At 40.1% G+C, this 1073425-nt stretch overlaps 29 protein-coding genes, 3 non-coding genes and 2 pseudogenes across 52 annotated transcripts; 21 read left to right on the top strand and 13 right to left on the bottom strand.

Moving 5' to 3' along the window:
• Positions 1–2864: 2864 nt before the first annotated feature.
• Positions 2865–5301, bottom strand: itpa (inosine triphosphatase (nucleoside triphosphate pyrophosphatase)). Its single transcript, XM_088349599.1, has 8 exons — positions 5023–5301; positions 4781–4838; positions 4456–4520; positions 3806–3879; positions 3689–3720; positions 3507–3619; positions 3349–3425; positions 2865–3069 (listed from the first exon to the last, which is right to left on the bottom strand). The coding sequence occupies exons 1-8, from the start codon at positions 5083–5085 to the stop codon at positions 2958–2960; spliced, it is 594 nt and encodes a 197-aa protein (XP_088205725.1). The 5' UTR covers positions 5086–5301; the 3' UTR covers positions 2865–2957.
• A 138-nt stretch (positions 5302–5439) lies between these two features.
• mettl13 (methyltransferase 13, eEF1A lysine and N-terminal methyltransferase) lies at positions 5440–23299 on the top strand. Its single transcript, XM_088350450.1, has 9 exons — positions 5440–5670; positions 7959–8231; positions 9519–9993; positions 11752–11951; positions 12027–12216; positions 13593–13742; positions 13830–14042; positions 15302–15433; positions 18960–23299. Exons 1-9 carry the CDS (start codon positions 5518–5520, stop codon positions 19223–19225), a joined length of 2052 nt encoding a protein of 683 aa, XP_088206576.1. The 5' UTR covers positions 5440–5517; the 3' UTR covers positions 19226–23299.
• Positions 23300–24041: 742 nt separating this feature from the next.
• Positions 24042–50239, top strand: dnm3a (dynamin 3a). Of its 6 annotated transcripts, none has more exons than XM_088350447.1 (21): positions 24042–24495; positions 25811–25884; positions 26744–26896; positions 26967–27170; positions 29180–29278; positions 30232–30392; positions 30461–30603; positions 30722–30857; positions 31392–31459; positions 31864–32002; positions 32071–32157; positions 32256–32326; positions 32397–32457; positions 32693–32719; positions 33723–33827; positions 38230–38339; positions 41928–42039; positions 44595–44756; positions 46802–47019; positions 47086–47199; positions 49958–50239. In XM_088350447.1, the coding sequence occupies exons 1-21, from the start codon at positions 24359–24361 to the stop codon at positions 49989–49991; spliced, it is 2415 nt and encodes an 804-aa protein (XP_088206573.1). In that variant the 5' UTR covers positions 24042–24358; the 3' UTR covers positions 49992–50239. The 6 variants fall into 6 exon arrangements, with proteins under 6 accessions (XP_088206573.1, XP_088206571.1, XP_088206572.1 ...); XM_088350445.1 differs by having other exon boundaries at positions 47083–47199; XM_088350446.1 differs by having other exon boundaries at positions 24046–24495; positions 41928–42043; positions 44599–44756.
• A 1907-nt stretch (positions 50240–52146) lies between these two features.
• pigc (phosphatidylinositol glycan anchor biosynthesis, class C) lies at positions 52147–55687 on the bottom strand. The gene is made up of 3 exons (XM_088350034.1): positions 55627–55687; positions 54415–54646; positions 52147–54337 (listed from the first exon to the last, which is right to left on the bottom strand). The coding sequence occupies exons 2-3, from the start codon at positions 54640–54642 to the stop codon at positions 53678–53680; spliced, it is 888 nt and encodes a 295-aa protein (XP_088206160.1). The 5' UTR covers positions 54643–54646; positions 55627–55687; the 3' UTR covers positions 52147–53677.
• On the top strand, positions 55592–60110 carry LOC148355656 (uncharacterized). The gene is made up of 3 exons (XM_088350033.1): positions 55592–56007; positions 56510–56839; positions 58579–60110. Exons 2-3 carry the CDS (start codon positions 56534–56536, stop codon positions 60049–60051), a joined length of 1779 nt encoding a protein of 592 aa, XP_088206159.1. The 5' UTR covers positions 55592–56007; positions 56510–56533; the 3' UTR covers positions 60052–60110.
• A 4404-nt stretch (positions 60111–64514) lies between these two features.
• tmed5 (transmembrane p24 trafficking protein 5) lies at positions 64515–72723 on the bottom strand. The gene is made up of 4 exons (XM_088349289.1): positions 72416–72723; positions 71913–72010; positions 71649–71829; positions 64515–66287 (listed from the first exon to the last, which is right to left on the bottom strand). Exons 1-4 carry the CDS (start codon positions 72608–72610, stop codon positions 66069–66071), a joined length of 693 nt encoding a protein of 230 aa, XP_088205415.1. The 5' UTR covers positions 72611–72723; the 3' UTR covers positions 64515–66068.
• A 4615-nt stretch (positions 72724–77338) lies between these two features.
• suco (SUN domain containing ossification factor) lies at positions 77339–111295 on the top strand. Its single transcript, XM_088350239.1, has 23 exons — positions 77339–77457; positions 90875–91001; positions 94763–94843; positions 95449–95801; positions 96137–96277; positions 96489–96666; positions 97328–97439; positions 97626–97753; positions 97841–97908; positions 97994–98101; positions 98794–98899; positions 99695–99715; positions 100125–100180; positions 100423–100514; positions 100578–100643; positions 101712–101795; positions 102497–102584; positions 104261–105481; positions 105557–105644; positions 105724–105828; positions 107081–107339; positions 107625–107677; positions 109269–111295. The coding sequence occupies exons 1-23, from the start codon at positions 77339–77341 to the stop codon at positions 109770–109772; spliced, it is 4158 nt and encodes a 1385-aa protein (XP_088206365.1). The 3' UTR covers positions 109773–111295.
• Positions 111296–114034: 2739 nt separating this feature from the next.
• mysm1 (Myb-like, SWIRM and MPN domains 1) lies at positions 114035–123277 on the top strand. Its single transcript, XM_088349803.1, has 19 exons — positions 114035–114137; positions 114522–114579; positions 114656–114726; positions 114815–114889; positions 115033–115105; positions 115188–115286; positions 115387–115859; positions 115932–116062; positions 116148–116251; positions 117071–117148; positions 117232–117296; positions 117380–117434; positions 117547–117597; positions 118544–118618; positions 118691–118879; positions 118944–119076; positions 120837–120942; positions 122229–122286; positions 122377–123277. The coding sequence occupies exons 1-19, from the start codon at positions 114082–114084 to the stop codon at positions 122650–122652; spliced, it is 2226 nt and encodes a 741-aa protein (XP_088205929.1). The 5' UTR covers positions 114035–114081; the 3' UTR covers positions 122653–123277.
• A 693-nt stretch (positions 123278–123970) lies between these two features.
• oma1 (OMA1 zinc metallopeptidase) lies at positions 123971–147084 on the top strand. The gene is made up of 8 exons (XM_088349804.1): positions 123971–124480; positions 129656–129884; positions 131709–131882; positions 131954–132061; positions 134366–134494; positions 134639–134713; positions 139598–139747; positions 143948–147084. The coding sequence occupies exons 1-8, from the start codon at positions 124170–124172 to the stop codon at positions 144224–144226; spliced, it is 1455 nt and encodes a 484-aa protein (XP_088205930.1). The 5' UTR covers positions 123971–124169; the 3' UTR covers positions 144227–147084.
• A 24629-nt stretch (positions 147085–171713) lies between these two features.
• Positions 171714–171785, top strand: trnap-cgg (transfer RNA proline (anticodon CGG)). Its single transcript has one exon. It is a non-coding gene; the product is annotated as a tRNA-Pro (tRNA).
• Positions 171786–172530: 745 nt separating this feature from the next.
• On the top strand, positions 172531–172602 carry trnap-agg (transfer RNA proline (anticodon AGG)). The gene has a single exon. It is a non-coding gene; the product is annotated as a tRNA-Pro (tRNA).
• Positions 172603–174405: 1803 nt separating this feature from the next.
• trnap-cgg (transfer RNA proline (anticodon CGG)) lies at positions 174406–174477 on the top strand. Its single transcript has one exon. It is a non-coding gene; the product is annotated as a tRNA-Pro (tRNA).
• Positions 174478–195548: 21071 nt separating this feature from the next.
• Positions 195549–607228, top strand: dab1a (DAB adaptor protein 1a). 5 transcript variants are annotated; one of them, XM_088350331.1, is made up of 19 exons: positions 195549–195786; positions 249681–249789; positions 408986–409045; positions 490182–490423; positions 517275–517414; positions 525571–525669; positions 535403–535534; positions 543480–543599; positions 546730–546768; positions 547031–547093; positions 555489–555542; positions 569213–569335; positions 573939–574001; positions 574081–574177; positions 582176–582567; positions 582630–582828; positions 585400–585548; positions 590938–591034; positions 604557–607228. In XM_088350331.1, exons 4-18 carry the CDS (start codon positions 490354–490356, stop codon positions 591016–591018), a joined length of 1821 nt encoding a protein of 606 aa, XP_088206457.1. In that variant the 5' UTR covers positions 195549–195786; positions 249681–249789; positions 408986–409045; positions 490182–490353; the 3' UTR covers positions 591019–591034; positions 604557–607228. The 5 variants fall into 5 exon arrangements, with proteins under 5 accessions (XP_088206457.1, XP_088206460.1, XP_088206459.1 ...); XM_088350334.1 differs by lacking the exons at positions 195549–195786; positions 249681–249789; positions 408986–409045; positions 569213–569335 and adding an exon at positions 423487–423733; XM_088350333.1 differs by lacking the exons at positions 195549–195786; positions 249681–249789; positions 408986–409045; positions 547031–547093; positions 555489–555542 and adding an exon at positions 423487–423733.
• LOC148355648 (U2 spliceosomal RNA) lies at positions 196983–197120 on the top strand (annotated as a pseudogene).
• On the top strand, positions 197349–197526 carry LOC148355647 (U2 spliceosomal RNA; annotated as a pseudogene).
• Positions 566754–848414, bottom strand: bloc1s2 (biogenesis of lysosomal organelles complex 1 subunit 2). 2 transcript variants are annotated; one of them, XR_015852283.1, is made up of 6 exons: positions 848209–848414; positions 844873–844989; positions 844645–844764; positions 844459–844563; positions 842462–842595; positions 566754–566816 (listed from the first exon to the last, which is right to left on the bottom strand). XR_015852283.1 is itself a non-coding variant. In XM_088350337.1 (5 exons), the coding sequence occupies exons 1-5, from the start codon at positions 848372–848374 to the stop codon at positions 842564–842566; spliced, it is 540 nt and encodes a 179-aa protein (XP_088206463.1). In that variant the 5' UTR covers positions 848375–848414; the 3' UTR covers positions 842139–842563. The 2 variants fall into 2 exon arrangements, 1 of the variants encoding a protein (XP_088206463.1); XM_088350337.1 differs by lacking the exon at positions 566754–566816 and having other exon boundaries at positions 842139–842595.
• On the top strand, positions 611929–630532 carry LOC148355645 (uncharacterized). Of its 2 annotated transcripts, XM_088348814.1 has the most exons (20): positions 611929–612169; positions 616164–617242; positions 617320–617447; positions 618599–618772; positions 618847–619132; positions 619198–619304; positions 619458–619486; positions 619573–619607; positions 619812–619986; positions 621428–621587; positions 621669–621792; positions 622141–622175; positions 622287–622371; positions 622442–622476; positions 623771–623840; positions 623925–623996; positions 624429–624448; positions 626924–626957; positions 627982–628067; positions 628174–630532. In XM_088348814.1, the coding sequence occupies exons 1-19, from the start codon at positions 612161–612163 to the stop codon at positions 628058–628060; spliced, it is 2736 nt and encodes a 911-aa protein (XP_088204940.1). In that variant the 5' UTR covers positions 611929–612160; the 3' UTR covers positions 628061–628067; positions 628174–630532. The 2 variants fall into 2 exon arrangements, with proteins under 2 accessions (XP_088204940.1, XP_088204939.1); XM_088348813.1 differs by having other exon boundaries at positions 627982–630532.
• On the bottom strand, positions 629979–641889 carry prkaa2 (protein kinase, AMP-activated, alpha 2 catalytic subunit). Its single transcript, XM_088348815.1, has 10 exons — positions 641680–641889; positions 639139–639280; positions 638281–638374; positions 637946–638090; positions 635679–635766; positions 635238–635462; positions 634898–635060; positions 634384–634722; positions 634180–634306; positions 629979–633450 (listed from the first exon to the last, which is right to left on the bottom strand). Exons 1-10 carry the CDS (start codon positions 641777–641779, stop codon positions 633200–633202), a joined length of 1674 nt encoding a protein of 557 aa, XP_088204941.1. The 5' UTR covers positions 641780–641889; the 3' UTR covers positions 629979–633199.
• plpp3 (phospholipid phosphatase 3) lies at positions 648743–702599 on the top strand. 2 transcript variants are annotated; one of them, XM_088349700.1, is made up of 7 exons: positions 648743–649115; positions 673458–673615; positions 678938–679030; positions 679097–679284; positions 680591–680648; positions 691193–691369; positions 700675–702599. In XM_088349700.1, exons 1-7 carry the CDS (start codon positions 648974–648976, stop codon positions 700801–700803), a joined length of 945 nt encoding a protein of 314 aa, XP_088205826.1. In that variant the 5' UTR covers positions 648743–648973; the 3' UTR covers positions 700804–702599. The 2 variants fall into 2 exon arrangements, with proteins under 2 accessions (XP_088205826.1, XP_088205827.1); XM_088349701.1 differs by lacking the exon at positions 673458–673615 and adding an exon at positions 673055–673209 and having other exon boundaries at positions 648744–649115.
• A 2796-nt stretch (positions 848415–851210) lies between the features above and the next one.
• On the top strand, positions 851211–895943 carry usp24 (ubiquitin specific peptidase 24). 2 transcript variants are annotated; one of them, XM_088350329.1, is made up of 66 exons: positions 851211–851596; positions 857563–857731; positions 859296–859363; positions 859449–859592; positions 860257–860382; positions 860959–860994; positions 861354–861419; positions 862420–862485; positions 862899–862973; positions 863054–863212; positions 863280–863394; positions 863550–863653; positions 863741–863848; positions 863927–864022; positions 866455–866616; positions 868132–868215; positions 868701–868808; positions 869794–869943; positions 870020–870151; positions 871920–872031; positions 872107–872183; positions 872261–872401; positions 872520–872573; positions 872682–872797; positions 872877–872943; positions 874286–874396; positions 874486–874584; positions 874856–875029; positions 875122–875207; positions 875913–876021; positions 876208–876363; positions 876585–876682; positions 877118–877213; positions 877295–877517; positions 877614–877776; positions 878381–878542; positions 878628–878698; positions 880928–881088; positions 881163–881224; positions 881325–881516; positions 882086–882200; positions 882390–882534; positions 882607–882726; positions 882804–882929; positions 883078–883176; positions 883249–883331; positions 883545–883686; positions 883764–883883; positions 883955–884169; positions 885129–885253; positions 885342–885483; positions 886494–886740; positions 886837–886940; positions 887017–887130; positions 888189–888396; positions 888494–888583; positions 888688–888790; positions 888856–888974; positions 890067–890180; positions 890243–890308; positions 890375–890441; positions 890886–890964; positions 891056–891131; positions 891210–891296; positions 892674–892784; positions 894318–895943. In XM_088350329.1, exons 1-66 carry the CDS (start codon positions 851318–851320, stop codon positions 894378–894380), a joined length of 7857 nt encoding a protein of 2618 aa, XP_088206455.1. In that variant the 5' UTR covers positions 851211–851317; the 3' UTR covers positions 894381–895943. The 2 variants fall into 2 exon arrangements, with proteins under 2 accessions (XP_088206455.1, XP_088206456.1); XM_088350330.1 differs by lacking the exon at positions 868132–868215.
• A 3036-nt stretch (positions 895944–898979) lies between these two features.
• Positions 898980–907239, bottom strand: LOC148355640 (uncharacterized). The gene is made up of 2 exons (XM_088349566.1): positions 906764–907239; positions 898980–900995 (listed from the first exon to the last, which is right to left on the bottom strand). The coding sequence occupies exons 1-2, from the start codon at positions 907021–907023 to the stop codon at positions 900806–900808; spliced, it is 450 nt and encodes a 149-aa protein (XP_088205692.1). The 5' UTR covers positions 907024–907239; the 3' UTR covers positions 898980–900805.
• Positions 907240–915618: 8379 nt separating this feature from the next.
• Positions 915619–919767, bottom strand: LOC148355639 (uncharacterized). The gene is made up of 2 exons (XM_088350421.1): positions 919451–919767; positions 915619–915955 (listed from the first exon to the last, which is right to left on the bottom strand). The coding sequence occupies exons 1-2, from the start codon at positions 919765–919767 to the stop codon at positions 915718–915720; spliced, it is 555 nt and encodes a 184-aa protein (XP_088206547.1). The 3' UTR covers positions 915619–915717.
• Positions 919768–923205: 3438 nt separating this feature from the next.
• Positions 923206–942228, top strand: dhcr24 (24-dehydrocholesterol reductase). Its single transcript, XM_088350294.1, has 9 exons — positions 923206–923620; positions 926049–926204; positions 926284–926389; positions 926751–926869; positions 929066–929329; positions 932212–932355; positions 934945–935142; positions 938452–938630; positions 939816–942228. Exons 1-9 carry the CDS (start codon positions 923387–923389, stop codon positions 939967–939969), a joined length of 1554 nt encoding a protein of 517 aa, XP_088206420.1. The 5' UTR covers positions 923206–923386; the 3' UTR covers positions 939970–942228.
• A 6207-nt stretch (positions 942229–948435) lies between these two features.
• Positions 948436–951692, top strand: LOC148355637 (transcription factor 7-like 2). Its single transcript, XM_088349009.1, has 6 exons — positions 948436–948518; positions 948583–948702; positions 948787–948943; positions 949017–949124; positions 949211–949286; positions 950419–951692. The coding sequence occupies exons 3-6, from the start codon at positions 948854–948856 to the stop codon at positions 950622–950624; spliced, it is 480 nt and encodes a 159-aa protein (XP_088205135.1). The 5' UTR covers positions 948436–948518; positions 948583–948702; positions 948787–948853; the 3' UTR covers positions 950625–951692.
• A 1739-nt stretch (positions 951693–953431) lies between these two features.
• Positions 953432–962052, top strand: LOC148355636 (transmembrane protein 205). 4 transcript variants are annotated; one of them, XM_088349006.1, is made up of 4 exons: positions 953432–953578; positions 955279–955450; positions 958804–958967; positions 961141–962052. In XM_088349006.1, exons 2-4 carry the CDS (start codon positions 955351–955353, stop codon positions 961441–961443), a joined length of 567 nt encoding a protein of 188 aa, XP_088205132.1. In that variant the 5' UTR covers positions 953432–953578; positions 955279–955350; the 3' UTR covers positions 961444–962052. The 4 variants fall into 4 exon arrangements, with proteins under 4 accessions (XP_088205132.1, XP_088205131.1, XP_088205134.1 ...); XM_088349005.1 differs by having other exon boundaries at positions 955214–955450; XM_088349007.1 differs by lacking the exon at positions 953432–953578 and adding an exon at positions 954834–954986 and having other exon boundaries at positions 955214–955450.
• A 1131-nt stretch (positions 962053–963183) lies between these two features.
• slc35d1a (solute carrier family 35 member D1a) lies at positions 963184–978005 on the bottom strand. The gene is made up of 12 exons (XM_088349004.1): positions 977681–978005; positions 977475–977508; positions 977314–977400; positions 977187–977254; positions 977043–977114; positions 976903–976971; positions 973591–973693; positions 971302–971394; positions 967994–968061; positions 966665–966743; positions 966175–966257; positions 963184–964106 (listed from the first exon to the last, which is right to left on the bottom strand). The coding sequence occupies exons 1-12, from the start codon at positions 977788–977790 to the stop codon at positions 964004–964006; spliced, it is 969 nt and encodes a 322-aa protein (XP_088205130.1). The 5' UTR covers positions 977791–978005; the 3' UTR covers positions 963184–964003.
• A 4167-nt stretch (positions 978006–982172) lies between these two features.
• aqp12 (aquaporin 12) lies at positions 982173–985654 on the top strand. The gene is made up of 3 exons (XM_088349941.1): positions 982173–982843; positions 985039–985155; positions 985252–985654. Exons 1-3 carry the CDS (start codon positions 982249–982251, stop codon positions 985371–985373), a joined length of 834 nt encoding a protein of 277 aa, XP_088206067.1. The 5' UTR covers positions 982173–982248; the 3' UTR covers positions 985374–985654.
• Positions 985564–991699, bottom strand: rpp21 (ribonuclease P subunit p21). Of its 2 annotated transcripts, XM_088349942.1 has the most exons (6): positions 991520–991699; positions 991328–991428; positions 990421–990500; positions 989748–989882; positions 988522–988593; positions 985564–985782 (listed from the first exon to the last, which is right to left on the bottom strand). In XM_088349942.1, the coding sequence occupies exons 1-6, from the start codon at positions 991574–991576 to the stop codon at positions 985652–985654; spliced, it is 576 nt and encodes a 191-aa protein (XP_088206068.1). In that variant the 5' UTR covers positions 991577–991699; the 3' UTR covers positions 985564–985651. The 2 variants fall into 2 exon arrangements, with proteins under 2 accessions (XP_088206068.1, XP_088206069.1); XM_088349943.1 differs by lacking the exon at positions 988522–988593.
• A 3406-nt stretch (positions 991700–995105) lies between these two features.
• pak2b (p21 protein (Cdc42/Rac)-activated kinase 2b) lies at positions 995106–1009935 on the bottom strand. Of its 2 annotated transcripts, XM_088349437.1 has the most exons (15): positions 1009687–1009935; positions 1007395–1007771; positions 1007219–1007325; positions 1006675–1006825; positions 1006544–1006575; positions 1005502–1005612; positions 1005293–1005425; positions 1004528–1004591; positions 1002543–1002591; positions 1002349–1002461; positions 1000090–1000207; positions 999912–1000011; positions 999638–999834; positions 999137–999274; positions 995106–996708 (listed from the first exon to the last, which is right to left on the bottom strand). In XM_088349437.1, the coding sequence occupies exons 2-15, from the start codon at positions 1007582–1007584 to the stop codon at positions 996622–996624; spliced, it is 1590 nt and encodes a 529-aa protein (XP_088205563.1). In that variant the 5' UTR covers positions 1007585–1007771; positions 1009687–1009935; the 3' UTR covers positions 995106–996621. The 2 variants fall into 2 exon arrangements, with proteins under 2 accessions (XP_088205563.1, XP_088205562.1); XM_088349436.1 differs by having other exon boundaries at positions 1006544–1006825.
• A 608-nt stretch (positions 1009936–1010543) lies between these two features.
• On the bottom strand, positions 1010544–1014901 carry pigx (phosphatidylinositol glycan anchor biosynthesis, class X). The gene is made up of 5 exons (XM_088349443.1): positions 1014737–1014901; positions 1014549–1014630; positions 1014323–1014458; positions 1012419–1012805; positions 1010544–1010689 (listed from the first exon to the last, which is right to left on the bottom strand). Exons 1-4 carry the CDS (start codon positions 1014804–1014806, stop codon positions 1012569–1012571), a joined length of 525 nt encoding a protein of 174 aa, XP_088205569.1. The 5' UTR covers positions 1014807–1014901; the 3' UTR covers positions 1010544–1010689; positions 1012419–1012568.
• A 217-nt stretch (positions 1014902–1015118) lies between these two features.
• On the top strand, positions 1015119–1017114 carry cep19 (centrosomal protein 19). The gene is made up of 2 exons (XM_088349444.1): positions 1015119–1015364; positions 1016437–1017114. Exons 1-2 carry the CDS (start codon positions 1015235–1015237, stop codon positions 1016778–1016780), a joined length of 474 nt encoding a protein of 157 aa, XP_088205570.1. The 5' UTR covers positions 1015119–1015234; the 3' UTR covers positions 1016781–1017114.
• Positions 1017046–1021671, bottom strand: ing5a (inhibitor of growth family, member 5a). The gene is made up of 8 exons (XM_088349442.1): positions 1021519–1021671; positions 1020902–1020973; positions 1019450–1019616; positions 1019081–1019192; positions 1018893–1018992; positions 1018332–1018467; positions 1018166–1018227; positions 1017046–1018096 (listed from the first exon to the last, which is right to left on the bottom strand). Exons 1-8 carry the CDS (start codon positions 1021553–1021555, stop codon positions 1018057–1018059), a joined length of 726 nt encoding a protein of 241 aa, XP_088205568.1. The 5' UTR covers positions 1021556–1021671; the 3' UTR covers positions 1017046–1018056.
• plekhb2 (pleckstrin homology domain containing B2) lies at positions 1020988–1027598 on the top strand. Of its 3 annotated transcripts, none has more exons than XM_088349440.1 (9): positions 1021168–1021213; positions 1022103–1022151; positions 1022717–1022764; positions 1023203–1023355; positions 1023430–1023532; positions 1023647–1023686; positions 1023791–1023877; positions 1026250–1026364; positions 1026433–1027598. In XM_088349440.1, exons 1-9 carry the CDS (start codon positions 1021211–1021213, stop codon positions 1026567–1026569), a joined length of 735 nt encoding a protein of 244 aa, XP_088205566.1. In that variant the 5' UTR covers positions 1021168–1021210; the 3' UTR covers positions 1026570–1027598. The 3 variants fall into 3 exon arrangements, with proteins under 3 accessions (XP_088205565.1, XP_088205566.1, XP_088205567.1); XM_088349441.1 differs by lacking the exon at positions 1021168–1021213 and adding an exon at positions 1021908–1022017 and having other exon boundaries at positions 1022104–1022151; XM_088349439.1 differs by lacking the exon at positions 1022103–1022151 and having other exon boundaries at positions 1020988–1021213.
• ankrd29 (ankyrin repeat domain 29) lies at positions 1027592–1040928 on the bottom strand. Its single transcript, XM_088349438.1, has 10 exons — positions 1040754–1040928; positions 1040462–1040572; positions 1037501–1037599; positions 1032970–1033068; positions 1032796–1032894; positions 1031501–1031599; positions 1031329–1031427; positions 1028146–1028241; positions 1027904–1028002; positions 1027592–1027837 (listed from the first exon to the last, which is right to left on the bottom strand). Exons 1-10 carry the CDS (start codon positions 1040763–1040765, stop codon positions 1027715–1027717), a joined length of 936 nt encoding a protein of 311 aa, XP_088205564.1. The 5' UTR covers positions 1040766–1040928; the 3' UTR covers positions 1027592–1027714.
• Between the last annotated feature and the right edge of the window lie 32497 nt (positions 1040929–1073425).

The following is a 1073425-nucleotide window of genomic DNA, read 5'->3' as shown; positions in this document are numbered from 1 at the left end:
GAAGAAATGACTTTTTTTCAAGAAAATAATTCAGAGAACTATCATATGAAGAACTACCATACTTACAGATTCAGGAACACACAAAAAATACATTAAAAAAGATCTGTTTGGGACATGCTATGGGACCCGTGTCACTATTTCGACATGACTGAAAACAAGAAAAATTACACCTGGCATGAGGAAAAGCAGTAACATCATCAAGTTCTCTTTTTAAAGGCACAGAATGTTTAAGAGCAAGAAAATCGGCACAGTGCTCGCAAGGGCTTTACCTCCCTGACAGTTGCCATGGTAATGAAACCCTGACTTGTCATTGGACCACTGACTTTAGTGGTACAACTTATTAGGAATATAGGTTGTAAAGAGTTGCATACCTACGGTAAGTATAGCTTGTTAAGGTATTTTGACACAAGAATTCAACACGGATTTTTGACAATTTAACATAAACCTTAAAAGCGGGGAGCCCGATTTGAAAGCTTAAGGCTGCAATCATGACTTTAAGCCTGGGAAGGCGGCAGAATAACACATGAAATGCGTGCAAATACATGGCATTTCTTAGACGTGCCAGAATAAACTCTTCTTTTATCATCTTAAGGGGGTTTGTTCTGCCCTGAACAGGCCTGATAAAAGTAAGATATAAGCAAACAGGCACAATAGAAAATAAAGCTGCTGGGCTCTTTGAACTCAGGTGGGCATTGTTAACACTTACTTAATGAAGAAAGTATTTAATTTTAAACTTTTTAAAGACACCTAAAACTACGCACCTCCCCTTTAAAGGTTCTCTAACACATTGTGTTTCCCCCCCATGAATAGTAACAGGGAAAAAATGGTTACCTTAAAGGACCTGACTGTTTTGGACTTTAGCGGTTGCAGTAAATGTGAAAGCACATGATTTTGTATTTGAGCCACACGTGCAGTGCTGCACATGAAGCGAATCAGTCAGTCGCATATGAATATCCTACACCGGGACTTGTGACTCCACGGTCCATTGAACATCCAAATGCTTATGATATTCAAGTTGTTTTTAGGCTGCAGTCCCTTTGGCTCCCCTCCCTCACTGCACCATCCAGCCTGAACAATCATCATCTTTGCTCGGGTATAATCTGCTGCTCTCATTAGGATCGTCTCGTGTTTGATTTATGATCTTTAAGAGCAAGTCTTTTATGCTTGGTTGCTACACTGCAACAAGAAAGTATTTACAGCGTCTGGCTTTTTCACCATTACGGGAAAGTTGGAAAGAGAGTACAGTACATATGTAGTAACATGTTTTTCTTGCTGTGAATACTGGAAAGTGTATGTATTTCCTCCCTTTATTCCATACTAGAATACATGATAATTTCCCATTCACAATTATATACCATATTTTCCACACTATAAGGCGCACCTAAAAGCCTTTATTTTTTTCAAAAGCTGACCATGCGCCTTATAATACAGTGCGCCTTATATATGGATCAATATTAGGTCGCAAAGTCTTGCAACTAAGGCAAGCATCCGCCGACTAGATTTTCCCCCGAAGGCGAAGTAGTCCGCGGTGTATGCTGCGATTTATATACCGGCGTTTCATTTCCTAACCAATGTGTCAATCATCATTTGAATCGGTCACTATTGGCTAAAGTTATTCGGATGTAAAGGGGGCGGATCCTTTTTATCATTTACAGGCCCGCATAGGCTAAAGGGGTGAAACAAAGCCTGCAATTGGCCGAAAAAGATGAATGTGAATCACACGTTGGGTTGCACTATGGCATAGAGAAAACATTTTTTACTATTCTGTATTTGTAAATATTTTACTCTCCTGGTTTTACTACACACACGGTTGTAAGAAGACCATGGTTACGTATCATTATTGAACGTGATGGCTGCAAGAGAACTTAGGTGAGCTATGCGGCTTTATATTTTCCCGGTATCTTGATGTTTCTGTGATGAGTCTATTTTTAAACTAAATTCAATTAAAAGTGTTTATTGTCATATGCACAATAAAGAACCCCGTTTCCCTGCACAATAAAATTCTTACTTTGCTGTCCACACAGTTGCCAGCAAAAAATAAAATGGAAACTAAGAAATGTTTGGCATTTCTTGAATCCCAAGACTTTAACCTTCCGAATGATATTTGGAACGATGCATTTGAGTAACACCGTACGGACACCGCACCCGCACGTGTCTACGACACATATTTGCTTCTTTGCAAGCTTTCGGAATGTTAAGGGGGTAATAAGTTTGACTGAACTATCTGACTGTTTTGTCGACGTTCCCATTGTAGCGCCTTATAATCCGGTGCGCCTTATGTATGGAAAATATAGGACCAAAAACTATTTTTTGGGGGTGCGCCCTATAACCCGGTGCGTCTTAAAGTGCGGAAAATACGGTATATTGTACACAACCTTTGCAGAGAACATACCGTAAAGTTGCCTAAATTAATCAAATGGACGTGGAAAATATAGGGAGAGCGTGAACCCTTCCACTTCAGAAATAAATGTGATTTACAATTTTCCTCAACTTTTTGTTACCCTATGAAGTACTACGTCAAATTCTATGTCAAACATTATGCTGTGATCAATGACAATTAAGACAAGTTTAGTTAGTTCTATTTTAATGACAAAGCCTGTAAATACTTATAATGCTACAATATTCATCACGTTTATATTAAATAATCAATAATATTATTTTTACTTTGTCATCACAACGCCGTGTGAATGTTTTTTGGGGGCCTGTGGAGTAATGTATTGTCTTTTAGAATTGGATACACCCTAATTCTTGCCATGTTATGGAATGATGAGACACTAAGGAACAATAAACCAGGTCTAGATATACTCACTGAAATGTTTGCATAGTTTCTACATGATTGTCCCCAACCTCAAAATAACACATGCTGAAAGAAATGAGTAAAACATTTATTAACGGAAGCACACATGGAGCTTAATTGTTCTTTGTATTTACTCAACTGCAACCACATGGCCACTCAATCATTTGTCCTTCTTCCCCTTGACATGTGGTGAGAAGCTCTCCGACATGGCAGCTAGCGCTCTGTATCGATGAGAAATGGAGTTCTTTACTGCTTTAGGCAGTTCTGCATACCTGGAAAAGATGAATAGGGAATTCTTAAAAGAGAGGACAAAGTGGAAAACCGACTCTTATAATGGCTTGTCTGGAGGGCCCAAAAAAATCTTTCAAGTCATCATTACGGGTTGTTGTAAGTAGAATTTAGGAGTAAAAACTGTTTCCAACACATTTGGCAAAATAAATTGGGGAACACGTCCCCTTTAAAAACTCTCATACATACAAACGTCTAAGTGAAAGAAGTTCTAGACGACAATTGATCTCTGGCTCCCCTATGTGGAATGAATGAGAACCTACGTTTTGTCAAAACTTTCTGGCTGGAAACAGGGGTCCCATCCAAAGTCTCGAGGTCCCCTTGGTTCCACAATTTTTCCCTGGAGATAATACCCGTGGTACCACGTAAAACAAGGAATTTAAAAATTGTATGTGTGGCATCAAAGGTGGATGAGGCAGACCTTTGTTATTCCTCTGAATAACTGAACCGGCTCGTCTTTTCCGGTCGTAAAGGCAAATGTACAGAGGGCCCATGCTGATTTATCTTCAAAGCCAGCAAGGAGTTTGTACAAACCTTTTAAACAAAAAAGAATTAAAGTGTTTTCATCAGAAGGTAAGGTAATAACAGCAGTATTTTTCTCACCTTCCGGCTTAAGTTTATCTAGGAACCACTTTCTGCAAAAATGAATAAATAAAACTATTATTGCCTCTGAACGTTAATGATTGCATGAAGTTTCTTTATTGTAGTTACAAGACTAACATGTAAGGTCCTGGCAAGCCACCCAGCGCATTGAAGCAGAGACAGGTGTCCTCCACTATAACTGGGCCATCGATCTAAAAAACAAACAAAAAAAACACACACTTGAAAACAGTTTTCACTAATATAAGGAGACCAAAGACTGCAGAGTATCCAAGCCAGAACCAGCAAGCTAAAGGACACCACTATTTAGATTCTGACTTACCGGTATACTTTTTATTCTGAACCTCATATATTTTTATATGCTTACTTTTATTTAAACATACTGCGGAGTCTCCAAGACAGACCCAGCAGGCTAAAGGACAACTTCTTTTCTCAGGCTGTTAAGACTGAAATCCGAACAAATCGATGCACTACTGCACTATTTAGATTCCGTCTTACCGGTGTACTTTGCACATTTTTTACTTTGAACCTTATAAATTTCATATGCTTACTTTTTTTTTAACCAAGTTGTTATTTGTATTTTGTGTCTTATTTATTGGATGGTCGCATGTGGGATCAGAGGAATGAATTTAATATGTGCTGTATGTTATGCATAAAGTTTATTTGACAATAAAGTTGACAATGGCAATGAGATAATTCACCAATCTGAGAAAAATGTTTCCATCAGACTTAAACCTCAAACTACATGACAATAATACAAGTGACTATACCTGTTTAGCAGCCTCTTTGCACTTCTGTATGGATATGTCATCTGGTTCTCCTTGGTATTCAGGCACTACACGATCATGACACAAGATGTGTTATTTACCCCTAAGGCAGGTTAACCCGTCACAGAAGCAACATTTACTAATAAACACTTGCATTTACTTGTATCAGTAGTAGTCAACAAGAAAAAAAAAACATTTGTTAACAATGTGCACTACGTTGTCATCATTGGCAATAAAGACAATTATAGTTCTAATTGTAATGAATAAGCAGCGCAAGAGTTCTATATTTTTAGATTTATGAGAAATGTGTTGGAAGCATCATACTTACAGTCAATTTTTTTCGAGATGAGATTGTATGGAAACGTGTCACCAAGTATCTGAACTACCTGTGAAAACAATTGAATTCGATAATCGATTATTATGCCTGGCTGTACTGCCACCGATACCCAGCAGGTGACCCTAGTGAGCAAGGAAAAGCAAACATCTAAACGAGTCAAATAAATTGTTTTTACGCGTCGCTCTTAAAAGCACCAAGATTAAATCGTCCTGTCGCAATAACCTTCTTTTTACCTCTTCCAGTTTCTTGGCGTTTCCTGTAACAAACACCACAGAACGTCCGGCCGGCAAAGTCATGCTTGGTCGTCGTCAATTTACTTTTCTTCTTCGACAGATTGATGGCTAGGATTAGGGTGTTCACATCAAAATTATTCGGCAAATATTTAACATTTAAAATTCACGCTAATGTAGAAAGATGAAAAACGTAATTTCTTGTTTTATCGTAATTCTCTAGATGAACGTTTAACCAGAAACAAATAGCGGACGGTTTTGTTTTCACACGGAGTACTTACGCCAAGCACTCAACAACAACCAATATAAATGAGCTCTTTAAGTTTTAACCAATCAAAAAACGTATTTGAAACTGAATAGCCAATCTGATAACTGTTCGTCTTGTAGTGAATTTCAGGCTAAAACTTTGCCATGAGGACAGCAAGAGTCCAATGCAAGTCCTCATAATTCGGCAGGTGTACAAATAAAAAACAACAACAACAAATCGTAAAAACTAAAATGTCTTTGTTACCACGAACTGCAAAGGAATTCAGCTCAGCTGAGTACTGGGAAAGTTTTTTTAAGAAGCGCGGAGAGAAATCATTCGAGTGGTATGGGGACTACAACAAACTATGCGGCGTGCTGCACAAGTACATCAAAATACTGGACAAGGTAAACAAATCCTTGGCGTATACTGCAAGAGAATCCTATGATAAGTTTTATTTTGATTGTAACAAAATTTAATAAACACGAGCTGCTCAGTCTTAACAGCTTCCATGTCCAAATCATCTCATCTCATTAGCTGCACCGCTTATCCTCAGTAGGGTCGCGGGGGTGCTGGAGCCCATTCCAGCAATCATCGGGCAGTGGGGCAGGGGACACCCTGAACTGGTTGCCAGCCAATCGCAGGGCACACAGGGACAGACAACTCGCTCGCTCATTCACACCGAGGGACAATTTGGACCGGCCAATACACCTGAAATGCATGTGGGAGGAAACCGGGAGTGCCCGGAGGAAACCCACGCAAGCACGGGGAGAACATACAAATTCCGCACAGGAAGTCCGGTAGCTGGATTTGAACCCACACAGGAGGTTCCCAAGACCTTAGAACTGTGCCGCACACGCGCTAACCACTGCGCCACCGTGCTGCTGTCCAAAACATGTACAAAAATAATTGATTTTGTTCGAGCACTTTTCTCAAAGGTGACTTGTGTTGGGAATTAAATATTAAAATGTACCGTTTACCAAATCGTTCGAATTAGTTATCTGACTCCATTACCCAAACACAACCTACATTCACCCAACAATTTATGCGCGCCTGTTTGTTGATGGAAAAGATGAACAAGAAAGCCGACATTTTCACACGGGGGTTCGTTCTGTGTGCATTGTTACATAGAATGACAATACAAGGAAATTATTATTATTATTATTATTTAATTTCATTAGCAATTTAACTAAGTGTACTCCATCGAAAATGGCCGAATTAGTGTCGTTGGAATCTCTGGGAAGCCTTCTCTCAAGTCCTCTCGCTTCTCCTCTCGGCCCACGTCTTTTCGCGAGATGGTGTGCCGGCTCCTCCCATGGGCGTGTCAATAAAGCCCCACGTGGGCTCCACCACCTCGCCGCGATGTCTGGAATGTTCAAAACAACACTGAGTGTTTCTATGTCATCAGGGCCCCTCTGCGTCTGGATGTGCTGATTATCTTATCAGCCCTTTGTCCCATTCCCGCCGTTCCTGTAAACATCATTCTCCACTAGGTTGCACTGACCTCGCACCACAGCCCAGCCAGCATTAAATGTACCAGTAATTTGTATTCCATCGTACAAAATCCTTTATAGTCAAATGTATAAAATCCTTCACTTGTAAAGTGCTATCCCCCAAGTTTTTTTTTTCTTTTGGAATATAGTTGACGATTAACATCCATCCATCGTTTTTCTGCACGCATATCCTGAGTAGTGTAGCTAGAGCCAATGATCCCAGTCTTTGACGGGCAGTGGGCAGGGGAGACCCTAAACTGGTTTCCAACCAGTTGCAGGGCACACAGAAACAGACAACCATTCACACGCTCATTCATACCTAAGGACAATTTGGACCTGCCAAGCATGTTTTGGGAATGTGGGAGGAAACCGGAGCACTTGGAGGAAACCCACAAAGGCACAGGGAGAGCATGCAAACCCGACACTTGAAGTAGATGCAATTGAACCCTGGACCTCTGCCCCGCGTTTACCACTCGCCGTGCTGACGGTTAACACATGTATCAAAATTCACGTTGACTAGAAAAAGGGGTTTTCTAACAGGAGTGACTGGGAGCAGGATTAAGCTATGGGATCTAGAAATAAGCCTGGGTTGAAATAAAACAATAATAGTCAGAATTTGAGTTTGTCTATTTTTGACTGCTTAAAACAGTTTAAGAGAGAATTGTAATTCTATAGACATAACTGTAGGTTACAAACAATTGGGCTAAACATTTTGTTGTAGCGGCAGCACGGCAGTGGTTAGCGCGTGTGCGGCACAGTTCAAAGGTCTTGGGGACCTCCTGTGTGGGTTCAAATCCAGCTACCAGACTTCCTGTGCGGAGTTTGTATGTTCTCCCCATGCTTGCGTGGGTTTCCTCCGGGCACTCCGGTTTCCTCCCACATTCCAAAGACATGCATTTCTGGTGTATTGGCCGGTCCAAATTGTCCCTAGGTGTGAATGAGCGAGCGAGTTGTCTGTCCCTGTGTGCCCTGCGATTGGCTGGCAACCAGTTCAGGGTGTCCCCTGCCCACTGCCCGATGATTGCTGGGATGGGCTCCAGCCCCCCCGCGACCCCACTGAGGATAAGCGGTGCAGCTAATGAGATGAGATGAGATTTTGTTGTAGTTCACAATGTGATAATTGTGTCTTAAACCTTGCAATCTATTTGCAGTTTTTGCATCTGAACTTTACTGTTTCAAGTAAAAACAATTTTAAACCCAAGGTGCTGGTGGTGGGCTGCGGGAACTCTGAGTTGAGCGAACAGCTTCACGACGTTGGCTACAAAAACCTGACCAACATTGACATCAGCCGGACTGTGGTGTCTCACATGAACCAGCGCAATGTGGAGCGTCGGCCTGAGTTGAAGTTCGAGCAGGTGGATGCCACCCAGATGCCATACCAGGATGCTTGCTACCAGGTGGCTCTGGACAAAGGCACCCTGGATGCAATGGCCTCAGAGGAAGGAGGACAGCTAGCGAGGAATATGCTTACTGAGGTACACAAAACGTCTGCCGACTTTTAGCTTTCATTAAAGTAGTTTTCCTAATACTGTAGATTCCGGACTATAGAGCGCACCTGATCAAAAGCCGCACCCACCACATTTTAAGAGGAAAACCGATTTTGTACTTAGACAAGCCGCACCTGTATATAAGCCCCATGCGAACCCAAACCCGACTTTAAGTCCCGCGATTGAAACTAAACGTCCTTCATTAAAGTACACAGTCCAAAAATCACAGCTGGCAAAATGAACGGAAAATTATACCGGTACTTAAGGTTTGATGCAGACCTGCAGAGTCCGGGTCCCATTGAAAGTAATCCAAGGTAATAAGTGTATATTTCCAAAGGTAAGGGTGGGAAAAATATATATCCACTATTGTCCGCCGCGTGCACAAACAGGTCTCTCTATTCCTCACCTTTACCCCACTTCCTCCCCCACGTTTGTTCCGCCCCTCCTTTTTCATTCGCCCGTGCAAAACATATCAGAATAAGTGTCTAAAATAAATACAACTAAATACATTACAAAAATATACAGTTGCAAAAACATATTATACATGGGTTACACATATTTACAAAGAAAGACAGTACACCGAGAGTGTTTTCAAAGCTTTAATGACAATTATATAACTTTCATCCCAAACGGTGCCTGTGACAGGGCAGTTAATGGTAGCAACACGCTAGCAACACGCTCGCAACACAGTAAACGGGTCTGGTAAAAAAAAACATGCCGTACTTGTAAAAATCACGGTAAACCGTCCTCATCTTCCTCCTTAGAACTGAAGCCATCAAAGTCGTCTTCCTCAGTGTCGGAAAGAAACTTTGTCATATAGATGTCGTCCCACGCTCCCTTATTCCAAAACACGCTCGCAACTTAGTAAACGGGTCTGGTAAAAAAAACATACCGTACTTGTAAAAATCACGGTAAACCGTCCTGACTGCTCGATTGCTTTTAACTTGAAAGCTGCGTCATGTGCCTTTCTTTTTGCATTTTGCATGATGAGGGTATGTTTACGCTAATTTAATTTATGCACAAGCCAAGAAGTTGCAGTCTTCCTCGGCGCATATATTCCACCGGTCTAAATCTTACCTTTTGTACTCGAGCGCCGTTGGCGGCCGTTAGAAAAATTACATAAATTGGCCGCATCACTGAATAAGCCGGAGGGTTGAAAGTTTGGGAAAAAAGTAGCGGCTTATAGTCCGGAATTTACGGTATATATAAAGATGGTTTTAGGATTCCAAGTGTTAATCAACATTCACTAAGTGCATTGCATGTGTTTTTTCGTAGGTGGGTCGGGTCCTTAGCATTGGCGGAAGGTATGTTTGTATCACATTGGCTCAGGAGAGCGTGATCCACCTGGCTGTGGAGCACTTTGTCCAGCTTGGTTGGGCTGTGAGACTTCACTGCCTTCAGGAAGAAACCAGTCCGGAGGAGAACGATGACTCCTTTGCCCTGCCGGTTTTTGTCCTGGTCTGCACCAAATTCCGCCAGCCCATGCCGATGCCCATTCTGGAGTTTTGCCTCGGTGAAGACGGAGTCCCGAACCGTCTTACACTGGTGGCTGATTTGCTGACCACAGTGCGGGAACGCCAGGCCTATTCTATCTTGAGGAAGAGGCTGCGCACCCGTACGGATGCCGATGCCGACTCTTCGCTAACTCTTTGCCATGCAGAGACAGGCTTGCCCCGATACACTCTCACAATACAGGACTCTTCTCTATCGACCAAAGTGCCAAAGTTCAACCAATTTGCCATCTTCATTGGTGAGCTATTTTTTCATGTTGTGTGTTTTTATTGTGTGCACCATAGAATAACTAGTGAGAGTAGTTCATTTTTTAGACATTGATAAGTGGTTATTTGTATTCATTTATTTGTGTTTATATTTAATCGCCACACCCCCAAGGCCACCGAGCTGGTTATAATATAATATATTTAATCTTGTTTCTTTTCTGTCTGTGTATTAATTACTTACTTTATAAATTTGTATTTATCTTTTTGTTCATTTTTAAAGATGTTTTATATTTTTACTATTTATAGATTTGGTTCATTTGTTTTTTAAAGGTGTGTATTGAGTGCATGCAATCGGTAAAAAAATGTGATTCATTAAAATAATATATATTGATTTGAATATTGAGCAAAAATACATCAAACATCAAAAAAAGTGCACTTTTTCTTACATAACATGAGGCTCTCCTAGAGGGAGGTGACCTGATAATCCACCGTTTTGCTACAATGGGCACCCAAAAAGAAAACCTTGTGAAAAGCGAAAATAATGACCAGAAAGGTTGTGCTATTTGGTCATTTTAAGACACTTTAGTTTTTACTCTTCTTTTCAATTTGTAGCTCTTTTAAACATGTTTTTTCCCAAAAGCATTCTTTTATAGTCAAATCCTGCTCTCTCGCTTCAAATTAGACGCACAAGATTTTTGCTTCAATTATATTTGTGTGACCACTAGTTGGAGTTTACTGTCAATGTTAAATACTGATTATTGTTTTTTATTTAAGATGTAATAAAGATTACAGTAATCCCTGGGTTATCGCGGTTAATGGGGACCGAGACCACCCGCGAAAACTGAAAATGCGCAAAGTAGCGGCGCCCCTTAAAAAATGCTTAAAAAAACGTATACAGGTATACAGTATACCCCCCCGCCATTAAACCGAAGTGATCGCTAGCATAATGGCAAGGAGTTATTGGGTGACTCATCCAGAACTCTTCACACTGGAACTGAATCTACCAAAACATGACCCACAAGTGTAGCCATGTCTTACATAATCAATTTACACGGAATAGAACTGCGGCAAAACCACTACGAACCATTCAGTATGATTGTATTAACCGCTCTCAACCACATGCAGCCATCGCAGCTTATTTCGCTTGTTAATACTACCGGTTACATATTGTAAATGAAAACAGTGAAAATGTGATATTTGATGAGTGTTTGTGAAGCATTTTGGGAAACAACAGTTAAAAAAATGGTCTGTGTTCATTTTAATGAAAGTGAAAGAGCTACCTTCTGACAACAACAACATACTTTAGCTAGCGGCATCGAACGTCTTTTACAACAAATACACGAAACCACACACAATTAGCCGTGTTTAGGTAGTACAAACAACCGCTCGCTTTTGGTATAAAAAAGTCAAACTTGAGATGAAATGTGACTGAAGAGAATATACTTACATCGCGTTGCCGAGTTCCTCCATGATAAACTCTGCCACAGGAGAAAGGGGTGAGGTGGGAGGAGTTGAAGGAGGGGGCGGGGGATGAGCGAAGCGGTAACTCACCATTACTAAGCATTGTATCAGGGCCTCCCCCTCCCCTTCACAATAAGAGTGTCCACACCGTGTCCTCACTTGACATAAGCTCGCGCTTGCTCAAGTCAATAAATGATTTTATTGAGAAGGTAATGTATATTTTTTAGACCCGCAAAGCTTTGAAACTGCAAAGGTGGAACCGCGAACTAGCGAGGTTCCACTGTACATGTCAGAGTGATCTCTTTCTCTAACCTTCTTGCCTGGTGCAGTGCCGCAAGGTAGCGAGACAGCCTGGCTCTACAGCTCCAGCGAGGGCCGTCGACAACTCGCTGGTAGTGCCAACTTCCGCCGCCTTGTCATCGTGGCCATGCACAGGAATCAAGTGTATGCTGACATGCAGGCCGTCCAATCCGAACTCTCGCCCATGGTCATGGAACTGGCGCCGCCGGGAATGCCGGAGAATAGACAAGTGGGTGTCATCAAATTGGCACACATAGAGTAAATGTTGATCTTAACCATATATCTTTAAAATGATATGATTCAGGTCCCATTTCTGTCAGTGGGTGGAGACTTAGGTTGGCGCAAAGAAGTGAGCAGGAAAGTAAGCGAGCACAGTGGTGAAATTTGTGTGGAGAATGTCAGAGGGGAGGACGGCGAGCTATATCGGAGATTGGTGTTCCTGTCCAACGCAGCATTGGTGCAGTCTGAGAGTCGTCTCGTCTCCTCCAGTAGCAGTCAGTTATGGTTTTTTTTTGCTTTTTTTTTTTTTTTTTTTTAATAACCAACCAACTCAAACCAACTTCTGTCACTCATAGGAGGGTCTTCGAGAGATTTTATAGCAGGGGTGTCAAACTCATTTTAACTTGGGGGCCACACGATATAACTAACATTCTCTTGGGGGAAGACTAGTAGATTAGAGAGAAAGAAAGAAAGAAATAAGAGAACAAGAGGGAGAGAAAAGTAGAGAGGGTGGGACAAGGAGAAAGAGAGAGAGAGAGAGAGAGAGTGAGAAACAAAAGAGATAAAGATAAATAGTGAGAGAAGGGGAAATAAAGAGAGAAAGAATGAAATCCAAAGTGAAATAGAGAGGAGAGAAAAGAGAAGGGGAGAAAGAGAGAAGGCAGAAAGTAAGATTGAAAGAGAAAGGAGAAAATGAAAAAAGGAAGAGAGACAGAAAAAAAAGAGCATGAGAAACAAGAGATTAAAAGAGAAATCATGAAAGAGGGAGAAGGAAAGGGAGAGAAAAAACGAAGTCCAAAGAGAAATAAAGAGAGAAGAAGATAAAAGAGAAGTAGAGAATGAGAGAAGGGGAGAAAGAGAAGAAGGAATCAAGAGAGAGAGAGAGAAAAAAGGAAGAGAGGGCAAAAGAAGATAAAAAGACAGAAAGAGAAAAAGAGACAGAGAGAGTGAAAGGGAGAGCGATAAAGAGTGAGAGAAAAAGGGAGTCAGAGAGAGAGGGGGGGAGAGAAATACAAGTACAGCATTTGTGATAGGCACCCGGCTTTGGCAACATCAAGTGGATATATTTCAACCTGCAGCTCGTTTTTCTCTTGCGCTTCCTTGAGCGTTGTCTCACGGGCCGGATTCAATCCCTTTGCAGGCCTGCTCCGTCCCACGGGCCGCCTGTCTGACACCCCTGTTTAATAGCATCTAATTACAAGAATCACCAATTGTGCCGATTAATCAAACTTGTGTTTGGGACATAGTTTTTGAGCAATATCTGTTTGTTTTAACCCCAAAACCCAATTATGGGCAAAACTCTTGAGGACCTTTCTAAGTTTGCATTTACAGTCCAATTGTCCACCGGATTTTGCATGGACTTATTAAACCCAAGTTTTAGTTGAAATTATTGCGAAAATAATGTAGTTAAATTTTTTCAAATGTTTTGTCATAGAATCTATTATGTATTGCATTTGTAATTTTAGAATTTAGAATCAGCAAAATGAACGATCCTTTTTAGCTTCAAAGGTCTAGAATGTCCACGTTCTTTTCGATTTGAGTCCGAGGTCCTTGTGTCTTTTTCATGTTTTGCATTTTCAGAAAGACCCTATAATATTTCACCATGATCGTTTTCTGGATTTTCTGTTATTTGTTTCTCTTGACCTACCAGGATCAAGTCAAAAGCAGAAGAACAAAAAGAAACCCAAACAGCCCTCTTCGTCCGCCCTGTCAGTGGATAGTGGCTTCCTTTGCTGTGCCCACCATGAAGTCATGGTGGCTGGTCTTGCTTTGCTGGGGATTGGCAAAGAAAAGCAGAAAGGTAATATATAGCTTCTATTTCGTATTATTATACATGAGAAAGCTTTTTCCATTTTCCCCCTTAACCTTTCCCTCCTTCCCCTGTTAGTTATCCCTATATCAGTACTAGTAATTGGACTTGGAGGAGGATCCCTAGCCCAGTTTCTCCGAGACTTTGTGCCCGGTGTGTCAGTGGAAGTGGCAGAGCTGGATCCCATGGTGCTAGAGGTAGCCAAAGAGTGGTTCAACTTCCGGCCGGATGATCGCCTAACCACCACTCTCGGGGATGGCCTTAAACTCATTTGTTCTTTGGAGGAAGCAGGTATGTGATGCAGCTACTGCTAACTTCAGCTAGTGTGTAAAAGGCTTTGGCCCAATCCCATTCCTCTCACTTGGCCCTAAGAACCCTCCAGTGAGGTCCCTCCATAGGGAAGTCCCCTCGGTGAGTGGAGTGCAAAATGAAGATTGTCCCCTAAGAAATTGGACAGGACTTGCAAGGTTCCACCCCAGTCCAGTAGATGGCCGTAATACGAATTGGCTGTAAGAGCCTTCTATTGGCCAGCATCACATATGCTTTAGAATTGTCTCCACATTTGGACAACATTTTGAGAAGGTAATTAGTTTTTTAATATGTGTTTACAGAGAAGGCAGTGGACTATGTGATAGTTATTAGTTTCATCTGTATTTCCATGTGAAATTCGGAGACATTACTCATGATGCATGATGAAAGCTAATGCATTCTGATCTCACATGAAAGAATCATATTGTAAATAAAACACGACACCCAAATTGTGTGCAGTAAACAAGCGCATAATCCAGAATGTTATTGTGACTGCTGCTTTAGCGACTGGCCATGTAGAAAAAAGCACGACTCAATTAAGATAAAAACAGGGCTAGGCTGAACCGTGATTTTCTGCAGTTATCCAACTCTACGGTTTGTAGTGTGAAGATTTTTTTTGCGGCTCCCTCAGTAGATTTATGCACTGTATAAAGTAGCGATTTTGCAATGTTCATGTTTTAACGCGAAAATACGATTTTCTATTGCATTTACATCTAACTAAGATATCTCAATATATTTGGTTGCAAATACATGCGTAGTTGTGGAAAACTACTTACATTTGTGCGGTTTCTTCCCAGCCATGTTTGTTGATATTGAGAATTCGCAAAGCCTTCTGGGTAGTCACTTCGCTCCAAGTGAGGTACCGACCTCCTTCGATCTGAAGTGGTTATGTCATGGGTTAAGGGGAACTTCTCCCTCGGTCTTGAGAGTATTGGGACGCATCCCATTTTCACGTGAACGCGCAAAACCGAGTGACTAGGGCAAAAAGCGAGTGAAAGTGAGAAGAATGGGACGCAGCCTTTGTCTAGCAGATGAATCTTAACTTGCAGTTTACGTCACTGACTCCATGTTTGGCTTTTAGGCAGCAGAGTGTAAAGCTTTGCGGAGGCTAATTAGAGAATCTCAAATTGTAGCCGGTGGTTTCACTTGGTGCTCTTCCATTCACCATGGTTCTGGACCATCTCTTCAAAAATGGTGGTCAAAACCAACACAAGAAGTGACCGTATACATTCTGTCCTCAGGAACTCGTTTATTTGATGCCATCATGTTCGACGTGGATAACAAAGACAGGATATTGGGAATGAGCTGTCCGCCAGCTGCCTTTGTCGAATCTTCTATCTTGAACAAAGTCCGCAACATTTTGACCCCTAATGGTAAAGTACACTTTTCATATGATAAAGATAAATAGATAGATACTTTATTCATCCCCGCAGGGAAATTCACATTTCCAGCAGCATCCCTTCGCTGAGAACAATACAATATACAAATACCCAATGTGACGTGCTAATACCTACTGTAGCGTGTTGTGTAGAGTATTTAAATAGTGCTACATAAAATACACACTGCAATAAAAGTATGGTAATATGCAATGTAGGGGGTGTGGTTTAATGTGGGCCTTTACTCCGCCGGGTGGAGTTAAAGAGCCTCATGGCATCTTTAAAGCAGGGGTCCATGGGCAATAGGTAGCCCCCTTAGTTCTACTGAGTGGATACTGACTGGTTCTGAAAATAGCTCACTCGTGATGAATGATTTTCATTTTCTAGGAAATGTGATTCTAACTGGCATGTTGTTTTTGTGGTTAAGCCTGTTTTAACCCTACTTCTTATTATTCATCCATCCATCCATTTTCTGCACCGCTTATCTTCAGTAGGGTCGTGCGGGTGCTGGAGCCCATCCCAGATATCTTCGGGCAGCGGGCAGGGGACACCCTGAACCGGTTGCCAGCCAGTCGCAGGGCACACACAGATAGAAAACACACTCGCTCATTCACACCTAGGGACAATTTGGACCGGCCAGGAAACCCATACAAGTACAGGGAGAACATGCAAACTTTGCCCAGGAAGGCTGGTAGCTGGTTTTGAAACCATGACCTCAGAACTGTGCTAATCACTCATCTGCCTGGAAATAAGAATTTAGAATTTTTTGTCATTGTAAAATGCAAAATTTACAACGGAATTCAAATTACTATCCTAGTGGTGCAAGAATATTTACAAGATATAATATCACAGTTTAAAATATTAAGTTTGAGGTAATTGTATTAAAAATAAGTACTATTAAATAAATAAAGAACTAAATCATCCCTTGTCATTGCGTATTCCCACGCAACCCTGGTAATGTGCAATAATGACAAAGGATGATTTCGTTTTTTTTTTTCTTTCGTTTTTTAAATTAAAATTTCTTATTTTGTATACTATTACCCATAACTCCAATCCATAATAACGTTGTCACAAAATAACAAGTTGTTATTTTAGAAATGCATATCCAACTGTTGGCCTATTGTGTGACCTGTGTTAAAGGGAAAAAATATTGAAATCATATAAGGCAGCCCAAGTATGTTTCTTTAAACTGACATTCATGCGTATACATTCCGTTTTTTCATTTTTTGTCAAATATGATTTAAGCATTTTCCCACAGAACACTTTTATCTATCTCACTCGACGACCACTTTGACAATTACTGGAGGGTAAAAATGACAACAAAATTAGTCGGATAAGCCCTGCGATTGGCTGGCAACCAGTTGAGGGTGTCCCCTGCCCACTGCCCAAAGATAGCTGGGATGGGCTCCAGCACCCCTGCGACCCTACTGAGGATAAGCGGTGCAGATAATGGATGGATGGATGGATATTTATACAGTGGCTGGCGAAATTATCTGGCCCCCTGAAATTTGTGACCTTCTGCCACATTTCAGACTTCAAACATAAAGATATAAAACTGTAATTTTTTTTTAAGCGGAGCAGATAATGGATAGATGGATTAGTCAGATAAGGACCAATCACAGCTCTGCTTCATAAAGCAATTGAATCACATTTGGTCGCTACCTGGGCCCATGGTAAATTTAATGTGATTTTGCTTCTGCAGAAAGCAGAATTGCTGCCTCTTTAGGTTGATAAATAGGTGGATATTTATTTGTAACTTATATTTTACAAACAACATTAATCACTGTGCAGTATTCAGACCATGGGTCCCCAAACCTTTTCCTGTAAGTGCCACATAACTTTTCCCTTCTCTGATGAGGGGTCGTCAGTTTGTAACAGAAAAAGTAAGACATTTATTGTTATCCAAAAGGCAACAATCAAATAGCCCTTCTGAATTATTCACAGAACAAAAGTAGGAAAATTAACAACACTATTTATAAAACAGGTCAGAACTAATAACACTCCATAAAACAAACGTTTTGTTGTGCCATGCAGTCTCAATAGGTCAAAGATCAGCTTAACAGTGGTATAGATGACTTGCAAAAAGGCAGTAAATTTTACTTCATTTTCATACTATTTTTAGTTACGGTACAAGAGACGAATGTTTATTGCATTGTACGTTTCACAAGTCAAGTCATGTTTTTTTGTATAGCCCTTCATCACAAGAAGTCTCAAAGGGCTAGACCAGAGAATATTGCAAACCATAGACTATTGTTACGCAATCATTATTAAAATAATATTGAGTTTACAATTCAAAGTAGACACTTTAAGCAGATTTGAAAAGTAACAGTGTGCAAGAAATTACCTTTAAAGCTCAATATTAGAATGGAACTGAAGCATGTGTATTGGAAGAAGACACATGATGCAAGCCTGAAAGATACTACTTAGTAAAATTGCATAGCCAGGAGCCATAGCTTGCAGCCAAGTGGCTAGAGAGGGAAACGGTGGGGGAAAAAAAACTTGAAATGACTAAGTCACAATCAGGTCTCAGCTGTGAAAGGCAAGTGGCCATTAAGATGTAGACGCAGCAGTAGGGCAAGCTACCTTAACATGTTACCATGACAATAAATTAGTCACTTCGAATAGAACAACGGAATAGAATTTATGGTCATTGTAACCACGTGAAATGCACAACGAAGATATTTAACTCATGAACAGTGACAAAATGTAGGGTGATAATGAAATAAAAAAAACAATGCCTTTTCATATACCAATGTTATCAATGTTAGTCCAGTGGTAAAAGTTCAGCACTCTAACTGTTGTGACCTCGGTTTAAAATCCCATTTGAGTTCTTTTTTTAGTTAGAAACAAAATGTGCTTCAAATTACTCTGGTGTTTTTCAGGGGGCTAGACCAAATTTGGAGGCAAGTCATATCCAACCCACTAGCCTTAGTTTCGAGACCACCGGTTTAGACTAATGAAAGGGGATAAAATATGATACTCCGGACAGACTGAGGAGATCATCTCTTCCTATGCCTTGAGGCTCTTTAACTCCACCCGGGGGAGTAAAAGCCCACATTAAACCCCACATTTGCATATTACCCTATTTTATTACAGTGTGTATTTTATGTAGCAGTATTTAAATACTCAAGATCAACACGTTACATTGGGTATTTATGTATTATATTCCTTTTACTTTATTATTATTTTATTTTCAACACAAGGATACTGCTGGAAGTATGAATTTCCCTACGGGATGAATAAATTATCTGTCTGTCTGTCTGTCTGTCTGTCTGTCTGTCTGTCTGTCTGTCTGTCTGTCTGTCTGTCTGTCTGTCTGTCTGTCTAGCTATCTAGCTCTCTATCTATCTATCTATCTATCTATCTATCTATCTATCTATCTATCTATCTATCTATCTATCTATCTATCTATCTATCTATCTATCTTTTGGAAATCTTTTAGGTTGACCTCTATCTAAAAATGTGCTGTTTCAAAAAGTCAGTTTTGCTTGAATTCTCCTTATTGATTTAACTTGCCTCCTAGGTATTTTCCTGCTCAATCTTGTGTGTCGCGACACCGCCTTGAGGAAAGACGTGCTGGAGCGTGTTGGTGCTGTGTTTCCAGCGATGTATTCGCGAAAGATCGAAGGGGAGGTGAACGAGGTGCTGGTCTGTCGGCGCGGGGATTCAGACGTCGCGCCGTCGCTGAAGCAAGCGGGACACGATCTGCAGAGGGCCCTGCTCTCTAGTGCGACCTGCAGCCCCAAAATAGACATTGCCGAGTTGTTGAAAGACATGAAAGTAGTGTGAGGGTGCACCGACTCAAAGGGGAGTTAGAAAACAAGACAAAATCATCTTGCTGCAAAGTAGTCCTCTACATCAGTGGTTCTCAACTGGTCTGACTTCAGGACCCACCATCCAACCTTAATTACAAGAAAAAGTTTCCAAATACTGTACCTTTAAATCTCGGCCAATTGATCGCCTTATTAACTAATTCAGTGCCCAAAACGGATTTTAACGGCATTTACGTTTTTCCCACCTGCACTCAAAACAAGTTACAAAATGTTAGAACAGATAAATTTGCCTATCTGAAAGTACAATCTGGATAAAAATTGAAGTCGAAATATTAAAATAAGCAACATATCATTTTAATCTTATCAAAAAAAATTCTACCCCCAAAAAACCTTAAATGAGCAAAAGATCAAAATGTTTAAAAAAAAAAAAAAATCGTTTTCAAGTATAGACTTATAAATGTGGGCAAAAATAAAGTACTTTTTTTAAGCAACATTTTCTAATAATGCAGTAAAAAAATTTTCCTCCAAAAAGAGTATAATTTAGTTATAAATGTAAGTAAAAACATACGATTAGGAAAAAAAACTTTGTGAAGACAGGTCTATTTTTGTGAGTGTATTGTAATGAATGTCTGTACAATCATATTAAGAAAAAAACTCAGACAATGAGGGCAAGAATATTAATATTTTCCTATGTCAGTGTCATTTTATTATAAATTGAAGTAAAAATATTGTAAAATTACAACAAAAAATACAGCCAATACAGTGGCTTGGGAAACTATTTGGCCCCCTTGAACTGTGACCTTTTGCCACATTTCAGACGTCAAACATCAAGATGTGAAACTGTAATTTCCTGTGAAGCATCAAAAATAAGCGGGACACAATCATGAAGTGGAACACACTTTATTGGATATTTCAAACTTTTTTAACATATAAAAAAATGGTGTGGTGTGCAAAATTATTCAATTATTTCAGTGCAGTAAACTCTGTTCTGAAGTTCAGTGAGGATCTCTGAATGATTCAATGTTGATCTAAATGACTAACGATGATACATGGAATCCACCTGTGTGTAATCAAGTCTCTGTATAAATGCACCTGCACTGTGATAGTCTCAGAGGTCTGTTTAAAGCGGAGAGAGCATCCTGAAGAACGAGGAACACACTAGGCAGGCCCGAGATACTGTTGTAGAGAAGTTTAAAGCTGGATTTGGATACAAAAGGATTTCCAAAGCTTTAAACATCCCAAGAAGCACTGTGCAAGCAATAATAAAATGGAAGGAATATCAGACCATTGCAAATCTACCAAGATCGGGCGGTCCCCTTAAACTTTCAGCTTATACAAGGAGAAAACTGATCAGAGATGCAGCTAAGAGGCCCATGATCACTTTGGATGAACCGCAGTGGTCTATAGCTGAGGTGGGAGAATCTGTCCATAGGACAACAAACAGTTGTATACTGCACAAATCTGACATTTATGGAAGAGTGGCAAGAAGGAAGCCATTTATTAAAGATATCCATAAAAAGTGTTGTTTAAGGTTTGCCACAAGCCACCTGGCAGACACACCAAACATGTGGAAGAAGGTGCTCTGGTCAGATGAGACCAAAATCAAACTTTTTGGCAACAATGCAAGACGTTAAAGCAGAACAGCTCATTACCCTCAACAACACACCATCCCCACACTCAAACATGGTGGTGGCAGCATCATGGTTTGAGCTGGCTTTTCTTCAGCAGGGACAGGGAAGATGGTTAAAATTGATGGGCAGATGGATGGAGCCAAATACAGGACCATCCTGGAAGCAAACCTGATGGAGTCTGCAAAAGACCTGAGACTGGGACGGAGATTTGTCTTCCAAAAAGACAATGATCCAAAACATAAAGCAAAAGCTACAATGGAATGGTTCATCAAAAATACATATCAAGGTGTTAGAATGGCCAAGTTTAAGTCCAGACCTCAATCCAATTGAGAATCTGTGGAAAGAACTGAAAACTGCTGTTCACAAACACTTTCCATTCAACCTCACTGAGCTCGAGCTGTTTTGCAAGGAGGAATGGGCAAAAATATCAGTTTCTCGATCTGCAAAACTGATGGAGACATACCCCAAGCGACTTGCAGCTGTAATCGCAGCAAAAATTGGCGCTACAAAGTATTCAATGGGGCTGTATAATTTTGCACACTCACTTTTTCGTTTTTATTTGTTAAAAAAGTTTAAAATATCCAATGAAGTGTGTTCCACTTCATGATTGTGTCCTACTTATTGTTCATTCTTCACAAGAAATTACAGTTTTATATCTTTGTTTGAAGTCTGAAATGTGGCAAACGGTCACAAAATTCAAGGGGGCCAAATAGTTTCGCAAGCCACTGTATCTGAAAATGAGATACGAATATGAATTATTTTTGCAATGTGAGTGAAATATTGTTATAAATTTAACTAAAAATACCATAAAATTAGGAGAAAAAATGTGACATTTTCTGACAATGTGGTGAAATGATTATTTTTGTAATGAGAGTATAATTTAGCTGTAAATTTTAGGAAAATATCTTATAATAATAAAAAAAAATACAATAAATTACATTTTTGACACGGGTGTAGAATTTTCACCCACAATGCGAAAAAACGTAAATGACGTGAAAATACGTCTATGGCACTGAATGAGTTATTGATTGCAATTCCCCTTATTAAGTCATTTTAAAAAACTTACCAACACAAGTAATTTCACATGCGTGCTGGTTGTTTTCTTTAATTGTAGTATGAAAATCATGAAATAAAATTAATGTTTCAAATCTGTACAGTCCAAATGCCAACCTTAACCCCAGAAGAGATGAAGACTTAATTTGAGTGTACCTAAGAGAGACGTATGTACACATGGCACAAAAGCAGCTTGACAGAGGCTGCAATTAAGATTTCAGCTAGAAGGCATCGGGAATTAGAGTATTTTAAACTTACGGACACCACCTCCAAGAAGTTTAACCCTGGAGCACACACGAGTCATAATTTTTCAAAGGATTGGTTCATGGGTGCTCCAGGGTGAAATTACCCTCAGTTATTTTTGTTCTTCTTAGATTTATTTTTCCAAAGCAAAAGGCTGCGACCTACCGGAAACGGGTCGGTGACCCACTTTTGGGTCACAACCAGGGTTGGGTAGGGTTACTTTAACTTGATTACTTTCAATTACTTTTGGATTACCTCAATACCAAATATGCTAATAAAAGAAAAAAGAAACTAAATATGAATAAAATGATGACTCACAACACGTGGTAAGCTTTCTCCTGGCTTTGATCTCTTTGAACTCCGGCAAAACAAACATAAAATGGGACAGAAACAAAATGAAAATAAATCCAAACAGCTTGCCAACATCATTTTTGCCGTTCCATGTATTCCGTTACTCCCCAAGCCTGCACAATATTTAGTAATTGTATTCATATTTAGTTTCTTTTGACTTTTATTAGCATATTTGGTATTGGAGTAATCCAAAAGCAATTCAAAGTAATCAAGTTAAAGTAACCCTACCCAACCCTGTCTGTGTAGCACTATCTAGATACTCTATATAACACGCTACATTGGGTATTAACACGTCACATTGGGTATTTGTGTATTGTATTCTTTTTGCTTTATTATTGTTTTGTTCACCAGCGCAGGGATGCTGCTGGAAATGTGAATTTCCCTGCGGGGATGTATAAAGTATATATCTATTTATCTATCTAATTTTTCAAAGGATTGGTTCATGGGTGCTGCAGGGTGAAATTACCCCGAGTTATTTTTGCTCTTAGATTTTTTTTTTCCAAAGCAAAGGCCTGAGACCCACCGGAAACGGGTCGGTGACCCACTTATGGGTCACAGCCCACAAGTTGAGAAATAGTGCTCTACATCACTTGCTTGGTATCATGTAACACCTTATTTTAAGAAGGAATACTGGTGTAACCATGTCTGTATTTAAGAACTTCCCCAAAAATCTGAAGACAATTTTGGGAGTTATATTTTAAAGGGGAAAACATAAAATCACTTTTGCAATAATGCTTCTGTATCGAGATTATTTCGGGATTTTGTATTGCATGTATTTATTGCAAAGTAAAGCAGCAGTGCATTTTATACCATCTTAAATGTTTCTTATCTTATTTACACTCTGCATCATTTCACTCTTAATTTTAGCACCAGGGATTCCATTTCACCCCCTTAAGGGTACACTTTGGCGTGCATGCACTTCACTCCTTTGGAATGAGGAAGCGCTAGTGACTGTGGAATGGAGATCGCACTATAACGTTTAATTCCATCATTTAAAATCCCTACACTAGAGAATGGGGTTAATTTGTACTGTATTAATAGGTATATAAAGAAAACATTAATTGACTTGTTTGGCATTGAAATAAAATGTCTGCATGAGGGAACTTTTGTTGAACGGGGCATGGTGCGCATGCGCAGACGCTTCCCTCCCGTTAGCTGTCAAAAAAAGTTGGGTGGTTTTTGTTTTTTCCAGACTCCAACCCCTCCACGTTCTCCCTGTTCAAGCTAACAATGAAGCCCCCAGCCTCGCAGCTAACTTCCTAAATGTCTACACGGAGGTAAGGAGCAGCGAAAATGCGTGAAAAGTGAGCCTTTGTCGACAAAATAAAAAAGGAGTGTGGTTAACGGCTGATTATTTGCCACAAATCTGGACGCTTTTCTCGTGGACCAACAGGTTAGCAAACACGCCCCTAACTCCAATCCATTCAAGGAAAGGAACGTGTGTTTATTATTTTGAAGTAATTAAATCACCAACTCCTATCGTCGTAAATGAGTTTAAAAAAAAGTAAGAATTAGATTGCACCGTTGCTATGGGCAACAACCGGATGGGTCGTCGCGTGTCGCTGAACGTCGCACGAAGGAGGCTCATGAACGCATCATGTGACGATAATAGCATTGTGTGGTCCTCATGTGCCAACACGTGCACATTTCTGTCGTCTTTGTGTATTTACGGGAGTAAAGTGTGATTATCCTTGTCACTTTGTCACCTTTAGCCCCAATTTTCGCTTGATAAGTGGCGGGGCAGCCCTCTTCAAAGTTGAAGGGGACTTCAAGGGGGCGTTCCGCGGCTCAGGAATTCTGTCTTCACACCAACAATTCTACCTCCCCTTCCATCACCACCACCACCACCACCATCATCGCGTTCATGCAGTATGATTTCCATGATCAATCGCCTTCAAGACGCCCTTGGAACCGCGGGCCTGAGTTACAACCTTCTGCTGCCGCAGATCGCCGTGGTGGGCGGCCAAAGTTCCGGGAAGAGCTCTGTGCTGGAGAACTTTGTGGGAAGGTAAATTCTATTGCATTTTGCTTGCAGGAACTAATAACTTCCACTTTTATAAATCTGCTACTCATTTCACATAGAAAACACATTTTCCTTCACTAGTTTTGGTGCTATGTATTCCTTTGTGCACTATTATCCTCTGTGCAGAAGCACAATTTAGTGGAAATAATCTCAAATATTCCCACATTTGGAGTAAATCTAAGACTCAAATAGGATGCGTGTTCATAATGCACCTTGTGAGTGGATGCCGATTAGCCGAAGTAGGTGTACCTGGCCAGGGTTGGGTAGGGTTACTTTAACTAGAATACTTTCAATTACTTTTGGATTACTCCAATACCAAATATGCTAATAAAAGACAAAATAAAGTAAATATGAATAAAATGACTAAATTTTGTGCAGGCTTGGGGAGTAACGGAATACATGGAACAAAAATGCAAAAATGATGTTGGCAAGCTGTTTGGATTTATTTTCATTTTGTTTCTGTCGCATTTTATGCTAGTTTTGCCGGAGATCAAGCTTACCACGTGTTGTGAGTCATCATTGTATTCATATTTAGTTTCTTTTGTCTTTTATTAGCATATTTGGTATTGGAGTAATCCAAAAGTAATTGAAAGTAATCACGTTAAAGTAACCCTACCCAACCCTGTACCTGGCTCTGGATGGTTTGTAAACTGGCTGGCTCAAATTATCTAGTTGTGAGTAAGGCTGATTTTTTTTGGCCACTTGACTCAAAACATTTGAGGACTGTGGCTGAGCCTGGAACTAATTGATATATTTCCTATGGGATAACAGTGTTTTGTATTTTGTCATAGAGTGGATTTTTAGGACGAAATCAACACATCTTTTGTGTTTCAGCGTGATAAGACTCAAATCTTAAGTTAAGCAATGGGCCAAGTTGATTAATTTAATTAATTCTTTAACGAGCTCATTGAATTCTGACAAAGTATATTTCAAGAAGTGTCAACAATATTTTTCACGGAAATGTTGCTTGGTGATGAAGAGACCAGTCAAAATCCCTGCAGTCCGATTGGGGATGGTTTACAAGTACTGCCTTAAGGCCTATTTGTACTCACCTTCCTGATTGCCCATTGCATTTTTTTAACTTCCTTTGTTTGACTGCATGCTATGACACCCTCAAGTCGAATTCTCTGCCAGTAATGTGAGCAGGATGTGTCGAAAACAAACACCCCAAACCAACAGTAATATGGGAACTAGAATATATTTATTTTTAAATGTCCCAGACAAATAGAAGTGTTTGCAAAGGCCTTCTGTGTGCATTTCCTTCTTCTTTTCACTGTGTTTTTGTTTTGTTTTCCGACAGGGACTTCCTTCCCCGCGGAACTGGAATTGTCACTCGCAGACCTTTGGTCCTGCAGCTGCATCACTCTGAAGACGGTGAGCGATGTTTAGACTTCTTATAATTCTTAGTGGGTGCCGAGGTGCCTAACTTGTTTGGGTGTTTGGGCAATTGGGTTGGCCATAGTCCAAAAAATGTGGTGTGTTTTTTGTTGTTGTTATTTATTTCCCTTTTATTTTCTTTGTTATTGTATGTTTGTGTCTTGCTGTCGGTCACCCCTCTTGAGGGATATGACCAAGGTAGATTAATAGATAGATAGATAATTCTTAGTGATTGTTGAGAGTTGTTTTCCTCTGTTTGCTTGGGCTACCACTAGATGGAGACTTATTTCTGACCTGGGCCTCTGTAAATTCAGGCTAAAAAACGCACTTCTTCAGGATGGGTTTTAATACTCGGTAATATGACGACACTTTTAATTTTCTCCTACTTGATGCTTTCGTATTTTATTGTCTCCGTTGCCCTTCATGTTTTTTATTTTTTATTTCGGTGTTACTTATTGTTTCTATGCTATGACTGTAACGCACTTTGGTACACTAAAAGTGTTGTTTGAAAGGGCTGTAAGAATAAATCTCATTTACATGGAGTGATGGAAAAATATGCCAATTTTTGGGCCTTTGTGTAGAGTTCCTTATATTTTGACTGTAGGAATGCAGATCTGTTCCTTGGTTAGTTAACCCTGATTGGTAAGTTAACCCTTAATTGCTCCTATAAAGGCGATCAAATTAGAGAATGTATTTTTCACTCTTAGAGGCAGCACTTCATCCCAAACTGGACAGACATTTTCTAATTAAGAGTGAGGATTCCAGCATGTGTTACATGCAGGGGAATTATAAATGCATTTAATTATTCAAATTGTTTTTTGTCTGATTTTAGACTGTTCTTTTTGTGTCTCTCCAGAAGAGTATGGAGAATTTTTGCATTGCAGGGGAAAGCGGTTTAAGGATTTCGATGAGATCCGCCAAGAAATCGAGGTCGAAACCCGCAGGCTAACAGGAAACAACAAAATGATCTCTCCCATACCTATTAACCTCCGCATTTTCTCTCCCAATGGTAATATCCCATCATTCTCTTTTTGAAATCACATATTCACTCAAAACCTATAAACAAATGTTATGTGCAGTTCTCAACTTGACCCTTGTGGACTTGCCGGGCATCACCAAGGTCCCTGTTGGCGACCAGCCACCAGACATCGAGTACCAAGTACGAGACATGATCATGCAGTACATCTGCAAGGAAAACTGCCTTATCCTTGCTGTGACCCCTGCCAACATGGACCTGGCCAACTCGGATGCACTTAAACTTGCCAAAGATGTTGACCCACAGGGTGAGTTGCTGAATCTTTTAGACGTTCTCATTTCATACTTTATTGGGTTGGTGTCAAAAATTAAGTTGTCAATGTCCACAGTCGTGCATGTTTTAGAGCATGTGTCACCATTGTGGTAGTGCAACAGGACCCAGGTGGACGGGCTAGCTCCAGCTGGTGTTACACATTTGTTTGATATATATATATATATATATATATATATATATATATTTATTTTTGTTTTTTGTTTTTTTGTTTGTTTAACCTCATCTGCACAATAGATGATAAATGTCAGTCTCACACAACACAATTTAATTGTTGGCATTAAGGTTCATTTATTCAGCAAGTCTCACTAAATCACTTGAGATCCCTTTAACATCTAAATATAAAATAATATTGCCATCAATTGGTACTTTTCAAGAATAAATTAACAAATCACCATAACTGTACCTTCCAAAACAACTGGCCTCATGTTAATTGGTATCAAAATATACAAATTAACAGCACAGTACACTCTTAACCCAGCCCAGCATAACATAGTATACTTCACCCAAGGCCCTATTTGTTGCTTATGCTAATGGATGACTCACTCTTACTATTTCACTTTTTGTAAAGTTTACAGACATCACAAACAACCTTTACACACATATTTCTACATATCATCATCCCCACAGTAAGTGTGTTCCCAGTATATGAATCTCACCTGCAAAATAGATGATCAATTTCCATACCTATCAACCGCCACAGCTCCATGCCCGTACAAACTGTCCTATTTTCTCTTACAAAATAATCTTACACCATATTTTTTTTCGGAATGATGCATGATGGGAAATCCCCAGGCGGCAGACGCATGTGCACAGTAGCATCAAACCGCTCACTTCGTTTGCAACAAAAAAAAAACGATACCAATATAGAGGCTACTGCGGCGAACTCGTTAAACTTGATTGATTTGCTGTTTCGTGTTAGTCTGTGTTTACCGAATGGTACCCGTAATTGACAAATTTGCATTTTTCGGTACTGATTTTCTTGTACGTCGTACACGTCTTAAAATGCATAATAAACATACTTTGTACGGCAAAAACGTACAGGTTGACAGGTATGAATTTCAGTCCCACACGAGACAATTTAATTGTTGGCATTAAGGTTCATTTATTGAGCAAGTCTCACTAAATCATGTGAGCTCCTGCGAGACTTGGCCCAAGCACCCTTCTCTTACCTGTGAGACTTTGTCATCTACTGGTGATACACTGGTACTTCTCATACCCTTTCTGCTATCCAAAACTCAATACCCTAAAAAATAATAAACTTCCCCCAACAGTCAAATACGGATTACACAACATGAATCTCAAAATAGAACATTTTAACCATAATATTTCAAAGATCATCGCCATCTTTTATTTGCATGATACAGCATCATCAATATACGTCTCACTATTAACAAATAAGAGCACATCTAGGGTGTTGCTACTTGTTGAGCCTAAACAATTCCGCACAAAGACAACTTTTTTTTGGGATGATGTACTTAAACACCAAGCCATTAAATTAATTTTGTCAGTTGAACTGCAGACCTGTCATATACACAGTATAACAAAAAAGATCCCCGTCCCTTATTTGACAACATAATTATTTTCCCATTACAGTAAGTTTGAAAATTTAGCACAACACAACTAAAATCAGCACTTACCTTTGATTTTGAAATAGTGTTTTAGACTATTGTTTGGCACAAATTATGGATCCTCAAACACCCTTATTGCCAAATAAAGAGTGGAGAAACAATGTTTTTGGCATGTGTATATATCTTCCAAATTGCATTACTTACAGTACATTCCAGATGTCTGATCAGAGGTGTTTTCAGAAATTGTCAAATATTTACTCAGTTGTTGAAATTAGTAACTCAAATATGGACATAGGCAAAAAACAAGTCATTTTTACTGTTAAACAAATCAATTTCCCATTTTTTTTCATAAGGTGTTAATCAGAAATGTGAAAAATTTGTCAAATTGATTTTCAATCTCTGCAATCTTTGGTAGGTCAGCGCACGATAGGTGTGATCACCATGCTGGACCTAATGGATAAAGGAACAGATGCTCGAGAAATACTAGAGAATAGATTACTTCCACTGAGAAGAGGTGAGCCACAGTTGTTGTGTATCTTGAGATAAGGATTTACAGTGAAGCAATACTAGGTGCAAGATTACGTCATAACTCTTTCAAAAATGCTTTAATGCTTAATCCACGGAAAAGACCCTGAAGGCAGCATCGCAGAGATGCAGCATCATTCATGGAGCCTCAATGTGTAACATCTACAATGAAATGTACAGCAACTGGTACACTTGGACCTTTAAAAACAACTTTTATTCAATCATTTCCTTTCTAGAAAATCTTCACTAAGTTTAAGACTCTATCGACAGCCGTTTTCATTTGTTGTATCTTATTTAAATGCCTCATAAATTATCATAATGTATTATGAGACATTATCAGGTGACCTAGAGTGGATTATGGGTAACTGACAGCTGTTATTTTAAATATCTATTAGGTTTACCACGTCTTTACTTGTTTTTTTCAAGACGGATATTATAAGATAATTCCAAATATTGTGAGCATCAAGCCTTCCAAAATTATCCTTTGAAGCTTCTTTTTTTAAATCGTAAAGCAGCATTTTTTTGTGAAACCTTGTACTGTAAATCAACAGAAACAAGACACTGGGTAAAATAAACAATCCTTAATTTCAATGGTGCCCAGCGACTGGCTGGCAACCAGTTCAGAGTGTCGCCTGCACCCCCGCGACTCTTACTGAGGATAAGCGATGCATATAATGGTTGGATAGATGGATAATTTCAATGGTAAATAACCAAATGGCCAGAATATGTCTCTTTACTTAGCCTTTCTTAGACTTTGCTCAATTTTCACTATGTGTGTACTGTACTATCATATTTACATGTGTTGTTTTTGATTAATTTTGAACACAACAGTAATAGATAAGGTCCCAGCTCATCTCTTAGTGGAAACTGATAATTGGGCCTTTTTTGGTTTGTGTTGTTTAGCCCTTTGTAGGTGGCACATTTTTTCTTTTTCCTTCCCAGGTTACATTGGGGTAGTGAATCGCAGTCAAAAGGACATTGACGGGAAAAAGGATATTAAAACAGCCTTGCAAGCAGAGAAAAAGTTCTTCCTGTCCCACCCAGCTTACAGGCACATGTGTGACAAAATGGGAACGCCGTACTTACAGAAGTCCCTCCACCAGGTTAGACCGGCAGATAAGTCAATCACACACACTGCGCAAGTTGTTTCTCAAAAATTCTTTGTTTGCAGCAACTGACAAGCCACATCAGGGACAGTCTGCCGGCTCTCTACAGTCACCTGCAGTACCTTCTTGTCTCGATAAATAAAGAAGTTGATGCTTACAAATTATATAATCCAGATGACCCAATTAGTAGGACCAAGACCCTCATAAAGTCAGTCCTAACTCGAACCCTTAAAAAATGAACAGTAACCCCCTTTGTAGACATGTAAAAATTAGCACATTCTACTCTGAATATAGATTGGGTTTTGTTATCTTCCCTTTATTTCCAGGCTTGTACAACAACTGGCTGGTGACTTTGAGAAGTTGATAGAGGGTTCAGCTGATGAAGTGAACACTGTACATCTGTCAGGAGGTGCGAGGATCAACCAGATCTTCCATGAACGCTTCCCGTATCAACTGCACAAAGTGCGTGTATCTTATTTTGTTTTTGGGGCAAATTAAAGGGTTTTTCAATATAAGCCCCAATTGCAAGCAAGTATCCAATTCAGATGGGTTGCTTATTGCAAAACATTTTAGTTTATTGGAGCATGTTTCTTTAAGTGTACGCAAGGACATGTCTAGTTTGTGTCCATCAGCGACACCAAGAAAATACTGTTGTAAAAATGTAATCATCTCGACTTAAATAGGTTGTCTTTTGCAGGACAGATATTTTTGTCTAAACATGTGGGCTTGCATTTTCTTAAAATAAGGCAAGGACTACACAAATAGACCGCTACATTGTTATTTTTTTATGCTTGTACCATTAAATGTAGGGGGACAATGACAAAAAAACAGATACCATTGGTTACTAACTGACGATGAGTGGTCGTTTTGACAAATTAGAATGCATTTCAATTTGTGAAGAATGCAATACTAAATTTCACAAGATAACTATATACAAATGTTACTTTTCATTATTTGCAAATTTTACATTTATATGTTGCTTCTTTTGTGTCATAGATGAAGTGTGACGAAAGGAAACTGCGGGTGGAGATTGCCTATGCCATCAGAAACATCCACGGTGTCAGGTTTAATTATTGATTGAAATTTTTATTTTACACTCAACAGAAAAAGGTAAACTAAAAAAAAAAGAAATACAATAGCCCAAAAAGAAGAGTTTCTACTGCTATAAATTGAATTAATATTTTATTTGCATAATTACCATAACATAATTAACGTGTCAGACATAAAATTTCCCATTTAATTTATTTATTTTTAATAAATACAGCAAAACAATCCCTACTCTTTCTGGACTGTTAAATATCAATATGTACTTCTCACCTGTATTCAAAACTTGTGAAATACTGGACATTATAGACATTACAATGAAAAGGGGAGGGCTCTTGCCTTGCTTTTCCTGTTGATCAGTTTTGCTGTTTACTTTTTATCGTCTACTAATTTTTTTGTAACTTTTTTCTCCCTTGACCTTCAGAACGGGCCTATTCACCCCTGACATGGCTTTTCAGGCCATTGTGAAAAAGCAGATCTCCAAACTCAAAATTCCATGTTTTGGATTTGTGGATATGGTCTGCAAAGAACTGGTCTCCACCATATATGAGTGTTTTAATAAGGTCTGAATCCACTGATCCATACACCTGTTTCACTGTGCCACATCTAAAGCAATTTCTTCTCCATAAAGCTTAGTTCATTTCCCAAGTTACGGGAAGAAACGGAGCGGCTTGTCACCACCGAAATCCGAGAACAAGAGAGCACATGCCGAGATCAAGTCAGTCACGCAAATTTTGACCAGTGCATTTGTTTTGCATTACCAGATCGCTCAACTTCCTGTTTTGCTTCCAATTCACTTATGTTTTCTTTTCTCAGATCTCTCTGCTCATTGATATGCAGCTTGCGTACATTAACACCAAACATGAAGACTTTATTGGCTTCACTCAGTGAGTAACGTTCGCAAATGTGCTTTCAAGTGAACCGGGGGAATTACTTTAAAAAAATTGTGTCTATCAGTGTTCAATCTCAGTGCAACCGCAGTGATAACAAGATGGTTGCTGTCAGTGGAGCACAACAGGTGAGAATTTTTGCTTGTTTAACACATTTTCTCAAGAATTTCCATCATTGTTCTTGATTAACTAGTTTTGACAGACACAAATAAGTCATAGAATGCTTTTGTGGATCCAAAGCCATCAACCTGGGTGATATGAATGACACTGTCATTTTTGCAATAGGTGTCATAGGCCAAAACGATGAATAGAAGTTGAAACGGTATTCCATCTTCATTCTTTGTGGTCTCCCCCCTTCTCTAGGGTGTGGTCCCTCCGTCAAGCCTAATAGTAGGATACCTATCTCTTTAAGCCTCTGCTGGACATATGTGTGCACAGGACTCTGTGTCGGCATGAATCTTGCAATAGCAAACAGTGACAAACAGGCGTTGTGCCGCTTCATTAGTTGTGCTTTTATGATCTGATGTATGTGCGCAACTAATGTCAATCTTTCTTCCCACTATAGTTTCCCTTTATTTCATCACAAGTATTTCTGTCAGTCTCCTCTCGCCTGTTCTGACCTCTTTTTGACTGTGCCTTTTGTGTTTAGCGCCACAATCTCCTGGGAATAGTCTGCTCTCCTCTGTGAACTCGTATAACTTTAACTCCAATAAATGTTCACAGCTTTTGCTCTATGGTCACCATTCAGGTCTTTTATCACCTAACTATACTCTGGGGGTCCTCACATACAAACCTTCGTAATTAAAAAAAATATTCTAGTTTTTTTTTAAATATACCTAGTACAAACAAATTCAAAGAACTTAGAATAAAAACATTAGTTTTAAAAGAATATATAAAAGAATTTGGGTCAGTGGAAGACACGCTCATCTATCAAGTATGAAACTAGAAAAATCATATATTGCTTATTTGCTGAAATGTATCAATCACACACACAAAAGAAAAACGGTAGTAGAAGAAGTAGTAGGTAATGAAATGATGCCTCCACGACTGAAAAAAAAATGGATGCAATAAATTTCCAATAAGACTTGCTATACTTTGGTCTTGTTTTATCTCTTAACAATAGTAAACCTCCTCTCACCCCATAAGGAAGCTGATTTCAGAAAGGCATCTAGTAAAAAGTATGATAGTTATTTATTTGCATTGGTTAAACATTTCAAAATTATTTCAAAGCTCCTTTCTGGACACCCAAAATTGTTTTACATTGAGGAACAACTTTTTTCTTTCACTTGTAATTGAGGACCCCTGCTGTCATCTGTCAATCTGTTTTCATATAATTAGTTCTGCACTTAATCTTTTGTAGCTCTAAAAGCTTTATTTGTAATACCAATTGCAGGTCATACGAAAAGGATGGCTCACTGTCAACAACGTCAGCATCATTGCCAAGGAATACTGGTTCATTCTCACCGCAGAAAGCTTGTCATGGTTTAGGGACAGTGAGGTGAGGCCTTTGAGTTTTAACATCCAAAAAAAAAACACTGCAGTACATCTAGGATTCAGATTTTATTAGAACTTAGAAACAAACGATGAATGGGATGGCAGGGGATAACTGAAGCAGGAAAGAACAGAGCGTGGTATTTGGACCGAGGTGGGCGCTCCTGGTGTCAGTGGGGCTGCCATCTGTCTGCCTGTCTGTGCCTGCTGTACAGGAGCAGAAGGTCTGCACAGCAAGTGTAGACAGGCAGACACACCACAACAGTCAGGTCAGCGGCTGCGGTCATGTCGGGAGATGAGCAGGAAGTGAAGTCATAGCTGATAAATGCCGGGGTGAAAATCATCAAAAATAAGTGGACTTGATGGTAGAAATATTTAAATACACAATCTGTAACTCGCAAACGATTATAATATTACAGGCAATGCCAAAATGTGCATCCTTGACCTTAGTGTTTGTTCTACACCTAGATCTGTCACTGAGGTCCAACATGACCCTCTCAACCCCGCCCTTTCCATTGCCCTCCCATTGGTCTCGCCTTCCATTCACTCTTCCCCTCGCACCCCCTCTTCCTCCTCTGGGATTTCAGGCATTTGGAAGGGCTCACTTTGACACAGCTGGAGTTGCCCCAATCCAAACAAAGACCAGCAAACACACACATGGACACACTCATTGCGCACACACACAGACAAGCTTTTATATACAGTGTACTGTACACATGCAGAGCATGATATAAACACACTGGCATGCAAATGGCGCAGAAAAATATACACTCGTTTGGACGCACACATGTTCAATCTGGAGATAAACATACACCGTCGCTTTCCCAGATAAAGCAGCCCCAGGCATGCTTTTTTAAACACAAACACAATTGCAGTGCTTTTTTGTATATCTTTCTCACAAGCCTTGAACCCCCCTCCCCCATGGTATCCACAGGACAGCTTAACTCTAGTTTAAGTGTGTGTGACCCTTCACTGCTTTTTTCAATCATCCACACAATTGCGCAAGTCAGCTATGATATGACATTCCCAAATGTGTGTGTGTGTGTGTTTGCATGCTTCGAAGCCAAGCGTCTGCTTCCTCTTTTGCAGTTCCTGCTCTCACATTCCCGCCCACACTACATCCACAGACATTTTTCCTTCACTCTCTCTTTCTTTTTTCTTCCTTTACCTCCCTTTTTCCTTTTCTCCGCCTCTATATCTTCTCTCTCTCCTCCCTTCTGCGGTTGGCAGTTTCCCTGGGACTATGCGCATTCCTGGACTGAAAATTTAAACATTTGTCTAAACACCAACTTCCAAAATCTTCTTGCCTGGAGAAATCCCACATGGCTGTCTCTACATCGCAGACCCCCCTCCTCCCTTTTGCTCATAAACACGCCCTTTTCTACCTCTCCATCTCGATTTGTAACAGTCCTCCGTACTCCTTTCCTTTTTATCTGGATTTCAAATTCAAAATCCCCTGTTGGATTGAATGTACTTATTACCGCAATGCACTAAGCAGAAATACATTCCTTCACCCCTGCCTCAGATGTCCCATGGGCCTCATGAGGATAAACAGGAGGTTAACTAATGCATGCACTTAATCTACAAACTGTCCTATGTATGTGGATGTGTGCGTGAGGCCTGTTCCTTGTCTTGCATCCATTCAACGTCGCTTCAGACACAGCAGCCTTGATCCATGACACCTTGCTCCGACAGATTTTAGAGCGAACATGCACACGCCCTCATTTTGTTGCCAGGCACAAGCACCTAATTCGGGACTAAAGTGAAACATGAACTAACAGTCAAACGACAACTTATCAAAACACATTTCCTGTAAAAGCATCAATATGCACTTTGTAGGGGTTGCACGAATATTTTTTTCAAAAATATTTCCCAACCGAAGCTTTTCCATGCACAGTCTAACCAATGTGCAGACTACTGTACACCACCAAAATCCTGAACAGGTAGTCTGAACACTGGGATGACCGAGCAGGATCCTGGACATTAATTGTGTCTTGGCTCTCATTACGCAGTGATAAAAGTTTAGGTCCATCTCATCTCGTCTTGGTTAGCTGTCTCCCGATGTCCATCAGTCCGTCAATCACTCCTTCAGGGTGTTCCTTCTCATTTCTGGGACATTAGCATAACCTGCATCGTCCCAGGATAGTATCCAGTTCTTGACGTGGCAGTTTGACTCATTTGGAGTACTGCCTGTTGAGCTCGGGAAAGCAAAAGGAAATGGAGAGGAGAGTTAGGGAGGAAGCCCGCAGCCATATATGGCTTGACGGGAATCAACTTCGGGATCGTCGGCACTCTCTCTGCGCTTTTCCAGCCCAGCTCTCAAGTGCTCCTCGAAACCTTTCCGCATATCCCACGAAATTAACCTCTCTCATTCCTTCCTCTTCCTCATGTCTACTTTCTGCCTCTGGAGCACCCTATACTCCATCCAGTCTCCTCCCCCGTCCCATGTAAAACGTTCCCAGATGTTGCTGTACTAGCGCCAATCGCTTTCTGTCATTTTTTTTCCTCTCCCTCGGCCTTTGTTACAGGAAGTGGGCCTCTTTTGGGGGAGAAAAAAAGGAAAGTCGACAGAGGAAGAGAGTCCTAGGGTTCAGGGGAACACTGGGAGGGAGAGGAAAGTCCAAAATGCTCTACCAGTGCATCTTTAAAATAAAAAATAAATTGATAAAAAAATCCAGATGCATGCACACATGCATAGCCAATGAGGATATTAAACACATTGCAGTAAAACAAATGCTTGCTCTGTGTGATAGTCACATGTCCTCCAGCTTCCTTCCAAGACGACCTCATCAACAGCTGTACCAACGACCAAAGCAGTCTTTTGGGAGCCCCCCTCTTAAAAGAAAAGGGGGTGGGCTTTCGGTCTTGGAGAAATGTTGTGTGTCAGAGCCAACATTTGAGTAATGGCTTTCACATGTGCTACCAGTGTCTTTATTTCCTAACGTTCTCTTTCACTGCCAGGTTGCGCTCTTGTATTCTTTGCATTCCACAACTTCTACATCTCTTCACGTCTCAGAACGGGCCTCGGTCATTAGCATTTTTTCCGCAGAGAGACAGTGCAAATTCTAGCATCAGAATTGTAATAGCAGATCTTATACATTTTCTGGAGTATTGGTGCAGTTAAGTGCTTTCCCAATTAAATACATGTTTGGAATTTTTATAGGAAGCAATTAGGTGGGAGAAAATAATGTCTGAGTGCGTTCTGTGCTGTCATACATTTAGAAAAACAGTATTTCTTCAATTATGGAACAGTATTTCTTCAATTATGGATATGTTTTCAGGGAAATCTTTTTATTGAAAAAACATGAAAGCTTTTTAAAAAAAAAAATATACCATCCAGGGTTGTTCTACTTTTTTAAGGCAGCTTTTCTGTGTAACAGAATAAAATAACGCTATGCTTTTTACCCCAAACATGGACTAACATCTTACAACCAATGTTTTCTGTTATCCCTAGGAGATGGTCTCGTATGACATCTTCATCATCTAAATATAACCCATCAGGAACTATCCCCTAAGTTATAAACAGACTCAGTCTAATGAATTATTGGTCTGTGTCATATAATGGTGGAAATAAATGCACCAATCTATCGGTGCATTTTCAAATACTAGAAGTATTTTTAATAATTTACAACACAATAGAACTACCTGTGCATTTGCTAAGTCTTGGTGCACAAATTACATTCATATCTTTAAAATACATGGAGAATACCGTAGAACAGTCAAAACATAAAAGACTTGTTTGAACTGCCAACCAAGATCTGATTTTATTTTTTCCACACGTAAACTGGTTTGCTTTGCAAACCATGTCAAAATGTGAGACAGACTCAAAGGAGGTAATTTCTTATAGTGTAGCGTTTGGACCATTTACTGCTTAATAGTTGTATTGCAACTTAAACTTATATAGGGACTTGGCTCAGAAATAGCAGAAATTAGTCTGATGAAAAACGAATTCCCAATATTTATGCTAAAAGGAAAATGGAGTACACTACTGTACGTATGTTTAAAAACCTACCCCAATCTTTCCTTGAGCCATGGGCCACGAATTGCTCATCCCATTTCTGACACTTTATGTAAAATAATTTAACCACATTCATGAGATTTTATGAAGTATTTTATGTGCTGAAAACCAGTGATTTTACAGAAAGGACGACCCCACCCCACAGTGACAGGTTGAATCTATTGTTACCATCCTCTTCTACAGTCTCACCCCTGCCCAAGTTCCTCCATTCGGATGCAGCCTGAAAAAAGTTTATTACCAGACATGTGACTGCAGGAGGCCCCAAAAGCACAAAAACTAAAAAAAACCCACCTGTGTTGTATTTTACTACGCATACCGGTGTCAAGTTCAATCTTACCTTATTGTTTGTGTGTGTGTGTGTGTGTGTGTGTGTCCGACTCCTTACTTCTAGGAGACCGAGAAGAGGTACATGCTCCCTCTAGACAACCTCAAAGTCCGTGATGTGGAGAAGGGCTTCATGTCCAGCAAATTTGCCTTCGCCCTTTTCAATTCAGAGTCAAGGTCTGTGCATGTCAAATAAGTTTGAGTCCTCATTCCCTGCTCATTGAAGTTTGTTGAAGATGTTTTTGCCCTCCCTGTGAGATTGACAGTTGTGCCTACAGGCTCTAGTACTAGTGGTATGGGGAGTGTGGTTGGGTTGTCTCCCCGTTTCACAAGACTTGGGGAGTTCACGGATATGTTGGCTTAAAGTATGTGAACCAGATGGAGAGAACATAACAGAGATGGAGAAAGAAAGAGTGTAATAGGAGCTGATTGGACCAGCGCATATTTGCTGTATTTATTATTCTGCTGTATTCACACACACTCGCACACACACACACTTGCACAACATGCATTTATGCACAATCGTGTGGAGCGCAGCATTCCGACGGCAGGCTCATTAAGCAACTAATCAAAGCCAGAGTGCTTGGATCAGTGATGAGGCCACTCTCGTTTGGAAAGAATTGGTCGACACACCACATTGAAAGACAAGAACGAGAAAAGAGGTTGAGGGGAGGACGAAAGCATAGCGGTTCCATCAGCCAGGAATGTGTCAAAATCTGTCCTCTGCCTCCAACCCTAGCTAACCAACACCAACATCTCCCCCTCCTCCTTTTCCTGTGCTTCTCCTCTGTTCATATTTTCACTGATCTTAAAAAAATGTCTTGAAATCAAACGCAGCCCTTCTCAGAGCCGGAATTTCTTCACAAAAGATGTATACAGGATGTGTGAGGAATCTACATTTGGAATACATTTACGTATTGTGTTCATGTACTGTAACATAGACCAGGGGCACCTATGTTTTTTCACATTGGGGCAATTTCAGTTTTATAACATAACCATCATAAATGGCCCAGTAAATGAAAGTTGCAAGCAGCGATGTACTGTGGAATTTGGTTAACACGAAGAACTTCAAGGATGAAGGTCCAAGATGAAAATTTATTTTGGCGTTCATCATTTTGAGAACCATGGATTGACAGATGGGTGGATTGGTAGATGGATAAATAGATTTGTAGATGGGTGGATGAATGGATGGATGGATGGATAGATAGATGGATGGAAAGGTTGACGGACAGGTAGATGGATGAATGGGTAGATTGATGGGTAGACTGGTAGGTGGATGGATCGATCTGTGGGTAGATTTGTTCAACAAGACACACTAAAAGTTTCAAGGACTCAGGCTTGGAATAAACGAAGTCTGCAGCTTGGTCATTTGTACTTTGAAGTGCTCTCATGTTCAATCAAGTCCAAATAAACCACGCTTTTGAACGTAGCTATTTCATAGAGTATTTATGCTTCCAACATTATAAATGTATGTCACATGACATTCAAGTTTGATCAGAATGTAAGGCTGTTGTGAAAAAGTGGCACGAGGGACTGTCTGTTGACTTAATTGTGTTAAGAATTGCATGTGATGCTTTTGGTGGACTGTTTCTGGCCAGCACACAAGAGGTTCTTCTGACCTGTTGTAGAGTAACAGTGTTCTAGTACTGTCATTGTTGGCGGAGCGCCCTGACGGCCTTCCACCACACCCTGAAATATTAGCCTCACCAAGTGTAGCTCTGGCTCATTTGTCGATCTCTCGCTCTCTCTCTCTCTCACACACACACATATTTGTGGCTGTGAGTGTAAGGCGGGAACAGCGAGAAGAGGGAAGAAACAACCAAGCGATTAAAGAAAAATGTCTTACAGATGGGATGCAGATTGTCCTCTTTTTTTTTTTGGGTGGGGGGTGGAGTGGACTGCATGGATTTATGACATAGATGATGTTGGAGGCAAGGACATGCAATGCAAATAAAAGAGAAAGATACAAGTACAGTAGATGAAGACCAAAAAATAACTGGGCCAACAACATTACGGAATGAACTGGTGCCAACTTTGCTACGATCCAAAAACAGGCCAGGAACCGTCAACAGTGGAGAAATCAGTCCACAGTTGCGTCCTCGTTTCTCCGGCGCCGTCACGAATGGCAGCCACTCCAGCAGCTCCCGTGTTATTTTCGATTGTTCTCAGCTCAGGGATGCTGCTGGAAAAGTGAATTTCCCTTCGGGGATGAATAAAGTATCTATCTATCTATCTATCTATCTATCATTGGTGCCTCGACGTCCCATGCCGTTAAGGAAACTTTAAACCGTGAATAGTAGATGAGTTGGAGAGAGGGCTTGTCAGTAACTGCTGAGACTATGGATTCCTTTTACTTTGAATGCGGTATCGTTCCAAATCAACAGGGTTCCTACCACAATGCTCCGATCTTCAGTTGGGGAATTGTTTTGCTCTCTGAAGAAGGCACTGGGGTCACAATAAACCCAAACCAAACATTCTGGAGTCTTGGCACTTTTCATGCAGACAAATGCGTGTTATATTCCATCTTACACAGTATTTGTTTATAAATGGACCCTTTCATCTTTTTAGCACCAAAGTTTCATCGAATACTCATTACGCAATAGGGCTAGCTGAAAAGTGTTTTTTATTTTGCTTAAAGTTTGATAAATATCTTTGAGCAGATGATAAAAAATAGCATGCACATAAAAATTTAACTGGCTATTTGCACATCGGACTTGAGTGCAGTCCACAACAAGTGGCACAACATTTTGATTAGTCATAATTCTCTGACCATCATATATTTATTATCATATTTTTACCATTTTTTTGGGGTGGCCGGATTTAGAAGCCTGATGTCCTGCATGTGGGCTGCGAGGCATAGTTTGGCCACCCCTGCTCTGAAAACAGTTAGTTTAAAATAACCCAAGTTTGGGTTAAAATTAAACCAATCCAACACTTGCGTTGATCTGACCCAAAGTCTTTTGTAGAACTTAGAAATAACCCCCACAAAAAAGGAATTGCTTTTTATGGACAAAAAAAATCTGGGTGGAAAAATGGTTACTGTTTAAAATTCATTTTTACCAAAAAGACAAATGGTTAATTTTGTACTTAACAGTCTGAATCATTTTTTTGTGAATAATGCAAAAATTGGGTCCTTTTGTGGAAAACATCTCAGAAAAATAAATCAAGTATTGGGTTGTTATATTTTTGACCCAAACTTGGGTAATATTCAACCCAACTGTTTTACAGTGCAATTGGCTTCCATTTAATATGGTTGCATATGCAGTTTTAAATGAATTTCCATTTGATTGTTTTATAACACAACCACATCATAAGCCTCACCGAGAGGGAGCTGACATAATTCTCCGCCATCTCTTTGACACTGATCCCCTAAAACTCTGCAAAAGGTTTGGAAAAACATGAGATGAAACATGGTGCAGTCTGGTCACTTTGAGTTCTTTGGTGTGCCACATAATGCAACGGCCTATATTGGTCTAATAATAACACTGTCCCTTCAAGATGCAAGAGACCCGATTTACGGATTTTGCGAGATTTAAGCTCAAATTTGACGTATTCAGACTGTTTGGTGCAGGCAAAAGCATACATTTACAAAAAGCATTACACAGTTTATTACTCTCATAGTTACGGTTTGCTATCAAGCAACTACTAATACAGATCTCATATTATGTGTTCTCTACCAATGTTTGGTTGAACTTTTGAGGCATTGTGTATTCTACTGCGCTGAATGTTTAATTCCTGAGTGAGTACTGTATGATTCATCTGAAGGAACGTGTACAAGGACTACAAGTTCCTGGAGCTTGTCTGCAACTCTCAGGAAGAGCTGGACATCTGGAAGTCCTCTCTACTCCGGGCTGGCGTGTACCCCGAAGAGGTCACAGTGAGTGCTGACCCCCTTTGTAAAACTCCGTTGTGTTTGAGACACCCCCCACCGACACTACCATCTTTCCCCTTGTGACCCACTCGGTCAGGGCTCATACCAGCTTTCACCATGCTTGTCGCCCACATTTGATGTTCAAAAAGAACAGATGGCCTGAGTCGTTTGTAGATGATGCAAGTGATGTGTATGTAACTTGCTCCTATTCAAATAATAATTTTTCCTTTCATGATATTGTTATTTAACTGATAATTGTTATTTAATAAGATAGGTCAGTGGTTTTTAACCAGTATGCAGGGGCACACGAGTGTGCCATGAGACCTTGTCTAGTGTGCTGCAGGACATTTCCCAATATTATCTTGGCAAAAAAAACATGCCATTGTTTAGTATGTTCTTTCGTCCAGTGATCAGTGGAGTCACTGTAACATTCATCCATATCAGTAGGTGGCAGCAGTTCAATTTTTTTTTTTACTTTTTGTTTACTAATTATTCATGAGATAGAACAGAAATATACTTAACTTATTCAGTATAATTAAACTGTTATAGATTGCAGTAAATCAAATCAAAATTGATTATTTTAATAAATGTTTTCTTATTTTCCTCAAAAAAAGGAAACAAGTTGTAATGAATAGAAATAAAATATTTTGATGTATTAAAATGAAATATTGACTGACAGACTTCTTTTTTGCTTCAGAGCCTAATTGATCACAAATGATAAAAAAACGCGATACTGTAATGTCAATTTGGGCAGTATGATGATTTTAGCTTTTTAAAAAAACATGAAACTGGTGATGGGCAGCACGGCGGTGCAGTGGTTAGTGCGTGTGTGGCACAGTTCTAAAATCCAGCTAACAGACTTCCTGTGCGGAGTTTGTATGTTCTCCCCGTGCTTGGGTGGGTTTCCTTCAGGCACTCCGGTTTCCTCCCACATTCCAAAGATATGCGTTTCAGGTGGATTGGCCAGTCCAAATTGTCCCTAGGTGTGAATGAGCGAGCGAGTTGTCTGTCCCTGTGTGCCCTGCGATTGGCTGGCAACCAGTTCAGGGTGTCCACTGCCCGATGATTGCTGGGATGGGCTCCAGCACCCCCGCAACCCTACTGAGGATAAGCGGTGCAGCTAATGAGATGAAACTGGTGCTGGCAATTCATTTCCCAAAAATTTCCGATGGATAGTGTACCTCTAATGAAAAACAAGTGTGCCTTGGCTCAAAAAAGGTTGAAAAACACTGAAATAGGTAATCCCATATTTCTCTTGACTGCCACTTCTGTCCTAAATTCTAACTGCAACTCCTGTGACAGGCAAAAAAAAGAAAAGAAAACTAGATTTGAATTATGGAAACCTAGTGAATAAAAGTGTCGTGAATAAGTATGTATGGCCCGCATGTGTCCCACAGGCCATGCTTTGCCCAACTCTGCTGTAAGTCCTTTTCACCCGCTCTTCCCATGTGAACCCCCCTTAGCTCTGTCGTTAGCTCTTCAGCGCAACATTCTCGGCCAGTGATATCACTACAATGTGTGTGTGTGTTCCAGTCTGGTTCTAATCAGCAGATCCCGTCTTTTCAGACCCCTTTTTTTCTTCCTTCTACCCACTCCTCATTCATTTTGCTGTATAAATCCCCTTTAATGGCGTTTGAATCAGAAGTAGGATCTTAAGCCCAACTCTACCCGGATTTCGGCCCGGGTCGGGCCTAAAATGTCAAACGTTACGCTCTGGTCGAGCCGGACTTCTCTCTCGCTGACTTTTTAAAAAAAAATACATTAGTATAAAACAAATGTGTGGAAACTATCCATCGCTTTTATGCACCGCTTATCCAGACTAGGGTGGCGGGGGTTTGGATACTAAAAGATCCTCCCATATTAGAAAAATACATATTTTTTAAAAATACCGGTACTTCAATATATTCTTTGGGTCTTGCCGACCATACATTGTTCTTCTTTAGCTCTCGGCCCTTCTTTCTCTCTGACAGTGCAGCACTATTAAGGACTTACTGCTGCTGTTGTTACGGCGGAATTTTCAACCCTCGAAATGACAGACGATCTTAAAAATGTCCCTTCAGCTCTTTAAAAAAATCCGTTAATGACCCTCCCCTCACCCTGCATCCTTTATCCAGCCTAATGTGTCGCAGCTAAAAACCATTTGGTAAAAGTAAGATAAAAGCAGATAGGCGCAATAGGAAAAAATATTAGGTCTCTTTGAATTCAGTTAGGCATTTTTAACTCGTGCTCAATTTAGAAAATATTTTACCTTTAAATTTTTAAGGAAATGACACCCCCCACCTTTTAACTTTGATTTCGCTACAAAAGACCACCTTTTTCATAACCTTTGTTATCATAAATCACCTCTCCTCCCGAGTCCTCACGAATAAACTACGATATTTCGGGTATGTTTCGGGCTCTGTCCTGCAAATGAAATGTATTGGTTAGGCTCGGACTTGGTCAGGCTTTAATACCCGTGGGCCTTGGTCGAGCTGGAATTTTAAAGCTCCATCTTACTTCTAGTTCGAATCCCTCTCGCAACTCAAAGGGCCTGCTAATATTTTTGTGTTTGTGTTGCTTAGGTAGATATCCATGGCAACGGGGTGTCTGAAAACCTCACCGACCCCCAACTGGAGCGCCAGGTGGAGACTATCCGCAATCTGGTGGACTCCTACATGGGCATCATTCACAAGACCGTCAAAGACTTAATGCCAAAGGCCATCATGCACCTCATGATCAACAGTGTATGCTCAACTTTGCTTGTTTTGATATCTGTTGAATGTATAGCCACTTGCCTAGGATGACAAACGTTTACTTGGCTGCAGAGTTGCCTCCTTAAAAATCAAAGTCCAACCCATTTTTCAATTTTCTTTCACTCTTTTTCTCAGGGGGATAAGTTGGCCTCTTTGGGCAACATGTTGCACATTCAAACCTGCGTGTAGCCAATAAGTAGTCACAGTTACGTTTCCTCTGAAGGGATTATAATCATTCTTATAAACCCCATTTTGGGGACTGCCTGGCTTTATCAGATATTTTAAATTTATTAGTTATTGAAAGTAGGTGGCGCCAGTTTGACTGTGTACTATAGTTTTATGTCTTTTGGGTGGAATTCTTGTAAATTCCACAAAATTATGAGGTTGACTAGTAGACTGCAATGGACAGATTTCAACCTTAAAGCAGTGTTTTTCAACCAGTGTGCCTTGAGACCTTGTCTAGTGTGCCACGGGAAAATGCCCAATTTTATCTCTGCAAAAAAGCAAGACATTGTTCGGTATATTTGCTTTCTTTCTTTGGTCGGTTGAGTAGCTGTTACATTCATCCATATTAGTAGGTGCCAGAAGATTGCCATTTTTCTTAATCTTATATGCTAGTTATCTGCTCATGAAGGCGGAAAATATATAAAATTTTATTTTATTAAGCTTTTATAGATTGCACTGTAGTAAACAAATTAAGATCAAATAAAGTACATAATTTTTAATTTCACAAAAAAAACATGAAAAGTTAGGACCTAGTGAAACTAATTTCTTCCTCTGGCAGTTCATTTTTACTCATTTTAAAGGGACATTTTGTATTATTTAACGCTTCCTGGTGGTACAAAAAAACATTAAAATATTGACTTAAAGAATAAGGGGAAAAATGAACTATCATGGGAACATGCATTTATTTAAATACTCTCAAGTCGAGAAATTAGCATTTATTTTACATTACATGAGCTCCACCCAATGGAGCTGACATGACCGTCAGCCATCTTGCTGCTACGGTTACTCCCAAAAAACCTTGTGAAAGGCTGGGCAAAAAAAGTCTCTGTAGTCTGTACTCTTCCTTGTACTTTTGAGCACTTTTTTCCAGTTGTACTACACAATACAGTGGCATCAAATATTAGAAAAAAACCTAATGAAAATATAGTAAACCCACAAATCACATGAAAATTATCAACTAGATAACCTGTGATACCTCTTGAGCCACGGTGTCATAAAAATTATGCTGTCAATTTTGGCAACATTTTTGCTTAAAAACAACATTAATATTTTTTAATGATTTTCGAAGGACGGTGTGGCTTGAAGTTTTTTATTAAAAAAGGGACGTTGGCTCAAAAAACGTTGGGAAGCACTGCCTTAGAGGCTCCACCACATTGAATTATTTACAAATGCCTTAGAACACCTATGTAAAAGTCAAGAACATTTTCTGCAGCCCCTGAAATTGTTTTGATTCACAATTGTTTTTTTTTTGGCTTTGACTGATCCTTGGAGAACGTTTTGTTCTTAGTTATTAGATGTTTGCACTTTGTATTTCAATGTAATTTTATTTAAAAAAAAAATTCCATTGATTGTATAATGGAAAATAGCTATTCTTTGCGCTTTTGAAGTATATTTAGCCCACTTTTGCTAAAATAGAAACTAAAGGCTACTAATGGTCGCTAAATGATACTGTTTTTTTTTCATTTAATTTTCATGTTATGTCATTTATTTGCCTGTTGAAAATTTGAGGATACAGACATGAGTCATGAGAAAAATTTGCTTGCCTGATATACCGGAATACATTTTTTTTTAGGTTTTTGGTAGGTACAATTTGTTTCACTCGATCATATGCTTCATTTAAAAACATCAACATGCTTTATTTGAAAAAAAAAAAAATCAACAATTGGCCCTCTATCCATTTCACTTTCACACCCCTGCCTTAGAAGTAAAATATAATGTCACTACCCGCTTCTAAGAAATGCCACAAAGCCCTGTGAAATAGCACCTATCGCATTTGACTTGTGGCATCTGTTTATAATCCATCTGGCAAGGTGAAAGAGTTCATTAGCTCGGAGCTGCTGGCCCAGCTCTACGCTCTGGGAGACTGTTCGGCGCTGATGGATGAGTCACCCGATCAGCGGCAGCATCGGGAGCAAGTGCTCGGCAAGCACGCCGCCCTGCAGGCCGCGCTCGGCATCATCAGCGAGATTTCCACCTCCGGCCACACCGCCCCATACGACTCCTCTCGCTGCGTCACCCGGCAATCCAGGTAGATCCAAACCTGACTTGTGCATAAATCTTCCTATTGCGAATTCTCATTCTCCACATGAAGCAGTGCCACGCTCCCTGAAAAGTTTTCGACCGCTGGCAAGTCTCAGGCACGCGGCCGTGCCCCGCCCGTGCCCACCCACGCGGATAAGAAGTTACCCGTCCAGGCTTGCGTGCCCAGGTAGAAAGCCTGCACGGTTAGGGTGCATGAATGCACGGCGCTGTCATCTGAGCTGGGCGCAGCTATGCTGCTCAATGTGTTTCTCATATCGACGGGCAGAGCATGCTTTCCAAGCTGGCAAACGTTTTCAAACTACCTTTCCCTCACACCCCCGGTTTTCTTTTTGCCCCGTTTTCTCCTCGCATGTTTTATTGCTGTCATAGATTTCCCTCATGAAATGGTCATTTTCTCCCCTCCCTCCCGCCAAATTTTATTGTCTTTTTTTACTCGGGTTCCTCCCCAACTTCTTGGCCTGTACCTCCCTTTTCTCCCTGGCTCATTTCCTTTGAGCTCTCCAAGGTTCCTTAGGTTCTTTCCCACTCGCAGTCCACCTCTTCTCCTTTCGTGAGTTTTCATCCTACCATATCTAGCAGTCTCTCCTCCTATAGCGAGAAGTTTGTGAAAGTACTCAAAATCAGACATGGGGCAGAGTCAGATTTCCAAATAAATGACACTACATCTTATTCATCATTTGTTTGGCAGAGCAAGAAGGCAATATATAAACTGTAGCATATGGGGAAAAAAACGTTTTATTGTCTTACCTCAACTTTTGATTTAAGTCTATGCGCTGAATTGCTCATAGTTCTCATAGCTAGCACTAATTCTATTCTTTTGGAGTTGCGATGTTCACCAAATCAGAATCCTTGGTCTCACTATCATCCCCTGCCATGGGGGCAAGAGAATTGTGTGCCTCACTCTGCAGCTGAAGATGCTCAGCACAGTAATGTTACATACTCATCATAGACACTCTGAGCTAGTTGCCAGCCAGTCCCAGGGCACACGGTAACGGACAGCCATTCATATCTTCACTGATAAATAGGGACAATTTTGGGTCACCAACTGACTGGTTTTCGTAATGTGCAGGCCCGGGTAGAACATGCAAACTTTGCACAGGAAGGTTGGTAGCCAGAGTGGAACCCATGACAAAATGCCACCCACAAAAATAACTTTATATTTCCATGATGCCTTTCCTGACTGCATGTCAGTGATTCAGCCGTCTTACCGCTCATAGGGAGGGAAGGCAACTTACTCATAACTTACACAAGTAGAAGTACTTGGATAAAAATAGCTTTTGAAATAGAAAAAAGTTACATTTAGACAGTATTGTGGCAGAAGACAACACCTGTTTGGATATCATTAAATTCTGAAAATGTTAAAATCAAGGGCGTAGGTTTGGTCTTGCATTGGTGGTGACATAACACATTTTTAAAAGTTATCACATAATATTGGTGGGGACGTCCCCTCCTTCCATGCCAAAACAAGGCCATGGCTAATATTAATCTTAGGGTAACTAAAAGTAACTCCTCTATATTTCATTCTCCATTTATTTCCGTGTAGTGATAGAAAGTACTTATTAAGTAAAACAATACTAAATCAAATCAAATCAGATTTTTTGAGTCTAATCAAGACAACAACCATATTCATGACTTGGCAGAAAAACAGGAAAAATAATATGCACATGCAAAAATTAATAATGTTGTGTTACAGTAGCTGATTCAACGGTATTTTACGTGTATGGACAAATTAAGCAATGTTTTGTTGTTGTTTTAAATGGAGAAAGTCCATTGGAATTTTTCAGAAGAAGAATCTTTCGGTTTACTAACCAGAAAAAAAAATCGAAGGCAGTCACAACTCAAGATCTCATGTTAAGATGGATTTTGTGGGGAGTGAGCTGGAAGGATCAAATGTGCAAGTTATCTACGAATGATCAACAAGTTTCCTCTCCTCACTTCCCCCATATCTCAAATAACCCAAATTGCTCCTTTTTTATGCACTCAAAAGATTCATCTGATTGATGGTAAAACCTTCCTTTTTCCAAGCTTTAATTCCAATGACTAAACTTGATTCCGTCTTGAACAAATATGCTAAATGTTGCTGTAATGTCAAGATTTAAATAGAGTAGATATACCGTATCTGATAAAGAACATCACTGATTTATATAGAGTTCGTACACCTTTTTCATGGCCAAATTCAAGCACTTTTTAAGGACTTTCAAAGCCAAACTTCTAATTTCTCAAGTACCATTAAAAGAACAAATCTGGCGCAAATCATGTATTTGAAGTGCCACAAATGTATCTGAATTTTACATATGCAATTTTAATCTTGCGTGTGAATTAATCTAGACAGATGATTTTTAGACCTTGAGTAAATCATAAATATTTTTGTTTTAAGAAGAATCTCTCCTCATGTAGCGGTTTGGTAAAAATGACAGTAATGTGTCCTTTTCATTTTCAGTTACAGGAAGTTCTTCCCATTTTAATTTACCACTGGGAAACGCTACCTTCATTATTGCATGGCCCTTGCACTAATACACAATTCATAGTGCCCTGTTTAGGTGTAGCATGCATCTGTCCACTTGTGCGTGACTCATAGGGGGCGATATCACTTCATAAGACAATGCCAGTTAAACGAATGCCAGCTGCCTTTAATCATGAGGGAAAAGAATGCAATGGCAAAGTTTAACCACCAGAGAATAGTATAGGCGTCATTTTTAAGCCGACTTGTTGATAAACATGGTAACAATTTTAAGCATTTACAAGCACTTCACCCAAAATGGAATCACTTTTCAATCCTTGAAAACACAACAAAGAATTTAAGTATTTTCAAGGATTTCAAGTACCAGTAAGAACAATATTTATATTTACTACAACAAACAGACGTGGCACGCCAACTACTAATGCTGAATTTAAACAAACAATGGTCTGATACTTTATTCCAGGAGGCCTGCTCCAGCAGCCCCAAATGCCAAATAGGAGCTTTGGCCCCCAATTCTGCCCAACCCTGGTGGACCCCATCCAGCGATCCGTCCTGTGAGCCACCGCCTGCACACTTCCGCAACTTGTGAGACTGTTTTGTACATTCACTAGCCTTGACGACTGACTGTTCTTCAAATGCCTCAATTTTGTGTAAATAACAGTAATTCTATGAATGGGAGAATTATAAAGCATGCTATTTTATCAACATTTTCTTTTTAATAAAGAGCGGTTTTATTTTTCAATTACATTTGTCTTCAATTTGCAATGACAGCCAGGCATGCTTGTATGCAATATTCCCTTTAATTTTCCACAGGTCTGAGCGTACACAAAGTAGGTGAGCAACGCTTGAAATAACAGTGAGCAACCATAATCCCAAGTGTGGCAACTAAGTCATTATCAAACATGTCCAAAACTTGACATCAAGTTACATTTTGCAGAGTTTCTGGCAATACAAAATTATTTTTCTCTTTTGAATGAATTGACTCATGTACTATTGCAAAGGTTGTACGGCCTATAAACGTCGTTTGTTCTTAAAATTCTTTCACAAGATATCCATTTCTTTTTATTTCCTGATATATTTTGTGGCATAATATTAACATTTTTGGGGGCTTATTTAGTCTGTTGTAAGATACAGATTTTTTAGTGGAAGTACAATGTTGGCAACAAGATTCACTTTATATAATAGGAAATTATTTGAATGTAACACAAACTTTTTCTTCCTTCTTCTGTGTTTTTTTCTACTTTTTTAAAAATTCCTTTAAAATAAATCTCATTGTGTTCATTTTTTCCGAGCTGTTACTTTTTGTTCTCTATTTACTTTTTCCTACATTTTTCGAAATTTGTCTTTCTTTTGTTCTCTTCCCTGTTTTTTTCCCAGCTTTTCACTACTTTTTCATTTTGGTATTTTTTTCTTTTTTGTTCTCTTCCACCCTTCCTTTAAGTCATTTTGTGCATAATTTTACATAATATTTGGTCACATAGGGATGAAAAAAGCAAAAACAACCTGAAGAGCCGTTTAGGACCCGAAAGAGCCGGTTCCTTTTAGTGAGCCGAGCCATAGAAGCCGGTTCTCAACAAACTCTACTAACTTTACTCAACCTCGTTCTACTTCGACTCGATTTCAAAATACCGCATTTAGGACACAACGTCAGTGGAACCCGTGTATTTTTACCTTCATGCACTGTAACTTTGACTTAAGTCGCTTCTTAATTAGTAATTTTGAGCCCTGATTTTTGTGCGCTGGCTAGATTTTCTTGTGCGCTGAGAATGTGCGAGCAGTGCGCAATTGTGCACTCGCGCAGCTTAGAGGGAACACTGCTTGTATGATAACCAATTATTGAACACATCTTCCTTTTAATCTTGAATATGATTAGCCAAATTTATGAGATTCATAAGTGTAAGTGTTAGTTTACAGTAATAAATACAAATATTAAAGGCCCAAAAGTAAACCAGTAGGTACTGCTTAAACTTCTTGTGTCTTAACCCTGAAAAGAAGCGTAAACTGTGGAAGGACTGCGCTGTCGTCTTGAGGTAAAGTATTTAAATGCTGCAAGTAGGAAACAAGTTTGCCCTCGGTTGCAGTTAAAATTGAAAAATATCTCAAAGCAAGTTACAATCGATATTGTGATTTTATTTAAAAAAAAACAAAAACAAAAAAACTTAGCAGTAAACACATCATTCGAATTTTTCACTTAAAATTAAAGGCATGTGTAATATTAGACCACTAGATGGCACTGCATTGTCTAATGCGAACGAAAATTAGACCCAAATGCAGCAGGTACCAGACAAACATGCTGGCGACTTCTAGGTAGAGATTCCATCATGTAAAAGAAAAAAATTTCTCAACCTATTGTTACTTATAAACATTAACATTGATATGATAGTGCAGGTATTTTGCAAATAAATGTATTTATTTGCACTGAATGTTTTTTCGTACCACTAGGAGGAACTTAATATTACACACTGTCCCTTTAATGACACTTCATTCTGACATATCCAAGGGAAAACCTCTGTAAAAACTTTGCAGATGCACTTTATCAAGATCAACAGTGTCAGTAACCCGAAGAAAGCAAATCATTTTTGAAATGGCAGCTTTATCTATAAAAATGTAAATAAATAAAATGCTCAAGGTTATTACATAATATTACTTATTGAATCCAATAAACGAAGAAATAAGGCACTGTAGGTGTGCTACTTGCGATTTGTTTGTTGTGCTCTTTCTAGTTTTGAGTCAAAATAATCTCTGCATAGACGGTTTCAGACAAGGGTCACCAACTTTTGTTATAATCTGACAGCTACTTTTTTAATACTGATTAGCATTAAGGGATACCAGTTTGAGACACATTCAGAAACGAATTATTACTGTGAAGTTAATGTTTAGGAGCTGAATTATACTGTCTATAAATATTTTAAATTATCGTATTTCATGGATTATATGGCACACATGAAACCTCCCATTATCCAGAAACACAAAAATTCGATTTATAATCTGGTGTGCCTAATAAACCTGAAAATACGCTAAATAAATTGGAAATGCATAACTACAATGAAATGCAGTGACCGTTTATGAATTAATAATTTTAGTGGTTAAATTGAATTTCATAATGTTAGATTACCACTCCCATAAAAGACGTTCATGAGCAAAATGCATATTCAGTATGTGCAATTGTTCGGTACCACTGTATTAAAAATCATATATAATGTATTGTTTTTTAAAATATATCTTCTTACACAATTCTTATCATTTAATTTGTCTTACTTTGCACTGAAAGGAGAAACCCATCAATCTCGTTCTACTACTGCATAATGACAATGGCCATTCATGTTCTAAAAGGTTGTGTTCTATGAAATACCTTTTTTCTTTATGACGTCTTTTTTGGGAGGATGCAACTCCTAGCTCCAACAGTAGTTTTAATTTCACGGGCCTTATAGTCCAGTACGCCTTATATAGGCGGAGGGGGGTGTCGTACAAGGTGCACCGTATAGTCCGGAAAATACGGCACAATGACCCATCACTGGGGAGATTTTTTCAGAACCGGTTCGCAGGCGACTCAGGTGTTCTTTGGAGGCTACCTGGTGCCTTTGGACACCACCACGGTGACCCTTGGTTAAAGACCTAATGTATACTGTTTGATGTAAATGTTAACAATACATTCCTACTTAAACTTAAAAGAGTTTTTTCCCCAGTGATCTGGTATCAGTATTGTCACACCCGTACCAGAAGGCTTTGAGGGCAAAGCGCGCCTTGATAAGATGCAGCAGGGGTCCGGCTAATTTCTGAAGAGCAAGAAGCTAATTTCTGAAGAGCAAGAGGACGCTTTACACCAATGACAATGATGATCAAAGTTGCCATATCCGAGTCAGATCAGGAGGCTTCTCCAGCTATTGGTAATTATGGAAACTGGTACAATCTTTCATGTGGGGGAGCAAACAACCTACCCTCAAAAAACGGCCTGGTGAGTGATGAGTTCCAACAAGATGTTTTTGCAGACGACCCAGGTGGTTAAGGGATCCGTGACAATGTAACCCAAAGTCTTACCATACATACCGTACCTTTTGAATATTATGTGCAGCTTTCATTGTTTTTGTCAAAGATGATTTTTTTCTCTTCTTTAATTACATTTGATATCAAAAGATCATGTACCTAACAAGGCCTCCAGCCAATGTCTGTTCCAACCAGACCTTCAATGGAGAAAGCGGCTGAGGTCCTCACGTATCTCTGCCTCATCCCAAGGTCCGTGGATGTTGTCTTTGTGCCTCTGCAGCCGGATCAGCAGCCAGGGGCAAAGCACAATCACACTGGCCAGGGCTAGCGCCAAGATGACAGCCCCACCAGGCCAACGTGACGCCAGCCCTGCCACGCCCGACACACACACACCCGTGCACACTGTGGCAAAATGATGCGGGGCCCCGTCTTTCACCCGTCTCAGAAGACACGGCCACAGAGCGAAGACCATGAGCGCACAACTGAGCATGGTGAAGGTATGCAAGGCACCCGGGAGGCGGGAAGCCAAACACACGGAGGCAAACAACGCTGCGTTGAGGGACAGGCTACCAGGGGGCGAAGGATGTGCGTAAGGGAAAGACACCAGGTGAGCTAACAGCATGACGGCGGACATGGCGTACACCGTGTCTGTGCTCACAGATTCTGTCAGAGTTTTTAGCACGGGTGAAAATCCAAATATGAAGGACAGGAAAATCGTGACGCTCTGTAAATCGGCCAAACGGGTCCGGGTTTCGAGATGGTTGGGTTCCGCTGGAGATCCAAGGGCTTGGTACAATTCATAGCCGAGCAGGGAGATCACTAGACTGGTAACAAGTAGGGTCTCTGGGGACAGGAGGCCCTAAAAAGAGGGACGAACACCACAAAAGGCAGTAGTAATCGAGCACTTGTGAAATATTCCCTCATAATTTTCTTTACCTGCTCCATGTAGAGCCACAGAGTGATAAAAACTGCCACACACGCGAGCTGCTGCCCCACCAGACCAGCTTCTCGCACCACAGCCCAGTATTGATACTGGCGAAGACCCTCGTTCCTGCGCAGCTCTTCCAAGAAGCGTCGGTCCACATAATTGTCTGGGTATGGCTGGCGCTCCCACAGCACCTTCCGCCAGGGCACGGTTGGGCCCGGGCCGTCATCTGGCCCCATTACCCTAAAAGTGAAAGGCAGAGTTAGGCTCAGTCCCATTAGTACCCTTTCCTTGTAATCTTGTTCTGTACTCTAGCAAAGCGTAGATGGAGATGGAAGAATCAAGCCCCGTTTAAAAAAATTCACTGGTCAGCTGGAAGCAATTTTACAGGGGATGAACCATATTTATGTTGTGTTGCATTATAGATCGTAAGTCCCTACAGGGCGGCAGTGGAGATCGCAGTTTGAATCCCGGCTCCTCCGTGTTACATGTCGAAGTGTCCTTGGTTAAGACACTGAACCCCTAATACCCCCAATAAGCAGGTTAGCGCCCTACATGGCTGCACGAAATGTGAAGCACACTGTAAAGCGCTTTGGGAAGTCTTGACTTGAAAAGCGCTATATAAATGCAGATCATTTCATTTACAGAGGGCGCTGCGAGACGAAGAAAATCACAGAAGGTGGTTTGAAGAAACGAAGATAAACACGAGTGAAGTGCAGAACTCCTGCAACAAAAATATTTCTTACCAATTTCAATCTTACTTTTGTGGGCGAAAAAACACGGAAACACAAAAATTAGAATTCAAAGAAAAGTTACTGCATATGGCATGTCATAACAAACGCAATGTAAACCAATGACGTGATAAACAGGAAGTACATTCTTAATTTTGTCTCTAAATTACACATTACTTTTAAGCAATAGGTTTTCAAACATGCACTTGTGGTGCTTGCACAATTCAAAGCAAACAGGTGCTAAAATTTGAATTATGGAACAGAGAAAAATCACTGATGAATGAAGACCTTATAACAGATTTACTTCCCCTTATTCGTATTTATATACGCGAGACTTTTAGTGTAAATGCGCCAGCGAGAGATTGGCACTGTCAACTCGCAGATTTGACCCTCTCAGCGGAAATTTAATGTATACTGCTCTTGTGTTTTTTACTTTTCGATTGTACACAAGTGATCACACAAACACAATTTAGTACATTTTAAATCTCTTACCCCAAACGAATGTTTAGCTTGGTATCGGAAGCCACACGACTGCGGTCTTGTCAATGTCCCGGAACTGGAAAGAGGGTAAATAGCGCCCTCTGTTGTCAGAAAACGGGATTGCAAAACACTTCCTGCTGTTAGCAGGAGCAAACAATTGTATTGGTTATTTATTTATTCCCTCAAACAAGTTTCAGGAACACTTTTCCCCATAATGAAAAATAAAAACACAATCTAAATTAACCGTGCATGTATTTATTTGACCACTACATCCGTCTGTAGTGCTGTTGACACGTGAGAGGCGAAAATAAACCGGAAGTGGTCTATATGTAAAGTAAAAACATGGATCGATTTTAGTACACTTAAATCGTTGTTTTTCAAATAACTTTTTTGGTAAGTATTGCTGTCTCAAATGTTTATCGAGTTTTGTCGTATCTGAGATATTTTGACTATATTAATGTCAGAAAAAACGCCATATATATATCAGCGTTCTTTTAATTGCTTATATTATTTGTGTCCTAGATCATAATTGATTGAAGTTGCCTCGAATTTTAATCATTTTGTATATTATTGACTTTGCAACAAGCGTTCTGAATTACATTGAGAGTTTTGTGATTAAATTTGAATTCCCGATGGGGACCCCTTGTCTATCAAAACGTAGCCGAGATGAGGTAATCGGAAACAATAATAGCACATCAGTTAACACAATTAAATTGGAATGCATCACATTTTTTACTACAACTTATGAACCACTATGGAATTGATGCCTTTACTTTGAAACTGTACACCCTGCTTAAGAATACACAAATATATATGATCACGTGCTAAATAAATTTAACAAAAACAAGTCATTATTTATTGGACCATAATCTTGTAGTCCTAATTTTCTCGCCAGAATTCTGTTAATAGATCTTCAATCATGGACACCAATACAGAAGAAGATCTAAACTGGGTTTGCTCTCAGCATCAAAAGATGTGGATGAAAAAAGAAATGCAACAGTTGGGGCTTTGGCCAGGATGTAGCCCGGTGCAGAGACCGGGCAACGCCATCTCTTTATGGCGTTTCCCACCGCAACCAGAAATTCTCGACCCCGGGAAAAGCGTTTCATCCCCAAATGCTTTCCAACTTCATCCTTTTTTCGTCTGGAAGCCGGAGCACGAGATCATGGCCAGATTGAGGAGCGTGTACCAGCTACCGTGTCTCTACAACTGTCCACAGACGCAGGTTTGTGTTGCACATTTGAAAGGTAATTGTGAAGTTTCTGGACACGGTGTTCATTTAAAGACATGACCGGACAATATTTTTTTCAATTAGATTCAGAATGTGTAGTGTTCCTCCCTGCACATATGTAGCAAAATATTCTACCCATCTGGGGACTGGAGGAATCTCATCTCAAAATATACCCATCGATTTTTTTTTGCTGTGAACGTCATTGAAGGAAGACAACACTTTAAAAATGACAAATCCCATTAACACAACATGCGAGGCCAGCTCCAAAACAGCAATTGTAGTGAACAAAAGTTTCTCTGACCCCAATTTTATTGTCGATTTTGACTAAAGAATTTCCCTGACTGATACATCTAGAGTAAAAAACAGTCATGGTGCCAGAGAATTAGATGTATAGCCGTATCAATTCTAACAAATGGTTGAGGTGAGTGGCGAGGATAAACTTGACATTTCCGTTAAAGAAAAGGGGGGGATCCTTTCCTGAACACAGATTGGTAAGTTGTGTTTAAGCCACTTCTTCTGAGATCGTGTTTGATCTAATTACCAGTTTAAATCCGTTTTGTCAGACGTACTTTTTGATTTTTTTTGTCAGGAAGCGCAGTCGGGAATTGGCCATTCTAAAGACCAAAGGAGTGCATATATTTACTGTTGTAAAGTATAGACTTTGTACTGTAAATATCACAAACATTGTCGATGTATTATTTATTCCTATTGAACTGCATTCTTCAGTTGTTAGTGTATTTGTGGTTCACTTTAGCACAAAATTTGGGTTTTAGTGACAATGCAGGCATTGACTTTGTTATAAGCCTTTGGTTTCAATATGTAATCCCTTTTTACTTTTGAAGTCATTTGTTCATTTTTTGGTGTGGTGTCTGTTGCAACATGATTGAAGAGAAAAAAACTATCTATCTATCTACCTTGGTCATATCCCTCAAGAGGGGTGACCGACAGCAAGACAAACACATACAATAACAAATAAAATAAAAGGGAAAAAAATAGCAAAAAAAAACACACACAAAATTTTTGGGACCATGGCCAACCCAATTGCCCAAACACCCAAACAAGTTAGGCACCTCGGCACCTAAGTTGGTCATGCTTTGTCCCTCCAGATTAAATGGGACACCAGAAAGCGGCTACGTCACTCGAGTCAGGGTGACACAACACACTCTTTGGTTCAACAGCAGGGCCCGACAGCTGTCACTGGTTTACCCCTGCCGCATCATACGGGTGCCCAGCCCATCCTTAAGAACGCCTCTACAATCCCACTATCCTTTCACAACACCTCTCCACTCCTTTCTATCACTAACAAGAGCTCTAGCTTCCATTATATTTAGACCTAAGAGAAAAGACATAAGAGAAAAAATATGAACGAGAAAATACAAAATACAAACTTCTTCTTTCACCAATTTTGCCCAATTTCTCGCAACATTTCCGCCTTTCGGCCAGCAAAAAAGCCCAACACTATGATCAGTACCCGGACTCTCTCAAACTGCAGCACAAGGCCTAATCATTTTCCACTTAACGACCAAAACATTGCTTAAAACACTCGCTTTTCAAATCATTAACACGTAAAACAATATGGCAAATGGCTTGCAAGGGTGCTAGTGTTCCTCACAGCTCATGATGTCAAATGCATTATTTCAGAAAAAAATTGGAATATACAGATTAAATATATAGATATTTTATACAGAAACCATGTACTTTGCATTTTTACAGAATTTGCATACTTTCGACAGGTCGTTTCCATTGGTGTGGGGCGCCCATGTGCTGTTGCTGGCACAGGAGGGCAGTACTACATCCTGTCTTCTGAGCTCTGCTGTAAGGTCTGCCACAAACGCTGGTACGCAGACAGTCCGCGGTGGCTGGAGAAACTGCCCAAGCGTTTCATGAGCATCTTGCCAGCTTTCATGACCTTTAAAAAAGCCATATGCAAGACTGTTATGGATGAACTACTTTGCACGGGCAAGTTCACGTCGGTCATGGCGGACCAGCTGAACAGGGTTCTGCGGCTTAGGTATTACCGCGCTTTTTTAGCTTACGTCCACTCTTTGGAGAATGCATGTGAAGCCGAGGCAGGTGAGGACGTCCTTTCGTGTCCGCTCTTGTTCGGCTCATACGAGAAGTTTGAAGGTTGGTGTGGCGTGACTGTGACTGAGGACTACCTAAAAGACTGCTCACTTGATAAGTACAAGCGTCTAGTGATGTGTTCTTCTGTGGAACAGATGAATGTCATGGATTTTCTTCCAAACCTGGCAGCGACTGAGTTGACGCCGCCACGTGTGATTAACATTTTGCCTGAGGATGCGAAACATGCTATGGAGATGCTGGGCAGTGACCATGGCAGAGAGGCAGGTGTGCAGGAGCACTTGAGCAGAACAGCACCATTTAAAGTCACCCATGACAACCCGTTGGTCAAATACCGTGAACATGAGGCAATGTTGTCACTAGTGGTGAAACATGTACTTGACCAATCAGTCACCAGGCCGAACAGCTTACCACACCCTGGCAATGCAAACGATCACTTTTCTAAGAACCCCAAGGAGGAACGCATTCTTTATAAGCAGCGCTCTCCGACCAAGCATTGCCAAACGGGAATAGTTCTGGTGGCAAAGGTGGATCCTAAAAGCCCTCCAGTGTTGCCAATAGAGCCGGAAGACAATCCAGCGACAAAGGTAAAGCTGGAACCAGAAAGCTTTCCAGTGGTGGCGATGAAACGGGATAGCGACCCAATCGTGAAGACGGAGCCTGAAAGCGTTCCAGTAGTGAAAATGGAGTGTGAAAGTTTTCCACTAACTGAAATGGAGCGCACTAGTGGCTCAACGATGGCGATAGAGCCGGAAAGCATCCCAGTCATGAAGTTGGAGCCGAAAAGCTTCCCTATCGTGAAAATTGCGCCAGTTTGCACTCCACAAGTGAATATCATGCTAACCCGCAGCAGAGTCAGAAAGCTGAGAAGTGGCAGTGATCTTCCAGCAAAGACTGGGAAGAACAGCAATGTTCTCCCCCAGCGCCCCCTTCCCTTGTCAGGAGACTCATTTTCTAAAGTCATAGCAGAGGTCTTAAACAAGCAGATAAGGGAGAAATTACAAAGATCCAAGTACAACTCAACTGGCCAATATTTCTACCAGTATGGATCAAAAAAATACCTTCAGGTAGCAAAACGGTTCATGCCAAGTGTGCCGATGAGGGGCAAATCGAAATGTTCGTGAAATCGGAGTTTTTCAAGAATGAAATGGAGATCGACATGAATAAAAGGGAAGATAATCCACCAGCGGCTAAGATGTGTCGTTTCTGCCAAAATGAGATAAAAACGGAGCCTAACTCTCCTCATGTTCACAATTACTTCCCAGAGTACAATGGGAAGTATGTTTACTGCCCTGGCAAAGTTTTCGATTTGTACGGATATCCTGGAATGATGCGGCCGACAGGGTTGGGTAGGGTTACTTTAACTGGATTACTTTCAATTACTTTTGGATTACTCCAACACCAAATATGCTAATAAAAGACAAAATAAACTAAATATGAATAAATTTATGACTCACCACACGCGGTAAGCTTTCTCTCCTGGCTTTGATCTCTTTGATCTCCGGCAAAACTAACATAACATGCGACAGAAACAAAACGAAAATAAATCCAAACAGCTTGCCAACATCATTTTTGCCGTTCCATGTATTCCGTTACTCCCCAAGCCTGCACAAAATTTAGTCATTTTATTCATATTTAGTTTCTTTTGTCTTTTATTAGCATAGTTGGTATTGGAGTAATCCAAAAGTAATTGAAAGTAATCAAGTTAAAGTAACCCTACCCAACCCTGGCGGCCGATGACCTGTAGAGAATTTATTGCATCGCTCTATTATGACTTAGAGCGAAAGCGATCGATCAAGAGTTGTAAATAACTTTGTTTATATGTATTGTACGACATTTTGTATCGTACTGTAAATCCTATATGCACGGTTAATAATAATTGTATTCCTGTTCATCTGAATCCAATGCACATTCAAAAGTGGATTTGGTTTTTGGAAGATTACTTGACTTACTTAGCAGAGCTGAATAAACATTGGTGTTATGAAGCATATACTTTCAAGTGTTCATTTGTATTCAGGGAGAGATTATTGTGATTGTAAAAGGGATGTACTCCAATTTTTAAAATGCCAAATACATAAAGGGTAGTACTTGGAATATAACTTTATTGAAAGGTAACAATTCTTCGGACCCAGGTTAATAAATTATTCATCCATACTTTTCAAGTTTGCATACAGTGTCGGGAAAACGTATTTGCCCCCTTTCAGATTTGTGTGTTTTTTTGCACATTTATCACCGTTAGGGAATTAAATACATTAAGAATGAAGCGTTTACCAAATTATTCAAATTAGTTATCTGTCTCCATTAACCAAACATAACCTCCATTCACCCAACAATGCATGCTCTTTTCTTTTATGGGAAAATATGGGCAAGAGACCGGCATTTCCACATGGGGGAGATTTTTCTTTTTAAGTATTTAACTAAGTGAATCCCATCGAATTAGCCAAATTATTGTCGCTCGAAGCTTCCTCGAGCCTCCTTTTCGATTGTCCCTCTCATTCTCCTGTCTCCTGAAGTTCTGTCTTCTGAAGTTCTTTTCACAAGCTGGGGTGTCGGCTCCTCCCATGGGGCGTGCGGACTCTTCCCATGGGGCGTGCCGACTCCTCCCATGGGGCGGGTCAGGTGCCAGCTTCACCACCTCTTCGCCGAAAGGTGTCGCAATGTTTAAAGAAAACTCATATCAGCAAAGCGCTTAGCAAAACACTGCCCGACATCCTTGTGCGTCTGGCTTTCTCCATCAGATTCCTGTTATCAACAGAACTAAACAAAACATTCGCATTTGGAACGGCGCAACCTGTTATAGACCTTAAGCCTCCTCTGTGAAAAATCTTCATTGCATTCAATGAATGTAACTTGTATAGAATTTTATAAAATCCCTTATAGTTGAATAAATAAAATATAAAATCCTTCATCACTCACAAATGTTTTAGATCATCAAACCAATTTTAATATAACACAGAGATGACCCAAGGAAATAGTAATAGAGTGGAACCCCGGTTTTCGAACGCCTCTCAGTTCGAACAAATCGGTTCTCGACCAAAAATTTCGAGAAATTCTTGCTTCGCTTTTCGTTCAAAAAAATCGGAGTTCGAACGCCGGTACGCTAGGGGCGATGCTGAGCGGCGTACGGGTGTAGATTGCCCCCACCCCTCGTTAAGAACTGTTGTCACGTGACTGCGCACTTCTTTATGCTTTCGTTTTTAACATCGGTGAACGGAGTGTTTTAACCCCTAATGCCTCGGAAGAAGGTCGGTGCAAGCAGCAAAGTTGCTACAGGTGAAAAAGAAGAGTAGTGCGTACAAATATTGCATTTAAGAAAGAAATAATAGCAAAATATGGAGAAGATGTGCGAGTTTCCCTTCTTTCGAGGGAATAGACCATGGCTTCTGCAGACCACCACAAAGGTAAGAAATCCTATTCATAAATCTTTTCTTTATCCTTTAACCGCTCACCACTTGTTGTGGAGACCCCGGTGCTAAATGACGTGTAAACGACCTGATATTTTTATTTTTACACGTTCATGTTAGCGTAATCTTTCGTACGGAAGATTACGCTAACGCGAACGTACGATTAGCCTGGGTTAGCTTCATGTTTACGTTCATGGTAAGCCTTCAAGGATTTGGAACGGATTAAAATGATTTTACATTACTTTTAATGGCAAAAACGATTTTCGGTGATCGACCAAATCGGTTTTCGAATAGGGTTCTGGAACGGATTATGGTCGAGAACCGAGGTTCCACTGTATATGGAAAAGTATTTGTCCCTTGAACTTAAGAGCGATTTGGGCCATCTGCATTTACAGAAAGCAAACTTTGACGAAAATTGGTAATGACTGTTTCACAACACTGCGGAGGAGTTTTAGCCCACTTTTCTTTGCAAAATTGTTTGAAATACGCCATATTGGTGGGTTTTCTAGCATGGTCGACCCTTGAAGGTCACACCACTTCATCTCAATTGGATTTAGATCCAGACTTTGACTCGGCCACTCAGGAACCCTTTTTTTAAAAAAAATTTTAGCCATTCGAAGTTGGACTGGTGTTTTTTTGATTATTGTCCTGCTGCATGATCCAAGAGCGCTTGAGTTTGAAGACACAAACTGAGGCTTGACATTTCTTTTCAGAGTATTCTGGTCAACATCAGACTTTATTATTCAGTCAACCACAGCAAGTCCCAGCAGCCCCAGATCATGAAACTGCCACTGTTGGGATCAAGTTGTTTTTGTGAAATGCTGCACCGTTTTTATGCCAGATGTAATGGTATGCACACCTTCCAAAAAGTTTATTTTTTTATTTCATCAGTCCACAGAGTGTTTTTCCTTCAGTCTTGATTATCAAGATGCTATTTGGCAAATGTGAGATGATGATTTGTCTTAGGATGTTTTTCAAGGTTCTTCTGTCACCTGTATGAGGCGTCGTTGCACACTTTAGTAACCTCAGTTGGTTTCTCACTCCTGGGAAGTTTTGCCACTTTCCAGTTTTCTCCATTTGTGGATAATGGCTCTGATAGTGGTTTACTGGAGCTCTACAGCCATGGAAATGGCGTTGTAGCCTTTTTCGGACTGATAGATTTCAATATTTTTTTTCCAATTTCTTACGGAATCATGGTGTGACCTTAACTGGGCAGTTTACTAGAAAACCTTCCATTATGGCAGATTTGAAACCATTTTGCAAAAAAAGAGTAGGGCAAAATTCCTCCACAGCTTTGTGACTCATTACCATTTATTGTAAACGCTAGATTTCTCTTATCGCTGCTAAAGGTGGCTCAACAAGAGGGGTTGGGTAGTATTACTTTAACTGGATTACTTTCAATTACTTTTGGATTACTCCAATATCAAATGTGCTAATAAAAGACAAAAGAAACTAAATATGAATACAATTATGACTCACAACACGTGGTAAGCTTTCTCTCCTGGCTTTGATCTCCGGCAAAACTAACATAAAATGCGACAGAAACAAAATGAAAATGAATCCAAACAGCTTGCCAACATCATTTTTGCCGTTCCATGTGTTCCGTTACTCCCCAAGCCTGCACAAAATGTAGTAATTTTATTCATATTTAGGTTCTTTTGTCTTTTATTAGCATAATCGGTATTGGAGTAATCCAAAAGTAATTGAAAGTAATCCAGTTAAAGTAACCCTGCCAACAAGCCATTAGATTCAGGGGGCAATTCATTTTTTTGTACAGGTTTTGATTTATTGGCTACATAATGAAATCATTACCTCAAATCTGCTTTTTGCATTTCCTTGAGTTGTCTGTGATATTAAAATTGTTTTGATGATCTAAAACCTTTTGTGAATGATAGAAATGCAAAACAACAAATACATAGAAATCAGGAAGGGGGCAAATATTTTTTCACAGCACTGTAATTTTGATCGCGAATATGACCAGGTGGGCAAATACAGTATTCTTGAATAACAATATCACGCAATCTGGTTTGGCAATATTTTTAGTTGCTAAAACGTAACAAAATAGCAATTTATCTCATTTTAACCCCATAGTAGAACTCAAATTCGAATGTTAAAACAAAGATTCTGTATGTAATGATGGTTAAGATGTTTGCGCAAGGAAGAAAGCAAGCATTACTCGGCAATACAGTTGTATAGTCAAAATCATTTTAATTTACACAAGTACATTAATAAATACCACAACCTGTGACTCGACCAGGTTCAGCTCTATAATCAATAAATCTTATCCTGATTGTAACAGTCAATAAGAGATTACTCTCATGGTACAATTGAATTCACAACACTGGACAGTGAAGGATGGATATGAATGATGTGTTCTGAAATAATCATTTATGAAAGAAAGACCAAGTAAATCACTTAAAAGTTGACTTTAAAAGGACAGTGCAATATTTAGTTCCTCCCAGTGGTATACATTTATTTTTTAATCCAGTCAAAAAAAAACATTTGTATACTAGGCATAAATACATGAACTATCATACCAATGTTGATTTTTGTGAAAAAAAAACCCCGTATTTTCCGCACTATAAGGCGCACCTAAAATTTCCTAACCAATGTGTCAATCATCATTTGAATCAGTCACTATTGGCTAAAGTTATTCGGGGGTAAAGGAGGCTGATCCTTTTTATCATTTACAGGCTCGCATAGGTTAAAGGGGCGAAACAAAGCCTGCAATTGGCCGAAAAAGATGAATGTGAATCGCACGTTGGGTTGCACTACGGCATAGAGAAAACATTTTTTACTATTCTGTATTTGTAAATATTTTACTCTCCTGGATTTACTACACTCACGGTTGTAAGAAGACCATGGTTACGTATCATTATTGAACGTGATGGCTGCAAGAGAACTTAGGTGAGCTATGCGGCTTTATATTTTCCCGGTTATCTTGTTTTAGAACGATCTTGATGTTTCTGTGATGAGTCTATTTCTAAACTAAATTCAATTCAAAGTGTTTATTGTCATAGGCACAATAAAGAACCCCGTTTCCCTGCACAATAAAATTCTTACTTTGCTGTCCACACAGTTGTCAGCAAAAAATAAAATGGAAACTAAGAAATGTTTGCCATTTCTTGAATCCCAAGACTTTAACCTTTCGAATGATATTTGGAACGATGCATTTGAGTGATTGGTGACATCGTACAGACACTGTTTCCGTACATGTCTGAGACACGTATTTGCTTCTTTGCAAGCTTTCGGAGTGGTAAGGGGGTAATCCGTTTGACTGAACTATCTGACTGTTTTGTCGACGTTCCCATTGTAGCGCCTTATAATCCGGTGCGCCTTATGTATGGAAAATATAGGACCAAAAACTATTTTTTGGGGGTGCGCCCTATAACCCGGTGCGCCTTATAGTGCGGAAAACACGGTAGGTTAAGAAATTTGTATTTTTTCCACCGTGAAATCCCCACTTAAGTCAGCGCCATGTTTGTCCGGCGGGATGCCCGCCATTCTGGTGTGTTTCACTGGCCCTTACTCGTACCAGATAACACTGCCATCTAGTGGTCAAATATTACACATTGGTACTTTTTAATTCATTAAGAGTCAGATCAGTGATAAACTAAAGCAATAAAGTATGCAAACAGAATGCTTTAATATCCAGTGGTCTGAAGAGCAGAAATTTTTCAGAGCCGTATATGCTGAATATCTGTAATGTCCAAAACTGTTCACCCCCCCAAACCCTGTTACGTGCGAGTCTTCCTCTTGTCCTCAAAGAGCGACCGCACTAAATAGACCTGCACTGCCGACACTAGCATCATGACCACCATGTTGAAAAGTGACCAGAAGTTGACCCGGTCAAAGTTGCTCTCCTGCAGGTTGCGGTCACGAGCCTCGAAGGCGCGCAGCATTGTTTGGATCTGAGCGCTCTTACCCAGCCTTGACTTAACGCTGTTGATGGTGTCCTGGCAGAAGAAAGGATGTACAAAATTAGAATTGTCCTTATTGTCCGTGATAACAATGTACCGTAAATTCGGGACTATAAGCCGCTACTTTTTTCCCAAATTTTCAACCCTGCGGCTTATTCAGAGATGCGGCCAATTTATGTAATTTTTTTAACGCTCGAGTATGAGAGGAACGATTTAGACCGGTGGAATATATGAGCCGAAGAAGATCACAATTTATGAGCGTAAACATACCCTCATCGTGCAAATTGCACAAAATAAGGCTCATGGCGCAGCTTCCATGTTAGGAGCGAATGGGCATATTGCTGGGGTGTATAAGTAAGGGAGCGTAGATCTACGTCATCATGATAAAGTTATTTCCGACATTGAGAAAGACAGCTTAGATGTCATTTTCAAGGAGGAAGAAGCAGTTGGTCTGCCGTGATTCTAACGATTGCCGCATTTATTTCCTTAACAGACTAATTTGCAGGTATGCGAGCGTCTTGTTAGTAGCGTGAGGCTACTTCCCAAAGGCACGGTTTAGAATGAAAGTTATATTATTATTATTAAAGCTTTGAAAACTCTCGATGTACCGTCTTTCTTTGTAAATATGTAATATGTATTTCCAACTGTATATTTTTGTAATGTATTTATTTGTATTTATTTGAGACACTTATTCTGCACGAGCAAATTAAAAAGAGGGGCGGAGCAAACGCAGGCTGATGGGAAAGTGGGGACCGGTAAAGGTGAGTTTTTGTGGACACGGCGAACAATAATGGATACGTATTTTTCCCACCCTTATCTTTGGAAATATACACTTTTTTTCCTTGGATTACTATCAACGGGCACCCAGAATCTGCAGGTCTGCAACAAATTTTAAGTACCTATATCATTTGACATTCATTTTGGCGGCTGTGATTTTTGGACTGTGTGTTTCAATGAAGGAAATTTAGTTTCAATCGTGGGACTTGAAGTTTGGCTTGGATTAATTTTGTGTCTATTTGATGTGGGTGCATGCGGCTTATATACAGGTGCGGCTTGTGTATGGACAAAATCGGTTTTCCCCTTAAAATGTGATGTGTGCGGCTTATAATCAGGTGCGCTCTATAGTCCGGAATTTACGGTAGTACTGTATATTTTGTTTGCAATGAGATTACATTTGCCATTCGAAGATAAAGATATACTTATCACAGAAAGACCCCCATCAGTCTGAAACAAGATACCCGAAAACGAAAAAGCTGGCATAACTAAACAATTACGTCCCCTGGCCATCATCAAATTTGTTGAATGTTCGCAAAAATGGCTTCATTACATCCGAGAGAATCCAACCGTGTAAAACATTTACTCATGATAATGTGGACAGTTAAAAAAAAATCCGCCTAAAAGCACATCTGCTTCACTTGGCATTCCCTGGAGTTATGCATTTATTTAGCTCCAAAACTCTCCTTTAAAAATAAACAGGCTCGTCAAATTATTTCCAGTATGGTAGTTATCATCTGACCTTTTGACTGACAGCACTCGGCCAATAGCAGGCTTTTTTTTACAGTCTACACCCACATGGACCTATACTGGCCTGTTTCGTAAAATGAAGATCGCCTCCTGTAGGTTTCAAATGTCAATAGTAACCAAAGTGAATGATAATTGACACTGGTTAGCCAATAATTTTGCCCTTTTCCAGGTATGTATTCAGATCCAAGCCGAAAATAAACGTGCGCAACTCAATTTGTGATTAATTTTTACACACCCTTATTAGGCGCAAATACCCTTAGAGAAATGGGTTAAATACAATGTTTAGTTTTTCAGTTTTTCGATGACTGTAATGCACTACTCTCCGGTCTCCCGAAGTCCAAAATAAAGAGCCTTAAGCTAGTACAAAATGCTGCAGCAAGGCTTTTAACTAAGACAAGAAAGTTTGATCACATTACCCTGATTTTAGCTAACCTGCATTGACTCCCTGTCAGCCTTAGATGTAATTTTAAGGTTCTGTTGTTATTATACAAAATTATGCATGGACTTGCTCCCTCATATCTTTCGGACTTAATTTCCCCCTATGTTCTGGTCCGGAGCCTTCGCTCTGAAAACGCTGGTCTACTCGTGATCCCAAAAGCCAAGAAGAGATCCGCAGGTTCGAGAGCGTTTTCCATTCTTCCCCCTGAGATTCGATCTGCAACCTCAGTGGAAATGTTTAAATCTAAGCTTAAAACACACTTCTATTCTATAGCATATGAATAACCTATATTTTATGTCGATAATATGTGTACCAGCTCAGTAGCCTAGATGGTAGTGTGCCCGCTTTGAGACTGGGAGGTCGCTGGTTCGCGCCTCGGCCGAGTCATACCTAATTGGTAAAATGGCGGCGCCCTCTGTTGGCTGCGGCTGCATCGTCTCGCTACAACGGGTCAGGTGTATCGACATTTCGTTCTGTGTACATTGTTACAAAGAATGACAATACAAAGGAAATTATTATTATTATTATTATTATTATTTGCCCTCATGTAGGTTTTATATGAGGAGATGGTGTCATAACAGTCCGTAGTTTGCAATAATCTTTGATCTGTGCAGCCCTTTGAGACTCTTTGTGATCAAGGGCTATACAAATAAACATGACTTGACTTCAGATTGTGAAAATTTCACAAAGTATTAGTTCAGGCTTCAAGCTATTGTCTCACCTGTTTTTCAGCTAAGATCCCTAAGCTACCCTAATCAGCAGGCATTTAATTGCAAAAATAAAAATCAGGCTCGAATAAAAACCTTCTATATCTGTGTGTCCTGACTCAGATTACTGGATGTTAGGAGCACTTGCAGTGATTATTTCGAATTGGGAAAATTGGGATTGTTACCTTTCAAAAGAGACCAAAACTGTCCATATGCTTCAAATGGTTCAAGCATTCAGTTTATTTAGGTACCTCTTCAAATGGTATCTTAGGCGAATTTGACAGGAACGTTAGGAAAAGGGTGTCTAAGTCCAATAAACGCAGTGTCTTTTTTTTCTATAAGCAGACACATCGAATATTCATTGTATTAATATATACCACAGCCATATCCCCCTAGTGGGGGGTGGCTAGCTAGAGTCATTTCTGACCCTTTTTGGGAGATTGATTTAGAGGAGGGGGTTCCCAGCCCCCTCGCTCAACCCAACTGAGGTGTTGGGAGTCATTAGGTGACCAAACCCCCCAATTCCAACCCTTAATGCTGAACGCCAAGCAGGGAGGCAACGGGTACCAATGTTTAAGTCTTAGGTATGACTCGGCCGAGGCTTGAACCACAACCTCCCAGTCTCGGGGCGGGCGTCATACCCCCAAGGCCACCGAACTGAATATTCATTGTAAAATATTTAAAATTACGCATATAGCCAGTGAACCTTATGTGAAATATATTCCATTGTTATCCGATGAATAAAGCTATCGTTTTTATAACAAAAGGGACTTAATATGTATATGCAGATTCCTTTTACCAACAAGATTCTATGCAACCTAAAATCTGATGTAATTGTTGGGGGAAAATTATAGTCCTATTACATGTACGCACAGCAGGAAGTAGCTCGCTAATCATATTGAGATATGTAAATCGAATTCATGTTTTTTCTCCCTGTCTTTCTTTCGTACATAAGCACATGTGTGTCTCCAGTTGCATTGTGGGAAATGTAGTATATGTGCATGTAAAACATCTGTGGGCTGTTAGCTAGTTTTAATAATGATAGAACGGCAAAAAAGATGCCAGGCCTGAAAAACACTTGCAGCAATACAAAATCAGGGGTAATAGATCACTGCCATTTTGTTTTTGGTGGACAGGAGGGACGATATGCTTTGGTCATGATTCAATTTTATCACGATACTAAGGTGCCAATTTGATTTAGATCACGATTCTCAATAATTGCAATTGTACAAGTATTGTTATTTGATAAAATTGATGGTCTTTCCCTAAAAACAAGCAACTTAAACCATACACTCCTCTGACAATAAACCACAAATAATGTTCAAACAATGCACATTAGTCTGTCAGTCAGTCTGGAAGCTGACATTTATTCAACGGAGACAATGAGATCATAACATGTACGCTGTGCAACAGGTTTCAAGCCACAAAATGTCATTAACTGAAATGTCAACGTGACACATGTCGTCTTTAAATGATCCTATTTACAGTTAACACTGTAGGAGAAGTAAAATAGAGCCTCTGAAAGAAATAACAGCACTGGTGTAAGGTATCAAATTTAAATTGAGTTCCTTCAAATTAAACAGTTTTTGTATGTGTGCATACTTGGGATTTTAAATTTATGGGCGCCGGATTTATTTCTCATTACTTGCTTTCTTCCTCCCTTTTCCACTTCTGTGTGCTTTCCCGCATTTTTACTTACTGGATATAACGTCACAAAAATCAATTCCTGGGAGATACTTAGATTTTAAAAATCACCAAAACTGAAATCATGATCAAGGGCGGCATTAGCACAGGAGCGCTCGTCTTGGGATCAAGAGACCGCAGGTTCGTTTCCCGACTCCTCCGTGTTATATGTCAAAGTGTCCTTGGGCAAGACATTGAATCCCTAACGCCCCCAATAAGCAGGTAGGCGCCTTGCATGGCTGCTCTTGCTGTGTGAGTGTGTGTGTGAATGGGTAAGTGTGAAGCACATTGTAAAGCGCTTTGGGAGGTCTTCATTGACTTAAAAAGTGCTATATAAATGCAGACCATTTACCGTTACCATTAAAAACTCTATAAACATGAATCGATTTCTTGTCCCACCCCTAGTGGACAGTACAGCAAAAACGAAAAAAGAGCGGGGATCACTCTTTGGTGGATCGAACAGCAAAAAAGAGCTACCAGACCCCCCAAAAATGTTTTTCTGCAACATTATGCAACGAGGGATAATGGATCGCAATTTTTTTTTAATGCTGCGATAAACTGTGGGCGCAAAGTACAAAGTAGCGAGATTACAGTACATGAATCATACTTGAGTAATAGAAGTACTACAAGAATCCCCCCCCTTCAACAAAAGCCAGCTGCAAGATGCATTTCCTATCACTCAGCCAAGCAACGCATGTGCGCCCTTTGTCACAATTCAGCAGGGTGGATCTTGCAATGTGTCTGAAACAATTGGCCCAGCCTCAAAGAGCAAATGGGTGAGAGTTCAGAACAGTAGCTGACCATCCAAACTATTTTGCCACCTGGGTCACGCTGCACCCGACGTGGCAAATACAACACGGGACAAAGTCTAGAAGAGAGCCTTGTTCAATACAAAAACTACAATGTAGTTTTGTTCCGGCCAGCCAATCACAAGATAGAAAAATACTGAAAAGAAGCACTTTGTGAGGATGAATTTAATGTCAGCTTTGGTAAACATCTAAACAAATATAGTAAACGTGACAATAAAACATGTCGTCCACTCACCATAATGTCCTCCAACTTCATGTCCAACATGTCAGTGCCCTGCACATACTCCTTCCAGTCCTCGGTCTCCTCGTCAGTGTCCATGTTGTCCAGTATCAGCTCGAAGAAGACGAGCTTCTCTGAAATGCTGCTGAAGGTGTTGTCAAAGCAGAACATGTAGTCGCCGTCCTCAGTCTCTACGCTACGGGACGCCAGTACTGCATTTTATGTTGGTTGTATACAAATCGATTTGAACATACAAAATCTTATTGTGCCTGAGCTTACGTGTGCATCCCATCAGACTTGTGATGGTCACTGTAGAGAACCTGGCCGGACGGCGAGGAGATGTAGAAATCCACATCCAAGCTTGCGCCGTCAAGAACCTATAATTGGAAATGAGGACGATAATAAGTTCAATCAGCCTTTTTTTTCTCAAATTCAAACAGAGGTTTGAGCTTTTCTTGCTCAATGTGTTCCTCTATTGCTCATCAGTTTATTCATTTAGCATCATTCGTATACTGTACTACTCCCCTCTTACAATCACAGTTCCAGTCTTTCCTACTTTTCCTTTACATTACATTTCTTTTTTATCCCCTACATTTGTTTCATCAAGATACAGAAATAGCACATTACCGAACCGCATTATCTACTTTTGTAAAAAGATTATGGGTACCAAAATCACTACCTTGATATCGTCAAAATATAAAATAATCAGAAACAAACGCTTTCTTACTATTCCTGAGTTAAATATTAAATATATTCTTTGCATATATTAAATATATTCTGACCTGATATTCTATTTCCAGAGATGCGTCCTTCTTCATAGTCTGGAAGAAGCATTCCTTGCGACCAGCGGGCAGAGTGAAGGTAAAGTCGCTGTCCAGAGATTGCGAGAAGGCAGCCAGTGCAGAGAACTTTTCGGAAAACGCAACGAGTAACACAGACACAATGCAAGTAAACAAACGCACAGTGGCCATCATCATTAAAACTAAAACTAGTGATAAACTCTTCGTCTGCTGTTTGCTCCGTGTGGGGAACTTCGGAGCAACTTCGTTCCAAGCTGTGACCCGAATGGGCACACGAAGTTCAGGACCTCGCCTGATTAAAATTCTTCATTTATACTTGACCATTATACGTGCTCGTCGCACACACGTTAACTCATTAAAGTTGATAAAAATAATGATGTAAAGTCATATTAGTATTAATTTTCCAGATATATTTCATCAAGGCCATCTTTTAGACACCTTGTGAACTGCATTGTGGGAAGTGTTGTTTTTAAATGGTGGAAGTGACGGAAATTATTTTCTTTGTTTTAGGGAGGGAAACAATATTGTGCAAATTTTAAGGAAAGTAATATAAGCTTTTAAAAATGTAGGTAGTCCAAACTGACGACTTTTTGGTTGAGTCACGCAATCTTGGATGAAAAAAAAATACATTCCTGATATTAAACAAGTACATAGTTTATTTTGGGTATTTTGCAAACTTCTAAATGTACGCAAAATCATTTGTTAAAAGGACCAGAGTTGCGTCCCCATTGGTGCCCGACGACCTATGCACTTAAGGGTTTCGTGAACAGTGTGAACCAAATGTTTAACTTTCCACACAATTTGAGATCCGCCGAATTAGGCCATATAATATACAGTATATCCAGCCCGTTATGGGGGTTGCTCAAGCACTCCTGAATTCAACTCAAGCAAAGTATTTTAAAAACTCTCTTCTCCTCAATGAAGGGACAGGATAGCATACCTGTCAAGCTCCAGGGCTCCATGCCTTTACAAACTGGCGTATTTTCCCTTACAAAATACAAAATAATCTTACACCATGTTTTTTTTTTTCAAGCGTGTTTATTTATGTAGTTCAGCATGTTATATTGTACATGTGTTTCATTATATCATATATAATAATAATAATAATAATAATAATTTCCTTTGTATTGTCATTCTTTGTAACAATGTACACAGAACGAAATGTCGATACACCTGACCCGTTGTAGCGAGCCGATGCAGCCGCAGCCAACAGAGGGCGCCGCCATTTTACCAATGTTATAAGTCTTAGGTATGACTCGGCCGAGGCGCGAACCAGCGACCTCCCATTGTTAATTAACATTTTGTTATGAGATCCTGAGTTGCTCGACATGAATGAGGTTTATTATTAAAAAAAGTTCAAAAATTAAGTAGCTTGGACGTTCACCGTAGAAGGAAAAAATACATGCAAATATAATTAAGTAGAATAATACATTTTCTTATTCAAATTATGAATTCATTTTCTGCATTAAATTATTGTTGGAAATATACTGGTTAAGGGATAACCACAAACTTGTCTTTTTTCATTTTCTGATTTTCCACTTCCTTTTTTCTTAACTTCTTTATACAACATAATATTCGTAATATAATGCATCAAAGCAAGTGAGCCGTTTGAGAGCCTACTCTCTTCAATGAGTTGAGTCGAAAAAGCCGGTTCTCTAAAAACCGCTCGCTTCGTTTGCAACGAAAAAAAAAAACGATACCGAGATAGAGGCTTCCGCAGCGAACTCGTTTGACTTGATTGATTTGCCGTTTCGTGATAGTCGGTGTATACCGGATGGTACCCATAATTGACCAATTTGCATTTTTCCGTACAGATTTCCTTGTACGTCGTACACGTCTTAAAATGCATAATAAACGTACTTTGTACGGCAAAACTGTTTAGGTTGACGGGTATGGGATAGGCTTAAATATGATAAAAAACGACAAGCATTTTTTAAGAGGTAAAACAAAACAACAATGTGAACAACACAGCATCATAAAAACTCACTACCTTGAAATGGTTTAGTAAATTTGATTCCTAGCATGCCTTTTGTCCCCCGCCCCCAATTCCTCTTTCGCTTGGCTACTGTCACTTGTGGCATAGCGGCAGAGTCTGTAGAGCCTCATGTGTATTTATTTGTTATTGAGTACCATACCTGTCAAACTGTACGTTTTTGCCGTACAAAGTACTTTCATTATGCATTTTAAGACGTGTAAGACGTACAAGAAAATCTGTACGTAAAAACGCAAAATTGTCAATTATGGGTACCATCTGGTATACACCGACTATCACGAAACGGCAAATCAATTAAGTCAAACGAGTTCGCCGCGGTAGCCTCTATCTCGGTATCGTTTTTTTGTTTTTTTTTTGCAAACGAAGCGAGCGGTTTAATGCTACTGTGCGCATGCATCTGCCGCCTTGGATTTCATGTGATAGTTATGTAGTGAAAGGAAGTCTGTCTCTTTTTAGAGAACCGGCTTTTTCGGCTCAACTCATTAAAGAGAGCCGGCTCTCAAACGGCTCGCTTGTTTTGATGCATTATATTATGAATCATTATTGTTGTATAAAGAAGTTAAGAACAAAAGGAAGTATAAAAGGAGAAAATGAAAAAAGACAGGTTTGTGGTTATTCCTTTAATCAGTATATTACCAACAATAATTTCATCAAGAAAATGAATTCATGATTTGAATAAGAAAATGTATTATTCTATTTAATTATATTTGCATGTATTTTTTCCTTCTACAGTGAACGTCCAAGCTACTTAATTTTTGAACTTTTTTTTATAATAAACCTCATTCATGTCGAGCAACTCAGTATCTCACAACAAAATGTTAATTAACTATATATATGATACAACGAAACACATGTAAAATATAACATGTTAAACTACATAAATAAACACGTTCGAAAAAAATGGTGTAAGATTATTTTGTATTTTGCAAGGGAAAATACGACAGTTTGTAAGGGCATGGAGCCGTGGAGCTTGACAGGTATGGAGTACACACTGTATACTGTGTACTCTCTTAGAAATAAACAAGTAAAAAAACAACAACTAAATTTTACATTTCCCACATTTCCAGGTTACAACCTTATTGCAACATTAAACGAATCAATTTGTTATCAGGGCAGAAAAGATGACGCGTCCTGTTCTACAGTGTCCAACTCAGTCCAGTGGGCGGTGCTGTTTGCAGCAGTTGTTGCATGGTCTACTACGATTGGCCGTCGAATCAGAATGTCTCTCCCAATTGGTCACGTTCCCCATTAAGGGAGGGGTTGATATTCGTTTAGCTCTCCGTCAACAGCAGCCTTAACCACAATGAGGTTTAGCACACGTAAAATCGCTCCAACGGAAAATAAGACAGCTGCTTCAAAGTCTTAAGACGCGAAACACAACAAACTATTAATCTGTTTTATCTATTAAACTCGGTTGTAGCTCCAAAGAGCGAGAATGGTGGTCCCTGTGGGAAGATAATGAAGAGGCTGTGTTTTCTGTTGGTGTGCCTCGTTTTAGCTCTCCTGTGCCGGTAAGAAACATTTTTGCTCATTTGAACTCAAAACAGGGCTGAAAATTGAATTTCTTATTTGATTATCAGTGGGATGTGCATTCCTTTTAGCTCTTTAGTCCTTTTAAGTTCTCCATCTGTCACCAACATACGTCGCTGATGTCGGCGAAGATTGAAGAGTAATTCGAGAATAATTAAATTCATTAGACACTTTTTTGAAATAAAAAAATGTTTTAGTAAGTTGTGTGTCTTTAGTAAATATTTAAGTCTGTTAAATACATGTTGACTTTGTTAGCTTGGCGAGCGTCATTTTATTGCTAGCTTTTCTTACCTGTACGGTGGCCCATAAAAGCCAATTTTATGAAAAAATATTTAAAAATAAAAATTAAAACAAGCTGTGTGATAAAGGGAAATGTATTGGCCTGTTAGTACATTTTGTATTCAAAGGTTAATTTAATTTGCTAGAACACTTTAAATCCACTTATTTATCCCTTCCAATACCCGCAAAAGTACAGTATATTTTTAATACATGATAAAAGAGCATCAGAACATAAAAAAATACGTGTTGAAATTAGATTGCCGCACAATAAACAAAACAAGAGGCATGTAATGTAGAAAAACAAAGAATAAAGGCAAAAATAAAAATTTGAATTTACCTTTTGCCTTGTGTTTCTTGAAAAACTGATCAAATGATGTCTGCTTTTGCTTACTTTTGACAATCCGATAGCCTGACTTTTCCAGGTGATTCCTTTCTACAAATTCAGATACTTCTTTGATTTTTTTTTTTACCTTAATGTCTTTAATTTGGGCAGATTTGATGATGTCTGCATCTTCATCCTCGCTATCTTGCTGGAATCCCTCTTCATCGTCGTCTCTGAACTTTGAACTGTGACAATGACACATAGATCATGCTGGAAGCATGCATGCGCACTGGGTTGCCAGATTTTAAGAGATACGTTTGGGGAACTCTCTGAACGGCTAATGTATTTTTTACTTCGGATCCTGAAACTTTTTTGTAACTAAAGGCAACATTTTCCTGTCAGGTACTTCGTAACCTGAAAGTTTTTTATTTTGAGACATTCGTATGTAGTGGTACCACTGTACATGTAGAATTATCATTATCATTTTCATTGATTACAACATAGTGTACATTGTTTGCTACAAGATAGATTTGACACTCAGTATGAATCTGTATTGGAAGACTTTAAAGAATAAAACAAATAGGATTAAAAACAGAATACAGAGATCCCTCAGCCTTTGCAATTAATGGGGACCAGACCCACCCGCAAAAAGTGAAAATCTGTAGAGTTAAAAGACTAACACACAACAAGTAAAGATCAAGAAATAATAACACACTACTCATATTTACAGTTGAATGAATGGTTTTATCATGATATAAAATGAACCTTGACTTAATTCAACATGCACGCCCTGTCCACGACTCTGTGGTCCAGGCTTTATCAGCCTCCGAGCCCCACGAGGAAATCAGAACACTTGGACTCTCCCTACACTGTCTTGGGCGATGGGGCCCCCTGCCTGGGGTACGGCACCGAGTGGCTGGCTGGTTGCACACTAGCATCGGGTGTTAGCTTAGCCATAGCATTAAGCTGCACCTGCAGCCAGGTTGTTGCTTGCTTTCCGATGCCACCTGAGTCGATTCCCCGGACGCAATATCAATCCACGCAGCACCCGCTGGTGATCAGCATTTATCTACTTTTGGTCATTCTGACTTTCTTTAGAATTCGATTTAATTGATTAATTTATTTTCATTGTGACCAGCCACTATCTTTCCTGGTTCGTTTTGATTCGGAGACGTTGACTGAGCATGGCTCGGCTGTTTGACTCGCCGCATACAGAAACTATCAATGTTGTCCACACATAGTCACATCCCCCCAACTCAGAGTACCCTCTCTATTCTCTCCCTCGCTGTGTCCAGTCACTTAAAAACACAATGCACATTGATATCAATTACATTAAAGACAATTCAATTAAAAATCCGTGAAGGAGTGAACCAGCAAAAACCGAAACGTGAAGTAGCGAGGGTTCTCTGTATTATGATTGCTAGGCAATCTGTACTAGTTAGTGTTTTTAGACTTGCGTTGGGTGGATCATTACAGTGTTGCAATGAAACAAAAGCGATGGCTTTTACCAGCAAGTTTGTGCAAAAATAAGAATAATTAAGACATAAGTGTGAATTTTTCTTTACATGTACTAGATATTTTTTTACCTTTACTATATGTATACTATTTTTGTCTCCAAAAATGTTATGCCCGAAAAGGTTATACCTGTAATGCAAAGCTTTTGCTTATTAGTGAGGGAATCCCATCCCCTGGCACAAATGGTGATTCAACAATGAATGCTAGCCTCTGCTTAAGATATTTTAATCACATAACTATGTTAAAATTGTAAGTTTTAGTCTTTTCCAAATATAACCTTTTGGAGAAAACCAATATTCCTTTTTAATTTTCCAATAATTAAATACTATGTAGTTTTTTTACATTAAACCTATTAAGTTGCATCTTGTTTTAGGCAATTTCCTGTATTTGCACTTAAAATTCTGTAAGTGTATCACTTTAACTTTTGCCATGTCAAACTCCTAAAATAAAAATACAGAATGATTTTAGATAATTATTTTGTTAATCTTCTAATTGGATATTTAAAATGATGCAATGGTTTCACACTACCTGACTCGACCTCGGTAAATATTTTAGAATATTTGGAAATATGTACAAAATCCCATCAAGTCAACATTTTTTCAGGTTCTTTCACTTTTTTCTTTGATGTGTCCTTTTATGACTCAACTGTGAGGGCAGGGTGTGTGTGGATTTAGACGATATTTATTCTTTTAGTGGTTTCTTTTTCATAGTTTTGTAGAAACGCATAAATATTAGTAATCTTTGAATTGGTTGCGTGACAGATCTAACCGGTTATTGTATCCGGGAATCTTTGCCTCAACCCATACTAGTTTAAATCATAGGTTCTGTTCCAAGAAATATTTTTTCTCATACCAGCAGAAGACAAAGTCTTTTGTGCATTGTTCATCACCTTTTCTCCATTTGTTTCAAAGACTCTGCTCAAAAGAACAGGCTCCAACCATGATTTAACATCAGCAACCTGGTGTTCAGAACAGTTTTGAAACCCTCTTTCCCAACTTTAAACCTTGCAAAGAACCCCGACCAAACCAAATCTGTGACCCCTAAACTTCTGGTGATATTACTAAATCTTAATATCACCAGAAAAAAAAAAGATTAACCCTGCTTTTATTGAAGTTGTTACTGATGTAAAACACAAGGGACAAGATAAATTATTTGGTATAGACACCCCCCTCCCAGTTTTGCAATTAGCAGCTAATGTCTAAATAACTTTACTGGTGCAAATGAAACCTGCCTCTCCATTCCTTCCAAGGATTCAGTCTGATGTTGGCGTCATTGTGATTCACTAATTTGTTGTATGAATGCCTTTTGCTGCCTCTGCATTTTAAGACCTTTCCAAATGGTTTGATTAGTATGCATGCTCAGGCCTGCAGTAGCAGCGTCACTTAAGAACAAGTATGCTGCTTGGTCCGGCTGGATAGTGTTGTAATTATCTCAGTCATAGTGGAAAATTGAAGGTTTTCATAGGCATTATTTTCCACCTTTCTTCTCACTCTCTAGCAACTATACAATGTGTAAAACCTGAGACAAATGGGCATTTTCTCAAGATTTTTTTTTTTTTAAATCTTAAAGTCTGCGATCTTCAAACATAAATGTAACAACAAAGAGGAATAATCAAACAAGGGATGTGTGTTGAATTGTTTATAAATTGGTCCAAGTCCTCAATTTCCTTATTTAGATGTGTTCATGCACTATGCGAGTGAAGAAGGGAACATTCACAGAGCAAGTGTGAGGCCTGAGTCCCCATGAGACTCAGGACAATGACGTTTTTGAGAGGACTTGAATTTATTGCAGGAGTTTTTAATACAACGAAGATAAATAATTTCTTCTACAAACATGCGTTTTATACCAGAGGCATGATTTTAAGTCTGAGCCGAACTTAAATTTCAAGCTGGGTCGGGCCTAATATGTCAATTATTGCATTTGGGTCTCACTGACTTTTAAAAACAATAAATAAATGTTTAAAAATATGTATATTAAAGAAATGTGTGGATACAACCAAAAAACAAATGCGGTTAACTGGCCGTCATTGTTCTTCTTTGTCTCCCTGCCTCTCTCTCTCTCTCTCTCTCTTTGTTTTGAAGTGCTACGCTAGATTCTTAAGGAGGTACTGCTGTGGTTTATGACCTAATCTTCAACGCTTCACAATTACAGATGGCCTTAAAATTTTTCGTCAATTCTTAAGAAAAAAAAAAGTACCCACACGTTAAATATGAAATTTCAATTTTGCTTCGGCCTTAGTCCTGAAAATCAAGTTGGTTAATTGCTCAGGGTTGGGTTTACGGGCCTGGGTCAGGACGGTCTGGATTTTTTAGGCCCAGTCTTGCCTCTATTTTATACCCACATGTGAGGAAGGCCATATTATCGATTTTTGTCCCTGCGTCACAATTGGATTAGAATTATGCAACACCGTTGACCCAATGAGATAATAACTGCTGTTAATTGATTTTCCGGGTATAATAATTTACCAAACTGCCGATAAATTCCAATCCCCCGACGGTGACAAGTTGATTGTTAACCATTGTATGTAACCAGATATACTAACTATGATAAAAAGTAATGAATTTTTTGAAAAGTCGCATTCAATGACATTTGTAAAAACTGCAAATTTTTACGAGCATCATTTCCTTTTTTCATAGCGACGAAAGCAAGCTCGTTAAAACAGCAACGCTGTCTGTCAGCGCTGTAAAAAGTCTTGCTGGCCTGTAACTCAAGAAGTTGTTCTGGCATGTCGAGGGAGCCCTCAGTGACACCTTTTAATTAGACACTGAAAGTGAACGGCAGTGAAAGAAGAGAAGGAACTCTGAGCGCTCTGTGGGCGAGGGCAAGAGGCGGAGAGGGGATACGACCAGTGTCCTTTTATTTTTTCTGAACCAAGGCACTTTTTTCAATTTTTATTAGAAGATCTTGAGTTGTTCTGTCTGAGAATCATTTAAAAATGATTTCCTGGCACAGGTCTCCTGTCCCCCCCTCGCCGTCTTATTTTAAGCTTAAATCATCACATTGTAAATTGACAGCCTGAAGTTATAATTTGTGGTCACCCTGGCTCAGGTGGTATAGCAGGTTATTTATTTTGGTTATTTCTTTCCCCTATAGTTTAACCTATTTTTTCAAGTTTAACTAAAACATTTTTCTTAAATGACCAAAATAAACATCTGCCTGTGCAATACTTTTTTCAGTTTTGTACTTTCGTATTAAATTAGCAATTAAAATCAGCATTCTTTGCAAGAATTAGGATTTTTTATTTTACTTTATTGCAGTAAAATCTTCAACGGCTTCATAAAACAAGTTGTTAAATACATACAGACGCTGCCCTACTTACAAACGAGATTTCTAGACGATCGTTCGTAAGTTCCTAAGTTACGTTTGTTCGTAATTTGCTTCAGTGCTATATTTTGTTTGGAGTATGGAATCTATGTTTAAGGTTTATATAAGTATGTTTAAGGCTTGTATAAGTAGCCTGCATTGTTGTGAAACAGAAAAATAAATGTTTGATAAAATAATATGCTCTATAACGTTACAAAACAGGCTGAAAGATAAAGCATTGCACTGAAAAACAAAGCTACACATTAGGCGTTGAAATTCTGTGGTCTGTTAAGCCTTTTTAAGCCTCCTTGTGATTAAGGGCTATACAAATAAACATGACTTGACTATAAAGTTAGGTTTAACTTACTTTTGGAAGAGATCGGCGACTTCCTCCTCCGTGGTAAAAAGTGGACGAAAAAAAAAGCGATCCAACCATTTTCTCAACCAAATCAAGCTTTCTTATTCCACTTCCATTTCAAAAGAAACGGCTCGCCTCTTTACATTTTACACCCACCATATCAAATGGATGCATGAGATATTAAACAATAAAAAATGTCAAAGTTCTGGAGATGCAGTATAGTATGTTTACACACGAATTAGGAAGAGGAAGCAGATTTCTTCTTCCGGGTGGATGCCGGGTGACCTCTACAGTACTGTCCTCTACTCGGAACAAGGTGCACACAATACAAAGTCTAACTTAAAGCAATGTCCGGATATTTTTCAACATCCCGAAAAAAATGTTCGTGTCTACTGTTTTGCGTAAGTCAGTTGGTCGTAAGTAGGGGAGCGTCTGTATCTCTGTACTATAGCGCATGAGTGGATAATTAGTATATAACAACTGCTGCCAACTACTGATATGGATGAATGTGACTTAGTCGTCTGATCACTGAAATAAAGCAAAGACGCAGAACAATGGCATGCTTTTTTTTTCTTCAAAGAAAAAGTTGGGCAATTTCCTGCAGCACACTAGACAAAGCCTCTTTGCTCACTAGCATGCACACAGTTGAAAAACACTCCGTTAGACTGTGACTAAATTACATGAATGCGTCCATAAAACTCTTAAATTCTTTCCTTCAATTTTATGACTTGGCGCATTTTAAATTTATTTTTGAAAAGGAACGATTAATTACATTTAATTATTAATCTTGTATAATTTCCCTGTTGGGTTATCTTTTTTTGTGTACATCACTAGCCGGCCAGATCCAGTTTTGTGTGTGCTCGGAGGCTGAGCTGGACCGGCACCCGATTGTTCCTGCCCACTGGCCATGGAGACTATTAAGCTCTCTTGGCTCCCCATAGGAAAATAAACTTTACAGTTTTGCTTTTGGTTTTAACATCACTTTTACATTAGTTAATTGTGTTACATTTTGAGTGCTCCCGGGCAAGTTACTTAAGGACTAAGCTTTATTTGCCTGTTGTCATTGAACAAACTTGTCAAGCAAGTTGATGATGGCAGTGTATTTTTGAGATCTTGCAACGTTCATAGTCGTTAAACATTGCAGGACATGTTTGCAGAGGGAAATTTGATGGATTTAGAGGTAGATGTTTTGCGTCACAGTGCTTATACTTTAATTTGTATAAAAGTGGGGGTAAGTGAAGGGAGGTGTATGTTTGACTTCACTATATTCATTTAATCAAGCATTCAAAAGAGGGGCAGATATATTACGCATGACCTCCTCAAAATTAATAATCAATTACCAAGTTCAAGACCTTTCAAAGCTTTGAAATCGTGAAGTTGCCATATGTCAATTGAAAATGGTCTTTCAGTCAGTGCTTTGCTTTACTTTCTAGAACATGCTCAGCTTCCCCTCCTCCTCGCTTACTCTCAGTTTTTCTTTATTTACCTTTGGCTGCAAGCGCCAATTTCTCCTGACTCCTTTTCCGACTTGCGGGTGCTTCGAGGGCCTTTCCACACCCCCAGCTGAGGGTCATTATCACAAAGGGGCCCTGTCCATACTAGTGCTGCATGAGAACATTGTGTTCCTTAGCTCGCATGTCTTTTTATGCAGGACATTTAGCTTGCCAAGCCGTGTTCACATGCTTCCTCTTTTTTTTTTAAGAATTATGGATCACTATACTGTATCAGATTGCTGTGCATTAAGATCTTGGATGCATCATTCACTTGCTTGCCTAAACACAGTCTGTAAATTAAAAGTTCATAGTGTAAATATTTATCTCAGTCAATAAATAATTCATGCACAAAGGTCAATAGCAAGTCTATTTGAACTTCTGCTATTTTATTAACGAAATAACAACGAAATAACATCTTTCGTGCAAGTCTTTTTATCCCCCAGTTGAATTAGAATGTGATAAAACTTCCAGAATTATTCTTGCATTATGCCGAAATTGAAATTTGTTATTGTATTTGGATGTTTATGTAAGTTTTACTTCTCAAATCTTGATAACGTTGGTGTGTAGCTTGCAGACTTCAGTCCAAACACAGCAGAATGAGTACGCAATGTACAGTGGTAAAAATTGAATGAGGTTTCTCTGCCTCACCCCCTCCAGAATTCCAACTCTGAAATGCCCGCCTACCGGTGTAGTGGTTCTTCACATCATATAGTATTAAATCGCATGACTGCTTTCCTGATTTATCTCAACTGGAATTTTGTCAGGGGAATATGGTTCTATACAGAAACTGTTGTCAGTAACTTCTAGAAAACTGTTGCCACAGCATTTTGGCACCATCAGTGTTTGTGATCCTACTACATATTGAAAGATTGACTTCAGTGTAGAATTTTTTTTTTTGCTAACTTTAAAACCCTGACATGGTCCAAAAGTCTTGATAAAAACTCATATTGTTATGATCTGATATAATGAAATTGTGTGTTCAATTCCTGTTAAAAATGTCGGAAAAAATTGTTAAAACGTCACGAAATTGTGAATATGCTTAATTGCTGTTGAGATTGTCGAGAAAAATTGTTCAAACCTCACATTGTTTATTTGCTAAAAACCCAAAAAACAAACCAAGAAGTATTTAATTGCTGTTAAAAGTGTCGATAAAAACTCATATTGTTGGGATATGATATAATGAAATTGTGTGTTTAATTGCTGTTAAAAAAATTGTTAAAATGTCATATTGTCAGATATAAAGAAATTGTGAATAACGAAATCGTGAACATGCTTAATTGATGTTAAGATTGTCAAGAAAAATTGTTTAAACCTCACATTGTTTATTTGATGTTAATAGGTTCAATAAAATTGTTCAAACCAATATATAAAAAAGATACACTTTAATTTCTATAGCATTATAGTTTCCACACGCGCTGAATCTCATGCCAGTGATAAGGAAAATGTTTTTGATAAGAATAAGCCGCACAGGGGCTTGTGATTAGGTTCGATGTAATGTCAAAGTTCGAGTCATTCTTAAAATATTTTCAAGTATGCATTTTTTTCTGCTCTAAACAAGGCTGATAATGTAAAATGTGTCTAGTATTCAAAGGACAATGCCACATTTCTTCAAATATCTTGGTAAGATTATGATGATTTTGTCATGCAAGTAAAGTTTTAATGCGCATCGATTCTTTATACAGTATGTTCTTTCCACTCAAAGGCATGCAGAGTCCTGGTTCATATTGCCTATGGGGAGTACTGTCACAACGCTGTGCTCTGTGTGTTTTGTCATCCATATGAACAAAATGGCAAAATTCTAAACCTCTTGCCACAGACTTATTTGAAGGCGTATTGTAATTACGAGTGTCAGAAATGAAAGTACGTCATTTGTAAGAGTGGGCGGTTAATGCGATTTGTCTTTTATGGGATCCAGCATGTCAGATCTCATGCAAGCTCTTTTAGAGACAACATTGCCACGCTAAAGTTGTCCTCAATCAGAGACCAGATCAGTCAAGGCTATTTTTGGATTCTTTGGATGTCATAGTTGAAATGGCTCTACAAGAAAATGCATGTGATACATTCAGATCTGGATCACCTTTTGGCTGCACCTCTGTTGGGTTTAATTAAACACAACAAATTAAAATAGTTTTGAGTTTCCATAGCTATATGGGCTTATTGTGCCATGTCTGGACTTTAGGCTATTGGTCTTCAGACCCTTTATTAAATGTTTTGATAAGACTGATGGAATTAAAAATGAAGGTAAAAACATCAAAACTGACAGGTGTTTTCTGCTCAACGTCTGGGCCCTGCTGCCTGCAATGAGAATACGAAAGTGGAGGGGAATTATGGAGGGATCATCCTTGGCTTTACAGCTAACCGCTGTTTCACAGAGCTCTGTGCTTTAGCATCTAGGAAGAATTTGAGTAATCATGCAAACTTTAACCCACATATTTGACTGGCCTACATCTACTCTTAAATTATTGGCGTACTGCCTTGTCCCATAATACACTTCTGCAAAAAAAATTATAGTTGATGTTAAATTTGTCATGTTTGAATATTTAATGGAAATTATTAGGACTTTGGGACTGCTTCATCATTGAACTGTTTTCTCTATCCCGTCTAGCAATTCGTCTATAGTCGCCATAACATGCAGATGACTTTGCACATATATAAACCTTAACTATTTGGTCTATGTCTAGCCTTGAACCTCAGAAAACATGACTTGCTAACTGAACATTTACTGTTTGGCCCTGGACGGATCTATTGACACTAACAAAGATGTTATATAATGAAATTGTGAGTATGCTTGATTGCTATTAAGATTTTCGAGAAGGGTTGTTCAAACCTCACATTGTGTTTGCTGTTAAAAACGTCATATTGAAATATAATATTGTGAATGTGCTTAATTGCTGTTGAGATTGTCATGATTGTTTTCTGTTATTGGTGTCAATAAATTTGTTCCCAAAAAAAAAAAATTACTGTTTTTCCCGCAGTCGTGAAAGGTATTCTCAAACAGAATTCATTTTATTCAATTAGCCACAGAAAGCGTAGTGTTTCTCCTCACAATTATGCAAATACAGCGACCTCTCACTACTCGCACTTCAGTTATTGCTGGTTCATTACTTTTGCTAAAAGAAAAAATATTGAATTAAAAAAAGTTGAAATATAAAAGAATCCAATAAGGAACGTTTTGGACAGCCAAGATTTAAGCCGATTGGCCAGCACCCTTTAATGAGATTTCTGATGCTGATTGGCCAATTCATATCATAGCATCTTTCATACTGTACTGTGATCATTCACCTGCTCTATGTTCCTCAATGCATCTTGCTGAGGAAAGTTTGTGTCCTTCCTCTTGCTGTCTAAACGATGGATATGCCTGACCCTTTGTTCTTACTTTCTGCAAGTCGGCTTTAAGGAAGGTGCACCCGCTCCAAAAGAATTGTGTTACTACTTTGCTGATTTTCACTTTTCACGGGAGGTTCTGGTCCCCATTAACCCTAGAACCTGAGGGATCTCTGTATGTTGCAAAATGTTCCGCGCCCCGAGAGACTCCCCGGAAGTTGACCGATTTGGCTCGTATTTTCTAGAGCAGAGACGTCATTGAAGGAACACATCACAGGTTCCTTGTTTGACTCCGCCTCCTTTAAGGTAGGTAGGTAGTGGCTCTTTGTTTGTATTTTTTAATGTTTGTGCATCCCATTTGGCATAATATTGTCCGGCTGGCTGCCAAGGGCTTTCCTGTTTTGTTGGCGCTTGTTGGCTTTCCAACATGTGTTGTTTAGCCGGCTAGCCTGGTATTGGCAACATTCTGCCGTGTCCTTTGGTTCATTCACAGGCGTCTTCACGTTTGTCGCTGTAGCCGCTCTTCATTGTTGGTTCCCAGTTAGCCTGGCTGCTAACTGCATGTTTTTTGGTCATCAAGTCCCGCGCTTTTCTGCCAAGGGTGCGGCCGCCTTTTGTTGATTGTTTCTGATTAGCCCAGTTAGCCTTTTTTTGTCTGCCTGCCCTATGGTGTACCATTAATGCATCCACCTGTAACACCTAGGCATTTTCCACAATAACTAAAACTGTGCTTAAAACACTCATAACCTCTTTGACTGATTAGCATGTAAAACAACATTGCGACAGGCTTGCTTGAGTGACATTGTCACAGCTCAGTATATACATATGTGTATGTGTATTTATATTTATATAAAATATGAAGGAGGGGGGGGGGATTTTATGCAAAAAGATTTAGTATTCCCACTCATTTTGCATGTCTCAAAAATATGGGAATACCTTTTTTTAAATTCATCACTGTAACAAAGATCCAAAGTGTCCAGTTTTTTAATTTCTACAGGTGTCAAAACATCATATGACACTACACATTTTTTAGGCAGCAACAAAAGCACTGGCTTAGCTTCAGTGTCAAAATTTCAATTGAAAGCTGATCCAACTTCAAGGCTAGAAGAGCAGGAGGACAAAATAGTTTGAGGGCAGGTGGTGTAGCACTAGGTCGGAAGTTGCTCCTGATCTATAAGACTGCTTTCCACATTCCAATGTGAGCTACTGCAGCAGTGGGAACGTCTTCTTCTGACTCAACCAAGCCCTTTCCCTTGCGAGGGCCAGTGGCAACGTTTGTCCCAAGTCAGCAATATTGGACTGCACGGAATGCATGTCAGTTTTAAAAAGCTTCTCTGCTAGAGAGTGAAGGCGCAGGAGGGCTTGAGGCTCCATAGAGCCAGATTTACTCTTTTGTGCAGTCACGCTCAACACCGCACAACACTTGTAATCACCATTTCAGCGCTCTGGTTGAGAAGAGATCAAGGCACAGATGGCAAGTCATGCAGCTGTCTGGACTATTTGACCAAGCGGATGTAAATATCTTCAGACGACTGTTTTTTTTTTCTCGTTCTGTCACCAGTCAAATACTGCAAGTACACGTCTGACATTTTAATGGGCTTAGCTGTTAATTTGGTCCCAACACCAACGGGAATTAAAGCTCCCCTGCAATTCCTTGATCAGCCTTTGACACCATGCGCTGCCAATATTAGATGGCTTAGGCAGTAAAGCTGGGCAATTTACTACCGCTCCTGTCGAGCTACTTTGTTATCTTTTGTAGTAATGTACTCTGGACAATTTTCATTTCCAATTTTGGTGTAGTACTTTGGATTTTGCATATCATGTCAAATCATGTTTATTTGTATAGCCCTTAATCATAAAGAGTCTCAAAGGGCTGCACAGACCACAGATTATTGCTATCTACAGAACATCCCGTGATCTAAAACCTACACGAGGGCAAGGAAAAACTCAAACTTCAACATGAGGAAAATATACCTAGAGAAGGGACTGCACATGAGGTAATTAATCCCCCTTCCGGGATGAACAGGCTGCAACGGATGTTGCAATAACAAACTACAAAGATATTGTCAACATGAAATATAGGTCATTCAATATCATCTATTTTTTATTATACTAAAATATTCTCATTGTCAGGTACATATTGGGTGTCTACCAAAGTAAATACTAGGTTTTTGTAGGTTTGCAGTAGTTTTATGCTCTCTTCATTTTTTTTGTCACTCGCTGCGTGCTCCAGGAGATGTATAAATGTTGTGAAATCATCTTACTTTCAACTTTTCCATGACTTTCATCCCAGACCTGTCTTATGTGTTCTTTCATTATACTGCCTGCATTGACTCTGACCAGGCACTGTCTATAAGCAAAACTGCTGCTGTTTTATTTTGTATTTGTTATTTGAGACAATTCTCAGACAGGTAGACACCCTAAAAATCCTACGCACTATACCAAAATGGCTTTTCCAAACAAATGTTCCATATCTGGTGTGGATCTTTCATTCGTGGACTTGGGTTGTGTTGAGTGGTAAATTGGTGGTTTACATGTTGCAGTGTGAGATTTTGGGAATGTGTGTTTGGTTGAGAACCCCAGAAATATCAACAATTTCACTTTGTTTTACAGAAATTCAAAATTGGGATTAATTGTTTCAAATTGTGAAATATTAAGGTGTAATTCCAAGGTATGAAAGCGGAGGTTTTTAGTTGCTTTGCATTGCTATAAACTTGTAAACACCTAAATTGCCAAAGGTGAAAAGTCAAGTCATGTTTATTTGCATAGCCCTTAATCACAAAGAGTCTCAAAGGGCTGCACAGACTGTTATTACACCATCCCCTGATATAAGACCTACATGAGGGCAAGGAAAAACTCAAAAACCTCAACATGAGGAAAATGAAGAAAGCTTGAGAAGGGACCGCACATGAGGTAAACTATATCACAAGTCAGCATTTACTCAACCTTTCACCAGTTCTCAGATCCCTTAACTGCCTGCACACATCTGCAATTTATAAAACATTTTTTTTTCCAAAAAGGTGTAATTTTTCACTACAAACCCATTCTGTTACATTTTCTTGAGAAACATGAGCATACGGTGCAGATTAAGAGAAATTGAACTGGACTAGTAAGAGTTACTCAAGATGACTGGTTTGTATGCTGTTGCTGACCTCCTTAGATTTACCCAAGGCGGTTACCCACTTGTATGTGTGTTGCAAACTATTCTGCACTTAAGCAATACCCTACTCTACTTGGTGTCCTATATGTATCCTAGCCATTAGAGGGATGTGATTCTTTTCTCCTCCTCCTTCTGCTGTTGCATAAGCAAAAAGTAGGTCACTCTACTGCTACGCCCCCTCCTCTCCAAAAGAAGCAACCCGCCAACCCCAGTTTTTCACCTGTTTTCATTCACAAGGAATGTTGAAATCCTGTCTTTTCCCTGTTTGTGGTGTCAAATCTAAGCAAGAACTGTATGCCAGTACCATTGATCTGTTCTTCAGGCTGAGAGTTCTGCCTAGTCCTATTAATTTGTTTAATCTCTTTGTTCTTGTTATGAATGACTGTCTGGATTTTTATTGAGCCAATTTGCAGTTGCCAAGAGGGCCATCTGCATTATGGCAGAAGTTTGTACCGGATTATTTACTAAAGGATGTATTTGCTCGGGGAAAATTATGCAATGCCATTCAGACACTTGTTCATTTAAACAAGTGATCTTTACCATTTATATGGATGGCCTCTTCCAGGTTGCCAGCATTAATGTTGATATCGGTTAAAATGTGTCCCACAAAAAATGTAACTCTATCACTTATTGTGTCATTACAATTTTCTTCCAGCAAACATTTTCTGACATTATGGAAAATATGTTGGAAAACATTTTTGGGGGAGAAATGGTACATTCAGTTTGTTTTATAGGACAAGAAAGGAAGATGTTTACCTGGTCTTACTTAGTTTTGTAATCTTTAGAAGTTAAGAAATTAAAACTGTTAAACTTGATTTTACTACTTGAAATTTGCCATTTCGTAGTTAAAAATAAACCAATTTTTATTTGGTGGTGATTTTGGGCTTTTACTGATCACTTGCAAAATGGCTGACCAACTATCTTTAGAAGAATTGTATTGTGTCATGCTGACCACCAGATTTATTAAAGCATCACCCCTGATGGGGGTTCGGCGTGCATAAATCCCTTAAGTAAATAACACAGGAAATTAGTTGGGCCCTCTTTTAAATTGAGAAATAATGCCATGTTTCATTTTTCAGACACGACTTGACTCTTTAAACGCAAATGCACTTTTTTAATTGTATTTTTGTAGTCAGGATTTACTGTTTTTTTTTTTTTTTTCAGATACCCCAATCATGATGCGTGTTGTTCAGAGCACAGCTCATCTGTCCTTGGCCAGTCTGCTGGGGACCAGGATTACGACAACAAACCTGATGTCTGTAAGCAGGAGCAGGACTTGGTGCAACTCCAGGTTTGATGGCCTTTTCCCCCCAATTTGAATGACTATGAACCAATTATTTAATGTAAACACTGCTGTCTCGTCATGCTGCCTGGCCTTCTGCTGGTATTAAGAGTCCATACAGAACCAAGATAGTCAAGCAGGGAGCAGGGTCAAGTTATTATTGACCTGTTGAAAGAATATGGCAGATATGGTAATATGGACAGGTGGATGTGTATTTCATGAGAGCCAAGTCCTGCAAACAGATAACACTTATTTCAACTTACCTCATCCATTTTACAACTGATTATCTTGAAAAATAATCAATTATAAGATAGCCCTCTCATAAAAAGAAGCTTGGTTCCACGTTGACAGGAACCTTCAGCTAGTGGGTCATAACACAAGGGGTACAACTATTCTTCATAGTTTCTAGTAAAGCCCTGTACATTGAGTTTAAAGTTCAGGGCCAAACACCTTGTGCATACATGGCTTGGGTTAAATAATAACTCATTTGTCTTATTTGATAGGAAATGAAAAACATTTTTCCCTGTAGAAGGTACTTTGTGTTCAAGCCACAGCGGGACACATGCAGGCCCATCTGAGCATCACTGGCCTCGTAATACACACATCTGAACTACAGGAATTTGTTTTTTGTGAGTAACCCAGCTGGTAAATTTAGCAGCCCCTGGGTAAACACTCATTCAATATAAGCCAGCCTTCATTTTTATTATCATCAGTCTTATCAAACATTAGCTGATTTGAAAAGGAAATCTTAACAATGGACAAATTAGAATGGCTGTACGGCAGCTGAGTGTTTAGCAAGCCTTCCCCACTTTTCAGACCTAGAATAGAATCCAGCTTTTGGTCTCTCTCTATCCGGAGATTGCATGTTCACCCCATGACTGTGTGAGCTTCCCCCCCACGTTCCAAAAACACGCATGGAAGGTCCCATTTCATGGATCCGACACAGGGCGCTAAGCCACGTCCACCATAGTTGCGGTATCCAAAAATGACAAGCAGAGCAAATATGGCAGCTGACAACAGCGAGCGACTCATAAGTTGCTATTCCTGATGGCATAGTTGTATTATTCCTTCCTTGTTATACAAACATATCTCATAGATCATTAGAAAAGGGTCTCAATTATTGTATTCAGAGTTATATTCATGGAATCAAGGTGCCAAAAGATGCTTACCTCGTAAGGGTGGATGCAAAATGTTTGCAATCTGAGGAAGTCGTCAGACCCCTAACAACGACTCATAGAAAAAGATTCAGATTTGTGAGAGATAATGGTATGTATAGAAGATATAAAAATGAATAACCCAGCATATCAAATTCATGGAGTTGTGCCATCCTCACCCGTTCAGAGTCTCCGGCGAGGAACTGTATTACGAGCCTCACAAACCTGATACACCGGATCACAAACTGCAAATCCTATCTATCCCATAATTATCAAGTTTTACTATAATTAAAAAACCTCACCTTCACTTGTGTTTGTTTTTGTTATATGCTAAAGAGGTATGCTAACGAGGGCGCAGTGATATACCTCAGAGAAAGTGCAAGTAAAGCAGCTGCAGTCACTTACAAACTTCTCACTGACGACTAACCGACCCAACAGCAGCGTAATAAAACACGTATTGTAGAACAAATAACTTGGTTTCATCGATCTTATGCACGTTGAGTTGGTTGAAATGATAAAAGCTGCAACCATGCCATGCATGTAATAGAAAAAGGGGCATAGCTGTCGTCTGCCTCGCGTTCTGATTGTTTGAAAACAGCGCTGTCTGATCTAATAATCAATCTGGGTATGTGTGAGCATTTAAGTGGTTGTCTGTCTCTGTGTGCCCTGCAACTGGCTGGCAACCAGTTCAGGGTGTCCCCTGCCCACTGTGCGAAAATGTCTGGGATAGGCTCCAGCGCCCCCGGTGTGAATAAGCAGGTGCAGAAGATTGATGGATGGATCGATGCATTGGTTTGTGCTGTGAAAGTTTTTTTTTTTCCTCAAATGATTGAGTTAAGCAAGTACAGCAACGACAAAGCTATGTTAAAACAGTAATGATAATAATAATAATGCATTGTATTTTGAAGTGCCTTTCAGAGCACCCAAGGTCGCTGTACAATGAGTAGGACACAACAATAAACAAAGCGTAAAACAAGCAAGTAATGACTAGCCAATAAAATACATTGTAGTTAAAAGGGGCGGTGTGTGAGGCATATGGTCAAGAATAGGCAAGTCTTATTAGAAGAGTTTTGAGTCCGGATTTGAAATTGGACAGGGTCGCAGAATTTCGGAGGTCAGGTGGGAGCTGTGCTCCCCATTGAGCTGAGGCGGGCAGGGGGTATAGTGAGATGGAGGGTAGAAGATGACCTGAGGGTGCGGGATGGCGTGGCAATGTGAAGGAGGTCGGAGAGGTATGGAGGGGCAAGGTTGTGAATGGCCATGTAGGTAGGTGTAGAGCAGGATTTTGTAGTTGATTCTATGGTTGATTGGGAGCCAGTGGAGTTGCTGAAGGACAGTGGTTATGTGATGGCGAGTGGGGGTTTTGGTGATGATGCGTGCAGCAGAGTTATGGACCAGCTTAAGTTTATGGAGGGACTTTTGAGGTAAGCCGTAGAGGAGGGAATTGCAGTAATCGAGACGTGAGGTGACAAGGCTATGAACGATGATGGCTGTTGTGTGTGGGCTAAGGAAGGGGCGGAGACGGTTGATGGAGCGCAGGTGGAAGTAGGCTGACCGGTTGATGTTATTTATATGAGAGTTAAAGGAGAGTGTTCTATCGAGGATGACACCCAGACTCTTGACCAGAGGGGAGGGAAAAACTGAGGAATTGTCAACAGAAAAGAGAGAAGTAGTCAGAAGGTAGGTAGGTTATAAAGAGGAGGGGCCCCAGGACAGCACCCTGGGGCACTCCTAAGGGGACTGGAGAGGGGTCAGAGGAGAAGGACTTGAGTTGAATGAATTGAATGCGGCCAGAGAGGTACGAGTGAAACCATTGAAGGGGGTTGTGGGATAGACCAAGTGAAGAGAGTCTGCTCAGAAGGGTGGAATGGCAAATGGTGTCAAAGGCGGCACTTGGTTCGAGGAGGATGAGAACGGAAAGTAATCCAGAATCATTGGCAAGGAGGAGGTCGTTTTTTATCTTGATAAGTGCAGTTTCAGTGCTGTGGCGCAGACTGAAACCAGGCTGAAAGGGTTCAAATAAACTGTTTGTAGAGAGATGAGCATGAAATTGGGAGGAGACTGCCTTTTTGAGGATTTCGGATATGAACGGTAGGTTGGAAATAAGGCGGATATGTTTGAAATTATTAGGGTTCCAATTTTAGTATATACGAATATTATACCTGTGTAATATTTAACCTTCCCATTTCATTGATGTCTTACTAACATAATTGGTAAATATTACCTGCTATTTTATTCTAATGATGAATGTTGGTGCTTTTTTTTTTTACTCATAATTGCCACCTTTGACCTCTAATAGAACCACAGCCAAAGCCTAGAGCCTCTTCACCCTTACCGTGCCCCCAAAAAAGTCAAGTTTTAGACCCGGAATGTTTTATATTGAAGGGGGAATGGAGAATATCAGCTACTCTTAAGTCAGAGCACCTTGTGCTACTCTAGGTAATAGTAAAGCATGCTAGAAATAATTTTGGTTAAAGATCTCTTTAAAATCCCAATGCATCTTTTTAAACCTTATTACAATGTAAGCATTTCACATGTTTTATTGAGGAAGGGAAAAGACTGTGGAGACTATACCAAAGGTATAAAATTAAACACAAATTTCATTTTATTCCATAGGAGGTGGAAGAATGGAAGACACACACCTCCTACGATATGGGACTAGAGGCTGAAAGAGCAGAACATGAACATAAAGAACAGGTACAACAACTTTGAGGTTGGCATTAAGGCATTCTTTTTTTTTTTTTTAAATCCACAATTTTTATTCAGTTTTTAACTGTTTTCCATAAAAATAAAAATGAATCCCTCCCTGAACAAACCCAAAGACCAAATGAACAGTTCAGTATTATATGGATAAAAGAAAAAAACAGTTCACTTAACGAAATGTGTGATGCTATGCACTATGAGGTGTTATAGATAGTGATTATGGATAAAAAGTTCCCAAAGTCATCCTGTCACACCTTGGTCCCATTCAACCTGTTCAATATCCCCAGTAATTTCCACAATAAATTTTGTTCATCAATATTTTTTTTTCCAAAATATTTAGGCATGAAACTTTTCTTCTTGGATAGATAAACATTGAAACAAAAATTTAAAAATATTATTAATGAACACTGGTATCTAATGTGAAATTAACCAAAATAGCAGTAGCTACAAAAAAAACTAGTTTTGCAGCTACGTTTCAATAAAGTTTACCTAATGGTAAAAAAATGCAGCAAATTTCCAAGGCAAGTCATTTAAAAATTTGATTATTTTGCCTTTTGCAAAAAATATTTTGGTCTATATTATTTCTTATTGTCTTTTAGACTGTGATTCTACAAATAGTTGAAGAAGAAACTCATCCACATCCAGAGTCCCATCCTATAACTGCTACTGCTGAGCCTGAACCCTCGTCAGAACCCACGATTGAGTCAGCCCCGCCAACTGACGTACAAAGCCAAGTCCCGAACCGAGACGATGAAAAAGAGGCCACAGTCTCCTCTAACCCCTCAGAGACTGTTTCAACACAGGACCACAAACCCAGTGACTCGTCAACACTCGTAACAATCCTCAGTGAAGAGGCTTCCACCCACCAGCTTCCTGACTTGGACCCAGTTGCAACTGCATATAAAGCAGAAGATACACCTACCTCACTGGGTGACAGTCCCTCACCAATCAGGTAAGAGTCAGACTTTGCAACATTTTATTCTTTTCAAATGTACGTTTTCATTCAGCCAATTTACTGGATATGATGCCCTAAACATCATTTAAGGATACCATTCTGTCAGTGAAATGGAATAAAACATGGTAGGAGTGTTACCCACAGAGACCAGAACATTTCTACCTGGAAAAAGTGGAAACTCGGATTCTAGAAAGAGTGGATTGTTTCAAGCGATACCTACTCCGACCATTTTCTAATCGCCATCGGCATACCTTCATTTCCGTCCATTTCCCCTTTTCAACGTCCCCATTGTAAGGAGATGTGGTAAACACCATGTCCTTTCTTTCCCATAGTGCAACGCAGGTTGCCAGTGCCGGAGACGAGCCCCCAGTAGACAACTTTGTCGTTGCTGAGCGCTCTGACTTGCAGTGCAAGCTCAACCCCCCCGAACTGGCAACCTGTGAAAACTCCCCTTTTGGCAGCCCCCTACTCAGGTGAGTTTACAAGCCTCTCCCCTGTGCTTCTCCTCTTGTCCCCAAAGGGATGTGATAATCACAGGTAATGACGGCGCAAGCTCAATCAGTTTTGCTGTGCACTGAATCCATCTCATTTTTGTTCCTAAACTCATTTCAATAATTTGCTTTATAATAAGGTCACATACATGGCATTCTTTCTCATTTGTGCCTCATTTCATTTCTGATCTAGAGAGGGTGATACAGAGGACCAGCAGCATGATGAGAGCCAAAATTCCGGTACTGAAGCTGAAGTGGTTGAGTCTAGTTCAGGCCAAAAGGCACAGCAACAGGAGGAGGACCACGCACAGCAGGAGAAGAGACACGTGGACAAGCAGCAGGACAACAATACCTCCTTGCCCGAGCAGCAGGTTGTTCACATTTAAAATTCTGAGCGAAAAATTCAAAATTACTTTTTATTTTACAATGAAAATTTTATATTTTTTAAATATTTGTGTCACAAATAAAGTACTATTTTTTCCAGTATTAAAAAAGTTAAATTTGTGAAATTAGAACTTTTTTTTTTTTAAAGGCCTGTATTGTTGAGGGATAAGTGTATTTATGGGATTATTATTATTTATTTTTTTATTTTATTTAACAAAAAGGCAATAGACTTCAACTGTGTGTGGGTGGCCCTTGTTTTACCTACCATGCCCCACGGCTCACATTAGCCAAAAGATTGCAAGGCCCCGTTGCCATTCACCCCCCTTCAACTTGTAATTTTCAAAAATTCTTCATTCTCATATTGTTACATCTGAGTAAGTTGATGTGCAGCTGAGCTATTTAAAGAGGTTAGGGGTTCATAAATGTTTCAGAAGGGACATAGCACATCACATGACTCTCATCCTACCATTGTATTTCGCTCATGGATGATAAAGGCAGTCTTATTGCTTCTTCTAAGGACAGTAAAGTCTTATTTTGATTATTATTTTTTTTGTTTTAATGAATCCTATATTTTATTGATGTTTGTATATGTTCATGGTAAAATATTTCAAATTTTAAACAAATGTGTCCATTGTATCTGTGTTCCAGGCAGGTGAGACTGGTACTGTCAGAGAATCCGATCCCTCCGTCCCCAGCAAAGATGACATCCCAACCTTTGATGAGTGGAAGAAACAAGTCATGGAGGTGGAGATGGAGAAAAGTAAGAGTCTTAAACATTCGCCTGGCACAGTGGTCACCAACCTTTTTGAAACTTAGAGCTTGTTACTGACTTGTACAAAAGGGTACCAGTTTCATATATTTTTTTTATTATTGCCATGTTGTAATTACCCTCTCAAACCCTTTGTTTGGAACTTAACTATTTATTTTTTGGTCTCTCTCTGGATAGGTCAAAATCTCCATACAGCTACTAGCGGTATTGCCCTGCCAGTAAAGAAGGTCCAGAAAAACTTCAAAAATAACTATGCCTCAGTAGAATGCGGTGCTAAAATACTTTCTGCAAACAATGAGGCTAAGGTATGTAGGGTTTGGAAAGTGAAAACATTTAAAACTTCTTCTGTTATAAAAAAAACTGGTTTAATTTCAAAATCTCTAATTCTCCAGAGCACGTCGGCTATTCTCATGGAGAATATGGATCTTTACATGCTGAATCCCTGCAGCAACAAAATCTGGTAATTTCAGATATAAGCACGCTATGACTCCCTCACGTTTTGTTGGCTGGATATGAGTTTGTTAATCACTTTTCGACCCCTGTAGGTTTGTGATCGAGCTCTGTGAGCCCATTCAAGTAAAACAACTGGATATCGCTAATTTTGAACTGTTTTCTTCAACGCCTAAAGATTTCCTTGTATCTTTAAGTGACAGGTAGGTGATAAATAATCCGAAAAATGGTCGCATGAATCCCTAGTGGCAACATCGCTTAACAAAACACATTTCAGAAATGTCTTTTTCTTTTTTTCTGTCTTTTTTTTTTTTTTTTAACCAAAATTCATGTTCGCGAAACATGAACATTTCACTAAGAAAAGAGGATTATTTTTTCTTCTATATTTCCATAACCGAACTTTTTACAGTTTAAATAATAAATAGAAATAAACTTGCTTGTTCCTAAATATAAAAAAATGGATTGAGGGCAAATAGAAAAAAGCACACAACAACCTTTTATACAAGGCTATTCCATTTGCAAAATTAATACCAATGATATGGAATCAAATGTTGTTGTGAATCGTATCTAGAAACGACTACTGAGCAGAAAAAAATTACTAGGCTCCAACTTTTAAATTCAAGTTTTCTAATTATTTGTCATGTTTAAAGACGTTACATGGAGTTCCCTTTCATAAGTTCACATGCGCAGCCAATCAATATTGGTTCGACAAACAGCATTGTAGCACACATTTTTTGGCTTATCTTCAGCGTTGACCTTCAGAACTCATTTCCCTTCATAAGTTATGGTATGCGACAACAGCCATTTCTCGACCTTGGCTGCGTTCTGCTCACGCTTCAGTGTTGGCATTGGTAGATTTTCCAGGCGTCTTATTCGGCTGTGCTTTCCTTCGCAGATACCCCACCAACAAGTGGGTGAAGCTGGGGACGTTCCACGCCCATGACCAGCGCATTGTGCAGAGCTTTCCACTGGATGAACAGCTTTATGCTAAATATGTTAAGGTAATTTGCTTTTTGTCCTGCCCACCCCTCAGGGAAAAAACACAAATTCTTCAGGGACAGTGGAGTTTGGTTCTCTTAAAAAAACTTTACATAGTTATCAGTTTTAGTTAATACTGCGGCACTCATGGCAGCAAGCTCAGGGTACTTTCTTATGACTTATCGGTAATTCAACCTGGCAGCTTAACTCTATCCTGGAAAGAGTGAAAGGCGAAATATGACTCTTATTAATGGCCGTCACAGTGTCTCTGCCTGTACAGTGTCAACTAAAGGTTAGATGTGCTTTATATCTTTCTGGAAAATGTTCCATTCAACATTAGGTTATCTAAAAAAAGGAACGCAAAGAAAATGTCCATAACACAGCCAGAGGTTATGAGTTGTAACATCCCCTGACTAAATATACTAAAAGAAAAAACAGGCCATCAGTTTGCTATAATTAGTTAATTGCTGAGGTTTTTTATGGTTTAAAGTAATAAATTGTGTAATGTTTTTATATTACTTTATAATTCTAGGGTTGCTTGTCTTCAGTAATGATTATAAATAATATGGAACATGTTGTTATGCACTGATGTTTTTCACCTTTCAAGTTTTCTGGTGGCCTCCTTTTTTTTTAAACGCCTTTTAGAAATTCTCTATTAGTATCACGTGGAAACATCAAGAAAAACAACAGACTTTTTGTGTGTGTGGATCTCTGTGGTTGTCAACTTTATAGAAATTGCTTGCAACTCTTCTTTTTTTAACTCATTTTCCTGTTCTATTTCTCCTGCATTCTGTCACGCTGTGTTGCTCTGGCCTCAGATGTTCATCAAGTACATCAAGGTTAGCATTGTCTGTCTGTCTCTCTCTCAAGGACTGTCTAACTATCGTAATATGTGTCTTTTATCTGGTGGGTAAACACTTGATGCAAATTGTACTAACACCCGCACTGATCACTGATGACAATGTATCTGCTTAACATTGGTTGTGGTTTGGTGTTTTGAAGGTTTGGTGGATGCTGCCCAAACAATTTTCATTAGAAAACATTTTGATTGAATGTCAGGATTAAGCAAAAGTGCATGTTTCATTTGCAGATTACCTTACCCAAACTTTTCGATGCACCTGTCTAACTATGACATTATTCTGCAAGTTTTTGCAATTTCTAAAGCCACATTGTTTCCTTTTTTTGGTGGATGGTGTAAATGTTATATTTGCAAAACTGGCGTGACCTTTTTCTTCTGTCCTTTTGCAGGTTGAGCTGCTTTCGCATTTTGGCTCTGAGCACTTTTGTCCCCTCAGTCTCTTCAGGTAAGATTGTTGGTAATTACCGATAATTACTGATCTGCCTGCACTGCTGGAGTTTGGCATTGGGATGACATGTTTATGACAAGATTTACCCAGAATACAACACGGTTATAATCTTGTTGCAGGACTTATGTCATATTCAGCTACTTTACCTCTGAAAAGATCAGATCTTTTTTTTTTTTTGTAACAACGAACCTTAACCTTTTTGGTAGATAATGGAGCATTTGTCTTTTTGTTTTGCATAGGGTATTTGGTACCAGTATGGTGGAGGAATATGAGGAGATATCAGATTCCCAGTATTCCTCTGACAGGCTTGAGTACCTAGATGAAGATTATGGTAAGAATTTATAGGAATATACTTAATGTTTTTGCATGTGTTAATTGGAGATTATCTTCTCAGACTATCCGCCAGGGTATCAGCCATCAGAAAATAAGGATTCTAAAAACCTGCTTGGCTCTGCAACAAGTACGTAGACAAACACCAAAGCATTTGTGGAAAAAATATGTATTTGGTAGTACTCAAAAAACGTTTTGTGGGCTTGAAAGCAAAATGAGCACAGAATTTCTTTCTCAGGAATTACTCACCATTTGCCACACTATTTTGTGAATGACTTGCTAAAAAATAAAATGGATTATTCAGGCAAATGTAAAATAGCCCAGCGGTGGTAAATATTTAGAACATCATTCTGTTTTCTTTCTCTATCAAGGCTGAAAGCTTCCTCAGTGCTCCAAAATAGCAAAATGCAAAGACAAGAAAAGCCCCAGGCGAGCAAACATCAGCTGTTGTTCACACCCAATCAGCTAGTCATGTTGATCTTCGTCAATTTTTAGTTACCTGCTTGATATAAGTCATTTTGTTAACAAATTTCACAGATCCCCTAACTGCCAGGGTCATTGGGGCACCACTATCTGTGGTGTGTCTTGGGCAACCACAGCCTGGTGATGCCCATCCCTTTCTAGGCCGTTTTTTTGGGGGTTGGGGTTTTCTCCTGCCACATGAAATGGAAACCACTGTTTTCCATGGTTACCAGGAGGCTTCTCCTGATCTGAATCGGATACAGAACCTTTATCATCTTGTCGCCTTTGTTTTTCGGTGAATAAAATTATCCTGGTCTTAGTGGATGAGCCGGACTGCGGCATTGACGGGCAGCAGTACCTCATATGGCTAAATCTCTTGGGTAAAGCTTTTGTTTCAAAATTCGTACAATATGCAATGCATCAAATGTGGCTCTCACATTTTCGTTGGAAAACAACCGTTCTGGCGATGACATTATGTCCTTTTCCTACAATTTCTAAAGAATCTTTGTCCAGTTAAGAACTTTGTATATACTTCTGCATCTATACTCTAATTCTCTATGTATTAAAATTATTAAATGACTAGGTAGATTTAAAGAAATGAAATTCCTTTATAATTTTCAAATGATTTTAAATCAAACTAAGAAACATTTTTTTTAACCTTATTGTCATAAATGTGGAAAACTGTGAAAATACACTGAACATGAATAAGTTTGATGTCCATAATGTGTGTTTTTAGATGCCATCTTAAACATGGTCAACAACATTGCTGCTAATGTACTTGGTGGACAATCAGAGCTTGAGGGCCAAGCAGGGATTGAAGGTACACCTTGTTTTTAATTGTATTTATTTATTTATTTTAAAAAACACTTACACATGGTGATTAGTCACTGGCCCCTTACTTATTGAAGTGACTATGCATATGTAAACATCCAGTCAGGATTCAAGCAGCCTGTTGAGTAATGGCGTTTGTTCTTTTTCCATGATGCTTTATTGAATGAATGGAATGGATTAAAGAAATGATGCAATGAAAGTGTTGTTAGGTTGATGGTAATGGAGTAATGATTTAAAAGGCAATGCATAGTTACAACCCGTTTTGTACAGAACTGTTTGTGTATAAATTATACATTTTTCCCCGTTCGCTAATGGTGGAGTAATTATGGCACATTAGTCTTTGTTTTGACCCAAAAAAACATTTTAAAGGGGGTGTGTAGACTTTATTTTAATATAGACTTGACAGCTGCGTACACACATTATTAGCTAAAAGAGCAACAGTACTGTCTCTGCTCCTGGCTATTTAGTTTGTGTGGATGTGTGTTTGTGGAGGCGAGCTTAGTTTTAACTGGATCAGACTAGTTCTATTCTCTGACTTCCCCAAACATGGGCTTGAGGGCCAAGCTGTCAGGGAAAGCGTTTCTGTCCCATGCACTCCTTCCTAAAGTTCTGTGCAGGATGAGCTGTAACTTATGTATGTGGTGATGTAACTTAAACAAATGTCTTGAAGTGCCGTTTATCCAATTTCAGGTAACACAACAGAAGATTTGAACAATACGGAAAATAGGGTGGATGTTGTTGCTCCTGCACCACTGGAAATTCCTCACAGCTCTACTGAGTAAGGCCCTTGACACACCATAAAATAGGTTTCGTCAAAGTATGGCATGTGGCCCACATTAAAATTTGCCAGCCAACTAACATTTAACTTGATGAATGCTAACAGTGTGGCCAAATGCGGCTTCTTTGTTTTTTTTTTTTTAAATTAATAGTTAATTTAATCTCCCTGCAAATGAGATTCCAGTCAAATGTGTGTTAGCAACACTCAAAGCTTGTTCAAATAAAGCTACAATTTACTAAAGGGTGTCCTTTACAAAAATGGATCGAGGCCATGTCAAACATACGTCATTTAATCTGGCCTGCCCTAGATTTCTGTGTACATATGTCAAAAAAAGAAGCGAGTCTCTAGGTCATTTTTATAAAATTCTGATTTATTCAATAAATGCAAACAAATGCTACCTCTGCTAGGATATACTCTCAGCTTTGGTAGGGCCAGCCTAGAAGTTTGATCTGATGTAGACTAATCTTATTGCCTATCACTGCTAAAACTTGTATTTTGTATTTATTTCAAACCAGTAAAAACAAGGCAAAGTTATATTTTATTTCGTAGCTCCCACTTAATTTTTATAGCGTGGTCAAATAAACCATTTACAGACGCTCCCCGAACTACGAACGAGTTAGGTTCCGGATGATCGTTCGTAAGTTCAATTTGTTCTTAAGTTGCTTCAGTGCTATATTTTGTATGTTTATGGTTTATATAAGTAGGTTTAAGGCTTGTATAAGTAACCTCTGTTGTTATGTACTAAAATAATAAACATTTAATGAACTAATATGGTCGATAAGGATAGATAACGTGAGGTTTTACTTACTTTTTTACTTGCGCTTCAAAAGGTAAAAAGTGGCCGAAAAAAAGGTGTCCGACCATTTTCTCAAATGCATCAAGCTTTCTTATTCGCCTTTTGTTTCAAAAGAAACGGCTCGCCTTTTCCTTACACTTTACACCAACCATATTGAATGGATGCACGAGATATTAAACAATAAAAACGTCAAAGTACTTGGCGCGCGAACGATACAGTACACGTTGTTATGATTACACACGAACCAGGAAGTAGAAGCCGGATTTCTTGTTAGTGTGGATGCTGGATGACCTCTTACAGCGCCACACGGTGAGAAGAAGCACTACAGTACGGTCCTCTACTCGGAAAAAGGTGCACACAATACAAAATATAACATACAGCAATGTCCGGATATTTTTCGACGTCCTGAAAAAAATGATCGTATCTGCCGGAATCTGTATGTCGAATGTTAGTCCTGGAGGTGTCTGTAATGTATTTGATCCAAAATGCTTCTTTCTTTTTGTTAATAAATGTGTTATGCTTAGAAAACAACTGTTGTCATCCATGATTATAATATGTAGGGAAGGCTTCTAAAGTAAGCTGAATTTAAAACCATATTACTGTAAAATTTCTGGTAAGCTAAAATGTTAAGTTTACATTCTTTTACTGATCCCGCCCGCCTGAAAACAGGAAGTCTGGATCCGACCCCAGAGCCAAAGAGTTTGACATCCCTGAGTTAATCATGAAAAATTGCAAAACAAAATGGCCTTTTCCCAAACCCACAATTACAACAGTAGTTGCACACACTGGGCTAATTAAAACCCAACTTCCACTGTTAATGTTGCTCAATAAATTTGACTTCATAAAACATTTATTTTTAATTGGATTTTCTTTCTACTAGTGGGAGAACTGTTGAGCCAGAATGCCAGACGACTCCAGAGGACGCTGGCGTCCCTTCCAAGTCACCATCCGCCCTCGAACCCCAAACAGACCAGCAGATCGTCACTCTTGTGGAGGAGGAAGATGAGGAAGAGCCTCGGCAATCCACAGTCATCCTATTGGATGATGAGGAAGAAGAGAAAAGCGAGCCAGAGCAAGATGCGGCAGCAGCGAGGGACAGTTTGGTGTATTGTCCTTTCTTGTCCCCTTCCACACTGTCTTGCTTGGCCACACTACCTGAGCTGCTGCAACGCTGGTGCTCAGCCATTTTGGCCAAGGAGCGACTACGCAAACTTTACACTGAGAGGCACCCTGTTGTGAAGGACCCCATCCTCATATCTTCACGGATCATCGTCCCCACACCTTCACAGGAAGCCTTTTCTGTTACTCAAAAAACTCCACACCCTGAAGAGAAAATCACAAGCCAAATTGAGGCCCACTCCCAGAATGATGCCCACCTTTTGCTGCCTTTGGACACTCACACACCACTGCCTGACATCCAATTAGAGCCTAGTAGAACCTCCAACCTCCCCCTGAACGGCTTTTCGGACATCCACAGTTCTTTGACCCCCACCCACCAGGATATGCAGCATCTTCCTATCAAAGACCCCGCCCTGAACCCCATCACCACAACGCCCCTGCAGGTCTTCAACGTCCCCACCGTGCAGCAAATAGGTGCCACGTCACCTACCTTTGCAGCAAGTTCCCCACCACAGCTTCCAACGCCAGAAACAGACACTCCTGATGCTGCCCTTCCCACTCCTATGGAACAGGACCTTCGCAAGGCATCACACATCGAACACCTTGTCCCGCCTGCCACAGAGCAGCTGACAGTTCCCTCATTAACAACCTCTGCAGATCTTGATCTGCAGAAACCTAAACCTGCACCAGAGGAGCACGAGGTCCCTCGGGGAGGAGAAACCCAAAGGACGGGTGAGATGCCGATCGACGACCTGTTAAACGGAAACACGCACCAGGCCGCCACAGATTTCTACGCCGAGTTGCAGAACGGCGGGGACTATAACGTCGGAGTGGCGGGAAGCAATGGTGGGATGCAAAATGGAGGGACGGTACACGGGTCCAGCCAGAAAGAGAGCGTCTTCATGAGGCTCAACAACAGAATCAAAGCCCTTGAGATGAACATGAGTTTGTCTGGAAGATACCTGGAAGAGTTGAGCCAAAGGTATAGTTTAATATCGTTTTTGTTTGTTTTGTTTTTTTGTCGAGTCTTGTTTTTATTTATTTTCTGCTGTTTAAGGTACCGCAAACAGATGGAGGAGATGCAGAGGGCATTCAACAAGACCATCATCAAGCTGCAGAACACTTCGCGCATGGCTGAGGAGCAGGTGAACGTTGACACATGGCTATGTTTTCATTTTGAGGTTGGCATGAATTGACCTGTTGGGGCTCTGCTTGATGACTCAGGACCAGAAGCAGCAGGACTCCATCCTTGTTCTGCAGAGTCAGCTGGAGGATGTCACAAAACTGATGCTTAATCTTACTGATACAGTCATGAAACTTCAGAAGGAGGTACAATTTTACTCCCCCTCTCTTTTAATTTTTTTAATGAAATTGGTTTTGTGCAACTGTTAAGAGAGCATACTGCTTGGAAACAAGTGCTTCAAAAATTATATTTCAAACCAAAACTTTTCCCCCAGAAAATTTTTTTTTTTTTTTTACATAATTGCTACTTTTTGTTTACCTAAGAAATATTTTTTTTACATAAGCAAACCTTATTTCACATACACACAAACAAAACCCAAAATTTATTGTTTTTAAATGCAAAGCATTTTATTCCCAAATACTCAAATCCTTAAAGCTGCTCACCTGTGACGTCTCCTGGGACTCAGTTCATGATGCTATTCCCCACAAATAAGGTGTGGTTACATTTCTGAAAGTCTAGTGAATTCGACCGTGTAAAATACATACTCCAAAGCACACGATAATGCTGACAGATTAAAAAAAAACAATCCACTGAGAAGCATTTCTGCAATGTTTGACGTGCTTCATTGTATCAGTCTGCTTGGCTTCATTACTCCACTTAAAAATAGTCACCAGATTATATTCAATACTTCCTTTGGCCCCTGACCTTTAGATTGATGCCGCTCTTGGCCAATCGCAAGCTTTTTTTGATTCAGGCAAGAATGAAAACCCTCTATTTCTGTGTGTTCCAACTTAAATTACTCAATGTTAGTGGCACTTAGAGTGATTATTTCAGTTTGGGACAAAACTTCAGAGTGTTATCCCTCAAAAGAAACAAACTGTCCACATCACTGTGAATGTGTGATACTGGAGTGTCATGCGCAATTTTGTTGTCACAATATGTTAACCCATTTCGTAACAATGACAATAAAGGTATATTCTATTCTATTCTTCAAACGGTATATCGAGCCCGCTAAGTTTAAAAAAAAAATGCCAAACTGAAATTGGCAAAGACAACAATACTGAGTCATTTCGTTTTGGCACCAGCAATTCATTTTTACTTTAGGAAATAACAATAAAACATATTTTTGCATATTTCTTTTTTTGAATATTACGGTCCAAACAAACTACTATCTTTAATTCATTTTAATACCATATTTAATTGAAATGGTATTTTGTTCTAAGGTACAGGGAATTGAATTGGAATAGCTCTATTTTGTTACAAAACTAAAATAATGTTAACTGTTGTTCCTTCTCTTAAAAGCGGCACGTCTTGACGCAGCAACAAACTGGTTTAACTTTCTCCCTCTTCCTGCAGACGCAGCAACAAACTGGTTTAACTTTCTCCTTCTTCCTGCAGATATCCGACCGTCAGAACTATCTGGTGGCATCACTTGTTTTGTGCGTGTCGCTCGGCCTGCTGGTGTGCCTGCAATGCTGCCGCAGCTCCTGCGCTGGCCCTAAGCCAGACGCTGTGCCTGCCGATGTGGCGGCAATCGAAGCCAAACACTACCCCAGCCCCAAAAGATGCTTCTCCTCCTACGACGATATGAGCCTCAAACGCAGGCTAATGTGTCCGCTCGTGCGTTCAAAGTCCTTCCACTTGCCCTCCACGGAAGGTAAACAAACTTTAAATCGGCTCCGATAGGATTCATCTGACTCAACCTGCTGTTAATTCTCCTGCCTTATGAATGTTTGCTCTTTTGGCTGAAAGCTGTCAGTGGCAGCTTGTGTGCACATGCAAGATTAAGTAGCATAAGAATAGTGTGTGAAGCGTTGCTGGTTCGTAGAGACATTTGCCAGCTAGGCTCTAATAGGAAACCTTAAGTGACGCATACTTGATAAGTTTACTGTATAGTGTCATTTTTGTGTTATTAATCTAACCTTTTTTATTCTCTCAGTAGGTCCAGATGATTTGTACATTGTAGAGCCTCTAAGATTTACTCCGGAGAAAAAGGTACAGTATTCGTCATTGCTGTTTTTCTCTTTTTCATGTCGGAACAATTTAAAATGAGAGCACATTTGGAAAAATGAAAGGACAATTTAAAGGCTTTATAATAAAACAAAGAACACCATCTAGAAATAATGCAGGTGCTTCATGCTGATTCATTTTTCCATTACTACTGGCAGCTTTTTTTTTATTTAAAACATGTTTTAAAAGAATATCTTTGCCAAATTGAGAACTTATGCAAATAACTTAAATGAAATATATAACCTGCCATTTGTCTTCATTAGATTGATTTGCAAATGACTCGAAAAAAGAAATAGTTTGGAGAAATTAGCAAAGTAAAAACTCCCAGTCTGGATAATACCTAATATTCAGAAATAAGCTAATTTATAAACACTATCTTGATTAAGAAAAAATATATATACCAAACATTTTGTTTTAAAGGTGATATTTAATTCTTGAAATAATTGCAATTCTGAAGCGTGTGTGTATATATATATATATATATATATATATATATATATATATATACATATACACTTTTCATCAGTACAAATTTGACTGTCACCCCCAATTAAAAAAGAAAATTAACTTTATAGTCTATTAATATTGAGGCCAAACAAAAACAAATATTGTTAAATATTTTTTCCACCTTGAAAGTATTATTCTTTGCATCAAGATACTTATTGTACGGCAATCTATTTTTATATTTTATTTTTCTGTGTAAAATGATTTTCTCCAAAAACATGTTCTCAAGTGCCTGTTTTATATTGTGACATATTGAGAATTTTTAAGAGACATTGTGTATTATTTAGTGCCTCTTAGTGGTAAAAATACTTCATTAAGAAAAACTATATTTATTTGAATAATGTGCAAAAACACATGAACTACCACACAAACATGCATTTTAAAAACACTTGTAGGTTGAGAAATGTGTATTTATTTTACATAACTGGGGGCTTAACTACAGGAAGCTGATACAATTTTCTGCCATCCTACAAGTACACCCAAAAACCAAAATCTTTGTGCTAGGTTGAGGAAGAAAATGAGAAAAGGAATGGTGCGAGTTGCTCTCTTTTGAGTCTCTTGGTAGATCATATTCTTCCTGTGCCTTTTAGCACTCGTTTTCAGTTGCACAACACAATACACCATGTAGCGTTCAAATATTAGACCGTATCCCTGTAATATCTCAATAAATGGGTCTGGTTTGCATGTTCTCCCCGTGCTTGCGTGGGTTTCCTCCGGGCACTCCGATTTGCTCCCACATTCCAAAAACATGCATGTCAGGTTAATTGGCCGGTCCAAATTGTCCCTAGGTGTGACTGAGCGAGCGAATTTCCTGTCCCTGTGTGCCCTGCCACTGGCTGGCAACCAGTTCAGGGTGTCCCCTGCCCACTGCCCAAAGATAGCTGGGATGGGCTCCAGCACCCCCCGCGACCCTACTGAGGATAAGCGGTGCAGATAATGGATGGATGGATGGATAAATGGGTCCGTGGCGTTTTATGTAGTGTGTTAGCATTAAGCTAGTCCTTTTAATATGCTCACAAATTTTCATTGTGACAATGTATATCTTGTTAAGTATCTTCTCATTTTCTTCCAGAAAAAGCGATGCAAAATGAAACCTTTGGACAAAGTGGAAACTCTGAAGCCTTCGGTTCCCCCAGCCCATCCGCTCACCAACGGCAACATCAAATGCAACGGCTACAACCCTAGCGTTCCCCTTCCGCTACGCACTCTTCCGCTTGCACTGCCACCACCCCCTGTACCTGCTCCTCCACCCATGGAAACCCCACATTTATCCCCTTACTCCACAAAGGAGTCCCCATCAGAGACTAGTAGCGCTGACTCCACCACCCACTCCGAGTCTTTCGCCGGGCGCCTCTCGCCCATCTTCTCCTGCCCCCAGCTGCCCCTGGTGTTGCCCCCCCAGCCGCCCGCCCAGCTCAGGCAGGAGCGGCGCTCTGCCAAACGGCGGAAATCACGGCAGGTGGAACTGGTAGAAGACCGTGTGGCCTCACTGCCTGGACTCCGGCAGCTAATGAAGCGCACCAAGGAGCTCAGCATGGGGACCATCAGGGTGACGGCGGTCAGTGGAAAGGTCTGAAATGCTTCATCCAAAGGAACCACATTTGCCCCCTCAAAAGGACCCTGTGATGGTTACGTGCCTTTATGATCCGTTTTAATAGGTGTTGAAAACACCAAAGTATATCCGTGAGGACACGTCCGTTGAAGCGAACATCCCTAAAGTATTCAAAGCATGTATCATAGTGAGAGAGTTACAAAACAATATTTTCTTTATTTTCCACTTATTTCACGGCTTGCCATTATGACTCCTGGGACCACATTTTTTGATCACTGCTTTTTTTGTGATTGTCAGTAAAGCATCATGAAGCACTTGTGATATTTTCGGATTCCACTGATTGTAAAATTCAGTAAAAATTGAAAACATATCCAGAGCCATAGGTTTTATAATAAAACAGAGATCATCATCTAGAACCTATTGCAAGTGCTTCGCGATGCTTCGTTTTTCCATTACTGATTTCCTTCCAGCTCCTGTCAGCTCATTCCCTCAGCAGCCTGATGAAGAAAAACACTAACATTTAAGATTTTTTTTTTCGACTTTAAATGTTGAAGCAGCAGCAGTTTACGCCATCATTTACAGACGCACCAATCTATAACCAGAAGACTACATTTGTTTTTGACAATATACAATACACTTTTTCACATTTTCGGATACATGTTTGTCCTATCTGTAACCGAGCCAACTTGGCAGCTTACACGGTGGTATGAAAAATGGTTATTTATTTATTAACATACTGGCTGGCCAGTCTCCGTAGTAAAAACAACCATGCGAAAAGGTAAATAACACTTGCACATGCAGAGGCACCCAACGGTACTGACACACAGCGGATTTCTTGTTCATTCTGTTTATGCTACCAGTCACTTGACCTGACAAAACACCCAATCTTTAATCTGCTGCTGCAGCTGCATTCTGTTTGGTAGAAAGCATCCTGCTCCTAATGCTCTTTGATGTCAAGGGTTTGTTTGCATACAATCAAAAAGTGTTTACTGATGGGCTCTGAGTGTTTATCATGACATAGCGGGAACCATTAATACCCCTCCCACCTCTTTTTGCACAATTTTTCCAAATGTGAAAAAGGATTTGAGCATTTTCTCAATGAAATGATCTGTCTGCCTTTTTGTGCGCATGTGTCTTTCACTGAAAGTTAGCATGGAGTTTGTAAGGGAAAAGTAGGCAAAAATGATTGAATGGAACTCTATTCGTGTTATACTAGTTGTCTTTTCAACTTTTTTTTAATGTCTGTATGAGATTATTTAAAATTCTCTTGCAGTGTGTGTGTTAATGGAGACTACTTCGAACCTACTTAACGCAGTGAAACAGGCTGCGTAGTGACATTTGTGTGCACTTTTTAAATGACTCCTTATGCCTTTATTTTCTACTTTTCAAAGTATCCTATTTTCTTTCATTTTCCTTAACGTTCTCTGAGATTCCTCTGATAAGCTGCACAGTATTTTGTTGTTTTTGAGCAGAAGTGTGTTACTACGAAGCTGTAGTGTCGCCAGAAACTGTGAATTCCTAAATAAAACCTTTTATTTTGTCTTTCACTTGGTCTTTGCTTCTTTTTTTCAGGGGGCACAGCAGTGCTTCACATGTGAAAGAAGAGGTTGGCAATTAAATGTTTCCTGTTTTTTTAAATTCTGTTAGACCAGGACATTTCATCTAGGTTGTGGTCACATTTCGCCCTCTAGCGCCGTCCTAGTAGCTCCCAGGGGCTTTTTCAGACGTTTTGAAAAAGGAAAGGTTGGAGGTAGTTGTTATTGTTCCTTTGTGATGACTTCTGTCAGAGAACAATTAGGCCACAAACATTCTAAATGTTTTCCAATGCTTTAGAATTAAAATAAAATTATGCTGCCTGTCCAAATTGTCCCTAGGTGTGAATGAGCGAGTGAGTTGTCTGTCCCTGTGTACCCTGCAATTGGCTGGCAACCAGTTCAGCGTGTCCCCTGCCCACTGCCCGATTATTGCTGGGATGGGCTCCAGCACCCCCGCGACCCTCCTGAGGATAAGCGGTGCAGCTAATGAGATAATAATAATAATAATAATAATAATAATTTCCTTTGTATTGTCATTCTTTGTTAGAACGAAATGTCGATACACCTGACCCGTTGTAGCGAGCCGATGCAGCCGCAGCCAACAGAGGGCGCCGCCATTTTTTACCAATGTTATAAGTCTTAGGTATGACTCGGCCGAGGCGCGAACCAGCGACCTCCCAGTCTGAGATGATATATAAATATATATATATAAAATCTTTAGAGGTTTATATAAGGAATTATTTTTTTGTGAGGTGGACATTTATTTTTTTGGGGTTGTCCGTTTCGGCCCTTCCAACATTTTGGGTTTTCGTACCGTGATCTAGGTGAAAGGAAGTACAGGTACTGTACATAATGTTTCAAAGCAATCTATGTGAGAGAGAGCCGAGTAAAACAATCAGGCTCTTTGAAAAGGAGCTTGTCTCTACTACCGTTAAATGGTAATGCTTAATAATCAAGAGCCTGCAGCTGGTACAAAATGCTGCGGTTCGGCTTTTACCTAAGACAAAAAAAGTTCACATTGCTCCGATTTTAGCTAACAAGCATAGGCTCCCTGTCAGCTTACGATGTGATTTTAAGGTTCTGTTTGTATCATTAATCATACCTGTCAACCTCCAAGGCTCCATGCCCTTACAAACTGTCATATTTTCCCTTACTAAATACAAACTAATCTTACACCATATTTTTTTTTTAAACATGTTTATTTATGTAGTTTAACATGTTTTATTGTACATGTGTTTCGTTGTATCATACATATTGTTAATTAACATTTTGTTGTGAGATACTGAGTTGCTCGACATGAATGAGGTTTATTATAAAAAGTTCAAAAAAGAAGTAGCTTGGACGTTCACTGTAGAAGGGAAAATACATGCAAATATAATTAAGTAAAATAATACATTTTCTTATTCAGAAAATGAATTCATTTTCTGCATTACATTATTGTTGGTAATATACTGATTAAAGGGATAACCACAAACCTGTCTTTTTTCATTTTCTCCTTTTATACTTCCTTTAATACATTTTCTTATTCAAATTATGAATTCATTTTCTGCATTAAATTATTGTTGGTAATAAACTGATTAAAGGGATAACCACAAACCTTTCTATTTTCATTTTCTCCATTTATACTTCCTTTTTTTCTTAACTTCTTTATACAACATAATAATTTGTAATACATGCATCAAAGCAAGTGAGCCGTTTGAGAGCTGTCTCTTTAATGAGTTGAGCTGAAAAAGGCGTTTCTCTAAAAAGAGATGGACTTCCTTTCACTACACAACTCGAACTCCTTTGACTTGATTGATTTGCCGTTTCGTGATAGTCTGTGTATGGTACCCATATTTGACAAATTTGCGTTTTTCCGTACAGATTATCTTGTACGTCGTACAAGTCTTAAAATGCATAATATTTTGTTCGGCAAAAACGTACAGGTTGTCAGGTACGTATTCCCCAGGACTTACTTTTTCGTTTTTTGCATTTTGGTACTCTTTTACTTCCATCGTCCAGAAGGCAAAACAATAATTTTTAAGAAAGATTAAAAACACAAAAACCTGACATGGGATATATTTGTGTTTAACTTATATTCACTGTATATGTTTTTTTATATTTTTACAAGCCTTTTAACGGTGACACTAATTCTTTAAGAAAGTTTGAAAAGATCAAATCCCTTAAGGGTTTTAGTTTTGAAATCATATGGTCTTGTAGCCTGACAGGGTTGGGTAGGGTTACTTTAACTGGATTACTCTCAATTAATTTTGGATTATTCCAATACCAAATATGCTAGTAAAAGACAAACTTAATATGAAAAAAATTACTAAATTGTGTGCAGGGTTGGGGAGTAACGGAATACATGGAACGGCAAAAAGGATTTTGGCAAGCTGTTTGGATTTATTTTCATTTTGTTTCTGTCGCATTTTATGTTAGTTTTGCGGGAGAACAAAGCCAGGAGATAAAGCTTACCATGTGTTGTGAGTCATAATTTTATTCATATTTAGTTTATTTTGTCTTTTATTAGCATGTTTGGTATTGGAGTAATCCAAAAGTAATTGAAAGTAATCCATTTAAAGTAACCCTACCCAACCCTGTGTAGCCACGTGATGTCGCTCTCACGTAATGATTAGCTAATTGAGTTTTAAAATAATTGTTGGTGTGGTCAGAATTGTTTATTTTCAGATTACAGTCAGTAAAAATTCTCAGAAAACTTAAAACATTTATCAATTTCAAGGCAAACTGAATGCCTCCAGCCACAGGGTGTCACTGTCACTTCCGGTTCTCCTGGTTGTTGTTTAACTTCATCCTTCAAGATGGAGGAAGAAGTGGATGTTGACATCGAGGGAGACGAGTTTGACGCTAATATCGGGTAATTTGGTGTTTATTTCTAATAGTTGTGACTTATTACGGTCTAGATTTTAAACAATTTTCCTCAAATTTAAATTTCCGGTGTTTTTATTGTGTATTTTCTGTCAGATGTGCAAAGCTAAAACTGGGCTTAATTATGTTGATGTAGTGTAAGCGGTTCTGCCATATACTCGATTGTCACATTTTTGTTTTGTTTACTCAGCAAAAACAGTGAATTACAACACGTGGGACGAAATTAACCTGAACGGTGTCTTTTTCTTCTAACATAGCGTCACTTTTTGCCTGGCGTGTCTGCCGTTCCAGTCTCCACAAAAGTTATTTTTTTTAGACTAATTATGAACTTACACATAGCTTATTGTACTTTTTTCCTTCTTTTTCTTTGCAGTTATCGAGATGAACTAGTTCAGGAGCAGTCTGCATGGAAGAGCAACGTGGGAATCCTGGTAAATACCAACTGAGCTGTTGTTCAATGCATTCAGAAACTTCTCATGTTGATAATTTATTTGTATTGCCATTCAGCCCTGGGAGATGGACACCTCCATCAGCAACGAAAACCGAGAAGCCATCCACAAAATGCTACTAGAGGAGCAGTATCCTTTTGTTCCCGCATGCCCATGAACACAACCTTCATTATGAGAGAGCTCTTGTTCAACTTTTGGGAACCTTGACTTCTTCTAGATTTTACCTGAAAGGCCAGGCGATTCCCAACCATATTTGGATCAGCAATGCTGACAGCACGCGTAAAGTGAAGAAGTAAGATCATTCAAAAACAGAAAAAGTAGTAGGCAACAAAAGATAGACTTGCTGCTTCGATTCAACCCTCCCTCGTGGAAAAAAGTGACATAAATACAGTCAATACCGTTGCACTTCTTGTTTAACGCACTGTCTCTGTTTAGGTCTCAAGCAAAGACCTCATCTTCCTCCGCCCGATGGTCAAAGCAGGAGAAAAAGTTATTCGAAGAGGGACTGGTGTGTTTTACAAAATGAAGCATGATTATCATAGTCATTACCCTCTACACATTTTAAAGTGAAATTATGGCACACTGCGTAGGCTCAGTTTGGGAGAAGGTGGACAAAAATTGCCAAGTTGGTGGGCAGCCGCAGTGTCATTCAGGTCAAGAGCTACGCCCGACAGTACTTGAAACAAAATGTGAGTCTTCTTTATCTGTGACATACCTACTGTATATTTGCGATTTGTCTCCTTAAACTGAAACAAAACACACAGAGATTTGGCCTTTCTACCCCTACAGGGCAGCCTAGCACAGAACGTGCCAGGTCTTTCTACAGGCACACCGTTGTCTGTTCAGCCGAGTCTTGCCAATGCAGTGCGCATGGAGAGACTGGATGAAGACGAGGATGAGGAAGTGGACATCACAGACGACCTTGGCGGCGAGTACAAGGCCGAGCGTCAGCCAGGACCTCCGCCCGAGTCCTCGCTTGATGTTTTCGAGGAGCCTGCAAAGGAACAGGAGGCTGAAATTGAAGAGTCAACAGGCTCTGAGCAGGGAGAGGAGGAGGATGAGGAAGTTGCAGAAGCTGACGGACGGGGAGATGATCAAGATGAGGAGGAGGAGGAGCTAAAAGTACCAGACCAGGAAGTTAAGTTGGACATGGTGAGCATCAGTGGGGATGAAAAGCAAGCCATCCCTGAGTTCTTCGAGGGGCGGCCTTCAAAGACGCCTGAGAGATACCTGAAAATCCGCAACTACATCCTGGACCAGTGGTTAAGTCAAACAATATGATAACTATTGCAGGATCACATCACAGTTCTAACTCAATTGCGATGATGTCGCAGGCTGAAGAGCAAACCCAAGTACCTTAACAAGACTTCTGTGAGGCCCGGCTTGAAGAACTGCGGCGACGTCAACTGCATTGGGAGAATACACACATACCTAGAGCTCATCGGCGCTATCAACTTCAACTGTGGTGGGAACCAATTGAATTAATTCACTGACTCTCACTCTTGCTGTTTTTTATCTATTGTTTGTAAATAGATCTATTCATTTCTTAGAACAAGCAGTATATAACAGAACCCGGGTGGTTGACCGCACAAAGCATAAAGACGGCAAAGATGTTGGGGAGGATTACCAACTGGCTCAAAGGCTGCAAAGTATGGTAAGTCGTCCATATTTGTAGTCTTTGGTTAGGTTGTCAGCCATGCGACACGACTTTAAACATTTTTAACACTTACCAAATTATTCTTTTTAATGAACCATGTTTTTTTTTCTAAACTTATATTTAAATAATTTTTTGCAGGTGGTGGCTAATTAACAAGACTATCGTGAATATTATTTTCTTTTTACCCTTTTTCTTCTCTGGAAAGTGATTGATCTGTGATCCTTCATCATGTCAGCATTGCGCAGCATGAATTTTGTTTTCGATTTTACAGGATTACAGGGTTAAATATGCACCATAAAAAGATGTTCACGTTTTACATGAATCAATGTATAAAATTACATAAAATTATTGTTACAGGTGATTTGGATGATAATTTGTTATTTTTAGGTATATTTGTATTTTTCATTTAGTATAATTTTTACATATTTATTGCACATTCAGATAGCAGAAAGTTTTACACATTTGGAAAAATATTTTACTATTGTACTAAATATATTCTTAAAACAAAAATCAAAACGCCAGATGATTTTGCTCATCTTAAGTAAAGATTTTTAATTTAAAAAATAATTGAAATAGATCATAAAAGAAAGAAAAAGTTTATAATTTTTACAATTATCCGTGTAGCACCAAAAAAAAAAAATTTTTTAAGAGATTATTTTTTCTCCTTTGATATTTTTCTCTCTCTCGTTTGATATTGCGCAGTGTCTGTGACTACATTGAAATACATTTAAAATTCTCAAGAGAAAACTTTGAACAAACCAATGACAAAAATCCAAAAGACAGTCAGAAATTTCCCATCTCTTCTATTGTTGTTAGCGTACGAGAAAGCGACGGGTGAGAGACACTTGGGGAAACTGGTGTGACGCCAAAGACTTGGAAGGACAAACCTACGAGGTGTGTGCTCACACAACCACATTAAATGATGTACATACTTCATTCTATCCACTTGTAAACATATTCATCCTTGTTGTCGTCAGCATCTTACTGCTGAGGAGCTGGCTATGCGTAGAAATCGTCCCAAAGCCTGTAAAAGACACAGAGAGTGAGTGACATGTTCATCATGCACACACACGTGCACACACTTCCAATTCTTAACACTATAACAATACTTGCAACTTCTTTCAGGTCTTTTGATCCCTTCCAGCTGATTCCTTGTCGATGCTTTGGAGAGGATGCACAGGTTAGTACATGCTCTTTATACGGGCTTATTATAATAATATACAATTTTATTATGCTCTTCTTACTATGTAATTTCTTTTTGGGTGCAATTTTCAAATATTTTAATTCTTCAGGAACCTTTCAGAGTCATTGTGTGTGCTGAGACACTGCTTATCATGGACTTGGTAAGTGCATATTGACACAAACTACATATTTGGTATGAATACAAATGAGTAGAGGAAACTACCGTAAATTCCGGACTATAAGCCGCTCCCTTTTTTCCCTAACTTTCAACCCTGCGGATTATTCAGTGATGCGGCCAATTGATATAATTTTTCTAACGGCTGCTAGCGGCGCTCGAGTGTTGCCACCATTAACTGCCCTGTCAAAGCTATATTATTATTATTAAAGCTTTGAAAAGTCTCTCGGTGTACCGTCTTTCTTTGTAAAAATGTGTAACCCATGTATAATATGTATTTGCAGCTGTTTATTTTTGTAATGTATTTATTTGTATTTATTTTAGACAATTATTCTGATATGTTTTGCACGAGTGAACGAAAAATGAGGGGTGGAACAAACGCGGGGTGCCAAGTTTAAGTGGGGACCGCTAAAGGTGAGGGACAGACAAGGAAAGAAGAGGGGGTAAAAAGTTGGTTAAAGAAAAAGGAGTTGCGTGGGTAAATGTGTTCATCTTATATATTTTTCCCACCCTTACTTTTGGAAATATACACTTTTTCCCTTGGATTACTTTCAACGGGACCTGGACTCTGCAGGTCTGCATCAAACCTTAAGTACCGGTATCATTTTCTGTTCATTTTGCCGGCTGTGATTTTTGGACTGTGGACTTTAATGAAGGACATTTAGTTTCAATCGCGGGACTTGAAGTCGGGTTTGGGTTAATATTTTGTTTGTGTTACATGTTAAAATGTGGGCGCATGCGGCTTATATACAGGTGCGGCTTGTGTATGTACAAAATCGGTTTTCCTCTTAAAATGTGGTAGGTGCGGCTTATAATCAGGTGCGCTCTATAGTCCGGAATTTACGGTAATACTGTATAAAGAATGAATTCAATCAAAGCAAATTAAATTATTATTATTAAGCTATTTTACTGTTATTTATATTTCTGGTCAGCATGCTCACGTGTCTCGAGGCGAAGTGATTGGTCTGCTAGGGGGAACCTTCAACGAGGAAGACAAGGTGTTGAAGGTGGGACCTCATCTTTTAATGTGACCACACACAACATGGCATCTTCACGGACTTCTGCATGTGCTTGTGTAGATCTGCGTAGCAGAGCCGTGCAACAGTGTGAGTACCGGCCTCCAGTGCGAGATGGACCCTCTATCTCAGACCCAGGCCTGTGAAGTTCTCTCCTCTCTGGGTTTGAGTGTGGTAGGTTGGTACCACTCCCATCCGTCCTTCCAACCCAACCCGTCCATGAGAGACATCAACACGCAGGACCAATTCCAGGTGATATACAAAAAAAAAAAACACTTCCTAGAATCCTTGTGTTATTATTCATTTTCTTTCGTAGAGTTACTTTTCCCGCGGCGGTGCTCCTTTCATCGGTATGATAGTGAGCCCGTATGACCCTGCGAATCTTTCCCCGCATTCTCAGACAACCTGCTTGCTGGTGAAGGAGAGCCAAGAGACACAAGCACTGCAAAGTACGTTGGGAAAAAAGTGTTTTATGAAAAATAAAATGCACTGTACTACAATGTTTAAACAAGTACAGTGGCACCTCTTTATATGAGCAACTCCAAGGAAAACCAAGTTCTCGAGCATTCAAAGAAGGTATCACGAGAGACTTCTTACCACTTGTGACTGCGTACCACCAGCATAAGCTTGTCCAGTTTGCGCATACAAACTACTACAGGAAAAACAAACAAAATTGAAAGTGCTGTACAAATCTTTTGTGTGTATGTTCATTTAAAGTTACATTAACTTTAAGTGTACAGTAAGTGCTTACATATCATCAACAGCCTCTCCATCTCATACCTGTCAACCTCCGCCAATTGCTTCCCTTATTATTGATTGAAAATCCACCTTTTGAGGCTATAATAAGCCTCAAACACAACAGCGCCCATAGTAAACTCGTATTTTATCCTATTGATATAATCTTAATTATCCTATAACTGTATTTTTATTGTTAAATTACTGTTTGAATGAGTCTCGAGTGATCAGGAATATGTGTTTTACAGCTGTTCACTTGTAAGGTTTTAGGAGGACAGGGGCGAACCAATTCATGTTTAATTATTTTTTATTGGGAAAATGTGCTTGTTACACGAGGAATTCGAGCTACGAGCACAATCCTGGAGCGAATTAAGCTTGTAAGAAGAGGAACCACTGTACATTAATAAATATGGAAGATAATTATAATTTTAGGGGAACTTTTTTTTAAGTTTAACCGTTATCTTGATTGCTAAACAAAAGTACTCTTATTGTTTGAGTTTTGAAGTTGTTAGTGGGAGTGAATGAGTCTATTCCAAGAGTTTGCAGCCTACGGGACACATTTCTAATATGGCGTACTAAACAAAAAGAAAAAAATACCACCCAAAAAAAAAAACTTGTTTTGGTGCTACTCTTGTCCAGTCCCACTGACCTTTTGTGGCCCATCCTTGATAAAAAAAAATATATAAATATTATATATATATTTATGTGTGTATATATTTATATATATATATATATATATAGTACTTTTCTTAAAACATACAGTGCATCCGGAAAGTATTCACAGCGCTTCACTTTTTCCACATTTTGTTATGTTACAGCGTCATTCCAAATTGTAATAATTTAATCTCTGATCTCAAAATTCTACACAAAATACTCCATTATGACAATGTAAAAAAGTTTTTTTTAACTTTTTTTGAATTTATTAAAAATAGAAAACTAAGAAATCACATTTACATAAGTATGTAAATATTATGTATTTACTGCATTTTCTCAATTTGCAAATATTTGTATTTTATTTTTCAAGATATTAATGTATCTTATGTATTCCTTCTTTTTCCTCTGGCCATTTTGCCAAATTCTTTGACTCATTGCTGCCCGCACCTGTAAAAGCCCCACCCTGGGTCTATCCTGATTAGCAGCTTGTGTGACATTGAGGCTGAATTATTGAAAAAGTATAGAAGAAGCTCATGTTTTTACATAAAAATTAGGACATTCGTTCTAATCGTAGATGGTGTAATTTGTTTTTGCTGTAGAAGAGTTGCAAAGAAAGACTAGCTTCCCGTGTAGAAGAACGAGCTAGTTTTTAGCTTAGAAGAAGATTGAAATTTCTGGCTTATGAAAGTACGACGCAGGCATTTTGCACGGAAGATGAAGCTTGTTTCAGTGCAGAGGAATAAGCTAGTTGTCAGCGGAAACCAATGTACAGTATAATCTTTATTTAAAGTGTACATCATGTGTTTTTTTTTTTCTCCAGAGCTTCCGTACAAATTTGACTTCCTGCCATCACAGGAGATTCCAAACTGGGATCAGACCTTAAGACGAGCCATGTGGATCATCCACAAGTACTCTCAATCACCCGGGTAAGAAATACCATCAATATTTCCCTTTATGAGTTAAAGTAGCGCTTTATGAGCTGAATTAATCTCACAAAATCGACTTGAATTCTAAATGTCAAAATAAACTGCCTTGAAACCTACCACAACCCATGTAATTTAGATACATATTACCGTAAATTCCGGACTATAAGCCGCTACTTTTTTCCCAAACTTTCAACCCTGCGGCTTATTCAGTGATGCGGCCAATTTATGTAATTTTTCTAACGGCCGCCAGCGGCGCTCGAGTACAAAAGGTAAGATTTAGACTGCAACTTCTTAGCTTGTGCACAAATTAGATTAGCGTAGACATATCCTCATCATGCAAATTGCAAAAAGAAAGGCACATGACGCAACTTTCAAGCTAAACGCAGTCGAGCAGTCTGATATAGGACTTACTTTGCGAGCGTGATGCTAGCGTGCTTTTGAATAAGGGAGTGTGGGACGACGCCTATACGACAAAGTCTCTTTCCCATACTGAAGGAAAACGACTGTGATGAGGTCAGTTATAAGGAGGAAGATGAGGACGGTTTACCGTGCTTACTATAAGTACGGTATGTTTTTTTAACAGAGCTGTTTACTGTGCTGCGAGCGTGTTGCTAGTAGCGTTTTGCTACCCTTCACAGGCACGGTTTGGGATGAAAGTTATAATATTATTATTAAAGCTTTGAAAACTCTCTCGGTGTACCGTCTTTCTTTGTAAATACGTGTAACCATGTATAATATGTATTTGCAACTGTATATTTTTGTTATGTATTTATTTTAGAAATTTATTCTGATATGTTTTGTACGAGCAAATGAGAAAGAAGGGGCGGGGCAAACGCTGGCTGACGGGAAGTGGAGTAAAGGTGAGACGTGTTTGAGGATGCGGCCGACAATAGTGGATATATATTTTTCCCACCCTTACCTTTGGAAATATACACTTTTTTCCTTGGATTACTTTCAACGGGCACCCGGACTCTGCAGGTCTGCTTTAAATCTTAAGTACCGGTATCAGTTCCGTTCATTTTGCCGGCTGTTTTTTTAGGCCTGTATCGGGTATGGGTTGATTTCGTGTTTGTAATGCGTTTTTTCAATGTGGGCACATGCGGCTAATATACAGGTGCGGCTTGTGTATGTACAAAATCGGCTTTCCTCCCAAAATGTAGTGGGTGCGGCTTATAATCAGGTGCGCTCTATAGTCCGGAATTTACGGTACATCCAAAAAACCCCCGCCCACCAAAAAAATCCACTTATATGCACACTTCTAAATCGTTTTTCAAATGTTCTCCTAGGAGTGTGCGCATGGACCGATTTTTCCGGAGGGACTCACACCTCACCTGTCTAGAAAAGGTAACAGCACACGCTTCCATGATCTTAACATTGCTATTAAGAAGCTAGTGTACAATTTTCCTCCTCTATCATTTTCTGCCCAATATTCAGATGCTGTCGTCGCTTGCCAAGTACCTGGAGCCGCTCCCAGAAGGCGAAGAGGAAGGAGAAGCTTTCCTCACTCAAATCCACGCCCTCTTCCTTTCCGACTTTATTGTTCGGCAGCAACAACAGTCTGGTGACGGCGAGCACAGGGAGATCTCGCCAAGTAACTCACCCGCAGCCGTGGGAGATGCCGAAGAGGATTCAGGAGGTGATGAAAAGCAACAGAGCACTGTACTGCACCTTGGCTCTGTGCTGACCACCGAACATGATTATCTACTTTGACCTGATTGGATTTAGAATTTGTTTATACTTTTCAACAATTGTATTACACTAGCCTTATTCCATTAGTTTTAAATAATCTACATATATACATGAAGGAAATGTGCATATGTGCAAATTATTCTAAGTCCCAGTAGAGGTTCACTCTAAAAAGTGTTCATTATTTTGTCTTCTTTTACTGTGCACAGTTGCTTGGTTTTTTTTTTTTGGCTCAATGTTTTTTAGTATATTGCAATTATTTAACTTCAATTTGGGCTACTGCCCCTGTGCTCCTTGCAAGTACATATCCACCTATGTCTTCTCTCCTTTTTTTTGAATGTTTACTCAAGTTTAAACTTGACAGAAAACTTTGTATTTCAATATTTTGTATGTAGTACAAAACACCATGAAAGGGCTATTGGTAAATATATAGTAGTGTTATATCGTGTTAAGAAACAGCTGATTGCAGCAACGCCTGTATAATTAATTTGAAAATTTTTTATCTTGTATGCATGTGAAAAAATTCACGACGTTGTTTAAACCCCCCTGATTTGACATAAGAATGCTTCAAGATGATGCATACACTTTTTATATTCTATTCCTTTAATTATGTTGTGGATGTATTTTTTAAAATAAATTATTAATTGATTGTCTTTATTTTTTAATTTAAAAAAACGTACGAAAGTTTAAAATCCATTTTAAAAGAATATTTGATTAGACTTGTGTTTCTGAACTGGTGTGTCGAGACCCAAAAGTGATTTCAGACCCGTTTTTAGTGGGTTGCATGGGTTTCTTTAGGCAAAATAATGCCAAGAAAGAAATAACAGTCAATGACTCTCTTTAACAATTGATCGTGACAATAACCAGCTATTGACAGTTGACTTATGCTTTTTCACACCACAGAAAATGGCCGGTAAATTTTGTTTATACTTTTTGAGCCTGTCCGAATGCAGAAACAACTGACAATATATTAAACATGGATCTTATCGTATTAAAGAACGCTACAGAATGAATCATTTTGGATTTCATTAAAAATGTAGGTGTGGATTATTTGACCACTAGATGTCACTGTATTACATAGTTAAACTGATGTCTGTCCAGCTGGAATAGTCACCGGACCTTTCAATAATGACATTTTGTTGCTACTCGGAACCTCTAGTACGAATGTATTTCCGGGAGGGAGATTATTTATGTTATCTGTTTTATTTTTCATACATATTTTTTTCACTTTAGTATTAATGATGATAACAGACAACATGACTTAAAATAATTTTGTTTGATATCACCGTAAACGCTTCGTTTGGACCTGTTTCCGGGGGACATATTTACATGACGGAACAAATTCCCCGACAGGGCAAAGTTTTCGAGCAACGTAGTAAATGACTTTTGATTAAATTCTCTAAAATTTAACGTCATTTTGATTCAAGTAAACGTGTATTTGTTTAAATGTAACCAAGGTTGAGAAAAACGAGTGAAACTCAAATGACAACCAACGTAAGTGTGATAAAATGTCATGCAGTTGACTTCTACTGAAGACCTCCATGATGTTTCCCTTCTTGAGGGGGGCTCGCTTGTCTCACCTGGCGCGGGACCTCCGAGGGTGCTCGCGCTCCTTTTGTATTCTATCATCGCGAGCTTCTTACCGGCTTCCATGTGGAGTTTCTTGCGCCGGCGGACGAGCTCCAGCCCCACAAGGCAATACAGGGACACTCCTTTCTAAGACTCGCTACCTTCAGCCTCCTCAGTGCAGGGCACAGTTCCGAACCACGACGCGACTGAAGGCTATACCCGCACCCATAATCTGGATCGTACTCAAACCAGTCCAAAAGCTCATGGCCATCATACTGGGAAGGTAGGAGAGCCACTCTTATGTCAACTGAAGGATTTTATACATTTTACTATAAAGGATTTTATACGATTAAATACAAGTTACATTCATCGAGTGCAATGAAGATTTTCACCGGGTAGGCTGAAGTTCAATGACAGGTTACGCTGATCCGAATGCGGAATGTTTTGGCTGGGGGATTTTGATAACAGGACTCCGACGGGGGACGGCAGGCGATATTTTGAGAACAAGGCCCTGATGAGGTGGTGAGCCCACGTGGGGGCTTCATTGGCACGCCCATGGGAGGAGCCGGCACACCAGCTTGTGGAAAAACCGTGGGCCGAGAAGAGAAGCGAGACATCGAGCGAGGAGGCTTGACAGTGTCGGTCGAATCTCTAATTCGGCCATATTCGATGGAGTTCACTTAGTTAAATTGCTAATGAAGTCAAAACTGCCCCCGTGTGGAAATGCCGGTCTCTTGTCCATATTTTCCACCAAGAAACGAGCGTGCATTGTTAGGTGAATGTAGGTTGTGTTTGGTTAATGGAGTCAGATAACTAATTCGAACAATTTGGTAAACGGTACATTTTAATATTTGATTCCCAACACAACACATGTTTCTGTATAAAGCTCTTAATCACAAAAAGTCTCAAAGGACTGCACAGGCCACTATAACATCCCCTGATCTGTAACCTACATGAGGGCATGAAAAACTAAAAAACCTCAAAACGAGGAAAGTGAAGAAACCATGGAGAGGGCTGCACATGAGGTAATCCCTCAAGGACTTGGGGTATGAGGTCAACGTTACTCAAAAGCTATGGAATAAAAATGTGTCTTAAGCATAGATTTAAACACTTCTACTTAGGTTGCAGATCTCGAACCTTGTGTGTACACTCAAAAATACTTCTACAGAAATACAACAAAAATACTATACAAAAACGACAAAACTAAATATCAAATATAGTGCTTAAAAAAGGGACATCATATCTCTTTTTGCTTTCGTTCTGAAAATAAAAAATACGATAGAATTACTACAAAAGTATTACTACAGTAATACTTTATTACAAAATATTACTACAGATTTATTTACTCCAAAAATACTACAAAAAGACAACTACAGTAATATCACAAAAATACCACTATGGAAATATGACAAAAATTCTACAAAAATACAACTAAGATACTGCTTTGGAAATACATCAATTATACTTCTACCGAAATATACAAAAATATAAATACATAATACTAAAATGTAAAAAATAACTACAGAAATATTACACAAAAATATTACTATGAGAGGTGTACTACAGAAATACTGCAAATTACACCTTTAGCGATATTACAAAAATTTTCCAATGGGAATATTATTAAAACACTGTAGTTTCATTTTTGCCGTAACAGTGTACTACAAAAATAACACAGATACACAACAAACATTCTTATATGGAAATACTACATAATACAACACAGATGGTACAAAAATACAAAAATAATACCACAGTAGGACTAAAATTATACTATAATCATAATACTACTGTAATAATATAAAAACACAACCAAAATACTACCGATCTACAACAAGAAAAACTTTCAAAATGCAACAAAAGTGCTACAGAAATACTAAAAACATACTACAATGTAAGTACTACATAAAAAACACTTCAGAAATACTACAAAACAGCACAAAAATATAACTAAAGCAACACTACAAAAAACAACGGAACTTTAATAAAAATCAGACTTCAGAAATACTTAAAAAAAAAAAAAAAGAAAACTACAGTAAAAATTCAAAACTAAAAAAAAAAAAGTGCCGAAAACTGGTACCCAATATACGATTTTGCTCTAATTGTGGTCGTTTCAAAACCAATTTGATGAAACTAATCTATTTAAAAAGAATTATAACATGTCACATGCGGCCCCTGACTCCAAATAGATGCCCAGCACTGGAGTAGAACATGGAATGGGTTCTACTATGCATACAAATCAAGTAATAGGGGGTCCCAAATCTAATTTTCCTTAGGGTCCGATGAAGGCTTGGGCCGGTCCTGCCGGAAATGAGTACCGTATTTTCCGCACTATAGGGCGCACCGGGTTATAGGGCGCACCCCCAAAAAAATAGTTTTCGGTCCTATATCTTCCATACATAAGACGCACCGGATTATAAGGCGCTACAATGGGAACGTCGACAAAACAGTCAGATAGTTCAGTCAAACTTATTACCCGCTTAACATTCCGAAAGCTTGCAAAGAAGCAAAAACGTGTCGTAGATGCGGTGTCCGTACGATGTCACTCAAATGCATCATTTCAAATATCACTCGGAAGGTTAAAGTCTTGGGATTCAAGAAATGCCAACCATTCCTTAGTTTCTATTTTCTTTTTCGCTCGCAACTTTACTGTGCATATGACAATAAACACTTGGAATTGAGTTTAATTTAATAAAAGACCCTTTACAGAAACATCGATATCACCCTGAGACAAGATAATGGGAAAATATATAGCCGGAGTAGCTCACCGAAGTCGTTGCGTTCAATAATAATGTGCAACCATGGTCCTCTTAGATCCGTGAGTGTAGTAAATCCAGGAGAGTAAAATATTTACAAATACAGTACAGAAAAGTGCAATACTGTTTTCTCTATGCCGTCAACCCAACATGCTATTCACATTCATCTTTTTCGGCCAATTGCAGGCTTTGTTTTGCCCCTTTAGCCTAGGCCAGCCTGTAAATGATAAAAAGGATTCGCCCCCTTTACCTCCGAATAACTTTAGCCAATAGTGATCGATTCAACTGATGATTGACACATCTTTTTCGGCCAATTGCAGGGTTCGTTTTGACCCTTTAGCCTATGCGAGCCTGTAAATGATAAAAAGGATCCGCCCCCTTTACCTCCGAATAACTTTAGCCAATAGTGATCGATTCAAATGATGATTGACACATTGGTTAGCCAATGAAACGCTGGTATATAAATCCCAGCATACACCGCGGACTACTTTGCGTTCGGGGGAAAATCTAGTCGGCGGCTGCTTTCATGAGTTGCAAGACTTTGCGACTTAATATTGATCCATATATAAGGCGCACTGTATTATAAGGCGCATGGTCAGCTTTTGAAAAAAAATAAGACTTTTAGGTGCGCCTTATAGTGCGGAAAATACGGTACATTACAGTAACCATGCAATCACACGTTATGTTTTATATTGAATGAATGAAAACTTTATTTCGAACATTACAATAAGTCAACAACAAAATAATGTTACGTAACATGTTCAAAAAGGGGCAGTCAGAAGCAGATGCTTATTTTCCCAACCCCTTTATCTTCCCTATTAAATACAATTCTTTTCTCCTCTTAATAATAATAATAATAATAATTTCCTTTGTATTGTCATTCTTTGTAACAATGTACACAGAACGAAATGTCGATACACCTGACCCGTTGTAGCGAGCCGATGCAGCCGCAGCCAACAGAGGGCGCCGCCATTTTTACCAATGTTATAAGTCTTAGGTATGACTCGGCCGAGGCGCGAACCAGCGACCTCTTGTGCCTAATATAACAAAATCTCATGGATATACTTATTATATAGGTCAGATATCAATAATTATAATAATTACAATAATCACATTTTATACACTAATCTTCTTAATACCCATCCCTCAACGTCATAATGCCACTAGTTACCAAACATCACTGCGGCACCAATGATAATAACAACAATAAAAATAAAAATAATATTTATAATAACAGTTATGATATAATAATAGCAACAATAACTACAAAGTTAACCATAGTTTTTAACGCAGTATTTTCAATCTCACTCATATCCCATTTTCTTCATCCCTGTATTTCGCCAGTAATGTTTTTTTGTATTTAAATTTGAACACGAATAGTTGTACGTTGTTTGATGTCATCTTGTAAATTATTCCAAAGTTTGACTCCACACACAGACACACACATACTTTTCCTGGTTGTTCTCACCTTTGGGATTTTGAATTTACTACAGCCCCTCAAGTTATAATTTCCCCCTTTCCGAATGAATAATTTTTGGATGTTTTCTTTGTTGACCTTAAATAACAGTTGTGAAGTGAAAATTTTATCAAATCATCCAATTTTAATAATTTGGACTGCATGAATAAAATATTTGTATGATCCCACTATCCTACCCTGTGTATGGTTCTAATTTTTGGAGGATAAAAAGGGGCTGTAGTGAACTTTTGTAATTTTTGCCCCAGACTTCTGCACAATATGTTAAGTACGGCAGAACTAGAGAACAATAAAATAAATACAATGCATTATAGTTTAAAAGGAATTTGGCTTTATTAATTATTGAAATGCTTTTAAATACCTTAGTTTGTATGCGTCTGATGTGCGTTTTACAACTTAATTTATTGTCTATTATGACCCCTAAAAATGTAATTTCTGATACAATGTCTATTGCAGCACCATCCATTTTTACTTCTAAATCTTGATTTGCCTTGCGATTACCAAAGAATATTACTTTGGTTTTATTTCAATTTAAAGATAATTTATTTATATCCATATTCTTAATAGAGGTAGATTAATATCATAGTGAAGAGCAACAAATACAAATGCCTAGAACAGGGGTGTCAAACTCATTTTAACTCGGGGGGCCACACGACAGAACAAACATTCTGTCGGGGGCCGAACTAGTAGATTAGAGTGAAAGAAATAAGAAAAAGAGGGAGGGAAATGGAGAGAGGGCGAGACAAAGAAAGCGAGAGGGAGAGAGCGTGAGAAACAAAAGAGATAAAAAGTTGTGAGAGAGGGGGAAAAGAAAGGGAGAGGAGTAAAGAAATCCAAAGAGAAATGGAAAGACAGAAGGAGAGAAGAGGAAAAAAAAGCGCGAAGGGTAGGAAGAGAGAAAGAGAAAAGGAAAAAATGAAGTTAGAGCAAAAGAAGTTACAGAGAGTGAAAGAGACAGAGACAGAGAGTGGGAGAAAAGGGGTGGAAAAGAGAGCGAGAAAGAGAAAGAAATACAAGTACTGTGTCTTTGTTCAAGGCACCTGGCTTTGGCAACATCAAGTTGACATATTTCAACCTGCAGCTCATTTTTCTCCTGCGCTTCTTTGAGAGTTGTCTCGCGGGCCTGATGTGGCCCCCTGTGGCCTAGAACACGAGTCACCCAATTTGTGATTGTGAGCACCAGTACCAGCCCTCTAAGAGCACCCACTACCTGAATTCTTTATTGCAGGAGTGTAAGGAAGTGGTGGGTGGCGCTTCCGGACAACCGGCGTGAGCTCTTCCGCCAGTGGGCGTGGCAACGGCGCTGGCGGTTAGCAGTGGCGGTGGGCATCGCTGCTGCTATTCTGGCCCTTATTCTTCTTACGCACATGGATCAAGCTCCGGTGACGGGACGCACGCGCCTCCTAGTGTTCAGCAAGCAGAGTTACTTGGAGCTGGCGGCCATCACTTCAGAAGTGGTGAGAGAACGCCATGCTCCCTACTTAACATAAACTTTTCTTAAATCATACCTGTAAACCTCCACGGCTCCATGCCCTTGCAAACTGTCGTATTTTCCCTTACAAAACAATCTTACACCATATATTTTTTTCAAACGTGTTTATTTATGTAGTTTAACATGTTATATTCTACATGTGTTTCGTTATATCATATATATTGTTATTTAGCATTTTGTTGTGAGATACTGAGTGGAACGACATGAATGAGGTTTATTATAAAAAACAAGTTCAAAAAATGAAGTAGCTTGGACGTTCACTGTCGAAGGAAAAAATACATGCAAATATAATTTAGTACAATAATACATTTACTTATTCAAATTATGAATTCATTTTCTGCATTAAATTATTGTTGGTAATATACTGATTAAAGGGATCACCACAGACCTGTCTTTTTTCATTTTCTCCTTTTATACTTCCTTTTCTTTTTAACTTCTTTATACAACATAATAATTCGTAATATAATGCATCACAGCAAGTGAGCCGTTTGAGAGCCAGCTCTCTTTAATAAGTTGAGCTTGAAAAGCCGGTTCTCTAAAAAAAGACGAACTTCCTTTCACTAAATCAAACCGCTCACTTCGTTTGCAACAACAAAAAAAATACCGAGATAGAGGATTCCGCGGCGAACTCGTTTGACTTGATTGGTTTGCCGTTTCGTGATAGGATGGTACCCATAATTGACAAATTTGCGTTTTTCTGTTCAGATTTTCACGTACGTCGTACACGTCTTAAAATGCATAATAAACGTACTTTGTATGGCAAAAACGTACAGGTTGACAGGTATGTTAACATCTACTTTTCTTAAATATATATTTCTAAAAATAAAAATCCTTTAAAAATATTTTAGGAATATAGAAATATTCTAAAAATAGTAATGTTTTAAAAATTTCAGCAGTAAAAATGTTGAAATCAATTGTTACTGTAATTAAAAAGTAGGACTAAGTTGAAAAATTTTTTTGTTTGACATTGTGGAGAAAACGAAAAAAAACCCACTTTATTAAAACACATTATTAAAACCCCTTTATAAAGGGGCATTGTCTATTATTTAGTGGATCTTAATGTCGAGTCAAGTCATGTTTATTTGTATAGCCCTTAATCACAAGAGGTCTCAAAGGGCTGTTAAAAACTTAATTTATTTAAAAGAAAAAATGGTCGAGATAATAAACAAAACAATTTAAACCATGATGTTAACATACATTTAAAAAAAGATACTCATAGGTCAAGAAATTTGTATTTATTTTACACAAAATGAGGCTCACCAAGAAAAATCTGACGTTATTGTCTGCAATCTTGCTGCAAATTTCACCTTAAAACACAAAATCTTTGTAAAAGTTGTGCAAAAAAAATGGAATTAAAAACAATGCGGTTTGGTGACTTTGAGTCTCCGATGTTTGCATCCTTTTTTGTGCTTTCTAGCACTTGTTTTCGCTTGTACTACATTGGAGCTACTTTTTGATACAATTTTGATATACATCTCTAAAATGACATGTAATGCTATTACTATGTTGTTACTATGTTTTTACCATGTTGTAATTATTAGAATTTAGGTCAACCTCTAAAGCGGGATCCACTTTGGAGACCACTACACTATGCCGCGACATCTAGTGGTCAAATATTAGACAGCGTCAATCTCTCTTTAAAAATGTATTTGTATTAAAGAAATGTACACTAAGAAAAATACAGGTTAGAAATTTGTAATACTAAAAATAACACAACCCTCTCTACTTTAAGATAGCTTCTTGACCCAAGTGTAAATGTATTTGATAATGCCCAACTTTTTCTGTACAGTACATGGAGGAGTTTGACAAGCTACTGCTTCCTGAGAGCGACCCTCGTCACGAGGTAGTAGACGCTCTGGTACAGTACCTAGCCCAGCGGAACCATGACATCCCCCAGATGGCCGAGGTGGACTGGACCATCCACGTGGTGCAGAGCAATATCCCCAACGCCTTTGTGCTCCCAGTTAGCATCAATTTATCACGTTCTCATTCCACAGCATCCGGCTTAAACTCACTTTTTATGTTTTGGTGCAGAATGGCAAAGTGTTTATGTTCACCGGCATGCTGGATGCCGTGGCGGATGTCCATCAGCTCGCCATTGTTCTTGGACACGAAATGGCTCACGCCGTACTGGGACACGCTGTAAGTGCTTTAGAACAGTGTTTTCAACTGGTAGGTTAGTGACCCAAAAGTGAGGCGCAGACCTGTTTTTAGTAGGTTGCAGGCCTTTGCCTTGGCAAAATAATGCTAAGGGGAAAAAAAGGGTCAATTGCACTCCCGAACAGTAGAGGGCAATAATGCCTTGCATGTGCGATATGACCAGGGTTGGGTAGGGTTACTTTAACTGGATTACTTTCAATTACTTTTGGATTACTCCAATACCAAATATGCTAATAAAAGACAAAATAAACTAAATATAAATAAAATGATGACTCACAACACGTGGTAGGCTTTCTCTCCTGGCTTTGATCTCTTTGATCTCCGGCAAAACTAACATCAAATGCGACAGAAACAAAATAAAAATAAATCCAAACATCATTTTTGCCGTTCCGTGTATTCCGTTACAAAATTTAGTAATTTTATTCATATTTAGTTTCTTTTGTCTTTTATCAGCATATTTGGCATTGGAGTAATCCAAAAGTAATTGTAAGTAATCAAGTTAAAGTAACCCTACCCAACCCTGGATATGACACCTGTCATTTCACCAAAAAAGAATGGTAAAGTTGGTTTCTAATGTTGAGCATGGTGAAATGCAAATGCAGCGAGGAATATAAGGAATGGATTTTATTATCTTCAAAACAAAGAAGGACAGAAAACAGTATGTTTTGTGCAGCAAGGAGCTGGCACATGAAAGCATGAAGCTGTCTAAACTGGGGCAAAAAAGGAGCAAAAACCATGCCGGTTTCTCTCATTAATTCCCCCTGACTCTGTGTTACTGTACAGCTAATGTGGAAATAAGTGCTACATAATTTTTTAAGTTTTTACTCTCTACGATTTACCTATTGATAAGATAATCAGAAGAAAAGTTCATTTTGTGTACTTGATAATTTTGAATTCCAATTTTTGTTTAACTTATTTTTGAGTGGTAGATGAAAACTGCAAAGAAAAGTCCCCCCCAAATTGCAGTATTCAAGTATTGCACTTTTTCATTTCGTTTGTATGTTGAATATCTTAAAATGGCTGAAGCTACTGAAGTGAAGTGTTATGGATTTCAAAAAAGCGAAAAATTACAAGTGAAACAATTCTTTGGTGTAACCGTTACACCAGATACACTGTAACTGATGACCAGGGTTTGGTAGGGTTACTTTAACTGGATTACTTTCAATTACTTTTGGATTACTCCAATACCAAATATGCTAATAAAAGACAAAAGAAACTAAATATGAATAAAATGACTAAATTTTGTGCAGGCTTGGGGAGTAACAGAATACATGGAACGGCAAAAATGATGTTGGCAAGCTGTTTGGATTTATTTTCATTTCGCTTCTGTCGCATTTTATGTTAGTTTTGCCGGAGATCAAAGAGATCAAAGCCAGGAGAGAAAGCTTACCACGTGTTGTGAGTCATCATTTTATTCATATTTAGTTTATTTTGTCTTTTATTAGCATATTTGTTATTGGAGTAATCCAAAAGTAATTGAAAGTAATCCAGTTAAAGTAACCCTACCCAACCCTGCTGATGACAAATCGCCTCTATTCATGTCTTTCAGGCCGACTTTCAGTTTTTCTCAATTTTCTGACATTCGTTTCTGGCATTATTAGTACAAATAATCAGATAAAACTGAATGTCTTCTCATGTCATCTGTATCACTGGTGGTCCAGATGTTAAGTTGGTGCTCTCACTGCTGGGACCCGGGTTCGATTCCCATTGCATGTTTTGCAATTCCAGTCATCGATGTTTTTCGATCAATAATTGCATGGATACGATAGTGTACTATAAAACCTCTTTTAGTTATGCACACGCATAAATACTGTATACATTTCCAATCTTATCAACCACATTTTGCGGTATATAAAGGCACACTTTAAAATTTCTGGCCAAATTGGGGTTTGCAGGTGCGCCTGATAGTATAAGCTTCCATAAACTAATTGAATTTGTATTACAAATATTTAGACTGGTCAATGAAGTCCCAATTGTAATCCAATTCCACCTTATGACACAAAAAGCTATTCAAAAGGGAGTAATCATTCCATTCATGTTGTTTTAGCGGCAGGAGAGTTTACTGCCTCATTAAAAGTCCATTCTTCCTGCGGTGTGAAAGGAAGCACCATCAGCGCTTGCCGTTTGAGACTTTCAAGCTGGGTGGATTGTAATTAGATGAAGCCAACGATTGGCCACGGGACGCCCAATTAGCCTACCGTAAAACGCGATGCCTCTTCCTCCTGTTTCCCCATTCCTGAGCTTCACCTTGACCTCCCTTTTGTCCGTCTCCTTGTCCTCCCGCAGGCAGAGCAGGCCAGCCTGTCTCACGTGGTGGACCTCCTGTCCGTGGTCTTGCTCGCCGCCATCTGGGCCGTGTGTCCCCGTGACAGCCTGGCACTGCTGGGTCAGTGGGTGCAGAACAAGCTTACGCAGGTGGCTAAAGAACGTTGCGACTCAGAAACTTTTCTCCCTTTTGGCAGTAAAGATTATGAAAAAAAGCGGGGCTCATTTCATACCAAACATTACCGACAAATAGCACCTCTTCTTACATGATCTTCGGTTTGTCGCCCCCTCCAGTTGATGTTCAATCGTCCATACAGCAGGAAGCTTGAGGCTGAGGCGGATCAGGTCGGCTTGGAGTTTGCAGCAAAGGTAACCTTTTGAGCTGTATGCAGCTATTTGTATTTATTTTAGACAATTCTTCTGATATGTTTTGCACGGGTGAACAAAAAATGAGGGGCGGAACAAACGCGGGGTGCCCAGTTTAAGTGGGCACCGCTAAAGGTGAGGGACAAACAAGGAAAGAAGAGTGGGTTAAAAGTTGGCTAAAGAAAAAGGAGTTGCGTGAGTAAATGTGTTCATCTGATATATTTTTCCCACCCTTACCTTTGGAAATATACAGTTTTTTCCATGGATTACTTTCAACGGGCCCCGGACTCTGCATGTCTGCATCAAACCTTAAGTACCGGTATCATTTTCTGTTCATTTTGCCGGCTGTGTTTTTTGGACTGTGGACTATAATGAAGGACATTTAGTTTCAATCGCGGGACTTGAAGTCGGGTTTGGCATAATTTTGTGTTTGTGTTATATGTTTAAATGTGGGCGCATGCTGCTTATATACAGGTGCGGCTTGTGTATGTACAAAATCGGTTTTCCTCTTAAAATGTGGTGGGTGCGGCTTATAATCAGGTGCGCTCTATAGTCCGGAATTTACGGTACTTAGTAATATTAAAATGACACAGGTATTAAAATATGCTTAACTGAGATTTTTAGATTACTGAATTGCTTACTTGTCAATTCATACGATTTCTGTGTATTTTATGTTTTTTGATCATTACAAATTGTGTCAAGGTATAACAATTTTTATTTCCCCAAAGGTACAGTGTGTAATGATTATTCCCCCCTAGTGGTACAAAAAAAACCCTTTGTTCGGAATAAAAAAACATCGATTTGAAAAGGCAGAATACGTGAACTATCATGCCAATAGTAATTTTTATAAATATCCCCTGGTCGAGAAATTTGTATTTCTTTTACATAGCGGAATCTATACCTGGCAGTTGCTACCATGTTTGTCTGGTATCTTGCTGGTACGTTGTGCTAATTTTCAGTGGTTTTGGTTCACATTAGACAATACAGTGCCATCGAGTGGTCAAATATTACTCAATGTATGTAGTGCAGTGCTTAGCACATTCGCCTAACACGCGAAAGGTCCTCGTTTCGAGGCAGGGTGGATACATATGTTGGCCTGGAGAGGAATGAGTGCCATTAGGCTGTATTTGCCCAAGACACTCCATAGGAAATGGTGCCCCTGCAACAACGTGTTGGTTAAGGGATCCACCAGCCAACCTTAAAAAAAATAGTGTTTTTATTTGACCAATCTCATCTTGCTTGTTTTGGCTGTAATCCAGATTGTTTCCATCACTTGTACCAGATGATAACGTTATTATATATTGTTGATATTTTTGTGGTATACTAGCAAATGTTATCCTCCATCAATAATTTATTTTTTGCGCATATTTTAGATAGGTCCTGCGTTGTGTTTGTAAGGTTTTATTATCACCCAATAAGGGGAATTGCAATAATTATTAAGCGGAGCAATAGGCTGAGGTTGTCAGGTATAGAAGTGGGCAGGGTAGCACAACTTAACAACCTCTTAACCTTCATTCACTGACTATCCAGTTTCTAACGCTAGAGGGCATTATTGTCAAACAAGAAAAAAGTCACGTTACAGACCACCTGCCTGGTAGTTCTCGTGTAAAATGAATCATTTATGATAATGTAAAAACATTTGAAGTGGTGCAAACAAATAACCAAATTTAGCAGAAGAGTGGACTCACCCACAACTTAATATTGCCAGATATTGTATCTGCGGTTGTAAAATGGTTCATTATTTTTACAAGCATAACCCATATATTGTTCATACCAGAGGTCACAAACGTGATGCCCAGGGGCACCAGGTAGCCCCTCAGAACACCTGAGTGACCCGAGACTGTTTCTGAAAATAGCAAACCAGTGATGGGTAATTGCGATTTTCTAGGACATTTGATTTCTAACTGGAATGGTGTTTTAGTAGTTGATGGAGCCTGTTTGAATCCTACCTCTCATGATTGTATCTGAATAAGAAGGTCATTAAAATTGTAACGTAGGAACATCATAGTAATAACACAAATTATTTTCAAAATGCATATAAAACTGGTAAGCCTCTGCGCTATTAAATAACAAAAAAGAGCTCATAGCTTCAAAAAGGATGGCGGCCCTGGTCTTTATTTTCACAATACATGTATAAAGAGTGCGTTTTGCTTGAAACAATCCTCATGGATAGACAGGGTTCCTATGGGTGCCTGAAATCCTTGAAAATGCTTGAATTTAGTGTTGTGTTCTCAAGGTCAGGCAAATGCTTGTATTTTGGGTGAACTGCTTGAAAATGCTTGAAATTGTTGCCCTTGCCCTGTTTTTTGGCAGTCTGACTCTATAAACCACGCAATAAATTAAGAAAAAGAATAGCAAGTGCACCAAAGAGGACTGCACTATTTAAAGAAACTGCTGTTTTGGCTCGCATCACAGAGAAGAGCTGACTCTTTCGGCTTCCTAATGGCTCCTCAGATTTTTCTCGTTTTTTTAATGATACCAACGCCTCCCGACTTACAAACATTCGACTTCCGTATTCCGCCAGATACAATAATTTTTTTCGGGATGTCAAAAATTATCCGGACATTGCTTTTGTGTGCACCTTTTTCCGAGTAGAGGACAGCACTGTAGTGCTTCTTCTCGCCGCGTGGCGCTGTAAGTGGTCACCCAGCATCCACACTGAAGAAGAAATCCGGCTTCTACTTCCTGGTTTGTGTATAATCATAATAACGTGTACTTTGACGTTTTTATTGTTTAATATCTCGTGCATCCATTCAATATGGTTGGTGTAAAGTGTAAGGAAGAGGCGAGCTGTTTCTTTTGAAACGAAGTTGGAATAAGAAAGCTTGATGCGTTTGAGAAAATGGTCGGAATGCTTTTTTTCGGCCACTTTTTACCACGGAGGAGGACCTCTTGAAACGCAAGTGAAAAAGAAAGTAAAACCTCACTTCATTCATCCTTATAGAGCATATTGTTTTATTAAAGGTCTATTTTTTAGTACAAAACGATACAGGTTACTTATACAAGCTTTAAACATACTTTTATGAACTGTAAACATATAAAATATAACACTGAAGCAACTTACGAACAAATTCAACTTACGAACGATCGTCCGAAACCTAACTTGTTCGTAGGTCGGGCAGCGCCTGTATACTATCAATAATAATAAAACATGATGCAACAAATTATTTAGTAGCTAGTTAATTCATATGATATGCAGGACATCACTGCAAAACACATGAAATATATATTAAAATATTCACAGACCCGCATAGAAATATTTTATAAGATCCAAAAATTTTTAGCTTTTTACACACTAAACAGATTTCAAGTCGAACAACACAAAATCCCTGAAATGGCAAAATAATAAGAAAAGAATTAAAAATATTAACTGTGCTATAAATAAATTATAAAATGCAATAAAATATAACTATATATTATTCTATTTTAACCAATTTAGACACCTGAGTTCTCTGAAAAAAATGCAAAAAAAATATCAATCTTAATAGGTAAAACAAAAATCAAAAGATCAGCAGTCTCTACGGTTGAAAGATTGAATTCTCTCTGCAATCAATAAAATTCAAATGAGTCCAAATTTGGCTTGTTTTTCTGCTTTTTATACATAAAGTACTTTCTTTATTTTTTTGTCCTCTGTATTGAACTCCATTATTACCCGACACCTATGGAGCCCTTTCAGTGTTTGTAACCAAGTGTGAACAGCCAAGCTGTGCGTGCTTTGTTGAAGCGGAATGGCAGAATTCATGTCTGTTTATAGCAGCCCATTGACACAAAAAGATCGTAGGTCATAGATAGGAACAGTTTTAAAAAGCACAAAGTTTCTGCTATCAGTAAGATAGCGACTTCATTTTAGTCATCTAAGTCAACAACAAAAAAACCTACTTTTGATCGGGGCAGGATTTCTTCCTTTGGAGTTATTGGAAAAATTGAAAAATTGGTCTTGAAAGTGCTTGAATTAGGACCATGAAAAAGGTGTACGAACCCTGATTATTTGGTCATTTTGATTGAAAATACAACATTCGTGTCATTAGCAGATAAGTCTTTCTAATCAAAGGGATTATTTTTTTATTGATTAATTTATTGTATAAAACAACACAGAAAGTCTGAAGGAATTTATGTAAGGAGTCAACTGGTTCATTATTGAATCAAATTGGGCTGCTTTTACCCAGGGGGAGTGTTTTTAGATTGTAGTTGATGATAAATACTCATATTTCTTACCAAAATTGCTCGTTAAAGGTTTCACTTGAGGTGTTCTTAAAACATTTTAAGAGTTAAATATGTGTTAACAATGCCCAGCTATGCTTTATTTTCCACAGCACTAATCAGCTTTTATAATACCATTTGCAAAGCTGTTCGGGAAAAACACATTAGGTAGGAGGAATGGGCGCGTTGTGAAGTTAAGAAAAGAGTCAAGTCCAATTGACAACCCGAACATGAAAAAAAGAGTTTACTCGAGCGCGTCTAAGAAATGCATGTTTTTGTACAGTACATGCATCATCGTATAGCTGACAGAGACTGCAATAATAAAACAAGCCAGGAAATTCTGTACAGCTCCTTTAAGGTTACATGCTGAAGAAAAAATCCACTCTTAAAAAATGTATGAGGATCAGTACATAGATAGATAGATAGATAGATAGATAGATACTTTGTTCATCCCCGAAGGGAAATTCACATTTCCAGCAGCATCCCTGAGCTGAGAACAATCGAGAACAATCGAAAATAACACGGGAGCTGCTGGAGTGGCTGCCATTCGTGACGGCGCCGGAAGAAAAGATTCAATTTGAATCATGTACATGAGCCAACAACTACAATTTATAAACTCAGTGATTTAAAAATAAATAAATAAATCTGCCAGACTATATAACAAAATGTTGGTGTTTTTCTGTTCAGGCTTGCGTGGATGTGCGTGTGGGTCCCGTCTTCTGGCAGCAAATGGAGATCAGGGATCAAATGAGTGGGGAGCCAGGCCTGCCTGAGTGGCTGTCCACGCATCCGTCCCACAAGAACCGTGTGGCGCAGCTTGATCGTCTCGTGCCACAAGTACAAAAACAAATACAGTCACACATTTTCTTTTGCTTTCCCAGTGTAGACAGTCTACTGGTATAATGTCATTTTTTTAACCTGAAGCAAACCCAAAGGCAAATTCTTAACCAATTCTTCATTTTAAAAAACGGTTCTGATTCGATAAGGTTAGCATACCTGCCAAGTACTCGGTGTTACGGTTGGGTCACATAAACTACGGTTTTCCCTTTTTAAAAAAATAAAATCGTAAAAACATTCCACCGCAAGATGGAGACAAAGTACCATTTCAAACAACTGCTATATCAGCACTGCAAGTCGTCTGGCAGTGCCGATATATCACTGCGCGAGGTTTATTTTTAGCTCAATTGGAGCACCGTAATTGGCAGCGGGAATAGAGGTCATGAAGTCTACCAGAGAAGTGCAGAAAATTGTGAAACCGAAACGAAAATTACAGTGCTTTCGTGAAGAATATTCCAAAGCTTTCCCTGGAGTAATTATCAGATCGAGAAATGGTGAAAATTACGCCAACTGCACACTGTGTAGACGAGACTTTTCTGTGGGTCATGGAGGAATTAGCGACGTAAAAGACCACGTGGAAACGAAAGAAAAACACAAATCAAATGCAAATGACAGTAAGTCTAGCAGCAAAATCTCCACTTTTTTCGTCACCCCAACCAATTCTTTGGACGTCATAAATGCTGAAGTGTTATTTACTGAAGCGATCATTGAACTTGGTGTTCCAATCGCTATGGCCGACCACATGGGGCTGCTATTCAGGAGAATGTTTCCCGATTCCTAGATCGCTAAAAAATATGCTTGTGGGAGAACTAAACTGCTTTTCAGCGAATAAAAATGTAGTTTATTTGTTGCTTTAATATGTGCTGAAGTCAGTTAAGTGAAATGGAGAATTTCTAAGATGAACCTAAATCCTAAATCAGATACATATCTGATCATTTGTAATGTGACTTCTGTGTGAACGATGGAACCGCATTCATGTGACCTGCACGTCATCGATAGACGGCATACGTCAACCAAGGAAGAGGAAGCGGAGAAATAAACAACCAAGGCGGACAAAACCACAGTTTCCTAAATTCACAAATCCAAATCCACTTGTTTAGTTTGTAACTCACGGAACAACCAATACTTCCGCTTAGCGTTGTATAATCCACTGCACTTTAGAGTCCAGAATTTTTGTTGTTTGTTTTTGTTTTTTTTCTTAGGCATTTCAGCCAACCGCTACACATATACACCTTTTTGGTTTCAGCCCCAGATTTTCATTGAAGTACATCATTAGTAAAAACCCAGAAAATGGGCCTAAGAAGGCAACGTAACTCCTTAAACACAGACAAAGCGCATTTGCAAAAGACCCCCATGCAGGACAAAGTTTTTCAAGGATTTAATGAAGCGTCTGGAGAGCTATACGTTTCCTCGCTGAAGGACGGCAAAGGTGCACTGGGTTATTTTTCTTTTTATTTTGTGTTTTTCCTCCTCCCTGTTCTGGGGAATAAAAATCTAGGATATCTGCTTAAGTTTACATCCCGGAGGCGAGCAAGCTGTGTGGCTTAGCGACACAATCAGACGTATCTGCAGGCTAGACCCAAGCTCCCGTGGAAAGGAAAGCAGCACCATCCGCACTCATTATTTTCGGGTGTATGTGTGAGAGAGCTAGTGTGTGCTTTAAAAGGGAGTGTGTTAGATGGTTTTAACCTTGAGTCGCCTAACCAAGCGGCCAACAATTTTTTACATTACATTAACCGTATAAATTATTACAAATTTTAGATACAAACAAAAAATGGCAAGAGTCAAGTAAAGTCATGTTTATTTGTATAGCCCTTAATCACAAGGAGTCTCAAAGGGCTGCACAGACCACAGATTTTTGCAAACTACAGACTATCATTACACCATCCCCTGATCTAAAACATACCCGAGGGCAAGGAAAAACTCAAAAACCTCAACATCCGGAAAATGAATAAACCTTGAGAAGGGACAACACATGAGGTAATGCTCCTTCCAGGATGACCACTTTCGTTTCAAAAGAAACGGCTCGTCTCTTCCTTACACTTTACACCAACCATATTGAATGGATGCACGAGATATTAAGCAAGTTCTTGGCACGCTAGCGATACAGTACACCTTGTTATGATTACACACGAACCAGGAAGTACAGTAGAAGCCATATTTCTTCGGTGTGGATGCTGGGTGACCTTTCACAGCGCCACACAGCGTAAAGAAGGACTACAGTGCTGTCTTCTAATCTGAAAAAGGTGCTCACTATACAAAATATAACTTACAGCAATGTCCGGATATTTTTCGACATCCCGAAAAAAAGATTCGTATCTGGCGGAATCCGTAAGTCGAATGTATGCAAGTCGGGGAGTGTTTGTACAGCTACAGTTGCCTTAGGAGTGTCGACTAAATTACTTTGGTGGGAACATGGCAAGACCACAATAACTGAATTATCAAAACGGTGTTGTGGTTTCAGTTGGACGCAGGTCTTGGGTCTACCCATAATCCACATAGCAACTTGGGACAGAGACGTTTAAATTGGACCATAAGGCGAATTTTCCATTTAATGAGAAGTGGCTTATACGATGAATGTTTTTGGCAATGGCTAAAAGCTGTGCCTGGTCAGGTGTACAAGGCACCATGTATTCTGTGCAATATATATTTGTGGGTTGTTGTTTTGTTTGTTTCAGTTGTGGTTTTTTTTTTGTCAACTTGGTCTTGAATTTGGTTTCAAAACGCATTAAAAAGTTTTAAAAAGGCGGCGCAGTGGTTAGCGCGTGTGCGGCACAGTTCTGAGGTCCTGAGATCAAACCTCCTGTGTGGAGTTTACATGTTCTCCCCGTGCTTGCGTGGGTTTCCTATGGGCACTCCGGCTTCCTCCCACTTTCCAAAAACATTCATGTCAGGCAATGTTCACTCTAATTTTCCACGGGTCTGAGCGTTCACACAATGTTGGTGAGCAACGCTTGAAACAACAGTGAGCAACCATAATCCCAAGTGTGGCAAGATAATTAATTATCAAACATGTCCAAAACTTGCCATCAAGTTACATTTTGCTGAGTTTCCGGCATTGCAAAATTATTTTTCTCTTTTGAATGAATTGACTCATGTACTATCGCAAAGGTTGTAAGGCCTACAAACGTCGTTTGTTCTTACAATTCTTTCACAAGATATCCATTTCTTTTTATTTCCTGATATATTTTGTCGCATAATATTAACATTTTTGGGGGCTTATTTAGTCGGTTGTAAGATACAGAACTGTACTTAATCACATTTTTTAGTGGAAGTACAATGTTGGCAACAAGATTCACTTGGTTTAATTGGAAATTATTTGAATGCAACACAAACTTTTTATTCGTTTTTCGGTGGTTTTTTTCTACTTTTTAAAAAAATTCCTGTTTATTTTTTCCGAGCTGTTACTTTTTTCTTTTTGTTCTCTATTTACTTTTTTCCTACATTTCTTTCTTTTCTTTTTTTCTGGCTTTTTTCTTAATTTTTCCTTCTTTTTTACTCTTTCTTTTGTTTCTTTTTTTCTCAGGTTTTCACTACTTTTTCATTTTGGTATTTTTTTCTTTTTTGTTCTATTCCCCCCTTCCTTTAAGTCATTTTGTGCATAAGTTTACTTAATATTTGGTCATGTTGGGATTAAAGAAGGAAAAACAACCTGAAGAGCCGTTTAGGACCCGAAAGAGCCGGTTCCTTTTAATGAGCCGAGCCGAAGAAGCCGGTTCTCGACATACTCTACTAACTTTACTCAACTTCGTTCAACTTCAAAATACCGCATTTAAGACACAACGTCAGGGAAACCCGTGTATTTTTACCTTCATGCACTGTAACTTTGACTTAAGTCGCTTCTTAATAAGTAATTTTGAGCCCTCATTTTTGTGCGCCGGCTAGATTTTCCTGTGCGCCGAGAATTTGCGAGCAGTGCGCAATTGCGCACGCGCGCAGCTTAGAGGGAACACTGATGTCAGGTTGATTGGCCACCAAATTGTCCCTACGTGTGAACGAGCGAGTGAATTGTCTGTCTCTGTCTGCCCTGCGACTGGCTGGCAACCAGTTCAGGGTGTCCCCTGCCCACTGCCCGAGGATAGCTGGGATGGGCTCCAGCACCCCAGGGACCCTACTGAGGATAAGCGGTGCAGATAATGGATAAATTGAACTGGCCTTAAGCTGTATAAACCCTGTAAAACTGTGTTCTTGTTTGCGTAGGCACTGGAGTTGAGAGACAGCTGCGTGTGTCCCGACCTGCCGCCTACCGACCCTCGCGCAGTATTCTCAAAGAGCGTGCGTGCCCTGCTAAAGGACGGCAAAACCGACCTAGGACCGAGCGCGGGCGACATACCGTCACCTCAATACGGCGCCGTTGTTGCGCCGGCAGCTCTGCTTGCCGGATCCCCGAAGATTTTTCCACCCGGATTGAGGCAGGGACAAGTGAACACTTCGGATGGAGCTGCCACACCTCAAAACATTACTGATGCTGCTCATTGATACCAGGTATCACCGAGCAGCATCAGTACTGGGCCCTTGTTTTATACTTAGGGTAAAGCTTTTCTGCCGTTAAAATGTCTTGTACTACTGAATACAATTGTACGTACTTTACTTTGATGCGTAGTAGGGTTGAATTCAGTCACTGCAAATAAAGGCTGCAGACATTGAATACAGGGTGTCTCACTCTTAGAATGACAAGAAAACCTTTATTTATGAACATAGAGTGAAGTGAAATAGCATCGAATACATGAGAGAAACGTAATTGAAGAATCATGTTCACAAATGTTCAAAGTGATGACCATTATTGTCCAGAAAACGCTTATAACGCGCAAACGTCGCGAAACATGTCATTAGGAATATCACACCATTGTCTTTCAATTTTCAATTTCAATGCATCAATTGTCCTTGGTTTGTTGCCATAAACGTGGTATTCTGTACGCGTCCGTCTACTTCAAATTCACTTGTGAACCGGCGTTGCACTTCAGTGGCGTTTTCGGTCTTCCAATAGCTTTTCAGGACAAACGTTCTCTCTTCGAAACGAAGTTGATTTCCTGCCATGGCTTCGGTAATTCAGGATATCTGCAACACATAAAAAGAGTGAGTACATTTTTTTGAGACACCCTGTATTGAATATTTTTAGTGGACTGGCAGTATGTTTAATGGATAACCACTAAATTGAGGATTGTGTCTAAAATAAGTGTTCATTTTTATAATACAGAGTATGTTATTACTCTGTTTTAAGTACATGATAAGTATTATATTAGGTTGATTTATAGAAGACCCACGGAATACGGCGTTATTCCACTCTGAGTTGGGTTTTGCAAAGTGAAATAGTTGTTTATTGGGGTATAGAAACCTTTGGGGATTAGCTAATGCATTTATGTGTAATATATATAATGCTGTTCCAAATAATAGCAGTGCAATGTGACTGACTAGAATATCCCTGGTTTTGAGTATATTTTTTCTTGTTACATGCCACTCAAGTTACTCAGCTGATTCTCAGAAAACAAACAAACACCAGCATTCATAATAGGCATGCTCCGAAGGCTGTGCAATTGGGAAAATAGTTCAAAGGGGTGTGTTCCAAAAAATAGCAGTGTGCCAACCGATCTCTGGATCGTGTGTGAGACGACCCGTAAACTCTGAATTCAAACCTCAGTACACATTGAAGACAGTGGAGCATGGTGGTGCAAGTATAATTGTCTCCTACTCTGGTGTTTGGTCCATTTCTCGCATACCAGATATCATCAATCAGTTTGTGTATGTCAAGATACTTGAAGATTATGTTGCCATATGCTGAAAAAGACAATGACCCCAAACACACAAGCGGATGAGCGAACTTGTAGGGTGATATCAAAAAGGCTGTTTTTGAAGGAAAACCAAGAAATGTAAATGGATTGTGCAATGTATTTATTCAATCATGCTGTGAAATAACAAATGGGGCGGCAGTAGCTCAGGAGGTAGAGCGCTCGTCTTGGGATCAAGGGATCCCAGTTCGAATCCCGGCTCATCTGTGTTACATGTCAAAGTGTCCTTGGGTAAGACACTGAACCCCTAATACCCCCAATAAGCAGGTTAGCGGCTGCAAGGCCGCTATTGGGAAATGTGGAGCACATTGTAAAGCGCTTTGGGAAGTCATTGACTTGAAAAGCGCTATATAAATGCAGATCATTTCATTTCAAGGTGCCACACAGATGTGAAGCAGTTATATAAAACTGGTCATGCAACTAAATATTAGGATTGCCAAATCCTACTTTTTTGGGGCAAACACAAAATAGTTTTAAGTTTGTACAGTCAACAGCAGACACTGCTGTTTTTTTTAACAAATCCCTTTGAAATATTTGCCCAATTGCACAACCTGAAATATTCTGGTTAGTCCCATTGCACTGCTTATATTCTGAACCGCCATGTATGCATATGAAATATGTACACACAAATCCAATTTGATTTACCTCTGGTTTGACCTGAGCTGGTCAAGTAGAGTTCGCAGGTGGATGCAGAGGGTGAGCAGACAGCGGAATACAATTAAAACTCATTTTAAAACTTCCACTTGCAAGAATTGTCCTTCCCTTAGAAGATTTTTTTGCCTTAATCGTCTCTTAATTTAAAAATAGTTCTGATCGTCAATTGCTTACAGACTTCCAATTTAGCGAGTGTAGTTTTTACAAAACACACAAGATTCTGAACTTAGATATGAGTTAAGCATTGTGGGAGGAATTTTAGGCATAGTTGTCATTCTATGATGGCGTGATACAAACCAATAGCAGACCAGCATTTTAGACATATAATTTATAGGCAACAACACTCCAAAGTTTGAATTTTGTACATTTTTCGGCACAAAAATCATTCGTCGTTGTCGTTGTAGAGTGGAAAATGCTGCAAAGAGGGGCCGAAAAAATGTCTTCTTCCGCACCGTAATGCGGGGACACCGTATTCCAGGGCTCTACTGTATATATATATTTTTTTATGAAATAAATTGGAAAATTGACAAGTCAAAATCTATGCCAGAGAAAAAGTATACATTCAGATCCAAATCATGTAATTTTTTTTATGGAAGGCTCAGTATCCTCTGATTCATGCGCATATGTAATCTAAAAATCCATGTAATCCTAATCCCTTTAATCCATTATTTAAATAATGGTTGTCAGTTGTGCTCAATCCACTCGGGGATCATCTTATTTTGACTGAAACTGAAGGGAAATCTCTTTTTAAAAAAACAGAATTTATCACCGGATCTACCATTATTTTATTTTTTTTAATTGCTTTTATTTTTTTTTGTCTTATTTCTATCCCTCCTTTAGTGATATGTTTGTATTATATTGAAGATTAGGGAATAAAGTTTATTTTTCACAAAAATATTCTTCATTGTGTTTTTTTCTTATACTCGTAAAGATTTGGTGTATTATGTTAAATTAAAATTTTAGACAATAGATTGTTTTTTTGGTTTGAAAAATATGATTTTATCATTTCTGGTTTTGACTTTTTATGCAATAACTTTCATACAATTAACCTGCGTTTGTTCTTTTGAGGTTTCACAGAGATTTTTTAGGAATCAAATATTGTATTTGTCAGGATTTCATGTCAACAATCCCCGCAGGCAGTATTTCTCAACCTATGTGGCATTGCCAAGTTTCCGATTTAAAAACTGCACATTTTTTTCTTATTTTAAAAGAAGCAAGTTAGAATGAGGGCAGCACGGCGGCGCAGTGGTTAGCGCTTGTGCGGCACAGTTCTAAGGTCTTGGGAACCTCCTGTGTGGGTTCAAATCCAGCTACTGGACTTACTGTGCGGAGTTTGTATGTTTCCTCCGGGCACTCTGGTTTCCTCCCACATTCCAAAGACATGCATGTCAGGTCCAGATTGTCCCTAGGTGTGAATGAGCGAGCGAGTTGTCTGTCCCTGTGTGCCCTGCGATTGGCTGGCAACCAGTTCAGGGTGTCCCCTGCCCACTGCCTGATGTTTGCTGGGATGGGCTCCAGCACCCCCGCGACCCCACTGAGGATAAGCGGTGCAGCTAATGAGATGAGATGAGAAGTTAAAATGACATTTAGACAAGTGTGTTCAAATGATAGACAATTTGGCATTTTTAAAAGGTTTTTATACAGTACTAGAAAAGAAGTTACAACAGAATCCAAATTTAAAAAATAATTCTTACCACAATTATTAAAGAGACAGTGTGTATTACTTCACCGTTAGATGTTGCTGGTGTGTGACATGCAACCGAAAATGATTGCTAAAAAATGAATGAATGAATACAAAATGCGGCGAGTCAAAGTGATCGAACTTTTTTTTCAATTGTATTTTGCCCTCCCTTTCATAGGGTTCATAGTTTTTGAGGGGTACCGGTAGCAGCACGATGGTGGACAATAAGGTCAGTTCTTTTTAGGTGAGACCCATGTATGTAAAAAAATACAAATTTCTTGACCTGAAATTATTTTAAAAAAGCACATTTGTATAATAGTACGTTTTATTTTCTTATTTTTCTTTTTAATGAATTAATTTTTTTTTTACTACTAGGAGGCTCTAAATCAAGGGTCGGGAACCTTTGGCTCGCGAGCCATATATGGCTCTTTCTATGAGTACCTGTGGCTCAGAGACAAATTTGATTGCATGCAAATTTTCTCCATCTGGTTCAAAACATGAGCTATTAATCCTGTTCAGACACACGCAAAGCCAAACCAGATTATATAGGTCACGTTTTTTCACTACAATTTACAGTCAAAGTGTCACACCACAAAAAAAAACTTGTTTTGGCTGTACAACGCTAAAGAATACTTTATATAAAAGCTCACTATATAATCTGTGTTCAGTGTTCAGATACCTAATGGTGAAATCCACAGAACAAACTGTAAATACGCCAAAACACCGGAAAGAGGACTTAAAGTTATTTGATTGGGTGAGTGGGAGGGATGGGTGGAGCTATGCAAATAGTGCAAGCACTCCCTCCCATCTCTCGCCCTACGCCGTCTGCGCCAAAGGTAAGCACATCAGGCTCCCTGTTTGCAGAATGTTGTGACGTTTTTACTGCTTGCATCTGGTTTTGAAACCAATATGTATGAAAAAAAAGGGTCAAAACTAGTTTAACCGATCTTGAGTAATTGCAAAAAAGAGACAAATTTAAAGTGGCATGTTTGTTGATTTTGGGACACGGGCTCTGGTATGATTCTCTTTTCATAATTTTTTAAATCATCAAAAATAAATGTGCTGAAGACTAAGCTTTTGTCTGGGGCGCGGGTTTAGCAATTTAGTCAATTTGTCTCATAATATATGGTGTGGCTCTTTCCCAAAATAAAATTAATATATTTTGCTTTTATGGCTCTTTGAGTCAAAAAGGTTCCCGACCCCTGCTTTAAATAGTCCACACTGTCCCTTTAAACCTGTACTACCGGGTAAGCTATACCACAAATAACCAATTTCCTCCAAAACCTTTTGATAAGAGAAGCTTTATGTTTTAACTGAGGCTTAATTTTGACCTATATTGGACATTTTAAATATAAGAACAATGAATCGAGCCAATGATTCCCTTTTAAAAAATTAACACTTTTACTTTGATTTTCCTCATTTTCTAGCAGATGGGTGTTTTCTTTTTCTTTATGTACTCCAACCAGGGTTGGGTAGGGTTACTTTAACTGGATTACTTTAAATTACTTTTGGATTACTCCAATACTAAATATGCTAATAAAAGACAAAAGAAACTAAATATGAACAAAATGACTACATTTTGTGCAGGCTTGGGGAGTAACGGAATACATGGAACGGCAAAAATGATGTTGGCAAGCTGTTTGGATTTATTTTAATTTTGTTTCTGTCGCATTTTATGTTAGTTTTGCCGGAGATCAAAGAGATCAAAGCCAGGAGAGAAAGCTTACCACGTGTTGTGAGTCATCATTTTATTCATATTTAGTTTCTTTTGTCTTTTATTAGCATATTTGGTATTGGAGTAATCCAAAAGTAATTCAAAGTAATCCAGTACAATAGAACAATGAGTTGAAGTTTGAATTATGGCCACTTGATGTCGCCATAGTTTATTGTGTGTTAATAAGCGGAACAATTGGCTGAGGTTAACTGGTAAGTTTTTGCGTTCTGTTTGTCATGGTTGCCATGGCGCTCAATTGGTCCCCGCCGTGTGGCGCCAGGTTCTGTCACGGTTGCCACGGCACCCAAATTGGCCCCGCCCACTGACACAAGCTGAAACACATTGACAGATTGCAGCCGGACACTTAAACGCGGTCTCGCAAGTTGCCTGGTTGTCAGAGTGTCTGCAAGACTCCTGTTGAACTGTGAATATGCCTGTGTTTGATCCTGTCTTATTTTTGGCCTGATCTGTTTGATTTTGACAACTCTTTTGTTCGGATTTAAATCCACTTCCGCGACCATCGATCCCCGGATCGAGTGTACGCACATTCCTCCTCTCCCTAATGAACTGTGAGTATGTTACGCCATTGGGTTCTTCATTCCTGTTCCCTGTCCTGGTTCGTGACACTGTTTTTCTTTGTAAATAGCTCTTGTTTCAACGTAGCCACATGCGGCTTACAAGTGCAGGGTGCGGCCTATAGTCAGGAGCAGTGTTCCCTTTAAGCTACGCGCGTGCGCAATTGCGCACTGCTCGCACATTCTCAGCGCACAAAAAAATCTAGCAGGCGCACAAAAATGAGGGCTCAGAATTACTTATTAAGAAGCGACTTAAGTCAAAGTTACAGTGTATGAAGGTAAAAATACACGGGTTCCCCCGACGTTGTGTCCCAAATGCGGTATTTTGAAGTCAAGTCGAAGTAGAACTTAGTTTAGTAAAGTTAGTAGAGTATGACGAGAATCGGCTTCTTCGGCTCGGCTCACTAAAAGGAACCGGCTCTTTCGGGTCCTAAACGGCTCTTCAGGTTGTTTTTGCTTCTTTAATCCCAACATGACCAAATATTATGTAAAACCATGCACAAAATAACTTAAAATAAGGGGGGAATAGAACAAAAAAGAAAAAAATACCAAAATGAAAAAGTAGTGAAAAGCCGAGAAAAAAAGAAACAAAGGGAAGAAAAAAAAAGAAGGAAAAATTTAGAAAAAAAGCCAGAAAAAAGAAAAAAAAGAAATGTAGGAAAAAAGTAAACAGAGAACAAAAAGAAAAAAGTAACAGCTCAGATTTTTTTTAAAGGAATTAAAAAAAAAAGTAACCGAAAAAAGATGAAAAAGTTTGTCTCATCTCATTAGCTACACCGCTTATCCTCAGTAGGGTCGCGGGGGTGCTGGAGCCCATCCCAGCAATCATCGGGCAGTGGGCAGGGGACAATCATATCAAGTGAATCTTGTTGCCAACATTGTACTTCCACTAAAAAATGTGATTAAGTTCAGTTCTGTATCTTACAACCGACTAAATAAGCCCCCAAAAATGGTAATGTTGCGCGACAAAATATATCAGGAAATAAAAAGAAATGGATATCTTTTAAAAGAATTGTAAGAACAAACGACGTTTGTAGGCCGTACAACCTTTGCAATCGTTTATGAGTCAATTCATTCAAAAGAGCAAAATAATTTTGCATTGTCGGAAACTCAGCAAAATGTAACTTGATGTCAAGTTTTGGACATGTTTGATAATTAATTATCTTGCCACACTTGGGATTATGGTTGCTCACTGTTGTTTTAAGCGTTGCTCACCGACTTTGTGTGAACGCTCAGACCCGTGGAAAATTACAGGGAACATTGGTCAGGAGCGAAATTTACAGTAGTGTATTTTGAGTTGTTTTACATGTTGTTGTTCTTTTGGCGTGAATGCAATTTTCCTCCATGTGAAAATCAAGGTGTGCTAATACAAAACTAAGACACAATGAGTGCCGCTTATCCAGTCTGTTGTCACGCCGGTGTTAATATGATAGCGAGCGAATGCGCTTACACGGACTTAGTGTGGGACGGATGAGGGATTAAACCGGGAATACACGAAAAGGCATTCACACAATAATCCCGACGTGCTCGGGAAGGCTTCCCTCACCTTTTGCGCTTTTGTTTTTCTCCGACAGGATCGAACACCTGCTGGGCGCCGCCTCCATCACGCTTGATGGCGTAACGTGCTTGCCTCCCGTTGTCATGGTTTCCTGCTCAGCTCGCTTTGAAGGACAAGACAACAGTGCAGAAAACAAGTTATGGAAATACGCCGATGTCTTTTCTCACCTCAAGCTGATCAGGTTTCCAAGATAGTGACTCTAACAAACTTCCAAAAGAAAAGAAAAAAAACATTTTTCTCTTGCCAGTAGCATAATCACAGCACTGGCAACACGATTAAGTATTATATTTTACTGCAGTTTGACATAAGCTATTAAGAAGAAGTCACATGGAGGCCAAGCTCTTCTTATTTTTTACTAGAGCAGACACTTTCAGTGTTTTCCCTGCGTCCTAGACAGGGTTGGGTAGGGTTACTTTAACTTGATTACTTTCAATTACTTTTGGATTACTGCAATACCAAATATGCTAATAAAAGACAAAAGAAACTAAATATGATTAAAATGACTAAATTTTGTGCAGGCTTGGGGACTGAGACGGCATAGGACGAATTTTAGCGATGTTGTGAAGATGGAAGAAAGCGGTTATAGTAATTTTCTTCACGTGTGTTTGCAAAGTAGCGAGGGTTCTCTGTTGTTCCTATAGTCCAGGGGTCGGGAACCTATGGCTCGCGAGCCATATATGGCTCTTTCTATGAGTATCTGTGGCTCAGAGACCAATTTGATTGCATGCAAAATTTCTCCATCTTGTTCAAAACCGGAATTATCTGTCCTATTCAGGTACACGTAAAGCCAAACCAATGCTATATTCGAAAGTAACACTTCGCAGTATATATAGGGCACGTTTTTCACTACAATTTACAGTCAAGGTGTCACACAAAAAAAGGGGGAAAAAAAACTCGTTTTGGCTGTACAACGCTAAAGAATCCTTTATTTAAAAGTTCACTATATAATCTGTGCTCAGTGTTCAGATACTTTATGATGAATCCACAGAACTGTAAATACGCCAAAACACCGGAAGAGAACTTAGTCATTTGATTGGGTGAGTGGGAGGGATGGGTGGAGCTATGCAAAAAGTACAAGCATTCCCTCCCATCTCTCGCCAAAGGTAAGCACATAAGGCTCCCTATTCTCAGAATGTTGTGACGTTTTTACAAAATAAATGCTTGCATCTGGTTTTGAAACCAATATGTATGAAAAAAAGGGTCAAAAGGAGTTTATCCGATCTTGAGTAATTGCAAGAAAGAGACAAGTTTAAAGTGGTCTGTTTGTTGAATTTGGGACAGGGGCTCTGGCATTATTCTCTTTTCATAATTTTTATCAAATCATCAAAAATAAATGTGCTGAAGACTAATCTTTTGTCTGGGGCGCCGGTTTAGCAATTTAGTAAATTTGTCTCATAATATATGGTGTGGCTCTTTCCCAAAATAAAATTAATATTTTTTGCTTTTATGGCTCTTTGAGTCAAAAAGGTTCCCGACCCCTGCTATAGTCTGTCATCTTTTTTTCCCAGTGTGTTGTGTATGTGTGAAGAAGAACACTTTGCGCCTCTTTGGCCTACTTAGTGGCGTAAGTAGCACATCTAGTGCTACGATGCTCCTCCCTTCTCCCCGGTGGACTCCAGCTGAATAATTGAGTGGCTCCGAGGCCAAGTAATAAGCTAGCTGCCGCTTCAATAACTTGATGGACACCCACAGTGTGTTACGTGTACATTATGGGTGCGTTTTGCACCGTTACCTTAGACACTTAGACATTATGCTGTCTGAAGAACAACACGGTCAACTGCTGCTATGTTTCGTCCATGTGTTTCCCTCGAGCGCCATGTCGACTGATAGGCTACACTCATTTTTAAAAGGCTAACTGATGGATTGAAGTGCTGCCTCCATGAGGAAAATACAGACTGAGCTGAATTTCCTCAGACAAAAATGTCTCAACAATTTTAAACAAATATTTTTTTAGACTAAGTCCTACTTTTTAATTACGGTAACAATTGATTTCAACATTTTTACTGCTGAAATTTTTAAAACATTAAATTTTTTTGAATATTTCTATATTCCTAAAACATTTTTAAAGGATTTGTATTTTTAGATATATATTTAAGAAAAGTATGTTAACATACCTGTCAACCTGTACGTTTTTGCCGTACAAAGTACGTTTATTATGCATTTTAAGATGTGCAAGATGTACAAGAAAATCCATATGGAAAAACGCAAATTTGTCAATTATGGGTACCATCCGGTATACACCGACTATCACGAAAGGGCAAATCAATCAAGTCAAACGTGTTCGCCGCGGTAGCCTCTATCTCTGTATCTTTTTTTCGTTGCATACCAAGCGAGCGGTTTGATGCTACCGTGCGCATGCTTCTGCCGCCTGGGGATTTCCCATCATGGATCATTCCGTGGTAGTTGTATAGTGAAAGGAAGTCCGTCTCTTTTTAGAGAACCGGCTTATTCGGCTCAACTCATTAAAGGGAGCTGGCTCTAAAACGGCTCACTTGTTTTGATGCATTATCTTACGAATTATTATGTTGTATAAAGAAGTTAAGAAAAAAAGGAAGTATGAAAGGAGAAAATGAAAAAAGACAGGTTTGTGGTTATCCCTTTAATCAGTATATTACCAACAATAATTTAATACAGAAAATGAATTAATAATTTGAATAGGAAAATACTACTTAATTATATTTGCATGTATTACTTAATTTTTTAACTTTTTTTATAATATACCTCATTCATGTCGAGCAACTCAGTATCTCACAACAAAATGTTAATTAACAATATGTATGATATAACGAAACACATGTACAATATAACATGTTAAACTACATTAATAAACACGTTTGAAAAAAAATATGGTGTCATATTTTTTTGTATTTCGTAAGGGAAAATAAGTATGCATTTTTTTGGGGTGGGACTAGGCCCTCCCAATAAGCAGCCACATTCCAGATCCATCATCTGTCATCAGGTCAGCGAAAGTTTAGTACATTAATCACTTACTGAATTGAGGTTTACTTATCACTGTTTTGCTACGTTGCAGATTTTCTGCGTGTATTGTGTTCAGCATTCCGTGCCTTTTCTGCCTGTATCTGCCTTTGTGTAAATGACACTGTGGTTCGATTTGTACACGTATGTAAAACAGTTTTACCAACCTTTTCAATTTTAAGGTTTTCTAAAAGTCATCATGCCAACAAAATGCTCTGGATCGACATAGGTATTGCAGCCTGGGCTCAAAGGCAGTGGAAGAAAGGTAAAAGCAGTTTTTAGTGTAGACGTACATATTGGCGACAAATGATGTGAAGTAAAAACTCTATCTATTTATCTATCGAGTATTGAAATTCATTTTACAAAGATACCTTTTGAGTACTAGTTCTGACTTGATTCCCGTTTTACACCCGAATATGGTATATCTATCTATCTATCTATCTATCTATCTATCTATATACAAATTGTTAGGAATTAAAATGTACCGTTTACCAAATTGTTCGAATTAGTTATCTGACTCCATTAACCAAACACGACCTGCATTCTCCAAACAATGCGTGCTCATTTCTTGATGTGAAAAGATGGACAAGAGACTGGCATTTCCACACAGGGGCAGATTTAATTTCATAAATTATTTAACTAAGTGAACTCCATCGAATTAGCCGAATTAGTGTTGCTCGTGTCTCCTACAAGCCTTCTCTCTCGATCTTCCCTTTCGATTTTCTGCCTTTCTTTCCTCGACCCACGTCTCCTTACGCAAGTTGGCGCGCCAGCTCCTCCCATGGGCGTGCCAGGAAAGCTCCCTCGCCTCGATGTCTGAAATGGTCAAAACATCAGAGCGCTTATTAGAACAACTTCTCCAAACAATGCTTGCCTTCTGCATCGGAGTTCTGTTATCAAAAATCGCCAGCCAAAACATACCTCATTAGGAACGGCGTGACATGAAGCTCACTCAGTGAAAATCTTCATTGCTCTCGATAAATGTAACTTGTATTTCATCGTATAAAATCCTTCAATGTACACCCCATTATTCAAAAACCATTAATATTCTACAGTAAACTCAAGAAGGTTTCAAAGTTAATGCACACGTATTACAAAAAAAATAACAATGCAGCCTGATACTGGCTGTTAAAGAGCCTTTTGATTCTGGCAAAAGCCAAGCCTCATTAATGCCTCCAGTGTGTTTGTGTTAGAGGGAGGAAAAATCGTCAGTTCTTATCAACAACAACAGGCACACAAACGTGCACACACACACACAATTTGTGCCTAGGTTGGTGCAGATATTCCCCCTTTTTAGGACAATGATAGGAAACACATCGGGGGTGCTTGTGTGTATTTTAAGAGGTCAATGTCATACCTGTCAACCTCCAGGGCTCCATGCCTTTACAAACTGTTGTATATTCCCTTACAAAATACAAAATAATCGTACACCATATTTTTTTTTTCAAACTCGTTTACTTATGTTGTTTAACTGTCACAGACCAAACTCTATTGCATGCGTTCCTCAGATTCTATTGAAAGAGAGTGAGAGTAAGGCTTGTTGATTGCTTGATCCGAAGACTGGCGGAGAGCGGGAGAAGACAGGCGGGAATGGCAAGTCGTTTGACCAGGGCTGGAGATCAGAGGCGATGTCAAATTCGTAATAGTGGTCGTAGGCAGGCGGCGGGTAAAACAGGTGTAGTCAGGTTCGGAAATGGGTCGAAAAACGGAAATCAGGCAGGAAACAGGCTTTAACAGGGACGAAGTCGGACGAGAAGGCTCACTGAGTGAAACACAACAGCTCGCAACGATCTGACAAAGTTTGAACTGAAGTTGGGGCTTAAGAAGGGTGTGGCCACCAATCAGCTTGTCTGGGCTGTTGGCGCCAATCAAGCTGCTACAGAAGTTCCAAATAGGGCAATCATGACATTAACATGTTATTTTTTACATTTATTTCGTTATATCATTCTGTATATATTCTTAATAAAGTTTTTGGCGTGGCTCTTTGTATCAAAATGCGTCTTTAAATCATAGAAACCGGAGGCAGCTACTTTCACATCTTTTTTGCAAGCAACACATAACGGCGGCGCAGTGGTTAGCGTGTGTGCGGCACAATTCTAAGGTCTTGGGAACCTCCTGTGTGGGTTCAAATCCAGCTACCGGACTTCCTGTGCGGAGTTTGTATGTTCTCTCCGTGCTTGCGTGGGTTTCCTCCGGGCTCTCCGGTTTCCTCCCACATTCCAAAGACATGCATTTCAGGTGGATTGGCCAGTCCAAATTGTCCCTAGGTACGAGTTGTCTGTCCCTGTGTGCCCTGCGATTGGCTGGCAACCAGTTCAGGGTGTCCCCTGCCCACTGCCCGATGATTGCTGGGTTGTGCTCCAGCACCCCCGCGACCCTACTGAGGATAAGCGGTGCAGCTAATGAGATGAGAGACGAGACAAAACGAATATTCCACACTTTTCTTTGAAGCTTGTATGAATTCCTCGTATCGTCCTGACATTTGCTCCCACTCTTTGTGATGCTTGCCTTTTCCATTTAACCTACGGCGTTTTAATTCAGGTTCGGCCATTGCGACTTGATGATTGTATCAAAAGAAAATTCAAAACTATGTTGTAACTGCTCTGCTTTCGCTTTGTTCAAGTGTGATCAGAATGATGCATGATGGGAAATCACCAGGCGGCAGACGCATGGGCACAGTAGCATCAAACCGCTCGCCTCGTTTGCAACGAAAAAAAACCATACCGAGATAGAGACTACCGCGGTGAACTCGTTAGACCTGATTGATTTGCAGTTTCATGATAGTCGGTGTATACCGGGTGGTACCCATAATTGACAAATTTGCGTTTTTCCGTACGGATTTTCTTGTACGTCGCACACGTCTTAAAATGCATAAGAAATGTACTTTGTACGGCAAAACATACAGGTTGACAGGTATGCAATGTAGTTGTCTAGATAACAGAAATACTAATTTGAACAACATTTTGTTGTGACAAAACACATTATAAAAATAACGGCGACTGAATGAAAAGACAAAAGGAATAAAAAATGCAAAAATATATGGACTTTATTTTAATATTATTTATTCTAATATTTATTTAATTAAATCTATAATGTATTGAATGCATTTATGTGATTGATTTAGGTGTTTTGTGATGTATCTGTTCATTTATTTATATAACATATGCTCGTAGGCAGGGTTGGGTAGGGTTACTTTAACTTGATTACTTTCAATTACTTTTGGATTACTCCAATACCAAATATGCTAATAAAAGACAAAAGAAACTAAATATGAATAAAATGATGACTCACAACACGTGGTAAGCTTTCTCTCCTGGCTTTGATCTCTTTGATCTCCGGCAAAACTCACATAAAATGCGACAGAAACAAAATGAAAAGAAATCCAAACAGCGTGCCAACATCATTTTTGCCGTTCCATGTATTCCGTTACTCCCCAAGCCTGCACAAAATTGAGTAATTTTATTCATATTTAGTTTCTTTTGTCTTTTATTAGCATATTTTGTATTGGAGTAATCCAAAAGTAATTGAAAGTAATCAAGTTAAAGTAACCCTGTCACGGAACGGACCGGGAGGCAGGAAGTGTGAACTCATTTTGCGTGTACGATCTGTCACTTTAATTAGAGAAAATAAAAGTTGTCCAACACGCAGGGACCAAAGACAAAACAAAACAGGCTTAAAGGCAATCAAAAATTCAAACTAGGTAATACTCACAAAACAGGCTTAAAGGCAATCAAAATTACAAACTAGGTATACTCAGGTCAAACGGGCATGAACAGGTCTTTCCTCAAGTTAAGCAATGCAGTCCCAAAAGGAGCTCTTAAGTATCCCACACGTAATCAAGTCAATGTGTCTCAGCCGGTGTCAAGGGGCGGGACCAGCTGGGTGCCATGACGACCGTGCAGGACATGACAAACCCTACCCAACCCTGCTCATAGGTAAGTATTTATTCATAAATATGGCAGGATCTGTCCTCCATACTATGGTAGATTTGCCAAGACGTGCAGATGATTTATCTAGTATATCACCCTGTGTAATTCTCTCACTTTTTGCAGGCTGTAGTGTGTACAAATAGTTTTTGTGAGCGTGTTCGAGTGAATGTGTGAGATTTTTGGCCAGTGGCTGCCCGTTCACTCAATATGACGTATGAATATTGCACAAGTCATACTCTCCTCTCCTGCCCTGTTTAATTATTCATGCGAGGCTACGAGTTGGGGATTTTTTTCTAACTCCAGGCTTTTTTTTAAATAAATAAGGACTGTATTTTCTTGGAAAGCAAGGGTTGTAATTACCCAGAAAGCAATCAATATGTAAACACAAACGGTGAAGTAGCAAAATTTGGGATACTAAATCAACACACTGTCACAAGCCAGAAATGGAGACAGGACCCAATAGCGTTCGTTTAACTCAGTTTTATTGAAAAAGAAAGCAGCGCTTGCTTCCACGATTCTGATGATCGTCGGACACGGGTAGCTGATGGCCGGAACGGGGAAGTGGCACTTCCGTGTCGAGCAGGAATAGTCGTGGGTGGCAGGAAAGCTGGTCGGTAGCCAGGACAGGGGAGCAAGGGCGGTAATCGAGTCCGGAAAAAAGGTCGGCAACAAGTATCAGGCAGGAAACAGGGCAAAACAGGTCGATGGCCGGGACGGAGGAGCAGGGCAGAAACAAGTCCAGGAACAGGTCGGCAACAGGTAATCAGGCAGGAGAAAACAGAGCAGGAGATTGTCGGAGGGTACGGTGCTTGCCTAGCAAAAGCGTAGGTTCGCAGGACGGTCTGACGGCTTCCTCTTTGAAGCCAGGGGTTTAAAAAGAGTCAGGGAACCAATCAGCGACCAGGGCTGTTGGCAGAAATCAGCAATCATGACACACACATAGGTATGCATGTATTATACCAACGGTATTACGATAACACTGTATGTAACATCCCACATGCCGACATTTCTTGTGTAAATACCATGTAAATTATAACTATAGCCTTATCCCCCTTGTTTCATAACCTTATCTTCTCTGTTTCTTTATCTTCTTGGCTCATAGCTCACTGTGAATGTGTAAAACTGGAGTGTCATGCCCAATTTTGTTGTCACAATATGTTAACCCATTTTGTAACAATGACAATAAAGGTATATTCTATTCTATTCTATTCTATTATTTATCCTATGCGAAGAACACTTAGTGATCTTCTAACTGAGTCTCTTGTGAAATAATGCTCAAAATTATCTTGATTTTTTTGAAAGGGAAGATTTTATTTGAGATAAGGCCTTCATGCACTAAGACTGCATTATTTTATTTTCAAGTTTTTAAATATATTATAAATAATAAATGTTTTGAGTATAACAATGTTTATTTTATAAAATATTGTGGTAGTATTCCTATCAAATGCTCAACCAAATATTTAATAACTCAATATTCAGCTTTGTAATGTGTTTTCATGATAATATTATCACTGAGTTTTAGAAAACAATTTAATAAAGAAGGCAATTTCAAACACTCGTCAAAAACAGTACTACACAAAATGTAGCTTGATATTTTTGGGGGTGGGGGGGTGTTGATATTTGATGCGAGATGAGGCCTTTATGTAATAATAATCTGCAATTAAAACAATGCATTATTTGAAAAACATACAAAAAATGAGAGAATAACGTTTATTTTACTGAATATTTTAGCGTGCCGTCTTTTTATTAAATGTTTAACCAAATATTTAATAATTAAATTTTGGCTGTTACTACCAGTTTTGTTGAACTACACATTCAAAAAGACAATGTGTATTATTTAGTGCCTCTTAGTGGTGTGAATAATTCATTTATGAAAAATATTTGTCACAAACCAGAACAGGAAACAGGAAGGAGAACCCAATCGCGTAACGTTACTCACATTTTATTGGGGAAAAGACGAATGAGTGCACACTCGATCCGGAGATCGTTGGTCGCGGAAGTAGATTGATCGGAACGAGGAAGAGGTCAAAATCAAACAGATCAGGCGTGAAAAGGGACGGGGCCAAACCGGGTACACGTGCTATGTTGAAAACTATAAAGACCCACGCATAACTGTGATTCGCTGAGGTTCTTGTTGAAATTGTGTATCAATAAAAAAGAACTCCCTCTTACGTTATTTGATTCCTGCATCTTCTTTGAACGCGAATGGGACGATTCAACAAATTGGTCTTATCAAACTTTGAGACTCTTTGTGATTAAGGGCTATACAAATAAACATGATTTGACTTGACATAACCTGACATTTAGCCGGAGGGACCGTTTCACTTTATCTACTTGGGCGTTTCTTACTATCTGAAAAAGGAGGCGAAGCTTCCTTTGCACTTGAAAGCGCAAAAGCATATTGGAGGACATCAGCGAGATGAAAGAATGCAGCAGAGATTCCATCAATAGAATCTTTGAGTGGAGCCGATGACAATCTCAAGGTTGTGGGAACAGAAAGTGGACTTTTTCTTTTTCATCTTTTTATCTCAGAATTTTTTGATGGCCGCATCACTCTGGACAGTTATTTTAATGTTTGATCAAACTGTTGTATTATGTTGTCCTTTAATCGGACAGAGTAGGAATGGAAAACAAAATTAATTTAAGATAATTTGATCATAATAATGTGTGTAGTTTGACCCATACCATGCTGGAAGATTAGCAGAAATACAAGACCAATATTTATTTGTGGTGTGGGTGGACTTAAATTCAAGGAGCTGTATGGAATTCAGAACTTTATACTGATGAAGATAAGACCAATTTGTTGAATCGTCTCATACGTGTTCAAAGAATGCAGAAATCAAATTACGTAAGAGGGAGTTCTTTTTTATTGATACACAATTTCAACAAGAAACTCAGCGAATCTCAGATATGCGTGGGTCTTTATAGTTTTCGACATAGCACGTGTACCGGTCTAGCCCCGCCCCCTTTCACGCTACACCCTTTCACGTGTACATGCCCAGGGTTCCGTCCTTATTTGGAAGTATTTTTAAGTTTATGCCAGTTTATGTCACCTTGCCCTTTGCCGTTATCTGTTGTCCTCCCCTAAGGAGGATTGTTTATACTAATTCGTCCGCTGAGAACTTCCCGAGATGTAAGCAACATTTCTCCCAACTGTAAGCAAGTCTTTCTACATTTCTTTCTAAATGTATGCAAATCTATTCTACAAATGCAAGTTTATTTTCTACAACAATACTCGCTGCCGCCATCTCCTGGCTTGTCATTATTAGTCTCTGTCAGCTTATTCAAGATCCCCCTGAAAATACATGTATTTCTTTAACACGCTAGAAAAAATTCTTCTCTTTTCCTCTTTCTTTGGGTTTGGGCTTGCCTTTGGACTCTTCTTTCTTTCACCATTTTCATGCTACATAAACAACTAACCCCCCGCCCCAAAAAATTTAAAAAAAATTAGCGGGGACAAGCATGATGTCACTCTTCAGCACTTCCTGTAGCTCCCATTCTTCCGGAACAACTTTGTTAAAAGCAAGACAAAAGCAGATCGGCGGGGTGGAAAAAAAAGTACAAGGACTCTTTGAACTCAGTTGGGGATTGTTAACACATACTGTACATATCAGAGAAATATTTAGCTTTTTAAAGGACACCTCAAATGACACCTTTATGGATTATGAACCTATGATTTTAGGTCCGAAAATCAGCAAAATATTTGACTGTGATCAATGTCTGTTTATTTAGTTAACTGTTAAGAATTTAAAAACCATTTGATACATTTTTGTGCATAATCATTTCCCCCCAAAAAGTACAGTGGGACCTCGCTACTTCGCGGTTACTTCCCGTCTCGACTACTGTAATGCACTACTCTCCGGTCTCCCAAAGTCCAAAATCAAGAGTCTTCAGCTAGTACAAAATGCTGCAGCGAGGCTTTTAACTAAGACAAGAAAGTCTGATCACATTACGCCGATGTTAGCTAACCTGCATTGGCTCCCTGTTAGCTTAAGATGTGATTTCAAGGATCTCTTGGTATTACACAAAATCATACATGGACTTGCTCCCTCATATCTTTCAGATTTGATTTCCTCCTAGTGCACAAAAATGCGTTTATTCAAGGAATCAACTCCTTGCCCTGAAGAATTCTCGTGCCGGCGTGATGAAGGGGCCTATCGTGGAAGAAGAGCCGGAGCTAGCGAAGCGGCTAGCGGCGTTATAAGTCTTCGGTACCATCCGTAATCATGGTAAATGCGAACTCACTACCAAATAAGATTATCGAGTGCTGGTGGAAAACATCGAAGCGCACAGGGAGCGCAGTTGCTGTTTTTTGTGGAAACGTGGCTCACGTTTAGCATTCCGGACGCTAACGTGTAGCCACCTGGAGCTACCCGGAGCTATCCGGCTTCTGCGCTGCTATACAGATACACGAAAGCCGGGGGGAATCGGAGAGGAGGCGGACTTGCTAACACGAGGGGGTGTATCCCTGGATTTTCACAAAGAAAAGATTTCCATCTGCCGCAGGGATGTCGAACTTTTGGACTAGCGTGACGTCATGCACATCGCTACAAGCACCCCTAGGGCATCATGTGAATCTGTTAATAAACAATGGGGTAGACTGCTGGAAGTGTGAATTTTCCTACGGGGATGAATAAAGTATCTATCTATCTAACCTATATTTTTTGTTGACAATATCTGTGTATTATTTGTAATTGCAACATCCATTGCAGCCTGCTCATCCTGAAAGGGGGATTACCACATGTGCGGTCCTTTCACAAGGTTTTTTCATTTTCCTCATGTTGAGGTTTTTGAGTTTTTCCTTGCCCTCATGTTGGTTACAGATCAGGGGATGGTGTAATAATAGTCTGTGCAATAACCTGTGCAGCCTTTTGAGACTCTTTGTGATTAAGGGCTATACAAATAAAAATGACTTGACTTGACTTGAATTCTCTATATTGGATTATTTTGGTTCCCTTGATCACAGTATTGAGGTGCTTAAGGGCTTAAAAACTGGTTAATCAAAAAGCTAGCTAGCAATCTTTAGGACCACTCTGGTTGACGTTCTATTGACTGTAAACATGCACTGGGATTACAACAGTAACTTAAAGCCACAAATGTCAGGATGTCATTAGCCAGGCTTGGTTGACCGCTCGTACGAGTTCGAGAGCGGTGATTGACGAGTCGCTGCAAGCGCGCAGTTGCCGTTTGACTGATCTGTAAATATTCTCCCCTGCTGCTGCCTCAGCAAGTCCCGGCGCATGGATCACATTGGCAGGCGGTGCAAGCCGGCGGGCGGCAGGGAGTGGAAAAAAAAATACCAACTCAAGAGAGTGAAAGAGGCCGTGAAAGGCTTGGAGAGCTCAAGCACACCATCAACCACTCAGGCCTTTGATTTATGGGGTCTCGTGGTCTGGACTCAGGTGGCCGAGTCCGCCGGAAGGGTTGCAAGTTCACGGGACAGGGGAGAATGCTAAGGTCTGGTTCATCTTATTTTGAGCAGAGCAATATTTTTTTAGGAAAACAAAAATTTTGCTTGAAAATATATAACTGAACACATTCAGGACCATTCATGGCAATACACATCAAATTTTTAGCTCTCCTCAGCAGGGTTGGGTAGGGTTACTTTAACTTGATTACTTTCAATTACTTTTGGATTACTCCAATACCAAATATGCTAATAAAAGACAAAAGAAACTAAATATGAATACAATGACTAAATTTTGTGCAGGCTTGGGGAGTAACAGAATACATGGAACGGCAAAAATGATGTTGGCAAGCTGTTTGGATTTATTTTCATTTTGTTTCTGTCGCATTTCATGTTAGTTTTTATGTTAGGTTAATTGGCCGGTCCAAATTGTCCCTAGGTGTGAATGAGCGATTGAGTTGTCTGTCCCCGTGTGCCCTGCAGTGGCTCAGGAGGTAGAGCGCTCATCTTGGGATCAAGAGATCGCTTTTCGAACCCAGCCCCTCTGTATTACATGTCGAAGTGTCCTTGGGTAAGACGTTGAACCCTTAATGCCCCCAATAAGCAGGTTAGCGCCTTACATGGCTGCACGGCCGCTATTGGGAAATGTGTAGCACACTGTAAAGCGCTTTGGGAAGACTTGACTTGAAAAGCGCTATATAAATGCAAATCATTTCATTTCATTTTGCCGGAGATCAAAGAGATCAAAGCCAGGAGAGAAAGCTTACCACGTGTTGTGAGTCATCATTTTATTCATATTTAGTTTCTTTTGTCTTTTATTAGCATATTTGGTATTGGAGTAATCCAAATGTAATTGAAAGTAATCAAGTTAAAGTAACCCTACCCAACCCTGCTCCTTAGTTAAGTGCTGTCAGGGGAAACAGGTGAGGCTGTGCCTGTCTATGCCTGACGTCATGGAAATTTAAAATATATTAAATGGTTCTTTATTCAGTGTTGAAGTTCATTTGACTTCACAATTATATGATTTCCTTTTCAAAATCGCTGAATTTTAAAATTATTTTATGAATATCGTTAATACAATTAGTGTGTTACGAATTACTGTGCCGGACATCATCAGAGTGAGGAACGCAATTCTCTTATCTCATGGGAGAGGGCGATAGTGAGACTAAGGATTCTGATTTGGCGCATATTTCAGCTCCAATGAGTTAATTAATCTCTACCATGAGACGTACTTAAAAGTTAGGGCTGGCATTGGCGCAATACTTTGGTATTGGTGCGCAATAATTTCAACTTTTGAATTTCCTGGTAAAAAACAAACATTTTGGCTCAAATATTTTTTTTTATGTATGAAATTTCTTTTTCATCACTTTAAAAAGCTGACTTGGTTCTGAAAATATTACAAATGAGGAAAATATTTTTTTTCATTTTGAAGTATAGTCCAAAAGCTTACTTTTAAATAAAGCCTATAATTCACTCAGTATCCATCACCGGTATCAGTAATTATTAATTTCTGATTAAAAAAATATGAATTATTTAAAAACATATATAACTATTTTTTCTATTTTTAGAATATAAGTATCCAAATTAAAATTAAAATAGTATTCAATAATAAATGGAGCATTATATCCCCCAACTTTTTTGTCAAATCAATTCTGTTTGCTATGCATACAAAATAAAATCTAAATGTCATCTTTAAAATCTTAGATTTCCCTTTCAGATTTTGCTTATGTTGCCCCAAAATGTCATACATCAAATCCCTAACATATATATTTTTCTCAGATAGTTGACATTTAATTATCATTTAAATGAAATAGATCACTTTCTCACCCAAAAATAATTCAAAAACACTCAAATATTTTCAGCAAAAACCTTTTCAGCCAAAGGTCGTCACATTTTTCGGAGGGAGAAAACCTAAGCGTTTTGTGCTGCTTTGTTAAAAAAAGCAACACCTTTTAAATGATCAATCATTGAATTGGACACATCCATCACCTTATAGTGTTAGTCCAACCATGGCAATTTTCCTTGCATTTTTCTCTCCACTTAGTCACTGTTTATTAAAGATTTGATTTCATTCGAAATGATGTTTTGCCCAATCAGAAACATTTATTTTTAAATGCTGCTTTGTCTTTCGGCAGTGTGATGGGCTAGTACACTAAAATTGCTTCCTCATGCCCTGAGGTGATGACATTGAGGTGGCGGAGCCAGAAGAAGTGGGTCTCCTCCCCACTGAGTGGCTATTCTACTCCAAGTCAATAATAAAAATGCTGCTTCCACCAGGAGCACATTTTGCCCTTTATTGATTTGGAGGTGATGCCGGGACATCATTGTCACATTGGTTTCCTGTCTGTATCAGAGGTCGGTGACATATTTTGAACATCTGTAGAGGGGAAAAAAAACACAGCGAGCAACCAAAATCTTTTGATGACTAAAGTGAGCAAATCACTCTAGTGAACTGCACATTGGGCTGAATTTCATTACCTGAGATTTTTTAATACTTTGTTAATACCAAATAAAAATGAACTGTAAAATATTGCATATTAGATAACGAAAGCATTTTGATTATTTTTCAGAATATTTGAACTCAAGTAGTGCTGGTCAGCTCAAAAATCTTGACCGGTGATGAAAACAACTTGGTGAAAGACAAAAATTTTGTTTTTTCCAAATTATATTTTTTTGTCATTCTGTTAGCCATTGATTCAGCTCATTTTAGATACGTATATACAGTATACATCTTTTTCCACTACAGTATACTATTTTAAAATCATAAATGTGTTTATTTTCCTGTTATACAAAATGCGGAAAAAAAAATGTAAAAAATTAAATATTTGAAAGTTTTGTAAAAATAAACTTTTTATAGTAAAATTTTCTTTGTATTTTCTCATCTCATCTCATTAGCCGTACCGCTTATCCTCAGTAGGGTCGCGGGGGGGCTAAAGCCCATCCCAGCAATCATCGGGCAGTGGGCAGGGGACACCCTCAACTGGTTGCCAGGCAATCGCAGGGCACACAGGGACAGACAACTCACTCGCTCATTCACACCTAGGGACAATTTGGACCGGCCAATTCACCTGAAATGCATGTCTTTGGAATGTGGGAGGAAACCGGAGTGCCCGGAGGAAACCCACGCAAGCACGGGGAGAACATACAAACTCCGCACAGAAAGTCTGGAGCTGGATTTGAACCCACGACAGGTTCCCATGACATGAACTGTGCCGCACAAGCGCTAACCACTGCGCTGCCGTGCTGCCCTTTGTATTTTCTATTTACCAATATTTTAAATTTGCTTATTTGACCTGGTAAAATAAATATATAAATTTATAAATGAATACAATAATTACAACATATTAAACAAAATCGCTTTAAGTTTTGGATAAATTTAGTTGGAATATGGCTCGATTTATCTTTCATATTTTAACCCTCAAAAGACAAATGATACTCATAAATATATACATATATAATAAAAACAAAAACTTTTTTTCAATTCAATTAATTTAATTTAATTTGTTAAATTATGACATATTAAAATAATGAATATTGTAAAAATATTTTTTATACGAACAAGCAAAATGATCCCCGTAAAAGAATGAGAAATTTCTTTTTCATTGTAATTTTTTATTTTTCTTATTTTCAACAGGATTTTTCACGGGTATGTTTATGGGCTCAGCTTCCTTTACAACTTTTGAAAAACAAATTGTAAGATGGCCTTTAAAGGGTCAGTGTGTACCATTTAGCTCCTCCTGGTGGTAAATAAACCCGTAATTTATTTAAATAATCTCATCTCATCTCATTAGCTGCACCGCTTATCCACAGTAGGGTCGCGGGGGTGCTGGAGCCCATTCCAGCTGTCTTCGGGCAGTGGGCAGGGGACACCCTGAACTGGTTGCCAGCCAATCGCAGGGCACACAGGGACAGACAACTCACTCGCTCATTCACACCTAGGGACAATTTGGACCGTACCAATTGACCTAACATAAACAAAAACACATAAACTCCTCATATTATCCTTCTAATACATTATTGAAATAATCATCTGACATTTTTCTCTTACGGGCACCGAAAAACTTCAAAAACGCGTGGCAAAAAAACAAAAAATAAAAGTGAAATAGTGCGTCTCAGTCTTTTTGAGTCTTTGTCACTTGTATTCTCCATTGTGTGTTTTTGCACTCATTTTCAGTTGCTCTCCAACTTGGTGCCTCCTAAAGACAGCTGAGGTGCCAGCGGACCTATTCTGAAAATAGCTGATCAGTGCTGGGTCATTGTTATTTTCCAGTGCAGTGTTTTTCAACCTTTTTTGAGCCAGGGCACGTTTTTTACATTGGAAAAATTTTGCGACACACCACTAACCAAAAATGACACTTAACAGTATGTTTAATTACAATATAATTGAAAAATACCCCCAGTTTTTACAGCAAAGACACTTGACAATGACATAATATTTGCAGAAAATTATTCATAAATGTTTTATACAATTTCACATTTTAAAAAGTGATGCGGCACAGTGGTTGAAAATCACTTTTCTAGTGAAATGATTTATTTGAATAGTTGACTCATTCTATTTAACCCTACTTCCAATAATCAAACTGGTAATCAACTACTGTAGTAACAACCTGGTAATAACATAAGTTGTGAATTTAGAAATGCATATCTAACTGAGTGCCCTGTGCGCCAATTAAAAAAAAAAATTGCTTTTGACTTGAAAAAGTTTTTAGACCCTTGCACTACACCATACAGCGACATCTAGTGGTCAAATAATACACATTGTCCTTTTTGACTCATTCAGTGCCAAAGATGATTTTTACGTGATTTACTTTCTCCCCGCCTACATTAAAAATGCAATTAAAAGCTAAAATTAACAAATTTGCCCATTTTAAAGTACAAGTTAGTTATAAAATAAAGTAACAATATTTTTAAATGAGGAAAAATAAATGCTTAAAATAAGCAACATGATATTTTGCACATGTCGTGTCCAGCATGGTCGCCGTGGCAACCGACTGGCCCCGCCCCCTGGGCAACAGCTGAAGCAGATCGCCTGATTTGCGCGTTTGCTTCTCAAGGGGGGTTTTGGGTTTTGCGGGGGCTGGCTCATTGCATTTTCTGTCTGTATTTTCCGTTCTGTTTTGCTCTGTCCTGTTTTGTTTGATTCGGAGGAAACCTGTGTTTTCAAGTTTCGAGTAAAAGCCTGTTTTTGTTCTGTTTTGTCTCGGAGTTTTGGACGACTTTTATTTTGCTAAATAAAAGTTTTGATCGTCAACGCAGTTGAGTTCTCCCTTGCTGCCTCCTGCCTCCGTTCTGGTCCGGTCCCCCGTGACAGCTCATCTTAATTTTTTGTTTTTACCAAAATAAAAAAGGTAAACGTTAAATGAGGACAATAAGTAATTGAGTTAAACAGGTCAGTAAAAATATCGTAAAATTGAAAGAAAATAAACAATATTTTCTGACAATATAGCATTCTGCCCCCCAAAGTAATATCATTTTGTTATAGAACTAAGTTAAAATATCATAAAATTAGACAAACAAAACAAAAATAAATGACAGTTTTTGTCATTTGGTTAAGGTTATTATATATGTTTTCCAATGACAGTATCATTTTGTTATGAATTTTACTAAAAATACATAAAAATTTGAAAAAAAAACAGAATAAGCTGCATTTTCTGACAATGGGTTGAAATTAATAACTTTTGTAATGTTAATGTAATGTATTTATAAATTGAAGTAAAAATATTGTATGATTACAGAAAAATACTATTAAGTGACATTTTCTGACAATGGGGTAAGAATATGAATGATTATTTTTGCTATGTGAGTATAATCTTGTTAAAAATTGAAGGAAAAATATGATATAATTACGCCCCCCAATGGTAAAAGAACGTCAATGACATTCCTCTCCCACCAAAGATCTACATTCACGCTGGACTGGATGATGAGGTTTTTATTACAGTTTCTGCAGATGAAATGAGTCACAACATTAGCTTCTCTGCTGGCTTTGATTTCTTTGATCTCGTTGGCAGCTCTCTCTGTAGACTGCCCAAAGCATATCAAAGAGCTTTCTTTTCAATTTATATAAAATACATTTTAGAATATCACAATACATTTTTACATCCATTTTAACAAGATACTTTTAACAAGAGATCGTATAGTGTTTTTTTAAAGTTTACAATGAATTCAACATATTTTTCTTTGGTCTGAATTTTAACCAAAATCATCCTTTTTATATATATATATGAGAAAATAGAAATAATAACAATAATGAGTAAAAAAACGGATACAATTTACCTGCAGATGAAATGAGTCACAACATTAGCTTCTCTGCTGGATTTGATCTCTTTGATCTCTACAAGGGGAATTAACATTTTAGCACAACAAAAACAAAACAAAAATAAATCCAAACAGCTTGACAACATCAATCACATTACTGTGCATGTTGAAAGATTTGTCAGCTGTGGTTAGAATGTTTAAAATTAACTTTTTTTTGTGGAGCACCAAAAGATGTGTCTTACCGTTGGCAGCTCTCTCTGTAGACTGCCAACAAACCCCGCCTTAATCGGCATGTTTAAGGACTGTACTTCCCAAATCTATTCAACACGTGGACTGAGCAATTAGGGAAAAAACACTGGACCGTGTGTACAGAAAGATCAAACATCTAGTTGGATCCGCCCATCTCTGTCTGTCCCTCACCCCCTCATACACCCACCCTCCGGAGGAAAACAAAGCCTATACAACAAAGACAGTTAAAACACCTTCTTTGTTCCTTTATCTCTTTGTTTTCCTTTTCCTCACTGTAAAACATGGAACTGGAGTGCCACGTCCTATTTCGTTGTCACAATATATCCCATGTTGTAACAATGACAATAAAGTTAAATTCTATTCTATCCTATTCAAAAACACGTTTATGGCATTGGAAGAGTTAAGCAACATGACATCTTTGTACAAAAAACAAGCATTGTGAACTACAGCCCCCCCGTTTTCACATCTTTAACTCCTTGTTATGATGAGGGTATAACCTTTGATGAATGACCCCTTGACTTTATTTTCTGAATGCTAAATAAAGCGAGACATTAGCGCCAAAATATGCAAAAGTCGCACATTTGCGCGTTTCGACAGTGTCAAGTGTTAAAAGTGTTGTGCCCTAAATGTCACCTGACGGCACGACGGGGAAAGATCAAGCTGTCGCTAAGCGTTTCAGCCGCCCGTTGACGAGCAAAACCCCCAAGGACCCCCGAGGACCACCAAAACATGTACTGCAATCTGTGGGCAGATGTAATTAAACGCATTTGTCATCCATGCCGCTGATTGCCGACTATCACAACATTTTTTCAACCCCCCCATTGGAAAATGTCAAAGCTATTTTAGAACGAGGCATGAAAAAGAAGGACTCTAAAGGTATTGCCAGATTCTTAAACCTGCAGAATGTGAGGAAATAGTACATCGTTTTAACATAAAATCAGTCTACAGTATAGGTTTATTAAGACTATTTTCCGAGATACTGAGACCCCTTGTTACTTCACGATTCATTCTGGTTCCCTGCTTTGCGTATTTTGAACTGAATTGTGTTCAATGTCATTGATGGATCAAAAAATGTGCATTGTGTTCTGAGCAGACAGCACTAAGGATCGACGGATAGATTTTTGACTTTATCAATGTGTCCACGGTTTGATCAAAAAAGGGGTCATATTTTCATTCGAAAGTGGCTTGTTGGTCTAGGAGTATGATTCTCGCTTCGGGTGTGAGAGGTCCTGGGTTCAATTCCCAGACAAGCCCTATTTTAAGATGCAAGTATGCACTGCTCATAATTTTTGACCAAGTCATTCGGTCCACTGTTGAAGGGAAATAGTGGTCATAACTTAAGTGATTAATCAGTGTAGGAGTGTCATCCTCACTCAGTTTGTCAGATATTCCAGGTTTAACTCCTGGAAGAGCTTTTCTTTAAGTCGTGCTTGAGTACTGCGCTAGTTTTTTGACCTTATAACTGGGTCCACAGTTGGATCAAAAAGGGGGTCATATATTTATTCCAAAGTGGCTTGTTGGGCTAGGGATATGATTCTCGCTTCGGGTGTGAGAGGTCCTGGATTCAATTATCAGACAAGCCCTTCTGTGAGATGTAAGTATGCACTGCTCAAGATTTTTAACCAAGTCATTTGGTCCACTTTTGAAGGGAAATGGTGGTCATGACTTCAGTGTTTTGTCTCTGTAGAAATGTGATCCTCACTCAGTGTGTCAGAGATTTTGGGTTTAACTCCGGGAAGAGCTTTTCTTTAAGTCGTCTTTGGGTACTGCTCAAGGTTTTTGACCAAGCCTCTCGGTCCACTGTTAAAGGGAAAAGGGGGTCTTGACTTAAGTGGTGTGTCTCTGTCGGAGTGCGATTCTCAATGAGTGTGGAAGAAGTACCAAGTTTAACTCCTGAAAGAGCCTTTCTTTAAATTGTACCTGTGCACTGCTCAAGATTTCAAACCTAGGCTCTGGGTCCACGGTATCCTCAAAAGGGGATACAAAGATCTATAAAAGTGGCTCGTTGGTCTAGGCGTATGATTCTCGCTTAGGGTGCGAGAGGTCCTGGGTTCAATTCCCAGACGAGTCTATCATTAAGTTATAATAATGCACTGCTCAAGATATTTGACAAAGTCCCTTGGTTTACTGTTGAGGGCAAAAGGGATCATAACATAAATGGTTTGTCTGGGTAGATGTGTGATTCTTAATGAGTGTGTGAGAGGTACCAAGTTTAACTCCTGGAAGAGCATTTCTTCAAGTCGCACTTGTGCACTGCTCAGAAGTTTCGACCAAATCACTGGGCCTACCTTCGATTGAAAGCAGCGTCATAAATATGGCTCGTTCGTTTCGGGTTATGATTCTTGCTTTAGGTGTCCGATGTCCTGGGTTCAACTGCTAGACAAGCTCACCTTTAAGGCGTAAGTATGCACTGCTCATGGTTTTTGACCAAGTCACTTGGTCCACTGTTGAAGGGAAAAGGTGGTCATACCTTAAGTGGTTTGTCAGTGTCGGAGTGTGATCCTAACTCAGTGTGTCAGATATTCCAGGTTTAACTCTTGGAAGAGCTTTTCTTTATGTCGTGTTTGAGTACTGGTCCACGGTTGGATCAAAAAGGGGTTCATCTATTGATTCAAAAGCCGCTTGTTTGTTTAGGGGTATGATTCTTGCTTTGGGTGTGAGAGGTCCTGGGTCCAATTCCCAGACAAGCCCTTCTGTGAGATGTAAGTATGCATTGCTCAAGATTTTTGACCAGGTCATGTGGTCCACTTTTGAAGGAAAATGGTGGTCATAACTTAAATGTTTTATCTCTGTAGAAGTGTGATCCTCACTCAGTGTATCAGAGACTCCAGGTCTAACTTCCGGAAGAGCCCTTTTTCAAGTCGTGCTCGTGCACTGCTCAAGGTTTTTGACCAAGCCTCTCGGTAAACTGTTAAAGGGAAAACCGGGTCTTGACTTAAGTGATGTGTCTGTGTAGGATTTTTGACCAAGTCATTTGGTCCACTTTTGAAGGGGGAAAGGTGGTCACAACTTAGGTGGTTTGTCGGTGTAAAAGTGTGATCCGCACTCAATGTGTCAGTGGTTCCAAGTCTAACTCCTGGAAGAGCCTTTCTTCAAGTCGTGCTTGTGCTTTGCTCAAGATTTTTGACCAAGCCACTTAGTCTACTGTTAAAGGGAAAAGGGGGCCTTGACTTAAGTGTTTTTTCTGTGTAGGAGTACGATTCTCAATGAGTGTAAGAGGTACCAAGTTTAACTCCTGGAAAACCCTTATTCAAGTCACACTTGTGCACTGCTCAGAATTTTTGACCAAGTCACTGGGCCTCCCTTCCATAAAAAACGGCATTATACTTCCAGGTTTAACTCCTTGAAGTTGAAGGGAAAAGGTGGTCATACTGCATGGAATGATTGATGTGCCTTTTGATCAATTTTTTGAGTTCTGTCGTGTTGATGGTTTACCTGGTCACAGATGTAAGTTACAGGTGCCTAGACCTACCAGCAACTTGCATGGAAACTTTATTTCTTTCAGGATACCAAAAATTTGGAATTTTTTGCCTGACCGGGTTATTAGTGAAAATACGGTGCAAACCTTTAAGCAAAGGTTGGCAGAAATAGATTTGTCAAATTTTCTTAGGGGAGGGGGCATTTCAGTTTTTTTTGTGTCATGTTTTGATTAATGTATCCAACAATACCTTCAATAAAAATTCATTATTATTTATTTACCTTAAGTGGTTAGTCAGTGTAAGATGGATATCCTCACTCAGTGTGTCAGAGATTCAAGGTTTAACTCCTGGAAGAGCTTTTCTTTAAGTCGTGTTTGTGTACTGCTCATGATTTTTGACCTTATCACTGTGTCCACGGTTTGATCAAAAAAGGGGTCATATTTTCATTCCAAAGTGGCTTGTTGGTCTAGGGGTATGATTCTCGCTTCGGGTGTGAGAGGTCCTGGGTTCAATTCCCAGACAAGCCCTTTTTTAAGATGTAAGTATTCACTGTTCAAGGTTTTAAACCAAGTCACTTGGTCCAATGTTGAAGGGAAAAGGTGGTCATACCTTAAGTGGTTAGTCAGTGTAGGATGGATATCCTCACTCAGTGTGTCAGAGATTTTAGGTTTAACTCCTGGAAGAGCTTTTCTTTAAGTCGTGCTTGAGTACTGCTCAAGAAACATAGTGATCCTGATCATGTTTTTTCGCCCTGGATTCCCTAGATTTTAACTGAAAATTTTCATAACAAAATCATTTTTCAAATCTTTCATATATAACACTAAACAATGATGTCTCATCTCATCTCATCTCATCAGCCATACCGCTTATCCTCATTAGGGTCGCAGGGGGGGGCTGGAGCCCATCCCAGCCATCTCCGGGCAGTGGGCAGGGGACACCCTGAACTGGTTGCCGGCCAATCGCAGGGCACACAGGGACAGACAACTCATTCGCTCATTCACACCTATGGACAATTTGGACCGGCCAATTCACCTGAAATGCATGTTTTTGGAACGTGGGAGGAAACCGGAGTGCCCGGAGGAAACCCACGCAAGCACGGGGAGAACATACAAACTCCGCACAGGAAGTCTGGAGCTGGATTTGAACCCACGACAGGTTCCCATGACATGAACTGTGCTGCACAAGCGCTAACCACTGCGCCGCCGTGCTGCCTAAACAATGATGTGTGGCTTTTAATTTCAATAACAACATTTTGAATCTTGTCCCCAAAATACCCCCCCAAATCAAATAAATTCTATTTCTGTGTATTTTGTTTTAACAAAATGATTGAAAGTCTTATTTATTCCCTCTGGATTTTAGTGGCAACGTTTTTCTTTCATCTCATTTATTCTAAATAATATAATAGGCCCTATTAATACCTTAAATATTAACAAATTAACATAATCTGTCTAATTTATCTGATACAACATTTAAAAATTGCTGTGAAATGAAATGAAATGAAAATGAGAATCCTTTTTTTTATCCTGTGTATGGTTTTTTTTCTATTTAAATTTATTTACTCGCAAAATTGCATTATAAAACCGTCCTCTTCCATCCATCAGCTCGCACTTGTTGCTCAATATTTTCCATTCTCGTGCCTCAAAACCAATGGACCGAACCCCGGAGTGTCCACCAATGGGCTCGAGGCACGGAAATAATATGCTGATATATGAAAATTCCCATGAATATTAACCATCCAAATCTACCGCTGCCTCCCGACATGCTAGGATGAATTGAAAGGAGGGATGGAATAATTATTGTATGATAATGCCTTTATGGTTCCTAATAAAATGCATGCATAAATACACATTAATGCCTTTTATTTAAGTGAGGGTTGGTGCATTTGTCCATGCATCGGATTGGCACGCCGGTTTAGCGTCTATCCCGTCTTGAATCGGTTTGGATGTCATGCAGTCATCTCTCATCAAGCTGAGAGCATTGGAATGCTGAAATGTACAGCAGTCGACACGCGTGCTTGCATGTATGCTCCATCCGCGTCACACCCGGCTGCTCCTCAACACTGTGAAGCTGTGCCATGACTACAAATACAAGAATTACTAAACAATGTCGTTTTTTTTCAGCTAGGGACACAAATATTTCAGTAGTGGGAAATTACTTACGGATGGGTCTTTTCAATACCGATCGCCAGGGTTGGGTAGGGTTACTTTAACTGGATTACTTTCAATTACTTTTGGATTACTCCAATACCAAATATGCTAATAAAATTCAAAATAAACTAAATATGAATAAAATGATGACTCACAACACGTGGTAAGCTTTCTCTCCTGGCTTTGATCTCTTGGTTTCTCCGGCAAAAGTAACATAAAATGCGACAGAAACAAAATGAAAATAAATCCAAACAGCTTGCCAACATCATATTTGCCGTTCCATTTATTCCATTACTCTCCAAGCCTGCAAAAAATTTAGTAATTCTATTCATATTTAGTTTTGTCTTTTATTAGCATATTTGGTATTGGAGTAATCCAAAAGTAATTGAAAGCAATAATCCAGTTAAAGTAACTCTACACAACCCTGCCCATCGCAAGTGTGACTGTGTACACTCAACTTAGGCTTTTTTCATAGTTGCTCTAAAGCAGTGTTTTTCAACTGGTGGGTCTAATTTTCCACGGGTCTGAGCGTTCACACAAAGTCGGTGAGCAGCGCTTGAAACAACAGTGAGCAACCATAATCCCAAGTGTGGCAAGATAATTAATTATCAAACATGTCCAAAACTTGACGTCGAGTTACATTTTGCTGAGTTTCCGGCAATGCAAAATTATTTTTCTCTTTTGAATGAATTGACTCATGTACAATTGCAAAGGTTGCAAGGCCTACAAACGTTCTCTGTTCTTACAATTCTTTCACAAGATATCCATTTCTTTTTATTTCCTGATATATTTTGTCGCATAATGTAACATTTTTGGGAGCTTATTTAGTCGGTTGTAAGATACAGAACTGTACTTAATCAAATTTTTTAGTGGAAGTACAATGTTGGCAACAAGATTCACTTGATATAATTGGAAATTATTTGAATGCAACACAAATTTTTTCCTCTTTTTTCCGTGTTTTTTTTCTACTTTTTTTTAAATTCCTTTAAAATAAATCTCATTGTGTTTCCGAGCTGTTACTTTTTTCTTTTTGTTCTCTATTTACTTTTTTTCCTACATTTCTTTCTTTTCTTTTTTTCTGGCTTTTTTCTAAATTTTTCCTTCTTTTTTCTCTTCCTCTTGTTTCTTTTTTTCTCAGCTTTTCACAACTTTTTCATTTTGGTATTTTTTCTTTTTTGTTCTCTTCCCCCCTTCCTTTAAGTCATTTTGTGCATAATTTGACATAATATTTGGTCATGTTGGGATTAAAGAAGCAAAAACAACCCGAAGAGCCGTTTAGGACCCGAAAGAGCCGGTTCCTTTTAGTGAGCTGAGCCGAAGAAGCCGGTTCCCCGACAAATTCTACTAACTTTACTCAACTTCGTTCTCCTTCGACTCGACTTCAAAATACCGCATTTAGGACACAACGTCAGGGGAACCCATATATTTTTACCTTCATGCACTGTAACTTTGACTTGAGTCGCTTCTTAATTAGTAATTTTGAGCCCTCATTTTTGTGCGCTGGCTAGTTTTTCTCTTGTGCGCTGAGAATGTGCGAGCAGTGCGCAATTGCTTAGAGGGAACACTGGTTAGGACCCAAAAGTGGGTCACGTTCCCTGGCAAAAAATCTCTGAAGAAAAAACGGAGGGTCAATTACTATTATGGGTTCGTGCCTACAGTGGCAGCTTTACCCCCATTTTCCAAATCCCCTATACTTTTCCTGTCCCCTGCCATCTCTGCTATAAATAACCCGGGCTCCCTCCTCACTTTGCTTAACCGTTTCGATTCCTGAAGCCTCTCGCTCATCAAAACGACAAGCCTTTGCCTCCTATCGCCTCCTCCTTCAATTCCCTCCACAGACACACCGCACCATTTCCTTCTCCAGTTCCCTCCTTGTCCAACGATTGTCCACCCATTGCATCTTCCTTAAAGTTAGTCCCAAACCTTCGCTTCAAGATTTTTCTTCACCCCAGGAACCTCCTCTCTAGTTTACCTTGAAAGCCTCCTTCTTTAATTCTCCTCCTTTGCTATCCCGGTCCCACACCGCCCTCTTGTCGGTAATGTCTTTTGTTGTTGCTGTTTAAATAAACGTTCCCCCTAGTGGGGATGGATCACACCCCTTGTGTCCCGCGTTTGAGCTTTTCTGGCACCTCGTGACAATTACACTCCTTAACACTAGATGGCAATAATGCCCTGGTTGATCTTTTCTTCCTATTCACTCATTTGGCATGGTCCCAATTGTGTTTGAGCGACCACATCTCATTTCTTAATTTCCTTCTTCCCATAGCAATTACTCTCAAGAAAGTTAGTGATAAAGGGAAGGGAAAGCGGAAACGTTGTCAACAACGATCAAGTTGAAGAAGGAAATGATTGCGAATTAGAAAAAATATTGTATAAGTGTCTGCCATTAAAGCACTGCTTGAAGGTACAGTAAATCGTTTAAAATTCTTATATCGCTAGCTTTTCTAATCTTTATTGTCTGCACGATTGATTAATTATCATTCATGTACGCCACATTTTGGTATTTTAGGTTCGAACTTCTTTTATTTGTCATTGCAACAACCTTTGCTGTCTGGTAATCCTGAAAGGGGGATGCCACATGTGCGGTCCCTACTCAAGGTTTCTTCATTTTCCTCATGTTGAGGTTTTTGAGTTTTTCCTTGCCCTCATGTTGGTTCCAGATCAGGGGATGGTGTAATAATAGTCTGAAAAAATAGTCTGTGTAATAACCTGTGAAGCCCTTTGAGACTCTTTGTGATTAAGGCTATACAAATAAAAATGACCTGACTTGACTTGACTTTTATTACGTGGCTTTTCAAGCAGTTATGAGGGGTCGCTTATACGCTACGTAGGCTTTTATGCGAGAATATACGGTACTGGAAGTCGTTTTGGGCTCGATTTTGTTTTTTGAAAGGTGAATTTATTCTACTATCTCTGCTTTAAACCGCACAATCCTTTCTTGAGGGCAGCAGCCTTAGCAGGGAAGCCTAGACCTACTTATTCCCAGCCACTTCATCCAGCTCATCTAACCTTAGGCGTTCCCATAATAGTGTTAATGAAGAAAGAAAGGATAAAATGGGTATGAAAAAAATAATTTCATTCATTATTATCATGTGAACTCATTTTCATTTATTTTTACTATCAAAATATTATTACTGCAATGTGTAGATTCAAGATTGTCTTTTTTTGTCATTAGAATAAAATGCCGATTTTCTTTGCTTACCCAAAACGTTCAAAATGCTCATCCATTATCTCCACGGCTTATCCTTGGTAGGATCACAGGGGTGCTGGAGCCCATCCCACTGACAGTAGAACAATCTAATCTCAGTTTTACTGCTGTACTGTTCACAATCTATAGCAGGGTTCAGAAAACCTTTTGACCCAAAGAGCCATAAACACAAAAATATTTGGATTTTTTTTTGAGAGGGCCACACCAAACATTTCAAGATAAAATTCAACAAAACTGCTAAACTCGCTTTACGGACGAAAACAAATTCTATTTTACTGTGTGATGTTTTGATGATTTGATAAGATCTTTGAAATGATAATAATCATAATGCCTGAGCCTGTGTCCCATATCAATATATACCACTTAAAAATCATCTCCCTCTCATAGTTACTTAGTATTTGACCGTAATTTATGTCCTAAACAATGGTTCAAAACAGTGTGCGAGCTAAGTTATTTTGCCGTGTTTATACCTCTGCCCATTCCTACTCCTCACCAATGTTCCCTCTAATTTTCCAGGGGTCTGAGCGTTCACACAAAGTTGGTGAGCAACGCTTGAAACAACAGTGAGCAACGGCAATCCCAAGTGTGGCAACTAAGTCATTATCAAACATGTCCAAAACTTGACATCACGTTACATTTTGGGGAGTTTCCGACAATGCAAAATTATTTTTCACTTTTGAATGAATTGACTAATGTACGATTGCAAAGGTTGCAGGGCCTACAAACGTCATTTGTTTTTACAGCAATTCTTTCACAAGATTTTCATTTCTTTTTTTTCCTGGTATCTTTTGTCGCATAATACTAACATTTTTGGGGGCTTATTTAGTCGGTTGCACGATACAAAACTGTATTACTGTATCACATTTTTTAGTGGAAGTACAATGTTGGCAACAAGATTGACTTGGTATAATTGGAAATGATTTGAATGCAACACAAATTGTTTCTTCTTTTTCCCTGTTTTTTTAATTCTTTTTAAAAAATCTCATTGTGTTTATTTTTTCCTAGCTGTTACTTTTGTCTTTTTGTTCTCTATTTACTTTTTTTACTTTGTTTCTTTCTTTTCTTTTTTTCTGGCTTTTTCTGAATTTTCCTTCTTTTTTCTCTTCCTATTGTTTATTTTTCCTCAGCTTTTCACTACTTTTTCATTTTGGTATTTTTTTCTTTTTTGTTCTGTTTCCCCCCTTCCTTTAAGCCATTTTTTGCACAATTTTACACAATATTTGGTCGTGTAGGGATTAAAGAAGCAAAAACAACCTGAAGAGCCGTTTGGAACCCAAAAGAGCCGGTTCTCTTTAGTGAGCCGAGCCGAAGAAGCCGGTTCTCGAAAAACTCTACCGACTTTACTCAACTTCGTTTGACTTCGAGATTGACTTCAAAATATCGCATTTAGAACACAGCGTCAGTGGAACCCGTGTATTTTTACCTTCATGCACTGTAACTTTGTCTTAATTTGCTTCTTAATTAGCAATTTCGAGCCCTGATTTTTGTGCGCTGGCTAGATTTTCTTGTGCGCTGAGAATGTGTGGGATTGCGCACGCTCGCAGTTCAGAGGGAACATTGCTCCTCACCCAATCAAATTGCTCTAGTTGCCTCGCGAGACCCTTGGGTATTTAAAGTATGTTTTGTGGCTTTTCGTCATAAAGTGTCTTAACATTGAACATTGATGTTTTAAAGAGCTTCCATATAATGGAATATTTAGTGATTTACCGTCAAAACACGGCCTGTTGGTATGACACCTTGATTGTAAACTTAAAATTGAGACCTACATACCGAACCCATTGATCAGTCAGTATTGTCACTTCTGCGCACGTGCAACAACCAGCTCTGCATTTAACAAAACATTATATAATCGTGCAAGTTCGATTTTATCTCCGAGCTATATGAACTCATGAAAAGAGCCATTTATGGCTCCTCACTCCTGGTCAATAGGATAAAATGAGTCTCTTAGTGGGCTAAAAGGCTAGATTTCTTTTTCCCGCTATAAAAATGTTAAAAGTTAAACGCTTATTTCACAATGGTCTATATATGCCAGCTCGGTGGCCTTGGGGGTATGGCGCCCGCCCCGAGACTGGGAGGTTGTGGTTCAAGCCTCGGCCGAGTCATACCTAAGACTTAAACATTGGTCCCAGTTGCCTCCCTGCTTGGCGTTCAGCATTAGGGGTTGGAATTGGGGGGTTTGGTCACCAAATGACTCCAAACACCTCAGTTGGGTTGAGCGATGGGGCTGGGAATCCCCTCCTCTGAATTATTCTCCCAAAAAGAGTCAGAAATGACTCTAGCCACCTCCCACTAGGGGGATATGGCTGTGGTATATATACATATATATATATACTATATATATGCCTTGCAGTGCTTGAACGTGTATGTGCACTAAAGATTTGTGTGTGTACTTGAGCTTACCACATATTTGAGTGCGACTAAATCAAAGTGTCCTGTACTCCCTTAACATAGTGTGTCTGGGAGCAAAAGTGAATTATTAAGGCATCCTGATGCACCGCTCAAAGAGATCCGGTGAACTACTGAAAAGCCATTACACACCAAAAACGCACACACAGTATTACGCTTGGTATTATTCAAAAGTCTCCATGCTAACAAATTCGTCCCTGTGTAGAATGTTTGTGAGCATTGCTGAGCTAAGAGTCCAGATGTCCAACTGCATGTATCGTGCATTGTGCATTATAAGTCTACCTTTGAGTTAAACAAGATTTATGAAGAGCTGCAACCTGGTGCTCCAACCTGTTTAAAGATGCATTTTACTGCAGTTCTGTTCTTCTTAGATAAACACAAGGCAGACAAATAATGTGGGACCGCAGCGCGGCAAACCAGGTTGTTTTTGTTATAAATTTAAAAGTGACGCCGAGCGCTGCAAAAATAATTGCGTTAGCAGGCAGTGATGAACGGGGGTCCTCACATCCTGTTTTTCATGATGAAACTTAAAAATTATGGTTAAAGTTTGATTTTATGGCTGCCTTACCATATATAACACAGGTCAGTTATTCGTCCTAACATTTTTTTTTTAAATCTTACTTTTGTTGAAGTCTTTCATTCCATTTTCATCCCACATCTAATCTCGTAAACAGCGTTTACTACGTTGTTATCAATGAGAATAAAAACGATTATAATTCTATTCTGATGCTAGTAGAAATGGGCAAGTAAAAATACGAGCCTATAGGAATGTATCTTTAGCTGATACCAGTATCAACTGACTTCTATTGGCCATTTTAACAAACAACAATTGAAATATAAGGAATTTTACATTCCAAACAGATAAGATAGATAGATAGATAGATAGATAGATAGATAGATAGATAGATAGATAGATAGATACTTTATTCATCCCCGAAGGGAAATTCACATTTCCAGCAGCATCCCTGAGCTGAGAACAGTACAATAATAAAGCCAAAAGAATACAATATACAAATACCCAGTGTGACGTGCAAATGCCCACTGTAGTGTGTTATATAGAGTAACTAAATAGTGCTTCACAGAATACATATTGCAGTAAGATTCGGTAATATCCAATGTAGGTGGTGTGGTTTAATGTGGGCCTTTACTCTGCCGGGTGGAGTTAAAGAGCCTCATGGCATGAGGAAGAAAAGATCTCTTCAGTCTGTCCGTAGTACAAGACAGTGACAGCAGTCTGTCGCTGAAACTGCTCTTCTGTCTGGAGATAATGCTGTGTAGTGGATGCGATGGATTGTCCATGATTGACCTCAGCTTTTTCAGTGCTCGTCTCTCAGCTACTGTTGTTAGGCTGTCCAGCTCTTTGCCCACAACAGAGCTCGCTTTCCTAGCCAGTTTATCGAGACGAGAGGCATCCTTATTCTTGACGCTGCCTCCCCAACACGCTGCCGCATAGAAGAGGGCGCTTGCCACTACTGTCTTATAGAATATTTTCAGGAGCTTTTTGCAGATGTTGAAGGAGGCCAGCCTTCTGAGGAAGTAAAGTCGGCTTTGCCCTTTCCTACATAGAGCTTCTGTGTTGGCAGTCCAGTCCAGTTTGTTGTCCAGCTGCACACCCAGGTATTTGTAGGTCTGGACAAATTCTACACATTCTCCCTTGATGGTTACAGGAACCGGGTGAGTTCTGGTTCTCCTGAAGTCCACCACCATCTCTCTGGTCTTGGTGGTGTTTAGGTGCAGGTGATTTTTTGTTTTGTTTAAAGACATTTTTTGCAGAGGGGATGAATTGTTATGTAGTAATAGTATATGTATTGGTGACTACCCAAGTTTTTGTCTCAAATATGTGTTGTTGTACATCCCTCAGAGTGGAACTTTGTCTTCTTACGTGCACAGGTACAACAAACCGACGAAACATCATAAAAAAACCTATCTATCTACCCTGGTCATATCCCTCGAGAGGGGTAACCGACAGCAAGACAACACTTACAAGATAAAATAAAATAAAAAAATAAAAGGATAAAAAGGGAAAAAATAGCAAAAAAAAAACACACAAATATTTTTGGACCATGGCCAACGCAAATGCCCAAACACTCAAACAAGTTAAGCACCTCGGCATCCAAGTTTGTCATGCTTTCGTCCCTCCAGATGAAACAGGACACAAGAAAGCGACCATGTCACTCGGGTCAGGGTGACACAACACACTCTTCTGTTCAACAGCAGGGCCCGACAGCTTTCACTGGTTTACCCCTGCCGCATCATACGAGTGCCCTGCCTATCCCTTAGAACGCGTCCAAAGATCCCACTATCCTTTCACAACACCTCTCCACTCATTCCTATCACCAACAAGAGCTCTAGCTTCCATTATATTTAGACATCTTTCATGCAGAGTACTCATAACACTATCCATCCACGTCAATCGCGGCCTTCCTCTAGGTCTCCTTCCATTTACTTCTGCTCTGTAGATCCTCTTTAACACTCGCTCCTCATCCATCCTCTCCACGTGTCCAAACCAACCGAGTACTCTCTTATCCACAGGCTTGCTCAGTTCCACTACTACTCCAGTTCTGTCTCTCACAATTACATTTCTCAATCCATCCAATCTTGTCACACCTAACATACTCCTCAAACACTTCATCTCAAATCATTCGATTTCCTTCTCAAATCTGCATTCAGGCTCCAAGTCTCTGCATCATACAACACAGTCGGCACAATCTCCCCAGAGCACCCAAAACCTTGCTTCCTTGGTTCACTCTCTGCAATACCTCGCACTCCATTACACCAACTGCAGCCACATCACAACCCAAGTACCTAAAGCTTTCAATTCTTCCAGCACCTGTCCATGCAACCTTATTTCTAACGCCATGCCCACTCCATCACGTGAACACTTCATCACCTTACTCTTCCCAACATTCACACTTAACTTATGCCTCTCACGAACTCTTCCAAACTCCGTTACCAACCTTCTCAATGTTTCCTCGTAATCAGCCACAAGCGCTGTGTCATCTGCAAACAACAACTGACTTACCTGCCACACCGTTCCACTGTTATGCATCATCTCTAAACCTCTACCAAATACTCTTGCATTCACCTCTCTCACCACACCATCCATGTACAGATTAAGCAGCCATGTTGACATCACACACACTTGTCTCACACCAGTCTACACAGGGAACCACTCACTTGTCTCACTCCCTACTCTTTCACATGCTCTGCTGTTCACATAAAAACTCTTCAATGCTTCCAACAACTTTCCACCCAATCCATACATTACCATCACCTGCCACAACGCCTCTCTATCAACTGTCATATGCCTTTTCCAAGTCCATGAAAGCCAAATAAACATCTTTACCTTTGCAAAATATTTCTCACACACCTGCCGTAATGCACCTGATCCACACATCCTCTTCCTTTCCTGAAACGACTCTGCTCCTCCATCACCACCTCATCCGTTCTTCCTCTCACTCTCTTAATCAAGACTCTTCCATACAGCTTACACTTAAAAAACAAGCGTTCTAACCAGTCAGTCATAGCCGTGCCACCTTTTTTCAAGCATTCTGCAGTACAACCATCCAACCCAGGCGCCTTCCCCCCTCTCATTTCTTTCACTGCCTCTTGCACCTCCCATGTTTCCACAGGCTTCACATTTAAATCACCCAACACGGGCATTCTCCCCATACTACCGATCGCCTCGACTCTCACTTCTCTCCCATCTTCCACATTTAGCAACTCCTCAAAATACTCTGCCCAGCTCGTCCTGACTGCATAACCGCTAACCAGCAATCTACCGTCCTTATCTTTCACTTTCTCTTCCTTTCCAGACTCGCTCTTTCTTACTGTTTCAACTTCTTTCCAGAACACTTTTCTCCTTTCCTCGAAGCTTACTCCTATTTTTTGACACCATTCATCATTTGCTTTCCTTTTTGCTGCTTCCACTTCCACTTTTACCAACCTTTTCTTCACTTAATACCTTTCATACGCATCATCACTCTTAACTTGCAGCAACTCCTCAAAGGCACGCCTCTTCTCTGTCACAGCCTCTGAGACCTCATCATTCCACCATTCACTTCCTTTCCTAATACCTCGACCAACTTTTCTCATTCCACACACTTATTTGGCACTCCTCAACACTGCCTCTTTAAACCACTTCTATTCCATCTCCACACTCTCCTACTAATCCGTTCATACTCTTCCCCTATCCTCTCTTTAAACTCTCGTTCCTTTTCTGCCTTTTTCAACTCTGACATTTTCCCCTCTTCCCTCACACTCTTCTTATGACTAGCCCTCCACGATCCATCTATTCTCAGTTTTCCTTCCACATAAGAGAAAAAATGAAGCCTCATAAAGAGTCCTGTTAGAATTACCAGCGCTCGGAGAACTTGGGCAAGAAAAGCAGATGGTAGTTATAAATTGGTGAGGTGTCATGCATCACCTCAACATGTTGCAACACAGTGTTGATGTTCTGTTCCTAAATACTGACTCCTGCTGGACTTTACATGCAAGCTCTAACACTAATTCGATGACAGAGAATCGACAAAGCATAACCAATGTCATATTTTTTTTTCTTCTTGTCATTAAAGACAAGTATAATTCATTCTATAGGTACAAAATTTTAAAAATACCGTAAATTCCGGACTATAGAGCGCACCTGATTATAAGCCCCACCCACCACATTTCAAGAGGAAAACCGATTTCGTACATACCCAAGCCGCACCTGTATATAAGCCGCATGCGCCCACATTAAAAAATTGTAACACAAAATTGATCCAAACCCGACTTCAAGTCCCGCGGTTGAAACTAAATGTCCTTCATTGAAGTACACAGTCCAGAAATCACAGCCGGCAAAATGAACGGAAAATGATACGGGTACTTAAGGTTTGATGCAGACCTGCAGAGTCCGGGTACCCGTTGAAAGTAATCCAAGGAAAAAAAGTCTATAAAGGTAAGGGTGGGAAAAATATATATCCACTATTGTCCGCCGCGACAACAAACAGAACTCACTCACCTTTACCCCACTTCCTGTCAGCCCGCGTTTGCTCCGCCCCTCTTTTTTAATTCACAAAACATATCAGAATAAGTGTCTCAAATAAATACAAATAATAATAATTAATAATAGTAATAATATAACTTTCATCCCAAAACGGTGCTCGTTAATGGTAGCAACACGCTAGTAACACGCTAGCAACACGCTAGGAACACACTTGCAACACTTTAAACGGGTCTGTTAAAAAAAACATACCGTACTTGTAAAAATCACGGTAAACGGTCCTCTTTTTCCTCCTTACAACTGAAGCCATCAAAGTCGTCTTCCTCAGTGTCGGAAAGAAACAGTGTCATATAGACGTCGTCCCACGCTCCCATCCACTTCTGATTCTGTGCCCTCCTCTCCGTCACGCAGCAGACCGGCTTTTCGGAACCCGTTGGTGATGGTGGATTTTTTTGATGCTGCTCCACGCTGTCAGGATCCACTGGCAGACTTGCGAAAAAGTTTCCTTTCGCATGCGGCCAGTTTTAGTGAAGTTGCAGTCTTCCTCGGCGCATATATTCCACGGGTCTAAATCTTACCTTTTGTACTCGAGCGCCGCTGGCGGCCGTTAGAAAAATTACATAAACTGGCTGCATCACTGACTAAGCCGCAGGGTTGAAAGTTTGGGGAAAAAGTAACGGCTTATAGTCCGAAATTTACGGTAAGTGATTTGGATTGAATTTTTCTGAGCGTCCAGAGTAAAATTGAGACGGTGGATTGTACTGCAATAGACACTGGCTATGCTAACAATAGCACAATTTCCACTGCATGTCTTTGCATAAAAAAAGCTACAAATCTTTTATAGCCAGCCAGTGGCAGCTTGCAGTATTATTTGCGGCATGTGTGTATGCTACATACGTGTGTCGGCCACTATTGAATGCAGCTAGCCAAGCTGGCATTCATTATCAAGCAGGTAATAACACAGAGCACTGGCTCTAACTCAAGCGATCGAGGACTCATTAATATAAACAGGCCCCTAAACCCAAACTCAATTTACTTGAAAGCCTCTTTGGAGACGCTGCTTGAGTAAGTAAAGAGTGTTTTTTTCCCTTTCCCCCCTCTCTTCTCCGCTAACCCAGTGGACCAAATGTATTCGTCTATATTCTGTATTAGATTGCGCTGTCCTGTAGTTTATAATCCGGAATATAGAGAGTTTGGGGCAGCACGGCGGCGCAGTGGTTAGCGCTTGTGCGGCACAGTTCATGTCATGGGAACCTGTCGTGGGTTCAAATCCAGCTCCAGACTTCCTGTGCGGAGTTTGTATGTTCTCCCCGTGCTTGCGTTCTAAAAACGTGCATTTCAGGTGAATTGGCCGGTCCAAATTGTCCCTAGGTGTGAATGAGTGAACGAGTTGTCTGTCCCTGTGTGCCCTGCGATTGGCTGGCAACCAGTTCAGGGTGTCCCCTGCCCACTGCCCGGAGATGGCTGGGATGGGCTCCAGACCCCCCGCGACCCTAATGAGGATAAGCGATACGGCTAATGAGATGAGATAGAGAGTTTGGGTCTGGTTACACTAAGGTAGGGGGAGGAAACAAACACGGTTCATGGATGTAAATGCACTGATACCACTGACATAAGCATGTGTCAGTGCTATGATGGATGGCACGAGATTCAAAATGGCCATGGTGATTGTGGGGTGTTTTACATCATCGGGCCAAAACGTTACATAATGCCTGCGTAGAACTGCAGATAAAAGGTAATGTCCGTAACTTCAAAATATTCTACTTGCTGGCGCCATATTCTGTCTGGAATCTTCATTGCAGCTCCTTTTGTTGTGCGTGCAAAATTGTAAATTTTTATATGCGCTCGGATAAACTGTCATTCTTTCTCATTTTGGGGGTTGGCGTTTGGACTGTACAGTGGAACCTTGGTTTTCGAACGCCTCTCAGTTCGAACAAATCGGAGTCCGACCAAAAATTTCGAGAAATTCTTGCTTCGCTGTTCGGTCAAAAAATCGGAGTTCGAACGCCGGTAATGCGTGAGTGCGTACGCTAGGGTGCGATGCTGAGCAGCGTATGGGTGTTTTAGCCCCTAGTTATGCCTCCGAAGAAAGTCAGTTCAAGCAGCAAAGTTGCTACAGGTAAAAAAAAAACAAAGTAGTGCGTACAACTATTGCATTTAAGAAAAAAATAATGGCAAAATATGAATGAGGTGTGCGAGTGTCTGATCTTGCTAAAGAATACAGCATGGCTAAATCTACGATCAGTACGATACTAAAGAATAAGAGGCTGTGAAATCTAGTGATGTGGCTAAGGGAGTGAGTGCTATAAGCAAGCAACGGCCGCAAGTTTTGGAAGAGGTTGAAAAACTTTTGATAATTTTCCTCTCCCTACCGTCCAACTGCGCCTTCTTCTGACCACCACAAAGGTAAGAAATCCTATTCATAATTCTTTTCTTTATCCTTTTTTTTATTTTTACACGTTCATGTTAGCGTAATCTTTCGTACGGAAGATTACGATAACGCAAACGTACGATTAGCCTGGGTTAGCTTTACGTTAAACATTCAAGGTAAACATTCAGGGTGTTGGAACGGATTAAAATGATTTACATTATTTTTAATGGGAAAAATGATTTCGGTGATCAAACAAATCGGTTTTCGAACAGGGTTCTGGAACGGATTATGGTCGAGAACTGAGGTTCCACTGTATTTGAAACAGTCCTTTTTCTTTTTCATTCTGTAATAAAAAAAGAAAACTATGACCATGCGTGTGATATAACTCTTCTAGCCCTATTCCCCTGCCTCTGTTCCTCCTACGTAATGTACTCATGACACTGATAATAAAAACAGGTGAAAAACAGATAGGCGCAATGGGAAACAATAAAGGCTCTTTGAACGTAATAAAGAAAATATTTAATTTTTCGTTTTAAATGTTCGTGTGATCTGTCTTTTTTTGTTGACTACAAATTTATTCACAAATCATATCTTCGACTAAATTGTGTTTATCGGAAAGGTATTTGTTTACTAATTGTAGGTGCATAGTATGGAGATACAATATCACAATATATTTTCCCTCTCGCGAAATTTTTTAAGCTTAGAAACCCACACATTTTTATATATGATGATTAGAGCGGTGTTTTTTTTTTTTTATACATATTACAGGGCTAGATGACTGCAAATACAAAGGAAAGTAGGATCGCTTTCACATTTACACAGTCATTAAATTGACCCTCTCTGACACGGGCCTCCTCACCCCCCTCTCCACCTTCAGTTGGCAATTAACAAGCTTTAACAGTTCGATCTGTTCCTCCCGAGGTTGGAGAAGTCCAACCCAACACAAGCTGTCTCTTTGACACTGCCGGGAAAAGCTGGAATGATGAAAAACATATTTAATTTCCCTCAAGAGATGAATAAAATGAATGCCTCTATCACTACAACTAGTTGATAGAATAACTGGAGAGATATAGGATATCTATTCATTTAACCCTTCAACCCAACTCTTTAGCCTATTAGTACAGTGTGTCTTTGTTGTTTAAACTCACTAGTTAGCATACTTATCACCGTAAATTCCGGACTATAAGCCGCTACTTCTTTCCCAAACGTTCAACCCTGCGGCTTATTCAGTGATACGGCCAATTTATGTAATTTTTCTAACGGCCGCCAGCGGCGCTCGAGTACTAAAGGTAAGATTTAGACCGGTGGAATATATGCGCCGAGGAAGACTGACTCTTCTTGGTTTGTGCATAAATCAAATTAGACACTAAAGACACACGCCAGGTGATGTTAGGGAAAAAACTATATTACAAATTTAGCATTTACCAAATTGTTCGAATTAGTTATCTGACTCCATTAGCCAAACACAAACTTTATTCCCCTAACAATGCATGCTCTTTTCTTAATTTTAAGGAAAAAATATTGACCCGAGACAGGCATTTTCACACGAGGGCTGATTTATTTTTAAAAATTATTTCTTAAGTGAATTCCATCATATTTTGCCGAATTATTGTCGAAGTAGTCTAATTAGTCTTCTTTGCGCCTCCCATCTCTCATCTCTGCTCCTGTCTGTCTCTCCTCCCATCTGTCTCTTCTTTCGTCTTCCGTCCTCCATCTTTTTGACACGTCGGGGCATCGGCCACCCCCCATGGGGCGTGCTGACTCCTCCCATGGGCATCTCCTCACGTGGCTTCCACCTAGTCGCCACCTCCTCGCCGAAAGACACCGCCATGTCTGAAGGACTCACAACAAGAAAGCTTATCAGAAACCTTGTCTCCTTTTCCCGCGTCAACCCTTGTCCTCGTTCTTGTTTTTCTGTAAACATCATTCTTGTCCAGGCCACACTGACCCCAAGCTTACCCTGTGAAAAATCCCAACTGCATTCAGCAAATGTAATTTGTATTATATTTAAACCCCTTATAGTCAAATAAATAAAATAAAAAATCCCTCAGTGATTATCAGGAAACTGCGTTGTCAAGAGTTCATCCCCCTGGTAAATTTGTGTGGCCACCCATTTAACTTGGAAAGGGTTTTTCGCCGGGTAGTAGAGTTGAGTCGGAAGTCATTTGGCAGTGTTAATGATGTTTTAAATGCGGCTTGCTGCAGTGTGCTCTGAAGAGCGAGCGTGTGTTTCCTTGCTTATGACGTCTTACAACCGGCACTCATTTAGCCAAGCGCTGCTGTCAGTGTTTATTGCAGTGGTCATAGCAACAGCATTGGAGTGGAGAGGAAAATACGTTTTTTTTTCTTGTGGTAATGCAGTGTCCGTGTGTGAATGGGAAAAGCATTTTTTTCTGTTATTTTAAACAAGCTTTAATTACCACCGTTCTATGTATCATTCTTGTCTTGGCTGAGCTAGACGCTAGCCTAGTTAATTTTGTGCTGGCCACATATTGACAAATGAGATTTCTCATTGAAACCAATGGGCAATTTAGATTCTTCAATTTCGGGTTGTCAGTATTCCACTTCCTGAATCACTATGGCATTTTCTCTATTCAGTTCTCTGAAATGCCAACCAGACATGAGCTTTTTAAGTCTCTCGAAACTTTGGTCAAAAGATGTGTAAAGTAAGGTATGTATGTATGTATATATATATATGTATATACATATATATATATATATATATATATATATATATATATATATATACATTGTGATGGTAAATGGGCTGCATTTGTATAGAGGGCTCCGCGCTTTGTGCTAAAAATAGTAACACGGCTTCGTGCCGCCATCTTGGAAGTCTGTCGATTAAAAGCGGTGATAGCGAGAGGAGCAAATATTTACTCAGTTTGTCTATTTATTTACTCAACTAGCTTCGTTTGTGTACGGATTTTGTCCATCAACACTATGGAAAACTACGTGGAGAGTTTAGACAAGCAAGCACGCGAGCGGTACGCTGCGAAGTTGCATTTTATTGGAAAATTGGATCCCTACAAAATTAAAAACAAGGACTGGAAGTCTGATCCCGATTTGTTGCCGTGTGTGACTTACATCGAACTTGTTAACTATCTTATTTTCCACCCAAGTCCCTTTTGTGAACTGAAGGATTTTCAAAATTACAAAAGTATGGAAGCCTACGACAGATTTGTGTCTGGTTGGGTTCGGGATGTGTCTGTGCACACAGGCGAAGGTGATGAAAACAAGATTGTGAAAGGGAAAGTTCTACATTCTCAGAGTTTGCCTCAGCCAAGTTTACAACCATGGATCATTGTTGACAAGTCATCATCGATTCTGTGTGCCCATTGCAACTGTGTTGCAGGTTTAGGGGAATGTTGTTCTCATGTTTCTTCCCTTTTGTTCTATGTTGAACAACCCGGGAAAGGCAACGCTTCTCCGAACGGCGCACCGGTGGATAAGTTAGCTTAGCTTTCGGGGGCTTTAAATCCTCTATTGACGCGAGTTGACTGAGGAAAGGAGACTCTTTCCCTGAAACCGCGTTGAATTTCTCCACCAAAATAGAAAGTTTAAATGTCGTTTTCGGCGAAATACCTCACATATATGTTATAAAAGTAGTTTGGGGTCGTCGAGCTTTTGTCATGAAGTACACATGTCCCATAACCTTTTTAAAATTTGTTTCTACATCATAAATAATTCAATTTACCTGTCAGAAAGTGGTCAGAACAAACACGAACACAGTCAAGCTTTGGCAAATTCGACCGGTTGATAGCTGCCAGCCACATTCGTCTTCGCCGTTCACTTTTCTCCTGAGCTTCAATCCCCTAAACACACTTCGGAAGTCTAAAGAAGCCCTTCCCACCCTTTTCCCCTCGGCTACAACAGCCAACAATAACGCACGTATTAGGCATTACAATGTAGAATCTAACTGGTTCGCTGAACAATAACAATGAAGTGAAAAGCTTTGTGGACTTCCAAAATGGGCGCCAGCAATGCATTGTGGGTAATCTTAGGACCTCGAAGCACTCTATTGCGCTTTTCAAAACACTGAAGACTTTTTACAATTGACATGTTATTGTACGGATATTGCAGCATTGAGTGTTGTTTTATATTAATTTGACCAGATTTGATACCAGTAGAAATTGAACATTGCTGTTATTTAATTTTTTTTTTTTTTTAGATCATTTAATTGAGTCCATTCAGGTTAACATTATCATAGTCCTGTTCAAATTTGATGTAATACAAAGATGAACAATTGCTTTGCTCACATAATATACACTTTTCCTTCAGAAGGGAGATTAGCCAAACACAAACTTTATTCCCCTAACAATGCATGCTCTTTTCTTAATTTTAGGAAACAAATATTGACAAGAGACAGGCATTTTCACACAGAGGCAGATTAGATAGATTAATTGGAGTTTAAGGCTGCATAATTACAATATGTAAGTAAGCATTGTCAGTCAAAATGAGCCTCAACAATCTTAATTGACTGCGAGAAGGACACAGTTTTAAGTGGTCTACTTTTGACGAGCTCGGGCATTATTACAATTTCATATATTTTATCAAATCAAACGTTAAATCACAGTTCAATAAAATGCGCAGAAAAGTTGATTTTGGTCTGCATAGGAGTTTTGGCAGTTTTGTTGAATTTTGTATTAAAGCATATGGTGTGGCTCTCCCTAAATTTTGTTGTTTTTATGGCTTTTTGGGTCAAAAAGTTTCCGACTCCTGCCATACACCTTCCACTTTCATTTGAACAGCCAAAAATGTAACAGTGTAGACCCATGATATAATCAAACTGTGTCTGTTGGACCCATCCAATATGGCCAACTGTCTACAACCTGTGAATTCACACAAAAACTATCAATAAATGATGTTGACATCAGGAATCTGTCAACCTGACATTCTGTTATTACCTGTATTTTGTGTTGATGTCTGTATATCGCCTGCCGATGCCCTTGCATCATCCATTGCAGCCTGGTCACCGTGGAAGGGGATTACCTCATATGTGGCCCAATGTTCCCTCTAAGCTGCGCACGTGCGCAATCGCGCACTGCCTGCACATTCTCAGCGCACAAGAAAATCTAGCCAGCGCACAAAAATCAGGGCTCGAAATTGCTAATTAAGAAGCGAATTAAGACAAAGTTACAGTGCATGAAGGTAAAAATACACGGGTTCCCCTGACGCTGTTTTCTAAATGCGGTATTTGGAAGTCAATGTCGAACGAAGTTGAAAAGTAAAGTCAGTAGAGTTTTTCGAGAACCGCCTTCTTCGGCTCGGCTTACTAAAGAGAACCGGCTCTTTCGGGTCCCAAACGGCTCTTCAGTTTTTTTTTGCTTCTTTAATCCCTACACAACCAAATATTATGTAAAATTGTACACAAAATGACTTAAAGAAAGGGGGAAATAGAACAAAAAAGAAAAAAATACCAAAATGAAAAAGTAGTGAAAAGCTGAGAAAAAAGAAACAAAATGAAGAGAAAAAAGAAGGAAAAATTCAGAAAAAAGAATTAAAAAAAAGAAACTAACAAAGGAAAAACAGTAAATAGAGAAAGAAAAGAAAAAAAGTAACAGCTGGGAAAAAATAAACACAATGAGATTTTTTTTAAAGGAATTAAAAAAAAATAGAAAAAAAAACGGAAAAAGAAGAAAAAGTTTAAGTTGCATTCAAAAAATTTCCAATTATATCAAGGGAATCTTGTTGCCAACATTGTACTTCCACAAAAAAAATGTGGTTAACTACAGTTCTGTATCTTGCAACCGACTAAATAAGCCCCCAAAAATGTTAGTATTATGCGTCAAGAGATACCAGGAAAAAGAAATCTTGTGAAAGAATTGTTGTAAAAACAAATGACGTTTGTTGGCCGTAAAACCTTTGCAATACTGTAATACATGAGTCAATTCATTCAAAAGTGAAACATTTTTTTTGCACTGCCGGAAACTCAGCAAAATGTAACGTGATGTCAAGTTTTGGACATGTTTGATCATGATTTAGTTGCCACACTTGGGATTGCCGTTGCTCACTGTTGTTTCAAGCGTTGCTCACCGACTTTGTGCCCAGAACCGTGAAAAATTAGAGGGAACATTGGTGTGGCCCCTTCTCAAGGTTTCTTCCTTTTCGTAAGGCTGAGGTTTTTCTTGTCCTCATGTAGGTTTTGGATCAAGGTACGGTGTAATAGTAAGCTTTAGTTTGTGCAGCTCTTTGAGACTTCTTTTGATGAAGTGCTATACAAATAAACATGACATCCATTAAGAATACTGCAGTAGATGGCCTTTAAGCAATAAACTTTCCGATACATATGCAAGAACTCTCATCAGATATGTGCGCAGTATCTTGCGACTGTGCCACTTTCGGTAGGAGCAGATGCAGCTATTAGGTGGAATGTGGTAAGTGTGCACAAGTTGGGAGGGGGTGAGCATCAGGGTGGTGTGAGATGCAGAGCTCTGCAGCGGCGAGCTAACCACTTGTGAGCTTCCCCCCTAAGACCGCATGCCAGTGTATTCGTCCCGCCTAAGCACCCTCCCTCCTGCAGCGGCCCGTCTTGAACTGCACTCGTTTTCCACAGGTTTCTACCTGGGCGGCTGTGGATTTCCAGCCTTCTCAAGAATTCACCAATTCCTGGATAGAAAGGTGAAAAAGGAGGAGAAACAGAAGAAGAGGAGTTGTGGAAGAGGAGCGCCAGGGTGGTGGCCAAGAGGGGGATCTTGGAGTTACCCTGCCAACCATCAGGTGTGTGGCATTTTAATTTAGTATATGAATACATACATGTGTATAAAAGAGACTCCACCTGACTACATGTTATTATCTATTTATATAAATGTTGCTTGATATATTTGTATTTCATATGCAGGGTTGGGTAGGGTTACTTTAACTTGATTACTTTCAATTACTTTTGGATTACTCCAATATCAAATATGCTGATAAAAGACAAAAGAAACTAAATATGAATAATTTACTAAATTTTGTGCAGGCTTCAGGAGTAACGGAACACATGGAATGGCAAAAATGATGTTGGCAAGCTGTTTGGATTTATTTCCATTTTGTTTCTGTCGCATTTTATGTTAGTTTTGCCGGAGATCAAAGAGATCAAAGCCAGGAGAGAAAGCTTAACACGTGTTGTGAGTCATCATTTTATTCATATTTAGAAAAATATATACCGGTATCGGGGCAGCACGGCGGCGCAGTGGTTAGCGCTTGTGCGGCACAGTTCATGTCATGGGAACCTGTCGTGGGTTCAAATCCAGCTCCAGACTTCCTGTGCGGAGTTTGTATGTTCTCCCCGTGCTTGCGTGGGTTTCCTCCGGGCACTCCGGTTTCCTCCCACGTTCCAAAAACATGCATTTCAGGTGGATTGGCCAGTCCAAATTGTCCTTAGGTGTGACTGAGCGAGTGAGTTGTCTGTCCCTGTGTGCCCTGCGATTGGCTGGCAACCAGTTCAGGGTCACCCCTGCCCGCTGCCCGGATATGGCTGGGATGGGCTCCAGCCCCCCCGCTACCCTAATGAGGATAAGCGGTACGGCTAATGAGATGAGATGAGATATACCGGTATCCACTATTGTCCGCTGCAACAACAAAGAGATCTAACTCAGCTTCACCCCACTTCCCAGCGTTTGCTCCGCCCCTTCTTTTTGATTCGCTCGTAGAAAACATGTCACAATATGTCTCTAAAATAAATACATTACAAAAATATACAGTTGCAAATACATATTATACATGGTTACACATATTTACAAAGAAAGACAGTGCACCGAGAGAGTTTTCAAAGCTTTAATAATAATAATAATATAACTTTCATCCCAAACCGTGCCTGTGAAAGGTACCAACGCGCTACTAATAATACGCTTGCAACGCATCATGCGTATCTGTTGAAAGATGCCATACCGCAAATGCGAATAGCCTTTTGGTGACTTTGATGTGCTAGGTCCTTAGCTTGGCCCTTTTGTGTACTTTCTATGAAGTCACCATCTTTGATTTTTGCATTTCGGAGATGGAATATGAGCTTGCTCTGTCCACTCCACGCATCGGCCCGGTATTGCAGTACCTCCGGGAACGGTGCATTCGCAATGATCGCAGCATGGCTTTAGGACTATTAGCTTGGCCTTTTGGCTGAGAGTAAGTGTCCCGGCTCCTAGGCTTTGTAGCGTATTATGAACTGACCGATAACGGATAATGGATAATGAATAACGAAGATAGATCAATAACCCTTAAAAACCCCAAAACCCCCATCTACGCCGTCCCGTAACTATGAAATTCATAGGCGCAGTATTGCAGTACCACCGGGTACGGCGCATTTAGCTTGCTTGGCCTCAAGGCTTTGATGCTAGGTCCTTAGCTTGGCTTAGCTTGGCCTTTTGTGTACTTTCTATGAAGTCACTATCTTTGATTTTTGCATTTCGGAGATGGAGCTTGCTCTGTCTACTCCACGCATCGGCCCGGTATTGCAGTACCTCCGGGAACGGTGCATTCGCAATGATCGCAGCAAGGCTTTAGGGCTAGGACCTTAGCTTGGCCTTTTGGCTGAGAGTAAGTGTCCCGGCTCCTAGGCTTTGTAGCGTATTATGAACTGACCGATAACGGATAATGGATAATGAATAACGAAGATAGATCAATAACCCTTAAAAACCCCAAAACCCCCTCTACGATTAATCGTCCTCATCTTCCTCCTTATAACTGCCACCATCAAGGGCCACTTCCTCATTATCGGAAAGAACCTTTGTCAGACCGACAATTCGTACGCAAACTAAGAGGATGCCGAGGTCTAAATCTTACCTTTTGTACTCGAGTGCCTTTTGTACTCGAGTGCCGCTGGTGGCAGTTAGAAAAATTACATAAATTGGCCGCTTCACTGAATAAGCCGCAGGGCTGAACATTTTGGAAAAAAGTAGCGGTTTATAGTCCGGAATTTACGGTAATCAAGTTAAAGTAATCCTACCCAACCCTGTTTATATGTCATTTATATTTAAAAATATGAAATCTACCAAATTATGGCTTCCGAAGTTATATAGTATGGCATGGGTCGAAAACGTATGGCTCGTGAGCCAGATGTTGCTATTTTCATCTGGCTTGGAGATAGAATTCACCTGTTTAATGGATTTGAACTTGTTGCTACCACTAGCGGCAGAACTGTTGGTGTTTTTCTAACTTTAAGGCTGGCAAAAAAATTCCCCATGTTTTTTTATGGGTGTCAAGTCATGTTTATTTGTATAGCACTCAATCACAAGAAGTCTCAAAACAACAAATAATGGTTGCAAGGCTGGAAATGCAGCCACATCACGTATCTGAAGGTAATTACAGCATTATCCTCATTTGCAGTATTTCGTGACATTTTCACAAAAGAACTCTTCGAAACCTTTATTCACAACAAAAGTAACAGTCAAAATGTACTTTGACCATTATAGGTAACTGCAGGAGGGAGAAAAATTATGATTTTTACACATTATTAAAAAAAACGGTACGGAACGTTTACCTTGAATGTTTAACGTAATCATGAAGCTAACCCAGGCTAATCGTTCGTCCGCGTTATCTTAATCTTCCGTACGGAAGATTACACTAACATGAACGTGTAAAAATTAAAAAATCAGGTCGTTTACAAGTCATTTAGCACCCGGGTCCCCACAACAAGTGGTGAGCGGTTCATTGGAAAGGAGGCTCTGTTCCAACACCCTGAAAGTTGGGCTCTGTTCCAACACCCACATAAAGCTAACCCAGGCTAATGGTACGTTTGCGTTATCTTAATCTTCCGTACGAAAGATTACGCTAACATGAACGTGTAAGAAATGAAAAAAAAAAAGGATAAAAAAAAGAATTATGGATAGGATTTCTTACCTTTGTGGTGGTCAGCAGAAGGCGCAGGTGAACTGCCGTTGCTTGCTTATAGCACTCACTCCTTTAGCCACTTCACTAGATTTCACAGCCTCCTTATTCTTTAGTATCGTACTGATCGTAGATTTAGCCATGCTGTATTCTTTAGCAAGATCAGACACTTGCACACCTCCATCATAATTTGCAATTATTTCTTTGCTAAAATGCAATAGTTGTACGCACTACTTTTCTTTTTTCACCTGTAGCAACTTTGCTGCTTGCACTGGCTTTCTTCGGAGGCATAATAAGGGGCTAAAACACCCGTACGCCGCTCAGCATCGCACCCTAGCGTACGCACTCACGCATTACCGGCGTTCGAACTCCGATTTTTTGACCGAACAGCGAAGCGAGAATTACTCGAAATTTTTGGTCGGACTCCGATTTTTTCGAACTGAGAGGCGTTCGAAAACCGAGGTTCCACTGTTTTTATTAAAAACATTTTTAGTGGTTGTTCTTTTACAATACTTTTATATTTTTTAACAAATTTATCCATGCGGTATATAGGCACAACTTTGGTGCATTTTTGGATCTTATCTTAACGTATCGCCATGTGAATATAAAATTTATTTTATGTTCAATCTTACTGACATTTTTAATAATCACTTTGCATTTTCTATGGATGTTCCTTAAAAAACTATTTTGAATCTCAGGTACCCTGTGTCTTGTTTACATGTACCCCTATTTTATAACCATTGTATAACTAAATATGAATACAATTATGACTCACAACACGTGGTAAGCTTTCTCTCCTGGCTTTGATCTCTTTAAATCTCCGGCAAAACTAACATAAAATGCGACAGAAACAAAATGAAAATAAATCCAAACAGCTTGCCAACATCATTTTTGCCGTTCCATGTATTCCGTTACTCCCCAAGCCTGCACAAAATTTCGTAATTTTATTCACATTTAGTTTATTTTGTGTTTTATTAGCATATTTGGTATTGGAGTAATCCAAAAGTAATTGAAAGTAATCCAGTTAAAGTAACCCTACCCAACTCTGTTTATAACCACTGTTCTATTTTATCTTGCCTACGAGTAGATCGAGAATAGAGATGTGTGCAGTAGAATGAAAATGTGAAAGAAAGTGAAAAAGGTTTTTATGACTCATGCCGACCGACCTTATTGTGTGTTCATTCTTAAAGGTTTGTTGAATGCTTGGCTGTGGCGAACTTCGGTATCAATCACAGAGTGACTTGGTGCTGACTTACCAATCCCCCGGCAGTTTTTGTGTGTGAACGTGTGTGTGTATGTCTGTGGTAAAGTACTTCACAGCACAGAACATAATGTCAGACTGGACCTGTAAAAAGTCAGTGTTTTTTTTTGTATTGCCCGTCTAAATCGAGACTGCCCTGACATAGCCTGCAGGCTACCCAGTCTGTGTTTCTCATTCTCTATTTGCAGTAGGATATAGTGAACCAAGCAAGGATCTATCACCAATCTTAAATACCGTAAATTCCGGACTATAAGGCGCACCTGATTATAAGCTGCACCCTCTGCATTTCGGGAGGAAAACCGACTTAGTACATACACAAGCCGCACCGGTATATTAGCTGCATGCACCTACATTAAATAATGGATGTTTTTTGAATGAACTATTCTGTTGACGGGGGAATTTTGTATAAGTTTATTCATATATATTCTTTATCAATCGTCCACTATCTATTATTAGTCAATTCATGATACATTTAAAAGCCAATAGGCCGAGACACTGGCTCCCAGTCTCAAAGTCCTAGCCAAAGGGCCAAGAAACTATCAGTTCTATTGTATCGTTCCCGGTGGTACTGCACTACTGGGCCGATACAAGGAGTGAACAGAGCAAGCTACTTATCATTTGATGCAGACCTGCAGAGTCGGGGTACCCGTTGAAAGTAATCCAAGGAAAAAAAAGTGTATATTTCCAAAGGTAAGGGTGGGAAAAATATATATCCACTATTGTCTCCTGCGTTCACAAACACTCACCTGCTGGGGGGCGTTGAGGAAGAAGGGGCTGGTAGGGGGGGCGGCAGTCCGAAGTCAGAAGTTTAAATTTTGAATGTAGTGCGGTTGTGAAACCGCAAAACACTGCGTTATTTTCAAGGTTTTATAGTGAGTGATGGAGTTTTGGCCAACCACAATTGTTACTGTTCGAGTTTTCAAAGCACCGACCAATCAGAGACAAATTTTGACAAGCCAATAAATGTGATTCAAAGTTTGCAAGCACCACACTATGCCACAACCACCGTGTGAGTTCATTGAGTGCCATAGTGGACTCCGTAAACATAGTCCCAGAGTCAACAAACGAGAAGGAAACGAAGCTTGCACCGAAAAAGGGCGTTACATCACTTGCTTGGGCCTATTTTGGTTTTGACGAAGCGGACATGGAACAGAAGAAAACGGCCATTGCAGAATTTAAATTCACATAGTCGCTAGGTCCAGATGAAACACAAGTAATTTGTACCAGCACCTTAAACATGATCACAAATTACAATACACGGCATGTGAAAAAGGATTACAAGTAAAAGACAAAGAAGGTGTATCTACAAGTGGACTGAAAGGTAAATAAACCTGGGGTGGTCTGTCACTAGGAATCCACTAGGGAGCAGCCTGTAAAAGTTTGGGAACCATTGATGTAAACTTTTTGGCTCTTTAACCTATGACCTTCATTTATAATAGCCGGTGGAATTTGATAGCAGAGGTTAACAAGGTCTTTATTTACTGTTAGGTTGAAATTTCTATTCCCCTGTTGAGCCACTGTTTCAATATTTTGGTTTGGGTTGGTATTTCTTGTGAGCGCGGCTCAACCTTTAGGCCTGTAATAATTAGATCATTGAGATGAGCACATTGTTAAAAAAATCTGCCTTACGTTGTTGTATTTTAATCTTCTCTTCTATTTCTTTGTGTAGTTGTTGATTTTATTTGATACTCTGTCAATATGGCTCGATTACCTATTTATTCTCAGGTTTGTTTTCCATTTTCACCGCGTTGTTCTTAAGTCCATGAAGTCTTTTCTAGATTTCTGTCATTTTCTTCCTTACATGCTTTAGCTATTTTTTATTTCCATTAGTTTGTTCAGCATTTTCTCTTTTATGTAATCTTTCATATCAAAGCGATCTTGGCTCTTTCCAAATCCCTGTTTTATAGCTGAATTTACAGAGTACATGTTGTCTGCTTACCTTGTTTTGGACAGTTTTTGTATTTGTTGAATGTAGGTGCGTAAGAAAGAAGGAAGAAAAAAACTGCAGTAGCAGGGAAAAAAACGAAAATTCCAAAGAAAAACGTCCAGAATAGTTTTTGAGGAAGCTACAGTTCTCGTGAGAGTCTGGAAGAAGACATACATCCAATGGCAGTTTCAGTCAATAGCCAGTGAACGATAATAAGAGAGAACAAGCTTAACGCTATTGCTAAAACTGACCTGTATGAGTCAGCTCGGTACCTTAGCATCTAAACATAAAAAAGTAAAGGTAGCTTTAAAATATGGCAAGCTAACTATTCTAACCTAGTGGCTGCATAACTAAATATTAATTTTGCATTTTTATATCCTGGTATATTTTCTATTTTTAATCTTGTTGCAGGGCAGCACAGCGGCGCAGTGGTTAGCGCTTGTGCGGCACAGTTCATATCTCGGGAACCTGTCGTGGGTTCAAATCCAGCTCCAGACTTCCTGTGCGGAGTTTGTATGTTCTCCCCGTGCTTGCGTGGGTTTCCTCCGGGCACTCCGGTTTCCTCCCACGTTCCAAAAACATGCATTTCAGGTGAATTGGCCGGTCTAAATTGTCCCTAGGTGTGAATGAGCGAATGAGCTGTCTGTCCCTGTGTGCCTTGCGACTGGCTGGCAACCAGTTCAGGGTGTGCCCTGCCCACTGCCCGGAAAGGGCTGGGATGGGCTCTAGCCCCCCCGCGACCCTAATGAGGATAAGCGGTACGGCTAATGAGATGAGAATCTTGTTGCAACAAACAGCATCGCAAAATGAACAGATCCCTATAAAGGAAAAAATAGGGATGAAAGCTTGAAGCCAAAGGCTTATAAGAGACCCATCCCCAAAATAACTTTAAACGCTTCTTTTATCATACAAACAAATCATTATATTTTACATCGTTATAACAATAATTGAGAAATTATCACACTGTTTAAATCACTATAAATATTTTACAGTATTTGTTTTTTTTTCTTGTCCCATCTTTCTGCACCTTACTCTCTAACACAGGGGTCTCTAACCTTTTTCAAGCTCAGAGATTCAGATTCAGATTCAGATTCAGATCTACTTTATTGTCATTCTAGTACACGTGTATACAGAACGAAATGTTGATACATCTGACCCGCACAGTTTCCTTGAATGTACAGATATAAATAGAATGTTGTATTGAGTTGGAGTATTGAGTACTAATAATATACTAAATAATTATGGCTATGTATAGTATTTTACAGTAGTGCAAAGAGTGCAAGAGGAGCTACCTTTTGTTACATGTTTCATATTAAATAACAACTTATCATATCATTACTATGTCGTACTATGTTATTAACAGGTTAATTATTCGAAGTAAGGTTAAATAGAGTTAGTCAACCACTAGAAAAAAGTAATTTTCCTAGAAAATCACAATGAAATGAAATGATCTGCATTTATATAGCGCTTTTCAAGTCAAGACTTCCCAAAGCGCTTTACAGTGTGCTTCACATTTCCTAATAGCGGCCATGCAGCCATGAAAGGCGCTAACCTGCTTATTGGGGGAATTAGGGATTCAGTGTCTTACCCAAGGACACTTCGACATGTGACACGGAGGAGCCGGGATCCGAAAAGCGATCTCTTGATCCCCGGACGAGCGCTCTACCTCCTGAGCCACTTGTTGTTGTGGATGAACAGATTAAGTTGTTGTGCCTTTTGTTGTGTTAGCACTTAGCTTTCATCATTTCCTGTATTGTATATTGTTCCATTTGTAATCACTCCTGATATCTCTAACCGGCCTTGTTCCAAAAAAAATCACCTGGCGTTGCGTTATGATTGTGGTTCATTCACAATTAGGAGTATGGTTTATCGCTAGAGTGCTGTATATTCTCTATTATTACTGTACACTGCTGATCTTAAATGTCCACCACTCGGCGTAAGGCGATGTTGGCGGGTGCCATGTCCGCATGGGTTCTCCGCCTCCCTTTCTCCAGTGTTACTGTCATCTGTTAAACCCAGAATGGAAAATCCAATTACCCCGGTCTCGCACTGTCTGCCTCCCGACGAAGTAGCATTTTGATAACTTTGATTGCTGAAATCTGCTTCAATCATGGGACGCAGTGACAGTGGCGTTGAGTACATCCTGATGGAAAATCACATTATCTATTTTTTCCATATGTATCTGCTGTGTCGCCTTTGTGGATGGGCCTTTGAAGACGGCCATGTATGAATGAGCAATTTAAATGCACATATTTCTTTTGTTGTACTGCATGTTTTTTGGTGTTGTTACATTAATGCACATGTTTATTGTGTGTCCTCTTTTTGTGTCCTTTTAAGAATCCTTGAGTGTGGTAAATAACACTACAAAGTCAATGAAAATGGAGAAAGCTGTTTTTTTTTTTCTTCCTTTGCGGCTATAATGAGAGCTCATTTATCTCCATCTTGCTGCAATCTCATCATTCAAGATTGCAATGGGATGAGGATGATTGCGAATTATATTTAGGCCACGGTCATGTAATGTGCTCTGTTGTGCATGATACAAAGTTTCTTTTGTGTGCTTGTTTTGCAATGAATGAGCATTCTCTGACCAGAATCATTTAATACTGATAGCTTAGACTATAGATAAGGCTAAAGAGCTGTTTGGGATACATTAAAAAGTTTAATTAGGCTAGCCTGTGATAAAGTGTTGCTTCTTCTTTTGAATATGGAAGGCACACGTTTACATTTTTTTCACCATTATGCAGTCTAGATACTTGTATTCTTGCAACCTCCCAACCCTAAGCCCCTGTTATTTATGTAAACAATTGGATTGGCAATTACTGCAACCGGGAGAGCTGGACGACTTCGTACGGACACCGCATCCGCACGTGTTCTCGACACGTATTTGCTTCTTTGCAAGCTTTCGGAATGTTAAGGGGGTAATAAGTTTGACTGAACTATCTGACTGTTTTGTCGACGTTCCCATTGTAGCGCCTTATAATCCGGTGCGTCTTATGTATGGAAAATATAGGACCAAAAACTATTTTTTGGGGGTGCGCCTATAACCCGGTGCGCCTTATAGTGCGGAAAATACGGTACTAATAAAATACTAAATAATTATAGCTATGTATTATACATATTACATACATACATACATGTATTATACATGTATATTATACAGTAGTGCAAAGAGTGCAAGAGGAGCAGCTAACCAGATGTGCAAAATGGGCAGTCAGGTAAACAAGTCACTATACAATAACAAAATTGTATAAACAGTAAAGTTATTTGTAAAACTGGTTAATTTCAGGCCACTGTAAGTGTTCAAGTGGTTTTAATTTTCATTTTCATTGCATTATACTGAATGTATCAGTCTGCGTGTCTGTAAATCTTTTTCCGCACGAACATCCCAATGTGCTTAGAGATGTTTTGCAGGTGATTGTCAGCCGGTGATATTAGCGCAAGTGTAATATCGCTGATGTTTTGCCTTCAGAGAGTCACTCCTCTGCAATCACTTTTAGTCAACACAATCACTATCCCGCCTGCCACACGGCGGGACACCAGACACACGCACCATTTTTCATTTCCTTCCGAGCATCAGAAGTACGCTATTTGCCGCCGCGATGAATCCATCTGCCGTGTAGCTGAGGCTTCTTACAGTGAAGGGAATGATTGCACCGCTTTATATTGTTGTTGTTGTAACCACTGCAGCGACCCTGTTTTCTTTGTGTCTAAGATGCTATAGTCAAGTAATGAAATGATGTGTCCTTGTCTGGAGCTAAGTTTTTATTTTTTTTCATCTTCTTACCTAGACTAAATGCCGAGCTTTGACTTTTACTTAAATCATACATAAAGCTTGATCTAAATAAATTTGCTATGTTTTTAACATAAGGATTTATACACATGTTCATTTGAACTCATTTTTTATTTTGTGTTGTGTTGAAAATAATTGAGGCAGTAACAGAGTATCGGAGAAATTGAGCAAGTTTGGCATTTATGATTACCGTATTTTCCGCACTCTAAGGCGCACCTAGAAGCCTTTATTTTTTTTCAAAAGCTGACCATGCGGCTTATAATACAGTGCGCCTTATATATGGATCAATATTAAGTCGCAAAGCCTTGCAACTCAGGAAAGCAGGCGCCGACTAGATTTTCCCCGAAGACGAAGTAGTCCGCGGTGTATGCTGGGGTTTATATACCGGCGTTTCATTTCCTAACCAATGTGTCAATCATCATTTAAATCAATAACTATTGGCTAAAGTTATTCGGAGGTAAATGGGCCGGATCCTTTTGATCATTTACAGGCTCGCATAGGCTAAAGGGGCGAAACAAAGCCTGCAATTGGCCGAAAAAAATGAATGTGAATCATACGTTGGGTTGCACTACGGCATAGAGAAAACATTTTTTACTACTCTGTATTTGTAAATATATTACTCTCCTGTATTTACTACACTCACGGTTGTATGAAGACCGTGGTTGCGTATCATTATTGAACGTGAGAACTTAGGTGAGCTATGCAGCTTTATAATTTCCCAGTATCTTGTTTTAGAACGATCTTGATGTTTCTGTGATGAGTCTATTTTTAAATTAAATTAAATTCAAAGTGTTTATTTTCATATGCACAGCAAAAAACCCCGTTTCCCTGCACAATAAAATTCTTACTTTGCTTTCTACACAGTTGCCAGCAAAAAATAAAATGGAAACTAAGAAATGTTTGGCATTTCTTGAATCCCGAGACTTTAACCTTCCGAATGATATTTGGAACGATGCATTTGAGTGATTGGTGACATCGTACAGACACTGTTTCCGTACATGTCTGAGACACGTATTTGCTTCTTTGCAAGCTTTCCGAATGTTAAGGGGGTAATAAGTTTGACTGAACTATCTGACTGTTTTGTCGACGTTCCCATTGTAGCGCCTTATAATCCGGTGCGCCTTATGTATGGAAAATATAGGACCAAAAACTATTCTTTGGGGGTGCCCCCTATATCCCGGTGCGCCTTACAGTGCGGAAAATACGGTATATTTGTTTTCAAGACCACATTAGATGGCATTCGTCCTTTATAATAAAGACAATCTGCAGAAATGATCACCAGTTCTTTGTTTAGTTTGCGTGAAAAATGTGTCCTGATTATCAGTATTTTTGCATCTACATTGAGCTGTAAGGATTTTGACTGGCACAAGTCAGGAACAGAACCCTTTTGCTCGTATTTGAACCCTAAACCTTAACACATCCAGTATCAGATAAAAAATAAAAATAATGTATTTTTTACTTCAGCTTAATGGTTTTACGTTTGAAGATTTGTATCGGTAAAAATAGAACCACTTTCTCTAGCATCCTGGCTCAAACAGAATCAAAGAAATCAATAGTGTTCCATGTATGGGATGGAGCAGAGAAGATTGACTAGAAAACGATTACTTGTATAAAGCGCTGACGAAAACCCAAGAATCCTTGACCCTGATCAGTTTCAGTGGCCCCCTGTTGTTAAACTGCATGAGCAAGTGCTAGCCTGACATTGACTACTTGTCATTGAGAGTTTGATGAAAATGGACTGACAATCAATATGATGTTTATAAAATGAGTCATATGAGTCTTCAGCCAAAAAATACAAAGTACAGTGGAACCTCGGTTATCGAACGCCTCTCAATTCGAACAAATCGGAGTCCGACCAAAATTTTCGAGAAATTCTTGCTTCGCTGTTCGGTCAAAAAAATCGGAGTTCGAACGCCGGTAATGCATGAGTGCGTACGCTAGGGTGCGATGCTGAGCGGCGTACGGGTGGAGATCGCTCTTTTCGTGACCAACTGTTATCACGTGCGAACGTGCTTTGTTTTGCTTTCGCTTTTAATATAGGTGTACCAAGTGTTTTAGCCCCTAATTATGCCTCCGAAGAAAGTCAGTGCAAGCGGCAAAGTTGCTACAGGTTAAAAAAGAAAAGTAGTGCGTACAACTATTGCATTTAAGAAAGAAATCATAGCAAAATATGAAGGAGGTGTGCGAGTGTCTGATCCTCTCCCCGCCGTCCACCTGCGCCCTCTGCTGACCACCACAAAGGTAAGAAATCCAATGCATACCTCATTTCTTTATCCTTTTTTTATTTTTACACGTTCATGTTAGCGTAATCTTTCGTACGGAAGATTACGATAACGCGAACGTACGATTAGCCTGGGTTAGCTTCATGTTTACGTTAAACATTCAAGGTAAACATTCAGGGTGTTGGAACGGAGCCCAACATTCAGGGTGTTGGGACGCAGCCCCCTTTCCAATGAACCGCGCACCACTTGTTGTGGAGACCCGGGTGCTAAATGACTTGTAAACGACCTGATATTTTTATTTTTACACGTTCATGTTAGCGTAATCTTCCGTACGGAAGATTACGTACGATTAGCCTGGGTTAGCTTTATGCTTACGTTAAGCATTCAAGGTAAACATTCAGGGTGTTGGAACGGATTAAAACGATTTACATTATTTTTAATGGGAAAAATGATTTCGGTGATTGAACAAATCGGTTTTCGAACAGGGTTCTGGAACGGATTATGGTCGAGAACCGAGGTTCCGCTGTATTAGAAGCTTGTCCTTAAGTTGCTTAAGTGACTGCGATTGAATGAATTCTCACATTTGTATCGATATAACATTTTTTAATACGTTATTGGTTTGTGTGTTGCCCAAATTCACACCAATACTGCACTTTAGTGTAGTCGTCATCTGGGTTGACATACTGCCTCCAATGTCTTACATTTTGCCCCTTGAGGTAAACTCGTACTCTATTACGTTTCATTGTTGTACTGGCAGGGTCAAGCAATGACACCGCACACAGGTTGAATAAAGTTTTCGTCAAATGTCCGCTGTGCCAACATTCCCAATAAAGCCACAGAGCTAATGCAGCAGCATCCTTGGTGGAAGCTGTTTGGGAAAAAAATGAAAAATGAAGTCTGTGAGGGAAATGGAGCGAGGGGACTATATAGCTGAGGTGGCGGATCGATAATATGCCCTCTGATCCATAACATTAACGGGGGGGAATACGTTATTACTGTTAAAAGGTGTTAGGTAGACCGTGCACACACGTACACACATTCAGTCACAGGGCAATACATCTCATCTGGGCAGCTTGCCAGAGAATTTCATTCTGTTTTAACCTTGGAAAAGTCTGCAGAGCTCATTTACCTTTTTCTTCCACCCACTCTGTCTATTTCATCTTCCGTCCTAATATCCTGATTGAAATGTTCGCCTCTCATTTAGAGAGACAGTGGCTGAGACTTGGGGACACTCTTATTTTTCATACAAGAAGCTCTCTGCAAAATATTGATGTGTAGTTAGCAGGGTTGGGTAGGGTTACTTTAACTTGATTACTTTCAATTACTTTTGGATTACTCCAATACCTAATATGCTAATAAAAGACAAAATAAACTAAATATGAATACAATTACTAAATTTTGTGCAGGCTTGGGGAGTAACGGAATACATGGAACGGCAAAAATGATGTTGGCAAGCTGTTTGGATTTATTTTCTATTTGTTTCCGTTGCATTTTATGTTAGTTTTGCCGGAGATCAAAGAGATCAAAGCCAGGAGAGAAAGCTTACCACTTGTTGTGACTCATAATTGTATTCATATTTAGTTTCTTCTGTCTTTTATTAGCATATTTGGTATTGGAGTAATCCAAAAGTAATTGAAAGTAATCAAGTTAAAGTAAGCCTACCCAACCCTGGTAGTTAGGACTGCAGACGTTTCATGTCTAAGGCACACATCTTTTCTTTTTGGTATATATAAAGCCCCATACATATGTTAAATGGCAAGTTGTCCCTTGAAGTGTTTACTGCCCCATTCATGTTGGCAGCAGACAGAGAATCTGCTCTTAAGGCTATACAGATAAACGGGACTCATGACTTACATTTATGAGATGGTTCTTCCAGTGTATGGTTCCTCTATTTCTTGGTGCTGGAGTAAAGGAGAAAAAAAGACTGTAATCAGATCAGTATCGATCAATATTGGAAAACACTTTCTTGAGAATATCTCAGAAGCCATAAAATGTCTTCTCGGAATAAAAAAAAAATACTAAGATGGAAAGGCACACTAACATTGATCAATGAAGCAAAATACAGCATTATTTTTGAGGGGAATAAAGTAGTTGAATTTGTGGAAGTGAAGCAAAATAACAGCATACTTTTTGATGAGGTAAACATAGTTGTTGTGTCTGTATTCTGTGATGATATCGAGGTTGAATCTTTTCTACCTCAAAGTCTCAGTCTTCGTCTCGGTCCTTTATATGCTCTAGTCTTAATGTGTTCACGGTTGGTGTGGTTTTGGTGTGTGGCAATTACTGGGTGCTTTGGTTTGGAGTAAATGTTGAGTTGTATTTTGTACTTTGATCTGTATTTTTGGTTTTACACTTGTAGATGTTTTACTGAATAATAAGATCAGATTATGAACTCATTGCGAATGACTTCTGAAGATGGCTATGACAATGACTGATTTCCCCCTATGTTTCGGTCCGAAGCTTTCGTTCTGAGAGCGCCGGTCTTCTGGTAAACCCAAGAGCCAAGAAGTGTTCCGCTGGTTCGAGAGCGTTCTCCATCCGGGCACCGGTGCTGTGGAATGCTCTTCCCCCTGAGATCCGTTCTGCAACCTCAATGGAAATGTTTAAATCTAAACTTAAAACACACTTCTACTCTATAGCATATGAATAACCTATACTTTTCTTGGACAATATCTCTGTATTATTTGTGATTGCAACATCCTTTGCTGTCTGGTAATCCTGAAAGGAGGATTCCACATGTGTGGTCCCTTCTCAAGGTTTCTTCATTTTCCTCATGTTGAGTTTTTTGAGTTTTTCCTTGCCCTCATGTTGGTTCCAGATCAGGGGATGGTGTAATAAAAGTCTGAAAAAATAGTCTGTGTAATAACCTGTGAAGTCCTTTGAGACTCTTTGTGATTAAGGGCTATTCAAATAAAAATGACTTGACTTGACTTGACATCAGTCAATGGGTTAAGAAGTTTTATGCTGTTGATTATGACAAGTAATAAAGTTTGGCATATCAAAGTTGTTAGAAATGAATGATTGTGGTACTTCTTTTTCAAAGCGATAACTCATAAAGTTTTTGAGTTTTTAATCACTGAGTCACTTCAATGACTCAGGCCAAAACATTTGAATGTGTGCCTCATCAATACTGAGCACCAATCCGAAGTTGCATCACTGCAGTTTCTATATGCGTCACAGCGGTAGCAACAGTGTACACTGTGAATATAAATATGGAAGATGCATGTTTGTGCAGCTGTGTGTACAGGCGTCATGTTGTAGCGTCGTTCATTGTCATGCAGGGCAGCTCTCTGAATATGAGACGACCTCTGCCTGACGTTCTCTATGCTGTAAACTGCATCGGCAAACGTCCTCTGTGTCATTTCTCCCACAATGGTTTTCAATCACCGCAACCTGGCTGTGCAGAGAGGCCAGACATGCAGTAGGAGTGTCTGAAACACATTTTCAGACTCTTATTAAAGTGAATAAAATACATACTAGGATTTGATCTATAAAATACATCACAGTCCAAGTCAAAACCTCAATTTCTGACCCGGCGCATGTGTTGGATCTTATTGGCCTGCACTGGTCAGCAGAGCTTCTGTTGCCCGCCATAAATAGTGCAGATCTATCACCGTCACATGGGCCCTTGGGTGCTGGCTTGTCATGTTGAGCCTGGTTTACAGCGAGAAAGATGGGCTGCATTTTGTGTCTCTTGCCAACCCTTTGCCTTTATCTGTAACCCACAGCTGAACAAAAAATTGGACCAAAATGAAAAAAATTGAAAAAAAGAGATGGCTCTCTGAAGTGTATGCCAGATGATGGTCTTGGCTAAAAAGACAGTTGGTATGATAACAATATTATATGTCATATTTCATTGTATTTTTTTGCTTGCGAGGGATTTCACAGCATTGTGTTTCCCAAAAATGCATCATTATTGTCAACAATGAAAACACTGAACATTTAATTTAATGAAAACATATTTTTCAATAGCAGACTTTTTTTTCCCATTTACAGGAATTTACAGCATTTCACTTTAAATCCCTCCATCCATCCATTATCTGCACCACTTATCCTCAGTAGGGTCGCGGGGGGTGCTGGAACCCATTTCAGTTATCTTCGGGCAGTGGGCAGGGGAAACCCTGAACTGGTTAAGATAAGATAAGTTAATCCTTTATTCGTCCCACAATGGGGAATTTTCTTTTGTTACAGCAGTAAGACAAAAATAATGACGCAGTGGTTAGAGCGTGTGCGGCACAGTTCTAAGGTCTTGGGAACCTCCTGTGTGGGTTCAAATCCAGCTACAAGACTTACTGTGCGGAGTTTGTATGTTCTCCCCGTGCCTGCGTGGGTTTCTACCGGGCACTCCGGTTTCCACATTCCAAAGACATGCATTTCAGGTGGATTGGCCGGTCTAAATTGTCCCTAGGTGTGAATGAGCGAGCGAGTTGTCTGTCCCTGTGTGCCCTGCGATTGGCTGGCAACCAGTTCAGGGTGTCCCCTGCCCACTGCCCGATGATTGCTGGGATGGGCTCGCGCACCCCCGCGACCCTACTGAGGATAAGCGGTGCAGCTGATGAGATGAGATGAGACAGTTACTCAGAACATGAGTATTTTTTTTCAAAAAGTACTTTTTTACTTTTACTTAAGTAAGTATTCAGATGACTACTTTTACTTCTATTTGAGTAATATTATTCTGAAGTAACAATACTTGGCTACTCCACCCACCTCTGCCTGCATTACATTCTTCCACATTATCTCATTCTGAGTCTTAGTGAGGTAGTTGTGATTGCATTATTCTCCTGTAAAAAGATGTTTTTTTTTAAAGAAAAAAAGCCTCCCATCCAGGCGGCCGTTCTTGTCAGCCTTTCCTGACTTCTCATCAGCCTCTTTTGCTATCTGGGCCGCTCTGCCTCATATCTGCAGCCGCTCTTCGGACAGATGGAGTGTTTTTATTTTCCCACTTTCTCTGCGCGAGCGGCGATACCGAAAGTCCTATTCTACTGCCCGCGTTCAAGATAAATCAACAAGGTTTTTCCACAGTCGCCATTAATGCTTGGGACTGCTTCCCCCCCCGCTTTCACCGGGAGCACTCGGACAAATACACAGAATAGAAGTGAATCTTTACCTCCTCAAGCTCCTTTTTAAAGCCTCTTTCTAGTGGTCCACTCTTGCGGGAGGGATTTGCATCTGATTTGCATCTCATTACAGATTTAATGGCATGAACCCTGTGCCCTGAATAGCAGCAAAGAGTGCCTGGCGCTAGTGGTTACTGTGCATCTTTTCTTGCACACATTGTGCGACGGGTATGTTAATATTGTAAATTTGCGGCACTTGCACTTGCTTGACCTCACTGTTTTGTTTCACAACTCCCTCACTTTCTCGGTCTATTTGTCATCTGTTAATAGACATTTAATGCCGTCCCAATTTTTAGCTTCATTTAGTAAATATAGAAAAGAGTTGTTCATCTACATAGATTTTACTTTACCCCATCTAATCCCTGATTTAAACTCTTACCTTGAAGGTATTGCTTATCTTCCTCTTTTATATATATATATATATATATATATATATATATATATATATATATATATATATATATATATATATATATATATATACAGTTCAGTATATATATACGGCACAGTTCTGAGGTCATGAGATCCCCCTGTGTAGAGTTTGCATGTTCTCCCCGTGTTGGCCTGGGTTTCCTCCGGACATTCCGGTTTCCTCCCACATTCCAAAAAAACATGCATGTTAGGTTAATTGGCCTTTCCAAATTGCCCCTAGGTGTGAATGAGCGAGCAAATTGGCTGTCCCTGTGTGCCCTGCGACAGGCTGGCAACCAGTTCGGGGTGTCTCCTGCCCACTGCCCGAAAATAGCCGGGATGGGCTTCAGCACCCTTGCGACCCGACTGGGCGGTAAAGATAATGGATTAATGGATGGATGGAAGGAGATATATATATATATATATATATATATATATATATATATATATATATATATATATATATATATATATATATATATATATATATACATCATATCCTTTGTGTCATTGCTTTAGTAGAGAACGTGATTTCAGCCCTGCTGATTGATCGATATATATATTTTTGAATTGTTTGATATTTGTGTGAACAAGTCACCTATGTCCATGGTAAATCTCTACCATTTGCCATGTTTCCACACTATTTGAACACCACTGATATAATGTAACTAAGAGCCATTTACGGATATACACATCAAAAAATAAATTGATTGTGCTTAGGGGTTTAATTTCAACCAAAAGCTGGTCAATTTTTAAAATTACCTGTTTTAATTTGCAAAAAAAAACAACTTAATTCAGTTAATATAATTCATTGCCATTTTAAATCATGACAATTTAAAAATAACCTGTCATGTCCTGCACGGTTGTCATGGTGGGCAACTGGCCCCGCCCTTTGACACCGGCTGACCTGCATTTTCCTGATTACTCCTATGGGCACTTAAACGTGTCTTTTGGAACTACACTTTGCCAGATCATTGTTTACACTTGTTGTAAACTTGTTGATACCTGTTTATTCTTGTTGTGCTTGTTGGACTTTGTTGCACTTCGGTGTAACATTCTGAGAGATTCCTGCAAGTTATGTTTAATCCCATTAAATGCCTAGTCTGTAGTTTTGCCTGCATTTGAGCCTGCTTTGTTTAGTTTTTTCTTTCTCAATTAAAGTGACAGATCGTCTACACAAATGAGTTCCAACTTCCTGCTTCCTGACCCGCTTTGTGACATAACCTAAAGCTTAAAAACAAGGAAAGTGATTTAGGAAATTACTTGAAGCTGTTGCTGAAATTGATTATAAATGTAGTCACAGCATAATTAGGGTTAGAAATAGCCATGATTGGCTTTTTTAAAATCAGTAATGGTTTTCTGAACTTTTTACAGCTTGATTTCTTTTTTAACTGTAGGAAATAAAATTTTCTTTATGGTTATTGAAAACAATTAGACGTGGAACTCCAGTTAAAACATGTAAAAAACACTTACAAGAGGAAAACAAGATAAAAAAAATCTTAGGATATATAGGCAAGTTTATTGTTTAGAGTTAATTAATATCATAATGGCCTAAAATCATTGATAAAATCGAGCTTTAAATTATCTGGCATTTGACCCTGGCCTTAAAATTCATCATAGTTACGATATAAAAAATACTATTCATGACAGATTAAACAAAATAGAGGCTTCAGAAAGAGGCAGGCTGACTATTTCATTGTTGTTGTTCCCTCGAAGCATAATTAAAAAGTCAATGGGCAAATTGTGGCCATTGCAGCAGGGGTTAAACATACTTGTTCTTGGAGTTTTGATAATTCTGCCCGCGAGAATTCACTCAAATTCCTTTTATTATTTTTTGGGGGAAGTGTCTCTTTGTGCTGTATCTCCAAAGGAGCATGATCCTTGTGAAAGGACATTTTTTCAATTAGGGCACTGCTATTGCAACATGTGAGTGCTCTTCGACAACACACACATTGCGATTGTGTATTGCATGTGTGTGAGGATAATTTAAAATCCGTTCTAATTTCACACTTGTTAAGTTTGCATGTAAAAGGAAACATTTTAGAAGGGCGCCTGCGGGATAAGTGTGCATGTACGCCTGTGTGTATATCTGTGTGTCGCTAACCCAACGTCATAAAAAAAGGCTATTGAGACTTGCTGCGAATGTAACAATATTTATATAACGGTATGTTTAAAAATTTATCTATTACAATTGTTATAACATGACATGTTGTGATCTCATAATATGATCATTCTATACAGATATTACATTGCCCATGAAACAAATTCAGAACAAATTCCCCAAGTTTCAGCTTCCTGCAAATACTTCATGTCTCTTAAGAACCCAGGCTAACCTTACAGTAGTCAAGTCAAGTCAAGTCATTTTTATTTGTATAGCCCTTAATCACAAAGAGTCTCAAAGGGCTCATCTACACATATTAGTACACAATTACTACAACTTAATTCCTGCACAAAAACATAGGTGTTTGATGACATATCTTGGGATAGGTTCCACACTAAAGTACCATTACCAGATGATTTTAAATCATCTTGTCGTGATTGCCCAAGTGAAGTCACCTGGGGCAACCCGTTTGGCGCGCTGGAGCGCACTTCCTGATTGGCTGACGTTCTCCACTTAAGCGGTCTGCGTCCAGAGAGGATCGTCCGAGTGTACTCTTTGTATCTGAGTGTTTCTCCAGACTACAAGATACCCACGACTCCTCTTGCCTGATTCATGCCTGACTTCCATTTTTGACCTGTTTCCGTTCCACGTTTTGCGACCTACTCTCCCGCCCCGGCCATCGACTTACCTGCTAAGCTGCACCTTCCTTCTACCCGTCAAGGAACTGCCATTCCGCCCGAAGAGGCTGACGACCAACAAGCGCCGACGTCCCAAGCCAGCTCCAACAACTCTTTCAAATAAAAAGTCTTCTGAAACTAACGCAATTGGATCTGAGAGTCTGTTCTGGTTCATGACACATCTTTTGGATTTTTGTATTATCCATAGCCATATATCACAGTAAAGAGTGTATTTAGTTCTTTTCTACTTGTACTGCACCATTGTTTGTTTTCAAACAAGTTTTCATGAGGGGCGAGGTGAGAGTTAGAAGCGTAATAGTAAAACTTTTGAAATGTTTTGAGCTTCCAATCCAAAGTGCTTTTTTGAGTGCAGGGGGGTTGAGACATATGTTAAAGAAAATATTTTTTACATTGTGGGGAATGAAGACCTAACCAAAGGGAAATTTGCATGGAAACCACAGCAACCTTGCCTTGCCCAAGCCAACCAGATCATATTGTCACTGAGTTGCACCAGATCCATCTTTTTTACTTTTAAATTAAACTTGAAGCATTATAGCACCTCACATATCAAGTCAAGTCATATTTATTTTTATAGCCCTTGATCACAAAGTGTCTCAAACGGCTGCACAGACCTCCACGACAACATCCCCTGACCCAAAACCTACATGAGGGCAAGGAAAAAGTTAAAAAAACAAGACAAAAAACCTCAGCATGATGTCAAAGATCATTTACCGTAAATTCCGGACTATAGAGCGCACCTGATTATAAGCCGCACCCACCACATTTCAGGACGAAAACCGATTTTTTCCATACACAACCCGCACCTGTATATTAGCCGCATGCGCCCACATTGAAAAACCGCAATACAAACATGAAATTAACCCATACCCGATGTAGTCTAATAAACACAGCCGGCAAAATGAACGGAAAATGATACCGGTAGTTAATATTTAATGCAGACCTGCAGAGTCCGGGTGCCCGTTGAAAGTAATCCAAGGAAAGAAGTGTATATTTCCAAACGTAAGGGTGGGGAAAATATATATCCACTATTGTCGGCCACGTCCACAAACACGTCTCACCTTTACTCCACTTCCCGTCAGCCCGCGTTTGCCCCGCCCCTTCTTTCTCATTTGCTCGTACAAAACACATCAGAATAAGTTTCTAAAATAAATACATTACAAAAATATACCGTTTCAAATACATATTATACATGGTTACACATATTTACAAAGAAAAACAGTACACCGAGAGAGTTTACAAAGTTTTAATATTAATATTATAACTTTCATCCCAAACCGTGCCTGTGAAGGGTAGCAAAACGCTACTAGGAACACGCTCGCAACACACTAAACTGCTCTGTTGAAAAAAACTTACCGTTCTTGCAGCAAGCGCGGTAAAACGTCCTCATCTTCCTCCTTGTAACTGACGTCATCAAAGTCGTCTTCCTTCAGTATGGGAAAGAGTCTTTGTCATATAGACGTCGTCCAACGCTCCCTCATTCAAACACACGCTAGCATCACGCTCGCAAAGTAAAGTTTGCGTGTGGTTGCTCTGTTTCCTTCTATATAGAACTGCTCGATTGCGTTTAGCTTGAAAGTTGCGTCATGCGCCTTTCTTTTTGCAATTTGCATGATGAGGATATGTCTACGCTAATTTAATTTGTGCACAAGCTAAGAAGTTGCAGTCTAAATCTTACCTTTTGTACTCGAGCTCCGCTGGCAGCCGTTAGAAAAATTACATAAATTGGCCGCATCACTGAATAAGCCGCAGGGTTGAACGTTTGGGAAAAAAAGTAGCGGCTTATAGTCCCGAATTAACGGTATTATGGTAAATTTATTTGTGAAACAAATAGACCTCTGTGTGTGTTTGATTGTACTTTAAATCAAACCAAGGGCACACAAGCCGAATATATCACAATCTAATTGTTGCTTTGTTTCATATAATAGGGTCATCAGCCGCTTGTTATTGTTTATGATCTTGGGACTCCACGTTGCCTCGCTCTTGATTGTGCTCTTATTTTTGTATTGTTTTTTTTTTCTGAACTCCGCATTCTCGTTGTTGTCTTGCGCTAATTTATGTGTTGTTGTTGGATTTGAAACGCTGATAGGCCCAGAGATGGCATTTAGCTAAAGAGCAGAAAGGCCGTTAGCTTCAACATTCATCTAATCAATCTTGCTAATGAAAGCAGTGTCCTCACCGCAGCCTCTGTTTCCCCTCGCTACTCTCACCCTGCCCTCTAGCCCATCATTTGCTCTTCTTTTTTCCCTTTTAACCTCAACAGTGCCTGTTTTTCATTGGGAGTCACAAACCATGTTTCTATATCTGGGTACAAGGATGCCAATTTAAGAATGAGAGATGTGGGGATGTTTAAATCGGCATTTGTGTTTTTGACTTCTGGAGGTTTTGGTGTCCTTCTCATGAACCTGCCTGCCATGGTACCAGGACTGACCTGAGAGAAACAGAATGGTGCCATGGGGCATCCAGATTTCATGCCATTATGTGAAAGTACAGAGGTACCTCTTTACACGAGCGCCTCTAAACATGACCATTTCCATATACAGTGGAACCTCGGTTTTCGAACGCCTCTCAGTTCGAACAAATCGGAGTCCGACCAAAAATTTCGAGAAATTCTTGCTTCGCTGTTCGGTCGAAAAATCGGAGTTCGAATGCCGGTAATGCGTGAGTGCGTACGCTAGGGTGCGATGCTGAGCGGCGTACGGGTGTAGATCGCTCTTTTCGTGACCAACTGTTATCGCGTGCGGACGTGCTTCGTTTTGCTTTCGCGTTTAATATAGGTGTAGGAAGTGTTTTAAAAGTCAGTGAAACAGCAAAGTTGCTACAGGTGAAAAAAGAAAAGTAGTGCGTACAACTATTGCATTTAAGAAAGAAATAATAGCAAAATATGAAGGAGGTGAGTGTCTGATCTTACTAGGGAATACCCCACTGTCCACCTGCGCCTTCTGCTGACCACCACAAAGGTAAGAAATCCTATTCATAATTCTTTTTTTTATCCTTTTTATTTTTTATTTTTACACGTTCATGTTAGTGTAATCTTTCGTACGGATGATTACGATAATGTGAACGAACGATTAGCCTGGGTTAGCATTGTTTACGTTGAACATTCAAGGTAAACATTCAGGGTGTTGGAACGGAGCCCAACTCTCAGGGTGTTGGAACGGAGCCCCCTCACCACTTGTGGAGACCCGGGTGCTAAATGACTCGTAAACGACCTGATTTTTTTATTTTTACACGTTCATGTTAGCGATTAGCCTGGGTTAGCTTTTGTCATGGTCGCCGTGGCGACCGGTCTGCCCCGCCCCCTGGGCACCAGCTGAAGCAGATCAGCTAATTGCGTGGCTGCTATTTAAGGTTGGGTTGTGGGTATTGCGGGTGTTGGCTCATTATACCTTTTCTGTTCTGTTATGCCTTGTCCTGTTTAATTTAAGTCGGAGGAAACCTGTACCTGACCATTCTGAGTGTGAGAATGTTTTTGTTCTGTTTTGTCCCAGAGTTTGTGGACAACTTTTATTTTGGTAAATAAAAGCTTTGATCGTACGCAATTGAGTTCTCCCTTCCCGCCTCCTGCCTCCGTTCTGGTCCGGTCACTCCCCTTCCACCTCGTGACAGCTTTATGTTTCCGTCAAACATTCAAGGTAAACATTCAGGGTGTTGGAACGGATTAAAACGATTTACATTATTTTTAATGGGAAAAATGATTTCGGTGATCGAACAAATCGGTTTTCGAATAGGGTTCTGGAACGGATTATGGTCGAGAACCGAGGTTCCACTGTACTGTGAAATATTTATAGTGATTCAAACAGTGTGATATATTCTCAATTATTATTGATATATTCTCAGTTTTATTTGGAATTACTATTTACTGCTAGAGACTGCTCACAGCTCGTGACTGCTCACAGCCAGCATCAGCTTGTCGGGTTTGTGCTTGCAAACTACTGCAGGCTGTAAAAAAACGGTGTGTACGTTCTTTAAAGTCACAGTTACTTAAGTTTAAAGTATACAGTGAGTCCTTACGTATCAAGAGTCTCTCGATCTAATATCCGTCAACTCTGCCAATTGCCCCCCTTATTAATGTTTAAAATCTTCTTTATTAGGTGATGATAAACCTGATAAACACAACGCTGCACATGTTTACTCACAGCAAGACAAGCTATGTAGTATAGATATCTTGTGTAAACAAGTTTATTTTATTTATCAAACACAAACACAACACAAACAGGTATTTCTTTATCGTCCTTAGTTCTTTCCCAAGGTGCAGGAAATCTAATGTTGCCTATTATACTTAGCTGTGCAGGATGTCGCACACTTGTTTATGAGTAATCTAAGATGACGTTGTCGTCTGCTAAAAATGACCGAAACCATCTGTTTTTGAGGCAAAATGTGCAAAAAAAAACATTCGAAAATTGTTATACAGCGTATACCATTTCAAAATTTTAAAAAACGAATGAGATGAACTTTATTTTGAGAGGTAGGCCATCTTCGTCACTCCTGAGTGGTTTGCTGGTGTTTTTTCCTCTTTACAGTTTGTTTTTGGGCATTCATCAAGTATCTCAACAGTGAACATACACAGTTTAATGTGAACTACTGCCAAAACGGAGTAAGTTAGTGTGACTCCCTGAGTTTAAACTGTATTAGAAAAGGTGCCCTATGTATACTGGACTGAACCACTACATTCTTAGTGTCGGCGCTGCTTCGCATGTACCAAAAACTGGATCCGACCCACCGACTTGGGAACACCACAATGTGCCGTGTTCAAATTTGATCTACAAACCATAAGCACTCATTTAAAGAGCCATATATGACTCTTGAGCCATAGGTTCCCGACCCCTGTACTAATGTATCGGATTGATTGATGGCTCAGAGAGATTATCACGACTTAAATTTTGACAGATGTAAGTATCAGCCTTTTAGAAAAATATGTCTTTTTCAATTCCACTTTAGATAGAAGTTGTCCCACATCATTAATAGATACTCTCAATGAGTGAAAAATTGTGGATGATTAGGTTGCTTATCTCATACCAGTCAGCCTGTACGTTTTTGTGCATTTTAAGACGTGTACGACGTACAAGAAAATCTGAACGGAAAAACGCAAATTTGTCAATTATGGGTACCATCCGGAAAACACCGACCATCACGAAACGGCAAATCAATCAAGTCAAACGAGTTCGCCGCGGTAGCCTCTATCTCGGTATCGTTTTTTTTCCCGTGGCAAACAAAGCGAGCGGTTTGATGCTACTGTGCGCATGCATCTGCCACCTCGGATTTCACGTGGTAGTTCTGTAGTGAAAGGAAGTCCGTCTCTTTTTAGAGAACCGGCTTTTTCGGCTTAACTCATCAAACGGCTCACTTGCCATGATGCATTATATTACGAATGATTATGTTGTATAAAGAAGTTAAGAAAAAAAGGAAGTATAAAGGGAGAAAATGAAAAAAGACAGGTTTGAGGTTATCCCATTAATCAGTATATTACCAACAATAATTTAATACAGAAAATGAATTCCTAATTTGAATAAGAAAATGTATTATTCTACTTAATTATATTTGCATGTATTTCCTTCTACGGTGAACGTCCAAGCTACTTCATTTTTGAACCTTTTTTATAATAAACCTCATTCATGTCGAGCAACTCAGTATCTCACAACAAAATGTGAATTAACAATATATATAATATAACAAAACACATGTACAATACAACATGTTAAACTACATAAATAAACACGTTTGAAAAAAAATATGGTGTAAGATTATTTTGTATTTTGTAAGGGAAAATACAACATTTTGTAAGGGCATGGAGCCCTGCAGCTTGACAGGTAATATCTGCATCAGTATGCAACCCTAATATAATTGCATAGGATGAAATATGTTTCTAGTATGGACACTGGTGTTGAGCAGTTGTTTCCATATTTAGACTTTAATGCGAAACAGAGCAATACTGTGGAATTTTTTTTTTATTAATGCTGAGCCTTTGTGCGGATGCCTTCCCTGCAGCAAGGTTGCCGCTTGCCTCCATCAGGAAATATCTGTCCTTGTGCGGAGCTCTGAGCTTTTTGTTTATCTCGCTCGCACACGCGCACTCATACACATCGACACACATACAGAAAAAAAGACATTTGAGGAATAAACTTTGTGAGGGCAGTTCTCTGGTGAGGTCAGTAGATGTGACTTGAGAATATTAAGCAGATGGATAGATGTAATGTTAGTGTTGTCACAAAGCGGAGCGGGAAGCAGGAAGTAAGAACTCAACATGGGGCGGCAGTAGCTCAGGAGGTAGAGCGCTCGTCTTGGGATCAAGGGATCCCAGTTCGAATCCCGGCTCGTCCGTGTTACATGTCGAAGTGTGGGTAAGACACTGAACCCCTAATACCCCCAATAAGCAGGTTAGCGCCTTACACGCTATTGGGAAATGTGGAGCACATTGTAAAGCGCTTTGGGAAGTCATTGACTTGAAAAGCGCTATATAAATGCAGATCATTTCATTTCATTTGCATAGACTTACTCACACAATTTATTGGGGAAGGATGAGGAGGGTGCGCACACTCGATCCGGGGATCGATGGTCGCAGAGTGGATTAGAAATCTAAACAAAAGAAAAGTTGTCCAAAACACAAACGCACCAGACCAAAAACAAAGCAGGGTCAAACACAGGCAAAATTACAAACTTGGCACTTCTCAGGATAAAACACAACTTGCAGGAATCTCACCAAAGTTTAACAGGTATAACAAAGTCTAACAAACGATCTGGCAAAGCACATTTCAAAAGAGCAAGTTTAAGTACCCACAGAAGTAATCAGTCAATGCGAGTCAGCCGGTGTCAATGGGCGGGGCCAGCTGGGCGCCATGGCAACCATGCAAGACATGACAAGTGTGTATCTACCGCGTGTCTCTGGGACGAGAAACGTGACCCGCATTTGCATCTCATGGATACACTTAGTGATTATGAGCTATGTGAAAAAGAAAAACTGCTCTACATTGTTACCAATACAATGCATTAAAAGAACTATTCAAAGATATTTCAATGGAAGCTTCTTATACGGAGGGTTGATTGTCATTTCAGTCATGAACTGCTTTGGGTAAATCTTGAGAGACTGGAGTGTAAAAAGGACTTCTGCCACAGGATTTGTTCATGAGATGTTGTGGCTGCGTAAGAGAAATAGAGAGAGTGTGCATCCCACCAGGAGTTCCATAAAAGGGGCTACATCACATTAATGCAGATTTCCCTTTTCCCTCCTCTATAATTCAAAACACCATCAATTACATTTTTGTTAAAACACATTTGACCGTTAGGAATGAAGCAATTTTCATTGTAATTCCCTTTTTTCCTCCTGCAGCTATTATGTGACATGGAGCCTTTTTGTACCTGACACTTTAAATTGAGCGACTTTTTGAAGCATAACAATCATTTGAGTGCATCACACTGTTTAACGCTGCAACATTGTAAACTAAATGTGGCACATGGGAGGCTTGTGTTTCATGATCACTAAGTCGCTTCTTTTATGTATATATATATATATATATATATATATATATATATATATATATATATATATATATATATATATATATATATATATATATATATATATATATTTTAAGCATTTTTGGCGTCGCTACTTCGCAGATTTTCACTTTTCGCGGGTGGTTTTGGTCCCCATTAACCGGGTCTAAAAAATAATTATAATAAAATAAAATTAAAACATAAATAAATAAATAAATAAAAAATTTTATAATTTTTTTCTTAAAGCATTTTTGAAGGGGCATCGCTACAGATTTTCACTTTTCGCGGGTGGTTTTGGTCCCTATTAACCGCGATAACCTAGGGATTACTGTATTTACCTTAATAGTGATGCCATTTGCACTCTATAGGTGGAAAAGTTGCTGACACCTGATATTACTTAAATGTGGTTCATTTTGCAAATTAATTCATATTCTAAAGCTGCAATATTAATCAAAATATCATACACTGTTTCTTTCCGACACTGAGGAAGACGACTTTGATGGCTTCACTTGTAAAGAGGAAGATGAGGACGGTTTAGCATGATTTTTACAAGTACGGTATGTTTTTTTAAGAGACCCGTTTACTGTGTTGCGAGCGTGTTGCGAGCGTGTTGCTAGAGTGTTGCTACCATTAACTGCCCGGATGAAAGTTATATTATTATTATTAAAGCTTTGAAAACTCTCTCGGTGTACCGTCTTTCTTTGTAAATATGTGTAACCATGTATAATATGTATTTGCAACTGTATATTTTTGTAATGTATTCATTTGTATTTATTTTGGACACTTATTCTGATATGTTTTGGACGAAAAGAAGGGGCGTAACAAACGCGGGCTGATGGGAAGTGGGGACCGGTAAAGATGAGTGTTTGTGGACACGGCGGACAATAGTAGATATATATTTTTCCCACCCTTACCTTTGGAAATATACACTTTTTTCTTTGGACTACTTTCAACGGTACCCGGACTCTGCCGGTCTGCATCAAACCTTAAGTACCGATATCATTTTCCGTTCATTTTGCCGGCTGTGATTTTTGGATTGTGTACTTTAATGAAGGATATTCAGTCACAATCGCGGGACTTAAAGTCGGGTGTGGGCTAATTTTGTGTTTATGTTACATTTTTTTAATGTGGGGGCATGCGACTTATATACAGGTGCGGCTTGTGTAAGTACCAAATCGGTTTTCCTCTTAAAATGTGGTGGGTGCGGCTTATAATCAGGTGCGCTCTATAGTACGGAATTTGCGGTAGTTTATTTTGTCACCATTATTGAGATTATATCAAACCTTGTCTAATTTTCTTGTACATAGAAGACAACATTTGATTTTTTTTTTTTTGCACGCCTATGAGTGCTTGTGAGTTTTAGCGCCTGCGTGTCAATGAGAGAGTCCTGGTGTCCACATGTCAAGAAGCTGCATAAACATTTGCAGTGCTGCATACTGATCAGGGACAATAAAACCTACATTAAAGATTTATTCAGGAGAGGAGAGGAGAGGAAGGGTGATGATGGTGGCGGTGGGGGGTACTCTGGTTTATGTCACAGAGTGGATTACGCCAAAGACACCTCTCCCCCATCACGCACTCAGTCACGGAGGGTGGCTGGCTGAGTGGTCCGCTCGAGTCGGGGAATGCTGCATTTTAATAACCCCATCACCTCCAGCTATGATAACAGACAGCGGCTCCTCGAGCACACGCCATTGCCTGCAAGTACCCCGTCCGCGGCTAACTGGACTATCCGCCGCTACAATTACAGATCCCCATCTGTGTTGTTGCACGGCAGGCTCGAGGCCCACTCTGTCAAAATGTCACCTGAACCTGGGCGAGAGGCAGCCTGGCGCCTTTTAGTTAAAATCTAAAATAAGATGGCAGCATATAATAGAAAGAAGGCAGAGTTTGGTGGAGGGAGGGGGGTATTCACCCCTGTCCCTCTTGTCCCGTGAAGAGTGCTGTCAGCTTTATCGCAAGAGCGGCACCCAACAGCCTCCTTCCCCCTGCCTTGCTACGCTTGTTCTTAGCCTTCATCCTGTTTGAGATGATTGAGATTCCGACTTGACGCTGATGACATTTGAGCGGCCGTTTTGCTTTTCCCCCTACTTGCTCGCCACACGTTAAATGGCGAGGACGACTGCTGCCGCTTGGATATAGGATTTAGAATGGTGGTGTGGGTTTATGGACGGCAATAGTAGTGAGGGCTCACAGGGCTAAATAAAACACAATCAATGTCTGAGACGTAGAGGAGAGAACATACCGAATGGATTGAAATGGGTATTGATGATGCAGGAGGGAAGCAGGTGGTGCATTTGAAACCGCTGGGAAATATCCAAATTTGAATCATTGGAGTTAAACAGGACAGACAATCTCTTTATGCTATTTTAGAGTTACACTAAATGGTCGGAGTTGCAGAGTTGTCACGCGGGTTTTATTAAGAGAGTAGAATGCAGTTTTCGAGAAAATGTAAAACTATTTTATAACTTTTTTAAATTTCAGGCTGAAACTTCAGAACCGAATTTCTTATTCTGTACATTTGAGACAAGGGGTGGGAATGTATGGCTCGTAAGCCAGCTATGGCTTCGTTCATGAGAAGATACAATAACAGCCATAGTGTAATCTTTGTGACTTTCAATTCTAATAACATTTGAAGCCGAAGCAACACAGTTAGTTGTCTGTTCGGTCCAAAATACAGGTACATGGGTCAAAATTTCAACTTCAGTTTACACTTACTGTGTTTCACCAACAGACCATGTTTTGTCTGTATGTCTCTAAGAATGTCGTAATATGGAAGCTCATTAAGCAGTCTGCTCATTGTTGAGACACTGTATGGTATAAACACACAGAACAAACTATGAATACCTAAAAATGCCAGTCAAGCACCCATAGTAATTTGATTAGGTGAACAGTAAGGGTAGGTGGATCTCCGCACACAGTGTACTCTCCTGAATACTTCAGTATCCTTCTTGTTTGCAATATTTTGTGACATTTTTACATAAGAACTCTGATTGCACCTGGTTTCGAAACCATTATTTATGACAAACATGAAGGTCAAAATAAACCTCAACAATCTTAAATAACGGCTGGAGAGGGACACATTTTGAGTTGTATATTTGTTAATCTGGCGCACAGGCTTTGGCATTATTATTTCATGAATGTTATCAAATCATTACATGCAACACAGTGAGATAAAATGTGCTTGAGAAGTAGCTTTTGTCTGGAGAGCGGGTATGTTGATTTTTTTTTAATTTTGTCTTAAAAAACACACACCTTACCACCACGACTGAACACCCCTGCACAGCTCAAACCTTCTTGTCAAATTTGCTGATAACATGACTGTAGCATCATCAATGATGATGAGGCCAACTACAGTGAGCCTCCTGGCCTTGTGGAGTGAGCACAACAATCTCTCCCTGAACGCAGAGAAGACAAAGGAGATTGTTGTGGATTTCAGGTGAACACGCCCTCAGCACGCACCCCTGATGGTCCTGTGGTCAAGAGGGTGAACAGCACTAAGTTCCTGGGTGTGCACGTCACTGAAGACATCTCCTGGACTTCAAATAGCACATCACTGGCCAAGAAAGCCAATCAGCACGGAAACTGAGGAAAGCCAACAGAGGCACCATTGAGAGCATCCTGACCTTTGGCGGTACGGAGTCTGCATGTGTTCCTGTAGGAAGACCCTCCAGTACATGGTAAGAGCCGTGCTAAAGATCATCACTGCCTTTCTCCCCTCCCTTCAGGACCTGTACACCTCTCGCGTCACCAGTAAAGCTCCTTGCATTTCGAGAGACCCCACACACTCAGCCCGCAGCTTCTTCAGCCATTTGCCACAAGGCAGGAGAGTGCGGAGCCCTGTGAGCCTGGACCAGCAGACTGCGGGACAGCTCCATCCACCAGGCTGTTAGGATGCTGAACTCACTCCTTGCTCTGCCATTCATCCTCACAGCCACTCTCTTCCTGTTGCATGCTTCACCTAGAGCCTGACTCTCCCTTCAGGAAATGTCAGCTGAAGAACTTTCTGAAGGTCTGTTGACAGCCCCAATGCAACATCAGGAAGGCGCCCATGTCTGAGTTGCTGCCAGCCCTCGCCACCATTTGGGACCTCGATTTTGCACGCGAGCTCCTAGATGGAAACACCCAAACTGAAAACATCAGCAGCAGTTCCATATTTCCCCTGCAGGAGCTCAGGAGCCATGTACCTGGGATCTCCACCGGGGTCACCTTCTTTCACTTTCTCTAAGCTACTCTCTGTGAGCTCCAACAGGAGACCAAAGTCACCCAGTTTGAGTCGGCCAGAGGCCGTAACCATCACGTTGCTGTCACTTTAACACTTTAAAACTTAAGTACCAAATTAAGCTAACCTTGCTCATTGCACAATCATGTACATTTGCACGACTTAGAACTTTTTTTTTTTACAAAAGTACCATATGCACTGTATGACTTATGTGTCCTCACTGTCCATGTGTCGTACTGCCTATTAGTGTGTTTTAGTATAATGTGTCCTAGCATAGTTATTTTAATCTTTCACAATAAAGCTGACTTTGACATTGACTTCTATGTATTGCCCATATTTTAAGATTTTGATCATTTGAACACTTTTTCAGTGGGGGTTTTTTTTTGTTTTGTTTTTTTTAAACTTGTCTTTCTTGTTAGACTAATCCTGTCACGGTCGCCATGACGACCAGTATGCCACGCCCCCGAACTCAAGCTGAAGCAGATCAGCTGATTGCTGTTCTGCAATTTAAGGCTGGATTTTGGGTTTGGCGGGTGCTGGTTCATTACTCATTATTCACAATCCCGGTCTGTTATGCCTTGTCCTGTTTTAGTCTGTTATGCCTTGTCCTTTTGAGTTCGTGCCGGAGGAACTCTGTATTGTTCTGTTTTGCCCCGGAGTATTGGGCGACTTTTATTTTATTAAATAAAACCTATGGATCGTCAACGCATTTGAGTTCTCCCTTCATGCCTCCTGCCTCCGTTCTGGTCCGGTCACCTTCCACGCCAACACGTCATTCCGTGACAGAATGAACCAGCCAACAAATAGAACTCAGCGAACGATCCCAGCGCGACTTGGGGAGCTGGAGAGCGCAGTTCGGCAGGCGCCTACTGAGTTGGCCTTCCCTGCCCGTTCGAACCACGGCCCCGCCCGTCGTGGCCCTTGCTGTGCCTCGAATGGGGTCCCAGGAAGAATTGACGCCTGCCTGCCCGACTCCCGTGCCGATTGCCTGCTATTCCCGCTCCCCTGCGTGCCAGCCCGACTCCGACTCCCAAGCCTGCCTGTTCGACTCCCAAGCCTGCCTGTTCGACTCCCATGCCTGCCTGTTCGACTCCCATGCCTGCCTGTTCGACTCCCATGCCTGCCTGTTCGACTCCCATGCCTGCCTTGACTCTCCCTGTACTGATTTTGTTCAGTCTTTCCTGTCCTGTCTTGTCTGTTCTGAATCTGTTCCCCCCTGAGTCTGACTCTTCTGAATCTGTTCCCCCCTGAGTCTGACTCTTCTGAATCTGTTCCCCCCTGAGTCTGACTCTTCTGAATCTGTTCCCCCCTGAGTCTGACTCTTCTGAATCTGTTCCCCCCTGAGTCTGACTCTTCTGAATCTGTTCCCCCCTGAGTCTGACTCTTCTGAATCTGATCCCCCCTGAGTCTGACTCTTCTGAATCTGATCCCCCCTGAGTCTGACTCTTCTGAATCTGATCCCCCCTGAGTCTGACTCTTCTGAATCTGATCCCCCCCTGAGTCTGACTCTTCTGAATCTGACCCCCCTGAGTGCGACTCTTCTGAATCTGATCCCCCCTGAGTGCGACTCTTCTGAATCTGATCCCCCCTGAGTGCGACTCTTCTGCATCGGCCTGACCTGAGTGCGACTCTTCTGCATCGGCCTGACCTGAGTGCGACTCTTCTGCATCGGCCTGACCTGAGTGCGACTCTTCTGCATCGGCCTGACCTGAGTGCGACTCTTCTGCATCGGCCTGACCTGAGTGCGACTCTTCTGCATCGGCCTGTCCTGAGTGCGACTCTTCTGCATCGGCCTGTCCTGTTTACCTGTTCTGATTTTGCCTGTCCTGTTTATCTGTCCTGTTTTTGCCTGTCCTGTTTATGTCCTGTTCTCGTCGGTTCTGCCTGTCTGTCATCCCCTGTCCAGTTGGCCACCAGACCCCCCCTGCCGAGCGCCGATTCCGATCCGCCCGACGCAGATGGCGCCTGCCTCTCCCCGTTCCTGCGTCTTCGGAGGAGGGAGCAGGGTTGCCCCAATCGCGATCGTCAACATTCCGGGGCGCGAGGTAGTAATTTTTTCTTTTTTGGGACCTCGGGAGCTGTCCCTTAAGAGGGGGGCTCTGTCACGGTCGCCATGACGACCAGTATGCCACGCCCCCGAACTCAAGCTGAAGCAGATCAGCTGATTGCTGTTCTGCAATTTAAGGCTGGATTTTGGGTTTGGCGGGTGCTGGTTCATTACTCATTATTCACAATCCCGGTCTGTTATGCCTTGTCCTGTTTTAGTCTGTTATGCCTTGTCCTTTTGAGTTCGTGCCGGAGGAACTCTGTATTGTTCTGTTTTGCCCCGGAGTATTGGGCGACTTTTATTTTATTAAATAAAACCTATGGATCGTCAACGCATTTGAGTTCTCCCTTCATGCCTCCTGCCTCCGTTCTGGTCCGGTCACCTTCCACGCCAACACGTCATTCCGTGACAAATCCAGCCTTGACCATTTGACTCTAATCCTGATAGTGTCTGTCACTGGTAAAAGGTGACATTGTCATCTTAGATTGCTAATATTGTCCCAGTACACGAACAAATGTCCTCGACTACATTTGCACAAATTATTTTGTTTTTTTATTCTACATAGTCTGTCATGCTGTGAGTAAATAGGTGCTGGGCTGTATTTGTAAGTTTATTATGGCTTGAGAAAGGGAATTGCAATTGTTAATAAGTGGAGCAATTGGCTAAGGTTGACGGGTATTGATAAGGTGTGGCTATCCCCAAAAGAAGTAAATCACAATAGTTTGCTTTCATGGCTCTTTGAGGCAAAAATGTTCCCAACCACTGATTTAGAGCAACCGCATATTGTTGGCTTTGTAACGCTATTTAGCACAGGGTAATAAATACAAGTGATGTTGGACTTAGTTAGACCCTTACCACAACCACTTAACAAAGACATAGCAAAATATGTCAATGTATATCTACAAAAACCAGGGTTGGGTAGGGTTACTTTAACTTGATTACTTTCAATTAATTTTGGATTACTCCAATACCAAATATGCTAATAAAAGACAAAAGAAATAAATATGAATAAAATGACTAAATTTTGTGCAGGCTTGGGGAGTAACGGAATACATGGAACGGCAAAAATGATGCTGGCAAGCTGTTTGGATTTATTTTCATTTTGTTTCTGTCGCATTTTATGTTAGTTTTGCCAAAGATCAAAGAGATCAAAGCCAGGAGAGAAATCTTACCACGAGTTGTGAGTCATAATTTTATTCATATTTAGTTTCGGGCCGGGGGAGTAGGAAGTCAGAACTCATTTGCGTAGACGATCTGTCACTTTAATTGAGAAAGTAAAGTTGTCCAACACACAAACGGACCAAAAACAAAACAAAGCAAGTTCAAAGGCAGGCAAAATTACAAACTAGGCATTACTCAGATCAAACAGGCATGAACAGGGTTTCAACGAGGGTTAAACAATGATCTGGCAACGGGCAGTCCCAAAAGGAGCCATTAAGTACTCCAAAAGCAATCAGTCCAATGCGTCTCAGCCAGTGTCAAGGGGCGGGGCCAGCTGGGCGCCATGGCAAAAAGAAGTGAACTGTTGAAGAGACAATTTTCATAACACCAATACGAATTCTTCAATCATATTAACAAGAACGAATTCTGAAAAGGCAATGTGCGACTTTTACAAACGCAGAGGCAATCCTTTTGAGTAAATCCCACATATCCAAAGTGTTCATCTTCATCGATTCACACTCACTAAATGGTCGTAATTTCATGAAGATTCATGTTTTATTCACCAGGAAATTAAATAGAAGTACCCCATTTTACAATCATTATTCATCGTGAGCCCATGGCAAGAATGGCCCTATAACATCTCAAGACGTTACCCTAGACTGCCGAATCACACATGCAGGAAATGTGAAGGCAATTTCAAACAAAAATAATCAAATCTGGCAACAAAAATAATGGATTTTGAGTGTACTCCTGCTAACCAACGAAACCCGCTGGGATAATCAAACTGTGGCATCGCTTACCCATGAAAGTGATTGGGACAATTTTGTTATAATTATGTGTGATTACTAAAGACCCCCTCAGTGGTTATCTGCTAGTGTGCTCCATGTTTTTTTTTTTTTTAAACCAGACTCACTTTGTGTTGTTCCAAGAAGCCTTTTCCCCCTGTATCCTCCGCCTTGTAATTATAAAGTTAACTTAGGTGACTTCAAGGAGGATTTTCTTTGCCGCTGCACCGAGCAAGATTAGCCTGCTCAGGCAATAATAAATACTAATTGAATAATTAACATTTTATAGTGTTTACAAATTGCTCCGCCGAACACGAGTGGAGAAAAAAAAACGTGCCAATGAAGAGCTCGCGTAAGGTAGATTGCATTAAAGAAACCAACAAAAGGCAACAACGGGTCTATTAAAAGAGTTATTTCGCATCAGCTTCTTTTTTTATAACACTTTTGTTTGGCTCGTAAGGGCCTAAAAATATATTTCAGCGTAAATTTTTAATTCAATTGGATTCACTGCTACTGCAGGAAAGATGCTTTTTTTAATATTTTTGAATCCTACAATGTAAACTGTCACGGTTGCCATGGCGCCCAATTGGTCCCTGCCGTGTGGCGCCAGGTTCTGTAACGGTTGCCACGGCGCCCGACTGGCCCCGCCCATGGACACCAGCTAAAACACGTTGACAGATTGCTGCCGGACTTAAACGCTGTCTTGTGAGTCGCCTGGTGTCAAAGCGTCTGCGAAACTCCTGCTAGACTCTGTTGTGTTATGCCAAGTCCTGTGAATCCCCGTTTTTGCCTGTGTTTTGATCCTGTTTCATTTTCGGCCCGATCTGTTGGATTTTGACCACCTCTTAGTTCTGATTTCAATCTACTTCCGCGACCATAGATCCCTGGATTGAGTGTGCGCTCATTCCTCCTCTTCCCCAATAAACTGTGAGTAACGTTACGCAATTGGGTTCTCATTCCTGTTTCCTGTCCTTGTTCGTGACAGTAAACATATACAGTATAATTGTAGAACTACATTATATTCTAAGCCATTTATAAATGGTGGATTTCCTTATTTACCAGCAAATTAACAAAATACCTTTATTAATATGAACTGTTTTAAAACAAACATTGGTAGAAATACGTTTATTATGGTTTTAAGATTGGACACCTCTAAAGGAGATAGCATTGGAATCCTCCTGGTTATTTTGTCTGTTATTGCACACTGTTGTATATTGTTTTGACTATTATGAACTGTTTACACTGTTGTCAATGTCGGCCAATCAGGTTGCTGCTCTTCGATGTCTATACACTTTAGGGATCTGCTTTTGTAAAATTTGATAAAAAGAAATGGCTCAGGGGAGGGCCTTGAGAACAGTTTGGAATCTCTTATCTGAGGTTCATGCTCTCTCCTTGTTCTCTTGCAACTTCAAAATCTGATGCTCGCCCTATTTTGAGTGTGAGGTTGGTTGGTTGGATCCCTCAAGCACTAGGGTTGTAGCCATTTCGTGTGGTGTGTCTTGGGCAAGTACAGCTTGGTGGCGCCCATCACCCTCCAGGCCAACATACTGTATGTTTCCACCCGGTCTCGAACCCGGGACCTTTCACGTGATATGCTGATGTGCTAACCACTGCACTACTGAACATAAAACTTAGCAAATAGGCAAATCATACCGCAAATTGATTCTTTAACCCAAGAAGGCGAAAGGTTATTTTTTTCAAATTTCCATAAATTTTTGTGAAAAAAAAAAAAAAGCATAAATGAGTTCGCATACCAATGACAGATATTACATTAAAAAACTAACAATGTCAAACACTATAAAAAATATGATCCACATTAATTTGTGCGATTTCAAGGAAAATACAATATTATGATTCACAGGTAGGGCGGCACGGCAGCGCAGTGGTTAGCGCGTGTGCGGCACAATTCTGAGGTCTTTGGTTCAAATCCAGCTACCGGACTTCCTGTGCGGAGTTTGTATGTTCTCCCCGTGCTTGCGCGGGTTTCCTCGGGGCACTCAGGTTTCCTCCCACATTCCAAAGACATGCACTTCAGGTGAATTGACCGGTCCAAATTGTCCCTAGGTGTGAATGAGCGTGCGAGTTGTCTGTCCCTGTGTGCCCTGCGATTGGCTGGCAACCAGTTCAGGGTGTCCCCACTGCCCTCGCGACCCTACTGAGGATAAGCGGTGCAGCTAACGAGATGAGATGATTTTTTCACGACCCAGAGTGGAATCTTGGACCCAATTGCCTTAGTTTTAAAGGAATCTTTATTGGATTGAGCTGACAGAGCTGGCTTTGGAAGCCGATGGTTGTCGGTCGCTAGCAGCGTTGGACAGAACGGCAGTTCCGTGACAGGTAGGCAGAATCAATACGTCTTAGCGGGCAGATCGATGGCCAGGGCAGGAGAGTAGATCGTAAACGCGGGGCAGAGACAGGTCGGAACAGAAGGCAAGAATCAAACAGAAGAGTAGTCTTTGGTACTTGGTAATCTGGCGAAACACACAGAGAGACGCAAGTACGGTCTGACGTCCTTCTCTGGATGCTGACCTCTTAAGAAGAGAACGTCAGCCAATCAGAGAGCGTGCTCTAGCACGCCAAACGATTGCCACAGGTGTATTCACTTTGGCAATCATGACAGATTTACAGGTATTTCATCAAAATACTCTGTAAAAGTTTAGATTAAGAAATTGTTGTTAGTGCAAAGTTTTGTGGTTGGTAATCTGTGAAGCAGTACACATGCTCGTACTGGTATGAATCTGAAAAAAAAGCACAACTTTCATGGTGAACATACTCTTCATTTTGAACATGTTCCTAATGTTCCCTTCCTTGCGGCATCCAAATCTTGAGACTTCACGATCATCTTGTCCTTTTGCTTTTGAGACTCGATGCCGATTGACTGAGGTGACTGCCCGTGCCAGCAGCAGCTGACTCTGGGAACTGTAACCCAGCTTTGCCACTTCTCTTATCTTGAGTGATTAGTTTATCGCCATTACTATCTGGTTTTGGCAGTGATATCATGGTACTGCCAAGAAAGATAACGCGGTTTCGCTCACTTCTAATTGAATTGATGCCAATGCCCTGCCTTGGAATCCGAAATTCTACTGACCTGCTGGTCTTTTTGCCCTGTCAAATTGTCTTGTTGTTTTCGTTTCAGTTTTTCATTAATGCGTCCCCAGGTAAATATTTTTTTCAGTCAAGTACCCCCTCACCAGTGTTTTGACACATGACACATTTTTTACGTATTGTTCACTGCAAAAAAACAATGTTTGTATACAGTTGGGTGTATAAATGTGTATTCATTTTCATAATAATTTAGACTTGTCCATTATGTACGATATAATAAAAATAGTACTTTATCTTACAAAAATATAGTGAAATAGAAAATACCTAAAACTAGTTAACTCTTAGATAATATTGAACATGTTAAATAGTGTTTCTTATTTTACCAGTAAACTTACCACAATACAATTACTCTAGTTAAACATTTTGTAAAATATTTAAAGAATACTTCAAATAAGGTGAAATATTTTTATCGTTTTTTTTTCTAAAATAGAGTGAAATTAGAAAATAGAAAAAATGAATGATTAATATAAAAATACAACAATATTTTTCAATGTATACTATATTCAATTGACATAATTCATATAAACAAAAATAAATTGTATTTAAATTACAAAAAAAAAAACATCTGGTAATTTTAACAACCAATAGGATTTGTCTCTCATTTTCTCTTCCAAAAAGCTGAAATTTTAACAAGATTAATGCGATGTAAAGAACATTTTTTCTTTTGATCCGTAAAGGTCATGAGCGTTTTGATTTTGTTAATGCTACTTTTAAAGATATCGGAGTATTTGAAAATTTCAAGTACCTCATAAACCGCCATCGGGTACCCCGAGTGGTACTACTAGTAGAGCTTAGGGGTAATATCTTAAGCCTGAATCCCAAAATGTCAATGATAACATTAGGGTCAGGCTGGGCTTCTCTCCTTTTCTACGCAAGATTCTTAAAGAGATACTGCCACTGCAAATCAAGTCAATTGGCCTCAGTGTTGGGCACGTGTCTAAAAAGTTATTCGTGATAGTTACTACTTTTTCCAAAAAGTAACTGAGGTAGTAACTGATTTACTCTATCGTAAAAGTAACTGGTTACCTGGAAAGTAACTTTTTTGTTACTTTAAAAATAAGTTGTTATATGTCAAAGAATTTGACATTTTCTGAGGTATTACAAAACACTGCGTTTACTTGTAAATATGGGAATTCTGACTATTTTTAGAAAACAGGCTTTTTTGGCTCAGCTCACTAAAAAGAACTCCAAATAGATCTTCAAATTATTTTTGTTGCTTTAATATTTAAATTCCTCATTATTTTCTAACAATATGCATGGAATGATTTCAAAAGGAGGGGAAATATAATGGAAATAAGGCAAAAATGGAAAAAAAACAAAAGGAAAAATACAACAGCAAAAGGAAAAAGAGAGAAAAAAACAAAATAAACTTTATAGCTTTATCTGAGCACATTAACATAGAAAAACACAGGAAATATAAATAGAATATTTATTAAAAAAAAAAAAAAAAAAAAATCCGAAACATTTTTAACCTTTTTATGCTCAACATATTTTAAGCCAACAATAAAATTCCCTTCCAAAAATTAATATTGACCAATTACAAGAGAAAAAAAGGCGTCTCAGAGGGAACTGGCTGTTGATTGGTGGAAAACCGGATCCCTTTCACTTCCAAGAGTCGGCTCATTGAGCTGCTTTTTTCAACAGGACTGATGGCTTACATTTTACCGCGTCTCAGTCTTTATTTGCCTTTTTTTTTCATTAGTAAATACTACATTCATAATTGCTCTCTATTTATATCGCAGTCGCTATTCTGAATGGTGACATAATCCCAAAATACGTCACAAGACGTAAGCAACTTGGAGGAGAGCAGAACACCGTACCACGTCAGGTGTGCGGGGACATGCCGCCATTGGCATTATGCAGTCAACGTACACACCGCTTTTGTAACAGTGACGGCATTGTAACAGAGAAAAAAATAATTACTCCGATAACTCCGTTACTGAAAAAAAGCGCTGTTACGTAACGTCATTTCTAACTGCGTTATTCCCAACACTGTTGGTCAGGCTTGGGCACCTGCGTACCTGGTTTGTGCTGGATTTTATTAGGCCCGATCTTTTTTCAGTTCAATTTTGAGTGGCAGTAACATCAAACTAAAAAAATGCCATTGGATGACAATTGTAATATAGTTTGGCTAATTTTATGTACTGTCTATTAATAGGTCCAACCACAGTCGAAGTGTGTGTTGGGGGGTATATGGGGGATTGGGGTCCCAACATTTGTGTTGCATTGGGAGCTGCAGGGTCAGGTGTAAATTTAATGGCTGGACTGAGGCTAAATGAGCTGAATTAATGAGGTCTGTTCCTAGCACTTACACGCCTCCTGAACATACATTGTGTGCCTCCCTCAATGTGCGCGTGAGTCTCATTATTAATTGGGTCACACTTAAGACACTCCATCCCCCTCATAAGCGCGTATGTAGGTTTGTGGGACGCTGAAATCGTGTCATTTTATCTCTTAACATGACTCGGAATTAGCCTTGGGAAGAAAATGTTGATTTTAGTGAACCCCACTTCCCTTGACGCCTTTCTATTCCTTTTGTGTGTTTATCACGTTTTTTGCAGACACTAGCAGAATATCAATGACATGCTTGTCCCAAGGAGATGGTTTATGTGTGTGTGTGTGAGCGTAGCAGGCTAAATGTTGGCTTGGATTTAAAGGGCAATTCTCTCGTGTCTTCATTGAAGAAGCCTGGTGAGGAAAAAGCATGCGCTAAGACCCACACCCATTCTAACACACAACTTGGTTTTATCCATACCACCAAACCCCCACTCCCAAGCCTTAGCTCATTAACCCCCACTGTCGCTGTTGACTACCTCCTGACAAACTGGTGTCGACACACGTCTATCCTGTCATGTAATTGCCCTCCTGCTTCCTCTCAATACACACACAATCCTGCTCCGGACTAGACACCGTCAGCAGCATGGTTCTGGCTCCCCGCGAATAAGGTCAATCCTCCCGACATGACCGGCCACAAACGTAGCCAGAACAAAGACATGCCTGTGTGGATGTGTCCACTGTCTCTCATTAAGCGTCTTTCAGAGTTCCCACAGTGGAAGCTGTCAGGTCAAACATTATCCGATCAGGGATGCTGTTTCATTTCCAAATCGGTTTTCAGGTTTGCTGTTGTGGAACTTTTATTGAATTTACACATGTAAGGGTAAAAAAAAATAACAACTAACATTTTAATACATGTTAAGAAGGGTTTACATCTGGTCTTGTGCTGTAATAGCATACCTGTCAACCTGTACGATTTTGCTGTACGAAGTACGTTTAAAATGCATTTTAAGACGTGTACAACGTACAAGAAAATCTGTACGGAAAAACGCAAATTTGTCAATTATGGGTGCCATCCGGTATATGTATCACGAAACGGCAAATCAAACAAGTCAAACGAGTTCGCCGCTATCTCGGTATCGTTTTTTTCCGTTGCAAACGAAGCGAGCGGTTTGATGCTACTGTGCGCATGCGTTTGCGGCCTCGGATTTCATGTGGTAGTTATGTAGTGAAAGGAAGTCCGTCTCTTTTTAGAGAACCGGCTTTTTCGGCTCAACACATTAAAGAGAGCCGGCTCTCAAACGGCTCACTTGCTTTGATGCATTATCTTACGAATTATTATGTTGTATAAAGAAGTTAAGGAAAAAAGGAAGTTTAAAAGGAGAAAATGAAAAAAGACAGGTTTGTGGTGATCCCTTTAATCAGTATATTACCAACAATGATTTAATGTAGAAAATGAGTTAATAATTTGAATAAGAAAATGTATTATTCTACTTCATTATATTTGCATGTATTTTTTCCTTCTACGATGAACGTCCAGGCTACTTAATTTTTTAACCCTTTTTATAATAAACCTCATTCATGTCGAGAAACTCAGTATTTCACAACAAAATGTTAATTAACAATATATAAGATATCACGAAACACATGTACAATGTAACATGTTAAACTACATAAGTAAACACGTTTGGAAAAAAATATGGTGTAAGATTATTTTGTATTTTGTAAGGGAAAATACAACATTTTGTAAGGGCATGGAGCCCTGGAGCTTGACAGGTATTTAATAGTGATGTTGTAATGATAAGGTATTTGGACAGTTGAATTCACAAAGTTAAGCTTTTCATGATCTCCAATTGAACTGTTTGGCGGTCGTTGTTATTAAGTTCGACTCAAAATGACGGTGTGATATGCTGGGTGCAAGGCAGCAGACAGGTGAACCTTAGAGAGTCACCAACACAGCCTAGAAAAATAATCAGGTATTCCCTGCCCAGTCTTGAGGACATTTTCATCTTTCGATACCACAGCAGTCAACAACATTATGAAGGACTTCTGTCCGTCTTTGAACTGCTGTGCTCGAGCAGATGCCTGATGGATTAGATGGTAAATATTACCTATCTATCCGGATATTCTTTTCTTATCGTATTTTTACAATTGAATTGTTTTATTACAGGTTTTTTTTTCTGGATTACCATGTTTAATCTCATTATAAACAATGTACACTATGATGTTATCACTGACGAAGACAAATCTGTTATGTCGAAGATCATATAACATTTCTGATTACATCAAATACATTTTTAGTTATTTTTTTGTTTTAATTCAGCAAATAGACTTAAGCATATGAGTCATTTGTCTTTTCAGAATAAACATGAGCTCTAATACCCATTCATTCATTCGATATTAAAGAACAACTTATGAAAAACATAACCATTTTGAAATAATACCATCTTCACTGTTCCACAGTTAAATGTTATTTAATTGTGTCTATATCTTGGTACTACAACACTTTTTTCACAAAATGACTCAAGAGATTTTACTCTAAAAAAAATTCTCAGAAAGCACAGTGATCAAAATTAAACAGCAACAATGACTTACGCATGGAAAACATCTAAGGGTTTAAACAGTCATTATTTAGTATGAAGTGTACAGGCCTTTGCTGTGAATAACTTCAACATATCTGCGGCCACAGGATAGCACTAGTCTCTCACACTGCTCTGGTGTGATTTTGCTCCATTCCTCTTCCAGCCTCCTGCACAGTTCGGTAATTGTAATGGCTTTCCTGGCTATAAATTTGTTCCCAAGAGTTTTCCAGTGGGTCTCTATTTGGGTTGAGATCAGGACTCCTGGCAGGCCATGCCATTGATTCAATCTTTTCAGCTTCAAATTCTTTACTCGTTTTGGGCATTGTCCTGCTTCAGGCTAATTGGGTGATGAACGCCAGTAAGGAACGATGTGCTGTGGAAAAAGGTTTCAGATACACATTTGCATTCTGTACAAGAGTCCCAACTTCTGCTGCAGAAAACAAGCCTTAAACCATGACACTTCCTCCTCCACTCTTCACGGACTTTTTAGATCCTTTAGGTTTTAGGTTTAGTTTTTAGGTTTAGTTTTTCTCCAATGTGTCGCTAAACGATCACCACGTCTTGCTGTGGCTGTTAGGGTTATCCATTTCGTTTTAATCTGGACAATCTGCTGCCGGAGGCTTTCAGTGACTTTAAAACAGCCCACCATCTTGCAAAGTCAGTGAAAAAGGCAATTAGAATGTCAGTTAAATGGGGATTGACAGATGATCGAGGAAACTAGCACCATGTGCTTGTTCAGCACCATTAAGTGGGAGGAAAAATATATTTTTTTGTTGAAATGCTCTATCCGTTTTTGTGAAAAGGTGTTGTAGTAGCATGGCATAGACACGGCAAAATGTCTTTAAACTGTTGAGGAGTGAAGATGGCATATTCTCAGAACTATTTGATTGTTTGTAAATTGTTCTCTAATTTTGATCTCCAGTGTATATACAGTACACTCTTGTTGTAACACGGTTCATCTTTCAAATCCTTGCTACTTCATTGATTTTCATCATAGATTGTGTTCTGCATTATGATTGGCTAAACAATCACTACAGATTCAGATTCAGATTCAGATTCAGATCTACTTTATTGTCATTCTAGTACACGTGTATACAGAACGAAATGTCGATGCATCTGACCCCCACAGTTTCCTTGAATGTACAAATATAAATAAAGTTGTATTGTATTTTGGCTACGTATAGTATTTTACCATAGTGCCGATAGTGCAAGAAGAGTAGCTAACCAGATTTGCAAAATGGGCAGTCAGGTTAACAAGTCAGGTACACAGTAACATTAACACTGTAACAATAACGCTGTAATTACAATAGTGCAGAGAGCAATGTGCAAGGAGTGGCAAGCTATAAAAAAACTGCCAGTAGTGCAAAACGTCAGATTAGCAGCCGTTTAGATTTAAGTTAACTATATGTTAGATTGACCATTTAACAGTCTAATGGCCAGGGGGACTAGACTATTCCGGAGCCTGGTGGTCCTGCACCGCACACTGCAGTACCTCTTCCCAGAGGCTAGCAGAGTGAACAGTCCATGATGGGGGTGAGAGGGGTCCCCGGTAATGTTCTTAGCATGGGATAGGCAGCGCTTCTGGCCAATGTCCTGAATGGAGGGAAGTGTAGTCCCGACTATTTTCTCTGCTGTCCTCGTTACCCTCCTCACAAGGAAATAAATACATGTTTACAAGAACAGTGTTTTGCGGATAAATGTCCTCCCATGTTAAATGTTCCGAAGTATGAGTCACTTTCGCAAATGTCAGTAAAATGACTTTGTATCTCATTTTTCAGAGTAATGTGAAAACACTCTACCTTTTCTTACCAATCCCGACACGTACGTTCAGAAGACAAGGGGTCAAAGTAAACATTTTTAACTCACTGAAAATTATTTTTATACAAGTTAGAAATGCTTTGGTTACTACTGTTCTAATACATTCCCCAAAAATGAGATATAAAATCATTTTAGTAACGTTTGCACGAGTGATGTATGCTAGAGGGTAGTTCAAGCTGAAGTATATATTTTTTTTAATTTTCATTTTAAATGGTCTTCATAGTTGGCATGTATGGTTTTGCTGGATTCTATCGAACAATTTTCCCCCAAAAAGCGACTCCAGTTCCAGGCTCCAGGTGTGACTTATACATGTTTTTTTCCTTCTTAATTATGCATTAATTCTTGTTGGTGCACTTAATATTCCGGAGCGACTTAAATACCCGAAAATACTGTACTTTTATGGTAAAAAAAAGTTGTACTTCATGGATTTCTCCAATTTTGTGTTCTTTTTGGAATGTAAGCCCCAGGGAACAAGTATTCACTGTAAAGAAAAAATATTCATCCATCCATCCATTATCTGCACCGCTTATCCTCAGTAGGGTCGCGGGGGCGCTGGAGCCCATCCCAGCCATCTTCGGGCAGTGGGCAAGGGACTCCCTGAACTGGTTTCCAGCCAATCGCAGGGCACACATGGACAGACAATTCTCTCGCTCATTCACATAGTTACTTCAATTGCAGCAACCAGCCTAGAGTTTGTATTTTCTGTTGTACGTCTTCTCTTTCAGGTATTCCGGTCTTCCCTCACATTCCAATAAACATGCATGCAAAATGATTGGCGGGTCAAAATTGTCCCTGCGTTTGAATAAGTATCCTAATGGAATACCTGTCTCTCTGTTCCATGCGAACGACTGACAACCAGTTACGGGTGTCCTCTTTTCACGATGTTGGCTGGGATGGGCTCAGGCACTCTCGCAACTCTGCTTCAGGAACAGTGGCTGGATAATGAATGAAAGAATGAATGTTCACAGTTAAAATTACTGTTTGCACTACATTAACGATGAAATGTAGGCCCTTTTTAGTTTTTAGGACAGCATTTGCTTAGGCAGTGATCTTTTCCTCAAACACCTGACACCAAGGCAAACAAAAGGATGAGCTCTAATATACATTCATTGCAGTTGAAGTTGTACACTAATTTGTATTTTTGTAGCATGCTGTTCTGTGAGGGGGAATGGTGTGTGTGCGTGGACACAGGCGCATGTGTGTTGGGGGGAAACGATTTATAACTCACTGCTGGCCTACATATGTCAGTTGGCAGCAGGAGAATCCAGCATCACACTGTCTGCTTTTCTTAGACACCCCAGGTCCCGGCAGACGGCCTAGTGAATGTTTGAATTTTTAAATCTGAGCGTGACTCATATGATCCCTGAGTGATTTAGTGCCCATATTATGTTTTTTGTGAGTGACGTAGAGATTCAGATTCAGATTCAGATAAACTTTATTGTCAATCGTGTACACGTGTATACAGAACAAAATGTCGATACATCTGACCCGCACAGTTTCCTTGAGCGTCAGCCGGGATAGATAAGTTTAACCATGTCTTCGTCAGAATTTTAGCGCAGTAGTTTCTCATCTCGCGGTTCGATGTTAGTTCCAGTTGTAAATAGTCCAGTTTATTGTCCAGAGAGCGAACGTTGGAGAGGAAAATGGATGGGAGAGGCGTTTTGAAGGGTTTAGCCTTTAGCCTAGCGGTTAGCCTGGCCCGACACCCTCGCTTCCTCCTCCGGTCACACCGCTCTCTTGCCACTCTGCTTCGCTGCTTTGTAGGCCGCTGGGTCTTGTTGACATAGCAGTCCGTGTCTAAATAAACACTCCCGAGTGGTCGTAGCACCGAGCGCTTGATTTCTGGATGATCGCATATCCAGCAAAAAAACTGCGATCGTATATTAATCTGCAGTTTGAGTTGACTTTGTGCGCCGTCAAAACTGAGTCGAAGACTGGGTTTTATGACCGAAGTGTAAAAAACTGTAGCGAGCCGATGTAGCCGCAGCCGAACAGAGGCGCCGCCATCTTGGAGTATAAAGGTATTGAAAATTTGGGGCTTAAGATAAAACCATCTCAAAAGGTCTATTACCTGTACATTCTTCATGGTCAGATGAGGGTAAAAATCAAGCCATTCTGCTTGGTATTCTGGTTGTGGACCATGAAAAAAAGCAGCATAATCCACCTGTTTTCATCCATCGCCATGGGAAGCTGTCAAGCTACTTGCTGTCGTTTTAAAATGATGCACAGCCAAATTTAATCTAGAACAGGCTCCATTTCACCCACAACCTGAATGGTTTCTTCCCCCCCAAAAATATGAATCAGTCTAATTTAAGCCCATACAACATTTAAGTCAGTGGTGTCCAAACTTTTCATAAAGCGATCCAGATTTGGTAAACTGAAAATGTGTGAGGGCCGATTGTTCACCCTGGCATTCATTGAACAGTCTTGAATAAATTTACCCTCAGTGAAAGGTTTGCAGTTCTTGGCGACCCCGTTAGCTCGCCTTTGTAGCATTTTCATTCAACTTGTAGGGTCTCGTGACAAAGCACTCCTGTTCAGTAAAAATTCTTCTGGTTGCTTCACCTTTTCACAGCATTCAATTCCAGTTAGCCTTGATTCGTCAGCATGTTTCTTCTGGCAGTGCCTATTCATCTCATCTCATCTCATTAGCTGCACCGCTTATCCTCAGTAGGGTCGCAGGGGTGCTGGAGCCCATCCCAGCAATAATCGGGCAGTGGGCAGGGGACACCCTGAACTGGTTACCAGACAATCGCAGGGCACACAGGGACAGACAACTCGCTCGCTCATTCACACCTAGGGACAATTTGGACCGGCCAATCCACCTGAAATGCATGTCTTTGGAATGTGGGAGGAAACTGGAGTGCCCGGAGGAAACCCACGCAAGCACGGGGAGAACATACAAACTCCATACAGGAAGTCCGGTAGCTGGATTTGAACCCACACAGGAGGGTCCCAAGACCTTAGAACTGTGCTGCACACGCGCTAACCACTACGCCGCCGTGCTGCCCGTGCCTATTCATATTATATTATTTAAAAACAGCCATAGTCTCTTGGCAAATTAGGCGGACACAGTTGTTTCAGATTTCAGTCAATAAGGACTCCATTTGTTCTGGAAGCGGTGTCACTCACATTCAGCTTTCGTTTTTTCATTTACAGTCGCCATTTCATAAATGGGGTTACAGATATCCAAGGGCAAGGTGGCCAAAAGGCTACTGCGGTCATCTGGTGGAATTGGGATTTTTTTTTTGTGGGTACAAATTGATTTTACACTGTGGTCAACATTTCTGGCGGGCCACATATTTTTAATTTTAGGACAGAGGCCGCGGACCAGTAACAATTTGATCACGGGCCAAAAATGGCCCCCAGGCCAGACTTTGGATATTTCTGATTTTAGTCCTGAATGTACTTAATTTTTTTATCGGGCATACTTATATCCAGTGTGTTTTCCTTTAACAAATGACAATGGGAGCTTTTCTTCTGTTAGCGAGTTGCATCTGCCTCACAAAATGGATCAAATTACTCTTGATTTTTTTTAAACCTAATTTTTGGTCCACCCAATCAAAGCTGGCAGCTGGCACTTTCTCCACGGAGTTTGCAGTAAAAGCTTTGGATTAAAAAAGACGGTCCCTAATTAAGGACCCTGCACTTCAGGCTGCATTAAGCAACGAGGGGTTTGGTATTAAAATCCGAAAAAAAGAAAGAGGAAAATTGTCTTAAATTGCATGAATAACACATCAACCTCAATCTTTATGGGAGTATAACTGTCAAGATACAAAGTGAGTGTATGGATTTCTTTTCAAACTAGTTTTTTTGTTTAGTTTGTCATCAATTATGTCTATATAAATGTAACTGTTTTATGGATGTATAAATCAAGGACCATATTCTTTATACTTAAATGTAACTTCTTTTCTCTCTATCTGTCTCTCTGTCTCCCTCTGTCTCTCTCTGTCTCTGTCTCTCTCTGTCTCCCTCTGTCTCTCTCCGTCTCTCTTTCTCTCTGTGTCTCTGTGTCTCTGTCTCTCTGTCTCTGAGTCTCTGTCTCTCTCTGTCTGTCTGTCTCTCTCTGTCTGTCTCTCTCTCTATCTGTCTCTCTCTCTCTCTGTCTCTCTCTCTATCTGTGTCTCTCTCTCGGGGCCTTGTCAGCACAACAGACATGATTGTGATTTTTTTTTAATTGTTTAATAATGAGGCCATAGGAACTTTTAGGCTCACTTTAGCAGAGATCGGAGTCTTAAAAGCAATTCACCAACCCTCCTGTACCTTTGATATGACAATGAAGTGTACACCCTAAAAAATCCTGTCATCGTTTTTTCTTCATGGAACATAAACTTGGCTATCATCTTCATGTGTTAACAGTATTTTCTTCTGTTTAAACTGCATGGAAAAAACATTGTGTGCTGATGAAAATGAATTTTAATTGACAGAAAAGCTCAAGAGATTACGCTTCTACCTAATCAGATTGTGTTTATCCTATCTCACTATAGCGGCATCACTTATTATAGCCTAGTGAGCGTCTTCACACCTGCCGTCTTTTTCATGTTTCTACTGAGACTATTTGCAAAGTAGGGATGTGCATTTCCTTTCATTCATAAATCGGGACCTTCGCCCTTTGAAATTTCATCGTACAAATGTCAAGTTAGCAGGAAGGATAACTTAAAGGAGAAAAACTATACTCTGAGTATGTTTCAGGGTTACCGTGAATTCCGGACTATAGAGCGCACCTGATTAAAAGCCGCACCCACCACATTTTAAGAGGAAAACCAATTTTGTACATACACAAGCCGCACCTGTATATAAGCCGCATGCGCCCACATTTAAACATGTAACACAAACACAAAATTAACCCAAACTCGACTTCGAGTCCCGCGATTGAAACTAAATGTCCTTCATTAAAGTTCACAGTCCAAATATCACAGCCGGCAAAATGAACGGAAAATGATACCGGTACTTAAGGTTTGATGCAGACCGGCAGAGTCCGGGTACCGTTGAAAGTAATTCAAGGAAAAAAGTGTATATTTCCAAAGGTAAGGGTGGGAAAAATATATCAGATGAACACATTTACTCACGCAACTCCTTTTTCTTTAACCAACTTTTTCCTTGTCTGTCCCTCACCTTTAGCGGCCCCCACTTAAACTCGGCACCCCGCGTTTGTTCTGCCCCTCATTTTTTGTTCCCACGTGCAAAACATATCAGAATAAGTGTCTAGAATAAATACAAATAAATACATTACAAAAATATACAATTGCAAATACATATTATACATGGGTTACACATATTTACAAAGAAAGACGGTACACCGAGAGAGTTTTCAAAGCTTTAATAATAATAATATAGCTTTGACAGGGCAGTTAATGGTAGCAACACTCGAGCGCCGCTAGCGGCCGTTAGAAAAATTACATAAATTGGCCGCATCACTGAATAAGCCGCAGGGTTAAAAGTTAGGGAAAAAAGTAGCGGCTTATAGTCCTGAATTTACGGTATTTAATCTTGACTGACATAAGAAGTTAACTGTTATCTATAACACAGCAAAACAACTATACACAATGTGTTTACACAGGAGATGTTGAAAATCCCCAGCTGTAATGAGTGCTCTACGCAGAGGATAGATATACGCTTGTAAACGTTATGAGTGGCTGTTAGGGTTTGTATTATGATTGTGTCTAAATGTCTGCATAGTTTTCTGATTTATTTGAGTAATACGCAGCTCGTAGTCTATTGCAATTCTAATTCCATCGTCTAAAACCGATGTCTGATGTAAAATGATTAAACTGCCACCATGCCATGCAGTGAAAACCAATACATTTCGAAAAGGCTAACAGAGAAACTACGGACCTGCTATATTTACATCTGAAGGAATTGTTATTTTACAGTCGAATGACTCCACATCAAACCAAAACGCTTTGTCGACTGTTCTTTCATGATTGTATTCTGTGTATCTGTTTTTTGTTGCCTTGTGCATACTGTTTGTGCCACAAACACAATGAGACGTTAGTTTGAGATATTTGCTGCATACAAATGCATGTTCATTAATGTGCTTTCCTGCACTGCGAGCATCGATCTGCATCAGACTCAGCGTGCCGGCGTGTGTGCTTTAGACAGTGTGGCTATTGATCTGTGGAGGCTCCCACTAGTGTTTATTTCTGCAGCCTGTGTTAAGTAATCCCTCTCCGCCTCTACTCTGGCATCCCTCTTGGACAATTTGTCTCGGTTAGGAGCAAAGGCGCTCGTAAACGGGCAGCCCTGGTCATTGCACATCCACCGGCCGGCTAGACGCACTTCGCTATTGACTGCTTAAGTCTCTTTATGCGCTGGAAAACTTTCGATTGCCGATATTTGGAGTCGTTTTAGTTTGAGAGGATGCTGTTGCTTTACAGCTCTGATAGAAGAGTTGTATAAGGTGTGATAAGCCAATCCTATTTCATCTGAAATTACAATGCAAACTACTGTGCAGACCTTAAGTACATTCTTTATGTCACAGAAGTAAGTATGATCACTTCTTAATTTTCCTCATGTGTTTTTTGAGTGTGCGTGTTTTTGCGTTTGTCCTTGCTCTCATTCAGGTTTCAGATCAAGGGATGCTGCAATGGTGGTCTGTACAGCCCTTTGAGACTTTTTGTGATCAAGAGCAATACAAATAAATGTGACTTGACTTGAAAACAAAACTATCAATACAGTCCTACAAGCAGGGTTGGGTAGGGTTACTTTAACTGGATTACTTTCAATTACTTTTGGATTACTCCGATACCAAATATGCTAATAAAAGACAAAAGAAACTAAATATGAATACAATTATGATTCACAACACGTGGTAAGCTTTCTCTCCTGGCTTTGATCTCTTTGATCTCCGGCAAAACTAACATAAAATGCGACAGAAACAAAATGAAAATAAATCCAAACAGCTTGCCAACATCATTTTTGCCGTTCCATGTATTGCGTTACTCCCCAAGCCTGCACAAAACTTAGTAATTTTATTCATATTTGGTTTCTTTTGTCTTTTATTAGCATATTTGGTATTGGAGTAATCCAAAAGTAATTGAAAGTGATCCAGTTAAAGTAACCCTACCCAACCCTGCCTACAAACAGACCATTATAATTATTTCAATGGAATCTCTCAATTGGCATGACATGCATAAGTACAGAGCGACAATATTTGTATTTTATTTCATTTCTGATGTAATACTAAAAAAAATAATACAATGTTCCACTATCAGATCATTTTCTTCCATTTTTAAATATGTATATTTTTATTTTAGTAGTAAGACAACTAAAATTTCACCTAAAATAAGAAGGGTATCTAGTAAAACTAACGGTAGGTAATTTTGTTCATTTTAAGTACCAGTAATTGTTTCCTTATTTTATGAAAACGTTTCTCAAAAATGAATCTGCTTTTAATCATAAAATATTAAGAAAAAACATTGAACAATGAAAGTTATCTGCCAGAGAGAGTGAGATATTCTTAATGAAAAATATTTGTTTAAAATTATTTTAGTGGTAATACATTCAGGTTTTTATGCAATTTAAAGAATACTCTTTTATGGGAAAAAGATCAGTTCATGTACATTATTATTGTAATTCATACAGTATTTATTTAAGGTAAAGTTACAAAGAAAGTTGTAATGGTCCTTCATTTTGCAAACATGTTTTTTTTCAGGAAAAAAAGAAGAGAAAATGTCCTGTAACTCTTTAAAAATACCATTAATATTACACATGCAAATCATTTTTTCAAATAATGACATTTTTAACATGACATTTCAGGAAGTTATTTCAACCTATTATCATTGTGTCTTTTTTAAAGATTCTTGCTCCTGTTGGTGATGGGTCAAAAATCTCCAGCAGAAGAACCCAGGAAAAGATAGTCCTGTCCAATCCATGAAACAAGTCTCCTGTTTGCAGCATTTGATCAGGTAAATGAAAGAATAACCACCACAATTCCAGAATTTATTAAAATGTCTCATGTTGTGTGTGGAGACTGACTCAAATGTAGACATTTTCTGAATTATGTCAATGTGCATAGTTTCCCTGGTGACTGGGTCTTTAAAGAGCAACATTTGTATTTGAATTGACGCAATTCTGCAAAGTCCAAACAAGGATCCAAGACATGTATTGGGTGTGAGAAGGGTTGGGTAGTGTTACTTTAACTTGATTACTTTTAATTACTTTTGGATTACTCCAATACCAAATATGCTAATAAAAGACAAAATAAACTAAATATGAATAAAATGATGACTCACAACACGTGGTAAGCTTTCTCTCCTGGCTTTGATTTATTTGATCTTCGGCAAAACTAACATAAAATGCGACAGAAACAAAATGACATCATTTTTGCCGTTCCATGTCTTCCTTTACTCCCCAAGCCTGCACAAAATTGAGTAATTTTATTCATATTTAGTTTCTTTTGTCTTTTATTAGCATATTTGATCAAATTGATCAAAGCGGCGCTGCCTTTTCCAGCAGCTGCCCTATTGTTTTATTGTCTGCTCCTATCTTCGGTGTTTTTTCTTCCCGTTTTGACAACTACACTATGGATTACTTCTATCCTATGGACATCGGTTTTAACGCACAATAATTGCGTGTATTCAAGGAATTTCAACTCCTTGCCCTGAAAAATTCTCGTGCCGGCGTGATGAAGGGGCCTATCGTGGAAGAAAAGCCGGAGCTAGCGAAGCGGCTAGCGGCGTTATAAGTCTTCGGTACCATCCGTAATCATGGTAAATGCGAACTCACGACCAAATAAGATCATCGAGTGCTGGTGGAAAACATCAAAGCGCACAGGGAGCGCAGTTGCTGTGTTTTGCGGAAACGTGGCTCACGTTTAGCATTCCGGACGCTAACGTGTAGCCACCCGGAGCTACCCGGAGCAATCCGGCTTCAACGCCGCTAAACAGAGACACAAAAGCCGGGGGAATCGGAGAGGAGGCGGACTTGCTAACACGAGGTGGTGTATCCCTGGATTTTCACAAAGAAAAGTTTTCCATCTGCCGCAGGGATGTCGAATTTTTGGACTGGCGTGACGTCATCCACTTCGCTACAAGCACCCCTAGGGCATCATGTTCATCTGTTAATAAACAACGGGGTAGACTGCTGGAAGTGTGAATTTCCCTACGGGGATGAATAAAGTATCTATCTATCTATCTATCTATCTATCTATCTATCTATCTATCTATCTATCTATCTATCTATCTATCTATCTATCTATCTATCTATCTATCTATCTATCTATCTATCTATCTATCTATCTATCTATCTATCTATCTATCTATCTATCTATCTATCTATCTATCTATCTATCTATCTATCTATCTATCTATCTATTTGGTATTGGAGTAATCCAAAAGTAATTGAAAGTAATCAAGTTAATGTAACCCTACCCAACCCTGGGTGTGAGTGTATCCACTGAGCTTGCCACAGCAAGCATCGAACAATTAATTTATAACCATATTCCACACAAAAGCAAAGGTCATAGACTTTTTGTTTTACTCGTTTGACCTCGTAACATATTAATCCTATTATTTTATTGGGAGGCAGTCAGAAGTCTTCATGATTGGCTGCGCCCTTAGCACAGGGCGAGCGAAGACTTATCAAAAGCTCTGCAGAGGGTGGGCGATGAGGAACGTGGCGTAATGGGACTCTTAATACCAAGTAGCCTCGGACCGCATGACGAGAGGGATGTAGCGTGGCGGGAGACAGACGGATGCGGGGAGTGACTTTGAGGCGACTGGAGGACACTGGAGACTTAGGTCTCATGCATGCTTGCACACACACACACCATGAAAAGCACCTTAACTCCAACTCTCTTCTAATTTTTTCTATCCAATCTTATTATGAGTATCATGCCAGTCTTTCCAAGTATAACCAAGGGGGCTCTAAAGGATGAGTACGCACTGGGGAAGAATCCTTTAAAAATTATTAGAAGTGGGACTAAAATAGGGCGGCACGGCGGATGGGTGGTTATAGCGAAGTCCCACGTTGTGGAGGTTCAGGGTTCAAGTCCAGCTACCGGAGCCTCCCTGTGTGGATTTTCCATGTTTCCGGGCCCTTTAGTTTCCTTCCACATTCCTAAAACATGCATGTCAAGTTAATTGTCAGATCCAAATTGTCCCTAGGTGTGAGTTGTCTGTTTCTGTGTGCCCAGCGACTGACTGGTAACCAGTTCAGGGCGTCCCCTGCCCAGCACCCCGCGACCCTACTGAGGATAATCGGTGCAGATATTGGATGGATGAATGAATGGGACTAAAATAGAAAACATTAGAACCCAGTAGAATTTTCTGTTCTGTTTACAAATCTGTAGCGAGTCTCTGGCATTTTTTTCAGTAAAACCAAGGACGTGTATTATTTTTTCATCTCATCTCATCTCATTAGCTGCACCGCTTATCCTCAGTAGGGTCGCGGGGGTGCTGGAGCCCATCCCAGCAATCATCAGGCAGTGGGCAGGGGACACCCTGAACTGGTTGCCAGCCAATTGCAGGGCACACAGAGACGGACATTCACACCTAGTGAAAATTTGGACTGGCCAATCCACCTGAAATGCATGTCTTTGGAATGTAGGAGGAACCCGGAGTGCCCGGAGGAAACCCACGCAAGCACGGGGAGAAAAAATAATAAATATGAATAGAATTACTAAATTTTGTGCAGGCTTGTGGAGTAACGGAATACATGGAACAGCAAAAATGATGTTGGCAAGCTGTTCATTTTGTTTCTGTCGCATTTTATGTTAGTTTTGCCAGAGATCAAAGAGATCAAAGCCAGGAGAGAAAGCTTACCACATGTTGTGAGTCATCATTTTATATATATTTAGTTTCTTCTGTCTTTTATTAGTATATTTGGTATTGGAGTAATCCAAAAGTAATTGAAAGTAATCAAGTTAAAGTAACCCTACCCAACCATGCAGCTCATTAATAATAAAAATGAGTTCACTATTGTTTAGAGTTACAGGCAGTTGCCGGCTTGGATTCAGTACATCTTGGTCAATACAGTACTATCCGCTAATGCTAGCTTTGCAGGCGCTAGATACATTTACTAGTGTCATGTTTGCTAGCCGCTAATACAAGTGGCATGAATGCTACCCACTAATGGTTGTGTTTCATGATGATCATGTTACCAGCTTATACTGCTAAGTATAAGAAAATTGTGATACAATCGTGATTGTTATTTTATTTAAAACAACATTGTATAATTTTGCGATACCCTCAACCCCTCATGCTTTCTATATTTATAACTATAACCTTTTCCTCCTTGTTTTTATAACCTTATCCTCTCTGTTCTTTTATCTTCTTGGTTTCCTTTATCCTCACTGTGAATACGTGAAACTGGAGTGCCATGTCCAATTTCGTTGTCACAATATGTTAACCCATTTTGTAACAATGACAATAAAGGTATATTCTATTCTATTCCATTCTCATCTCATCAGCTGCACCGCTTATCCTCAGTAGGGTCGCGGGGGTGCTGGAGCCCATCCCAGCAATCATCGGGCAGTGGGCAGGGGACACCCTGGACTGATTGCCAGCCAATTGCAGGGCACACGGGGAAAGACAACTCACTCGCTCAGTCACACCTAGGGACAATTTGGACCGGCCAATTCACCTGAAATGCATGGTTTTTTTGGAATGTGGAAGGAAACCGGAGTGCCCGGAGGAAACCCACGCAAGCACGGGGAGAACATACAAACTCCGCACAGGAAGTCTGGAGCTGGATTTGAACCCACGACAGGTTCCCATGACATGAACTGTGCCGCACACGCGCTAACCACTGCGCCGCCGTGCTGCCCTCTATTCCACTCTGTTCTATTTTACTTTATATTCATTTTGGCAAAAATGTTTTCTTTGAATTTACATTTCATGTAATTAAACGTAAAAATCCCAATCATTGTGGCCTTCAACCCCTTTCAACTCTTTTTGAACTCCTTACATTTCGAAGTGCTTCTCTCACCTTATTTGACTGCAGCAAAGCTCCCGGTAACGCTTTTCTTTCATGCGATCGTCTCAGCGTGCTGAAAGTATGTCGACCGTTTGGCACATGTGATCAGACACGTGTGTGTGTTGTCTTTTCTTCCCTCCTTTTGTGTGCCGGCCTGGGGATTGTGCTTGATTTCTAAATTTATCCTCAAAGTGTGCCACCTCTCCTGCGAGCTGCTGCTGGGACTCCGCAGTGCAGGTTGGGGTGGTAAAGTATTGGGATAGGAAGGCTAAAGGATTGCGCGGATTGGTGAAAAGTAGGGGGAAAAACACTTGGGGAAGAGCATGGGGCGGATTTGATTATAGTGGAGAACGAGGGGTGAGATGATGAATATGTGGGGCACGTGCCTCATTTCTTCCTCTCCCTTTTGTTTTCATCATTTTCTTTATACAGTGGAACCTCGGTTCTCGACCATAATCCGTTCCAGAACCCTGTTCGAAAACCGATTTGTTCAATCACCGAAATCGTTTTTCCCATTAAAAGTAATGTAAAATTGTTTTAATCCGTTCCAACACCCTCAATGTTTACCACAAACGTAAACATGAAGCTAACCCAGGCTAATCGTACGTTCGCGTTAGCGTAATCTTCCGTACGAAAGATTACGCTAACATGAACGTGTAAAAATAAAAAAATCAGGTCATTTAGCACCCGGGTCTCCACAACAAGTGGTGTTAAAGTTAAAACTTATATCAACTCTATGTTGGCAGAATTACTCAAATAAAAACAAGCATTAAGGTAAATAAAATTCCCAAGCGGGAGAGCACTGTCTGGTGGCCCATCCGGGCCAGGACCTCGGCAGCACTGCCCCCTCCCGTGTGTGTAGTTAACTTTATTCACACAGGAAACAGAAAAATACACCGGAAATGCGACTTCAAAATAAAAGAGTACAAGACTGATAAACGTACAAGAGATGCAATTAGACTGATTATTGAAACGTTACTTCATGTGTGTGTGTGTGTGAAAGATTGTTTTTATATTTAGGAATCTAAAAACAAGTTATATTCACACAGTGAATTCTGAGAAATATTACAACCAAAACGACCAACCTATCATTGGTGAGCGGTTAAAGGATAAAGAAAAGATTTATGAATAGGATTTCTTACCTTTGTGGTGGTCTGCAGAAGCCATGCTCTATTCCCTCGAAAGAAACTCGCACATCTTCTTCATATTTTGCTATTATTTCTTTCTTAAATGCAATAGTTGTACGCACTACTCTTCTTTTTTCACCTGTAGCAACTTTGCTGCTTGCACTGACCTTCTTCCGAGGCATAATTAGGGGTTAAAACACTCCGTTCACCGATATTAATAACGAAAGCAAAAAGGAGTGAGCGCTCACGTGACAACGGTTCTTCACGAGGGGTGGGGGCAATCTACACCCGTACGCCGCTCAGCATCGCCCCTAGCGTACCGGCGTTCGAACTCCGATTTTTTGAACGAAAAGCGAAGCAAGAATTTCTCGAAATTTTTGGTCGAGAACCGATATGTTCGAACTGAGAGGCGTTCAAAAACCGAGGTTCCACTGTACTGGCATTCTATTAGCAACAAACAATATAGACGTCCCAGTGTGTGTCGGTGTGTGTGGACAAATCATTGGAGGAAAGACTCTTATCTAGATCCCCCGGGTAGAGATCATTTCACATGCTGAGGATTACACCTGTGGTACCAGCACAGTGTTTTCAGATGTTGATAAGGTCTTGGGACATCTCTCACTTGTGTATCATTGATCAATAACTTTGGTTGGATTGATTCGTAGATGCACACTGGGGTAGGTGTTACGGTTATAAAGTATGCTGCTTTTCGGCATGAAATTTCTTCGGAAATACTTCGTAAAAAGTACAGTATATTGTTTCACAAAGAGGATGGCTGTCTCAGAGGGCAATTGTTAGAAAATGTTGATTGAATAAACTCAGGTAAGCCTGGGTTATTTTGCTATGTGTTTTTTCATGTTTTTTCAAGGGCACTATTCGGCAAATTTTGCTGTATTGTGTAGTGCAACCAAAAACAAGTTTTAAAAAGACTAAGTGACCAAACTGCACCATTTTTCTTCTCATTATTTTAGGGACAGCCTTTCGTGAGGTTTTTGTTTTTTTGGGTTCCCTTGACAGCAAGATTGCAAACTATAATGTCCACTCCCTATTTGTGCTTGTTTTTTTTCAAATATTTTTTGTTTTACTACTATCTATGTATTTTTGCCTTTTTATGACAGTCATGCTTTAATATGCTGGATCTAGAACTGCTGACATAGGTTTATTTTTTAAGATCAATTCATACTTTGCCCTACTTATGTGCTATTTATTAACGTTTATTTACATTCGAATATTAGGTTATTCATAATGAATGAATAATCCAACACCAGTTTCCTATTTTGGAGGAAAAATGGGTTAAAAAAATTATGAATTAAAAAAAAATTCGTGTTGGAGAGTAATGGCAAGCTTGTTCCCACAAGTTTTTTTTTTTTTTTTTTATATGCTACTGTCGCATTAAAATTGTTAAAGTAAGAAAAGGCCTGATTCAAGTAGAGTCCAAACGCCCAACCCAAACCCCAAGTAAGATAAAACAAGTCCCTCTAAGAAATACACACACTTGCACGCACATCATGAACTACTTCAAATGTTGTTTGAAAATGTACGTGAAATTATATACAGTGGAACCTCGGTTCTCGACCATAATCCGTTCCAGAACCCTGTTCGAAAACCGATTTGTTCGATCACCGAAATCATTTTTCCCTTTAAAAATAATGTAAATCGTTTTAATCCGTTCCAACACCCTGAATGTTTACCTTGAATGTTTAACGTAAACTAAAGCTAACCCAGGCTAATCGTACGTTCGCGTTGTCGTAATCTTCCGTACGAAAGATTATGCTAACATGAATGTGTAAAAATAAAAAAATCAGGTCGTTTACAAGTCATTTAGCACCTGGGTCTCCAAAACAAGTGGTGAGTGGTTCATTGGAAAGGGGGCTCCATTCCAACACCCTGAAAGTTGGGCTCCGTTCCAACACCCTGAATGTTTACCTTGAATGTTTAAAGTAAACAAAGCTAACCCAGGCTAATCGTACGTTCACGTTATCCTAATCTTCGATACGAAAAATTACGCTAACATGAACGTGTAAAAACAAAAAAAAGGATAAAGAAAAGAATTATGAATAGGGTTTCTTACCTTTGTGGTGGTCAGCAGAAGGCGCAGGTGGACGGTGGGGTATTTCCTAGCAAGATCAGACACTGGCACACCTCCTTCATATTTTGCTATTATTTCTTTCTTAAATGCAATAGTTGTACGCACTACTTTTCTTTTTTCACCTGTAGCAACTTTGCTGCTTGCACTGACTTTTTTCGGAGGCATAATTAGGGGCTAAAACACTTCGTCAACCTATATTAAAAGCGAAGCACGTCCGCACGCAATAACAGTTGGTCACGCACCCTAGCGTACGCACTCACGCATTACCGGCGTTCAAACTCGAAATTTTTGGTCGTACTCCGATTTTTTCGAACTGAGAGGCGTTCGCAAACCGAGGTTCCACTGTATCTAATAGCAGGATGGCTGATTTCTCCTTCACCACACGGATATGCCGCAGGCATAGTAGTTAGGAATCACCAGAAAACATGACCCTCATTTCTGTCCAGGTGTTTGTGCTTATACGTGTGTGTATGCATCCTGCACAAAAACTGTCATTTACGGTTAATCCCTCTAACAATGGGCTCCCTCAAGCTGCTTGCTCTCAGGCCCACAGGCCCACAGGGGTAGGAGGAGGAGGGAATGCCAGGATGGAAGTCACCCAGGCAGGACTCCAGAGACTGGACTTAGGCGGCCTCCAGGCCACCACACACCCTTCCACGAGGAGCGATGATGGAGGAGGTTGCAAGGACGCGGGGTTTGGCGTGGGGGGGAGATAATGGGAGTGGAGTGGAACAGATGGGAGCGGAGGAGAGGCTGACATGTAGTTATGGCAGCTAAACGCAGTATTCCTGTGTGGCTTGTCGAGCGGCGGCAAACCAAAGCAATACCTGACGCCGTATGTTTGACTCTTTGATGCCACCAATCCTCGCAGGATGTGTTTGAATGTCCTTCGGGTGCCGGCGAGATTGAATTTGAGTTTCGCTGTACGCAATGTGCATTCGGATGATCAAAAGATAGCATAGAAAGGTGTCAGGGAGAGTACTTACCTTGATAAAACCTCTTCAAATACATTTTCTGGAGCATATATCCTTGTCGTTTTAATGCTTTCCCCCCAGAGAATCCCACACATAGAAGTTGTTCCGTTCCAGCGCTAACTAGAACACTGGAAGTATCACAATAACCAATAATTCCACAAATGCTTGTTGAAGTTGTCTTTGATTCTTGATGGAATAGTATATGAATGTAAATACCGTAAATTCCGGACTATAGAGCGCACATCATTATAAGCCGCACCCACCACATTTTAAGAGGAAAAACGATTTTGTACTTACACAAGCCGCACCTGTATATAAGCCGCATGCGCCCACATTAAAAAAATGTAACACAAACACAAAATTAATCCAAACCCGACTTTAAGTCCCACGATTAAAACTGAATGTCCTTCATTGAAGTACACAGTCCAAACATCACAGCTGGCAAAATGAATGGAAAATGATACCGGTGCTTAAGGTTTGATGCAGACCTGCAGAGTCCGGGTCCCGTTAGAAGTGATCCAAGGAGAAAAGTGTATATTTCCAAAGGTAAGGGTGGGAAAAATATATATCAAATATTGTCCGCTGCATCCACAAAAAAGGTCTCACCTTTACCCCACTTCCTGTCACCCCCCGTTTGTTTGTTCCGCCCTTTCTTTTTCATTCGCCTGTGCAAGACATATCAGAATAAGTCTCTAAAATAAATACATTACAAAAATATACAGTTGCAAATTCATATTATACATGGTTACACATATTTACAAAGAAAGACGGTACACCGAGAGAGTTTTCAAAGCTTAAATAATCATCCCAATCGGTGCCTGTGACAGGGCAGTTAATGGTAGCAACACGCTAGCAACACAGTAAACGGGTCTGGTAAAAAAACTGTACTTGTAAAAATAACGGTAAACTGTCCTCATCTTCCTCCTTAGAACTGAAGCCATCAAAGTCGTCTTCCTCAGTGTCGGAAAGAAATTTTGTCATATAGACGTTGTCCCACGCTTCTTTATTCCAAAACACGCTAGCAACACGCTCGCAAAACAGTAAACGGGTCTGGTAAAAAAAACATTCCGTACTTGTAAAAATCACGGTAAATCATCCGGACCGCTTGATTGCCTTTAACTTGAAAGCTGCGTCATGTGCCTTTCTTTTTGCATTTTGCATGATGAGGGCATGTTTACGCTAATTGAATTTATGCACAAGCCAAAAGTTGCAGTCCTCTTCGGTGCATATATTCCACCGGTCTAAATCTTACCTTTTGTACTCGAGCGCCGCCGCCGGCCGTTAGAAAAATTACAAAAATTGGCCGCATCACTGAATAAGCCGCAGGGTTGAACGTTTGGGAAAAAAAGTAACGGCTTATAGTTCGGAATTTATGGTAGTTTGCATTTATATAGCGCTTTTCAAGTCACTGAAGACCTCCCAAAGCGCTTATAAATGTGCTTCACACTTACCCAGTCACACACCTATAGCAGCATCAGTCATGCAAGGCAACTACCTGTAAAGAGTACTTACTTGATTGACATAATCAAACCACGATTCTTAAGGCTAAGTATAATTTTTACAGCATTGCTTCGGTTTTTATTTTCCCAATTTCCCCACTGACTCAGCTAATTTGATGAGAAGGATAAGAAATAATACATTTAAAGTTCACATCTATAGCTTGAGGCGTGGCACTTGCAAGGGACGATGATTTATAATCTTGGAGAAACGCCAATCTTAAGATTAATCACCTTTCCCGCATGTTGCTGCGGTGACCGGGCGACTGATTGTAATTCCAGGCGTTAATTAGAAAAATGTCATGTCCTAAGGTAAGGGACGGATTCATCTAATGAGTTTGTTTCAAGCAATCTGGCCATGGTTTGGACTAACACAGGAGAGAGAAAAGACATATTGACAGATAATTCCCATGGTTCATGACCGACTAGATCAACGGTGATCTGTAAACCTTGACCTTTTCTTGTTAGCTGGCGCTACGGGACGTCGTTGTGACTCCCGCAAATCTCAAGAATGTTGTTTTCTCCCCCCCCATTTTACACAAAGTGTATTGAATAAGTGGATACATTAAGCAGATTGTGCCATTGAAAATTGTAATATGAATCCACTCCGTAAATTAAATTTTGAGGGTGTAATTCAGTCAATGCTGACGGAGCTGTTTCATGCAAAACAATTCAAGGAAGGTTCGATTGGAAAAAGGAGATTGTCAATCTGATTTGAATCAGTGGGATTCTGATTCTATTCTATATGTTACCACTCAGTCCTCAAGGCATGACACATTGATAGATAATAGCTTTTTTTTCGAAATTATTTTTCTGGCGGACGTGCGTCATCCGTCTTTGACAAGACAATGACATATTTTTTGAAAGGAACAAGCTCTGTTGAGGATTTAACTGCCTATTACTATTTGTGCAATATCTCACTACTGTCACCACACTGCTTCACTATGGCTTCGATATGGGGGCGCTTACACACACTCATTCACAGAAAATAGGAAGTGGGGGCTTCCACGATGTGTCAACAAATACATGATCAAAGCCACTACTGCCATTTAATGGTGATTGATACTTACTAATGAGCAGCGCTAGATGCTTCATATATCTGTCTACCTATCTACCCTGGTCTTATCCCTTGAGAAGGGTGGCCGACAGCAAGACAAACACATACACAAAAACAGAGAAAGGAAAAAATGAAAGAGTAGCAAAAAACAATAATAACAATAACAATAATAAATATACATGCTTTCGTCCCTCCAGATGAAATGGGACACCAGAAAGCGGCCATGTCACTCGGGTCAGGGTGACACAACACACTCTTTTGTTCAATAGCAGGGACCAACAGCTTTCACTGGTTTACCCCTGCCGCATCATTCAGGTGCCCTGCCCATCCCTTAGAACAAGTCCAAACATCCCACTATCCTTCCCCAACACCTCTTCACTCATTCCTATCACCAAAAAGAGCTCTAGCTTCTACTACATTTAGACCTCTTTCCTCCAGTGCACTCATAATACCATCCATCCACGTCAATCGCAGCCTTCCTCTTGGTCTCCTTCCATTTACTTCTGCTCTGTAGATCCTCTTCAACATTTGCTCCTCATCCATCCTATCCATGTGTTCAAACCAACCGAGTACTTTCTTATCCACACACTTGCTCAGTTCCACTACTACTCCAGTTCTGTCTCTCACAATTTAATATCTCAATACATCCGATCTCGTCACTCCTAAAATACCCCATACACTTCATCTGAAAAACAATTAATTTCCTTCTCAAATCTTCATTCAGGCTCCAAGTCTCTGCACCATACAACACAGTCGGCACAATCACACTCTCATACAGTCCATTCTTAACATCCATACTCATATTCTTGTTACTCATCACTCTCCTCAGAGCACCCAAAACTTTGCTCCCTTGATTCACTCTGTGCAATACCTCGCACTCCATTCCACCAACTGCAGCCACATCACAACCCAAGTACCTAAAGCTTTCAACTTCTTCCAACACTTGTCAATTCAACCTTATTTCCAACGCCATGCCCACTCCATCACGTGAACACTTCATCACCTTACTCTTGCCAACATTAACACATAACTTACGCCCAATGTTCCCTCTAAGCTGCGCGCGTGCGCAATCGCGCACTGCCCGCACATTTTCAGCGCACAAGAAAATGTAGCCAGCTCACAAAAATCAGGGCTCGAAATTGCTAATCAAGAAGGGAATTAAGTTACAGTGCATGAAGGTAAAAATACACTAAGTTAAGTAAAGTTAGTAGAGTTTGTTGAGAACCGGCTTCTTCGGCTCGGCTCACTAAAAGGAACCGGCTCTTTCGGGTCCTAAACGGCTCTTCAGGTTGTTTTTGCTTCTTTAATCCCAACATGACCAAATATTATGTAAAATTATGCACAAAATGACTTAAAGGAAGGGGGGAATAGAACAAAAAATAAAAAAATACCAAAATGAAAAAGTAGTGAAAAGCTGCGGAAAAAAGAAACAAGAGGAAGAGAAAAAAGAAGGAAAATTTAGAAAAAGACAGAAAAAAAGAAAAGCAAGAAACAAAGGAAAAATGTAACTAGAGAACAAAAAGAAAAAAGTAACAGCTAGGAAAAAATTAACACAATGATATTTTTTAAAGGAATTTAAAAAAAGTGGAAAAAAACACGGAAAAAGAGGAAAAAGTTTGTCTCATCTCATCTCATCAGCCGTACCGCTTATCCTCATTAGGGTCGCGGGGGGCTGGAGCCCATCCCAGCCATCTCCGGGCAGTGGGCAGGGGACACCCTGAACTGGTTGCCAGCCAATCGCAGGGCACACAGGGACAGACAACTCATTCGCTCATTCACACCTAGGGACAATTTGGACCGGCCAATTCACCTGAAATGCATGTTTTTGGAACGTGGGAGGAAACCGGAGTGCCCGGAGGAAACCCACGCTAGCACGGGGAGAACATACAAACTCCGCACAGGAAGTCTGGAGCTGGATTTGAACCCACTACAGGTTCCCATGACATGAACTGTGCCGCACAAGCGCTAACCACTGCGCCGCCGTGCTGCTGGAAAAAGTTTGTGTTGCATTCAAATAATTTCCAATTATACCAAGTCAATCTTGTTGCCAACATTGTACTTCCACTACAAAAATGTGATTAAATACAGTTCTGTATCGTGCAACAGACTAAATAACCCCCCAAAAATGTTAGTATTATGCGACAAAAGATACCAGGAAAAAAAAAAAATGAAAATCTTGTGAAATAATTGTTGTAAAAACAAATGACGTTTGTAGGCCGTACAACCTTTGCAATAGTACATTAGTCAATTCATTCAAGAGTTAAAAAATGTTTTGCATTGCCGGAAACTCAGCAAAATGTAACTCAATGTTTTGGACATGTTTGATAATGACTCAGTTGCCACACTTGGGATTGCTGTTGCTCACTGTTGTTTCAAGCGTTGCTCACAAACTTTGTGTGAATGCTCCGACTCATGGAAAATTAGAGGGAACATTGCGTACGCCTATCACACACTCCATTACCAACCGTCTCAATTTTTCCTCAGAATTAGCCACAAGCGCTGTGTCATTTGCAGACAACAACTGACTTACCTGCCACATTGTTCCGCTGTTATCCATCATCTCTACACTTCTGCCAAACAATTCATCATTTTTTTTAACTAAAAAAGAAAAACACATTTTTACATTATGGCAATTGGGAACAATGCTTCTGATAATGTATTTATACGTTATGGCAGCACGGCGGCGCAGTGGTTAGCGCGTGTGCGGCACAGTTCTAAGGTCTCGGGAACCTCCTGTGTGGGTTCAAATCCAGCTACCGGACTTCCTGTGCGGAGTTTGTATGTTCTCCCCGTGCTTGCGTGGGTTTCCTCCGGGCACTCCTGTTTCCTCCCACTTTCCAAAGACATGCATTTCAGGTGAATTGGCCGGTCCAAATTGTCCCTAGGTGTGAATGAGCGAGCGAGTTGTCTGTCCCTGCGTGCCCTGCGATTGGCTGGCAACCAGTTCAGGGTGTCTCCTGGCCACTGCCCGTTGATTGCTTGGATGGGCTCCAGCACCCCCGCGACCCTACTGAGGATAAGCGGTGCAGCTGATGAGATGAGCTGTTATGGCATTAAATGAGTTAAATGTTTGGCAGCTCTGCTCTGCTGTAGCAGTTAGTCAAGTCAAGGTCAAATTGTATTCGTTAATTTTGTGTTTTCAAATGATGTTTTTTTTGGGGTTTGCTCACAAATGTTCTGTGAACGCTTTGCTATAGCAGTGAGAGTAGAGCAACACTGGTTAAATGTTTACATTGCACAGACAATGATAATTAACATTCAGGTCAAAGAGTACACCTCGAGAGAGCCCGGAAGTAGCACGTACTTCTTGTTTATACATACGGCGCACAAACGGCAAGCGCCCGTCACGAGTGCGTTTTCCTCGACGAGCGCGAGATCCCCTCGTACAAAGACATGTACAAAAGAGCTATTTTCCCTCCGAGGAAATATCTGCGAAAGGGCCTGGTGTCTATAGCTGTGTCACAGATAACGAATGGTAAATGAGCTTGCAGAGCGCCAGTCGGCGGGGGAAATAAGTATATCGGTTGTAGTGGCGCATGCATTTTTCATGTATCTGCTCGCTCGTCATTCATCAATATGCATTTGTACAGTTGGCCCCGTGCTCGCCGCTGTTGCGACATATCCATCTTGTCATTTCTTTCTCCGTTCATGGAGGCGCTGGGGCGAGGGTTGTCGCTTCCCCCACGGTCGGCTCTCCGTGGGTGTTTGTGACTGTTACGGTCATGCACGGCCGCCATATCATCGGCCCCGGCATAAATCATCATTAGTGATGGCAGGTTTTTTGTGTGTGTGTGTTGTGTCTTTTGTCAAGCTGACTGCATCAACTACCCATGTGCAACAGGCTGCTACAATCTCTAAACACACAACAGCACAGAAATGCAACGCTTCAATGTGTGTACTTTATGCGTAAATGAAATACAAATTTGAAGGTCCAGTTTTAGGCTGCAGCAAACAATCTGTAGCATTGGCTCCTCCCCCATGGGCGGGCCAGGAACTCCCCACCTCGTCTGACCGGTGCGTTACGAAGCCCCCCCCATGGGGCGGGTCAGGTGCCAGCTTCACCTCCTCCTCTGGCAGACGCCTCACATGGCCTGCACCTAGTCGCCACCTCCTCGCCGAAAGGCGCCGCCATGTCTAAAGGACTCACAACAAGAAAGCTTATCAGAACACTTGTCTCCTTTTTCCGCGTCAGCCCTTGTCCCCGTTCTTGTTGTTTTTTCTGTAAACATCATTCTTGTCTAGGCCACACTGACCCCAAGCCTTCCCTGTGAAAAATCCCCACTGCATTCAGCAAATGTAATTTGTATTATATTAAATCCCTTATAGTCAAATAAATAAAATAAAAAAATCCTTCAAACAGTAAACATTTGCACCGTGTATTGCGCAAGGGGGAACGCTACATGCAAGCCGAGGGCGGCTGCGCTCCCAGTGGTATTAAATTCTGAATTAAAACCAACTACGGGAACTGTGCCCTTTAACACGGTGCGCCCTGTGGGCATGAAAATACGGTAGTTGGCATTCAAGCGAGAAATCTCAAAAGTGATGACTGTACTTTAAATCACCGTGAGCAATGTTCCCTCTAATTTTCCACGGGTCTGAGCGTTCACACAAAGTCGGTGAGCAACGCTTGAAACAACAATGAGCAACCATAATCCCAAGTGTGGCAAGATAATTAATTATCAAACATGTCCAAAACTTGACATCAAGTTACATTTTGCTGAGTTTCCGGCAATGCAAAATCATTTTTCTCTTTTGAATAAATTGACTCATGTACTATTGCAAAGGTTGTACGGCCTACAAACGTTGTTTGGTCTTACAATTCTTTCACAAGATTTCCATTTCTTTTCATTTCCTGATATATTTTGTCGCATAATATTAACATTTTTGGGGGCTTATTTAGTCAGTTGTAAGATACAGAACTGTATTTAATTACATTTCTTAGTGGAAGTACAAAAGTCAATTCCATTGAAGTTGGGAAAAAGTTTAAAATGTCAGTAAAATTAGAATAGAATGACTTGCAAACCTTTTCTAACCCATATTTAAATGAATACACCACAAAGACAAGATTATCCATGTTCAAACTCATAAACTTTATTTCCATAAGCAAATAATGATAAACTTAGAATTTTATAATTGCAACAAGTGCCAAAGTAGTTGGGAAAGGGGCTTCTTCACCATTGTGTTACATCACCTTTCCTTTTAATAACACTCAATAAACGTTTAGGAAGTGAGGAGACTAGTTGTTGAATCGTTGATAGTGGAATCCTTTCCCATTCTTGCTTTATGTACAGCTTCAGCTGTTCAACAGTCCGGGGTCTCCTTTGTCTTATTCTGCGCTTTATAATGCGCCACACATTTTCAATGGGAGACAGGTCAGGACTGCAGGCAGGCCAGTCAAGCACCCGCACCCTCTTACTACGAAGCCACGCTGTCGTGAGACGTGCAGTGTGTGGCTTGGCATTATCCTGCTGGAAGAAGCAAGGGCGCCCATGGTAAAGATTCTGTTTGGATGGCAACATACTTTGTTCCAAAACCTGAATGTACTTTTCTGCATTAATGGTGCCTTCACAGATGTGCAGGTTACCCATTCCTTGGCCACTCATGCACCCCCATACCATCACAGATGCTGGCTTTTGCACTTTGCGTGCATAACAGTCTGGGTGGTTCTGTTCTTCTTTGGACCGGAGGACACGACGTCCACAATTTCCAAACACAATTTGGAAAACTGACTCATCAGACCACAGAACACTTTTCCACTTTGTATCAGTCCATTTTAGATGGGCTCGGGCCCAGAGAACCCTGCGGCGTTTCTGGATGTTGTTGATGAATGGCTTACGCTTTGCAACATAAAGTTTTAACCCACACTTACGGATATAGCGTCGAACTGTATTGACTGACAGTGGTTTTCCAAAGTGTTCCTGAGCCCATGTGGTGATGTCCTTTACACATTGATGTCGGTTCTTAATGCAGTACCGCTTGAGGGCTCGGAGGTCACGGGCATTCAATAATGGTTTACGGCCATGCCGTTTACGCACAGTGATTTCTCCAGATTCCCTGAACCTTTTCACAATATTATGGACTGTAGATGATGATATCCCTAAATTCCTTGCAATTGTACTTTGAGGAATGTTGTTTTTAAACTGTTCAACAATTTGCTCACGCAGTTGTTCACAAAGAGGTGAACCTCGCCCCATCCTTGCATGTGAATGACTTAGCTTGTTCGGGTCTCCCTTTTTTATACCCAGTAACAACTCTCACCTGTTGCTAATTCATCTGTTCACCTGCAAATAGTTGGTTGATTTCCATTCATCCACTTTCTGAGTAGTTATTGACACCTGTCCCAACTATTTTGGCACGTGTTGCTGTCATCAAATTACAGAGTTGATGATTTTCTCCCAAAACAATAAAGTTTATGAGTGAAGACAATAAATATGTTGTCTTTGCTGTGCATTCATTTAAATATGGGTTGAAAAGAATTTGCAATTTACTTGGATCAATTTTTATTTGCAATTAACACACTTTCCCAACTTCATTGGAATTGAGTTTTGTACAATGTTTGCAACAAGATTCACTTGATATAATTGGAAATTATTTAAATGCAACACAAACTTTTTCTTCTTTTTTCTGTGTTTTTTTCTACTTTTTTTAAAAATTCCTTTTAAAAAATCTCATTGTGTTTATTTTTTCAGAGCTGTTACTTTTTTCTTTTTGTTCTCTGTTTACCTTTTTCCTACATTTCTTTCTTTTCTTTTTTCTGTCTTTTTTCTAAATGTTTTCCTTCTTTTTTTCTCTTCCTTTTGTTTCCTTTTTCTCAGCTTTTCACTACTCTTTCATTTTGGTATTTTTTTTCTTTTTTGTTCTATTCCCCCCTTCTTTTAAGTCATTGTGTGCAAAATTTTACATTGTATTTGATCTTGTTGGGATTAAAGAAGCAAAAACAACCTGAAGAGCTGTTTAGGAACCAAAAGAGCCGGTTGCTTTTAGTGAGCCGAGCCGAAGAACCCGGTTCTCGACAAACTCTACTAACTTTACTCAACTTCGTTCTACTCTGACTCGACTTCAAAATACCGCATTTAGGACACAACGTCAGGGGAACCCTTGTATTTTTACCTTCATGCACTGTAACTTTGACTTAAGTCGCTTCTTAATTAGTAATTTTGAGCCCTCATTTTTGTGCGCTGGCTAGATTTTCTCGTGCGCAGTGAATATGCGAGCAGTGCGCGCAGCTTAGAGGGAACACTGACCGTGAGTCATCAAGAGTTAATTCACTTTGAGTCTATCATATTCATATCTGTCTTCAAAAGTTTATGTATATTTGCCGTGTGAGAATTAAACTATGTAAAAAAAATAAGACTGGGGAGAAAAATCGATCGAATTCATTTGTGAAGGCAGTGGTGTGAGCTGAGACAATCTGCTGTGCACTAGGAGCTACCATTTGCTGATGATTTAACACAGAGAATCCGACAGACGGAATGACACTCGCACGCACAACATCATTAATCCCAGCGTCCCAAATGACTCTTTCCTTTTACTCTGCATCCTGAGATATCGCTTTACAGTTTATGAGACAAGCTGGAGCGTTAGGCGTCACATCCTCATTCTCACACAGGCAAAAACTCATGCACCCAAGCTCACTGTCTTTATCAGAGAGCAAGTAATTAAAAGGCAGTCTGCTCAGTGCTGACTGCTTGGCTGGAAGCGAAGCAGACATACCAGATATTTTTTTCATACAAAATGGGAGCCACTTAGCACAGATAGTGTAGCACTGATGATGCAATGCAAGATGGAGAATCATTCTTTGAGCTTCAACGTAACCCAGAATCACATAGGTCAAAGCCAAATTTTCTTATGCATACCATATATTACGGACTATAAGCCGCTAGTTTTTTCCCAAACGTTCAGCCCTGCGGCTTATTCAGTGATGCGGCTAATTTATGTAATATTTCTAACGGCCAGTGGCGCTCGAGTACAAAAGGAAAGATTTAGACCGGTGGAATATATGCGCCGAGGAAGACTGCAACTTCTTAGCTTGTGCGCGAATTAAATTAGCGTAGAAATATCCTCAACATGCAAATTGCAACAAGAAAGGCACACGACGCAGCTTTCAAGCTAAATGCAATCGAGCAGTCCGATAAAGAAGGAAACAGAGCTACTGCACGTAAACTTTACTTTGCGAGCGTGTCGCTAGCGTGTTTATGAATAAGGGAGCGTGGGACGACGTCTATATGACATAGTCTTTTTCCCATACTGGGGAAGACGACTTTGACGAAGTCAGTTATAAGGAGGAAGATGTGGACGGTTTACCGTGATTACCACGAGTACGGTATGTTTTTTTAACAGAGCCGTTTCCTGTGTTGCGAGCGTGTTCCTAGTAGCGTTTTGCTACCTTTCACAGGCACGGTTTGGGATGAAAGTTATAACATTATTATTAAAGCTTTGAAAACTCTCTGGGTGTACCGTCTTTCTTTGTAAATATGTGTAACCATGTATAATATGTATTTGCAACTGTATATTTTTGTAATGTATTCATTTTAGAGACTTATTCTGATATGTTTTCCACGGGCGAATCAAAAAGAAGGGGCTGATGGGAAGTGGAGTAAAGGTGAGACGTGTTTGTGGACGCAGCAGGCAATAGTGGATATATATTTCTCCCACCCTTACCTTTGGAAATATACATTTTTTTTCCTTGGATTGCTTTCAATGGGACCTGGACTCTGCAGGTCTGCATCAAACCTTAAGTACCGGTATCATTTTCCGTTCATTTTGCCGGCTGTGGTTTTTAGACTGTGTATTTTATCACGCATCGGCCCGGTATTGCAGTACCTCCGGGAATGGTGCATTTGCAATGATCGCAGCAAGGCTTTAAGGCTTGGACCTTAGCTTGGCCATTTGGCTGAGAGTAAGAGTCCCGGCTCCTAGGCTTTGTAGCGTATTATGAACTGACCGATAACAGATAATGGATAATGAATAAAGAAGATAGATCCATAACCCTTAAAAAAATCCCCCCCCCCCCCCCCCCCCCCAGTTACAATCGCGGGACTTAAAGTCGGGTTTGGGCTAAATTTGTGATTGTGTCAAATGTTTTAATGTGGGTGCATGCGGCTTATATACAGGTGCGCCTTGTGTAAGTACAAAAGCAGTTATCTTCTTGGAATGTGGTGTGTGCGGCCTATAATCAGGTGCGCTCTATAGTCCGGAATTTACGGTATTTACTTGCTTGGTGGATATCGAAACATTTTCATTTTTTACCTGAATTGCCTCTTAACTCATTAGACAGATTCTTTGGTTTAAACACCCTTTGACTAATGACTAAAGAGGAAAGACCACAAGAACTGTATATTAATGAAGATGGTGAATTATTCCTGACTAATCAGTGTGCTCTTAAAAGTCACATTTCAATAAGTGCTTAATTGCACTGTAGTTTGCTGAGGTGAAAAGGGTTGATTATATTTACATTTTTTACTCACATTAAAAGAAAGTGATCACAAACTTTATTAGGTAGATTTCTTCTTTTTAGATTTACAGTAGATTGTTTAATTCCAGCAGGGGTGATTTTTTTGGGACAATTCCAATTCTTGAGTATTTGTGAATACTGACAAACCAAATCTACTCAAATTTAAAAGGTAATCAGCAGTGTTCCCTCTAAACTGCGTGTGTGAGTTTTTAGAGTTTTTCGAGAACCGGCTTCTTTGGCTCGGCTCACTAAAAGGAACCGGCTCTTTCGGGTCCTAAACGGCTCTTCAGGTTGTTTTTGCTTTTTTCATCCCTATGTGACCAAATATTATGTAAAATTATGCAAAAAATGACTTAAAGGAAGGGGGAATAGAACAAAAAAGAACAAAATACCAAAATGAAAAAGAAGTGAAAAGCTGAGAAAAAAAGAGACAAAAGGAAGAAAAAAAAAAGAAGGAATAATTCAGAAAAAAGAAAAGAAATAGATAAAGGGAAAAAAAAGTAAATAGAGAACAAAAAGAAAAAAAGTAACAGCTTGGAAAAAATAAACACAATGAGATTTTTTAAAAAGGGATTAAAAAAATAGAAAGAAACAGGGAATAAGAAAAAAAAGTTTGTTGTCAATCTTGTTGCCAACATTGTACTTCCACTAAAAAATGTGATTAAATACAGTTGTGTATCGTGCAACCGACTAAATGTTAGTATTATGCGACAAAAGATACCAGGAAAAAAAGAAATGAAAATCTTGTGAAAGAATTGTAAAAACAAATGACGTTTGTAGGCCCTGCAACCTTTGCAATCGTACATTAGTCAATTCATTCAAAAGTGAAAAATAATTTTGCATTGCTGGAAACTCAAGCAAAATGTAACGTGATGTCATGTTTTGGACATGTTTGATGATGACTTAGTTGCCACACTTGGGATTATGGTTGCTCACTGTTGTTTCAAGCGTTGCTCACCAACTTTGTGTGAACGCTCAGACCCGTGGAAAATTAGAGGGAACATTGGTAGTTAGTGACAGAGAACTCATTTCATGTTTTTTTTCCTGCCTTTATGAGTATTGTATATTACTTGCCAGTGACATTGAAAAATGGGTACTCATATTCAACTTTTAGACTCATTTGAGAAATGTTGTTGCTAAACGTTATTGCACTACTTTTCATTGCACTATTGTTATGAAGCACAATATTTCATTTCACTATTATAACGACTGCGTCCAGTCTCTGCCTTGTGAATATTTGTGCCAATTTATCCTGACATACTTTTATCTGCTGTCTGGTAATCCTGAGAGGGGGATGCCACATGTGCGGTCCCTTCTCAAGGTTTCTTCATTTTCCTCATGTTGAGGTTTTTGAGTTTTTCCTTGCCCTCATGTTGGTTCCAGATCAGGGGATGGTGTAATGATAGTCTGAAAAAATAGTCTGTGTAATAACCTGTGAAGCCCTTTGAGGCTCCTTGTGATTAAGTGCTATACAAATAAAAATGACTTGACTTATCTTATTTTCTCTTTTATTTTTTTTTAAAGTCTTTTTCCTGAAGAGCCATGTCTAATCTTGTTGCAAACAATGTTCACAACGTTCACACTTAAGGCAATTCAATGGATACTTACAAATAAGACCAAATATTGTTCTGTTACAAAGTGGGAGTGTTATTCTTCTACAGAGTACTTATTAACCCTCTTATATATTGAGCCCCCCAGGAACCATTTTTTTTTCTGTCTGTAATTGTTTCGATGAATAGTTTCCCATCACTGTGTATGGCAGTCATAATAATGTACAATGATGCCGAGCCAACATCACTCACTGAATAAACAACAGCAATTAGCAGCAATTGTCAGTAAGGCGGCTCTGAATTGCCACATTTATCGTCAAAACGAGCTGCTCTAATGTATCACATGAGCTTATAGGTAGACGTGTTATGATTCAAAAAGTTATTTAAATCAAAGTGACTTCAAAATTCTTTTCCGCATCAGTGTTCATTTTACCTCTGAAAAGTGATGAGTCCCGGGGACTCGCATGCTAGAAAATCTATGGGTCCCAACAGAGATCTATGGGTCCCCAAAATTTTGTGTTATCGCGGTTGAAATTGTAAATCGGTGACAAATATATAATAAAAATCTATATTTTCAATCAAATTATTAATTCATTTTCTGCATCAAATTATTGTTGGTAATATACCGATTAAAGGGATAACCACAAACCTGTCTTTTTTCATTTTCTCCTTTTATACTTCCTTTTTTTCTTAACTTCTTTATACAACATAATAATTCGTAATATAATGCATCAAAGCAAGTGAGCCGTATGAGAGCCGGCTCTCTTGAATGAGGTGAGCCGAAAAAGCCGGGTCTCTAATAAGAGACGGACTTTTCACCACACAACCCGAGATCGGCGTGCAGACGAAAACTCGAACCGCGAGACCAAAACAACATCTGGACCAAAATGTAATCGGGTAATAATGACAATTTTGTGTCAAAAAAGTTGCGTTGTTTGAGCATTACTTCTGTTTACTTTTTTGTCATATCACAAATTGGAATAAAAGTAGTTGTAAGTATATTTATATTGATAGTTGGCTATCAGTGCATGCATTTGCAACCCACGTTAAACATAATGTCCCCGTCATGACTAAAATCCATTTATTCTTCCAAAGGGGGAAGGGGCGGGGCTGTTGGGGGCGGCCACGCTAAAAAATAATTCAGAATCACTGCATTAATGGAATGTTTACAATGAAAAACAAGCAAAACCATAGAAGTTCCTGTTTTTTTCACATGACAGTTAAGTTGTGTTTAACCTAAGAGGTACGGTCAGAAGTTGTGAAATTTGTCCCAAAATATGTTTCTGTATATTATATAAGGGTTTTTATGTAAGGCAGCACGGCATCGCAGTGGTTAGCGCGTGCGCGGCACAGTTCTGAGGTCATGAGATCGAACCTCCTGTGTGGAGTTTGCATGTTCTCCCCGGTGCTTGCGTGGGGATTTACAAATATATTCGCCATTTAATTAAAATCGAAAAATCTTGTCTTGATAAATGCACAAGCAAGATTACCAAAGCATATATAAATCACTGATTTGTTTGTGGCTATGCCAAGTACATGATGCACACTGAAATTATTTTTTTAATGGAACTGGATGAATTGAAAATTTGGATTTGAAAGTCCTTAAAAAGGTTTGAATTTATTCATTGTAAGGTTTATAATTATTTCAGTTTATTAAGATTGAGTTTATGTTAAAGTGCTTGATGATATAATATTGTCATATGGACCACATTAATGGATTTCATTTTTTTTTTACCAATTTTGACACGATGAACACATTTTTATTCACTCAAGTCACCATAAGGCTCTTTGAGTACCGTAAATTCCGGACTATAGAGCGCACCTGATTATAAGCCGCAGCCACCACATTTTAAGAGGAAAACCGATTTTGTACTTACACAAGCCGCACCTGTATATAAGCCGCATGCGCCCACATTGAAAAAATAAACACAAAATTAACCCAGACCCGAATTTAAGTCCCACGATTGTAACTAAATATCTTTCATTAAAGTACACAGTCCAAAAATCACAGCCGGCAAAATGAACGGAAAATTATACCGGTACTTAAGGTTTGATGCAGACCTGCAGAGTCCGGGTCCCGTTGAAAGTAATCCAAGGAAAAAATTGTATATTTCCAAAGGTAAGGGTGGGAAAAATATATATCCACTATTGTCCGCCGCGTCCACAAACAGGTCTCTCTGTTCCTCACCTCACCCCGCGTTTATTCCGCCCCTTCTTTTTCTTTCGCTCGTGCAAAACATATCAGAATAAGTGTCTAAAATAAATACAAATAAATACAGTACAAAAATATACAGTTGCATATACATATTATACATGGTTACACATATTTACAAAGAAAGACGGTACACCGAAAGAGTTTTCAAAGCTTTAATAATGATAATATAACTTTCATCCGGGCAGTTAATGGTAGCAACACGCTAGCAACACGCTCGCAACACAATAAACGCGTCTGTTAAAAAAACATACCGTACTTGTAAAAATCACGGTAAACCGTCCTCATCTTCTTCCTTAGAACTGAAGCCATCAAAGTCGTCTTCCTCAGTGTCGGAAAGAAACAGTGTCATAGACGTCGTCCCAAGCTCCCGCAGCCTCACAGATGGGTGCAGTGTAGCCGGCTTTTCGGAACCTGTTGGTGATGGTGGATGTTTTTATGCTGCCCCACGCTGTCAGGATCCACTGGCAGACTTGCGAAAAAGTTGCCTTTCGCATGCGGACAGTTTTAGTTGAAAGATTTCTTGCCGCTAGTCAAGCCAAGAAGTTGCAGTCTTCCTCGGCGCATATATTCCACCGGTCTAAATCTTATCTTTTGTACTCGAGCGCCTTTTGTACATAAATTGGCCGCATCACTGAATAAGCCGCAGGGTTGAAGGTTTGGGAAAAAAGTAGCGGCTTATAGTCCGGAATTTACGGTATATTCCAAGAAGAACTTTGTCAGTCTGTCAGTCTTTCTGAAACACGTGGCATGGAGTCAGCAGCCTTTTAAGCCGCGTTGAGCGATCTGGTATCATTATTGTCGCTGCCGACTCAGGCGGAGTGCCGCAAGGAGAAACGGCAGGTTTCAACCAGGCCTCATTTATCTCCGGAGAAGCCTCTTGTTATGAATAGCGGCACAACGCCCGTGCGGACAAATGGTCCAATTGTGCTTTAACTTTGCGCATTCGCATTTAAATGGAAGACAGAAAGAAAGATGAGGCCAGGGCTTCGGGAACAGCCCGCTTTGCAGGCTGCATAAGCTTATATGTTGTAGAAGATGAGGACTGAAGATTAGAGATGAGAAAAGACTCGCCCCTCTTTAATTCTTTCTGTTGGAGTTGTACCACCTCAGGGGATACCATCTGATTCACTTTAGCAGCGTGGCAAACAACCACGGCCTATGTTCAATTACACACTCGCGTTTGTGCGAGTTTTTATTTTTCCAAAAAACGTTTCAAGTTTTGGGCCATCCTCGTGAGGATGGTTTTCTTTATCAGAGATGCTACTCCATCGAGAAAACGGTTTTCTCTTTTTATCATTTCGAAGCTATAAAGTACTTCTAAGGATTCTTAAGGATTCCGAAGAGTTTCGAATGATTCTAAAGTTCTCTTGTTCAAGAATTTGATAGGTGGAGTATGTGTACCAATGTTCCCTGTAATTTTCCCCGGGTCTGAGCGTTCACACAAAGTCGGTGAGCAACGCTTGAAACAACAGTGAGCAACCATAATCCCAAGTGTGGCAAGATAATTAATTATCAAACATGTCCAAAACTTGACATCAAGTTACATTTTGCTGAGTTTCCGGCAATGCGAAATTATTTTTCTCTTTTGAATGAATTGACTTATGAACTATTGCAAAGGTTGTACAGCCTACAAATGTTTCAATTCTTTCACAAGATATCCATTTCTTTTTATTTCCTGATATATTTTGTCGCATAATATTAACCATTTGTGGGGCTTATTTAGGCGGTTGTAAGATACAGAACTGTACTTAATCACATTTTTAGTGGAAGTACAATGTTTGCAACAAGATTCACTTAATATAATTGGAAATTATTTGAATGCAACACAGACTTTTTCTTCCTTTTTCTGTGTTTTTTTTCTACTTTTTAAAAAATTCCTTTAAAAACAATCTCATTGTGTTTATTTTTTCCGAAGGGTTACTTTTTTCTTTTTGTTCTCTATTTACTTTTTTCCTACATTTCTTTTCTTTTTTTTCTGGCTTTTTAAAAAAATTTTCCTTCTTTTTTTCTCTTCCTTTTGTTTCTTTTTTTCTCAGCTTTTCACTACTTTTTCATTTTGGTATTTTTTTCTTTTTTGTTCTATTCCCCCCTTCCTTTAAGTCATTGTGTGCATAATTCTACATAATATTTGGTCATGTTGGGATTAAAGAAGCAAAAACAACCTGAAGAGCCGTTTAGGACCCGAAAGAGCCGGTTCCTTTTAGTGAGCCGAGCCGAAGAAGCCGATTCTCGTCATACTCTACTAACTACTAAACTAAGTTCTACTTCGACTTGACTTCAAAATACCGCATTTGGGACACAACGTCGGGGGAACCCGTGTATTTTTACCTTCATGCACTGTAACTTTGACTTAAGTCGCTTCTTAGTTAGTAATTTTGAGCCCTCATTTTTGTGCGCTGGCTAGATTTTCTTGTGCGCTGAGAACGTGCGAGCAGTGTGCAATTGCGCACGCGCGTAGCTTAGAGGGAACACTGACGTGTACGTCATAGCTGGCTGATGTTTCTTCCCTTATTTCTCACACCTCCGTGTGTGAGTTATACACAAGGTTTTACGCTTGTTTATTACCTTGTTTGTATGATGGTTGATCGGTCGAAAAATATAGCTGATTACAACAGCAAAACTTTAGATGCAACAGAAATCAAACCTGGGTCGCGGCGGTAAGACTGCTCAAACCTATCCACTAGACCACAAGTGATACAGATGACATACGATGAGGCATTAAATTTTGGCTTATTATCACACTATTTTTATTCACAGCAACAGAAACAAATGTTACTGAATGGAGAAAACAGGAAGTCGTCCTGAAAGATTTTAATGAAGGCAAAAAAAGCAAACAAGGGAAAAGACACTTTGGTGCATCGCATAATAAAATGTACTTTGAAGGACATTAAATAAATACTTTGTAAATTTAATGTTGGTATTTGTTAGCAGAAATATGATTCTCATTTGCTAAATTATCTACCATCTTCCATACATAGAAGAGAAAACTTTGCTTATTTAAAGGGATTCGTTGTGATATTTGACCACTAAATGTCGCTGTATTGTGTAGTGCATCCAATATTGAGTGCTACAATACACAAGGAAGAATAAAAAATACGCACTTTTTTTGCCTATCTCTTTTGGTCTTTTTTCTGTCAGCTATCTGTGGGTGTGGCTAATGTTGTGAACAATAAGCAGGGTTGGGTAGGGTTACTTTAACTTGATTACTTTCAATTAATACTAAGTATGCTAATAAAAGACAAAATAAACTAAATATGAATAAAATTACAAACTTTTGTGCAGGCTTGGGGAGTAAAGGAATACATGGAACGGCAAAAATGATGTTGGCAAGCTGTTTGGATTTATTTTCATTTTGTTTCTGTCGCACTTTATGTTACTTTTGCCGGAGATCAAAGAGATCAAAGCCAGGAGAGAAAGCTTACCACGTGTTGTGAGTCACAATTTTATTCATATTTAGTTTCTTTTGTCTTTTATTAGCATATTTGGTATTGGAGTAATCCAAAAGTAATTGAAAGTAATCATGTTAAAGTAACCTTACCCACAATAAGTGCACGTTTCTCAACCTACAGGTAAAAAATGTGATTTAGTTCATAGTTGATAGTCCATTTTTTTGATTATTACTCAAATCAAAATTGTTTATCAAATTATGTTTTTTTTCACCACTAAAAGACACAAAATAATACACAATGGTTCAAAATGTTCCAAACGTTATACTTTCTCATTTCATCAGACAACTTAAACAAAAATACAAGATAGACAACCAACAAGTAACAATATAAAAAAAATCCAGTCAAAATGTGGAGTCTAAAAATTATACTTCCAATTCTTTATGGACATTTCAATTTCCCACAAACGCGTAAAGTGTAAATCTGCAGTGACATAACTTGAGGGTGTGAACGGTTGTCGCAGGCAAAAGCAAGAAGAAGTAGAAGTCAAGAGCAGTGTTCCCTCTAAGCTGCGCGTGTGTGCAATTGCGCACTGCTCGCACATTCTCAGCGCACAAGAAAATCTAGCCAGCGCACAAAAATGAGGGCTCAAAATGACTAATTAAGAAGCGACTTAAGTCAAAGTTACAGTGCATGAAGGTAAAAATACACGGGTTCCCCTAACGTTGTGTCCTAAATGCGGTATTTTGAAGTCGAGTCGAAGTAGAACGAAGTTAAGTAAAGTTAGTAGAGTTTGTCGAGAACCGGCTTCTTCGGCTCGACTCACTTAAAGGAACCGGCTTTCGGGTCCTAAACGGTTGTTTTTGCCTCTTTAATCCCAACATGACCAAATATTATGTAAAATTATGCACAAAATGACTTAAAGGAATGGGGGAATAGAACAAAAAAGAAAAAAATACCAAAATGAAAAAGTAGTGAAAAGCTGAGAAAAAAAGAAACAAAAGGAAGAGAAAAAGAAGGAACAATTTAGAATAAAACAGAAAAAAAAAGAAAAGAAAGAAACAAAGGAAAAATGTAAATAGAGAACAAAAAGAAAAAAGTAATAGCTAGGAAAAAAATTAACACAATGAGATTTTTTTTTTAAAAAAAGTAGAAAAAAACACGGAAAAAAGAAGAAAAAGTTTGTGTTGCATTCAAATAATTTCCAATTATATCAAGTGAATCTTGTTGCCAACATTGTACTTCCATTAAAAAATGTGATTAAATACAGTTGTGTATCGTGCAACCGACTAAATAAGGCCCCCAAAATGTTAGTATTATGCGACTAAAGATACCAGGAAAAAAAAGAAATGGGAATCTTGTGAAAGAATTGTTGTAAAAACAAATGACGTTTGTAGGCCGTACAGTCAATTCATTCAAAAGTGAATTTTTTTTTGCATTGCCGGAAATTCAGCAAAATGTAACGTGATGTCAAGTTTTGGACATGTTTGATAATGGATTAGTTGCCCAACTTGGGGTTGCCGTTGCTCACTGCTGTTTCAAGTGTCGCTCACCGACTTTGTGTGAACGCTCAGACCCGTGGAAAATCACAGGGAACATTGGTCAAGAGTCCAAAGCCCAGAAGAAATGAAGGATTTGCCCTGCACGGTGAAATGGTGATTGCCCCGTGTGTCCTAAAACTAGCAATAATTTAAAGCCTCGCCCCCTCTCAAGCCTCGCAACCACATTGACCGGTCATCTTAAATCAAATCAGGCCGCTGCGTTCTGTATACAGTGTGTGTGTATACACATGTTTGCTTGTGCACACAGAAGCCCCTGGTCTACTCTGAATTATTGACAAGGAAGAATAATTGATTAGTTCACCTTCAGGCCTATCAGACCAGATCTTAGGGCTTGCACATCCTATCAGTGCATCTCCTTTGTTGCCTGCTTTCTTTCGCTGATGCTTTTTCCAGCCTGTTGGACTTTTTTGCGCTTCTCGGACGAATCAATGTGATTAGGACTTGTGTTCCGCAGCGTCTCTAATAGCTTTGCTTCCATTCAGGCAGGATTTAGTATGTGTTGCAAAATGACAGTTCACTGTGCCCTCGCATTGTATTTGTCACGAAACGAAGCGGGAAACAGGAAAAAAGGACCCATTCGTGTTAACGTACTCACAATTTTTTGGGGGAAGGATGTGGAGGGTGCGCACACTCGATCCGGGGATCGATGGTCGCGGAGTGGATTAGAAATCCAAACAAAAGAAAAGTTGTCAAAAACAAACAAACGGATCAGACCAAAAACAAAACAGGATCAAAAACGGGCAGATTCACAGAACTAGGCATTTAAGAGGTTTTAACAGAAGTCTCACAGAAGGTTTAACAAACGTTCCAAACGTTCCAGCAACGCACAGTACAAAGGAGCGCGATTAAGTACTCCGAGAGCAATCAGTCCAATGCGTCTCAGCCGGTGTCAAGGGGCGGGGCCAGCTGGGCGCCATCACAACAGTGCAGGACATGACAGTATTTTAGTTTTTTTTTTATTCTACCCTTTCGGGGATCACATGGCACATTGTGTTCAACCTGTTTTGACTGATGTAAATTATAATTTTTTATTTTTTTTTTGTTTGTCCTTCCCATCAACAAGTTCCAATTCTAATATTGGCGCATTTGTTTTCTTAAATTACTGTTTTCAAATGCTCTCCCATAAATTGATTATGTTCTCCTTTTGTAAAACATACTCTTTTAGTAAGATGTTTTTCTTTAATGAAATGTATTCAAACTTGTTTTTCGAGTAAAATAATAAAAATAAACTTAGAATGAGTGTTTAATTGAATGTCAAGCCAAGTCGCGTTTCTTTTTAATAACAGAAATAACTGATTAAGAAATATAGTAATGTACCACTTATTGTCTTAAGTTATTTTTGAATAATCATGAAAAATTATTTTCAACTCGTTTTCAGGTGAATAAGTAAGAGAAATAATTTTAAATCCTTATAATTAGTATTCAATTTAAATACAAAAATTTTAAAAAGTCAGATTTTGGTGCTCATTTTAAAGGTTATCTAAGTAAAATATAAAAAAGGGATAAAATAAAATATACAATTCCTGTAATGAAACATCTCATCTCATCTCATTAGCCGTACCGCTTATCCTCATTAGGGTCGCGGGGGGGCTGGAGCCCATCCCAGCCATCTCCGGGGAGTGGGCAGGGAACACCCTGAACTGGTTGCCAGCCAATCACAGGGCACACAGGGACACATTCGCTCATTCACACCTAGGGACAATTTGGACCGGCCAATTCACCTGAAATGCATGTTTTTGGAATGTGGGAGGAAACCGGAGTGCCCGGAGGAAACCCACGCAAGCACGGGGAGAACATACAAACTCCGCACAGAAAGTCTGGAGCTGGATTTGAACCCACGACAGGTTCCCATGACATGAACTGTGCCGCACAAGCGCTAACCACTGCGCCGCCGTGCTGCCCGTAATGAAACATATTTCTATTATTTTTATATTGATCTAATTTTTGAGCAACAATTTACTTTTTGAAGTTCTATTTAAACCCCCATGGTTACTTGTAACCCCATTTGAGAAAACTGGCATAGTAGATTATTAATCAATGTTAAAGGACGAGTTGAGTGTGCGAAATGGATTCACTTTGACTGTATAAACGATTTTCGACAGCAGTCTGAAGCTTTTTATTATCTCCCAGAGCTATATAGGCATCTGTTTTCCAAAAATATATCCTTCCATTAATGTGCCAAACACGTACTTCCATATCTCTAATTACTACAAATTCTACGGGCTGTCAATACTGCAGCAGAGCCAACATTATAAAGTAATCTTTCCCCCACAGCAACCACCTCTTAGACCTGTTGCCCTCTGGTAGGCGCTACAGGTACCTTAAAATAAGGTCAAACGGGCTCATAGTCGGTTAATTCCCTAGGGCCGTTACAACCCTAAACAAGACGCACAAAACTATGAAAATGCGCATAATACTGTGACAATATATATCTTGCGACTTATTCGGGAAATTCTGTTGCTGCTAAATATTTACTGCACTGCTTTTCTTTGCACCATTGTAACAATACCCTATTCTTTCATTGCACAATTCCGGACTATAAGCCGCTACTTTTTCCCCAAACTTTCAACCCTGCGGCTTATTCAGTGACGCTTCCAATTTATGTAATTTTTCTAATGGCCGCCAGTGGCGCTCGAGTACAAGAGGTAAGATTTAGACCGGTGGAATATATGCGCCGAGGAAGACTGCAACTTCTTGGCTTGACTAGCGGCGAGAAATCTTTCACTAAAACTGGCCGCATGCGAAAGGCAACCTTTTCGCAAGTCTGCCAGTGGATCCTGACAGCGTGGGGCAGCATCAAAAAATCCACCATCACCAACGGGTTCCGAAAAGCCGGTCTGCTGCGTGACGGAGAGGAGGGCACAGAATCAGGAGTGGATGGGAGCGTGGGACGACGTCTATATGACAGTTTCTTTCCGACATTGAGGAAGATGACTTTAATGGCTTCAGCTCTAAGGAGGAAGATGAGGATTTACCGTGATTTTTACAAGTACGGTATGTTTTTTTAACAGACCCGTTTACTGTGTTGCGAGCGTGTTGCTAGCGTGTTGCTACCATTGACTGCCCGGATGAAAGTTATATTATTATTATGAAAGCTTTGAAAACTATTTTTTTGTGATGTATTTATTTGTATTTATTTTGGACACTTATTCTGATATGTTTTGGACGGGCGAATTAAAAAGAAGGGGCGTGACAAACGCGGGCTGACGGGAAGTGGGGACCGGTAAAGGTGAGTGTTTGTGGACATGGCGGACAATAGTGGATATATATTTTTCCCACCCTTACCTTTGGAAATATACACTTTTTTCTTTGGATTACTTTCAACGGGACCCGGACTCTGCCGGTCTGCATCAAACCTTAAGTACCGGTATCATTTCCCGTTCATTTTGCCGGCTGTGATTTTTGGACTGTGTACTTTAATGAAGGATATTCAGTTACAATCGCGGGACTTGAAGTCAGGTCTTGGTTATTTTTGTTTGTGTTACATTTTAACAATGCTTATATATAGGTGCGGCTTGTGTAAGTACAAAATCGGTTTTCCTCTTAAAATGTGGTGGGTGCGGCTTATAATCAGATGCGCTCTATAGTCCGGAATTTTCGGTAACTTAGGCCAGTCTCTATCACTACGTTGTAAATATTTTTGTCTTTTATCTTTTTTTTTCTTTCAAGTCTTTATCTCGTGTTTGTCCTGGAATGTCTTGTCTAATCTTGTTGCATACAGTGTTTCACAACGTTGATATCAATGACAATAAAGACAATTCAATTCAATACGATGCTGCAATTAAAGTATCTCGTGTTTCTTGGGTCCATGAAAATCCTAACTAGCCAAATAGACAATTCTGGTCATGATCCTGGAAATAGTTCATGAGGATATTACTCTGTTCTTCTAATATCTCTTCCATCTTGTTTAGCTGTCCTCCTCCCGCATGAGGAAATATGCGGTCACGAGCAGCTGTAGGACAGCCAGTGACGTCCATTCCAAATCGATAACAGCGTTCAGTGGGCCGGGAAACGGCCATGACGTACAACCTCTGCCCCTCTCAGGCATGGCGCTGTGATGGCGTCCCGCGTCGCTTTGACAGGTTCGGAGATGAGTTGAGGATGAATGGATGGCAGAGTGAATGAGTGGATGGATGAAGGTAATAGAAGAATGGGATTGGGCACATGCTGCAGCTGGATAACCGTCACGGATGACGTAGTGTGATCAAAAAGATAATTCATAAAGATCTGAACGGGGTTGCATTAACAATAGCGATTTTTGGGGTGGGAAATTGATTACAATCTTTATATTAGATATCAGATCATGAATTTTTAAAATGAAATGAAATGAAATAATCTGCATTTATATAGCGCTTTTCAAGTCGAAACTTCCCAAAGCGCTTTACAATGTGCTTCACATTTCCCAATAGCGGCCGTGCAGCCATGTAAGGCTCTAACCTGCTTATTGGGGGCATTAGGGGTTCAGTGTCTTACCCAAGGACACTTTGACATGTAACACGGAGGAGCTGGGTTTCAAACTGCGACCCCTTGATCACAAGACGAGCCCTCTACCTCCTGAGCCACTGCTGCCCCCATGTTTTCTATTTGTCGGTCAAGCCAGTGGTGATCATTCCTTTTTTTACAGCCGATGGAAAGGGCAAAGAACGTAGACCGGCCAACCCGTCCACATACCAAGGTTGCGCCAGTTCTCATGGCCAAGGAGACAAGGCTGTGGATCCAGGTCTCCCTTCGAGCGTGTGTAGAAAAAGAGGGTGTGAGCCGTTTGAGCCAAAGATTGTTGATATTACTCCTTGGGAGTTCCTTTTGATGTTTTTCAAAATAAAATTCACCAGTTGGTGGTTGGAGTAAAATATATAGGGAAAAATTCATTCAGACATACGATGAAATAAATCCTCTGGCAAGAAACAGCCACATACATTGATATCAATGAAATACCGTAAATTCCGGACTATAGAGCGCACCTGATTATAAGCCGCACCCACCACATTTTAAGAGGATAACCGCTTTTGTACTTACACAAGCCGCACCTGTATATAAGCCGCATGCGCCCACATTAAAACATGTAACACAATCACAAAAGTAACCCAAACCCAACTTTAAGTCCCGCGATTGTAACTGAATATAAAGTACGCAGTCCAAAATCCACAGCCGGCAAAATGAAAGGAAAATTATACCAGTACTTAAAGTTTGATGCAGACCTGCAGAGTCCCGGTCCCGTTGAAAGTAATCCAAGGAAAAAATTCTATATTTCCAAAGGTAAGGGTGAGAAAATTATATATCCACTATTGTCCGCTGCGTCCAAATCACGTCTCACCTTTACTCCACTTCACGTCAGCCCCCGTTGTTTTTGCCCCTTCTTTTTGATTTGCCCATGGAAAACATATCAGAATACGTCTCTAAAATAAATACATTACAAAAATATACAGTTGCAAATACGTATTATACATGGTTACACATATTTACAAAGAAAGACGGTACACCGAGAGAGTCTTCAAAGCTTTAATAATATCAATATAACTTTCATCCCAAATCGTGACTGTGACAGGTAGCAACACGCTACTAGCAACACACTTGCAAAACAGTAAACGGGTTTGTTAAAAAATATACCGTACTTGTAAAAATCACAGTAAACCATCCTCATCTTCCTCCTTATAACTGACGCTATCAAAGTCGTCTTCCTCGGTATCGGAAAGAAACTTTGTCATGTAGACGTCGTCCCACGCTTCCTTATTCAAAAACACGCTAGCAACACGCTCGCAAAGTAAAGTTTACGTGCAATAGCTCTGTTTCCTTCTTCATCGGATTGCTCGATTGCCTTAAGCTTGAAAGCTGTGTCATGTTCCTTTCTTTTTGCAATTTGCATGGTGAGGGTAAGTTTACGCTAATTTAATTTGTGCACAAGCTAAGAAGTTGCAGTCTTCCTCGGCGCATATATTTCAGCGGTATAACTCTTACTTTTTGTACTTGAGCGCCGCTGGTGGCCGTTAGAAAAATTACATAAATTGGCCGCATCACTGAAAAAGCCGCAGGGTTGAACGTTTGGGAAAAAAGTAGCGGCTTGTAGTCCAAAATTTAATTTATATTTATAAATTGAACTTCTAAGTATGGTTGCTAAAGTGACCTGCTGCAAAACAAAATGCCATTTAAATAAGCTAACATCTATATATGAAAATAACTCCAGGCACACAGGTTATTTTTTACCGAACATATTTTTAGCTTAGCAGCTTTAAAACTTTTATCTCATGACCTGCTTTGCTCACACTTGGTGCTCCACTGGTCCGTGAGCTCTTATTCTGGGCGGGTCACAGTCTATAGTTAGAATCTCATACTCATGGTTACGCTACATGAGTTCCAGTAGCATTGCGGACAGTATCACCTGCACGTTTGCGCTTGAGATATGGAAACTCAACGAGATGCAATTGACGCTACGCGCTTCGGCCGAGGCATTATCAGCAGGGTACTAGGAAGGAGCCGGCGGCAGGACTCTAATCCTCTCCTGTGTACACTTCATCATCTAGTTCGTGCCGCACAACAGCGAGGCTTCGACCCGACTAGTAATCCGATATTTTTTTGTTTTTTAAAATCAGATATCACCAGGGTTGGGTTACTTTAACTGGATCACTTTCAATTACTTTTGGATTACTCCAATACCAAATATGCTAATAAAAGACAAAAGAAACTAAATATGAATAAAATGACTAAATTTTGTGCAGGCTTGGGGAGTAACGGAATACATGGAACGGCAATAATGATGTTGGCAAGCTGTTTGGATTTATTTTCATTTTGTTTCTGTCGCATTTTATGTTCGTTTTGCCAGAGATCAAAGAGATCAAAGCCAGGAGAGAAAGCTTACCACGTGTTGTGAGTCATGATTTTATTCATATTTAGTTTCTTTTGTCTTTTATTAGCATATTTGGTATTGGTGTAATCCAAAAGTAATTGAAAGTAATCCAGTTAAAGTAACCCTACCCAACCCTGTGTATAACCATAGCCCATTTCATACAATCCACAGTACATATTAGTGCAATGATTGACCAAACATAGTATGCAACGGGAATCGTACTTAATTTGCAGGGCTGAAATCGCTGAAATTTAACCACTAGACAGATGACACATGAAAAGGCATTTGATTTTATTTAAACTTCACATTATTTTAACTAGGCAGCATGGCGGGGCAGTGGTTAGTGCATGTGCGGCACAGTTTAAGTCTTGGGAACCTGCTGCGTGGGTTCAAATCCAGCTCCAGACTTCCTGTGCAGAGTTTGTATGTTCTCCCCGTGCTTGCGTGGGTTTCCTCCGGGCACTCCTGTTTCCTCCCACATTCCAAAAAACATGCATTTCAGGTGAATTGGCCGGTCCAAATTGTCCCTAGGTGTGAATGAGCGAGTGAGTTGTCTGTCCCCGTGTGCCCTGCGATTGGCTGGCAACCAGTTCAGGTTGTCCCCTGCCCACTGCCCGATGATTGCTGGGATGGGCTCCGGCACCCCCACGACCCTACTGAGGATAAGTGGTGTAGCTGATGAGATAAGATTATTTTAACTCGTGGTGCTGAAAAAGAATGTTAGAGAATGGCAAAAAAAAGGAGTTGTCCTGAAATATATAAAAAGCAAAAAAGCAGGGAAACAACTCTTTCTCTTGCCCACACGTGGTGCTCCGGATGACCAAAATACGCAATGGCGTTTTCATCGTGCTGACTCCTGGCCATGTATTGTATTTTGAGACGACATTAACGAGTTCCTCCTTTTTAGTCTGGTCATTAACCAAGAGCCACATTTATTAAAACCTTCTCAAAGGAAATCAATTGACCTTCCTTCCTGTTTTTTTCACTTCAGCGCACTCATTGCTTAAACAGGCAAGTCAATAGGCCATCACTTTTCAATTCATGCTAAAGATTTGAAACAGTCTTTGGAAATGAGTTTTTTTGGGGGTGGGCTGAACTAATGGAGTCGCTTCAACTCATCTTACAATTCTTTTATTTTTTATTCGTTTATTTCATTCACATTGGTTTTTCTTCATCACCATAAACACCCTAATGCAAAACTGCGCAAGAAGTACTCGGTGTAAGCTTGGGTCATTAAAGGTATTTCTTTTCAGTGCAAAATATTTGTTATTCCAGTGACAATACTTCATTTACCGTATTTTCCGCACTGTAAGGTGCACCTAAAAGCCTTTATTTTTTTCAAAAGCTGACCATGCGCCTTATAATACACTGCGCCTTATATATGGATCAATATTAAGTCGCAAAGTCTTGCAACTAAGGCAAGCAGCCGCCGACTAGATTTCCCCCCGAAGGCGAAGTAGTCCGTGGTGTATGCTGGGATTTATATACCGGCGTTTCATTTCCTAACCAATGTGTCAATCATCATTTGAATCAGTCACTATTGGCTAAAGTTATTTGGAGGTAAAGGGGGCGGATCCTTTTTATCATTTACAGGCTCGCAAAGGCTAAAGGGGCGAAACAAAGCCTGCAATTGGCCGAAAAAAAATGAATGTGAATCACACGTTGGGTTGCGCTACGGCATAGACAAAACTTTTTTTACTATTCTGTATTTGTAAATATTTTACTCTCCTGGATTTACTACACTCACTGTTGTAAGAAGACCATGGTTACGTATCATTATTGATCGTGATGGCTGCAAGAGAACTTAGGTGAGCTATGCGGCTTTGTATTTTCCCGGTTATCTTGTTTTAGAACGATCTTGATGTTTCTGTGATAAGTCTATTTTTAAACTAAATTCAATTCAAAGTGTTTATTGTCATATGCACAGTAAAGAACCCCGTTTCCCCGCACAATAAAAATCTTACTTTGCTGTCTACACAGTTGCCAGCAAAAAATAGAATGGAAACTAAGAAATGTTTGGCATTTCTTGAATCCCAAGACTTTAACCTTCCGAATGATGTTTGGAACGATGCATTTGAGTGATTGGTGACATTGTACAGACATTGTTTCCGTACATGTCTGAGACACGTATTTGCTTCTTTGCAAGCTTTCGGAATGTTAAGGGGGTAATAAGTTTGACTGAACTATCTGACTGTTTTGTCGACGTTCCCATTGTAGCGCCTTATTTATGGAAAATATAGGACCAAAAACTATTTTTGGGGGGTGCGCTCTATAACCCGGTGCGCCTTATAGTGCGGAAAATACGGTAATTATTTTGCTGTTGCTGTGCCACTGTCTCAACTTGGGTCATTTTTCAACCAAAACACTTGGGTCGGGGTTGAGGCTATTTATTCAGTACAAATCTCAGTTTCATGTATTGAACGTTTTATCGGCGTATTACAGTGCTTCCTCACCATATCATCTTTCGACTTTCAGGGAATTGCAGATTGTTTTATGTTCATTTGTTTTGTGGATTTCTAAGTTCATCGCAGAACTTTGGTGTCTCTTTCAGAGTGTCAGTAAACTCAACCCAATCTGACAACTGCTTTTTCTTTTCTGAGCTCTCATAGGATCAATCCGAATTAGCCTTAAACACTCTGTTTGCGGGCATTTCGATTAAGGATGCGAGCATGAGCGAGATTATGCAAAAATACAGTATTTTGATTATAAATTTAACTTTTTACATTAAATTAAGGATGATACTGTTCTTATTTGTTTTCACTCCAATAATGGGCTTCATTGCTGATTCCTGTTCGTTTTCAATGTGTCTGTATTTGGCTTTCCAGAAGCATGTAATTACACTACACATGGATGGATTCAATTGCATCTACTATATATTTAGCATTTTCGTCATGGCAGACACCAAAACAGAAACATTTTAGAGAAATTAACCATTACACTTAGGGCTTTTTTTAGGAGAGTAAGCCAGAGTTTGTGTATATCATTGGTCTCTGTACTGGACAACCCACAGTGCTTTGCGGCATACAAATGTCCTGAATGAGGTCATTCTTTGTGTTATGTTATGGTGGACATACATATGGTTCATACTTCACGGAAATTAACTCGATAGGGACGATTGTGGAATGGATTATCAGCAAAAATGCAGAGAGTTCTGTATTTATCTTAAAATCTTCCAGAAAAATTGTAAATTTAAAAAAATGTACAGCTATGGTTGAAGGTCACGTTTCTTTTCTGCACTCAACCAATATTTTTTTTATTTTATAGCACATTCACATTTATCTTTTCTCTCATATAAACTACTCATTTGTTGAATTAAACAAAAAAACACTTATTGTTAAGTGCCATATTTTCCGCACTATAAGGCGCACCTTCAATGAATGATATATTTTAAAACTTTTTCCATACATAAGGCGCACCACATTATAAGGCGCTACAGTAGAGGCTGTAGTTACGTTATGCAACCATTAGATGGTGCCGCGCTAAAGGGAATGTCAACAAAACAGTCAGATAGGTCAGTCAAACTTTATTAATAGATAACAAACAAGCTTTCCACAACTCCATTCACTCCCAAAATGAATAAACAGCTGTTTTATTATTTTCTCTGAGGTAAAGCATTTTCGTGACACATCTTTAACATCTTTGAACAACAGCAAGGCATAACATTTGACTTTTCCTCCATTTAGTCAACACGCAAAAAAACGTCTGATACTGTTATGGTAAATTAAACGTTAGTGCAATCGCAATATAGTGACACTCGTAATGTGCAAAAACAATAACAAGAGCAAAACAATAACAATAAAGCAATAACATAATAACTGTAAAATGTAAAACGTAAACACACAAAAGAAAATCATAAAGCTCTATCAGCTCCTCATCTACGAATCCCTCGAATTCCTCTTCTGCAGTGTTCGAATTGACAATCTCAGTGAATGGGCCATCCAACACGTCCGGCTCCGTCTCATCAAAGTCGTCATTAATCGACTCAGTGTCGCTGTTGTTGTCTGCAACCATGGTCTTCTTACAACCGTGAGTGTAGTAAATCCAGGAGAGTAAAATATTTACAAATACAGAATGGTAAAAAATGTTTTCTCTATGCCGTAGTGCAACCCAACGTGTGATTCACATGCATCTTTTCGGCCAATTGCAGGCTTTGTTTTGCCCCGCTTCAGCCTATGCGAACCTGTAAATGATGAAAAGGATCAGCCTCCTTTACCCCCAAATAACTTTAGCCAATAGTGACTGATTTAAATGATGATTGACACATTGGTGAGGAGGGCAGCACGGCGCCACAGTGGTTAGCGCATGTGCGGCACAGTTCATGTCTTGGGAACCTCCCGCGTGGGTTCAAATCCAACTCCAGACTTCCTGTGTGGAGTTTGTATGTTCTCCCCGTGCTTGCGTGGGTTTCCTCCAGGCACTCCGGTTTCCTCCCACATTCCAAAAACATGCATTTCAGGTGAATTGGCCGGTCCAAATTGTCCCTAGGTGTGAATGAGCGAGTGAGTTGTCTGTCCCCGTGTGCCCTGCGATTGGTTGGCAACCAGTTCAGGGTGTCCCCTGCCCACTGGCCGATGATTGCTGGGATGGGCTCCAGCACCCCCGCGACCCTACTGAGGATAAGCGGTGTAGCTTATGAGATAATGAGAGACATTGGTTAGGAAATGAAACGCCGGTATATACATCCCAACATACACCGCGGACTACTTCGCCTTCGGGGGAAAATCTAGTTGGCGGCTGCTTGCCTTAGTTGCAAGACTTTGCGACTTAATATTGATCCATATATAAGGCGCACTGTATTATAAGGCGCATGGTCAGCCTTTGAAAAAAAAAAAAGATTTTAGGTGGGCTTTATAGTGCGGAAAATACGATAAGTCCCTTTTTTCTTTTCAGCTCAAGCAGAACGCATGATTGGCAGATGTTGTGATGCAATTGATTAGTGCCACGCGATAGATAAGTAATAAAGTAATATTTCACAAGAAGAAATAATTCAGGCTGAGTATATTCCTTTGACAATTTTACCGTCACAGTCTATGCCTGTATCATTTATGCGATGACACAGTGAGCGCTGGCTGGAATCCGTCACTTGGGAACACAAATTGGATCCCGTCATTATTAAGCGCTGGCAGACATTTTTATACACTGTAATAAGTTACAATTGAGCTGGCGCACGACTCGAACGCAGCCAGCCCGATCCGCGGACATCCAAGTGTTCAGGAACAAATACATTTACGCCCAACGTCGACATCCGTCTCCATCTATCTCCCACTTTTGCTGAAACCTTGTTACTTTAAGCCGCGTGCCAGCCTTCTGACGTGTCGCTTGCCTCTTGTGTGTGCCGGGATGACTGTTTAGAAACAACAACAACAACAAAAACACTTTGAATCCATTTTCTGTCACGATTGAGCAATAGAGCTGTTAAGGGTAAAAAAATAAATAAAAAATCGTTTTCTGCAGGAGCAGAAATGTGCTCCATGCCTCATTAATAACAATAGCAGCGGTGCATTTTTCTATTTAGTTATTGCTGTTGTGTTGAAATTTACTTCAGCGACTCTGAAACACTTATCAGATATTATTTATTTGACTGTGTCGGATGCAAAGGCTAATTAGCGTGTGGCCTCATTAGTTTGTGTAAACAAGCAGAGCAGGGCTTCCTTTGAAGCTTAAAAACAGCGTTCGTTTTTTTAAATTCTTTTGTGTTTCCAAGGTTTGAAAGGTGCTGACATTTTAGGTGAAGTGCTTGTAAATGCATGCAATTGTTGCCATGATTCTCGGCAGTTTGATTCAATAGAGCGCACACAAAATGGAAAAAATAAGACAAGGCTGCTTAAAAATGGCGCTCACATGCTAGCTCTGGTGGCTTCGTTTTACCATTGCATTTTTTCTTGCTTCGTGTTTGGCTAGAACACGGAAAACACAAACAATGTCTAAAAAATGGAATCCATCCACACACAGCATGCTATTAAGAAAAAGCAAGATCTAACTCTTCACAACGGGAGTCAGCTCCCTCCAGTCCAATGAAAGGTAATTCACGGAGATGACTAGCTTATCTATGGTTTTTTTTTCTGATAACTGTTTGCTACATGCTACAGCGAAACAAGGCACATTCGTGAAAGGATTACGCCTGAATTATGGGCCATGTACACACTGTAATTAAGGTAGCAGTTTCCCATTGGTAAACTCTTATAGGAAAAACTTCTCGCAAACTTAAAATGTGTCAGAACCAGAACAGATACAGGACCCAATCGCGTGACGTCCTCACACAAGCCTTTATTTTACTGGACATGGGGAGTCATGCACGCTAGGAAGCCAGTCTGGCGTGGAAGGACAGGAAGCCAGAGACCGACGAGACCGATTCCAATTGCCCGAGTTGATATCGGACAGATGGGGTCGATACCGGACAGGAAGTGACAGACAGGATAGATAACGGATCAGGATATCGAAAATAACCTGGAGAAACTAGAAGGGAACGAAAACTGGAGAAAATAATAAACAGAACAAAAACAGACGGAAACAAAACTGCAACCTGAAATTAAACAGTACAAAAATAAACGGGAACAATACCAGACTGGACATATCACAGGAAAACAGGACCGAGTCAGAACCCCCGTCTTGTGGGGCAGAAGTTCATGGGGCTGACCCTGAAGCAACAGAGCGCTGAGCTTCATATAAACAGAAAGTCAATCTTTCAACGAACCGCAGCTGGCACCACACGGGCAGGGCCAATTGGGCACCACGACAACCGTGACACACACGGGCGGGGCCAATTGGGCGCCATGGCAACCATGACAAAATGTAAGCTACATATTACCGTCATTTTTATTCAACATTTACTCAAGATCTAAGATAATATGTCTTGACACATGCACATGAAAGATTAAAAAGCGCTCATGGTGAATTGCATATTTATTCGTGATCCTGAAAAACACATCAGAATATCGCTGACATATTTTCGGATCTGCAAAATACATGATTCGCACTGGATTTCTTCTTTTAATTGTACTGGAGAAATTGCTTAAATTGGCTTTGAAAGTCCTCTAAAAGTGCTCGAATTTGGCCATGAACAAGTTATACGAGAACCCTGTTTATAAGCTTTGTAGACGACTAGGCATTCTTTTCTCCCCTCACTAGGCTATAAAACAATACTGCCCGACAGCCTTATAAACTACCTTCCGTGGACAACCATGGCCCCTTGAACCTGACGTTGTGTGTGTATTTCATCAAAAATATCAGATTGTTATGAGCCTACCAAGCATCAGCTAAGGGTGTACTGTTCCCAGGGTTGGGTAGGGTTACTTTAACTGGATTACTTTCAATTACTTTTGGATTACTCTAATACCAAATATGCTAATAAAAGACAAAAGAAACTAAATATGAATAAAATTACTAAATTTTGTGCAGGCTTAGGGAGTAACAGAATACATGGATAGGCAAAAATGATGTTGGCAAGCTGTTTGGATTTATTTTCATTTTGTTCCTGTCTCATTTTAGGTTAGTTTTGCCGGAGATCAAAGAGATCAAAGCCAGGAGAGAAAGCTTACCACGTGTTGTGAGTCATAATTGTATTCATATTTAGTTTCTTTTGTCTTTTATTAGCATATTTGGAATTGGAGTAATCCAAAAGTAATTGAAAGTAATCCAGTTAAAGTAACACTACCGTCTATGCTACTTGATTCATCCTGAAGGCAACACTACCAGGAAGTAGATGTTTTTTTTATATACTTTAATACAACTCAAGTAAATAGAATTAAAGCACTTCATTAAATCAACATAAAATGTACGATATCCAAAATACTCACACCCAAAAATCAATAAGTAAAATAAATAAACCTGACTGTTTGGAATAAAAATTAAACAACCTGGAAGTAAACGTGTCCTAGCAGCAGCCCCACGTTGACACCAACACTATGTTACAGGTATGGTTTCTTTTTTCTTTTTTATAATAATTATTAGTCTGTTCCTGACTATGAGGTGTGCCAAGTATAGAATTACAGATCTGTAGAATCTTCCGCAGTTTACTATGCCACTTTATCGTAATATCTGAAATGCACATTTTCTAATAAAACTACAAAAATACAAAATGCATTGCTCATTTTTGTATCTACAATGTTGATTGGATATTTATGGTGCATTAAGGCCTTCTGAGGTAAAAGAGGCGTTCTTGAATGCTACTGCAAAATCATTTTTAAGATCTGAAAATATTATGTATCCATTCTGAAAAATCCTGTTTAAAGTTTCGCAGCTCTGGAAATATTTGTTTAGGAAGAAACATGCTCCACATGGGCTGCAACTGTCATGTCCTGCACGGTTGCCATGGCGCCCAGCTGGCCCCGCCCCTTGACACCGGCTGACCTGCATTTTCCTGATTACTCCCATGGGTACTTAAACGCACCTTTTGGAACTGTCCTTTGCAAGATCATTGTTTACCCTTGTTGAAAACCTGTTCATACCTGTTCGATACCTGTTTATTCTTGTTGTGCTTGTTGGACTTTGTTGCACTTTGGTGTAACATTCTGAGAGATTCCTGCAAGTTCTGTTTAATCTCGTTAAATACTTAGTCTGTAGTTTTAGGGCGGCAGTAGCTCAGGAGGTAGAGTGCTCGTCTTGGGATCAAGGGATCCCAGTTCGAATCCCGGCTCGTCCGTGTTACATGTCGAAGTGTCCTTGGGTAAGACACTGAACCCCTAACACCCCCAATAAGCAGGTTAGCGCCTTAGATGGCTTCAAGGCCGCTATTGGGAAATGTGGAGCACATTGTAAAGCGCTTTGGGAAGTCATTGACTTGAAAAGCGCTATATAAAATGCAGATCATTTCATTTCATTTTGCCTGCTTTGTTTTGTTTTTGGTCCGTTTGTGTGTTGGACAACTTTTCTTTCTCAATTAAAGTGACAGATCGTCTACGCAAATGAGTTCCAACTTCCTGCTTTCCGACCCCCTTCGGGACAGCAACAATTACCGTATTTTCTGCACTATAAGGCGCACCTAAAAGCCTTTATTTTTTTTTCAAAAGCTGACCATGCGCCTTATAATACAGTGCGCCTTATTTATGGATCGATATTAAGTGGTAAAGTCTTACAACTAATCCAAGCAGCTGCCAACTACATTTTCCCCCGAACGCGAGTAGTCCGCGGTGTATGCTGGGATTTATATACCGGCGTTTCATTGGCTAACCAATGTGTCAATCATCATCTGAATTGATCACTATTGGCTAAAGTTATTCGGAGGTAAAGGGGGCGGATCCTTTTTATCATTTACAGGCTTGTATAGGCTAAAGGGGCAAAACAAAGCCTGCAATTGGCCGAAAAAGATGAATGTGAATAGCATGTTAGGTCGAACTACGGCGGGGGAGGAAACAGTATTTTACTATTTTGTACTGTATTTGTAAATATTTTACTCTCCTGGATTTCCTACACTCACGGATATAAGAGGACCACGGTTGCACAATATTATTGAACACAACGACTTCGGTGAGCTACTCCGGCTATATATTTTCCCAGTATCTTGTTTCAGACTGAACTCGATGTTTCTGTGATAAGCGGTGCAGATAATGGATGGAATGGAGTGTCTATTTTTAAATTAAACTCAATTCCAAGTGTTTATTGTCACATGCCCAGTAAAGTTGCGAGCGAAAAAGAAAATAGAAACTAAGGAATGGTTGGCGTTTCTTGAATCCCAAGACTTTAACCTTCCGAATGATATTTGGAACGATGCATTTGAGTGACATCGTACGGACACCGCATCCGCACGCGTCTACGACACGTATTTGCTTCTTTGCAAGCTTTGGGAATGTTAAGGGGGTAATAAGTTTGACTGAACTATCTGACTGTTTTGTCGACGTTCCCATTGTAGCGGCTTATAATCCGGTGCGCCTTATCTATGTCAAATATAGGACCAAAAACTATTTTTTCGGGGTGCGCCCTAAAACCCGGTGCGCCTTATAGTGCGGAAAATACGGTACTTTTAAATGTGGTTAATCTATTGTTTTTTTTTTTTTTTTTCAAAAGTAGCGTTAGTCATTACAGGTGTCCTCAATAAAAGTGTATCTGCTTTTATTTTAGTTTTATTAGAGCTTCTTTAATGAACCTCATCAAGTAAAGTGCCAGCATTTTGAAATGGCAATAATTTAAATTCCTCCATCCTTGTTTGGCTGAGTTTTTGACCTACGTTTTAAGTGTTAAAGCAAGCTAGCTGTTAATTACTCCCTGTTTAATTTGGCTTCATTTTAGAGGACAAAACCTATAAATACAAAATTATTTTTCATTAAATCCTCTTTTTTTTATTGTTTATTTTTCAAAATTGCAAAGGAAATTAATTGCTTGTTTTGTTAGAAAATAAACAAGAACAGGACCTTAAAAAGATTTCATTAGGGAGACATTGAATATTGAATCATAGAGATCTATCAAGTATTTATATTAGCAACAGTTGAAGTCACCTTTAGACATCTGCTGAGGTCATTCTTTAAATTAAAATAAAGGTTGCTGCAAGAAGCCTTTGGACCTGCAGTCATCGTCATAAATATACAAGAGCATCTGTTACAGGTTCGCACGCTAACTCGGAAGAGCGGCCGGAAGGGCGGTTGTGGATAGTTTTTTTCCCTCTCCCATGGTACTTTTGACACCCTGTCGACAGGGGTTGGAGGGCCACGCTTGATGGCGAGCGAGACAGTTGGATTTGCATATTCATTAGTACTTATCAGCACCCGAGAATATGAGAATTGTTGCTTTTTTTAACCCTGTTTTATGGCCATATGTTGGACAGCTCCCAGGGTGATAGTCAAGTCCGCTTAGTTTGTTTATGCATGCTGTTAATGAACAATGAAGGGAAGTCACTTTGCAAAACGACTGTTAAAGAACCCTTAGGGAGTCCTTAACTTTCACAATCCAAACTAGGTCTCAGGTTTTTTTTTTTATAATCAGATGAGTTATAGTGCACCCATCCCTATGTTTGGGTTTTGTTACCATGACAGCTAGGGTTTGGCACTTCAGTGAGTTAGTTCAGTGTTTCCTTACCTTTTCACCTGTTTTACTATACAGTGGAACCTCGGTTCTCGACCATAATCCGTTCCAGAACCCTGTTCGAGAACCGATTTGTTCAATCACCGAAATCATTTTTCCCATTAAAAATAATGTAAATCGATTTAATCCGTTCCAACACCCTGAATGTTTACCATGAATGTTTAACGTAAAGATGAAGCTAACCCAGGCTAATCGTAGGTTCGCATTATCGTAATCTTCCGTACGAAAGATTAGGCTAACATGAACGTGTAAAAATAAAAAAAATCAGGTCGTTTACAAGTCGTTTAGCACCACAAGTGGCTAGCGCTTCATTGGAAAGGGGGCTCCGTTCCAACACCCTGAATTTTTTGCTCAGTTCCAACACCCTGAATGTTTACCTCGAATCATAAAGCTAACCCAGGCTAATCGTACGTTCGCGTTATCGTAATCTCCCGTACGAAGATTACGCTAACACGAACGTGTAAAAAAAAAATAGTCCTGCTTGCACCGACCTTCTTTGGAGGCATAGTTAGGGGCTAAAACACTCCGTTCACCGATATTAAAAGCGAAAGCCAAAAGAGGCAGGTGCGCACGTGATAACAGTTGGTCACGAGGGGTGGGAGCGATCTACACGATCTACACCCGTACGCCGCTCAGCATCGGACTGTATCGTACGCACTCAGGCATTACCGGTGTTCGAACTCTGAATTTTTGACCGAACAGCGAAGAAGAACAGCGAAGAAGAAGTTTTCGGTCGAACTCCGATCTGTTCAAACTGAGAGGCGTTCAAAAACTGAGGTTCCACTGTATGTGTTACCATCTTTCAGAAAAATAGCAAAAACAATAGTTAAAATGACTAACTTTTTTTGTTGTTGGTCATATTTATTTGTATGGCCTATAGTCACAACAGGTCTCACAGATCAACATACTCTTACAAAATACCCTGATCTGAAACCTACGTGAAGAAAAACTAAAAAAAAAAAAACCTAAGCATGAGAAAAATCTAATTACAATAAAATAATTAAAATCATCAAAATTATTTGCAAGAATTTTATTTCAATTGATTTTTTTGTACTACTTTCGAAGAGCAATCTTAAACATTTGTCACAGACCAGAACGGACACAGGACTCAATGGCGTACGTTTCTCAGTTTTTATTTGAAAAGAGAGGGAGAGTAAGGCATGCTTGATTGATCTGAGGACAGACGGAAAACAGGAGCGAGCGAGGCGGGAGTGACACTTCTGTGTCGGACGAAGACAGGTGGGAGTAGCAAGTCGTTTGGTCGGGGCTGGAGATTAAAGGCGAGGTCGAGTTCGTAATCGGGGTCGTAGGCAGGAGGCAGGCAGGTAACAAGGCAAGACAGGTCAGGTAACAGGAGGCAGGCAGAACGGGCGTAATCAGGTCCAGAAACGTGTCACTAACGAAGATCAGACAGGAAAAAAGTTTAGCAGAAACGGAGTCGGACGCGAATGCTCACTGAGTGGAATACAACAGTTCGCAACGATCTGACAATCACTAAAAGCAAGCCGGGGGTTTAAAAAGGGAGTGTCCACCAATCAGCTGTCTGGGCTGTTGGCCCCAATCAAGCCGCCGCAGGTGCTCCAGATTGGCAATCACGACAACATTGTTATTAGATCTCCCTGTACTACTTCATGACCATATGATTAGTATAATAAAAGAAAAATAAATAATAGTATACTGCCACCTACTGATATGGAAGAATGCAAGACACTAGAAGAAAAGCATAAATACTGAACATGGCAAGCCTTTTTGCAAAGATATTTCCTGCGCCACACTAAACAAGCTGTTACGGCACACTGGTTGAAAAACGGTGAGTTAGTTCACTCCAGAGTGAAAGCAAACAGGTTTTCACTTGAAAAAGCAGCACTTTACTGCAATCTGGGTTCACCCTCCACCCTTCCCTATCATGATTGTGCAGTTGTCCTTCAAAGCTCTACTTTGTCTCAACAAGACTGACTTGGGCACAGGGTTGGGTAGGGTTACTTTAACTTGATTACTTTCAATTACTTTTGGATTACTCCAATACCAAATATGCTAATAAAAGACAAAAGAAACTAAATATGAATAAAATTACTAAATTTTGTGCAGGCTTGGGGAGTAACGGAATACATGGAACGGCAAAAATGACGTTGGCAAGCTGTTTGGATTTATTTTCATTTTGTTTCTGTCGCACTTTATGTTAGTTTTGCCGGAGATCAAAGAGATCAAAGCCAGGAGAAAAAGCTTACCACGTGTTGTGAGTCATAACTTTATTCATATTTAGTTTCTTTTGTTTCTTATTAGCATATTTGGTATTGGAGTAATCCAAAAGTAATTGAAAGTAATCAAGTTAAAGTAACCCTACCCAACCCTGCTTGGGCAGCACGACAGCACAGTGGTTAGCGAATGTGCGGCACAGTTCTGAGGTCATGAGATCGAACCTCCTGTGTGGGGTTTGCATGTTCTCCCACTCCGGTTTCCTCCCACATTAAAAAAAACATGAGTGTCAGGTTAATTGGCCAGTTCCAATTGTCCCTAAGTGTGAATGAGCGAGCAAATTGTCTGTCCCTGTGTGCCCTGCAACTGGATGGCAACCAGTTCAGGGTGTCCCCTGCCCACTGCCCGAAGACAGCTGGAATGGGCTCCACCACCCCCGCGACCCTACTGAGGATAAGCGGAGCAGATCATGGAAGACTGACTGATGCTTTTAAAATTGTCGTTTAGTACCTGTACAAGCACATAAATTTCAGTCGCCTTCTTCTCAAACTGAACAGAGGAGACAAGAGCAAATGAGAGAAAGAGAAAGAAAATTCCCTGTAGAGAGGCGCTGCTCAAACAGGTGTCATTTACAAGCGTTCCATATCGGCAATTCTCAGCGTTGAGTGGGAAGGTGAGCACGGGTTAAGATGCATGAGATCACTGTGACAACGCATGCAAATTCGCCCACAATGCTGCTTGTCAATCACTGTCCGGGCGTACGTGTGGGCTCTAATCATAGCACTGCTCTCTGCTTTTTGACGCCTTTTTAGATTTTTTTTTCTAATTTACTTTTTCTGCATCCCCCATGTGTGTACATTTCTTAGGCGTATTTGCTTGTTCAAAAGAACAATGGTCCTTTTCCCCCTCTGAGCTCATTACTAATGTTAGATAGATAGATAGATAGATAGATAGATAGATAGATAGATAGATAGATAGATAGATAGATAGATAGATAGATAGATAGATAGATAGATAGATAGATAGATAGATAGATAGATAGATAGATAGATAGATAGATAGATAGATAGATAGATAGATAGATAGATAGATACTTTATTCATCCCCGTAGGGAAATTCACACTTCCAGCAGTCTACCCTGTTGTTTATTAACAGATTAAAATGATGCCCTAGGGGGGCTTGTAGCGGAGTGGACGACGTCACACGCCAGTCCAAAAGTTCAACATCCCTGCGGCAGATGGAAATCTTTCTCTTTGTGTCCAGGGATACACCACCTCGTGTTAGCGAGTCCGTCTCCTCTCGATTCCCGTAGGCTTTCGTGTCTCTGTATAGCGGCGCTGAAGCCGGATAGCTCCGGGTACCTCCGGTGGCTACACTTAAGCGTCCGGGGTGCTAAACGTGAGCCACATTTCCGCAAAACACAGCAACTGCGCTCCCTGTGCGCTAGTGAGTTCACATTTACCATGATTGCGGATGGCACCGAAGACTTATAACGCCGCTAGCCGCTTAGCTAGCTCCGGCTCTTCTTCCGCCATAGGTCCCCTCATCACGCCGGCACGAGAATTCTTCAGGGCAGGGAGTTGATTCCTCGAATTAACGCATTTTTGTGCGCTAAAACCTATGTCCATAGGATAGAAAGTCATCCAAAGTGTAGTTGTCAAACGGGAAGAAAAACACCGAAGATAGGAGCAGACAATAAAACAATAAATCACAAAAAGTGAGAAATAACAGGGGAGCTGCTGGAAAGGCAGCCGCTCGATGTTATTCCCCTTGCTGGATTTGCGCCGCGATGCTTAACTGATAATTATACAATATATGTTGACAATGTCATTCATTTGTTTACGTTTTAGCAAATAAAAGAAGAAAACATTTTGAATCATCTTTTATTGGAAAGATATCTTAACAGGTGATTTTCTATTTAAGGATGAGTTCATTCTACAACAGTAAATGTACCATATCAATAAGAAGTGAGTGTCATGTCTATGCAAACCAAGTCGTACTGTGTTGAGTCAAACCGAATCAATCGCTTAGCCAATTAAACCGTCTGTTGTTCGTTTCAGACCTCATGTTTTGAAAGGTCAGCAATCCTTAACAGGTATACATTTTTGTTGAATACTAATTACCGTAAATTCCGGACTATAAGCCGCTACTTTTTTCTCAAACATTCAACCCTGCGGCTTATTCAGTGATGCGGCCAATTTATGTAATTTTTCTAACAGCCGCCAGCGGCGCTCGAGTACAAAAGGTAAGATTTAGACCGGTGGAATATATGCACAGAGGAAGACTGCAACAACATACCCTCATCATGCAAATTGGAAAAAGAAAGGCACATGACGCAGCTGTCAAGCTAAAAGCAATCGAGCTGTCCGATAAAGAAGGAAACAGATAATGCACGTACATTTTATTCTGCGAGCGTGTTGATAGCGTGTTTTTGAATAAGGTAGAGCGGGATGACGTATAAATGACATGCTGTTAATAGTGTCAATAAAATTGTTTAAACCAAAAAAAAGTCTCTTTCCCCTACTGGGGAAGGCGATTGTGGAGACGTCATAATGAGGAAGAAGATGAGGACGATTAACCGTGATTTCTACATGTACGGTATGTTTTCTTTATCAGATCCGTTTACAGTGTTGCAAGCGTGTTGCTAGTAGCGTTTTGCTACCCTTCACAGGCACGGTTTGGGATGAAAGTTATAATATTATTATTAAAGCTTTGATAACTCTCTCGGTGTACCGTCTTTCTTTGTAAATATGTGTAACCATGTATAATATGTATTTGCAACTGTATATTTTTGTAATGTATTTATTTTAGAGACTTATTCTGATATGTTTTGTACGGGCGAATCAAAAAGAAGGGACGAAAACCACGGGGGCTGACGGGTAGTGGAGTAAACGTGAGACGTCTTTGTGGACGTGGAGGACAATAGTCGATATATATTTTTCCCTCCCTTACCTTTGGAAATATACACTTTTTTCTCTTGGATTACTTTCAACGGGACCCGGACTCTGCAGGTCTGCATCAAACATTAAGTACCGGTATCATTTTCCGTTCAATTTGCCGGCTGTGTACTTTAAAGAAGGACATTTGGTTTCAATCGCGAGACTTAAAGTCGGGTTTGGGTTAATTTTGTGTTTGTGTTACATCTTTTAACGTGGGCGTGTACGGCTAATATACAAGTGCGGCTTGTGTAAATACAAAATCGGTTTTCCTCTTGAAATGTGGTGGGTGCGGCTTATAATCAGGTGCGCTCTATAGTCCGGAATTTACGGTATATAAATTACTTAATATCAGTGTGTAAGAACTGATGCAGTGCTGAAGAAAAAAATCCAGTTTGAGACATCCCCATTAGATGTACAGAGAGAAGCCATATGTAAAAGGACTCAGGGAGCCATGCAATTTTAAAGCCACACAGTGGACTTATTACAAGGGATTAATGTGTTTCCCGGGAGATGGGCACGGATGAAGGCGGTTTGGACCTTGGTGCGCAAGTGTGATGTTACACCTATGATCACAAACTGTTCCAGGACTCCAACACAACTCAATCATCTGATCTTTCTCACAACAAACAAGCTCTGAGTTCTTATTGGTGTTTGTGAGCTCGTATGTGCTATGTCTCCGTCTTCCGAATCTCGTTTCAAGTCATTCCAGCCCGTTAGTATCGTCCCTGTTGATGAATGTAGATTATTCAAGTCGAGTCCTTGCGGCAGTGGGTGTAGTTGTAGGTGTAGCGCAGGTTTGCATATTGGACATGAATAATTATGTGTTGCACAAGGAAAAAAACGATTGAATGTTGTGTTGTTCTACACGTGTGATTAAGTTGCAAGAAAGGGAGAAATGTTTAATATTTTTTTTGGGTCATTATAAATTATTTACTGAATTGATTTGTGTGTAACGCGCATTCTTGTAGAATTTTTTATTAAAACCTGTACAAAATCCTGTATTTTTTTCTGAACACAAACTAAGCTTGGAAAGTGACACATGTTGGATACGTGCGGCAACGATTAAAATAATTTATTGACAAGGTGAACTGAACACATCAGCGACTCTGGTTTGATTCATGTTGCATTCAATGTTTTGTGATTGTGGTCAGCGATATTTTTTGACCAATCAATGCTCAAGTGCGGTACCATAAATCCTTGTGTATAATGCTTGCCAAATTCTATTTGAGTTCTATTTTAGGTTAAAAGAAAGCGCGTTATACACTAACAATACGGTGTTTTTTCAATACCTACAAACAGGGTTGGGTAGGGTTACTTTAACTTGATTACTTTCAATTACTTTTGGATTACTCCTTCTACCTTCTACTTTTTGTCCTAGAAAAATTGAAAGTACAATTTTTTGTTCTCTCTTAAGTATGTGTTAACAATGCCCAACTGGGTTCTAAGAACCCTTATAATAATTTTTTTGCACAACACATATCTGCTTTTATTTTACCTTTTAGCAAAGTTGTTTAGGGCGCAGCACATTAGGTAGGAACGAATAAGGCGAGCGGGGGTAGGGTAGAGAGTAACTTCGTGCTTGTCGTAACGTGTTTTTTTTTTTTTGGCTGTTTCAATTTGTTAGTGTACCATGAAAAAAGGATCAAAAAAGAAAATGCCTATTTCATGTACAGTCCTCGCGCCAACCCAATCCCAAACAAAGATAAAAAAAGAAGAGTTTTTTCCAACACATCTAAGTAATTAATGCACATACTTGCACGAGCGACGTAAAGAGCTCGACAGAGGCTGCAATAATGACAAAAGCTAGAGGATGGCGACAGTGAGTAAAAAAATTGTATTTCAGCAAACAATCTGTCTTCTAATATGAAAATCATGAAAAGTAATGATTGCTAGTTAATAAGAAACAAAAATCCTTTAGAAATTCTGATCCCAAAGAAATGATTTTAGGGATTAATTGATTATATTAAAAATTGTTGGATATTCAATAATAGTTTCATTGGCAATAAATCAAGAAGTTGTTGCACCAGTATTTGATCCAAAATTATGCTTTAAATGTGTCACTGTCCAATTGAAGTTGCATGTTTGTAGGCAAGGTTGGGTGGGGTTACTTTAACTTGATTACTTTCAATTACTTTTGGATTACACCAATACCAAATATGCTAATAAAAGACAAAAGAAACTAAATATGAATACAATGACTAAATTTTGTGCAGGCTTGGGGGGTAACGGAATACATGGAACGGCAAAAATGATGTTGGCAAGCTGTTTGGATTTATTTTCATTTTGTTTCTGTCGCATTTTATGTTAGTTTTGCCGGAGATCAAAGAGATCAAAGCCAGGAGAGAAAGCTTACCACGTGTTGTGAGTCATAATTTTATTCATATTTAGTTTATTTTGTCTTTTATTGGCATATTTTGTATTGGAGTAATCCAAAAGTAATTGAAAGTAATCATGTTAAAGTAACCCTACCCAACCCTATTTGTAGGTATTGAAAAAATACCGTATTGCTAGTGTTTTATTTTAACCCAAAATAGAACTCAAATAGAATTTGGGAAGCATTATACACAAGGATTTATGGTACCGCACTTGAGCATTGATTAGTCAAAAAATATCGCTGACCACTATCACAAAACATTGAATGCAACATGAATCAAACCAGAGTCGCTGATGTGTTCAGTTTACCTTGTCAATAAATTATTTTAATCGTTGCCGCACGTATTCAACATGTGTCACTTTCCAAGCTTATTTTGTGTTCAGAAAAAAATTACAGGATTTTGTACAGGTTTTAATAAAAAATTATACAAGAATGCGCGTTACACACAAATCAATTCAGTAAATAATTTATAATGACCCAAAAAAATATATTAAACATTTCTTCCTTTCTTGCAACTTAATCACATGTGTAGAACAACACAACATTCAATCGTTTTTTCCTTGTGCAACACATAATTATTCATTTCCAATATGCAAACCTGCGCTACACCTACAACTACACCCACTGCCGCAAGGATTCGACTTGAATAGTCTACATTCATCAACAGGGAAGATACTAACTGGCTGGAATTTTCCATACATAATCTGCACCGTTTATTCTCACTAGGGTTGCGGGGTACATTTTTTTTATGATAAACACATGGGTTTTCAAAACATTGAGCAATTGATTCTGTAATGATAATTTTGTGTTGTAGAGTGGCCAAATTTAGACACCAGCAACTGGGAATAAGTGCTGTACCTGCATTCTAATCATACCTTTCAAAAATGTTTCTTTAAAATGACGTCGTTCAAGCATAACCATTTTTTTGTCAAAATAATTCAACAATCAACAGATCTTAAAAGTCTTAAAAGCCATCAAATTCCTTATTCTCAAATCAAGGCCTTAAGTGGGGTTAAAATGTCTTATCTCAAATTTTTAAAAGTCTTAAAAAAGTGAAAACATTTCATAATCTTAATATTTTTCAAATGTCTTTTTTAATAATTCAACGATTTCATTTTGTGGCGACATCGCATCACCACAATAACGGACCTAACTATCAAAACGGTGATGAGGTTTCAGTCGGCCCTTTCAGAGCAGATGCATGTCTTAGGTCTATCCACAATACATATAGAAACAGATAATGTGGGTAGGGTTACTTTAACTTGATTACTTTCAATTACTTTTGGATTACTCCAATACCAAATATGCTAATAAAAGACAAAAGAAACTAAATATGAATAAAATGACTAAATTTTGTGCAGGCATGGGGAGTAACGGAACACATGGAACGGCAAAAATGATGTTGGCAAGCTGTTTGGATTTATTTTCATTTTGTTTCTGTCGCATTTTATGTTAGTTTTGCCGGAGATCAAAGAGATCAAAGCCAGGAGAGAAAGCTTACCACGTGTTGTGAGTCATCATTTTATTCATATTTTGTTTTTTGGTCTTTTATTAGCATATTTGGTGTTGGAGTAATCCAAAAGTAATTGAAAGTAATCAAGTTAAAGTAACCCTACCCAACCCTGTGTGCATGAGGCACGATGTATTGTGTTTTTGTGTTTTGCATGTTTGAATTGTTTTTTTGTCGACTTGATCTTAAATTGAATACCAAAAGGCACTAAAACAGTCTTAAAAATCTTGAATTTAACTTGCCTTAAGCTGTAAGAATCCTGTACTAGGTTTTTGGGGCGGTTTCAGTTAAATTAGAAGAAACTTAACGTGTTGATAAAATAAATAGCCTTTTGTAAATAAAGGCTCTAATTATTGAAAAAGAACTACTGGTAAGAGTAATCTCAAGGCTGACATCTGTTTTGAAAATACAATCTAATTCCTCTGCAAGGAATTCTCCAAATGTTTCACAAAGTAGCTACTTTTTGTTTCCAAGCAACATGCAGCAAAGTACTGTTGTCAGGCGTCCAGAGGTAGCCCCTGAACGCCACGCTGACAAAGCAAATCAGGATACAAAGTCCTGTATGTTGACATAAACTTGACTTGATGTGGCCACTTTATCCTCCTAGGCGTACAGTATGTGCCTGCCTCTTCGGTCTGCGTACATTTTGAAGTGACCAAATTTAATTATTTATTGCTTCTGAGCCAGCGAGTCTTTCTAGCCTCTAGAAACTACAAACGACTTCCTTCCTGCCTCAAACACGAGCTCTGTGGCTCAAAAAGTAGTCATGATATCCCAGAAAGTAAATATGCTCTTTGTGTAGTTGTGTCCATTGGGATTGTGCCCTCTGTCAAATTGTGAAATCATGGTAGTTGAAAATAGCCTGACTTAAATATTTTATTTACTATAGTATCATTCTATTACTGATGCCCCAAAATAGAAGCTGATGCTTTAATTGGATTTTTATCTATCCATCCATCCATTATCTGCGCCGCTTATCGTCATTAGGGTCGCGGGCGTGCAGGAGCCCATCCCAGCAATCATTGGGCAGTGGGCAGGGGACACCCTGAACTGGTTGCCAGCTAATCGCAGGGCACACAGGGACAGACAACTCGCTCCTAGGGACAATTTGGACCGGCCAATCCACCTGAAATGCATGTCTTTGGAATGTGGGAGGAAACCGGAGTGCCCGGAGGAAACCCACGCAAGCACGGGGAGAACATACAAGCTTCGCACAGGAAGTCCGGTAGCTGGATTTGAACCCACACAGGAGGTTCCCAAGACCTTAGAACTGTGCCGCACAGCTTTTTATTTATAAGTTAACCTTAATTGACATGCCATTTCCATTACTTATCGGATCTAAAAAGGACACACCTGATTGCACTTTTCTTTGGGATGAGAATTTCTAAAGGATTTTAGTTTCTTATTAACTAGCAGCCATTAATTTTTATGTTTTTCATATTAGAAGACAGCTAAAATATAACTTTTTTACCCACTGTCACCATCTTCTAGCTTTTGTCATTATTGCAACCTCTGTCGAGCTCTTTACGTCGCTCGTGCAAGTATGTGCATTAGTTACTTAGATGTGCTGGAAAAAAACTTCTTTTTTCATCTTTGTTTGGGATTGGGTTGGCGCAAGGGCTGTACATGAAATATGCTTTTTCTTTGTTTCTCCTTTTTTCATGGTACACTAACAAATTGAAAAAGACAAAAAAAAAAACGTTACGACAAGCACGAAGTTACTCTATACCCTACCCCTGCTTGCCTTATTCCTCCTATCTACTTCCTTCCTGCCTCAAACACGAGCTCTGTGGCTCAAAAAGTAGTCATGATATCCCAGAAAATAAACATCCTCTTTGTGGAGTTGCGTCCATTGGGATTGTGCCCTCTGTCGGATTGTGAAATCATGGTAGTTGAGTATCAGTCGATTACTGATGCCCCAAAATGGAGGCTGATGCTTTTATTGGATTTTCATTTTTTTACATTTTTTTTCAGCTTTTTATTTTTAAGTTAACCTAACTTGACATGCCATTTCCATAAATTATCGGCTCTAAAAAGGACACACCTGATTTCACTTTTTATTTTTTACATTACCTCACTCTTGACAATTGCAAGTCAAAAACAAATTTACTAAACAGGAATGTTTTATTATATACAATTAATATATAGAACAAATACAGAAAAGTTTGAGGTAAACCCTTGCTACCCACACTAAAAAAAACATAGTTGTTCTATTATGCTGTGGGGCTTTGTGGCCAGTGCAGGTACTGGCAATCTGGTCCAAGTAAAAAGCAACATGGATTTCATTCTGTATCAGCAGATACTTATGAACTATGTTCAAAAATCAGTGAAGTTGCGCTGGATATGATTTAACAGCAATCTTGAACACTGCTCAAATTCAATTAAGGCATTCATTCGGAGGAACAAGTACAGTACATTGTTCTGCAATTTACACCTCAGACCCAAATATAATTGAAACTCTGAAGTGTTAAAGTACGTTTTCCATGGCCTGAAACACTCACACCTGACTGAACTGCATATTTTTGTAAAGAATTAAAGTAAAAAATATCTTCAACCAAAATCTAAACCCTAAAAGGCTATGCAAAAAGAAAAAAAGAAATAAAAGCGACTAAATATTTCTCTGTTGGGCTGGCCAGATTCATACAACTACCTACTTTTGTTTAAGCTTTGATGGCATATTTTCTCTAAATCATATAAACTTAATTTCACTATCTGCTTTATCAGGGGGTGGAATACTATGGCTCGCAAGCCAGAAATGGCTCTTTTCATAGGTACTTATAGCTTAAAGATAAAATAATCACGCAAATTCCATGTATAGCGTTCCAATTCTGATAAGTGCTGAGTAGACTATATTGTGCACTTAGCTGACGTAGCGCTATTGGATAGAATGCTTTCGTCTAGTATATATAAAGCATACTCCCCACTACCTTAACAGTCAAGGTGTCACACCAACAGACCCCGTTTTGGCTGTACATTGCTAAGCAATCCTTTTAATGGAAGCTCATTAAGCAATTTAGATTCACTGTTGAGACATTATGATGAAAACCCACAGAAGAAACAGTAAACCTCCAGATACACCAGCCAAGCACACAGAGCAATTTGATTGGGTAAAAGGTGGGGATGAGCAGCTCTGTACACGGCACACTTCTCTCTGCCTTTTGCCTTGAAGGTAAATACATCAGTATCCTCGTTTGCAGTATTTTGTGACATCTTAACAAAATAACTAAAATTAAGTTTAAAACAAGTAATTGTTGGAGGGAGACAAATTTAAAGTAGTATATTTGTTGATATGGAACAAAGGCTCTGGCATTATTATGTCATAAACTTTTTCAAACCATCTAATAATAAAATGCGCTGACAAATTCGATTTTGTCTTGAGACCGAATTTGGCGGTTTTGCAAAATTTTCTCTCGAAATAAAAAATATCTAAATATTTTGTAATTATGGCTCTTTGGGTCAAAAATGTTGCTGACCCCTGTTCTATATCATATATCCAACTGAAATTGCTCATCCGGATTTATGAAGGAAAAATGATTAGGGGTGCCCAACTGTTTTTCTTTAAGTGGCTATGGGAAATTTGGTATGGGTTTAGATAATTAATCCATTAGCAAGCTCGGTAAGCAAAGCATCGTGTCAGTGGTAGTATCCCCGTGTATGCCTGAGTGTGAGCGCGCCGAAGAAAATTGACAACTCTTGCAAATTGAACATGGATGTCAGCCTTGTAATCCAATCACGGGTGTCCGCAAAATCAAATTACGGCAAGCCTCAAAGAGATGGGTGTGTCTATGAAGTTCCTGTGCCAAACGAGAAACTGTCACGGAGGGGAAAAGTCGCAGAGCTGCCTCACGTACACAAACGTTACAGTCAGCGCATTTTGCAATTGACGTTTGCACTCGATAAGTCAGCCTTTAGTGTTCGACTGTAAGATAATTAACATTCAGCCAAGTCACAATTTTGTTGACGACACTGGTTGCTAATTTGAACACAGATGATTTGTATTGAGAGTGAGGAAGAATGTACTGGGTGTTTACCAGTTTACCAGCTCGGTAGGCTAGATGTTAGGGCGCCCGCTCCGAGACTGAGAGGTCGCTGGTTCAAGCCTCGGCCGAGTCATACCAGTGACAACTATCAATGACAACAACACAGAAGAAACATGTCTGTGTTGCAATCTGGCATTATTCTCCACAGTTTATACTGGGCTTGCATTTTTTGCAATACAGTTTGCCTCTCTGCTTGGTGCTCGGCATTAAGGGTTGGAATTGGGGGGTTTCATCACCTAATGACTCCCAACACAGCAGTTGGGTCTAAAATGGAGGCGCCCTGTTTGGCTGCAGCTGCATCGGCTCGCTACAGTTTAACTGTTCGGGTCAGGTGTATCGACATTTCGTTTTGTGTGCATGGTTACAAAGAATGACAATAAAAGTACATTCTATTCTATCTATACAATGAATGAATAATTGAATGAAACTTTTATTTCAGACGTGACAAAACGAAAAGAAAACAATAAATCGAAATACGAAACAAAAACAAAACACAATTTTATATTAGTATGAAGAGGCATATGCTTATTAAATCCTAACCCTTTGACTTCATTAACAATTGTTTCTCTTCTGTGTATTTACAAACAACCAGGGTTGGGTAGGGTTACTTTAAGTTGATTACTTTCAATTACTTTTGGATTACTCCAATACCAAATATGCTAATAAAAGACAAAAGAAACTGAATATGAATAAAATTACTAAATTTTGTGCAGGCTTGGGAAGTAACGGAATACATGAAACGGCATAAATGATGGTGACAAGCTGTTTGGATTTATTTTCATTTTGTTTCTGTCGCATTTTATGTTAGTTTTGCCCGAGATCAAATAGATCAAAGCCAGGAGAGAGAGCTTACCATGTGTTGTGAGTCATAATTTTATTCATATTTAGTTTCTTGTGTCTTCTATTAGCATATTTGGTATTGGAGTAATCTAAAAGTAATTGAAAGTAATCCAGTTAAAGTAACCCTACCCAACCCTGCAAACAACAAACACCTCTTGAATTTACATATTTACATTGGCTCTGTGGATACACAGTCTCTTCGTTATCATCATCATCACCCTCACTACTTCCATCACCGTATCTATAATACCAGATTAATTTAGTTTTACCCATCTATTAACTTTATAATAATACAATACTTTGCCTTTAAAAAAAGAAACTAAAATATAACCCTTTATTTATTGATAGACACATTTTTGTACCATATTAAAAATCCTTAAATATATAAAGAAACTGCTGCACTTAACACTAGAACCTACAAGCAGGAAACAAATACAAATTGGTTATACAGTAATCATTCAGTGATCGCGGACCCAGTTTTGGTGAGTTTTCATAGAGTAGGAAATTGCATTTTTCTTTAAAAAAAGGTTGAATTTTAATTAAGCTAAGCTAAAAGTAAACTACGTTCACAGCAACAAAGACGCACCTCGCTCAAATCTGCCAGCAAAATTACTGTTCTGAGCATGGGTGAGTACGGATTGTCCAGTTGTCGGTATCGGTGAAGACACGAGCCTTACATTGAGCAGTGTTCTTGTTTGCCCGCGTCCCTGCGTCCTAGAGGCATCATTTTTGCTGGGGACGCATTGTGTCAAATCAACGTGCGTCCCCGGGGCGCAGCTTTTTCGACACAAAATTGTCATTATTACCCAGTTACTTTTTTTTTTTTTTGTTTGTTTTTTTTTAACAAAGATTTACCGCACTCCAAACTTTTCGTCAGGTAGATCCGCCATCCGCCATTGTTGTTTTGGTCTCGCGCCGATCTCGGCAAACAAGATTTTGTTGCTTCGAGACAACGTCATTGTTGTGGCGGTTGTCGAGTGAAAGAGAAGTATGCCTCAGAAAAAACAGTTGGTATTAGGTGCAAATCGACAAAAAAATTGGTAATTTCTTCAGTGTCGGTGATAAGTCGAAACATAACAAAGAAAGTGGTAACAACGGCAATAATTCCGGCACGAAAAAACCGCGGAGAAATTTTTCAGAAGACCGCGAAGGCAAGGAAAACATGTGTTTTGAAGCGAACGATTCGACGAAAGAAAATAAACAAAAGAATACTCCGAGCAAGAAAAGGACTTTTCTGCCAAAATGAACTGTAATTATATTCCTGGTTATGCTATGAGGAGGATGATAATGGATTGGACCTTGAGAAGGCATTACAAACAAAGAATATATGAACTGAAACATTTGAAGTGATAACTGCTTTGTAGTACCAATTAACTGTGATGATTAAAACTGCAAGAATATATAAATATTTCAGCAATATTATTTTGTATAGTGTACAATATTGTAAACTGAAAAATCTGAAATGATAACTGATTTGTATTACCAATTAACTGTGATGATTAAAACTGAATGAATATATAGATTAATATAATTATATCAGCAATAATATTTTGTATAATGTACAATATTGTTGTGAACTAAAAAATCTTGAAGTAAAAACTGATTTGTATTACCAATAAACTGTGATGATTAAAACTGAATGAATATATAGATTTATATTATATATTTGTCGCCGATTTACAATTTCAACCGCGATAACACAAAATTTTGGGGACCCATAGATCTCTGTTGGGACCCATAGATTTTTGAGCATGCGAGTCCCCGGGACCCATCACTTTTCAGAGGTAAAATGAACACTGATTAAGGTATCGGTTCCCGGAAGAAACCCCTTTTTCAATCTGGAAAATTAAGGAAATAACGCATCGTCAAAAGATGAATCAAATTATAAGAAAAAATGTTGGGATTTAAAAATGTTTATATGTTTTCAATATCGGTTTGAAAAGCGATATCGAACATCCCTAAGAATTACCAACGTTTAGTCTAACCTGCCTCTGCTTCTTCTGCATCTTAAAAAAATGTAAGCTGTTTTTTTTCTTTTATTTTTCCCTATCCCTTTCTCCCCGATTCCATCAACTCCCATCTATCCCTTGAGGGGTAACTTAATTTGGGCGCTCTGCTAAGTCAAACAGTCTGTGTAAGTCTGGCAAATTCTCCCAGCAACCATTTAGTTCTGAATATGAAAACAAGAGCGGTGATTAAGCCAATGGAGAGTATAATCAGGAAATGAAAATCTTTCACTGGTAAATGAATACACACCCCCTGATATGGGACTTTTTTATTGTATTTTGTCAGCTGTGCTTTGGTTCTAAGCAAACAGGTGCATGTTTCACAAATTGTCACAAAGTATAAAAAGACACCTTTCCCCATCACTACACGCCTGCAATTCAAAAGCCCCCTCGAGTACAATTAGCCGGCGGAAATAAAAGCCCCTCTTTGACTAAGCGTTTGTGAATAAAGTTAAAGCCGCCCATGTGCGTCTTAAATAGGCTGAGCGAATGCGCCGCCGAGCTTCGCTAATCACAACTTTTGTCTTGGGCTGAATGCTAACACCGATGCTAACCCCCTTTCATCAGAGGCTAAGGGCGTCGCCCAATTAAATTAATTCACACGGTGACGCGCACAATTGAACGCTATTGGGCGCATTTTGACAGATGACACCTCAAAGGATTCTTTATTTACTCTATTTTTTCACTTTCAAGCAACTGCGCCTTTTTTTCCAATTTGTCTGCGCAATCTACTGCCTTTTCAACCCAAGTATATTGAACTCATGGGGTAAAAATAAGAACAGATCTCTGAAGGGTAGGTAAAATACTGGGGCAGACTACCCGGTCAGAGCCACTTTATTGATGTGCGTTCACTGAATGTCTGTTTATAGTTAGTTTCTTAGAACAACTATTTTATGTTTTTAATCTTAACATACAAATTGTTAGGGAAAAAACTATATTACAAATGTATTGTTTGCCAAATTGTTCGAATTAGTTATCTGACTCCATTAACCAAACACAAACTTCATTCTCCTAACAATGCATGCTCGTTTCTTAATTTAGGGAAAATATTGACAAGAGCCGGCATTTCCACACGGGGGCAGATTATTTTCTTAAAGTATTTAACGAAGTGAATTCCATCGAATTTAGCCGAATTATTGTCGAATTAGACTAATTAGTCGAGCCTCCCTCTCATGATCTCCCATCTCTCCTCCTGTCTTTTGATCAAAGCCAGGAGAGAAAGCTAACCACGTGTTGTCTCATCTCTCATCTCATCAGCCGTACCGTTTATCCTTATTAGGGTCGCGGGGATGCTGGAGCCCATCCCAGCCATCTCCGGGCAGTGGGCAGGGGACACCCTGAACTGGTTGCCAGCCAATCGCAGGGCACACAGGGACAGACAACTCATTCGCTCATTCACACCTAGGGACAATTTGGACCGGCCAATTCACCTGAAATGCATGTTTTTTTGGAACGTGGGAGGAAACCGGAGTGCCCGGAGGAAACCCACGCAAGCACGGGGAGAACATACAAACTCCACACAGTCAAGTTGAAGTAACCCTACCCAACCCTGCCGTTAACTACTAGCAACACTAACATAATTGCACTGCATGTGAATTATACAGCACAAATCTTCTGCATAAACATTGACTCCACACCAGATTCAAGATTTTAAACTGTTTATTGTGATATGCACAGTAAAGAACCACAATTCCCCGCACAATGAAATTCTTACTTTGCTGTCCACACAGTTGCTAGTTAAAAAAACAGCTCAAAAAAATCCTTCAAAAGCAATATAGGAAGTCGACTTTGAGAGGTTTTATTGCATCTCTTTAACTAGACAGATTTCAGTTGTGTTTTGAAGTCAGCTCTTATCAAGTCAATGCAACTGCTTTAGACTTAATTGAAGGGGAAGCACAAGGACTCTTCTGAAGTTGTAGGAGACGACTAGAATGTGTTATTAACACTGGTATTGATCCGTGTTGCTCGCTCAATTGAGCGAAGACAATGTCTTGACAAATATCAACATTTTTATTTGGACCATGAATTTAAATTCAGATTCATTGATTTGATTTACAGTAATCCCTCAATTTTCGCAGTTAATGGGGACTAAATGTGAAAATCTGCAAAGAAGCGTTGCAGCTTCATAAGAGCCCGCATGAGATGATGTCCTTACCAACTGAGAGTATTTGACTGCAACAAAATAACTATTATGGAGCTACAAATAAAAACACAGAACCAGAATTGCAGTTAAATAAATGGTCTTTATTGTCCTTATATAAAAGTACAACCTAATTGGAGGGCTTTCCATTGCTGGGAAAGCGATTTAGAGAGCGGCTACATGCTAGCGTTTGGTATCCTCGAATTAAGCTAGGTCTTAGTGATAATTAAAGTACAACCATCCTGAATGTAGCGGTTTCCCAAGAGGTGTAGCTCCAGGTTTCATGGGTAATGGATCTGGCATTGCTGAGATGCAGACTGAGCAACGGTAGCTTAAGAGGGTTGTTAGCCTAGCTGTAACCATTGGCTGGACCTGCAGTCTTGTTTTTCTTCTTCTATCCCGCCTTAGTTGCTTCACGAACCTGATGACAATCCACGGAGCACCCGCTGGTGATCAGCATTTTTATGCACTCTTCTGACTTTCCTCAGAGTTCGATTTAATCGATGAATTTAATTTAAATGTAATGAGCCGCTAAAAGCTAGCTGTGGCCATGCTTACCCTTTTTGTATTGGTTTAAGGTTAACCTTATCTGTTCTTTGAGCGACAGCATAAACCCAGCCTCAATCTCAATCACACCTTCGCACACCCAACACATGGAGAGCACCATAACCTGCCCCCATGATAGCATTTGCTGTGTGCTGTCTGCTGGGAACACAATGTACATTAAGTTGAAATCAATTTTAATTAAAAAAAACCTCAAATCAAAATTTACAAAGCAGTGAACCAGCAGTGGCCGAAGCGTGAAGAAGCTAAGGGACTTTTTATACCTTTCAACAACCAGGCATCTACAACACTACTCGCCCACAAATCACTGTTGGGCCCAAGGCCAAAACCTTCGAAACTCATCCTCAACAGTAAAAACGTCAACATAGAATAGAATAGAATAGAATATACCTTTATTGTCATTGTTACAAAATGGGTTAACATATTGTGACAACGAAATTGGGCAACATGAAACCCGTGACATGAGATGGCGCCAAACATAACGCCGTAAAGTCAGGAAATCACCGCGGCGTCACGGATACACACGCTAGCCTCTCGCGCTCTCCCACCGAGCGACAAATTGACAACTGGAGGCACAGCGGCACAATGGAAGACACGCAATGTAATGTAGCAGAGAATCGGCTGCGGTAATAGCTTTGGGATTGGGATCGGAGGGGAAACCATCACACGCAGGACGCATACAAGTTTGCCTGCTATTCATAAGGAGTCGTAGGCAATTACATCGCCGACAGTGCTGATGAGAGCTTTCAAGGTGAAAAAAGAGATGCAAAGGCCAAACATTGCATGGATATAGTAGTATAGGGCTGCAACCAAGAGTATCTTGCAATCCAATTACTGTATTGATTATTTTGTTGATGGATTGAATAAAACTACCGTATTTTCCTAGTTATAGGGCGCACCCCCAAAAAATAGTTTTTGGTCCTATATTTTCCATACATAAGGCGCTACAATGGTAACGTCGACAAAACAGTCAGATAGTTCTGTCAAACTTATTACCCCCTTAACATTCCGAAAGCTTGCAAAGAAGCAAATACGTGTCTCAGACATGTACGGAAACAGTGTCTGTACGATGTCACCAATCACTCAAATGCATCGTTCCAAATATCATTCGGAAGGTTGAAGTCTTGGGATTCAAGAAATGCCAAACATTTCTTAGTTTCCATTTTATTTTTTGCTGGCAACTGTGTGGACAGCAAAGTACGAATTTTATTGTGCAGGGAAAAAATAGACTCATCACAAAAACATCAAGATCGTTCTAAAACAAGATACCGGGAAAATATAAATCCGCATAAGATTACGCTAACATTAACGTGCAAAAACAAAGAAATCAGGTCGTTTACAAGTCATTTAGCACCCGGGTCTCCACAACAAGTGGTGAGCGGTTCATTGGAATTGGGGCTCCGTTCCAACACCCTGAAAGTTGGGCTCCGTTCCAACACCCTGAATGTTTACCTTGAATGTTCAACGTAAACATAAAGCTAACCCAGGCTAATCGTACGTTCGCGTTATCGTAATCTTCCGTATGAAAGATTACGCTAACACGAACGTGTAAAAATAAAAAAAAAGGATAAAGAAAAGAATTATGAATAGGATTTCTTACCTTTGTGGTGGTCAGCAGAAGGCGCAGGTGGACAGTGGGGTATTCCCTAGCAAGATGAGACACTCGCACACCTCCTTCATATTTTGCTATTATTTCTTTCTTAAATGCAATAGTTGTACGCACTACTTTTCTTTTTTCAACTGTAGCAACTTTGCTGCTTGCACTGACTTTCTTCGGAGGCATAATTAAAGGCTAAAACACTTCGTACACCTATATTAAAAGCAAAACAAAGCACGTCCGCACGAGATAACAGTCGGTCACGATAAGAGCCGTCGACACCCATACGCCGCTCAGCATCGCACCCTAGCGTACGCACTCACGCATTACCGGCGTTCGAACTCCGATTTTTTTGACCGAACAGCGAAGCAAGAATTTCTCGAAATTTTTGGTCGGACTCCGATTTTTTCGAACTGAGAGGCGTTTCGAAAACCGAGGTTCCACTGTATTCCAAAATGCCTTCCAAAAGGCATCACCTACATGAACACCATTCATTGTGTATTCTCAATCGATGCCATCCTGTTACTTTTGTCCATATGCTTCACATGCGCCTGATCATGTGCACACAAAAGACACCCACACATGTTGGCGAGACAGATGGCAGACATTGGGTGAATGAAGCAAACCGTCCGTGTTATCTTGAGGGGCTTAATGGTGCGGCTAATGATCCCGCCGTGGTCGGACGCTGAGAGAAGATAACATAATTTACAATCTCGTTTCGCAAAGGTATTCCCAAATTTGTAAACATGCAAAATGGGAGAAAATAGTACATGTTTTTTGCATGAATTCTGTGTGTACACAGTATGTCAAAAAAGCGAGAGTACCCCTCACATTTCTGCAGAGATTTGATTATCATGTTTAATAGAACATCACGAAAGAAACATCGCTTTGACACAATGAAAAGAAGTATGTAAACAAAGGCCATGGTTTACTGGAAAGATATCCTCTGGTCTGATGAGACAAATAATAATTTATTTGGTTTAGATGGTGTGAAGTATGTTTGGCGACCAGGGTTGGGTAGGGTTACTTTAACTGGATTACTTTCAATTACCTTTGGATTACTCCAATACCAAATATGCTAATAAAAGACAAAAGAAACTAAATATGAATAAAATGACTCAATTTTGTGCAGGCTTGGGGAGTAACGGAATACATGGAACAGCAAAAATGATGTTGGCAAGCTGTTTGGATTTGTTTTCATTTTGTTTCTGTCGCATTTTATGTTACTTTTGCCGGAGATCAAAGAGATCAAAGCCAGGAGAGAAAGCTTACCACGTGTTGTGAGTCATCATTTTATTCATATTTAGTTTCTTTTGTCTTTTATTCGCATATTTGGTATTGGAGTAATCCAAAAGTAATTGAAATTAATCCAGTTAAAATAACCCGACCCAACCCTGTTGGTGACAACCAGGTGAGTAGTACTTACATGTTTGTGTCTAAAGTCAAGCATGGTGTTGGGAATGTCATGGTTTGGGGCTGCATGAGTGCTACTGGAATTGGGGAGTTGCAGGGCAATGTTCTAGCCTGGCAATGACCACCAATACATTTCTAAGATGACCAAGGCTTTTCTTAAAGGGCTAAGCATGTCTCCAAATCTAAAGCCAATAGAATATATTTGGGGTATCCTCAAAGTGGGGAAGCACAAGATCTTGAATATCCCCTAGGTCAGTCATGTTGTCATGGAGGAGTGGAAGAGCATCCGATTGGCAATTTGTGAGGCTCCGGTTAAATCCATGGGCAGGAGGCTTAAAGTGGTTCTGCAAAATCATGGTGGCCACACAAAATATTGAACTTCAGAAACTTTTACTTTTGTTTCCCAGAGGTGTAGCTACTGACGGCTATATTTTGATTGATTTGAGGGGAAAATGAAATTTATACAGCTATATGTCTCCGTAGGGCAGTGGTTAGCACATTCACCTTACACGTGAAAGGTCCCTGATTTGAGACCGGGTTGAAGCATATGCTAGCATGAAGAGGAATGGGTCAGGTGCCAGCGTCACCACCTCCTCGCCCAAAGGCGCCGCCACGCCCCACCATGCTGTACTTGCAGGAAGTGGTGCCCCTACATCCCTAGTGGTCAAGGGATCTAACCATCCATCCAACCATCCAAACATCTAAGATTTCCACTGACTACCTTTCATACAGGTCAAAGGAGGGTTTCTTTTGCGTTTCTGGGTGTTTTGTCGCAGGTGGATGCAGTAATAGAGCGACATGGGGCAAGCGCCCAGGGCAGCACGGCGGCACAGTGGTTAGCGCGTGTGCGGCACAGTTTTGAGGTCATGAGATCGAACCTCCTGTGGGGAGTTTGCATGTTTTCCCCGTGCTTGCGTGGGTTTCCTCCGGGCACTCCGGTTTCCTCCCACATTCCAAAACATGCATGTTAGGTTAATTGGCCGGTCCAAATTGTCCCTAAGTGGGAATAAGCGAGCGAATTGTCCATCCCTGTGCGCCCTGCGACTGGCTGGCAACCAGTTCAGGGTGTCCCCTGCCCACTGCCCGAGGATAGCTGGGATGGGCTCCAGCACCCCCGCGACCCTACTGAGGACAAGCAGTGCAGATAATAGATGGACGGATGGGGCAAGCGCCCAACAAGAGGGCAACTGGCAAAAATGACAGAGAAAACCACCAATTTGGGGCTAACTGAGACCAATCAACCAGAGGCTGCCGCAGCCTCTGCGGAGAAACGCGAGGGTGGCTAACCAAAAAATACTCAATGAGCACCCAGGCTTACCAATAAACAAAGACAGAAGACGGCTTCGGCAACAAACGCAAAGCTGGTCGGAAAGTTGGCGCTATCCCCAGGCGTGCCATACAACTCGTGAAATATTTTGAAATATTTTGGTTAAAAAATCCCCATCTAGTGAGGAAAACCTTTTACGAGGATTTTTAGTACACACATTTTTGTTTCAAACATGTATGTGCCCTGCATTTGGACTGCAGGAGTTCGGGGTAAGCAGTGGGAGGGCAGCCGTCTGTCTAGTCGTGTCGTATTTTGTGTCTGTTTGAGGCCTATCACACGGCAAACTGTAGGAGCTTATTGATTGTGTACTATCCTATATCTCCCCCGTGGGACAACACACTCCACTCGGCATCAAATCACCAGCTCTTTCTGGTGCTGTGCGTGTGTGCGTGAGATTGTAATAAAGCCACACGAGCAGTGCGTTACGCTATTTGTTGCTACCCTCGGTGTGATTCCCTGGCGATTGAACGAGAAGCCAAGATTATCCCGACGGGGCTCACATCAGCTGAGCCCAGTCATCATTCACAGGCGTGTATTCTTGAGAGAGTGTGTTTCTACTGTAGATGTTGTGTGAAAGTGGGTATGTCTTCGTGAAAGGTGTATGTAAAAAAAACAAATATAGTGATACAAGTAAGGTGCAAATGATATGGATGTCATTCGGAGGCTATACCTGATATTGAGCAGAATTTTTATAACGATTAACTGGCCAATTCATGTTAAAGCGCACTAAATAAAATACCTTCTGGTTCTAGTGCAAGCGGAGAGACACTTTTTGTTACTAATTAGCGAATGAGGTACCCAGTTTGATATCCTCTTCGTGTTATTAGATAGATAGATAGATAGATAGATAGATAGATAGATAGATAGATAGATAGATAGATAGATAGATAGATAGATAGATAGATAGATAGATAGAGAGATAGATAGAGAGATAGAGAGATAGATACTATATTCATCCCGGTAAGGAAATTCACACTTTCAACAGTATCCTTGTGTTGAAAATAAAACAATATTAAATTAAAGGGAATATAATACCTAAATACTCAAATGCTAGGTGTTGATCTAGGGTATTTAAATAGTGCTACATAAAATACACAGTCTCGGGAACCTCCTGTGTGGGTTCAAATCCAGCTACCGGACTTCCTGTGCGGAGTTTGTATGTTCTCCCCGTGCTTGCGTGGGTTTCCTCCGGGCACTCCGGTTTCCTCCCACATTCCAAAGACATGCATTTCAGGTGGATTGGCCGGTCCAAATTGTCCCTAGGTGTGAATGAGTGAGCGAGTTGTCTGTCCCTGTGTGCCCTGCGATTGGCTAGCAACCAGTTCAGGGTGTCCCCTGCCCATTGCCCGATAATTGCTGGGATGGGCTCCAGCACCCCCGCGACCCTACTGAGGATAAGCGGTGGAGCTGATGAGATAATAAGATAAAGATAGGGTAATATGCAATGTGGGGGTGTGGTTTAATGTAGGCTTTTACTCCCCCGGGTGGAGTTAAAGAGCCTCATGGCATGGATCTCCTCAGTCTGTCCGTGGAACAAGACTGTGACAGCAATCTGTCACTAAAGCTGCTCTTCCATTTGGAGATGATGCTGTGTAGCGGATGTGATGAATTGTCTATGATTGACCGCAGCTTTTTCAGTGCCCGTCTCTCAGCTACAGTTGTCAGGCTGTCCAGTTCTGTGCCCACAACTGAGCCCGCTTTCCTCACCAGTTTATTAAGACGAGAGGCATCCTTCTTCTTGGCGCTGCCTCTCCAACACGCAGCCGCATAGAAGAGGGCGCTTGCCACAACAGTCTCATAGAACATTTGTAGGAGCTTTTTGCAGATGTTGAAAGACGCCAGCCTTCTGAGGAAGTACAGTCGGCTTTGACCTTTCCCGCATAGAGCTTCTGTGTTGGCAGTCCAGTCCAGTTTATTGTCCAGCTGTACACCCAGGAATTTGTAGGTCTGGACAAATTATTACTTTATTGTTACTATGATTTTACAAGGTTCATTGTTTTAAGCAGGTTTAAATGGACTCAGTTAACCACTACAGAACATTTTACTAGAAATTCACAACGACCAAGCACTGATGAGCTGTTTTCAGAGCATGTCCGCCGGCACCCCCAGCTAGACAGAGGGTGCCTGCGGGCAAAACGTTGGAAACACCTCTTCTAGCATAACATTTTATTTAATTTTGCATATCCAGAATTCCATTTTTGTCTGATGTGTTGTGATAAGGCATAGCCGCAAACATCATCACTTGATAATTCCAGTATGACGATAGTCCACCTGTTAAATGTTTTGACAAAATAATCAATAGAGCCAAGTCTTAACCTAGTTTTCTCCACTTTATGTTCAACCACCTAATTTTGGACTGCTTTTTAAAATACATTTTAACCTACCCAAAAAGGTGAGGATGGCTGATAAACCATCAATTGTACTGTTAGTGTCCTTTTGGTCTGAATGGGCGTGTATCGATGCAAGGTGATGTCCTTTTTAGGTATCTGTTATTGTGATGGTAGCTAATACCAGTATTGATTGCCTTACAATGTCAATTTTACAATCAAAAGCCTGAAATAAAAAAGGCATGAGAATTACATTATATATGATCTCATCCATTACCATCTGTTTCTCTCAACTGGGAAGCACCAATGCCAGTCAGTTTTTGTCATTTTTATGTATTTTTGAAGACCTTCAGAAAATGTCAATCTGTAACTCTATAGGCATTGGACATATCAAAAGAAGGTTCAATCCTCATCTTTCATTAAAAAAATAGCTTTTTTTGATTGTAGAGTAAACAACAGTTGAACATTGGTAAGTTTATTTGAAATAATCATTTCCAAGAAAACTTCAAGCAAGAATCTCACTTCTGTGTTTGTACTCTTTTTTTTGCATTTATGATCATTCCAATAGCTAAACATTTATTTCCATAAAAACAATGGCATTTTGCTTGCAAAATAACATCTTATTGGAAGAACACTGAACTTACGCATGAACGATGCATGAACTTTGCAAGAACTTTTCAGTGCCCAATGTTTCTGGAGATGTGATAACACCTTTCGGTCACCATGGCAATCGCATTCCTGCAGACGTGCACGAAAGGTCATCCCTCTCTGTCCAAAGATGAGCAAAGGACTTCATCATCTTTTTTAGAAATAAAAAAGCTCTGTTGAAGCGTCTGTCTGTCTGTCTTTAACTATACTTTCGCTTTTCTCACCACACTATTTTCTTACACTTCCTCGGGGCAGCCACTCACCCTCAATCGCTCGATAAAGGAAGCAAAATTAGGAAGAGGTGGCTTCGTCGATGTGTGGACAAATATGAGATCATACTCTCAAATTAGCATAGCTGAGCACCAAAATGCCAGCCAAACATGGCGGTGAATACTTGGTATGGATTCCACTTGTCATGATTACTGATTAGCATCGCCTGTGCCTACTCATTTGGTGCCAGCCGCCGTGGGCTACCTGATTGGTTCCCTGTCCCTTTTTAAGCCCAGTCCTGTCACTCTCTGGTTGTCAGTCCGTCAGCAAACCTCTGTTTATACAAGGCAAACATTTTGACTCCCGCCTGTCCCGTTTTTGCACCCGTTTCTCCACCTGTCCGTTCCTGATCTCCCCGTTTGTCTCCGGCTACGACCTGTTTTCGATCCCAATCATGTTTGTGCTCTCCTGTCCCGGCTCTCAACCTGTTTTTCCGTCCCTGACACCGCTATCTTCCAATAAGGAGATCCACTTCCGTATTCGGATGAAGATCTGATTGAGAGGGCGACTTCCTTCCCGCGGCCAGTGAGCACCAGATCGCGGGCGCTGCCCTTCCTCTATCTATTCAATAAACTTGCGGTTAACGCTACGCATTTGGGTCCTGATTCCGTTCTGGTCTTGACACCACTATGTAAAAGAAAAACTAATTGCTCGACTTCTAATTATTTAACATTGTTATTGGTATAATAGTTAATGTACTTTTGCCTATAAATCAATGTTTTTTATTTCCTTCATGGATGGTCTTTTTGCATCACTAAGAGGCATTAAATATCACACACTGTCTTTTAAGATTTTAGCATTTGCATTGGTCACCAGAAAAATGTGTTATCCAACATCCTGAAGTTTTGGACCTGATTTTGTCACGAAGCGTAACCGGACTGTCTTGAATCGGGTCGGGAAGCAGGAAGTTGGAACTCATTTGTGTAGACGATCTGTCACTTTCATTGAGAAAGAAAAGTTGTCCAACACACAAACAGACCAAAAACAAAACAAAGCAGGCTCAAATGCAGGCAAAACTACAGACTAGACATTTAACGGGATTAAACAGAATTTGCAGGAATCTCTCAGAATGTTACACCGGAGTGCAACAAAGTCCAACAAGAATAGACAGGTATCAACAAGTTTTCAACAAGGGTAAACAACGATCTGGCAAAGGGCAGTTCCAAAAGGCGAGTTTAAGTACCCATAGGAGTAATCAGGAAAATGCAGGTCAGCCGGTGTCAAGGGGCGGGGCCAGCTGGGCCCCATGACAACCCTGCAGGACATGACAGATTTCTTAGGCCAATTGTAATATTACTTTTTCAACACTAGGGTTATAGTTAGGTAGGAATGAGTGGAAAAAAAATATGTATATGAAATATTTCAGCATTATCCTTGTCTTTAAATGCTCAAATGGTCAGTGGTTGGTGATTCATTATTTTTTCTGTTTATATACCTAGATTTTGTCTAATCTTGCCTGCTAGTTGCAAAAACTGGAGCTGTGCCATTTAAATATTCTCATACTGTATTAACCCTTATGCTCACTAAATAAATTAGGACGCCGCATGTCATATTTGTTGCCAATAAGACTTCCCACTTGGCCAATTTGTTTTGGAGAACGCCACTAAATTGTCGTGAATCAAATTGGGGTCTGAGTCCCGGCAAACGCAGGACGCACTCTGAATCACTGCTTCATTATAGATCTCATTTTCTCTCTTTTAATACTCATGCCGCAAAAACCATTCCAAAAGGATGTATTAGTTCTATTAGGCTCCGGGCTCAGATGTTCGCTGATTGTTCGTTAGAAGGTCAGCACTCGCACAGGAAATGAAACTAAAAGAGTATAATTCAATCTCAAGTGTGTAGTAATAAAAGGCCAAATCAGAAGCTGATAGACTAATTGCATTTCGACAAGGGAGAGTTATTTTCAGCAAGAGGACACTTTGCCAGGCCCGTAATGAAATACAGTACATTAAAATATTGGACATGAGCATGTGAGAGAAACAACGTCTCATCTCATTAGCTGCACTGCTTATCCTCAGTAGGGTTGCAGGGGGGCTGGAGCCCATCCCAGCAATCATTGGGCAGTGGGCAGGGGACACCCTGAACTGGTTGCCAGCCAATTGCAGGGCACTCAGGGACAGACAACTCGCTCGCTCATTCACACCTAGGGACAATTTGGACCGGCCAATCCACCTGAAATGCATGTCTTTGGAATGTGAGAGGAAACCGGAGTGCCCGGAGAAAACCCACGCAAGCACGGGGAGAACATACAAACTCCGCACAGGAAGTCCGGTAGCTGGGTTTGAACTCACACAGGAGGTTCCCAAGACCTTAGAACTGTGCTGCACACGCGCCAACCACTGCATCGCCGTGCTGCCCGAGAAACAACGTGTCCTTAATAAATGCTTTTTGAGTTAATAATAATGGATGCTTTTTATTCAGACAGCATTTATTTAGAAAGTTGAGCCAATGCTAGTGGAGCTCAGAACAGGGTTTGTGCAGGTGCTTGAAATCCTTGAAAATGCTTGAATTTTATTGTTGGGTTTTCAAGCTTTGAAAAGTGCTTGAAATTGTTGCTAGGGTTCCCTCCAGAGGAAAACAAAGCCTATACAAAGAGGAGAGTACAAACATCTTCTTTGTTCCTTGATCTCTTTGTTTTCCTTAGCCTTACTGTAAAATGTGGGACTGGAGTGCCGAGGCCAAATTCGTCGTCACAATATATCCCATGTTGTAACAATGACAACAAAGGTATATTCTATTCTATTCTATTCTATTCTATTCTATTCTATTCTATTCTATGTTTCACTACAAGTCTGCTTTAAAATGACACCGAATCTGCTCTCTGGTGGCTTCTCTTTGCCATTGCACGTATTACCTCATGATTAGAGGCAGCTGGCAGTAATTTGTATTGCATTGTTCTGACGTTTTGTCACGCCTAAGAGGACAGGTGCATACTATGTCAGGACCAGAAGGGGAACAGGACCCAATTGCGTTACGTTTCTCACAAGTTTTACTAAAGGCAAGAGGAAGGGCTGCGCCAATGATCCGGAGTTCGCTAGGCGCAGGAAGCAGGTCGCTCTGAACGCGGAAGTGGATCTTCCGTGGCGAGCGATGGCGGTGTCAGGAACGGAAAACAGGTCAGTAACCGGGAGAGGAGAGCAAAAACGTGGTCGGGGTCGGAAGCGAGTCGTAAGACAGTAAAGGAGAGTAGACGTGGTCGGGGACAAAAAGTCAAGTCAAGTCATTTTTATTTGTATAGCCCTTAATCACAAAGACTCTCAAAGGGCTTCACAAGTTATTACACACACTATTTTTTTTGACTATTATTACATCATCCCCTGATCTGGAACCAACATGAGGGCAAAGAAAAACTCAAAAACCTCAACATGAGGAAAATCAAGAAACCTTGAGAAGGGACCGCACATGTGGCATCCCCCTTTCAGGATTACCAGACAGCAAAGGATGTTGCAATCACAAATAATACAGAGATATTGTCCAAGAAAAGTATAGGTTATTCATATGCTCTAGAGTAGAAGTGTGTTTTAAGCTTAGATTTAAACATTATTACTGAGGTTGCAGAACGGATCTCAGGGGGAAGAGCATTCCACAGCACCGGTGCCCGAATGGAGAACGCTTTCGAACCAGCGGGACACTTCTTGGCTCTTAGGATCACCAGAAGACCGGCGCTCTCAGAACGAAGGCTTTGGACCGGAACATAGGGGGAAATCAGATCTGAAAGATGTATGATTTTGTATGGTACTAAGAGAACCTTGAAATCACATCTTAGGCTAACAGGGAGCCAATGCAGGTTAGCCAAAATCGTCGTGACGTGATCAGACTTTTTTGTCCTAGTTAAAAGCCTCGCTGCAGCATCTTGTACCAGCTGAAGACTCTTGATTCTGGACTTCGGGAGACCGGAGAGCAGTGCATTACAGTAATCGAGACGGGAGGTAACAAACGCGTAAATTATCATCTCAGCATCCGACTGAGACAGTAGAGGACGAATTTTAGCAATGTTGCGAAGATGGAAGAAAGCAGTTCTAGTAAATTTCTTCACATGTGTTTAAAAGGACAGATCGTGGTCAAATATGCTCACAACACTATTCCCCCCGCTGTTTTTCATGCGACACTTTAAAGGCAAGGTGCAAAAGTTCAAAAGCCAGGACGGGAGAGTAGATTGTGGTCAGGATCAAAAACGGGTCAAAGCCAGGGGACAGACGGGAGCAAAACACATGTGGGAGTCAGGGTCGAAAAAGGCTTGCCTAGTGTTAACTGAGGTTCGGAGATGGATTGACTAAAGGGGACTGATAGAATGGGTTTGAATAGGGACAGGGAGCCAATCAGAGTCCGAGGCAGTTGGCACCTAAGGAGCAGGCACAGGTGATTCACATCGGTAATTATGACACCCCTAACCAATGATAAAATAGAATAAACTCTTTCCATCAAAAAGGTTCCCGACCCCTGCTTTACTGTGTCATTTTGTCCTCGTTTGTTCCCCCAACCTCCGAGTAGACTAATTGTCGCTAATGTGGTAGCGGCGGCAGGCGTTTGCTGTATTGGCGCCAAGTGCCAGACTTTGAGAGGAAACGCGACTTCCACATTAATTTGCACCTCGTCTTTAAAGTGTCGCATGAAAAACAGCGGGGGAAATAGTGTTGTTAGCCAACCCTCCAGGGGTGCAAACACGTAAGATGAGGCTATCGTTAAGTACATTGTTGTTAAGAATAAAGTTTTAAAAGGTTTAACTGAAGCGATATAATTCGTACAATGATCAATTTAATTCCTAATATGATTGTTAGGACTTTTGCGGTCACCTTTAGAAAATTACTTCACATCCCTGATGTGACTTGGATGCCCCCGGGTCTTAAATCCTCATGCATAAACATGGCTGCTAAATAGCTGCTTCAAAAATACTCTCATGCATTCACTTATGCATTTGGGGCCTTTCTTGCCACATTGTTTTTTTTATTGCGTAAAAATATCCGCAATGTCTACAAGTGATTCACTATGAAAAAAGAAATCTGTAAAGGTTTACAGTAATCCCTTGCTGTGTTACTTCACGGGTTTTCATTGTTTCGATCTGAATTGTACATTTCTAAATACATTATGTATGCGCTTTTCTAGTTTCTCAGATAGATAGATAGATAGATAGATAGATAGATAGATAGATAGATAGATAGATAGATAGATAGATAGATAGATAGATAGATAGATAGATAGATAGATAGATAGATAGATAGATAGATAGATAGATAGATAGATAGATAGATAGATAGATGGATGGATTCACACTTCCAGCAGCATCCCTGCGCTGGAGAACAAAACAATAATAAAGCAAAAAGAATACAATACACAAATACCCAATGTGACGTGTTGATACCCGATGTAGCGTGTTATATAGAGTATCTAGATAGTGCTACACAGAATACACACTGCAATAAAAATACGGTAATATGCAATGTGGGGGGTGTGGTTTAATGTGGGCTTTTACTCCGCCGGGTGGAGTTAAAGAGCCTCATGGCGTGAGGTAGAAAAGATCTCCTCAGTCTGTCCGGTGTACAAGACTGTGACAGCAGTCTGTCGCTGAAGCTGCTCTACTGTCTGGAGATGATGCTGTGTAGTGGATGTGATGAATCGTCCATGATTGACCGCAGCTTTTCCAGTGCCCGTCTCTCAGCTACTGTTATCAGGCTGTCCAGCTCTGTGCCCACAACAGAGCTCGGTTTCCTCACCAGTTTATTGAGATGAGAGGCATCCTTCTTCTTGACGCTGCCTCCCCAACACGCTGCCGCATAAAAAAGGCGCTTGCCACAACAGTCTCATAGAATATTTTCAGGAGCTTTTTGCAGATGTTGAAGGACGCAAAAAGCCATCATCTCATCAAAACACTCAATCGGCAAAAGCACTGCCGGCCGGCCTGAAAAGGAGGAGAAAGATTATTTCTATCGTCAACAAATTTGAAGTTCTCGACACGCGAAACTTTGCTCTGGAGCCTCATGCGGCTCTTAAACGCTCCATAGTGGCTCCCTGGCGCTTTTTTAAAAACGTTTGATAATGAAAAAATATATGGTTTCTGTAAAAGAAAACAAAAACACATTCAGCACAAACAGGAACCATTCAAAACGTTTTTCTGTCACAGACCAGAAACAGACACAGGACCCAATACCGAGGAGTGTCGAAGACAGGCGGGAATTACAAGTCGCTGGCCGGGACTGGAGAGCAAGTGCAGTGTCAAGTTCGGAAACGAGGTCGGCAACAGGAGGCAGGCAGGTAACAGGGCAAAACAGATCGGATAACAGGCAGGCAGAACGGGGCAGAGTCAGGTCCGGAAACAGGTTGGCAACGAGGATCAGGCAGAGAAAAGCACGGCAGGAACAGAGTCTGACGTAAGAGCTTACTGAGCTGGGGGCAACGGTTCGCATGACGATCTGACAAGGGTCTCTTGGAAGTCGTGGGTTTGAAAGGAGTACATTAGCCAATCAGCTGTCCGGGCTGTTGACGCCAATTAAGCAGTCACAGGTGCTCTGAATCAGCAATCATGACATTTTCAAAGAATATAAATATTTACAGTATGGGTTTCCTTCCATATAAGGCTATTGATTCTTTTGCAGCTCCAGATATGTTTTTTGCTTTTTTTTTTTTGTTCCAGTGTGACTTTTTGATCATTTTGGATGGCTTCCAGAAAGAAAATGCAGTTATCAAAAACGTCTACATGATGGTGGCAAAGTATCATGTGAAGTAAAGTGGATTGTGTCCGTAATCAATAGTTTGCGGCAAGATTATTTTCAAAACTATAATTTCATAGCTTGGTGGCCTTGGGAGTTGGGCGCCCGCCCCGAGACTGGGAAGTTGCTAGTTCAAGCCTCGGCCGAGTCATACCTAAGACTTACAACATTGCTACTCATTGCCTCCCTGCTTTGCGTTCGGCATTAGGGGTTGGAATTGGGGGGTTTGGTCACCTAATGACTCCCAACACATCAGTTGGGTTGAGCGAGGGGGCTGGGAATCCCCTCCTCTGTATCAATCTCCCAGAAAGAGTCAGAAATGTTTATGTGTTTTTGACTCTAGCCACCTCCCACTAGGGGGATATGGCTCTGGTATATAATAAAAATAATAATATAATAATTTCATAGTACAGAAGTTATTTGTAAAAAAAACGTTTACAAAGTACTATACTTTTTGTCAAAGAAATAATTGAGTCAGTAAATTGGGTTTGTTTTTTAGTTTCAATGTATATAGAGTATGGAAAAATAATATTTCTACTATGTGGGTTTTGACAACCGTGGGACCTTTTGGGAATGCAACCCCTGCAAAAAACAAGGGATCAATGTATCATAGAATGATTGAAATACAGTAGAATAGAATAGAATAGAATAGAATATACCTTTAATGTCATTGTTACAAAATGGGTTGAACATATTGTGACAACAAAGTTGGTCGTGGCACTCCAGTATCACATTTAGGCAAGGCAAGTTTATTTGTATAGCACAATTCATACACAAGGCAATTCAAAGTGCTTTACAGAAATGGCAAAGAGAAAAACACACAATTACAGTTAAAATATAGAAGAAAAGAAAAATTAAAATGTGTTTTTTAAAATGCATTGAAACCACAGATAAAACATGATAAAATCAATTAATTAAAATAAAGTAAAAGTGAAGAGTGCAGATAGAACCCTTTATTTAACAGTGATGATAAAAGAAAACAAAAGAAGATAAAGGAACAAAGAAGATAAGGTTATAATTTTCACAATAAAAAGAAACAAAGAAGATAAAGGTTATAATTTACACAATATTTACACAAGAAATGTGGGCATGTTGGATGTTACATACCGTTTTGGGATCGTATTAGTGCAAAATACCACCAGTGTTAATAACGCAAAGACACCGAACAAACAATAATGTCACACAATAACAGCAGCAAACTCAGTCCGTTATTTGCCAGTTATTAATGATAAGTGCCACATTTGGCATCAGAAATAAAAACCTGTGTCCAATCTGGAAACATCAACATTGAATCGAGAAGAGTCTTGAGGGATCATACAATAATATTTCATAGCGTTGAGAAACAGTTGCTTTGAAATTTACCGTAAATTCTGGACTATAAGCCGGTACTTTTTTCCCAAACGTTCAATTCTGCGGCTTATTCAGTGATGCGGCCAATTTATGTAATTTTTCTAACAGCCGCCAGCGGCGCTCAAGTACAAAAGGTAAGATTTAGACCGGTGGAATATATGCGCCGAGAAAGACTATAACTTCTTAGCTTGTGCACAAATTAAATTAGCGTAAACGTATCCTCATCATGCAAATTGCAAAAAAAAGGCACATGACGCAGCTTTCAAGCTAAACGCAATCGAGCAGTCCGATAAAGAAGGATTCAGAGCTATTGCACGTAAACTTTACTTCGCGAGCATGTTGCTAGCGTGTTTTTGAATAAGGGAGCGTGGACCGACGTCTATATGACAAAGTCTCTTTCCCATACTGAGGGGAGACGACTTTGATGAAGTCAATTATAAGGAGGTAGATGAGGACGGTTTACTGTGACTTCTGCTTGTACGGTTTGTTTTTCTTAACAGACCCGTTTATTGTGTTGCGAGCGTGTTGCTTGTAGCGTTTTGCTACCCTTCACAGGCACGGTTTGGGATGAAAGTTATAATATTATTATTAAAGCTTTGAAAACTCTCTCGGTGGAGCGTCTTTCTTTGTAAATATATGTAACCATGTATAATATGTATTTGCAACTGTATATTTTTGTAATGTATTTATTTTAGAGACTTATTCTGATATGTTTTCCCCGGGCGAATCAAAAAGAAGGGGCGAATACAACGGGGGCTGACGGGAAGTGGAGTAAAGGTGACACGTGTTTGTGGACGCAGCGGACAATAGTGGATGTATATTTTTCCCACCCTTACCTTTGGAAATATACATTTTTTTTCCTTGGATTATTTTCAACGGGACCCGGACTCTGCAGGTCTGCATCAAACCTTAATTACCGGTATCATTTTCCGTTCATTTTGCCGGCTGTGGTTTTTGAACTATGTACTTCATGTTAAGTTACAATCGCGGGACTCAAAGTCAGGTTTGGGTTAATTTTGTGATTGTGTTACATGTCGGTCACCCCTCTTGAGGGATATGACCAAGGTAGATAGATAGATATATAGTACATGTTATAATGTGGGCGCATGCGGCCTATATACAGGTGCGGCTTGTGTAAGTACAAAAGCGGTTATCCTCTTAAAATGTGGTGGGTTCGGCTTAAAATCAGGTGCGCTCTATAGTCCGGAATTTACGGTAATTGTAGGTGCGTGTTCGTCTTAGTTTTGAATAGCATGAGCTTAGATGCTGTCACCGAGCACTCGTTGACAGCTGTCAAAAACACACATTGTGATCATTTAATGTGTCAGCCCTCGCAGCGAAAGCCATCTCACGCTGTTGCTCTACTTGTGACCGACGGCTTTAATCAAGCCTTCTTTATAATTGTGCTGCATCAAGCACGCATCCTCTTCTTGAGGACCAACAGGGAAATGTTTGTGTTCATCCATATTTTTTATATATCTATATTTTTTATTTACATTGACTCAAAGGTTTTTTTTTTTAATTTCTGCCCACAGAAACGCTGAAAGAGCAAAATTTGTCCAAACTTAAAGGGACAGTGAGTGAAAAAAAACCTGAAACCCATTGAATAACTTTGGCTAGAAGCGTTTTGAATTCCATCCCTCAAAACCCCTAAAAAAGCCAAATTAAGTCAGAACTTAAAGCGACAGTGTGTAAAAACAAAAATGAGTCATTTTACATCCATTCCCCTTTGGGCGTTTTGAATTCCATCCCTCAAAACCCCTAAAAAAGCCAAATTAAGTCAGAACTTAAAGCGACAGTGTGTAAAAACAAAAATGAGTCATTTTACATCCATTCCCCTTTGGGCCTTTTTAATTCCATCCCTCAAAACCCCTAAAAAGGCCAAATTAAGTCAGAACTTAAAGCAACAGTGTGTAAAAACAAAAATGAGTCATTTTACATCCATTCCCCTTTGGGCGTTTTGAATTCCATCCCTCAAAACCCTTAAAAAAGCCAAATTAAGTCAAAACTTAAAGCGACAGTGTGTAAAAACAAAAATGAGTCATTTTACATCCATTCCCCTTTGGGCGTTTTGAATTCCATCCCTCAAAACCCCTAAAAAAACAAATTAAGTCAGAACTTAAAGCGACAGTGTGTAAAAACAAAAAGGAGTCATTTTACATCCATTCCCCTTTGGGGTGGGTGATCCTGGTAATTTAAGAATTGATCCAAATTAAGTAAATGCATGGTGGTATCAAATGACACCTATCCGATACCGATACTCTTCCCTCGGAAATGTCATGATCATTGAAAAGGTGAACCCCTATTTTATAATCACGATAAACACAGCGCAAAAATGTTAAGGCACTAAAATTTTTTTGTTTTTTTATTAAATAACAACATTGCCCCCCCAAAAAATTGAAAAAAAATTGAAATATTTCTTTTACAACTGTTTCAAAACAAAAGCCAAGAGAGTCGAAACAAAAAAAAGCAGCAATGTAACGAAAATACAATTACTGTCTAACATTGTTAACTAGTAAACTAAAATACCTTCCCTTGCACAATATTTAAAAAATAAAGTCATTAATACAAAATGAAATGATCTGCATTTATATAGCGCTTTTCAAGTCAAGACTTCCCAAAGCGCTTTACAATGTGATTCACATTTCCCAATAGCGGCCGTGCAGCCATGTAAGGCGCTAACCTGCTTATTGGAGGCATTAGGGGTTCAGTGTCTTACCCAAGGACACTTCGACATGTAACACGGAGGAGCTGGGATTCGATCTGCGATCTCTTGATCCCAAGACGAGCGCGATACCAAAACTTATGATATGATCATGTGTTCAAAATTTTACATATAAGCCTCACCGGCCAAACTATTTACAGAAAGGGCAAAGAGAAAAACACACAATTACAGTTAAAACATAGAAGAAAAGACATTGAAAATTTAAAATGTATTTTTTAGAATGCATTAAAACCACAAATAAAACGTATAAAAAATCTTTGAAAGTATAGTATAAAAGGTATAGTATAAAAAATCTGCGACTTATGGTCAGGAAAATATATTAAATCTTTCCGGAGTATGAGTTCCAAATTAGTAAAAACACTGCGACTTATAGTCCATAAAATACAGTACTAGTTTTCATTTGTCTCTTTTTATGATCATATAAAGTTGGGTTGTCAATGGAACAGCTACAGAACATCTCATCTCATTAGCCGTACCGCTTATCCTCATTAGGGTCGCGGGGGGGCTGGAGCCCATCCCAGCCATCTTCGGGCAGTGGGCAGGGGACACCCTGAACTGGTTGCTAGCCAATCGCAGGGCACACGGGGACAGACAGCTCATTCGCTCAGTCACACCTAGGGACAATCTGGACCGGCCAATTCACCTGAAATGCATGTTTTTGGAATGTGGGAGGAAACCGGAGTGCCCGGAGGAAACCCACGCAAGCACGGGGAGATCATACAAACTCCGCACAGAAAGTCTGGAGCTGGATTTGAACCCACGACAGGTTCCCATGACATGAACTGTGCCGCACAAGCGCTAACCACTGCGCCGCCGTGCTGCCCTAGCTACAGAACATTTACCTCTTACTTCTGATTGTGGAAATCATTTGAATGTCCTCATTAGCTGTCGACGACCATACTCTCTAGTTGCACTTTCCTTTTTCCGGTTAATTTCATTTCACTTTATAAAATGTATTAATGCATGACTCTAATCTATTCAAATTAGCGTTGCACATTACCTGGAGCCATAGCAGTGCGTCGGGAGATGGAGAAAGGTGTGTCAAGGATCACGGCTTTTTTTCCCCCAGTGGTCCATTGTCATTATGCCGTCGTACTTCGCTGCAGGTCCAATTAAATATTCTGATCTAGCTTTGCGTTCCCATTTTAATTGACACATTGGGAAATGTAGAAATATGTGACTATAAAATATATCTTTGAGGTCCTGAGGGTAAATTATTTAAAAATTGTTTGTATCGCCTTCTTAAGACATTTGTTTTATGGTCTTTTTTTTAAAGTCCAGAAAAAAAGTGCTGCTTTTTAAAAAATCTGGTAACCTATGCATAGATTAATAGCAGCAGTTAACTCTTTAACAGAGCATATTTCTTTCAAGAAAATATGATGAAGTAGTACCTAGTAAAAAATATTCTGACAGCTGGAAAAAAGTAATAACAAGACCATGGTGCAAACAAGAACTTCCTATTGTGGAGCAGTGTGTAATAAGAATACAGGAGACCCAACTCATGGACAAATGGCATTAATTGTCATGATTACCCAAGTGGAGCCACCTGGGGTAATCATGTGGCGCGCTGGAATGTGCTTCCTGATTGGTTAATGCTCCCTTTTTAAACGCGTTACGCGGAGAACTCTTTGTCGGAGGATTACTTCTGTACCCCGTAAGACTCTCCCGATTACCTGTGCCTTCTTGTTTACCTGATTCTGCCTGCCTGCCTCCGATCCGACCTGCTTCCGTCCCACGCTACGATCTTCTCTCCAGTCCCGGTAAACTCGACCTGCTTCCGTCCCACGCTACGATTGGCTACGTGTCCCGAAGCTGTCTTCACGGCGTTGCTGCTGACGTTCGACGGTCATCGCGTCTCCCGCTAACCCTGTACGCTTCCCCAAATAAAAGACTTGTAACGAACGCTCTGGGGTCTCCTGCTCTGTTCTGGTCCGCCCTGACATTAATGGATCGACTATAGGAAAACTACAGTAATCACACCACTTTCGAACAATGACGACTTGACTTTGAATAATGACTTGAGCATAATAAATATTCACCAACACTGCAATACTTTTTTTTTGTTTGTCCCCTGCTCCCTTTTATTTATTTTATTTATTTGAACTTTTCTTCATTCGTTTTTATTCCACCTTTGTTGTCTTTTGTTTGAATATATGTTCCAAAGAATGCACAATAATTTTTATTTTATAAAAAAGCGTCTCGTCAGCTAAAATAACACTTTTTTTTCTGATAACAGTGTTAGGTTTACGCTAACCCCTATCGTACATAGCTATAGCACTAGATTTTCTGTATGACAAAAAATTTGCCCAATTGGAGAATTACCATTGAATGCGTTAACATTCCTATAAAAATGTTTTAAAAGTAAAATGTTAATAATAATATTTAATAAGTACACAATTTAATTTTCCAAATTGGCCATACGCTAGACTTTTCCATCTTTTGTTTGTGTCTCATGTGCATATTTGCCTGCTCCTCTTCCTGCCCAGGCTTGGGATTAAATGTCACTCTTGTAGATTGATGTTCTCGTTGATAGAACGCCACAGCAGGGAACGGCTCCTCAGCATCTTTGCAGATCGCAGCAAAAAAGAAAGAAAAAAAAAACCTTTGCTTGAATGAACAATAAGGAATCATCTCCCGGGATGAATGCACAGGATCCATAAAGAGAGAGCAGCATTCTAATCCAGTAAAGAACTTGAGATGCATTCCTGCGTACGTATACACAATAAAAGACTGAAAGTTCAGTGTCATGCATAAGGTGGCACATCAAATGTTTGGGCACAATAAAAGGGTGCATATGATGTAGGAACGGTTTGGGCAGGGGTGGGGATGTCACGTTCCAGGTCTTTCGATGGGTTGACTTCACTACAAAACCTCCAGGTGTGTGCTGCTATGGGAATGCAACCTACAGTGTTATTGAACGTCACACACTGGCTATTCCATGCATATCCCAAAAAGTGTGTTTCTTAGGATGATTTTAACCAATTATTCTATGAAATAACATGTAAAAAAGATGGATCTTATCATATTCCATAAAAACATCTAAAGAAATGTTCAAAAACAAAGTAAAACTCTTTCACATACCACTGACAGTCTATGCAGTCTGTTACAGATGGTTGTATTTTTTTAATCATCGCAGAGATTTGGCTCAAATCAAAGATACAGTCAGTCTATTACGGATGTACCAAAATGTATGAACTAGCACAGAACAAAGGAGACAATGTGTTTAAATTTTAGTGAGAAAGATTCGTGATAGGAGGGAAGTCAGGTCATGTGACTGCAGCTGTGAGGAAGAAAATCGAACACAGAAATGAGTGACCAAATAAGGTATGGTCAAGAAAAAAAGGACAGAGGTTGAGAGACGGATAGAGAAACCTGAGTGCATATTTTGACTATTTTTTCAAATAGATGTATCTAGTTTTTCTGGGTTATTTTTTAGTTTTTCGTCATTTTTTCCTTTTTTTTTACATTGTCAACATTTCCTGAATGCATACATTATTAAATGACAAAAAAACAGAGATACCTCTTTTTCAAACGACAGCAACAAAATGCAGTGTTTCAAGTCAAGTCAGATTTATTTGTTTAGCCCTTAATCATTAAATGCCTCAAAGGACTGCACAAGTTACAATTAGACCGTCCACTGATCTTAAACCAACATCCGGGCAAAGAAAAACTCAAATACCTCAGCATGAGGAAAATAAGAAACCTTGAGAAGGGGCCTTACAATGGACATGATTTTGAAAACTGATACAATATAAAATATACAAGTAACCATGTTTTTTTGTCTTTTTCTAATGGGGTCTTTCAAGTCAATACACCTAAATGTTCAAAGCCAAAATGTTTCTATTATGGGATTACGCAGTAATTTAGTGATTACAATGTAGATAAAAAGAAACTCCTATTTCTGTTAAATTTCGAAAAAATTATATCGTTCAAACATTGACAAGTGTAGCGTTCATAGTCTAATTTTCTAACACAAGACTAAAATTCATATTTCATTTGTTTATGCCGGACCATATCTCACACAGAAAAGCAGGTCAAAATTCTCGAATGTGTATTACTTCACGTGTTCATCTTTGTCCCATAATTGATGGTGGATGACGGAGGAGCAGATGAATTTCTCCTATTAAAAGCAGCAAAGTGCCTAATTCTAAATGTGTCCCTTCAATGAACGTCTGTGGTAGAAACATTGTCCTACTTTCCTATTTAGAGCTTTCAGATGAATCTACCACTTCCTTAAGATTTTCTAGAAAGAACATAAACCATGAATAGGTTCTTTTTCTTTTCTTCCAAGAGGCGCTTAAAATGTAGTGTTCAAAAACATCGCAACTAGTTTTTTCTTCTCTTTCCCTTTGAGTAGTTAGTCATAAAATGCCAAGGATTACTGATGAGGCACAGACGTCTACCGATGGCTTTCTTGGGCTGTGGAGGAAGCTTTTAAGTCACTAAAACATCAGTTGGCAGGCGATGAATGTTTGCTGTTCGAATGTTTTGTGTGCATCTGCGTCTGTCTGGCTGAATCACATATGGCATCTTTCCCCCCACCCCCGGATTTTTCCCTGGTTTTCTTATTCTGTCAGAAGTGACTTTCTTGTTGGTGCCGGATGCAAATATTTAACAATCAATCAGGCTTCGTTTGAATCTTTGATGACGCCTTGTTAGGCGCAGTAACCACCGGGAGAAAATGTCAAACTGTCAGGCGATATCAGATACATTTTAGGGCATGCATTTGGATTTCTGGCACCCGGACTCTGAATACTGAAGAATTTTATCGAACTGGTTCCAGATAACACTTGCAAACATGATCATTGCCGCGCTGCCGTCATTCAAAACGTCATAGCTCTTGTTTGATGCTTTCGATGGAACGTGACTCGGGTTGAATTGCGCCGTCTGCGGACATCAACAAGTGGGGAACTCATGAACATAGCCAGCGAGCAGAGGACGGCCGTGGATTTGTTTGCAAACGGAATTGGCAAGATGGCAGCCTCATGTCGCGCATGGGAATGTTAGCTCTTATCACACTGAGCCTGCCTCTTGCCAATATGTCTCCCACTGGTGTGTTTAAAAAAATATATTATTACTATGTTTTGATCTCCATTCCTGCCACAGATTCCTGCCTTGTGGATCTAATGACTGTGGTTTGGTTTGATTTGTACCAATTAGGAGACCAGAAAAAACATCCAAGAACCGGTCAGGCTTCTCCCCAGGTTTTTTGCACTTTATCTCAAAACAAGGAATATACTATCTGTCCGTTTAGTCGCTGTTCACCCATTCTGAGAAACCAACACAGAACCTTTCCATGCGTAATCCATTGCAACAGAACACAAGTCATTTAAACTTATGGCTATATTATCATGTTATGGACAAAGTTATTGCTATTTGGAGTAAGGCTAAAATAGAGCAGCTAACCACTAAAACATGGGCCTTGTAAATGAGGACTAAGTGATTTACAAATATAAATTACATTATTGGCTAATTTCAAGAAGTCTTTTGGAATAATTGATCATGCATTTAAAGACAATGACCACATCAATGATTTATCATGCCAGTTAGGAATCTAGTTTCCCAGAAAATCATTATGACTGAGCACTTGTGGGCTATATTAATGACACTTTGACTTTTGAGCTACCTATTTATCCCCGTTAAACTTCAAGTTTTAACCTAGACTTAATGCTTCAGAGGTTGAACTTTTGCTATCTACAGATAAAAACAACACAAATTAAATTTAAACGGTCTTTATTGTCATGATACATGAATACAAAAAAAAATGGAGGGATTCTTCTTTCATGCGAACTAGGGAGCAGCTAGCTAGCAGTACGCTTGAATTCATGAAACTTTTATTTCCAACCTGATAAAAGCTTAAAAAAAACAAAAAAAAAACACAAACAATGTTATCGCACATGTTCAAAAGGGAGTGGGAAGAAGCATATGCTTATTATATCCTACCCTTTTCACTTCATTAATAATTGTGTTTCAAAGTTTGCTCTTCTGAGTATTTACATGCAACAAACACCTCTCGAATATTTGCATCGGGTACTGTATCTTTGATTTGAGCCAAATCTCTGCGATGATTAATATACAACCGTCCGTAATATAGTGGTTACCCAGGAGTTGTAGCTCCAGGTCATCCATTTCGTGGGTAATAGATTTGCAGTTGGTTAGACGCTAGGGGAGTTTTTGAGAGTTGTTATGTAGCCACGCCGCAGTAGGCCGGGCTTGCGGCATGCTATCGCCTTCCCTCCCACGCAGCCCCAGTCTCTTACGGGATCTGATAACAATTTACGGAGCACACGCTGGTGATCACCATTTTTTGTGCTCTTTGACTTTCCTCAGAGTTTAATTTAGTTGTTTAATTTATTTTAAATGTATTTTAAATAGTAGCTGTAGCCATACTTTCCAGCATGTTTTGGGTCGCAAGATACACCAGCCTGTCACAGTTGCGTACGCAGTCATGCCCACCCAACACACAAAGCCCTCCCTAACCTGCGCCCTGTCATAGCATTTGCTGTGTGCTCTCTGTTGCAAAACACAATAAACTCTAAAGACAATTCAGTTCAAAATCCGTGAAGCACTAAACCAACGATAACAAAAGCGAGAAGTTGTCATGGCGCCCAGCTGGCCCCGCCCCTTGACACCGGCTGAGACGCATTGGACTGATTGCTCTTGGAGTACTTAAGCGCTCCTTTTGGAACTGCCCGCTGCCAGATCATTGTTTAACCCTCGTTGAAACCCTGTTCATGCCCGTTTGATCTGAGTAATGCCTAGTTTGTAATTTTGATTGCCTTTGAAATGGTTTTGTTTTGTTTTTGGTCCGTTTGTGTGTTGGACAACTTTTCTTTCCTAATTAAAGTGACAGATCGTCTACGCATATGAGTTCCGACTTCCTGCTTCCCGGTCCGCTTCGTGACAGAAGAAGTGATTTGACTATTGGTTCGTGTGATATAAAAATATTTTATCCTGAAGGACATTGTAATTGTGACCTTAAAATCTTAAAAATTGTCAAGGTGTCTATGAGGGCTTTTTTATTCCATAAAAGTTCCTAGAACCACTCCAATCATATATTTTCACTCATTCGGCCACTGGCGGCTAATGCTCGACTTTCGTCTGTGAGCCTGCGTTTTTAATATTTCCTTGTCATATATATTCAATCATTTCAAGCCACTTCTTGCTTTTTTATATTATTAGCACTTAAGTCATGGCCCCTGTGTGGCTTTCGTTACATAATAGGCACTTAGGTTTCCTCCATACTTTTTTCCCTAGACACTATAGAATAGATAGATAAAAGATACCTTTTTTGTCATTGTTACAAAATGGGTTAACATATTTTGACAACAAAATTGGGCATGACACTCCAGTATCACACATTCACAGTGAGGTAAAGAGCCAAGAAGATAAAGGAACAGAGAAGATAAGGTTAAAAAAACAAGGAGGATAAGGCTATAGTTATAATTTACATGATATTTACACAAGAAATGTCGGCATGTTGCATACAGTTGGTATCGTAATACAGTTATACAGTTACCATTAACTAAAGAGGGTCAGATCAGGCTTCGACTTTGCAAATTAGGTCACTGTTCATTCATTTTTGTTGGCCGTGTCGCAAAATTCTCATGTTTTTTTTATCAATGACTAAAGTCAGTGCTTTCCGTATGCTTCCGTAAGCAGGTAGATGACTAAATTGTTACATCACTAGTGCAACACAGAGAGCGAAATCATAATCAATATTGCTCTCGGATGCCCTTGTTTCCCATTAAATTATTTCGTAATTATTATCTTGCCAAAAAAGGAATGCCATTTTTTTTATCAATATCAATAGTTTGTGTTCTCACTCATTTAACTTGTGTTAATATTGTAGAAAGAATAAAATATACTACGGTGTTTTGCACTTTTTTAAAGGTCGATCTATTTTCCTGCACAAACGCATCCATGACACCACTTTGATGATCATTGTAGAATTGGATGGAATGCAACCAATTTTTTTAAGCGACCTGCTCTGGGACCACCTATGAATTCATTCAATTGAGATACAATTGCATGCAGTTATGCTACATGGGCGGGTGCAGTGTTCCCTCTAAGCTGCGCGCGTGCGCACTGCTCGCACATTCTCAGCGCACAAGAAAATCTAGCCAGCGCACAAAAATGAGGGCTCAAAATGACTAATTAAGAAGCGACTTAAGTCAAAGTTACAGTGCGTGAAGGAAAAAATACACGGGTTCCCCCGACGGTATTTTGAAGTCGAGTCGAAGTAGAACATAGTTGAGTAAAGTCAGTTTTTCGAGAACCGGCTTCTTCGGCTCGACTCTAAAAAGAACCGGCTCTTTCGGGTCCTAAATGGCTCTTCAGGTTGTTTTTGCTTATTTAATCCCAACATGACCAAATATTATGTAAAACTATGAACAAAATGACTTAAAAGAAAGGGGGGAATAGAACAAAAAAGAAAAAAATACCAAAATGAAAAAGTCGTGAAAAGCTGAGAAAAAAAGAAACAAAAGGAAGAGTAAAAAGAAGGAAAATTTAGAAAAAAGACAGAAAAAAAGAAGAAAAAGAAACGTCGGTAAAAAAAGTAAATAGAGAACAAAAAGAAAAAAGTAACAGCTCGGAAAAAATAAACACAATGAGACTTTTTTTTAAAGAATTTTTTAAAAAGTAGAAAAAAAAACCACGGAAAAAAGAAGAAAAATTTAGTGTTGCATTCAAATAATTTCCAATTATATAGAGTGGATCTTGTTGCCAACATTGTACTTCCACTAAAAAATGCGATTAAGTACAGTTCTTTATCTTGCAACCGACTAAAAAAGCCCCCAAAAATGTTAATATTATGCGACAAAATATATCGGGAAAAAAAAAAGAAATGGATATCTTGTGAAAGAATTGTAAGAACAAACGACGTTTGTAGGCCGTACAACCTTTGCAATAATACATGAGTCAATTCATTCAAAAGAGAAAAATAACTTTGCATTGCCGGAAACTCAGAAAAATGTCAAGTTTTGGACATGTTTGATAATTAATTATCTTGCCACACTTGGGATTGCTGTTGCTCACTGTTGTTTCAAGCGTTGCTCACCGACTTTGTGTGAACGCTCAGACCCGTGGAAAATCAGAGGGAACATTGGGCGGGTGTTGAAAAACTTGGAAATATTTGAGTTCATTGCAGCTTTAAAGTTATGATGATAAAAATTATATGTAGCTTCAACCTTCTTTTATTTTAAGCATTGATGTTGTCTTACAATTACATCTTTTTTTAGCCAAATATTTCCAACTAGCACAAAGCATTTTAGTTGCGAGATATTGCAAAAAAAAGTCTAACCAATCCCATAGTTTGAGACAAGAAAATCAAAATCACAATTTAGTATAAAGGGTAGCCTTCTAGATTTAAGATTCATTTGATCTACAATTATTTTTGTAATCATGAAATGTTTTAATAAATACCCCTAAAATTATTGTATTACGTATGCATTTTTCTAAATGCATTTTAAAATATTTTACAATCCTCTCTATTGCCTGCATTAGACACTACTCTTGTAAACACACACTTATAGTATCCTCTGAAGGACTAAATGCAAATTTCCATGATTGTAATGGGGTGAGCAAGACATAATGTCTTGACTAAGCATTAAGCTTCATTATTCTCCCTCCGCCGGATGTTATTATGCACGGCCGACCATTTAAATGCATGCGCAGTCAAAGACAGCATGCAAAGGTCACATTCTTCCAAAGATTGTGAATTCGCTTGCTTTTTTAATCCTATAATTTAGCCCCGTATCTGCAGCACTGCATTGCCAAGCTCTAGGACGCCAAGCGCCACCTTCGTGTCCTCTATTGTTTCCAGCCGTGCAAACATTCAATCCAGCTAATTGCTGCTGTCTGTTTCGTAGCGCGCCGTACGCCGTCAGTCACCGACGCTTTGAGGGACATTGTGGGTGGTGAACAAAGATGCGCTTGTAGATGTGATGTGGGCAGGTTGGTGGTCTGTGGCTTGCCGAGATACAAGCGCCGCCACGGGCCTTATTTAGATTCCCTTTGCAGACGTTCCAGATCAATTGGATTCTCTTTCACGATGGCGTATCAACCTGAATGTGTTTGATCCTTTATTTCATGCTCCATGGGTCAAACTATTCATCAAGATGAAACCGTTTCCTGGTGGTTTGTGAGGACGACACACTTCATGCTTTTGCTTGATATCACATTGGTGCAATGTGTTACGCCTTGTGCTAACCGATTGTCACATCATGACAACACCGACAATAAGATCCATTTGTTTCCATAATGTAAAGAATAAGACACCTTATGAGTTAACTGTGATTAAAACTGTATTCATATGGGCGGCAGTGGCTCAGGAGGTAGAGCGCTCGTTTTGGGATCAAGAGATCGCAGTTCGAATCCCGGCTCCTCCGTGTTACATGTCGAAGTGTCCTTGGGTAAGACACTGAACCCCTAATACCCCCAATAAGCAGTGTTGTGAAGCACACTGTAAAGCGCTTTGGGAAGTCTTGACTTGAAAAGCGCTATATAAATTTATAGAATCTTATTTGGCATATGGATTCTATATAAACCAAGTTACACGTTTATTTTTTTCATATTTTGCTTGACATATTCCTCTTCCTCCGATGTTATATTTTACTCAGTAGCCTAGATGGTAAGGCGCCCGCTTTGAGACTGGGAGGTCGGTGGTTCGCGCCTCGGCCGAGTCATACCTAAGACTTACAACATTGGTAAAATGGCGGCGCCCTCTGTTGGCTGCGGCTGCATCGGCTCGCTACAACGGGTCAGGTGTATCGACATTTCGTTCTGTGTACATTGTTACAAAGAATGACAATACAAAGGAAATTATATTATTATTATTATTATTATTATTACTATTTTGTTGTCGTTGATGTGCTCTTTACAGCCCTTTGAGAATTTTTGTGATAAAGAGCTATACGAATAAATATGACTTGACTTGACTGTTCTTTTTCTGTCAAATTTTTTGCTGTTGAGTTCAGCTAGTGGCATGAGCTTTGCTTTTTTGGGGGGAGTTGTATTACCCATTAAAAAGGGTGTCAAAAGTAACTGAATACTTTACAAACTATCCAAGTATGTAAGCACTCCTTGTTTTCAACCTGTTGTCTGTTTTGCACCTCAATGTCTGTCATATTTTTATTCTTTCAAAGTCATGTTTATTAATACAACACTTTCAAACGCCCGCTATTGTCAGGAAACCTCGCACTGAATGAGCAACATAAAACAACAACAGTAATACGATCGCAACATGTCTTTTCTCTTCTCCCACACATGCTTTGATGTTTGAAAGAGTTTTAGATGAGGAGCGACTCATTCTCCTTTCAACAGTAGATCAGAGATGTCATGATCACAGAATGCATGAGGTCACATATCAAGTGAAGGTTGACTTGTTATCCTAGTTTATTTCTCACTGAAAAGACTCAAATGAACAAAAACCATAATTGGTGAGTAAACAGGCAACTACCGTATTTTCCGCACTATAAGGCGCACCTAAAAGCCTTTATTTTTTTCAAAAGCTGACCATGTGCCTTATAATACAGTGCGCCTTATTTATGGATCAATATTAAGTCGCAAAGTTTTCCAACTAACTTGCAGCCGCCGACTCGATTTTCCCCCGAACGCCAATTAGTCCATGGTGTATGATGGGATTTATTTACTGGCGTTTCATTGGCTAACCAATGTGTCAATCATCATTTGAATCGATCACTATTGGCTAAAGTTATTCAGAGGTCAAGGGGAGGATCCTTTTTATCATTTACAGGCTGGCATAGGCTTAAGCGGCAAAACAAAGCCTACAATTGGCCGAAAAAGATGAATGTGTATAGCACGTGGTTGACGGCATACAGAAAGCATTTTTTACTATTCTGTATTTGTAAATATTTTATTCTCCTGGATTTACTACACTCACGGATATAAGAGGACCATGGCTGCACATTATTATTGAACACAACGACTTTGGTGAGCTACTCCGGCTATATATTTCCCCTATATCTTGTTTCAGACTGAACTCGATGTTTCTGTGATAAGCGGTGCAGATAATGGATGGAATGGAGTGTCTATTTTTGAAATTAAACTAAATTCCAAGTGTTTATTGTCATATACACAGTGAAGTTGCGAGCGAAAAAGAAAATAGAAACTAAGGAATGGTTGGCGTTTCTTGAATCCCAAGACTTTAACCTTCCGAATGATGGAACGATGCATTTGAGTGACATCGTACGGACACCGCATCCGCACGTGTTCTCGACACGTATTTGCGTCTTTGCAAGCTTTCGGAATGTTAAGGGGGTAATACGTTTGACTGAACTATCTGACTGTTTTGACGACGTTCCCATTGTAACGCCTTATAATCCGGTGCGTCTTATGTATGTCAACTATAGGACCAAAAACCATTTTTTCAGGGTGCGCCGTATAACCCGGTGCGCCTTATAGTACGGAATATACGGTAATTGTTTTGTCATCTTTTTAAACATTATCCAATTAAATGATCAAGAGAATCAGTAATTTTTACAATTTTAACAATAACCCGACCCAGGTTATATAAAATATCAAAAACAATTTCACAAAAACTATCAAAAAGAGATAAAACACATGTCTTTGTCTATGTTTGAATAATATTGTCTGCCTTTGTCACTCATTACACGCTGCCCTCAACATTGGTACACCCCCGGGGATACACAGCCTGCATCCCAGTAGGAAACCAACTTCAAAGTCAGCAGGCTGCTTTTGTCTGCATAGTTAAAGTAGTGTGTTGCATTTGTTCGGTAAAAATTTCCCAAGGAACAAAAATATGACCGCACGTTTCCCCATCATGGTCAGGTATATTTTCATTCGTTCAAAAGCAGCACTTTATCGCCAAGCATTGGAATTACTGCATTCAAACCTGTTGGCCAGGTGAATGATGCGTTGAGACTCAAAGTTCTATATTTTTTCCAATTACAGTGGAACCTCGGTTTTCGACCATAATCCGTTCAAGAACCCTGTTCGAAAACCGATTTGTTCAATCACCGAAATCGTTTTTACCATTAAAAGTAATGTAAAATCGTTTTAATCCGTTCCAACACCCTGAATGTTTACCATGAACGTAAACATAAAGCTAACCCAGGCTAATCGTACGTTCGCGTTAGCGTAATCTTCCGTACGAAAGATTACGCAAACATGAACGTGTAAAAATAAAAAAAAGGATAAAGAAAAGAATTATGAATAGGATTTCTTACCTTTGTGGTAGACGGTGGGGAGAGAGAAATCATCAAAAGTTTTTCAACCTCTTCCAAAACTTACGGCAGTTGCTTGCTTATAGCGCTAACTTCCTTAGCCGCATCACTCGATTTCACAGCCTCCTTATTCTTTAGTATCGTACTGATTGTAGATTTAGCCATGCTGTATTCACTAGCAAGATCAGACACTCACCCACCTCCTTCATATTTAGCTATTATGTCTTTCTTAAAGGCAATAGTTGTACTAACAACTTGTCTTTTTTCACCTGTCCTGCTTGCACCGACCTTCTTCGGAGGCATAATTATGGGCTAAAACACCCGTACGCCGCTCAGCATTGCACCCTAGCGTACCGGCGTTCGAACTCCGAATTTTTGACCGAACAGCGAAGCAAGAATTTCTCAAAATTTTTGGTCAAACACCGATTTGTTCGAACTGAGAGGCGTTCGAAAACCGAGGTTCCACTGTATTACAAGAAAGACAATATTTTAAGTAGGACACACGGATGGTCTTCTCACCTAGTTCGCGGTTCCACTTTTGCGGGTTCAGAGCTTCGCAGGTCTAAAAAATATACCTTACCTTCTCAATAAAAGCATTTATTGACTTGAGCAAGCGCGAGCTTATGTCAACTGAGGACACTGTGTGGACACTCTTATTGTGAAGGGGAGGGGAGGCCCTGACACAATGGTGAGTTACCGCTCCCCCCCCTCCTCCTTCAACTCCTCCCACCTCACCCCCTTCTTACGTGGCGCTGTTCATCTTGCAGGAACTTGGCGACGCGACGTAACATTTCATCTCAAGTTTGACTTTATTATACCAAAAGCGAGCGGTTGTTTGTACTACCGAAACACGGCTAATTGTGTGCGGTTTTGTGTATTTGTTGTAAAAGCCGTTCGATGCCGCTAGCTAAAGTATGTTGTTATTGTCAGAAGGCAGCTCTTTCACTTTCATTAAAATGAACACAGACCATTTTTTTAACTGTTGTTTCCCAAAACGCTTCACAAACACTCATCAAATATCACATTTTCACTGTTTTTATTTTCAATATGTAACCGGTAGTGTTAACAAGCGAAATAAGCTGCGATGGCTGCATGTGGTTGAGAGCGGATACTGAATGGTTCGTAGTGGTTTCGCCGCAGTCCTGTTCCGTGTAAATTGATTATGTAAGACATGGCTACACTTGTGGGTCATGTTTTGGTACATTCAGTTCGAGTGTGAAGAGTTCTGGATGAGTCACCCAATAACTCCTTGCCATCATGCCAGCGATCACTTCGGTTTAATGGCGGGGGGGTATACTGTATACCTGTATACGTTTTTTTAAGATACTTTGCAGATTTTCTGTTTTCGCGGGTGGTCTCGGTTCCCATTAACCGCGATAACCGAGGGATTACTTTATCCTTTTGTAGAGTAGTGTGGCCCATCAGCAAAAAAATGGACAAGCGCACTTGCGTGTGTACCTGCTTCTCACAGCCATTAAGATTGCAGGTGAAGACATCAGAAAAGAGCCGCATAAGACGGAAAGAAGTAAGCCCAGCACTATTTGCATTTTGGGAAGATGGGGTCATTCGATGGCACGGCTGACTGTGTCTTACCCATTCGGAAGAGTGCCTGGAAGAGGGGTTGGAGGGTAAGGAAGGGAATGACAGAATCAGCAAGTGCCGCAAATGCACTGGAATTTTGTTTCCGCAGCAATGAGGCAGAAACGCAGTATTTTGTGTTTCCATCTCATGGTGAAACATTTGCTCCCCATTTGCATATGACAAAGAATAGGGAAAATAAACTGTTCAACAGTGCCTCTAAATCATTTTCTGTAGCTACAACCACTGGGAAGAAGTAAATTGTTTACGCCCCCCCCCAACTCACCACCACAGCTATACATAATTGAAATGTCGTTCAAAAGAAAAAGCTTTATTGTACAACCCTGCAAAAAAAAAAAAAACTAGTGCAGAAAATGAGCGCAACTTGTTTGATCCCACTTTTTTTTTCCGGATGGATACGCAAATCTTGTTGTTGTATATTTTTCCCACCCTTACCTATGGAAATATACACTTTTTTCCTTGGATTACTTTCAACGGTACCTGGACTCTGCAGGTCTGCATCAAACCTTAAGTATCAGTATCATTTTCTGTTCATTTTGCCGGCTGTGATTTTTGGACTGTGGACTTTAATGAAGGACATTTAGTTTCAATCGCGGGACTTGAAGTCGGGTTTGGGTCAATTTTGTGTTACATGTTTAAATGTGGGCGCATGCGGCTTATATACAGGTGCGGCTTGTGTATGTACAACATCGGTTTTCCTCTTAAAATGTGGTGGGTGCGGCTAATAATCAGGTGCGCTCTATAGTCCGTAATTTACGGTACTTACTTTCCATCACACCTCCTCATTTTTAGAAGTCCTAAGGGTGAAACCAGAATGCGCCTCTTTCAGGATGTTGGATCCCACTCATTTCCGACCCTCTAATGTAAAAGTAATGCTCGAAAAGGGGTTTGGAAATTGATTTCACACTCGTGCTCATTGTTTTCTTATATTCTGCGATTACAATATTCTAATTAAGATACGGGTTTGTTTCAAATACAGTCAAAATGCACTTATTTGAGCGTGTCTCCGTAATCCATGTACCGTAAATTCTGGACTATAGAGCGCACCTGATTATAAGCCGCACCCACCATATTTTAAGAGGAAAACCGATTTTGTACATACACAAGCCGCACCTGTATATAAGCCGCATGCGCCCACATTTAAACATGTAACACAAACACAAAATTAAACCAAACCCGACTTCAACTCCCGCGATTGAAACTAAATGTCCTTCATTAAAGTCCATAGTCCAAAAATCACAGCCGGCAAAATGAACGGAAAATGATACCGGTACTTAAGTTTTGAGTCCGCGTCTCGTTGATAGTGATCCAAGGAAAAAAGTGTATATTTCCAAGGGTAAGGGTGGGAAAAATAAATCAGATGAACACATTTACTCACGCAACTCCTTTTTCTTTAACCAACTTTTTACCCCCTCTTCTTTCCTTGTTTGTCCCTCACCTTTAGCGGACCCCACTTAAACTCGGCACCCCGCGTTTGTTCCGCCCGGCATTTTTCGTTCATCCATGCGAAACATATCAAAATAAGTGTCTAAAATAAATACAAATAAATACATTACAAAAATATACAGTTGCACATACATATTATACATGGGTTACACATATTTACAAAGAAAGACGGCACACCGAGAGAGTTTTCAAAGCTTTAATAATAATAATATAGCTTTATAAATGCAGATCATTTCATTTCATTTCACTTTGACAGGGCAGTTAATGGTAGCAACACTCGAGCGCTGCTAGCGGCCGTTAGAAAAATTACATAAATTGGCCGCATCACTGAATAAGCCGCAGGGTTGAAAGTTAGGGAAAAAAGTAGCGGCTTATAGTCCGGAATTTACGGTACTTGCCCGTGCCATACAAGCAGCATGACAGAGGCTACAATGATGATTTTAGCTAGAAGATGGCGTCAGCAAGTAGAATATTTTCAGATTGCGGGACACCACCTTTGACTTGACAAGCCAGCATGTGGCCTGAATTTTAGACTGCCTGTTGATTGAAGTTTGTATGCGCCTGTCGCACTGGTTGAGACTTAATGGCGAGAAGAGGACTTCAAACACTGATCCTTCCTCCCAAGGCAAACATGCCAAACACTAGCTTTCCATGCAATGTTCCCTCTAATTTTCCACGGGTCTGAGCATTCACACAAAGTCGGTGAGCAACGCTTGAAACAGCAGTGAGCAACCATAATCCCAAGTGTGGCAAGATAATTCATTATCAAACATTTTGCTGAGTTTCCGGCAATGCAAAATTATTTTTCTCTTTTGAATGAATTGACTCATCTACTATTCCAAAGATTGTACGGCCTACAAACGTCGTTTGTTCTTACAATTCTTTCACAAGATATATTTCTTTTTTTTTCTGATATATTTTGTCGCATAAAATTAACATTTTTGGGGGCTTATTTAGTCGGTTGTAAGATACAGAACTGTACTTAATCACATTTTGTAGTGAAAGTACAATGTTGGCAACAAGATTCACTTGATATAAGTATTTGAATGCAACACAAACTTTTTCTTCTTTTTTCCGTGTTTTTTTTCTACTCTTTTAAAAATTCCTTTAAAAGAAAACTCATTGTGTTTATTTTTTTCGAGCTGTTACTTTTTTCCTTTTGTTCTCTATTTACTTTTTTCCTACATTTCTTATTCTTTTTTTCTCACTTTTTTCTAAATTTTCCCTTCTTTTTTTCTCTTCCTTTTTTTTCGGCTTTTCACTACTTTTTCATTTTGGTATTTTATTTTTTTTTGTTCTATTCCCCCCTTCCTTTAAGTCATTTTGTGCATAATTTTACTTAATATTTGGTCATGTTGGGATTAAAGAAGCAAAAACTACCTGAAGAGCCGTTTAGGACCCGAAAGAGCCTTTTAGTGAGCCGAGCCGAAGAAGCCGGTTCTCGACAAACTCTACTATCTTTACTCAACTTCGTTCTACTTCGACTCGACTTCAAAATACCGCATTTAGGACACGACGTCAGGGGAATCCGTGTTTTTTTACCCTCATGCACTGTAACTTTGACTTAAGTTGCTTCTTAATTAGTAATTTTGAGCGCACGCAGCTTAGAGGGAACACTGCTTCCATGCATAGTATTCTGGATTTTGGTAGCAGAATATTGTGGCACCTGATATACACACTATGGCAATGTTTGTGTGAGTTTGTGCCTGACTACTCTAGGCTACTGTGTTTTCTTTTTGTTACACTGCACATTTTGCACAATCCAACGTCTAAATGAAACACGGATACACATACGAGCATGGTTGGGTAGGGTTACTTTAACTGGATTACTTTCAATTACTTTTGGATTACTCCAATATCAAATATGCTAATAAAAGACAAAAGAAACTAAATATGAATACAATTACTAAATTTTGTGCAGGCTTGGGGAGTAACGGAATACATGGAACGGCAAAAATGATGTTGGCAAGCTGTTTGGATTTATTTTCATTTTGTTTCTGTCGCATTTTATGTTAGTTTTTCCGGAGATCAAAGAGATCAAAGCCAGGAGAGAAAGCTTACCACGTGTTGTGAGTCATAATTTTATTCATATTTAGTTTATTTTGTCTTTTATTAGCATATTTGGTATTGGAGTAATCCAAAAGTAATTGAAAGTAATCCAGTTAAAGTAACCCTACCCAACCCTGCATACAAGCACACATTAAGTGCAGTTACATTCCCCCCTGGCCCCCAAGGGCCCCTATGTAATTTTTTCATGTCTCATTCCTGTTTACTAGTCCTATCAATAGTTGTACATAGTACATAGTTGTTATCTTCCGGCGCCGTCACGAATGGCAGCCACTCCAGCAGCTCCCGTGCTATTTTCGCTACTTTTGTGATTTATTTATTTGTTTAGTTATTTTTGCTTACTTTATCAGTGCCTTGCAACACTTGGATTACTTTCTATCCTATGGATATGGGTTTCAACTCGCAAAATTACGTATATTCAAGAAACCTACTCCTCGAACTGAAGAACTCTCGAGCCGGCACGGTCCCTTTTTTACCTAACGAGGTAAGGCGACCCTACCGGGGTTGCAGAGCCGGTGCTAAAGTAAAGGCTAAGCGGCTAGCGGCGAAGTGGCGATATAAGCCCACGGTACCGTCCATAATCATGGGGAATGTCAACTCCCTACCGAATAAGATCGACGAACTGGCTGTGCTTGTGAAAGACATCAAAGCATACAGGGAGTGCAGCTTGCTTTGCTTTACGGAAACGTGGCTCACGCCTAGCATCACGGACGCTAACATCGCGCTAAACGGCTTCTGCGCTGTTCGGGCTGACAGAGGGACAAAAGTCAGTGGGAAGCGCAAAGGAGGGGGACTGGCTATCTACGTGAACACGAGGTGGTGTAACCCCGGGCATATAAAAACCAAGATTTCTATCTGCTGCCGTGATGTCGAACTTTTGGCTGTAAGTCTCCGTCCCTATTACATGCCCAGAGAGTTCGGACACGCCATTGCTGTCATTGTTTACATCCCACCGCGCGCTGATGCGGAAGTAGCGTGTGACGTCATCCACTCCACGGTGGCAAAACTTCAGACACAACACCCGGAGGCTGCAATGTTAATCTCAGGGGACTTCAACCACGTGACTCTTGATAAGACACTGCCCTCTTTCGTCCAGTATGTGAACTGCAAGACCAGGGGAAATAGGACTATTGACCTTCTGTAGGCGAATATAAAAAATGCATACAGCGCTAAACCACTGCCTGCCCTTGGAAAAGGAGACCACAACCTCATTCTGCTTAAACCACAGTACAAACCAAGAGTGAGGAGGCTACCAACAACCACACGCTCATTTAGAAAATGGTCCACCGAGGCAGAGCAGGCTCTGAGAGACTGCTTTGGATGTACGGACTGGGATGTCCTGCTAGGGTCCAGCAGTGGGGACATTGAGGAGATGGCAAACTGCACTACTGACTACATTAAGTTCTGCATGGACAATGTTGTTCCTATAAAGACTGTACGCTGCTATGCCAACAACAAGCCCTGGATCACGAGAGACATCAAGTGCCTTCTGAACCAAAAGAAGAGGGCCTTTAAAAATGGTGATCATCAGGAGCTAAACGAGTACAGAAGGAGCTCAAAGTCCAGCTCCAGAAAGGGAAGGAGCAGTACAGGAGGAAGTTGGAGAAAAAGCTGCTGAACAACAACATGAAGGAGGTGTGGGAAGGGATGAAAACAATTACTGGCTGCAGCACCAAGCAGAGTGTGGCTGTGGATATAGATGTGGGGCGAGTCAACCAGTTGAACAACTTTTTCAACAGGTTTGACCACTCCGCCTCATCCTCACCCCTGAGTTGTGCAGCTGTCCTTCCCCCTCCCCCTCTGGACACTAGCATGGAAGACATCCCCCCACTAAAAATAACTTCAGCCCAGGTGTGTGGGGAGCTGAGAAGGCTACGAACCAGCAAGGCAGCTGGTCCGGATGGAATATCCCCCCGACTGCTGAAAGCCTGTGCGTCTGAGCTGGGAGACCCTCTACAGCGCATCTTCAACCTGAGCCTTGAACAGGGGAGGGTCCCTCAGCTGTGGAAAACATCCTGCATCATCCCAGTCCCAAAGAAATCAAGACCAGAGGAACTCAACGACTTCAGGCCAGTCGCCCTGACATCACATGTGATGAAGACCATGGAGCGGCTGCTGCTGCACCACCTGAGGCTACAGGTCCGTCACGCCATCGACCCACTGCAATTTGCTTACCAGGAGAAGGTGGGAGTGGAGGATGCTATATTATACATGTTACACCGATCCCTCTCTCACCTGGATAGGGCGAAGGGGGCTGTGAGGATTACATTTTTGGACTTCTCTAGTGCCTTCAATACCATACAGCCTCTGCTACTGAGTAGGAAATTGACAGAGATGGGAGTTAGCTCACACCTTGTAGAATGGATTACTGACTACCTGACAGGCAGACCGCAGTATGTGAAACAGGGGGGCTGTACATCGGACACCGTGGTTAGCAGCACAGGATCTCCGCAGGGGACCGTTCTCTCTCCGTTCCTATTCATTCTATATACATCGGACTTTAAGTACAACTCTGAGTCCTGCCATGTGCAAAAGTTTGCAGATGACACTGCGATCGTGGGATGTATCAGAAACGGGCAGGAGGAGGAGTACAGGAAATTGATTCAGGACTTTGTCCGATGGAGCGACGCAAACCACCTGCACCTAAACACCACCAAGACCAGAGAGATGGTGGTGGACTTCAGGAGAACCAGAACTCATCCGGTTCCTGTAACCATCAAGGGAGAATGTGTAGAATTTGTCCAGACCTACAAATACCTGGGTGTGCAGCTGGACAACAAACTGGACTGGACTGCCAACACAGAAGCTCTATGTAGGAAAGGGCAAAGTCGACTTTACTTCCTCAGAAGGCTGGCCTCCTTCAACATCTGCAAAAAGCTCCTGAAAATATTCTATGAGACAGTAGTGGCAAGCGCCCTCTTCTATGCGGCAGCGTGTTGGGGAGGCAGCGTCAAGAAGAAGGATGCCTCTCGTCTCAATAAACTGGCTAGGAAAGCGAGCTCTGTTGTGGGCAAAGAGCTGGACAGCCTAACAACAGTAGCTGAGAGACAGGCACTGAAAAAGCTGAGGTCAATCATGGACAATCCATCGCATCCGCTTCACAGCATTATCTCCGGACAGAAGAGCAGTTTCAGTGACAGACTGCTGTCACTGTCTTGTACTACGGACAGACTGAAGAGATCTTTTCTTCCTCATGCCATGAGGCTCTTTAACTCCACCCGGCAGAGTAAAGGCCCACATTAAACCACACCACCTACATTGGATATTACTGAATCTTACTGCATTATGTGTTCTGTGTAGCACTATTTGGTTACTCTATATAACATGCTAAAGTGGGCATTTGCACGTCACACTGGGTATTTGTATATTGTATTCTTTTGGCTTTATTATTGTACTGTTCTCAGCTCAGGGATGCTGCTGGAAATGTGAATTTCCCTTAGGGGATGAATAAAGTATCTATCTATCTATCTATCTATCTATCTATCTATCTATCTATCTATCTATCTATCTATCTATCAGTGGCTTGCTTACTCATTTATGTCAGTAGAGGTAAAGAATTAACGTCAAGACGGATACAAAGGCTGAGAAGTGACGTGGTGTCGCCTCATGAGAAATGTAACCCCTCACCTCCTTCAAACTTGCGAGAGGCTTTGCATTATTGATGCGGCGAGGATCGCACGTCGCCGCCGAGACACGCAAGCTCGTCCGGACGTGCAAGGCAGCGATTCTGTCTTTGTGTGTGTGGTGAACTGTTGTGGTCACACAATTCCCACCTGAGCAACAGCTGCCAACACCTGCATCTTGGCCTGCAGACATCAGTCCTATGGGAAAATCCCAACACCAAATTTAGCTGTGAGTGTGACACAGTGTTGTGTAGGATTTCTCACTAGAGTTCAGTTCAATGAGCATTCAGTAATTGACCCTACATAGACCCAGGTTCTGAACATTTAAGTCAAGTGTCGTAATGACTGACAAACAAAATGGGGTGTCTTTGTTTCTTAATTTCTCCCCCAAAATTTAAATATTTTATGCAGTGTTCATTTTACCTCTGAAAAGTGATGGGTCCCAGGGACTCGCATGCTCAAAAATCTATGGGTCCCAACAGAGATCTGTGGGTCCCCAAAATTTAGTGTTATCGCGGTTGAAATTGTTAATCGGCGACAATATATATATTCATTCAGTTTTAATCATCACAGTTTATTGGTAATACAAATCAGTTATCACTTCAGATTTTTCAGTTCCCAATATTGTACACTATGCAAAATAATATTGCTGAAATATTTATCTATTCATGTAGTTTTAATCATCACAGTTAATTGGTAATACAAAACAGTTATCACTTCAAATTTTTCAGTTCATATATTCTTCGTAGTTTGCTGTCCCGCCATAGTTGTAATGCCTTCTCAAGGTCCAATCCATTATTATCCTCCTCATAGCGTAACCAGGAATATAATTGAGTCCATTTTGGCAGAAAAGTCCTTTTCTTGCTAGTATTCTTTAGTTTATTTTCTTTTGTCGAATCGTTCGCTTCAAAACACGTGTTTTCCTTGCCTTCGTGTTCTTCTGAAGAATTTCTCCACTGTTTTTTCGTGCCGTGATTATTGCCGTTGTTACCACTTTGTGTTATGTTTCGACTTATTACCGACACTGAAGAAATGACCAATTTTTTGTTGATTTGCACCTAATGCCAACTGTTTTTTTTCGGAGGCATATTTCTCTTTCACTCGACAACCGCCACAACAATGACGTCATCTCGAAGCAAAGAGATCTCGTTTGCCGAGATCGGCGCGAGACCAAAACAACAATGGCGGTTGGCGGATCTGCCTGATGAATAGTTTGGTGTGTGGTAAATCTTTGTTAAAAAAAAAAAAAAAGTAATCGGGTAACAATGACAATTTGGTGTCAAAAACGTTGCGTCCCGGGGACGCACGTTGATTCGACCCAATGAATCCCCAGCAAAAATGATGCGTCTAGGACGCAGGGACGCGGGCAAACGAGAACACTGTTTATGAAAGATTTAGATTTCGGGAACTTTTATTGTAAAGGCACAGCACTAATTCAGAGCATTCAGGAGCATTTTAACGGCTGTCTAACCTTAGTTTGATTTGACCTTGAAATTCCAAGTCAAGTCACATTTATTTGTATAGCCCTTAGTCACAAAAATGTCTCAAAGGACTGCACAGGATTACAATTAGACCGTCGGCTGATCTTAAACCAACATGCGGGCAGGGAAAAACTCAAAACTTTAGCGTGAGGAAAAAAAGAAACCATTTGACGGGGCCTGACAAGTGGTAATCCCCCTTCCAGGATGACCAGGGTGAAATAGTTTTAGCATTGGGTAAGAGTACACAAAACATAATAAACATCAATAAATGAAAACACTAAGTAACATGATGAAATTTGTCCAGAAGTTCATGACAGCAACGACGCCTGAAGCTTGTAAAATAGTCCAAAAAGCAACGGCGCAGCTTCCCATTTCTGCCGGCTGTTTGATGCAGGCGTTGACATGCTTCAGGTCAGATGCTGGTCTGCTGACTCATCTCAAATCGTCCTTCTCCCTCGCATAACCACCAGCTATTGAATAGAAGTGTGTCTTGAGTCTAGATTTAAAATCTTCCACTGAGGTTGCAAATATTATATCTGGAGGCGGAGCATTCCACAGCATCGGGGCCCTAATGGAGAACACTCTCGAGCCTGCAGACTTCTTCTTGGTTCTTGGAGTCACAAGAAGACCGGCAATTTCAGAGTGGAGGTTCCGTGCACGAACATAGGGGGAAACCAAATCTGAGAGATAAGAGGGTGCAAGTCCATGCAAACATTTGTATGTTAGTAAGAGAACCTTAAAGACACATCCTAAGTGGACTGGGAGCCAGTGCAAGTTGACCAATACAGGAGTAATACGGTCAAACTTTTTTGTCTTATTCAAGAGTCTCGCTGACGCATTCTGAACCAGCTGCAAACTTTTGATGCTAGACATTGGGAGACCAGAAAGCAATACATTACAGTAATCAAGCCGAGAAGTAATAAACACACGAATTAGAACCTCTTCATCTGATTGGGACAGCATCGAACGAATCTTCACAATATTACGGAGGTGGAAGAAGGCTATTCCAGTTATATATTTCCGTGTGGATTATGTGACGTTTTCCAGGAAATGTTATTCATATTGTGTTCTCAAAAATATAGAAAACAAAAATCAGTTTTATGAATTCTGGCAGACATTAAAATGTATTATTTTCATATTTTGTTACCATATTAGTCCCACATTGACTATGGCATCTTTTGCAACATAAACCTGAAAACATATTCAAATGTGATTTGTAATGGTGAACTAGTTGGTGGAGGTATAATTGGAACATCCCAACAAAAAAAAAAAAAAACACCCTTTTATTTTTTTCCAATTCTGTGTCTATCTGAATTAGCTTTTGCGAGGACCGCACGTTCTTTGGATTAGTCGGCCTTGTATAAATGCAAATGGTATCGCTTTGTGATGTGACCATTTGAATAAGGTTTAGGTATGCAAGTCGCTTTAATGAGGCTGCGGCATTAAATTCCGAGCCCCAGTCAGATAAAGCAACTGTTTCTGTTAAGTACATTTGTTGGACAGGATGAGGAACTTATTTACATTACAGAGCTAGTTTGTGTTTCAGTTGTGTTCATGAGCTAAACATTTGTTCTTCTCTATATAACTTAAAACCAGTGTCAATAACACCCTTGCTGGCTTGGCAGGCACTAAACATACCCGTTACATGGATGATGAGGTTTTTATTATAGTTGCTGCAAATGAATGAGTCACAACACAACACGTGGTAAGCTTCTCTGCTGGCTTTGATCTCGTTGACAGGACGCTGTTGGACTGCCAACAAACATATCAAAGAGCTTCTTTTTCAGTTTACATAAAATATAATTTAGAATATCAACAATCACAATACATTTTTACATCCATTTTAAGTGTTTTTTTTTTAACGTTTACAATGAATTCAACATATTTTTCTTTAGTCTGAATTTTAACCAATATCATCCTTTTTATATATATGAGAAAATTGAAATGATAACAATAATGAGTATAAAAACGGGTACAATTTACCTGCAAATGAATGAGTCACAACACAACATGTGGTAACCTTCTCTGCTGGCTTTGATCTCTATCAGGGGAATTAGCATTTTAGCACAACATGCAACATCAAAGGCGACAGAAACAAAACGAAAATAAATCCAAACAGCTTGACAACATCAATCACATTACTGTACATGTTGAGGGATTCGTCAGTTATGGTTTTAATGTTTAAAATTAACTTTTTGCGGAGCACCAAGAGATCGTGCCTTACTGTTGGCAGCACGCTGTTAGACTGCCAACAACTCCCACCTTCCTGTCGCAAAGTCTAAAGCCAAACCAAACCTTACCCCATTCCAGTTGGTGTCACTGTTGGACTCATCATTGCAGGACATTACCAAAAACTATACAACATATTTCAGCAGGAATTTCAATTAAACAAAAGTTATTATTACACCCGTTACACATGTGTTTGACGTCCATAAATGGTAGCAAATGAGTTCATGGGTGTGTTTTTGTTTTGTTTTGTTTTTTACATATTTCCCTCAAAAGCACCCTTCCAGTTGACGACTTTTGGATCGTTAAATGAGTTTAAACCTCTCATCATCCTTCACTGTGGCTTTTACACTTTTGCTCCTTTTACGGCTTTGACCTTAAAGCGCGGCAGCCATCGAGATGACACACCCTCAACCGCCTGTTTTCCTTTTTCCCTCGCTGCTTTTATGGCACGCCGTGATCCGAGCATTTCCATTTCAGGGGGAGTCACTTTGAACTTTTCATCGCTATTTGTTCCTCTGGGCTTTTTGGTGTGTAATGACGTATGGGCAGGATTAAAAAAAAAAGACTGAGTGGTATAGATCTATGCGTAGCTCCTTTAGAGATGCGGAAATCGATGAATGAGGCTCTCAAGCTCCCACAGTCTAGATGATTATGGGAAGCAGAAATCATCTCCCTCCCTGTCCTCCTTTTTCCCCGCTTGCTGAAAAAAACAGCAATGCAGGGATCTGACGTTTCGGAACACAAATTTTTACCAGTGCAAAAATGTGCTCTGTGAAAAGAAGATTCAAGACGGATACAGTAGATAAAACACAGAGGGAGAAGCCACTACACGAGTTTTTTCTCATTTTCAATTATCCTGACATTTGTGGTTGCAAATGACACTATGGAATTATTTAAGGAATATGTGGTTACACGACACAAGATATCATGCTCAGTTAAAAGTATTCCTGAAGTACTTCATTTGATAGTTGCCTTTTATAGCCTAAAAGGGGATATCAAACATGCAACCCATATGACAGAACTGGCCCATGAGGTCATCTCATCTCATCAGCCGTACCGCTTATCCTCATTAGGGTCGCGGGGGGGCTGGAGCCCATCCCAGCCATCTCCGGGCAGTGGGCAGGGGACACCCTGAACTGGTTGCCAGCCAATCGCAGGGCACACAGGGACAGACAACTCATTCGCTCATTCACAGCTAGGGACAATTTGGACCGGCCAATTCACCTGAAATGCATGTTTTTGGAATGTGGGAGGAAACCGGAGTGCCCGGAGGAAACCCACGCAAGCACGGGGAGAACATACAAACTCCGCACAGGAAGTCTGGAGCTGGATTTGAACCCACGACAGGTTCCCATGACATGAACTGTGCCGCACAAGCGCTAACCACTGCGCCGCCGTGCTGCGGTAAATTTTGTATTACCCCAAAATGACTATAAATGGGTGTATTTGCAAGATACTCATGCATTTATATCCATGCCCAAATTTCAGCCCCTTATCATTATAATTTGGGCCTTGTGTATAAACATTTAGCATTCGAAGTAATTCTTTCTTCGGAATTTTTTCAAATATAAACGTAAAGTTCCATCAAGACAAAGTGTAATTTCTTGCAGGCTTGAGGAGTAACGGAATACATGGAACGGCAAAAATGATGTTGGCAAGCTGTTTGGATTTATTTTCATTTTGTTTCTGTCGCATTTTATGTTAGTTTTGCCGGAGATCAACGAGGTCAAAGCCAGGAGAGAAAGCTTACCACGTGTTGTGAGTCATAATTGTATTCATATTTAGTTTATTTTGTCTTTTATTAGCATATTTGGTATTGGAGTAATCCAGAAGTAATTGAAAGTAATCAAGTTGAAGTAACCCTACCCAACCCTGTCAGTGACCTACTGTGTTTTAATAAACGGTGCCCCCTTCATGGAACTAAAAGACTTGTCTTCAACTCTTTTGTGTACTCTTTGACAGTAGCTGTCATTGTGTCACATGTGTATTTTACGTTTCTCTGCGGTTGACATGCAAAAACAATTTCTTTTTTGGGCGGCCCCCCACTGGGGTCTCTGTCTGAGAATAAGTCGTCATTTATGCACAAAGACAAAGCCAAACAGACTGCTAGGCGACAATATAGGAGAAAGCGCTGAGTCGTGATTTGAGGCCTTTCCCTTATCTTAATTCCCTACCATCAACCAAGAAAGACTAATTAGTTTTAGCCCCTTTAAAATATGACTCTTGATCTCCATCTCTTTAATTTGTGATTGGATCACATTAAAATAACGACAAGCTTGCATGAGAACTATAGGCTCCCTCTTGCAAAAAAGATTAACAATGTATCCCAATGTTTCTACATGATCATAATTATGTATTCCTTGGAGAAGTACGGCAAGAAAATAAATTGCTCTGATTCTGTTTTCACAAATAAAAAAAAGTTTAGCCGATATGCCTATCATAAAAATGACTCAAGGACATACTCATTACCTAATTGGTATAATGGCGGCGCCCTCTGTTGGCTGCGGCTGCATCGGCTCGCTACAACGGGTCAGGTGTATCGACATTTCGTTCTGTGTACATTGTTACAAAGAATGACAATACAAAGGAAATTATTATTATTATTATTATTATTATTATTAAATTGAACAGAAAACCTTATTTTTTTTGTTTTTTGTTTTTTTTACTTAAAATATCTCTTTAGTGCAGATTCTTGCCAACTGTCCATACAGTTGCTAGAGTAATACATCTAAGAAACCTTGTATACATAAAATAATATTTCGAATATCAAAAGATAAAAATACAAGATTAATTCAAGGTGGCAGCACGGTGGGGCGGTGATTAGCCCGTGTGCGTCACAGTTCTGAGGTCATGGGTTCAAATCCAGCTACCAACCTTCCTGTGCGGAGTTTGCATGTTCTCCCCGTGCTTGCGTGGGTTTCCTCCGGGCATTCCGGTTTCCTCACACATTCCAAAAACATGCATGTCGGGTTAATTGGCCGGTCCAAATTGTCCCTAGGTGTGAATGAGCGTGCGAATTGTCTGTCCCTGTGTGCCCTGCGATTGGCTGGCAACCAGTTCAGGGTGTCCCCTGCCCACTGCCCGAAGATGGCTGGGATGGGCTCCAGCACCCCCGCAACCCTACTGAGGATAAGCGGTGCGGATAATGGATGGATGGATGGATAACTCAAGATGAGTTAAGGTAATAATGTAAAATCAAGAAAAAACACAGTACAAAGTGACTGTAGTGCAAAAATAGTCCAAGTATGGTCCAGTTTAAAATGGCTGTAGTGTAATAAAACATCTGTAGTGCGCTGAACGTGTCTGTGGTGTATTGTTCGATCAGCAGCCGTTTAAGAGTCTGATAGCAGAGGGGTAAAAAGTGTTAGAAGGGTTGTCCTGCATTTTCACCCTCCTGTACCTTCGTCCTGAGGCAAGGAGTATAAACAGTCCGTGTTGTGAATGGGTGGGGTCCTTAATGATGGAGGCATCCCTCCTGTGGATTCTCTGGTGGTATATGCTCGGCAGAGAGGGCAGTGGAATCCTGGTGATCTCTGCAGGCGTTTGCGGTCCATGGCATGTGATACTGCCGTACCAAACAGTGATGCAACTGGTCAGGATGCTCTCCAGCCGTAGAAGTTGCTGAGGATCTTGCTTGACATTCTAAACTTCCTCAGCCTTCTCAGGAAGTACAGTCGCTGTTAAGCTTGCCTGACCAGCTGTGTGGTGTTGAGGGTCCATGTCAGGTACTCAGCGATGTGCTCGCCCAGGTACTTAAAGCTGCTCATCCGCTCTACTTCAAGCTCCCGGATAACTTGTCGCTGATGAGGTCTCCTCTTCCTCATGTCCACTATCATCTCCTATGTCTTGTCCGAAATTGAGGGTGAGGTTGTTGTCCTCGCACCATGTCACCAGACTTGCCACTTCCCTCCGTCATCAGGGCCTTTTCTGTGTCTGGATGCACTGATTATCTTACCAGACCAGGGTGCCCTGAACTTTCACTCCTCATTGAACTTAAGCCTACTCGGTGAAAATCTTCATTGCACTCAATATATGTAACTTGTATTCAATCGTAGAAAATCCTTTATAGCCAAATGTATAAAATCCTTTAGCATGAAGCCTTCACCAACGGCACTTGAGCTATAGAAATGCAGACCTTTTACCATTGACCATTTAGCATCTTAGTTGTCCTCAAACCGTTTGGAGGCTGACTCCCTATTGGTGTGTGAGTGTGTGTGTGTGAATGGGTAAGTGTGAAGCACATTGTAAAGCGCTTTGGGAGGTCTTCATTGACTTGAAAAGCGCTATAGAAATGCAGACCATTTACCATTTAAATTGTTTTTAAAAGTCTTGGATTTGAAAGGAATGATCCTCATAAAAGGGCTCAATTTGTTATCAACCTTTAGAAATCTGTCACTATTGGATTGGCCCTGTAGAGAACCAAATCATGCACTTGTCACAATGAAACAGTCCATCCTTGTATAATTCCTCTTAATATAGTTCAGCCTTGCAAGAGGTCCTTATGGACCTCAGAAAGCTTCCAATATCAACAGTAGCACTTGGATAAAGCCTTGGTGGATTGAGCCAATAAGCTGTGCAGTGCCTCGTCGCCTGCTGATTAATGGCTTCACATGTCCTTGCCTGTGTATTAATTAGCACGGCGCACTCGCAGCGCAGGCCCCAGAAGGCTGTGCGCTCACTCGCTATAAATTGTGATATATTTTCTTTCGTATGCTTTTGATATACAACGGGCGATAGCTTTGTTCCCCTCACTGACTCCCGGCAAGCTCGCGCTATTTGTGTCTGAAGCCGCCCTGTCAACACAATGTCATCGTTTCTTTTTGACAGGAGGGAACAATAAGCGCCGTCTCCGCCGATTCCGGTACTTCCGCGCAAGACGACCGCGTGCGGCATCATCAGATTACATTCAACTTTAATGAGTCGCTGCACAAAAACCCGCACGCAGTCAAAATTGTCAAGTGCAGATGAAGAAATGCAGAGGGAGTGTTTTTCTGTTCCACATTTGCTGTTACCTTGACTGAGGAGTACACTTCTCGCTGTGGCCTTGTATGTAGCTTAAACATTAATGCTGATACTAGATAAATGCCTTGCTGTCTGTTGTAAAAGGATAGTGGGATGTTTGGACGTGTTCTAAGGATTGGGCAGGGCTCCTGCATGATGCGGCAGGGGTAAACCAGTGAAAGCTGTCGGGCCCTGCTGTTGAACAAAAGAGTGTGTTGTGTCACCCTGTCTCGAGTGACATGGCCGCTTTCTTGTGTCCCGTTTCATCTGGAGGGACGAAAGCATGACCAACTTAGGTGTCGAGGTGCTTAACTTGTTTGTGTGTATGGGCATTTGGGTTGGCCATGGTCCAAAAATGTTTGTGTGTGTTTGAGCTATTTTTTTCCCTTTTTATTTTCTTTGTTATTGTATTAGTTTGTCTTGCTGTCGGTTACCCCTCTTGAGGGATATGACCAAGGTAGATGGATAGATGTCTAGATAGATGTCTAGATAGATGTCTAGATAGATGTCTAGATAGATGTCTAGATAGATGTCTAGATAGATGTCTAGATAGATGTCTAGATAGATGTCTAGATAGATAGATAGATGTCTAGATAGATGTCTAGATGTCTAGATGTCTAGATGTCTAGATGTCTAGATAGATAGATAGATAGATAGATAGATAGATAGATAGATAGATAGATAGATGGATAGATGGATAGACAGGTGGATAGATGGATAGATAGATAGATAGATGGATAGATATATAGATAGACAGATAGATAGATTCTCTGAAGCCATACTTTAAAGGTAAGATCTTCAGACCAAACCCGAACCGAACCCAAACCGAAATTCAGGTCGGGTTGAGCCTAAAATTTCAAACATTACATTCGGGTTTGGCCAGAGCTTCTCTCTCGATTTTTTTTTAAATTATCCATCCTTCATCGTTCTTTTTTTTAATGTTTATGATGTGCGTGCAGTGGAGCCTCTGTGCGTTGAATTCCGTGCCACTCTCGCTGCTCTTGGACTAGTTCGGGCATTTATACCCGCAGGCCCAGGTCGAGCTGGAGTTTTAGGCCCGATCTTACCTGTACCGGAAATGTTAAATAAATACGCTGCCTCCAGTTGACTTATCTGAATTAATATGTTATTTATTTTGGGGAAAGGGTTGTAATCAACGTCCCTGCGGGCCAGTTTTGGGCCATTGAATATTTTTCGGCGGCCCACAGCTCTACTGACAATGATATTTGGTAGAAAAAATAAATACATACAAAAATGATCAGGTAACTTGCTAACTTTATAAACATATAATTTGTCTTTTGTTTAAAAATAAAAACTTGAGTGGCCCTCATCATTTCTGTATGTGCCTAAAGAATATGTCCGTTGGTAAAATTATATTTCGGGACTGGCAAGTACCAACGAAATAATTTGGATATTCAATTGGCCGTCACGAACCAATGCTACGAAAGAAAATGGTAAGTTACTCATTTACCATGTTTCCAAAATATAAGGTTAACCCAAAAAACAGAAAGTTTAACATGCGCCTTATAAGCTTATCTCATTATCACATATTAGTCGCGGTACCAGAATGTTGTTTCACTTTCAAACTAAGCATTGTAATTGACAAATGACAAACGTTTTGTGCAGCCATACTACCCACATTTCTTGTGTGCTTCGCAAAGACTTTTTAAGTCTGCTGTATCACGGACCGGTTTAATGTCTGACAATATTTTCGCAGCCCGGATCCATAATACCATCAACGATTTGGCACCATGACTAAATAGTGTGTTGATAAGAAAAGCTCTAAGGCTTTTTCATGTGTGGTCTGCATCCCATGAGAATTATTTGATGGGACCTGGCACGCTCTATGCCTGCCATGATCTGGATTTGATTAATATTTTGTTCAAAGTTATGCAATTGTATGCAATTGTGGTCATTTAATCTGAATGATGAAAGCACCAATACATCCTGTGCATTTTATATTCCTGAAAATACAGTAACTTCTGTTGGAAATTTAGTCGTACTGGTCTTTAAAAACGATATTTTTCATCTCAAGTCAAGTCACATTTATTTATATAGCCTTTAATCACAAAAATGTCTCAAAAGACTGCACAGGATTACAATTACACGATTGCACAATTACCTGATCTTAAACCATCTCATCTCATTAGCTGCACCGCTTATCCTCAGTAGGGTCACGGGGGTGCTGGAGCCCATCCCAGCAATCATCGGGCAGTGGGCAGGGGACACCCTGAACTGGTTGCCAGCCGATCGCAGGGCACACAGGGACAGCTCGCTCATTCACACCTAGGGACAATTTGGACCGGCCGACTAACAGGCTTGAAATGCATGTCTTTGGAATGTGGGAGGAAACCGTGCCGGGAGAAACCCACGCAAGCACAGGGAGAACATACAATCTTCGCACAGGAAGTCCGGTAGCTGGATTTGAACCCACACAGGAGGTTTCCAAGACTTTAGAACTGTGCCGCACATGCGCTAACCACTTTCCCGCCGTGCTGCCCAAAAACGATATTTAATATTCATAATTGTATTTTCTAGAGAAAGTCAATTTCCCGTGACCCATTTAATTTCCTTTTTGTGTCACGCTCAATGCAGTCTTGCCAAGTTGAAAGCGTGAGTATGAAAACATTCCGCTTTCTATTTGATAGGGCTCTTTCATTACCTTGCGTGGGTGTACCTGATGCTGTTAGTGTAGGAGGGGGGCACGGAGGTCGGTAAGAACTGCTTCATACCTGACTAGACATGTAGGAGCGCTCGTCTAGACGGTTGGGCAGCCACGCCACCGCCATTCTTGAAATACTCAGTTGGAGCAAAATTGATGAACAGAAAAAGAATAATCTGATATATGCTCAAGTGTGTGTGTCTGGGCTCCTGTGTGCGTTGTGCCAGTGGGTTTTTCGGCTGGCGAGGTTGGGAATCACTTAACTTGTGTCACTGGCTCTCATGTCTCTGTCAGCCCGAGGGGAGCAGGGGTTGAAGGAGAGGGAAGAGGAAAAGCAGTTTTTAACGCTACAGAGCAACAAAACGTTCCAGGAAATGAAAGCGTCTTAATTTCAGCCTTTATGTCTTTTCTTCGGTTCATCTGACTGGGTTTCCACCATCGTTTAACGGTTTAAGTTATTGCCACGCTCCACCCTCTCTTGCTGTTGTTGTAAATTTGCACTTCAAGCCTTTTTACACGCTAAGCAAGCAATTTAAAGCTGTGCTACATGCTAATTTAGATAATTTAAGAGTTGTTCTTTGGGCAAAATATTTCTTCTTAGAATGGAAGACTGCGTGTTGATTGAATTAGGACTCAGCTTTTAAAATAGATACAGTGGAACCTCGGTTTTCGAACGCCTCTCAGTTCGAACAAATCGGAGTTCGACCCAAAATTTTGAGAAATTCTTGCTTCACTGTTCGGTCAAAAATTCGGTGTTCGAACGCCGGTAATGCGTGAGTGCGTGCGCTAGGGTGCGATGCTGAGCGGCGTACAGTGTAGATCGTGTAGATTGCCCCCACCCCTCGTGACCAACTGTTATCACCTGCGCACTTGCCTCTTTTTGCTTTCACTTTTAATACCGGTGAACAATAGATTCATTCTTTGGGGGATATTGGCTGTAAGTATGGCCATTAGTAGAGTTAGGAGCAAAGGTTTTTGTTAAGCAACTGGTCAAGTCAAGTCACACTTATTGGTACAGCCCTCAATCACGAAAAAACTCAAAGGACTGACCACAATTACATCATCATCTGATCCAAAGCCTGCATGCGGGTATGAGAAAACTTAAAAACCTCAGCATGAGGAAATCAGAAACCTTGAGAAGACATGACAACTTGTGGAAATGCCTAAACCTACACTTAAAAAAAAAAAAGAAAAATACAATGTTTAGTTTTTCAGATTGTAATCAAATTTGGCAAGGTACCAGTTAATACTTCAAGCTAATCCATCACCCGTTTCTCAGTTAGGATGCCCATGCTAAACTCATCTGCAGGCATTTAATGACAAATTGAAATTCAGGCGAATATAAAATCTCGTTTCCGTGTGATACAACTCAGATTACTAAATGTTGGTAGCACTTGCAGTGATTATTTCCAATCGGGAAAATATTTCAGAGCTTTAGCTTTTAAAATAGATCAAAACCGTCCATATCCTCTAAACGGTTCAAGAACAGCAATCAAATTACTTTTGGGTATTGGATTGGGATTTAAGGTGGATTCTACTGGAACGGGGTTAAAACAATATTTTGCATCAGTTTGTGTTGTGCTACAAATAGCCTGAGCATGCTGAAAAGTAGCATTGTTTCTATTCTAAAATCAAGTATTTTTTTTCCCCGAAGCTGTAAACTAGCGTCTTGCTTTTCTACACCTGAAACTGTCAACATCATCTTTTATGACATAACTAGTGCTGCCTAATTCTGCTTGTAAAACAGAATAGTGATCGAGATCATACCTGTCAACCTGTACGTTTTTGCCTTACAAAGTCTGTTTATTATGCATTTTAAGACGTGTACGACGTACAAGAAAATCTGTACGGAAAAACGCAAATTTGTCAATTATGGGTACCATCCGGTATACACCGACTATCACGAAACGGCAAATCAATCAAGTCAAACGAGTTTGCCGCTATCTCGGTATCGTTTTTTTTTCGTTGCAAACGAAGCGAGCGGTTTGATGTTACTGTGCGCATGCATCTGCCGCCTGGGCATTTCCCATCATGCATCATTCCGAAAAAATAATATGGTGAAAGATTATTTTGTATTTTGTAAGGGAAAATACGACAGTTTGTACGGGCATGGAGCCGTGGAGGTTGTCAGGTATGCCATATCTTGTCTAACTTACAGGGTAGTAGTACCATACATGGAACAGCAAGACTGTACTCTGCTCTTTTTTTTTTTTTTTTTTTAATGCTCTTGCCTGGAAGCACACACGGCAACTCAACTAACTTCAGATGAGGCTTTCCTGTCCCTACTTAAACTGTCTCATATTCATCATCCACAAAAAGCATAATGAAACAAATAAACAGGGTTGGGTAGGGTTACTTTAACTGGATTACTTTCAATTACTTTTGGATTACTCCAATACCAAATATGCTAATAAAAGACAAAATAAACTAAATATGAATAAAATGATGACTCACAACACGTGGTAAGCTTTCTCTCCTGTCTTTGATCTCCGGCAAAACTGACATAAAATGCGACAAAAACAAAATGAAAATAAATCCTAACAGCTTGCCAACATCATTTTTGCCGTTCCATGTGTTCTGTTACTCCCTAAGCCTGCACAAAATTTAGTCATTTTATCTATATTTAGTTTATTTTGTCTTTTTTTAGCATATTTGGTATTGGAGTAGTCCAAAAGTAATTGAAAGTAATCCAGTTAGAGTAACCCTACCCAACCCTGCATATAAACTAGAATGCACGACTCAAATTCAAACCCGACACTACTAATGTGCACCTCTGATTATACACCGCATCGCTCACTGCAAATCAGGAAATGCATTTGCTGAAAGTGCCTCACTGACCATTGCACCTCACTACATTTGAAGGATTTTTAATAGCCCTAATTGCTGTTTTTCACAACTTCACTTCTACTTTCACTCCATACTGGCTTGATCCAAGCTAATGAACTTGTACATAAGCACACTTTCAACCGGTAGAGTATTCCCTAGGCTGCGGCTCACTAGAGCCTTGTCTTTTGGCTGCCAAGGATACTGTCGATAGTATGGCATCCGTTTGGATGCTGCGTGGGAAAGAGGGTCTTATAGCGAATAGACATGCACAGCACAGACGGTGTCTTCTGTCACCCAACCACCCCCACACTGCTGTGAATCCCCGTCTATATGTCTTCTACCTCCCTGTCTCCTCTGTAAAAGGTCATCAGCCGAAGTCTTCTTACTCATTTTAGCATGTGTCTTCATCCTCGTCGTCCTCCCTCGTCCAAATCTCGACAGTCCGCTTTAGATGATATCTCTTTGTATGTAGTACCGTAAATTCCGGACTATAGAGCGCACTTAATTATAAGCCGCACCCACCACATTTTAAGAGGAAAACCGATTTTGTACTTACACAAGCCGCACCTGTATATAAGCCGCATGCGCCCACATTCAAACATGTAACACAAACACAAAATTAACCCAAACCCGACTTTAAGTCCCGCGATTGAAACTGAATGTCCTTCACAAAAGTACACAGTCCAAAAATCACAGCCGGCAAATGAACAGAAAATGATACTGGTACTTAAGGTTTGATGCAGACCTGCAGAGTCCGGGTCCCGTTGAAAGTAATTCAAGGAAAAGGGGGTATATTTCCAAAGGTAAGGGTGGGAAAAATATATATCCACTATTGTCCGCCGCGTCCACAAACACGTCTCACCTTTACTTCACTCTCCGTCAGCCCCTGTTTATTTCGCCCCTTCTTTTTTATTCGCCCGTGCAAAACATAATAAGTCTCTAAAATAAATACATTACAAAAATCTACAGTTGCAAATACATATCATACATGGTTACACATATTTACAAAGAAAGACGGTACACCGAGAGTTTTCAAAGCTTTAAAAATAATAATATAACTTTCATCCCAAACGGTGCCTGTAACAGGGGAGTTAATGGTAGCAACACGCGAGCAACACGCGAGCAACACGCGAGCAACACGCGAGCAACACAGTAAACGGCTGTTAAAAAAATATACCGTACTTGTAAAAATCACGGTAAACTGTCCTCATCTTCCTCCTTAGAACTGAAGCCATCAAAGTCGTCTTCCTCAGTGTCGGAAAGAAACTTTGTCATATAGACGTCGTCCCACGCTCCCGCAGCCGGACTCTCGCTGTCACTGTCGTTTGAACTCTAATCCACTCCTGATTCTGTGCCCTCCTCTCCGTCACGCAGCAGACCGTTTGTTTGGAACCCGTTTGTGATGGTGAATTTTTGATGTGCCTTTCTTTTCGCATTTGGCATGATGAGGGTATGTTAACGCTAATTTAATTTGTGCACAAGCCAAGAAGTTGCAGTCTTCTTCGGCGCATATATGCCACCGGTCTAAATCTTACCTTTTGTACTCGAGCGCCGCTGGCGGCCGTTAGAAAAATTACATAAATTGGCGGCAGGGTTGAACATTTGGGAAAAAAGTAGCGGCTTATAGTCCAGAATTTACGGTACATGCTTTTGAATATTTTATGGATTGTAAAAAACAACAACGGATGCTTTCCGCACCATTAATTAAGGCAGGTTCTAGGTACCCGAGTTTCAAACTGATTGGCCATTCAATGTGAAAAAAAAACAACAACAAAAAAACAAACAAACAACGAATGCTTCCCAAAACCGACTGTATCACCTTCGTTACTGAGCAAGAGGGGAGGAGTGAGGTGCCGGGGGCAGCCAAGATTTACGCTCATCAGCCAGCAACCGTTCACTTGAAATCTCTGATGCCAATTCATATCATAGCGTCTTTCATACTGTACTGTAACCGGACACCTGCTCCGTGTCCCCCCTGCATCTCGCTAAATTTGTGTCCTGCTCCTTCGTCATGGCGTCATGCTGAAGCCTTCTTTCTTGCTCTCTTTCTCTCTCTCTCTCACCTGCTCGTTCTGGCTCAGCTTTTTTTTTTGCAAGGTTTTTTTTTAAATAAAAAATCAACTAATTCAAAATCGGAAGACGTAATAGAATAGAATAGAATAGAATACCCAACCCTGGGTAAGACTGATGTATGAATGCAAGTGTGTCGTGTTGCATAAAACAACACCCTAAGTTGAGACACTTTTCTTTTACCATGCTACACTCACAAAAAACTCACTCTCCTGGAATTTAAATTTGTTGGTAAAACGAATACAATGCAATTTGTGCTGCTTTTGCGATATTGCCGTTACATATTTAAGTAAAAAACGAACCTGCTTGGATCAAAAGTGGACCCAAACAACGATATGCTGGATTTGACACAACATTACAAGTTTTTTGGCACAAACATTAACTGAAAGTATGTTGCACAGAAATTAGTGAATAGCGGAAATGATTTAGATATTAAAAATCAAAGTGGGTCGATGATAAGTATTCTGTTTTCAATATTGGACACTTGCAAAGGAAATCACATGAGATGGCAGTTCGTTATTTCAACTATAACACCTCACTGTTTTTCCCGTTGAATTGACTATTATGCACTATTTGCATCATCGTCACTATTGACCAATCATGTTGCTGTTCTTTGATTTCCTTTTGACTGGATATGCTTTTGCAACCTAAGGGTTTAATAAAAAAGTAAGCGCTCTCAATATAATAGAATAGAATAGAATATACCTTTATTGTCATTGTTACAAAATGGGTTAACATGTTGTGACAACGAAATTTGGCATGACACTCCAGTTTCACACATTCACAGTAAGGTAAAAAAGCCAAGAAGATAAAGGAACAGAGAAGATGAGGTTATAAAACAAGGAGGATAAGGTTATAGTTATAATCTACACAAGAAATGTCGGCATCTAGGATGTTACATACAGTTTGGTATCGTAATATAGTTTGGTATCGTAAGGGTTTGTGCAATTATACATTTGGTGCAAAAATAGTCATCATACTGCAAAAAATAGTCAACATATGCATTTGGTGCAAAAACTAGTCATCATAGTGCAAAAAAAATAGTGGTCATTGTGCAAGGTGAGCAGTAAACATAGTGCAGTCAACATGTGCAAGAAACATAGACATAAGTACCATTTTACATTCGTATGAGGTAGTGTTTTTGCAAGAGTTTTTCAGTTTTTCAATTCAAAGTCAATTGATGTATTCTCTCCCTATTTTGAGTGTTTTATTTATTAGACTTATCAGTCGATGATTTAGTTTTAGACTCCACACACATTCAATTTGTTAGAATTCCCTAAATGATTGTTGTTCTTTGCCAACACAATTTAGTTTTTGGCCCTCTGATTGATTCATCTAGTGGACTGGTCAATTTCTGACTCAAATTAGGACATATTTGACCCACAATTTAAAAGCTGTGTGTTTATGACTTATGTTTCCAACTCGTTTCAACAACGATTGCTAGCATGTGTTTAATTAAAAGCTCCCAGAACAATTGAGACAGAAATCCTGCCAAATACTATTGCGGGTTTCCCTTTCGGAGCCAAAGAGCGAATCATATTCCTGCATTGAGTTTCTACCTTAGATCTCAGCCCCCACCAACTAATAAGTCTCGACGACAGCTCGGGGGTATTTGGCAAAAACATTTACGCTCATTTGGTTTGATGCCTTAAATGAGTCCTTGTGCCGCAACGCTCTCATGCCGCCCCGTGTAATGCCACCTGACAGCAACCGTTGGTTAACAAGCGGCGTGGTTTGATTTTTGACGAGCCCAGGCGACGGGGGAGTTCAAACATTCACATTTTTGGTTGACCAAATAAAGAACAGAGGATTTTTTTCATGATTGAACAGAGTTTAAGATGGCTGCTAATTGCCAGGCGCCTGTTTTTCTGCGGCTCCACTCGGGCATCGTGCCGACCAATTTGCGGCGGCGAGGAGATTTTACCCGCACAATCAGATAACGCGCAACAGAGCCGTGAAAAGCCATGGCTCAATCGAAATAATGGTGGGATTTGCGAGAAATCTCATTGGGCCCTTTTGGTCCTCTTGTTCTTACCTGAAAGCCAATCAGTGGGACAAGCGCAGACCTCCACCAAGGCTTAAGTTCATTTCGAAGGAGCTTGGAATTGGACACGCTTATACCAAGCCTTTTTTTCTGCTAAAATTTTTTCAAGAACATTTTTCAATTTAAATCCAATATAAAGTTATTTTCCTGAGATTTATTCATCACGTATTTTAGGCAAAAATTACAAAAGCAATTCTTCACTCTTGTAAGGTTTTTATCCATCAGTTTTTCGTATACTGTAAATTCCGGACTATAGAGCGCACTTGATTATAAGCCGCACCCACCACATTTTAAGAGGAAAACCGATTTTGTACTTACACAAGCCGCACCTGTATATAAGCCGCATGCGCCCACATTAAAAAATGTAACAAACACAAAATTAACCCAAACCCGACGTTAATCCCCGCGATTGAAACTAAATGTCCTTCATTAAAGTACACAGTCCAAAAATCACAGCCGGCAAAATGAACGGAAAATAATACCGATAATTAAGGTTTGATGCAGACCTGCAGAGTCCGGGTCCCGTTGAAAGTAATCCAAGGAAAAAAGTGTATTTTTCCAAAGGTAAGGGTGGGAAAAATATATATCCACTATTGTCCGCCGCGTCCACAAATAGGTCTCTCTGTTCCTCACCTTTACCCCACTTCCCTCACCCCACGTTTGTTCCGCCCCTTCTTTTTCATTCACCCGTGCAAAACATATCAGAATAAGTGTCCAAAATAAATACAAATAAATACATTACAAAAATATACAGTTACAAATACATATTATACATGGTTACACATATTTACAAAGAAAGACGGTACACCGAGAGAGTTTTCTAAGCTTTAATAATAATGATATAACTTTCATCCCAAACGGTGCCTGTGATGGGGCAGTTAATGGTAGCAACATGCTAGCAACATGCTCACAACACAGTAAACGGGTCTGTTAATAAAACATACCGTACTTGTAAAAATCACGGTAAACTGTCCTCATCTTCCTCCTTAGAACTAAAGCCATCAAAGTCGTCTTCCTCAGTGTCGGAAAGAAACTTCGTCGTCCCACGCTCTCTTATTCCAAAACACGCTAGCAACACGCTCGCAACACAGTAAACGGGTCTGGTAAAAAAAACATACCGTACTTGTAAAATCACGGTAAACTGTCCTCATCTTCCTCATGTGCTGCGTCATGTGCCACTTTTTGCATTTGGCATGATGAGGGTATGTTTACGCTAATTTAATTTATGCACAAGCCAAGAAGTTGCAGTCTTCCTCGGCGCATATATTCCACCGGTCTAAATCTTACCTTTTGTACTCGAGCGCCGCTGGCGGCCGTTAGAAAAATTACTTAAATTGGCCGCATCACTGAATAAGCCGCAGGATTGAAAGTTTGGGAAAAAAGTAGCAGCTTATTGGCCTGAATTTACGGTATGTTTGAGAATTCATGTCAGGTGTGAATGTCTGTCCCTGTGTGCCCTGCGACTGGCTGGCAACCAGTTCAGGGTGTCCCCTGCCAACTGCCCGATGATTGCTGGGATGGGCTCCAGCACCCCCGCGATCCTACTGAGGATAAGCGGTGCAGCTAATGAGATGAGATGAGATGAGATGTTGCACTTAATCCTTTTCTTGAAATGATAGTGCATCTCATATATTTTGCTCCTCTTTGTTTGACCTTTCTCCACTCCCTTTTTTTTCTGCTGTCCTTGGAAGTGCTCGCCTCCTCCCCAAAGCCTTAATCAAGGCTCCGCGAGGAGGCTAGTGTGGACAGGAAACAGAGCGGCACACCAGCTTCCCAGCGTGCTCGCTAATGGGCCAATCGCAGCCTGTCAGCCTCCACCCATAATCCTTCGCTGCCGCAACGCGCTGACAGCAGGGCCCCGGCTTTCTCCCCGGCCCAAGTCGCTATTTTATCTTACTTGCTTAGATGGTCTTGTTGAGCTGCAGTAGGATACGTTTTTATACAGCAAGTCACAGGTTGGGTACTGTGCAACAACACAGGATTATTTTGACGTTGTTGAAATCATATTCTTCTTTTTTATCACACTGGTGTTCTTATTAGCTGCACCGCTTATCCTCAGTAGGGTCGCGGGGGTGCTGGAGCCCATCCCAGCAATCATCAGGCAGTGGGCAGGGGACACCCTGAACTGGTTGCCAGCCAATCGCAGGGCGATAAAGGGACAGACAACTCGCTCGCTAATTCACACCTAGGGACAATTTGGACCGGCCAATCAACCTGAAATGCATGTCTTTGGAATGTGGGAGGAAACCGGAGTGCCCGGAGGAAACCCACGCAAGCAAGGGGAGAACATACAAACTCCGCACAGTAAGTCCGGTAGCTGGATTTGAACCCACATAGGAAGTTCCCAGGACTGTTCCGTACATGCGCTAACCACTGCGCCGCCGTGCTGCCCCCACAAATTAAATAAATTAATCTAATTTATCTGCCAGACACCCAACGGTAAACATTTAAAATTTGCCAGGAAGATCTTCAGTTTGGATTGCAAATCAATGATGACAACAAGTTGACTGCTCAAATAAGATGGTTAAAAAAATTGAATTATGGATGGACAGATTGATGGATTGATTGATCAAGGAAGTCTATCTGAAATGATATAAGCAGATTCTCTTTTCCACAAGTTGCCAGTTGTCTGTGCAGTGTTACTACTTGGGCCATCTAGAGCTATTATGCTAAAAATACGGTCTATGGGCCGTATCCGGCATGTTGGATGATTTAATCTGGTATGCTGTAAATTTTTGGAGTATGCAGTGTTCTCGTTTGCCCGCGTCCCTGCGCCCTAGACGCATTATTTTTGCTGGGGACGCATCATGTCAAATCAATGTGCGTCCCCGGGACGCAACTTTTTTGACACGAAATTGTCATTATCATTTTTTAACAAAGATTTACCGCACTCCAAACCTTTCTTGAGGCAGATCCGCCATTGTTGTTTTGGTCTCGCGGTTCGAGTTTCCAGTTCGAGTTGTGTAGTGAAAGTCCGTTTCTTTTTAGAGAACCGGCTTTTTCGGCTCAACTCATTAAAGAGAGCCGGCTGTCAAACGGCTCACTTGCTTTGATGCATTATATTACGAATGGTTATGTTGTATAAAGAAGTTAAGAAAAAAAGGAAGTATAAAAGGAGAAAATGAAAAAAGACAGGTTTGTGGTGATCCCTTTTAATCAGTATATTACCAACAATAATTGAATGCAGAAAATGAATTAATAATCTGAATAAGAAAATGTCTTATTCTACTTAATTCTATTTGCATGTATTTTTCCCTTCTGCTTAGAACGTCCAAGCGACTTCATTTTTGATTTTTTTTTTATAACAAACCTCATTCATGTCGAGCAACTCAGTGTTTCACAACAAAATGTTCATTAACAATATATATGATATAAGGAAACACATGTACGCTATAACATGTTAAACTACATAAATAATGTTGTTTGAAAAAAGAAAGATTTTTTTGTATTTTGTAACGGAAAATACGACAGTTTGTAAGGGCTCGGAGCACACTAAATGTTAAGGACTCATAGATCTCTGTTGGGACCCATAGATTTTTGAGCATGCGAGTCCCCAGGAACCATCACTTTTCAGAGGTAAAATGAACACTGAGTATGTGGCACATTTTTATCAAAAGTTATGACTTTTATTTTTAATAAATACTAACCAAATGCTCCCTTTCACTGCCAGAGGGCAATGAAGGTGTAAATGACCTGACGTCCAGTCTGGTTTCATGTTCAAAACAATGCTGTGTAGTATTTCCTCAGCTTCAGTAGGCCCAGCCTAGTAATTTCATCTAGTTTTATTTACATTCAATGCTAAACTGTTATTTTGTATTTCATTTTTATTTTTTCGAAGCGGTATAATAATTGAGACAAGCATATTTTTATTCACAGCTCCCACTTGAGTTTGTTTATGCTTGTGGTGAGTGGTTTCAGATGTAAAGCTGCAATTACTCAACGTGTTAAATTAAACAAATTGCCAACACATTGAATGCCAAACATAAATTGTTTGTCAATAAATGTGTTCAGAAAAGATCCCTTGGCATCCATGATTATAATTTGTAGGGTAGGTTACAAATATAGGTGGAATAGTACTGTAGTATAGTACTGAAAAACAAAGCTACATAAAGTGGAACCTCGGTTCTCGACCATAATCCGTTCCAGAACCCTGTTCAAAAACCGATTTGTTCGATCACCGAAATCCTTTTTCCCATTAAAAATAATGTAAATCGTTTTAATCCGTTCCAACACCCTGAATGTTTACCATGAATGTTTAACGTAAACATAAAGCTAACCCAGGCTAATCGTACGTCCGCGTTATCGTAATCTTCCCTACGAAAGTTTACGCTAGCATGAACGAGGAAAAATAAAAAAAGGATAAAGAAAATAATTATGAATAGGATTTCTTACCTTTGTGGTGGTCAGCAGAAGGCACAGGTGGACAGTGGGGTATTCCCTAGCAAGATCAGACACTCGCACACCTTCATTTTTGCTATTATATCTTTCTTAAATGCAAAAGTTGTACATACCACTTTTCTTTTTTCACCTGTAGCAACTTTTTTGCTTGCACTGACTTTCTTCGGAGGTATAATTAGGGGCTAAAACACTTCATACACCTATATTAAAAGCGAAAGCAAAACAAAGCACGTCCGCACGCGATAACAGTTGGTCACGAAAAGAGCGATCTACACCCGTACGCCGCTCCGCATATCACCCTAGCGTACGCACTCACGCATTACCGGCGTTCGAACTCCGATTTTTGGACCGAACAGCAAAGCAAAAATTTCTCTGAATTTTTGGTCGGACTTCGATTTGTTCGACCTGAGAGGCGTTCGAAAACCGAGGTTCCACTGTATTTGGCACTTCTTTACCGATCCAGACGTCCTGAAAAACAAAGTCTTGATCCAGCCCCATAGTCAAACTGAGTTTGACATGCCTGATTTGAAGCTTTTCCATGATTTTGGTAAGCGGGCTGGGCGTTTAAAACAGACTCTCTTGTACGAGTTGGATGGGATGAATGGGTTTGGATTCATGAATTTTTGTATGTAAAAATGAGAAGAATTTGATACATTGAAATTTCACCATCTAAGAAAAATAGTCTTGGTCACATGGTTGCCTTTGTTCATAGTGGCCCTTACTAAAAGAGATAGCTCTTAGCTGCTTATTTTTTTGCTTTTGCTCATGTTATCTTCTTCTGTCTGGATACAACAGGTGGTCATCGTAACAGTGATGCATTTTTCACCAGTTTGCCTAACAATTCCAATGATTTATTGTTGAATTAATACAGAGAAACTAATTTAAAACCCATATCATCTGTTATATATAATCTCAGAGGTGACTTTGGTTTCCTTAACATCAACTCATTTGCATATGTAGATGCAAAACATGAATAATTAATCAGGCAGATGCACGCACGGGACTCGGGAGCACGGCAGCCCCTTTCCGTGAGGGTATTAAAATAATAATCATCATAATACGCATGACAAACCCAGACTGAAAAGAAGTTGACTTTTGTCACCTGATGCTTCAGTGATCATTGTAGATATGTCGGAGGTTCAAGTGACGAGTTGGGTGATGCATTAGCTAGACTGAATGTCGGACAAGTTACATGAACGCTCCACACAAAGCGGGTCCGCTTGATCGATAGTTCTGTAAAGTTTGATGTCCGTAATTGGGCGCCAGGGATCTTGAATTTCCTCCGAATCTGCACTTTGAGGAGACGTTTGTGATTCCTCTCCCAGCAATTTGAATGAGTTCCTGTGTGCCTTAGCTTTCCAGTGAACGAGGTCCGTACGGGTCCTTGAAATCCTTGAAAATGCTTTATTGTTGTGTTTTTAATGATCTAAAAGTGTGAATTTTGGGCAAAGTGCTTGTAAATGCTTGAAATCGTTGCCATGTTTCTCAACAAATTAGCTTAAAAATGATGCCAGTACTAATAATTAATGGAAGCTGATATTAGTTCGGGTAGAGCCCGAGAAGAGGCATGCTACACTAAATAGGGCACTATGAAATGCGTGTAGGTCAAGGATTACGTATCAATTATGGACATTTGTTATGGGCCGTGCAAAAAATGAAGATAGCGTTTCCCAATAGTGAATTGTAATGGGAAGCATTTCCTGCAACTGAAAATGTAAGTTACATATTATCGTCATTTTACCCGAAACGTTTTGGGAAAAGATATGTCTCGAATATATTTACACACTTATTGTTCAGATCCACTGCGGATCGGCAGTAGTTCAGGAGGTAGAGCGCTCGTCTTGGGATCAAAGGATCCCAGTTCGAATCCCAGCTTGTCCGTGTTACATGTCGAAGTGTCCTTGGGTAAGACACTGAACCCCTAATACCGCCAATAAGCAGGTTAGCGCCTTACATGGCTGCAATACAAGGCCGCTATTGGGAAATGTGAAGCACACTGTAAAGCGCTTTGGGAAGTCATTGACTTGAAAAGCCCTATATAAATGCAGATCATCTAATCCACAAATATATCTACAATTTACTCAAGTTCCAGATATTTTATGACTTGAAAAATGCATATGCTTAAAAATCAGATCTGTAAATCACATATTAATTTGTGAATCTGCAAAATACATGATTTACACAGGATTTTTTAAATTGATCAATACTGGAGAAATTGAAACACTGTGGCTGTGAAAAAAGGTGTACCAACCCTGAGTAAAAGGACATATTGTATGTTTTTATTTTCTTGTTTATTTAATTCTTTCAATCATGTTGCAACAGACATAACAACACAAAATGAACAAATCATTGGAATATAAACAAAAGTATGACAAGTTGAAGGCAAAAGCTTGTGAGAGACCTGTCCCCAAAGTAACTTAAGACGATTCTACTATCATTCATTTTAACAAATTATCATATCTTACATCATAAAAAGCATTTGTTAGTCCATTAAGAAAAGACCACATAATTTGAATCACATACTTTACATGTTACTTTCAAAACACCCTGAATGTCAAAAATAATATCGCGTGCCAATTATTTTATGCATGTGTAATGAAATTTAAGATCCATTCGTTCAATTCTCAAGGGATAGTAAAATAATTTTGCGCAGCACGTCTTTTGATTCTGGGCTATCTCATTGTAATTCGCTAGACAACTCTTCGTTCATAGCATTGCAGACCTTATTTTTTGCTGTTAAGTTGAATTTGATTGCCTCCAATCTGTCGTAATATTTGCATATTTTTAATTAAATGTCTGTTTTTTTCTTTGCTTTACTCATTCTAGTTGAGCAGCGGAGACACACATATGTTAGGGCAGTCCATTTATGCATCCATCCATCCATTCAATAATCAATCCAACCACCCATCCATCCATCCCTATATTTGTCCGTCTGCTTTGAAATCCAACAATCCAGTGGTCGGCAACCACCGGGCCGTGGACATGTACTGGGCCATGTGTCGCACACAGAGAAAGTAAAGTTGCCTTATTTAATGCTTAAACCATATTTGTTCGAGTATACGCTTTTTATTCACCCAAAAAAAGACTCAAGGTTTGCATGTTGGTTATGCTGAAATTTTACTGTAGTATACAAACTTAACTGAGCAATGATTGCTGACCTCATAAAAAATGCATGCAACAGAAATTGAACCTAGACCGCGGCAGTGAGAGCACCAAATCTGAACAAGTAACGTATTTTCCGCACTATAAGGCGCACCTAAAAGCCTTTATTTTTCTCAAAATCTGACCATGCGCCTTATAATACAGTGCGCCTTATAATACAGTGAGCCTTATTTATGGATCAATATTAAGTCGCAAAGTCTTGCAACTAATGCAGCAGCCGCCAACTAGATTTTCCCCCGAACGCCAAGTAGTCCGCGGTGTATGCTGGGATTTATTTACCGGCGTTTCATTGGCTAACCAATGTGTCAATCATCATTTGAATCGATCACTATTGGCTAAAGTTATTCAGAGGTAAAGGGGGCGGATCCTTTTTATCATTTACAGGCTGGCATAGGCTAAGGCGGCAAAACAAAGCCTGCAATTGGCCGAAAAAGATGTGTCAATCATCAGTTGAATCGCTCACTATTGGCTAAAGTTATTCGGAGGTAAAGGGGGCGGATCCTTTTTATCATTTACAGGCTGGCATAGGCTAAAGCGGCAAAAAAAAGCCTGCAATTGGCCGAAAAAGATGAATATGAATAGCAGGTTCACATTTGACGGTTGACGGCATAGAGAAAACAGTATTTTACTATTCTGTACTGTATTTGTAAATATTTTTCTCTCCTGGATTTACTACACTCACGGATATAAGAGGACCATGGTTGCACATTATTATTGAACACAACGACTTCTGTGAGCTACTCCGGCTATATATTTTCCCTGTATCTTGTTTCAGACTGAACTCGATGTTTCTGTGATGAGCGGTGCAGATTATGGATGGGATGGAGTGTCTATTTTTAAATTAAACTCAATACCAAGTGTTTATTGTCATATGCACAGTAAAGTTGCGAGCGAAAAAGAAAATAGAAACTAAGGAATGGTTGGCATTTCTTGAATCCCAAGACTTTAACCTTCCGAATGATATTCGGAACGATGCATTTGAGTGACATCGTATGGTCTGAGACACGTATTTGCTTCTTTGCAAGCTTTCGGAATGTTAAGGGGGTAATAAGTTTGACTGAACTATCTGACTGTTTTGTCGACGTTCCCATTGTAGCGCCTTATAATCCGGTGCGTCTTATGTATGTCAAATATAGGACCAAAAACTATTTTTTCGGGGTGCGCCCTATAAAAAATACGGTAGGTTCCAAGGATGTCAAAGGTAAATGCATTCAATTTTATCTCATTATCACACTATTTTGACTGACGGTGCCACATTGTGCAAGATTGTAAATTCAGATTCAGATTCAGATTCAGATCTACTTTATTGTCATTCTAGTACACGTGTATACAGAACGAAATGTCGATGGATCTGACTCCCACAGTTTCCCTCAGTGTCCTTCAGTGTACAGATATAAATAAAGCTGTATTGTGTTATTTACCATAGTGCCGATAGTGCAAGAAGAGACGCTAACCAGATGTGCAAGATGGGCAGTCAGGTTAACAAGTCAGGTACACAGTACCTGACTTGTTAACCTGACTGCCCATCTTGCAAAGGAGCATTATTGGAAAGAGTTAAGCCAAAACAACATGGTAACTCGCAGTACTGTGACAAAAATTGTGTGATAATGAGATAAAACCCAATGCCTTTCCTAAGTCTTCTAGATCTCAATTGGTCAAGTGATATGCACTGTGGATTTGGACTTATTAGTATTGTTTTTAGTAGTATTGTGTTTCTGTAGTGCAGTGGTTAGCACATCCAACGAACACTTACAGTAATCCTTTGTTTTTTGCAGGGGTCGCGTTCCCAAATAGTCCTGTGATCGTCAAAACTGGCTAAATATAAAAATGTATTTATTTATTAGAAACCAGTAACATAAAATAACCGATTGTAACAAAATGACAGCTAGATTGGTCTATAAAAAAAACATACATTGCCATAGAATGAATAGTTTATTTTGCCATTAATACTCATTACACAATAGTACGTCAAAATTGGGTCATCCGTAGTGAAATGGTTAGCACATTTTCCTACCACGCTTAGGTCCCCGGTTCAAGACTGTGTGGAAACATTTGTTGCCCTGGAGAGGGATAGGCACTACCCGGCTGTACTTGCACAGGAAACACCACAGGAAATGGTGCCCCTAAACCCCTATTGGTTAAGGAATCCACAACCACACACACAGTAGCATTATCATTAGTAGTAATAATTATATTGTTATTGGTTGGTTGGGGGCAGCACGGCGGCGCAGTGGTTAGCGCATGTGCGGCACAGTTCATGTCTTGGGAACCTCCCGCGTGGGTTCAAATCCAGTTCCTGTGCGGAGTTTGTATGTTCTCCCCGTGCGTGTGTGGGTTTCCTCCGGGCACTCCGGTTATCTCCCACATTCCAAAAACATGCATTTCAGGTGAATTGGCCGGTCCAAATTGTCCCTAGGTGTGAATGAGCAAGTGAGTTGTCTGTCCCTGTGTGCCCTGCGATTGGCTGGCAACCAGTTCAGGGTGTCCCCTGCCCACTGCCCGATGATTGCTGGGATGGGCTCCAGCACCCCCGCGACCCTACTGAGGATAAGCGGTGTAGCTAATGAGATGAGATGAGATGAGATGGTTGGTTGGTTGGTTGGATCCTTCGTAGGGGAACCATTTCCTGTGGTGTATCTTGGGCAAGTAAAACCTTGAGGCGCCCATCCCTCTCCAGGTCAACATTAGTACTAATATTAATATTGAGCCAGGCCATGAGAATATAGTCAGACATTAAATGATCCACAGGACAGAAAAAGTTACTGACCACTTCATCAATACATCTATTCGTCCACCCGTCAATCTATTCATCCGTTCTGTAGTACCCATTGAAAACACGATTACCGTAAATTCCGGACTTTAGAGCGCACCTGATTATAAGCCGCACCTACCACATTTTAAGAGGATAACCGCTTTTGTACTTACACAAGGCGCACCTGTATATAAGCCTCATGCGCCCACATTTGAACATGTAACACAATCACAAATTTAGCCCAAACCCGACTTTGAGTCCCGTGATTGTAACTGAATATAAAGTACACAGTCCAAAAACTACAGCCAGCAAAATGAATGGAAAATGATACCGGTACTTAAGGTTTAATGCAGACCAGGTCCCGTTGAAAATAATCCAAGGAAAAAAAAGTATATATTTCCAAAGGTAAGGGTGGGAAAAATTGATATCCACTATTGTCCGCTGCGTCCACAAACACGTCTCACCTTTACTCCACTTCCCGTCAGCCCCCGTTGTTTTCGCCTCTTCTTTTTGATTCGCCCGTGGAAAACATATCAGAATAAGTCTCTAAAATAAATACATTACAAAAATATACAGTTGCAAATACATATTATACATGGTTACACATATTTACAAAGAAAGACGGTACACCGAGAGTTTTCAAAGCTTTAATAATAATATTTTAAGTTTCATCCCAAACCGTGCCTAAGGGTAGAAAAACGCTACTAGCAACACCCTCGCAACACAGTAAACGGCCCTGTTAAAAAAACATACCGTACTTGTAGTAATCATGGTAAACCGTCCTCATCTTCCACCTTATAACGGACGTCATCAAAGCCGTCTCCCCCAGTATGGGGAAGAGACTATGTCATTTAGACGTCGTCCCACGCTCCTTTGTTTAAAAACACGCTAGCAACACGCTCACAAGGTAAAGTTTACGTGCAGTAGCTCTGTTTCCATCTTTATCGGACTGCTCGATTGCTTATAGCTTGAAAGCTGCGTCATGTGCCTTTCTTTTTGCAATTTGCATGATGAGGATATTTCTACGCTAATTTAATCTGTGCACAAGCTAAGAAGTTGCAGTCTTCCTCGGCGCATGTATTCCACCGGTCTAAATCTTACCTTTTGTACTCTAGCGCCGCTGGCGGGTGTTAGAAAAATTACATAAATTGGCCGCATCACTGAATAAGCCGCAGGGTTGAACGTTTGGGAAAAAAGTAGCGGCTTAAAGTCCGGAATTTAGGGTAGTTACGCTTTGATGAAAAAAAACAAAATCTGTGTCGAAAAAAATGTTCTTTCGCGATGCAAATACTCCTCCCAGTTACATCCCGCAACAATGATCAATAACTCATTGCAGCAGAATGGCTAAAAGCAGTCAGTTAACATCAGTCACCAATTGTTCTCCATCAGTGGTGGCGTACGTGCTTCTTCATCGATATCTGCTTGTGTGCAAGACACATCACTCTCTTACCCAACCTTAAAGCAGCACCCGTTTCGATCTCCATCTTTATTGACTACCAACATCACCGACTCTACCTTTTACTCATGGCTTAAGTGAATGTGTCAGAATGGTTTGTCAGTTCCTCAACGGGTCGAATAAAGCAAAAAATGAGCAAACTATTTAGATTTTTAGCAGTGGAGCCTTTCCCAAAATTTCAGTTAAGAAAATGTGTGTTCTATGTTGTCTTACTTATGTTAGCCAAAATAAGTCTACCATAAATTCCGGACTATAAGCCGCTACTTTATTCCCTAACTTTCAACCCTGCGGCTTATTCAGTGATGCGGCCAATTGATTTAATTTTTCTAACAGCCACCAGCGGCGCTCGAGTGTTGCTACCATTAACTGCTCTGTCACAGCCACCGTTTGGGATAAAAGCTATATTATTATTATTAAAGCTTTGAAAACTCTCTCGGTGTACCGTCTTTCTTCGTAAATATGTGTAACCATGTATAATATGCATTTGCAACTGTATATTTTTGTAATATATTTATTTTAGAGATTTATTCTGTTATGTGTCCTACGAGCGGATCAAAAAGAAGGGGCGGAGCAAACGCGGGCTGATGGGAAGTGGGGTAAAGCTGAGTTATCGGTAAATCTGTCTGTTGTCGCAGCGTACAATAGTGGATATATATTTTTCCCACCCTTAACTTTGGAAAAATACATTTTGTTTCCTTGGATTACTTTCAACGGGACCCGGACTTTACAAGTCTGCATCATACGTTAATTACGGGTATCATTTTCCATTCTTGATGCCGATTGTGGTTCTAAGATTGTCTAGTATTTGTTTGGATAGATACATAACGAAATTGTGAATATGCTTGATTGCTGTGATTGTCGAGAAGGGTTGTTAAAACTTCACATTGTTTGTTTGCTGTTATTAGTGTCAATACATTTGTTCAAACCAAAACAAAAAAAAACAAAGATGTTAAAAGTGTCAGGAAAATATGTTAAAAAGTCATATTGCCAGATATAACGAAATTGTGAATATGCTTGATTGCTGTTAAGATTGTTGAGAAGGGTTGTTCAAACCTCACATTGTTTGTTTGTTTGTTATTAGGTTCAATAAATTTGTTCAAAAAAAAAAAAAAAGATATAATCGTGGAATTTACAGCCTGGTCTGTGTTAAGCTTATGATTGTATCGCGAGTTATAATGTGTGCACACGCGGTTTGTACAGAGGCGCGGCTTGTGTATGTACAAAAGTGGCAAATCACTTAAAAAGTGGTGGGTGCGGCTTATAACCAGGTGCGCTCTAGAGTCCGGATTTTACGGTAATCAGGAAATACAGGTCAGCCGGTGTCAAGGGGCGGGGCCAGCTGGGCGCCATGACACTCTCTTTCCATCCCTCATCACCTCCACTTCTCAGCACATTTATGCCCCCTTTTCTCAGCCTCACCTCTTCTCCTTCGGCTTTTCAGTGGCACAATCAATCAGTTCAGGAATTACTCATTTACTGGGCATGACATATTCTCTGCACCACCGAGGACCAGGTTGATATTCTCCTCCTCCCTTTTGCGTCCTCCGCACGCAACTTGATAGAATCAGATGCTATTTGTCCATTAAGGGGGCCGCCGGGATATTTAATAAAGGGAATGTAATAACGTCGCGCGCACATGGTCGCGTGTGTTTGCGCACAAGCGGCGGAGACGGGAAGCGAATATCTTTCATCCGTCACCTTGATGAGGAAATTAAATTGTCCGGTGTGGCTTTCTTCTAAAGAGATGCCCACCGACACACGGCAGTTCATTTTCCATGAAAGCAACTCTAATTGATTAAGGTGATCAAAAGTCATTTAAATTAGGCCGCATGCACAGATTTATTCGTCTGTTATGAATGCTGATAGATTGCCCCTGCACCCATCCTTCCTCTCTGCCTAGTTTTTGCTCCTGACCAGACTCCCATGTCCCATGCATGTTTATATATATATATATATATATATATATATATATATATATATATATATATATATATATATATATATATATATATATATATATACCAAAGCCATTTCCCCCTAGTGCGGGGGTGTCAAACTCATTTTAACTCGGGGGCCACACGATAGAACAAATATTATGTCGGGGGCCGGACTAGTAGATTAAAGAGAAAGAAAAAGAGATAAAGAAATAAGAGAAAGAGGGAGGGAAAAGGCTGGACAAAGAAATAAAAAGAGAGAGAGGGAGAGAGCGTGAGAAGCAAAAGATAAAGTCGTGAGAGAGGGGGAAAAGAAAGGGGGAGGAAGAAAGAAATCCAAAGAGAAATAGAAAGACAGAAGGAGAGAAAGGAGAAGGGTATGAAGAGAGAAAGAGAAGTGAGAGAAAAGGAAAAAAGGAGGTTAGATCAAAAGAGGTTAAAAGACACAGAGAAAGAAAGATACAAAGATCAACAAAGGAAAAGAAAAAGAGAGACACAGAGAGTGAAAGAGATGGAGACAGAGTGAGAGAAAAGGGGTGGAAAAGAAAGAGAGAAAGAGAGAGAGATAAATAAATACAAGTACAGTGTCTTTGTGAGAGGCACCTGGCTTTGGCAACATCAAGTTCACATATTTCAACCTCAATTTTGTTTTTCTCTTGCGCTTCTCTGAGTGTTGTCTCGCGGGCCGGATTCAATCCCTCAGCGGGCCTGATCTGGCCCGCGGGCCGCCTGTTTGACACCTGTGCCCTTGTGGGAGGTGGATAGAGTCATTTCTGACTCTTTTTGGGAGATTGATTTAGAGGAGGGGATTCCCAGCCCCTTCGCTCAACCCAACTGAGGTGTTGGGAGTCATTAGGTGACCTACTTTTTGCTCCTGACCAGACTCCCATATGTATGTTTAGCTTCATAAAAATTCTACCTTCATTTGAACATACATTGTAGTTGTAGTGAATATGATGTTACTGACTCATTGCTCATCAAAGTTTATAATCACAAAAAATGTAAAAAAGTCTCAACATTTGTTTTGTTTTTTTTGCTCGATTTTTCTTTTTTAAAGGGACAGTGTGTATTATTCGAACACTAGAGGTTGCTGTATTGTGTTATGCAACCAAAACGAGTGCTAAAAAGCACACGGAAGAATACAAACTACACAGAGTCAGCAGGGTTGGGTAGGGTTACTTTAACTGGATTACTTTCAATTACTTTTGGATTACTCCAATACCAAATATGCTAATAAAAGAAAAAATAAACTAAATATGAATAAAAGTATGACTCACAACACATGGTAAGCTTTCTCTCCTGGCTTTGATCTCTTTGATCTCCGGCAAAACTGACATAAAATGTGACAGAAACAAAATGAAAATAAATCCAAACAGCTTGCCAACATAATTTTTGCCGTTCCATGTATTCCGTTACTCCCCAAACCTGCACACAATCTAATAATTTTATTCATATTTAGTTTCTTTTGTCTTTTATTAGCATATTTGGTATTGGAGTAATCCAAAAGTAATTGAAAAGAAAAGTAACCCTACCCAACCCTGAGAGTCAGTGACCAAAACAGCACAATTTTTCTTCTGATTTTTTTTCCCTGCCTTTTGTAAAAATTTTGGGTACCCGTGGAAGAAAGACTTTGGACAACTATGTCAGCTCCCTCTAGTGGAGCCTCATGTTAGGTCATATACATTTTGCCCTACAAGTATTTTTCTTTAAAAAGCACTTTTATATTTATATTCATTTATTTGATCTCGTTTAAATCAATATTGTTTTATTTCTTAATGATGGAAGTTTTTTATCACCAGTAGGACCCACTTAATAATGCACACTGTCCCTTAAGTGCATCCAAACAAATACAGTGCATCAGAATACTTATGAAACCATTTACAAAAAAAAGAGAAACACTGTAGCTTGCATAGAAATTGTACATTAACAGTATTGTCAAGCTAAGTTGAATGTAAACTGACAAAAAAGAAGAGGACTCGTAGTTTGCCGAGCTAAATCGTATAATAATAAATTGGATCGTAATGCTGCAATACCTTTTTCAAATTATTAACCGAGTCATTGTATTCATATTTCTGAGAAAAACACTATAAATTTAGCCACATCAAAACTATCCGTCATGATTTGTCAATTGCCCTCACCTGCGCTCACTCGTTCAGCCCTAGCTGCCACTCGTTCCCTAATTAGCCCTTCTCCCATTTAAGCACGTCATTCTCGTTCACTCCCGGTCAGTCCGTCATCGAACCTCAGCGCATGCAAGGCAAGCACTTTTGCCTATGGCTACCGTTTTGATCCCGACTTGTTTCCTGGATCAATGCCATGACCACAAAACAGGCCAGGGACCGTCAACAGTGAGGAAGGCTGTCCAGAGTATGTGCGGTTAAGGGATCGGTGAACCGTGATAAAACCGGTAGCCCTTTGTGCTTTTATCAGTGATAAAATAATTGGCTCTCAGCTTCAATAAGCTTGGGGACCCAACATTAATGAGTACCATACCAATTCCAATATACTAAATTCAGTATACTTTTTGATATCAATATTCTAATACCCAGATATCTCCCTAAATTGAACTGAATCATTCAACTTTTAAACCATCCCTAAAATAATTCACAAACTATCCTTGGCAAATCTGCTGGTTTTACTGATTGTAAAAACTTTTTTTTTTAACGGTATACCATTTGCTTGTCAGCCCCAGCTTGACTTTAGGGTCACACTCATCTGAACAAGAGCAAGCTTCAACACAGTGCCCGGTTCTCCATGTCCCAGACTTGCCATCTTCGGATGTTAGTGTACATTTTCATTCGCGCTACAAGCAATGTTCCCTGTTATTTTCCACGGGTCTGAACGTTCACACAATGTCGGTGAGCAACGCTTGAAACAACAGGGAGCACCAGTAAACCCAAGTGTGGCAGCTAAGTCATTATCAAACATGTCCAAAACTTGACATAAAGTTACATTTTGCTGAGTTGCAAAATTATTTTTCTCTTTTGAATGAATTGACTCATGTACTATTGCAAAGGTTGTACGGCCTACAAACGTCGTTTGTTCTTACAATTCTTTCACAAGATATCCGTTTCTTTTTATTTCCTGATATATTTTGTCGCATAATATTAACATTTTTGGGGGCTTATTTATTCGGTTGTAGGATACAGAACTGTACTTAATCACATTTTTTAGTGGAAGTACAATGTTGGCAACAAGATTGACTTGGTATAATTGGAAATTATTTGAATGCAACACAAACTTTTTCTTCTTTTTTTTTAAATTCCTTGAAAAAAAATAATCTCATTGTGTTTATTGTTTCCGAGCTGTTACTTTTTTCTTTTTGTTCACTATTTACTTTTTTCCTACATTTCTTTATTTTCTTTTTTTCTGGCTTTTTTTCTAAATTTTTCCTTCTTTTTTTCTCTTCCTTTTGTTTCCTTTTTTCTCAGCTTTTTACTACTTTTTCATTTGGGTATTTTTTTCTTTTTTGTTCTATTCCCCCTTTCTTTAAGTCATTTTGTGCATAATTTTCCATAATATTTGGTCATGTTGGGATTAAAGAAGCAAAAACAACCTGAAGAGCCGTTTAGGACCCGAAAGAGCCGGTTCCTTTTTAGTGAGCCGAGCCGAAGAAGCCGATTCTCGACATACTCTACTAACTCTACTCAACTTCGTTCGACAAAATACCGCATTTAGGACACAACGTCAAGGGAACCCGTGTATTTTTACCTTCATGCTCTGTAACTTTGACTTAAGTCGCTTCTTAATTAGTAATTCCGAGCCCTCATTTTTGTGCGCTGGCTAGATTTTCTTGTGCACCGAGCAGTGCACAATTGCGCACGTGCGCAGCTTAGAGGGAACACTGGCTACAATACATTCTTCTTCTCTTCCGTTGTGGCCCTCTGAGTCCCAGCCTAGCTCTAATTTGTTTCTACTGTTCTTGCGCTTCTTTTTCCTCCGTGGATCCCTGTCAGGTCCAGAAAGATTCTCACAACGGCATATTGCTGCAGACACGTAGTTGGTCCGTTCTCCACATGCACTTTTTCCTGTCTAATTATAGTCGAAGCCGAAAAGCCCGTCACTTAGTGTGTGTGCACGTGTGTGCGTCTAATTTCAGAGCTCTCATTAAACCGTCTTTTGTTTTTTTTTTACTCCTCCTAAGCCGCAGTTTTTTAGCATTCCCGTGACAGTGGCTGTGAACACGGCGCTAGGCTAAATGCTAGGCTAAGCACGTGAGGCTGTTGATAAACAGTCTAGTTAGTTAGCGCCCCAAGTTTCCCAAATTTTCCTCCTGTGTCGCATTTGCTAATAAGCCAAAAGTGCTCTCCAGCGAACAAACAAACACTAAATGTGCAGAGTGGAGTGCTAAAACAACACAAGCTGAGGTAATTAAAATCCCTTAGTATTTATTTTAAAAAGATGTTTAGTCGTTAAGATGAACACAGTTTATTTCTATGAGAAGCCGTTGGAGAAATAAATCAGACTTGTTTCTTACATTCACAGGATTCGTACAGAAATTCTTGAAAATGCCTGAATTTTTCATGAATTGAAAAGTGCTTCATTTTTAGAATAGAATAGAATAGAATATACCTTTATTGTCATTGCTACAAAATGGGTTAACATATTGTGACAACAAAATTGGGCATGGCACTCCAGTTTCACATATTCGCATTGAGGATAAAAGAAACCAAGAAGATAAAGGAACAGAGAAAATAAGGTTGTAAAAACAATGAGGATAAGGTTATAGTTATAATTCACACAATATTTACACAAAGGAATGTCAGCAGGATGTTACATACAGTTGGTATCGTTATACAGTTTGGTATCGTAAGGGTTGTGCAATATGCATTTGGTGCAAAAATAGTCAACATAGTGCAAAAAATAGTCAACATTGTGCAAGGTGAGCAGTAAACATAGTGCAGTCAACATTGTGCAAGACACATAGGCATGAGTACCATTTTAGGTTCGTATGAGGTAGTGGGAGTTTTCAGTTTTTTGTGCGGTCTGTGTTTAGGGTGGTAATGGCCCTGGGGAAGAAACTGTCTCTGAGTCTGTTTGTTTTTGTTTTGTGTGACCTGTAGCGCTTGCCGGAAGGCAGCAGGTCAAAGAGGTGGTGGCTGGGGTGAGAAAATGTCCTCCAGACTGGGCAGAGAGCAACCGACGATTTTCTGGGCTGATTTGATGACCCTCTGGAGCGTTTTCCTGTCTGCTGCTGTGCACCCAGCATACCACACCGTAATGCAGTATGTTAGAATGCTCTCCACTGTGGTTTTGTAAAAGGACACCTGCAGCTGCTGTTTTAGATGATTTTTCCTGGGCACTCTCAGGAAATGCAGTCGCTGCTGGGCCTTCCCTACCACCGCTCTGGTGTTTGCAGACCAGGAGAGGTCGTCGGAGTTGTGCACACCCAGGATTTGAAAGAGTCTCCTTTTATGATGAGTGGTGCTGGATTCCTGCCATTCCTTCTGAAGTCCAGTATCAGTTCTTTTGTTTTTGTGGTGTTCAGTAAGAGGTGTTTTTTTTCAAAACGTAGGGTAAAGTCTTGTAAGTGCTTGAAATTGGTGGCTTTACTTTGTCATAGCTTTCCTTCCCTGGTGATTAACGGAAGCTGGTATTAGTTTGTATGGCATTATACTATAAAGAATTATCTGCCCCTATGAATTGCGGCCAAAAGGACAGGTGTATGCTTCATCTAAACAGGGCACAATGAAATGTGTATACGCGCAAGGTACAGGTAAGATCTGGGCCTAAAAATCCAGCCAGACCTGGCCCGCTGATATTTAAGCCCGGCTAAACCTTAACCCGTCAGATTTACTTGATTTGAGGGTCCAAGCCCGAAGGAATCCCGAAATTTTATATTTTATCTGTGAATAATCATGAATAAGGACTATTGTCGACTCTAGAAAATTAGGGTAGCTTTTCCCAATGGTAAACTGTAGTAGGGAGAACTTGCTACAACTAAAATATGTAAACTACATATTACCGTCATTTTAACAAACACTTTTATGGAAGAGAGATTTTTCTCAAAAATATTTACACATTGTATTGTTCAGATCAACATTTACTCAAGATCTACAAATTATAGGTCTGGTTAAATGCACACGCAAGATTAAAAATCTGATATGTAAATCACATATATTTGTGGATCTGCAAAATACATCATTCTTACTGGATTTCTTCTTTAAATTGTACTGAAAAATTTAAAAATGGATTTTAAAAATCCTTAAAAAGAGTTTGAATTTGTAATGTGTGGGTATGAGAGTACAATACTATGTGTATGAGAGTATAGTAGCATGTGTGTGAGAGTATAGTATTATGTGTGTGAAAGAATATTATTGTGTATCAGAGTATAGTAGTAGGGGTGAGTGAGTATAGTATTTCGGGTATGAGAGTTGTAATAGTATGTGTAAGAAAGAATAGAATAGGGTATGAGAGAGCATAGTAGTGTTTGCGCATGTATGGCTGTCTCTGTGTGAGTAGACTTGTATGTGTGAGAGAGTACAGTAGTGTGTTTATGAGTGTATAGTGGTATACCTGAGAAAGTATTGTAGTGTGTGTATGAGAGTATAGTAGTATATACAAAAGAGTGGAGTAGTGTTGGTATGACAGAGTATAGTTGTGTATGTGTGAGTATTATGCAAAATGTGAGAGCAAGTATGATTTAATTTTCAAATGACCTCTCATATACTCTACTATTTTTTTCTTTTCCATGTTTTGCTTCACATATTCCCAAATAATCTCCTTTAGACAAACACACACACCTCAATAGATCTTGAACGCGCACACACAAACACACATTCGGGCCATAGTATTATTTCCTGTGGATGGCCATTGACCTCACTAAAGGGAAGCTGACTGCAACCGTTCATAAATTATACACATAATTAACTCACACTGGCACACCCACAAAGAAAAGGGTCTCAATAATTAACTGTGAGGGATGGCTGACCACCCCTCAACGTATACCCTCATCACCCCCCCCACGCCCCCATTAATAATAAGCAGGCAATTACCCTTACCCCGTCCATGCTGTCCTCCTTGTCATTTTTTCGTCAAGAGTAGACTTGATAATATTCTTTGGCTGAAGGGTCAATTTGATTGGGAAGGATTTTAGAGTGTTTGATTGTGGCAGGAGCGGTGTGAGTGGTTAGCGCGTCCGCAGCGCAGTTCTGAGGTCATGGGATCAAATCCAGCTACCAGCCTTCCTGTGTGGTGTCTCTAGTTTGATTGCCATAATATTTTGCTTGGGTGGGAGACATCACATGCAATTCATTGTTAGTGGAAGTGATCATGGATGCTAACGCCGAAGCATATCCAGCAATTTGAAAGTTATTGTGCTACCGGAGGCGGAACAGAGTTGTCCCCCCTAATATTAATTAAATGCACAACCTCGCGGTCTGCACGGCGGGGCAGTGGTTAGTGCGTGTATATCACAGTTCTGAGGTCGTGAGAGCAAACTTTCCTGTGTGGAGTTTGCATGTTCAGCCAGTGCTTGCATGGGTTTCCCCCAGGCAAGTCAAGTCATTTTTATTTGTATAGCCCTTATTCACAAATAGTCTCAAAGGGCTTCACAAGTTTTTACATATAAGAAGTTTAGGTTATTCATATGCTATAGAGTAGAAGTGAGTTTTAAGCTTAGACTTAAACATGTCCACTGAGTCAGCAGATCGGATCTCAGGGGGAAGAGCATTCCACAATACCGGTGTCTGGATGGAGAACGCTCTCGAACCAGCGGAACACTTCTTGGCTCTTGGGATCACCAGGAGACCGGCGCTCTCAAAACGAAGGCTTCGGGCCGGGACTTAGGGGGAAATCAGATCTGAAAGATATGAGGGGGAAAGTCCATGTATGATTTTGTATAGTAATAGTAGAACCATAAAATCGCATCTAGGGCTAACAGGGAGCCAATGCAGGTTAGCCAAAGTTGGGGTGATGTGATCGTCCTTTTTTGTCCTAGTTAAAAGCCTCGCTGCAGCATTTTGTACCAGCTGAAGACTCTTGAGTCTGGTCATCGGAAGACCGGAAAGTAGTGCATTACAGTAGGCACTCCTCCTAAATTCCAAAAACATGCATGTCAGTTTAATTGGCCAGTCCACGTTGTCCCTAGGTGTCAATGAGCGAGTGATTTGTCTGTCTTTGTGTGCCCTGCGACTGGCTGGCAACCAGTTCAGGGTGTCCCCTGCCCACTGCCTGTCGATAGCTGGGATGGGCTCCAGCACCCCCGCGACCCTACTGAGGATACGCGGTGCAAATAATGAAGGGATGGTTGCACATCTGCGCTTTCCACCCATAGAATGCTCTCCATGTTTTCGTCCACAATGGTGTTTTGATTTCTGCGCAATGCAAAAGAACATGGAAACCGAGCCGCCACCGCGGGAGAATTGAAGATTAATAAATGAAAGGGTCACGAGTGGAGGAGGCTTATAAATGAATGCCGGCAAGTTTTTATCCATGCGTTTTACTTTGAAATCAATTATTAAATAAACCAGAACCAATATTCAGTTCTGCTGCCGCTGTATTTTAAAATCCGCACAGTTGTATGTCTGTCTGTGTTGTCTGTGTTGTTACCGCATCAATCAATTAGCTCGAGCCCGACGAGCGCAGCCACTGGTCAAGCGACTAAAGACCTAATCTACTAACAAACAACACGCCGACCATTAAAAGTGAATTTCAAGTGTAAGGAAGCGGTGGCGTGAGGCCCAGGGACGAGCATCTACACATTATTTTATGTGGTTCATAAGATTGCTTCAAAATGTGTTAACATTTGAATTGTCATAAAATAAATGATGTTGTTATTTTACAGTATTTTACTCTGACTATGGTAATGTGAACATTACCGTAAAATTCGGACTATAGAGCGCACCTGATTATAAGCCGCACCCACCACTTTTTAAATGATTTTCCACTTTTGTACTTACACAAGCCGCTCCTGTGTATAAGACGCGTGCGCCCGCATAAAAACTTGTGACACGATCACAAGTTTAACCCAGACCAGGCTGTAAGTTCCACGATTGTGATTTTGTAGGAATGTATTGTTCTATATTCTTTATTAATTATCCACTATCCGTCAAATCATAATACACTACAAAGCCAATAGGCCGAGACACTTGCTCCAAGGCAAGAGGCTGAGTCAAGGTCCTAGGCTCTTAGCCTCCTACCGACACAATCCAAAAGTCAATAGTACACAATCCTAGAACAACAGTCGGCATCATGAATGGAAAATGATACCCGTAATTAACGTATGATGCAGACTTGTAAAGTCCGGGGCCCGTTGAAAGTAATCCAAGGAAACAAAGTTAATATTTCCAAAGTTAAGGGTGGGAAAAATATTTTTCCACTATTGTCCGCTGCGACAACACAGATCTACCGGTAACTCAGCTTTACCCCACTTCCCATCAGCCCGCGTTTGCTCCGCCCCTTCTTTTTGATTCGCCCGCAGAAAACATAACAGAATAAATCTCTAAAATAAATACATTACAAAAATATACAGTTGCAAATATTTATTATACATGGTTACACATGTTTATGAAGAAAGACGGTACACCGAGAGAGTTTTCAAAGCTTTAATAATAATAATATAACTTTCATCCCAAACCGTTCCTTTGAAAGGTACCAACACGCTAGTAGGATCAAGCTCGCAATGCATCAAACGTGCCTGTCAAAAAAAAAAAGCATCCCGTAATTGTGAAATTCACAGAAGATCGTCCTCAACTTCCTCCTCATAACTATCGCCATGAAAGGCGTCTTCCTCATTATCGCAACGTACCTTTACTTAACAGACAATGTATGTATAAACTTAGAAGTTGCAGTCTTTCTTGGCGCACATATTCTACTGGTCTTAATCTTACCTTTTAAACTCCAGCGCCGCTGGAGGCCGTTAGAAAAATGACATGAATTGGCCGCCTCACTGAATAAGCCGCAGGGCTGAACATTTGGGAAAAAGGTAGCGGCTTGTAGTCCGGAATTTACGGTAATTCAACGTCTTGTTGTCATTGACATATACATAACAATGATTCTATTTAAGATATATATGGTTTAACCATGAGCAAAAATGTATTTGACTCTCCTTCAGGTATAGACAAGACTCAAAGTTTCCCATTGCTGCGCATATGAATTGGTCTACATGTGCATAACTGACTGTCGACAAGTCATAGTCAGAGGAGGAAGCTGAAGGTGTCATGGGGAGTATTTGCTAGCGTGGGCGAGTCTGCAGAGCCAATAAATTACCCGCCTTCAAGCCCCACTTTACATTAATGGAATGTGCCGGGCCGCCTGCACCGCAGTGGGCCCGGAGAGATTAAAGAGCGGGGAAATGGCGGTGGACAGGCTCGGTTCGGCCGCCATCCCTGCGGTGCAGATGCGCTTTTCAGACACTGTTTTTCAGCGCGCAGACCCAGGAGAGGTCTGATCACAGACTTGCTATGGACGTTTGTGTAGGATGCTGCATTAAAACATTTGCCTGGATATCTCCTGAGATATGCCTCACTGGGTATGGAAAGTTGAGATTTTTCAGACTTAAGCTTGTCAGCGACATAGGAAGGGAAGCGTTAGGAAATGGCAAATGCTCCTTCTGAGATGCAATTGGAACTTGATTGATTGAATTGAAACAGGATTACATACCTAAAACCCCGTTTTCCTCATGTGAAACCCTAAAACTCTGGGTTGAATAATCTTATATAAAACCATAACGCTTGTTTGAAGACATTATACAGCAGTGAAAAGTATCACTCTGGTAGGTCGCGAGCCAAAAGTGGTCAGGGAAGCTGTTTTCAGTGGGTTGCGGGAATAGTGACAGCACTAAAGCTTGCATTTAAATTTATACTCATAGCTTGAGTGTAAGAGTATTTTTAAAAGTCTTCAGCATTTGAAAACATAAGTTTAGACCCGTGTTCCCTCTAAGCTGCGCGCGTGCGCAATTGCGCACAGCTCGCACAATTGCGCACAGCTCGCACATTCTCAGCGCACAAGAAAATCTAGCCAGCGCACAAAAATGAGGGCTCAAAATTAGTAATTAAGAAGCGACTTAAGTCAAAGTTACAGTGCATAAAGGTAAAAATACACGGGTTCCCCTGACGTTGTGTCCTAAATGCTGTATTTTGAAGGCAATGTCGAATGAAGTTGAAAAGTAAAGTTAGTAGAGTTTGTCGAGAACCGGCTTCTTCGGGCCGGCTCACTAAAAGGAACCGGCTCTTTCGGGTCCTAAACTGCTCTTCAGGTTGTTTTTACTTCTTTAATCCCAACATGACCAAATATTATGTAAAACTCTGCACAAAATGACTTAAAAGAAGGGGGGAATAGAAGAAAAAAGAAAAAAAATACCAAAATGAAAAATTAATAAAAAGCTGAGAAAAAAAAAAAAAAAAGGAAGAGAAAAAAAAACCAAACATTTTGAAAAAGCCAGAAAAAAAAAAAAGAAAGAAACGTAGGAAAAAAGTAAATGGAGAACAAAAAGAAAAAAGTAACAGCTCGGAAAAAATAAACACAATGAGACTTTTTTTAAAGGAATTTTTAAAAAAAGTAGAAAAAAAACACAGAGAAAAAGAAGAAAAAGTTTGTGTTGCATTCAAATAATTTCCAATTGTATCAAGTGAATCTTGTTGCCAACATTGTACTTCCAGTAAAAATGTGACTAAGTACAGTTCTGTATCTTGCAACCGACTAAATAAGCCCCGAAAAATGTTAATATTATGCAACAAAATATATCAGGAAAAAAAAGAAATGGATATCTTGTGAAAGAATTGTAAGAACAAACGACGTTTGTAGGCCGTACAATCTTTGGAATAGTACACGAGTCAATTCATTCAAAGGAGAAATTGCCGGAAACTCAGCAAAATGTAACTTGATGTCAAGTTTTGGACATGTTTGATAATGACTTAGTTGCCACACTTGGGATTGCTGTTGCCCACTGTTGTTTCAAGCGTTGCTCACCGACTTTGTGTGAACGCTCAGACCCGTGGAAAATTAGAGGGAACATTGGTCCAGACCTTAATTCTGCTTTTACACACAAATTCTATCATGAAATCTTACTTTGTTTCCAATACTTGGAACCATATTTTTAAACCATAACCCCCATCTTGATGGCCTAATCCAAAACGGTAGTTTTAATCCTTTATCCAGGCTTCAAACGTTCCTAACCACAGTACTGACTTGCGTACCGACCTGCGTCTTTTTTTGAATCTGCAATTTGAAACCTTGACTCATGTGAAACTTGATGAATAAAAACCCAAATTCTGAAATAGTAGTGGTTTTCCCAGCATCTGCTTTTCTAGTCCAAATCTATTGAGATTTTATGTTTGAAGAAGAATGTGAGACATTTGTACCTAGATCCTATATTTGCACGAGGTCACTTCTGTACTAACAGAACTAGCAAAGACAACAAGGCGCATGCCGGTCTGGCAGGTTGCTGTATCAGTATGCCGGTGGCGTCCTCATGTTTCTTCCCCTCCCCATTCCACTGCGTCCAGCTCGGCTTGATGATTTCCCCTCTCAGTCATACCTGCAAACGTAGCTGTCTTTGTGTGTATCCTGGTTCTGCAGCTCATCCTTTTTTGGAAAGGGGAAAATGGAGCTCCATTTGGCTGGGCTGCCAGGGCGGCCTTCACTTACTGCAAGGCTGAAAGATGTGCAGTTTCGCAAAATGTAGTGTGCCATTGTTGGCGGCTATCAGATAAGACTGTATTCTAACCTTCAACCTGTAACTTGAAGCCCAACAGAGAGCTACTTGAAACCTTAAATTGAGTTTATAAAAATACCTACTCTGAAATCCCTGACTGGAAAGACAACCTCATCCTGATTTAATGCCCCATTTTGAAATGCTTAAACTAGGGCTGCACGATTAACCAATATCTAATCAATATTTGATATGACGTAATATGATTGTGTAATCACAAGAGACTGAGGTTTGAGCCTTGTGTGAGCAGAGAGAAACCATAAAAAAACTCCCCAGAAGAGGGCACTGGTTTTTTTTTTTGGGTGAAAGCATGTCAATATTATTAGCCTTTTTGTTGTTTTCCTCTTAAGAACCATTTTTGTACTTTTTATACATCTTACTTGAAAATGTGAACGTTTTTTAAAGTTTTTTCTACTGTTGGGAGATTTATAGGAAAAATAAGAACATTTAAAGTTAAATAAAATACCATTCAAGGCTATTAATATATATATATATATATATATATATATATATATATATATATATACAGTGGAACCTAGGTTCTCGACCATAATCCGTTCCAGAAGCCTGTTCGAGAACCGATTTGTTCAATCACCGAAATCATTTTTCCCATTAAAAATAATGTAAATCGTTTTAATCCATTCCAACACCCTGAATGTTTACCATGAATGTTTTAACGTAAACATGAAGCTAACCCTGGCTAATCACACATTCGCGTTATCGTAATCTTCCGTACGAAAGATTACGCTAACATGAACGTGTAAAAATAAAAAAACCAGGTCGTTTACAAGTCATTTGGCACCACAAGTGGCTAGCGCTTCATTGGAAAGGGGGCTCCGTTCCAACACCCTGAATTTTGGGCTCAGTTCCAACACCCTGAATATTTACCTGAATGTTCAACGTAATCATAGAGCTAACCCAGGCTAATCGTACGTTCGCGTTATCGTAATCATCCGTACGAAAGATTACGCTAACAGGAACGTGTAAAAAAAAAAAAGATAAAGAAAAGAATTATGAATAGGATTTCTTACCTTTGTGGTGGTCAGCAGAAGGCGCATGCTGTATTCCCTAGCACGATCGGAAACTCGCACACCTCTTTCATATTTAGCTATTATTTATTTCTTAAAGGAAATAGTTGTACGAACAACTTTTCTTTTTACACCTGTCCTGCTTGCACCGACCTTCTTCGGAGGCATTGTTAGGGGCTAAAACACTCCGTTCACCGATATTAAAAGCGAAAGCAAAAAGAGGCAAGTGCGCACGTGATAACAGTTTGTCACGAGGGGTGGGGGCGATCTACACAAACTACACTCGTACGCCGCTCAGCATCGCACTCTAGCGTACGCACTCACGCATTACCGGCGTTCGAACTCCGAATTTTTGACCGAACAGCGAAGCAAGAATTTCTCGAAATTTTTGGTCGAACACCAATTTGTTCGAACTGAGATATATATATATATATATATAGATAAATTCTTTTTTTTTCTTTCAAAACTGTGCAGCCCAAGTTTAAACCTCTGCCCTTGGATTGGAACCCTTTTAAATCAATCTAACCCTGACTTAAAACTCTACTTAACTGTCTTCACTAGAAGCCCTTTTCAGAACCTACACCCTTCCATTTTGCGACTATAAGTCAGAATTTTGAAGTACAATGAGGTGAAATTTTGATTAAAACGTATAATTCAAAATTCCTGTCGGAAAGCCTTATTTGAAATGTTTGTTTGCATCCTTAGCTCAAGTTTGAAACCGTATCCTGATCCACCAACTGGTTTGTTTGAATCCTGCACTACTGGTATTACTGTTAGAACCCAGTCAATTGCTTGCTCTTCTGCTTTTGCTGTGCAGTAGAAGCAGCTCTTACTTGCATTGCAGATGGCAGTCGTTGTGTAAGCGCATCTCTGGGTATGTGTGTTATGTCTCAGTGGGTTTCTGGTGAGAGGGTGCTCAAGTGTATAGGACTCATCATTGGTTATTAGGAGCAAGCGGGTGGCCAGCAGGTTGAAGAGGTAGAGCCATGCTTCACAAACGTAATGAGACAATGATCAGATCGCAATCACTTCTCTGAAAACTGGCGCAAGAGTTACACTCCCATTGTCTTTGAATCTATAATCTATTGCTAAAGCCTTACTTTCCAACTTTCACCTAGATTTCAGCCTCTGATTCTGACTTAAAGCAGTTCTTTATCCTATGAAATGATCTGCATTTTTTATATAGCGCTTTTCAAGTCAATGACTTCCCAAAGCGCTTTACCATGTGCTCCACATTTCCCAATAGCGGCCTTGTATTGCAACCATGTAAGACGCTAAGGCGGTATTAGGGGTTCAGTGTCTTACCCAAGGACACTTCGACATGTACACAGACGAGGCGGGATTCGAACTGGGATCCCTTGATCCCAAGACGAGCGCTCAACCTCCTGAGCTACTGCCGCTATCAGTTGTTTGAAACACTCATCCAGGCTCTAAAGACTAAACTAGTCATATGCCCAACCAACCCCCCATCAATCCATCCATCCATCCATCATCCATCCATCCATCCATCCATCCATCCATCCATCCATCCATCTATCCATCCGTTCTTCCATCCATCCATATAGCCTGTACGTGAAAGTCTTAATACAGTGTGTCGCACAAAAGCACATATAGTTTGTGTGGCAAGTAGAGAGCTTTTGCTACAGTAGCTATGTCAATGATGCATCAACGGCTGGCCAGGTTTTATGCCAGGTTTTATATGAATAACTTATACTTTTCGTGGACAATATCTCTGTATTATTTGTGATTGCATCTTTTGCTGTCTGGTAATCCTGAAAGGGGGATGCCACATGTGAGGTCCCTTCTCAAAGTCTCTTCATTTTCCTCATGTTGGGGTTTTTGAGTTTTTCCTTGCCCTCATGTTGGTTCCAGATCAGGGGATGATGTAATAATAGTCTGGAAAAAATAGTCTGTGTAATAACCTGTGCAGCCCTTTGAGACTCTTTGTGATTAAGGGCTAAACAAAAAAAATGACTTGACTTGACTTATAATCAAAATCATCCTAGAATTAATCTTGAGATCTATTTCTTAATCCCAGGAGTTATATTTCAAAGTTGACCTGTGACATTTTCTGGAGAAAAACATTCTTGCAACACTAATATGAAACAGTAATGTATGCTAGAAGACTTAGATTGCAACTCAAAATCTAGCTTAAAGCGTTAACCCTGTCTTTAAAACACTATTGCTTTATCCCACTTTGAGTTAACGAACCAGATGTAATACCCAAACATTTGGTTCGCATTTAACCCTACTTTACTAAAATAATTATCCCTGTTTTGAAATGTCAACCCATATGAAAACGATATAAAATAACCACATTTGTTGAATCAAATTGTCATTTTGAACGCCATATTTTTTTGTTTCTGGTTTAAAATGCTCATTATGCCTTAAAACCCTCTTTCAAACACAACCAATTCTTGAAACACATCTTCAATGGTTAATCCAAGTTTTGGAATCTGTTTTAAACCTTAACCTAGCTTGCAATTCAAATTCACAACTCCAGTGTTAGTTTGATACTTTAACTCAGAAGACAAGACTCAAAACCTTTCAAACGCATGATACCCCCTCTTTGAAAATGAATGCCTAATCTCGAAACACTCTCTTGAATTAGAAAAAAACTTTCACCGAACTCATATTCAGGGTTGGGTAGGGTTACTTTAACTTGATTACTTTCAACTACTTTTGGATTACTCCAATAACAAAAATGCTAATAAAAGACAAAAGCAACTAAATATGAATAAAATGACTAGTTTTTTTGCAAGCTTGGGGAGTAACGGAATACATGGAACAGCAAAAATGATGTTGGCAAGCGGTTTGGATTTATTTTCATTTTGTTTCTGTCGCATTTTATGTTAGTTTTAACGGAGATCAAAGAGATCAAAGCCAGGAGAGAAAGCTTACCACGTGTTGTGAGTCATCATTGTATTCATATTTAGTTTTTTTTGTCTTTTATTAGCATATTTGGTATTGGAGTAATCCAAAAGTAATTGAAAGTAATCAAGTTAAAGTAACCCTACCCAGCCCTGCTCATATTCTTTAAATATGCCATTTAAAAACCCTGACTTGAAATGTTGGACTAGTTTCCCCCCTTTGAAATGTCAAACCAAGCTTGCGACCCCAATTGAAACCTTAACCTAAGCTTGAAAAATTTGCTCTGAAACTTCAATTATGTCTTAAAAATCAATCACTTGTTGTTGCCATTTTTTTGCAACGCAGATGAGAAAAACGGATACGATTTCTGGCAACCTTGCTGGCAATGATTAATTCATTTTATAGTCTTCTTAGCTAGGAATTAATGTGCACTTAATATTCAATATTCCTTTACATGCACTTCGCACGCACATGATTGCAACACGATTATGAAAGCGGCCCGCCTGGTGCGTGGGTGCGCGCTGGGGGGGTTGCCGAAAAGGGCGAACCAGCAAAAATAAAAAGACGTGGTGGGTTTTCGTAAATGACTTGGTTAATTCTGTTTCGCCTCGGCAGTAATGCTTAAGTAATTGAAAGTGGAAACAAAAACGGAACGAAAAAGACAATTTGCAGGGCATGGCTGCAAATGGAGCCCTACTGCATTTCCCTATATAGGAAAATTGCAACTCATTTATTTCGCCACCTCTTATTGTCTGCAAAGTCTTTACGTTTTACTACCCGACTGAGGGAAAAGGACTAAATTACACAATATCAGTCCTCTGTGTTTTTAGTCTGCATAATTGGACCTTGTTGAGGCGTGTCAATTGTTAATTATCATACACTGCCAGTAGTTAGCATTAAAGAATTCTTGATAAAATACCTGTGTGAGCCGAATAGGCACTTAACAGGTGAACATGTTTGAACTTTTCACAACCTTTTGAATGCACTTCCAGTTCCGCTTTGAAGAACTTCAGCAACTCCTGCTTTTTTTTTTCTTTTTTTTTTACAAGGAACTGAGTACCGTATTTTCCGCACTATAAGGCGCACCTAAAAGCCTTTATTTTTTTCAAAAGCTGACCATGCGCTTTATAATACAGTGCGCCTTATATATGGATCAATATTAAGTCGCCGCCCACTAGATTTTCCCCCGAACGCAAAGTAGTCCGCTGTGTATGCTGGGATTTATTTACCGGCGTTTCATTGGCTAACCAATGTGTCAATCATCATTTGAATCGATCACGATTGGCTAAAGTTATTCGGAGGTAAAGGGGGCGAATCCTTTTTATCATTTACAGGCTCGCATAGGCTAAAGGCGCAAAACAAAGCCTGCAATTGGCTGAAAAAGATATGTCACTCATCAGTTGAATCGATCACTATTGGCTAAAATTATTCGGAGGTAAAGGGGGCGGATCCTTTTCATCATTTACAGGCTGGCATAGGCTAAAGGGGCAAAACAAAGCCTGCAATTGGCCGAAAAAGATGAATGTGAATAGCAAGTTGGGTTGACGGCATAGAGAAAACAGTATTTTACTATTCTGTACTGTATTTGTAAATATTTTACTCTCCTGGATTTACTACACTCACGGATATAAGAGGACCATGGTTGCATATTATTATTGAACACAAGGACTTCGGTGAGCTACTCCGGCTATATATTTTCCCTGTATCTTGTTTCAGACTGAACTCGATGTTTCTGTGATAAGCGGTGCAGATAATGGATGGAATGGAGTGTCTATTTTTAAATTAAACTCAATTCCAAGTGTTTATTGTCATATGCACAGTAAAGTTGCGAGCGAAAAAGAAAACAGAAACTAAGGAATGGTTGGCATTTCTTGAATCCCAAGACTTAAACCTTCCGTATGATATTCGGAACGATGCATTTGAGTGACATCGTACGGACACCGCATCCGCACGTGTCTAAGACACGTATTTGCTTCTTTGCAAGCTTTGGGAATGTTAAGGGGGTAATAAGTTTGACAGAACTATATGATTGTTTTGTCGACGTTCCCATTGTAGCGCCTTATAATCCGGTGTGTCTTATGTATGTCAAATGTAGGACAAAAAACTATTTTTTCGGGGTGCGCCCTATAACCCGGTGCGCCTTATAGTGTGGAAAATACGGTAAATACATTTATAACATGGGTTTATGCTTTAAACATATCCAAGTGTGTCCCCTTGCGGTGAATCCACATTTCGCTGCTAATTACTGGCAGTGTTCTCATAAAAATGGTATTCAACAGTCAGTCCCCTTTATCATGCTGTGGACTTTTTTTTAACATTTAAGACACCAAGACCAAAGTGATACATCCACGCTATACATGTAGAGAACCAAAATTAAAAATAAATAACAATTATATTTAAAAAAACGTCATAAAGGGGACAGAATAAGGGTTCCGCCACCTGAACAACATTTACTGAAAAATACAGAAAGTGAGCAACATGAAATAAATGTGAGTGCAGAGCATTTTCTTACATGGATGATATTCCAAAGTATTTAGATATTTATTTTGTAATAATAAGCCTTATGTACTGTACATTCCGGACTATAAAGTGCACTTAAACACCCCAAATTCACCAAAAGTTTGAAGCTGTGCCTTAAAACCCGGTGCATTTTATTTACCAGGTGTTGGGAATCTTTTCATGAATACATATGGCTCTGTTATAAAATGGGAATTGCGCATCTCTTAAGTGTATGTATATAAGGGGAGCAGATTGTATATATTCAATTCAGGACCATTCTGGAAGAAAACTTGATGGAGTTAGAAAAAGACCTGAGATTGGGACGGAGATTTGTCTTCCAACAAGACAATGATCCAAAACATAAATCAAAAGCTACAATGGAATGGCTCACCCAAATCATATCAAGGTGTTAGAATGGCCAAGTCAAAGTCCAGACCTCAATTCAATTGAGAATCTGTGAAAAGACCTGAAAACTGCTGTTCACAAACGCGTTCCATCTAACCTCACTGAGCTCGAGCTGTTTTGCAAGGAGGAATGGGCAAAAATATCAGTTTTTCGATTTGCTAAACTGATAGAGACACACCCCAAGTGGGAGAATGCACAGCGCTCTAGCTGAATGCGTTAGCACTGACATAATTGTAAGTTGAAATCTTCTTCAGCAAAATGATCAATGGGATTTTAAAGCAAGCCTGTCAGCTATATGCTAACACCTAATGTGTGTGTGAGTTAATCTTTTAAGATCCGATGTCAAAGCACAATCATCCTTTAAATTGCAATTATGCAGAAGTGTGAAATTCAGAGTAAACAGATTAGTCTCTGTCATTTAAACAACTCATTGGAAACTATCATACATGTTAAGTTTCAGAACAATAAATTTCGTTTTTCAATCTACTTTATTGTTATTTTATGTTTACATGTGATTATTACAATGTTTAATTATTCCAAATTTTCTGGTGTTCTTTAACATAGTCATATGTAGCACTCATATTCGTCTGCTGCTCTCGAAGGAATGAGATCACGTGGAGTTCGAGATTATGATTGCCGAGTCTCGATCAGGGCAGCACGGCGGCGCAGTGATTAGCGTGTGTGCGGCACAGTTCTTGGGAACTTTCTGTGTGGGTTCAAATCCAGCTACCAGACTTGTGTGGAGTTTGTATGTTCTCCCCGTGCTTGCGTGGGTTTCCTCCGGGCACTCCGGTTTCCTCCCACATTCCAAAGACATGCATTTTCAGTTGGATTGGCCTGTCCAAATTGTCCCTAGGTGTGAATGAGCGAGCTGTCCCTGTGTGCCCTGCGATTGGCTGGCAACCATTTCAGGGTGTCCCCTGCCCACTGCCCGATGATTGCTGGGATGGGCTCCAGCACCCCCGTGACCCTACTGAGGATAAGCGGTGCAGCTAATGAGATGAGATGGTTTAAGATCAGGTAATTGTGCAATCGTGTAATTGTAATCCCGTGCAGTCTTTTGAGACATTTTTGTGATTAAAGGCTATATAAATAAATGTGACTTAACTTGAGATGAGAAATACCGTTTTTAAAGACCAGTACGACTAAATTTCCAACAGAAGTTACTGTATTTTCAGGAATATAAAATGCTTGGCCGGTCCAAATTGTCCCTAGGTGTGAATGAGCGAGCGAGTTGTCTGTCCCTGTGTGCCCTGCGATTGGCCGGCAACCGGTTCAGGGTGTCCTCTGCCCACTGCCCGATGATTGCTGGGATGGGCTCCAGCACCCCCGCGACCCTACTGAGGATAAGCGGTGCAGCTAATGAGATGAGATGAGATGAGATGACTCTCGATCAACGCTTTTTCCGGTGCAGAACGGCAAAAAAGACGATGATAAAGACTATGGATAATTCGGCTACATTTTAATCGGCAAAACTTTGTTCACAAAAAAATTTCGGCGACCCAAAGAAAAAAGAAATATTTAGAAATCGGTAGATGTTGCTCTCAGATCGGTAGGCGGGAGAATCGTAGCCAAAGGGGTAGTCTCCCGTCCAAATTGGGAGACTTAACAAGTGTGAAATATCAACTAAGTTACTCCAACGTATTGCAGAGTCATTTCATGTCAATTCTATGACAGCAGAAAACTTAAGATTCATTCTTGCCCCGTGTCCAATTTGATGTCCCGCCATTCTCGCCCCGTGTTTCTTCCCGAAGTGCACTCACGTTAGCCTAATTTGCTCTCCACGGATGTAAACGTGTGCATGGACGTGCACGTGTGTGTGTTTTTGCCGGCTTTGTGCTACATTAGCCTCACAGTCACAGGTAATGATCTCATCTCCCCGCTGGCGTTGAGAAGCACAAAAGGAGAATCACATGCACACACACACTCGAATTGCCATTGTAATGTTGCACTAATGGGCTACCTGACAAGTGCTTTTTCTTAATACCGTGCCCCCTCCCTCCCTTCTCACTTTCCCATTTTCTCCTTCCCCTGCAGGTGCACGTTTGTCCGCCTTTGAGGAACTCTGACATGGATGCTAGGTGTGCTGACGCTAAGGTGGGTTATTCAGCAGAACGCTCTAACAGGTCTCTCGTTCTGGAGGGAGTTTTAGAGTCTCTGCATGTCTTCTGTAATTCACCCGCTAAATATAGCCACAAACTTGGAAAGCCTGACTATTCTCAGCAAAACACAATTCCCACAATGCTTCAGTTTGAGTGCTGGTTGTCGTGGTTATCAAAGCGATATTTGTGTAATTTCAACTAGGCTGTTTTATGTGGTATGAACAGACCATTTAAAAGAGAATATTCTAGTATCAGCTATTTTTGTGGCTAGCAATGAACTTGAAGTGTGGACAGTAAGATCGTAAAACTCAAAAGACGTTCCTGAGCACAATTGATACGTGTATAGTTTAGCACAGTGGTTCTCAACGGGTCTACCTTCAGGACGCACCTTCTGACCCAAATTTCAAGCCGTGAAGCAAGTAAAAAAAAATCCACTTCTCAAATGTATTGGTGAAGAGGATTTTGCAGTTTAAACCAGAGATAGTATTCACTTTACGAAAACATAAAATGACCAGCAAAACAAAACTGACTTTAAGTACCGTATTTTCCGCACTATAAGACGCACCGGGTTGTAGGGCGCACCCCCAAAAAATAGTTTTTGGTCCTATATTTTCCATACATAAGGCGCACCGGATTATAAGGCGCTACAATGGGAACGTCGACAAGTCAGCTGGTTCAGTCAAGCTTATTACCCCCTTAACATTCCGAAAGCTTGCAAAGAAGCAAATACGTGCCTCAGACATGTACAGAAACGGTGTCACCAATCACTCAAATGCATCGTTCCTCATATCATTCAGAAGGTTAAAGTCTTGGGATTTAAGAAATGCCAAACATTTCTTAGTTTCCATTTTATTTTTTGCTGGCAACTGTGTGGACAGCAAAGTAAGAATTGGGGTTCTTTACTGTGCATATGACGATAAACACTTTGAATTGAATTTAGTTTAAAAATAGACTCATCACAGAAACATCAAGATCGTTCTAAAACAAGATACCGGGAAAATATAAAGCCGCAAAGCTCACCTAAGTTCTCTTGCAGCCATCACGTTCAATAATGATACGTAACCATGGTCTTCTTACAACCGTGAGTGTAGTAAATCCAGGAGAGTAAAATATTTAGGAATACAGAATAGTACAAAAAAAATTCTCTATACCGTAGTGCAACCCAACGTGTGATTCGCATTCATCTTTTTCGGCCAATTGCAGGCTTTGTTTGGCCCCTTTAGCCTATGCGAGCCTGTAAATGATAAAAAGGATCCGCCCCCTTTACCTCCGAATAACTTTAGCCAATAGTGACTGATTCAAATGATGATTGACTCATTGGTTAGGAAATGAAACGCCGGTATATAAATCCCAGCATACACCGCGGACTACTTCGCCTTTGGGGGAAAATCCAGTCGGCGGCTGCTTGCCATGGTTGCAAGACTTTGCCACTTAATATTGATCCATAAATAAGGCTCACTGTATTATAAGGCGCATGGTCAGCTTTTGAAAAAAATAAAGGCTTTTAGGTGCGCCTTATAGTGCGAAAAATACGGTAATAATGTTCCTTCTAATGCTCAATTAGCTGCATTTTTTATGAAATCCGGAACGTTTCATTTCTATGGCTTTGTTTTCAAGATAATGACATCCATATCTCATATATTCTCCTCTGTATTTGTCTTACGCTCAACATGTATAAACAAACTCACCATCTACAGTTAAAGATTTTAGATAACCCTCTGTTATTATCATTTTTTTTTGCCAAAACAAATGCCTCCAACCCACTGGAAATGGATCCGTTACCCACTTTTAGGTCCAAACCCACCATCCGAAAAATGCTCGTTTAGTAGACTCCCAAAATAAGGATGGAATACATGAATGATGTTTGAGCTTGCAATGAAAACAGGAGACGACTGGACAGCCTGTTTCCTAATACATGGCGTTGGGCATTTATGGTGATTTTTTTGCTGTGCAGTGGGTTGTGCGAACCAGCAAGGTTCTAAACCCGTTTTGGCATTTTATCGTATCCGTTTTGATTAAGATAAGATATATAGTTTTGGTGTTTTTGTCTACTGTTTTCTGGCCTTGCCCCCTGTTTAATACGGTTTACTGCTAAATTGATTCAAACATGTATAAACAAACTCATTGTCATCATTAGCATTATTTGCCTGGACAAATGCAACCGGACTAATGCCTGCGATCCACTGGAAATGGGTCCGCTACCCACTCTTAGGTCCCGACCCACCAGTTGAAGAACATTAGTTTATTAAATGCTCAAAATAACGATGGAAGACCTCAATACATTTTGAGCTTACAATGATAACAGGAAACGACTGCACAAAACCCTTTATGATGCAAAAAGTCTAACCGGTTTTAAATGTTCTCCCCTGAGCCCTTTCTTTTCATTAAATGTCTTATGTTACAAAAGCAGATCAGTCCTACACGGTGTAGACACCAAGGAACAGCAACATGATTAGCCAATATAGACGACAATGTAAACAGTGCATAATAGTCAAAATAACGCACCCTGGCATCCTATGCAATCTCCTTTGCAGGTGTCCAATAGTAAAAACAGAAATTAATTATTCAATGTAAGCAAGCACAATGAAAACAAATCCCAATGAACATTGTATGATTTACTTATCAACAATTATAGTGTTTGTTGTTGGTTTTGTCCTGGTAGCCTTTCTTTGATCGTAATTAATTTTCTGTGATCAAGTAAGGAGAAATGCATGTTCAAATAGAATCTATATCTTCATTAAATCCATCCATCCATCCAGCTTATCCTCAGTAGGGTCGCGGGGGTGCTGGAGCCCATCCCAGCCATCTTCGGGCAGTGGGCAGGGGACATTCTGAACTGGTTGCCAGACAGTCGCAGTGCACACAGGGACAGACAATTCGCTCGCTCATTCACACCTAGGGACAATTTGGACCGGCCAATTAACCTGATATGCATGTTTTTAGAATGTGGGAGGAAACCGGAGTGCCCGGAGGAAACCCACGCAAGCACGGGGAGAACATGCAAACTCCGTACAGGAAGTTGGTAGCTGGATTTGAACCCAAGACCTCAGAACTGTGCTGCACACGCGCCGCCGTGCTGCCCCTTCATTAAATCCAGTATTCAAAATATTCTCCCGACCGGCAACTGTTTTTTTACTTCATGGGATTCCTCTGGTGGGCTGGAGGGAAGCGGGTGTGCGTAACCGAGCAGCTTAAAAATGAATGAGGACAACATTTATGGGAAAGAGCCAACCCTGAATTATTCATTCACGATATTGAGAATATAGTCTGCCACTGTCGGCCAGGCTCCGCGTCCCCCCCATCACCGCATATGCTCAGTTAAAGAGGTCAAGTGAGGTCTTTATCCCGCCGTTTCAGTCCGAGGAATCCTTGAGTTTTATTATTCTTTCTTTTGGGGGGGGGTTCCTCTCTGTCTTTTGGAGTCATCTATGTGCTTTGATTGAATAAAATATATTTTAATTGATAATAGACTGATATTGAATCTTCATTTCTTGCTGTCGATAGATTTCTCTTTGGTTTTCTCAAGAAAAACATCAATTTTATTCAACTATTTTCTTGGTGATTGCTAAGAAACAGCAAAATGTCAGACGAATTTTCTTCCTCTGGTTGAAAAAAAAGTTGCACCTTTTTCATAAAGCAAAATGTATTCCTATATATATATTTTTTGCTATTTTTTTTCCCTTTTATTTTCTTTGTTATTGTATGTGTTTGTCTTGCTGTCGGTCACCCCTTTTGAGGGATATGACCATGGTAGATCGATAGATAGATAGAAAATGTATTACGGGCAGGGTTGGGTAAAAGTAATTGAAAGTACCGTATTTTCTGCACTATAAGGCGCACCTAAAAGTCTGATTTTTTTTTTCAAAAGCTGACCATGCGCCTTATAATAAAGTGCGCCTTATATGTGGATCGATATTAAGTCGCAAAGCAGCCGCCGACTAGATTTTCCCCTGAACGCGAAGTAGTCCGCGGTGTATGCTGGGATTTATATACCGGCGTTTCATTGGCTAACCAATGTGTCAATCATCATTTGAATCGATCACTATTGGCTAAAGTTATTCGGAGGTAATAGGGGTGGATCCTTTTTATCATTTACAGGCTCGCATAGGCTAAAGGGGCAAAACAAACCCTGCAATTGGCCGGAAAAGATGTGTCAATCATCAGTTGAATCGATCACTATTGGCTAAAGTTATTCGTAGGTAAAGGGGGCGGATCCTTTTTATCATTTACAGGCTCGCATAGGCTAAAAGGGCAAAACAAAGCCTGCAATTGGCCGAAAAAGATGTGTCAATCATCAGTTGAATCGATCACTATTGGCAGTAGCTCAGGAAGTAGAGCGCTCGTCTTGGGTTCAAGGGATCCCAGTTCGAATCCCGCCTCGTCCGTGTTACATGTCGAAGTGTCCTTGGGTAAGACACTGAACCCCTAATACCCCCAATAAGCAGGTTAGCGCCTTACATGGCTGCAAGGCCGCTATTGGGAAATGTGGAGCACATTGTAAAGCGCTTTGGGAAGTCATTGACTTGAAAAGCGCTATATAAATGCAGATCATTTCATTTTTCATTTCAGCTACTCCGGCTATATATTTTCCCAGTATTTTGTTTCAGAGTGATATCGATGTTTCTGTGATGGGTCTTTTTTTAAATTAAAGTGTTTATTGTCATATGCACAGTAAAGTTGCGAGCAAAAAAGAAAATAGAAACTAAGGAATGGTTGGCATTTCTTGAATCCCAAGACTTTAAACTTCCGAATGATATTTGGAACGATGCATTTGAGTGACATCGTACGGACACCGCATCCGCACGTGTCTACGACACGTATTTACTTCTTTGCAAGCTTTGGGAATGTTAAGGGGGTAATAAGTTGGACTGAACTATCTGACTGTTTTGTCGACGTTCCCATTGTAGCGCCTTATAATGCGGGGCGCCTTATGTATGGAAGATATAGGACCAAAAACCATTTTTTGGGGGTGCGCTCTATAACCCGGTGCGCCCTATAGTGCGGAAAATACGGTAATCAAGTTAAAGTAACCCTACCCAACCCTGATTACGTGGGACTTGTGAAAATGGGTGGGGTTGACTGTACATTAGCCAGATGCCATCTATTGGCAGGCAAAAGGCCACGGCACAGTTGCATTGTGGGAGCTTGTAGGTGAAACAGGTCGCTACTAATGTCATTGCGCTTGTATAAATTCACCTCCAGACGCATCGACAGAGCGTAAAGGACGTTATTTATAGCCGTTGACTGATGCCTGATGAAAGACGGATATATTTGGATTGTATGTATGGGCCTGGGGATTTTACATTTAAATTAGGTGTGAAATGTAAAGCACGTTTCATTTTTAGGTTGATTTCAGCTACAAAGCGATGCCAAGAATGTGCCATGCATATATTTCTCAGATGCCACCTGACTTTCACATATCTGGATGCATTTCCATGAAAGTGAGATTTGTAAAAACTGTTCATTTTACAGTCAGACATTTTTGACTTCTGTTTTTTGCTGGGCCAAAAATAAACTCAATTTTGTAAGTGATGAGGGCAGATTTTCAGAAAATGAATAATACTTTTGCAGACATTCAAGAATGGATGATGGATTCTTCATCAACCTTTCAAGGGAAGAATAAATCTTACTTTTGTATGTGCAGATGGGGTATCTCTGTCAGGGGACCTGCTGATCTATGTGTGTCTAGCTCCTTACAGTTGGTGGTTGCAATAAGTCTGATTGTTTTCGCTGTTAGGCCATGAGCCACAATAGCAGCGAGTCTGTGTATTTCGTGGAGCTTTTGTAAAAGAGGTTTGGCAGTTATCTAAAATGTAAACATACAAAGAATTTTTAGTCATGTAAAACTATTAGGGTAAAAGAATGTACCGTATTTTCCGCACTATAAGGCGCACCTAAAAGTATTTTTTTTTTTTTACAAGCTGACCGTGCGCCTTATAATACAGCGCGGCTTATATATCGATCAATATTAAGTCGCAAAGTCTTCCAACTAATGGAAGCAGCCGTCGACTAGATTTTCCCCCGAACGCCAAGTAGTCCGCGGTGTATGCTGGGATTTATATACCGGCGTTTCATTGGCTAACCAATGTGTCAATCATCAGTTGAATCGATCACTATTGGCTAAAGTTATTCGGAGGTAAAGGGGGCGGATCCTTTTTATCATTTACAGGCTGGCATAGGCTAAAGCGGCAAAACAAAGCCTGCAATTGTCCGAAAAGGATGTGTCAATCATCAGTTGAATCGATCACTATTGGCTAAAGTTATTCGGAGGTAAAGGGGGCGGATCCTTTTCATCATTTACAGGCTCGCATAGGCTAAAGGGGCAAAATAAAGCCTGCAATTGGCCGAAAAGGATGTGTCAATCATCAGTTGAATCAATCACTATTGGCTAAAGTTATTCGGAGGTAAAGGGGGCGGATCCTTTTTATCATTTACAGGCTCGCATAGGCTAAATGGACAAAACAAAGCCTGCAATTGGCCGAAAAAGATGAATGTAAATTGCATGTTCGGTAGAACTACGGCATGGAGTAAACAGTATTTTACTATTCTGTACTGTATTTGTAAATATTTTACTCTCCTGGATTTACTACACTCACGGATATAAGAGGACCATGGTTGCACATTATTATTGAACGCAACGACTTCGGTGAGCTACTCCGGCTATATATTTTCCCAGTATCTTGTTTTGGAGTGATATCGATGTTTCTGTGATGGGTCTTTTTTTAAATTCAATTCAATTCAACTCAAGTGTTTATTGTCATATGCACAGTAAAGTTGCGAGCGAAAAAAAAAATAGAAACTAAGGAATGGTTGGCATTTCTTGAATCCCAAGACATTAATATTCCGAATGATATTTGGGACGATGCATTTGAGTGACATCGTACAGACACCGCATTCGCACGTGTCTACGACACGAATTTGCTTCTTTGCAAGCTTTGGGAATGTTAAGGGGGTAATAAGTTGGACTGAACTATCTGACTGTTTTGTCGACGTTCCCATTGTAGCGCCTTATAGTCCGGTGCGTCTTATGTATGGAAGATATAGGACCGAAAACTATTTTTTTGGGGGTGCGCCCTATAACCCGGTGCGCCCTATAGTGCGGAAAATACGGTATCTATTTTTAAACGGCTGTATGGATGTATATTCTTACCATATGATTATTTTTCTGTAGATGTTTCTTATCAGCACTCTTACACGTCTCAGCTAATCTGTGTGGTTGCGGGAGGACAGATATCACATCAAATTAAGAAACGGTCTTTGTCACTGTTCCATCAGTTTAATGTTTGACATTATTCCTTCATTCTGGGCTGATAAGCTTTCCATGCCCCCACAGCATTGTCCTTATATCAAGTGAAGAGATGTTTTTGCCACCACACCCAGAAAAGCACTGCATTTCAATGAAGAGAGAACAGCATTATTTGATTGACTGAAAGGTCACCAACACATTTTATCCTCTGGTCCTGCAAAAATACTGGACCGGACTAGAAAAAATGAGCCCCTATTTAAAGGCAACAACGTAAAATCCCAAAACGTGGACTGTTAAGGGGAGAATAGATCACTCATCCAAGGACTGAAGGGTTAACAAAACTGCGCTTCTTCCCAAAAAACAGTAACACTACGTCGGATCCAACTCTGTCTCCTGGGACGCTAATCTGTATATTAATAGCATGCTGTGTCAGATATCAGAGGAGAAAGCAAATGTCTTATCTTTGCATAGCAAGATATGCCTCAGTTCGCATTGTTTCCCTTCCCCAAGGGAGAATGTAGGTGTTTTCTCCCTGCAAACGCGGCAAACTCAGAACAAACTTTAAGACGGCGAGCGGGACAAATGTTTGCCTTTAGACGAGTAACACCACTGCTTGCTTCGTGTAGTGCAGCCTGTAGCACGCTGCATACCATTCTTAATACGGGTGGTTATTAACCATTAGCACATGACGCTACATTGCCTTCCCTGGCAGAATAAATGAGAGCCACAACAGATAGCAAGTAGCACCCTAGCGGACAGCACTTGAATGAGAATTTGAGTTAAAATAAAAATCAATAACGAAAAACAGAAGAATATAACCACGGCTTTTTACGATGGTGATTCATTGCTGTGGGCTGTGCACACTGGAAATGTTCCAAACCCGATTTGGCATTTTATCATATCCAGTTAAATGAAAACTGTATAGTGTTTGTTGTTGTCGTCTAATGTTTGCTGGCCTATCTGACGGTTTACTGCAGTTTATTGCTGTCCGTCATGGTGTCGTCACGTGGTTAGGTCCTGTGTGTGCAAACGGCCAATAGAACGTGAAAATCAAGGAAATATTGTATTTTGAATGAAACTTTATTTTGAACATGATCAAACAAAAATAAAACAAAAAAATGACAAAAAAACAATGGTAACGTAACATGACCGAAAAGGCATAGGAAGAAGCATATGCTTATTCAATTGCAACCCTTCAACTTCCTTAATAATTGTGTCCTACAACTAGATCTCCTGTGCATTTACATATAACAAACATTTCACAAAATAACATATTTACATAGGTTCGGTGGATGCACATTCACTTCATCATAATCATCATCATCATCATCAATATCACCATCACCACTATTTTCACAGTCATCATCATCTTTATTGCCACCTCCATATATTTTCCACTATACTATATAATGAGAATATCGATTATACTAACAATAATTCTGATTGGTGCTCATGGTGACAACTGACTGTTTTGTGGTGTGTGTGTTGTCCATCATACATAGTAACTTTGAACCTGCTGCTAGAGGGGGGCTGCCCCCAAGCAGAAGGATCACCCATGGCTAAATGTCCTGATCTGTGCTTTAAAAAGACAAGACATGGGAGCTTAAGCCAGTTTCCTCCAGTATCAAACTCCCACTTGTCTGCCCTAGCTATGAGTTGTGTAGCTATGTCTGTTTTCAGTTCTTGTTTAAAGTTATATATGATTGTATCTCCATTTATTTAGATTTTGCTCAGTGTTCACCATCATCACCAACATGTTTATTCACTTCATTCTTTTGTTTATAAATATAGATCGAGATTGTTATGAATTTGCATAATATAATGGTGACAGCAATAGAATAACAATAACGACATTCAATAATAACAATAAGAATAGTCATATAGTTGATGATTATAATGATAAAAACAATAACAACAACAATCAAAATTATAGTCATGATAATAGTTATAATGATAACAAGCTTGAGACCCATCTATTGATAAGGCTGTATAGGGCTTCTGTTCCAATATTATTTGGATACTAATCATACTAATAAGAATATAATAACAATAACAATTATAATAATCATCAACATCATCATCATAGTTATAAAAATACCAGATTATTATTATTTTTTCCCATATATCTATCACCAGCTCAGTAGCCTAGATGGTAAGGCGCCCGCTTTGAGACTGGGAGGTCGCTGGTTCGCGCCTCGGCGGAGTCATACCAAAGACTTATAACATTGGTAAAATGGCGGCGCTCTCTGTTGGCTGCGGCTGCATCAGCTCGCTACAACGGGTCAGGTGTATCGACATTTCGTTCTGTGTACATTGTTACACAGAATGACAATACAAAGGAAATTATTATTATTATTATTATTAGTAAATACCATTCAGACACAAATCATAATGACAATAATAATAAATGCAATAATAATAATAGTTAAATACAGTTGTGATAATAATAGTTAATAACAATGACAAGGTGAATTAATGGCTTAAACCATTCATTTGGTATATAATAGTTCTAATCCCTAAATATCATTCAGACCCCATTTCTTCCTCTCTGTCCTTAGACAATATTGTTTTTTTTTGTATCTGGATTTGAACAGGTGAATATTTGGACATACAGTGGAACCTCGGTTTTCGAACGCCTCTCAGTTTGAACAAATCTGAGTCCGACCAAAAATTTCAAAAAATTCTTGCTTCGCTGTTCGGTCAAAAAAATCGGAGTTCGGACGCCGGTAATGCGTGAGTGCATACGCTAGGATGCGATGCTGAGCGGCGTACGGGTGTGGATCGCTCTTTTCGAGACCAACTGTTATAGCGTGCGGACGTGCTTCGTTTTGCTTTCGCTTTTAATATAGGCGTACCAAGTGTTTTAGCCCCTAATTATCCCTCCGAAGAAAGTCAGTGCAAGCAGCAAAGTTGCTACAGGTGAAAAAAGAAAAGTAGTGCATACAACTATTGCATTTAAGAACGAAATAATAGCAAAATATGAAGGAGGTGTGCGAGTGTCTGATCTTGCTAGGCGATACCCCACCGTCCACCTGCGCCTTCTGCTGACCACCTATTCATAATTCTTTTCTTTATCCTTTTTTTTATTTTTACACGTTCATGTTAGCGTAATCTTTCGTACGAAAGATTACGATAACGCGAACGTACGATTAGCCTGGGTTAGCTTCATGTTTACGTTAAACATTCAAGGTAAACATTCAGGGTGTTGGAACGGAGCCTAACATTCAGGGTGTTGGAATGCAGCCCCCTTTCCAATGAACCGCTCACCACTTGTTGTGGAGACCCGGGTGCTAAATGACTTGTAAACTACCTGATTTTTTTATTTTTACTCATTCATGTTAGCGTAATCTTTCGTACAGAAGATTACGATAACGCGAACGTACGATTAGCCTGGGTTAGCTTCATGTTTACGTTAAACATTCAAGGTAAACATTCAGGGTGTTGGAACAGATTAAAACGATATACATTATTTTTAATGGGAAAAATGATTTCGGTTATCCAACAAATTGGTTTTCGAACAGGGTTCTGGAATGGATTATGGTCGAGAACCGAGGTTCCACTGTATTTGCATAAATACATTGATTCCATCCGTTGGGATTCTTAGTTAAGAAAAGCAAATAATGAGGATTCTAACCAGGGGACGGTAAGGAAGCAGTCACTGAGATTAGAGTTAGGGAAAGATACCGAGGTAAGAAGATAAAGCATTAAGGGCAACGAGAAGTAGTACGCACAGATTGAGAAGGTAAACTCCAGCAAGCATTGAGTAGAGTTAAAAAGAAAAGCAACGTTGAGGAGAGGGATGGAACGGTTGCAGGCTACCCATCTAAAAATGAAATCAATAAATTTGATTAGTGTTTTTCGTATTCAACTTAGTTCTTGACGGGCTAAACTACTCATCTACTGTGTGGGGCTTGAACATGACATCAACCTTCAACTCCAGAACCAATCGAGCGACCAATTGACCTACATACCCCAAGAATGTCATTAACTTCTAACTCAGCAACAAACCTGCTTCCCTATCAACCTGCCTTCAGCTGACCTACATAGGAGATGAATCTACAATTCTATGAATAAATATCCAACTAACTAACCTACGTATGCACTTTACCAGGACATCAATCTATTTGATACCTCCCTATCTAATTACTGATCTTTTTTATACTGGTGAGATGTATTCTCCATGTTTAAAAATGCTGTATCGCTTAAAAACGACATGAAGCTCCTAACCCAGCCAAACAGCAGACAAATCAATTGTCCAGGTAGATAATTATTTTCTTGAAACCTGTGGTAACCAAGAAGAAAAATATACATCTTTTTTTAAAGAAAAATATGCATCCTCGCACCATCCTTGCAAAAATCGTATTTCTTGGGTCGCCACCTACTAGCTGCAATTGATTTAGCAATCTAGCAGCGAAGTAATGTCACATTGTCTCATCAAAGCTCAACTACTAATGCTAATTGAAAGTGGCATTTTCTTTCATAATCAGTCACACTCATTAGTCCAATAATATATTTTTGGGACAAATCAAACAAAAAATGGAATGCTATTGTTGCATGAATATTTTGTTTCACGCAGAAACAATAAATTACCCAATGTCAAATTATAGCCTTTCCAGTTAAACAATTAAACATATTCAATCTGGTACCTCACTTATCAGCAACCAATAAGTGCGAGTAAAAGCTTGTAAATGACAGGTCACATCATTCTTTAACATAGCGATGATTAGATATTCAAATAAAAAATAAAAAAACAGTAATTTTAACATAAATGCTTTTTAAGGATCTGTAGGGAATTTGAAACTAATTAACTTGCAGCTGCAGAAGTCTTGGACTGAGAGGGAGAGCTGTTTAATTATCTTCATCAGCGTACAAAACAGAGGTCTCATTCGTCTTCAGAGACAATTGGCTTTTTATATCTTAATACAACATCTCGTATTACTAACATCCACCTCGCGATGACGCACTCAAAATGCACGCTACCAGACAGAATGTTTTGTCCTCTTTCGATTTTCCCAATTTCCCAATTTCCAAAAACTGTTGGGGTCGGCTTGACCTCATGTTCCCCGCCAAGAAGAACTTGGCAAAGAAGAACGTTATTTCTTGGCAGCCCAAGGCGATTATTAATAGCATTCATTGACACTTACACTTGGGAGAAACAAGCCGGGAATTTCCCGTTGTAAACTAATGGGTTCTCCTTACATCAAGCCCGACTCCAATAATCGACAATACCTGGCTTATGTTATTCTTACAGCCTCTGTCATGCTCCTTATTTTGCGCGTGCAAGTACGTCCATTACTTAAACACGCTTAAATAAACTATTCTTTATTATTTTCCAGCCCACATTGAAATAATGGGGTAAATAGGAACAAAGCCAACTCCGGAGGGTTGTCAACCTTCAACCTAAATATTAAAATTTAATAAAATTAATAATATTGTGAAATATGCTTTTTGACCTTTAACAGGAACACTATATTCATTTTTGTTGAGTATTTGTCTTCGTTCAGGTCACATTGAGTGAATGTAGAGCATAGGAAACCCATACCTGTCAACCTCCACGGCTCCATGCCCTTACAAACTGTCGTATTTTCCCTTACAAAATACTTCTTACACCATATATATTTTTTCAAACGTGTTTATTTATGTAGTTTAACATGTTATATTGTACATGTGTTTCGTTATATCATATATATTGTGAATTAACATTTTGTTGTGAGATCCTGAGTTGCTCGACATGAATGAGGTTTATTATAAAAAAAGTTCAAAAATTAGCTTGGACATTCACTGTAGAAGTAAAAAATACATGCAAATATAATTAAGTAGAATAATACATTCTCTTATTCAAATTATGAATTCATTTTCTGCATTAAATTATTGTTGGTAATATACTGATTAAAGGGATCACTTTTTTCATGTTCTCCTTTTATACTTCCTTGTTTTCTTAACTTTTTTATGCAACATAATAATTTGTTATATAATGCATCAAAGCAAGTTTTTAATGAGTTGAGCCAAAAAACCCGGTTCTCTAAAAAGAGACGGACTTCCTTTCACTACACAAACTACCACATGAAATCCGAGGCGGCAGACGCATGCGCACAGTAGCATCAAACCGCTCGCTTCATTTGCAACGAAAAAAAACAATACCGAGAAAGAAGCTACCGCGGCGAACTGGTTTGACTTGATTGATTTGCCGTTTCGTAGTAGGCGGTGTAAACCGAATGGTACCCATAATTGACAAATTTGCGTTTTCCCGTACAGGTTTTCTCCTACGTCGTACACAGGGTTGGGTAGGGTTACTTTAACTTGATTACTTTCAATTACTTTTGGATTACTCCAATACCAAATATGCTAATAAAAGACAAAAGAAACTAAATATGAATACAATTATGACTCACAACATGTGGTAAGCTTTTTCTCCTGGCTTTGATCTCTTTGATCTCCGGCAAAACTAACATAAAATGCGACAGAAACAAAATGAAAATAAATCCAAACAGCTTGCCAACATCATTTTTGCCGTTCCATGTATTCCGTTACTCCCCAAGCCTGCACAAAATTGAGTCATTTTATTCATATTTAGTTTTTTTTGTTTTTTATTAGCATATTTGGTATTGGAGTAATCCAAAAGTAATTGAAAGTAATCAAGTTAAAGTAACCCTACCCAACCCTGGTCGTACACGTCTTAAAATGCATAATAAACGTACTTTGGACGGCAAAAACGTACAGGTTGACAGGTATGGAAACCAAGCCAACTCCGGAGAGATGTCATCTTTCAACCTCATAAGGATGAGACTCCTCTGTTTAAATGTCAGTCTTCCTTGGTTTAAAACCTTTAATATCACAACTGGTTGACTTCCATTTTCAGTCGTTCTCAGGGGAAACAGAACAAACGCCTGAAATCCAAACCCAAAGCATAACTACTTTTTTTTGGTTGAGCCCAGTTAAACCCCTCCCCCATTCATCCTCCTTTCATCTTCTCTTTCCTCATTATAGTTTAGTAATATACGCTTTCCCTCAACCTCATCCTCCCCCCGTTTCCATCACTTTTCCCTACTCCTTGAAAGCTCGCAAATAGGACAGTCCGGCGTTGGAGGGGTTAAGAGGAACCCCGGTCCGCCATTGGTTGGCAGAAAGCAGAAGGAGGTAACCAGGCAACCTCGGGAGGGAGAGAGAGCAAAAGCCTGAGAGGAGGAGGAGGTGCTGGAAGGAGACCGGCATAGTTTGGAAAAGCGGATTGAGGGACAGAAAAGATGCGAGAAAGCTTGAGCGCGCTCTCCCCGGCATGGAAAACTGGATTACTGCGCCCACTGCAACTCTCTGTGGATGTGTGAATACACAAGGAGGACCAAGGGAACTCTACTGAACGTTTTTTCCCTCCACTTTTATGTTTTTTCCCCTTCCAAAATGGGAACTAAGTATGCTTGTTTTCTTTGCTGTGCTGAGGTGAGTGTGGAACAGGTGTTGAAAAAGTGTGCTCCAATCCCTGCAATGCAATATCTGATGGTGCATTGAGATGTTTAACGGCATATGTGCGCGCGTGCATCTCCTCAGTGGAAGATACTGCGAGTGTGATTCGGCGGGAGCTGCACACACCACCGCTGCATTTCAGCTGGTCATTCATTCGTTTCCATAAAACTGTAAAATAAGAGACCATAAAGTTGATTTCTATCTGTTTGTCCTCTTGGATCAACATGTTTTAGCCTCGGGCTGGGGGAGGAGGAAGGAGAAGCCGGTGACTGTTGTGGGAGGGGGTTTGCAACCTAAGGCACGAGGGGGATGTTTCAAGAACAGGGTTGGGTAGGGTTACTTTAACTGGATTACTTTCAATTACTTTTGAATTACTCCAATACCAAATATGCTAATAATAGACGAAAGAAACTAAATATGAATAAAATGATGACTCACAACACGTGGTCAGCTTTCTCTCCTGGCTTTGATCCCTTTGATCTCCGGCAAAACTAACATAAAATGCGACAGAAACAAAATGAAAATAAATCCAAACAGCTTGCCAACATCATTTTTGCCGTTCCATGTATTGCGTTACTCCCCAAGCCTGCACACAATTTAATAATGTTATTATATATTGTATTGGAGTAATTCAAAAGTAATTGAAAGTAATCCAGTTAAAATACCCCCTCCAAACCCTGCTCAAGACCATGTTGAAAAATAGAGATGAGGACGGTGGAGTTGCAAACTCCCCTATGAGTTTTTTTTATGCCGTTCCTAATTTTTTACACGGATAATATATTAAATTAGCCGAGCATTGGGTCCATAAGTTACATAGACAATGTTGGGTGGATGATTTGACCCAGCATGTTTGGTCTTGGTTTTGATTATAAAAGGGGTGAAAATGACCCCCATAATTCAGCTATCGTCACCTGGTTATCAGTTTAAATGTAGTGGAAAATGATGGTAGTTGAATTCCCCAGTTTTGCTGAGAATCCAAATGTTTTCAATGTTGAGGAAGGTAGACACTGAACCACCTTTCTCTTACACTGCTAACAGCATAGCTTCCTAAAATCCCTTGAATCTAATCTTTAACTTTAAGTTTTTGGTCAGGAGGATTAACGTATAAGTAACTCGCGCTTATGAAAATGATCGTCAATATAGCTGTGAGCTGCTTTAAGATATTGCGCTTAAGTTGACCAATTGGAATGTTCACATTCAATAATTTTCAGCCTATCATCATGATGCACCAATACTTATGTAATACATTTTCTGACCTTAATTCAATGTTATGTAGATGTGCTGACCCAATCACAAGGGTTTGAAAATATTTTAGAACTAAATACACGTTTAAAAGTAGACTCTATTACACTTTTTGTCAGCTACCAGTACAAGTTTTCAATTCTTGATTGGTCATCAGGTTCAATAGTACAATGGTCTGACTTTCTTACATGTTTTATTTGTTTTTACAGCCAGTGTATTCATAAAAGTAAGTGTTTCTGCTACAGCATTTTTTGTTTGTTGACTATAGAGCGCACCTGATTATAAGCCGCACGCACCACATTTTGCGGACATTATTGGTTTTGTCCTTACACAAGCCGCACCTGTATATAAGCCGCATGCGCCAACATTTAAACATGTAACACAATCACAAGTTTATCCCAAACCTGACTTTAGATGCTGCGATTGTATTTTTTGGTTTGAACAAATTTATTGACACTAAAAACAGAAAACAATCATGACAATCTCAACAGCAATTAAGCACATTCACAATATTATATTCCAATATTACGTTTTTAACAGCAAACACAAAGTGAGGTTTGAACAAACCTTCTCGAAAATCAAACATATTCACAATTTCATTATACAACATCTTTGTTAGTGTCAATAGATCCGTCCAGGCCAAAGTCGATTGTCCTCGGTCTGAACAAATCCACTGACACCAACTGATGCTGCGATTGTATCTGCAAATAAATTACACAATCCATCCACCACAATCGGCAACATGAACGGAAAAAGATACCGGTAGTTAGAATTTAATGCAAACCTTTAAAGTCCAGGTCCCGTTGAAAGTAATCCAACGAAAAAAATGTATATTTCCAAAGTTAAGGGTGGGAAAAATATATATCCACTATTGTCCGCTGCAACAATAAAGCGATTTAACTCATCTTTACCCCACTTCCCGTCAGCCCGCGTTTGCTCCGCCCCTTCTTTTTGATTCTCTCGTAGAAAACATATCACAAAAAGTCTCTAAAATAAATACATTACAAAAATATACAGTTGTAAATACATATTATACATGGTTACACATATTTACAAAGAAAGACGGTACACCGAGAGAGTTTTCAAAGCTTTAATAATAATAATATAACTTTCATCCCAAACCGTGCCTGTGAAAGGTACCACCACGCTACTCCTAACACGCTCGCAACACACAAAGCCGTACCGCAATTGCGAAATTCACGGTAAACCGTTCTCGTCTTTCTCCTCATAACTGTCGCCATCAAGGGCGTCTTCCTCATAATTGGAACGAACCTCTGTCCTCTGTCATACGGACAATTCGAACATAAACTGAGAGGATGCAGTCTACCTTGGCGCACGATTCCACCGGTCTAACTTTTTCCTTTTGTACTCGAGTGCTGCTGGTGGCCGTTAGAAAAATTACATACATTGGCCGCATCACTGAATAAGCCGCAGGGCTGAACATTTGGGAAAAAAGTAGTGGCTTATAGTCCGGAATTTACGGTAGTTTATTGTTTACAACAACAATTTGCACGTGCTTTTTTGCATATAACTTCTGGACTGTCAAATGATAATTTTGAAAAAAAGCTTTCTGCTCTACTGTATTGCACTATAAAAATGAAAATGATATCAGGACTTTACAAGTGATGCAATGTGTATTGTACAATTTGATATTTAAAATTTCGGAACAAAATATTTTTTTCTCTAGTGATTTAGGATCTAATATCAGTATTGTCACATGCCGCTGACGGTCGATGCCAAGTTTTGGTTAATTTCTGAAGAGCGGGATGATGCTTTAGACCAAAAACAACAGAGATGATGAAAGTGCTGTATCAGAGTCAGATAACATGGCTTCTCCTATCGGTTTCATGTGGGGGCGCATATCCCTACCTAAAACAAAAGCGTGGTAAGGGATGGGCGCCACCAGGCTGTACTTGCAAAAGGCACACCACAGGAAGTGGGGCCCCTGTACCCTAGTGATTTAGGAATCCTTGAATCGTCCTGTTATAATGCGACAATTGAACCTTTACAAAAATTGCCTAATGTTTTCAATATGTCATGACTAGCAATTTATCTTTTTGTCCGGTGATAATTTTCATAATTGTTCACCTTGCTAAGTAATACTCAGTCAGCTTGATAAATTAGTCGTTAGCCACTTCAAGGTTTGCACTTAGGTTGAATACTTAAAATGCATGCAATATTCATGACCTGTGCCAGTGTAAATAATGTTATGCAGATGTACTCGCCAAATCACAAAATATTTTAAAACAGAATACACATGTAAAAGTAGATTCTATACCACAGACTCCTACTAGTACAAGCAGTCGATTATTGATTGGTCACCAATTTCACTAAAAAAAGGGCGCTATAACCCAAATTTCTTAATTTTTTTTTATCTCTCGGGCTATTTTTTGCTCCTGTTTTGTTAATTATTTTGAATATTTGACACATCCTCCCGGTCACAACAAGGCAACATAAGGCAACAGCCCCTTAAAAATGCATATTATATTTTCAATTTATTTTTATGTACGGTGGTTATTACCATGTTTCTTCTATTGCTAAGTCAGGCATGTTCAAAGTCCAGCCCAGGGGCCACTTGCAGCCTCTGTCATTAAATGAATAATATGTGGCCCACCAGTCATGTTGACTGCAGTGTAAAGTAAATGTGTACGAAAAAAAATCACTATTTCACCAGATAATGACGGTAGCCCTTTGGCCACCTTGACCTTGGCTTTCTGTAAGAATATTAACCCACCCCATTTTCTACAAGGCGACTAAAAATGAAAGAAGGACAGTTGACTGTGAGGGCCGCCACTTTGAGGATACGAGTATGTTTCACCGAAATCTAAGACAACAGCGTTTGCCTGATATTTTAAGAGAATATAATATCAGGAGGCACTTCTAGACGAAACATGCTGACTACAAAAGCTAATTGGAAACAAATGGTGAAACAATTGGAAGCTGTCCGAACGGCACAGCAGTGCTTTTTCTGGAAGGTCAAATGAAAATGCTATGAAAGAAAGCCACAAAGTTGTGACGCCGATTACTGTGCACTGCAAACCTTTCACAGAGGTTGAATATATTAAAGACTGTTCAAAGAATGCCAGGCTGAATAGTCGGCCTTCACACCTTTTCAGCTTACCAAATCTGGCCCGCTTTTTGAAAAGTTTGGACACCCCTGTGATACACAGCTTGTAGACAAAACCTTGTCCATGAGAAACAGACCACGATGTGCTCATTAAATTTGAACTAAAGAAAAATGGTCCACCCTGTTAGTAGGCACACATTTGTTGTGAACTTCACTCACTGGTTTTCCTAAAGGGCATACGATCAACCCAGTTCAAAATTAACTAAAACGATAGATAGATAGATAGATAGATAGATAGATAGATAGATAGATAGATAGATAGATAGATAGATAGATAGATAGATAGATAGATAGATAGATAGATAGATAGATAGATAGATAGATAGATAGATAGATAGATGGATAGATACTTTATTCACCCCCGAAGGGAAATTCACACTCCAGCAGTCTACCCTGTTGTTTATTAACAGATTAACATGATGCCCTAGGGGTGCTTGTAGCGGAGTGGATGACGTCACACGCTAGTCCAAAAGTTCGACATCCCTACGGCAGATGGAAATATTTTCTTTGTGTCCAGGGATACACCACCTCGTGTTAGCGAGTCCGCCTCCTCTCCGATTCCCGCAGGCTTTCGTGTCTCTGTATAGCGGCGCTGAAGCCGGATAGCTCCAGGTAGCTCCGGGTGGCTACACGTTAGCGTCCGGGGTGCTAAACGTGAGCCACGTTTCCGCAAAACACAGCAACTGCGCTCCCTGTGCGCTTCGATGTTTTCCACCAGCACTCGTTGGTCTTATTTGGTAGTGAGTTCACATTTACCATGATTACGGACGGTACCGAAGACTTATAACACCGCTAGCCGCTTAGCTAGCTCCGGCTCTTCTTCCACGATAGGCCCCTCATCACGCGGGCACGAGAATTCTTCAGAGCAAGGAGTTGAATCCTTGAATAACTGCATTTTTGTGCGCTAAAATCCATGTCCATAGGAACGAAAGTAATCCAAATGTTTAGTTGTCAAACAGGAAGAAAAACACAGAACATAAAAGCAGACAATAAAACAATAAATCACAAAAAGTGAGAGATAACAGGGGGAGCTGCTGGAAAGGCAGCCCAGTTTATTTTCATCAATATTCTTTTTTTCTTTTAAATAAGGCAAGGATTAAAAAAATCTTAGGATTTCACATGCAGTTCTTGTATTGAATCATTGAGGAGGGCAGTTGATGATGATGTTATAAAGATAACCTTTTACACTCCTGTATTAGCAAAATCTGTGCTTAGTCTTGCATAAAAGGTCAAACTAAATACAGCGTGTTGGTTTCCACTGATTTTCTCTTCCCCCCCATTGCCTCTTTGAAGAAGTTAAGCTTTTCTTGCTTTTGCCCTCCTATCCCCCCGACCACCGCCTCTTACATGCGCTTGTATGGGCCCGGCATGTGAGCCCGGTCACTATGGTAACCCCTTGAGTATTGTTTGGAAGCTCAAAGAAAGGCAAACTATTGAGTGCTCTCTTTTGCCCTCCTTCAAATCACAGCTCCTCAAGCTCTCGTCCTCATGGGTACGTCTCGAGTTGTTTTTGTAGAACTGGTCAACAGTTTTTGGCGTAATAGCGCTACTCTACACAAAACAGTCCTTTTGGGCTTTATTGTGAGTCACTCACAAGTTTTTATTTCTCGTTTGTGGGCACTACCTGCCAAAGTAACCTTGCCTGTTATCTTGGTTCGCCTGGCCATGTTGCCACCTGCATCAATGAAAAAAAAACAATGCTGCATCTTTCTAGGCCGCTTAAGTCTATGGTGCTCAGAGAGTGGCTGTGTGAAATCATTGCTTAACGAATTCAGATTCAGATATACTTTATTGCCATTCTTGTACATGTGTATACAGAACGAAATGTCGATACATCTGACCCGCACAGTTTCCTTGAATGTACAGATATCAATAAAATGTTGTATTGAGTTGGAGTATTGAAGTACTAACAATATACTAAATAATTATAGCTATGTATAGTATTATACAGTAGTGCAAAGAGTGCAAGAGGAGCAGCCAACTAGATGTGCAAAATGGGCAGTCAGGTAAACAAGTCACTATACAATAACAATAACACTGGAGTACGATAGTGCAGAGGAGAACAGATGTGCAAAGGAGTGGCTAGGTATAGAATTCCAATCCTATGTCGTGACCATGACAGGTTTTCTATTTGGTTGGTTGTGTCCAGCAAGTCCTCTTTTTCACATCGAACGATTACAGCAAAGGGCAGGCTTACTTGTTGGAGAACATTTTAACTCATCCAATGCCAGACCTTTGTCAGAAATTGGCAGAGCATGCGACAGCCATTTTTTGGCATTTTGACTCATTTTAGAAGGCTTAAAGAAAACTCATTTTTGTAGCTATATAAGCATAGGACATATCAAAAAGAAAGCTTGAACCCTTATCTTTCAAAACTCTTATTTAGTAAACATTGAACATTGCTTGGCAGCACGGTGGGGCAGTGGTTAACGCGTGTGCAGCACAGTTCTGAGGTCATGGGAACCTCCTACGTGGGTTCAAATCCAGCTGCCGGCCTTCCTGTGCGGAGTTTGTATGTTCTCCCCGTGCTTGCATGGGTTTCCTCCGGGCACTCCGGTTTTCTCCCATATTCCAAAGACATGCATTTCAGGTGAATTGGCCGGTCCAAATGTGAATGAACGAGCGAGTTGTCTGTCCCTGTGTGCCCTGTGATTGGCTGGCAACCAGTTCAGGGTGTCCCCTGCCCACTGCCCAATGATAGCTGGGATGGGCTCCAGCACCCCCGCGATCCTACTGAGGATAAGCGGTGCAGCTAATGAGATGAGATGAACATTGCTTAGTTTCTTGAAAATACTCGTTTTCCAAGAAAACTGAGAAGGGATGCATTTGAACTAGAACTTCCACTTTGCTGCCTTTTTTGCATTTTTGAAATCATTAATATCTTGATAAAGCTTCCCATAAACACAAGGGCACTTTGCTTGCAAAATAACATCGTATTGCAAGAAAACAGAGCACAAACTATGCATGAACTTTGCAAGAATGTTCATATGATTTCGGTCACCATTCCCTAGGGCAGCTGCGTTCCCGTCGAAGCGCACAAAACGTCATCCTCTCCGACCAAACGATGATGATTGGACTATCTTTTTTTGAAAGAAATAAGCTCTGTTGAAGAGTTAACTGCCCAATAATATTCGTCCATATCTCACGACACGATCTTGCAGGTACGGGTACACCCCAAAAAACAAAACTTTCGGAAAAAAATTGAAGTTGCGGTCTGCTCACTTTAAATCTCTGTAGATTGTATTCTTCCTTGTGCTTTGTAGCACTTGTTTTGGGTTGTACTACGCAATACAGTGGTATCTTGTGGCCAAATATTGCACAGTGTCCCTTTAAGAGTTTAGTTTGTTCTTTAGAATTATAGCTACCCAAAATGAATTATTTTTTTCGACTTGCATCATTCGTGTGTAGCGGGACTTGTATGTTTGATGCCCATAACTGTAGAGTCGACACAGGGTCCCTTCTCAGTTGAAGTATGTTTCTGCTTCGGTCTGGCATGATGAAACGAGGATTTCCAATAGACATTACAGCAGGACCTAACGATGTCTGAAGAACATACAGCTTAAAATAAGCACGAAGAAAAAGCAGTGTGACAAGTCTCCTTCGTGAGGAGTTGTTTTACACAGCTTTTTCAATATTACTGTTTTGTCACAGCATAGCTGAGGTGACTGATCGACGCACTGCATGCATTCTTTTTTTACGTGTAATTACCAACCATGCAGCCTACATAGTCCACCGGGAATGCACTTGTTTGTTTGTTTGTCTATGTATGAGCTCCATTTCGAGGCCTTTTTTTCCCTGAAGGCAACATGTAATACACAATATGTTTATTATTGCAGTAGTGTTGTGTGCTATTTTGTAAAAGCACAGGACCATGCTTGGATCTTGTTTTTACCTATATCTGCTTCTATTTAAAACAGCTTGCAAGGAATAACACATTGACTTTCAGATTTTATTATTCATACTTGGAAAAGTTACTTTTCGAAAACATATCACATCATTTCATGGTGACTGAATTAACCTAACCATTCAAAGAACACCAGATCCTTCCCATCCATGTTTGAAAAATATAATCCAGAGTATAGCACATCTGTCTGTCTATCAGCAATGGTTGTCATCATTTGTATACGGTAGCTATGAGTCAGTGCGGGTCAATCCGCCAGCTAATCTGCCACTACTGGTTGTGATCTGTAATCTCTTAAAACACTTGCAATCCACCAGTTTTGCATGGATTAGCATCTGCCAAAACAAGAGCAGTCAATGTGTACAGCACACACACACACACACACAGAATCAGACACAGTTCCTTGAGATATAGGACAAGGTATATAGAAGGAAGTTAAATAGAATGAGTGTTCCAAGTAGTTTTCAGGGCTTCTCCAGTACAGTGGAACCTCGGTTCTCGACCATAATCCGTTCCAGAGCCCTGTTCGAAAACCGATTTGTTCGATCACCGAAATCATTTTTCCCATTAAAAATAATGTAAATTGTTTTAATCCGTTCCAACACCCTGAATGTTTACCTTGAATGTTCAACGTAAACCTAAAGCTAACCCAGGCTAATCGTACGTCCGCGTTATCGTAATCTTCCGTACGAAAGATTACGCTAACATGAACGTGTAAAAATAAAAAATCAGGTCGTTTAGAAGTCATTTAGCACCCGGGTCTCCACAACAAGTGGTGAGCGGTTCATTGGAAAGGGGCTCCGTTCCAACACCCTGAAAGTTGGGCTCCGTTCCAACACCCTGAACGTTTACCTTGAATGTTCAACGTGAACATAAAGCTAACCCAGGCTAATCGTACGTTTGCGTTATCGTAATCTTTCGTACAAAATATTACGCTAACATGAACGTGTGAAAATAAAAAAAAAGGATAAAGAAAAGAATTAGGAATAGGATTTCTTACCTTTGTGGTGGTCAGCAGAAGATGCAGGTGGACAGTGGGGTATTCCCTTGCAAGATCAGACACTTGCACACCTCCTTCATATTTTGCTATTATTTCTCTCAGTTCGATTTGTTCGAACTGAGAGGCGTTCGAAAACCGAGGTTCCACTGTATTAGAAGAAAGAAGGTAATGAAAGGAATTGGGAAAAACAACCCGCATTGAAGGCATATATGCTGTTGATGGAAGAGTAGGTAATAGTTAAGAAAAACAAAGTGGTATTGAAGGTATTGTCACTTTTAAAATGGTGCAAGCACCATAAGCAAGGAAGGACAGATTTATGAATAGCAAGCGCCATTTAAGTGGTTGTCACTTTTGTAATGAATGGAGGAAGGTTCCATTGCTACGCAGATGACACTCAACTATATTTTCCGTTGGAGGAATCTGCCACACTAAATTGTGGAAATTTTATAAAAGAGTGGATGTTTCTTGCGTCTTAATTCTGAAAAGTTCCGAAATGTTAGTTATTGGTCCATCTAAATGCCGTGACTTGTTCTCAAAAACAGCTATGAACATTGACAAATGTCACATCACACAGAGTGACTCAGTTAAAAATTTAGGTGTCATATTTGACCCCGATCCGTCCTTTAAAACACACGTGAATAAAATTACTAGAACCGCTTTCTTCCATCTTCGCAACATTGCTAAAATTCGTCCTATGCTGTCTCCGTCGGATGCGGGGATCATAACTCACGCGTTTGTTACTTCCCGTCTCGACTACTGTAATGCACTACTCTCCGGTCTTCCGAAATCCAAAAACAAGAGGCTTCAGCTAGTACAAAATGCTGCAGCAAGGTTTTTAACTAAGACAAGAAAGTCTGATCACATTACGCCGATTTTAGCTTCTTCATTTTCTTCATGTTGAGGTTTTTGAGTTTTCCCTTGCCCTCATGTTGGTTTCAGATCAGGGGATAGTGTAATAATAGTCTGAAATAATAGTCTGTGCAATAACCTGTGCAGCCCTTTGAGACTCTTTGTGATTAAGGGCTATACAAATAAAAATGACTTGACTTGACTTGACTAGAAATTGAACGTAAAGAAAGAGGGAGGTATGTTGGGTTGGAGGGAAGAAGAACGTTTAGGTTAGAAAGCAATGAAGGAAATATTTGAAAACCAAGAAGCATTGTAGGCTTCATCAGTTTCGGATGGAGGTTGAGCATAGGGAGGAAGGAATACAGGGATGGGGGAGTGGAGGGGGGAGTAATAAAGGAAGGCAAGGAAGAAAAGAAAGTAAGTACGAATGCTGTTAAAAAGATCGTATATTTGAACACAAAAGACGCAAGCTTAAAGACAAGTAGATGGATCGAATGTAGTGTTCATTTAACCTCTGAAAAGTGATGGCTCGCATGCTCAAAAATCTATGGGTCCCAACAGAGATCTATTGGTCCCCAAAATTTAGTGTTATCGAGGTTGAAATTGTAAATCAGTGACAAATATATAATAAAAAATTATATATTTATTCAGTTTTAATCATCAAATTATTAATTCATTTTCTGCATCAAATTATTGTTGGTAGTATACCGATTGAAGGGGTAACCACAAACCTGTCTTTTTTTCATTTTCTCCTTTTATACTTCCTTTTTTTCTTAACTTCTTTATACAACATAATCATTCGTAATATAATGCAACAAAGCAAGTGAGCCGTTTGGGAGCCGGCTCTCTTAGATGAGTTGAGCTGAAAAAGCCGGTTCTCTAAAAATGAAATGAAATGATCTGCATTTATATAGCGCTTTTCAAGTTAATGACTTCCCAAAGCGCTTTACAATGTGCTCCACATTTCCCAATAGCGGCCTTGCAGCCATGTAAGGCGCTAACCTGCTTATTGGGGGTATTAGGGGTTCAGTGTCTTACCCAAGGACACTTCGACATGTAACACGGACGAGCCGGGATTCAAACTGGGATCCCTTGATCCCAAGACAAGCGCTCTACCTCCTGAGCTACTGCCGCCCCTAAAAAGAGACGGACTTTTCACCACACAACTCGAGATTGGCGTGCAGACGAAAACTCGAACCGCGAGACCAAAACAACATCTGTCGGATCTGCCTGACGAAAAGTGCGGTAATTCTTGTTGAAAAAAAAATGTAATCGGGTAATAATAACAATTTTGTGTCAAAAAAGTTGCGTCCCGGGGACGTACGTTGGTTTAAGACTATGCGTCCCCAACAAAAATGATGCGTCTAGGACGCAGGGACGCGGGCTAACGAGAACACTGCGAATGATACGCTGGTGTGAGCAAAAAATAGCCAAGGAAAAATGAAAGAAAAAAACTCAAAACCAAGCGTGAAAAAGGTCACAATGAAAAGAAAAAAGTTGGAGGCAGAGAGGAAAGTAGGAATGAAGGAGGACACACGCACACAGAAGTCACAACACATTAACACCTCAATTAATTTCTCCCATGCCAAACAACCCCCCCTTGCTTGAACCACACGCACTTTTTCACAGACACACAATAATATACAACCTCACGCATTAGCTCAATAAAACGCTCCTTCTGACATTTGCAGCGCACGAAAGAAATCCGCAAACGTAAACAACCGCTAAGTTGTCCCCAGGGTTGGGTAGGGTTACTTTAACTTGATTGCTTTCAATTACTTTTGGATTACTCCAATACCAAATATGATAATAAAAGACAAAATAAACTAAATATGAATACAATTACTAAATTTTGTGCATGCTTGGGGAGTAACGGAATACATGAAACGGCAAAAATGATGTTGGCAAGCTGTTTGGATTAATTTTTATTTTGTTTCTGTTGCATTTTATGTTAGTTTTGCCCGAGATCAAAGAGATCAAAGCCATGAGAGAAAGCTTACCATGTGTTGTGAGTCATAATTTTATTCATATTTAGTTTCATTTGTCTTTTATTAGCATATTTGGTATTGGAGTAATCCAAAAGTAATTAAAAGTAATCAAGTTAAACTAACCCTACCCAACCCTGCCCACCGATGCGCTACCTCTAAGACTGCAGTTAGAGGGAAAAAGTAGGAAACTAGCAACCAGCGAGACCTCTTTCTATTTCAGCCTCGCTTCCTTCCTTTTCACTTACTAATTAATTTCCAAGCCCGCATCTTCTTTTTATTGTCGATATTAGACGCGCTTAGGCGGGCCCTGTTATTGACTCGTCTGACGCGTCCTTATTTAGCTACCGTCCAATCCATCCTAGGGTCTTCAAATCTGGAAATAGAAACAATGTAAAAAACATGTATTTCTCTTTATATATAAATATATAAATCCATCTATCCATTTTCATCACCGTTTGTCCTCACTAACGTCGGACGGGTGCTGGATTCCATTCCATCTGTCTTAGGGCAGTGGGCAGGGGACACCCTGAATTGGTTGCCAGCAGGTCGCAGGACACAAAGAGACAGACAATTCACTCGCTCATTCACACATACGGACAATTTGGACCGGCCAATTAACCTGACATGCGGGGTGCCGGAGGAAACCCACGCAGGGGCGAGGAGAACATGTATCCAATCAAAGGAAGAGCAGTGAATATTATTCATCAAATATGCAACAGTACTTTTCCGTGTCCTCTGTGTCAATGTTGGACCGCTGAAATTTCCTTCAATCAACGAACGATAATAAGCGAATGCAATCTGGTCCATTACCGCAGAAACCAGAAACGAAAACAACACAAAATTAGACGTCTGTGTGGCAATCTGGCACTATTGTCTACAGTGTGGTTGCCTTGGCAACAACAACAAACAACTCATTGCAGAACTGAAAATGATGCAGCTTTCTGGTGTTCGGCGCTGTTTGTGTTCTGCAGGGTTGGATTAGGGTTACTTTAACTGGATTACTTTCAATTACTTTTTGGATTACCCCAATACCAAATATGCTAATAAAAGACAAAATAAACTAAATATGAATAAAATTATGACTCACGACACATGGTAAGCTTTCTCTCCTGGCTTTGATCCCTTTGACCTCCGGCAAAACTAACATAAAATGCGAGAAAAAAAAAATGAAAATAAATCCAAACAGCATGCCAACATCATTTTTGCCCTTCCATGTATTCCGTTACTCCCCAAGCCTGCACAAAATTGAGTCATTTTATTCATATTTAGTTTCTTTTGTCTTTTATTAGCATGATTGGTATTGGAGTAATCCAAAAGTAATTGAAAGTAATCAAGTTAAAGTAACCCTACCCAACCCTGATTAATACAAACCAGGCTTACTTAAATGTGATGATTTGATAGCAAAATACCTTTACCTTTATGCTAAAATGATTTTTTTCCGTTTTTTGTATTTATAACCTATAAGGAGATCAAAAAAAAGGAAAATATTGGATTGGTACAGTCAGTTTTGAAAAGCCACTCAGATGGCAGAGTAAAATCAATTTGTCCCGTGTAAAAAACAGGAAGGCTGCCATCGTTTTCCTTGCCGGAACTTCAACTTGTTCACATAATAAAAATCCACATGGCACCTTGAAGGAAATCTGGCCTCAGATTAAACGTTCGACACATTAAAGAGTTGGCGGCTGTCGGCACCATGCCGTCGCATCTCGGTGCTTCCCGAGCTTTATTCCGGCTTGCTTTGGTCATGAAATGTGCTTATCCCAAGTTAAGTTCCAATTGAGGATGAAACCACAAAATCTTTCATTTTTCATTTTTTATCTTGATGCTCTATCAGGTCACGCACCGGAAAACTTGTGCAGCTTTGATTAAAAGCCTCTATAAATTATTTGACGCAGCCATTTTTTGGGGTTTGTTTTGATAGTCTTATATATATATGACAATCTTGTTTTTTTTTGTAACTTCCTCCAAATATTCAGGAAAAAACAGCTGGCACTTCACAAATGTATTAGGTCGTCCATCAATTGCTCAATTTCGTTTTTTAATGTCCTGTGTGGTAGACTTAAAAAAAATGATTCTTCTTTTTTTCTAAGCAAATTTAACAACATTGAATCATTTTATTGTCATGTCCTGCACGGTTGTCATGGCGCCCAGCTGGCCCCGCCCCTTGACACCGGCTGACCTGCATTTCCTGATTACTCCTGAAAACTTGTTGATACATGTTTATTCTTGTTTTGCTTGTTGGACTTTGTTGCACTCCGGTGTAACATTCTGAGAGATTCCTGCAAGTTCTGTTTAGTCCCGTTAAATTCCTTGTCTGTAGTTTTGCCTGCATTTGAGCCTGCTTTGTTTTGTTTTTGGTCCGTTTGTGTGTTGGACAACTTTTCTTTCTCAATGAAAGTGACAGATCGTCTACGCAAATGATTTCCTACTTCCTGCTTCCTGACCCGTTTCGTGACATTTATAATTATCAACAAAAATGTTTTGAACCTCCTACAAACTGAGAGCTACTTTTTGGTTACCGACTAGGTGAAGGGCCACAAGTTTTATATGTATGACTAAAATAACAATATATCATGTTATAACCATATTATTATTATGTTGCAAGAAAAATTGGATTCTGCTGTTTGGAGTGGTTGGTGGTCGCCAGCTGTAGTATCCAATTTGGCCACCACGGCAAAGGGGTTTGTGTAAGTGACCCCACAAAAGCAGACCACACAAGCGTAGACCACATGAATGCAGATGTTTGTCGATTTCTATGGTATTTATTGGGGGTGCCTCAACATGAACTCTAGCGAAAAACACTCGCAGAGGCCAAAATTACAATTTTTTAAATTTTCACGAAAATCGGTTTAGCTGGTTCGGAGCCTGTAGGTCACATACAAACACAGGCACACACACCCACACATTCACATCGGGATTTATAAAGTAGTTTTAAGAGATGGATCACCATGTTGTAAAAATTAATACAGTTTACATAGGCTCAGTTAACCACAAAATTATTAACTCAAATTATAGGTAAATTTTAATTGAAATTTGTAATGATAATGTATTATATGGCAGTTAGAAATCATATTTTGCCAATTAAATCATAATGATCCATCACTGGTGAGCTAGTTTAAGATCCAGTTTTCGGGCTACTCAGCTTTTCTTAAGGGGATACCGTGTTGGGGACCCATGCCTCAAGAAGACTAGCAAAAAGTATATCTTACGTTACATATCAACGTTTTTATCATTTCTAACATCACACTATATTAAGTCTTTTTTTTATCTTGGACCTGCATTATGCTTAAATGTTTAAAAAAGTAATGCTAAAATGAATTGAATCTTTACGAAAACAAGGCATTTAAACAAGTAGTTACAGCAATAAAGAGGTTGTAATAATTGATTGTAAATACCTGTTGTTTTTTTAAATAATAACCAATATTACCTTAAATTAACCCTTATCTTTATTAACACGAGGCTTAATTCTACCTCCCACCCCCGAACTTGTCAGGGTATTTTCTCAAATTCATACTTTTTTATGCGATTGCCCATTTGGAGAACCGTTTATTTTGATTATCTACCACAATTTGTCATTTAGTGTTTTTATCTGACTATCTACCTTGGTCATATCCCTCAAGAGGGTTGACAAATAAAAGGGAAAAAAACACACGAACAAATTTTTGGGACAATGGCCAACCCAATTGCCCAAACACCCAAACAAGTTAGGCACCTCGGCACCTAAGTTGGTCATCCTTTCGTCCCTCCAGATGAAATTTGACACCAGAAAGCGGCCATGTCACTCAGGTCAGGGTGACACAACACACTCTTTTGTTCAACAGCAGGGCCCGACAGCTTTCACTGGTTTACCCCTGCCGCATCATACGGGTGCCCAGCCCATCCTTAAGAACGCGTCCACAATCCCACAATTAGTGTTTTTAACATTGTTAAAGAGGACAGGTCTGTCACGGACCAGGAACGAAGACGGAACCCAATTGTGTTCGTTTTACTCAGCTTTAATTAGAAGGAGGAAAGGGCTTGCACCCACAATCCGGTGACCGTCTGTCACGGGTAGCAGATTGCTGGGAACGCGGAAGTGGTACTTCCGAGTCAAGCGAAGGCATTGTCGATAGTGAGGAAAAACCAGACAAAGGAGCAAAAACGTAAATGGGTTCAGAAAAGAGGTCGGTAACGGGAATCAGATGGAAAACAGGGCAGGATAGAGTCAGGAGTCAAAAAGACCTAGCCTTGCGTGTAGCTGAGGTTTGCAGACGATCTGACCAAGGTTGACAGGAAGGCGGGGATTTAAAAAGAGGTCAGCGGCCAATAAGGGTCCGCGGCTGTTGGTGCCAACGGAGCAGACTCCGGCATCGGTAATCACGACAAGGTCATCCTTTCGAATGCTGTTTTTTATTTATTTTTATTTATTTTTTATTATTATTATGTTCGATCAATTCATATTTGGAGCAGGTTTAAATGTTGTTTTGCCTGTGGCTTTAGTATAGAATAAGTACATTTTGTCCAATACCAAAGTCCTTAAATCAATCGATGAAGTCGTGTGGACCAATCATGTGGCCCTTCACGTTCCGACACCTGATAAACAAATTCGTCTCTGTATGATGTTAAAAATGAAATGATTTGCATTTATATAACGCTTTTCAAGTCAAGACTTCCCAAAGTGCTTTACAGTGTGCTTCACATTTCCCAATAGCAGCCGTGCAGCCATGTAAGGCGCTAACCTGCTTATTGGGGGTATTAGGGGTTCAGTGTCTTACCCAAGGACACTTCGACATGTAACACGGAGGAGCCGGGATTCGAACTGCGATCTCTTGATCCCAAGACGAGCGCTCTACCTCCTGAGCTACTGCCGCCACTCACTAAATATGTCTTATACATACCATCGGAAAGCTTAAACTAACTATGATGACTTTTTCAAAATGTACTCATCTCAGAAACATCACTATCAGTCTGAAGCAATATAGAGTCATGATAGCTCAGCTAAAAATCCCCAAGGGAGTCAGTTGATGAGTTGATATTCTGCAAAAACTGACTAATTCCATCCTGGACCATCCAGTGAATCCAACCATGTAAAGTATTTACTCCAAAACACACAAAAATGATGCAGACGGATAAAAAAATAATCCGCCTAAAAGCGTATCGGCTTCGTTGGAGGTTCCTAGTAGTAATCCATTCGTTTTGCTCCAAAACTACCTTTTAAAAATAAGCACTTTTATGCCCAATATGGATGGTAGCCTCTGACCTTTTGATTGACACCACCCCTGCCCTTATTAGCCTTTACGATCCTGTTTGATAAATGTGTGCAACACAGTTTATGATTTTTTTCCGCACTATTATTACACGCAAGTGTGCATAATCATTGGTGGACTTAGGGAAAGTGAAGTCAAACATTGACAACTCTTTTACAATGTCTAAAACGTTGTCCAAAGTAAAATACACATTTGCCAAGGTTTGAGTGTTTTAAACTAGTTGTCTCGAAATGGCCACTTTTGGAAACGCCTAAATTGACTGACCGTTAGAAAAACGTGTAAAATACAATGTGTAGTTTTCCAGATTGTGGTCAGATTTTACAAGGTACGTAAGGCTTTAAGCTTTCGTCTCACTTGTTTTCCAGCTAAGATACCCTCGCTACACTCATCTGTATGCATTAAATTGCAAAAACAAAAATCAGGCGAGAATAGAAAGCTTCTATTTCTTTGTATTCCGACAAAACTTCAGAGTGTTACTTTCTAAAAGAGACCACAACTGTCCATATTCCCGAAACGGTTCAAGAACAGCATTTAATTAATTTTGGATACACCTCGGATTAGGAATTTAAGCGAATTTCACACGAACAGTAAAGGGTTAATTAAGTAGAAAGGGGTTTTATTTTTTTCTGTTATGATAGTCTTTTTCTACGGACAGACTGAGGAGATCATTTCTCCCTTGTGCCATGAGGCTCTTTAACTCCACCCGGGGGATTAAAAACCCACATTAAACCCTAGCCCCACATTTGCATATTACCCTATTTTTACTACAGTGTCTATTTTTTGGAACGCTATTTAAATGTTCTTATTCCACACGTTATATTGGGTATTTCTGTATTCTATTTCTCTTATTTCATTTTTTAACATAAGGATACTGCTGGAAATGTGAATGCATATGATGTGATATGCATATTTTTATATATTTTTGAGAATGTATCATTGATAACATCAACTGGTGTGTGTTTTAAAGCTTAGCATCTCTCCAGGGGAACACATTCACAATGGCTCCTTTTTGTTGTGCGAGTTTCCCCCCAAAATGGTGTCCCATAAATCTATAAACGTGGGCTGAGCCACTGATGCAATCGGCCTGTGTTGACATATGTTGAAATGCCAAAAGAGCACGCCATTGATAATGTCAGCATGCTTGCTGATGACCTCAGGATTCCATTTTGTACAATCCCCACCCCTACCCCATAGAAACAATGACATTTTCCCGCTTTTTAGCCTTGTTTACTTGCGCACCCATAAGAGGATTTGACCTGCGTAAATACACATTAGCGACACGCTAACAAAAAGCCAGGCCTCCCTGTGAGCGCACGGCAAATCACAAAAACCGTAGACTGTCAGCGACGCGCAGCTTTAGTAGCTTTAGAAGCTTGTAAGCGTGCATTCATTATATTAGTCAAGCCTTTTTTCTGAGGAATAAAACGCATCGGTGCTGTCAAATTCTCCTTTCAAAATGTTGCTTAAAGCTTGTACGATGTAACTTTGTGGCCAAATACGCAGCTTATATCTGAACATTCCCACCAAATGTCACCGCCCAGAAACAGACACAGGACCCAATAGCGCTCGTTTTCTCAGTTTATTAATAAAGAGGGAGAGCAGGGCTTGCTTCCACGAGCCGATGGTTGAGATGCGGAAGTGGCACGTGTCTAGCGAGGAGGGTCGAAGACAGGCAGGAATTACAAGTCGTTAGGTGGGACTGGAGAGCAAGGGCGGTGTCAAATTCGGAAACGAGGCCGGCAACAGGAGGCAGGCAGGTAGCGGGGCAAAACAGATCGGATAAAGGGCAGGCAGAACGGGGCAGAGTCAGGTCCGGAAACAGGTTGGCAACGAAGATCAGGCAGAGAAAAACAGGAACAGAGTCTGACGTAAGAGCTTGGCAAGCTGGGAGCAACGGTTCGCATAACGATCTGACAGGGATCTCTTGGAAGTCAGGGGTTTAAAAGGAGTTCATCAGCCAATCAGCTCTCCGGGCTGTTGGCGCCAGTTAAGCAGTCCCAGGTACTCTGAATCGGCAATCATGACACCAAAAGCCATACATTATCTACGGCTCATTTTGGTGCAGGTATCCTTTGCATATAAGCCAAATTTCGAACTATAAAATACAATTTTGAAATCATGGGGGTCAGCTTATATGCACATAAAACAAAATAAACACAAGGGGGTGTATGACAGGCAGCCTTCCCCGCAAGTCAGGTTTAGCTCCACATAGTAGTTCAAAGCTTGTAGAGCGCAGCTTTGTGGCCATATGCAGCTTATATCTGAGTGTTTGCCATCGAACAGTGAATTGTTCGATTTCTATCTTTATAACTGGTATAATAATCATTATTATCTACACATTTAAAGGTTATACATTTAAGTACAGTTTTCATTCATATTTTGGGTGGGTATCTTTTGACATAATATTGATTTGAATACTAAGCAAAAATTAACAAACTATCATATAAACATGCATTTTTACTCGTAGTTCGAAATGAAATGATCTGCATTTATATAGCGCTTTTCAAGTCAATGACTTCCCAAAGCGCTTTACGGTGTGCTTCACATTTCCCAATAGCGGCCTTGTATTGCAGCCATGTAAGACGCTAACCTGCTTATCGGGGGTATTAGGGGTTCAGTGTCTTACCCAAGGACACTTCGAGATGTAACACAGAGGAGCCGGGATTCGAACCGGGATCCCTTGATCCCAAGACGAGCGCTCTACCTCCTGAGCTACTGCCGCGAGAAAATTTGTTTTGATTTTACGTAACGAGAAGCTCTCTTAGAGAGAGCTCACATGATTATGCGCCATTTTGCTACTATGGGTACGCCATAAACCCAAAAACCTTGTGAACTACTGGGCAGAAAAATGAGAAGAAATACGGTGCAATTTGGTCACTTTGCGTCTTTCTAGTTTGTATTCTTCCTTGTAGCACTAATTTTTCTTAAATTTAGTAGTCAAATGTTACTAAGCGTCTGTATAAGGGATGTATTTCTTATTGAACTAGAAAAAGAACCCAGAGCACAGTAAAATAGTAAAAACAATGAGCAAAATATTCAGCCAATGGGTTGAGACAAAAATGTTTTGCGGTGCAGATGATTCCATAAGTGTAACCTTTTTAATTAATGATGAAATATTTTATTAGTTACTTGGTTCACAAACAAAAAGGCACACGTGTTTTAATAGTCTCGCTACCAACAGATCAGGTGTTTCATAATCAACCCAAAGTAAGTATTATCTCATTAATGCCATATGTTTTCTCAAATGCCAGACAATTTTTGCCATTTTGACTCGGTTTTTGAAGACCTTAATACAATTTTAGACAATTTGTTGCTATACTGTTTAGGCATTTGACATATAAAAAGAGAGCTTCAGCCCTCATCATTCATCAAGGAAAAAAGTACATTTCGAGCTTTTAGCATTGTTTTGTAAACAACAATTGTGTCAAGGGACCGGACCAGATCGGAGGCAGGAGGCAGGAAGTGTGAACTCATTCGCGTCAACAATCAGTTACTTTTATTAAGGAAATAAAAGTCGTCCAACACTCAGGGACAAAAACAAAAACAGGCTTACAGGCAAACAGGAACTCGGACTAGGAATACTTACAAAACAGGCTTTTACTCAGAAAGGGCAAGTACAGGTTTCCTGAAGTCAAACAGAACAGAATAATGCCAAGTAATGCAATGAACCCGCAACCAGCAATCCCCAAAACCCGCCCTTAAGAAGCACACACGCAAATTAGAAAATCTGCTACAGCCGGTGCCAAGGGGTTGCGGGGCCAGCCGGTCGCCACGGCGACCATGCTGGACATGACAAATTGGACATTGCCAAGTTTCTTGAAAATACTAGTTTCCAAAAAAAAAACGTCGGAGAAATACTGCTTTTTGGTGAAAGGATGCATTTTAGGCAGAACTTTGACTGAGGTGATTTTATTTTTTTGATTACTTTTTTGCATTTGTAATAAATCCAATATCTAAACAATGATTTCCATAAACACAACAGCACTTTGCTTGCAAAATAACATATAACATTTTATTGCTAGAACAATAAACTTATGCATGAATGATGCATTAACTTTTTTTTTTTTCTCTCCGGTGACATGGTCTCACGATTTCTATGACCATGCGGATGTACACAAAATGTCATCCCTTTCTGCCCTGACGATGACAAAGGGACTTTGTCTTCTAATTGCCATATGGGGCCTGCTTACACACTTTGCTTGATAGAGGAAGCAACACAAGGAAATAAGGGTTCCCCTTATGTGTGGACAAAGATCTGCTCAAAGCCACTCCTGCCATCTCACGGTGATTTATTATACTGAAATCATTCCCACAGGATTGATACTTACAAAAATATATTTTTATATTTAGCATTCAGGGACAATGCTTCTGAAACCATATTACTGTATATGCTATGGCACGGAATCCATTTAATAACTGCGATGACATTTACTGCCACTTTATTACATACCAATCCCTCTAATTTTCCACGGGTCTGAGCATTCACACAAAGTCGGTGAGCTTGAACGCTTGAAACAACAGTGAGCAACCATAATCCCAAGTGTGGCAAGATAATTAATTATCAAACATGTCCAAAACTTGACATCAAGTTACATTTTGCTGAGTTTCCGGCAATGCAAAATTATTTTGCTCTTTTGAATGAATTGACTCACGTACGATTGCAAAGGTTGTACGGCCTACATACGTTTTAATTCTTTCACAAGATATCCATTTCTTTTTATTTCCTGATATATTTTGTCACATTATATTAACCTTTTGGGTGGCTTATTTAGTCGGTTGTAAGATACAGAACTGTACTTAATCACATTTTTAGCGAAAGTACAATGTTGTCAACAAGATTCACTTGATATAATTGGAAATTATTTGAATGCAACACAAACTTTTTCTTCTTTTTTCGTGTTTTTTTTCTACTTTTTTTTAAATTCCTTTAAAAAAAATCTCATTGTGTTTATTTTTTCTGAGCTGTTACTTTTTTCTTTTTGTTCTCTATTTACTTTTTTCCTACATTTCTTTCTTTTCTTTTTTTCTGGCTTTTTTCTAAATGTTTCCTTCTTTTTTCTCTTCCTTTTGTTTCTTTTTTTCCCAGCTTTTCACTACTTTTTAATTTTGGTATTTTTTTCTTTTTTGTTCTATTCCCCCATTCCTTTAAGTCATTTTGTGCATAATTTTACATAATATTTGGTCATGTTGGGGTTAAAGAAGCAAAAAAAAAACCTGAAGAGGACCCGAAAGAGCCGGTTGCTTTTAATGAGCCGAGCCGAAGAAGCCGGTTCTCGACAAACTCTACTGACTTTACTTTTCAACTTCGTTCGACATTGACTTCAAAATACCGCATTTAGGACACAACGTCAGGGGAACCCGTGCATTTTTACCTTCACGCACTGTAACTTTGACTTAAGTCGCTTCTTAATTAATAATTTTGAGCCCTCATTTTTAGTGCGCTGGCTAGATTTTCTTGTGCGCTGAAAATGTGCGAGCAGTGCGCAATTGCGCACGCTTGCAGCTTAGAGGGAACTACTTACTAACTTCCCTGCCATTGGAATGAAACACAGTCATATCATTTGGTCTTCCTGGGCATGTACCCGCCGCATATTTAATTTCAACCTTCTTGCAGCAAGGTTGGGAGATGATGGAAAACGTGCACGCGGCTCGTCCCCGTAATTGCACTTTCTCCTATTCAATATCCGTACATTAGGATGGGCGGCTTTCAATTAGCGACGCTCCCTGCAAGATAACGCCACTTTCCGTGGTAGCTCTCAGATCAGCGTGATAAGTCACTTTTTGAAATGAGGGGCGTGAAAGGACCACCCGTTCAGACACAAAGCCTTAGCTCACTGCGCGTGCGTGTGAAGTTGGATTAATGAAAGCGGCGAGGTTAAACGACCGTGACGTGATTTGATTGGTTTCTCTGACACGTAGCAGGCAGGGCTGAGGTTGATTGAAGTGCGTTCTGAAACTACTCCACTTTGTGCTGCTTGACTGGATGGATGATGCCAACTGTTTTACAATCTGTTCTGATGAAGCGCACCGAACCTACGATAACTCCACCAGTATTTAGACGTGGTCCTCACTGAGCCAGAAACTGTTCTGCTCAGCAGGCAAGCGACGTTAAAATCAAAATCCGGTCTATACTCAGGGTTGGGTAAAATTACTAAATTTTCTGCAGGCTTGGTGTTCAAGTTAAACATTATATAAACTCTTTGGTGGCTGTATTACCCAAGTAAAAAGCAAGTATTAAGTTATAAAATTACCGTATTTTCCGCACTATAAGGCGCACCTAAAAGTCTTAATTTTTTTCAAAAGCTGACCATGCGCCTTATAATACAGTGCGCCTTATATATGGCTCATTATCAAAATTTGCAAGGTCTCGCAACTTACGCAACAGCCGCTGACTCGATTTTCACCCGAACGTGGAGTAGTCCGCGGTGTATGCTGGGATTTATATACCGGCGTTTCATTGGCTAACCAATGTGTCAATCATAATTTGAATCGATGGCTATTGGCTAAAGTTATTCGGAGCCTTGGATATGCTAGAGGGCCAAAACAAACCCTGCAATTGGCCGAAAAAGATGTGTCAATCATCCGTTAAATCGATCGCTATTGGCTGAAGTTATTCGGAGCCTCGGATACGCTAGAGGGCCAAAACAAACCCTGCAATTGGCCGAAAAAGATGTGTCAATCATCCGTTAAATCGATCGCTATTGGCTGAAGTTATTCGGAGCCTCGGATACGCTAGAGGGCCAAAACAAACCCTGCAATTGGCCGAAAAAGATGTGTCAATCATCCGTTACATCGATCGCTATTGGCTGAAGTTATTCGGAGCCTCGGATACGCTAGAGGGCCAAAACAAACCCTGCAATTGGCCGAAAAAGATGTGTCAATCATCCGTTACATCGATCGCTATTGGCTGAAGTTATTCGGAGCCTCGGATACGCTAGAGGGCCAAAACAAACCCTGCAATTGGCCGAAAAAGATGACTGAATAGCAAGCTTGCTAAACAACGCCATAAAGAAACATGTTTCATTAGTCTGTATCTGTAGATATTTTACTCTCCTGGATTTACTTCACTCACGGTTGTAAGAAAACCATGATTGCGTATCATTATTGAACGTGAGAACTTAGGTGAGTTATGCGGCTTTATATTTTCCCGGTATCTTGTTTTAGAACGATCTTGATGTTGCTGTGATGAGTTGAGTGAATTCAACTCAATTCCAAGTGTTTATTGTCATATGCACAGTAAAGTTGCGAACGAAAAAGAAAATAGAAACTAAGGAATGGTTGCCATTTCTTGAATTCCAAGACTTTAACCTTCCGAATGATATTTGAAATGACGCATTTAAGTGACATCGTACGGACACCGCATCCGCACGTGTCTATGACACGTATTTGCTTCTTGGCAAGCTTTGGGAATGTTAAGGGGGTAATCAGTTGGACTGAATCATCCGACTGTTTTGTCGACGTTCCCATTGTAGCATCTTATAATCCGGTGCGCCTTATCTATGGAAGCTATAGGACCAAAAACTATTTTTTGGGGGTGCGCCCTATAACCCGGTGCGCCCTATAGTGTGGAAAATACGGTACCCTCGAGGATGACCCAGCCCTGTCGGGATGGCATGTTGCCAAAAACATGTCTCCAACAGAACTGGGGACTTCCGGTCAGGTGTGTTTTTTTTGACAGAAACAGGAAAAGGAACACACATGAGCGCGACTTCACGATAAAAGAATATAAGATTGATAAACGTATAAAAGATATAATTAGACTGATGTTTGAAACGTGACTTTATGTGTGTGTGTGTGTGTGTGTGAAAGATTGTTTTTATATTTAGGAATATAAAAACATGTTATTTTTATTGCATTGAATTCTGAGAAATGCACATATCCAAAACGGCCAACTTTACACTTGGGGAGTAAGGGAATACATGAAACGGCAAAAATGATGTTGGCAAGCTGTTTGGATTTATTTTCATTTTTTTTCTGTCGCATTTTATGTTCGTTTTGCCGGAGATCAAAGAGATCAAAGCCAGTAGAGAAAGCTTACCACGTGTTGTGAGTTATCATTTTATTCATATTTAGTTTATTTTGTCTTTTATTAGCATATTTGGTAATGGAGTAATCCAAAAGTAATTGAAAGTAATCCAGTTAAAGTAACCCTACCCAACCCTGTGTATACTACGCTCTCCGACTCGGATTTAAATGAACCCTCAAGTGAGTTTTTACGGCGATAAACCTCCCCGTTGGTCTACTACCCGCCCTGCTCTCTCTTGAGAGATGGACTTAATGATCCCGGTCCTGATGAACTGTTTCTTTGGGAATTCGTGCTGCAGGGGAGATTTGGAAGCCTGCATATCTGCCGGACATTCTCCGGATTGGAGCTTCGCGCCGGAGTGGATTGACCCTCGGGCAATTTATTAGCCTGGCTGCCGACATCCATCACATGCGCGCTCTCAGGGACACGCACACACTGTTGCACACATAGGAATGCAATAATGATATCATGGCGGCCCCTGGCGAGGGCCTGGTTATGCTCGCTCTTCTGGTCGAAAAGCTAATTTAACATCAAACAATCATTTAAAGTAACTCGTGTATTTATAATAGTTTTCTACTCATTTGCAAAGGATTTTTTATGTTCTTGGAGCTCAGTGTATCTTATACGAGAACATTACTCGTATCAAGGTTCCTTTTTTACGCATGTGTGTCTGCGTGTGTATGTGTGCGTGCATGCTTGTATTTGTGCTCTTCAGTATTACCGTAAATTCCGGACTATAGAGCGCACCTGATTATAAGCCGCACCCACCACATTTCGGGAGGATAACAGATTTTGTACATACACAAGCCGCACATGTATGCGGCCACATTGAAAAAATGCAACACAAACACAAAATTAACCTATACCCGACACAGTCCAAAAATCACAGCCGGCAAAGTGAACGGAAAATGATACCGGTACTTAAGGTTTGATGCAGACCTGCAGAGTCCGGGTGCCCATTGAAAGTAATCCAAGGAAAAAAGTCTATATTTCCAAAGGTAAGGGTGGGAAAAATATATATCCACTATTGTCGGCCGCGTCCACAAACACATCTCACCTTTACTCCACTTTCCGTCAGCCCGCGTTTGCCCCGCCCCTTCTTTCTCATTTGCTCGTGCAGAATAAGTTTCTAAAATAAATACATTACAAAAATATACAGTTGCAAATACATATTATACATGGTTACACATATTTACAAAGAAAGACGACACATTGAGAGAGTTTTCAAAGCTTTAATAATAATATTATAACTTTCATCCCAAACCGTGCCTGTGAAGGGTAGCAAAACGCTACTAGGAACACGCTCGCAAAACAGTAGACGGGTCTGTTAAGAAAACATACCGTAATTGTAATGACCACGGCACACCGTTCTCATCTTCCTCCTTATAACGACGTCTTCAAAGTCGTCTTGCCCAGTAGGGGAAAGAGACTTTGTCATATAGAAGTCGTCCCACGCTCCCTTATTCAAAAACACGGCAGCAACACGCTCGCAAAGTAAAATTTACGTGCAGTAGCTCTGTCTCCGTCTTTATCGGACTGCTCGATTGCATTTGGCTTGAAAGCTGCGTCATGTGCCTTTTTATATTCCACCGGTCTAAATCTTACCTTTTGTACTCGAGCGCCTCTGGCGGCTTTTAGAAAAATTACACAAATTGGCCGCATCACTGAATGAGCCGCAGGGTTGAACGTTTGGGAAAAAAGTAGCGGCTTATAGTCCGTAATTTACGATATTCTTTTTAGACTATGGCCATTCTAGTGTATGTTTAACTCCTAGCTGACTCAAGTAGTCAAGAAACCCGCAGAGGTGAATAGTGAATGTAGCAGTGTGATTCATGACTCCATCCTCAGTTCCAAAGAAAAATAATGTGAGGTTACTACAACATTTCTGTTGCATGTTAAATTGATATTGTAAAATGGAGATCATATATCATATCATAAAATAGCAGTGTTAAAGTTAAGTTTGGGACAAAACTTCAGAATGTTACCCTTTAAGAGTCCACAGCCATCCATATTCCCCAAACGGTTCAAGAAGAGCTGTTGTTGGGCCCCAACTTAGTACATTCGTTTTGGAGTACCTCTAAAAAGAGAGCAAATTGTTTTCAACACTTTTATTTGTAAAACAAATAAAACCAACAATTTTCAAATGACCAAAGAAGGATAAATTGCCAAATGTTCACTGATATCAGACAGAAATGTGTTTGGATTAAAAAATCCACTCGCAATTCTTAAACAGAAATTTTGACCAATTATTTCAGCTTTTCTCTGCTGTAAACGTAAATGATAAAGGACACATATTATAAAACGCAGCACGTCGGCGAAGTGGTTAGCGCGTGTGCGGCACAGTTCTGAGGTCATGGGTTCAAATCCAGCTACCGGCCTTCCTGTGTGGAGTTCGCATGTTCTCCCCGTGCTTTCGTGGGTTTCCTCTAGGCACTCCGGTGTCCTCCCATATTATCAAAAACATGCATGTCAGGTTAATTGGCCGGTCCAAATTGTCCTTAGGTGTGAGTGTTGTCTGTCCCTGTGTGCCCTGTGACTGGCTGGCAATCAGTTTAGGGTGTCCCCTGCCCACTGCCCTAAGATAGCTGGGATGGGCTCCAGGATGGATGGATGGATGGATATTATAAAACATTAGAATTGAATGTCATTGCAAACTAAATATAATTAGTTTTTTGCATTTTTGTCCAATTCTGTCCCATAACACTAGAATGGCACCGTAAAAACAGTGTGACTTAGGTAACAGTCCGCATTTGAACTAAATCTGGTTTAATCATCTGTAGTGTCAACTAAATGATATCAATTTTTGTGTGATTACAAATTCTGCTCATACATAACTTGCCTTGGACTCAATTACACACAGTATGGATGGATACAACTGTTGCATCACCTATAATGAACTTTGCTATATTTGCCTTAGGGGCACCAAATAAAATGGAAATGTTCCGGAGAAATGAACCAATATATATGACTCATGTACATATTGTCAAAATAAAGACATGTAGAATAGAATAGAATAGAATAGAATAGAATAGAATATACTTTTATTTTCATTGTTACAAAATGGGTTAACATATTGTGACAACGAAATTGGGCATGACACTCCAGTGTCACACATTCACAGTGAGGTAAAGAAACCAAGAAGATAAGAAACAGAGAAGATAAGGTTATAAAACAAGGAGGATAAGGTTATAGTTATAATTTACACAATATTTACACAAAGAAATGACGGCATGGAGGATGTTACATACAGTACAGTTGGTATGGTAAGGGTTTGTGCAATATGCATTTGGTGCAAAAATAGTCAACATAGTGCAAAAAAATAGTCAACATTGTGCAAGGTGAGCAGTAAACATAGTGCAGTCAACACTGTGCAAGAAACATAGACATGAGTACCATTTTACGTTCGTGTGAGGTAGTGTGTTTGCAAGAGTTTTCATTTTTTCGTGCGGTGTGTGTTTAGGGTGCTCTGCGGAAACAAACTTAATACACGTGGTTATAGAATGAATTAACTGCAACGATTGAGGGAAAGTTGTTGTGTTATATTTATTGAGTGGAACATAGCTTGTGTAGAATGCAGTTCTTGTTGCCTAACTATTGGTGCAAAATTGCACTCTATTCTCGTGCAAGCACAAGGGAGATGCACACATCTCCTGTCGCATTTCCTCCTGTTGCTCACCTGCAACCTCATCAAACACTTACTCTGGCCATCACCATTCAATCCACTCCACACTGCATTAGCGCCTCAGCCAGCCGGCGTTGCGCGCATGCAAATGCATATCAATGCGGCCGCATGGGCCCGCAGCTACTACTGTACTCTATCTTAATCTGCAGTCTATTAGCATATTCACAGTTTGTGTTTTTCTGCCAGTGGAGGCATCTGACAGGCCAATTTCACAGCCGTGTCCGCCTCTATCTCGCTCCAGGCTGCAGAGGAAAAGATAGGGGGAAAAAAAAGAGCGCTCAGGCCTTTGCTTTCTCATAACACTTAGCCTCTTATTGCATCTACCTGCATGAATGAAGACGTTGTTTTGTTGTCATCTGCAGGGCACCACGGAACAATGGCAAGGAATCTTTTATTATATCGTTACGATTGCTGTTGTGTTTCCCGAAAAGAGACACACTCGGCACTTCCTTTGCATCCCATTACGTTTTCTCTGGTGTGCACCGGAAGGCGGCATCACACAGATGGTAACAGGGAGCTTTTCTTTGCAGAGGAGAAACAAATCATGTTTTTGCCTCAACTTGTTTCAGTGTGGCATTCTGATTACCGTATTTTCCGCACTATAAGGCGCACCTTCAATGAATGATATATTTTAAAACTTTTTCCATGCATAAGGCGCACCGCATTATAAGGCGCTATAAGCGCATGCTGGTGTAAGATCAGGTAGTTGTGCAATTTTGTAATTGTAATCCTGTGCAGTCCTTCGAGACATTTTTGTGATCAAGGGCTATATAAATAAATATGACTTGACTTGACTACAGTCGAGGATGTAGTTACGTTATGCAACCATTAGATGGTGCCGCGCTAAAGGGAATGTCAACAAAACAGTCAGATAGGTCAGTCAAACTTTATTAATGGATTACAAACAAGCTTTCCACAACTCCATTCACTCCCAAAATGAATAAACAGCTGTTTTATTATTTTCTCTGAAGTAAAGCATTTTCGTGACACATCTTTGAACAACAGCAAGGCATAACATTTTACTTTTCCTCCATTTAGTCAACACGCAAAAAACCATCTGATACTGTTATGGTTAATTGAACGTTAGTGCAATCGCAATATAGTGACACTCGTAATGTGCAAAACAATAACAATAAAGCAATAACATAATAATTATAAAATGTAAAACGTAAACAGCTCATCCTCATGCTTCCTCCACTTCCGCACCATCGATTCATTATTGTTAAACTCTCTTGCTGCTGCTCTAATTCCGTGTTCTACTGCGTGACTGATCGCCTTGAGTTTAAACTCTGCGTTTTAAGCGTGTCTCTTAATAGGAGCCATTTCAGGGTCTTTATACAAACGCACAAATAAAAGAGAATCGTTGTTTAATATTTCCCAGTATGCACAGCGCACTTCTTCTTCTACGCGAAAAATGGAGTCGAGGGCTGCTACTCTTAGTTGCGAGACCTTGCAATTCAATATTGATCCATATATAAGGCGCACCAGTTATAAGGCGCATAGTCAGCTTTTTAAAAAAAAATCAGATTGTATGTGCGCCTTATAGTGCGGAAAATACGGTAATCTCTTTGGAATACTAAAAAAAACGCACTTCATTGTACTTTTACACTTCCTTTAAACTAAAATTGACATCACATTCACTCAAAGATGTGGTAACATTGCCTTTCCTTCACATTTTACTTAATTGTGTCAAAATAGCCTCTTTTAACAGAACCAAAGTACATGCTATTTATTATTATGTCGACGGCATGAAGCATAGTTTGTTAGCATCAAGTTAGCAAGTATATCTAAGTTGTTTGGTTGTGATGGATATGCCAAATGTCTTCGTTTTAGATTTGGTTTGACTGTTTCGTACATGATTACCATCCAACACTGCATACACTTCCGTGTGTGTGGCTCTTAGCTTTTATGACACATTTTTGCTTAATGTAAGGTTTTTTGGGGTTACATTTTAAAAATGATTTTCAGTACTGTACTTCTAATTAAGCTGATGTGATTTTAATGACATTGACAGAACGTGTTTTGTTACTCTCATGGATTTTAGTGAGAATAAGAAGTGGCAAATGTGCTCATGCCAGAATATGGCATTAAAACATCTGAATATGAAAGCACTCTGCACATATTACAACTCAGACATGTAGTAAAAGGTAAAATAACAACATTCCCCAGTAAAATGTTCCTGTTCTGTTGACAAATGAATTTGCTCATGGGGGTTCAAAGTAAACATGATTTATTTACATTTCAAAAACATTGGGAACGTAGTTTAAATAATTATTTCTGAAACAGTGTTTAAAAATAAGCATTTGATTGCAATAATTTGTTTATTTATGTGGTTTAAAGGTCCAGACTTCCTGTGCAGAGTTTGTATGTTCTCCCCGTGCTTGCATGGGTTTCCTCCGGGCACTCCGGTTTCCTCCCACATTCCAAAAACATGCATTTCAGGTGAATTGGCAGGTCCAAATTGTCCCTAGGTGTGAATGATTGAGTCAGTTGTCTGTCCCCGTGTGCCCTGCGATTGGCTGGCAACCAGTTCAGGGTGTCCCCTGCCCACTGCCCGATGATTGCTGGGATGGGCTCCAGCATTCCCGTGACCCTACTGAGGATAAGCGGTGCAGCTAATGAGATGAGATGATAATATGTTCAAGCGCTGGTACTTTTGTTTGGGAATTGAGCTGTGAGAAATTGTGTTAACAAACCTCAACTGCATTCTGAATACTGAGCTTGTTTGTAAAAGTTCCCATCGAGATCCTGTTGCATCACCTGGTTTGTCTGTGAGAGCGACGGGAGATGTCATTAAAGGAGAGGGTTTTGGATTTCTCTCTCACACACACAGCCGACAAATACACACTTATTTAGTTGACTGTGTGTGACAGCACATCTCCTTCCTCCTTCATGCTGCTTGCCTCCTTTCCACCAGCTTGCTTTCCTATTCTACTTCCTCCATCATGCATTCAAATGAGCTTTTTGGAGTTTCATGCATGGATGCAGTAGAAGTTGTGTAAAAGTTGTACACAGTTAACCCTCGTCCCCTTGACAAGGTACAGTAGACTCCAGACATACAGCATCGATTCTGTCCTGTGGTGAGCATCGCAAGGTAGTTGAATGGAGAGGGATAGAAATCTTTGGGAATTAGCTAACGCTTTTCAAACCCTCATTACCAAAGTAAAAAAAAAAATCAAAATTCTATATGTATATATACATATATATTTATATATATATATATATATATATATATATATATATATACATATTTAACCTTAGGGTTAACAAAAAAGTAAATATTAATTGATACTTAGATGTAATATATGTTTTTATGATTGAATAAAATTACTGTACTGTACATGTGAAGGAAAACTCAAACTGGCTATAACTTTGCTCTGACGTGACTTCAGTGTTCTCGTTTGCCCGCGTCCCTGCGTCATAGATGCATCATTTTTGGTGGGGACGCATAGTGTTAAATCAAAGTGGGTCCCCAGGACGGAACTTTTTTGACACAATATTGTCATTATTACCCGATTACGTTTACCGCACTCCAAACTTTTCGTCAGGCAGATCCACCATTGTTGTTTTGGTCTCGCGGTTCGAGTTTTCGTCTGCACGCCGATCTCGGCAAACGAGATCTCGTTGCGTCGAGATTACGTCATTGTTGTGGTGGTTGTCGTCGAGTGAAGGTTAAGTATGCCTCCGAAAAAACAGTTAGTATTAGGTAAAAATCAACACAAAATTAGTAATTTCTTGGTGTGTCAGTAATAAGTCGAAACATAATGCAGAAAGTGATAACAACGGCAATAATTCCGGCACGAAAAAACGGCGGAGAAATTCTTCGGAAGATCGCGGAGGCAAGGTAAACACATGTGTTGAAGTGAACGATTCAACGAAAGAAAATAAACAAAAGAATACTCCTAGCAAGAAGGTGAAGGTGCATCTTACCAAACAATTGGACCTTGAGAAGGCATTACAACTGTGGCAGGACAGCAAACCACAAAGAATATATGAACTGAAAAATCTGAAGTGATAACTGCTTTGTATTACCAATTAACTGTGATGATTAAAACTGAATGAAAATATAGATTAATATTTCAGCAATATTATTTTGTATAATGTACAATATTGTTGTGAACTGAAAAATCTTGAAGTGATAACCGATTTGTATTACCAATAAACTGTGATGATTAAAACTGAATGAATGTATAGATTTTTATTATAAATTTGTCACCGATTTACAATTTCAACCTCGATAACACTAAATTTTGGGGACCCAAAGATCTCTGTTGGGACCCATAGATTTTTGAGCATGCGAGTCCCGGGACCCATCACTTTTCAGAGGTAAAATAAACACTGTGACTTGAGCTTGAACAGTGGAGTCTGTGGGTGGATGCAGAGGGGAGAAGAGATGGATTGAAATTAAACTTGCGAGAATTGGCATGGCCTCAAAAGACATTGTTAAATTAAGTGGCTTTTTATTCTTAAAAAAAGTCATATCGTTGAATGGTTACTGCCATATTCCTTAACGGGGGTCATAATGCGAGTGCCTTAATCGTATTTTCTTTATTCAAGCTTTTTTTCTGTTGTGGGAGGGAGTTCAGCTAAAAGCACATTAGCAGGGGTGTGACTTAAGAATGACTGGTCAACAATAAGCCTACCCATCTATTGGGGAGTTCAGTCACTTCCTGCAAGGACCGCCCTTTTATGTGAAGCTAGCTGGGGTCATCATCTCTACAATAGCGTGAAAATATACCGTAAATTCCGGACTATAGAGCGCACCTGAAAATAAGCCACACCCACCACATTTTAAGAGGAAAACCGATTTTGTACATACACAAGCCGCACCTGTATATAAGCCGCATGCGCCCACATTTAAACATGTAACACAAACACAAAATTAACCCAAACCCGACTTCAAGTCCCGCGATTGAAACTAAATGTCCTTCATTAAAGTCCACAGTCCAAAAATCCCAACCGGCAAAATGAACGGAAAATGATACCGGTACTTAAGGTTTGATGCAGACCTGCAGAGTCCAGGTCCCGTTGAAAGTAATCCAAGGAAAAAAGTGTATATTTCCAAAGGTAAGGGTGGGAAAAATATATCAGATGAACACATTTACTCACGCAACTCCTTTTTCTTTAACAAACATTTTACCCCCTCTTCTTTCCTTGTCTGTCCCTCACCTTTAGCGGTCCCCACTTAAACCCGTGTTTGTTCCGCCCCTCCTTTTTCGTTCATCCGTGCAAAACATATCAGAATAAGTGTGTAAAATAAATACAAATTAATACATTACAAAAATATACAGTTGCAAATACATATTATACATGGGTTACACATATTTACAAAGAAGGACGGTGCACCGAGAGTTTTCAAAGTTTTAATAATAATAATATAGCTTTGACAGGGCAGTTAATGGTAGCAACACTCGAGCGCCGCTAGCGGTCGTTATAAAAATTACATAAATTGGCCGCATCACTGAATAAGCCGCAGGGTTGAAAGTTAGGGAAAAAAGTAGCGGCTTATAGTCCGGAATTTACGGTAATCAGCTAGGGATGCCATAACTTGGGGGTCTGCAGTATAGCAAAGTTTCCTCTCGAACATTTAAAAGTCATTGAAATTGAAATAAGAGTGTTTACGATCCCCAGGAGATTCAATTAGGTCAATCCTAGCCAAAAAACAAATACGATCCCAAACTTGGGGCGAGTGATGTTTTTTTGTCACTTCATATCCCCTCTGATATATTTTCCACTCAGCCATCTTTTTGGGAATATTTTGTCTTTATCAATCCCTGTCCTTTTTTCTCTCCTCCCCCACCCGGCGCATGCGCTATGGTTAGCAGAGTGGCGCTATGATGGATGGCGCAGAGAGGCAGGGACATTAACGGGCCGGGACGGTACAGTCATTACCTGCACGTACACATTGGTGCTGTTTACAGTGATGACAGCCAAAGCACGTACAGAACAAATGGTGACATTGAGTTGCTGGCAAAGGGTGAATATGATTAATCTTTTGGGGATGAAAGTTGTTTTTTACAGGAAATGATGGCAATTGTTTGGTTAAACCGGGAGATTAAAGACAACATAGATTTGGCTGTTCATTGTCATATTGTGGGTTGAAGGAAATAAAAAGCTCAATTTATCACATTTTGAGTGACAGTTTATTTTGCTTTCTTTTGTTTTTAATGTTGGACACCTGCAAAGGAGAACCTTTAGAACAGCTGGGATAGTTGCATTTTAAGGGTTGTTTGTACAGTCCTTTCCTGTTCTGTTTAAAATCCATTGATATCTTCTTTCCTTATTTTGAGTGTCTATTTAATCAATGACCAATGAAATTTGGTTCCAACACAAATTGTTTTATTTCAGTCAGCACAAAGACAATCGGTCTTCTGTGAATATATATTCTCTCATTCATTTTTGAAAAAACAAATCTCACTGGAGCTCATTCCAGCTGACTTTAGGGAGTGGGCAGTGGACATCCTGCACTGCTTGTATCAGAAAACCAGAACAGATCAGAGGACCCCAGAGCATTCGTTTTAGTCTTTTATTAAGGAAGCGTTCAGGGCTTGCTGGAGACGTGATGACCGTCAGACGTCAGCAGCGGTGCCGGGGAGATAACTTCGGAATGAGTCGTCAATCGTAGTGCGGAAATCAGGCAGGTGGTGTTTACCGGGGCTGGAGAAGAGATAAAAACGTGGGACGGAAACAGGTCGGATCGGAGGCAGGTAAAAATCAGGTAAGCAGAGTTCTAAACGAACGGGATATCGGGAGAAACACAGAGTTACAAGAACGCTCTGACACTCCTCTCAGGGCGCAGGACGCTTAAAAGGGAGTGCCAGCCAATCAGAAGGCGCCCACCCAGGCGCCACATGATTGCTCCAGGTGATCTGAGTTAGTAATCATGACAGCTTGCTTGCCAGACGCAAGGCACACGGAGACAATTATACTGAAGGATAGCTTGTACCTGCCAAATCAATTTCTGTGCATTTTTGGTGAAATCCCACCCAGGCACGGGGAGAACCTGCAAACTCAACAGAGCGAGGCTAGTAGCTGAAACTAAACCCAGGACCTCTGATCTGAGAGAAAGACATGCCGAACAGTCATCCACTATGCCCCCTTAGTTGTCTGTCGATATCCATAAATATAAAATACATTGGTGAATGTTTAATGTCAATGTTGATAAGTGGACAATGTAAGGAGACATTGCTGTAAATTATATTTATTTGGGTTTATAGGGTTTAGAATCTGATTTGCAATAAACCAGATCACCCAGTATGTGGGGCTGAAGATCATCACCAGAATTAGTCTCTAATATTTATCATGAAGGAAGATATTATATTTAGACACGGACCCAAATACATTTCTGGCAGGAATCATGACTGCATACAAAGGCAAATAGTTCACCTTTTGAGTACAAATGAACACTCTGGTGGTTCAAATCTTTATAAAAGAGCTGGGGAGCGTGGTGACTTGCTGTAAACGAAAGAAATGTCTGTCTGTGAGCCTTGATGTGTCCTTGTGTGCAGTTCAGGGTGGTCAAAGTAATCCAATACTTCCAGTGGAAACCAAATTAAGAAAAAGGGAAGGAAGACTGTGTGACGGATTTTGAGTCTTTCGAAGTTATTCTATGTTTTGGCAGAGTCGGTGGCTGGAAAGGGCTTGGGGAAATGTATTTGTGGCAAGGTAGTCCCCTACATCAAGTAGCTGATGCTTTTTTTTAAATTTGTGGGAAGAATTTGTGATTTTATGATCCAACAAATGTTGGCCATCAAGTATAAATGTGTATTTTTAAGTTGACTGAAGAGCTAATTTTCTCGATGTTTCAACTGAATCAGGGATTTTTTTCAAATTTGCTGAAAATTGATTGTAAAAAAATACAGGTCAACAAACCTATGAAATAATGTTTTAATATTATTTTTTTTAATAACTTTCTGAAGGATTCCAGAAATAATTATAACGTGTTCGGTTGTTTCTGTTTCAACAGCTGTGTTAACATTTTTATAGCGTTCCTTAGGGGCTGGTCACACAGACATTTGCGGCTGAATCACGGCTAAAATTTTGCGGTTTTTTTTTGCCCGTGGTTGCCCGGGATGGAAAATGCGCAAAATTTGACAACCCGCCGTTTGTCTGTGGTATGGCCGGAAAAAAGACGCCGGCGACTGTTCCGCTTCCTCATCGCGTCATTTCTGCGTCATTTTCTCGTGTGGACCACGAGTATAAAAGCTCCCGAGCCGGTGTTGTGCCCAAATCCGACTTCTACGCAACACAACCACCCCCCCACACCCTCGCGTGAACGCGCATTTTGCTGCGATCGCTTTTGACCTTTTCATCCGCGTTAACAAACGCATTTTGTAGAATACGATCGCACTTTATTGTTTAAATAAACGCGTCATATAGACTAGGATCTCCCAATTATTATAATTAGCTCGCTTTATTGTTTTAATAAGCGATTAATATAGAATACGATCGCTTCTGATGAAAGCGCAGCAGAATGCGCGTTCACGCGAGGGGGGAAGGATTTACCGTTCGATTACGTTCACAACAAAAATAAATACGGAATGGATTATGTTGTATTACATTCCCAACGAATGCAAGACGAAGTAGATTTGGTTATATGTTCGCCATTACATTCCCTATAAGTGAGATAAAACGAGGTAAAAATGGTTGGAGAAACGAGGATATGCAAATCTCGGCAGGGATGTATTTCTCGGGCTGTAGAATTCATAAACGCTCTAGACACAGTCCCGTGAATATCAAGACTTCAAGCTATGGCATCATATTTATTTTGTTATCTTGAAAAGAAATGTCAAGAAATTAATATGGGTTAAGACGAGATCACTACGCTGTCGGGGAGGGATTTATAGGGGGTGATTGTTTTATCTATTTTGCTATTTATCCATTATCGATCAGTTCATAACACGTTACAAAGCTTAGGAGCCGGGACTCTTACTCTCGGCCAAAAGGCCAAGCTAAGGACCTAGCATCAAAGCCTTGCTGCGACCATTGATGATGCACCGAAAGATTTATTCGAAATGAAGAGAAACTACGCTGACGGTGATCCATGTTCACCCCCTTGACGTCACGAGCACAATGGTGTGCTCGGCAAATCGCGCTGTATATACGCGGAGAAAGGCGTTTGACTGTCACACGCGTAACACGCTAATTTCACGTAATAACACCGCGATACAGGCGCAGAACATGCTATTACCATGCTCCGCCCACGATTACCCGCTGAAATTTCCCGTCCTACCCATGTGTAACTACGCCCTGGCCGCGGCCAGAGCACGTCGTTCCGCGTCATTTCCGCGTCATTACCTCGTGTTGACCACGTGTGCGGCACGCGGTTTAACACGTGCTCAAACTTTTGAACAGCTCAAAAGTTTTGAACGCGGCCAACCACGTGAAAATTTCCGACCGCGAGTAAAGCACTGCTCTATCTCGTCTATATGGCGGTCTCAAAATGTCCAACAGCGCCCAACGACATCTGCTTCACGGCCAGAAGTTTACGGCCGCGGTCCAGCCTCAATAAACTCGTGAAAGGCTGTGTCCACGCGCTCTCAAGAATTGAACAGCGCAAAATTTTTTCGTGCTGCCACCCGCGCGCGAATTTCCGACCTCGTGTTATGCACTGCCGTAACTCGTCTGAATGGCGATCTCAATGCGTCCTATAGCGTCCGCCTCAAAGGCAGAAATTTCTGGCCGTGATTCAGCCGTAAATGTCTGTGTGACCGGCCCCTTAGCTTTACCACAAAAATGTTAATCAATATATTGATCTATCTCTCCATTTTTATCAGATCAGTTCGATTGATCATTCATTGACCATTGACATATATTTAGAGCAGACAAAGAAAACAAAAATAAAATTAAAAAATGAATAGGATTGTTGCTTTTTTGTACAGCTGTTATACAAAAGAATTGTAATTTGCTGTATAAAACACTTTTCCTTTCTAATGAGGACTCAAAAAGGCATTTTTAGGCTACAATGTGGATTTTGGGGGGATTGACGTACAGATTTTGAGGTACTAGGCTGCTACATTTAGTTTACCACATTTAGAATCCCCTTTTATTTTGCTTTTAAAAGTCTGGATACTCATTTGTTCTTGGTTCAACTCCCCCCATCATTTCTCCAACAATGGCATGCAATAAGAGAACAAGGAACATATTTCAGTGTTGAAACCTGCTCTATTCCCCCTACCTGAGCCACATACCCACATGCACACACTTTTTCTTTTTTCCCTTCTTTTTTAAAGAGCTTTATATTGACTCTGGGTCCCCGCTGGGTAGGGAATGGTGATGTTCTGCACTCCCTGTGAGAGTTCACACAGGCCTGCTTGCTGTGCAATAGACCGCAGGGTGCTAAAAGGCTGGCTTTCTCAGAGACGCTTCACCTCCAGGAACTTAAGCTAACACATTTCCACACTTTGCCCGTTTTGCACGCGTGCTGCTGAAAAGTTCAAAGTCTTACCCTTGGAATTAATGCAAATCTCGACCCGGGTCTGATAATCCAAACGGTTTCAACGCTAAATTTGCTGTTGAGGCCATAGCGGTCCGTATCATGGGTGTGTTTATGTCGGTTATTAGGTTTTTTGGTTCATCTCTATGCTTCAAACAAGTGCATGTTAGTTTGAATGTGTGAAGTGTGTTGCAAGAAAAATAAGTATACCCAAAATGAATCGGTTGTGGTACACAATTTTGCTAAATTGCAGTTTTCATCTCTAACATATATTTCTTCAATTGGAATGGATAGTCTGTTGAAGAACTTCAAATACTCAAAGACACACATTTTGTAGATAGATAGATACATAGATAGATAGATAGATACTTTATTCATCTCCGTAGGGAAATTCACACTTCCAGCAGTCTGCCCTGTTGTTTATTAACAGATTAACATGATGCCCTAGGGGTGCTTATAGCGGAGTGGATGACGTCACACGCCAGTCCAAAAGTTCAACATCCCTGCGGCAGATGGAAATCTTTTTCTTCGTGTCCAGGGATACACCACCTCGTGTTAGCGAGTCCGTCTCCTCTCCGAATCCCGTAGGCTTTCGTGTCTCTGTATAGCGGCGCTGAAGCCGGATAGCTCCGGGTAGCTCCGGGTGGCTACACGTTAGCGTCCGGGGTGCTAAACGTGAGCCACGTTTCCGCAAAACACAGCAACTGCGCTCCCTGTGCGCTTCGATGTTTTCCACCAGCACTCGTTGGTCTTATTTGGTAGTGAGTTCACATTTACCATGATTGCGGATGGTACCGAAGACTTATAACGCCGCTAGCCGCTTAGCTAGCTCCGGCTCTTCTTCCACGATAGGCCCCTTCATCACGCCAACACGAGAATTCTTCAGGGCAGGGAGTTGATTCCTCGAATAAACGCATTTTTGTGCGGTAAAACCCATGTCCATAGGATAAAAAGTCATCCAAAGTGTAGTTGTCAAACGGGAAGAAAAAAACCGAAGATAGGAGCAGACAATAAAACAATAAATCACAAAAAGTGAGAGATAACAGGAGAGTAATAGTTAATTCATCTAATAACCTAAACATAAGTTCAAATTTGGTTAAGAAATTGCAGTGTTAATATCTCTTAAACAACAACTGAAACCTCTATCCAGAAAAGCGTAATCTTAAGAACAGCTACGATACCGCACAGAACTGCGCTATATACATTGCATTTACATGCTGCATGATGTCATGGTTAATTTCTGTGCAGTGACTACATTTAATTAGACTGTTTTGGCCCACATTTTTCAACTATCTACAACTGACGCGTCCTCGGGCCTAAGTTGCAGATCAATTGCGCTCACACTACCTTTAAAATCAAGGTTTTGGCTGCAAGCACTCTTCGGAACGGCACAGTAGCCCTACGTGTGTAAATTCTTAGACAGCAGAGCCACTTACTGTAAAAACCCAGAAAGTATTCACTTCAAAATGTGCGAAATAGTGGGAAGGGAGAAGTGTTTTTGGTGACTGTAATCAGGTCAATGTAGACATTTCATAAGTTTATATCATGTCTTGGTGACATTTTGGGACTTTTTACGTTGCCAAGGGTGCAGGAGCTTCTGCATGCTTTCTTTTTTTTGGGGTTATTTTGAAAATAAATGCACAACCTTTATTGATTTTTGTGCAGCAGAGGCCATGGTGCAGGCTTACCTTCCTTGTCATCGCCTTGAAATGTGTTTTTAGTTTTATTCTTTGATTGTACAAGGCCTGCATTGATTTTGACCTCCATCCGAGCAGACAAATGATTTCCAGTGGTCATTTTGTCTTATTTTCCTTTCTGCTTCATGGGACGGTCGTTGCTCTGTGAGAGAGCATGGTGTCCATCGATTTTAAACTCTCCAAATTGAGACAACATGGAGTTTAAGAACAAACAATGTCGGGAAACAGGACACTAGCTCAGTGGAAATGTCTTTCATAGTTTGCTTCGTTATTTGCCAGGAAACGTGTTGAACACGTTCTTTTAATAAAATAATTAGTTATAGTTACTCTTCTTCTTCCAAAAAGTAACTGAGTTGGTAACTGAATTACTGAATTAATATAGTAAAAGTAACCAGTTACCATGGAAAGTAACTATTTATGTTACTTTAAAAATAAGTTGCATGTCATAGAATTTTAGATTTTCCTAACATTGCGGTATAGTCTTTGACAGTTTACTTTTTTGAGAACCGTTTTTTTCCCGCTTGGCTCACTTAAAAGGGACAGCTCTTTTGGGTCTTAAACAGCTCTTTAGGTTGTTTCCGTTGTTTTAATGTCTACATAACCAATTGTAATGTAACATTGTGTTACTGGAATGTCTTAAAAAGGGGGGAAATAAAAATAAGAAGACAACAATAGAAAAATACAATAACAAAAGGACCTTGACATTTTCATGTGGACAAATTAACACTGAAAAACACAGGTAATATAATTAAAATGTTTGTAAACCTACAAAAAAAGATGAAATGCAAAACAATTTTAACATTTTCATGCACAGCATATTTTAAGTCAACAACTCAGAGTTAAAATAAAAATGCATAAATAAATATGTGTCTGTACGATGTTACTATTCACAGAAATATGTCTTGCCACATATCTTTGGAAAGCTTGAACTTAAAACTTAAGCTTAAAATATATGATGACCTTTTCAAAATATACTCATCAGAGAAACATCACTAGCAGTATGAAACCAGATACCCAAAAACTATAAAGCTGGCGTAACTTACCAATAAGTCCACTGGCCGTCTTAAAATTACTCTGTATGTCATTACATTAAGGATAATCCGACGGACAAATAGGAATCCGCCTTAAATAATTCTGCTTCGGTGGATGTTGCTTCTTGTAATTCTTTAGTTTGGACACATTATTTCTGTTCTCAAATAAACTGACTCATAAAATGATTCCCAAAATGGTAGTGAGCGCTCCCCTTTTGATTGACACCTTTTCCTCGATGACGTTCAGTTCATGCTAGTTTTATTCACGCACAAAGCGTGAAGTTAGATTAAACGTCTTCCTTGACACATATATTCCACGTGTCTCCCACTTACCTTTACTGCTCGGGCGCCCCTGGAGGCCATTATAAACAATAATTTAGCCGCATCATAGCATAAAGTCAAGTCTAGTCATGTTCATTTGTATAGCCGTTAATCACAAGGAGTCTCAAAGGGCTGCACAGACCACAGATCTTTGCAAACTACAGACTATTATTACACCATCCCCTGATCTAAAAGCTACATGAGGGCAAGGAAAAACTCAAAAACCTAAGCATGAGGAAAATGAAGAAACCCCCTTTCCAGGATGACCAGGCTGCAATGGATGTTGTATTAACAATTAATACACAGGAATCGTCAATATAGGTCACTCATAAGCTATAGAATAGAAGTGTGTTTTAAGCCTAGATTTAAACAGTTCCACTGAGGTTGCAGATTGAATCTCATGGGGCAGAGCATTCCACAACATCGGGGCCCGAATGGAGAACGCTCTTGAACCTGCAGATCTCTTCTTTGCTTTTGGGATTACTTGTAGACCAGCATTTTCAGAGCGAAGGCTCCGGACCGGAATACAGGGGGAAATTAAATCTGAAAGATATGAGGAAGCAAGTCCATGCATGATTTCGTATAATAACAACTGAACCTTAAAATCACATTGTAAGCTAACGGGGAGCCAATGCTGGTTGGCTAAATGTGATCATCTTAGTTATAAGCCTCGCTGCAGCATTTGGTACCAGCTGCAGGCTCTTGATTTTGGACTTCAGGAAACCGGCGAGTAGTGCATTACAGTAATCGAGACGGGAGGTAACAAACACATCAATTATTATCTCCGCAGGGCAGGGTTGAAAGCTTTGGAAAAAAGTTGTGACTTATAGACAGAATTTTATGGTATATGGTATTCGCAATTTTTAATGGTGACATGATCAAAAAAGACAAACAACTCGGAGGAGAGCGAAAAACTGTCCTGCAGCCAAAGTAACGCACCTCTTTCGACTGCCGGTAATGGTATGGGCATTGTAACGGCGGAAGACATAATTTCGTTGGGTTACCTTATTACTAAAAAAATAGCGCGAGTTCATCCATCTATCTATCTATTTATCTATCTACCTTGGTCATATCCCTCAAGAGGGGTGACCGACAGCAGGACAAACACATACAAAGTGTTTTTTAACGTTTACAATGAATTCAACATATTTTTATTTAAACTGAATTTTAACCAACATCGTCCTTTTTATATATATAAGAAAATAGAAATAATAACAATAACGAGTATAAAAATGTGTACAATTTACCTGCAAATGAATGAGTCACCCAACACGTGGTTAGCTCCTCTGCTGGCTTTCAACACTATAAGGGGAATTAGCATTTTAGCAAAACATGCAACGTCCAGCAAAACTAACGTCAATGGTGACAGAACAAAACAAAAACATATCCAAACAGCTTGACAACAAAGAAAATAAAAGGGAGAAAAATAGCACAAAAAAAAAACACACACTCATTTTTGGACCATGGCCAACCCAATTGCCCAAACACCCAAACAAGTTAGGCACCTCGGCACCTAAGTTGGTCATGCTTTCGTGCCTCCAGATGAAACGGGACACCAGAAAGCGGCCATGTCACTCGGGTCAGGGTGACACAACACACTCTTTTGTCCGACAGCAGGGCCCGACAGCTTTCACTGGTTTACCCCTGCCGCATCATACGGGTGCCCAGCCCATCCTTAAGAACGCGTCCACAATCCCACTATCCTTTCACAACACCTCTCCACTCCTTTATATCACCAACAAGAGCTCTAGCTTCCATTATATTTAGACCTATTTCCTGCAGTGCCCTCATAATCCATCCACGTCAATCGCGGCCTTCCTCTTGGTCTCCTTCCATTGACTTCTGCTCTGTAGATCCTAATAGTTCATAACATCATTAATTATAATGTGGTTATTTCCAACACTGGCCAGGAATGATGTTGGGTAATATATATCACATTCAGACTTGTTATTGGGTGAATGTCTAAATATGCGACTCGCTCTGGCGGGTGATTGTTGGAAACAATCCAAATGCAAAGTAGAGCAACAGGAGTCTTTCCTTCTTTCGATTGCTCTTCATCTATTTGGATCTGTCTGCCTGCGGCGACGCCGTGAGATGCATGTGGCAAGACAGTGCGTGTCTGTGCGTGAGTGTGCACACTTGTGCATGTTAGTGCAGTACCATGATTAGGAGTTTTGAATAATTGATGATTGCATCCCTCATTAAGTCCCAGTTGTGTGCAGCTGCAGGCTCCCCCTCTCTATTTTTACACCCTGCAATTGTGCTTCATTCCACTGTACAGATGGAGTCGATCCATCACTATCTTTAGGTGTGGTCGGCAGGGGGGCTGCAGGGGGCTGCAGGGGCTTCCAAATAACGTCAAGTGGACATGATAACCGAGAGCTCCATGACGACATATGCCTGAAAGCAGCTTTGTGTTGTGGTGACCCATTAAACTGAAGCAGCCAGACAATTTTAATGAAGAAATCGTAGTAAACCAACCATCCGACTTGAGTAAACCAATTAAGACAATTACCAGGGTTGGGTAGGGTTACTTTAACTTGATTACTTTAAATTACTTTTGGATTACTCCAATACCAAATATGCTAATAAAAGACAAAATAAACTAAATATGAATAAAATTATGAATCACAACACGTGGTAAGCAATGTTCCCTCTAATTTTCCACGGGTCTAAGCGTTCACACAAAGTCGGTGAGCAACACTTGAAACAACTGTGAGCAACCATAATCCCAAGTGTGGCAAGATAATTAATCATCAAACATGTCCAAAACTTGACATAAAGTTACATTTTGCTGAGTTTCCGGCAATGCAAAATTATTTTTCTCTTTTGAATGAATTGACTCGTGTACGATTGCAAAGGTTGTACGGCCTACAAACGTCGTTTGTTCTTACAATTCTTTCACAAGATATCCATTTCTTTTTATTTCCTGATATATTTTGTTGCATAATATTAACATTTTTGGGGGCTTATTTAGTCGGTTGCAAGATACAGAACTGTACTTAATCACATATTTAGTGGAAGTACAATGGTGGCAACAAGATTCACTTGATGTAATTGGAAATTATTTGAATGCAACACAAACTTTTTCTTCTTTTTTCCGTGTTTTTTTTCTAATATTTCTTTAAATTCCTTTAAAAAAAAATCTCATTGTGTTCATTTTTTCCGAGCTGTTACTTTTTTTTCTAAATTGTTCCTTCTTTTTTTCTTCCTTTTGTTTCTTTTTTTCTCAGCTTTTCACTACTTTTTCATTTTGGTATTTTTTTCCTTTTTGTTCTATTACCCCTTCCTTTAAGTCATTTTGTGCATAATTTTACATAATATTTGGTCATGTTTGGATTAAAGAAGCAAAAACAACCTGAAGAGCCGTTTAGGACCCGAAAAAGCCGGTTCCTTTTAGTGAGCCGAGCCGAAGAAGCCGGTTTTCCACAAACTGTACTAACTTTACTCAACTTCTTTCTACTTCGACTCGACTTCAAAATACCGCATTTAGGACACAACGTCAGGGGAACCCGTGTATTTTTACCTTCATGCACTGTAACTTTGACTTAAATCGCTTCTTAATTAGTAATTTTGAGCCCTCATTTTTGTGCGCTGGGCAGCACGGCGGCGCAGTGGTTAGCGCATGTGCGGCACAGTTCATGTCTTGGGAACCTCCTGCGTGGGTTCAAATCCAGCTCCAGACTTCCTGTGCGGAGTTTGTATGTTCTCCCCGTGCCTGCGTGGGTTTCCTCCGGGCACTCCGGTTTCCTCCCACTTTCCAAAAACATGCATTTCAGGTGAATTGGCCGGTCTAAATTGTCCCTAGGTGTAAATGAGTGAGTGAGTTGTCTGTCCCCGTGTGCCCTGCGATTGGCTGGCAACCAGTTCAGGGTGTCCCCTGCCCACTGCCCGATGATTGCTGGGATGGGCTCCAGCACCCCCGCGACCCTACTGAGGATAAGCGGTGTAGCTGATGAGATGAGATGAGAAAGAAAATGAAAATAAATCCGAACAGCTTGCCAACATCATTTTTGCCGTTCCATGTATTCCGTTACTCCCCAAGCCTGCACAAAAATTAGTTATTTTATTCTTATTTAGTTTATTTTGTCTTTTATTAGCATATTTGGTATTGGAGTAATCCAGAAGTAATTGAAAGTAATCAAGTTAAAGTAACCCTACCCTCACAATTACCATATTTTGATGCAAACTACTTTCTATCAATCAGACTTGACTGGCACATTAAACAAACCAACCAAACAAAAAATACCAAACAATTTCACTTAAAACAACAAAAAATGAAATAAATGACCCCAAAAAAGAAACAAACCTATTAAACCAATCCCATATCAGTAAAAAATGAACATCAAACCCTGTAGAAAAAGTATCACTGATGCAGTAAATGTAACCGCCCCCACAAAACAGAAACAATTCAGCAACTCACTGTAGTACAACAACCGACTCTAGGAAACAATTACAGCAGTCTCTTGCTGCATTGCTGTTTACTCATCGTGGTTTTGTTACTTTGGTGATTTTAATTGTGCATTGTGTTCTGGATTACGATTGGCTAAACAGTTGTGCAGCCCCTTCTCTGGCAGTGTCAGCCTGTCTGACAATAACGTTGCGGTCTGAGATGTACATGTGTAACCGCGGTGTACCCGTCCCACCAAAGATCCACATTCACGCTGGACTGGATGATGAGGTTTTTATTACAGTTGTTGCAAATGAATGAGTCACGCACAACACGTGGTTAGCTCCTCTGCTGGCTTTCAACACGTTAGCAGCGCACGGTAGACTGCCCTAAACATATCAAATAGCTTTCTTTTCAGTTTACGTAAAATACTGGACTGTCTCAGAAAATTAGAATATTGTGATAAAGTTCTTTATTTTCTGTAATGCAATTAAAAAAAACAAAAATGTCATACATTCTGGATTCATTACACATCAACTGAACTATTTCAAGCCTTTTATTATTTGAATATTGCTGATTTTGGCTTACAGCTGAAAAAAACTCAAAAATCCTATCTCAAAATATTAGAATACTTCCTCAGAACAAGTAAAATAATAATTTTATAACAGCAAAACTAAATCAAACATTTGAAAATGTCCATTGATGCACTCAGTACTTGGTTGGGAATCCTTTTGCACGGATTACTGCATCAATCCGGCGTGGCATGGAGGCAATCAGCCTGTGGCATTGCTGAGGTGTTATTGATGCCCAGGATGCTTCGATAGCGGCCTTCAGCTCATTTGCATTTGTAGGTCTGGTGTCTTTCATCTTCTTCTTAACTATACCCCACAAATTCACGATGGGGTTCAGGTCAGGGGAATTAGCAGGCCGATCAAGGACAGTGATGCCATGGTCAGTGCACCTGTTACTGGTGGTTTTGGCACTGTGGGCAGGTGCCAGATCATGCTGGAAAATGAAATACTCATCTCCATAGAGCTTTTCAGCAGATGGAAGCATGTAGTGCTCTAAAATCTCTTGGTACACAGTTGCATTTACTCTGGACTTGATGAAACACAGTGGACCAACACCAGCAGCTGACATGGCTCCCCAAAGCATTGCTGACTGTGGGAACTTCACACTGGATTTCAAGCAACTTGGATTTTGCTCTTCTCCAGCCTTTCTCCAGACTCTGGCGCCTTGACTTCCAAATGAAATGCAAAACTTGCTTTCGTCTGAAAAGAGGACTTTGGACCACTCTGCAACTGTCCAGTGCTTCTTCTCCAAAGCCCAAGTAAGACGCTTCTTCCGTTGTCTTGAGTTCAGAAGTGGCTTGACCATGGGAATACGGCTATTGTAGCCCATTTCCCGGACACGTCTGTGAACTGTGGCTTATGATACCTGGACTCCAGCTTCAGCCCACTGTCTTTGAAGCTCCCTCAAATTCTGGAAGCGGCTCTTCTTCACAATTTTGTTAAGGCTGCGGTCATCTCTCTTGGTTGTGCAGCGTTTCCGGCCACATGTTTCCCTTCCAACAGACTTTTTGTGGATATGCTTTGAAACTGCACTCTGTGAACAGCCTGCTCTTTGAGAAATTTCTTTTTGTGTCTTACCCTCCTGATGGAGGGTATCAATGATGGTCCTCTGGACAGCAGTCAGATCAGCAGTCTTCCCCATACTTGTGATGTAGTTTACTGAACCAAGCTGAGTGTTTTTAAGGCTCAGGAAACCCTCGCAAGGTGTTTCGAGTTAATTAGATGATTCAGGTGATTAGTTGAATAGCCTACTTGTATACTTTTTCATGATATTCTAATATTTTGAGATAGGATTTTTGAGTTTTCTTAAGCTGTAAGCCAAATTCAGCAATATTAAAATAATAAAAGGCTTGAAATAGTTCAGTTGATGTGTAATGAATCCAGAATGTATGACATTTTTGTTTTTTTAATTGCATTACAGAAAATAAAGAACTTTATCACAATATTCTAATTTTCTGAGACAGTCCAGTACATTTTAGAATATCAACCATCACAATACATTTTTACGTCCATTTTAACAAGATACTTTTAACAAGAGATCATATAGTGTTTTTTTAACGTTTACAATGAATTCAACATATTTTTTTTAAACTGAAATTTTACCAACATCATATATATGAGAACATAGAAATAATAACAATAACGAGTATAAAAACGGGTACAATTTACCTGCAAATGAATGAGTCACACACAACACGTGGTTAGCTCATCTGCTGGCTTTCAACACTATAAGGGGAATTAGCATTTTAGCAAAACATGCAACGTCCGGCAAAACTAACATAAATGGCGACAGAACAAAAGGGAAATAAATCCAAACAGCTTGACAACATCAAGCACAATACTGTGCATGTTGAGAGATTTGTCAGCTGTGGTTTTAATGTTTAAAATTAACTTTTTGCGGAGCACCAAAAGATCGTGCCTAACCGTTAGCAGCGCGCTGTAGACTGCCAACGGCATCCGCCCTCCGGTCACAAGTTCAAAAGCCAAACCAAACCTTACCCCATGCCAGCAGGTGGCACTGTTGGACTCATCATTTCAGGACACTTACACAAAAACTATACAACATATTTCAGCAAAAGTTATTATTACACCCGTTACATATGTACACAAAACAGCTTGAAAAAGATCACATCACGTATTTTTTTCCATTTTTTTCGATTTCAAGTTTCTTTAAAAGATATGTGAACAAAAAGGTAGATGCTTTCCATCACAAACAAAGCAGGACTCCCTAACATGCTAAACTTGCTCTGGAGCCGCATGTGGCTCTCTGACGCTACCTAGTAGCCGCCTAGCGCTTTTCCAATCATGTTTGATAATGGAAAAATAAATGGTTTATTACAAACAGGACACGTTGTTAACATTTTCCAATGAATATAGATGAATTCAGAATGTGTTTCCTTCTTTACAAGGCTTACATAAGGCTTTCATTATTTTGTGGCTTCAGAAATATTGTAGGTTTTTAAAAAATGGTCCAATATGCCTCTTTCAACATTTTCGGTTGCCAACCCCTGCTTCAAGGAAATGTAAATGCAGTTTGCCACAACGCCATAACATCCACATGATGGGTACAAGGTATCATGTTAAGTAAAGTGTATTGTGTCTTTAATCAACTCAGTAAAGCAATAATGCAGCGAGATTATTTTGAAAATTATCATTTGAATATACAGAAAGTTATTGGTTCAAAAAAAGTGAGTAGAAAGACCTCGCTACTAGGCACTTGGGTTATAGCTGGTTCACTCCTTTGTGGACTTGGAATTGAATCCATGTTGTCTTTATTATGATTGATATCAACATATCGTGCATTGTGTCCTGCAGACAGCAGGGACTGATTATTTTAATCATTGCGGAAATGTGGTTGTATTCGCGGACACCCGATGCTAGTGTACAGCTAACCAGCCGCTCTCTAAATCGCCCTCCGATTTTGTTATACTTTTATATGGTGACAATAAAATAATTTATTCAACTACAATTATCTGTTGTGTTTGTAGGGTTATTATTTGTAGATCTATATCTATTATTATGTTGCAGTCATGTACTCTCAGACAATAATGATGTATTCTTCGGGTAAGGGCTTGTATGAAGCTGGACGCTACTTTGCGGATTTTCACTTTTTGCAGGTGTTTACTGGTCCCCATTAACCGTGAAAACCGAGGGATTTCTGTTCTCTACTTTTATTTGCAACAAATCCTCTAGCCTATAAATTGGATTTAATCTTTGATTTTGATGTATAATTGAGTATTTCACGAATAATTAAGTATTGGTTTCTACTTTGCAGGTTTTCACTATTGTGGGACCTTTTTAGGTAGCAAATTCCAGAAAATGAGGTATTAATGGTAAATGGTAAATGGTGTGCATTTATAGAGCGTTTTTCAACTCAATGAAGACCTCCCAAAGCGCTTTACAATGTGCTTCACAGTTACCCATTCACACACACACTCACACACCATTAGGAAGTCAGCCTTGCAAGGCATCTACCTGCCTATTGGGGGCATTAGGGATTCAGTGTCTTGCCTAATGTATCCAACTCACTGATTGCACTAAAGAAACCTAATTTTAGCACCCGACCAACCAGTCAAAACTAGTAAAAACTCATAGTAAACTAAGAAACAACTACCCGTCGCAAATCAACCCAAAAAATGACTAACATTCACCAAAAAAACTGTAGTAAAGCAATCCAGCCATAGTAAACATTTCAGGCTCATATTGACTATCTCAATTTCTTGCTTTCCACCCCATAGGAATTTTGAAACATCCAAAAACATCTCTTCTGTCCTTACTTGGCAGCCCGTTACTGACACAAATTTGCATCGTTACTGCAATCAAGCTGCGTCAAGCCTCTCAAGTAATAATCTTGGCTATGTTTCACAGTCTCTATCACCCTCCCTACCGCCACCAACAGAGCTGATAACAACTCCAATTACAAAACAGATTTTGCTTTCCTATGTGGGGAATTAAATATCAAAATGTACCGTTTACCAAATTGTTCAAATTAGTTATCTTACTCGATTCACCAAACACAACCTATGTTCACCCAACAATTTATGCGCGCTCGTTTCTTGACGGAAAGAGAACAAGAAAGCCGACATTTCCACACAGGGCAGTGTACTCCATCAAAAACAGCCAAATTAGCGTTGTTGGAGTTTCTGGGAAGCCCTCTTCTAAAGTCCTTTAGCTCTCTCATAATCACCATCTTCTCCCCGCATAATGGTGTGCCGACTCCTCACATGGGCGTGCCAAGGAAGCCCCCCCCCCTGGGCGTCACGAAGTCTGGAATACTCAAAACAACACCGAGCGTTTCTGTGTCATCAGGACCTTTCTGCGTCTGGATGTGCTGATTATCTTATCAGCCTTACGTCCCGTTCCCGCCGTTCCTGTAAACAACATTTTTCACCAGGGTGCCCTGACATTGAACTACAGCCCAATCAGTGAATATATTTTGCATTAAATACAATTTGTAGTCAATCGTATAAAATCCTTTATAGTCAAATGTATAAAATCCTTCACCTATGAAACAGTTTTCCTTCCCTGCAGTTAAACTACTAGTTGCTCTAAAGTTCGCATTCAACTTTAATATAGAAACAAGCCCTCCAATGTGGACTTATACAAAGTTTTGAAACTACTCAATAACTGGTTTAATACTGCAATGAAAAAAAGCTTCTTGGAAACATTTGAGTTTTTCCAAAAACCCCCCGAGTAAAAAAATTGCCTGACGGACCAAACTAATTCACTGTGGTAAACAATGCATTGTTCTTAATTAACTGAATTTAATCAAATAGGCCAATTGATGGAGATCATAATTAATTTAACCGTAGAATCCAACAATTAGCCAGCTGTGATAAAGCAGTCAAGCTATCTATACCGAAAAAACTGCAGTAATCCAACTAATTGTCGTAATACATCGTAACCACCGTGTTCAATCGTCCAGCCTTCCTGATTTTTAACGGGACGTACTTTGCATATCTTGACAAGCCCATTCAAGTAACGTCGGGAAAGAAGAAACCATTAAAGTGCTCAACACAATGTGGTAGTCTCTGCCCACGTTTAAAACTGTCACTTTCACATCTAGCGAAAACAGAATTAAGCCCCTCGCAGTAGTCAGAAGGCACAGATTTCGCAGTAAAACTGAAAAAAACTATACAATATCTTTGACACGATTTATCCAGTGTTCATTTTACCTTTGAAAATCTATATATTCATTCAGTTTTAATCATCACAGTTTATTGGTAATACAAAGCAGTTATCACTTCAGATTTTTCACTTCACAAAAATATTGTACATTATACAAAATAATATTGCTAAAATATTAGTCTATATATTCGTGCAGTTTTAATCATCACAGTTAATTGGTAATACAAAGCAGTTATCACTTCAGATTTTTCAGTTCATATATTGTTCGTGGTTTGCTGTCCCGCCACAGTTGTAATGCCTTCTCAAGGTCCAATCCATTATCATCCTCCTCATAGCGTAACCAGGAATATGATTGAGTCCATTTTGGCAGAAAATTCCTTGCTAGGAATATCCTTTTGTTTGTTTTCTTTAGTCGAATCGTTGGCTTCAACACACATGTTTTCCTTGCCTTCGCGATCTTCCGAAGAATTTCTCCGCCGTTTTTTTCATGCCAGAATTATAACTGTTTTTATCACTTTCTGCATCAAGTTTCAACTTATTACTGACACTGAAGAAATTACCAATGTTGTGTTGATTTTCGCCTAACACTAACTGTTTTTTCGGAGGCATACTTAACCTTCACTCGACGACAACCACCACAACAATGACGTAATCTCGACGCAACGAGATCTTGTTTGCCGAGATCGGCGTGCAGACTAAAACTCGAACCGCGAGACCAAAACAACAATGGCGGATCTGCCTGACGAAAAGTTTGGAGTGCGGTAAATCTAATCGGGTAATAATGACAATATTGTGTCAAAAAAGTTGCGTCCTAGGGACCCACTTTGATTTAACACTATTCGTCCCCACCAAAAATGATGCGTCTTTGACGCAGGGACGCGGGCAAACGAGAACACTGTTTATCAAAGAATCCACCTTAAAAAAACTTTAAAAAAATAATTGCAATGTTTAGCCAAACAATGTGTTCTATTGTGAGTGTCAACCAGAGAACCATAATTGAGGATTTTTCTTAGATTATTATTCGGTGATTTGCCGTGAAAATAGCTCAGTTGGCAATAGGAAGATAGAGGTCAAGTGGGGTATTGATGAGCTTTTGAGATGGCTTTTGTTTTAAATGAATTGCTTATTGATCATCACAGCAGACCGAAGCAAATGTTATTATTCCACAACTTAAAAAGGCGAGCAATGAAATGCGTCAAAACCAATCCACTCAGAATCTGAGGTATTTAAGGTGTTACTGCCGGTTAATAACTGACATCTTCTTGCGGCATTGGGCAAAGTACAGCAAAGGGTTGCGGGCGACTGGACCTGCTGAGGAAGTACTCGGATTGATTTTACATTTTGGGACTCTTAGACTGGTAAGACTTTGTTTAATTTAATTTCTTTTATTCGCCATGTCTGAGATACGTAGTATCATTTTTCTTTTATCGAAAAAATAGAGCGGGACTTTTCCAAGTCCAGACGATCATATGGATACTCATCTCATCTCATTAGCAGCACCGCTTATCCTCAGTTGGGTCGCGGGGGTGCTGATGCCCATCCCAGCAATCGGGCAGTGGGCAGGGGACACCCTGAACTGATTGCCAGCCAATCGCAGGGCACACGGGGACAGACAACTCGCTCGCTCATTCACACCTAGGGCCAATCCACCTGAAATGCATGTCTTTGGAATGTAGGAGGAAACCGGAGTGCCCGGAGGAAACCCACGCAAAGACAGGGAGAACATACAAACTCCGCACAGGAAGTCTGGTAGCTGGATTTGAACCCACACAGGAGGTTCCCAAGACCTTAGAACTGTGCCGCACACGTGCTAACCACTGCGCCGCCGTGCTGCCCCCATATGGATACTGTTGACATTATATGCCTTTTTTTGTGGACACTTGGACAGTTCTTCTTTTATTGATGTTCAAACCAGGCAAGGAAACCCTTCTGATTTGAATGTGTCCCATAATGTCCACTATTGACCCACAATGTTCCATCTTATTCATTAGTTCTCTGTTGTTGTCCTGTAGCCCAGTGTTTTTCAACCTTTTTTGAGCCAGGGCATGTTTTCTGTCATGTCCCAGAATGGAATCTCGGACCCAATTGCGTTCGTTTTAAAGGAATCTTTATTGGATTGAGCTGACAGAGCTTGCTTAGGAAGCCGACGGTTGTCGGTCGCTAGCAGCGTTGGACGGAATGGCAGTTCCGTGACAGGTAGGCAGAATCGATACGGCTTAGCGGGCAGGTCGATGGCCGGGGCAGGAGAGCAGGTCGTGAACGTGGGACAGAAACAGGTCGAAACCGAAGGCAGGCAGGAATCAAACAGGAGAGGTTTTTGGTACTGGAATCTGGCAAAACACACATAGAGACACAAGTACGGTCTGACACTCTCCTCTGGGCGCTGACAGCTTAAGAGGAGAGTGCCAGCCAATCAGAGAGTGCGCCAAACGATTGCCCCAGGTGTCTTCATTTTGGCAATCATGACAATTTTCTACATGGGAAAAATTTTGCTGCACACCACTAACCAAAAATGTTATAAAATGACACTGAACAGTATGTTTTATTACAATATAATTTACAATATCCCGAGTTTTTACACCACAGACACTTGACAATGACATAATATTTGCAAAAAATGATTCATAAATGTTTTATAAAATTTTAAAAAGTGACATTGGATAATTTCTCACGGAGCACCTGACGATCTCTCACGGCACACTAGTGTGTCGCGGAACAGTGGTGGAAAATCACTGCTGTAGCCCACAAAGATGTCTTTTTCTTCTCTCCACACTTAAGTCCTATAATGTCCCCCACAAGGGACTAATGTCCAATGATTGTCCTAGTCAGTCCCACACAGCATCAATCATGTTCCATTACGGTCCTATTGTGTTGTATAATGTTCTAATGTATTCCATTAGGACCCGTTATGATCTATGAGGCTTCTCTCTTCCGTAATGTCCTTTTTTTTGTAACCAGTGTTTGGTGGATTACTGAATAAGAATTAGTAACTAGTTACCTAATTTTAAAAAAATAACTGTTACCCTCCCACATTGCTTACATCCAAATTTTTAAATTTGTACATTGTAAATAATGAACTAGTTTTAAAAAGTAGGAAAAGAACGCACCATGTTGTAAGAGTTGAGTTAGAAAATTTGATTAATAACGCCTTTAAGTACTCGTTACCGAGAAAAGTAATTGAATTCCTTTGTAACGGGGTACTCCCAACACTGTCTATAATAGGGGTGTCAAACCTCTGTCCCAATACAACGCTGAGAGAGGTGCAAGAGAAAAATGAGCTGCAGTTTTAAATGTTTCCACTTGGTGCCGCCAAAGCCATGCACCACTCACATAGACACTGTAGCTGTATTTCTTTCTATTTCTGTCTATTTTCCTTTCTCTCATTTTCTTTCTCTCCCACACAATCTCCCTCTCTCTCTCTCTCTCTCTCTCTCTCTTTGTCTTCTCTTTTTAATCTCTCTATTTTTCTCTCTCCTATATCTTTCTCTCTCACTCATTCTTTTTTCTCCCTCTCTCTCTTTCTTTACTCCTTTCCTCTCCCTTTCACTTTTTCCTTTTTCTCTTCCTCTCCCTTTCTCTCACACGCTCTCACTCTATATCTTTTTACAATCTTTTTTTCCTCTCTCTCTTTTCTTCTCTTTTTGCCTCTCTTTCTGTCCCTTTGTCTGTTTTTATCTCTCTCTCTTTCTCCCTCCCTTTCTCTTTCATACTTTTTCTCTCTGTACTTCCCTCTCTGACGATTTCTTTTCTCTCTCTCTCTCTTGTCATCAATTTAACTCTTTTCTCTTTCTCTATCTCATTTTCTATTTTCTCTCTCTGTCTTTTCTCTCTCTTGTCATCAATTTAACTCTTTTCTCTTTCTCTATCTCATTTTCTATTTTCTCTCTCTGTCTTTTCTCTCTCTTTCTCTTTATTTTACTGTATTTTCACGTTTTTTCTCCCTACTTATCCCTCTCTTTTAGTCTCTCTATCTCTCTTTGTCTCTCTTTTACTATCTCTATTTCTACCTTTCTGTCTCCCCCTTTTTCTCTTTTTCTGTCCCTTTCTTGTACTTTACTTTGCTCTTTTTCTCATTTCTTTCCAATCTACTAGTTTGGTCACTGTCCGTTTTTTTTCTACCATGTGGCCCCAACGCTCAAATGAGTTTGAAATCCCTGTTCTATAACCAAGCTCTGAACTTGCTTCACCTGGATGTGTTATCGTGTCCTCGTCCTAAATTCCAATTCTTATCAGCTGAGACATCAGATTACCAGACCGTCTAATCAGCTTCTTCATATGGTCCTGTCAGTAATAATTCAGTGCCGTGGTTTCTTATCACTTTCTATTGGTGGAAATAAAACATCTTTGTAACCAGGGTTGGGTCGGGGTTACTTTAACTTGAATACTTTCAATTAATTTTGGATTACTCCAATACCAAATATGCTATTAAAAGACAAAATAAATTAAATATGAATAAAATGATGATTCACAACACGTGGTAAGCTTTCTCTCCTGGCTTTGATCTCTTTGATCTCCGGCAAAACGAACATAAAATGCGACAGAAACAAAATGAAAATAAATCCAAACAGCTTGGCAACATCATTTTTGCCGTTCCATGTATTCCGTTACTCCCCAAGCCTGCACAAAATTTAGTCATTTTATTCATATTTAGTTTCTACCCAACCCTGCCATCTATCTATCTATCTATCTATCTATCTATCTATCTATCTATCTATCTATCTATCTATCTATCTATCTATCTATCTATCTATCTATCCATCGACCTAACTCCCTCTCTCCCTCCTTCCCTATCTATCTATCTATCTATCTATCTATCTATCTATCTATCTATCTATCTATCTATCTATCTATCTATCTATCTATCTATCTATCTATCTATCTATCCATCGACCTAACTCCCTCTCTCCCTCCTTCCCTATCTATCTATCTATCTATCTATCTATCTATCTATCTATCTATCTATCTATCTATCTATCTATCTATCTATCTATCTATCTATCTATCTATCTATCTATCTATCTATCTATCTATCTATCTATCTATCTATCTATCCATCCATCTATCTATCTATCTATCTATCTATCTATCTATCTATCTATCTATCTATCTATCTATCTATCTATCTATCTATCTATCTATCTATCTCCCTCCCCCCCTACCTCCCTACCTACCTACCTTCCTACCGATCGACCGACCGGCCTGCCTGCCTGTCTGTCTGTCTGTCTGTCTGTCTGTCTGTCTGTCTGTCTGTCTGTCTGTCTGTCTGTCTGTCTGTCTGTCTGTCCGTCTGTCCGTCTGTCTGTCTGTCTGTCTGTCTGTCTGTCTGTCTGTCTATCTTTCACTATTTTTGGGTAGTGTCCAAACACATCCCAGCTCCCTTTCCTTTTGCCTGGCAGACGTTATTGATTTCTGGGCACTCGGTTCCTGTTGGCAGCAATCCGCCCGCTGTTCCTGACATGGCCTGCCTGTTGGCAGCGTCCCATTTATGGACGTCCAATTTACAACCCGCTCCGGTCTGCCCTCCAGACTGGACTTTCTGAATCCAGACGCCGGGGGAAGTGTTGATGTCCCACCCTGCCGCTACTTTTAGCTCACATGCCCGCTCAGGGTCACAGCTTCACTACTGTGCTAGTTATTGGTGATACACAGCTCAAATCTTGAGGCAATTGTAACCCTTTCACTGGATCGAATACGTCATTCCGCTCCAGATGTGGTATTTTCGAATATAATATAGAATAGAATATAATAACGATTTGGCACTCTGGTTTCTTCCCACATTCCAAAAAATATCTAGTATAGGTCCACCACTCCCTCGTTAGAATCAGCCAGTGGTCATTAAACCCAAACTTTTGAAAGAGCCATAACAGACCTCCAAAAAACAAAAAACTAATAAGCTTGGAGCCACACATTAATTAAAAAGCCTTTGTTAAAGTCAATCATTATTAAGACTATTTCGTGGCCATATTTACACAAATAAAATACATATAATGTTAAAATTTAATCGATATACCAAGAGCAGATTTTACTCACGTCCTCCATGTTGAAGAAGGGGAAGAGCCCCCGTGATTTATTATACTTCAGGGAGAAACAGCACACATGAGCACTTCACAATAAAAGAATATAAGATTGATAAACGTACAAGATGAAATTAGACTGATTATTGAAACGTTACTTCATGTGTGTGTGTGTGTGTGTGTGTGTGAAAGATTTTTATATTTTGTAATATAAAAACAAGTTATATTCACACAGTGAATTCTGAGAAATATTACAACCAAAACGACCAACCTATCACCTTTCGTAAACATATTTTTTTTTAAATTAAAAGGGGATCTAAGCATCAAATTGTGTCATTCAATATTTATTCTAAATACTTTTCAAACATTAGAAAACGACAGGCAGACAAACTCAAAGACCCAGAACCTCTTGCTCATCATCTGTGTGCGGAGCGCCTTTTGTCATTCCCTTTGTCCCCAAATAAACTTTAGTCAGTCAGCTCGTGCATGTTTGGTCCACCTCACTTAAACATAACAAATAATTTTTGTGTCTCGTTTGTCATCATACAGAAAACACTGACATAAAAATGTATGTATTATTCCCATCCCCACTATTATCATTTTTAAACATTTTGTGAAATAGCTGCAGGGAGCTACTAGAATGGTGTTTAAGAACCACAAGATGCTGACTCCCTGGGATAATCGGTTCAAAACGATCCAACTGACTACACAGTGGATTCACGCTCATCATTCTTATCATTAATGTTGTTATTACAAATGTTACAATTGTAGTTATTATCATCGTTATTATTGTTTGAGCTAAATGTTGCTCTTGGGGATGAGAATATCGTCAGACGGTACGGAAAAGTTTTCCACCCACTCGTCAATAATACAACACAATTCATTGTAATTTTATGATTATTTTCAATAATCATTTACCGAGCCACTGCCAGGCTTCTTAACTCTTTGATTCGGGTGATGAGGATTTTCGTCACGTAACAACCAAAGATAACTGCTCAATAATCAGATTTCTGGTCTGCAGTTTTCAGGTTAATTACTGGTTACCCTTGTTTAAACCGCACACAGATTTTAGGCTAGCAACAACATATACCAATAATTACTTTTAAATTTGCTATCTTTTCAAGACATGTCTTTTTTTTTTCAAATTTCAGTGATTTATTAAAAGTTTTCACACATGCTGTCACTTATTAAGTTGTTTTCATATTAAATCTACTAAATCAAACAAAATTGAGGGATCATTTCAACTCAGAATGAAAACCAATGTTGTTTCAAAGGTAAAAAAACACAATCACATGCATCAAATTTCTTACAATGGTAATTATTTTATGAAGACATTTTCACAATGGTATTTTTATATTTTTATATGTTTTATACATGAATCACTAAAGAAAAAAGCAGTAGTGCGTTTCTGTGTTATATTAAAACAAAACAAAAACATTGGCACATTTTTTCAAACATTTATCTTTTTGCAGTTGACTACAAAAGAAAGAAAAAAGGCTAATCCTTAAATTGGAAGTTTTTACGAAACAAATAAGGTCTTCAACCTCCGGCCCCCCAAAATAATAATAATGGATTGAGGATAATGTTGTTGATTAATCAATTAATATTACTTTTAAAAATGTTTAATTCATACTCCAAACTTTATTTTTATTCATTTAATCGAACCTAATGAAAATCAGCTCACTTTTATAGATGGTGAAAGAAATATATTATGGGCTGTTGCCTTTGAACATATTCATATTTTGACAAATATAGTCTTATTATCATATATAAATCCATTGCAATTTTATTCACCTAATGATGACAACAAATCTCAACTTCCCATTATAGAAAATTACGATTCTTCAGTGTTTAATTTTTAAATGGTATCCATTTTGGCAGCACACAGGCTCATAATCTGACCTCAAGTAGTTTATTTGCTTTTTGGAGGGGTTGCTAATGCATATCATGGTGTTCCTATTCACGTGTACTGAAGCTAAGATGTAGCACTTGTCCCAAAGAACTTCTTCTGGCCTCCTCCAGAGAAAGGAAGGAGCATATGCGCCGAGCCAAGGAGACATCTGTCCAACGGCTCGATGGCACGTTCCTACCACTTCCTTTTTGCCGCAAACTAGCAGCTGTTGTGCTTGGAACGTGTTGGACTGCTTGCATTCAGGTTGTGTAGGTGGAATTTTCCAACAATTAACTCTTTATCTGAGTTTCCTGAGATCCTTGATGTGCTTGATGTGTTCTCAAGGATTGAAAAGTGTCTTCTTAAAAATGACGCCAACAGCGCTCTGCGGGGGCTTTGCTTTGCCGTTGCATTTCTTCTATCCTTGTGAATAACGACAGCTGGCGTTAGTTTGTATGACAATGTCCTATGAAGCATCATCGCTCCCTACCTAGTTACCTGAGAAAGTAAATATTTCATTTAATTTAAAAAGAAGTTATATGAGAAAGAATTTGAAAATGTCTGAGCAATTACGAAACACCGCGGTGATGTAATTGACCCGGAGTTTACTTAAAGATGGGAATTGCGACTATTTTTAGGGAACTTTTTTTTTTGGCTGGCCTGACTTAAAAGAGTTGGGCTCATTTGTGTCCCAAAAGGCTATTCGAGTTGTTTCTCTTGCTTTAATCCCTACATTACGAATTATTACATAACATTTTGCATGGAATTACTTAAAAAGGGAGAAAAACAAAGAATAAAATGACAAAAATGGGAAAAAAAGAAACAAAAGTAAAAATACAACAACAAAAGGAAAAAGAGAGATAAAATAAGAAAAAATAACCTTAACATTTTATACAAACACATTAACACTGAAAAACACAGAAAATATTTTAACTATATGTTAGTGGGGATTTTGAGGGGTGACATGATCCTATAACACGTGACGTAAAAAACCCGGAGGAGAGCGGAAAAGCGTGCCGCTGAAAACAGTGGCAGGTTTGCGGGCAATGTTCCCTGTAATTTTCCACGGGTCTAAGCGTTCACACAAAGTCGGTGAGCAACGCTTGAAACAACAGTGAGCAACAGCAATCCCAAGTGTGGCAACTAAATCATTATCAAACATGTCCAAAACTTGACATCAAGTTACATTTTGCTGAGTTTCCGGCAATGCAAAACATTTTTTTACTTTTGAATGAATTGACTAATGTATTATTGCAAAGGTTGTACGGCCTACAAACGCCATTTGTTTTTACAACAATTCTTTCACAAGATTTCCATTTCTTTTGTTTTCCTAGTATCTTTTGTGGCATAATGCTAACATTTTTGGGGGCTTATTTAGTCGGTTGCACGATACTCAACTGTATTTAATCACATTTTTTAGTGGAAGTGCAATGTTGACAACAAGATTGACTTGGTATAATTGGAAATTATTTGGATGCAACACAAACTTTTTCTTCTTTTTCCCTGTTTTTTTTTTCTATTTTTTTTAATTCTTTTAAAAAAATCTCATTGTGTTTATTTTTTCCTAGCTGTTACTTTTTTTCTTTTTGTTCTCTATTTACTTTTTTTCCTTTGTTTCTTTCTTTTTTCCTTCTTTTTTCTCTTCGTTGTTTCTTTTTTCTCAGCTTTTCACTACTTTTTCATTTTTGTATTTTTTTCTTTTTGTTCTATTTCCCCCTCTTTCTTTAAGTCATTTTGTGCACAAGTTTACATAATATTTGGTCGTAAAGGGATTAAAGAAGCAAAAACAACCTGAAGAGCCGTTTGAGACCCGAAAGAGCCGGTTCCCTTTAGTGAGCCAAGCCGAAGAAGCCGGTTCTCGAAAAACTCTACTGACTTTACTTTTCATCTTCGTTCCTTTTTACTTCAAAATACCGCATTTAGGACACTACGTCAGGGCAACCCGTGTATTTTTACGTTCATGCACTGTAACTTTGACTTAATTCGCTTCTTAATTAGCAATTTCAAACCCTGATTTTTGTGCGCTGGCTAGATTTTCTTGTGCGCTGAGAATGTGCAGGCAGTGGGCGATTGCGCAAGCGCGCAGCTTAGAGGGAACATTGATTGCGGGGGCACGTCACCATTGGCCTTCTACAGCCAAAGAAATGCACCACTTTTGACCATCAGTAAGGGTAACGGCGAAAAAAACAATTAATTAGACTACCCTTTTACGTAATGGCTTTATTCCCAACACTGTTCTGCAGTGACCACCGAGTAAATTGGGTGTGTTTGTGTGTGAATTTGTGTTTTAAGGTCCAAGTGGAAGATTAACCAAGCTCCAAAGGGGAAAATTGCAGGCCACAAAGGGAAGAGTGGGAGGACTGTGTAAAGGTTTTGTGCTGCACCCTTTCTCCCCTGATTTTACTCTCTTTTGCTCCGCTTCCCTCCCTCCCTCCTTTATTCCTTGTTTATTACCGTCCTCTGTGTTTTCTCACCCTTTACTTTTCTTCCCACTCATCTCTCTCCGCCTAAAACACTCCCTCTCTCTCTTTCTCTCTGTCTCTCCATCCATCCATTTGCTGGAGCAGCCCTGCAGATAATGCCTGTAATTGGAGTGACTCGCACTTTTCCAGTGTGTTTGGACCAGATAAAGAATATTGTCAGCGTTTTGCCGACACGGCCTCGGCTGGTGAAATTAAATGGACTCTGTTCTGTTCTGTCGGCAGCAAATTAAAAGGCTCTCAATTCATCTGTTTCCGCCCGAGGCTTACGGCAGGGGGGGTTATTCACATAGAAAATACGTAGAGGGGCGGGCTAGGGTTGTCGAGAGATTCCCCCCCCGACCTCGTCCTCCTCTAGCCGCGGCCGCTTTTCATTTTGTTCAAGATTGCACTCGAGCAAGGCTAGACGGAGAAGTGCGGGGGTCAGGGCCGATATTCTTAGGGGAAACTCGTTGCTGCTCAGTGATTTATTCACTTGTTTTGGCACCTGCAGACGCTTGACCGCTTTCGCTTTTTTTTCTGAATGTTGGCACCGCAAATCGTAGAGGTTTTTGACTGGTATTGACAGCGGTCGGTAAACACGCTTTGTGCTAAAACTCAGATATGAAGCGTGAGGTCCGGCACCAATTGTTTTCCTTGTTTTGCTCGGAAGGAACGACTAGAATATTTCAAGTAGCAAGAAGAATCGGTGCCCCTTCACTTTGCAGAGTGCAGGTTATCCTTTGTTGAAGAATGATTCGTGCAGCCATTTCATTTCCCTCTCAAAAGTGTCTCAACTATAAAACAAAGAATGTCATTTTAAATATGGACAACACACGTGAAACTTGCATGCTCTTAAAATGTAAGTAGAACATATTCAAACTTATCAGCAGTGAATTTGGATTATAAATGAGGGCGGCAGTGGCTCAGGAGGTAGAGCGCTCGTCTTGGGATCAAGAGGTCGCAGTTCGAATCCCGGCTCCTCCGTGTTACATGTCGAAGTGTCCTTGGGCAAGACACTGAACCCCTAATGTCCCCAATAAGCATTACATGGCTGCACGGCCGCTGTTGGGAAATGTGAAGCACACTGTAAAGCGCTTTGGGAAGTCTTGACTTGAAAAGCGCTATATACATGCTGATAATTTCATTTTCATTTTTTAAAGTTTATAAGGAGTGTTAGTGGCTGTAGGCAGGAAAAAAACAAAACAAAAATCGCACAGGAGTAAAAGTCAAATTTTTTTATATTATTTCTTTTATGATGGCAAGGCTAGTTTTTCTCCACAGTCAGTTTTTTCCTGAGTAAAAGTCAACAGCATTATTTTGGGGAAAAATAACGGGAAAAAATAGCTACTCAATTATAGCATAGAAGAAAACAATGCTTACTTTTAAAGAGACTGGAAAAGGGTGACACGAGATCTTGGCAGCAAGCACGGCGGCGCAGTGGTTAGCGCATGTGCGGCACAGTTCATGTCTTTGGGACCTCCTGTGTGGGTTCAAATCCAGCTCCAGACTTTCTGTGCAGAGTTTGTATGTTCTCCCTGTGCTTGCGTGGGTTCCCTCCAGGCACTCCGGTTTCCTCCCACATTCCAAAAACATGCATTTCAGGTGAATTGGCCGGTCCAAATTGTCCCTAGGTGTGAATGAGCGAGTGAGTTGTCTGTCCCCGTGTGCCCTGCGATTGGCTGGCAACCAGTTCAGGGTGTCCCCTGCACACTGCCCGATGATTGCTGGGATGGGCTCCAGCACCCCTGCGACCCTACTGAGGATAAGCGGTGTAGCTAATGAGATGAGATGAGAGAGAGATCTTGGCATAAGGAAAGCTAGATTTCGGCTCTGAAGACAATAATTTTCAGCGAAGAAGAAGAGGGAAAAAAATGATGCAATACTTTTCACTATCAAATATGAAAATAATAGCTTTCGCATAATAAGGTATTGTCCGGCGATGACGGTGTACAAGAAAACATTTACATTTTTCAGGGTAGAAATAAACATTTGGATGAAAAAATAAACTAGTTATGTAGAATGTGATGACGCTTGTTTTTAGTGTTGAAGAATGACAATGAATTCAGATTTGCTGCTTTTAAGAAAATTATGCGTGTTTTAAAGTAAGACGATACACAATTTTCAAGTGCATTTTAAAATGTTAAAATCATAGTTAGCCATAAATAATGTGTCTTATAGTCTGAAAAACTCTACAAGTTATTTCGACTTGTGAGTTATTTTTGTCGCGTTCCAAAGTTTGACGATGTCAGCAACATTATCAAAGCAATGTCTATTTCTGAGATGTGATATTGACAGGAAAAGTCTAGCGGGTCTCCACTGTTACCACAGGAAACCTGCATTCAAGCCCTATTGCAGTTTATTGTCATGCCTGCCAAAAATCACAATAAACTTGCCCTTATGGAAGGCAGTGTTCTCGTTTGCCCGCGTCCCTGCGTCCTAGACGCATTGTTTTTGCTGGGGACGCATCGTGTCGAATCAACGTGCGTCCCCGGGACGCAACTTTTTTGACACGAAATTGTCCTTATCATTTTTTAACAAAGATTTACCGCACTCCAAACTTTTCGTCAGGCAGATCCTCCATTGTTGTTTTGGTCTCGCGGTTCCTGTTTTCGTCTGCACGCCGATCTCGAGTTTGAGTTGTGTACTGAAAGTCTGTCTCTTCTTAGAGAACCGGCTTTTTCGGCTCAACTCGTTAAAGAGCCGGCTCTCAAACGGCTCACTTGCTTTGATGCATTATTTGATTGCTTTGATGCATTATATTGACGAATGATTGTGTTGTATAAAGAAGTTAAGAAAAAAAGGAAGTATAAAAGGAGAAAATGAAAAAAGACAGGTTTGTGGTGATCCCTTTTAATCAGTATATTACCAACAATAATTTAATGCAGAAAATGAATTAATAATTTGAATAAGAAAATGTATTATTCTACTTAATCATTTGCATGTATTTTTTCCTTCTACAGTGAACGTCCAAGCGACTTCATTTTTTAACTGTTTTTAATAATAAACCTCATTCATGTCGAGCAACTCAGTGTCTCACAACAAAATGTACATTAACAATATATATGATAAAGGGAAACACATGTATAATATAACATGTTAAACTACATAAATAAACATGTTTGAAAAAAAAAAGATTTTTTGTATTTTGTAAGGGAAAATACGACAGTTGTAAGGGCATGGAGCACACAAAATTTTGGGGTCCCATAGATTTCTGTTGGGGCCCATAGATTTTTGAGCATGCGAGTCCCCGGGACCCATCCCTTTTAGAGGTAAAATGAATACTGGGAGGGATGGGCAAACTTTTACTTCCAAGGTTCTTCCTTTGCATTTCAATTGTGTTAAGCCAATATGTTGTAAACCCCAAATTGTCTTTTACACTGATTATACTTTAGTAACATTATTTTCCATTTCTTGTTGATGCAGCTCGGCGTTGTTGTGCGCCGGACGCCACATCAGGGCTGAAACCCCGCCTACCTCCCTCCCATGAACCCGTGCGCCCAGACACGCACACCCGGCGCCGCCACGCCACGTACCCTTGCACACCCGGCGCCCCAGCACATACCCGCCCCAGCCGAGACCGGTCCGACTCCCCAGGATGTCCACAGAGACGGAACTCCAGCCGGCGGTCCGACCTGGCAGCCTCAGGCGGGACTCAAGGAGGAAAGGTACAGTCAAGGGAACTTATGTTACTTGAGTCAAAATAGCTTGTTAAAACTCTCCTGTTGACCTCTGGTCAAAATGACCCGCCACTGTGTTGAAACAAAACAGAAAAAAAACTGAAAAAGAAACCTAGATTATGACTTTTCCCAGATTGGTCCCAACAGCAGAAAAAAATATCATTGTTTTTATTCACATTTCCATCTAAGCTATCCAAAAATGTACTACTATGGTCCTTATCATGAGGAGTCATGGTTTGCATATTCTAATTTATCTTATTTGTTGTCATTCATAACAACATAGTGAACATTGTTTACAACAAGATTAGTTATGAAAGTCCAGGATAAACATGTAAAAAGACCTGAAAGAGGAATATAAGATGAAGAACGTTAGGAAATACTTGCTGTCCTATAATAAAAATGTATTTTCATTTTTGTATATTCTTTTTACATTTTTGCCTTTATGATCATGTTTTCAAGGTAAATATTTCACAATTTTGTCCCTACAAATTCTTCATATTGTGCAAATCATAAAGGTAAAGTAGCTAAACAACAACATGAGATACGTTTTTTTTCACATAACAGTGATTTGTATGTGCGTATATAAAGAATGGGCGGGTTTCTAATTGTTGTCCCATTGGCCAATCATTATATTCCTAATTACCGTACATTTTTTACCTTTTTTTTTTAATATTTTCACTCAAAAATAATCTTTAAATTAGCAGCATCTCCAATTATTTTGAAGATCATAAAATGTTTTACTTATTTTTTAAATAAAATAAAAAATGACCATCAGGTGATCATTTGAATAGTTTTTTCACGATTAACCAACTACGATATTATAATAAAAAAAAGAAGTCATATTTAATGTAAGAAAATTGACCTTCTTTTAAAGGAACAGTGTGTAATATTTAATGCTTACCAGTGATACAAGAAACCTTTTATTCAGTAAAAATAGCCATTGTTTTTAATACTAGGCAAGAATACAAACTATCATAACAATATTTATTTTCATAAAAAAATCATAGGTCAAGAAGTTTGTACTTTACATAGTAAAATCCTTACCTAGAAGTCACCACCATGTGTTTTCTGGTATTTTGCTGCTACGCTGTGATATTGGCACAGATTTTCATTCACATTAAACAATACAGTACCATCTAGTGGTCTAATATTGAACACTGGGGATAGTTTAGATTTATTAACTTTGTTTAATCATATGTATTTGTATACATGTGTTCACATCTGAGTTATATATCCATATATATATATATATATATATATATATATATATATATATATATATATATATATATATAGATATAGATATAGATATCTATCTATATAGATATATATATAGATATAGATATCTATCTATATATATATATATATATATATATATATATATATATATATATATATATAGAGAGAGAGAGAGAGAGAGAGAGAGAGAGAGAGAGAGAGAGAGAAATATATATATATATATATATATATATATATATATATATATATATATATATATATATATATATATATATATATATATATATATATATATATATATACAGATGATGATCACCTTTTAAGTATTTGTTTTTCTTTACTAGAGAGACGTAACTAGAAACGCTCCTTTTGGGTACTTGCCTGCAGGGTTGGGTAGGGTTACTTTAACTGGATTACTTTCAATTACTTTTGGATTACTCCAAGACCAAATATGCTAATAAAAGACAAAATAAACTAAATATAAGTAAAATTATGACCCACAACAAGTGGTAAGCTTTCTCTCCTGGCTTTGATCTCTTTGATCTCCGGCAAAACTAACATAAAATGCGACAGAAACAAAATGAAAATAAATCAGCTTGCCAACATCATTTTTGCAATTCCATGTATTCCGTTACCCCCCAAGCCTGCACAAAAATTAGTAATTTTATTCATATTTAGTTTCTTTTGTCTTTTATTAGCATATTTGGTATTGGAGTAATCCAAAAGTCATTGAAAGTAATCCAGTTAAAGTAACCCAACCCAACCCTGCTTGCCTGTAAAAACATTTGCTATTCACATCAATGTAAACAAGCAGAAATGCTTTCTTAAAGTGTTGATGCTGCAGATATTCTTTGCCGACGCATCGATAAAAACATTAAACGAAATTCCATGTATCAAAAGCACGAGAGGTGTCTGCCCTTGGAATCGGCGAGCAGGTAGTTGTGTTTGTAAGTGTGCATGTGGGTTGTCAGGGGCCAAATCCGCCTCCAGCCACCTGGCTCATAGTGGGAGCAACATGTAGCGCTCACCCAATGAGCACCTGATGGATGCAGCATTTAAAAAAGAGAAAAAGGAAAAAAACGGATGTAGCCACAGCTGATACGCAAGCTCACACGCAGGTGTCAGGTGCGCACTTGAGAATCTGTGAGCAGGTGCCCTTATGTCAGAAACACCTTTGTTTGGCCACAATGGAAATCATGTTCATCATTCAAACTGCTCTCTATTTGGGGGAAATGGAGGCACATTCTTGCAAATGCACTCACACACACACACAATATCACACAATCATTCACATACTTGGCAAGAATTGAAGCCCGGAAGGGCACAAGGGAGGTAAGATGAATTGTTTGCCGTCAGCAACGAGACTTGAGGGTGCTTTAACATCTCCTGTTTGCCTTTTCACTTCCTCACACGCAAAAATGCATAGCACCCTCAACCTTGTGACTGCTACATCACTTTTATTGATCCCTGACGAAAATCATTGTCTCAAAATACAGAGATCTCACAATTTTTGCGGTTAATGAGAAACACTCGCAAAGAGTGAAAATCCGCAAAGTACCATCTTCGTTTAAGCGGGGCGGAAGTGGCTCAGGAGGTAGAGCGCTCGTCTTGGGATCAAGAGATCGCAGTTCGAATCCCGGCTCCTCCGTGTTACATGTCAAAGTGTCCTTGGGTAAGACACTGAACCCCTAATACCCCCAATAAGCAGGTTAGCTCCTTACATGGCTGCACGGCCGCTATTGGGAAATGTGAAGCACACTGTAAAGCGTTTTGGGAAGTCTTGACTTGAAAAGCGCTGAATAAATGCAGATCTTTTCATTTCATTTCAAGCCTCCAAGGTTTGAACTTCCGTTGAGATGCATCATTACCAAATAAGGGTATATGTCTGTAACAAAAATGAAATTTACAGTTCCACTAATAATAATACACAACACATAATTACAGTTGAATGAATTGTTTTATTGTTATTTTGCAAAAATAAAACAAATGGGGGTGTCACAGACCAGAAACGGACACAGGACCCGATAGCGCTCATTTTCTCAGTTTTTATTGAATAAGAGGGAGAGTATGGCTTGTTTCCACGATCCGATGGCTGGAGATTAAAGGCGGTGTCGAGTTCGTAAGCGGGGTCGGTAACAGGAGGTAGGCAGGTAACGGGGCAAAACAGGTCAGGTAACAGGCAGGCAGATCGGGGCGTAGTCAGGTCCGTAAAAAGGTTGGCAACAAAGATCAGGCAGAAAAAAGCAGGGCAAAAACAGAGTCAGATGAGCTGAAGACAACAGCTCGCATAACGATCTGACGGCTTCCAAGAGGAAGCCGGGGTTTAAAAAGAGAGTGGCAGCCAATCAGCTGTCCGGGCTGTTGGCACTAATTAAGCCACTGCAGCTGCGCTCAATCGGCAATCAGTGTAAGAAAGCCATTTAGAGAGCGTCAGGCTAGCTGCAAGCTAATTGAGCCAGATCTCCGCAATGATTAAAAAAAAAAAACACCCCGAATGCATCAGTTTCCCTTGAGTTGTAGCTCCAGGTCATCGGTTCATGGCTAATGGACCTGGCGTTGTCATGCTACAGCGTCTGAAGCGGTGGGTTAGCAGAGTTGTTCGTCTAGTTGTCAAAGTAGCAGTAGGGCGGACCAGTGGCAACTCTAGATGTTACTTTATTGTGTAGTGCAGGGATCGGCAACCTGCGGCTCAGGAGTAACATGCGGCTCTTAAGCACTGACGAGCAGCACCATAGCCCTCCTTCAAAAGTATTTACAAATTGAAACAGTTGGGGGATGGACATCTATTTTTGTTTTAATATGGTTTTGTTGGAGGATGACCATGGCACACAATCGTATGACAGTTTTCCATGCTGTAAAATGTGTAAAATAAATATTACATTTCAACAATGGGTCTAACTATGACACGAAAAGGAAGATCAGCTGGTACAAAATGTGTATTAGCTCAAGGATTACGTATCAATTATGGAGATTTATTATGGGCCATGCAAAAAATGTTTCTCAGTGCTTGTATTGGGAAGAACCTTTTGCAACTGGAAATATGAATTAAAAAGTAATTTTTACGCATCACCTTTATGGGGATTTACTCAAGATCTAAAAACCACATGTGTTGATAACCAGGGTTGGGTAGGGTTACTTTAACTTGATTACTTTTGGATTACTCCAATCCCAAATATGCTAATAAAAGACAAAAGAAACTAAATATGAATAAAATGATGACTCACAACACGTGGTAAGCTTTCTCTCCTGGCTTTGATCTCTTTGATCTCCGGCAAAACGAACATAAAATGCGACAGAAACAAAATGAAAATAAATCCAAACAGCTTGCCAACATCATTTTTGCCGTTCCATGTGTTCCGTTACTCCCCAAGCCTGCACAAAATTTAGTAATTTTATTCATATTTAGTTTCTTTTGTCTTTTATTAGCATATTTGGTATTGGAGTAATCCAAAAGTAATTGAAAGTAATCAAGTTAAAGTAACCCTACCCAGCTCTGTTGATAACAGCACATGTAGGATAAAAAAGCCTCCATAAATCGTAAATAGATGATTGTTTATTTTAATGCTACTGGGTAAATTAGAAAAGTGCCTTTGAAAGTGATTAAAAATTGCTGAAGTTTGGCCATGAAAAAGGCATTACAAACCCCGACTAACGTGAAAAAGTTTTCCTCCTATCCTCACTCATTCTTGCTTTCACTTTCAAACACAGTCTTCTGAGCAATGTTCCCTCCAAGCTGCGCGGGTGCGCAATTGCGCACTGCCTGCACATTCTCAGCGCACAAGAAAATCTAGCCAGCGCACAAAAATCAGGGCTCAAAATTGCTAATTAAGAAGCGAATTAAGTCAAAGTTACAGCGCATGAAGGTAAAACTACACTGACACTGTTTTCTAAATGCGGTATTTTGAAGTCAATGTCGAACGAAGTTGAAAAGAAAGGTCAGTAGAGTTTTTCGAGAACCGGCCTCTTTGGCTCGGCTCACTAATGAAAACCGGCTCTTTCAGGTCCCAACCGGCTCTTCAGGTTGTTTTTGCTTCTTTAATCCCTATACAAGCAAATATTATGTAAAATTGTGCACAAAATGATTTAAAAGAAAGGGGGGAATTGAACAAAAAAAATACCAAAATGAAAAAGTGGTGAAAAGCTGAGAAAAAAAGAAACAAAAGGAAGAGAAAAAAGATGGAAAAAATAAGAAAAAAGCCAGAAAAAAAGAAAAGAAAGAAACAAAAGAAAAAAAGTAAATAGAGAACAAAAAGAAAAAAAGTAACAGCTCGGAAAAAAAACACAATGAGATTTTTTTAAAGGAATAGAAAAAAAATAGAAAAAAAACAGGGAAAAAGGAGAAAATGTTTGTGTTGCATTCAAATAATTTCCAATTTTACCAAGTCAATCTTGTTGCCAACATTGTACTTCCACTAAAAAAATGTGGTTAAATACAGTTCTGTATCATGCAACCGACTAAATAAGCTCCCAAAAATGTTCGTATTATGCGTCAAAAGATACCAGGAAAAAAAAAATCAAAATCTTGTGAAAGACTTGTAAAAACAAATGACGTTTGTAGGCCGTACAACCTTTGCAATAATGCATTAGTCAATTCATTCAAAAGTGAACTTTTTTTTTTTCATTGTCGGAAACTCAGCAAAATGTAACTTGATGTCAAGTTTTGGACATGTTTGATAATGATTTAGTTGCCATACTTGGGATTGCCGTTGCTCACTATTGTTTCAAGCGTTGCTCACCGACTTTGTATGAACGCTCAGACCCGTGGAAAATTAGAGGGAACATTGCTTCTGAGCATTACAATAGTCCAATTCAACAATAGAGAACTTTGCTCCTGTTTGTTGTCAACCTGATCATGAATGTTGTCCTTCGTCATCCGGCCCTAAAAAACGGCTTCATCACTCCTCCTCGTCCTGACTTCTGAGAGACCTTGCGGGAGGAACAGCCATAAATATGAGGCGCCGCCATTTCATTGTCTCTCAGCTTCACTTTAGACGTGAACACGCAAGCCTCCATCGCACACTGTGTCACTTCTTTCGGGACTTTCTTGTGGCGTGTGTGTATATCTCCTCTGTTTTTTTAATTGAATTATCACACAAAGGAAGAGACAACCTCCGATCTTTGTCGTTTTGAAGATGAGCAGCTCTTTTTTCTTTTCGGTACGGAGGCCGACGCTATTAGTAGCGGTCAAGCGATTCTCTGAGTGAAAGTCCCATTTAATCCCAGATAAATCCGTCAAGATTGGGTCCATCTCACCCTCAAAATTGCTCCTGAATGCCCAATGAGGTGATACCTCAGTTTCTTCATAACTTTTGAGAAGCAGTTCCTTCTATTTATATTACATATATATTATTTTATATATATATATATATATATATATATATACGGGGTTGGGCAGGGTTACTTTAACCCGATTACTTTCAATTACTTTTGATTACTCCGATACCAAATCTGCTAATAAAAGACAAAATAAACTAAATATGAATAAAATTACTCAATTTTGTCAAGTAACCGAATACATGGAACGGCAAAAATGATGTGGGCAAGCTGTTTGGATTTATTTTCATTTTGTTTCTGTCGCATTTTATGTTAGTTTTGCCGGAGATCAAAGAGATCAAAGCCAGGAGAGAAAGCTTTCCACGTGTTGTGAGCCGCACCTGGATATAAGCCGCATGCGCCCACATTAAAACATGGAACACAATCACAAAATTAGCCCAAATCCGGCTTTGAGTCCCGCGGTTGCAACTGAATACAAAGTACGCAGTCCAAAGACCACAGCCGGCAAAATGAACAGTAAGTAAGTACTTAGGGTTTGATGCAGACCTGCAGAGTCCGGGTACCCGTTGAAACTAATCCAAGGGAAAAAAGTCTATATTTCCAAAGGTAAGGGTGGGAAAAATATATATCCACTATTGTCCGCCGCGACAACAGGTCTCACTCACCTTTACCCCACTTCCCGTCAGCCCGCGTTTGCTCCGCCCCTCTTTTTTAATTCGCAAAACATATCAGAATAAGTGTCTCAAATAAATACATTACAAAAATATAGAGGTGCAAATACATATTATACATCAGTTACACATATTTACAAAGAAAGACGGTACACCGAGAGAGTTTTCAAAGCTTTAATTATAATATTATAACTTTCAACCCAAACCGTGCCTGTGAAGGGTAGCAAAACGCTACTAGGAACACGCTCGCAATACAGAAAACGGGTCTGTCAAAAAAAATATATGGGACTTCTAAAAATGGTGGTACACCGTCCTCATCTTCCTCCTTATAACTGACCTCATCAAAGTCGTCTTCCCCAATATGGGAAAGAGACTTTGTCATGTAGACGTCGTCCCTCGCTCCCTTATTCAAAGATCCGCAAGCAACACACTCGCAAAGTAAATTTTACGTACAGTATCTCTGTTTCCTTCTCTATCTAACTGCTCGATTGATTTTAGCTTGAACGCTGCGTCATGTGCCTTCTTATTGCAAATTACATTGTGAGGATATGTATACGCTAATTTAAATTGTGCACCAGCTAAGAAGTTGCAGTCTTCCTCGGCGCATATATTCCACCGGTCTAAATCTTACCTTTTTGTACCTGAGCGCCGCTGGCGGCTGTTAGAAAAATTACATAAATTGGCCGCATCACTGAATAAGCCGCAGGGTTTAAGGTTTGGGGGAAAAGTAGTGGCTTATAGTCCGGAATTTACGGTACATCTCCCTGACTTTTTCAAGCTTTCTGTAACACTGGACAAGTCCACCAAATTTTGTGTCCAACACTAAGCAGGTGGCTGGGGCTAACTTTTATCTTTTTTTATAGAAATGTCATAAAGTAACAGTGGGCAGCTATACAACTGTCATGAAACGGACCGAGAAGCAGAAAGTCGGAACTCATATGCATAGACGATCTGTCACTTTAATTAGGAAATAAAAGTTGTCCAACACACAAACGGACCAAAGACAAAACAAAACAGGTTAAAAGGCAATCAAAATTACAAACTAGGGATTACTCAGATCAAACAGGCATGAACAGGTCTTCAACACCGGTAAAGCAATGGCCCGGGGCAGTCCCAAAAGGTGCGTTCAAGTACTCCACAAGCAATCAGTTCAATGCGTCTCAGCCGGTGTCAAGGGGCGGGGCCAGCTGGGCGCCATGACAACCGTGCAGGACATGACACAACAACATTTCTGATTTCCTGTTCTGTCTTTCGCCCTTGAGACATTATTTTATGCGTCCACTTCCGACCGAGCAGATTTGATGTGGATCGACGGAACAGGTGTCAGCGGCTAATAATTTCCAACTAACTGTGTAACTTTCGGGAATCGCTTGATAGCCTTGTCCGTTTGTATGGCACTGATCGTAATTCAGATACTATCCAAACAAGGCCCACACACGACCCCATCTGCCTCGGAATAAAATAAAAAAATACTGTGCGTGTGTGCGTTTGCTTGTCTCTGGTGTGTGATTATCCACCACATTAACGTCTTTGGTTTGGTTATTACGCACATGTGCAGTCTATCTGGTGCTGCAGTCATTCAGCTTAATATGTGTCCCCGGGGATTTCTTTTAGTGTGTCTGTGCTAGTTTGCGCGTTCTCCATGAGAGGTAATCAGATCTGTTCCCGCCAATCAAACCCGAGATCTAATTGAATTTTGTGCTTTTGCGGTTGTCATTGTTGGAAAATGTGGACATGAGGGACCCAAAAAATATGAATGGCCCTCCATTTCATTGACTCTTTTGTCCTTCTACATCTGCTTCATTTTGGAAGATCTATGGAATTGGTGTCAAACTCATTTGAGCTCATGGGCCACATGACTACTAGAATAAGTCAAGTCAAGTCAAGTGATTTTTATTTGTATAGCCCTTAATCACAAATAATCTCAAAGGGCTGCACAGGTTATTGCACATACTATTATTTCAGACTATTATTACAACATCCCCTGATCTGAAAACAACATGAGGGCAAGGAAAAACTCAAAAACCTCAACATGAGGAAAATGAAGAAACCTTGAGGAGGGGCTGCACATGTTGCATCCCCCTTTCAGGATTACCAGACAGCAAAGGATGTTGCAATTACAAATAATACAGAGATAGTGTTCACAAAAAGCATAGGTTATTTATATGCTATAGAGTAGAAGTGTGTTTTAAGCTTAGATTTAAACATTCCCACTGAGGTTGCAGATCGGATCTCAGGGGAAGAGCATTCCACAGCACCGGTGCCCGGATGGAGAACGCTCTCGAACCTGCGGAACACTTCTTGGCTCTTGGGATCACCAGTAGACCGGCTCTTCCAGAACGAAGGTTTCAGACCGGAACATAGGGGGAAATCAGATCTGAAAGATATGAGGGAGCAAGTCCATGTATGATTTTGTATAATACTAAGAGAACCTTGAAATCACATCTTAGGCTGACAGGGAGCCAATGCAGGTTAGCCAAAATCGGCGTGATGTGATCGGACTTTTTTGTCCTAGTTAAAAGCCTCGCTGCAGCATTTTGTACCAGCTGAAGACTCTTGATTCTAGACTTCGGGAGACCGGAGAGTAGTGCATTACAGTAATGGAGACGGGAGGTAACAAACGCGTGAATTATAATCTCCGCATCCGACTGAGACAGCATAGGACGAATTTTAGCAATCAGACTGCAAAGCCCCTGCAGTCCCCCTCAATAGGCTCACAGCGCGCTCTCCACCCATTCTTCTGGCATCAAGCCACAAGATTGGCATAATTTTGGATTGACGGACAGACAGACGGATAGACAGACGGACAGACAGACGGACAGACAGACAGACGGACAGACAGACAGACGGACAGACAGACAGACGGACAGACAGACAGACGGACGGACAGACAGACAGACAGACAGACGGACAGACGGACAGACGGACAGGCGGACAGACGGACAGACGGACGGACAGGCGGACCGACAGACAGACGGACAGATGGACGGACGGATAGACCTTTATTGTCCCTAGGGTAAAATTAAAACAAGGACAAACATACACGATACACAGGACATGTGAGAGACATATAGAGAAGGAAAGAGAGAAAAAATAGTGACAGAGAAGGAGTAAGAAAGTAAGGAAAAATAAAGAAACAAAGAGAAAAGAAAGAGGCAGAGATGAGGAGAAAGATACAGAGATAAAAAACGAGAGGGATAGATAGCATCTTTTTCGGCTAATACTTTTCTCACATTGAAACTCGTCACTTTCTATTAGCCATGCATTTTTTAGGGAGTCCTTGTTATTGACTTTAAATTCATAGTGTATGTAAAAGATTAATCTCAATCTTCTTTTTTTCTAATTTTCCTTTTTTGTTTCTTTTTTCCCCTTTTTCTCTTTTTTTTGCAATATTCTTTGTTCTGTGCAGCCCTTTGAGACTCTTTGTGATGAAGGGCTATACAAATAAACATGACTTGACTTGACTTGATAGATCGATAGATAGATAGATAAATAGATAGAGAGAGAGAGAGAGAAACAGAGAGAGAGAGAGAAGAGAGAGAGAGAGAGAGAGAGAGAGAGAGAGAGAGAGAGAGAGAGAGAGAGAGAGAGAGAGAGAGAGAGAGAGAGAGAGAGAGAGAGAGAGAGAGAGAGAGAGAGAGAGAGAGAGATGATAAAGAAACGAAGACAATGCCGGTAGAATTCCCCTCACCTGCGCTCACTCTTTCAGCCCCAGCTGCCACTTGTTCCCTAATTATCCCTTTCCCCATTTAATCACGTAATTCTCGTTCACTCCTGGTCAGTCCGTCAGTGAACCTCAGCACATGCGAGGCAAGCACTTATTGACACTGGCTCATGTTCTGTTCCTGACCTGTTCCGGTATCCTGCTTGATTCGGCCCCCTGTTTCCTGTTCTGATATCCGACCACACTCCTTTCTCTTGTCTCGGCTTCCCGACCTGTTCTGATCCCTGACCGCGCTCCTATATCCTGTCCCGGCTACCCGTCTTGTTCTGATCCACGATCACGCTTCGTTCTCCCATCTCGGCTACCTGACTTGCTTCCGAAACGCGACCACGCTTCGTTCGCGAGGGCTTCCCGCTCCTCCTGCCCAGCGAGCACCAGATCTTTGGCTTTTTCCCCTAGCAATGACTTCCCCGATCCCTTAATAAAGCATTGTGTGAAACGTTACGCATTTGGGTCCACTGCTAGTTCAGGTCGTGACACATTTTTTGTAATAAATCTGACACACTCATGGTCAAAAACATTCCCCATGAAAATATATGGAACTAAAAGCCTTTTTATTTATCCACTGTGTGTTTTCAGGGCGTATACGATAGTTTGTGCACAATGGGGCGGTATTGGTGTGTTGGTTCCTCCACTGCATTACTAACTATGGTTGCCATAGCAACAGTTGCTCCCCTGCTTATAAATTTGCACAAAAGGAGAAAATATCCTGGTCACACAAACATAAACCCACCTTCGATAGAGGACAAGATGCTCCCCTGCTGAGTCCTGAAATGACATTTGTTATTTGTGTGATATTGATGAGCAAGAGTCGAGCACATCGTCTTTTTTTTTTTTTTTTTAAATTTTTTGAAGGATAGTGCAATATCTTTTTTGCCATTTCCGAAACTTCTGTCATCAGTGTAAATGCTTTGAATGAGTAAAGAATTGAAAATAGAATTTCACAATTAGTATGATAAACACCCCACCTTGTTACTTGGGTAACTTTTAGTAACACAATGATTAAACAGTTGGCGGTTGAACTGCAGTTACTCCCAGTATAGAATAGAATAGAATATAGAATATACCTTTATTTTTATTGTAAGAACATGGGATATATTGTGACAACGAAATTGGACGTGGCACTCCAGGTCCACATTTTACAGTGAGGATAAGGAAAACAAAGACATAAAGGAACAAAGAAGATATTTGTACTGTCCTTGTTGCATAGGCTTTGTATTCCTCCGGAGAGGTGGTGTATGAAGGGGTGAGGGACAGACAGAGATGGCCGGATCCAACTAGATGTTTGATCTTACCGTACGCACGGTCCAGTGTTTTTTCCCTAATTGCTCAGTCTAGTATAGTATTACGTGTAAGAGTGTATTATATGTGAGAGAGTATAGTAATGTGAGTGTGTGTGACAGCGTAGTAGTGTGTGTATGAGAGTATAATATTAAGAGTATGATAGTATAGTAGTGTGTCTGAGACCGTATGGTAGTTTGTTATGATATTATAGTTGTATGTGCGAGAGAGTATAATAGAGTGTTCCTGTATCCTGTAAGAGTATGTCAGTTTAAATGAGAGAGTATAGTTGGGTATGACTCTGTATGAGAGTATAGTTGTGCATGTGTTACGTCTATGATGTTATATGTGAGATCAAGTTGGATTTACTTCTCCAACGGCAACTCATAGACAACTGCTGGTTTTGAAGGCAGACCCGATGCCCTTACAGGAAGCATCTCCTATATGTTTCTAACTCTCTCTCACACATGCTCACAAACAAGAAGGCCTCTTGTAAAGATGGTCATGGTGCATGAGTGGGCTGCAGTGCGGGCTCGGAGCGGATTCATTGTTGCATGACAGGATAAGGACATCTTTTGTCACTCTTGTACTTCTATTTTATTTTATTTTATTTTTCGTTTGAATTCCTCAGAGAGCAGACAGGTCCACCCAAAACATTCACAACCAATACTAAATGCACATCCATCAAAGACGGCATTTTGCCAATGGCCATATTTTAGTTCAACCTACTCAATTTAACGACGTTCCAAAGCAGCGATCTTGGTCCGCTTCACTTTCACTTGAACATTTTTATAAGGCCTTAAACTCGAAATAAAATCAGCAATTTGCTTTTTATAGCTACAGATGGAAGAGATTTGGAAAGTTTTCAAAGCCGAAGTAATTTGATTTGTTTTCCTGGTTGTCAATCATAAAGTTATGATTAGGCAACACGATGTGAAGCAATTTCAAAATAATCTACAGTAATCCCTCGGTTATCGCGGTTAATAGGGACCGAGACCACCAGCAAAAACTGAAAATCCGCAAAGTAGCGGCGCCCCTTCAAAAATGTTTTGGAAATGAAGTCACACATAAGCGCGACTTCACAATAAAATGAAATAAAATTGAGAAACGTATTTACAAATAATAAATTTAGACTGAGGGCAGCACGGTGACGCAGTGGTTAGCGCTTGTGCGAACCTGTCGTGGGTTCAAATCCAGCTCCAGACTTCCTGTGCGGAGTTTGTATGTTCTCCCCATGCTTGCGTGGGTTTCCTCCGGGCACTCCGGTTTCCTCCCACATTCCAAAAACATGCATTTCAGGTGAATTGGCTGGTGCAAATTGTCCCTAGGTGTGAATGAGCGAGTGAGTTGTCTGTCCCTGTGTGCCCTGCGATTGGCTGGCAACCAGTTCAGGGTGTCCCCTGCCCACTGCCGGCTGGCTGAGATGGGCTCCAGCCCCCCCGCGACCCTAATGAGGATAAGCGGGACGGCTAATGAGATGAGAAGGGAATTAGACTGATCTTTGAAACGTGACTATGTGTACGTGTGTGATGATTGTTTTTATATTAGGAATATAAAAACAGGTTCAATTCATAGCATGGAAGTCTAAGAAATACACAACCAAAAACGGTCAACTTTACACTTTCTCTGTCAGATCATTACTGCAACTCATTACCCATCCTCCAAAAAAGTCCGTCAACCCCCTGCCATCTGCGCGCTTTCATTAACGCTAATAAAAAATCCGACATACAGGTCGCAGATTCCATTTTGTGTTGTTGCCTGGCCCAGACTGCACTTGCGTTCCTTGTTGTGGTTTAAACAGCACATTTAGTACAACACGCTGAAAGCGAAATGAGCCGTCTGCATCTTTGACTCCTTCAAGTCGCTCGAGGTGTTCCCTCAAATTCCTCGTCGAGAATCAACAATTAGCACCTTCTAAAAATAGTACTTGTTTGAAGCTACGTTAGAGGAACGGATGAAATAAAACTATTTCCGGCAGGTATCTTGAAGGCTCTCTTCAAGTCTGTAGCGCTGATATAAATACAATCTAAGTGTCTTTAATTAACATAGAAAAAAAGAACTGTTGCACTTTAATGCTTGCAGATGTACATACTTATCCGTCCATTAATTTTCTGCGCCGCTTTTCCTCTCTATGGTCGCAGGGGACACACTGAACTACCGTAAATTCGCCGCACCCACCACATTTTAAGAGGAAAACCGATTTTGTACATACACAAGCCGCACCTGTATACAAGCCGCATGCGCCCACATTTAAACATGTAACACAAACACTAAATTAACCCAAACCCGACCTCAAGTCCCGCGATTGAAACTAAATGTCCTTCATTATGGTCCACAGTCCAAAAATCACAGCCGCAAAATGAACGGAAAATGATACCGGGACTTAAGGTTTGATGCAAACCTGCAGAGTCAAGGTCCCGTTTAAAGTAATCCAAAGAAAAAAGTGTACATTTCCAAAGCTAAGGGTGGGAAAAATATATGAGATTAACATATTTACTCACGCAACTCCTTTTTCTTTAACCAACTTTTTACCCCCTCTTCTTTCCTTGTCTGTCCCTCACCTTTAGCGGTCCCCACTTAAACTCGGCACCCCGCGTTTGTTCCGCCCCTCATTTTTCGTTCACCCGCAAAACATATCAGAATAAGTGTCTAAAATAAATACAAATAAATACATTACACAAATATACAGTTGCAAATACATATTATACATGGTTTACACATATTTAAAAAGAAAGACAGTACACCGAGAGAGTTTCAAAGCTTTAATAATAATAATATAGCTTTGACAGGGCAGTTAATAGTAGCAACACTCGAGCGCCGCTAGCGGCCGTTAGAAAAATTACATGAATTGGCCGCATCACTGAATAAGCCGCAGGGTTGAAAGGGTGGGAAATAAGTAACGGCTTGGTATCATTTTCCGTTCATTTTGCCGGCTGTGATTTTTGGACTCTGGACTTCAATAAAGGACCTTTAGTTTCAATCGCGGGACTTGAATACGGGTTTGGGTTAATTTTGTGTTTGTGTTACAAGTTTAAATGTGGGCGCATGCGGCTTACATACAGGTGTGGCTTGTGTATGTACAAAATCGGTTTTCCTCTTAAAATGTGGTGGGTGCAGCTTATGATCAGGTGCGCTCTATAGTCCGGAATTTACGGTATATCTGCCGGAATCATTACGTCGAATGTTCGTAAGTCGGGGAGCGTTTGTAAACTTTCTTCTTTAATACATATTGGGTCAAGGTTATTGTCTTATAATCATTTGAGATCAGAATTCCCTTGTGTCAAATTATATCTAGTGAGAACACGTCGAACTGACATTTTTTTATTCAGGACAGGCCACCAAAGAAAGTAGCAACTGTGTATCTGAAAGAACCTTTGAGTTGTGTTTTGACATCGTCAAACGCCTTCAAATGCAACTCCCAGAGTGTGTGGCCCCCGAACTGGGAGCATAGCAGTTGCTTCATTTAGCAAATGGACACAGGAGGCTAAAACTTCCAACACGCGCAACAAGAAATGACCCCTTTAGCCACCCCCTCAGGAGAAAACTGTCGCCACAATTTCAAAGTTTCATCCATCTCCTTCTTTAAAATTGACATTGACAACTGATGCGCCTGATCCAGAGCCCAAACCAGGAAGCTGTTGCCTCGGGGCACATTTTCTTGCACAACCCCAATCTTGTGGTGCAGGTCAGTGTAGCAAGTAGCCAAGTTGGCAGAAGACGGAATCGCAAAAAGAATGCAAATGAGAGACTCATTATAATAATAATAATAATTTCCTTTGTATTGTCATTCTTTGTAACAATGTACACAGAACGAAATGTCGATACATCTGACCCGTTGTAGCGAGCCGATGCAGCCGCAGCCAACAGAGGGCGCCGCCATTTTACCAATGTTATAAGTCTTAGGTATGACTCGGCCGAGGCGCGAACCAGCGACCTCCCAGTCTCAAAGCGGGCGCCTTACCATCTAGGCTACTGAGCTGGTATACAAAGTGCTCCAAAGGTTTTGGGCACATTATGACATTGAATATCTTGGAAACTATTAAGAAAATAAAAACACATCTTGGAAATTCAGAAAAATTGTAATCCCAAGATTTATGGCTATAAAAGCCTTCAGCTTAGAGGTAAGAGCTTGTGGCCGGGCCCGAACCAGACTCGAAATGTCAATCATTAAGTCCGGCCAGTCGGGCTTCTCTCTCACCGTTTTTTTAATTTTCTTTTTTTTTTCTCCATCGCGGAGTATCTACACAGCATGCACTTACTTTTACTTAGTAACTATTTGGATAAAGAAAATGCTTACCAAACTATCAGTTTAACTCATAGTACCTTTACTTTACAGACAATGTATGCATAAACTTAGAGGTTGCAGTCTTTCATGGCGCACATTTTCTACTGGTCTTAATCTCATCTCATCTCATCAGCTGCACCGCTTATCCTCAGTAGGGTCGCGGGGATGCTGGAGCACATCCCAGCAATCATCGGGCAGTGGGCAGGGGACACCCTGGACTGGTTGCCAGCCAATCGCAGGGCACACGGGGACAGACAACTCACTCGCTCAGTCACACCTAGGGACAATTTGGACCGGCCAATTCACCTGAAATGCATGTCTTTGGAATGTGGGAGGAAACCGGAGTGCCCGGAGGAAACCCACGCAAGCACGGGGAGAACATACAAACTCCGCACAGTATGGCCGGGAGCTGGATTTGAACCCACTCAGGAGGTTCCCACGACCTCAGAACTGTGACGCACACTCGCTAACCACTGCGCCGCCGTGCTGCCTACTGGTCTTAATCTTACCTTTAATACTCCAGCGTCGCTGGTGGCCGTTAGAAAAATTCCATAAATTCGCCGCTTCACTGAATAAGCCGCAGGGCTGAACATTTGGGAAAAAAGTAGCGGCTTATAGTCCGGAATTTACGGTACTCAGCACTTTATTTTACCTCCTTTTTTCACTTGTTGCATACGAGTAACACAGAAAAATTCTTAATAAACTCGGACTCTGTTATTCTCTAAATTCACTCTTCAAGTGTATATTTTTTGGTGTTCAGAGCAGATTTTACACAAACACGTTATACATTTTTCTGTCCAGATGATGGCGTAGTCGAGGATAGCTTGTGTACGTGTCCATCGATTGGTACGAAAAGGCGGAGTTGTTTTATTGAGGTTCAGGCAATGGTCGGACATTTCATGCTGGGCATTGTCATTTCGCCAAAGTCAATATTTTCAACTTTCAACTCAAAAGTGATTTATACACGGTATACAAGCTGCAAATGCACCGTGCTTTACTGTTCCATTGCCCGGAAAAATTAGACACAAAGTCGTTTTAGTGACGTTTGCGCGAGGGAGGCCATTTCATGCCGGGGGGACGCTTTTTGGCACAACACCGGCCGTCACGCGACGTCGTAATAAAGAAAAGAAAAAGCGCCGTATCAGCAATGGCACGAGGCAATTTGTTTCCTCGATGAGTCGCACTTTATCATCACATTTTACACCCGCCGCTGTGGATTTGCATATGCGTCTCGTCAGTCAAGTGGCAGCTTTTACGCGCTAAATCAATCTCTCCGGGCTGGAACCGGCTTTTCCTTTGTGGCGATGCAAGCTTTTGTCTCAGACGAGGTGAAAATAACGCACAGATGCGTAAACGTCGGCCTCCCGAGCGGGATTAATTGCCAGGCCGTCGATTGTTGCCCGTGAAGTGTCCCAGCTGTGGATGCATCTGGAGCCCCCAACTACCAGCCGGCAGCTTCAATGGAAAAAAAATTGTCACTTAGTGTTGGGTGCGTTACTGAAGATAAGTAATTCATTACAGTTTCTAGTGATTTTTTTTCAAAAGTAATTGTGTTAACCCCCTAGAATACTGACACCCAAAAGTAGCGTGTTACTCTGAAAGTAACTACCGTAAATTCCGGTAAAATCCGGACTATATAGCGCACCTGATTATAAGCCGCAACCACCACATTTTAAGAAGATAACCTCTTTTGTACTTACACAAGCCGCACCTGTTTATAAGCAGCATGCGCCCACATTAAAACATGTAACACAAACACAAAAAACACGACTTTGAGTTCCACGATTGTAACTGAATATAAAGTACACAGCCCGAAAACCTCAGCCGGCAAAATGAACGGAAACTGATACCGGTACTTAAGGATTGATGCAGACCTGCAGAGTCCGGGTACCCGTTGAAACTAATCCAAGGAAAAAAAGTCTATTTTTCCATAGGTAAGGGTGGGAAAAATATATATCCACTATTGTCCGCCGCGACAACAGGTCTCACTCACCTTCACCCCACTTTCCGTCAGCCCGCGTTTGCTCAGCCCCTTCTATTTGATTCGCCCGTGGAAAACATGTCAGAATAAGTTTCTAAAATAAATACATTACAAAAATATACAGTTGCAAATACATATCATACATGGTTACACATATTTACAAAGAAAGACGGTACACCGAGAGAGTTTTCAAAGCTTTAATAATAATATTATAACTTTAATCTTAAACCGTGCCTGTGAAGGGTAGCAAAACACAGCAACACAGCAAACAGGTCTGTTAAAAAAAACATGCCGCACATGTACAAATCACGGTAAACCGGCCTCATCTTTCTACCTATAACTGATATCATCATAGTCGTCTTTCTTCAGTATGGGAAAGAGACTTTGCCATATAGACGTCGTCCCAAGCTCTATATGGCGTCCCTTATTCAAAAACACGCTAGCAACACGCTCGCAAAGTAAAGTTTACGTGCAGTAGCTCTGTTTCCTTCTTTATCGGACTGCTCGGTTGCGTTTAGCTTGAAAGCTGCGTCATGTGCCTTTCTTTTTGCAATTTGCATGACGAGGATATGTCTACGCTAATTTAATTTGTGCACAAGCTAAGAAGTTGCAGTCTTCCTCGGCGCATATATTCCACCGGTCTAAATCTTACCTTTTGTACTTTTGTACTCGAGCGCCGAGAAAAATTACATAAATTGGCCGCATCACTGAATAAGCCGCAGGGTTGAACGTTTGGGAAAAAAGTAGCGGCTTATAGTCCGGAATTTACGGTATCTAGTTAAAAATTGCCGTATTTACCCTTTTCACACACACATGACCTAATCACGTGATGATACCAAGATGGTAGTAAACTGTAGTAAACAGTGGACGAGGCCTGGAAACAGTAGATAATAACAACAAAAGCAGATTTAATATTCAACACCATTAGCAATGACTAGTCAAACGAATATTGTGAAGCTGTTGTATGAGGTGGCTCACCTTGTCGGAAAGCAAAAAAAAGTGAATCTCTTCTATCAAGGCCATTTCTATCAAAAATGATGAGTTATCTTTTCATAAATACTAATTAAATGTTCTCTCTGGCCGCTAGAGAGAAGTGTTGAGTTTGTAAAGCATGGTGAGTTGGCTCAGGTGTAAAACTGCTTTCACTCAACTGTTAAAATGAACCAGTGAACACATGCAATGCCAAATGTGAAAATCCCTGAGACTTTAGGATTTTAAGAAAACTTGATAAATGTTTTATGTTTGTTTTGGACCACATATAAAAAATCCTCCAAAATACACTTCAAACACATAAAAAAATGAGAGGAAAAAGAATTATCATATGATAACACTAAGGTTAGTTAGACATAACTTGTAATCTTTTTTTTCAAAATAGAGACATTCAAATACTGGTAAAAATAATTATTATTACTTTGTGTTTTTTATAAAATAATCCCTCGGCTATCACGGCTAATGGGGGCAGAACATAAAAAAACACGAATGCTTACAAATAACTTTTGTACTGTGAAATTATAATCACATTTTCTTTTGCTGTTTTATGAAATAAGCACCCGATTTGCTTTATATGATTCTCTGCTGCCCTTATGTGGCTCATTTAGAAAACTGCATTAACCTTCCGGTGCTGTCCTACAGAAATCAATCTTTTTTAAAAAGGCAGCACGGGAAGCAACTAGGGAGCGCCATAGACCCACTTGAGTGTAGTTATAGCCGGTGGAGTGGTCCACCTTTGTTGGCAAAAGATAGCATCGTCTTCTGTTCAGCCAATCAGATTGCAGAACACAATCCACACTAAAATTCCACGAAGCAGTGAACCAGGGTCACCGAAGTGCGAAGTTGCGAAGTTGCGAGGTGTCTCTGTTGTATACAAAAATAAATCAGTCATCTGATGGAATCTAGTACTGGCGGTGAGTAAATATGAAATAACAAGTACGGTTCATCTTTACCGGGAAGTTTTTTTATTTTTCAGGTTTAGTTTATAAGTTGCTGAAATGTAATATTTGTGGATATTTCTGGTGTCACATTGTTTTTTGGAAAATCTCTTTGTCATTGGCTTTGAAAATGCATTTTTTTGCAAACAAATGTTAAATTTCCGATAATCTAATACATGACCGATCTCAATAACACAGCACCGATTGGCTATTTTCCTTTAACCTCGTTTTACATCCTTGCTGTGTAGGAATTATATTAACTATGGATAGGTTTCTTGAGAGTGTCAACTGCCCCCCCATAAGCAGGCAAAACTTTTAAGAGAAGGTCAAAGGTGAGCCGTTATAGAGGTCAAGGTGTGACCCTGTTGCATGATGGGAAAAAGTGCAACTCATCTTTGACAGGGAAGCCATCAGGGCGAGAGCGACACATTGAGCGGACAGGAGGTTACGGTTGCCGGGGGCGACGCCCGGGGCTTTCCTGACTGTACTCTACCCGCCATCGATCACAAGTGTGTGTCGGTGTGTTTTGTATAGTGTGTGTGTGTTTATTGTGCGTGCGGGTGAGTGTGTCAAAGGGGCTTCTGCCTGTCATAACGCTCTAATCCTGAGTGACATTTATCCAGGGAGGGCCTTGCGCATTCAAGCACCCATCACCATCCATCCTCTTCATCTCCACTTACTTGTTGTGTGTTGTAGTCCCCAATGCCGCCTGCTGAGCATCATTGGCAGATTCCCTTACTGTTCAGTTGGTGTGCGTCTTTGTGATTCTTTGATGCAAACGACATCACTTGTGAATGTTGACCAGCCAAACACAGGGTTGGGTAGGGTTACTTTAACTGGATTACTTTCAATTACGTTTGAATAAAATCGTGACTCACAACACGTGGTAAGCTTTCTCTCCTGGCTTTGATCTCTTTGATCTCTGGCAAAACTAACATAAAATGCGACAGAAACAAAATGAAAATAAATCCAAACAGCTTGCCAACATCATTTTTGCCGTTCCGTGTATTCTGTTACTCCCCAAGCCTGCACAAAATGTAGTCATTTTATTCATATTTAGTTTATTTTGTCTTTTATTAGCATATTTGGTATTGGAGTAATCCAAAAGTAATTGAAAGTAATCCAGTTTAAGTAACCCTACCCAACCCTGGCCAAACAGCATCCCAGGGTTTCTTTACTATGGCTTACTTTGCCATTCTCTTTTACGTCGCCCTTTCATCTTAAAACTGCATATCTTAGTGTTCTCGTTTGCCCGCATCCCTGCGTCCTAGAGTACATCATCACTATAGTTTACAATGAAAAGGTTCAATGAATGCAAAACATATAAAAATAAAAAATGTTGTTGTAATAGTGTTGGCAAACGTTTTTCGAACAGTTCATCAGTAAAAATTCGCATTGATATGGAAATGTAGTGCCCGCTCAGGGGCATGGCGCCCGCCCCGAGACTCGGAGGTTGCTGGTTCGAGCCTCGGCCTGGTCATACCTAAGACTTACAACATTGCCTCCATGCTTGGCGCTTGGCATTAGTGGTTTGGAATTGGGGGGTTTGGTCACCTAATGACTCCCAACGAGATGCAATACATCAATTGGGTTGAGTGAGGGGGCTGGGAACCCCCTCCTCTCTATCAATCTCCCAGAAAGAGTCAAAAATGTGAATGTGTTCTTGAGTCTTGAGTGTGTTCTCGGCAGATACAGTTAAGTGTCTTCTGCATATCAAGGAAACTAATATTATACTTGCAGGTAATGTCACCAAGCGGAAGCATATAAATAGTAAAAAGAAGGGGGCCAAGTACAGAGCCCTGTGGAACGCCACAGGGGACATAAGAGTGTTTAGAGGTTAGATTGCCATAATTAACACATTGCATCCTGTCTGAAAGGTAGGACCTAAACCACGAGAGTACAGTTCCAGAGATACCGATGCATTCCAGACAAACAAGTAATATGGTGTGCTTGACAGTATCGAAAGCAGCACTGAGATCCAGCAGCAGTAACATTGACGGAGCACCGGAATCTATTGCTAAGAGGAGATCATTAGTTACTTTAGCCAGGGCTGTCTCAGTAGAGTGATTTGCCCTATTCAAAAGGATAATAAATATCAGTGGAATCTTTTTCTCAAAGTTTTGTTGTGGAAACTCGATTTAGCCCAACCTCATCCAGGCCTTAGATTCAGGAAAATGGAGTTTATTTATTTTATTTTTTTTGACCAAATAAATACCTTGTGAAAAAATCACGGGAACATAACCCTCAAAATGTATTAAAAAAAAACCTACAACGAAATAGTAAAATTCTTCTTTTTTTTTTTACTTTATTGAGAAAATACAGTATATCATCACTCCAGTTTACAATGAAAATGTTCCATGAAGGCAAACTTAAAAAGAAATGTTGCTGTAATACTGTTGGCAACCGTGTTTCGAACATTTCAGCAGTAAAAATAAATGAAGAATTTTGGCTCATGAAAAATAATGGCCTAACTATAAACGAACACTGGCAGGGTGTACAAATAATTTCGTACCCTTCCATTATGTACTGTACAGTTTACCCCACTAATGGCAGCCCACGCCTTCACACGTACCCCGGAAAAGTTGCCGCCATCGGTTGCCCGGCAACAATGGCAACAATAGCATCCTGATTTGATGAAGAAGAGGAGAGGGAAGACTTTCTCGCCCTCGTCGTCACGCGACCTTCCGGGGGTCACGCCGCTAATGCGTCCGTGTATTATACGAGCAACTGCATTATCATGGCGCCCTCGTTGGCTTTACCTGCTGATTTAGAGTTTTACCCGACCGGAATGGAGATTAAAAACATTAAAAGGGTTCCCCGGATCCCCCGGGCCCCCGCTCCTACTGTCAGTGCAGCGTGAATGTATTACTTAGCAGTGCCTAGGGCCAAGGAGAAAACTATTAGGCCGAGAGGCACATCGTTCATTACGTCCAAGCTTGTGAACATCACAGTACATACACTGCGCACGGAAAATAGTCACTTTTTTCCACATTTTGTTTTATAAACTTCCATAAGGATCCTTGAGATTTTTAGGACGAGGCTAGAGAAAAGTTGCAGCATGGTTTTTAAGCTATCTATTATATTAGTTTTACCTATCACTTCCTATTGTATCATATTGTATGTATATATAGGAGGGAGTCAGAGAGTGAGAGGAGAAGGGAACAAAGGTTGTGAGAGAGGAGGGGGTAGAGAGGCTTAGAGAGAGAAAGAGAGACAGAGAGAGGGGGGGTTAAAAGATATTACTGGTTAGAGGTAAAGAAAGCAAGAGAGAGAGAGAGGGGGGGCGGGGGGGTAAAAGATAGGGCTAGGAGAGAGGTAGAGAAAGAGAGAGAGAAAGATAGAAAGAGAGAGAGGGAGGCAGGGGGTAGAGAGGCTTAGAGAGAGAGACAGAGAGACAGAGAGAGGGGGTTTAAAAGATATTACTGGTTAGAGGTAAAGAAAGAGAGAGAGAGAGGGGGGGTAAAAAGATAGGGCTAGGAGAGAGGTAGAGAAAGAGAGAGAGAAAGATAGAAAGAGCGAGAGAGGGAGGCAGGGGGTAGAGAGGCTTAGAGAGAGAGACAGAGAGACAGAGAGAGGGGGTTTAAAAGATATTACTGGTTAGAGGTAAAGAAAGAGAGAGAGAGAAAGAGGGGGGAAGAAAGGGCTAGGAGAGAGGTAGAGAAAAAGAGAGAGAAAGAAAGAAAGAGAGAGAGAGAGGGAGGCAGGGGTTAGAGAAGCTTAGAGAGAGGGACAGAGAGACAGAGAGAGCGACAGAGAGACAGAGAGGGGGGGGGTTAAAAGATATTACTGGTTAGAGGTAAAGAAAGAGAGAGAGAGTGAGAGAGAGAGAGGGAGAGAGGGGGAGGGTAAAAAGATAGGGCTAGGAGAGAGGTAGAGAAAGAGAGAGAGAAAGATAGAAAGAGAGAGAGAGAGGGAGGCAGGGGGTAGAGAGAGAGTTATGAATTGTTAAAGAATAGGGTAAGGTAGATAGTGAGGGGTGAGAAAGGGAGAGCGAGAGAGCAGTCCCTTTCCTCACATGGTTGATCTTGGCTTTACATGCTTTGTGCATGTTTGTGTATATATATATAACTTTCTAGGACAGGCATGTCCAAAGTCTGGCCCGGAGGCCAATTATAACCCACGATCAAATTTTTACTGGCCTGCTGCCTCTGTCATAAAATTAATAATATGTGGCCCGGCTTTAATGTTAACCGCAGTATGAAATAAACTCGTACCAAAAAACCCCCCAAAACATTTCACCAGATGGCGATAACCCTTTGGCCACCACTTCCAGGACAGTGAGAAATTGGAGTACTACACCGAAATCCGAAACCTCTATGTCTGCCTAATTTTCCAAGAGACTGTGGCTGTTTTCAAAGTATATAATATATCAAAAGGCACAGCCTGACGAAACAAGCGGACTACAAAAAGCTAACTGGAAACAAACGCTGTGAAAGGGTGAAGCAACTGGAAGCTATCTTAACGGCACTGCTGCGCTTTTTCATGAGTCAAATGAAAATGCTACAAAGGCGAGCTACGAGGTAGCGACACTGATAACCCAGCACTGCAAACCATTCAGGGTTTCAAGGTTCAGTTTGAAATTATTAAATCCCTCGTATATTCTCATCTTACCAAATTCGTTCCGCTTTCTGAAAAGTCTGGATACCCCTGATATAGGACATTTGTTGTAAAAAAAAAAGTGGTGAGTTTTATTGTCCGATTGTCTTTTTCACTTTTACAATACTTAAGAGTTGGATTTCATTGTGTAAAATGTGCTATACAGTAGAAATAAATGTTATTTTATTTAACCCCATAATGCTTTTTACCACAACACCTAAATCGAAAGTTGTGGACATTTCTTATAACACATTCAGCACCAAGGACAGCTACAGGCGGCCAATATGTTTACTGGGCTAACTAAACGAGTTGAAATAAAAATACTGTACCAAAAATGTGTGTTTTGAGGTTTCCCTGTCACTTAATATTGAACACTAGAAAATACTACTTAATCATATAAAATGGCAGAGGGTGATAGTGAGATCAGAGATCCCGATTTTATGCACACCGTAGGCCCAAAGAATAGAATTAGTAATAGTTTTAGCTAGGGCTGCAGCAACGAATCGATAGAATTGATTAAAATTGATTATGAAAGCTTTGTCAATTTAGTATGTTGCACAATTTATGAGACACTTAGCATGTCAAATCGATGCATCGCGTTGTAACGTTAAAGATTGGAGTACCACTTTGGTCCGGCAGAGAACGCCTTGTGACTGTTTTTATAAAAGTAACTTCTACTTTTTATTTAAATCATTTTTTATTGAACAAAATTGGTCAGAAACAGTATAACACAAAATAGTCAACAATTTTCAAGGGAACAGAAAGTACTGCATAAATACAGAGAAAAATAAATAATGAAATAAATCAAGTAAAAAGTAAAATAATAAGGAAATGTTTAACTCAACACAAGGGGGCAGATTTTTAGGCACATTATATATCATTTGCACATTGGGAATCATTATTGTATTCAAAGATCGACCCGCAAGACAAATTTTTTGATATATTTAGAAAAGTCTATTTTTTTCTATTTGTGGATCAAAAAAGGTTGCTACACATAAATTTAATTTTTGCTCTTGCTTCATTTTTGTTTTGTATGATAAGTCCAAATGTAATATCAAGGTTGAAGGAAAAGAGTATCCTGCATATTTGCACATTTGTATGTATTTTTGTATATTTTTAAGTTATTTGACACTTTTTTTGTGTGTGTGTTTTATATTATAGAATATTCTGTTGTTTTGTGTAGTATTTTTGTATCTCTCGTGAACTGCAATATTTGAATGAAGAGAAATTAAAATTAAAAATGTGTGTTTAAAAAATCTGATGCATTGAAAGAATAATTGACCGATTCATCAATTATTAAAAGATTTATTAGTTGCAGCCCGAGTATTGGCAAAATAACAGCAAGTCAAGCTATCCTGTGATCTTTCTCTCGTACAATGGACTTCATTATGGAGGATTACATATCTATTGATATTTTTATCCAATAGACTTAATTTATAAGATAAGTCAATAAAACGTCTTTATTGCTAAGGTGGATGTATTGATTTCTTGATCTTTCAATCAAATGGTGAAGATGATTTATTTATTTATTTATTTTTTTGGTATCAAAAATGACACGTGCCAAGCGAGGAGCATTCAGGACAGACGTTTAAGTAGAGGGCAAGGTCACAACGAGAACATCATGGCCGTTTCTCACAATGCTGCCTCTCAAACAGTAGATTAGATAAGAACATGGTGAGAAAAATGTCCACAGAGAGACGTGAACACGGCGGATCGATCTCTGTCATTCATACGACAGTGCATAACATGCTTTTTCTTCTGAGATCAGTGATGGTCTTTTCTACCATGGGAGATTGATTCTCCCCATGGTAAAATATGAAGGAGGACCTTGAACGCCACGCTTTGTGTGTGTGTTTGCAGGGCAGGACCGCAGCGAGTCGACCCTCATCAGGCGCTTTAAGGGCGACGGCGTCCGCTACAAGGCTAAACTCATCGGCCTGGACGAGGTCACAGCGGCTCGAGGAGACAAACTCTGTCAGGATTCCATGATGAAGCTCAAGGTGAGGACAGTCGGCCTTCAAATACTTGCTATGCTGTCGTCCCATTAGCAACGATTAGGAACCCTCTTCCTGGAAATTGTTACTGTATTGTTAACAGGGTTGGGTAGGGTTACTTTAACTTGATTACTTTCAATAACTTTTGGATTACTCCAATACCAAATATGCTAATAAAAGAAAAAATAAACTAAATATGAATAAAATTATGACTCACAACACGTGGTAAGCTTTCTCTCCTGGCTTTGATCTCTTTGATCTCCGGCAAAACTAACATAAAATGTGACAGAGACAAAATGAAAATAAATCCAAGCAGCTTGCCAACATCATTTTTGCCGTCCCATGTATTCCGTTACTCCCCAAGCCTGCACAAAATTTAGTAATTTTATTCATATTTAGTTTATTCTGTCTTTTATTAGCATATTTGGTATTGAAGTGTCACGGAAGCGTGGTGGCGTGGATGAAGAGAAGACCGGACCAGAACGAAGGCAGGAGGCATGAAGGGAGAACTCAAATGCGTTGACGATCCATAAGTTTTATTTTACAAACAAAAGTCGCCCAATACTCCGGGGCAAAACAGAACAACACAGAGTTCCTCCGGCACGAACTCAACAGGACAAGGCATAACAGACTAAAACAGGACAAGGCATAACAGACTAAACAGGACAAGGCATAACAGACCGGGATTGTGAAGAATGAGTAGTAATGAACCCGCAACCGCAGAGCCCACCATGCAGCCTTAAATACAGACCCACCATTAGTGAAACTGCTTTCAGCTGTTGCCCAGGGGGCGGGGCAGACTGGTCACCAAGGCGACCGTGACAGAAGTAATCCAAAAGTAATTGTAAATGACAATACAGGGAACCCTCGCTACTTTACGCTTCAGTTATGGCTGGTTCACCCCTTTGCTGAAAACAAATATTCAATTGGAAAAAAAAAAAACAATCAACAAGTGAAATCCAACAAACTTCCTGCACCCTTGGGGAACGTTTCTGACGGCCAGGATTCAAGCTGATTGGCCAGCACCCGTTGACTTGAGTATTTTGCCAAAAATGCACTGATCAGAATTAGACAACACTATCTTGTGCTTCCCGTAATGGTGCTAATATAGCACATTTTGCTATTTTTCATGATTATCTACCAAACCCTATTTAACTGGCATTCTAACTGCCCGTTTCACTGACCTTGCAAGTTGCCCGTTCTAAAGTAATTGAAAGCCTCGGCAGCGGGTTGACCACATGAAAACGAAACAGATCCCCTATCAGCCATAGCAAGACAAGTATTTCGTTCCAAAACTGTGATTTCAAGAATATTGAGTCTTTACAAAACTATAAACTCATCCAAGTCGCCCAAGAAGGCTGGTCATCCACGGAAGACAAACACAAGAGAGGATAGGTCACTGTGGAGGATGTCAATGGGTAATTGTTTCCACACTGCAGCTAGAATTGCTCACCAGTTCAGTGCTGATAAGGATCTGTCTCACCATACAATGTATTGCCATTGAGGAGCATTCCGACTGAAGGCCCACACTGCAGTGACCAATTTATTAGCGAAAAGATAATAATTAAAAAGCTAGTCTGTGCTTTGCTGAGGAGATGTTGTGTGGACCAAGGAGAACTGGTCCAGAGTTCACTTCAGTGATGGAAGCAAATTTATTTTATTTGGGTCTGATGGGAAGCGTTATGCTCTGTGACACATTAAAGAAAGAATACAAAGTGTGTAAAAAAAAGTCAGTGAAAGGTGGAGGAGAAACTGTCATGGTTTGGGGCATGTTTTCTGCAGCATTTTTTGGGTCTCTTGTAAGCTAGATGGCCGAGAGAATGCAAATATGTATCAGAACCTTCTTCAACAGCACATGGTTCCTTACTTGCATTCATCGCCAGATCAGCCTGTATTCTTTATGCAGGACATTGCTCAAAACGGGTAAATAATTTCCTTGGAGCTAAAAACATTGAATCAATGGCATAGCCTGGCCATAGTGCTGATTTCAACCCGATAGAGAACGTCTCCAGAATCCTTGTTGGCAAAGTTATAGTCAAGAGACCCTCTTCAATCACCGAACTGTGGAGGAGGCTAAAAGAAAAATGGACCAAAATCACACCAAAGCAGTTTGAGAGATTAGTCCTATCCTGTGGCCGCAGATGTCCTGAAGTCATTCACAGAAGAGGCATGTACACTTCTTACTAATTGCTGACTGTTGTAACCTATAGATTTGTTTACTGCCAAAATGATTGTTCTTCAAAATTTTTTTACATTTCATCAGTGCGTTTTCTAAAAAATATTTGTATTTGTGAAATGCCTTTAATCATTTTTTTGGGAAAAAAAAGTGTAGTAGTACCATTATAGACACAATAAAATGTCATTTCGCTGTCGGACAGTGAAGATGTGTCACGGTTGCCACGGCGCCCAATTGGCCCCGCCCGTGTAAACCGGCTGAGACGCGTTGACTGATAGCTCCTTGGGAGTACTTAAACGCGGTCCCTTTGAGTCGATAGCTGTCTGAGCGTCTGTGATACTTCTGTGAAACTTCTGCAAGACTCCTGTTGAAATCCCTAGTCTGTGAATTTGCCTGTGTTTGATCCTGTTTTTTTTTTTGGCCTGATTTGTTTGATTTTTACCACGTTTTTGTTTGGATTTCAATCCACTTCTGCGACCATCAATCCCCGGATTGAGTGTGCGTGCATTCCTCCTCTCCCTAATAAATTGTGAGCACGTTACGCGAGTGGGTTCTAAATTCTGTTTGCTCCCCTGGTCCGTGACAAGATGGAGTTATTTCAAAATTATTGATATTTTTATAAGTTGTTATTTAATTTGGATCTCCAGTGTACATTATCCAGCCTGCTCTAAATGTCCTCCCATGCACTATTTCCTTTTACTAAAATCTATGTTACAAAAAGCAGATTAAGAGGCATGAAAGCAAAGGTAAAGGCGTTTATCCCCCCCAAAAATGTTCTATCTATTCGAATGTATTCCATCAGTGGCAAAGAGACGAGACATCAAATTAATCAAATTAGAGCTTGTGCGGCACAGTTCATGTCATGGGAACCTCCTGCGTGGGTTCAAATCCAGCTCCAGACTTCCTGTGCGGAGTTTGTATGTTCTCCCCGTGCTTGCGTGGGTTTCCTCCGGGCACTCCGGTTTCCTCCCACGTTCCAAAAACATGCATTTCAGGTGAATTGGCCAGTCCAAATTGTCCCTAGGTGTGAATGAGCGAGTGAGTTGTCTGTCCCCATGTGCCCTGCGATTGGCTGGCAACCAGTTCAGGGTGTCCCCTGCCTACTGCCCGGAGATGGCTGGGATGGGCTCCAGCCCCCCCGCGACCCTAATGAGGATAAGCGGTACGGCTAATGAGATGAGATGAGATGAGGTTTCTCAAGGCCGAAATGGGTTAGGCACAACAGTGTCTTTCATTGATATGTTCGAAAATCTAAAGATGAAAAGAGGCCGGAAAACAAACACTCATTTTATATATTTATATATTTGTGTGAACACTGTGCCTTGGAGTTACTGTCCCTATTCGTTTTCCCCAAATATACCAAAAAGAAAACCAAAGTAGCCAGGTTCGCGATACGGATGAGAGAGCAGCATGCTGTGTGAGAGTCTCATTTGCTGGGAGAGAACAATTACAGGCAGAGGAAGACGGATGGGCTAGTTAGCCGCAAAAAGGAAACTGCACCGGAGAATAATTTGGATGAGAGGAAGGATAGATGAGACAAAGGTAACGAGGCTTCGGAAAGACAGTTGTTTTTTTTTCCTTTTTCATTCTACTTCCTTATTCCAGACTTTGTCACCTAATTGGGCTCAGCATGCATTCTAACAACATTTCGCTAGCAAGTGTATTCATAACAGTGTTCTTGAATTCACCAGCAGATTTAACCATGCCTTAGATCTCTCCGTCAAGTGTAATTGCTTTTATGTGAGTCCAACACTTGAGCAGCAAACTCATCTCACCAACAAGTGTACGCATTAAACTGGGATGAATCCCGCTAGAAATTGTGTGTGTCCTAACGGCCCTATGGCAGTTAAACAATCAGTTATTTTCCAAGACCAGCAAATTCATGTCATTTTGCCAGTGTGTGCATAATATGGGCTGAATGTCACCAGGAAATGGTCAGTTGGGGCTGCCATGTTTTTAATTCAGAGCAAAGTAATGTATCTATAAAACTACGGGCTGGTTCTTGCCAGGTAGTGTTTGTGTAAATATGGCTTCATCTCGCCAGTAAGTGTAACCGTGGGCTAAAACTCCGTTAAAAGTGTAACTGGGAGGTTATCATTGTTAGTCCTTTAGATCAACATTGAATCATTCAGGGATCCTTACTGAACTTCTGGACAGAGTTTGCTGCACAGAAAGTAGATAGATAGATAGATAGATAGATAGATAGATAGATGGATGGATGGATGGATGGATGGATGGATGGATGGATGGATGGATGGATGGATGGATGGATGGATGGATGGATGGATGGATAGATAGATAGATAGATAGACACTTTATTCATCCCCATAGGGAAATTAACAAGTAAAGGGGCTGAATCATTTTGCACACCCACTTTTCCGTTTTTTGTTCGTTAAAAAAAGTTTAAAATATCCAATAAAGTGTGTTCCACTTCATGATTGTGTCCCACTTAGTGTTGATTCTTTACAAGAAATTACAGATTTATATCCTCATGTTTGTTCTTTATGTTCACAAAGTTCAAGGGGTGCAAATAGTTTCGCAAGCTACTGTATTAGCAACAGAAAGAAAAATCACAAAGTAGCAAGATGTGTTTTCACAGTTTTGTGCGCTCTTTTAGGGTGGTGATGGACCTGGAGAAGAATCTGTCTTTGAGCCTCTTTGTCCTTGTTTTAAGGGATCTGTAGCACCTCCTAGAGGGCAACAAGTCAAATAGGTGATGGCCAGGGTGAGAAATGTCTTTTATAATGTTGATGGCTCTGCTTCGGTATCGCAAGCCGGCAGAGAGCAGCTGATGATCGTTTGGGCCGTGTTACTCTCTGTATGTTTTTCTTCTCCGATGCCATGCTCCCAGCATTCCACACAGTAATGCAGTGTGGCAGAATGCTCTCCACTGTGGCTTTGTAGAAGGACACCCGCAGCTTCTGTTCCAGGTTTTTGCCATCATGCCATAAAGTCTGTGCATTTCATCTAGCGCTTCACTGTCTCATGTTGGACATTTATCTGTTGAAGCTCCCTAAACAATCAACAATATGTGAAATAACAGTCTGGTCTTCTCAGTTAGTGTGTGCATAACATCTGCTGGATTTTGGCTGGATCTTGCCACTAAGTGTAACTAAGTTTGTTTTACTTAAGGATGCGATTTATTACGCTCATCTTGTCATGTCCTGCACGGTTGTCATGGCGCCCAGCTGGGCTTGCCCCTTGACACCGGCTGAGACGCATTGGACTGATTGCTTTTGGAGTACTTAAACGCTCCTTTTGGGACTGCCTGTATCCAGACCATTGCTTTACCTTGTTGAAACCCTGTTCATGCCCGTTTGAACTGAGTAATGCCTAGTTTGTAATTTTGATTGCCTTTGAACCTGTTTTGTTTTGTTTTTGGTCCGTTTGTGTGTTGGACAACTTTTCTTTCCTAATTAAAGTGACAGATCGTCTACGCATATGAGTTCCGACTTTCTGCTTCCCGGCCCGTTTTTTGACACATCTTGCTGTCTAGCTTTTGCCACATTGCCATCAAGTGTGTGAATTTCACTCCGATCCGTCCTGTCTTTTTAAATCACTCAGCAGGAAACCTTTCGAATAATCACAGGCAACTTTTTTTTTTTTTTACTTCACCCCGTGATAAACAAGATTTCGTTAAAAACACTTCACCTCGCTTGAACATGACGTCAAAAAGTTGGAATTTGGAAAAGCCTGATTCATTACTTTTCCTACAGACGAGGTGTTTGAATCGGGAGAAAAAGCTCGAGGTGGCAAAGGGGGCCGAGGAGAGGAGAGACGGCTCATTGATCAAACGCCTTCCCTCCTCCTCATTTAGAGCTTCGGCAAATCCATCAAAAGCTTTTCTCTGATCTCCTTCACCTTCGCTTTCATGCCTCTTCCCGCTCAAAGATGCGGCGACGTCTCGCCCTCGTAGCGTTCGCTCGTCGCGTTTATTAATCATCACTGTGTCATTTTGGGCCATTGCCACGGGTTATGTTTTCAACACGGCGCTGCCAATGATCTTCGGTCCCCACCTGTCTCATCGTGTTTTGTCGCTCGATAGCGTTTCTGCCACGATAGAAATAGTTTTTTTTTACTACATTTTCAGAGTTGTTAGACATGAATGTTAGATCAGGGGTCTTAAATCCGAGGCCCTTAGCAGGAAAGTTTGAAGCCCCTGCCTTAATATGAAAGTTAAAGGGACTGAGTGTATTATTTGCCCGCTAGATGTCACTGTATCCTGTCGTGCCACCGAAAGCGAGTGATAAAATTACAACAGAAGAAAACAAAATATGAAGACTCAAAGTGACCAAAACGCATCGCATTACTTTAGAATAGGAGAGAAATAAGAAAAAAAAGAAAAAATAAATCCGAGAAATAGAAGTGGTAACCTTAATTTTTTTTACAACTATTATGCAATGGGGCGGCAGTAGGTAGAGCGATCGTTTTAGGATTAAGGGATCCCAGTTCGAATCCCGGCTTGTCCGTGTTACATGCCGAAGTGTCCTTGGGTAAGACACTGAACCCCCAATACCCCCAATAAGCAGGTTAGCGCCTTACATGGCTGCACAGATCACGGCCGCTATTGGGAAATGTGAAGCACACTGTAAAGCGCTTTGGGAAGTCATTGACTTGAAAAGCGCTATATAAATGCAGATCATTTCATTTCATTTCAATAAATACACTATTATGCGCCGAAACCAAAGAACAAACTCTTTTTACATGCTCAGTTATTTATTTAGCAAATAAAAGTACAGTATATTTTCTTAACCATTATTTTAACTAATGAAATATCTAAAATGAATAAGCAGGGAGAGCATAGAACACACTGCACAATGCAAATCCATGAAGTCATGAAACCGTGAAAAGAAAAGGGATCACCGTATACATGTATATGATTAAATAGCATTTTAAATAAATATACATGTAAAAGAAAAATGTCATCGTATTTACCTGTGGTGTGCCTTGACATGAGCTGGTTGAGCTGATGGATGCAAAGGTGGAAGTGACTAAAAATCTAACCGATTCTAAAACTTCCATCTGCAAGGATGGTAATGCCCTTTGAAAATTTCCTTGCTCTAATTGCCTCCTTTTTTAATGTTAGTCCCAAACTTCGATTTGTTACGATCATGCACTTTAGTGATTTTAGCCAACTTCTTAATCCTGGATAATCGCAATCTTCATTTCCATGGTTATCATGTTTTTCCCTCCCCCTTTAGCATTACCGCTAACCTTGGGACTCACTGCAAATAAATACAGCACCAAAATTATCGTTTTGTATAGTCGAATTGCAAAGTCTTAGATAGATAGACAGATAGATTGATAGATAGATGGATGGATGCATGGATGGATGGATGGATGGATGGAAAGATAGATAGATAGATAGATAGATAGATAGATAGATAGATAGATAGATAGATAGATAGATAGATAGATAGATAGATAGATAGATAGATAGATAGATAGATAGATAGATAGATAGATAGATAGATAGATAGATAGATAGATAGATAGATAGATACTTTATTCATCCCCGTAGAGAAATTCACACTTTAGGTCTTTAGGAAGCACACACGATTCTGAACAGAATGAAGAGACACAGAGGCATTGTGGGTGGTAGTTTAGCTTATAGCTTATCGGCATGTTTATCATGCCATGACACAAACCCATAGCAGACAAGCATTTCATATGACGTCAACCAATAGTTGACAGGCATCATACAGACGTAACTCTACATAACACAAACATCGATAAGTTTGAATTGTATACCTTTTTGGCCACGCAAAAATAATTAGTGTTGATGTCATATTGCGGTGAAAATATTATAAAAAATTCCACACTATAAAGTGAAAACATCGTAAGGCGGGGTCGCTGTATCCCAGGGGTTTACTGTATTTCCTTTGATCATGTGACCAGCCCTTCATTAATTTGGAGTACAGATTGGGCAAGGTTATTTCGATGTTTCAGTACATTTTTGTTGATTTTGTCGATGTTGTGCCCCCAGGGTATCGCGGCAGCGGCAAGGTCCAAAGGAGAACACAAGCAGAAAGTGTTCCTGACTGTTTCCTTTGGAGGGATCAAGATCTTTGATGAGAAGTCAGGGGTAAGCAAAATGCTCGTGTGCGTGTTTGTGAGTTTGTTAATGGGTAGGCCAACATGCCACATTGTGTGTTTGCGGCGTTAATGAGGCATCTCTGGGTGAGCGAATGGGAGCCCCCAGGGGAAATCAGGATGTCCTAATTGAAACCCAGAGAAGAAGGCTCGAAGTAGATGAGAGAACATGTCTGTCCCATTGTCTGCTTCTACGCAAACGACGCAACTTTTGTTTGCTGATGACTCGTGTTGCTCGTGCTTTTTTTACACGGGTCAAGATATCCTGCTTGACTCCCGATCGGGGTTTCACCCAATACCTCAAATTAATACAAAGTTTGCTTGTTGGTAAATTTTGTTTAGCATTATGCTTGTCATGTTTGAAATGTGAGCGTTTACTTTTTAAATGCTGTACTGAGCGTTTCTACAAAACCAATGAAAAGGGTGCGAAATAATCACACGCTCGTACAGTGTTCCTTAGTCCATTGTTAACCCTTTTACAGGGCTGGGTAGGGTTACTTTATCTGGATTACTTTCAATTACTTTTGGATTACTCCAATACCAAATATGCTAATAAAAGACAAAATAAACTAAACATGAATAACATTACTAAATTTTGTGCAGGCTTGGGGAGTAACGGAACACATGGAATGGCAAAAATGATGTTGGCAAGCTCATCTCATCTCATCAGCTGCACCGCTTATCCTCAGTAGGGTCGCGGGGATGCTGGAGCCCATCCCAGCAATCATCGGGCAGTGGGCAGGGGACACCCTGGACTGGTTGCCAGCCAATCGCAGGGCACACGGGGACAGACAGCTCACTCGCTCAGTCACACCTAGGGACAATTTGGACCGGCCAATTCACCTGAAATGCATGTTTTTGGAATGTGGGAGGAAACCGGAGTGCCCGGAGGAAACCCACGCAAGCACGGGGAGATCATACAAACTCCGCACAGTAAGGCCAGGAGCTGGATTTGAACCCACTCAGGAGGTTCCCACGACCTCAGAACTATGCCGCACACGCGCTAACCACTGCGCCGCCGTGCTGCCCATGTTGGCAAGCTGTTTGGATTTATTTTTATTTTGTTTCTGTCGCATTTAATGTTAGTTTTGCCGGAGATCAAAGAGATCAAAGCCAGGAGAGAAAGCTTACCACGTGTTGTGAGTCATCATTGTATTCATATTTAGTTTCTTTTGTCTTTTATTAGCATATTTTGTATTGGAGTAATCCAAAAGTAATTGAAAGTAATCCAGTTAAAGTAACCCTGCCCAGCCCTGCCCTTTTACTGGCAGACGTTTATCTCAAATGTGTAGAGCCTGTGCCAGACATTTTTTTTCCATTTTGACTCCGTTTTTGAAGGCTTTGCGAAGATTTAGATTTTTAGGCAGGACACATCAAAAGAAAGCTTGATCCCTCATTGTTCATTCATGAAAATGTTTCTAGCTTTTACCATTGTTTGATAAACAAGAGTTAAATACTCTTGAAGATACTTGTTTCCAAGAAAACTAATCACAAAAAAGATTTTTGTGAAAGGATCCAATCCAAACACTACCTTCACTTCAGTGCTTTTTTTGCATCCTATCAAACTACTAGGCGAGGCCTACTGAAGCTAAAAGTCTATCCTTTAAATGAAATGATCTGCATTTATATAGCGTTTTTCAAGTCAATGAAGACTTCTCAAAGCGCTTTACAATTTGCTTCACATTTACCCATTCACACACACTCATACACCAATAGCGGCCGTGCAGCCATGTAAGGCGCCAACCTGCTTATTGGGTGTATTAGGGGTTCAGTGTCTTACCCAAGGACACTTTGACATGTAACACGGAGGAGCCTGGATTCGAACCTGCGATCTTTTGATCCTAAGACGGGCGCTCTACCTCCTGAGCTATTTTACCGCCCTTTAACAGCCAGAGGGGGCATTTGGTTTGGATTTATTTTCATAACTTTTGAAAGAAATGACCCAGGGACTAAATCAACCAATGGGCTGGGTCGTATCTTTGGGCTGGATGTTTGACATGCCTGGTTTATCCAATCAGAATGCAGAACACAATGAATGATGCAAATTTATGAAGCAGAAAGACAGTGAAAGGTGAACCACGTTGACTCATCTGCTTTCATTCAACTTTAACACTGAACTTTTGCAGAGCACAATTGTTTGCTGCACAATTTTACAGCATAGCATGCAGCGTGCCGTAAAAATATGCAACGTCTCCCTTTCTCCCAATGGCAGTGAACGGGGCCAAGTAGCGATATCAAGCCAGCTGCCCTTCTCGCGTTCGCCTTTATTAGCCAAGGTGCTCATCCCGGAGATTTACACCTCTGTGGCACACTTCCAACCGTAACTCAGAAGCTCGGCACCGGTGACCGGTGGCCTACCGCGCGCCAGCCGTATTTCACCCGGCCGAGCTCATCCTGCGGGTTGCAGCGTCGTTCGTCTTGCCTCTTTTTTATGTCCGTCGTCGGGCTTTTTCCCGTTCCCGGGGGACGCGGGGACAATGAAATAAAGACACGAGATAGGCCGCGTCGGCGGGACGGGTGGGGAATAGGCAAGCATATGTCAAAGGAAAGGAAAGACTTTGTCCTCTGTCTCCACGCATTAATATTAACTATAGCGATTTGTCGTCCCCACTATCAGTCCTAATGGATAGCCGGAGTGGGAGGGAGACAGTCAGAATGACTCTGCGGAGGTTCAGGGTTCTTGACAGTCTCATTCCAGGCCCCGTGCATCACTCAGTCGGATGGGCGGATGGATGAGGCGGTGCATCCGATAGGATGGATGGCTGCGTTCTCCCGAAGGAGGGAAGGTCGTCCGTGGAGGAGGGGGGGCTGGTATTGGAGATGGAGGGGAAGTAGAGAGGATACATTCATCTTAACGGAGGGCACGCTCTCTGCTCGACAGCTTCCTTTGTCACACGCTCGATTATGGGAAGCACAAATGTGTGCAGGAAGGTTACTGTTGTGTTGGAAAGGGGGGACCCACAAGGTCAGGGGTGGTACAACTTTTTTGTGATCTCTCATCAGATGAACAAAAGCGTTAGAGTTGTGGAAAAATAAAAGATGAAAAAAATACTGGTTCAAGTCAAGTCAAGTCACGTTTATTTATATAGCCCTTAATCACAAAATTGTCTCAAAGGACTGCCCAGGATTACAATGACACAATTACCTGATCTTAAACCAACATGCGGGCAAGGAACAACTCAAAACCTCAGCATGAGGGAAAAGAGAAACCTTGATAAAGAACCTCACAAGTGGTAATCCCTCTTCCAGGATGACCAGGGTGAATCACAATTAGCATTACTATACACAAGCATAGTAAACACTAGGTAACATGTTGGAAATTTGTCCAGAAAGTGCATGACAGCAGCAACGCCCCCAGCCTGTAAACTAGTCCAGAAAGTCTTAGACGGCCACGACGCAGTTTCCCATCTCTGCCAGCTGGTCCATGCAGGCGTTCACATGCTTCAGGTCAAACGCTGGTCCGCTGACTCATCTCCAAATCGTCCCTCTCCTTCGTATCACCACCAGGCAGGCAGTCGGAAAAAGACAGGACAATACAGAATATGAGGTGGGCATCAATCATAAGCTTTGGAATAGAAGTGCGTCTTAAGCCTCGATTTAAAAACTTCCATTGAGGTTTCAGACCTTATCTCTGTAGGCAGGACATTCCATAACACCGGGGCCTGGATGGAGAACGCTCTCAAGCCTGCAGACTTCTTGGCTCTCGGAGTCACAAGTAGACCGGCATTTTCCGAGCGCAGACTCCGTGCAGGAACATAGGGGGAAATTAAATCAGAGAGATAAGATGGTGCAAGTCCATGCAAACATTTATATGTTAATAAGAGAACCTTAAAGTCACATCTTAAGTGGACTGGGAGCCAGTGCAAGTTGGCCAATACAGGAGTAATATGCTCAAACTTTTAATGCTAGACATCGAGAGACCAGAAAGCAATACATTACAGTAGTGTCGCTAGCTTGTACTACTACGTAGCGATGCGAGCACTTGAGCTACGATTTGCAAAAATGTGTTGATTCAAGGCCTGAAGGTCTGAATACAAATGGCACTATGATCAACTACTCTTACAGTCTTTGGGCTTTTGCATGAATTTGAGGGAGCTGAACTGTATACTGTTGATCAAAATAATCATATTGATTCAAACGAATTAGTGAAGGTGTTTCCGAACTTTGAATTACATCATACTGCACTTGACCAATGTCACACACTTATTTTGTAGTTGTTTTAGTCTCAGTGCTACCAAATACAACAACTCTTTCATAGTTTACTTACAAAATATGCAAAAATTGAAAAACAAAATCAAGCAATGGCCATTTTTGTTTTGTCAATGTTGCTTGTTCCTCCATTATTTGTGATGCGTTAAGTGTCATCTTCTGGACCCAACAAGTTTGTTGTGTGGTTTATTTTAAGTCAGACCACTTTTGACTTAATATTGGCTCTTTTAATCGCTGCTATTATTCTCATGTCCATTCTTAATTATGATTTCTAAAGCTTGGCAGATCTTAAATACCCACTCTCAGTTTTTCTCCATTAGCAAAATTGGGGTGAGAGTTTGTTTAACAGTTAGTCTGCCAACACAAATTACAAAAAAAAAATCCTAACCATTTGGTGGAAAATTTTGTTTTTATCATTTTGATTTCAACTATTAATAGAAAACAGTACTTCAAATAAGATTTATTTGTACTATATTAGATATTATTGTTCATTTTAAGAAATATTTTCATTATATAAATCAGGGTTGTCAAACTCATTTTAACTCGGGGGCCACACGATAGAAGAAACATTCTGTCGGGGGCCGGACTAGTAGATTAAAGAGAAAGAAAAAGAGTATCATCATTTTCCATTGATGATGACAACTATGGTTCCAGGAATGTATACTATCTATGTAATTACAATCATTGACCACAGAGCCCGCTCTGGGTTAAACTTGTGATTGTGTCATAAGATCTAATGCGGGCGCACGCGGCTAATACATGGGTGCGGCTTGTGTAAGTAAAAAAGTGGCAAATCACCCAAAATGTGGTGGGTGCGGCTTATAATCAGGTGCGCTCTATAGTCCGGAAATTACGGTACTTGCATGCAATCATCAAGGTGTAAGCTGTGGAAAACAACCGCTCTATGCAATACTTTTTTGTAATCACAAAAGAAATGCACAAAAACATGAAAGAGTTCAGCTTCAATTTACATAAAAAAGCACCTTGACCTGATTTGTGTGTAAACAACGATAATATAAAACTTCTTTTGGCAACGCTCCCTTTGCGACCGTAATTTGTCATCAGAGACTTTGTAATCATTTTCAGTGGATGCAGAGACGGCACACTTACCAGAAGGGAAAACAAGACATCGGTCTCTATTGACTTTGTGTTCGTGCAAACATTGTCAGTGACAGGGCTGTCAAGGGAAAGAAAGTTTGTCTTTTCTATTAGCTGTGTGGATGCACCGTCAACTCAAATGAGCCGAGAAAATGTGTGGAAATAAATGATCACATCACGAAGCATATAAAAATCAAACAGCTTGATTGACGGCTGGAAATCAAAAAACATTATTCAAGCCGGGCCATATTTTAACAATATTTTCAGTGTTATTGAAGTCAAAATTTCAAATGATCTATCTTTACAAAAAATAACTAAAAAGGAGCACATAATTGGAACCATTGTAGCAAAAAAGTGTTTCAATTTCCCCATAAAGTATCTGTTGCTGAAATTTTATATCAAATGTTTTATAGAGGCAATTTTCTGTCAACAGGCTGTTACAAGAATACGGTGTAAAGGAATTTAAATAAAAAAATCCTTCCTCATTTTATACATCGAGCTTTAGTGTATTTGTCAAGTCAAGTCATTTTTATTTGTATAGCCCTTAATCACAAAGAGTCTCAAAGGGCTGCACAGGTTATTGCACAGACTATTATTTCAGACTATTATTACACCATCCCCTGATCTGGAACCAACAGGAGGGCAAGGAAAAACTAAAAAACCTCAACATGAGGAAAATCAAGAAACCTTGAGAAGGGACCGCACATGTGGCATCCCCCTTTCAGGACTACCAGACAGCAAAGGATGTTGCAATCACAAATAATACAGAGATATTGTCCAAGAAAAGTATAGGTTATTCATATGCTATGAAGTAGAAGTGTGTTTTAAGCTTAGATTTAAACATTTCCACTGAGGTTGCAGATCGGATCTCAGGGGGAAGAGCATTCCACCGCACCGGTGCCCGGATGGAGAACGCTCTCGAACCTGCGGAACACTTCTTGGCTCTTGGGATCCCCAGTAGACCGGCGCTTTCAGAACGAAGGCTTCGGACCTGAACATAGGGTGAAATCAGATCTGAAAGATGTGAGGGAGCAAGTCCATGTATGATTTTGTATAGTACTAAGAGAACCTTGAAATCACATCTTAGGCTAATAGGGAGCCAATGCAGGTTGGCCAAAATCGGCGTGATGTGATCAGACTTTTTTGTCCTAATTAAAAGCCAAATAAAAGACAAAAGAAACTAGATATCAATAAAATTACTAAATTTTGTGCAGGCTTGGGGAGTCACGGAATACATGGCTTTTTATGTTAGTTTTGCTGGAGATCAAAGAGATCAAAACCAGGAGAGAAAGCTTACCACGTGTTGTGAGTCAAATACATTTGATATTTTTGCTATTATGACAGGTGGTGAGTTTCTGCTTCCCTTGACTGCACATCACTGCCCCTCATGTTTTGTGAAGAAAGACAAAGTTAACATTCTGTCAGCGTGGAAAAAAGTGTTTTGTTTGCACGAGGGTGCCGCCACTCGTGCTTTTTATCAATCAATCTCAGTTCTGGGGGTGATTGTTGCGCTTTTGGCTTTCGAGACATGAAATTAATTTGAATTCGGAAAGGCCGCCGCCCTCCTCAAGTTGCTCCGTGCACTCTGTTACTCACACACTCATATCTATGCACACACACTATCTAACAGATAATTCAATAAGCACTGTGTGTCGTGCACGGCGCCTTGGCTGCCATTTTCAGGTCAATCAGGGGGAACGGTGATAATCGTGAGTCTAATTATGAATTATGAAGGAGTCATTAAGGATTACATCTCATTGGCAGGTATGTGTGGTGTACAAAGAACAGACAAAAGCAGGATGCACATTTTAGCTCGCCATCGAGGACTCGCTTACGGAGATTTATTGCACGGGTACAGATAGAGCCATCAAGTTAACAGTTGGCCAAGCTGTGATTGACACTGATAGCAATTCCAGTTAAATAATTCAAAAAATATATATATGAATAAAATCTAATTTCCCTTCATAAAATGTCTTTCTCTGTTGGTAAATAATTTGGCTTATTTGAAGTACAAGTTTTAGTATTCCTTATTTTATTGAAGTTCCACGCCACTAAAGGTCAAATAAAACATAAGAAAAAAAGATCTATATATTTTTACTTGAATTAACTTTTTATGCTCATTTGCTGATAATCATCATTTTAAGTCATCTTTTTTTATTTAACAACATATTTACTATATGCTTGCTGTCACGGTTGCTAATTGGCCCCGGCTGTTTGGCGCCAGTTGCGGCTCGTTGACTGATTGGCTTCCCTCCTATTTAAGCTCAGTGCTCTCACTCGCCCTTTGTCAGTCCGTCTACGAACCTTTGCTCCCGCAAGATGTGTGTTTTGACTCTGTCCGGTTTCCTTCTTGTGTTTCTTGTCCGGTATTGTTCCCGTCTATTTTGTCCTGTTTGATATCGATCTGCAGTGTCTGGTATCGTTCCCGTCTATCTCGTCCTGCTTGTTATCGGACTCCCGTCCCCAGTGTCTGATGTCAATCCTGTCTGTCCCGTCCTGTCCGGAATCGACCCCATCTGTCCGGTCTCTGCTTGTTACGCATCTGGGTCCTCCTCCTGTTCCGTTTCTTGACACTTGCAGCCCAACACTACAATTGTTTTAGTTAAAAAAAAGTTGTATCAAAAATAATAAAACACAAATCAATGATTTAGTATATTTTTAGAAAATGTTACTTTTTACAAATAACGTTGCATATTTAAGATTATTTTATTCTATTTTCATGTTTTTTCTTTAAAGCTAACACCTTCACACTGAGAAAAAATGGTTCAGATTATGGAAAGTGGCTTAATATTCACTCAAATCTGAATATTTATTCCAAACTATTTTTTTTTTTTGGTAGGGCAGTTTTCTCCATTTTGAATATAAATTTTCATATTATATTCATGTTTGCTATAAAATTCCAGTTGAAAAATCAAAACAAATACATTTTAAATATAATATGTGGGCAGCACGGTGGCGCAGTGGGTAGCGCGTGTGCGGCACAGCTCTAAGGTCTTGGGAACCTCCTGAGTGGGTTCAAATCCAGCTACCGGACTTCCTGTGCGGAGTTTGTATGTTCTTCCTGTGCTTGCTTGGGTTGCCTCCGGGCACTCCGGTTTCCTCCCACATTCCAAATACATGCATTTCAGGTGAATTGGCCGGTCCAAATTGTCCCTAGGTGTGACTGAGCGAGTGAGTTGTCCATCCCCGTGTGCCCTGTGATTGGCTGGCAACCAGTTCAGGGTGTCCCCAGCCCACTGCCCGATAATTGCTAGGATGGGCCCCAGCACCCCCATTCGCTCATTCACACCTAGGGACAATTTGGACCGGCCAATTCACCTGAAATGCATGTTTTTGGAACGTGGGAGGAAACCGGAGTGCCCGGAGGAAACCCACGCAAGCACGGGGAGAACATACAAACTCTGCACAGGAAGTCTGGAGCTGGATTTGAACCCACAACAGGTTCCCATGACATGAACTGTGTCGCACAACTGAGGATAAGCGGTGCAGCTATTGAGATGAGATGAGATGAGATATAATATGTGAAATATCATTTTTGAGCAAAACGATTTTGTTCTATCCTTATTTTGCTTTTTCTTCAATGGCTAAAGCTCCACACTTCACTGTTAAAATAATCCAGTAAATGGAAAAAAAGAACATCTCATCTCATCTCATCTCATTAGCCGTACCGCTTATCCTCATTAGGGTCGCGGGGGGGCTGGAGCCCATCCCAGCCATCTCCGGGCAGTGGGCAGGGGACACCCTGAACTGGTTGCCAGCCAATTGCAGGGCACACAGGGACAGACAACTCATTCGCTCATTCACACCTAGGGACAATTTGGACCGGCCAATTCACCTGAAATGCATGTTTTTGGAACGTGGGAGGAAACCGGAGTGCCCGGAGGAAACCCACGCAAGCACGGGGAGAACATACAAACTCTGCACAGGAAGTCTGGAGCTGGATTTGAACCCACAACAGGTTCCCATGACATGAACTGTGTCGCACAAGCGCTAACCACTGCATATTTTGGAAAATTCCTATCATGAGCAAGTGAGTTGTCTGTCTCTGTGTGCCCTGTGACTGGCTGGCAACCAGTTCAGGGTTCAGCTGGGATGGGCTCCAGCACGTATTTTCATCACCCGTACGCCGCTCAGCATCCCACCCTCGCGTACGCACTCACGCGTCGTACCGGCGTTCGAACTCCGATTTTTGTTCGAACTACGCAGCAAGAATTTCTCTTTTTATTCCAACTGTGAGTCGTTCAAAAACTGAGGTTCCACTGTACTTTCTTCAATATTGGAACGCCTTAGATGAAATATGAATGAGTTCCTTTTTAATCACCAAACTGCATGTACTTATGAAAAGAGCCATATATGCCTTGCGACCCGACGGGTCCCGACCCCTGACCTAACTAAATCATTTCTATGTGTGTCTTCAGGTTCTGCAACACCACCATGCGGTGCATGAGATCTCCTACATTGCCAAGGACATCACGGACCACAGAGCGTTCGGCTACGTCTGCGGAAAGGAAGGAAACCATCGTTTCGTGGCCATCAAGACGGCGCAGTCGGTCAGTAGTACCACAATTTTGTGCCGTTCAATGAAACTTTAAATAATGCAACAGACCTCATTCCTCTTGACATTTGGACAAGGGCCTTTGCTCGGCGGCTGTTCATCAAGCCTCCGTTTACTCTGCAGATGTTTGCGTCCGATCACCCGCCGGCTAAATTGGAAGCTCTCATTGTGCTCGGTTTGCTTTAGGCTCCTCGCCGTATCGATTTCCCATGTTGAGTCGATGGGCGTTTGAGTGCATGTCAGCGTCTGTAATGGCACATCCGTCCTGGCGGCCATTGCTGTGGACCAAATGGCACAGTCACACATGCGCATCTTATTGCCACATAGATCAGAGATCAGAAAATTGGATGTCACCAAAGGCGACCCCGTCTGAGCGCCATCGGTCAGCTTGTGCTGGCGTTTAGTAAACGGCACTATTATAAGCTTGCGTTTGTTCCAAGGTTGCGACCAGCCACTTCTTAACCTGTGCCTGTTATTTACAGTACACCTAAAAAGCTTGTTTTTCTCCTCTACAATAGTATTTTATTTGGAGACCCTACTCCAATCCTCTTGAACCTGCACTCTTGAGTCTCCCCAACTCTGGTTTTTGCCAGATAATTCACAAAATTTGCAGGTTACCATTTGTCTTTGGTTTTTGTTCTACAAATAAAAAAGCCAAATGATTCAAATTGTAAAAGCATTACAAAGCTTCCTTCATTCCCTTTTTTGACGACCTATAGTACTAATATAATGTGATTACTGTTGTTTCTGGACTATAACGCCCACCTTAAAAACACAAATTTAAAATTGTTTTTTGTATTTATGTGCGCCTTTTAGACTGGCGTTCTTTTCTCCGTTGTTTTGATGCAACCATGGCTCTCATAGTGGTTCAAATTTGGTGCACTTTATAGTCCAATGAGGATTAGAGTCTGGGGGAAAAAACAGTATTTGTTGCTGTATTATTTTTCTTAATAACATTTGAAACTTTCTATTTCTATTATTATTTTGGATCTTCATCATTCTCATCAGAAAAAACTACAGTTGAAATTATTATACACATGAATGACCATATATATATATATATATATATATATATATATATATATATATATATATATATATATATATATATATATATATATATATATATATATATATATATATATATAATGTATATATATCTTTTTGCAATGCTTAGTTTGACCTGAGAAAAAGTGAACCATAATTTTAGACACTTAGCCCCCCACTCCCCAAAAAAAAGGGGGAAAGCGTTATACACAAATAACTACATTTTCTTTTGGTATATATATATTTGATTTTATTCTTATTGTATCCAAGTTTATACTTTTTTTTAATCAACTTACAGTAATACACCAGGGTAGCAAGAAATTTCATTGGCATGTTTATGTCAGTGACGATAAAGACAAGCTTCCTTGTGCTTTTTAGCACTCATTTTCGGTTGCTATACTCTATACAGCCCCATCTAGTGGATCAATAATACACATTGTCACACTTTTCGGGGACCGATTATCCTATTGAGTATTCCAACAAATACTTGAATAATATGTTGGATTACAAAGGTTTGAAGTAAGACTTTAGTGTGTTGTCGTGTTGTCATTAATTCATTTTTTGCTTGCTTGTTTCACGGCACAATGTTATGAGTGTTTGTAATCCTTGAAAATACTTGAATTTCAATGTTGTGTTTTCAAAGACTGAAAAGTGCTTGAATTTTAGGTGCTATGCTTGTAAATGCTTGAAATCTTTGCCATATTTCACAAGCCCGTTGAAAAATGACGCTGACATTGCTGTCATGGTGGCTTGTCTTTCCCATTGCCTTTCTTCCCTCGTGATTAACAACAGCTGGAATTAGTTTGTATGGCATTGTCCTATGAAGCGTATCACTCCCTGTGATTTGCACCCAAGAAGACAGGTGCATGCTACACCTGAACAGAGCACTAGCAAATATGTTTTAGTACAAGGATTACACATCAATTGTGGACATTTATTATCGGTCATGCAAAAAAATAATGTATCGTGTACATTTTAATAGAAAGAACTTTGTGCAAATGCAAATGTAAAACATATATTTTTGTCATCTTACTGTATCAAATCCATACATGGGGAGAGATTTGTCTCAAGAACATTTACAAATGTATTGTTCGGATCCACAACTATTGTCAGGACCAGAACAGAAGTAGGACCCAGATGCGTAACGTTACTCACAAGTTTTATTAAAATATAGTGGAAAGGCAGCGCCAACGATCCGGTGCTCGCTGGACGCGGGAAGCAAGCTGCTCATAGGATCGGAACGTGGGTCTTCCGAAGTGGGACATCATAGCGTAATTAGATGGAAAAACAGGTCGTCAGTCGGGACGGGAGATCAGAACGTGGTCGGGGTCAAAAAACGGGTCGTAGCAGGAGACAAACGGGGAAATCAGGAACGGACCAGTGGAAAAGGAGTGACAAAACGGGACACACAGGGGTCAGAGTCAGAAATAACTTGCCTTGTGGAAACAGAGTTTCGCTGAGGGACTGACAACAGGCGAGTGAAAGGACTGAGTCATCATGACAACTATATTCGCAATTTACAAAAGACCTAAAAATCATGTCTTGATAAATGCACACGCAACATTTAAAATCACACATGTAAATCGCAGATATATTTTTGGAAGCGCAAGGTTAAAAATCCCATCTATAAGTCATAAATAGATTGGATAGATTGAGAAATGAAATTGTGAGAGACAGAACTGTAGTAGTTGTGGAACTGAGCAAGCGTGTGGATAAGAGAGTACTCTGTTGGTTTGGACACATGGAGAGGATGGATGAGGTGCGAATGTTGAAGAGGATCTACAGAGCAGAAGTCGATGGAAGGAGACCAAGAGGAAGGCCACAATTGACGTGGATGGATAGTGTTATGAGTGCACTGCAGGAAAGAGGTCTAAATCTAGTGAAAGCTAGAGCTATTGTTGGTGATAGGAAGGAGTGGAGAAGTGTTGTGAAAGGATAGTGGGATTGTGGACTTGTTCTAAAGGATGGGCTGGGCACCCTTATGATGCGGCAGGGGTAAACCAGTGAAAGCTGTCGGGCCCTGCTGTTGAACAAAAGAGTGTGTTGTGTCACCCTGACCCAAGCGACATGGCCGCTTTCTTGTGTCCCGTTTCATCTGGAGGGACGAAAGCATGACCAACTTGTTTGGGTGTTTGGGCATTTGGGTTGGCCATGGTCCAAACATTTTCATGTGTCTTTTTTGCTATTTTTTCCGTATTATTTTCTTTTTTATTGTATGTGTTTGTCTGGCTATCGGTCACCCCTCTTGAGGGACATAACCAAGGTAGATAGATGGATAGATAAGTCACAAATATATTTGTAGATTTGCAAAATACTTGATTCACACTGGGTTTCTTCCTTTAATGTTTCAGAAAAAAATGGCCTAGAAAACCCTGAAAAAGTTTGCCCACGAAATTGCTGAGATTTTGAATGGCATTCATTAGCCACTTTAAAACTAAGCCAGCGCAGCTGCGGGATGAAGGCGAGCGAAGACGGTTCAAATCTGCACTCGGGAAGGCGAGTCGAATGTGACAGGGCGACAATATGTTTCGGTGTCGCAGCAGCAGACGTTTGCTCCCCCCCCTCGGGCCGAGCTTGTCAAGAACGGCGCAAGGCAGAGAAAATGTCTTCTGCAACGGCGCCGCTAAAATGGAGCGGGCGGCGTTCCGTCTGTGAACTCCGGCTGCGCCACGCAAAGAAGCCGGCGGTCAATAATTGATTAGGGCTGAAACTCTTGTCGTACTCTGAGGATCCTTCTGCTTGTTTCAGTGACAGTCGATGCACTGGAAGTGGTCGAGATCACTAGGAAGGGAAGTTCAGTGGATGTTTCCTTTTTCTCTTATCTCGACTTTTACTTCTAGAATCGGAAAACAAATCTGTATTTCACTGTTCATACATTGTTAAAATCCCTACAAAACCTTCTACAATGTACATAAAGACACAGCAATTATCAAAGTCAGCTAACAAATTCACTTAAATCAATTACAACATTAATTTGTAATAATTACAAAAAAATGCTCTGTTCCAGTTGTGTTAAAATTACAAATGTTTTGAAGCATCAAATAGGCCACTGCTTAGTCTACAAAAAGGCATGTGGGAAAGGAGAGCTACAGTCAATTTGTTACTTTTTGGCAAAGGAATATTATGTGATATTCATTATTTTTTAACAAAACTGTTTTTCGCCAGTATCCGTATCGTTACATGCCGCTTCCTGTCAATGCTGAAATCTAGGTCATCTATGAAGAGTGGGATGATGCTTTAAACCGAAAATCATAGGTCGAGAATTTTGTATTTCTTTTGCACCATGGAATCCTCGATTGAGTCAGTGCCATGTTTGTCTGGCATCCTGCCACCGCCCTCTGCCGTGCATGAAAAAAATGCAAATTTTCAGTTTTACTAATTTAACCCTACTCTTGTGTTAAGGTCGCCGCCGATCCGTTTTGGATGTGAATGCATACAAAAAATGCGAAAAGTCTTCTCTTGTCTTTGCCATGGATGTCTTTTTTTAACAAAATCAAGTAAAAACAAAAATAGAAATCACCACATTATAAAATACTGTAATTAAAATGTTCACATTAGTATTGTTAGGGTCGGTTTCGACCCAGCTATAAAGCAGGTTATTAAACATTAGCTACACCAAAACTGTAATTGTACCTGGACTAAGCAAGTTGTGCCACAGCAAGTCAAGTTACGTTTATTTGTAAAGTACCGTATTTTCCACACTATAAGGCGCACCTAAAAGCCTTTATTTTTTTCAAAAGCTGACCATGCGCCTTATAATACAGTGCGCCTTATATATGGATCAATATTAAGTCGCAAAGTCTTGCAACTAAGGCAAGCAGCCGCCGACTAGATTTTCCCCCGAAGGCGAAGTAGTCCGCGGTGTATGCTGGGATTTATATACTGTATATAGACATATATATATATTTCCTAACCAATGTGTCAATCATCATTTGAATCAGTCACTATTGGCTAAAGTTATTCGGAGGTAAAGGGGCGGATCTTTTTTATCATTTACAGGCTCGCATAGGCTAAAGGGGCGAAACAAAGCCTGCAATTGGCCGAAAAAGATGAATGTGAATCACACGTTGTGTTGCACTACGGCATAGAGAAAATATTTTTTTACTATTCTGTATTTGTAAATATTTTACTCTCCTGGATTTACTACACTCACGGTTGTAAGAAGACATGGTTACGTATCATTATTGAACGTGATGGCTGCAAGAGAACTTAGGTGAGCTAGGCGGCTTTATATTTTCCCGGTATCTTGTTTTGGAACGATCTTGATGTTTCTGTGATTAGTCTATTTTTAAACTAAATTCAATTCAAAGTGTTTATTGTCATATGCACAGTAAAGAACCCCGTTTCCCTGCACAATAAAATTCTGACTTTGCAGTCCACACAGTTGCCAGCAAAAAATAAAATGGAAACTAAGAAATGTTTGGCATTTCTTGAATCCCAAGACTTTAACCTTCCGAATGATATTTGGAACGATGCATTTGAGTGATTGGTGACATCGTACAGACACTGTTTCCGTACATGTCTGAGACACGTATTTGCTTCTTTGCAAGCTTTCGGAATGTTAAGGGGGTAATAGGTTTGACTGAACTATCTGACTGTTTTGTCGACGTTCCCATTGTAGCGCCTTATAATCCGGTGCGCCTTATGTATGGAAAATATAGGACCAAAAACTTTTTTTTGGGGGGTGCGCCCTATAACTCGGTGCGCCTTATAGTGCGGAAAATACGGTACTTAGTCACAAAATGTCTCAAAAGACTGCTCAGGCCACAATTACACCACTCCCTGATCCGAAACCGACATAAGAGCAAAGAAAAACTATAAACCTCAACATGAAGGAAAATAAGAATCCTTGAGACGTTGCCACACAAGTGGTAATCCCCCTTCCAAGATGACCATGCTGCAATAGATATTTCATTGGGTAACATTATATCAAACGTAGGTTACATCAATAAAACAAAGCATATGCAACATGTAACATTTTCCCAAAAGTCCATGACAGCAACGATGCAAATTCCCATCCCAGCCAGATGATCAATGCAGATGATGACACTTCAGGTCAGGGTGCTGGTCTGCTGACTGATCCTGATACGTTCTTTTTCCTCTTTTCACCATCAACCAGGCAGCCGGAAAAGACAGGAAAAGAAAAGTATGATGCCGGCATCAATCATAAGCGATAGAATAGAAGTGTGTCTTAAGTCTAGATTGAAAAACTTCCAATGAGGTGGCAGATCTTATCTCCAGCGGCAGAGCATTCCACAGCACCTGGGCATGGATGGATAACGCTCTTAAGCCTGCAGATTTCCTCTTGGCTCTTGGAATCACATGTACAACAGCATGTCCAGAGGGGAGGCCCCGTGCAGGAAAATAGGGGGAAATCAAATCAGAGAAATAAGAGGGGGAAAGTCCATAAAACATCTGTAAGTTAATAAGAAATATCTTTGCAAAAAAAAAGACACTTAAAGTGCACACAAATACCTTTACTTTTTTAATTTTTTTTGAGGACAAGTAATCGATTTTGGTGTTTCTTGGCTGTCGTTTGTGTGGTCCTTGAAAATATATATTTTCTGTTTTGACCTGTTGGGCTTTTCATTTTACATTCTTTTTTACAAGTTCCATTGCAGAAAAAAAATAAGATTTCTATCCTTGTTTTTGAAGTAAATATCTATCAGTTAAAACCGCTCCTTACACTATGGATGTTATTACAGTAAATAATGTAAAAATGAAAAAAAATGATAATAAAATAATTAACTGATGTGTTATAATACCCCCAAGTAATAATTAACAGAACAATGTTTTATGTATTTATATAATTCTTTTGAGACTAATTGTAACATGTATACTACTGGGAAAGAAACCCAGGGACCCTCAACAAACGTAGAAAAAAAAAATAATTTCATGGATAAGAAAGTCTAAGAAGGTAACCAAGAGATGAGGAAGACAGAGATGATTTATTAATGTTTGAGTATATTTTACAGCTGATTGAGGACATGGGTTGCCCCTGACCCGCCAACCTCGGGCCTCTAACCTTAAAACTAACACAAGAGGAGGGTTTCTCGCTTTCAATTGTGATGTTCTTTAAGCTCTCAAAAATGTGGGCCCTGGGCCGTATAAAGAACTTAAATTTCTTATTTCTGTCATGTCCTGCATGGTTGTCATGGCGCCCAGCTGGTCCCGCCCCTTGACACCGGCTGAGACGCATTGGACTGATTGCTCTTGGAGTACTTAAGCGCTCCTTTTCGAACTGCCAGCTGCCAAATCATTGTTTAACCCTTGCTGAAACCCTGTTCATGCCCGTTTGATCTGAGTAATGCCTAGTTTGTAATTTTGATCGCCTTTGGACCTGTTTTGTTTTTGGTCCGTTTGTGTGTTGGACAACTTTTCTTTCCTAATTAAAGTGACGGATCGTCTACGCATATGAGTTCCGACTTCCTGCTTCCCGGTCCGTTTCGTGACAATTTCCTTATTTACTTTTCTTTGCTCTGTACTTATGCTGTTACCAGCTTATTTTTTGTTTCAAGGCATTCCAGGACTTTAGTACTTTTTCGGAACGTGCGTACATGGGCCAGGAAGCATCAGCAAGTCAGCCAAGCGGCGTCCGTCAGCCTCACACGGAGAAAAAAGCAACACCGCCGCTAGCATCGCTAGCGCCGCCAGCGCGTCTTTGTTAGTTGGTGCGCCGCTCGCTGGCAGGAGTTCTTTGTAGGAATAATTCAGCCTGACAGGCGCCAGTATTGTCTGACGTGAGAGAGAGTGGGAAGAGTGCAAAGTCTCAATCAGACGCCAAAAAACGACAGTTGTTGCCTCTAACAAGACGCCCAATTTGCAGATGCCGCAATAGAGTTTGTGCACTTATACGTTTAACTGCGATGAACTTTTGGCCTTGCCGCCACCAGGCTGAACCAGTGATCCTGGACCTGCGGGACTTGTTCCAGCTCATCTACGAGATAAAGCAGCGTGAGGAGATGGAGAAGAAGGCCCAGAAGGACAAACAGTGCGAGCAGGCTGTCTACCAGGTATGTCGGCTGGGGCTCAACTTTCGGCCAAGTCCTTACAATTTAGTGTGAAGTCAACCCAATTTGCGTCTTTTTGATGCCTAACACAACATCTGAGTACAGAGTCTGTGACAAGTTTGAACTTGAGTAGAAATTCAAAATACAGTGGAACCTCAGTTTTCGAACGCCTCTCAGTTCGAACAAATCGGAGTCCGATCAAAAATTTCGAGAAATGCTTGCTTCGCTGTTCGGTCAAAAAATCGGAGTTCGAACGCCGGTAATGCGTGAGTGTGTACGCTAGGGTGCGATGCTGAGTGGTGTACGGGTGTAGATCGCTCTGTTCGTGACCAACTGTTATCGCGTGCGGACGTGCTTCGTTTTGCTTTCGCTTTTAATATAGGTGTACGAAGTGTTTTAGCCCCTAATTATGCCTTCGAAGAAAGTCAGTGCAAGCAGCAAAGTTGCTACAGGTGAAAAAAGAAAAGTAGTGCGTACAACTATTGCATTCAAGAAAGAAATAATAGCACCACTGTCCATCTGCGCCTTCTGCTGACCACCACAAAAGTAAGAAATCCTATTCATAATTATTTTCGTTATCCTTTTTTTTTTTATTTTTACACGTTCATGTTAGCGTAATATTTCGTACGGAAGATTACGATAACGCGAACGTGCGATTAGCCTGGGTTAGCTTTGTTTACGTTGAACATTCGAGGTAAACATTCAGGGTGTTGGAACGGAGCCCAACTTTCAGGGTGTTGGAACTGAGCCCCCTTTCCAATGAACCGCTCACCACTTGTTGTGGAGACCCGGGTGCTAAATGACTTGTAAACGACCTGATTTTTTTAATTTTTACACATTCATGTTAGTGTAATCTTTCGTACGGAAGATTACGATAACGCTGACGTACGATTAGCCTGGGTTAGCTTTATGTTTCCGTTAGACATTCTAGGTAAACATTCAGGGTGTTGGAACGGATTAAAACGATTTACATTATTTTTAATGGGAAAAATGATTTCGGTGATCGAACAAATCGGTTTTCAAACAGGGTTCTGGAACGGATTATGGTCGAGAACTGAGGTTCCACTGTATGAAGAAAGGACATGAATGGGTTTTTATTTGCAAGGATAAGGAATTCCAACCCCTGCACAACCCCTTCCTCATTGACAACATTTGTTTTGTTACATTTTTAAGGTTACAGAGGCAGATCAGCGAAAAGTGACAATGATGTAAATAGTGCATAATAATCAAAACAATGAACAATGAACCAAAATAACAAGCATCAGTGCCCAATAACAGTAGACAAAATAATGAACAACCCTGGCAACCTCACCCACCTTCTTTACTTATATCTAACCGTAAAAAAAGAATCATCGATAAAATTAGCAGCAGGGTTGGGTAGGGTTACTTTAACTTGATTACTTTCAATTACTTTTGGATTACTCCAATACCAAATATGCTAATAAAAGACAAAAAAAAAACTAAATATGAATAAAATGATGACTCACAACACGTGGTAAGCTTTCTCTCCTGGCTTTGATCTCTTTGATCTCCGGCAAAACTAACATAAAATGCGACAGAAACAGAATAAAAATAAATCCAAACAGCTTGCCAACATCATTTTTGCCGTTCCATGTATCCCTTTACTCCCCAACACTGCACAAAATTTAGTCATTTTATTCATATTTAGTTTTATTTTGTATTTTATTATAATATTTGGTATTGGAGTAATCCGAAAGTAATCAAGTTAAAGTAACCCTACCCAACCCTGATTAGCAGCAACACAGAAGCAGAGACATAAAACAAATGACTTACTCAATAGTCAGCCAAGTTAAAAAGGCAAATACATGAGGCAGAATCAGATTCACAAATAAATAATTCCTGCATTGTATTTGTCATTTGATTGATACAAAAAAGCCACATGTAAAAAACACATCTCACTGTCGTTCATTGCCCAAATGAAGTCATTGCGCTGCTCCTTTTGAATAAAAGCATCACTAGATGGGTCATCATCCATTATTAAAAAAATGTCCAAGTAATTAAAAAAATACTGGATGGCTCGACCTGCTTTTAGCTTGTTTATGCAAACACTAATTGTATTATTTATAGCTGAGTTATGTGCCAAATTAGGTTTTTTGGTCTCACTGTCATGAGGCAAGAGAATCGCGTGCCTCACTCTGCATAGGCAGACACTCAGCCAAGTAATACGTAACATACTAATTGTATTATTATTATTCACAAAATAATGTCAATTCAGCCTTTCTGAAAAGGAAAATACAAATATTGTGAAGTGAAATGAGAAAGAACTAACACAGAATCAATATAAAAATACAAATGAAACATTCATATTTACAGGGTTGGGTAGGGTTACTTTAACTGGATTACTTTCAATTTCTTTTTTGATTACTCCAATACCAAATATGCTAATAAAAGACAAATACGAATACAAATACATTACAAAAATATACAGTTGCAAATACATATTATACATGGGTTACACATATTTACAAAGAAAGACGGTACACCGAGAGAGTTTTCAAAGCTTTGATCATAATAATATAACTTTCATCCCAAACGGTGCCTGTGACAGGGCAGTTAATGGTAGCAACACGCTAGCAACACGCTAGCAACACGCTAGCAACACTCGCACTGTCACTGTCTTTATCGGACTGCTCGATTGCTTTTAGCTTGAAGGCTGCGTCATGTGCCTTTCTTTTTGCATTTTGCATGATGAGGGTATGTTTACGCTAATTGAATTTACTGTATGCACAAGCCAAGAAGTTGCAGTCTTCCTCGGCGCATATATTCCACCGGTCTAAATCTTACCTTTTGTACTCGAGCGCCGCTGGCGGCCGTGAGAAAAATTACATAAATTGGCCGCATCACTGAATAAGCCGCAGGGTTGAAAGTTTGGGAAAAAAGTAGCGGCTTATAGTCCGGAATTGACGGTAAATGATGATTGATGGTCTCGATTGTAGCGCCGTCTGATTATTGCCTATCCTACTCGGTGTGCTAATTTTTACAACCCAGAGACGCTTTCTTCTTTCACTCTTTAATTCTTTATCCTCTTTCACTTTACACCTCCTCCCTTGGCTCTTTCGCCTCTAACCCTTAATGCTTCTTTCCCTTTTCTTGTTGGCCTGCTGGTCTGCAGACGATACTGGAAGAAGATCTGGAGGACCCGGTCTACCAGGTAACCTCGCCAGCCTTGCTTCACTCCCCCGCTTTGCCTCTTGTGTGTGTGTTTGTGTGTGTGTGTGTGTGAGTGTGCGCACTGTGTGGGGAGACTTGCCACTAATAGGAAATCTTCAACTTTTAAACTTGCATGCTTACGGGGTGCATGAAAAGCTGATTTTCCAACAAAAAAATGCTATTTGACTTCTCTCTCGACTCCTTTTTTTTCCCTATTATTGTTTCCCCTTCCTTGTTTCTTCCCCGTGCTTCCGACGCTGTAGTACATTGTGTTTGAGGCCGGCCACGAGCCCATCCGCGACCAATCAGATGAGAGCATTTATCAGGTATACACCAAAATGAAACAAAATATGTCATCATCATCATCATCATCATCTTGTGCAGAACTCCGACAAAATATGTTTGATGGAATGCATAACAGACGAAAGGAGACGTCAGGAATACAGTGATGTACTTAGTGGATCAGGGGCTAGTGAAAAGACATTTTGATTTAGGTATATATATATCTATATATATATATATATATATATATACTCTATATGTATATACATATAAGAAACCGGTCCCCAATTCCCGTCAGCCCGCATTTGTTACGCCCCTTCTTTTTAATTCGCCCGTCCAAAACATATCAGAAAAAGTGTCCAAAATAAATACATTACAAAAATATACAGTTGCAAATACATATAATACATGGTTACACATATTTACAAAGAAAGACGGTACACCGAGAAAGTTTTCAAAGTTTTAATAATAATAATATAACTTTCATCCGGGCAGTTAATGGTAGCAACACGCTAGCAACACGCTAGCAACACGCTCGCAACACAGTAAACGGGTCTGTTAAAAAAACATACCGTACCTGTAAAAATCACGGTAAACCGTCCTCATCTTCCTCCTTAGAACTGAAGCCATCAAAGTCGTCTTCCTCAGTGTCGGAAAGAAACAGCGTCATATAGACGTCGTCCCACGCTCCCATCCAATCCTGATTCTGTGCCCTCCTCTCCGTCACGCAGCAGACCGGCTTTTCGGAACCCGTTGGTGATGGTGGATTTTTTGATGCTGCCCCACGCTGTCAGGATCCACTGGCAGACTTGCAAAAAAGTTGCCTTTTGCATGCGGACAGTTTTAGTGAAAGATTTCTCGCCGCTCGTCAGGCCAAGAAGTTGCAGTCTTCCTCGGCGCATATATTCCACCGGTCTAAATCTTACCTTTTGTACTCGAGCGCCGCTGGCGGCCGTTAGAAAGATTACATAAATTGGCCGCATCACTGAATAAGCCGCAGGGTTGAAAGTTTGGGGGAAAAGTAGCGGCTTATAGTCCGGAATTTACCGTAATCATGAAGGGATGCCTCACTCTGAAAACGTGTCTGGTGACTATAGTCTACACTTAATTCATTGTCGACCAATTCTATTATCGATTGTTGTCGACATTGTTGACTAATCGTTCCAATCCTAGTAGTGGAAGTGCTTTTTCATTGATAACATCTGCAGGGTTGAGTAGGGTTACTTTAACTGGATTACTTTCAATTACTTTTGGATTACTCCAATACCAAATATGCTAATAAAAGACAAAAGAAACTAAATATGAATAAAATTACTAAATTTTGTGCAGGCTTGGGGAGTAACGGAATACATGGAACGGCAAAAATGATGTTGGCAAGCTGTTTGGATTCATTTTCATTTTGTTTCTGTCGCATTTTATGTTCGTTTTGCTGGAGATCAAAGAGATCAAAGCCAGGAGAGAAAGCTTACCACGTGTTGTGAGTCATCATTTTATTCATATTTAGTTTCTTTCTAACAGATAATTCAATAAGCACTGTGTGTCGTGCACGGTGCCTTGGCTGCCATTTTCAGGTCAATCAGGGGGAACGGTGATAATCGTGAGTCTAATTATGAATTATGAAGGAGTCATTAAGGATTACAGGTATGTGTGGTGTAAAATTATTTGTATTTAGTTTATTTTGTCTTAGTATTGGAGTAATGCAAAAGTAATTGAAAGTAATCCAGTTAAAGTAACCCTACCCAACCCTGAACATCTGTTATGTAACATGGCTATGTTAGGTAAACGATGGGAAACGCTATTTTCAAAGCAAACATGCAGTCTACGGCACCCTAGGGAGGCGTAGGCAGACCTATGATGGGTGTGAATAGGTGGAGGGCGGGTGAGCGAATGCTTGGGATATTCTCGGCCAGTGCAGGAAGAGAGACCCGCCCACTTCCTCCGCCAGACACCCCCGTCCCCTTCTCCCGTCGAGATGAAAGAAAAGAAAGATTAATTACAAGACTCCCGTTTGATCTTTAAATAACACGGATCGAGTATACACGGCATGCAAAACGTGAGGCTGCCCGCAGCCACAGAGGAGCTGATGTATGAATAAAGATGTCCGCTTCCGGAAATAAACATGCCAAGGAAGTCAGCAAGGGACCGAGTGCGCAACATGCATCCATTTGGCCCAGGAGCGGCGCAGAAAATGCCCCGTTCCCTCCGTGTTGATTTTTAAAGCCACAGTGCTGGGATTTGGCTTTATGGTTGTGCATATCGGCATTGGCACGATTAAGACGAAGACAGCAAGTCTCTTAGGCAGGTCTCTTAAAGATATGTTGGATTTTGAAGTAGTTTCCGCGCTGGCTTTTAAATATTACTCTGTCTCCACCCACCCTCGGCTCAACGAAACATATCCGAGAGTCTGCATGAGCGAAAAGTTCTATTAGATTGTTCATATAATGTGTTGCCATTCATTTTTGAATTATAGAAAATATATATATATCACAGCCATATCCCCCTAGTGGGAGGTGGCTAGAGTCCTTTCTGACTCTTTTTGGGAGATTGATTCAGAGGATGGGATTCCCAGCCCCCTCGCTCAACCCAACTGAGGTGTTGGGAGTCATTTGGTGACCAAACCCCCCAATTCCAACCCCTAATGCTGAACGCCAAGCAGGAAGGCAACGGGTACCAATGTTTAAGTCTTAGGTATGACTCGGCCGAGGCTTGAACCTCAACCTCCCAGTCTCAGGGCGGGCGCCATACTCCCAAGGCCACCGAGCTGTTCATTATAGAAAATAAAATGCTTTAATGACTCCACAATAATATAATTTTAGGGAGATTCTGTGTATATTTGGAGCTGTAATCATAAACGATTACAGGCACTGCCCTACTTTCGAACGAGGTTCTGGACTATCGTTCATAAGTTATTTCAGTGCTATATTTTGTATGGTTAAGGTTTGTATAAGTATGTTTAAGGCTAGTATAAGTAACCTGTATTTTTTACGGAAAAATAAACATTTTATAAAATAATACGCTCTATAAAAAAAAAATAAAGTTGAGTGTAACTTACTTTTGGGAGATGCGCTTCAAAAGGTTCTTGGTGGTAAAAAGTAGCTTTAAAAAAGCGTTGCGACCATTTTCTCAACCGCATCAAGCTTTCTTATTCCACCTTTGTTTCAAAAGAAACGCCTCGCGTCTTATTTACACTTTACACCAACCATATTGAATGGTTGCACAAGATATTACACAATGAAAGCGTCAAAGTTCTTAGCACGCTAGCAATACAGTACACATTGTTGTGTTGACACACGAACCAGGAAGTAGAAGCCGGATTTCTTCTTCAGGGTGGATGCTGGGTGGCCTCTCGCAGCGCCACGTGGCAGAGAGAAGCACTACAGTACTGTGCTTTACTCGGAAAAAGGTGCACAAAATACAAAATCTAACTTATAGTAATGTCCGGATATTTTTCGACAACCCGAAAAAAAAATATTTTCTGCCGTTTTACGTAAGTTGAAAAGTCGTAAGTAGGGCAGTGTCTGTACAGTAAATCCTCGGTATAACACAGTTGAGTTAATCGTCCCCCCGCTTATTATTTTTTGCTGTTACAGTATTTTTTTTTTTTATACCAAAGAGAAGTAAACATTTATACATTACTTTGATCTATTAAACAAATGCTTGAGTATGTAAATAGGTTAGTCCTTTGGTTTCAGCCTGTAATAGTGTATTTAATTGGATAATAATTGTAATAATTGTAATAATAATAATAACCCCTGAAAAACAAGGGAATACTGATGTATATAGATTTTACATAAAATGCAAAGATTTGGGAATATAATTTCAATCATTCTATTCATGGATTTTTTGGGTAATTAATAATGACAAAAGACTAACAGTTCAGACTTTATTTGGACATTCGTGCATGAAAATATTTTTTTTATTCGCTGTAGATATATTGTGTTTATTTTTAGTCAAAGTAAAGATTTTAGCTTATCACTTTCGCCTGAATTTCTGAAGAACCACTACTCTGGAAAAAGTCCTGTTGGAAGATTTAGGGGAGAAAAATGTAGTTTGGTAATTCTTATTTTAAAAGTAAAATAATCATGATTCTAAGTAAAATGATCTTCGCAGATAAATTTACAAATTTTTTAGTATTATTTATCTTATTTTAAGAGTTATTCAAAAATAAAGCGAAATCTCCTTAATTTGGCGCATCATGTAGCGCCTCCTGGTGGCAAAAAAAACTATTGTCATTAAAATAAAACAATATTGATGTGTGGTGGTTAATAGGAAGATAAAGTTCCAAAGGGTATCATACCATTAACAATACAGTATAAGTTTACATACATGAAAAAAAACAAATGAAAATATTTCTGCCTGTTTTTACATTTAAAGCGAGAGTTTGTATTATGGGTGTATTACTGCACTGGGAATAAAAAAGTTCAGAAACAATATTTATTTTTAAAAATACTTCGAGATGATTTTAGGTATTTGACATATGAGCCATACATGGAGGGCGCTTACATATTTGTCCGCCATCTTGTATCTATGGCAGGAAAAAATACAAAAAGCTTGTATAAGGCTTTGCTTAAAAATGTAGAAGAAATAAAAGTACGGTTTGGTCACTTTGAGTCTCCGGGGTTTTTATTTTCCCTAGTGCTTCTTAAAACTCGTTGTTGGTTGCACTAAAAAATACAGTACAATACAATACATAATTAGAAATCATCTGTCATGACTTAGCCTTTCTTCATTAGGAGTTTCATCTCTAATACATCCCAAATGTCACTTGTGTTCCAAAGCAGACAATCTCGGTTAGTGATCAGCGCTTATTTCACCCTCTTGCCGCACAGGCAGTGTCAAATCCTTCCGTTTTTTTTGTGGGATGGGATATTACATTGCCCCCACGTCCATGACAATGACTTATTGCTTGTCTGTACTAGTGAAAAGCTTCCTTTTGTGTCTTTTCCCTACTACGAGGCTGCACCTGGCGCCCCTCACCAAGTCTCCATGTAGATTTTAATTTTGATTAGCATCAGTGTTCTCGTTTGCCCGCGTCCCTGCGTCCTAGACGCATCATTTTTGCTGGGGACGCATAGTGTCAAATCGTTTTTTTTGACACAGAATTGTCATTATTACCCGATTCCTTTTTTTTTTTACCAAAGATTTACTGCCCTCCAAACTTTTCGTCTGGCAGATCCGCCATTGTTGTTTTGGTCTCGCGGTTCGAGTTTTCGTCTGCACGCCGATCTCGGCAAACAATATCTCGTTGCTTCGAGATTACGTCATTGTTGTGGTGGTTGTCGTCGAGTGAAGGTGAAGGTTAAGTATGCCTCCGAAAAAACAGTTAGTATTAGGTGAAAATCAACACAAAATTGGTAATTTCTTAAGTGTCAGTAATAAGTCGAAACATAATGCAGAAAGTGATAACAACGGCAATAATTCCGGCATGATAAAACCCAGGAGAAATTCTTCGGAAGATCGCGGAGGCAAGGAAAACACGTGTGTTGAAGAGAATGATTCGACGAAAGAGAATAAACAAAAGAATACTCCAAGCAAGAAAAGGACTTTTCTGCCAAAATGGACTAAATTATATTCTTGGTTACGCTATGGGGAGGATGATAATGGAAACCGCTTCAATATCACAACACAACACCAGCTTATAAAGGTGCATCTTACCAAACAATTGGACCTTGCGAAGACATTACAATTGTGGCGGGACAGCAAACCACGAAGAATATATGAACTGAAAAATCTGAAGCGATAACTGCTTTGTATTACCAATTAACTGTGATGATTAGAACTGAATGAATATATAGATTTATATTACATATTTGTCGCCGATTTACAATTTCAACCTCGATAACACTAAATTTTGGGGACCCATAGATCTCTGTTGGGACCCATAAATTTTTGAGCATGCGAGTCCCCGAGACCCATCACTTTTCACAGGTAAAATGAACACTGTTAGCATCGATAAAAAGATACCTGATTTTTGGCTATGTTCCTTTGATTGACAACTTTAATCATATTTATTTATCATTTCATATCAGTCAGAAACACTACAGCAGGGTGGGCAAATATTTTGGGTTGAGGGCCACATTATGTTAGACTATTTTGCAGCGAGGCTGGGCCAGGAGGAAAAAAAATAATCGTGTCTCCTGATAAAGGGTACTAAATTTGATACATGAAGACCAAAGATAATATAGTTCCATCCAGTTTTTCTTGGGTGGCATTTATGAATAAATATCATGGTTCACGGATCCTTAAGCCATACACCAATACATGCAGACGTCTACATATACATGTTATATTTCAGTTTATATTTGTTTATCAATAGAATAATTTCATCAAATTATTTTTGTAACACCCTATAATCCAGGGGTGTCAAACTCGTTTTAGCTGGGGGCCACAAATGCTATAAAAAATCCCACAGGGGCCGGACTAGTAAGTTTAAGAGAAAGAGAGAGGGAGAAAAAGACAGAGAAAGAGAGGGAGGGGAAGAGAGAGCGATAAACAGATAGGAAGAACAAGGGAGACAGAGTAACAGTGAGAGAAAACGAGAGAGCAGAATAGAGATATGAATGGAGAAGAAGGGGGAAAGGAATATAGAGAGAAAAAGAGAGTGAAAAAAGACAAAGATAAAAAGAATAAGAGAAGTGAAACGACAGAAAGAAAAAGAAAAAGCTCCCTGAGAAAATCTAAGTAGCCCGTGGACTGGTTCTGAAAATAGGGGACCACTGATTATGAATTTTTCTGGAATTTCATTTCTAACCAATTTTAGTCTATTTTAACATATTAGGAAATAAAAGAGGGCAGCACGGCGGCACAGTTCAAGTCATGGGAACCTCCTGCATGGGTTTAAATCCAGCTCCAGACGTCCTGTGCAGAGTTTGTATGTTCTCCCCGTGCTTGCGTGGGTTTCCTCCGGTCACTCCGGTTTCCTCCCACATTCCAAAAACATGCATTTCAGGTGAATTGGCCGGTCCAAATTGTCCCTAGGTGTGAATGAGCGAGTGAGTTGTCTGTCCCCGTGTGCCCTGCGATTGGCTGGCAACCAGTTCAGGGTGTCCCCTGCCCACTGCCCAAAGACAGCTGGGATAGGCTCCAGCACCCCCGCGACCCTACTGAGGATAAGCGGTGCAGCTAATGAGATGAGAGATGAGATGAGGAAATAAAAGATGGTCGATTCACAGAAGTATCATAGTATTAACAATATATTGGGTTTATCTTATAAATGAATATCCAACTGGAAGACCTTCATTCTAATCAGTAACAATAAAGTATGTCTAGGCTATAAAACGTGTGACCCCAGCTTTGGTGTCAAAAATTATTAAGATGCTTCACGAATCTTTATTTGTCCATCATCCATTATGTTAAAGAAAACACAAATACAGTGTTTATTTTACCTCTGAAAAGTGATGGGTCCCGGGGACTCGCATGCTCAAAAATCTATGGGTCCCAACAGAGATCTATGGGTCCCCAAAATTTAGTGTGCTTCATGCCCTTACAAACTGTCGTATTTTCCCTTACAAAATACAAAAAAATCTTTTTTTTTTCAAACATGTGTATTTTTGTCGTTTAACATGTTATATTGTACATGTGTTTCCTTATATCATATATATTGTTAATGAACATTTTGTTGTGAGACACTGAGTTGTTCGACATGAATGAGGTTTTTTATAAAAAAAAGTTCAAAAATGAAGTCGCTTGGACGTTCGCTGTGGAAGGAAAAAATACATGCAACTATAAATAAGTAGAATAATACATTTTCTTATTAAAATTATGAATTCATTTTCTGCATTCAATTATTGTTGGTAATATACTGATTAAAAGGGATCACCACAAACCTGTCTTTTTTCATTTTCTCCTTTTATACTTCCTTTTTTTCTTAACTTCTTTATACAACATAATTATTCGTAATATAATGCATCAAAGCAAGTGAGCCGTTTGAGAGACGGCTCTCTTTAATAAGTTGAGCCGAAAAAGCCGGTTCTCTAAAAAGAGACGGACTTTCACTACACAACTCGAACTCGAGATCGGCGTGCAGACGAAAACTCGAACCGCGAGACCAAAACAACAATGGCGGATCTACCTGAAGTTCTGAAATTTTTGTTAAAAAATGATAATGACAATTTCGTGTCAAAAAAGTTGCGTCCCGGGGACCCACGTTGATTTGACATGATGCGTCTAGGGCGCAGGGATGAGAACACTTCAAATATGGTGAATATTTACTGCTGGGAAGATGATATTGAAAGAATTTGAAGCAAACCAACAGGTACTTGAGTGATCAATCGATTATGTTATTAAAACATTTGATAATTGATCGAAAAACACATCCCATTCGTCATCATCCTGCTTATACGCAGAACAGAGCAGAATCTAATCCCAATCGGGCTCCCATGCGCAAGGTAACGGTTTCTCCCGGCTGTTTTTCCGCTCTCCGTCTTTCCTGCTGTATAGGTTCCCACCAGCCAACAGAAAGAAGGGGTCTATGACGTCCCAAAGAGACACCCAGTGAGTTTTGCCGTGTTCGCGCCGCCTGCCTCCCCATCCCCGCTCAAACCTCTCAGGTCGGACCCTGATCTGCACCCCCCTCCTGATTTCCCTCAAGAGTCACTCAGCATATCTGTCATTTCGGTGATGAATTTATGACTCGCCCTCCACCCCTGAGAGGTTGGCCGGGACTTAGTGCTTTGTGCAGTGTGCGTCTCCTCTGCTTGTGGTGGCTGGCGAACAAACTCATCCTCTCCTCCCCCCCGTTCGGTGTTTCGTGTTTGTGGTGCTCGATTAAGCATGCCTGGTGGTGCATCCAGCGTAAACCCCGCATGACCTTGTCCCAGATTGTGACGCCTTACTCCAACCGTCGCCTACCGTATCCACAGACGTCATCAAGCTGCAGGAATCTCACGGGATCACACCGCAACTTTTTTTTTTAAATGCGCCTGATTTATTTATCTCATCTCATTAGCTGCACCGCTTATCCTCAGTAGGGTTGCGGGGGTGCTGGAGCCCATCCCAGTAATCATCGGGCAGTGGGCAGGGGACACCCTGAACTGGTTACCAGCCAATCGCAGTGCACTGATTTATTTATTTCTTTTTTTCATTTATTTCATTTATTTGGTAACCTTAGGGAAATTTAATTTTCACCGACTCTACCGAGGGGGTTCAGTCACTTCTGTCGCAGAGCGTGTGCCGGGTGACCGATTTACAGCACCTGGTATTCCCTAGGCCCGGGGTCGGCAACCCGTAGCTCAGGAGCATCATGTGGCTCTTAAGCAATGTTCCCTCTAATTTTCCACGGATCTGAGCGTTCACACAAAGTCGGTGAGAAACGCTTGAAACAACAGTGTTCTCTATTTACTTTTTTCCTTTTTTTGTTTCTTTTCTTTTTTTCTGGCTTTTTTTCTGAATTTTTCCTTCTTTTTTTCTCTCCCTTTTGTTTCTTTTTTTCTCAGCTTTTCACTACTTTTTCATTTTGGTATTTTTTTCTTTTTTGTTCTATTCCCCCTTTTTTTAAGTAATTTTGTGCATAATTTTACACAATATTTGGTCATATAGGCATGAAAGAAGCAAAAACAACCCCCGTTTAGGACCCGAAAGACCCGGTTTATTTTAGTGAGCCGAGCCGAAGAAGCCGGTTCTCGAAAAACTCTACTAACTTTACTCAACTTCCTTTTACCTCGACCTTGACTTCAAAATACCGCATTTAGAACACAACGTCAGGGGAACCCGTGTATTTTTACCCTCATGCACTGTAACTTTGACTTAATTCGCTTCTTAATTAGCAATTTCGAGCCCTGATTTTTGTGAGCTGGCTAGATTTTCTTGTGCGCGGAAAAGCTCTGGGTAGTGCGCGATTGCGCACACACGCAGCTTAGAGGGAACATTGCTCTAAAGCAGAGTTGGGTAGGGTTACTTTAACTGGATTACTTTCAATTACTTTTGGATGACTCCAATACCAAATATGCTAATAAAAGACAAAAGAAACTAAATATGAATAAAATTACTAAATTTTGTGCAGGCTTGGAGAGTAATGGAATAAATGGAACGTCAAAAATGATGTTGGCAAGCGGTTTGGATTTATTTTCATTCCGTTTCTGTCGCATTTTATGTTAGTTTTGCCGGAGATCAAAGAGATCAAAGCCAGGAGAGAAAGCTTACCACGTGTTGTGAGTCATAATTGTATTCATATTTAGTTTCTTTTGTCTTTTATTAGCATATCTGGTATTGGAGTAATCCAAAAGTAATTGAAAGTAATCCAGTTAAAGTAACCCTTCCCAACCCTGCTCTTTAGCCCAGCGGAGTGGCTCCCTGGCAGTTTTCTAAAAAATGTTTACAAATTGAAAAAAATGGAGGAGAGAAAAATATATATTTTTCTTTTAATAGGTTTTTTGTTTGCCTGGAGCAGTTTTAATGTGCTATTTGGACGAGGAGATACTGACGAGCGGTAAGAAGTCACGAGCAGTGAGCGGTCTCGAGCGGTCTGTAGTGGTAGAATCTGGGACTGTCAGTGAACTGGATTTTCCTACATATAGCGAAGAAAATGCCGAAATTCGTGTGTTTAGAGATGTATAAAAAGGTACCGCTGTATCGTACTTTCACCACCTGCTCACACATTACAGTGCAGATCCATATTCCAGTCGGCGTGCGGTTTGTGTGTGCGTCCGCGTGGTATATCTTTGTAGTTATTGGCTTCCCGCTGCCGGCAGTTCTAATGAAAGATGACCTTGGCTACTGTCAGGCGGTAGCGGCGGGCTGTAACTCCACTGCTCTTTATCTGCCTATAAAGATGCGGCTTATATTGCTGCTGGATTTAATCTGCTAAAATCTCCAGAGTCGTAATAAGCGGGCAGCTCACGCGTGTGTGCCGGGCGGTGTACGCGCCTGAAAGTGTTGGTTTTGGACAAGTGGCATGTTGCAATGCATTGTGTATGTGTGTTTGTGTAAATCGAAAATATATCCTGCTCAAGCTTTTTGTCTACTAAAAAAAACGGTGTTAAAAAAAAATCATTGAATCCTGTGCAAGGTTACAGTACAAGTTATCGTATATGGGTGGTTGGGAATAGATTCATGAAAAATGATCCGATAATAAATGGTAGATACATTTATCGTACATTCCGGACTATAGAGCGCACCTGATGATAAGCCGCACCCACCACATTTTAAGAGGAAAACCGATTTTGTCCATACACAAGTGGACAAGTGATTTATATACGGTGTGCATTACCATTCGATTACATTCACAACAAATACAAAGACGGAATGGTTTAAGTTGTATTACATTCCCAACAAACGCAAGATGAAGTGGTTTTGGTTATATGTTCGCCATTACATTCCCGAAAAGTGATATAAAAGTGAGATTAAACCAGGTAAAAGTGGTTATTGTAGCTAGGGGATGCAAATCTCGGCAGGGATGCATTTCTCGGCATAACACCGGGCCACATCACCGCGGGCAGTAGGCCCGTGTGGGTTTTCAGCCGGTTGGGAATTAGTCTTACATTTTTCTTCTCATTCTGAGCTTTGCTAAGAAGCTTACAGGCACCCTGGCACATTTGTGTGTGTGTGTGTGTTAGTGTTTTGCTTATAGTGTTCTGCCTTGCCCATACGGCAACACATGCTGCGATTTGGATGGCCGTCGTGTTGGCAGGTGTCCATAAGGCAGCAAATGCAATATTTTTGGGGATGTCTGCACCGTCTCGCCATGTTCTTAAAATTCTCCTTGCAGTTGGTCTCTGTTGAGTGGATCACAGCCAGTGTTCCCTCTAAGCTGCGCACGTGCGAAATTGCGCACTGCTCGCACATTCTCAGCAGACAAGAAAATCTAGCCTCCGCACAAAAATGAGGGCTCAAAATTACTAATTAAGAAGCGACTTACAGTGCATGAAGGTAAAAATACACGGATTCCCCTGACGTTGTGTCCTAAATGCGGTATTTTGAAGTCGAGTCGAAGTAGAACGAAGTTGAGTAAAGTTAGTAGAGTTTGTTGAGAACCGGCTTCTTCGGCTCGGCTCACTAAAAGGAGCCGGCTCTTTCGGGTCCTAAACGGCTCTTCGGGTTGTTTTTGCTTCTTTAATCCCTATATGACCAAACATTATGTAGAATTATGCACAAAATGACTTGAAGGAAGGGGGGAGTAGAACAAAAAAGAAAAAAATACCAAAATGAAAAAGTAGTGAAAAGCTGAGAAAAAAAGAAACAAAAGGAAGAGAAAAAAAAGAAGGAAAAATTTAGAAAAAAAGCCAGAAAAAAAGAAAAGAAAGAAATGTAGGAAAAAAGTAAATAGAGAATACAAAGAAAAAAGTAACAGCTCGGAAAAAATAAACACAATGAGATTTTTTTTTAAAGGAATTAAAAAAAAGTAGAAAAAAAGGAAAAAGAAGAAAAAGTTTGTGTTGCATTCAAATAATTTCCAAATATATCAAGTGAATCTTGTTGCCAACATTGTACTTCCACTAAAAAATGTGATTAAGTACAGTTCTGTATCTACCTACCGACTAAATAAGCCCCCAAAAATGTTACTATTATGCGACAAAATATATCAGGAAAAAAAAGAAATGGATATCTTGTGAAAGAATTGTAAAAACAAACGACGTTTGTAGGCCGTACAACCTTTGCAATAGTACATGAGTCAATTCATTCAAAAGAGAAAAATAATTTTGCATTGCCGGAAACTCAGCAAAATGTAACGTGATGTCAAGTTTTGGACATGTTCGATAATGACTTAGTTGCCACACTTGGGATTATGGTTACTCACTGTTGTTTCAAGCGTTGCTCACCGACTTTGTGTGAACGCTCAGACCCGTGGAAAATTACAAGGAACATTGATCACAGCCATGCAAATATGTTGTCTTGTGACTTGATGCTAATCAAGTTGCATTTAAGGATACAGTCATGCTTGTGATTAGGCTCGAATGTCAGACTTTGATTGCTTGAGTAGCTCGAATCGCTGCTAACAAATTGCGGCTGAATGGAACCCGAATTGTGTTAATGGGTGTCAGGCATTTACAATCAATCCAACTTGTTACCGAGACGCTGTTGTGAGACTAATCCAGGTGATCCGCCACAAATAATGTACACGTATGTACACTGTATATATTGAGCTAATCGATGAACTTGTTCATGCTACAGGTTATAAAACACGCTTGTAGAATTACTTTCCAGCTTTATTGTGGTGGCAAAAGTTTAAAAAAATGGTATGAGCCGTTTAGATATTGATAAAATAATAAATGTTTCCGTGTATTTAGTGCCGTTAAAGCTTTGAAATGAAATGAAATGACCTGCATTTATATAGCGCTTTTCAAGTCAATGACTTCCCGAAGCGCTTTACAATGTGCTCCACATTTCCCAATAGCGGCCTTGCATCCATGTAAGACGCTAACCTGCTTATTGGGGGTATTAGGGGTTCAGTGTCTTACCCTAGGACACTTTGACTTGTAACACGGACGAGCCGGGATTCGAACTGGGATCCCTTGATCCCAAGACGAGCGCTCTACCTCCTGAGCTACTGCCGCCCCTTGAAGATTTAAAGCTTCAACCCTGAAATTAAATATTACAGTTTTTGATTTACTTTCTAGGCTTTATCTTGGGAGAAAGAAATCGAAGCAAATGATTTGCTCTTAAAAAAATCTAGTTTGACATCAAGGAAATGACAACATTTAAACAGAATTTAAATGTATCATTTTAATTAATTCTGGACTTAAAGCTTAAAACTGTTTTGAGTTACTTAACAAGCTTAATTTGGGGAGAAAGGAGATCCAAGCAATTGATTTGTGCCGTTAAAATAAGTCGATTTAGATAGCAATAAAATAATTGACATATTTTAAACAAAATGTGAATGTATTGTTAATTGCTGTCAAAGTTAAAGCTTTAAAGCTTTACCTCTGGCTTAAAAACAGTTTTAGAATAACTTTATTGGGTTTATTTGGGAAGAAATAATATCTAAGCAAATTATAACTGCTCTTAAAAAAGCCTATTTTGATTATAGTAAACTGACAAATTCATTAGAATGTATTATTTAATGCATTCAAAAGTTAAAGGTTCAAAGCTACTCAAACTGTAGGTAAAAGATTGTTAAAAATGTAACTCAGTTGAAGCTCTCATTTTATATCAGTCATTTTATTTTAAGTTAATAATTAAGAGCTAACATGCTTTCATTTATCTGTGAGTTACATTCTGTTAGGAATTAAACCATTACAAATGTATCGTTTACCAAATTGTTCGAATTAGTTATCTGACTCCATTAACCAAACACAACATACATTCGCCTAACAATGCATGCTCGTTTCTTTATGGAAAAATGAACAAGAGACCGGCATTCCTACACGGGAGCAGTTTTAATTTCTTGAATAATAAACTAAGTGAATTCCATCGAATTAGCCGAATTAGTGTCGCTCTTCGTCGAGCCTCTCTCTCGATTGTCCCTCGATCTTCTGAAGTTCCTCTGCCCACGTCCCTTCACAAGCCGGCGCGCCGGCTCCTCTCATGGGCATGCTGACTCCTCCCATGGGCGTGCCGACTCCTCCCATGGGCGCGCCAGGTGCCAGCTTCACCACCTCCTCGCCGAAGGGCGTCGCGATGTTTATCCTTGTGCGTCTGGCCTTCTCCCGTCAGCACTCACAGGAATTCTGTTATCAAAATACGTCCGATGCATTCCAAACAGCCTAACCTTCCAATGTACCTTGAAGAAAAACAGTCAGTGAATCTCTCTACTGCATCAAACTGAGTACATGTACTTACTTTGTAGTTAATTTTATAATATCCTTTATAGTCAAATGTATAAAATCTTTCAACTCACTTCCTCTTGGTGCGAGTACCCAAAGTCATTAAATCTGTCAACCTTGAATGAGTAACCGATTTTTAAAGACAATATATTGTTAGTTCATCGCATACATTAAGGTAAAGTTGTATGATTGAAAAACTGGACTCACTTTTCAATCAATTTGAAGATACCAACAATTTACGAAAGTGCTACTGGCGTACATTATTTGTTGTTAGTAAACCAGTTAAGCACTGTATGCTGGATAATTCCCTTCATCTTATTTCCCTAAGCTAAGCAAGTAAGTCGCACTAAACAGCAAAAAACTCCCACTGCGGTTAACAATGTAGAAATGATGCACTTTGCAATTGGATGTGTTCTGCCTCATCACCGCCTGCTGGTGAGATGCTTTTAAAGGTTTTCTTTTTATTTATTTATTTCCACAGGAAGTGACAACCTGCAGCGTGGCTTTTGGAATGGATTTAGATTCTATTTCATCGGACGAAATTGATAGCGGGCAGCCGCATTAAAACCTTATCGCGGCGTCGGCGACCGCATTTCGTAAGAAACGACGACGATTCCACGTTATTTACTATGTCACCGTCTTAAACGGCCGACGATCGATAAAACACACGCGCCGGGCGAGGCCATTCCAATCTACTGAGCCCTTGACCTGGCTCCGGGTCTCAGTGTTGAATCAACACACGGCCTCGCCGAGTCCACGCCGAGCAGTTGCTTTTACCGCCGATTATTATCTTTGGGGGAGGAACACCACCGTAATCTCTTTTTGTGTCGTGTTGGTGTCGACTCCAGATGTGTGTGCATTTGAGCTTTGACGCCGAGCACTGCGTTCGTGTTTGCACTTGTGATCAGTCACTCTGCAGGGGATCAGAGGGACGGCATTCATTATAGAGGCTGCATTAATTACTTGAGGGAGTGCGTGCGCGGGTAATTACAGTTCCCCCGCTGGAGATGGCTAATTGATAAGCAGTGGCCGGGACATACGAGGACAAAAGACTAGGGAACTCGGGGATACCGGACATTGATGGAACAGAGAGGAGCCGGAGAATGGGGCAATGTGCTAGCTGTTGTGTTAATACTAAATTGTGCTGTTGGTTGCATCAAGCTCTCTGTAAGCCAGATACCATATTGATTTGTGTATCAGAACTCAAAACTTGGGTGCGCACTACGGACAAGCAGTGTTCCCTCTAAGCTGGGCGCGTGCGCAATTGCGCACTGCTCGTACATTCTCTGCGCACAAGAAAATCTAGCCGGCGCACAAAAATGAGGGCTCGAAATTGCTAATTAAGAAGCGACTCAAGTCAAAGTTACAGTGCATGAAGGTAATGCGGTATTTTGAAGTCGAGTCAGAGTAGAACGAAGTTGAGTAAAGTTAGTAGAGTTGGTCGAGAACCGGCTTCTTCGGCTCGGCTCACTAAAAGGAACCGGCTCTTTAGTGTCCTAAATGGCTCTTCAGGTTTTTTTTGCTTCTTTAATCCCAACATGACCAAATATTATGTAAAACTATGCACAAAATGACTTAAAAGAAGGGGCGAATAGAACAAAAAAGAAAAAAATACCAAAATGAAAAAGTAGTGAAAAGCTGAAAAAAAAAACAAAAGGAAGAGAAAAAAAGAAGGAAAAATTTAGAAAAAAGCCAGAAAAAAAGAAAGAAATGTAGGAAAAAAGTAAACAGAGAACAAAAAGAAAAAAAGCAACAGCTCGGAAAAAATAAACACAATGAGATTTTTTTTAAAGGAATTTTTAAAAAGTAGAAAAAAACACGGAAAAATAAGAAAAAGTTTGTGTGGCAATCAAATAATTTCCAATTATATCAAGTGAATCTTGTTGCCAACATTGTACTTCCACTAAAAAATGTGATTAAGTACAGTTCTGTATCTTGCAACGGACTAAATAAGCCCCCAAAAATGTTAATATTATGCGACAAAATGTATCAGGAAATAAAAAGAAATGGATATCTTGTGAAAGAATTGTAAGAACAAACGACATTTCTAGGCCGTACAACCTTTGCAATAGTACATGAGTCAATTCATTCAAAAGAGAAAAATAATTTTGCATTGCCGGAAACTCAGCAAAATGTAACTTGATGTCAAGTTTTGGACATGTTTGATAATTAATTATCTTGCCACACTTGGGATTATGGTTGCTCACTGTTGTTTCAAGCGCGGCTCACCGACTTTGTGTGAACGCTCAGACCCGTGGAAAATTACAGGGAACATTGCACACACGGTTTTACGGAAGTAGTGTACAATGATTAACCTGTCGAAACATATCGCTGACCACAATCTCAAAACATTGGATGCAAAATGAATTGAAATCTGGGTAGCGGAGTTTAGAGTGCCCCATCCTAACCACTAGACCATCAATGATATAGATGACATACGAAAAGGCAAGAGACAAATGTTAGTCAAGTCAAGTCATTTTTATTTGTATAGCCCTTAATCACAAAGAGTCTCAAAGGGCTGCACAGGTTATTACACAGACTATTTTTCAGACTATTATTACATCTGGAACCAACATGAGGGCAAGGAAAAACTCAAAAAACCTCAACATGAGGAAAATGAGGAAGCCTTGAGAAGGGACCACACATGTGGCATCTGAATTGAAAAAACAAAGTTGTTCTGTAAGATATAAATAACACAAAAAAGCACAACGAGAGAAACGACTGAGATATAAATGACAGACGAAAAAGCATACCTTGTTACCACAATATTTTCAGTCACAGTACAAGAGACAAATGTTAGTGAATGAAGGAAACAGGAAATCGTCCTGAAAGATATAAGTAAATGCAAAAAAGCACAGAGAGGAAAACAACTGTCATATAGATGACATAAGAAGGCATTGAATCTCATTATCACACTATTCTTAGTCACGGTACAAGTGACATATATTGGTGAATGAAGAAAACAATGTCATCCTGAAAGGTATGAATAAACTCAAAAAACAAGAGGAAAACAACTGTGATGAAAATGACATGAAATGGCATTGAATGTTATCTCATTATCACACTATTTTGTACTAGAAACAAAATGTTAGAGAATGGAGAAAACAGAAAGTTCTCTTGTAAGAAATAAATAAACGCAAACAAAGCACAAAGAGGAAAACAACTGTGATAAAGATGACATATGAAATGGCATTGAATGTTATCGCATATCACACTGTACAAGAGACTAATGTTAGAGAATGGATAAAACAGAAAGTTCTCCCCTAAGATATAAATAAACGCAAACAAACCATGAGGGAAACAATTGAGATCTAGATGACAGTCAAAAAAGCATAGCTTATTATCACAATATTTTTAGTCACGGTACAAGAGACTGTTGGGGAAAAAAAGTATTACAAATGTAGCGTTTGCCAAATTATTCGAATTAGTTATCTGACTCCATTAACCAAACATAACTTTCATTCACCCATAACATGCATCCCCTTTTCTTTATGGAAAAATGTACAAGAGACCGGCATTTCCACACGGGGGCAGATTTATTTTCTTAAAGTATTTAACTAAGTGAATTCCATTGAATTAGCCGAATTAGTGCCGCTCTTCGTCGAGCCTCTCTCTCACGATCGATCGATCTTCCGTCTCTTGTCTTCAGTTTTCTGAAGTTCTTTTCACAAGCTGGGGTGCCGGCTCCTCCCATGGGGCATGCCGACTCCTCCAATGGGGCAGGCCAGATGCCAGCTTCACCACCTCCTCGCCAAAGGGCGCCGCCACGTCTAAAAAACTCACAACAACACCAAGCGTTTATCAAAACAAGGTCTAACGTCCTTCGTCAGCGCCCTGTTATCAAAATTCCCCAGCCAAAACACTCCGCACTTGGAACGGCGCGACCTGTCATCGACCTTAAGCCTCCTCTGTGAAAAATCTTCATTGCATTCAATAAATGTAACTTGTATAAAATTGTATAAAATCCCTTATAGTCAAAAAAATAGAATATATAATTTTTCAAGACCAATTTTAGTGAATTAAGAAAACCAAAAGTCGTCCTCTAAGATGTAAATAACCGCAAAAAAGCATGGCTTGGCAAACAACGTGAAGAAGCTCAATCAACTACTTTAATATCAAATCAGTTTAAAATCAAGTTTCTTAGAAAATCACAATGACCCATTAGCGGTGAGCTATTTTCAGAATCAGGATGCGGGGCACTACTTTGGTGACCCCTTGGCTATTGTTTATCCCACCCTAGAAACAGCTTGAAAATACGTCGAAATACGCCAAAGTTGGGTCCAAACGTCTTTATTTGGTTGATAGGAGACATTTGAATAAAAATACTTTACAAATACATCTTTTAACATGTTTTGGCTGTCAGAACAAAAATCTTGTCTACATTTGATATGTCTACGTTTGGACTAAATAGGACCTGAAAACATTTAGCCAAAAGGATGTACAACACAATGGATAAGATGTCGATATCAATGACAATATATATATATATATATATATATATATATATATATATATATGTATGTGTGTGTGTGTGTGTTTGTATGTAATTGCACTAATCTGTTCCAAGCCCCGCAAAACTACAGTATGAAATTTTTGTAATAAATCATAAAAGAGCATCAGGACATGAAACAAATATGTGTTAAAATTAGATTACCGCACAATGAACATTATAGTATAAGGTAAAATAAAAACAAAAAATAAAGGAAATAATAAAAATATTTACCCTTTTCCCTAGCGTTTAAAGAAAAACTGATCCAACGACAACTGCTTTTGCTGGCTTTTGACAATCCGCCCGAAATGGGTGAGGCAGACGTAGCGATAGCCTGACTTGTAAATACTTTTTCCGGGTGATTTCTTTCCACAAACTCTGAGACTTCATGGAATTTGGCCAAAATGTCTTGAATTTAGGCTGATTGAATAATGGCTTTGTCCTTCTCCCCACTATCTTGTTGGAAATCATCCTTGTCTCTGAATTTTGATGGTGACACGAAGAGAATAATAATAATAATAATAATAATTTCCTTGTATTGTCATTCTGTGTAACAATGTACACAGAACGAAATGTCGATTGCATCTGACCCGATGCAGCCGCAGCCAAGAGAGGGCGCCGCCGACCACTTTTTAAGTCTTAGGAATGACTCGGCCGGGGCGCGAACCCGAACCTCCCAGTCTCAAAGCGGGCGCCTTACCATCTAGGCTACTGAGCTGGTAATGCTGGTAGCCCGCATGTGCACTGGGTTTCCAGGCAGATTTGTAGCGAGAGTCAGTTTGTTTACGTTTGGGAAACTCTGGGAGCACGTACTGTGCTGTAATTTTGATTTTGTAACTAGAGGTGATCTTTGTATCTAGAGGCATCTGTATAATTCTGCTAAAATCTTACATCGTAACTCGCATGCTGCTATTCTTTATCCAAAGCTTTGAAAATTAAGCTTTAAAAAATGTATTTTATGCTAATTCAAGATTATTATAACGACTTCCGTAAATTCTGGACTATAGAGCGCACCTGATTATAAGCCGCACCCACCACATTTTAAGAGGAAAACCGATTTTGTACATACACAAGCCGCACCTCTATATAAGCCGCATGCACCCACATTTAAAAATGTAACACAAACACAACATGAACCCAAACCTGACTTCAAGTCCCGCAATTGAAACTGAATGTTTTTTTGGTTTGAACAAATTTATTGACACTAAAAACAGAAAACAATCATGACAATCTCAACAGCAATTAAGCACATTCACAATATTATATTCCAATATTACGTTTTTAACAGCAAACACAAAGTGAGGTTTGAACAAACCTTCTCGAAAATCTTATTAGCAATCAAACATATTCACAATTTCATTATATAACATCTTTGTTAGTGTCAATAGATCCGTCCAGGCCAAAGTCGATGTCCTTCATTAAAGTCCACAGTCCAAAAATCAGAGCTGGCAAAATGAACGGAAAATGATACCGGTACTTAAGGTTTGATGCAGACCTGCAGAGTCCGGGTCCCGTTGAAAGTAATCCAAGGAAAAAAAGTTTATATTTCCAAAGGTGAGGGTGGGAAAAATATATCAGATAACGACATTTACTCATGCAACTCCTTTTTCTTTAACCAACTTTTTACCCCCTCTTATTTTCTTGTCTGTCCCTCACCTTTAGCGGTCCCCACTTAAACTCGGCACCCCGCGTTTGTTCCGCCCCTCCTTTTTCGTTCACCCGTGCAAATCAGAACAAGTGTGTAAAATAAATACAAATAAATACATTATAAAAATATAGAGTTGTAAATACATATTATACATGGGTTACACATATTTACAAAGAAAGACGGTACACCGAGAGAGTTTTCAAAGCTTTAATAATGATAATATAGCTTGGACAGGGCAGTTAATGGTAGCAACACTCGAGCGCCGCTAGCGGCCGTTAGAAAATTTACATAAATTGGCCGCATCACTGAATAAGCCGCAGGGTTGAAAGTTAGGGAAAAAAGTAGCGGCTTATAGTCCGGAATTTACGGTAGTCACTCAACAATAAAGTATTTCTTTAGGTTTTACAGCTATAGGGAATCTGGCTATACCCTCAGTCCAAAAACAACCAAATATAATTTTACCACCATGAATATTTTGAAACGATGCGGCATTTTGTTGATAATTTTGTCTGATAATTCATTTGATGTTTACTCCATCTGGCTTTTTACGGCCTTAACAAAACAATAACAATTTTATGAATCAATTGTGTTTCAACGAGTGCGGCGTAGAGGAATCTGTCTCTCCTAGTTTGGCACATCGATATTCTTGTGAGGGATTTAAAAAAACACAAATTAAGTTCAGTGTTGTTGTTACGACAAAAGGTTGGGATCATCTTGAAACCTCTTGAAATCTCCTGTGTGTTCTGGTCGAGCTAGCGCAACACTCGCCCTTCTATATCAACCTCATGGCAGTGGCTCAGGAGGTAGAGCGCTCGTCTTGGGATCAAGAGATCGCAGTTCGAATCCCGGCTCCTCCGTGTTACATGTCGAAGTGTCCTTGGGTAAGACACTGTACCCCCAATACCCCCAATAAGCAGGTTAGCGCCTTACATGGCTGCACGGCCGCTATTGGGAAATGTGAAGCACACTGTAAAGCGCTTTGGGAAGTCTTGACTTGAAAAGCGCTATATAAATGCAGATCATTTCGTTTGGCCGGCAGTGGCTCAGGAGGTAGAGCGCTCGTCTTGGGATCAAGAGATCGCAGTTCGAATCCCGGCTCCTCCGTGTTACATGTCGAAGTGTCCTTGGGTAAGACACTGAACCCTTAATACCCCCAATAAGCAGGTTAGCGCCTTACATGGCTGCACGGCCGCTATTGTCTTGACTTGAAAAGCGCTATATAAATGCAGATCATTTCATTTCATTTCTCATCAAAACTAAGAATATCCGGCTAACGTCAGCCATTTTGGCCTGAGCAGCTTATCTAACGCGCGGTTGTTGATTGCAGAACGGACATCAAAGCACTCTCCATCATCATCACCATCATCCTCATTTTCATCCGCAAAGCCAGCACCAGGAGCAGCAAGAACAGGCAGATCTCATAGACTTAAACCCGGAGACTGTTTCTGAGGTAAGGGCAGTCCGGGTGAGATATTTTTGCCGGACGACCCGCTGTTGTCTTGACCGGGCCGCACTTTTGTTTTTCTCAGCAATTGGGAGCCGGCGCCCCGACTCCCTGACCCCCTTTTAGCGTATGAATAAAACATTTAACCTTGATGTTGGCACAGAGACCAAAAGTTAGGACTAACTTCTTCGATTGTTTGAGTAGACCAGGGGTCAGTAACCTGTTTGACCCAAAAAGCCATAAAAGCAAAAAATGTTTTCAAAAGAAATTGAGAGAGCCAAGTCATATATTTTCAGACCAAATTTAAAAAAACTGCCAAACACGCTCCCTTGACAAAAGCTAATTCTTCAGCACATTTTATTTCCCTGTGTGTCATTTGATGATTTCATCAAATGTGTGAAATGATAATAATACCAAATCCTGTGTCCCAAATCAATGTAAATATGCCATTTACAATTTGTCTTCCACCTTCAGTTAAGAGTGTTGAGGCAATTTTTTTCCATGAAATTTGTCTTTAATAACAGTTTCAAAACAATGTGCATGCAAAGTTCTTTTGTAAAAATGTCACAAATTACTGCAAAAGATAAGCATATTGTCATATTCACTTTTGTGAAGACTGCACTGAGCGAGAAAGAGAGAAGAAAATGCCTTGCGCTGTGTGCAGGGATCCGCCCACCTGTACCGCTCACCCAATCAAAGTCGTTTGCCAGCGTTTTTTTTATCAGTTTAAATGGTTTATCATCGAACTTCTGCATTAAGTTGCTTCGGCTTTATATGGACCAAAATCGGGATGAAATCACTTGACTTTGGAACGCCACAGAGAGATGTGCAATAGTTACATTTTATTTCGGAGCCATATGTACTCATGAAAAGAGCCATATATGGCTCCCGAGCCATAGGTTCCCTACCCCTGGAGTAGACGAACCGATAAGAAATGAGCCGAAAGTTTTTCGCTAACATGTTCAAGGGAATGAAAATAATCAATCCTGCACCACTCGTTTTGCCCTCTGGTTGAATTTCATCTTTTATAATGAGGTTTCGGAGTTAGTCTTCAAAATTAAGGCGTCAATTTGGTTTCTGGTCTAGGTTTAAGTTTCAAAATGAAGTTATACTATCTGACAAGTAGGGTTTTGAGTATCAGTCGGGCTTCCAACAAGGGTTTTGGAACAAGTAATCAAGCCAGGGTTAGTGTTTTGGATTTGGATGTCAAACAAGAGTTCCACTCTAAAATGGCAGTAATGGAATAGGTTTCAAAAATGACATATCTGGTACCACTTTTTCCCTTTAGTTGAATGGCATCTTTATTAGTTCGGTTTCAGATAGGCTTTAAAATTAGGGTGTTAACACGGTTTATGGTCTAGGTTTAAGGTTCAATTAGATATGAACAGGGTTGGGTAGGGTTACTTTAACTGGATTACTTTCAATTACTTTTGGATCACTCCAATACCAAATATGCTAATAAAAGACAAAAGAAACTAAATATGAATAAAATTACTCAATTTTGTGCAGGCTTGGAATACATGGAACGGCAAGCTGTTTGGATTTATTTTCATTTTGTTTCTGTCGCATTTTATGTTAGTTTTGCCGGATATCAAAGAGATCAAAGCCAGGAGAGAAAGCTTACCACGTGTTGTGAGTCATCATTTTATTCATATTTAGTTTCTTTTGTCTTTTATTCGCATATTTGGTATTGGAGTAATCCAAAAGTAATTGAAAGTAATCAAGTTAAAGTAACCCTACCCAACCCTGTTTACTCAATGGGTTAAAAATTTGAATAAAGAGTTAAGGTTTTCAAGTTGTTTAATAATGGGTTTCAAGCCTTTTTGAACGAAGCATCCAAGAAAGATTCAAACGCCGGTCCTTAGATGTTACAAAGCAAATATTATAACCAATTTAGTCGCAATCATGTAACAAATCCGCTAGCACTTCTACACCAACCTTTCTGAAATCTTTCAATCAAACAGCAAACACTCGTAACGGCATTTGTGTGCCTTCCTTTTTACTTCCCCGGTAGACGACGGGCAAACGTCTGCCGGCTGAGGTCGGAAAATTGCAAAAGGAAGCGCTTTATTCGATGCCGTCAATCACCCCCAGCATGCACATGCAGCGTTTTACGTGACCGCCATCAATATCGGCGTTCCATTCTCTTGCCGAGCAATCTCCATCACCTCCACGCTTACAATAGCCCATAAGTCAGCCTCGCCGTCCCGTCGCCATAAATGTAAAACACTGCGTGCAGTGATTCCATTTTCTGATAGATGTCATAAATATATAGCGTGTATGTAACGTGTATATCTTTTGTATGTAAAAGCTCCTTGGTTTATGCGCTGTGGCGGCGAGGGAGCCAGCAAGCGGTGAAGATATTCTAAGAACATTCATTATCTCCAAAGAAGCGATCCGGATCCATGATTTATGTAAATCTCGGACAGTGCGTTTGAGGCTCCTAAATTCCTTCACGCTAAAAATAGTTTCGCTTTCGCTTCACGCTGGCCTTGAGATATGATTAATTCACTGAACATGGGGAAAATTACGCAAGAGCAGGAATAGAGATCTGATCAAATAAAAAGCCGGCGTCTTTGATAGTGAGATGCCTGGAGGTTCGTCGCCTATCTCCAACAAATGGGAGGGCATTAATGGTTCGCCCCCCGGGGGAGAGTCACTACTGTATAGGGGCGACACCTGCTGGGAAGTAACAAAGCTGAAATACAGTGGAAGCTCGGTTCTCGACCATAATCCGTTCCAGAACCCTGTTCGAAAACCGATTTGTTCGATTACCGAAATCATTTTTCCCATTAAAAATAATGTAAATCGTTTTAATCCGTTCCAACACCCTGAATGTTTACCTTGAGTACCCAAACAGTGGTACCCTCACTTAAGAATCGTATACGTTCAGGGAGTAGCTTCGTAACCTGAAAACTTCGTAAGTAGAGATGTAAATGTGCTAATCCGTTTAAAGCACCACAAAAAAGACAGTATGATATTATTGTAAGAAATCATAAAAGAGCATCAGAACATGAAACAAAAACATGTTGAAATTAGATTACCACACAATAAACGTAAAACGAGACATTTATTGAAAAACTGATCTAATGACGTCTCTTATGCCGGCTTCTGACCATCGGGCGTACATGCAAGGCAGACGTAGCAATAGCCCAACTTGTGATTCCTTTCCACAAATTGCTAAAATTTCTTTCATTTGGGCATATTGAATGATGGCTGCATGCTGCCGACAACCCACACCCTCCTCGTCTGTGAACTCTGAACTGTGACGGTGACACAAAGAGCATGCTGGGAGCATGCATGTGCACTGGTTGCCGGCAGATTTGAAGCGTTCGGGTTAATACTTGCAGCAGTTAATAGCAGCGCGTACCCTATGTATTTTTGACTTTGTAACCAAAGGCAATTGTTCAGGTACTTCCTAACCCTAAACTTTCATGTGTAGAGACATTCGTAAGTAGAGGTACCACTGTAATAGTGATGCAGTGTTCATTTTACCTCGGAAAAGTGATGGGTCTCGGGGACTCGCATGCTCAAAAATCTATGGGTCCCAACAGAGATCTATGGGTCCCCAAAATTTAGTGTTATCGAGGTTGAAATTGTAAATCGGTGACAAATATATAATAAAATTCTATATATTCATTCAGTTTTAATCATCAAATTATTAATACATTTTCTGCATTAAATTGTTTTTGGTAATATACTGATTAAAAGGGATCACCACAAATCTTTTTTCATTTTCTCCTTTTATACTTCCTTTTTTTCTTAACTTCCTTATACAACATCATAATTCTCAATATAATGCATCAAAGCAAGTGAGCCGTTTGAGAGCCGGCTCTCTTGAATGAGTTGAACCGAAAAAGCCGGTTCTCTAAAAAAGAGACGGGGGGGGGGTTTTAAGGGTTATTGATCTATCTTCGTTATTCATTATCCATTATCCGTTATCGGTCAGTTCATAATACGCTACAAAGCCTAGGAGCCGGGACACTTACTCTCAGCCAAAAGGCCAAGCTAAGGTCCTAGTCCTAAAGCCATGCTGCGATCATTGCGAATGCACCGTTCCCGGAGGTACTGCAATACCGGGCCGATGAGACGGACTTTTCACTACACAACTAGAGATCGTTGTGCAGACGAAAACTCGAACCGCGAGACCAAAACAATATCTGCCGGATCTGCCTGACAGAAAGTTTGGAGAGCGGTAAATCTTTGTTTAAAAAAATGTAATGGGGTAATAATGACCATTTTGTGTCAAAAAAGTTGTGTCCCGGGGACGCACGTTGATTTGAGACTATGCGTCCCCAGCAAAAATGATGCGTCTAGGACGCAGGGACGCGGGCAAACGAGAACACCGGTAATGTGAGCATTTTTGCCCCCTTTGGTTGTTGAACAGCAATGCTCCCGGTAGGTATTTCATCATAATCATTTCATCTCATCTCCCTCCATCTTTCTGCATCCCCTCTCCCCGTTGCGGCGGCAGTGGCGAGGTAAGTGGCGTCGGATCGCTTTTGATGTTCCGCATGAGATGTGAGCCGTGCATGTTGCACGATGGGATGCCGCACGCAGTAACAATCACGTCCTCACTCCCAGCATGTGTCCTTTCTTTGCCTCTCAGAATATCAACCAATTAGAGCTATTCGGGGACATGTCCACGCCCCCTGACATCACCTCGCCGTCGGTGAGTAAGCGCCTGGCATGCGCAATCGGGGATCGGAGTTTTGTTTCTAAATGTTTTTGTTTTGCTGTCACCTTGGCAGACCCCTGCTTCACCTGCTAACACGCTGGATCCGTCGCTAGGCCTGCAGCCCCCCTCTGAGCTCTTTGCCTCCTTCAATCCCGCGTCTGTGCCCTCAGGTGGGGAAAACTTTTTAGTTTGCAAGGATTATGACATCGGTGATAGCTACAAATACAGTGGAATCTCGGTTCTCGACCATAATCCGTTCCAGAACCCTGTTCGAAAATCGATTTGTTCGATCACCGAAATCATTTTTCCCATTAAAAAGAATGTAAATCGTTTTAATCCGTTCCAACACCCTGAATGTTTACCTTGAATGTTTAACGTAAACATAAAGCTAACCCAGGCTAATCGTACGTTCGCGTTATCGCAATCTTCCGTACGAAAGATTACGCTAACATGAAAGTGTATGAATAAAAAAAATCAGGTCGTTTACAAGTCATTTAGCACCCGGGTCTCCACAACAAGTGGTGAGCGGTTCATTGGAAAGGGGGCTCTGTTCCAACACCCTGAATTTACCTTGACTGTTCAACGTAAACATGATGCTAACCCAGGCTAATCGTACGTTCGCGTTATTGTAATCTTCCGTACAAAAGATTACGCTAACATGAACGTGTAAAAATAAAAAAAAAGGATAAAGAAAATAATTATGCATGGGATTTCTTACCTTTGTGGTGGTCAGCAGAAGGCGCAGGTGGACAGTGGGGTATTCCCTAGCAAGACCAGACACTCGCACACCTCCTTCATATTTTGCTATTATTTCTTTCTTAAATGCAATAGTTGTACGCACTACTTTTCTTTTTTCACCTGTAACAACTTTCTTTCTTCGGAGGCATAATTAGGGGCTAAAACACTCCGTATACCTACATTAAAAGCGAAAGCAAAACGAAGCACGTCCGCACGCGGTAACATTTGGTCACGAAAAGAGCGATCTACACCCGTACGCCGCTCAGTATCGCACCCTAGCGTACGCCCTCACGCATTACTGACGTTCGAACTCCGATTTTTTGACCGAACAGCGAAGCAAGAATTTCTCGAAATTTTTGGTCGGACTCTGATTTATTCGAACTGAGAGGCGTTCAAAAACCGAGGTCCCACTGTATTCTAATATACCAATATAGTTGATTTTCTTATTTTACTATAGAAACAGGTTACATAAGAAACCGGAAAACAAATAGGAAAATAAATTATAGAATAAGAGAATAATTACCAAAAAAAGCTTTAAAATGTTGAATGTTGCTAATCATAATAATTATATTCATTATTATTTTTGATTTTAATTGCTCTCAATTTACATATAAAATAAAGTTTTAAAAAACAATACTTGGAAACGAGCTATATCTGAAACAAAATTGTCAATCAAACGTAGTGTCTATTGGGATAAAATGAACCCAACAAATGTTTTATATCTCAAATAGTTTTTGGAGGTATGTGCTATCAATCAACATGCATAATTACAAACAGAATTGTCAAGTTGTTTATTGCCACTCACAGCTAAAGTTTACTGCAGAAATAAACACAGCCTGCGCTAGCTGAATGCTAATACGATCTTGGAGGGTAACTTCAAATATCTCTACTATTTAAATGGCTCCTTTTGAACTGTGCACCAACAGCAATGCTAAGCTATATATGTCAAACGATTTTGACCTTTTTTTGAACACATTTCATTGTAAATCCTCATTATATCAAAATATAATTTCAAAATATAAGCACAGATTTTAGTGTTATAGGATTAAAGCAGTTTTCCCAACCTTTTTGCAGCAAATCATTTTAATAAAAAAAATCTTGAGGCACGCCGGCCGTAGAAAATATTTAAATATTAATTTCCAGCACCAATATATTTTATTTTTAACGATTTAGGTTATCATGTCGCCTAAATTTTCAATACAGTGGAACCTCGGTTCTCGACCATAATCCGTTCCAGAACCCTGTTCGAAAACCGATTTGTTCGATCGTCGAAATCATTTTTCCCATTAAAAATAATGTATATCGTTTTAATCCGTTCCAACACCCTGAATGTTTACCTTGAATGTTTAATGTAAACTTAAAGCTAACCCAGGCTAATCGTACGTTCGCATAATCGTAATCTTCCGTACGAAAGATTACGCTAACGTGTAAAAATAAAAACATCAGGTCGTTTACAAGTCATTTAGCACCCGGGTCTCCACAACAAGTGGTGAGCGGTTCATTGGAAAGGGGGCTTTGTTCCAACACCCTGAATGTTTACTGAATATTTAACGTAAACTTAAAGCTAACCCAGGCTAATCGTACGTTCGCGTTATCGTAATCTTCTGTACGAAAGATTACGCTAACATGAACGTGTAAAAATAAAAAATAAAAGGATAAATAAAAGAATTATGAATAGGATTTCTTACCTTTGTGGTGGTCAGCAGAAGGCGCAGGCAAGATCAGCAATTGTTGTACGCACTACTTTTCTTTTTTCACCTGTAGCAACTTTGCTGCTTGCACTGACTTTCTTCGGAGGCATAATTAGGGGCTAAAACACTTCGTACACCTATATTAAAAGCGAAAGCAAAACGAAGCACGTCCGCACGCGATAACAGAGCGATCTACACCCGTACGCCGCTCAGCATCGCACCCTAGCGTACGCACTCACGCATTACCGGCGTTCGATGTCCGATTTTTTGACCGAACAGCGAAGAATTTCTCGAAATTTTTGGTCAGGCTCCGATTTGTTCGAACTGAGAGGCGTTCGAAAACCGAGGTTCCACTGTATAAAGATTTGTGGTCACCATGGTAATAGCTGTAATTTTTTATTTGGCTATATTTTTTAACCTGTTTTTCAAGTTTTATTATATTCTTTGTCTTGTTCTAAAACAAAATAACACAAATAATATAAAAGTAATATGTCGGTGCGACAACATTGTTTACTACAGTTAAGGTAAAAGTTTAGTAGGTAATCAAAATAAGGTGAGCCCATGAAGCCCTGTCTTTGAATAACATATCCTTGACAACAAAAGCAGATCCGCTCTAAAGATTGTGTCATGATTGCCGATTCAGAGCACCTGAGACTGCTCAATTGGCGCCAAAAGCCCTGAGAGCTGATTGGCTAATGGACTCTTTTTAAACCCCCGGCTTCCAAGGGATCCCTGTCAGATCGTTATGCGTACCGATGCTCCCAGCTCGGCAAGCTCTCACGTTCAGACTCTGTTCCTGCCCTGTTTTTTTCTCTGCCTGATCCCTGTTGCCAACCGGTTTCCGGACCAGACTCTGCCCCGTTCTGCCTTCCCGTTATCCGACCTGTTTTGCTACCTGCCCGACACCTGTTGCGGACCTTGTTTCCGAACTTGACACTGCCCTTGCTCTCCAGTCCCGGCTAACTTGTATTACCTGCCTGTCTTCGACCCTCCTCGCTCGACACGGAAGTGCCACTTCCGCGTCTCCCGCTACACTTGTCCGTCGATCCTCAGATCGCGAAAGCAAGCCCTTCTCTCCCTCTTATCAATAAAACTGAGTAAACGTACGCTACTGGGTCCTGTCTCCGTTCCTGGTGGCGTGACAGATTGTGGAAATTAAAGAGCAGCAACATGATTGGCTGGTAATGACATTGATGTAATAGTGGTAAAAATAGTGAACTGGCATCCTGTAAAATTTATTTTGAATAAACTTACCACTTACGTTCTAATTTTCTTTTGTAAATTTTGTTTTGGGGGGTGTAACACCTTGACTGTAAACTATAGTTATCAGGGGACCAGAACAGACCAGGAAACCCCAGAGCATTCGTTTTAGTACTTTATTTAAGGAAGCGTTCAGGGCGTGCAGGAGACGTGATGACCATCTGACGTCAGCAGCGTCGCCGGGAAGATAGCTTCGGATCGAGTGGGCAATCGGAGTGCGGAAATCAGGCAGGTCGTGTTTACCGAGGATGGAGAGATCAAAGCGTGGGACAGAAACAGGTCGGATCGGAAGCAGGCAGAAACGGGTGAGCAGAGTTCTTAAGTGAATGGGATATCAGGAGAAACACACATAGTTACAAATGTACACTCTGACGAGGAAACCTGGGTACAGCGCGCTTAAGAGCGAAGTGCCAGCCAATCAGAAGGCGCCCAAATGATTGCTCCAGGTGATCAGAGTTAGTAATCATGACAGTAGTTAAAAATGTGCCCTATATATACTGGACTGTACCCATTTCTGTCAACTTCCACAACTCCATGCCCGTACAAACTGTCGTATTTTCCCGTATAAAATACAAAATAATTTTACACGATTTTTGGGGGGGAATGATGCATGATGGGAAATCCCCAGGCGGCAGACGCATGCGCACAGTCGCATCAAACCGCTCGCTTCGTATGCAACAAAAAAAAAACGATATCGAGATAGAGGCTACCGTGGCGAACTCTTTCGACTTGATTGATTTGCCGTTACGTGATAGTCGGTGTTTACCGGATGGTACCCATAATTGACAAATTTTTGTTTTTCCGTACAGATTTTCTTGTACGTTGTACACATCTTAGAATGCATAATAAACGTACTTTGTACGGCAAAAACGTACAGGTTGACCGGTATGTGTACCGCAAAGAGCTTCTGTGTTGCTCAAATTAGCAATGACATGGGGAAAATTTGCATCGAATCAATTTTTTTTTTGGAAAGATAAGATTGGGAAAAAGGCAGCACGGCGGCAGAGTGGTTAGCGCATGTGCGGCACAGTTCATGTCTTGGGAACCTCTTGCGTGGGTTCAAATCCAGCTCCAGACTTCCTGTGCGGAGTTTGTATGTTCTCCCCGTGCTTGCGTGGGTTTCCTCCGGGCACTCCGGTTTCCTCCCACATTCCAAAAACATGCATTTCAGGTGAATTGGCCGGTCCAAATTGTCCCTAGGTGTGAATGAGCGAGTGAGTTGTCTGTCCCAATGTGCCCTGCGATTGGCTGGCAACCAGTTCAGGGTGTCCCCTGCCCACTGCCCGATGATTGCTGGGATGGGCTCCAGCACCCACCCCCGCGACCCTACTGAGGATAAGCGGTGTAGCTAATGAGATAAGATGAGAAGATCGGAAAAATTTACTGCGGCGCACTAGACAAGGTCTCAGTGCATACTGGTGGAAAAACACAGGATTCAACGACGCTCCCTACTGGTTGTTTGGAGAACTGAAGTAACCTGAAGCTATTGATCCAATCTGTTGGATTCCGATCAGAAAGACACCTCATTTTATTGCAGTTCGAACAAACGCAATATTCTTTCTGTACTCCGCACCCGTCCATTGCACATTTTTGTCAAAGATAGCCGATCGGCAGAGGTGAGACGGGAACTAAAAGGACAGGATGTGATTAATAGAGAGGGATGGAATAGAAATGAAATGTTGATGAGGGAAGGAGGTGGCGTGGGCTGTGCGTGGAATATAAAACGCATCATTAGCCCGCTGACTCAGAAGCTGGTGATTTACCTGCGGGCCGAACAGAAAGATGGCCGGCACTTTTGGCTCGCTAGCTGCGCTACTCGCGATGTGTAAATGAAAAGAAAAGCGAGATTTTTCGGATTTGTTTGAGCTGTTTAAACGAGTGTTTGGATGAAACGCCAGCACCTCATTCCGGAAGGTAATTATGCCAGTTCACCGTGACTAGGAGAGATGCTACATTAGCCACAGGCGCAAGTAGGGCAACACTCTCTGGTGACGCATGGATTAGTATCTGCACGTGTGCGAGTTACTGCGTCTAATTGGGCCCCCATCTGTTTCTGAGAGGCACTGCATCTCTCATTTTCAGGAATTACCTGTAATCAGTGTTCCCTCTAAGCTGCGCACAAGAAAATCTAGCCAGCGCACAAAAATGAGGGCTCAAAATTACTTATTAAGAAGCGACTTAAGTCAAAGTTACAGTGCATGAAGGTAAAAATACACGGGTTCCCCTGACGTTGTGTCCTAAATGCGGTATTTTGAAGTCGAGTCGAAGTAGAACGAAGTTGAGTAAAGTTAGTAGAGTACCGTTTTTTTTCGGCTCGGTTCACTTAAAGGGACCGGCTCTTTCGGGTCCTAAATGGCTCTTCATGTTGTTTTTGCTTCTTTAATCCCAACATGACCATATATTATGTAAAATTATGCACAAAATGATTTAAAGGAAGGGGGAATAGAACAAAAAAGAAAAAAATACCAAAATGAAAAAGTAATGAAAAGCTGAGAAAAAAAGAAACAAAAGGAAGAAAAAGGAAGAAGGAAAAATTTAGAAAAAAAAACTGAAAAAAAGAAGAAAGAAATGTAGGAAAAAAGTAAATAGAGAACAAAAAAGAAAAAAGTAGCCCTGCGATTGGCTGGCAACCAGTTCAGGGTGTCCCCTGCCCACTGCCCAGAGATGGCTGGGATGGGCTCCAGCCTCCCCCGCGACCCTAATGAGGATAAGCGGCACGGCTGATGAGATGAGATGAGATGAGAAGAAAAAAGTAACAAAAAAGTAGAAAAAAAACGGAAAAAAGGAGAAAAAGTTTGTGTTGCATTCAAATAATTTCCAATTATATCAAGTGAATCTTGTTGCCAACATTGTACTTACACTAAAAAATGTGATTAAGTACAGTTCTGTATCTTACAACCGACTAAATAAGCCCCCCAAAATGTTAATATTATGCGACAAAATATATCAGGAAGTAAAAAGAAATGGATATCTTGTGAATGAATTGTAAGAACAAACGACGTTTGTAGGCCGTACAACTTTTGCAATAGTACATGAGTCATTTCATTCAAAAGAGAAAAATAATTTTGCATCGCCGGAAACTCAGCAAAATGTAACTTGATGTCAAGTTTTGGACATGTGCGAAGCTGTAAACCAGCGGTAACGGAAGCACAAAGTAGCAAGTTGTCTCTGTATTGTCGTTATGGTTATGTAATTATAAGTCAAATAGTAGCTCCTTCCATTCATGTCAACAAGGTTTTTGGTCAGCATTAATCAGTGGCTAGTTTTGTTTCATTAAAGGCCCGGTCACACAGCCTTACTCGGACACTGTTGGACGCTTTTGAGATTGCGATACAGACGAGATACAGCCGTGCTTTACACGCGGTACAAAATTCACACACAAACTTTAGACCACGGGTAACCGCGGGCGGCACAGCGATGCAGCCGTGGTTACCAGCGATAAGGACGCGGAACAGTCGCCGGCCAATTTTGCACATTTTCCACCGCGGGCAACAACGGGCAAAAAAAAAAACGCAAAATTTTACCCGCGATACAGGCGCAAAAGGCTGTGTGACCGGGCCTTAACGCCCAAAAAGAGGGTAACTGTCATGGTTGCTATGGCGCCCACTTGGCCGCGCCCGTGTGTGTCACGGTTGCCGTGGTGCCCACTTGGCCACACCCGTGTGTGTCACAGTTGCCGTGGTGCCCAATTGGCCCTGCCCGTGTGTGTCACGGTTGCCATGGTGCCCAATTGGCCCCGCCTGTGTGTTGCAGCTGCAGCCCGTTTTGAGATTGACTTTCTGTGTATATTAAGCACAGCGCTCTCTTGCTTCAGTGTCAGCCCATCAACGAACTTCTGCCCCACAAGACGTGGGTTCTGTCCTGTTTTCCTGTGATATTTGCAGTCCGGTATTGTTCCCGTTTATTTTTGTACTGTTTGATTTCGGGTTCCAGTTTTGTTTTCCATCTATTTCGTCTATTGGGCGGCAGTGGCTCAGGAGGTAGACCGCTCGTCTTGGGATCAAGAGATCGCAGTTCGAATCCCGGCTCCTCCGTGTTACATGTCGAAGGGTCTTTGGGTAAGACACTGAACCTCTAGTGCCCCCAATAAGCAGGTTAGCGCCTTACATGGCTGCACGGCCGCTATTGGGAAATGTGAAGCACAATGTAAAGCGCTTTGGGAAGTCTTGACTTGAAAAGCGCTATATAAATGCAGATCATTTCATTTTATTTCATATTCTTGTCCTGTTGGTTAGTTTCTCCAGTTTTGGTTCCCGTCTAGTTTCTCCTGTTTATTTTCGTTACCCTGATCCGTTATCGATCTCTGGCGTCCTGTCCTTGACCGGCTTCCCCATTTCCCATAAAATAAAGAGCTTATGTGAGAACGTCACGCGATTGGGTTCTGTATCTGTTCTGGTTCTGACAGTAACGGCATTGGCATTGAGTGATATAGCAACTGTTTGATAAAAATGATTGATTTTTGTTGTTGTTTTGTCACAGGTTACGTAACAATGGGGGCGGTTCCCTCCGGCCACTGGTCCCAGTCGGCATTCGGTGGCCAAACGCCACTGGCCTTCGGAGTGCAGTCGCCTCTGGGACCGGTGGCGCAGGTCCTGCCGGGGGGCCAGCCCCTCATCTGGGGGCAGGCAAACATCTTCCCTGCCACTCAGCAGCAGTGGGCGGCCATGGCGGCCGGAGCTTTCCCCCCTGCCGCTTACCTCCCCGCCCAGTCTGTCGGCGCCATGCCCGCCGCCGTGTTCCAAGCACTGACTCCAGTCCCTGCGGCGACACCATCTGGTGAGACGCACCCAGGCGCCGCTGCAGCTCTATCCCCGTTGTCCAGTCCGCAACATGAGGATCGGACGAAGAAGATGAGCAAAGAGATGTTCAAGGTACGAAAGCAAGACTGGTGACAATCGGGGTTGGAGACCAAGACTTTGCATTTTTATCCCAGGACTTTCAGCTGGAAAAACCGCCGGCGATGCCGTCCAAGAAGGGCGAGCAGCAACCCGGCTTGGCGGGTACCTCGGAGGCATTCAGCTCTTATTTCAGCCGTGTGGGCACAGCCCAAGACACGGACGACTGCGATGACTTCGACATCTCACAGATGAACCTGACGCCGGTCACCTCCACCACGCCCTCCACCAACTCGCGTGAGATGTCCGCTGTCTAGTAATTCCATGAAGAACAAAAAAAAACACTTGTGCCCGTTAACTTTCTGTACTTGCAATGATTCAAGGATGGTTACGTCCAGTGTTCCCTCTAAGCTGCGCGCGTGCGCAATTACGCACTGCTCGCACATTCTCGGCGCACAAGAAAATCTAGCCAGCGCACAAAAATGAGGGCTCAAAATTACTTATTAAGAAGCAACTTAAGTCAGAGTTACAGTACATGAAGGTAGAAATACACGGGTTCCCCTGACGTTGTGTCCTAAATGCGGTATTTTGAAGTCGAACGAAGTTGGGTAAAGTTAGTAGAGTATGTCGAGAACCGGCTTCTTCGGCTCGGCTCACTAAAAGGAACCGGCTCTTTCGGGTCCTAAACGGCTCTTTGGGTTGTTTTTGCTTCTTCAATCCCAACATGAACAAATATTAAGTAAAATTATGCACAAAATGACTTAAAGGAAGGGGGTAATAGAACAAAAAAGAAAAAAATACCAAAATGAAAAAGTAGTGAAAAGCTGAGAAAAAAAGAAACAAAAGGAAGAGAAAAAAAGAAGGAAAAATTTAGAAAAAAGCCAGAAAAAAAGAAAAGAAAGAAATGTAGGAAAAAAAGTAAACAGAGAACAAAAAGAAAAAAGTAACAGCTCGTAAAAAATAAACACAATTAGATTTTTTTAATGGAATTTTTAAAATAGTAGAAAAAAAAAACACAGAAAAAAGAAGAAAAAGTTTGTGTTGCATTCAAATAATATCCAATTATATCAAGTGAATCTTGTTGCCAACATTGTACTTCCACTAAAAAATGTGATTAAGTACAGTTCTGTATCTTACAACCGACTAAATAAGCCCCCAAAAATGTTAATATTATGCGACAAAATATATCAGGAAATAAAAACAAATGGATATATTGTGAAAGAATTGTAAGAACAAACGACATTTGTAGGTCGTACAACCTTTGCAATAGTACATGAGTCAATTCATTCAAAAGAGAAAAATAATTTTGCATTGCTGGAAACTCAGCAAAATGTAACTTGATGTCAAGTTTTGGACATGTTTGATAATGAATTATCTTGCCACACTTGGGATTACTGTTGCCCACTGTTGTTTCAAGCGTTGCTCACCGACTTTGTGTGAACGCTCAGACCCGTGGAAAATTACAGGGAACATTTGTTACGTCTCAACCGAAACAATTAGATTCTGTTCGACTGAGCAGGATTCTTATTCCATTTAATATGGCTGAATTCTGTTCACAGTTTTGTTGTCACTTTCAATATATTTCAAATTTCCAGGGCGGGTAAATTTGACATTGACTACAATATATATCCCTACGATATGACGATTGAATCCTTTTATAGAAAAATTCTTGAACTATGATTTAATGTGTCTTTCTATTAATACTCATAACCAAGAGAATTACATACAATTTAAATAAGATAAGAGAAAGCTACATGATTGGTTTCTCATCTTGCTGCTAAGGGCACCTCAAAAAACAAAAACAAACAACCTTGTAAAATACTATGCAAAAAGTGAGAAGAAAAACAATGCGGTTTTGTCACTTTGAGTCTGTGTAGTTTGTATTTTTCCTTGTGCTTTGTAGCATTCGTTTTTGTCATTTGGGTGGTCTATTATTAGATAGTGGCCCTTTAAAAACAAGTGGGAAGAGTTGAATATGTCCAATTGCATGCACATACATTTTTCTCTGCATTTATATAGCGCTTTTCAAGTCAATGAAGAGTTCCCAAAGCGCTTTACAATGTGCTTCACACTTACCCATTCACACACACACTCACACACCAATAGCGGCCATGCAGCCATGCAAGGCGCCAACCCGCTTATTGGGGGCATTAGGGATTCAGTGTCTTGCCCAAGGACACTTTGACATATAACACACAGGAGCCGGGAATCGAACCTGCGACCTTTTGATCCCCAGACGAGCGCCCTACCTCTTGAGCCTACATCAAATTTCCAAACATATCTTCTGGTTCCAAACAAAAGAAATTTATAATCCTATCAATACAAAAAACACGTTTTATGTTTTATATCTATTTTAGAGGGAGAGAGAAAGAGAGAGAGAGAGACTATAGAGAGACTATATCCATCCATCCATTATCTGCATCGCTTATCCTCAGTAGGGTCGCGGGGGTACTGGAACCCATCCCAGCCATATTGGGCAGTGGGCAGGGGACACCCCGAACTGTTTGCCAGCCAATCACAGGGCACACAGGGACAGACAATTCGCTCGCTCATTCACACCTAGGGAGAATTTGGACCGGCCAATTAACCTGATATGCATGTTTATGGAATGTGGGAGGGAACCCACGCAAGCACGGGGAGAGCATGCAAACTCCGCATAGGAAGGTTGGTAGCTGGATCTGAACCCATGACCTCAGAACCGCGCCACCGTGCTGCTCAGAGAGACTATATGTATCTGTTAAGTTCAAAGTTTAGTAGACACTCAAAATAAGGAGAGAACACATCAATAAATTTTGAACTTGTTTTCAGTTCCGTTTTATGAGCGTACATTTTTTAAGACTTCTCCTTTATTTACTCTTTTGACCGCAGCTCCCACGCCGGCTCCCCAGCAGAGCTCGCCTTCTAAATCGTCCCCTTCGCACGTTAGCGACCCCACCACCGACGCCACCGACCCCCCGACCGACGACTCTTTCGGGGAAGCCGAGGGCAGCCCGAGCCGAAGCGGGGAAGAAGACGCCGTAAGTTTCAACTTGTCTGCCTGCCATTTAGTGAAATCCCGGCGCCAAAACGGCATATTAACATTAGCACGATCTTTCCAGTAGCCTGTTGTTCTAATAGAGCAACTAGAGGAACCTTTTGACTCAAAGAGCCATAAAAGCAAAAAATGTTTAAAAAATAAATTGAGAGAGCCACATCATATATTTTCAGACAAAATTGAAAAAACTGCCAAACACACTCTCTAGACAAAAGCTAATTCCTCAGCACATTTGATTTCACTGTGTGTCATTTGATGATTTAATCAAATGTATGAAATGATAATAATGCCAAATTCAGTTAAGAGTGTTGAGGCATTTTTTTTCCATGAAATTTGTCCTTAATAACGGTTTCAAAACAATGTGCATGCAAAGTTCTTTTGTAAAAATGTCACAAATGACTGCAAACGATAAGCATATCGTCATACAGTGGGACCTCGCTACTTTGTGGTTCCACGTTCGCGGGTTCAGAGCTTCGCATGTCTAAAAACAAATAATAATAAAATAAAATACCGTAAAATCCGGACTATAGAGCGCACCTGATTATAAGCCGCACACACCACATTTTACGGGCTTTACTGGTTTTGTCCTTACACCTCTATATAGGCCGCATGAGCCCACATTGAAACATGTAACACAGTCACAAGTTTATCCCAAATCTGACTTTAGGTGCTGCGGTCGTGACTACACATACTCAATGCAATCACCGCAGTCAGCAACATGAACGGAAAGTGATACCGGTAGTTACAATTTAATGCAGTCCGCGTCCCGTTAAGAGTAATCCAATGAAAAAAATGTATATTTCCAAAGTTAAGGTTGGGAAAAATAAATAGCCACTATTGTCCGCTGCAACAACAAAGAGATTTAACTCAGCTTCACCCCACTTCCCGTCAGACCGCGTTTGCTCCGCCCCTTCTTTTTGATTCCACGGTAGAAAACAGAATCACAATAAGTCTCTAAAATAAATACATTACAAAAACATACAGTTGCAAATACATATTATACATGGTTACACATATTTACAAAGAAAGACGGTACACCAGGAGAGTTTTCAAAGTTTTAATAATAATAATATAACTTTCATCCCAAACCGTGCCTGTGAAAGGTACCACCACGCTACTCCTAACACGCTCATTACGCATGAAGCGCAGCTGTTAAAATAAGCCCCGTACCGCAATTGCGAAATTCACGATAAACCGTCCTCATCTTTCTCCTTATAACTGTCGCCATCAAGGGCGTCTTCCTCATTATAGGAAAGAACCTTTGTCATACATATAGTTCGAACGTAAACTCTGAGGATGCAGTCTACCTCTGTGCACTTATTCCACCGGTCTAAATCTTACCTTTAGGAAAATTTCATAAATTGGCCGCTTCACTGTATAAGCCGCAGGGCTGAACATTTGGGCAAAAAATGTATTGGATTATAGTCAGGAATTTACGGTAATAAATACATTCCAAAAGCATTTTTGAAGGGGCGTCGCTACTTCACAGATTTTCACTTTTCGGAGGTGGTTTTGGTCACCATTAACCGCGATAAGCGAGGGATTACTGTATTCACTTTCGGTGTAGACTGCACTGAGCAAAAGAGAGAGAGAAGGAAGTGCCTTGCGCTGTGTGCTGGGATCGGCCCACCAGTACTGCTCACCCAATCAAAGTCGTTTGCCAGCGTTTTTATTTCAGTTTAAATGGTTTCTTATCGAACTTCTGCATTAAGTTGCTTCGGCTTTATATGGACCAAAATCGGGATGAAATCACTTGACTTTGGAACGCCACAGAGAGATGTGCAATAGTTACATTTTATTTCGGAGCCATATGTACCGTATTTTCCGCACTATAAGGCGCACCGGGTTATATGGCGCACCCCGAAAAAATAGTTTTTGGTCCTATATTTTCCATACATAAGGCGCACCGGATTATAAGGTGCTACAATGGGAACGTCGACAAAAAAGTCACATAGTTCAGTCAAACTTATCAACCCTTTAACATTCTGACGGCTCGCAAAGAAGCAAATACGTGTCTCAGACATGTACGGATGCGGTGTCCGTACGATGTCACTCAAATGCATCGTTCCAAATATCATTCGGAAGGTTAAAGTCTTGCGATTCAAGAAATGCCAACCATTCTTTAGTTTCTATTTTCTTTTTCACTCGCAACTTTACTGTGCATATGACAATAAACACTTGGAATTGAGTTTAATTTAAAAATAGACACTCCATTCCATCCATTATCTGCACCGCTTATCACAGAAACATCGAGTTCAGTCTGAAACAAGATACAGGGAAAATATATAGCCGGAGTAGCTCACCAAAGTCGTTGTGTTCAATAATAATGTGCAACCATGGTCCTCTTATATCCGTGAGTGTAGTAAATCCAGGAGAGTACAATATTTGCAAATACAGTACAGAATAGTAAAATACTGTTTTCTCTATGCCGTCAACCCAACATGCTATTCACATTCATCTTTTTCGGCCAATCGCAGGCTTTGTTTTGTCCCTTTAGCCTATGCCAGCCTGTAAATGATAAAAAGGATCCGCCCCCTTTACTTCCGAATAACTTTAGCCAATAGTGATCGATTCAACTGATGATTGACACATCTTTTTCGGCCAATTGCAGGCTTTGTTTTGCCCCTTTAGCCTATGCCAGCCTGTAAATGATAAAAAGGATCCGCCCCCTTTACCTCCGAATAACTTTAGCCAATAGTGATCGATTCAAATGATGATTGACACATTGGTTAGCCAATGAAACGCCGGTAAATAAATCCAAGCATACACCGCGGACTACTTCACGTTCGGGGGAAAATCTAGTCGGCGGCTGCCTGCTTTAGTTGCAAGACTTTGCGACTTAATATTGATCCATATATAAGGCGCACTGTATTATAAGGCGCATGGTCAGCTTTTGAAAAAAATAAAGGCTTTTAGGTGCGCCTTATAGTGCGGAAAATACGGTACTCATGAAAGAACCATATATGGCTCCCGAGCCATAGGTTCCCTACCCCTGTAATAGAGAGTTACTAAGCTGTCGTTACTTGCGCTAATGAAAGCATTAAAGTCCATCTCCCCGAAAAGGACGTAAGCGGAGATGTCCGGCGGCCTCGTTAATATTTATTGTCCGAAGCGGCTCCCTTCTCACTCCGATGCAGAATTACTGACCTTCTGCGCCGCTTTCTTACCCTCACGGCTCCTTTCCAGTCCTTCCTGGCTCGCTCCCCAGGCGTGAGACATTCTTTTTTTTAACGCCTCCAATCCAGAAATTTTAGGAGGGTGAATAAAAAAGAAAAGACAGAGGGCAAAAGAGAGAGAGAGGGGTTTTTTTTTGGGTTTGTTTTGTTTTAACACCGGCTCAAATGTCACCGGGCGGCCTGAATAACGCAGAGAAGCTTCACAAAATAAAAATTGTACAAGAGCGTGATGAAAAGGTCGCAAGAATAAAGACAGGCTTGATTGAGTGAAAGAGGAAGAAAATAAAAGAAAAGCGCAGCTTGTGCTTTTTGTGAAGCGAGCTGTGAAAAGCAACGGGTCCTTAGAGGGAATTTTATGCGTTTTTGTTTGTGACTGTCGAAAGAGTGCAACAATATGTTTCTTTCCAGGAGGTTCTTATGTGTAAAACGATATCACAACTCGTAATATTTTATGAAAAAAGGTCCTGCCATTAAAATAAATTGGGTTTTTATTTCTAAAATGTCTTTACTTTCTGTAACCTATACAGGGTTGGGTAGGGTTACTTTAACTTGATTACTCTCAATTACATTTGCATTACTCCAATACCAAATATGCTAATAAAAGACAAAATAAACTAAATATGAATACAATTATGACTCACAACACGTGGTAAACTTTCTCTCCTGGCTTTGATCTCTTTGATCTCCGGCAAAACGAACATAAAATGCGACAGAAACAAAATGAATATAAATCCAAACAGCTTGCCAACATCATTTTTGCTGTTCCATGTATTCCGTTACTCCCCAAGCCTGCACAAAATTTAGTCATTTTATTCATATTTAAACTTATAAATTTGTTAGATAAATACACTGAGATCCCTCCATTTTCGCATTTAATCGAGACCAGAACAACCCACGAAAAGTAAAAGTCCGCAAAGTAGCGTCACACCTTCATACAAGCCCCGAAGGGACAAACTTACTTCGAAATAGCGTCATTACCGACTGAGAGTATACGAATGTAACCAAATACCGTAAATTCCAGACTATAGAGCGCACGTGATTATAAGCCGCACCCACCACATTTTAAGTGGACAACCGCTTTTGTACTTACACAAGCCGCACCTGTATGTAAGCCGCATGCACCCACATTAAAACATGTAAGACAATCACAAAATTAACCCAAACCCTACTTTGAGTCCCGCGATTTTAACTGAACATAAAGTGCATAGTTCAAAAAACACAGCCGGCAAAATAATCGAAAATGATACCGGTAGTTACGATCTGATGCAGACCTGCAGAGTCCGGATCCCGTTAAAAGTAATCCAAGGAAAAAAAGTGTATATTTCCAAAGGTAAGGATGCCGTGTCCACAAACACTCACCTTTACCGGTCCCCACTTCCCATCATCCCCCGCATCTGTTACGCCCCTTCTTTTTCATTGGTCAGTGCAAGACTTATCAGAATAAGTGTCCAAAATAAATACAAATAAATACATTACAAAAATATACAGTTGCAAATACATATTATACATCGGTTACACATATTTACAAAGAAAGACGGTACACCGAGAGAGTTTTCAAAGCTTTAATAATAATATTATAACTTTCATCCCAAACCGTGCCTGTGTAACAACACGCTCGCAATACGTTTAACGGGTCTGTTAAAAGAAACATACCGTACATGTAGAAATTTCGGTAAACCGTTTCCATCTTCCTCCCTATAACTGACGTTATCAAAGTTGTCCTCTTTTAGTATGGGAAAGAGACTTTGTCATGTAGACTCCGTCCCACGCTCACTTATTCAAAAACACGCTAGCAACACGCTCGCAAGGTAAAGTTTGCGTATAGTATCTCTGTTTCCTTCTTTATCGGACTGCTCGATTGCGTTTAGCGTGTAAGCTGCGTCATGTGCCTTGAACTAGAGCGCCGCTGGCTGAAAATTACATAAATTGGCCGCATCACTGAATAAGCCGCAGGGATGAACGTTTGGGGAAAAAAGTAGCGGCTTATAGTCCGGAATTTACAGTATGCATTTTTGTGATTGTTTGTGTCACCTTAGATGTGTGTTCTGTTGGTAGCTATCAATCTACTCAATATTTTTCCTTCTCCTTTCCAGTCTGTCTTGTAACTTTTTCCTTCTGCCCGTTTTCCTTCTTAATCCTGCGCTTTCTTCTTTTTTCCTTCCTGCTGCTCTTTCTGCCGGGCCTCTGCACCGGCAGGCTTGCGGTTCTGTCTCGCCCTGCCCCACCGAGACAGCAGGGCCCAGCCCAGACCAGGCTGATCCAGAGGCCGGGAGCTAGATAGCGGCTGGGCAAGGTAGGTATTTGTCTAACAACAATCTTTTTCCTCTTCATCTGTTTTCTTTCCTTTTCTGTTGTTCAATTTCAATGCAGTCGAACGATCTACTTGATAAGTTTGCACGTGTATGAATGTCATTTTCCACATGACTATAACTTAGCTTAGCTAGCAGATAGCACAAAGGTAGCCAGTGATGCTAACATCCTCATTGGGAACGTCAGCCGCTAATGTTTGATAACTCTGACAACCTATAGATGGGTGCTAATCATGTGAGCTACATCCAGACAACCCAAGAGGTGGCGACCATGTTGGATGGGTATGTGTATGCAGAGTTGGGTAGGGTTACGTTAACTTGATTACTTTCAATTACTTTTGGATTACTCCAATACCAAATATGCTAATAAAAGACAAAATAAACCAAATATGAACAAAATGATGACTCACAACACGTGGTAAGCTTTCTCTCCTGGCTTTGATCTCTTTGATATCCGGCAAAACTAACACAAAATGCAACAGAAACAAAATAAAAATAAATCCAAACAGCTTACCAACATCATTTTTGCCGTTCCATGTATTCCGTTACTCCCCAAGCCTGCACAAAATGTAGTCATTTTATTCATATTTAGTTTCTTTTGTCTTTTATTAGCATATTTGGTATTGGAGTAATCCAAAAGTAATTGAAAGTAATCAAGTTAAAGTAACCCTACCCAACCCTGTGTGTATGCTTGCATTGATGTTTCGTTAAACAAACTTGGGAAATATCACGCTCTGTAGTTTTTTTACGTTCATGGGTTGTTGTTTTTTTGTCTTTTTGTGGAATTTCGATGTCTCAAAGATATGATTTTACAAAAAGTACAAAGCAGATGGTTTGTCTGTTGAATAAAACTTAAAAAAATCTTATCTGGAATAGCAATGCTAGACTGGCAGATTAGGCATTTTGAATATGGCATTGTGAAAAACAAGTCCTACTCCAGATGCATATGGAAATTATAGGTTTTTGACTTCTTACTTGGCCCTGCTCTCCCACTCATTTTGATATCCTTTCTTCAATTTAGAAGAAATTGGAGGCTACTTAGGTAAGTTCTTAAAACGGACTGCTCGGCAACTTGGAAGGTTTTTGGCAGGGTTTTATGTGCATGCGCGGTGACCCATGTTCTAAAAATGGTCACATTTGTTTTGTTAAAGCTATGCGTACACTGCCAGGCTGCTATCCTAGCGCTCTTGCGTTGTTGTGGAGCTTCAGCCCCGCGGTAGCCATATTGTTTTCAGGAGAAGAACAATACCTCATGTTTAGACCGCGCAAAGACCCCTTAAGAAACATTCATCCCAACCAAACAAACGGAGAGTCCTTGGTTGCCTCACGATCTACCCACACTGCTGTCGCCATCGACGTATTGGGCTCCCTGGTGTAGACCCATGATATCATCAAACTGCATTTGTTTTTGGAGTAGTTGTAGAACTGAGCAAGCGTGTGGATAAGAGAGTACTCTGTTGGTTTGGACACATGGAGCGGATGGATGAGGAGCGAATGTTGAAGAGGATCTACAGAGCAGAAGTAAATGGAAGTAGACCAAGAGGAAGGCCGCCATTGACGTGGATGGATAGTGTTATGAGTGCACTGCAGGAAAGAGGTCTAAATCTAGTGAAAGCTAGAGCTATTGTTGGTGATAGGAAGGAGTGGAGAAGTGTTGTGAAAGGATAGTGGGATTGTGGACTTGTTCTAAAGGATGGGCTGGGCACCCTTATGATGCGGCAGGGGTAAACCAGTGAAAGCTGTCGGGCCCTGCTGTTGAACAAAAGAGTGTGTTGTGTCACCCTGACCCAAGCGACATTGTCGCTTTCTTGTGTCCCGTTTCATCTGGAGGGACGAAAGCATGACCAACTTGGGTGCCAAGGTGCCTAACTTGTTTGGGTGTTTGGGCAATTGGGTTGACCATGGTCCAAAAATATTTGTGTGTTTTTGCGATTTTTTTTTCCCTTTTTTATTTTCTTTGTTACTGTATGTGTTTATCTTGCTGTCGGTCACCCCTCTTGAGGGATATGACCAAGGTAGATAGATAAATAGATAGATAGATAGATACAGGGTTGGGTAGGGTTACTTTAACTTGATTACTTTCAATTACTTTTGGATTACTCCAATACCAAATATGCGAATAAAAGACAAAAGAAACTAAATATGAATAAAATGATGACTCACAACACGTGGTAAGCTTTCTCTCCTGGCTTTGATCTTTTTGATCTCCGGCAAAACTAACATAAAATGCGACAGAAACAAAATGAAAATAAACAGCTTTCCAACATCATTTTTGCTGTTCCATGTATTCCGTTACTCCCAAAGCCTGCACAAAATTTAGTCATTTTTTTCATATTTAGTTTCTTTTGTCTTTTATTAGCATATTTGGTATTGGAGTAATCCGAAAGTAATCAAGTTAAAGTAACCCTACCCAACCCTGGATAGATAGATAGATAGATAGATAGATAGATAGATAGATAGATAGATAGATAGCGTTTGTTTTACCCATCCAATATGGCTCACTGTCTACAAACAGGTATGCGCCTGACGTCGCACAAAAACTATAGGACTTCAAGCCAGGATTAAAGTTTTCATTACAGATTTTTGGCTTTCAAACCCTCTCACGTTATTCTTCTCGGCTCCACCTCATCCTTATTAACGGCTGCTGGCAATGGACGCTTTTGTTTTTCATCAGCTAATTTGGGGCTGCCAAGATTAATGAGCGCCCGTGCCTAATTGCTATTAATTACCAACCCAAGAAGCCTCCCAAAACACCCCCTCTCTCAGGGAGAAGTGGGGGCGGCAGATGCTCCCAGTCGGCCTGAAGGCGGTCTAGAACCTGAAGGGCGGCAGGTGGACAAGAACGGGGGGCTGAGGGGGGAGCAGGGGGCAACAAAGTGCCGAATCTGACAGGAGACGGACTGTTTTGGCTAGCGGTCCTCATGTTGGAGGCGGGCTCAAGCCAATGATGTTGGTCCCATATGGTGTTTACTTGCTCAATCACATCAACTTTTCACTCCTCCCCAAACACACGCTGGTTTGTTAGACCCATTTAGCACACTTGGGATTGATACTGTGACCACGCGGGCTCATATTATGTCAAAATTTTGATTTGAGGTCCGTACTAGAGCAGGTGTGGCGAACACGTGGCTCTGGAGCTGCATGCGGCTCTTTGCCTCATCATATTTTCTATATACTGTGGCTCTTTGCCTTGTTTCATGTTTAGTTTTTTTGTGTATTGAGTGTGGACACTTTCCTTGAAATCAACACAAGAACAATACTTGTTGTATTGTAAGGAGAGGAGTGGATAATGGGAAATAACGTAAAATCCGGACTATAGAGCGCACCTGATTATAAGCCGCACCCATCACTTTTTACGTGATTTGCCACTTTAGAACTTACACAAGCCGCACCGATATATAAGCCGCGTGCACCCTAATTAAATCTTGTGGCTCAATCACAAGCTTAACCCAGACTAGGTTGTAGGTTCCACAATTGTTACCACATAGATAGTACACAATCTTAGAACCACAGACGGCATTATGAATGGAAAATAATACCCGTAATTAACGTATGATGCAGACTTGTAAAGTCCGGGTCCCGTTAAAAGTAATCCAAGGAAACAAAATGTATATTTCCAAAGTTAAGGGTGGGAAAAATATATATCCACTATTGTCCGCTGCGACAACAGACAGATCTACCGGTAACTCAACTTTACCCCACTTCCCATCAGCCCGCGTTTGCTCTGCCCCTTCTTTTTGATTCGTCCGAAGAACACGTAACAGAATACATCTCTAAAATAAATACATTATAAAATATACAGTTGCAAATACATATTATACATCGTTACACATATTTACAAAGAAAGACGGTACACCGAGAGAGTTTTCAAAGTTTTAATAATAATAATATAACTTTCATCCCAAACCGTGCCTTTGAAAGGTACCAACACGCTAGTAGCATCACGCTCGCAATGTATCAAGCGTGCCTATTAAAACAAAGCATCCCGTAATTGTGAAATTCACGGTAGATCGTCCCCAACTTCCTCCTCATGACTATCGCCATCAAGGGCGTCTTCCTCATTATCGGAACGTACCCTTACTTTACAGACAATGTATGCATAAACTTAGAGGTTTTAGTCTTTCTTGGTGCACATATTCTACTGGTCTTAATCTTAGCTTTTATACTCCAACGCCGCTGGTGGCCGATAGAAAAATTACATAAATTGGCCGCTTCACTGAATAAGCCGCAGGGCTGAACATTTGGGAAAAAAGTAGCGGCTTATAGTCCGGAATTTACGGTAATATGTTTTTAATTGTGTGTGTGTTTGTCTGTCTGTCATGGGAGGTCAGTTCGTGGTGTGGCTCTTTGACTCTCACAGTTAAAAATTTCAGCTCTTTGTGTCTAACTTGTTCACCACTCCTGTACTAGAGCATGGGGTGTAAAACATGCGGCCCACAGGCCAGCTCAGGCCCGTCAAGGGATTGAATCTGGCCCACAAGACAACGCTGAGAGAAGCACAAAATAAAAACGTGCTGCAGTTTTAAATATGTGAACTGGATGTCGCCAAACCCAGGGATCACTCACAAAGCAATTGTACCTGTAGTTTTCTGTCTCTTTCTTTCTCTTTCTCTCTGTCACTCTTTGTCTCTCTCTTTTCTCTCTGTCATTTTTATTCTTCCTGTCTCTCTTTTTCTTCTACTTCTCTCTCATTCTTTTTCTCTGCATCTCTCTCTCGCTCTTCCTCCCCTCTTTGTCTCTCCCTCTCCATTTGTATCTCCTTTCTTCCCTCCGGGTCTCGCTCTTCCACTCTTGATAATCTCTTTGTCTTCTCTTTCTTTCTCTCTCTGTCTTTTTCTCTCTCTCTCACTCTTCCTCCCTGTTCTTATCTCTTTTTCATTTCTTTCTCTCCCTCTTTCCATTTGATCTCCTGCTTTCTTTCTCCGACTTTCTCCTTTTTTGCTCTCCCTTTCTCTTTCTATCTCATTTCTCTGTCTTTCTTTTGTTCTCTTTCTCTGTCTTTCTTTCCTTCTCTCTATTTCTCCTTGTTTTGCTATCTTTTTGTTTTGCTTATTTCTCCTTCTTTCTCATCCCTATTGATTTCTCTCTGCCTTTTATCTCATTCATCTACTTCTCTCCCTCATCTTTTCCCCGTCAGAATAAAATAAGCTAAAATAAATTGACTGTACCTGAGGCTTAAAAGATCCATCTTATCCTTTCAGTTTTTGCTTGAACCTTTGCCTATTTGTGCTGTCTACTCTCAAGTTGTGTGAAGTTTTTGTTTTTTTTCAAGGGGCAGTGCGGGGGCATGTTGAGAGAACTTTGAGTAAAACGAGCCGTCGTCTCGGTTCACCGGACGATCTCATTTTGCCGCTGTTGTCCGGGTCCTGACACCAGTGAGACCCCCTCTCTAGACCTCATCAAGTCCAAGACACTTTATTAGGAACACGCCTTCAAGGCCTCCCATTGCAATTTAAAAACTGAATGGGAGCTAGAGGAAAAGTCTAATCAGGGTATTAAGTATCAAATAGGTTTGTACAACTGAAAGGTTTGGTTGTTAAATTCAGGTTTCACGCCACGATCAGGGTTTAACGGTTGCAAAACACATTAAAATATGTATAAATCTACAAAGAAAAAGATAAAATACAAACTGATTTTAACCTTTTTTCATACTCACCAAATCAATGTCAAAAATGCATTTTGATCAATCACAAGAGAAAAATAGCGTCTCAAATGGAACTGGCTCTCGATTGGTGGGTAGCCGGCTCCCACTTCCAAGACCCATTCTGTTGGTAAAAGACACAAGTTGGTTGCAGCATTCACCAATTAACCTTTTCGTTCAGTGCATTGGTAAATACTGTTTTCGGAATCGCTATTCAACTAAATGGTGGTCGCTATTTTGAACGGTGTCATGAACCGAAAAGATGAGACGTAAACAACTCGGAGGAGATGAAAAAAACTGCGCCGATGGAAACAGCTTCAGGTGTGCGGTGACACCCCGCCATTGGCATTCTCAGAGTTGGGTAGGGTTAGTTAGTTAGTTAGTTAGTTAGTTAGTTAGTTAGTTAGTTAGTTAGTTAGTTAGTTAGTTAGTTAGTTAGTTAGTTAGTTAGTTAGTTAGTTAGTTAGATAGATAGATAGATAGATAGATAGATAGATAGATAGATAGATAGATAGATAGATAGATAGATAGATAGATAGATAGATAGATAGATAGATACTTTATTCATCCCCATACTTTAACTGGATTACTTTCAATTACTTTTGGATTACTCCAATACCAAATATGCTAATAAAAGACAAAAGAAACTAAATAGGAATAAAATTACTCAATTTTGTGCAGGCTTGGAATACATGGAACGGCAAAAATGATGTTGGCAAGCTGTTTGGATTTATTTTCATTTTGTTTCTGTCGCATTTTATGTTAGTTTTGCCAAAGATCAAAGCCAGGAGAGAAAGCTTGCCACGTGTTGTGAGTCATCATTTTTTCATATTTTAGTTTATTTTGTCTTTTATTATAGATATTTGGTATTGGAGTAATCCAAAAGTAATTGAAAGTAATCCAGTTAAAGTAACCCTACCCAACCCTGGACATTCTGCAGCCAAAGTAACGATAACGGTGTTGTAATGGCAAAAAAAGTAATAAACTGGATTACCCAGTTACTGAAGAAATAAGGTCGTTATTCCCAACACTTGTTTTGAGACGAGGTTAGGAGTTCATGGTTTGAAGTCAACATGCTTTCAAAAAAATGGCTTAAAACCTGTGAAATGATTTTAGATTATGGTTTTAAGGCTACAATGCAGGGGTCGGGAACCTTTTTAAATCAAAGAGCCATAAAAGCAAAATATATTCATTTTTTTTGGGGAAAGAGCCACACCATATATTATGAGACAAAATTTCTAAATTGCTGAACCCGCGCCCCAGACAAAAGCTTAATCTTCAGCACATTTATTTTTGATGATTTGATAAAAATTATGAAAAGAGAATAATGCCAGAGCCCGTGTCCCAAAAATCAACAAACATACCACTTTAAACTTGTCTCTTTCTTGCAATTACTCAAGATCGGTTAAACTCCTTTTGACCCTTTTTTTCATACATATTGGTTTCAAAACCAGATGCAAGCAGTTATTTTGTAAAAATGTTACAACATTCTACAAACAGGGAGCCTGATGTGCTTACCTTCGGCGCAGACGGCGTAGGGCGAGAGATGGGAGGGAGTGCTTGCACTTTTTGCATAGCTCCACCCATCCCTCCCACTCACCCAATCAAATAACTTTAAATTCTCTTCCGGTATTTTGGCGTATTTACAGTATGTTCTGTGGATTTCATCATAAGGTATCTGAGCACCGAACACAGATGATATAGTGAGCTTTTATATAAAGGATTCTTTAGCGTTGTACAGGCAAAACGAGTTCTTTTGGTGTGTTACCTTGACTGTAAATTGTAGTCAAAAACGTGCCCTATATATTCTGCGAAGTACTGCTATTGGATTCAGTTTTGGTTTAGCTTTGCATGCATCTGAACAGGATTAATGTTTCAAGTTTTGAACGAGATGGAGAAAATTTGCATGCATTCAAATTTGTCTCTGACACACATGTACTCATAGAAAGAGCCATATATGGCTCGCGAGCCATAGGTTCCCGACGCCTGCTATAATGGGTCTTAAATGTTAACGGTTTCAAGCTTGTCATAAGGTTTCAAATGAGCATTAGTTGTGATTATATAAGGTTTTAAATCCAGTTTTCTTGGTTAGGGTTTGATAAAGTTAAGACTTATAAAAACTCTATGTTGACAGAATTACTCAAATAAAAACAAGCATTAGGGTAAATAAATTTATTAGCATCATCCGGTGGCCCATCGGGGCCACCACCACTCGCCCCGACCGAGTGCTCCGGCCACTCTGCCCGCCCCCGTGTGTCTAGTTAACTTATTTCACACAGGAAACAGAAAAATACACCGGAAAATGCGATTTCAAAATAAAAGAGTACAAGACTGATAAACGTACAAAAGATGCAATTAGACTGATTATTGAAACGTTACTTCATGTGTGTGTGTGTGTGTGTGTGTGTGTGTGTGTGTGTGTGTGTGTGTGTGTGTGTGTGTGTGTAAGATTGTTTTTATATTTAGGAATATAAAAACAAGTTATATTCACACAGTGAATTCTGAGAAATGTTACAACCAAAACGACCAACCTATCAGGGTTTCAAATTGAACTTCAAGTCAGGTTCAGAGTTTAAAAATAAGGATTCAAATCAGTCTGTTCATTCCAAGCAGGATCTAGGGTTTCAAAATCATTTTTTCTACTTTCATGAGTATGTAAAAGCTATTTGAAAAATGAATGCAGGGTTCTCAAAATGAGTATGGTATTCATCATCTGTTGCATTTGTAGCAACATGAGTAGAATTTGCCACAACAAGATGGCTACGCTGACAGCCAACAGCATAGAAACAAACAAAAGAAAAACTAAAATAATTTGTCATTTTAATGAGCCTAATGGTCAGGACAACATTCCTAATCCTATGAGCAGTGGTCCGGAATATGGACACGTTGGCTGCGCTTTAAAAGTGGCCCCACGGTACCCGAATCAGACCAAATCAACAGTGGCCTTCTGCTTTCCAAGTTCAACTCTAGGTCCAATCTGTGCTGGGTTCTCTGAGCCAAAACGCGTCAGGGAAGAATGAAGTGGATGACTCTCTCTAGTGAAAAGCTTGAGGATTACTCAATTGGGTAAATTTTCTGGAACAAACGTCAAAATGCCTAAAAATAACAACAAAAAAAACGCGCACTTTTGTATTGCTTCGGACGGTTTGAAAAAGCTACACCAAGGCTAATGTTTAAATGTTCTGCATTTTATATAGTCTTCAAGTCAATGAAGACCCCCCAAAGCGCTTAACAATGTGCTTTCCTTTTTACACATACTAGCTAAATGATAGCAGCGTCAGCCATCGGGGCATTAGGGATTCAGTGTCTTGCCCAAGGATACTTCGACATATAACACAGAAGAGCTGGGAATCAAACCTGCGACCTCTTGATCACAAAACGAGCGCTTAACCTCCTAAGCTACTGATAATTTGTAGTCATCGATTAAGTTTTCAAACCACTATTCGCCGAGCTAGATAGATAGATAGATAGATAGATAGATAGATAGATAGATAGATAGATAGATAGATAGATAGATAGATAGATAGATAGATAGATAGATAGATAGATAGATAGATAGATAGATAGATAGATAGATAGATAGATAGATAGATAGATAGATAGATAGATAGATAGATAGATAGATAGATGGATAGATGGATAGATGGATGGATACTTTATTCATTCCTGTAGGGAAATTCACACTTCCAGCAGTATCCTTGTGTTGAAAATAAAACAATAATAAAGGAGAAGGAATATAATACATAAATACCCAATGTAACTTGTTGACATATAGTATTTAAATAGTGCTGCATAAAATACACACTGTAATAAAAATAGTGTAATATGTAAATGTGTGGTTTAATGTGGGATTTTACTCCCCTGGGTGGGGTTAAAGAGCCTCATGGCATGAGGAAGAAATTATCTCCTCAGTCCGTCCGTGGAACTAACTAAACCTAAGGTGGGTTTCAATTTAGGATTTTAGGCCAGGTAAAGGTTTTGAACGATTGTTAGGGTTTCACAGTAGGTTTTTTTAAGCAATTTCTTTATAAATTAATGTTTTGGATTTCAAATATGTCATAAAATGACTAAATTTTGTGCAGGCTTGGGGAGTAACGGAACACATGGAACGGCAAAAATGATGTTTGGATTTATTTTCATTTTGTTTCTGTCGCATTTTATGTTAGTTTTGCGATCAAAGAGATCAAAGCCAGGAGAGAAAGCTTACCACGTGTTGTGAGTCATAATTTTATTCATATTTAGTTTCTTTTGTCTTTAATTAGCATATTTGGTATTGGAGTAATCCAAAAGTAATTGAAAGTAATCCAGTTAAAGTAACCCTAGCAAACTCTGTATACAACAATAATGATTCGTAATATAATGCTTCAAAGCAAGTGGGCCGTTTGAGTTGAGTCTTTAATGAGTTGAGCCGAAAAAGCCGGTTCTCTAAAAAGAGACGGACATCCTTTCACTACATAACTATTACGTGAAATCCGAGGTGGCAGATGCATGCGCATCAAACCGCTTGCTTCGTTTGCAACGAAGAAAAACGATACAGAGATAGAGGCTACCGCGGCAAACTCGTTTGCCGATTCGTCACAGTCGGTGTATACCCATAATTGACAAATTTGCGTTTTTCCGTACAGATTTTCTTGTACGTCGTACACGTCTTAAAATGCATAATAAACGTACTTTATACGGCAAAAACGTACAAGTTGACAGGTATGTGATAGGGTTTCAAATGAAGGATTCAGAAAGATAAGAAACAGTATAGGGTTGCAACGGGTAATGCAACAAGCCTAAACGATGCCTGTCCACATTGAAAGCTTGTGCACTTGTGTCGCAAAATATCCGTGGAGTGTTTTGCGTGGGGGGCCGAGGACCTCCACAATCAGCGTTTGGGTGCCAACGGGGGGCCTCACAATGAGTCACGATGCTTCTTTCAAAGCCGTTGATTAGTCTGAGGGCGTCAAAGGGGGCGGGGACTCTTGACTCAGACCCCCTTTTTAAAAAGACGTTTATAGCCGTCAATGGCAGTGAATATAATCACGTCGGGCTTTCAATTGAAAATATATTTTAGCAGGATTGAAAGGATGTCTGATTGGGAATTCATTTTTGCTTGTGCGAGTTGAGAGAGGCCTGAGGCTGGCTCAATGATGGGTTGTACTCAGAAGCGCTACTGCCATCCAGTGGTCACTTTAGCAAAAGCATGGGCATTTTTAAAGCTATTTTTTCACCCTGCATGAGCCGACATATGTTTTATTTTTTTAACCATTCACTTCACTGTGCGGTCCCTAAATACATTATGGTATTGAAAGAACGAGTGGCAACATATTTTCAGCTTAGGTAGAAAAAAAACAATATCATGGGGCCTGGAATTGTAAATTACATACCTGTCAAGCTCCAGGGCTCCATGCCCTTACAAACTATCGAATGTTCCCTTACAAAATACAGAATAATCTTACACCGTATTTTTTTTCAAAAGTGTTTATTTATGTAGTTTAACATGTTGTATTGTACATGTGTTTCGTTATATCATATATATATTGTTAATAAACATTTTGTTGTGAGATACTGAGTTGCTCGACATGAATGAGGTTTATTATAAAAAAAAGTTTAAAAATGAAGTAGCTTGGACGTTCACTGTAGAAGGAAAAAAATACATGCAAATATTATTAAGTAGAATAGTACATTTTCTTATTCAAATTATGAATGCATTTTCTGCATTGAATTATTGTTGGTAATATACTGATTAAAGGGATCACCACAAACCTGTCTTTTTTCATTTTCTCCTTTTATACTTCCTTTTTTTCTTAACTTCTTTATACAACATAATCATTCATAATATAATGCATCAAAGCAAGTGAGCCGTTTGACAGCCGGCTCTCTTTTATGAGTTGAGCCGAAAAAGCCGGTTCTCTAAAAAGAAACGGACTTCCTTTCACTACACAACTACCACATGAAATCCGATGTTGAATGTTGCATGATGGGAAATCCCCATGCGGCAGGTTCGAGAGCGTTCTCCATTCGGGCCCCGGTACTGTCGAATGCTCTTCCCCCTGAGATACGATCTGCTACCACAGTGGAAATGTTTAAAGCTTAAAAAACACTTCTATTCTATAGCATATGAATAACCTATATTTTATGTTGACAATAGCTGTGTATCATTTGTTATTGCAACATCCATTGCAGCCAGTTCATCCTGGAAAGGGGATTACCTCATGTGCGGTCCCTTCTCAAGGTTTCCTCATGTTGAGGTTTTTGAGTTTTTCCTTGCCCTCATGTAGGTTTCAGATCAGGGGATGGTGTAATAATAGTATGTGGTTTGCAATAATCTGTGGTCTGTGCAGCCCTTTGAGACTCTTTGTGATTAAGGACTATACAAATAAACATGACATGTGATCAGACTGGGGAGTTCAAAGTGTGTGTTACACTAGCAGCACCGTGGGTTCCTATGGGAGAAACTTTTAATCATATTGCCTTAAAAATTTTAAGTCAAATAACATCGGTATCACTGTTTCCTCAAATTATCTCTGGCTGATAAATGGTAGTGAGCATATACACAGTGTTCATTTAACCTCTGAAAAGTGATGGGTCCCGGGGACTCGCATGCTCAAAAATCTATGGGTCCCAACAGAGATCTGTGGGTCCCCAAAATTTAATGTTATCGAGGTTGAAATTGTAAATCGGCGACAAATATATAATATAAATCTACATATTCATTCAGTTTTAATCATCACAGTTTATTGGTAATACAAATCAGTTATCACTTCAAGATTTTTCAGTTCAAAGTATTGTACATTATACAAAATAATATTGCTGAAGTATTAAACTATATTTTCATTCAGTTTTAATCATCACAGTTAATTGGTAATACAAAGGAGTTATCACTTCAGATTTTTCAGTTCACAAAAATATTGTACATTATACAAAATAATATTGCTGTAATATTAGTCTATATATTCATGCAGTTTTAATCATCACAGTTAATTGCTAATACAAAGCAAGTTATCACTTCAGATTTTTCAGTTCATATATTCTTTGTGGTTTGCTGTCCCGCCACAGTTGTAATGCCTTCTCAAGGTCCAATCCATAATCATCCTCCTCATAGCGTAACCAGGAATATAATTGAGTCCATTTTGGCAGAAAAGTCCTTTTCTTGCTAAGAGTATTCTTTTGTTTATTTTCTTTCGTCGAATCGTTCGCTTCAACACACGTTTTTTTCTTCCCTCCGCGATCTTCCGAAGAATTTCTTGGCCGTTTTTTCGTGCCGGAATTATTGCCGTTATTATCATTTTCTGCATTATGTTTACTTACTACTGACACTGAAGAAATTACCAATTTTGTTTTGATTTTCACCTTTCCTCGACGACAACCACCACAACAGTGACGTAATCTCGAAGCAACGAGATCTTGTTTGCCGAGATCGGCGTGCAGACAAAAACTCGAACCGCGCGACCAAAACAACAATGGCGGATCTGCCTGACGAAAAGTTTGGAGTGCGGTAAATCTTTGCTAAAAAAAAAAGTAATCGGGTAATAATGAGAATTTTGTGTCAAAAAAGTTGTGTCCCGGGGACACATGTTGATTTGACACTATGCGTCCCCAGCAAATTGATGCGTCTAGGACGCAGGGATGCGGGCAAAAGAGAACAATAATATACAGCCACACTGGGTGGTTTGGAGTGGCGTGTGGCTTTGGCGACATCCAGTGGACATATTCTAAACTGCAGGTCATTGTTGCTTATTGTTCTCTTGGGCTTCTCTCAATAATGTCTTGCAAGCCAGATTTAATCTTATGGAGGGCCTGATCCGGACCGCTGGCGGTATATTTGCCACCCCTGTTCCAAATTCTTATGTTATTTCGGTGTTTCTTTGTTTTTTTAGAAGAAGAAGGACCCTCTGTACGCCCGCATCAACAAAGGGAAGAAATGAGAGACGCTCGGGAACAGCAAGACGGCCCGCACTGGCGCTAAGAAAACTGGAGGAAGGGGAAACTCCAGCCCTAAACTTGAATGTGTGCGTGCGTGAGACTGTCCTACCCCGAATGTGTGTGTGCGTGAAACTGTCCTACCCATTCGTTCACTGACTCCCAGCAGGCAAAGAATCAACACGGTTGGACTTTCCCTCCCTCGTTTTCTTCTCCATTGGTTTGACTCGGGTGCAGGAACAAACTCTTTGGGAGCTACTCACTTGACGATCATACCTACACACACACAAACACAAACCACATAAAAAAACACAGAACTTCTCGTACATGCATCGGACCGGCCTAACCTGTCTCCCGGCAGACTGATCTCAAAGGAACAGCCGGGACAACGTGGAAAGGGACACAGAGTTCATTCTCGATAGCTTTTTGTACAATACTAACGACAGACTGAAGAATATGATACGGTGAAGAAAAAAAGCTGATGAAAGAGAATTTATGTGTTTTTGTTCATGTGATTTTTTTAATCAAGCTGCAATGCAGGCTTCGGCTCGGTAGGGGGTGCTGTGAAACGGCTCGATGCCAATTTTGTAAATAAACACGAGCTGCCATCCGCATCCATTCAAGTGTCTGTGCCATTAAATAGGGAGGCTTTCACTTTTGCAAATTTTCCAACCCGAGTAGTAGCCACGTGTATCCACCTTTTGAACGGTTTTGTTTTTCTCGTTTAACATTCAGTACGTTTTTTTGTTCCTTTTTGTACTTAGTTGAGGATGTTACAAACATCTTCCAAGAAACCAGAGAAAAAAGGGACTGGGACGAGGAAAACAGTACAATCTCTTGCTACTTCACACTGTACTCCACGTCCTCAGTATATCACAGGTTGATAAAGATTCAGCAATCCATTATCCTTGATCAGGGTTGGGTAGGGTTACTTTAACTGGATTACTTTCAATTACTTTTGGATGACTCCAATACCAAATATGCTAATAAAAGACAAAAGAAAATTATGACTCACAACACGTGGTAAGCTTTCTCTCCTGGCTTTGATCTCTTTGATCTCCGGCAAAACGAACATAAAATGCGACGGAAACAAAATGAAAATAAATCCAAACAGCTTGCCAACATCATTTTTGCTGTTCCATGTATTCTGTTACTCCCCAAGCCTGCACAAAATTGAGTCATTTTATTCCTATTTAGTTTCTTTTGTCTTTTATTAGCATATTTGGTATTGGAGTAATCCAAAAGTAATTGAAAGTAATCCAGTTAAAGTAACCCTACCCAACCCTGTCCTTGATCACATACTACTGCAAGCAGGGACTGGCAGAGTGCATTTTGGTCAGGTTTGCTGGCTTTTTTCCACCTTAAAATAAGCTGTGCACATTTGGCTGCAATCCATTATCTCAAATCCAGTATTGCTGCGAGTGAGGACCGGCAGAAGGCTTTTTTGTCAGGAGGGGTGCTGTTCTAGCCCGCTAGTAATGAAATATGCGGTTGTGGCCGCGATCCATCATCCCCGGTCATCTATTGCTGATAGTAAGGCCAGCAGTGCGCTTTTTCCTCCCCGGTTCAGGCCACTGAGTGGTGCCATTGTTGTCCGCTTGAAATTAACTGCATTTTTTGGCCATGATCTAGTAATGTATCCCTGTCATGTTCTTTATGCCTAAAATAAACAGCACGCGTGCAGCTACGATCCTATCCTCAGTTGACTATAGCAGTGAACGGAGTCCAGCAAAGCAAATATTAAAAATAAGGGGGGGAACTGGGCTACTAATGGATTTTTGCATATCTCAGAGGGGGTTCTGATCCCCATTAACTGCAAGAAATGAGGGATTACAGTCTCTAATACTATTATATTAGAAACAGCGATAAGTAAACATAAGAGTGTTCCTCGTGTCTTTAAGCTAGGTAACCAGTGCTGCTTACCTAAGCCTATGTCACTCCAATTGTATGTAAAATGTACGAAAAAGTGAGCCAAAACAGAATGTTTACCATTATTTGTTAAGGAGAAAATATATATTCAAACCTTGAACACCATCCTAGAAAAAAATCCATTCAAAAGCTGAGGCACCGGTATATATCTACATAAGAATGTAATTCAGTTTCCTAGAATGGCCCAATTTTCTACAAACACAGAAAGGTCCAAGAATAAATAGAGTAGGGATTATTTTCATTATTTTGATGGTGGGTTTGTTTGTCTCTGCTTGATGAATTTATTTCCTCTCCATCTTTAAATAGTCCCAGGAAAACATTGCGGGTTCACACTGTTGTGGCCAACCTTTCCATAAGAAAGTCCATTTTCCACTCCCTGTTTTATGGCCAGAATCATCCTCATGCCACCTATTTGGGACCATGATGATGTTGACGATGATGATTGACGCACTGTTCTAGAGAGCCAACAAACACTTACACAATACACTGGAACGGGAACATTTCTAATATTTTACCTCAACTAACTGTTTCTTAGTGTAAATTGGAATTATTTTTATCTTTACAAATATATGACATACTGTGTTGTTTTTTTTCTTGGATGGGGGAGCATTTATTTCATCCTTTTTGGGGCGTTTGAGTTCACTCTTAGTTTTCATGTCCTGATCATGTATTCTTGTTCTAAATAAATACATCTCAGTTATCTTTGTTGTTGCTTGTACTTTCATTTTTTTAAATCATCTGCAGAAATGGAAAGGGATTTTATGTACCTTATTTTCCGCACTATAAGGCGCACCGGGTTATAGGGCGCACCCCCAAAAAATAGTTTTTGGTCCTATATTTTCCATACATAAGGCGCACCGGATTATAAGGCGCTACAATGGGAACGTCGACAAAACAGTCAGATAGTTCAGTCAAACGTATTACCCCCTTAACATTCCGAAAGCTTGCAAAGAAGCAAATACGTGTCTCAGACATGTACGGAAACAGTTTCTGTACGATGTCACCAATCACTCAAATGCATCGTTCCAAATATTATTCGGAAGGTTAAAGTCTTGGGATTCAAGAAATGCTAAACATTTCTTAGTTTCCATTTTATTTTTTGCTGGCAACTGTGTGGACAGCAAAGTAAGAATTTTATTGTGCAGGGAAACAGGGTTCTTTACCGTGCATATGACAATAAACACTTTTAATTGAATTTAGTTTAAAAATAGACTCATCGCAGAAACATCAAGATCGCTCTAAAACAAGATACCGGGAAAATATAAAGCTGCATAGCTCACCTAAGTTCTCTTGCAGCCATCACGTTCAATAATGATACGTAACCGTGGTCTTCTTACAACCGTGAGTGTAGTAAATCCAGGAGAGTAAAATATTTACAAATACAGAATAGTAAAAAATGTTTTCTCTATGCCGTGGTGCAACCCAACGTGTGATTCACATTCATCTTTTTCGGCTAATTGCAGGCTTTGTTTCGCCCCTTTAGCCTATGCGAGCCTGAAAATGATCAAAAGGATCCGCCCCCTTTACCTCCGAATAACTTTAGCCAATAGTGACTGATTCAAATGATGATTGACACATTGGTTAGGAAATGAAACGCCGGTATATAAATCCCAGCATACACCGCGGACTACTTCGCCTTCGAGGGAAAATCTAGTCGGCGGCTGCTTGCCTTAGTTGCAAGACTTTGCGACTTAATATTGACCCATATATAAGGCGCACTGTATTATAAGGCGCATGGTCAGATTTTGAAAAAAAAATAAAGGCTTTTAAGTGCGCCTTATAGTGCGGAAAATACGGTACTTAAAAATATATATTATTGTCAAATTGAGTTTGTATAATCATCAGGGTTCATACAGGTGCTTGAAATCCTTGAAAATTCAATTTCAATGTGTTTTAAAGGCGTGAAAAGTGCTTGAATTTTGGGTGAAGCGCTTGTAAATACTTGATATTGTTGCTATGTTTTTCAACAAATCTGTTTAATAATGATGCTGACACTGCTTTCTGGTGGTTTCCCTTTGTCATTGCATTTTTTTCATCCCTCGTGATTGATGGAAGCTGGCATTAGTTTGTATGGCATTGTCCTATGAAGCGTCATTGCCCCCTAGAGGTTGCGCCCAAGAGGACAGGTGCATGCTACACCTAAAAAGGGCACTATGAAATGTGTATTAGTCCAAGGATTACGTATCAATTCTGGACGTTTATTATGGGCCACGCTAAGAATTAAGGCAGTATTTCCTAGTGGTAAATTGTAATGGGGAGAACTTCTGGCAACTGAAAGTGTAAGCTACATATTAATGTCATTTTTACCAAACACCTATATGAGGAGAGATTCGTCTTAAAGATATTTACAATTTACTCAAGATCTAAAAATCATATGTCCAGATTAATGCACACGCAAGATTAAAGATCACATATGTAAATCGCAGATATATTTGTGGCTCTGCAAAAAAATGATTCACACCGATTTTTTTTTTAATGGTACTTGAGAAATAAGAAAAGTTGCTTTGATTGATAAGTGCTTGAATCCTGAATCACTTTTTTTCATCTTTATATAATGTTTCAATAAGCAGTGATAAAATCAATCAATACAGTAGATTACATAAGATAAAGTCAAGATAACATTTACCGCCAGCCTACTTCAATAGAAATTGGAGATTTAACAGTGGTAACCGTCATTGGCACTGAACGTGTTTGTCAATCTGCTCTTAAATATAAATCCTAAATGATTCTTTGCTTTTCCTTCTCCAAAACCTTCATCCGTCACACAGGTGTGTATAAAACAAAACAAAAAAATATTAATTTTGGGTGTTTATTGTACAAAGTCTAAGGTATACATGTGCAGTACTGTCTCAGCATCTTGATTGGCCGCTTCTGTGAAGTGAAGGGATCTTGGAAGGGGAAATGCTAGCATGTGCACGTTTGTGTATTATTTAGCGCTTCCTGATTGTAAAAAAAAAAAAAACGTAATTCATTAAAAAAAAAAAAAGATTTAAAGTACATGAGTTATGATATAAACGTGCATTCTTCAATATAATAATGAGTTGAGCTCACCTAGAGGTAGATTCTTAATTAGAGGAAGATTATTAATTTCTAGTATTTCCCTAATAATGCCTCTCGTCTTAATAAACTGGTGAGGAAAGCGGGCTCTGTTGTGGGCACAGAGCTGGACAGCCTGACAACTGTAGCTGAGAGACGGGCACTGAAAAAGCTGCGGTCAATCATGGACAATTCATCACATCCACTACACAGCATCGTCTCCAAACGGAAGAGCAGCTTCAGCGATAGACTGCTGTCACAGTCTTGTTCCACGGACAGACTGAGGAGATCATTTCTTCCTTACGCCATGAGGCTCTTTAACTCCACCCAGGGGAGTCAAAGCCCACATTAAACCCCACCCCAACATTTGCATATTACCCTATTTTTATTACAGTGTGTATTTTATGTAGCACTATTTTGAATATTCTATATCAACACGTTACATTGGGTATTTATGTATTATATTCCTTTTACTTTATTATCGTTTTATTTTCAACACAAGGATACTGCTGGAAGTGTGAATTTCCCTACGGGGATGAATAAAGTATCTATCTATCTAATAAATACACAATTTTTAAAATTTGAAAATATAGGATTATGTTGCTATTTTGCAAGACAAATACAATAATTAAAATTCATTTAAAATAAATGGTTGCACTCATTCAAAAAGAATGTTTTTTGTCATTTATTTTTGCATACTCTTTCTCCTTTTGTTTCGAGAGACAATGGACTGCGCCAGAAGAGTCGCCATGTCAGTTTATATGGGGTATGACTGAACAGTCCGATTATCGAATGAGTCTTTATCGCAGTACTTGCATGTAAAGTCACTCGGTGGTGCAGGTACATAAATTAATCCCTCTCTTCGCCACGTCTTCGTCCCTTCGCTCCTGTGCCCTCCGCACTCCAGTTCTGACAGCGTGTCTCCAGGTGCTGCAGTCAGCAGCAGCAGCTTTCCGTGAGTTGTGTTCGATCTCAGCTGCTTTTCATCTCCCTTTTGCACACTGAGCATTGTTTACAATGAGATTAGACGCGGCACTGCAGGGAAAACATGTAATAAAGTTTTAAAAGAGAATAAGATAAAAAAGGATGAAAGGATAAAAAAGAAAACTATTTTAAAGGTAGCACTTAAGACGGGCTTAAGTTAAGTGCCTGGAATGTTAACACGTATTCAAAAAATACAAATATGGAGATATATCTTTTTGAAATAGCAGCGACAATGTAGTACTCAGGGTTGGGTAGGGTTACTTTAACTGGATTACTTTCAATTACTTTTGGATTACTCCAATACCAAATATGCAAATGAAAGACAGAAGAAACTAAATATGAATAAAATGATGACTCACAACACGTGGTAAGCTTTCTCTCCTGGCTTTGATCTCTTTGATCTCTGGCAAAACGAACATGAAATGCGACAGAAACAAAATGAAAATAAATCCAAACAGCTTGCCAACATCATTTTTGCCGTTCCATGTATTCCGTTACTCCCCAAGCCTGCACAAAATTTAGTCATTTTATTCATATTTAGTTTCTTTTGTCTTTTATTAGCATAGTTGGTATTGGAGTAATCCAAACGTAATTGAAAGTAATCCAGTTTAAGTAACCCTACCCAACCCTGGTAGTACTTCAAATTAGTAAATTGGGTAATCATTATTAGCCAAGTGTAAACAACAAGGGCAACCCAACCATCTCATCAATGTAGCAAAATTCTTTAGGCCAATCAGACATCCATCCTTCCATCAAATATCTGTACCGCTTATCCTCAGTAGGATCACGGGGGGCCCTGGAGCCCATCCCAGCTATCTTCGGGCAGTGGACACCCTGAACTGGTTGCCAGCCAATCGCAGGGCACATAGAGACAGACAACTCACTTGCTCATTCACACCTAGGGACAATTCGAACCGGCAAATGAACCTGAAATGCATGTTTTTGGAATGTGGGAGGAAACCGGAGTCCCCGAAGGAAACCCACGCAAGCACGGGGAGAACATGCAAACTCCACACAGTAGGTTCGATCTCATGACCTCAGAACTGTACAGTGGACAGGCTTTGTGTGGATGGTATGTACTGTTCTGAATGTATGTATGTTGTTAGTAGACCTTAAATCGTTTTGGAACGTTGCCCAACCTCTTCTGCTCAGTTATTTCTTGAGGGTGCTGTGGGATAATCAACTTTTTTCCCAGCGGAAGAAATAATAATAATAAGTAAAAAGCAATGAAAGGTTCAAATAGTCAATACATTTTTGTAATCCTTAGTTTTTTTTTTAAATAATCTGCACTAGTAGGTTTCATGGTGACTCACACTGGCCAAGTGACATTCCTTCAGGATGAAGAAAAAAAACATCCAAACTCTTTCGAGAATCCGTTCCTTCAGCAGACTCGTCTGACGGGATTGGACTGTTGGGTGATCTTACTCTGCTTCATTCCTCCATCGTAACCATTCGCAGTTCGCCTGAGATTTTTGAGAGAAAAGAAAACTAAATCCTGCAGTGGTTTCCAATTTTGGGGGAATGGACGATATGTTTGGTGCAGCAGAGCAAATGAGACCTTAAAGGGACGGAAAGATTGCTCGCTCTCCATTCAGACGGACGTCGGAAAAGCATGGCTCAGGTGAGTAGTTCGGCGTAATGGAATTGACGTGAATGTAAAATATTTTTTTCACATGGTTGCTCTAATGTAAATTCTGTTTCAGTCTCATACGTGTCATTTGGGTCATTTCCTACCAGACTGCATTCAGGGTTTAGGTGGTGTGCCAGTCTGGTGTAGATTACAAATAGGTGTGAGGTTTAAAACTATCAGGAACTAAATTTCACTTTTAGCTCTAAAGTAGAGATTTCCAAGCCATGTCGTACACAACCAGGGGTGCGTAGTATAAAATCAACGTCTTACTTGACATGGCGTATTCTTAAAATCTGTCTACACATGGCGTTTTTAACATGTGTCAGTGAGTTGGGTGCGCCGCTTTGGATTGGATGCTAAAGGAGGCGTGTGGCTTAAAAAATGTCCAATTATTTCCAATGCGAACTTGCAATAAATTGCAGTTGTCTACATCTAGCTTGTGTTTTGATTTATTTGGCAGAAGAGGGGTGCGCCGCCTTGTCTAGATCGACAAGCGTGTGGAGCTCAAAATTCTCGGGAACTAAATTTCACATCCATCCATTATCTACACCACTAATCCTCAGTAGGGTCGCGGGGGTGCTGGAGCACATATGGCTTGGACATAAAATAGATCTTGCGCAACTTAACACATTGTTATATCTGGAGCCAATTGTAGCACGTATGAGGTCAAGATGATACCGACAAAGGATAGGGTTCAGTCCAGTATATAGGAAAGAACTTGAACAACAGTTAAGAGTCAAGGTGTCACGAAAACAGACCCTATTTTGGCCGGAACTGTTGAGAAGCAGGTACGTGTCTGTACAATGTCACCAGTCACTGAAACATGTCATGCCACATAATATTGGAAAACGTAAGCTCTTGGGATCCAAGAAATGCTGACCATTTAAAACTATATGTCACAGAAACATCACCATCAGTCTGAAACAAGATACACAAAAACTATAAAGCCGGCATAACGCTCCAATTACATTTCCTGGCCGTCATGATATTTGATGACAGTGCGCAACCATGACCTTCTTACATCCACGAGAGTCTAGTAAATCCAACCATGTAAAATATTTACACCAAAACACACAACAACGGCGACAGATTAAAAAAATCCACGAAAAAAATCATGCCTGCATTGATGGATGTTCCTTATTGCTAGCTGTTAGTTTACCCTAATAATTGCTGTTTACAAATAAACAAGTACATTTATTTTCTATAGACACACTGACACATTGGTGAACCAATGAAATTCTGAATAAATCAATATAAAGATGTCCCTATTGTGTTCAAATTAGACCCTGAAATAAGTGTGCGTAACACCACTAGTGATTAATTTTTACGCCCCAATTTTACGCACAAGTATGCACAATCATTTATTGGCTTCGGGAAAGAGAAGTCAAACATTTACAACTATTTCAAAATGTCTAATTGGCCAAAATAAAATACACAGGTTTAGAGTTTTTAGTCTCCAAATGGACACTTTTGGAAACGTCTACACCTACCATTAGAAAAATTAGTAAAGTACAATGTTTAGTTTTTCATATTGTGATCAGATTTGATAAGGTACTAGCAGGGTTGGGTAGGGTTACTTTAACTTGATTACTTTCAATTACTTTTGGATTACTCCAATACCAAATATGCTAATAAAAGACAAAAGAAAATAAATATGAATACAATTACTAAATGTTCTGCAGGCTTGGGGAGTAAAGGAATACATGGAACGGCAAAAATTATGTTGGCAAGCTGTTTGGATTTATTTTCATTTTATTTTTGTCGCATTTTATGTTAGTTTTGCTGGAGATCAAAGAGATCAAAGCCAGGAGAGAAAGCTTACCACGTGTTGTGAGTCATAATTTTATTCATATTTAGTTTATTTTGTCTTTTATTAGCATATTTGGTATTGGAGTAATCCAAAAGTAATTGAAAGTAATCAAGTTAAAGTAACCCTACCCAACCCTGGGTACTAGGTAAGGCTTCAATCTATTTTTCCAGCTAAGATACCCATGCTATACTCATATGCAGGCCTTTAATTGCAGACAAATTCCAGTGAGAATAACAACATATTTCTGTGTGTTCTAACTCAGAATACTCATTGTTAGTAGCACTTGCAGTGATTATTTTAGTTTTGGACAAAATTAGTCTTACCTTTTAAGAGACCAAAACCATCCATATTCTCCAATTGGTTAAAGAACAGCATTCAATTTGCTTTGGGTGCATCTTGACATGGGGTTTTAGGCGATTTTTTACAGAATTGGGGTTAAACAATCTATGTCCATTGTTGAGAAAGCGTTTGATGATAAGCCACATGACAATTTTTAAACTCTCAGAAGCACTCGTAAAAGAACCTTGAGAAATCGGGATTGGGTGAGCGGTAGGAATAGGTGATGCTATACACATGGCGTGAGCAATCCTCCTTGGCCAGCGCAGACTGCACTGAATCCTTGTTTGCAGTATTTTGTGACATTTTTACAAAAGAACTCTGCTCGCACCTTGTTTTGAAACTATTATTAGGGACAAAAAAAAAAGAGTCAAAATGAGCCTCAACACTCTTAAACACCTGCAGGATGGAGACAAATTTAACTGGTATATATGGGACACAATTGCTGGCATTATTATTTTATAGATTCGATCAGATATCACACAGCGAAATAAAATGTGCCTAAGAATTACCGTAGCTTTGGTCTTGGGAGCGTGGTTGGAGTCGCCCCCCACTCAAAAAAGTATAATAATATATATATATATATATATATATATATATATATATATATATATATATATAGTATCTAGACAGCCAGTCTGGGAAAGTAGATATATATATTGAGTCAAAAAGGTTTCAGATCACTGGTGTGAAGGATAGGAATGATGTTCCAATCACACGTGGCTATTGCCTCAAATGTGCAAAATTAAATTTATAAAATATATTAATCTATAAATTGTGGTGGATAATTTGAAGTATTGTGTCACTTGGCTGTATGGGCAGGCAAAGGGGGTGCATACACTACATTGAACTTTGATAAGGGCATCTATCATACATTAAAAACATTACCCTATGTGTTTAAATAAGTAACTTTTAAACAAAGGTTATGGTAGCTATCTTGTCATGTTACTTTTTGCTAAAAATGACTCATCACTGTTAGGGTGCTGAAGGTTTTTGCATAGCCCAGTGATGTGCAGTCAGGTGAGGCTGTGCTTCATAAAATCATAAATATACTAAATATTTATATTTAGTCAGTGTTAAAGTTCTTTCTCATTTAAATTTACTATTTATGGATTATCAGTTTCAAAATCGCAGAATTTTCACATGATGATTATTTAGACACTTACTATGGTAATGAATTACTGTGCTGAACGTCTGTAAAGAGTGAGGCACACAAATATCTTGCCTCATGGCATAGGACGATAGTGGGATCAAAAATTCTGATTTGCCACACACAGGAGCCCAAATCAACAGCAAGTCGAGCTATCCAGTATTATTTTTTCTCGGTTGCATGGACATATTTTTCATAATAGACTATTAATGCTTTTATTCAAAAGGAGCAGTGCATACACTTTATTTATAAGCTTAGGTGAGGAAATTATTATCATTTTATGCTACAATTTATTTGGTGTGTTTTCTTTCTCTGACAGCCAAATGACGAATTAGGCATCTTTAAAAATCTGAATATGCCTCACCAGACACAAACCTCACCGCATATTACTTGCCTTGCCTAACGATTTTTAATTAAATATCACAACCGCACTTAAATAATGTCAAAATAATGCCTAGATTTTCCCCTATTTTCGTTGTTACTTTTCATAGGGTGCTTATCTCACGAAAAAACTGGGCAAGGCTGCTCAAGTACTGTCAAAGTGCTATGGAGCCATTCGTATGCATTCATGATAGTTTACATTTTACTTGGAGATAAGCTTTGTCAGGCAAACAAGAGGCGCACCCCTTTGTTATCAAAACAACGTTCAGCATAAAATGCAGGTTGAAATTCTGAAATATTGTCACCAGGTGGAAATGGTTGATGTCAAGGCCTTGACGGCCAAGTTCCAAGAGGAAGACATCCTACTGAGGAAGCCCAGGGTGAAGCCTGTCCCCCCGGAGAAGCCCAAGGTGGTTCCTCCCCCCACCAGCCCCACGCATTACATCCCGGCAGGGGCCCGCCCTTCCCTGCTAACTTCAATCAACCAAACCCTGAATGGAGGGACAGTCAATGCCCCAAGGGTGGTCTTCAAAGATGAGATTGACAGCAAGAAGCCATTTATCAAGGGCCCCATGCTGGACAGGAACGGGGGCATGCTTAAGAACGGCAAAGGAAAACTGAGCAAGGAAAGTAAGGAGCCGCTTGACGAGAACTCGCTGTACCAGAAGCTGAAAAAAGACGGAGTTAAAGGCAAGACGGAAAAGTCGGTGACAACCGGGGAGCTGGTGTCGGCCCCAGTTCAATCAAAAGTTCTGAATACAAAGAAGAAAGGTTTTCTGGGTTTGAATTTGGTATCAAAATCTAACGTGGGTGAGGTTCCGACTGATCCCATCTTGAACACGCCCACCCTGGACAGTCTTGTACTAGATCCGCTTATCCCGATACCGCCCGAGTTTGACGACGAACCAGGGGTAGAAAATGTTCCGCCACACCTTTTGTCCTTGCCTGAATCTGATCTGGCAATGACAAACTCTTATGGCTTAATTCCTCCCCCATCTTTTATTCCACCTCCTTACGATCCATCGCCAGAGAGTGAAAGGCCACTGGAGATAGAAAGCTCTGGACTTCCCATGTCCCTTCTTGACCGTCAAAATAGAATCAGTTTTGTGCAAACTCCTCAATCTATTTACCATATACCTCAACCTGAATTCTCATCCCCTTCGCCATCACCTCTCCATTTTGAACCTGGAACTGTAGGTGGCACAGCACCAATCAGTATAGAAGCCATGCTGAGGCCCCGGACCCCAGCTGAAGATCCCCACTCTTCCCTTTCAGCCCTCATGGCTTTGGAGAGGGCAGAGGACATGAGTCAAACAAAGAGGACGACTGCAGCCGACAGCAGGATCCTTAACGCTCTACAAAACGCTCGCAGGAAGCAAAGCTTCAAGTAAAAGACACTTCTCACTACTTTTGTGTCAAAATGTCCACAATATTAGTACTGATGACTTACATTTATGGTCTCAGCTCCCAGACAAGCAGTTCTGTCTCCAGTACGCCGCCTCCAGAGGATGTCCCCTCGCCTTTGAGCCCCATTTCCCTCAAAGAACTTGACTACGACGATCAAACCAGACGTCACAGCAGCATAAATCAAAGTAAGTCAATAGGTGTCTTTTCTTTCAGATTTGAGGAATAAAATGTTTAGTATTGACTAAGCTTTACCCACTTCAGTGGTTTTAAATTCAGTTCCAGAAAGTCAAATGTGCCTTTCCTTCTACCACAAGACTATCCTCTTTTATTTTCTTAGATTTGTTTGTATCCAGTCATATGCAATAAAGATCTGGGATGGGTAAATAAAAGTCCAAAAGTTACATTTAAAAAAGCAAAACCCTTCTGTAAGTAGGCCATGCTTCAAATGGTTCTACTCAACCATTCCCTGGAGCTAGTCCCATTAATAGCACAACTATGCTAAATATGCGGCCTTTATTTGAATGGAAGTATCAAACGTTTAATTGTTGCCTATGTAGATTCCTAGTTATCCAGGGTCAAATTCTTAAGGTTTACTTTTGGCAGCTGGACTCTCTGATGACATTTTATATGAATTCCAAAAGACTTCTTCGGTTGAAAATATTGGGCGTGTTCTCTTTACGTCTCGTCTAAGGGTGTGGGAAGCTTGTTGTTCCAAACAAAGGTTTCCCAATTCCAGACTGAAGTGCTGTCAGCTGGCTAATAGTTAGCATTATGTATAGCTAACTGGCTATGTAACAAGTTAGCTGTGGTTCATTGGGCTATTTTGATGAACACGATATCTATTAGGGACTACTGTCTTAATTTCATAAGAACTTGCATGGCTGAAGGTTTGGATTTGTCACAAACTTGATAAAATGATACCTTTCTGCATGCCGAAAGGATTGCGATGCCTTAGTGCACCATTAAATCCTTCAAATATGTACCTGTATATGAATTTCCTGGTAAGTTGATTGCAGGGATAATATCATAACCACCACACATGGATTTTTTTGATGAGCAAAGTAAACTTGTATAAACATTCTCAGGCGGGCTAAAGTGTGCGCCTCATTCGCCTAGAAACAACTTTCTCAACTGGTTTGGTGTCTTCACAAATCAACGTCTGTCACTCTCATGAGCTTATCCTGCAGGTTGTCCAGAACTGAGCCTTCACTGGCTGCATTCTGTTCATAGCGTTAGTGATGTGAGATGCAATTGGCAAATGGCGATCGTGCAGTAGCTATAAGATCCTGGAATTGTGTGATGTGTTTCGTAGTAACAGGGTCAAAACTATGCACAGGGCAACTGTCACCCACGGAGACTGGGAGAATTGAAGCCATACCGGAGCAGTTGGATGTTTTGCCTCCTAAGCCTGAGCAAATCGCTCCAGGGATTCCTCCCAAGAAACTGTCCAAACCCTCCTTCATCAAAGCCCCCAACTTTGGCCCTCCGCCACCTCCAGAGAAACAAAACGGTATAATGCGAATTCTGAATTTTGGGTCTCCGGTATTATCTCTGAAGTTGTCTCTATCTGTTGTCCCTTAACAGTCCCTACAAATGTACCAGAGATGCCTTACACTAATGACCCCCACTTTGCTGGTCAGTCTTTGGATGCGCCTTCTCCAGAATTGACAGCGTCCCAATGGGCCAATAGGGGACCCTACGGTCCAGATATTCAAGATGGAAAAAACTTTCAACCAATATACGGCAACGGTACAATGATGACGGGCCACAAAGGGCTGTCTACGTTTGGCAACAGGGTGCCGGAGCAGACACCTGCATATCAGACAGATTCCGTCTTTCGCACCTCACTGGTTGATCAAGCATTACCTGGGTGAGCTGCACAGCTGTAAATCTTTTTAAAGTAGAGCATTTTCCTGGAGTTTGTGTGTGCTGCAGGACTCAAGCTTACAATAATGTTGGCACAAAAAGCTACCATGATGACTTGTACTCGGCGAGGAAGGCAAAGACTGAAGTTGTAAAAAAAAAGAAACGACCTCCAAAAAGTAAGAACTAATTTCTTTGAGGGAACTGAAGCAGAGCCCTCAAGAAGTGCATCTGTTTCAACATCTAATAGCATAGGCATAAATGCTCTAGTCTGTATCTGCCTAACTGATTTATTTTATAATGAAATGACTGCAACGGCTCCTCCATCACAGATCCGTATGCCGATGCCACTGCTGAATATGTAAGTACCTTTATTTATAGGATTTGATTATAATATCACAATCATGTCTAAGATAAGTCAAACAAGTTGTGCTTTTTGTCTTCCAGAATGAAGGGAATAACAAGTCAGCCAGTCTGGCAAAGTAAGCCTGTCAATTTATTTATTCAGTGGATTTTTTTTAGGTTATTTTGTATTGAATATTATAGGATGAAAATGGTATCCTTTCCATTATTCATCACTGTTTTATTTCATACATTTCATTTATATTACAGCTGTTTTAGTTGATTCTTATTGCATGTTTTTTTGTGAGTCACCTAAATTGAACTGGATTTACTCCACTGCACAGAGACGACAGGAAGGCCGCTCTGTTGGCTGGGGGCATGAACGAAAAGGAAATTAAAAAGCGAGAAAAGCAGCGGCTGGGAAAGGAGAAGAAGGAACTGAAGGGACAGCAAGAGCGCATGAAGAAAGAGCAGAAAGAGAGGGAGAAGTATGAGAACGAGATCAGGAAGAAATTCAAGGTGAGCTGGAAAACGCAAAAGATGCTGGAGTGAAATCTGGGGTTGGAGTTTATTTAGCAACTGAAAAACCTGTGACCACTGATGCAAATGTTGCCTCAAAGACTTAAAATCGAGCTTCGAGATCCAAAGGCAGAAGACCAAAGTCACTATTCAATACATTATTCTCTTCATCTTTTTTGGACTAAGAATCCGCTTTGATCGCACCTATTTCACCTCGTCATCTTGACATAAATCTTTGTCCCCTTACTTCAACAACTTCTTTCCACTTAAGGGAATTTCGTTCATCCTGCAATCCTTTCCGGCTTTGTTACTTCCCCCATTCCTTCAACCTATAGTCAACTTTTTGATTCCTTCTTTTGTCTTTTCTAAACCTCCTACCATCCATCTCTTCCAACCTACATTCCTTCCTTCCTTCCTTTGTCTCTTCTATACAGTACTTCCTTCCTTCGGCTCTCCAAAACTGCCTTGCTTCCTTCGGCTCTCCTAAACTGCCATGCTTCCTTCGGCTCTCCTAAACTGCCTTGCTTCCTTCAGTTCTCCTAAACTCCCTTGCTTCCTTCCGTTCTCCTGAACTCCCTTGCTTCCTTCGGTTCTCCTGAACTCCCTTGCTTCCTTCGGTTCTCCTAAACTCCCTTGCTTCCTTCGGTTCTCCTAAACTCCCTTGCTTCCTTCCGTTCTCCTGAACTCCCTTGCTTCCTTCGGTTCTCCTAAACTCCCTTGCTTCCTTCGGCTCTCCTAAACTGCCTTGCTTCCTTTGGCTCTCCTTAACTGCCTTTCTTCCTTCGGCTCTCAAGTTAAGTCAAGTCATGTTTATTCGTATAGCCTTTAATCACAGAGTCTTAAAGGGCTGCACAGACCCCAGATTATTGCAAACCACAGACTATTATGTTTCCAACACCTGATCTAAAACCTACATGAGGGCAAATAATGCACAGATACAAAGATATTGTCAACATAAAATATAGGTTATTCATATGCTTTAGAATAGAAGTGTGTTTTAAGCTTAGATTTAAACATTTCCACTGAGGTTACAGATCGAATCTCAGGGGGAAGAGCATTCCACAGCACCGGGGCCCGAATGGAGAATGCTCTCGAACCTGCGGATCCTAAACTGATTTGCCTTCTTCGGCTCTCCTAAACTGCTTTGCTTCCTTTGGCTCTACTAAGTTCCCTTCCTTCCTTCGGCTCTTCCAAACTTCCTCTCTTTTTCGTCTCTTCTAAACTTCCTCCTTGCTTCTACTTTCTGAACTTCCTTTCTTCAGCTCTTCCGAACTTCCATCCTTCCTTGGTCTCTTATGAGCTTCTTTTCTTTGTCTTTTCTAAACTTCCTTCCTTGGCTTTGCCTTTATTCACATTGTGTTAATGATTAACAGATTAAGAAAGGTCTCGGGCAACTCTCAGCCCACCTACTAAGTACAATTCAATGTCTTATCTGATTTAGGTGACAGGCCGCGAGGAGGCCATGTACCGGGCAACGGTTACCGTGACGACCAAAGGACGGAAGGACGATCTCCCCATCCGTAGCGGAGACAACATCAGCATCATTCGCACAACCAACTGCCCAAAAGGCAAATGGTTGGCCAAGGACTTTGCAAACAACTGTGAGTCAAAATGTGCATGTTCAGTGATGCAAGTGTTCACAACTTAAGCTCACCTTTTTTGTGATTTTGTTTTTCTTTTAGATGGATACGTGGCGGTAGACCATGTAAAGCCGGACCTCCAGGAGATGCTTGAGCTGAAAAAGAAAGTATCCAGCACTCGCCTGAACAGTCCAGTGCAGCCTGATATCGTCTTGCCAGAGAGCAGGTACAAAAACATGCTCCTCATTCTATTGAATACAAAGCAAAGCCATAGAGAATATAAAAACTATATAGGCCCTTGTTATTGCCCGATTTTTGTCATATTTTACCCCCCAAAATAATTTCAGAAATTCCAATCTAATGAACCAAGTACAAGAAGTAAAAATGTTTTAAAATGTTTTTTGGGGAATTTCAAATACTATAAAACCAACTCAAGTTTAGTCGTCACTGGGCTAGTTTAAATAGCATAATAATTTAACACTAGTAAATGTGATATTCAACCAAGCATCAATATTTTGGGATACATTTGTATTTGTCTCTGTTGGATTTTTATGAGTGATAATTTATTTTCTAGGAATACAATCCACCACCCATTGGCAAATGAAAGTTGTAAGTTTCTCTTATTAAATATTAGTTTATTCATTATTTAATGCCACTTCAACTTTAATTGAAATGCTGCTTTGAAGCTTTGAACGGTCACTAGACAATTCTAATGTTTAGTCTCAGACGACAGTGAGGAATGGACGGCCGATGACGACGAGGCGCACTCGTCCCCGAGAGACGTCATGCTTCCGCAGACGCCGCTGTGAGTTCTTGCTAAATTTGTCTTTGCTCTGGTAGTTGTTGATTTTTACTCGTTTTCTTTGCATCCATAGGAGCCACAACCACAATATCCTCATGTCGAACACGGGTAAATAACATGAGTGCTATTCTGTGTTTCTTGTACTAGGAATGAAATAGGATGCATCCTTAATTTCTTGGATCTTTATTATTGTAGTTCTCTGGGATGTAATATTTTATTATGTTTGCATTATGTGTCAGCATTAAGGTATCATACTGAGGCTGGTATGTTGTTTTTTATAAACCAATATAATTTTGGGGGGTTTTGTCAACACACTTTTGGCTGGTAGGGTTAGAGCTTACTCGTATTGTCCAGTACAGTGGGACCTCGGTTCTCGACCATAATCCATTCCAGAACCCTGTTGGAAAACCGATTTGTTCGATCACCGAAATCATTTTTCCCATTAAAAATAATGTAAATCGTTTTAATCCGTTCCAACACCCTGAATGTTTACCTTGAATGTTTGACGTAAACATAAAGCTTACCCAGGCTAATCGTACGTTCGCGTTATCTTAATCTTCAGTACGAAAGATTACGCTAACATGAATGTGTAAAACAAAAAAAATCAGGTCGTTTACAAGTCATTTAGCACCCGGGTCTCAACAAGTGGTGAGCGGTTCATTGGAAAGGGGGTAGCGTCCCAACACCCTGAATGTCGGGCTCCGTTCCAACACCCTGAATGTTTTGAATGTTTAACGTAAACATGAAGCTAACCCAGGCTAATCGTACGTTCGCGTTATCGTAATCTTCCATACGAAAGATTACGCTAACATGAACGTGTAAAAATAAAAAAAAAGGATAAAGAAAATAATTATGCATAGGATTTCTTACCTTTGTGGTGGTCAGCAGAAGGCGCAGGTGGTTGGTGGGGTATTCCCTAGCAAGACCAGTCACTCGCACACCTCCTTCATATTTTGCTATTATTTCTTTCTTAAATGCAATAGTTGTACGCACTACTTTTCTTTTTTCACCTGTAACAACTTTGCTGCTTGCACTCACTTTCTTCGGAGGCATAATTAGGGGCTAAAACACTTCGTACACCTATATTAAAAGCGAAAGAAAAACGAAGCACGTCTGCACGCGATAACAGTTGGTCACGAAAAGAGCAATCTACACCCGTACGCCGCTCAGCATCGCACCCTAGCGTACGCACTCACGCATTACCGGCGTTCGAACTCTGATTTTTTGACCAAACAGCAAAGCAAGAATTTCTCGAAATTTTTAGTCGGATTCCGTTTTCTTCGAACTGACAGGCGTTCGAAAACCGAGGTTCCACTGTATTTTGTTGTATTTTATCAAACCCGTATTTATTAGCTGTCCACACATTTTTTGTAATCACTTTGTGTTTTTGGCTACCTTAAAGGAAACGCAGACCTCAGCATGACCCACCAGCAAAATCGCAACCAAGTCTACGTCGGCGGTCGCAATACCCAGTGAGAACGCCGCTCATGTTTAAAACAAGTCCGTTTGTAAAATTCGTCAAAAAAAATGATTTTTTTGTCGTGTCTTGTAATCAGAGATAAGAATGAAGCGCTTCAAAAGTTGGCGACGTTTTTCCATTCGCCCAACGAAGTGCAGCCAACTGCTAAGTAAGTTAGACACTGCAGAACGGGGGTCACCAACCTTTTTGAAGCCGAGAGATACTTTTTGATTATAGATTGACACAACCTACTACCAGTACATACACAGTGCTCAAACAACATATGTTATTACTATGTTGTTACTATTATGTTAATACCATGGCGTGATTATCAGAAATAGGGTACCAACCACTTAAACATCTGCCTTGTATAAGGCACTGAATAATTTACCTATATAGTGTAAATTTGAAAGAGGTTATCATGAATTCAAAGACACTAAGCACGTCAATGACTTTTCATGCCAGTTAAAAATCAAACGTCTGGGAAAATAACACTGACCCATCACAAGTGAGCTATATTCACCATGTTGGTAACCCCTGCCATAAAATATACCAACATTTACCAGTGTGCCACAATTAATGTTTGCGTTTCTTTTCACAGCACCAGTGAACGAGAATCAAGTAAGTAATGCAATGTGATAACGTGACGGAAAGTACTGAAGTATTTGCAGACTATCTAAGTGCACTAAGTCCAACAAAAGGAGGGGCAAACATAAGTTCACTTGTTGATGATATTAATTGGCTAAGCAAATTACAGTGGGACCTCGCTACTTCACGGTTCGACGTTCGCAGCTTCAGAGCTTCGCGGTCTGTAATGGTAATTTTTTTTTTTTTTGAAGCGTCGCTGCTTCGCAGATTTTCACTTTTTGCTGGTTTTTCCGGCGGAATGTCAGCGGACGCGGGATAAGGCGGCTGGCTGGATAGGACAGAGGGGGAGGGGAGCGGCGGGGAGTCGGGGGAGTTCACTCCCGGGCCGCGCGACGGAGCCAGTTCGGCGGACGCGGCGTCACACGGCGCGACGCGATCGGGCTACCACCCGTAACTGGGGGGAGCCCGCTCGTCCGACGACCCCAGTAGCGCGGCGCGACAACAGGCGGCGAGCGAAAGGCGGCGGATTTGCGCGGGACCCCCGTTACTGTGTCGTGCGTATAGCGCCCGAAAGTACCCGCGCCGCGGGTTAGAGGCTCGCTCGCGGGAGCGACCGAACGGCACCCGAGGTGCGGCGCAAGTACAAACCCTGTCGTGAATTTGTCTCCGATCGTCCCGCGCGGACGTAAAACCGACCAGTTGTACGACTCTTAGCGTTGGATCATTCGGCTCGTGCGTCGATGAAGAACGCAGCTAGCTGCGAGAACTAATGTGATTTGCAGCTGCGATTGGCTGGCAACCAGTTCAGGGTGTCCCCTGCCCACTGCCCGGAGATGGCTGGGATGGGCTCCAGTCCCCCCGCGACCCTAATAAGGATAAGCGGTGCAGATAATGAGATGAGATTTTTTTTTTTTTTTTTTTTTTTGGGGAAGGTGCGCCGCTACTTCGCGGATTTTCACTTATCGGGGGTGGTTTTGGTCCCCATTAACCGCAATAACCGAGGTCTTACTGTATCACAAATTACTTTTCTGATGACTGCCAGTGCCTGGATCAGGGATTTCCAACATTTTTTAACCTGAGAGCTACTTTCTGTAACTAATCAGTGCAGAGCGTTTGATGTGCATTTCTAACTAAATGTTATTACTATGTTTTTTCTGCTATTACCTGGTTCATTACTGGAAGTAAGTTTACATAGACTCAGTCAACCACTAAAAAAATGGTTTTTTTTTACTAGAAAATCACGTGGGCCACCCAAATGTCTTTAGGGGGCTACCTTGTGCCTATGGGCACCATGTTGGCGACCCCCCGGCCTAAATTACATTCGCAAAAATCATGCTTTTCCCTCGTGCCACAACTTAGACCTGCTTTATTTGGTCTGAAATATGGTTTACCTTCTGACAATGACTCTTGGCCACCCATGAAACATCTTTTAAGGCTTTCGGCCAAATACAGATTTCTTCACTTTGAAATAAGAAGAAATTCCGACCTTTTTCTCATTAGGTATCAGATAGCGCTGATATTGAGGTTAAACCACAGTAGATGAAAAGCCAGTTTGAAAACTTGCCACCTGATGTGATCGGGCCCTTTTTTTAAAAAGGGTGGTACATGTGGGGGGGAAAAAATCACATATTTGTAGATTGTTTTAGTTTTAAAGTGCTTCAAGAAGGTGTTAGGGTTTCAAATTGCTATTTGAAGTCAGGGGCTTCTAAATAAAGTTTAATCATCAATTGGGAGTATGAAGTAACATTTTAACTTCTATTCTATTTAAATGGATTTTGACTTCCAAACTAAATGTTATGATGAGAATTTTTTAAATCAGATAAAATTCAAGTGTTTTCAATTAAAAACAATTTACTGTTGAAAACCCACAATAAGGTTTCAATATTTTGCACGAGTTACAAGAAATTATGTCAAATTATGGTTCCTAAATAGGGAATCAAACCATGGCTGTGTTTGGAACATATATTATGAAATTTGGTTGGAGTGTCAATTCGTTGCCTAAAAAGTGCTTTACAAATACATTGTGATTATATTCTTAAATTATGGGTTAGGAACACATTAGTAAAGATTAAAAAAGGGGGTTTGCCTGGAATTTCGATTTCTTATTAAACATTTCTCATGAGTTCCAACCCTGGGTTAAACTTAAAGTGTTACATGAGATTAAGCTTCTGAATTGCAGTTTCTAAAATAGTTTTGATGTTTGGAAATTATTTTGAAATTAGCATCTAAAACGTGAAATGGGATTTCACGTTGTAATTAATTTGTGAATGAGGTTTGAACCTGTTTAGTGAAGTTTTCAAATGTGGATTTAATATCATAGCTGCCGAACTAAGTTACTATTTACCAAAAGATCAATCGGCTACCAGAAATGATTCTATAAGAAAATAATAGATGAGCGTAAGATCAGTGAATAGCTTGACGATAATTTCAATAGACATTCAGGCTTTTTTCTGGACATGTTTGTCAAGTGTCACCTTGCCAAATAATGCACCTTCACTTGCTCTACAGGGCTTGTACTTGGCAGCCAGCACACCGCTCACGGGTAAGTCACAAACGCACACACGTGAGTCACTTCAGGATCAGCACAAGTGATTAAATTAGTTACTTATTGATTGGACAGGTGTTAGATATTCAAATTCAGTCAGAAGTGTATTTACCGTAAATTCCGGACTATAGAGCGCACCTGATTATAAGCCGCACCCACCACATTTCAAGAGGAAAACCGATTTTGTACATACACAAGCCGCACCTGTATATAAGCCGCATGCGCCCACATTTAAACATGTAACACAAACACAAAATTAACCCAAACCCGACTTCAAGTCCCGCGATTGAAACTAAATGTCCTTCATTAAAGTCCACTGTCCAAAAATCACAGCCGGCAAAATGAGCGGAAAATGATACCAGTACTTAAGGTTTGATGCAGACCTGCAGAGTCCAGGTCCCGATGAAAGTAATCCAGGGAAAAAAGTGTATATTTCCAAAGGTAAGGGTGGGAAAAATATATCAGATGAACACATTTACTCACGCAACTCCTTTTTTTAACAGACTTTTTACCCCCTCTTCTTTCCTTGTCTGTCCCTCACCTTTAGCGGTCCCCACTTAAACTCGGCACCCAGCGTTTGTTCCGCCCCTCATTTTTCGTTCATCCGTGCAAAACATATCAGAATAAGTGTCTAAAATAATTACACATAAATACATTACAAAAATATACTGTTGCGAATACATATTATACATGGTTACACATATTTACAAAGAAAGACGGTACACCGAGAGAGTTTTCAAAGCTTTAATAATAATAATATAGCTTTGACAGGGCAGTTAATGGTAGCAACACTCAAACGCCGCTAGCGGCCGTTAGAAAAATTACATTAATTGGCCGCATCACTGAATAAGCCGCAGGGTTGAAAGTTAGGGGAAAAAGTAGCGGCTTATAGTCCGGAATTTACGGTACTCAAAAAGTGTTGAAAAAGTATTCTAAAATAGTAGCTTTATTTTGCTGATAAATGAATTATTGAAATGATTTGAAATAATGTTATTACATATTTTTGCTTTTTTTACCACAGATCTCGGGTCATTGATTTTGAGCATCCTGATTCGCTTATTTTGCCTCCTCCGGACCTTTACGCAGACGATAGCGAGTAGAAGAAGGGTGAGGAATTGTCACTTTTAACACCTTTGGAGGTGTTGTTTGGTTATTGATTTTGCATCAAGACGGGGCAGGGGAGCTTCACACCGTGACACCTTCACCTTTGCAGATATATTTTTCTTATGGACTCAGAAGACCTTCTTGTGGACTTCACTGTGTTGTGAACTGATAAAACGGGCAATTTCAGAACTGAACTGCTTAATCCCCGGAGAAGTGACAACTACAATCGGATCAAGCAGCAGGTCGCCCTTCAATATTTTTACCAGTTAGTGTTTTAGCCTTGGATGATAGCATGTTAAAGATTTAAATGTGTAATCATCTTAACTAGCAGTTATCCTTTGATGTTGATTTTGTGCCAGTTTGTCCAAATTATATATAGAAATTTCATCAAATCTCAAAAAGGGCCACATTATATACTGTGGCTCAACCAGTGTTTGTCTTTAATCTTTTATTTTCAAATACTCAAATGTCTCCAATTTACTTAAAATATATGATCAGGAATAAAATCGGAATTTTCAATCACAAAACAACAAGAACCATCTCAAATCTAGACATTTCATGTGTTAGAAATGATATGTATTGCACCTTTCATACAAAATTAGGCAACATTGAGTGCTGTGGAAAACAAAAAATTACAACCCCTAGCAAGAAGTATGGAATCATCAGTCTTGGACAAGTAAACACTCACATACATTGACTCCAACTCCCTTCCATTTCCTCTTCATCTGTCTTTTTGTGCATTTTCTGTTTTCAAAACATGAGCTTTAGTTGATTACCTTGACATCTGCATGTCTTCCTTGCCTACCAGTCTGCTTGACTTTAACAATCTTCCCATGAACCATGCTGTTTGTACTTGCTCCAAATCTTCGATACAGATGACTGTGAACAGCCCAAATCTTAGGCAACCATGCGAATAGAGTTACCTTCTTTAATAGGTTTGACAATACTGTATTTGGTCTCAAGAGACATTTCTCTTGTTGGAGCCATGATTCTTACCAATCCACTTTGTTCAGGAGCTCTCGACGGTGTGATAACGGCATGGTTTTTAACTGATGACTAATGAGCAGACTTAAGTCATGTGCCCAATTAAGGAAAGGAAAGGAAATTGACTGTGTGTCCTTATTTTCTACTCAAAATGCACTGACTCCATATTTACGTCCTTAGAATTGCGTGATTCCATATTCCTTTCCCTGTACTTGCTCTACAAAAGTAACATTTACTGACCATTGCAATGTTTTTTCTTAATTTATTCGAGTGGTTCTGAATGCCAATATGTTGCACTTTGGAATGACCTTACGATTGTTTCATATTTGTGATCGGAGTTTTTTCTACACAATGAAATGTCTGAGAGAGGGCCTGCCCAAGACTGATGATTCCATAGTTTTTGCTAGGGGTTGTATATTGTATAGTAACCTGTCACTCCGCAAATACTCACCCTGGAATTATTTAAAAGACATGGCCAGGTCCAGAGAAACTGAAAGAAAATCACCTAAGTAAGAAAAAATACTTCCAGAAAATAGGGGGGCAGGGTAGGGTCTCTGAATGCCTTAGTTTAATATTTTTCAATAGGGCTGATTTTTGTATCCAATATTTGTGGTTTTATTTCTCAATTTGAATATTTTAATTTCATGTGTTTCTTTTATACACAATCAAATCAAAAAGAAAAGTACAAGCGAACTTGCAAGCATGAAAATCAGTCACGACAATCCTCCATCAACGGTGCTCTTGTTTACTGAGAAGTGTAAACTGCTTGAATTATAATTGAGTTTAGATGGCTTGATTATATTGTTTTGAACACTATAATGCCAAATGGGGAATTAAAAACCAATCATTCCCAAAACAGCCGCACTTTCACATAGGCACCCTTTGAACCCTTCCGTCAAAGTAAATAAAAACATAAATGGCAAAAACACATACTGTAACGCTTTTGTGTTTATTTACTTTCAATATTTCCAATAAATACTCAATAAAGTGCAAACGAATACAGCAACTCCATGCAATGCGTAACAAGATCAATCCAAAGCCTTCAAGATCAGGCAGAAACAGTATACACGCACACAAACACAGACACGCAAAGACTCACACATTTTAAAGACAGCGAAATTTACTTTGGTGCAACATGACGACGTTTGCGTTCGATTTCCGGCCCTTGTTGCAATAGCGTCATCCACTTATACAGTGGTCATGCCGCATACAGTACTTTAACATAATATTAATTGTTCATGTGCATTTCTTGGCGTGCTAGTAAAGTCCACCAAACAAAATATAAAGGGTTTCTCGTGTATTGGTTTTGAGCTGCGAGAAAAATGATAAGAAGATTAAGGGTCATTTTATACAAGAAAACGCAATTGAGACTAAATGTATTTTGCCCAGGATGAGAAATTTCAATCCTCCCACTCCCAATGTATTTTAATATCTGTCTATATCCGTTTCTATAAAGTGAATGTTCAGACATATGTTGCTCAAAAGGTTATCTTTGCTGTTAGTATGCAGAACAGTAGCAATTTGAAAGTCAGTAGACTTTAAGCAAAGTTGTGCACATTTCACAAAGAGATTTCTTCTGTTGCTAACTGGGAGTGGTAGTGAACAGCATCAACATTTATCCCCTACCCCCACCACGATTATTTGCCAAACTCCTGCTTGTTGTGAAGACGGCTGAGTTTGCAGCCAGCAACTAGCACTTGATAAATTTAGAACATTTTAAAAAATCATTAAGGTAGCACCATACAAGTAAAAGTAAAGAGAAACATTAAGTTGTTTGGAAAAAGTTACCAATCTGTGACAGAAAAGGGCTTCCTTAAGACCTAATGCAAATCATAACATAACTTTTTACTAAGTTAATATAAATAATAGAACATGATTCAGACATGTTTCGGTATTTATCTCAGAAATGATTGCACTCCTCCTTATTGTCTCCTTTGTAAATTGCCATTTTCAGATCCGATTTGAGTCTGGATCTTATTTGGCAAAAAAGGCGCTACCTGTTGCTTTTGCGATGAGCTTATCATGCTTCGTATAGCTTTCCATGTTCCTCACATAATTTTTCTTCTTTCGGAATATAATCTTTGAAAACGAAAGAATGTGCTTAACTCCATTCATGTATTTTACATTTTAGACATTCATTTGAATTAGTATTTAATATTCAATTTTAAATAGTTGTTTTGATTGTGCGATATGGGATTTTCATTCGAACTGACAAAATGTAAAATTGTAAATAAATACACGGTGTATTTTGATGATACCAAACTATTAAACTGGCTCTATTGGCCAGGTTTCTTGTTGCTTTTGTCAAGTGTCAAAAAGGGCAACTTGCCCGTGACTCAAACGGTTTCACTAACAGCAAATAGACAACAGTGCATCATGGAATCGAAGACATGATCCAACTTGAGTTAACTTCCCTCTCTATTTTACATTCACAAAAATATAATTATGCTAAGACACCCACACACACGCGCACACCCACACGCACACACACGTTTGCATTTGTTTAAGGCAGCCAGAGAAAGGTTCTGTATGGCGTGTGCAGACAAACACCATCTCACAGTGCTTCATTTCAAGTTCCCTTTAGAGAACAGTTTCCACGGCGAACCCGCACGTTTGGCATTCTGATTTTGCCCTTTCCCGCCCCCTTTGCTGCCGTCTGCTGGCAATTATTAATGAATACGCGCAGGATGGATGAACACAATGTGTGATGGGCTGTAATAACTTGACAGTTTGCATTCGTGTCACATGTTCAAGAAAATCCTCTTGACGGACTGCCTTTATCTTTCCTGTTGCGTCCTTGCATAGATAAGCCAAGTCTCTTGCTGGCATTTTCTACTAAATTAAAGTTGGATTGTTATCTGGAACGTCATGGAGTGTTCCAGCCGAGGAATATTTACAAATGATATGGATGTATAGAGATATACTATATATCTACCTTTGGTTTCACACTCATGTGATTTAAATGCCAACACTTAACTAGTTGGTAAAACTTTTTGGATGTTTCAATGATGGTGTATGTCTGCACTGTGTCATAGCAGCACTTGTCAGAATTGAGCAATTTCCCTGTGCTACTATGACTTGAGGTCCGCTATCCGTTCAAAATCAGAAAAAAAAGCCTTTGAATAATGTGAACCATGGAAAAAAATCTCCCCAAAAATAGCAATCTAAATAATAATAATAATCTATAAAGTGATTTTGCTTGATCAGCTACACAGTGAAAGTGATACAAATATAAATATATAGACAACAGTCGTTTTGTTTACATATACAGAAACAACTCCTCTACAGATTCCAAACTGAGCTCAGAGGCAGAACGAAGCTTTATGGTTGTCGGCAATATTCCAGCAGTTAAATTCAAGATGGTGGAGGCTATTCTAATGTTTCCCTTTTCCATCTTTCGAAGTGAACATGTGCCGCCTCCCTTTTCACATGCTGTCCTTATATCATAGACCAGGGGTGTCAAACTCATTTTAACCCGGGGGCCACACAAAAGAACAAACATTTTTTCGGGGGCCGGACTAGTGGATTAGAAAGAACGAAAAAACGAGAGGAATAAATAAGAAGGAGAGGGAGAGAAAAGTAGAGAGGGTGAGACCAAGAAAGAGAGAAAGAAAGAGGGAGAGAGAGGGTGAGAGAGAAGGCGGGAAACAAAAGAGATAAAAAGAAAAATAGTGAAAGACTGGGAAAGAAAGAGAATGAAAGAACAAAATCCGAAGAGAAATAGAAAGAGAAGGAGAGAAAGGAGAAGAGAGAGAAGAGAGAAGGAAAAGAGCAAGAAAGAGAGAGAAAAGAAAAAAAAAGAAGAGAGGGCAAAAGAAGGTAAAAAGACACAGAAATAAAGAGACATAGGAACAAAGAGAAAAAAAGACAGAGAGTGAAAGAGAGGGATAGTAAGTGAGAGAAAAGGGAGGAAGAGAGTGAGTGAGAGAAATAAATACAAGTACAGCATTTGTGAGAGGCACCTGGCTTTGGCAACATCAAGTGGATATATTTCAACCTGCAGCTCGTTTTTCTCTTGCGCTTTTCCGAGCATTGTCTCGCGAGCCGGATTCAATCCCTTAGCGGGCCTAATCCGGCACGCGGGCCACCTGTTTGGCACCCCTGTCATAGACTGTCTTGCCCATCCACGCATTCCCGGTGCCCTACCCCTCTCAGCGGGCTAACGTGGTGATGAGACTGGCGCACATCTCAAAGAAGTCCATGGTGTGCGAGCCCTGGCGTGGGGCGAGCGTAGGCAAACTCCCACACAAAGAGCCCGGCAGAGACGAGCTAAGCGGAGGTATTTCTGTTGCCTGGCTCGCCGAATCGATGCTGAGACGCGGCCGGAGAAGGCCCGCCGTTGAGCCTGAACGCTGGGGGGTGGAGGAACCTGACTTGAAACCCGCAGCCTCCATGATTTCATCTAAGACGCATAAGGCAGTCCAGGTCAGTAGTGTTTGATCACAATCTTGGCATTGATGCTCCAAAAATATTCGGTCCAAGCGTTGGTACGCGTTTGACAAAATCTAGCACGTGCAGCGGTTTTTAAATGCATACTTGTTTGCAATCTTTTTTCCTGCTAGCTCCCTCAGCTATTGAGGATGTGTTGCCAATATTCAACATAATTTTGGAGAAGAAATGATTTTCTGTATTTTTTGGACTACAAGCCGCACTTTTACCTATCTTGAATGTTCCTGAGACAATACTCAGAAATAACTGACCATTTAACAAAACACCTGATCGCTTGTCTGTTTCTCTGTTGTGCTTCAAGCATGCTGGAAAAGTCTTTTGATTCTGAAAGGTAGTTCCTTTTAACAATTGTTGCCACATCATTATATAAACTGCATTTTGGCCTGGTTTAACATACACATAAAATAAATATAGACACATTTTAAGGCAGTTAAAACTCCGTAACGACTCATATTTTCAAAAATACGGTACAGCCATATTCAAAGACCTCGTGGTACTCTGGCATAACATTGTTTTTTTTCCACACTCATAAAACGGACTTTGGCAAGTACGCTTCTATGTCTTTGCCACACACTGCAATAATTTTTAAAAAGTCTACTATAAATACTCTCAACCTTACAATGTTGCCTGGTGGCAAAAAGCTGAAATGTTACAGTGCACGACTAATGATTTCGTCACTAACCGTCAATGCTCTTGAAGTCTAGGAGGTAGGATCTGTTGTCAACCTGGTAGAGCTGAAGACTCATTTTCACCAGGTTGCCCGTCACTGGGTTTTTCCTGCGCACTCTTAGATGGTACGGGTTCACTACCTATCGCACAAATAAAGCTGTGTTATGTATGTCATTGCACTGAACTTCCAGCTCTCAAGCACAAAAACCTATCTCACCTTCCAGTCAAAGCCAAGCTGCTTCATGGCTCGGTATACCTCCGCCATGATGTCGTAAGGCCGGCTCTGGCTCCGGATACCCAGGTGCCACTTGGCCTTCTTGACTGCGAGTGGCTTGGGCCGAGTGGTATTAAGGGCGTCCAGAGGGCAGCGTGCTTTAGGACTGTCGGCCAGCAGCGGCGGCATCCGTTCTGGGTGCGGCTTGACTCCCGGCGGCAGCAGCATGCCTTCCTCAATGAAGGAGCCTTGCGGCGGACTTGAGGCCAGGTAGAACTCACTGGCTTGCGTCATGATGCGTCGGTTGTCGATGATTAGGTGGTAGGCCACCGCAAGCTGGTCCTGTGCAGGGAAAATGACAATAGAGGAGAAAATAAACAAACCTTGTAAAATTTCAATTAAAAAAAAGAATGATACCAGATATTCTTTAATGATAATTGACCTCATGGTCAATGCACAATTTTATGTCTTACCGGCATTTGTAGGCAAACAGTGTCTGAATTTAATTGACCGATACCTGGGGGTCCCCGCTAAAGAGGCTGGAGACGACTTCGGACTCGTTGCATTCAAACTTGTCGCACACTTCTTTCACAGCCTCTTCGTCCAAAACAGTGGTGTCATACGATGGGTCCTCTGGAAACAGGTAGCCGGGCAGATCCTGCTTGAACCACTCGTGCTCCCTGAGGACCACAAAGCTCGTCACATTTTGCCCATGCACTTAACTTTCTTACAGCTGGCAATAATATCAAATCAATCAATCCTCACTTCACTTTTAAGTAAATTGTAGAGAATATAAAGGAAATCACTTACACTCAAATTCACATTTGGTCAATTTATATAAAAGATCCAATCCCCACCTTATGTCCTTAATAGTGGCTCTCTTCAGCGGGTCCACCTGGAGCATGTGCACCAGCAGTGAAGCCACAGAGCGCGTCAAGTACTCTGGGATGTAGAAGACACCCCCTCGAATCTTCTTGAACAGTGTAGGAACATGTTCGTCATCAAAGGGCAGCGTACCACACAACAGGGCATAAAGAATCACGCCGCAGCTCCAGATGTCCACCTCTGGGCCAGCGTAGAGCCTGATGAGAAGGCGCATATGTCAGAACTTGTCTAGACTATACAGGCATTTCATAAAGTGAAGTCCCTACCCGTAAACCCTATTAAGAGGGTACTTTTAAACCCGATAAAAGGTGTTGATATTGTAATTATGCTGCTCAAGGCTTGAAAAGTGGGCTCTTTTAGATTATGACTAACTGGTAGCACAAATTAGCCATGTGATTATACACACAACATACCTGCCCGAGATTACTTCTGGGGCAGCATAGTTTGGCGACCCACAGCTTGTTCTCAGGAACTCCCCATCAGACATCATGTTCGACAGACCTGTCAGCCGGGGACACACAACACAATAATAAACACACATGGTGAGCATTGTGCAAACACAGGCAGGCAAGGCAAAAGAGCGCTTAATACTTTATTCCCCTTCACCCGCCAAGTCTCTAAGCTCACCTAATGAGATGACGCTCTACGTGCCTGTCAGGACCTCAGCCTAACACTCATATATTCGACGCCCCGCTATGCGCTGACCTTCTCTTCTGTTTCATTTGCGGTGTCTTTAACGCTACCTCCAACCACTTGTCAGTCCATAGCGCGCCAACAAAACACACCCAATGAGTTCCCAGCTCCCGGCCCACCTACGGTTCACCTCTTATTGAATGACACTGGGCCTAATTCAACTTTCCCAAGCTGATATGAAACCTGCCCGTTGCTAGGTGCCCCCTTAGACTCCCGCTGAGTGTTCTGGAAAATATATCAACCTTGCTTCTGGATAGATTCGTACGAGACTCGTATCGGCAACTTCTAATACAAAATGCTGGTATAGTGCAATAATGGAACCCCCCGAGGCCAACTAACTATTTTCAAAAATGTGGAATACTTTATTCAAGTTATCTAAAAACAATCTTACCAAATAAACAAAATATTTCACTCAAAATTAATTTTTTGATGGCTATTTCTTACAAGACTAAGTGAACATTTGAGCTTGGGCTCAACTGCCTGCTTTCCTTTGGCATTCCCGTGTTGTTGTTTTTTATTTTTATTTTTATGTCTGCACAGAAAATTATTATTCACCGAGGCTGCACCATTACCGAAATGTAATCGACATGTGATGTGCCGTAGTGCGTGCGATTGTGTAATCGTATGACACTGCGGTTTTTTTTCCCAAGTATTTATGGACAGTAACCCTTAAGAAAATTTCCCAGAAGAGGGCGTTGTTTACTCAAGTTTAACCCCTAACAATACTGTAAAATTCTCGTAAAATCTCAACCCAAGACGTACCCAAAGTAAATCAAATGCTGTTGTTGAAACATTTGGAGAATATAGACAGGTTTGCTCCTTTAAAAGGGAACACATTGAAGTTTTGACCCCAGATAATCACTGCAAATGCTACTAACGTTTAGTAATCCAAGTTAGACCCCACAGAAAGATGAGTGCCACATAGGCAACTTAGCTGGAAAACAGCTGGGACAATACAATGAAGTGACCTGGTCCCAGGTCAAAATTGATCACCAACTGAAAAACTAAACATTATAATTATTACATTTTTTTCAAGGGTATGTCTACGTGTGACGGGTGACATCATACAGACACCTCTTTGCTTTTCAACTATCTGATGGCCCTGTCACTAGTATTAACCCTTGAATGCATAAGTGGGATAGAAAAATGGTAAATGGTCTGCATTTATATAGTGCTTTTCAATTTAATGAAGACCTCCCAAAGCGCTTTACAATGCGCTTCACACTTACCCATTCACACACACACTCACACACTAAATGACCGCAGATGTTGTTTATCTTCAAAATCTTTAAAAATAAAAAACAGTAGTAGTGTTGTCATATTCCTAATATTACTCATAAAACATGTTTATGACATGACGCCATTAGTATTTTTCCCCCACTAATGGAAGAATATATGTACTGGTAGGTCATTCATCTAAGGGTTAAGTACTTAAAAAAAAATAACAAAACTAGCACACAAAATACAACCTTCAAAATCGAAATTCGCATTGAAATCGCAATACTGATGTAAAAAAAAATTAAAAACACATTTGGATTTTTTCTCAAAATCGCGCAGCCCTAATTATCCACACATTTTGAGACATTAAAACAGTTACTACACAAAAGATGACAGGGATAGGCATGTTTGAAGATGTACTTAACAAGTGGGAAGCAAGTAAATATGCATGGGCTCTTTATTGGCTCTTCTGGTGAAAACAGTAGCTGCAGTAAAATGCACACGGCTCTTGCTGCTATGCAATGAAACCTTTATTTACGATGACTCTTTGGAAATACCAGTCGTTGAAAGGTTCTGCAGAGCTTGCAAATTCAACATAGAACAAAGCCGTCATCAGTCCATGTTTAACGAGGTTAATGTTTTTTCATACTGCGCGTTGATCCATGGTGGAACAGTTGTATAGGAAGCTATCTTGTGCATTGTGAAGATTATGCCATTAGTATTAGTCTAGTTTTGAGAGAAGCAAGTAAAACAAAAAAAAAAGTCCTACCAAAGTCAGCAATCTTGGCATTCTTGCTGCCGTCCAGCAGGACGTTCTCAGGCTTGAGGTCTCTGTGGACCACCATGTGTCTGTGGCAGTAGTCCACGGCCGAGATAATCTGCTGGAAGAGGCGGCGAGCCTCTGTGTCCTCCACCTGGCGAATGAATAGGAAAGTAAATAAGGGACTAAGATAAGATCACAAAATGTTCCCAAGGAACTGTCATGTTTGGGTTTTGCTCAGATTTGCTTTTACTGTCAGTGAAAACAAACTTATGTCACTGTACTGCCAGAGACAAGAGAATGTCACTTTGATTTACTTCCAATTTAAAAAAATAGGTTCTTACCCGTCCATGCTTACAGATGTAGTCAAAAAGCTCTCCACCAGACACATATTCCATCACCATAAAGAAATCTGTCGGTGTGCTTATCACTTGGTACCTGAAACAGACACATACAACTGAAGAATAATTGATGCAAGATCGCTGTCTGAACCCAAAAGCTCTTAATGTAGGTAAAGTATGCATAATAAATATGGCACTGAAACAGAAAAAAAGCAAGGTATGGCACAGCCTTGATATACGGCTGCCGAGTAAACAATATTAGATAGCAAAAGGTCACAGGGAAGAAAACCCCCAAACGCACACCAAAGGCTGCTTGTGACAGCTTTGCTCATTCATCTCCATTTGTGTCAGGTGGTTCCTCACAGGTCGACTAAAAAGTGTGTTACGAGTGTGTGTATATCTGTAGCAATGATCCACAGCCAACCACCCTAGAGTTCACATATCAGGAATAACTTTTAGTGTGACCCCCCTCAGAGGGGGCCTAAAAATAACACTAAGATTGTCCCGACGCTGCCAAAAGAGAGGAAGCAGGCAAGGTCAATGGAAAAAGTACAAGAACAGCCAAGAAGCCTTGGTGAAGATTTGGAGTGGGTTGCGCTACATAAACTTCTTCTGGCTGATTTGTTTTGTTCGACCTTTTGCGAACCTAACAGGAACATGGAGCTATATAAAAAAAAGAAAAAAAGAAAATGCCACAGTGGGGCAATAAAAATGACGATTTTCCACTCACATATTATAAACTTCATTAGGTTGATCTGTTTTTGTTCTACCTTTTGTGAACCTAACAGGCACATGGTGCTGTGAAAAAAATAAAAAAATTAAATGCCACAGTGGGGCAAAAAAATTATGATTTCCACTCACAACTTGATGATGTGCGGGTGCCTGAATAGCTTCAGATTTTGAATCTCCCGTTTGATTTTGCCCACCACATCCAGGCTGCGGATCTTCTGCCTGTTTAGAATCTTCACTGCCACCTTATGGCCCGTCAACTGGTGCTCACCAACTACGGACACAAAATAACCACATGTTGGAGCTAAAAGGCAAAGAGCACATATCATACAAAAGGTTGTATCTAAAGGTGCACATTACAATTCTGATCATAGCTCAGGAAATAATGAGTGGTGTGAAAATGTGCAATGAAAAAGACCAAATTGAGCTCCACCTTAGCAAGTTCTTCTCAGGTTTGTGAATTAGTCTGTTGTCATGGCTAAGAATCCACAAGTTGTCATGCCACAACTTTAACAGCTCCTAGTAAACGCCACAGGATGTCTATGTGGATATTCCTGGTTCGATGTCCAGCATAAATTGAAAGGAATTACTAACGGGTTGATTTTAAGGGTGCAGCAACTAATTGAAAATAGCCAACTTAATAGTACAGGCAATTAAAACAGTAATATAATCAAGTAGTTGTTCCGATACCTTTTGGAAGAAAAAAAAATTAAATCCTCTTAATTTCTACATAAGATATATAACTCGTAATATTCAAATGAGATGTTTTTTGCTGCTACAAAATGTGTTGGTCCAAACTTGGTAAACTCCAAAATATTTTAACAAACAAGATTTTATTTTCACAACTCGTTTTCTGTTTTTAGGGTTTTGTTAAAATAGATTATTTTAGAGGTGGATACTTTCACCTTCACCCAGTGATTTCCATCATTTTGGAAAAATATATAATTTTTTGCTTATTTTCTGTTATTGCTTTAACCAAACCAGTATTTTTTTTCAACAACATTAGATGTAATTCAAGTTCCGATTTAATATAAATTGATTAAAATGAAAGCATTTTAAATCATATGATTGAGAAAATCATCACCACATTATACAAACATTATCATTATTGGACTTGAAAAAGATGACACAATACCTGTGGCTAGTATTACAATTACATCCCTTCTAGATTAATTTGTAATAAACGTATGGTATATGCAATATATGTATGGTATGCTACTTTTACTGGATAGTCATCAATTGAGCCTATAAAATTATCGGCTACTCTTTGTCCAGCCTGGAAGACATTGCCAAGTCACACTAAAGCAGCAGAGCCAACAACATTGTCAAAGACTCCTCTCTCGTCCATTACCTCTTTGACTTGCTATCGTTTAGCAAACACTGCAGATCCCCAAAAGACAAGGACTAACAGGCTCGGATACAGTTTATCCCAACCGAAACAAGCACACCAGATTGTGAAAGATATTTTGTCAAGGAGTAGGAAAATGTATATTCATATTTTATTTATTTGCTCATATTTTTGCATAAATCTTTTTATTTAATATTTATCTTGGCGGGCAGCACCGCGGCGCAGTGGTTTAAAAGACTGAACCTCCTGTGTGGAGTTTGCATGTTCTCCCCATGCTTGCGTGGGTTTCCTCCGGGCACTCCGGTGTCCTCCCACATTCCAAAAACATGCATGTTAGGTTAATTGGCCGGTCCAAATCGTCCCTAAGTGTGAATGAGCGAGTGAATTGTCCGTCTCTGTGTGCCCTGCGACTGGCTGGCAACCAGTTCAGGGTGTCCCCTGCCCACAGCCTGAAGATAGCTGGGATGGGCTCCAGCACCCCCGCGACCCTACTGAGGATAAGCAGTGCAGATAATGAATGGATTTATCTTGGCGTACCGCGTCTAAACTCGTTGTAAACGATGTTCACTACATTGTTATCAAATGACAAGACAAAACAAATTCGATTTGTTAGGGTTGAATGCTGTTGACTTGACATGATGCACTCTGATCAAAGTTCTACTACAAATGTAATTAATTCCGCGTTCATTTAATCCCGTTACCTTGACGCTGGGAGAGTTCACGAATTGAAGCGCACAAGGTCACAAGTAGTCAAACTAGCTGACGCGAGATCAAATTTACGCTTCTGTGAATTAAACACATTATACCTGGCTTAATCCGCAAGACCTTTAAGGCATTTAAAATGTTATTTAAGCCCCTAATAAGGTGAGACGCCATTTTATATTACAGAAAAAAACGAGTGTCGAATTTATCTCAAACAGTAGGCAGGTGCGATTATTGACAAGCTAAACCGGTGTCCTTTACCACGCACGCGCTACACAAACGTTAAAGAAAATAAAATCGTACTAATGAAAATATAAGTGTGTATTTTTATATGACAAATGGCTTTTATGGGCCAGGTAAGTTTACCTGTCCAACCAATACTGTATAGTAACGGATGGAGCTCTGTTTGGTGGGAAGAATTTGACTTTCAAGCCACCTTATTCTTGAAGCCCATTTACGCTGTAGTGACTTTACGTTGCTAACGCTGCTGGGCCCGGTTACGCAAAAATACTAAGCGTGGTTAACTTCGGTTCTACACGTCCAAAAAAGGGGAGGAGTGGGGGGGGGCTCGCGTCAACTAGCAGAAACAAGCATAAACACGCCAATAATAAGACGGACTTAACTCTTCACTTTGCCAAAGGTCCCCACTCCGAGCGTGTCGCCGAGTATGTAATGGCCAATCTTCACTCTGCCTTCGTGTTTCTGCTGTTGCCGTTCAGCCATCTTCTGTGTTTGGCGACGGCTGGGGGGGGGCTTCGCTGCGTTACCGCGGAGAGTTCGTGTGGGTGTTCTCGCAAGTGAATCCGCGGGGGCGTGTGGAGGGCGGGGCGCTTCGTGCCTCTGCTTGGTGAAAACGGCACTTGACAGATGACCCCGCCTCTCTCGGCTTTAAAGGTGATCATCAGTAGACGCACTTGCTACCAATTCACGTCGTTAGCATGCAGGAAGTTAGCGATCGTAAACGCTACAAACACAAACAAACGCTCTTCTTAACGTACAAATATTAAACATATGAATGTACTGACATGCCAGACACAGGATTTTAATTCCATAAGATTGCCTAGCAAGCCTCCTGCACAGTTGGAGATTTTGGGTTAGTGTAGTTTGCGCTTATAGCCACTAGATGCCGCACCAAGCTCATATTACATTATCTACATTAGTACGGAAGTTTTCGATTGAGTACAAGTTTAAATTGACAGTACGGCACTGTATTACAAATTGTTGCAACAACTTGTGACAGTAATAAAATAATATTACAAGACTGAAACCACAGGCTGAAAACAACCTAATAGAAGAACAAGGAGCACGACTGAACATATATTTTAATTAACAACACTATTGTTGCACATGTGAAGCCGAGACTCTGCTTATTTACAAAGGGTTCAGTCCCGTATATATAGGACACCATTTTAATTTACAGGTAAGGTGTCACTTCAAACCGACACTGTTGTGGCTGTAAATTGTTAAATAATCCTTTCTATGGAATCTCATTAAACAATCCATGTTCATTGTCAAACAAACCTTAACCCAAAAACATTTTACACAAATTCTCTCGCAAAGCACTTAGAGCAATTTGATTGGGTGAGCAGAAGCACAGGCGGAGCTATACACAGGGAGTGCATTCTCTTTCTTCCCCCCTGCGTTTGTGTCCTTGTTTGCAGTATTTTGTGACATTTATTGCAAAGTAACTTTGCTTGCACCTTGTTTTGAAATTATTATTTAAGTCAAGTCAGAAATTATTTTCCCCCCATTTTATTAACACTCCACTTATTGAAGAATATTTTGTTTGTTTGTTTGTTTGTACATGATTCAAATTGAATCTTTTCTTCCGGCGCCGTCACGAATGGCAGCCACTCCAGCAGCTCCCGTGTTATTTTCGATTGTTCTTGATTGTTCTCAGCTCAGGGATGCTGCTGGAAATGTGAATTTCCCTTCGGGGATGAACAAAGTATCTATCTATCTATCTATCTATCTATCTATAGAAACCTCTATTAGGTCTACTTGGATTTCAAGAAGGCCTTTGTGACTCAGTTAAAAATTTAGGTGTCATATTTGACCCCGATCTGTCCTTTCAAACACATGTGAAGAAAATTACTAGAACCGCTTTCTTCCATCTTCGCAACATTGCTAAAATCCGTCCTATGCTGTCTCGGTCGGATGCGGAGATTATAATTCACGCGTTTGTTACCTCCCGTCTCAATTACTGTAATGCACTACTCTCTGGTCCAGAATCAAGAGTCTTCAGGTGGTACAAAATGCTGCAGCGAGGCTTTTAACAAGGACAAAAAAGTCAGATCGCATCACGCCGATTTTGGCTAACCTGCATTGGCTCCCTGTTAGCCTAAGTTGTGATTTCAAGGTTCCCTTAGTATTATACAAAATCATACATGGACTTGCTTCCTCATATCTCCTCAGATCTGATTTCCCCTTATGTTCCCGTCCGAAGCCTTCGTTCTGAAAGCGCCGGTCTACTGGGGATCCCAAGAGCCAAGAAGTGTTCCGCAGGTTCGAGAGCGTTCTCCATCCGGGCACCGGTGCTGTGGAATTCTCTTCCCCCTGAGATCCGATCTGGAACCTCAGTGGAAATGTTTAAATCTAAGCTTAAATCACACTTCTACTCTATAGCATATGAATAACCTATACTTTTTGTGGACAATATCTCTGTGTTATTTGTAATTGCAACATCCTTTGCTGTCTGGTAATCCTGAAAAGGGGGATACCACATGTGCGGTCCCTTCTCAAGGTTTCTTCATCTTCCTCATGTTGAGGTTTTTGAATTTTTCCTTGCCCTCATATTGGTTCCAGATCAGGGGATGGTGTAATAATAGTCTGAAATAATAGTCTGTGCAATGACCTGTGCAGCCATTTGAGACTCTTTGTGATAAAAATGACTTGACTTTGTATGGCAAGCCGCCCTGAGGGCCACCATGCGAAAGTACATCATGGGCAAAAAATTAGCTACGACCATAGAACAGTTGTACGCCAATTTCAACAATACAGTACTGTTCTGATTTATTGTACCGTTGGAGCTAGATTTCAAAACAAAGTATGTGTTAGATAAAGCTGCATTCTCTCCAACTTTATACAACATCTTCCTTCCCATGATCAAAGCCCGGGACCAACATGACAGTCAGCATCATGTCACTAACCTCTCTTTTGCTGATGATATTGCCGGCTGGCTGGTAGGAACAGAAATTCAGACATCTAATAAATCGCCTGGGCAAAGCATCAACCCAGTATGGGATGGAAATCAGCACAGAAAAAAAGAGTGAGCAACAATGCCTATGGTACCAACTTTAAATATCTTGGAGCTGTCGACGGGTCAGAACCAGAAATCATGGCCAGGATAGCTCAAACCACAAACGCACTTGCCAGACACAGACCCATCTGGAGAGACAAGAATATTGCAGTAAAGTCAAAAATCAGACTCATGCAAGCTTTGGTTACTTCTATCTTCCTCTACTGTTGCGAGACATGAACTTTTATGGCAGAGGTGGAAAGGAAAATCCGGGCCATGGAGATGTGATGCCACAGGAAAGATCTTTGCATCGGCTATATTGCCCGTGTGACAAATTAAACAGTGCATAACCCCATCAGAGGGCACATTAGACCCTTCAAAGAAATGTTGTCAACTGTGCGCGGACAAAACTTCAGTGGTGTGGTCATGTCACAAAATCAACAAGACTGGCCAAGATCATTCTCCAGAGCTCATTCCAAGAGGACAGAATGAGAGGAATGCAGTAAAAGAACTGGGTGACATCAAGGAATTGACCTGTGCCAATTTACCACAGCAGTGGAGAGAGCTGTCCAGAGTTTCGTCCTCATTAGTGCCCCCCGGAAACCCCCGCGGTTAAGGATCCGTGAATGAAATATAAAGACAATCTACAGTGCCTGTGAAAAAGTAGAATTAATACATAGTTAATTGTTGTCCAATTATTATATATAAATATATCTTTATACAATTACTGATGCCCTTAGTCTCGTAATAAATCCAAGAATCAGTGCCCAAGTTAAGGTCTGCTGTACAGAATTAAAGTTCATCCATCCATTATCTGTACCACTTATCCTCAGTAGGGTCGCGGGGGTGCTGGAGCCCATCCCAGTCATCTTCGGGCAGTGGGAAGTGGACACCCTGAACTGGTTGCCAGCCAGTTGCAGGGCACACAGAGACAGACAACTCGCTCGCTCATTCACACCTAGGGACAATTTGAACCGGCCAATTAACCTGATATGCATGTTTTTGGAAAGTGAGAGGAAACCGGAGTGCCCGGAGGAAACCCACGCAAGCACGGGGAGAACATGCAAACTCCTCACAGGAGGTTTGATCTCACGACCTCAGAACTTTGCCGCACACGTGCCGCCGTGCTGCCCTATTAAAGTTCAGTTAATGCTAATTTTTAGACATTTGTTTCTTGCATTTTTAGTTGAAGATTTATTTGTAAGAAATTATAATCCATCGGTCTTGGGTAAAATTTCTCATAATCTTAATGTTTGTATAATATAAGATAATATTGGGACATTGAAAAAACATTTGACACATCTTTACTGTATTTTCATACATGACAACCTTTTGACATTAAAAAAGCGGTAGATATTATCATGCACTCCATTTTACCCACGAATCACAATCCTTCTTCTGGATAAACAAAAAAGACACGTTTAAAAAAACAAAACAAAAAAAAACAAAAATGGAAGTGGCAAACTTAAACCAAAACGAAACGTTGTGGCGGATTATTTGTTCACAAAAACTTAGTCTCGCTTAGAGCTTACCACGTGTTGAGAGTCATCATTTTATTCATATTTAGTTTCTTTTGTCTTTTATTAGCATATTTTGTATTGGAGTAATCCAAAAGTAATTGAAAGTAATCCAGTTAAAGTAACCTTACCCAACCCTGATTATCATACCTGTCAACCTCCAGGGCTCCATGCCCTTACAAAATGTTGTATTTTCACTTACAAAATACCAAATAATCTTACACCATATTTTTTTTCAAACGTGTTTATTTATATAGTTGAACGTGTTATATTGTACATGTGTTTCGTTATATCATATACAGGGTTGGGTAGGGTTACTTTAACTGGATTACTTTCACTTACTTTTGGATTACTCCAATACCAAATATGCTAATGTAACCGCGGTGTACTTGTCCCACCAAAGATCCACATTCACGCTGGACTGGATGATGAGGTTTTTATTACAGTTACTGCAAATGGATGAGTCACAACATTAGCTTTTCTGTTGGCTTTGATCTCTTTGATCTCATTGCAGTTCTCTCTGGTAAGACTGCCAACAAAGCATATCAAAGAGCTTTCTTTTCACTTTACAGAAAATACATTTTAGAATATCACAATACATTTTTACATCTTTACATTTTAACAAGATACTTTTAACAAGAGATCGTATAGTGGATTTTTAACGTTTACAATGGATTCAACATTTTTTTCTTTCGTCTGAATTTTAACCAACATCATCCTTTTTTAAGGTATATGAAAAAATAGAAATAAAAACAATAATGAGTATAAAAACGGGTACAAGTTACCTGCAAATGGATGAGTCACAACATTAGCTTTTCTGTTGGCTTTGATCTCTTTGATCTCTACAAGGGGAATTCATAATTTAGTAAAACAGAAACAAAACGAAAATAAACCTAAACAGCTTGACAATATCAATCACATTACTGTGCATGTTGAGAGATTTGTCAGCTGGGGTTATAATGTTTAAAATTAACTTCTTTTGTGGAGCACCAAAAGATGTGTCTTACCATTGCAGTTCTCTCTGGTAAGACTGCCAACAAACCCCGCCTCCCGGTCACATGTCACAAGCCAAAACCAAACCCCACCCCATACCAGCAGATGGCACTGTTGGACTCATCATTGCAGGACATTTACCAAAAACTATACACATATTTCAGCAGGAATTTCAATAAAACAAAAGTTATTATTACACCCGTTACATACACCCCCCTGAAATTCTGCTAAATATGGGAGTGCTACACTAAACAGAAAAAAAGTCACATGCCAAAAGTCCAAATACTGATGAAAAAAAGGACACGAAAACTGGTACAGTATTACAAGGAACAAACTGAAGTGCATGTCAGTTCTAAAACTCTCCCAAAAAGGAGTGTGAAAAGAAAGAAGGCGATCAAACTCCTAACTAAGCACAGACTCAAAGATGCCTGTTACATCTCTGAATTATAAAACATTGTTCCTGTTGTTTTAAGTGCTCACATAGGCACAATTCTTGTTTCTTGCTCAAGGTTTGTTACTCAAACTGAAAGTGCATCTCTAAAGAACCTAAACAAGGAACTAGCAGATATTGCGGACACAGAGTTGTCACCTACAAACTGCTCATTCATCTGACAAATAAGACGACTGGGAGGCCTGATGGACTGGCGGACCCTAAGATCATAACGGCTAGGTTGAGTACAAATAACCTGAGCTTGAGGGTCTGGGACAGTCAAGTCTAAACAGTCAGTATCAGGGGAGACAGTGTCCGGATGGTCAGTGTTCAATGGGGTCTCGTCTGGGAGGACAGTGTCTGTTGGGTCCATATCCAAAGGGATCATGTTTTCATAGCACCGAGGTGGGCTTTCCGTATTGTCACTTGCAGTATGATCATCATCTTGTTCGGGGATGTGCTGACTTCCTTGACTGGATGTACCGACTGTGAGAGAGTCAGACTGGACATCAGATCTGCTGTCTAGTGAGTTATCCTCCATCTTTGAATGAACTTGCTCTTCACCTGACTGTATCACCCAGTTTACTGTACGGACATCACTGCCTTCGACCGCGTCAGGTAAATCAGGACATACATCAGTTCCATGCGTAGCAGCGTCATACCCTGAGTGTTCAGATTCGTTGGCCATATCTCCCTCACAGGGCAAGAAGCTAACAGAGAGCAGCAAATTCCTATGAACTACCTTCTCTTTGCCCGTCAGGCAATCCTTGACTATAGACATTGAGATCAGGCTTGACTGATATGACTTCATACGGGGTCGACTCCCACTTAGCTGACTTTTATTCAACCTTGCCCAAAGACCAGGAAGACCCCTATGACTACTGGCTGAGACTAAACAGAGCAGCTGACCTTGCTAAAAGACAAAAGAAACTAAATATGAATAAAATGACTAAATTTTGTGCAGGCTTGGGGAGTAACGGAATACTAAAACGGCAAAAATGATGTTGGCAAGCTGTTTGGATTTATTTTCATTTTGTTTCTGTCGCATTTTATGTTAATTTTGCCGGAGATCAAAGAGATCAAAGCCAGGAGAGAAAGCTTACCACGTGTTGTGAGTCATCATTTTATTCATAATTGAATTCATATTTAGTTTATTTTGTCTTTTATTAGCATATTTGGTATTGGAGTCATCCAAAAGTAATTGAAAGTAATCCAGTTAAAGTAACCCTACCCAACCCTGTTGATTATCCAAAATGGTTTTATTTTGCCGAAAGGTGGCTCGCAAAATGCCCTTTCTTCCATAATAAAACCATTAGTGCGCTTTTGATACCACAATTTACCACCAGGGGCGCAATGGGCGCGTTAAGCTACCCGTGCTCATCTATCCCGCATAGGGAAAACGTTTCTATGCTGGGATGGAGGCGCTTAAGGGCTGACCCTAGCGGACAGACTGCTAGGGAAACTTGCAAAGAGAGGGAGAAGAGGGAGAGGGGAAGAGGAGAAAGAGGAGGAGGATAAGGAGGAGGGTGAAGATATAACAAGAGCGTCTGTCGATGTGCGCTTCATTTCTCTTGCAAAGTGGCGCCTGGCTGCCATTCATTTTGTAACGGGCGGCGCTAACGCCTCACTTTGAAACTTTTTAAAAACTTTTATTCAAGTGCATATATTTTGCATTGGAAACAGCTGACGTTTTTGTGAGCCCCCGTGGGATTCGGATCAAATTGGAGTGGAATTGACAGATGCAAAAGTACATGTATGAGAAAGCCATGGCACAAGAGACGAGAAACGGGGGAAGCTCCACGTTAAACAACAACAACAACGGTGTCGACAACAGCAAAAGGAAGCTTCTGGTTGCTCTGGACATCTTCTGTCTTCTACTCGGTGAGTGCATTTCATCAAAAAATGCTATTTGTCACCACTCGTGGTATTTTCACGCGTCACGTTCACACTTGCTCCCTTGAGGTCAGGGTTGGGTAGGGTTACTTTAACTTGATTACTCTCACTTACTTTTGGATTACTCCAATACCAAATATGCTAATAAAAGACAAAAGAAACTAAATATGAATAAAATGATGACTCTCAAAACGTGGTAAGCTTTCTCTCCTGGCTTTGATCTCTTTGATCTCCGGCAAAACTAACATAAAATGCGACAGAAACAAAATTAAAATAAATCCAAACAGCTTGCCAACATCAATTTTGCCGTTCCATGTATTCCGTTACTCCCCAAGCTTGCACAAAATTTAGTCATTTTATTCATATTTAGTTTCTTTTGTCTTTTATTAGCATATTTGGTATTGGAGTAATCCAAAAGTAAGTGAAAGTAATCAAGTTAAAGTAACCCTACCCAACCCTGCTTAAGGTTTGTAATGGCTGTCAACCATGAAACTTATCGTTTGTCCAAATATTTCTGTGGCTGCCTTGATATTGAATTAGCTGTGGCGTTTCATAGTGAACTCCAGTGCAATAGTAAATTCGTGAATTTACCATCTTCCCCTTCCCCAATTGTTGTTTTGCTGCCACTGTCGTGTGTCCCCCAGGGCATGAATGTTTAGAAGTGTTGTGACCTGCCCTTTAAATAGCACCGGCGCCCCTTTAACTTGAGCCTTTTGACCCTCAGACGCCCCCCTAAAGAGATCCAAAAGTTGCCATCCCAGCCGGAACGTGCCATAAAGAGAGACACTTTGCATTCTCATCTACTTTTTAAGATATATTTGACAGTATTTAATATGGAGTAGTGGTCAGCACTTTGGCATCCCAATCTAAAGGTTGTTGGTTCAGTTTCCATTGTTGCTGTGAGTGCAGATACTTCTTCATCATGCTACATGCTTTTTGATTTTTTGGGGTAATTTTTCTGGATTAGTTTACTTACAGTTTGAAACACCAAAATAAAATGGAAACAATCCAGATTCACAGTTCACGGATCGCTTAACTACCTGGGTTGTAGTAGGGGCACCACTATCTGCTATGTCTCATCTCATCTCATTAGCTGCACCGCTTATCCTCAGTAGGGTCGCAGGGGTGCTGGAGCCCATCCCAGCAATCATCGGGCAGTGGGCAGGGGACACCCTGAACTGGTTGCCAGCCAGTCGCAGGGCACACAGGGACAGACGACTCGCTCGCTCATTCACACCTAGGGACAATCTGGACTGGCCAATCCACCTGAAATGCATGTCTTTGAAATGTGGGAGGAAACCGGAGTGCCCGGAGGAAACCCACGCAAGCACGGGGAGAACATACAAACTCCGCACAGGAAGTCCGGTAGCTGGATTTGAACCCATTCAGGAGGTTCCGCAGTGCTGCCCCTATCAATTATAGCCCGGCAGCGCTCATCCCTCTCCGTGCTATTTTTTTGGGGTAATGGATAGTATTGGTTTCCAGTTTCAGTAGCAGGAGAATCCTCCTGACATGGCTCAGCTACAGCACCTTTATCACCTAGTTGCTGTTGTTTTTTCCGGTGTAAAGCGTCATCCAGCTCTTCAGAGATACTAGATCCTAAATCACTGGGGAAAACTCTTTCGTTATGAAATGTTGAGTAGCACATCGTAAAATCCAAGTTATACAACCCTAAAAATGTTTGGTTTTTTGTAACATGAGTGGAGAAAACCAGCAGCCATTCAAGTTAAGTGGTCACTTGATTCAGAACTGTCATTGGTCGGTCCTACATCTCCATTGATCCCTTTTCCTTTTTAATCTCCGTTAACCTTCAGCCTTACTCGCTTTCTCATTTTACTCAATCGCTTAACTTCACCTGTTGTTAAAAGCTCCCCCCATCCTTTTGCACAATACCAGTGCCTAATAATTGCTTAAGCATGTGTTGCGGCACAATGGGAATGCGTCTCCCATCCGAGGTGAGGAGGACGCAGCGTCTGGAAGAGCAGGTGCAGGTTTCGGTGTCAAAAAAAAAAGAGCCCCATAGAAAAGGCCCGCGTCAGCCAAACATGTGACACGGGCCACCGGGATGTTCCGCATATGTTTTACTGCCTTGTCTGAGGACCTCTGGATCTTTTCCCCAAGCACTTTAAAGAGTTTCATCTGCAAACAGGCGCTTTTTTTCCAAGTGCACATAAAACAATTTTCCTGGCTTCAGTGACTTCCTCGATTTGTACAAAGTGAAGAACGCACATTTAATCACACACACTTTGAAGGAGTTCCATAAAAAAAGTCAAATCGCTTTTCAGGAAAATAACAGCCAAATTTGGCTCGAATTATGTCAAAAGGAATGGTACTTCATTTTATATTTTAATGTGTAATCGCTGCTGATTGTGCAGTCATTCCTGACACTGTGAAGAAACTTCTCTTGGGTGTTTTTCCCCACATGATTTCACTGCGACTGGCTGGCAACCAGTTAAGCGCTCCAGCACCCCCGCGACCCTACTGAGGATAAGTGGTGTGGCTAATGAGATGAGATGAGAAAATTACTAAATTTTGTGCAGGCTTGGGGAGTAATGGAATACATGTAACGGCAAAAATGATGTTGGCAAGCTGTTTGGATTTATTTTCATTTGGTTTCTGTCGCATTTTATGTCAGTTTTGCCAGAGATCAAAGAGATCAAAGCCAGGAGAGAAAGCTTACCACGTGTTGTGAGTCATCATTTTATTCATATTTAGTTTCTTTTGTCTTTTATTAGCATATTTGGTATTGGAGTAATCCAAAAGTAATCTAAAGTAATCCAGTTAAAGTAACCCTACCCAACCCTGATCATAATGCACTATAGAAAATTAAATCTTAACACAGTTGAAGAAAAAGTACACATTTGAATTTTTTTTTTTTTTAAAATATTTATTTTGTGTCTTAAAATTTTAAACAACTTAAAATGAGAGTGTCTCTTATTTAGCTGATATTAGATAGGTTTAAGAAATATTTTCTCCTGAGATGAAAAAAAAGCCATATTAAGTCAAAATAATAATAGATAATTTCATTACAATAATTTATAAAATATATTGAAACTTTAAACAAATTAAATGAAAGTAACAAATGTTTCACATGAGTGTATTTGCTCAAATAGTCAAACATTTGAGGAAAAAAATCCTCAGAATCACGTGAAAAAGGAGAGCAAATTTGGCCTCATTTATCAGCATGTCAACACAACAGACGCTGACCAGTTTTCTTTTGTCATGTAAAATAAGATCCAGCTGCCCCGCCATGATTGGTTTGGCCGTTTGAAGAATCCGGGCTGGGACAGGGGGGTTTGGTGGGATGAGAGTGGTCTTAACAAAGGGTGGGGTGTGGGACCAGAAGGAATGTGGGTGTGTGAAGGGCAGCAGATTGTCCCATTTGAGTGTTGCGGAGTGAAAAGTGAAATACATTGAAACACAGCATCACACACACACATGTTTATAATGTTTAGCAGGAACACAACCTCAGGCTAAAGAAGCATCTGAGGTGCCCCATAATCACACTCTTGGGTGCTCCCAAAACGGATCTTTTTTTGCTCGGCGCTGGTAATCAAAGCTGCTCATGATGCATAAACACAGCAGGATAGACACATATGCACGTACACGCACATGACATTCACCAAGGAAAAATGTAGAATCTGACTTCACAAGATCGCATCCAGTTCCTTTTTTGGTTCTGCTTTTTGCTATTGTGAGCGATGCGGGGTTCTGTTTGGCTCTGCAATTCCACGAAAGCCAGACGGCCTGTTGCGACATTGTATTGTCGGGTGAAAAAAACTGTCTTAAACAAACATTTTACACAATTGAAGGGATTTCGATTCTAGGAAATCTTTTCGGTTTCAGTTGCACATTTGGATTAAGGTGAAATTATGAGTGAGATTGGGGCTCAAAATAGTGTCAATGCAAAACAGAGTTGTGTTGTGATGCTGTTTTGGTTAGCCATGGAATGTGGGATCACATTAAAGTACACATGTCTGACTTAATCAAGTTTTTGGCCATTTTAAAAAGTAAATTCCCTATATAAGCCAAAACATGTATGTAAGAATCTGTGCAAAATTTGCACTCAATCTAAAACTCAATCAAAAAAAATACTTTGACGTCAAGCATCTGAACATAACTGGACAAAATAAACATTTAGACGCCGGGGCTTTTTCTTAATTTTTTGAATTTGACTTCCCAAAGCGCTTTACAGTGTGCTTCACATTTCCCAATAGCGGCCTTGTATTGCAGCCATGTAAGACGCTAACCTGCTTATTGGGGGTATTAGGGGTTCAGTGTCTTACCCAAGGACACTTCGACATGTAACACGGACAAGCCGGGATTCGAACTGGGATCCCTTGATCCCAAGACGAGCGCTCTACTTCCTGAGCTACCGCCCCTGAGTGTCTTACTTCTGTGAAAGGATCATCTCTACCAAAATAACACTTTTCAAATAGTATTTGATTTTTTTTTCCCATTGCCTTAAGGTAAGATATGATCACAGGATAAGTTACAGGGTATTTATCTAACAAAATTCAATAGCATTACTCGCTAGTTTCAACATTTGTATTTATAGGGTGGACCACTTTGTGTTTGCTGCTGTTTTGGTGAGCAACTGGCTTTAAATAGTAAGAGTGTACTCCTCAACTTTCTTTTTTTTTTAATTCATGATGATAAAACAATGGCATTTGGCAATGACTTTTACTGTGTGATGCTTACCACTATTTGGTGAAATCCAGCTTCTTTGTATTGCTTGTGATTTTTATAATGGAAATTCATTGCTCTGCATTCTTTGTGTGTCTAGATGAATATATTTCTTTACGCTATGCTTTTGACTGACATTCTATGTCAGAACTGCACCGATGTTTGTTTGATCAAAACTCAAGCCCCAGCAACTCTGGGCTGAAAGGCGTTGGGGGCTTTGATGAGTGATATACACGGAAATTAGTGACTGCAGTTTTTTTCGAGTCCAGGAATCAGCTGCCAAGCATCCCAAGGGACGTTAACTTGATACTGCCCACAACCCCCCGCTCTTCCCGCCATTAGCTGCCGTAGCAGTCACGCAGTGCTGATCATTAAAGAGGAACCGCTCTAACCTCTTGGGGATTCTCGGCCACTTCAATCCCCGGCCAAGCGTCCGCAAATATTTCCTGTAAATTCTCAAATTCTTCATCTGTTTGACCAAAGCGCTCTTGATGTAACATCTGGTGTCATTTTGGGAGTGTAGCCGAGGGCATGCCATGGCGGCTTGTTTGGCCTTGTAACGCCTCAGTCTGGGGTTGTATAGAAGTCAGCTGGATGGAGCACAGTTGAAAACTGATGTTTTCACTAAATGTTTGAGGGGATTTGTTTGATACTGTAAATGGTAACACAATCCTCCTAGTTCAAAAGGAGCCGTTTGATAGAAAACTGTCTAGGGTTAGGATAAAAGTCAACCAGCTTGGTTGTATTAATAACAAAAACAGTTGACGCAAAATCTTAGTTTACCCATTTCTACTTATCTAGGAGCTGAATTAAACAGAATTTTGAGTTTTCTGTTAATTCATTTCCCGCCTTATCTTAATGAATATCGAGCAGAATTCGTTGACCTTAGCCATACACACTCTTTCCCCGGATACAAACATGAAAAAGTGAACCTAGATGTTGTCAACTACTACTATCCCTGGTCAGAATATTCTCTAATATTGTATTAATTTTGTGAATTCAAATTTATTTGATCATCATCTATTTATCCGTATAAGTGTGTGCTTTCTATGGGAATGAGTTGACCATCTTCCGGTGCTCATCTTTTTATATCCGAGTCTGTCTCCATTCACTTTTTACAGCACAACTGAGGTTGGCTGTTGTGCAACAATAGTTTTTACGACCGTTTATGATTGCAGGCCTCTCAGGTAAACACACTTGAAGTGCTTATTTAGATAAGTGTGCAATTACTCCTCAGCGCCTCACTGTAAACTTATGTGTGTGCGTGTGTGTTTGAGTTTTTTTTTTTATTGCCTTTGCGGGATTTTGGCGAGCCAAAGATGTCGTTACTCCCCTGGAAAAGAAGGGCTGGGAAGCTTTCTAGGCTTTTTCATACAATCGTGGTAACACTGCATGTAGATAAGGAAGTCATCGCGTTTTTATATAAATGAGGAATTTGAAAGAATTTGATTTTGTGATTTTTTAGAGTGTTGAAATGGGAAGTTAGGGAAGTTCATCCCAAAGGGTGTTTGCCGGATGTGTGGTTAAAGTACTTTTAAAAAATGGGTTCCCAATATGTTGCCTTAATTGAAGTGATACATTTGTCCAGAGAAGTATGTTGGCTTCATCGTGGACTAGTGGTTTTCTTTTTGATCTGTTCTAATGTAAGTGTGAACTACACAGATGCCTTGGTCTTAAGTCTATTAACTCCTTGTATGCTACCAAGCTTGAGGTTTTCCGTCAAACCTGTTGTGACAGCTTGTCAAAGTATAAAGTAACCTCTGCAAAATCAGCCTATTTTTCGAAGGGGATTGCGGCACAAAAGAATAACCCCAAAATCCTTTTTGACACTGTAGCATCGCTAACGAGGCAACAGATTATTCCGGATAGTTCTACCCATTCAGCCCATGACTTTATGGTCTTCTTTAATAAGAAGATTTAACACATTCGGAAAGAGATTTCCAAACACCATGTAAATATGTCACATTTCAAGGGTCTGAAAATTATAGATGCGCGACATGGTGACTGTCCAGGGTTTTTTTCCCGATTTAGTGATCTGTCACTTGATAATCTTAAACAGGTGGTGAATACGGCCAAACCGACTACTTGCCTGTTTGACCTGGTTCGGGGTTCGCTGATTAAATATCTCTTTGGGGTCCTTGTACCTTCAGTTCTGAATATTATAAACATATCACTCTCCTCAGGTGTAGTTCCAGCGGCTTTTAAGTCTGCTGTTATTAAAACTACACTGAAGCGACCCAACCTTGATCCAGAAGGCTTATGTAATTATAGGCCTGTGTCAAACATACAGTTTCTTTCTAAAGTACTTGAAAAAGTTGCCACAAATCTGCCACACTAAACTGTGGAAATTTGGAGGCCTGCCTCATTGAGATAAAAGAATGGATGTCACTCAACTCCTTGCGCCTTTACTCTGAAAAGACCGAAATGTTAGTTATTGGTCCATCTAAATGCCGTGACTTGTTCTCAAAAATAGCTCTGAACATTGACAAATGTAATATCACCCAGAGTGACTCAGTCAAATATTTAGGTGTCATATTTGACCCTGTTCTGTCCTTTCAAACACATGTTAAGAAGACTATTTGAAAAGCTTTATTCCATCTTTGGAACATTGCTAAAATTCGCCCTATGCTGTCTCACTCCGATGCGGAGATTATAATTCATGCGTTTGTTACCTCCCGTCTCGATTACTGTAATGCATTACTCTCCGGTCTCCCGAAGTCAAAAATCAAGAGCCTTCAGCTGGTACAAAATACTGCAGTGAGGCTTTTAACTAAGACAAGAAAGTTTGATCACATTACACCGACTTTAGCCTGCTTTATTCCTGGACCCTGGCTATTTCAGCTGAAAATGAAAATCTCCATTCTGATCCCTGCTTAAAACACACTTCTATTCTATAGCATATGAATAACCTATATTTTATGTTGACAATAGCTGTGTGTTATTTGTTATTGCAACATCCATTGCAGCCTGGTCATCCTGGAAGGGGGATTACCTTCTCAATGTTTCTTCATTTGCCCCATGTTGAGGTTTTTGAGTTTTTCCTTGCCTTCGTGTAGGTTTTAGATCATGGTATGGTGTAATAATAGTATGTGGTTTGCTATAATCTGTGGTCTGTGCAGCCCTTTGAGACTCTTTGTGATTAAGGGCTATACAAATAAACATGACTTGACTTGGCTTGACTCGTTGCTAACTTCGGAAGTGTAATTACAATACTTACATGCAAATATAGACACATATATTCTCTACAACATAATGATGTATTCCAAGAAAGGATTTATTGCTTAAACATTTCCTTGAGGCTGTTCCTTAACTTTTATTACAATGCCATTTTGTCATAGCTTTATGTTTATACTATAAAAGGTTCTTTATAAAACTGTTCAAATAGATATACATATTTTCCTGGCTAAAATAAATTCATACCACACTTTTTCTGAGGGATTGATGGAAAGATGCCTGTTACAGCATTTGGCCCAGCCACGGTTGAGTCGTCAGCGGATCAAAAGACTCATATAGATCCAGCTGCATGATACAAGAAGATGAAGCCTATCTACGCACAAGTCTCACTCTTGTGAAGTAGCACTTGCCAGAGAGCAAGCTGCGGTCCCTGCTGCATGGTTGTGGCTCACCATGCTGTCCCAGCCTGGGCCTCCCTGTTGCTACACAGGCCGCTGTTGTCTGTCACTTTCACTTACTACGCGGCGAGTTACAATCCCCTCAATGTGTGTGTGTGTGTCTGTGTGCGGATTTGGGGATGCAGTTTTGGGGTGCGGGGGTTGGGACTTTTTAGTCTTTCACCGAGGACAATAGGCCTTTTGATGCATCTCGGAACTCCTTTGTTTGCCTTAATGAAGTCCGTGTCTGTGGCAGACAGTTTTGGTGAAGTGAAGTTGAATGCAAGAATGAGAAAGAACCAGTCATTGCCTCTTGATGATGTATCAATTGTTTACTGCCATGCCAGGCCGCATTGTTAGCTCCAGGTTGTCTGTTAGCATTTATCTGCTCAGCTGTTACTAACTTTTTAATGCTAATCAGTGCCGAATGTTAATTAGAGAGCCTGATGGTAATCTCTACAAATATTGGGATGCAATTAAGTACTAATATTTGACTAAAGAAGTAGGACGAGTTTTAATTTGGCTGAATTTGAGTACTTTACTCACCTCCGGTTGTTGTCACTAAGCCCTATCCTGTTAACATACAAGGGACAACTCCATGCAAAGATCATTCGCACAGGGGCTCTGATTTGACACCCATTGTCCCCTCCGCGTTCAAATTAATGACCAGGAGATGCGGGCGGACAGAGGAAAAGAAAGCAAACGAATGCCGCCAACCAATATCCTGAAAGCGAGCGTCGGGTTTCAAAGACGAGCCGAGGTTTTTTTTCTGTTGCCAGACATTTGTCTCTTAGGGAAGTTATACCATTATGCCATCAAGAGTGCGACACCCAGTCAGTGAGCCGTCTAAACAGTCCGATTCACGGCCACCCCCTTCGAGCTGAATCCCTTAGGCGCTGCTCAGATTTCCCCATCGTCGGAACAGCTGAGAGCTAGTGGCCCGCTGATGAGCAGATCTTTTTTTAAAGGCCTTATAAATACCACCCAGGCACCCTAACGAGGGGGATCGGATCTGATTTCCGACTAAACAGCAGCAGGGGAATCTTATTATATACGTTTTATGCATTGATTTTAAAATTTGAAACCGTTTAAGTGTGTTTCAAAAACCTTTGCAATTATTTTCTATTGTGCTGATCCTCACTGGACTAGTTAGCAGTAAATAGTTGAGCTCACATCTTTGTCCTTCAACAAGTGGACCGGTTTTAAGCAAATTGAGCCAAAAACCTCCAGACCAATACTACTGCCAAGTGCATACACAACTGTGCAATCAATTTTTCAGAATAATTGGCTTGATCTTGCTTGCAAGTGTGTACATTAACTTAATCTGGAGCTCACCAGCTAGTCTATACCTATTTGCAGGAAGAATCTCAACACAGAGTGAAGTGGATCACAACCCTAGGGCATGTCTCAACAGCAGGCATAAGCATAACAGTAGCAAGGATTCTCCTCTGCATTGAAAAACTACAAGTGTAAGCTTCAGCGGGCTGAATCTCAAGAGCAAGCGTGGACGTAGCTTGTCAGGGATAATGCAATTTTTGACTTTGTTTGGTAACGTGGTCATCATTTTCCACTTGTTGGCAAACTGGCCTCCTGCCAGCAAGTGTGTGCAAAAAAACTTTACACATAGAAACAGAGCTCTGTGGAAGGGACAAGTGGAAAAACACCAGAAAGATAACAAAATCACTTAAACTCGAGGTATCAGAAGTGAATGTGTGGTGCCTGGAGGAATAAAAACATTGTGTGTTACTTGTAAGTGGCTGTGGATCCTGACCCATCCTAGCAAATTATATGTTGTGCCGAAAAACTGTTTTCGCCTTACAGATATTGCCTGTCAATTAAAAGTAGGAGCTTTACTTGGCCAGGAAGATTGTAGCTTATACGAAGAAACCAGAGTGGTTATTATGTAAATGAACCACAATCTAGTTTTATTCCTTATTTGAGGAATGCAATTTCCCTCCAGAGACATTCCATTTTCACAGAAACAATCAAATGTTGTTTTTTTTTCTTTTCATACATTTGTCATGTTTAAAGAAGTCTGCCCACAAGCCAACAGCAATACAGGAACCTGCTTCTGGAAGCCTTCTCAAGGGTGTCCAGGCATATGCCTGCTTGAAAAAACCCCAGAAATTATTCCTGTGAATAAAATCTCTCTGGATAAGCACATGCTGCTTTAGCGGGCCCCAGATTTCCACATTGAGGGAGGGGCAGAACAGGGATTGAGTCTGTAGGCCACTTTGCTGACCTCAGCCACGGTGCCACTGTGCTGTATGTGTGTTGTGATTTTTCGTGTGTGACACATATTAGGAAACAAAGGCTGGATTTAGACTGCGACACAAGCGACACAATTCCAGTTGGTCCGTTCCCAAGTAGCACAATTCAGAAATGTGACATTCTGATCACAGTGATCTCTTATTTTTAATTTTAAGTTTTGAAATTGTGTTTGTGAAGAACATTTGTCACTTGGGTTTATACAGACATCAAAAAAAAATCTGATAGTAGGATCACTCAAACATATTCATTTTCCTGTAAGTCAACCGCGATGAATGTGTGCAAATACAGCCTGGAGTTTGTTTGCAGTATGCCAGGGTTTGTGTTTTTGACTGCGGAAAAATTAAGCGGTGAGCATCTTAAAAAGGTTTGCGGGGGAAAATCTTTGCAGTGAACCCACAGCCATCCACTCTTGTGACCCACATGGGCCCACACAAAGACAAAACCGAGACTTAGTGACACGGGTGCATTTCTGTGGAAATCCAGTATGCGTGTCACATCACCCACCTTTACCATCTTTGGGGTTCTACTTGTTCACGCTTTTGCATCCTCCTCACAAGCCGTATTGACTGTTCATCGCATACCCTGGTTAAAATTTCTATTACATGTATTATATATTGTATTTTCCTGACGATAAGTCCGTTTTTTTAACAGTTAGGTTGCGGGTGCGACATATACTCTGGTGAGACATGTGTGTGAAATTATGAACCATTGCATATGTTATTTTTACACTAAACCGCAAGAGGGTGCTCTACGCTTGCGTTGATCATTTCGACATTGGCGGTTATTTATAAAACAACTGAGAGGGAGCTGAACAAAAATGGCGCGGATAAAAAAAATCATATTCTGCAGATTACAACCTGCAAACAGCGAAATATGGAGCAGAAAACGGTAGATGAGTCTGACGTACGCGACGGGGTAGAGGAAGCGGCGCATTGTCTAAACTCCCGAGTTGGTAGAGTTGTTTAAAAGTGACACTGAGGATGAAGATTTTATTGGATTTAGTGATTTGGAGTGAAACTGATAGTTTGGTAAGCATGTTCTTTATGTTAGAGTTATCTGAATTACTCTTAATATGTTACGTTGTTACCAGGGTTGGGTAGGGTTACTTTAACTTGATTACTTTCAATTACTTTTGGATAACTCCAATACCAAATATGCTAATAAAAGACAAAAAAAACTAAATATGAATAAAATCATGACTCACAACACATGGTAAGCTTTCTCTCCTGGCTTTGATCTCTTTGATCTCCGGCAAAACTAACATAAAATGCGACAGAAACAAAATGAAAATAAATTCAAACAGCTTGCCAACATCATTTTTGCCGTTCCGTGTATTCCGTTACTCCCCAAACCTGCACAAAATTTAGTCATTTTATTCATATTTAGTTTATTTTGTCTTTTATTAGCATATTTGGTATTGGAGTCATCCAAAAGTAATTGAAATTAATCAAGTTAAAGTAACCCTACCCAACCCTGGTTGTTACTGACATTACCAGGCATGCCAGCCATGTAACGTTAAGATACCATACACTTATTCAGCCTGTTGTTCTCTATTTTATTTTTATTTTAACTCGCCTTTCAAGATGACATGTATGTTTTTGGTGTTGAATTTTACGAACTCAAATTCCCAAAAATGCTACCTATACTCTGGGTGTGACTTATATATGTTTTTTTTTCCTTCTTAGTTATGTAATTTTTTACTGGTGCGACTTATAATCAGAAGTGATTTGTACTCCAGAAAATACGCTAATCAAAATACATTTCCAAAACACAAATGTAGCGTGACCAAAGGTCAGCGACTCTAAAAGCAAGTCAAAAAAGTAGGCAGGGATTTGACGGAGATCCGCTCAAAGCTAATCCCATTGTACTTGAGGCAAGATGAGCACAGGCTGTATTGATGCCTTAACAGCATTGACAAAGATCAGCCAGCGAGCTCAGTTTGGCATGCAGGGACATTGGCAGTCCTTTTTGCATCCTAGGACCCCTTGCAAGGGGTTCATCTCATCATCAAAACAAGTGTAAATGTTTTTCATTTATATAGCGCTTTTCAAGTCAACGAAGACTTTTTCCCTTTTACACACACTAACTGATCAATAGCAGCCTCATCGGGGGCATTAGAATAGAATAGAATAGAATATGCCTTTATTGTCATTGTTACAACATGGGATATGCTGTGACAACGAAATTGGACGACTCCAGTACCACATTTACAGTGAGGATAAGGAAACAAAGAAACAAGGAACAAAATACTAACTGACTTTGTTGTCCTCGGCGGGGGGGGGGGTTGTTGTGAGGGTCAAACAGAGTTCCCGAATGTTTGATATTGCATTTCACAGTCCAGCGTTTTTCCGAATTGCTCAGTCCAGCGTTTTCCGAATTGCTCAGTCCACAATTAGTAGATTCATTATTAGGGATTCAGTGTCTTGCCCAAGGACACTTCAACATATAAATCGGAGGAGCTGGGAATCGAACCCGCGATCTCTTGATCCCAAGAGGAGCACTTTTAACTCCTGAGCTACTACTGTAAATCCCAGCACTTTTGGACTCTTTAAAATATAAACAAAATAAATGTTTGCAATTCTTACAACGACAACAAAAAACAAAGCCTTTGTTGAAAACTTTTATTTCATTTTACGGTCTTCTGGCCATAATCAACCTAATCTCATAATTGGCATTTGGCAATCATTTCAAATGTTTCAAATACCCAAGAACACTTTTTGCAAACTAAAATAGTTCACCCGATGAAAGAAAATCAAACTATCAACTTATTGTATAATTAATCACATATATATACATGGTATAGCAAGCAATATTTTTTGTTATAATGTATGAATGTAATAATGTTAACACAATACTGTGTGGAGGTTGTCCTTGTGCAAAGAAGTCACATTAGAAATAGAATAAAAATAGAATATACCTTTATTGTCATTGTTACAACATGGGATATATTGTGACAACGAAATAGGACGTGGCACTCCAGGTCCACATTTTACAGTGAGGATAAAGAAAACAAAGAGATAAAGGAACAAAGAAGATGTTTGTACTGTCCTTGTTGTATAGGCTTTGTTTTCCTCTGGAGGAGGGGTGTATGAGGTGGTGAGGGACAGACAGAGATGGCCGGATCCAACTAGATGTTTGATCTTACTGTACACACGCTCCAGTGTTTACTGAATTTAAATAATCAAAGGGAAAAATTACATTTAATAGCACAAAAAGATCAGTATTATGTTTTTGCACGAACTAGCAGCAGCACTAACACTAGCTTGTCATGTAATGTACATCTCACATATCTCCGCCATGTGCTCCTGTTGACTCAGCTCTGCAAAGTATCATGATTTATTTAGTTCACAAAACTGTGTTGCCAAAAAGTGTTATTGGGCTAGCAATGTGGAATGTCTTTCCTAGTATCACTGGTGCAGTGGCCAAAATATTTCTGATTAAGGTTAAACATCCCTAAAAACTGACTTCACCATCAAATCCTTAATTTGAAGTGAACAATAAAGCAGCCATGCTATTGATATAAACAGAATTATTTTACATAACAATTTAAGATAAATGATTCCGGATATCCCCAAGCTGTAGCTTTTCTGTTTGAAAACTACAGCTGCGAACCTCATCAGCAAGAATTCCACTTTTACATTTGTATGATTTCCTATAAAATCCCCCTAATTTCCTTTGTCCTCATCTCACGTTGTTACTCTCAAATATAATAGCATCATCCAATACCCAAAGTGTTATGCTCTAGTGTTTACGTTGCAGTAGAAAGACGTTGAATTGCTGGAAGTACTATATGTCGGGTTTCCTCCAGGGACTGGGACGGGCCTGGTTGTGATGGATCTGTACCGGTATGTACGAAAGCCGAGGCACAATGACTCACAAAACCACACACTAGCTTGCGTATCATGTGCTAGACCAGTTGGGATGTGTGGGGGTTAAGGAGTTGATGATGTTCTAAAGGAGATGGGATGAAACTTTCTTGTTCAAGTTAAAAGCCTTACAAGCGACCTCAAATTAAATAAATAATAATAATTATTGGTTTATTTTTCTCTGCGAACGACGGGTTATTGATTCCTTGAAAAGAGGGCAAAGTTTCATTGGAGGAAGATTTAGTGAATTGGCCTCCCATCTACGTTAACCTTCCCTTTATGTTTGATCGGTTAAACATGGAAGAGCCTGGCGGTGTTCTGCGTCAAAATAAATGCGCCTTAGCAGAGACAGACAGGAGCGTATTTACGTGGAGGGTATTTATTATGGAACGAAGTAACGAATGTTGCCTAAAGTAGCGGAGTAAAAGTACCATTTTTTTCTTCACAAATTTACTCAAGTACTGTAAAAGTAAAAGTATAGGGATTTAAAAGTACCCCTGGAAGTACAAAATTTCCCAAAACTTACTCAAGTAAATGTAACGGAGTAAATGTACTCTGATACTACCCTCCTCTCTATTAGTGTAGTGTCACTTGGTGAATTAACTCACATGGACCGACAAGTGTGTGCAATTAGTCTACGAATTAGCGGAACCAAGTGTGTCGGTAGCAAAGATGCCCCATATCCTGTTGACCCTGAGTTTAAAAAAAGGGGGATTTTATAAATCACATTACTGTTGTCACTTTTGAGGTATCTGCCTCAGATACCGCTCTTTGAATTGGTTAAATACTCAAGTCACGCTCGGAATTGCTTGGCAATGCAGGTAAACTTGAAAAATAATGTGATTTAAAATTTGGCAACCCACCAGTCGGCACTGCTTTAATCGCAAAAAAAGCATTGTTGATGAACACTCAAATAGTATTCTTTCTGGCTACCGAAATGTTTTTTATATGGAGAAAATGGTCAACAAGCAACATGATAAGCAATTCAACTACGGCAGTATAAACCTCAGAGACAGGCAATCTATGTTCATTTTATAAATCTGTTCTGTATTTTTTCATAGACAGCGCAGAGACTTGTTTGGGAGTATTAGCAAACTGCTAACTCAAGTAAAGGGTGCTAAAGTAACTGTCAGCTATCATAAGATTGTGCCTGGAATTCATTTTTGGAGTCACAAACCTCACTGTTTAGACGTAACCCACGATTATCTAACCTATTATCTTTTTCTTTGTGTCTGTAGGATAAACAGTTTGAGACCTGGGAGTGCGCCATGTCGCTAATCGGACTCTCTCTTTACCAAAATTAACCCCAAAGCCAATCAAACTGGCACAGTCTATGTAATCTGCCTGACTCTCGCTTTCATATAACAAGTAAACAAACTCGGCCTGTAGTGCACGTTGGGTCAGGGTAGGAACGGAACATTGGTTGATGTGTGACTCAGATTACGATCAGTTTGCATTCTAAAGTCATAAAACGCCAGTTCTTTCTTATAATACAGAAAAATAAATGGGGGCTACTTGTTGAGTGGTGAATGTAAACAAGAAAGAACCGTAGACAGTGGAGTTAATCAACTCTTATCGATTGTTAAAAAGAGTTACATTGGTAATTGTCGCTCTTTTCCCTCTTGCGAAGGCATTATTGGAAGAAAGTTCATTGCAAAAGCTCATTAAATAGTTGGAGGCACCAAAATTGAACCATGATCCAAACAGGCAAAGCTGTAATCTGCTTTTTTTCAGCACAGGAAGCATGTGATTGGATTTTGAGTGGACGGGAGTCACACAGGCTCAAAGACCCAGCCGTGACCTGTGCATATAAACACCACTTCAAGCAGTCAGAGAAATGCCTCCCCCCCAATACCTCGTCCTCTCCGCCTTCTCCGTATTAGGTCGCATAGTGTGAGTAATGTAAAATGGTCCAGAATGTTTTCCTCTCACGAACATAAAGCAAGAAACGCATGACCGTATCTGATAAGACTAATAGAACTTTTCCACGACCGGACCCACCGCCCACCTCGCTTGTTTCCAAACTTGTCTTTCGTCAGGCCCTGCCATAAAGAATTATGGCGCCGTCATGGACCACAGCGGTGAGAGAACCGACTGTTTTCAAGCTCATTCTCACCCAGGAGAATCTGGACTGTCACCAAACACTACTGACCTCGTGACTTGTCTTGTAAAGCTCACTGTTTTTAATTCACTGACGCACAGCGGGCTTCTGCCAACAAGGTGACCTACCTCTTCCCCCCAGTGCCCCTTGAACGCGCTCTCTGTCACTCCCCTCATTGCTCTTCTACTCAGTCCAGGTCAGCGGACTTTGAATAGGCCGCTCGCACTTTATCTCAACAATGGGGGTCATATTTCTTCTCCCTACAGGAAGCAAATGGCAGAAGTAAAAGTGGGGTGCGCACACACACAAATTTACATCTGTACCTCTTAAGAAGGTCCCAAATTCAGGAAACAGAATGTGTACCGTAAATTCCGGACTATAGAGCGCACCTGATTATAAGCCGCACCCACCACATTTTAAGAGGATAACCGCTTTTGTACTTACACAAACCGCACCTATATATAAGCCGCATGCGCCCACATTAAAACATGTAACACAATCACAAAAGTAACCCAAACCTGACTTTAAGTCCCACGATTGTAACTGCATATAAAGTACACAGTCTAAAAACCACAGCAGGCAAAATAATCGGAAAATGATACCGTTACTTAAGGTTTGATGCAGACCTGCAGAGTCCAGGTCCCGTTGAAAGTAATCCAAGGAAAAAAAGTCTATATTTCCAAAGGTAAGGGTGGGAAAAATATATATCCACTATTGTCCGCTGTGTCCAAAAACACGTCTCACCTTTACTCCAGTTCCCGTCAGCCCCCGTTGTTTTCGCCCCTTCTTTTTGATTCGCCCATGGAAAACATATCAGAATAAGTCTCTAAAATAAATACATTACAAAAATATACAGTTGCAAATACATATTATACATGGTTACACATATTTACAAAGAAAGACGGTACACTGAGAGAGTTTTCAAAGCTTTAATAATAATAATATAACTTTCTTTCCAAACTGCGACTGTGACAGGTAGCAACACGCTAGCAACACGCTCGCAATACAGTAAATGGGTCTGTTAAAAAAATATACCGTATTTGTAAAATTCACGGTAAACCATCCTCATCTTCGTCCTTGTAACTGACGCCATCAAAGTCGCCTTCCTCAGTATCGGAAAGAACCTTTGTCATATAGACGTCGTCCCACGCTCCCACGCTCCCTTATTCCAAAACACGCTAGCAACACGCTCGCACAGTAAAGTTTACGTGCAATAGCTCTGTTTCCTTCTTTATCGGATTGCTCGATTGCTTTTAGCTTGAAAGCTGGGTCATGTGCCTTTCTTTTTGCAATTTGCATGATGAGGGTAAGTTTACGCTAATTTAATTTGTGCACAAGCTTAGAAGTTGCAGTCTTCCTCGGCGCATATATTCCAGCGGTCTAAATCTTACCTCTTGTACTCGAGCGCCGCTGGCGGCCGTTAGAAAAATTACATAAATTGGCCGCATCACTGAATAAGCCGCAGGGTTGAACGTTTGGGGAAAAAGTAGCGGCATATAGTCCGGAATTTACGGTACTTTTTACTCCCTACCAGTTGTCAATGATTTGACCATATTAGAGCTTCAATGACGTTAAAGTGATCTCAAAAAGCTGCAAGATTATTAGATTGTATTCAAAGGGCCTATTCTGTTTAATTTTTAGTTCCTGGCCCTTGCTGTAACGTTATTTCTTTCTGCAGCAAATGAGGCAGGCCAGCAGAGCAACTGAAGAGGTAGCAGCGCAAGCTTCATTCATTAAGCTAGCAACATGATTCAAAGGAACATTAAAATTACTTTTATTATACTATTGAATCATGAAAAATACTCAAGCTAGAGACAGTTGCTGTTCTTTTTTAATAGGACACTGTGTAATATTTGACCACTAGATGTCACTGTAGTCTTTAGTGCAACTGAAATCGAGTTCTACAAAGCACATGGAAGAATACAAACTACAGGGACAAAACCACACTATTTTTCTTGTCATTTCTACCTTTATTTTGAAGCATTCAGGTCAAACGCTCCACAATTTCTTCATTCTTTGCCTTTAAAGATGCTCTTGGACAATAGTTTTACATTCTTTGTCAAAAGCTTGCAATTGCGTTTGATCTAGAATCTGCTACTATGTTTCCCATGCTATGCTTGCATCACTTAGCATCAGTTAGCGTGTGTTTCTCATGACTACTAAGCCGCTAACCTTCTTTCCCTTCTCAGAATTAGCATGTGAATGCCCCTCACCCCCAATCCCAACCCTTTCCCCTCACACCACCATACAGAAGAAAACCATTCAACTCGTGATGAGTGTTTACCCAGCGGCACTAGCTTTGCGCTGGGCATTAGCGCACCGCCCACTGGTGTTTTCACTGCGTTTAAGGTATTAAAGCGCTGCCAAGTTCACTCGGGCATTAAGCTAAATGACTGGCGTAAATATCCACACCGGAATCCCTTCTTCCTAAGTCAGCATCAAAGTTTGGCCCCAGACCCCGAGGAAGCCCCCTCCAAGAACTGAGCCCTGTTTGCGCAGGTGCCCGTTGCATCTGCTGCACCTTTGACACGTTTCCCCCAAGACGTTATAAACACTTGACCCCTAAGGCTCCCAAGCTTCAGATGATCACACGGTGCTCCGGAGCACATGGAGTTTTTCACCGATAGATGAAATCGACACCTAATTTTCAAAGTGGCTTTTGAAATGTTATCGTTTTTTGTTGTGGAGTGAAAATAGCTCAGCTGCCTCGTGATGTTGTCATGGTTTTGATCTCATCTCAACTCATTAGCCGTACAGCTTATCCTCATTAGGGTTGCGGGGGGCTGGAGCCCATCCCAGCCATCTCCGGGCAGTGGGCAGGGGACACCCTGAACTGGTTGCCAGCCAATCGCAGGGCACACGGGGACTGACAACTCACTCGCTCATTCACACCTAGGGACAATTTTTGGACCGGCCAATCCACCTGAAATGCATGTTTTCGTAATGTGGGAGGAAACCGGAGTGCCCGGAGGAAACCCACGCAAGCACGGGGAGAACATACAAACTCCGCACAGGAAGTCTGGAGCTGGATTTGAACCCACGCAGGAGGTTCCCAAGACCTTAGAACTGTGCCGCACACGCGCTAACCACTGCGCCGCCGTGCTGCCCCATGATTTTGATATTTTGGAAAAAAGGTGGACCGGTCCAGGTCAGGGGTGAACGGAATTTGGTTGAGCCGCATCTGTGTTTTTGAAGAACTATTAATTTCTGCCTATTGCAGACCAATACCAATACCTATGTCTTGTGTAGACTTTGAAACAATACTAATAGTTTATAAAATTCCCTTCCCTTAGCAAAAGAAGACAGATATTTTTAAAGAAATATCTTTAAGATTGTATGTAGTTAATGGGTATTTAATAGCCTTTTAATTTCAGGTTGCTGATTGTTAAATGAAGACAAGACTGAGACTTGCTTTTACCAGTACCTGATATTGGTACTCACAACCCCCTAATTTGAAAAATATATTTTCAATATTTGGGAGACATATTCTCCTAGTGGGGCGGCGCAGTTCTGAGGTCATGATATCGAACCTCTTGCGTGGAGTTTGCATGTTCTCCCCGTGCTTGCGTGGGTTTCCTCCGGGCACTCCAGTTTCCTCCCACGTTCCAAAGACATGCATTTCAGGTTAATTGGCCGGTCCAAATTGTCCTTAGATGTCAATGAGCGAATTGTCTGTCCCTGTGTGCCCTGCGACTGGCTGGCAACCAGTTCAGGGTGTCCCCTGCCCACTGCCCAAGGATGGCTGGGATGTGCTTTTTTTAAAGAAAAATGGTGTGGTTTGGTCACATTGAGTCTTGGTAATTTGTGTTCTTCCTAAAGCATTGTAGCACTCGTTTTCAGTTGCACTACACAATCCAGCGACGTATCGTAGTCAAATATGACTTAGTGAGCCTTTCAGTTCTTCTGTTATATTCCTTCTTGTTCATTGATTGAAATAAGAAAGAAAAAAATACTCTGAAAATGAAAACTACACATTCAAGCAAATGTTAGATAATTAGTTTGCCATTTAAAAAAACACTTTTTACCTGGATTCAAAAAGAATTATAAAAAATGGAAGGATTAAACGATTTACCAACTGTTAGATAAGACCGCTTTGCTTGGTTTAATTACTGTATTTATTCGTGCATAAATCGTTTTTTGTTTTTTGTTTTTTACGTAAAAGAACTCAAGGTTTGGGTATGCGTTATACATGACGTTTTATGATAGCGTATTTTTGCAGCTGAACACAATCGCAGAATGTTGGATACATTTGGAATTGAACCCAGGTCACAGAGGTGAGAGTGCCAAACCTTATCCACTAGACCAAACTATTTTTTTTCACAGTACCAGAGAGACGAATGTCCTCAAAGATTTGAATAAACGCAAAAAAGCACGACGCGGGCAACAACTTTTTGGTGTACCTGATGATGAATTTGTATTTAAAGGACATTAAATAAGTAAATGTATATTTTACATCCGCATTGTGTTTATAGTTTACATTGTCATTAAATTATTTTAACTTTGGCCGCCCGTATTCAAAAACACTGTCACTTACAAATGCTTAGTTTCAGCTGAGATATTTATTTCAGGCCGAGTTTGTGTTGTACACAAATAAATGCGGTACTTTTTCCCATTCTTATTTTCAGAGGAAAACAAGTTTATATAGCTTAATTTTCTGCCATTAGAGTTTGGGTTATTCATTATGTGTGTATGTATTCCTTGTAAATAATTGTATAGTGCCATACTTCGCCCACCCCTGATCAAGGTCGAATCGTTATTTAACAATGCACCAGCCTTAGGTTTATTATGGTAACAGTTCTAAACTCCATTTAACTCATTTCCACAAGGTTTCACTTTAAACAAAAAAACGAGTCCAAAGCATTGAAGTGGCTTCATCAATAAGTAAGCGGTCAGTCTCGACACCTGAGGCCACGCATTTTTGCCCCAAGTGGGAGCAGATGTCAAATCACGGAATGCCAAGTGGCTTGCTTCTGCTATGTGCTGTTTTTTTTCTTCTTCTCAGACGTGGTCGCTGCTGTGTTTTGAGGACAGCCCCCAGTAACCAAATCTGTATTGCGGTTCTTAGCCTCATTAGGTGGGAACATGCAAGGAAGGGGGAGGGAAACCTCCCACTTTGACCCTAATCTCAGAGACAAGAAGGAGAACGCTGCCTGGCGTCAGATGTTGGCGAGTCTTCAGGACGACTCGGTGTCTTCGTATATTTATGAGTTGCTGGCGTGCCATATGTGTGCAAAAATGTTCCATAGTTGGGTGGGCTTCGATTGGTATGCCTGATGGGTTTGAAACTTCCCTACTGTTTGACGCCAAGGTTTGCATGCCTGATGTTGTTAATAATATCCAAAGTCTTGATTTATCCATTTTCTATATTTTTCTTCCTTGTTATGGACTTGGCGGATTATATCCTACTGATCTGACTTTATTTGTCATTTGAAGCAGTATTCTCAAACCTTTTCATCAATGTACCTCCATTAAAGTATAAGAAAGTATCATTTTTTATTGTTTTGATCATTAGTTTTCTGGATTTTTGATTTCTTTTTTTATATTATTTTAGGATTACTTACTTTACTTGAACTGACTGTAACATAAATGAGTTAGTTATGTGTTTTTTACATTAAACTTATATACTTTGTCTCAATACAAATACATTTTAATTTTTTCTTCTAGAAAACATCCTCAGAAAATGTATTTTACTCAGAACAGTCTAAATTTAGAAAAATTGTACAGAAGGGAAAACAATCCTTAAAGAAATATAAAAAATAAATATATGTTCTTATTGTACAGAAATTCAAAACATTGTTTAAGGAAAATAAAATGCTTACTTTAAGTGTTGTTGGTTTTTTTTTAAATGAAAAAAACAATTAAAAGTATAGTACATTGGGGAAATAAAGTTGAAAAAAAACTTTACAACAAGTAAAATTATCACAAATATTTCCTTACTTTTCCTGTATTTTAAAACATTTATTTTCTAGTAAAATAAAATGCTTATTTTAGGTATTAGTTAACGATTTTTCAACTTTCTTTCCTCAAATATCCCCAAATATTAACGTTAATATTATTTTTTAATATTTTCCTTCTTTTTTTAATTTAAATCAGCTTTTTATTTCAATAGTAAGATAAGTGAAAATGACGCAAAGTCAAAAAAATAGTCATTAAAATGAGCAAAATTCTTTGATTATCGTTTGTTATAAATTAGGCATGTAGAGTGAAGTGAAAATATAGAAAAAAAATGCAATATTAACTGCCGATCTGCCTTTTTAAAATTAGGGATAAGTAACAGTAACTGTGGTTTTCTACATTGATGAAACATTTAAAGAAATATTTTCAAACTCCAAGTACCTTAGAGTATCCCCATTTAAGAACCACTAAATTAGAGGAGTCATACAGACAAAACACCATTGATAGATTTCTGTGATCTTCTAGGAAATTTGATTTCTAAATGGAATGAGAAATCATTGAGTTGATCGATGTCTTTAATTACATGAGGAATTCTTCCAAAATTATTTTTGAAATCAGCCAAAAATGATATGCGTTTATTCGAGTCAGATGTTTTAGTGGTTGGCTTGGCCGATGGTCAACTTCTAATCATGATAATGCAGTAATAACATAGTAAGAACATATTGATAACATAACTTGTTATTTTAGAAATGCATATAAAACTGGTAGCCCTTTGTGCTATTCAGTAACAAAAAAGTAGCTCTCAGCTTCAAAAAGCTTGCTGGGTTCTGATTTACACAATTTAAGTCCTATCTCTCCATACTGTGTAAGTCTGTATCAATGTCCTTGTAGTATAAAGTTGTCACTAAGAATAGCACTTTTAGACTGAAATATCTTTGACTTTTGCATCCTTTGTCTCCAATAATGGATCCCCCTGTATCCGACAGACATGGGACCAAGTCACACATGTGCAAGTCTCAAGTAAGTCTCAAGTCTTCACCTTCAAGTCCCAAGTAAGTCCCAAGTATTTTTTTCTTGGGCAAGTCAAGTCACAAGTCAAGTCCCGAGTCTTAGATTGCCAAGTCCAAGTCAAGTCACAAGTCATAAAAACAGCGACTCGAGTCGACTCGAGTCCAAGTCACTAAGTCTCAAGTCCCCATGTCTGGTATCCGATGTGTCTATTTGCTCTGCCTGGGTGGTACGGACTTGGTATGGAGTTTAGGGAGGGGGTCTTTTGCCAAAATGTAAACAGCTCAGTGTTGCCCTGTCATCAGAGCAGCCGCAGAGTGTTTGCTGCGTAAACTTCTCATTCGCTCTCCTACACACAACTGTGGGGTATTTTAACATTTTTCTTTCAGGTCACAGGTGAGTTAACATGCAGCAGGTGATGACTAGAGATGGGTACGAGTGTGTCATCATCCACCATCCATGTGTGTGTGTGTTTATGTGTGTATGTAGCAATGCTGGCCAGCCTCGTTCTGCACCGTACCTCGATTCGGCCGTACCAGAGGGGCTTTTTCTGCGACGACCCCGACCTGACCTACCGCTACAAAAACAGCACCGTGCCCTCCTCGGTGCTCACTTCTGTTGGGTTGACACTGCCCGCGGTGTCTGTAAGTGACCCAAGGCCACATCGAGCGCTCTTGCACCGGGAACCGAAGGGCGGAAACGGGAGTCTGAAAATCTTTCTTGAAAGGGAATGAATTGGATCTCGAGGTCCCTCACTTTTGCCATATCCCGTGATCCACGTGTGCCAGGGTGCTCTTTGTGCTTTCTCCTGTTTATGTCCTTGTCACTGACCTGGTGCTTTCTTTCTCTCTCTCCTTCTTCCTGTCTTGCTCTCCCTCTCTCTGTTTTGTAGCTAGCCTGCCTTTCCTGATCATTGAGACTAGCACCATAAAGCCATACCAGCGCGGGTTTTACTGTTCGGACGAGTCCATCCGCTACCCCCAAAAAGAGGGCGACACCATTAGTGATGCCATGCTTTGCGGTGTTGGCATTCTTATTGCCATCATCTCTGTAAGTCGACCTCAATGCCTCCCCTCTGTTTTCTTTGTTATCCCCCCTCATTAAATGACAGAAGATCCACTTTAGTTTAGTATGCAGAGATGGGAACTGGAGTCATTTTTATTTGACGTGAACTCAAGTCAGACCGTTTTGAAAACAAGATCTGATTCTCTAGACCAGTGTTTTTTATGTACCCTCTGTAAAATACTTTCCGCTATGTACCCGTAACCAACAAGTTTTTTTGAGGAATTTTAAAAATAATGATTATTTTTAAATTATTGAATTTTCAGTATTGTTGCTGTCAAACAAAGCGTATCTCCTCCCCAAAGATTTTTCATTAAAAACTGTTTTATTTCTTATTTATTCTTTATTTTAAGATATTTTTTTTAAGGTCAAAGCCACAATACACCGGACACTAAGAAATTCGGAACACAATTTCACTTTTAATAAACCATTAACAGACGATTTAGATAATGAACGGACAGAAACTAATCCCGGAGATATGTTTCAGGTGAGAGATTAAACCATGGATAAAAACAATTGAAATTATTTATTGTGTCAAGGTCTTTTAATATTTGCTCGAATAAATAAATAAAATAATACATGAATGAAGAATGAACAAATGAACTAAATGATAAATAAAATAAAAATAAATCAATCAAATTATTAATACATTTGTAAATAAGGAGCCATCTAAAAATACGAATTGTTTCATGCTTCTTTTTAAATTTAAGGTTAGAAAAAGTTAATCTGGGCATCGCTGCATTGATATTTCTTAGCATCACAGTTTTTGACTTGAATTTAGAAAAGCTTTGACCCGAAAAGCTTTGACCCGTCTCGCCCAGACAAAATTTAGTTTACTGAGATTTACATGAGATTTGGACGTGTGTCACCTGGTCCCATCTCTGCCAATGTGTTATATTGCAGTCCTATCACATAAATGTGCTTTATATGTACTTCCCCTTTCACACTCCCTCGATCATACTCCATTCACATTGAATCATCCAACCTTTTTGTTTTTAATATGCTTCTCTAGAGCAGTGGTACTCAAACATTTTTCATCACTCTGAAAAAAAATACATGCTCACTCGATTGGCCGAAAGTTTTGCCAATTTTAAATGTTTGTTGTTGTTTTTTTACAAATATTTTGATGATTTGTCTTGAATTTTTCTTCAAATAAAATAATATAAACTATAATTATTATCATTTTTTCTCATTTGAACAAATATTTTTTTAATGTAGATTGAAAGACATGTCCTTAAAATGAGCATTATAATCTACCATCTGCTAGGTAAGACAATTTTGTTTCAATTATGTTTCAATTAAGTGTCATATAATAAGGTAAAATGTCTGTCAGATAAAATATAGGTTACACAAATTAAACTTAAAAAAAGCATCATTCTGTGCTAATTATTTTTGGTCAGTGTAATTTAGTATAATTTCCAAAAAGAAATACTAGTTTAAATATTAAGTATACCGTAATATTTATTTTTACTTTCTTTTTTGTTCTATTTTTGTGTGTTATTTTACTGTATTTGTCCCAAAAACCTAAAACTTATAAACGGGTGGTTTTAAAGTTTAAAGTTTAGTAGACACTCAAAATAAGGAGAGAAGCTCTCAATTGATTTTGAACTTGCAAGGAGGACAGGGAGAGAAGCATTCAGATAAGAAAGTACAACCTGTTCTAAAGGCCCTCCACTGAGTCCTTTTTCTTATTGCTTACTACAAAATCAGATTCCCCCTAAATGGTGTTGAAATCGAAGAACCGCAACATGATTGGTGATAGCGACAATGATGTGATAGTTAAAACAATGAACAGCAGTGCGCAATAATAGTAAAATGTATTATGAACAGGCCTCAATTGAATCTCCTTTGCAGGAGACCAACATTAAAAACAGAATAAACTTATCACTTGGCAAAAAAAGAGAAGAAAAATGCTGTAATTTGGTCACTTTGAGTCTACATAGCTAATTTTATTGCTTGTGCTTTTTATCACTCTTTTTCAGCTGTACGACACAATACAGCGATATACATTTGCTATAGCCCGGCAACTTGCTGCTACGCTGTGCTATGTGGCACGTTTTTTTGCTCGCATAAGACAATACAGTGCCATCTAGTGGTCAAATATTAACACTGGGATTTTAGGTATTCAACTTTGTCTTTTTAGTGAGTATATATTTCCAAATTGCACGTAACCCCATTTGAGAACCACTGCCCAAGAGAAACCCCTAACCCCTGCCTCACTCATCACCAAGTGCTTACCAAACACCAAAGTGTTTTTTTCTAATGAGTTTCTGACCCCGACTCATAACCCCCCCATATATTCTCGACCCGGCTGCCCTCGTATGTGACCCCCAAGAGCAAATTATTTGAGTTGCCCCTAAGTCCACGTGATGCAAAGTCTTGGTTTCTGTGGTTTAACTCCTGTTCCATAGACTTTGTTGTCGAGTGGGAGTCAGGGTTAGTGGAAACAAACCATAATGACATGCGGCTGGGTTTATACGTGTCAATTAGCGGCACGTGGTCCGTCTCGCTGATTTTTGCAGCACAACGTCCTATCAAAAGTTCCGCAAACGAGACACCCAGACGCACGCAAACTGTATATAGCACCAGCTCAGCTCAACTGGTTATTTAAAGCAGGAGACGGTGCGCTCATGACAGTTTCGCCCCTTTACACTTTCATATGCGGGCAGGGTTGGCGCGTCTTGAGCATCTGGGCTCCATTAGCACTGTCTGCTGCCATGCCGATGGGAGAGGTGTGTGATACTAGGATTTTTTGTATTGATTAATACCAATCCGATGCAGATACTTTTTGCTTGGAAATATCATGATGATTGAATAATTGAACATCTGCGCCCTTGACTTTATAATTATTCATAATAATAATTATAATAATTACGATAAAGTCAGCCTAAACTTGTCTATTTTTTATGAAATCACTACAATGCATCAATAACAGTGTTAAAAAAATATTTCTATTACAACTGTCTAAGAACAAAAGTTAAGAGAGTCAAACCCAAAAAGCAGTATTCTAACCAAAATACAAGTCAATATGATAACTGTAATACCTTCTATTGCACAATATTTTGAAAATGAAGTCAAAGTGCAAATAGTGAAAACCTTTCAGAGTATAACAAATAAAATACTTCATGTACAACAACTGGTTTTTGTGCAAAAGTCAAGAAAGCAACAATGCAAAAAAAAAAAAAATACAAATACTGTATAACAATATCAACAAGACAACTAAAACATCATATTATCCTGACTATAAGGCGCACCTAAAAACCCCACATTTGCCAGAGATTCAAAAGTATGCCTTATCCCAGTGCACCTTTATAGAGACGGAAATACAGTAGATAAATAATGCGTTATTACAGCATGCAATAACCATTTATAAATGAATCAATTCATTTTAGTTGTGAAATACATTGTTTATCTTCTGTTTTAATTCAATGTCCCTTGCAACTCGATGCGCCTTATATATGGAAGAAAATCTTTCACAAAGGGGTATTTTTGAAGGTATGTCTTATAACCACCTCATAGTCCAGAAAATACGGTCCTTTAATTACAAAATATTTTCCAAATAAAATGAGTATTGCAAATAAAGTGTTACCACAATTGGTTTGAATTTGAAAGTTATAATGCATTGCGACTCATGAACAACATTATGAGGGTTATAGTTAAAATGGGAAGACAGTATTGATGTTAAGAAATTAGTTTCGATCCGATCCAAGTAGTCGCTCCGTATCGATAATATCAAAATTTGGATCGATTTGCCCACCCTTTGACTACAAGCTACGAGGGAATTCCCACTGAGTCGCCCAACATCCTAGATAAATCTATAAAAAGAGTCATGTCCACTTCACACGAATTTGAGAGAGAAAAACGAAAACTGAATGTTTATAGTTGCCCCAATATCTTATCTGCCTACCGGGACTTTTATAATCTCAAAATAATCACCATCATCGTCAACATCGTGCTTATTTGAATTTTGCAGTGTATTATTATTATTAATATTTAAAATCTATAGAAATACTTAGATTTTTATTTTAAAAATTTTTTTAAAAAACGAATTTAGGACTATACAAATCCATAATATAGTAATAATGAAAACAAAAAACAAATACTTTACTACAAAAATATGTTTAAAAATAGTATCATATGAAAATTCATACTTGAAATTAGAACCCCCAAAACCTGTAAAATAATAGTTATAATGGTAAAAATAATCATTCTTATTTGACTGAAAATGTGTGAACAAATATAGTAACAGGAAAAAATATCAGAGTTTGAACCTAATAAATTAGTAAAACAATGTTAATAATTCATATTTCTTAAAAAAACAGCAAATAAAGTAAAATACGAGAATAATCCCACTCCAAAAGTCTTTACAAGAATTATAATGATGATGATAATCATTCTTATTTTACAAGAAAAATTTGTAAAAAATAATAAAGTAGGAAAAATAATACTAGACGAGAAAATCCCTAAATCTTCCAGAAGCTGATTAATCAGACATTGAGGTCACTTAACTCCTACAAAAAATGCCTTTTGTAGGTTAGGGGGGGTATTGCACAATACATTGCTTAAAAATGGTTGCGAACCACTTAAGTAGTATTAAACAAAAACAAAGGTCTAAAATATGTACTCAATATGAGGGTAACCCTGGACAAGATGGACAAGTCAATCCTCTAGAAGTCAGAGTCCGGAGCCCTTACGCTATAGGATGTGGTTTTAAAGATACAGAGGAGCCAGCCTGTCCGTCCAACACCCCCTGAGGGTTTGACGTGATTGACGTAGGGCTAGTTAAGACCTAAGCCTCCCCAAGCACACACGAGACCTTTTTAATGGGGCCCTGGGCTACGTAAAACTACTTGAGTTGGAATAACGCGGCAATCAGGAGGAGGGAGGTGGGTTGTTCACTCCAGCTAAGACCATTAGTACCATTTAAGCACCATCAAAGTCTGAGCATTCCTGCTAGAGATATTAAACCAAGACTTGAGACTTTTTGTACAGTAGTGCTTTTAACTGTGTGTGAAACGCTCTTTGTCCGCTTGGTCCAACCACACCTTCAAACAGACCTAAGGGGTTTCTTCCACCTCCGCCTTTGGCTTCCTCCATCTTCATCAAAAGCCCCATCTTTCCCAAACACTCGTTATTAATTCCCACATCACATCCAGACTGCCTGAGGGAAAGGCAGGCCATGCTCATTGTATCTATGTGTATGTCTTTGTGTTGTCATCACTCTCCTGTCATTTGATTTTGAGTCTCGTCTTGCATGAGTCTTACCACATCTGCTACTTCCATGGATATCAACCAGTTTCCCTTTTGTAGATTGTGATCGGCGAATCCTACAGGATCCACCAACTGCACGAGGGCACAAAGTCATTTGTGGGAAACCCTTACGTGGCGGCCTTCTACAAGCAGGTAAATCCTCGACTTTTACACGTGCCTGCGAAAGTGACCTTGGAATAAGGCGCCTCCGTCCTGCAGATAGGCGTGTTTATCTTCGGATGCGCCGTCAGCCAGTCGTTCACGGACATTGCCAAGGTGTCGGTGGGTCGCATGAGGCCGCACTTCCTGGATGTGTGCAAGCCGGACTTCGCCACCATTAACTGCTCGCTGGGTTATATCACCGAATACACCTGCACCGGCAAGGATAGCGATGTGCAGGAAGCGAGGTGGGTGAAAAAATAGCAGATTGATTGGACAGAATCTGGATTATATATCCATCCATCCATTATCTGCACTGCTTATCCTCAGTAGGGTCGCGGGGGTGCTGGGGCCCATCCCAGCCATCTCCGGGCTAGGGCAGGGGACACCCTGAACTGGCTGCCAGCCAGTCACAGGGCACACAGGGACAGACAATTCGCTCGCTCATTCAATTAACCTGAAATGCATGTTTTTGGAATGTGGGAGAAAACCGGAGTGCCCGGAGGAAACCCACGCAAGCACGGGGAGAACATGCAAACTCCGCACAGGAAGGTTGGCAGCCGGATTTGAACCTAGCCCTTAGAACTGTGCCGCACACGTGCTAACTACTGCCCCACCGTGCTGCCCCTGGATTATATAATTTTGTGCAAATGGTGAGAACCAGAATTCAGGAATAGCTAAATCTAAGTTAAAGTTTACAGTATGTTTGGATTTTAAATCAGTCTAGTTCCTTTTGTTTTGGGCAAGATGATATAGCAAAATAATCAAATCGATTATATCCATCAATCTGAATGACTGTGATCTTTAAATAATACATCCTACACAACACATGTACATGTTTATTGATTAAAATATGTGCAAAAGATGAACAATTTAAAATTACTTGTAATAAAAATGTAAAACTATAGCTTAGGACTTGCTCAAAAGCCACCATCTGTTAGTCAGTAAAATATGTTAAATATTTAAGACTAGGTTTGAGTGTTTCAAATGTAACTCATAAAGTCCTAATATTGATTTCACAATCTAGCAAATTTTCAACCTCTTTGATTTTTTTTTTCCAAACACACCAAACTCTGGGCTTTTTCCTTCTTTTTTTTCAAACAATATAAAAATGTTTAACTTCATGATTGATTAAAAAAAATCATCAATTTAATGGAAAAAAATGTCACCTAGGTAATTTTAGATAATTAATTTGTAAAGTGTACTTTGTTTAAAACATATTTTTAGGAGCAAGTATAATTTTTAATATACGATGCAGGCGGCTGAATGTGGTCGGTGGGTTGCAAATAGCCCTTGTGCTGTAGTTTGGATACCCCTGCTTGAATGCATGAAAGCCCCATTTTAAACCACTTGGTTAGAAACCTTTTTGAAGGGGTCAGGTTAGATTAAGATAAGTATTAGGTCAAGCAACTAAGAAAGACAAAAACAATTTGACATTTTATTTAAACAAATGCATCACAACCCTTTTCCTTTATCCTTACATGACTTTGTTTAGATTTCTTTGGTCAGGGACTCTTGGACTTTTGCCAATACCTGTGCTCTTTCTCTCCACAGGAAGTCGTTCTTCTCCGGGCATGCTTCCTTCTCCATGTTCACTATGCTCTACTTGGCGGTAAGTCACAGTTGAAACTTACTTTATTAATTGTTGCCAACATGTAGGTAGGAGTCGTTGCTGCCTTGATAAAGGCAAGAGGGAAAGTAAACATTGTTTTTCTGGAGATGGAAGGATACACACCACCTGTTTTCTTTAAGTCAGCTGCTGGTGGACTTCCGACCCAGGTCTTTTGTCCCTCCGTCCACCTGTTAAGGGGGCCACGTGAACGCGGCACTCTTAAGGAATCTCAAGTCCAAATACACAAACATACACACACGCACACACAATTGCCCCTTTATTTGTTGGAGAGTTAGGACCAAAGTGGGGGCAAAACTCTACAGGAAGTTCAGCTGTTGACTACTGAGCCAACAAACTGACTATGTATACATACACCAAGTAGTGCGACTGGGATCAGAGGCTATTTTTGGGCCAATCAGAATGAATATTTTACATGCCCACCTAGAGATAAACAAACATATTTTGCGAGTATTCAGATTACAAAGGTGAATTAACTAGATGTAGTTTCTGCATTTAACTTTTTACATTTATGAAAGGATATTTTCATTTATGTTACTCACCAAAGTCAACGAAGAACCAGGTTTGTCTCCTCTTGATTCTTGATGTTGTTAAACGTGGCTTGCCAAAAGCATGAACTTACACTATATATGGTTGGATACAACAGTAGCATCCACTATATATTGCCTGCAACATTTTCGCCGCGAGGGAAAAAATCAAAAGAAACCGACCAATGCACACAAGCCTTTTGCATGGAAAATTCATCTGTGTACTACAATTCCCACAATGCTTTTGGCAAACAAATAATTTGGATAAGAGAAACTGCGCATGTGCCAAGTTATCGGATTACACCAATGCGTTTACAGTACATGCACGTGTACCGTAAATTCCGGACTATAGAGCGCACCTGATTATAAGCCGCACCCACCACATCTTAAGAGGAAAACCGATTTTGTACATACACAAGCCGCACCTGTATACAAGCCGCATGCGCCCACATTTAAACATGTAACACAAACACAAAATTTACCCAAACCCGACTTCTAGTCCCGCAATTGAAACTAAATGTCCTTCATTAAGGTCCACAGTCCAAAAATCACAGCCGGCGAAATAAACGGAAAATGATACCGGTACTTAAGGTTTGATGCAGACCTGCAGAGTCCGGGTCCCGTTGAAAGTAATCCAAGGAAAAAAGTGTATATTTCCAAAGGTAAGGGTGGAAAAAATTATCAGATGAACATATTTACTCACGCAACTCCTTTTTCTTTAACCAAATTTTTACCCCCTCTTCTTTCCTTGTCTGTCCCTCACCTTTAGCGGTCCCCACTTAAACTCGGCACCCCGCGTTTGTTCCGCCCCTCATTTTTCGTTCACCCGTGCAAAACATATCAGAATAAGTTTCTAAAATAAATTAAAAAAAATACATTACAAAAATATACAGTTGCAAATACATATTATACAAGGGTTAGACATATTTACAAAGACAGACGGTACACCGAGAGAGTTCTCAAAGCTTTAATAATAATAATATAGCTTAGACAGGGCAGTTAATGGTAGCAACACTCGAGCGCCGCTAGCGGCCGTTAAAAAAATTACATAAATTGGCCGCATCACTGAATAAGCCGGAAGGTTGAAAGTTAGGGAAAAAAGTAGCGGCTTATAGTCCGGAATTTACGGTAATCGGAATACCGGAAATAATCTGTTTCCAATCGAACTATTGCCAGCCTACTCATTATTATGTTGTTGTTCTATTATAATGAATGACACATTTAATAAAGCGCGTAAAAACACGCACAGGAAAACAAGTCACGTTGATTTCTTTACCAAAGAAGAACTTGAACACCTTCAGCGAAGTTCGGGCTGTCAACCCTACAAAAGACCAACCGCCCACCCGGAAAACAATCTCAATCCAGGGAACAATCAACGCCTGATGCGGTTGGAACGGAAATTTAAAAATCCTCCGGTGATGCTGCGTTGGCGGTTGTCGTAAAAACCCACTCGTGTTTTTTTTTTTAACCCAATCTTTGCACTGTACGTCTCTGTGCTAGCCGGTTATTTCTCTCGTAGGACCTTCAGTTAAAGAACTAAACATTTATGGGACAAATAGAAACAACATGCGTGTGATATTTGCAGTCCTGACCGCAAATATGCCTGGTGACGTGAAGATGAGAAGAGGGGAGGGAAAAAAACGAGCGTGTAAAACAAGCCAGGATCCTCATTCCTTCCTCTTTCTTGTGTGCCTTTTCATTTTATGTGCTCTTTGAAACAAAGCGACCAGAAATGCAGCGGGGAGAAGATGTTACGGGAAGGGTCTGGATGACTTTACGAAACCGCGAGACTTAGCGTCGCTTTTGTTGAGCGTTCTGTTTCATTGTCAAGCTCCTCGGATGAGACGTTTGATGGGCACGTTGAACTTTGTGAGGAGACTCAGATGTTTTGCGGGTGTTTTTTAAAAAGGCCACATTTGAGGCAATGAAGGAGCACAAAGATGAGCTGCTCGACTATTTTTTTCACTAGACTGGATTTTTTTTTTAATTGGGACAGGCGGAAATCAGCTCAGTGTTTAGAAATTCAAACATTGTTGTCAGGACCAGAACGAAAACAAGACACACTTGCGTGACGTTTACCACAAGTTTTATTGAAAGAGAGAGGAAGGGCTGCACCCACAATCCGAGTTTCGCTCGGCGCGGGAAGAAAGTAGCTCTCGTACTCGGATTGTGATCCGAACATGGAAGTGTATTTTGCGTGTCAGGGGCGGAAAACTGGTCGGTAGCCGGGAGTGGGAGAGCAAGACGTGGTCGGGGTCGGAAACGAGTCGTAAGCCAGAACGGGAGAATAGACGTGGTCGGCATCAAAAACGGGTCGTAAGTCGGAGAGGGAGAGCAGACGTGGTCAGGATCAAAACGGGTCGTAGCCGGAGACAAACGGGAGCAAAAACGGGACAGGCGTGAGTCACGGGTCAGAAAAAGGCTTGCCTTGAAAAACAGAGGTTCGCAGACAGACTGACAACAGGGGACTGACAGGACTGGGTTCAAATAGAGACAGGGAGCCAATCAGAACCCGCAACGGTTGGCGCCAAATGAGCGGGCACAGCTGAGTCACATCAGTAATCATGACAATTGTGTTATGGCCAACAGATCAAGATCATTTTTAATCTCAGCTTATTATAGTTAGAAATTTATCAAAAGCAGAGAAATATTTGTTAAAATTATGTAATTGCTAAACTGATTTACCAGGTATAGTTTATTATTATGTTTTTACTCATTTATTTTTTTCTTACTATGTAAAAACAAACATTGTATTTTAAAATGGGCAACATTAATACATCAAAATTACAGTTATACAATCATGTTTCATATTATTGGTAAATCATGTGTTTAATATAAGTCATAACCTATGAATTTAAATTTATTTCAAATGAATTTTTTAACTTTCTTGAAACGTAAACAAAAGGTTTTTAATGGGCAAAACTTATCAGAATTAAACTTAATCAATAATTATTCATATTAGTTATTAGTCATGTATGAAGCATAACATGTCATTGTTAAATCAACATTGATTTTTAATACCTTATTACTGTCATTTACTTAAAAATCATAAGAAAGAAATCTTGTATAACAGTGAACATAATATTTTAAATTTGCAAAGTTGTCTGGGACAATAATTTGTGCGGCTTTTTTGTTAAAGGAAGATTGTGTTTCGTTGTATTGATATGATTTAAAATCAAACATACATAAACTCCCCTACAAACGTGCATTTTAAAAAATATTTTTGTAGGCCAAGAAATTTGTATTTATTTTACATCATTTTATATCATGAGCCTCACCTAGGGAGTTGACGTGATTGTCTCCCATCTTGCCGGTTAGGGTACCTCCCCTCAAAAAACTTTGTCAACGGCTGGGTAAAAAAAATTAAAATATTCCACAGTGTCTTTTTAAGCCACATTATAAAATAGCAAGCACCCCTTAAAGCGCCCAGGAATTAATAGTACCCCCCTTTGAGATCCGTTATTTTAGAAAAATGTCCCGAAAATAACAACTTCAAAATAATTGTGCATAAAAAAATATTTAATATTTCTGATACATGTGGTTACAACTCAAATGTGAAGTAGAACGCCACGTCGTCCGGACATCTGTTACCTCGCTATCATTTTCTCGACTTTGTTTGGTCTCCGCTTCTCTCATCGGCCCTCGACAAACGACCCTCGCAGCGGAGAAGTTTCAGATATCGTTCAAATCCTGGCCAGCTAGCTGCAGCCAAGTCGTCCTTGCCCCGGTTTTCTGAGAACCTCCGCACGGGAAGTCCGCAATCCAAACAAGGACCGGTAGGGATGGGAGGGATCCCCTTCCTCTGTTTCCCGAAATGCAGAAGAAGTAACAATGACAGAGTGTCCGAAAGGAAACACGAGGGAGCTTTTGAGGTCTACGCCCTGCGGCGCTCTGGCTTTGGCGTCTGCTGATATCGTTAGCTTGATTAGAAGACAAGCTCGCCTCAGGTTGCTTGGATTGGGCAGATGGATTAGATTGCTTAAATTTGATTTTTGTGTTTTTCAAGGTTTGAAAAGTTCCTGAATTTTAGTTGAAGTGCTAGTAAATGCTTGAAATTGGTGCCATTTTTCAAGGCAGTCTGACTTGATAGACCACACATTAAATGAAGAAAATCAGTGTTCATTTTACCTCTGAAAAGTGATGGGTCCAGGGGACTCGCATGCTCAAAAATCTATGGGTCCCAACAGAGATCTATGGGTCCCCAAAATTTAGTGTGCTCCATGCCCTTACAAACTGTCATATTTTCCCTTACAAAATACAAAAACAATTTTTTTTTTCAAACATGTTTATTTATGTAGTTTAACATGTTATATTGTACATGTGTTTCCTTATATCATATATATTGTTAATGCACATTTTCTCGTGAGACACTGAGTTGCTCGACATGAATGAGATTTATTATAAAAAAAAGTTCAAAAATGAGGTCACTTGGACGTTCACTGTAGAAGGAAAAAATACATGCAAATATAATTAAGTAGAATAATACATTTTCTTATTCAAATTATTAATCCATTTTCTGCATCAGATTATTGTTGGTAATATACTGATCACCACAAACATGTCTTTTTTCATTTTCTCCTTTTATACTTCCTTTTTTTCTTAACTTCTTTATACAACATTCGTAATATAATGCATCAAAGCAAGTGAGCCGTTTGAGAGCCGGCTCTCTTTAATGAGTTGAGCCGAAAAAGCCGGTTCTCTAAAAAGAAACGGACTTTCACTACACAACTCGAACTGGAGATCGCCGTGGTGACGAAAACTCGAACCGCGAGACCTAAACAACAGTGGCTGATCTGCCTCACGAAAAGTTTGGAGTGCGGTAGATCTTTGTTAAAAAATGATAATGACAATTTCGTGTCCAAAAGGTTGCGTCCCGGGGACGCACGTTGATTTGACACGATGCGTCCCCAGCAAAAATAATGCGTCTAGGACGCAGGGACGCGGGCAAACGAGAACACTGGAAAATTAAAACAAGTCTTTTTTTAAGAATGACACCGACACTACTCTCTGGTGGCTTTGCTTTGACATTGCATTTCTTCTGGCATTGGTTTTGATGGCATTGTCCCATGAAGCGTCAAGACCCCCTACAGGTCGCGCCCAAGAGGACAGGTGCATGCCACACCTTAACAGGGCACTATGAAATGTGTATGAGGGCAAAGATTACATATCAATGGACAATGCCATGCAAAAAATTAAGGTAGCGTGTCCCAGGGCCAAAATGTAATGGGAAGAACTTACTGCACTGAAAATATAACCTACATGTTATTGTCTTTTTTTACTATACACCTATACAGGGAGATATTTTTCTTAAAAATATTGACACACATAATTTTCAGATCCACAAATATATTCCCAATTTACACAAGATCTAAAAATCATATGTCTTGAGAAATTGCATGTGTAAATTCCAGAAATTTGGAAAATTGGCTTTGAAAGTCCTTTAAAAGTGCTTGAATTTGGCTATGAAAGAGGTGGACGAATCCTGATTGTCGCGAGACATGTTTTTCCCTGTAGAGGCATTTCCATAAATCTAATCTCTGTGAAAGTTGCACATGCGCAATAGCCAAATGTGTCTCTGTGTTCAATGGTAACATAAACATACAAAAATGGTAGAATCTACATCGACTACACGTACCAACATTTCGAAAGTTTGGGATACTTTTTGCGTAGAAAGTCTGCAAATAAGACCTTGCGTTTCATACCGGCAGATCAGGTAACACACGAGAACGTTTAAAGAGTACAGTGGAACCTCGGTTCTCGACCATAATCCGTTCCAGAAACCTGTTCGAAAACCGATTTGTTCGATCACCGAAATAATTTTTCCCATTAAAAATAATGTCAATCGTTTTAATCCGTTCCAACACCCTGAATGTTTACCTTAAATGTTTACCTTAAATGTTTAACGTAAACACAAAGCTAACCCAGGCTAATCGTACGTTAGCGTTATCGTAATCTTCCGTACGAAAGATTCCCCTAACATGAATGTGTAAAAATAAAAAAAAAATCAGGTCGTTTAGCGCCCGGGTCTACACAACAAGTGGTGAGCGGTTCATTGGAAAGGGGGCTCTGTTACAACACCCTCAATGTTGGGCTCCGTTCCAACACCCTGAATGTTTAACGTAACCTTAAAGCTAACCCAGGCTAATCGTACGTTCGCAATATAGTAATCTTATGAATAGGATTTCTTACCTTTGTGGTGGTCAGCAGAAGGCGCTCGCACGCCTCCGTCATAATTTGCAATTATTTCTTTCTTAAATGCAATAGTTGTACGCACTACTTTTCTTTTTTCACCTGTAGCAACTTTGCTGCTTGCACTGACTTTCTTCAGAGGCATAATAAGGGGCTAAAACACCCGTACGCCGCTCAGCATCGCACCCTAGCGTGCGCACTCACGCATTACCGGCGTTCGAACTCTGATTTTTTTGACCGAACAGCGAAGCAAGAATTTCTCGTAATTTTTGGTCGGACACCGCTTTGTTCGAACTGAGAGGTGTTCGAAAACCGAGGTTCCACTGTACGTCGGACAGTTAAGCTAAACAGAGTCTGTCTCGCCTCGGTAAGATTCAAGTAACGTTCAACTGTTTTGATGACATGAGTTGTACATTTTATACGTGTTTATTTCGCTATAAAAGAGAGCTTGAGCGTTATGCCAGACCGTGCCTGTCAAATGGATTGGAAATTAAATGCATGCAGTCCGAATAACCAACAGCAGTTTTTAAAACCGTTTGATTTCAAACTTTTGAGAATGGTTTAGTTGCTTTGTTGCCGACTTTGCAGCTGACCACTGAATTTATTTCATAAAAATAGACATGATGTTAGTTTTATTTACTGTTCTATTAGTGCTAATGCGTCGTTCCTAGTTTACAGGGAGAACAAATGTTAACCGTAAATTCCGGACTATAGAGCGCACCTGATTATAAGCCGCACCCACCACATTCTAAGAGGATAACCGCTTTTGTACTTACACAAGCCGCACCTGCATATAAGCCGCATGCGCCCACATTAAAACATGTAACACAATCACAAAATTAACCCAAACCCGACTTGGAGTCCCGCAATTGTTTTTTTTTTTTTTTTTTTTTTTTTTTTTGGTTTGAACAAATTTATTGACACTAAAAACAGAAAACAATCATGACAATCTCAACAGCAATTAAGCACATTCACAATATTATATTCCAATATTACGTTTTTAACAGCAAACACAAAGTGAGGTTTGAACAAACCTTCTCGAAAATCAAACATATTCACAATTTCATTATATAACATCTTTGTTAGTGTCAATAGATCCGTCCAGGCCAAAGTCAATTGTAACTGAATATGAAGTACACAGTCCAAAAACAACAGCCGGCAAATTGAACATAAAATGATACCGGTACTTAAGATATGACGCAGACCTGCAGAGTCCGGGTCCCGCTGAAAATAATCTAAGGGAAAAAAAATGTATATTTCCAAAGGTAAGGGTGGGAAAAATATACATCAACTATTGTCCGCTGCGTCCACAAACACGTCTCACCTTTACTCCACTTCCCATCAGCCCCCGTTGTATTCACCCCTTCTTTTTGATTCGCCCGTGGAAAACATATCAGAATAAGTCTCTGAAATAAATACATTACAAAAATATACAGTTGCAAATACATATTATACATGGTTAAACATAGACGGTACACCGAGAGTTTTCAAAGCTTTAATAATAATATTATAACTTTCATCCCAAACCGTGTCTGTGAAGGGTAGCAAAACGCTACTAGCAACACGCTCGCAACACAAGGAAACGGGTCTGTTAAAAAAAATACGGTATTTGTAAAAATTATGGTAAACCGTGCTCATCTACCTCCTTATAACTTTCGTCATTAAAGTCGTCTTCCCCAGTATGGGAAAGAGACTTTGTCATATAGACGTCGTCCTACGCTCCTTTATTAAAAAACACGCTTGCAGCACACTCGCATATATTCCACCGGTCTAAATCTTACCATTTGTACTCGAGCGCCGCTGGCGGCTGTTAGAAAGAATACATAAATTGGCCGCATCACTGAATAAGCCGCAGGGTTGAACATTTGGGAAAAAAGTAGCGGCTTATAGTCCTGAATTTACGGTACTTTAATTTGCTATTTATTTGCCTGTCCCTTAAAATTGGACAGAGGTTTATTTATGGATTTATGTCTCCGCTGATTGAGCACAGTTGCTCTTTGGTTTTAGATAGTGAATTTTTATTTGTAATTTTTATACAAATCTGGTGTATGTTCAATAAAAGATGTATGTTTCAGTTTTCAATAGTCGATGACTAGTCTACTATCAAAATACTCGTTAGTCGCAGCCCTGCTGTCGTCACCACTTTGAGTTTTCTTAATGCGTGATGTAAAATCTCTCTCTGATCCTCATTGAGAACCTCCTTAAGAGCTTCATACGCTTGCTTCCAAATGATTGCTCTACGTCAGTGTGTACGTTTCTGTGGTTCTTTTTTTCCCCCCTTGCTCTGGCGCCAGTGTTTTTACAGCTGGCATGTTACTGCCGTGAAACGGGCCTGTTTCAGGTCACGGGCAGTTGAGTGTGTGAAGCTCCACACTTGGCCTCGCCACGTCCACTTTGAATCGGTCTAGACTCCTCGCGTGCAGGTGCAGGGTGAGAAAGGCGATGCGAGGATGCCGAATGAACCGCAGACAATTGAAAGAAGCGGGGGCATTCACGTTGCCAATGAATGGCAGTCTCTTAGAAATGTATTCTCGAGAAAACCACAAGCATTGTTTAGTTGGAATTATCTAAGTACATGATTACCTACGAAGTAATCTCCTTATCGTGGCAGGTTTCCCGGATTGTGGTCCTGCTATTTTCAGGCTTTCTGAATTGGTCGTTAATATTTTTGGGGGCTGAACCTTCAAAAATCCCAGTGAGAAAAAAGTTATTTTTCCAATTTTCCCAAATTAAATTTGGTTTTATTTTATCTTAAAATTTGATGTTAAAAGTAGTTTCGCAGTAAAATGTGATTCAAAAAAAACTCTGACGTAGCTGAAAAAGAACATTTTTCCACTGTTATACCATTTGTAAAATTAAAGCATCATCCATACATCCAATGTCTGCACCGCTTATCCTCAGTCGGGTCGTGTGGGTGCTGGAGCCCATCCCAGCTATCTTCAGGCAGTTGTCAGGGGACACCCTGAACTGGTTGCCAGCCAATTGGAGGGCATTTAAAGCATCATTATATTTTTTAACACGTTTTTCCATCTACTTAAGAAAATATCAAAATAAAGAAATATATCTGCCTTCTGGAACATCAGATTGGTTATTTTGATATAAGAATTGTATTTTATTATTAAATGAAAATAATTAAAAAAAAATGATTGAGCAAAATAAGACAGTGAAAAAATATTTTGCTCTTAAAAATATACTCTTGGTTTTACTACATTTTTAAGGGATTTTTCTCAGTCTTTTTGCAGTGATCTTAGATAGATAGATAGATGGATGGATGGATGGATGGATGGATGGATGGATGGATGGATGGATAGATAGATAGATAGATAGATAGATAGATAGATAGATAGATAGATAGATAGATAGATAGATAGATAGATAGATAGATAGATAGATAGATAGATAGATAGATAGATAGATAGATAGATAGATAGATAGATAGATAGATAGATAGATAGATAGATAGATAGATAGATAGATAGATAGAATCCTGCCTTTTCTGTCAACAAAAATGATAGCTATAGAAATAACTTCAAGAGGTGCAAAAGTATTAACTCAGGACTAAGTTGGAGTGGAGTGCAGACCAAAATTCAATATCAAACTATGTTTTCAGTTAATTTTGATCATAAAAAGGTAACATGGTATCAATATTTTCTGCCAAAGTGAAAATGGAATTGCATTTCCCTCACCTAATATGAATTAGTACGCGCCACATAAAATACAGAGGAAGTGACGTCTCGAAAATATACTGCACTGCATCGTCAAATGACTTTCTTTACAGTGACCTAATAAGATCATTCTTCTTTCATACAGTTCTATCTGCAGTCACGGTTCACGTGGCGCGGCGCCCGTCTCCTGCGCCCGCTGCTGCAGTTTACTCTGCTTATGATGGCGTTTTACACCGGGCTGTCACGCGTCTCCGACCACAAGCATCACCCCACCGACGTCCTGGCGGGATTCGTGCAGGGAGCCCTGGTGGCCTACTGCATAGTAAGTGCCTACACAATTTTACATTAAAAACAGCATATCTCAACTAACATATAAACTCATTTTAATGCTGATCAATAAAGTAAAGCAAAATATATTCCACTGTAAGGCTTCTTTAAAAAGAAAAATAGTTTGCACCTGCAAGATATTTGTTTTAAATATTATAGTTCCAGTGCAAAGATCTATCTCACACAAAACTATTAGTAATTTGTTATCATTCAACTTTAAAGTACAGATGTATTTGCAATTTCAATGATAATTTGCATAAAATGGAATGATTTGCATTTAAATGAAGAAAATTAGCTCTTAAAAAAATGTGAATTTTGCATTAATAAAAAGTTGAATAATATAATATATTTAATGTTTTTTTAATTATATTTTTATTGTTTGGTGGTTTGGTAAAATTGGGGGGTTATTGATGGGATTTTATTTTATTTTTTTCAAATAATATTAGATACATGTATTAAATAATAATAATATAATATTGATTTTTTTTTTTTTTTTACAATTTTCCTTTTTTGTGAGTTTGGTGGTTTGTTGATTGTATTTTATTTATTTTTTAAATATTCTAAGATAGTTATAACTAGGGCAGCACGGCGACTGAGCGGTCAGCGCGTCTGCGGCACATTTCTGAAATCATGAGATCGAACTTTCCTGTGTGGAGTTTGCATATTCTCCCCGTGCTTACGTAGGTTTCCTCCGGGCACTCCGTTTTTTTCCCACATTCCAAAAACATGCATGTCAGGTTAATTGGCCGGTTCAAATTGTCCCTGGGTGTGAATGAGTGAGTGAGTTGTCAGTCTCTGTGTGCCCTGCGATTGGCTGGTAACCAATTCAGGGTGTCCCCTGCCCACTGCCCAAAGATGGCTGGGATGGGCTCCAGCACCCCCGCGACCATACTGAGGATAAGCGGTGTAGATAATGGATAGATGGATAGTTATAACTAATTATGACTTTATAAATTTAGGGCATTTATAATGTATGTTTTATTTCTACAGTATATATATATACAGTATAAATACTTTATTTTGATTTCTTATTCTAATGATTATATATTCTTTACTTTTTTCCCCACCTCATCATTGCCAAGTTTTTAAGTTATTTAAAAAGAAAATCAACTAGACTTGATTTGACATTTAGGGATTGAAAACATTAAAAAAGTTGATGATGTTTGTTTATGGGTAACATCGGGCCTTAAAATCCAGCCCCGACCCGACCCAGGCCAGCAGTAAAGCTGACCCAGTTCGAGCCCGACCCAAAACATTTGGGTCGAGTTCAGGGTTGGTCTTAAGATGGTACCTCTGATCCCTCCATCCAAAATACAAATATCTTAATTATTTTTTCTTTTTTTTGTGGTGCCGATATTTAAACTGAAATGCAATGAAGAACAGTCCATCCACATCAATCACAACAACATCCAACAGAGCATAGCCCCTCTTCCCTTCCCCCTCGCGGCGATGGCGCCACTTAGCCAGGAATGGAAGGCAGCAAGCAGAGAGAACGCGATTCTTTCTAATGAAGAACACATTGCGCACAACATGTTGATGTGTGAGCTTGTGTGTCTACGTAAACCCTTTCTTGGCAAAAGGGTAAATTATGCCTCGAGACCATTTTCATCGAGATGGCGCCAAAATTGAGGAGGGGTAAAAGAGATATGATAAGACTTTAAAACAGGAATGAAACTGTTAAATATTTCTAGTTTTTAGGAGGGTTTTTTTCTACTTTTTTTGGCACAGAAGTGGCTCTGGGAAAAAATATAAAACACACACACACACAGGGGCAAAACCTGCCCTGGTGCATTGCGGAAGGGATTAGATTCATAAAAATTTTGCAAGAGTTGTGGCGCCAAGACTGAGCTTGGCACGGCACATAAGTGTTCACCTTGCCGCACAGTACGGGCCAATTATCAAAGTTTTAGTCATTAACATTTTCGGTTTATTTAAACTCTTGGTACACATCACTTCTGACAGAACCCCCCAAATTTGATGGAGTGCAAAAAAAGCCTCCTGGTGCTGATCAAGGCCACAAGGTATTTCTAAAATCAGCCATCTCTTTCCCCTTTGCTGGAAAAAAAATGCAATTTTAAAGAATAAGTATTCACAAAAGTAGGTATTTATAAATATAAATATGTAAAAAAAATGGTATATACCGGTAATACAAATAATATAATAATAATTGTTTTAAAAAGTCAGTGAGAGAAAAGCCCTCCTCTGTCATGTCAACGGGACTGGCTTGAAACGGGTCGGGAAGCAGGAAGTAGGAACTCATTTGCGTAGACAGTCTGTCACTTTAATTGAGAAAGAAAAGTTGTCCAACACACAAACGGACCATAAACAAAACAAAGCAGGCTCCAATGCAGGCAAAACTACAGACTAGGCATTTAACGGGATTAAACAGAACTTGCAGGAATCTCTCAGAATGTTACACCGAAGTGCAACAAAGTCCAACAAGCACAACAAGAATAAACAGGTATCAAACAGGCATGAACAGGTTTTCAACAAGGGTAAACAACGATCTGGCAAACGGCAGTTCCAAAAGGTACGTTTAAGTACCCATAGGAGTAATCAGGAAATGCAGGTCAGCCGGTGTCAAGCGGCGGGGCCAGCTGGGCGCCACGACAACCGTGTAGGACATGACATCCTCCACCTGAGTCCTCACAAATAAAAGAGGAAAATCTGGGTTCGCTTTTGGCTTGGTCCCTCAAATCAAGTCAATCTGTTGGTCTTGCGCTGGGCTTTAATACCCACTGGCCTGGGTCGGATCGACTGGATTTTTTTTTAGGCCCGATCTTACCTCACTCGCGCCGTTGTCGCACTCTTGGAGGAATATTAGTTGGTTGAGCACTCGTGGAGAGGTTTGTCACGTTTCCCAGTTTTCTCCATTTGTGGATAATGGCTCTGAGAGTTGTTCACTGGAGCCCTACAGCCCTGGAATGGCTTTGTGACCCCTGAATCACTCAATAAGAAAATGAAGGTTCTGGAGTGGCCAAGTCAAAGTCCGGATTTGAATCTCCCAAAAACTCATGGATACTGAAAGTATTTAGAATGACAATGATATGGGAATAACAGGGCTGATTATTTTCTAGAGCAGGGGTCTCCAATGTGGTGCGTACGGGCACCAGGGTGCCCCCCTTGAGAAGAGTGGCGGTGCCTACAGACTCATACTTGTCAACCTGTACGGTTTTTCCCTACAAAGTACGTTTTTTATGCATTTTAAGACGAGTACGACGTACAAGGAAATCTGTACAGAAAAACGCAAATTTCTCAATGATGGGTACCCTCCGGTATACACCGACTATCACGAAACGGCAAATCAAGTCAAGTCAAAGGAGTTCGCCGCGGAATCCTCTATCTCGGTATCATTTTTTTCGTTGCAAACGAAGCGAGCGGTTTGATGCTACTGTGCGCATGTGTCTGCCGCCTGGGGATTTCCCATCATGCATCATTTAGAAAAAAAAAATATGGTGTACGATTATTTTGTATTTTGTACGGGAAAATACGACAGTTTGTACGGGTATGGAGCCGGGGAGGTTGACAGGTATGCGGACTTGTTCTAAAAATATTTCCCCAGTGCTGGTTCATTGTTATTTTCTAGTAAAAGTATTTTTTAGTGGTTAACTGAGTTTATTTAACCCTACTTTCAATATTTAATCTGGTAATAAAAGAGTAACACCACAGTAATAATAAGTTATTTTCAAAATGCATATCAAACTGGGTGCCCTTTGCTCTAATTAGTAACAAAAAGTAGCGCTCGGTTTGAAAACGGTTGGAGACCCCTGCTCGAGTGGCAAGTGGATATCGTAATCGCAAATCTTTTGGAGGACGAGACAGGCGACAACTGACGGCGACGGTGATCCACTGGGAGTAAATCCTCCCGGTGTGCAAAAATGCGGCACATCAAAACACGGCCGCTCGACTCCCCGGTTATTTATTTAGTCTCGGGAGCGAAGCAAAACAGCAGCCGGCTCGTCAAAATAACGTCAGAGCGAAGTTTAGGAGAAGGTCACAGGGTGTACGTGCGATTTTTGTGGTCGATGACATCGTTTTTCAACACACTGAGTGATCGGCGCTTCAAGTGGTGTGATGTAATGCCTTTGAAGAGGTTAATGAAATCATTTTCGTCATATTGTGATTGCAATAAATGATAAACGGTTGGAAGATACAGTGGAATTATGTAATTCAAATGGCTGTTACCAGGCAGTAAAGTACCAGTGGTTTTAGAGTTTTGCTTAAGTGAAGGCACATGTGATATATTACAGACTCGTCGTTAACCTCCGTTTTGTATTGTTATTTTCAATTATAGCGGCGCCCATATTTTTTTTTAAATTTAGTAATGTAAAAATCTTCATTAATTTTTAAGGCTAAATTGACAAACAAAGTATTTTTATTTCAATTGTGAACGTAACAGTCTCTCTAGTTGCTCCTGTTTTTTGATGAGAGCCAGAGGGAACTTTTATATCATTTTCATTTAACAGCAGGAGGCGCTACTTTTGCCTGAAAATCAAGTCATGTGTCTTTTATCCCATTAATCTTACATTTTTCCAAAGTTTTGCTGGTACAGTTTTGTTTACTCCAGATCGATTTATACTTGAAATAGAATAAATAATTTCACAGGCGCTCAATCGCAAATTAGCTTCAACTGAAAATAGGATACATGTTTTTCTACGCTGGGAACTAGCATAATTTTCCTAGCAATAAATTAGTATCAGATACACAAAAAAACAGCTTTTTCTTCCATACAGAAAATGTTCGTTGTCTTCGTCTATGTACAGTACTAACTTCTATTTCTACTCAAAATAATAGCATCTACTTTCCAGTAAAAACTAGCGTCTTTCTTTGCCAATAACTAGCCCTGTCTTCTTTCATGTCAAAAACAAGCTTCCTTTCTTATTCCAAAACTTGTGTCATCTTCTTCTACATACAAAATTAGCTTCTTTCTCTAAACAGGAAATAAGTCTTTTAAAAAAAGATTCTTCAGATCATTCAATCTAGCGTCTTTTATGTGGAAAACTAGCTTCTTCTGTCATAACTTCACCTTGCTTTTTTACAATCATAATTTTGCGTGATTTTTTTTTTAAATCTTGCTTCTTTTTCTCGACATAAATTCGCATTATGCTCTTTAATGTTATAAAATAGCTGCTTGTTCCCTGAACACCCAAATTGTCTTCTTTTGTTCAAAAACTAACTTCTTCTCATACACAGAAGATTAGCACAGTCTTCTTCTTTCCTTAAAATTTGTATTGTTTGCTGGAAGACATATGTAATATCCTTTTCTTTTGTGCAAAAATCTATCATTTTGAAACTAGCTCAGGTGCATATAAAGCTTAAAAAAGAAATGTACGGCCAGCTACGGCTACAATAATTTAGGAAGATTGTTGCATAAGTCACAAAAGATGAGACATTTTGTATTTTTGACTTATATTCAGGAGCGACTTGTATTCCAGACAATACGTAAGATTTGCATGGGAGAAGATGGCAAATAGTGGAGAAAAAAAACATAATAAAATGTTTCCTTTCAGTTTTTTTAATATCAGCTTTGATTGCATTTCCAAACAAACATCCACCCAGAAAACGCTACGGTTGGTATTTGAATTGTGGGAAAGTGTCTTCCTAGACAGAAAGCATTCAGACTAATTAGGGTGGAGTTGATCTGACTGCTGCCCCGAGGCCACACTTACCTCTATAACTCCATCATTAGGTGGCAATAAATCAAGAAACACACAAAGGCCGGACAAGTGTGGACACGTCCACGCACTTTTTTTATGTGCCACTTCCCCTGATGGTGATTTAGATGTAACTTTTTGATGATGACTCATCCATAATTTAGAAAATAAATACAAATTGCTAAAGAATAGAGTGGGTCTTTAAAGACCCCGGGGTCGAATTTCGCTCCAAACGGCAGCGAAATCCAAACCAGGAAGTTCCCAGCACAGCTTACCTGGCACTTCCTATCAGACGGAATGACCCACTTTTTGGAACAAGGTCAAGGGGAGCGCATCCAGCAGGAAGCAGCTGTCTTTGGGAAGAGCAGGGAGCGCTTGGTTTGTTTTGTCAGAGTTCATTGCCGCTGCCTTTCAAATGTCAGGTCAGCAATTGTGCGGGTGACGCACAACACATTCACACAGCGATAAAATTCAACCTGATTATCAGTATGATTGGACACTCTTTGTACTGTTGATACGTTCGGTGCTATGGAGAAATGCAAAGGAGATCTCATGGAATGCTTGTTCCTTGTTTAAACTCTCTGTTGTTCATTGTTTTGACTGTCGTATTATTGTCGCTATAGGCCAAGCATGTTGCTGCTCTTTGATTATCAGACCATTTAGAGCAGATCAGTTTTTTGTAACATTGAAGATTTAATAAATAATGGGGCTCGGACGAGGGCTTTAGAAAGGTATGGAATTTTCTTATCTGAGAGCTTCTCGCTCTAACTCCTTGCATGTTTAAAATCAATTGACTTCTCGCCCGATTTTGAGTGTCTATCCATCCATACATCCATCCATCCATTATCTACATCGCTTATCCTCAGTAGGGTCGCGGGGTGCTGGAGACCATCCCAGCTATCTCCGGGCATTGGGCAGGGGACACCTTGAACTGGTTGTCAGCCAGTCGCAGGGCACACAGGGACAGACAACTCACTCGCTCATTCACAGCTAGGGACAATTTGGACCGGCCAGTTCTCCTGAAATGCATGTTTTTGGATACCCACGCAAGCACGGGGAGAACATACAAACTTCGCACAGGAAGTCTGGTAGCTGGATTCAAACTCATGACCTCGGAACTGTGCCGCACACGCGCTAACCACTGCGGTGCCGCATTCGGAGTGTCTACCAAAATTTAACAACTGTAGATTTTACTAATCTTGGTTGGAAAACCCCTTGCCCACAAACATAGAGATATAAAATATAAGAATGCGAAAAAAGTTCATGACTAATAGTTGCTTCCTGTGTGGTGCGCCATCCTCTATGCGTCAGCGCTGACTTTCTGTTGTCGTCCGAATCAAGGCACGCGAGCTATACATGAAATAGCGTGCAGGAAATGGCGAGAAGTTCATTACTGTGACAGGTTCAGGGGTGAAAGTATGTCGGTTTCGCCAACGCAGCTGCCTTTGATGGGAAAAAGGTCTCAAAGGCTTCCCATGACGTCTTGCAGATGAGGGGAGGGGTCTTACAAGTCGTAAATGAGCCGGAAAAAAATATCTTCAAAAAAAAATAAAATCTCAAACTTTTTCTACTATTTAGAAAACTTTCGTCTGATAATTTTTCACGTATTAAGTATTATTTTTATTGTATTACTTTGATCTTGAAATGAGCATAGTCTTCTACCTTCTGCCACAATTTAATTTTTTGGTTTTTACTGTTAGCTTTCTAGTTTTACTATCGAATAAATATATTTAAAAAGTCAAAAAGTTGCTTTTCTACTGCACTTTTTGCTCCTTAACATATCCATCGATCCATTATCTGCACGGCGTATCCTCAGTAGGGTCGTGGCAGTGCTAGAGCCCATCCCAGCTATCTTCGGGCAGTGGGCAGGGGACACCCTGAACTGGTGTCCAGCCAGTCGCAGAGCACACAGAGACAGAGACAGACAAGTCACTCGCTCAATCACACCTAGGGAGAATTCGGACCGGCCAATTGTGCCATGTTTTTGGAATGTGGGAGGAAACCGGAGTGCCTGGAGGAAACCCAAGCAAGCAAGGGGGGAACATGCAAACTCCACACAGGAAGGTTCGATCTCATGACCTCAGAACTGTGCTGCACACGTGCTAACCACTGCGTCGCCGTGCTGCCCGCTCCTTAACACATATATATATATATATATATATATATATATATTTTTTTTTTTTAATTACTTTTGACATGTTTACGATACTTGAGTAGTCTCTTCAAAATTTCACGAAACGCCCACTCAAGCAAAAGCTGCTCAGTTCACACCCAGACATTCACACACAGGCTAGCCAACATTCTTTTGTCTTTTTTTTTTTTTTTGTTCAATATTGTGATTTTTTTTACCACAGGGAAATACCCTAAAATATTAAAGTGGTGAAATGACCACCACCCCTGTCCCCCTGCTTGCACTCACCATATGAAGCTCCACAAACTCATCAGCAAACATAAAGACTCCCTTCATCCACATAAAAGCGACTCTGTGATATCACCCACCCTTCAAAGGTCAACCCCATGAAGGTCACGACACAGTCAGTGAATGTCATGCTGTAATTGGAGGGGATTTTATTGTCCGGGTAGTGACGGAAAGGTTGGTTTTAGTGTTTTTTCGTCAAAATGACTTTCCATACTTCCTGCTCCCCGATGTCTCATTTCCTGTATGATGTCATCCTGATGGTAGGAAGCGATTTCCCCTCCACCATTCTTTCCTCTTCCGTCATTGTGGTCAAGTCGGTGTGGCATAATTGGAGATTAGCCAGAATATCCATTTCATGTTTGGGTGAGCCACGTCCAAGTCACTCCCGTCCGGTGGATTAGTCACCTGCTCGGGCTTCAAATGAGCTTTTTTGCTCATGCAGCTTTTGAACTCGACGCCTTCCAGCCGCAACACCGCGGATGAAAGCATATTTCGGCTCTCTTGCTTTTTTTTCATTTGAGTCAGTAAACAAGCTTTAGGACTTAATTAAATTGTACCTTTGGAGTGTTTCACTGTCTTTGGGTAGTTAAAAGGAAGCCATCTTGAATACTGTAAATGGGAACACACATAATAGTATTTTATTAAGTCGTTTTTAGCATGAATAACTGTGAATAATGAGCATGATTACTATGATATTGTTGTTTACCTTGATAAATATTTCATGATGATACAAAGAATTGTAATTATAGTTTTTTTTATGCATTACATTTTGGCCTCGGTTTTTGATTTTATGACTGAAATCTGGGTGAAAAAATAATATGACATTATAAGGAGTGAAATTTACATAGTTCAAACTAACAATACCAATAGCAAAACTGTCGAAGAAAATTAAAAAAATATATATATTTTCTTTTTAAGAAAGCTAATTCAAATTAAGAATTACCCCAACAAAGTCCCTTACATTGTATGGTACTTAGCGCCTTCTAATGGTTGGAAAAAAAAACATTAATTGAAAAAAACCCAACATTTATTTAAATATTAAGCAAAAACATTTGCTTTTTTTTTTGAAAAAAAATACTAGAAGGTTAGAGGTATGTTCAAGCCTGAAAAATCCAGCCCAAAATAAAAAACAACAAAAAAGAACTTAATTCCAAGATATACTCAAAATGATAAAATAGGAAATGCCATTTTTTTACATTTACAGATCTTTTTTGTCCTCTTTACTAGGTGTTCTACGTGTCGGACCTGTTCAAGACCAGACCAAGGGCGCCCCCGTCTCCACCGTCGCCCATCAAGAAGGAGCTTCTGCCTTCATCTGACATTATCGATAGGAACAACCACCATAATATGGTTTAAGGGCATCGAGATGCCTCCTCATATTTGTCCTCGTCTTGGTTGGCTGCTCACCTCCCATCAGACAGTAGAATGTAGCTAAACGGGCAACGGAGTTCACTTTCGGGTCCGAGCAAAACAAATTGATGAAAAAAAAAAAAACGACGGGCGGAGCTCGAAGAAAGTAATCAAAACCGACAAAATAACGAAGAGACAGAAACAAACTTCTACAGAAGGGAGGGAAGGAATTTGAGCAATGTTTACGCTCTGAAGTTTCCATGGCCTTGAGGTGGCAGCAACAACGTCCCGAGCAAGGACGGGGGGGCGGGCAAAAATATAATTTAAAGCACTGTTCTTGTTTCGTTTTGCTTTGTTTGTTTGTAAAAGATCATCACCACTCGCTGCCTGGCGCGTCCAAGCAGAAACCCAACCACGCTTTTTTTCAATGTCGCGCTGACCTGGCTCGGCCGGCTTTCTACTGAGCGCGCTCAGTGCGGCCAGAAAACCCGGGGAGTTGCATTTACTTTATGTTTTTGTTTCAAGACAACTATGACACCATGATGCCTGGCCCCCAGTCCAAGATTACCACAACCTTTTGGGGATGTTTGACATGGGGTACATTTCTTCTAGAACCTGTAATACGATCAAACTTAATTCTTAACAATTTTTCATTAGGGACTCCCAAATATCCGTAGGAAGTATTGGTGTCAGGCTGAACTCCACCTTTTCAAGGTGTCTGTTTTTTGTATCGAATGGCAGGCGATACTCTTACTGACCTTCGTTTGTTTAGTTCTTGTGTGGTACCCATACCAATGTGTTTTATTATTGAAGTTACAGTGGAACCTCGGTTCTCGACCATAATCCGTTCCAGAACCCTGTTCGAAAACCGATTTGTTCAATCACCGAAATCGTTTTTTCCTATTAAAAGTAATGTAAAATCGTTTTAATCCGTTCCAACACCCTGAATGTTTACCACGAACGTAAACATGAAGCTAACCCAGGCTAATCGTACGTTCGCGTTAGCGTGATCTTCCGTACGAAAGATTACGCTAACATGAATGTGTAAAAATTAAAAAATCAGGTCGTTTACACGTCATTTAGCACCCGGGTCTCCACAACAAGTGGTGAGCGGTTAAAGGATAAAGAAAAGATTTATGAATAGGATTTCTTACCTTTTTGGTGGTCTGCAGAAGCCATGCTCTATTCCCTCGAAAGAAGGGAAACTCGCATATCTTCTTCATATTTTGCTATTATTTCTTTCTTAAATGCAATAGTTGTACGCACTACTCTTCTTTTTTCACCTGTAGCAACTTTGCTGCTTGCACCGACCTTCTTCCGAGGCATAATTAGGGGTTAAAACACTCCGTTCACCGATATTGAAAACGAAAGCAAAAAGGAGTGCGCGCTCACGTGACAACAGTTCTTCACGAGGTGGGGGCAATCTACACCCGTACGCCGCTCAGCATCGCCCCTAGCGTACCGGCGTTCGAACTCCGATTTTTTTGAACGAAAAGCGAAGCAAGAATTTCTCGAAAATTTTGGTCGAGAACCGATTTGTTCGAACTGAGAGGCGTTCGAAAACCGAGGTTCCACTGTAGTTGATAAACCTGACACACTGTATTTGGTATATCTGGTCCTTTCAACCAGCGACCTTATAGGTTAAATGGAACAAGGACAATACTTAAGAGCAAGGGTCTCCAACGTGGTGCCCGCAGTCATAAGGTAGCCCTCTAAGAACACCTGAGTATCCCACAGTAAAGTTTTGAAAAAAGCTCATTGTGATTTTCCAGAAAATGTGATTTCTAACTTGCATGATGTTTTTTTAGACTGAGCCTATTTCAACTCAACTTCTAATGATTAAAACCTGGTAATAACATAGTAAAACTATAAAAATGACATTATAAGTTGTTATTTTAGAAATGCATATAAAACTGGTAAACTTTCCTGCCATTCGGTAACAAAAAGTAGGCCTTAGCTTCAAACAAATTGGTGACCACTGTTTTAGAGTCTTTCCGTGTTTAATATTTACCTTTGCATGAAAATGCATGATAAATGTATTCAAAATATTCCTAACACGGGTTTTAGTATTGATACCTGCATAATTTCTGGGAAGTTATATCCATAGCCTTTCAGTGGGATTTTTACAATCAGCAACAAGAAATTGGATACTCAACAGTTCTCGTATTGTCCATAATTGTATGCAGGTTTATGGAAAGATATCACGCATTCAAAAAAAGACTTAATGGACAAGTGGTATCTGTATCCGGTATCTACTGAAGTTGAATATCATAACGGCCTGGAAAACATTGGGGCATTAGACATCCCGAATGCAAATATAAAAAAATAAAAGATTAGAGGGGCAAATCCCCCCCAAAGATATATTTTGGTCTTGGGGGCTGGGTCAGGGTGTTTGACAGCAAATCTGGCACATCATATCAGGGCGCTCGGAGCTCCTTCTGCTGGCTGGGAGGGGCTCTGACATACCCGACTCATTCTTTTGCAATATGTGTGAATGTTTGTGTTACTACATCTTGTGAAAAACATGTGTGCTGATGTATAGGTATTATGCGCTGTGAATGAACCCTTGTGTGTCCCCCTTTTACTGTACATACACACTGCACCGTGTGTTTGTGTCTGTGTGTCGTGGTTCTAAAAAATAAAAGCTGTGGTCTAGGTTGAACTGTCCCTATTCATTTCTCGCACATACTCCCTGTTGCACATTTTCATCACCGTTACAGTCCGTCCGATCCCCTCTCCAAGTTGTCTTCCCTTCCTTTTTATATATAAAAAGTATATATAAATAATGTATAGATCACTTCAAAACACATAACTGTACATGTTTTCGATATATCCACTTTTATTACAGACCTGTGTTGTTTTTAAGATGCTGCTTGAGAAGCAACAGCGGGCAGATTTTTTTTGTACGTACATGAGTCAAGCTATTGTAGATTGTCATTGTAATGTTTTGTAATAAATATACATAATTAAATACAGTTTTTATTCAAACTCATATTAGTATTTTTGTATCGTTTGGTATTTGTCTTTTGTACAAATGATATAGTGGCATTGTATGTTGTTCTGCAAATATGTACTTAGCTCTTTACGTGTGCTTTGAAATAAAAAGCTTGTTATGATTATGAATAGACTTGTGTTGGGTTATTTGTAAATTGTAGAGAGGCTGGTGTTCTAAAATCCATTTCTACCCATCAAGATGTCCTACCAATATAGAATAGAATAGAATATACCTTTATTGTCATTGTTACAAAATGGGTTAACATATTGTGACAATGAAATTGGGCATGGCACTCCAGTCCCCTGCCCACTGCCCGGAGATGGCTGGGATGGGCTCCGGCCCCCCCGTGACCCTAATAAGGATAAGCGGTACAGCTAATGAGATGAGAATAGAATAGAAAATAATAAAATATACCTTTATTGTCATTGTTACAAAATGGGTTAACATATTGTTCATATTGGGTTCAGTGTCTTACCCAAGGACACTTCGACATGTAACACGGAGGAGCCGGGATTCGAACTGCGATCTCTTGATCCCAAGACGAGCGCTCTACCTCCTGAATGTAAAAAAGAGAATCAAAGCACTTCATGGTTTGTGATGGAGACCAAAACCAACCACCGCAGAGCAAAGAAAATCTGGCACGCTCAAAATTCTTGCTAATATTCATTCTGATTGCCATTGTTGAAATATTTCCTCCAACTTGTTGAGAAACTGTGACGAGATGACAGAATTTGCCGTTCTCGTGTTTGCCGTCAGCGCTGCAGGTGAACTGGAAAGCGTTTGGTAGCAACCAATGTTCCCTGTAATTTTCCACGGGTCTAAGCGTTCACACAAAGTCGGTGAGCAACACTTGAAACAACAGTGAGCAACTATAATCCCAAGTGTGGCAAGATAATTAATTATCAAATATGTCCAAAACTTGACATCAAGTTACCTTTTGCTGAGTTTCCGGCAATGCAAAATTATTTTTCTCTTTTGAATGAATTGACTCATTTACTATTGCAAAGGTCGTTTGTTCCTACAATTCTTACACAAGATATGCATTTCTTTTATTTCCTGACAGATTTTGTCGGATAATATTAACATTTTTGGGTGCTTATTTAGTCGGTTGTAAGATACAGAACTGTACTTAATCACATTTTTAGTGGAAGTACAATGTTGGCAACAAGATTCACTTGATATAATCAGAAATTATTTGAATGCAACACAAACCTTTTCTTCTTTTTTCCGTGTTTTTTTCCACTTTTTTTTTAATTCCTTTAAAAAAAATATAATTGTGTTTATTTTTCCCAAGCTGTTACTTTTCTCGTTTTGTTCTCTATTTACTTTTTTCCTACATTGCTTTCTTTTCTTTTTTTCTGGCTTTTTTTCTAAATGTTTCCTTCTTTTTTTCTCTTGCTTTTGTTTTTTTTCCCCAGCTTTTCACTACTTTTTCATTTTGCTATTTTTTTCTTTTTTTGTTCTATTCCCCCCTTCCTTTAAGTCATTTTGTGCATAATTTTACCTAATATTTGGTCATGTTGGGATTAAGGAAGCAAAAACAACCTGGAGAGCCGTTTAGGACCCGAAAGACCCGGTTCCTTTTAGTGAGCCCAGCCGAAGAAGCCGGTTGTCGACAAACTCTACTAACTTTACTTAACTTCGTTCTACTTCGACTCGACTTCAAAATACCGCATTTAGAACACAACGTCAGGGGAACCCGTGTATTTTTACCTTCATGCACTGTAACTTTGACTTAAGTCGCTTCTTAATTAGTCATTTTGAGCCCTTATTTTTTGTCCGCTGGATAGATTTTCTTGTGCGCTGAGAATGTGGTAGCAGTGCGCAATTGCGCACGCGCGCAGCTTAGAGGGAACACTGGTCGCAACCCGAGCGCTGCCCAGCTGAGCAGCTGGCAGGCCTGTCTGAGTTCAGCCATGTGTGGCTGTAATAACCCAACAGGCCCCAGGCCAAGCCAGAGAGAAGCCCGTGTTGTGGTGGTGTTTTTTTGGAAGTGGCCTAGCTGGCACCCATTTACTCGCCTCTGGCCCAGAATCCTTCACTGGACCTCTCAGCGCCCTCAGTGTGTCTGCATACATATGTGAGTCCTCTGCTTGACTGAGTTCACAACCATGTTTCATGAATTAGGGTTTCGAGGTAGGGCTTTCCAAGTTGGACTCCAAAGTAGACTTATGGTTTTGAAGTAGAGTTTTTGATTAGCGAGATTTTAAAAGTAGTGCTTGTTGTAAGGAGACGTTTTATAGTTGTGTTTCAAAAAGAAAGCTTTTAAGGAAGGGTAGACTATAAAAGTAGGGTTTCCTGCAGGTATTGGGCTTAGGGTTTTGAAATAGAATTCAAAATAAAAATCATACTGAGGTTTAAGGTTAAACCCGGGGAGTTGCATTTACTTTATTTTATTATTTTCTCAAAGACGAAGAAAGTACAATGTGGTTTTGATAATTGGGTTTCAAATGAGGGTAAGGCTTTCAAAATTTTGGTTTAAAAACATCGTTTCATACTATACTATGCCTAAGCATTCGAAGTAGGTATACAAAGCATGTTTAGGGTTTGTTAGGTGTGTTTTGAAACATGGTATAAGGTTTCAGATTAGGGTTTTCAATGGAAGGGATAGGGTTTAAGTATGATTAAAAGTAGGGATTATAAGGAGGTTTGAGGTTTTCATAGTAGTTATTTGAAAGGAGGGTAAGACTTTCTAATTAAGATTTCATACTATACCTATACATTCAAAGTAAGGTCTCAAGGATAGTCAGGGTTTGTAAGACAGGCTTTTAAAGTTCGAGGTTTTGAATTACGGTTTCAAATAAAGGGCTGGGGTTTAAAACGTATTGTTTATTTAAAAAAAATGTCTTTACTCGTATTGTTTCATCGTCCAGGACAGGTATTCAATGAACAGTATGATAATAAATAGAATTTGAAAGGAGGGTGAAGGTTTTTGATATTACAGTGAAGTCTCGGTTATCGCGGTTAATGGGGACCGAGACCACCCGCGAAAACTGAAAATCCGCCAAGTAGCGGCGCCCCTTCCAAAATGCTTAAAAAACGTATACAGGTATACAGTATACCCGTCTGTATACAGTACACCATATAGAATATGGGTAGAGAGAGAGAGAGTGAAATTCATGTTATAACTAAAAAAAAAAAAAACTGTAAAATATGTTGTCTGTTTACAATAACAATTGAGGGTCTAGAACACTGTTCTACCGAACAATTTACAATAATCGTTATCAGGTTTCAAAAACAAGCAAACACTACAATTAGCTAACATAATTTTTGCGCAACAAATTAACATTTATCATTTCTATTTCTGGAGGTTTAAGATTACAGTAATACTTGTACATGAATAAAATTGTACCATACCATATAGAAAATGGGTGTAGAGAGAGAGAGAGAGAGAGAGAGAGAGAGAGAGAGAGAGAGAGAGAGAGAGAGAGAGAGAGAGAGAGAGAGAGAGAGAGAGAGAGAGAGAGAGAGAGAGAGAGAGAGATTCGTGTTAAACAATTAAACAAACAATCAAACAGTAGCTCAGGAGGTAGAGCGATCGTTTTAGGATTAAGGGATCCCAGTTCGAATCCCGGCTTGTCCGTGTTACATGCCGAAGTGTCCTTGGGTAAGACACTGAACCCCCAATACCCCCAATAAGCAGGTTAGCGCCTTACATGGCTGCACAGATCACGTCCGCTATTGGGAAATGTGAAGCACAATGTAAAGCGCTTTGGGAAGTCATTGATTTGAAAAGCGCTATATAAATGCAGATCATTTCAGATTTCAGAATAAAACAACATTTAAATTACCTTAGAATGGACCAATGGGGAGACGAGTATTCAGTGAGTGCTGGCCAATCAGCTTGCGTTTATGCCCGTGATGCTTAGCGTATACGAGCATTTCTTTGTGTTTTAAAATGTTGTAAAATGATGCAATTACTAATTCTAATTGAATATTTTGTTTTCAAATTTTGTAAAATAATGTAATTTCTAATTTTAATTTAATATTTTTCATGATTACTGTACGTGCATGTCTTTGTGTTTTAACATTTTGTAAAATGATGCAATTACTAATTCTAATTGAATATTTTGTTTTCAAATTTTGTAAAATGATGTAATTTCTCATTTTAATTTAATATTTTTCATTATCATTATTTTTTTAATAATTTTTGATATTTTTGATTTTTGAATTTTTACGACCCGCGAAGCTCTGAACCCGTGAAAGTGGAACCACGAACTAGCGAGGTTCCACTGTAACTTCAAATAAGAGTAAAGCGTTGTTTCAATGTACGCTCAAGCTTGCAAAGTATGCTTTTAAATAATGGTTTTAAAGAAAGGTATGGTTTTTATGTCTTCTTGGAAGGTTGGTGTTTCAAATTATGGAGAGTAAAGCCTTTTACATACGGAAGATTTTAAAGAAGCTGAAGTTAACGTTTTAAAGCATGCCAAAGCTTAATCCAAATTAGGGTTTCAAATAAAGGCTAGGCTTTTAAAAATGAGATTTCTTTTTTTTTATTGTTAAAGTGTTTATTATTATGTTATATATGCTTCAAGGATATGTTTTCAAATTGAGTTTTGGTATCAGAGAAGGTTTAGGATTTACAAAGTTTAGTCTCAAAGGAGGGTGGGATTCAAAAAAGTGTTGAAGATTCCAAAGTCTGGTTTTAACTTTAGAATTAGTTTTGGGAGTTCCAAGTAGAGCCTTTCTTAAGAGGTTATGGTTATGAATAAAATAAGGACTTGGAAAGGCGTGAAAATCAACATGAAGTAACACTAAATTGTCACAATTTTTAACTTAAAGACAACAATTACTTTTAAACTATGCATTCAACTTTACATCAAATATCTCATCTCATCTCATCTCATTAGCCGTACCGCTTATCCTTATTAGGGTCGCGGGGGGCTGGAGCCCATCCCAGCCATCTCCAGGCAGTGGGCAGGGGACACCCTGAACTGGTTGCCAGCCAATCACAGGGCACACGGGGACAGACAACTCACTCACTCGCTCATTCACACCTAGGGACAATTTAGACCGGCCAATTCACCTGAAATGCATGTTTTTGGAATGTGGGAGGAAACCGGAGTGCCCGGAGGAAACCCACGCAAGCACGGGGAGAACATACAAACTCCGCACAGGAAGTCTGGTAGCTGGATTTGAACCCACACAGGAGGTTCCCAAGACCTTAGAACTGTGCCGCACACGTGCAAACCACTGCGCCGCCGTGCTGCCCCCATATGGATAATGTTGACATGATATGCCTTTTTTTGTGGACACTTGGACAGTTCTTCTTTTATTGATGTTCAAACCAGGCAAGGAAACCCTTCTGATTTGAATGTGTCCCATAATGTCCACTATTGAACCACAATGTTCCATCTTATCCAGTAGTTCTCTGTTGTTGTCTTGTAGCCCAGTGTTTTTCAACCTTTTTTGAGCCAGGGCATGTTTTCTGTCATGACCCAGAATGGAATCCCGGACCCAATTGCGTTCGTTTTAAAGGAATCTTTATTGGATTGAGCTGACAGAGCCTGCTTTGGAAGCCGACGGTTGTCGGTCCCTAGCACCGTTGGACGGAATGGCAGTTCCGTGACAGGTAGGCAGAATCGATACGGCTTAGCGGGCAGGTCGATGGCCAGGGCTGGATTTGAACCCACGACAGGTTCCCATGACATGAACTGTGCCGCACAAGCGCTAACCACTACGCTGCCGTGCTGCCCCCTACATCAAATATAAAGCACAATAATAATTCCTGGGACGGAATCAACACATCAGAATAGTATTTAAACGCCCACATGCAAAAAAAAGAGGATTCTGTGAAGGCATTAACCCAATTTTCTGTCAATTTTGCGTCTAAAGGAAACAGAACGCAATGGGGTGCTGCCGGAAGCTTTCACCCAAATGAGATCAGGCAATAAACTGGTCTGCGTAGGCGGGAACGGCAGGATTAATATCCAGGATTAAAGCGTTGTTTTGATGACGATCCGACATGAGAACAGCCAGTCTTTGTCTGGCATGCAGGGCGGGCTTTAGGATCTTCTGGTTCCTTTTTTTTCTGTGAAAATGAAAACACTCAATCTGGCGGGGGCGTCAAATGTTCAGACGGGAGCATCTTGTTAGTTGTGGCGCGATGGATTAACCTCGTTCTTCTGTTCCCGTTTGAAGGAGCTAATAGGGGCGGAATGTGGCAGTAAATTAAATGTCTTAAGAATATGAAATATAATTTCACGTTTTTGAGATTGCCAACAACGCAAATGACACTCATGAGTGTTTACTTGTTAGGCTGTATTTTGAAACTCACTTTTTTTAAACGATAAATATTATTTACATTTTCTTTTATCAAATACAGATTTGTTCGACATATTAAAATTAATTGATCTAGCAATAATGTAAACAAAAATCTGTTTTTCTTTTTCAATTTATTGAATCAAAAGCTTAAGCAAAATAGAGTTGCAGCAATTATCTTTATAAATTGTTTTATTTTAATATCTAGTATACATATGTATCTTTTTATTTAAGCGTTTTTAACATCTTTATACACTTTATTCATTTATTTATTTATGTTTTGCATTTTTGAGTTCATCGTTCTTTTGATAAATTAAATGTTACAAGCAAAATTTGTGTAAAAATATATTTTTGTAACGCAATTTTTAAAAACTCCCCAAAATGATCAGAATAATTTGTTTGATTTTTTATTCTTAACATCTTTTATCATGTCTTTTCATAACGCTAACCCTAACTCCTAACTCCGAACCTTAACTCTAAACCTAACCCTTACTCTTACCCTATCATCCCCAACCTTAAACCAGAACCCTTACCCTTACACTAGCCCCTAACCCTTAACCCTAACTCTAACCCTAACCCTAACACCTAACCCATTTCCTTACTCTTACCCTGAACCCAACTTTCACCCTTGAACCGTAACCTTAAACCCTTACAATTACCCTAAACCCTAGCCCGAAACCCCAATCCCTAAACCCCAACACTGATTCCAACCGCTAACCAACACTCAACCCTAAGCGCCCCAACCCTATACCATAAACCCTGACTCCTAACCCCAATAAAATTAAAAAAGGTTTCCATCCAATCCATTCCTTGCTCTAAAAATATTTTTTCTTTATCGATTGTGTTTTATTTTACTTCTTTTCATCGATTATGTTACTTCCATATTCCTCGACGCTTGCGAGACATGGACTCTCACAGCAAAACTGGAAAAGAAAATCCAGTCCATGGAGATGCGATGCTACAGGAAACTTGCTAGCGCTGAAGCAACTGTTGTTGCTGCCGGACCAGCCGAAGAATGGCGGACACTTCGCTCGACATCCGACGGACCTCCTCCTCAGTCCGACGTGACGGCTGCATGGCGGAGGGAGTCTCCGTCTTGCTTCGATCGGGGCTTGTGAGAGTGTTCGCTGGGTTCCTTTGTTGATCGGATCGTTCTGCCAGGAACGGAGACGGGACCCATCAGCGTTCGTTTTCCTCAGTTTTTATTGAGAAGGAGAACAGGACTTGCATCCACGATCCGATGATCGTCGGTCACGGGTAGCGGATAGCTGGAACGCGGAAGTGGCACATCCGTGTTGAGCGAAGGTAGTTGTTGACAGCGAGAAAAAACAGGTCAATGGCCGGGGCGGCGGAGCAAAAACATAAACGGGTTCAGAAAAAGGTCGGCAACAGGAATCAGACAGAGAACAGGGCAGGATAGAGTCAGGAGTCACAAAAGTTTACCTAGCGAGTAGCGTAGGTTCACAAGCGATCCGACGAGTGTTGTCAGGAAAGCGGGGGTTTAAAAATGAGGAAGCAGCCAATCAGCGACCGCGGCTGTTGGCGCCAACAGAGCAGACTCATCAGTAATCATGACACGACGACCCAGACGGTTAAGGGATCCGTAAACCTTGATATCAATTATGTACATCACACATAAAATGCAAAACAGTGAATTCATCATCATAAATTACAGTGAAGTATTTACTGAATATGTTTGAACATAGTAATTCTGAGTTTGAATTTTATTTGGAATAAAAAGTAAAATACAGTGGGACCTCGCTACTTCACGGTTCCACGTTCGCGGGTTCAGAGCTTCGCGGGTTGAAAAAAAATAAAAAATAAAATAAGTTTAAAAAAAAAGAAGTCATTTTTTAAGCATTTTTGAAGGGGCGTCGTTACTTCGCGGATTTTCACTTTTCACGGGTGGTTTTGGTTCCCATTAACCAGTTCTAAAAAATAATAATAATAATAATAAAATAAAATAATTTTTAAAAAAACAAAAATAAAAAAATATTTTTGTAAGCATTTTTGAAGGGGCGTCGCTACTTCGCAGATTTTCTCTTTTCGTGGGTGGTTTTGGTCCCCATTAACAGCGATAACCGAGGGATTACTGTATTACTTTTCTTTAAAACAATCAGTTGGTCAGGTTTTAATCAAACAAATAATCATTTGCCTCCAGGAAAACATAACATCAAATCGTATTTTGGTTCCACTCCACCAAGTTAGCAATTCATTTCCAAGAATGTGAAGGTTTGAAAAAGAAAAAGGGAAAACATGGAGCATTTCAAAAGCTATTTATGACATTTTGCAGCTGTTGGAATGCACGAGCTGCAAACTGCTGCGGCGGCAACATCAGTGTCCACTTACCCGCTCGCCATGCTTTTTCGTTCCCGGCATGGAATTTCTCCAGTAGAGACCCGGACCCGCCCCCGAGGCCTCACTGTACATCAGAGCTCAGTTGCAAAAAGCTTTACGCCAACTCATCTTCTGTGTAGCGGCACATGGAAAAGACATCTCCCCTCTCCTGATGCTGAAATGGCGCAGATACAATTCTTGTTTTATTGGAGTCTCTGTTGAGGGATTCCTGTGGCAAACATCCAATGGGGGGGACTTTAAAAGTCATCACTAACATTCAAGCAAAGAGAAGCGATATGTGAAAGCAGAACTTTAATTCGTCCACGTGGAATTTGGAGACATATTATGTAAGAATTTGGCCCATAATGCAAGTCACCTAAAGCAAAGCTACACGACCTAGGGACAAACAACGTCTCCTCTTCAAAAAACACTATCATACCTGTCAACCTGTACGTTTTTGCTATACCAAGTACATTCATTATGCATTTTAAGACGTGTACGACGTTCAAGAAAATCTGTACAGAAAAACGCAAATTGGTCAATTATGGGTACAATCCGGTATACGCGGACTATCACGAAACAGCAAATCAATCAAGTCAAACGAGTTCGCCTCGGAAGCCTCTATCTCGGTGTCATTTTTTTCGTTGCAAACGAAGCGAGCGATTTGATGTAGTGAAAGGAAGTCCGTCTCTTTTTAGAGAACCGGCTTTTTCGGCTCAACTCATTAAAGAGAGCTGGATCTCAAATGGCTCACTTGCTTTGATGCATTATATTACGAATTATTACGTTGTATAAAGAAGTTAAGAAAAAAAGGAAGTATAAAAGGAGAAAATGAAAAAAGACAGGTTTGTGCTTATCCCTTTAATCAGTATATTACAAACAACAATTTAATGCAGAAAATGAATAAACAATTTGAATAAGAAAATGTATTATTCTACTTGGGCAGCACGGCGGCGCAGTGGTTAGCACTTGTGCGGCACAGTTCATGTTTCGGGAACCTGTCGTGGGTTCAAATCCAGCTCCAGACTTCCTGTGCGGAGTTTGTATGTTCTCCCCGTGCTTGCGTGGGTTTCCTCCGGGCACTCCGGTTTCCTCCCACATTCCAAAAACATGCATTTCAGGTGAATTGATCGGTCCAAATTGTCCCTAGGTGTGACTGAGCGAGTGAGTTGTCTGTCCTAGTGTGCCCTGCGATTGGCTGGCAACCAGTCCAGGGTGTCCCCTGCCCACTGCCCGATGATTGTTGGGATGGGCTCCAGCATCCCCGCGACCCTACTGAGGATAAGCGGTGCAGCTGATGAGATGAGATGAGATTATTCTACTTAATTATATTTTCCTTCTACGGTGAATGTCCAAGCTACTTAATTTTTGAACCTTTTTTATATAAACCTCATTCATGTCGAGCAACTCAGTATCTCGCAACAAAATGTTAATTAACAATATATATTATATAATGAAACACATGTACAATATAACATGTTAAACTACATAAATAAACACGTTTGAAAAAAAATATGGTGTAAGATTATTTTGTATTTTGTAAGGGAAAATACAACATTTTGTAAGGGCATGGAGCCGTGGAGGTTGCACTATATATTTTTCATAATTATTGTTGGTGTTTTTTTTTAACAATCGATTACTAAAAAACTTTATTCATGGTCTGTTCGTTTTATTCTTCTTCTGTATTGGAACTGATTTTCGATATATTTTAGGATTTACCCTCAGAAATATTTTGGGTGTATTTACTGTTGTGACATGCAAAACTAAAACTAAAACTAAATTTCATTTCCAGCTTCAAAGTCCGGTACCTCTTATTGTAATTAGGGATAAAGCACTGGACCGTGTGTACAGTAAGATCAAACATCTAGTTGGATCCGGCCATCTCTGTCTGTCCCTCACCCCCTCATACACCCCCTATGCAAACGCCAAATTCGGTCATCTCGTCACAGTTTCTCAACAAGTTGGAGGAAATATTTCAAACATCTTCTTTGTTCCTTTATCTCTTTGTTTTCCTTATCCTCACCGTAAAATGTTGCACTGGAGTGCCACGTCCAATTTCGTTGTGACAATATATCCCATGTTGTAACAATGACAATAAAGGTATATTCTATTCTATTCTTTTCTATTCTAAACTAGGCCCAGTCCTAAAGTTGCTATTGTCAAGAGTTTCTGGCTTCCATCCACATACAGCTGCGCCAATTCCCGGTCACGGCTGAGTATTCGCCATCGTCAGTCCTTGGCTTCATGCTGTGACGATTACGCAGAAGAATCTGCAGGAATGAACGCAATGGGGGTTTCAAAACATGACCGCAAAGTAAAATGATTGCTTATAGAGCGCATCGTTCAAGCACGCTATCTGCCAGAGTAACGGGTGATGACGTCTGTTTATTTTGTTTTTGTTAAAGTCATGAAATGTGCTTTTGCACAGAAACTCCCCAAACTCGCCAGTCGTCAGCTCGGACCTGATACATCTCGTGCCGATTGCCCATGAGACCTGACTCAACTGTCATTCTGTGATGAATTCCCCCCATGGAGACCGCCGGCCTTATCAGCTCTGAAAGACGTAAATGTAAAAAGGTGGGAGCCGTTTTAAGATGAATTTCTAGGCTGGTCTTTGGCGTTTTCCTAATACTGAACAGTTGACTACAGGAGAACTTGAGGGCAGTTCACAAGAAATCTAGCCAGCGCACAAAAATTACTAATTAAGAAGCGACTTAAGTCAAAGTTACAGTGCATAAAGGTAAAAATACACGGGTTCCCCTGACGCTGTGTCCTAAATGCGGTATTTTGAAGTCAATGTCGAACGAAGTTGAAAAGTAAAGTTAGTAGAGTTTGTAGAGAACCGGCTTCTTCGGCTCGGCTCACTAAAAGGAACCGGCTCTTTCGGGTCCTAAACGGCTCTTCAGGTTGTTTTTGCTTCTTTAATCCTAACATGACCAAATATTATGTAAAACTATGCACAAAATGACATAAAAGAAGGGGGGAATAGAACAAAAAAGAAATAAATACCAAAATGAAAAAGTAGTGAAAAGCTGTGAAAAAAGAAACAAAAGGAAGAGGAAAAAAGAAGGAAAATTTAAAAAAAAGCCAGAAAAAAGAAAAGAAAGAAACTTGGGAAAAAAGTAAATGGAGAACAAAAAGAAAAAAGTAACAGCTCGGAAAAAATAAACACAATGAGACTTTTTTTTTAAAGGAATTTTTAAAAAGTAGGAAAAAAAACATGAAAAAAGGAAGAAAAAGTTTGTGTTGCATTCAAATAATTTCCAGTTGTATCAATGAATCTTGTTGCCAACATTGTACTTCCACTAAAAAAATGTGATTAAGTACAGTTCTGTATCTTACAACCGACTAAATAAGCCCCCAAAAATGTTAATATTATGCGACAAAATATATCAGGAAAAAAAAGAAATGGATATCTTGTGAAAGAATTGTAAGAACAAACGACGTTTGTAGGCCGTACAACCTTTGCAATAGTACATAAGTCAATTCATTCAAAAGAGAAAAATAACTTTGCATTGCCGGAAACTTGATGTAACTTGATGTCAAGTTTTGGACATGTTTGATAATTATTTATCTTGCCACACTTGGGATTATGGTTGCTCACTGTCGTTTCAAGCGTTGCTCAGCGACTTTGTGTGAACGCTAGAGGGAACATTGCTTGAGGGTATTCAGAGATCCTTCGGACTCCAAGAACTCAATTATTCAAAGACAGACTTCTCAAATGTACACCAAGTCTGTCCATTCCTGGATCTAGCAAAGCAGCCCCACAACATCACCCTACATTGGTTTGAGTCCTAAGGTCAAGGTTTCCCTAATGGATTTTCCAGTGTGCTGTCAAATGCTGAGCAGATGTTTGTTTGTTGCCGCCACGAGACTCATGAAGAGCTAGGATAGGGTTTCGTTTTGCTCAATAATCGCTTAAGTGTATTTATGACCCCTCCGGGATTATTTCATAGTCTCTGGCGGCACTGGGACTGTTCGGTCCTCGTTGATAAACTGGAAGGAATTCCAAATTTGAGATTGGCTTTGCTGCTGTGAGTTGAGAAGAAATGACAAATGGAGCTTGAGATATTTTTATTTGACAAGAGGTCAAATCATTTAACGAAAGCATTGCACTTTTAAATATGCAGGGGGAAAATGTAATTACCCTTAGAAGTTACAAAAACAGTCCATTTGAAACCCTTACCGATGTTTGGGATGGGGTGGGTTGGCTTGAACTGAGTTGGTTCATGTGCGTTCCCTTCTCAAGCTTTCTTTATTTTCCTCATGTTGTGTCATGTCCTGCACGGTTGTCATGGCGCCCAGCTGGCCCCACCCCGTGACACCGGCTGAGACGCATTGAACTGATTGCTTTTGGAGTACTTAAACGCTCCTTTTGAGACTGCCCGTTGCCAGACCATTGTTTAACCCTCGTTGAAACCCTGTTCATGCCCGTTTCATCTGAGTAATGCCTAATTTGTAATTTTGATTGCCTTTGAACCTGTTTTCTTTTGTTGTTGGTCTGTTTGTGTGTTGGACAACTTTTCGTTCCTAATTAAAGTGACAGATCGTCTACGCATATGAGTTCCGGCTTCCTGCTTCCCAGCCTGTTTCCTGACATGTTGAGGTTTTTGAGTTTTTCCTTGCCCTAGTGTAGATTTTAGATCAGCGGATGGTGTACTAATAGTCTGTGGTTTGCAATACTCTGTGGTCTGTGCAACCCTTTGAGACTCTTTGTGATTAAGGGCTATACAAATAAACATGACTTGACTTGACTTGACTTGTTTTGTTGAATTGTTTTGGTTTAGTTTAGTTTAGTTTAGTTTAGTTTAGTTTAGTTTAGTTTGGTCTGTTGAGGTTTTTAAGTTTTTCCTTGCCCTCATGTAGGTTTTAGATCAGGGGATGGTGTAATAATAGTCTGTGGTTGCAATAATCTGTGGTCTCTGCAACCCTTTGAGACTCTTTGTGATTGAGGCACATACAAAAAAACATGACTTGACTTGTTTTGTTGAATTGTTTTGGTTTAGTTTAGTTTAGTTAAGTTTGGTCTGTTGAGGTTTTTGAGTTTTTCCTTGACCTCATGTAGGTTTTAGATCAGGGGATAGTGTAATAATAGTCTGTGGTTTGCAATAATCTGTGGTCTCTGCAACCCTTTGAGACTCTTTGTGATTAAGGCATATACAAATAAACATGACTTGACTTGTTTTGTTGAATGGTTTAGTTTAGTTTAGTTTAGTTTAGTTTAGTTTAGTTTGGTCTGTTTTTGGTTCGGTACCTTGCGGTTTGTTTTGTTTTGGTTCTGCTCTGTTCCGTTCTGTTTTGTGGTCTGGTTTCATATAGTTTGATTTGTTTTGTTTTTATTTTTTTGGGTTGGTTTGGGTTGCGTTACTTAACCCTTATTTTAATATTAAACAAAAAATAATAATTGTATGCACAAAAATTATAATTTTTTTTAAATTAGTATCTAACTTGAACTTTATATTCCGTCTTGCCCATTTCGGCTGTAATGCAGATCGTCTCTGTCACTGTTAGCAGAGTACAACGTTGTTGTCGATGATATTGTCGCAGTAGTCCACATACTTAGTCTTGCTGTGAGTAGGTGCCAGATTGTGTTTATAAGGTTTATTATCGCTTAATAAGGAGTATTTGTAAGGAGGTTGACAGGGAGGGATCCAGAGACTGTTGATGGCACTTAAGCATTACTGTACACTTAAAATTGAAGTTACTCTAATTTTAAACGTGCACCCAAACTTTTTCTACAAGACTTTTTTTTGCCTGTAGTAGATGCTATCTGTAAGCGATTTCGGGCAGTCTCTAGTGGTAACCTCTAGGAACGCTTGTGATCTAGGTTTTCCGTTGTGCCCAAAGCAAGAATTTTCTTCCAAAATTAACTTGTACAGTGGTACCTTTACTTACGAATGTCTCTAGATAGGAAAGTTTCAGGTTACGAAGTACTGTACAAAGTCATTACAGGATAGAATTAAAAATACAGTACTGTATGCTCTGCTATTAGTCGCTCCCAGAGTTTCCCGAACGTAAACAAACGGACTATCGCTTCAAATCTGCCTGACAAACCAGTGCGCATGCGTGCTGCCAGCACGCTCTTTGTGTCACCGTCACAATTCAGAGTTCAGAGATGACCAGAAGGATGAGTTAGCGAAGAGGACGCAGCCATCATTCAATCAGCCCAAGTTAGACATTTTAGCAAAATTCCCTGATTTGTGGAACGAAATCACCCGGAAAAAGTGTTGACAAGTCGGGCTATCGCTAGGTCTGGCTCGCAGATTTCCAATTCAGCAGACGTCATTGGATCAGTTATTTAAAAAACGCGAGGCAAAAAGGTAAATGAATATTCTTATTATTTCCTTTAGTCTTCGTTGTTTTTTTTTACATTATGGGCCTCTTGTTTTATGTTTATTTTCGGTATCTAATTCTAACATGTACTTATGTATGTATGGTCTGATGCTCTTCTATGATTTATTAAAAAAAATCATACTTTTGCGGGACTTCGAATGGATTAGAACATTGACCTTCAAAATGTGTTTTTACTTACGAAGTTTTTAGGTTATGAAGCTATTACCAGAATGAATTCAATTAGTAAGTAGAGGTACTATCTACTGTATCGAAATCTTATGTTTAGAAGTGTTCATATAACAAGGTACCACTGTACTTTTTATTGAAAAAAAAATTCAGCACTTAAAAAATTGGGTGTTCAAGGTGTTCACAGATCCCAAACAGATTAGATTATGGGGGCGGCAGTGGCTCAGGAGGTAGAGCGCTCGTCTTGGGATCAAGAGATCGCAGTTCGAATCCCGGCACCCCCGTGTTACATGTCGAAGTGTCCTTGGGTAAGACACTGAACCCCTAATGTCCCCAATAAGCAGGTTAGCACCTTACATGACTGCACGGCCGCTTTTGGGAAATGTGAAGCACACTGTAAAGCGCTTTGGGAAGTCTTGACTTGAAAAGCGCTATAAATGCAGATAATTTCATTTTCATTTCATAAGGTAAAGTAACGAGGTGTCATAAAACTGTAAATCCTGTTCAGAATGGTCAGGAAGTAAAGTTATGCATGTAAAATCAAATTGATTATTATTGGTTCAATAGTGGTGTTTCTAGTAGCTATCAAATTTAATAAAATGCAAACTCCTGATCCTGGATGTCAGCTCTAACTTCTCCAGGGGGGGAGAAGCAGACGGCTATGGCAGGGTGACGGATGACAGGACACTGCTCAGGTCAGAGTTCAGGGGTCATGATGCGGCAGCTCATAGGCTCAGAGGCCAAAAGTTTAACAGGTAAGGCCTCGATTGTTGAGAGATGAAAGCCAAGAACGGGTTTACGGCTCTGAGGAAGACGGAGACGAGTGAGGAGGAGGAGCGCATTTCGGCTTCCTGCTGTGAGCCTCCTCCTCTTCCTCCGTTTTGTCTTCATCCCAGTCTGGCCATTGTCTGCTCTCGCTTGCTTTATCTCTTTTTTGTTTGCTCAAGCAAAGAGTCACTCGTTTTATGTCTTCTTTTATGCGTCGGAAATGGACAAAATGCTCACTGGACGGAAAGGAGCCGTAACGGTATCCCTGTGCAACCCTAAAACAGGTGACCTTGAGGAAGGTCACAAACAAACAATGACACAATGACCTCAGTGTTTAGACGGCATATTTGAAAATGAATTAGATTAAATTAAATGCTTCAACAGTTTCACAACTGCCTTTTTTTCTTACAGTTCCATATTTTTGCTGGGAGAAAAATTCTTACTATGAGAAAACAGTTTTTAAAAGTCAAGTCATGTTTATTTGTATAGCCCTTAATCACAAAGGGTCTCAAAGGGCTGCACAGACCACAGATAATGCACTATACCATCCCCTGATCTAAAACCTACATGAAGGCAAGGAAAAACTCAACAACCTCAACATGAGGTAATGAAGAAACCTTGAGAAAGGAATGCACATGAACCAACTCAGTTCCAGCCAACCCACCCCATCCCAAACCTAGGTAAGGGTTATCAAACGGACTGTTTTTGTAACTTCTTAGTGTAAATACAATTTCCCCCTGCATATTTAAAACTAAAATACTTCCGTTAAATGATTTGACCTCTTGTCAAATGAAAATATCTCATTTGGCTTATTTTGATTGAGTTCCCCCTTTTACGTCACAACAATACCAATACCTAGCAACAACGAGATGTTCTGCAAAGTTCTGCGTTGATGAAGATGACGGCCCAGTCTTTATGTCCTCAGTCAAGTCAAGTCATGTTTAATTTAATAACACAAATCTTATCTCATCTCATCAGCTACACCGCTTATCCTCAGTAGGGTCGCGGGGGTGCTGGAGCCCATCCCAGCAATCATCGGGTAGTGGGCAGGGGACACCCTGAACTGGTTGCCAGCCAATCGCTGGGCACACGGGGACAGACAACTCACTCGCTCATTTTCACCTAGGGACAATTTGGACCGGTCAATTCACCTGAAATGCATGTTTTTGGAATGTGGGAGGAAACCGGAGTGCCCGGAGGAAACCCACGCAAGCACAGGGAGAACATACAAACTCCGCACAGGAAGTCTGGAGCTGGTTTTGAACCCACGCTTGAGGTTCCCAAGACATGAACTGTGCCGCACATGCGCTAACCACTGCGCCGCCGTGCTGCCCCAATAACACAAATATTTTATTGATTATTATGTTAATTTCCTTTTGTCACATACGTAGAAATTGCCGAAGGGGACTACATCGTACCATCTAGTGGAAAATGATGATATTGCGTCTTAAAATTGCAGCCAATCACTGAATATTTGCACTTTGGCAGTTGGAATAGACACTGAAGTCGTACAAAGCCACTCATATGCATGTCGAGTGACAAGTACGTATTCATGCACCATGATGCCTTGTGTACCCAGGTTCGGGCCCGGTTCCAGCGGGGCCACTGAGCCGCCCGGTCGGCCCCCTCCTGTAGCCCCCGACCCACAATCCTTCTTTCACCATCCAATTCTATATGCAAAACGGCTTTCCAGCTCAATGTGACGAGGACGGGGGGCAGAGGAGGACACACAGAGGGGGTCGTGAATGTTTTTGGGTACCACTGACAGTATAACGTAGCCAAGTTCCCAAGAGAGCGAGCACGAGCTTGTTTTTTTAATTCCCTCCGTTTACAGTAGCACCATTTATTCAACGTGACGGAGAATGAATGTGATTTGTAAACGCGCCTGAGGGGTTTTTATTCTCCTGGTACTGTCACTTCCGGTCCGAAGCCAGACGGTACCCCTAGTGCAGGGGTGTCAAACTCGTTTTAACCGGGGGCCACACAATAGAAACAAACATTATTTCAGGGGCCGGACTGGTAGATTAAAGAGAAAGAAAAAGAGATAAAGAAATAAGAGATAGAGGGAGGGAAAAGGAGAGAGGGTGGGACAAAGAAAGAGAGAGAGTGTGAGAAACAAAAGAGATAAAAAGTGAAGTTGTGAGTTAGGGGGAAAGAAAGGGAGTGGAAGAAAGAAATCCAAAGAGAAATAGAAAGACGGAAGGAGAGAAAAGAGAAAACAAAGTGCGAAGGAAGAGAGAAAGAGAAAAGAGAAAAGTAAAAGAGGAAGTTAGAGCAAAATAAGTTAAAAAAGACAGAGAGAGAGAAAGAGACAAAGAGTAACAAAGGAAGAGAAAAATAGATACACAGAGAGTGAAAGAGACACAGAGGGAGAGTGGGAGAAAAGGGGTGTAAAAGAGGGAGAGAGAGTGACAGAGAGAGAGAAAAAAAGAAATACAAGTACAGTGTCTTTGTTCGAGGGACCTTTCTTTGGCAACATCAAGTTGACATATTTCAACCTGCAGCCTGTTTTTCTCTTGCGCTTCTTTTGAGTGTTGTCTCGCGGGCCGGATTCAATCCCTTAACGGGCCTGATCTGGCCTGCGGGCCGCCTGTTTGACACCTGTGCCCTAGTGGGAGATGATTAGAGTCAGGAACACGTTCATATTTCTGACTCTTTCTGGGGGATTGACACAGGAGGGGATTCCTAGCCCCCTTGCTCAACCTAACTGATGTGTTGGGAGTCATTAGGTGATTAAACCCCCCAATTCCAACCCCTACTGCTGAGCGCCAAGCAGGGATGGAATGAGTACCAATGTTGTAAGTCTTAGGTATGACTCGGCGAGGCTTGAACCAGCAACCTCCCAGTCGCAGCGCAGTGGTTAGCGCGTGTGCGCCACAGTTCTAAGGTCTTGGGAACCTCCTGTGTGGGTTCAAGTTCAGCTACCGGACTTCCTGTGCGGAGTTTGTATGTTCTCCCCGTGCTTGCGTGGTTTTCCTCCGGGCACTCCGTTTTCCTCCCACATTCCAAAGACCAGTTCAGGGTGTCCCCTGCCCACTGCCCAATGGTTGCTGGGATGGGCTCCAGCACCCCCGCGACCCTACTGAGGATAAGCGGTGCAGCTAATGAGATGAGATAAGATGAGATGAGATGAGCACCAAGGGGCAGATTTAAATCCCCAATACTTATCTTAACCGTATCTGCAGGCAGAACAACAAGCTAGTCCATGAAGTCGAACATAGGAAACATTACATAATGTAGCTGGTGTTTGGAAACATGCTTTTGACGCGAGGCCAGGGGTGCTCCTCCTCTTCTGTGTTTTCATAGTCGATATTGCTAAAGAGACATTTTTAATCTCTTTCATCCGTTAACACAGGTTTAGCACAGGTTACAATTACACCATCCTCTGATCTTAAACCAACATACAGGCAAGGAAAAACTCAAAACCTCAACATGAGGAAAAAAAACCTTGAGAAGGGGGCACACAAGGAGTAATACGCCTTTCAGGATGACCAGGCTGCAATAAATTTAGCATTGGGTAACAGTACACAAAACATAGTGAACATGAAACAAAAACAAAAAATAAAAGTCCATGACAGTAACGACGCAGCTTCCCATCTCTACTGGCTGGTCGATGCAGTCGTTGACATGCTTCAGGTCCAGGAGCTGGTCCGCTGACTCGTCTCGAATCGTCCTTCATGCTCTTATAACCGCCAGCCAGGCAGTTGGAAAAAGACAGTATGAGGTGGACATCAATCATAAGCTATTGAACAGTAGTGGGTCTTAAGTCTAGATTAAAAAACATGAGGTTGCAGATCTAATCTCCGGAAGCAGAGCATTCCACAGCAACAGGGCCCGGATGGAGAACGCTCTCGAGCCTACAGACTTCTTCTTGGCTCTTGGAGTAGACTGGTATTTTCCGAGCGTAGGCTCCGTGCAGGAACATAGGGGGATATCCAATCGGAGAGATAAGAAGGGGAAAGTCCATGCACACATTTGTATGTTAGTAGGAGAACCATAAAGTCACATCTTACGGACTCGGAGCCAGTGCAAGTTAGCTAATAAAGGAGTGAAACGCTCAGACTTTTTTATCTTAGTCAAAAGTCACAAAGAAGATTGTTACGCCCAATGTTCCCTCTAATTTTCCACGGGTCTGAGCGTTCACACAAAGTCGGTGAGCAACGCTTGAAACAACAGTGAGCAACCATAATCCCAAGTGTGGCAAGATAATTAATGATCAAACATGTCCAAAACTTGACATCAAGTTACATTTTGCTGAGTTTCCGGCAATGCAAAATTCTTTTTCCCCTTCGAATGAATTGACTCATGTACTATTGCAAAGGTTGTACAGCCTACAAACGTCGTTTGTGCTTACAATTCTTTCACAAAATATCAATTTCTTTTCATTTCCTGATATATTTTGTCGCATAATATTAACATTTTTGGGGCTTATTTAGTCGGTTGTAAGATACAGAACTGTACTTAATCACTTGTTTTTATTGGAAGTACAATGTTGGCAACAAGATTCACTTGATATAATTGGAAATTATTTGAATGCAACACAAACTTTTTCTTCTTTTTTCCATGTTTTTTTTTCAACTTTTTTTTTTAAATTCCTTTTTACTTTTTTCCTACATTTCTTTCTTTTCTTTTTTTCTGGCTTTTTTCCTAAAATTTTTCCTTCTTTTTTTCTCAGCTTTTCACTACTTTTTTATTTTGGTATTTTTTTCTTTTTCGTTCTATTCCCCCCTTCCTTTAAGTCATTTTACATGGCTGCACAGATCACGGCCGCTATTGGGAGATGTGAAGCACAATGTAAAGCGCTTTGGGAAGTCATTGACTTGAAAAGCGCTATATAAATGCAGATCATTTCATTTTCATTTCATTTCATGTTGGGATTAAAGAAGAAAAAAACGACCTGAACAGCCGTTTAGGACCCGGTTCCTTTTAGTGAGCCGAGCCGAAGAAGCCGGTTCTCGACAAAATCTACTAACTTTACTCAACTACTTTCTACTTCGACTCGACTTCAAAATACCGCATTTAGGACGCAACGTCAGGGGAACCCGTGTATTTTTACCTTCATGCACTGTAACTTTGACTTAAGTCGCTTCTTAATTAGTAATTTTAAGCCCTCATTTTTGTGCGCTGGCTTGATTTTCTTGTGTGCTGAGAATGTGCGAGCAGTGCGCAGCTTAGAGGGAACACTGGTTACGCCCCTTCATTTATCTCCTATTCAGATGTACTCATGAAAAGAATCATATGTGGCTCGGGAGACATAAATTACAGACACCCCGCCTCAGATTAAGTTAAACTGTGTTGAACTATCATATTGTGCAAAGAAATGTGTAATGATGTTTTCTTTGAAATTGAAATCTCACTGCGATTTTTATGATGCATGTGTGCGTGCTGGCTTCACAGCTTGTGCAATGTTAAAAAGAAGCTGGCACAAACACACGTTCCCATCATTGTGCCTCATAACAAAAACCCCTTTTCCCCTTCCCGGCCTCGTTCCTCCTCCTCCCTGGCGTCCGTTGTTATGAATGATGAAGAGAAGATGGCCTCTGCTGAGAGCTCGTAGGAGGTCAGAGGCAGAAAGAAAAGGCGCTTCTGGTACGGTGCCAACGTACACAACAAAAAGTCATACGCGCGTTCCGCTTTGTGCCGAGGCAAGAGGCCAAGTCGGGAAAAAAAATAGGCCGACTACAGAATACAAATACAGAAGAGCACTCGGAAAAGCAGTAAGGGATTTGCGAGGAATCGACAATTTTCACGAACCGTGCCAGTTCATTTCGAAAGGGTGAAGGAGGATAACTTGTTCTCCTCCGCGAGTGAAACATGTATATCTTGTGATTTATTTGTGAATTTTTGTTGCTGCAAACTGTTACTGCTACTTTTCATTGCACTATTGTCATGGTGCACTATTATTATAACTAAGGCGAGGTCCCTAAGCACTAAGTTGTAAATAGTTTTGCCTATTTATCTTTTGTTTTATTTTTCTATTCAAAATCTTTATTACATGTTAACTCTAGTGTGCCATGTCTAATCTCATTGCATGCAATGTTTCACAACGTTGTTAGCAATGACAATAAAGACGTTTCAATACAAATCAACATCCAGGTCACGAGACTAGACGGGAAAAGCAGTGAAGCAGTTCTATTGTACAGTGATGGAAATAGTGATGGTGATGGTGATGATAATACAGAGACTGTGTATCCACAGAGCTTATGTAAATATGTATATTTGAGAAGGGTTTGTTTGTAAATACACAAAAGAGCTAATTGTAGGACACATTTATTAATGATGTCATGGTTGCCATGGCGCCCAATTGGTCCCCGCCGTGTGGCGCCAGGTTCTGTCACGGTTGCCACGGCGCCCACTTGGCCCCGCCCACTGACACCAGCTGAAACGCGTTGACAGATTGCTGCCGAACTACTTAAACGCGGTCTTGCGAGTTGCCTGGTGTCAGAGCGTCTGCGAAACTTCTGCTAGACTCTCCGTTTTTGCCTGTGTTTTGATCCTGTTTTATTTTTGGCCCGATTTGTTTGATTTCAAACTACTTCCGCGACCATCGATCCAGCGATCGAGTGTGCGCGCATTCCTCTTCTCCCCAATAAATTATGAGTAACGTTACGCGATTGGGTTCTCGTTCCTGTTTCCTGTCTTGGTTCGTGACAAATGAAGTCAAAGGGGTAGGATTTAATAAGCATATGCTTCTTTCTACTCCCTTTCGAACATGTTCGATAACATTGTTTGCGTTTTTCTTTTGTTTTTTTCGATTTGTTGTTTTGTTTTCGTTTTGTCATGTTCGAAATAAAGGTTTCATTCATTTTTTGGCCTGGGTTTTTTAGGTTTTAGGCTTTTCAACAAGATGGCGGACAATCATATCAGCTCCCTGTAGGTGAGCCTCACGATTACATAAAATAAATAACAAATTCTCGACCCACAATTATATAGAAAAAGAAACACCTTTATACTATAGTGCATGTATTTTTCCTTATTTTTCAAATCAATCATTATAACGTCCTTCGAAAAAAGACAAGATATCTGTGTCCCTCTCTGTTAAAGCGGCCATGTTTTCAACATTACACTGAATCTGCGGAATCGTTCAACATCTAAAGAAGTAACAAACGTGCCGTAGTCTGTTTTTTCTTCCAAAGAGTAAGATTAATGATATTTTGTCAGCATCTGCTCGACTTCTTACCACTTCTTCCATCTTGGATTTCCACCTGCGCATTTCCAGCCCCCTCATCTGGAGGACGACGGACATCTTCCGAGGGCTCTTTTGCAAAACGGGACCTCGAGTCGCATTCCAAAGAACACATGTTGATGGATCTCTTCAAAGCTGGTGACTGACTTGTCTTTTATTTTGACCATGAATTAGGATTTTTATTTATCCCTTGCGGTGGCCGATCTACCCCACGGTACCCCTTTCTGTTGACTGAAATTAACATCAGAGAGCCTCTTTCCTCTGGACTCAATCCACTATCTTACACTGTACTGTCCTGACCAATGTTCCCTCTAAGCTGCGTGCGTGCGCAATTGCGCACTGCTCGCACATTCTCAGCGCACAAGAAAATCTAGTCAGTGCACAAAAATGAGGGCTCAAAATTACTAATTAAGAAGCGACTTAAGTCAAAGTTACAGTGCATGAAGGTAAAAATACACGGGTTCCCCTGACGTTGTGTCCTAAATGCGGTATTTTGAGGTTGAGTCGAAGTAGAACAAAGTTGAGTAAAGTTAGTAGAGTTTGTCGAGAACCGGCATCTTTAGCTCGGCTCACTAAAAGGAACCGGATCTTTCGGGTCCTAAACGGCTCTTCAGGTTGTTTTTGCTTCTTTAATCCCAACATGACCATATATTATGTAAAATTATGCACAAAATGACTTAAAAGAAGGGGGGAATAGAACAAAAAAGAAAAAAAATACCAAAATGAAAAAGTAATGAAAAGCTGAGAAAAAAAGAAACAAAAGGAAGAGAAAAAATGAAGGAAAAATTTAGAAAAAAGCCAGAAAAAAACAAAAGAAAGAAATGTAGGAAAAAAGTAAATAGAGAACAAAAAGAAAACAGTAACAGCTCAGAAAAAATAAACACAATGAGATTTTTGAACGCTCAGACCCGTGGAAAATTAGAGGGAACATTGGTCCTGACTATGTTTACGCATTAGATTTCTGGACCAATCCGAATTAATCGTTTTAATGACTAGAGACAAAGGAATAATGCATTGTGATTGCGGCTATCCTGATTCTAAGGGCAGAGTGAGATGAAAGTCATTTCTTTGAGTGCAACTTTTGACATCAAATAAAATTCGATTTGATCCATGTCCCTCACCAAATTCAACAAGATACCCACTTATTTCCTCTATGCTCTAAAGGTTTGCTGCATTGCTGCATCCCCTGTCTACATTTGATTAGATGTACTGGTACGTGGCCTGCCAAAAACATAGACTTACACTATTAACGGATGGATAAAACTTAAGCATCCACTAAATATGGACTGTAGCATTTTTGCAATGGGGACTGAAAATAAAATTGAATCGTCCCAGAGAAATTAACCAAAACACAAAAGGCTTTTTAGTGATAAGGCTGGAGTTTCCATGCATCAATTGTTTCTGGACTACAAGTCCCAAAATGCTTAGGGGTATTGAAACTATCCTGTTTGAAAGAAAGCATTCTGAATGCTCAAATGCGTGAGTCCCCTCGCTACTTTATCGGTGGTTCCCTGCTTTGCGGATTTTGAATTGTCTTTATTGTCATTGAGATCAATATATCATGCATTGTGTTCAGCCGACAGCGAATTCTATCACAGAGGCAGGTTAGGGGAGGGCTTTGTGTGTTAGGTGACTGTCTCTGTGTGTAACTGTGATAGGCCGGTGTATGCTGTCAGTCAAAACAGCGGGGCGGGCGCAGATGTCGATGTGTTTACCCTAATAAAAACGGTTAGCATGGCGACAACTAAAAAATCATGAATGCAATTGGTGAGGCTGCAGGTCCGGCCTACTGCTACGGCTAGGCTAAAAATCTTGACCCAAAGCCTCCCACCCAAACCACAACAATCCCCCCCCCCTCCCCGCAGAGCCTGTATCTTATCAATGACAGATCTATTACCCGTGAAACATTGACCTGGAGACACAACTTGTGGGAAACCGCGACAATCTAAATTATTTTATTTTAATCATTGCGGAGACCTGGCTGATGTCGATGTTACTCGATGCTAGCGTGCAGCCAGCCACTCTCTAAATCGCTTTCTTAGACTGAAAGAAGTCCGCCAATTATGTTGTACTCCTGTATAATGACAATATAGACCAGTGGTCCCCAAACTACGGCCCGCGGGCCGGTTACGGCCCGCCTCCACATTTGGTCCGGCCCCTTGAACAATACCAGAAAGCATTTTGATTTTTTTTTCATATATGTGTATTTGTACTTGATAATAAAGTTGGACTTTTGCAATAAAATATTCCTTAGTTATGAACTATTTTCATTATTAACTATTAGTAACTATTTTATACGGCGCAACAAGGGTTGCTGACTAGTTCAAATGTTATATTTTGATATTTTGGTGTTGTTTTGTAAAGCCAAAAAAGTGAAGTACTGTCAGGCGGAAGGAAGACTGAGATGACTTCCACTCGTTTCTTGGTTTTTATTGGAAGGAATGACAAGGCGTGATTCTTCGATCCGTTGTTTGACGGATTGACGAAGCTTGACAGGCGGGTGAAGGCTTGGCGGGAATGGTCGTGGACAGGCGTAATCGTCGTGTTGTTGGTCGGGGCTGGAGAAGAAGGGCGTCGTCGTGTTCGGAAGAGTGATCAGGAGTCAGACGGGCAGGGCAGGTCGTAGGCAAATTCGTAAACGGGTCGGCAACGGAGTAGAAGAAAACAGGAGGCAGGCAAAGAGTCGGAGGTACGGGCTTTCTGAGCCGATGGCAGCAGGTAGCATAGTACAATCAGACAGCTTGTTTCTGGAAGCTGAGGATTTAAATGGACAGGGTGCGCCAATCAGCTGTCCTGGCTGTTGGCGCCAAATCCTGAGCACAGGTGTTCCCGATCCGGGTGATTGTGACAAGTACCAGTATATCACCACTAGATTACATAAATGTTTTCTTTTCAGATTCAGATTCAGATTCAGATCTACTTTATTGTCATTCTAGTACACGTGTATACAGAACGAAATGTCGATACATCTGACCCGCACAGTTTCCTCGAATGTACAGATATAAGTAAAAGTTGTATTGTATTATGGCTACGTATAGTATTTTACCATAGTGCCGATAGTGCAAGAGGAGTAGCTAACCAGATGTGCAAAATGGGCATTCAGGTTAACAAGTCAGGTAAACAGTAACATTAACACTGTAACAATAACGCTGTAAGTACAATAGTGCAGAGAGCAAATGTGCAAGGAGTGGCAAGCTATAAAGAACTGCCAGTAGTGCAAAAGGTCGGATTAGCAGCCGTTTAGATTTAGGTTAACTATATGTTAGATTGACCATTTAACAGTCTAATGGCCAGGGGGACTAGACTACTGCGGAACCTGGTGGTCCTGCACCGCACACTGCAGTACCTCTTCCCAGAGGCTAGCAGAGTGAACAGTCCATGATGGGGGTGAGAGGGGTCCCCGATAATGTTCTTAGCATGGGATAGGCAGCGCTTCTGGCCAATGTCCTGAATGGAGGGAAGTGTAGTCCCGATTATTTTCTCTGCTGTCCTCGTTACCCTCCTCACACTACCCCAGTCGGTAGCGCTGCAGCCTCCACACCACACAGAGATACAGCTGGTCAGGATACTCTCTATGGGTTTTAGATCTATACTTGTGATTTTGTTCCAGTCATATACTCTCAGTCGGTAAGGATGCCATCTCAAGGTAAGTTTGACCCCTGAGGGCTTTTACTAAGGTGTGAGGCTACTTCGCGGATTTTCCGTTTTCGTGGGGGGTTTTAGTCCCCATAAACCGCAATAACTCATGGATTATGTACATGCAAAAGTAATAGGAAAATAAAAGAAGAGGAATTTGATTACTTGTAGTCAGAATAAGACCTTGATCGGAATACTGTGTGCATTTACGAGGCTTCACATGATAAAAATACTGGGAATATTCTGTTTCCAATCGAATTATTGCCTGCGTGTAACCGTACCAATTTTTATGCAACAATCTCCACCATATTTTCTTTTGCATAACTCTAAATCAGAATCAATTTTCAGATAGAAAAAACAACTCCCTTGAGTTCTGCCTGAAAGATTTATCACCAGGAAGAAAAGGGAATGTGCTCTTTGCCAGAGAGATGTGGTCAAAATTAAGAAAGATGTGACAGGACTGAGTGGAAAGGTCGCTAGATAGCCTTGGGGTGGGAGGCCCTGATGGATGGGACGGGGTTGTCTTGAAGCATTTATACAGTCTAGGACACAAAACTGTTAGGTAGGGTTTTAAAGTCCTCAGCTTTGTTGAGGTTTTGAAATAAGGGTCCACAGAAGAAACTAAATCAAAGATTTTACATCAGGTGTTACCCGGCATTTGGTGTTTTAAGAAAGGTCGAGATTTCAGTTTCAGAACAGGAGTGGGGTTTGAAGATGGTGTTAAGGTTTCATGTCTTGCTAAAGGGTTTTAATTAGGATAAGAAATGAGATGTTGAACTTTGCTATAGTGTTTCAAACAGGGTTTTAACATGCTTTTTAAACTTTGCGATTTTGGTGTGTCAAAAAAAGTATAGAAAACTGAGTTTGAAGAGTGGTGCAACGCAATGTCAGGGTTTAAAAGCAGGGTTTTAATGCGCGCATTGTGTTTCGAAAAAGGGTTTTTAATCAAAGTTATGTTTTCAAAGTAATGTTTTAAGAAAACCAACACTTTTTTTACAAATTATGACGACAGCTAGCTTTTAGTGGCACTGACATGGGTTTATATATAGGAATAGAGTATCGTATAAGCAGGGTTGGGTAGGGTTACTTCAACTTGATTACTTTCAATTACTTTTGGATTACTCCAATACCAAATATGCTAATGAAAGACAAAAGAAACTAAATATGAATAAAATTACTAAATTTTGTGCAGGCTTGGGGAGTAACGGAATACATGGAAAGGCAAAAATGATGTTAGCAAGCTGTTTGGATTTATTTTCATTTTTTTCTGTCGCATTTTACATTAGTTTTGCCGGAGATCAAAGAGATCAAAGCCAGGAGAGAAAGCTTACCACGTGTTGTGAGTCATCATTTTGTCTTTTATTAGCATATTTGGTATTGGAGTAATCCAAAAGTAATTGAAAGTAATCAAGTTAAAGTAACCCTACCCAACCCTGCGTATAAGGTTTATAGGCACGGGTTAGGCATTCAAAGTAAGGTTTAAAGCAAAGAGTTTCAAAACTGGCATTTCAAATGCATCTATAGCTTCAAACTTTGGTTTTAAGGTAACAATGAGATTTCAAAGCAAGATTAGTTTTCGAAGTAGTGTTTTAAGGCAAATATTTTGATTTAAAATCGGGTTTTTGGCCAGGGATTGAGTGTCGAAGTAGGGTTTGAAAGTAGGGAGACAGATTTTCATCATTGAAGGTAGGAATAGAGTATTGAAATAAGGTTTTATATAGAAGATTACGATACAAAAAGTGTTGGGCTTTGTAATGGTGTTTCAAGCAAAATTTTAGTTTCCAAAGTAGGGTTACTTGCCACTTTGAGTTCCCAAATATGCTCCATGAGTGCTGCTTTCAAGCCTTCAGATGACTCCTCCCATCTGTTGAAGGTCAAATCAGCCCATGAAGGTCAGGTTGAAATTGACGCCCTGTCAGGAGAATGAATAACGATGCCCAGCAACCCCACAAAATGTCAAGATCTACCAAATCCAATGATGCTGTCAAGCTGTCTTTTCTAATTAAAATGTGTGACGGCCGATGGGTCAAAGTTCAGTCCGCCCCACCTTGGCCCCATGCTGCCGTTTCACGCTAGGGTGACGGATTATTCCATCTTGCTTGTTATTTATGGAAAGAAATGGCCAGTTGCGAACTTCCTGGGAAAAGGATGGATACAGATAGATGGGAACAACAATATTAAGATAAAGAGCAGGTAAGGTTTTTAATCAAATTTTCAACTCAAGAATGTTTATCCTAGCATTACAGGTTTTTTAATGGTAAAGAGTTGTTAATTTTGAAGATGGATGGGGTCACAAATTAGCATTTCAAACTAGTGTCACACTTTTAATTTTGGAGTCTGATCTGAAGAACAGTTTCTGGTTTGAAAGAATTTCCATATGAGTTCGGATTAAGACTGGTGTATTTAGGTTTTAAATTTCGAATTCTAAATTGGTTTTGGTCTCCAGGTTTGATTGGCGGAACACCGAGACAGACAACTCATCCGCTCATTCACACATAGGGCCAATTTAACCGGAGTGCTCGGAAGAAAAGGAACGCAGGCACGGGGAGAACATGCAAACTCTACATGGGGAGGCTGCGGTAGCTGGACTTGAACCCTGAACCCTGAACCCTGAACATCCGCACTGCGGAGCTGCGCGCTAACCACCCATCCACCGTACCGCCCTACCAAGTAAACATTTGAGGAAAAAAAGGCTTTTTGTGAAAGGCTGAATTTCCTGCAGGACTTCTATTTCGCTGCTTTTTTTGCTTCGCTGGTACCTCTATCTAAACCAGGGTTGTCAAACTCATTTTAATTCGGGGGCCACACGATAGAACAAAAATTCTGTCGAGGGCCCGAGTAGTAGATTAAAGAGAAAGAAAAAGAGATAAAGAAATAAGAGAAAGAGAGAGGGAAAAGGAGAGACGGCGGCACAAAGAAAGAAAATGAGAGAGAGGGAGAGAGCGTGAGAAACAAAAGATAAAAAGTGGTGAGAGAGGGGGAAAAGAAAGGGAGAGGAAGAAACAAAACCAACGAGAAATAGAAAGACAGAAGGAGAGAAAAGAGAAAGGAAAGCACCAAGGGTATGAAGAGAGAAAGAAAAGATAGAAAAGGAAAAAGGGAAGTTAGAGCAAAAGAGGTTAAAAGACACAGAGAGAGAAAGAGACAAAGAGCAACAAAGGAAGAGAAAAAACGAGACACAGAGAGTGAAAGAGAAAGAGACAGAGTGGGAGAAAAGGGGTTTGTGTGAGAGAGAGAGATATAAATAAATAAATACAAGTACAGTTTCTTTGTTCGAGGCACCTGGCTTTGGCAACATCAAGTTGACATATTTCAACCTGCAGCTTGTTTTTCTCTTGCACTTCTCTGAGTTGTCATCAAAATAACATTTCATTCCAAGAATACTGAACCGCATGAACGATGCATGAACCTTGCAAGAACAAGCGCCTCCTGTTTCCAGTACTCTGATCACACAATTTAGGTCACTCGGGGACTGCCCACACACTCTCAATCACTAGATATAGGAAGCCACACCAGGAAGTGGGGGCTCCTCAACATGTGGAAAAAGATCTGATCAAAGCAATTCCTGCCATCTATTGATGCTTTACATCATTCCCAGAGGCTTGATACTTTTCTGTTGCTCCAAAGCCTTTATACTGCATTTTCACGACTTTAAGCCACAGATAAACGTTTCAGATTTTCCTCAAATTGTGCACCCTGTGTCCCATGCATAGCTGCAGATGAGCTCGGTGGCCTTAGGGTTGGGCGCTCTCCCCGAGACTGGGAAGTCACAGGTTCAAGCCTTGGCTGAGTCATACCTAAGACTTACAACATTTTGGGTGAATGTTTTTGTGGGATCGTTCAAATTTCCAACTAGACGTGACTTCTATGCTCCTCCTGAGACTTTTGAGCGTCTTTTCTATAATTGCCATCGTATCCCGCTTGTGTTGGTTTTCTCACAAGCAATGCATTGATATCAGAAGTGCTCATGGATGCTAACGCCGTAGCGTATCTAGCAATTTGAAAGGTATTGTGCTACCAGATGCGGAACAGGGTTGTCCCCCAAAATATTAATTTAGTCCAAAACCTCACTTTCCCTCCATTTGATGTTTTCCGTGTTTTCGCTCGCAATGGTGTGTTGATTTCTACGCTACACCGAAGAAAATAAAAACCAAGCAGCTATGAGAGAATTAAAGATTAATGAATTCAAGGTTTGCAAGTAGAGGAAGCTGAAAAAGGAACTCCAACAAGTTTTTTTTTTACAAGTGTCTAACTCAGTAATTACTTACATAAAGCATCACCAAAGCCAGTTTTGCTATCGCTGTATATTTATATACGCACACTTGTATGCTTGTCTGTGTTTTGCTGAAAAATGTATTTTTACGTTTTGTTACTCTGGGACAATGCTTCTGAAAACGTACATGAATAGAACACGTGGCATTGAATGAGTTAATCATTCCTTTCAAAGTTTGTAATCCATTTTTTGGGACTAATACTGTCAGAACCAGAACAAATGGTAGACCCAATCGCGTAATGTTTCACTCGCTGGACGGGAGAAGCAAGCAGCTCACGGGATCGTAGCGTGGTCGGTGGTCGAAAACGGGTCGTTAGCCAGAGCGGGAGATCAGAGTGTGGTCAAATGGACAAAACGGCTCGATAACCGGAGACAAACGGAGAATCAGGAACAGACAAGTAAGATGGAATATAGAATAGAATATACCTTTATTGTTACTGTTACAAAATATTGTGACAACGAAATTGGGCATGACACTCCAGTTTCACACATTCACAGTGAGGTAGAAAAGCCAAGAAGATAAAGGAACAGAAAAGATAAGGTTATAAAACAAGGAGGACCAGCTCAGTAGCCTAGATGGTAGTGTGCCCGCTTTGAGACTGGGAGGTCGCTGGTTCGCGCCTCGGCCGAGTCATACCTAATTGGTAAAATGGCGGCGCCCTCTGTTGGCTGCGGCTGCATCGACTCGCTACAACGGGTCAGGTGTATCAACATTTCGTTCTGTGTACATTGTTACAATGAAATGAAATGAAATGATCTGCATTTATATAGCGCTTTTCAAGTCAATGACTTCCCAAAGCGCTTTACATTGTGCTTCACATTTCCCAATAGCGGCCATGATCTGTGCAGCCATGTAAGGCTGCTAACCTGCTTATTGGGGGTATTGGGGGTTCAGCGTCTTACCCAAGGACACTTCGGCATGTAACACGGACAAGCCGGGATTCGAACTGGGATCCCTTAATCCTAAAACGATCGCTCTACCTCCTGAGTTACTGCCGCCCCAAAGAATGACAATACAAAGGAAATTATTATTATAATTATTATATGGTTATAGTTATAATTTACACAATATTTACACAAGAAATGTCGGCATGTGGGATGTTACATACAGTTTGGTATCGTAATACAATGCAAAAATAGTCATCATAGTGCAAAAAATAGTCAACAATTTGGTGCAAAAAATAGTCATCATACTGCAAAAAAAATAGTCAACATTGTGCAAGGTGAGCAGTAAACATAGTGCAGTCAACATGTGCAAGAAACATAGACATGAGTACCATTTTACGTTCGTATGAGGTAGTGTTTTTGCAAGAATTTTTCAGTTTTTTGTGCGGTGTCTGTTTAGGGTGGTAATGGCTCTGGGGAAGAAACTGTCTCTGAGTCTGTTTGTTTTTGTTTTGAATGAAATGATCTGCAATTATATAGCGCTTTTCAAGTCAACTTCCCAAAGCGCTTTACACTGTGCTTCACATTTACCAATAGCGGCCGTGCAGCCATGTAAGGCGTAACCTGCTTTTTGGGGGCATTAGGGGTTCAGTGTCTTACCCAAGGACACTTTGACATGTAACACGGACGAGTCGGGATTCGATTTGCGATCTCTTGATCCCAAGACGAGCGCTCTACTTCCTGAGCTACTGCCGCCCAATACGGATGAAGACGGGACCGACGGGAGCCACAGTCAAAGTGCTTACCTTGCGTATGCAGAAGTTTGCTGACAGACTGACAAGGAGTGACTGGAGCACTGGGTATAAATAGGAGGGGAATCAATCAGGCAACTAGCTGCAGCTGGCGCCAAACTATAGGGTATAGGTGAGTTCATTGAGCAATCATGACATATACGCTCGATTAAAAGTAGAATAAATTTTCATCGTTATATTTGATCCTTGTATCCAATTCGACTCACTCACAAAAGTGACTCAATATTCCAGGAACTTTTGCCACATTCCAATAGAAACAATTCTCAATAGATAAATGTCCTAAATCATGAAAACGATATCATCAACTTTGATGTTTATCACTCGCAGGGTTGGGTAGGGTTACTTTAACTCGATTACTTTCAATTACTTTTGGATTACTCCAATACCAAATATGCTAATGAAAGACAAAAGAAACAAAATATAATAAAATTACTAAATTTTGGGCAGGCTTCGGGAGTAACGGAATACATGTAACGGCAAAAATGATGTTGGCAAGCTGTTTGGATTTATTTTCATTTTGTTTCTGTCGCATTTTATTTTAGTTTTGCCGAAGATCAAAGAGATCAAAGCCAGGAGAGAAAGCTTATCACGTGTTTTGAGTCAAAATTTTATTCATATTTAGTTTCTTTTGTCTTTTATTAGCATATTTGGTATTGGAGTAATCCAAAAGTAATTGAAAGTAATCCAGTTAAAGTAACCCTACCCAACCCTGACCACTCGACAATCAACCAGACTGGTCAGAAATGGGAAATCGCGCTGGCTTTCCTGTCTCCAACTCGGCACTTCCCGTGTTGTGCCAGATGAAAAGCACATGTTCGAACAATAACAACAACAATAATAAAGGAGGAATGAATGCGCTCCTGGCAGAGAAGGAAATTAATGTAACGCACGCCAAAAAAGCAATGGAAGGATTTCAGTGGAACGTTTAATAAGGTAATGTTTCTTCGTGCCTTGTCCCTCAAACGAAAAATGGAGCTTTGACGTCAATATCAGTCAATGGCAACGAGTGTGATCACTTTTTTAAAAAACATTTCTTTCGAGAAAAACAAATGATGACATTAAATGTCTAACTTTATGCGCTTCAGAAAGAAAAAACGATGGTCGTAAAAACAACTAGCATCCAACATGGCCGCAAATTGTTATTTAAATGCGCCGTTACTTTACGAGTGCGGTAATATTTTGTTTTGGAACATCCGAGAACTCGCCGGGATGCATTGTTGACATTCTTCGGCTTTCTGTGGTCGTGACGGAATTGAGGTCGAAAGAGCAGTTTGTGTATGTTTGTGCTTGTGGGCCGCGATTCCCAGCCTAGGAACAGCGACACCGTCACTTTAAAAAGTTGGTTTATATTCGGACAGACGACCACGCGACACAAATAAAACCGAAACCCAGAAAATGAGCTTTTAGGAGTGGATAAGCCACACCAACATGCGACAGGCCGTCAACGGCAGAAATAAAAAATGCAGTTCTGGGAAAACATAGTCCCCTTTAAGCGTCTCAATTAGCGATGTTCAGACTTTATTCTCTTAAGGCCACACAAAAAAGATACAAGTCCTACTTTGATAATACAGTTATCCCTCCTATTTTACACTTCTGTTATCGCTGCTTTATTGCTTTTCAGATTTTGAATTGAATTGAATTGTCTATATTGTCACAGATATCAATTTATTGTGAATTGTGTTCTGCAGCAAACAGAAAAAAGCAATGCCATAATTGGGGCAGGTTTTACAGTGTAACCTCGCAAGTTCGCGGTTCCACTTTTGAGGGTTCAGAGCTTCGCGGGTCTAAAAAATACATACTTACCTTCTCAGTAAAAGCATTTATTGACTCGGACAAGCGCGAGCTTATGACAACTGAGGACACGGTGTGGACACTCTTATTGTGAAGGGGAGGGGGAGGCCCTGACACGATGCTTAGTCATGGTGAGTTACCGCTTCGCTCACCCCCCTCCTTTAACTCCTCCCACCTCACCCCCTTCTTCTGTGGCGCTGTTTATCATGAAGGAACTCGGCGAATATCACATTTTCACTGATTTTACTATCAATATGTAACCGGTAGTGTTAACAAGCGAAATAAGCTGCGATGGCTGCATGTGGTTGAGAGCGGTTAATACAATCATACTGAATAGTTCGCAGTGGTTTCGCCGCAGTCCAATTCCGTGTAAATTGATTGTGTAAGACATGGCTACACTTTTGGGTCATGTTTAGGTACATTCAGTTCCAGTGTGAATAGTTCTGGATGAGTCACCCAATAACTCCTTGCCATCATGCCAGCGATCACTTCGTTTTAATGGCGGGGGGTTATACTGTATACCGGTATACGGTTTTTTAAGCATTTTTGAAGGGGCGCCGCTACTTCGCGGATTTTCAGTTTTCGCGGGTAGTCTCGGTCCCCATTAACCGCGATAACCGAGGGATTACTGTATGTGTTTGTGTTGGGTGGGCGTGACCGCATATGTGCACCACTGTGATAGGCTGTTGTATGCTGTCAGTCAAATAGTGGGGTGGGTGCTGTTAGGAATTAAATATATTAAAAATGTAGTGTTTACCAAATTGTTCGAATTAGTTATAGGACTCCATTAACCAAACACAAACTTCATTCTCACAAGAATGGGACAAGAATAGCCGACATTTTCACGCGAGGGCAGATTTATTTTCTTAAAGTATTTAACTAAGTGAATTCCATCGAATTTGCCGAATTTGCCAAATTAGTGTCCGTCGAGCCTCCTTTCTCAATTGTCCCTCGCGATCGATCTCCAATCTTCCGTCTTCTGAAGTTATTTTCACAAGCTGGGGTGTCAGCTCCTCCCATGGGGCGTGCTGACTCCTCTCATGGGGCGGGCCAGAGACTCCCCATGTGGATTCCACCTCGTCGCCACCTCGTCGCCACCTCGTCGCCACGATGTCTGAAGAAACTCAAAACAACACCAAGCGTTTATCAAAACAAGGCCTAAGGTCCTTCGTCAGCGCCCTGTTATCAAAGTTTCCCAGCCAAAACACTCCGCACTTGGAACGGCGCATCATGTCATCAAACTTAAGCCTTCTCTGCGAAAAATCTTCATTGCATTCAATAAATGTAACTTCTATAAAATCCTTTATAGTAAAATGTATAAAATATAAAATCCGTCAGCGCACATATCAATGTTGCCACCAAAACAAACTGCAAACCATGACGACAGCTAGCTTTTATTGGCTCGTTACATTGAAAATAAATTAATCAATTAAATCAGACTCTGAGGAAAGTCAGGAGAGTGCAACGAAATGGTGATCACCAGTGGGTGCTTCGTGAATTGTTACTGGGTCTGGGCAGGGACAGAGGAGGGAAAGCAATAGCGGTGCTGCAGGTCCTGGCTTCTGCGGTTAGGGTACATAACAACTCTCACAAGCCTCCTGTGTCTCACCAATGCCAAATCCAACACCCATGAAACGGATGACCTGGAAATACAACTTGTGGGAAAGCGCTACATTCGGGACTGTTGTATTTCATTCATCGTGGAGACCTGGCTTCTGTGGAAAAAAGTATCAAATGATTCGTTTTATCATATGATGCAGTCTGCCAATCAGCACGCTGGTGACTCCTGGTCCAAACCATCATTTTAATAATCATTATGATAAAAATGAAGGACCGTTTGTCTCTGGCTATCGACCCGTTTTGTCCATTTGACCAAACTCTGATCTCCCGCTCTGGCTAACGACCCGTTTTTGTCTGTATATTGTTTTTTTTTTTAATTCTTGTTTTTCTTACTTGCATGGCATGTTTTGAAACAGACAGACTGACGTGGCTGAACCCATTGGGATCATCTGGAATTCCTTTTACCGGACTCTTTGAAAGTACTTTAGGAGAAGTCGAACGTGTGTTGTAAATGTTTATGATAGCCCACAGAGTGACGTACGAGCAGATTAACCGTGAGTATGGTTGTATATATCACACCGGGATGTTGGAGCTGATGGATTCAAGAGGATTCTCACAACTCACTGTTTGTTATGATCAAGTTTAAATAAATTACTGCTAACCCCCCCAAAAAAAAAAAAAACGTTTTTTATTTCTTCATTTTCCTTGTCCGAAAGAGTGAAAGGATTACATATTTTTGTTGCTGATTTGTAGACACTGCTAATAACGGAGTTATTATTTAAAAAACAAAAACAAATTGTTTTGGCACACTTTAAAAGGACGTTATGGATTATTTAGCGCTTCCTGGTGGTAAAAAAAAAATGGCATTCAGAGAAAAACTATGTTTATTTGTAGTAAACTACATTAACTGTCATAAAAACATGCAATTTTATAAACACTCGTGGGTCAATTTGTATTTATTTGACATAACATGAGGCTTACTTAATGGAAGCTGACATGATTGTCTGCCATCTTGCTGCTACGGGTACCCCAAAAAACAAAAAAACCTAGTGAGAGGCTAGACAAAAAAATGAGAAGGAAACTGGTGCGGTTTGGTCACTTTGATTCTGAATAGTAAGAAGTTGTCATGGTCTCCATGGCACCCAATAGGTCGCGCCTGTGTGTGTCACGGTTGCCATGGTGCCCAATTGGCCCCGCCCATGTGTGTCGCGGTTGCCATGGTGCTCAATTGGCCCTGCCTGTGGGGCGCCAACTGCGGCTCGTTGAGAGATTGGATTTATCGCTCAGCACACTCTTGCTTCGGCGGTCAGCCCGTCAAACAAACTTCTGCCCACAAGACGTGGGTTCTGACTCGGTCCTGTTTTCCTGTTGATCTCTTCAGTCCGGTATTGTTCCCGTCTATTTGTGTCCTATTTAATTTCGGGTTCCAGTTTTGTTATCGTCTATTTTCTCCTGTTTTCGTTCCCGTCTAGTTTCTCCTGTTAGTTATCGATATCCTGATTTGTTGTCTGTCCCTTCCTGTCCAGTATTGACCCCATCTGTCCAATATCAACTCGAGCAAGTGGAATCGGTCTTGTCGGTCTCTGGCTTCCTGTCCTTCCACGCCAGACCGGCTTCCTAACGTGCATAACTCCCCATTTACGGTAAAATTAAAGTCTTGTGTGAGAACGTCATGCGATTGGGTCCTGTTTCTGTTGGGTTCTGACAGTACGGGCTGACCACAAAATGGACCCAGCGAACGCTCACACAAGCGCGGATTGGGGACACCTGTCAAGTGACGTCACTGTCCTCCAGCTGCTGTTCCAGCAAATTAAACAGATCGTGCGCCGTCAGCAGGAGAAATTAGCTAAGCTTACTGATCTCCTGTCGCCTCGGCTGTCGGAATCGGCCCCGCCTACCCGGGGGCTCTCCTCCTGCCGTGCTGTCGCGTTTCCTGCCCATTCGGCCCACGAACTCGCCCGCCATGGGGATTGCTGTGCCTCGAATGTTTTTTTGGGGAAAATTTGGCGCCGATCTGTCCGATGTCCCGATCGGCCTCTCTGCCGCCCACGTCGTCCTCTCCGCCGCGCACGTCGGCCGTCCTGCCATGCTGTCGGCCGGCCTGCCATGCCCGTCGGCCTGCCTGAGTCTACTGTCGTTGACGATTGCATTATTCTTTCTATTGGCCAATTATGTTGCTGTTCATTGATTCCCACACATTTTAGCGCTGTTATTGCAACTTAGACGATTCAATAAAAAGAAGAGGCTCCGAGGAGAGCTTTAGGAAGCATTTTTCCTATCTGAGAGCCCTTATTCCGATCCCCCTTGCTGTTTAAAAATCAATTATTGGCTGATTTTGCATCAAACCAATGCTACCAATTTTGAGTACTATTTTTAATCCCAACTATTACTTTGAATTTCTGGTTCTTCTTCCTGTTTTATTTCGGTAGTTTGCAAGATGAACGTGTTAGTGACACCCGCAGGACTGAAGCAGAATAGCAATTCAGTATACTGTGTAATTCTGCAAATTGCAATCTGTCTCATTCAAAAGATGGTAAACTTGCCTCATAATAGTGGGTGGTCACCATTAAGGGGTGGGGGGGACACAGAGTGTCTCATGTTTATTAATGTTACTCTGCTTGGAAGAAAACACAAAATCTCAACCCCCAGGGCTCCAACCACATTATTTCGTTAACATTCCGTGAGAGGAATTCATTAACAACCAAAATGAAACCAAATATGCAATGTCAGATTTCAAAAAGACTGTAATTACACATCATACTAAACAAACACAATTACACACTCAACCATAGCAGTGCCAGAAAACAATAAACATACCAATAAAAATACCAGGAAGCAATCAATGTATGGCCGTCAGGGCCTGCAAGACCTTCTCTGCTTACCTAGAAATCTGAATCATAAGATATTAATTATATTTTGTCCCTGAATGCTTATTAGATAATTCCAAATCGTTTGTGAACTTCCTTTCATTGCGTTCCCGTTGGTCGTGCTGCTCCCAGATGTGTGCTTTCAAATTTAAGCATTTAAGCAATCACATTTCAGCCATCTCTTGTTGCCAGGCTCAAAAATCTACCAGGAGCCTTTTACAATCAGTTCTGCAGGCCTTGAGGTATAACATGAGTATCAATAAAGCTGCTGTTTTAGCCAATCAGATTTCCAGTTGGCAGAGGCAGGGCCTTCTAGAAGGCGTACGAAAATGTCAACAGTTTCATAAACTAGGATTGGTTAGGGGGCAAACAAGAGCATCACAACAATAAGTTTAGAAAAAAAAATCTGTCTACTGCTTCTGTCCAACGAACTTTTTCAGCTCTATATTGAATAAAAACGTATGTCAGAAATAGGACACGCTGGACTTTTTGATAGAAATAAAACGCATGGATAATCTGTACGGCAGAACAATACAAATGTTCACGGGAAGAGAAAGGAGGATGGATTTTGTGCACATAAAATGTTTTTGGTGAGTATACTGTGGCTGCATTCAGTGTCTGAAATAACATCTGCCCAGAGGCCCGCGTGCATCTTTTACGTTGTACAACTTACAAAACGTTTCTGCCCGGGTGGCCGACAACTTTTTCAAGAAAAAAATCTTTAGTTTTTATTTTTATTTTAGTTTTCATTTTTATTTTTTTCAAATCAAACGTTTGCTTAATTTCGATTTTGAAGTCCTGGTTCTGTTTGAAAATTTCGTAATTTCGGTTGTTAGGCAATTTGCATACTCGGTAGCCAATCAGAAGCCTGCATCGAACAACTTCATGCTTCCGGACTTTACCGAGCGTTATTGTCATGATTGCCGATTAAGCGCAGCTGTGGCGCTTAATTGGCGCCAACAGCCCGGACAGCTGATTGGCTGTCACTCGCTTTTTAAACCCCCGGCTTTCAAGAGGAAGCCGTCAGATCGTTAAGCGAACTGTTGCCTTCAGCTCAGTAAGCCTTTTCGTCCGACTCCGTTCCTGTCCTGCTTTTTCTGCCTGATTTTTGTTGCCAACCTGTTTCCGGACCTGACTACGTCCCATCCTGCCTGCCTGTTACCTGACCTGTTTTGCCCCGTTACCTGCCTGCCTCCTGCTACCGACCTCGCTTATGAACTTGACACCACCTTTGATCTCCAGCCTCGGCCAACGACTTGCTATTCCCACCTGTCTCCGATCCTCCTTGCTCGACACGGAAGTGCCACTTCCGCGTTCCCGCCACCTGCTACCCGTGTTTGTCGATCCGCAAGCCTTTCTCTCCCTCTTTTATCAATAAAAACTGAGAAAATGAGCGCTATTGGGTCCCGTCTCCGTTTCTGGTCAGTGACAGTTATAAGATCGTGCATTTGCATATCGTTTTCCAAAGTAGAACACAAGAAAAATGGATAAGTGGTTAAGAATCAAGCCAAAATCTCAGCCCCAGAAGGAAGATTCGAAAGAAGCTAACAAAATTTATGACGCTACAAAACGTAAACGTACATTAAAAGCATCGTGGAAAGAGGAGTTCACGTGAGAGGACGCAACGCAAACATTGCATGAATGAAGATGAGTAAATACAGGTACATACTGATGGCAGATGGAAAACAGCGATGTCATATACATGCAATGAATGTTAGAATAGAATAGAATAGAATATACCTTTATTGTCATTGCTACAAATGGGCTAACATATTGTGACAACGAAATTGGGCATGACACTCCAGTTTTACACATTCATAGTGAGGTATGAGCAAGAAGATAAAGGAACAGAGAAGATAATGTTATAAGACAAGGGGGATAAGGCTATAGTTATAATTTACATGGTATTTACACAAGAAATGTCGGCATGTGGGATGTTACATACAGGGTTGTCGTGATAACGTTGGTATCGTAACGGTTGTGCAATATTGCATTTGGTGCAAAGTCATCATAGTGCAACAATAGTCAGCATATGCATTGGTGACTGGAGAGCCAATTGAAGCCGCTGCGTATAGTCGCGCCGCCATCTTGAAAAAAAAAAAAAAATGTTATAAGTAGATTTATAATAAACTTGATTTTAAAGTGTTGTCCTGTTATTTATTCTGATTATTTTTAATACTTTGCAACAATGTTTTTTTTTGTTTTTTTGTCATTAGTCGTCTTATTGTGTTTCAAGTTGGGAAAAATGGGGCAGGCAACTTTATGGCTGGTAACTTTTTGTCATGAGTTTCAGACACTGCTATATTCCTAAATAATAGTGCAATTTTACAAGTTCATCATTGATTTTTCTGTGTCGGAGCTGTTGCTGCAGTAAATGCTTTTTAATCACAGAATTGTTTCTGAGGTTTGGATGGATTCAGACGTAGCACTACTGAAGGCCCAGGTGTGAAATGCACAGCCCGCCACTGCGCTATACATACCACTGATTTGGGATCAAACCATGCTCAGTTACTCATCTGTTCTTTGTGGAAGGTAGAGGTCTGGGGGGTCTTCCAAGCATGGCCCACCCTTTGAGCCTCAGGGAGTTAAAGGTCAATTCCTCCGAGAAGGAGAAACAGGACTGGAAGAAGAGACGAAATAAACAGAGGTGACGATGTTGCCCAAATCCCTCAGGTCGGGTTTCAGAGCTTTTGGGAGGGGGGGGGCTTGCTTTTAGGTTGAGGACGCCATTATCAACTGTTAATGATTCAAGAAGTTACTTTAAAACGCGCTGATAAACCGAGACGAGAACCCGACTGTTAACATTTGCCAGACGTTTACCGGTAAAACCGTGTCAGGACTTCATCAAGTTGGCCCACATGTTTTAAGTGTAAACGGAATGAGTAGACTATTCTAAGATGGTGCTGTCAGTCATCTTGTATTTTTGTTTTTTTTAATCAAACACGATGGTGATACTAATGAAATCATTTTTTCTCATTACTATCATCTGCTCTATCATCTGCTGCGTTAGAAAAAAAAAAATTCCGAACAAAACTACTAAATAACTAAATAACTCCTGAGTAATCATAGATGCAGATACAAATTATTGATACCACTGTATCATGCATACAATTCTTGTCCAAAAATCTGGCAGGTATTTTTGTAAAGCATTTTTCTTATAATCCCATGGATTTTTCTAGTACAGTGGAACCTCGGTTCTCGACCATAATCCGTTCCAGAACCCTGTTCGAAAACCGATTTGTTCGATCACCGAAATCATTTTTCACATTAAAAATAATGTAAATCTTTTTAATCCGTTCCAACACCCTGAATGTTTACCTTGAATGTTTAACGTAAACATAGAGCTAACCCGGGCTAATCGTACGTTTGCGTTATCATAATCTTCCGTACGAAAGATTATGCTAACATGAACGTGTAAAAATAAAAAATCAGGTCGTTTACAAGTCATTTAGCACCAGGGTCTCCACAACAAGTGGTGAGCGGTTCATTGGAAAAGGGGCTCCGTTCCAACACCCTCAATGTTGGGCTCTGTTCCAACACCCTGAATGTTTACCTTGAATGCTTAACGTAAACATAAAGCTAACCCAGGCTAATCGTACGTTCGCGTTATCGTAATCTTCCCTACGAAAGATTACGCTAACATTAACGTGTAAACATTAAAAAAAAGGATAAAGAAAAGAATTTCTTACCTTTGTGGTGGTCAGCAGAAGGCGCAGGTGGACGGTGGGGAGGAAAATTATTGTTTGGAAGGATGTTCTTTTCTCTTAAAATACTGATCTAATGACACTTGCTTCTGCCTTCTTTTTAGCACTTTTCTAAAGTGACTCATGACAGGCATAATTAGGGGCTAAAACACTTGGTACACCTATATTAAAAGCGAAAGCAAAACGAAGCACGTCCGCACGCGATAACAGTTGGTCACGAAAAGAGCGATCTACACCCGTACGCCGCTCAGCATCGCACCCTAGCGTACGCACTCACACATTACCGGCGTTCGAACTCCGATTTTTTTGACCGAACAGCGAAGCAAGAATGTCTCGAAAATTTTGGTCGGACTCCGATTTGTTCGAACTGAGAGGCGTACTGTATTGTAATTTATTTACAGGAATGCAATACTGGCACCAACCCCCGGCGAGTACAGATAACTTTAAAATAAAGCCTGTCGTTGTTACTATGGTACGTTTTGTATCCGACGTTGTTTTATTTTTATGCTGTTTTTTTATTTGTATTTGTATGTGTCATGATTGCCAAACTCAAGACACCTGGGGCAGTCGTTTGGCGCTAAGGAGCGCGCTCTGTGATTGGCTGGCACGCCCCTCTTAAGCAGTCAGCACCCAGAGGGGAGTGTCAGACCGTACTTGCGTCTCTCTGTGTGTTTCGCCAGATTACCAGTACCAAAGACTTCTCCTGCTTGATTCCTGCCTGCCTCCTGTTTCGACCTGTTTCTGTCCCACGTTTACGATCTACTCTCCTGCCCTGGCCACCGACCTGCCCGCTAAGCTGTATCGATTCTGCCTACCTGTCACGGAACTGCCATTCCGTCCAACGCTGCTAGCGACCGACAACCATCGATTTCCAAAGCAAGCTCTGTCAGCTCAATCCAATAAAGATTCCTTTAAAACGAACGCAATTGGGTCCGAGATTCTATTCTGGTTCGTGACAGTATGTGTTTATCTATTATTGTAATATTTCTATTTTTGATTTAAAATCGTTTTAAAATTAAAAAAACTAAAATGTTTACTTTTTCATTTAATTTATTGTGGTTTAGAATCAATCAATAAATAAATGTATATATATTTTAGATACAAATAAGAAGTCCCTTAATCACAAAAAACCTGCCTGGTATCATTACCTTTTAATTTAAAAATGCCATGTACATTTTTACAACCAAAAATGTAATCTCCATTTTTTATTTGTTATTGAATTTTATCTTAACTAATGACTTACGAGCAATGTTCCCTCTAATCTTCCACTGGTCTGAGTGTTCACAGAATTTTGGTGAGCAACGCTTGAAACAACAGTGAGCAACAGCAATCCCAAGTGTGGCAACTAAGTCATTATCAAACATGTTCAAAACTTGACATCAAGTTATATTTTGCGGAGTTTCCGGCAATGCAAAATTATTTTTCACTTTTGAATGAATTGAAAAATGTACGATTGCAAAGGGTGCAGGGCCTACAAACGTCATTTGTTTTTACAATTCTTTCACAAGATTTCCATTTCTTTTTTTGCCTGGTATCTTTTGTCACATAATACTAACATTTTTAGGGGCTTATTTAGTCGGAACTGTATTTAATCACATTTTTTAGTGGAAGTACAATGTTGGCAACAATATTAATTTGATATAATTGGAAATTAATTGAATGCTACACAAACTTTTTCTTCTTTTCCCAGTTTTTTCTATTTTTTTTAATTCCTTTAAAAAATCTCGTGTTTATTTTTTCCTATCTGTTCATTTTTTCTTGCTTTTTTGTTCTCTATTACCTTTTTTCCTTTATTTGTTTCTTTTTCTTTTTTTCTGAATTTTTACTGCTCTTTTTTTCTCTTTTTCTCTCCTTTTGTTTCTTTTTTTCCTCAGCTTTTCACTACTTTTTCAATTTGGTATTTTTTTCTTTTTTGCTCTATTTTCCCCCCTTCTTTTAAGTCATTTGGTGCGTAATTTTACATAATATTTGGTCACGTTGGGATTAAAGAAGCAAAAACAGCCTGAAGAGCCGAAAGTGAGCCGAGCCGAAGAAGCCGGTTCTCGAAAAACTCTACTGACTTTACTCAACTTTGTTCAACTTCGAGATTGACTTCAAAATACCGCATTTAGAAAACAGCATATTTTTACCTTCACGCACTGTTACTTTGACCTAATTCGCTTCTTAATTAGCAAGTTCGAGCCCTGATTTTTGTGAGCTGACTAGATTTTCTTGTGCGCAGAAAATCTCTGGGAACATTGCTTACGACTCAAAAAATATTCACTTACAAAACCACGTACTAAAAAAAACTATTTGTTTATTTACGTCAACTGACCTGATTGTTCAACTACCCTCTTCACCCATAAAATATAGAGCTTGCTGGAAGTAGTTAAAATTAAAAAATCAAAAAACCGTCATTTTATTTTTTTTAACGAGCAATTCGACGTGTTTCATTAAATCTTGCGGGTCAATTTAAGACAGCAAAGTGACGTTTTTTGGCTTTCACTCGCCGCAGCTGAGCTGACTTACAGGCAAAGATTTTTAGCGCATGACTAACTCTCGCAACAATGCCCAAACTGCGGCTGACTCATTTGGACTTCAGTCCTTTTTGTGTGAAGCGGCTTGTAAAACAAGAACTTGGTTCTTTGTTCTTTTGCGGTTAACGCCACAGCACGTAAGTGCAATCAGCTGTTGGGTATGAAACAGGAAAACCCGATCTCACCAATAAAGACAAGATGTAAACGGCGGTCGCCGCTTGAATCACGGCGCTCGATTCTCCTTGTTTATGTTTTACGGAACGTGTTATTCAGGAGCGGGAAACAAATACGCTCGGGTACGGAATGGAAACTGGAAAGGTCAAACGTGGAGCATAACCTCCGCTTTGCCGCAGCCACACTTCCTACATCGTGATGCCAAAGCGTTTGAATTTACATTAGGAAGACAGACAGACAGCTGCAGGAAAATATGGGGGTTTGGGGCGTTACTGAGGATTAGATAAGATATAATTTATTGGCAGGGTTGGGTAGGGTTACTTTAACTGGATTATTTTCAATTACTTTTGGATTACTCCAATACCAAATATGCTAATAAAAGACAAAAGAAACTAAATATGAATAAAATTACGACTCACAACAGGTGGTTAGCTTTCTCTCCTGGCTTTGATCTCTTTGATCTCCGGCAAAACAAACATAAAATGCGACAGAAACATGTTGAAAATAAATCCAAACAGCTTGCCAATATCATTTTTGCCTTTCCATGGATTCCGTTACTCCCCAAGCCTGCACAAAATTTAGTCATTTTATTCATATTCAGTTTATTTTGTCTTTTATTAGCATATTTGGTATTGGCGTAATCCTAAAGTAATTGAAATTAATCCAGTTAAAGTAACCCTACCCAACCCTGCTCGGGTACGCAATGGAAACTGGAAAGGTCAAACGTGGAGCATAACCTCCGATTTGCCGCAGCCACACTTCATACATCATGATGCCAAAGCGTTTGAATTTACATTAGGAAGACAGACAGCTGCAGGAAAATATGGGGGTTTGGGGCGTTACTGAGGATTAGATAAGATAAAATTTATTGGTTGCCTTAAGGCAGGGATGTCAAACTCAATTGCACAAGGGGCCAAAATTCAAATCACACTTAAGGTGTCAACCAGGATAAACATTTATTGAACACACTTAAACTGAATGTTTTTGGAACATACATATGAATAAAAATACACAAGAATATTAAATTTAAACCTTAAATCACTTATACAGTATTTATTATTTTACTCTAAATAAAAATATCTTGTTAAATTATACAACTTAGAACTTAACTTAAACAACTTGACATTAAAATAACATTCAAATTCCTTTGCTTCTATGTCAATGTATATATTAAAAAACTTAAATACCCCAAAAGATTTTGCTCTCCTTAATATATCTCCTGTTAAAAGTAGATATACGAAAATGCTACACAAATTATTTTGTAAAAACGTCACAACATTCTGTGAACAGGGAGCCTGATGTGCTTACCTTTGGCGCAGACGGAGTAGGGCAAGAGATGGGAGGGAGTGCTTGCACTTTTTGCATAGCTCCCCCCATCCCTCCCACTCACCCAATCAAATAACTTTAAGTTATCTTCCGGTGTTTTAGCGTATTGACAATTTGTTCCGTGAATTCATCAAAAAGTATCTGAACACTGAACACAGATTATATAGTGAGCTTTTATTTAAAGGATTCTTTAGCGTTGTACAGCCAAAACGAGTTTTTTTTTGTGTGACACTTTGTAAATCGTAGTGAAAATGTATTACGGGCACCAAGGTGTTCCTATGGACCTGTTCTAAAAATAGCTCACCAGTGCTGGATCATTATTATTTTCTAGTAAAATCATTATTTTTTTCTGGTTGACTGAATCTATTCAACCCCTACCTCCAATAATTACCTGGTAATAACGTAGTAATACTATGATGAATCTTTATCTTAAAATATAAACCTTGTGCTAATTAGTAACAAAAAGTGGCCCTCAGCTTGAAAAAGGTGCAGACCCCTGGTGTAGAAATTGTTTCTCATGGCTTGCGCCACATAAAATTAAAAAGAAAACACATTTTGACACGTTGAGGTCAAAATACAACAATAAGAAGCGGATGGATGGGTGATTCCTTACATGTGGTTTTTGGAAAGCGTCTTTGGGAGTTTTACCCGAATAACATTTATTCGGGATTAAAGATGACTTTTGTTGGACCTGACGATTTTCCGTCTCCGTTACGTTAGGGTGTGTTCAACCGCGCTGGAACACAAATGGGGATTCCCCAAACTCATGCTGCAAAGTTGGAACGATTTGATTTCTGCCCACGTAGACCAAAATAAGTTTATTTCTAAATATAAAAAAAAAAGTAAGTTACCAGATATTTTGATGTCTTAGAAATGTTCTAGTAGCAGATACTTTTTGTCGTTTTAAGTGTTTTTTTCTTTAATACTTTACTTTTTACGTTTTCTCCGGTAAAGCTGTTTTTATAAAATAAATAAAACGGGCAAAATGTCATTTCTCCCTCATGGAGAAAAAAAGGGAAACAAGGGGAATAGGAAAGAAAAAAAACATTTTAAAAAGAGGGAATAAATACATAAAAAAATTTAAAAAATTGCCTGATATGTCAGATCATTTTGCTCATTTTGAATATTCTTATTTTATGACTTATCTCGAGAATATTTTTTTGTAAAATAAAAAAGAATACTTGGTTTCTAATATTTTATATTAATTTTATGGCATATTAAATGTTACAACCTATAACATACAAAATATATATTGCAATATTCTTAAATTAATTTAATATAATTATTTTGTAATAGTTTATTACCGAAAAAAAGCTAAACATGTGTTTGGATAATTTTACTCGATTTTTTTTCCAACTGATTTTTACAGTGATTAACGTAACACTTAAAATTTGGGAAAATGTTTTAAAATATATTCAGTTAAAATGGGTTATTAAGATAATAGAATAAAATAGAATAGAATAGAATATACCTTGATTGTCATTGTTACAAAATGGGTTAACATATTGTGACAACGAAATTGGGCATGACACTCCAGTTTCACACATTCACAGTGAGGTAAAAAACCCAAGAAGATAATGGAACAGAGAAGTTAAGGTTATAAAACAAGGAGGATAAGGTTATAGTTATAATTTACACAAAATTTACCCAAGAAATGTCGGCTTATAGGATGTTACATACAGTTTGGTATCGTATAATGATAACATAATAGGGAAGAGGATGTATTGAATTGCATAAATGTAATAAACCAACAGGATATTTCCCGGCCCTCTTTGACATCATCAATGAAAAACCATAAAGCAAAATAGATCTAAGGAAAGTGTTGCTGCTTTGACGTAAGACAGAAAATCTCTGTGGAGGTGATGCTGCGTCGCCACGGTTACGTCAGAAAGAGGCCTCGTCGGGTCGGACGTGCTCTGCCGAAGGAACATATGGCTCTTCAGAACGAGTGGCACGTAGTCTGTTTTTCATCCCGGGCTGGACTCCTTTTCAAAGTGACTGAATGTGTAAGATGAGACTCCAGAAAACATTTGTTCCCTGTAAATCATACAGCTTAGGAGGACCGCTTTTCCTGAGACTAATCTACAAATAATACCATGAATTACAAGTTTACTAATCATCGAAGGTTTCAAGACCGACCCGCCCGGCTGACAAAATGTCACGTCCACGAGTACAAATTCGTAAGATGACGTCATTTTATGGCATGATTGACTCAGGACAGACTCTGTTGAACTTCACACAGGAATGTATCTCTTTCAACAATAATTGGTTTCTTTACCCTAAACCAGATGTTTGTAATGATCTGAAGTACTGGACATGGTTACCATTTGCAAGAGTGTAAATCAGGGAAGAAAATCATAAAAATCACCTTAAAACCACTGCAAGATCCAAAATTGCTGCCCTTGAGCAATGCTGGCTAATATTTTTTTTACGGGAGAAGGTTATGCACTATAGAAATTCCAATCGAGTCGAGTCGAATGCCCCTAATTTAGGATAAGTTACTGAATTTGACACTGCGAAATCCATCCTTCTATGTGTAGCGAATATAGGTGGTAAATAAATTATTCTAACAAACATTTTACTGACCAATTGAATTAAAGAGCTGAGTTTATTCTATTGAAAGCTCTTCTCGCCTTTTTGGAGCACCACATACGTTTTTAGATCATTATGTCAGGAAAATGGATGAAAATCTTGCTTAGTTATTCTGAAGGGTGGCTACACCGTCGTGATTGCTAAGTCGAGTCACCTGGAGCAATCACGTGGATGCCCTCTGATTGGCTAATTTTCCCTTCTTAAGCACGCTATGCCCAGACCTCTTCGTCTGAGGATTACGTTTGTACCCTGTATGACTCTCCTGATTACCTGTTTCGTCTTGATCTGTTTATCTGATTCTGCCTGCCTCCGATCCGACCTGCTTCCGTCCCACGCTACGATCTTCTCTCCAGCCCCGGTAAACTTGACCTGCTAGACTTCCGCACTCCGATTGGCTACGTGTTCCGAAGCTACCTTCCCGGCTCCGCTGCTGACGTCCGACAGCCATCGTGTATCCCGCTAGCCCTGTACGCTTCCCTAAATAAAGAACTGTAACGAACGCTCTGGGGTTTCCTGTTCTGTTCTGGTCCTTCTGACATACACACACTATAGGTGAATTATTTTTACCGTTTTGATAGTATATATACTTTAATCAAGACACACACACTCTTGAATTCATGGACTTTTCTTTTACTAATCATCTACTGAAGAAGCTTGAAGATCACAAAACAATAATAAGAAAATAAAACAAAAACCAAAGTAGAAGTTGAGAACTTAAACTGGCACCCCCCCTTTTACGTCATAACAATACCAATACCTAGCAACAAAGAGATGTTCTGCGAAGTTCTGCGTTGATGAAGATGTGGTTGAATGGGCCTGTCTTTGTCACGAAACGGAACGGGACTGTCTTCAAACGGGTCGGGAAGCAGGAAGTAGGAACTCAATTGCGTAGACGATCTGTCACTTTAATTGAGAAAGAAAAGTTGTCCAACACACAAACGGACCAAAAACAAAACAAAGCAGGCTCAAATGCAGGCAAAACTACAGACAAGGCATTTAACGGGATTAAACAGAACTTGCAGGAATCTTTCAGAATGTTACACCGAAGTGCAACAAAGTCCAACAAGCGCAACAAGAATAAACAGGTATCAACAAGTCTTCAACAAGGGTAAACAATGATCTGGCAAAGGGCAGTTCCAAAAGGCCCATACGAGTAATCAGGAAAATGCAGGTGTGAAGGGGCGGGGCCAGCTGGGCGCCATGACAACCATGCAGGACATGACAATCTTAGCCTTACTCTTAATAACCGAAGTATTTACCATTTGTCCTGGATTATAAATCGCAGTTTTTTTTTTCATAGTTTCGCCTGGGTGCAATTTATATTCAGGTGCGACTTTTATGTGAAATTATATGTTAAATAAAATATTTATATCATTGAGTTTTAAATTTTTATTACCAGGACTGAATATCACTTCTCATGTTGTTTTCACACACACACAGGAGGCTAGTAGCTGGATTTGATCCCATGACCTAAGAACTGTGCCGCGGACGCGCTAACCACCCTATTATGTGTCATGTACCAGGACAGGAAACAGAAGCAGAACCCACTCGCGTAACGTTACTCACAGTTTATTGGGGAGAAGAGAAAGGAGCGAACATTCGATCCGGAGATCGTTGGTCGCAGGGAGTAGATTGCTCGGAATGCGGAAGTGGTCAAAATCAAACAGATCATGGCGAGAGCAAAACAGGAGCAAAAACACAGGAAAAAAACGGATATTCACAGGGCTTGGCAAAAACAAGAGCAAAAACACGGGAAAAACTGAGATTCACAGGGCGTGACGTGTCCAACAGTTTCACAGACGCTCCGGCAAAAGGTGACTCTCAGGACAGCAATTAAGTAGTCAGGGAGCACTCTGTTTCAGCTGGTGTCCATGGGCGGGGCCAATTGGGCGCCATGGCAATGTTACATTACAATTATTATTGTTATAATTATTACTATGATTATTATTGTTATTATTAGTGTTAGTATTAGTATTATTATTTGTATTATTATGCAGTGCAAAAAACAAATGTGTATCAATCTTTGTCCACACGCAATGACAAAATTGCAAATCATAGGCAAAATTGCATCAAATGACCCGTCAAGTGTTTGTAAAATCTGATTGAACTATTTAAAATATGTACAAATAGTAATAATAAAAATAATATAAATACAAATAACCATAGAAAATGAATATATTGTTCCTATCAATTTTCAAAAGGGCCATGTTGAGACAAAAAGTAGCTAGTCTAGAAAAAAAATCCAGGTTTGAATTGACAACATTTTTTGAAACATGCCAAACCCTTTTAAGGAACCTAATTTCCTCTGGAATTTGGTAAATTTTGACGATGGAAAAGTCATATGTTTATGCTACTATCAAGAAAGTAGTTCTGATTTTAGTATTGGACACTTGCAAAGCAGAATGTATTGGACGTCAGGGTTGTTCTATATTTTGACTACTATTACTCAAAGTTGTTATTACAAGTATTATGCACTGTTAACATCATTGTTACTAATGGCGAGGGTTGGGTAGGGTTACTTTAACTTGATTACTTTCAATTACTTTTAGATTACTCCAATGCCAAATATGCTAATAAAAGACAAATGAAACTAAATATGAATGAAATTACCACTAGTCTATATATTGTCATTATACAGGAGTACAACATAATTGGCGGACTTCTTTCAGTCTAAGAAAGCGATTTAGAGAGCGGCTGGCTGGCTGCATGCTAGCATCGGGTAACATCGACTTCAGCCAGGTCTCCGCAATGATTAAAATAAAAGAATCCAGATTGTCCCGGTTTCCCGCGAGCAGGGTTGGGTACGGTTACTTTAACTTGATTACTTTCAATTACTTTTGGGTTACTCCAATACCAAATGTGCTAATAAAAGACAAAAGAAACTAAATATGAATAAAATTACTACATTTTGTGCAGGCTTGGGGAGTAACGGAATACATGGAATGGCAAAAATGATGTTGGCAAGCTGTTCTGCCGGAGATCAAAGAGATCCAAGCCAGGAGAGAAAGCTTACCACATGTTGTGAGTCATCATTTTATTCATATTTAGTTTCTTTTGTCTTTTATTTGCATATTTGGTATTGGAGTAATCCAAAAGTAATTGAAAGTAATCCAGTTAAAGTAACCCTACCCAACCCTGCTAATGGCCAATAATATGCACCTAGATTTTCACACCCTTTAGGGGGGATTTCTATCTTGTAGCGCAGGAGAATTGAGAAAAACGGGGAGGATTTTATTTAAACACATTGATATTTTGATCTGGAGCGTCTTTGCATTGCCCTATCCCCTTCTTCCTTGCAGGCCCAATAGATTCTTGTCCTCTCTCCTTATTTTCGGTGTCTACTGAAAACTATCAACTTATTGAAAAGCCTCACATTTTGATGAATTCATCCCTGAGAACAGTAAACCTGTTTCTAGTCTTCAGTGCTCCTTTCAGGAGAAGACCACCATTCCTTAGGGCTAAAATCTGGAACTTGTCATAATGCCCCTCCTGCTTTTCGGTCTAGGGACCAAACTGGCATATGAAAGTGACTTCTGGATCAATCCGAGAAGAAAAATCGCATGCTTGTGTTTCCGCAGAAAGATGTGTTTACCTCCTGGTCCCGAAAGACCAAAAGGCAGGAGCGCTGACTCCACATCGGTGGAATGCGCAGTTAAGATGCTCTGACACACTAAGACTGCGCACCATCGAGATGGAATGACGTCTGGCAAATGGCCGCCAGGCCCTTTCGCAACACTTACTGGAATCAGTGTCAAGTTCCAACCCCCTTGCTACCCCTAAGGAGGGTCTCATCACTTTAATAGTGGTGTTAAGTTATCAACGATTTCTTTTTTTCTGGCTTGTTTATTGATTTATTAGCTGGGCTCTCGTGATCAATGTTCCCTCTAATTTTCCACGGGTCTGAGCGTTCACACAAAGTCGGTGAGCAACGCTTGAAACAACAGTGAGCAACCATAATCCCAAGTGTGGCAAGATAATTAATCATTAAACATGTCCAAAACTTGACATCAAGTTACATTTTGCTGAGTTTCCGGCAATGCAAAATTATTTTTCTCTTTTGAATGAATTGACTCATGTACTATCGCAAAGGTTGTAAGGCCTACAAATGTCGTTTATTCTTACAATTCTTTCACAAGATATCCATTTCTTTTCATTTCCTGATATATTTTGTTGCATAATATTAACATTTTGGGGGGCTTATTTAGTCGGTGGGCAGCACGGAGGCGCAGTGGTTAGCGCATGTGCGGCACAGTTCATGTCATGGGAACTTACTGCGTGGGTTCAAATCCAGCTCCAGACTTCCTGTGCGGAGTTTGTATGTTCTCCCCGTGCTTCCGTGGGTTTCCTCCGGGCACTCCAGTTTCCTCCCACATTCCAAAAACATGCATTTCAGGTGAATTGGCCGGTCCAAATTGTCCCTAGGTGTGAATGAGCGAGTGAATTGTCTGTCCCTGTGTGCCCTGCGATTGGCTGTCAACCAGTTCAGGGTGTCCCCTGCCCACTGCCCGATGACTGCTGGGATGGGCTCCAGCACCCCCGCGACCCTAATGAGGATAAGCGGTGCAGCTGATGAGATGAAATGAGATGAGATTTAGTCGGTTGTAAGATACAGAACTGTACTTAATCACAATTTTTAGTGGAAGTACAATGTTGGCAACAAGATTCACTTGATATAATTGGAAATTATTTGAATGCCACACAAACTTTTTCTTCTTTTTTCCGTGTTTATTTCTACTTTTTTTTTAATTCCTTTAAAAAAAATCTCATTGTGTTTATTTTTTCCGAGCTGTTACTTTTTTCTTTTTGTTCTCTATTTACTTTTTCCTACATTTCTTTCTTTTCTTTTTTTCTGGCTTTTTTCTAAATTTTTCCTTCTTTTTTTCTCATCCTTTTGTAACTTTGTTTCGCAGCTTTTCACTACTTTTTCATTTTGGTATTTTTTTCTTTTTTGTTCTATTCCCCCCTTCCTTTAAGTCATTTTGTGCATAATTTTACATAATATTTGGTCATGTTGGGATTAAAGAAGAAAAAACAACCTGAACAGCCGTTTAGGACCCGGTTCCTTTTAGTGAGCCGAGCAGAAGAAGCCGGTTCTCGACAAAATCTACCAACTTTACTCAACTTCGTTCTACTTCGACTCGACTTCAAAATACCGCATTTAGGACACAACGTCAGGGGAACCCGTGTATTTTTACCTTCATGCACTGTAACTTTGACTTAAGTCGCTTCTTAATTAGTCATTTTGAGCCCTCGTTTTTGTGCGCTGGCTAGATTTTCTTGTGCGCTGAGAATGTGCGAGCAGTGCGCAATTGCGCACGCGCACAGCTTAGAGGGAACACTGCTCGTGATTCTAGAAAAATGAGATGACGAAGAGGGTCATAAATAATGCAACGAAGAGCTTAACCAGCACTGAAAGTAACACATGAGCTAGAGCGTTGTCACTTGACGGATGGTTAGGTATTTTTATGGCACATTATTAGCCGTAATAATATGCAACAAATGGTACGAATTGACTTAAGGATGATATAAATACGGCAAGGTCGAGCAGGTGCAACAAGGGCATTTGGATCATCTGGTGAAAAGTTCCGGGCGGTCTGGTTTCCTCATAGAACCAAATATTTTCCATCTATTCCAGCAGCCAAATCCAGAGTCATAAAAACATAGGATTGTTTTGCAACCTTAAACGGAGCTCTCTAGAAGCTTGCGCTCAAATAGTTGCTCAGTGTTAGTGCTGTCCCCTAGATAGTTCTATAATGATAGTATTAATAATATCATTATTGTTATTGTTATTATTATTATTATTGATAATAATAAAAATAATAATACTATACGGAGCCATATCCCCCTAGTGGGAGGTGGGTATAGTCAAGAATACACTCACATTCTTGCATTTTTGACTCTCTTTGGGAGATTACAACAGAGGAGGGGATATGAATAATCAAAATAATAACAATAATAACAATAACAATAAAACAGAAACATAGTGAGAAACAATCAAAACAAAAAACAATTAAAAAAATAAACAATAAAACAAAAAAACAAAAAAAACAAAAAAAACAAACAAAAAAAAAATATATATATATATATACATATATATATATATATATATATATATATATATATATATATATATATATATATATATATATATATATATATATATATATATATATATACATATACAGGGTCATATATACAGGGTTGGGTAGGGTTACTTTAACTGGATTACTTTCTATTACTTTTGGATTACTCCAATACCAAATATGCTAATAAAAGACAAAAGAAACTAAATATGAATAAAATGACTAAATTTTGTGCAGGCTTGGGGAGTAACGGAATACATGGAACGGCAAAAATGATGTTGGCAAGCTGTTTGGATTTATTTTCATTTTGTTTCTGTCGCATTTCATGTTAGTTTTGCCGGAGATCAAAGAGATCAAAGCCAGGAGAGAAAGCTTACCACGTGTTGTGAGTCATAATTTTATTCACATTTAGTTTCTTTTGTCTTTTATTCAAAAGTAATTGAAAGTAATCAAGTTAAAGTAACCCTACCCAACCCTGTATATATATATATATATATATATATATATATATATATATATATATATATATATATATATATATATATATATATATATATATATATATATATATATATATATCTCATCTCATCTCATTAGCTACACCGCTTATCCTCAATAGGGTCGCGGGGGTGCTGGAGCCCATCCCAGCAATCATCGGGCAGTGGGCAGGGGACACCCTGAACTGGTTGCCAGCCAATCGCAGGGCACACGGGGACAGACAACTCACTCGCTCATTCACACCTAGGGACAATTTGGACCGGCCAATTCACCTGAAAGGCATGTTTTTGGAACGTGGGAGGAAACCGGAGTGCCCGGAGGAAACCCACGCAAGCACAGGGAGAACTTTATTTGTTCATTCATTCATATATTTATTTAAATTTTAATTCTCAATATTGATTTATGTATTCCTCTCAAATTGCTTCCTGTTCCAAAATAGACCCAACCAAGTTTGGTCATTGACCTTGCTGCCATTCACTGGCATTCCCTCAATGAATTATACTCTCATGCCGGACTTACTAGTGATGCTGCGAGCTACCTGGCAGTGCCAAAGGCAGGGCAGGAATCCGGGAGGACATCTCGGCCGTGGTTTCTAGCAGCTGTTGTGGTTGATCAAAGCATTGCAAGCGCGATTGAAAGTGTAAGCAGAGAAAGCCGCTGCTATGCCAGATGCCAAAGCTATCGCTGTCACGAGCAATCCACCTGGATGCAATAGCTCGCCTGCCACGTCCCATTTGGACAAACGATGGAGTTTTGCTCCATCAAAGATGCATTTTGGAGACATTTTTGGGAGGGTTGGAGCTCACATTGAAAGAAAAACACAAGGAGGACGTGTCCAACTGACCTAATTATGAACAGGCTGACCTCATGGGCGAGGTAGTGAAGATGACCCACTTTCATTGGCGTGGGTGTTGATGGAGCGGAAGACTTAGAAGGTTCAAATATCAGTAACAGCTGAGCTTGCTAGGATTCTAAATATGTGTGTGTGACGAGAGGTTGGGGTTTGGTGCAATCATCGTTGTTACACTATGGAGTATGTGTCAAGCAGCAATCTTACAAGACTACATTCTCTTTGTCAATAAACGGACCGGGAATCAGGAAGTTGGAACTCATTAGCGTAGGGGATGTGTCACTTTAATAGAGAAAGAAAAGTTGTCCAACACACAAACGGACCAAAAACAAAACAAAGCAGGCTAAAAGGCAGACAAAATTACAAACTAGGCATTTCTCAGATCAAACAGGCATGAACAGGGTTTCAACGAGGGTTAAACAATGGTCTGGCAACGGGCAGTCCCAAAAGGAGCGTATAAGTACTCCAAAAAGCAATCAGTCCAATGAGTCTCAGCCAGTGTCAAGGGGTGGGGCCAGCTGGGCGCCATGACAACCGTTCAGGACATGACACTCTTAAAATGTACTCAATTATCCCAAAAGTTAAGAATTCTTACATAATTTCATGACATCTGGCAAGATTTATACAAGCTTTGTAAAGATTCCCTGCAATCTCAGAAGCATAATTCGAGTTATGTAGGTTGGTGTCAGGAAACGGACCGAGAAGCAGGAAGTCGGAACTCATATGCGTAGACGATCCGTCACTTTAATTAGGAAATAAAAGTTGTCCAACACACAAACGGACCAAAAACAAAACAAAGCAGGCTTAAAGGCAGGCAAAATTACAAACTAGGCATTACTCAGATCAAACAGGCATGAACAGGTCTTCAACAAGGTAAAGCAATGGTCTGGCAACGGGCAGTCCCAAAAGGAGCGTTCAAGTACTTCACAAGCAATCAGTTCAATGCGTCTCAGCCGGTGTCGAGGGGCGGGGCCAGCTGGGCACCATGACAACCGTTCAGGACATGACACTCTTAAAATGTACTCAATTATCCCAAAAGTTAAGAATTCTTACATAATTTCATGACATCTGGCAAGATTTATACAAGCTTTGTAAAGATTCCCTGCAATCTCAGAAGCATAATTCGAGTTATGTAGGTTGGTGTCAGGAAACGGACCGAGAAGCAGGAAGTCGGAACTCATATGCGTAGACGATCCGTCACTTTAATTAGGAAATAAAAGTTGTCCAACACACAAACGGACCAAAAACAAAACAAAGCAGGCTTAAAGGCAGGCAAAATTACAAACTAGGCATTACTCAGATCAAACAGCCATGAACAGGTCTTCAACAAGGTAAAGCAATGGTCTGGCAACGGGCAGTCCCAAAAGGAGCGTTCAAGTACTTCACAAGCAATCAGTTCAATGCGTCTCAGCCGGTGTCGAGGGGCGGGGCCAGCTGGGCACCATGACAACCGTGCAGGACATGACAGTTGGAGGAATATTATAAAAACATCTTGTAACTAACATGGATCAGACAGACGAGGACCACAATTGTGTCACGTTAAGAAAGTCTATTTAGGGGTGGTGGAAACGGGAGAGAGGGTCATGGATTTAGGAGAAATCTTGAAGTGGAGATTTGGGACTACCTTTAAGGAAGATGGCTTAAAAGATGGAACAAACAGGAACCCGAGCAACAAGGTTGGTGAGCGCAGACAAACAGGTTCCGGATGTAGCTTTGCAATGAATTCAGAATAGCTGGTGGTAAACAAGAACAGACAGGTGGAACTGATCAGGGTGCAGTGACAGAGTCTCAAAATGGGGTATTGCATAGCAGATGAACTCAAGACTCCCAAGACATTGCAAAGTATTACAGTAACTGAAGTCTAAAAGTATTCAACAGTTCCCCAAGATCTAATACTACAAAGTCTTGTCATTCAATAAAAGGCTGAAAACCGTTACAATAACCCAACCCTGGCATTATAAGGACTCTTCTTTGCAATTGTTAAAAGCATCCTTTAATGCAAGCAAGCAGAATAAAAATAAATGTAACACTAATTTTGAATAAACATAAAATTATTTTTTATTTTTTTATCAGTAGTCTCAAAGAGGGCGGCACGGCAGCGGCACTGTTCTGAGGTCATGGGTTCAAATCCAGCTTCCAGCCTTCCTGTTCGGAGTTTGCATGTTTTCCCCATGCCTGCGTGGGTTTCCGCCGGGCACTCTGGTTTTCTTCCACATTCCAAAAACATGCATGTCAGGTTAATTGGCCGGGCCAAATTGTCCCTAGGTGTGGATGAACGAGTGAGTTGTCTGTCTCTGTGTGCTGTCTTTTGTGTTCCTTAAAAGTTTTAGTGCAGTTTTCAAAGCTTCAACTATTATACTAGAAGAAAGTGACAAAATAGTTCCAGAAGTGTAATTAGGTACAGTGGAACCTTGGTTTTCGAACGCCTCTCAGTTCGAACAAATCGGAGTCCGACCAAAAATTTCGAGAAATTCTTGCTTCGCTGTTCGGTCAAAAAATCGGAGTTTGAACGCCGGTAATGCGTGAGTGCGTACGCTAGGGTGCAATGCTGAGCGGCGTACAGGGTGTTTTAGCCCATTATTATGCCTCCGAAGAAAGTCAGTGTAAGCAGCAAAGTTGCTACAGGTCAAAAAAGAAAAGTAGTGCGTACAACTATTGCATTCAAGAACGAAATAATGGCACCACCGTCCATCTGCGCCTTCTGCTGACCACCACAAAGGTAAGAAATCCTATTCATAATTCTTTTCTTTATCCTTTTTTTTTATTTTTACACGATCACGTTAGCGTAGTCTTTCGTACGGAAGATTACGATAACTCGAACGTACGATTAGCCTGGGTTAGCTTAATGTTAACGTTAAACATTCAAGGTAAACATTCAGGGTGTTGGAACGGATTAAACGATTTACATTATTTTTAATGGGAAAAATGATTTCGGTGATCGAACAAATCGGTTTTCGAGCAGGGTTCTGGAACGGATTATGGTCGAGAACCGAGGTTCCACTGTACTACTGAATTTTTACAGCTTTTGAATGAAAGCTCAAACTTGGGGAAGTTGCGTATCATGTATACAACTTTGGATATATTTGTGTTTCACATGATAGATTTTATGAGCATACCGCCACACAAACTTCTCAGTTGACATGGAAATTTGGAAAGCCATATGAAGCCTCACATTTGAGTAATAGTTTGTTACATAACTTACACAAATTCCCCAAGTTTTTTTTTCTTTTTAAACTATTATGACACATACAAGCAATGTTGAAATCTTGGTAGAGTTCTACAGACCCACAGGTTGTAAACATTTCTCAAATTACCCTAGAATGTCAAATTAATAATCACTTCAGACTCAAAAGATTAACTGAGGGTTCAAACTATTTATTGGTGTTTTAAGACAAACACAGTAAACCCTTGGGTTATGGCGTCCCTAGCTCACAGAATTCGCTTGTTGTGATATTTATGTTTTTGTAGCCCCTTGTTTCAGCATTTTACGGTAAGCGGTATGGCTAATGAGATGAGAACATTTATAATACGTAGGTCGCCAGTGATGTTGACCGCATCATGAAATCAATTTGTACAAAAATAAAACCTTGCTCCTGGCTTTCTGTGAGAATTTTAACTGTAAATAAGAAAGGAATATTGACTGAGGCCCTTGGAGGACAAGAGGAAATTGGAGTCGTTTTTCAGCAAAATCCCAAACAAACGCGGGGCGGCAGTAGCTCAGGAGGTAGAGCGCTCGTCTTGGGATCAAGGGATCCCAGTTCGAATCCCGGCTCGTCCGTGTTACTTGTCGAAGTGTCCTTGGGTAAGACACTGAACCGCTAATACCCCCAATAAGCAGGTTAGCGCCTTACATGGCTGCAAGGCCGCTATTGGGAAATGTGGAGCACATTGTAAAGCGCTTTGGGAAGTCATTGACTTGAAAAGCGCTATATAAATGCAGATCATTTCATTTCATTTCAAATGTGTAAGCCTAATTTGCCAAGTGTTGGGAATTAAATGTTAAAATGTACCGTTTACGAAATTGTTCGAATTAGTTATCTGACTCCATTAACCAAACACAACCTACATACCATCAACAATTTATGCGCGCTCGTTTCTTGACGGAAAAGATGAACAGGAAAGCAGACATTCCCACACGGGGGCAGATTTAATCTCATTAACAATTTAACTAAGTATACTCCATCGAAAACGGCCGAATTAGTGTCGTTGGAGTCTCTGGGAAGCCCTCTTCTGAAGTCCTTTAGCTTTTTTTCTATTGGCCATCTTCTCTCCACACAATGGTGTGCCGGCTCCTCCCATGGGCGTGCCAAAGAAGCCCAAGGTGGGCTTCACAATCTCAGAGAGGAGCATCCCGATGTCTGTGGCTCCTCAAAACAACGCGAGCGTTTCTCAAAACAACGCCTGCCGTCCTCCGTCAGAGTCCTGTTATCAACAGAACTAGACAAAATATTCTGCATTTGGAACGGCCTGACCTGTCATTGAACTAAATCCTACTCAGAGAAAATTTTCATTGCATTATGAGTCAATCGTATAAAATCCTTTAAAGTCAAATGTATAAAATACTTTATAGTCAAATGTATAAAATCCTTCACAAGAAACAGAGAGAAAGAAAACCTAATGATTGACAATCGAGGCCCGACCCAAATTCCGGGTCGGGTTCGGGCTAGGTTCGGTTCCAGGCCTAACATCTTCTAGTTTGCATCGTGGCATAATGAAGATGGTGATATGCTATTGGTGAACTCACTCCCATAATGCCCCATTTTCCTCTCTTCATTCAGAATCTCATGTCAGAAACTTTAATTTGTTCAGCTCTTGGTCTTAATATGTGCAGTGATGCTACAGGGAGAAGCAAATAAATGATAATGAAAATTATATTTGAGTTAATAAAGAATACAAAGGTGGCACATGTATCACTACCTGTAATGATTACTGATTCGGGGCACCTGCCCCGTTGGTGCCAACAGCCACGGGACCTGATTGGCTGTTGGACTCTTTTTATACTCCCGTCTTCCAAAAGGAACCCGTCAGACCGTCTGGAAACTTATGCTCTCAGCTAGGCAAGCTTTTGTACTCTCCGACACTATCCTGCCCTGTTTCTTGCCTGATACCTTTTGCCAACCTTTTTTCTGGACCTGTTTCTGCTTTTGCTCCTCCGTCCCGGCCATCGACCTGCTTTTCTCGCTGCCAACGACAACCCTCACTCGACACGGAAGAGCCACTTCCGCGTTGCTGCTATCTGCTACCCGACGATCATCGGATCGTGGATGCAAGAACTGTTCTCTTTCTTAATAAAAACTGAGTAAAACGACCGCTATTGGGTCCTGTCTCCGTTCCTGGTCCATGACACTAACCTCGCTAAAGAATATGGCCGTATCCAATTGAAGATAGTGACAATTATTAAGAACAAGGAAATTGTTAAAGCAATGACCACCCTTGCATGTGGACGTTTTTATAACAGTTTACATTTTAATCTGCAGTCTCCTCCAAAAGCTATTTCAAACTCTTGAAACATTGTTTGAAAGATTATATGAAAGTGATCAAAAGTTGTACAATCAGTTTTCAAAAGGTCCCTCAAAATGTTGTCAAACCTCACCTCAGAAGATTGAAGTCTCCCCGAGGTTTCACCTTTTAACCTATCTTCTTTCTAGTCAGACAAGCTCATGTCTGAACAGGAAGTTGAATTCCCAGGCCGGCAGGGCATGTGACCTCATGAGCTTCACCTTTCAACCCTACACACCCAACCAAAAGCCAGGTGTCAAAGAGCAAAACACGCTGACGTAAACAAAAATGCTATCCCTAATCTTGTGTCTGTCAAATCCTGTCCTTTGTTTTTTCTAAATCACCATAAGGAAGGGACCTTAACCTGAGTAATAAACAGAGTACCTTAACAGACTGTGAAGGAATAAAAACGTCCACATGCAAGGGTTGCCATTGCTTTAATAATTTCCTTGTTCTTAATAATTGCTATCTTCAATTGGTTACGGCCATATTCCTTAGCGAGGGGAGTGCCATGGACCAGGAACGGAGACGGGACCTAATAGCGTTCGTTCACTCTGCTAGCCTCTGGGAAGAGGTACTGCAGTGTGCGGTGCAGGACCACCAGGTTGTGCAACAGCTTCGTCCCCCTGGCCATTAGACTGTTAAATGGTCAATCACACACATAGTAGGCCTACACAGCTGCTAATCTATACATCTGTTTGTTTTTTTGCACTACTGGCAGTTCTCTTATACCTAGCCACTCCTTTGCACATCGTACTCCAGTGTTATTGTTATTGTATAGTGACTTGTTTACCTGACTGCCCATTTTGCACATCTGGTTAGCTGCTCCTCTTGCACTCTTTGCACTGCTGCATAATACTATACATAGCTATAACTATTTAGTATATTATTAGTACTTCAATACTCAAACTCAATACAACATTTTATTTATATCTGTACATTCAAGGGAACTGTGCGGGTCAGATTTATCGACATTTCGTTCTGTATACACATGTACAAGAATGACACTAAAGTATATTTGAATCTGAATCTGAAAAGGCTGGCACAACTCCATGGACAACCACCAACTTGGTTTTTTTTTAATTGAATGCTGCTTCTATTGTGGGGCACAAAGCTAGTACCAATTATTTCTCTTTTTAGTTAAATGAGCACCACGTAACGAAAAAAATGTGTATTTTTTCAAATAAATGGAAGCAGGAAAGGAATTTTTTTTTAAATTAAAAAAATACAAAGAATGAGAATTAATTCATGATTAATTGCATTAATAGGATGAAAAATGAATGGCAGGAGGGAAGAAAAACCTTATTGAAAATAATATGATGTAATCAATACTTGTTTGAAATTTCAAAAGTTACAGCGTTTCCTCTGATTGTCAAATATTGAATTGTGTCTCCGCATATGTAACCATAGTTGTGTACGTTTTCCATTTGTATCACTTTTATTATTTTAATCATGTTAATCGTTAAGTGGTAATTGATACACATTTTTCTTATCGATAAATTCTAGTGTTCTTCCGGTATTTAGTTATTTACTTCTTGGTTTATTTACTTGTCGCCACAATTTATCCATTTAGCCAGTCATCTCCACATTGTTCTAAGAGTTGTTCTGACATATTGGTGGTAGGGAGGCTTTGAGTCTTACCACCTGCAGGATAAAAAATGGTGTGAAGCTGGTCCCTTAGGGAATTTTCCACTAACTTCTGTGTAGTATACAAATGATTATCAGACAGTTTGAAAACAAACTGCCAGAACCAGAGCAGATGGTAGACCCAAACGTGTGACGTTTCACAACAAACTTTATTGCGGAAGCGGAGAAGTCAGGTGCGGGAAAACAAACACCAGCAATTCGGCGATCGCTGGGCAAGAGGAGCAGGGAGCTCAGGGAATCGGAGCCTGGTCGGAAGGCGGAAAGGAGTTGAGCAGCTGGGACGGGAGATCGGAGCGTGGTCGGTTAGCAGAAACGAGTCGGGCAGCTGGGGCGGGAGATTGGAGCATGGTCGAAGGAAGGAAAACGTCAGGAAGCCAGAGACGATCGGGAAGCCAGGGGCGTCACAGACGAGACCAGCAGGATACAGGAAAGGACGGGACAGACGGGAGCAGGAGTCAAAAATTGCTTGCCTTCCATGTGCGGAGGTTAGCTGACGGACTGTCATGGAGTGAATGGAAGAGTTGAGTTTAAACAGGAGGGGACCCAATCAGGAAACGAGCAGCAGCTGGAGCCAAACAAGCGTGCACAGGTGAGGGCAATGGGCAATCATGACACAAACTGGTGAAACCTTTACAGGCTTGTTCTGTACTCACAATTCAAGAATATTCAATTTTATTTATTTTGTCTGGAATTAACATAAGAAAAACTTATGTCTTGTCTCACGAGACGGATGTTTGTCCGAACATGCGGAGGAAGTAAAAGTCTGTACTACTTCAATATCCAAGGAATTACATTGCATAAAATGTATTAACTAATACTCATTTTGGTGGTTGGTATTTGAACGCCCAGTCCCAGAAAAAAAAAATTAAAAATCTTAAAAGGGAAATATTAAAAATGTTTTTGCAAAATAGGAGAGCAATGACGTCTTGAGAAATAATCACACATCAGAAGCAGCTTAAAAGAAAAATGGAAAACATAGCACCTAAAACCTTTTCAGGTATTATTCATAAATCTGGGTACCAAGGCTGGTAATCCTCTTCATAAATGGAACACCGTCTTTGTCACAGTTTACAAAATTACTACTGTTCTATCTCCAAATTGAATTAATAAGTATGTACAAATTACGCGTCAGTTGAAGGGGAAATCTCTTTCCCGAAGGCCCTCTGATGTGATTTTTAAGTATCCATTAACATAATGACTCATTATGCAATTCCTGTGAGAAAAATCTTTTTTTTTTAGGGTGCATCTTTTCCGAATGCAAAATCGCTAAAACTCTGATTGTGTGGGCACAAAGGGCTGAGCCTAAGCTGCTTCCTGCACATCACTCACGACATGGATAAGATGAGAATGCAGAACTTGTAAAAATAACTCCAGAGTAAAGGTTTTTCTACAAATACATCCCTCATATTGCAAAGATAGAGGTGCCGCCAGTTGTCTATCAGTTTTGACAACCCGGGCCGAAGTTCTGACATTTCTGATCTCTTATATCCGTTTACAGTCCTCACAGGACCAATAACTGTAACCAAATAACAGTACTTTCCTTTTTGTAAATTTACAATTTTAATAGCAATATTTTAATACTAGGACAGAATTTACAAGCCCTGAGTGCATGGAAACTGAACCGAAACACGTCATGTGATTCTGAGCGTTGGAAACAAGGGACCAAATGAGCGAGACTTAACCTGACTCCAAACCATTGGGATTCCCCTTACTCTTATAAATGGACATAGCATGATGCACATTAGCTAATCAGGAGCAAATCACATTTGGAAAAGTATGTATACAGGGGATGCTAAGTGGTAGTCTGCCGCCGATCATGTGTTCAATTTACTCTAGAGTCGTGCCCAACCAACTCAAATGCAAAAACACAGTCAAAATGGTTAAGACTGCAATTAGACCAGAATCGCACCCCAAATCTACATCAACAAAAAACAAATGAGCATAGCATGAGAAACGATAATGATTTCATAGTAATCCCTAAATATTGCCAACAGTTTTTTTACGATAGTTTTGTTTATCATGAAAGATCTATCACCTGAGAAGAACCTGGAATTGTCACGGTTGCCATGGTGCCCCATTGGCCCCGCCCGTGTGGTGCCAGCTGCGGCTCGTTGAGAGATTGACTTTCTGTTTGTATAAAGCTCAGCGCTCTCTTGCTTCGAGGGTCAGCCCGTCAAACGAACTTCTGTCCCACAAGACGTGGGTTCTGACTCTCTTTTCCTGTGATATCTCCAGTCTGGTATTGTTCCCGTTTATTGTTGTCCTGTTTAATTTTGGGTTCCAGTTTAGTTTCCGTCTGTTTTTGTCCTGTTTATTATTTTCTCTAGTTTTCGTTCCCGTCTAGTTTCTCCTGTTAATTTCGATATCGAGATCCATTATCTATCCTGTCTGTCACTTCCTGTCCGGTATCGAACCCCATCTGTCCGATATCAACTCGGGCAATTGGAATCGGTCTTGTCGGTCTCTGGCTTCCGGTCTTTTTACACCAGACCAGCTACCTAAAGTGCATGACTCCCCATTTCCCGTAAAGTAAAGGCTTGTGTGAGAACATCACGCGATTGGGTCCTTTATCTGTTCTGGGTTCTGACAGGAATGACTATTTGTGTCAGGTAATAAATGTATGCGCACACCCACATCCTCAAATATCAATGGAACGATGGCTTTACCATGTCGGTGCAAACGCATTCAGGACACGTGTCTACTTAAATGTGAAACCGAGTGCGGAAGGAATGCAGGTAGCTTTGATCCAAGCACGCACAGGAATACAAGAATTTGGTCCAAGTGACCCCAAACTACTTGGAGACGGTGGTTTTGAATTTATAAAGCTTCATCTTCTCTCTAGAGGGTTTCAGGAATGGATGAAGCTAGAAGACAGCAGGAAATCAAGTGTACTGGCTGCAGAAACGCAAAAAGGGAAATATGCGCGCAGAGGGATGATCATTTATTCAATAAGCAGAGATGGAAAGTAACGTTTTTTACTTATGGGGTAATGCAAACTTCCCAGAATGAAAAGATAGAACAATACAATTTTGGATGGATGGATGGATGGATGGATAGACGGATGCATTGATTGATTTTCCCACCCATGAGCTCTCTCAGTACCTCCCAAATACTTAGAAGCACATATTGTGGCATTGCTTGGACATTGACCAGATGTTCATGTCGTGAGTATTTAAAAAGTCCTCACGTTGTGTGACTTCAGCACATACTGCGCGTTCATGCAGAATGTCAACATGACAACATGCCCCATGAGAATTACACTCTGCAGTTATCTGCAAACCAGTGGGAACACCAGCAAGTACTCCGACTGCATGGAAGCTGGTCGTCGTCATCATAATCATCATCATCATCATCTGTTGATGTCCGTCCATCCCCAGAAGAGAACAGCTTTGGTTGCTTTTTTAAAGTCCAGGGGGGCTCGTCCTATTCCCAGTGATAAATCTGCATTGACCCGGCTGACATGCCTTGTTTATGTGAGCTATTAACATACTCATGAGATCGCCAAAGAATGAGAAACAAGAAGGAAATTATTCAACAGGCAATAAAAACACCAAGTGCAACTTCTTACGTATATAGTGAACACAAGAGGCAATCAATTGTCACCCAATAGACAGGCAAAAATTTGGGGGATTCAGTGACTCCAAGCACAGAAGTCAACAGTCCAAAAGTTCATCAGGAGGTATTCGTAATGCAGGGTGAGGAAGGAGTTCGGTACACTGAATAGACAAGGGCACTGTGACAGGGGTCCTTGGAACGTGCCGAGAAATTCAACAAACTAGCAAGGAACCAAGGGGACAGAGTACCAAAAAGGAAAGAGGACGGGTTGTGATTTGTGGAAAAACTGTGTGGGAAATCGAGACAATTAAAAAACAGCTGTGGGGGGGGATAGCGAATTAGAACCAGTGTAAACAAATAAGATAAGGCCAAGGTGGGAAAAGGAGGAGAGAGGGAAACAGAACTCAGAGTGCAGCATCGTGACAATTTTACAATAGACTATTTAGACAAACAAAATGCAAAACACAATGCATAAAGTAGATAGCGAAACCTTGACAGGTTAATTGGAAGTGCGTCCCTGCGTCCTAGACGCATCATTTTTGCTAGTCTCAAATCAACGTGCGTCCCCGGGACGCAATCCTTTTGCCACAAAATTGTAATTATTACAGGATTACTTTTTTTAACAAAGATTTACTGCACTCCAAACTTAACACTAAATTTTGGGGACCCATAGATTTCTGAGCATGCGAGTCCCCAAGACCCATCACTTTTCAGAGGTAAAATGAACACTGGTTAACCCACCGTAAAAAATAAATGAAGTTCCATATTCTTTATTGTAAAACTTTATTACTGTTTTTCAATGTCATGAATGACTGCATGACTGTAGAGTGGAGTTTGTGTGAGTGTGCTGCCCACAGGAAGTTCCCACTGTGGTGCCTATCAGGGCGGAAAATGGCTGTTGGTTACAGACTTAAGGCGCAAATCCTCCCGCTTGCTCTAATACACGCACACACATACACTCTGGAGACAACCAAACATCCATTTTCCCACAGCTGTAACAAAAGCAGATATGTGTCAGTTCGTGGAAACTTTGGGTTTTGGGTGCATATGGATAAAGGTAGTGAGGTACAAGGACATCAGTGTTCCCTCTAAGCTGCGCGCGTGCGCAATTGCGCACTGCTCGCACATTCTCAGCGCACAAGAAAATCTAGCCAGCGCACAAAAATGAAGGCTCAAAATTACTAATTAGCGGCTTAAGTGCATGAAGGTAAAAATACACGGGTTCCCCTGACGTTGTGTCCTAAATGCGGTATTTTGAAGTCGAACGAAGTTGAGTAAAGTTAGTAGAGTTTGTTGAGAACCGGCTTCTTCGGCTCGGATCCCTAAAAGGAACCGGCTCTTTCGGGTCCTAAACGGCTCTTCGGGTTGTTTTTGCTTCTTTAATCCCAACATGGCCAAATATTATGTAAAATTATGCACAAAATGACCTGAAAGAAGGGGGGAATAGAACAAAAAAGAAAAAAATACCAAAATGAAAAAGTAGTGAAAAGCTGAGAAAAAAGGAAACAAAAGGAAGAGAAAAAAAAAGGAAAAATTTGGAAAAAAAGCCAGAAAAATGAAAAGAGAGAAATGTAGGAAAAAAGTAAATAGAGAACAAAAAGAAAAAAGTAACAGCTCGAAAAAATAAACACAATGAGATTTTTTTAAAGGAATTTTTTAAAAAGTAGAAAAAAACACCGAAAAAAAGAATAAAAAGTTGCATTCCAATCATTTCCAATTATATCAAGTGAATCTTGTTGCAAACATTGTACTTCCACTAAAAAATGTGATTAAGTACAGTTCTGTATCTTACAACCGACTAAATAAGCCCCCTAAAATGTTAATATTATGCGACAAAATATGTCCGAAATAAAAAGAAATGGATATCTTGTGAAAGACGTTTGTAGGCCGTACAACCTTTGCAATAGTACATGAGTCAATTCATTCAAAAGAGAAAAATAATTTTGCATTGCCGGAAACTCAGCAAAATACAACTTGATGTCAAGTTTTGGACATGTTTGATAATTAATCATCTTGCCACACTTGGGATTATGGTTGCTCACTGTTGTTTCAAGCGTTGCTCACCGACTTTGTGTGAACGCTCAGACCCCTGGAAAATTACAGGGAACATTGGAGGACATGTGTGCCGATCCCTGAGGTGGAATGAGGTCACGCATGCGAATCATAAATGAGTCCTAAATCTTACCTTGGAGTTTGGAGTTACTGTAGCAGAAAGTTGTTAATCAGCACCAAACATTCCCAGATGCATCCATGTGATGGTGTGTTGATTTTCGGGCAATCTTTTCGGCTTTTCGCACCAAAAACGGAAAGAGAGCCATTTGGCCCGCAAGGCCGAGGCTTGCTCACACAGCATGCTGTCAGTAATCCGCATTCAACCTGCCAAATACATCAAAAATTATGATTTACACTATGTATTTATGACCCGGCTAGATTTTTTTAATGATTAAGTCAATGCCTCCTTTAATTGATGACGATTGCGGTTTTCTTCCAAGGATGTGAAACATATGCTCCAGAGAGACGTTTTTCGTTCCCAAAACTTAGCAAGCAGCCCAGAAATATGAAATAATAATTACGGTGGGAACCCTGAAACCATTAATTTATTAATTTCTTCTGAGGTGGTGATCCTAAAGTGAAAATTGGCTTATAGTGTGAAATAGAAAGCAATCATAGTGCTAATGCCTTCTGAACTCCTGGTACCCATGATAAAAACATTAAAATAAGATTGTAGTACAGTGGAACCTCGGTTTTCGAACGCCTCTCAGTTCGAACAAATCGGAGTCTGACGAAAATTTTTGAGAAATTCTTGCTTGGCTGTTTGGTCAAAAAATCGGAGTTCGAACGCCGGTAATGCGTGAGTGCGTACGCTAGGGTGCGATGCTGAGCGGCGTACGGGCGTAGATGGCTCTTTTCGTGATCAACTGTTATCGCGTGTGGACATGCTTCGTTTTGCTTTTGCTTTTAATATAGGTGTACGGAGTCTTTTAGCCCCTAATTATGCCTCCGAAGAAAGTCAGTGCAAGCAGCAAAGTTGCTACAGGTGAAAAAAGAAAAGTAGTGCGTACAACTATTGCATTCAAGAAAGAAATAACAGCACCACCGTCCATCTGCGCCTTCTGCTGACCACCACAAAGGTAAGAAATCCTATTCATAATTCTTTTCTTTATCCTTTTTTTTTTATTTTTACACGTTCATGTTAGCGTAATCTTTCGTACGGAATATTACGATAACGCGAATGTACGATTAGCCTGGGTTAGCTTTATGTTTTCGATGAACATTCAAGGTAAACATTCAGGGTGTTGGAACGGAGCCCAACTTTTAGGGTGTTGGAACGGAGCCCCCTTTCCAATTAACCGCTCACCACTTGTTGTGGAGACCCGGGTGCTAAATGACTTGTAAACGACCTGATTTTTATATTTTTACACGTTCATGGTAGCGTAATCTTTCGTACGGGAGATTACGATAACGCGGACGTACGATTAGCCTGGGTTAGCTTTATGTTTACGTTTAACATTCAAGGTAAACTTTCAGGGTGTTGGAACGGATTAAAACGATTTACATTATTTTTAATGGGAAAAATGATTTCGGTGATCGAACAAATCGGTTTTCGAACAGGGTTCTGGAACGGATTGTGGTCGAGAACCGAGGTTCCACTGTATATATAAAATAATACATCCATCCATTATCTGCCCCACTTATCCTCGGTAGGGTTGCGGGGATGCTGGAGCCCATCCAAGCCAGTGGGCAAGGGACACCCTGAACTGGTTGCCAGCCAGTCACAGGGCACACAGAGACATACAATCACTCGCTCATTCACACCTAGAGACAATTTGGACCGGCCAATTAACCTGACATGCATGTTCTCCAGGCTGGAAAAAACATTTTGTACATACACAAGCCGCACCTCACCATAGGCCGCATGTGCCCACATTGAAACACAAGATATTTACAAACAAAGATGGTCCACAGAAAGAGTTTTACTCATATACGGATCCTCTATCAGTTAATGTTTCGACAAATACGTGGCCTCTACGTCATGTCACACATCATTGAAAAGCTTAAAGTTTAAGGATTCTATATATGATGGCCATTTCAAAATATACCGTATTTTCCGCACTATAAGGCGCACCTAAAAGTCTTTTTTTTTTTTCAAAAGCTGACCATGCGCGTTATAATACAGTGCGCCTTATATATGGCTCAACATTAAATCACAAGGTCTTGCAACTTACGCAACAGCCGCCAATTTGACGGGGAAATGCAAAGACGATCGGTGCCGTCTCTGCGGTGAGGACGAAGAATCGGCCGAGCATCTCTGGCTGCGGTGCCCTGCACTCCAGTCTGCCCGATACCACCGCCAGCTGGGATTCTCCTTCGGAGAACTACGGAGCCTCCCACAAGTGAGTCTAGCGCTACTGAGGATTATCCTTAGGCGCCTTGAGTGACTTAACAACAACAACAACAACAACAACAACAACAGCAACAGCCGCCGACTTGATTTTCCCCCGAACGTGCACTAGTCCGCGGTGTATGCTGGGATTTATATACCGGCGTTTCATTGGCTAACCAATGTGTCAATCATCATTTGAATCGATCACTATTGGCTAAAGTTATTCGGAGCCTCGGATAGGCTAGAGGGCAGAAACAAACACTGCAATTGGCCGAAAAAGATGTGTCAATCATCCGTTACATCGATCACTATTGGCTGAAGTTATTCGGAGCCTCGGATTGGCTAGAGCGCCAAAACAAACCCTGCACTTTGCCAAAAAAGATGTATCAATCATCCGTTAAATCGATCGCTATTGGCTGAAGTTATTCGGAGCATCGGATTGGCTAGAGGGCCAAAACAAACCCTGCAATTGCCGGAAAAAGATGTGTCAATCATCCGTTAAATCGATCGCTATTGGCTGAAGTTATTCGGAGCCTCGGTTTGGCTAGATGGCCAAAACAAACCCTGCAATTGGCCGAATTTAGCAATGGCGTAGCAAGCTTAGCAAGCTTGCTAAAGTACACCATAAAGAAACATGTTTTATTAGTCTGTATTTGCAAATAATTTACTCTCCTGGATTTACTTCACTCACGGTTGTAAGAAGACCATGATTGCGTATCATTATTGAACGTGAGAACTTAGGTGAGCTATGCGGCTTTATATTTTCCCGGTATCTTGTTTCAGAACGATCTTGATGTTGCTGTGATGAGTTGAGTGAATTAAACTCAATTCCAAGTGTTTATTGTCATATGCACAGTAAAGTTGCGAGCGAAAAAGAAAATAGAAACTAAGAAATGTTTGTCATTTCTTGAATCCCAAGACTTTAACCTTCCGAATGATATTTGAAATGATGCATTTGAGTGACATCGTACGGACACCGCATCCGCACGTGTCTACGACACGTATTTGCTTCTTTGCAAGCTTTGGGAATGTTAAGGGGGTAATCAGTTGGACTGAATCATCCGACTGTTTTGTCGACGTTCCCATTGTAGCGCCTTATAATCCGGTGCGCCTTATCTATGGAAGATATAGGACCAAAAACTATTTTTTGGGGGTGCGCCCTTTAACCCGGTGCGCCCTATAGTGCGAAAAATACGGTACTTAAATAAACATCACGATCAGTCTGAAACAAGATACCCAAAAACTATGAACTCACCAGTGAGTCGCCTGGGCAGTCTTCAACTTCCGCAAAAATGGCGTCGTTACATCAAGGAAAATCCATGAATCCAACCGTGTAAAATATCTACTTCAAAACACACGATAATGGCGACAGATAAATAGAAATCAACCTTAAACATTTCTGCTCGTTTCTTGTTGTAAACTGTTGGTTTTGCTACATTATTTCCGTTTACAAATAAAAAGACTCGTAAAATTATTCCCAATATGGTAGTTAGCCCTTTCGATTGACACCTTTTCCATGATGAGGTTTAGTTTGTGCTAGTTTTATTCATGCACAAAGCGCGAGGTTACAATAAACTTGCGTCTTCTTCGACACATATTCCGTAAATTCCGGACTATAAACCGCTACCTTTTCCCCAAACTTTCAACCCTGCGGCTTATTCAGTGATGCGGCCAATTTATGTTATTTTTCTAACCATACCACAATAGGTAATATTGAGACCGGTGGAATATATGCGCCGAGGAAGACTGCAACTTCTTGGCTTGACGAGCGGCGAGAAATCTTTCGCTAAAACTGGCCGCATGCGAAAGGCAACTTTTTCGCAAGTCTGCCAGTGGATCCTGACAGCGTGGGGAAGCATAAAAAAATCCATCATCACCAACGGGTTCCGAAAAGCCGTGACGGAGAGGAGGGCACAACAGTGACAGTGCGAGTGAGGCTGCCGGAGCGTGGGACGACGTCTATATGACACTGTTTCTTTCCGACACTGAGGAAGACGACTTTGATGGCTTCAGTTGTAAGGAGGAAGATGAGGACGGTTTACCGTGATTTTTACAAGTACGGTATGTTTTTTTAACAGACCCGTTTACTGTGTTGCGAGCGTGTCGATAGCGTGTTGCTACCTGTCACAGGCACCGTCTGGGATGAAAGTTATATTATTATTATTAAAGCTTTGAAAACTCTCTCGGTGTACCGTCTTTTTTTTGTAAATATGTGTTCATAAAGGTGAGTGTTTGTATTATGTTTTTTCCACCCTTATCTTTGGAAATATACACTTTTTTCTTTGGATTACTTTCAACGGGACCCGGACTGCATCAAACCTTAAGTACCGGTATCATTTTACATTCATTTTTTTAACTGTGTACTTTAATGAAGGATATTCAGTTACAATCGAGAGACTTTAAGTCGAGTTTGGGTTAATTTTGTATTCCATTTTTTTAATGTGGGCCCATGGGATAGGTCAGAACATCTCAGATGTCATCTACCTCAGCACGGGCTCCCCCCAAGGCTGTGTCCTGAGCCCCTTGCTGTTCACCTTGATGACACACGACTGCGTCCCTAGGTCCGCCACAAACCACATCGTGAAGTATGCTGACGACACAACAGTGGTGGGCCTCATCAGGGACGACAACAGGACCACCAGGTTCCGCAGTAGTCTAGTCCCCCTGGCCATTAGACTGTTAAATGGTCAATCTAACATATAGTTAACCTAAATCTTAACGGCTGCTAATCTGACTTTTTGCACTACTGGCAGTTCTTTATAGCTTGCCACTCCTTGCACATTTGCTCTCTGCACTATTGTACTTACAGCGTTATTGTTACAGTGTTAATGTTACTGTTTACCTGACTTGTTAACCTGAATGCCCATTTTGCACATCTGGTTAGCTACTCCTCTTGCACTATCGGCACTATGGTAAAATACTATACGTAGCCATAATACAATACAACTTTTACTTATATCTGTACATTCGAGGAAACTGTGCGGGTCAAAAGTATCGACATTTCGTTCTGTATACACGTGTACTAGAATGACAATAAAGTAGATCTGAATCTGAATCTGAATCTGAATGCGGCTTACTTACAGGTGTGGCTTGTGTAAGTACAAAATCGGTTTTCCTCTTGAAATGCGGTGGGTGCGGCTTATAATCAGGTGCGCTCTATAGTCCGAAATTTACGGTATTCCACGTGTCTCACTCTTACCTTTATTGCTCAAGTGCCCCTAGTGGCCATTAGAAAAAAAATACATAAACTGGTCACATTGTTGTTGGGGGAAAAGTCGCACCTAATAGTCCGAATTTTACGGTAACCTTTTGACGTTAAAAAGTGGAACACTTTATTGCGCACTCTATTTTTACATGCTGAGCACAATGCGTCTCCAGAATTTTTAAACCAGAAGTGGAAAACATTTACCAAAACGGAAATAAAATGCGATTTTTGGAGCGGTTTATTTACGCATAAAGGCTTACACATAAAGTAAAGCAGCCATAAACTAAAGTACTAGTTTTGAGTCAAGATTTTTTTGAGGGTTAAATTTGACAAAATGGTAAAAAAAAAAAATCTTTTAAGCGGTAATTTAACGTGAAAATCGGTCTTGTTGGCAGGTTTTTTTATACGTATGGTAACTGACTACTACACATTTCTTTGATTTTACTGTCACATAATGGTCATTTTTATACAAATCAAGTGTTTTGTGCCTGTTGAAAATTGAGGATTAGTCACAGAGACGTAGAAAAATTTTACTCAGTTAAAAATTTAGGTGTCATATTTGACCACGATCTGTCCTTTCAAACACATGTGAAGAAAATTACTAGAACCGCTTTCTTCCATCTTCGCAACATTGCTAAAATCCGTCCTATACAGTCTCAGTCGGATGCGGAGATTATAATTCACGCGTTTGTTACCTCCCTTCTCGATGACTGTAATGCACTACTCTCCGGTCTCCCGAAGTCCAGAATCAAGAGTCTTCAGCTGGTACAAAATGCCGCAGCGAGGCTTTTAACTAGGACAAACAAGTACGATCACATAACACCGATTTTGGCTAACCTGCATTGGCTCCCAGTTAGCCATAGATGTGATTTCAAGGTTCTCTTAGTATTATACAAAATCATACATGGACTTGCTCCCTCATATCTTTCAGATCTGATTTCCCTCTATGTTCCGGTCCGAAGCCTTCGTTCTGAGAGCGCCGGTCTTCTGGTGATCCCAAGAGCCAAGAAGTGTTCCGCTGGTTCGAGAGCGTTCTCCATCCGGGCGCTGGTGCTGTGGAATGCTCTTCAACCTGAGATCCGTTCTGCAACCTCAGTGGAAATGTTTAAATCTAAGCTTAAAACACACTTCTACTCTATAGCATATGAATAATCTATACTTTTTGTGGACAATATATCTGTATTATTTGTAATTGCAACATCCTTTGCTGTCTGGTAATCCTGAAAGGGGGATGCCACATGTGCGGTCCCATCTCAAGGTTTCTTCATTTTCCTCATGTTGAGGTTTTTTGAGTTTTTGTGTAATAACCTGTGAAGCCCTTTGAGACTCTTTTTGATTAAGGGCTATACAAATAAAAATGACTTGACTTGACTTGACTTGACTATATTCATCTGACTGTATCGATATATATTTATTAGGTCCTTAGTTGGTTCTATTGGGTTCCATTTTAAAAATATTCCACAATTGATCGGTCCGACCCTTGGCTTGTAGACAGTTTTTCATCCGGCCCTGTCTGTTTACCTTTGACACCCTTGACTTAGACAATGGAAAGCCCACTTTAGTCATTTTGGCAACCAGGGGCAAAACCTGAGTCTTGTTTGAAAAACAAATCTACGTGCAGGAGATTCTGTGAGAAAAGCATGCACCTCCTAAAATATGTAGAACTTGATATATTAAACTGTGTGAACGTGGCCCTCAAAACTTACACCGATGTAAAATTCAAATAAAGGCGACATGGGAAATGACAAGCCGAAGCCCGAGAAGGGACGTTCTGTTCTAACACAATGTTCCATTCAAACTTTATGTATCCGCGGAACATGATTAGCACGCCAACGATCGGAAATACAAACCAGAAGGAGAAGAAAGGAGCTGAGAGTGTCTGTTTACCAGCCGTCAAGTTGCATGAAAGGGGAACAAACTGGATGTTCTAATGAACAAAGAGTTATAAAAAGAAGAGCAAAATGAGAACACTCGCGAGGAGATGGGTCCCAAGTTGAACTTGGAGGCTCTTGTAGAAAGTTCAGCTCCAGGACACGCCCCTTAAAGGCACACATGCAAATACGTATACTGAAGTTATGAGAAATTCGAGGTACGAGTTGTCTTTTGAGCAGTCCTGCCCAAAATATGGGAGAAAATCCAAGTTATGAGAAATTCCAGACGCTACCACTAGAGGGCCAAATGCTCAAGACCACTCACTGCCAGCATCAGCTCGTCCCAGTTTGCATATCAAAGTGCTCTATTCACCTCGCCACCACCTCTTTGACCCATTGCCCTCTGGTAGGCTCCCTTAAAACACAGGTGTCAAACAGGCGGCCCGCGGGCCACATCAGACCCGCTAAGGGATTGAATCCGGCCCGCGACACAACACTCAGAGAAGCGCAAGGGAAAAACATGCTGCGGGTTGAAATATGTCAACTTGATGTTGCCAAAGCCAGGTGCCACTCACAAAGACACTGTACTTGTATTTATTTCTCTCTCTCTCTCTCTCTCTCGCTCTCTCTCTCTCTCTCTCTCTCTCTCTCTCTCTCTCTCTCTCTCTCTCTCTCTCTCTCTCTCTTTTCCACCCTTTCTCCCCCACTCTGTCTTTGTCTCGTCCTCTCTCTGTGTCTTTTAACCTATTTTGATCTAACTTCCTCTCTTTTCTCTTTCTTCATACCCTTCACGCTTTCTTTTCTCTTTTCTCTCCTTCTGTCTTTCTATTTCTCTTTGGATTTCTTTCTTCCTCGCCCTTTCTCTTCCCCCTCTCTCACAACTTTTTATCTTTTGTTTCTCACGCTCTCTCCCCCTCTCTCTTTTTCTTTCTTTGTCCCACCCTCTCTCCTTTTCCCTCCCTTTTTCTCTTATTTCTTTATCTCTTTTTCTTTCTCTTTAATCTACTAGTCCGGCCCCCGACAGAACGTTTGTTCTATCGTGTGGCCCCTGAGTTAAAATGAGTTTGACACCCCTGCCTTAAAAGAAGGAGTAATAGGCTCAGAGACAGTTTCTTACCCAGGGCCATCACCACCCTAAACAAGCGCAGCAAATATTTAAAAATATATATAATTTCCATTGCGCCTATCTTCCTTTTTAGTCACTGTAGCATAAATATGAAAGAAGAGGCCAGTTTCTAGTGTAGTCCAAATAACAACCTAAACCCAAAGAAAGATGAAAAAAGAAGGGTTTATTCGAGCGCATCTAAGAAATGTACGTACTTACACGCGCATCATGAACAAGCTGACTAAGGCTGCAATCATGACTTGAAGCAAGGAGGTAGCGGCAGAGAGTAACAAAGTTCCAAATTCCGTACAGCTCCTTTAAAGTTTTGTCTATGGTAGTCAATGGCACTGAAAGAAATGTATTTCAATATATTTAATGGACAAAACTTTGACCATTAATCAATCATTGGAACTAGAAAGCAAACAGGAAGTGAGCACTCAATTCAGTGCACAGTAAATGGCTGTGCGACCACACCAGAAAGATCACACTCATAAACGTAACTCCATCGCCGAGGCCAACTTACAGTAATAGCGCTTTGATATGCGTCAGAAATCCACGGAAGGCCGCGGATGTTCGGCAGATGTGCGGCGGCCCCCGCTTTGATTTTAATGCTTAATGAATGCCACAGACGGGAAGACGTTATTGGGAGATATTTGTCCAGATAAATGAGATGCAGGTGCTTTCCGGGCCACTCATTTGTTTGCTTAAACCGAGAAGGAGGAATGGCAGATTTCAATAGTCTTTGAGCAGTTTCGAAACGGGAAACTGCTTACACTTTATTTACAAAAGTGAATTTTCAGTTTATATTTTAGCAGGTTGTTATTGTAATTACCTCAGCTAAAGAAACACATTGAAAAAGAAAAACAATAAGCGATTTGGAGGTGTAAGAAAATGTCCTATTCTTTTTGCAGGATATTTCTTATTTTCATATCATATATTTTCTTTTTCTTTTTTTGACAGTTTTTCTTGATTGTTGCATTCAGCGCCATTGATAAAATGAAAGCAAAAATTATTATAAGAACTGATTTAAGAAAGTATTAAAAAAATTAATTCTAAAAATGAGCAACATATTTTAACAGAATGTCACTTTTCTGTTCTGTTGGCAGATCACTTTTTCTCAATTTGCAAATTGAAAAAAAAAATATTGTTATTTTACTACATTTTAACGTGCTTAAATGAGATAATAAACTGGTCCATTTAACAACTGGAAGTGGCATCGAACCGCGAGATAGAATAGAAGAATAGAATAGAATAGAATATAGCTTTATTGTCATTGTTACAAAATGGGTTAACATATTGTGACAACGAAATTGGGCATGACACTCCAGTTTTACACATTCACAGTGAGGTATGAGCCAAGAAGATAAAGGAACAGAGAAGATAAGGTTATAAAACAAGGGGGATAAGGCTATAGTTATAATTTACATGGTATTTACACAAGAAATGTCGGCATGTGGGATGTTACATACAGTGTTGTCGTGATACCGTTGGTATCGTAAGGGTTGTGCAATATTGCATTTGGTGCAAGGTCATCATAGTGCAAAAAATAGTCAGCATATGCATTGGTGCAAACATAGACAACATAGTGCAGAAAAAAGGAAATGGTCAGACATTGTGCAAGGTGAGCAGTAAACGTAGTGCAGTCGACATGTGCAAGAACATAGACATTAGTACCATTATATTCGTATGAGGTAGTGTTGGCAAAAGTTTTCAGGTTTTTTGTGCTATGTCTGTTTTGAGCAGTGAACAAACATAGTGCAGACAGCATGTACGTGAGTACCATTTTACATTCGTGTGAGGTAGTTTTTTGCAACAGTTTTCAGTTTTTTTGTGCGGTGTCTGTTTAGATGACGAACTGCTGCGCTAAAATTCTGACAAAGACATGGTTAATCTTATCTATCCCGGCTGACGCTCAAGGAAACTGTGCGGGTCAGATGTATCCACATTCGTTCCATATACACGTGTACACGAATGACAATAAAGTAAATCTGAATCTGAAATATAATATTATTCAATATAATCTAATCTGCTGCAAAATGAATCAGTGTAGCATAATGTGTCAGGAACCAGGAACGGAGACGGGAACCCAATTGCGTTAGTTTCTTAGTTTTATTTGAAAAGAGATGTAAGCTGGCACCCACGATCCAGTGATCGTATATTGTGGGGAGTAGGTCGCTCGTGACGCGGAAGTGGCACTTCTTTTAGCGGGAGCTGAAAGTTCGCAGCGATCGGACGGACGGCAGTCCCGTGACAGGAAGGCAGAATCAATACGTCTTAGCGGGCAGATCGATGGCCAGGGCAGGAGAGTAGCTCGTAAACGGGGGGCAGAAACAGGTCGGAACGGAAGGCAGGAATCAAAACAGGAGAGTAGTCTTTGATACTTGCTAATCTGGCAAAACACACAGGAACACAGGAGTACGATCGGACGTCCTTGTCTGGAAGCTGACCGCTTAAGAAGTGAACGTCAGCAAATCAGAGAGCGCGCTCCGGCGCGCCAAACGATTGCCACAGGTGTCTTCACTTCGGCAATCATGACATAATGTTGAAGTTGTGTCATCTGCTAAAATAAGCGGCTAAATGCTAACAGTGATACCAAACGAATCGGTGGCATGTTCACCAGGCAATATTAGCTACTAAGAGGGCTGTACACAATATGGTTTAATGCTAATATTCGTTGCTAATGGCTAAATAATAGCAGCTATCAATGTGTGCTATGTATTTCTAACATGGTACGTTAACTGCTAAACTCTTCCACTCGACACCATTTTTCTCTGCTGGTCATAGTTTAATAAGACACTCAATTCTGGCTTCTAATGTAACACAGATTTAGCAAGACGTCATACTTCTACTCGCGTGAGTGTGCGTGAGGCTGTTGGACGTGCCTCTATCATGTCCTTGACTTCAAATGTATATAATTCAATTGCAAACATTCACTCAAAAAAAAACGTTGCTCCAATGAAGCTAATTCCCAAATCCCCTCGGTGGGAGTCCGGTTGAGCAATTGTGTGTCGACACCCTTGTGCTTTTGCCAGACAACTTTATTGCTGTCAACTAGCGTCCATAACATCATGTTATCTCATCGAACAATAGCACATCGCAGCTGGGTTTGGCAGCCGCACGTTTTTTTATGGGATGCATTAACAAACTCGGGGGCCCGCGGGTAAACAGAGGGTTTGGAAATCAGCGGAATTCAGCAACTGGTTTGCAAAAACGAGGGTGGGCAACGATTAGGTAATGTGATTGCTCCACATAGTTTACTATTTTTTGAAACTGATGTCCAAAAGGAGAGAAGTAATTCACCAACAGATCAAGTTATGCAAAGAAAATGAGGGTATTTTACTGATGCAATTTTCCTTGTTTTTTTTTAGGCCATCAGTTTAAAAGAAAAGAATCACATCCAGCGACTTAACAATAACTGGTTTCTTTGATGCAGTATATCATCACCAGGGTTGGGTAGGGTTACTTTAACTGGATTACTTTCAATTACTTTTGGATTACTCTAATACCAATTATGTTAATAAAAGACAAAAGAAACTAAATATGAATAAAATTACTAAATTTTGTGCAGGCTTGGGGAGTAACGGAATACATGGAACGTCAAAAATGATGTTGGCAAGCTGTTTGGATTTATTTTCATTTTGTTTCTTTCGCATTTTATGTTAGTTTTGCCGGAGATCAAAGAGATCAAAGCCAAGAGAGAAAGCTTACCACATGTTGTGAGTCATCATTTTATTCATATTTAGTTTCTTTTGTCTTTTATTAGCATATTTGGTATTGGAGTAATCCAAAAGTAATTGAAAGTAATCCAGTTAAAGTAACCCTACCCAACCCTGATCATCACTACCTATCACTTTTTCCATCCCTTCTTCCCTAGCGACAAAGGATTACCATCAGACATTGCACTTTAACAATAACTTGCACCGCTGTTAAGTTTTTCTTATACCACGTCCACACTTTTAACCTAATTCATCGTTGAGGCGGCTGATAGGAGCTGTGGCCGTGAGGTAGTCGGTGCCTACCGTGGCGACAACCCTCAGACCAGCGGTAAGGGATGCCGCAAGCTGAAGAAGGAGTCTTATCAGGTCCTCCTGGCCTGTAGGACTCTGGAAGCAGCTGGCAGGTATCAGCTGGCTAAGCGGAATGCGGCTTCGGCAGTTGCCGAGGCAAAAACTCTGGCATGGGAGGAGTTTGGTGAGGCCGTGGAAGGCGACTTTGAGGCTTCAAGGAAATTCTAGTCCACAATCCAGCATCTCAGGGGGTGGAGAAGCGGTTTGCCATCAACACTGTGTACAGCGAAGATGGCGCGCTGCTGATGTTGTGAATCGGTGGGCAGACCTTCGAAGACCTCCTTAATCCCACTGACACATCATCCTCTGAGGAAGTAGAGCCAGGGAACTCTGAGGTGGGTTCTCATATCTCTGGGGATGAAGTCACTGAGGTGGTCAAAAAGCTCCACCAATTCCGAGACCATGGTACTCCGTCGGAAAAGGGTGGCATGCTCCTACCAGGTTGGGGATGAGATCCTGCCACAAGTGGAGGAGTTGAAGTATCTCAGGGTCTTGTTCCCGAGTAAGGGAAGAATGAAGCGGGAGATCGACAGATGGATCAGTGCAGCGTCTGCCGTCATGCGGTCCCTGTACCCGTCCGTCGTGATGAATAGGGAGCTGAGCCAAAAGGCAAAGCTCTCAAATTACCGGTCGAAAGATGTTCCTGCCCTCATCTATGGTCGTGAACTGTGTGGCATGACCGAAAGAACACGATGCTGGATACAAGTGGCGGAAATGAGTTTCCTCTGAAAGGTGACCTGGCTTTCCCTTAGAGATAAGGTAAGATGCTCAGTCATCCGGGAGGGACTCTGTATAGAGCCACTGCTCTTCCGCATTGAGAGGAGTCAGTTGAGGTCGTTCGGACATCTGATAACGTGAAGTTCTGGGCATTTATGATCGGCAGGAGGCCCCGGGGACAACCCATTACACGCTGTGGAGACTACGTCTCTCGGCTAGCCTGGGAACACCTCGGGATCCCGCCGGGTGAGCTGGATGAAGTGGCTGGGGACAGGGAGGTCCGGGCTTCCCTGCTGAGGTTGCTGCCCCTGCAACCCAGAGAAGCGGGAGAAAATAGATGGATAGAATGGATGGGTTGTATGGATATTTATTCTTGATATTTATTTTGAGGATTTTGCATTTTCTTTTAAGTATTGGATGAATGGATGCTCCTATTAAATTTCACGTGGAAAATAAAGTGATCTATTATATTACTTGCAAAACAAGTTCAAATTCATTGGTAGGTTTGTATTTTTTTGTTGTTTATTTTATTTTTATTTTTATTCATCTTCCCTTTTATTCCCTCTTTTTTCTTTTTCTTTGATTTGACTTTTTCTTTTTCCTTTTTTAACTGTTTGTTTTTTTTTTCATTTGGACAAATGAACTAAAAAGATTCTAATGATTGTCCAGTTTTTTTTCTTTGTTGTAGTTATTTTTTACAAAACGTAATATAGTGCTTTTACTTAAACTATATTTTTTTTGTAATATTGTAATGGGTTTTAAAGCATTTTGAGCCTTGTTTGTTATAATAATCAGTGTGACAATCATTGTATTGTGGGGAACCTATTCAGATACTTTTGTAGGTGAAATTTGGCTATACAGGGAGTGCAGAATTATTAGGCAAATGAGTATTTTGACCACATCATCCTCTTTATGCATGTTGTCTTACTCCAAGCTGTATAGGCTCGAAAGCCTACTACCAATTAAGAATATCAGGTGATGTGCATCTCTGTAATGAGAAGGGGTGTGGTCTAATGACATCAACACCCTATATCAGGTGTGCATAATTATTAGGCAACTTCCTTTCCTTTGGCAACATGGGTCAGAAGAGGGACTTGACAGGCTCTGAAAAGTCAAAAATAGTGAGATATCTTGCAGAGGGATGCAGCACTCTTAAAATTGCCAAGCTTCTGAAGCGTGATCATCGAACAATCAAGCGTTACATTCAAAATAGTCAACAGGGTCGCAAGAAGCGTGTAGAAAAACCAAGGCGCAAAATAACTGCCCGTGAACTGAGAAAAGTCAAGCGTACAGCTGCAAAGATGCCACTTGCCACCAGTTTTGCCATATTTCAGAGCTGCAACATCACTGGAGTGCCCAAAAGCACAAGGTGTGCAATACTCAGAGACATGGCCAAGGTAAGAAAGGCTGAAAAACGACCACCACTGAACAAGACACACAAGCTGAAACGTCAAGACTGGGCCAAGAAAAATCTCAAGACGGATTTTTCTAAGGTTTTATGGACTGATGAAATGAGAGTGAGTCTTGATGGGCCAGATGGATGGGCCCGTGGCTGGATCGGTAAAGGGCACAGAGCTCCAGTCCGCCTCAGACGCCAGCAAGGTGGAGGTGGGGTACTGGTATGGGCTGGTATCATCAGAGATGAGCTTGTGGGGCCTTTTCGGGTTGAGGATGGACTCAAGCTCAACTCCTAGTCCTACTGCCAGTTTCTGGAAGACACCTTCTTCAAGCAGTGGTACAGGAAGAAGTCCGCATCCTTCAAGAAAAACATGATTTTCATGCAGGACAACGCTCCATCACACGCATCCAAGTACTCCACAGCGTGGCTGGCAAGAAAGGGTCTAAAAGAAGAAAAACTAATGACATGGCCTCCTTGTTCACCTGATCTGAACCCCATAGAGAACCTGTGGTCCCTCATCAAATGTGAGATTTACAAGGAGGGAAAACAGTACACCTCTCTGAACAGTGTCTGGGAGGCTGTGGTTGCTGCTGCACGCAATGTTGATCGTGAACAGATCAAAGCACTGACAGAATCCATGGATGGCAGGCTTTTGAGTGTCCTTGCAAAGAAAGGTGGCTATATTGGTCACTGATTTGTTTTTGTTTTGTTTTTGAATGTCAGAAATGTATATTTGTGAATGTTGAGCTGTTATATTGGTTTCCCTGATGAAAATAAATAATTGAAATGGGTATACATTTGTTTTTTGTTAAGTTGCCTAATAATTATGTACAGTAATAGTCACCTGCACACACAGATATCCTCCTAAAATAGCTAAAACTAAAAAAGCCCCACTCCAACTTCCAAAATATTCAGCTTTGATATTAATGAGACTTTTGGGTTCATTAAGAACATGGTTGTTGTTCAATAATAAAATTAATCCTCAAAAATACAACTTGCCTAATAATTCTGCACTCCCTGTACATGCACCTGTAATTTAAACTAGTTAAAAACATGTGATCATATTATAGTTATGAAATGAAATGAAATGATCTGCATTTATATAGCGCTTTTCAAGTCAATGACTTCCCAAAGCGCTTTACAATGTGCTCCACATTTCCCAATAGCGGCCTTGCAGCCATGTAAGGCGCTAACCTGCTTATTGGGTGTATTAGGGGTTCATTGTCTTACCCAAGGACACTTACACATGTAACACGGATGAGCCGGGTTTCGAACTGGGATCCCTTGATCCCAAGACGAGCGCTCTACCTTCTGAGCTACTGCCGTAAGTATTCACTCAAAATAAGGAGATAAGGCATCAACAGGAGAGGACAGTATAAAAAAATCCAAGATTCCAAATCTGTTCTTAAGGTCCTTCCCTCAGCAATTTATTTTTATTAGATCTCTTGGATTACAAAAAGCAGATCATTCCGAAAAGATGTGGTAATCAGAAAACATTATTGGCCAATAGTGACAATGATGTTAACAGTACATAAAAGTCAAAAGAAGGAATTAGAGCGAGGAATACCGTATTGTTCAAATGAGGAACAAATATGGCATCCGATGGAATCTCCTTTGCAGGTGTACAATATTTAAAAAAGAAACAAGCAGGTCTACAGGTATTTTTTGGTGCAGGAAATGTCATTCATTTTTTTTTGGTTGACTTCTTTTTGAGGGGCTTACTGACATTGTCAATGACTGCAGACCACTGTTCCCTCTAAGCTGCAGCGTTCTCAGCGCACAAGAAAATCTAGCCAGCGCACAAAAATGAGGGCTCAAAATGACTAATTAAGAAGTAACTTAAGTCAAAGTTACAGTGCATGAAGGGAAAAATACACGGGTTACCCTGATGTTGTGTCCTGAAAGTGGTATTTTGAAGTCGAGTCGAAGTAGAACGAAGTTGAGTAAAGTTAGTAGATTTTGTCGAGAACCGGCTTCTTCGGCTCGGGTCACTAAAAGGAACCGGGTCCTAAACGGCTGTTCTGGTTGTTTTTTCTTCTTTAATCCCAACATGACCAAATATTATGTAAAATTATGCACAAAATGACTTAAAGGAAGGGGGGAATAGAACAAAAAAGAAAAAAATACCAAAATGAAAAAGTAGTAAAAAGCTGAAAAAAAAGGAAAAATTTAGAAAAAAGCCAGAAAAAAAGAAAAGAAAGAAATGTAGGAAAAAAGTAAATAGAGAACAAAAAGAAAAAAGTAACAGCTCGGAAAAAATAAACACAATGAGTTTTTTTTTTAAGGAATTTTTAAAAAACACAGAAAAAAGAAGAAAAAGTTTGTGTTGCATTTAAATAATTTCCAATTATATCAAGTGAATCTTGTTGCCAACATTGTACTTCCGCTAAAAATTGTCATTAAGTACAGTTCTGTATCTTACAACCGACTAAATAAGCCCCCAAAAATGTTAATATTATGCGACAAAATATATGAGGAAACGAAAAGAAATGGATATCTTGTGAAAGAATTGTAAGAACAAACGACGTTTGTAGGCCGTACAACCTTTGCAATAGTACATGAGTCAATTCATTCGAAAGAGAAAAACAATTTTGCATTACCGGAAACTCAGCAAAATGTAACGTGATGTCAAGTTTTGGACATGTTTGATAATGAATTATCTTGCCACACTTGGGATTATGGTTGCTCACTGTTGTTTCAAGCGTTGCTCACCGACTTTGTGTGAACGCTCAGACCCGTGGAAAATCACAGGGAACATTGCTGCAGACGCTTCAAATTTCAGTCGTATCCCTTTTCTGCAAATCAACTATGAACATGCACACACTTAACTTAAACTTTAACAAGTTCATGTTAAAAAATAAAAACAGAGAATAAAAAAAAAGCAGAAAAAGGCAAAGTAACCTAGAGTGGAATGAGGAGGCCGCAGCGCGACCGCAAAGCAACTGGAGGTTGACCGCGTAGTGAAACCGGAGATGTAGGAGTTGACAAGGTTCCCAGTAACTCGCGGAGCCTTAAACAAGACGGACAGCAATACACCAAACGCACAAAACAAGATGACATTCTCAAATATACAAAAGGAAAAAAATGACAGAAACCGATTATTTGCGTATCCTGGCCAGGCCACGAACGTCATTTTCGTTTAAGTCCCGCCATTCACAAATTTCACCTGTATAGTATTTGTATAAAAGAGAAGAAAGCGACTGCAGAATTCGAGAGTATTTATAGTTTCATGCAGGGATTAAATTTGTATGAATGCAACAATATTAAAAATGTCTACGTCACAGGTGTCCAACAGGCGGCCCGCGGGCCAGATCAGACCCGCTAAGGGATTGAATCCGGCCCGCGAGACAACACTCAGAGAAGCGCAAGAGAAAAACAAGCTGCAGGTTGAAATATGTCAACTTGATGTTGCCAAAGCCAGGTGCCTCCAACAAAGACACTGTACTTGTATTTGTTTCTCTCTCTCTCTCTCTCTTTTCCACCCCTTTTATCCCACTCTCTCTATCTCTGCATCTTTCACTCTCTATGTCTCTTTTTCTCATTCTTTTTTCCTTTTTGTCTCTTTCTCTCTATGTCTTTTTACCTTCTTTTGCTCTCTCTTCATTTTTTCCTTTACTCTCTTTCTCTCTCTCTCTTGCTTTCCCCCTCTGTCTTTCCCCTTTCTCTCTTTCTCTCTCTCTCTCTCTCTCTCTCTCTCTCTCTCTCTCTCTCTAAATCTCTCTTTTCCACCCCTTTTCTCTCACTCTGTCTCTGTCTCTTTCACTCTCTGTGTCTCTCTTTTTCTCTTCCTTTGTTGCTCTTTGTCTCTTTCTCTCTCTGTGTCTTTTTAACTTAATTTGCTCTAACTTCCTTTTTTCCTTTTCTCTCTTTTCTCTTTCTCTCTTCATACTCTTTGCGTTTTCTTTTCTCTTTTCACTCCTGTCGTTCTATTTCTCTTTAGATTTCTTTGTTCCTCTCCCTTTCTTTCCCCCCTCTCACTCTTTTTCTTTCTTTGTCCCGCCCTCTCTCCTTTTCCCTCCATCTTTCTCTTATTTTTAATCCCTCTTTTTCTTTCTCTTTAATCTACTAGTCCGGCCCCCGACAGAATGTTTGTTCTATCGTGTGGCCCCAGAGTTAAAATGAGTTTGACACCCCTGGTCTATGTGTTTTGCTGCACCAGTTGTGTTAAAATTTGCATTTCAAGTTGCACAACTGGAATCGTTCCAAAAATATCTAAATACTTGAGGAATAGATGGTGGAGCACATTTTTCCCAACAAAAATAAATCAAATTCTGCAGTATCAAATGGAGAGAGGTTCTGATAACTGAAGGCATAGCAGGACACAAGTATTCCCACATGACATCATTGACTCCACTCATCAGGTTCTCGCGAGGGAGTGTCCGTATTAAGACATGAGAGTGCGATAGGGAAAGTGAGTCACGTTGAGAAACGAGCAAGATAACCCAAAAACAAATAGGTCGGCAGGAGGAAGACGAAAAAAAATCTCATAACTATTATGAATTGCAAAGAGAACACGAATCTATCAAGTGAAATACAGTACTGTTTTGCCAAACAGAATATTAATGGAGGTTTGAGGTTGATGACGCAGGAAGATGAAAACAAAGTGATTGATTAAGTCATGTTTATATTATCATGTAGTTGCAGATAATTGTATTATGTATTATGGACAGGGTTGGGTAGGGTTACTTTAACTTGATTACTTTCAATTACCGTATTTTCCGCACTATAAGGCGCACCTAAAAGCCTTTATTTTTTTCAAAAGCTGACCTTATAATACAGTGCGCCTTATATATGGATCAATATTAAGTCGCAAAGTCTTGCAACTAAGGCAAGCAGCCGCCGACTAGATTTTCCCCCGAAGGCGAAGTCGTCCGCGGTGTATGCTGGGATTTATATACCGGCGTTTCATTTCCTAACCAATGTGTCAATCATCATTTGAATCAGTCACTATTGGCTAAAGTTATTTGGAGGTAAAGGGGGCGGATCCTTTTTATCATTTACAGGCTCGCATAGGCTAAAGGGGCAAAACAAAACCTGCGATTGGCCGAAAAAGATGAATGTGAATCACACGTTGGGTTGCACTACGGCATAGAGAAAACATTTTTTACTATTCTGTATTTGTAAATATTTTACTCTCCTGGATTTACTACACTCACGGTTGTAAGAAGACCATGGTTACGTATCATTATTGAACGTGATGGCTGCAAGAGAACTTAGGTGAGCTATGCGGCTTTATATTTTCCCGGTATCTTGTTTTAGAACGATCTTGATGTTTCTGTGATGAGTCTATTTTTAAACTCAATTCAATTCAAAGTGTTTATTGTCATATGCACAGTAAAGAACCCCGTTTCCCTGCACAATAAAATTCTTACTTTGCTGTCCACACAGTTGCCAGCAAAAAAAAAATGGAAACCAATCCCAAGACTTTAACCTTCCGAATGATATTTGGAACGATGCATTTGAGTGATTGGTGACATCGTACAGACTCTGTTTCCGTACACGTCTGAGACGGGTATTTGCTTCTTTGCAAGCTTTCGGAATATTAAGGGGGTAATAAGTTTGACTGAACTATCTGACTGTTTTGTCGACGTTCCCATTGTAGCGCCTTATAATCCGGTGCGCCTTATGTATGGAAAATATAGGACCAAAAACTATATTTTGGGGGTGCGCCCTATAACCCGGTGCGCCTTATAGTGCGGAAAATATGGTACTTTTGGATTACTGCAATACCAAATATGCTAATCAAAGACAAAATAAACTAAATATGAATAAAATTCCTAAATTTTGTGCAGGCTTGGGGAGTAACGGAATACATGGAACGTCAAAAATGATATTGGCAAGCTGTTTGGATTTATTTTCATTTTGTTTCTGCGGCATTTTATGTTAGTTTTGCCGGAGATCAAAGAGATCAAAGCCAGGAGAGAAAGCTTACCACGTGTTGTGCGTCATCATTTTATTCATATTTAGTTTATTTTGTCTTTTATTAGCATATTTGGTATTGGAGTAATCCAAAAGTAAAAGAAAGTAATCCAGTTAAAGTAACCCTACCCAACCCTGATTATGGAGATAAAAACATGTTTAAAGAGCAAGTGGTTTACATTTAAGTCTCTCTGAAGCAAGATTATTTTATTCCAGCAACAATTTAGATTTAAAAAATGTATTGGTTTAATACAGACTATTTACTGCTGTTCAACATTATAACTCAGATATCTTTAAAATACTATTTTAAAAAACGTTATAAAAATAAACCAGGAAGCAAATGTTTTTATGCTTTGTTTTAGGGTATATATTTTATTTTATTTTTTGGTACAAGTATCTAAAATTAAATAATTGAAATCAGTATTGCCCAACCTTTCTCAATAAAATTCTGTCGAGGCATTCAGTCCGTCAAAAATGTTTACAATTCTTTTTAGCTTTAATTATTATGTTGTCTCACTTGATAATATAATTTGTTTTTATCATTTGTGGTACTGGTGGTTCAGGAGGTAGTACCATATGTAAATAAGTTTGCTGAATTTAGGATTTTGTTATATTTTTTTCCAGTTTTTTAAGATTCAGTATTTTTTTTTCATCTTGTTTTTACGGGAAAAAAACAAAAGTATACTTAAAACGAGCAATAATCAATCTGCCAGTGTACCAAGAAACATTTTTTTAAATTTATTTTTGAAAAAAAAAAATTAAACCAGCAGCATTGTGTGCGAGATTTTATTTGACATGTTTATTATTATTTTTTTTGCAGTGCGATCTTAAACAGTTTCATCAAACTAAGTAAGTTTGTCATGATTGCCGATCGAGCCCACCTCCGATGGCTTAATTGGCGCTAACAGCCCGGACAGCTGATTGGCTGTCACTCTCTTTTTAAACCCCCGGCCTCCAAGAGGAAGCCGTCTGATCGTTAAGCGAACTGTTGCCTTCAGCTCAGTAAGCCTTTTCGTCTGACTCCATTCCTGCCCTGCTTTTTTCTGCCTGATCTTTGTTACCAACCTGTTTCCGGACATGACCACGCCCCGTTCTGCCTGCCTGTTACTTGACCTGTTTTGCCCCGTTACCTGCCTGCCTCCTGCTACCGACCTCGTTTACGAACTCGACACCGCCTTTGATCTCCAGCCCCGGCCAACGACTTGCTATTCCCGCCTGTCTCCGATCCTCCTCGCTCGACAGGGAAGTGCCACTTCCGCGTTCCCGCCACCTGCTACCTGTGTTCGGCAATCCGCGGATCGTGGAAGCAAGCCTTACTCTCCCTCTTATCAATAAAAACTGAGAAAACGAGCGCTATTGGGTCCGGTCTCCGTTCCTGGTCTGTGGCAAAGTTATTAAATATATTTCCCTGTCGTAGCTAATGAGCTAATAATTATTAAAAAGAAAAAAAAAGAAAAAGGTAATCTGCTGCCATTCACTGCTATGCAAGAATGGTAGTTAACTGGAAGAAAGCAAATGCTCTTTTGAAAATAAAACTCTCCTGCTGCACACTAGACGAGGTTTTGGGACACACTAGTGTGCATTTTAAAACAAATAATCACACGAAAAAGGAATTGTATTTATTAGCTCATGAATTCACCTTACTGCACAGGTGTCAAACGGGCGGCCCGCGGGCCGGATCAGGCCCGCTAGGGGATTGGATCTGGCCGCGAGACAACGCTCAGAGAAGCGCAAGAGAAAGAGAGCTGTAGGTTGAAATAGGTCCACTTGATGTTGCCAAAGCCAGGTGCCTCTCACAAACGCTGTACATGTATTTCTCTCTCTCTAATCTCTCTCTCTCTCTCTCTCTTTTTCTCTCTCACTTCCTCCATTTTTCTCTCACTCTCTCTATCTCTCCGTCTTTTTCTCTCTCTTTGTTCCTTCTTGTCTCTTTCTCTCTATGCCTTTTTACCTTCTTTTGCTCTCTCTTAATTTTTTCCTTTACTCTCTTTCTCTCTCTCTCTTGCTTTCCCCTTCTGTCTTTCCCCTTTCTCTCTTTCTCTCCTCCTCTCTTTCTCTCCGTTTCTCTCCTCTTTTTCTCTCTTTCTATTTCTCTTTGGATTTCATTCTTTCTCTTTCTTTCCCCCTCTCTCACTATTTCAGTTTTTATCTCTTGTTTCTCACGCTCTCTCTCTCTCTCTCTCTCTCTCTCTCTCTCTCTGTCTCTCTTTCTCTTTTTTTGTCCCACCCTCTCTACCTTTCTCTCCCTATCTTTCTCTTATTTCTTTCTCTCTTTTTTTTCTTTCTCTCTAATCTACTAGTTCGGCCCCCGAGAGAATGTTTTTTCTATCGTGTGGCCCTCGAGCTTAAATGAGTTTGACAACCCTGCCTTACTGGCATAAATGCAGATGGTAAGACAAAATCCGACTCTGATCAATTAAAAAATGTGTCGATTTTACATACATCATGCCAACACTTAAATAATCTTAAAACATTATTGTACATCAACTTTTACTTGAGGGCAGCAAGGCGGCGCAGTGGTTAGCGCATGTGCGGCACAGTTCATGTCTTGGGAACCTCCTGCGTGGGTTCAAATCCAGCTCCAGACTTCCTGTGCGGAGTTTGTATGTTCTCCCCGTGCTTGCGTGGGTTTCCTCCGGGCACTCCGGTTTCCTCCCACATTCCAAAAACAAGCATTTCAGGTGGATTGGCCGGTCCAAATTGTCCCTAGGTGTGAATGAGCGAGCGAGTTGTCCGTCCCTGTGTGCCCTGCGATTGGCTGGCAACCAGTTCAGGGTGTCCCCTGCCCACTGCCCAATGATTGCTGGGATGGGCTCCAGCACCCCCGCGACCCTACTGAGGATAAGCGGTGTGGCTGATGAGATAAGATGAGATGAGTTGAATTTTTACTTGAATTCCCACCTTATTTTGCTATGGTGAGAAAATACTGTAAGAGCAGAAAGTGGGGAGTTTTGACTGAGAAACTGTAGGAACGCTCTCATGATGATGATGATGATGAAAACCATATGCGAGCAGAATCTCCAGTATTGTTCCAAAACGAAAACAGCTGGCCTCCGCTGGTTTATCCATCAAAATAAACATCTTCTTAGCCCCGAGCTATTGTGTGCACGCTGATTTGGGGAATCGCTCCAAAGCGGCTTTTTGCGGCGTGACACGTTGGCTTGTTGGCTTGTTGGCTAGTTGGGGGCCTTTTTAAAATGAAGGTTGCAACTAAAGACTATTATAATAGTCGACTAGTCCCCTGACTATTGAAGCGATTAGTCGAATGATCAGATAATATTTTTTTTCTTAAATTGAATTGAAAATTGATTACAAAAATGATAATAAACACAAAAATATGGCTCCAATAAAAAATACAACTTTTACTGAACATACTCCAGGTTCAAACAAAAAATGAAATAAAATTCATCGGAAAAGTAAGTAGGGACTGTGCACGGTCGGTATAGACATAAATGTATAGATAAACATCTGTGTAGGGACAGGCAAATAAATAATAAATAAAACTCAAGTTAACGAGTTTCATTCCTGTAAACAAGAAGTCAACAAAACAAATACGGTGTCCATTTTGTGATGTACACATATCCAGTGGTCGACCACAAACTCTTGTCACGGTTGCCCATTGCCCTCACTTGGCCCCGCCCGTTTGGCGCCAGCTGCAGCTGGTTGCCTGATTGGTCCCGTTGAAAGTAATCCTAGGAAAAAAGTGTATATTTCCAAAGGTAAGGGTGGGAAAAATATATATCCACTATTGTCCGCCGCGTCCACAAACAGGTCTGTCTGTTCTTCACCTTTACCCCACTTCCCGTCACCCCCCGTTTGTTCCACCCCTCCTTTTTCATTTGCCCGTGCAAAACATATCAGAATAAGTGTCTAAAATAAATACAAATAAATATATTACAAAAATATACAGTTGCAAATACATGTTATACATGGGATACACATATTTACAAAGAAAGACGGTACACAGAGAGTGTTTTCAAAGCTTTAATAATAATAATATAACTTTCCCAAACGGTGCCTGTGACAGGGCAGTTAATGGTAGCAACACGCTCGCAACACAGTAAACGGGTCTGGTAAAAAAAAACATACCGTGCTTGTAAAAATCACGGTAAACCGTCCTCATCTTCCTCCTTAGGACTGAAGCCATCAAAGTCGTCTTCCTCAGTGTCGGAAAGAAACTTTGTCATATAGACGTCGTCCCACGCTCCCTTATTCCAAAACACCCCAGCAACACGCTCGCAACACAGTAAACGGGTCTGGTAAAAAAAACATACCGTACTTGTAGAAATCACGGTAAACCGTCCAGACTGCTCGATTGCTTTTAGCTTGAAAGCTGCGTCATGTGCCTTTCTTTTTGCATTTTGCATGATGAGGGTATGTTTACGCTAATTTAATTTAGATAGATAGATAGATAGATAGATAGATAGATAGATAGATAAATGGATAGATAGATGGATAGATAGATAGATAGATAGATAGATAGATAGATAGATAGATAGATAGATAGATAGATAGATAGATAGATAGATAGATAGATAGATAGATAGATAGATAGATAGATAGATAGATAGATAGATAGATAGATAGATAGATAGATAGATAGATAGATAGATAGATAGATAGATAGATAGATAGATAGATAGATAGATAGATAGATAGATAGATAGATAGATAGATAGATAGATAGATAGATAGATACTTTATTCCTCCCCGAAGGGAAATTCACATTTCCAGCAGCATCCCTGAGCTGAGAACAATACAATAATAAAGCAAAAAGAATACAATATACAAATACCCAGTGTGACGTGCAAATGCCCACTGTAGCGTGTTATATAGAATAACTAAATAGTGCTACACAGAATACATATTGCAATAAGATTCGGTAATATGCAATGTAGGTGGTGTGGTTTACTGTGGGCTTTTACTCTGCCGGGTAGAGTTAAAGAGCCTCATGGCATGAGGAAGAAAAGATCTCTTCAGTCTGTCCGTAGTACAAGACAGTGACAGCAGTCTGTCACTTTATTTATTTATTTATTTATTTATTTATTTATTTATTTATTTATTTATTTATTTATTTATTTATTTATTTATTTATTTATGCACAAGCCTAGAAGTTGCAGTCTTCCTCGGCGCATATATTCCACCGGTCTAAATCTTACCTTTTGTACTCAAGCGCCGCTGGCGGCCGTTAGAAAAATTATATAAATTGGCCGCATCACTGAATAAGCCCCAGGGTTGAAGGTTTGGGAAAAAAGTAGCGGCTTATAGTCCGGAAATTACGGTAATCGTTGCTGTCCTACTTTCAATGAGGCTTGCTCAGCCTGTTCCGAGGTGGAGCCGGTGAGTGCAAATGTCAGCGGACACGTCAGCGGCGTGCAACTCCTAGTCCACACGGAGAGATAAAAAACAGGCCGGGGTGCAGAACAGGCTGAACGTTCACTGTGTCAAAGTCTTCATAACATTGCTGCAATTGATTTGTTGCTCAAAAATAACGAGGAACATATGCTATTTTTATTAAGGCCCTACCTTGATGGATTTTTTTCAGCATAAATCCCTATATTGGGCCAATTTACAGGGACATAAATAGAATAGACATTGATTCATATATATCGGGGGATGAGCGAGTATTTTTACAATGGAAATATGGAACAGATATGTCGAGTTAATAATACTTGTTACAGCTGTTGATACCAGCAGGGCCGTTGCTAGCCTTTTGGGTGCCCTAAGCACAAATGCTTTATGGTGTCCTCTGCCCACTGCCCGAAGATAGCTGGGATGGGCTCCAGCATCCCACGGCCCTATTGAAGATAAGCGGTGCAGATAATTGCTGCATGGATCGAAGGTGAGGACGCTTTCATTCGTTGTCTTGGTAAAATATTGTTTGTGTCACTGGCAAGAAATGGAGACAGGACTCAGTAGCGTTCCTTTTCTCAGCTTTATTGATAAAGAGGGAGAGCACTGCTTGCTTCCACAATCCGATTATCGACGGACACAGGTAGCAGATGGAAGTGGCACTTCCGTGTCGAGCGAGGATAATCGTAGACAGCAGGGATACTGGTCACTAGCCGGGACGGGAGAGCAAGGGCGGTATCGAGTTCAGAAAAGAGGTCGGCAACAGGCATCAGGCAGGAAACGGGGCAAAACATGTCGGAGGTCAGGACGGCAGAAACAAGTCCAGAAACAGGTCGGCAACAGGTATCAGGCAGGAGAAAACAGGGCAGGAAAATGTCGAAAGGTATGAGCTTGCCTAGCTGGGAGCATAGGTTTGCAAACGGTCTGACGGCTTCCACTTGAAAGCCGGGGGTTTAAAAGGAGTCTCTGAACCAATCAGCTCTCAGGGCTGTTGGCGCCAATTGGGCAGTCACAGGTGCCCTGAATCAGCAATCATGACAGTTTTAACATGCTTTGTATGAGATTTGTGTTAATGATTTAGTGGTGTCGAAATAATATTTTGCATGAACAACAAATGAATTCGTACTCACCTTATCAATCCAAAAGCGGAAAACTGACACCGACAGTGAAAGCACGTCTTCTAGTGCCCAACATTATTATTCACTATCTGAGTTTGAAGGCTTTGTTTGAAAAATGTGAGTACTGAACTGTTTGGTCATTCTTTTTTTCTTTTTTTTTCAAATGATGTTGTATTCTGGTGTTTTGCGTTGTGATAAATACTTGATTAAACCACAATCAAACTCAGTTTTGTAAGAGCCACACCATATATTATGAGACAAATTTACTAAATTGCTAAACCCGCGCCCCAGACAAAAGCTTAGTCATCAGCATATTTATTTTTGATTATTGGATAAACATTATGAAAAGAGAATAATGCCAGAGCCCCTGTCCCAAAATCAACAAACATACCACTTTAAACTTGTCTCTTTCTTGCAATTACTCAAGATCGGTTAAACTCATTTTGACTCTTTTTTTTCATACATATTGGTTTCAAAACCAGATGCAAGCAGTTATTTTGAAAAAACGTCACAATATTCTGCAAACAGGGAGCCTGATGTGCTTACCTTTGGCGCAGACTGAGTAGGGCGAGAGATGGGAGGGAGTTCTTGCGCTGTTTGCATAGCTCCACCCATCCCTCCCACTCACCCAATCAAATAACTTTAAGTTCTCTTCCGGTGTTTTGGCGTATTTACAGTTTGTTCTGTGGATTCATCATAAGGTATCTGAACACTGAACACAGATTATATAGTAAGCTTTTATATAAAGGATTCTTTAGCGTTGTACAGCCAAAACAAGTTGTTTTTTTTTTTTTGGGTGTGACACCTTGACTGTAAATTGTAGTCAAAAACGTCCACTATATATTCTGCGAAGTACTGCTACTGGATTCAGTTTTGGTTTGGCTTTACGTGTGTCTGAACAGGATTAATGGCTCAAGTTTTGAACGAGATGGAGAAAATTTACACGCAATCAAATTTGTCTCTGAGCCATAAGTACTCCTAGGAAGAGCCTTATATGGCTCGCAAGCCATAGGTTCCCGATTTTTAGCCACGTATGACTGATTTATGGATTGATTTATGGTCCAGAAAGTGCAAAATACATTTCTATATTACTATTTATCAAAAGTTTGAGTTTGGGAAATGTTAAGATTCAAAACCACATATGATACCAGTAATTATTATCAGTCTTATCATCTATTGAAGGTTTATTACCTGTACTGTTCTGGATTAAAAAAAAAAACATTATTAAGCATAAATAATAATAATGAAACTACCGTACATTAGCTCAGGAGGTAGAGTGGTCGTCTTGGGATCAAGAGGACGCAGGTTCAATTCCCAGCTCCTCCGTGTTATATGTCGAAGTGTCCTTGGCCAAGACACTGAATCCCTAATGCCCCCAATAAGAACATTGGCACCTTGCATGGCTGCATGACTGCTATTGGTGTGTGAGTGTGTGTGTGAATAGGTAAGTGTGAAGCACATTGTAAAGCGCTTCGGGAGGCCTTCATTCACTTGAAAAGCGCTATATTAATGCAGACCATTTACATCATTTACAACTATTTTAGAATTAAACAATTGGAACGAGGCTTGTCAACAATTACAAAATGTGTTTATTATTTTTAAGGGAATCCTGCCAAAATAGACACAAAAGAACCAAAAGAAGGCATACAGTATGATACTGAACCTTGTAGTCTTCGTCTTTATTTTTAACTCCTGTCCATTGTTCTTATATCCATATGTTTCCTACCAAGGAGCTTTTACAGCCAAACATGTAAACGAACTCTCGGCCAAAGGAGAAAGGGTCCGGCTTCCTCTGCAAACTTCTTGATTCTATTTTGAAACTTCACCTGCAAGAAACTTGTGATTTCAGGAACTTGGCTGCTTCACATCTCCCGATAGACTGTGGAGCAGCCAACAACAACAATGAAGAGTTTAGATGTGGATAGGCTGCTTCCTGTGTGTGCATATAGGTTAGGGTTATGTCAGGTGAGACATGCATGGATATAAGGGCAATGTGTTGGAAAATGATTTGAAGTGGACTTTTCTCATCTCATCTCATCTCATTAGCTCCACCGCTTATCCTCAGTAGGGTCGCGGGGGTGCTGGAGCCCATCCCAGCAATCATCGGGCAGTGGGCAGGGGACACACTGAACTGGTTGCCAGCCAATCGCAGGCCACACGGGGACAGACAACTCACTCGCTCATTCACACCTAGGGACAATTTGGACCGGCCAATTCACCTGAAATGCATGTTTTTGGAATGTGGGAGGAAACCGGAGTGCCCAGAGGAAACCCACGCACGCACAGGGAGAACATACAAACTCCGCACAGGAAGTCTGGAGCTGGATTTGAACCCACGCAGGAGGTTCCCATGACTTGCGCAAACCACTGCGCCGCCGTGCTGCCCGATGTGGACTTTTGTTTATTCTAAAATGACTTATCTCCACTTATGTCATTTTTTATTGGTTAACATGAAAGTAATATTTACAATGATAAAAGTGCAAAAATTGACACACAAGCCTCTCTATTTGGAGATTGCATGTTCCACCTGTGTCTGTTTAGTTTTTTTCCCAGGTGTTTTGGTTTCCTCCCACATGTTAAAACCACTGCAGGTTGACAAGGGTGTCCCCTGTCCATTACCCTATATCTGCCATGAGGCTCCTGCAACACTAGTGAGGATAGGTGCCTGCAAAATGCATGAAAATGTGTTCCGTACCACATTTTCTCAGACGGAGACACATGCTGACATTCAATTCTAGTCATTGATACCAATACTGATACCACAAGTTTCTTAAATGAATGAATGAATAACCTAAACTTTTCGTGGACAATATCTCTGTATTATTTGTAAAGGGGGATACCACATCTGCGGTCCCTTCTCAAGGTTTCTTCATTTTCATCATGTTGAGGTTTTTGAGTTTTTCCTTGTCCTCATGTTGGTTCCAGATCAGGGGATGGTGTAATAATAGTCTGTGCAATAACCTGTGCAGCCCTTTGAGACTCTTTGTGATTAAGGGCTATACAAATAAAAATGACTTGACTCAACTTAAACCTTCTTGTCTCTGCAAAATAATATCTGATATTATTAAATACCTTCGAATATCAACATAATATGTTTACTAACTATTGGCAATTCATTATTCCTCTAAATTCTAGGTCTTGATAGTTAAAAGGCCACTACAGGGTAAACAATACTTGTATCGGCCATTGGAGCCAGTACCTTTGAAATGTCCAGGATACGCTCGGATACCAATAAATGTTATTGGTACTCACCCATCATTATTAGAATAACAATTCCAAAATATGATGTAGGATGCGTATCGAAAAAATTCTCAAATATACGTATATTTTCAAATCATAAATTCTATTTCAATCTTTTTGTAATTCTGCATATTATTTCTAGATGTTTGATGTTTTTGTTGTGATAGGAATGAGTGGAGAGGTGTTGTGAAAGGATAGTGGGATGTTTGGACGCGTTCTAAGGGATGGGCAGGGGACCCGTATGCTGCGGCAGGGGTAAACCAGTGAAAGCTGTCGGGCCCTAATGTTGAACAGAAGAGTGTGTTGTGTCACCCTGGCCCGAGTGACACGGCCGCTTTCCTGTGTCCCATTTCATCTGGAGTGACAAAAGCATGACCAACTTGGGTAACCAGGTGCTTAACTTGTTTGGGTGCGGACTTTTTCCCTTTTTTTATTTTCTTAATTTTTGTATGTGTTTGTGTTGCTGTCGGTCACCCCTCTCAAAGGATATGACCAGGGTAGAAAGATAGATAGATAGATAGATAGATAGATAGATAGAGAGAGAGAGAGAGAGAGAGAGAGAGAGAGAGAGAGAGAGAGAGAGAGAGAGAGAGAGAGAGAGAGAGAGAGAGAGAGAGAGAGAGAGAGAGATAGAATTTCTAGATGTATTATTGTGAAAAGATAAGAAAATAATTTGAGCCCTCCCTCTACTTCAGAGGTAACCAACCTGTTTAAAGCTTTGGCACAAATGGCTACCATTTTTACAAACATTTCTAAAATAATAACTTATGTTATTACTACGTTGTAACTATGTTATTACCAGGTTGTAATTATTAGACGTTAAGTCAACCACTAAAACATCCTCTCAGTTAGAAGTCAAATTTACTACAAAATCTTAGTGACCCATCACTGGTGAGCTCTTTTCAGAACCTGTCCGCGGGCTACTCAGGTGTTCTCAGGGGTCTTCTTGATGTTTTCGGGCACCACGTCGGCTAGATAATGTGCACCTGTTGTAACTAAAGGAAAAAAGGAACAAAAACGGTTCTATTCTGAAGGTGCATCAACAAACTAATTAAGTGTGGATTTCTTTCCCCTGAGAACTCGGGCAGTGCTGATAAGTTGCTGATCTCATATGTTGTTCTATCCTGGTGGACCTTAGGTCGCCACACACACACACACACACATACATACACACACACACACTCACACACCAACACTTCTCCATCGGTCTTTTGCAACAGACCCCCACTAGCAACGTCCGCAGAGTCTTTGCGATTTCTCGAATGACAAAGACACGCTGCCTCATAATGTAAACACACCTGCGTCCTGTAACATTGTCAGGCAGGCTGGCCTCCTTATCTCTTCTCAATATTTACTCGTTTTCCCTCCACGCGAGTGGATTCCAACTTTTCATTTCAGTGTCCTTTCTTTCCTTCCGAACTCTATGAACTCTCACACAGAAAGCTTTTGTTATATGTTGAGCAAACACTGCTATGAACACTGATGAATCTAATATCCCCCAGAGTTGTGTCACATTTGACCCGAATCTGTCCTTCCAGTTACACGCTCAATTATTATTACAACAGCTCTTTTCCATCTTCACAACTTTGCAAAAATTCTCCCTATGCTGTCTCAGTCTGATGCTTCCCTTTGTTTCTTTTTTTTCTCAGCTTTTCACTACTTTTTCATTTTGGTATTTTTTCTTTTTTGTTCTATTTACCCCCTTCCTTTAAGTCATTTTATGCACTATTTTACATAATATTTGATCGTGTAGGGATTAAAGAAGCAAAAACAATCTGAAGAGCTGTTTGGGACCCGAAAGAGCCGGTTCTTTTTAGTGAGCCGAGCCGAAGAAGCCGGTTCTCGGAAAACTCTACTGACTTTACTCAACTTCATTCTACTTCGACCTGGACTTCAAAATACCACATTTAGAATACAGCGTCAGTGGAACCTGTGTATTTTTACCTTCATGCACTGTAACTTTGACTTAATTAGCAATTTCGAGCCCCGATTTTTGTGAGCAGGTAAGATTTTCTTGTGCGCGGAAAAGCCCTGGGTAGTGCGCAATTGCGCCTACACGCAGCTTAGAGGGAACATTGCGCTGGATAGATTTTCTTGTGCGCTGAGAATGTGCGAGCAGTGCGCGATTGCGCACGCGCGCAGCTTAGAGGGAACATTGCTCTCCGGTCTCCCAAAGTCTAGCATCAAAAGCCTGCAGCTGGTAAAAAATGTTATTTCAACTACAGCATTATAGTTTGATCACATTACCGCTATTTTGGCTTGACCCACTATTTGAAAATCAAAGCCTTAGTAACAAAACAAGTAATTCAATTGTTTGGGGCTAAGGTGCGCTGAATCAGAATCCTTGGTCTCACTATCGCCCTCCACCAGGAAAAAGAAAATTGCATGCCTCCCTTTGCATCTGCAGATGCCTAGCACGGAAAAACATTGTACAGTGGAACCTCGGTTCTCGACCATAATCCGTTCCAGAACCCTGTTCGAAAACCGATTTGTTCGATCACTGAAATCATGTTTCCCATTAAAAAGAATGTAAATCGTTTTTATCCGTTCCAACACCCTGAATGTTTACCTTGAATGTTTAACGTAAACTTAAAGCTAACCCAGGCTAATCGTACATTCGCGTTGTTGTAATCTTCCGTACGAAAGATTACGCTAACATGAACGTGTAAAAATAAAAAAATCAGGTCGTTTACAAGTCATTTAGCACCCGGGTCTCCACAACAAGTGGTGAGCGGTTCATTGTAAAGGGGGCTCCGTTCCAACACCCTCAATGTTGGGCTCTGTTCCAACACCCTGAATGTTTACCCTGAATGTTTAACGTAAACTTAAAGCTAAACCAGGCTAATCGTACGTTTGCGTTATCGCAATCTTTTGTATGGAAGATTAACATGAACGTGTAAAAATGGAAAAAAAGGATAAAGAAAAGAATTATGAATAGGATTTCTTACCTTTGTGGTGGTCAGCAGAAGGCACAGGCAAGATCAGACACTCGCACACCTCCTTCATATTTGGCTATTATTTCTTTCTTAAATGCAATAGTTGTACGCACTACTTTTTTTTTTCACCTGTAACAACTTTGCTGCTTGCATTGACTTTCTTCGGAGGCATAATTAGGGGCTAAAACACTTGGTACACCTATATTGAAGGCGAAAGCAAAACGAAGCACGTCCGCACGCGATAACAGTTGGTCACGACGCTCAGCATCGCACCCTAGCGTACGCACTCACGCATTACCGGCGTTGGAACTCCGATTTTTTTGACCAAAAAGCGAAGCAAGAATTTCTGAAAATTTTTGGTCGGACACCGATTTGTTCGAACTGAGAGGCGTTCGAAAACCGAGGTTCCACTATACTACAATCTTATTTTAATGTTTTTATCATGGGTACCAGGAGTTCAGAAGGCATTAGCTATGCACTATGATTGCTCTCTATTTCACACTATAAGCCAATTTTCACTTTAGGATCACCACCTCAGAAGAAATTAATAAATTAATGGTTTCAGGGTTCCCACCGTAATTATTATTTCATATTTCTGGGCTGCTTGCTAAGTTTTATATTTCCATCTGTGCCTAACCTGCCTCCCCTGACTGCACGTTGCTGCCTCATTTTATCATCCGTTGGCTTGTACAGCACATAGTTTCCGAGACACTTACTAGACACACTTGAAAGATACAAATCAGTAGCGCTTAATCCAGTGACACTAAATCTCTTATCGATAAATCCTGGTTGACATTTTTTATTACGATCAATCTTTGCTTCCTTGTCCAAAAGACAATTCCTATCGTGATGGTGTACATGTTGTATGCGTGTGTGTTGGTGTTGGTGATGACTACACGGGCTAAAATGGAAGTAATGAAGAGCAGATGTGGCCTTTGCATGACAGTTGAGGCCGCACGAACGCATTCGCACTACAGTAACACAATCCTTTAACAATATTGCCTGCAGGTATATGATAAAGCCAACAAGACAAAGAGCAAGCTCCTCATGGTGGAGAAATCGGGATGGGGTGGAGTTTCTGGGTCAGTCAAGGTGCATTTGTTTTTTCTGTCTGATCAAATATTGCAGATGGATTGCTTCGTTTTTGTTAACAAAGCAAGCGGTCATTACATCACTTTTTAAGTTTTAATTTGAGGTTTCTATAAATGGCTCGTGAAATTTGTTAAACTCTCCAGAGGGTTGGATCACTCCGATTAACCGCAGGAATGTCAGTCAATGTGACGCATTCAACAATTTCTGGGGGTTTTGGGAAAACATACTTCAAGATGGATTTGAAATTTTAGCAAAAGCTGAAAAAAGGTCTTTGCTTATTGGCCATTGAGCAACAAGAGATCCTGGAGGTTAAATTATGTATGTTATTTTAAACTAAAGATAATTTGAATTGAAGGAAATCTCTGCGTATGCCACATTCAAACTGTGGTTGAATCTGTTTTTGTTTTTTTAATGCATCGAAGTACAGTGGAACCTCGGTTTTCGAACGCCTATCAGTTCGAACAAATCGGTTCTCGACCAAAAATTTTGACAAATTCTTGCTTCGCTTTTCGTTCAGAAAATCGGAGTTCGAACGCCGGTACGCTAGGGGCGATGCTGAGCGGCGTACGGGTGTAGATTGCCCCCACCCCTCGTGAAGAACTGTTGTCACGTGACCGCGCACTTCTTTTTGCTTTCGTCTTTAATATCGGTGAACGGAGTGTTTTAACCCCTAATTATGCCTCGGAAGAAGGTCGGTGCAAGCAGCAAAGTTGCTACAGGTGAAAAAAGAAGAGTAGTGCGTACAATAGGGTGGTCCTTATTTTTCGACTTTTAAAATTTCATGCTCTGACCCCTTGAATATGTTCCAATATATACAAAACGTAATTAGGCAAAGTTTCATCAAAATCAAAGGATATTTAGAGGTCGCTCAAGGCCTCTGAAATTTTGGTATGAAAAATAAGGATTTTTCGCACATTATATCAGACCTAGTGTACAAAGTTACTTGTAACTTTTCTTGTGTTACAATTATAAGCAATGGACTGAAATTGGATGTTCTAAAACGCCGTACACATAGGGTTAAGATTTCCGTTTTTTCTCGAAAATTGCCAAAATTTTACCATTTTGGGAAATTTCAAAGTCGTTGAGCTACCTCTAAATATTATCTAAATTGTTCAAAATTGCACACAGTGTGTTTTTATCGATATAAGAACATATGTGGGGGGTCAGAGCCCAATATTTCAACAAAAAAAATTTCGACCCCCAATAAGGACCACCCTAGCGTACAACTATTGCATTTAAGAGAGAAATAATAGCAAAATATGAAGAAGATGTGCAGGTTTCCCTTCTTTCGAGGGAATAGAGCATGGCTTCTGCAGACCACCACAAAGGTAAGAAATCCTATTCATAAATCTTTTCTTTATGCTTTAACCGCTCACCACCTGTTGTGGAGACCCCGGTGCTAAATGACGTGTAAACGACCTGATTTTTTTATTTTTACACGTTCATGTTAGCGTAATCTTTCGTACGGAAGATTACGCTAACGCGAACGTACGATTAGCCTGGGTTAGCTTCATGGTTACGGCTAGGGTAAACATTTAGGGTGTTGGAACGGATTAAAACGATTTTACATTACTTTTAATGGGAAAACGATTTTCGGTGATCGACCAAACCGGTTTTCGAACAGGGTTCTGGAACGGATTACGGTCGAGAACCGAGGTTCCACTGTACGAGGAAGAAAATGGATGCATGAACAGACGGACGGACAAACAGACAGACAGACAGACAGAATTTAAAAAATATATATTTTCCCTCTTAAGATTTTTTTTCTAGATGACAGTTTTCCAGTACAAAGTGTTTTTTTTTCATATGGACTGTTTCTTTCAACAAGTATTACCCAAATATTATACACATTTTCCTCTTAAACCTTAATTTTGATTAATATTATCCCATAATCAATATAATTCGTAAAAAATTATACTTGTTTGAGTGTAGAAATGGCTTCCACTAATCCACTTTATCAACATTGGAAAAAAAATTCAACATGTGTTAGGAGAATTTCTGAATGTCTGTATTTACATGTATAAAATAACTTGGATATACATACATATTTACACTGGCTCTGTGGATACATAGTCATCATAATAATCATCAACATTACTACTTTCTTCACTCTTTTTCCCATCATCATTATCATCATCGCTGTCGCCATACATTTTCAGCATATTATATAATTAGAGTATCTAATTCTGATCATGGTGAAACTGATTGCTATGTGGTGTGTGTTGTTCACCATACAATTATCTTTGGACCTGCTTCCTTAGGGGGTCTGCCCATAGGCAGCAGGACCACCATTCTTGAGTGTCCGTATCCGTGCATTAAAAAGACAAGCCAGAAGCCTCCAGCATCACGCTCCCACTTGTCTGCCCTAACTATGAAATGTGCGGAAATATGTCTGCTTTGTGTTATTTTTCAGATGTATATCCATCTGATTGTATCCCCATTTTTTTGTTTGTTTTTAACCATCCCAACAAACATATTTATTCATACTCATAGTTTTTCATTTATCAATATAGGTCCAGTTTGTGATAGACATATAGTTGATATTGATAATAATAACAACAATTAACATGATAGTCATGATAGTTGTTGCAATAGTAATAATAATCTTAACTATTAGCTTGACCCATCTATTGACTGTATAAGGCGTTTGCTCACTAAAATTATTTGGATACCAATGATACTAATAATAATAACAATAATAATCACATAAATGTTATAATAATAATCATCATAATAAGAGTTATGATAATACAAAATTAATTTAGTATTACCTATCTATTAACTCTATAATGCTAGTGATCACTAAATATCATTTCAGAAACCAATAATGACAATAATAAAAATTAATGACAGTTACAATAAATATAATTATTATTATTATATAAGAATATAATCACAACAATAATAATAACAATAACAATGTTGATTTCCATTTGCTACATCATTCAGACGCCATTTTTTCCTCTCTGTACTCTGCCAATATTGTTTTTTTGTATCTGGATTTGCATCTGTGCCTAACCTGCCTCCCCTGACTGCACGTTGCTGCTTCATTTTATTATCCGTTGGCTTGTACAGCACATAGTTTCCGAGACACTTACTAGACACACTTGAAAGATACAAATCAGTAGCACTTAATCCAGTGATACTAAATCGTGATGCAAGATGGCGGCGCCCCTGTTCGGCTGCGGCTACATCGGCTCGCTACAGTTTTTTTACACTTCGGTCATAAAACCCAGTCTTCGACTCAGTTTTGACGGCGCACAAAGTCAACTCAAACTGCAGATTAATATACGATCGCAGTTTTTTTGCTGGATGTGCGATCATCCAGAAATCAAGCGCTCGGTGCTACGACCACTCGGGAGTGTTTATTTAGCCACGGACTGCTACGTCAACAAGACCCAGCGGCCTACAAAGCAGCGAAGCAGAGTGGCAAGAGAGCGGAGTGACCCTTCAAACCCTTCAAAACGCCTCTCCCATCCATTTTCCTCTCCAACGTTTGCTCTCTTGACAATAAACTGGACCTTTTACAAGTGGAACTAACATCGAACCGCGAGATGACGAACTGCTGCGCTAAAATTCTGACGAAGACATGGTTAAACTTATCTATCCCGGCTGACGCTCAAGGAAACTGTGCGGGTCAGATGTATCGACATTTCGTTCTGTATACACGTGTACACGAATGACAATAAAGTATATCTGAATCTGAATCTGAATCTGAACAGGTGAATATTTGGACATTGTTTGAGCTCATCCTGTAATTTGTTCTAAAGTTTAACTCCACATACAGACACACACATAAAAAGACTAAAAAGTATGTTTTGTTTTTTATTTTGATTTGGGGGTTGAGGCTAATAAATGTGTTGTTGTTTTTTTTCCACAAAAATAAACAGTGTAGCAGGACACTTTAATAAACACATAAAAGTAAATTATTTAGACAAATTGTTGGAGGTCTTTTGTCTGAGTCAACACAGACGTAAGCACACATGTTAATATTCCCACGCTTTTTCACAAGGGAAATTTACATGGAGCCAACATGTCCAATATATTTGGCAGTTTGTAGAATCCAGCAAACTCCTCAGAGGGAGTTTTGTGGCACCACCAAGTTACCGCAGGAATCCATTGTCAGATAATTCGGTTTGACACCATTCCAACAATTTCAGGAACTTTGTGGCTTTCTAGTACTTCACGTCAACTAAGCCCGGAGTTATAACCATCTTTTCATGCCAACCACTGACCATTCTTTTGGCTCATCTGGAGCCTGGAGGACATTGCATGACTAGAATCAATAATAGATGGATTTGATCTGATTCTTGTGGTGCTGCGGATGAAAATAATAAACATCTGTAAAAAAAAAAAAAAAAGTAATTGTAAAGTCATCTTGAATTATCCTCCGTGTCCTGATGACATCATTGAAGCTTACATGAGACTTGATTAATTACTGCAGCAGTTAAGTTCTATTCCCTGTTAATGTAAATTATTTTGTTTATTCATATTGATTTTGGTTTTACAACGCGTGCATTACTTGCACGCGACTGACTCAGGCAGCAATAATTATTTGCATTACTCGTTCTCTGACACCCAAGTCACTCACGTGGCCTGCTAAGCAGAGAATAATACTCAAACCCCATTCTCAGAATAAAATGTTTATTTTAAGGATTGTATTTTTTTTTATTTTATGATGTTTTGAGTAGTTTTTAATGACAAAAGTATGATTAAACTGTGCAAAATTGGCCCACAAGGCATTATTTTCCCCATTTTTCTAAGGCTGCAACGCTTATTTGGATTACTTGTTCTCTGGCAACCATGTCACTCTCGTGGCTTGCTATGCAAAAAAATAAACCCAGAAAAAAGTTAAGAATTCTTTTTCTAATTATATTATATTTTTTGTAGTTCAATTCACGAATCGAATAATAAATAGCCTTTAATTGTGCAAAATTGACTCATAAGGCATTCCATCCATCCATTATCTGCACCGCTTGTCCTCAGCAGGGTCACAGGGGTGCTGGAGCCCTTTCCAGCCATCTTCGGGCAGTGGGCAGGGGGACACCCTGAACTGGTTGCCAGCCAGTCACAGGGCACTCAGAGACAGACAACTCACTCGCTCATTCACACCTAGGGACAATTTCTACACGCCAATCAACCTGACATGCATGTTTTTGGAAAGTGGGAGGAAACCTGAGAGCCTGGAGGAAACCCACGCAAGTGGGAGCGTGATGCTGGAGGCTTCTGGCTTGTCTTTTTAATGCACGGATACGGACACTCAAGAATGGTGGTCCTGCTGCCTATGGGCAGACCCCCTAAGGAAGCAGGTCCAAAGATAATTGTATGGTGAACAACACACACCACATAGCAATCAGTTTCACCATGATCATAAGCACAAGGAGAACATGCAAACCCCGCACAGGAAGGCTGGTAGCTGGATTTGAACCCATGACCTCAGACCTGTATTATTCAAACAATTATTGTTTTCTTTAGGGTATTTTTTTTTTGCGACTAAGAAGCGTTAAATATTATGTGATGTCCCTTTAGCTACTATTTTATGAAAATGTATGATAAAAAATAGATGATGAAGGAAAATTATACTTAAAAAGTATAAAATCTGCCAGTAATACAAGACTTTATATTTTTAGTTCAAACTCGTAAAACTAATTCCCAAATTTCTAATGGGCTAGTACAGCATTAGTCTCCCCTGATTTATTGGTGTCATGATTGAGGCTCAGTTGGAGCCAACAGCCTGGACAGCTGATTGGCTGTCACTCTCTTTTTAAACCCCCGGTTTCCACGAGGAAGCCAGCTGATCGTTATGCAAACTGTTGCCTTCAGCTCAGTTAGCCTTCTCGCCCGACTCTGTTTTTGCCCTGCCTTTTTCTGCCTGATCTTTGTTGCTGACTTGTTTCCGGACCTGTTTTGCCCCGTTACCTGACTGCCTCCTGCTACCGACCTTGCTTACGAACTCAACATCGCCTTTGATCTCCAGTCCCAGCCAACAACTTGCTATTCCCGCCTGTCTCCGATCCTCCTCGCCAGACACGGAAGTGCCACTTCCGCACCGCTCGCTCCTTTTGTCCGTCAGCCATCGGATTGTGGAAGCAAGCCCTACTCTCCCTCTTTTTCAATAAAAACTGAGAAAACGAGCGCTATTGGGTCCTGTGTCCGTTTCTGGTTTGTGACAATTGGTGTGGCATTCATTAATTCAGCTAATGATTATCTCACATCATCCAACCGCCAAATGGTCACCGCAGGGACGAAGGCAGAAGAAGATAAAGTGCTGCAAACCAGCTCCCTCCACCCAAACACTTGGGCCAGACCAGGGTTGTCAATCAAAATGTATTGTGGGCCTAATGGTATCAATCTCCTCGAAATCCCCGTGTGCGCTTGCCTCGTGGCTCTACTACCCACCGCCATCCGTCTATGTGTTCACCTCTGAACCCCGCAAAGCGAAAACAGGTGCGTGCTTGCAGCGAGGGGCCGATATGTGTTTTTTTGTGCGACCCCCTGCCGATGTTGAGTGACGGTTCTGAACTGTTGGTGGTACCAATGGGATGTCGATAGGGCCCGAAGGGAGGAGAGGGGATACAGCTGACGGCCGTATGTTGACCCGATGAAGTCGGCAAAGTGGCGGATGGTGGAAACGATGGCCGGGATTGACGCATTATCCGTTTGGTACGACCACACCCCTTAAATGCAGGGCGTACACCCTCCCACCGACACCACTGAGACCCAAAGGTAAACAACCTGCTGACAGGAAATCCTGCATGTCAAACAAGCAGGGATTGTGACGTTAAATGACTGACCCCCGGTGCGCAACATATCAAAAACTGCCCCCAATATTAAACAACTGATAAGTACAAGACAACTTTATTAGTTTTATTCTACTGTTAGGGGAAAAAACTATATTATAAATGTAACGTTTACCAAATTGTTCGAATTAGTTATCTGACTCCATTAACCAAACACAAACTTCATTCTCCTAACAATGCATGCTCCTTTCCTAATGGGAAAATGAACAAAGATAGCCGGCATTTTCACACGGGGGCAGATTTATTTTCTTAAAGTATTTAACGAAGTGAATTCCATCGAATTTAGTCGAATTATTGTCGAATTAGTCTAATTAGTCTTCGTCGAGCCTCCCTCTCACGATCTCCGATCTGCTCTCCCATCTCTGCTCTCTCTCTTTCTCCTTCCATCTTCCGTCTTTTCACATGTCAGGGCGTCGGCCACCCCCCATGGGTGGGCCAGGAACTCCCCGCATGGGAGATTCTGCAGGCTTTCAAAAGTGAGTCAAAATGGCAAAATTTGTCTGGCCCATTTGAGAGAAAATGTCTGATATTGAATGAGTTAAGTACATATAAAATTGGTATAGGCTATACCAGGGGTATTCTGCCCCTCAGTAAAAGTTAATTTAAAGTTTTTGAAGTTTTCCATATTTGTTTTGAAGGAAATTTCAGACAGTCAGTGATTCTATTTAAACATTCTCATTGGCACGTGGCATCATCGCCATCAAGAAGCCATCTGCCTCTGTTGTTATGCTTTTGACTCTATAGTCTTTTTACTCTGTTTTGGAATAAAATTGAGCTGGGATGCTTTTGTTGACTCAGCACTATTTTCTTTGCAAAGTTAAGGTGCTGCTGAATTGTGTATAACATACACACAAACAGTAAAAATCTGCATGCATTGGGTCAGACAACTATCTATCTATCTATCTTAAAACATAATTCCAGTCAGAAATGAAATGTCCTAAATAAATCAAGACGAACTATCAATGGTGAGCCATTTCAAGAACAAGTATGCGGGCTACCCAGGTGTATTCAGGGGCTACTTGGTGGAAGCGAGCACCATGTTGGAGACCCCTGGGCTAAATTCTGAATGATGCTATGAACCGTTAACTTTTGTAGTCTCAAAAAGCAGGATTGAAGACGTGCAAAAACTTAATTAAGTTGAAAACCTATTATATATTACAGCTACATGTATTAGAAATACCTTGCTACGAACACATTCCCCCTAACCTTTTCCAGCCAAAACAAAGAAGAAACATCGAAAGACTCACAAGTCGTGTTACAAGATCTTTCCTTTTCCCTTTTTCCTAAAGTGCACACAAGGGTATGCTACACCAGTGCTCACAGACATAGTTTCCTTCATTTACAGAAAGTGACTCGACTCTCCAGCTGTATGATAAAGATTTGAACCCCAAAGTGTTCATTTGTAATAAAAAAAAAATGATAATTTGCATGTTTGTGATCATGATTTTATTAAGGATTTGTTTTAATGCATATTTGAATGGAATTTGCCCGTTAATTATTGAATAACTCAATTATACTCTATATCAACACTTTATATTGGGTATTTATGTATTATATTCCTTTTCTATTATTATTGTTTTATTTTCAACACAAAGATACTGCTGGAAGTGTGAATTTCCCTACGGGGATGAATAAAGTATCTATCTATCTATCTAGCTAAAGAACTTTATTTTGAAAATCACTTACAGGATCTCCCCTTCATCTCCTGCCCACTGCTATCAATAAACAGCAGCTTGCACACCCCGACGGAAGCTTTTATCGTCGCTAGCGACTTTAATCAGGCATGCTTAAGGACTGTACTTCCCAAATTCATTCAATACGTGGACCGAGCAATTAGGGAAAAAACACTTGACCGTGTGAACAGTAAGATCAAACATCTAGTTGGATCGGGCCATCTCTGTCTGTCCCACACCCCCTCATACACCCCCCCCCCCCCAGAGGAAAACAAAGCCTATGCAACAAGGACAGTACAAACATCTTCTTTTTCCCTTTATCTCTTTGTTTTCCTTATCCTCACTGTAAAATGTGGACCTGGAGTGCCACGTCCAATTTCCTTGTCACAATATATCCCATGTTGTAACAATGACAGTAAAGGTATATTCTATTATATTATATTCTATTCTATCAAATTAGTTAATTACTTTTAAATTGGGCTTATTGATTAGTACTTCCAATTGTGGCAGAATCCCCTCCTCCTCCTTCTTACCACACAGTACCTATTGTCAGTTAGAAGCCCGTGATCTTGTCTTGATAAAGTGTTTTCTTTGTTTTATTGATTACATTTTGATTGCCATGTAAATAAATCTTAGTTTGTTGGAATCCAATTACTGTTTTCTCTGTGCGTCTGTTTTTCCTTCGGATTGATCAATCATTATCAAAACCAATGAACTGCGAAATTGACAACTTAAAAATAAAAATACCCCAAAAAATGTTTTGAGTTAATTGCTCCTTTAGACCGAAATTAGAATGTATTTTAAAACTAATTCCGGTGGTGGATCTTACGCCCCACCTGCCGGGTAATTCGGTCACCAGAAAATCCAATTTTAAACCCAAATAAATATAATTTTAAGGAATTCCTCTCTGTATACATACTGTATGAGGGTATCATTATACTAAATGTATATCAATATGCAAAAAAAGCCACACAAATATGTCCCAAAACAACTATAAAAATGCCAATGTAGCGGGGGTTAGACTCACTTCTTTTGTACTGAATACTATTCATAATTTCTGGGATGTTTGCTGAACCCACATGAAACTAATGCATTGGTTTACACTATCGAGCCACATGGAAATAAAACAGCCGCCCTGAATCAATACGATTATACTTGCAATGACTTTTCAAAAGTATGCTTGCACAGATGTTAATGTTTTGAGTGAGCCATGGTTTAAAAACTACATCAGATCTTCGTCTCATTAAAAAAAAATTAACAGCATTGTGCACGTGGACATTTTCTGATTCTGAACTTGTGATTGTGTTGCGTTTAAACAATAATTCACTCACACAATCTGGCAAGCGTCACACACATGAAGAAAGAGAATTACCACATTTTTGGGGGAGCTGAATCAAATCCTAGGGGGCACTGGTAGGGGGTAAAATTGCTGCTAGTGAGTTATTTGGCTCCAGTTATTTGTTAGTCTTACTGGCCACTACACCACAAAGTGCATATCATTGGATTTTCTGTTTTTCATTAATCAAATTGCACCAGGAATATTATTTTTGTTTCTGAAAAATTACTATGAATTGTAAACAGATATTTGCTTACCGTAAATTCCGGACTATAAGCCTCTACTTTTTCCCCAAACTTTCAACCCTGCGACTTATTCAGTGATGCGGACAATTTATGTAATTTTTCTAACGGCCGCCAGCGGCGCTCGAGTACAAAAGGTAAGATTTAGACTGCTACTTGATAGTTTGTGCACAAATTAATTAGCGTAGACATATTATCATGCTAATTGCAAAATGAGAGGCACATGACGCATCTTTCAAGTTAAACGCAACCGAGCAGTCCGACATAGACGGAAACTGAGTTATCGCACGTAAACTTTACTTTGCGAGCGTGATGTTGGCGTGATTTTGAATGAGGGAGAGCGTGGGACGACGTCTTTATGACAAAGTCTCTTTCTCTTGCTAAAGGAAGACGATTTCAATTACATCAATTACGAGGAGGGAGATGAGAACGGCTTACCGTGCTCACTTCAAGTATGGTATGTTTTCTTAACAGAGCTATTTACTGTGTTGCGAGCGTGTTGCTAGTAGCGTTTTGCTACCCTTCACAGACATGGTTTGGGATGAAAGTTATAATATTATTATTAAAGCTTTGAAAACTCTCTCGGTGTACCGTCTTTCTTTGTAAATATGTGTAACCATGTAAAATATGTATTTGCAACTGTATATTTTTGTAATGTATTTATTTTAGAAACTTATTCTGATATGTTTTGAACGGGCAAATGAGAAAGAAGGGGCGGGGCAAACGCGGGCTGACAGGAAGTGGAGTAAAAGTGAGACGTGTTTGTGGACGCGGCCGACAATAGTGGATATATATTTTTCCCACCCTTACCCTTGTAAATATACACTTTTTTCCTTGGATTACTTTCAACGGGCACCTGGACTCTGCAGGTCTGCATTAAATCTTAAGTACCGGTAACATCTTCCGTTCATTTTGTCGGCTGTGTTTTTTGGACAGAATCGGGTATGAGTTAATTTCGTGTTTGTATTGCGTTTATTCAATGTGGACGCATGCGGCTAATATACAGGTGTGGCTTGTGTATGCACAAAATCGGTTTTCCTCCCGAAATGTGGTGGGTGCGGCTTATAATCAGGTGCGCTCTATAGTCCGGAATTTACGGTACTTTTATCCTTAAATTATGATAAATTCCCTAAACCTGGGTACTTCTACTCTTTTAAGCTTCGAGCTACTTTTTGTTACTAGTTAAGTCATGTCGAGTCACATTTATTTGTATAGCCCTTAATCAAAAAATGTCTCAAAGGACTGCGCAGATTACAATTACACCATCCCCGATCTTAAACCAACATGCAGGCGATGAAAAACTCAAAACCTTAGCACAAAAAAAATGAGAAACCTTGAGAAGTGATAATCCCCTTCCAGGATGACCAGGGTGTAACAGACTTAGCATTGGGCTACAGTGCACAAAACATTGTGAACAGCAATAAAAAAACAATAGGTAATATGTTGAAATTTGTCCAGAGTCTGGATGAAAGCAACAACGCCTCAAGCCTGTAAAATTGTCCAAAAAAGTCCATGTCAGCAACGCCGCAGCTTCCCGTCTCTGCTGGTTGGTCGTTGCAGGCGTTGACATGCTTCAGGTACAGATGCTGGTTCTCAGACTCATCTTGAACTGTCCTTCTCCCTCCTAACACCACCAGCCAGGCAGTCGGAAAATGACAGGAGAAGAAAATTATGAGGTGGGCATCAATCATAAGCTATTGAATAGAAGTGGGTCTCCAGTCTAGAATTAAAAACTTTCACCGAGGTTACAGATATTATCTCCGGAAGCAGAGCATTTCACAGCACCAGGGCCCGGATGGAGAACGCTCTTGTGCCTGCAGACTTCTTCTTGGCTCTTAAAGTCCCAAGTGGACCGGAGGCTACGTGCAGGAACGTTGTGGGAAATCAAATCAGAGAGAAAAGAGGGGGCCAGTCCATGCAAACATGTATATGTTCGTAAGAGAACCTTAAAGTCACGTCTTAAGTTGACTGGGAGCCAGTGCAAGTAAACTACCTAATATAAGAGTGATATGGTCAAAAGTCTCGCCGCCGCATTTTGAACCAGCTACAATTTGTTGATGCTAGACATTGGGACACCAAAAAGCAATACAATAAAGTAATCAAGCCGAGAAGTAATAAACGTATGAATTATAACCTCTGCATCTGATTGACACAGCATCGGGCGAATATTAGCAATAATACGGAGGTGGAAGAAAGCTATTCTAGTAACATTATTCACATGTAACTAAAACGACAGATTAGGATCAAATATAACACCTACATTTTTGACCAAATCACTATGGGTGATATTACATTTGTCGAGGTTCAAAGCAGTGTGTCATATTTAAAACTTAAGATTGAATTAAATTAAAGAAAGGAACACACTCTTAGTCGGGTATCAATTTTGGGTAGCCCTTTCATCAAAGGCGCATCTTACCTGAGCTTTCCCCTAGATCTGGTTCCAAGATTGGCTCAGAGAGAAAAAAAAAACATCCGATAACTGTTAGCCCATTTATTCAAAACACAGGCGTAAAACAACACATCTGATTGGCTTAAACAAGATCACATGAATACATGAAACGAATCTGATTGGCTTAAACAAAATCATATGATTAAATGGAGCGATATAACGCACAATAAATGAACAGTATGAAAAGTGAAACTTTTGTAACATAAAAGAACAAGGAGTTACCGTAAGATCAAGGGAGTATTTGAGGGGAGGCAAGCTTGTGACTAGACTTTCCGTCCGTAAAGTGAAGGACATCTTGATTAATATTTAGCAGGCCCCAAGATGATACAACTGTTGTAAAAATACAAACAGCACCTGGATATAATCTTTGGCTTCGTAGTTTTGAGGATAAAATCATACAAATCACATTCAAACTATAATCAAACTATAACGCCAACATTTTTGACCGATTCACTATGATATTATATTCAATGAGGTTCGGAGCAGTGTTTGAGAGCAAATTATGACAATAAGCTGGACCAACAATCAACATTTTGTTTATTTTCTGGGTTAAGGCGCAAAAAGTAAGTGACATCCATCTTTTCATCTCAGTAAGGAAGGCCTCCAAATTTCTACAACTTGACTGAGCAGTTTTCTCCAGTGGGAAATACTGTTGAGTGTGATCTGCATTGCAATGGAAATTATACTCGCGGATAATATCACCAAGCAAAAGCATATAAATACTCAAGAGAAGGGGGGCCAAGTACAGAGTCCTGTGGAACGCCACAGGGGACATCAAAATGTTCAAAGATCAGATTGGCGTAATTAACACAATGCTCTCCTGTCTGACAGGTAGGACCTAAACCCCACGAGTACGGTTCCTGAGATACAGATGCATTTTTCCAGACGAACAAGGAATATGTTGTGGTCCACAGTATTAAGTGCAGCAGTGAGATCCAGCAGCGGTAGCATTGACGAGGCACTGAAATTTATTGTTAAGAGGAGACCTTTGGTTACTTTAAAGAGGGATGTCTCAGTAGGTTTTCCGGATCAAGGTTAGGTCGCTTAAGCGAACTTAAAGGGTACAGGAACAATACCCTTGCAGAGCGATATATTAACAGGACACCCAGTTTGATATGAATTTCTAAAACAATAACTTATAATATTACTACGTTGTTGTTTCTATGTTATTACCGGATAAATTATTGGAAGTAAGGTCAAATAGAAGCAGTCAACCACTACTAGAAAACTTTCTAGTAAATCACAATGACACAGCACTGGTCAGCTGTCCTTGGGGAGGGGGGCACCCTGCTCCCCATGAGCACCATGTTGGAGACCCCAGGACTAGACGCTTTATTTACTAAAACAATCCCGACCAGGGGATGAAAGTGCTACATTTCAGTCAGATCATGAGGATTCTCCTGCAACTGATAACCATGGAAGCCATCTGTTTCATGTGGACAAGCAAACTCCTACCCGAAAAAACCAGCTTGGAGAGGGATGGGCGTCGCCAGGCTGTACTTGTTCAAAACACACCATGGGATTTGTTGCCCCGATGGCCTTGGTGGTTAAGGAATCCGTGAATAGTAAAACATAATGTAACAAAAACGTTTTTAATAATTTTGGGCTAAATTAAACCAATTCATAATAATACAAATGATCTTGGCACAATTTTGGTGTAAAATAAGAGAAAGCTAGCTTTCCCTACTCAATGATAACTATGCTAGAACACATTTTTTTACTGTACAAAAACTCAACGCTATCTTTTTGTGCAGAAAACGGAAATGTTTGCCTTGAAAGAATAAGCAACAGTTTGACCCGAGAACAGACAACTTCCGTGATTTCGTACGGGAAACGATGCCTGTGTCTTTTTGTGTCTTCATGTGTTATTGCACTACTGCGAAGGGATGGATCTTGGCTCTCAAAGGTTGCAACCAAAAGTTTGGATTAGAACTGCTGTGCTTATGCTGTCTGATCATTAGCCAAACACACACAACAGGCAGCATGGGAAGTGCACAAACGTTAACAGTCTCAAGTGTATTTCCTGCTTTTGAAATTTGTTTCTTTTGGATGAAAGGGAGAAAGCAAAAGTCATTGCGTGTGACTATGCTATCTGGACCTTGAAAGTGGTGGCGGGGGGGTCTAACGGTTGATCATTGTTTCAGTGTTAATTTTACCTCTGAAAAGTGATGGGTCCCGGGAACTCGCATGCTCAAAAATCTATGGGTCCCAACAGAGATCTATAGTGTTATCGCGGTTGAAATTGTAAATCGGCGACAAATATATAAATCTATATATTCATTCAGTTTTAATCATCACAGTTTATTGGTAATACAAATCAGTTATCACTTTAAGATTTTTCAGTTCACAACAATATTGTACATTATACAAAATATTATTGCTGAAATAATTATATTAATCTTTATTTTCATGCAGTTTTAATCATCACAGTTAATTGGTAATACAAAGCAGTTATCACTTCGAATTTTTCAGTTCATATATTCTTCGTGGTTTGCTGTCCCGCCATAGTTGTAATGCCTTCTCAAGGTCCAATCCATTATCATCCTCCTCATAGCGTAATCAGGAATATAATTTAGTCCATTTGGGCAGAAAATTCCTTTTCTTGCTATTATTCTTTTGTTTATTTTCTTTCATCGAATCGTTCGCTTTAAAACACGTGTTTTCCTTGCCTTCGGGGTCTTCTGAAGAATTTCTCCGCCGTTTTTTCGTGCCGGAATTATTGCCGTTGTTACCACTTTCTGTGTTATGTTTCGACTTATTACCGACACTGAAGAAATTACCAATTTTTTGTTGATTTGCACCTAATACCAATTTTCGGAGGCATACTTCTCTTTCACTCGGCAACTGCTACAACAATGACGTCATCTCGAAGCAACGAGATCTCCAAGACCAAAACAACAATGGCGGATGGCGGATCTGCCTAACGAAAAGTTTGGAGTGCGGTAAATCTTTGTTAAAAAAAAGTAATCGGGTAATAATGACAATTTGGTGTCAAAAACGTTGCGTCCTGGGGACGCACGTTGATTTGACCCAATGCGTCCCCAGCAAAACTGATGCGTCTAAGACGCAGGGACGAGGGACGCGGGCAAACAAGAACACTGCTGTTTACTTACTGTAAAATGAAAATAGGTATCTTCTAAATTTGACTACACAACAAAGAACACTCCTTTTGAAATGTTATTTTTTTAAAGTATGTAAGATGGGGCTTTAAATGTGGTTAATATGCAATGAGTGGAGGCCTAAGCTACTGGCTTTTTGTGAGCTAACAGACTTCCCGGGAGTTTATTTTGTCTGGCATTGGTGTTGTAAATTTGTAAACTAGGAAACTGACATTTCTGGAGTGTAGAAAACAACTAGCTAGCTAACCTAATAATTAGCTAAGCAAGTCTAATGACAAAGTAGCTCACATGATATAAAAAAGCATAGTTCGTATTGAAGGGGAATGTTTTTTCTTCCGCCACATGTTCATTTTCATATCCATGTTAGGAGACAACGGTTAGTCAAAATAAGAGCTGGAGGTGAGCAGTTCCTTACAAGGTTTTATTACAGAATATTCCCAGCATGGATGGGCTACAGACAAGGCTGTATAGATTCACAAATTTAAAGACTGAGGTGGTTTACCATGATTCTTTAAAAAGGTCCATAAGCTGATCATAAATCAATTGCAGGTAAAACATTAAGGTAATCTCTTTCTGACAATATCTTGTATCCTTAGGGAAATCTTAGTCAACCACTCAACACTTGTCTGAGGAAATCACTTGTATTTAGTTAACAGGGACAAAAGGTGGACTTAATGTGATCTTCCACGCTGGCATTACATCTTCTCATGAGCTGATATTGATGTTCCCTGTCTTTGTTTATTCCACTGAAATAAATAAGGTGATAGACCTAACATTAGTGCTTAAGGCTTCTTATGACTGTAAAATTATACACAACTTAAGTTACATAATTATGACTAAATAATTTATAAGTGAGGAAATTAAACAATTTTCCCTAAATATGGGCTGCAATATATTTCAACACTACAACAGTATTTACCGCAGGACGTTAAAATCTATTTCTAGCGAACTTTGACAAAGAAGATCATCACATTCTGACAAATTGTTACTGTCATATGAAAAAAGTAATCTGCGAAATTCGTTTTTATTATTTCCTTCAATAGTTTTTGAAAAGTTACTTGAAGAGTAATCATTTCGTAAATCCGTCAAAATGAAAAACTATTGCTGTTTTCATGTAAAAAAAGAAACCTCCAAGAGTATTTTTGGGGGGTAAGAAAAGTGTTTTTTCATCCTATCACAGGTCAGCAATGAACAGTGCTCCCTCTAAACTGCGCGCGTGCGCAATTGCGCACTGCTCGCACATTCTCAGCGCACAAGAAAATCTAGCCAGCGCACAAAAATGAGGGCTCAAAATTACTAATTAAGAAGCGACTTTAGTCAAAGTTATGGTGCATGAAGGTAAAAATACACGGGTTCCCCTGACGTTGTGTCCTAAATGCGGTATTTTGAAGTCGAGTCGAAGGAGAACGAAGTTGAGTAAAGTTAGTACAGTTTGTTGAAAACCGGCTTCTTCAGCTCGGCTCACCAAAAGGAACCGGCTCTTTCAGGTCCTAAGCGGCTCTTCAGGTTGGTTTTGCTTCTTTAATCCCAACATGACCAAATATTATGTAAAATTGTGCACAAAATGACTTAAAGGAATGGGGGAATAGAACAAAAAAGAAAAATATACCAAAATGAAAAAGTAGTGAAAAGCTGAGAAAAAAAGAAACAAAAGAAAGAGAAAAAAAAGAAGGAAACATTTAGAAAAAAAGCCAGAAAAAAAGAAAAGAACGAAATGTAGGAAAAAAGTAAATAGAGAACAAAAAGAAAAAAGTAACAGCTCGGAAAAAATAAACACAATGAGATTTTTTTAAAGGAATTTAAAGAAATGCAGAAAAAAACACGGAAAAAAGAAGAAAAAGTTTGTGTTGCATTCAAATAATTTCCAATTATATCAAGTGAATCTTGTTGCCAACATTGTACTTCCACTAAAAAATGTGATTAAGTACAGTTCTGCATCTTACAACCGACTAAATAAGCCCCCCAAAATGTTAATATTATGCGACAAAATATATCAGGAAATAAAAAGAAATGGATATCTTGTGAAAGAATTGTAAGAACAAACGACGTTTGTAGGCCGTACAACATTTGCAATAGTACATGAGTCAATTCATTCAAAAGAGAAAAATAATTTTGCATTGCCGGAAACTCAGCAAAATGTAACTTGATGTCAAGTTTTGGACATGTTTGATGATTAATTATCTTGCCACACTTGGGATTATGGTTGCTCACTGTTTTTTCAAGCGTTGCTCACCGACTTTGTGTGAACGCTCAGACCCGTGGAAAATTACAGGGAACATTGTCAATGAAATATATTTTGTCTTCATCTGAACTTCAACAGAATCTCCACACGAAGGACAGCATACTCTGTGCATACTTTCTGTACTTTGGCCAGATCTATTTTCGAGCGGCGATACCGGAATAACGCACAAACAAAGCTCGCACGGTGTCTGAAAATAGAGAGCATGAGCGTTTAACGAGGTTTTGAATTTCTCAGTGGGGATCTCCTGTTGAGTACAGGAAGGGGAGTGAGGGTGTGTGTCGAGTGGTAAATGTTTTTGCAAAGATGATTAAACTATTTAAGGTCTTCAGTGACCATAATACCCCTTGCTACTTTGCTAGTGTAATGCTTTGAGGATTTTGAATTAAATTGTCTTTGTTGTCATTGATATCAATGTATCATGCATTGTGTTCAGAGCAGACAGCAGACGGCAAATGCTAATACTGGGGCAGGTTAGGGAAGGCTTTGTGTGTTGGGTGGGCATGACCGTCTGTGTGCATGACTGTGAAAGCATAGACCAGCCTATCAGTCATACAGCGGGTCAGGCACACAAGTCAATGTATACATTCCCTCCCCCAAAAAGCAACAAACTGCAAAGCACGTCTACAGCTGAGCACATATTTTAGCTGCTCGTTATAATGAAAAGAAATTCTTCCATTAAATCGGATTCTGAAGAAATTTAGATTAGCGCAGAGAAACGGTGATCTGTGGATTGTTACCGAGTCTGGGTAGTAACTAAGGCGCCGTAAGGACAAAGGACAATAGCCACACTGGAGATCAGAATTTGAGAACAATTGAAGAATTCTAGGAAAGTGATATCTTCACTGTTCAACAATTTAATTTGTTGTGTCAAAACCATGCAATTTTTGCACGTTTTCACAAAATGGATAAGGCATCAAACATTTCAGGTCCCTTTGACTCAGTACCCTGAGTCAGTGCAAGGTGTAGGATGAAGTGTCATGGCTTCAGGCCTGTTTTCTGCAGCACGAGTTGGTCCTCTAGTACAGCTCTTTGGCCGAGTGAATGCAAATGTGTATCAGAACCTTCTTCAACGACACATGGTTTCTTACATGCGTTCATCGCCCAATCAGCTTGCAGTCTTCATGCAGGACAATGCTCCATGTCACAGCAAAACGGGTAAAGAAATTAATTGGAGGTGAAAACATTGAATTAATGACATGCCCTGCCCAGAGTCCTGATCTCAACCAGAAAGACAACCTCTGGAAATCCTTGGTGACGAAGTTATGGTCAAGAAACCCACTACAATAACCAAACCAGGGAGGAGGCTTGAAGGAGAATGGACCAAAGTCACACCAGTGTAAGGGGCCAGTGCTATCCTGTAACCGCAAATGAGCTGCAGTTATTCACAGAAGGGGCCTGTACACTCTTGACCAATTGCTGACTTTTGTAACCTTCAGATTTTTTACCAAGCCAAAGTCATTGTTGTTCTCTAATTTTGATTAGTGTGTTCTCTAATTTTCATCAGTGCAATTTTGAAAAAGAATATTGGGGCGTCAAATGCCTTTAGTCATTTTGTGAAAAAAAGTGTTGAAGTACCACGATACAGACACAATAAAATGTTTGTTATTTTGTTTGAGTCTTAATCTTAGTCGATAAGGACGTCTTCTCGAGGTAAGTTTGACTTTTGGTGACTTTAATGAAGATGTTACGCTACTTCGCACATTTTCAAATTTTGCTTGGGGTTCTGGTCCTGAGGGATTACTGTAAAACCATGTTTGTTAGACAAAAATTTAAACTTATAGAAGCTTTCCAAACTGAGAAAAAAATGAGAACATCAAAATAATGTCCTTTACAAAAGGCCTCTATAAAAATCTAACAACAGTCAGGTGCTTTTGTAATCAGTGATGTCTGTTTCCCAGAAAGTCTCTGCAGAAGAGCTTATCAGCTTTAATCAACAGAGCATCCTTAATTATAGTCATTTTTCATTGTTGTCACTTTCCCATCGAGGAAAGCTTTTTGGAAATGTTAAAGCAAGGCCTTCTTTTTCCACTGAGGACAAAAGCACATGTGCTTTTCTGGGTTTCCTCAATCCAGCATCATTTAAGGTTTTGTTTTATAAAAAGTTGTACCAAAACCATGCATGCGTTTGTTGTGAATTTTGTGTTGAATCTTTTTCCATGTGAATTTTTAATTCCAGGCATGTCGGTCCCCAAATAGGAAGTCAGGATATGTGGTGATCAACACTTCAAACACAAACCTGGACGACAATTGGGAATGGGAAACAAAACGCCCCTAGCTGCATCCCTATCGATGCCTCAAAACTTCCTGTTTTTATTCCACATTATATAGGGTAACAGTAGCACTAAACGCACTTTCACACAGGCGACATGAAAGTCCGCGAACACACCTCAGTCCTCGGAGGAAGCAGGGCTGTCGAGAACCATTAAACAAGGGGGCATTTTTAGAATGAGGGAAACAAAAGAGGGAAGTGACATGACGTTGCACAGGATGGAATCGAACACGCCCTGAGGAACACTTGGGTACGATCCTCATTTCACGCTCACATACTTTTCCTGAGCAGGGCAAGTTCTCAAAATAGCCCCTTACTTTCAATTACTTTTGGATTACTCCAATACCAAATAATAAATAATAAAAGACAAAAGAAACTAAATATGAATAAAATGATGACTCACAACACGTGGTAAGCTTTCTCTCCTGGCTTTGATCCCTTTGATCTCCAGCAAAACTAACATAAAATGCGACAAACAAAATGAAAATAAATCCAAACAGCTTGCCAACATCATTTTTGCCATTTCATGTATTCCGTTACTCCCCAAGCCTGCACAAAATTTAGTAATTTTATTCATATTTAGTTTCTTTTGTCTTTTATTAGCATATTTGGTATTGGAGTAATCCAAAAGTAATTGAAAGTAATCCAGTTAAAGTAATTAGTAGTAGTTTTAATTTCATATTTGTATGCCTATTTTAAAGATGTATTCTTGTTGTAGTTTGCATCCAGTATACAAAAATTTTGGGTTAGAGGGTGTGAGCAAAAATGCACTCTTGTCTGTTTAGGAACATAACTTTTCATTTTTGTCATAATAAAGTCATCTTCTTAACAATTTTATCTCATATACAAGTATGTCCTTGCCAGGCTATAGGGAAATGGGATATTTTGGAACGAGCAGCACTGCGGCGCAGTGGTTAGCGCATGTGCGGCACAGTTCATGTCTTGGGAACCTCCTGCGTGGGTTCAAATCCAGCTCCAGACTTCCTGTGCGGAGTTTGTATGTTCTCCCCGTGCTTGCGTGGGTTTCCTCCGGGTACTCCGGTTTCCTCCCACATTCCAAAAACATGCATTTCAGGTGAATTGGCCGGTCCAAATTGTCCCTAGGTGTGAAAGCGCGAGCGAGTTGTCTGTCCCCTGCCCACTGTCCGATGATTGCTGGGATGGGCTCCAGCACCCCCACGACCCTACTGAGGACAAGCGGTGTAGCTAATGAGATGAGATGAGTCAATAAAACATACTATTTACAATTCACTCCAACTAGATTTGCTAGTATGTTAATGTATTTTCTTGATTCTTTCCATTCAGGACAAGATGTCTTCTGAAGATGGATTTTGAACTAAACTTTCAGTAGTCTATTTTGTTACACTATGGATTGTTTTTTCAGCCCCCAAAATGTTTTCTAAATGTAGTTCAATAATCTAATTGGAAACCCCATATACGCGGCGGTGTTTGCAAGTATTCCGATTCAAGGAAATCAAAGGAGATACGTTTTTAAGCAAATAAATCTAGTTTCCGCATTCAACTTTTTTTTTACGTGAAATAAAGCATGATTTCATCTATGTTACCAAATTTAAAGAAGTACCGTTCTTGTTTTAAAAAGTGAGCTCCTTTGCTGCGTCCATTTCCAAAACATCCACTACATACAGTAGCTGGATACTCCTGTGGCACAAAATAAAATGGAAATGTCGTGGAGAAGTCAACCAATACACATGAGGCTTTTCTAGCGGGTCAAATGAAGTATGAGTCGTCGTACTACAAGCCCCACAGTGCTTTGGAACATAAAAATAACCCAGATAAGGGAAACTGCATGTGATGAATGTGTATACATTCACTCGAATTCGGAAAATGAAAGGACTAATACAATCATTGCAATCGGAATACTCGCAGTCTTACGAGGACCCTAATTGGATAATTGTGCGCGTGTACATGGCTTTGCATATTTTCAATACTGGTGATGTTTTCTTATCAATTTGATTATTGTCTGCATGTAAACGGATCCATTTTCATCTTAACTTTTTCCAATAGGATCGCAATTTAGTCCCCAAGAGGTAGTCTTTTCGATGTCTTGATAAAGACTTGTTAACAACTTTCACTTTTCAAACAAATAATTAGCTGTTTTAAATGAAACGTCAGCATCTCTTTAGCATCTTTTGAATCAGTTATTCTTGAGTGAGTTGTTTTTTTAATTCAGGGAGGACCCTGGAGCTTGTGGATTTTTTATTAATTCACTTATGTGAAAAGGAGGACATCTGTTGAAGGTTAGAGTTGCTACAGTCCACTCTCAAATCTCCGAGCGGGAAGAGGTCAGGCCATCAATCATGCCTCCCTTTGTGCTCTCAAGCTCGGTGCCTGTGGATGAAGCCGGCAGGGAGGGATCATATAATATACATGTGCATGTTTACCGTTATATTATAGCTCAAGTGAGATCATCTTCCTGTTTTCTCTCAAAATAAAAAGAACATGCTGGGTCACACAATTGCACTTATAAACATGCTTGCACAAAAACACATTTCCGCTCTCACCGTGGTATCAGGCATTCGAGGCCCCGCCTCTATAAGAAAAGGGTCCCTTGTGCAGTTAAAGCATCTTCTGGTCAGATTGGGCTCCTTTTCCATGTTACCTCCCTGCCAGAATCAAATGAGTGGCTGATGGGGACTGGATCAGTCACAGGCAATCGATAAACGTAACGACATTTACTGAACAATTGCAATGAAAGAGGTCTTATGTTGGCCATGCAGTTTTCAAAATGATACTTCTTGCCTAAAGGTCTAGTCTTGTCCATTGCCATGTGCTGGTTTTCTGAAAGAAGCTAATAATTCTGCAAACTCACCTCAAGTTTGCGTAAAATATGTCAGCAGCAGCAAATTTACATTAATTGGAATACTGTACAATGCTGCATCTAAAAGTTATATTGAATCACAAACTGCTTGCATCTGTCTTTGATCTCCAAAGGCGCATGTGGGCTGTAGATATCAACTCGGCAATTTGTTGTTGTCTAAATGCACTTGCAGATGCTTGGTGCCATAGAGTCTGAGCGCATTAAGCTCCGGAGAAACCAAATTGGACACAAAATAATGTCGAGGATCCTATGAACTCTTTAAAAAGTTATTGCATGTATTAGAGTCAAGTCAAGTATATCCAGAGATATACAGGTATTTAAGGAGCCATTCATGGTTTCTCAGTAAGTAACAATCATACCAATGAATCTTCACAGAAGATAAAGGAAATTATATTATTTCTACCTATTTGCTGCACAGATTGTGCTCAAATATCCGCTGCTTATTTATTATACCAAAGCAAAACCCAGGCTACTTATTGGCTTAATTGTGAATTATTAATTGGTTGTTTGCCTTAGTCACACAATTCATGAGGGACACACCTAAATAAAATTTTGGGGAGAAAACTGAAAATGTGAAGTGTTAATTATTTTGTACATTTTTTTACTATTTTTTTATTAGATTTTATTTTTGCTTTGTTATGTTTTTTATTTTTTTGTGCCTTTTTCAGAACACCGAGTTGATGGCAATAGTTTGCTACATCTGCCCTTCACTTCTGCTGGTTTCCTGCTTGAATCAGCTCAGAGTCGAAAAGGTGTGGGATTGACTCTGTGAAAATGTATTCGGTAGAGCAGCGGTCTCCAAAGTGAAATGAAATTAAATGAAATGATCTGCATTTCTATAGCGCTTTTCAAGTATTGTGCTTCACATTTCCCAATAGCGGCCGTGCTAACCTGCTTATTGGGGGTATTAGGGGTTCAGTGTCTTACCCAAGGACACTTTGACATGTAACACGGAGGAGCCGGGATTTGAACTGCGATCTCTTGATCCCAAGACTTGCGCTCTACCTCCTGAGCCACTGCCGCTCCAAGTGGTGCCCACGGTCAATGGGGTGCCCCCTAAGGACAGCTGAGGTGCCCTCAGACCTCTTCTGAAAATAGCTCTCCGGTGCTAGGTCATTATGATTTTCTAGTATTTTTTTTAGTGGTTGACTGAGTCTATTTAACCCTACATCCAATAATTGACCCATTCAGAACATCAGAAGAACAGCGGGTGAAATGGCCTCAGGCGAACAAAGAAAAGGAGTGGCTCCAGTTTGACCAAGACGCCAATAACATCTTTGATGCAACAGCAAAAAGTGATGCTGATCAACGCCTGCAGAAAATTACAACAATCATAATGAGTTCAGCAGCTGAGAGATTTGGACTAGAGGAGAAGAAATTTGTGAAGGTCACATACACCATGAACAACAGGGCTAACAAGATCCACCAGCTGAGGCAAAAGCTGAAGAGCCTGAGGAATAAAGTAAAGGAGGGACTCTGGAGTATATCAGCGGCTGTGCGAAGGCCCTGGGAGAGGGGCGCTACCGTTGGCGCTATGACCAAGTCCTGAAGGCCATTGCGAACACCCTCAGCTGTGGGATTGGCCAATGCAACTGTCTCCACCCATTGAAGAACTCGATTACTTTCATCTGGGCTGGGGAGAAGCCACCATCAGCTGCCCAAGCTTCCTCACCTGGCTTGCTGGCAACAGCAAAAGACTTGGAGATGAAAGTTGACCTGGCGAAACAACTGAAACTCCCAGAATCAATTGCCACCACCACACTACGGCCTGACGTGTTGCTTATCTGAGAGGCCTCCAAACAGGTCATCTTCCTGGAACTGACTGTTCCATGGGAGGACTGTATTGAGGACGCCATCAAGAGAAGGAGAACAAAATATTCTGAGCTAGTGGGGGAGTGCCATAGCAGCGGGTGGAAAGCGTGACGTGAGCCTATCGAGTTGGGATGCAGAAGGATCGCTGGCCAGTCTCTCTGCAGAGCTTACGACATATTGGGTATCACAAGGGCCTACAGGCAGAGGGCCATTACGGAGGTCATAGAGGTGACCTCAAGGTGGCTATTGCTATGGAAAGGTTGCACTACCTGGACCCAAGCTGGGGTCTGATCAACCCCAGCTGGGTCGCCTAGGTGAGAGTGTATGATGTTTGAAAGACCCGAAACGCTCTGACTCTAGGTAACATCACTGATGCTGTGCCTAGGGTGCATCACTCTATGTATGTTTTAGGGTTATATAATACTTCATGTATTTATGCTGAAAATGAGGAAAAGTACAATTTTTGTTTCAGACAAAGATATTTTCAATGCATCCCTACAATTTATAGTTTTACAATTTATTTCCAACATCCATTCATGATCTGGACCACTTATACTCAGTAGGGTCGGGGCTGCCTGAGCCCATCCCACCTATCTGGGAAGGGCACACCCTGAATTGGTTACCAGCCAGTCGCAGGGAACACAGGGACCGACAACTCACTCGCCAATTCACAACGAGGGACAATATGGACCGTTTAATTAACCTGACATGCATGTTTTTAGAATGTGGGTGGAAACCGGTGTGCCCAGAGGAAACCCAAGCAAGCATGGGGGAGAACATGCACAGGAAGGCTGGCAGCTGGATTTGATCCCATGACCTCAGAACTGTGCCGTGGACGCGCCAACCACTCAGCCGCCGTGCCCCCTATAGCCAGCATACATTTCTAAATGAAATAAAGACCCATTCACCACCAGACAAACTTCCCTAAATGGTGTTACAATCACTAAATAAACCTTTGCAAGATGTCTTTGATAACAACGTCATGAACATTTTACGAGATGACATGGCACTCCATGATAAACGCGGCAAAATAAAAATAAGATAAAAAGATTGTCAGTATGAATGGGGAAACATATTTACAAATGGTGCTTGGAGTCAGGCCTAAATTGTAAGTGCATTGTAAGCATATTATGCAAATCAGGTTATGAATTTATATAAATATAAATATTACTTCAAATTGGTTGCATGTCAAAGATTTAAGATTGAACATTTCTACACGCTCTGTATGATTTAGATCAGTGGTCCCCCAAACTACGGCCCGCCTCCACATTTGGTCCGGCCCCCTGAACAATACCAGAAAGCATTTGGATTTTTTTTTTAATATATGTGTATTTGTATTTGATAATAAAGTTGGACTTTTGCAATAAAATGTTCCTTAGTTATGAACTATTTTCATTATTAACTATTAGTTAGTAACTTTTTTTTATGGCGTAGCAAGGGTTGCTGACTAGTTAAAATGTTATATTTTGGGATTTTGGTGTTGTTTTGTAAAGCAGAAAAAGTGAAGTACCAGTATATCACCATTAGATGACATAGTCTCACAGGTCAGAGAAGGGAGTTTGGGGCAAGTCTCACGGGACCTCACGTGATTTAATGAGACTTGTTCAATAAATCACTCTTAATGTCAACAAGTAAATGGTGTCGTGTGAGACTGACATTTACCATCTATTTTGCAGGTGAGATGTAGAATATATTTTTACATTTAGGCACTCCTGCAATCATCACACTTTTTCCGTTACAAACTGACCCCTCATCAGAGAAGGGAAAAGTTATGTGGCCCTCACAGGAAAAATTTTGGGGACTTCTTATTTAGATGAAACAGCTATGAAACTGGGCAGCACGGCGGCACAGTGGTTAGGGCGTGTGCGGCACAGTTCTAAGGTCTTGGGAACCTCCTGTGTGGGTTCAAATCCAGCTGCCGGACTTCCTGTGCGGAGTTCGTATGTTCTCCCTGTGCTTGCGTGGGTTTCCTCCGGGCACTCCGGTTTCCTCCCACATTCCAAAGACATGCATTTAAGGTGGATTGGCCAGTCCAAATTGTCCCTGGGTGTGAATGAGCAAGCGAGTTGTCGGTCCCTGTGTGCCCTGCGATTGGCTGGCAACCAATTCAGGGTGTCCCCTGCCCACTGCCCGATGATTGCTGGGATGGGCTCAAGCACCCCCGCGACCCTACTGAGGATAAGCGGTGCAGCTAATGAGATGAGCTATGAAACTTACCCAGATTCCCTTTTCTTGCAGTTTTTTCCAATCACACGTCTTCCCATCTGTTCCTGTTTGGGATTTACAATAACGGAGGAATGGCGTTAAGATTTTTCCGCAATCAAAATAGAGTACGTTGGTCGTCACACTCCAGGATCAACACACCTGCAGGCACGCGCTTTTGGAATCAAATTTCAAAAGGTATCATGAAGTCTCGCATCCTTACATTCAGCCGCTCGGTACATGAAGGTGTGAGTGATCGCAGTGCCAAATGTTGACCTCATGAGACTCGTCATGCTCCTCTCGTGGAGACTTTTTGAAGTCAGGGCTCTCAGATCTCAACATGTGGCTCATATTTACACTTAAATACCTCCCAGATCCATTGGCCGCTAGAATACGAGACATAAACACGAAGATCAGTGACATGTATTTTTGTCTTTTTGGTGGCGCTGGTTTGGTGGTTTAATAGTGTTGGGGCCACGATTATTCTTGCTATGTATTCCATTGTTCTGTGCAAGCAAGTAAAAGAGAACTGTGTTGGAATATGATCCCATGAGAAGACAAAACTGGCAAATAGTAAATCATTGTGGTTGCAAGACCGCCACAAGATTAAAAACGATCTGCCAAATTCTGATTTTGATTCCAGTTTACAGCTGTCAAAACAGAAACCTTTTCATTATGTTATAAGAACCAAATTTCTTGTGCCCGGTCGCATATTCAATGTTATTTAAAGGAACAGTTTGTAATATTTAACCACAAAAGGTTGCTGTATGATGTACTGCAACCGAATACAAGTGCTCAAAAGCATAATTTATTTACTACTTTGGCTCAGACCACTTAAAAAAATAAAAAAGATTGAATTCAGCTGCCCAGAGTGGTCGGTGGTTGGGACCTGCGGCCCAATTTGGCCGACAGGTGGCGTTGGGGTCCCCACAAATGCAGATGTTTATCGGTTTTGTTGGTATTTATTGGGCGTGCCTTGACACAAAACCTAGCTAAAGACACTTGCAAAGGCCTAGAGTACGCCTGTGTTCATTTTCACAAAAATCAGTCTGACAGTTTCAGAGCCTAGAAGTAACATACAGACATAAATCGAGATTATAAAGTAGTTTAGATAGTTTGGATCTAGATTGGATAAAGTACATTTAAACTTTTAGATAAAGATGCGAAATCTACCATTTTTTTTAAATTTTGATGCACCAAAAGAATTAAAATAAAAAACACAATTGATCACTGAAGAAAAAAAGTATTGAAAAAATAAAAGAATCCTTATCCAAGACCAAAAATTATCCATACAATTATCCATCCATCCATCCATTATCTGCACCGCTTATCCTCAGTAGGGTCGCGGGGGTGCTGGAGCCCATTTCAGCTATCTTCGGGCACTGGGCAGGGGACACCCTGAACTGGTTGCCAGCCAATCGCAGGGCACACAGGGACAGACAACTCATTCGCTCATTCACTCCCAGGGACAATTTGGACCGACCAATTAACCTGACAAGCATGTTTTTTGAATGTGGGAGAAAACCGGAGTGCCTGGAGGAAACCCACGCAAGAACGGGGAGAACATGCAAACTCCACACAGGGGGTTTGATCTCGCAACCTCAGAACAGTACCGCACACGCGCTAACCACAGCGCCGCCGTGCTGCCCCCCAAACAATTATTATTCTATAAAATAGTCTCCGACATTGGATAATCATGACAAGCAGAAGCTCTATTACACACTAATTTTGACTCAAATTATATTAATGTTGTACTACGTGAATACCTAAATGCAGTGGTTCTAAACTTGTCTGACTTGAGGACAAATCATTCCACCCTAATGACAAGCTAAAAGGAAAAAAATCAGAGGGGGGGAAAGAATTGACTTTTCAAATGTATCTAATAATAGACTATATTAACCCATTTCTTTTAAAAAAAATTACTAGATAATCCAAAACGACTTACTCGCATATAAGCCTACATGACATATAAATGACCCACTTAGACTGCTCAAAATCGCAGCATACTAAAAAAAGTTTGTACCCAAATATTAAAAAGGATTGGGTAACTTAACGATAAGTAATTGGGTAGACAAAAGATCAAAAAGCTAGAGAATATAACATTTTAAACCATTGAATGAACCTTCAAGCAGTGCTTTAATGGCAGACACTCATACAATATTTTTGCATTTTGCAATCTTTTCCCTCAGCCAATTTTTGTTGACACAGTTTTCCACTTCCCCTTATAACTTTCTTGGGACCCATTATTGTGGGAAGAAAAAGGAAGTAAAACAAACAAAATTACAACAACGGGACAGATAGTTCAGAATTTTTCAACCAGCGTTCCGCGGCAGACTAGCGTGCCGTGAGAACGTGTCTGCTTTGCCAAATGAAATTGTCCTGTTTAATATAATTACTCAGAAGTTAATAATTGTTGGTATCTAGGGCAGGGGTGTCAAACTCATTTGAACTCAGGGGCCACACGATAGAACATTCTCTCAGGGGCCGGAGATCCGAAAGGAAAAAAAAGAGAGAAAGAAATAACAGAAGGCAGCACGGCGGCGCAGTGGTTAGCGCATGTGCGGCACAGTTCATGTCTTGGGAACCTCCTGCGTGGGTTCAAATCCAGCTCCAGACTTCCTGTGCGGAGTTTGTATGTTCTCCCCGTGCTTGCGTGGGTTTCCTCCGGGCACTCCGGTTTCCTCCCACATTCCAAAAACATGCATTTCAGGTGAATTGGCCGGTCCAAAATGTCCCTAGGTGTGAATGAGTGAGTGAGTTGTCTGTCCCCGTGTGCCCTGCGATTGGCTGGCAACCAGTTCAGGGTGTCCCCTGCCCACTGCCCGATGATTGCTGGGATGGGCTCCAGCACCCCCGCGACCCTACTGCGGATAAGCGGTGCAGCTGATGAGCCCCGCGACCCTAATGAGGATAAGCGGTACGGCTAATGAGATGAGATGAGATGAGAAATAACAGAGAGAGGGACATAAAAGGAGAGGGTGGGACAAAGAAAGACAGAAAGGGAGAGAGAGAAAAAAGAGTGAGAACAAAAAAGAGAGAGGGGGAAAGAAAGAAATCCAAGGAGAAATAGAAAGGGAGAGAATGAGAGAAGGGGAAAACAAGAGAGAAAAGGAAAAATGGAGGGAGCAAAAGAATGTAAAAAGACAGAGAGAAAGAGAGAGATTTAAAGAGAAAGAGACATTGAGTGAGAGAGAGAGAGAAAGAAATACAAGTACAGCATTTGTGAGAGCAACATCATTGGGTTTTTTTCTTGCACTCCTCCGGGCGTCGTCTCGCGGGCCCGATTCCATCCCTTAGCGGCCTAATCCGGCCCGCGGGCTGTCTGCTTGAAAGCCTTGATCTAGGGTCTCAGTCTTCAGCCGACCAAGTCATATTTGCCATATCCTCTAGGTGGCGGCAGATACTAATTTATATACAGTAATCCCTCGGTTATCGCAGTAAAGGGAGACCGAAACCACCCGCGAAAAGTGAAAATCCGCAAAGTAGCGACGCCCCTTCAAAAATGCTTTAAAAAAAAAAAAAACATTTTTTTTTTAAAAATTATTTTATGCATTTCAGGTGAATTGGCCGGTCCAAATTGTCCCTAGGTGTGAATGAGCGAATGAGTTGTCTGTCCCTGTGTGCCCTGCGATTGGCTGGCAACCAGTTCAGGGTGTCCCCTGCCCACTGCCCGGAGATGGCTGGGATGGGCTCCAGCCCCCCCGCGACCCTAATGAGGATAAGCGATACGGCTGATGAGATGAGATGAGATTATTATTTTTTAGACCCGCAAAGCTCTGAACCCGCGAACGTGGAACCGCGAACGTGGAACTGCGAAGTAGCGAGGTCCCACTGTAATGATCTGATGAAGAGTTAGTGGGCCTAAAAACATTGGGAACTAAACATTTGGAGACGACTCTAGGGGTCAAAATGGAGAGTGTGTTTTGGTAGCACTACAGAGTGGTTTATGAAATGAAATGAAATGATCTGCATTTATATAGCGCTTTTCAAGGCAATGACTTCCCAAAGCGCTTTACAATGTGCTCCACATTTCCCAATAGCGGCCTTGCAGCCATTTAAGGCGCTAACCTGCTTATTGGGGGTATCAGGGGTTCAGTGTCTTACCCAAGGACACTTCGACATGTAACACGGACGAGCCGGGATTCGAACTGGGATCCCTTGATCCCAAAAAAAAACAAATTCCTTTCAAACTACAATGCATTGTAATTTATTATATTGTTCTCTAGTTCTTCCATACTTAACATATTGTGCAGAAGTCTGGGGGAATAATTACAAAAGTTCACTACAGCCACTTTTTATCCTCCAAAAACGTGCAATTAGAACCATTCACAGGGTAGGATATCGAGAGCATACTAATATTTTATTCCTGCAGTCCAAATTTTTAAAATTAGATGATTTAGTAAAATTTTTCACTGCACAACTGCTATTTAAGGTCAAAAACACAGTGCCAGAAAGCATCCAAAAATTATTCACTCGGAAAGAGGGAAGTTATAACTTAAGGGACTGTCGTGAAATTATAATCCCAAAGGTGAGAACCACTAGGAAAATTATGTGTGTGTCTGTGTGTGGAGTCAAGCTTTGGAAGGGATTGCAAGACGAGATCAAACGGCGTCCAACTATTCACTTGTTCAGGTTTAGATTCAAATCAACATTCCTGGCGGAATACAGAGATAAGGAGGGTGGGGTATGAGCAATGTTCCCACTAAGCTGCGCGCGTGCGCAATCGCGCACTGCCCGCACATACTCAGTGCACAAGAAAATCCATCCAGCGCTATGTTCCCTCTAAGCTGTGTGTGTGCGCAATTGCGCACTACTCAGAGCTTTTCCGCGCACAAGAAAATCTAGCCAGCTCACAAAAATCAGGGCTCGAAATTGCTAATTAAGAAGCGAATGAAGTCAAAGTTACAGTGCATAAAGGTAAAATGTCGAAGTAGAACGAAGTTGAGTAAAGTCAGTAGTTTTTCGAGAACCGGCTTCTTCGCCTCGGCTCACTAAAAAGAACTGTCTCTTTCGGGTCCCAAACGGCTCTTAAGGTTGTTTTTGCTTCTTTAATCCCTACACGACCAAATATTATGCAAAATTGTGCACAAAATGACTTAAAGGAAGGGGGGAATACAAAAAAAGAAAAAAATACCAAAATGAAAAAGTAGTGAAAAGCTGAGAAAAAAAGGAAGAGAAAAAAGAAGGAAAAATTCAGAAAAATAGCCATAAAAAAGAAGAAAGAAAGAAAGGAAAAAAAGTAAATAGAGATCAAAAAGAAAAAAGTAACAGCTAGGAAAAAATAAACACAATGAGATTTTTTTAAAGGAATTTAAAAAAAACTAGAAAAAAAACTGGGAAAAAGAAGAAAAAGTTTGTGTCAATCTTGTTGCCAACATTGTACTTCCACTAAAAAAATGTGATTAAATACAGTTGCGTATCGTGCAACCTACTAAATAAGCCCCCAAAAATTTTAGTATTATGCGACAAAAGATACCAGGAAACAAAAGAAATGGAAATCTTGTGAAAGAATTATTGTAAAAACAAATGACGTTTGTAGGCCGTACAAGCTTTGCAATCGTACATTCGTCAATTCATTCAAAAGTGAAAAATAATTTTGCATTGCCGGAAACTCAGCAAAATGTAACTTGATGTCAAGTTTTGGACATGTTTGATAATGATTTAGTTGCCACACTTGGGATTGCTGTTGCTCACTGTTGTTTCAAGCGTTGCTCACTGACTTTGTGTGAACGCTCAGACCCGTGGAAAATTAGAGGGAACATTGGGTATGAGCGGTGCGGGAGATTAGGAATAGTGAGTCCTGTTAACTTTGTGTTATTGTTGCTATTTTTATATCAAAACTGTTATTATTAATATTACATTCGTTGTTATATCATTGGTATATTTGGTGGGGAAGATGAAGGGGAAGGTAATATAAGCATTTGCTTCTTACTACCCCTTTTCCAACATATTATGTAACATTTTGTTGTTGAGTTAGTTTTTGTTCTGTTTTTTATTTTGATGTTCGAATAAAGTTTTCATTCATTCAATATAAATACCTAGTAATCCTGCCTATTTAATGATACTTGCATTCTCTGTACTCAGACTACTCGCATCCCGTGCAGTGGGGCAAAACAATATTGAATAGAGCCAGATTTAAAAGCCGCTGGGAGACTTGCAACCGGAGGGGCTCCCAAACAAGCAGAAAGGGGGGTGGAAGGAGGGGAGTAGACATGTATTGGATGACAGTGAAACAGTAAATAACTTTACAGTATGAATAATGAGTTCCCTCTGTGTGTTGGGGCCCCAGTTGAACTAATGACAGGGACCTGGTTTAGATTAGGCCTTACACAAACACACGCGAGCATAAACGTATATACACGTATTCTCTGGTGGTAATTAGGATGAGTCAGGAGCAGTTAGGATCATGAGTCAACACTGCAACAACAGCATTGAGTTTTTTTGCTTCAGCCATTACAAATACAAATATAAATAAGATCATCATCTTTGCAAAGTACCGTAAATTCCGGACTATAGAGCGCATCTGATTATAAGCCGCACCCACCACATTTTAAGAGGAAAACCGATTTTGTACATATACAAGCCGCACCTGTATATAAGCCGCATGCGCCCACATTATAAAATGTAACTCAAAACACAAAATTAATCCAAACCCGACTTCAAGTCCCGCGATTGAAACTAGATGTCCTTCATTGAAGTACACAGTCCAAAAATCACAGCCGGGAAAATGATACCGGTACTTAAGGTTAGATGTAGATCTGCAGATTCCGGGTACCCATTTTTACCCCACTCCTAGTCACCCAGTTTGTTCTGCCCCTCTTTAATTCGCCCATGCAAAACATATCAGAATAAGTGTCTCAAATAGATACGTTACAAAATAAACAGTTGCAAATACATATGATACATAGGTTACACATATTTACAAAGAAAGTCGGTACACCGAGAGTTTTCAAAGCTTTAATGATAATAATAATATAACTTTCATCCCAAATTCCCAATTTAAGTCCGAATTTCATCCCAAATTGCTACCATTAACTGCCCTGCCTGACAGGGCAGTTAATGGTAGCAACACGCTCGCAACACAGTAAACGGGTCTATTAAAAAAACATACCGCACTTGTAAAAATCACAGTAAACCGTCCTCATCTTCCTCCTTAGAACTGTAGCCATCAAAGTCGTCTTCCTCAGTGTCGGAAAGAAACTTTGTCATATAGACGTCGTCCCACGCTCCCATCCACTCCTGATTCTGTGCCCTCCTCTCAGTCACGCAGCAGACCAGCTTTTCGGAACCCGTTGGCGATGGTGGATTTTTTTGATGCTGCCCCACGCTGTCAGGATCCACTGGCAGACTTGCAAAAAAGTTGCCTTTCGCATGCGGCCAGTTTTAGTGAAGTTGGAGTCTTCCTCGGCGCATGTATTCCACCGGTCTAAATCTTACCTTCTGTATTCGAGTGCCGCTGGCAGCCGTTAGAAGAATTACATAAATTGGCCGCAACACTGAATAAGCCGCAGGGTTGAAAGTTTGGGGAAAAAGTAGCGGCTTATAGTCCGAAATTTACGGTAGTACATTCAACATTTGTGGCAATGAAGGGCGAAGCACAATTAAGCAAGCATCACAGGTCTACTTTAAAATAAATCTTGTTTAATATCAGTGAACATTAAATGGTAATAAATACTGTTCAGGGAGGTTGGCCTTCAGTGAACTCTCAATATGCTTCATCTAGCATTCCATAATGGACGAAATAAGTCTAGGGTCCATGCTCCTGTTCGCCATGCAGCCAAGAGGAGGTTGTTGCTTTTGAAGTTAAGTGCACACTCACTTTTGTACAGCATTTGCCTTGTCATTCGGTGATAAGAGTGTTCAAATATAAACCCAAACACTGGCGCCTTGCGCCGTTGCTCCCTCCTCAATAACCCATTTTATACGAGTTTAAGTGGCTTCAAATGTCAGTTGGCGTCCATCAGCCTTCCAGTCCCCAAAGTGGACGTCAAGTGGTGTTTGACTATGCAACAGACGAAAAGCTATATTATCCTGATGGTGGTCTTCATCGCTTCTCCAATTTTTTGAATCTGGCCTCTGCAAAAAGAAGGGAAAAAGACATGCAGAGAGTTTAAAACACACTGATTTTTGGTTCAATACTGCCACCTGCTGGAGGCCCTACACAAACATTCAGTCTTTTCCATAAGACTTATTATTATGAAATCAGTTAAATGTTTACAAATTTACTATACTTCGTTTTTTGTAAGATTTCTCACCCAATTGTGTAAATGTACAGATGAATACATTTTGGGATTACAAGAGCTGGATTAAAAAAAAAAAATCAATCTTGGCGATATGCCTGCTTCAGAAAATGTGCAAGTCATAGTAAATTACTTTGAAATGCCAGATAGCATAAAACAGTCTTTATGCAGAGAAGTTTGTTTTGGAGGTAAAAATATACGTTTTAAATTTTTATATAGTGAAGTGTGTTTCAACCATGCATTAACAAGGCACTAAAATTATTAAAGCTGGATAAAATTAGAGAGACCGCTTCAAATAGGCCCTCAACATAGTAGCTTATTTTCAACTAAATTACTTAGTTATTTGTGAGGGAGGACCGTTAAAAGCTTATCAGTGTTTGGGGCTTATACAATTATTCAAAACTATATACAATTCTAAAAATACATGTCAAATGGCTTCAATATTGTTACATATAAGTTACCGTAAATTCCGGACTATAAGCCGCGACTTTTTCCCCAAACTTTCAACCCTGCTGCTTATTCAGTGATGCGGCCAATTTTCAAACGGCCGCCAGCGACGCTCGAGTACAAAAGGCAAGATTTAGACCGCTGGAATATATGCGCCGAGGAAGACTGCAACTTCTTGGCTTGACTAGAGGCGAGAAATCTTTCATTAAAACTGGCCGCATGCGAAAGGCAACTTTTTCGCAAGTCTGCCAGTGGATCCTGACAGCGTGGGGCAGCATCAAAAAATCCACCATCACCAACGGGTTCCGAAAAGCCGTGACGGAGAGGAGGGCACACCAGCGACAGTGACAGCACGAGTGAGGCTGCGGGAGCGTGGGACGACATCTATATGACACTGTTTCTTTCCGACACTGAGGAAGACGACTTTGATGGCTTCAGTTTTAAGGAGGAAGATGAGGACGGTTTACAGTGAAGTACGGTATGTTTTTTTAACAGACCCGTTTACTGACTTGCGAGCGTGTTGCTACCTGTCGCAGGCACCGTTTGGGATAGAATAGAATAGAATATACCTTTATTGTCATTGTTACAAAATGGGTTAACATATTGTGACAACGAAATTGGGCAATGAAAGTTATATTATTATTATTAAAGCTTTGAAAACTGCCCTGTACAGTCTTTTTTTGTAAATATGTGTAACCATGTATAATATGTATTTGCAACTGTATATTTTTGTAATGTATTTATTTTGGACATTTATTCTGATATGTTTTGGACGGGCGAATTAAAAAGAAGGGGCGTAACAAACGCGGGCTGACGGGAAGTGGGGACCGGTAAAGGTGAGTGTTTGTGGACACGGGGGACAATAGTGAATATATATTTTTCCCCACCCTTACCTTTGGAAATATACACTTTTTTCTTTGGATTACTTTCAACGGGAACCGGACTCTGCCGGTCTGCATCAAACCTTAAGTACCGGTATCAGTTCACGTTCATTTAGCGGCTGTGATTTTTGGACTGCTTACTTTAATGAAAGATATTCAGTTACAATCGCGAGATTTAAAGTCGGGTCTGGGTTAATTTTGTGTTACATTTTTTTAAAGTGGGCGCATGCGGCTTATATACAGGTGCGGCTTGTGTAAGTACAAAATCGGTTTTCCTCTTGAAATGTGGTGGGTGCGGCTTATAATCAGGTGCGCTCTATAGTCCAGAATTTACGGTAATGGTAAATTGGTCTGGGACCTGTAGGTCTCACCTAGTTTTTTGGAATATGCGTCCAATTTATAAGCAGCTTGTTCCAAAGAAGACACTTGTTCTTCAATCTGATTTATCTGGTCCAAGTGGGGCTGAAGGCTGGCATCTAAGAACATATACAAAAGTGAAAAACATGAAAATACAAACTATCAATACGATGTTACTAATTATTTGTAGCATGACTCACACTTGTTGTTGAGATCCAGCAAATTTCGACTTATGTTGATGCTGATATCTTTCATCTCCATGTACTTCAAACTTGTAAGTTTGTTCATGTTCTCCAGCAGACGGTAATCCTCGCAAGTGGCTGAAACAATGATCATGAGAATGGGGTCACAAAAAGAAGCTACACGGCCCCATGACTGTTCTGGGTGGAGGAAAAAAATATTAGTCTGTAAATGTAATTTTAGAATACCTGTGAGTTCTCCTTGAAGAAAGACGGCCATCTTTTCAAACATGTCGGTACACAATGCATTGAGGTCCGGCTCTGCAGGCTCCACGGCTTCTTCTGCCGTTTCCACGCCACCATCACCTTAAACACAGTCACCCACGCTTTGTCATTTGTTATCCGTCCATGGGCCACAGCATCAGCTTTTCCTTCACAACAATAGACCGATAAGCTCCATCCTGCTCTCACACGTGAACAAGACCCCAGGAGATTTGAACTTTTCAGCACTTAGCCTTTGACAACAAGAACAACATTAAAAAGCAATTGTGCCACCGAAAAGTTATTCATTTGCGAAATGATTCAAATAATAACCTTATTATCCCTAGTTGATGTCAGTTAAATTACTATACTACACAGAGTTTTAATGAATATGCTAAAAGCGGGTTAGCGCGTTTGCGGCACATTTCTAAGGTCTTGGGAACCTCCTGTGTGGGTTCAAATCCAGCTACCGGACTTCCTGTGCGGAGTTTGTATGTTCTCCCCGTGCTTGGGTGGGTTTCCTCCGGGCACTCCGGTTTCCTCCCACATTCCAAAGACATGCATTTCAGGTGGATTGGCCGGTCCAAATTGTCCCTAGGTGTGAATGAGAGAGCTAGTTGTCCCTGTGTGCCATGCGATTGGCTGGCAACCAGTTCAGGGTGTCCCCTGCCCACTGCCCGATGATTGCTGGGATGGGCTCCAGCACCCCCACGACCCTACTGAGGATAAGCGGTGCAGCTAATGAGATGCTAAAAGCGGATTACCATCATGGGCTTCATTGGGTATTATATTTTAAGGAGTTGCTAGCAGCATAAGATTCCCTCTGATTTCTCTCTTGTAGAAAAAGGAGTCAGTATTCTTGTTTAAATTTCGGATACTGCAAGTTAATCATGAGTCTCTCAGTTCGAATTCCTGAAGCATGTGCCGAGTATTATAGATGAGTGGTTCTTGAACCGCGAGTAGAGGTGTGTGTTCATGACGTTTGACGCCCCACAAAGCAGGGGTACCACGGGCATTTTTGCAGTCAATGAAGGATTTTTTTATTTTATTTATTTCACTATAAGGGATTTAATATAATACAAATTGAATTTAATGAATGCAGTGGGGATTTTTCACAGGGAAGGCATGGGGTCAATTTGGCCTGGACAAGAATGATGTTTACAGAAAAACAAGAACGGGGACATGGGTTGACGCGGGAAAAGGAGACGAGTGTTCTGATAAGCTTTCTTGTTGTGAGTCTTTCAGACACGGTGGCGACAAGGTGGAGGCCACGTAAGGAGTCTGCCAGAGGAGGAGGTGAAGCTGGCACCGGACCCGTCCCAAGGGGGGAGGCCTTCGTGACGCACCGGTCGGACGAGGTGGGGAGTCCCTGGCCCGCCCATGGGGGAGGAGCCGATGCCCCGACGTGTCAAAAAGACGGACGACGGAAAGAGAGAGACGGGAGCAGAGACAAGATGGGAGGCTCAACGAAGACTAATTAGACTAATTCGACAATAATTCAGCAAAATTTGATGGAATTCACTTAGCTAAATACTTTAAGAAAATAAATCTGCCCCCGTGTGAAAATGCCTCTCTTGTCAATAGGTTTCCCTTAAATTAAGAAACAAGCATGCATTGTTAGGAGAATAAAGTTTGTGTTTGGTTAATGGAGTCAGATAACTAATTCGAACAATTTGGTATAAACACTAAATTTGTAATAGTTTTTTCCCTAACATCACCAAGCATGTTGTATCCTGTCCACTTGACGGCGTAATCAGGGAAATTATTCATCTTGAAGCCCCTAAGAGTGTGTGAGGCATTAGACTGCAGGGCTTCGATGCCTTAACAGGGTTCATTTTGCGATTAGTACAGTTACACAGTAGGCCTTTTCTGCAAGAAAAACAACGAAAACAGGAGAAGGCAGTTAAAAGCTTTTGATTCGGCCTACTCCCTTTGGCCACACATGTATTGTATCATTGTATTGTACAGCTGGTTTGGGTTATATACAGTATGTTGTTGTTTCATTTTGTTAGTTAGTGGTTGGTGATGTATTTGGTGCTGTGTCCAAATACAAAACGATAAAGTAACAGTGGTCTGGGATTTGGAGCTGCTGATCCTTACACCAGCCGCTGAACAGTTTGCTGCGAACAGATTCAATAAATGGTTAGAAATTGCAGCTAGCAGCAAACAGAAGAAAATCCTTTCCACAAATCAAATCAACATGTCAAGCTCTTCTCAGTAGAGATGAGATGCAATGTAACGCTCTCCCTGCACCTAAAATTCTATCCATAAATACGACAAACAGAATCGGTGACAGAGGGCAGCTTTGGTATACTTGTGTAACGAGTGTAATAATAACTTTTGTTTCTGTATAACTGTCCAGCAATAATGAGTCCAACAGTGCCACCTGCTGGTATGTGGTAAGGTTTGGTTTGGCTTTAGACTTTGCGACAGGAAGGTGGGTTTTTTGTCAGTCTACAACGAGCTGCCAACGAGATCAAAGCCAGCAGAGAAGCTTACCACGTGTTGTGACTCATTCATTTGCAGCAACTGTAATAAAAACCTCATCATCCTTTTTATATATATGAGAAAATAGGAATGATAGCAATAATGAGTATAAAAACGGGTACAATTGAGTCACAACACAACACGTGGTAAGCTTCTCTGCTGGCTTTGATCTCTATAAGGGGAATTAGCATTTTAGCACGATATGCAACAAAACAAAAATAAATCCAAACAGCTTGACAACATCAATCACATTACTGCGCATGTTGAGGGATTTGTCAGCTGTGGTTTTAATGTTTAAAATTAACTCTTTGCAGAGCACCAAAAGATCGTGTCTTACCGTTGGCAGCTCGTTGTAGACTGCCAAAAAACCCACCTTCCTGTCGCAAAGTCTAAAGCCAAACCAAACCTTACCACATACCAGCAGGTGGCACTGTTGGACTCATCATTGCAGGACACTTATACAGAAACTATACAACATATTTCAGCAGGAATTTCTATAAAACATAAGTTATTATTACACCCGTTACACTTGTAGTCCAATCCTCAATGGAAACCAATGCAACTTGCTGCAAATTAAAGGCAGAGGGTGTTCATTATCATCTTACTTACAGTGCGACTATTGGCAATGAAACTGGACGTCAAATTAAAAAAAACATCCAGTTGCACAAACAAACAAAATACGTCTGATCTGTTAGAAGTTACGTAATATAAAACAAATGCAACTTTTTACCGATTACAATAACACAAACCCCACAATGCACATGATTAAAAAACGATTGTTATGACAAATTAGCATTAGCGACGTGCTAGGGAAACCGAGTGTGTTTAGTCACTCACTGTTCGTATTGGGTTTTTTAACCGCGATCACCGGTGCTTCTTTCAAATTTTCTGCATTTTCTCCGTGACTTGGCAATCCAGCAGCGGTGCCCGCCAGGTCTGAATGGGCGCCTGGCAGCCTGGAGATGCTGTCCATTGCTGCCGCGTCGTCTCCCATAGCAGCCATTTTGTGTCTGTTATGATTCTCCACCCTCCTTTGTCTCGTGAGCTGGGCACACGTGACTTCCCCATGCCTTGTCACTTCCCTTTCTACCATTGCAGTGCCGCGCCCGAGAGGTTTTAATAATACTGTAATAATAATACTAATAATAATACTAATAATAATACTACTAATAATAATAATGATGATAATAATAATAATAATAACAATAACAATAATAATATCAACAACCGTACAAACAACAACAACAAGGCAACAACAACAACAACAACAATAAAAATAATAATATAAATTAGTAGTAGTAGTAGTAGTAGTAGTAGTAGTAGTAGTAGTAGTAGTAGTACAGTGGGACCTCGCTACTTTGCGGTTCCACGTTCGCGGGTTCAGAGCTTCGCAGGTCTAAAAAATAATAATATATATATATATATATATATATATATATATATATATATATATATATATATATATATATATATATATATATATATATATATTAGCATTTTTGAAGGGGTGTCGCTACTTCACAGATTTTCACTTTTCGCTGGTGGTTTTGGTCCCCATTAACCGGGTCTAAAAAAATATAATTATAAAATAAAAAATTTTTTTTTTTTTTAAATGTAAGCATTTTTGAAGGGGCGTTGCTACTTCAAGGATTTTCACTTTTCGCAGGTGGTTTTGGTCCCCATTACCCGCGATAACTGAGGGATTACTGTAGTTGTAGTAGTAGTAAACATTGCTACAGAAGACAGATCTACAGTTTAAACCAATTTAACATATTAAAAAAGGTGTGCGGAAATGTTCGGTAAATTCTAATTGTTTTAAATCTACTTTACTGCTCTTTTTTTGTGAAATTAACACGGCGCAAAAACAAAAACCAACAACTAAAATATTAGCAACATTTTAAAGGTATATGTTTTAATAATCTTTGACTTTAATCTAATTTTAACATTTTGCCTGTTTTCGGTTAGAATTTCAAGTTCCAAGGTCCATCAAGTATTCAATGAACGAAACCATTTCTTTCCAATGTTTCCGTTTGACATTTTCAGAAATTTAAGAGAATATACTCTGTTTTATGTCCCCTTTTACTAAATGTACATTTTACAGAAAAGCTACCGCGAAATGAAGTTTAGAATGTTTTTTTTTTCAAGTAAAGGTTGAGGTTGGAGTCCATTTATTATTACAGTACAAACACTAGGGATGTTATCAGTGTGGAAAATGTGTTGATATCACAGTATCTAACATTCCTTACAAACACTGAAAAAACTGGAAATGCTACGACGACACTAGACATTTATACTCCCTCGGGAAAATACAAAGCAATACCGAATAATCAAAAAACATTACCACAACACTAATGTTTTTTTCATAGGCTTTTTAATAGAATCAACAATGCATTACTCATTTGTTAGACAGACGTATTAACATACCTGTCAACCTGTCAACCTGTACGTTTTTGCCGTACAAAGTACGTTTTTTATGCATTTTGAGACGTGTACGACGTACAAGAAAATCTGTACGGAAAAACGCATATTTGCCAATTATGGGTTCCATCTGGTATATACCGACTATGACGAAACGGCAAATCAATCAAGTCAAATGAGTTTGCCGCGGTAGCCTCTATCTCGATGTTGTTTTTTCCATTGCAAACTAAGCGAGCGGTTTGATGCTACTGTGCGCACGCGTCTGCCGCCTCGGATTTCATGTGGTAGTTTTGTAGTGAAGCAGCACGGCGGCCCATTGGTTAGCGCGAGTGTGGCACAGTTCTGAGGTCATGGGTTCAAATCCAGCTACCAACCTTCCTGTGCGGAGTTTGCATGTTCTCCCCGTGCTTGCGTGGATTTCCTCCGGGCACTCCGGTTTCCTCCCACATTCCAAAAACATGCATGTCAGGTTAATTGGCCGGTCTGAAAAATTGTCCCTAGGTGTGAATGAGCGAGCGAATTGTCTGTCCCTGTGTGCCCTGCCCACTGCCCGGAGATGGCTGGGATGGGCTCCAGCACCCCCGCGACCCTACTGAGGATAAACGGTGCAGATAATGGATGGATGGAGGGTTATGTAGTGAAAGGAAGTCCGTCTCTTTTTAGAGAACCGGCTTTTTCGGCTCAACTCATTAAAGAGAGCCGGCTCTCAAACGGCTCAATTGCTTTGATGCATTAAATTACGAATTATTATGTTGTATAAAGAAGTTAAGAAAAAAAGGAAGTATAAAAGGAGAAGATGAAAAAAGACAGGTTTGTGGTTATCCCTTTAATCAGTATATTACCAACAATAATTTAATGCAGAAAATAAATTCATAATTTGAATAAGAAAATGTATTATTCGACTTAATTATATTTGCATGTATTTTTCCTTCTACAGTGAACGTCCAAGCTACTTCATTTTTGAACTTTTTTTATAATAAACCTCATTTATGACGAGCAACTCAGGATCTCACGACAAAATGTTCATTAACAATATATATGATTTAACGAAACACATGTACAATATAAAATGTTAAACTACATAAATAAACACTTTTGAAGAAAAAATATAGTGTAAGATTATTTTGTATTTTGTAAGGGAAAATATGACAGTTTGCAAGGGCATGGAGCAGTGGAGGTTGACAGGTACGAAAACAATACCAAATATGCGAAGAACCACAACACTGATATTTTTTTTCATATACTTTTTAATAGAATCAACAATTCTTTACTCATTTGTTAGACAGACGTATTAATACAAATATGTATCTTTGAAGCTTTTGGTCTGGGTGTGCGCACGCTCCCCAGTGAATATTGCGATTTCCGAGTTTATTGAAGTATGCATAACACCTGTGGGCTCTGTAGTGAGAAAGCCAGATCGTGACAGTCAGCCACTAGCTGGGCTGTAAACATGGCGGCGCGCACAGCTCCAGGGCTGCGCCCCGAATCCCGTCGCTCCTAGGCTGCGAACAACGCCGACAACCCGACCATGGAGAGCGAAGAGGAGCAGCACATCACCACGCTCCTCTGCATGGGCTTCCCGGATCCCGACGTGATTAGGAAGGCGCTCCGCTTGGCCAAGAACGACATCAACGAGGCGGTCGCGCTCCTGACCAACGAAAGCCCGGGACTCGGCTACGGATATGAGCCCATGGAGAGCGGGCCTGCCCCCGCTTTGAGTTCGAGCGGCGACGGAGAGACGAGCGGGAGAAGCGGCACTGGGGGCTTTGACCCTCCGCCCGCTTACCACGACGTCGTTGACGGGGAGGTGAGAACGAACGTTCGGCGCTCAGGCGGTGGAATTGCGAAGGAGCTTCGCCCACATTGAAGTAGCTCCGCGTTAGCATGGATGCTAGCCGCGCAACCAGCCCCGAAGTGAGCTGTCAGAGCGGGGGCTGCGGATTGCACCCACGGTGCTTTGGCGCCAAGGCGCGACACCGTCTCGAACGTGCACACATTCTTTCAACAGTGATATTAAACCTAACTAACTAATCTCGATGGTAGTTCATGTAACTGACTAGCTAGTGGATAGTTTCCTGCAAGGAGGTGCGCGCGGAGCACTGCATCAATAATGCACGGAGGTGCTGGGGGGAAAACACCCCAAAATATCGTGGATTTGGTTGGAATTGTTAAAAGCTAAAGAATGCATTTTTTTGTGTGTGCAAGTCCACTTCATGGGCGCTCGCGTCGCATTCCACTGGAGTTGTACTTTTTTGTTGTGGTTTCGCAATTCATGCAGACGACTTGGCCGTTTTTTTGCATTCTTTGTTTACTGGGATTGAAACAAACTATAGAAAAATATACCGTAAATTATGGACTATAGAGCGCACCTGATTATAAGCCGCACGCACCACATTTTAAGGGGAAAACCGATTCTGTACTTACACAAGCCGCACCTGTATATAAGCCGCATGCGCCTACATTAAGACATGTAATACAATCACAAAATCCGCCCAAACCCGGCTTTGAGTCCCGCGAATGTAACTGAATACAAAGCACACGGTCTAAAAACCACAGCCGGCAAAATGAACAGAAAATGATACCCGTACTTAATGTTCGATACAGGCCTGCAGAGTCCGGGTACCCGTTGAAACTAATCCAAGGAAAAAAGTCTATACTTCCAAAGGTAAGGGTGGGAAAAATATATATCCAATATTGACCGCCGCAACAACAGATCTCACTCACCTTTACCCCACTTCCCGTCAGCCCGCGTTTGCTCCGCCCTTCTTTCTTAATTCCCAAATCATATCAGAATAAGTGTCTCAAATAAATACGTTACAAAAATATTCAGGTGCAAATACATACTATACATTGGTTACACATATTTACATAGAAAGACGGTACACCGAGAGAGTTTTCAAAGCTTTAATTATAATATTTCATTCCAAACCGTGCCTGTGAAGGTTAGCGAAACGCTACTAGCAACACGCTCGCATCACAGTAAACAGGTCGGTTTAAAAAAAAAAAAACATACCATACTTTTAGAAACCACGGTAAACCGTCCTCCAGGTTCTTGCACCCTATTACCAGTACACTTATCAGTATCCAGCAATCCATATTATTTCAGTTTGCTATCAAATTTCACCCAGAGGGGCATTTAAAAGTTGACAAAAATTCACCTTTAAAAAAAAAACATTTTTTGCACCCAGCACAATTTAGTTGGCACGGTGTCTGAGTGGTCATGGGTTCAAATCCAGCTACCAGCCTTCCTGTGCGGAGTTTGCATGTCCTCCCCATGCCTGCGTGGGTTTTGCTCCAGGCTTGATTGGTTAATTGGTGACTCCAAATTGTCCCTAGGTATGAGTGATCGTAGGAATGATTGTTTCTGTGTGCCCTGCAACTGACTGACAAACAATTCCGGGTGTCCCCTACCCACTGCCCAAAGATAGCTGGGATGGGTTCCCCTAGTGAGGATAACAGATGCAGATAATGAATAGGTGGACAATTTAGTTTTTGTGAAGCCGCCTGCCTAACACTACCCTCATGTTCTAAACATGTCTTCCCCAACACTGCTTGATAATGTCATTTCCACATTAATGTGACTCATGGAGTTGTGACAAGCAGCGTGCATGTAAACAACCAGTTGACCAATTCCCGTTGGCCCTTCTCTCTTTCTAGCTGGCTCTTTATAAGTGTCGTTGGATTGCGAAGCAAGCTGTTAAATATAAACGGCAGTTGTCATTTTGCTTCATGCATAAACAGTCGCAGAGCAGCGTGAAAGAGTCTTGTTGTGTTACATTGAAAATATTGCCGATCCAAGTCATGAACAAAGCCACCTGCACAGCCGAGTTAGAGACGCAGGTTTAGTTTTAGTTGGTTTAGCTAGCATTTGATTAATACGATTTATATTACAAATATTAGTAATACATGTAGTGTATGTCACAAAATTAATTTGTTACCATAGTTGAGTTGCTACCTTTCATCCGTGTATTTCACAGTGTATTCAGGGTGTCACTGTGATTTTTTTTTTTTTTTAAATGTTCTCGAAGCAATATTGTTTGCTAGGATTTGTGTTATTTATTTACTTTTAATGGCAAACCTCCCCTCTGTCGTTTATTTTTAGGCTACAAGGGAGCCAGCGCCCCATCCTACTGATTACGCTTCCAGGCCAACGCAAAGCCCACATTTCGTTACCATGACAACCATAGTCAGGCAGCTTGCATCCTTTTGTGGAACAATACCCTAAAGGTGTCAAACTTGCTGCCTGGGGGCCGTTAGTGGATGATATTTTGAAGTGTCCTACTACAAATCAGTTTTTCCAAGTAGCTCTAAATGTATTGGTTACTATAACTCAAGTTTTGATAGCTCCCAGCCAAAGTAATTATGTCACCCGATCCCTGGCAAAGAAACATTTAAAAGTTAAGACTATTTAAAAAAAAAAAAATACTAGCTTGACCTTTTAAATTAAGAGCCAATAGACAACCAATTAAACTCCTAAATATATACCTTTTGATTTCACGATTTAGCAATTTATCCTTTTGTGTAAAATGCCAAATTAATTGAAATAATGCAGAACCATTTTGTGGGCCATTTATCCAGCCTGCTATTTTTTGTTCTACACATTTCTTTATTACTCATCACTTATGGTGGCTTTCAAAAGTAAATTGTCATTCCCCTTAAAGACTCTTATGGAAATATTCCTGAAATCCCATTTTCTCCTGATATCATGGTTCACAGATCCATTAATCAGGGCACCACTGAGGATGCAACTCTGGACAACTTTCTCTATTGCTGACGGTTCCTGGCCAGTTATTGGGTTGTGGCAAAGTTGGCACCAGCCCATTCCTTGCTGTTGTCGGCACAGTTCTTTTTTTCGGTCTTCCTCTCCTTCTTCCACTTTGGACTGCCCTGGAGAATAATTTGGGCCAGTACTGATGATCTTGTGACGTGACCACTCCACTGTAGTTTTCGTCCGTGCACAGTTAACACCAGTTCTTGGTAAGGTCCAATGTGCCATCTGATAGTGATACACACCATTTTGTTTGTCACATGGTTGATGTAGCTGATGCCTAGAAGTTTCCTGTAGCACCGCATCTCTATGGCCTGGATCTTCCTTTCCAGCCTTGCTGTGAGTGTCCATGTCTCGCAAGCGTAGAGGAAGATTGAAGTAACCAGCGCTTGCATGAGTCTGATCTTACATTTCGAGGTTATGTTCATTTCCCTCCAGATGGGTTTAAGTCTGGCAAGTATGGCTCTTGTTTGAGCTATACTGGCCATGATCTCTGGTTTTGACCCCTCTTTTGAAATGACCGCTCCAAGATATTTAATTTTGGTGCCAGGTTCAAGCTTTTGGTTGTTCATGTTGATGTTTGTGATCATACTTTGGGGGTTGTTGGTCATTACTTTAGTTTTTTATGTGATTTCCATCCCATACTGGGTTGATGTTTTGTCCAGGCGATTGACCAGATCTTTGAGTTCCTGTTCTTCTCCTACCAGTCTGGCAATATCATCAGCAAAGCGTAGGTTAGTGTCATTGAGACCCCCAAGGCCGGCTGTTACTTCATGGGATTAAGTCACGACCCTCTCCAGGAAGATGTTGAACAAAGTTGTAAAGAAATTGCAGCCTTGTCTCACAAAGAGTGTGGTTTGAAACCACGCTCCAAATATCTCATTGTTTCGTACAGCACTGTTGGCATTAGCATACATCTATTCAATGGTCTGAACCAGTTTCTTGCCCATGATCTTCTTCCGCGTGGTGGCCCACAGGGCAGCTTGCCGCACTCTGTCAAACGCCTCCTTGAAATTCATGACGACGTAATAGAGGTTTTTCTTGTGTTGTTTAAACTTTTCGCATAGATAAGAAGATTCAAAATCTGTTCTCTATTGCTCATTCCTTCCCTGTAATATGCCTGTTCTTTGGCTCGGATGTTTTCAGCTTGTGGTTTCAATCTGTTCAGTAGGACCTTCGGCATAACTTTACTGGCATGGCTGATAAGACTGATGGTTCTGTAGTCGGAGCATAGTTTGAGGTTTCCTTTCTTTGGCTGCATAATATGGGCAAGAATTTCCCATTTTGTGTCCAGTCAAGTTTGTAACTCTAGGTTGCCTGCCTTGTGTGATCCTCCTAAATATAGCCCTGCCGTGTCTCTGACAAACACATTGCAGATGTCACAAAAGGGTTCCAGGGGGATTCACCGGGTGCATAGTAACGACTGTCCTGCCTTGCACACGAATACATATTATCAACACACCACTATTTTTTTTTTGTATCCTGATGATGATGTTTTTGTATTGTCGCATTGTGTCAATACAAAGGGGCTGTTTCAGTATTTTGCATGCTACAAATTGGAAAAAAACGACAGTAAAAGTAATCGTCAGTCAAATATTTGACTGTTATTACATAAACAACATTTTATGGCTGTGAAATTTACACTTCATATTTTGTCAGGCATTTCTGAGATCTATTTATGCAAGCAATTAAAAAGAATTGTTTTCCACAATGATAAATCTGACACTAAAACTCTTCAATGTTTTTATCTTCGCCTCAGCTCTGCATGTGTCAATCTAAATATCCTCTAAAGACGAGGGATTGAAATATGAGCCCTCGATCATCTCTAACACGCTCTCTGCTCCTTCCTGTTCTCCTATATTTTTTACCGATTGACACACTGGACTATTGTTTTCATAATTGGAAATGTGCTCACACTGATCAAGAAATGACACGGCAAAATGAAAACCGCACGCTGTTGAACCTTTCACCTTTTGTGTTTATTTTAACAGAAGGGTATTCAGTTTTCAGTAATTACGTTTGGTTTTTAATGTAAAAAAATATACTGTATTTAAAAATGAGTCACTCTAGGGGTGTGGTTAAAAAAAATAGAATTTTATTTCAAGATTTCCAGAAAATATTTACATTTATTTATATTTTAGTAACATAAGTACTCTGACATTTTGCATTTAAGGTCGTGCTCAGGTTTAATTTCAATAATTTAATGTATTTTGTTGTATTCTACTCATGTTATTATTCGAGGCAGATATTGTTGTGAAATTATACCTTATTTTTTTGGTGAATACTTTGTACGTTGCTGCTCTTCTTTTTCACACAGAGCGAAAAATGTAGCAGCCAACCCATAGATATAAAGGGTGATTTTTAAACTCACAATCAGATGGAAAGCAGTGCAGTAAAATAACAATATATGGTTGCCATCAAAGCCATGTGATGAATATTGTGCTAAAATGTTATTTTTAAACCTTTTTTTATTTTTTTTTAAATCGTTTTTAACCTTTGTAAGGAGGGCAGTGTGACAATCACATATACTGTTGAGGAGCTTGATTGTTGAGCTGAGGATGCTCACTATACCCTCACAAGTATGGTAAAAACAAGCTGGAAACATTATATAGGCATTAGAAGAAATTGAATTTATTCAAAGCAGTTGTAGCTAAGTGCAGTATTCATACTTGTAGTGCACAGTATTGTACTCATCATTTTATTTTGTCCTGGTTCACTTGAATTCACGATGGTCTGTGGTGCCAAATAGAAATTTTCTTCTCTTACTTTAGAAGTACATCCCACTATTGATTTGAATATTTTTCTTTTATAGTCTATTTTATGTTATCAATTAGAAATAGGATAAACTACAAAAGGGAATAAGTTTGTTCTCTCCATTTGTATTGTATTGCCTGTTAACTGCACCTTTTGCCGTTTTCAATTGGAGCCCAAAGGGAGACCCTAGTCTCTTCCTTTCATTTGCGTTAATGTTTTTTGTTGTTGTTTTTTTTTTTTTATTGCTGCAGAGGAGCAATGATGAGAATGGAAACTGCTCCGGCAGCAGCATGGAGTTTCCCACCACCAACCTGTACGAGCTGGAGAGCCGAGTGTTCACCGATCACTGGTCCATTCCGTACAAAAGGGAAGAGTCCCTGGGCAAATGCCTCATCGCCTCAACTTGCCTCGCCCGGCACGGTAATATTAATTTTAGTAATGAACGAAATGTTGGTTCTGAAGATTGTTTTAGGCTTCAGTAAACTCCAGATTTTTTGCTGTATAGTTTATATTAATATACTTTTAAGAATTGGACGCAGAGTAGTTTAAACGGTAAATATGCCTGAAACATTTTGAGTCCCGACAGATCCCGAGATAACGCCGCACACTGTTTTTATGTTCGCATTGAACCTTAGCATTGTTCATCAGAAAATGACGGTTTTCATCAGAGGATATAACAATAATAATAATAATAATAATTTCCTTGTATTGTCATTCTGTGTAACAATGTACACAGAAAGAAATGTCGATTGCACCTGACCCGTTGTAGCGAGCCGATGCAGCCGCAGCCAACAGAGGGCGCCGCCGACCACTTTTTAAGTCTTAGGAATGACTCGGCCGGGGCGCGAACCACCGACCTCCCAGTCTCAAAGCGGGCGCCTTACAGAACTGATCATTGCAGGAAAGTAGCCTTAGGTGGACATAAATATAAATTTGGATACAGGATAAATACAAATTCTGGTTTCGATGTCATGAACAGAGTACATACACTGCCCCAAAAAAATTTATAGTTAATGGTGAAATATTTTACCCTAATTTTAGGTGTTTTTTTTCTTACTTTACAATATTTTATTGTTCCCTGGTAAAATGAGAAAAACAATCCTTACAACAAGCAAAATTATCTGACTAACATATTTTTTCTCATTTAAAAATATATTTAACAGGACCAAATCCTCCCCAAATTACCTAAAAATCCACAAAACATTCTTCTGCCAGTAGTATGGGACAATTTAGCTGATACTTCTCTTTCTTTATTAGGAAAAAAACTTTAAATTATTGTCAAATAGGAGACATATTTCTTTAAATAAAATACAAGTTAAGATTTTATTTTTTGCAGATTGTCTGTACTTTTATGCCATTTTTCGCATGTGTGAAGTTTTTATTTTGTCCCTATTAGCAGTTTTTAATTTTTTCTCACCATTGTTTTTATATTATTGATAAATAAACTATTAAAAAATGCCAGAATTATATTTAAATGTGTGCAGTATTGTGCAATATTTGAAAACTTAAGGCTGCAAACATGACTTTAAGCCAGGAAATGGCCGCAGAGTAATACATGATTTGCTTGCGTTTAATAACAACAATAATAATAATAATACATAAACATACCCGAAAAAACTTTTCTTTTATCTTTTTGGTGCTCTGTCCCGCCCCAAACAGGCCTGATGAAATTACAGTAAGAGCAGGCATGATGGAAAATAAAGCATAAGGGCTGTTTGGCATTTTTAGCACTTGAATTGACTATAGAAAATATTTAACTTTCAACGTTTTAAGGACACTTCAAACTACACACCCCACCTCTTAAAAGAATGTTTTAATAAATCAAGCTAATAAGGATTACCATATAATGTCCTTGGCATCAATGCTATCCAACAGAACCCTTGAAGTACACTCGAGTAATAAGAAAAAGTGTCTTTAGTGCAGCGTAATGTCGCTCGGATCACTCTTTTTCCCTTTTAAATTTCAACCTTTACGCCTTAAACAGGCCTCGCAGATGCTGACGAGAACTGCAAGAGGTTCATGGAGCGCTGCATGCCGGAGGCTTTTAAGAAGGTGAGTCATCAGAGTGTTCCAATACAATTTGAAAATATCACCAATTTTTACCCTTTTACCTTCTTCTCTTTCTTGTGTTCAACAGTTGCTGACCAGCAGCGCCGTTCATAAATGGGGCACCGAAATCCATGAAGGAATTTACAACATGCTCACGTTGCTGGTGGAACTGGTGGCCGAGCGGGTCAAGCAGGACCCGGTTCCTGTCAACCTGATGGGGGTCTTGGCCATGGTGTGTATTGGTTTACCATTCAGTAAAATAGAAGTGAATAAATTAAAAAAAAATCAAATTGACCCAAAGGAGACATGCCTAAAGTTTATTGTGAAATTGTTTAAAACCGGAATACAGTGGCTGATGTACATACATGATTAATTCGTTCCCGGATCGAGCCCGTTTCTAGAATTTTTCTTATCTCAAACGAATTTTCCCCATAAGAAATAACTGAAACCAATAAATCTGTTCCCGGCCTCCAAAAATCATCCAATTTAGCCCTTAATAGCTATACAAAAAAAAGAAATAAGAAGACGATTTTAACAAAAAAAAAATTGAGCTTATGAGCACTTACCATGTAGGAAGTTGACGGGTGCTAACAGAAGTGTTTACTTAGTGGTGGTGGTGGAGTGTGAGCGTACAAGAAACTGTTGATGATTCATAAGTGATTTAAAAAAGAAAAACAACAACAAAGGTTCCTGGAATCAGGTCTGTATGGCTGGAAACGCACATGCTAACTGCGACGAGCTGATGCTAGCAGTGAGCAATTCCCGAGCACTCGGCCCTGTAGTGTTGCCGTCTAAAATTTCTTGTAGCTTGGATTTTCTCTTGTATGTTGGGCAAAATCCGTAAGCAAATGTTTCCTGCTGTACCTGACGGTCCTTTCACTCCCTGTCATGTGTAGGCTTTCAACCCGGACAACGAGTACCATTTTAAGAACCGGATGAAGGCATGTCAGAGAAACTGGGACGAAGTGTTTGGTGACGAGGCCAACATGTTTGCTGTATCTCCAAGCGACGCCTATCAAAAAGTAAGGCTAAACCCAACTGAAGTGATTGGATCAAAAGTGAGATTTGATGTTTCAAGATTGTAAAGCTAGATTCATTTTAGGAATGGCGAGCAAATTAAATTTATATTACCCCTGATGGAAATCTAATTTGTCCCTTACGGATGTGGAAGTGGGGCAGCTAAAACTGCACTGCGAAGTGTGTGAACGTGTACTTGGGAAAACGGCATTTAAAAAAGCTCTTTAGGGGGCAGTTAAATATTTAATTTACTTTGATCAGGGTTATTCTGCAGGGGTAAGGCATCAAAATGAATCACTTCCAAGGGTGTTTTGTCCTATCACCAGTAAAGACTCCACAAAGTCATTAATTATTTACTTTTGCTTGAAGTCTGTGCACACTTATACACACACATGTTGGTTTACAATAACTAATCAAATCGTGCTGGAGGGGAAGGCCAGTGGGCTTTTCATCTCCAGTGTGTTGTAACAGAGCCACAGACAGAAGTGTATGACTGACACACAGCAGCTGCGTGTGCCTGTGCATGAATGTGCGCGATAATGTGAAATAAACCTACTTAAAGCATGAATGATCTGTTTCAGGAGCCTCACGGGTGGCTGGTGGATTTAGTCAACCAAGTAAGTGATCAACATTACTGTCACTCTGCACTATTAGGAAATAAAGAACAAAAAAGGTCAACACCAGACTGACACAACACAGATGTACAGTGGATCAACAAATATCACAATTCTTCCATTTGATCAGAAGTAACTCTGTTAGTGGAATGGACTTTTGCAAGTTTCTGATCGGCTTACGTGTCGGTTTATGAGTTGTAGCACCACATGTGGCTTTTGGTATGTTCTTGTCAACCTGCCAATATGTTTCCAGTAGGACAGATATTTATCATCTTTGTGCAAAAATGTTTTTGTGCCTTTTCCATTTGGGGGTCTGTCTAATACATTGCATGCCTTATCATGACTATTCTTTTTTGTTGTAGTTTGGGGAGCTGGGAGGATTCAGTGCCATCCAGACGAAGCTCAACACGGAGAAGATTGAAATAGCTGTAAGACTAACCGCCCGCATTTCCCTCAGACTGCCTTGCTTACAGATAGCCCGACATACCTTTAAGAGTTATGGCATGCTTTCCATGGTGGTTTGAATGAAGAGAAAGATGGTCTGACTTTCTTCCTTCAGCTGCAGGCCTCTTGAGGTCCCACTCATTCATGCCGCATCGTAATGTTTGAAATGCTCTATCGTTTCATATTTTCTGAAGCACCTTTGTACTAATGCTTCCTTGGGAGGAACCATTGCCTGAAACGCAGTAGTGGGAAGGGGAATGCATTGATTTTTTAAAGGGAACTATTTTTTTTATTTATTTTTTTATTTATTTATTTTTATTTATACCATAAATCATTTGATTTAAAGGACACTTGTGGATTAAGTCTCATTTTGAAGTAAAACAACCCACTGGGTAGAAATCTAGTGAAACTGAGAGGTGAACACAGAAAGGTGGAGTTGGAGAATGGCTTTCTTCTTTCCGGTATCCCGGGGGCAAGCGCTTTATTTGTCTGCTGAGAAACAGGAAGTCAAGTGCAGCAGTGAATAGCTGTGGGGAGGCGAGGGTGGCAACACAAGGCTTAAAGCCCATCAAGCGGCGTCAGACGGAAACACACAAACCATTCATCGATTCAGTCAAACCTCCCGATGTAACTTTGAACGATAAATGGTAGGCAAGCTCATTCTTCAAAGATCCTTTTAATATTGCCATCACCTCATTCCTGCATTGACACTATAGTCAAATTGTGATTAATCAATCCACTCGTACCTTCCAATTTGCTGTGCATTTAAAGAAACAACCCCCCACTGCGCTGAGTACAGTGATCCTTTTGAGATGCTTTTAGAATTCAAAACGCGTGCGTCTTCAATTATCGTTCACCAGGGAAACAATTGTATTATCCTGTATTGCATTTTGTTTACGTACTAATTTGTAGCGAAGCAATATAAGGCTGTCTTTGTTACAGTATATATCAGCCAAATAATTGAATAATTGTTTTGTGTTTCAGAGTGTGTCCGCTCTGGTCCAACCTCTTGGTGTTTGTGCTGAATACCTCAACTCAAGCCTTGTCCAGGTCAGTTGTCATTATATGTTGCGAAGTTATTTTGTTTTTAATATTGGGCACTTGCAAAGGAGATCACATAGAATGTCGGTGTGTTATTTTGACTATTGTTGCGCACTTTTGTTGTTTTGACTATTATGCACTGTTTATATCGATATCAATGTCAGCCAATCATGTTGCTGGTTTATTATTTCCACACCCTTTTGATTTTGTTACCTAGGAGATTTAATAAAAAGTAAGGACTCGGGGCAGGGCTTTTAGAACTCTTTGGGATTTCTTATAAGGTTTGGGCTCTCCCCTGTTCACCTTGCTCGTTCCAAATCCTTTAAAGTTTTCTCTCCTTAAGACTATAAACATGTCATATGTGCAAGTCAATTTCTTAATTTGATTTGCTTAATTTTTTTGTGTTGACAATTTTTTTTCAGCCTATGCTTGATCCAGTCATCCATAAGATGATTACATATGTACAGAATCTGGAAGAAAAGGACCTCAAAGACAAGGTAGTATTTTGTGTTTGTTGCCACCATAATTGCTTACTACGATTTCGAGAAAGTATGAATTTTTTTTTTTTTACTGTAAGCGGCTGGTGAGCATCCCTGACTTGCTGTCGGCCATCAAGCTCCTGTGTATGAAGTTCCAAAGGGAGATGGTTACGGTGGTGGATGACTTGCGCCTCGATACGTTGTTGCGCATGCTTAAAACGCCCCATTTTTCCACCAAGATGAATTCCCTCAAAGAGGTGCGACACTAGGGAATACCTTTAGTGTCGTTATAAGCAGCCTTTTTACCCGGTTGTCGTCTTGCAGGTGACAAAATTAATAGAAGAGAGCACGGTGGCCAAGACTGTGAAGAATGCCATAGACACAGATAAACTGCTTGACTGGCTTGTGGAGAACTCTGTATTGTCAATAGCCCTTGAGGGTAAGAGAAATTTGATCTGATATTGTGTGGCCACAACATGTAGAGTTTTGTAATTAAATGCCAGGAAGGTTGATTAGAATGATTAATGGTGCAATAAAACATAAACTGCACTTACAAGTTTTGCATTTAATGTATAATTACTCCTGTCGATGTAGGAAATATTGATCAGGCTCAGTACTGTGAGAGAATAAAGGGAATTATTGAGCTGCTGGGAAGTAAACTCTCCCTTGATGAACTCTCCAAGATCTGGAGGATACAGGTAAGAGATCAGCATACTCCTCAAAAGGTGTTTTAATCCACTTTTTTTTTTAAAAAAACAATAAATCTCAATGTGTTCCCATTTCAGGCCGGCCAGTCGTCAACTGTAATTGAAAACATTCACACAATTATTGCTGCCGCCGCGGTTAAGTTCAGCTTTGATCAGCTCACCCACCTATTTGTGCTCATCCAGAAGGTCAGTGATCAGGGAGGATGAGTCAGATCGCGTAAAAACCGTCATCTTTTGGCTAAAATTTGTGTGTGACCTGTCCAGAGCTGGGAAGTGGAGAGCGATCGAGTCCGGCAGAAGCTGCTCAGTCTGATCGGGAGGATCGGCAGGGAGGCGCGCTCTGACAGCACCACGGGCAAGGTGCTGAGCTTTCTATTTTTTTATTTACTGGATTTAATAGGCCAAATTATATTTATTTTTTAACAAGTATATTATTGGTTCTCTTTAGGGATGCATGACAATAGTAACGGTATTTATCATACCGATAATAACAAAAAATGACATTGTAGGTATTAGGCTGACAAAAAAAAGCACAGATAATTGGTCACTTGGAGCTACACTATTGAATTCCAATCCAACACTATTTTTTGTTTTAATTTGTAAGCTTTAAATTTTAATTATAAGTTTGAACAAAATAAAGACACCCATAAAAATAATATTAATTCCAATATTTTTTCATTTATTTTCAAAACACACTGAAAATAACACGAACATTTTAACACTTTTTATCTCATTAGATAAAAATTACTTTGTTGGGGAGTTGTGAGTGGATTGTACGAGTTTTTCTTATTTTCATATTTTTTTTTAATTATTGTAAAATGCTTGTAAGATTTTTCTTATTTTACTATATATTAATTCAGTTTTGTTATTTAAAAATACTAGGTAATATAAGATAAGATTTTTTATGGCAAATAATTGTGCTTGTTTTATTCTTTTATATTAGTAATGAACAATCTTTAAAATGAAAATAATTCCCAGCCATATTGGATAATTTGCTCATTAAATAAGTGAAAATGTATTCGTGAAATGACCAAATATTTTGGCAACGAGGCGACAATTTCTTCAATATTGAATGCTACCAAATACTACAAATCTTTTATAGTTTTACTACACCAGTTAAGAGCAAGTTATGAAATACGCATTTTCTATGAAAACTACAAGAATTGGAAATAAATCAAGCAATTCTCATTTTTGTATTGACAATTTCATATTTATTGTACATTAGTGTCATCTGTTGGACATTTGGAGAAACAGCAGGTTTAATATGCATTTTTGTGTCGAATAACCACTTTTAACTTAAAAATGGCACTACAAAAACTTTTAAACAATCTGAAAATCCTCTTTATTTGGCAGCCCTTAGTTGTATAGTGTGTAAATTACAAAATAAATATGTACATATATGGACATGGTATATTATGTTAGGACTAGTATCAATCTGTTGAAGAAATACCGTAAATGCCGGACTATAGAGTGCACCTGATTATAAGCCGCACCCACTACATTTCGGGAGGAAAACCGATTTTGTACATACACAAGCCGCACCTGTATATTAGCCGCATGTGCCCACATTGAGAAAATGCAACACAAACACAAAATTAACCCATACCCAACAGTTAAAAAATCACAGCCGTCAAAATAAACCGAAAATGATACCGGTACTTAAGGTTTGATGCGGACCTGCAGAGTCCGGGTGCCCGTTGAAAGTAATCCAAGGAAAAAAGTGTGTATTTCCAAAGGTAAGGGTGGGAAAAATATATATCCACTATTGTCCGCCGCGTCCACAAACAAGTCTCGCTTTTACCCCACTTCCCGTCACCCCGCGTTTGTTTCGCCCCTTCTTTTTTATTTGCCCGTGCAAAACATATCAGAATAAGTGTCTGAAATAAATACATTACAAAAATAAACAGTTGCAAATACATATTATACATGGTTACACATATTTACAAAGAAAGACGGTACACCGAGAGAGTTTTAAAAGCTTTAATAATATTATAACTTTCATCCCAAAAGGTGCCTGTGACAGGGCAGTTAATGGTAGCAACACGCTCGCAACACAGTAAACGGGTCTGTTAAAAAAAACATACCGTACTTGTAAAAATCACGGTAAACCGTCTTCATCTTCCTCCTTAGAACTGAAGCCATCAAAGTTGTCTTCCTCAGTGTCGGAAAGAAACTTTGTCATATAGACGTCGTCCCACGCTCCCTTACTCCAAAACACGCTAGCAACACGCTCGCTCCTTCTTTATCGGACTGCTCGATTGCTTTTAGCTTGAAAGCTGTGTCATGTGCCTTTCTTTTTGCATTTTGCATGATTAGGGTATGTTTACGCTAATTTAATTTATGCACAAGTTTAGAAGTTGCAGTCTTCCTCGGCGCATATATTCCACCTTTTTTTACTCGAGCGTTGCTGGCATCCGTTAGAAAAATTACCCAAATAAGCCGCATCACTGAATAAGCTGCAGGGTTGAACGTTTTGGAAAAAAGTAGCAGCTTATAGTCCGGAATTTACAGTAATATGCATTTTTGTGTCGAATAACCACTTTTAACTTAAAAATGGCGCTACAAAAACATTTTAAAAATCTGAAAATTCTCTTTATTTGGCAGCTCTTAGTTGTATAGTGTATAATTTAAAAAATAAATATGTACATATATAGACATGGTATATTATGTTAGGACTAGTATCTATCTGTTGAAGAATTACATTATCTGTTTTGGTAGGTTTCATAGTTGTCATACCATGCAAGCTAAATTCACCTTGGCATACTAATTGTTGGCATCTGTGTTGCGTTCAGGTCCTCGAGGTGCTTTGGGAGTTGGCACACCTGCCCACGCTGCCCACCAGTCTGGTTCAGCAGGCGCTGGAGGAGCACCTGGGGATCTTGAGCGACGCCTACGCCGTCAAGGAGACCGTCAAACGCAATTACATCATCAAGTGTATTGAAGACATCAAGAAGGTGGGGGACGGAGGTGTCCTCTTTACCACATTTTCTTCTCCTCTGGCATACACTTTTATTGTATATTTTTATGGGTGTAAAGTTGAAATGGCTTAAGGTTCAGTGAGTTTGAAGGTTTTAAAAGCAAGCCCTACGTTTCATCACTTGCTTGTGACCGCTTTCATCTGGGGCTGGCACATCCCTGTTAACTGTGCTTGGCTTCTTTACAGGGTGGTTGGTGAGAAGCAAACGCATACATGCTACTGTTTAATGTTTTCTGTTTTCTTTGTTGTATAAGGTCAAAGACGTAAGCAGAAAAGCAATGATTGGATAATTAGTAATTACTATTTTAGGAAAATTAGAGAATTTAGGTAACTTAACTTACTTTGGAATCCTTGTGTGGCATCAATATGGCTGGGCAGTATGGCCCATACATTTAATCTAAATTTCATCAGTCAGTCTGGAAAAATCTGATTTTAATCAATTTTAAACCGTAAACCTGATAGGCACTCATCTAAAGGGACGTTGTGTATTTGTTAGCGCCTCCTGGTGGTAAAACAAACGTCATTTATAACAATAAACAATATGTATTAGAATGATAAGCAAAAATACAAGAACCATCATTTAAACTTTTTTACTTTTTAAAGTACCGGCAAGTCAATACATTTTTATTTGGTTTGGATAACATGAGGCTCACTTAGAGGGAGTCAACATAATTGTCTGCCACCTTGCTTCTAGGGGTACACCTAAAAATCTTGTTAAAGGCTAGGCAAAACGATGGTGCGGTTTAGGCACTTTGAATACCCGTAGTTTGTATACTTTTTTGTGCTTTATTGCACTCGTTTTCTGTTGCACTACACAATACAGCGACATCTAGTGGTTAAATATTACACAGTGTACCATTAACCCCTAGTGTTCCAACGACCATCGATTTTTACATTCAGTAATCATTCATACATTTTGCAGCCGCTTATCCAAACTAGACCAGGGGGTTGGAACCAATTCCAGCTGACTTAGGGCAGCGGGCAAGGGACACCATGTACTAGTTGCCAGCCAATCGCAGGGCACAATGAAAGAGACGGACAACTGAATCGCCATGCATGTTTTTGGGTGCGGGAGAAAGCCGGATTGCCCAGAGAAAAGCTCCAAAGTCACGGGGAGAACATGCAATCTCCACACAGGGAGGCTGGGAGTTGGAATTAAACCCAGGACCTCTGAACTGTGAAGCAGAACCGCTAAACAGTCATTGACCGTGCTGCCAATACAGTATACTAATTATTCTGATTAATTACATCAATTGCCAAGCCTTAGGTATCCATCTGAAATTAAAAGGACTTAGGTTTATGTACTGTCGTTGCACACTTGGCCCTCAATTATCACGGGATGTTGTAATTGTGGCATGTGCAGTTCGTAGAGACTTTTTTGATTAAAGGCTATACGGACAAATGTGATTTAACCTCTCGGAAAGAATTTTTGATTGCGATGATGTAGTAATTTTTTATGTGACCCAGCTTAAATGAAATGTTTGCTATCCAGATTCAAGAGGATCTAAAAGGCAGCGACACTCAAAGTTCATTTCTGTCTGGCTCTTGGGGAAAAAGAAAATCTCTGTTGGTGAAAGTAAGACGAGATGCCTGATTTTATTGATTTTTTTTTTCCTGCGACTTCTCTCGTATCCGTTCTGGCTGATTTTCGCCTGCCACCCAATCGTTTCGGAGGTTACATTGGAAGTGAGGCTTTTATTGGGCACAGGTGGATAATTTTACTCTCGATTTTAACCTGGGCAATCTCTACCAGGTGTTTGCTGATCTTGGCTTTGGCACTTTGTTAAAGATTACGCTGCGGGATTGAAAGTGGATGGAGGAATTGAGTTGCTTTTTTTAGGGGTCACTTTAATGCGGGTGTCCTGATTCTTTTCCTCGCATGGGTCTCGCTAGAAAATAGCAGGCTCAGCAAAAGCAAACCAAGCATGATCAGAAGAAATATGCGATGATCAAAGGTCATCTAGTTTCACTTCCCTGCTTTTCGCCAGTTGGTCCTCCGTCACTCGCAATATATAGATTGTCCTTGTGTGATAATCGAGTGTGCGTGTGTGTACATGACAGGCTTCTCAGCCAAGCAGTCCTCAAGCCGTTTGGGTTGTACCCGCCCTGCGTCAGTTGCACGAGATCACTCGTTCCTTCATCAAGCAGACCTACCAAAAGCAAGACAAGGTAAAGTTTACATTATTAAATACTGTACAGTCTGTTTTTATTAGAAAAATACATTTTGAGGTACTGTACAAAGGGACATTGTGTGTTATTTAGTACCTAAAAAACACTTTATTCATTACAAAAAACAATATTGATTTGAATAATCTGCAAAAATACATAAACTATCTTATTAGCATCTTTCAAAATACTCAAAGGTTGAGAAATTTGTATTCATTTAAAATACCATAAGCCTCAAAAGGAATGATTGTCTGCCATCTTGGTGCTACAGGTAACCCTAAAAACCTTGAGAAAGACTGGGCAAAAAATTGAGCAGGAAAATAGTGCAGTTTAGTTGCTTTAAGTCTCCGTAGTTTGTATACTTGGTGCTTTGTGGCACTTGTTTTTGGTTGCACTACTCAGTACAGCGACATTTTGTTTTCAAAAGAAACGCAGTGTCCTATCAAGATCAATGATTCACAACAAGTTATGCCTTGCTAAGTAAATCAGATCGTTTTTGACTCCTCCAAAAGGTATTTATTTCTAAATAAATGTTTATTTTGTGGGCTAGTTATTATTTAAAAAAAATAATGAATTCTGACGAATTAACTGATTCATTATTTGCAGTTAATTATAATTTAGTAACCCCTTTAATGCTTAATGATTCTTATTAAATTATTATAATTAATTGAAAACAGGACATTGATGTCATGCAAGCATGTAAAATTGCAATTTTGGAGTCTTAAGATCTAGCTTTATTAAGAGGAACAGATCAGTTAACCCCGGGATTTTTGTACACGCACTTCCAGAGTTCTTATTATCAAATAATTTGAGTCGTTCAATTTTTTGATGAGTTTAAAACGTTTTAAAAAGTTTTAATTACTACAGGTAACTGTATTTTACTGGTTCATTTTTTTTCGTGATGTAACCGAAACATTATTAAAAGAGTCAAGTAAGACAGAGATTTTGAATTTTAGGTAATTTAATGACACATTACATCTTCCCACAGAGTATCATCCAGGACCTGAAAAAGAACTTTGAGATAGTCAAGCTGATCACGGGTTCCCTCGTTTGCTGCCATCGACTTGCGGTAACCGCAGCAGGGAACTGTTGCCTATCTGGCTCCACCATGGTTGATGGAAGATACACCTATCAGGAGGTTTTAATTCACCGCCATTCTGAAAGGTAATTACTAGTGCTTTATTTATTTTAGAACTGATTTCCTCTCTCTTCAGTATCTGGATGGGCACCTTCGCTTCCTGGCCTTCTTCCTCCAGGAGGCCAGCCTATACCTGGTCTGGAACAGGGCCAAGGAGATCTGGGAGTGCCTGGTGTCCGGCCCGGATGTTTGTGAACTGGACCGTGAGGTATTCAGATAATAATGTGATGCTCCTCTTGACCTTTTTTGTTCTTTAATTATCAGTTTTGATGTATTTTATCACAAGAAAAATGCAAAAACAAGTTGATTAAAATTGATTATGAAATTACCTTGCAACTGTTTTCATAATCATCTAATTAAGAAATTATCTCAACGGCTTAAATTTTCTTCACTGTGATGTGAAAAAACTAATCTCCAAAATGATTTTCCCCCCAGTATAATTAAAGATCATTATTTCCTTAGTAATGAATTCAGAGTTTTTTTTGTTTTTGCATGGTACATTTAATAACTTAAAATAAGAAAACTTTTACTCTTTAACACTCTAATAAATAATTTAGGGACACTTTGGATCAGGGGCTGAGAATCTATGGCTCTTTTCATGAGTACATATGGCTCGATAATAAAATACTACATGTGCTAATTTCCTGTGTAGTATTCCAACTCCGTGTCGAGTTTGGTGGGCACATAGCCAAAGCTTCCCCGTCACGGTGCAGTGTTCAGTCCAGTATATAAAGAGCGTACTCTTCTCTACAGTTGAAAGTCAAGGTGATACACCAACAGAGCAGGTTTTGGCTGTACGTCGCTAAAGAATCCTTTATATGGTAGCTCATTCAATGAGTTATGTTCACGGTTGAGACACTTTATCATGAAAACACATGATAAAAAAACTGTAGTCCAAAACGCTAGCCAAGCACTCAGAACAATTTGATTGGGTGAACAGTACGGATAGGCGCAGCTATGCACACACACCACGCTCCTCTCTTTTACATGCGCCCACTGCGCTGAAGGGAAATACATCAATGAACTTTTCGTTTGCATTTTTTGCGACATATTTAGAAAACAATGTTGCTTTAAACTATTTTTAAGAAATAAATGAAGGTCAAAATGAGCCTCAATGATATTAAGCAACTTTGGGAGGGAGAAAAGTTTAAAGTGGTATTTTTGTGTATACGGGACACGGGCTTTGGCTTTATTATTATTTCATAAATTTCATCAAACTATCCAACATTACAATGAACTAAAATGCAGTGAAAAAATAGCTTTTGTCTGGAGAGCTGGTATTGCGGTAATATATATATATATATATATATATATATATATATATATATATATGGCTCTCAAAAATCTAAAATATTTTGCTTTTATGGCTCCTTTGGTCAAAAAGGTTCACAACCCGTTTAAGTATCATGAAAAACAAAAAGAAAATTCTAAGATATGTTTATTTTTTGCTCAAAAGCAAAAAATTATGATTTATTGGTAGAGGAACGATTTTTAAAAACAATTATCAAAATAATTTGCCTATCATTGGGTGGAAAAATACAACTCAGAAGTTAATAATTTGTATTTATTTTGAACATATATTGATTAGAGTAAAAATGCAACATTCATGTTTTATCAAACAAGACTTTTGGAGGTTTTACGAAATGTGATTTTTTTTTTTTTAATTAGGTTTTTTTTTTCCCCCATTTTTTTTAAATATCCTGAGGCAGAATTTAAATAAGTTTCAGTTATTTTACAATTCTCATTTGAAATAGGATTTGAAAGACCCATATTTTGTTGTATCATAGCAATCAATCAACTATGTTTTATATATATATATATATATATATATATATATATGTATATATCTAATAATATTAAAATTATTGTTCTCAACAGCTTAGTGCTAATACAAATTTTAACCACACATTTAACAAATTTACGGCTTACTTGATTAATTTCTCCCTCGATTATATTGTTTTCATTTCCCCTTCCAGATGGCCTTTGAGTGGTTCACTAAAGGCCAGCATGATCTTGAGAGTGATGTTCAGCAGCAGCTCTTTAAGGAGAAGATATTGAAACTGGAACCATATGAGATCACCATGAATGGTCAGGAGCACTTTTATAGGCCTCTTAATTGAGCATTCGATGCACCTCCTATAACATTGTTTTGCATTCCTCAAGGTTTCAACCTGTTTAAGACCTTCTTTGAGAACGTCAATCTGTGTGATCACCGACTGAAGCGCCAAGGAACTCAGCTGGTATGTTTCGAATCAAATTTTGTCCATTGTGCAGTGCTCTGTGAACAAGTTGAGAAATGTATTCTATGTGGTTTCAGTGTGTGGAACGCCTCGACCTGACGGGGATGGATTTTATCTGGCGTATCGCCATGGAAACCCCGGATGAAGAGATAGCCAATGAAGCAATCCAACTGATTATTACGTACAGCTACACCAACCTCAACCCCAAAATGAAGAAGGTCAGTGTTTTGTTTTTATTCATTTTTTTCTGATAAAAGCTGGCAATAAATACAGAAAAGGTATTCAATCATTTAAAACCTGGCTTTTCTGATCTATATTATGTTGTCTACTTTACAGGATTCAGTATCTTTGCACAAGAAATTCATTGCTGATTGTTATAAGAGACTTGAGGTGAGTGCTGCCACACTCGGAAGACAACCTATTTATCTTCTTTTGTTTGAATAACACCTAAAACATATATTTTTGTGTGTTTTTGGTTTTCTTTTTTATTCATATCAGGCCGCCAGTTCGGCCTTAGGCGGTCCGACTTTGACCCATGCTGTTACGAGAGCAACCAAGATGCTGACGGCCACTGCTATGCCCACGGTAGCCACGTCTGTACAATCACCTTCCAGGTATGATTTATAAACTGTGTGGTTGTCGACAGCATTTTTCAATGGTTGTCCGTTTTAAATATTCTTTTTTTTCCTCCAGATCCACAAAGCTGGTCATAATCGAAAGATTGCTGCTGTTGGCTGAACGCTATGTAATCACTATAGAGGTATACCTCTGTTTCAGCATTTTTTTGTAATCTTTTGTTACTTAGAATGATGAAGTTGTAAAATACTCATCACACATATTGCATAACTTAGATATTCAATTTTATCAAATTACTGAAATTATCAAATGAATAGGGCGTCACTGCAGCTGAGTGGTTAGTGCTTCCGCGGCATAGAGTTGAGGTTATGGGATCGACTCCTCCTGTGCAGTTTCCATGTTCTCCCTGTGCTTGCATGGGTTTCCTCCCACATTCCAAAATGTCATGTTAATTAGCCGGTCCAAATTGACCCGAGGTGTGAATGAGCGATTGAGTTGTCTGTCTCTGTGTGCCCTGCGACTGGCTGGCAACCAATTCAGGGTGTCCCCTGTCCACTGCCCGAAGATAGCTGGGACGGGCTCCGCACCTCCGCGACCCCGGAGGATAAGCGGTGCATGGATGGATAAAATGAGTAGACAGCAATCGAAGTATTTTTTTTTTAGTACCCAATATCAGTATTGGGCCTCAGAATATGCAATGGTTATCAATATTTGTATCAGTTTTCAAGCCTGTGGACATATGACTAGAGACTGAAGGCCAAGTTTGACCTACAATTGCCCGACAACAATTTTTGAAATTCATAATTTTGCCTTTAGTGTTCTATCATAGGGCAGCACGGCGGCTGAGTGATTAGCGCGTCTGCGGCACAGTTCTGCGGTTATGAGATCGAACCTTTCTGTATGGAGTTTGCATGTTTTCCCCGTGCTTGCGTGGGGTTTCTTCCGGGCACTCCGGTTTCCTCACACATAGTAAAAAAACATGCATGTCAGGTTAATTGGCCAGTCCAAATTGTCCCTGGGTGTGAATGAGCGAGTGAGTTGTCTGTGTGCCCTGCGACTGTCTGGCAATCAGTTCAGGGTGTCCCCTGCCCACTGCCCGACGATAGCTGTGATGGGCTCCAGCACCGCCGCAACCCTACTGAGGATAAGAGGTGCAGATAATGGATGGATGTTCTATAATAGAATATTTTTTAACTTAAAAAAAAATGCAAGTAAATTATTAGTTTGAATCATTTCTGATAGGAAGGTCTTTGTTTATAGAAACATTTGCATATGAATAGTACTGGCATCAGCTCGTTATCTGAATTCTGAAGAGTACGCCTATTTTTTTTTTTAAGTATTAACGAAAAATATGTACTTTTTAGTTCAATAACTGACTGCATCCTGAATGCATTCTTAAATGTTTAATGGTCTCCATTTACTTACATGGCATTTTCCATGTATCGTTTTGTTTTAATTATTATACAGTAAATACAAACACAATGATTTCACAGCCCATTTATAAAGCTCCTTATCCCTATTTGCAGGATATGTACTCAGTTCCTCGCACCATACTACCTCACGGGGCTTCCTTCAATGGACACCCAGTCACTCTTCAAATCACTTACGAGTCAACCAAAGACACGTTCACCATAGAGGTACTGTATCTGCCCTCTAATAAGCATTTATTGATTAGCATCCACAGACAAAATCTCATTCTACCTCTCTCTCTTCTCTATCCCTGCAGACTCACAGTAATGAGACGATAGGGAGCATCCGGTGGAAGATATCCGAGCACTTGAGCTGTCCAGTGGATAATGTCCAGATCTTTGCAAATGATAGCGTGGTACGTGTTAGTGATTGTCAGTGGTAAGAATTCTGTGTCCTTTTTTTTTTCGTTAATGCTTTTTTTATTTGTCACTCCCTCATTAAAGTACTGTACTCCTCTCCCAGTCATGTGTTTCCCCTGAAGCCAGCGTCAATTCAAAGTTGTCGTATGCATTTGGCTTAAAGCGTCTAAGAAGTGGCAGGGGAAACACCACCTTAAGCAACATCCCTGTTTTTTGTTTCTTTTTTCTCTCATTTGATCCCTCCGCTGTCCCTTCACCACGTGTTAGTTGACCATGAACCGAGACCAGAAGCTGCTTTCCCAGCTGGGCTTCAACGACGAGCAGAACCTGACTGTGAAGAGCTCGGGCACGGGGACGCCCTCGGGCAGCTCGGAGTCTTCGGCGTCAGCATCAAGCAGTTCCAGCTCGGCTGTCTTCAACTCCGCCTACGCCCTGGAGCAGGTAGCATTACAATAACCATGAGAAGAGCTTTCACTTTCCCCAATTTGTTTAGGTACTGATATGTTTGTGTTATTTTAAATTTCCCTTAACAGGAGAAGTCTCTGCCGGGTGTTGTTATGGCGCTGGTGTGCAATGTGTTTGAGATGCTTTACCAGTTGGCTAATTTGGATGAAAGCAGGTAAAAAAAACTTTTTTTCCTGTGAACCATATTACTTGCTCGTCAATTTTATTGTATTTTGTTGTAATTTTTTATTTGTTTTTATGTATTTGACTTGTATTAGTTTTTATTTTTTAAAGTGGGAGGCGTCATTTGAAGGGTCCTTAAAATTTTTAAATGTATATACATTCTCTATCAAGTATGTGGAACAATGCCCGACTCTGTTCAAAGAGCCCTTATGCTTTATTTTTTATTGCGCCTATCTTTATCTTACTTTTATCAGGGGTGTTCGGGGCAGAAAACATTAAGTTTGAGGAATAAGGTCTGGGAGGAGTGTTAGAGAGTGACTTCATGCTTATCCCTGCAGGTTTTTGTTATAGTATGTAAGTGTATCATTAAAATGGTAAATGCAATAAGCCACCTCCTTCAAGTTCAGTCCAAACGCCAACCCAAACCTCAAGAAATATTAAAAAAGAGGATTTGTTGAGCACATCAAAGAAAGGAGCTGACTAAGGTTGCTATCATGACTTTAAGCCAGTAGATGGCGGCAGAGGGTGACAAAGTTAAAAATTCCCTACAGCTCCTTTAACTTAAATTATATGATTTTTCCTTTTGTAATATATTTTATATATTTATGTTATTATCATTTAACTTTATAATATCCATGTTTCAAAAAGCATCTATACCCAGGCAAGAAGTCAGATGCGCTGTTTTCTTTCCTCCCAGGATTACTCTTCGTGTGAGAAAGCTGCTCCTCCTGATCCCAACAGATCCTGAAGTGCAGGATGCTCTCGATAACTTTGTCCCGAAAGAATCCAGTGTATGGAGCCACCAGGTACGCTTGTTTCAATGAGATTTTAATTTTTTTTGTATGCTTGATGTATAAGCAGTATTTGATTTTTAGTACGTTAACTCAAGTCAACAGCTCACCACCATGTTACTTGTAGTACCAAGACTGACATACAAGAGGCAGCATGATCCTACAGTCCATTCAGACTCCTTTTACCATATTTTCTTGTAGAAGACACTGTTCACTCTTGGCCAAGGGACGGGGTCTCGTTCACCATCTACAGTATCAAAAAATCAGCACCAACCCAGTGCCGCGTCCATTCTGGAGTCCTTGTTCAGGTCCTTGGCCCCGGGCATGTCTACTTTTAGAGTGCTGTACAACTTGGAGGTGAGAAATCTAACCATATAGTAAACATGTTCTAACCTGAATTACCTTCTAACAAGATAAAAATGCTCAAAGAAAAAATGACTTTTACACTTTTCTTTTTTTTTTCTTTTTTAAATGCACACCACAATTAGAAGTATTAGATAACTTTTATTGTTCTAGTACACCATTGGTAATGTGCATATTTCCATGTTTATGATTCCTAATTTTTCATTCCCCCGCAGGTGCTAAGTTCAAAACTCATGCCCACGTCTGATGATGAGATGGCTAAAACGAGCAGCAAGTCCTTCTGTGACAACTTTCTCAAAGCAGGAGGCCTTAGGTACCACAACAGTTTATTTTCTCTATATTGATGATCAAATGAATATTACTTTATTTTAAGGTCACAGTATCATAAAATTGTATTAAAGATTCACAAAAATATTACCAACCCAAGGGGACAATCTGCAATACATGAAGGTCGAGGTCATATTAAATGATTTAGAATGGTTTTGCCCCTTGCTTCAAACACATTAACAACAACAAAAAAATATATTTTTCTAAGATTCTACTTTTGAAAACCATTATAGAATATAAAATCACACATTTTGCAACGACTTTTTCAAATGTTGCAAGTGAAAAACATTCTTAATTTATGGCATTTGGAATTTAATGTAACCTCTTTTCTCCTCTGCAGTTTTTTTGTATATCTAACAACAGTAAATACCATGCAGAAGTATATATTGTTCTTTTCCTGAAATTGTCTCTTCATTTGCAGTCTAGTTGTGAATGTTATGCAAAGAGACTCCATCCCATCGGAGGTGGATTATGAGACCCGACAAGGCGTTTATTCCATCTGTCTCCAGTTGGCCAGGTGCAACACTTTGTCAAAGGCATCTCAGATCACTAAGAATCTGATATTCTGTGCTTTAATGATGTTTGGGTTGCATCACAGGTTTCTTCTTGTTGGCCAAAGCATGCCCATGTCATTGGATGACGACGTCATCCGGGACGGCGAGGCACTCTCTTCCCGCCCGTTCCGCAACGCAAGTCGTGCTGGTCGCCAACTGTCTTTGTGCGCCACACCGGAAAAGTCCTCCTACAGGCAGATGTCCCTGTCTGAACGCTCATCCATTAGAGTAGAGGAGATCATACCCGCTGCCCGGGTGGCAATTCAGGTAAAGTGGCAAGCCATATGCATAGTGAAATATAAATGCTTACTGTTTGAAGAGCTTAGGGCAGTTGTAGACCAATCACATATTTCTTTCTCTTAGACCATGGAGGTTGGTGACTTCACCTCCACTGTGGCTTGTTTCATGCGATTGACCTGGGCTGCAGCAGCGGGGCGACTAGATCTGGTTGGCAGTCCACAACCCATCAGAGAGACCCATGCCTCACTTCTATCCCAGGGAGTTCGCACCAGAGTCAGCAGCACAGGTGAGAGATTTGCATTGTTGTTTGAAAGTGTTTCTGTTAAAGTAATCAAAATGCAACAATTTTACCTACCATAATCTTGCCCAGCCTTTTTTTGTGATTTTTAGTTTCCCTTAGCAGCAAGAAGGCTGATAATTAACTCCTGTTAAGCAAAATAAATGTAAATTTATCGAACAAAGAGTATTTTTTTTTAAATACATGTTATATCATAGTTCTTGTATTCTGGATTCTTTTTTAAATCAATATTGTTCTTTAAAAAAAAGACTCCTGCCCTAGGCTGTCCACACCCTTGGGGTCACACAAAATTCTATGGGACACACAGCTCACTATGATTAAGTACTCACAAAAATAGCACAGAAAATGTACTTTTCTTTTAAAATTGAAATTTTATCGTAATTGCAATACTGGTCTGAAAAATCACAATCAGGTTTTTTTTTTCCCAAAATCAAGCAGCCCTAGTACTTGAAGTGTGCCAGTAAAACCTCCGGAATAAGACACAGAATTCTGTTATTTATATTGGTTATGTATGCTTTTTACTACACAGAGCAATTTTTTAATAAATGCAATGGGTCACAGGACTAACATTATATATTGATTTTTTTCTTAGGAAGTAACTGTAGCTCCAGCAGCGAGGGGGAGGCCACGCCAACTGCGCTGCATGCCGGCATTTGTGTCCGTCAGCAGAGCGTCTCCATCAAGGACACCATCATCGCTCGCGAGGCTCTGTCACTCCTGGTCACCTGCCTGCAGCTACGCTGTCAGCAGCTGTGTAAGAATCAAGCTGCTATTCTCGCTCCCTGTGGTTACCTACCGTCAAAATTTCTGTGTCATGTTTTTTTTCTTCTCCCACGCAGCCTCTTTTTACAACTTGCCTTCTGTCAGCGACTTCATCATTGATGTGCTGCTGGGATCTCCTAGCGGAGAGGTAAACTGCATTAGAAGGGGACATATGCTTCTTTTTCAAGTTTTCAACGGTCTTACGAAGATTTCTGTGACAATGTTGCATAATCTAAGACTGAATAGTTAACAAATACTGTAGGAGGATAATAAAAACTGTCATATCTGGTGAGGTCCACTAAATATTTTTTTACTCAGATGATGAAATTATCCATTTATACTTTGGCTTATCTTTGTTCATATATTTACTGTATATCAGTGATGTATCTACAACTCTAAGACGTAAACATCAATCCAGTTTCTAGGTCAATTATTTTACTTTTTCAGCCTAGTGGTTTATTTTTATTTTTATTTATTTTTTATTCAATTCAATTTTTTTAGTAATTTTTGTGAAGCAGTATCATAACATTTCTCAAATCATAGTTGTGGCTCAATAATTGGCGTGATGATTTACGGCGGTGTTAAAAAGCAAACTTTTCAATATCGCTAATTCTGTCTCTCTTTTATGTTTGTATTTAAAGTGAAAGGGACCGACTTCAAAACTGCCTGTGTTAGAACAGTTGGTCAAATACTTTCAATTAGTGTGTTAACTTTTCCGACACGTACAAAGACACGCAAGGCAGAAAGACGTAAATAAAAGGATTAAAAGACAGTTTCCTGACCCTTTTTAGGGAATTTTGCTTTTTTTAGCAGCTCACGTATACACCTACATTTATACAAACATCCAACCATGAATCGCAAATATTTCAAAAAAGGACCAACAAAAAGTGGAGGTCATCAACTTAACATCTAATTGCTTAACATCTAATTGCATGCTCTCTGATGATATGAATAGGGTGCGTACAAGTGCTTAAAATCCTTGAAAATGCATGAATTTCAATGTTGTAATTTCAAGGATGGAAAAGTGATTGAATTATGAGTGATGTGCTTTTAAATGCTTGAAATTGTTGCCGTGTTTCTGCTTAAAAATGATGCTGAGGCTGCTCTGTGATGGCTTTGTTTTGCCATTGCATTTCTTCTTCCCGCAGCTGGCATTAATTTGTATGGCATTGTCCTATGCAGCGTCATTGCCCCCTACAGGACAAGTGCATGCCACATATAAACTATGAAATGTCTGTAAATGCAAGGATTACCTATTCATTATGGACATTTATTATGGGCCATTTCAAAAAGTTTCCCATTGGTAAATTGTAATGGGAAGAACTTCCAGCAACAGAAAATGTCAGCTACATATTTTTGTCATTTTTACCCAACACCAATATTGGCAGGGATTTGTCTAAAATATATTTACACACGCATTGTTCAAAACCACAAATATATTCGTGATTTACTCAAGATCTAAAAATCATATGTCTTAATACAAAGCAGTTATCACTTCAGATTTTTCAGTTCACAATATTGTAAATCATACAAAATAATATTGCTGAAATATTATTTTATATATTCATGCAGTTTTAATCATCACAGTTAATTGGTAATAGCAGTTATCGCTTCAAATTTTTCAGTTCATATATTCTTCGTGGTTTGCTGTCCCGCCACAGTTGTAATGCCTTCTCAAGGTCCAATCCATTATCATCCTCCTCATAGCTTAACCAGGAATAAAATTAAGTCAATTTTGGCAGAAAAGTCCTTATCTTGCTAGTATTATTTTGTTTATTTTCTTTCTTCGACTCGTTCGCTTCAACACACGTGTTTTCCCAGCCTCTCGTGTTTTCCTAGCGATCTTCCGAAGAATTTCTCCGCCGTTTTTTTCGTGCCGGAATTATTGCCGTTATCACTTTCAGCATTATGTTTCGACTTATTACTGACACTGAAGAAATTACCAATTTTGTGTTGATTTTCACCTTGAATCGACGACAAGCACCACAACAATGACGTAATCTCGAAGCAACGAGATCTCGTTTGCCGAGATCGGCGTGCAGACGAAAACTCGCTTTAATGGTACAGGAGATATTAGAAAATTGTCTTTGTAAGTCCTTAAAGTGTGCTTAAATTTGTAAAAGGTGTAAAAATCCTATATGATGTTCGAATCTAATGCATTATTTTTAATTCAACGAGTATTGTATATTTTGTCAAAAATAATGTGTTTTTCGTTCAATGGGGAAAGAATGTTGTTTTGTTTTGGGGTTTTTTTAAATTAAAAAAAATCTAAATAATGGCATTTTTGGGCTGTCATTTTGATACCGTATTATTTTTGCTCAACGTCCTTAGAATCCCATACATGCCCATGCCTATTAAGTAACTTCTTTCCTTTCAGATCCGCCGTGTGGCCTGTGACCAGCTGTACACCCTGAGTCAATCGGACACGTCTGGTTTCGCTGACGTGCAGAAACCCAACTTGTTCCTGCTCTCCGTCATTCTCTCAGCTCAGCTGCCACTTTGGAGTCCCACTTCGGTCATGAGGGGTGTCAACCAAAGGTAAATCTAGGGAAATTTAGGAGTGCAAAAAGTACTGGAACCAGGTACTAATGTTTTTGGCTTTTGACTGTCAGACTGCTGTCCCAGTGCACAGAATACTTCGACCTGAGGTGTCAGCTACTGGATGATCTAACAAGTAAGCTTTAAATTGCAAAAAAAATAATTAAAAAACAACTCTAAAGCTACTTTTGGAATTCATGATAAACTCTGGTTTTCTTTCTGTTCACCCCATGCAGCTTCTGAAATGGAGGTGTCACACGTTGTCACCGCTACCATGCTGGAAGATGAAATATCTTGGTTGGACAACTTTGAGCCCAGCTGGAGCTCTGAGATGGAGACCAGCGAGGCGGACAACATCCTCCTGGCGGGACACTTGAGGCTCATCAAGACCTTGCTCTCGCTTTGTGGCAAAGAGAAGGAACAGCTGGGTAAGTAGGTGGTATTGAAGGTGTTGGTTTTTTTCTGGATAAATTTAACCACGGTTGATGGAAGATTGTTTTGCTCATTTAAATATGTAGGAAATATGTTCTTTAATTTTTTTTTTTAAATGTATACTTTCCAGATGATTTTGATTAAGAATGATTTTCCTTACTCGAAAATCGAGTTAAAAAAAATCTTAATACGAGAAAAATGTTACTTAACATGAGTAAATCTTTCTGCAGATGTGGTAAGAATGATTCGTTGTTATGTGCACTGTCATGTTGTTGGAAAACTGCTCTTAAAACTCTTTTTAAAATCCGCTCTTTGATATCTGATCCTTCTGCGCAGTACAAGATAGATTTCTCTTATCTTCCTCCAGAATTCAGTTTAAAATATCTACAAATGAAAACAAATTATACGCCTGTGCAGTACTTTGAGGCATCTTGTGATTACAGGCTATACACATTATTGTGACTTGACCCAAAATGAGCAAAGTTTTACGCCAATTAGATGATAATTTATTTTTTGCTGTGCACTGTCACAATTGTTCACTTATAACACATGACCACACCTGCAGGCCCATCGCTGATTCAGCAGTTGTTGGATGACTTCCTGTTCCGAGCTTCACGAATCATCATAAACACCTCTAACTCCACTGCCTCTCCGGCCCCGAGCCACGATTTTCATCCCAAGTAAGGCGATCGATCTGTGAGGATCAATTTTTTTAAGAGAAGGGAAATTGAAACTTGCTAACTTGGATCCAAGTAAGAAAAAAAGTTTTGTGTAATATGGTTGCATTTCTATTCCATTTGTAAATAATAATACCATAATCTAAGGTTGATCTCACCTAGTTTAAAGACTCATCCGTACTATTTGACTAGATGTAGCACAGCCAGCAGTCGTCTGGCGGCCTACGAGGTTCTGGTGATGCTAGCTGACAGCTCCCTCTCCAACTTGCGACTTATCACGAGAGAATTGCTCTCCATGCACCACCAGTCTGACCCATCGCTCTGTAAAGAGTTTGATGTAAGTAACCGATACGTGATACCAAATAATACCTGAGCTGTGAAGTTTTATTGCTGGTATTTCGTTTGTCAGTATCTTCCCCCTGTAGAGAGCCGCTCTGTTTCGGGTTTTGTGGGCCTAAAGAACGGTGGAGCCACGTGTTATATGAACGCAGTTTTCCAGCAGCTATACATGCAGCCAGGCTTGCCAGAGGTACACTAGGTGTTGTTTAGAAATAGTAAAATCTATATCATATACAAGTATTAATGTCCATGTATGTTGTTCTAAAGGCATTCCTGTCCATTGAAGACGACACAGATCAGCCCGATGAGAGTGTGTTCTACCAGGTTCAGTCTCTGTTTGGTCACTTGATGGAGAGCAAACTGCAGTACTATGTTCCTGAGAACTTCTGGAAGGTATTAGCAGATTTCAAAATAAGTGGAGTGGTTCTTTAAGAATAAAAATGTCTACTAGATCTCTTAACTGAAATCATCTTAGAATTATAGTACATTTCCTTTACAAAACTCTTTTAAATAGTAATATATTTAATTTCAATTGTTTTAGATCTTCAAGATGTGGAACAAAGAGTTGTACGTACGAGAGCAACAGGACGCTTATGAATTCTTTACCAGCCTGGTGGACCAACTTGACGAACATCTCAAGGTATCATTTGCCTCAAATAAAAGCGGGTTTTTTTGTGTTAACTGAGTCACATCTTGTTTTTCCCTCTGACAGAAAATGGGCAGAGAGCAAATCTTCAAAAACACATTTCAGGGCATCTTTTCTGACCAAAAAATCTGTAAAGACTGTCCACATCGGTGAGTCATGAAGGTTGATTGTTCTTACTTTAGGGACACAATGATTGGATGCACCGGCAGCAAAATAGAATCTCACATTTTATTTCTGGTTTATGTTACATATATTTGCATGAAATAACAAGACTTCTAGTACAAAGTGACGTACTTACATTGCTTTTGTTAAAACACTGCAATGTCCTTTAACTTGCAAATTATATGTATTCTGGACTTTAGGTACGAGCGTGAAGAGACGTTCATGGCGTTGAACCTTGGTGTGACTTCCTGCCAGAGCCTAGAGATCTCACTGGACCAGTTTGTCCGTGGGGAAGTTCTAGAAGGCAGCAATGCTTACTACTGTGAGAAATGCAAGGAAAAGGTGAGTAAAACTTCTCTAATCGTATCATGTTTTTGCTGTCAAAGGTTCCTAAAGGTTTCTTGGTTTCACACATACAGAGAACCACAGTAAAGCGGACATGCATCAAATCCCTCCCCAGCGTTCTGTGCATTCATCTCATGCGCTTCGGCTTTGATTGGGAAAGCGGACGTTCCATCAAATATGACGAACAGATTCGGGTGCGTATCATAGATGGATAATACTTGTCCATGTCACGGCAAAAGACGTGTTAATGTTCTGTGTTTTGTAGTTCCCTTGGGTGCTCAATATGGAGCCGTACACAGTGTCTGGCATGGCGCGTCAGGACTGCTGCGGGGAGGGCAGCGAGGGGCGGGGTGATGGCCCGTCTGGAGGCTCACCCAGGAAAAAGGTCACAATTTCGGAGAACTACGAGCTGGTGGGCGTGGTGGTCCACAGCGGTCAGGCGCACGCTGGACACTACTACTCTTTTATAAAGGATAGACGGTAAGAGAATCTATTTGTATCTTACATGTAACGTATTTTCCAGATTGTAGGGCACACCTAAAAATCCCATTTTGGCCAGAAATTTGAAAGTGCACTTTATAAGCCTTATATACAGCAGAATATGGTGGATAAAAATGGTAATGCATATAGTAATTATAGGTATTTGTTTCCATACAAGTTTTCACAGTATACTAGCATATTTGTGCAATGATAAACATCGTTGGCCAAAATCACATAACATTGTGCAATGGGAATTAAACCAGAGCAATGGCGGTGGGAACGCCGGCATCTTACCATTGGACCATAAGTGGAAGACATACAATAAAGCATTAAAGCTTATCTCACTATTTTACTAACGGTGACAAGAATACTGATCTGCATAGTGCATTCTGAAAGGTTAGACAGTCTCCGCTTCTTCACCAAAGAATGATTACTATACAAGCCTCTTTTACGTACATATACATATTAAACCGCAACATTATTGACACGCGTGAAGAAGTGTAGAGACTGTTTAACCTATCAGAATGAACTATGCAAATAAGTGCTTCTGGCGCAATCAGTTAAAAGTGGTGTGATTATTAGTTAAGCTCAATACGGTAAATTTGACCTTCGCAGTAGACTATCGAAAACACATGCGTACATATTTATAGTACAGGAGAAACCAACTTCTCTAATTCCCAAACTAATTCTAAAATGATTTATTTGGTTCTCAAGAATTTATAATGTATTTATAGATACTGATCATGTTGATGATTTCTTATGGTAGGTAGAAAACAAAGACTTACAATAAAAAATATTTTCTCTTTTTTATATTTTACATTTTCATGTTTCCAATAAAATCACAATGTCCCGTCACTAGTGAGCTATTTTAGTAACCGGTCCGCAAGCTATCTGGGTGTTCTTTAGGGCTACCTTGTTCTCTTGTTGACCGCTCATCGTGTTTGTCTATTTTTTGACAGTGGCAGCTCACGGGGACGTTGGTATAAGTTTAATGACAACGTGGTAGAGGAGTTTGACATGAACGACGAAACTCTGGAGTATGAGTGCTTTGGAGGAGAGTATCGGCCCAAAGTTTATGACCAATGTGAGTGAAATATGCACGAACACGCTTTGGTATGTGTAGAAGAAAGGAAAGCAATATTTATATTCTTAATCTGTGTTTTTCTGCACAGCTAACCCCTACCCTGATGTGAGGAGAAGATACTGGAATGCCTACATGCTATTTTATCAGAAAATCAGCGAGCAAAACTCACCCGTCTTGCCTAAAAAAAGCAGAGTCAGCATAATGAGGCAGGAAGCAGAGGACCTAACACTGTGAGTTGACATCTTATGCCAAGCAAATTGGGTTATAATGTGTTGGTCAGGAGCTGTGGCAAAAGTGCTTTAACTTAACTTAAGAAGTAGGATCCTGGATACATTTTTTGTTATTTGGGAGGGTTGGGAGCAGAAATCTTTTAGCGACTACAATTAATCTAAATCAATCGTCAATAACTTGCAGCCTTAGTGACAATTGCGACGGTGTTTATTATTTTCCCAATATATTTGGATGTATTCTGTCATGCCCCCGAAAACAAGTGCTAAAAGCATAATGGAAGAAGACAAAATATGGAGACTCAAAGTGACTAAAACGCATCTTTTTACTTTTGAAAAGAAGAGAAATAAGAAAATAAAAAAGAAAAGGATAAATAAACTTTTTAAAAAGGGCCCAAAAAAATGGAAGAATTGGGGGGAAGAAAGAAGACAAAAAGTAAAACTCAAGAAAAAAAGGAAATTGCTATTTATTTATTTTCAATTTTGACTTTTTTCACTTGGAATTCCTTTATTTTCTTTATTTCCCTTTTTCTCTTTTTTGCTTTCTTTTCCCTTACTTTTCTTTTTATTCCCGTTTTCTTTTTTTCTTATTCTTTCCCATTTGTGGTTACTTAAAAGTTAAAATTCCCTTCTTCTTGTCTTACTTTTAGGAAGGCTTGATTAAAAAAAAAAAAAAAGGGTGGGTTTTGCTCACTTTGTCTCCGCAGTTTGTCGTCTTTGTTGGACTCGTTTTTGGTTGCACTACACATTAGAGCGACATCTAGTGAATATATATAAAACACTTTCCTTTTAAGAACAGCAGAATGTTTTTAACAGCGTTTTTTGTGGAAAACCCCATTTGGCCCAACTTCACCCTCCACTTAATTGAGTTTGAGACCCCTGATCTAAATGATACTTCCACGGCAGTAGGTGGCATCAATGAGTTAGAGCAAATACATTTTATAGCTGGTAGGAAAAAAATAACTATCAGGCTGAACTTCTCATTTTTTCACACATGTGCTTTACGTGACCAGATCAGCACCCTCCTCACCGGACATCTCGCCGCAGTCGTCGCCTCGCCCCCCCAGGGCAAACAACGACCGCCTCACCCTGCTCACCCGCCTTGTCCGCAAGGGTGAGAAAAAGGGCTTGTTCGTTGAGAAGATGCCGGCCAGCATCTACCAAATGGTGAGGGACGAAAATCTCAAGTTCATGAGGAACCGAGACGTCTACAACAGTGACTACTTCAGCTTCACGCTCTCGCTAGCTTCTGTCAATGCAGTACGTCTCTGTACTTAAATACAATATTTTTATCCTGGTATGTTGAATTCTTAATTTTTTTTTACTCCAATCGCAACTTCATTTTGTTTGTTACAGACCAAACTAAAGCACCCAGACTACCAGGCCATGGCCAAAGAAAGCCTCCAGCTGGCCGTCCATTTCCTCCTCCACACCTACCTGCACACCAAAAAGAAGCTCCGGTACAGGCAAACACCAAAAGTGCTTGAAAGGATCAAACTTATTTTTGACGTCATTTCTTTCTGTTTAAAATCGCAGCGTGGACACTGAAGAATGGATGGCCACAGTGGAAGTTTTGCTGTCAAAAAGTAGTGCTGCCTGCCAGTGGATGGTTCAGTACCTAGTTGGACCTGAGGGACGCGAGATGACCAGGTGGGAATCTTTGACTGGAACTTTTGCCGGAGCTTTTTATTAAACTGTAAAGACATTTGCAATCTTTTTAATGGTGAAAGAATAATTATAAATTTAACATTCACAAGATACATCTACAAATGTAATGGGGATCCAATGAATATGTCCATCCATTATCTGCACCGCTTATCCTCAGCAGGGTCGCGGGGGTACTGGAGCCCATCCCAGCTTCCACCAGACAGTGGGCAGGGGACACCCTGAACTTGTCGCTAGCCTCTCGTAGGGCCCAATGCATATGTATTGTTAATAGAATCGAAATTATCAGCTCTTAGTCTCAACTGTTTTGTTCAGCCTGGCAGTTTCATAGGTGACTTATAGTGACTTTATTTGAGAAGCTACTTTCTAACTTTATTGAGAATTTTCCAAAAACATGTTGATAATCATGACATTCAAGTATTTGCATTGTTAATTTGATTCATTGTAAATATTTTATCGTTTTGTTAAGAATAAGTCATAAAACAAAACGGCAAATTGTATTTTTAATATTTAATGTATCTTAAAATAATTCCTCAAAATAATTCCCTGAAATAAATATTAATCTTAAAATTAAATTAAGTTTTATGATTTGTTAAAAAAATGTACATTTTAATTTCAAATATTTTTCGTATTCTATCACTTAAAAAACACAACAAAATAAATCACAATTTAAAAAAAATAATAATTGGTAATTTTTCCCAATGTTTCAATTTATTTTACAAGGTTTGAAAAATGATATATTTAAAATGTCATAAATATCAAATAAATTATCGTATTTTTTTAAAACAAAAACATTAAAAAAATAAGTTTTAATCGGGTTAAATCTATCCATCCATTTTCTGCAACGCTTCTCCTCACCAAGATTATGGGGGGAGAAATTATATGAGTAAAATCATCAGCTAGACAGAAGAACATTCTACCTGAAAAGATGATTATTAGTGCTGCCCAGATTTGTTTTTTAATCCGCTGTCTCTAAGGCATCTACCACTGTGCATATTTTTGGTTCTTTGTCTTTATGGTAAAAATTCTTTCCACCCTGCCAGGATTTGTCTATTGGAGTGCTGCATGCGGGAGGTGCGAGTGGTGGTTGCATCCATTCTCGAGAAAACCCTGGAAAGCGCGTTGCAATTTGCTGACCCAGGTCTGGACAAGCTGACTGATGTTCTGCTCTCACTGCTGGACAAGGACGTCCCCGAGAATGTTAAAAACTGTGCGCAGTACTTCGGCCTCTTCAGTAACTTTTCTCAGAAGGTAGGAAAGGCCATTTAAGCCTGGTGCATATGTCCTGTGTTTTTTTAAATGAATTTACAATTAATTTAGTGTCCAATTACATTTTTTTTTCTCTCAGGGCTGTGAAGCTTGTCAGCTGCTGTTGAAACACTCAGCATACCGCCGAATGCTCGCTTTCCTTTTGGGGCCCAATCGCCAAAACTACCAAGTACATGTTTTTTCATTTCCACCTGTGAATTTGCTTTTTTTTCTAATTTTCAATGCAGTTATCCACAATTATTTACTGTCTGGTTCTCTGTGCGTCCCATGTAGAACCGGCGGTGGAGTCCGGCTCAAGCTCGAGAGTTTCTTCATCTCCACAGCACCCTGGCGCTCATCACGATGCACTCGGATGTCGACTCCCAACGGACGCACGGTGAGTGTTGGTATTCATACGGTTTGCACGGTCCGAGCTCATCGTCTTTTTTGTCGTTGCTCCAGCCCCAGAAGGGTTCAGCCTGTGTGTTGGCAGCGTCCCGTCCTCATCGGCACGCCTGCCTCTTCACCCAGACATCCTAGCAAACCTTTTCACGCCAGAAGGACAACCGTACCTTCTTGAGGTGATTTTATTGTCTTTTATCATAGTTTTCAACTCTGTAGTATATTGCCATTTTTTTAAAAGGCCTCATTTTAGTTTTTTTAGAAAAAAGATTGCAAAGAAATAAGCAGGGTTGGAAAGGGTTACTTTAACTTGATTACTTTCAATTACTTTTGGATTACTCCAATACCAAATATGCTAATAAAAGACAAAAGAAACTTAATATGAATAAAATTATGACTCACAACACGTGGTAAGCTTTCTCTCCTGGCTTTGTTCTCTTTGATCTCCGGCAAAACTAACATAAAATGCGACAGAAACAAAATAAAAATAAATCCAAACAGCTTGCCAACATCATTTTTGCCCTTCCATGTATTCCGTTACTCCCCGAGCCTGCACAAAATTTTGTCATTTGACTCATATTTAGTTTCTTTTGTCTTTTATTAGCATATTTGGTATTGGAGTAATCCAAAAGTAATTGAAAGTAATCAAGTTAAAGTAACCCTACCCAACCCTAGAAATAAGTAAAATTTTAAATTAAAAATGACTAGAATTGAATAGATTAGACCTTTATTGTCATTGTTACTAAATGGGTTGAACATATTGTGACAACGAAATTGGGCGTAGCTCTCCAGTCTCACATCTAACAGTGAGGATAAAAGAAAACAATAAGTCATCATCTTTAAATTACAATTCAAATTACATTGAGGATTGCAGTTAGTTAAATGTAAAATTAGAATAAACAACTTCTGACTGTTGTTTTTTGTTTTGGAGTCTTGGAGCAATGTTGTACCTTGCGTGCATGAGAATAGAAGAAAGTTGCCATTCAATTAAAATAACTAGTTTTTGACAGTTTTGGTTGCAATGGATATTTTTTTTCTTAATAAAGCAATACAAATGTATAAACACCTTTGAAAAACGTTGCCTATATTTTTTGTTGTTTTTTTGCGCACACCCACAGTTTACACTTTTGTCCCATGTGTCAACTCTTTAATCATATTTTGCACCCACGATAATTTATCATGTCAGTTCTGATTTTCTGGGATATTTCAAGTTTTCTTCCTGATGTTTTTGTGATTATTGACCCACATAATAAGTTTCTTCTGTCCTGCAGGTGATGTTTGCCATGCGTGAGTTGTCCGGCCCCTTGACGCCGCTCATCAACATGGTGACCTACTGCTCGTACTGCAACGAGCCTTTCTCCTTGGGGGTACTGCAGCTCCTCAAGGTAACCCCTACTTCCTTCAGCTGTCGCTTTTCTTGTATTCAACTCTCCCTGGATGTTTGTAGACACAGCTGGAGACGGCGCCGCCTCACGAGTTGAAGAACGTCTTTCACATGCTGCAGGAGCTTCTGGTGGGTTGTCTGGAAAACTCAAGTGACCGTGACACAATACGCTAATGAGCCCCATTTTTGCTTCAGGTTGTAGAGGACCCTCTGCAATCAGAGAGGCTGAAATATGCCTTTGAGTCAGACAAAGGCCTACTGTGTAAGTCACTGATGGATTCCCTTTTACGTGCTCAATTTTTGAATGAGAAATAATACAGATTTTTAATATTTTGTAACTCAATTATGCCGAATAATGGGCCTGATGAAAACAGATATTTTTTTCAGTATGTGTAATAAATGAGTGGAGTGGTGTTGTAAAAGGATAGTGGGATGTTTAGGCGCATTCTAAGGAATGGGGAGGGCAACCGTATGATGCGGCAGGGGTAAACCAGTGAAAGCTGTCGGGCCCTGCTGTTGAACAGAAGAGTGTAGATAGATAGATGCATAGAAATGTGTTATTTTTAGAGTATGTGTTACTGAATAATAAAGTAAAAAATCTGATATTATGGGGCATGTTTTTACATAAAACTTCCCCACTAAAAAAGAACGCTAACTTCACATATCTTTATATAGCAATATACTCCATTCTTATTTTCCTCCGCAGCTTTGATGCATCAGAGCAACAATGTGGACAGCAGGCGTTGTTACCAGTGTGTCAAGTTCTTGGTCACGTTGGCCCAAAAGTTTGTAACAACCAGAGCAATCTATTCAAATCTATATTACGTCAGTAAATACAGAAAAAAATCTATATTCTTTTTTTTTTTTTGCCAACAGGTGTGCTCCAGCTAAGGATTATTTCAAAGACTTGTCTGGTCACTGGAGCTGGGCAGTGCAGTGGCTCCAGAAAAAGGCATGCTAATAGCAATTTCCATTTAAAAACAGTCTAAGCAGTTAAGAAATTACATCTTTCTATTTTGCATGTCTTCAGATGACAGAACATTACTGGACGCCACAGAGTAACGTGTCCAATGAGACTTCCACCAATAAGAGTTTTCAGCGGACTATTTCGGCACAAGTATGTATAATTGTTTACATCAGATCCAATAAAAAAAAACAGTATCACAAGGGTACTTTAAAGTGGTGGTTGTCTGATGAGATCAAGGTAAAACGTTCAAAAATCTTTTTTTTTCAGGGGGAGTGAGCTAGGGAATGTGGTGCGATTCTTTTTTTAAGTAAAAGCAGGAACAGGAAGAAAAAAATGATTTTGCTTGCATGGATGGATGGAGGGATTGGGAGGTAGGTATGGGTGATAGGTTGATGACTGGATAAATGAATAAAAGGTTGATAAATAGATGGGTGGATGAATGAATAAAAGGCTGATCGATTGAGGGGTGGATGGAGAATTGCGGATGGGAGGGAGGAAGGGGATGATGGGTTGATAAGATGAGAGGATGGCTGGACTTAGGGATGGGCAGATGGATGGATACTCGGATCATTTTTTTCTTTAGATAGATGGATAGATAGATAGATACTTTATTCATCCCCGTAGGGAAATTCACACTTCCAGCAGTCTACCCCGTTGTTTATTTACAGATTAACATGATGCCCTTGGGGTGCTTGTAGCGGAGTGGATGACGTCACGCTAGTCCAAAAGTTCGACATCCCTGCGGCAGACGGAAATCTTTTCTTTGTGAAAATCCAGGGATACACCACCTCGTGTTAGCAAGTCCGCCTCCTCTCCGATTCCCCCCGGCTTTCGTGTCTCTGTATAGCAATTTTGAAGCCGGGTAGCTCCGGGTGGCTACACGTTAGCGTCCGTAATGCTAAACGTGAGCCACGTTTCCGCAAAACACAGCAACTGCGCTCCCTGTGCGCTTCGATGTTTTCCACCAGCACTCGATGATCTTATTTGGTTGTGAGTTCGCATTTACCATGATTACGGATGGTACAGAAGACTTATAACGCCGCTAGCCGCTTCGCTAGCTCCGGCTCTTCTTCCACGATAGGCCCCTTCATCACGCCGGCACGAGAATCCTTCAGGGCAAGGAAATTGATTCCTTGAATAAACGCATTTTCGTGCGCTAAAACCCATGTCCATAGGATAGAAGTAATCCATAGTGTAGTTGTCAAAACGGGAAGAAAAAACACCGAAGATAGGAGCAGACAATAAAACAATAGGGCAGCTGCTGGAAAAGGCAGTCGCTCGTGGCAGCGCCGCTTTGATCTTGATCTTTATGACACAAGTTTGGCATTTGAACTAACGAATAGCCTTTATATCCACTCTTCAACAAACTAACTTTTCTAGTATTTCTGTGTATTGGCTATTTTCTCACAAAATGTTGTTGGCCCGTTTCCTTTCCATTTAAAGATTAAAGTAAAAAATGTCCTATATATGACTAACACTGTTACCAGCTTCACGTGTATGTGTATTTGCATGTGTGAACACGTGAAGGACACGCTGGCCTACGCTACAGCCTTGCTGAACGAGAAGGAGCAGTCGGGCAGCAGCAACGGTTCCGACGGAAGCCCCGCTAACGAAAACGCCGAGCGTAGTCTGAGACAGGTACGCCCGAGTAATGTCATTTCACTCTATGAATTCCATGTATGAGTGAGTGGGGGGATAGCACACAAGAAGGCAGCATGCCAATTTTCTCCCACCCACGAGTGCAATTAAACTGACTTAGAACCCACATTGGTTTTTTTTTTTCCTCTTTCTATTTTGCACAAAGGCAAAATCGGCCTATAAATATGATACTAGCATATCAATTGCAAGCATTTACTTTGACCTGATTTTCTAACTGTTCTCATTACATTTTAAAGCATGTTTGGTAAGTTGTTTTTTTAAAGAAAAGTTTCTCATAAATGAGAATGCAAAATAAGAAATTATTTTTTAGTTTATTATTCTAAACTATTTACTTGATCGAATACATATTGCGATTATTCAATTTTGAATTTTTGTATTTCTAAATCAAATGTTAGTGCAGGTTTGGAACGCTGCTGTTTTTTTTTATGAATTTGTAAAATCTTTAATTTGAGATGAACAAGAATTGATAGAAGAAAATCTTATTGGGCTTTTTTACAAGTTATCGTTTTTAAAAACGTCATTACTCACTAGAATAAATATAAAAAATAAAAAAAGTTAAGTATAGTAATAACAATGAAAAAAATATATAAATACATATAAATGTTTATTTTATTATCGGGCAGTAGCTCAGGAGATAGAGCACTCGTCTTGGGATCAAGGGATCCCAGTTCGAATCCCGGCTTGTCCGTGTTACATGTCGAAGTGTCCTTGGGTAAGACACTGAACCCCTAATACCACCAATAAGCAGGTTAGCGTCTTACATGGCTGCAATACAAGGCCGCTATTGGGACATGTGAAGCGCACTGTAAAGCGCTTTGGGAAGTAATTGACTTGAAAAGCGCTATATAAATGCAGGTCATTTCATTTTCATTTCATATTATTAAGTATTTACTTATCAGAGTAAATTTTAAATATTATAATAAAACTAATGCAAACTGATCCAACACGATAAGACTCCAGCTTAATATTTAAAAAATGTTTCTTTTTATAAAATCCTTATTGTCAAGTCTTGTTTATATGTATAGCTTTTAATCACAAAGAGTCTCAAAGGGCTGCACTGACCACAGATTATTGCAGACCACAGATTATTATTATACCCCCCTGATCTAAAACCTACATGAGGGCAAGGAAAAATTAAACCTCAACATGAGGAAAATAAGGAAACCTTGAGAAGGGCACATGAGCAACAACAAATAATACACAGATATTGTCAACATAAAATATAAGTTATACATATGCTATAGAATAGAAATGTGTTTTAAGACTAGATTTAAACAGTTCCACTGAGGTTGCAGATCGAATCTCAGGGGGAAGAGCATTCCGCAGCTCTGGGGCCCAAATGGCAAATATTATTAAAGAATGTACTAAAACTAATGCAGAGATTTAGTAAAAGTATTTTCCTAGTTTTCAGTAGTTTGTTGGTTTCAAATGCAAAATTCAACCAACATTTCTTGTACTATTTCGCCTGTGTCCTTTCATTTTAAAAATCAACCCATCTCTCTTCTTTGACAGGGATCAGAGTCTCCCATGATGCTCGGCGATTCCAAAAGCGACCTGGAAGATGTGGACCCCTAAACTCTTGTTAGAGTGGGGGGGGGAGCCCCTCTGAAAGGCGCACGGCCCAAGAAGCCTCAAACCTATTAGGGGCACTTTTACTGGCCCGAGGATGTTTATAATTTAACGACTAAAAAAAAAAAAGCCAACCGGAACAACTCGACGCACAAGACGGGGAAAAAAAGTCCCAAACAATTGTGAATTACTTCCAAGGGCAGTTTGGATTAAAGGGGAAGTGATCTATCTTCCTCCATTTATCATCTTTTTACAGCGGGGGGAGGAGGGGGCCCATTTTACCCTTTGTTTGTCATCGTCATCACACACACACACACACACACACACACACACTTGCCAATAACCTTTTGTTGCATAAATGTAAGATAATGTTTTAAAAGTCTTCTAGAGGAACCTCGACGCAAACACATGTACACACGCCCCCACGTGTTGCTTGGTAAGAGCAGAGGGGAGGCGGGGGTTTCATAAGTATGCACTTTATTTGCCACGTTCATCATGCGCTTCCTCTAGATCCCCTTAGCCTTTTTTTTTTTTTCGTCTCCGCTCATTTTAACAATATTCAGTGCCACATCAAACAACATTCACCCTCTTCTCGAACCCGGGTGCAAACCTTATGCAAGAAACGCTCAACAGAGAACGCAGGGTGGGTTAGTTGATTTGCAGATGCCGACGTCTCATATAACACACGCTAATGTTACCTCTGCCATGGTTTTATTTGGCTTTTTGTGTCTTCAGTGCCATCTACAACATACACACTCAATGCGGATGTTACCTCTGCCAAGCTTTTATTTGCCTTTTTTTGTGTGTCTTCAATGCCTGTCTTTAAAGCGCACACACATACACACAGAAAGATCTGTAGCGATGAATAAATCACAGTTTTGGTAGCCAAGTTATCGGGGGTACCGAAGTGCCTTAATCTCCCGATAACTCCAGTTCTTAGACCCGGCCGTCACACTCCTTCCACGACATGCAACGGTATGTGTGTTTTGGCGAAGGCTCATCATGGTCAATGTTTACAGCAACGAGGACCTGAGATGCAGTTGGAACGGTCACGGAACCCCACTCAATCGTGTAATGTGTGCCGTGTGTGCGTGAGTTGGTGTGCGACAAAAAAAAGCCCCCTCACTGTGCTGTTATGTGAGCACCTCACCAGTTCAATGGAAATAAAACTCTTGACTCGAGCTTTACTTTTAATGTCGAGGTGGGCGGAGTGATGATCTCTGGGGAGGCGAGGCCGCCATAGGTGCAGGTTTTGCCATTTAATTTTTTCTGGGGGACCTCGGGTGATTCACAATCTGCCATCACACTTTTTGTGTGTGAGTGTGTGCGTCTGTAAAGCATGTCAAAATGGCCGAGTTTTAATTTGTATGAGAGTTTGATTACAACGGTGAGGGAGAGATTTGATATAAAATAAACTGGAATGCATACGCTTTTTTTTGTAAATTCTTGTTTTTAATTGCAGTTTTTGTGCTCACCTTGTTGCAAACTGAGTGTTCTGGTTTTAAGACATATCCCCCAGAATGATTTTATTTTATTTTGGCATAAAAATAAAAGTCAATGCAGTAGTCACGGTTCGTACGGCTGCTTGAGACCCTTGAAAATGCTTGAATTTTATGTTTTCAATGATTGAAAGTGATTTAATTTTTTCCTGAAGTTTTTGTAAATGCTTAAAATCTTTGATTCTCAACATGTCAACTTAAAAAAAGATGCTGACCCTGCTCTTGGAAGGCTTCCCTTTGCCAACACTGTATATTTCTTTCCTCATAAAAAACGGCAATTGGCATTACTTTGTATGGCATTAAAGTGTCATCGCTCAAAGGACACGTGCAACACCTAAACAGGGCACAATGAAATGTGTATCAGTGCAAGGATTACGTATCAATTATGCATTTATTATTGGTCATGCAAAAAATAAGGTAACGTTTCCCAGTGATAAATTGTAATGGGAAGAAATTCCAGCAACCAGAAATTTTAAGATACATATTGTCATTTTTACCCAAGACCTATATTGGGGGAGCTTTGTCTCAAATATATTTACACATGTATTGTTCAGATCCTAAGGTATACAATATTTCCAATTTACTCAATATCCTGTCTTGATAAATGTACATGAAATCTTAAAAATCGTATATGTAACTCAAATAACTTTAGGGCTTTGCAAAATACATGATTTATGGCAGATTTCCTTGTACTGGAGAAATGGGAAACTTGGATTTGAAAGTCCTAAAAAAGTGCTTGAATTTGGGCATGAATGAAAACCACGGGTGTTTAAAAAGAATAAAAGTTACCTCTGACCTTGTTTAGTGCTAAAAAAAAAAAAATTACAGGTACATGAATTGTTAATCAGGCTGACCCCAATCGAGTTGATGATGTGCAACCTCCCTGGAGCTTCAAATTCTATGTCATTACTAGGATTAATTGCGTGCAGATTGGAATTCTGCTTGTGCGGATTATAAATTAAAGAGTTTACACTCGTCTCCAACAAATTGCGACCCCCTCGCCACCACCCCCAGCCTCAGTATGGGTCCAACTTGGAGGACAGGCGGGATGAAGACCCATTTCTGAAACTATTCATTTCAAGGAAGCTGAAAATAAAGGGATGGTAAACTGCCATTAAAAATGAACCATTGAGGGCAAATTTATTCATTATTTCATATTTGAAAATATCACTCATGTTTTGCAGAAGGGAGTTTCATGTAGTGCTGGTATATGTGTGTGGTATCAATGGCTCTAACTAATAAAGATTCGAGTACTCGCGCGTCTGAGAAAAAAGGAAAAAAAATCCCAGGCAAACATCGTTTAAGGCGAAAAAAATATTGCAGTCTAATCAGGAGTCCTTTTTGTCAAAATAATACGTGGATAAAGCACTTACCTGCAAAACGACTTCATGGGCCAGTGTTTCCCGTTGCTGTATGGTAAAATGACTACATTTTGTGCAGGCTTGGGGAGTAACGGAATACATGGAACGGGAAAAATGATGTTGGCAAGCTGTTTGGATTTATTTTCATTTTGTTTCTGTCGCATTTTATGTTAGTTTTGCCGGAGATCAAAGCCAGGAGAGAAAGCTTACCACGTGTTGTGAGTCATAATTTTATTCATATTTAGTTTCTTTTGTCTTTTATTAGCATATTTGGTATTGGAGTAATCCAAAAGTAATTGAAAGTAATCAAGTCAAAGTAACCCTACCCAACCCTGCACATAACCAACCTTAGGGTAACACTGACACATACTCCACACGGCCCCGACTAAAACCATGGCAGCGCCCAAAGTGCACATGGTGGCGTAGATTTGGGGCCTTTCTCTGGTCATGATTAACAGGCCCAAGACCACCACACACCAACCAGCTACGATGAGACCGTAGCGCTCCGCCATGGCCCCGTCCCACTCAAGCATCAAGGTGAAATTGTGTGTATGCAAGGAGGAAGAAGGCAGTTTGGGTTTCACTCTGTTACTCATTAAAGCCTGAAGAGAAATGAGGGCGTGGATTGATAACCTTGGTCCTGTTTTTACAGCAATTTGAGATTATTCTTTCCATTTTTTTTCCCAAAAACATCTTTGAAATAAAGACTGCACGGAGGCTGAGTGGTTAGTGCGTCCGCGGCAAAGTTCTGAGGTTATGGGATCGAATCCAGCTACCAGCTTCTCTGTGTTGAGTTTGCATGTTCTCCCCTTGGTTGTGGGGGTTTCCTCTGGGCACCCCTGTTTTCTCCTACGTTCCAAAAACATGCTTGTCAGGTGAATTTGTCACGATTACCCATTGCCCTCACCTGTGCCCGCTCGTTTGGCGCCAGCTGTTGCTCGTTGCCTGATTGGTTCCCCCTCCTATTTAAACCCAGCGCTTCCATTCACTCCTTGTCGGTCCGTCAGCGAACCTTCGCACATGCAAGGCAAGCACTATTTGACTCTGGCTTCCGTCTGTCCCGTCCTTACCTGTATCCTACTCGTCTGCCCCGGCTTTCGATCGTCTCCGGCTCCCTGACTTTTTTCCTTCCTTCGACCACGCTCCGATCTACCGCCCCGGCTACTCGACACATGTTTGCCCACCGACCACGCTCTTATCTCCTGTCCCGGCTACTCAACTCGTTCCTACCTTCTGACCATGCTCCAATCCCGTGGGCTCCCTGCTCCTCCTGCCCAGCGATCCCCAGATTGAAGTTTGTTGTGAAACGTTACGCGTTTGGGTCTAGCATCTGTTCTGGTTCTGACAGATTCGGCCGGTCCAAATTGTCCCTAGGTGTGAATGAGTGAGTGGGTTGTCTGTCTCTGTGTGCCCTGTGACTGTCTGGCAACCAGTTCAGGGTGTCCCCTGCCATCTTCCTGAAGGTTGCTGGGATGGGCCCCAGCAACCCCAACCCCGGGTGGGTTTGAATGAGCGAGTGAGTAAATTGTCCTGTGTCAGTGTGTGCCCTGCTGGAACTAGTCTAGGCTATCCCCTGCCCACTGCCTGAAAATGGCTGGGAAGGGCTCCAGCACTCCCGTGACCCTGGTGAGGATAAGCGGTGCAGAAAATGGATGGATGGATAATACAAAGTGATTTCAAAATCAACTCCAAAACCTCATAAAATAAAGCCATTTATAACATCTTCTAACTTGATTGGCCGCTGTTTAATTACAATTTCAAATGGACAACAGGAGCATCTAAAAAATGTAATGCATACAATTACATCGTAATTGATGTTCAACTCCCAGGACAACATAAATTGAACCGTCGATTAAGGAATCCCTCAACCCAGTCAAAGTTTTTGCTAGCCCTTACAAGTTGCATAGAAAATTCCAAGAACGTACAATTTTTTTGCCTGAAATCAACATGTTTTACATGCTTACATTCTCTAACAGATGCAGCCCCTGAAATTAACCTCTCTATCTCCTTTTCATAAAATACAGAAAACGAATACCGTAAATTCCGGACTATAAGCCGCTACTTTTTTCCCAAACCTTCAACCCTGCGGCTTATTCAGTGATGCAGCCAATTTATGTAATCTTTCTAACGGCCGCCAGCGGCGCTCGAGTACAGAAGGTAAGATTTAAACCGGTGGAATATATGCGCCGAGGAAGACTGCAACTTCTTAGTTTGTGCACAAATTAAATTAGCGTAGACACATCCTCATCATGCAAGTTGCAAAGAGAAAGGCACATGACGCAGCTTTCAAGCTAAATGCAATCGAGCAGTCCAATAAAGAAGGAAACAGAGCTACTGCACGTAAACTTTACTTTGCTAGCGTGTTGCTAGTGTGTTTTTGAATAAGGGAGCGTGGGACAACGTCTATATGACAAAGTCTCTTTCCCATACTGGGGAAGACGACTTTGATGACGTCAGTTATAAGGAGGAAGATGAGGACGGTTTACCGCGATTTCTATAAGTACGGTATGTTTTTTTTAACAGAGCCGTTTACTGTGTTGCGAGCGTGTTGCTAGTAGCGTTTTGCTACCCTTCACAGGCACGGTTTGGGATGAAAGTTATATTATTATTAAAGCTTTGAAAACTCTCGGTGTACCGTCTTTCTTTTTAAATATGTGTAACCATGTATAATATGTATTTGCAACTGTATATTTTTGTAATGTATTTATTTTAGAGACTTATTCTGATATGTTTTCCACGGGCAAATCAAAAAGAAGGGGCGAAAACAACGGGGGCTGCCGGGAAGTGGAGTAAAGGTGAGACGTGTTTGTGGATGCAGCCGACAATAGTGGATATATATTTTTCCCACCCTTACCTTTGGAAATATACATTTTTTTCCCTTGGATTATTTTCAACGGTACCCAGACTCTGCAAGTCTGCATCAAACCTTAAGTACCGGTATCATTTTCCGTTCATTTTGCCGGCTGTGGTTTTTGGACTGTGTACTTTATATTCAGTTACAATCGTGGGACTAAAAGCCGGGTTTGGGTTAATTTTGTGATTGTGTTACATATTTTAATGAGGGTGCATGCGGCTTATATACAGGTGCGGCTTGTGTAAGTACAAAATCGGTTTTCCTCTTAAAATGTGGTGGGTGCGGCTTATAATCAGGTGTGATCTATAGTCCGGAATTTACGGTACTTCTTCTAATAGACAGCGACTATCATGTACCCTTCACCTCATTTTAATGCTAACTGCAGTGGTCTGTGTCACTTTTTCAGGGTGTGTGAATACACTGCTTCATCTTTTTATTTTTTCACAGCCGATTTCCAACAATGGGGGGATTTCGGTGTAAAAATATGATGCATATTAAGGCACTGAATACCCAGGGAATGCTTTGTTAAAACAGGAAGTGCAGTGCCATGGACTCTAGCCAGAGTTATTGGTCATTGGCAATTCAAGCAAGCTGAACAAGTTGATGGTTTTCCTTTGGGAATGTCATTGAACAACTCTGGAATGAACATTGAAGCAGATTGTTAGCGTCCAACATGCACAAGGCATAAAAAAATCACGACGTCTGCCAGAGACGCAGTTAGTGCTGCTCAACACTGCTGCCATCTTGGACATTCATCACTGTGTCGTAGGACGGTGGAGGTTCCATGGTCCAGGGGGGTGGAGTCGACGGGAGCACTGGTTCCAGGGGGGGTTCTACACAGGGTTCGGGGTCTGGAGTGTAGTCGACAGAATCTGTGGACATTTCGCGGCGAATTCGGTCCAATCTCCTGAAATAAGACAGTGATGAAACAGTCAAGTCAAAAAAATTTTATTTTAATAGCTCTTAATCACAAAGAGTCTTAAAGGGCTGCACAGGTTATTGCACAGACTATCATTTCAGACTCCCCTGATCTGGAAACAATATGAGGGCAAGGAAAAACTCAAAAACCTCAACATGAGGAAAACGAAGAAACCTTGAGAAAGGACCGCACATGTAGTATCCCCCCAAAAAAGAGCCACAAGTCACAACTCAATCGCATGACATTTGACGAAAATGAACAGCCAATGTCCTAGCTTGATCAAATTTTGCAGTTTTGTGACTACTATCATAATAAGATGTGAATTCAATCCGGTTGAAAACAAATAAAATATAATACAGATTATATTATACTATTAATACATAATCTACGTCAACTAACGCCTGACATTTAGGCATGAGCGTCATTTGAAAAAATTGTTTTCATACCAAAAATGCTTGAAATTGGTAAATATGTCACGGTTGCCATGGCGCCCAATTGGCCCCGCCCGTGTGGCTCCAGCGGCTCTTTGACAGATTGGCTTTCGGTCTATTTAAGCTCAGCGCTCTCACTCTTCCTTAGTCAGTCCGTCAATGAGCCTCTGCCTCGCAAGACGTGGGTTTTGGTCCTGTTTCCTGTCCGGTATTGTTCCCATTTATTTTGTCCTGTTTAATATCTGTTTCCAGTTTTGTTCCTGTCTAGTGTGTCCTGTTTAATTTTGATATCATGTTTTGATATCATCCTGTCTGTCCTGTTGTACGATATCGGTTTCCAGGTTCGTTCGCATCTAGTTTGTCCTGTTTATTTTCGATATCCTGTTTTTATATCAATCCTGTCTGTCCCGTCCTGTCCGGTATCGACCCCATCCCTCCGATATCTGCTCAGGCAATTGGTATCGATCTGGTCGGCCTCTGGCTTCCTATCATCCCACGCCAGACTGCTGCCTAACGGGCATGACTCCCCATTTCTTGTGGAATAAAAGGCTTGTGTGAGCTTTTGGGTCCTGATCCAGTTCTGGTTCATGACAAAATATTGTAGTGACAAAGATGTTTGCGCAAAATGTATTCTAAGATGACAAAGAGCAAAGCACATCTTTTTGAAAGTGTTTGACAAAAAAAAAATACCTCAATGGAGAGTAATCAGGGTTGTGCGTGACTGCATCCGATAATCAAACTATAAAACTGACTACTTTTTATTTTTACCATCGCCTGAAAGGCCAGAAACGCGTCACTACAAAGAGACAAACTACAGGTTCCCTACAAGACCTCACTGCAGAGAAATAAACAAAACCTGTCAGAACCAGAACAGATACAGGACCCAATCACGTGACGTTCTCACACAAGCTTCTTATTTTATGGGAAATGGGGAGTCACGCACGTTAGGTAGCCAGTCTGGCGTGGAAGGACAGGACGCCAGAGACCGACGAGATTGATAACGAATCAGGGGTAACGAAATTAAACAGGAAAAACTCATCGGGAACCAAAACTGGAGACAATAACCAACAGGACAAGAATAGACGGAAAACAAATCTGGAACCCAAAATTAAACAGTACAAAAATAAACGGGAACAATACCGGACTGCAGATATCACAAGGAAACAGGACAGAACCCACGTCTTGACCCCGAAGCAAGGGAGCGCTGAGCCTTATAGACACAGAAAGTCAATCTCTAAACGAGCCACAGCTGCGCCACACGGGCGGGGGCAATTGGGCACCATGGCAACCGTGACACACGCGGGAAGGGCCAGTTGGGCACCACGGCAACCGTGACACACACGGGCGTGGCCAAGTGGGCGCCATGGCAACCATGACACACACGGGCGCGGCCAAGTGGGCGCCATGGCAACCATGACAAAACCTTGCCGTTTGGATAATTTATTCCTTAATCAGAGCAAAAATATTTTGTTTCATTGTTTTTTTTATCCCTTTCAATGATCCTGTTTTCCAGTGAATTTCAATGGAAAAATAGAAAATCATCTGTAACGTGTGGTACAGTGAACCCACGTTTATTGCAGAAGTCACGTTATAAAAAAAAACCTTGATGGGCGAAATATGTGTGCTTTTTTACCATTATTTTACAATCAAATATACACCAAAACCCACTTATCCAAAAGAAAAACCTTTACAGGCTCAAGCACGTGTTTAAAAAATAAAAGTACTCTATAAACATTTTTTTAACCAATTGCGATTGTCAAATAATAATCGTACTGCCATCATAATTTGGGGTTGAAAGCTTATCAGAATGCAGAACAATTTGCTCGACGCAAATCATTGAAGTAGCTAAACTCTGAAAGTGAACCCCGTTATAATGAGGGTTCACTGTACTTCATTTCAGATTCAAATATACTTTATTGTCATTCTTGTACACGTGTATACAGAACGAAATGTCGATACATCTGACCCGCACAGTTTCCTTGAATGTACAGATATAAATAAAATGTTGTATTGAGTTGAAGTATTGAAGTACTAATAATATACTAAATAATTATAGCTATGTATAGTATTATACAGTAGTGCAAAGAGTGCAAGAGGAGCAGCTAACCAGATGTGCAAAATGCGCAGTCAGGTAAACAAGTCACTATACAATAACAATAACACTGGAGTACGATAGTGCAGAGGAGAACAGATGTGCAAGGGAGTGGCTAGGTATAAGAGAACTGCCAGTAGTGCAAAAAAAAAAAAAACAGATGTACAGATTAGCAGCTGTGTAGGCTTACTATTTGTGTGATTGACCATTTAACAGTCTAGTCTTAGTGTCACATAAATTTAATAGGTATACTGGAACAGAAATGTTCTTGGCAAGAGTTTGACAATTTAAATAACATTTCTGGACACTGCATTGCTGTAAATGGAGGCCTCTACTATAAAAGCTAGTTTTTTTCTCACACAAATACTGCCTATCGTTCCGAAATTAAATTCTAATACACTAATACTGTAATAATGACACCACTTTTATAGATACCATTCCGTTCTCTATTGTCCACCAACCAATTCCTAAAATAAACCTCTACTCTTTTACTGCCTGATATTTAAATCCAATACAAAATTACTGTATTCCATTACCAAAATCTTTTAGCATGAAGAAGTTAGCAATGCTAACTGCTCTCTGCCCAGTCTGGAGGACATTGCCTGCTCTCGCTACCTCAGCAGAGCAGAAAACATCATCAAGGACTTTTCTCACCCCGGCCACCACCTCTTCGACCTGCTGCCTACAGGTCACACAAAGCAAAAACGAACAGACTCAGAGACAGTTTCTTCCCCACAGCCATTACCACCCTAAACAGACACCGCACAAAAAAACTGAAAACTGTTGCAAAAAACTACCTCACACGAATGTAAAATGGTACTCACGTACATGCTGTCTGCATTATAATTGTTCACTGCTCAAAACAGACACCGCACAAAAAAAAAACTGAAAACTTGTGCCAACACTACCTCATACGAATATAATGGTACTCATGTCTATGTTCTTGCACATGTCGACTGCACTACGTTTACTGCTCACCTTGCACAATGTCTGACCATTTCCTTTTTTCTGCACTATGATGTCTATGTTTGCACCAATGCATATGCTGACTATTTTTTTGCACTATGATGACTTTGCACCAAATGCAATATTGCACAACCCTTACGATACCAACGGTATCACGACAACACTGTATGTAACATCCCACATGCCGACATTTCTTGTGTAAATACCATATAAATTATAACTATAGCCTTATCCCCCTTGTTTTATAACCTTATCCTCTCTGTTCCTTTATCTTCTTGGCTCATACCTCACTGTGAATGTGTAAAACTGGAGTGTCATGCCCAATTTCGTTGTCACAATATGTTAACCCATTTTGTAACAATGACAATAAAGGTATATTCTATTCTATTCTATTCTATTTAGCCGTTAGCATCACTTTTTAGCATGTACCCATTAGCATAACTCATTAACATGAGTCCATTAGCATAATTTGTAACCATGAAGTTGTTAAAATGTAGCCATTACCAAAAATCCCTCAAACACCTCACCTGAACTGAATACCTTTTGTTTATCTCCTGAGGAATTCAGGTCCACAGTGTACAGGAAAACAGGCTAAATAATGGATGAAGTCTGTTTAGTGTTTGCTTACAGGAGCTTTGTCAGAGGTATTTGTGCTGGAGAGCGCCCTTTAAGTTATTCTTAGATGACGGATTCTTAAGTCTCAATGTCTTTCCAGCACACACACCCTGCACGGAGAAACACCAGGTCAATGTAATCGATGAGTATTTTTATCATGGTGAAAGCAGAATTTCAAATCAATGTTTAGTAGTACTGTACTGTAATTTAATATCACAGTGTTTGCTCTGATTATTCTCTTTATTTCATCCTTGGTGAGTAAAATATTGCAGCTCTTGTGTCTTTAAGGTCCAAGACAAGTGAATAATCAGGGTTGGGTAGGGTTACTTTAACTGGATTACTTTCAAGTACTTTTGGATTACTCCAATACCAAATATGCTAATAAAAGACAAAAGAAACTAAATATGAATAAAATTAACTCAATTTTGTGCAGGCTTGGGGAGTAACGGAATACATGGACCGGCAAAAATTATGTTGGCAAGCTGTTTGGATTTATTTTCATTTTGTTTCCGTCGCATTTTATGTTAGTTTTGCCGGAGATCAAAGAGATCAAAGCCAGGAGAGAAAGCTTACCACGTGTTGTGAGTCATAATTTTATTCATATTTAGTTTCTTTTGTCTTTTATTAGCATATTTGGTTATGTCAACCTGTACGTTTTTGCCATACAAAGTACGTTTGTTATGCATTTTAAGACGTGTATGACGTACAAGAAAATTTGTACGGAAAAAAACGCTAATTTGTTAATCATGCGTACCATCCGGTATACACAGACTATCACGAAACAGCAAATCAATCAACTCAAACGAGTTCGCCGCGGTATCCTCTATGTCGGTAGCGTTTTTTTTCGTTGTAAACGAAGCGAGCGGTTTTCAGTTGCACTATCTCCTGTATTCCTGAAAGAAGGGAAACTCGCACACCTTCTTCATATTTTGCTATTATTTCTTTCTTAAATGCAATAGTTGTACGCACTACTCCTCTTTTTTCACCTGTAGCAACTTTGCTGCTTGCACCAACCTTCTTCCGAGGCATAATTAGGAGTTAAAACACTCCCTTCACCGCTTTTGAAAAACGAAAGCAGAGAAGAAGTGCACGTTGCCGTGACAACAGTTCTTCACGAGGGGTGGGGGCAATCTACACTCGTACGCCGCTCAGCATCGCCACCAGCGTACCGGCGTTCGAACTCCGATTTTTTGAACGAAAAGCGAAGCAAGAATTTCTCGAAATTTTTGGTCGAGAACCGATTTGTTCGAACTGAGAGGCGTTCAAAAACCGAGGTTCCACTGTATAAACGACCTGATTTTTTTATTTTTACACGTTCATGTTAGCGTAATGTTTCGTACGGAAGACTACGCTAACGCGAACGTACGATTAGCCTGGGTTAGCTTTATGTTTACATTCATGGTAAACATTCAGGGTGTTGGAACGGATTGAAACGAATTTACATTACTTTTAATGGGAAAAACGATTTTCGGTGATCGAACAAATCGGTTTTCGAACAGGGTTCTGGAACGGATTATGGTCGAGAACCGAGGTTCCACTGTATTTGGTATTGGAGTAATCCAAAAGTAATTGCAAGTAATCCAGTTAAAGTAACCCTACCCAACCCTGCCAGGAAGTAAATGTTGTGATAATGTCAATGTCAGTTTTTCTACCTTTGGATAGCCAGCGACTGTTGTGGGCTGAAGCGCGTGCCCGTGCGCGGGTGCAACAGGAAGTGCCCCGGCACAGCAGCCTGCAGATTCTTCATGGCCATGCACAGCCCGCTCACCACCAGACCCACGCCCCCCATGCCCATGAAAAGCCCCAGTTCGGGGCCCGAAAAGTTCGGCAAGGGTGCGCACAGGGCCACCAAGCCGCCGCCCACCATCAGCAGCACGCCGAGGAGGAGCAGCGTGCACTTGGGCAACGGCATCGCCGCCCTCTTGTCTCCTCCTCGCCTTCCCCTCGGGAGTCTTCAGCCAGCCTGCAGCGTTTTCGCGTGGGCTTCTTCAAGCATCTCGGAACGAGGACTTCCACGCCGCCTACTGATGTTCAGGGAGGGAAACTCATCCGGGATGGCGTCGTGGAAGGCGGAGGAGAGAACTAGGGAAATCTGGTCTGCTTTGTGGCTGCAGCAGAGAGGAAGTGTTGTTTCTTTTTCTTTTTTTTTCTCCAAAACGAGGAGGGGTTTTCTGTGACGAGACCCGGGTGGGCTGGACATTGTCACCATTCATGCTTGTTGCATTTTTGTGCAGCTGACGTCAACAAGATGAAATCAACGTCGTTTGATTCCTTTTAATGTGCAACTTTTGTATCATTTAGCGAAGTGGTTCTCTACCTTTTTGGAACAGAGGCACTTCTTTTTGTTAATAATCCTCGAGGCATGAAACCATTTCGAAAATGTTTGATAATGAATTCCCTGTACACGTTTCACAGTTTTTTCTCATCTTAAAGGGACACTGTCGTATTTGACCACTAGATGTCGCTGTGTTGTGTAGTGCAGGGGTCTGCAACCTTTTCGGTGTGGAGTCTCATCTCATCATCTCATCAGCCGTACCGCTTATCCTCATTAGGGTCGCGGGGGGGCTGGAGCCCATCCCAGCCATCTCCGGGCAGTGGGCAGGGGACACCCTGAACTGGTTGCCAGCCAATCGCAGGGAACACAGGGACAGACAACTCATTCGCTCATTCACACCTAGGGACAATTTGGACCGGCCAATTCACCTGAAATGCATGTTTTTGGAACGTGGGAGGAAACCGGAGTGCCCGGAGGAAACCCACGCAAGCACGGGGAGAACATACAAACTCCGCACAGGAAGTCTGGAGCTGGATTTGAACCCACGACAGGTTCCCATGACATGAACTGTGCCGCACAAGCGCTAACCACTGCGCCGCCGTGCTGCCCTCGGTGTGGAGTGCCACTTTCAAATTTTCTTGTCAATCAGTGTGCCACACCAAGATCAATGACTCGCACAATATTATTTTTATATCCAACAGAGCTGTCATTTAACACCAGTCCGGATATACATTGAAATCGTATAATTGACAAATCTTCCACTATTCTTGTTCATCAATAAACTAAAAAGTTAATGTGAACAACATATGGAGAGGCCTGTAGACATCCATGACGTCAACTTTTTCACCACAAGAATTAATCAGAATCAACCATTCTTCAGCAACAATGAACTACAATCAAAACAAGTGATTTGGAGAGCTACCATACCATTCATCTATAAAATATTATTGCAGAAAATATCAAATCTTGAAATAACAGAAGCAAGGCAGAAGGCTACTTGAAAATAAGTGCAACAGAAATAACAGCCGATTTGGTCGCAGATATTTCTGTGCTTTGCTATGCAGTGAGCAATGTGATAACTATCTTCAGTGGTGGTGATTTTAGCAGTGACAAAGGTTTTCAGAGTCCGTGTTTGTTTGCCTTACCTGGACACAGCGCGTTTTAATGTCTCCGCCTTGTCAGACTCGTCTTTGAATTCATGTTCATGATTCGTTACGTAATGACGTTTAACACTTGATGTCCGAGGTACAACGCTTTCGAGGCATAATGCACAAACAGCACGGTCATTTTTTAGCACAAAACCCCAGTCATTTGGCCACGCTGGCTGAAAAGAACAAGATTTTTTCGCTGAACGAGCCGTCATGATTCATTCATTTATCGCACTCCAGTGTTTCTGTGGCTGCGTTAAAACACAGATCTTTCCTCCTATGCGAGGCGCGGTGCAGATACGCACTTACGAAGCAGAGGAGGAGGAGCGCTACCTTTATCATGGCGCGTAACTGAAAATGTCTAAAATTCAGGTCAAAATGCGCTCAAGCACAAAGAAGTGACCAAACCACACCACTTTATTTTCATTTTTGCCTAACCTTCCACAAGGTTTATTCTATTTGAGGGTACTTGTAGCAGCAAGATGACAATCATGTCAGCTACCTGTAGGTGAGCCTCACGTTATGTGTGATAAATACAAAATTCTTGACCTACAAGTATTAAAGAAATGCATGTTTATATTAGAGTTCCTGTATTTTTGTTCTTTATTCGAATTACTTTGTTTTTTTTATTTGATTAACGACATTTTTTACCACTAGCACGTGGTACATAACACGCATATTCCTTTAAGGAAGAATATTATTTGAATTTGAATGCGTTCTTTAAAAATACATGTACGTTTTTACAGAGGAAAGGTAACTTGTGTTGGGAATTTATCTATCAAAAATATACTGTTTACCAAATTGTTCGAATGACCAGAAGGATCACACGGGGCGGATGTTTATTGTTCCTAACAGAAGACCTAAGTGTATCAACAGGAGACCAGTTGCCCCGGATCATTTATACATTTCACAAACAAAGAAAAGTCATCCCATTGGCTATGTGCTATGTGTCATCTGCAGTTAACGTTAGCTTTCTCTTATTGGTCTTCCCTTCGCATGAGGGCGTGTCGGCTGGGCTCCACAATCTTTGCATACCAGCGGCACCCGACGTCTGCCCTTCTACGTCTGGCCTTCTCCGTCAGCACTCACAGGAATTCTGTTATCAGAGATACGTCTGATGCATTCCACACAGCCTAACCTTCTAATGTACCTTGAATAAAAACACAGTCAGTGAATATCTCTACCGCATCAAACTGAATACATCAACTTTGTACTCAATCGTATAAAATCCTTTATAGTCAAATGTATAAAATCAATTACTTCTTATACTAAAGTTATTAGTATTCGTGTTTAGTATCAAAGATTACTCAATATTTGAGCATGAAAAAATATGGTATCAAACACCCCTTTTAATAATTCTCAGCTTCTGCCTGTCAACCACTTTATTGACTCTAGATCTAATAATATTTTGAAACAATATTTGACTATCAAAACTCAATTAAATATCTGCTTTGATCATCTGAGACCAGTGTTAAAAAGATGGCTAGGGCATCATTTTCTTTTCAGAATTTGCAATTACCAGGTCCAACTCCTCATAGAAGATAAAGAATATACAATCAGTTATGATGAGTGTTGAATTGTTACAGTCTTACATATGTCAAATATATGTAATAACCATCTTAAAATTCTTTAGTGAAAGCATAACATGTTTTAGTTACGCTAAACTTTATTTAGAAGTGTTATTTACTGGATTATAGACAAATGTTATTTTCATGTACTTTATGTTGACAGCTCTTGAGCTGCTGGATTTTTTCCTGAGCTGAACACGCATCGCAGCAGCATCCCAGGTTCGTTTGGACTGATTTGTCAGAACGAATTGTTATGCGTCTTGGGTATTTTCCATAACTCAACTACAAGTAAATAGCTGCGGTCAACAGACAGTATTTCAGTCTGACTCAATGTTTTTTCCTGTTACAGATGTGGAATGGGATATTTCACTCACATGCGTAAACAATAGCGAGCTCATGGAATTTCATTAATACTGCATTTATAGCAACATAGTATTGTTTGGTTACACACACAGAACAGTAGGGGAGAACATATTTTTGTTATGGTATAATAATATAAAAACTTTTCTGTTAAAAGACTTTTGTCTAACAGTGAAAAAAAAGCCAACCATCTACACACATTGGTTCGCGTTAACATTATTTTTATTCAGTTGAATCGATACATTCACTTTCATCCACACATAATCACACATACAGTGTTGAAAATCTGTCGTATGAATCTCTAATCTGTCGTCTTGCGTCAATAACCCTTAAAACCATGCATATGCAGGGATGCTTGAACTCAATTCATTCTTATTCAAGGTAAAAAACCAAAAGGTCAAAACTTTATTACTTAAATACAAATGTTTGAATGACAAATAAACAATCACAACTAATATTCATTTTTTAAAACTATAAACAGAAATGTATTAATAGGTTTATGAATAAATACCTCCAAATATTATTTTGTGCATTCAGTCTGAAATGGCCATGTGTTGAGGGGCCCTCTCCCCCTGGGAGGTGTGATAATTCTCCCACCGTAGTCTGCCGCGTGTCGTAAGAGGCGACGAAAGTGGAGGGAGCGAGGGGACTGGGGATCCTCTCCTCTCTATCTCTACTCCCTAAGAGACAGCAAGGCAAAGAAAGGGGGGCGGGAGACCGAAAGGTCTCGCAAACCCTAGTTATTGGGTCACTAAATGTGAGAGGATGTGGAAGTAAAGTGACTGAGTGGAAGAAAAGAGGAGATCGGAAGAATGATGACTAAAAGGAAGGTTGATGTGTTAGCCTTGAGTGAAACAAAGATAAAAAGAAAGGGTGAATTACAGCTTGGAGGTATGTATGGTAGAAAGTCTGGATTTACGGGTGGACATCGTAGAGAAGCAGTGGCCGTGCTCGTGAGTGAGAAAGCAAAGAAAAAACTGGTGGAGTGGAAAGAGATATCTTCCAGATTGATGTGGGTGAGGTTGAAGTAGGGTGTAGAAGTTTGGATGTTTATAAGTGCATATGGACCTGGTTCAGAAAGAAGTGCTGTGGAGAGAGAGGAGTTCTGGAAGGATTTGTCCGAATGTGTGGCAAGTGCGAAAGAAGGGTGGAAAGTGGTAATACTAGGTGACCTGAATGCTAGAGTGGGTGATGGAACGGTTGAAAATGTGATTGGTAGATATGGAGTACCAGGAAGAAAGGAGAGTGAGAAGAAATTGATTGAGTTATGTGTGGAAAATAAGTTGGTGATTGCAAATCAATTGTTTAAAAAGAGGGATGTGAATAAGATAGATAGATAGATGGACAGATAGATGGATGGATACTTTATTCATCCCCATAGGGAAATTCACACTTCCAGCAACAGCCTTGTGTTGAAAAATAAAATAAAGTTATAGAATACAAAAATACCCAATATAACGTTTTGCTATAGTGCTACGGAAAATACACACTGTAATAAAAATAGTAATATGCAAATGTGGGAGTGGGGTTTAATGTGAGCTTTTACTCCCCCGGGTGGAGTTAAAGGGCCTCATGGCATGAGGAGAATAAGTATACCTTTGTCAGAGTGGATGGTGGTAAGATGGTGGAAAGACCACTGATGGATTATGTAGTGGTTAGGAAAGGGATGTTAAGTAGATTGTTGGATGTTCATGTTTACAGAGGTGAAATGAGTGGTTTGTTTGATCATTTTTATGTGGAAGGAAAACTGAGAATAGATGGATCTTGGAGGGCTAGTTATAAGAAAAGTGTGAGGGAAGAGGTGAAAATGTCAGAGTTGAATAAGGCAGAAAAGGAAAGAGAGTTTAAAGAAAGGATAGGGGAAGAGTATGAACGGATTAGTAAAAGGGAAGTGGAGAGTGTGGAAATGGAATGGAAGTGGTTTAAAGAGCCAGTGTTGAGGAGTGCGAAAAAAGTGTGTGGAATGAGAAAAGTTGGTTGAGGTATTACGAAAGGAAGTGAAAGGTGGAATGATTAGGTCTCAGAAGCTGTGACGGAAAAGAGGCTCGCCTTTGAGGAGTGACTGCAAGATAAGAGTGGTGATGCGTATTAAAGGTATAAAGTGAAGAAAAGGTTGGTAAAAGTGGTAGTGGAAGCAGCAAAAAGGAAAGCAAATGATGAATGGTGTCGAAAGATAGGAGTGAACTTTGAGGAAAGGAGAAAAGTGTTCTGGAAAGAAGTGAAAAGAGTAAGAAAGTGCAAGAGGCAGTGAAAAAAATGAAAGGGGGGAAGGCGCCTGGGTTGGATGGTTGTACGGCTGAATGCTTGAAGAGAGGTGGCACGGCTATGATTGACTGGTTAGTACGCTTGTTGAATGTATACTTTTTAGGTTGTGTGGTTGATTGGTGTAGTGCATGTGTGGTGCCAGTGATAAGTATGAATGTAGCAATTCCAGGGGTATCAGTTTGTTGTCTGTGCAAGCTTTATGGAAGAGTCTTGATTAAGAGAGTGAGAGGAAGAACGGATGAGGTGGTGATGGAGGAGCAGAGTTGTTTCAGGAAAATTAGAAGATGTGGAGATCAGATGTTTGCAGTACAACAGGTGTGTGAGAAATATTTTGCAAAAGGTAAGGATGTTTATTTGGCTTTCATGGACTTGGAAAAGGCATATGACAGAGTTGATATAGAGGGATTGTGGCAGGTGATGGTAATGTATGGAGTGGGTGGAAAGTTGTTGGAAGCATTGAAGAGTTTTTATGTGAACAGCAGAGCGTGTGTAAGAGTAGGGAGTGAGACAAGTATTTGGTCCACTGTGTGGACTGGTGTGAGACAGGGATGTGTGATGTTACCATGGCTGTTTAATGTGTACATGGATGGTGTGGTGAGAGAGGTGAATGCAAGAGTATTTGGCAGAGGTGTAAAGATGATGGATAACAGTGGAACGGTGTGGCAGGTAAGTCAGTTGTTCTTTGCAAGTGACACAGTGCTTGTGGCTGATTCTGAGGAAACATTGTGAAGGTTGATAATGGAGTTTGGAAGAGAGTGTGACTGGTGTAAGTTATGTGTGAACGTTGGGAAGAGTAAGGTGATGAAGTGTTCACGTGATGGAGTGGGCATGGTGTTAGAAATAAGGTTGCATGGACAGATGCTGGAAAAAGTTGAAAGCTTTAGGTACTTGGGTTGTGATGTGGCTGCAGTTGGTGGAATGGAGTGCGAGGTATTGCACAGAGTGAATCAAGGAAGCAAGGTTTTGGGTGTTCTGAAGAGAGTGATGATCAACAAGAGTATGAGTATGGATGTTAAAAGGGGACTGTATGAGAGTGTGATTGTGCCAACTGTGTTGTATGGTGCAGAGACTTGGAGCCTTAATGCAGATTTGAGAAGGAAATTCAATGTTTTTGAGATGAAATGTTCCAGGAGTATGTTAGGAATGACAAGATTGGATAGATAGAGAAATTAAATTGTGAGAGACAGTACTGGAGTAGTAGTGGAACTGAGCAAGTGTGTGAATAAGAGAGTACACGGTTGGTTTGTACACATGGAGAGGATGGATGAGGAGCGAATGTTTAAGAGGATCTACAGAGTAGAAGTAAATGGAAGGAGACCAAGAGGATGTCCGCGATTGACATGAATGGATGGTGTTATTAGTGCACTGCATGAAAGAGGTGTAAATGCAATTGAAGTTAGAGCTCTTGTTGGTGATAGGAATGAGTGGATAGTTGTTGTCAAAGGATAGTGGGATGTTTGGACGTGTTCTAAGGGATGGGCAGAGCACCTGTATGATACTGCAGGGGTAAACCAGTGAAAGCTGTTGAACAGAAGAGTATGTTGTGTCACCCTGACCTGAGTGACATGGCCGCTTTCTTGTGTCACGTTTCATCTGGAGGGACGAAAGCATAACCAACTTGGGTGCCGAGGTGCTTATCTTGTTTGGGTGTATGGGCATTTGGGTTGGCCATGGTCCCAAAAAATTTGAGTGTGTTTTTTGCTACTTTTTCCCCTTTTTATTTTCTTTGTTTTTGTATGTATTTGTCTTGCTGTCGGTCACCCCTCTCGAGGGATATGACCAGGGTAGATAGACAGATAGATAGTCTGAAAGCATGATACCTGATATAATGTATGATGTAAAAAAAATACAATTAATATTTAAACAGTTTTAAATAGAAGGCAATTGTATGGTGTTATGTTACTATATTGAAAGGAAAAAAAAGATTGAAAATGCAAAAATAATAATGGAAGAAAAATTATCCGATGAAGAAAATCAAGGTTCAACATCTTGTCCTTAATTTTTTGTTGAAAATAAATCCATACCAACAATGAAGCACAGTGTTGGTACCATCAAAATAGTTTTTTTCTTTAACTGGAACTGTCAAACTAGTTAAAGGGACAGTGTATATTATTTAGCGCCTTGAAGTTGTAAAACAATACTTCATTTAAGAAAAACAATATAATTTTAATAACAAAGAAATTCAAACTCATACTTGAGAAGGCTCACATAGGGAGCTGACATAATTGTCTGACATCTTGCTGCTATGGGTACCCCCAAAAGTTCAAAGTTTTGTAAAAGGCTGGTCCAAAAAAAGATTAAAAGGGGCTTTTCGTTTACTTTGAGTCTCGGTAGTATGTATCCATCCCTTAAGTTTTTAGCACTCGTTTTCAGCTGCACGACAATACAGTGATAGCTAGTGGTCAAATAGTACACATTGTCCCTTTAAGGTTGTGCAAATTATGATCACATATCAGCCATCATCAGCCAGACTTGTGCTCTAAAGGAAATAACCCTACTGAAGCATCTGAAATGTTTTTGAGGTCAACTCAGGCACTTTAAATGTTGGCATCTTAAATGTTGTGTTAACACTCCCTTTTACAACACGGCTACTTTTTCTGAGCACGAGCACTCCAAAGTTATTGAGGTGTGCACACTTATGCAACCATCATTGTTATTATAGTTTTCATTTCAAATTCTCTTTGGGAAAAAAAAACTCGAAATATATATTGGTATTGTTTCTCAAAGTCACACTCACCTGGCATTTGAACAGGGGTGTGTAGTTTTTATATTCACTACACTTCCAAAAACATGCAAATCGTTTTCAAAGAAAGTTGTTTAATTGTGCATTGGTGCAAATTTAAGACTGAGTGGTCATGTTCCCAGTGATTGAGTGATGAACAGTCCGGGCTGATACCATCTCCTCCACCCAAAGTCATATGTGCAAGGCTCCATCTCATCCTTGATGTCACCTCACCAACTCTCAAGGCAGTACGAAAGGCATGTCTTTCTTAAACCTCAAAGCTGATCTCCCTGGAGCGTCCGAAGAGCGGCTCGGCGGCCAGGTGCGTGTCGGAGTAGGCTCGGCGCAAGTGCGTGGAGCTGCACGTGGTTTTAATGGCCACCTCGTAGGGGGGTGGCGGTCCAAACCAGGGAGGAGGATGTGGCGGCGGGCTGAAGCCAGAGGGATCCATGGGGGGATAGTCGAAGTCCTCGCTTCGAACGCCTTGCCTTTGGCAATCCATAGTCCTGTATGGAAACGGGGGTAAAAACAGACGCATGCACTGTAAGGTGGGCTTAGGGTACTTCCCTAAAAGTGTGTATCTCTAAACCAGATGGTATTACGTTTCTATATTGGTACCGCCCAAAGGGGCGTTTCTTTCTTTCTCTGTCTTTGTTCTGCCTAAATAAATGCAGTTTGGTGGGGGAAGGGCCCCCCAGAGTTAGGAGCGTGGCCAAGGAGATGGACGTAATTTCCTCCTCTTCTGGCCCCTCCCTCTCTCCAACTGGCAGTTGTAAACAAGTCGAATGCCTGGTGTATCTTTTTTAGCGTTAGCAACTTGTAAATAGCTCTCCCACACGTAAGAGGTCGTTTTAGACCCCACATGCACCAACAACAAAATTGAAATAAAGTCAACCATGTTTAAGAGACATGACTAGCCTGGGTAAACAAAAGCCATAGCTATAAATGTGGGGCTACAAAATATCCCTTTTACATCACGAGCATATAGCCGTGCCAAGCTTATTTTTCCGGTGCCAAGCTAATGGGCCTGCTTTCATCTAACTCAGTGGTTCCCAAATTGGGCGGTACCGCCCCTCTGGGGTGCGGTGGAGAGATCTGAGGGGGCGGTGAGGAAGAATGGGTCGGTAGAGGGGCGGCAGTCCGAAGTCAGAAGTTTAAACGTAGTGCAGTTTTAACAATAGACAGGAGTACACTGGGGCGTACGCGAACGCCAGCCTGCAAAAGTTTGGGAACCATTGATCTGTTTAAAATTTTGACCTCACCATCATGGCCGCCATTTAGGCATGAGACAGATCAAGGCTAGGTTCACACTGCAGAGCCGAATGCTCAATTCCAGTTTATTTGGTGAAAATTGGTGTCTTTGTAAGATCGTTCGCATTTTAAACAAAATGCGACTTGTATGTAACCACTTGCGCAGAAGATATCCCGTAACATCACACGCATGGTGTTTGCGGAAGTACTCATGGATGTAAACGGCAAGTGCAAAGCCATTTATATTAAAATATTTTCAAAAAACTGCCTTCCGATCAGATCCCTAGAGTTCGGCTTGAATGAGTTGTCCCCCAAAATATTTATTAAATCCAAAACCTTGATTTCCCTCCGTTGAATGCTTTCCATGTTTTGGTCCGCCATGTTTGTTCAATTCTCCACTTCCTCTCGCCTCACTGAACGCAGAATAATGACGTCTGTCGCCATTCACTAGCTGTCACATTCCAAAAGATCAGATATGTCGGATTGAGGAGCACATATGTAGGTGGGCTGGGTCTGGTGCGAAACAAATTATATATGTGCCGTTCAGATGGAATACAGGCTAAACAAAATCTCATTTTGTTGCAGTGTGAACCTGGCCATAGTCTTCTGTTTCTCTGTGGCATAGCCAAGAAAGTGTACGAGTTGTTTCTTTCACAGCACTGGAAAATACAGTACTTTTAACAGCAGGCAACCAAGTTTGGCTACTAATCTAGACTAGCGGTATCCAATGAGGTGCCAGCAGGCATTAAGTACCCCAATAAGAACACCTGAGTAGCCTGCGGACAGGTTCTGAAAATAGCTCAAAAGTGATGGCTCGTTGTGATTTTCTAGGAAATTGGATTTCTGAATGGCCAGGTGTTTTAATGGTTGACTAAGCCTATTTTAACTCTACAAAAAATACTGGTTATAACACAATAACAACATAGTAATTATATGATAAATCGTTATTTTAGAAATCATTCAAAGTGGTAGTTTTTTGCACTAATCTTTAACAAAAAGTAGCCCTCAGTTTCAACAAGGTTTATGAACCCTGGTCTAGACTATTTTTCGTCATTTACATTGTTTAAGCTGTTTAATATGAAAGAACAAAATCCCGCTTGGTATCACATTATTAGAATAGTCTAAATCTGATTAATTACACCTCCACTCAAAAATATTTGACAGTTGGCAAATATGTTTTCTCTTTCCAGGTTCATTTGAATTATTTATTTTTTACATTTATACCAGCTCGGTGGCCTTGGGGGTATGGCGCCCGCCCCGAGACTGGGAGGTTGTGGTTCAAGCCTTGGCCGAGTCATACCTAAGACTTAAACATTGGTACCCGTTGCCTCCCTGCTTGGCGTTCAGCATTAGGGGTTGGAATTGGGGGGTTTGGTCACCTAATGACTCCCAACACCTCAGTTGGGTTGAGCGAGGGGGCTGGGAATCCCCTCCTCTGAATCAATCTCCCAAAAAGAGTCAGAAATGACTCTAGCCACCTCCCACTAGGGGGATATGGCTGTGGTATATGTATATATATATATATATATCATCATCTCATTAGCCGTACCGCTCATCCTCATTAGGGTCGCGGGGGGGCTGGAGCCCATCCCAGCCAACTCCGGGCAGTGGGCAGGGGACACCCTGAACTGGTTGCCAGCCAATCGCAGGGCACACGGGGACAGACAACTCACTCGCTCATTCACACCTAGGGACAATTTGGACCGGCCAATTCACCTGAAATGCATGTCTTTGGAACGTGGGAGGAAACCGGAGTGCCCGGAGGAAACCCACGCAAGCACGGGGAGCACAGGTGGGGAGAATATCAAGATCGTGTTTTGGACTGAGATCTTTGAATTCCTTTATTATTTATTATTATTTGCATACTGTATGTTTGTACCGGAGCCATATCCCCCTAGGGGGAGGCAGCTAGAGTCAAGAACACACTCTTGACTCTTTCTGGGAGATCGATACAGAGGAGGGGATACCTAACTCCCTTGTTCAACCCAACTGATGTGTAGCAACACTTCCCCGTTGGGAGTCATTTCCAACTCCTAAGCGCCGAGCACGGAGGTCACGCGTACCAATGTTATAGGTTTTACTATGAACCTCACAGTCTCGGGGCGAGCGCGCTACCCCCAAGGCCAGGAGCCACTATCTCTCTTCTTTGCTTCTAGACTCCCTTGGCTTCAAAGATAAGTTCATTCGGCTCCCAGCTCGCCCCCCAAAAAATCATTGGAATCATTCAGATTCCCTTCCAATTCTGGTGTTACACTCCCCATAAATTTAAACGAAACCTGTCCAGTGACATGGTGGTCTTTGAGTCTGTTCCTTGGGTACCCGGCACATTCGGCTACTTATTCCTGTTAAACCCGAACAGTAAAACTTAAGACAAGAAAAACTGTCATTAACATTGTAGCCGGGGGGGGATTTGGCGTCAAAGTGTAGCTTCGGGTTTACGTCGAGCTCAGCCCCTTTAGATCAAGTTAATCTGTTAGGCTTTGAAAAGTTCGGGCTTTTATACCCGTAGGCCGGGTCGGGTTTGGCTGGATTTCTTTAGGCCTGATCTTATATCTACGTCAGGCCTATTAAAAGGTGGTTTCAAGCTTTTTCTTTGAGTACCAATGAGTTTTCATTCATGCCATGAAGTAAAAAAGCAACCCCAGACCATCGAACCCTAACCCCCATGCTTGACAATTAATATTTTTGATTGATTTTTAAGTTTGAAAGATGTAGGGCAAGGCTGGAAAAAAAACGATTTTAAAACTCACCCTGGTAGAAACACTGACTGAGACTCTGGGAAGCGACTGCCGTCATGCGCAAACAGGGCATGGCTGCTGTAGCCGGCGTACTCATTATAAGGATAGTGAGGGCAATCGGGGTCGAACTCCTGCTGGTTGTAGTTGGAGTTGCTTTTGCTGTTCATGGCCCAGAAGAGCCCCAAGATGAGCATGACCACCCCCAGTACCACACAGCACAGGGAGAAGGGCTGTAGGCGGCTCTGGGACGAGGCCAGGAAGGCGGTGGAGCCGCCGGTCACGATGAGGAAGGCGCCGATGAAGATGGCTCCGTGGTGCAGGGACGGCATCCTCCAGACAGAAGTTGTCACACGGATGAAGACCCAATGGAGCTCCCCATGTGTCCGGAAGATGATCAGACATCCACTTATTCCTTCCACAAAAATCACATTTTCATCCCAGTGTGTAAAAAGTACATGAAGTAGATCAACTCCAGCTCCGGGGAAGGTTCCCAAAGTGAGCTTTTTGATGTTTAGAAGGGGCAAAATTGTTTTCGGAGAAGGCTGTTGTTGACGAGCTGTGTGTTTGTCCTCACAGCAGATGGACGAGAAGACAGAAGAGCCCATTAAGAAATCTTTACTGGCGCCCCACCCTCTTGTGTCTAATGTGTCTAAACCGTACCACTTTAGTGTGTGTGCTTGTGTGTGTGTTTGTGTCCGGGAATATGATGACATAGAAACTCAGTTTATGCATGACTTCAATTACAGCAATAGAGCATGCGTGGTACCAATTATAGTATACCATTAAGAATATAAACAGGGTGTCCACAAAGAGTCTTTACAATGAAGAGAAAACATTGTTTTGGTAATTATTACATAATCACTGTATGTAAAAAAACAATACAGTACTACTTGGGGGCGGCAGTAGCTCAGGAGGTAGAGCGCTGTCTTGGGATCCCAGTTCGAATCCCGGCTCGTCCGTGTTACATGTCGAAGTGTCCTTGGGTAAGACACTGAACCCCTATTACCCCTAATAAGCAGGTTAGCGCCTTACATGGCTGCAAGGCCGCTATTGGGAAATGTGGAGCACATTGTAAAGCGCTTTGGGAAGTCTTTGACTTGAAAAGTGCTAAATAAATGCAGATCATTTCATTTTTACTTGATAAAGGAGTCTCAAACTCTATTTTCCTGGGGATGAGACTGCGCCACATCAGGATTTTCACCCCAAAGAATCTGATAAAAACATTCCAATGTTCTCAAATAATATTTTTAATATACATAAAGACGGAAAAAAAATAATTAAAAATTACCAGAATAAGGAAACTGATCAATCAGGAAAAAAATAAATGAATAGAATAATACTGATACCAGTATTTGAAGAAAATTGACCAAAATCGGCAGAAAAAAACCACACCAAAATAACACATAAAACACTCACAAAGTATTAAAAAGCTTTAAAAAATTGAAAAATGTAGCCGACCAAAAGTATGAAAAATAACTGTAAAACAGCTGAAAAGTATGGAGAAGTACAAAAGCTAGTGAAAAAACGAATTGTAAAATAATAACCAAATGGCATGAAAGTGCTGAAAAGTATGCAGAAGTACAAGTCAGGGGCCGCAGATTATCATTCCGCTGGCCGCAGTTGGCCCGTCGGCCACAAGTTTGACACCGCTACATTTAGTTTTATAGGGATTATAACAGACCCTTTTTTTGGATTAGGCATAGAACATGTAGTGTTCCTCCCATAATCAAGCAGATATGTTCAAAAATGTTCCACAGGCCACGGATCTCGAGAAACTGATTTTCAAAGTAGGGAGTTTGACCTCATATCCCCTAGAGCCGTGACGTCACCAGAAGACATTGAGAATCAAAACAAATGGCGCGTCTCGTTGAAAAACTGAGAGCGATCGTAGTAATCAGCGAATGCATACTTCTCATTTTAGCTTGGAGTAATTGGAGCTTTGCTTACCGTTTCACTGGCAGACTTCTGGCTGCTTTGTCCGAGTTGGTCATCAAAGGGGAAGTTTACCCGTTATCGTGTACAGTGTGTGTTCCTTTTTTGCCTTCGGATCATTTTAGGTATGTGATTGTGACTTTTACTCTCGTATTTTTCGTTGCTTGTCTTGCAATTAATAAAATATTGTCCAGATAGCTCACTGTCAGTGTGTGGGGTCCCCAGGGCTTTCAGTTGTGTTTGGTCTAGGTTAGCCCTGTTAGCAGTCGGCTTGCTGGCCAGCCTGCCGTGCTCATTGCTTCTTCTCCCGGCTGGGTTTGTGTTTGTTGCAGCCGTGGCACGCCTTATCCTGGCTGCTTACTTCATTATTCGGTCAGCCACCTTCCTGTTTTTTTCCCTGCAGATCAATCCCAGTTCGTCTTTTATACCAGCCGGCTAGCCTACCTGCTGGTTTAGCCCAAGTTAGCTCTCTGCGTGTTATTTTTGCCAAGTTGGACCCATTTTGGCTGCTCGCCATTAGTTGTACCATTGCTGCACCCACCAGCGACACAACACCTAGCCATTCTCCACGAAAACTACTAAAACTTGGCTTGAAACACTCAAAACTTTTTCGACTAGTTAACATGTGAACCAATGGGGTGACTGGCTTGCAAGGGTGCTGGTGTGCTTCACATGACATCAGAGCTTAGAAGACGAGACAGACTGTCTTCAAAATGCAATGTTTCGAAAAATAATTTGAATGTACTGATATATAGTGTTTGATTTCTAACTATAAAAATGTACCAAACGTTTACCAAAATGTTCGAATTAATAATCGGACTCTATTAACCAAACACGACGTACATTCACCCGACAATCATGCGTGCTCGTTTTTTGAGAGAGAAGAAAAAAAAAGATCAAACAGCGGGTTTATTCACAACAGCAGATGTAAGTGTGCCCTCCCGAGACGACTTTCCCACCTCGATTTTTCCAGGATCATTTATACATTTCAACAAACATATCAAAAGACATCCCACCCTTCTCCAATTTGCTATGGGTGTCTGCAACTAGCTATAGCTTTCTTCTTGTTGGCCATCTTCTCCCCGCACAACGGCACGCCGGCTCCTCCCATGGGCGTGCCAGGGAAGCCCCCCCCCCTGGGCTTCACCACCTCACCGAAGAGTGTTGCGGTGTCTGGAATGCTCAAAACAACACCGAGCGTTTTTACGTCATCGTGGCCTTTCTGCGTCTGGATGTGCTGATTATCTTATCAGCCTTAGTTCCCGCTGTTCCTGTAAACAACATTTTCTACTAGGGTGCCCTGACCTCGCACCACAGCCCAGCCAGTGCATATCTTTTGCATTAAATGTAATTTGTATTCGATCGTATAAAATATTTTATAGTCAAATGTATAAAATCCTTCAATACCGATATAATGTATAGATGTTATGAAAAAAAGTACTATTTTCTCACATATGAAGGTTTTCGAATTTGGGAATCCCTTTAAATCTGTATTGACTACTTACACACACAGCTAAAGGTTGTTGTTTAAAAAAAAAAAACATTAGAAGTAATTCAGAATAATATCTTTAATAATTCAACTCCCCATCAACACGTTTTTTTCAATATTTTTATATTTACGAAACAAACGTAAAAAAAAAAGGAAAAAAGAAAAAGAAACTGGAGGGCGGGATGGTGTGACTGTTATATCGGGCTCTGATTGGCCCAAGTGCGGTAAAACAGCTGAGCGACATTTGGATTTCCCCAAGCTTTCGACCAATTGTGGCGACGTGTCTGCTTTTCGTCCAGCCTCTAATGCGAGTCCTCCAATGGGTGTCGCTCAGTGGGCGCGGCTTCATGTACAGAGAACACCACTGGCCTACCACTGGTGTAGGGTGACCCGTGCTGTAATTTGGCACTTTTACAAACCAATCTCAGTGAAAACGGACATTTTTTCATGCAATAAGAAGAACTTTTTGGGGTGTCGAACAGCTGCTTTCAGGGCAGGACTCGGCGTCCTCCTACCAGGCGTGCAAGATGGAGTCGCTGCTTTGCCTCGTTTTTCTGCTCCTTCTTCTTCTTCTCCTGTGGGTCCAAGTGAAAGGTGTCGAGTACGTGCTGGTTCACCAGCGGTGGATTTTTGTGTGCTTGTTTTTGCTCCCCATGTCGGTTTTGTTCGACGTGTACATGTACGCGCGAGCCTGGATCATTTTCAAAATGTGCTCGGCGCCTAAACTTCACGAGGAGCGAGTGCGTGAAATCCAGCGACAGGTGAGCAAAACTTGGCGCATGCGCGTAACAGGAGAATAAGCATCAGGGGACCCTCATGACAGAATACCTCCATGCCCTTACAAACTGTCCTATTTTCCCTTACAAAATACAAAAAAAATCTTACACCTTTTTTTTTCAAACCTGTTTATGTAGTTTAACATGTTATATAGTATAGAATAGAATATACCTTTATTGTCATTGTTACAAAATGGGTTAACATATTGTGACAACGAAATTAGGCATGTCATTCCAGTTTCACACATTCACAGTGAGGTAAAAAGCCAAGAAGATAAAGGAACAGAGAAGATAAGGTTATAAAACAAGGAAGATAAGGCTATAGTTATAATTTACATGATATTTACACAAGAAATGTCGGCATGTAGGATGTTACATACAGTTGGTATCGTAATACAGTTGGTATATATTGTACACGTGTTTCGTTATATCATTCTGTACATATTCTTAATAAGAAAATAAAAACAGGAACAATTGTTACCAGCGTAACTAAAATATCCATTAATAACACTTTAAATTTAAATTTGTAAATAAATATATTTTTGGGAGGAAAAAAATACTTTGCATTTCTATTTTGTAAACCAAACCACAATATCAACCATTGATGCTTGTATTTTAAATTGCAAACAGACTATTTAACAGGGACAGAAACATATTAGGGCAGCACGGCGGCGCAGTGGTTAGCGCGTGTGCGGCACAGTTCTGAGGTTGTGGGAACCTCCTGCGTGGGTTCAAATCCAGCTACCAGCCTTACTGTGCGGAGTTTGTATGTTCTCCCCGTGCGTGGGTTTCCTCCGGGCACTCCGGTTTCCTCCCACATTCCAAGGACATGCATTTCAGGTGAATTGGCCAGTCCAAATTGTCCCTAGGTGTGACTGAGCGAGTGAGTTGTCTGTCCCCGTGTGCCCTGCGATTGGCTGGCGACCAGTTCAGGGTGTCCCCTGCCCACTGCCCGGAGATGGCTGGGATGGGCTTTTTTTGTAACTTAGTTTCTTATGTGTTTTTTCTCCCTCTTTTTTCAACACACAACAAAGAATGAGGGGGTGGGGCAGCAAAAAAAACGACAACACTGCAGTGTTTAGGAACATCTTCCATGTTCAAGTCATTCTTCGAAGTCCTGTCATTGGTCGTATGTGGTGTCCTTATTTTCCCTCTAGTCTTTTCCATTTTTCCATAAATTGGATCTCCTGGTTTCTCATTCAAAATGTGGTCCTCTCCATTGCAAATATTTCCTCCATGGTACACACCCACTACTCCACGTGGGGACATGTTTTAGTGATGGACTTAACTGCTAATAAGTACAACACCGCAGTAACAAAGTATTAAAATGTTATTTTAGAAATATGCGTTAAAATAGCAGCCATTTTGTGCCTTTCAGTAACAAAAGGTATCTCTCAGTTTCACAAAGGTTTAGGACATGAGTGGGCACACTTTTTGAGTGGTGGGCTGCATTGGGTTTAAAAAAAATGTAGCAGAGGGGCTGCGACACTAGATTAAGAAAATAGTTGCTTACAGAAAAATGTAGCTCGCTATTAGAATGTTGGCCTCAGGCACAGTACATCAACGCTTTGTGAAAAATAATTTTTGCCAAGGGTCACAGGAGACAAAATTGCCACATCAATAACATTATATTTTACTAGTAGTACTTTTTTTACTTTTTATTATTTTACTTTCACAATTTTCATCTGGTGGGCCAGATTAAACAGCCGGACAAGCTTTTTGAGGCCCGTGGGCCAAAGTTTTCCCACCCCTAATATAGGATAATCAGGGGTTGGGTAGGGTTACTTTAACTTGATTACTTTCAATTACTTTTGGATTACTCCAATACCAAAAATGCTAATAAAAGACAAAATAAACTAAATATGAATAAAATTACTAAATTTCGTGCAGGCTTGGGGAGTAACGGAATACATTGAACGGCAAAAATGATGTTGGCAAGCTGTTTGGATTTATTTTCATTTTGTTTCTGTCGCATGTTATGATAGTTTTGCCGGGGATCAAAGAGATCAAAGCCAGGAGAGAAAGCTTACCACGTGTTGTGAGTCAAAATTGTATTCATATTTAGTTTCTTTTGTCTTTTATTAGCATATTTGGTATTGGAGTAATCCAAAAGTAATTGAAAGTAATCAAGTTAAAGTAACCCTACCCAACCCTGAGGATAACAATACATTGTTCAATGTTTCAATCCCAATTTATGATGGGAATAATAGAAAACAAATTTATTTCACGCAAATGAAAAGCGTTTAGGAAAGAACAAGCACTGTAATGTCTCTTTGTGTGTACCATTGACTAGGACCAAATTTCATAGTGAGCAAGTACATTTAGAAAAAAAAAACAAGTTGGAACCACATTGCATTCGCAACTGCCGTCCGAGTTAAGTATCCAACCCTCAAGGACTCTGACCCGTTTTTAGGTGCGCAAGTGGCGGGAGGAGGGCGGCAAGGGCTTCATGTGCACTGGCCGACCAGGCTGGCTCACGATGTCCCTGCGGGTGGGCAAGTACAAGAAGACCAACAGGAACATCACCATCAATATGATGGACATCCTGGAGGTGGACACCAAAAGGGAGGTAGGGAGAAGACGCCGTGATACGATTACGAGGCGTTTATTTCGTCACACGTGACGAATCAATGCTGTTTGGTGTTCAGGTGGTGCGAGTGGAGCCCCTGGTCAACATGGGTCAAGTGACGGCACTCCTCGCATCTATTGGCTGGACTCTCCCTGTGCTCCCTGAGCTTGAGGACCTTACTGTGGGTACGTTGACTTCATCTCACGAGAATTATTGCCCGGGAGGAGATCGTGCAGTGGGTGGGTCGGGCGCCTGGGTCTCCCGTCCATCACGCCTTCCTGTTTGGCCTCGTCCCTAATACTATTAGAGGAGGAACGCTGGAGCTGCACAGATAGGGCGGAAATGGCCGAGGTGGAGGCACCCGGGGATCAAGTTTCATAATGGATTTCCTGATGCCATAAACTGCACGTCAACACCGCCTAATGTTTTCCCATCAGGCAGCTGAGCATTCGTTTACCCTGACGTCCGTGCAAGTGGCATCTGTTGTTGCGCTGCCAGAAATGAAATCAAGCCTCATTGTCAATAATTCCTCTTGTCTGTTCTCAGGTGGTTTGGTGATGGGCACCGGCATTGAATCTTCCTCTCACATTTACGGCCTTTTTCAGCACACTTGCGTGGCTTACGAGTTGGTGCTGGCGGACGGCAGCTTTGTGCGATGCAGTCAGGTGTGACGAGAGCACAAAACATGTCTAACACTTAGGAGGGTTTTTATTTGTCAATTCTGTCCTGTCTAACCCAGGGGTGTATATGTATACCACAGCCATATCCCCCTAGTGGGAGGTGGCTAGAGTCCTTTCTGACTCTTTTTGGAAGATTGATTCAGAGGAGGGAATTCCCAGCCCCCTCGCTCAACCCAACTGAGGTGTTGGGAGTCATTTGGTGACCAAACCCCCCAATTCCAACCCCTAATGCTGAACGCCAAACAGGGAGGCAACGGGTACCAATGTTTAAGTCTTAGGTATGACTCGGCCGAGGCTTGAACCTCAACCTCCCAGTCTCGGGGCGGGCGCCATACCCCCCAAGGCCACCGAGCTGGCCATAACCCAGGGGTAGGCAAGCCAAATTTGTTTTAAAAAATTGTCAGAGGAGCCAAGCCCAGAAGTAGGGTTCGTACGGGTGCTTGAAATTCTCGAAAGTGTTGTGTTTTCAAGGATTGTAAAGTGCTTGAATTTCGGTTGAAGTGCTTGTAAATGCTTGAAGTTGTTGGCATCTTTCTCAACAAGTCTGCTTGAAGATGACGCCCACACTGCTCTCTGGTAGCTTCCCTTTGCCATTGCATTTCTTCTTCCCTCGTGATTAACGGCAGCTGGTATTAGTTTTTATGGTATTAGTATAGAAAGAGTTATCGCTCCTTATGGGTGGTGCCCAAGGTGCATGATACATCTAAACAGGGCACTATAAAATGTTTATTAGTGCATGGATTACGTATCAATTGTGGTCATTCATTAAGCTCCAGATGAATTAAAAAGCCATGTGGCTTGGGTGCCGTACTTTGCCCACCTCAGGTCTAACTATTTCACACCCAAGCCTTACGAAATATTACCAACAATTAATTTCATTGTAATTTAATTATTACAATTCAAAAAAGATGCCATTTTTAGAATTAGCTCAAGTACTTTATACAAGTAATCAATGAGTCTCTACCCAAAGCACACTTTTTACGTTGAAAAAATATCAAGGTGCACAATCTGTAGAAATTATTAATTCAAACAAAAAATGTCCTCTCCACATTTAAATTGTCAAACAGGCAAAATATACATTTTTATTCTAATTTAAATGTCTTGAATATAATTTGTGATTGCAATAGCTCTGGAAGTAGTATCGGTAAATTATTTTTAAATTGACATTTAGGATTTTTTCAAAACTTGTATTTGTATTATTTTGAACTTGTTTTTCCCTTAGTTTTGCGAGAAGTTTAACCATTTTGATTTTTTTTTTTAATTAAGAAAAATTTACTCTTATAATGAGTAAAATTATATGACATTTGTACACGAACTAGTGTGCTGTGAGACTGTCTCTTGTGCCACATAAAATCATCCTCTTTCACTTCTCGCTAGAGGTAATATCGGGCCTAAAAAATCCAGCCCGGCCCAACCAGATGTTTTGAAATTCCTGATGTCATACTAATGCCCGCAGGAATATGGTTGATTGCAATTTCCTACGGAGAAATTCGTTTTAATTTATTCTTATTTTATTCTATCACTGCTTGAAAACAGTGTTTTCTGACCTATCTATGGGGCCTAGCGTGTTTTTCTGTGGTAGCTTTTTAGCATGGTAGTTGTTGACTATAGTAATTGCGCACTGTATGTACACATGCCAACCCACGTTATATGTCATGTGTAAAAGTTCTGTTAGCAATAATGCTTAGTTTCAGTGTTGCTATTTTTACTTGATAAGAAAGAAAACAACATTTGCTGTCAGATTAGCCTATGGTAGGACATCTCCACATTGTAAGACGTTTCCCGCTTGTTTTAAACCCCAAACTAGCCGGAGCAGGGCAGATTAACTTAAACATTTTTATTTGTGAGTACTCAAAAGTAGCAGGAAGGGTGCTTCTCCAAGGATGTGGGGTGCTTTGCACAAAAGAGGGGGCTTAAATCCATTGTCATATAAAATAAACAGAGAACAATGACTGGTGAATACTTGGGAGAGAGAAAAAGTCAGCGAGAGAGAAGCCTGGCCTGAACCTGAACGTAATGTTTGCCATTTTAGGCCTGACCTTAGACTTAAGATCTTATATGTACTTCTCACATTATTTCTATTATTTTAGACATGGTACAAAGATAAAGAAAACATTTAATAAGTACTGTGTTCCGTTTAAAAAAAAAAAAAAAGATCTAAAATGTGTTTTTAACCACCAGGAAGAGAACTCAGACCTCTTCCACGCTGTGCCGTGGTCCTGCGGCAGTCTTGGCTTCCTGGTTGCGGCCGAGATCAAAATTGTACCCGCTAAGTCCTGGGTGAAGCTGCGCTACGAACCCGTGCGAGGCCTGGAGAATATCTGCCGTCGCTTCGCTGATGCGTCCCGCGACAAGAGCAATGACTTTGTGGAGGGCATCCAGTACTCCCTGGATTCGGCAGTGGTCATGACGGGCAGCATGAGCGAGCACGCAGAGTCCGACAAGGTATGACCAAATTTGTTTTTTGGGCTTTTTACGTTTAGAAAATCCAGAGTTTTGTTATATGCCGTGCTGATTCTTGTCAGTCATCTTTTCCATGTAGTGCAGGGAACGACAACAAAAAGCTAAGAAGCCTGCATACAGGTTCTGAAAATAGCTCATGATGAGTCATTGTGATTTTCTAGGACATATGATTTCTAATTGCCTTGAGAAATCATTGACATGATAAGTGTTTTTGACTACATGATGAGTTCTTGCAAAATTATTTTTAGAATTAGCCCAAGATTTAAATGTGTTTTTCACTCAGTGCCCTTAACCCTTCTTTTGTGTTTGCTTAGGTAACACACCCCATGTTACCTGTTACTTAAATCAGCTGTAAAATACACTCAAACAATAATACATCATCACATTTTTTCTCATCTCTTGGTTACCTTGTTAGGCGTCCTTATCAATAAAGATATTGTTTTTTTTTTTTTTCCCCTGGGCTTTTTTTCTGTCAGTATATCTTGGTTATTTGGGGTTTAGGGGGGCAGAACCCCAGAAAAGTGAAAGTCCCCAAGTGGCTACTTCCGTTCATAAAAACCCCCAAAGGTTAAACTTATCGAGATAACGTCCTTACTGACTGAGAGAGGAGAGAGCAAGTAGAAAATGGTTAGATGTTAAAGGTACACTTGTGTGTATACAGTATATGTGTATATATATATATATATATATATATATATATATATATATATAGTGCAGAAAATAAGTATTTGAACACCCTGCTATTGTGCTATTTCTCCCTTTTAGAAATCATAGAGGGGTCTGAGATTTTCATCATAGGTGCATGTCCACTGTGAGAGAGATAAACTAAAAAGAAAAACCCAGAAATCACAATGCACAATTTTTTTAACGATTTATTTGTGCTATACAGCTGCAAATAAGTATTTGAACACCTGAGTATCAGCTAGAATTCTGACCCTGAAAGACATGTTAATCCACCCATTAGAAGTCCAACTGCACTCCATGTATAATCCCGAATCAGATGCACCATTTTGAGGCCATTAGCTGCATAGAGAAACATGTCCACCCTATACAATCAGTAAGACTTTAACTTGTAACATGGCGAAGACCAAAGACACCAGAGACAAAATTGTACACCTTCACAAGGCTGGAAAGTGCTATGGAGCAATTGCCAAGCAGCTTGGTGAAAAGAGGTCCACTGTTTGAGCAATCATTAGAAAATGAAAGAAGCTAAACATGACAGTCAAACTCAATCGGAGTTCAGCCCCAAGCAAGATATCACCTCGTGGGGTCCCAATGGCTCTAAGAAAGGTGAGGAATCAGCCCGGAACTACACGACAGGAGTTGGTCAATGACCTGAAAATAGCTGGGACCACCCTTTCCAAGGTTACTGTAGGTAATACTCTTAGACGTCATGGTTTGAAATATGATGAATTTCAGACCCGGAAATGATTTCTAAGTGGGAGGAACAATTCTACTTCATTTGGCGTTTCTTCTTGTAATTCGTTCGTTTCGCCACATTCTTTCCGATTACAAATAAACAGACTCGTAACATTATTCCCAATGTTTGACACTTTTTCTATGATGAGGGTCTGTTAGTGCTAGTTTTATTCATGCACAAAGCGTGAAGTTACATTAAACTTGCTTCTTCCTCGACACATATATTCCTCGGGTCCTACGCTTACTTGTACTGCTCGGGTGCCCCTGGCGGCCGTTAGAAAAAAATGCATAAATTGGCCACAATATTCCATAAGCCGGAGGGTTATACCTTGGGGAAAAAAGTTTTCAGTAATCTTGTTTTTATAGCCTGGTCGAAACTGACCATAACAATTCAAATGTAACCATTTAAACCAGAGCATTTTATAATGTAGCAAAAAAAAACAACATGTTTTATTCTATTTTATTGAAATAGACATTCCTAACAAAGTAAATAAGCCTCGATGCCAATCTAATTGGTCTTTTTAATGCTTTTAAAGTCCATAAAAGGTCAGTAGCGACCCTATCACTAAAGGAGGGTTATACAAGGCAGATGTTTAGCCGCTGACTGAACCTATTTTAACTCTACTTGGTAATAAAAAAGTAATAACAGGTTCTTATTTTAGGTTAGTGAGCTAATCCTTAACTTAAAAATGGCTTTAAGCGTCAAAAAGGTTGGTAACTTCTGATCTAGTGGTTAACTACAGTCGATTCCATTATTGATGTCCAATGATATAATCTCTTAGTGAAGGTAATGCTTTTTTTTTGCTACATTTCTAGAATTTTAAAGTAAAGGTGCAATGGCCTTTCATTTGTATTCTTCACATTGTAATTAAAGTTATTCGAATGTGTGTTTTTTATAAAGAATAACCACTAATAATTGTAGTTTTATTTTTATTTTATTTTTTAAAATCTTGAACCATGAGGATATTTTAATTTTGTTCACACATTTCCTTGCTTTTTTCTTTAGAATCTTACTAGCTCAGTGATGTAACCTTCAGTAGTGAACGTAGTTATTGTGAAAACAAAAACTCTGTTTACAGAACCCCAGAACACCTCTTGGCACAAAGTACAACTTTTTGGGTAACTAGAATATCATTGTCTCTATATAGTCATTCATTACAACATACTGTACATTGTTTACAATGAGATTCTACACGGCACTGCAGGATAAACATGTAATATGTTGATTTATAAAAAAAACTGATTCAAAAGTAGGAAAACCCCTTATTTGTGCAAAGAACAAAAATAATCACCAGGTTGTGCTGCAACTCAATTGAATGTGCTACTCCTCATGTTTATGGCGCCAAAGGCTACTTGACATTGAACATGGAAGTTTTGAATAACAACCAAAGTAAAATGTACCACATAACACAACACTGCATTTAAAAAATGTTTTGTTTCGTCAGATCAATAGAATCGGCCTGCATTTCAAACCTTGGTTCTTCAAGCATGTGGAGGGCTACCTGAAGGACGACAAGGTTGGAGTAGAATACATCCCCCTCAGGCACTACTACCACAGACACACACGCAGCATCTTCTGGGAGCTCCAGGTACAAGATCAGTTGCGTTTTCAGGAACTCTGTGTAAAATTAATTTCTTAAAAGACCACCCCTCGAATCCCAACTTTTTTTCAAACAGTTTTACAAGTTTTCAAGGGTGACTCAGATATTGTGTTTTAAATCTACATAGACATTAGGGGTGGGATGATATGCTTTGGTCACAATCGGATTGTATCACGATAATTTAGTGCCGATTGGATTTATATCACGATTCTTGATAATTGCGATTCTACAAGTATTGCGATTTGTTAAAATTGATGATTGCGATTTAATTTTCTTTCCTCAAAAACAAGCAACTTTAATCATACACTTCTGGGACAATAGACTAGCAATGATATTCAAACAATCACATCAGTCTGTGTCAGTCAGTCCAGAAGCTGACATTTACTTCAACTCAGACAATGAGATCATAACATGACCACTCTACCAGAGATTAACAGTCACAAAATGTCACCAACTGAAATGTTAAGGTAACACAAATGTGTTCCTTCAATAATCCTATTAACAGTTAACACTGTAAGATGATCGTATAAAATATCGCCTCCAAAAGAAAAAAAAAACAGCACAAGTGTAAGCTATCAAAGTAAAATCAAGATCCTTTAATTTCAGCTTGTGCGTACACATTGCTGTCTGAGGTGGTGCTTTAAGGTGTTTAGATATATTGGATCTAAAATTTATGGACCAGCCTTGGTTCTCGTTGCTCGCTATCTTCCTCCATTTTGCTTTCCCGCATTTTTACATAACGGATACAACGTCACAACAATCGATATATATATATATATATATATATATATATATAAGATTTAATGCCATTTTACTGCCTTTTTGGGATTATATAATTTGAAGGACAAGCGACCCCGCGACAGCATGGTGCATTAATCACTCCAGATATTCTGCCCAGGCTGAAATAATTCTTTAAAATAATTCAGAAAGTAATTCAACACTGGGAAAACTTTGTACAGCTTGTCGGCTGAATCAATTGTGTCATTGTTATTCGAATGGAGGAACCTTCAAATCATTTGCTTCGGTTCCTTACCATGGTTTTGTTGAAATCTGGTGTGGAATCATCCTCTCACAATCCACTATGAAGCTAAGATTGGCTGTAGTACAATGCTAGTCATAAAACAAAGTCTCAAAAAGTGTTTTACTCTGTGACTCTCACTAGCTTCAATGCACTGCCTTGCTTTTGGGCAGCCTGCCAGGCTGTGCTTGCTGGGTTGACGTGGACTGGGATGCTTGAGGGTTTCAATCAATGTTATGCCACTCATCATCATTCTTACAACCTTTTACTTTCTTTACTCTGCTTTTGCCACAATAACGGGTGAGCTGTTGACCTGTTTCTTGGTCTCCCTGTAAATTAAGGATAAATATTACCATCAGTGTGTTTTTCATTACTGCAGCTGGGTATTGTGTACTTGTTTTTTTACCTAACCCTGCACGCTGTTGGATCGTGAAGGTGCCATCTGTGCTCACTGCACCAACTGTAATTGAAGGTTACGTTAGTACTTTGGACAGGGTCTCAAAGTGTTAAAAAAAACTCACTTCAAGTCTGATTATTGATTTAAATATAAAAATAAAGTTGATTTTATATTGCCAGCTACACAAAAACATTCATTGTCATCATTCTACATTTCCAGCTGTGCACGTTTACCTCTTTGCTACTAGTGCGGCCCACTAAGCCATTAGTTTGGTGCACGTGCTCTGGTGCAGCCACTTAATGGTGTGTTTAATAATGCATCGCGCTGGTCTAACACGTGTCCATCTGCTTGCCTCAGTGACGCCGTCTGCTGCGTTTGGATGCAATGTCTGACTGAGCTGCTGCTCCGCGTGAAGCTGAAGTCTTTCGCTCCCTAATTTTTACATTTGTGTGATTGGCATCTAGTTATTTACACTGATGCATCGAATTTCTGTCACAACGCGATCATATTTCTTTACTTACCTTTAAAGACTCAGCTGCAAAGAATGCTTTGGTAAAGAAGCAAAAACTTATTTGATACCAGAGGATTTTTTTTTTTTGCGTACTCTTCCTGTTACCTAAATGTGTGTAGCCCAAGAATCACCAACCTTTTTGAAGCAGAGTTCTACTTTTTTGTTACAGATTAATGTGAAAGCCTACCAGTTTGATATGCATTTCCAAAATAACAACTTTACGTGTTTTTACCAGGTTATTTCTATGGCACTGTTATTTTATTACCATTTTGTAGGGTTAAAATATGCATCGTCAACTGCTGAAACATCTGCCTTGCATAAGGGCACTTTTACATATATAAATTTTAGGCTAAATTTAAAAATTTTAAAAGAATTGTATTTAAAGACATTGAACATATATGCCAGTAAGAAATCAGATTTCCTAGGAAATCACAGCCAGCGGGCACCATCCTTAGTAACCCTTGGTGTATACAGATTGGCTGAATTGGAGGCTCTTCTCTTAGCCCCTTAGTGCTGCAATATTGTTCCTCGTTCTTTATAGAGGATCAGAAATCAATTTACATGTTTCTAGCTGAGTCTCCACAACTGACAAGCATGTTAACGAACAGTTCACCCTTTGACAAAAACTGTGGTTTCTTCACCTCCATCTAGGATATCATTCCCTTTGGCAACCACCCCGTGTTCCGCTGGGTCTTGGGCTGGATGGTCCCCCCTAAGGTTTCCCTCCTGAAGCTCACGCAGGGAGAAACTATCCGCCGTCTTTATGAGCAGCACCACGTCGTCCAAGACATGCTAGTGCCCATGAAACACCTGCAGGCGGCCATCACGTGCTTTCACGAAGACATCGAGGTAGAAGCATTTGGATGAGCCAATCATGTTTTGGGATTATTGTATGTAACAAACATCATATTTTTCACGTTCTTATCAATATGAGAAAATGATTGCAAAGTAGTAACAATTACCGTAAATTCCGGACTATAAAGTGCACCTGATTATAAGCCGCACCCACCACATTTTAAGAGCAAAACCGATTTTGTACTAACACAAGCCGCACCTGTATAAAAGCCGCATGCGCCCACATTTAAACATGTAACACAATCACAAAATTAGCCCAAACCCGGCTTTGAGTCCCGCGATTGTAACTGAATATAAAGTACACAGTCCAAAAACCACAGCCGGCAAAACAAACAGAAAATGATACCGGTACTTAAAGTTTGATGCAGACCTGCAGAGTCCGGGTACCCATTGAAACTAATCCAAGGAAAAAAAGTCTATATTTCCAAAGGTAAGAGTGGGAAAAATATATATCCACTATTGTCCGCCGGGACAACAGGTCTCACTCACCTTTACCCCACTTCCCGTCAGCCCGCGTTTGCTCTGCCCCTCTTTTTTAATTTGCAAAACATATCAGAATAAGTGTCTCAAATAAATACATTACAAAAATATACAGGCACAAATACATATTATACATCGGTTACACATATTTACAAAGAAAGACGGTACACCGAAGAGAGTTTTCAAAGCTTTAATTATAATATTATAACTTTCATCCCAAACCGTGCCTGTGAAGGGTAGCAAAACTCTACTAGCAACACGCTCGCAACACAGAACACGGGTCTGTTAAAAAATCATACCGTACTTGTAGAAATCACGGTAAACCGTCCTCATCTTCCTCCTTATAACTGACGTCATCAAAATCATCTTATGGGAAAGAGACTTTGTCATATAGACGTCGTCCCACGCTCCCTTATTCAAAAACACGCCAGCATCACACTCACAAAGTGAAGTTTACGTGCAGTAGCTGTTTCCTTCGTTATCGGACTGCTCGATTGTTTATAGCTTGAAAGCTACGTCAAGTGCCTTTCTTTTTGCAATTTGCATGATGAGGATATGTCTACGCTAATTTAATTTGTGCACAAACTAAGAAGTTGCAGTCTTCCTCGGCGCATATATTCCACCGGTCTAAATCTTACCTTTTGTACTTGAGCGCCGGTGGCGGCTGTTAGAAAAATTACGTAAATTGGCCGTATCACTGAATAAGCCGCAGGATTGAAGGTTTGGGAAACAAGTAGCGGCTTATAGTCCGGAATTTACGGTAACTTGAGTGTATACTCGCATATACACCTACATCGCATATAAGCCAACCCCCTAAAACTGATTTAAAATATCAACATACCAAAATAAATCAAACATGTCAAACTACCTGTGAAAGCTTTGGTCCTTTCATATTTCCCATCTATCTATACATATACCAAAGCCATATCCCCTTACTGGGAGGTGTCTAGATTCTAAACTCTAGAATCAAGAACACACTCACATTCATTCCCCTTTCCACTTCTCAACCTGACACAAAACATTAAGCCCACAGCACAACGAGGTGTGAGTTCCTGTGTCTTGAAACCCTTTATCAGCAGAGAAGCCCGACGGCATACACGGGTTTACTGCCTCTGCATTATATGTGTCGATATTAGAAATTCTTGATTATCCTTCGCCATTCACAACCATCCCTAGCACACACTCTGGCATCCATTAAATTAACTGACCGCTCATCCAGAGCGCATGTGACCCAATCCATCCAACCATATTTTGACCTTCCTCTCATTCTAAATCCCAACACTTTTCCACTACATACTCTTTTAGTCAAACTGCTTTCATCCATTCTTTCCACGTGTCCAAACCATCTCTGAACATTTTCAGCAACCTCTCTTAACACACCAGTTCTTTTCCTTAGTTCCTCTAACCCAGGGGCCAGGAACCTTTTTGACCCAAAGAGCCATACAATGCAAAAAATGTTTTAAAAAGAAATTGAGAGAGCCACATCATATATTTTCAGACAAAATTGAAAAAAAACTGCCAAACACGCTCCCTAGACAAAAGTCAATTCTTCAGCACATTTTATTTCACTGTGTGTCATTTGATGATTTAATCAAATGTATGAAATGATAATAATGCCAAATCCTGTGTCCCAAATCAATGTAAATATGCCATTTACAATTCAGTTAAGAGTGTTGAGGCAATTTTTTTTCCATGAAATTTAATAACGGTTTCAAAACAATGTGCATGCAAATTTCTTTTGTAAAAATGTCACAAATTACTGCAAACGATAAGCATATAATCATATTCACTTTCGGTGTAGACTGCACTGAGCGAGAGAGAGAGAGAAGGAAGTGCCTTGCGCGGTGTGCAGGGATCTGCCCACCTGTACTGCTCACCCAATCAAAGTCGTTTGCCAGCGTTTTCATTTATCAGTTTAAATGGTTTCTTATCGAACTTCTGCATTAAGTTGCTTTGGCTTTATATGGACTAAAATCGGGACGAAATCACTTGACTTTGGAACGCCACGGAGAGATGTGCAATAGTTACATTTTATTTCGGCGCCATATGTACTCATGAAAAAAGCCATATATGGCTCCCGAGCCGTAGGTTCCCTACCCCTGCTCCAACCCAACTGCTAAAAACCTTCTACCTCCTGCAACTTTACACCATTCAACAAAATCTCTAATCCACCAACCTCACCACCTCTCAAACACCTTATTACCTTACACCTGTCTGCATTCATCTTTGGCCTTCTACTTTTACACACTCTATCCAACTCAACTACTAAAGAACTCAGTCCTGCTCCAGAGTCAGCCACCAAAGCAATGTCATCTGTGAACAACAGTTGAATCACATGTAACCCACCCTCACACACTATACACTATACCATTGTTTTCCTGTTGGTTTGTTGTTTCTATATAATCCATTCCCTTCCCACGTACTGGCGACAGTTCGATATTGCTGACACACAACCAAAAATGCGCATATAAGCCGATCCTCTGATTTCAGTATTTTTTTAGAGTTCTAAATTTGGCTTGAATGTCAATATACACAGTACATTGTTTAAAGTAAGCTCTTAAACCCACTTTAATATGATTGCTTACTCTCAATGGCACATGATGCTTTCCTTGCCACCCAAACGTGACAAGAGGGTAAAACATCAGAAGGGAGTCTTCCTGTAGGTGACAAGATTTTGATCGGATTGCTTGAATAAAAAAAGATTGAATAAATAGATAACCCACTAAAATGAGAATTCAGATATTCGTGAACAAAACAAATCAGTGGTTTTATTGCTGATTTTACATGCTTTATTTTGTTTATTTATTTTTCTTGTACGTCCAGGTTTACCCTCTCTGGCTCTGCCCATTCCTCCTGCCACCCGGCAGGGGCATGGTCCACCCCCAAGGTGAAAAAGAGGAGCTTTTTGTGGACATTGGTGCCTACGGGGAGCCCAAAGTCAAACATTTTGAAGCTACATCATCAACACGGCGGCTGGAGAAGTTTGTCCGAGACGTCCACGGGTAACTCTTCAAGATTATTTTTCTCAATTGAAGCTGAAGCAATATACAAACAGCAAGAGTTTAATACAAGTTACATAATTTAATGTAATCCTATATTCAACATCATATATATGTCATAATCAATGTTCCCTCTAAGCTGCGTGTGTGCGCAATTGCGCACTACCCAGAGCTTTTCCGCGCACAAGAAAATTTAGCCAAGCTCTTAAAAATCAGGGCCCGAAATTGCTAATTAAGAAACGAATTAAGTCAAAGTTACAGTGCATGAAGGTAAAAATACACGGGTTGAGGAGAACGAAGTTGAGTAAAGTAAGTAGAGTTTTTCGAGAACCGGCTTCTTCGGCTCAACTCACTAAAAAGAACCGTCTCTTTCGGGTCCCAAACGGCTCTTCAGGTTGTTTTTGCTTCTTTAATCCCTACACGCCCAAATATTATAATATAATATTATTATTAAGGAAGGGAGGGAAATAGAACAAAAAAGAAAAAAAAATACCAAAATGAAAAAGTAGTGAAAAGCTAAAACAAATAGAAACAAAAGGAAGAGAAAAAAGAAGGAAAAATTCAGAAGAAGAAAAACAGAAAAAAAGAAAAGAAAGAAACAAAGGAAAAAAAGTAAATCGAAAACAAAAAGAAAAAAGTAACAGCTAGGAAGAAATAAACACAATGAGATTTTTTTAAGGGAATTAAAAAAAAATAGAAAAAAAAACAGGGACAAAGAAGAAAAAGTTTGTGTTGCATTCAAATAATTTCCAATTATACCAAGTCAATCTTGTTGCCAACATTGTACTTCCACTAAAAAAATGTGATTAAATACAGTTGTGTATCGTGCAACCGACTAAATAAGCCCCCAAAAATGTTAGTATTATGCGACAAAAGATAACAAGAAATTGAAATCTTGTGCAAGAATTTTTGTAAAAACAAAGGACGTTTGTAGGATATACAAGCTTTTCAATAATACATTAATAATGCAAACATTTTTTGCATTGTCGGAAACTCAGCAAAATATAACTTAATGTCAAGTTTTGGACATGTTTGATAACTAATTATCTTGCCACACTTGGGATTATGGTTGCTCACTGTTGTTTCAAGCGTTGCTCACTGACTCTGTGTGAACGCTCAGACCCGTGGAAAATTACAGGGAACATTGGTCATAATGTAAGATTTGTTTTTTGTGTTTCAATTTTGCAGGTTCCAAATGCTGTACGCAGACGTCTATATGGACCGCGATGAGTTTTGGCAAATGTTTGACGGACGGCTGTATCAAAAATTGAGACAGGAGCTGAGCTGTAAAGACGCTTTCCCGGAAGTTTATGACAAAATTTCTAAGGCCGCCAGACACTGATCTTATGCGGCTGCAGGTTGTTCAAACCCTATAGAACATTGACTGGTATTTTTAACTGACCACATAGAACGGTTCCCCCAAAATAAAACTGAAGCTGTACTTAACCCATTTAGAGTTTCAGCATAGTTTTGGTCTTTTTCTGAAGACGGCACTTTGAAGTTTTCCTCTCTACAGTTGAAAGCTTTTTAGGTACCGTATTTTCCGCACTATATGGCGCACCGGGCTATAGGGCGCACCCCCAAAAAATGACTTGTGGTCCTATATCTACCATACATAAGGCGCACCAGATTATAAGGCGCTACAATGGGAACGTGGACAAAACAGTCAGATAGTTCAGTCCAACTTATTACCCCCTTAACATTCCGAAAGCTTGCAAAGAAGCAAATACGTGTCGTAGATGCGTGCGGATGCGGTGTCCGTACGATGTCACTCAAATGCATCGTTCCAAATATCATTCGGAAGGTTAAAGTCTTGGGATTCAAGAAATGCCAACCATTCCTTAGTTTCTATTTTCTTTTTCGCTCGCAACTTTACTGTGCATATGACAATAAACACTTGGAATTGAGTTTAATTTAAAAATAGACACTCCATTCCATCCATTATCTGCACCGCTTATCACAGAAACATTGAGTTCAGTCTGAAACAAGATACTGGGAAAATATATAGCCGGAGTAGCTCACCGAAGTCGTTGTGTTCAATAATAATGTGCAACCATGGTCCTCTTATATCCGTGAGTGTAGTAAATCCAGGAGAGTAAAATATTTACAAATACAGTAGAGAATAGTAAAATACTGTTATCTCTATGGCGTAGTTCTATTGCAGGCTTTGTTTTGCCCCTTTAGCCAATGCGAGCCTGTAAATGATAAAAAGGATTCGCCCCCTTTACCTCCGAATAACTTTAGCCAATAGTGATCGATTCAAATGATGATTGACACATTGGAGCCAATGAAACACCGGTATATAAATCCCAGCATACACCGCGGACTACTTCGCATTCGGGGGGAAATCTAGTCGGCGGCTGCTTATATTAGTTGAAAAGACTTTGCGACTTAATATTGATCCATATATAAGGCGCACTGTATTATAAGGCGCGGAAAATACGGTACTATTGGCACTGAATAATGGAAATTTGAATACAAACAAAAAAACAGATTTTGTGTCCGACTATTTTTTTCTCCCCACAAATTTGCCTGGAAAATTAATGTAGCAGGTTGACAGGATTATAGGCCAAAGCCATCCTGAGCTCCACCTCAAATTTGACAACAATACTACAAGAAATGAGTATTTTACACAAGTTTCCCTAAGGAGAGGTCCAGGCGGACCAAAAGTGCCATTTGAGTGTCCATTTGAAAAAGGCTGCTATTCTGGAATGCTTCAACATACAAAAATTACCTTGTGCTCTTACTGAAAGGTAAGACTTTGGGCTTTCTGATACACCTTCCAGAGTAGAAACAAATCCTGGATGTCAGACTTTTTGGACTAAATTTAATACTAGGATACTTTTAACTAGAGCCTTGTTGACATAATATGATCATTTATGATGGATCATAAAATTGTGACAGACATTTATAAGGCTGAAATTGTGAGTTCCATATTTTTGTATGATAGCCTTTGACTGAAATGCTCACGGTGCCTGCAAAAATGATCTTATAATGTTTGGTATCATTCGAATCTGCGAAAACTGACCATATATAACATGGTTTGAAGTTGTTCCGTTCATATTAAATTTCTCTCTGCCATGCCGCCTTTGGCGCACGAGTGGGTGAAGAAATGGGAACAGATGAACATGCTTTTGCTGTGAAGCGGAGTTGTTGCCTCTTTATATTGCATTATTATTGTGTCTGTGATCATTTAACTTCAAATTCTCAATTGTTTTTAGTTTTGTCCTTATATATATATATATATATATATATATATATATATATATATATATATATATAATTATTATTATTATTATTCTTTTGTTTTATGAGCCAGACTATATATTTTAAGATAAAATCCAACAAAGCCACTCTCCATATAAAACCTAATTCTTCAGTACATTTTATTTCACTGTGTGACATTTGATGATTTTATAAAATCTATGAAATAATAATTCCAGAGTCCGTGTCCTATATAAATACAAATATCCCACTTAAAATGTGTCTCCCTCCTGCAGTTACTTGTTGATGTTCATTTTGACTGTCATTTTTGTACTAAAAAACTTTCAAAACAATGTGCAAGCAAAGTTCATTTGTAAGAATGTCACAAAATGCTGCAAACAGGTATACCAACACATTTACCTTTAGTGCAAACGGCAATGAGGAGAAGTAGTGCGTGTACTGTGTGTATAACTCCACCCATTCCTAACCTCCCTCATATCTTTGAGATATAATTTCGCCCTCTGTTCCTGTCTGGAGCCTTCGCTCTGAAAATGCTGGTCTACTAGTGATCTCAAGAGCCAAGAAGAGATTCGCAGGTTCGAGAGCGTTCTCTATTCGGGCCCCGGTGTTGTGGAATGCTCTTCCCCCTGAGATTCGATCTGCAACCTCAGTCGAACTGTTTAAATCTAGGCTTAAAACACACTTTTATTCTATAGCATATGAATAACCTATATTTTATGTTGACAATATCTGTGCATTATTTGTCATTGCAACATCCATTGCAGCCTGGTCATCCTGGAAGGGGATTACCTCATGTGCGGTCCCTTCTCAAGGTTTCTTCATTTTCCTTATGTTGAGGTTTTTGAGTTTTTCCTTGCCCTCATGTAGGTTTTACATCAGGGGTTGGTGTAATAATTAATGTAATAATAATGGTTTGCAATAATCTGTGGTCTGTGCAGCACTCTTTGTGATTAAGGGCGGAACATAGGGGGAAATTATATCTGAAAGATATGATGGAGCAAGTCCATGCATGATTTTTTTATTCTACCAACAGAACCTTAAAGAAATCACATCTTAAGCTAACAGGGGTCATGTGATCAAAGTTTCTTGCCTTAGTTAAAAGCCTCGCTGCAGCATTTTGTACCAGCTGAAGGCTCTTGATTTTGAACTTCGGGAGACCGGAGAGTAGGGCATTACAGTCATCGAGACAGGAAGTAACAAACGCATGAATTATGATTCAAATTGAATCGTTTCTTGTACATGATTCAATTGTTTGTTTGTTTGTACATGATTCAAATTGAATCGTTTCTCGGGCGCCGTCACGAATGGCAGCCACTCCAGCAGCTCCCGTGTTATTTTCGATTGTTCTCAGCTCAGGGAGGTTGCTGGAAAAGTGAATTTCCCTTCGGGGATGAATAAAGTATCTATCTATCTATCTATACAAATAAACATGACTGTATTCAACTGTGCATACAACTGAAAATGCTTCTATCTACACTCTTCTCTTTTATTTACAATTCCTTTAATATTAGATTCCTGATTGATAAATGGCCACTAGAGGGAACCATTGTATTTTTAACCTGTCTCTTCCATTTTTGTAGAGCACCGTGAATTGTTTTTAAATCCGACTCCCCTGCAAAATATTCCCCTCCTCGCGTGAACGTGGGCTGCGCTTTCCACAAAAGCGATCGTATTCTATGTAATGAGGTTAATAAAACAAGAAAGCGATCATAGTCTCTACAGTGCGTTTTATTAAAACAATAAAGCACGACCGTAGTCTATATAATGCGTTTATTAAAATGGATGCAAACGTCACCAACACTGTTGACGAATCAATGTGCGCTATAATATCCACGATCACAGTTAATTGTACACAAGTAGCCATTATTTGATGAACTACAATAATAATAATAATAACAATAGCCTTATTGTAATGCATTTTTATTGATAATCAAACCCTGGTTTTATTGGATCCTGTGGTGTAAACAAATGTTTTTTAATTTAAAATCTGACTTACTTACCTATACTGTTTCTAAAGTAAAACACACTTTAAACACATTATGTTTTGTGGCTTTGGGATCCAACTATAAATGAATACCTCCACTTTGTGATGTGTTACTGAATAGGTGTTCGACAAATCTAGTTTGTTTTTATTATTACTATTATTAATAATAATAGTGATACAATGAGATGTGGGCAGCACGGCGCCGCAGTGGTTAGCGCGTGTGCGGCACAGTTCTGAGGTAATGTGATCGAACCTCATGTGTGGAGTTTGCATGTTCTCCCCGTGCTTGCGTGGGTTTGCTTCCGGCACTCCGGTTTCCTCCCACATTCCAAAAACATGCATGTCAGGTTAATTGGCCTAACAAAATTGTACTTAGGTGTGAATGAGCGAGTGAGTTGTCCGTCTCTGTGTGCCCTGAGACTGGCTGGCAACCAGTTCAGGGTGTCCCTTGCCCACTGCCGGAAGATAACTGGGATGGGCTCCAGCACCCCGCGACCCTACTGAGGATGAGTGGTGCAGATAATGGATGGATGGATGAGAAATGTCTAAAACGCTGCAAAATCACTGTGCTGACATATTGACGTCAAAGTCGGTTACCCTAGAAATCAAAAGTCTATATCTCAACCAGGGTCCAGAGTCCAATTTTGGCAGGTAAAATGCCTGCCAAGGGAAATGGATGACTTACCGTGAAGACTTTGGATTTCCCTGTGTCTTTAAGTGTGGCACAAGGAAGTTGCACATTAAAATAACCGGTGTTGATTTTAGATTTAAAGGTACATATTAACAATACCTCAGTGAACACATTATTCCTTTTACAGAGTGTAAAATTCACACTGAACATTGAGTTAAATTGATTTGTCTTTTTCTGAACATCTATCCTAACTATAGGTTTGTGTGTCAAGTTAAGTTTTAGAGTCAATTTTAAACAAGCTGTCGTGTTTAAAGTACACTGCATTAAGTAGTGTGAGTCAATTACACAGCGTGAAAAGTCACACTTTTTTTAAGTTAAGACATTGCTTTTGCAGTGTTAAGCCAATTGTTCCTATTTAAACACTCCATTGTTGTGTAAAGCTCTCATCTCTCATTAGCCGTACCGCTTATCCTCAGTAGGGTCGCGGGGGGGCTGGAGCCCATCCCAGCAATCATCGGGCAGTGGGCAGGGGACACCCTGAACTGGTTGCCAGCCAATCGCAGGGCACACAGGGACAGACAACTCATTCGCTCATTCACACCTAGGGACAATTTGGACCGGCCAATTCACCTGAAATGCATGTCTTTGGAATGTGGGAGGAAACCGGAGTGCCCGGAGGAAACCCACGCAAGCACGGGGAGAACATACAAACTCCGCACAGAAAGTCTGGAGCTGGATTTGAACCCACGACAGGTTCCCATGACATGAACTGTGCCGCACAAGCGCTAACCACTGCGCCGCCGTGCTGCCCTTGTGTAAAGCTGATCATGCAAAAACACAATTATACATGGCTTATACACATTTATTTTGGGTAAACTTCAAGTTTGAATAACATGAATGCACACAGATTTATCACCGGTTCCGTGGGTCATATGGGGTTTGGCATTTTTTTCCATTTGGTCTAGCAAGTATAGTTTCAAACCGCATACTTTGGTATTCTGAATTATATTCTTTGATAAACAGAATCTTGAATTCATGCACAACTTTTATCTAAAGTCTGATATTTAGCCTCCATCACTTCCAATTGTATTAAAAGAACCGAGGTCAATTCGTCCTTCTCTTGGCTCCAAGTAATGGGGAAAAAACGATGGAGGGGATGTTTCCGAGATATGGAGTTCGCTCAATAGGGTGCTGAAGTTGTCGTTGAGGGTGAGGGGCAATGTTCCCTCTAAATTGCGCGCGTGTGCAATCGCGCACTGCCCGCACATTCTCAGCGCACAAGAAAATCTATCCAGCGTAGTTTTTCGAGAACCGGCTTCTTCGGCTCGGCTCACTAAAAGGAACCGGCTCTTACAGGTCCTAAACGGCTCTTCAGGTTGTTTTTGCTTCTTTCATCCCTATACGACCAAATATTGTGTAGAATTATGCACAAAATGACTTTAAGGAAGGGGAAATAGAACAAAAAAGAAAAAAAATACCAAAATGAAAAAGGAGTGAAAAGCTGAGAAAAAAAGAAACAAAAGAGAAGAAGGCAAATATACCAAAAAAAAGCATGCTTTTTGCAATGATAAAATGGTAAAATTTCCTGCGGCCCATCAGACAAATTCTCACGACACACAGCGTGGCCTGGCACGTCCAATGGATGCCAGAAAATCATCCAGTAAGGCATTGTTGAAACAATTCTGCATATGTGGGTAAAAAAATCCTCTGCAGCGTTGAAAAACACATCACCAGTTATTGCATGTTTTTAACTTTTTGCTGCAAAAGATCGTGCAACTACCTTTTTAAGGTTAAAACCTTCAATCACCAAAGTTTACCTTTTCACATTGAATCATAATGTTACAGGTGATACTAAAGTAGGGCTGCGACTTTAGAGATGGGAACTTGGGTCATCGAAGAAGAAAGCAATCTACGTGCATGGGACGGGATTTCATCCTGGACTCTTCAAGGCCATTCTGACTTGTTCTGGGTAGGGTTACTTTAACTGGATTACTTTCAATTACTTTTGGATTACTCCAATACCAAATATGCAAATAAAAGACAAAATAAACTAAATATGAATGAAATTATGACTCACAACACGTGGTAAGCTTTCTCTCCTGGCTTTGATCTCTTTGATCTCCGGCAAAACTAACATAAAGTGCGACAGAAACAAAATGAAAATAAATCCAAACAGCTTGCCAACATCATTTTTGCCATTCCATGTATTCCGTTACTCCCCAAGCCTGCACAAAATTTAGTCATTTTATTCATATTTAGTTTATTTTGTCTTTCATTAGCATATTTGGTATTGGAGTAATCCAAAAGTAATTGAAAGTAATCCAGTTAAGGTAACCCTACCCAACCCTGCCTGTTCATAAACTGTATAGGTCCACCTCAGATTGAATGATGCTTTTAGTCCAGAGATCAGCAGACGCAGCGTCACCTGCAAAATTCGATGGTTGATGCCACCATTAATTTACTCCATTTTAACAATTTTAATTTACAGATGGGCGGCTTAAAACACAACTGGAATATTTTGTATTACAACGTGCAGTATTGACACTAACTAAGATGTTAAAAATGTCAGGAAAAAATGTTAAAACGTCATATTGTCAGACATAACGAATTGTGAATATGCTTGATTGCTGTTAAGATTGTCGAGAGGGGTTGTTCAAACCTCAGATTGTTTGTTTGCTGTTATTAGTGTCAATATTTTTTTTCAAACCAAATAATAATAATAATAATAATAATAATACATGTGGTGTGGCACAAGAACAGTGGCCAATATTTTCAGCCTTTTGCTTTGCACGCAGTTCAGCGCTTATTTAAGAAATTGACGTAAAGATGTGCTAGTTTATGAATAAAATATGTCATACTCTGTTTTTCCTATTATACATATCTGCACAATTTTTGGCTCACCTAATATTCCCAAGACAGTTGACCGTTGTTTACACAAGCTCTCAAGCACACAAAATAAGAAAAAATAGGGCATTGTTCATATATACTTTGTAGTCGTTCTGGTACACATCTATACACTAAACAGAACAAAATGTCGATACGAGAATGAGAAATGCTTTTCACGCTCATAGAGTGAAAAATACATTTAAAAAAAAACTAAAAAGCAATGTAAACATTAGAAAACAAGCACATAGAAAACATTACAATTATCAAAAAAAATCTAACAAAAACGGGTATAAGGACTGTTCTCCGAGGTTCATTATTACATAATATTGCCATGTTTTATGGCAATTATTTCAGTGTAAATTTTACACAAAAGTTTTCGAAATGGAACTGTATTTTCTATTTCACTTGCAAAAATATATGTATTTTTTTGCAAGTGAAACAGAAAATACAGTACAATACAGGAAATACTTTTTCTCCCCCTCATTTTCCTATATTATACACCTGTCATTGTGTCTCTCTCTCTTTCTCTTTTCTTTCTCTTTCACTTGCAAAAATATATACATATTTTATATACATATTTTTGCAAGTGAAAATAGAAAATACAGTACGTCTCACTTTCGAAATAGCGAACCCTTCCAGGCCGCACCAAGCGGGACAAGACTCGGGCATCATGTACCCGAAAGTACACCTAGAAAAAAAACTATCCGTTATAACACAAAGGAATGTTCTCTTTTATGTTATAACAGACAATTTTGATGTGTTTATGCGCAACCTTCGTGCAGCCGCCCCTCCTACTCCTATTCCTATATACCAAATTTACGCGTTAGCCATTAGACGAAACATCAATTCGCCAGTATGTCCGATGTCGATTGGGAGACACTTTTCGAAGTCCTTAACGCGGATTTAAATCAGCAACAGGCAGGGGTAAATTAACTTTATTGAAAGTATATTGGCGATCTTTAAATCACCGTTAATGAAATTGAATTGCATCAACGTTTTTATTATCGTTAGTTCTATTCAATTACTTATTACTGCAAATATATACCCGGTCCTTTGTTTTGTTTTTTTACATGATTTACAGGACAGTAATATTTAAGAACCCATCTTTTCTTTTACAGGTCAGGTGTGCGCCAGAATTGGTTGATGAAAAGTCAGTCAAAATAATGTAAGTAATACATTTGCATCTTCTCAACCTGCATTATAGGTAACATCTGTGTTTTATTGTTTAGTGAAAGACAGCTTTTGGATGACCTGTCACCGGGCTCCTATAGTGTCCCCACTCCATCACCTCCAACACCTTCTCCTTCACCACTCCCAGCTGCCCAAAATTCCACAAACTCCCCTCCTCAGTAAGGATTCTCTTAAAAATGTCTTTCTTGCAATCACTATGCAGGGATGATTTCCATTCACTTCTTTATTTTTCTCACAAACAGGAGAAACACAAATAAAGAAAGCCATGATTCCACGCAGTTGTACATTAAAAAGCCTCCGAACGCCTTCATGGTATTTATGAAGGAGCAGCGAGCTTCGGTGAAGGCCCAGTTCAAAAATAGAGACAGTGCCACGGTGAATAAAATCCTGGCGCAGATGGTGAGTGAGTGTTTGCCACATGTTTGAGCCCTTAAAACAAATTTTCATGCTGATTTTCTGATGACCCTCACAGTGGAAGTCGCTGCCTACGGAAAGAAAACGTATATACCTTTCAGAATCCAAGCAACTGTACCTTGCTCATGCCGACACTTATCCCAAATGGTCCTGCAGGGACAATTACGTGAGTCTCAAAGCCATTTTGCCATTTTGTCTCTCATTCAATGGTGTTTCCGTACATAACACACGATTTTTCATCTTTTGTTTCAGGGGAAAAGGAAAAAAAGAAAGCGGGACAGGAGAGCGGAGATGCGGCATGAAAACTCAAAGTCCTCTTCATCATTAGGTATGTCTTCATCAGGGTTGGGTAGGGTTACTTTAACTGGATTATTTTCAATTACTTTTGGATTACTCCAATACCAAATATGCTAATAAAAGAAAAAAGAAAGTAAATATGAATAAAATTGCTAAATTTTGTGCAGGCTTGGGGAGTACCGGAATACATGGAACGGCAAAAATGATGTTGACAAGCTGTTTGGATTTATTTTCATTTTGTTTCTGTCGCATTTTACGTTAGTTTTGCCGGAGATCAAAGAGATCAAAGCCAGGAGAGAAAGCTTACCACGTGTTGTGAGTCATAATTTTATTCATATTTAGTTTCTTTTGTATTTTATTAGCATATTTGGTATTGGAGTAATCCAAAAGTAATTGGAAGTAATCCAATTAAAGTAACCCTACCCAACCCTGGTCTTAATATTTGTATTTCTTCACTTAATAGTACAATAATTTACAATGTTAGCAATACAGGGGCAATTCCGTAAATGTCATTTTGTTTAAATACTTTCATTCAAATGATTATCATTAACAGAGAAAAAAAAGATCACTAACAAAATGCAACAAAATGTAACATAATACACAATAATTCGTCATTTTTGCACTGCTCATTACCTTTGATCTTGTTAACTCCGATGGCATAGACAAACAATGAGAATTACGTAGCGAAATAAAATCACACAGTCAGATATTTGATGTAAGAACGTGCTTTATGGTTATTTTAAAATCAATTATAGTATAAGCTGGCCTATGAAGTTCTTTTAACTTAGATGAAAGAGATAACCACTAGAAAGACTTGAAAGTAAAATATTGGCATCTAAACTTAAAAGCCTTTTTCTCCCCCCAAAATTGTTTTCAATAACATTGCATATTATATGAATGTACAAATTATTTGTAAAATGGTTGAAACAAGTTGTTTTACATCAGAAATGTATATTTTATCCATCAAAACTCACCTCTGAGTTTTGGGATGGGAGCGTAAATATAATTTAAAAGTACTGTACTACTTCTATTTTTAGGACTGATCTGTTATCTTTCTTGACTATACTCATTTTTCTTTTTGATCTTGCAATAAATACAAAAAAAACCCAGATAATTTGACAGGCTGTCATCAGATTTGTACTGATATTGTTTTGTTTTTGCAGCATCTGAACCTGAGTTCACTGCTGGAGCACAACAAAAGCCATCATCAACTTGCCCATCCAATAATAATAATATAAGCGAGTGGTCGGAGTGGATTCAACCTTCTTCGCTTTTCAGGCAACAACCGGTAGCCCTCCAGGCCACTGATCCCACCGATGACCATTTTAACAAGCCCACTACCTCAGGCTCCACTTACACTAACCTGTAGAGACTGTTCACTATTGATTTTTAAAATACATTTCAAAGTAATTCTATTGCCCCATAACTAATACTCGGATTACACATATAAAATGGTTTACACTCCTGTAAATTCATTTTATATTGTCTAGAATGAAGTATTTGTTTAAAAATGCATTTAAGATAAAACGCGGAGAGAATTTTTAAATTTTGGTGGATTGTGAAAAGTTTGAAATGCATCTTGTATGTGTTTTGTCTCTTGAGTTCCCATATAAATCCTGCCCCATGCTCTAGAGCTGGGGTCTCCAACTTGTGCCCTAAGAACACCTGAGTAGCCTGCAGACAAGCTCTGAGAGCATCCATCCAACTAGGGTTGCGGGGGAGCTGGAGCCCATCTCAGCAGCGATCTGGTTGCCAGCCAGTCGCAGGGCACACAGAAACAGACAATTCACTCGCTCACTCACGCCGATATAAGGACAATTTGGACTGGCCAAATCTGGCGTGCGAACTTTTGGAATGTGGAAGCACGGGGAGAACATGCATACTCCACACAGGAAGCTGGATTTGAACTCTGGATCTCAGAACTGTGGTGCGGACGCTCTAACCCCTCGTGTAAAGCTAGAAGATTTGATTTGTAATTGACATTATGTTGTAGTGGTGGACTTAACATCTAATAATTACAACCTGTATATGACATATAGTAACAACATGCAATTTATTTTAGAAAAACATATCTCAGATTCAAGGGGACCTCTACTCTGGAGTCGAGAGACATATTGATATGTAGCAAGAGGAAAATGCAGATCTTGACTTGAAAGGAACATCTCCTGGATGCAACTAGGACGCATCATCAGTTATGTATCCTGGGTTCATTGAGTGATCTATGATCATAAACTGAAAAAGAGAGGACGAAGAGCAAAATGTCAACTGTAAATTCAAAATTAATCACTTGTTCTCTCCATAGATATTAATTGCCACATATTTGGTCTATTCTAACTCTGCTTGGATCTGTTTTGTAAATTATGCTTTTACAACAATTTTACTCACTGTTGAGTTGTTGGTACAGTACTGTATCAGTATAAATATGTAATATTGAAATCCGGCCGCCAGATGTCACTGTTGAATAAATATCTTGTACGTTGCAAAGATTTTTTTCCCTCTAAATCAGTCGTTCCAACTTTGCCGTTGAGTAATGTTTCTGATAAAGGTGGTTTTTATTTTACTAGAGTATAAATGCATCAACTCTGAAAAGATCAAAATATTAGTTATTGGTCCATCTAAATGCCGTGACTTGTTCTCAAAAACTGCTGTGAACATTGACAAATGTCATATCACCCAGAGTGACTCAGTTAAAAATTTAGGTGTCATATTTGACCCTGATCTGTCCACGTGAAGAAAATTACTAGAACCTCTTCCTTCCATCTTCGCAACATTGCTAAAATTCGTCCTATGCTGACTCCGTCGGATGCGGAGATTATAATTCACGCGTTTGTCACTTCCCGTCTCGATCACTGTAATGCACTACTCTCCGGTCTCCCGAAGTCCAAAATCAAGAGTCTTCAGGAAGTACAAAATGCTGCAGCGAGGCTTTTGACTAAGACAAAAAAGTTTGATCACATTACCCCGATTTTAGCTAACCTGCATTGGCTCTGTTAGCTTAAGGTGTGATTTTAAGGTTCTCTTGGTATTATTCAAAATCATGCATGGACTTGCTCCCTCATATCTTTCAGCTTTAATTTCCCCCTATGTTCCGGCCTGGAGCCTTCGTTCTGAAAGCGCTGGTCTACTGGTGATCCCAAGAGCCAAGAAGAGTTCCGCAGGTTCGAGAGCGTTCTCCTACTTTTAAGCGTCGTCGCACAGTGCTGTGGAATGCTCTGAGATCCGATCTGCAACCTCAGTGGAAATTTTTAAATCTAAGTTTAAAACACACTTCTACTCAATAGCATATGAATAACCTATATTTTTTGTTGACAATAATTGTGTATTTTTTGTAATTGCATCATGAAAGGGGGATTACCACATGTGCGGTCCCTTCTCAAGCTTTCTTCCTTTTCCTCATGTTGAGGTTTTTGAGTTTTCCCTTGCCCTCATGTTGGTTTCAGATCAGGGGATGGTGTAATAATAGTCTGTAATAATAGTCTGTGCAATAACCTGTGCAGCCCTTTGAGACTCTTTGTGATTAAGGGCTATACACACAGGGTTGGGTAGGGTTACTTTAACTTGATTACTTTCAATTACTTTTGTTTTACTCCAATACCAAATATGCTAATAAAAGACAAAAGAAACTAAACATGAATAAAATGACTAAATTCTGTGCAGGCTTGGGGGGTAACGGAATACATGGAACGGCAAAAATGATGTTGGCAAGCTGTTTGGATTTATTTTCATTTTGTTTCTGTCGCATTTTATGTTAGTTTTGCCGGAGAGAAAGCTTAACACGTGTTGTGAGTCATAATTTTATTCATATTTAGTTTCTTTTGTCTTTTATTAGCATATTTGGTATTGGGGTAATCCAAAAGTAATCAAGTTAGAGTAACCCTACCCAACCCTGTATACAAATAAAAATGACTTGACTTGACTTGTATGGCCAAGCTCAAGGTAATAAGTATGGTGCGTTCAGTAACATCTCGTAAAACGACCTTCGCACAAGGATCAATCTGTTTTGTAGTAATATTTGTCAAATGACAAACGCTGCTATTTGGGTAAAAATGCTAGGACAGCCAGGCATTTCCAAATCACTGCAATAGTCTTCGAAATGGTGCTGATGGACGGTGAATGAAGAATAAAAAAAAGTCCCACCAGTTTTTAACTTATCACTTCCAGTGGTTGAATGGCGGACGCAACGCGAGCGTCTCTCAAGTCAACTTAAAAAAAGGAAAAACTCGGTGGAACCAGTTTTGTTGTGGCGGAACTTTTCCCTTCGACCCTGACAGTTTGAAGTTCCACCTCTCAGGTGCTCTCCTACTTTTAAGCGTCGTCGCACAGGTAAAATAGATATTCTCTCTCAACTATTCGGGATATTGACTTAAATACACCTCCCTCCATTTGCAAACGACTAAAACGGGGGAAAACTATTTTTCTTGTGATATTTCTGTCGAATATTTACTGTCAAGAACGTGTGTGTGGTCGAGTAACCTTGTACCCTCCGTGTTAGTAACCTTTCACTAAGAAAAGTAACATTTACTATGAGTCGACGCTCCCTTTGTTTAAATAAGTTGTTTACTTAATGTGAGTATATTTTAATAGTTTGTGTGTGTGTGTTTTTTTTAACTTTGGGACCGTCGCGCACGCTAGCAGCGGCTAGCCGCGCTTTGCTAGGTGGTGGGCGTGCGCTCACATTTGCGAGTGGCTGTCAAACGGTTTCCTTGACAACTGCGCGCAAAGTTTGCGATTAATACCCCTTACCTCCTAAAAAGAAGGAAGAAAATAGAATAGAATAGAATATACCTTTATTGTCATTGTTACAAAATGGGTGGAACATATTGTGACAACGAAATTGGACGTGGCACTCCAGTTCACATTTAACCAGGGTAGGGTTACTTTAACTTGATTACTTTCAATTACTTTTAGATTACTCCAATACTAAATATTCTAATAAAATACAAAAGAAACTAAATATGACTAAAATAATGACTCACAACACGTGGTAAGCTTTCTCTCCTGGCTTTGATCTCTTTGATTTCCGGCAAAACTAACATAAAATGCGACAGAAACAAAATGAAAATAAATCCAAACAGCTTGCCAACATCATTTTTGCCGTTCCATGTGTTCCGTTACTCCCCAAGCCTGCACAAAATTTAGTAATTTTATTCATATTTAGTTTCTTTTGTCTTTTATTAGCATATTTGGTATTGGAGTTATCCAAAAGTAATTGAAAGTAATCAAGTTAAAGTAACCCTACCCAACCCTTTATTTAACAGTGAGGATAAAATAAAACAGAGAAGATAAAGGAACAAAAAAGATAAGGTTATAATTTACACAATATAAAGGAACAAAGAAGATAAAGGTTATCTCATCTCACCTCATTAGCCGTACCGCTTATCCTCATTTGGGTCGCGGGGGGGCTGGAGCCCATTCCAGCCATCTCCGGGCAGTGGGCTGGGGACACCCTGAACTGGTTGCCAGCCAATCGCAGGGCACACGGGGACAGACAACTCACTCGCGCATTCACACCTAGGGACAATTTGGACCGGCCAATTCACCTGAAATGCATGTTTTTGGAATGTGGGAGGAAACCGGAGTGCCCGGAGGAAACCCACGCAAGCACGGGGAGAACATACAAACTCCGCACAGGAAGTCTGGAGCTGGATTTGATCCCACGCAGGAGGTTCCCATGACATGAACTGTGCCGTACAAGCGCTAGTCACTGCGCCGCCGTGCTGCCCAGAGAAAGGTTATAATTTACACAATATTTACACAAGAAATGTGGGCATGTAGGATGTTACTGTACATACAGTTTTGGGATCGTATTAGTGCAATATGCGGTAGTGCAAAAATAGGCAACATTGTGCATAGGAAGAAAAAAACATTTAAGTAAAATGTCACACACTCAACACAATAAACTCCCGCTGGCGTTTTGGGTGTGTCCCAGCTTCATATTGACATGTCACGTCTCCCCAGCAACCCAGCGGGAGAAAACTTGACCCACCGGCATTTCTGGTAACTTTCTTGTTTTGGATCTGGAGGACCCCCCCAAAACCATCCCCACGACGATATCACCCGGGGACAAGGGAGGCGCGGGAGAGAGCGTTGGGAGCATGGCCACCGACCAGGAGCCCTCCTTCACCGTCAAGCTGGCCCAGCTGCTGCTTCTTTCCACTTACTGGGGAATGCAGATTTGGGTCACCTTCGTTTCAAGTTGGTGCCACACCCAACTCACCAAAATGTCTTTTCCTTCTTTCCTTCATTCATTATCTCTCCAAACGCTTGTCTTCACAAGGTTCGCATGGCTGCTGGAGGCAGGGGACACACTGGCAGTGTTTATTTTACCTCTGAAAAGTGATGGGTCCCGGGGACTTGCATGCTCAAAAATCTATGGGTCCCAACATAAATCTATGGGTCCCCCAAATATAGTGTTATCGAGGTTGGAATTGTAAATTCAGCGACAAATATATAATATAAATCTATATTTTCATTCCGTTTTAATCATCACGGTTTATTGGTAATACAAATCAGTTATCACTTCAAGATTTTTCAGTTCACAACAATATTGTACATTATACAAAATAATATTGCTGAAATATTAATCTGTATTTTCATTCAGTTTTAATCATCGCAGTTAATTGGTAATACAAAGCAGTTATTACTTCAGATTTTTCAGTTCATATATTCTTCGTGATTTGCTGTCGCGCCACAGTTGTAATGCCTTCTCAAGGTCCAATCGTTTGGTAAGATGCACCTTCATATGCTGGTGTTGTGTAGCCTCCATTATCATGCTCCTCATAGCGTAACCAGGAATATAATTTAGTCCATTTCGGCAGGGAAGTCCTTTTCTTGCTTGGAGTATTCTTGTGTTTATTTTCTTTCGTCGAATCGTTCGCTTCAACACATGTGTTTTCCTTGCCTCCAGGATCTTCTGAAGAATTTCTCCGCCGTTTTTTCGTGCCGGAATTATTGCCGTTGTTATCACTTTCTGCATTATGTTTCGACTTATTACTGACCCTGAGGAAATTACCAATTTTGTGTTGATTTTCACCTAATACTAACTGTTTTTTCGGAGGCATACTTAACCTTCACCTTCACTCGACGACATTTACCACAACAATGACGTAATCTCGAAGCAACGAGATCTCGTTTGACGAGATCGGCGTGCAGACGAAAACTTGAACCGCGAGACCAAAACAACAATGGCGGATCTGCCTGACGATAAGTTTGGAGTGCGGTAAATCTTTGTTAAAAAAAATGTAATCGGGTAATAATGACAATTTTGTGTCAAAAAAGTTGCGTCCCGGGGACGCACCTTGATTTGACACTATGTGTCCCCCGCAAAAATTATGCGTCTAGGACGCAGGGACGCGGGCAAATTAGAACACCACACTGGTCTTGTTTCCAGCCAGCCGCAGGGCACATGGGGACAGACAATCCATACACATTGTCATAGAAACTTAGGGACAACTCAGACTTAGCAATTAACCCACCATGCATGTTTCTTGGAGTGTTGGAAGAAACCAGAGTGCCCACAGAAAACATACACAAGCACAGGAGGAACATTCACACAGATAGTTCGGTAGTTGGAAAATGAACCCAAAACTTCTGAAGTGCGAGGCAAACATGCTAACCACAGGATTTGTTCGGGTGCTCAAAATCTTTCATGGCCCCCTAAGCGTTGCACCCAAGAGGATAGGTGCATGCTACACCTAAACAGTGGGGCACTATGGGGTATGTATTAGTGCAAGGATTATTTAACAATTATGGACATTTATTATGGCCCAAGCAAAAATTAAGGTAGCATTTCCCAATAGTAAATTTTAATGGGAAGAACTTCCTTCAACTGAAAATGTAAGCTACACATTACTGTAATTTTACCCTACACATACATATGGGGAGACATTTGTCTCAAATATATTTACACACATATTGTTCAGATTCACAAATATATTTGCGATTTACTCAAGAGTTAAAGAATAACATGTCTTGATAAATGCACACGCAAGATTAAAAATCGCATATTTAAATCTCAGATATATTTGTGGATCTGGATTTTTTCTTTTTATGGTGGTAAGGAAATTGAAAAACTGGCTTTGAAGTCCTTAAAATGTTCTCGAATTTGGACATGAAAAAGGTGTATGAACCTTGTACCCAGTCATTTAAGGCAAGGATGCAGGTATGGTCTTTACATTGGTGGGGACCTAATCATGACCAAACATAAGTCTCACATGAAAAAGAGGAGAGGCACAGCCCATCATGTTGGTCATAAGCGCTTCAACAGAGATTGTGATTTAACTCTTTTTTTTTTTTTTCATTGCTAAGTTAATGAAACGTTAATCTATTGATCACTTTTTAGTGATCACATAATCTTACTGGAGACAAAACAATGATGGTTCGATATTAGTGGGAACACATCTCTGTCCATGCCAAATCTACGCCCTTGATTTAAGACATTTATTTAAAAAAAAAAAAGAAAACGGTTTAATTAGTTGTCTGAAGCCCAAAATACCTTGAAGAAATTATGCATTCAAATTCATATTACATTTACCTTACAATTGAATGGCTTATGCTAAAGCACGGTAAAATAAAAGAGCCAATTACAATTCATCCATCCATTATCTGCACCGCTTATCCTTAGTAGAGTTGCGGGGGTGCTGGAGCCCATCCCAGCTATCTTCGGGCAGTGGGCAGGGGACACTCTGAACCAGTCGCAGAGCACACAGAGACAGAGACAGACAAGTCACTCGCTCAATCACACCTAGGGACAATTTGGACCGGCCAATTAACCTAACATGCATGTTTTTGGAATGTGGGAGCGCTCGGAGGAAACCCACGCAAGCACAGGGAGAACATTCAAACGCCACACAAGAGATTCGATCTCATGATCTCAGAACTGTACCGCACACGCGCTAACCCCTGCGTCGCCGTGCTCCCCTACAATTTATCCATTAACCACTTTATTATGTGTTTTGATATTGTTAAATATTGGATTTTACTTCCCATGATCATTGAAAACATGGTTTTAGTTAGACCAATCTACTATAGTATTTAGAAGCAATTAAGTAAGCTAAAAAGAAAAAAAGGTTTGTCCTTTATCACAACTGCGGTTTTACAAGAAAATGTCTCATTATTGCATGACAGCTTCTTTTGATAAAGATAAAACCCCAAAATGGTACAAAGCACAGGCTACTCCGTTTCACTTTTACATTTTATTATTAGACATTTTTTGTAAAATGTGCTTTCCTTTCCTTTGTTTATTTTAAGAAAATACCTCAAATATGTCTGAGATTCTTAGTCACCGGTGACAACTTTCATGACTCCAATCCAAGATTAAGCTTTTATGTTGAGTTAGACGTCCACCAAACAAGGTCTACAATCTACAAAAAAAACAACAGCCATTCTAATTGCATGAATTTGGAATCTCCAAAAAAACAATGACCCAACTTAAGCGGTTGAGGTCTGCAACTGTTGTGTCAGCAAAATATTGTTCACCACAAGGCACACACACACACATTTCCAGAAACTTAAAAACATCCGACTTAGCGAATCTGTTTGGCGCCCAGGTTTTGTGATGGACAACCACTTGAACCGCCATACATACGGCTTCATCCAAAGCCGCCTGGTCCCCTTCTACCTCCACCTGGGCTCGGCCTGCGCCTTCTTCAACCTGACCATCTTCGCCGTGTACCATCCTAGTGACATGCTGGATGAGCGAGAGGCCTTTCAAGTAGGTTGCCGTCAAGTTTCCTTCTTCATTGAATTATGGCGATTAAGTACTATATATGGTTGTCGAAGGTGCATGTTTCCTCAGAAAATATTAAACTTGATTCAAGGGGTGTTCAAGTCAAATGGATGGAAGTCCCAAAATAACTTTGCTCTAAGCCAAGCACCGGTGTTGCGCCTAAATCCGACGACTCCCCTCCAAAATCTGACTCCCTCTTGCATGAACTATGCTTCTCAGCACTGCGCTCCCGACAGTACATGTGTCGCGATTGTAGTCTGTATAATGTGTTTATGAAGGAATATTGATCGGCGTGATCAAAACAAAAAAGCAATCGTAGTCTATATAAAAGTTTGAGACCAAGAGCTGCAAAATTGTTGATTTAGTAGATTTTTCTTTCCTAAATTAAGCACTTATTTTTATTGTTCCACAAAATGTAACTGTGTAGTGTAACTTTGAACTGTTTTATTTTAGGCAACTTTAAGCAACTCAGAATCTCTGAAAAGCAGTTAAAAAATGTTGATTAAAATATTGACTATTCAATGCAACAACAAATAAACTATGTGATATGAAAATAAACTTAATATTTGTTATGTAAAACACATTGAATGAAAAACACAGAAAACAGATATTAATGAAATATTTACAGATGTACAAACAAATACAAAGGCAGGTGTTGCCAAAATCTTACCCCCTTGCTGAAGTGGTCCCCGTTTGAGCTACAGACTTGTGACTTCTAGGGTACCATGCTGTAATCTTAATATGTCAAAATCACAGTGATTTTGAAGTTTTTCAGACTTTTCCTTCAGGAGTTAGGGGGGAGTCCTATTATGGCAGGTGTCTCATTCACAATGGCCCTCTTGTTACAGCGATCAGTGAACAACTACATACAATAAACATACTATACAACAAAGCTACTATAGTATACCAAGTAAAGCCTACTTGTGTACAACTGGTCGTGATCATAAATGTTATAGCGTTTGGCTAGATTGGGTCGCCTCTGGTGTTGGTGACGTTTGCATGTCTTATTAACTCATTATATACAATCTGATAGCTTTTTTGTTTTAATCACGCCAAACAATGTGCCTCAATAAACACATTATACGGACTATGTTTGCGACAAACGTCAGAAGTGCAGTACTGAGAAGTTTGGTGCTCGTTCACGCGAATTGGGAGTCAGATTTTGCAGGGGAGTCTGAATTTAGGCACAACATCGGACTAATTAAAACCTTACAAATATATTCCAATATGATCAGATGAATAAAGCAATAATTTCTAATGGCTCCATCAGTAATCCTTAGTTTTCAACAGGCACAAAATAAAAATTTCCTTTGTATAAAAATCCTCTCAACCTGAACATTAAATAAAAGAAGCCGGTATTATTCAGTTAGCATCAATAGCCTCTAGTTTCTATTTTAGCAAAAGTGGGCTTACTTTACTTCAGAGGAAAGATAATAGTCAAGTCATGTTTATTTGTATAGCCCTTAATCACAAGGAGTCTCAAAGGGCTTCACAGACCACAGATTATTCCAAACTACAGACTATTATTACACCATCCCCTGATCTAAAACCTACATGAGGGCAAGGAAAAATTCCAAAACCTCAACATGAGGAAAATGAAGAAACCTTGAGAAGGGACCGCAATTTTTTATCATTTATACAGCTGAATATTTTTTAAAATCTCATTCGATTGAAATATAATAAAATAGAATGGAAAAACCTATTGAAACAAATACTTTCTTCAGAGAAACAGTGAAATCCCTACCTTAAAGGTCGCTGCCATATTTATCTGGGATTTTGCTGTGTTCTGTGGTGGATTTTTGTCCGCATTAGACAATACAGTGCCCTCTACTGGTCATTATTACACACTGCTGTTTTAAATGCTGAACCTATTTTGTCAATGGGCTTTGCTGCGGACACCTCGGAATAGATGGTCATTGTAAAAGTAGCTGTTTTCATGAAGATAAACATGACACATATTTTTCACTTTAAAAACATAGAAGCTGGCAATGATTATTTTCTTTATTACTTTAAACTTTAGGGCCCAAATGTAAAATAACAATCCTGATTGATACTTTGTGGGAAGATTTGTCACATACAATATGGCAGAACCATTGACCTAACCACTGAAGGATGCATCTTGGATATTTTTTTTTATGACGACTGTAATCTCCGACAGATTTTCATCTTCTTTGTGTCGGTGACCGTGTCTGCGATCAACGCTCAGTGGTTCGGCCAGATGACATCTGAGATCATGGCCGACATGCACTTGGTAGAGCAGGCGTGCGGCCTGGGTCAGGACATCGGCCTGTCATCCAATGGCGAGGCCTACGCTAAACTGCGTGAGACGGACGTCAAGTACCGCCACTTGAGCGGCCGACTTCGCCTCTACCGGTTGCTGTCCTCGCTCTGCAACGTGTGCTGCGTTGCCTGCAACTTTTTTAGCCTCAGCTACATGGCCGAGAACCTTCACACGCTCTGAACAGCAACCGGGCTGCGTTTTGCCCACCGGAGATCTGTAAGTCATCTATTTAATACGTCCCTTTCTGTATGCTTTGGGATATTTAACAGGCTCCAAAAGTGCTACGATTGGCACACCACCATTCGTACATGTCCATTTGAAAAAAAAAAGCCTACCAATAATTAAAACAACTGGTGCCTTTTATGGCTACATTTGTCGAAAATGCATTTTAACTCTGCAGGCTGTGAATGAATTCAAATATTTTTTGTGTGTTAGAACTATAGAAATAGTGATGTGCGAGCTCATAAATGATTAAGCTGTGTTCAGAATGAATCAACATTCAAACTTGAATAAGCTCCTACCACTATTTAAGTTCCTCTGATGATGAATAGGTTTCAGGTGTTCTAGTAGGCATTCAGTGACATTGTTTGCTCTTTAGCAAATGGTTCAATGCTGGCTTCATCCAGTTGTAATTATATCTTGACGAAGAAAAAAAAATACTTTTAGTATCTTGTCCACAAAAAAATTTCACATGGTTTGGGAGTTGACCACGGCTGGTTTATTGATATTAAAAGAAAAGAAAAACTTAACACATTAGTAAATCCGCTGTACGACCTTTTATGAGATTTGTCTCTTAAATTGTTTGCTCGAAATGCATGCCCGCTCAGTCCTGCTCTGCCTGTTTGGGCACATGTTTCTTTTGTTCTTCTCCAATTCAGGTTTGTTCGTAAAACTACTCAGCATTTGGCAGCATCAAAGACCTCAATCGTTTTGACATTTGAATTTGGAATTCAGAACCAAACTCGTAATGCTATGATTGGAGTGTGTGTTTTATGCCTTTCATTCTAAGTTAGTGCAAGAAAATGGATAGTTGGACAAAAATAGGTCTTACCTATTAAAATTAAAGATGTAAAACTGTGCTTCAAATCTCTTCATGTGAAGTCTGTAATCCGATATTTGTTTTTAGGTTTATGAAGACTTGTTGCGTTTATCATTTTAACCATGGTAAAGATAAAAGCATCGCTTTGTAAAATTCCCCAAATCAAGCTTAAACAAGTGGTTAATGCTAAAATCCGCAATTGCTACCGATCATACATAACAGTAAATTTAAAGTTCTTATGGGAAATCATCTCGAGCCTTCGTTACAAATGACAGAAAAGATGGATGCTTTACACCACACAATAGCTGAACCCTTAACACAGAGTCTGACACTTTCCAATTTCTTACTGTTGAATGGAATTCCTTAGAGGTTTTCTTGACATTTAGATTAGAGCCTGAACGCAATTTATGGGTTGTGTTAAGTGTGCTAAAGTGAAGTTTGTAAGGATTGCATAAATTCTTAGTCAAGTTTTGTTTGAAGGGGAAAAAAAAGCAAATAGTTAACAGTTTGCCTTTATATAGCGCTTTTCAAGTCATCCCAAGGCGCTTTACTATGTGTTTACCTATTCTCACAAACACCGATAGAGACGCCTACCTGCATTTCGGGGGCATTAGAGATTCAGCAAAAACAATGCAATTTTTTAAAGCAAATACTGTATTTGTAAAGTTTGGGTGATTTTGTGGTTGGGAATCTCTGTATGGCTTGAAATACCCCAGGAAACAAGAAAAAAATGCTGTTGTTATTTTTAGGTTTCTTATTTTGGGACAGTGTTTGTTGATTCGAGTAGGAACTGACTTGGTGTAATTTGTACTGGATATAAAAAAAGGTAACAAAACTATCAACGTTATACTGTCATTATTTCCAAATCAAGCACAGTCAGCTTGAAAAAGACCAAAGACTTCATATTTTTATTTGACAATAAGAACTTTGCAACATAAGCATTGTAAAAAAATACAGTTACTCAAGTTAAAAAGCCACAATTTAAAACTTTTCAGCCAAAATACCGTTGATTAAAAATTCATACCAGACTTTAAAAAAAATCAAAACACAAAAAACAATTTTCATGAAAGGGCTGGCAAGGCTGGACAGATCAAACACATAAGTGTTTTTGAAAGTAACAATTGCAGAACAGCCCACCACAAATATTGACAGTTTTTTACTGACCAAGGTCAAGATAAAACCTCCCAGTATTGTAACAGTGCATGTGCATAAATGAGGGTAACAAACCAAGAGTGTACAGACAATGTTACATTCCTTATGTGAACAGCTAATGCGGAGGTGCCACAATTAACAAGATGACAAAGAGCTTTATTTTAATCATTCAAAAATGTTGCCCAAATCATCTGATTTCAACCTTCTTTAATTTTATGTCTTCTGTCAGGCAAGAAGATGCTCTTACTTTGGAAAATTTTTTACCCATTTCCTGGCAGAGTGGTAGCTAAAATTTGAAATGTTGCATATTGGTTTATTTGAGTTCGTTAAAACCCCTTAGGGTAAGAAAGTAACAGCAAGCGTGAGCATGTGTGCATGTAACCGGTTAAATTTCTAAAAACTTTTATAAATAGGTTTCCCTTCTCCCAAAATAAAAATATTACTCTCTCTTTAAAAAAAATATTGTAACCGTCCTTGAGCAAGCGTTTTCCTCGGACATAAATATAACGTGTAGATAATGTGAGCAAATTGTGAAGAATCCAGTGTGTGTCATACAACCACTTTGCCCTTGATATCCATTTTAGTGCTTTCGCTGGCCTTAGGCTGCTCCTCTCTCAAGGTCACGTATGAATACACCAAACTGGCTGCGATGCTGTAGGGTCACAAGAACGCAGAAAAATCCCCATCAGTCAAACACCTTTTTAGCATTTCCCTACATCATATTTGGTCACGCTCTTTCATCACAAATTTAATTGGAACATTTCAACATATTGAGTGCAAGCAGAATATATTTGCTGTGTAAACCAGTAAAAGTATTTTTTTACACACATCCAAAATATTAAGTTACCAACCGTTTGCTGTTGGCGTACAACGCAGGATTTGCTCCACTGTAAAGTGTGCCATCATCTTGTGGTGAGTAGTTGAATAACAAATGAGAGCAATAAATATAGCAGGGTTAGGGAACCTAAGGCTCGGGAGCCATATATATAGCTCTTTTCATAAGTACGTATGGCTCTGAAATAAAATGTAACTTTTGCACATCTCTCTGTGGCGTTCCAAAGTCAAGTGATTTCATCCCGATTTTGGTCCATATAAAGCCGAAGCCACTTAATGCAGAAGTTCGATGATAAACCATTCAAACTGATAAATGAAAACGCTGGCAAACGACTTTGATTGGGTGAGCAGTACAGGTGGGCGGATCCCTGCACACAGCGCAAGGCACTTCTCTCTCTCTCTCGCTCAGTGCAGTCTACACCGAAAGTGAATATGACGATATGCTTATCGTTTGCAGTAATTTGTGACATTTTTACAAAAGAACTTTGCATGCACATTGTTTTGTAACAGTTTAGGACAAAAATAACAGTCAAAATGAGCCTTAACACTCTTGAGTAACTGCGGAAGAGAGACTTTTCAAAATTTTAAGTGTTATGTTTATATTGATATGGGACACAGGCTATGCAGTCATTATTTCATATACCGGTAATTTATCTAATCACAGTGGAATAAAATGTGTTAAAGAATTAGCTTTTGTCTGGAGCGTGATTTTTGCGATTTAGTTGAATATTGTTTTAAAATACATGGTGTGGCTCTCTATCCCGCCCCAAAGGTATAGTTTCATCATGAAACTAATTTTAGTCAAGGAACCATGTTGTTGCCATTTTTGGGCTAGGCCACAAGAATAATGTCAGGCATTAAACTAGTCCGTGGTACAGAAAAGGTTGGGGACCACTGAAATACAGCATTGTACGGCCCACTCGCAAAGTCTTAACTAAATCAAGGGAAAGGCATTGTGGGAAGTAATGAGGTTGTCTTGAAATATATAAATAAATGCATGACCTCACATATTTGGCTACATTTGTCACTTGCTTTCTTTGCATGTTCAAGCAAAGAAAAGGTGAAACTTTATACTGTTTGCTTTAATCACTGTATCCTTATTTCTCCAATGTCTGTATCGGGTAGCGTGATGAAACAGTGTGATAATGAGATAAGGTCTATCAGTTTCATACGTCTTTTATGTCCTTTTGATTTGATCCCTATTCCACCATTGTTATGCAATTGTGCTTGGATTATAAGCAGCATGTTCAAATTACTCGCCGTTTGGGGTTTTTGGGTGCGCCCTATAGGGTAAAATAGGGTTTTTTGTTTTTTTTTTTGCAAGAGAAAGTGAAGCTTTCGACTGACAGAGCTACGAAATGTTGAAAATAGTATTTCAGTACGGATCAAGAGAATTTATTTCCTTGTAGCGTTTAACAGCACCATTTTAGGTTGAAAGGGCTTCTTAGACAATGTTATCACATAGAAAAACATGCAAACAAAGTGACCATTAATTCATTTAATAATAATTACATTATTAAAAAAATTGGTGTGAATACCACTGTTTGATATTTGTAACAACAACAACAACAACAACAGATTTAGTGATTATAATGTAAATATAATGGACCACTTGTGATATTGATTGATTTCTCTAGATAGCACTGGAAATGTATTGAACTAGTATTAGTGTTTAAACAAAGAGCAATATCTTCGTAAAAAAAGATGATTTCATGATTTTTTCAACATTTTTTTTTTACAAAAACTCGCATTTTGTTATATGATATAAACTGGCAAAGTAATATACAAAATATTTGTAGTATTTGGTAGCTCTTGTATGAAATCAAACCAAAAAGATCAGAATGTACTGTAGGTCTTGCCTAAGAACACATACTGCACTTCCGTACCTTATGTTCAAGCCTATGAAGTTCGTCCAGGAGAAGATGTAGTCTCCAATGAACACCATCCCAATGTATGTGATGAATACATTCTGGTGGGGGGGAACAAAAAATAGGGTGAAATTAAGTAAAGTAAAACTTGTTTGGATCTCGAACACTCATTTATCCATTTTAAAAAACAGTAACGTAATAAAATCCGAAAAATTCCAGGGGACAAAATTTAAAACTTGGTGCCATCTCTTATTGAACCAAACAAATGTAATTAAGGTTTGAGTAGTGCATTTTTTTTGCTCTAGAAGCCTCTAAAAGTTTTTCTAGAAGTATCTGTCTAAAGAAACAATGTCAAAAAACAACCTATATAATTAACTATCTCTAGACCTACAGAGAAGATACGTTAATGAAATACAACGTTTTTGTATGCAATATTTTTTAAACAAAGCAAATTTTCTTCCCCTTATACCAGCTATTTTCCCACAGGGTCTATTATGGTTTGGCTTACCTTGATGCAGCCGAGGATGGTAGTGGTCAGTGCAGAGTTGTAATGTGTACAAAACACGATGGAGTACATGAGGACAAACCTGAGCACACAAACACAAGAAAAACTAAGCCGGTGGGATATGAGCCACCACAGGTTTAATCATAAACCTTTCAGGACATCAAATAGGTGCTTTATTTTTTTCTTAAGCCGGTGTCGAATTTCCAGTCTGCAGCTTAAAATTGATTTGTAAAAATGATGTAATTAAACTCATCATGATCAGGAACATACTAATATTTTATTCATGCAGTCCAAATTATTAAAATTGGATGATTTAATAAAAAATTTCACTTCACAACTGTTATTTAAGGTCATCAAAAACACGGTGCCAGAAAACATTCAAGAATTATTCATTCAGAAAGAGGGAAATTATAACTTGAGGGGCTGTAGTAAATTCAAAATCTCAAAGGTGAGAACAACCAGGAAAAGAATGTGTGTGTCTTTGGAATAGTTTACAAGATAAGATCAAAAAATGTCCAACTATTCATGTGTTCAAATTTAAATACAAAACAACATTACTGGCGAAATACAGGGATGAAGAAAATGGGAAATGAGTGAGATTGGAAATACTGCATTAAAACTATGGTTAACTTGTTGTTATTGTTACTATTATTATATCATAACTGTTATCATAAATATTTCGTTTATTTTTATTGTTGTTATTATCATTGGTGCCGCAGTGAGGTTTGGTAACTAGTGGCATTATGACGTTGAGGGATGGGTATTCCGAAGATTAGTGTATAAAATATGTGATTATTGTAATTATTATAATTATTGATATATGACCTATGTAATAAGTATATCCATGAGATTTTGTTGTATTAGAAACAAGAGGAAAAGAGGATTTGTAAAATGTATTTAATAGGGAAGATAAAGGGGTAGGGAAAAAAGTGGTCAGACTACCCTTTTTCCAACATGTTATGGGACATTATTTTATTGTTGACTCATTGTTTTTGTCCCGTTTTTATTTTAATGCTCAAAATAAAGTTTTCATTCATTCAAACTCCAAATTCCCACTCCCAATATATGAAAGGACATAAGTTATTAAAAACAAAAAAAAATGATATGGGTGAATAAAGGGGCAGATCGTGCATTTTTGAGTGCAAAAATGTTTTTTTTTACTTACCGCACAGTTTTATTTCTGTGTGAGTTATCATATTCTAAATCAAGTTCTATTTTTGATGGGTTTATTATATTTATTCATCCTCGTTAAAATAAGAACGAGAAGATTTTTTTTCATGAAATGATAGTGAAAATACATGAATATATCCATTATATTTGAGCACTTCTTACCCCATTATGCAGGACAAGAAGAACTGTATGAGGAAAAACACGTCCGACCAGCCGTCATAGTCGATAGCCTTCACGTGAAAAAAAAAATTAGACAAGAAATTTTCTATGGATTTCAAAAAGAGACAGATTTGTGTCCAAAGTCCCGCGCACACCAGACGCCAACCACGTGGGGATCTTGGCCTCGACAGTTTCCCCTCTCCTTTAAGTTGTCGTCACGTAATTTCAGATCATAACACCGTTCAAATTAGTCACTAACATATAGTAAGATAGTGTTTACCAAGACAGTATTTACTGAGCGCCGAAAGAAAAGGCGAATGGGAGCTGCTTGGACTACCATTGTTCGGCACGCCATTGTGCGGGGAGAAGATGGCCAATGAGAAGAGAGCTAAAGGACTTCAGAAGATTGTCATTGGTGGATGCGATGTCTACCAACTCGTGGCGTTATCAAATGAAACGGCTCTTGGAAGTGGATGACTACTGAAGGATTTTATACATTTGACTATAAAGGATTTTATACGATCGAATACAAATTACATTTAATGCAAAAGATATTCACTGGCTGGGCTGTGGTGCGATGTCAGGGCACCCTGGTGGAAAATGTTGTTTACAGGAACGGCGGGAACGGGACATAAGGCTGATAAGATAATCAGCACATCCAGACGCAGAAAGGCCCTGATGACGTAGAAACGCTCTGTGTTGTTTTGAGTATTCCAGACATCGCGAAGCCCAGGGGGGCCTTCCTTGGCACACCCATGGGAAGAGTCGGCACGCCATTATGCGGGGAGAAGATGGCCAATAGGAGAGAGCTAAAGGACTGGAGAAAAAGGCTCCCCACAGACGCCAACGACACTAATTCGTCCGTTTTCGATGGAGTACACTTAGTTAAATTGTTAATGAAATTAAATCTGCCCCCGTGTGAAATTGTCGGCTTTCTTTTTCATCTTTTCCCTTAAGAAACGAGCGCGCATAAATTGTTAGGTGAATGTAGGTTGTGTTTGGTTAATGGAGTCAGATAACTAATTCGAACAATTTGGTAAACGGTACATACTGATAACACTGATAACACTACCCACCAATCAGGAGCTTGTTCCCTTCAAGATGGTTTTCAGGTATTCTGTGTTGTTGACTTTAAATTTGAGGAGTATAAAAAAAGCTTAAAATTGTTTTGTATTTCATCATTGTCTTTCCTGTTTTTTTTCAGTGTTAATGTTCAACCCTTTTTTAACTAAGTATCATTTTGTTATCTTGGCATAAGAGTCAGAAATCATGTTATGGGTGATTACTTTTGACCCAAACTTTCAATATCTGGCAATATCTAGCATAAATATGTTACAACATTGTAATAACGGTTTAAAATGAGAAACAAAACAAAAAACGGACTTGGACTTTTCAAAATTATAATGAAGTAGAGATTGGAACTGAACATCAACACATTGTAAGCAACATTAACTGGAAACTTTTACAAATATAAAAATGTTTGTGTCTTGCTCTCTGTTGCCCATATTTTGTCAACTATTTTTCACCATGACCAGGCGTTTCATAGATCTGAGTGGTAGAAGGTGAGGTCATTCCTTAAGGCAAAGACCCACATTACAGTACCCAGGGTTGGGTAGGGTTACTTTAACTTGATTACTTTCAATGACTTTTGGGTTACTCCAATACCAAATATGCTAATAAAAGACAAAAGAAACTAAATATGAATAAAATGATGACTCACAAGACGTGGTAAGCTTTCTCTCCTGGCTTTGATCTCTTTGATCTCTGGCAAAACTAACATAAAATGCGACAGAAACAAAATGAAAATAAATCCAAACAGCTTGCCAACATCATTTTTGCCGTTCCATGTATTCCGTTACTCCCCAAGAATGCACAAAATTTAATAACTTTATTCACATTTAGTTTATTTTGTCTTTTATTATCATATTTGGTATTGTAGTAATCCAAAAGTAATTGAAAGTAATCAAGTTAAAGTAACCCTACCCAACCCTGTCAGTACCTCAATTCATTGCCCCCATGTGAGATGAAAAATGCTTTACAAAATACATTACTTATTGCCCTGTGTGTGTTATTTCCTGTTTGTGATTAGACTGTTGTCACACATGAATGCCTGTGAGATACAATAGTGGGAAGTTGCTGTCACCTTGTGGGTGTTTTGGGGAACTTCTAGATTTAATTTGATTTTTAATATTGGTTAGCATACCTGTCAACCAGTACGTTTTTGCCGTACAAAGTACGTTTATGATGCATTTCAAGACGTGTACGACGTACAAGAAAATCTGTATGGAAAAATGCAAATTTGTCAATTATGGGTATATACACCGACTATCACCAAACGGAAAATCAATCAAGTCAAAGGAGTTCGCCGCGGAAGCCTCTATCTCGGTATCGGTTTTTTTTGTTGCAAACGAAGCGAGCGGTTTGATGCTACTGTGCGCATGCGTCTGCCGCCTCGGATTTAATGTGGTAGTTTATGTAGTGAAAGGAAGTCCGTCTCTTTTTAAAGAACCCCGCTTCTTTGAAGAGTTTGGCGACCGAGCCCCAAAAATTTCAAACAGTTGGCCCCAGGTGTGCGCAGGGCTCTAGTGCACATGTGTCAAACATGTGGCCCATGGGCCGGATCAGGCCCGAAAGGCTTTTAATCTGGCCCGCGAGACATTACAAAATGAAGCACAATAGAACAATGAGTTGAAGTTTGAAATATGGCCACTTGATGTCGCTAAAGCCAGGTGCCACTCACAAAACAACTGTTGCGGCCTCTCTTTCTTTCTCTCATTGTATGTCTTTCTCACGCTCTTTTATTTTCTTCTCACTCTCTTTTTCCATCTCTCTCTTGCTTTCACTCTCTTCTTTCTTTGTCACCCTCTTTATTTCTCTCCTTTGTACTGTTTTTTCCTCACTTTCACTTTTTTCTCTTTCCCTCTCTTTAGCCACGTCTTTTTTTCACTTTCTCTCTTCCGCACTCTTTCTTTCTCTCTCTCCCAGTATCTCACTTGCTCATTTTCCCTGTCTGTTTCTCCTTCTCTTCTCCCATTCTTTTATTTGCTCTCTCCCTTTGTTTCACTTTCTCCCTTTCTAGATCTTACTCTCTTTTTTTTGTATCCTTCTTTCTCCTTTTTCTCCCTTTCTATTTTGTGCTCTATTTCTCTCTCCCTTTCATTTGTTTGTCTTTACTTCTCTCTTTTTTTCCTTTCTCTCTTTTTCACCTTCTTTCTTTCGCTATACTGTAATCCATTAGTCTGGCCCCCCGAGAGATTTTTTTTTCTAGCTCTAGTGGCTAAAATGCAGCTTGGCCATTGACTCCCTCCTACCTTCTGTATGTCTCCAGTCATGTGAGCCAGCAGCAGAGTGGGTAGAATCATAAATAACGCATTATAATACAGCAATCCATATTTTCCCAGCTCCTGAAACACAAAGTGATGGGATGAGACGGTAAATGGTCTGCATTTATATAGCGCTTTTCAAGTCAATGAAGACCTCCCAAAGTGCTTTACAATGTGCTTCACACTCACCCATTCACACACACACTCACACACCAATAGCGACCGTGCAGCCATGCAAGGCGCCGACCTGCCTATTGGGGGCATTAGGGATTCAGTGTCTTGTCCAAAGACACTTTGACATATAACACAGAGCTCGTTATAGTGCTATAAATACTTGAATTTGAATGTTTTCAAGGTTTATAGGTGCTTGAACTTTGGGTGAAATATTTGTAAATGCTTGGAATTGTTGCGGTTCAAAATCGACAGAATGAAGAAAAATATACAAGTCTGATTAAAATGACACCCTCTCTGCTCTGTAGTGGCCTCGCATTTCTACCCTTGTGAATAACAGCAGCTGGCATTAGTTTCTACGCAGGTTTCCCTACGGATTAAGGCAAGTTAAATTTAAGACTTTTTATGTGTTTTGAAATCAAATTTAAGACCAAATCGGCAAAAAATAAAAGTCCAAAGTAAACAGCTCCATCCGAAGTTGCTATGTGTATTGTGGGTTTACCTAAGACATGCTTTGAAAGGCCCGACTGAAACCACATCACCGTTTTAATAGTTGTTATTGTGGCCACTTCGCATGGCCCCAAAGGTAAATCGCTGAATTATTACAAAAAGACCATTGATAAATGTTTCCAAATCTAGTTCAAACAAATATAAGTTGTATTCATGTGTTCACATTTTTAAAACCTTTGAAAATTGGACAGATAATTTAGTGCCAATTAAAACCTTATTTTTAGAATATTGAATTCAATGCCTTTAAAAACGGATCCCCGGGAACCCTAATATAGCATTATGTGAAGCATCATATCCCCTTACAGTTATGATATATCCAAGCAGTGAGTGCACCGATGATGCAGAATGGCTGAATTGATGTCAGTTTATACCAGCCGGTTGACAGAAAATTAGCGTTCATCGTTGATAGTAACATCACAAATAAAAACAAGGTGTGTGCAAGCAGCAAGATACCAACTTTATTTTAGTCAAAGTCAGGACAACAATACGCTCTTATGATCGGCGCTACACCTAGTTGTCCATACAGAGCAGGGGTGTCAAACAGGCGGCCCGTGGGCCAAATCAGGCCCGCTAAGGGATTGAATTCGGCCCGCGAGACAACGCTAACGGAAGCACAAAAGAAAAACGAGCTGCAGGTTGAAATATGTCCACTTTATGTTGCAAAAGTCAGGTGCTTCTCACGAACATTGTATTTCTTTTTTTCGTTCTCTCTCTCTCTCTCTCACACAATCTTTCTCATCTCTCTCTCTTTCATTCTCTGTCTCTTTCTTTCTTTGTTCCTCTTTGTCTCTTCCTGTGTATTCTTACCTTATTTTGCTCTCTTCCGTTTTTCCTTTTCCTCTCTTTTCTCTCTCTCGCCCCCCTTCTCTTTCTCCACTTCTCTCCTCTCTTGCTCTTTGGATTTATTTTTCTCTCTTTCTTTCGCCCTCTCTCACTATTAGTCTTTTTATCTCTTGTTTCTTACATTCTCTCTCTCTCTCTTACTGTCTTTTCTCTCTCTCTTTGACCCACCCTTTCTCTTTTTCTCTCCCTCTCTTTCTTTTATTTATTTCTCCCTCTTTTTTTCTCTTTGACACCCCTGATATAGAGTAAGTCACAAGGAAAACGCCAGCTTTTTCTGCCAGCAAACTAAATGGACAAAAGTAGTGGCTCAGATGACTGGTTTATATTTACAGTAGCTTTGTTCACACATAACTTTAACTTTAGAAGAATTGACTTTCCTCTTTCAACAGTTTGACGTCATCGAGTGCTTTCAATGATAGCAGCCTGTTCAATATTTGGCTTGGGATCTTCTACATTTTCTGGTTCCTTTTTTGAGAAGCAGTGCTTGGAGACCTCAAAGAACAGGGCTATAGATTGATTTTCATTGCATTTCTTTTTTTAAATGGTTGTGGAGAAATTGGAAAATTAGCCTTGGGAGGTCCTTAAAAAGTGCTTGAATTTGGCCCTGAAACAAGGTGTACAAACCCTAAAGTAGAGAAAATGTCTCCATTCAATACAGTTCCTTGGGAGCAGATTTAAGAACGGCTCGGCCTCACTTGCCAAAAATGGGCCCCCAACAACAAGTGCCATTCACATGCAGTCACTGCTACGTACCTTGGCTTCTAATTTTTGCTTGACGTAGGCTCCGTTGGCTGCCGTGAACACGTCGTTGAGGAGAATAAAGACGTACCCTTGCAGGTCAAAGGACATGTCTGCACTGCAGGGGAGGACACAGATATGAACTTAACATTTGTAGCGGCGCCTCTGCGTACAAGCTACCGTAGTTACGAGACATACCAGAAGTCTTTCAAGCAAAAATCTTGCCTACAATACAGAGCTAAGATCTTAAGGCCGAGTAAAATGCTAATCACCGAGTATGGGTTGAGTGGGGCTTCTCTCTTGACAAAGCCGTTGAAGGATTTGATACATTTGACTATAAAGGATTTTATACGATTGAATACAAGTTACATTTATTGAGTTTAATGCAAGATATTCACTGACTGGGATTTAGTTCAATGACAGGTCACGCTGTTCCAAATGCAGAATATTTTGACCAGGGAATATGATAACAGGACTCTGACGGAGGACGGCAGGCGTCGTTTTGAGAACAAGGCCCTGATGACGTAGAAACGCTCGGTGTTGTTTTGAGTGTTCCAGACATTGCGGCGCTCTTCTCCGAGATGGTGGAGCCCAGGGGGCTATGTTGGCGCGCCCATGGGAGGAGTCGGCACGCCATTGTGCGGGGAGATGATGGACAATGAGAAGAGAGCTAAAGGACTTCAGAAGAGGGCTTCCCAGAGACTCCAGCGACACTCATTCGGGCGTTTTCGATGGAGTACACTTAGTTAAATTGTTAATGATATTAAATCTGTCCCCGTGTGGAAATGTCGGCTTTCCTGTTCATCGTTTCCGTCGGGAAACAAGCGCGCATAAATTGTTAGGTGAGTGTAGGCTGTGTTTGGTTAATGGAATCAGATAACTAATTCGAACAATTCGGTAAACGGTACATTTTGATATTCAATTCCCAACACCGTGACCCGCAGAAAAACAGAAGTCGCCTCATCACAACACCGTACTAAACTCTTCAACAATTCAAAAACCTTCTTATCCCTGTCAATTATCCACCCGCCATTAATCTTTGTCAAGTCATGTTTATTTATCTTTATACCAAAGCCATATCACCTTAGTTGGAGGTGGCTAGAGTCTAGAACACACTCATTCACCAAAACTTCATTCCCCTTTGCGCTTCCCAACCTGACACCGACCATTAGGCCCACAGTACAACTACGGGTGAGTTGCTGTGCCGTGCAAGTCCTTATCGGCAGAGAGGCCCGACATACCCTTTTCGCATCCTATGCGTCGACATTAGTCATTCTTATCTACCCTTCACCATTCACATCTATCCCCTGCTTTATTTATATAGCCCTTAATCACAAAAATTCTCAAAGGGCTGCATATATTAAAGGCTCTTTGGTAAAGGACTTTGCATTTTCTATATTTTTCTATCTACAGTTGGACCTCGCTACTTCGCAGTTCCACGTTTGCGGGTTCAGAGCTTCGCGGGTCTAAAAAGTAATAATAATAAAATAAAATAAGAATATTTATTTTTTTAAGCATTTTTGAAGCGGCGTCGCTACTTCGCAGATTTTCACTTTTTGCGGGTGGTTTTGGTCCACATTAACCGGGTCCAAAATATATTAATAAAATAATTAAAAAATATATATATATATATATATATACCCATTAACCGGGTCTAAAAATAATAATAATAATAATAAAATAAAATAATTAACTCGCGCGCGCTGCCATCTTGGATTAAGAGATGACTCATCGGCATTTTCATTTATCTTCAGACATTGTGAGTAGAGACGGGGTTTAAAAACACTTCTCGGACAATAGTGTGTTCGTTGGATTGTCCCTGAGCCGGTTCTGACATGGCACACGAGTAAAATGCGGGAAATGTAACCATCCAGTGTCCGCTAGCGAGCCGCGGAACTGGAAAAACACCCAAAACAACTCGGATCACATACCAGAAGATGAACATTAATTCATAGGAACTTTAAGAAAGAACAAAGAAGAAACATTTTTTGCGTGTGAAGTTGACCACTATTTTTATTCATATAGTGAGTGATAAGCAAGTTATTTAGTTCAGTGCCTCGGACAGCGATAGACAATAAAAACATCCATGTTTAAACTGGGCCAGCAGTGAATTAAGTTAATATCATTTAATTACGTATTTTTCGAACTATGAGACACACCTAAAAAAAAACCTATAAATCCAAAAGTCACCTATTCGGATTCTTTTAAACAATATTGACATAAAAACCAGCAACATAATTTTGGTAAGATCTAACAGATATTGTTTCTTTTATTATATGTTAATTTCTTACATTTGAAAACTAACGCCTGTTTTACACCATTATAAAAAGATATAAAGTGAACCCTCGCTTTTCACGGTTTTGCTACTTCACTTATTTGCATCGTGTTCTGCATTCTGGTTGGAAACACAAGTCCCCCTGCTTTCAGTCCACATTGATGATTAAAATTGTTTTATGGTAGAATAGAATAGAATATACCTTTATTGTCATAGTTACAAAATGGGTTGAACATATTGTGACAACGAAATTGGGCGTGGCACTCCAGTTTCACATTTAACAGTGAGGATAAAAGAAAACAAAGAAGATAAAGGAACAAAGAAGATAAGGTTATAATTAGTAGTCATTTAAAATATTTTTGGGATTATTGGTGTGTGAGTGTGTGTGAATGGGTAAGTGTGAAGCACATTGTAAAGCGCTTTGGGAGGTCTTCATTGACTTGAAAAGCGCTTTAGAAATGCATAGCATTCACCATTAACTTTTCAAATTACCTTTTCACTTTACAGATTTTGAAGCATAACAGCGCGATAAACAAGAGGATAACCGTGTTTTTTTTTTAAAAAGGGAGGACTTCGATCCACAGGGTTAGGTTGGGTTACTTTAACTTGATTACTTTCAATTACTTTTGGATTACTCCAATACCAAATATGCTAATAATAGACAAAAGAAACTAAATATGAATAAAATGACTAAATTTTGTGCAGGCTTGGGGAGTAACGGAACACATGGAACGACAAAAATGATGTTGGCACGCTGTTTGGATTTATTTTCATTTTGTTTCTGACGCATTTTATGTTAGTTTTGCCGGAGATCAAAGCCATGAGAGAAAGCTTACCACGTGTTGTGAGTCATCATTTTATTCATATTTAGTTTATTTTGTCTTTTATTAGCATATTTGGTATTGGAGTAATCCAAAAGTAATCGAAAGTAATCCAGTTAAAGTAACCCTACCCAAGAGGATCACCGTTTAAAAGAAATGGAGGACTTCGATCCAATATCGCTTCTTAAGATTTAATTCCATCTGGATGCAATCCAATAAAATAAAACTAACCTGGCAGCGATGAAGGCCCCAAGGATCATCGTAAAAACCGTGAGCTGCACTGACCTGGAGAATTTCTTCCTGTCAAGACCACGATGAGACCACCGCATGAAAAAAATATTCAAATCTTATTTCGAATCCGAATCGCTTACTTGAGCAGGAAGCCCTCAGCCAACATTGTGAACAATATGGAGAACCTCCTGAGCACCGTAAACATCGGCAAACTGCAAAGAAGGATCCAATAAGTGTCAAAAATGAAATTGATTTCCATTTACCTGTGATTACAAAAAACTAACTTGAGCCTTTTGGTTCCATAGAGGCCACTGATTTGATTGCCCACATAAAGCAGAGGTAGAGGAAATGTCTGAAGATTCAAAAGTGCGATTAAAATCCGGGTGAGGATGAAGGTACACGTAATCTCACCTTGCGTGGAACTTTCTCGTCCAGGTCTGGGAAGGTGATCACCCTTGCTGCCTTGCCCACCCACAGAACTACCACCGTGGCCAACATCTGCAGGAAAAAAAAAACAGTTGCGTCTCTGTGGCAAGTCAATGAATCTTGTGTTTAGGGTTTGCGAAACTCACTTGGCCGATCCCGACGCATATTGACGAAGGGAACCTGGCAAAAGTCAACAAAAACCATAATGGCGACTCACTCAGTGTTCAAAACTAAAACTAAAAGTCCACTCAACGTGAACCCGCGTGGGAGTGAAAAGCGTCTATTTAAAAGGCGACATCCCAACTTGCTAACTTGGCTAACAACTTAGCCAGAGTTCTCTCGCTCGACCTACCTGTAATTGGTCAGAACACTTTTATTGACCACGACGATGACAAACGAGCTGACGGCGTAAAATCCGGCGGCGACCAGCTTAGTGAAGACCGTCGGAGGTTTGTCCGCCATCCCCGACGAGTTGTCATTCCGCGCCGGGCTGCGGCCGCCCTGCCATTCGGTCGCTTCTCCGGGGCGCGCCAGTGCGCATGCGCGAATCTAGCTACGGACTGATGAATAGATGTCGCCCTGAGTTTACCGGCCTTTTCGAAAACACCTTTTCGTTCGTATCTTATGATTTCATTCTCCTGTATGTCTTTAAAACATACATTGGTGTGGGTTTTATAAAGATCTGAGCCGAAAGATGTAGCGTTTAATAAGGCACAGCACACGTTTTCCGCCCATAATTCTAAACCCTGCCCAGTTTGTGTGCACACGTGATTTCAGTAGCCAATCACGCGTTGGTGCGCTGTGGCAGCCTGGTGACGTGATGCGTCTACATAGCGGCCATGTTGAAAGGGGCGACTATCCCTTTACAAAAAATTGACTTCTGAATGAAGTCTTTACGTAAATCTTAACGCAGTTTATTTTTTAAATGCAACGTAGAAAATAGTACATGAATCCTCATTTGCTTATTTCCTCCCTCGTACTGTCGCCTCAGATTTTTCAGGTTTTACTCATTTTGTTGATGATAGTTTTTCTTAATGATTGACAGAAGAAGCGTCCAAAGTTATTTTGGGTACACGTCTCTCTATTTGACGTCAACCTGTCCCACTGCTTCGGGAAGTCTTGACTTGAATCAATGATTAGTTCATTTTGTGTTATTTTTGTTGCAACATGATTGAAAAAAAAATAGCGAAAAGGTAAAAATAAATGAAGGAACCACACATCTTAATCCTAGTACCGATTTAAACAGAAAACACACACAAAAAACAAATCCAACCACTTGAATAAAAAATATAAAGGATTCGTTACAAGTTTGACATGTGTGTCTACAAGACATTTGATGGTAATAATTTCTTTGGGAAAAAAACAATTTAGAAATTACTTTTACGTATTGCATCCCATTTTACGTCTTGACCACCAGGCACAAAGCTCCAATGGAACACATTATTGTGACGTCATTTCCGCCCAAACAATCAAATCTATTAATTTCCAAAATCTTTTTTTTTAAGGTAGAACAAGCGTTCTGATAAAGAATGAGTTTTTTTTCACATGATAGTGAAAATACATTTATATATCTATTTCCATACTTATTATTAGCATAGTATCCACGGTACTTCCCTGAGACTCTAGTCATATTAATATTACACATTCTCCCTCTAAGCCTAAAGGGACAGTGTGTAATATTAATATTTAGTGCTTTGTAGTGGTACCCCGAAACTGTCAGTCAGTAAAGAAAAAAAATATTGGAATACTAGGCAAAAATACATGATCATATCTACGTTATTAATTATATATAAAAAAAAAAAATCATAGGGCTAGACATTTGTATTTATTCTACATCACAGGTGTCAAACAGGCAACCCGCGGGCCAGATCAGGCCCGCTAAGGGATTGAATCCGGCCCGTGAGACAACACTAAGAGAAGCGCAAGAGAAAAACAAGCTGCAGGTTGAAATATGTCAACTTGATGTTGCCAAAGCCAGGTGCCTCTCACAAAGACACTGTACTTGTATTTATTTCTCTGTGTGTGTGTGTGTCTCTCTCTCTCTCTCTTCCACCCCTTTTCTCCCACTCTCTGTCTCTTTCACTCTCTGTGTCTCTCTTTTTCTCTTCCTTTATTGCTCCTTGTCTCTTTCTCTCTCTGTGTCTTTTCAACTTCTTTTGCTCCAACTTCATTTTATCCTTTTCTCCTTCTCTCTTCCTACCCTTCGCGCTTTCTTTTCTCTTTTCTCTCCTTCTGTATTTCTATTTCTCTTTGGATTTCTTTCTTCCGCATCCTTTCTTTCCCCCTCGCTCACGACTTCTCTTTTTATCTCTTTTGTTTCTCATGCTCTCTCCCTCTCTCTCTTTCTTTGTCCCGCCCTCTCTCCTTTTCCCTTCCTCTTTCTCTTATTTCTTTGTCTCTCTTTTTCTTTCTCTTTAATCTACTAGTCTGGCCCCCGACAGAATGTTTGTTCTATCGTGTGGCCCCCCGAGTTAAAATGAGTTTGACACCCCTGTTCTACATAGTGTAATCCCTACCTAGAGGCCATGTTTGTCTGGGATCCTGATGCAATGCTGTCCTTAGTGACACTGGTTTTCATTCGCATTAGACAACATTGCCATGCAGTGGTCAAAAGTTTCACACTGGTGTTTTTAAAACACATTACAAATGCAATCCCACTTTTCAAAAAATCAGGAAATTAAGATTTTTAGTTGAATCTTGAAATGTGAGCGATATGTGCGTTTACACATTAAACTATTTTTAAACTGCTACCTGAACAGAGTTCCACAGTAATGAAGAACTTATTGCCTACCAGTGAAAAACCACATAAACTTAAAAGCAACTTTAAAATATGTTCAACACATCAGACCATATTTAACCCGTGGATGCATAAGTGAGGTCAAAAATGACTCCATGGGTTGTTATTTTTTAAAATCTTAACAAAACTAAAAGTTGTAATATAATGTTGTATTTTCCGACAGTAGGCAGGGCAGCAGTAGTTCAGGAGGTAGAGCGCTCGTCTTGTGATCAAGGGATCCCAATTCGAATCCCAGCTCGTCCGTGTTGCATGTCGAAGTGTCCTTGGGTAAGACACTGAACCCCTAATACCCCCAATAAGCAGGTTAGCGCCTCACATGGCTGCAAGGCCGCTATTGGGAAATGTAGAGCACATTGTAAAGCGCTTTGGGAAGTCATTGACTTGAAAAGCGCTATATAAATGCAGATCATTTCTTTTTCATTTTCAAAATACAAAATAATCGTACACCATATTTTTCTTTCCAAATGATGCATGATGGGAAATCCCCAGGGGGCAGACGCATGCGATTGACAAATTTGCGTTTTTCCGTACATATTTCGTCTTAAAATGCATAAAAAACGTACTTTGTGCGGCAAAACCGAACAGGTCGACAGGTATGTAATAATTTCATATTCCAGGTATTCCTCATAAAACCGGCAAGGTGCCATTGTATCTATAGATATCCCCCCACTAATATTTGACCCCAATCGTGGCAGATAATACTGGTATGTCATGCACCTAAGGGTTAAGTGGTGTGTAGGGAATTATTAATGTGACATATCTTCATGTTTTGATTTTGTTTACTTATTATGTGAAGGACAGTGAATGCCTCTCGCATATAACGCGTTTTATCTGCTTGACCGTAGTCATAAAACAAATCGTGGCTGAAATTGTTTCCTCCTACGTCACAGAAGTTGATAAATTATTTAGCAAGAAGCCATGTTCAGACAATTAAAGGCTAAGCACATTTTTCAGAATATGAATTACAAGAATGATTCTCCAGATCTGGTGTTTTATTGCGTATTGATATTCTTACAATTTTTCAATATTTTCTTTTTTTTTCATGTTATTCCTAAAAGATATTTGAAAGTGATCTACCATATTTTCCATTATAAGGCGCACGTAAAAGCCTTCATTTTTTTCAAAAGCTGACCATGCGCCTTATAATACAGTGCGCCTTATATATGGATCAATATTAAGTCGCAAAGTCTTGCAACTAAGGCAAGCAGCCGCCGACTAGATTTTCCCCCCCAAGGCGAAGTAGTCCGCGGTGTATGCTGGGATTTATATACCGGCGTTTCATTTCCTAACCAATGTGTCAATCATCATTTGAATCAGTCACTATTGGCTAAAGTTATTCGGAGATAAAGGGGGCGGATCTTTTTTATCATTTACAGGCTCGCATAGGCTAAAGGGGCGAAACAAAGCCTGCAATTGGCCGAAAAAGATGAATGTGAATCACACGTTGGGTTGCACTACGGCATAGAGAAAATATTTTTTTACTATTCTGTATTTGTAAATATTTTACTCTCCTGGATTTACTACACTCACGGTTGTAAGAAGACCATGGTTACGTATCATTATTGAACGTGATGGCTGCAAGAGAACTTAGGTGAGCTATGCGGCTTTATATTTTCGCGGTATCTTGTTTTAAAACGATCTTGATGTTTCTGTGATGAGTCTATTTTTGAACTAAATTCAATTCAAAGTGTTTATTGTCATATGCACAGTAAAGCGCCTTATAGTGCGGAAAATACGGTATTTTGATCAAACCTGACGTGGTCCAACCTTGCCCAGCCCCCAAGAAAATCCATTTTCAGACCCCTGTTCTGCATAGTCGGTCTTGCTGCGGGTAAAGAGGTGATTTGTTGTGTTTGTAAAGTTTATTGTTGCTTAATAAGGAGAATTACAATCATTAATAAGGGATAAAATTGGCTGAGGTTGACAGCTATGTATTAAAAATAAGCATACAGGATTTATTGTAGAAAAATGTGTTCAGCCGCCATAGGACAACTTTGATGACCTGACCTTGCAAAAAGTCCCGTGTGTACTTTGGCAGGTGTTAGGGGCCACGCCGCCCCTGATAACAAGCGTCGGTCTTTTCAAGCGCCACGTCGTCACAATCCACAGAACCTTCCGCAGACATGTCGGGACTCAATGCCTCGCTGGGTTATTTCCTGGCGTGCGTGATTTTGGGCGCTTTTCTCCGGATGCCGCAGAAAAAATGGCCGGCGCTCGCCTTCCTGTCCGAGTTGTCGTCGTCGTTCGCGCTGACGGCGTGCCGCCTGGAGGTGCAAACCATCGTGGAGGTGGGCGAATGGGCCGGGGGCTTGGGCCCGGACGTGACCCTTACTATTTTGGCGGCGGTGCTGCTGGTGCACGGTGCCGCCTGCGGCGACTCGTCAGGGAACCCCGGCGTGAGCATCCGGCGCTTCCTTCAGCTGGACGCGGGGCCACTCGCCACAGTACTGGCTGTGGGGTCCCACTTCCTGGGGGCCCACCTGGCCATATTGGCGGCAGAGTACTATTGGAATTTGGAGATGAGCGACATGCACTTGATCAAGAATCTGATGGCCAGGGAGTGCAGCACGTCACTGCTGGTCTCACCCCTGCAGGGTTTCTTCACGGAGGGGGTCTGCGCGCTCCTCTTTCATCTGCTGCAGCTCTTTCTCAGTCGGAGGACGGCATTCATCCGGGTGCCTGTCGGAGCCCTACTCCTCACCTTTCTGTCTCACGTTGGTATGCACCTGGGGGCGGGGTCTTTTATTTAGACCGGTACTTCTCAAGTACCCTTAGTGGTAGACAGGGAAAGAATTACTGCATTGCTGGAAATTCCAGTCAAAAGGAGAAAAACATCATGAAACACTTGTTAATAGTGACATAGAAGCTCCCTTTCATAGCACTTTTAAGGGACAGGAAATGGATCACGTTTTTAAACGTTTTAGTATTAAGGACAGTTTTAGTTTTTCAAGTTCACTTGTACTTTATAAGCTTTCGAAGATTAAAACCTCAAACTGTACATGTTTTGGAGTATTTGAAATGTTGTGGTGGTACAGCAATTTAAAAATATTTTAGTAGTTGGGAAAAAACATGTATTTTAGTTTTAAAATCAATTTTCTATTCAAAATTGCATATAAAGTAATCCCTTGCTACTTTGCGCTTCGTGCCCTCAGCGAGTTGAAAACTATTCCGTGATCCATTATCCCCAATCATATATAGCTGCACGCACTTTTGTCGAGCCCGGTGGCTCTTTTTTGCAGTTACCGTATTTCTGCCTAAAATGAACTGCACTGCTTTGGCCACGATCCATTATCCTCGGTCACATGTTAAAAATGGGGAGTGAGAGGCTACTTTGCCAAGGGGTTTTAGTCTCCATTAGTTGCAAAAAAAGAGGGATTACAGTATTTGAGGATAAAATTATATCAATGACATTAAAGACAATCATAAATATAATTCCAAAAGCCACACTTTTGAGCGAAAATTCATCCACCTTAAAGGGACAGAGTGTAATGTTTAGTGCATCCTAGTAGTATAAAAAAAAAATTTCATCCAGTAAAAAACAAAAACATTGATCTGAATATTAGGCAAACATATGTGAGCTATCATACCAATACTAATTGAAATAAAAAAATCATAGGTCAAGGAAATTGTATTCCTTTTACACCATGGAATCCTTACTTGCGTCCGCGCCATGTTTGTCCGACATCCTGCAGACACGCTGTGCCATTTGTCACTGGCCCACGCTTGTACCAGACAACACAATGCCATCAAGTGGTCAAATATTACACATTGGTGCTTTAAGTCAAAAGGACAGTGTGTAATATTTGGTGAAAGGGTCTCCATCATGGCGCCTATGGGCACCAAGGTTCTGAAAATATCTTACCAGTGCTGGGTCATTGTTATTTTCTGGTAAAATGAATATTCTTAGTGGTTGACTGAGTCTATTTAACCGTAATTCCAATACTTAACCTGGTAACATCACAGTAACAGCATAGTAATAAATTGCTAAGTTATTTTAGAAAGGCATATCAAACTGGGTGCCCTTTGCGCTATTAGTGACAAGAAGTGATTTATGCCCCCTAGTTGTACAAAAAAACTTTCGTTCAGTAAAATTAAAAAAACATTGATTTAATACTAGGCAAACTATCATACCATTTTTTATTTTGATCAAAAAAAGCATTGGTCGAGGAATTTGTATTTCTTTAACATTGTGGAATCCCTACCTGAGGTTAGTCTAGCAACTTGCCTTTACGCGGTGCTCTGTGGCACTGGTTTTGGTTCTATAGTGCCATCAAGTGGTCAAATATTATACACACGGGCTTTGAATAGAGATTACATGAGATTTAAAAAAAAAACCTATTTGAGCGATTTTTATACAAGTTTTTTTTTCTTTAAATAGAAGGCATTTTTTAAAAGTGTAATTATTTTCTCTTGAAGAAAGCAAACTTGTGTTCTGTTTTCAAAACACACACTTTTTAAAGTTACAAATCACAAAAAATCAATTATTTTAGATTACCCAAGTCAGGAAAACATGTCAGCCATTTAGAAAATGATAAGGTAAAATACCTTTTTTTCAAACATTTTAAATTCTATAAATCAGTAAATATGTACCAAAGAAGAAAACAAATGGTAGGCGCTAAATGGATTGCATTTGTGTAGCGCTTTTACTCAGTCGCTGAAGAACTCCAAAGTCCTTCACAATATACTTCACACTTTACCCATTCGCGCACAACCTCACACACCTATAACCAGGATCAAGAAAACAGATTCTTCAAAAAAATGATTTCCATTCGTCAAAAGTTACTGTTAAAAACATTTGTGAATAAAGCATGACACAAAATAAAACAGCTAGATATTTATATTATGGAAAACTTGGAACATTACATAAGAAGACAGTGCAATGAAAGTGCAACGTTATTTCCCCTTGTTCGCAGGCAAAAATTACACCTCCGCTTACGTGAATCCCTCGCTAGCTTATGGGCTGACTTTCCACTGTTCCGGGTTCACATTTGCAGAATACGCGCTGGTTTACTGGTTGGGCCCCATCACAGGTAAACAGAGATTTTTTTTTTTTTACTTGACTTATTGAGGCTTTTATAAACAGCCAAAGCCAATCAAAAGTGATTTTATATTTCATGCATTTGCAGGAATGATTGTGGCCCTCCTCTTGTACATGGGGCACATCCCAAGAATCTTTTCCAAGAACCTGCTCTATTCTCAAAAGACACGTTTCCGGGCGCAGAAAGGTGACAAAGCAAAGAAAAAATAAAGCAGGCTCAGTTTATTCGGTTTATTTTTTTATTTTTTTATTTTTTTACAATTCACCCCTTCAAACTACATCAGACAAGCTTCAAAATGTCCCCAAAAATGTTGGCTGTTTTTTTGTTTCTAATTATATGTTGGGCTTAAGTGGGGAATCAACGTTTTAGCAAAAAAAGAAGGAAATGCACATTAAAATGTGTGGAAGAAAAACGTTTTTTATGTGTACTGAATGAAAACAAATTTCTTTTTTTCAGTTGTGCTGCAAGAAATAAAAATGTGAACGCATCATTCTACTCTCATAACTTTCTGTGGAGGTGCTTGCTGTGTGGTGGGAGTACTTGTGCTTGGCAGCTTAGATTTATCAGTCCACTCCGGTTCCCTCTTTATTGGCTGATTTTTACCAGATGCCTTTTTATCTGTGGATGGAAATCAACAAACAGGTACTTTTCCTACTGCACATATACGTCTCGATTGATTTTTTTTCAACAACTCTACGAGTAATATTGATTGAAATGCAGGGATCAACTTCAAAATAAAGTACGACCCAAAGATATGGCATTATTCCAGTCAGAGGTGGGGATCCTAAAGTGAAATGACTGTGTAGCTGTGGATAGACACCTATGGCTATTAGCTAATGCCTTCCTAAACCCTGGTATTCATGATAAAAACATTGACAAAATAGTATATAATAAGTACTACCGATGTGTAATGCAGTGATACCGCTACATACAAGCCGCTCGAGATACGAGCAATTTAGGTCTTTAAAACAGCTCTCGGAACCCAAACCCAACCACTGGGTACATAACACCTTTGGCTTGCGGCGTGGCCTGAAAGTCAAGTTACCCATAAAATCCGGACTATAGACCGCACCTGTATATAAGCCGCATGCGCCAACATTTAAACATGTAACACAGTCACAAGCTTATCCCAAACCTGACCTTAGGTGCTGCGATCGAAACTGCAAATATAGTACGCAATCCATCCACCACAATCGGCAACATAAACGGAAAATGATATCGGTAGTTAGAATTTAATGCAAACCTTTAAAGTCCAGGTCCCATTGAAAGTAATCCAACGAAAAAAATGTATATTTCCAAAGTTAAGGGTGGGAAAAATATATATCCACTATTGTCCGCTGCAACAACAAAGAGATTTAACTCAGCTTCACCCCACTTCCAGTCAGCCCGCGTTTGCTCCGCCCCTTCTTTTTGATTCGCTCGTAGAAAACATATCACAATAAGTCTCTAAAATAAATACATTACAAAAATATACAGTTGCAAGTACATATTATACATTGTTACACATATTTACAAAGAAAGACGATACACCGAGAGAGTTTTCAAAGCTTTAATAATAATAATATAACTTTCATCCCAAACCGTGCCTGTGAAAGGTACCACCACGCTACTCCTAACACGCTCGCAACACACAAAGCGTAGCTGTTAAAAAAAGCCGTATCGCAATTGCGAAATTCACGGTAAACCGTCTTAGTCTTTCTCCTTATATCTGTCGCTATCAAGGGCGTCTTCCTCATAATCGGAACGAGCCTCTGTCCTCTGTCATACGGACAATTCGAACATAAATTAAGAGGATGCAGACTACCTGGGCGCACAATTCCACCGGTCTAAATGTTACCTTTTGTACTCGAGTGCCGCTGGTGGCCATTAGAAAAATAACATTAATTGGCCGCTTCACTGAAAAAGCCGCAGGGCTGAACATTTGGGAAAAAGTAGCGGCTTATAGTCCGGAATTTGCGGTAGCATCATCTTATTTACCTTATTACTGTATTCTTATTAGAGGTCGACCGATTATCGGCCGGGACGATTATCAGCACCGATATTTGGGAATTTGACAGATATCGGTATCGGCTTTTTTATCAATTGAATTGGCCGATTGAATATATTTAAACCTGGCTAAGAGGAGCAGCGAGAGCTCTGCTTTGAAACCAAGTTATGTTCTCTCTCGCTCCTTCTCTCCTGCACTTTTAGTTGAAGTGAAAGATTAGTCATGTTATTTGTGTTGAAATTATAATTTATTTGCTGTAAATTGTTTCAGAGAGCTATTAAAAGTTTTATTTAAATTTATCACAAATGTTCTTTGTTTCTTTTTGCATCATCAAAAATGTCTTATGCCATTTTTTTAAGCTTTTACAGGAAATTCATTTCGGCTCCAAATATGGTAAATGGTCTGACTTTATATAGCGCTTTTCAAGTCAATGAAGACCTCCCAAAGCGCTTTACAATGTGCTTCACACTTCACACAAATATCAGATCTCGGCTGCCTCTTGATAGTAATAATCGGTATCGGCGTTAAAAAACCCATATCAGTCGATCGTAAATTCCTATTTTCATTTACTATTTGAATAGTTTTTCATTGTTCGGAAAGTTGTGTTTTATAACTATTTAGAGTTAACTTGAATGCTTTTGGGAGGCCAGGAACGAATTAGTTAGCTTTCAATTATTATGAATCTGGAAAAGTCGCTCACTATACAAGCAATTCTAGATACAACTATCATCCAGAAACAGATTAATCTTGTATGTAGAGGCATCACTGTATACATGCATATGATTTAATAACATTGTAAATAAATATACAGTAATCCCTTTGTGTATCGCAGTTTACTTATCAGGGTTTCTCTACTTAATAGATAGATACAGTATGTGTTTCCTTTTTAGAAGGCATTATATAAAATAACCTGATATAAATAAGGTTATTTATTGTTTGCCATTTCAGACATATTTTTAGGGTCTCTCTGGTCCAAAATGGCCTTTTTGTGTCCAACGTGGCTTTTTTGGGTTGCCAACTAGAAGGTAAATACAATATTCCATAACATCCACATAATGCCAAGAAAGTATTATTTAAAGTCAAATTCAGTTGTGCCATAAAAAGGAAAGATTATTCATAAAATAAAATTTGACAGTACAGACGTTATTTGTAAAAAAACAAAAACAAAAGCTTTATAAAGTACAGTACTTTTACGTGTTAAACAAATAGTAAAGCCTGTATATCGGGTTTGTTCTTGAGTATTTGATAAAGAAATTAAGAAAGGTTTCTATTTTGCTGGTTTTTACTATTGCAGGATGTTTATGGAACGCAACCTCTGTGAGAAACGAGGGATTACTGCATGTGCATTTGAAAAAGGACATTTAATTTACCTTTGGTGTGGCGTGACTTGTGCGAGTCTAGTTGAGTAACGGGCGGAGTCAGAGGAGAGGAGGAGACAGCGACTGCGGAGGAATAATGAAACCAATTGTACAAATTCCACTTGGGAGAGTCTTGCCCTTTGAAGATTTCCGCGCTTTAATCACTTCCTTATTTTTAATATAAGTAGCGATTGGTTATGGCTATGCATTCGTGCGCATTCTTCGTATTTTGTGATAATCACAATATTTGTTTCCATCGTTATGTTTTTGTTACTCTCTTTAGCATCTTCAAGTTTGACGGAGGTTAGCATCCATCACTATGGTGCGGTAAAAACCCCTATCATTAGATATTTGTCTCTGTTCTCACAGTCTATCAAAAGCTCCAATACTCCTTATAAATTGTAAAAGTATCCAGTGGTAAGGCTTATAACTTAAGTTCAAAAATCATTTTAGTGATAAGTCCTTTACTCCTTCTACTGTCCCCTTCTTCATCTTCTCCCTCTGCATTTTCCTACATCTTGCATTGTTTTTGTACATGATTCTCCCTTCTGACGGTCCTCACATAGTCCAGTGTCATGTTTCCCAATCAGTTTTAACGTTTTGTTTAAGGCACTTTGTCCAATACCTTAGACTTGTCTAGTGATGGCAAAATAATGCCCCATAAAGCAGTCACGCCCTGAAGGGAACACACACCTAAGGGCTTCAAGATGAATAATTTTCACTATTATTTCATCATGTGGACAGAAAATTTATAACATGCTCTGTGCATGCAATAAAATAGTGGTTTGTAAATCAGAATGATAGATAGATACTTCATTCATCCCCGTAGGGAAATTCACACTTCCAGCTGTATCCTTGAGTTGAAAAATAAAATTGTCAAGTCGTACTCAGAAAAAAAAATACACATTTGGAGAGTGTTTATTTTTTTCTGTGTAACTTAGTCTATGTTTGTGTTTATGCAATAATAACAAATGTGAAATAAGGAGGTAAAATAACATGCTTATAGACATTTTTTTACTCAGGCGTTTTTTTTTAACAGAGAATTTCACCTGCATTTGAAAAAAAAAAAAAAAACTCTTTCACGAGGAACTGATGAAGCAGAGGTCCGTAGATATAAGAAAGCAAGTTTGTATAGAATTGGAAGCGTCTATTTCTGTGCTTCGCAATACTAAAGGAGAATTTTAACTCTGGGTACCGTATTCTAAGGGTCTGCTGTAAAAGAGAAAAATGTGTATTACCGAGTTGATTCTGTAGCTCAGCATCAGCCTCGGGGCGGTCCTGCCACAAGCAGTAATCGGCCACGTTCAGAAGAGTCTTGCTCTGATTACAGGTGAGACAGCGCTGCACAGTGAAGCGCCTCTTGCCCCTTTTCCCTGCCAAAATTGCAGCCGTAATTTAAGTTACTATAGTTAAAAAATATTCCAACTACATACAGGGATCAGAATGGAGATTTTCATTTTCAGCTGAAATAGCCAGGGTCCAGGAATAAAGCAGGGCGGAGCCAACCGCCCCCGCCCCCCGCCACCCCCCCAAGCTCCTGGGTTTTAGGCAATTTACTTGTCCAAAACCATGCTTATATTTATCATTTAAGTAACATTTTTAGAAGATTAAAATAATTTGCCCACATAACTGATTTTTTTGTAAATACTGCAAGATAAGTTCAAATGCAGTTCAGTCCCTGCAGCTTGAGCATCAATGCGGCCAATTTTTCTAACGGCCGCCAGGGTGCGCCAGAGCAATAAAGGAAAGAGTGAGACAGTCGGATTTTGAATTTGTTTGCTACGCAAGAGAAAAAGTGAAAAAGTCGGAATGCCTTTGGGGTTCAAAAACAGCGGAAATCCGCGGATCCGCGGAAAATTCTGATCCCTGTACATACCTTCACGTGGTAAGAGAATGAAAAATGCAGCTTACGTTGTCTGGTAGTAGCAGTCAAACCAGGGATAAGCAGAGAGGAACACTTCTTGCATATTGTTCTTTTCACGGATGGATCTCTAGAGAAAAGAAAATGAAAGTTTAAGATACAATAATATCATATATTTTATCGTTTCGATATCTTTGGACTTTAGCGAAAAAAAAAAAGGAAAAGTCATAATTTCTGTTAAGGTAAGGTAAGGTTTATATGAGGGATGAAACCTTTCATATTTAAAATGAACTTAGTTTGATGGGCAGCACGGAGGCGCAGTGGTTAGCGCATGTGCTGCACAGTTCTAAGGTCATGAGATCGAACCTCCGGTGTGGAGTTTGCATGTTCTCCCCGTGCTTGCGTGGGTTTCCTCCGGGCACTCCGATTTCTTCCCACATTTCAAAAACATGCATGTCAGGTTAATTGGCCGGTCCAAATTGTCCCTAGGTGTGAATGAGCGAGCGAATTGTCTGTCCCTGTGTGCCCTGCGACTGTATGGCAACCAGTTCGGGGTGTCCCCTGCCCACTGCCTGAAGACAGCTGGGATGGGCTCCAGCACCCCCGTGACCCTACTGAGGATAAGCAGTGCAGATAATGGATGGATGGATCTCAGTTTGATGGCATGGTTTATGGAGTGTCAATGTAGTCTAACTGGAAAAGCAGTGCATTTGAATTATAAGTGAATCAAATTCTGTAAAACAATAAATGAGGTCGGGTGTTTTTCAGTGGGGTTGTATTGTGAAATGTGTATTGTTTAGAATTATTCCTATATGGGTATATGTAATAATAATGGTTATTATTTAAATTGTATTGCCACAAATCGCATGCTTGAGATAGATAATACTTTACCGGAAGCAGCTGACATCATTTTCAAACTTTCACAAGAAAACGTTTATTTTAGGCTAGCTTCCTTACTGTCGTAGAACAAGACGCTTTGCGATTGTTCGCTGAGTAGAACAGTAAAAACGAGCCAACTCCACATTTTCTGGGTCTTGAGCTAAAACGCAATGTGCAGCCTGTCAAAAATAAGAACAAAAAAATACTATTAGACGACTTCATAGCCTACCAGCAATTAGCGGCTACCTATTTCTAAATGCTTCTCCTCACCTGGTAAAGATAGTTCATTCTTAAATACGCTTCTTTATCCTTTATGTTCCCCGACATAACGAGTAAATTATTATAAATAATCTATAAATTGTCAATAGAGTTATTTTTGTCAAGAGAGGCGTTTTCGACACCTTGCCAGCTAGCTAGCCGGATAGCCCATATAATATTTTGAAGGAGTGATGTATCGTTCGCGCACGTAACGGCTCCATGAGCCGTCGCTCACTTCAAAGACCGGCTCCCTACCAATTAAGAGCCGGCCGAATAATCTGCTTTGTGCACAATGTGACATTGTTATTGGGAATCTACCCATTAAAGAAAAATTCCCAAATTATCTTTTATATAATTTTTTTCTTTTGTCCTTGACCTTTTCTTTATTCTTCCTCTCTTCTTTGTTGCTTTGACTTCTTCTTTTCCTTTTATGTTTTGTTTGTGTGCTTATTTTCCACTTTCTCTAAATTATTCCATGCATAGTTTTACATATTAATTGGGAATGCTGTGGGCTATATGGATTAAAGCAGGGGTGTCTAACTTATTTTAACTCGGGGGCCACAAAATAGAACAAACATTCTCTCAGGGGCCGGATTAGTAGATTAGAGACAAATACATAAGAGGAAGAGAGCGAGAGAAAAGGTGAGAGGATAGGACAAAGAAAGGGAGAAAGAGAGAGAGAGAGAGAGAATGTGAGAAACAAAATAGATAAAAATAGTTAGAGAGGGGAGAAGAGAGAAAAAAAAGAAATCCAAAGAAAATTTGAAGGAAAGTAGGAGAGAAAAGAAGGAAGTGGAAATCAAAAGAGAGAGACAAAAGAGAAAAAAAGGAAAAAAAGGAAAAGGGAGAAAAACAAGGTAAAAAGAAAAAGAGAGACACAGAGAGTGAGAGAAAAAGGGTGGAAGAGAGAGAGAGAAATAAATAAAAGTACAGTGTCTTTGTGAGGGGCACCTGGCTGGACATATTTTAACCTGCAGCTCATTTTTCTCTTGCGCTTCTCTGAGTGTTGTCTTGCAGGCCGGATTCAATCCCTTAGCGGGCATGATCCGGCCAGCGGGCCGCCTGTTTGACACCCCTGGATTAAAGGGTAACAAATCTGAAAAGCCGTTTGGGAGCCACAAGAGACGGCTCTTCTTAGTGAGCAGAGCCAAAAAATCCGGTTCTCGACAAAGAGTTGGGATTCCCATTGCTCATCCGGTTAGTGATTTTCAAAACAAAGTGAGACGTTTACAATTATAACCTTAAAATGTTCTCTATGACCGATACCTGGGAAAACTGTTGATTTTAGAAAGAGTATTTGAAAAGACAATTCATTTTATATGTGTGTTATTTGTTACTCTATGGCTTGCCTCCCCTAAAGGTCGCAATAAAATCAGGTTAGGGTCCAAGTGAAGTGGGGCCCCATCAGGTTTCCCACTACATAAAAACATTCCATCCATCCATTATCTGTATCCAGCAGCCGGGACGGGAGACAGAGCGTGGTCCGATATCGGATCAAGTCGGGCAGGCGGGACGGGAGACGGAGCGTGGTCGGAGATCGGAACAAGTCGGTAGCCGGGACGAGCGGGAATCCAGGGATAAAGGATCAATACTGGAAACGGAATCAGGCAGGATACAGATAGCTAGTGTGAATAGGTAATTATTGCAGATGGACGTCACCTTCGGCAATGACAACCAACCGAAGTGTCGCCCGATTTGAGACCATATAATGAATGTGTGTATGACCACTGTCTTAGTGGTAAACTTGGAATTAGGAACCAATACACTACCAAATGCCAACGCTGTGAGCGATGTCGAGCAAGTGCGATGCAGAAAACCAGTGTTATTTTATGTGTAACGGCGGAAATTGGGAAGACCCAGTCCGCCCACCGTCCTGTTTCGTTGTAATAAAGTTTAGCTTGTTCTGGCTCGTTTTCCAGCCCAAAAAATGTTTAAACCAATCAATAGATGCAATGAGAGATCTCGGAAGAAGTACTGGGAGACATTGGAATAAATCAAAGTACCTGGGTACAATGTTCCCTCTAATTTTCCACGGGTCTGAGCATTCACACAAAGTCGGTGAGCAACGCTTGAAACAACAGTGAGCAACAGCAATCCCAGGTGTGGCAACTAAGACATTATCAAACATGTCCAAAACTTGACATCAAGTTATATTTTGCTGATTTTCCGGCAATGCAAAAAAATTAGTCGGTTGCACAATACACAACTGTATTTAATCACATATTTTAGTGGAAGTACAATGTTGGCAACAAGATTGACTTGGTATAATTGGAAGTTATTTTAATACAACACAAACTTTTTCTTCTTTTTCCCTGTTTTTTCTATATTTTTTAATTCCTTTAAAAAAAAATCTCATTGTATTTATTTTTTCCTAGCGGTTACTTTTTTCTTTTTGTTTTCTATTTACTTTTTTTCCTTTGTTTCTTTCTTTTCTTTTTTTCTGAATTTTTCCTTCTTTTTTCTCTTTTGTTTCTTTTTTTTCTCAGCTTTTCACTCCTTTTTCATTTTGGTATTTTTTTCTTTTTTGTTGTATTCCCCCTTCCTTTAAGTCATTTTGTGCATAATTTTATATAATATTTGGTCATATAGGGTTGAAAGAAGCAAAAACAACCCGAAGAGCCGTTTAGGACCCGAAAGAGCCGGTTCCCCCTTAGTGAGCCGAGCCTTTATAAACAGAAAGAAGAGAAATTGGACGATATGAAGCGCTATCTGTTGGATCCTTGTCTTTCTCATGGACCCTCTTCCCAGTTGCTTTTGGTCTTTTTTGTCCGTCATACTCGAGTCAGGTGCCCTGTTTATTCTGATGGTACCAAAGAAGTACATCCCTGTCTGGAGAAGGTGCTCCAAAAGTAGAAGCGATGCAAGATGGTTATCTGCGAACACTTTGCGATTCTTCCCTGCTCATCTGATCACTTTAGTCAAACTGGGCATTTATGCGTGTCATTTTCCTCTCTTCACTTCTTACTTTGATTCTTCCATGGCTTTTTTTTTTGCCTGTGATATTGTTCGACAGCCCCTGCAAGCATCTGGTCAGACATTTTATATTCATTCTTGGGGTGTCTATCACTGGGGTCCAATCCTTATGTAGAGCCTCAACTCCGCAGACCTCAACTTCTCTTATGTCACTCAAATTGCCATAGAGGAAGTGGAGGACATCTTCAACACCGTTTAGCCATTTAAATGAAAAAAAATGAAGGTTTAATTTTTTTGCAATGTAATTATTTGGTTTAAACGACACATTTTAATTTGGAACTAGTGGAATTGAATAAAACATTTCATAGTGCACTATAGTAAAGAACGGTCAGCCAAGTACGGTATATTGACTTTCAAATATCACTTTTAAAGCACATAGTAAACTCATGTTTTGCGAGCAAATTTTTTTTTGTTTGTTTTTTTTAAATTTTGCACGCACTCTGTTGGATTTTATGGATTGTCCTTGATTTAAAAGTGGCTTGCTTTATTTGCAAGTGAATTGTTCCCAATTTCAAGCCCTATCTAAATAATTAGTACAGAGATCGCGTCCAAACAGAATTTTAATATTAGGGTAGGCCCCGAGCTTGATACCCCCATTTAGATCAAAATATGACAGACACCAGTGGACAATTTTCTACTTTTAATATCAACAATAGAAGAAAATATAAACCCGGTCCTTGACTGTAAGGTGCACCTCTGCGATTTAGGGACTAACGGGGTACAGTAGCTCTGTCATGTGTAAAATGAACAAAACGCACCATCGTGCTCCTCAAAAATTTTCCTATAAAAGCAGACGAATGAAATGGAACCAGATCGATTCAAGTATCAAAATAACTACAAAGACGCTGACAGAGCTGAGGAAGGTAAAATTACAATTAAAAAAAAAAGTAAAAATCACAGGGGGGACAAAAAAAAAAAAAAATCAACAATACATTAGGCAACACGTTTGCATCTGTTTAAGGCAGTGATTACAAAAACGACAACACAAAATCACTAGAAACACCAACCAGGCCTCTTTTTCATTAAATACAAGCCCAGTCCTCACCAGTTTAACAGAGACTTCATCATGGACAGCGTGTATGTTTGAATTTCTTCTGTGCCTAACATGTTGGTCTTTTTCACAGTGATTTTTTTTTATATGTTAAAGGGACAGTATGTAGATTTTTTCTGTAATGTTCCTTTTAGAATCATTTTAAACCGGTCAAAAGAATGTTGGGAAACAATGTTCCTTTATAACAGTGCTTCTCAATTATTTCCTGTCATGCCTCCCCCTCAGGAGAAATCCTCTGGTGCCCAACCATCTTTTTTAAAATTCAACTGATCACATCATATTGGTGGGGACATAACTAAATTGGCGGTAACACGTCTCCTCCACTACGCCTTTTGGCAAATTTTCGCAGGAAAATAACTCAAGCGTATTATGAACATAACTGGGTTGTAATGTCTAAGTGACAGCTTAATTTATTTGGCTTTGTGCTGTCCGCTGCCAACATTTTTTAACATAACAAGCACGCCAGTCTTTCCTCGTCTCCCTCCGTGGTCACAGTGAAAAGCTACTTTCGCTTCGTCAAACTTCCTTGTCTTAGCTTTCGAGAGAAGACTTTTGTTAGGCTCTTTACCCCGTCTTTGCATCCTTGTGATTTTTTTTCCATGGGGTCACCTGAGGGTCTGCTACACTTCGTGCCTACATATTATACTCGATGCTTATACTCTGTGCTTAATGCACTGTGTGGAAGATAATTGTACACATAGAACTATCTCAATGAAATCGCCACTAGTGTAGTGGAGGTGCAATTGCACTTATTCTGGAAAAAAAAAAGTTGCCCCAAGTCAAACGTGACTTAGCCTAGAGCCCCCCCCAGGGGGCATCACTGAGAACCACTGCTTTATACACACATGCGTTGATTTTTTTTAAACCCCAAAATTTATGAAGTCATGCCAGACTTCTATTTTTCCGGCATTTTCCAGTCACAGATACTTAAAGAAGCTTGTGGTTGCCACTCGTGACACTCAGCCAGGCACAGACCAGATGCGTCCGATGAGTATGCCACTTGATGGCTAAAATATCTACACACTGCCCCTTTAAACTTTTGTCCGTCACAAATTGTAAATGGTTGGCACGTGGTGTGTACGCGTTCTTCTTAACGATTGCCTTTCATGGCCTCCTTGGCGGCCAGGATGAGCGGTGTCAGGCTGGACAGGGGCTTGGCCAGCTTCAGGAAGGGATGCTGGATCAAAAAGGAAAAAAAGGAAACGCACATTAAAACAATATTTAAAAACTTATCAGATAACATTAAGAGGGGGGGGAAATATTGGGGGGAAAAAAACCCCTCAATAATTGTTTTACAATCTCAAATCCCTGAATCATCATTTTAATTCTGAGCCTCCAAAATAATAATAATAAAAAGACCCCTAGCCCTGCAGCTAAGGCACACTTTGCCATTACAGTGGAACCTCGGTTTTCGAACGCCTCTCAGTTCGAACAAATCGGTTCTCGACCCAAAATTTCGAGAAATTCTTGCTTCGCTGTTCGGTCAAATAATCGGAGTTCGAACGCCGGTACGCTAGGGTGCGATGCTGAGCGGCGTACGGGTGTAGATCGTGTAGATTGCCCCCACCCCTCGTGAAGAACTGTTATCACGTGCGGACGTGTTTCGTTTTGCTTTCGCTTTTAATATAGGTGTACCAGGTGTTTTAGCCCCTAATTATGCCTCCGAAGAAGGGCGGTGCAAGCAGCAAAGTTGCTACAGGTTAAAAATGAAGAGTAGTGCGTACAACTATTGCATTTAAGAAAGAAATAATAGCAAAATATGAAGAAGGTGTGCGAGTTTCCGATCTTGCTATACATACAGCATGGCTTCTGCTGAGCACCACAAAGGTAAGAAATCCTATTCATAATTCTTTTCTTTACCCTTTGTTTATTTTTACACGTTCATGTTAGCGTAATCTTTCGCACGGAAGATTACGATAACGCGAACGTTTACGTAAAACATTCAGAGTGTTGTAACGGAGCCCCATTTCCAATGAAGCGCTAGCCACTTGTTGTGGAGACCCGGGTTCTAAATGACGTGTAAACGACCAGATTTTTTTATTTTTACACGTTCATGTTAGCGTAATCTTTCGTACGAAGGATTATGCCAACGCGAACGTACGATAAGCCTGGGTTAGCTTCATGTTTACGTTCATGATAAACATTCAGGGTGTTGGAACGAATTAAAAATGATTTACATTACTTTTAATGGGAAAAACAATTTCGGTGATTGAACAAATCGGTTTTCGAACAGGGTTCTGGAACGGATTATGGTCGAGAACCGAGGTTCCACTGTAATTACCAGCCCGCCAACCATGAGAATAGTTTTCTTACCATGTGGGTTCCGAGCTAAAATTATTTTGACACCCTGCCCAAGAGCCACAGGTTGCTGACGCCCGCTTTCAAATCTTTTTAAAATTATTTGTTTTCAACACAGTCACTGCCAAACCTTTGGACGTCTATGTGCGTAAATAGCTGTTGAAAAAATCATGAAGTACCGTATTTTCCGAACTATAGGGCGCACCGGGTTATAGGGTGCACCCCCAAAAAATAGTTTTTGGTCCTATATCTTCCATAGATAAGGCGCACCGGATTATAAGGCGCTACAATGGGAACGTCGACAAAACAGTCAGATGATTCAGTCAAACTGATTACCCCTTAACATTCCCAAAGCTTGCAAAGAAGCAAATACGTGTCGTAGACACGTGCGGATGCGGTGTCCGTACGATGTCACTTAAATGCGTCATTTCAAATATCATTCGGAATTCAAGAAATGGCAACCATTCCTTAGTTTCTATTTTCTTTTTCGCTCGCAACTTTACTGTGCATATGACAATAAACACTTGGAATTGAGTTTAATTCACTCAACTCATCACAGCAACATCAAGATCGTTCTAAAACAAGATACCGGGAAAATATAAAGCTGCATAACTCACCTAAGTTCTCACGTTCAATCAGTAGAGTAAAATATCTACAGATAAAGACTAATGAAACATGTTTCTTTATGGCGTTGTTTAGCAAGCTTGCTATTCAGTCATCTTTTTCGGCCAATTGCAGGGTTTGTTTTGGCCCTCTATCCTATCCAAAGCTCCGAATAACTTCAGCCGATAGCGATCGATGTAACGGATGATTGACACATGTTTTTCGGCCAATTGCAGGGTTTGTTTTGGCCCTCTAGCGTATCCAAGGCTCCGAATAACTTCAGCCAATAGCGATCGATTTAACGGATGATTGACACATCTTTTTCGGCCAATTGCAGGGTTTGTTTCAGCCCTCTAGCCAATCCGAGGCTCCGAATAACTTTAGCCAATAGCGATCGATTCAAATGATGAGTGACACATTGGTTAGCCAATGAAACGCCGGTACATAAATCCCAGCATACACCGCGGACTACTCCACGTTCGGGGGAAAATCGAGTCGGCGGCTGTTGCTTAAGTTGCGAGACCTTGCGAATTTAATATTGAGCCATATATAAGGCGCACTGTATTATAAGGCGCATGGTCAGCTTTTGAAAAAAATTAAGACTTTTAGGTGCGCCTTATAGTGCGGAAAATTCGGTACTCATGAAATTCATTTAAAACATCTTGAGTGAGTTGTCATAGTAATCATGGGAAAAAGTGAGGCACCTGCAGGAGCTCTTTGCCTCCCCCTCGCTTCTCCACGTCCATTTCCAGGCATCGGTTGAGGAAGTCTCGGAAGACCGGCGACAGTTTCTCAGGATTCTGCAGTTCGGGCGTCCCGTTGGTGGCGATCAGATACAGAGCCTGTGAAGACCAGAACATTTATTTATCAACTTTACATCTACACTAAGAGGAAAAGGCAGCAGGCTACCTATTCAGATTCAGATCTACTTTATTGTCATTCTAGTACACGTGTATACAGAACGAAATGTCGATACATCTGACCCGCACAGTTTCCTTGAATGTACAGATATAAATATAAATAAAATGTTGTATTATTAACCTATTTGGAAGCGTAGCAAAAATAAAATAGGGATAGCGACTTTCAAAAGCCTTTGGGGATCCTTTCCAAACCAAAATCAAGATCCAGTTTTCACAAACACAATATCTGCAACATTTAGACTCTAAATGTCAAAAAGGTGAGAAAAAGAAAACACTCCTGCTTACTCGCAGAGGGTTTTCATTAAGGTATGGTGGCTCTCCCTCCACCATCTCAATGGCCATGATCCCCAGTGACCAGATGTCCACTTTTGGCCCGTATGCTTTGCGCGTCACCACCTCGGGGGCCATCCAGTAGGGCGTGCCGACCATGGTGCTGCGCTTGCTCTGCTCTGGGGTGATCTGGGCACAGAAGCCGAAGTCGGCTGCGCAGGGAAGGACAAATATTTACTCATATTTGTTGAGCCACTCCTTGGGATGTCTGACGTTGCGGTTAACTCACTCAGCTTGACGGAGCCGTCCATGCCGAGCAGCACGTTGTCACTTTTAATGTCCCGGTGGATGACTTGGTTGGCGTGCAGGAAGTCTAACGCTTGTAAACACTGGCGGAGACGGAAAAGACGGGATGTCATTGTCACTACTTCTTTACCTGATTCATTTCAGGCTTGCAATAGGCCCACCTCTCTGCAGACGGCAGCGATCTGGGCCTCGTCCATGCACGTCTCCGTCACCACGTCGGTGAGTGAACCGCCCGCCAGGTACTCCATGACCACGAATAGCTCTTCCCCCATCAGGAAACTGAAACACGTAAACACATGTTGTAAGGCCAATTAGTAGCGCGAGTTCTTAAAGGAGCTGTAGGGGATATGGAACGTTTTTACCCGCGGATGACACTTGTGGTTTGTTTTCGTTAGTACACCGGGAAAAAAAAAACTGCGATGTTGGAAAGGGAAAATGGCTGCCTTCGATGGATTTGTATTGTAACAAATACAGCAGGAAGAGTGGATTGCACAACAAAACATGCATTGATCTGGTAAAATAGTTAAGGGCTACCTGATGAAATTCAGAATAATTGTGGATACATCCGGACAAATAGCAGGATTGATACGGAGTTACAAAACCAGTTGGAACTAAGGACAGGCATTTTAAGGGATACTCAAATTCTAAAACATGCAAAATGTGAGAAAATAGAACATGTTTTTTGCATTATATCCATATATATATATTTCATTGGTATATCCCAATTATTTTTAGAGATAATGTATATTGTATATATAGCCTGTCTCTTCTTTGACATCATGCGAAGAACACCAGCACCCTGGCAAGCCAGTCAGGATATTGGTTTTCATGTTAAATATTGAAAAAGGTTTTGAGTGTTTTAAGCAAAGTTTTGGTAGTTTTTGAGGAGAATACTTGGGCGTTGGTGCAGCTATGGTAGAACAAATGGCAAAAATAACACACAGAGAACTAACAGGGGCTAAACCAGCCAGGACACTATAGGCTAGCAGGCTGCTAAAAAAGGCTAACCTGAACCGATGGGTAGAAAAACGGGAGGCTGGCCGATCAAATGCATTAAGTAGGTCGCCAAGATAACAGGGAACCAACCACACCAAAAAAACTACCACGGCAACAAACACGAACCCAGCCGTTAATATACTAAATGATCACAGCAAGCTAGCTGGATGCTATAGAAGACAAACCGGGACCGATCATCCCCCCCACCCAAAACAAAAACGGAGGCTGGCTGACTGAAAACATTCAGAAGGCAGCGAGGCTAACCACGAGCAAACAACAAAAAAACTACCATGGCAACAAACACGAACCAAGGCGGCAGAAAAAATAATGAGTAGGGCAGGCTGGCCAGCTAGCAGACTGTTAACGGGGCTTAACCTAGACTGAACAAACCAGGAAGCCTTCCAGAGCCCACAGGCTAATGGGGAGCCATCCGGACAATGTTATATTAATTGCAAGATACGTGGTGAAAAACATGAAAGGAAAAGTGGAAATCACATACCAAAAAGGAGGCGAAAGAAAAAAAAAAAAAAAAAAAGGAACGCACGCTGTACAAGATGGCAGGTAAACTTAGCCCACGCAGCTTTAGCTAATCAAAGCCCGCAACTTGGACAAAAGAGTCAGCAATCCCTCAGCGACACGGTAAGCAAAGTTCTAATTACTCCAAGCGGATATGAGCGCTATGCATCCGCTGATTACTACAATCGCAGTCTTTTTTTAAAACGGGACGCCCCATTGCTGTGGTTCTAGTTGTCATCCAGGAACGTAACAGCTCTTGCGGATATGAAGTCAAACTGTCTGCTTTTGAAATTAATTTTTCGAGATCCCTGGCACATGGAATATTTTTATTCCATGTGCCAGGGATTATGTTTATGCATTAAAGTAGGGCAGAACACTTCAAGTTCTGTGCCTAATTAGAAAAAAAAAAAAAAAGGTATTTTGTAATCCCTTTAATGGATATCTCCTTCCCAAAAATGAGGTACTTGCCTTTCTTGTGATAAAATCACTTGCACAAAAAGTATTAATGCACTTACTAACGTACTTGAGGCAAGCCTCTTCTTACTTTTAACATTTTCCATTATTGTTGAAAGTTGGTCATATATTTCTCTATGCATAGAAGTGTGCTACACCAACAAATAGAGGCAAGGAAATGCGGAGATGAGCATGATGCCACTCTCCACCACTTTCCCTGACCCCCATTCCCTCTACCTAGTGTGTTCCACACAGACAGCTTTGCTAAAACAGATAGGCAAGGTGGAAAAAAGCACAAGGGCTCTTTAAACTAGGTTGGGCATTGTTAACACATACTTCATAGAGAAAATATTTAACTTCCAACCTTTCAAGGACACCTCAAACGATGCACCCCACCGCTAAGTTAGAAAGAAAAGAAAAGAAAAATTGAGTGAAAAATGAAACACTGGCGTTACCTGTCAAGGAAGTTGACAATGTTCGGGTTCTTTAGCTCCTTCATCACCAGGATCTCGTTAATGATCAGCTCCTTCTTAGGCTGCTTCTGGAGGTTTATCTGTTTGATGGCCACCTACGTACATAAACAATCAAGCAAATGTTGCACAACTCACCATAGAATACTGCGCAATCATTAACATTTTGATGTCATTACCTCTTGTCCTGTGGCAACATCAATGGCAGTGAAGACTGTTCCAGAAGCTCTGCAAGAGGAAAAAAATATATATTTTATTGGCTGCACATTCAACACGATGACAGGCCAAAGCCCAGGCTGAACTTGTCAAAGTTTGGCTGGAGCATGAGACAGTTTCACTTCCTGTGACTATTGACTACCCCCACATGTCCACCAGCGCCCTGCTTTCTAGATTTAGACAATATTGCAATAATTAAACATGATATATATATTTCTTGTGTTGTGATTATTCCGCCTCCATTAGCAACGGTCACTAAGTGTAAGGGCCCTAAATGTTATACTAAGGAATCTAGCATTTTTCATGCTTATCTCTACATGTCGTTTATTGAACATTGTTAACATTGTTATCAACGCAATTAGAGATGATTTTTCAAGATATGTAATAACCTGTCATAACGACTTAAGACAAAAATAAGTGATGTCAGAATAAATAGGCTAAAATATTCACAGGTGCACTACATTGAAGACTGGTCAAAGTTGTAAGTGTAACTGTAACAATAGTGTTATAAAAAAATAGTGCAAAAACATTTGAAACCGACAAAATTCCAAAATAAGTCAATAAATATTACTAACATGTGAGTCCCACTCAACTGGCGACTGATTGCCATCAAAATTGCTAGGATTCTAAGAAACGACTAAGATACAGCACAAAGCTCCGGCGTTAGAATTCAGCCATTAGGAGAAAATAAATAATCGAAGGCATTCAGGAACCTATGAATTGCATTCGAGTGTGTTCGGACCTTACAAATTCAGAAGAAGAAAAAGTCAGTCGATGGTTTAAACGCTATTATACATTAAAAAAATATTACAGAAGCCGCCCTACTTACAAACGAGATGGGTTCCGGACGATCGTTCGTAAGTTGAATTTGTCCGTAAGTTGCTTCAGTGCTATATTTTGTATGTTTAAGGTTTATATAAGTATGTTTAAGGCTTGTGTACGTAACCTGTATTGTTTTGTACTAAAAAAACAAACATTTCATAAAATAATATGTTCTGTAATGATAAATAAAGTTTAGTTTAACTTACTTTAGGGGCATGCGCTTCAAGGGGACATCCTCCTTGGTAAAAAGTGGCCGAAAAAAGCGATCCAATCATTTTCTCAACCACATCAAGCTTTCTTATTCTACTTTCATGTAAAAAGAAACGGCTCGCCTCTTCTTTACACCAACCATATGGAATGGATGCACGAGATATTAAACAATAAAAATGTGAAGTTCTAAGCACGCTGGAGATGGTGTAGGCGTAGAATGTGAGGTGCGCATGAATGATGTCAGTAGGGCAACGAATGTCGCGAGAGTTGGTGCAAGAGTGTAGGGGAGAGCGAGAGTTTAGTTTTGGAGAGAGTTCGGTGTGTTTACAATAAAAATGTGCTGACTGCTGTCCCTCTCCAAAGAGACCGTAAGTGTTTTTGAGTATTTCTTTCATGAACGAGGAGCAATCCATTACCCACACAAAACGACACGCTACATTGGTGGCAGCGGTGGGATTACGAGCAGGTGAAGGAGTGATGTTTACACACAAATTAGGAAGGGGAAGCTGAGTTTTTCTCTTCCGGGTGGATGCTGGGTGACCTCTCACCGCGGCACCACATGCCGGTAGCGGAAAGAAGCACTACAGTAATGTCCTGTACTGGGAAAACGGTGCACACATAACAAAATCTAACTCACAGCAATGTCCGGTAATATGGCGACATCCCGAAATTGTTTTCGTATTTACTGTCTGGCGTAAGTCGATTGGACGTAAGAAGGGGAGCGTCTGTATACATTTGTTTTAGTACTTGTTGGTTCATCTGCTTTTCAGCACCCATTCAACTAGTAGGCTTTCCACCTAAGCTCTAGTTGTCAGAATGAATCAATAACTATTAATCTTGTAATAACATTTATCAGCAAAAAGCAGGGGTTTAAGAGACACTTTGTCAATGTGATATAAAACCATGCACAACTCACCCCTGCCCAATTTTCTCATATCGGGTGTATTTCTTCTTGGGGTCGCCAATGCTGACTATAGTTCCTGTAAAGGAAATAATCCAATTATTATTGCATTTATTTTTTTCCTCAAAGTTTCTGTGTGTGTTATACACAAGGTTCTACAGTAGTATATTACCGTATTTGCTCAATGATTAATCATTAAAAACATATCGCTGACCACTATCATAAAACATTGGATGGAAAAGGATTTGAACCCGGGTTGGAACAGGATTTGAACCCGGGTTGGAACAGTGAGAGCACTAAATCCTAGCCCTCAGACAACATACCAAAAAAAATGACATACAGGACAGCATTGGATTTTATCTCATTATCACACAAAGATATAAACAACTCTTTGGGGGATCTAAAGATGAATCATACTTTAAAAGATATTAAATATATGAATTGTGAATTTAATGTGTTATGTTGTGTTTATAGTTTACATTGTCAATACATGATTTTAATCATGGTTGCAATTAACACAGTTCGTCACTTACAAAGCTTAGTTTGAGCTGAGAAAAAGTGAAACCAAACTTTAGACGATTTTTAGTCAAAAATTAGGGATACACCCTTTACACGAGTGTGCTTTGTACACAAATAAATGCAGTACTTTTAAGTAAAATTTGTATGTGCATCGGGAGTGTGAATATATAAATATAAAAATACAACAACATGAGGTGGCAATTAATATTGTAGCACGCAGTTTTTCAACTGAGAATCTAGAATTAGATCAAATATGTTTACTCAGTTTATCCATGATCTCCTCGTCCGACATTTTGCCCTTCTTCTTCTGTCTGTCGGCAGCCTTGGAGGCCAATTCACCGTCTGTGCTCAGGCTGGGCGCGGGGAGCGGATCGATGACTGAGCGAGTGTACACCTGTCCAAACCAAACAGAAATTGTCTTTCCATCTCAGAGGTCCTACAGAACAAGGGGGTCGTCGACATCTTCTTACGCTTTTGGTGTGCTCCGGTCTAGGAGCGACAGCGGGAGGCGGGGCTTCGTCATCATCATCGTCATCAATGTCTTTGATCGGAGATGCTGGTTCTGCACCTTTTTTGACTGGCTGGAGCAAATGACAAAAGACAAGGGTAATTTTAGTCCATGTAATTCATTGATTATTGCACTTGATAGAGACCAGAACCAAAAACACGCACCACCAATTACAAAAATATTCTACGTGCTCACGGCTGCATTGGTCCAGTACACTTTAGACGGAAGGAAAAGAAAAACGAGCCGCCAATGCATGACATAAATTTTCTCTGCCTGCTCGGCTGTCAGCAATAGTCAACTGGGTATTATGGATCGCTGCCAAAACAGTTGAGTTCATGTTAGCCGGGCCACAATGGCATGCTTCAATGGCCCTAACTGGGGAGGAATAAAAAGCTCTCTGCCAGACCTTGCTCTCAAAAATTGTAGACTGGGCATAATGGATTAAAGCCACGAGAGTGCATTTTACCTTGGGCGGGTGCCTCTTAACAAAAGTGCCTTTTGCCGGTCTCTGTTCACACAAATATGGGATTGGGGATAATGGATCGTACCCACAGAAGTGCAGTTAACTTTACATGGAACTACAGTAATGGCAAAAAGAGCTGCCAGTCCCGACAAAAGGGCTCACTGCATGTCGTTGTTTGCAGCAATATGCGATGCGGGGAAATGTCTCGCAGCCAAACAAGTGCAGTTCACTTTTTGGTGGACAGAACCGCAAATAAATAAATAAATTAATAAATTAATTAATTAATTAAAAAAAGAGCGACCAAACATGATGAAAAAGCGCTCTCCCGACCCCCGCATACACCAATTAGCAATTGGGGATAACGGATTGTGAAATAGTTTTTTAACCTGCAATGCTCTTAGGCCGCTAAGTATGAATAGTTTAAAGTAATAAGGAATAAAGAATAATGGAAATCAAACAATATTTTTTTTAAATACGTATAATAGCATCAGCATGAATATTTATCTTTCTGTCTTCTCTGCAGAAGTCCTAATGTACTTACAGATTGTGGTCCTGGAGTGAATGCTTCCTTTTCTGTAAAGAGACATAAACAAAAGTGCTTAACACATTCCTGCTGCGTTATATGTAGTTGGACAATTCGTACGCAAGTACCAATCTGTTCTGATGGCTCACCAGAAGACGAAAAGCTGAGGTACTTTTGCCGCCCATTTCCCGTGGAGTCGTAGAATTTGAGGACGTCCAGCACGGCCTGCGGGTTCTTCTTCTGCTCCGACTTGGTGATGTTTGACGTCTGCAGTAGCCGAGCCCACTGCTCCGGCATGCCCTGTCAGCGAGGACAGATGGACCCTTTTAAAATGCATGTATTGACTTCTACCTGGCTGAAATCTTACATATATTATTAGATGTTTTTCTGTACATTACAAAAAGTATTGCACATTATCTTTGTCTTACTGTAGATGTTTCACAATGGTATACGAGTATGTTCCAGTAGCATGTTGTTTTTTTCCATTATCAACTTAGCAGAAATTACTTCAATAGTAGTCAGGTGGGTCATATTGGTGCTTGTGTTCAAGGATTGGCCTAGGATGTGTATTTTTTATCATAATTATTATTATGGACAAGTTAATCAACCCTTTGGTCAATAGGCCCCTCATTCTTCCGCCACACCGATGTGAGGACGATGTAAATGTTTACTGTAATTAGGACCTCTACTCACAGTGAACTCCCCTGTGACAGCATCAAAGCCAACATGTATGGTGTGTTCAAAATCTGAAGGCGGCGAAATCTCTGGTCTCTCTTTATCTCGATCTTTTTTTCTCCCGCCTGAAAGTTAGAAGGAGTGTTATAAGCCATTATTCTTATCCTATCTTTGAACTCTATACTCTTGCTCACCTTTCTCCGCTCCTGAAAAGATAGAGATGATTTTGCTGCGAGGCTTTCTCTCCTCAGGCACCGACGGCAGCGGCTTGGAGCTGTGGTTTGCCGACAGTGAGTCTTTGCTGGAGCTAGTACTGAAGATGGTGCTGCTCATGCGGACTGGAGGGGCGGGGGGCTTGTCCTCGGGGTCGCCGTTGTCGCACATTGCTTAGAAATAGTTTTTTTTTTGTTTTGTTTTTGTATGCACAAGAGATGAGGAAAAGGGAGCAGGGGAGAGGGGCGAGGATGAACAGGGCGGTAAGCGAAGGGGGAGGATCACATCAGCATGAAGCACACGTGTGCTTAGGCATCACTGCAGGATGTGCAGGCAGGAGAGGAAGGAAGAAGTATACCTAGGAAAGAAACACAATATAATATGGTAACACTCACATGTGATATTTTTAGCTCATGGGACAACTCTGCTTCTTTATATCAACCGCTGTCATCAAGTCATGAGCTCAAACCCTTTAATACGCACAAAAAATTCACAAACACAATCAGATGTCGAAAGCACTGATTTACCTATTTTTACACACTTAGGAAGACAATTCTCTTGCGTAAGATAAACTCAAACGGCCCATGACCACAAATAACTATAGTAAAAATCCAGTTTTTGGTGAACGTTAAAAAATGTGAATGAAGTTTTTGGTCAGACAATAAAAGAATTGAAATTATGTTTATCAGGCTGGCACATTAACAGTCGTACCTGGGGAATAGTCTTGATCTCTTGTTTTTGATGTTTATTTCTGTTATGCCCTAAAACGTCATCAAAATATTTAATCAAGGTAAAAAGAAACCTTTACCATATAAAGAAACCTTTACCATATTTATTCGTGCGTGCACCACAGTACAAAATTTTGCTTTACTTTAACTCAGCAGAAATCAAGCGTCATAAGGGACAAACATTGTTAAATACATGCGGCCAAGATTCAAATTGTTTATTGACAGTGTAAACAATGAACACAATCCCAACATCAAATTTAAAATGTATTAATATAATGTTCTTCAAAGTCTGATTTATCATCAGATACACCAAATAGTTGTTTACCTCATCGTGCTTTTTTTATTTTGACTTAACTTTTAGGACGACTTTCTGTTTTTTTCCATTCTCCAACATTTATCTCTGGCACATTGAATACAAATTGTGTGATAATAAAATATAATCCAATTCCTTCCCGTATGACATCTATATCACTGGTGGTCGAGTGGTTGGGATTTTCAAAGCCGCGACCCAGGTTAGATTTCCGTTGCATCTAAGTTTTGCGATTGTGATAAGTGATATTATTCAACTGATCAATCTTTGCACAAACATGGTAAGATACTACTATAAAACCTCGATTATAGCATGCACCTAAACTGTTTTGAGTTATTCCTTAGGTTAAAAAGTAAGTTATACACGAATGATTACGGTAGGCTACATATGTTATGATAAAGGTTACTTGTATATAAATAAAAATAATAAATACATTTTTAAAAAATTCCATTCTAGGCAACTTTAAAATTACATGTAATACTTAAGAAAACTTAATGGGAGACTTCCTATGATATTATCACTTTATGGTATGAGTGATAATGGGCGTAAAATACCAAACAGATTTAAAACTAAAATACTCATGGTCAACACCTCAAATACTGAAAGGTTGGCATCAGATTGCAGACTGAGACTGCATAATTCGGTTTGTTTGGTTATATTTTGGGCTCATTATAATAGACAGAGGTAACAATGAAATAACGAGACTACTTTCGCTCACGTAGAGACCAATATTGGTGGTAGTTACCTAATGTGAGTAAATATATGATTTAAATATTCCTTCGTAAATACTTAATGAATGAAAAGAATGTATTAGTGGCATAGTTTGTTTTAGGGGGATATATTGTACAGCATGGGCGGCTAGCGGGAAAACGTTAGCATCCGCTAATGGCCAACAAGTGGACAAACTCCGAGCTAGCTTTAGCCAGTTAGCTTGAGGAGCTAGCACTTCTAAGTCTAGCTTAGCCCGAGGCTAACAGCTGCTGAGATGCGAGACGACGGTGCTAGCTGGAAGCTAACATTAGCCTCGGGAACTTCACTTAGCCGACAAGCTAACGTCGGCGTCTCGACTCATTGGAGTTAGCATGCAGCTAACCGTAACCAATCCGTGACAACTCATTCAAACAATGTAGTGAAATGGCGGACGAACGGGGTATTAAATGTCGTCTAAGATCCAAGTCGGTCCGAAAGACTATTGCAGCACCGAGCTTAAACCCCCTTTACCGTCACTTTCTTACCGGAGACGCGAAGAGAAACTCTCGACTCCCCCCGCGGTCAGTCGGTCCTTCCCTCGGCGCTTTTAAAAGACGTTAGAAACTCCCCCAAAAGTACAGCACTTCGTCTGAAACTCGGCCATGAATTAACTCGAGTAAGGAAATGGGTGAAAAATATTAACAGTGCAACTTTTTCACCCCTTTTTCTCTTTTTCAGGGCCCTTCGGCGATAATTCCGCTACGGCAAGAAGGGGGAAGCGGAACTACCGACCAGTGATGGGCAGTGGTGGAAGTAACGGAGTACAAACGGAGTAACGAAAATACTTCGTTACTGTCCTTCACTTTTATTCCAGGTGTTTATTATTGTAGAGTAGTGGACCCAAACCTTTTTCAAGGCGAGAGTTACTTATTGTAAACTAATACTCAAATGTTAAGTACCATTAAGTAGCGATACTGATAACACTAGACAAGCCAAATATGACCCTTAGCCAAATATGATAGGCACATTTATATATAAATATAACTTTCAGACTTCAATCATCAAGATATAAAACCAATTTCTTGTGAAAAATCAACAATAAGTGGGACACAATCATGAAGTGGAACACATTTTATTGGATATTTTAAACTTTTTTAACAAATAAATCATGCAAGTTTCCACAACCAGTTAAACAAGACTCTCGCCACTTGTCCAGTGCTCTCCTTAAAAATAAATTGTTACAGTAGAATATTACGAACACCTTTAATATTTTGTATTCAAGACAAGAATTCAGTGGTTAAACCAAGGTTGATGATGCATTTTCAGTTGAGATCTGTACTTACATGATTTAAAGCAAAAAATAATAATTTATATATTTATAATCAAACAGAAAGCAGGGGATGTGACCTTTTAAACAATCTGATGCTTCCAAATGTATTTGGACAGTCCCAAAGAGCAGATCATAGTTACTGCCAGAGTCACGGCACAAACCGGCATCAACAAAGAACTGTCGCCTACCGGCAACCGCAAGGTCTTGGTGCCAGGCTTCTGTGGGACGACATTGCAAAAGAAGCACAAACATGCAAAACATGAACGATGACATTTTAACCATTGTCTTATAGTCTAAAAATGCACATTTTCCCTCAAATATTATTCATTTTAAATTGTGGCAATGACATATTTTGATTTCATTCTCAAGTGTGAAAATATTTTTATAGTAAAATCTCTCTTAATCTTAGACTTTAGGTCTCAGCACTTTCTTAAAAAAAAAAAAAAAAACGCGTTTTGTGCAAGGGTGCATTTCAAGTAGAGCATTCAACTCACTACTTTTGGGGGAATTTGTAATACCTCCAATATCTAACAATGGTTTCCATACACACTGAACTTATGCAAAAACTTTTCGGTGCCCGATGTTTCCGGTGACGTAATCATGCGATTTCGGTCACCATAGCAATCGCATGCCTGCGGACATGCACAAAACGTCATCCCTCTATCCCCTGACGATGGTGTAGGGACTTTGTCATCTTTTTTTGAAAGAAAAATAGCGTTAACTGTTTGTACTTATCCATCTCTTTGCTACTCTGCCCACACTTATTCATTACGCCTTCTCGCCGTCTGGGTTGACTACACACTCTCAATTGCTGTTTATAGGAAGCAAGACTAGGACAAAGTGTGTGTGGACAAAGATCTGATCAAAGCCACTCCTGCCATCATACTGAAATAATTCCCAGAGGCTTGATACTAACTGATGAGCTGCCCAAAGCCTTTCAAATACATAACATTGCACAACCCTTACAATACCAACGGTATCACGATAACACTGTATGTAACATCCCACATGCCGACATTTCTTGTGTAAATACCATGTAAATTATTTATAGCCTTATCCCCCTTGTTTTATTACCTTATCTTCTCTGTTCCTTTATCTTCTTGGCTCATACCTCACTGTGAATGTGTAAAACTGGAGTGTCATGCCCAATTTCGTTGTCCCAATATGTTAACCCATTTTGTAACAATGACAATAAAGGTATATTCTATTCTATTCTAAATAGTTTTAAATTAAAAAAAGTATTTTTACGTTTGGCACTCAGGAAAAATGCTTCTGCAAACTTATATTCGCGACCATAAGCACACATAAAAGTCCCAGATGTTCGTCAAATTGTGCAGCACCCTATCGGGCAGTGCGCCCTGTGTGTGATGTTAAGCGGCTGGCGTAGCTGAGGACACGTTGAGGCTGCCGTTTATACTGCAGAGCTCAATGCTCAATTCCGATTTTTGGGTGAAATCTGAAGTATCAGTGAGATCTTTCACATTTCCAACTAAATGCGGCTTGAATGATATGCGAACTCCTGTGACTTTTATGACATCTCTCGTGTGTGATAAAACCATATCCCGCTTGCCCAGAAGAGGACACAAAAGGTCACATGCAAAGAATTCATGGATGCAAACGCCGTAGCAAACGTCTCCAGCAATTTTAAAGTTATTGTGCCACGGGAGGCTGAACAGAGTTGTATATTAATTAGTCCAAACCCTCACTTTCCTTCCATTGAAATATCTATGTGGTTTCCTGAGGGATGGTGTTTTGATTTATACGCTACGCGAAATAATTTGGAAACCCAACAGCCGTGAAAAACAAACTCCAAAAAGTTTTCATCTGTGTTTTACTTTGTAATTAATGCTAATACTGCTTGGCTGTGTTGTGCCGAAGAAATCGCACTACACAATACAGCGACATTTAGCGGTCAAATGATACACACTGTCCCTTGAAGTAAATCACCTGCTTAAAATGCACTTGAATCCACCGACACATGCTTGCATTGTAAGCATCACAGGGTGCTTCCGTCACCTTGTGACTCTCCAAATCATCCAATTGTAAACCTTGGAAAAATAAACAGCATCAATTGAAAACAAAAACAGTCTGTCTCCATCAGACCAAGATCAACAACTTACATTTATCTGTGCGCAAAAGCAGCTTTGGTGGTTTAATAGTGACGGATACAAAAGTTTCCCCGCCAAATGAGGGCTGGTGATAGCGGCCGTGGATGGGGATTTGAACTTTGAGCACATCCTGGGTTTGACCTCTGGATGCGGGATAAACATAGGTGATGAATCCAGAAGTCTTGTCAGCGGGCAACTCCAGGTCAATGGCAGGATCCATTAATATCTGACAATAAGAAATAAATCAACATTACCATGAGACGAAACAAAAACCACAGAGGAGTAGGGCCACACGTTCAACTATGAAAAATAGAATGCTAATTTACATTGCAGCCAATGTTCCCTCTAAGCTTTGCGCGTGCGCAATTGCGCATTGACTGCACATTCTCAGCGCACAAGAAAATCTAGCCAGCGCGCAAAAATCAGGGCTCGAAATTAGTAATTAAGAAGCGAATTAGGTCAAAGTTACAGTGCATGAGGGCAAAAATACACGGGTTCTCCTGACGCTGTTTTCTAAATGTGGTATTTTGAAGTTGAACGAAGTTGAAAAGTAAAGTCAGTAGTGTTTTTTGGGGACCGGCTTATTCGGCTCGCCTCACTAAAGAGAACCGGCTCAATCTGGTCCCAAACGGCTCTTCAGGTTGTTTTTGCCTCTTTAATCCCTACACGACCAAATATTATGTAAAATTGTGCACAAAATGACTTAAAGGAAGGGGGGTAGAACAAAAAAGAAAAAAATACCAAAATGAAAAAGTAGTGAAAAGCTGAGAAAAAAAGAAACAAAAGGAAGAGAAAAAAGAAGGAAATTTTCAGAAAAAAGCCAGAAAAAAAGAAAAGAAAGAAAGAAAAGGAAACAAAGTAAATAGAGAACAAAAAGAAAAAAGTAACAGCTAGGAAAAAATTAACACGGATTTTTTTTTAAAGGAATTAAAAAAAGAAAAGAAAAAAAAAACTGGGAAAAAGAAGGAAGGTTTGTGTTGCATTAGAATAATTTCCAATTATACCAAGTCAACCTTGTTGCCAACATTTTACTTCCACTAAAAAAATGTGATTAAATACAGTTCTGCATCTTGCAACCGACTAAATAAGCCCCCAAAAATGTTAGTATTATGCGTCAAGAGATACCAGGAAAAAAAAAAAAAGAAAATCTTGTGAAAGAATTGTTGTAAAAACAAATGACGTTTGTAGGCCGTAAAACCTTTGCAATAATACATTAGTCAATTCATTCAAAAGTGAATTTTTTTTGCATTGCCGGAAACTCAACTAAATATAACTTGATGTCAAATTTTGGACATGTTTGATAATGATTTAGTTGCCAAACTTGGGATTGCCGGTCCTCACTGTTGTTTCAAGCGTTGCTCACCGACTTTGGGTGAGCGCTCGGACCCGTGGAAAATTAGAGGGAACATTGATTGCAGCCCAGAAAATTATCGGCTGCTCTCTAAATAGACTGGGGGACATTGACAACTCGTGTTACTGCACCAGAACCAGACAACATTAAGGTTTTGACTTACCACCTCTTTGACCTGCTGCCCTCTGGCAGACAATGTAGGTCAATTTAAACAAAGACTAATATATACAAGGACAGTTTGTTCCCCAGAGTCATCACCACCCTTCACAAGCACACAAAACTGTAATAAATAAAATAATTATAATAATTAATAGAGCAATTTGTATTCAAATTGTTTTCTTATTTTTGCACTACTGTCATGGCAATATTTTCACTATTTCACTGTTGTTTACCTTCCAATCAACTGCATCGCTGAGGAAGGCAAGCTGGTAAGGGTCCAAATAGACCCCACTGGGCCATGAGTACAATAGCAAAACTCGGAGGTCCTTGAACGCACCACGGTGGATCTCAACTGTCGTCTGTACCTCTCTAAAGTTCACACGGCATGATGATTTACAAACATTTATTCAAAACAAAGTGCTTTTTCTAGTACCAAGTAGTAAGAGGAAAAATTCACACCTGTGAAAACCCTTGTTTTTAATTTCTAAAGAAATTGCAGCAGATCGAAGGCACTGCTTGAGAGCAGCGCAATTGTTCTCGCCTGCAAAAAAAATACAAGTAATGTAAACAAAACAGCGGTGATATTAGTTGCAATATTTAACGATGCACAACTGTGTTAAAATAAGAAGTTTCACGACATTCCTTACCGTTTACATTGGAATAATAACATATGAAATAAATTGCGAGGATAGGTGTATAGAAAAGTTCTAAATGCATCAAATACGCGTTTGAGGGCTACTGAAATTAAAAACAAAACAAAAATAGTCCTGTGGATTTATAATCTGATTGCGGAAGTACACGTCAGAGGACCCTTTGTTTAATGATGGTGTCACGCCATTGTGCCTGGCTAGAATGATTGGATTTGATTTTTTTTTAAAAACTAGGTTGCGATAAACGTGTTAAAATTGGGAAATAATAACGATATCCAAGCATTTTTAGTGCTTATTGTGTAACCCAACACACTCTATTTGATCGTCATTTATTACGCCAAAGCAGGCGAGTTTTGGCCAAAGAGCGAGGGAAAGGGTCCTAATCAAAGTGGCTGCTGTGTTTGTAAAGTACTTGTATAATGCAATATCAGTGAAAAATTTTACATTTATATACATTTTGAGTTTTTACTGCGTACACTGAGAAACAAATGAAAGATGCGTTTTGAAGCAAAGCGTTGTGGGGTGCGCTTCGGCCCACCTTCCATAGTATTGATTTATAAAGACACAGAGACGAAACAAGTGCGGAAACGAATTATTCCTGTGAGAAGCTTCTCGGGGGATTGCAGTACGTTCAACTATTTGTTTTTACGTGTCATGTTTTTTTTTGTCGTAAAAACTTAATTCGAACACAAAACTATGATTTCGTTGCATGGATGTCAACAAGTTAATCTAGTGCACTGACGAGGTTCGCATACCTGTCAACCTGTACGTTTTTGCCGTAAAAAGTACGTTAATTATGCATTTTAAGACGCGTACGACGTACAAGAAAATCTGTAGGGGAAAACGCAAATTAAGTCAGGTATGGGTACCATCCGGTAAACACCGACTATCACAAAAACGGCAAATCAATCGAGTCTAACGAGTTTGCCGCGGTAGCCTCTATCTCGGTCTCGTTATTTTTCGGTGCAAACGAAGCGATCGGTTTGATGCTACTGTGCGCATGCGTCTGCCGCCTGGGGATTTCCCATCATGCACCCCCCCCCCCCCAAAAAAAAAAAAATATGGTGTAAGATTATTTTGTAATTTGTAAGGGAAAATATGACAGTTTGTACGGGCATGGAGCCAAGGAAGATGACAGGTATGGGTTTGTGTGTGGTGAGGCGGTCCCATCCTAATCATTAATTGATTGGCAGAGCTAGAAAGCAATATATGAACTGTAGTATACGAAACGTTTTATGGTTTTACCTTAAATTAAAGCGATGTTCGTTTTGAATACAATTATCAATAGATGGATAATCCTTCAAAAAGAAAGTCAACAAAAGGGGTAATGTTGATGATGTTACCTTGCTAAGACGTACCATCATTCATTTTTTTGTTTGGGGCTGAGGTGTTCGCCAAATCACAATCATTCCCCTCTGCTATGAGAACTGCCTGCCCCTCTTGGCATCTGCTCAGTATTGTAATGTTTTCAATACTTATTAGGTTAATATATAATCTGTGAAAATCAGTGATCTAAAAAAATAATAACAAACTGTAGAATTAAATAAGAATTAACACATTTACCTCACTGCCTCTGCACACTCTCACCTGCCTCCCCAGACTGTACGTCACTGGTTTAGCGGCAGAAATGTTGTTTTTTCTGTATGACATTGTTTGCATAAAGTGTATACATGAAAACTGTTTACACTCCACTGCAGATTACAAATTGGCTGCTGAAAAACTGAAAAACAACCCACGACATAGGGAGTACCTGCTGGGAGTTCCTCAGAGCCAGCTCGAGCGGTTGCACATCATCTTGCGAGAACACCTTCGAGGCTTCAGTTTGCAGACAACCCTGGCCTCGTTGGAGGTGAACCTGGATGAGGACCTTAACAAGCTGGAGGATGAAGCACTGGCTCGCAAGAAGAGCCACATGGACGAGCTGTTTGAGAGAAACCGGTCGCACCGAGAAGACCCTGATTTTCTTTATGACCGGGAGGTGGATTTTGCCCAAGTGGATGATGAAAATTGCAGCTGGGATGAAGAATCTGACGGATTTTAATATTGTCAAATAATGGCATTTATGACTCTGAACTGTAATGCTGTTGAACTGGGAAACTGATTCAAGGCAGACATTTGTCCAAAAATTGCCAAATTAGGATTATAAACATCAAGATGAACGACTTCAAAAATCCCAATGTATCAAAACATAGCTTGTCAACCCATTGATGGCATAATTGTTAACAACAACAAAAAAAATCATACTGAAATATATTTGATGCAGCTCTTGTAAGATGTACTGTAGACACACAACGACAAACAACAGATGAATAATAGGATATTTATTTGATATATAAAATACTGAAAATAGAAATACCATGCCTTTGGCCCTTTTATCTGTTGCTTAAATGATTAATGTTGACATTCAACTATGAGAGAGAACACTTAAAGCTAAACATTCTTTTTACTGACAAAAATGGCACAACAATCGGACACATTTTTTTCATATAGTTTTAAGTTTTGTAACGTGATTCAATAGAGGGACATTTGTTAAAAGTGCTTTTAGTATGACTGAACACCAGTACCACAATACATTCAACAAGGTCACATTTTTATCAAATTTGATAACAAATATAATTAAAAAAAAATCAGACTAGGGACGTCACGTTCTGGTTTGAGCGGATTTGATTTTTTCTTTTTAAACATCTGTTGGAGGTAGTAAGTTGACATAATATCTGACTTTTTAATTCACTGCCACAAATTTCAATGTGGATGATCTAAAAAAAAAGCTCAATTTCTCAGTAAGCTATTATAAAAATAACTCTTCAATCGAACTTTCAGGTATCCTAAAGCGTGGTACAAATTAAATAGACTACTAAAACAGAGGAGCCGCAACTACTCCTACTATAGCAGATGTGTTGCTACGATGCAATCTTTTTGCTCCGGCATTGACTCACTTCTTACCAACCTGAAAGTGAGAAGACGTTTGCAGTTACGAGGCCTTTGCTACAAAACTACTCAAGGGAGCAGAAATAGCAAGCATATTTAAAAGGGACTCTGCATGATGCTGAAGTGAAACCATTATGGATGTAATGGGACATTATTTCATAAATGGATAACTGAAACTGCCACGTTCACTAGTTTTGTCGACTGTCAACAAACGCAGTGCGGCTTGTCTTTGCTCCCTTTCTAATACTTGTAATTGCACCCGGAGTTGCTACACACCTAAAATCCACATTAGATCTTTAAAGGCAGCTTGTATAAACAAGAACTAAAATATATATTTCTGTATATAGTGAAATTATTTTACTACCGCAGTATACAAGACACATTGATTCTTATTTCTTCTTCTTGTCTTGCGTGCATCGTGGACAAAACCTGAGAGAAAAACAATACTTTAGTATCAAATGAGAAGAGGTGAACAGCGTTCTGTGCTGACTTCCTTACCATTTCCCTTTGGGTTTTGTGGCAAGGTCGACGCAGGCGAAATGAAACCACTCGATTGGACACTGGCCACAGGAATTTGTAAGCAAATTCAATAAAAATAATACTAAAGCCCAAGCTTATTCAATTGGTAATTATAAAACATCACATTTTCCACACGAGAACTTACGTCGGGATTGTCGCAGCCGATCATTTCCCCGTAAGAAACCTGGTGACATAAGCAGTAGGTGGGCTCGTTGGGATCCACCGGCATGTCCAGGACATCCGAAGGCTGCATGGGCAGGAGGGCATCGCTCAAATCTGGGCTGCAAGTTTCACACATTGCAAAAAAAACAAAACAATCAGTAACTTAATGATCAATATGAGCTTGCAATTTTGTGCATCTGCTGTTAAGCATGTGTAAGCATGACAACAAATTCAAATTTCTATTGCAAAACTCAGTGTGTATGAGCATCCCTTGGGTTTTTTTCCTTACCAAGTCTTTTTATATAATTCTCATGCAGCCTGTGTGTGCATACCCACAGGGACTTTAAAGGTGGTAGATTTTAAAAAGATGTATCTTTATACATGAATGTTTTATCTAAACAGGACTTTCAGGTGCTATACAGTTTAATATGGTTTATTATAGATATTTAACAATAATCTATGTACACAACAGCTGACAGGAGACTAGGCTCAGGGCTGCGTAAAAAAAACACAAAGTGGCACATAAATAAAAATATTGAGTAACCTGTTTTTCATCTTTTTCTTTTTCGGAGAATCTTCATCAGAACCTTTTCTCCCCCGTCCCCGAGAGCCACGCTTCTCTTTGAGTCCGCGGGATTCGGCTTCTGTTGGCACAAAATAGACAGACAAATAAATAACACCATAATGTGATTTGTTTTACAAAATTAGGTCCACTGCTGAGAATACACTGACTTTTCACTGCTCTTCCATCTGTGCTTTCGTAACCGCTCACTTCCAGTTTCTCTTTCAGCTCGTTCTCAAAGCGAGCCAAGTCTGCGTCCAGCCGTCGTATGTGTTTGTCCACCTGTGTCAAAATAAATAATATAAATATATTTCCCTGCCTCTGCTTGGTAGTTTTATTCTCAGTAATCAAATTACAGTACTGCTCTTAAAGTGAAACACCATTTGCTTTGTGAGGCTGTTTGACTTTTCAATGGGTTTTTATTAGTCTCAAACAGTGGATCTGATAACTAGTCGGTAAAAACATTAACATAAAAAAATCCATTTATTTCCCCAACATGTATTGCAAATTGTTAAAACTCTCCAATTTTTGTAACCTACCATCTCATAAGTCTGCATCGCCAACTGCACTTTGTCATCACTGAACTCTTTGCACTTGCTGTAGGCGTTCTGGATTTTCTGCAGGTGCTCCACTCGTTGCTCTGATGCCAAATTCTTCACCTTGGCTACATACTCCTCAGCTAGCTTGTCAATCTCTGCCTTCTTTTCTGTGGGGACATAGACATATTTGCAATGTTCATTAATTCTCCAGCTGTTTATTCTCACGAGGGTCACAGGGGTGCTAGAGCTAGTGATGGGCAAAATGAAGCGCATCTTTGAAGCTTGTGTCAAGCTAAAGTGGGCGTGACAAACGAAGACAGAGAATCTGGAAAAATGAAGCCTTGTCTTGTCTGAGTAAGTTTCCAAAGATTCTAATTCTATGCTTTAATCCAGGCATTGGGAACCTATGGCTCACGAGCCAGATATGGTTGTTTTCATTGGTACATTTGGCTTGGAGGAAAACGCGACATGTGAAAATATCCACTGAAGCATTCCAGCTCTGATTAGCTCACAATTCATTTTTATGCGTGCATAGCCGAAGCAGCGCTGATAATAATGGATGTTCAGTCCAGTAAGGGCAGTCTTGACTACAGTTTATAGTCATTGTTTACAACAACACACACTGTTTTGGCTGTATATTGCTAAGGAATCCTTTATAAGGAAGCTCATCAAATAATGTATGTTTAATGTTGAGACACTTTATGATAAAAATCCCACAGGAGAGAAAAAAAAAACAGCCAAGCACTCAGACAAATTTGACCTGGTGAGCGGTAAGGGTGGCCTGATCTCTGACACATAGAACCTCCCATCTTTTACACGCGCCCCAATGCACTGAAGGGAAACACATCCATAAACTTTTCATTTGCCTTTTTTGTGACATTTATACAAAAGAACTGCTTGCACCTTGTTTTGAAACCATTATTTACGAAAATAATAGGTTGAAATGAGCCTTAACGATTTTAAGTAACTGAGGGAAGGAGACACGTTAAATAGGGTATATTTATTGATATTGTACACAGGGTCTGGCCTCAAAATTATTTCTTAAATTTGATCAAATCATCTAACATCACATAGGGGGGGTTAACATGTTACCTGCTCAAAAGTGATTTATATACGGTGTGCATTACCGTTCGATTACATTCACAAATACAAGACGGAATGGTTTAAGTTGTATTACATTCCCAACAAATGCAAGACGAAGTGGTGTTGGTTATATGTTCGCCATTACATTCCCGAAAAGTGATATAAAAGTGAGATAAAACAAGGTAACAAGGTAGTAGCCAGTTCGGCTCGAGTTCTGAGGTCCTTGGTTCTATACAAGGTAAAAGTGGTTATAGTAGCCAGGGGATGCAAATCTCGGCAAGGATGCATTTCTCGGCACAACACCGCCCTGTTTTCTAAATGTTGCCAAAAAAGGATGGCTCTGACACTCTCATATTTTAAGATGATCACCTTCTGTTCTGTGGTCAAGGTCTCGCATCAGTGTGAAGTTTCTCTGCAGCTCACAAGGAAGGTTTTCAATACCTTGAATCAGATGAGAAGAATATTAGTTTTTTTATGAAACATATTTGCTATTATTTGAATTGCATGTTATTAATTTGGAATCATTTTTCATGGGTTCCAATTATAATATTCTGATTTCCAATCTCAGTATTTATTCTGAAAACTACACAGCTCCAGTACATAATATCGTCAACATAAGGATCAACCTGGCGCTTAAATGGTTACTAAAAAAGGCGGTGGACACAGCCAACAGGTTGCATGGTGAGTCACTTTATTTACACGCGAGATTTTTTTTTTAATCACAATTCATCCAAGCCTTTTCTCTAAACTGGCACTTTTAACTCATGAGTAACTAGTTTATGAAAGCGTGGCTAACTCAACTAGCATCACTTCTTAAGCAGCAATTGGAAAAAAATGCTAAATGCTAAACTAGCTCGCGAGCTGACTAATTTGCTTTTGCCTAACAGCCGTGAACGGCAATAAGTACTCATGTCAACTATACGCAGGATAAAAACTATCAAGTTGTCGTTTAATAACGCGTACTATAGTTTTGGTCCAATACTCACTATCGAGATAATGTTCCAAATATATTGCCGTCGCCATTTCGGATTAGTTGAGTGCGCGCTTGTGTGTGCGAATAACGTCACGTCGTTAGCGCTGGCAAATTGTGGGGAGTACTGTAGAAGTCAAGGCGCGCCTGTTTTGTTACACTGGCTCAACCGTTGAGGTGGTGAGTAACAAAGAAAAAAAAAGAAAAACAGGACTGAGGTAAAGCTTCAACTGAATACAAATGTACTCGCTTGTTTTTTTTGTACTGATAAATGAGTGGTAAATTATAATATCCATATTATGGTTTATAATTCAAAGCAACGAGGAACGCTTTTTGTATAAACACCACGTGACTATTATGGGATACAAGTGAGCAAAACGAGGACACCTATTTATTTGCTAGCACTTTCTAAAGCAGTCAGCTGATGGTGACGTCATTGTAAATGAATACTGTACTGTACCTCTGTTTGGACATTTTTGACTTCCTAATACTTGGACTATACTGAGAAATCACTGGAAGCGTTCATATTAACTCATTAGAATTACTTTTCTTACATTTTCATCCAGAGGAGTTTTTTAAACATCTGACTTCCGCTCTTAGGTTTCAATTACTAGCCTCCCTAAGCATTTCCACGGCGACAGCATACAAGGCAAGTGCGACTTTTTTCTGCAGAAATAATGACGCACTTTTTATGGTATGGAAACAGATGATTTAAATGCTAAAATGCAGAGACAGGTCAAAAATCGTGAGCCAATACACGTTATGCTATATACATCATGATAATGAGCGAACCGTTTATTGTTTACTAATTGTGTGCCTGAAATCAATCAGGAGTTTGCAGTCGTTGGTTAACTATTACTGTACTTGCACGAACAATGAGAATTAGGGCAGTGTATTTGAAATGTATTGCTAAGGCTACAGTGGTCACAAGGTTTTGTTTGGATGCACCACACCCGCGATGATGTTCACTCTGACTGTGTCTGTTAAGCTTTAAAAACAAACAAAACAATCACATATAGTATTTGACATAAAAACTGCTGTGACAGAAGAAAAAATACCAACAAAATGTGTATACAGTACTTGGATCAAAACTATCTAGTTGATCCACTTTTAATTCACATGCATGTCACCTGCGTAGACAACAATATATTATTTATTCACTTGAAAATTGACAATCTTGCAAGGCTGACAAGTTTTTATATGTATTTGATCAGGTGCTTCCAATATGGCTATGGTGAAGAGTGGTTGGCTCCATAGGCAAAGTAAGTGGCATTGTATTTGTAGTGCATTGGTCGTAATATTGATTCTCAACTCCGTGTAAACCAGGGGTCTCCAACGTTGTGCCTGTGGAGGTTCCCGCTGACCTGTTTTGATGTGCTGGGTCATTGTGATTTTCTAGCAAAATGATTTCTTTAGTGGTTGACTGAGTGTATTTAACTCTACTTCCTACGATTAACCCGGTAATTACATAGTAACTACTTAGTAATAACATCATTTGTTATTTTAGAAATGCACATCAAACTGCGTGCCCTTTGCTCTAATCAGTCACAAAAAGTAGCTCTCAGCTTGAAAAAGTTGGAGAACCCTGGTGTAAACTGTCTGTTGAAACAAAGATCTCAAGTAAAGCTGACAAAAATGTACTGAAGTACCACACCAAAAGTATTTGTACTTTCCCTCCAATGGTGCATCATCATCAACAGGTACGATATTGCGGCGCTGGAAGAAAAACTGGTTCGACCTTTGGTCCGATGGCCGTCTGGTTTTCTACAACGATCAACAGCGACGGGACATGGAGGACAACCTCCACATGAGGGTGGACTGCATTAATATCCGCAGCTCGGCTGCGTGTCAAGGTGCCTTTTCATCAACCCCATCACAGAGAAGAGAAATTTGTTCCCCAACATCTTTTTCATTCTCTGGGTTGCAGAGTTAAACCCTCCCGATGGGAAGAAACGTGATGCTTTGTTGCAGATTGTGTGCAGGGATGGAAGAGTCATCAGCCTTTGCGCAGACAGCGCAGATGATGCAATGTAAGACTCTTTTACCTCACTGAATCACTTTTGTTTCATACTGTATATTTCATGTTGTTTACATTGGAACGGAAAGGATTGTAGTTTCAAAATGGCCTCCTTTCTTCATGACAGGGCATGGACAATGGCGCTGCAGGATGCCAGAATTAACACGGTGAGCATCTGCTGATTTTTAACTTAGATTATCGGTCGGCAACAAGAATCAAGCTTGTGGAACAGAATTTCAAAACATCTTTACTTTTATCCCAAAAACTTTAGATGGTCCTGTCCCCTCAGATGGGCTTTTCGTCGGAGGTGATGCACTCCGCTCCACCGCCATACTCGGAATATGCGCCCCCACCTCAGGTAAAGGCACGTTCTAAGTCAACGGATCAAGTGCGTACAAACATTTTCAGTCCCGCATAGGAGAAAAAATGAATAATACAAGAGCCACACGCATTCTTATATTTAACATTTATATTAAACTGATACCTCAATAGTGTTTCACAGTGATAAGGACCTTACAACCCACCAGAAAATAGCCGCATGTGCTAAAAAGCGGCTTAATCTCATCCCACATTCACAATAATAAATAAGTAAATAAATGAAAACCTGGTAATTTTTAAGTATTAAGTTGTGTATCATTCTATCTACCCTGGTCATATCTCTTGGGAGGGGAGACCGACAGCAAGACAAACACATTAACAAAAACAAAGAAGAGAAAAAAGGAAAAGTAGCAAAAAAAAAAAAAAAACATGGCCAACCCAAATGCCCAAACACCCAAACAAGTTAAGCACCTCAGCACCCAAGTTGGTCATGCTTTTGTCCCTCCAGATGATACAGGACACAGGAAAGCGGCCATGTCACTAAGTTGTAAATCATTAATGTGAAAAATACATGTTTTAATTTCGTTTTTCTTTGTTTGTTTTACTTTTGCTTTCATTTTTTTTTGAGGAATTGTAATTTTATTTAGTTATTTTTATTTGTAACTGAAATCCAAATAACTTAGTACAAGATTAGCTCAGAATTTTACAATAATACTCATCTTACTTAAAAGAAGTTGCTTTCAAAACAATAGATGGGTAATTTTTGTCTTTGAATATTAAATTAATGTGATAACCATTCCCGTTGTACAAATAATGTGTAAAATACTTAAGGATCTCTCCTTTATGTTTAGTTAAATAGGACCTCATTTTTATTGTTTTGTTTAATTATATACTATACATTTTCCTACCAAATTCTGCAGTATTTATTATTATCTTGGAAATTGTTATTTTTTTTAATCCTTGTTTGATTATTCTGTGCCAATTTTGTTTGTAATGATACGATGTTCAATAAAAAGCAAAAAAAAAGAATAAAAAATGAAATCTGTGCACTGTGTAAAACACATTTCTAAACAAGTGCCAGTTTTATTATATAGCGTGGACTGCAGAAAAATAGTTGGCGGGCTGGTAGGTTGTGGTTCAATGGCTGAAAATCCCAAGGCCATCTGTTCCCATCCCTATTAGTTTGGATAAGCCTCCCTCAGGTTGGTTTATTCTGTGCTTTGCTCTTATCATGTTTTATTTCTATTACTAGTGATTTAGTTTTTATTATATTTTAACCACTGTGCAAGTCTGTGCATTACGTGTTTCGGGTTGTTGGGTTGGGATAAAGGAGGGGATATTATCGTCCTAATCTACAATAAATATTTTTATACAACACTTTGAGTTATTGCCTGAAAATTGCTTTACAAATTGATTTGATTTTGTTGGCGCTGCAGGTCTCTTTAAAACAAAACAGTCATGCTCAGAGAGTTTCTTCCCCAGGGCCATCCATCACCACTCTAAACCTGCGTGCAAAACAATGAAAATATAGATTTTGTGACTTCTTTGGGAATTTCATTGCACTATTTTTATGATGCACTATTTTTTTCATTGCACTATTATTATAATTTAGGCCAGTCTCAAAGCACTACACAGTGTTCATTTTACCTCTGAAAAGTGATGAGTCCCGGGGACTCGCATGCTCAAAAATCTATGGGTCCCAACAGAGATCTATGGGTCCCCAAAATTTAGTGTTATCGAGGTTGAAATTGTAAATCGGTGACAAATATATAATTAAAATCTATATTTTCATTCAGTTTTAATCATCAAATTATTAATTCATTTTCTGCATCAAATTATTGTTGGTAATATACCGATTAAAGGGATAACCACAAACCTGTCTTTTTTAAAAATTTTCTCCTTTCATACTTCCTTTTTTTCTTAACTTCTTTATACAACATAATAATTCGTAATATAATGCATCAAAGCAAGTGAGCCGTTTGAGAGCCGGCTCTCTTGAATGAGTTAAGCCGAAAAAGCCGGTTCTCTAAAAAGAGACGGACTTTTCACCACACAAGAGATCGGCGTGCAGACGAAAACCCGTACCGCAAGACCAAAACAACATCTGCCGGATCTGCCTGACGAAAAGTTTGGAGTGCGGTAAATCTTTGTTTAAAAAAAAAAAAATGTAATCGGGTAATAATGACAATTTTGTGTCAAAAAAGTCGCGTCCTGGGGACGCACGTTGATTTGAGACTATGCGTCCCCAGCAAAAATTATGCGTCTAGGACACAGGGACGCGGGCAAACGAGAACACTGACTACATTGTAAATTCATTTTTTCAAATGTCATTTTACTCTTTAAAGTCATGTCTAATCTTGGTGCATACAATGTTTATCAATAACATTAAAGACAAATCGATTTTTCCATCAGTACTACACTCAGGGTCCATTTGGCGATTACGTGGCAGCGTCTCCCCAGGCAGCACAGGTTGTGTACGCTGCGGATGGGCAGCCCTACGCGGTTGCCTACCCTTACCAGTACCAAGGTAGTGCTATGAAAATATTGATTCATTGATTATTACTCATGGTTACTAATGGTTTTGTTGCCTGGTAGGTGGGTACGCCACACCGGGTGTCAACCACGTAGTGATTCAGGAGCGCCAGCGCGACAATGGCGGCGATGTGGCCATGGGAATGCTGGCGGGAGCTGCCACAGGGCTGGCGTTGGGTTCTCTCTTCTCCGTCTTCTAAGTAGTCTCTTGTTCGGTAAACTCCGACAAAAGGAAAATACGTATATCATTTCCCCACACAGAAGTCTGCTTCCTCTCTGGTTATGACATGTTTTTGACGGCCCTGGAATGTTCACTTCGCTGCACTTTTTCAAAAGCGAGCAATGATGGCCGTCCTTATAGTATGGGATGTCAGGCCACTTGAGTCTTTATTAACCTCATATTAAAATCAAATGAAGTTTAACTTTAAATTTAAACATAGAGAAAAATGTTACGTATTTTTCAAATGTTTTGACTTGGTCTAACATTTATTTGGGGTTGAAATTGTTAATTTAATCTAGTTAGGGTGATAAGACCTCTGCGGTCACATTGTAAAATACAAACACAACACAGTTCTGTACTTTTTAATTTAAGAGCCACATCATTTATTGTTTTTGGGTGGCTGTAGAACAGGGTATGTTGAATTTGGAAAACCCATTTAATGATAAAATTAGCTCTCCTTGTCAATTAGCTAGAATCAGCATTTAGCACATAGACTGTCGTGGCTAATTAAATATTTTTGATGTACGCCAGCTACACTCCTATTTATTTGTATCCAAAGAAAGAAAAGTGGCTTAATGTATTTATCTGATGTCATTTTATTAATATTTTTTTAACAGTACTCTTCACTTTTCTCAGGCTGAGGCGTAAAGTGAATAGAGATGTCAAGTTCTTCTTTATTTTAAGTTTAATATTGGCAGCTGCTTCGTGGCATGTTTTTATTTAAAATGTTATGAGACGGGTTTAGTTTTGACTGAAACTTTATTTACATTTATGTTCAGTTGTGTTTGCATTATAAAAACTAGATCATTTGTCTCATTTCAAATTATTATGAAATTGACTGATATTTCTTGTGTGAAAATATAGTAGATTAAAAGCACTTAACTCAAGGATGTTAATATTTACACGTCAAGATGTCAGGATAAATTTGACCAATTATGATTATCCCCAATAAAATTATATAATTGTTTATCCAAGAGATGTATTTTAACAATTAAACGTATCCACAATATCATGACTGTTTATTTCACTCTTGGATTCACAGAATGTTGACGTATTTACTCATCACCGCTTCTGTCAATCCTCTCATACTTATTTCAAGGCGCCACTGTTGTCAGGATTCGATTTTTAGTGCAAGCAAACATGCAGACATGAGCAGTGATTGTCATCCGCCATCACGTTCAAAACTTTGGGACGCAGGACCCTCAAAATGCGTTGGCTTTTGGCTAGGTCGGCTGGAAGTTTCTCGTTCTGTAATGCACAAGAGGAAGTCAAGCGGAAGGCACTTCCTGTTTCTGGCATCATTTGGTTCTCCACCTCGTTGGCAAGTGAAGGGTCAGCGTTTGCGTCGAGAAGAAGCTGAACACTCTGGATGCTCCCACCTACCACGGCGGCATGGAGGGCTGTGGAGCCATTCTGTAAATAACATTTCAAACACATAAACACTGAGCTGCATCTTTAGATTACATTACATTGTCATTACATTTGTTCTGTTCAATGGCCGAACTACCCTAATATGCCCATGGGTTTATTTTGGGAGTTGAGACATGTTGGTCTACCTTGAGGAGACCAAGGGAAGGAGAAAACTTGAGAAGCTCCTCAATGACACTCCCGTGTCCCTTGATTGCCGCTTTAAATAACGCTGTGGAACCATCCTTGAGACAAATAAGGCAAATAATATCCAATTAGATAGGTTTATTGTTTAGTAAACAATTAAAATAAGTAGAGAAGACAATATTTAATTTTGAGCTAGCAAGGAGAACAGTAGAGGTTTGTACACAAACCCTCAAGATGCAAAAATTCCAAACTGTTCTAAAGGTCCTCCCCCAGGCCCTTTCTTTGTATTGAATCTCCTAAAACAGATCAGCCCTAAGAGTTGTGGAAATCAAAGAACAGCAACTTAATTTGCCAATAGTCACGATGATGTAAACGGTGCATAATGGTCAAAATAATTAACAACCCTGGCATCCTAAGCAATTTCCTTTGCAGGTGTCCCATAATAAAAATAGATCCACATTCTTCAATGTAAGCAAGCAGAATAAAAACAAATGCGAACAAACATTAAATTATTTACTTCTCATCAATACAATCTATTTTATTTTTTAATCTTTTAAACATTGTTCTATTTTTTTTTAATCATATGTAATCATTCAGCAGATGTAGAAAGGCAATGACAGAAAACCTTTTCCTGTTGCCTGAGTGGTTGCTACTGATTGGTCCATATTAATCTTAGATTATTAAAATGTGTCATGGAGTATATCGTCACTATCGCAAGAGTTTTCCAGCTATATTAGTTTTATTATTTTATCATAACATTATTACTTTGATAATCACGTTATTCATTTAGTAGTCATAAATGCACATCATATTTATCCACATGATTTACTTGCTGACTGTATTCTTTCACAGGGTTGGGTAGGGTTACTTTAACTTGATTACTTTCAATTACTTTTGGATTACTCCAATACCAAATATGCTAATAAAAGACAAAATAAACTAAATATGAATAAAATTACTTAATTTTGTGCAGGCTTGGGGAGTAACGGAATACATGGAACGGCAAAAATGATGTTGGCAAGCTGTTTGGATTTATTTTCATTTTGTTTCTGTCGCATTTTATGTTAGTTTTGCCGGAGATCAAAGAGATCAAAGCCAGGAGAGAAAGCTTACTACGTGTTGTGAGTCATAATTTTTTTCATATTTAGTTTCTTTTGTGGGCAGCACGGCGGCGCAGTGGTTAGCACGTGTGCGGCACAGTTCTAAGGTCTTGGGAACCTCCTGTGTGGGTTCATATCCAGTTACCGGACTTACTGTGCGGAGTTTGTATGTTCTCCCCGTGCTTGCGTGGGTTTCCTCCCGGCACTCCGGTTTCCTCCCACATTCCAAAGACATGCATTTCAGGTGGATTGGCCGGTCCAAATTGTCCCTAGGTGTGAATGAGTGAGTTGTCTGTCCCTGTGTGCCCTGCGATTGGCTGACAACCAGTTCAGGGTGTCCCCTGCCCACTGCCCAATGATTGCTGGGATGAGCTCCAGCACCCCCGCGATCCTACTGCGGATAAGCGGTGCAGCAAACGAGATGAGATGAGTTTCTTTTGTCTTTTATTAGTATATTTGATATTGGAGTAATCCAAAAGTAATTAAAAGTAATCAAGTTAAAGTAACCCTACCCAACCCTGTTCTTTCATATCAGGGTACTTTCCCTGGAATGGTCTCAGCATACAACTTTGAAGATTCAGCTGTGTGCAGAGCTATTCTAATGTACAGGGACTCCTTCTTTTTGCCTTGTAATATGAGTTATGATTGTCTGTCATGCTTCATGTTTCTTTTTTGCACATCTTCCTCACTATAAGAGAGGGGCACAAACATTTTTGCATGCTTTTGGTGGGGAGCACACTCCTGTCTTCGGTGGGGGAACGCTTTTCCATCAATTGGTCCGGAGTGAATTCTAATGTACTTTTATTTGTTTTAAAACTTTGTAATAAACGTCTTCAAATGAACTTTATTTTCCTTCGTCCGAAAACTCGGTCTGGTCCCGGAAAATGAACATTCGGAGTGAAAATGATTTTCTGATGCCAACATTATTAATGTCACATGTTCAGGCTTCCGGTAGATCAAGTGTGGACCAGAAGAAAGGTCTCAGTAAACATAGAATATACCATGTACAAGTATTATACGGTGCTAAACTGACTAAGTAGCCCAATATAAAAGTTCAGTCTTGCTTCTAAGGCCAGGCTATGATAATATATAATATATAATAGTGTGGAACCTCGGTACGAACAAATCGGAGTCCGAACAAAAAATTCGAAACATTCTTACTTCGTAGTTCGAACAAAAATCGGAGTTCGAACGCCGGTACGACAGCTATGGCTAACTGTAGTGCAGTGGTACCGTCTAGGGGTGGATGTTTCACATCACATTTTTTTTACTCCTTTTAATTTTCTCAGGTGCAATTGCACCTCCACTACACTAGGGGACGTCCGAGATTAAACAAATGTGTAGCAAATGGGCTGAGTTGCAGAATTTCGTTGAACTCCACCACCCTGATGAAGCTGCAGCCACCAGAGTCATCAATGACTTTTACGACACTGTCATGAACCACTTCCGAAAAGTGCTAAAAAGAAGGCAGAAGCAAGTGTCATTGGATAGATATTTTAAGAGAAAAGAACATCCTGTAGCCGAGTCATTCGTAGCAAAGAGATTTGAACGTGTGAGCACCCCTCAGACAGAAGAGCTCCCCGAAGTTTTTATGGAATTGGACTCTCCTTCCAAACAATAATTTTCCTTCCTCCTCTATCCCTCTCCACCGTCCACCTGCGCCTTCTGCTGACCACCACAAAGGTAAAAAATCCTATTCATAATTCTTTTCTTTATCCTTTTTTTTTATTTTTACACGTTCATGTTAGCGTAATCTTTTGTACGGAAGATTACGATAACGCCAACGTACGATTAGCCTGGGTTACATTTATGTTTATGTTATTTGTGTCTTAAAGATAAACAAAGGTAAACATTCAGGGTGTTGGAACGAAACGATTTATATTATTTGTAATGGGAAAAATGATTTCGGTGTTCGAACAAATCGCTTTTCGAACATGGGTCTGGAACGGATTTTGGTCGAGAACCGAGGTTCCACTGTATTATGTAATGTAATGGGATGCATAGTTTCATATTGACTATCTTCTCTTCACCTAAGCCATTCGGGTGTTTCCACAGCAACAATTAAAAAAATCCAATAATGTATACTTCTCTGTAGGCGTCTCGATCTGCACCGCGTAAGAGGAGCACTCGGACCACCTCGCTGTGTCCCATCTGAGCTGCCATCCAAAGGGGGACCGTGCCATCCTGTGAAATATTTTTTTTTCTCACATATTTAACTTTTGGAAGCGATAATGTGAGACTGAAAAAGCGCTGGTACCTCTCTTGGTTGGTTCACTTTGGCCCCGGCTGCCAGCAACTGACGGAGGACAGTCACATGACCACCCTGAGCGGCGAGGAAAAGAGGCGTGGCCCCATCCTGCAGCAAAAATACAGGAAATAAAATACCGTAAATTCCGGACTATAGAGCACACCTGATTATAAGCCGCACCCACCACATTTTAAGAGGAAAACCGATTTTGTACCTACACTAGCCGCACCTGTATATAAGCCGCATGCGCCCACAATAAAAAATGTAACACAAACATAAAATTAACCCAAACCCGACTTTAAGTCCCGAGATTGAAACAAAATTTAGGTTTGAACAATTTTTCTCGATAATTTTAACAGCAATTAAGCATTTTCACAATTTCGTTATATCTGACAATGTCCTTCATTAAAGTACACAGTCCACAGCCGGCAAAATGAACGGAAAATGATACTGGTACTTAAGGTTTGATGCAGACCTGCAGAGTCCGGGTCCCGTTGAAAGTAATCCAAGGAAAAAAGTGTATATTTCCAAAGGTAAGGGTTGGAAAAATATATATCCACTAAATATATATCTCCCGACGGCCAGACCTTTTCGTTTCATAAATCACCACGATGGTCCTCCTTTGAAATCCGGCATTTTCTTTTCGGTGGCGATAGTTTTTGCTTTCAGTCTGATCTGCACAGTTGAAACACCTCGGCCATCTGCTCTCTGTGTGTTCACCCAGTCTTCTTGAAGGTCTTCCAGTTCGGGCCACCTAGTTTTATTACCTCGGAAAGCTTTTTTCGCCTTTTTAAATTTCTCCAGTTCTTCCCGCTGCCGTTTCCAGCGTCTCACCATCGATTCGTTTATGCCAAGTTTACGTGCAGTAGCTCTGTTTCCTTCTTTATCGGACTGCTCGATTGCTTTTAGCTTGAAAGCTGCGTCATGTGCCTTTCTTTTTTTCATTTTGCATGTTGAGGGTATGTTTACGCTAATTTCATTTATGCACAAGCCAAGAAGTTGCTGTCTTCCTCGGCGCATATATTCCACCGGTCTAAATACTACCTTTTGTACTCGAGCGCCGCTGGCAACCGTTAGAAGAATTACATAAATTGGCCGCATAACTGAATAAGCCGCAGGGTTGAAAGTTTGGGGAAAAAGTAGCGGCTTATAGTGCGGAATTTACGGTATAAGGATATTCAACTTTGAGCAGAATTGGAAATGATTCTCTTTTCTATCTATATGAATAAACATAAGTATTATATTGTGCTCGATAAGACAAGTTAGGAAGACAAATCTCCTGAGGCGTGACATTGCTTACTCACGTTCAGTTCATCATGGACGTTGGCACCATTTTTCAGCAGCGTTTCCACTACTTTGGCATGTCCGTGCTGGGAGGCCGCTGTGAGAGCGGTGCCTCCTTCCTGCCACATAACCAAAGGTCACCGCAAATGCTACAGGCAAGAGATACAGCAATCGTGCCAATAACAGATACACACCTTTGTTTGAAATTCCGTGGAGGCACCGAATTCAAAGAGGAACTTGACGATGTCATTGTGACCTTGCTGGGAAGCAAAGAACAGAGCGGTAGAACCTGTCTGCAAAAAAAAATGATAAAAATTTGTAATTAAAAGACACAACAGTAAAGGAAAGGTTCAGTACCATGCTCACTAAATCACTCAAAATTCTGTCTTATTGTGGCGCCAATAATAAACAAGATAAAAACATTTTTTCTTTCTCCACAAGTTCGACGAATACCGCGTTGTGAGATGTGCTGGAGCTAAGATGAGCAGTTTTATTCCAAAAGAGTATTCTGGGCACAAATGAGCAACAGAACAATGGTTTCTAAGATTCACGAGTGTGCCGTCAAAATGGCTGACAATTACTTTTATACTGAAAGGGTGATCCCAAGGACCAAAACCTAAGGAAAACCAAACTAAGACTGTATTTTTCCACTGGATAGGAGCATCTTTGTTCAAAGAAGTTCTAATGGGAAGTAATAGGATGAGACCAAGCCTCGTCCAATAAAAAAAAAAACTGCTGAAAAAATAAAGAAACCTTACAAATGCTAGTAAAGAAGGAAGCAACTTTTTTTCCTCCACTTTTTTTTTTTCGTATGTTGTGAGACGGTCAAAATACTGCGATAAGCACTTTCTTTGAAGTGTCATTACAGAAGATTTCGGGCACAAACACGTTTCAGGACAATGGCAGCAGGATTCACAAGTCAAATTGTCAGTCAATTACTTTTATACTTGGTGTGTGGTTGATAGAATAAAAACATCGTCCATCTACAAAATAAAATCAGACAATCATGACTACCCGTAAATTACGGACTGTAAGCCGCTACTTTTTTCCCAAACTTTCAACCCTGCGGCTTATTCAGTGATACGGCCAATTTATGTAATTTTTCTAACGGCCGCCAGCGGCGCTCGAGTGCAAAAGGTAAGATTTAGACCGGTGGAATATATGCGCCGAGGAAGACTGCAACAGCATACCCTCATCATGCAAGTCGCAAAAAGAAAGGCAATGACGCAACTTTCAAGCTAAATGCAATCGAGCAGACCGATAGAGAAACAGAGCCACTGCACGTAAATTTTACTTTGCGAGCGTGTTGCTAGCGTGTATTTAAATAAGGGAGCGTGGGATGACGTCTACATGACAAAGTCTCTTTCCCCTGCTGGGGAAGACGACATTGAAGTCGTCATTTTAAGGAGGAAGATGAGGACAGTGTACCGTGGTTTGAACAAGTACGGTATGTTTTCTTTACAGAGCCGTTTGATGTGTTGCGAGCGTGTTGCTAGTAGCGTTTTGCTACCCTTCACAGGAAAGTTGTAATATTATTATTAAAGCTTTGAAAACTCTCTCGGTGTATCGTCTTTCTTTCTAAATATGTGTGACCATGTATAATATGTATTTACAACTGTATATTTTTGTAATGTATTTATTTTAGAAACTTATTCTGATATGTTTTGCACGAGCAAATGAGAAAGAAGGGGCGGGGCAAACGCGGGCTGACGGGAAGTGGAGCAAAGGTGAGACGTGTTTGTGGACGCGGCCGACAATAGTGGATATATATTTTTCCCACCCTTACCTTTGGAAGTATACACTTTTTTCCTTGGATTACTTTCAACGGGACCCGGACTCGTCTGCATCAAACCTTGAGTACCGGTATCATTTTCCGTTCATTTTGCCGGCTGTGATTTTCGGACTGTGTCGGGTATGGGTTAATTTTGTGTTTCTGTTGCATCATTCAGGGATCAGAATGGAGATTTTCATTTTCAGCTGAAATAGCCAGCGTCCAGGAATATACCAGGGCGGATGCAGTTCAGTCCCTGCAGCTTGTGCGACAATGCGGCCAATTTTTCTAACGGCCGCCAGGGTGCGCCAGAGCAATAAAGGAAAGAGTGAGACAGTCGGATTTTGAATTTGTTTGCTACGCAAAAGAAAAAGTGAAAAAGTCGGAATGCCTTTGGGGTTCAAAAACAGCGGAAATCCGCGGATCCGCGGAAAATTCTGATCCCTGATCATTTTAATGTGGGTGCATGCGGCTAATATACAGGTGCGGCTTGCGTATGTACAAAATCGGTTTTCCTCCCGAAATGTAGTGGGTGCGGCTTATAATCAGGTGCGCTCTATAGTCCGGAATTTACGGTATATACGCAGTGACATATTTCAGTACAGTACTCACGAATGTTTCTATATAAGTACGTTTCAGGTAACTAACTACCTGAATGAGCAAATAGTTGCCTCTAGTTGCGAAGGCGTTTCAGGATACAAAATCAAAAGTACAGAACATTACGTGTTAGTATTCACCGCGCACAGAGTTCTACCTAGACACCTGATGCGTAAGCATGCTCTTCGTGTCCCCGTTTGTAAACAGTCTATTTGATGGTATCGCTACGAAGAGCTAGCATTCGCAATGGACCCCACGAAAGACACGCAAAAGAGTGGACAAGAAGAGAAAGAGGAAGAGACTTTGTCTGGCCTTCGAAATTAAGCAAGAAATATTAGAAAGGTGTAAAAAAGTGAAGCGTTTTGTCTACAAGGAGTAGGACGCAGCCATTATTTCAACAGCCTGTTTTAAAGACATTTGGGAAAAATTCCACAAAGTTGGAAATAGTGGAACAAAATCCCCCAGAAAAACCCATGTCATTTCAGGCTATCGCTCATTATGATGACGTTTGCCTCGCACATTTCCCAAGGACTGGCAAAAGCAGACGTCATTGGATCAGATTTTACAGAAAGGCGAGGCAAAAAACCCCCCCAAAAAACGCTGCTGAGGACCGGTAATCAAAGAAGCCAGTTAAAATGGTAAATTGATATCTTTATTATTTCCTTTACTGTTACTACTACTACATTACGTGCCGCTTGTTTTTTGTTTATTGTGCAGTAATCTAATTTTAACATGTATTTGTTCCATGTTCTGAGGCTCTCTTATGATTCATTAATAAGTGTCATACTTTTACGGGGCTTGGAAGAGATTAGAGCTTTTACATTCAAAAGGCGCTTCTACTTACAATATATTTCACGTTACAAAGCTACTCCCAGAACTAATTGAATTCGTAAGTAGAGGAACCACTGTTTTTGGAACATTTGGAAGTAAGACTGGGAGAAAGGCCGCCATTTTAAGTTAAAAAAAAGGCCCGTTTGACTAGTGCTTTTGCATCCACGAATGAAAATCAAGTCTACGCTTGTGATTGTTTCAATATGTTCCTTTTTAAACAACCTGTCACACGTTTCGGGTGACCCTTTTCCCTTATCAACGTCATAATATCCACACAACAAATCCTTAATACTTGGAATATTTTGACATACAGTGGAACCTCGGTTCTCGACCATAATCCGTTCCAGAACCCTGTTCGAAAACCGATTTGTTCGATCACCGAAATCATTTTTCCCATTAAAAATAATGTAAATCTTTTTAATCTGTTTTAACACCCTGAATGTTAACCTTGAATGTTTAACGTAATCATAAAGTTAACCCAAGCTAATCGTACGTCCGCGTTATTGTGATATTCCGTACGAAAGATTACGCAAACAAGAAAGTGTAAAAATAGAAAAATCAGGTCGTTTAAAGGGCATCTAGCACCCGGGTCTCCACAACAAGTGGTGAGCGGTTCATTGAAAAGGGGGCTCCGTTACAACACCCTCAATGTTGGGCTCCGTTCCAACACCCTGAATGTTTACCTGAATGTTCAACTTAAAAATAATGCTAACCCAGGCTAATGGTACCTTTGCGTTATCGTAATCTTCCGTACGAAAGATTACGCTAACATGAACGTGTAAAAATAAAAAAATCAGGTCGTTTACAAGTCATTTAGCACCCGGGTTTCCACAACAAGTGGTGAGCGGTTCATTGAAAAGGGGGCTCCGTTACAACACCCCGAATGTTTACCTGAATGTTCAACGTAAAAATAATGCTAACCCAGGCTAATCGTACGTTCACGTTAGCGTAATCTTCCGTACGAAAGATTACGCTAACATGAACGTGTAAAAATAAAAAAAATAATTATGAATAGGATTTCTTACCTTTGTGGTGGTCAGCAGAAGGCGCAGGTGGACGGTGGTGCTATTATTTCTTTCTTAAATGCAATAGTTGTACGCACTACTTTTCTTTTTTCACCTCTAGCAACTTTGCTGCCTGCACTGACTTTCTTCGGAGGCATAATTAGGGGTAAAAACACTTCGTACACCTATATTAAAAGCGAAAGCAAAACGAAGCACTTCCGCACGCGATAACAGTTGGTCACGAAAACAGTGATCTACACCCGTACGCCGCTCAGCATCGCACCCTAGCGTACGCACTCACGCATTACCGGCGTTCGAACTCCGATTTTTTGACCGAACAGCAAAGCAAGAATTTCTCGAAATTTTGGGTCGGACTCCGATTTGTTCGAACTGAGAGGCATTCAAAAACCGAGGTTCCACTGTACTGGAGAATATTGGCTTTTCTTCATCCTATGTTTTACTCGTACCCACTTTTGTTGCCCAATGTGCCTTAACAATATTATGCACAACATATGATTTTACCTCTCTCTGGTAATTGATATCCGCTCCTTGCATAATGAGCTCTTTGACGCACTCGTTGTGGCCCCCATAGGATGCCACCATCAGCGCTGTTGTTCCACACTGAATACAAAGAATGTCAAATTTATCTTTACAATGTAAAAAATAAAAACATCATAAATAGACAGTGCTATGGAAGTCGAAGATCAAATAAATGAAATGAATAATGACAACTTTACGATATAAAAATATTTGACTAAATAACCAACAATTATATAGTTATTAACTTTAAAATAGGGTTTCATCATTATGAAATATGGGCTATTGATTCAAAGTTTTATCATGACTATATATTTCACATTTTTCTATATTTTAGATCAGAGGTTTTTTATCTATTTCAAACCCAGAGCTACTTTTTGTTACTTATAAGCAAAAAAACGCTGCCAGTTTGATATGTTTGAAAACCACAACTTATGTTATTACAATGCTATTACCAGATTAATTATTGGAAATACGGTTAGATAGATGGATAGATAGATAGATAGATAGATAGATACTTTATTCATCCCCGTAGGGAAATTCACACAACCAGCAGTATCCTTGTGTTGAAAATAAATCAATAATAAAGTAAAAGGAATATAATACATAAATATCCAATGTAACGTGTGGATATAGAGTATTATAAATAGTGCTACATAAAATACACACTGTTATAAAAATAGGGTTATATGCAAATTTATGGGTGTGGTTTAATGTGGGCTTTCACTCTCCCGGGTGGAGTTAAAGAGCCTCATGGCATGAAGAAGAAATTATCTCCTCATTCTGTCTGTGGAACAAGACTATGACAGCAGTCTGTCACTGAAGGTTAAATCGAATCCATCCATCCATCCATCCATCCATCCATCCATCCATCCATCCATCCATCCATCCATCCAACTATCCATCCATCCATCCATCCATCCATCCATCCACTGTTAAAGGTGGGGTGCGTCGTTTGAGGTGTCCTTAAAAAGTTAAATATTTTCTCTATTAAGTATGTGTTTAAAAATGCCCAGCTGAGTTCAAAGAGCCCTTATGCCTTATTTTCCAATGTGCCTATCTGTTTTAATATTACTTTTGTCAGAGCTTTTCGGGTGGAACACATTAGGTTCCAGGGAAAGGTGGCTAGAGGGAGAGATAAAGAAGGCCCAGCAGCGACTCCACTTCCTGAGAGTGCCCAGGAGGAACAACCTGAAGGAGAAGCTGCCGGTAAACTTCTACATAGAGAGCCTCTTAATGTAAGGCATCACGGCGAGTTTTGAGCGATGCTCGGCAGTGTACAGGAAAGCTCTACAGAGGATTAGAAGCACGGCTCAAAAGATCACCGACTGCCCCCTGCCCAGCCAGGATTACATTGTCAGTTATTGCTACCTCAGCAGAGCTAAACACATCCTGAAAGACTTATTACACTACACTACCAAATGCCTGTTCAGATCCCACAAGACCCGGAAGAACAGACTGAGGGATATACCAGTATTCTTCCTCAAGGCTATTAACACACTAAACCACAGTTTGAGACACAGTTTTTAAGTGTAATATTCAGTTTCTAAGTCCAATATTTCGATTTTATGAGCATTATCCCATTTTCAAGTGCAATATGCTAGTTGTTTATATTTTTTTCATTTTAGATGTGAATACATTATATTAGAGGTGAATACTTGTTATTTTCATATTCTTTTGAAATGTGTATTTTTCCAACTGGAGTGCAACCCTAATTTCGTTGTAGCAACACAATGATAAAAGATAATAAAGGTGATTCTGATTTTGTTGGAGAGGGACGTTATACTTGTCCATTTATTTCTAAAAAAAATTCTATTTGTCAGTGGAGCATAAGAAAAGGCCTGCTTCTAATAAAGTCCAAACACGGACAAAAAAATACGTTTTTACAAGCTTGTCTAAGAAATTTGCACGCACAGGATGAACAAGATGCTTAAGGCTGCAATAATGACGTTAACAGAAGATGGCGGCAGAGAGTAACCAAGTTTTCAAATCCCGCATCCTACCTTCAAAGACTATAATTCACCCTCATTTCATTTTTCTCAGCATTATTAAGCAAAGCTCCGCGATCCACTAAAAAAAGGTCCGTGACCCAAAAGTGGGTTGTGACCCACCAGTTTAGAAAGGGTACTGGGGCTTCGAAGCTAACAACCATAGGTTTCCATAGTGAATGAGGTTTATTATAAGAAAAGTTCAAAAATTAAGTAGCTTGGACGTTCATTGTATAAGGAAAAAATACATACAAATATAATTAAGTAAAATTTTCTTATTCAAACTATTAATTCATTTTCTGCATTAAATTATTGTTGGTAATGTACTGATTAAAGGGATAACCACAAACCTGTCTTTTTTCATTTTCTCATTTTATACTTCCTTTTTTTCTTAACTTCTTTGTACAACATAATCATTCGTAATATAATGCATCAAAGCAAGTGAGCCGTTTGAGATTCGGCTCTCTCTAATGAGTTGAACCGAAAAAGCCGGTTCTCTAAAAAGAGACGGACTTTCTTTCACTACATAACGACCACGGAATGATGCATGATGGGAAATCCCCAGGCGGCAGACGCATGCGCACAGTAGCATCAAACCGCTCGCTTTGTTTGCAACGAAAAAAACGATACCGAGATAGAGGATACCGCGGCGAACTTGTTCGATTTGATTGATTTGCTGTTTTGCGATCGTCGGTGTATACAAGATGGTACCTATAATTGACAAATTTGCCTTTTTCCGTACAGATTTCCTTGTACGTTGTACACATCTTAAAATGCATAATAAACAAACAGCAAAAACGTACAGGTTGATAGGTATGATATTGCAATCCCCACCTCAGGACGGATTAATGTCGTATCCTGGGGGGTTTACAGGACTACAATAGGTTTCCTGAAAGGCGGATTTGTGTGTATTTCCTGCCTAGGTAAGGGTCTGTTTATGCACAATTGCAGCTCGTACTTTGTCCCTGCAGTCCGCATCCACTCGTCCACTATTGAGCAGCAGTTGGAGAAGAGCCACGTTCCCCCTGTGGGCCGCCCAGAACACGGCATTGGCGAGCGGTGTGTCCTTCTGAGGACACACAAACAAACAAACAAAAACACAATTGCTATCAGACGAGTCCAAGCGTTTTAACTGCAAACACTTGCACGTGGCGTTATCACACCAAAGCAGCCAATCGCATTGCCCATGACGCAGGAAAACACAGTTAAGGAGGAGAGGACACGCAGTGGGACCTGCTTTCACCCTTTACCTTGAAAGACATCCTGCAGATTTCACGCAATCATGTTTTTTCCTCGTGTTTCATTGTGAGCGATTTGAAGTGTTGGCATCCGCACCAGCACAGCAGACAAGCGATGGCGAGCGTGCCAAAGAGTAAACAAGCCTTTCATCCGCAGTCCTGCGCGCACACACAACCGCGCGCACGCGCAATCAAGCTCCTGAAGATACACTTTTTTGGCCACTGGAGGTCACTGCTAACACGCAATTGAAAACCCTTTTTAAAGAGCCACATGGATAGTGTGTATTCTTAGGCGCCTAAAAGTAGTTTAAAAAATGCAATTTAAAACATAAAAAAAGCATTTTTTGATTTACAAAACAAGCCAGTTTGATACATATTTTGAAAACCACAACTTATGTTCTTACTATGCTACTACCAGATTCATTATTGGAAATATGGTCAGATAGATAGATAGATAGATAGATAGATAGATAGATAGATAGAAGCAAAAATTCACAATACACACAATAAAATAATAAGTGTTGGGCCGTAAGCAGGGTTGGGTAAGGTTATTTAACTTGATTACTTCAATTACTTTTGGATTACTCCAATACCAAATATGCTAATAAAAGACAAAAGAAACTAAATGTGAATAAAATGACTAAATTTTGTGCAGGCTTGGGGAGTAACGGAATACATGGAACGGCAAAAATGATGTTGGCAAGCTGTTTGGATTTATTTTCATTTTGTTTCTGTCGCATTTTATGTTAGTTTTGCCGGAGATCAAAGCGATCAAAGCCACGAGAGAAAGCTTACCACGTGTTGTGAGTCATGATATTATTCATATTTAGTTCCCTTTTTTAAGCATATTTGGTATTGGAGTAATCCAAAAGTAATTGAAAGTAATCAAGTTAAAGTAACCCTACCCAACTCTGGCCGTAAGTGCAGCAAGGCCTTCTCTGCTGGCATTAAAACATATCTGAATCCTGGCAAGTCATGTTCATTACTATAGCCCTTAATCACAAGAGGACTCAAGGGCTGTACAGGCTACAGACTCCCATCACTCCATCCCCTGATATGAAATCTGCACAAGGGCGAGGAAAACCTAAAAAACATTGTGTGTGAGAGTATAGACATATGTGTGTGAAAGCATAGTAGATTGTGTATGAGAGTATATAGCATTATGTGCAAGCAAATATAGTAGTGTGTGTATGATAGTTTGATAGTATGCATGAGAGATAATAGTAGTGTGTATAAGAGAGTATGGTAGTGTTTGAGCATGGGTATGACTAAGTCTGAATGAGAGTGTAGTTGTGCAAGAGTTAAAGTATGGTGTTATATGTAAGAGCAAAAATGAGAGTCTATAGTACTGTAGTATAGTAGTATGAGTGTGAGAGTATAGAAGTATGTGTGTGAAAGCATAGTAGTGTGTGTATGAGAGTATAGTAGTGTTTTTGGATTGGTATGCCTGCGTCTGTCATGTGTTGTTAAATATGTTTTTTCCCAGCCCTAGTCATTGGAGCTCCAGTCTGTAATATTGGACCACTAGATGGCACTGTGTTGTCTAATGCAAACAAAGAACAGCGCCACAGAGCATAGAGTAGCAGTAAAATTCCACACAAACATGGTGGCTATTACTAAGTAGGGATTTCCCCCAAAAATCATCATTAATTTGTAGTTTATGTAATTTTGCTTAGTATTTGAATATAATGCTTTTTTTTGTACCAAATGAAAGTTTTTTTGTACCACTAGGAGGCACTAAATATTACACACTGTCCGTTTAAAGTGGTCCATAATTTCAAAATATGGTAGATGCTGATGCCATCTTCGGGCTAAAATCATCATTGCAGCCTCTGTCAAGCTGCTTGTGTTGCCCTGCAAGTACATGACTCTTGCAGCCACGCTCGAACTTTCTCTTCTTTTTTCAACTTAGCGGTGGTTTGTTGTCACGACCGGAACAAAAGTGGACCCAAACGCGTAACGTTTCACACAACATTTGATTAAGGGATTGGGGGGATCAGGGAGAGAGGAAAAAAACAGCAATCTGGTGCTCGTTGGGCTGGGTGGAAGGGGGAAGAGCTTCAACTCCATCCTCCGGGCTAGGGCCGTGTCCAGGATGTTGGCCTCAGCGCAAGAGTCAACAAGGATGGACAGGGACTGTGTGGAACCGGCAATTAGAAGGTGGGCCAGGAGTACTGGTCTTCCGGTTTTGGAGAACTGGATGTGGGCTGAGCTCAGTTGGACTCTTGCAAACATCCGTTGAGCTCTCCCTTTTAACAGCCATGATGAGACCCGGTGTCCTTCCTCGCCACAGTCTAGACAAAGGCCCTCAGACAGACGCCGCCAGCGCTCCAACACCAACAGGGACGCACGACCAACCTCTATGGCCTCCGGTGGATCTTGGTGGATCGCGGGTGGTGGCTGGGATGCAGAGGTGGTGCTAACCCCTCCGGATAAACTGGGAACTGGACGACTCTGGCGACCCCTCTCACGGCGTCCCACCTGGACCCGTCCATAGATGCGGGCCGTCAGAGCAATTGCACCGTCGGGATTGGCAGGCGGGGCGTGGGACACCAGTTCATCTTTCAGGTAATCGGCCAGGCTGAGTTCCAGTTGCTGTGACTGGCCAGGGTGCGGAAGTCGATGGAGTAGTCAGGGATGGTGCCTGCCGGATGCTCATGAGAGTTTTAGACGGCTCAGCTGACGATGACCCAGTGTTGAAAACCTTTATCCTCTCCAGGTCGGGCAGATGAAATGAGGAGCAGGCTGTAGACCCCCACTTGAACTCTGCTGTTCCCCAGAGCCGAGCCCTTCCGGACAGATGATTGATAGTGTACGCCACCTTAGCCGCCTCGGTGGTGAAATTCCTGGGCTGCAGATCAAATACCAGCCGGCAGTTGGTAATGAAAGCCCGGGTCTAAGCAGGATCAGCACTGAACTTCTCCGGAGAACCGACTCGAGGCTCAGCGAAACCCATGGAGATTGAGTCCATGGGCAGGACTGACGGGGAATCGCAAGCAGGTGGGGCCGATGACGGCAGCTGACTGGTAAGGAGCTTCGTGAGTGTAGCCAGTTGTTGTTGGTGCTGAAGAAGCTTTTGTTGCTGTTGAACATGCTTAAGAAGGGCGGAGACGTCGCCCGACATCCATCGGACCTCCTCCTTATTCCATTGCAAAGGCTGCAGGGCAGTGGAAGCCTACGTCTCTTACCGATCAGCGCTAGTGCGAAAATTCGCTGGGTCCATTTCTTGGTCAGTCCGTACTGTCACAACTGGAACAGTGGACCCAAATAAGTATAGTTTCACCCAACACTTTATTAAGTGGTCGGGGGGATCAGGGAGAGAGGGACAAATAACAGCAATCTGGTGCTTGCTGGGCAGGTGGAACAGGAAGCCCCCACAGCCAGTGACAGGTGGCGAGGCGGTCAGCCAGGGCCGGAAAGCAGAGCGTGAATCGGAGAAAGTCGGGTAGCCAGGCCAAGAGAAAGGAGCGTGGTCGTGGATCGGAACAAGTTGGGTAGCCGGGACAGGAGAACGAAGCGTGGTTGGGGATAGGAAGCAAGTCAGGGAACCGAAGACGATCGGGAAAGCCAGGATCAAAAGTGCTTGCCTTGCATGAGCTGAAGTACGCTGTGCAGGTGAAGCAGGAAGCCCCCGCAGCCAATGACAAGTGGCGAGGCGGTCAGTTCGCTGACGGACTGACGAAGAGTGACCGAAGGGGCGGCAGTAGCTCAGGAGGTAGAGCGCTCGTCTTGGGATCAAGGGATCGTTCGTGTTACATGTCGAAGTGTCCTTGGGTAAGACACTGAGCCCCTAATACCCCCAATAAGCAGGTTAGCGCCTTACATGGCTGCAAGGCCGCTATTGGGAAATGTGAAGCACATTGTAAAGCGCTTTGGGAAGTCATTGACTTGAAAAGCGCTATATAAATGCAGATCATTTCATTTCATTTCATTTCACTTAAATAGGGAGACGGATAATTAGTACACGAGTGGCGGAGTGAGCGCAGGTGAGGGTGATCAGAGGGCAACTGACAGGATCGTGACAGTTTGTGTTGTCATTTGGACTGCATTTGAAACAGTCAATTATTTACTTTCACCATTTTCATCCTGGAATTAAAGAAAACCGCAAGCACACACGTTGAAACACTCTCTACAATAAAAAATGTGCGGTTTGGTCACATTGATTCTTTTTTATCTTTTTCTTTGTGCTTTTAGCACTTGTTTTTGGTTGACCAACAAGATACAACATCTAGAGGTCAAATAATATGCAACCCTAGGGCGGTATTGGTCAAAATACGGCCAGCGGGCCACATGTGGCCAGTTCGACTTCTCAATCCGGCCCGGCATATGTTGAAAATATAACAATAACGTACGTGTACACAATGGTAAACAAGATATAATAAAAATAAGTGTTGAAATGTTCCCCAGTTTTTCCCAACCGTTGAAATACCTGGCTACATGTTTTTACTTGCTATTTTTTTATGATGGGTTTCTTTTTATCTAGAAAGATATCTCATGCACACAAAAGGAAAACTATGACAAAAAAAACTAAACTCAGCGGGGGTGCTGGAGTGGCAGGGGACACCCTGAACTGGTTGCCAGCCAATCGCAGGGTACACAGGGACAGACAACTCACTCGCTCATTCACACCTAGGGACAATTTGGACCGGCCAATCCACCTGAAATGCATGTCTTTGGAATGTGGGAGGAAACCGGAGTGCCCGGAGGAAACCCACGCAAGCACGGGGAGAACATACAAACTCCGCACAGGAAGTCCGGTAGCTGGATTTGAACCCACACAGGAGGTTCCCGAGACCTTTGAACTGTGCCGCACACGCGCTAACCACTGCGCCGCCGTGCTGCCTGTTTAAATAGTCTATAGATTGAAAAAAAAAAAAATCGTACGTGCTGATATTTATTATTTAATCATAAATTCATAGGTTGCTGCTATTCCAAAAAATAGTTTCAATTTTTTTGTGTTTTTTTTAGTTTTGCTCGAATGGAATTTATACAATGAAAAATAAACCTCAAATATAGAGAGATGTCTTTTTGAGATGGCAGTGACAATATAAGAAATTGTATACGTCTACAGTATCTTTTTTTACCTCACTTATTGCCAAGGTGTTGGTTTCAATGAAGTGATCTGCATTTATATAGCGCTTTTCAAGTCAATGACTTCCCAAAGCGCTTTACATTGTGCTTCACATTTCCTAATAGCGGCCGTGATCTGTGCAGCCATGTAAGGCGCTAACCTGCTTATTGGGGGTTCAGTGTCTTACCCAAGGACACTTTGGCATGTAGCACGGACTAGCTGGGATTCGAACTGGGATCCCTTAATCCTAAAACGATCGCTCTACCTCATGAGCTACTGCCGTTCCTCCTGGTCCTTTTGCCAAATGTTTTAACCAAATACGGCCCACAAATGAAGAAGTTTGACCACCCCTGATTTAGTGTTTGTCTGTGCTCCACCCTGACTACAGATCAAATCCTACCCAATTCTTAATTAATTCAAAATATTTGTAGATTTCCCAAAAAGATGTGAGATGGAGTACGCCGTGTATCTTATTTTGACATCTGCTGACGGAACATATGATTAATTCATTTCAAAGCCTGAACTTTTTCTGGATTTGCGTGATTTATTTTCGCATTCCGTCTTGTCCTATGTTTTTCTTTTTAAATCCTTTCTGGACAAGATGTCCTTTTTATTCAAAGATAAGGTGTAAAGTTATTGTAGACTCATATCATGATTATTCAGCAACTGTTCTTCTGTGGTTTCAAATCTCCCTTTTCCCATGTCAGCTTTGTTCTCTCTATCTGTCCCTTCAAAGCCTTTTCTGTCTGGCTGCATTTTCAATAAATAAAATCACAATATGAACAACAGCACAGGGCCTATGTCGGACTCCCCTGTTGAGAGGCAAAATTGTTCCAGCAAAAAAAGGCACACTGAGTCACAAATATACAGTTAAAAGGGGCAGGTTCAAATAAAATGCCATAAAACAAATATGATGTGGGTATATATCAACAATATACGGTATTTGTTCAGCAGCACGCGTTGCGGACTACTCAAAAAGTTGATCTATTTGATAATACACCCATAGTACAAATAATTAAAAAGATAAACAATACAAAGTAAACAAAAATAAATGCCTTACATCTTTATGACTAAGTACAGATAACATCAAAATAAAATGAACACAAATCAAAATTAATAACTACAGAAAAGAAAAAAATCAGACAGCAAGTGAAAAATAACTAATTAAACTTAAAAACGGATCTTATAGCTTATTTCCAGCCACTGGTTTGAAAAGGTTGAACTATTTAATAATGTACCTGTAGTAAGAATTCAAGTCCTTAAATCCCCTTAATCATATTGTCAACATAAAATACAGGTTATTCATATGCTATAGAATAGAAGTGTGTTTTAAGCCTAGATTTAAACATTTCCACTGAGGTTGCAGATAGAATCGTAGGGGGATGAGCATTCCACAGCACTAGGGCCCAAATAATGAAAAAGGAAAGGAACAGACAGTAAAAAAATAGGAATGAAATTCATAAAATAAAAAAAAGAAGGAGGTAAAATAAGTAAAGTAAATAAAAAGAGTCCATAATAACTAGTAAGTACAAATAAAATAAAAATAAATACAAATGTGAATAAAAACTTTATAAATCAAAAAAGTACAATTAAAAAGTGAATAATAACAAATTGAACCTAAAAAGGGTCCACACTTTTCTACTTAACCAATATTAGATTTTGGTTTGAATACGGCAAACTAACGTATATTTGTCTTTAAGAAAACAATAATATTATCTGCATTCGATTTTTGCGATGAACAAACCTTGAGAAGGGACCGCACATGAGGTAATCCCCCTTTCAGGATAATAAGGCTGCAATGGATTTTGCATTGAAAAACAATAAAATTAAAAATAAAATATAAATAATTAAAGTATAATATAAAATCCAAATTACCGGTAATCTAAATGATGACCACGTTGCAATGGATTTAGTATTAACAAACAATACATAGATATTGTCAACATGAAATATAGGTCTTTCATAAGCTAGAGAATATTAATTGTGTTTCAAACCTAGATTTAAACAGTTCCACTGAGGTTGCAGATCGAATCTCAGAGGGCAGAGCATTCCACTGCACCAGGACCCGGGTGGAGAAAGCTCTGCGGATATCTTCTTGGCTCTTGGGATCACTAGTAGACCGGCATTTTCAGAGTGAAGGCTCCGAACCGGAAAATAGGGAGGAATTAAATCTGAAAGATATGAGGGAGCAAAAAAAAGTAGCTCTACCTGAACGAAACATGAAAGGAGACAACAGAGGATAACTGAACAAAACACAAAAGTTAGAGTATGCAGGAAACATACTTGGGCGTGAATAGAACAACTACATAATGTTCTAACACCAACTGGCTTTAGCAAAACACAACATGAAAGGAAGACGATATGGGAAACATTCCCTCACATGGTCAGAATATTCTAGTACCATGAAATATAATGAAGGAATACAAACGAAATCTACCAGGACAAAAACATGAAAGGAAAACAACGCAGGGTATGTTGTAACACAAACTAGATAAAACTGAACAAAAAATGCAGGGTATGTTGAAACACAAATAAATCAAATAAATTTGAAAAATGCAGATAAAGCTAAATTAAAATAAGTACCAATGACTCTCATAAAAACAAAATCAAAATAAATAACCAAACAAATGAATGAAAATCACCAAGTCAAAAATAACTAATTTACTAAAAAAGGGGTCCACCATTGTGTACCACACCAATGATGATATAATACTTTTGTTGAAACCAAAAACTATCCATCCATTATCTGCACCGCTTACCCTCAGTTGGGTCACGGGGGTGCTGGAGCCCATCCCAGTTATTTTCGGGCAGTGGGCAGGGGACACCCTGAACTGGTTGCCAGCCAGTCGCAGGGCACACGGGGACAGACAACTCACTCGCTCATTCCCACCTAGGGACAATTTGGACAGGCCAATTAACCTGAAATGCATGTTTTTGGAATGTGGGAGGAAACTGGAGTGCCCGGGGGAAACCCACGCAAGCACGGGGAGAACATGCAAACTCCACACAGGAGGTTCGATCTCATGACCTAAGTACTGTGCCGCACACGCAAGCACGGGGAGAACATGCAAACTCCACACAGGAGGTTCGATCTCATGACCTAAGTACTGTGCCGCACACGCGCTAACCACTGCCCCGCCGTGCTGCCCAAAATGACAAACTAGTAATGGTAAATTTGTCTCTAACTTAAAAAACATATTATTTACATTATATTTTTGTTTAAAAATGACGGACCAATAAATTAATATTTGTATCTACAAAAGAGGAACATCATGTACATTCAACATAAGCATGTTAACCAAAAGATTATCCGATATTTATTGGGAACGTGGAGAGTATTATAACTTAACTAAAAACAATGTATTAAATCTCATATAAATAAATACACTGAAAAACAGGCCTATATATGCATCCACAGCAAAATATTTCGCAGCTCTATTTTAGTGAACTTTAAAATAATGCATGTCATTACTGCCAAATGCTTCAAGTAACCATAAAATTGAGACTGAAACCATGTGATCCCATGGAAAAAAAAACATTATAAGCTGATGTTTCACAAGATGAAAAAAGGGAAAAAAAACGGAAATTGAAAATTGTTTTTTCTTTCTCTGTGACAAGTTTACCGAAAGCTTCATTTTGAAGTTCACACACTTGATATTACGCCGTGACATTTCTCTCCCCGTCCCGGGCGAGACTTGTTGTCCGCACACCTTTTGACAAATAGAGTAAAGAGTGAGCCTGACACAACACTTGAACAGTTGCACGAAGGTGCAATGTATCACTTTGAGCTCTGATTACTGTGCCGCGACTTAGCCGACTTGGGTCAAGATGTTTTGGAGTGTTGGCTTGGGTTTATTGACCCATAAACAAACTGTGTGCTTGGGGGCGTGTGTATGCGTGAAAGAAAGTCTATACAGAGACCTCTCGCTGCTTTCGCGGTTCAGTTATCGTTGGTTCCCTCCTTTGCGGGAAAAAAATGTATAATTAAAAAAAAAAGATTGAAAAACAAAGACAGCGGATGCTATCGGCACCACGGAGGAACGATGCGGACAGCCAAGATTCACGCCATTTGGCCAGCGCCTCCTGACTTAAGGTCTCGGATGCCGATTGGCCAATTCATATTATAGAGTCTTTCATGCTGTACTCCGACCGGAGGGTCTACGTTCCGAGGTTCTCCAAAGACTCCCGTCTTTCCTGCCACCTATGGGCAGCCCGCACCTGCAGCTTCCTGTCCCAGTGCTTCTGGTGGACCTCCTTGGCCAAGGACGCTCAGGACTACGTAAGGGCTTGCCAAACCGGCGCCCGGAACAAGTCGTCTAATCGACCTCCTGCCGGCCTGCTACAACCCTTGCCTGTTCCCAATCGCCCATGGTCCCACATATCATTGGACTTTGTGACTGGGCTGCCTGCCTCGGAAGGGATGACGACCATTCTCACGATTGTGGATGGTTTTAGCAAGATGGTCCACTTCGTGGCACTACCCAAACTCCCTTCCCCAAGGACATCTTTTCTGACCGAGGTCCTCAATTTGCTTCTGGCTTTTGGAAGGAGTTCTGTCGACTTTTGGGGGCCTTGGTCAGCCTCTCCTCTAGTTTTCATCCCCAGTCAAATGGACAATCTGAACGCCTAAACCAGGAATTGGAGACGACACTCAGCTGCATGGTTACCCGGGAGCCTCTTTCTTGGGCACGGCAGCTGGTGTGGGTGGAAAACGCCCACAACTCATTGGTCAGCTCTTCCACCGGCATATCCCCATTCCAGTGCGTCTACAGCTATCAGCCACCCCTGTTTCCCAGCCAAGAGGGAGCGGTCTCCTGTCCTTCGGCATTTGCTAACGCTGTCGCCGCACCTGGGCACGGGCGCGTGCTGTTCTCCTTAGGGCGGTCGACACCTACTCTTATAGAGCTAACTGTCGGAGGACGCCTGCTCCTGTCTACCAGGTCGGCCAGAGAGTTTGGTTGTCGTCCAAAGACCTTCCTCTTCGAGTGGAGTCGAAGAAACTGGCTCCGCGATTCCTGGGACCTCTCCCGGTGGATAAGGTCATCAGCTGTTCAGTGGTCCGACTTCGCCTGCCCAGCACCACATGGGTCCACCCGACGTTACACGTTTTCCGCATCAAGCCCGTCCGCATGAGTCCGCTGGCACCCGAAGCACCACCTCCTCCGGCCCCACGCTTTCTGGACAAACAAAATGGGATAATTGTTAAACTGATAATTTGCATATTCTTGAAGCTTACTTTACTGAAACTGCTTAGAAATGTGTGCTATTGACAACGGACACAAAAGTGGACTAATAAATGAAGACGATTCCACAAAGTTTCTTTATTATTTTTTTATGATGATTAGTTTAATTCTGACAAACGTCAACTTTAGTTTTTTTAACATATATATATTTTTAATTTCAGACACATTTGTTTAGTTTTTCATTACCCCCACAAAAAATCATCTTTAGAAATATATATATTTTTTAACATAAAAGCAACAATAGTAATCTAATACTATTACATTTAGAAAAAGACTAATCTTTCAATAACTCCTTTATACAAACATTTAGGGATAATATACAGAATGAATAGAAGATTTTTTTTTTTTAAATTACAGCAACAATCTGTTGTTGAACAGTCTTCTTCAAATTCGGAGGACCAATCTTTTCATATGTAGAAATAAATGTCTCAATAAAAAAGGCCTACAGATATATGCCATATAAATAAATGAATATATTGATCAAATATGTAATATCTAAATGTATGACATAAATGCAATTTGTCGTTTATTTTTTGGTGATTTATTCCAGCATTTATTTGGTCATTTATTTTGTCGTGAGTTTTGATGTTTACTTTGTCATTTTTTGTCATGCAATCTGTCGTGTATTTTGTCGTGTATTTTGTCTTTCATTCCATGCCAAAAAAAAAACGAGGAGGTGGCCCAGTTGCATGAGCTTTTCCCCTATTGGTTGATCAGTGATAATGGAATTGGCTACTACATCGATCAACCAATAGGGGAAAAGCTCAGCCAGTTTGACCTGCCCCTTTATTTGAATAACATTTTGTTGTGACAAAATACATGACAAAATACATTTAGAAAAAAAAAATAAAAAATAAATAAACAAACGACAAAATGCATTAAAAATGGATAGAATTATGTTATATATTTAGGTACTATGTGATTTATTCATGTGTTAATTTATCTATTGTCATGAATACTCATTACACTCACCTGTGCCCGCTCGTCTGTTGCCAGCTGCTGCTGGTTACCTGATTGGTTCCCTTAAGCTCAGTCCTTTCACTCACCTGTTGTCAGTCCTTCAGCGAACCTCTGTTTTCACAAGGCAAGCATTTTTGACTCTGACTCCCGTCGGTCCCGTTTTGTCACCTGTTTTCCACTCGTCCGTTACAGATTTCCCCGTTTGTCTCCTGCTACGACCCTTTTTTTGACCCCAACCATGCTTTGATCTCCCGTCCCGGCTAACGACCCGTTTTTGGACCCCGACTTTGTTCGGATCTCCCGTCCCGGCTAACGACCTGTTTTTCCGCCTAACTTTGCTCCGGGAGATCCACCATTCGAAACACGTTCTGATCCCGTGATCGGCTTGCTTCCCGCGTCCAGCGAGCACCGGATCGCTGGTGCTGTCTTTCCTATATATTTCAATAAACTTGTGAGTAACATTGCGCATCTGGGTCCTATTTCTGTTCTGGTCGTGACATTTATGTTGTATATGACGTATGGCAGGAACGGTCCTCCATACAAAAACACTAAACCGATACAGCAACATACCTCACCATTTTGTCACCGAGAGTGATGCCAGGTGGGTTGCCATGGCGACGCTGCCACAAAAAACCTGGAGTGCTTCCTCGTGCCCTTTCGCGTGGAACAAGTTAGTCAGTTCTTGCTAAGCTTTCTGCTCTGCATCTTATTATGTTCTAATTACGGATCTTTCCTTAATAGTGTGTTGGGCTTTGGCGTTTCGGAATGTCGGACCCGAGGTGGTGAATTGTTTATGCCAAGGCGGCTCGGCGGCATCCAGACGTCAGAGGTTCGTCGCACTCTGTTATCATTATCCATTTGTTGTTGGACCATTTTCATCTTAAAAATGCTCATTTCGTTGCTATGGAAACCCAGCGGCACGCAATGGTAGTTGCAAGCCAGACGGTATGAACATTCATCATTCTGTGATCAGCGCTAATCATTTTGAAAATTAGAAAGCAGTGTCAACTCACATTTATTTGTATAGCCTTTAATCACAAGATGTCTCAAAGGACTGGTGCATTGACTCCCATTAAAGGTCTTGTAACCCTCACTTGCACACCTCCCTTGTTCCTTACCTTTTGCCATTGAAGAAATAAGCTAGGTATGCATAAAGTGGACGGGAAAATATATTAATCGTAGTAATAGTAGTAGTAATAGTAGTAGTAGAAATAGTAGCAGTAGTAGTAGGAGTAATAGAGGTCGTCGTAGGTACTCAGGTAGGTAGGTAGGTAGGTAGCTAAGAAGGTTGGTGGGTAGGTAGGCAGGTAGGTAGGTAGGTAAGTAGGTAGGTAGGTTGGCAGATAGGTCAGTAGGGAGGTGGTTGTTTGGTAGGTAAGTAGGTTATTAGGTACAGTAGGTAAGTAGGTTGGTAGGTAGGCAGGCAGGTAGGTAGATTAATGGCTGGTTGGTTGGTTGGTAGGCAGGTAGGTCCGTAGGTAGGTGGTTGTTTGGTTGGTAGGCAGGTAGGTCCGCAGGTAGGTGGTTGTTTGGTGGGTTGGTAGGTGGTAAGGTAGGTAAGTATGTGTCATGATAACTGATGCGAGGCACCTGAGCCTGCTCCTTTTGCGCCAACTGCCTCAGACGCTGATTGGCTACCTGTCACTTTTTATACCTCCGTCTTCCTGTCACCGGTTGTCAGTCCGTCTGCAAACCTCAGCTACGCTAGGCAAGCCTTCCCACCCGGACTCTCTCCTGTTATGATTCCTGTTTGATTCCCGGCTCCGACCCATTTTCTAAACTTGACTAGGTTTTTGCTCCCCCGTCCCGGCCACCGATCTGTTTTTTCCCACTCTCGACACTGCCATCGCTCCCCACGGAAATAACACTTCCGCGTCAGAGCAAGCTGCTCTCCACGACCAGCGATCTACGGACTGTGTATACTATCCTTTCCCTTCTTCCTAATAAAACTAAGAGAAACGCACAAGTGGGTCCTATCTTCGTTCTGGTCCTGACAGTAGGTTGGTAGGTTGGTAGGTAGATGGATTGGTCGGTTCGTAGGTAGGTGGGTAGGTTGGCTGGTCATTCATTCACTTTGCAGCTAATTGTCCTCACTAGGGTCATGGGAGATACTGTAGCCCATCCCAGCTGTCTTAGGGCAGTGGGCAGAGGACACCATAGAGACTGTTTGCCAGCCAGTCAAGGGGGCTCACAGAGACAGACAAGCATACCTAGGGACCATTTGGAACTGTCAACCAACCTGAAATGCATGTTTTTGGGAAACTGTAGTGCCCGGAGAAAACCCACGAATGCACGGAAGAAACATTTCAACCCAGGGCCTCTCAACTGTTAGGCGGACACGCTAACCGATCATCCACTGTGCCTCCACCCACTACAAGAAGCAAAAATGTATAAATAATGATAATACGTATTTCTAATAAAACAATAAAAATAGTACAGTATGTTCTGACCTTTAAGCTGCGCCTAAAAACAATCCTCTTTGTCATGAAACGGAACGGGACTGTCTTGAAACGGGTAGGGAAGCAGGAAGTAGGAACTCATTTGCGTAGACGATCAGTCACTTAAATTGAGAAAGAAAAGTTGTCCAACACACAAACGGACCAAAAACCAAACAAAGCAGGCTCAAATGCAGGCAAAATTAAAATCCAGGCATTTCTCAGAATCAAACAGAACTTGCAGGAATCTCTCAGAATGTTACACCGGAGTGCAACAAAGTCCAACAAGCAAAAGAAGAATAAACAGATATCAACAAGTTTTCAACAAGGGTAAACAATAATCTCGCAAAGGGCAGTTCCAAAAAGCACATTTAAGTACCCATAGGAGTAATCAGGAAATGCAGGTCAGCCGCAGTCAAGGGGCGGGGCCAGCTGGGCGCTATGACAACCGTGCAGGACATGACACTCTTTTGTTGTTGCGTTGTGAAATACTTGTCCGTAAGTAGGAAACAGATTCAGATTACTTCAATGAAGATTTTATTTTATGGTAATGTTTGTTTTTACAAAATTACGTATTCTTGTTTGAATTTCGTTAAATGAAACTGCATATGGTAACTGTTATGCCTGTGGAAAAAATAGAGCGGTTTTTGAGTGCCCTTTTGAGGTTATCATGTTAATTAAATTTAGTGGTGGGACCAGATGTCACTACTTCATTTACATATGTTTTATGAACGTAATTATTTTAAAACCTCTTTTAAAACCTCTCTCTTCCTGAATAGAATTTGCCACTTGCATTGCGGCCTTCCATCATCCCCTCGTAGCACGAGGGTAATTCAACTCCAGACGCAGCCTGCTTGAACTAAACATTATACTGGTGGTTCTTGGAGAACGTGTTAGCGGATTAATCTGTACAAAGGAAGTCCCCCTGAGTTGATTAGCATTACCTTTTGGTTTCTTTTTATAATAATAATAATAATAATTTCCTTGTATTGTCATTCTGTGTAACAATGTACACAGAACGAAATGTCGATTGCACCTGACCCGTTGTAGCGAGCCGATGCAGCCGCAGCCAACAGAGGGCGCCGCCGACCACTTTTTAAGTCTTAGAAATGACTCGGCCGGGGCGCGAACCACCGACCTCCCAGTCTCAAAGCGGGCGCCTTACCATCTAGGCTACTGAGCTGGTTTTTTGCTAGCAACTTAACCTTTTTACCAGTCAGATTTTAGAATAGAATAGAATAGAATAGAATATACCTTTATTGTCATTGTTACAAAATGGGTTGAATAATAATAATAATAATAATAATAATAATTTCCTTGTATTGTCATTCTGTGTAACAATGTACACAGAACGAAATGTCGATTGCACCTGACCCGTTGTAGCGAGCCGATGCAGCCGCAGCCAACAGAGGGCGCCGTCGACCACTTTTTAAGTCTTAGGAATGACTCGGCCGGGGCGCGAATCACCGACCTCCCAGTCTCAAAGCGGGCGCCTTACCATTGAGCTGGTTACATATTGTGACAAAAAAATTGGATGTGGCACTCCAGTTTCAAATTTAACAGTGAGGATAAAAGAAAACAAAGAACATAAAGGAACAAAAAATATAAGGTTATAATTTACACAATATAAAGGAACAAAGAAGATAAAGGTTATAATTTACACAATATTTACACATTATTTACACAAGAAAGTGTGGGCATGTTGGATGTTACATACAGTTTTGGGATCGCATTAGTGCAATAGTGCAAAAATAGGCAACATTGTGCAAGGTGAGCATAGGCATGAATACAATTTTACATCTGTATGAGGTAGTGTCCCTTGCGTTTTCTTTCTCTTGTTTCTTGTTGATTAGATGTATTAAGACATTGTTTGTGTTGTATTTCTCTGCCTGGTTCCTTGGTTCCATTTCTTTCTAGATTAGTAATTCATATCAGAATTCCAATAAGTCAAAGTGATAATTTAATTTAAAATCAAATTAATCTGTAATGAGTTTCTGCTACTTACAAAAAGAACAAAATCTCAAAACTAAACCTTATAGTGAAGCGCTGGTGACATTTAGAGGCAAATTCGTTAACTGATCGCACTATGGAACACTTCTTTTCGACACCAGATATAATAAATTAAAGCACAAACCGCTACGCTACTATATCAGCTGGTTTTTGTGCAAATATTTTGTCGTTTCCTTTAGTTAATTAGCTGTTGCATACCTGTCAACCTGTACGTTTTTGCCGTACAAAGTAATTTTTTTAATGCATTTTAGGACGTGTAGAATGTACAAGAAAATTTGTACGGAAAAACGCAAATTTGTCAATATGGGTACCATCCGGTCCACACAGACTATCACGAAACGGCAAATCAATCAAGTCAAACCAGTTTGCCGCGGTAGCCTCTATCTCGGTATCGTTTTTTTCCGTTGCAAACGAAGCGAGCGGTTTGATGATAGTGTGTGAATGCATCTGCCGCCTCGGATTTCATCTGGTAGATATGTAGTGAAAGGAAGTCCGTCTCTTTTTAGAGAACTGGCTTTTTCAGCTGAACTCATTAATGAGAGCCGGCTCTCAAACGGCTCACGTGCTTTGATGCCTTATATTACGAATCATTATTGTTGTATAAAGAAGTTAAGAAAAAAAGGAAGTATAAAAGGAGAAAATGAAAAACGACAGGTTTGTAGTTATCCCTTTAATCAGTATATTACCAACAATAATTTAATGCAGGAAATGAATTAATAATTTGAATGAGAAAATGTATTATTCTACTTAATTATATTTGCATGTATTTTTTCCTTCTACAGTGAACGTCCAAGCTACTTAATTTTTGAACTGTTTTTTATAATAAACCTCATTCATGTCGAGCAACTCAGTATCTCACAACGAAATGTTAATTAACAATAAATATGATATAATGAAACACATGTACAATATAACATGTTAAACTACATCAATAAACACGTTTGAAAAAAATAATATGGTGTAAGATTATTTTGTATTTTGTAAGGAAAAATACAACATTTTGTAAGGTCATGGAGCCGTGAAGGTTGACAGGTATGCGGTTGATTTTTTTGTGCTGGCCCTGAAAAAAATTGTACAAAAAGTGTCTTAATATATACAAAAAATTAAAGAAATTGCGGAATAATATTTATTACGGTTTTGCCACCAAATTCATGACACTGACGTACAAAGGCACTTTTCTTACCGACTTTATCTCACCTAGCAACATGATTCAAGGACCAGTAACAACCACAGTTCTTACAATTTCTCTTTGAACACTAAGCTTACTACTTGACCACTTGAGTCATAATAAAACGTGTCTGTAATATCCCGCGACAGCCTTGAAGTGCGGCACTGAAGCTTTGCTTCTCCGCTTGAGGGCCAAGCGGGGCGACCCGCGTGGGCCGACTCCTATCTCCGCGACTGTTCTAACGCTGATCCGCCCTCAAAGGATCGTCCCTGACGCAGAGGTAGCGGCGTGACCCAGAAACTACTACAAATTCTGAGAAAGAGTAGTAAAGATTTACTGCAGCGGAAGGAGCCAGTTGTGGTTAGAAGCTGAGTAGCTAGAGGTAAACATGAACATTAGAGGCTTAAATTATTGCCAAATATTTTGAACCAGGAAAAAAATAAATGAATTTTTAAAGTATTCAAAAGATTTGTGTAAAACATTTATTTCAGGTTCAACAATTTTAATTTACTGTCATGTTGTGGGGAGGCGGACCCAAGCGCAGACACACAAGTTGAGGGATAAGAGTTTTTGGGGGGCAAAGGTAATTAACAAAAAGTGCTCCTTACATGGGGAGGAGAGAAAACAGTAAACAAAAACACAGTCCGGGAAAAAAAAAATCACGGCTGGCAAAGTTCAGGAAGTCCAGAAATAGTAATCTCCTGATTAGTCAAGAGCGGGTAATGATCAACAAGTGTGATTTCCTCCAGTCAGTCCACCTGTTGGCACCTCCTGGAGGACAGTGACCTGCTGGATTCTAACATTAAATTTATGAATTAATTTGAAAAGGTAGGGCAGCACGGCGGCGCAGTGGTTAGCGCTTGTGCGGCACAGTTCATGTCATGGGAACCTGTCGTGGGTTCAAATCCAGCTCCAGACTTCCTGTGCGGAGTTTGTATGTTCTCCCCGTGCCTGCGTGGGTTTCCTCCGGGCACTCCGGTTTCCTCCCACGTTCCAAAAACATGCATTTCAGGTGAATTGGCCGGTCCAAATTGTCCCTAGGTGTGAATGAGCGAATGAGTTGTCTGTCCCTGTGTGCCCTGTGATTGGCTGGCAACCAGTTCAGGGTGTCCCCTGCCCACTGCCCGGAGATGGTTGGGATGGGCTCCAGCCCCCCCGCGACCCTAATGAGGATAAGCATGTACTTCCTGAACTGCTCTGTCTATTTACCCGAGTAAATCTGATATTTTTTTTCAAAAAGACGTTTTACATATTTATCTTTATTTTTAACATCTTACTACATTTTTCCAAATTCTATATAAGTACAATTAAAGATAGGCAGATTAATTCATTTACGGGTGGATTAATTTTAAGCTCTAAATTCTATTCTATCTTAATTGGTCTGTATGACTGTTATATACTGCCCCCAGTGGCCAAGATGTGCAAATTCATTTGTTCAAGGTAGCAGACTGGAGCACCTTACGGAGGGTCATCATTACAGCCTAGGACATCAGCAGCAGCTCTATGCCCGGTCTGGGGGACATTGCAGGAAAACTTAATATTTTATTGATCTAATATCATTTTTGTACATTGTTGCATCCAACTAATAGCACTATTTTCTAATGTACATACAATTTAGGCCAGTCTATAAACACTACGCTGCAAATATTACAGTACCTATTCTCTTGTCTCTTATTTTTGTATTTTAAGAAGGACATTTTGTGTTTTATAGCCTCTCCTAATGATAAAAAAACTATTTACTAAAAAAATAAAAAAACAATATTTATGTAAATAACGAGCAAGAAATACATGATCCATCGCATCATATAAATGTATAATCATATAAAAATAGTGATTAGTAGTAGTTAATAGTAATACAGCACTGTACTTAAAGAGGCCTTTTGTATTATTTAGCACCTCAGAGCAGTAGATTTTTTTTTTAATTAAAAAAACAAGTTGCATTTGAATAATATGCAAAAATACATGAAATGTAATATAAAAGTGTATTTTTAAAATACTCAAAGGTCAGGACATTTGTCTTCTTCTCCTCTCCCTTTTCCTCTTCTCTTCTCTTCTCTTCTCTTCTCTTCTCTTCTCCCTTTTCCTGTCCTCTCCTCTCCTCTCATCTCCTTTCTTCTCCTCTCCCTCTCCTCTCCTCTCCTCTCCTCTCCTCTCCTCTCCTCTTCTCTTTGTCTTCTTCTCCTCTCCCTTTCCCTCCCCTGTCCTCTCCTTTTGTCTCCTCTCCCTTCTCCTCTCCTCTCCTCTCCTCTCCTCTCCTCCCTTCTCCTCGTCTCTGCCCCTACGTCATCACGCGGCAAGTCATTAAGTACTACATTCACACAAGGAAGAGAGCAATTGTGTGTACGTGTGTTATTGTTGTCAGATTTAATAAAGCGAGCGGGCCGAGCTGCAGATGCCATCGGACTGGGCGGAAGACAATTCGACCATGATGGAAGAGCCTCGCCGTCTCGTAGAGGAAATGAGCCGAGGATATGTGTCGAGGCGATGACCAAAACCCGAGGCCGCGACCACAAAAAGAAAAGGCTTATTGCTTTCTCGTAGAGCGTGCACCATAGAGATACAAATAAATAATATTAGCATAAGGGCGTACAAGGTCATAGAGTTAGACAGCCTCCACAATGTGGGTCGGATTGCTATTTATAGCCCATGACGTTTAAGAGTCAATTGTTTAAGTTTGGAGTGGATAAATTGAAAAATGTGGTTGGCAGCGTACTGATTTTATCAGGGAAGTCAGGCTTTTCATCCACTTTGGGCACGATAACGTTAAGAATATATGGAAGATTGTTTCGATTAGAAGAGAGTGAGACCCTTGTGCCTGTTGAAAATGAAATTGACATCAAATTGTAACTCGAGGAGAGCAACACAAAAAAATACCCAAATTAATCATACGCACCAACACCCACGCTTTATGCGTTAGACTAGCAAAGTTGTTCTCAAATAGTAGCGCGGGCCCTTTGGGGGGGTGGCAAGAGGCTCTGTCAAGGGGGGCGCGTTTGACTTTGTGGAACTTTTTTTTAAAATTTTCCCCGAGTAAAGTGCAATCGCACCTCCATTACAATAGGACGCAGTGGTGTTCTCATTGTGAGAGTGTTTTGTTTACATTTACCTGCCACACTGTTTATTAAACAGTGTACAGTGGGACGGTTCTCGACCATAATACGTTCCAGAACCCTGTTCGAAAACCGATTTGTTCGATCACGGAAATCATTTTTCCCATTAAAAATAATGTAAATCTTTTTAATCCGTTCCAACACCCTGAATGTTTACCTAGGATGTTTAACGGAAACATAAAGCTAACCCAGGCTAATTGTGCGTCCGCGTTATCGTAATCTTCCGTACGAAAGATTACGCTAACATGAACGTGTAAAAATAAAAAAATCAGGTCGTTTACAAGTCATTTAGCACTCGGGTCTCCGCAACAAGTGGTGAGCGGTTCATTGGAAAGGGGGCTCTGTTCCAACACCCTGAATGTTGGGCTCCGTTCCAACATCCTGAATGCTTACCTCCAATGTTCAACGTAAACAAAGCTAATCCAGGCTAATCGTACGTTGCCTTATCGTAATCTTCCGTACGAAAGATTACGCTAACATGACCGTGTAAAAATAAAAAAAAGGATAAAGAAAAGAATTATGAATAGGATTTCTTACCTTTGTGGTGGTCAGCAGAAGGCGCAGATGGACGTTGGTGCAATTATTTCTTTCTTGAATGCAATAGTTGTACGCACAACTTTTCTTTTTTCACCTGTAGTAACTTTGCTGCTTGCACTGACTTTCTTTGGAGGCATAATTAGGGGCTAAAATACTTCGTACACCTATATTAAAAGCGAAAGCAAAACGAAGCACGTCCGCACGCGATAACAGTTGGTCAAGAAAAGAGCGATCTACACCCGTATGCCGCTCAGCATCGCACCCTAGCGTACGCACTCACGCATTACCGGCGTTCGAACTCCGATTTTTTGACCGAACAGCGAAGCGAGAATTTCTCGAAATTTTTGGTCGGACTCCGATTTGTTCGAAGTTAGAGGCGTTCGAAAACCGAGGTTCCACTGTATAAGCATTGAGTATGAAGTGAGACACCAATTTTAGCAGACCCTTTTGTGACCCCATGAAAAAATATCTAAAAGGGATGCGGAAACAGGCAAAGAGAGATGGGATAAAGAGACAAAAGTTTCCTACCAAAATCCAAGAGAAGGAAGTTTGATGTAGCGTACGTAGCACAGAGCAAAGACCAGAGTGCTTACTGTGTTAAAAATGTTGGCAGCGGACAGCACAAAGCCAAATACATTTACCAACACTCAAACAAATTATAACCCAATTACACTGATAAGACGCTTGAGTTTTCCTTCAGCGAAAATATCCCCAATGTCATAATTGCTGAATCAGGGCACCTGTGACTGCCCAATTGGCGCCAACAGCCCTGAGCGCTGATTGATTCAGAGACTCTTTTTAAACCCCTGGCTTCCAAGAGGAAGCCGTCAGACCGTTTGTGAACCTATGATCCCAGCTAGGCAAGCTCATACCTTCCGACATTTTCCTGCCCTGTTTTCTCCTGCCTGATACCTTTTGCCGACCTGTTTCTGGACCCGTTCCTGCCCTGATCTCCAATCCTGACCACCGACCTGTTTTGCCCTGTTTCCTGCCTGATACCTGTTGCCGACCTCTTTTCTGAACTCGATACCGCCCTTGCTCTCCCGTCCCGGCTAGTGACCAGTATCCCTTCAGTCTACGATTATCCTCGCTCGACACGGAAGTGCCACTTACGGGTTCCAGCCACCTGCTACCCGTGTCCCTCAACCATCGGATCGTGGAAGCAAGACCTACTCTCACTCTTTATCAATAAAACTGAGTAAACGAACACTACTGGGTCCTGTCTCCGTTTCTGGCTTGTGACACCCAAAGCCGTAGTTTTGGCATGATTTAAGGTGACACGTTGCCACGAATATTGAGCAATTTTTCAGTATGATGTGACCAGTTAAAAAGAAGATGGAGGGCTTGAGAAGATTTCATTTTCCGAAAAATATTGAGAAGCCCTGGAGTCTAACGTCTAAATCACACTGTGAGGAACAATAGACATCAAGTTCAGCTCATGAGGAAAAGCGATCAGCTCAATTTCTGATCCTCATCTGACCCAAACAGCTCCCCTTTTTTATTGCCAACACTTCAGTCACAGAATTAGGGGAGGGATAACTAACACTACACAGGAGACAATCGTAAAAAGGGGAACATCAAACAGACTCCAGCAACACACCAACGTGACAATGCAGCTTGTCTCCTCTGGCATAAGGTTGATGGGCTTGAGTAGTTCACAGGATGATAAGACTCTCTGAAGCAAGAAATTAGAATAGAATAGAATAGAATATACCTTTATTGTCATTGTTACAAAATGGGTTGAACATATTGTGACAATGATGAAGATAAGACCAATTTGTTGAATCGTCTCATACGTGTTCAAAGAATGCAGGAATCAAATGACGTAAGAGGGAGTTCTTTTTTAATGATACACAATTTCAACAAGAAACTCAGCGAATCTAAGATATGCGTGGGTCTTTATAGTTTCAACACAGCATGTGTAAACCGGTCTAGCCCCGCCCCCTTTCACGCGACACCCTTTCACGTGTAAATGCCCAGGGTTCCGTCCTTATTTGGAAGTGTTTTTAAGTTTATGCCAGTTCATGTCACCTTGCCCTTTGCCGTTATCTGTTGTCCTCCCTTAAGGAGGATTGTTACTAATTCGTCCGCCGAGACCTTACCGAGATGTAAGCAACATTTCTCCCAACTGTAAGCAAGTCTTTCTACATTTCTTTCTAAATGTATGCAAATCTATTCTACAAATGCAAGTTTATTTTCTACAACAACAACGAAATTGGACGTGGCACTCCAGTTTCACATTTAACAGTGACGTTAAAAGAAAACAAACAAGATAAAGGAACAAAGAAGATAGGGTTATAATTGACACAATATTTACACAAGAAATGTGGGCATGTAGGATGTTACATACAGTTTTGGGATCGTATTACTTTAATACTTTATTCAACTCTGCAATGTTCCATATTTGTAGCAAACGCATAATAGATATACGATGATCCTTTTACCGCGCCAACGATCACATTAGATTTAGTTTTGGTATAAGTTTGCCAATTCCAGTTTCAAACAAGCACAAGTTTTTTTTAACTATTCTGGAGACGGATTGTTTCACGCATGTGTGGTGTCGTGTTGTGGGATAAAATCAGCGGCCTTTTAATGTTATGAGGTCTACAGGTATGAATTAAGAAGTAATTATGTAGATAAACTCCACCCGGTGGAGTAAAGGCCCACATTAAACCACACCCCCTACATTGCATATTACCGTACTTTTATTGCAGTGTGTATTTTATGTAGGACTATTTAAATACTCTATACAACACGCTACAGTGGTTATTAGCACGTCACATTGGGTATTTGTATATTGTATTCCTTTTGCTTTATTATTGTATTGTTCTCAGCGAAGGGATGCTGCTGGAAATGTGAATTTCCCTGCGGGGATGAATAAAGTATCTATCTATCTATCTATCTATCTATCTATCTATCTATCTATCTATCTATCTATCTATCTATCTATCTATCTATCTATCTATCTATCTATCTATCTATCTATCTATCTAGCTGATAGATATAGCTGATATATATATATATATATATATATATATATATATATATATATATATATATATATATATATATATATATATATATATATATATATATATATATATATATATAGGCAGCACGGCGGCACGGCGGCACAGTGGTTAGCGCTTGTGCGGCACAGTTCATGTCATGGGAACCTGTCGTGGGTTCAAATCCAGCTCCGGACTTCCTGTGCGGAGTTTGTATGTTCTCCCCGTGCTTGCGTGGGTTTCCTCCGGGCACTCCGGTTTCCTCCCACGTTCCAAAAACATGCATTTCAGGTGAATTGGCCGGTCCAAATTGTCCCTAGGTGTGAATGAGCGAATGAGTTGTCTGTCCCTGTGTGCCCTGCGATTGGCTGGCAACCAGTTCAGGGTGTCCCCTGCCCACTGCCCGGAGATGGCTGGGATGGGCTCCAGCCCCCCCGCGACCCTAATGAGGATAAGCGGTACGGCTGATGAGATGAGATGAGATATATATATATATATATATATATATATATATATATATATATATATATATATATATATATATATATATATATATATATATATATATATATATATATATATATATATGTACAATATCCAAAATACTCACACCCAAAAATAAATAAGTAAAAAAAATAAACCTGATTGTTTGGCCTGTATTGACTGGTATCTCCTCCCTGAGCGCAGCAGTTGGAAGTGGTGGTGAGCTAGATGGCGCAGGTCCTGCAGGGTGTTGTGGACTCTTCTCAGACAGTGTTGTAGGTAGTACTCGTCTCGGGGAGAGTTGTTCCCATAATTTGCCTGGCAGCTTTTACGCTTGGATCACCTGCTGGTCAGCCTTAGTGCAGCTGGAGAACCACACTAAGCATCCGTACATCTAAGCATCTAAGAAACTCTGAACCAGAGGGTAAACACGATTAAGCGTCTGTTACGTGCAATGTGAATCTAAGAATGACAACATTAACCAATAAGTTAAAAAAAACTGGTTTGTTCTGTTGGGAAATCAAAATTTATCGTTTACCAGATTGTTCGATTTAGTTATCTGACTCCATTAACCAAACACAACCTACATTCACCCAACAATTTATGCGCGCTCGTCTCTTGACGGAAAAGGATGAACAGGAAAGCCGACATTTCCACACGGGGACAGATTTAATTTAATTAACAATTTAACTAAGTGTACTCCATCAAAAACGCCCGAATCAATGTCGTTGGAGTCTCTGGGAAGCCCTCTTCTGAAGTAATTTAGCTCTCTTCTTATTGGCCATCGTCTCCCTGCATAATGGCGTGCCGACCCCTCCCATGGTCGCGCAAATGAAGCCCCCTGGGCTTCACCATCTCGGAGAAGAGCGTCGCGATGTCTAGAATATTTAAAACAACACCGAGCGTTTCTACTTCATCGGGGCTTTGTTCTCAAAACAACGCCTGCCGTCCTCCGTCTGGATGTGCTGATTATCTTATCAGCAGTAAATCCCGTTCCGTAAACAACATCTTCCACCACTCATGCCTGCCCTGAACTTCCACTGCTCATTGAATAAAGGCACAGTCAGTAAATAACTACAGCATTCAACTCAATAAATGTAACTTGTATTCAATCATATAAAATCTTTTATAGTCAAATGTATAAAATCCTTCAGTTCTGAATCAGGAATACGTGAGAGATAACCCCACTTATTCATAGATGGCGGTAGATCAAGATCAACGAGCGTGTACTAAAAAAACCCCAAAATCATTGCGAAGTTCCAACAAAAGTTCCGATGATGAATGATGACATCGTCTATCCATCTAAGATGGCACGAAAAGGCGGAAGGGCAGAAGAAAATCTCTGCGATTAAAGATCTCCGGGGTGAATGATGAAATCTACAGGATCAAAACAGGTCAGCGGTTCACGAATGGGAGTCCACATTTTGGGGGGAATTTAGCAGACTTAATCCACTGCTTAACACATCATTATGTCACAAAATGCAATTGTTCCCAACCCCCAAAATGGGATAGCAATATTATGGGCACGTTTTGCAAATCCATTTTTTCTTCTGAACTTCCCATTTTCGTTTTACCCAATGAAAAAAAACGTCTTTGCCCTTTTTCTCAAGTATTTTTGTTTCCTTTTTGAGCACACTTTGTTTTCTTCCTAAAAAAAAACTAAAAGTACAGGTTGTACCAAATAAATGTATACACGTTTTAACAGCTGATAACTCAAATATTATATAAATGAGTTTCCCACAGTGATTTAGCATATAGTATCGGTATTGTCACACGTCAATGCCAAAATCCGGCTCATTTCTGAAAAGCAGGATGACACTTCATGCCTAAAAACAATGGCAACCAGATGATGAAGGTGCTGTATATGAGTCAGATCAGGAGACTTCTGGTAACCATGGAAACCAGTACTATCGTTCTCATGTGGGGTTTAAACCCCTACCACAAAAAACGTCCTGGAGAGGGATGGGCGGCGCCAGGCTGTACTTGCCCTATACACAACACAGGAAGTAATACCCCGACACATTCACTCCGGGAATGTGAACCGCAAAATAGCGTCCTCTCGGTTAGCCACTCGTCACCCACACGCTGTGTCAGGTGGCGGACGAAACATTTGTCGAACGTTGACAGAAGCTGGCAGATGTCACCTACCGGACACCAGCTGGCGGACACTAGCTAGCATGACACCAACTAGCATGACACCAGCTAGCAGAAACCAGCTAGCAGAGGTCAGCTAGCAGACGTCAACTAGCGGACGTCAACTAGCGGACGTCAACTAGCGGACGTCAGCTAGCAGAATGTCAGCTACCGGACACCTGCTTGCGGATACCAGTTAGCGGAAACCACCTAGCGGACATCAGCTTGCAGATGCGTACAGCAAATAGCGGACATGAGCTAGCAGACAGCAGGTAGCGAGACCAGCTAGCGGAGACTAGCTAGTGGAGACCAGCTAGCGGAGACCAGCTAGTGGAGACCAGCTAGCGGAGACCAGCTAGCGGACAGAATCTGGCGGACATCACCTTGCGAACGCCAGCTTGCGGACAGCCAGCTTACGGACATCAGCTTGCGGACAGCAGCTAGCGGACAACAACTTCTGGACAACAGTTAGCGGACAGCAGCTAGCGGACTTAAGCTAGCAGACAGCAGGTCTAGCTAGCAGAGAGCAGTTAGCGGACATCAGATAGTCAACATCACCTAGCAGACATCAGCTAGCTGGCAGACAGCAGGTCCAGCTAGCAGAGAGCAATTAACGGAAATCAGCGAGTCGACATCAACTATCAGACATCAGCTAGCTGGCAGACAGCAGGTCCAGCTAGCAGAGAGCAGTTAGCAGACATCAGCAAGTCGACATTATCTAGCATACATCAGCTTGCTCCCCCGTCGCGGGGACCAGCTCTTGCGAGGAGACAGCAGGCTGGCGTCCAAGTCTCCCCAGCAGGACCTCAATTACAGCTGTTGTCACCTCCGAAGGTAATCCCCTGCGAGAACAGGATTCGCACGCCGGCCGGATCATTAAGCCGCACAGCTGCCGACGCCTGGCTCACCTTGACCCCTTACATTCTCTTCCTTGGACACATCCCGGTACATTTTGACACGGGTCGAAAATACCCCTGTCTTATTTTTCTCGAGGGAAACGTGAACAACACATGTTTTCACAAGACTTTCGGTGCCATCGAGGGTAGATGGCGACAAATTAAAACCGGGCTGGCAGGGAACAGTGAATTCAGGGGAGGCAGATGAGGCCTGTGATCATTGCATCGAGATTACCGGTAGATATTTATGGAATGGTTCTATTTATTCAGTGTTAAAGTTATCTCTCACCTAATTTAACAAGGTTTGGATTTTCCTTTTCAAAATGGCTGTATTTTCACATTATATCATGAATCATCTGTCTCACTAGGAAAACTGCATGCCTTGTGTCAGACTTTAGGGAACAGTGTTTATTGTTATTTTTTTAAGAGGTAAAAAAGTCATTCATAAACATCAAAAGCAGTATTGATTTAAAAAATAAGCAACAATATATGAACTATCATTTAAACTTCTCTTTTTAAAACACTCCTAGATGTGTATTTACAGGGTTGGGTAGGGTTACTTTAACTGGATTACTTCAATTACTTTTGGATTACTCCAATACCAACCAGGAAGTAGATGTTTTTTATATACTTTAATACAACTCAAGTAAATAAAATTAAAGCACTTCATTAAATCAACATAAAATGTACGATATCCAAAATACTCACACCCAAAAATAAATAAGTAAAATAAATAAACCTGACTGTTTTTCACCAGCACAGCCAGTTCGTCGGTCTTAGATAGATAGATGGATACTTTATTCATCCTCATAGGGAAATTCACACTTCCAGCAGTATCCTTGTGTTGAAAATAAAACAATAATAAAGTAAAAGGAATATAATACATAAATACCCAATGTAACGTGTTGATATAGGGTATTGAGATAGTGCTACATAAAATACACAGTGTAATAAAATTAGGGTAATATGCAATGCGGGGGGATATGGTATAATGTGGGCTTTTACTCCCCCAGGTGGAGTTAAAGAGCCTCATGGCATGAGGAAGAAATGATCTCCTCAGTCTGTGGAACAATACTGTGACAGCAGTCACAGTTTTTTATTTGTTAGAGAGTTCACATTTACCATGATCACAGATGGTACCGAAGATTTATAACGCCGCTAGCCGCTTAGCCTTAGCTCCGGCTCTGCATCCACGATAGGGCCCCCATATCACGCAGGCACGAGAATTCTTCAGGGCAAGGAGTTGATTCCTCGATAAACAAATTTTTGTGCGTCAAAACCCATAACGATAGGATAGAAAGTCCTCCAAAGTGTAGTTGTCAAACGGGTTGGAAAACACCGAAGATAGAAGCAGACACTTAAAACAATAAATCACAAAAAGTGCGAAATAATGCAGAGCTGCTGGAAAGGCTGCCGCTTTTTTTTTTTTTTTTGCAAGAATGCTGACGTTTTAAACAAAACACGTTTAATGTTTCCTATGAAATGATGAATAATCTGCACAATAGGTTCTGATTGTGCCTCACCAGACATGAACCTGCCCTCCATCACAGGCAGGGAAGGAGTTAATAACAAATCTTTGTCTTGGACTCGAGGCAAGTTGTGACCGGGTCCTCAAAGGGTTTTGTCCCCTAAGTCGAGGACACGGGGCCGGCAAACCTGCCAGCCCGAAACGTGACAAAGGAGAAGATTAGGATGTCGCCGGGGTCGGGCGGAGTCATCAACCACGAGCTGAAGACAAACGACGGACGGCGGCACCGGGGAAATAGACTGGAAAGTCTGCTCCAGCCCACCCAAAGCCCAATCACTGATAACTTTGAGCTTCTGGTACTTTTATTTCTGTCATAAACACTTAAATCGGGGGCGTCCGACTCATTTCAGCTCGGCAGCCGCCATGATAAGAAAAAAAAAAAAAACCTCACGGGTTCCTGAGAGAGAGAAGAGAGCAGAAGAGAGTGCGGAAGAGAGGGAAGAGTGAGAGAAAAGGAGATAAATAAAAAGGGATACAGAAGGAAAGAAAGAAAAAGAGAGCAAGAAATAAAGAAAGAGGGAGAGAGTGTGAGAAAGAAAGATTAAAAGAAAAGAGAAAAAAAGAAAGAAAGAGAGCAACAGAGAGAAATAGAGGAATAAGGGTAGTTAAGTCAAGTCACATTTATTTATTTAGCCTTTAGTCACAAAAATGTCTCAAAGGACTGCAAGAGAAAGAGAGAAAGAAAAGGGAAACTTAAGAAAGCCAGAAAGTGATTGGCCATGAGAGAAACAAAAAAGAAAGAGAAAAAAAGAGAGAGAGGAATAGGGAAAAAAAGGGACAAAAGAGAAAGAAAAAGAGGGTAAAAGTAAGACAAAGAGAGAAGGACAGAAGGGGAGAAAAAGTGAGACATAGAGCAAGAGAGAGAAATAGAGAGAACGTGAAAGAAAGGTAGAAAGAAACAAAAGAGAGGAATAGGGAACAAGACAGGGACAAAATAGAAAGAAAAAGAGGGTAAAAGTAAGAAAGAAAGAGAGAAGGACAGAAGGAGAGAAAAAAGTGAGACAGAGCAAGAGAGAGAAAAAGAGAGAACGTGAAAGAAAGGTAGAAAGCGATAAAGAGGGAAAAAGAAAGAGACAGAGGGGAAGAACGAGAAAGAGACAAAGAGTGTGAGGGGAAAAGAGAATAAAGAGAGAGAGAAAGAGTATAAGAGAAAAAAAGCGAATGATAGAGATGAAGAGACAAAAAAGAGAGAAAAATATCTTATCTACAGTGCATCCGGAAAGTATTCACAGCGCTTCACTTTTTCCACATTTTGTTATGTTACAGCCTTATTCCAAATTGTATTAATTTAATCTCTAATCTCAAAATTCTACACAAAATTATGACAATGTGAAAATGTTTTTTTGTTTTTTTTTTAACTTTTTTTGAATTTATTAAAAATAGAAAACTAAGAAATCACATTTCCATAAGTATTCACAGCCTTTGCCATGAAGCTCAAAATTGAGCTCAGGTGCATCTTTTTTTCCACTGATCATCCTTGAGATCTTTCTACAGCTTAAGTGGAGTCCACCTGCAGTAAATTTAGTTGATTGGACATGATTTGGAAAGGCACACACCTGTCTATATAAGGTCCCACAGTTGAGTGTGCATGTCAGAGCACAAACACCGAGCATGAAGTCAAAAGAACTGTCTGTAGACCTGCGAGACAGGATTGTCTTGAGGCACAAATCTGGGGAAGGATACAGAAAAATGTCTGCTGCTTTGAAGGTCCCAATGAGCACAGTGGCCTCCATTATTCGTAAACGGAAGACATTTGGAACCACCAGGACTCTTCCTAGAGCTGGCCGGCCTTCTAAACTGAGCGATCGGGGAAAAAGGGCCTTAGTCAGGGAGGTGATCAAGAACCCGATGGTCACTCTGTGGAGAGAGGAGAGCCTTCCAGAAGGACAACCATCTCTGCAGCAATCCACCAATCAGGCCTGTATGGTAGAGTGGCCAGACGAAAGCCGCTCCTTAGTAAAAGAAACATAGAAGCCCGTCTGGAATTTGCCAAAAAGCACCTGAATGACTCTCAGACCATGAGAAACAAAATTCTCTGGTCTGATAAGACAAATATTGAACTCTTTGGTGTGAATGCCAGGCGCCATGTTTGGAGGAAACCAGGCACCGCTCATCACCAGGCCAATACCATCCCTACAGTGAAGCATGGTGGTGGCAGCATCATGCTGTGGGGATGCTTTTCAGCAGCAGGAACTGGCAGACTAGTCAGGATAGAAGGACAAATGAATGCAGCAATATACAACACTGCTTCCATTCAATTTGAAGGATCAACAAGGCCTTAAGTAGCTTAGGGTGTATAGGGCACCCGTGACTGCCCAATTGGCGTCAACAGCCCTGAGCGCTGATTGGTTCAAAGACTCTTTTTAAACCCCCGGCTTCCAAGAGGAAGCTGACCATCTTCACAGTATAAACGTGATTTTCAGACATTTTTATCAAGATAACACAGAAGAATAAAACGAGCCTGCTTTTTCGTAAACTATCCAAACACTTATATAACATTCATGGGAATTCCACAGTCCTTGTACTGTAGCTCATTTGTGCCCGGAATATTCTGTAATAAAACTTCGAAGAAACTGCTCATCACATCTTTTATTTTGCCCATCTCGCAACATGGACAGAAAACAAACACCCTGAGGAGTAAATATTGCTTCTTTCTTCGCTATCATATTGTTTTCCATATTTGGGTTTCTTTCAGAGTGAGTTGTCTAAATGTTCGACTCAATATTGAGCAAAAAAATACAATGTTTCATAGAAGCTAGTAGAATGTTGCAACAAGTGAGTGTGACAGCTAATTAGCAAACACAAAATCATGAAATGAAATGAAATGAAAATGAAATGATTTGCATTTATATAGCGCTTTTCAAGTCAATGACTTCCCAAAGCGCTTTACAATGTGCTCCACATTTCCCAATAGCGGCCTTGCAGCCATGTAAGGCGCTAACCTGCTTATTGGGGGTATCAGGGGTTCAGTGTCTTACCCAAAGACACTTCGACATGTAACACGGACGAGCCGGGATTCGAACTGGGATCGCTTGATCCCAAGACGAGCGCTCTACCTCCTGAGCTACTGCCGCCCCCAATCATTTGTGGCACATTCCTGAAGCAAATTATAGGCAACTACCTTCATAAACTGTACACAATAAACATGGTTAAATAGCATAAAATGAATATTTATCATCAATGACGGTATGCCTTTGAAAAATACTGTGGTACTCTGTGGAGAAAACTAAGTTGTAAGCAAGAGAATAAAGGCTAACTGTCATGATTTGCCCATTGCCCTCACCTGTGCCCACTCGTTTAGCCCCAGCTGCCACTTGTTTCCTGAATGGTTCCCCTCCTATTTAAACACATGACTCTTATTCACTCCTTGTCAGTCCGTCAGCAAACCTCCGCACATGCAAGGGAAGCACCTTTTGACTCTGGCTCCCGTCCGTTCTGTTCCGTCCTGTCCCGGCTTCCCGATCGTTTACGGTTACCTGACTTGATTCTGTCCTCTGACAACTCTCCGATTTCCTGTCCCGGCTGCTCGACTTGTTTCTGTCCTCCGACCACACTCCGATCTCGAGGGCTTCCTGCTTCTCCTGCCCAGCGAGCACCGGATCAATGTCGTTTGTTTCCCCGTGCCTGACTTCCCTGTCATAATTGCCCTATTTGGAACACCTGTGGTGGCTTGATTGGCACCAACAGCCCGGACAAGCTGATTGGTGGCCACACCCTTCTTAAACCCCCGACTTCAGTTCAAACTTTGTCAGATCGTTGCGAGCTGTTGTGTTTCACTCAGTGAGCGTTCCCGTCTGACTCCGTCCCTGTTAAAACCTGTTTCCTGCCTGATTCCCGTTTTTGACCCGTTTCTCGACCTGACTACGCCTATTCCTGCGTACGACCTCTATTACGAACTTGACATCGCCTCTGATCTCCAGCCCTGGTCAAACGACTTGCCATTCCAGCCTGTCTTCTGACACGGAAGTGTCATTCCCGCCTCCCGCCAGTCCTCGGATCAAGCAATCAAGCAAGCCTTACTCTCACTCTCTTTTAATAAAATCTGAGAAACCCATGCAATTGAGTCCTGTGTCCGTTCTGGTCTGTGACATTCCCCAATTCC

Source organism: Urocampus carinirostris, chromosome 12 (assembly GCF_059441175.1).
Source record: "Urocampus carinirostris isolate Australia breed hairy pipefish chromosome 12, RoL_Ucar_1.0, whole genome shotgun sequence".
Taxonomy (NCBI): domain Eukaryota; kingdom Metazoa; phylum Chordata; class Actinopteri; order Syngnathiformes; family Syngnathidae; genus Urocampus; species Urocampus carinirostris.
Note: the sequence above shows the minus strand (reverse complement) of the source record. Positions and strands in the feature narration are given on the sequence as shown.

Coding starts and splice junctions, on each gene's coding strand:
- itpa (XM_088349599.1), bottom strand. CDS start 5,085: ATGACTTTGCCGGCCGGACGTTCTGTGGTGTTTGTTACAGGAAACGCC. Junction 3,880..4,455: donor GCAAAGAGGCTGCTAAACAG/GTATAGTCACTT, acceptor TTTGTTTTTTAG/ATCGATGGCCCAGTTATAGT. Junction 3,426..3,506: donor TATTCAGAGGAATAACAAAG/GTCTGCCTCATC, acceptor TATTATCTCCAG/GGAAAAATTGTGGAACCAAG.
- mettl13 (XM_088350450.1), top strand. CDS start 5,518: ATGTCTTTGTTACCACGAACTGCAAAGGAATTCAGCTCAGCTGAGTAC. Junction 9,994..11,751: donor CCAATTTGCCATCTTCATTG/GTGAGCTATTTT, acceptor TGCCTGGTGCAG/TGCCGCAAGGTAGCGAGACA. Junction 11,952..12,026: donor GAATGCCGGAGAATAGACAA/GTGGGTGTCATC, acceptor GATATGATTCAG/GTCCCATTTCTGTCAGTGGG.
- dnm3a (XM_088350445.1), top strand. CDS start 24,359: ATGATTTCCATGATCAATCGCCTTCAAGACGCCCTTGGAACCGCGGGC. Junction 32,327..32,396: donor GACTTTATTGGCTTCACTCA/GTGAGTAACGTT, acceptor TGTGTCTATCAG/TGTTCAATCTCAGTGCAACC. Junction 32,720..33,722: donor TCCCTCCGTCAAGCCTAATA/GTAGGATACCTA, acceptor TACCAATTGCAG/GTCATACGAAAAGGATGGCT.
- pigc (XM_088350034.1), bottom strand. CDS start 54,642: ATGGGGCCAGATGACGGCCCGGGCCCAACCGTGCCCTGGCGGAAGGTG. Junction 54,338..54,414: donor TGTGGCTCTACATGGAGCAG/GTAAAGAAAATT, acceptor CCCTCTTTTTAG/GGCCTCCTGTCCCCAGAGAC.
- LOC148355656 (XM_088350033.1), top strand. CDS start 56,534: ATGGACACCAATACAGAAGAAGATCTAAACTGGGTTTGCTCTCAGCAT. Junction 56,840..58,578: donor ACAACTGTCCACAGACGCAG/GTTTGTGTTGCA, acceptor TACTTTCGACAG/GTCGTTTCCATTGGTGTGGG.
- tmed5 (XM_088349289.1), bottom strand. CDS start 72,610: ATGATGATGGCCACTGTGCGTTTGTTTACTTGCATTGTGTCTGTGTTA. Junction 72,011..72,415: donor CTCTGGAAATAGAATATCAG/GTCAGAATATAT, acceptor TTCCAATTATAG/GTTCTTGACGGCGCAAGCTT. Junction 71,830..71,912: donor AAGTCTGATGGGATGCACAC/GTAAGCTCAGGC, acceptor GGCGTCCCGTAG/CGTAGAGACTGAGGACGGCG.
- suco (XM_088350239.1), top strand. CDS start 77,339: ATGCACGCCCTGTCCACGACTCTGTGGTCCAGGCTTTATCAGCCTCCG. Junction 96,667..97,327: donor CCTCCTTGCCCGAGCAGCAG/GTTGTTCACATT, acceptor TCTGTGTTCCAG/GCAGGTGAGACTGGTACTGT. Junction 99,716..100,124: donor TGTTCATCAAGTACATCAAG/GTTAGCATTGTC, acceptor GTCCTTTTGCAG/GTTGAGCTGCTTTCGCATTT.
- mysm1 (XM_088349803.1), top strand. CDS start 114,082: ATGGAGGAAGAAGTGGATGTTGACATCGAGGGAGACGAGTTTGACGCT. Junction 117,297..117,379: donor GCCTGTAAAAGACACAGAGA/GTGAGTGACATG, acceptor AACTTCTTTCAG/GTCTTTTGATCCCTTCCAGC. Junction 118,880..118,943: donor ACACGCAGGACCAATTCCAG/GTGATATACAAA, acceptor TTTCTTTCGTAG/AGTTACTTTTCCCGCGGCGG.
- oma1 (XM_088349804.1), top strand. CDS start 124,170: ATGATGTTTCCCTTCTTGAGGGGGGCTCGCTTGTCTCACCTGGCGCGG. Junction 131,883..131,953: donor CCAACGCCTTTGTGCTCCCA/GTTAGCATCAAT, acceptor GTTTTGGTGCAG/AATGGCAAAGTGTTTATGTT. Junction 132,062..134,365: donor ACGCCGTACTGGGACACGCT/GTAAGTGCTTTA, acceptor GTCCTCCCGCAG/GCAGAGCAGGCCAGCCTGTC.
- dab1a (XM_088350331.1), top strand. CDS start 490,354: ATGTCCACAGAGACGGAACTCCAGCCGGCGGTCCGACCTGGCAGCCTC. Junction 546,769..547,030: donor TGGAGGACCCGGTCTACCAG/GTAACCTCGCCA, acceptor CCGACGCTGTAG/TACATTGTGTTTGAGGCCGG. Junction 574,002..574,080: donor CTGACATCACCTCGCCGTCG/GTGAGTAAGCGC, acceptor TCACCTTGGCAG/ACCCCTGCTTCACCTGCTAA.
- LOC148355645 (XM_088348814.1), top strand. Junction 621,588..621,668: donor CAAGGACTTTGCAAACAACT/GTGAGTCAAAAT, acceptor TTTTTCTTTTAG/ATGGATACGTGGCGGTAGAC. Junction 623,841..623,924: donor GTCGGCGGTCGCAATACCCA/GTGAGAACGCCG, acceptor TCTTGTAATCAG/AGATAAGAATGAAGCGCTTC.
- prkaa2 (XM_088348815.1), bottom strand. CDS start 641,779: ATGGCTGAACGGCAACAGCAGAAACACGAAGGCAGAGTGAAGATTGGC. Junction 634,723..634,897: donor TCTTTAGCGGGGACCCCCAG/GTATCGGTCAAT, acceptor TTCCCTGCACAG/GACCAGCTTGCGGTGGCCTA. Junction 634,307..634,383: donor AGCTTGGCTTTGACTGGAAG/GTGAGATAGGTT, acceptor TTTGTGCGATAG/GTAGTGAACCCGTACCATCT.
- plpp3 (XM_088349700.1), top strand. CDS start 648,974: ATGCAAAAGTACATGTATGAGAAAGCCATGGCACAAGAGACGAGAAAC. Junction 649,116..673,457: donor CATCTTCTGTCTTCTACTCG/GTGAGTGCATTT, acceptor TCTGTTTTGTAG/CTAGCCTGCCTTTCCTGATC. Junction 680,649..691,192: donor TCACTATGCTCTACTTGGCG/GTAAGTCACAGT, acceptor TCTTTCATACAG/TTCTATCTGCAGTCACGGTT.
- bloc1s2 (XM_088350337.1), bottom strand. CDS start 848,374: ATGGCTGCTATGGGAGACGACGCGGCAGCAATGGACAGCATCTCCAGG. Junction 844,564..844,644: donor GCTGGATCTCAACAACAAGT/GTGAGTCATGCT, acceptor ATATGTTCTTAG/ATGCCAGCCTTCAGCCCCAC. Junction 842,596..844,458: donor CGCATATTCCAAAAAACTAG/GTGAGACCTACA, acceptor TTCTTTTTGCAG/AGGCCAGATTCAAAAAATTG.
- usp24 (XM_088350329.1), top strand. CDS start 851,318: ATGGAGAGCGAAGAGGAGCAGCACATCACCACGCTCCTCTGCATGGGC. Junction 882,535..882,606: donor CGCTCTGTAAAGAGTTTGAT/GTAAGTAACCGA, acceptor TTCGTTTGTCAG/TATCTTCCCCCTGTAGAGAG. Junction 884,170..885,128: donor TCTTTTATAAAGGATAGACG/GTAAGAGAATCT, acceptor ATTTTTTGACAG/TGGCAGCTCACGGGGACGTT.
- LOC148355640 (XM_088349566.1), bottom strand. CDS start 907,023: ATGCCGTTGCCCAAGTGCACGCTGCTCCTCCTCGGCGTGCTGCTGATG. Junction 900,996..906,763: donor CAGTCGCTGGCTATCCAAAG/GTAGAAAAACTG, acceptor GTCTTATTTCAG/GAGATTGGACCGAATTCGCC.
- LOC148355639 (XM_088350421.1), bottom strand. CDS start 919,767: ATGCCGTCCCTGCACCACGGAGCCATCTTCATCGGCGCCTTCCTCATC. Junction 915,956..919,450: donor CAGTCAGTGTTTCTACCAGG/GTGAGTTTTAAA, acceptor GTTTCCATACAG/GACTATGGATTGCCAAAGGC.
- dhcr24 (XM_088350294.1), top strand. CDS start 923,387: ATGGAGTCGCTGCTTTGCCTCGTTTTTCTGCTCCTTCTTCTTCTTCTC. Junction 935,143..938,451: donor GCTTTCACGAAGACATCGAG/GTAGAAGCATTT, acceptor TTGTACGTCCAG/GTTTACCCTCTCTGGCTCTG. Junction 938,631..939,815: donor TTTGTCCGAGACGTCCACGG/GTAACTCTTCAA, acceptor TCAATTTTGCAG/GTTCCAAATGCTGTACGCAG.
- LOC148355637 (XM_088349009.1), top strand. CDS start 948,854: ATGGTATTTATGAAGGAGCAGCGAGCTTCGGTGAAGGCCCAGTTCAAA. Junction 949,125..949,210: donor GGTCCTGCAGGGACAATTAC/GTGAGTCTCAAA, acceptor CTTTTGTTTCAG/GGGAAAAGGAAAAAAAGAAA. Junction 949,287..950,418: donor AAAGTCCTCTTCATCATTAG/GTATGTCTTCAT, acceptor TTGTTTTTGCAG/CATCTGAACCTGAGTTCACT.
- LOC148355636 (XM_088349006.1), top strand. CDS start 955,351: ATGGCCACCGACCAGGAGCCCTCCTTCACCGTCAAGCTGGCCCAGCTG. Junction 955,451..958,803: donor TTGGGTCACCTTCGTTTCAA/GTTGGTGCCACA, acceptor TTTGGCGCCCAG/GTTTTGTGATGGACAACCAC. Junction 958,968..961,140: donor ATGAGCGAGAGGCCTTTCAA/GTAGGTTGCCGT, acceptor AATCTCCGACAG/ATTTTCATCTTCTTTGTGTC.
- slc35d1a (XM_088349004.1), bottom strand. CDS start 977,790: ATGGCGGACAAACCTCCGACGGTCTTCACTAAGCTGGTCGCCGCCGGA. Junction 977,255..977,313: donor ACGAGAAAGTTCCACGCAAG/GTGAGATTACGT, acceptor TTGAATCTTCAG/ACATTTCCTCTACCTCTGCT. Junction 976,972..977,042: donor GCTGAGGGCTTCCTGCTCAA/GTAAGCGATTCG, acceptor TGGTCTTGACAG/GAAGAAATTCTCCAGGTCAG.
- aqp12 (XM_088349941.1), top strand. CDS start 982,249: ATGTCGGGACTCAATGCCTCGCTGGGTTATTTCCTGGCGTGCGTGATT. Junction 982,844..985,038: donor CACCTTTCTGTCTCACGTTG/GTATGCACCTGG, acceptor CCTTGTTCGCAG/GCAAAAATTACACCTCCGCT. Junction 985,156..985,251: donor CTGGTTGGGCCCCATCACAG/GTAAACAGAGAT, acceptor ATGCATTTGCAG/GAATGATTGTGGCCCTCCTC.
- rpp21 (XM_088349942.1), bottom strand. CDS start 991,576: ATGTCGGGGAACATAAAGGATAAAGAAGCGTATTTAAGAATGAACTAT. Junction 989,883..990,420: donor GACTGCTACTACCAGACAAC/GTAAGCTGCATT, acceptor CAATTTTGGCAG/GGAAAAGGGGCAAGAGGCGC. Junction 988,594..989,747: donor TGAGCTACAGAATCAACTCG/GTAATACACATT, acceptor ATTCCTCCGCAG/TCGCTGTCTCCTCCTCTCCT.
- pak2b (XM_088349436.1), bottom strand. CDS start 1,007,584: ATGTGCGACAACGGCGACCCCGAGGACAAGCCCCCCGCCCCTCCAGTC. Junction 1,000,208..1,002,348: donor ATTGTCAACTTCCTTGACAG/GTAACGCCAGTG, acceptor TACGTGTTTCAG/TTTCCTGATGGGGGAAGAGC. Junction 1,000,012..1,000,089: donor TCGCTGCCGTCTGCAGAGAG/GTGGGCCTATTG, acceptor CGTCTCCGCCAG/TGTTTACAAGCGTTAGACTT.
- pigx (XM_088349443.1), bottom strand. CDS start 1,014,806: ATGCATTTAGAACTTTTCTATACACCTATCCTCGCAATTTATTTCATA. Junction 1,014,631..1,014,736: donor TTATTATTCCAATGTAAACG/GTAAGGAATGTC, acceptor TTTTTTTTGCAG/GCGAGAACAATTGCGCTGCT. Junction 1,012,806..1,014,322: donor GCGATGCAGTTGATTGGAAG/GTAAACAACAGT, acceptor TCTTATTGTCAG/ATATTAATGGATCCTGCCAT.
- cep19 (XM_088349444.1), top strand. CDS start 1,015,235: ATGCGTTTTGAAGCAAAGCGTTGTGGGGTGCGCTTCGGCCCACCTTCC. Junction 1,015,365..1,016,436: donor AAGCTTCTCGGGGGATTGCA/GTACGTTCAACT, acceptor ACTCCACTGCAG/ATTACAAATTGGCTGCTGAA.
- plekhb2 (XM_088349439.1), top strand. CDS start 1,021,063: ATGGGTTCCAATTATAATATTCTGATTTCCAATCTCAGTATTTATTCT. Junction 1,023,687..1,023,790: donor AGGATGCCAGAATTAACACG/GTGAGCATCTGC, acceptor CAAAAACTTTAG/ATGGTCCTGTCCCCTCAGAT. Junction 1,023,878..1,026,249: donor AATATGCGCCCCCACCTCAG/GTAAAGGCACGT, acceptor TTTTTCCATCAG/TACTACACTCAGGGTCCATT.
- ing5a (XM_088349442.1), bottom strand. CDS start 1,021,555: ATGGCGACGGCAATATATTTGGAACATTATCTCGATA. Junction 1,019,617..1,020,901: donor CCTTGACCACAGAACAGAAG/GTGATCATCTTA, acceptor ATGTCCCCACAG/AAAAGAAGGCAGAGATTGAC. Junction 1,018,228..1,018,331: donor TCGGCTGCGACAATCCCGAC/GTAAGTTCTCGT, acceptor TCCTGTGGCCAG/TGTCCAATCGAGTGGTTTCA.
- ankrd29 (XM_088349438.1), bottom strand. Junction 1,031,428..1,031,500: donor AAGTGAACCAACCAAGAGAG/GTACCAGCGCTT, acceptor AATATTTCACAG/GATGGCACGGTCCCCCTTTG. Junction 1,028,003..1,028,145: donor CTTCCCTTGGTCTCCTCAAG/GTAGACCAACAT, acceptor TGTTATTTACAG/AATGGCTCCACAGCCCTCCA.